Source organism: Pan paniscus, chromosome 17 (genome assembly GCF_029289425.2).
Source record: "Pan paniscus chromosome 17, NHGRI_mPanPan1-v2.0_pri, whole genome shotgun sequence".
Classification (NCBI taxonomy): Eukaryota; Metazoa; Chordata; class Mammalia; order Primates; family Hominidae; genus Pan; species Pan paniscus.
The window spans coordinates 31,762,589-32,815,432 of record NC_073266.2 but is presented as its reverse complement, the minus strand read 5'-3'; the positions used below and the strand labels follow the sequence as shown (position 1 = coordinate 32,815,432).

The 1,052,844-nt window shown below is 39.9% G+C and overlaps 4 protein-coding genes, 2 long non-coding RNA genes and 2 other non-coding genes across 20 annotated transcripts; 5 read left to right on the top strand and 3 right to left on the bottom strand.

The window, feature by feature from the left end:
• The first annotated feature begins 80,369 nt into the window (after positions 1-80,369).
• LOC117976767 (uncharacterized) lies at positions 80,370-155,635 on the top strand. Its single transcript, XR_008621846.2, has 10 exons — positions 80,370-80,531; positions 92,391-93,091; positions 101,641-107,431; positions 116,742-116,799; positions 119,468-119,527; positions 120,776-120,951; positions 122,679-122,785; positions 126,560-126,766; positions 128,238-128,341; positions 152,051-155,635. It is a non-coding gene; the product is annotated as an uncharacterized LOC117976767 (long non-coding RNA).
• An 82,742-nt stretch (positions 155,636-238,377) lies between these two features.
• TMEM200C (transmembrane protein 200C) lies at positions 238,378-251,476 on the bottom strand. Of its 2 annotated transcripts, XM_034943462.3 has the most exons (3): positions 251,336-251,476; positions 250,827-251,112; positions 238,378-248,464 (listed from the first exon to the last, which is right to left on the bottom strand). In XM_034943462.3, the coding sequence occupies exon 3, from the start codon at positions 248,368-248,370 to the stop codon at positions 246,508-246,510; it is 1,863 nt and encodes a 620-aa protein (XP_034799353.1). In that variant the 5' UTR covers positions 248,371-248,464; positions 250,827-251,112; positions 251,336-251,476; the 3' UTR covers positions 238,378-246,507. The 2 variants fall into 2 exon arrangements, with proteins under 2 accessions (XP_034799353.1, XP_054958348.1); XM_055102373.2 differs by lacking the exon at positions 250,827-251,112 and having other exon boundaries at positions 251,336-251,474.
• Positions 251,477-251,795: 319 nt separating this feature from the next.
• Positions 251,796-266,570, top strand: LOC134729221 (uncharacterized). The gene is made up of 4 exons (XM_063597283.1): positions 251,796-251,976; positions 252,021-252,628; positions 258,068-258,217; positions 265,270-266,570. Exons 1-3 carry the CDS (start codon positions 251,796-251,798, stop codon positions 258,215-258,217), a joined length of 939 nt encoding a protein of 312 aa, XP_063453353.1. The 3' UTR covers positions 265,270-266,570.
• Positions 266,571-310,998: 44,428 nt separating this feature from the next.
• Positions 310,999-787,245, bottom strand: L3MBTL4 (L3MBTL histone methyl-lysine binding protein 4). 7 transcript variants are annotated; one of them, XM_034943563.3, is made up of 20 exons: positions 787,100-787,243; positions 672,131-672,189; positions 671,687-671,789; positions 662,036-662,090; positions 625,184-625,275; positions 605,733-605,837; positions 604,543-604,678; positions 602,602-602,693; positions 600,960-601,114; positions 599,516-599,592; positions 571,526-571,611; positions 568,927-569,037; positions 527,582-527,696; positions 494,038-494,140; positions 449,117-449,290; positions 436,664-436,734; positions 402,750-402,776; positions 325,601-325,770; positions 316,317-316,379; positions 310,999-312,669 (listed from the first exon to the last, which is right to left on the bottom strand). In XM_034943563.3, exons 3-20 carry the CDS (start codon positions 671,756-671,758, stop codon positions 312,502-312,504), a joined length of 1,872 nt encoding a protein of 623 aa, XP_034799454.1. In that variant the 5' UTR covers positions 671,759-671,789; positions 672,131-672,189; positions 787,100-787,243; the 3' UTR covers positions 310,999-312,501. The 7 variants fall into 7 exon arrangements, 6 of the variants coding, with proteins under 6 accessions (XP_034799454.1, XP_034799456.1, XP_054958547.1 ...); XM_034943565.3 differs by lacking the exon at positions 402,750-402,776 and having other exon boundaries at positions 787,100-787,241; XM_055102572.2 differs by lacking the exons at positions 316,317-316,379; positions 402,750-402,776.
• LOC112437839 (U5 spliceosomal RNA) lies at positions 373,818-373,934 on the bottom strand. Its single transcript, XR_003026340.2, has one exon. It is a non-coding gene; the product is annotated as a U5 spliceosomal RNA (small nuclear RNA).
• LOC117976770 (uncharacterized) lies at positions 614,801-622,154 on the top strand. The gene is made up of 2 exons (XR_008621922.3): positions 614,801-618,107; positions 620,385-622,154. It is a non-coding gene; the product is annotated as an uncharacterized LOC117976770 (long non-coding RNA).
• Positions 787,246-826,207: 38,962 nt separating the features above from the next.
• Positions 826,208-826,312, top strand: LOC112437858 (U6 spliceosomal RNA). The gene has a single exon (XR_003026359.2). It is a non-coding gene; the product is annotated as a U6 spliceosomal RNA (small nuclear RNA).
• Positions 826,313-881,872: 55,560 nt separating this feature from the next.
• LOC117976769 (putative uncharacterized protein encoded by LINC01387) lies at positions 881,873-962,338 on the top strand. Of its 6 annotated transcripts, XM_057300425.2 has the most exons (6): positions 881,873-882,067; positions 884,094-884,181; positions 946,455-946,569; positions 959,283-959,339; positions 959,918-959,946; positions 961,006-962,338. In XM_057300425.2, the coding sequence occupies exons 1-6, from the start codon at positions 881,959-881,961 to the stop codon at positions 961,013-961,015; spliced, it is 408 nt and encodes a 135-aa protein (XP_057156408.1). In that variant the 5' UTR covers positions 881,873-881,958; the 3' UTR covers positions 961,016-962,338. The 6 variants fall into 6 exon arrangements, 1 of the variants encoding a protein (XP_057156408.1); XR_004667536.2 differs by lacking the exons at positions 881,873-882,067; positions 884,094-884,181; positions 946,455-946,569; ... (1 more) ...; positions 959,918-959,946; positions 961,006-962,338 and adding exons at positions 928,196-928,884; positions 929,028-929,147; positions 936,999-937,167; positions 939,006-941,667; XR_008955014.1 differs by lacking the exons at positions 881,873-882,067; positions 884,094-884,181; positions 946,455-946,569; ... (1 more) ...; positions 959,918-959,946; positions 961,006-962,338 and adding exons at positions 928,225-928,884; positions 929,056-929,147; positions 936,999-937,167; positions 939,006-941,656.
• Positions 962,339-1,052,844: the final 90,506 nt, after the last annotated feature.

Sequence of the window (1,052,844 nt, the reverse complement as noted above, 5' to 3'; positions counted from 1 at the left end):
GTTACATTTGACATGGCATGAACTAGCCCCAGAATGGTTTCTTTGAAATTGTCCCTAAATTAAAATAAAAATTTAACCAAGTTGCTGATACCAGAAAGTTCCAGAGTAAGCTCTGCCCTTTGCAGCAAAATATCAAACAGCAGTGACTGATCAATAAGCCTTCCACATAACTGCAGATCGTAAAGTCACTGTAAAGATTTAGCACTTGACGTTTCCTTGTTCTTTGCTTGATGCATGCCAGCCTCTGAAAAGAGCACTCTAGGAGACCGAAACCAGTGAGGTTATTTTCTGATCTGGAGCAACGCATGCAACCTCAGCAGTAAGCTGAAGTTTATTATCTGAAAAGTGAATTCTTTGTCAAATTTTACAAAGCAAGAAATGCTCAAAATACAACCTAAGACTGATACATGTAAGTTGGCAGCTGTTGACATCTGTATCACCTTAAGCCAATGCTGGTAACTGGAGTGAAAGTTAATCTGAGTTATGCTTTTTATCTTTTAAAATGACAGCCATGCTCTTGGTCATGAAAATCCATGTATTTTAGCTGATATTTCATTTACTGAGATTGAGTTCATTTTAATTTTTCCTAAAAGAAATCATTGAATATCTTTCATTCAGCTAGAAACTAGGATCAGAAGCCCAGTTTCTAAAGGAGGCAACCACTTTCTCCAGTTACCTTGGATTGTGCTGGTGTGAGCCTCCTCCAGTTTTGTTAGGTGATGGGTGATGATCATATCCTTTACTGTACTTGGGATTTAGGTGTAGTTGGGATTTGGGTCACTGCTAACCCAAAGGGCTGTCTTTTCTGAAAATAAATCCCCGCAGGCACAAAGCTATCTTGTATTAGGGCAAACAATTGGCTGGGTCCTGGCACTCTCTGGCCCCCTTGTATTGTCTGGGGCTTTAAAGTCATGTATCTATATATTCAGGTCCCACCGACATCTAGCAGTAGCTGATTATGCAGTGTTAACCCTTCACTTTGATTGATTTCAGGAACTCTACGCTTGCTTGTGGTCCCTGAGGTTTTGTGGTAGCAGAGACTTGAGTTCCCTTTAACTAATGTTTAGGCAAGAAAGGGAAGAAGCAAAGCTCATCAAGACAGGGGCCAGACAAAGGGCTTTTTGCTTGAACAGTCATTCTATAGATCTAAAATGGATAATCCATGGGTTGAATTATTACCCTTTTAATGCAACTTCATAATACTCTTATGAAGTCAGCTGGGGTCACTTCAGGTCAAAGCAAGACTAGCCGATTTCTGTAGTGATAGTATCCTATAATCTCGACTGTGTGGCTCCTAGATCTTGTCAGTCTCTATCTCTGACCTAACCCTCACTTTTATGATCTTGTCTTACCTGGCTTGATGTAGTTGTTTGTGGGGGTTGGATTGTCCCCAGTGGAAGAGGCTGATGCAAGATTTTGCCAGACCCGCGATGTTGTGAAAAGGGATTTGAGACAGGTATCATGCAGGCATCACACAGGAATCCCAGAAACATGAAGGGTTTCTTTGGAACTGTAAGATACTAAATTATGAGTTGTTTCCTCCGTAAATAGTGTATCACTGACACTTTAAAGGGAAGAATTTGCTCCAGAGAATTGTTCAGTCATCAGATTCTAAGTAAACTTGTTAGTGTTCTCATATTTCCCACATCATTGATCAATAAAAGGGACAATACTTATTTTTAAAAGCTAATCTAGAATTTAAAACCTATAAGAAAATGACATTTCTCCCAGTGTTTCAACTTTAAAACCTGTATTTATGTGCACATAGCAAAGATTCCTGTAGGGCCCTGAGTCACCTGGAGACTTATCAGGTTTGGCCAGATCTGTCTTCAGATTATGTTTTGAATATGCCCACCTCTTCTGTCCTGCAGTTTCCAAACCTTTGTTTTCTCTTGCCTGGACTATCAGTAGCCTCCTGACTATTCCCCACCCCTGCTGCCTTCTGTCTTATCCTCCGCATTTCATCCAGAGAGGTCCCTCTTTTACTTGATACATTTCAGTGACTTTCCATTCCCCGCAGATGCAATGCATAAATGCACAATGGAGCCCAGGCAGGGATTGCCACCTGCCTACCTAGCAGCTTCATCTCCTCTCACCTCACCAGGCCCCAGTGCAGCTTACTCTGAGTTCTATGATTGCAAAGAGCTCTTTTCTACCCCAGGCCTTCTCACTGGCTGTTTTATCTGCCTGGATTCCTCTTTCCCATCTCTTCATTTTGCTAAGGCCTGTTTTATTCCTCAAGCCCAATTGCTGACTCACCTCCTCAGGGGGAGCTGGCTCTCCCCTTGCACCTCTCAATTTCAGTTAAATTCCACATAACCTGTATATTCGCCCACCCCCAGCGCTCGACACTCAGTAGTGGCCGATTCATGACATTCCCTGAGATGACCGCAAGATCTGTGAAGACAGAGACAGTGAGAATTTGTTCTCCCCTTTGTCTACAGCAGGTAGACGACCTTCACCTGGAGAGAAGGTGGCACATTGTGGTTGATCACACCAGCTCTGGAGCGAGACTTCCTGGGTTTAGTTCCAGCTCTGTCTTTCTGACCTGGGGTAAGTGACCAGCACCTCTGTATGTCAACTTCCTTATCAGCCCAAACGGACCACTGTGGTACCCATACCATTAGATTTCCTTTTCTGTCAAGTGGGGATAATGACAGGCCCCTTCCACAGTACAAAATTACGAAGTTTCGCTTAGTTCGTATGTTAATATACTTTGGATATTTGTCTCAGTCACATGTTGAATTGTAATCTGGAGTGCTGGAGGTGGGCCTGGTGGGAGGTGTTTGGATCATGGGGGCGGATCCCCAAGACTGCTTGATGCTGTCTTCCTGATAGTGAGTTCTCACAAGATCTGGTCCTTCCTCCCAACCCTCTCTCTCTTGCTCCTGCTCTCCCCCGTTTTGCCTGCTCTCCCTTCACTTTTCACTGTGATCATAGCGTCCTGAGGCCTCCCTAGATGCTGAGAAGACGTCAGCACCGTGCTTCCTGTAAAGCCTGTAGAACCCTGAGCCAATTAAACCTCTTTTCTTTGTAAATTACCCAGTGTCAGGTGTTTATAGCAATGCAAGGACTACCTAACACTTATATGTAAAGCACTTAAGAAAATTTCGAGCACCTGGTAAACAATGTTAGTTATTAGTATAAGGTATTCTTACAATCAATAAATATTTTTTATTGAAAAAATGAATTAATTTATTCTACTTTTGTCATAGATTTTTTTTCCTCATTTTGGATAATTATTCCTTGATTTAAATTATATAATACATATTAGTAATATGTATTATATATTAGTTATATGTAATACATATTAGTAATATGTATTATATAATTATAATAGATAAAATAATAAAATCCTCCTGGTTAACATAATTAGTTAAGAATTACATTTTTTAGTCAAGAAAGATATGATAAACAGCATTGAAAGTGCCAGATTTGTACTTTTTAAAATATCAATTCAGAGTTGTAATGGATTTTGTTTTTGACACTTTCTTTGCCTTCCCATCACAGTTCAGGCATAAAATGATGGCTCACACAGTATCCCAAATTTGGCACTTCTTTTGATAGAAAAATAGAAGAAGGACCTGGAAAATCTCTGATAATTAACAAAGAGAGAAGAGCCATTTTGTTCCTTTTTTCAGATAATTTTTGTCATCATCCAAATATATTTATTAGGAACATTGCCATAGAGAACAAATATATTTATTAGGAACATTGCCATAGAGAAATTGCCAGCTTCTTGACTGGTATCAGAAAAAAATGCCTAAATTAACATTAGCTATCTATGTTTTTGGTCTCTTTTTTCTTTAAGTGAATAAATCCATTACACAAATAGAAAGAATAGTGAAAAGAACATTTGTTTCTACTCAAACCTTGGCTGTTTATGGTTGCGATGTCTCTTTTTAAGCTAAAAGCATCTCTGTCATTATTTTCTGTAACTAGTCCATCATTTATTACAGCGTATTTATTATTTTCTGGTTCACAACATTTAGAATGAACCATGATGACACTTAGGTCAAGGTAGCTTGTTACGTTGGAATGGTTTCTCTAATAATATATTAATGGCCATGATTTGGATATGTGATTATTTACTTTATAATTGGGCAAAATAATTGAGTATTTTTAAAATATAGGTATATCATATCCTGGATAGTTGTTCTGTTTTTATTGTTGTTACTATTGTTGTTTTTTATGAAATGTATACATATGGGCTGGGCGTGGTGGCTCACACCTGTAATCCCAGCACTTTTAGAGGCTGAGGCAGGGGATCCCTTGAGCCCCGAAATTTGAGACCAGCCTGGGCAACATAGTGAGACCCCATCACAAAAAAATATATATATATATGTATGTAGGCTTCACAGTGAACATTGAAGAAAATTAACCTCTGCTTTATAACAATAGTTTGCAGTTTCTCTCAGAACAGGGCATGACTTAGCTACCTGCTTTACTGAGTTTTGAAAAGGCTTTTGTATATAAAATTACACCTTAATTTAGTGACTCAAACCCATACCTATTTTGGTTAGAAGATTGGAATATAATTAATGTCCTTAGTTGTTGGCTGGTTTATCCTTCAAAGGCTAAATTTAGCTGTATAGAACTATTTTATATTAAAAGCCAATTTATTTGCTATTTGTTAAGTTCCATGTTTTTATTTAAAATAAGCCTTTATATTATTCCACAGCTTCCCACCTCCCCATCCCCAGATTATCCCACCCACTGTCAAATTTGCTGTTTGAAATTTTTGACACTCTTATTCTTGTATATATTTTTAAATACAAAAATAAAACCTTACTGTATGTACTGCACGGTAACCTGATTATTTTCATTTAATAAGTATTGTGAACATTTTGCTGTTCAAAAAGTCTAATTTTTACTTTTTGGAAAAAAAAAAGCCAACAACCATAGTTCTGATTCTTAGATCCTATTTCTCGAGGGCTCAAGTGCTGAAATACTGACTCTGCAAACTGAGGTCTGAGTACGAGTCCAAGCAGTCCACGAAGCCTCACCAAATGTTGCAGTCAAACATGGAAGCTAAGCAATACTCTTACAAAGCGTTAGGTTAGGTTAGCTCCTCAGTAAATAAAGGGCAGTCCAGGGTGCAAAAGTCTGTCATTCATTATTTGGTTGTTTTTACAACACCTGCAGATATAGCGATTAAAATAACCTTCTGTTCGAAGTACAGGTATATATCCATTTTATTGCCCAAGTATGGATTCCTGTTGGCTGAGATCAGGCCATATCAAATGTAGTTTGCCACATTCTACCTGCCTAATCCTGATCGTTGTCTTGATTTAGGCAGCTGAGAGCAGAGTTGGAGTAGTTTTTCTTCACTGCAGCTTGGGAAATCTCCCCTACTTTTTTATTGTGGCATAATATAGATATTTACCATCTTACCCACTTTATATGTACAGCCTAGTGGCATTAAGTACATTTACATTGTTGTGCGATCCTTGCTTGAAACTTTTTGAGTTAAGCAGCAACGTGGACTATGCTAAGGTGTTTTGTTTTGTTTTGTTTTGTTTTGTTTTTTTCTCCTTGGATGCTCTTCTCCCTTCAGCAGTGACTGATGAGAACACGCAGCTAACCAGAAGTACTTGGTAATTCTGGATGCTGGAAATTTTATTCCAGATAAAGTACTTTCTGATATTGTCTGGGATGACTATTTAGAATGATTTTGAGTTTTACACTATTACTTAGGAGCAGAGAGTTTTATAGAAAGCTGCTAGTATTAAGGACATTGATCAATACCAGGAGACAGTTGTTGCAGAACTTGACCTTTAGAAGTGGACACTCTCTTCCTCTCTTCATGTCCCAGAGTTCTGAAGCAGTGGACCTCAGTGCTATTTCTTATTTTATCAGATAATTGCAACTTCAGGTGCAAACGTTAACCACCAAAAGTGTATTGTTATGTTTGATTGCACTCAGAATAACCAATCAGACTGCATTTGCATGACAGGCAATGAGACAACTTTGAGACTGAGCTCAATTACTTGTTCTGGGAGTGCCATCCTCGACAAGATTGAACAGGTGGGCTCTCTGTAAAGCCATCATGCCTCCACGTCTTTCATTCAGATGCAAAGAAGAGCCAGTGCCAGGCATACATGCCTTTTTTCTCTGTTTGTGCTCTCTTCAAAGAGCACAGACAGACACTGCAGATTCGTGCAACGTGCCTCAGATGGCTCTCCGGGTACCTGTGCATGGCCAAATGAACCAGGAAACCCAACATGTGTGCAGACCCATTTTCATTTGAATTCCCAAGTGAATCCCCTCATTTTTTCTAAGTGTTAACTCTGCATGAGTGTGCAAATCATGAATAGACCACTGCTCTTTTGTTTTCCTGCCTTCAGTGTGCTACTCTGTGTGCAGAGAGAACTGGCCAGGTGCGAACCCCAGCCTGATGTGCTCAGAGCAGTCTACCAGAATACTGGAACTCAGGTTACATTCCTTCTTGTTACATTCACGCTCCCCACCCTGGTGACATATTGTCTTTTTCCTGAATATTTCATGAGGGGCTAAGTTCAAATGAGTAAGTATGTTTTGCAGCAGCAGCTCTCAGACTTTTTATTTTCCTGATCTTTTTACACTCTGCTCTAATCTGAATGTTTGTGCCCCTCAAATTCACATGCTGAAATCCTAACCCTCAAATTGATATTGTTAGTAGGTGGGAACTTTGGGAGGTGATTAAGTCATGGGAGAGAAGCCCTCATGAATGGGATTAATGCTCGTATAAAAGAGGCCTAAGGGAGTTTCTTTGTCCCTTCTGCCATATGAGGACACACAGAAGGTGCCATCTATGAGAAACAGGCCCTCACCAGATGCCAAATCTGCCGGTGCCTTAGTCTTGGACTTTCCAGCCTCCAGAACTGAAAGGAAGAAATATTTGTTGTGTATAAGGCATCCAGCCTATGGTATTTTTTTACAGCAGCCCAAATGAACCAAGACACACTCATAAATTTTACTGGGGACCCCAAAGAACTTCTGCTTATGTGGATTGCATCAGTATTTATCACATTAGAGAATAAATGTAAGAAAGTGAAAAATATCTAAATACAAGCTGCCAGAGCAATGACATCATTACATGTCGTGTAGACTCTGGAAACTTCATAGTCTACTCATAAGAGAATAAGAGTAAAAAAAGGCAATAATGTCTTAATTTTATTGTGAAAATAGTTTTAACCGCGCAGATTCCCTGAAAGGGTCTCAGCCACTGCCCAGCATTTCCAAGACCACATTTTGAAAACCACTGTCCTAGAATAAATTCTCATTTTTTAGCTTTTTATACTCTTAAAAACATTACTATTTCAAAGCATCCAAAGGACATATTTAGGAAACAATATTTGGTAACATTCTGCTTGACTTGAAGTGTAGGTGGCAAAGGTGCTTGAAAAAGGAAGTTTTTTCCCTTCAAGATACTTTTCTTGGAGTTAGATTGTCTATTTTTTCCCACCGCCTACATCTCACAAAGTTAGTCCTCTGTCAAGACTAGAGTCTTCAGCCGTAGTTAAAAAATTGTGGTATAGAAATAGCAGATAAAACTGTAAATAAAACTAAGCTTGTTTCCACCATTGATTGTGTTGAAGTTTAGTTAATGGACTTTGTGGGTATTTGAGCCCCGTGTTTGACATACAATCAAAATAAGGAGAAAACATCCCTCCTTTGGATAATCATTCTGCAGGGAATGTGGTAGGGGGAACAGTGTTGGCATTTCAGAAAAATGCTGTCAGAGTGGCTTGCTGCTGGAGATTTCAGAGAGGAGCCACAGAGATCCAGAAGGAACTAAACTACAACAGCAGCAACAACAACAAAACTTCAAGGAAAGGTGCTGGGTTTAGGAATTAGAGGAATTGGGCCAGCATGTGGTGGGTGGCAGGCAAAGGTGCGTAGATCTTTATTTACACTGAGCACATACAAATTAGTCGGTACTCAATAATGCAGGCAAGAAATAGCAGAGGGAAGGGAAAAGGCTGTGCTTAAAAGTCAGGCTGTCAGGCCTTCCACCGACTGACTGTGTGAATCTAGATTAAGTAATCAAATTACTTAATCTCTCTGAACTACTTTCTTTTCTGCAGAATAGCATTCTAATACTGTCTTGCCCTGTGATGGCCAGAAGTAGACATAATAGTTTCTGCACATGCCAGTTGCTTAATAAGCAATAGCAGGGAAGATGCACAGGAAATAAAAAGACACATAGTGATCATGATGATGCTTTGTTCACTCTTCACCCCCACAGACCTCCAGAAATCTAAGGGAAAGGGAAACACCTGCAACTTTGCTCCCCACCCTGGCCCTCGACTTGCCCTTTACCCTAAGATCACCCCCATTGTTCTGCAGGTGCCTGCGGATACTGCCAGACTCTGCACTGCTCAGCATGAGAGTGGACTGGGGGGTAAACGGGGAGGGGTCCCACTGTTTGAATAATCCCAAAACTTGTTCTCCAGGGGCCAGGAGAGTGGCTCCTTCCCGGCCAGACTCTGCTTTCCAAAATCATATGCAAGACCACAGTCTTGGTTGGTAACATTCTTTCACCAAGAGGTCAGTGAAAGCATCCACTGCCTTCCATTGAAAGTGGAACAGGGAATTTGGAAGACAGGCCTTGCCGATGAGTTTCGTCTTCCCTGCCAGTTATTATCGCATGTCTAAGTTAGGGTGTTAACACTTCAGATGAGTCACTCATGGCAGTGGCTAGACATTTTCTCATTACTTATTAAGAATAGTGTGACTTTTTATTTCCTGCTCATCTTCCCTCCCTCCCTCTCTTTGAAGCCTTTGCAACTATCTAATTTGTCAGCGCTGGACAATTTCACTTATGTGCTACTTTCTCCATCTCCCAGATCATTAACAAAGGTGTAAAACACGAAGGGGAGAACAGAAAGAAATGAGACATGTTTCAGGACTTTTTAATAACATAAGAGCACATTTAAAGATGTGAAAATGACACTCAGGATAAAGGAAGAAAAGCACACCTTAGTAATAGGATTCCCTGTGCTTCCCAACAAAGGTTATAATTCGGAGCAATGATCAGCTGAAACTTTTATTAGAGGAAAAGAGTGCTTTTTTCACATTACATTGTTTGTTAGATGTTGGTCAGGGTTCATAGTGTCACCTTTCACTTTGCTAGGTGCTTCGGGGACACCTAAACAGGGTTAAAGAGAGGCAAGGAAGATGGGAAGAAAATAAAATACCACAGTATTCTTAACTCACCAAGACTTGGTGAGATATTTTATTCTCTCTTGGGCTATACGTCAGATTATTCTTTTGGAAATCCTTAGTTTTGCAAGAACTGGCCAAGTGACATTGGATGCATTAACTACCTAACTTTCCTTTGAAGTTAGATGAACCTAAACCACTACCTTCCTGTTTTGCATGATGGCCAGGAGCTGCCAGCTGGGTGCCATGGACATCAATGGAATGATATCAATAATGAATTGGGCATCTACTCTATGGCACTCCATTTTAGTCACTGTAAACAGAGTTCATTCCTCTTAAGGACCTACAAAAAAATTAAAAAAAAAAAAAATGAACTAAGGAAACCTGACAAGCTGAACAAGGAAAGCTGGCAGCAAAAGATGAAGTAACAAAGCGTTGGTCAGAGGCTGCGGACTGTACACAGGAACCCCAGGGCCCTCAAGATAGGCGTGGTGGCTCCTGCCTGTAAACCCAGCACTTTGGGAGGCCGAGGTGGGTGGATCACTAGAGGCCAGGAGTTAAGAGACCAGCCTGAGCAACATGGCGAAACCCCGTCTCTACTAAAAGTACAAAAATTAGCTGGGCCTGGTGGCTCGTGCCTGTGATCCCAGCTACTTGGGAGGCTGAGGCACAAGAATCACTTGAACCCAGGAGGCAGAGGCTGCAGTGAGCTGAGGTTGTGCCACTGCACTCCAGCCTGAGTGACAGAGTGAGACTCTGTCTCAAAAAAAAAAATGAAAAATATAAAAGATAATATTTTGAGATGAAGAAAGAAAATATGAAAATCACCCACATTTAACTTTTATCTTTTGATTTCTATTTTCATGATGCATTAAAATATGCATTTACCATGCCCATTAGGTAGTACAGTTATGTAGTTTATAAATGGGCATACATAAATGTTTTGCCAGTGGGGATCTTGTTCAATAGAGTTGAGAGACCCCTGCAGCAGGCAGTGAGAGGCGAAGGAGCCTGGGGAGAAATAGACCAATGTGGGCTTCAGCCAAGAGGCAAGGAGGGGCAGAATTGAAATGAGTGGGAGAGGGGAGAATATCCCAGTCCAGAAAGACAATAGGAGCCAAAAAATGGAGGTCAGTGGCCACAGAATGTTTCTGAGACTGGAAAGAGACTGACCAGTCTAGGGAGGAGGGAATGTGCTTGAGATTGGAATAACAGATACAGATTTGTTGTCAGAGGGAGCAGAGTAGGGCGTAGGGAATTTCAATTCATGAATACAGGGTGAGACCTGACAGGTGGAGGACATGAAGACTAAGAGAGGTGAGAGTGGATATTTAGGAGGTTTTGAACTGGGCTCTAACACGTTGAAAGTTATGTTTATGGAAAACTAACTTGCCTGCACAATGAAGCCTGGGTTGAAGCGGGAGGTGTGAGGTAGGGATTTTCAGTAGAAATAATGGACAGAAGGCGGGAGCAGATTAAGCTAAATTGGTGCAAAAGTAATTGCAGTTGTGCCATTAAAAATTACATCAAAAATCACAGTAACTTTTGCAACAACCTAATATTCAAGTGTTAAAGGTGCAAGATGAATCCCTGATGGTTCTGGGTTAGGGACTAGCCCTATACTCAAGTTCATTGTCCGGGGTGGTCTACCCAACAGGCAGCACTCCATGCTGGGCAGGCTGAGGCTCTGGGTCAATAGACCCAGTTTGAATTCAAGCTTTATGGCTTCTTTCAGCTATAGCCACATGCAAGATACTTTAACCTCTGAAACTTGTTTTCTCATTTGTAAGATAGGAACAATAGTAGTGCCCACCTGATGGTGTTATTGTGGGGACTAAGTGGGGTGTGCACCTAAAGCCATTTGTAAAGGGCTTATCAATATAGTATTCAGAAAGGTTTCTAAAATTTTGAATAAAGGTTATGTTAATGAAAACAGCAATAAAATATAAACATTAATTGAATGAGATGCTCTTTAAAAATAAACCTTAAAGACGAATATATACGTAAGAACTTTTTATTGACCCAATTTTCTGTTACTTTTAGTTATTTGTCTTCCCATTTCATTCCTTCAAAAGCAAATGTTAAATTTTCACCCAAGCTTTCACTTTGAATTCCTGCCCTTCTCCTCCCTCACAGGCTCTTACGCCATGAGGGGTAATGGCATTGACACTATCAGGTTCTCAAACTTCAGCACGGCTTCTTTAAACACACATCGCTGGCCCCACTCACAGTTTCTGATAAGATTCCCAGTGATGCCAGCATTGCTGGCCTGGAGATCACTCTTTGAAAACCACTGTTGTAGAAAACCGAGTCCTACGTTTTTCTTCCTAGGTAGATCCTAGGTTTGGATTCTTGGCTTTGCGGTTAACTCCCTCACTCCATTAACTGAAGAAATCTTGGTGGTGGTATGGTTGGGAAATGGGAAGACAGTGTATTTTATTTCCTTGGTCTTAGCTTTGCTGCAATTCATTACATATGGAAAAGCAGAAATGTATGTAGACTTTGTGTGCCTCCACATAAAAGAGATATGACAAAACTTTGTTCTGTCATTAAAAGTAATCTCAGAGTTTTTCTCTAGCCATGTGGAAACGAGTTACAATCCCTTTCTTCCTCCATCATTTAGTATGGGTGATTAGACATTTCTGCCAAATGAATTTTAATTATAGTGATCCCTTTAGCAATGGCTGATAGTCATACATTTGAGTAAAACACAAAATGTGTTCTGATATTTAGATTTTGTTTACAAATCCAAGCTTATGCTGAAGGACAGATTTTTTATAATTATTTAAAATATTTTAAAATTCTGGTAAAATACACATAATACAGGCATATCTTGTTTTATTTCAGTTAGCTTTATTACACTTTGCAGATATTGCATTTTGTACACATTAAATGTTTGTGGCAATCCTGACTTAAGCAAGTCTATCAGGCCATATTTTCAACAGCTGTGTTCACCTCATGTCACTGTGTTACATTTTGGTAATTCTCACAATATTTCATATTTTTAAATTATTATTGTATCTGCTATGATGATCTGTGGTCAGTGATCTTTGATATTACTATTAGAATTATTTTGGAGCGCCATGAACTGCATCCATATAAGACAGTGAACTTAATCAATAAACGTGTGTGTTCTGACTGCTCCACTGCCAGCCGTTCCGCAGTCTCTCTCTGTCTCCTTAGGCCTCCTTATTCCCTTACACATGAATATTAACATTAGGCCAATTAATAACTCTACAATGGCCTCTAAGTGTTCAACTGAAAGAGTCATGTGTCTCTCGATTTAAATCAAAAGCTATGAATGATTAAGCATATTGAGGAAGGCATGTCAAAAGCCAAGACAAGCCAAAAGCTAGGCCTCCTGTGCCAAATAACCAAGTTGTGGATGCAAGGAAAAGTTCTTGAAGGAAATTAAAAGTACTACTCCAGTGAACACATGTATGATAAGAAAATGAAAGGGCTTCATTTCCGATAGGGAGAAAGTTTAGTGGTGTGGTTAGATCAAACCAGCTACAACATTCTCTTAAGCAAAAGCCTAATCCAGAGCAAGACCTTAACTTTCTATAACTCTGTGAATGCTGATAGAGGTAAGAAAGCTGCAGAAGAAAAGTCCAAAGCTAGCAGGGATTAAATCATGAGGTTAAAGGAAAGAAGCTATCTTCTTAATATAAAAGTGCAGGGTGAAGCCATAAGTGCTAGCAGAGAAGCTGCGTCGAGTTATCCAGAAGATGTAGCTAAGATCATTGGCGAGGTGGCTACATAAACAACAGATATTCAGTGTGAGCAAAACAGCCTTCTATTGGAGTAAGATGCCATCTAGGCCTTTCATAGCTAGAGAGTATTGTTTGATGTATAGAAGTTTTAAATTTTGATATAGCTCAATTTATTTTCCTTTTTTTGCTTGTGCTTTAGCTATCATATCTAAGAAATCATTGCCAAATCCAAAGTCATGAAGCTTTCCCCCTATGTTTTCTTCTGAGAGTTTTATAGTTTTAGCTCTTTCATTTAGGTCTTTAACATATTTTGGGTTAATTTTTATATAAAGTAAGGGTCCAATTCTATCCTTTTGCATATAGATATCCAGTTTTCTCAATACCTTTTGTTGAAAACACTATTTTCCCTATGGAATGGTTTTGGCACTCTTGTTGGAAATCATTTGACCATACATGTAAGTACTCAGCAAGTTGTAACTATTGTTCATGTCAATATTATCACTCAAAGGCTGAAATGTGATGATACCACATTGCCTCCTTGAGCATGTCTAAAACCTTTGTTTGGTAATTGCAATATCTGGATATCCTCAGCATCTGTTTTTATTGACTATCTTTTTAAAAATGTCACATTTTCCTACTTCTTTGCAAATCTGGTGATTTTTCATGGGGTAATGGGCATTATGAATGACAAGTTATTGGGACTCTGCAATCTGTGACATTCTTCTGAAGAGCAGCTTTCTTTTTCTAGCTGGAAATTGAATTGGCTGGTTTTGAACACCCAATTGTCTCCCATATGGTGGGCAGCAGGTGAAATCTCAGCTCAGTTCTTTCAGATTCTAGCTCTTGGTTTTGGTCTGGCCTCCGCTAAGATCTCCCTCATACATGTTTAGTTAGTAGTCTGCCAAGAGTTTAATCAGATTTCTCTTCATAGATTTTTATGCACATTTTCTAAGACTCCCTTCCTTCCAGCCTCATAACTTGCTGAGTTCTCTGAGCCTTAACTCTGTCCTCTGGCACCTTAAGCCAATAAGGTTGCTGATTTCTGCCACTTAAATACAGAGAGATCGAGGATTATCTCCAAGAAAAAAATCACACACTTGCAAATCTCACCCACTGTAGTTGATCTTTCAAGGTTCTGCCTGTGTTTGGCCATTTCAAATAGTTCAAATAGTTGTTTGATTTTTTATTTGTCAAGATTTTGTAATTGTATCAGGAAGTTATGTCTTATCAAGTTATTTTACCATTAGCAGAAGCTGGAGCTCAGAGTCTGTAAAACAATGGATTTAATAAAGAATTTTCTTAACATATGGATGGCACGTTTCAATTCATCTTAATGTTGTAATGTGTGAGACTTCTTAGCTTACTAATCCTCTATGTAATGCAAGTACACAATATTTACTCTGTAATCTCCCATTATTACATCACATATTAAGCTCACTTTATAGGTTTCATCTTCACTGTGATACTCTATGCAAAATATTCTATTTTATGTTTGTGTTGGGGGAGAAGTGGAGGGTGAGCAGCTTTCTTTGTAACACATAAATTTCCCTAAAAGTTGAATTATCTATTCTGTTTTTCAGAAGGTCTACATTGCTGAGACATTTAAGTCTCCTATGATTCCTATTTCCCCAGATCTCTCAGCATCTTAAATAGCTTTTACATATTATTTATTTGAGGTGGGAGAAGGCAAAGTGTTTCTTTTCAAGCAGCTGCTTCAAAAACCAATGATGCAACATAAAATTAAAAAGAAAATCTATGTCACATAGAACTTGTGATGCACATTTTGTAGCATTCTCTAGGGTCCTGTTCAGAGAACCTGGAAGCAGTTTTTAAAGATATTATAAGAATATATTGTATGTCCAAACTGCAAACAGAAAAAATTGGAAAATAGGACCTTGGGAATACAAGCTCAAAGGGTCCATTTGTGGATGTACTGAAAAGCAATATTGGGCCTTCAAAAATGGCATCATACTTCAAACTAGAATTTTAAGTAAGTAGCTATATTATAGTAGTGAAATCTCCACACTGTTGCTTGTTTTTACACACCAGCAGAAGAGGCATGATTTACACAAAAAGAATGAAGAGTAACTTGTCCCCATCATACCTTATTACCTAATACCCATGTTAAAGGCTTTAAAAAATATTTCACTATTAAATGCAATGATTTCAACCAGGGCGGTCATCAGAATTATGTGGGGCTCTTTTTCAAATACGCAGGCCTGAGCCCTACTCACAGGAATGTGGATTCGGTTGAACTCGAGTAGAGATTTGGGCTCCTGTATTTTTTAAAGGCCCTCAAGAGAATCCTAGAAGCACCCCCTAGGCACTCTTAGAAAAAGTCTCATCAATAAGAACGCATAACAGATAGTTGCTCAGAAGTAAGGAAATAACGGAATGAAGAATGTTTATTGTGACACTCAAGTCAAACTTGGAATATTTCAGGTCATAAAAGATAGAGGCAATAATGCTAAATGCTATATTTGGATGAAATTGAGCAAGTCTAAGCGAGTAAGTTTTGCAGGTTATTCTTGGTGTCATCCTTTAAAAAATTACATAAGACTCATTAAAGTATTCTCCTGATGACAGATAAAGGACCTAAAAATCCAGATATACATTTTATTCTCTTTCAGACCCAATAAATGGGAAGCAGATCTTAGTCACATGCAGAATTTGGCATGCACAGAGTTGCTGTCAGCCCCTGGAGGCAAATCTGGTTTCTGGTTGAAATCACGTTACTATTGTAGCTGCTTCTGTTCTGCTTATTGAAAGAGCTCTTGCCATGATTGTGGATGCTAAAATAGACTTCTCAAGAGTTGGTTCTTGGTCTGACGAAAGTAGCAAAGGTAGAAAGGCCCTTGTGAAAAAGAACAGTAACACCAACTCTTGACCTGTTTCCCACATACCTTTCACTTCTGGAGTCAGCCTCTCATTTTCAGTTTAAACATTTGTAGATTATCACACTCCATAGAAATTTTTTGAATATAAGAACCAGACACATCAGTTGGTGTGGTTTCTTAGCTTGCAACTTTTCCCCAACCACGTTACAGTTTCCAGTATTGAATGTCTGGTAAATTTGTTATCAGAAAAAGTAGAATACTAAGGGAGAGATTTTATAAACTTCTATCAATATCTCACAACCTTACAAAGTTGAAATCAATTTCTTCAGGCCACGAGCCTTATTGTAATTGCATAATGGTTATTAGTCCTTTGTAATACATAGAAATCCACATGTGATTTACAGTGTATATGACAAAGTATAATATAACATTGTCCTTCATAATCAAAATGGCATAAACAATGTTATGATGATATCTGTGCGGGTGCCTCAAATTTTAAATCAGTACCCATATAGAGGAAGAATATAAAGTATTTTTAACTTCTACGTATTGTTCAGTAAAGGAGGATATTCTTCCAGAATGTTAAACATAGCTACAGCTTTATATATTTAGGCCATTAAGTTTAAACTAAATTCCGAGCACAGTATTAGAGGGCATAGGTCACACATTCTCAGAATTTGATCCAATAGCCCTTAGAGGGGTAGATAAGAGAAATGAGGAACACCGCTTTTTCATTTCTATGTTGACCACGTTATTATCTGCTTTTAATGAACTTTCACTTACAGAACTCTTTACATTTTTCTATGTCCATGATCTGAGGCCTTATCATAAGGGATAGGCCAAAAATCTAGACACAGAGACTCTTTTCATTAGGCTCAGAAGGACAAGATTTAGTGTTAGAAATTATTTTAGTTAAAGATTTAGCATATTCTATTCTGATTCATGCTCTGAAGTAAGCTAGATGAATATATGCTTAAGGCTCGAGGATTTATGAATAGAGTAAAATTGATAACACTGCTAGGCTTAAGGCATCTTCTTCCTGGAATAAGAACCATTTCTAGATGAGAGGGCATACAATTTTAAATGGAAAAGGAAATTAAAATAAGGTGAAATCAGTAATTTATGTTATGGCAACAGCTAGTTAATGTTGATATCTACCAAGAATGTGTGTGCTCGTCAGACGGTGTGGTGAGTTTCCATCCCTCCAGCTCCCCTTAGGGGTGCTCCTGCACCCTGCCCACCCAGATCCTGAGCCAGACTTGGCTGGATCAGGCTGACTCTGTCTCTAAGGGACTGGGGACTAGGTGAGTGAGGAAGGGAGAATCGGGGGTGAGTTTTGAATTTGTTCTGGAGTCATCAGCCCAATACTGAAGGATCCCTGGGAGTGATTGTGCACACTGAGCTGTGGCTTTTGTCTAAGCCTCCTTGGAGTTTGCCCAAGGGCCAGGACAACCGAGTAATTCCAATCCTGCCGCTGGAATGAGTATCCCAGCTTTAAAGCGCAACTCTACATCTCCTGTGTGACCTGGGCAACTTACTCAACTTCTGCAGCCCTCAGTTTCTCTATCTGAAATGCAGATAATAATAGTTTCTATCCCCTGACCTACAGGATGATGTCCTTTTGTGCCTCAGTTTCCTCATCTATAAAACAATAATAACAGGACTTACCTCACTTATTTGTGTGAATATTAAATGAATCAATCTATGGAAAACATGATAACTATGCGTGGTACCTACTAAGGGCAACGTGACTGATAGCTGTTATGAATGGTGTGCGAATTAAGTAAAATAAGGAATATAATGCAAACAGCAAACACTTAAAAATATTAATTGCTTGCTCTTCTTTCTCAATTCCTGATTTCCATCAGGCTCCTTTTGAGAGGCTAGAGCTCTCTTCTATTCCAGCCTGACTGGAGGGGACTCTAATAATCGTGCTCTGATAATCCTGCTGGTCTCCTGCTGGAGATTCCCCCTGAGCCCCATTCCCTAGCCAGAGGTCCCAGGGCACACTGCTGCTGCCACCTGCCAGCCTTGGAGGCTGTCTATTATCTAGAGACTTCTGCTTCTGTGTCCCACTCTATCCTCCCCATCCCTCTTATTTGTTAACACTTGTCTTTGTCACCCTTAAGTTCGCCATACCCATGTCTGAGCTTTATGATTTGGACCAGTGTCCACTTCGCTGGCCAGGGACACACAGATATGTTCCTTCCCCAGCCCAGGTTAAGCCAGTCCTGCCTTCCCTTTCCATCAGTCTCCTGCTTTCATCCTAGGATACTTCGTGGGCATGCTCCCTTGGAATAGTACAATGCGCTCCTCCAGATAAAGTGATGAGGGAGGGCTTTTTAAAACATTGTGGTAAAAAATGTGCCTAACAAAATTTACTACCTTAACCATTTCTTTCTTTTTTTTTATTTTTATTTTTTTGAGATGGAGTCCTGCTTTGTTGCCCAGGCTGGAATGCAGTGACACTACCTCGGTTCACTGCAACCTCCAACTCCCAGGTTCAAGAGATTTTCCTGCCTCAGCCTCCCAAATAGCTAGGACTACAGGCACCCACCACCTAATTTTTGTATTTTTAGTAGAGATGGGTTTTGCTATGTTGGCCAGGCTGGTCTCGAACTCATGACCTCAAGTGTACTGTTCAATAGTGTAATACATTCATTTTGTTGTGAGCCCATTACCATTATCCATCTCTAGAACTTTTCACCTGGCAAAATTGAAACTATAGTCTGCACCAATTAAATAATAAATCTCCTTTCCCTTCCCCAGCTCCTGTCAACCACCGTTCTACTTTCTGTTTCTATGAATCTGGCGAATCTAGATACCCCATACAAGCAGAATTATACAGTATTTGTCCTTTTGTGAACATCTTACTTGACTTGGCATAAGGTTCTCAAAGTTCATTCATATTATAGCATTTGTCAGAATTTTCTTCCTTTTTAAGGCTGAATAATATTCCCTTCAATGTATATACCACATTTTGCTTATCTAGTCATCCAGGAATACTTGGGTTTTTTCTACTTTTCAGCTATTGTGAATAATGGTGCAGTGAACATGGGTTCACATATATACTTTCAAGACTCTGCTTTGGATTTTTTGGTGTATATGTAGGAATGGAATTGTTGGGTCATATGATAATTCTATTTTTAACTTTGTGAGGAACCACCACATTATTTTTGAGGGAGGACTTCTCTTCATAAAGATTATTTCTGTGTATTTTTATGGCTTTCACCTTGATATGAGTTATATAATTAAGTATTGCACTACTTGCCACCTAGAGTTCATCTTTGATGGCAATACTTGAGGTTGACCCTGTTAATTTTTGTGATCATTTCATGAAGAACAGACTTTGGCTATAAAAATCTAAATATGCTGAAGAAAATGTTAAAATGCTAGATCAAGAAGAGAGGAGATACCAGGACATCTGGAAATCATTAGCATCAATTAAGAAATCGTTGCCTTACAGATATTGTGATGAGTATTCCTTGTCAGTTATAAAAAACTAGTGATCTAGGAGGAGGAATGACAAGGTAATTTTGTGAGTTAAGAGGAATTAGCTTAGACCCCAAGGAGAGCAGATGTTGGCTCTCAGTTTTTAAATATCAGACTGGAAAGTCTTGTACTATGCTATCAGATTGTGTAATTCCAGGCAAGGCACTGCCCACTTTGCCCTCAAGCATATTTCACGGTGAAAGCTTTACCTCCTGGGATCTGTCTCATGGTGGCACATAGACTAAATGGAACCTAGTAGGAGTCACAGGAACCATTGATTCCAGATTCTCCATTAACTAATGGGAAGGAGCAGAAACAAGAAGTCCTTAGAAAGGAAGTATTCTTGAATTCTTGGGAAAAACACCAAATGTCCATTAAAGATGAAGCCAATTGATAATGACAACAACAAAAAATCCACTATTTTATTTATTTATTTTATTTCATTTATTTATTTATTTATTTAGAGACAGGGTCTTGCTCTGTCGCCCAGGCTGGAGTAGAGTGGCGCAATCTTGGCTCACTGCAAGCTCTGCCTCCTGGGTTCAAGCGATTCTCCTGCCTCAGCCTCCTGAGTAGCTGGGATTACAGGCACCTGCCACCATGCCTGGCTAATTTTTGTATTTTTAGTAGAGACAGGGTTTCACCATGTTGGCCAGGAAGGTCTGGAATTTCTGACCTCAGGTTATCCACCTGCCTCAGCTTCCCAAAGTGCTGGGATTGCAGGCGTGAGCCACTGTGTCTGGCCACTATTTTATTTCATCCAATCAAAAATTTATCTGAAGTTTCTTCATAGTGTTTAAGTTATGGTCTGCCTATGAAAGAAAAAAGACTGGTTGGTTTCATCTTCATTAGTAGTTTCCTAAACCTAGAGAGGAATTTTAGATTCTTGTTTGTTTTTATTAAATCCTTGGGTATTTTATTCGGTAGAAGGGAAGAAAGTAGAGAATTAAATGTTTCCTGGTTTATGGTGAAATTTTTTTTTAAAAAAATCTCAATTTCCAACCTTCAGAACGAGAGTTTTCAAATGGCTTTATAACCCTTCAACCTAAGACAAAGATCTTTATAATTAATTTTTTCATAGGAGAAAAATGACAAAATGGAAAATATTTCTGTTAAAATCACTGTAGTACAACAAGCCATTAGCTTGTTTAGCTTTTCTATGGAGGAAGAAGGCAGTGAATTAATTTTAGTTGCAATATGGGCCTAGATTCAATTTTAAGAGGCTTACCAGGTGTATAATACCTTGAGTTCTAATGCTGATGCAAATCTCAAAACTCAGCCCTAGGACATTGCACAGTCTAATCACCTGTCCTCTTTCCTTACAGTTCCTTTTCTACAGAGAAAATCTACAGGACGTTAGTGGTCACAAAGAGGGATTATGCAAAGGATTGTTATTTGACATTCTAATTCACATAGAGTATTTAATAAGCCAAGTATTAAGGGCATTGGCAAAATGTGTTTTGAAAACATATATATTCACACACACAGTGATTACATTCTGCTAAAATACTGGAAGAATGATGTGGTTATTTCTGTTTTGTATAAGTGCTGGTTCTCATTAGGCTTTGAATAGGAAAAGTTTACAGTGTTTTACTTGTAAATTAAATAGGACTGAAATATGGAGAATTAGAAGATATGCTTTTCATTTTTCTGACATACAGTATCTTAAAAGTTGGAAATTCAATGTTTAGGTTAATTTTTCATTTTTAGTGCTTCTGGTAGGCATTCTTCATATGATATTTCAATGGAAGCATGGGTACAACAGCCCATTTTACAACTACTGATCAGATGGATGAGAGAACTGCAGTGATTACTTCAGTCACTTCACTTAACTATTGCCCAAGTGAACTTCAGGGACCTCCTGGTCTTCTAAGCTGCTTGTTGACTGACACAAACATTTAGAAGTTATTTATGGTGGGCCTGCTCTTGTACTAAACACTATGCTAGGTGCTGAGCCACAAGAAGGACAAAGGAGATACCATGCTTACATTCATTAAGCTTGGAGTGGACAGATACGAAGCAAATAACGACGGCACATAACGCACACACATGTTTGCCAAGTGCTTTAAAGGAAGGGCATGGGATGCTGTGGGAGTTATAAACAGGGGTCTCCAGTGCGGAGAATGGATTGGGGGAGGTGGGTTGGAGAATGAGCAGTTGGGAAGTCCGGAAATGAAGGCTAAATGTGTTGTGCCAGGGGTTTTGGGATATAGAACTCTTCTAGGGCATTTGTATTTTAAAAGTGAAACTGTTGGACCAAATTGAATCTCCAAATGAAATGGCAGAGGGCAAGGAGATATTCTGGGATTGGATAGCCTTCTCAATGCCCTTGCCTACAGCTCCCTGGCTTACCCCACTCTAGGCCACCTGAATAACATTGCATCCTACTTTCTTAAAAGTCATCCACGTCTGTCCTAGAAACAGATTTCTTAACCATTTTTGTATCCTCCATGTAGATGAATGCTTCAGATCTATTCTCAGTTTTAAACTCAATTCTTAGCAAGCGCTTGAAGTGGGCACCTTGGACTTCCATAAAATCAGATTTCTTCCTTTTGTTTGGTGAAGACTCTTTTTAAAAAATTTGGGGCTGGGCGCAGTGGCTCACACCTGTAATTCCAGGACTTTGGGAGGCCGAGGTGGGTGGATCACCTGAGGTTGGGAGTTCGAGACCAGCCTGACCAACGTGGAGAAACCCTGTCTCTACTAAAGATACAAAACTTAGCTGGGCGTGGTGGCTCATGCCTGTATTCCCAGCTACTTGGGAGGCTGAGGCGGGAGAATCGCTTGAACCCAGGAGGCAGAGGTTGTGGTGACCCGAGGTCTCGCCGTTGCACTCCAGCCTGGGCGACAAGAGCGAAACTCCATCAAAAAAAAAAAAAAGTCGCATAAAATACACATAACATAAAATTTACTATTTTAACACTTTTAAAATGTACAGCTGAGTAGCATGAAATAGATTCACGTTGTTGTGCGTTTGTCACCACCCATCTACCTCCAGCCCTATACCCATTCAGCAATAACCCCCATTTTCCTCTCCCCCAACTCCGGCAACCACCATTCAACTTTCTCTATGAATTTGACACTCCTAGATATGTTATATAAGTGGATTCATATAGTATTTGTCCATTTGTGACTGGTTTATTTGACTTAGCATAATGTCCTTAAGATTCATTCATGTTGTAGCATGTGTCAGAATTGCCTTCCTTTTTAAGGCTGAGTAGTATCTCATCATCTGTATATGCTATATTTTGTTTATCCATTTAGCCTTTGATGGACAGTTGGGTTGCTTCCACCTTTTGGTTATTGTGAATAATGCTGTTATAAACATGGGTGCACTGGCTTTTGTTTTTAAGCAACAATATACCTAAATGATTTTCATCTATGCATAAAGAGTAAATTGTTAACAGAAAATATTGTGGTAAAAGAGATTCAGGAAACCTGCTTGCAACACTCACTATATCTTATATTTGATGTGTGATTTTCATGGAGGGATGTCCCTCTTTGGGCATCTGTTCCCTCACCTGTGAAAGCAGAATTGAGCTCCATCTCCACGGTCTGTGCCTAATCCTAACCACCACTCAGGAAGTAATCCTAGGATTATAGCAAATTAAGGGTTGGATTAATATGGATGCCATATAATGTCTTTATTAACTGGGCTATCCTGGGTATTTAAATTACCTCATGAACATATGAGTTTTTTCTTTTTCCTTAATCTTCTCATCCTGGGAGAGAAGGGAAAATTAAGGTCAGCAACTTTCCAAAGGAATTTAGAAGTGCAAAAAAAAAGGAATCTTTTTCTATGTGCAAACCTATGAAAAGAATGTTAAGTGCTGTCCTTAGCTTCTCCTTGTGAAGTGACACATGCTTAAGAGGGTCTGTCTAATAGTAAAGCAATTTTCATTGGAATATAAGTGGAATCCTTCATCTCTGTCAAATGTAATTTAGAGAAATGGCTACAAAATACCTCAATTTAAAACATGTTAGAGTCCTAGTTGTAGACCTGGCTAAGATCTTCATAACCTAAGAATGGTGTTCGATAAATGCCTTAGCATTTGAATGACTGTGAAACCTACACCCAACCTCTCTGGTGACCCAGAATATTAGATCCCCATTCTGTCTTGCATGCCATGAATGCAATGGAGAGAGACCCATCTTTCCATGTGGCCTTAAAAACTCATATTTTTTTTTCTTATAGGTTCGTTTAGGGTTTATCCTATAAGGATGGTCCATATGCTTATTTACTAAGAATCTAATATGACAGGGCCCTATCAGCAGCCCTCTCCAAATATACACAGAGAAAAGATATCCTTCAAAATAAAATAGTCTGGTGGTTTAAATTGTCTTGTGCAAAGACACGAAATGTTGAGGAAGCCAGTTATTGGGTTTATATGCTAACCTTCAATTAATGGAAAGTTTAGGTTCACCAGATGAGATAGAAGAAACCCAGTTTGAGCATCAGATAAATAAGAAATACCTTTTTTTAGTATAAGTGTGTCCCAAATATTGCATAGGGCATACTTACAAAGTATTTATTTATCCAAAATCCAAATTTCAGGCATCTTGTGTTTTTACTTGGTAAATCCAGCAGCCCTAACTAGATTGTGTGAAAAACACTGTAGATGTATTCAGTTTCAAAGATATCAGAACTCTCAAGTGAAAGGATTTATTATCTAAGAGGATCTCACAAACATGTGTGCTCATTCAAATCATGTTTAATGATGGAGACCCAGAACAGTAACAGGCAAGACTTCTATATGGATTTGAAAATGAAGACTTTTTTAATGGCTGGAAATCACAGTGCAATGGATAAAAATCCATATGCCCCCCAGCACTAAAATTTATCTGGAGTTAAGTGCAATAAAACCCAGGTAGCAGACTTGAAATAATTGTACTATATTCTCTTTTTCAAATTTTTATAAAAATCTTTATTTATGGAGTATTTGTCAACATGACTGCTGAAGAGAGATGTTTCTATTCTATTAGCCCAGATTCATATAGTGAACTAGAAAGGGGATAAAATCATTTTTAAATGGAGAAGATGGTTTTATGAGATGTAAAAGTTTGTGGCAAATGGAAGAGTTGGGGGACAAATAGCATTTTTACCAATAATTGAAAGACGCTCAAAACCACCTGAATAGGTGCCTCATGAGCAGTTTGTTGTTGTAGAAAGAACTTGTAATATTTGGCTGTGTCCATGGACCAAGGTCCAACATTCCCCTCCACCTGTTTACAAGTCAACTCTTAAAAACTTGAACAATCGTACCAAGCCAATGATGCATTCAATAGCCACAAGACGGTCCATTAGTAATTGGTGATGAGCCAGGACTCTACCAGACAATGTGAGATCTCCTGAGCCAAAAAATACAATTAAACCAAAAAGAGATTCTTTCAACTGCCCAGGGCTGCATTACTGGAAAACTGCAGGCTCCCAAGCGTCACAGGGAAGGAAGGGCCCTGTTCTTTCTGAATGCCAACTCTCCAGATGGTGCAGTGCTGATGGGAACAAGGGCTTAATCTTTAAATGTTTATTGGTCAGTTATTTCCAAGAGAAAATCTAGCGTATATTTCCAGCAGAAAAACTCTAATTCATTTCCCCCATCTCATAAATGAAATGAGAGGTTGAAGAAGACTGACCCCGTAATAAATACTTCACTGGGTAGCCATTGTCCTCTGGTAGAAATAAAGCTATTGCCCCTGTCTAGATCTGCTTTCTATTTGGAAATAATATAATGAATGAATAAAATAATGAATCCCTTTCTCTTGGGAGTTCTGAAAAGGTTTTATGTATCTCTTCTGGAAGGGTGAGGAAAGGGAGATGATGTCCATTGTCCTTCTCAAGATCTAAAAAGGGAGCAAGTGCTCCCTCAGTTTCCCTCCCATGCCTTTGATGAGAAAATACAATTGGTTGATCAAGTCAAACACCCTGCTGTCATCCTCAACTCCTCCTTCACTCCTAAACCTCTCATTCAATTAGTCTCCACATCATCGGATTCTCTCTCCGAGATTCTCCCAGATACACCTATTTCTCCCCACCTTGCCATTGCCTGCCGTGAGGTCTTTTACTCCTGCATGGCCTGCCTTCAGCCATCTCCTCATTGGTCACCTTCCCCTTAACTGCCCACCAACTTTGTGTACTTTGCACTAGATCGTTACTAAAATTGTATTTCTAAAATGGAGCCTGGATCAATAGACCCATTTTATTCATGATGGATTCAAATTACTTAGCCTGATTATAGAGCCCTTGCTTAACCTTTGCAGCATATTCACCAACAATACTCTCATCCCTGAATGCTATGTTTCTGGTATTCTACGCATGTTCCCTCATGTAAAGTCTTCCATGCACAAACCTCCCAGCGCTCTGAACCCATTCTTCAACACTCAAACCAACCACAGAACTCCTGGCCATGTGCAGCTGCAACTCTCTATATAGTGACCTTGCATCTCTCTTATGACTCTTGGATTATGTTAAAACTATTTGTACCACACTATTCATCATGGGCCTTCTGAAAGGGTTTGCCATGATCAACCAATGAACCCTAATTGTTTCTTATATGCTATCTCTTAAATGTCAGCTTGGCAATAAGAAACGTAGAAAGGACATTTTATGTATGCCTACTTAATTCTCATCTGCCTTCTCACCTTCTCTCCAAGCCCTTCCCCAGGCCTCTCCCTCATCTCCAGAATAAAAATGTGAGCAAGAATGCCTTGCAGATTCTGTTAGGAGTGGCTTTACCACCTCAACACCTCTCACCCCTGCCCCATGCACCAATTAACATCCCCATTACCGGAGTGTGCAATCTGAGAATTGGGATCTGAGTTGGACAGGGGCAAGGCATCCTTTGCCTGGGGGGAGGATGTGGCCAAATTCTGTTAAGCATCACTGTTGGGGTGAGCAGGAAGGAAAATGCCTATACAAGCCAATGTTATGGAAACTAAGGGAAATCAGTAGTCTAAAGCTATGGGTGGGAGGAAGCTGGAGAGATTGGTAGTTACTACTGCTTTTGAGAACTGTGGAGGCTCAGGAATAGTTAGTGTAGGAACTATTACTGATGGTAACTTGGGCTGGATACCTTTGAGGGTAACCCATTAGGCTGGCATACATGATTTTCTGCCTCCATCTCAGTCATTGTCATGAATTTTATCTGTACTTTATTGCAGTCAGGGCTTCCTCTAGGGAAGGTCTAGAGTCCACTTACTCTTGTGAAATAAAAACAAGACCTTAAGTTACTCTTCTGCAAATTCTGCATATTCTCTTAAAAACATGACCTAATGAAAAATAAGATGATATATCTTTCAGTATTGGGCCACCTGTTCTCTGAAGTTTAGAATGGAATGTAAAAGATGCTTACTGCAATATCATGCTGCAGATAAAAAGAAAAAAGCTGCAACACATCTTTATGAGTTTTTCCAGGGAACCAAGCTTAATAGTATGTTTTATGCAGCATTTTTAATGCTAAATTAACTACCTCATTTGTAGGAGCTGGAGCTTTTAAACACAGACAGGGAGGCCCCATTTCTCTGTGTAACCTAGTCCTGGAGGACCAGTAATGCACTCTGCACCCTGAATCCCCTGTGCAGGGAAGGAGCTGCTCTTGACAAATTTCTTGCCTAGCTCAGGGCTACAGGTAAGTCTGAGAAAACAGGAAGATAATGGATGAGCCAGATTCCACAGCAGAATCTGCCAAGTACACCTTAGCCGCCCCGGGATCAAGCTATTAGTTCCTTGAAAACTTCATCACATGGGTGAGCCTTTCCAATGACCATTGGCTTTGTGATATATGCAATGCCCTCATATCTTGTGAAATCTGGAAGACAGAACTGTGGCTCTAACTACTCCACATGGCTATGTGTGCATTTGGCCTTGTCTAGTTTAAGGAAAAGTGGATTCCATGAATGGAGAGCAGGTTATCCAACTTAAAACAAATTCATTCAAAATTTTTTACAGACATACCTCAGAAATATCACACATTCAGTTCCGGAGCACTGCAATAAAGCAAGTAACATGAAATTTTTGGTTTCCTAGTGCATATAAAAGTGATATTTACACTATATTGTAGTCCATCAAATGTACGATAGCATTATGTCTGAAAAACAATGTACATGCCTTAATTTAAAAACAATTTATTGCTAAAAAATGCTAATGATCATCTGAGCCTTCAGTGAGTCCTAATCTTTTTTTCTGGTGGAGGGTCTGGCCTCCCTGTTGATGGCTGATCAGGATGGTGGTTACTGAAGGCTGGGGTGCCAAGGCAACTTTTAAAAATAAGATACTGAAGTTTGGCACCTTGATTGACTCTTCCTTTCACCAAAGATTCTCTGTAGCACGCAATGCTGTCTGATAGCATTTTACCCATAGTACAACTTATTTCAAAATTGGAGTCAGTCCTCTCAAACTCTGACACTGTTTTATCTACTAAGTTTAGGAATATTCTAAACCCTTTGATGTCATTTCAACAATGTTCACAGCATCTTCACCAAGAGTGGATTCCAGCCACTTTCTTTGCTCATCCTTAAGATGTAACTCCTCATCAGTTAAAATTTTATCATGAAACTACAAAAATTCAGTCACATCTTCAAGCTCTATTTCTATTTCCAGTTCTCTTGCTATTTCTTCCACGTCTGCGTTACTTCCTCCTCTGAAGTCTTGAACCCTTCAAAGTTATCTGTGAGAGTTGGGATCAACTTCTTCCAAATTCCTGTAAATCCTCATATTTTGACCTCCTCCCGTGAAGCACGAATGTTCTTAATAGCATCTACAATGGTAAATGCTTTCCAGAAGGTTTTCAGTTTACCTTGTCCAGATTCATCAGAGGAATCACTATGGCAGCAGTAACTTTATGAAATGTATTTCTTAAATAATAAGGCTTGAAAGTTGAAATTACTCCTTGACCCATGGGCTACAGAATGAATATTGTGGTAGCAGGCATGAAAACAACATTCATATCTTTGTACATCTCCACCACAGATCTTGGGTGACCAGATATATTGTCAATGAGCAGTAATATTTTGAAAAGAATCTTTTTTTTCTGAGAAGTAGGTCCCAAGCATGGGCTTAAAGTATTCAGCACACCATGCTGTAAACAGATGTGCTTTCATCCAGGCCTTGTTTTCCATTTCTAGATCATAGGCAAGTAGATTTGGCATCATTCTTAAGGGTCCTTGGATTTTCAGAATGGTAAATGAGCACTGGCTCCAAAGTGCCCCAGCTGTGTCATCCCCTAACAAGAGAGCCAGCCTGTCCTTTGAAGCTTTGAAGCCAGGCATTGCCTTCTCTCTAGTTATGACAGGCAAGATGGCACATTCTTCCAATAGAAACTGTTATATCTCCATAGAAAATCTGTCATTGAGTGCAGCCACCTTCATCAGTGACCTTCTGGATAACTTGCTGCAGCTTCTACATTAGCACATTGACTTCACCTTACACTTTTACGTTATGGAGGTGGTTCTTTTCTTTTGTTTTCTTTTCCTTTTTTTGAGATGAAGTCTCTCTCTGTCACCCAGCCTGGAGTATAGTGGCGTGATCTCGGCTCACTGCAAACTTCGCCTCCCGGATTCAAGTGATTCTTCTGCCTCAGCCTCTGAGTAGCTGGGACTACAGGCACCCACCACCACACCTGGCTAGTTTTTTATATTTTTAGTAGAGATGGGGTTTCACCATGTTAGCCAGGATGGTCTTGATCTCCTGACCTTGTGGTCCACCCACCTCAGCCTCTCAAAGTGCCAGGATTACAGGCATGAGCCACTGCACCAGGCCGGCTTTTTTCTTTAAATCTTATAAGCCAACCTCTGTTAACTTCCAATTTTATTTTGCAGCTTCCTCACCTCCTGTAGCCTTCATAGACTTTAAGAGTTAGGGCCTTGCTCTGGATTAGGTTTTGGCTGAAGGGAATGTTGTGGCTGGTTTGATCTTCCATCCAGACCACTCATACTTTCTGCATATTGGCAATAAGTCTGTTTTGCTTTCTCATCATTTGTGTGTTCCCTGAAGTAGCACTTTTAATTTCCTTCCTTTTCCTTTGCTTTCACAACCTGGCTACCTGTTTGGCACACAATGCCTAGCTTCTTCAGCTTTCGACATACCTTCTTAACTACACTTAGTCATTTCTAGCTTTTGATTGAAGTTGAGAGAAGTATGACTCTTTCTTCCACATGAACACTTGGAGACCATTGTAGAGTTGTTAATTGGCCTGCTTTCAATGATGTTATGTCTCAGAGAAGAGGGAGACCCTAGAGGGAGAGAGATAGGGAAACAGCTGGTAAGTGGAGTAGTCAGGACACACATGACATCTATCAATTAAGTTTCCTATCTGTTATGGGCATGGCTCGTGGTGTCGCAAAACAATTACAGTTGTAACATCAAAGATCACTGATCACAGATCTCCATAACAGGTGTAATAATAATGAAAACATTTGAAATATTTCAGGAATAACCAAAATGTGACACAGAGACCTGAAGTGAGCACAGGCTGTTGGACAAATGGTGCTCAGGCTTGCTCCATGTAGGGTTGCCACAAACCTTCAACATGTGCATTATCTGGAAAGTACAATAAGGCAAAGCACAATAAAACATATGGTATGCTTGTATCCCCAAATCCTAGTGGGAATGACCCTGAGTGGCACTTCCAAAATGTCCTAAAAGTGTGGTTTTCAGACTAGGCTTCAAGAAGCCCTTAGGATTTCCAAGTCTTCACAGGTCTCATTGCACAATATGCATGTATGTATATGTGTCCCCATGTGAATGTGTGCATGTGTGTGTTCATGGGTGTGCACATGTGCATATGTGTTTGTGTGTGTTCACATGTGTATGTGTATGCACATGTATATGTGTGCAGGTGTAATGTGTGTGTAGGTGTGTATTGAAAATGTGTATGTGAGTGCAGGTGTGTATGTGTGTACACTTGTGTGAGTGCAGATGTGTATGTGTGTACACTTGTGTGAGTGTAAGTGTGAATTGCAGGTGTCCATGTGAGTGCAGGTGTGCATATGGATACAGGTGTCTGTGTGCAGGTGTGTATTGCAGGTGTGTGTGTGAGGTGCAGGTGTGTACATGTGTACAGTTGTGTATGTGTGCAGGTGTGTATTGTAAGTGTGTGTGAATGCAGGTGCGCATATGTGTTAATGCATGTATGAGTGTAGGTGGGCATATGTATACAGGTGTATGTGTGAGTGTAGGTGGGCTTATGTATACAGGAGTGTGTCTATACAGCTGTGTGTGTGAGTTCAGGTGTGCATATGTGTATAGGTGTGTGTGTGAGTGCAGTTGTGCATATGTGTATAGGTATGTGTGTGAGTGTAGGTGGGCATATGTACACAGGAGTGTGTCTATACAGCTGTGTGTGTGAGTGCAGGTGTGCATATATGTATAGCTGTGTGCATGAGTGCAGGTGTGCATTTGTGTATAGGTGTGTGTGTTTGCAGGTATGGTGAGCATACTGTGGTTGAGGGGAGAACAGGAAGAGAAGGAAGCTGACAACTTGTCACTCACTGCATTAGTCAGAGCAGTTATTTTTAATCACTTTACATATGTATTTGAAATGTGCAATTTTGTTTCAATTAAGGGCTCTAGTGCTTAAAGGAAGGAAGAAAGTACAGGAAAGAGAAAAGAAGTTTGGACAGAAAGATGAGAGGAAATGAGAGAAGGAGGAAGGGAACAAAAATAGAAGAGAGAAAAAAATCATCTTAAAGGGAAAAGAGGAAAGGGTTTTATCTCACGTTCTACTCTCAGATGAACTGCCAGAATTCACCCCTCTGAGTTTGGCACAGTAATGTCTCCTGGGATGGGGAGGGAGGAAATGACCTCAGCCCAGAGTCCCTGAGTGCGTGTATCCAAATTATCATCCAAAGAACACGGAGGGCTGGATGCAGTGGCTCACACCTATAATCCCAACACTTTGGGAGGCCAAGGCTAGAGGGTCACTCGAGCCCAGGAGTTCAGGACCAGCCTTGGAAACACAGTGAGACATTGTCTCTACTAAAAATGAAAAAACAAATTAGCTGGGTGTGGTGGTGTGAGCCTGTAGCCCCAGATGCTCAGGAGGCTGAGGTAAAAGGAGTTCAAGGTTGCAGTGAGCCATAACTGTGCCACCACACTGTAGCCTGGGTGACAGAGCAAGACATTGTCTCAAAACAAAAAATAGAGATGTTTGCAAGGTGCACGGAACTGGGCTCTGGAGTGGGAGAAGGAATCATCTGTCAGTAGAGCTTTTGGCTTTCTCAGAGGAGTGGGTGTGAATCCCCCTGTGGCATGTCCTGGAGCCCTCACTCCCATCTCATGCAGCTGTCCCATGACAGGCTGATCGCTGTCCCCCCTAGGAAGAGGCTAGGAATGGGTATAATTGGAGAACCTGATGGCTCACAGACATACTCCATTTGAAAGGAAAAGCTTATTAATATATTTAGCAATAGGATTTAGGGAGGAGTTAATCATAAAAAAAACTTTGAGGCTACGAGGGATAAGATCAAGGTAGAGAATGACAGTGATTAGCTTTACTGAAATTTGCATAAATGAAAGTGTCATCATCAAACAGAAATGTAGCAAGCTTTGGGCTGCTAGCAAGCTTTGGGCTGATGGGTGCGTCTGGAGTCAGCTCTATTCCAAGGAGGCTTTCCATGGCAATCCAGGCCATCTGAACCTGGAAATTCTCACTCGTCAGTGCTGCTTCAGGATGCCTTCTGCTCCTCCCAGCCTGGGTACAGAACTGCGTGGATCCCCAGAGAGTTGAGAACCTAGTTGCAATGCATTGATGACTTTGTATTTAACATGACTCCTTTCCCACTGAGACTTGTCCAACCAGACAAGCCCTCTGAAGAAGAACCAGATTGGGTTAGTGAAGAACAGACAGTTCACAATCATCTGATGAACTATGCAGGCCAAAGTGTCAGCTCCAGCCTTGAAAGAGTAATGCACATTGATTGTTCACGTCAAGATGGAGACTGATTCAGTGTAGATGGAAGTCAAATGGTTTTCCTCCTAATTTTAGTTCAAAGCTAGATTAGTTTACTTGTTATCCTGCATGTATGTGAGGATTCATTTTTTTCCTAAGTAGTATATAGCATGAACACCATCTTGGCCCGCATTCCAAAATCTAGACTTCAAACTCAACTCAAGGAAAAATATCTCTTGTCTTTGCTCTCATTCCTCTTCTAATCCCATCCAAGTCCACAAGAGGATTTCAAACTTTGATTGTGAATCTTTATTGAGCTGGCCTATATAACTTCTGTCCGAATAGGGGAATGATCCACTGTATAGATAATGCCTAGTTTAGAGCAAGATCACAGTAGCCCCTGGCTCCAAGCGTGCTAGGCTTACAGGAATGGAGTGGGTGGAGTGAAGAGGGACTATATATTCTGCTGTGTTTGTCTTCCAGATAGCAAAGGCTACATTAGCCCTTGTAAACAACTCACAACTATTTCTTCTTCTATTTTATAAACCCCATGAGGGACAAAAATCCCACCCTCTGTAATAGTTCTGAGCGTCAGGGCCTGGCACCACCAAACACAACCGTCTGGGCTGACACTGATCCCCGAGAGAAAGCCAAGCACAGCCTTTGGTCTGATGAAGTGCCTATCTGTGGAGTTCATATGCCTATGATGTTTTATAGATTTAAAGTGCTTTTGGATTCATTTAATTCTCACAACTGAGTGTCACTGTTACCATGTCTGTGTCAGAGACTGTGAAAATGAGACTCAGGGAGGCTGGCTCACATGAGTGCATCACACGGCCATCAGCAGGACAAGCTTAAGCTCGGGTCTCCTGATTGCAGAACCCAGGTCCTTTTCCACGGCCCCAGAATGCTGGTCATCAGCAGAAAGACATGTGAGGCCAGTAAACGCCTCTTTTCAACTCAACAGCATTTACTGATGGCCTCCCTTATCCTGCTCTGAACTGGGGTGTGGGGCGTGGGGACTACACACCCATGGAACGGTAAGCCTTTTCCCTCAGAGAGTCCCTAATGGGAGGGAGAGACAGTCCAGTAGACAGCCGTTAGCATCCAGGCCTCAGTGCTGCCATGGGCTTAGGTCAGGGGACGGGGTGCTATACCTCTTGGACCTCAGGGAGGAAACCCACCCCTACTCTGGACTCCCAGCCCCACAGAGCCTCGCAGAGCTGCGTGCAGTGCAGGTCCTTAAGAAGCACTAGCTGACAAGGGAATCTACAATCAGCCAGAAGAAATGAGACCCTGTGATTGGCATTTGAGAACAGTTTCCTTTCAGGGTTTTTTTTTTCTTTAGGATTAAAATCTTAGAGTTAGTTGTCTAAAAAAAAGTTAAATATTTTATGTGTTTCTCTCCTTGGATTGTGAACTCCTTGAGGTTACTCTCTCACCACCCAGAACAGCACCATAAAAGCACAATAAATATTTCATAAGGTTCTATATTAGGTTGCCAATGCCCGAAAATGGCTCTCCCTACTTGCCCAATAATAGGCCTAGGAACCAGTCAGAGGAAGCCCTTCTTCTCCCTCTGCCTCAGCTGCTGCTCCCCCACCCAGAACACTGAAAGGCCAGGTTATGCTGTGCCAAGGGAAGCTGAATCATTTCAAAGACATGAGTTAGATTTCCCTCCTCTTTTCCCCATCTATAGCTTCAAACCTAAATAAAATTATAGGCTCAGAATCGTTGAGATCATCTGGTTGCAACTTAATGAAGACAGTGAAACCCAAAATGAGAAGGGCAAATAACATTAACTATACGAAGGTTTTAGTTACTGCTATTATTAGGTGAGTTTCTGAAATAGAATGAGGATTGTGGATTGGAATTAACGGAAAACACTAGAAGAAACCACAATTTAAATGAAATCACAAAAGACTCAAGCCAAATGTTATGAAAATTACTTGTCTGTAAGTCATATCCCCACCATGATGCAGCCATTCTCAAGCTTGCTGAAATTGAAAGAAAATAATATGTACACACACAAGCGCGCAAGCACGTGCACGCACGTGCACGTGCATTATTTGTCTATCTATCAATAATCTATTTTTCTAGCTAATCTATCTATCTTGTATTAGAAAGGGAAAAGTATTGCTAACCAAAGCCCCAAATTTCCTGAAGAGGTCTGGAATTACACTATAACATTTTCAGAGGTATCTGGTACCATGTCAATTCTTCAGGGTTTTTTTACCTTCTCACAAAAAGGGAATTTGTCCAACACTTGGAGATATTATACCTTTATTTATATTCATCAAAGAGATTGCCTTGGTTCTTGTTTTGTCCTGGTAATGTCTCAAGATTGCTGTCTCCTTCTGTGCAATTTGTAAACAAAATGATATTTTATTTCTTAAGTCGTATTTATATACACAAAAGCTAAAGCTATTACAAAATCCTGGGATTCATTTTCCTTACTAGCTACCTAAATAGCTAAAGGTTTTTTTAATTTTAAAAACAGGTTGTAATGATTTCTTAATAGATAATATAAAAATTATTTAAAACTCCAAGAACTTGTTTTAATAATCACTATAGATCTAGATATCTTTATCCTAAGGTGTTCATTAAATGTTGTTAACATAAAACTAGACAGCTAGCAAAAATATCATGTAATTTGACAGCCAGGACTTCAAATAATCAGTAATACTATAATGTGGCCACAAACCTAAGATTCTGTAAGTGCTGGTTTAAGCCAACAGGAACTTGATTCTCTTTGATTTTCCCCCACATTTGGATCCCCAGAGTCTCTCTTCTCCATCTTTACGTCCCTTTGTTTAGTTCCCACTTACAAGCCAGAACATGTGATATTTGATTTTCTACTTCTTCATTAGTTCACTTAAGATCATGGCCTCCTCCAGCTCCATCCATGTTGCTGCAAAAGACATGATTTTGTTCTTTTTTATAGATGCATAGTATGGTGTGAGACAGGTGAGGAATGAAAAATTATCTACTTGGTACAAGGCTCAATACTTGAGTGATGGGTACACCAGAGGCCCAATCCCCACCATTACAAATGTAATGCCCATGTAACAAACAAGCATATGTGTCCCCTGAATCTAAAATCATATTAAGTTAAACTTAAAAAAAAGAAATGGGGAATATCTTTGAATTTCAAACCTGATACTGAGGTAGGAATTAGGCAGGATTGGTTTTGCAAGGTACAGGTCACAAAGACCCCACTGATAAAATATGTGGTACAGACACCACCCAAAACCTGCCAAAAACCAAGATGGCAAGGAAAAGGACCTCTGGCCATCCTGACTGCTCTTTATACAGTAATTGTAATACATTAGCATATTAAAGGAGACTCCCACCAGTGCCATGATAGTTTACGAATGCCATGGCAACCTCTGGAAGTTACCCTAGGTGGTGTGAAAGGGGGAGAAACCCTCAGTTCCAGGAAATGCCTGCTCTTTCCCAGAAAACTCATGAATAATCTACCCCGTGGTTAGCATATAATCAATAAGTAACCATAAAAATAACCAACCAGCAGCCCTTGGGCAGCTCTGCCTACAGAGTAGCCACCTTTTTATTCCTTTACTTTCTTAACAAACTTGCTTTCACTTCAATTTGTCCACCAACACATGAATTTCTTCCTGTGAGAAGCCAAGAACCCAATGTTGGGGTTCTCCCTGTGACAGCACCACCACAAATGTGTATCTCCCAAGACATTCAAAGGAGAGATGCACAGAAGCTGAACTAGTTAACATCAGCTGCTGTGGGTTCCTTCCTCCTCTGTAGCTGTCGGAATCTCTGGGTTCTGTTGATGGAACAAGGAGGGAATATTCTCAGAGCACAAAGAGAAGCTGTTCTGCCCCCAAAGTTTGTAATCACTCATATTGGAGCTACCTTTCATTTTTCAGCAAAGCACCTATGCATAGAATTCCCGTTTGTTAATAGGGCTTTCTAAGATTTTGCCTTTTTTTATTCTGTTGATTTTATTTTGTTGCTTTTACAAGACATATTTTTAACATCACTCAATTCTGGTAAGTGGCAATGATATTATCTCATCTGGGTTGTCCAGGCAATTGTCACTGACTGAAAATAAATAAGAGAGAAATTTGCATAGTAATAAGGGTACACAGACAAAAATAATTGCAATTTATCTTTACGACAAATGGATCAGTTATTAGCCTAGGAGGAGGGAATAGGAATCATCACCCCTGATATTGAAAGGCAAATAAAGAGCTGGCCTGTTAGAAAGTATAATATTTATGATTGAAATTCTCATAATAGTTCTGAGTATGGACAATTTCAGAGTACATTTGGGAAAACATCCCTAGGATAACAGTGTTTAACTGTTTTATAATTGCTTTGGAACCAAATAGAATCTGGTGCTAATGTTTTTATTAATAAAGGAAAGGTTAAACATGAGCAAATAGCTATAATTGTTCATTAAAAATGCTAACCATGTGAAATCCTTGCAATGGCTAAAGGTATTAATGATGGAGTGCATTTTTTTTTTCTCCAATGGCAAATTGAAGTCACAGTGACATGAGAATTTGAGGTAGAAGTTTAGGCATATCAAGTATTCATTGTATCATCAGGGTCTCATATGGCTTGGTGAGTACTCAAGTCATAAAGGCTTGGAAGCAGATTGGTGTATTCAGGAGCAGTGCCATCTTGCTCTAAAACTATATAACACCTGTTGCTGGGAAAGAGGAAATGTGAGAACATGTCATTCCAGCATTTATTCATAAAAATGCTCTGTCGCTTTACACTGCTCTCCAGTTTACCTTGAGACTCGGCACTCAGCTCCCTTTCCCTTCGCTTTCACCTTGGGATATTGTGTTGCTCAGATGTTCATGAACCTTGTAACCACCTTTAACACAGACAGAAATTGTTTAATGAACTGAGATTCCTTCCAGTTCTGAAAGATATCGAAGTTTCTGAGTCTACTTGGAAAAATGACTTCTTTCACCAGGATCTACCTCATTCCTGTATACTGAATTCATCTGTCATCTGACTTCCTCACCATTCCAGTGTGGTTCCTGGGCCAGCTGCCTCAGCATCATCCCGGAGCTCATTAGAAATGCAGATCCTCAGGCCCATCCCAAACACACTGAATCCAAATCTTTGTTTTAAGGAGATCCTCTGTGGATTCACATTATATGTATCTGAAAGTTTGGGAGGTATTAGCCTACTTGACCTCCGAGATTCTGTGCACACATCCGACTTGACCACCAAATTCCACTTCGCTTTCTAACAAGGGCCCTTGCATGTTGGCTCCCACATGCTTGGGTTCCTTTGGGCCCAGTAACTGTAGGGAAATCGATGTTCTTCTAGTCGTGGACCAAGCCTTCCCTGTTTTTATTTCTCTACTTGACTGCTTTAACTGTTTCAGTCTTTACATACACCTGAATCCTAATGATTTGTAACCCTGCTGAAGGCATACCCATGAGGTGTTGTGGTCAAGGGAACATAGTCCAGCAACTAAAGAGTAATTTCAACATGAATTACATTTGTTTTTCTCAAATATCATGAAGTGATCACGTTGTAAAATTCATTTATTTCTCTCACATCTATTTTCTTCACATTCCATGGTACTTCCAACTCTTTCTCCCTCATAGTTTCTGAAAAGCTGCTTAACCTAAAACTTCTTCCACAGCCCTAGATTGCCTATTTCTCCTTTTAACCTCTTTTCTTGTCCCTTAATTCTGCATCTAGAAGGATGAAGAAACCAGTTGGCTGAGAGGGAACCCTTCTTGAAAAGGATGGGGATAGGCAGGGTTACTTACCACTATACTAATGAGGAGGTTCCTAAAGAAATTAAAAATGAGATTACTGTATGACTCAGCAATCCCTTTCATCTCCCAAAGGAGATGAAATCATCACCTTGTAAAGATACCTGCACTCGCATGTTTACCGCAGCATTATTCATGATAGCTAAGAGACGGAAACAAGCTAACTGTCCATTGAGGAATGACTGGATAAAGAAACCGTGGTATGCATATATATACAACAGAATAAATCAGCTCTAAAAAAGAACAAAATATTTCCATTTGTCACAACATTGATGAATCTGGAGGACATTATGCTAAGTGAAATAAGCCAGACCCAAAGAAAAATATTGAATGATCTCACTCATATGTGGAATCTAAAAAAAAAAAGAGAAACAAATATACAGAGAGAGAGAACAAAACGGTGGTTACCAGGGACAGGATGGGTGGAGTGGAAATGGAAAGATATAGGTCAGAGGATACAAAGTAGCTGATATGTAGGATGAACAAGTCTGGAGATTTAATGTATAATGTGAGGACTACACCTGATAGAATTGTACCATATTTGGGATTCACGCTAAGTGAGCAGATTTTAACTGCTCTTGCCACAAAAGCAAAAAAGGGTCACTGTGTGAGATGATAAATATGATCATTTGTTTTACTACAGTAACCATTTTACTATTTATACATAACCCATAACATCATGTTGTATACCTTAAATGTACACAATACAATTTATTTTTTAAAAAGAAAGGGATGGGGAGGAAAGGAGTGGAATGAACAAAGATCATGGTGCCCAGAAAGCCTGGGAGACTTGCTTGTTAATAACATTCTCCCTGTCCCATATGCCTATTCGGTGTCTGCATTTCTTGCTTGTGTATGGTCTGTGGCAGAGACAGCTAGCACCCATCAGATTTCAGCTCTCCTTTTCTTCCTGAGCATTCAGCTGGAATACATTTCCCAGCCTCCTTGATTCTAGGTGAGGGCAGGTGAAGAGTTTCTCAACAGCGAAATGTGAGCCCACAGGGTATGTCACTGCAGAGCTGAGGCATCTGTGAGTGGATGTGCCTTCTCTCTTTTCCTTTATTTGCTGCCCAAATATAGAGGTCTCAGTAGAGGACACCCAAGTCCTAGGGCAATGGCTGTTAACCCATGGCAGAGGAGTTCAGGAGGTGCTTTTGACCTTCAAATGACATTTCACAATGTCTGGAGACATTTCTGGTTGTCATAACTAAGAGGTGTTACTGGCATCCAGTGAGTGGAGCCCAGGGATGCTGCTAAACATTCTACAATCCACAGGACAGCCCCCTCACAACAAAGAATCATCCAGCCCAGTAGGACTGAGTTTGAGAAGCCCTGTCCTAGGAGATGGTGGAGCCATGAGAGGAAAGGAGGCTGGATCCTCTAACGGAGCATCACAAGACCCAACTAATGAAATGCTTTGAGGGGAGTTAGCAAGAGGCCCTTTGTGGGCAAAGCCACTGAGGTCTGAGGGTCACTTATTTCAGCAGTTAGCCTACCCTGACTGAGCATATAGCATTCCATCTAGAACTGAGTCCTGTGGAGCTTCTGCGGGGCTGCTGTGCAGAGCCACCTAGCAAGCTTTATTAGAATGGTCCATTTTATTCAGAGACTTTGCAATAAGCTGAGCATTGTTATGAAAATAAGATGTTTCCATTAGAAGCAGTAGATATTTACCGTAAGCCTCATGAATTTCTGTCACTAAACATCAGAGCTGACTCCAGGGCTATAAGTGGGTACCTAGGTTTATTCAGGAATCATTTGCTACAGCTAATCTCACTGCAGCCCTCTCCCCCATCATTACAAAATTAGGGGGCAAATTGGTCTCGACTACGTGCATGAAGAGGCTTTATTTGGGATGAATGTTATGGTGCCACCTCCATTTCAATTCTTTCTCAATTGAGGGAAGGCACATCCTTCGATGATTCAGACTAAAATGTTCTTTTTGGTTTTATAAAAATCACAGACAACTGAAAAAGAAGCCGCATTCTTCACAAGCTCCTACAACCTAGCATATAAAGGTCAATGTCTTGCTGCAGTGTGATTGTAATTGATGGTTGCGTTATCACTAGATTGACTTATGCATGTTCCTATACATGAAGAAGCTCATGCTGAGTGGATAAGTGACTTGCCCAAGTCCCTCGGTCAGCAATAGGACAGAGGTAAAAACCCATGTTCCTTAACAGCCTCTGTTGCTTTGCACCTTCTGGTTGCTTTTAGAAGCAACATTCCCAGTATCATGTCTGTGTGCTGCCACTTTCATTTATGGAGCATTTTGCTGCTCCACTAGGCAATTAGAGAATGAGCCTCTGCAGTGTCACACTGATCTTTCCTGTTCAGATGTATCTCTAGCTGTTAACATTTCATTATAATCAAGGTTTTCTTGAGTTCTCCGTGACCCTTGACTCATCAAGCTCCCAGACCTCTGAATGCTGTGAGTTAATTAATTTTGCTGTCTGATGTGAACATATAAAACTGGCATGGAACCTGGAGTCTTGATGGGAAGATAGTTTGGTGATCACATTATTTTTCATATGAAGTCAGATTTATCGGAAACACCAACAGAGGAGCAATTTAACAAAACAGTTCTCTAATCCCAACAGACTGGCACTAGGTTTGCAAATAAATGTTAAAAGAAGGGCTATATTCAGTTATATGTAAATATCACTGCTGAATGCCACTCTTCTTGAAGGACAAAGGCATCTATTACTCAAGGAGATAGCCTGACACATTACTCGTAGACTATGGGATACAGCCATGTGCATATGCTCAGGTACTAACCCCAGCTCCACTTAGTCTCCCCTCCATGGCAGGTCCTACTGTCAGCTCCTGAATAGTGCAAAGCAGGTGACAGTAGCTCACTCATACAGGAGATAAGCCAGTTATGGATTAAGAACTGACTATAACATGTCCTTTAAATCCAAAGATGAAACTACTACAGAGAAGGCAGGGAGAGGGTCTTGCAGTCCTCTCTGCACTGTGGGCAGGTCTGGGCTTCTTGCATATTCAGCCACAGCTGTGTTTTCAGCATCTCTCACCGTCTGTAGCCCTGCCACCCATTAGGAGGCCTAAAGCCTCTGATAAAGAAGAGCCTTTCCTTTTTTGTTCTTTTTTTAATGCAAAAGTAACTGTTCTCTTTGATAACTTGGTTCCACTAAACACTGCAACCATGCTACCTATTTCAAGTGATCTTTTTTCTTGTTTATATCTCTTGTTGCAAACTCTCTTAAATTCAACATATTCCTCCTGTTGAATAAAGGAGCATGCTCACCCAGAATAAGCCTGGATCCAACCCCCTGGAAGTGTACAGGGGCAAAAAGGGATTGAAGGCAAATCAATGGGATATATTACAGCATGTTGTTGGTGGTGATTGTGGTCTTCCTTTAAATTTTAGTATGCTTTCCTGCCAACTCTGATGAAAGTAGGGAAGAGACTAAATTTCATGTCTGGGTAAGTTTAAGTCTTATAGAAAATGGGTCAGTAGATGGTAGGGTAAGAGGCTGTATCTGAATGTAGTATATGTTTGCTTGATTAGCAAATCAATGCACATTTATAGGGTGGGAAAGAGTTGATGAAGAAAAGAAACATCTTGATGCTTAGTTAGGTATCACTGAACCAGGAACTAGCAGATCAAAGGCTGTAAGCTTCATGAACCACACTTGCTTCAGGGTTCCACTCTCATTAGCTGGTGGAATGAAGGAGGACTTTGCTAAAGCTCTTGTTTTATTTCCCAATGCTACTGTCCTTCCCTCCAACCCTTCTTCACTTCTGGAGTGCCTTCTATGAAAATTTATCTGACTTCAATCTCCCCATTTATGTGTTTGTTACATATGATAAACACCTCATAGGCTTCTGATTTGATGCTGAGGACTTAGAATAGTCTAGAACTTCTGCCTTTGATCACACAAATTTATGCTGAATTCCAGTTTCATCGCTTAGTTACCATATGTTTTTGGAGAAGATACTTAATTTTTCTGAGTTGTTTCCTCAACTGCAGAGTATAGCTAATAATAGTTAACTACTTTATAGGATTTTTGGATAAATTAAAATAAATATATGCAAGATGCTTAGCAACAGACCTGGCATATATCAAGTATTTGATGAAAAATACTTGTTTATGGGTTTTGCTTATGCTTATTCCTATTATAATTTTTATTGTTACTATCATGAGGCTGGTCAGCTCTATTGTCAAAATGTACCTTGAATCCAGCCAGCCTCACCTGCCTCTCCATTGCCTTCCTAGTTCAAGCCACTGTCATCCCTGGCCTGGAATTCTTCAGTACTTTTCTGAACCATCTTCCTGCTTCCATGCTTTTTTAAATCTATTCCTCATACAGCAGCCAGGGCCATCTTTAATAATTTTTTTTATCAGATCCTATGACTCTCTCATTTAAAACATCCAATGTACCTAAAAGGAAGTTCATACCCCTTACCTAAGACTGCTGTATTAGTCAGGGTTTTCTTAGAGGAACAGAACTAATAGGATGTATACATATATTATATATAAAGGGGAGTCTATTAAGTATTAACTTATAGGATCACAAGGTCCCAAAATGGGCTGTCTGCAAGCTGAGGAGCAAGAAGAGCCAGTCCGAGTGCCAAAACTGAAGAACTTAGAGTCCAATGTTCAAGGAGAGGAAGCATCCAACACAGGAGAAAGATGTAGGCTGGGAGGCTAGGCTCATCTCTCCTTTTCTCGTTTTTCTGCCTGCTTTATATTCACTGGAAGGTGGTTAGATTGTACCCACCAGCATAAGGGTGGATCTGCCTTCCCCAGCCCACTGACTCAAATGTAAAACTCTTTTGGCAACACCTACACAGACACACCCAGGATCAATACTTTGTATCCTTCAATCCAATCAAGTTGACACTCAGTATTAACCATCACAACTGCAGAGGCCTTGCCTCTATCCATCTAGTCAGCTGTGTCTCCTACTCAGCTCTGTTTGGTACTCTGTAACTCAGTCATTTGGCCCATCTACCTCTCAATGCTGCGTATTCCTGCCTCATCATCTCCACACTTCTCTTGCCTAGATCACTCTATTTTGGGTCGTTTTACATGCCTAGGCCTTCTTTTTTTTTTTTCTTTTTTTTCTTTTTATTATTATTATTATTATACTTTAAGTTTTAGGGTACATGTGCACAATGTGCAAGTTAGTTACATATGTATACATGTGCCATGCTGGTGTGCTGCACCCACTAACTTGTCATCTAGCATTAGGTATATCTCCCAATGCTATCCCTCCCACCTCCCCCCACCCCACAACAGTCCCCAGAGTGTGATGTTCCCCTTCCTGTGTCCATGTGTTCTCATTGTTCAATTCCCACCTATGAGTGAGAATATGCGGTGTTTGGTTTTTTGTTCTTGCGATAGTTTACTGAGAATGATGATTTCCAATTTCATCCATGTCCCTACAAAGGACATGAACTCATCATTTTTTATGGCTGCATAGTATTCCATGGTGTATATGTGCCACATTTTCTTAATCCAGTCTATCATTGTTGGACATTTGGGTTGGTTCCAAGTTTTTGCTATTGTGAATAATGCCGCAATAAACATACATGTGCATGTGTCTTTATAGCAGCATGATTTCTAGTCCTTTGGGTATATACCCAGTAATGGGATGGCTGGGTCAAATGGTATTTCTAGTTCTAGATCCCTGAGGAATCGCCACACTGACTTCCACAATGGTTGAACTAGTTTACAGTCCCACCAACAGTGTAAAAGTGTTCCTATTTCTCCACATCCTCTCCAGCACCTGTTGTTTCCTGACTTTTTAATGATTGCCATTCTAACTGGTGTGAGATGGTATCTCATTGTGGTTTTGATTTGCATTTCTCTGATGGCCAGTGATGGTGAGCATTTTTTCATGTGTTTTTTGGCTGCATAAATGTCTTCTTTTGAGAAGTGTCTGTTCATGTCCTTCTCCCACTTTTTGATGGGGTTGTTTGTTTTTTTCTTGTAAATTTGTTTGAGTTCATTGTAGATTCTGGATATTAGCCCTTTGTCAGATGAGTAGGTTGTGAAAATTTTCTCCCATTTTGTAGGTGGCCTGTTCACTCTGGTGGTAGTTTCTTTTGCTGTGCAGAAGCTCTTGAGTTTAATTAGATCCCATTTGTCAATTTTGGCTTTTGTTGCCATTGCTTTTGGTGTTTTAGACATGAAGTCCTTGCCCATGCCTATGTCCTGAATGGTAATGCCTAGGTTTTCTTCTAGGGTTTTTATGGTTTTAGGTCTAACGTTTAAGTCTTTAATCCATCTTGAATTGATTTTTGTATAAGGTGTAAGGAAGGGATCCAGTTTCAGCTTTCTACATGTGGCTAGCCAGTTTTCCCAGCACCATTTATTAAATAGGGAATCCTTTCCCCATTGCTTGTTTTTCTCAGGTTTGTCAAAGATCAGATAGTTGTAGATATGTGGCGTTATTTCTGAGGGCTGTGTTCTGTTCCATTGATCTATATCTCTGTTTTGGTACCAGTACCATGCTGTTTTGGTTACTGTAGCCTTGTAGTATAGTTTGAAGTCAGGTAGTGTGATGCCTCCAGCTTTGTTCTTTTGGCTTAGGATTGACTTGGAGATGCGGGCTCTTTTATGGTTCCATATGAACTTTAAAGTAGTTTTTTCCAATTCTGTGAAGAAAGTCATTGGTAGCTTGATGGGGATGGCATTGAATCTGTAAATTACCTTGGGCAGTCTGGCCATTTTCATGATATTGATTCTTCCTACCCATGGGCATGGAATGTTCTTCCATTTGTTTGTATCCTCTTTTATTTCCTTGAGCAGTGGTTTGTAGTTCTCCTTGAAGAGGTCCTTCACATCCCTTGTAAGTTGGATTTCTAGGTATTTTATTCTGTTTGAAGCAATTGTGAATGGGAGTTCACTCATGATTTGGCTCTCTGTTTGTCTGTTGTTGGTGTATAAGAATGCTTGTGATTTTTGTACATTGATTTTGTATCCTGAGACTTTGCTGAAGTTGCTTATCAGCTTAAGGAGATTTTGGGCTGAGACAATGGGGTTTTCTAGATATACAATCATGTCGTCTGCAAACAGGGACAATTTGACTTCCTCTTTTCCTAATCGAATACCCTTTATTTCCTTCTCCTGCCTAATTGCCCTGGCCAGAACTTCCAACACTATGTTGAATAGGAGTGGTGAGAGAGGGCATCCCTGTCTTGTGCCAGTTTTCAAAGGGAATGCTTCCAGTTTTTGCCCATTCAGTATGATATTGGCTGTGGCTTTGTCATAGATAGCTCTTATTATTTTGAAATACATCCCATCAATACCTAATTTATTGAGAGTTTTTAGCATGAAGGGTTGTTGAATTTTGTCAAAGGCCTTTTCTGTATCTATTGAGACAATCATGTGGTTTTTGTCTTTGGTTCTGTTTATATGCTGGATTACATTTATTGATTTGTGTATATTGAACCACCCTTGCATCCCAGGGATGAAGCCCACTTGATCATGGTTGATAAGCTTTTTGATGTGCTGCTGGATTCGTTTTGCCAGTATTTTATTGAGGATTTTTGCATCAATGTTCATCAAGGATATTGGTCTAAAATTCTCTTTTTTTTGGTTGTGTCTCTGCCTGGCTTTGGTATCAGGATGATGCTGGCCTCATAAAATGAAAATGAATTAGGGAGGATTTCCTCTTTTTCTATTGATTGGAATAGTTTCAGAAGGAATGGTACCAGTTCCTCCTTGTACCTCTGGTAGAATTTGGCTGTGAATCCATCTGGTCCTGGACTCTTTTTGGTTGGTAAGCTATTGATTATTGCCACAATTTCAGCTCCTGTTATTGGTCTATTCAGAGATTCAACTTCTTCCTAGTTTAGTCTTGGGAGAGTGTATGTGTCGAGGAATTTATCCATTTCTTCTAGATTTTCTAGTTTATTTGCATAGAGGTGTTTGTAGTATTCTCTGATGGTAGTTTGTATTTCTGTGGGATCGGTGGTGATATCCCCTTTATCATTTTTTATTGAGTCTATTTGATTCTTATCTCTTTTTTTCTTTATTAGTCTTGCTAGCGGTTTATCAATTTTGTTGATCCTTTCAAAAAACCAGTTCCTGGATTCATTAATTTTTTGAAGGGTTTTTTGTGTCTCTATTTCCTTCAGTTCTGCTCTGATTTTAGTTATTTCTTGCCTTCTGCTAGCTTTTGAATGTGTTTGTTCTTGCTTTTCTAGTTCTTTTAATTGTGATGTTAGGGTGTCAATTTTGGATCTTTCCTGCTTTCTCTTGTGGGCATTTAGTGCTATAAATTTCCCTCTACACACTGCTTTGAATGTGTCCCAGAGATTCTGGTATGTTGTGTCTTTGTTCTCGTTGGTTTCAAAGAACATCTTTATTTCTACCTTCATTTCGTTATGTACCCAGTAGTCATTCAGGAGCAGGTTGTTCAGTTTCCATGTAGTTGAGCGGTTTTGAGTGAGATTCTTAATCCTGGGTTCTAGTTTGATTGCACTGTGGTCTGAGATATAGTTTGTTATAATTTCTGTTCTTTTACATTTGCTGAGGAGAGCTTTACTTCCAAGTATGTGGTCAATTTTGGAATAGGTGTGGTGTGGTGCTGAAAAAAATGTATATTCCGTTGATTTGGGGTGAAGAGTTCTATAGATGTCTATTAGGTCCGCTTGGTGCAGAGCTGAGTTCAACTCCTGGGTATCCTTGTTGACTTTCTGTCTCGTTGATCTGTCTAATGTTGACAGTGGGGTGTTAAAGTCTCCCATTATTAATGTGTGGGAGTCTAAGTCTCTTTGGAGGTCACTCAGGATTTGCTTTATGAGTCTGGGTGCTCCTGTATTGGGTGCATATATATTTAGGATAGTTAGCTCTTCTTGTTGAATTGATCCCTTTACCATTATGTAATGGCCTTCTTTGTCTCTTTTGATCTTTGTTGGTTTAAAGTCTGTTTTATCAGAGACTAGGATTGCAACCCCTGCCTTTTTTTGTTTTCCATTTGCTTGGTAGATCTTCCTCCATCCTTTTATTTTGAGCCTATGTGTGTCTGTGCACGTGAGATGGGTTTCCTGAATACAGCACACTGATGGGTCTTGACTCTTTATCCAATTTGCCAGTCTGTGTCTTTTAATTGGAGCATTTAGTGCACTTACGTTTAAAGTTAATATTGTTATGTGTGAATTTGATCCTGTCATTATGATGTTAGCTGGTTATTTTGCTCGTTAGTTGATGCAGTTTCTTCCTAGTCTCAATGGTCTTTACATTTTGGCATGATTTTGCAGTGGCTGGTACTGGTTGTTCCTTTCCATGTTTAGTGCTTCCTTCAGGAGCTCTTTTAGGGCAGGCCTGGTGGTGAGAAAATCTCTCAGCATTTGCTTGTCTGTAAAGTATTTTATTTCTCCTTCACTTATGAAGCTTAGTTTGGCTGGATATGAAATTCTGGGTTGAAAATTCTTTTCTTTAAGAATGTTGAATATTGGCCCCCGCTTTCTTCTGGCTTGTAGAGTTTCTGCCGAGAGATCCGCTGTTAGTCTGATGGGCTTCCCTTTGTAGGTAACCCGACCTTTCTCTCTGGCTGCCCTTAACATTTTTTCTTTCATTTCAACTTTGGTGAATCTGACAATTATGTGTCTTGGAGTTGCTCTTCTCGAGGAGTATCTTTGTGGTGTTCTCTGTATTTCCTGAATCTGAATGTTGTAGGCCTTCTTATTGTTATAAAATTAGTTCAAGTGTCACCCCCTTACAGGGGTAAACACAGACCACTTTCTTTTTATTTTTTCTTCAACATTTAACTTCAGGGGTACATATGCAGGATGTGCAGGTTTGTTACATAGGTAAACATGTGCCATGGTGATTTGTGGCATAGATCATCCTGTCACCAAAGTAGTAATCCCAGCATCCATCAGCTATTCTTCCTGATGCTCTCCCTCCCCCACCCCCACCCCACAGGCCCTGTGTGTGTTGTTCCCTTCCATGTGTCCATGTGGTCTCATTATCATCTATTTATTTAGCTCCCACTTATAAGTGAGAACTTGTGGTGTTTGGTTTTCTGTTCTTGTATTAGTTTGCTGAGGATGATGGCTTCCAATTCCATCCATGTGCCTGCAAAGGACATGATCTCATTCCTTTTTATGGCTGCATAGTATATCTTGGTGTATATGTACCACATTTTCTTTATCCAGTCTATTGTTCATGGGCATTTAGGTTGATTCTATGTCTTTGCTATTGTGAATAATGCTGCAATTAACATATATGTGCATGTATCTTTATAATAATATGATGTGTATTCCTTTGGGTATATACCAACTAATGGGATTAATGGGTCAAATGGTATTTCTGCCTCTAGGTTTTTAAGGAATTGCCACACTGTCTTCCATAATGGTTGAACTAATTTATACCCTTCCAACAGTGTAAAAGTGTTCCTTTTTCTCTGCTACCTTGGCAGCATCTGTTGTTTTTTGACTTTTTAATAACCGCCATTGTGACTGGCATGGGAGGATATCTTACTGTGGTTCTTATTTGCATTTCTCTAATGATCAGTGATGTTGAGCTTTTTTTTCGTATGTTTGTTGGCTGCATGTATGTCTTCTTCTGAGACCTGTCTATTCATATCCTTTGCCCACTTTTTAATGGGGTTGTTTTTTCTTGTAGATTTGTTTAAGTTCCTTGCAGACTCTGGATATTAGATCTTTGTCAGACAAATAGATTGCAAAAATTTTCTCTCATTCTGTAGGTTGTCTGTTCACTCTGACAATAGTTTCTTTTGCTGTGCAGAAACACTTTAGTTTTATTAGATCCCATTTGCCAATTTTTGTTTTTGTTGCATTTGCTTTTGGCGTTTTCATCATGAAATCTTTGCCTACACCTGTGTCCTGAATGGTATTGCCTAGATTTTCTTCTAGGGTTTTTACAGTTTTGGGTTTTACATTTAAGTCTTTAATCCATCTTGACTTCATTTTTGTATGTGGTATAAATTTCAAAGAATTCCCTGCTTGATAAACGGTACTGGGAGAACTGACTAGCACCATTTATTAAACAGGGAGTCATTTCCCCATTGCTTGTTTTTGTCAGGTTTGTTGAAGATCAGATGTTTGTAGGTGTGTAGTCTTATTTCTGAGTTCTCTATTTTGTTCCATTGGTCTGCATGTCTGTTCTTGTACCAATACCATGCTGTTTTGGTTACTGTAGCCTTATAGTATAGTTTGAAGTCAGTAGCATGATGTCTCCAGCTTTGTTCTTTTTGCTTACGAATGTCTTGGCTATTCTGGCTCTTTTTTTGGTTCCATTGAATTTTAAAATAGTTTTCTCTAATTTTGTGAAGAATATCAGTGATAGTTTAATGGGAATAGCATTGAATTTATAAATTAGTTTGGGTAGTATGGCCATTTTCATGATACTGATTCTTCCTATCCATGAACATGGAATATTTTTCCATTTGTTTCTGTCCTCTCTGATTTCTTCTGAGCAGTGGTTTATAGTTCTTTTTGAAGAGATCCTTCGCTTCTCTTGTTAGCTGTATTCCTAGGTATTTTATTCTTTTTTGTAGCACTGTGAATGGAGTTCATTCATGATTTGGCTCTCTGCTTGACTATTGTTGGTGTATAGGAATGCCAGCTATTTTTGCGCATTGATTTTGTATCCTAAGACTTTGCTAAAGTTGCTTATCAGCTTAAGAAGCTTTTGGACCAAGACAGTGGGGTTTTCTAGATATAGGATCATGTCATCTGCAAACAAATATAATTTGACTTCCTCTCCTCCTATTTGGATGCCCTTTACTTTTATTTTTTTGGGGGGATGGGGGCAGAGGCAGAGTCTCACTCTGTTGCCTAGGCTAGAGTGCAGTGGTGCGACCTCGGCTCCCTGCAACCTCCACCTCCCAGATTCAAGCTATTCTCCTGCCTCAGCCTCCTGAGTAGCTGGGATTACAGGCACCCGCCACCACGCCCAGCTAATTTTTGTATTTTTAGTAGAGAACAGGTTTCACCATGTTGGCCAGGCTGGTCTTGAACTCCTGACCTCAAGTGATCCGCCCACCTCAGCCTCCCAAAGTGCTAGAAATCCTTTACATCTTTCTCTTGCTTGATTGCCCTGGCCAGAATTTCTAATACTATGTTGAATAGGAGTGGTGAGAGAGGACATCCTTGTCTTGTGCCAGTTTTCAAGGGGAATGCTTCCAGCTTTTGCCCATTCCGTATGATATTGGCTGTGAGTTTGTCATATATGGCTCTTATTATTTTGAGGTATGTTCCTTCAATACTTAGTTTATTGAGAGTTTTTAACATTAAGGAATGTTGAATATTATCTAAGGCCTTTTCTGCATCTATTGAGATAATCATGTGGTTTCTGTCTTTACTTCTGTTTACATGATGAACCACATTTATTGATTTGCATATGTTGAACCAACCTTGTATCCGAGTGATGAAGCCTGCTTGATTGTGGTGGATTAGCTTTTTGATGTGCTGCTGGATTTGGTTTGCCACATTGACCGCTTTCTCAAAAAATGTGTTAAACAGTATGAAATCACTGATTTTTGACCATTCTTGACCTAAAATGACCTACAAATAGGTTAAACTCTCCTTACTACTCCTTCATTCCCCATCAGCACATCTTCCATACCATCTTAACTATTAAATATTGACATTATTTCATTTGCAATTATATGCGTATGTTGAGAATAATAGAATTCTTATGTTAGAAAGTAAGCTTCAAGAGTGTGGATACTCAGTCTTTCTTCTTCATTTCTGTATTCCCAGCACCATGTAGGTCCTCTTCAGGTAGTTGGTAGATGGCGTGTGAATGAAGACATTAGTAACACCAGACTCAGTGTGCCATCTTTCAGAGGGTTAATTTAGTTCTTTTATTTATTCTTTAATCTGCCAATGTACTATCTGTATATTGCAGGTATGGCTCTGTGTCAGAAATGACATATAGATTCTGTCTCTTGTCAGTGGGTACTGTATGCTGCAGCACTGTGTTGAAAAGGCCTCTGAAGCTGCCTTCAGACTCAGCAAAAAGAGTGCCATGATTGACCAGCAATACCCTCCATGGGTAAGGTGTTTGCTGTTCCCATTCCAAGGAATTTAACTGTGTGTGGAAAGTTTTGTCAGTGCAGATCAGGACAGTCTCAGCTTGCTGTCTAATTACAAGTTCATGGTGCTTTCCTGTCTCTGCGAAGCTGTCATACCTTCTTACATATGCACTTTGAAGGCCACTTACTGATATCCAGTGGGTTCTATGAAACTTACTTGAACATTTCCAATAGTATTTTTGTGCTTGAATTTTCAGTTTACTTAAAAAGCATAAAATATTCTAGGGCCTGATGTGGTGGTTCACGCCTGTAATCCCAGCACTTTGGGAGGCTGAGGTGGGTGGATCACCTGAGTTCAAGAGTTCGAGACCAGACTGGCCAACATGGTGAATCCCTGTCTCAACTAAAAATACAAAAATTAGCTGGGCATGGTGGCGCATGCCTGTAATCCCAGCTATTGGGGGGCTGAGTCAGGAGGATTGCTTGAACCTGGAAGGCAGAGGTTGCAGTGAGCCAAGATCGTGCCATCTCCAGCCTGGGCAACAGAGCTCAAAAAAAAAAAAAAAAGAGCATAAAATATTCTACTTAAGTCTCTAGATACTTTTAATATGACTGCCTAAAGTTCATTAAGACAATTAGACATATAATGCAAGACTGCTTTATATTACTAAGATAGGTCAGATAGGACACATCTTTTTTTTTTTTTTTAATTTAGTAAGCTTCGTTAAATAGTTGTGGTTGCTTAACACCTTCTAGAAGTTACCCTAGGTTTTCTAGAATAAAAGGCTTGGCCGGGCACGGTGGCTGACATCTGTAATCCCAGCACTTTGGGAGGCCAAGGCGGGTGGATCATGAGATCAGAAGTTCAAGACCAGCCTGACCAATATGATGAAACCCCGTCTCTACTGAAAATACAAAAAATTAGCCGAGCATGGTGGCACATGTCTGTAATCCCAGCTACTCAGGAGGCTGAGGCAGGAGAATCACTTGAAACCAGGAGGCAGAGGTTGCAGTGAGCCGAGATCATGCCACTGCACTCCAGCCTGGGTGACAGAGCGAGACTTCGTCTCAAAAAATAAATAAATAAAAAGTAAAAAATAAAAGGCTTATGGTACAGACATAGAGAAAATACATTGTCCCACACTTACTGTAAGCTGCTTGTTGTTTTCAATTTATATCAACATGGAAAAATGATCCAAAGCATATTATTAAATTAAAACATGGATTCTGTGATTGGAACTGTTTAAATTGTGAATCCAATAGCCACTCAGTGAAAAAGACCTGGCCTGATGCATCATTCTCCCGAGACAGACCCCTTGAGAATTTTCTTTCCTCTTAATTCTGATAGCCAAGTAAGTTGGGTTCAGGGAAAAAGTTAGTTATGAACACTCTGGGAACATTGTTTGGCATACTTAAACATGATGCAATATTGAAAATGAGTTGTCCAGCACACTCCTCTAGGCTCCTGTCCAGTTTCTAATTCGCATTCCCTAAGACAAAGGAGGCAGACGGCAAACCTGCCTTTGTCCTGCATTTCCCTGCAGGAGCTTGTGTCCCAGTCAGATTGGCATGCTCTTTTCCCAGCTGTAGCACGTGCCTTCCCTGTTCACTGCCACCACGCCAAGTAACCACCATTCATACTCCATCTGAGATCTAAGCTTGCCCAAGGATCAGTGTGATTCATTTCACATAAACACCATTTCTGTCTCTTACCAGGTGCTCTGTGATGTTCACTTGTTTAACTGGCTAGGGCAGTGGAAAGCTTTCTCCAGCTGAGTGATCTCCCTATTCTCCCACTGTCTATAGGCCATCTATTTCATTTCTATTTTATCCTACTACCTCGTAACATCTGTTCTATTTTGTAACCTAATGCCATCGAGTTTTTATGTTGCACTTATATTAGGTTTTAACTTTTGATGTGCGTGCGCAGAACCATAGTCACTTTAACTAGATTCCATGTTCCTGGAAGCAGGAGAAGAATCATTCTTTGTATTTTCAAAACAGATAAAATAGGTAGCAGATTGCTAAGCATGTGGAAGTTTCTTAGTTAAATAATTGCAGAAGGATAGAAATAGAAGAAGAGAGAGATGGAACGAGGAAGGGAAAGGAAGAGGGAGGCAAAAGATAAAAGAAGACAGGATGTGGCTGTTCCTGAAACACCAGAGTCTGGTACAGTGCTTGTTTAAAAATAGATGCCAAAAACATGCTTGACTAATATAGAGAGATATTCTATCTTGCAAAAAGCATCCTAACGTTGCAAATCCGGTAATGCCCCTTTTAGTTCTCTATACCTCTCCATATATACAAAGCATCTCTTCAGATTCCACTTCCAAAAGGCAGATTCATAAGGATACCAATCCTAACTTAAAGACAAAGCCAATAATGTAAAAAAAGGCATCAGTATATGGATTAATCTGCATTCATCTAACCTCCAGTGCTAATGGACCTCATCTTTAAGATGGTGCATATTTTATACCAATATTAACCACATAATCATTGATTTAGAAGTTAATTGTCAGATTTCAAATCTGATAACAAGGATCTCTTAAAATATAAGTATCGTAGAGTTGAAAATCAACAACTGACATTTAATTTTTTTTATAGAAACACATGTATATATATTTTTAAGGAGAGAGATCATCCAAGTAGAGGGATATTTTTAATTCAGTGAACAAAACTCCTTCTACTCCCAGGTACAGACAAACTGGCAGAATGAGATATTTCTGAAAAAAGGAGCCCCAGTAACCCTTGTGATCAGTGCACCATCAGGACAGATTCACAGGCTCTCCAGAATCCAGAGGAGGGAGCATGTGTGTGTTGTGCACGCAGGTGTATTGGCTAGACTTTACAAATAAAAGTACACACTTCCAGGCAGGCGCTCTTGCAGTCCTAGTAGATGTGATTTCAGGGTCAAACAAGTCAAGTCCATCCACATTTATTGAGTGTTCAATGTGATGTTCAGGAGTGTGGCGAATACAAAAGAACTTGCAGCCCAGCATTTTATTTTGTGTGGGCGCAGCCTGTTAACACCTCCTCTTTTCCTTTAGGACACTGCTGTCACCCACCCACCCAAAGTAATGTCCCCATTTTACCTGGCCATTTGGAGATGTAAGTTTTTCCTCATAATTACAAAGGTACTATCTGATCACTGCCAAAAATTTATTAGATACATAAAAACACACAAGCAAAATCAAACAATACACAATCTTTTTATTTATTCATTATTATCATTTTTTAACTTATTTTACAAAATAAGATACAAGGTCTCACTATATTGCCCAGCCTGGTTTTGAACTTCTGGGCTTAAGTCATCTGCCTACCTTGGCCTCCCAAAGTGCTGGGATTGCAGGCGTGACCCACTCGCCCAGCCAAACAACACATAATCTTACCATTAACAAAACAGATCTGTTGTTCACATTATGGTGTTTGTCCTTCCAGTGTTTTTAAAATTTAAGATAATATGATTTTCATATACAATGTTGACATTCTGGTTTTAAATGTATATATATACACACACATATATATTTCTATATATATTTATATTAATATATAATTAATAAATAAATATACATATTATATATAATATACTTACATATATAAATATAAATATATATGACTCCCTGTGTCCATATCTATATATATATACACACACACACATATATGTATTTATATATATATATAGAGAGAGAGAGAGAGAGAGATAAAATATATATATGAGGGCAGAGTGGTTTAGCTGATTATAAACTGGGATTACTGAAATGATGGCATCCAACCCTCCAGTATCTGTTTTCATGAGCTGATATGATTGGAGACAAGTTGTGATCACAGGGCACTGGGGCAGAAACAGAAAAGTAGGAAATGGAGACCTGAATGTGTTTGTTCGAGGTTTGAACTTCTCTAAGAAGTCCTTCCCTGTCCTTAGGTCACAAAGACAGTCTTCTGCATTGTCTTCTGATAACACTATAGCTTTTACGTTTCACATCTAATCTATCTAGTATTCATTTTGTATATGATGTCAGGGAGGAATTCGGCTTCCTTTTTCCCCAGTTAGTGAGCCAGCATCACAAACACCATCCACTAAACAAGGGGTCCCCAGCCGCCAGGGCCATGGGCTGGTACTGGTCTGTGGCCTGTTAAGAACTGGGCCACACAGCAGGAAGTGAGCAGTGGGTGAGCAAGTGAAGCTTCATCTGTATTTATAGCCACTCTCCAACACTCACATTACCACCTGAGCTCTGCCTCCTATCAGATCAGCAGTAGCATTAGATTCTCTTAGGAGAACAAACCCTATTGTGAACTGCACATGTGAGGGGTCCAGGTTGTGTGCTCCTTGTGAGAATCTAATGCCTGATGATCTGTCACTGTCTCCCATCACCTCCAGATGGGACCATCTAGTCCCAGGAAAACAAGCTCAGAGCTCTCACTGATTCTATGTTAGGGTAGGTTGTATAATTGTTTCGTTATATATTACAATGTAATAATAATAGAAATAAAATGCACAGTAAATGTAATGCGCTTGAATCATCCCGAAACCATCCCCCCACTACTCCCAGTCTGGAAAAATTGCCTTACGTGAAACTGGTCCCTGGTGCCAAAAAGGTTGGGGACTGCTGTACTAAACAACTCATCCTTTCCCAGGGGATTTACGAGGCTACAACTGCCATCTATGTTGGAGCCATGGGTCTATCTGGATCTGTCTCTAAGCTCCCCATTTTGGCCAGTCTGTCTGTTCTTGCGTCAATATTGCATGCTATTATTACTGTGGCTTTATAATCTCTTAAGAAATCTGCTAGACAAATTCTCACACTTTACTCTTCTTTTTCAAAGTTGAGTTAGTTACTCTTGGATATTTGTTCTTCCATAGAAAATTTAATCTAAGATTATTGAGTTAAAAAATACACCGGAATTTTTATTAAGATTACATTTAATTTGTAGATTAATTTGGGGGAGAATTTACATCCTCATATTATATTATTCCATGACAAAACATGGAATGTCTTTGCATTTAATAATAAAATCTCCTATAGCTTTTAGTAAAGTTAAGCAATCTTCACCATATTGTAGTTTTTCAATATTATAAATATAAAAATTTCCAGACATACAGAAAATTTTTAGAGGTATAGTTAACACTTATATAACCCCCACCTAGATCCTGTCACTACTATTTTACATTTTATTTACCCAATAAAAGTTTGCATATCTAGTCATCTATCTCTCTATCTGTTTATTAATTTATCTCATTTTGGGTGCATTTCAAAGTAAATTGTAGACATCAGTATACTTTCCCAATACTTGAGCATTTATATCCTTAAATAGAGGTCAACAATTATTCTGTTGATAACTCCATTTATAGGAACATCCAAATGGACAAAGCTTATCCACAGTGAAAAAAATCATAACAATGAAATCATACAGTATAAGTTTTTTTTGTGTAAAGCTTTTTTCACTTGGCATAATGTTTTTTGAGATGCATCCATGGTCTTGCAAGTGTCAGTAGAAATTAGTGACTTTTTATTGTCAATCAGTATTCCATTCTATGAATTTGTTATTCTTTTCTCTTATTGGTGGACCCTTGAGCTATGTCCAGTTTTTTGGATTTTATGAATAAAGCTGCTATGAACATTCTTGTTCAAGTCTTTGGGTGAACATATGTTTTCATTTCTTTTGGGTAAATAACCTAGACGTGAAATGGCTGGAACATGGATTTATGTTTAGTTAGTTTTATAAAAATAAACTGTCAGAACTTTACCCAAAGTGGTTGTATTATTCTATATTCTCACCAAAATTAATGAAAGTTTTAATTGCTCTGCAACCTCAGCACACTTAATTTTGATATTTAAAAAATACAATTATCCATTTTGGCAGCATGTAGTGGTATCTCATTATGGTTTCAGTTTTCATTTTCCTAATGATCTGTGGTGTATAACATTTTTTCATGTGCTTATTGACCATTTAAGTATCTTCTTTTGAGAAAGGTCTGCTCAAAACTTTTGTGGATTTTTTTTGTAAAAAAATGGATAGGACATTTTCACTGAATATAGAATTCTAGATAGCCAGCTATTTTCTTTCAATACTTTATTATGACCTTGCATCTTCTTTGGGTTAGAAGTGAGGGGTTGATTTTAATGTTGTTCTTCTGAGAATAATATATCTTTTTTCTCTAGATGACTTAAAGATTTTTCTCTTGATTTTTATTTTTCAGCACTTATAACTGAGATATGTTTTTGTATTTATTTGGAGAATTTCCTTAGAGCTTCTTGAATCTTGATGTTTTTACCATATGGAATTTTTTGGTTATTATATTTTTACATAGTTTTTCTGTAACACTGAAAAATAAAATTGTTGCTTTATCCATTTCTTCCTGATGTTCTGTCAGTGTTACTTGATATAGTTTAAGGCTGCATTTAGGTATATAGGTGCATATGAGTTCTATATTTTCTTCTTCTTCTTTCGACCGACTTACTAGACACCTCCTCTGAGTCCCTTTCATGTTTTTCATTTATATTATCTGTCAGATATTGATTACTTTTGCTTAAAATTTGCTTCTTTTAACTTTTCCCATCCTTTCTCTGTCTTCTTTTAAAACATTCTCTTGCAGACAATATACTGCTAACTTTTGTTCTTGTTAAGTCAAATCCGAAGATTTCCATCTTTTAATATGCAAGTTTAACCCATTTACATTTATTGATTACTATTTTTTTATTATACTTTACGTTCTAGGATACATGTGCAGAAAGAACATGCCGTTTTGTTACATTGGTATACATGTGCCATGGTAGTTTGCTGCACCTATCACCCTGTCATCTAGGTTTTAAGCCATGCATGCATTAGGTGTTTGTTGTAATGCTCTCCCTCCCCTTGTCCCCACCCTGCAATAAGCCCCGGTGTGTGATGTTCCCTCCCTGTGTCCATGTGTTCTCATTGTTCAACTCCCACTTACGAGTGAGAACATGCGGTGTTTGGTTTTCTGTTCCTATGTTAGTTTGCTGAGAAAGATGGTTTCCAGCTTCATCCATGTCCCTGCAAAGGGCATGATCTCATTCTTTTTTATGGCTGCATTGATTACTATTATATTAGAAATTGGTTTTGCAATTCTATTTCATGTTCACTTACATTTGCTCTATTTTGCTTTTGTTTTCTTCTTCCATTTTCTTTAGATAAATTGAATTTTCTTCTACTGGTTTAAAAGCTAAACATTTCTTTTTTGTCCTTATGTGTTCAGTCTGTAACCTAAAACTGTTCATGATTATTTACATGTATTGATTTTTTAAAAAGCCAACAATATATTTATCTTCCCACTAACTAGTAAGTATTTGGACAAGCTCTCTTGTCCTTTTGATCCCCCTCACTTTTCCACTCTTCTCCCTATCAAGTTACTATTATCTAGAATTTTAGCTGAGGGTTGTAATGGATATTATTTTTCCCCCATTTTCTGTTTTTTCATCAACTTGCCACCCCGACAGCACCCTGTTGGTACCAGTGACCTGGACTTTTGCTGTTGACTTGGAGAAGGAGCAGCAAGGCTAGTCTCAGGACAACTCAGGGAAGGAGTGAAGGTGGAAACCAAACTCTTCCTTCACCTTCCTTCATCTCATTGCTGCCACCAGCCACCTGCCTGTCTCATACATCAGTTCAACACAACCTTCAGTCACCTCAGGGTGTTCTCGCTTTTAAAAAGTGCATGGAATTTATACTTTCCTCTTGCTTCTGTAACTGCTGTAGGGTTGACCCTGGGAAGAAATCTGATAGTCCATATTTCCTTATAGAATAGGGCATGACTCTTTTGGGGGAAAGAAGGCCTGAATAGAGCAGAATCTTCGCTGGAACTGTTTTATGGCTTTGAGGGTATCAGAGAGAATACAGTGCAGGATTATTGTTGGAGGGGCCAGTGCAGCCCCACTTAACTAATTTAGGGGAAGGAGAGGACAACAAAGAGATAGGAATGAAAGGATTTTGACAATTTTTTTTCTGAATATTTGAGTAATTTCCCGGGAACGCCCCTTCAAGAACCTGAGGGAAGTCTGAAGAAGCTGAATGGAGATGGGTATGGATGGAGGTTCTCCCTGAAGTTCTACGGCTACCCAGGTGGGGGCTATTAAGACTGTGAAATTTGAATATTAATGTTATATCTTTATGGTATTAGCTAGTATATACTAAGCGTGTTCTAATTGTTCTCTCTCTATATATATTTCCTCCTTCCCTTCAACCTCTCATAACTGAATTGAAGGCTCCAAGAAGTGCAGGATTCTTTACAGTCTTATTGATTGCTACATCCCCAGTGCTGGGCACATAATAATAAATGCTCAAATATTTGTTGAAATTGTATTGAAACCGAAGATTTTCTTTACTAAATTTATGCTCCTATCAGGCATGTATGGGAATATCTATTTTTCCAAACCTTTACCAAAACATGTTATTATTGCTTTTTGTAAGTATTGAAGATTGGATAATTACAAAATGAAATCTCATTTTTATTTTTTATTTGTATTTGTCTGATTCTTTTTGTAATTGAATATTTTTATATGCATTTTTCTGATGCTTTTCATAATTGATAGTTGTCACAGATTTTGTTGTTTTATTTTAAATGTATTTTAAAATGTATTTTTAATATTATTTTTGATTGGAAAATCACAAGTATGTATATTTTGGGGGTACAATGTGATGTTTTGATAAATGTATACAGTGTGGCAAGATTAAAACAAGCTAATTAACATCATTTCTACTGTGAATTTCCTGTTCTTTTGTCTGTTTTCTATTGGAGTGTTCATTGTTTTCATACTGAGTTTAAGAGTTCTTTTTATAAGGATAGCATCTATTTGTTATACATTTATATAGAAAGCATTTTTTTGTTGTTTATCATTTGGCATTCAATTTTGTTTTTCAATTGTTAATTTTTTACATCTCAAGTCTATCAAAAAAAGTTATATTTATGTTCCAAACATTTATTTAAATTATCTTCTAACTCACTTGTCTATTAATTTTTTTTCTTTTTATTTACATTTCACACTAAAATATTTTACGTAAATAGTTAACTGATTATCCTGGGACCATTTTCCTTTGGCATCGTTTCCCCACACTAATTTGAAATTCTCATATTATCATGCTCTAAACACAATGAATTCAAACATTATAACTTTTAATGAGGAAATTGAAGCACAGGAAGAGTAAGTATCTTGTCCCAAGTGGTGGGGCAAGGCTCGAACTTGGGCAAGCTGACTCAGTAGGCTGCACTCCACTGACTGAAGGGTATTAATAGAATAACTCGTTTAGCCTTTGTCATAAGAAATTTCCTGAAACATAATAGATAAGCGAATACAATGACATTACCGTGCATACTGCTCTGTTCAACAAGTGGAAGGCCCTGCTTTGCCTGTCTTTGAAGACAGAGGCAATGGCACGCTCCTTTTTTGTGTGCTCCTTTTTTGTGTGCTGCACTTCTTCGGGCCACAGCAGTTTTATGTCAATTATTTCCCAAATGTCTTATCAGGCCAGGCGCAATGGCTCATGTCTGTAATCCCCTTTGGGATGCTGAGGCGGGTCATCACCTGAGGTCAGGAGTTCGAGACCAGCCTGGCCAACATGGTGAAACCTGTTCTCTACTAAAAATACAAAAATTAGCTGGGCGTGGTGGTGCACGCCTGTAATCCCAGCTACTGGGGAGGCTGAGGCAGGAGAATCACTTGAACCCGGGAGGCGGAGGTTGCAGTGAGCCGAGATCATGCCGTTGCACTCCAGCCTGGGCAACAAGAGCAAAACTCCATCTCAAAATAAATAAATAAATAAATAAATAAATAAATAAATAAATAAAAATAAAAATAAATAAAATAAAATAAATTTAATTTAAAAAATGTCTTATCAGAAAGACACATTTGTAGCTACAGACACTGGATCAAACAAAGCAGCTGAGCAAAGGACTTCAAAATTTAGAATGGTTTCAAAGCAAAAAGTAATGAGTTGGTGGCAGTTAGTGTGGCAAAAGTTGCCATTTGAAATAAAAATGTGGACTCCCACCATGCTGCTCTGAATCTGTCTGAAGGGAGATGTGATTACAAATGTCTGAAGTGGCTCCAGCAGACCTGGTCACTCCAAAGTAGGCAAGTTCTCGGGTTAACACAGAGCAGTCTAGGAGTCCTGAGATTTCCAAAGTTGCTTCTTCCTGAAGATCACAGAGTTTGCAGTGACACACTTTCTTGTAAGAAAGGCCAGGAAACAATACACGGAAGTTACCTCTGAAGATTTGGGGGGCCCTCCCTGACATCCATTTAAAACAGAACCTTGGATATCCCTAAAATAGGTCTAGGCTTCAGCCAGCTCCTGTAATATCTATTAGCCTTTGCTTTGCTTTTACTTATAAAGAGGCAAAGCGTGAGGTTACTGACCCTAGGTGATTTGCGGCCCTTCCCCAAGCTATGGCTTCCATTAGCATTACTGATGCACAAATGTGGGCCCTGGGAGTCAGAAGGCCAAAGGCAAAATACTTCTCCCATTATCCCATTAGTGCAGGGGCAAGGGTCTGTGCATCAGGAGAGTCCTTCGATCTCTTGGTCCCAGAGGGAGTGATGTTTGGAAGAGCCACTCTCCACCAGGCAGGCTGTGTCATTAATAAACCTTGATATCTATGAGACACACAAGACCCAGGATCAGGAGGCTATCCCAGCATGATGGCCTCAGAGCATGTTCAGCTACACACCCAATTCTCAAGCTTTACCAGGGTTGCTGGCTTTGCTGCCTGCACAGGGAGCTCCCTGCCCTGCTACCTCATAAAGAAACTTCTGTGGGAGAGAATTAGTGGGAGTAAACAATCACAGAGCTGCAAAAACATGATGAGAACTGCTGGTCTCAATTCTGAGGTCCAGAGAGGAAAGTGATCTCTCCAACATTACACAACTTGGTGGCAAGGTCTGAGCATCCCATTCTGCAAGGTGTGCACCCTGGTGTGCTGAGTGACCTGTGCCTGTGGGTTCCACTGAGTGACCTCTCCTTGTGGGTTCCACTGATTTTGGCTTTAGAACAGTGCTCTGAATGAGGAGTCCTCTACTAGGGGAGAGCAAAGCAGGCGAGGAATTGCAGTGCTCAGGCTCAGGGCTCGCCACCTGCTGATGTCCCCATGGCCTCATCTCTTTCTCCAACACCTCAGTCACTTCTGGGCTCTACTTTCCATCCTGTCCATCCACTCTGAGACCTGCCAGGCCATCTATCCTGACCTCTTCTTCTGGATGTGATGGAACGATATCTGGTAGAGAAGTTGGAGCAATGGGTGGTGGGCCAGGGAGACATGAAGAGCACTCATCATGAGTCACAGACTCGGCACAACCTCCTTCCTATGTGCAGGGCACCCCTGCTGCCTCTCACTGAAGCACCTGCTCTGTGATCACTTCCAATACCGAGCCATGGTCAAGCCTGTTGAATGGCAGAGTCATCATCTTCTAGACTCAAAGGAAGATCTTAGTTTAGGCAAGAGAAAACATAAATCCTCAAAAGATAATTAATACGGAACACAAGGCTGACTGTCAGCCATTGAATCCTAAGCAAAGATGAAACCTTGTTAAATAAAATGCAGTGTCAAAGAGACTGACCATTCCGATGCAGTCATCTGGAATTGAAGTTCCACTGCTTGCCTGGGGTCAGCTGAGTCACAGAAAAAGCCATTACGTGAAGCAGATTATGATACTTCTCGATCTTCTCCAACCTGAAAGACTCTTCAGACACCTCCAGGAAGGTTCTGAGGCGTGTGGTTCTCTCAGACCAGTCAGTGACTAAGGCAGATTCCTCTTCCCTTCCTTCATACTCTCTCTCTTTTTTTTTTTTTTTTTTTTTTTGAGATGGAGTCTCGCTCTGTCGCCCAGGCTGGAGTGCAGTGGCGTGATCTCGGCTCACTGCACGTTCTGCCTCCCGGGTTCCAGTGATTCTCCTACCTCAGCCTCCTGAGTAGCTGGGACTACAGGCACCCTTCACCACGCCAGGCTAATTTTTTGTATTTTTAGTACAGATTGGGTTTCATCGTGTTAGCCAGGATGGTCTCGATCTCCTGACCTCGTGATCCGCCCGTCTTGGCCTCCCAAAGTGCTGGGATTACAGGCGTGAGCCACTGCACCCAGTCCCTTCCTGCATACTTTTATTCATGCAATAGACACATAGTTATTTTACCTCTAGTCAGGTAAAAATTTATGATGCACCAGAATGATCTGGAGGGCTGTTCAAACACAGGTTGCCAGATCCCAGCCATGCGTTTCTGATTCCAGAGGTCTGGGGTGGGGCCTGAGAATGTGCATTTCTAACTAGCTCCCACTGCTGGTGCCCACACTGTGAGAAGGAACCGCTGATCCAGGTGCCGAGTCCCAAAGACTTGAGTGCATGTTATCTTAGTTTGTTTTCTATCAGAAGCTGAAAACTGCAACCAGGATTCCAGGGCAGCAAGTTTATTTGGGAGTTGATCCTAAGACGCCCTGGTAGGGGACTGGGGATATGAGAAAGTGAAAGAAAGGAAAGAGATAAAGTTTGAGTTCTTGACCACCAGCCACCCTCTGGAGAGTTAGGGGAAAGAGTAGACCATGCCTCTGTGTTCCTTATAGAGGGCCAGGGGTCACTCCTGTCAACCACTGGTTGAGGGCTGCTCCTGGAGGGCGTGGCCTGCCTTGAGTCTGTGGCCCAGCCCTCACTCAGGCAGAGCAGGCTCAGGGCAGAGAACACCCCTAGGCCAAGCATGTCCTGTGCCATGCCTACGTGTTCATTAGGAGTGCCTGGAGTGGGGACCTTGGGCAGGCAGTGACAGGGGCTGCCACGCAGGCCTCCTAGTTCCATTTGGGAAAATTAATGATATGCACAGAAATGTTTTATAATTCCAGGCAGAGACTATTAAAATTTCAAAATAAATTGCCATGTTAAAAATTTCCTGTGCAATTTTGGGACATAGAGTCGGGTTTTGGTTTTTGTCCCCAAGCACTTTAATTCTCTGGGAAAGAAAACCACCAGACTCTTCTCTGAGGCACTAGCCACCATGGAAACAGAATACCTGTTTCCAAAATTAGGACAGAAACTGTGGAGCCCTCTCCACCCCAGCACCACGCACATCACCACCTCCACAGTCATAACCTCCAAACAAGCAGTGCACGTGTGCACACAGGCAGACATGGACACACATGCACACACACACACACATATGCATGCACACACAGACATGCACACACATGCACAATGCATGCATGCACACACACACGCACGCACAATGCATGCATGAATGCACACATACACATGGCCATTGAGCTTGTTGAGCTAATTTCTTTTCTCCTTCTCCAGTCCCAGGCTGTGTGGCTACATCTGATTTCTCCAGCCCCTGCCATACCCATCCCCAGGTAACTGGCCTCTGCACAACCCCACTTGGCTCCTCTTTTCTGTTACTGATGGTGACATGAACTTGGTCTGTGAGATCGGGGTGGTGGGGTGAAGAGCTCAGATGCTGGTGTTAGACTGAACTCAGTTTTAGTCAGGCCTCCACAGCTCACAGCTGTGTGACCTTCAGTCAAGTTGCATGGCCTTTTAAACTTCAAATTTCTCATCAGCTAAGGGAACAGGACAATTGTTCCCTCTTCATGAAATTGTTGCAAGGATTAAATGCCTGGGACTTCTTAAGTGTTGACTAAATATTAGCCCCTAAAATAATGAGCTCAATTGCACAGAGCTGTTGTTGTAAAGATTAAATAATACAATGCCTATAAAGTGACCAATGCATTTCCCAAGTCACAGTAGTCACTCAGAAATAGTAGATGTCGTTAATAATCATTACCTTCTGAGAGCAATTGTGAGGGAGGTATGTGTACACAAGTTATGCTAAATTCAATGCAGGATGATTTTGATTCTAAAAGATTACCCAGGTCCTCCAAGTCAATACTCATCTCTGCCCTGAGGCCCAGAGCATGTGGGCAGTGTTTGATGGCCCCATTTTTGGAGGGCAGGGTAACCAGCACCCTCTCCACTACTAGCATTCTGCCTACAGATAGCAATTCCTCATTCATAATAAATATGCTTTTGCTTTAAGAACACACATAATAGCATGCCTTACTGACTCAAGTAAACATTTCTCTGTCTTTGTAGACCATGAAATTACTCAAATTTTAATCTACTGGTTCTACTAAGATAAAAACTTCAAATTTAATAGGTTCCAAAAAAGTAAGTAATTCATGAGTATGTTTTAAAACTCTCTGAAGCCAGAAGAGAAAGTGAAATGGTGTGTTAGGAAAACCATCCAAGTCCCAGATGGAGGATTCAGGATGTGAGGACTCCCAGCCATCCCTGGTGGATTGGGTCTGCAATTGGACTGCCTTACAAAGAAAAGTCCCCTCTGGTGAGTCTCTGGCTACTGCTCCCCTGAGTTATATATGTCAAATTCCCAATGTTCTTAGGCAAAACACCAGCTGGAACAAAATATGCACCTGAAAATATATATCCCAGCATCAAGTCAGAAACTTTGTGTAATCATATTGGAAAATCCTGAAGGAAGTGACACTATTGTATTCCTTGTGTGTCTCATCACAGTGCCTAGCACCATGCTGGGACAGGACAGAAACATGGTCATAGCTGCTTAATTTCTGGATATATCTGATATCAGAGAGACATGAAATGCTTAACTTCAAATTAAGATTCCAAAGGGAATCTTAAGTCTATCTTTAAGGTGTAATTGACAAGTATGAAGTTCACTTACCAACCGACAGCTTGATGAGTTTGTAGCTATCTGTGCAGCATCACCCAGATCAATGTTTAGGATATACCCATCATCCCAGAAACTTCTTTCAGTCCCCTTTCCTCTCAATGCCTCCTCTCCATCCTCCCAGGACCACTGTTTTGTCATGTAGCACCGACAATCTTGAACGTTGGGGTTATATAGTATGAATGCTTTTGTTTCTGGCACCTGTTGTTTGACATAATATTTTTGAGATTCACTCACATTGCTGCAAGTTTCAGACACTGCTTCTTCTTTATACCTGAGTCATATTCCTTTGTGTGGATATAGCATAATTTGTCTATCCATTCACCGGTCAATGGACATTTGGTCTAGTTTTAATTTTTAGCTGTTATAAATAAAGGCATACATGAATATTCTTGCACATGTCTTTTTTGAGGACATACATACTCATTTCTCTTGGGTAAATGTCTAGGAGTACTATTGCTGGATCAGAGAGTAGGATCATAGTCAACTTTATTAGAAACTGCCAAACAATTTTCCAAAATGTTGATCCCATTTTACACCCCACCAACAGTGCATGAGAATTCCAGTTGCTCCACATTCTCTCAAATTCAAGCACAGGTTTTTAAAGGTCGACTGATTGTCTGTTTCCTGTGTCTACTCCCTGTGCCTGCAGCAAATGCTTACCATTTCTCGATGGCCTCCTATATGCCTATTAAGCAAACATTTACTTTAAATGTCACAACCCTGCAAAGCAGGTATTTTCATTTTCTTTTTACAGACCAAGAAAGTTAAGTAATGCTCTCTTCTCACCGTTAATAACCCTCTGCACTAGGATTCAGTGTCTGTGCTCTTAGCTTTGGGTGATGGCCAAGGAGAGAGGCAGGAGGAGCCTCAGAGAACCTTTCTATCTTCCACCTAAACTTGCTGTTTGCAGAGCAGGGGCTGAGGCATGAAGACCTGTGCACTTGTATGAGGATACCAATTTAAAGCCTGTTTATCAAGCAAGGTTTGGTCTCATTTCTCCCTGCAGTCAGATATAAATATAAGTCCTGTAATAAAAGGGCTTGTCTCAAAGACCTGCAAGAAAAATGTCATCATTTACATTGCTTATTTCTTTTAACGTATGTGAACACAGATTTCAGTTTCTAACATCACACTGAAATTAGTTTTGCCACATTGAAGATAACTTATAAAAAACAGTGAGATGACTTTTGGGTAAAAATGCCTTGAAAACTCACATGTTGGTGATTCTGGAACAGCAGTCTGCAAGGTTGTTGAAAAGAATCAGGTGAGGGGTGTGAGCAGGTATCTTGGGAAGGCCACACATCTTCTAAATCAATGGTGCTAATCCAGGTGGGTTAGTAGAGAACTGCTCCCTAAATTGGAGCCTGCAGCAGGGATGGCCTGAGTAGACACTGTCACAGTTCTGAAACAAATAGAAAGAGTGTTTGGTTTTGGTCGATACAATACATGATACAATTTATTTTAAGTCATGGGGGAAGACCTGACTCTTCTTCATCACCTACTAGGCACACTACTGGGCACTTACACATACTCTCTGATTTAATCTCCACTCTGGCCCCATAAGGGAGGGATTTTTCCTACTAGGCACACTACTGGGCACTTACACATACTCTCTGATTTAATCTCCACTCTGGCCCCATAAGGGAGGGATTTTTATTTTCTTTTTCAGTTGAGGAAGTCAAGGTTTAGAGAGGTTAACTAATTTTCTCATGGCCACACAACCGTGGCAGACCTGCAATTTCACTCAGCTGTGTCTAACTCCAAAGCCAAAACCCGGTCTATTATACTACACTACCTCCAAAACAGAAGTTTTTGTTATATGTTTTGGTAAATTAAGGTTATTGGAGTTAAAAAAAATCATGAGTGTTTAAATAGCCAATGTTCCTCCTACATGTATAATATGAACCAAATTTATATTGAACAAAAATTATACCGAACACCGTCTGGATAACATTCACTATTTGTGTGAGGTCTTCTTGTCTACAGAAGAACATGACTCTATAGACACAAGAGCCTGGAAAACAATCCTAGTAAATCAGAAAGTAAAGCAAAAGCTGTTCACTAAGGGTCCACATGAAAACCAAGACTTTAATACCTAGGATCCAACTAATCAAGGTCATCAATTAACCAGACCCCTCTTCATACCATCGATGGCAAATTATAAAAAGGAAATGGAAATATCTATTCCTAAATCTCAATCCTAGAGTCTATGAGGGTTTTATTTATACCTAGCCCAGCTTCTACATCTACTAAATCTACGTGAATAATCTGATAATCGACAGTCAGAAATGATGGCCGTGAATTACTGCTGACCTTCCAACATCAAAGGAAGATTCCACTGCATTCACTCTTCTGTGCTTATGAAGATAGAATGGAGCAGTACATTTTGAAAATATTTTCAATCACAAGGATTGAAGTGGAAAGGATCTGTTACTTAACTCTCAGTTACCTAGAACATGGAATTAATCAAAATACTCCATTGCCCACACATTTCTCTCAATCAAGGCTTTACTGCACTCACAGATTTGCTTTTTTTTTTAATTGATGCATCATTCTGATGACATTGACAAATATAGAAGAAAATGCCAAGAGGAGGCTGGTGAACCCAGTGGACCTGGGCAAATAACCCAGTAGCTCTGCAGGACAGAGTACAGAAGAGGTGGGGAGGAAGCCAACCACAGCACTAATTAGCCTCCCAGAATATTTACCTGGCGTTGGCACTAATTTTTTTTGGCTGGGGAAATACGCGTCTTTACATTTAATTGTGGTGAGCCATATAAATGCTTCCCCTTCTCCTGGAGGAGAAGTGGGCAGGCCTGGTTGGCCACTCACTGGTGGCTCATCCCCTCAGGAGCCCAGAGCCTGATATCTTGTTCCTCTCAGATTGCTTTTGTGGGTTTTGCTGCTGCAGTTTATTTCATAATCTAAACTTCTAAATATGCTCACTTCTGATTTGTAACGTAAGGAGGGATTATGGTTCAAATCCTCTTGAGAAAAGGAGGAGAGAAGAAAATGGGATGTGAGTGATTCTCACCATCAAAATCAGACATGATCACATAAATCCAGGCTTGGGGCAAGTGCTTCGGGTAGAGAGATCCTGACCAGGCAGAGTGTCCTTGGAATAATTCAAATGTATAGCTTCCCATTGCGGAAGTCACCCAGGGACTTCGGCATCTTGGGAAATTTCATACTGTCTCTCAAGCAGTCACACTGAACAATTTAGTAGGGTCCTGAAATGGTAAATTACCAAATCTCTTGTGATAAAGTCATCAAAGCCATAAATATTCCTGAGGGCCTACTGCACTCCAGACCAGGCACTGCACTTCAATGACAAGCAGCACAGTCATTAACCCTGGGCGACCCTTCTACAGTGCAGAGACACCTGCTGGGCTGAGCCTATCAGTCCAGGAGAGGTGCCTTGCAGAGGCCTCGTGCCCAAGACATGACATCAGGCCAGGTCAGCACTGCACTAAGTCAGCTCACAGGCTCCTCATCAGGGCTATCTCCAAGGAAGTGACAGGCAAAGAATTGGGCAAAATTACTTTACAAGTGTGGATAAAAGCAGGCACTGATTAGCATGGAGGGAATTGGTACTCTTGGCACCACTTTATACAGTCATTTTGAAATATGTGGCAATCTGATAGCATTTAGCAGAATTAAGTATGCCCAAACTTATGACCCAATGACTTCACTTACACCTACATATCCCAGAGCAATTCTTGCAAAATTTTCTAAGGGGTGCGTGTGTTGGATTTCATTCTGGCATTGTGTAGGAAAGGAGAGAGGATGACAACCTTGTGCCCATCATTAGGGCCATGGCCAGGTGACAGGTGGCAGATGACCCAGCATAGGATACAATGAAGCCATGAGAAGCAACACACCAAATGTGCCAACAGCCACATGGGGAGACCCGTGTGGAGCAAAAACCATAATAAAATGACTTAAGAAGTAGAACAGGAATTACAGTATAATACCGATTATCTAAATTAAAAACATATACTCATAGAAATATTTTACAGGGCCACATGCATATTTAAGGATAAATATATTTTGGGATCAGGTTGAAGGAGAAAAATCATGAAGAACCTTGCATTGGTCAGTCTTGATAATACCAAGGAGAATTATAATGATCAAGCAGTGAGGTTTATTCAACCTTCTATGCTTAAGCTCCAAAAAGAAGGGTGGCATGTAAAGGTGCAGAAATAAAAGGATGTGGCAAAATTTCCAGAATGTTTCTATGAGAAAGTAAACACTTTTGTGGTGCTGTTCTTTCAGGGCAATTGCAGAGACCCTGCCCTTGTCTACAGAGCACTGTGGGGATACTCCTTGGATAAAGCAAGGCAGGCCAGATTATGCTGTATTTTAAAAAAAAGAACCAACAACAGTCAAATCTCCATGGTTTAAAGCAACCCATACCATAGGTCAGTCACAGGTCTTTATTTTGCATGAAATACTCCAGGACCTTGGCTCCAGAACAGCCACACGGGATATTATTGGTGTCTGTGGCAGAAGAAAGGAAACCTCAGGTGAATTACACACTGGTTCTCCAAGCTTCCACCTGGAAGGGACATCTATGACTCTCACTGACATCCCACTGGGCATCACAAGTCTCATGGTTAAGCCCACTTGGAGGATGCCTGGAAAGATGGCAGCCAGAAATATCTGGTGGAAAGCACAAATGAATATCATACTACCCTTCAAATGAGACTCTTCCCAGATTTCTCCCAGTTTTCTTGTTCTAGTGGTGTGAGTGTGACCAAGTTACTTAGCCTCTTCGTGCTTCAATTTTCTTTTCTGTGGAGTGGGAACTCTATTAGCTACCTCATGAACTTGCTGCAAGGACAGCTGACATAGCATAATGAACATGCCTAGAAATGGGCCTCGCATCCAATGAGCCCTCAGTAAATTGTGGTTTCCATTTGTCATTATTATTACCATTAGTCTCACTTCCTCTTATTCCTTCCAAAGATCCATCCTACACACTATCCCTACTTTAATCTTCCTTAATCATGGCTCTGATCATGTTGCTGCTGCAGTCAAAAACATGCATGGGTTCACTGTTACATGCTTTGCCTAGGCTCCTGCCTATGTGTTTCATGTATGTTTTCATGTGCCACACTCTATCTGCCAGCTGAACCTTGCTTCCAAGCTCACTCATCCACATCTAAAATGTGGCCAAAATCAGGCCTCAATCTCACTTTCCAACCTCAGCTGTCAAGCCTTTTTTGTATCCAGACTAAACTGTATGCAAAGCGAACTACCCCAATCCTCATTAGTCCTTGCCTTTTTCTCCTTTCACTAATTCATTCCATCAATGAACACTTAGTCTACAACAGAGGTTGTTCTAGGTGTTGAAGATAGAGATATGAACAGGCAGACAATGCTCAGTCCTCATGGAGCTGATAAGAAATGTGCAATAAAATAGCTAAGATTGTTTTCAGTTAGTGATGTATGCTATAGAGGACACTTCATAAGGCAAAAGGACAAGGGTGCCCAGGCAGAGTTTGCTAGGGTGGCCAGGGAAGGCAGAATGATGACCTGAATGAAGAGGAGACAACCATATCAAGACCTGGGAGAAGAAGATTGCAGAAAGACAGTGAAAAATTTCATGTCAAAGAACTGAAAGAAAGGCTAGAATAAATTAAGCATAATGAACAAGTAGAAAGGAATAAAAGGAGAAGCAGCAAAGGGGAACGTAGGAGCAGGCCATTTAGAAGAATGGTGGACAGTTAGAAGCCCTTCATGGATCCTATGCTCTGCTGTAGTGCGCAAGCTCATGCCTTCAACATCCACATAACGCAGACCTCATCAACCTTCCAGGTCCAATTCGAATACACTGTCGCTATGAGACCTTCCTTGGTCTTTGTTTCTCCTCTCCACCATCTCTTGTTAAAAGCACTATTTTTTTCTACTGCTAAACTCACAGGGTAATTTATCTAGCTCAGAAGTTTGCATCCTTTTACCTGGAGAAACACTTCCCCAGTGGCTCATTGATTTCAATTCTGTAAAACAATATGTGGGTTATTAAAAGATACCCAAGCATTAGGCATTTCTTTAATAGTAGGCATAAAAGCAGTAATGATATCTAAATACAACTTTTAAGTCATATAGGAAAAGCTTCAGAGAAACAGACAAAAATATTTCTAGAACAAACCATTCACTGTTTTTGGTACAAAGAGCTGGGACAATAAAACTGCTTGGTCTGGATAATTGTTTTAAAAAATGTTTCAGCCAGACCCCTTGTCATAATCTCCATAACCCTTTATCCTTTTGCATATTTCTAGAGTAGTAGCTGAGTAATAAAGTTTAGCTAAGGAAATAACAGCTGTGTGTGTTTTAGTTGTTGTTTCTAATGACTTTCCATTATGGCTGCCTGAGTTAGGGTTCCTCTTCAAAAACACAAAGACAATAAAATAAAACATAGAGAAACCAGTAAAAGTAAATAATTTTAGGCATTTCTAGGCCTGCATATAAAAGATTGTATTTTTTATAGAGCTTGTTAGCTTTCAAATCTTAATTAACAGCCGTAGAACACATCAGAATGTGTTGTTCAGTTTTTGTGGTCTCATTGTGTCAGGGGCTTGAGTCGTTTACTCACGCACAGTTGTTATTATTTATTAATATTAATTGAACATCAGCAATGCACTTAGACACCACTGGGAAACCAGAATTCGCTGTCATCACTCTCTAGTGAAGTCAGACTCTGAATATGGCAGGATTCAAACCAAAGGAGGCCGCCTATTTGCAGAAAGCAAGGATGGCATCATGGCAGGGGGTTCAGATGGCACCATGTGCCAGGCTGGCTCTGATATTTGTGGGTCTCATGACATCTCCAGATAAGCAATTTGGTTACACTTGGTTTCAGGGGGGAGATGTGAGGCAGTGAGTTGAACAGCAGGGGCAGGGTATGTGAACAACTGGGACATATTCTCCCACGTCACAGGCTACAGAAGAAATGTTATCCAACCTTGCTGGGAAATCAGTCTTGAATTTATAGATCTAGTTGTACTGTATCTTAAGAGTGGATATTCTGGGAATGAATAAGTAAATGAGAGAACGCAAAGGGCAAAGAAGAAAGGAATGAGGGTCGGCCTTTTGGCAGCCCATGGAATGAGGGGCTGGGAGCAGAAAGAGGAGCCCACAAAATCAAGCTTATAGGGTTAGAATGGATATTCAATAATAGCAGAATGTCTGGGCGAGGAAGTTTTGCTTTTTAGGAAAATCACTTTTATTGAATTATAATTTTCAGTGAAATTCATAGATCTTAAGCGGATGGCTCAAAGCGTTTTGACAGATGCATACTCTCAGATGCAACCCACTTTCCTACCAAGATACAGAACACTTCCATCACTCCAGAAAGTTCTCTTGTGCTCCTAAGTAGTCAGTCCCTGCACCCCACCCCTACACCACCTCAGAGGACACCATTGTTCTGATTTCTGTCAGCACAGCTTAGTTTGGTGTGTTTTGGCCACGTCATGAATGGAATCACATAGCAGATCCTCTCTGATGTCTGCCTCCTTACACTCAGCATGTTGTTGAGGACCATCTTTGTCATTATATGTACTATTCCTTTTCATTCTGAGTAGTGTTCCATCATATTGCTGTACTGCACTTGTAAAATTCATCCTTCTCTTAATCATCATTTGTTTCCACTTGTGTTTTTTCACCCAGTTTTGGCTACTGTTAGTAAAGCAGTCACAAGCATTCTTGTACAAGTCTTTATTTGGATATATACTTTTATTTTTTTGTGGCAATACTAAGGAGCAGAATTGCTGGGAATAATATTGTTATATGTTTAGCGTTATGAGAAACTGTCAGAGAGTTGCCAAAAGTGGTTGCACCATTTTAACATTCCTGCCAGCAATGTATGGGTTACAATTGTTCTGCCTCTCTCCAACTTTGGTATTGTTAGTCTTCTAAATTTTCATTTCCCTAATGGCTGATGGCAATATTGAACACTTTTTCATGCATTTATTTGCTGTTTCTCAGTCTGTTAAAGGTTTTTTTGGCCATGTTTATTGGTGTTTTTGCTCTTGACTGTTAGGTTGTATGGGTTCTATATGTATTTTAGATACAGAATCAACCTGAGTACCCATCCGAAGATGAATGGATAAAGAAAATGTGATACACACACACACACACACACATATATTCCATGAAATACTATTAAGCCATAAAAAAGAATGAAATAATGCCATTTGCAGGAACTTGGATGGAGCTGGAGGCCATTATTCTAAGTGAAGTCACTCAGGAATGGAAAATCAAATACTGCATGTTCTCACTTATAGAGCTAAGCTATGCTTATGAAAAGACATACAGATTGGTATAATGGACATTTGAAACTCAGAAAAGGGAAGAGTTGGCAGGGGATGAGGAATGAAAAACTACATATTGGGTACAATATATGCTATCCTGATGAAGGTGCACTAAAATCCCAGGCTTCGCTGCTAGACAATTCACGCGTGTAACCAAAAAACCACTTGCACCCCTAAAGCTATTGAAATAAATTTTTTTAAGAGTTATGTATTCTAAATATGAATTATTTGTCAGATATATTTATTGGAAATATTTTCTGACAGTTTCTGACTTGCCATTTCATGTTCATCATGAAGTTTTCTTGTTCAGAAGAAGCTTACAATTTTGATGAAGTCCAATTTGTTAATCTTTTTCTTTGATAGTAATGTTTTTTGTTTCCTGTCTAAGAAATCTTTGCTTATTTTAAGGTTAAAAGAATCTCTTCTGTGTTTCCTCCTAGAAATTTATAGATTTAGACTTTATGTCCTGGTCTAATTATTTTTTGGTATATAAGTTAAAATTGTGAAGGAGGGGTTAGTGTTTATTTTTTCCTGTGTTGACTTCCAGTTGTTCCAGAACTACTCGTGAAAAGATTTTCCCCATTTGGATTTATCTGGTGCCTAGTAAGGCCTGCATTTAACCAGGAAGAAGTCATTGGTGACCTCAAAGGAAAAACAAAACAAAACAAAAAAACCCTCGGGGAGTCTGGAGAGATGCTCAAAAAAGGAAGAGCCTATAAAACAAGACAAGCAAGCACTTCAAGAGAAAGAACTAGAAGCTTTAGAGTCTAATGTATAGGAAGCAGATAAAATGGAGAGAATAGTTACGGATCACACAGCTAAGGAATTTGGCTAGGAAGAGAAGGTAAAAATAGGACACTAATTGGAAGAACCATGTCTAGGTCAGGAGATCACAAGGATATTTATTATCAGGCAATGGGTTAGGGAAATAATAATGCTAAATTGGGAACTTACAGAGCTTGGGTTGGAAAAGCTCAGATTATTCCCTTTTTTGGAGACCTTGCCACTTGCATAGAATCTTCTCTGGTGTTGCAGTGAACCCAGAGGGACTTATTGGGAAATATTCATTTATTGTACAAATGTTTATTCAATATACAACTTTTTGGCAAAAGTGTACTGTGTGGAAGTTTGCTGTCTGATGTCAACAGCTGGATTGTCAGATAGGAGGAGGGCAGAGCACCTAGGAGTGCTGTGGCTGCACCGTTGTGAAAGGGTTTCCCTTGGGCTAAAGGAAGGGTTGAATGAGTCAGTGCCCCCCACCATTCCTCATGCTGGACAGAGCAGTGGACTTCCAGAAGATATCAACAGAGCTTCTAGCTCCCTGCTTTCTACATGACAGTTTTTCTTAAACATTCACATGGATGGGCAGAATAGTGTAGCTATTTTCTTCAAACCTTCACTTTAACCATGTGCCATTGACTTTAGCTGCTCTCCGGACCCCACATGGGATACTTTAAAGGCCTATTGCAATTTGTTACCCAAAACAGCTACTAGCAGAAAGGAAAGGAAGTGATTTACTGATTATTGTCTGTATCCCAGGCAAGGTTGTTACATACAGTTGTAGAGGCTGTGCACTGCACAACCCTTCATCACCATGAAGGGCACTCTTCTCATCCTAGCCTGATATAGTGCAATGTGGTAGTCTTGCTATCAAGTGTTATTCTGTGTTCTTTGTGAAAGGAAGCCCAGAGTCCTTGCAACCAGCCTATGAGAGGGTGATTATGATGTCCTTTCTATAGAGGAGATAAAGCCACTTGCCCAAGGTTGCTCAGTTGTTAAGTAGCAGAACCGTAATTTTTAGATCCTTTGGCTCCAAAACATAACATGTCAGTGGCCTCAAAATGTTGGACCGACAAGAATAATCTTTAGAAGGCAGACAAGTAGATGAACTGGGAGGGAACCAGCAGCCTCCAGGAGGAAGACTGAATGAAGAAAGCCATTGGATTAGGAGACAGAGGGGAAGGAGTTGTAGAAACTGCCAGGGTGGCTAGAGGGAGATGGAGGGAAATTCTGGATTGGCAGTGGCTGGAAGAGCAGATGGTCCAGCAACCCAAGCACACCCATCCATATGGGACAGAAAAGAGCCAACTGCAAATACCAGGGCTGCCCAGCCTGATTGGCTTGGGGAAACTCCAGATGGGGAGATCCACTGAATTAGAGCATGAAGGATGGGGGCTCTCAGGAGCCATCCAATTGCTCAGAAACTTGAGCAGAAATACTCAGTGCTTGCTAGGAGCCTATTGTGTCCTCTTAGGAAGGCAATCTGGCTCAGTGGAAAAAATAAGACTTACAACTTAGGGATCAAATCCTGATTCTCATATTTAGTAGGTGAGAGACTTTAGGAAAGTTATTAAATCGGTTTCTTATCTGTAAAGTGGGATTATAGTATCAACTTACAAAATTGTATTGATGATTAAATGAGAAATGTACCTTAGGCACATAGTCATCATTTAATAACATCAGTTGCCCTGTGGCTTGGGGTCCAGTACTGCTGACTTGTGTCATCCTTTGGATCCAGCACCAGGAAGGTGTTGGAGCTTGGGTGCTGCATTAGCTACTCCACAGCAGGTTATTTCTGCCTCTTTGTAAAAGTTTCTTTATCTGTTCCCGCTTGTTCCCTCTTTTCAGGACACCATGCGCCCCAGAACAGCATCCTAAAGTGGCATCCACAACAAGCAGAACTGTGTAATCTGAACTTCTGGTCAGAGAGATTCCAACTCTAAACTCCAAGAAGGGTAGATTTGAATCTTGTTCATTTGTGCATTCTCAAAACGTAGAGACTAGGAGCCCCTCTGTAAATGTCAGCCGGGTGACTGGCCAGTTAATGCATCCACTCCTGGACACTGCACCTCAGACCTGGCATGCAGTGAGGGTTGGTGAGTTTTGGTGGATGAGCATGAGAAAGTCTTGCTGGCCAGAGTGCTGGCCAGCACTGGTGGTGGGAAATCTGGATTTAGCTGTGGGGTTTCAAGACCAGATTCTCATTGCAAGCCATCCCTGGTGGGGGCTTTAATGCATGCACCAAAACCACAAACTGGATAAGCAGACACCTGGCTGTAGCAGGTTGCCAGTTTTCAGATAGCCGTGCCCAGTGGGCACCTGAAGCACACGGCCCCATTGCACATGAGCTGTTTTGTCAGCACAGAAATAAACCTTCCCTTTCCCTGGGCATTGAAAAAACAGAGCTTCTGAAAAGCGATGGAAAAACAAATCAACCAGTGCTGCCCTGTGGAAAATCCTCTCTCTCCTCCATCCTCGTAAAACAAAATGAGCCTGGCTCTGCTATTCCATGTGAATTAGTCACTGGTCAGTGCCAAGGTGACTAGTTAAACACTTGAGGAAAGAGGTCGGATTTACAAGGTTATGCCGTAAAACTTTGGGACTGATATCTTCTAATCAGAAATGAGGTAGGAAATGAAGAATGCTATCAGATTTCCAGTAAATATAATGCTAAAATGTTCAGCCATTTGGATGTTGCCATGTTATCAATCCAATTAACCTCACTTCATGCTATCCACTGCATTCAGTGATACCGATGTGTTACAAAGCAATATGAAATATCCTACTGACAATTATGATCCAAGATAACAGAGAAAATACAGCTCTTGCGTTCCAGGGTTTTGAAAAGAAGTAAAATTCAACTCACATGTTATGAAGGCAGTAATAACCTATGATTTGGTTGCAAACAAATATGGTTTTCATTTTATTAGCCACACAAATTTGTCAAAATCATCAGCATGTGGGACTCCATATTCCAATTAATGGTGATAATGGGAAATGAATCTTAATATTCCACAGTTGAAATGACCCTGTTAGTGATGAAATAAAATTGAAAAACTGAACTGTTTTCTTGAAGAATGTTATTTTTTGAGTAATACCCACTGAATTTTATGTTTTGTTTTCAATTGCTTTGTAAATAGAGAAACAGATGTTTCTCTTATAGTAACTCTAGTTCTTTAAAATTCCATTTTCTGCACAAGGTAAGAAGTGTAAAAAGTATAAGTTGTAGCTATCATCAGTCCTACCTTTGCTGTGTTTGAAAATGTCCTGAAGTTGATTTTATAAATATTTTATTACCAAAAAATGACATATGGGAAGGAAATTGCCAAAATATTCTGGTAACTATTAGGTCTTTGGTTCTATTTAAACTTCATTTATCTATCTATCTATTCATCTACATATCTTTATATGTAACAAATATTTCTCATAACCCATGGCATTGGTAACTCTTCTACAAATGTGACTGTGGCTGAAATTATTATTTATTTATCCACTCTCAAGTTTCCACATGTAAGGCTCATTAAAATTTTGGTGAGAAAGGAGAGAATCCAGATGAAATTTAATTTGGTATTTCTTTTTCAATTAAATTTAAACATCAACTCATCAGCAACCCTCAACCAAAAACAAGGTGGAACTTTCCAAAATGTTTCCTAAATTCTATGGAATTTAAAGTTCTGCTTTGAAAGAAAGAGAAAACAGTTCCCATTGAAATGTTTTCCAATATCACTGGAAAATAAAAAACCTATTATATTTGTATAACATAGTTCAGGCATAGGGAGGAAATGACAAAGTTCAACAACCTTTTCTCTATAAGACATTATCCTGGAACCTTTAAACCTGACTATTACTACTTATGGAAAATGAGATATTTTCATGACACGGTTTATAATTTAAGTATACGTGAGAGTCAAAATGATTTGAGAGCCTGAGATAAATTACTGCAGCTCTGGCTTAGTAATAAAAGGAATTTATTGAATTAGATGGTGACTTGTGCCAGTGAGTCCAGCTTTGAACAATAGAAATGCCAGGGTGCACTGATGATGACAGAATGAGCCTGGAGAAGGAAACAGACTTTTCTCCATGAACAGCTGGTGATGAAGACACAGAGGTGGCACAGGGGAGGAAGTGAGATGGCTGCACACCAAGGCTGTGCACTGCTGTGGCGACTGATGTCTCTTCGCTCACGCACTTTATAACAATAAATGCTGTCCACGCCAGGGCACTGCACGGCGAGTGTCTGTTGTCTCCAAGTACCCTCTCCGCACATGCGATCCATTTCCTGGTTAGCTGGGGGCCCTAGAGGCTTAGCTGGGGGATGCTAGAGGCCAAGAACCTTAATTGTGAATGCCTGGCACATTGCAGGTGACCCAAAATGTTCTAGGATAAATATGTACTGGGCACTTTGCTAGGCATTATGGGGAATACAATAAAAGAAGAGGTTCCTGGCCAATAGGTGCTTACAATTGAGTTAGTGAAAGAAGATGCAAATAAAGAAAATCAGTAATACATGGCAGTAAAGACATCAATTAGAACAGGAATTAAGAAGAATGTAAATGGAGAGGAAGAGGAGAGAAGGAGGAGAAAGCAGAAGCTAACTAATGAAATGAGAATCAGGTGGATAATATAAACTAATTGTTACATGCCATATATATATTTAGAATTTTTAAGATTTTTATTTGTTTATTTATTTTTAGAGACAAGGTCTTTCTCTGTCACCCAGGCTAGAATGTAGTGGCATGATCATGGCTCCCTGTAGCCTTGAACTCCTGGGCTCAAGCCACCCTCCTGCCTCAGTCTTCCCAGTAGCTGGGACAACAGGCATGCATCACCATGCCCAGCTAACTTTTTGATTTTTTTTGTAGAGACAGTGGATCTCACTATATTTCCCAGGCTGGTCTCAAACTCCTGGCCTCTAGCCATCCTCCCACTTTGGCCTCCCAAAGCTCTAGGAGAGGTGTGAGCCACCGTGCCCAGCCATATGCCGTATAAATGACAACATTCAGGTGTGGGAGTCAGCTGATTAGAATAACAAATTATGGGTTTCTTAGGATAGGGACTAAGGAATTTTCCCCCCATGTATCTGTTCAGCTGTAGATCAGTACCTGACAAAGCAGCAGCCAACATGCCGAGTCACTATAAAATGAATGAATGAGGTAGAGAGGGAGGAAGGGTTGATTATGGCTTGCACAAGAGGGGTTAGATCTGAAAGGAGGGAGTAGAAATGAAGTGGCCACAACAGAACGAGGATTTCTAAGCAGTGGGAGCTTTACCATCTAGGCAGAGACAATGTCCCTCTGGCTAAGAAACAGTGGCAGAATGGTGCTAGAGGGGAAGAGAGGTTGGGAGAACCTCAGGTCAGACTGTGGGGACTATGAGTCCCTCTGCCACCTGGCTGAATCCCAATCCTCCTTCAGGCCTTGCTTGTGGTCTGTGTCCCAGCCACTGAGCCTCTGCTGACCCCCAGCCTGGGTTCGGAGTTCCCTCAGAAGCCCTGGCTGCCTCCATCCTGGACCTATTCCACAATAATGGCATGGCTGAGGCAAGGGCGTTCCCACCCTGTAGGTTAGACACTGGGCCTCCATGGAGAAGGATGGAGGTGCTATTCATCTCTGTGTCTCAGCACCCACAAGGAGCAAATGGGCATAGCTCTACTGCAATGTTTTCAAGAGAGAAGGGGTGTGATCAGAGCTGCACTGCGGAGGCTTTACTGCAGGAAGAACAGGGACAGGGTTTGTCTGGTATGATTAGGGACTAGGACGGTGTATGTGGAACAACTCCTGATAAGACCAGGGTTGAAGTGAGAAGTGGAATTGACGCAAAGAGCAGGGGCCCGCCCTATCCAAGAGGCAGCGAATGCGGGGACTGACAGCAAACAAGAACACATCAGTGGGTAAGGCCCATGGGGACAGCCTGCCCGCAGCAATGATGGGGAGGGAAAAGACCAAAAATAACGCTGTGAGATCCAGCTTGGGAGTCTCTGAGGTGCTGTAACAGGCGGGGGATGGCCAGGGCCCTGGGCGAACCTGGGAGCTCCAGAAGAAGCTTGGAGGAGCAGGGCTTAAAGGCTTGAGGGAGCAGGAGGGATCTGAGTGGAGCCTGGCAGAAGGCAAGGAACACTGCCAGATGATCGGGCGCCCAGGGACAGGGACCCCAGACTCGGGTGGTCAGGACCGCAAGAGCCTGGAGTGGGAGTGCAGGATGCTCCAGCCCTGCTCAGGGACGCAGTCCCGGCTGTCCCCAGCTTCAGACATCTTCTCACCCTGAAATGATAGGCCGTCTTCTCAGTCATTAGAGAATGAAATGCTTATAATGGCATCTGCGTCTTAACGGGGAATGAGAAATAGCCATAATTTCCAAACACTTGTTTTTCATAAGGGAACAGACACAAGCATTTCTGAGCAGATGTATCATTGGTTAGTTTTGAGTTTCTGTTGGGGAACAGAACAGAGAAAACCCAGTGGCTTTATTTTTAGTTCCTATAGGGATGAATGACCATCCCCTGTGGTTTAACGATTATTTGAGTATCCTTTTTGGCAGTAACCTGCAAAATCTATCTGTGGTTGGCATAGCTTAGCCTGTTCAAAAGTGATCATTGCAACTTATATTTTGAGAGAGGGGAGGTAATGGTCTGGTACTGGGGAAGGGAGGTTTGCCTAAAAGTCCAAGGTGGGAAGGTCTCAGCCCTGCTGGCCCATGGGTGTCATCTGGGCTCTGGGAGGGCCAAGCATCCTCCCTGCATCTCCATTTATCTACCTGTGAAATGAGGCACTGCCTGCCCCATGCTCCCCTCACAAAGAAATTACAATGATGCATATATCCTAAAGGAAGATTCTTCAGGATCTTCCTTTAGGGGGACAACATTGGGTCCATGTGGAGACAAAGGCTCAAAAATGTAAAGTGACTCGCCACACCGCACACAACCAGTTACTCATAAGCCAGGAATAGAAGCCCCCTTTGACCTGAGAGTTCTTTCCCCCATGCTGAGAGGCTCATTTAAAAGAAGGGCATAGAACTGTGTAGACAAACATAGAAAGATGTCCGGGATAGCTGGGGAGAAAGGCAAGTTGTAAAACATTTTGTACATACATATTATATATATGTGTATATATATGTCTGTGTGTGTATATATATATATACACACACAACACACATACACATATATGTGTATATATACACGTATATGTGTGTGCATATATACTATGCATGTATAAAAACTCAAGGAAGTCTACATAAAATGTGATTATTTCTGGAGTGTGTGATTATAGAGAACGTTTCATTTCATTTCTTTTATTTTTTACCATTTGCATTGTTACAAGCTTGCATTTCTTTCATAATCAGAAATTTTGATGTAAATATAAACAGGTAAATGAAGAAGCTTCTCTGCCCATGCATGCCCATTGTGCTCCATCAATCAATAGATACTGCTGTCTGTCTCTGGAAAAAGTTGGATGCAGCTAGGGCTGCAAGACCTCAAATGGCCTTTACTCCTGACAATTTCCTTTTAATGTTCCCACCTCTTGTCCTGGGGCTCTAATGCCAACTGGCTATCACAGCCATGCTGATGTCAGTTCATGCAAGATGCCCATGCACAAATTTAGTGTGTTAAAATTTTAAAGCCTACTAAAATGTTCCCTGACAGAAAAACGCCTCCTCACCAGGAATAAGCAAGTATTTAGAAAAACACATTTCTTTGCCTTAAAATGGTTGGAGAACAAGTTTTGGGCAGGGTTGGGGGGGGCTCTTTTTTTATTAGTATTATTATTTCAAGAGGTTTGGTAACATTTTTGTTTCTCTAAATAGGAGTAAGGAACCAGGGCAATGGCACTGACATGGTAGGAGGCCCCATGGGCCCAAGCTCTGAAGGGCACCGGAGGGCACTAGGCTGCCCAGGCTGTTTTATGCATCGCCTGGTCTATCGTGAGTTGGGGTACAATTATGACGAGCAGGATGAAATTAGCACAGCTCTGTTCTCCAATTACTGCTGACCAAAATGAATTCTGGTCTGCGATAACTAGGCTGTAACTTTTAAGATACTTCAGAGAACGATGAAAATGCACATCCATATACTTCAGGCATCTGGAGGATGTGATGTGAGGGAGTGACGGGAAACTGACTTTCAAAAATCCATGCCCATTTTACTTGATTAAAATTGTTTAATCTAACTAGCTGTTGACCTTGGTTTGTGATATTGAAAATTCTGGGCCTTTCTCATACGCTTCTGTTTAATGTGACTCCTCTTGTATCTTACACTTTCCACGTTGTCCTTAGACTCCTTGATGTTGATGATTGCATGACATCTATCTTTGGGAATCTCGGGAACCTTTTTAAAGTATTAGTAAGAGCTATTGATCATCACAAAAACCCCTGAGAGAAAAGGACCACTTCATCCAGGCTTGTTGTGAATTATTTACAGAAAATAACATTAAAAAAATGGACATCCATTTCTGTCACCATATCTAGTCTCCCCATGCCAAACAAAGCAAACAAAATTGTCAAAGCATTGGACTTTCTAACACAGAGGAATCAACAAATGTGATGTCCTAGTCCAGACTGGAAGGGCTACTTGATGTAGAGGCGATTTGCAGCATGTCAGATGGAAATGAAAGGGGACGACATCGGGTCCAAGAGGAGACAAAGGCTCAAAAATGTAAAGTGACTCGCCACATGGCACACAACCAGTCATTCACGAGCCAGGAATAGAACCCCCCTTTGACCTCTCAGAGTTCTTTTCACTATGCTGAGCTGCTGGCTTACTGGGGCTCGACTTGTACTTCTCTCAGGGCACACACACTTTTAAAAGGCCCTTCTGAGACACAGTGATTTAACCTAAAAGAAAGATGCCAACTATGGGAATTTCAGACATGGCAAAATTGTACTGGGAGATATTTGGAGCCATCAGAACTTTCGGCACTCTTCCAAATCACTGCCCAGGGGTGATTATTTTCCTTGTGTTGCCTTCCCCTTGGAAAACCATTACTTGCTTTTCAGTTCCATTAGACTTGGAAAGATGCCATATATGTGGGCTTTCAGAGTCCTACAATGCACACTCAGTTTTCTTTGATTAATTGATAAGTTCTAATACTGTTTATGTTGCCTTTATTCTGTTTCAAGTGCAAATTTTTCCATCACTAAAAACATTCGTTTAAAGCAGTAGTGTGTTGGAGATGGCTCTTACCAGCTCACAAGAGCCGAATCGAATCTGTGCATCTCATCCCAACCCCAGTTTGGTGACTTTACACTGGTGTCTTGAAATCAGCCATTGGGAACATATTTACATCACAGAACTTGGCAAACAGTAAAAGTAGAGATTTTTTCCCTCCAGAGAGCCTATTTATCAGAACACCATTGGTTCCAAGTATGCATTTTTTCTTACTATAGTAGGAAATTTAATTCATTTGGTAAACTATTACTAATAGTGCTTAATGCATGGTAAGTACATACACAATAGATCTTTGTAAAGGAAGGATTGAATGAATGAGTGAATGAATGGGCCGCTTCCAGATATATACAATGCTCCATCTTAGTTTTCGAGACTGAACTGGGCATTGAAACTATGCTAATTTTGGATTCTCCATCCCTTTTCAGTTTTATCTTATGTTCGTATGGATCTCTTCAACACCAGTTCAGAGTGTGGGAGCTTTTCTACAGATCTCTTTCTAGTGTTCCTTTTTCAGGCAAGAGAAAAACATATCTACAAAAATGAAAAAATATAATTTTCATTGTCATAAAAGAGTAATTTTGACTTTTATGTTACGATATGAAGGAAAACATTTTTACATAGGTTATTTTTATTTTTAAAAGCAGAAGCAAATTTCAACTATAACAGCTAAACTATCTGACGTTGTCTCGTTAATATTCTGCTTCTCTGATTACTAGCTCCAGAAATTATGAAGAGTTGCTTTTAAAATTGATGTTCAAATTCAATATGATTGTGCTTTGCGTCTTGTTCCAGTAAAGTCTCTTGTCGGTTTGCTTGTCAGGAGCCAAGAAAAGCAGCAATTTCTGCCTTGGAAAATCCTGTGAATATTTATGTAGTAGCTCTAAGCTGCAGGGAATTTAAGAAGCTTAGAAAAATTTTGCAAAGTTTTTAAAGCAGGGAGTCACTGTCATACCATGGATAGAAATCCATAAATGTCAAACTTGAAATTATGTGAGTAGTTACCATTATTCTGTTGGACTGGGACCCACACAACTATTTGAATGTTTATGAAGTAATGTGAGTTGGCAGTTTCTATTTACTCAAAGTATTCTATTCAAGATTATCTGCACTAGTTTGGGATGTCTGCTAACCTCCTCTTAATAAAGGTTCAGGCTTTTGGTCTTTGCTTTTCATAAAAACCTGTCAAAATCAGGCCCCCAAAATTACAGACCAGATATGATCACTCATGTAACTCAACCTCACAATTCTGTTCTTGGTTGAATCTTACAAAGAAAATATCGAGTGAAGAGAGCTAGAAGCAAAGATTTATTTCTTATATTATTCCATTTATATAAAGTGAAAAAGCAGGCAAAACTAACCTATGGTGTTAGGCATCCAGATAGCGGTTGCCCTTTGCGGGGACAGTAGCAGAAAGTGACAGGGGACACTTTTTGAAGTTCTGAAAATGCTCTGTTTCTTAATCTGTGTTCTGGTTACACGACGGGTGTGTCACTTTGTAAAAATACACAAAACTGTTCACTTACAATTTGGGAAGTTTCTTGTATGTAACTTATATTTCAATAGAGAATTTACTTTTAAAAAATCATGCTGCTCTCTGATTCTCTTTGAGATTCTAAAGTGTTTCAAAAATATCCAAGAGGATATTTCTTACATGAGGTTGATGACTAAAAGAGAAATGAAATCCCCACACAGAGAAAGACGTGGTCTTACCATATGAATTCCACCATTTCACTGGACAAAAGGAAGAACTTTCATTTCAGGTGGCTCAGCCATTTGTTTCCAGGAACACTTTCATATTCCTTCTTGCAAGTGGCTGTTTATACATAAGAAGAAAACCTTGCCTTGCAGTTATTTAAAATGTGAAGAAAGACTTTAAGGGGTCACATAGATAGCTCTGTGACAGCCTCAGAGAATCTGGTTTTGGTGTTTTTTTCACCCCATCCTAAAATCTGCTAGGGAATGCTGAGCTAATTAGAAGTGGCCAGCCAGCAGTTAGTCAATAAATAGCTTGGCTCAGCAGATAGGTAATGCAATGCCAGATCAATAGGAACTCTGAAAATTATTTCTTCATTTCCTTCTATGGCAAGTAAGTTATCCATGAAGGACAGAATGTCAGCCTTCAGTCAAAGAGGCATGGAGCTTTTCATTATTCTGACATGAGAAGTTGAGAGGGGGCAGAGGTAAATAGTTCCACGTTCCTTATTGATGTGATGTCAGGTTTTCATTTTGAAATGCACTAGGCTCTAAGAAGCTTTTGCAAGAAAGGCCCACTATTCTCAACCAAAAGTGCTCTCTCATTTCCTGGAGATATCCATTAGAAATGGCAACCCCTCTGTCACTTAGAATGACTTGCTGTGATTTCAGTGTTTAGATGATAGGTAGTTATCTGTCACAATCTTACAAAATGAAGGAAAAACTAAAAGAATATTGCAAGATCAGAGGAAACGTTTCGGAGGAGGAATGTTAAAAATTTTTCTTCAGGTGACCTTCTAATAACTCATATGGAATGCCACTTGGCTTCCAATTTTGTGGCTATATCAGAGTGAAAATGAAGGTCATTTTCAATACTGTGTGACCTAAAAGAAGCCTTAAAGTGCCAGCATTCACCATGACCTGGTTGTAAGGTTATGGCTTTGAGCCTTAGGAAAACAATGACTCAGATACTAAATGGGGACTAATATGCTCCCTAAAACTGATAACCTCTCTAGCCAGTTAAGCAGTTCAGATGGTAATAGGATGGCTGCCTTGATTTTTGGGAAGTGAGGAAAATGTAGAGTAAAATTACAAGGTATCAAAGAGAGTTCTTTCATTTCTATGTACCTCAAACTGATAACTGAAGCCTATTTTTATTCCCACACACAATTTGAGAGCTCCTTTTCTGAATCTCAGATGTAGAAAGACATCCATACTTCAGGGGCAGTTTACGCTCTACTTATTTCCTTGGAAGCTCCTTCCTCCTGGCAGTTCAGTAACATTTCCCTAAGGGTGAGCAATCTGGAACCTGAGAGTGGGTTTCTATTTCTTTTTAAGAAAAAGAAAAAGATTACAGAATTCCTTCATCTCTGAAGACAAAATTAAATTCAGTTGCAATGTCATCAATTCACGGGAAATAATAGGACAGATCTGTCATTTCATCCAAATTTCCTGTGCCTGCTTGTTTATTTTTTTCCGGCAGAATTTTTTGATCTCCTGTTCGCTCTATACAATCATAATGGAATATTGATTGGCCCACTAAGAATTAACTCTCAGCATTTCCCATTTGTTTGTTTTTCCAAATTACTTAAGACAGTGTTAAGGAATATTTTACCATGGGGAATGGTCTTTTGTGTTAACTGATGAGTTTTGAGATGCGTACAGTCATGTAAACAACAGACTCCACGCTGTAAACAACAGACTCCACACTGTTATCAGAGAATTGAAGATCCCCTTCACAGCAAGCCTGCTGGGGTGAAGGCCAACTCTTCACACTTACCAGTTGGCTTTCATCTTCCACGGTTTTGATGGCTTTCTTCCTCCGACCTCCTTCTGTACCTCCTGCCTCTCCCAAGCTCAGCCACCATGGCGTTGCTTTACACAAGCTTTTTCTCTGCTCAGACCACTTTTTCTCCCACTACCCCAAGCTGGTTCTTTTTTCAGTCCAGTTCTTAGCTTAAATACCACTTCCTTTTGAAGCCTTTCTTGACCTCCCTATGTGAAATTGGTGTCGATGCATCCTGTTACCTGGTTAAACTGTCCCTTAGCTTTTCTTTCTCAGTGCTGGTGATTCTATTCACCTTTTTATTTAATTGAGTTATTCAATTTCCCTAACTGGAGTTTGAGAGCCAGGAGGTTTCAGGCCATCCCTCTCTTGCTCAGCACCCCATCTTCTGGACCTGCCATGGTGCCTGCTGCGTGGTACACACTTGGTGAAAATTCGCGAACTCATACTTTTCCTCTGCCATGTTAAGGCTGTACTTCCCATACAAACCAAAAACCTTCAGAAGCCAACACCAGAAACAGTTACAGGCTGGCTGACGATTGCTTGACAGACTTTAACTGCCCTTCAACTAACTGTATGAGTAAATTCAACTTTAATAATTTCTTCAGGGGACTATACTAAACCAAAAGTACAAAAACTTCCTTCAAATTTTATCTTTCATGTAGGACTAATTCCGCTATAAATATTTTTGAAATATATGTTATGATTTGTTTATTTCAACTTTTATTTTAGATTCGGGGGTACATGTGCAGCTTTGTTACCCAAGTGTATTGCATGATGTGTGGTGGTTTGGGGTATGACTGATCTTATCACCCAGGTACTGAGCACGGTACCCAATACCCTTCCCCCTCCACCTCCTCTTTCTAGTAGTGTCCAGTGTCTATTACTGCCATTGTTATAATACTGTATTTTTTATTAAAACTGGGTTTTAAATTCATAAGATAATAATTTCTGCTAAAGTAAAACTAATGAGTTTATACAATTTATGTCCCCCCTGTTACCACGGCTGGCCAGATAGGAGTAAGAAAATCATGTGTTTCTCCTACACAATTTCCACCTTTTTTTCCATTATCTCTTCCCTTTTCCACTTCTCTTAGGTGCTCACACCTGTTTTGTTATTCTTCCTCTCTGGATATCAAAACTAGTCCTTTTTATAAAAACTAGATCTCTTATTCACTCCAAAGAATACATAACTTGTTTCAAAATCATTACCCCTCTAAGGATGTTTATCACATTAGAACAGAAGTGACATAATAGATTACATAGTCCAATCTCCTCAATTTCATCCTCATTTGCATTTTAACATACGAATGCAATGATATCACTCCCTTGTGCAACATCTTCCCCTTCCAGAATCCTCCGCCCAGCAGAGCAGAGTCTTGGGACCTGGCTCCCCGCCTGGCTTCATCCTCTGAGCCCATTTCAGGCTGAGCTCATACACGTCTCTGCTGACAACTCCCTTCCTCCTGCACATTTCCACCCTTGCTGCCTTCCTGGCTCACTCTTATGCTTCCATTGCTGTCTCTCTCCTGGGACAGTAGGCAGACTCTCACCTCCCTACCTGTATCCCCAGCCCAGCCTTGGGCCTGCCATGGGGTACCATCCAAATCAGCAATGTGAATGAAGGAGGCTAAAGTCAGGGAGCTCAGAGAGTGGAAGTTCAAGGATGAGCCAGCAGAAGAATGTTTATTTGGGGACTGAGGTGTTGTAACTCCCAAAACTGTGCCTCCCAAGCAGGCTTGAACTCTGCCTATGCTTCTGATCCATCCACCACTTGGAAATAGCTCTTTAAAAAAAAAAAACAAAAAAACACGTTTTTATTGTGTTTATTTATTTTGAAACAGGGTCTGTCTATGTTGCCCAGGCTGGCCTCGAACTCCTGGCCTCAAGCAATCCTCCCACCTCAGCCTCCTGAGCAGCAGGGACTACAGACATGAACCACTGTGCCTGGCTTGGACAGCTCTTTTTGGGGATAAGTGTTATACACACTTGCAGGGACTGGCTGAGGGTAGTCCATCAGTCAATCAGTAAGTGTGTTTGTTGATGTTATCATTTGCCCTAAGCAATAATGTATCATTTGCACTAAGCAATAATGTAGAGTCAGGCTAACTGCCCTTTTCCTCCAACCCCTCCTGACCCTCTAAGACTGACCCTGGAATGATCACCTCAGCCATGCGTACTTTCACACTGGGTGAATCAGCCCAGTGTAGCCTGGGAGGGCACTCTGTTTCCCTTCTGCGAGCAGAGCTGATAATAATGTATATTGACTGTGTTGAATGTCTTCCCTGACTCAACTGCAGTACCTCCTTATAGTTTTCCTGTTGGATTTGAGTGAGCAAGTAGATGAACTGGAAGAACAAGAAAAAGACGAATATTTGCAATTGTACTATATAGTCCAAGGACCAGGCAGTAGCATGGTGTACTGGGAGGGCTTTGGAGCAGGGGGCTCCGGTTAAAGCTTTGCCTCCTGCTATGATCTTGGGCATGCAGGGCACCGCTCCATGGCCCGAAGAATGGAGCCTGCCTAACTCACAGAGTTTTTCTAAGAAACAGAGGAGACCATGCAGGATGTGTGGACCTGCCTGGCCCACAGCCATGCTCTGTCTTTAGCCATTCTCATTCCTGAAAGGAGACACCTAGAAGCCATGAATTTCTAGACTGGATGAAAGTTTCCAGATGCCAGAGAACATTTAGCACTGGGCCACACTTATTTTCTCTAAGTCTTCCTTTTTTTTTTTTTTTTTTTTTTGAGACGGTCTCACTCTGTCACCCAGGCTGGAGTGCAGTGGCCCATCTCAGCTCACTGCAAGCTCAGCCTCCTGGGTTCACGCCATTCTCCTGCCTCAGCCTCCCAAGTAGCCGCCACTACGCCTGGCTAATTTTTTGTGTTTTTAGTAGAGACAGGGTTTCACCGTGTTAGCCAGGATGGTCTCCATCTCCTGACCTCGTAATCCGCCCGCCTCGGCCTCCCAAAATGCTGGGATTACAGGCGTGAGCCACTGCGCCTGGTCTTTTTTTTTTTTTTAACTGAGATAGCAATAGACTCACACAACTTTAGCCTCTACTTATAAAACTTCAACATCCTCCTGGAAAAGCTGTACACAACTGCATCTGCACCTCTCTGCTAGGAGTTTATAGTATATAGAGAGATCATTTCTAGGTGCCAGGAGGCTAGCGCAGGTCTAGCCTCAGTCTTAATGAGTCAGGGTTCAAACTGTAAGTTCCTTGGGGCAAGAATGTGGCCTTTTTGTCGGTTATTGTTATTATTCAGATCAGCCTCATCCATTGTAAAGCAGCGTGGACATTTACTATAGTTTATGAATAATGAATGTGACTGTAACTTTGCCAGAACCAGCAACCAGATGAGTCCAGCCTGGCTAGAGCTCCAACCATGAGTGCATGTGTCTCCCAGTGTGTGTGAGCATGCGTGTTAATGGTGTTAATGTGTGTGACAGCATTATGTGAGGGTGTGAGCATTTATGTGTGTAGGGGAGGGCATGTGTGGTGTGAATGTGTATGAGCATGTGAATGTGCCAAAGGGTGGGTGTGAAAACATGTGTGTGAGAGTGTATGAGCTTGTGTGTGAGAGCATGTTTGCACGTGGGAGAGGGCATGTGTTTGTGAGCCATATATGAGTGTGTATGTGAGCATGTGTGGTTGAGCCTGTGTGTATATGTGAGCGTATGTGTTTGGGACAGAGGGCATGTGTGTGTGAGAGTGTGTGAACATGTGGTGGGAGGATATGTGTGTGTGTGAGCATGTGTTTGAGTGTATGAGTAAGTTGTGTATGTGAATGTGTGGGTATGTGTGAGAGCATGTGTGTGAACATGTGAGCATGTGTGTATGTGTGTGCGTAGCCCTTGCCAGCAGCTCTAGGGGCAGAATGCGTATTTACAGCTGTGAGCGGTTCATGTGGTCTCCTCCAGGCTCCCCCAGAGCAGGCCACCAGGTTGCTTAACCATCTAGGCTGTCTTTGTAGAACGTGCAGTCCACATCAGCACTGTTTCTCTGTGGTTCTATCTTTTCAGGTAGGGGAGTTTTGCCCCGATGATGCCCATGCTCACTCCCCCGCCCAGCTCCTCCCCAGAGGATTCAGCAAACTAGTAGCCATAAGTCCATGAGGTAACACTTCTGAGGCAGCCCTCACCAGCCCTTCTTCCTCCATGGCCTCTGCTGGCATAAAAGAAATGAGGAAATGCATGAACATCAAGTTTGTGGAAACTTACTAAAACTTACTCTGTGCCAGGCAGTGTGGCCACCCTATACCTCTATTATCACATTTAATTCCATAAGGGCACTATGGGAAAAGAATTGTTGTTTTTCCCCCTTAAAGAGAAGGAAATTAAGGTTCAGAGAGGCAGAGAGCTTCCCAAGGTTACAAGACAAGCTGGAGCTGGGCCAGGATCCAGCCATGTTTGACCCGGACCCCTGTTTTTGGCCTCTCCTTGTTGGTTTGGATTGAAGGGCAGGGGCGCAACAGGAAGGAAGTTGAAACTCACAGAGCGTCCAACTATCTCCCTTCACTGATAAGGACATGAGAGCCCACAGTCACATGTTCTGACTTGTAAGATTCAGCTTTCAGAGACATGACTTCTGCAAAGATGCACATCTCTGAGGGCAGAGCTAGGAGAAAGATGCAAGTGTCCCAACCCCAGCCCAGAGCTTACGACAGTTAAAATCCCATGTGCTCACTCTGATTCTGTAGACTGGCTGATGAAGACCCACAGAAGGTCTTCAGAAGGTACCATCTTGAGGCCACAGCTTTCGTTTTCTCTGCTGGTCATTGGCACAGCGCGACTCTGTGTCATGGTTCAACACCTCTCCCAGTGAGTGAAGAATAGGACTTAGAATAACAAGTAACACATCAACCGGAACGCCTTGCTTTGATGTTATAAATCTGAGCAGAAATCTCCCTACTACATTGCAAATTCCATTTTACTTAATATTTGCTTTCTTGTCTTGCACTTGCAGATGTTGTTTTCTTTCCAAACAACGCTCTAAGCTTGTATGTGCATTGTGGGAGTACAGAACAGATTAAATTTGTGGAAAAAGTAATAGTGATAATGGTAGCAATAGTAGTAAAAGGAGTTGTTTTTGTTTTTGATTTTTAGCTTATCAAGGCAGAATGACAAGGAGGATAAGCTGCTGATTACCCTGGCTGAGAAGAGTTCCATGGCAGAGGCAGCAGCCTAGTTCCCCTCTATGTCTTATTATAGCTTCAAGCTCTTGAAACTTCAGGAGAAAAAAAAATATGTAAGAATCTCCATCCTAATGGATAAGACTTCTTTCTTCACTTTGGTTTCCAGTGGACCCTACTTGACTGCTATAACAATGGCTTTTAAGTCAAGTCTGAAGGAAGCAACTGATCCTTCAGAAAGATGATGGCACTGGTGTGGAGAAAAGGGAACGATTATATACTGAATGTGGAGATGTAAATGATACAGCCTCTATGGAAAACAGGATGGAGGTTTCCGAAGAACTAAAAATAAAACTACACTTCAATCCAGCAATCCCACTACTGGCTATTTAACCAAAGGGAAAAACAGTTATACAAAAAAGATGCTTGCACTTGTGTGTTTATCACCGCATAATTTACAATAACAAAGATATGGAATCCACCCAAGTGTCCATCAGCACGTGATTAGATAAAATGAACGTGGTACGTATACACCATGGAATACTACTCAGCCATCAAAAAAAGTGAAATCATATCTTTTGCAGCAACATGGATGGAACTGGTAGCCATTGTCTTAAAGGAAACAACTCAGAAACAGAAAGCCAAATATCACATGATCTTACTTATAAGCGGAAGGTCAGTAATGTGTACACATGGAAATGGAGGGAGGAATAGTGAGCTGGAGACTCAGAAGGGTGGAGGTGAGGGGTGATGAATTACTTAATAGGTACAACGTACATTACTTGTGATAGTTACACTAAAAGCACAGACTTCATCACTATGCAATATATCCATGTTACATAACAGCATTTGTACCCTTTAAATTTATGCAAATAAAACTAACAAAATAGACTTCTCTTTTCTACCAGTGTCCCCCAACTTTAGAGCAGGTAAATTCACTGGGCACCAGATAGGAGGGAATGTGTTTATTCTTTATGTCATACCTGTGTGTATTTATGTTCTATATTATAAACATACATTCAGTTACACTATCATATTTTAAAAACCAAAGTGGAAATCTATTAATGATGATTCTTTTTTCCCCTGGATCTCTACCTACTTTCACTCCCAGCTCCTCTGAGTTCTTCCAGAGGGGCTGTGGGCAGCCGTCAACAGAATCAACTTCAGGCTGAGGTTTCTACGACCAAGAATCAATTATAACCACTTGTCGAGTTCCTATTGTGTGCCATGCAATGGCTAGGAACTTTGTGCATGATACATTTGATATTCATTTAAATAATACATATATAGACTTGTTCCTTGTCTTCTGTAATTTCTCCTCAAATGAAATAATCCTTTTCAAACACTTTAGCTGTTTCTTCTGGCATTTCCCCCATTTTTCTAAATATTCTCCTTATACTGTGATTTGTTGACTTTTCAGCTTTATTCATTCGCTTTCATTTAGTTATTTTTTTACAGTGGATAATAAGGGTTTAGCTCTTCCTCCTCCACTCCTTCCACTCCATTCACTCCTCCCTTCACCTATATTCTCCTGGTATAGTAGTTATATCACCATTTCTAGTTAACAGAATAAGCAATGTTTATATTATTCATATGCATATAATATCATCTATACCTGAGCCACATAGCATATAATCATTTTACTTCTTTCTTTTGAAATGCTTTCCCCCTCTGGAGTTAATACTAACATGACTTGGTTTATTTTTCTATAGATTTATCACTAATTCATTTCTAATACAACAGTAAGTCTGCACCCAATACATTACAGTGCAGAAGACAATATTATCAGTTTCCCTTTTTAAAAACATTAGAAGACATTCCTACCCATTATAGGAGGAAGCCCAACATCCTCCTATAATCCAGATTGGCCATTCCTACCCTGATGCACAGCTACCAGCTTGAGACATCTTTTACCACCATCCTTCATCTTTCCTTCTGTATTAGAACCACTACGGTTGACCCTTGAACAACATGGGTTTGAACTGCATGAGTCCACCTACACATGAATTTTCTTCCACTCCTGACACCCTTGAGGCAGGAAGACCAGCCCCTTCTCTTCCTACTCCTCAGCTACCCAACATGAAGATGACAAAGATGAAGACTTTATGATCATTCACTTCCACTTAATGAATAGTCAGTATATTTTCTCTTCTTTATGATGTTCTTAACAACATTTCTTTTCTCTAGCTTACTTTATTGTAAGCATAAAGCATATAGTACATATAACATTCAAAATATGTGTTAATCTACTGTTTATATTATTGGCAAAGCTTCCAGTTAATAGTAAGCTATTAGTAGTTAGGTTTTGGGGGAGTCAAAAGTTATATGTGAATTTTTAGCTGTATGAGGGATTCATGCCCTTAACTCTTGCAGTGTTCAAGGGTTAACTGTATTTCCGTCTTCATTTTTCTTTGCTTTCCCTACCATCTGTCTTTTGATATTGTGGAAAGACATCCAGTGGCTAACTCAGAACAGGTACATGGGAGTAATTTTTTGAGAACTTGAATGTCTGAAAATATTTTCATTCTACTCCTACACTTGAGTGATAGTTTGAATATGGAATTCTAGATTGAATATGCCTTTCTTTTAGGCAGTTTTGCTGGGGGACTCCTGAATCACTGTCTGTAGAATGTTTTTTCTTTGGCTGAGTTTCCCTGAGAGGAATCCTATAATCACTTTCTGGTGGTAAGAGCCTGGCCATTGAGGGACTGGGGGAGAAGGATTAGGGGAGTGTCACACCACAATATATATAGACTTCCATTTATTCCTTCTAGTTTTAGCATGGTGCGGTATTCCCAAACTTGGTTCTTCCTGGTGTTCCAAGCCTAGAACATCATTGGTCAGGCTCTCTAGAGAAGAAACCTCCAGATTTCGGTTAGGGTATTGGAGGGCAGCAGCCTGGTGGCACAGACCGAGGAGGAAATCTTTGGTGATCTTTATAGACGTTCAATACATCCTCCTTAAAAAAAAATTAAAGCCTCATCCTTACCTTTGTCTTCAGAAATTCCAAGTACCTGCAATTTCTGAGCATTTCTGCAGGTCAGTGTAATGGGTCAATTTCTGCACATTTCTGCAGGCCAGTGTAATGGGTCAGCTTGCTGATTATTGGTTTCCCCTCTTGCAGTCTGAGGTTTCAACCACTTACCTTCATTCCATGAGCTTTCCAACTTTCAAAGATGTTTAACCACTCTTCCCTGTTGTCATCTTTGTCCTTTTGAATTTATCACCTCTCCCATTAAAAAAAAAACCTGTTCACTATAATTATAACATTTTAGGAAGAAGTGGACTAAATGTATGTTTCAATATGCCATATTTAGCTGGACTTCGATCATCGTCACTTAACTTAAAAGTATTAAAAACTTACATCAGACCGTGCAGCTCAGTATGTGGCCTGGCTAGAATTTCAACCCTCTGGGAAGGAAAGAAAAGAAAGATAAAAAGGAAATGAGGTCTGAGACTCTGCAGGGTGCCTGGTCAGAGAGTGATGAACAATGGAATGATGAGTCTGAATGGAAGGCATTTCCGGAAAACATGAAATGGAGTTGGGGGGGCAGCAGAACGTAATGTCCTTGAACAATGATTTCACCTGACTTCTCTCTTCTGTTCTTCTGTTTCTCTTTCCATCTTTTCTTTCTCATTCACTCTCTTCCATCCATAAGCAGGTTTGTAGCAACTTCCATGTTTTAAGCTCAGGGCTAGTCCTGAGAATACAATGGTACATAAGGCGGGTGTGCTCCCTGTCCTAACTTAATAGCATGAAACAGCCCTTCAGTGCAGCATGCTCAGGACATAGAGGAGGGATAATGGATAATTAACCTAATTTTAGAGCATCAAAGCAGCTGGCTCTTCCAGCCACTTCCAGAGCTGCTTGTTCTTTGACCCATTTCTCCTTAATGTCAACATCATCTTTATCATCACAATCATCATTATTAATACTATAACTACTTATAGAAATTTGATTTACCTGGTCCCATGGTAGACCTTGTATATAGCTTATTTAATTTAATCCTTATAACAATCCAGCAAGATGGATTTTATCAGCTTGAAAAAATTAAGTAACTCACCCAAAGTCACCAGTGGTTAGCAAAGCTTCCTGGCTGCCACCTCCCTTTGACTTTTTAGATGTTCCTTTTCTGTGCCTCCCTACTAATGAATGTAGGTCCTTGTCATTGTGCTTAGCCATCAAGCATTTTTAAATCTTTGTGTTCTCACAGAAACTATTCCTCACTGATCTCCGTATCCCTGATGCCTAACACAGTATCTGGCACAGGATTAAAACTCATTAAATAAATAATTTTTTATGTAAGGCAAAGTCAGGATTTGAACCCAGATTTTTAAATTACAAAGCTCATGCCTTTCCATTGTATAGCATTGTTCTCCAGTTAAGACTTTTTCTCATTGATATTACCTTTCCCCTTGTACACAAGGTTCACCTTTGGCTCGCTCTGCCCCATGCCTGTTGGCCCCTGCTGACACCTGTCTTCCTCTCTCTGGGAAGACTTGTGATTAAACCAACAAGCACAGATACATCTTTTTCAAAAGCAAATAAATGTCTTTTGGAAAAAATCTCTCACTGCCTTCAAGTGCAGTCACAGCACAAATTTAAGCATCAAAACAAACTTTTTGTTATAAATATTTACTCCATTGTGGACAGAGACTTAGGAGTCCATCTGTTCTATGGGATTTTCATTTTAGTAGAATTTTTTGAAACCAGATCAGCAAATCATTGTTACTATTGGCCACACACAGAAATATGTTGCTTAAACAGAACTCTATGTTCAAATGGCATCTGTTATGATCCTTGAGCTTGTCTACACAGAGCTACAGAAGGCAGCAAAGATAAGCGGTAGTGGGAACCTGAGTCACTGACCGTCAATCAAGGGACTGCACCTCCTGGAATACTCCCTGCTGGTTCATAAGCTCTGGAAACTCAGGTGAAAACAGCAGATGGAACTGGTGTTGATATTAAGACACTTCTGCTTCCTTCCAATTATTTGCCAATTTCTTTTTCTTTGCCAAATTTGTAAATGCTCACTTTTAGAGGCAGAATAGCAGAGGAACAAACCTGGTTATATTCTTTCTCGCTTTGCATTTGAAAACTGTGACCTTGGCAAGCTGAAGTGGCTGCATCCTAAATCTCTATTTCCTCACCTGTAAAATAAGCCTAACAGTATTGTTTGAAGACTAAATGAGAGAGCTCAGTGAAACACTAGCACCCTTCAAGGCCGATTGTGGTTGGACAATGACTCTTCATTTCCCTTGAAAGAAGATGAAAGAATCACACATTGAGGTGCCCATAAACCACCCCCAAGTACTCTGATTCAGTGTGAGGCCTGGGCAACTGTCCATCTTCAGTGAAACTGAAGTGGAGAACCACTGCCATAAGTGAGGTATGGAACCAGTTTTCTCAATTGAGACAGAAGTTTTTGGCTTCCACTCTGGAATTAAAAATGAAATATCAAGTTCAGGATGTAGTAAGCCATTTCACTGTCTATTTATAAAGCATTTTACAATGATTATGTTTATTCCTTCTGTATCCTTGAGAACAGGTTTGCCTTTATGAGCCATGCTTTCTCCTTGAGAACACAAAGATAAAAAGATTCATTCAGAATGTCAATGGCAGTAACAGGATTGAAATCCAGACTATTTATCATCCACAATAGCTCAATGCTACAGTCCTTGCTCAAGCAGGATACCTACTGACAATCTGAATAATTGACTGCACTAAAAACTTTGTCAAATCAGGTTCATAAATTAGGCTTTAATAGAATATTATAAGTTGGCTGAGCTAAAAGGCAAATATCAATCTTATGATTTGTATTTAAGAATACACTGAAAATGTCATTCAACCACTTATGGAAATGATAGAGAACTAGTCCTCCAACATAGATTTTTAGCAGGAATAGAGTCAAACTCAGAGTTATGCACAAGGGAAAGAGAACAGTTGGTATTAAATAGAGGTTTCCAGGTACAACATAGAGAAATACTAATGAGAGATCTTGGGAAATTGCCAGAGTTTTTATTTAATAAGAAAGTTTAAGTGTGCTTCTAGGAATGGGTCGAGAAGTTATTCTCCCAAGCTGCTCATTTTAGATTGAATTCATGAGGGTTTTATATTTCATGTCTTGTTTTCACAATTGCTTTATGAAAAAAAAAAAAACAAACAAACCCAAATTAGAAAAACAACAACAGACCAGTTATCTAGAAACTATCATCTGCTTGAAATTTTGCTTAAATGTAATTTGCTCCCTATTCTTCTGTTAAATAGATGGAAAGCATGGGGACAGTGGACAATATTGTAGAAAAATCATTTGCTAAAGGTTATAAAGAGGCTAACAGAATTCAAATGGTGAAACTATTCCTATAACAATTATCTTTCAAAGTTGTCTTTGAATCATTCTTTCCAATATAAAGGGACAAAGAATATAGTGTTCCTCACTCTAGGTGCTCCAGCTATCATTTCCGCAATAAAATATCATGAACTGTGCCATAATATAAGGCATTTAATTAGAGTCATTTAACATATTGTAACTCACCAATGATTTTTGCATTCAGCACATTTCAAACAGCTGAGTTTTAAAAATGTAGAGATTTGTTCACCACTAAATATCAATGGGCCTCTGCAGCTGCACAGCCCCTTAGATCTGGTTTGCATATGTGGCTTAATGAGTCCTCGGGAACAAGACAGAATCAAGGAAACAGCAGCAAAGAAAAACACCCAACTGGAGAGGAAGTTAACCCAGCCATGGAAGTGGCACTGGTCCACGGACCCTAGGCTGAAAGGCCTCAGAAGAAGTCTGAAGGAAAGCAGGCTGCGAGCCAAATGGAAAGTGACCCTGGGCCTCGGGTGAATGTCATGTGCCTGCTTAACTCTTTGGTCCTGAGTTCTTGGAGAATCTCTGTAGGTTGAGGAACTCAATGGGTAATTTTCTACAGAATAATACCTGACCAGTTACAAGCACATTACATAGTAAGGCCACAAGAAGGCTCAAATTGCCCAACTCTAATTCTCTTACCTGTCTGCTCCCATGGAAACCCCTCATCTCCTATCTAACATCGAACTCCCAATGTTAAGGTTACTCCCCTAGCATCAATATGACAGGGAAGCCCACTGTCAACAGACGGAAATGTTACCTGTGAGGAAAAGGAGGCTGGAAGGGACAAAATTTCCCTCTGTTTTTTCTTAAATATATTTCCCTCCTTACCACAAGAGACAAATTCTCAACAATTTAGAAACCATTAACTGAAAAGATGAAGATATAAAAACTCACACTAAATCCACAAACTGGATATAAGCACTGTTAACATTGGGAAGTACGTCCTCCCAGTCCTTATTCTATATCAGAACACTCTTCTACCTATACCTCATCCATATCTATCATGGGTTCTGGCACTACCTCAACTCTTATGCACGTTCTAAGCCTTTTTGATAAATATTATGATATATAACATCAAAAATATTGTCCTCTAAAAAATGAATTATTTTGTATTTGTATCAGAAGAACATAAGAGTGACCATTTACTAACACATTCACTTATTGGGAATATTATATTTAGCTTGCCAATTTGAAAGGTGAAAGTCTTTTCGCAGCTGTTTAAATTCACAGTACTTTCACGTCCCCTTGAATTTTTAGCTCCCCAGTCATCCCCTGGGGGACTGGTCTTCAGGGGAGACTCACTGAACGCCCACCTTCTCTTTTTCCCTTGTCTTCTATAGCAGAGCTAGGGCAGGCTGACGTTTTCAAAAAGGATGTTACTGCAGAATGAAGTGGAAACAAGAGGAAATAATTATAGAAAATTAAAACAGCATAAAAATATTCATATGTCTGAGACTGAGCCGAGGAATACTTAAGATCAGAAAAGAACTTTCCAAAATTTTGCACCCCATCTTGCCTGGATTTTTTTTTCTTCCCACACTCTCAGGCTCCATGTGTTTCCTTCCCTATAGAAACAGACGACCCGAGCACCTTCCTTTCACAGACAAATAACTGCTTAAAGCTAAGCCATGCCTCTGGTCTAAATTTCCCAAACTCCTAGAATTCTGTCCTCTCGATGATGTTTCTGTATTTTCCGTGTCTAAACTTTGAATACTTATTCTGATCGGGATTTAAAATGCAGGCCTTCATAGCTGCATTAGTAAAACATTTATATTACACTTGGCTACATATTTAACAAATTGCCTCTCTTTAAGAAGAGCAGAATTATATGTAATTTTGAGAAATTCCAGACGTGTTGAAGGAAGTCCCATAAATTCCTTTTCTTGAAGCAAAAGGCCATGAGCCAGTATTTGAATGTATTTCTTGCAAAATAAGAGACAATACCCTTGTAAGGCACAGTCTCTATGGTCAAAGTAAACCACTGATCTTATAAAGAGTTCGGGAAGGGTGGCATCCAAGGACTCGTGGACTTTCATTAATGGAAATGTGTATGAATTGATTGACCTGGCTGAGGCTTGTGGAAGAAAGGCTACTGGAGTGAGTCTTTTGCTGATTGGTTGACTTTCGGATATGTGTGGCTGCCACGGATTGGCTGACTTTCATAAGTATTAATATATTCATGTAAATAAGCTGTCCTTGATCAACTGGGATGAGCCTGAAGTTGATTCTGGTGAGCTCTTGTTCATGGCTTGGGATTACTGCCAAAGAAAGGTCTTTTTCTTTCTTGAATTTGGAGGACTGGAATATTTCATTCTGACTTGATTGCTGTATCTTTGAGAGACATATTTTTTTCACAAATGATACGCATTTCAGTAAAAATGGGCAAATTTGAGATGTAACTGGATGACATGAGTCTTTAAGGTCTGGTGTTTGAGCTCCAACTACTTCTAGAGCATTTTGAGATAACCTTCAGATTAATTTATTAGAATGGCATCATAGAGTAATGAAATTAGATATTCCTTGAAAACGATTTGTTAAGCCTCATTTTGTGACAGGTAGAAAAACTGAAACCTGAGAGGTGTTTTCACATTCCCTAAAAGATAAATCTTAACCTGGTTTCCTATGCACCTCTCAATACCAAGCTTTTCTGACATTGTTTGATGGGAATCTGGTCAACAAATAAGAGGAAAGACTATATAGATAAACTATTCATTGTGAGTAGTTATGTTATTTGATAAAATATAAACTATGTTAAATGGAAAATACACTGTTTATATGTTATATATATATTTCTTGATCTTATATATACAAACTATTTTCTGTTTTCTCTTTATTCTCTAAGAGTAGAAAAGGAAAGTGTAGAAGAGAGGAAAAACAACGTGGAAGTGTTCTGATGGGACGGAAGAAGATCGGGCCAAGGAAAGAAGAATGTTGTGAAGATGCAAGCAGCCAATTTGTGCTCCATAAAAAGTAAAATGTTGGTATTATACATAAAGCCATTTGTTTCTTTTTCATGGGAAGGTAGAGAAATTAAAGGTGAAGGCAATGGGGATTGGCATAGGAATAATGGAAAACAAAGTTGATGGTTCACTTCTTCATCTGAGGAGGCTCACTTTGTGGTCCTGCAGCCAGCAATAAGGAAAACAATGGAAGAGCATAGTGGTGATTTACTAGTAAAAACATAGCTCCTGAGTTGGGTGTGGTGACTTACACCTGTAATCTCAGTACTTTGGGAGGCTGTGGAGGGAGAATTGCTTGAGGCCAGGCGTTTGAGACTGCCCTGTGCAGCATAATGAGACCCTATATCTACAAAAATTAAAAATAAAAAAATTAGCCAAGAATGGTGGCACACACCTGTAGTCCCAGCTACTCTGGGAGGCTGAGGTGGGAGGATCATTGGAACCCAGGAAGTGGAGGCTACAGTGAGTCATGATCATGCCACTACCCTTTAGCCTGGACAACAGAACGAGACCGCCATCTCAAAAAATAGATAAATAAAAATAAAAATACAGCTCCCATCTGTCCACTACTCTCCATTTCCACCACACTCTTTCTCCTGGTCCATGTCCTTAGTCTCCACGTTGGTCTCCGTTTTGTTCACTCTTGCCATCTTCCACACAGCAGCCAGTTATCTTTTAAAAATACGGCTCCGTTTCACTCACTCTCCTTCAAAGGCTTCCCATTGCTCTTAGCATAAAATCCAAAATCTTTTAAATGTCTGATGAGTAATGTGGACACATACTTTGTTATCTCAACAGAGGTACCTTGAGAGAGAAAGGGGGCATCATTGCTGGGACTCTCTGGGGCACACTGGGCTGGGTGGCCCCCCCAGGGCCTTCTGTGACCTTGCCCCATCTACCTTTCCACTTGCTTTTGCTTCTCCCCGTACCAGCACCACTCATGATGCTCTGACAACATTGGCCTTCTTTCTGTTCCTCAAATGCCCAATTGTCTCTGACTGTAGAGCATCTGCACATACTGCTCTTCCTGCCTGGAACACTTGTGCTCCTCTCAGGCCAGGTTCTACTCAGCCTCAGGATGTGCTTCTGATCCACAGTGCAAACTTCCTGATAGCCCAATCTAACTTAAGTGTCCTGTTACAATCTCTCATGGAGCCCTTTATTTTTTTCTCTATAGTAGTTTCACAATTAGTAATTTTGCGTTTATTTGTAGTGTTGTCTGCTGAATGTCCATCTTCTCCTCTAGGTGGTGTGCTCCCCAAGGCAGATATTGTGTCTTTGTGTTCAAACTTTACTCCTATGTCCTGGCAGTATGGAATGCACATGGCAAGCACTCAAGACACAAGAAATATTTATTGAATGATGGATTGAATACATATATACCTGGGTGGGTAAGAAGAGACAATACTTATCAAAATGCATAGGATGAGGGCAATACAAATGCTATAGACTTCTGCTGGACCTGTTCATAGGCTTCAGAATTTCCCCAACAATATGTATCTGTTAGCTTAGGCTGAGCATACTACAGTAACAAACATCCTCAGACTCTCAGCAGCTGACACAATAACGGTTTATTTATTGCTCATGTTACATGCCTATTGTAAGTCAGCTGCATGTCTTCTTCATCTGAGACCCAGGCTGTTGTAAGGGTCCCCATTCCAACATTGCTTGTCTCTTCTCAGAGAGAATGAGAGCACGGCCAAGGATGAGAGAGTTCTTGCTCTGCTCAGAAGGAGCACACCTCATTTCTGCTTCTATTTCATTGGTCAAAGCAAGTAACATGATATCAACAGGGCCGAGATGTGTGATCCTCTCACAGGGAGACGTCCACGTAAAGATGCCTATGGGAAAGGGATCAATACTTTGAAATATCATAATACATAGGTGTTGCATGCTTTTGGTAGATGAACTAAAGGGAGTTTTGTTGCTTGCGTATTTTGGTAAGGTCTGGGAGTTAAACGGAAAATATGACTCTAATTTTATTCTTGGGAAAACAAGGGCTCTATGAGCTGAGGCAGTACCCTGAGACTAAAAAGCACTGTGTCTGAGAGAGTGAGTCTCCAGACTAGTCTGCAGCTGCCTTGCTCCTCTGTGGGCTTTAATTCCCTTTTCACCCATGCCCAGCCCTTGGAGTCATCCTCTGATGTTTCATGATATTCTTCGATATCTTTTATACTTGCACGAATTTTCTTCTTACTAAAGTTAGGCTTTATCTATGCAAGAGAGAGATAAATGCAAATCAGAAGAAAACCCAGCCTTCTGTTTCTAGTGGAGAAGTTCTGTATTTAATGCCTTCTACAGACCATTAACATCCCATTTTTAAAAGAAAAAGGGAGGTTTTACTGCGTGGGTTGATCATTCACTCTCCTGATTCCTGCCTTCATCAAGTTCTCCAAAATCAAGACTCTAATAAGAAATTTAACTCAGCCTTTTTTGGCAGGGGTGGGTGGGGTAAACCTCATCCTTCCCTCGTTTTAAAGTGAAATGGACAGAAAACCTGAAGAACTGAAAGGTAGGTGAGATCACAGCACTTATACAATAATTCAATTAACATCTGCTTTCTTAAAAGCAGATGTTAAAATTGTACCTGCAGCTGTGAGGCATAATGGGAACTTCTCTTTGGAAATGGGATGATATTTAAAGAATAGAAGTGTGTGACCAGGAATGGAAGGGAGTGCAGCTGAGACAAAGCTGGGGGCATGTGACAAGGTAAAGAGCCTCTTTTAAAATGCCTATGGTCAGCAAATGCACAAGAGACTTATTTTTCCTTTTGGAAATGAGGCTCTAATCTTCAATTGAATCCAAATACCTGCAACCCCATTTGACTTACCTCTATTGTGCCAAAAAAATAAAATTAGAATTAAAACTAGATGAATGTAAGTGCAAAATAGACGGAAAAGGCAGGCATTATGTAATGACAATTCAGCAAGCAGTGAAACTTCACAGTCATAATCACCAAGGGGAACATCAGAGTCATGAAATCCTGTCAATCTTTTTTTTTTTTTTTTTTTTTTTGAGACGGAGTCTTGCTCTGTCACCCAAGCTGGAGTGCAGAGTGGTATGATCTCAACTCACTGCAACCTCCGCCTCCAGGGTTCAATCAATTCTCCTGCCTCCACCTCCCGAGTAGCTAGGATCACAGGCGTGCACCACCACGCCTGCTAATTTTTGTATTTTTAGTAGAGATGGTGTGACACCATGTTGGCCAGGCTGGTCTCCAACTCCTGACCTCAAGTGATGCGCCCGCCTCAGCCTCCCAAAGTGTTGGGATTACAAGCGTGAGCCACTGTGCCGGGACCCTCTCAATCTTTTGGATAAGCCTGTGCCATGCCACGCACTACCTATGAAAATCTCAGCTATTTCTGAAGCTTTAGAGAAGAAGGGTAAAATATCTCATTATTTTATTGAACTCTTCGTTTTCAGCTTTATCTCAATGTTGTGTTTACTATCAGAGAAATAAGTTGCATTTTCAAGAAATACCCACAGGTGGGTGGTTGTTTCTGTTTGGGACCAGTCCCACCCACCAGGGAACTGTGGTGCCAGACAGGACAGAATTTCCGCATTGCCATCCGGTTCTTATCATTAGCAAATGACTAAAGAAACAAAGCGAATATTCATCCAGTGCTAAATGCTTTGAAGAAGACTCTTCCCTTGCTGAACCCCTTGGTATGAATTAGCTAAGTGATGAATAAATACAAAATGTCTACGAGGGAGCAAGAGTTAAAGAAATTGAACAAAGGAGGTGCAGATGGATGTCATGATGACTAACGTGCTTAAGTACTCAGCTTATCTGTGATGTCCCCTGAGGTTTCTTAGAACTCGCAATGACTGTTTCACATTTGTACAACACTCTGGAGTCTCAGACAACACATGATCTCTACCTGCCACTTGCCTAATTCTGTTGAGAGAAACTGCTTTCAATATGACTGTTGAAATTTAAAGGTGAAATTGGCTATTGAAACTTAAGATATTTAATTACATTTTTTACTTTATTTGCATAAAAACATAATATTATAGTTACTTGTAGTAAGTACAGGTTATAAATATTTTATCCCAACTGTTCTTTTTCCCTCCAAATGCTGAATCTAGCTACCTATGTTTAGTCTTTACTTAGGCTGCTCTTGCTTCCACTGTTGAGGAAATTACACCAGCTTTATATCCAGAGAACCTTAAATCTCTCATCTTTCCCTGCTTCCCACACTCATTCACCACCATTGTGTCCAGGAAAGACACAGTAACATTCTCCCATTTTCTTTATACCTCTTTACATATGTAGTTCTTACTTCGCCTTGCCCTTTAGAAGTCTGGGTATATAATATGTATGTTTGTCTCCAAAGAGGCACTATGCTGTAATAGTTTATAGTACGGGTTGGAAATTGTTTTCTGTAAACACCCAAATTGTAAAGATTTTAGACTTTTCAGGCCCTAGTAGTAACTTCTCAATTCTGCAATTGTATTGTAAAATCAGCTATAGACAATATGGAATCAAATAGTCACGGTTGTGTTCCAGTAGAACTTTATTTACATACACAGCAGCTGGCCAGATTTGACCTACAGGTTGTAGTTTGCCGACTCTTGGTGCAGAGCACGGACTTTGGAGCCACATGGCCTCACTTCCTGGCTTTGTGTACTTGGGCAAGTCACTAACCTCTCTGCCCATTAGTTTTCCCATCATCATGGGAAGAATAACACCTGCTTCACAGCGTTGTTTTGAAGGTGAAATTATCTGACACATGTAAAGTTGGTAAAGATTTCTCTCTGGAATAGTATGAAATCAACATAAATGCTTGCTATTGTTACAAGCAACTTGAGGGGAAAAATAATACGTATTATTTACTTGTCTCTTCCTTTGTGTTCCCACAATCTCCTCACTCTCCACAGCACATAGTAGAGTCCAAGTTGCAGAGATACTCAATAATTATGTGTTGCATTGAATTATTCTGGCTTGCTTTGGCCTTACTTTTTTTGTTTTTTGTGTGTTTTTTTTTTAACAAAGAATAACTACTTAATTTCTCTTCTTTCCCTTCCATCTGATGAATATGTCCTGTATAGTTATTACTTTCTTGCTCTTAGAGAAAAATTATGTTCTAGGGAGTATCTATTTGGGGCAACTTGAATCTATGTTTCCCAGCTTAAATTTTTAAAAAATATATATTTTGAGCTCCTGCAACCAATATCCTTTTTCCCTTCTTTATGGTTTAGACCTAAACTTTTTTTTTAACTAATCCTTTTCCTTCATGTGTAGACCTAAACTTTTAAAGGGGGTTTTCCTAAAGAGATCAAATATTTTGTCCTTTCTGAATATTTTCCTGGGGGACAGATCTAGGACAGCCCTCTGATTATCCTCCCTTGGTAGTATTCATACTATTGTATGATCCTTTTACTGTGAGTATAGGTGGGACCTGTAAGTTGTTTCTAAACAGTAAATTATGACAAAGGTGATATGATGTCACTGTCATTATTATGTCACATAAGATTATGACTTCTATCTTGCTAGTAGACCCTCTCCATTAACTCTCTCTCTTTCTGATTGAGTGTAAGCTGCTATATGAAAGGATCCACAAGATGAATAATTAAGGGGGACCTCTGATCAACAGCCAGCAAGGAACTGAATCCCTCAGACCCACAACTCACAAGAAACTGAAGCTGAAGCAGATTCTTCCTCAGTCAAGCTTCAGGTGAGATTCTAGCCCTGCCCAACACCTTGGTTATAGCCTTATGACAGACCCTGGAGCGGGCAACACAGCTAAGCTGTACCCAGATTCCTGACTCACAGAAACTGTGAAATAATAAATGTGAATTGTTTTAAGCTGCTAAAATTGTGGCAATACTGTTATGCAAAAATAGATAACTAACACAATATGAAACTACTGGATTATAACAGCAATTATTCAAAATAATTATAATGGTTTCTTATCAATGATTTGGTTTGTCAATCATCAAATGTATTTAAGAATTGATTTTTAAGGTCATCATGCTTGGCAACTTGGTTTGCCACCAATACTATGGTAATTAATAATCTATAATAACACTTCCATAATCCAGCCTTCTGGAAAATTCAGTTCCCCAAAAGAATCCTAAATCTGGAAAACAGCGTCAGAGAATAAACAAATTCAAATTTTTGTGAAATAAAAAGCACAACTAAGAAAAACTGAAGATTACAATACTGCAACTGCTCTATTGTAATTGTGATTGGGTAGCTCATAGCATAGAAGCAAGAAGTTAGTTGTGGTTCTAAAAGAGGAGAAATGGTAGCTGGGCTCGATGGGAGTATACACCATTGCTCCTATTCCATCTAAACATGGCCTCATACATAACTATGGTCAGTGTTTGGGCAGGGGACATTGGCACAGCAATGATCCTCTGAATAAGTATACTGTGACCTAACAGCTTTAATATATCCTGACATTTTAAGCACTAACTTCCCAGTGTGCAGTGCATTGAACTCTGTGGAAAATAGATCCTAGATAACTAAGTAACAATAAGTAATATTTTCTCTTTCCTGTTAATGAAAGTGGACGTGTGAAATCATGAGTTGGATGGACAAAATCACTTTCTCATATGCTTGAGAGATGTAAACGGACCTTTCAGATCCAGAGACAGATCTATCAAAGTCATATTTCCGACACCTGCCACTGGTTTCCCTTGCTTTTATAACCCAACAGATAATGGGGCCATGTTTAAAAGGAATGGGGGTGATGGTATAGATTCAGGATCTAGGGGTTATTCGTTATAATATCTGTGTTAACCTGAGTGTTAGGAATGGGTCACCAGGGGAGTTTCTGATATAGCCTGAGAATGATGAAGATGCTGGAAAACCGGCCCTGTCACACACCAATGAAGCACGAATAGCTGTGCCCATCTCTCAGACAACTGGCTGATGTCGGCAGCGGGAACTGAACTGAACAAACAGGGAGGAGAGTGACTTTGCTTCTCATCAAAGGTTACAGAATGAAGCCTGCAGCTCAGCTTTCCATGAAGTCATCTTTATGGATTTGGGGTTCTGTGGAACTGATTAGTAGCTTTAAATCCCCACTTGGCTTTGTCTTTGTAAGAAGAAAATACCTAATTGTGTCTCAGATTCACATTAACTTGGTCCATATCTAATTGGAAAAAATTTTTTGTTATTCCACAGAATCATTGACTGTAATAATCCATAGATTCACCGCATCTAGGCTATTAAAACGCACTCTACCAAACTCGGACAGCATGACAATTGTAGTTGATTAATACTGTGGTGCCATTCTGAATAAGCTTCTAATCTTGTCCTAGTCAAATTCATTGCTTGCTACATGGCTTTCCCGGTTAATTCTGAGTTCAGCAAAGAGCTCCACTGGGCTGATGTTGAGCAGAGGCCAGCGGCTGCCAGAACTGTCATACTTACTACTGTCTCCATGAGCCAGACTGGAAAGGTACACAGAGCTGAGAGCTCAGGTATACCCTGATCCCACTATCAGATCTAACTGGGCTCCCACCATCACCACCCTATTGCAGAAAGAAATCATGAGTGACCACTCAGCTCAAGGCTTCTCTGCTGATGCCATCCAGTGAGTTTCCTGGCAGCCATCTTTTTATGAAAGAATAGAGGTCAGCCTGACTGCACTTCCAGATGATTAGAGGTGAATCCGCAGGAAATTTATGGTAGACAGTTAATGGGAGGTGTTGATTGTGTGTGTGTGTGAGAACAGAGGTTGTAAATTCTGGCTTTTCTTGCCTGCAGTTGGCTGTAACAGTGCAATTACATTAAACCAGTTCCTGGAACCATGGGACTGTGATGTGCCTTCATCTAACACATCTGCTTTATTGCTCTCACAACCAGCCCCACGAAAGAGTTGGGGTTTTGGTATAGCCCCCAACAAGCCACTCTCCTCTCTGCTCAAGTCAGTTACTTCTCTGACTCTGGGGTACCCGTGTCACCCCAAAGGCAAATGCCTTTAAGCTCTAGGAAACTTTCTGCTTCTTCATCAGTGGAAAATGACCGTAAGCTACCCGAAAGCTCCCTGTCTCCTCAAATCTCATCTCCCCGTTCCCCCACCATCCACTCTCTAGCTCATCTCTCACCTGGAAGTCTGCCTGAATGAACTTTCCACCCCACTAATAACCTGATGAAACAAGTGCAGTTCAAAGGAGACCCGTTAACTGAGTTCCACAGCCCAGTCAACAGTAGCTCAACAGTAAGAATGAGCAAAGCGTGCAAGTTCTTTCGGGAAGTTTACCCAAACCTGCTGGGCAGCTCAATTATTCCTATCTCATATCCACTGGGAATTCCAAGGAGCTGGTCCTCAAAACACGCCAGGAGGTACACTAAGGTACACTTTTCTAATTATAATTAGAAAAGGGTTCTATTCACTGTTTGAAGTAGGAAAGTAAATGAAAACACCTGCCCCCTGAATTATGTTCAAACAAAACACATTTCCTTTCCCACAGTAATGTAATAACCTTTTTAAACTCTTCCCTTTCTGCAGAGATCTGAGATCAAAAGAAATTCAGTCCTGCTACCCTTGATGCTGGGACCTTTTCCCCCTTGGCCATTTCCTAGCTTATTTCCAGGTGGGTTGGACTGAAAGGCCTGAGTTCCAGCCTTAGGTTTATAGACTGAGTTCCAGTCACAGGTTTACATACTGTGATGTCTCACAGTAAGTAACGTGTGTGGATCCCTGGAAACTCCCAAACCGCTATTTTAAGGGGAAAGGCACTGAGGAAGGATGAAAGCTAGAGACTCTTTCCTTCATCCTCCCAATCTCTTATGCTGTAAGTAGGATGTGTTGGGTAAAGCTAGAAGAATATCTTGGGTACAGCCTCTTGTAGTGTTTCCTACCTATGGCATGATACTTTTGAAAGACTCCTTCCTGTCCTGCAGAACATCTTTAGTCCTCACAAGTTCTCCTGCTGCAGGGGACTTGTCTGACCTCTGCAGGCTGGGACCAGTTCCCGTTATATCCCATAGAGCCTTTTTTTTTTTTTTCCTGTGGCTGCACCAGCATCATTGTGTCACCATGCTCTGCTCCTGGGCCTGTCACCTCCCATGGACTGTGAGCTCCTGGAAGCGGTTCATTTTTGTATCCTTAGCACCTGGCATAGAGCCTGGCATGCAGTGGACACTCAACAAATATCTTTGAATGAATTAGTGAGTGGATGACAGTAAAGAATACCAAAAGTAGAACGTTCTTCCAATGAAAGTAGATGTTGAGAATAAAGGTGCTCCTCTGAATCACCCCTGACATGCAAAGACCCTCTGTTTCCTAAGAAGGAAAGTGGATGAATTCCACTCATGGTTGCTCCAGAGCCAAACACAAGCAGACCTTATGTGCACTTCGCCTTGGACAGAGGCAGAAAGCCACTGAGCCTGATGCTGATGCCCGTCCTGGCTCCTGCCCTAAAGCAAGCCCATCTTCACTTCCCATCTTGCAGATGGAGTTTCCAGTTTCCTGTGATCCATGCCTCAATTTTTTGCTTATTCAATGGAGATAATAATACTTACCACTGATGAGTTCTCGGGAAATGAACAATACTACCTACCTTTCACCACTAAGTTTTGGGGAAGTGAATGAGGTTGCAAGGAAAAAATTGCACCTGTAAACTCAGCTATCTTCAATACGTGCCCAAGTTTTTATTTACATTGATGTCCATCATTTGAAGAGTTAAATAGTTCTAAAATACTTATTTTAAAAGCAGCTCTCCTCCTTCTCCACCACCTTCCCATACACTCATATCTTTTACCCCATTCCTCACAATGTGATTCATTTAGTTTTTGATGAAATTCTCAATGTTTATATTTTTAGTAGCATGAAAAGTTACTTACAGCTTTGTATTTACTATGTCACAGTTACAATTCCTTTCTTTTATAACTCCTCTCATCTGGAGTTAATAATTGCCTTCTTGATTTTTTTGCATGGTGCTCTATGTATCTATCACTATTGCCAAACCTGATGATAGATCTGTAAATTTCTTCTTGACACATTAGAACACATTAAGAAACATATCCATTCTACCTACCTATCTATCCATCTGTCTTGGAGATATACCTTCGGAAGCCCTCTATTCTCTTCCTTACTTCTTTGCTCTAATTGTTTTCTAGGCCTGATGCATAGGTTTTATCCTGGGATCCTTCCTCACCATTCTCCCATAGGTTAATATTCTTTCTTTTTCTCTTCCTCTGGTGTTGGATCCCTCATTTCTTGAATAGCTTTTCCTTTTCCCTCTTTCTTTGTTTATTCTGATTAAACAAATCCTTCAGAAACTTTTGAGAAGCATTTGAGAGGTAAAATTTCTGATGCATTTTATTTCACACTCGATTGACAGCTTGATTGAGAATAGAATTCAAGGTTAGGAAGCCTTTTGCAAAATATTTTTTGCGTGTATGACAGGGTCCCACTCTCTTGCTCAGGCTGAAGTGCAATGGCACAATCACAGCTCACTGCAGCCTTTGCCTCCTGGCTCAAGTGAACCTCCCACCTCAGCCTCCTGAGTAGCTGGGACTACAGGGGAGCACCATCATACTGGCTAAATTTTGTATTTTTCTTTTCTTGGTAGAGATGGGGTTTCACCATGTTTGCCAGGCTGGTCTCAAACTCCTGGGCTTAAGGGATCTGCCTGCCTCAGCCTCCCAAAGTGCTGGGATTACAGGCATGAGCCACCCTGCCCAGTTAGCATGGAATTTTGAAAACATTGATTCATTGTCATCTATCTCCCAAGTTACTCTTAAGAAGCCTGGTACTATTCTAATTCTTCATATTTTGTACATAATCCATTTTTTCCTCTCGAATCTTTTAAAATATTCACTTGGCCTTCAGTGTTCTAAGTTTTTATGATGCTACTCTTTGTTGTGAGTTCATCTATCATGTTGTCCGATGGCTGGGCCCTTTCAATCTAGAAATACAGGAGCTGTCATTTTGGGAAATATCTTTGAATTATTGCATTGGTGATACCCTTCACTACCTTTTCTCTGTTCTCTCTTTCTGGAACTCTTGTTATTTGTGTATCATACTTCCTCGATTTACTCTCTAACTATTTTATAATTTCCTGTATTTTTCAATCATTTTGATTTTTTTATCTGTGTTCTAGAAAATCAACCTCACTCTTCTTTTTATTCTTCCCATTAAGCTTTTACAAATATTTTAATTTAATTTTTAATTTCCAATGGTTTATTTTACTTATCTGAATGCTTTTTTTAAAAAGTACACTGTTCTAGTTTTATGGATGGAATATCTTCTCATTTCTCTGAGGATATTAGTAATAGTGGGTGTGTCGGTTGGTAGGTATTCTAGTAAAGAACTTATTTTGTTTTTTCCCATGTTTCTCTATCCTGGTTATCGGTCTTGGTCTCTGTATTAGTCTGCTAGGGCTACCATAACAAAGTACCCCAAACTGGGTGGCTTAAAACGCAGAAATTTATTGTCTCACGGTTTTGGAAGCTAGACGTCTGAAATCAAGATGTCAGCAGGGTTGGTTCCTTCTGAGGGCTATGAGGAAAAGATCTGTTTCGGGCCTCTCTCTCCTTGACTCATAGAGGCTCATCTCTGCCTCTGTGTGCATTTTCTTCCCTCTATGTGTGTCCCCTTCATATGGCATTCTTTTATTTTTTGAGACAGAGTCTCACTCTGCCGCCCAGGCTGGAATGCAGTGGAATCATCTCGGCTCACTGCAACCTCTGACTCCCGGGTTCAAGCAATTCTCCTGCCTCAGCCACCCTGGTAGCTGGGATTACAGGCATGCACCACCAAGCCTGGCTATTTTTTGTATTTTTAGTAGAGACGGGGTTCACCATGTTGGCTAGGCTTGTCTCAAACTCCTGAGATCAAGTGATCTGCCTACTCGGCTTCCCAAAGTGCTGGGATTACAGGTGTGACCCACCACACCTGGCCCATATGGCATTCTTTTTTATAAGGACACATGTATTGGATTAGGGCCCACCTTCCTCTAGTATAAACTTACCTTAAATAATTATATCTGTGACCCACCCCTACTTCCAAATAATGTCATATTCTCAGGTACTGGGGGTTAGGACTTCAATATATGAATTTTGTGGGCACACAATTCATGCTGTAACAGTCTCTGGCATCATGTCAGAGCTTTCCTCAAGTGTCTGGCATGTGACAGAGACCATTATCTTATGTGTAAGAGCAGGGCACTGAAAGCTGATATGGAAGCCCCATATGGGTGGGGCTGGATAGGAGCGGGTTTCACTGTGAGGAGTTTCACCTGGCCATTGTATTACCATGTTGGCATCTGTAGGTCTTCTCTCTTGGGCTGATTAAAAAATAAATAAATAAAAATAAAAATAAAAATAAAAAATTTCCATCTGCATGCCTGAGCACCAGCATTCTGGGTGCTAACTATAGGAAGAGGACTGAGGCTGAGGTTATTCCATTCATAAACCATTATTCATTTCCCCATTCCCATCTTTGCACCCTCATCTGTGCCCATTGTCCTCCAGTGCAGAAATTCCAGTTTTACCTTCTTCAAAGAACAAATGCCATTTTCTGATTGGAGATGGCGAGGGGCAGCTACCTGGCTCTTCAGAGTCGGGGAGGGATTTTGAGGTCCAATTCCTACTTAACAGATTTAAGCCCATCTTTCTGTTTCAGCCCCACCTTTACCCCACTTCCAGAGTTACTTTGTGCCACCAATTCCTATGCCCTTTGGGACTTCTAGGGTGCAGACAAAATTGTATAATAGCTTTTCTTCCCTTTATCTGTCTATAGAAGGATTTCTGTTTCCTTAGGTCTGTCTTCTGAGTTAGATACCAGTAAACCTTTCTTTCCAGCTTCTTAATGTTTTTTGATCTTATCTCTTTTCCCATTTTTATTGTCTTGTGTGTTTCTGCCATTAAAAAGATTCCTCACTGTCTTCTGCACATCTAGTGGAGTTTCAGTAGGGGTCACAGGTAAGCACTTTATTCAATTCACCCTGTGTTGCCAGAAACCCCTTCGTCTCCTGTGCCTAGAACAGCCCAAGTTGGATTCTGGTGGCAGTAAAAAGAATCCTGCCTGGTAGAAGAGGACAAATGGAGTTGAGGGAGCAGGGATGGGAGCTAAAGCCACCACTGCCTGCCCACCATACACTTCAGCCAAGCTTTAGCCAAACCAGCTCCTGATGCCTACAGAGGTCAGGCTTTCTTTCCTCTGCACCTTTGTTTATACTTTCCTCTTTGTCTGGATAATCCCTTCTCCCCCTGACTGCCTAGAAAACCGTCACCTTTCAAGAGTCAGTTCAAGGCTTACTGACCCCATTCTAATACTTTCCCAAAGAATTGGCTCCTCTATCCCCCACTCTTCCTCCTCCCGCATAGTAGATTTTATTGTACTTGTCTGTTTACAAGTCTGTCCTCCTCTTGATTCTGCACCCTTTCAGGTAGAGATTGTGTTTTGTCTTTGTACCTCCATGCTTGACATATAGCAGATTTTTAATAATTTTCTGCTGTTCATATCCTAGATAGGTTCTGGTATGATTTCAGGATTTCATATTGGGAATATCACATGTGTGGCATGTTTCTATGCAATGCTACAGTTCCTGGGCACATATGGAATTCTATTTCCTGTTTAGCTCAAATTTTCCTTTGAAAGATGTTAAACTGCCTCAATTTCCCCAAATTGACCTCTCGCCAGAAGGTCAAGAGGAGAATGGCCAAAGAAGCACATCGTCTGCTGATGATTTCTCTGTGGCTATGCAGATACACATTAACTGATCTGACTCAACTGGAAGAGCTTTGCGCTGTTGGGGAGCATATGATAGCACACATTTTGCAACACTTTGGGAAGAGAAAATAGTGGTCATTTCATTTCTAGGGTTTCTGAATACTGATAAATTTTATTGGGCCAATTTCATTTCTTTTTGGGGGTCCTGGATCTTTCAAGGTCAGGGCCGCCATACTTCTCATAGACACTTCCTGGATGAATGCTGTGGTACTGCAGAGAAGATGCTTGTGCACACAGGTTACCTCCATATATCAAAAACTTATGACAATGATGATGAGTTCACTAGCTAGTTCCAGCAGTGACCAATTCAGAGTGCCATCATATGTCATTTATTCACCCAAAATGTACCAAGCCCCCTGATAGTCATGATGCAAGCTGTTAAACACTGAGAAGATAAAATCATTAAAATTCCCAATAATTAGTAAGTGCTCACTATGTACCAAGCACTGCACTAAATGCTTTATGTGATACTAACCATTCGGGGGCAGGAAATAGAGGAGGAAGTAGAGATTTCCAGCAGTTAAGTAACTCAGCCCAAGTTATACAGGTGGGGAGAAGTCTACATTTCTGAATTTGAGGGCTTGGCCACCTGCTTAACCCTCTGCTGCCTGCGCCGGGAGTGGGACATTGTCCTCACCCACTGGAAACTCTTTCTCAGCTTTTCCTGAGTCACAGTTATACCCTGGCTGTCTCCTCCTCCCAGTAAGATTACATTGAGAGAAGAAAATGACTCTCTTGAGACCAGAGAATTAAAAACAAGAGCTCAAGAGAAGCTCAGTCATTAAAGTATTAAGTTTCACATTGATCCATGGCTATTCTAATACAGCTATTCAGGACTCTTGGTAAACCCTGGTCTCAGCACCGCCCTCCTCTTGTTCGGAGGTGTCACCATACCCAGTGGAAATGTCATCCAGTTTGCCACCAGTTTCCATTTGAAAAATAGTCTAAGAGAGATTTTTAAAATCCCTGACACTGAGAGATTTGTTGGTGTATTTTCACTTTCAAGGCTAGCAACGGGGGATTCTCGGGATTATTTTTTTCACTTTCACAAATGGAAATGTATGCCTTGAGAATTGATTTGTCACTGTCTGGTTTTAAATTTCTGACTGGAAAATAATGATAATCATGTTACTCTCTTGATTTCAGCCACATCAGGAAGCAGTAAGTGGCAGGGCCATCTCAAGGAAGAACCACCAGTCTCCAGGGAGTTTAGGTCTTAGATGTGAAGCCTCAAGTAATTTGCAGAGATTGTCTTGCCTGTATAACACACCCTGTTGTTGCTTTTATACAGCCAAACTGACAGGGGTTTGTGAATCAGAACGATGGCTTTGCATTTTAGCTTAGGGAAGGTAAGGAATAAACAATTTTAATGGCTTTGGGATAAAATACAATATGGGTACTTTAAAAAATGGAGTTTCAAGCTTTTCTGTTATAAAATTGTGCAGGTGTGCAAAGTATTTTTACTTCTCTTACAAAAGGAAGGACTATATTACTCTGCAGTTTAAATGCACTGGTAAAGAAAGGAAACATAAATGGAAATAAAGGTGTAAAATGGCACCCAAGCTACTCTTAGCATAGTTTTTAAACAATTAACCACCTCCATAAGCACCTAACTGAACAAAATAAGAATAACAATGATAAAAAATGACATTTTCTGTGGAAGTCAAATGATATCAGTATGCTAGAAACCATTTAAAACACAAAGGTCTTCATCTCAGAAGTCTAGAAGCAATTCTTGAGTTCAGTTTAGGTATAAGAAAGATTAGGCTTTTGCAAAACTCTCTAACCTAGATTCAAGGATTCATGACACCCAATCCAGAATATACATTTGCTCCTACTCACACCTAGAGGGAGAATCGTGGAACAAGTATCAGGAAAGAAATGTTGGTGTCATGTGGTCAAATATCAGTATTTAGACCTGTGTTTGTTTGTTTTTTAAGTCTCATTTGCTTTACACTCTCCGAAAGTGGATTTAAAATGGCTAACATTTTTATTTGGCTTTGTATTTTTAAAGATTTAACCAATGAGTAAAATGCAGTTCAGAGCATTCCAAAGCTACACAGCTGGTTACTAGCTGAGCCAGGACTACTCTCCCCCTTCCCAGCCTATGTGGATTTTTGCAAATTAAGGCAACTCTTTTATTTCAAATGCTGTTTTCTTCAAAGATTGTTGCCATCCTTCCCATTGTTTTGAACAACATCACCACCTAACCTTTTCTGGAAGCCTTAAAACTGCAGCATGTTTAAACATGCAAACATTTTGTCATTTAACTTTTTAAAAAATCACTGGTAAATTACTAGGTATCCTTTCTGTTTGGCTTTGTCCCATATGTGGAGAGAAGCCGCTCCCTCCTGTTTTCTCCAGTAAGATCTAGGCAGCCTGGGATGTGCCCAGCAAGTCTGACTGCTCTCTGCAAGTGGAAAGAGAAAGCTCCGCATTGATTGGGCAGTCACTGGCAGCCCCTTGCCGGCTCCTTATCCATCTGCAATTCTCACAGCAATCCCACAGACAGATAATATTTTTAATGGCCAAGGAAATTGAGGTTCAGAGAGAGATTAAGTTACCTGCTCAACCATGTAGCTAAGAAATGTCAGATCTTGAATATGAACACAGGTCGGCCAGCCAGACACCAAAGTAGGTATACTTTGCACTGCACACTGCCCCTCCTTCAGAATATAGGTTATATGTTAAAGCGAGGCATAGATCTTTCAGGAGATTACAGTCCAAGAGGGATAAATGATGACAATAATAATGTATTATATCTGTATACATTTTCCATCTCTGTGCAAGACAGTGAGCCCAGCATAGTGTCTTAGCATGCTGTAGGGGCTCAGTAAACCTTCAGTAATTACAAAAAGGAAGGAAGGAAGAAATGCAATATGAAGGTGAACAGGGCATTTTTCATACCCTGGCAAGTCTTACAGTCTTGCCAGGGAGACAGACGTGCCTCTAATTAACTCTACTCAAATTACAGCAATAGTTCTCAACCTTTGTTTTACGTCAGAGTCCCCGAAGAGGGAGGAAGAGGGCAGTGGCCAAAGCTTTCTAAAAATGCCAATGCCAAGTGCCCATCCCAGGCCAGTTAAAGGAGAACCTCTGGGTGGGACGAGGTGGGTATTTTCAAAAGCACACCTTCCCCAGTGGTGCTAATGTTCTCCCAAGCCTGGAAACCACCAATGTGTACAGCATTGAGTCTGTTAAGAAGGACAGAGAGTGGAGGTGTCAGTGCAGCTGTGAGCACAATGGGTCTTTCTTCAGGGATGTAGCGTATAGCAGGCTCTGTAAAGATGAGTCCAGTTCAACATGGTGACCATGACAAGAGATGGACTTTCACAGAGAAACCACAGAGGAGCTGGGGGTCACCTAGAGTCATTGGCTGGAAACACGACCTGAGATCCGAAGGCCAGGCTTGGGACCTCCAGAAGCCACTGTGATCCTGGGATGGCGGGCGTAGCAGGAACAGAATGCAGAGTCAGTCTGACTCTGCAGCTTGAAATGTGGATGACAGCTCCTGTAGGCAGCTAGAACTGGTCACTGGGAGTCCAACATAGACTGAGCACCTTTTTACATGGAGGTGAAAAGAAAGCTATACTCTGTTTGGGAGGTCTGGCTCCATCCTTCTGGAATTCAAAGAGTGTCTCTGTAAAATAACGGGGTTGTCCCAGAAAAGCAGTTTTTAAATTATGCTCTTGGAGTAATGGGCAGTGATTCTGAAATTTTATGAATATGAGACTCACTGGAGGATCTTGGTAAAATGAAGATTCCCAGGCTCCCACCTGAGAGTTTCATTTGGTGGGTTGCAGGCAGGGGCATGGGATGCAGAAGCTATGTCTGCTAACAAGCACGTGGGAGGGAGAGCCTGACACCAGCCTACTTTGAGAAGCCCCGTTCAGGGTGTCACTGGGTGCCTTAGGGACTCTGTGTGGGTGTGGGAAGGGGCAACAGGCAGGGCGTGGGCCCTGACCCCCATTTCAAACACAGAAGCATTGTCTTTGGTTTATATATTGGACTCTACAGGACCTGCTTTGCAGAAAGGATCTCATTGAGAATAGCAAAAGGAAGTTGGGAACCATTACAGTAAGTGATCTCAATATCCCTTCCAAATTCCAACAGCCTATGAGCCTCTGTGCAGGAGATTACCAAGGAACAGGGAGCAGGAGAGTGCAGAGAAGGAAAGATTAAATTGGAGACAATGCTTTTATTTAACGAGTGGGCAGAGGGGAATATTGTCAAGGGAAAATACATAAAAATTTTGAAAGCTTCAGTTTTCAAATACTTTTGGAACCCATATATCATAGAGATAAGCCAGAGAAACAGAAAACATCTGGCAAGGCAGCATTTTGCCTTATGTAAAGGAAGCCGGTGGGTAGCTGGTGGGAAATGAGAAATTGTCCCCCAGGATGGGGAAATAGCTCAGAGCAGCCATAACTGGAGAAGTTCTTCTCAAACTTACATCCGGCAAGGACTATAAAACCCTCCCTACTGAGTCACAGAGGTATTCCCAGGATGCATTTTGAAGGAGGCATTTGCAGAGAACATCCACAGAGTATTTTGCATTGGAAGAGAATTGAACCGCAGTTTCAGTGGCTCTGGGTTCCAGCATACACTTGTGAAATAGTAAACAGAGGAAGAAATTGAGAGGACAATAGAAATAGTATTAACATGTGGATTTTGAATCATTTCAGAAAAGTCAGCTGATCACTCTTTTCATAATGTATTATGATGATACAGAGAAAGGGCCAGGCTGACCTGCACCCACGCGACCTGTGCATGCTCACAGTTCCACCAGCCTGCATGTCTCTGTGTAATGTAATTGCCTTTCTCCCTAGATAGACTGTAAGCTCCCTTCAAGAAAACTGGGCTGCCTTCACTGTGGTATCCCAGTACTTAGCAAAGTGCCTACCAGATAATGGGCATATAATAAATAGTGCTTGATTTTAATTGGCATGGACCTAATAGAATGCAGAAAAGAACTCACTATACATGACTTACTAGAAAAAGGATTTCAATGGAACCCACACTAGGATATTCTCTGATCACCCATGGCTAAGACTGTTCATACCAGAACCAGATTGGTACTTAAAATACTATATTTACACATTATTTCTATCTTTACTTACAATTCTGATTAAGTAATGCATGATTCAGTAAGACCCATTTCTTCACTCTTCACTGGGAGTTCAAGTTCAAGTGCAAGTTCTTTATTATCTATTTTAAGGCCTTTATTATCTATTTTAAGTCCCAAGTTCAGGGATCCCTTCAGTTCTTGTATGTAAGAATTCCTGAACCGGGTTGATTCAACTAAAATTTGGGATTTCTCTCCAGGCGCCCAGCTGGATTGGTAGAGGAGACCAACCACACCCTCTGCAGCACAGCACCTGGAGAGGAACTGCTGCCATGACCATGGAGGACACCCTCTGGATACAATGCCAGACTTGATGTGGGACTGACCAACCTATGGACCCCAGGCACCACCACCCAGACCTGCTCAGCACCTGAAAGTAAGTCCTACTCTTCTGATGGAAACTCTAGGGTGGCAGCATGAACTTCTCTGCCTCAGAGGACAATAGGGAAAGTGATGTCCTCCAGGAAGCACAGAGAAGTACTGGGATGAGAGAACAGAGACGATCTACAAGGATGAGATCAGGTATGGTCAGCATCCCTCACCTCCCAAATCCTCTTCCAAGTCATTCCTCTTGCACCCTTGTGTGAAAACCCTTCCTCCTTTGAGAGGCTATCAATCTGGCTCTATCACAGTGTCAGTCAAAATTCCCTCGGATGTAAACAACAGAAACTGGCTGGCTGATGTAGGCTGAAAATGAATGTATTCAAAAAATGCTGGAGAGCCACAGAATCATGGGGATGGTGCAATGGGATGGGGTGAGAGGCACGACTGAAGAACCAGGTTCCCAGGCTATGAAACCAGGAACAATGCCCCAAACCAATCTGCAGATGTTGTCTGCTGAAAACCCACAGCCCACTCGGCACCAGGCACTCCTGGAGGCTGCTGTCTATGCCAGTGCTTCTGCAGGTGGTAATTGTGCATGCAGATTTGGCAGCGGTCCCTTTCCAGAGTGGCTCCTGCACAATGGGTACAAAGTTGAGCTTCCTGCTGCAAGTTAAGGGAGGCATGTCTGATTGGCAGAGCCTAGTCACATATCTGTATGCACCTGCCAGGGAGTCTGAGAATACGATCCCAATTTCATAATGAAAGGAAGTCTCCATCTCCTAAGATGGAGGATTCGCCAGACAGATTCTGTCCTACCAGTCAGTTGCTACAATCACCCACTACCTTTCCTTGTTACTTCTGTCTCCCAGTCTCCAGGTTACTCCTTCTCCTGTTTGTTAGGCACTCCCCCACAGACTTTTCCTGTACCTTGTTCTGCTAGCATCACCAAGGATTTCTGTATCCTCATAAATGGTCCATCAGACATCTTCACCTCACAGTTCCTTGAGCGACTCAAATCTAGAGACTTCTACCTCTATGTTACTCTTGTCACATATGCCCAGACTTCCACCGAGGAACCTACCATTGCCAAGAACTGCTCTAATTTAGAACTCTTCACCTCTAATTTCCCATTCTCACGGCCTCATCACCACAACACCTGATCTTCTGGAGACAGGTTGCTAGTGCTGCTGCTCTCCTGTTGGTCTCCATGAGGCCTCTCTCTCCTTCTAACACAACGTGGAGCTGAGCATGGCTTATGAGCATGCATAACTCCTTGGTTCATCTCTGTCCCAATCCTTTCTGGAGGACGTCTTCTTTTGCATCTGTCCAACAAACCTATAATAAGGCATCCATTCCATAAATTATCTACTACCAGGCTGCTAGCCCTACTGGAGAAGGTTTCTCAACCTGCTGGTTGGCATCACTAAAGGTTCTTGATCTCCTGCCTTGGCTGGACCTTGAGTGCACAGAAACAATTTCCTTCTGTTTTGTCAGCTACCGTTTTAATATTTTTCCACTTTCCTCAAGCATCCCTCACCCCCTTCAGTGTTCTCACCCTTGGCAAACTGCATGACTCCTATCTTATCAGGAAAATGAAAGCAATAGGGCATGAAGAATTTCAACTACACATCTATTGTTATTGCGACCCAAACTTCATTCCTTTCTTTCATTTTCAGACAAAAGGCTGTCTTCTTTTCAGTTCAAGGTCAACCTCTCTTCCCAAACTTTGTTCTCCACTGCCTTCTCCAATAGTTTACTTCATCTGCTTTGTATTTTCAGCTTTTCTGTCTCCTCTTCACTCTTGATGTAGACATATCTTCAAGTCATCTTCTCCAGGCGACACGAGCCTTAAGAGCATCTTTGTACCCATCAGGAACGAGTACACAGTGAGTGATATGCATTTGTTGAGTTGGATCTTTTATATTTCCACACATATTATCAACATACCTGAAATTTATACTCTAAAACTTATATCATTATCTATATTCTAAAAATGTGTATCTTAAAACTCATCTTTGCTTAAGGACCCATTAACAGAGAAAGGCTTTTAGCAAATTTATTAATTAGGGTCAATCTATTGCTATTTATTTAGCTTATTAGCTTAGTTGAAGTCTATCATTATTACTTTTAAGTAAAAGAGAATGAGCTTGAATTTCATATGTATATATCAACTGCATGTTAAATAATAATTGTTACTATTAAATTCTACCCATGGCTTTTATTCCTAGAACAGTCCCATGCTAACTAAGCTTTTTTTCATAAAGTTGTCATAATGTAAAAATTGCTAAGGGTAACTCCTGGTAAGAATCCCTTTCCACATGCATCATCAATGCACGTGATGGTGGGTGTGTTAAGGAGGAGGAGAGAATGGAAGGCAGAGCTTACAGTGTCTACTTGGACAGTACAAAAGTTTGTCAGAATTTTTTTTTTTAAAAAGCTACTTCAAAGAGGTGAGTTTTGAATTGCAATTCAAAATGAGGGTGGCCAGGCACAGTGGCTCAAGCCTGTAATCCCAGTGCTTTGGGAGGCCAAGTCAGGAGGATCACTTGAAACCAAAAGTTCAAGACCAGCCTGGGCAACATAGCAAGCCCCTGTCTGTATAAAAAATTTAAAAACTAGCCCGGCATAGTAGTGCATGCCTGTAGTCCCAGCTACTTAGAAGGCTAAGGTGGGGGGATCAATTGAGCCAGAAGTTTGAGGCTGCAGTGAGCCATGATCATGCCACTGCACTCCAACCTAATGACAGAGTGAGACTCTGTCATTTATTTAGGCATTTATTTATTTATTATAAATAAATAAATAATCAAATGAGGGTGACACTCAGAGCCACAAGACCAAACCCCAGGTAAGAGAGAAGGTGAGCATTAGAGTCTAAGAATGGTTAGTATATGCCATGCTCTCTAGGAAGGCCCCAGAACCCTTTACAAGATACGCTGGGGATGAAGAGAGATGAAGTTACAACAAACTATATCTGCTTCAAGGTCCTTTCTTACAGCTCTCTATATATGACCTTCCAGAAAAAGAAAGCCTGCTTTCTTTGATGCAGGGATTGTGTTGTGAAAACTCTAGTGCTATGGCTGCCGGTTTTTTCCCCTTTCATCCACAATAGTAATTTCTCCTCCAGCTGATGAGCTCAAAGTGTTATGGTTCCAAGAAGAAATGCTACTTGCAAACAAAAAAATCAGAGGAGTGTTTTTAAATCCAAATCCTTTTATCTTCTGGTTTGCATGTGAGGAAAGCCTATTTTTTAATATATGCAATGTCATGAGTGGCTCATTATTCCCATGCTTGAATAGAAGGAGAAGGCTGAAGTTTGGGTAAGATATAAAAACAGATGATCCTTCATCAGCACCCAATAGTCGGAGACCATTTTTAAGTAGGTAATAAACAGACTTCTTTGCTAAGGATGTGCTCTTGACAAGAAGTGTTTCTTAAACTGAAGGTCGAAGTCATTGCCGTGGGCCTCCAGTTGGAATGCAAATCTGCAGGTCTTCCACAGGTTTCTGAAATCTTACGTCTGGATTTCTGGGGTTATCTTCCATGTCTCCAAATGCTAACACATATGCGGGAAATGCAGGCTTGTAATGGTGGATGTCCCTACAATGGGCTTTTTTTGTGCTCTTGAGATTTCTGATCATGTTTTTATGTGATTCTTCAGTCCCTGCACCTACATTCCATACCTTGGAAAGTTGAATGACTGTTCTTGGTCTCAGCTGGTTCTTCTCAATTTCAGTAATGATCTCAGGACATTCATTTATATAAAAAAATCTGATTAACGGTGTGATGCTCATAGGCAGACCCAATTTTCTTACCTTTTAATAAATTCATTAGCGGATAAAAGTGGGCCTCAAAGAATAGTACAGAGAGATGTTTACCCTCAGTGGAACAAGTGTGCTCTTCTTCATAACTGACTGTAAATAAAACTAATATCTAATTAAGAGGTTGACTTGGCTTAAAATATACCTCCTAGGCTGGGCCTGGTGGCTTCTGCCTGAAATCAGCACTTTGGGACACTGAGATAGGAAAATCACTTGAGGGAAGAAGTTTGAGACCAGCCTGGGCCACATAGCAAGACCCCATCTCTACAAAAAAAAAATAGAATAAAAGTTCAAAAAATAGACCTCATTGCTTAGGAATTGAATGCATTGAATCCTAGCAGAGCTCTGATTGGACACATTCCCATGTCCTGACCCAACCAATCAATGGTGGTATGCACTTTCCCTGTAATGGCTGAGACCTAGCAGTTCAGGATGGAAAGAAGTTGGGATGGACAAGTGGAAAACATTAAGAGAGTCTGGAAGCAAGTTATGGGCAGTGGCAGGGGGCTGGGGCTTCAGTGCCTAAGAGAACAGGTAGGGAGAAGAGGTAAGAAGACAGGTAGGAAAAAACCTCCATATGTTTCAGAAAATATGATGAATACTATTGCTGGATAAACAAAAGCTTAGTCATATTGAAGAAAAGGGGAAAAAAATAAACACCTGGTTTTAGGAACTACAGAAGAAGGTCAAGGGCATAGTGGGCAGCACATCCTCCACCACCGCACCCAGCACAGAAGACACACACTTGTCCAATCAGTGATCAAGCTGAGGGCACCTCCCACATCACATACCTTTAAACTGCCCATTTCTAACCCACCCTATGGCCACAGCTCCAGTTCAAGCCACCCACACCCTTCACCTATATTACTAGAACACAGCCTCCCGATTCTCCCTCTAATTCGAGCCCCCCTCCAATCTATTCTCTTCGAGGCAGCCTGAGTGAGCTTTGAAAAGAGCAAACCTTACCAGTCAGTGTCCTGCTTCAGACCTTTCAATACCTCCCCATTGCCCTGAGCTACAAATGCAGCTCCTTGACCATACCTCTGGGTCCTGGGAACCCCTTTCTGCTCTCCCTTGGTATCTTCTTAAGTCAGAGAAAACTCTCACAAGCTAGCAAGCTTTGTGCTTTCATTTTTGCTCATAGGACTTTGCACACAGATATCATGACTTGGTGTAGACCGTCTTTTCCACTCACGACATTGGCATGAGGAAAGCTGGTGGAGACCAGCTTTCAACATAGCCTTCCTTTCCCCCCAGGGAGCCTTATCTGATTTCTCCATTCTGCAGTGGATTCTCCGGCTGTGTCACCTTAGATCATCCTACAAACTCCCAGCCTTAGGACTATCATATCCTATTGTCATCCTCTGTTAACAGTTTCTTCCATCCAGCCTTATGGCCTTGCCACTCAAAGTGTGGTCCAGGGGCCAGCAGCACTGCCATCACCTGTTAGGACTGCAGCACCTCAGGCTCCAGCCCAGAGCTACTGAATCAGAATCTGCTTTTACCAGAATCCCTGGGTGATTCACACACACATTAAAGTCTGAAGAGCACAGTCCTCACTATAAACTCTATGAAGATAAGAGCTTTTCTTTCTTGTTCACTGTGGTCTTCCCAGGGCTAGATGATGGCCACACAGTATGTCTTTCTTTCTTGAAGAGATCAAGAACATGGGTCCCATGGAGAGGCATGAAGCTCAATTTCGCATGCATATGTTTCTCCTTTCATAAATATTCATGACTCCTCCTATAGCTCATTGAATATCCGTAGTTGGCCACCTCATTCAGCATAAATCCCCATCTTAGTCTTTCCACTGTCAAAGTGCCTGTTTCTGGCTTCTGGCAGGAGGCTGTGCAACCCTGGAGGCTGCAACCTTTTATGAAAAATAAGCTCTCCATTCCAAATTTACAAACCTCATCATTCTTCAGTTGACAACACTGAGGCTGCTACCTCCCCTGTGGCTGGGAGCAAGATGAGCCCCAGATGTGTTTCCAAGTGAGTCTGATTGGGACAGGAGCCGACGTGGGACTTGGAGGCTGGAGATGGGAGCAGGTATGCAGTGGACTCACTGGCATGGGGCAGGCAGTGGGCTGGGTCCTGGGTTCTATCTGTTCCCATGAGCTGAGCAACACTGGACAAATTCCTTCACCTCTCTAGGCCTTATTTATTGACCTATAAATTGGGCAGATAAAAATATCTATCTTTCCTTTCTCATTGGAATCTTAGTAAGATTAACTGATTCAACACATGCAGAGATGCTTTGTTAAAAGTAATCAATTATATATGAGAGAGAGAAGAACCCTTATTTGATCCTGTTCTTTGATCTGCTCAGAGCCATGCACCCACCCTGCAGTGAGTGGGCCGGGCTCAGTGGTCGAGCAGGTGCAGACCCTCTGTCAGAGGGCAGCCTTCCAGGTCACTGCCAAGGCCCACGCTTCCCAGGAGCACTGCACCAGGTGCAGGAGCACTGGGGGCCCCACCCTGACCTGCCTCGCTCAGTGTTGAATGTATTCCAACCATTCAATAGGGATAATGAGCAGCAAGAAATCCATCAGTCCCCTATCAGCCCTGTAATCCTGACCCTATTTAACAAATCTGATGATACTTAGCATATCAGCATGTTTGCTTTCTTTCCAGCAAACAGTCAAACATGATTAAATCTTTCCTCATTTCCATATTAATAGGACACCCGTGTGAGAAGAATTTAGGAAAGCACATTTCTGGAAATCTCATTTTTGATTTAAAATTTTTCAATGTTGCAATGAACAGAGACACACTGGCACGCAAAATTGTCCTCTCCTGCCAGGAGCTCCCTTTCCAGCAGCTTCCAGTGGTCAACAGCTGCATCACAAAATGCTCTCTTTTCCATCAGTTTCTTAGGACTGCAACTTGAGGGCATTTCTTGCTGTTCTCTCCTTACTGGGAAGAGAGGAGAGGGCTTCCTAGGGAGCTGGGGAAGTTATCTTCTCATACCTAAAGATGACAATGACATCCTTCTGTCCCCTTCCAGATCTCAATCCTTTCCTATTCTAGTTGGATGTCCCATTTCTTCTTACTTTTCTGTAGGTTTGGGGCTGGGACATTGTGTGGCTGAGGAATGGAGAGAAATGGTGAATACAGTTCCCACTGTACCCCAAATCCATCTTGCAGGCTGACAGCCTGTCATGCTCTCTTCTTCATGAAGGTTTGGGGTTGGGGGTACAGCCCCATCCTCTCCTGCACAGGCACTTTCCTACTGAAGAGACACTGGGGACAAGCTCAGGCTCTGGAGGCAGCATCACAGCTTCCTCAGGGGCCTACGGTGTCATTTGGAGCAAATAGCTCCCCAACACTGCTTCTTTACCTGTAAAAATTGGAATAATGTTAGTATCCACCTCATAAGATTGTTAGGAGGCATCTGAAATAAATGATGCATTTGGAACACTTAGTGCACAGAATACAGCAAATGCCCAATAGAAGTTGGCTATTGTTATTTTGTTTTTATTGCTCTAAATAATGCATCAGTATTCGCTGTTCCTTCCAGCATTCACAGCCATGGAGAGAGAACTGTTCACTGCTACCATCCACACTTCTGGGCCCCTTCAGCAGCAGGGTGACAAGGAAGAGGGAAATCGACTTGGAAAAGAGGTGGGCTTCTGTCGCCCCTACTCAGCTACTGTGCTTCCATTCATTGTTGCCATAGAAAGAGCACTGCTCTGTGATGAGGAGATGTGTGGGTTAGCCCCACCTTTGCTTCTTATCACTTAGGGGAATGCTCAGTTTCTTTAAGTTCTAAAACTTGGGGATTTCTCTGAACTTGCTCCCACTTTCTTGTATTCCTGAGTTGGGTGCAGTAAAGATGATTTATCTGTAGAGGACTCACCAGAGCCCTGTGAGGCAGATTTTACAGGGGAAGAAAATGAGATCCAAACTAAGGTTAAGTGACTTACTTAGGACTGGAACACAGGTCTTCTGGGTACAGACAAATTGTTTTTCCACATGGCCCCACTGACTCCCAGAAGACCAAGGAAGCCTGCTAGCTGAGAGATGCTGTGCTCCTACTGTGGCAGATTCACAGTTGACTTCTGTCCAGCAGGGCACTCCCTTTTCTCTCTAGATGCTTTCCTGCCCAGACTTTGGAGTGCAGCCTCAGGCTAGCTTTTTAGTCACTGCATTCCCATCTCCAGGTGTCTGACCCTGTTTCTGGAGTTACTGAGCTTCCTTCTGTTTCTGAATCCTGCCATCTGCACACCCTCAAGATACTAGCATTCTGGGTGTGCTTCAGATGACATGTGACTCTTGCTCTGTGAACCTTTCAAAATAATTTGGGGGTTTTCATACAAAACACAAAGCAACGAAAATGATCCTTTTTGTTTTGAGACTTAGGGTAAAGAGGATGAGGGGGGAAAGGGGAGGAGTGGTCCCTTCCCTTCCCTTCCCTCTGATTTCATCCCCTTTGAGTTCTAGATCAGTTACCTTATGTGCACCTGGGTTTTGGAAAAACTCTCAAATTTGTTTTTTCTCTGCTCTCACACCACCACAACACTAATCATCCATACAGAAGACTTGTGTGGCCAAATGCTGGGGGGATTTCCCACACATCAAGCAGCGGACACCAGCAGGGTGTCCTCCAATTCCATTCTGACACTTTCTACCCAGAGAAAGCATCAGATCCCACAGATTGAGGGCTCAGTCCCCAAGACTGCTCCCTGCCAGACACCAGTCAGAAATCTGGACCTCCAAAACTTCTAACCAACTGGCTTCAAGTTGGGGTTCCCATGACCCCCTCTTTGTGTTTGACTAATTTTGGAAATACTTGCATTTGCTATTTATTATAAAGAATATTGCAAAGGATACAGATGAAGAGATGTGTAGGGTGAGGTACAGGGGAAGGGCACAGAGCTTTCATGCTGTCCCTGGATGCCACCCTCCAGGAAACTCCATGTATTCAACTATTCAGAAGTGCTCCAAACCCAGTCCTCCTGGGTTTTTATGGAAGCTTCATGACACCAGCATTCCTTCCCCCCAGGTATAGGGCTGGATCCTCTCTAGGGAGGGTCTCAACCCACAGTCAGAAAGGCAGGGAAGATTAGAGTCCTGCCTTTGTGCAGGTGAAAGGAGGGTAGGAGGTCAGAGAGATTCTGTTTCCTGAGGCCCCACACACCCAAAATTATAACACAAATCTGTAACGGGGCTGTGGGGGTTATGAGCCAGGAACTGCGGATGAAAACATATGTATATATCACAACAGCGCAACCTGCCTGAGTCTGCCTGTCCTAGGGAGGCCACATGTGGTCTTACTTCCCAGTAGATTACAGAGAGCTGCTCTGTACTTCCCAGTAGATTACAGAGAGCTGCTCTGTTCTGGCCTCCCAGTTTCATCCTCGCCACGGGCTTCTAGATCCCTGTGTCTTTGAATGTTTGCCTGGGAAACACCATATGTGTGAACTAAGTTTATAAAGCAGCATGTTTAAGAATAAATTTCAAGATGCTATTTTTCAGCAGCCTATGAATCACTTAAACTCATTTGCAAAATAAACCATTTGCCAGGGGAAATTCATTTTTAATGACCATAGAGAGAATGGAAGTCGTAATGCATGGGGCTTCTCCCTCCTGGTCGTCGTGAGCTATTTTCCTAGGAGGGATAAGCACGACCAGCCACATAACTTTTAAAGGCAAGTTCTTGAGAAATAAAAATATATATAACATATCCTGTCGACTCAGACTATAGTTTTCAGAGCTGCATGCCATTTTGTCAAACAACTTGGGGCTTTATTTTGGTCTTTCACCAGAAGTAGAAAGATGAATATTATAATAAAGATTTTATAGAGTTGTTATATGCCTTGATTTACCAAGGAGCCATTTATTTCACCACCTGGCAATAAAAAATGTATCTGAAAGATACTTCCCCAGAAGGAATGTTAAGCAAGAGATGGGTTCTCAGACGAAATGTGGCTGGTGTGTCTCTGATGGGTGGAGGGGACGCAGGCAACGATGATCGAGATTTGCCATCCACATTGCCAGGTTTCAAATGTGTTGCTTTCATTTTATCACTTTGTGCTGCCTTTTTTGTGTCTGTGATGCTTGGCTGAATTGTGCCTCTTCAGCTTTCTCTGCTCAGTGTGTTGTTTTTAATATCCTTATCTGGAGAAGGGGAGCTGGGGCCTAGTAATGATGAAAGATACGTGCAGAAAGCAATCAGCACCACTTCATCAGGAGCAAAGCCAGTATGTAGGTCATTTACGTGGATCAGAGCCCCTTGCATCAATCTCACTTTCTTCAGAGAGCGTCCAGGGCTGTGCCAGGGAATCATCTAGTGAGAGGAGGCACGTCACAGGGATTTGCACTGGGAATCGCTGACCATTTCCAGATGGAGTGCAGCAGGATCAAGGAATTGCAGGAATGCTCTTGTTTACTTGTCATGATAATTGTACAAATAGTGCTGGCTTCCCTTTTCTAGCATATTTTCTTTTAGCAATTCCAGACATGGCTACGTTTCTAAAATCAATCGTGATTGGGCCTTCAGGGATGAAACCAATCACACCGACTTTACCGAGTGATCGGTATACAAACCCTGCATGGTGGTTGAATGTTGAAAGAATGCCGTGAAATGGGGCTTCTATGCTGGCACAGAAGCAAGTCCCAGGTCTGTGCAGAATAGAATTCAGTTGCTTCTGGCTTTCGTGCTGACCACGGAGTAAGAAAATCTTGGCTCGTTCTAATCTGGTTCCATACAGCCTAGTGAGTAGAAAGCAAATTGGGTTTTTGCTTAGACTTAACAACAGCACGCATGCATGCCTGCCTGGTGTGCAGTGTGAAACTATTTTTCTTAATGTAAACATTGGGACAGCAGGAGCCAAGTCCTATGTCTGATGTTCAAGGAACAGTCAGACATTATTTCATTGCTTTTTAATATATTTTTTTTAACTCTCTGAGCTTTCAGCCTTCCTGCATGGCAGGCCCTAAGTACAGTGGACCTAGGCAGGAGAGGGCAGAGACGGGGGAGCTTCCCAGGCTGCAGTTTCCTGTGAGTTTGGAGGTTGGGGGTTGGAAATTGGGTTAGGCTCCAATCAGTCACTGCTCAATGTCGTTGAATGCATTATCCTTGTCTACACAACGGTGCTTCAGGACTCTGTATGTATATGCATGTGTGTGCTGTCCTATCCCTGAGCACAGGGGCTGTCCTTCATTCATCTGTTTATATCCCATGGCTAACACAGTGCTTGTCCTCAATGAGTCTGGGAGACAATACCATCTTTTAAGGAAGAAACCCAGAGTTATAGCCCTGAATTAACTTTATGCCAAAATACACCCCCCCATCCCCGAACTTACACACAAAAATTAGCAACTTAAGGGATACTATAACAAGAAAAGCTTTATGAGTTGGCCAGCATGAGCCCTAATAACAGTAGATGCCTCTTCATATGATATAATATGAAGTCCATGACATATTCTTTTTTTTTTTCTATTTTTTGAGAAGGAGTCTCACTCTGCCACTGAGGCAGGAGTGCAGTGGTACCATTTCAGCTCACTGCAAACTCTGTCTCCTGGGTTCAAGCAATTCTCCTGGCACAGCCTCCCAAGTAGCTGGTCTCGAACCAGGCTGGTCTCGAACACCTGACCTCAGGTGATCCACCCACCTCGGCCTGCCAAAGTGCTGGGATTACAAGCATAAGCCACGGCACCCAGCCTCTTTCTAAAAAAAGTTATATTTAATTAACATTTAGATCTAACTTCTACTTTACAGAAAGTTCAGAGACTAGAGAAACAAGTTAAAGAATACCCAAAGGAAACAATCATACAAATTTAGACTCTGGGACACTCTGTAACACAACTGGCCCAATCTCTTAAATATGAAACTTAATATAAGAGACTTAAATATTATTCTCAAAAACCAGAAAAGGTGATGGGGAAAATGGTCTTGATTGTGAAAAAGACTTAAGAGATATAACAATCAAATGTAGTGTGTGTTTCTCCATGTGAGAGCCTGGTTTGGAAAAAAAGAAAAGCTGTAAAGGATTCTTGGGGCTAACTGGTCAAAGTGAAGCCTGAACTGTGCATTAGATGACACTAGAGAGTTACATATGAAAAAGGAATTGTTGGATCTAGGTAGTGGTTCTTCATTGTACCAGTCTTTGTATTCTTCTGCATGCTCAAAAAATTTTATCAAAAAAAATTTTATTAAAGAAAATAAAATAGCAATTTGACAAGAAGGGGAAGGACATTCTAATGCAAGGCATCACATGAGCTCTTAGGCATGGAGGTAAGAATCAGTGTGGTAGGCTCTGGGACCTACAGGGTGCTTGACATTGCTAGACTGTCAGATTCACATGAGCGAAGCTGACAGTGGAGTGGAAAAGCAGGATCCCCCATGCTGTCATGGAGCTTGGACTTGGGAACCACTGGAGGCTTCTTTTTAAATAACAGCTTTACTGAGATACGATTTATATGCCATAAAGTGCACACTTTTAAAGTGTGTGATTCACATGGACACATAGGGGGAACAACACACACTGGGCCATGTTGGTCAGGGGTTGTGGGAGGGAGAATAGCTAATGGATGCTGGGCTTAATACCTAGGTAATGGTTTGATCTGTGCAGCAAACCACCATGGCACACGTTTACCTATGTAACAAATCTGCACATCCTGCACATATACCCCGGAACTTAAAATACAAGTCGAAAAAAAAAAGATAAAGTGTGTGATTCAGTGGTTTGGGGTATATTCCAAGAGCTGTGCATCCATCACCACTATCTAATTCTAGACCATTTAGATCACACCAATTTGAAACCCTATACCCATCAGCAGTCACTCCCCACTCCCCTCACTGCCCCAGCACCTGGCAAACACAAATTTGCTTTTCTGTCTCTATTTATCTGCCTATTCTGGACATTTCATATAGACAGAATCCTAGAATATATGACATTTTCTGTCTGGCTTCTTTCACTTAGCATGTTTTCAATGATTATTCATGTTGTAACATATGTCAAAACTACTCTCTTTTTTATGTTCAAATAATATTTTATTGTATGGATATACCACATTTTGTTTCTCAGTTGATGGACATATGTATTAGTTCCATTTTTGGCCATTATGATTACTGCTGCTATAAACATTCATGTACAAGTTTTTGTGTGGACATTTGATTTGAATTCTCCTGATGGTATACCTAGCAGTTTAACATTTTAAGAGCTGTCAAATTGTTTTTCAAGACCATTGAACCATTTACATTCCCACCAGCAATGTATGGGGGTTCAAATCTCTCCACTACTCACCAAGACTTAAAATTGTCTTTTAAATCATAACCATGCTAATGGAGATTGATATCTCATTGTGGTTTTGATTTGCATTTTTCTAGTGAATAATGAGGTTGAGCATATTTCATGTGTTTTTTGGCCATTTGTATACATTATTTGAAGAAATATCTATTCAAATCCTTTGCCCATTTTCAAATTATTTTACCTCTCATTTTATTGTTCAGTTATAAGGGTTTTTTAGATAGTCTAGACACACGACCCTTACTGGGTATATGATTTGCAAACATTATTTTCTCCCACTGTGTGTATTGTCTTTTCACATTTTTATGTGGTCCTTTGAAGGACAAAATTTTTAAATTTCATGAAATTCAATTTATCTTTTTTTTTCCTTTTGTCACTCATACTTTTTGTGTTATATCTAATAAGTCATTGTCTAATCTGAGGTCACAAAGATTTACTCTCATGGTTTTCCCCTCATCCCCAAAAAGTTTTATACTTTTAGCTCTTACATTTATGTCCCATTCATTTTGAGTTAACTTTTCTACATGGTGTGAAGTAGGGGCTCAACTTTATTCATTCGCCTGTGGATATCTTATTTTCCTAGCATCACTTGTTGAGAAGACTATTCTTTTTCCCATTGAATGGCCTTGGCACCCTTGTTGAAAATCAATTGACCATAAATGTACAGGTTTATTTCTGGGCTGTCAATTCTATCCCATTGATATATCTGTGTAACCCAGTGTAACACGGCTTACTGTAGTAGTGAGTTTTGAAACTCGGAAATGGGAGTTCTATAACTTTGTTCTTTATTTTCAAGGCTATGTTGGTTATTCTGGGCCCCTTGTATTTCTAAGCAGTAGGTTAAAAAAGAAAGAAAGAAAGAAAAGGTCCAGAAAGAAGAAAAGCCAGCTGGGAGCTTCATAAAAATGCATTGTATCTGCAGATCAATTTAGGGAATATTACCATTTAACAATATTAAGTTTTGTAATCCATGAACATGAGCTGTCTTTCCATTTATTTATATCTTCTTCCTTTCAATTATATTTTATAGTTTTCAGAGTATAGGTTTTGTAGTTCTTTCTTTTAAATTTATTCCTAAGTATTTATTATATTTGTTGATACTGCGAATTGAATTGTTTTCTTGTTTTTATTTTTGGATTGTTCATTTTTAGTGTGTAGAAATATAGTTGATTTTTGTATATTGAGCCTGTAAACTTACTGAACTTGCTTATTATTTCTAATAGCACTCTAATGGATTTCTTAAAATTATCTTTATGCAAGATTATATCATCTCTGAATAGAGATGGTTTTATTGCTTCATTTCCTATCTATATACCTTTTCTTTTTCCTGGCTGATTGCCCTGACTAGAACCTCCAGTACAATGTTAATAGAGGTGGCAAGAGTAAATGTCCTCATCATGTTTCTGATCTTAGGGAGAAAGCATCATTTCTTCATCTGATGTTAGCTATGGGTTTTTTACAGTCTTTATCATATTGAGGAGTTCCCTTTCTTTGCTAGTTTGCTGAACGTTTGTTTGTTTTTATCCTGAAGGGGGTGTTGGATTTTGTCAAATGCTTTTTCTCCATCTGTTGAGATGATCATGTGCTTTTCCCCCTTTATTCTACTAATGAATCTATTACATTGACTGATTTTTGTTGAACCACTCTTATGTTTTTGTGATAAATCCCACTTGGCCATGATATATAATCCTTTTAATATGCTGCTGGATTCGGTTTGGTAATATTTTGAAGATTTTTATGTTACATTCATCAGGAGTATCGGTATATAGTTTTCTTATAATGTCTTAATCTGCCCTTGATATTAGGGTAATACTGATCTCAAAGAATGAGTTGGGGAAGTGGTAGCTCGTCTTTTATTTTATAAAAGAGTTTGTAAAGGATTGGTGGTAATTTTGTCTTAATGCTTTACCCATGGTAAAATTCATCAATGAAGCCACCTGGGGCTTGGCTTTTTTTATAGGAAGTTTTATGAATGCTAATTCAATTTTTTTACTTGTCATAGGTCTATTCAGTTTTTATATCTCTTTGTGAGTCAGTTTCAGTAACTTGCATCTAAGAAATTGCCCATTTTATGTAGGATATCTAATTTGTTGGCATACAATTGTTCATAGTATTCTCTTATCATCCAGTAGTGATATTTCCTCTCTCATTTCTGATTTTACTAATTGGAGGTTTTGTTTTTTATTTCTTGGCCACTCTGGCTAAACATTTGTTAATTTCATTGATCTTTCAAAGACACAACATTTGATTTCATTAATTTTTTTCTACTGCTTTTCTATTCTCTATTTCAATTATTTCTGCTCTAGTCTTTATCATTTCTTTCCTTCTGCATATTTTGGTTTAATTTGCTTTACTTTCTATAGTTTCTTAAGGTAGAAAGTTAGATTATTGATTTGAGATCATTTTTCTTTTTAATACTGGCTCATATAAATTCTGAGCTATAGCTAAGCACGGGAGGGAGGGCTATCAGCAGACATGTCAGACATGCAGCCCTGCCTTATGCCCAGTTCCATAGTTGTTCACTCACAAGGATTCCTGTGGCAATCCATGACAAAATTTTTATGCTAGAATGAACCTCAGTGATTTTCTAATCTCCTTCCACTCCACTTTCCAGGAACCTGAGGCCCAGAGAGATTAAGTGACCTTCCACAAGGTCACACAATCAAGGGTAGTAGTATCTGTGTACATCAGTCTAAGCTTGGCCAACTTTCCTTAAATGGGAATAGCCAGATCATGTCTACTGTATCTTAGTAATATAACTTCTTAATTACAAGGAAACCTTACAATGTTAGCTATAGAGAACAGGTGCCTCAAAGTAATTTCATAAGAATTTTCTGTCAGTAGTCTAAAGAGGGACACACCCAGGGTTCTACTTGAGCCACAAATGGGCTGTTCTCCCCTAAAGACCTTCAGTCGGAATCTCATAGATATGAAAATCGATATTCCTAGATATGGGCTACCACGTGGATGATTAGGGTGTTTTGTGTTAGGCAGGAAAGTTTGCTTGTAGAGAGATCTGCCTTGAAAAGGGTACTTATGTATTCCCTGATGGGAATCAGAATTGGTCCTGGTGAAAAAGAAAAAGAATCTCTGGCAATAACAAATGTTGGAGAAGATATAGAGAAAAGGGAACTCTTGTACACTGTTGGTAGGAATGTAAATTAGTACAACCACTATGGAGAACAGTTTGGAGGTTCATCAAAAAACTAAAAATAGAGCCACCATATAATCCAGTAATCTCCCTGATAGGCATACACCCAAAAGAAAGGAAATCAGGATATTGAAGTGATATCTCCACATCTGCATTTATTGCAGCACTCTTCCTAATAGCCAACATTTGAAAGCAACCTAAGTGCTCATCAACAGAATAATAGATAAAGAAAATATGGTACATACACATAATGGAGTACTATTCAGCCATAAAAAGAATGAGATCCTGTCATTTACAGCAACATGGATGGAACTGGAGGTCATTATTGTTAAATGAAACAAGCCAGATACAGAAAGAAAAACATCATGTATTCTCACTTATTTGTGGAATCTAAAAATCAAAATACTGAACTCATGGAGATAGAGAGTAGAAGGACGATTACTGAGGGCTGGGAGGGATAGTGGCAGAGTGAAAGGAAGTGGGGATGGTTAATGGGTACAAAGAATAATTAGAATGAGTGAATAAGACCTAGTAATTGATAGTACAATGGGGTGACTATATATGTATATATATATATATATACACATATATGACTATATATATATGACTATATATACATATATGACTATATATGACTATATATGACTATATATACATATATGACTATATATATGACTATATATGACTATATATGTGACTATATATGACTATATATATGACTATATATATATAGAGAGAATCAATACTAATTTAATTGTACATTTAAAAATAACTAAAAGGGTACAATTGGATTGTTTAAACACAAAGGATAAATGCTTGAGGGGATGGGTACCCTATTTACCATGATGTGATTATTATGCATCCCTTTATCAAAACATTTCATGTACCTCATAAATATACACACCTCCTTTAATTTTTATGTAGCCACAAAAATTAAAAATAAATTTCTTAAAAAACAAGAATTGGTCCTGGAGTTTCAGACAGGGCTGAGCCCCAAGAAGGGTTAAGTTGGCACAGCCTTCTTGGTTAAGGACTTTGGAAGCAGGGGCATGCAGGTCACACAGTGATGCCAGGTGTCAGGGCAGCAATAAAATAAGAAGGCTAATAAAGTTCTTTGCTCTGAGATAATGCAAGGAGGCAGAATGGAGAGGCCAAGAGAGAAGCCTAGAAGCAAGGGCCAGGAAGAGTGGGGAGAAGATAGATACTAGTGAGGGGTGGGAAGAGGGGTGGGAGGCTCTGGGGGCCAAACTGGGAGGGCCAAACATGCTGTGGAAAATGACCTTTCCCTCCAGGGGTGAAAAGGAGGCTTAAGGACATAATTTGGCCTTGGTGGAAGAGGAGAGGGTCAGCCAGAAGCAGGTCCAGAGTCAGGGTAAGAACTGTGTTCATTCTCCCTGGAAGCTCAATGCCTGCCCCAGCATGAGAGCTGGTCATTCTCCTCCACATGCTCCCCCCACATCAGCAGCCCTGCTCCTCAGCAGCCTTCCACTCTGAGCTCTGGAAGAACCTTAATCACAGAGTCCCCTTCCCCTTGTGCTCACCACTCAGAATTAGCAACTGCTTTCCCCACACGGCAATATGCACCCCAGAGAAATAGATCTGAATCTTACCTTCCTCTTCCCTAGCCCAGAGGAAGGACTTTGGGATCAAAGAAGGGCAAGGGAAGACACATAACAGGAGCTGGAGAGGCTGGTGCTAGGGACCTGGGTCGATCTATGTCCCAAGGACCTGCCCCACATGTGTTCATCCCCAGGAATGTGCTTCTTTCTCTCAGGCAGCATTGTTGGCAGGGTCGTGGCTCATGTGTCAATGTCTCAGGTCCTGTTTGGTGGCGGTGAGGATGCAGACAGGAAAACATGTGATGGATTTTGAGCAGAAGGTCTGGATTTCTGGGTCACAGTAGAGAAGCCCCCAAAGTGGAGACCCTGAATTGCTCTTCAATCAAAATTTTGTGTGGATTCAGCCTCCACCTCAAAGTTTTGCCCCCAGGTGACACTGATAAAAAATGAATTCTCCTATAAGAGGTGGAAACACACTTCGGCGGTTCAGTTGAAGCTTAGCTTGCTTTTGCATCATATGGGAGGATGACTTCTCCAACGACACCTGCTTCAATGTGCCCATAGAGAGTCCATTGATAGTAGCACCGCTTATACAGAAATATCCTTCTTCGATTTTTCTTTAACCTACATTGGAAGAGCAGTTATGAACACACTGGAGTAACTGCCAAGATATTAGCAGGAATTCATTTACCATATTATCTGTAAGTGTCCAACCATGAGTACTTTGGGGCACTAAGGAAATGCCACCTTCCATTATAATTGAAGCAAGAACAGAGGTGGGGTTGGGTTGGGCAAGAGGATGACCATTTGTGCCCTGAGAGAAGGCAGAGCATCTCTAAGTTAGGACTCTGATGACAGAAATTAAAAGTTGTCATTTTACTGAGTGTTCCCCAACCCAAGAGAATATTTAAATCCATGATATTTCTGCCTCAAGATGCATTTAATTTCTGGCTAATTGAGTTAGATTACAAATCACAAACTGTAAACAGAAACCCAGTTAGACTTCACTATTCCCATCTGAGTCACTCAGCTAATTAAATTCCTGATTTATCATTATCTATCTATCTATGTATCTATCTATCTATCTATCTATCTATCTATCTATCTATCTATCTATGTATATCATCTCTATCTCTCTATTTCTCTCTTCCTCAAGTCACATTGCCTGTGGTAAGTCCACCTCATGACTTCTCAAGACGAAAACCAGCCCTATGGATGTACAGCCCCCATGACATCAGACAACCTTAGATGCTCCAGTTTAGGGGATCAACACCTCAAAGGTCACAATTTACTCTCCTAATTCAATCTGCCTCCTAGTCAATACAGCAACCCACAATGAGGAACACTTTCTTGAGAAATGATAGACTCCACACCATTTTTTTGGAATGCAAGTTAATTTTTGTAATATCCTTTCCAATGTACAAAGCATCTTCGTCTATCATCTCATTGATCCTTACATTAAAATAATCCAGTGAGTTAGGTAAAACCCGTAGTATCATTATAACTGAAGTTCAGAGACGTTAAAGGGACTTGTTTAATGTCACAGAAGAAGTGTAGGAGCCAAGGAGGAGCTTTCCCTTTAGCTCTCTGAAGTTTTACTGAAAAATCAACTCATAAAAGGCAGATTAACTGGAGAAAAGGCATAGATATTTATTTAATGTGTACACACTGGAGCCTTCAGAATGAAGACCCAAAGATACAGGGGAAATTGTCCATTTCTATGCTTAAGTTTGTCAAAGTATAAAGAGTCATGTCGAAATACAACTGTACAGAAAAGATATGATCTAATGCTAGTAGGCTAATTGGAGAAATCCAGCAAGATCTGTCCATCTAGATTCTTCTTGGGCTCTCTGAGCTTGCATTCCTTCTTCTAAGTGTAAGGTAGGACCCCCTACAGTAAAACAAAGTAGATTAGAGCATTTCCTTATGGCCAGTTTTTACACAGAAGGATGGAGGGAAAGTTAGAGTAATATGATATTGTTACATCTGATGGCTGGCTTTGGGGAAAAGGGAGTCTGGTTTCTACCACTTGTTTTTTGGAAAGGGATTCCAGTTTCTATGGCTAGGCTTAGAGAAGAATGGGACTGAGAGATAAGAGGGCAGGAGAAGGTCAGAAAAAACTTCTGTTTCTGTGGCTGTTTCTGAGGCCTTCATTTTGGGGTATTATTTTCTGAGCCCCAGCATTCCCCAAAATGAAACATCCTAAAGAAGTTTCAGAGTGCCAATATCAGATTTGTGAATTGTCTCATAAGTCATCAAACCAATCTCTCAGTCCTGAGAATAGGCCAATCCAATTAAACAGTTAACAGTTGTGTCTCATTTCAGGCAAGTGTGCTACAGATGGGCTTTGACCAGAGTCAAGCCTTTTTATGATCTGAGAAATTAGATATTTAGTAAGAGTCATTTCAATGGAAATGAATGCAAAACAAAGGTGAATGGTTAGAACAAACTACAAACTCAAATTTTAAATCCAGAGAGCAGGCAGCCAGTGAAGATTTTTATATGTTGGGCTCAGCATCTTCAGATGAAGTGAAAGCAGATAGTGGCCCTCTGACACATTTTTCCTGGTTTGTAGTTTGCACCAGGTGTTACAGTGAACTTTCTGAGTAGACTATATATCAACAGGCACAATCATATGTTAAGTTGTTCATATATTAAACTATTCATATATTAAGTGCTGTAATGATTTTTCAAAATTTCTATCAGGTTGTCTAGCCTCATTTTGCAGGGCTTTAGGGAAAAGCAGTTTTAATTTCAGAGATTTCAAATTTAAAAAATGGACAAATAATTGGAAACATTAGTTTGGAGACACATAGCCATGAAATAACTCAGGATTCAGTCGAAGTTGTAGGCTCAAAAAAAAAAGCGGACAAGACTAGACTCTAATAACAGGTGTACTATAGTTTTCTTTTAAGACATAATTTTTCTCTTTCCAGTCCCCAATTCCTACCAAAGACAAATCATAGTAGGATCAATTTATTTGAAAAATGAGTTTTCCTCATACTACATTGGGCCTGATTATTTGCATAAGGTGTCACAAGAATAGTGATTGGTCATATAGACTTTTATAAAGTTGGCTTTGCTGGAACTGTTTTTAATGGAATTTTCAGATTAGCCTTTTTAAAGCCTCTGTAAGCCAAGGATTTGTCATTAAACTGTGCCTGCAATTCTTATTCAAATTGGGGACATTTCTCTTTTCTCAAATTACCAAAATAACTTGAGGTTTCTATCCCAGTTAGAAAGTCACAAATTCTTTTCTTACCACAAGTCAGGAACCTTGTAAAGGAATGATGTAGACAAGGCAACAGGTCAGTCTTTACAGGGGCTTTTTATCAGCTTTATTACGTCAACCTCAACTGCTCAAAATAGTCTGGATGTACCTGAAAATATGCCATTCCAGTCAAAGCTTTGGTAGAACAATCAGTGTCTCCAGTTATGCCCTGTTACAAAAGAAAACAGATTCTTATTGAATTTATGAAAAAAAAGATATTGCCATAAATTAAGAATACTCATAAATAGTTTCCAGTTTCTGAAGAAATCAGCTAGAGATAAAGAAAATGCTTCAAATTTGTGTTTACAAAAATATACTTTAACCAGTTTATTGTAAACTATAAATAGCCCAAAAGAGAAAGAAGTCTTTTTAGTTATAGTCCAATGGCACAATCTCTGAAGTTATCAGAAACCTGTATTCAAGAGTACTTGCCAGTCTTTTCCATGAATATCCTTAAAGAGGCAAATTTTGGACTATAGCAATTATAAACTGCTTTTTGAGAAGAATCAAAGTAAAACGATAATTTTCTGCAGATGACAAAAGACAGAATAGCCATGGTTAAAGACACAATTGATGAGGAAATTTTGTTATTTCTGTGGCGTATAACATTTGACATAACAATCACAATTAATATTAACATGTACTGAGATGTCAGAATTTCAGGAATGTTATACAATTTTGGAACACAAATTAATAACACATTCATACAAATATTAAATAATCCAAAGAAAGTTAAACATGATTTCTTTTGCTTTCTATTTTTATTTTTAAATTTATTTTATTTTTTATTCTAAGTTCTAGGGTACATGTGTAGGATATTTTAATTTTTTAGATACAGGGTCTCACTCTGTCACCCAGACTAGAGTACAGTAGCAAGATCATAGCTCACTGCAGCCTTGAACTCTGGAGCTGAAGTAATCCTACTACCTCAGCCTCCCAAATAGGTAAGGCTACAGGCACATGCCAGCATACATGACTAAATTTTTTATTTTTCATTTTTGTAGAGAGACAGGCTCTCACTATGTGGCCCAGGTTGGTCTCAAACTCCTGGCCTCCAGTGATCCTCCCACCTTGGCCGTCCAAAGTGCTGTAATTACAGGTATGAGCCATCACACCTGGCCATACAATTTATTAATTGACAATGCTTCCTGTACGATCTTAGCATACCAAATAAGGCTAATATGTCTTTCTTGGACTTCCGGGGGTTCTAATATCCAAAAAGCTAGTTTGAGGTCAAAAAGACTGATTGAATATAGAATTTGACATTCTGATTTTGGAAAGTTTGTCAACTATAAGTGTTTTAAGCACTTGCTCAAAATTGAATCACAGGTCAGTGGAAAATAAGTCACTCATTTAGCCAACGAGGTAATTCAAAGATTTTTAAAAGTGAAAACCTTTACTCTTTGATAGACAGAACACTCAGTTTCCCAAATAATCATAAGACCTGATAGAGGCAAACTGAGTCTGTCTCTTTCTCTCTTCCCTCTTTGTTTTTCCTTTATGTAGTTTACTTAAAAGGTAAAAAAAAAAGAAAAGAAAAGAAAAGAAAAAAAGCTGTTACTATCTCATATCAACATTACATGAAAATCTTGTTCAAAAGATAAAATAAAAATTTACTTTTGTATTAGTATATTATTAATGTTAAAGTTAATTTTGATAAAACCTTATAAATAAGCTAATCTAATCTTTTTGACCATATAAAATAAGATTTTTATAAACCTTTAATAACCTCTTATAGTTTTTTCCATTTTTTATTTTCCCAACTTTTTATATCCATTCAGTTTTATTTATCATTTTCCCCTGTAATTTAAAGCAACTTTTAACATCCTCTAAACTAGACAAAATTAATTTTCCTTTAACAAAAAAGAAACACCATATTTTATGGGTTTTTTTACATAATTTTTTAAACCAAAAAGGCACCTTACTTTTCTTATATTCTTTGTAAATAGAATTGCTTCTCTTATATGTGGTAGGTTTTAATTACATGTATTAGTTTTAATGTTAGTTCTTAGTAATCCTTATTTTCAGTGAAAAATCCAGGAAATAAGCAATTTTAATTATATATCTGATACAGAGCCTAGGACAAAGGACAATGCCTGGAGGATTGAATCCCTCCCAGTGTGGCTAAAAGGCACAGATGGGCTAGGAAGGAGGAGTTCCTGCATCCTTGGGCCTCATCATGGCCTAAAGGTGAAAATCAGAGATAGAAGCTCACATATTAATAAAATCATAGAAGCAACTATTTTATGACCTTAAAATACCTATCAGTATAAACCTGTCTGATCAATAGACACAGGTAAAAATATCTAAATTAAATTCTGAAGATGTTTCTATTTTATTTTACCAATAATATTAAAACTACATTTATTTATCAAAGATTATTGAAGTCACATGAACTTGAAAAGCATTTATTTGGGCTAGCTATTTAGGAGTACTCATTTATCTTTAAGTTAATTTGGTACCATATGTAGACAGTATATAAACATCTGTATAGGCATACACATACATGTAGACACAACATATAACATATATATGTATGTATCTAAAAGCCAAATTGATCAAGGAGTTTAATGCAGAAGATAGTAAAGCTTTAGATTTAAGAGGAATTTGTCCACTTGACAACTATTGGGGTTTTACGAGGAAAAACAGACATTTTTCCCCAAAAGAGAAGTCTGTGGTGCCTTTGCTGCTTTCCTTAGAGATTTCAGGGTGTTAGAAATTGTCTTAGGTGTCCCCATGTGCCATGAAGGGTGGAGAGGCAGGAGGCACAGACAGAAGTAATTGGAGAAACACACCAAAGGAGCATGTATGGTTAGCAGGGGTTCAGGAAGAGGGAAATTCAGTGGACAGAGACTTTTTAGAGAGAGAGAACAGAGGCATTAAACCTATATGTATATGTGTACATATATGGCCTAAATATCAGTTTTAATATAGTTGACTTTTGACTATATAGCTCCTTAAAAAATCTTTTAAATCTCTTATTATTAGATTTTAGCGGGGACAAATGGCCAATATTTCTAGTTTTTGAACCTTTTTTTCTTAAGCCAAAGATTCCTTTTAAGTTGAACACTAACCATGGTTATAATATAAGCAAGGATGCAAGAGGTGTCTCCAAAGAGAGGAAAGCACTCCTCACAAGATCCAGAACCACCTCAAAGACAGCTTAAAAAACAAAAACGTTTGCTGGCCACAAACGAGGTCAAGTCCACATTTCTGTCTAGCCATATTCTTTCAGAGTCTCAGTTTCTCAGCTGATGGTCTACACCAAAGGCCCTCAAACCTTGCGTGCCCCCACAGAGAGAAAAAGACAGGGGCCGGGTTCAGTGGCTCACGCCTATAATTCCAGCATTTTGGGAGGCTGTGACAGGTGGATCACTTGAGGTCAGAAGTTTGAGACCAGCGTGGCCAACATGGTGAAACCCCATCTGTACTAAAAATACAAAAATTAGCTGGGCGTAGTGGCGGGCGCCTATAATCCCAGCTACTTGGGAGGCTGAGACACAAGAATCGCTTGAACCTGAGAGACGGAGCTTGCAGCGAGCCGAGATTGCACCACTGCACTCCAGCCTGGTTGACAGAGCGAGACTCCGTCTCAAAAAAAAAAGGAAAAACACAGGAAATCAAAATGATCAATAACAAATGGGTACCCCCAAAAGTCAAAAGTCACACAAATATCAAAACTGGAAAGACTGTTCTCTGGTCAGGAATTGAACCCAGGTAACAGCTATGAAAGCCAGGAATTTTAACTACTAGGCCACAGGGAGTGGCCTCTATTATCATTCTCGCAGGGATCTAAAGCAGGCAGTTTGTACAAATATTTTAGCTTTGTTTTAGGTCCAATTTTTGCTTTTTATAGGGAGAATTTGTAAGGCTAGGCATGATATTTTTAAATGTCTTAATTTGGTCTTCCAATCAATTGTTTAGAATAAGAGGTCTCTTTTTTTTTTTTAATTTAGGAGTTTAATTTAAAGCATCCATCTTTTGGCCATTGACAATTAGAACTTCCCGTGGTGTATTTACAGCACCTCAATAGCAACCCAATTCAACGGCCACTTCAGAGAAGAAGCAATTCCAAAGACTCCCTCCAGAAAATTCACTCCTAGGAATAGGCTAAGATAGCAAAAGATTCTTGTTGCCACTGACAGTTAATGATAGTGTTTGCCTTCAGTAACCCACAAATTTATGGGGTGCCACCAGTCACAGACCTGTTAATCTGTGATACTAGGCAGGCCCTCTTGGGACTGGACTTTTCCAGCACTACACAGGCAACAAAGGTTGACATAACAAAAGTTCCTTATGGACAGGACTTCTTTTTTTATTATTATTATTATACTTTAAGTTTTAGGGTACATGTGCACAACGTGCAGGTCTGTTACATATGTATACATGTGCCATGTTGGTGTGCTGCACCCATTAACTCGTCATTTAACATTAGGTATATCTCCTAATGCTATCCCTCTCCCTCCCCCCACCCCACAACAAGACTTCTTATTAAGACAAACTTTCCTGAGAGCTTGACATATTCTGAACAAAAGATTCAGGTTGCTAGCCATTTTCAGACTGACCACCTGACATGACCTGAAAATCATGCCCAGCAGGTGGCAGAGACCGACAGAGTGCTCCTGCTTGGTCACAGGTCACACTCTCAGATAAATCAAACAAGATAAGAGGAAACTTTATCCAGTACCTCTTGTTACAAACAACATAGAAAGACAAAGGAAAAGACTATTTCTGGGAGGAAAGGGGTCAAATAACATGACTATTCATACCACAAAGAATCCAAAAGTACACCACAGTTGCTACAGCAAAGCTAGTCACACACAAATCTTTTGGTCCTATTAATCAAAATTTTGCAGAGAAACAGTGATTTTTACCATCCACTCAACTGGATTGCACAGAGAAAGAGGCTGGAAGCCTGGATGGCTAGAAATTCTTACCCTTTTGCAGCTAATCGGGTTCCCGGATTCCCTTAACTGAGGCTTCCAGAAGGGTGGGACTTTGATCATCTTGTTTGTGACAGCAAACTATAGAAACTATAGGAACTAAGGAGAATCTTCCCCTTGGCTCTCTGAAGTTTTCCTGAAAAATCGACTCATAAAAGGCAGATTAGTTGGAGAAAAGGCATGCAAATATATTTAAAGTGTATACGTGGGAGCCTTTAGAATGAAGACCCAATGATACAGGGAAAGTGACTTTTTTTTTTTTTTTTTTAAAGACAGTCTCGCTCTGTTGCCCAGGCTGTGCTGGAGTGCAGTGGCACGATCTCGGCTCACTGCAACCTCCACTGCCTGGGTTCAAGCGACTCTCCTGCCTCAGCCTCCCAAGGAGCTGGGATTACAGGCACGCACCCACCATGCCTGGCTAATTTTTTGTATTTTTAGTAGAGACGGGGTTTCACCAGGTAAACCAAGCTGGTTTTGAACTCCTGACCTCAAGTGATCTGCCTGCCTCAGCCTCCCAAAGTGCTAGGATTACAGGTGTGAGCCACTGCACCCAGCCGGAAATTGACATTTTTTATGCTTAGGTTTAACAAAGCATGGACAGCCCTGTAGAACTGTGATTGGACAAAAAAGGTACAATCTAATGCTAATAGACTGAGTGAGGAAACCCAGCAAGGCCCTGTCTGTCTAGATTCTTCTTGGCCTCCCTGGACACGCATTTCTTCCTTCAAAGTATGGGGCAGGACCCTCTCTGGAATGGGGGTATTAGGACCTACAGTCAAAGAAGGTAAGTCAGACTATTTCTTAACAGCCATTTTTTACACAGAAAGGTGGAGGGGAAGTTAGAGTAGTGTTTTAAGGTTTTATGGCTGGCTTTGGTGGAAGGAGATTCTGGTTTCTATGACCCGCTGTGGGGAAGAGGGATTCTAGTTTCTATATAGCCTTAAAGGAAAATGGGACTGAGATACAGGAGGGCAGGAGAAGATCAGAGAATAACTTTTGCTTCTGAGAATTTCATTGCGGGGTATTGTTTTCTGAGCCCCAACACTAGCAAGTTGTAATGCTACAGATACAGATACAATGGTCTTCTCTCTTAAGATGCCACTTTTTTATTTCTTTTTAACTACATCACAAAGATGATCAAATGCTACTGACCCCAATCCTACATCTTAAGAGGACTGGATGAAGAGAGCATCTGACAGGCTGGGGAGATATCTTCAGTTTTAAAGCATTCTGTTGATTCTCTGTCAATGTACACAATGTGCATAAGACCAAGGAAGGGAATATGTTAGAGTTCATTCTTGAATCTGTAGGCCCTTGTCAACTGGCTTGAGATGCTTGGCTTTTGGTGTGTTCCTTGGTTGGACTCGCACTCAGATGTGTAGACCACAAAGTACCAATGCCCATAATGCACATTGCCGTCAGCAGAATAATCTTTCTACAGCACATCTCAATACATGTGTTTCAATGGTTCTCCTGCTGTCTACCCAACATAATACAACCCCCTCACCTAGAAGTCATGAACTCTCCTTTAGAACTTATTTCCCACTACTCCATTTTGCATGAAATTTTAGGCCTTATGTGTTCTGCCCTCCCTAACAATTATCTGTTTGCCCTCTTCTTGCATTTTGTGGTCCTTGCAACTACATTATTTTTCTTGAAGCCTCAAATACTACTTCGGGTGGAAGGCTGCCATTTGCCCAGACACAGAAGAAATTTCTCCCTCTTCTGAACATACATGGCTTTCCATCTGTGTTGATCTTGCTGCATATCTTTTCAATCTGCTACTAATACATATATCTGATCGTCCTAAATCATAAGATTTTTGGGATAGACTTTAATCTGACAGGTTTTGCATTGCTAACAGCAAGCACCACAGCCATGCTTGTGGTGAGCTGAATAATGGCCCCCAAATATGTCCATGTCCTAATCCCCTGTGAATATTGCCTTATATTACATGACAACAGGGTTTTTGCAAGTGTGACTAAACTGAGGGTCTTGAGATGAGATTATCCTAGATTATCTGAATGGATCTGATGTAATCACACAATCCTTGTAAGAGGGAGCCAGGAGGAATTGGGGTGAGAGGAGAAGGCAATGTGACAATGGAAGCAGAGAATGAAATCACATGCTTTGAAGATGGAGGAAGTGGCCACAAGCCAAGGAATGGAGAGGGCTGCTGGAAACAGAAAAAGGCAAGGAAATAGATTCTCCCTATTTCCTCCAGAAGGAACCTGCCCTGTGAACACTTTCACCTTAGCCCAGTTAAACTGAATTTGAACTTCTGACCTCCAGAGTGTAAGAAAATTAGTTCTGTGTTGTCTTGAACTACTGGGTTTGTGGTAATTTGTTACAGCAACAATAGGCAACTAATACAGTGGGAAAATGTTTGTTGACTTAAAAAAAGAAATAAATGACTATGAATAAGTCAATACATGAGTGAATACATTCAAAAGGTTTTGCTTTATAATGTTTCCTTGCTTCCAATGTCTAACCACTATGGGAAGTCTTGCCATAGAGAAAGGCATTTTTTAAAATGTCCCTGAATGTCTTTTTGGAGGTCCAATCAAAGTGCCAGTGGTTCAGCTGGGGCTCCGAATCAGTAGGGCATCAACCTCCTTACTCCTATGGACTCTCCCATTGTTCTAGAGAGCACAAGACCTAAGGGAATAGGAGGGGAGACAGGACTCCGTGGGGATGGAGGATCTGAGAGCCTAGGGCACAGGTTGTGTCTAAGGCAGGAGGGGGAAGTTCTTGACTAGATCAAGAGCTGCCCAGTGCCATACCCTGACTTGAACCAAGTAGCTGGGAAGTGAGGCATGCCCAGCTAATTTTTGTATTTTTAGTAGAGACAGGGTTTTGCCATGTTGACCAGGCTGGTCTCGAACTCCTGGCTTCAAGTGATCTGCCCGCCTCCACTTCCCAAAGTGCTCAGATTACAAGCATGAGCCACCATGCCCAGCCCTCCTATTTCTTTCTAAGGACAACTTCTTATCATTTTCAGGGACAAAAGTTTGGAATAAAATTATTTTTTGTTCAGTGTATTTCTTACTTTTCAGTGACTGACTGATAAGCCCTCTTTTAACTTTAATTAGAAACCAAACTGAAGAAAATACTTGGCTTGACATACCATAGTGATTTAAAAGGGCTTTTCAACTCCAGTACCAAAAAACATGAAACAGTAATTCAAAGGGCTGTTAACATGGAGCCCCCACCACCCCTTGTGCATAGGGAAGGGCTAAATTAACCAAAATGATAACCGTGCCACAAATTAATTACTATTTAAGGTTACTCCTACTAAACTTGACCATAAAACTCTTCATATTCCCTAAACTACAATCTTAACTATCGTCTTTTTGCAAAAAAATAAGCCATCTGTTTTATAAAAGCTCACACACACACACACACACACACGTATGTGCACACACACACAATAAGCGCATCTTTTCATAGACTATTAACGTAGAGCTGATCATTTCCCTCATTTTCTCAAATAGCATATATCATTCACACAGAGCGAGAGCATAATTTGAACAAAATCGAATGAGATTTTCCTGAGCTTCACATGAATTGAAGTGGGAGATAATAATCCTTTCTATTTTTTTCCTATCCAACAAGATCAGCTCTCAGAAGTCTCCCCAGTGTTTCAGATTTAAATACATGATATTTAATGCAGTTTCTAAATTTTAACTACTTCTAACTCTTCTAACTGTGCAGAAAAGCACACTGAGATTTTGAGATCGTGCAATCATTCTGAAGTCAGGCCCACAAGCATGAGCAACAGCAGAATGTTGACTGGCCTGCTTAGCAGAATCCCAGCTCCAGGTCTCCAATTTGGAAATGCATCTTTCAGTCAAACTAAAAAACTTACAAAATTAAAATTTCAAGCAAACAAAATGACTTTAATAAAACATCTTATTAAAGTTGTTTTTATACAAATGTATTTAAAGTTATATAAGTTTATTTAAAGTTGTATAAACATTATTAAAGAGAGGTAGACTGTATAAAGAAAACGTGGTACATATATACTGTGGAATACTATGCAGCCATAAAAAAGAACAACATCATGTCTTTTGCAGAAACATGGATGGAGCTGGGTCATTATCCTTAGCAAACTAAAGCAGGAACAGAAAACCAGATACTAAATGCTCTCACTTATAAGTAGGAGCTAAATAATGAGAACACATGGACACAAAGAGGAAAACAACAGGCACTGAGGCCTATCAGAGGATGAAGAGTGGGAGGAGGGAGAGGAGCAGAAAAAGTAACTATTGGGTACTAAGCTTAGTACCTGCGTGATGAAATAATCTGTACAACAGACACCCATGACACCAGTTTACCAATATAAAAAGCTGGCACCCGTGAAACTAAAACAAAGAAAAAAAGAAAGAGAAAGAGAGAAGGAAAAAGAATTATTGGCTACTAGATCCAAGTAAATCATTCTTTACGCTTAAGTATAATTTTCCACTGGACTGGAATAGTGTTTTACTGACTACTATAATTTATTTTTACCAGCACTCAGAGAAATCAAATGCTTTTAGGAAGAATAAACAAGAACATGTTAAATTAAGCTGCATAAATGATTTTCACACTTTCTACTTGAGTGTCTGTGTGTGTTTTTGTCTTCCATATTATCTGCGACAGTGCAACCATTTTATATCCTATGCCTATTCAGATACTGCTCTATGCTTTAAAATTGTAGCTACTGTTTTCTTAACTCAGTAATGTTTGATTCTATGCCTCTTGGATTTCATTACCTCACAGATTTTGCTCAGTTCCTTGACTCTTGTCATTGCCCATAAGTCCGTAACTATTGGTGTATTCATTGGGGAAGTTATGTATGTTTTATCTGTAGTAATGAAATTATGGGAGGTCTGTTTACAGCCTGGTATTTCTTTAGACTGCAGATTTGTCTAGCAATAAAGTTACACATACACCTTAAGCAAATGGAAATGATCCTCTCTTGATAAGATCACAGGTTCAATGTAGTCATGAGAGCAGAAGAATGCCAATATTCTTAGAACAATCTATTTTACTAGAAGTTGTCAAATTATGTATTTTAAGTAAAAATAATATGATACTAGGCAGGAGGTTTCAGCTCTGACTAAGCCCAGAGGAAAAATTCCATTCTCTTATCCTCTCTTGAATCCTTCTACAGGGGACCTCTGACCCAAGAGTTTGGTCAATGCATATGTTGGCAGCCAACTGCACATAGCACCAAATACGAACTTCAAATAGAAGAAAGCCGCATTTGGAAGAAAGCTCATGCACAGACTGTAAATATTTCAGAGCAGATTGTGTCTCTGTAGATTAAGTAAGTTGTGAAAGTCTGAACCTCTGCCAAAATGTTAAGACCTTGACCTTTACATCTCTGAGTTTCTATCTGTCATTTTTCCTCTCTATCTGTCATTTTACCTTTCATATTTATAAAATGGAATTCATAATCTTCTCAGCCTACCAAGTGTTAGTGTTCTAGGGATTCAGATAAAATATGTATGAAATTACTTTGAATTACCTAAAACATGACATTTATTCATTCAACAAGTATTTGTTGAACATATATGTCCTTCCTGGTTCTGTGTCAGGTGCTGGTGAATATAGCTGTGGTCATGGCAGACTTTACCTCTGCTTTCATAACTATAACATGAAAGTGTTGTTACCACAGTCATGTTATTAGAACGACTACTTTAACATCGACTACTAATATAAAATTTGTAGATGTTTAAATGAAATCATTATTTGTGTAACCATTAATATCCTGTGTAATGTTATAATATTTGGGGCATCTTTGTAATTGTTAAATGATTTATTTCATTCCCAGGTGAGTTTGTAGAAAATAATACAATCACTCTCAATTCCATTAGTGTTTTTACTTTCAGTTTGATTCACATTGCTCATCCCAGTCTGACATAAGTCATCACCTACAAGAACCAAACAAGGAAAAATAGAACAAACTTAAAAGAAATCAGCTATCGTATCTCTATAAATGTATTCTGCCTCTATTTTTCATTTTCTTTTAGTAAAGTACTTTATAAGAAAAACAATGAAGGGCAGGGAATTAGAATCTACTCAAGCATCTGCTGTATTCTAGACATTTTACGTCCATCGTCTTCTTCACACACCTTGGCACTCCACAATGCAGAGGTTACTATCCCCAATTTGTAGATGGAGTATGAGACGCATTGAGAGATGAAGTGACTTTTCAGACTCAGTCAGTTGCTCTCTAAAGCCAATGCTCTTTCCACTGTACCTAACAATTTTGTTCTATCAATCTGTTTAACTACAACATGATATTATTTAATGTGACTCAGTTCATATGCTATTGATCAGTAGGGAATTGATGTGAATTTCGTTGGTCTTGTCAGCAAACAGGTTATTTTTCCAGTATGACAATGTTGTGACAAGATCAGAAGCCAGCTTTCTCACCATTAAATCAAAGTCTTATCAATATATGGAGACTTTAATGGAAAGAAACCTGAAATTATGCAGAAATGCCTTCCGCAAGAAGTGGCTAGTATGGTGGCTTCAAGAACAGTGACATTTTCTAGTATGTCCGTTGTTCTAAGACGTTAGTACATCACAATTATCTAGAAAACTTGTTAAAACACAGAAGTCTGGGCTCCCCCTCTTAGCCAACCCCCATTCCCAGAGGGTTTCTGTTTCCATGGGTCTGAAATACCACCTAATGATTTGCATTTCTAACAAATTTCTGCATGAAGCTGCTGGTCTGAGGACCACACTTTGACAACCAGTGCACTACGTTAAGCTATCTGGAGAAGCTGCAAATGCAGATGAAGAAGCTACAAATTTTTCTATGTCAACAAAAATTGACTGATGAGGATGACCTTCAGATCATGTTTTTAATGTTTATGAAACTGGTCTCATTATCAGAAGTAAATGGCTTCAAGAACTTCAGCCTGAGGAAGAAAACATGAGTCCTAGGCATATCAGGCTACAACCATGTTTGGAATGAATCTAGGTGCAAATCTCAGTGGAGAATTAACTGTACCAATATTTTAATTAGGATTACTAATGTTTTGTTACTTCCTGATTACAAGGTTCTATAGGTTTTGAATGATCCACTGTAACCCTGTTTCTTTTCCATAAGTCGTGTAGTTTTTAGCATGTAATTATGCAGACCATAAGGTTTTTCAGGAATACTAATATGGCATTAGATTAGAAATGCTATATTAAAAATTCTTATTAAATCTACTGATAGTAACCAAAAAATAGAAGATTCAGAAGAACTAGCAAATGTGGAGAGAATGGATGAAATGGAAGCAGTGTGAACCTAGTGAATACTTGCCAAGCTGTATCTCCACTGAATTTGTCAAAACATCATCTCCAGCATCTGAGCTAGACCAACCCTCAGTGCTAACATTGATGTGATTAAAAAGAGTCTGAACTGGAAGCAGAATTCCTTCAGGTATTTTGTTAATAAAATAAAGCCCTCCATCTCTCCTTAAATTAAACAAGCCTGCTCTCCTGGATCATGTTTTGAACATAGTTCATTTTACGAAAGGCTTCCCTTTGGGGCCCTTTATTTTAATTCTGGTTGTGCAAATCAGCCCATGTTCTGTTCATGAGGGACATCTGTTCATTCCCCGTGAAAACAAATTCGTTGGATGCACCCTGGGAGGCTACAAGGAGGGAAGTGAGAACGTGCAGAGCAGGTAGAAAGAGAAGTGAGAGGCTGGGCGCGGTGGCTCACGCCTGTAATCCCAGCACTTTGGGAGGCTGAGGCGGGCTGGATCACGAGGTCAGGAGATCGAGACCATCCTGGCTAACACGGTGAAACCCCGTCTCTACTAAAAATTACAAAAAATTAGCTGGGCGTGGTGGCGGGCGCCTGTAGTCCCAGCTACTCGGGAGGCTGAGGCAGGAGAATGGCGTGAACCCGGGAGGCGGCGCTTGCAGTGAGCCGAGGTCACGCCACTGCACTCCAGCCTGGGCGACAGAGCGAGGCTCCGTCTCAAAAAAAAAAAAAGAGAAGTAAGAGCTTGCAGGAGAGGGTACCTGAAGCACCTGAGATTTGGGGGTCTTGTCCCCTGCGTCCTGCCAAAAGTCTTGCCGTGCACCTCCTTCGCCAAATAAATGAAGAGCCAAAATGCCACCCACTAAAATTAACATGAAAGGGGATAAAAGATGTGATGTTTGCTCCTAACCTGTGTAGATTGAAACAAGGTTCCCTGTGTTCTCTAGCCTCATGCCATGGGTTGGTGGGGGGTGGGATGGGAGGGCGAAGTTTACAGGAAATAATCCCCGGTGTTTCAATAGTGCTTCAGTAGGTAAATTAAAGGCAGAAATCTCCTGGTGAGCCAGTGTCTGCAAAGACCTCAGGGGAAAACAACTTACTAGTTAAATAACGAAATCAGGATCTTAACTGATGTAGCAAGGCGTTCCCCCCACCCCTTTTAAACAATGGCCTTAATTAAAAAGACCACAGTTCTGTGCTGATGGGGAGGTTACTGTACGTTTGGAGAAAAGGACTAGATGGTGTTCTGAGTTAATTAAAATGTTCACTTTGGGTAAATATTCCAGTTCCTGTGGCGATGACAGCCAACAGTTCATAAGCTGAATGTAACTGTTTGACAAGTATCTGAATGAACAGCTTACCTTGAGAAACCCAATGTTGTGTGATAAGTTACAAGTGCAGTAAGTTCTCCATCTGCTACAGTCTTAATCAAATCTCCCTGAGTAAAGGCATTTTTCAAGCAAGTAGAATGCAAGACAGTGTCCCTGCATACTAAACCTGTGTGGCATGTAATTTAGAATCTTTGTTTCGGGAAATAGTTTATATCTTGATATGCACTGAAGTTATTAGATAGATATGCAGTTACCAGAGTATATGTAGAAGTAGCTATTAAACATCAGTGTGCACTAGAATCATTTGGAGGGTTTATGAAACCCTAGATTGCTAGGCCCCACCCCCAAGAGTTTCTGATTCAGCAGACCAAGGTTGAGGTTTGCATTTCTAACATTTGTATTTCTGTTAGAACATTCCAGGTGATGTTGGAGCTGCTGATTCAGAGACCACATTTTGAGAACCATAGAAAAGATATTGGTGATAGAGTAGTAAGAGCTTCCACTAGGAATTGTGGCACCCGGAATCTCTTCTAATTAATCATCAATATGACCAAGGTCAAGCCACTTGGTCTTATTGAGGTTGACTTGATGGCTTCCTACAACTCCACTTTGGAATTATTGGGTGAAATTACTGATGAGGAGAGAATTCTGCTAAGATTGTTAATTGACCATAGTTTATCAATTATCCTTGAAACTGTTACCTGATAGTGAATATTTTCCAACTTGAAGAAAATGCTTGAAGAAAAAAAGACACCTAAGCTGCCATTATCAATCAGTTATTACATAATCAAAGAACATTCAACTTCCGAATCAATAGACTGTGCTTTGGAAATGTTCTTTGATTGTCCAATTAGGGCCAACTCCTGGCCCATGCTCCAACACTCAAACCCTCCCAGATTCTCAGATGCCTACATAGTTTTTCTGTGATCTTTTCATCTGATTTAGCCTGAGCTGCTTTGATTCAAGACTATTTGGCCTAGGGATTTTAAGGAACTGGGAAAGCTCATTGATTATTTTCTTTTAGATTAAGCTACATATGTTAAAAGTCACTAAGCAATCAGGTCTGAAAAGTCTCATTTGCCACAGTGAAGGAAAACAGCAACATTTGGATCTTGTGTTTCAGGCCAGGAATAGAAAAGCAGCATGCAACTGGGTCAACTCTAGAGACCACTATTTGCTGTGTTGTTATATTAATCACTTAAATATGCTTCCAAATGTAAGTCAGGTCCTCTTCCTGGCCACGTTTGAGTAATGTAATCATAGGTTAGTGACTGACATAAGATACTTGAATGTTGTTTTATTCAGCATTGTTAAGCATTGGTTCATGGTGCAGCAACATAAAAACAGAATAATTTTAAAGTCATTCTCAAACTTCTTATCTGTAAGCATCATTTAATAATACTAATCATAACATGTATCTCATGGAATATCCTACCCTTGCCTCAGACTCTAAGTCCCACAACTAATGACTTGTCTTACCTGGAGAATAAAGACACAGGTTTCCATATATGGAGCCATCTGGGCATCCTTCTAGAAGACCAATTTGGAGCATCATTTATCTTTTTCATTTTCAATTGATCATGGACAAAAAGGAGAATGGCCACCAGCTTCCTTTACAATTGCTAATATTAGAAAATTATTTGAAAGTGCATACCGGGCTGTTTCTGTACTAACTTTTCCCCATTTCGTCTTTGGATATTATTTTCTAGAACAGATAAACACTTATTTATGTTTAAAATTTGTTACAAAGCCAAAATTTTTTAGAAAAAAAGCCATTAAATTTGCAGATAAGAAAAATATTTTTTCTATATTTATAAATTAAAATTCCAATCCTATGTAAAAGTTCTCTGTTATTTCTGCAAAATTATTTTATCTCACATTTGAAAAACAATAAATATTATATAATGTGCTACAATTAGAAGATGATGACATGAGCAAAGTGTAACAAACTAGAACACATTTATGAAGACTATCAAACCAGAAGCCAAATACACCTTTCCCTGGAATTATCTTTCTGCTCAGAAAGGAAACCATTAGGCTAATATTAAGAATATAGATTTTTAATAAAATAGAACCAAATATCTTTCAATTTTAAATAACAAATTCTGTGTAAGATGATGATTGCTTATAACAGTAACACGAAGAAATTCTCTCTCACCTAATGGTCTTGATATATTTTATAATTTTAATGATTTCCTTGAACATTAAGAAAAATTTATTTCTGAGGGCTATAATGACATTGCATAACTAGCCTTTTAAATGTCATGTAACTCAAGAAAAAAGAAACAATATTAGCTTCCATTTGGACAGTACCTGACAGATTCTCATAAACAGCCTTATTGAGATATAATTTACTCAAAGTGTGCAATTCAACTGTTTTTGGTATATTTGCAGATATATGCAACCACCATCACAGTTAATTTTAGAACATTTTTATTGCCTCAGAAAGAAACTCCATACATTTTAGCTATCACCCCTCTACCTCCATCCCAACTTCCTCAGCTCTAATCAACAACTAATCTATGTCTATAGATTTTCCTATTTCGAACTTTCGTATGAACAGAATTATATCACATGTGATCTTTTGTGACTGACTATTTCACTTAATATGTTTTCAAAGTTCATCCACATGTTAGAATGTATCAGTATGATTCTCTTTTATAGCCAAATAATATTCCATTGTTTGGGTATATCACATTTCGTTTACCCATTTGTCTGTGGATTAACATTTGGGATCGGGTACACTAATGTTTACAGCATCATTATCTATAATATCTAAGTGTTTATGTGGAAATGTTTTCATTTCTCTTGGGTGTATCCCCAAGGATGGAAATGCTGGATCATATGGTAATTCTATGTTTAATTGTTTGAGGAATTCCAGACTGTTTTCCAAAATGGCTACACCATTTTACATTCCTACCGGCCGTGAATGCATGTTTTGATTTCTTCACATTCTCACCAAACTTATTTATGTCTTTTTTATTCTAGCCATCCTGATGTGTGTGAAATGGTATCTTGTTGTGGTTTTAATTTGCACTTCTGTCCTGGCTAATAATGTCAAGTATCTTTTCATATGCTTATTGGTCATTTGTATTATCTTTCTTGGAGAAATGCATGTTCTGATCTTCTGCCCATTTTTAAATTGGGTTATTTGTCTTTTTATTGAGTTGTAAGAGTTCTTTATATATTCTAGATACAAGTCCCTTATTAGATATATGGCAAATATTTTATTCCATTCTGTAAATATTTCACTTTCTTGATGGTGTCTGCTGAAGCACAAGAGTTTTTAATTTTAATAAAATTGAATTTATTTTTTCTTTCATTGCACATGCTTTTGGTGTCATAGCTAAGAATCCTTTGCCAAATCTGAGGTCATAAAGATTTATGCCTATAATTTTTCTATACGTTTTTTAGTTTTAGCTCTTATCTTTAGGGCTCTGATCCATTTTGAGTTGATTTTTGCATATAGTATGAGGTAAAGTGCTAATCCTATTCTTTTGCATATGGCTCTCCATTTGTCCAGCAGCATTTATTGAGAAGTCTATTCTTTACTCATTGAATGTTCTTGGTACTCTTGTCAAAAAATCAGCTGGAGCTGAGCGCAGTGGATCATGCATGTAATTCCAGAACTTTGGGAGGCTGAGGTGGACGAATCACTTGAGCTCAGGAGTTTGAGACCAGCCTGGGCAACATGGTGAAACCCCATCTCTACAAAAAATACACCCAGGCAGGGGTGGTACATGCCTGTAGTCCCAGCTATGTGGAGGGTTGAGTCAGGAGGGTCACCTGAGCCGGGAAGTTGAGGCTGCAGTGAGCTGCGTTTGCGCCACTCCACTCCACCCTGTCTCACTGGTCATACAGGTATGGGTTTATTTCTTGGTATTCCCTCAATTTTATTTCACTGACTTACATGTCTGTCCTTGTGCCAGAACCACTGTCTTGATTACTGTTGCTTATGGTGAGTTTTTAAATTGGGAAGTTAAAGTCCTCCTCCTTTGCCCTTTTTCAGAATTGTTTTAGATATTATGGGTCTGTTGCAATTCCATATGAATGTTACAATCATCTTGTCAGTTTCTACAGGTAAGTCAGCTGAAATTCTAATAGAAATTTTGTTGAATCTGTAGATCAGTTTAGGGAGTATTGCCATCTTAACAATGTTAAGTCTTCTGATCCATGAGTGTGGAATATTTTTCCATCTATTTAGACCTTTAACTTCTTTAAATTACATTTTGTTGTTTTCACACCACAGGTTTTACACTTCTTTTGTTAAATTTATTACTATGTATTCTTTTTGATGCTATTGTGAAAAAAAATTACTTTTTAATTTAATTTTCAGATTGCTCATTGTAAGTCTACAGAACTGCAGTTGATTTTTTTGTATATTGTTCTTACATCTATAACCTTGCTGAACTCATTTATTGGCTCTAATCACTTTTTAGCAGATTTCTTACAATTTTTTATATATGATTATGTTATCTGAGAATAGAGATAATTTTACTTCTTCCTTTCCAATTGGATTGATCTTTTATTTCTTTTTCTTGCCTAATTTGCCTGGCTAAAACCTCTAATAAAATGTAAAATAGAAGTAGTGAGAAAGAACATTTTTTTCTTATTACTGATTTCAGGAGGAAAAGCATCCATTCTTTCACTGTTCAGTATGACACTAGCTGTGAATTTTTTGTAGACGGACTTTATCAAGTTGATAATATTTTCTTCTTTTTTTAGTGTTCCTATTATTAAAGGATGTTGGATTTTGTGAAATGCATTTTCTGTGTTTTTTTGAGATGATAAAGTGAGTTTTAAAAAAATTGTAGTATGATACTGTATTAGATTAATTGATTTTTGAATTTTGAACCAACCTTACATTCCTGGGATAAATCCCATTTGGTCACAGTCATGGTTCTTTTTATAATCATGTGGTCAGTTTGTTTGTGTTTTGTTGAGTATTTTTACATCCATATTTATAAGATATATTGGTCTATTTTTTGTGTGATGTATTTATCTGGTTTGTATATCAGGATAATACTGGCCTCATAAAATGAGTTATGAAGTGATGTGATTTGACTCTGTGTCCCCATCCAAATCTCATGTTGAATTGTAATTCAATGTTGGGGGAGGGACCTGGCGGGAGGTAATTGGATCATGGGGATGGATTTCCCCCATGCTGTTCTCATGATAGTGAGTGAGTTCTTACAAGATCTGACAGTTTAAAAGTGTATGGAAGTTTTCTCCTTGCCCTCTCTCCCTCTCTTTCTCCTGCCTCCATGTGAAGAAGATGCATGCTTCTCCTGCTTCTGAGGCCTCCCGGTCATGTTTCCTGTTAAGCCTGTGGAACTGTGAGTTAACTAAACCTCTTTTCTTCATAAATTACCCAGTCTCGGGTAGTTCTTCATAGCAGTGTGAGAACAAATTAATACAGGAAGTATTTAATCCTTTTCTGCTTTTTTGGAAGAGTTTATGAAAAGTCAGTATTAAGGGTTCCTAAAATGTTTTGCAGACTTCACCCATGAAGGCTACTGGACCTGGGCTTTCCTTTGTGGGTAGTTTTTGGGTCACTAATTCAGTCTCTTCATTTGTTAAAAGTCTATTCAGATTGTCTATTTCTGCTGAAATCAGTCATAGTAATTTGTGTCTTTCTAGGAATGTATCTATTTCATTTAAGTAATCTAATTTGTTGTCATACAACTAATATGATTTGGATATTTATCCTCCCCAAATCTCATGTTAAAATGTGACCCCCATGTTGGAGATGGGGCCTACTGAGATGTGTTTGTGTCATGGAAGTGGGTCCCTCATGGATGTCTTGGTGCTCTTCTGTAATAATCTTTATTAGAACTCATTTCTATTCATGTGAGAGCTGGGTGTTCAAAAGATCATAGCACTTTCTCTCTCTTTCCTCCTGTCTTGCCATGTCACATGCTGCTGAGTATCCTTCCACTTTCATCATAACTGGAGCTCTCTGAAGCCCTTACTAGAAGCAGATGCTGACACCATGCTTCTTATACAATCTGCAGAACTGTGAGCCAAATAAACCTCTTTTTAAAAAAAATTTAGCCTGAGATATTTCTTTATAGCAACATGAAATGGACTAATACAACAAATATTCATAGGATTCATTTATGAACCTTTGTATTTCCATAAGGTCAGAAGAAATATCTCTTTTTTAGTTCTAATTTTAGTAACTTGAGTCTTGTTTTTTGGTCAATCTAGCTACAGTTTTGTGATTTTTTGATATTTTTAACCAGTTTTTGGTTTCATTGAATTCCTCTGTATTTCCATTATCTATATCATTAATTTTCAACTTAATCTTTATAATGCTCTGCCTTCCTGCTTGCTTTATATTTAGTTTGCTCTTCTTTTTTTCACTGTTTTAGGGAAAAGTTTAGATTACAAAATTTGAGATCTTTCTCATTATAATGTAGAAATTTAAAACTATAAATTTCCCCTAAACATTGTTTTAGCTGCATCCCAAAAGTTTGGGTATGTCGTGTTTTCATTTTAATTCATCTCAAAATATTTTCTGATTTCTCTTTTGATATCTTCCTTGATCCATTGGTTATTTAGAAATATGTTGTTTAACATCCACATATTTGGGTGTATCCCAAAATTTCTCTGCTATTATTTCCTAATTGTATTCCATTGTAATTATTTCCTTAGACAGTTGTATCTCTGAAAAACTCTATTTTTTGATTTGATTATTGAATCCATTCACATTTTATGTTATTATTAATATAATTGGATTTGTATCCATCATTTTCCTGTTTGTTTTCTAAACGTCTCATGTATGTTTGTTCCTTTATTTCTCTTTTAATAATTTCTTCTGCTTAAGTGAATATTTTCTTCAGGAACATTTAAATTTCTTTAGTAATTTTTTTACTTTTTTTTAAAGCTATTAAAAATGGTTCCTGTAGGGTTTACCATATACATCTTAACTTATCAGAATCTGCTTCAGAGTTTTACTAACTTAATTCTAGGGATATATGGAAATCTTACTCATGTATAACTCTATTTCTTTTTCCTATTTGTGTGGTTTATTATTTCACATATTACATCCACTATGTTACAAACACAGCAGTACCTTGTTATAATTATTATTTTGCCATCTGAGTGATTTCCTTAGCCCAATACAGCTTTGCTCCTACAAACCTACTTTGTACTGTTATTAGCAACTATATTATACGTATGTTTTATTCTTGTGTTATAGGCCCAATATTACATTACATACACATTATCTTATACAATTGCTTTTCAAATCACTTAAGAGAATAAAGAAGGAAAAGTATGCATTTACATTGTCTTTCATAATTACATAATTACTGTTACCATTGCTCTTTGTTTTGTTATGTGAGTTTGAATTACTGTCGAGGATCACTTGCTTTCAAACTCAAAAACTCCATTAGTCGTTTTTGTAAAGAGGATCTGCCAGCAATCAATTCTCTCAATTTTTGTTTATTTGAAAATTTTTGTGTATTTTGCTTGTTTAATGATGGTTTTGCTGGATGGATCTAGGATTCTTGGTTGATGGTTTTCTTTCTTTTCTTTTCTTTTCTTTTTTTTTTTTTTTTGCATCGAAGTCGCACAATGTCGTTCATGCTGGAGTGCAGTGGCACAATCTCAGCTCACTGCAACTTCTGTCTCCCAGGTTCAAGCTATTCTCCTGCCTCAGCCTCCCATGGAGCTGGGATTACAGGCACATGCCACTGCGCCCAGCTAATTTTTTGTATTTTTTAGTAGAGATGGGTTTCACCATGTTAGCCAGGCTGGTCTTGAACTCCTGACCTCAGGTAATCCACCCACCTTGGTGTCCCAAAGTATTGGGATTACAGGTGTGAGCCACTGTGCCCAGCCAAGTTGATGGTTTTTCCTTTGAGCACTTTGAATACGTTATCCTACTCTCTTGTGGCCTTCATTGTTTCCAATAAGAAGTCAGCTGCTAATCTCATTGGACTTGTCTTACAAGTGATGATTGGTTTTCCTCCTACCACTTTCAAGATTTTCTCCTTGTTTTGACTTTCAGTATTTTTACTATGTTGTGTCTGTTTGTGAATCTCTTATGTTTAACCTACTTGAAGTTTGTCGAGCTTCCTAGATGTGTAGTATATTATTTTTAATCGAATTGGGGAGTTTTCAAACTATTTTTTCAAAAAAGTTTGTCTGCTCTTCCCTCATTCTCTGTTCTCCTAGTGTTACCATTACACAGATACTGATTTGCTTAATGTTATTTCACATTTTTCTGACTCTCTGTTCTTTTCTTTTTAATTAATTTTTCTTTTAGTTGTTGTAATTTTCAATTCCAAAATTTTCATTTTTTAAAATAATTTCTATCTTTTCATTGATATTCTCTATTTGATGTAACATTTTCATCATGCTTTCCTTTCTTTTTTAAAAATTTGTATAAATTTATGGGGCTTATTTATGGGATCTAAGTGTAATTTTGTTACATGGATAGACTACATATAAGTGAAGTCAGGGCTTTTAGGGTATCCATCACTCAAATAATATATATTGTGTCCATTATATAATTTCTCATCATCCACCCCCTCCCACCCCAGCACTCATCTAGTCTCAATTGTTTATCACTCCACACTCTCCAAGCACATGTACACATTATTTAGCTCCCACTTATAAGTAAGAGCATGTGGTATTTGTCTTTCTGTGACTAATTTCTTTAACTTAAGATAATGGCCTCCACCTTCACCCAAGTTGCTGCAAATGACACAATTGTACTCTTTTGTCTGGCTGAATAGTATTCCATTGTGTATATATACCACATTTTCTTTTTTTTTATAGTCACGAGAATTCTTTTTATTTTCTTATGTTTGCAATGATATGCATATAATATATATAGACTTAAACAAGTATATATAGTAATTACAGAGAAACAACAAATTAATAACAGTTAAACATGTAACAATCACCCAGAAATAATTATTGTTAATATATTGTCATTTTTGTTCCAAGTGTTCCCATTTTATTTATTTATTTATTTGTATTATTATTAGCCTACTTTAAGTTCTGGGATACACGTGCAGAACATGCAGGTTTGTTACATAGGTATACACATGCCATGGTGGTTTGCTGTACCCATCAACCCATTATCTACATTAGGTATTTCTCCTAATGCTATCTCTCCCCTAGCCCCCCACCCCAGACAGGCCCCAGTGTGTGATGTCCCTTCCCTGTGGCCATGTGTTCTCATTGTTCAAGTCCCGCTTATGAGCAAGAACATGTGTTGTTTGGTTTTCTGTTCCTGTGTTAGTTTGCTGAGAATGATGGTTTCCAGCTTCATCCATGTCCCTCCAAAGGACATTAACTCATCCTTTTTTATGGCTGCATAGTATTCCATGGTGTATATGTGCCACATTTTCTTTAACCCATCTACTATTGATGAGCATTTGGGTTGGTTTCAAGTCTTTGGTATTGTGAACAGTGCTGCAATAAACATACGTGTGTATGTGCCTTTATAGTGGAATGATTTATAATCCTTTGGGTATATACCCAGTAATAGTATTGCTGGGTCAAATGGTATTTCTGGTTCTAGATCCTTGAGGAATAGCAACACTGTCTTCCACAATGGTTGAACTAATTTACACTCTCACCAACAGTGTAAAAAGCATTCCTATTTCTCCACATCCTCTCCAGCATCTGTTGTTTCCTGACTTTTTAATGATCACCATTCTAACTGGCATGAGATGGTATCTCATTGTGGTTTTGATTTGCATTTATCTAATGACCAGTCATGATGAGCTTTTTTTCATATATTTGTTGGCCCCATAAATGTCTTCTTTTGAGAAGTGACTGTTCATATCCTTTGCCTGCTTTTTGATAGGGTTGTTTTTTTTTCCTGTATATACCACATTTTCTTTAACCATTTATCTGTTGATAATCAATTAAATTGATTATCTTTGCTACTGTGAATAGTGCTGTGATTAACATATGGGTGCAGGTATGTTTCTGATATAATAAATTTTCCTTCGCATAGATACTCAGTAGTGAGATTTATGGATTGAATGGTAGTTCTATTTTTAGTTCGTTGAGAAACCTTCACACTGTTTCCCATAGAGGTTGTACTAATTTACATTCCCACCAACAGTGTTCCCCTTTCTCTGCATCCCTACCAATGTCTGCTATTTTTTCTCTTTTTATAATAGTCATACTGACTAATGTAAGTTGATATCTCTTTATGGTGTTAATTTGCATTTCTCTGATTAGTGGCATTGAGAACTTTTGCATATGCCTGTTTGTCAGTTGTATGTCTTCTTTTGAAAATGCCTATTCATGTCCTTTGCCCATTTTTTAATGGTATTATTTGTTTTATTGTTGTTGTGTTGTTTGAGTTCCTTGTAAATTCTGGATATTAGTCCCCCTTCAGATGCATAGTTTGCAAATATTTTCTCCCATTCTGCAGGTGGTCTTTTCACTCTATTGATTATTTCTTTTGTTGTGCAGAAGTGTTTTACTTTAATTAAGTCCCATTTGTCTATTTTCACTTCTGTTGCCTGTGCTTTTGAGGTCTTAGTCATGAATTCTTTGTCTGGACCAATGTGCAAAAGAGTTTTCCTTAGGTTTTCTTCTAGTATTTTTGTAGGCTTAGGTCTTACATTTAAGTCTTTAATCCTTCTTAAGTTGATTTTTGAATATGGTGCAAGATAGGGATCCAGTTTTTTTCTTCATATAGCAATCCAATTTTCCCAGCACCATTTTTGAAAACGGTGTCCTTTCCTCATTGTATGTTTTTGTCAACTTTGTCAAAAATCAGATGGCTGTAAATTTGTGACTTTATTTCTGGATACTATATTCTGTTCCATACATCTATGTGTCTATTTTTTTTATCAGTACCTGTAATGCCGGCTACTTGGGGGTCTGAAGTGGGGGGATTATTTGAGATTAGGCATTCCAGACCAGCCTTCTTAACATAGCGAGACCATATCTCTAAAAAAGTAATAATAAAATAAAAAGAGACTTCCCGCTAATCACTTTCATCGGAATGGTGGGGCAGATTTCTCCCCCTGCCCCACCATTCCGATGAAAGTGATTAGTGGGAAATCTCTTTTAATGAGAGATCCTTTACTTCTTTAATTGTACTTTCCTTTAGGTCTGTGAACCAAACTCTACAAACTAGCTCTATGAATAGATCTCATCAAATTGTGACTCCTTTAAGGAAATAGTTTCTTTTTTATTTTCATTTTTTATTTCAGTGGTTTTAGGGGTACAAGTGGTTTTTAGTTACATGCATAAATTGTATAGTGGTGAAGTTAGGGATTTTAGTGCACCCATCACCCAAGTAGTGTACATCGTAACCAAGAGGTAGTTTTTCGTTCTTTACCCCCCTCCCACCACCCTCCCTAAATAAATAGTTTTTGAAGTCAGTATTTGATATTTCTTCTGCCCTCAGGAAGGCTCTTTCTAGCAGGCTTATTCCTGCTTCTCTCCTGCAAACCAGTTGTCTACAGTCTAGGCTGTATTTTCATTAAATCCATGAATTTCCTCTCAATTACCTTTTCCCATAACATCCACTGTTCTTGAGAGCACTGTTAAGTTTAAACTTCTCCACACCCTATTGCAAATTAAGTCCAGATTTTGGGAGAAAAGATTAAGAGATATCTATTTTAATGCTTGTTTTCCTTTCCAGGTAAAATGATCTGAGCCAAGGTTTTGAAGCTGGGTGTGAGGATAGTGGCAAGCTTCTCTCCTAGTGATATTCTCACTCTAGGAACTTTATATTTTGTGCAGGGAAGTGGAGCAGGAGCCTGAGGTCATATGAGTTTGTAGCTCCTGTGTGGGACCACCACTTCACAAGCCAGGGAAAGGCAATCAGCACCCCAGTGTTCTTAGCACGTCATGCCCCGGTACAGCCTCCATTCCACAAGTGGTGGGGCTGGGCAGAAGAAAAGAGCTCTTACTACTCATTTCCACTGATCTGGAACATAGCTGCAGTAACAGATAGCTGGGGCAAGATGAGAAACACTGAAGTCCTGCTCCTCCTGGGAATAAAGGCCTCTCTGACTAGAAGCTGGTGGGGCAAGGAAGCCCTGTGGTCTTGGCTGCAGCAGTCTGGAGTGGAGTCTCTGCTTTATGGGGGGAAGAGTGGAGTAAGTAGTCTTGGTTCACATACCACAGACTTTCAAATTTCTTACTAAATTTTCTTGAATAGATGCTTCTTCACTGTTTGTCCTTAGAATCATTCCCAGAGCATTTAAATATGTTGTTTGTTTGCTTTATAATTTTCACCACTTTTACTGGGTAACAGGTCAGTGGAGCTCCTCATACTGTTATGGCAGAAGTTAATCTCCAGTGTGTTACAGTTTGTAGTTCTACATATGTTTTTTATATTATTGTTAAGTACTTCAATAACCATGTCATTTAGGTAGCATTTCTCTCATGCTTCAGTTGATATTTACTGAACAGGATTTGTATGCCAAATACTGTAAGTATAAAAATAAATATGATCAGTTTTTTTCCTTTAAAGATTTCATGTTACCTATGTAACAAACCTGCACATCCTGCACATGCACCCTGTAACTTAAAATTTAAATTAAAATTTTAAAAAAATGTTCATCTGTGTTAGGAAATATGGAGGAAATTCTAAGTTGTCACAGAAGTAAGAGTAGGATTTGAACACAAAGTCATTTGAAGCTTAATCTCACTAGATGAAGGTGCCTTCTATTGGATCTTGGGACTATATCAAATATGAGAGAAATAGAATAGCCTATTTGAGTGTCAAAACTGTATTTTTTTTACCCTACCAAAGATTGAAGGTATGAAAGTTCACAGTGCTCTCTCCTGCCTGACATAGTCTGTTTTACTATATCACTCTTCTAATTTCAGCTTATCATAGTATTAGCCATCAAGTTTTTCTGGTAGAATGTTAAAAGCCCAGGTTGTTTGTTAGTAAAAATATCTTTAGTTCCAACTGCTACTTGGAGCTGGAAGCCATTATCCTCAGCAAACTAACACAGGAACAGAAAACCAAACACTGCGTGTTCTCACTGTAAGTGGGAGCTGAATGATGAGAGCACATGCACACATGGTAGAAAATAACACTACACACACCGGGGCCTGGCAGAAGGTGGGAGATGGGAGAGGGAGAGCATCAGGAAGAATAGCTGGGCTATTCAGAAGGATGCTGGGCTTAATACATAAGTGACTGGATGATCTGTGCAGCAAACCACCATGGCACACGTTTACTTACGTAACAAACCTGACATCCTGCACGTGTACCCCTGAACTTAAAATAGAAGTTGGAAAGAAAAAAAATAAAAATATTAGAATGCCTAGAAGAGAAGACAATCATTTTGGAGAAGAAAAGAGCATTGCCATAAGCCCAAGTGAAAGTGCAATAAAGATTACACTGGGCAGCAAGAACAGCATTTAAATGGGGAGAATCTATTCCTAAATGAGAGCATCTTAAAGAACCAAGACCCAAGCACTGATGAGAATGGTTTGACTAAGACTATCAGTACCATTTACAGAAGGAAGTGAGCCTTCAGATGAAAGCCACAGAACAGCTATGTCAGAGGCAGAATATAACAAGTTAACAATCCAAGAACAAGGACAAGGACAAGGAAGTTCTAAACATTGTGGACCCAAATTGACAGCAATATCACCATGAGACAGATATGGCAGAGCAGAGAGTCTCTTCAAAATTCAAGAGGAAGAATTGATTAAAAAGGCAGCGATGGGATAAGGAAATCACTCAAGGAAAGATGATATACCTTTTGCAGAAATTACTTGATTGCAAAGACATGATAAGGCTGCACCAGGCTTGATTGAGCAAAAGCTACACTGCAAGATGGCAGAACCGTGTAAACAAGTATCAGCAAGAGAAGCTGACACTTTTCAATGTCCAAACCAAGAGAGTCCCAGTGCTACTTACCAGCAGTTTCACCTCATTCAAATTAAGGAGAAAAAATTTGATGGTGAGTTAAGGGGAGTGAGAGTAAAGAGTTAGAAATAAAGGGAGCCTGGATTATGCCTCATGTGACTTTGTATTCATAATGGCTGGCACACAATACATACCCAATAAATAAATAGCTTACTGGTATGCTTAAGGAAATATAACAAGAACAAACAAGATGAAGTATCAGTAAGGAAAGTTATTTCTCAAGTTTTAGAGGTTTAAGTTGGTCATTCTATCTCATTCCTTATTAATAATCATACACTACTACTACCTCTACCATTTATGGAACATTTACTACATCCCAGGCAGTATACTACTAACATATATGTATATATGTGTCTGTATACATATATATATAATATATATATGTGTGTGTGTGTGTTTGTGTGTGTGTATGGTTTATGTGTAATACATATATGGATATATGGGGGATATCCATATGGAGATAGATATGGAGGTATATAGGACATATATATAAAGATATATAGTATATGTGGAGATTTGCATAGATATGCTTGATTCTAACAACAATCCTAAGAGTAGGTGATCTTAGCTCAATTTTAGAGATGAAATAACTGAGTCTAAGAGCAGTTAAATAACCAAATCTACATGACTAAGTGATATGCTTGAGATTTGAACTCAAGTTTGTGTGACTCTGAAGCCCATATTCTTAAACCCTGCATCACTCCATCTTCCTACAAAGAAGCATGAATTTAGACACTGCATTCTCTAGTCTTACTTTATTACCATAATGATTTATTTATTATTTTCTGCTACAGTCCCTATAGAAGCATTTTTTCCACAAAGAATAATTAATGGAAACCATTAGATTTTTCCTGCTTTGTGTTCCGCTTCTGTTGGGCATTTACTTGGTTAGGACTTTTAAGTAGGAACAGTAGGACCTCACAAGGACCAACGGTCTCCTGAGGAGCAGTTTTCTAGGGCAGCGGTCCCCAACCTTTTTAGCACCAGGAACCGGTTCGGTGGAAGACAACTTTTCCACGGACCAGAAGGAAGGGAGGGGGGTGGTATTAGATTCTCACAAGGGGCACGCACTTAGATCCCTCGCATGCGCAGTTGACAACAGGGTTTGTGCTCCTATGATAATCTAATGCCACAGATGATCCGAGAGGAGGCGGAGCTCAGGCGGTAATGCGAGTGAAGGGGAGTGGCTGTAACTACCAATGAAGCTTTGCTGGCTCGCCTGCCACTCACCTCCTGCTGTGAGGCCTGCTTCCTAACAAGTACTGGTCCATGGCCAGGGGTTGGGACCCCTGTTCTAGGGGCAAAATCATTCTCTAACAATGATTCCATTTTTCATCCTCTTTCCATCACAGTATTTTGTAACAGATATTTTGCCTGGGTAGGATTTTTGTTATAAGAGAACTGATAAGATCCTGCATGCAGATAGAGCTGAAACAGTTGGAAGAAACCTGTCTTCCCCATTGCTCTGCGAGGCCCAGCATGCCATGGGTTCTTAGATAGACCAGAGCTGGTCTATCTCCTGAGGTGACTGAATCCTCACAAAATGCATCATTGGCAGGGCCATGATGAGGCTTCTTCAAGCAGCTTTGTTGACTGAGAGCAAGGGGACTGAGGTGTGTGCTGTGTAAGAAGATTTGAGCAGGCGTCTGGGCTGAGGAGGACCAGGTGACACTGATTCTGATCAAAGTGTGCACCATGGACCAGCAACATGAGTATCACTTGGGAGATGGTTAGAAATGCATAGAACAAGGCTCATCCTAGACCTACTGAATCAGAATCTCTTGGAGTGAGACCCAGAAATCTGTGCTTTTACAAGAGCTTTGTGTGATTCTGACACATGCTGAAGTTTGAGAAGCACTGATCTAGGTGAGAAGCAGTGAGACTCTGAACTGGAGCAGTGGCATTAGGGATATGGTAGAGAGGAAGGGATTCAAGAGATATTTGGAAGGAAGAACCAACAGAACCTGATGACCAACCGGAAGTGAATCAGAGGACCACAAGTTTATGTTGACTCTCAAGTCAAAATTGGAGTTAAATACAGCATGGATATCTTTGCTGTTCACTGGGCAAGCAATATAGGAGAAGGAGCAGGTCTGGAGCCCAAAGAGGCAATAATTTCTGTGTTAAGCTTGGGATGCCTGGGAGACATCCAAGCATAAATATCTATTAGAAAATCAGCAGTGATACCCAGAATGCAGAAGAGTTTGTAAATCCAGATATTTAGGTTATAATTCACCAAAAGGAGATGTTGGAACTGAATTTACATAACATTTTCATATTAAAATTAAATGTAGGATGAAATGAGATAGCACTATGTAGCTATAAAGTAACATAAAAATAGAGCAATGTAATATTTCACTGAGTCTGTGGGGAGTGTAAAAAATGAAGCTGTTCTCCTTATTTAAGAGACAAGTGTATTCAAACACTAGATGCTCAAGCAAACTGAGAAAAAGGTTTTCTATCCAGAACACTCCTCAAAATGTCTGTCCCCACCATTTGGCTCTAGTTACCTCCCATTGCAAGGATATTAGTGAATTTATGTCTTTTCCTTGGTGATCTCTGGTCCTATTTGTAAATCTTTGTGACTCATAAGGCTGAAATGGTACTACATTTTATAGTGACCATGGGTTCTAAGCTAAAAGTCAGAATATATTTTCTGATGGATTTTTTTTTAAAATCTGATTTGAATATTTACTTAAAAGATTATTATAAAAGGTGACAGTTAAGGAATAACTTTTTATTAGAAAAAAATGTTACATGACATAGAGATCATTGTTTCCTGTTTCAGGATGCTCTTTAAAATGCAGATGAAGCCAGGCGCGGTGGCTCATGCTTGTAATCCCAGCACTTTGGGAGGCCAAGGCAGGTAGATGGCTTGAGCTCAGGAGTTCAAGACCAGACTGGGCAACATGGCAGGACCCTGTCTCTACTAAAAATACAAAAATAAAAAAAATAGCTGAGTGTGTGGTGCGAGTCTATTGTCCCAGCTACTCTAGAGGCTGAGATGGGAGAATGGCTTCAGCCCAGTGGGCAGAGGTTGCAGTGATCTAAGATCGCACCACCGCATTCCAGCCTGGGTGACAGAGTGAGACCCTATCTCAAAATAAAATAAAATAAAATAAAATGCAGATGCGTAGCTTCTACTGCATCAGAATATACCAGAATATCTGGGAATCTGCATTTAAACGATAATTCAAGTGATCCTTTTGCATATGAAAGTTTGAGAAGCACTGATCTAGGATAGTTTATTTTTAGATTTGTTACTATCATTTAATGCAATGTTTTAAGCCCTGAATTTGTGTGTGCCCATTTTGTGTAATAAGGAGAGATTCCCTTTCTAAGGGACTTTGAGTACCTGAGGGAGGGTAGTTTTAAATTAATCTATAAATTATAAAGCCATAATTTTAAATTAAATCTTGCTCTTCTTATACTTTTCTGCTTTATACTTTTATGGGGGCATTTTTTCCTCTAAGTGGCTGACATATGTTATATCTCAGATTTCTGCCTTAATTTCTAAAAGTAACACTTCCTTGGAGAGTAAGGTGGTTGGTGAAACATCAAATCTAATGGATGGGTGCATTAAATCTCAGTAGATCCAGTTCAATATTCTGTAAATGGAACTGGCATAGGGCGTAACAGAAAATGCTTAGCAATCTTTGGGAGAAAAAAAGGTTTATATTGGAAATGTTGTAATGTCTTATGTTTATTCCAGGATGTCTTATTTATTACTACCATCACTGTTGGTATCATCTGCCGTCACTGCCATCATTTTTTAAACAAATTTTGCATTTTAGGTAATGGAACACAGTATATACGTAGACGGACTTAAATTTAATTTTCATGATTGAATAGATAATTTACTGGCCTAACCCTATGCCCTGCTTACTAAAATCAAATGACAAGTGACCATCCAAATTTATGGAAAAGGCCCCTTGATGTGGCAAAAACATTGTTTGGCCTGAAGGGAAAAAATGAAGACCTGAGTTTCTAGAGGAACTGAGTGACAAGTGTTGGTTAGAATTTGCTAAGAAAGTGACATGCATAAAAGCAAGGTGGAGAAATGTGTTAGCTTGCTAGGGCTGCCACAGCAAAGCACCACAATTCTAGGGGCTAGAAGTCCAAGATCAAGGTATGGACAGGGCCATGCTTCTTCTAAAGGATCTAGGGCAGGATCTGTCCCCGGCTTCTATCCCAGATTTAAGTAGGACCTTGGCTTATGGCAGCATCACTCCCATCACCACACGGCATTCTCCCAGTGAGCATGTTTCTTTCTGTGTGCAAATTTCCGCTTTTTATGAAGACACCAGTCATGTTAGATGAGGCTCATCCTATTCCAGTATAACCTCATTTTAAAATTATAAATTGACAATTTATGATCATATAAATTTAAAGAGTACAAAGTGGTATTATAATTCATAAATGTAATGTGAAATAATTAAACCAAGCTAATATATCCATTACCTAAAATACTTAACATTTTTGTGGTGAGAACGTTTGAAATTTTGAAATGTACAATACTCTGTTATTAACTGTATTCACCATGCTGTGTAATGGAATTCGAGAAAAGAAGAAAAACATATTCTTCCTGTCTGAGATTTTGTACCCTTTGACAGTCCCCTCCCCATTCCCCAACACTGCCAGTGTCCAGCGTCTTTAACTGCCACTCTACTCTCTGCTTCGATGAGTTCAATTGTTTACATCCCACATATAAATGAGAACACATGGTGTTTGTCTTTCTGTGCCTGACTTCACTTAGGATAATGTTCTCCAGTCCCATCCATGTTATCACAATGACAGAATTTCCTTATTTTATTGAAGGCTGAATAGTATTCCATTGTGCATATATACCACATTTTATTTATGCATTCATCTGTTGATGGACACTTAAGTTGATTCCATAACTTGGCTATTATAATTAGAGCAGCAATGAACATGAGGAAGCAGACATCTCTTTGACAAAGTGGTTTCAGGTCTTTTGAGTAAATTTCCAGAAGTGAAACTGTTGGATCATATGGTAATTCTATTTTTAGTTTTTGAGGAACCTCTAAACTGTTCTCCATAATGGTTGTACTAATTTACATTCCCACCAACAGTGTATGAGGATTCCCCTTTCTCCACATCCTCGCCTACCAGTTATTTTCATCTTTTGAAAAAAAGTTTTTCCAACAGATTTGAGATTATATCTCATTGTGGTTTAATTTGTGTTTTCCTAATGATTAATGATGTTGAACCTTTTGTATATATCTGTTAGCCATTATTGTATTTTCTTTTAAGAAATGTATATTCAAGTCCCTTGATCATTTTTCAGCTGGGTTTTTGCTTTCTTGCTATTCAGGTCTATGAGCTCCTTTTATATTTTGGATATTAACCCCTTATCAGATGTATGGCTTACAAATATTTTCTCCCAATCCATAGATTGTTGCTGCACACTGTTAAAAGCTTCTGTGCAGCAAAGAAAACATTCACTTTGTTGTAATCCCATTTGTCTATTTTTGCTTTTGTTGCCTGTACATTTGGGGTCAAATCTAAAATGTACTACCCACAGTAATGTCATATAGTTTTTCCCCTATGTTTTCATCTAGTAGTTTTAGAATTTCTGGTCTTACAATTAAGTCTTTAATCCATTTTGAGGTGATTTTTGTATATGCTGTAAGATAAGGATCTAATTTCATTCTTCTGCATGTGGATATCCAGTTTTTCTATGGTCAAAAATCAGTTGATTGTAAATGTATGAGTTCATTTCTGGTCTCTCTCTTCTGTTCTCTTGGTCAATGTATCTTTTTATTTTGTGGTGGGGGGTGGGGAGGTGGGGAGGCAGGTGGTAATATCATGCTATTTTAATTACTACAGCCATGTAGTTTAGTTTGAAATGAGGTAGGTGGTACTTCCACCTTTGTTCTTTTCCTTCATAATTGCCTTGCCTTTGTTACCAAAGTTTTTTGTTTCAATATAAATTTTAGGATTATTTTCTATTTCTATGAAAAATAATGTTGAAATTTTGATAAGGACTACATTGAATCTATATGTCATTTTGGGTAGTATGGACATTTTAACAATATTAATTATTCTAATCCATGAACACAGGATATCTTTCCATTTATTTGTGTCTTCTTTAATTTCTTTTATTGATGTTTTATAGTTTTCAGTGTACAAGTGTTTCATCTCCCTGGTTAAATTTATTCTTAAGTATTTTTTCATAGCTATTATAAATGAGATTGCTCCCTTGATTTCTTTTTTAGATAATTTGTTGTCAGTGTATAGAAAGTCTACTGATTTTGCGTGTTGAATTTGTATCCTGCAACTCTACTGTATTCATTTATTAGTTCTAACAGATTTTTTCAGTATAGTCTGTAGGATTTTCTATATATAAGATCATGTCATCAGCAAACAGTAGCAATTTCCCTTCTTTCTCTCCTATTTGAATACCTTTTATGTCTTTCTTTTACCTCATCTTAACTAATTGCACCTGCAATGACCTATTTCGAATAAGATCAGATTCTGAGATACTGCATGTTATGACTTCAACATATGGATTTGAGGAAGATATAATTCAACCCATAGCAAAGAACATGAGAACCTGTGAAATAGTCTACAAATAAAGGATGTGGATTGTATATTAATAGTGAAAAAATGTTTTGTCACTTCTCCAGTCCTATCCCAAGGCCTGTTCTCCTTGAGAAAAAACATAAATATTCGATACTAAAGCAGAAGGGTCCTGACAGATCATTTACTTTCATATCTTATGATGTAGCTGGGAAAACTGAAGTCTCCAGGGTTAAAGCAAAGTACTCACTCAAACACTGGGGTAGCAAATCCAAAACCTGAATTTGAGTCTCTTTATTTCCTAGACTCTGTCCCCCGTGTCCAGCTTACCAGGAGCTGGGATACTGTGAACAGTTTCGCCCTTTAAACTAAACATTGGTTTTCATTCGTGGGTTGTTAAATGCAAGGGCCAACCCCTTCTGGAAGTGAAATTGGGCATCAGGGCCCCTACGCACATCTCTTCTACGGTTGCCCCTGAGGTTGCATTGACCAGAGGACTCTCCAAAGCATAGACTGAAATTCCTGCAGCATTTTGGACAGCGCCCTGTGCTTTTCACATTGCCCCTCTGCTTCTCTATCTCTAATTTCACAACTTCTCTGTCCCATCATCTCAGAGCCTAGCCTAGCTCCAAGTTGGTAATCAAAAACATGTTAGCCTAATGTATTTGTTTCCTAATAGGTGATAGGTAATATTTTAATAGTAATAAGCCAGTCTTCTACTCCCTTTCCACTTTCAGGAGTCTCTTGGGCTTTCTGAGTGGCTATCTTTGGAAGATAAAATAAGACATATTTTCTCCCATTCTGTAGGTTGTCTTTTCACTCTGTTGATTGTTTCATTTGCTGTGCAGAAGCTTTCAGCTTGATATAGCCCCACTTGCTTATTTTTGGTTTTGTTACCCGTGATTTGGTATCATATTCATGAAATCATTGCCAAGACCAGTGACATAAAGTTTTCTCCTGTGTTTTCTCCCATGACTTTTACAGTTTCAAGTCTTACACTTAGTCTTCAATCAAGTCATTTGAGTTGATTTTTGTGTATGGCATAAGATAAGGGTCCAATTTCATTATTTTGCAAGTGCACAACCAGGTTTGCCAACACCATTTGTTAAAGGACTATCCTTTCTCTATTGTGTATTCTTGGCACCCTTGTCAAAGATCAATTGACTTGACATACATGAATTTATTTCTGGGTTTGCTATTCTGTTTCATTGGTCTATATACCTGTCTTGATGCAACCACCACACAGTTTTAATTACTATAGTTTTATAGTATACATTGAAATCAGAAAATATGATTCTTCTAGTTTTGTTCCTTTATCTTAAGATTGATTTGGCAATACATAGTCTTTTGTGGTTCGATATAAATTTTAGAATTGTTTCTTCTGTTTCTGTGAAAAATGCCACTAGGATTTTGATACGGATTGCATTGAATTTGTAGATCACTTTGGGTAATATGAACATGTTCACAATGCTAAGTCTTCCAAACCATATATCTGATAAGTGCTCAATCTCCAAAATATATAAAAAAAAACCTCCTATGACTCAATAATAAAACAACAACCACCACAAACATAAATGAGCTAAAGATTTGGGTAGACATTTCTCCAAAGAAGACATATAAATGGCCAGCAGGTATCTGGGGAAAAAAATGTTCAGTGTCACTAATCATCAGGGAAAGGCAAAACAAATCCCAATGAGAGGTCACCTCACACCTATTACAATGGCTATTATCAAAAAAGATGAGACAATAAGTGTTGGTGATGATATGGTTTTATCCTCATCAACCCTCATACACTGTTGGTGGGTGTATAAAGTAGTATAAATATTGTGGAAAACAACATGAAGTTTCCTCAGAAAGTTAATAATAGAAAATACCACATGATCTGGCAATCCTACTTTTGGGTGTTTTTCCAAAAGAATTGAAATCAGATCTTGAAAAGTTATTAGTACTTTTGTGTTCATTGCAGCATGATTCACAATAGCAAGATGTGGAAGCAACCTAAATCTCTATCAACAGATGAATATATAAACAAAATACGGTACACACATGCAATAAATTGTTATTCAGCCTGAAAAAAGAAGGAAATTCTGCAAAATGCAACAACATACATGAAACTTGAGGAAATCATGCTAAGCGAAATAAGCCAGTCATAGAAAGTACACAATTCCACTTATATGAGGTATCTAAAATAGTCAGGTTCATAGAATCAAATGAATGAACCTGATAGAACCAATCATAGAATGATGGTTGTCAGGAGCTGGGGAGAGGGGGAAATGGGAGTTGTTAATCATATGGCATAAAGTTTCAGTCAAGCAAGATGAACAAGCTCTAGTGATCTGCTGTACAGCATTATACCTATAGTCAACAATAATGAATTACATACTTAAAAATTTATTCAGAGGATAAATCTCATGTTAACTGTTTTTACTGCAATATAATAAAGACCTTTAATCTTTGGCTTATTTTGACCAAACTAAAAGGCTTAGATTTACTGGATAGATACAGGTGGTCATCATGGTGTTCTTCAGATTTCAAAGAGATGGTCACCATCTGATATGGTTTTGCTGTGTCCCCACCCAAATCTCATCTTGAATTGTAGCTCCCATAATTCCCACATGCAGTGGGAAGGACTGGGTGGGAGGTAATTGAATCACGGGGGTGAGTCTTTCCCATGCTGTTCTTGTGATAGTGAATAAGTCTCACAAGATCAGATGATTTTATAAAGGGGAGTTCCCCCACACAAGCTTTCTTGCTTGATGCCATTAAGACATGAATTTGCTCTTCATTCACCTCCCATCATGATTGTGAGGCCTCCCCAGCCATGTGGAACTGTGAGTCAATTAAATCTCATTCCATTATAAATTACCCAGTCTCGGGTATGTCTTTATTAGCAGCATGAAAACAGACTAATACACCATCTTTTTTCATCTACTCTTAAGCCTTTGGCATCTTGGGTGGCCTACAGCAAATTTAACACATTGAGGTGTAAAGAGCTTATATTGCAACTGGTGTGCTGTTCAGCTTCAGAGCATGTTCTGAGCTGTCTAGATAAACTCTACAGTATATCTGATCACACTGGGTTTCCACTCTTCCCACAAAATTTCACCTTTTTCAACCTATTCAAAGATAGCTTGAAACAATACTTTCATGCTGCTTTCACTTTACTCCCTCTGTGCATAGGATTTCAAAAAGCAAAATACTGTATTGATCAGGCAACTATCCTGGATTGTCTCAGAAAATACTCCATTCCCCAAAACAAGCCATCACCTTCAGTTCCTTTGAGGCTGCATCAGTGAATTATAAATTCACTATAGCAAATTTATAATTGGAAAATGGCATGAGATTAATTATGGAAATGCTTTTCCAATTTCAATAGTCAATTAATAAGCAAGTATATGAAGACCACAATAATTACATTGTTCTACAAGCATTGCACTACAAGCCTTATTTAAGTATATTTAGACTTTTGAAAGAGAATCTGATTAGCATTATTTTTTAAATGAATTTGACATTCAAGGGATGCATGAATTTACTTTGGATGTTGGATTACAAATTAATGCTTATCAAATTAACATTGATTTTCTTTGTAGTCTAGGACCATCATCACAGAGAATTTTTCTGCATGAATTCCTGCCATGGTTATCACCAGGCTCATGAGTGAGATATCGGAAGGCACACAAACTTCCATGGACCCTATTAAAAAATACTCTTTCCTGACATCTGTAGTAGCCATGTACAAGTCAAAGATCTATCTTACTCCCTTAATTGAAGAAATTGTTTTTCTCTATTCTGACCAAAGAGGGAAAGTAAGAGCTAGCATAGACCCTGGAAGCTGGTCCTAAAAGTATTTGATTTAATTAAAACCTATGACTTATTTTCATAGTATAATTATATGCCTTCAAAGGCAGAGGTCCTACGTGTACAGTTAGATAAGTTGTAACAAATGTATAAAAAACACTGGAATCAAGATATACAATATTGTCATCACCCTATAAAGTCATGTGACATTTTACAATAGTAAAATGTAACAGGTCTATCTTTCCACACATCTTCTATAGTCTAAATTTTCTGGGAGCGTGTGGTCATCTTCACTTTACCTCCTTCCTCCTTGGTGTTTGGATGAATAGAAAAGGCAGAGGCTGCCGTCAATTCATCTACTCACTGGTAGCCCTCCAACCCCTTCAGACATTTCCTGGGACACTAGCTTTGTAGTCTAACAAACCAGGCATAACTCTTGGCTCTATATCTACTTATTAGAGTTATTTTAAATGCCTGAGCCTTGGTTTCCTTATCTATAAGGTGAAGATGCTAAATGTACCTCGTATGGTTGGTATAAAGACTAACTAAAATATGTAAAGCCCCCTGACATTCAGAACATGCTCAGCTGATATGCCATTCACCCTCTCTAGTTAAAATCTTGGGTGCTGGGTCCTTTCTCTCCCTCTCCCTCACCCCAAACAACCATCCAAAGGGTATATTCTAGTCTTTTAGGATGCTGCATTTTAAAAAGACACTTTTTCTAATCAGAAAAACCAATCCTCACTAATGCGTTAGTAAACTTGAATAATTTCCCCTTCCAGGTAACATATTTGCATTTTAATTTAAGCCTTTGGGAAGATGTTGTTTTAGCCCAAATAAAGGACTTTGAACTAAAAATGTCAGGAATTGGGGAATGGTGTAATATTTGGGGCCAGGCAGCAATATTTTTCTCTAGGTTCCAGATAGCTACCCTTCTGCCCATGTGCACAGTTGCCTGTGTTAAATGTAGGTGGCTTTTTTCAGGAAAAGATTATGTGTACAGGTTGCAGTCAAATTTTGGACAAGCTGCTTTAAACAAACTCATACAGGCATTAAAGTCAGAGCCTGGAATCTAAGTGCCATGACAAGGAAGCTGCCTTCTCACGGCTGGAGTGATAGCTCACAGTTGTTTAGCAGATGACAAGTAGAGATCTGCAGATCAACACTAGCATCATGGCAGCAAGCAATGGTCTCTGCTTTTGTGCGCCTCTCAGTGAAACCCACCTGGCAGGTTCTGCTGGAAGCGCCAAGAGCATATCAGGGAAGGTAGCTGATCAGCTTCCCATTTAAAACATATTTAAATTCAGAGCCCTCAGTGAGAGGCATCAAAACAGCTAGATAAGCATTTTGGAGGGCTGCCTTTTTGTTTTCCTACCTTCCACACGCTGAACTGATAGAGCTCTGGCTACGCCTTGTTCTTCCTCTTCCTTTTTTACTGAAAGTGGTTGCTAACCATTAGAACCTGCCCAGGTATCAGTTCCTATTCAGGGCTCTGTCTTCCTGTGATGTTTCCTGAAGTCTTCTTTGCTATTGGCTAGTCCCTGATTTTGTATCATTTGCTTTTCTCAGGTAAACTGACTCCCATTCACCTTTCCTTTCACCATGCTTCTCTAGCAAACAATAAAATGTCTCTGGATCACAAAAGATACTCTGATTGAAGCAAAGTAGATCTGCTGTCTTTTCTCTCCCTGTGCAGCTTTGTAGATAGATTGTGGATAAAACTAAACGTCAGCTTCTCAAACTGCTGCAAGCACTGACCCCAAAGCAGATGACACATGTCACCCATGATCATCACTCAACTCAAGATTGATGAAGTGCAAAAGTGAGAACTATTTTAGCTGTATACAAGTTTGCACTCAATATGTTTTCACAGCTTCAATTGTTTTAACAAACCATTTGAGGAAGTATGTTTAGGCATAATCCTTTGCTTCCTTCTTTTTTGGCATAGCATTTAGAACTCATACTTAACAGAAATTCACATAATCAGTATAAATATAAGGGAGCCGTATGTATGTAATCTTGAGCACACACAAATAAAAGGCATAAAAAGAATAAAAAGTATAAAAAGCAAGGAAAATTAGATACTTAGTACTATTCAATCTTCAGGTCCAAATTACTTTCTTTACACCTATATATCTAGACAGCAGCAAGTTGTCAATGGGATATATGAGTGGAACCTTCAACATACAGAAAATAGTTAATTTCTTAGACCAATGAATTAGGGACCAAGGGAATGGTGTTCAGCAATACATTGTCTTCCCTTGATCATTAATCTAGTTTACAAAGAGCTGCCCAGAGCAGGTTTTTTTGTATTTTTTTTTTTACTATACCTGGCATTCGGCATCAATTTTCAATGTCAATTGGCATTGGCCAATTGGGTAACAAGATTAGGAGTGTCCAGCTACAGTAAAGAAAAATATGTCAAAGTCGATTTTTCTTTCTTAATGAGACTGAAGCCTCCATTTTGCTGGTGTCAAGAAGAGGAAGAATGGCGATCAATGAATTTGATGCCTGTGAGAAATTTTAGTAATCAATGAGTAATCAATTTTGCCGTTTTTTTCTTTAATCATTCTGAGCAATTATGTGAATATAATCTTTGGTGTGTATTATTAAAATAAAAGCTTAGGGATTTTAGCAATACTTAAAGTTGTACCCCTTCCTTTTAAGACAAAATAACAAGAAAAAATAGTGGCCATTAAATTCATGGAGCTTCTATTTGAAATAAACCATTCAATATGTCAGTGATAACCGGCTCTGCAGAACTCTTCCATTTTCAAGTTCGGCACTCTTGGCTAATTTTATTAAGCCACCTTAAGTTCTTTCAGGGGCTTTCTAAATGGACTGTAGAATAATTCTCATTGCCCAAATAGTTAAACTATTCAGTATATGCAAGCCAAGAGGTCCTGTGTTGACTCAGTGCCAGGACTCCAAACCCCTGAAGGCCCTATTAGGAAAGATAAATGAGAAGTGTTTTCCACCTACCTGTCCTTGCTTTCCACAGAATGAACTTTAAATCAAATTTTTAGCTTTATGTCACTTGAGAGAATAGTGAGAAGGGCTTTCAGGTGGAGGAAGAGCTATGATTAAAGCTTGTGAAGGGTTGAGAACAGATACATGGTAAATGAGTGTGTGTGTGTGTGTGTGTGTGTGTGTGTGTGTGTGTGTGTGTGTGTGTGAAAAATGGTGTTGAGGATTTAGAATAGACAGCATTAGCTGGTACAAAAAAAGAAGTGTGATATATTTAAGGGAAAAAAAGGGGAATATACTTTTGATAAAAACAGTTTCCCTCCGTCCATCAATGAATTTGGTGGGCAGTTCTTTGCTGGCCAGAAAAGCATCAGGGAAGAGAATATAAGTGGAACTCAATACATTTAAACAGTAATGGGTCAAATACATTACTGCATGCAAAAGAATCTAACAGAACACAAAACGAAGAGCATCCAGCTTAGGAAAGAAAATTTTGTCTCTTTATTGGGATCGGAGGCCAGCATTCCTCTTTGGGAGACAAGCAGGCCTCCATGGACACTACAGGTCAAGGTCTTGTGTTTTTGACACATTCAGTATGCAGTTGGGTTCCCAGTGACTCTTGATAGGCTGTAAAGTCAAAGTGGCATGAGATTATTGAACTTTGGGTGCCCGACTTTTCCACACTCACAAAACCCAGAATGAAATCCCTTCTAATCACTGTTTCTCTCTTCTTTGGTAGAAGTTAAGTGGGAGAAGAATTATGCTCTGGAGTAAACGCTTCCTCATCAACCTCCTGATGTTTATACAGGAGAGTGATCTTTGCTGGGAATTATAGGGCTCATTAAAGTGTTTTCATTAAAACTTGCACAAATTAGCAATCATGATCATCTAAGACTTTGGTGTAAGTCTACTAGCTTGTATGTGTTTGTAAGGATGTGTTCTAAAACTTGGAAGGGCCATATTATACTTTTATACAGGTATTTTTCTTCCATAGATTCATATGTACAGTATCTTATTTTAGAGTCTTAAAATACATGTTTTAAACCACATCCATAAAACTCTTCAGATGTTCTTGTTATATTCAATGTGGTCAGATACACGATCAGTGGTCGCTTCATGAACTAAGGCAACGGGCAAGCTGAGAAGCAGGCTAGCACACCACACACTGTGTGTATCTTTACAAAGTGCCTGAGGGGGGAAGTGCATAGGCTGAAACCCACCCAGCCAGCCTTGCGTGCTCTGGAGAAAGCTGTTTGCCCACCTAGAAGATGTAATTCCGTAAATGCATGGCACACGCAAGTGGATGCCTTGGTGACAAGCCCTTGTTATCAAAGAAAAAGAAAGTACCCTCATTCAATGTGAAAGGGAAGAAAAATCAAAATTATTTAGATCCTATCTGTGTGTAGGAAGTTAACTGGATAGTGATGAAATCACTCACAAAACTTTTACCTGACTCCTTTGGGTCAGGCATTGACCATTGGCCGAGGTGCTTGGGGAAGCAAGTGGTCCTTACTATTTCAGGATACAGCAGGTAGGAAGCCAGTCACATGAACAAAAAAGGTGAACGTGTATAATTAGTGTTGCAACAAAGTTTACAGAACATACAAATAAACCCCAGAGGGGTTAGAGATTGGCAGCTTAGTTAGGAGTGGGTGGAGAAAAGGTAAGTGTCTTTCAAAGCCCCGTTTCTCTTGGAGTGCTCAAATCAAGAATTATCTGATTGATATGATCAGAATCCACCTGCTTCAGGTGATCCTATGCCCTTTTATAGTCCTTTATTCTTTTCTCTTTGGATGTTTCCCCCTTCTACCAGGAACCAATACCCCCAAGTAATGAACTCCTACAGCCTAATCAAGCTCCATCAAAGGTATCAATTGAGGGTTCAAATACTTCAATGTCACTAAAGAGACATCTGAGCTGATTGGATAGTGAGTCTATCCTAATGTATTAAGGGGCGATTGTGTCTTTCCATTATGTCTCTGGGGCAACATGTATTTTAATAGGGATCTCAAATCCTTAACCTAAGAGATTCACTAAGGTGGGGGCGGTGAGCTGGCAGGGAAGGTATTTGGGAACAATTGGTTCTCTTGGATCTTCTTCAATCATAGCACATATGCAGAGGCTTCATCAACTGAAGGAAGCTATAAAAAGTTTATCCGAAGTCAGAAAAAAAAGTTCCAACTAAAAAGTCCAGAACTCATACATTCATTAGCATAGTTTTTTGATTCCTCAAAAGAATTACTGAGAAGGCCTTTGATGTATCAAATATTAAGCCTTTGATGTATCAAATGCTATATGCCTGGAGGGATTAGTTCTGATTAGAAAATTCTAGTCTCTGGTCTATCTCACAGCATTTAACGACTTGTGCATCCTTTATTAATAGGCAAATGGCAGCTGGCATTCTTTTGCCAGTGTTTGCAGGTGCCTGTGTTTGCAGCAGCACACTATGTGTCTAGCCTTGGAAGACATTGTAGTTTGGACTTGGGGGTAGCAGTCAGAAGAACTTACTGATCTCGGGGGCATTGTTCACAATATTACCACTAGGTATTTTCATGTATTCCCTGAGGATAAGTATTCCTTTCTGAGTCCCTGGAACCTCTGTGAGCTATTGTTTCACTTTGTCTCCCAGGAAGAAAGGACAATCTGGCAGTCTTCATATGCCTAATGGTTCTTTTTTGTAGATATCTTTCACCAGGGCTCCCTGGCACTGGAACAGAGATAAACTAAAGTAGAAGGACTTTTGCAAAGTAAACTTCTTAATAGAACATTTCATGGGATGGGCTGCTTTTGCAACCCAGTGATATTCGTGAAGGTGTCTGAAGAACAGCAGACACTGGACAGGGCCCTCTCACTGCTTTGTCTTTGTATAAAATCAGTCTTGGTTCATCTATCATCTTAAACAGTTCTGTGTAAAACAGTTTTTGGTGGTCATACTTTTATGTAATATTCACTCTGGAGGGAAAAGAAGGTAGGTTTATAGGGAAAAGAAGAAAACTGTAAACTTCCACAGTGCTCTAGGGAAACATTATTTGAGGTGCTGCTGACTGTAGATCTCTGGACTCTCCTCTAGTGGGAATTATTCCCGGTGGTGTCCCTCAGGAGCCTCCCATCCGTGGAGAAAGCACAAGTCAGGAAATTCAGCTGTTGGCCTCTTCCTGTGAACATTCTACCCAAGGGCCTCTCAACAGCTTAAAGTAGAAATAGAAGGCCTTTTGCTAGTTGGGTGCAATGACTCAAATTGTGCTCTCCCAAGGCTGCATACTATTTTGAGAGCAAGCGATTAAGCAATGCTCAGGTTTATGGCTCAGCAGATGAACCTGGAATGGTTCATTTGTTCTCCTAAATAACCGCTGGCTCTGTGTGTGTGTGTGTGTGTGTGTGTGTGTGTGTGTTTCCCTAAAGGTGAACTTCAGGATAGGTTTGCACTATGTATGCCCCAGGAAGCAACTTTATTGGATTGCATTAAAATACCCTTCAGACGTGAGTTAGAGCTCTCCTTGGTGCTGTGGATTCTTCATCTATGCAATGGAAAATACAACCCAACTCTCCTATAGAGGCTCCAATCAATGACTCCCAGGAAGTGGTGGGCATGTATCACCTATCCTCAGCTGTCCATTTACCTGTTATGTTTCCAGAAGGCTGTTATTCCCAGGAGAGGCTGTGGCTCCAACGTGAATGAACAGTGAGTGTTTGCTTTTGCTAGTCCTCAGTTTACACCGAGCACTTTCCCAAACTGGGCTCTGGGTTTTGAGATGGGCACTTACAGAGCTGAAGGGAACGAGAAGGTGATATGATATCCTCACAGTATTCTTGAGGTCATTTCTTTTTCTTTTTTTCTTTTTAAGAGATGAGGTCTCGCTATGTATTTTCATGCATTCCCTCCCAGGCTACAGTGCAGTGGCATGATCACAGCTCACTGCAGCCTCAAACTCCTAAGCTCAAGTGATCCTCTTGCCTCAGCCTCAAGTAGCTGACATTACAGGCATGTGCCACTGTGCTGGGCTGAGGTCATTTCTTCTTGCCCCTAAAGCATCAAAGACAAACCTTCCTTGGTTAAGCAGCAGGGGTAGCCAAGTTGACACAGGAAAAAAGGGAGAGAGGTGATTATTGCTCAAGTGCAGTGTCTGCCCACTTCTCCCTCCCCCTCCTGGAACTCTGGACTGAGCTCAAGTCCTACCTTGACTTCCAGGGGGGTCTCCCTGCCTTCACCTCTTCGGTGCAGAAGGAGATGCTCCTGAGGGCCAGAGATGCCACCAGGAGATTTTACGTTCATGTTTTGTATTCAAATTAAAGGTAACTTCAGCAACCTTCCTCATCAGTTAGTCCTCACATATCCTCTTGTATTAAATGTATATTAGATTTCTTCTTAAAAGAAAATGTGACCTCACACCTGCAGTCTCAGAACTTTGGGAGGCCAAGGCAGGCGGATCACAAGGTCAGGAGTTTGAGACCAGCCTGACCAACATGGTGAAACACTGTCTCTACTAAAAATACAAAAATTAGCTGGGCATTGTGGTGTGTGCCTATAATCCCAGCTACTCGTGTGTGCCTATAATCCCAGCTACTCTGGAGGCTGAGGCAGGAGAATCGCTTGAACCTGGGAAGTGGAGGTTGCAGTGAGCTGAGATTGTGCCACTGCACTTCCGCCTGGGCAACAGAGCAAGACTCCAAAGAAAATAAAAAAAAGAAGGAAAGAAAAGAAAGAAAGAAAAAGAAGGAAAGAAAGAAAGAAAGAAAGAAAGAAGGAAGGAAGGAAAGAAACAAAGAAAGAAAGAAAGAAAGAAAGAAAGAAAGAAAGAAAGAAAGAAAGAAAGAAAGAAAGAGAAAAGAGAAAAGAAAAGAAAGAAAGAAAGAAAGGGTGGGTTATTCCCCTAATTTTCAGCTTCCCAACTCATAAGATTACAGCAGCAGAGTAAGCAGAGTAGAGCTACTTTGAAAGGAAGTCATACTCTTCCCCCACTTCCACTCTGGGCCTCAGAGGGCCATTCTAGGCGGCGGCTGTGCAGAGCCCCAGGAGGTCTGTGAGGTGACCTTACTTGTGATGGTACAGGATTCCTCAGTGGGGGTGGGGAGTGGTGCAAGTTGAGAATTTGGTTCTCAATTGACCCCAGAGGGGCCAGCTTCTCCCCAGGGCCCCGCAGCCCCACAGTTTCGAGGCCTATCCCAAATGCTGCAGGTGGGTCTGTTAAATTAAGTTCCTAATGTCTCTGCCCCAAATATCAATTTTTCAATTTGAGTTTTCTTTTTAAAACGTTTACACATCCATATTTCCAAAGTCTTATCATGTATAAGAAACACCACAATGTGCTGGGTGTGGTGGCTCATGCCTATAATCCCAGAACTTTAGAAGGCAGAGGCAGGAGGATCACTTGAGCCCAAGAGGTGGAGACCAGTCTGGGAAACATAATGAGACCTTGTCTTTACAAAAAAAAAAATTGTCAGGTCATGGTGGAACATGCTTGTAGTCCCAGCTACCAGGGAGATTGACGTCGGAGAAGGGAGGATCACTTGAGCCTGGGAGGTCAAGGCTGCAGTGAGCCATGATGGGTTCTTGCTCTCAAAATTGTATGGTGCCACTGCACTCCAGCCTAGGCAACAGAGTGAGACCTTGTCTCAGAAAAAAAAAAAAAAATCACACTTTTTTGTGAAAATTCTCAACTTGCGTCTCTCCCCACCCCCACTGAGGAATCCTGCACCATCACAAATGGAGATAAGTGATCTTGTGAACTGCCCTCAAGTCAGAAGCAACTGGAAGAGTCAACCCATGAGTCCTTTGGTCCCCAGTGCCTGAATGCTGCCCTTCCCACTGGGAATGGAATGTGTAACAATCCCATGGACTGTGGCACTGTATCTACATTACATATGTCACTGTTGTTATGAAGAGTGCAAAGGCTAGGACCTGAATTAGGCTAGGACCCCTGTATTAGTTCGTTCTCATGCTGCTAATAAATAAATACCTGAAACTGGGTAATTTATAAAGGAAAAAGATTTCACTGACTCACAGTTCAGCATGGCTTGGGAGGCCTCAGGAAACTTACAGTCATGGCGGAGGGGGAAGCAAAAATGTCCTTCACATGGTAGCAGCAAGGAGAAGTGCTGAGCGAAAAGGGGGAAAAGCTCCTTATAAAACCATCAAATCTCGTGAGAACTCACTCACTATCATGGGAACAGCAGCATGGGTGTAACTGCCCTCACGATTCAATTACGTCCCACCAGGTCCCTCCAATGACACATGGGGATTATGGGAACTACAGTTCAAGATGAAATTTGGGTGGGGACAGCCAAACCATATCAACCCCCCAGGTTCCATGGATGTGGGTCTGTAGGATATAGGTGTGGATTCCTCTCCACTGCTTCCTAGCATCCTTTAGAAAAACACGTAAATGCTCTGAGTTTCATTTTCTTCCTCTGCTATAGAATATCCCACGAGTTATTGTGGAGATTAAATTTCAATATTTTTAAAGGGTTCAACAGGTCTCTCATCTATGGCAAATAGCCAATGCATGTGCTTGATGATATTAACCCAAAGGTCTTCATGCTTTTCAACTGCGAGAAGAGAGGCACATTCCAGCCACCCTGGGAAAGCACTGGGTGGCATGAATATGCCCAGGCTGCAGGGGAGGTGGCCAGTGTTTGGGGACTGGTTCCAGACCTTAGGCAGTATTATGGACACTCAGACCCTCAGTGAGATGGCGGGGCCTTAAAGGAGTGATTAGGTCATGAGAGTGGAGGCCTCATGATGGGATTAGTTCCTGTAAAAGAGGAGACATGAGACAACTTACTTTCTCTCTCTGTTCTTGGCCATGTGAGGACACAATGAGAAGACAGCCATCTGCAAACCAGGAAGAGGGCCTTCACCAGATGCTGGATCTGTCAGCACTTTGATCTTGGACTTCTCAGCCTCTAGAACTTGAGAAATAAACGTTTGTTGTTTAAGCCTATGGTAATTTGTTTCAGCAGCAGAAACTAAGACAGGAAGGTGGCTCTGTTCTTTCCCCCAGGCTCCAGGATGTACACATAATTAAGAGGCTAAGATGCAAACCCCAATATCAAAGGGGTTTCCTCAAAGCAATGAAATAATGTGGAAAGTCTTTTTGAAATTGGTAGGAAGTAAAAGAAAGGCTCCTTTTTAAAAAACAAATTCTTACACAACCAAATGATGAACTGTCAGTCTCACAAACTCCCCAGGACTTTACTGAAGACTGTAAGATGACAGCCACAGGAACTGGCCTGTACCAAAGGATCGTGATGCATTCCTCAGGCTCTCAGGAGGACTCAGCCTCCTGGAACCTGAGCTCCAGGCCTCCAGGTAAGCAGTTGCCATGTTGAGGGCACAGAGGTGCTTCTATGCTCAGTGCTGCAGTGGCCTCTGCATCAGCCTCTCCCCTGGGGCTCAAAACATAAACTGCTCCTAAAGGTTCCTCCATTAAAAACAGAACTGAGCTCCAGTGCTGATAGCCTTGGGCTTGTTTATAGCCTTGGGCTTGTTTATAGCCTACCAATGGTAACTTAGAGCACAGAAATGGGAAAAAAGTTATTCTAATTTACCTCAGAGCAAAGCCCTGGTGCTCAATCCAGGAACACTATAAGAAATACAGAGGCCAGGCCCCACCAGGGCCTATTCAGTCAAGCTGTCAGGTTGGTCCTTAGGTGATTTACATGAGCATCCCAGGCTGGGACCCATGGGAATCCACCCCAAGATTAGTAGTGACAGCTCTCATTTTCAGCAGCACAATGACCCACTTCTATACAAAGCAGGTGGAGGGTGGACCAGCTGCTTTGCACAACTGTCTTCTAAAGAACAAGACAAGGACCATTGCTCAGAACCTGGGCATCATCTCCATGGGCATTGCTCTCTCAAGAGCAGGGTCAACAGAGAGCAAGTTCCTGGATCTTCTCCTTGGTCAAATTCTGCAGTGAGTGCATCTCTAGTGATGGATGGATACAGTGCATCTCTAGTGATGGAGGACCTAAGCTGCAATTGTTAAACCTACCCCTTATATAAAAACCATGAAATATCCAGAGGTATTAGACCATCTTCGCACTGCCATAAAGAACCTCCCTGAGGCTGGGTAATTTATAAAGAGGTTTAATTGACTTACAGTTATGCATGGCTGGGGAGGCCTCAAAAAACTTACAATCATGGTGGAAGGGGAAGCAGGCACCTTCTTCACAGGTCAGCAGGAGAGAGAAAAAGAGTGCATGAAGGGGAAAGAGCCCTACACTTATCAAACAACCAGATCTTGTGAGAATTCACTCACTATCATGAGAACAGCATGGAGGGAACCAGTCACCTCCCACTAGGTCCCTCCCTTGACACATGGTAATTACAATTTGAGATGAGATTTGGATGGGGATACAGAGCCAAACCATATAATCAGAGAACAATGTGGCAGAGCCCAGTTGCACTTAATGGGCCTTAACATCAACCATGAACTCACCAATCTGTCTGCATTACTTCAAAGCCACCTGCCAGACAGACAGACAGCCAGATTGGACCTGCCCATTTAGTTAAACCTACAGTCTCATTCTTCCAAAGAGCTGACATTTCCCTTGGGATGGTTTGCACTATGCAGGCTAAGCTTAGGACCTCCTATTTCTATAATGCCAATTTGCCTAGAAGGTTGAGTGTGGCCGACAAAAATCTGTCTTGAATCACCAGATGATTTAGATAGCCAGATGATAGGCTGTATAATTGTATAGAAACCATTTTCTTTTGGAAGCAGGTGATAGAGGGAAGTATTCTTGCTAAGGAACTATAAATGAGATTCTACCCTGGATTCGTAGTGACCAGTGACCTTTTTTGACTTATAGCTCATGATCAATGATGTCTTAAATTTGAGCATTTAACCTTGAAATTAATTTCTTCAAATTCGTGGGATTACAGTATACGGGACTTAGAATCATTCCAGTTCAGCCCCCTAGTTTTAACCCCAAGGAAGTAAAAATGCCAGGACTTTGTCGGTGACTAAAATACAAGTGCATGTGCATGCTTGCACATATTTTATTTTCTGACTCCTGATAGGGTGTTTTTCCCGTGATGCTAAGATGCTTCCAGTCTGATGTCTGAATCTAAAAAAGTCAAAATCTTTGTCATCCATTGTGTATTAGTCAGGATAGGATAGGATAGATATGCTGTGGTAACAAAGCCCCTCGAATCTCAGTGGCTAAACCATAAAGGTTTACCTTTCTAATCACCTCCATAGTGAGCAGCAAGGAGCTCTGCTCCTGGGTTACTCTGGAACCTAGGCTACTGGAAGCACTGCCACCTCTATATGTCACTTCAGTGTTTGCCACAGCTTTGGGATCTCACACTCTCTAGGTGTCAACCTAAAGTGACGCTCATCACTTCTGCTCTCATCCCAGTGGAAAGAACTGCACATGGGCCTTGGTTGCAAGTGATCTAGGAATCATGGTCCTCTGTGTACAATGGAGGAGAGATGAACCTGATGATGGTTAGTACCACCATATATAATAAACATCTTGGGGGCACCCATTCTGTGCTATATACTGTACTAGTGGCCGAGACTACCCACAGAAGTCCCTACACTGGAGCATGCATAGGCTGTGGGGGAGACAGGGAGTAGAAGAAGAGGGAAGGGGTTAGACTTTGTGATGTGAGAGACTATATCAACTAAGACCCTATGGTTAAGGAAACAGTTGCCTATGGGTCAAGGGTTCAGGGCCTGGATGCCATGGCATGGCAAATTTCTAAATTCCTATGACTATAAGAAAAACCCCACTCTTATTTAACCCCCTACCAAAAGGAGTTATCAGGCTGATTTACAACCCAGACCACTGCAACTCTGATTGGACAAGCGACTGGTCTTACAAACACTGTTTTCTGATAAGCTATTACAGACTTCAAGTTTCAGCCAGTGGACAGAGACTGCACACAAGCTGTCGTTGTGGCCTATAGTTCACCTTTTGACATGAGCCAAATTCTACCCCATTTTAATGCTAAAACCCCACCCCAAATTGAACATGGCAGAGTAGGTTACATATACGTTTACCCATTGTGCATGCATTTACTCCCCTCATAAACATGTATTATTTTCCCACCAAGCCTGCTGAGTATGTATGATACTGGCCCTGTGAGACTTAAAACCTGTCCTTTCCCTCTTCAGTCCAAGGTGGAGGCTTTCTCTTCTCAGCTTGCAAACCGGTATCTCCAGCAAAGCTCTCCTTTCTACTATTCAGCTATCCTGGTGGTCTTTTGGATGACAACTTGCAGATAGATAAGCTACAATACGACAAATGCCATAATTAAAGTGTGACGAGAGTACTGCCAACTTCAAATATGGGAACAAACACAATTGGGAAAATTGAGAAAGACTAACAAAGTAGGTGATCTTTGAGCTGGGTCTTGAATACAGAATAGAATAATCTCCTTATGAACACATCATAGTCTCATTTGAAATAATTCCTTTCCTTTTGTGAATGTTCTACTGAGGTTTGTTTTAATTCTGTAAGCTTCTTGACAAAGGTCCAACATTCTCTTGAATAGCCTTGAAATAGACTTGAACTTCTAAAGAATCAAATAAGTAATACATAAGCACAGTTGTGTTATCAGTATGAGCTGGAATTGTGTGACCCAGAAAGAAACTGGCAAAAGCCCAGGAGTACAGTGGAAAGTGTACTGAGGTGGTCATATTATATTTTCAAGCTAAAATAAGAAAGCAAGAACTTAGAGGAATTTTAAGTTCCCTTTGCATGAAAAGGCCATAAGTTTGGAATATCTGAGATATTCCAGAAGTGTATAGCAATATAGAAACAGAATGTGTTAAATGTTATAAAATGATCCCAGAAAAATCTGAAATGTGTTGTCACAGAAGCAATAAATACAGCCAGTGATTTTTATAACATCCATTTACTGAACACTTTTTCCTAGTCAGGATTTTGTACTAACATACAATTAAAAATCACTGCTGCATCATTTTTTCCTTCCTCCAGGAATGAGTAAAATTCCTTTCTTCTACTATCTTAGTGAAAACCTCTACCCAATTTCACAAAGGGTGATGATTTCAATAATGACAATTATAACAAATAACAAGAATTTGCTATGTGCCAATTATAATTCTAACCATGTATTTATTCACACTTCAAGCACACTATGTTGTAGGAACCTCCAGTATCTTTAACTTAATTAAATTGCAAATAGCTTTGGGTTCCACACACTAAAGTGGCAGAACTAGGATATGAACCCAGATAGTCCAACTACAGAGCCTCTATTCTTAATCATTTCACTACACCTTTTTCATAAAATGATTTATCCTCTAGAAAAGGTGAATGACAATCCTTCGTTTCTAATTAAAAAAGGAAGAAAGAAAAGGCTCGCATATTGGTTTTTAAATTACTGGGCTGCAAATATTTTCTTTCCAGGTATCCAAATCTATATTAAGACCTATCTTCATTAAAAATGACTTATAATATTTAGCTACTCTCAAACACGTCCCTTGCTTTCCAAGGGCTAGGACTAAATAGATTCAGATACATGATGCTGTGATATTAGGATATAATCCAAAGTACGTATTTGGTCCTCATTCCCAGGTTTCTGCCCAGAGCTCCTAAAACCCTTTTAATTTCCTAAGTGATAAGAGTGATAAAGGTGAAAGGAGCATCTTTCGTTATTCATAACAATCCCCTTTCATCTACACCTGAGCTTATGTTGATGCGATAACTTTTGGAAAGCCCCTAAGGATGGGGGCTGGTTGCCAGGGGAAACGAACCACAGGATTAAAGGCTCAGAACTTGCAGCCCCACTCATCAACCTCTGGGGAAGGGAGAGGGGCTGGAGAGTGACCTAATCACCAATGGCCAATGATTTAATCAGTCATATCTATATAATAAATCATCTATTAAAAATCCCTAATGAGGAGGTTTGGAGAGCTTCTAGGTTGATGAACACGTGGAGGTGCTGGGAGGGTAATTGCACCCAGAGAGGACGTGGAAGCTTACAGCCCCATCTCCCATAGCTTGCCCTATACATTTCTTTCATCTGGCTGCTAAGTTGTGTTCCTTTTTATAAAAAATCTGGAATCTAGTAAGTAAACTGTTTTCCTGAGTTCTGTGAGCCGTTACAACAAATTATCCAACCCGAGGAGGGAGTCATGGGGGCCTCCATTTATAGCTGGTCTATCAGAAGCACAGGTGACACCTGGACCTGTGACTGGTGTCTGAGTGGAGTTAGTCCTATGGGACCGATCCCTTAACCTGGGGGATCTGATACTATTTCCAGGTAGATTGTGTCAGAATTGTGTTAAATTGTAGGACACCCAGTTGGTGTCTGCCCGATAATTGAACTGAATTGTAGAAGTGTTGAAAGTGTTGTGTGAAAGTAGAAAAGGAAAAAGGTTTGTTTCTGTCTTTGATGGGGACATTTTGTTTGAAATCCCTGTGGCACCATGGCTGGTAAGGCTGTACCAGGTGTGAGTCTTTTTCACCTTTTCCCTTCATAGGAAAAGAAGGCAAAAGAGAGGAGGCGCTATTGGCCTTTGATAAGATTATCAGGTAGACTACCTGTAAACCTTATCCCCCAACTCCTAGCCGTTGGTTCCCTGGGACTGTTTTCAAACACCTATTCATAGGGACCTGGAGTCAAAATGTATCCATCTGTTCTCACTCTCTCTTGAACTCTGGAATAACTACATGTAATACATTGCTAATCATTACCTTTCCAGGATAACATATTTTTGTAAGCTACTTACGGCTTTTTAAGAAGTCACCAGTGACCTACTAGTAGAAACTTGAGATTCATTCAGAGGGAGGCATTTTTCGTAAGAATAACTTTTAGTGGTCTGCTTTTGAAAAAGGCTGGCCTCTTGGAGACAACTGCCGTTTTTGAACCTAGAGGCCCGTTCTGCTGCCCCCATTGCTTACATTTGCATATGCCGCAGAACTTATTTCTGGGTTCCATGAAACTGCTGCCTACACAGCCAATCTGCCACTTCTTCTGGCAGAGGCCTCTGTGCACAAGTGTGCACACCACACACATACAGGGCAGGGCTGGCCACGCTTTTCCACAAATCCAGTTTCCGAAGAAGAATAATGAGATGCTCCACGGTCCCCTCAGAAGAAGGGTTGCTAAAAAGCAACAAGACTCTAGTGAGTGAAGTCTCTGAGCTGGTGCTGATCTCTGGGAAGGCGAATGTGGATGAAAGGTGAGGGGGCTTATAAGACATGAATGGGGAAATGGAATAACTAGAGTGGAGCACAGGCAAAAGGGGGAAATCTCTCTTCTTTCTCTACCTGGCCTAATGTGAGCAGACGTTATCAGAAGGGATTCTGTTAAAACAAAGTCATTTTCTGTGACATGGTTTGTACTAAATGGAACAATGCTAGTTTTGAGTTTTCAGTGTACAATTACCAAGGGGACCTTTTAATAACTTCGGCTATTCAATTGCTAGATCATATATTGCCATTCCCTAGATTGTTGCAGTAAAGGTGATGATATAACTTGCATCCCATTGCAGTACCTTTCTTCATCACTTGTTTACCAGAAGTCGGAGAGAGAGCTTTTCAAAAAATGAGGATAGACTTCCAGGCAGCAAAGCTTTCTAATCCCACCTGACGGTCCTCAAGTTATCCAGAGCAGCTTCATGGAGAAGAACAGTAATTAGGTTGATTGAATCCTTACGCCTGCATGGCTTTTCAGCTGCTCTGATGCATTCTTTTGAGTATAAATAAGTTTTCAATGAGTATTACAGAATGGGCAATACCACAGGAAAATACTGCCAGTAAGCTCTGATTTTAGATGCTGGTCCCAATGTAGCTATTTAGTTCCTTGAATTGTTAGCTCTCTAAAGCCCTGTCTCACCCTCCCTAAACCCATGAGCCTAGATGGTTGGGTGTAATGAAGAAGTCTGAGATCATAGAAAAGCTGTCTGGCTCTTGTGGAAATTAAATCCTGACCTTTGTCTCAGTAGCAGCAGGCTTTAAGTAGCACAGCCCAGTACCATGTCTTGGTTTTGGTGATTTCTTATACGACTAGGGTGTAATAAATAATTTTGAATGATGCCTTCACATTCTGAAGCCATAAGCCTGTTAAACATTAGGTCACAAACTTTTTCTGGTTTGTCTAAGACATTGTTGGCCCGAGCACTGGAAGTCCCACATCCAGGAATCCCCTCGAACTAGGGCAAACTGAAATGGTTGACCCCCCTCCCTTTCTTAAAAGGTATAATGCAGCTTCCCTAGGATTGGATCTATTTCTCTGTTTGTTTTGTCATCTAGATTTCTTGTTATATCAGTGCCCTCCCATCAGTTATCTCCACTATATAAGCAGCACCAACCGGCACATTTAACTGAGGGAAGGGGTGGGAGTGAGGCGGGAGGATAGAATGAGGGATATAGAGAGCAGGAAGATTAATGTCATATTGGAGTCGGGCTGCAGGGCTTCTTTTACACAATAAATATTGTATGAAGTGCTGATGTAACCTTTACTGCAGCATGACATGGGATTTGGCTGTTTTTATGGCTCATGATTAAAGTAAGAAACAAGTCTCTGATTAGATGATCCTTTTCTCCCCCACAGACCTCTGTCCTTCATATTTCCAAGAATGCTATTTTATTTATGCAATCCATCTAACTCAGACACCAAAATATGTAGATCACAACCTAGACAACATAAAGAAGCATTCTTTTTATTCTTGGCCTCAGATTATTTGTAATCTAAAATGCTAGCTTTGATGAGCATTGCAGGGAAAGAAAGAGTTGAGACTGGCAGATTTTACCTCCTTTTAAAAAGTATACTATCTGCAAGTGGTGAAACCCATTGATATTTTGTTGAGGTTGCATAAGAAAATAGATGGGTTTTTAATGACATTAGTTTGTTGCAGTTGCAGGTAGCTAAATACAGTCAGCTAAAAAGCAAATTGAGCTCTAAGGAACAGAATTAAATAATTTGGTTTTCTCCTTCTGGTCTATCCTATTCAGTAATTTAATTATTTGTGAAACTTTTAAACTCAATTGACTCATTGAATTTGTTCAAGTTGGTTGGTGTATGGTGTTACACTCATTATATATTTTTTGGTCCTGGTCCAGAAATTAGCAACTCAGCTTTATTCAATCATAGAGAGCCAACTATATTTGAAATGCCTGTGTTCAGTGTTTAATGTCTTCAAGTTATATCAATTTTTTAAATTCAGAACATTAATCTGCTTATTATGTGAAAGTGCAATAAAACTATCCAGTTGAAATTGAGGAGGTTTTTCTTCTTTTTGTAACCCTTTATATCAATTTATTGGATGGAAAATTTAAAATTCAACTGTGATGATTAAGGCTAAAAATTAAAATGATCCAGTATAAATAACATCAGAGGGTGAACCCTCATAAATCAGCAAGTCTGTTGTTAAAAATAGTTCCAAAATATTATCCTAGCTATTAGATGCCATCTACTGGTTGTAATTACTATATGATACAACTGGCCATGGTTTTAATGCAAACAGAGAATACCCAAGACATCTATAGTTAAAATTCAAATCATGTTTTATGGCACTCATATTTTGTGCAAATCAATCACTGAATAAGCTAAGCTACATTTTGAAATTCAGACTGCATTTAGGAAAAAAGCTACTGTGAACCAGAATGCCTTACTTAGATTTTACTTGTATTTGTAAAGTTTAGTCTTCCAAGAATTTCTGCATGGTGGGGCCAATATGATTTCTGGTGATTCTACAACTTAGTTTTTTTTTTTCCAGATGTAGTACAGTATATAGGGATCTGGAGATAGTTCTTTGACATTGTACCTGAAATGCATTTTGCAAAAGCAGTCAGATGCCAGCTGTTCTTCATGTAGGATGTGGAAGTGTGACAGACACAGTGGTTCTTGTGCTGTTGATTAACACACACAGGCTCTATCTGCATTTCTGTATTTAAGAATGATGAGTACTGATGTCCATTACAAAGAAAATTAAGTATGTAAACCAATCTCATGACACTTCTTGTATTTGTATACAGAGACTGTGCTTATGCTCTAGGAAGGAATAATTAGGTACACTACGGATAAAGAAGGTAACAGTTCCCTAGATATCTTAAATTAGAGGAAAGCACACAGATAGCAAAGTCTGCTAATGAACAGGTGCTGGCAAATTGCAGCCTGTAAATCACATCCAGCTGGCTGCCTGTTTTTGTGAATAAAGTTTTATTAAAACACAGCCATGCCCATGTGTTTGCGTATTGTTTAAGGCTACTTGCAACAGCAGAGCTGAGTCATGGAGACAGACACCATATGGCCTGCAAAACCTAATATATTTACTATCTGGCCCTTTCAGTAAGTTTGCTGACTCCTATTCTAGAAACTTAGACTCTTAATTAAGGCTATCATTTAGTGGAAATTCTAAATCAGCATCTTTGCTTCCATCAGCATCAATTTTGCAGCAGCCATGGCTTGTCCCATGAGAGATGATTCTACCACAAGAACCCAACCACAAGGACGGCTCCTCTTTGAAGTTTTTACAGTCGATCTCTGGATCAGCCAGCGAAGTCCTGCTCCCAGGATCCAGGGAGAGACCGTGGGTGCCCTCTAGGGCATGGTACAAAGGGAGGATTTGTTCCAGTAGAGAATAGAATAGGCCTTTTCTTTCACCTTTTGGTTTCCAGGTGCTGAACTACATGTAGGAGTCTTGGTAGTAAAATCAAGCTTAATGGTTATTGAAATAGAACTACCAGAGAGGTTGTAGAAGCACATGTTTTGTACAAGTTGGTTAACTGCCAGCAGCTTTGAATCATGTAACTGCTTACAAAAAATTTCACATGGTCCAGGAATAAGAGGAAACAAATGTATGAAAAACAAATTCTCAGATACTTACATTTAAAATAAAAAGCAAACTAACAATAATTTGGAAAATTTATACTTTCATATACTACTTTTATGTAGAAAAGAGATTCAGGAAACTCCTAAAGCTGATTGTTCAAATGTCATATTTATTGATATACCCGAGGCCCTTCTTTTTGTTAAAACTACCTACATTGATGATAACAATGGAAAAAATAGAATTTGCGTAATATCTTTCTAGGTACTTGTGAAGACATCGTCTCTTTTGTTCAAAAATGCTCTATGGTAAAGAGAGGGAAAACTATTATCTATCTCTAACTTCAATGAAAAGAAACAAGGATTCAGAACAGAATGTATCAGAACTGAACTGTGGGTTTGGATAATTACTTTCTGGCTGTGATGTTGGGGTAAGTTATCTCTTGGGGTAAAAGAAAAATCTCTAAGCTTCAAATTCCATCAGCTGTTAAGTAAGATAATATCCACCCCATGGAGTTATCATAGGGATTGGGGTTGTCCCTTGCCTTGCGTCGGATAATTTGACTGGTACACAGTTCCTTATGATGATTTCAACTTTTCCTAACTGAGAAGAGTGACTCCCTGTGCCTATACACAATGTGGTTTTACACCGAACACCTGCTTTCCTTCTGGGAGTCTGAACTGGTTACATGTTAGGCAGAGGGTGCTTATGTGACCAGCTCCCCATAAAAACCTTGGGCTTTTCTAATGAGAACCTTGACTTATCTAATGGGCATCCCTGGGCAGAATCAGCAGATGCTTGTTGCTGGAGAAAGAAGCATGCTCTTAGGTGTCCCCTCGCAGGAGGGAGAAAGCATGAGGAAGCCTGCACCTTGGTTTCTCAGGACTCCACCATGGCTTTTTCTCTTACAGTCTGGCTGTATATCATTACTATGTTGCTGGAAGGAATCTGAGCCATGATTCAAACTAAATGATCCCCATGAGTTCTTCTAGAGAAACTCCAAGTATTAGGGTAGTCTTAGGGACCCACAACACACTATATGGTTTCTTTACATTTTAATGCTAACTTGGTTAGGCTAGCCCACTAGTTCCCAACCTTGGCTATAATTAGAATTACCCAGGAAATTACACACACACATTACTCGAACTGCCTGTACTCAGTCTCAGACCAATTACATCAGGATTTCTGCTGTGTAAGACCCAGCAATTGGTATTTTTTAGTTCTGACATCTCTATGTGGTTCTTTTTTAATAGTTTTTTATATCTTTGTGGAAATTGTCCATCTCTACAAGGATATTGTCAACCTTTTCCACCAGATTCTTTGGCACCTTTTTTCTTTTTCATTTTATTTTGAAATCTTAGACTTATACTAAATTTCAAGAACAGCAGAGAACCTGAATACCCTTAATTTGGTATAGCCATAGTACAATTATCAGAACTAAAACATTAATGCTGGTGCATTACTATTAACAAAACTATAGACTTTATTTGGATATCACTAGGTTTTTCTAGTTATATCCTTTTTCTGTTTAAGGATTCAATATAGGGCCCCACCTTGCATTTAGTTGTCTTTTTTTTTTTTTTCTTACTGAGACAGGGTCACACTCTGTTGCCCAGGCTGGAGTGCTGTGGCATGATCTCAGCTCACTGCAACCTCTGCCTCCCAGGTTCAAGACATTCTCGTGCCTCAGACTCCCAGGTAGCTGGGACCACAGACATGCACCACACACCCGGCTAATTTTTGTATTTTTAGTAGAGATGGGTTTTCACCATGTTGGCCAGGCTGGTCTCAAACTCCTGGCCTCAAGTGAGAGGCCTCCTCGGCCTCTCAAAGCGCTGGAATTATAGGCATGATCCACCATGCCTCGCCACATTTAGTTGTCTTATTGCCATAGTCTCCCCAGTCTGTGATAGTCCTTCTGTGTTTCCTTGTCTTTCATGACCTTGACACTGATGAAGAATTCTGGTTTTTGCAGATTGTCCCTCAATTTGGCTTTGTCTGATGTTTTCTCATGATTAGATTGAAGTAATGCATTTTCAGTGAACTCTGCAGAAGTGGAGTACCTCTCTCAATGTATTATATCTATAGCAGTGCTATGTAATGTTGATATGTCTTATTACTAGTGATGGTGATGGTGTTGGGTTCTGGATTTCTTCACTCTAAAGTTTTCAAACATTCCTTGGGGAGGTACATTGAGACTGTGCAAATACACTGTTTCTTTTTAAACTTTTGTCCACTAATTTTAGCATCCATTGGTGAATCTTTCCTACAACAATCTTACTGCAATATTCTATCAGTAATATTTGATTCCCCTTATTTCTTCTACATTTATTAATTAGAATTCTCTAAGAAAGAGCTCTTCTCCCATTTATTCAATTATTTATTTATATCAGTATGTGCTCATAAATATTTATTTCATTCTATATATTTGAATAAAATATTATTATTATTTTATTTCTTAAATGGTTCCACCTTTGGCCACTGGGAGCTTTTTTAATGTTGGTGTCTGTGCCTCTTGATATATTCCCATCATCTTTCAAATACTTCCTTACTTTTTGGTACCAGAAGATGCTCCTGTTTTATCTTATATTTTCCCTAACCCTGCCTTAGAATCAAACTTTTTTTCAAGGAGCTGTGGTTCCTTTTATGGAGAATGGGATTTAGAAACCAAGATCTGGGCACCAGGTGTGCTCATCGCTGCTGTGGAATCACTGCCTCCAGTCCCTCTCAGTGGATAGAGTTTGGAAATATATGTATGCATACCCACCCTTGCATACACACATCTATTAGTTTCTATATCTCTCTACTGAATATACTTTTTTAAAAAATGCTCATGAATTCATACTAATTTCTCCTATTGCAATCCAACACCTCATGTTTCATTCTTGCCTTCCTCCTTTCCTAATTCATAATTTTTTCTTGGATGGTGAGAAGCCTGACACTCATTATTGATAATATTTTTATATATTTAACCCTAATACATATATAAATTAGTTACAGAATAGCCAACCCAAAACCTTGTAAGAAACAAATCTTCCAACTAGAAGTTAGTTAGAAGTCAGTCAGTGGTTGTATGCAGTCCCTGGTGTCTTTATCTTTTGGCATCTTCATCGGAGTCACTGTAAAGTTCCTATCTGGTCATTCCAATGTCTAGGCCTTCTGGGTCTGCTGCTGTTGACTCATTCCTGGTTTTGACCGTAGGTCACATTTTCTTTCCTCTCTGTGTGTCTTGTAATATTGGCTTTTACTTGAACATTTTGTGTGAAAGAATGGTAGAGACAGAAGTAAATAACACTGACTCCAGACTGATTCTGTCTCATCTGCAGTCATGCTGGGTGTGAGCTTTGTGGAAACTTGAGTTTGAGTCAGTTTACCACCAGTTTCCAGTGTTTTAGGTCAGAATCAGACCTTGTTCTTCTTCAGGGCCAGGGATACAAGCACTGGTGAGATCCTGGAAAGCTCTTTTCCTTGACAGCTGAACTGGCCAGCTTTCTGGTTAGTTGGGAGACTTTTCTTCACTTTCCATCCCAGCTGCCAGCTGCTCTGGAATCTTGGGGAGGTTGTGCTGCTCTCCAGCCCTGCTCAGCATTGCCTTCTATTCTGTGGAGGCCCCTTGGCTTCCTGCCCTCCTATCTCTTTTGGAGGTCAACTGCCTTGCCCCTGGGGGAGACACTTCAAGCCTTCATGGGGCAGCCCTGTGGACACCTTGATTTTAGTGAGACTGTGTCAGACTTCTGACCTGCAGACTGTTAGATGATACATTTATCTTGTTCTGAGCCAATAAGTCTGTGGTCTTTTATCACTGCAGAAACAGGAAATGGATGCACTCCCCCTAAACATTCAGTAAAGACCTGGGGGAAAGAGTTGCAGGTGGGAAAAGTTGCTTTGTGCCTAGGCCTATGGAATTCTGACTGTGTGAAGCAGACTACCTCTGGGTATTAAAAACTCATTAAGAGTTGGGCTGGTGGTGTTGGGATGAATTGTGTCCTCACAAAATTAATATGTTGAATCCCTAATCCCAGCGTCTCAGAGATTAACACTATTTAAAGATAAGATCTTTACAGAGGTAATTATGGTAGACAGGACCATATCCAATAAGACTGGTGTCCTTCTAAGAACAGGGCATTAAGGCACAGACACAGAGGGAAGACCTTGTGGAGGCTTGGAGGAAGACAGCCATCTACTATCCAAAGACAGAGACATCAGGATGTAACCAACCCTACAACACCTTGATCTGGGACTTCCACCCAGCCTGTGGTGCTTGTCATGCCAGCCTGAGCAGACTGTCACAGCCGGCTTTTCCTGACTCCCCTTTACAGAGGGCTCCTACCCTTCCTGCCACTCCACAGGTAAGAAAGAAGTCTTGGGTCTCTCATCTCCCGGCAAAGGCTCGTCACTTTCTGAAATTCAACTAATTTAAGCTTCTTTGCATCATTAGCTCTCTATTAGTTTAAAAAAACAAAAATCACAATTATTCAGCTTATTTTGGTGGAAGTCTCCAAGCACTAGTGTTTCTGAAAAGTGTTCTTCCACAGCCAGAATGAAAATCCCCTTGGCTGAGATGTCCTAGTTTACAGGCTTGGCATATTTGATAAAAAATTGAGGCACCAAACAACCTTCAGAAGAACATCAAGTCACAGTCTCCCATCCCAAAACACACACACACACACACACACACACACACACACTCCTTTCACCTCATAGTCTTGAGACAAATGCTCTTTGACCTGTGGAATAGGTCATTTTGACCCTGTTTTAGGCCACCAGTGATCATACAAGTTTGTGTTGGTTTTTTACCCCCATATAATGACCTTCCTTCCTTCTTTTCTTTCCTTCTTCACTAGTGTGACCCAACAGACATGTAATAGAATGCCAAACTACACTGTAGGGCATAAGCTTCTGGAAAGTAGTGGCAGTTATGTGACAAGAAAGATTGCCAGCCCAAATCTCAAACCTTTATGAAGTTCCTAATGATGGTACACCATGTAGTGGTATTTGAACAGTTTTCCTGGACTAATAGCTAATAATTCTTACATTTCTATTTCATATTACCTTTATAAGTATCAAGACATGCAAAATATTTTTATGCCATCTGCTACCTCTTTTGTGCTAAGCTTTTTAAAAAATTTATCTAACACTTAACAATTGACTTTCTTTTTATAGGTATTCAGTGCATTAAATTTTTTCTTTAGAAATATCTTTGAGATATTTTTAGATACTTCTCCTAGGGCCTTTCACCCTCCAAAGATAGAAGACAATTTTCTCATAATTCTATAATGCAGTGAATTTTATAGACGTATGCATACATGTTTAATAATTAAATTGCTACTCAGTTTCTCACTGTTTAAGGGAGAGGGCTGACCATGTTCAGAAGCCTAGAATCCTCACTCTGTCAATGATTATAGTTACCAGTAAGACTAACAGACTCAGTTCCCACATAGACTGAGTGGCAAAGAGCAAAGTATTCAGGCATTGAAGAGATATTGAGATCACTGAGCTAGAGATCACTTAAAGTACGTTGTTCTGTACAAACGCCAGTGGTCAGATCAATCTTCAGAGACCGAGTTCTTAGCTTTGCATGTCCTGTGCTGCTTCTCATTCTTGAGGCATTTTCTGAACTGTCACAGACTTAACAGACCCCCAAAGCATGCAAAGGTGTCATTTACAGTGAGCCCTATAACTTCCAGGTGGACCACAACATCAATGTGTGTATGCCAGGACGTATTGTCCCAGTGGGAAGTCTACATGGGAAGTCAAATGATTCTCAGAAGGTGGTTTTGGCAAGCAGGAATCAGAGCAGCAGCATATCTTAGCAATCCAGCAATTCAGCTGTGATAGTCCAGTGTGGCAGCTTCCACCATCTACCCACCACAAGGATCAGAAATGGTACAGCTGCTTGTTAAGACCCTGGTCACTGTTGGAAAGAAACTGAAATCCTTGCTGTTTCACCTCCTTCTCCTTCTTAAATTGTTTTAAATATCCCAAGATGACTTTCGATGTCCTGTTGGTTGTATGCTAGGATATAATATATTGGTCCTACATTTCTCTATAAAATTTCAGTTACTTTACCTAAGAGTTTGCCAATCTCTTCTATCGAGCACTCAAAATGTCTTGGGTTACTTCTAAGAAGGCTAACCACTTTTTTTAGGTGTTAATTTCCCTAGTTCTACTTCAATAGGTTGCCTATTGAAGTATTTGGAATAAAAGAGACTATCACAGTCACCTGGTGGCCTCCATAAAAATATTTATTATGTAATTAAATAAAGTACTAGTGGCTAAGAACTATTGAGCCTTTACTACTACATGTCAGATACAGAACTATATGTTTCATGTCTAGTATCTCATTTAACCCTCATAACAAACCTAGGAGGCACAGGAACTATTATTATCGTCCATTTTATAGATGCAGAAACAGGTAAGCAAAGTCAGGTCACCCATGGTTTTAACTGCTCTAAGATATTGTCTCCACCAACCATAATGGGCATGATTGATTCCATTAGCCCTAAACTACAAAGTCAGACACTAGTTTCAGTGGTAGATATGATACAGTATGAATGATTGTTTAAAATGTAATTCCTTTATAAGGCAAGGATTTGGGTTGGACCTAACACTTCTATTTCAAAACTAACCATGTTATATAAAAGTTGTATTGCATGAGATTTTATATTTCAAGGGCATGATTTAGCTCATGGTACATCCAACTGCATGAAGTAAGGAAACTTGCTATAATAGAATGCCATGGTATGTATTAACATGTCCATCGGAAAAGCTTCCTCAGAACTACAAATGTATGACTCCCATGCTTAATGGGGATCAGGCTGAACACTGTAACAAGCTGCCAGATAATTTGATGCATACTTGGAGCATAGGGACTCTGCTTCCAGGAAATGCATAAAACTCAAGTATAGACAGGTCATCAATGAGGGTGTGTTCAGAAGGCTTGTGGCCAAGAACCATGACATTAACATAACCCATTAGAGACTTTTCCTTCTTTTATCACTCAGATTGTATGCATCAGATCAGTGGTTTTAAAAGCAGTTTGCCACTAACAGCAATACATCACAAGTTTTCACAGGTTTCTGATTTCTTATAAAATACAAAATAATGTCATTGGAAACATCTCTGTTGGAATATTTGACCAATGAGTCCTGTGTTCAGGCCTCAGGTTTTGCTGGGAAGATGTCCACAGTCTGTGGTCATGAGCTACATCCTAGCTCTTCATTTCTGGAATAAATATTTTTATATTCCTCTCTACTTTGAAATTCTATATTTTTGTGTCATGTTTTAATTCCTTTGACATTGCTCTTACAGTGTGGTCATTTGAAAGCTAAATAAAACCACCTGGACTTCTGGATAATCGCTCATATTTTAGTATTTTTCTTTCATTAATGTTCATATATAATGATTTCGTTTCTCAGTTGGAGGGGTAACTTTTATCTCCCAAGGGATATATGGCAATGTCTGGAGACATTCTTGGTTGTCACAACCTGGGCGACAGGGGTACTACCAGGAGCCAGTAGATAGAAGCCAGGGTTGTTGCTAAACATCCCATGGTGACTAGAAGGACCCACGCAACTAATAACTATCTGGCCCAAAATGTCAATAGTGTCAAGGTTGAGAAATTTCGACTTAAGGAAAGCACTTCTGAAAACATTAAGATTTACTTATGCTTAATTTTAGTCTGTTGACATGAAGATTTTCATCATGTTTTAATATTCTTATTAATTAAATGGTGCTTGTCTACTTTCTAATTAGCATTAAATGACTTTTCCTATATTCCAGGGCTATAGAAAGATTTTTTAAAGATCTATATGAAGAATAAGAAGTTAGTCCCTTTCAGACAAAAATCTTCAGTAAAATTGATCTGTGCCCCAGGCACACAAAGAAGCAGGAATCTGGGTATTCTCACTGTCACTATTCCATATGTCTAGCTCCTGGAAACCTAAAACAAGACCAGAGAATACCAAGGAAGGCAGATTATTTGGAAGACATGGATGCCAAATTGCTTCTCAATCCAGTCTCAGAAGCCAGAGATGTCAGTGGGTGCTGCTGTTTTATTTCCCGTGAATCAGAGGACGATGAGAAACCAAATGAAAATATTGCCACAGTTAAGATTGAAAAGAAGGCAATTTATGAGTGAGGTGTGGATTTCAAATGAGATATTCTCTGTTGACATAGAGCCTTTGCTCTAAGCCAATACCTGAGCTTCTGCCAGTTCGAACAATTATAATGGAGGAAGGAGATGAGGGATTAGAAAAAACAAAGCTGACAGATGGCAATTTGTGAAGAGTTGAATCAACATAAATTATATCTCATCAGTGAGCAGAGGAAAGAGAGGATGTTTTCCAGTGTTCGGCTAACCACTGAGATGGTGAACATGCCAGAGGCACAGCAAGCAAACCACTGGGCACCCTCCAGATCTGGATGCAAGCACAGAGCTGGAGAAATACCCTTTATTGGAAAGCCATATGGATTGCAAATTGTGGGTAGACATCTATTTGAAACAATACAATAAATGAACATCTGGGATTTTGGTAGGTGTCAGTCATAGACTACAGAAAACCAGAACAAAATTGCTCATAACTAAATATGATAATGCAGAAAGTATCCAAGACTCGCCAGTTCAAAACCCACATTTTTAATAGTGTGTAAGGTTAAGTGTAAATGTTTTTTTCTGAGGTTAGAAACAGTTCACTGAAATCATATAAAATGTTCAAGTTATCAATTTTTTTCTGTAGCCTTAAAATTTCATTCTTTGGAATTAAGTAATTAAGCATTAATGTTAACTTTCCAAACTTTTGTAACTATCAAGGGAAATAGAAAAGTCAGCTTGTCAGACTCAATACATTGTAATAACGTATAATACAAAATAACATAGATATGGATATACATAAAAAATTACTTTAAGTCATGATAATTATAACTTTGGGGATTAAGTAAAAAAGATCTCCAAATTCAAATATAACAAATATTAGGTTCATGTGAAATAAAAATCTTTTAGCAAGATTTCTGCGTGAAAATTTTTCATTGTATGAAAACCCTGAGTTTCTCTAGTGAACAAACTAGAACCCAGTCAGAATACCTAGACCAGCAGATGGCACTAAAAGGAAAACTAACAGTCTCAGATTTTCCTAGGGCTTAAAATTATAGAACGGGAAGATTCCAAAGTGAATATAAAATAGATTGAAATCTATATTTCTGATTATATATGTAAAGGCAAAGAAATAGATTTTGGGAAAAGCAATATAAGGCTTATGTCTACTTTTTTTTTTCCATTTTGAATGATCGGCTGTGGTACAAATAAGTTTTACACATCCTAAAGATTGTTTCTAGTCAACAAATATATTGTCTCAAGTTATCATTAAAATGATTATGTAGAGATATTATTATAACAGTTGTTCTACTGGGAAAAGCAGCAGGTGGTTAACTGCTTGTAAGGAACGAACAGCATCTCAGTGGGTGGCCTATTGCAAGGGGCAGTTTGAGGTTCATAAAGATTTTTGTGACCCTCCTGCTTGCCCCTACGATTTGAGGATTTTGTACAGGACAAACACTTGTAAAGGCAGAAAACAGTATTTAATATTTAATGAAGTCATCCTTCACTGATGCTTTACAGCAGATGTGCTTGACTTAGTAGAATGTTGGAAAGAAAATGTAGAGACAAACACATTAAAAATTATCAGACATCCTCGTAGCCTCTCCCTGCAGGTGTCTCTGAAGGGTAATTACCGTCTGCACAAGATGGAAATAAAATGGGGAAAATGTTTTGGTACAAAAGTACAAGAAGTGATTTAACGATGGGCGGGAGTCATAAGCTCCAGATGCATTATTTTTCTTTCTGTTACTTCCAGTTTTTCCTTTTTTTCAAGATGAGTTCTACATTATATGCAGAACTTACAGAGGAACAATAAGACAGTCTTTAATAATTCATATCTGAGATGAGTGAAAATAGAAGGGTGCATCTTATTATGAAGACCTCAACTAGATTTGTTATTCTAGCACACAGGATACACTACAAAACCATCTTCATTCCCACCAAAAAGGCACATTCTTTTATTTTCTGTCTTGTAAATTTCTGATGTTGGAGGGCCTAAGATTCTCGGACAAGCACCCATTCGATTCTTAATGGTTTGCTTCCCTTTGGGGTTTAAACTTAAGATCTAGATGTAGTTTTGCCAGCCAGCAAGAGGAGAAAAGGGACAGAAGGAGACAATAAGAAAATGAATTTGGGGATCCAAAAGGTCACTTTTTCCGTCATGCTAGATGCATATTTTGATGTGAACTGGCAGAAAGACTTGCCGCAGGAAGCCGTGTTATCAGTGGCATCAGTACCGCCTTTTTGAACAACTGAACAGTGTATGCTGCTTCCTCCAGACCAAATTCTGTCATTTGAATCTGAAATGGCAGCTGTGTCAAAACAAATTTACATTATGAAGACCTAATTCCAATTTCGAAAATGCTGATTCAAAAATCTGTGTAACTCAGCAACAATCAATTATGTTTGTCAACCTCTTTGAATAACTGTTTATTAATTTCTCAGCACTCCAAGACTGGATCCCACATGGCCCCGTGGTATAAAAGCTGTATTTTCTGAATCAATAATAACTGTCATTTATTAGACTTCTGACATCTAACAATCTGGCAGACTAGACATTATGAAGAGTCGATTAGCTAAAGTATCGATAGATTCTGAATAGATTATAAAAAGCACGATTTTTTCAAGCATTGCTGACCTCATAAGCAAACGCAGAGTTTTCAAGGCCAAAACAAGCAAACAAAAACAACTGCAAACAAGAGAACGTAACAGTGGGCTAAGATTGGACTTGAGCATAGCAAGAAGCTGGATTTTTCCTGGGGGCAGACGCCCACACCAGGAGTAGATTTGGACCTGGGACCCACCTCCGAAAGTGGATAAAATTGAAATGTTAGGAGTTCCTTGTAGGCATATTATCTGTGAAGGAAAGCAACCCAAGAACACAGAACTCTCATGGATTGTGTGGTCAAACATAGTCAAACACACAATCTTCGTATACCTAAGGAAACAAACCAGCAGAGTGAGAGTTTGCAGAAGCAATTCATCAGTATAGAGTATTTTACTTTCTGAACAAAGACTTCAGATGATTGGCATGATCAGATTTGAAATAGGAAAGAACTATAACAATCCAAAATAGAATTTTTAAAAATAAGCAGGAACTAAGGACTATCAAAAATGCAGATGAAATAAAAAGTATAATTCCTGAAATGTTCTAGACAGCATGTTATGCACAGATGAAGACAGAATTAATATCATACAATTTAATCATTAAATCATTGAATTTATCATTCAATTTAAAAGGAAGCCCTGCACCTCCTGAAAGAAGGGAAAAAATAATAAACATCAAGATAAATCCAAGTTACCCAGAATGCAGCCAGGAGATAAGGAGTTAAAGAAAAAAGATTATGTGGAGGACACAATGAGAAGGCTGAAACATAAATGTCATCAGTATTTGAGAAGAAAAAGCGCAGAACATAGGGGGGCGGATAGAGAAGAAAAACAAATTGTGGGGGTCACAGCAGAAATAATAGAAGCTAAAAGACTGGATAATAAGACCTTCAAAGTGCTAAGAAAAAAACAACTGGCAACTCATAACTATATACCTGCTGTGCCTCCTGGGTTCAAGCGATTCTCTTGCCTCAGCCTCCCAAGGTGCCAGCCACCACATCTGGCACATTTTTGTATTTTAAGTAGAGACAGAATTTCACCATGTTGGGCAGGCTGGTCTCAAACTCCTTGTCTCAAGTGATCCTCCCACCTCGGCCTCCCAAAGTGCTGGGATTACAGATGTGAGCCACCGCACCCAGCCTGAAAAAATTTTTGTATAGAAAATTAAAATATTTAAATTGTGAAATTAAATAACGAGCTAAGATACTGATTTTTTTAAAATACCATGTAAATTGAAAGAGGGGTAATTGGATTTAATCTTCTAAGCCTTGTTATTGTTCAGAAGCAAGGTTAAAGTAGAGATGCAGGTAACATTTTAAGGGTAAATACTAAAAACACAGAAACAATGAATCACAAATCAGTACAAGGAGAAAGGGAAAAATAAAAACAAAAAAATTGAAAAAAAAACAAAAACATCATGGGAAATGGAGGACAAATAGAAGGCACAAAGCAAGAAGCTTGGGTCAAGTCTAGGATTTCTATTTCTGGCTGTATAAATGATATTTATTTATTTATCTATTTTTTATTTTTGAGACAGAGTCTTGCTCTGTTTCCCAGGCTGGAGTGCAGTGGCACCATCTCAGCTCACTGCAACCTCCACCTCCCAGGTTCAAGTGATTCTCCTGCCTCAGCCTCCCAAGTAGCTGGGACTACAGGCACCCACCACCACGCCCTACTAATTTTTGTATTTATAAATGATTTGATACCTGAGATGACCTTCTCAATACAAATTAGTAGAAGTTTGGATAAGACAAAAATAAATTATTTAAATGCACAGAATATGGAATATGAGATGGTATAAGATTAATAAATCCATAGATCCCCAAAGTTAAGTGAAAGCAGGAATCCAGAAAGACATGGATACACCAAAGCCAGATTTCACCCTGAGGGTTTCTGCTGGACCTGGAGAGCTTAGGCAGCACATCACCCCCACCCTTTGGCCACCACACAGGAGTTAATCATAAGATCCCAGGGCCTGCTCAAGGTGGAAACATTTAATAGAAGCAGTCTGCATAAATTTGTGATCTCACAGAGCTACATCCTTAGCTTCAAGGTTAGTGAGAGGCCCACAGTGAAACAGACTGTCTTGCCCTTGGTGCTGGGTAAAGGGAGGAAATCTTCCCTGAGGATTCATGTTCATAAATTTGTCCTCATGCAGGTTTTTGGTCTAAGGTTATATTAGCAAAATGTTCCAAAAAGACTTCAAACTGATAATTTAGAACAGAACAGTGTTAGCGGAATCCTAAAGCAGCAGACAGAAGCAAACAAATGTTCTCTGGAAGAACTGAACCTCAACTCACACCTCAGAGAATTCCTAGCAACCTAGTTCTAAGAAAGTGAGCAGCTTTCACCCAAAAGGAACATGCGCGAATGAGGAGGACAGAATCAACAGACAATGGGAAGAGATTATCCAGATTACATGAGAACTTCAATACATTTAAGGAAATAAAAGAGAAGATTGAAATATGAACAGAAAACAGTCTATTAAGAAAGCCCATGCAGATTTGAAAGAGAACTAAACAAACTTCTAGAACTGAAAGTTATAATAATTAAAAATTTACAACTTGGACACATTAAACAAATTACGCTACTGAGAAAATCAGTGAATGAGTGAGACAGATCAATCTATCCAGAATGTAGTATAGAGATAGAGATGAAAAAGACAAAATAAAGGTTGACACAAGGAGAGTTGAGTGAAATTTAACATGGTTAACTGAGGTTTCAGAGGGAGATAAGAACAAACAGAGACAAAATTTGGGGAGAAAATATCAGATCCAAGAAACCCAGTGAACAGCAGAATAGATAGTGGGCTTTTAAAAAAATATAGACATATAATGAGACTTCAGAATGCCAAATAGAGAAGATTTTAGAGGCCAGAGAGAAAAGATGGACTAAGACCAAGGAAGAACTGGCATTTAGATTAATGTCTGACTTCTCAAGGACAGCAATGGAAGCCAGAAAACAGTGGACTAGTAGCTTTGGGGTGATGAGAACTGACAATCTGGAATTCTATACTCAGAGAGCATTTTCTAAGAATGAAGGCAAAATAAGATAAATAGAAACTGGTGATTTTCTGGATTTGCTAGCCAGAAGCTTTGCTGAAAGAAATTCTTAAAAATCCACTTAAGTGAATATTTTTAAATCCAGCTATATGCTACTTATACCCAAATCATAAGAACTCAAAGACTAATGCAGAATGGAAATCATTAACCAAAAAGAAAATATTAATCAAGTATGCCAGAAAAGACTAGGCATAGCTAGGTAATATCTGATGAAAAAGTTTTTTAAAAGGGAAAAAAAGCATTACAAGTGGTGGAGTTTCACTTCAGAATGACAGAAGGTTCAATTCATTAGGAAGATACGGAGTTCTAAAATTTCACCTAAAAGCATAATTTAATTTTCAGAAAATAGAACTGCAAGAGGAGAAAACAAATACATAGTTGAATATTTGAACACACCTCTGTCAGAAATTAATGGTTCAAGCAGAGAAAACATGAATAATGATATAGAAGATTTAACAGTACAATTTGCAAGCTTACATACATGCAGCATTGTACACAACAGCTAGTGAATGCACATTCTTCAAGTAGGTGGGGACATTTTCAAGACTTGATCACCTGTGAGGTCATAAAGCTAGCCTCAACAGAAACAAACACCACAGAAATGTTCTCTGGGCAAAACGCAATTAAGCTAAGAATGAGTTAAAACAAAACTAGAAATAAATTCCATATATTTGGAAATTTCAAAACTACTAAATAACTCACGGATCAAAGGAGAAGCAAAATACTATGTCAAACTTGTGAAATGCTATGGTACTTGTAGGGAAATTTAATAATTGTTAATGCTTTCATTTAAAAGAAAAAGGATCAAAAAGGTCATCAGGCATTAATCATCCTACATAAGGAGCTAGAAAAAAAAACCAGCAAATTAAGTCCAAAGGAAGTAGAATGAAGGAAGGTAATCATATAGAAAAAAGCCACAATTGATGCAAGAGAAAATAAACATAAATGAGAGAACAAAGGGCAAAAGTTGGTTCTTTGGAAAAGATGAATAAAACAGACAAGACTCTCAAAAGGTTAAGAGGAAAGAGAGAAAAGACGAGAAGTATTAGGATAAAAAAGTACTTAACTATCAATACATCAGAAATGTAATAGGTAAGAATGTACTATAGCCAATTTTAAGCCCGTTAATTTGAAAATTTAGACATAATGGCATAATTTTGAAAATACAACTTTCTACACTAATTTTAGAAGGAATAGAAAATCTGCAAATTTTTATAAGTATTAACAAAATTGGATCCATCAACAGAACCACACACACACAAAAATCTTCAGGCCCATTGGATTTTACAGGAAAATTCAAGGAACAATTAATTTCAAATTTACACAAACTCTTCCAGAGAATAACGGCCAGTGTAGTCTTAATACCAAAACCAAACAAGAAAGTGGGGAAAAACATAAAACCAAAAAAAAAAAAATCTAGATAAAATATCAGCAAACTGAATCAAGCAGTGTCCTAAAAAAAAAAAAAAAGATAATATATTATCACCTAGGAATGTTTGTCTCAGGAATCAAAGGATTGGTTTAACATTAGGAAAACAATTCACTGAAATAATTGAATTAACAGTTTAAAGGAAGAAAATCATGTCACCGTCTCAATAGATGGAGAAAAAGCAGTCAGTGAAAAATCTCTTTTCATGATGAGAAGTTCTGCAAGTGTTCCATAATCTGACAGAGGACATTTTTTAAAAAGGAGAAACCCTATAGCAAGCATCATTCTTAATAATGGCATATTGAAACAGTTTCAGAAGGAAGGGTAACAGCTCCTCTTTGTACCTCTGGTAGAATTCAGCTGTGAATCCATCTGGTCCTGGACTTTTTTTGGTTGGTAGGCTATTAATTATTGTGTCAATTTCAGAACTTGTTATTGGTCTATTCAGGGACTTGACTTCTTCCTGGTTTAGTCTTGGGAGGGTGTTTGTGTCCAGGAATTTATCCATTTCTTCTATATTTTCTAGTTTATTTGCATAGAGGTGTTTGTAGTATTCTCTGATGGTAATTTGTATTTCTGTGGGATCAGTGGTGATATCCCCTTTATCATTTTTATTGCATCTATTTGATTCTTCTCTCTTTATTAGTCTGACTAGCGGTCTATTTTATTAATCTTTTCAAAAAACCAGCTCCTCGATTCATTGATTTTTTGAACAGTTTTTCATGTCTCTATCTCCTTCAGTTCTGCTCTGATCTTAGTTATCTCTTGACTTCTGCTAGCTTTTGAGTTTGTTTGCTCTTGCTTCTCTAATTCTTTTAATTTTGATGTTAGGGTGTTGATTTTAGATCTTTCCTGCTTTCTCTTGTGGGCATTTAGTGCTATAAATTTCCCTCTACACACTGCTTTAAATGTGTCCCAGAAATTCTGGTACGTTGTGTCTTTGTTCTCATTGGTTTCAAAGAACATCTTTATTTCTACCTTCATTTCGTTATTTACCCAGTAGTCATTCAGGAGCAGGTTGTTCAGTTTCCATGTAGTTGAGTGGTTTTGAGTGAGTTTCTTATTCCTGAGATCTAATTTGATTGCACTGTGGTCCGAGAGACTGTTTGTTATAATTTCCATTCTGCACATGTACCCTAGAACTTAAAGTATAATAATAATAAAAAAGGCATATTGAAAAGATTCCCTTTGCAGCCAATAACAAGACAAAGATGCCCTCTATCATATGTTTTACATTATATAGGAGAGTCTAGTGAATACAATGAGGTAAGCAAAAAAAAAAAAGTATGCGTTTGGAAATGAAAATACAAAACTCATTATTTAGAGATGATAGCATTGAAAATTCAACTAATCTACAGAAGTGGCTGTAATTAATAAAAGCGTAGGAAGGTTTCTGAATGCAAACTCCATATATGAAAGTTAATTGTATTTCTACATACAAGCAACAATCCGTTAGAAAATTAAACTATAAAATATATCATTTATAACAGTAAGATTAAATTACTTTGCATTTGTCTAATAAAATATGTGTAAGTAGTACATGGAGAAAAGTATAAAACTTTTTATTGGAAAATGTTAAAGATAGCCTACATAATGACTTTTTTTTCCAATCAGGATGAGTTATTCAATACATGAATAGAGATCATACCAAGTTAAAAATCTTCTGCACAGCAAAGGAAACAACTAGCAAAGTGAAGAGACAACCCACAGAATGGGATAAAATATTTGCAAACTACTCATCTGACAAGGGATTAATAACCAGAATATGTAAGGAGCTCAAGCAACTCTATAGGAAAAGAATCTAATAATCCAATTTAAAAATGGGCAAAAGCTTTGAATAGGCATTTCTCAAAATAATACAAACAAATGGCAAACAGGCATATGAAAAAGTGCTCAACATCACTAATGGATCATCAGAGAAATGTAAAATCAAAACAGCAATGAGATATCATCTCACCATGGTTAAAATGGCTTACATCCAAAAAACAGGCAATAACAAATGCTGGCAAGATGTGGAGAAAAGGGAGCCCTTGTACATTGTTGGTGGAAATGTAAATTAGTATCACCACTATGGAGAACAGTTTGGAGGTTCCTCAAAAAAACTAAACATAGAGCTACAATGTGATCCAGCAATCCTTCTGCTGGATATATATCCAAAAGAAAGGAAATCAATATATCAAAGAGGTAGTCACACTCTCATATTTGTTACAGCTCTGTTCACAGCAGCCAAGATTTGAAAGCAACCTAAGTGTGCATCATCAGATGAATGGATAAAGAAAATGTGGTACATACACACAATGGAGTACTATTCAGACATAAAAAAGAACGAGGTCCTGTCCTTTGCAACAACATGAATGAAACTGGAGGTCATTATTGTTAAGTGAAATAAGCCAGGAACAGAAAGATAAATATTGAATGTTCTCACTTATTTGTGGGATCTAAAAATTAAAATAATAGAACTCATGGAGAGAGACAGTAGAAGGATAGTTACCAGAGGCTGGGAAGGGTAGTGGGAGACCAGGGGGAGGTGAGGATGGTTAATGCTACAAAAAATAATTAGAAAAAAACAGCAAGATCTAGTGTTTGATAGCACAACAGGGTGACTATAGTCAAAATAATTTAATTGTACATTTTTAAATAACTAAAAGTGTACAACTGGATTGTTTGTAACACAAGGGATAAGTGCCTGAGGGAATGGATAACCCCCATTCTCCATGATGTGATTATTATGCACTGTATGCCCTCATCAAAATACCTCATGTACCTCATAAATGTTAATACCTCCTAGGTATTATTAATACTCACAAAATTTAAAAAATTTTAAAAATATTGTTAAGAAAACTGGTTATCTACATAGACAAAAGAAGAAATTGGATTCCTACTTTCACCAAACACAAAACAATTTCCACATAGATTAAGAGTAACATGTACAAATCAAAACTATGCAATTTTGAGAAGATAATATGGAAAAATATTTTAATGACTTTTTATGTCTTGAAATAGGGAAGAATTTCTTATACAAGACACAAACTGCAAAGAAAGGCTTGACTATTTTGATACTATGAACTCATGGTTGTAAAAAGATATCAAAAAGGGAGTGAAAATACCAATCACAGACTCTAAAAAGAAATTTGCCACACACATAATAGATGAGAAAATTTTATCCAGAATGCTTAACTCCTACCTAAAAGGATGGATGAAGAACATGAAAATGCATTTCACAGAAAAAGAAATACAAAAGATTATAGGCAAATAACAAGACACTCAACTTTATTATTAATCTGAAAAATTAGAATTCTTACCACAATATTATTTTATTTCTCATCCTTCAGACTGACAAAGATAATTAAAACCCAGATATCAAGTATTGGTGAGGATATGGAGCAAAAGGAACTTTCATCAGTTTATAATAGGAGTGTACATTTGTATAATCATTTTGGAAAACAATGCAGGCTGCTCTGCCTTATGGAGTAGCCATTGTTTATTCATTTACTTTCTTAATAAACTTGCTTTCACTTTACTGTATTGATTTGCCTCGAATTCTTTCTTTTCTTTTCTTTTTTTTTGAGTAGGAATCTCAGTCTGTTGTCCATGCTGGAGTACAATGGTGCAATCTCAGCTCACTGCAACGTCTGCCTCCTGGGTTCAAGCAATTCTCCCACCTCAGCCTTCCGAGTAGCTGGGATTATAGGCACCAACCACCATGCCTTAGTAGACACAGGGTTTCACCATATTGGCCAGGCTGGTCTCTTGGCCAGGCTGGTCTCAAACTCCTGACCTCATGATCCACCTGCCTCAGCCTTCCAAAGTGCCGGGATTACAGGTGTGAGCCACCATGCTCAGCATCGAATTCTTTCTTGTGTGAGATCCAAGAACCCTCTTTTGGGGTCTGGATCAGGACCCCTTTCCAGTAACATTTTTCTGGCAAACCATGAGGGGATTATATTTAAGATACCTCTGACCCAAAGGAAAATCATCTGCATGCAACACCAATTGACTGGCTTTGGCTGTGCCTGCTTATTAGGCCATAGGAAATGCATGCTTTCCTGGCCCTGTTCCTCCAAGGGCTCTGCCCTGAAGCTAGTAATTCAGTTAAGAAACTGGCAAACCAAATCCAACAGCACATCAAAAAGCTTATCCACCACAATGAAGTTGGCTTCATCCCTGGGATGCAAGGCTGGTTCAACATATGGAAATCAATAAACATAATCCATCACATAAACAGAACCAATGACAAAAACCATGATTATCTCAGTAGATGCAGAAAACACCTTCGACAAAATTCAACAGCCCTTCATGCTAAAAACTCTCAATAAACTAGGTATTGATGGAACATATCTCAAAATAATAAGAGCTAGTTATGGCAAACCCACAGCCAATATCATAACTGAATGGGCAAAAACTGGAAGCATTCCCTTTGAAAACCAGCACAAGACAAGGATGCCCTCTCTCACCACTCCTATTCAACATAGTGTTGTAAGTTCTGGCCAGGGCTATCAGGCAAGAGAAAGAAATAAAGAGTATTCACTTAGGAAAAGAGGAAGTCAAATTGTCCCTGTTTGCAGATGACATGATTGTATATTTAGAAAACCCCATTATCTCAGCCCAAAATCTCCTTAAGCTGATAAGCAACTTCAGCAATGTCTCAGGATACAAAATCAATGTGCAAAAATCACAAGCATTCCTACACACCAATAACAGACAAACAGAGAACCCAATCATGAGTGAACTCCCATTCACAATTGCTACAAAGAGAATAAAATACCTAGGAATCCAACTTACAGGGATGTGAAGGATCTCTTCAAGGAGAACTATAAACCACTGCTCAACGAAATAAAAGAGGACATAAACAAATGGAAAAACGTTCCACACTCCTGGATAGGAAGAATCAATATCATGAAAATGGCCATACTGCCCAAGATAATTTATAGATTCAATGCTATCCCCATCAAGCTACCAATGACTTTCTTCAGAATTGGAAAAAACTACTTTAAAGTTCATATAGAACCAAAAAAGAGCCCACATAGCCAAGACAATTCTAAGCAAAAAGAACAAAGTTAGAGATATCACACTACCTGACTTCAAACTGTACTACAAGGCTACAGTAACCAAAACAGCATGGTACTGGTACCAAAACAGATATAAAGACCAATAGAACAGAACAGAGCCCTCAGAAATGACACCACATGTCTACAACCATCCGATCTTTGACAAACCTGACCAAAACAAGAAATGGGGAAAGGATTCCCTATTTAATAAATGGTGCTGGGAAAACTGGCTAGCCATACGTAGAAAGCTGAAACTGGATCCCTTCCTTACACCTTATGCAAAAATTAACTCAAGATGGATTAAAGACCTAAATGTAAGATCTAAAACAATAAAAACCCTAGAAGAAAACCTAGGCAATACCATTCAGGACATAGGCATGGGCAAATATTTCATGACTAAAATACCAAAAGCAATGGCAACAAAAGCCAAATAGACAAATGGGATCTAATTAAACTAAAGAGCTTCTGCACAGCAAAAGAAACCACCATCAGAGTGAACAGGCGACCTACAGAATGGGAGAAAATTTTTGCAGTCTACCCACCTGACAAAGGGCTAATATCCAGAATCTACAAAGAACTTAAACAAATTTACAAGTAAAAAACAAACAACCCCATCAAAATGTGGGCAAAGAATATGAACAGACACTTCTCAAAAGAAGATATTTATGCAGCCAACAGACACATGAAAAAGCTCATCATCACTGGTCATCAGAGAAATGCAAATCAAAACCACAATGAGATACCGTCTCACGCCAGTTAGAATGGTGATCATTAAAAAGTCAGGAAACAACAGATGCTGGAGAGGATGTGGAGAAATAGGAACGCTTTTACACTGTTGGTGGGAGTGTAAATTAGTTCAACCATTGTGGAAGACAGTGGCGATTCCGCAAGAATCTAGAACTAGAAATACCATTTGACCCAGTGATCCTATTACTGGGTATATACCCAAAGGATTATAAATCATGCCACTAAAAAGACACAGGCACACGTATGTTTATTGTAGGACTATTCACAATAGCAAAGACTTGGAACCAACCCAAATGTCCGTCAAAGATAGACTGGATTAAGCAAATATGGCACATATACACCATGGTATACTATGCAGCCATAAAAAAAAGGATGAGTTCACGTCCTTCGCAGGAACATGGATAAAGCTGGAAACCATCATTCTCGGCAAACTGTCACAAGGACAAAAACCAAACACTGGATGTTTTCACTCATAGGTGGGAACTGAACAAGGAGAACACTTGGACACAGGGTGTGGAACATCACACTTGGGGCCTGTTGCGGGGTGGGGAGCTGGGGGAGGGATAGCATTAGGAGAAATATCTAATGTAAATGACGAGTTGATGGGTGCAGCAAACCAACATGGCACATGTATACCTATGTAACAAATCTGCACGTTATGCACATGTACCCTAGAATTAATTAAAACAAAAAGAAAGAAACTGGTGAATGAAAAATTATACAACTACTGGATCCTCTTCTGTCTGTCTATTTGTATGTGTTGTGTGTGTGCTGTTTATATGTGAAAGAGTTTTGATTAATTGGTTTAAAAGTAATAAGAGCTTAAATCAAATATTTTGTCAGACAAAGAAAAGCTACAGTGCCTTTTGGTTCATCTGACTTTAGTAAGCTTTGGGAAATAAAGACAGTTTTAAAGGTTATTGGTAAAATTACAATGTCTTCAAAATTTAGATATTTGGTCTAAATTAGGCAGGTCAGATATTAGGTGTCCTAAATGCTTTAAGGTCATAAACTGCTTTGTTAAGTTTTAAAAATTGTTCAGTTTACCTACTTTGGAGTATTAGATTCTAGATAAGGCCTGGGGACATGTGGAGTTAGCCATACCCCCTAGCATGTTGGAAAGAGTCAGGCCTTATCTGCACTTTTGTCTGATGTCCTAGGCTTCACACAATTGCTTACTAACCAGATTTTTCACCAAAAGTAAACGTTGCTAAGAGTTAACATTGTAACATGTATCTGAGACTACTAGAGAAACAGTTCTACACACAAGGCATGTAAGGAAAACAGAATATACTTTTAGTAAAAGACTATAAGAAGCCAAGGGAATGTGCATTTCCTGCTTAAGTTTAGAGAGTTAAAGGATTGTTTTAAGTGAGATAGAAAATATCTAAACGTTTGAACAAGTTGTGGAAGGTTTATAAAGAATTAATTGTAAAAGAGATTCTGTGTGTGAACATATTTGCTAAAGTTAAAGGGGTATTACTCACTTTTTCTGTAAATTGAATATTAAAATAAAAGCAAATATAAAATAAGATAAATAAAATTAATTATTAATTAATAATAAACAATAAAATAATAAAATAATAAGATATAATATATCATATTAATATAATACAATATTATATCATATTATATGGTATATAATATTAAAATATATATCATAATAAATAATAAAATAATAATAATAAATAAATAAAATAAAGGGTTTTTCTTAGAACACTGATCTGCTCTTTAATGAAAATTGTAACCGGTTATAAAAGGTTTATGAGAATCTTAACTTATGCTCAAACTGATTAAGATTGGATAGATTTGTCTATAAGGTGTTATTAAGAATTCGGGTTGACATTAATAGTACACTAATGCAAAGGGTGAAATTTGGCTTATTTGGTATAAAGATCACACAGGAAGCATTGTCAAATATGAAATGCTGTTTGGCTTTCTTTGAGCTGATTTGTATAAATATGTTACCGATCTGTGTTCCAAAATAATGGGAAACTCCTATAATTCTGATATGATTTAGTGTGTGTTATCATTAATAATTATAATTGTTACACAAAATCATTGTATGTCACAGAGGTAAAAAAGAAAAAAAAGCAGTGTAGCATTGCCTGGTAAATAGAACATATGTCTACCCTGGGGTCTGCAATTTCACTTCTAGAAAATCCTGCACATATGCACTGGGAGACATTCTCATGGGGGTATTTATCATACCATCATGAATGAATGAATATATATATATGTGTGTGTGTGTGTGTGTGTGTGTATGTGTGTATATATATACATGAGTATATATATACAGACACGTGTGTATGTGTGTATGTGTATCTATACACATGTGTGTATATATGTGTGTGTGTATATATATATAATGCTACCAGAGGTAATCCAGATATCTAACTCAATACAACAGAGAGATACATTTTGATATAGTCACAGAATGAGCTACACACTGAAGAAATTGAATAAACTATGGCTTCACACAATAATATGCATGATCTCAAAACATAATGGAGAGTGCAAGAAGCAAATTCACAGAGGAGTCAATTTAGTGTGATGGCAATTTTGTAAATTCAAAAAACCAAGACTAAACAATACATTGAAGAAGCATACATGAGTAGGTGATAAAACGAAAAAGAAAAGCAAGTTAATGAATAAAACTCTCCAGTTATACTGAGATTGTCAGGTTGGATGTTTTAAAAATCCAGCTATATGATATTTACAAGAGCCATATGTAAAACACAAAGACATTTTAAAAAGTTGAAAATAAAGGGATGAATACAGACTCAGGGAAATACTAGACATTGTCCAATTCCTGTTCTCTGCCTAGCTTGGTACTAAATATCTAATTCATTTAATTTTCTCTATCCTAAAAATGTAGATAATGTTCTCATTTTTATGGATAAGGAAACCTAGATTAAAGCGATTAAGTAACCTACCCATAGTTTCCAAACTGGTCACTAATAGAAGTGCTATTCACACCCAATTCTCTTTCCACAGCACCATGTTGCTCCTCCTCGGACACAGGCTGATCCTATCTCAGCATTCTTGGAAGGCTAAGAGAGAGTAATAGAAGAACAAAACTGTGTCTGAAAATGTAGGGCTGCATGGTTGCTACACCTATTGACACAAGTGAGGGATGGACATAAAAATGCAAATAATTAAAAAGGCCTTTTTGACAGGAAAGAGTGGCTCCTACAGCCAAGGTGAGTCTATGGACCAAAAAGAGAGGAGTAGGAGAAGAGGGTGTTGATGCGCAGGTGGCGGGCATACAAATGGACTCTGGCTTCTCTTCCTAGGGCAGCAGTGCTCTAAGTTTTTGGCATCAGAAATCTTTTACACTCTTAAAAATTACTTAGACCCTAAAACGCATTTGTTTACGTGTATGTAAAATAGTGTATTCCAATTTAGTATATACTAGTATATCCCATACTATGTTAGAAATTAAAGCTGATACTTTTTAAAACACAAGAATACACAACATACATTCCATTAGCCTTCTGCTGAGAGTGTAATGTGTCATTTTTTGAGAAATTTTGGTAAGAGATGTAAAACCATTAAAATTCATACCTTTAATCCATGAATCCATCCAAGAGTCCAGCATAAGGAATAAGGAAACAGTCCTATGGCGTGTGTGTGTGTGTGTGTGTGTGTGTGTGTGTGTGAGAGAGAGAGAGAGAGAGAGAGAGAGAAAGAGAAAGAAAAGAAGACAATTTCCAAAGGAAGCAACAATACGACGACAGTAAGGGATAGATTGAATGTACCTGGTAATATAGAGTAAAATGCTTATGTTGCATTCTGGTTATACCACTTAGGGAAATTAACATCGATGTCCTTATCTATAAAATGGGAATAATTTTAATACCTACTTCATATGGATGCTGTGCATATACAATGAGATTATCTATGCCAAGTACTAACTACAGTTCCTGGCATGTAGTAAGTGCCCAATAAATGTTAAATATTTTTACTACCATTGCATGTGAAATACTATTCAGTTGCACAAGCAATTAAAATAATACAGAATTTAAATTCATTTACATGAAAACATATTCATGGTTATTAAGTAAAATGTTAACAAGACAGCGTACACAACCTTCTATTTTTGTAAAGAACAAAATTTATCAAAAATTCTGCAAAGATATACATATGTTGTCTAACAGTGAGGATTACAGGTTACTTGTATATTTTTTTCTTTTTTGTATGTTTTTCTTCTCTGGTGGTAACTTGTGTAATAAAATGTTTTCCTTAGGAACTGTACGGTATCATGGCTGACACAAGAGGGCGCAGTAGGACTCTTGTGAGTTTTTTCTGGCACTAAGGCCGAGGGTGTAACCCTCTGTGAGCTGTCCAAGGTCTGAAGAAGGCAAGAGTCTTAATCCAGAACACAGAATGAAAGAATAGTTGTTTTCCACCCCCAAACAAAGTAACAAACAAATATGTGCACATTAGGAGCTACTGAAGCCAGGATCTCAGCTCAGATCATTTTTATCAGATTCTCTAGAGATGGGTCTAGAGAAAAAAAAAATTCCAGACTATTCTAATGTGTAGCCAGGGTTGAGAATCCCTGACGCATGAGGGAACTGGAAGCGACCTGACCGCAGGCGCCATGCGTAATTGGCAGGGGCCATGCTGGTCTCTTTCATTCCCTCAAAGATCTGGTCCAACTGCCGGCGACTCTCCATGTGCCTCCTGCTCCGTACTCACATCAGTGAGCCTCCTTCCCCACTCGGTAGACTTACCTGGGAAAGACACTGACTGCCCTGCCTCCTCCACCCACCCCTGAAGCACAGAGCAGGGCTGGAGCAGAGGCGCTTGAGGCTACAGTCAATCGTGGTTCATTCAGCTGTTCTGCAAAACGATTGCCTCACAACACAGAGGCCTCCTTATTCCATACTGCAGTCAGCCCCATCCCGGAGGACGCTCATTGTTGATGATGAAGCACCTCAGCCCCAGATTCCCCTCAGCCAGCTTTCAAAAAGGTTCTGCTCTTGTGGGACAGGACGTTGGGGTGGAGGAAGCTCTGCACCTGATTTCTTACGCTGCACAATTGTGGGCCGGAGTAGAGAACTAGAGCTTCTCAGGAGGCAGAGAGAAGAGGAGAGAGCTTTGTCAGCCCCTGCAGGACTGGGAATACTCTGCCCGACAAGAGTGCAGAAGATACCTGTGCTCCTCTTCACTCCCAATGTCCTTCAGGCCACATTCGAGCGGGTCCTTGGCATCTTGCTGAGTTTACAGCTCACAGGGGTGTGAGCGACTGCAAAGGACCATCTTCTAGTGCTTTTGGGTGGAATCACAATCTCTTTGGGGTTCTCCCAAGGACTGAATGTGGAATGCAAGAAGGATACAACCACAAAATGACTTACCAGGGATTTCCATTCTTCACTGTGATGCTTTTCTATCCTCTTCTCTTCCCCTAAAGACATCCCAGTCACTGCTGACTCAAGACAAAGAGGAAGAAGTGAAAGCAAGACCCAGTGTTAGTTAGAATATTTTCACTAGTGAAGAGAGATTTTCCCAGAAATTCCCACACAATGTGATTGGTTGTGTCAATGGAGGAAAAGGAGCAATTGCTTTACATGCTGCATTCTTGGGGCCACTTCCATTGGGCCTATTAGAAATATCTGATGACCCATTGCTTAGGAAACACTGGGGAAATTAAGCTCTATCCACACTCAAGTTATCTTTTATTAGAACTGTTTCAGTTATCTATTGCTGTATAGCATGATGGCCCACATTTTGCTGGCTTAAGACAGTCATGTATTATTTCTCACTATGCTGTGGGTTGGCTGGGGGTTCAGTCTGCTGACCTTGTAGGTGTATGTGGGACAAATGGGTCTTTTAATCTCCTGGACTTTCATCTTGGGCTTCTTTCTGGTATGATGGTCTCAGGGCAGCATCCCCAAGGGGCAAAAGCAGTAGCTAAAAGGCCCCTTGAGATTTCAGCTCTGGCATTTGAACATGACACCCACTGCATTCTAGTAGTCAGGGCAAGTCACAGGCAGGAATAAATTCCATTCCTGATGAAAGAAGCTGAAAAACATTTGTGGCTATCTTTAACATATCACAGCATTTCTTATCCTGAACACCAGTTGACATTTTGGGCCAAATAATTCTTTGTTGGGTGGAGGGGAGAGGGCTGTCCTGTGTATTATGGGGTATTTAACAACACCCCTGGCCTCTACCAATTAAATACCAGAAGCATGAGCAAGTGCGCGCATGCACACTTGCACACACACTCACCAGCTGTGACAACCAAAAATGTCTCCAGACATTGCCAAGTGTTCCCTGGGGGACCAAAAATCACCCTTCATTGAGAACCACTGATCTGTGATAAGTGTGGATTTATTTTAGGTGGGAACTCTGGTACTTGGTATCAACACCTACCTTTTCAGATCAACACTGACTCAAATCTGCTTGAATAAATTTATATCCCCACGTGGATTAACTTACTTGGCTTGAATAATAAGTTCACATACCAACTTGTGGGTGGACTCCATTCTTCTCTGCTGAGGAACAGGAAGTCCATCCCTCATCACTGAATGTGGACATGCGTGAGCCTTAGGAAGCGGTCAGCTTTTCTTGTTTTGTTTCCCACAGTTACATTTACTGACTTGCATCTGGCTCCATGAGGCCAGGACATGGTCATGGTGGTCAGTTCCAAAGAGAAGGAAACGAGGTTACATATGTGGATGAGAATGGAAAAGGCATTGTGCAATTTGTTGGGATTTATCTCGCTTTTGTTCACACACAAAAGAAAAATCCATCTCCTGTGCCATTCCTCAAGTCACACAGTTTTGGGGTAATATTTGTGGAACAGCATTCCCCATGGATGCTCTTTATTATTTAAACAAATCATTCTTCCCAACAATTATTCATTTTCAGGTTTTTCTTATACTTCATTGCTCTTCTCTCCCAAGTATGTAAGATGCAGTAATCATTACAAAATAACAAGAAATCTTAATATCTTCAAATGCTAGATGTGCTCTGGCTTGAAAATGTCATGTCTGCCCATGCTATAACCACTCGGCATCTCTCCGGTTGGTTAGGGCCATTTATGATGATGATAATCTCAGCTGAGAGGTGTTGCTGACACCATTATTTCTTGAAAGAAACTGAAGGACCCGGCTTCTTTGTGTTCAGAAAGCACCTCATTTTGTTGTCTCAGTTCTTTGATGTTGCCAGGAATCATTGAACTGTGAGAAGCTGAGAGAAAATTTATATTCCACAGAAATAATATTTTTGCTCAAAGCGGGAGCACAACATTGGGGTAGAACTTTTGTTTATGGAACTGGACACACATGGAGAGACCAACAATGAAAACCACCATGAAGACTTTGTCAAAATATTTTGTCCCATGGCCAAGCCCTTTCACTGCTTACCTTATCAATAAAGGGCTCCAAATATTTATTTTTTACTGAGAAAGAAACTGAATTTGAGGAGCTGGCACCAGGTTGCACAAGTTATCTGTGATGCTGACACAGTTACAGCATTGCCTTCACAGGTCTGATGAATTGCTGCCAGATTTTAATTGGAACGTACACATGAAAAAGAGAGACTCTTTTGACTGTCTATAAATAATCACAACAGCAGAAAAGCAGCAGCTATAGAAATAGTTACAGAAAATAAGAACTTCCCTTTGAAAACTGCAGGCTTTTTCAACTCTTCCTGTGGGTTCATCTCTCTGCTTCCTTGTACCTGGAATTATCTCCAAATCTAGGTTTTCCATTCTGTCCATACACTATGTGCTCACCTCTGTTTTTTATTTTTTTTCAGTATTAGTCTATTTAGGCAGTATTTGCTTTGGTTTTCAGAAGTTCTGGTGCATATGATTTAAAACTTTATTTTCAGTACATATTGGTTCAGGTTCTTAACTCCCATGGGACACAGCATGCAGGAGAACTGAAATTGCTAAACAGGTGCTCTTTACCTTCTCAGGTGTTCTGTGCTGCACCCACATGCCATTCACCCCAGCTGTAATATATGTGTGTGAGGTCAAAGGGGTTAAAAGTGGCTCCTCAAAACTCACATACCATTATAATACTTGGAGAACTCAAGGACCTATGCCAATGAAAATATGTTGATTAAAATTAAGTTAACATTTAAAGATCTCCAGGCCAATTCAGAGGACCTGATCTTTCAGCGAAGTGTGGGCTTCAATTTTGCACTATGTGCTTTTCGAGCAGGTAAGGAGTCTAGCCTTTAGCTAGTTGAGGCTATTTGATCCAAACCAGCAGGTTAGGGCATTCACACTATCAGCTCTCAACTCTTGGCCAGGAAGGCAGTTGTAGAGGAAGGCAGTTGTAGAAGAAGGTGATGAACAATCTCCATGCAAATCCATGTCTCAGGCTCTGTTTTCAACGGGTTACCAAGATGAAGACAGTCACTCCACCAACCAAAAGCTGTGGACTATATCACCCTCCCACCCCTACAGCACAACAAAGATAGAGAAAGCAGTTGATTTACACCCAGACGGAGAGGCCCACTTCCTGGGTAATAAGCAACTGACAGCAGGCATTTTGCATGCTGTCTACTGGAAGAAGCAGAGTTCCCTGGAAGAAGCAAAATTTTTAGCAGTGAATGAGTGTGGGGATTTGCATTACATGCTTGAAGCAATTATAAGACCAAAGGCAAAGTCCTTTTTGCCATTGGTAGTGGAGACCCTCCTGCAGGGCACAGAAAGGCACAGAAAAGGTGATGAGAGCTCTGGACACTACACCTGGATGATGAAAAAAGAATTCAGAGAGAAACAATTTACTTAGCCACAAATAGTTTTGGGAAAATTATCAGTATCAAAGTGGAGTCACCAATGTCAAATCTTAATACATGAAGCCAGGAGGCCATGAAGGAGGGACCTCCTGCATGCCTGCCTATGATGGCAGTTGTGCAAGGAATTCCTCAAAGCTGCAGCATTCCAGATAAGCCAGTTGCACAAAGAAACTTTCCTCACAACAGCTGCCTCCACCCATGAGCTAATGCCAGCTCCTGCAACAAGCCCCTGTAACCAATGGTTTGTTTCAAAACAGCTTCTGCGGACTCCTTTTTGTCTTAAGAGCTTTCACTTTCCCCATTCCCCTTTGATGTGCCTATGGTCTGCCATAGCACACATATCTTTCATTGCAATCCCTGGCTCTTCCTGAATGAATTCTTTGCTTTGAAGTGTTGGTCTCTGTCACTCATTTTAGATTGACAGTTTAGAATTTCCCCAATTTTTATTAAGTTATATTTATACTGGAATTGTACTGCATAACACCTTTATGTGTGTACACGTAAGTATAACTATACTTATGAAAACTGGAAAGTCTATTTCATTCTCATACCATGAAATGTGATCAATCATTTTCAATATTTTTATTGTCTTTATAAAGCCCTGAGTTAAAGAACTCCTTCAGGTATTGTTATAAATAAGTGACAGGGACAGGGAAGGTTTTGGTGTCTTCATTGAGAAGGTAGCTAAGCAGGAGGCTTCATGGAAGGCTGCCCCAGCAGAACTTATTTCTTTCTGGGTGTTATGGGCTGAATTGCACCTCCCCAAAATTCACATGCTGAAGTCCTAACCCCCAGGACTTTAGAATGTGATCGCATTTGGAGATAGGGCCTTTAAAGGGTTGATTAAGTTGAAGTGGGGTAATTAGGATGGGTCCTAATCCAATATGACCAGAGTCCTTATATGAAGGGGAAATTTGGACATAGAGACAGAGACCATGCCTCTGTGAGACCATATGAAGACACAGGGAGAAGATGGCAACCTGCAAGCTGTGGAGAGAAGCCCAGGAGAAAACAAACCTTCCAGATGCTTTGTCTTGTGTTTCTAGCCTCCAGAACTATGAAAAAAAATAATAAATTTCTGTTGTTTAAGCCACTTACCCTGCGGTATTTTGTTATGCATCCCTAGCAGACTAATGCACTGGGTATGCTCTACTTTATATTTGCACTCAAGGGGATGGGATCAGTGGGAAGAAAGTCACCCACAGGGGCTGTGATGAGGCTATCTTAACCTTGAACCAAGAAGGCAGAGATGAACTACATGATTCTGAAATCCCTTTAGCACCTTGGCAGTTGAGGTAAGTCTGAGTTTTCCCCATCAGTTATTGTGATGGAATCAAAAGGAGCATTGGAATTAAGGTGATTCTGATGACAGCTTCTCCCTCCTCTTTCCCTGCCCTCCCATGCCCCCAATAAGGTGTTACACATTCAGTTTTGTTGTTGATGTTTTTGTCCACTCAGAGTGACCTATCTCCTCATCCATGCATATTCCCTTGTCAGAGTTTTTGGAACCAAAAGATAACATTTTTGAAAAATGACTGATCAGCATTCATGGTAGTCTAGTGTCATGGTTCCTAATCTTGAGCATGTATCAGAATCACCTGGAGCATTTGTTAAACTTGTTAGAATACAGATTGCTGGGTCCCACCTCCAGAGATTCTGATTCAACAGTCCTAGGGGTAGGCCTGAGAAGCTGCATTTTGAACAAACTCCCAGGTGATGCTGGTGCTGCTGTTTCAAGTATTTTGAGAACCATCACCTAGGGCAATGGAACACAAGGAAACATTATTTGTTCACAATTCTCTGGCTCCAGCTCTAACCACCTTTACTCATCACAGCAGACAGAATAGGGGTGTGTGTGTGTGTGTGTGTGTGTGTGTGTGTGTGTGTTGTACCTGCATTTTAAATTAGGCCTAGGTTGGGGTAAATGTTGTCTTAGAGAGTTTCAGAAAAAGGTATGCTGCTGTGATTAAATTTTTCCTCAGATGAAGCTGCTGAGGAGGCCAACTCTATCCAGTAAAAAATTCTAAAAAATGCCATTTAGCAAGCATTTGTCTTTAACGCAAATGAACAACAAACATACTATTTAAATTTTATTGGTTTTTTCCTTATTGTGTGACTTTCTCTTAAAAAACCCTCAAAGGGAAGAAAAGTGTATAAGTACTACAGTGATCTGTAAGCTAATTACGATAATTCAATTTACATAGAGTTTCTATTCCTCAAATTAAAAGCACTAAACTTATCTTGAGCCACAGGAACAAAAAAAGGGCTAGCAGTGCCGAATCTTCTTACAGTAAAATTGAAGGGACAGTTCAAAGTAGTTTGTTCTAGAAGAGTTTTATCAATTATTATTTGAGTGACCATTGACTGTGACTTGGGAGTATTCTTGTGTGTGTGAAGATACTCATAAATGTTTAGTCTTTGTTATGAGAGCAAGTGGTATCAATTTGTCAAAAATTCCTAGAACAAAGGAATATAATTGTATTTATTACCAGTGAACTGCACACTTAAAATGGTTAAAATAGTAAAGTATATATGTGTATTTTACCCCAATAAAAATTAATAATAAAATATTCCTTTTAATTGGGTGCTGAGTGTACTTGCCACTCACTTGCACACCTGACATTGAATACCAAGGGCAATGTGAGGAGGAGAGAGATACCCATTAAACTCTGGCATAAGGAATCTCCTGTGCTTCCTTGTAAGTTTCAGGTATTTTCATTGTAAGCACAATAGCCAACTCTAGCTAATAAGCAAAAACAAAAGAAAGCAAATTGAGAGGAAGGAGAACTGGAATAATCTGTTATGTCTAACAACAACAGCAATGACAGCAAAATCAGGCTTACCCTTGCAGGAGCCAGGCAGCTTCAGGAACCTCAGTGACAAGATTTTGGGGACCTACTATTTGGAGCACTGTGGTTAACACAATGAGACCCAACCTCAAAGGCTCTTGGTCTCTGGTTCTCCTTCCTCCACATGTTAAACGTATGGGAAAGAAAATGTGACTGGCCAAGCTCAGGTCTGGTGTCAATACCTGGGTCAATTAGCTATGGCCAGGTGTGAACAGAAGGATGAAGGAACTGCAAGTCAGGCAGCTGTCTCAAGTGGCATTTACTACACTCCTCTGCCATTTTACTCTGAAAGACTTTGATAAATTAATCTTTGATAAATTAAGCATCACCTTCCACTTTATCCCCCTCTTAATGTGCTCTCCTAGAGTAGCACCACAGGTGCCAGACTTACAACCTTTGTTTTCTCCTATTTAGTCATAACCCTCATTCCTAAAGCACAGGTATTTACACGAATGTATCTGGCTTAATTCATACTGAGGAGTGAATAACTGACAGCCCTTTGTTTACTGTATTTTTAAATTATTTTTTACATTTTGGTAAAACAGCTGGATACAGTGGCTTGCACCTGTGGTCTCAGCGACTTGGGCGACTGAAGCAAGAGGATCACTTGAGCCTAGGAGTTCGAGGCTACAGCAAGCTATGACCATGCCACTGCACTCCAGCCTGGGCATGACAGAGTAAGACCTAATCTCTAGATTTTTAGAAAAAAGTACATTACATAAAATTTACCTTATTAGCCACTTTTATGTGTACAGTTCTGTGGCATTAATTACATTCACATTGCTATGCAACTATCACCACCGTCTGTCTGCAGAACTTTTAAATCTTTTCCAACTGAAACCTTGATTAAACAACTTCCCATTCCTTCCTTCCCCCAACTCCTGGTAATTTCTAATTTACTCTGTGTCTGCATAAATTTGCCTTCTCTAGTGACATCGTATAACTGGAATAATACAGTGTTTGTCCTTCTGTGACTGGCTTATTTCACTTAGCAGAATGTCTTCAAGGTTCATTGATGTTGCAGCATGTGTCAGAGTTTCCTTCCTTTTTTAAGGCTGAATAATATTCCACTGTGGGTATATCCCACATTATGTTTATCCATGCATCTGTCTATGGACACCTGGGTTGTTTCTACCTTTTAGCTATTATGAATAATGCTGTTATGAACATGGGTATATGCATACTGTATTTTTTCCCATTGGGCTCATGAACAAAGTTGCCATGGCAGCAGAGACAATAATAAGCCCCCAGTATGAGTGGCAGGTTGATCACATTGGACCACTCTCATCATGGGAGGGAGAGTGTGTTATTCTCACTGGCATAGACACCTACCCTGGATATAGATTTGCCTTCCCTACTGAAATGCTTCTGCCAAAACCACCATCTGTGGATTCCAGAATGTCTTTTTCATCATCATGATATTCCACATAGTTCTGATTCTGCCAATAGAACTAATTTTACAGTAAATGTGGCTTGTCAATGGGCTCATGTTCATGAAATTCACCAGTTTCAGTCATCTAAACAACTAGCCTGAAGGAATGATGGAATGGCCTTTTGAAGACTTAGTTGTAACACCAGCTGTGTGGCAACACTTTGCAGGCTGGGGTAACATTCTCTAGAATATGGTATATTCTCCAAGTCAGCAAACAGTATGCCTTGATGCCTTTCCCATAGTTATGATTCACGTGTCTAATGATGAAGGGGTAGAAATGGAAGTGATTCCTCCCACTGTTACCTCTAATGACTAGTAAGTGAATTTCACTCGTATGTGAAATTTTTGCTTCCAGTAGCTGCAATTCTGGGCTATGCTAGTCTAAAGATCTTAGTTCCCAAGACAGGGATGCTTCCATGAAGCACAAAGTGTTGGTTCCATTAAACTGGAAGTTGTGATTGTCATCTTGGCAAAGAAAGGAGTGCCTGTACTAGCTGATGTGACTATTCTGACTATCAAGTGGAAATTGGTTTGCTACTCCACAGTGTGGGTAAGGAGGCTGTCTGGAATGCAGGAGATACTGATAGTGCCTGTTAGAAATACTATGTCCTGTAAGGAAAAACTACACCAACCCCATATAGGCAGAACAGCTCTGGGCACAGACCTTTCAAGAAGGAAGGCTTGGGTCACCTGCCAGAAAGGGAATCACAACCAACCAATGTGCTTGCTCAAAGTGAAGAGAATAGAAAATATGAAAACTTATTTCTTTCTTCCTTGCTCTGACTCTTCTTTTATCTAACTTATGATATGTTAATAGTAGTTCACTTGATTATATACCTCAATATTTAAACTACAGGGTGGCAAAGGGTTGGAGGTGAACTAGCTACAAGAATGAGCATCACTAAAGAAGACTCAGTTTGTACTCTTTTTTGTAGAGAGTTTTGCTGTGTTTTCAGGTGTGTGAGAGACAGCTACATCACATTAGGTAGAAGCATGATGTTGCTTATGTCCTTATTTAGAAATTAAATATAGTTAAAGAGGTGCATATGGATGCCAAACTGACAACAGATGGACTCTGGTGTTTTTTAACCATGTGGACTTGGTTAGGTTAGACCTATTTTCTCAGAATATACCGCTCTGTAGGATTCTGAGTTAGAGTCAGCCAGAAGACCAATTTGAAGAAGGTGGAAGTAACACAGCAGTTGTTGCCCTTGGGGGTCATTGCGTTCGATGAGGTTACAGCAGATGCAGTGGCACCGGTGGGCTCCAGCCTGTCCTTACTCTCCCCCTCTCTGCAGCCAGCTCTTCTTCTGAAGGATGACCACCTGGAATAAGAGCAGCCCTAGGCCCCCCACCTCACTCCAGGTGGCAGATCCACAGAGATGGTAGCGATACAGAAGCACAGCTTCCGATGGCTTCCCCGTGTCTTCAGTTTGCAGCCTTATTTCGGTGCTTAGACGTGCTTAACTTCTCAGGTTGGTGACTTCCCCAGAAACTCCAAATTCCTTCCTGGAACATCACTTTCCCCAGATCCTCCTATGACCAGACAACATCCCATTCTTGAACTAAATCCCTTGTGCCATAGATAGCTCACAGTGCCTCTGCTTTCTGAGTGAACCCTGAATGATTCAAAATGCTGTATCACACCGGGGGAAGAAACTTCCAAGTGGTGAGTGATTGAGAGAATAGTTCCTACTCCTGGAAACCAAATAATTGCTGGTTATTATCATGTCATTATTAACTAGTAATAATAGTAGCCGGCATTTACTGAGCACCCACCATATGCCAGACACACGGCCTTACATGCCTTGTGCCATTTAATCCTCACAAAAACCTGCTGAGGTAGGTACTTGTCCTATTTCGCAGATGAGAAAGTTTTTAGAGCTAGCTCAGTGCTGAAAATGTACACTCTTGACTATGCTATTTTCATAAAATTCTCCTCCACATGTCACACATTGAAATTATTTGTTTACATATCAGTGTCCTCTACTAGAATATGACATTTCAAGGTCAAAAAGTACATATTTTTGATATCTTCATTCTTAAAGACAGAGTCTGAAAATTAGAAGGTCTATGATAAATGTTTGCTAAAGAAATTGATGAATAGAAGGAACAGTGGTGAGAAGTGTGGCCGGCATTAGTACTTCTGGTTAAAGAAAACTGGCAGTGAGTCTTGCGACCGACATTTGTTCACATTTCCAGGATGGGAGCCTAGCTACATAAAAGAATTCAGAAAGAATACAGAGTAAGCACATGCTATTAATGGGAGCAATGGTGATAAAAAGAAAATGTTATTATCCAGATCACTTCACATTTTGGTGGGAGGTCGGGGACAACAGGGAAGGGCATGCATTTTATAGAAAAAGCATTTCAAAAAGTACTTTGGAATGTGGCATTTGTTTTTACTTTAAGGAGCACATACACCTACTTGGCAGTAGGGGGAGCAAGATGCAGGGAAATCTAAAATTTTACACTGGACAAAAAATGTGAAGACAACTGAGTCATCTAGGGATAAAAGCATGGGAAAGTGATTTGACACAAAGCCGTCTGAAATGGGCTATTGATATATTTTAAATACTAACTCCTTAACTTAAAATAGTTTTGAATTGGATACTTGAAAGAGTGGGAGGGTGAGAGGGAATGGGTGATGAGAAATTACTTAATGGGTACCATGTACATTATTCGGGTGATGGACACAGTAAAAGCTCAGACTTCATCATTATTCAAGATATCCATGTATCAAAATTGCACTTGTACTCTTTAAATTTATATGAATAAAAAAATGGTTTTTGAAATTTCTCAGTAGAGCGCTAGCATTCTAGCACACACTCAAGGGAAAATTGGGCAATGATCAGTATAGGTTTTCAATAAGGATAGAGTAGGATACGTTGTTTTTTAACCTAAATCAGCAGATTTGGGCCAGGTGTGGTGGCTCATGTCTGTAATCCCAGCACTTTGGGACGTCAAGGTGGGTGGATCACCTGAGGTTAGGAGTTCAAGGCCAGCCTGGCCAACATGTTGAAACTCTGTCTCCACTAAAAATACAAAATTTAGCTGGGCGTGGTGGCAGGCCTCTGTAATCCCAGATATTTGGGAGGCTGAGGCAGGAGAATTGCTTGAACCTGGGAGGCAGAGGTTGCAGTGAGCCGAGATTACACCACTGCATTCCAGCCTGGGTGACAGAGCAAGAATCCGTCTCAAAAATAATAATAATAATAACAGATTTGCTCTTTAGTGGTAAAATTCACACCACATTTATGCCAATTAGACCCAGCCTTGAACACTTTGTGGTCTAAAGAAAACCAAAATTGAAGGGAAAACTAATGGTACCATTTAACTGAAATTCCCTAGGCATAATATAGTGTGATAAGATAAAATGTGTATTGCTATAAAGGTATGTTTTGCTTATTTTGTAAACAAGGATTACATTCTGCTTTGGAGTGCAAGGAGAAAGTCACAGTCTAGTTTTATGAAGACCAAACTAGAGAAAATCGAGTTATCTTCAAGTGTATGACATCTCCACAAATGAATGTTTATGGCTTTACACTTGGAGTGTTCTTGGAACACTCTTCATAGCAAATCCTCCCTCAGAAGACCCCCACCTGGCATCAGAACAAACATAAGCTCTTTCAAAATTATTTTGACCATCTCTGAATTTTTAAATTTGAATCTAGGAGGAAAAATCCTGTATGTTCAAATTGAGCAATGTCATTGGCTAATGAATTGTTATTATTTTAATTTAATGATGCAAACATTTTGAAATCAATTTCAATGCCTGTAAAGTTGACATTTGTTTGGTTCACCTCACTTTCAGGGCATTTTCTTGTCTAATTAAACCCATGTAGCAAGGACCAGAGCTCCAAAATACTTCAGTCTTCACTTAGGCTCATAATTCTGATTATGGTGGGCATAATGAGAATCCAAACAATTTCACATGAAAACCAAAATATAATATAAAAACTCTCCATGGAATTCATCAAGTCTTATGTATCGCTTCGCTAGTATAAATATGATCAAGTTTCTTCCTAAGCCTGGGCCACGACCAAATTCTATGACATATAAATTTTGTTTTGGAATTTTTCAATTTTTCTTAAGGTCACAGCCTATGTCATTAGAACTATGGCATACATAGCTTGTCAGTCCTATTATCTGCCTGAAGCAAAGGTTTTCTTGCTATGGCATGTGATGATTTATTCTCAAAAGTATTTACTTTTGTTCACAGACTTCAAAATCAGTAAGTTGCAAAGTTGACTTGCTTTAAGTTTCAATAGTTCGTTCATTGATGCACGTGTGTGTGCACATGCATGAACACTAATCACACCGCCAGGATCTCCTTCAGCCCATAACATTTGCAACTCAAAGTCCCAGGTGTCCTTCCACTAACATTTCTATCATCAATTCTAATTTTTATTGCAACAGCCTGATTCCCAAATCTGTAATTCAGGCCAAGACTCAGAAATCAATCTCAGGCAGGCATATTAGTTTTAGACATGATGGAAGAATGTTCCGGATTTTAATAGATAATCTTCCCCCTTCTTCTGTCTTTAAGATTATAAGGAGTGCCTATCAATTAAAAGATACAATGGATGGATTACTCCTTATGAGACCCAAACTAGTATCTTTTTGCTGTCTTTCCTCCATGACTTAAATGTGCTGAAAGATGTTGGTAAAAGAGAAAGCATTAAAGATATAGATGCTCCTTGCTGTTCAAGTTGCCCTTTCTAATCTGCGTGAATGAAATCAGAGAAGAGTGAGGCAAGCCTGTGACACTTTCAGGATCTCATCATTTTCAGTAGATAAAAAGGCTTTGCATTCAACCCTCAGCACCAGGGGTTATAATCCAAACAGCCTTTTAGAGCTGGAATTTACAATTTTCTTCCAAAGGACTGTGGGAGCATGTCTAAATAATTATACATCTCCACCATTGCGTAAACCAGTTTAATTAACATTTTTCAGGCATGTCACATTTATACAATCACTAAATAATTTTCTAAAATTATGCTGCATTACAAGTTGCCACATATCAACTTGGATTATTTTTACTCATGGCCCTAATCATGTCTGAATTTTATTTTCCTTTTTATATCCCTTTATTTTTTTTTACTATAATTTGGTACTTCCATTGAAGATGATTCATACTTACAGGCTAGCCAGATGCTTTGTTCAATTTATTTGCCAAGTGTTGCATTTAATTGCCACTGACTTAATGAAAGCTGGCATTTTTTTCAGGCAGGTATAGCATTATTAAATGTCCTTTCCATTCACTTTATAATAAAAGAAATCTTGGAAAGCATTCACCAGCATCTCTCTGACTTAGTCAGAATATCCTACGTGAATCAAAGAAAGGTTCTAGTGTTGGACATCCATGGGATTTGAGGAACGAGGAGATTGCAAACATGCACTTCAATTGTGTTTTGGCTTTTCAGCGGCACATGTTTCCAGAAGATATCAGTCAATTTACTCTCTATTTGAGAAGATATAAAAAATTGGGGCGCAAACAATTACTTATTATTAGTGCTCAAATTACTTTTCGGTCTTTTTTAAGACTATTATTATTATTACTATTACTATCACTATAAATGCAATCAATTTTTTAAAGTAGTAATCCCAAGCAAGACTAATAAATCAAGAGATGTTCTCAGGCATGAAGCTGAAATAAAACTAGAAATACAAATAGAATAAATTGTACAATCAAATGAGCAAGCACTCAAGTCGTATTTAGTGCTCCAAACACATTAACCTGCAATGGTTACATAAGCAGAAGGATTAGTATTTAGGTCACCAAATTAGTCTTTTGAATTTTCTTGCTCTTTATCAAGAATTCTATGTGCTTCCTGATATCATTTACCACGACATATTAACCACAGCATTTTATCTACCAGCATTTCCAATTTTTAATCTTCTTACCAATAGATATAACCTTATGGAAGAATTATTAGTGGCTCTGACAATAAACCATAACTGATGATATCTATTAAATTGTATCTATAATGCAAAGTGGTTTTGCAGAATTCTCACTTTCATGGATTAGAAAACACATTTTATATGTTTGCCTTGACTGTGTTTATGCACTAAAAAGATTTTGAAGAAATCAAGTAATTATGTGAGGAATTCAAACTAACAAAATTATACTTTTGTTAATAAAATTATTTTTTTTTACTTTAATAGAATATTTGTATTGAAAAGCAGGTTTTTTGCCTATATCTTTTTGTTTGCAGCTTTGTGCATAAACAAAGTATTAAGCTGCGTCTATACTTTGCTATTCTGGCCAAATCTGTTTTCAGTGACTATCTCAAAATGACTGGCTGTTTAAAAATCAAAAGGCATAGTGTTTTTGGTGCCAGTCCACAAACAATACTCATACACATTTGCGACAGTATGTCTGGGTCTTAACCTTTCCTTTTGCTATGAACACATACGTGAGGAACAAAGAACCGGATGTTTATTATTAACAAAGATAAATTATTTATGTTTCCTGATATAAATGCTGCTGCAAAATTGATGTAGAAATCTGTAGAAATATATTCAGTTATCATGTCTAGATTCTGAAAAATGACCTGTGGCTTGATAGAACAACCCCCAAGTTTATGCTGTCTCCAGTCTTTACGGTACATGGATCAACACACTTGATCCATGATCCAAACAGTGTTGCCAAGTGACAGATTCTCCTCTCAGTTTTATCTCTTTATACACACGTCTAGGGAAATGATTTCCAGAATCTGAAATTTCAAATTTAATGGTAATTTTAAAGCAATGTATAATTCAGCAAAAATCATTCTTGCTCATAAAGATAGCTTAGATCCAATAAGAATTTAGTTTGTTAGTTCTATGTACTGATACTTCTCAGTTAAGATGCCCTGCTAGTGAAGGTCAGTTAAAAATGAATCATTAAATATAGAATGTAGGTATATACATTTTGAGCATTTTAATGCCAAACCATCGTAATTTTAATTTCGAATATCCTTCTGCTACTTATAAAGGAGACATCTATTTATCTATATCTATAGATCAGAGATATATAGTTTTTTGTTTTGTTTTTGTTGTTTTTTTCCAAAATAAACACCTCTATGCTATGGAGATACTAGGTAATAATTAAATATCAATTACCTTATGAAAATCTGGCTTTTTAAATTGTGTTTTGTGTTCTGCATTTGCTCATGCTGGCCTCACTGGCCAACACACCTTTCCCAGCTTTTTGTACCTATCTGACATTTTCTTCATTTCTCAAGACTCAGCTGGAAGATTTGTATCATAACTCTCTTGTAATATTCACATTATAGTAAAATTACGGTTTATGTGCCTGTCTCAGAAACAATACTATTACAAGATTCTGTGGTCAGAAATTGTGTCTTTCACAGACACAAAAAGGATATTTTTGTCCTTTCTACCTACCACAGTGCCTATCTGACTCATGATGGGCAGAGTATAATATATCTGAAACTCATCTGAAAGCAATTTGTGTATTTTACCAAAAGGGCAGAAGATTGAAACACAGCTGCTTACTACTACAGGTGAAATCGGGTGTTTTTTAGGTTGTGTCTATACAAAAGGGAGTGAAAAGGCAATTAGCCACATAAAACAATAGCAAAAGTCCTCCACTGAGACAAAGTCATTTTCTGATCTGGTTTGCTTCAACTCACCTAGTTATATCAGTCATTAATAACTTTTAGATTTTTTTTCTTTAGACATATAGACATAGTTTAAAGACACTGGAGTTTCTCAACTTAAAATAAATTGTTCATAAATTTGCCCATAAATTTCTTTTCAATTATTAAATATTATTAGGTGTTTAGCATTTACTAGTATCAAGTGGGTTTGCATCAATAATACAATGTTGTGTTGAATTTCTTAAATATTAAAAAATATATGAATTAATGTCTAGCCATGCATTTGCAAAAAGAATATTTGCTAAGGAATAAAAGTTATTGCAATTTTTAAGACACTTTACATACAAAATGATCTATAAACAAGAGTAACCAAATGCTCTTTTATGAAACAAAAAGCTTCCCTAGTGATTCTGGCCTATCTTTTTTTCTCTTTTGGCAGGATGCTCTTTTTCTTCCACCACTGGGCCTGCCTATTTTCCTCCCTTGTTATTAACAGTCAGCCTTCGTGGGACTTGGTCACAATGTAGGATCAGAAAGCACAGGTTATTGAGACAGGCCCATACTTGGTAACACTCCAGGAGAATCTGCATAATCTTTTTCGGTCTTTTCACCAGCAATGACAGTATGTTATCTTACTAACGAATCAGCCCATGTCCATGTCATAGCTGGCATTATTAAAGGGGCAATAGCTAAGAGCCCATTTCAAGTGGAATAACAATATCTTTCCAGGTGGTGGAAATCCTGAAATGCTTCTGGCTCTGGGATGAAGGCTAAGTCCTTAGGATGGCTGGCATTTGTAACTCCTACTGTAGTTCACACCCATGTGGGCTCAGCACTAGCACAGTGCTTTTCTGATGTCATAGATGAACGGATGGCATACAGAAAATAAGGAGCTTCTCAGGTCTTGGCAGAGTTGCAGGTAGTTTGACTAAAGTTGGACTCCTTAACTGGTGGTGGCTTAATAGATAAAACATTGAATTTTCTTATCAATTTAAAGAAGAATCTCATTCCTTTTTGAAGAAAAAACCCCAAAGATAACTTCCCTGGGGTAGGGTGGGGTGTCTTAGATTGTTTTTCAGAGTTAGTCATTCAAAAATTTAGTCTAAATATTCACCCCATGAGTTTTACTCCTCCCTTCCAAATAACAATAAAAATTTTAAAATAGTCTGGGCTTATGGAAAACAAACTCCGTAAACATCAACCTATTCTCTGTTATAAGTAAGAAAAATATCCATCTTAAACTGCAACCCTTAACACAAGAAGATCTTATTTATAAAATGTATTTTTATATCGTGGCAAAAATACTATCCTAATCCAAATACAAGTCCATATACTTAGTCTGTACTAATTTTATGTGTCAGAGGGTTTTTCTTAAGTTCTCTAGCTCAAAAAAAATCAAAACTGCATCTTAAAGAACTTAAAATTACTGAAGAAAAAAATTAATATAGAAAAAACTTTTGTCTAGACAATTTAAATAACTAAATAGAGCACCTGATCTTTACTTGAAGCCTAATAGGGGGCTGAGACCTCAAGGACTTCACTGGCCTTTCTGATACGGCTAGCCTCAATAAATGGAAATGCAATAATTGTGGCTAAATATAGCCAAGTGTGCCAGTTTGGGCGTTCATTCATTGTTATATAATATTATGATCCTGGGACCATGAGGAGCATATGTCTAGCTCTTGATAGTTCTATGTTCTATCAGGAGGCATTGCAGCAGCATAAGCCCTCATGTTTTAAGGTCTAATTTTTCTTTCTGATATACCTAAATTTTAAAGACTTTTTAGTACATTAAGTTTATGGTTGTCCCTAACTACTGAGTAGTAAATTTAGCCTACTAATTGCTTTTCTGTATTTTGCCTTAATAATAGTAGTTAACATTTACTGAATATTTTTATGTGCCAGGAGTTGTTCTAAGTCCTTTAATTATATTCGTTTATTTAGTCCTCATTTAAATAATTAACTCTATGTGTCAAATTCCATTTATTATCTCCATTTACTAGATGTGAAGACCCAGTTATAACGTTATATAACCCCCTAAGTCACACTTTGAGCCACTATGCTATGTTGCCTTATACTTTAGATTTTTAAGCCTAAAATTATTCTATTAATAAAAAGGAAGGTCATCTGAAGTAATTGTTTAGCAGTTGATTCTATTTTAAATAAAAGGAACAAACCTTTGTATAATACTCTCTATGTTCCAAGCCCATTATAAGCACTCTACACAAATATTAGTTCATTTAATCTTTACTCCAGTCCTGTAAGATAGGGACATTATTATTCCTATAGTGTGGAAAAGGAAATTGAGACACAGAGAGACATGTAACTTGTCCATGGTCACCCAGCTGGTACATGACAGAAATTCAGGGAAAAAATACCATCACACCAATTGTTGCAATTATTTTAATTTAACATTCGTGTCCTGCCACTGCTGTTTGTCTCAGAATAAATTGTTCCATCTTTCTAAATCTTAGAAACCTCATTTATAAATTAAAGGTGGGGGGATTCTATCATCTATAAGGCCCTTTCAAATACTCTTATTTATTGTGTACAAAACCCCCTGAAAAGTCACTTACAAAAAAACTTGTTCATGCCCGTCTGAAGATTTACAAACTCCAGCTTTTTATCTGACTGTGCATTCTGACAATTTTCTGCATTTCTCTAAGAATGGTCTGGAAAGGGATCTGGCAGGAAATAAAGAATATATAAAGTATTTTGATGGTCTCCAGAAATGCCCATTTCAACTCAGCATCTGCCGACAGGTCTACCTAATCTTCCAAACTCTGTGTAAATCCTGGATCCACCATTTACCAGCTGTGTAACCCTGGACAACAATTCCATCTTTCTGACCTCAGTGTCTTTCTCTGCAAAACAGCGGTAAGAATGATCCTACTTCAATAGAGTTGCTGTGAGGATTCACTGAGATCATGTGTACCAAGCTCCTACAATAGTACTGAACCCACAGTAAGTACTGAGTGAAAATTAGCATTATTGCAGATTTCTGCTCCTATGAAAGTTACGATTGTGAATTACTACACTTATACACTTCCTCTGAAGTCTAAAGAAATCACAGGCTCCTCCCAAGATTTGGAAAATTGAGCTCATCTTTTTCTATCTTCAGAAAAAAAATCTAGTTAAATTGTTCAATGGTTAAGTTAGATATTATCTGATATGGAACTAAGTTTGTGAGACATAAACAGTATTCTGTCCACCCCTCCTTAGTTAAGCTAAGAGGTATTAGCTTTATTATTTGCTAAATGTCACTTAGCATTTGATAAATGTAGCATTTACAGTGCATTCTCCGAGGACTGGAAACAGTATTGTAGAACACCAGAACCTGTTTTCCCCTTGAAGTAGCACGCTATCTCAGTATATAAATTACCCAGTACCCAAGGTAATGGAGAAGAAAACCTAAGGAAGTTTGACACTTACTTCAGAAGTGTGATAAAGCAATTGAGACTGTTGAAATTTAACACTACCTTGAGGTCTTATTACACTTGCATGTCACTCCTTAGTGCAAACTCACTTTTGCTTTATAGAAGAGCCCAATATATTAATCTACAGCCTTAAAGTGAGTTACTGGTTTAATGCAGATCCAATCTGAGAATAAATTAGGCCCTTTTAAAGTGTATTACAGAATGTTGAGCTAATGGTAATTGATGACGTATATTCACTCTTTGCCAAGTTGTAGGTACAAATGTGATATGATTACATCCAGGACAAGAGCCTGAATTTAAGTAAGGCTTTTAGAGCTGAAGATCATAGAGATTATATCATCTACCAGAGGCCCAGAGGGATTAAGTGATTTGTCTAAGGTTATACAGATAATAGGTGGATATCCCAGATTTCAGACTAGACTTTCTTGAGCTCAATTTCAAGGAAGGTCCATTCTTCTACACTATGCATTCAGCAATATATTATAATGGTAATAATAATTACAATAACCCCCATCTATTGAATACATCCTGTGGGCCAAGGGTTCTGGTAAACTCCACACATATAAACCCTCCTCTGACCCTGACCCTGTTCTATTCCTCTCATAGCTCCATGAGATATGTCTGGTTCTCTTCATTTTACAGAAAGATGACTGAGACTCAGAGTTTGTGACTTGTACAAGGCCTCACAGCTAGGAGATGCCAACAGCTGGGTCCAATCTCAGCTCTGAATCTGCACTCTGTCTACAGGACTAGCGCTTTGCCCAAGGAGACCAAAATGACCACATCTTGTCTCCTGGTCTTGAAAATTAACTAATTCACTTTTAATGACATCAAGTGTAAACAATCTACCAAATTATTAAAACATTATCTTTTTGTCTATGTAGGCCATGGATCAAGACCATTAACTTATAATCAGTGATATCCAAGAGGATGGGAAGAGAATATTAAGCCTGGTGCTCTGCAAATTAATACTTGCAGGTAAATGAGAAGTATCATAGGCATATTGCTATTTACTTAACGTTTCATTCTATTTGAAAGATAAATTCCCAAATGTTAAATACTACCCTACATTTTAAGCTTAAAAATACGCTGGACATGCGACAATGGTGCTGAGTACTTTGGGGGAAGATCACAACAGTCCTGGTAGCGGTGTCACGGCAAAATATTTCAGAGGTACCAGATGAGCTAGCTCCAAGGCAAATGAGGCAATATTATGTTTAACTGTTTGTTCGGAAACTTCTTTTATTAAAAAAGATTTTAAATATTAATGCTATTTTCAATACAGGTGTGATAACACTCAATAAAGCATGGTGTACTTGATATAAATTTCGGAATGTAACAGTCCATCTAGTTCCTGGTCCCCTCCAGTCTCCACCACATACCCTAGTAGCAAAACGTACACACCCGTTTAAAAATGAAGAAGCTTTTGGGCATTGGGTGGTGAGCACAGTGGGGTGGGGCAAGGAAAGTGCTCGTTCCTGAATTATTCATGCTTTTGGCTTTGACTTCAGTTAGTAACATCAATTCTAAGAGAACTGAGACAAACTCTTCTATGTTCCGCAAAGGAAGGGAGAAAAAAGCCTGCCATTCGCAAGCAGCTGTGGGCAAAACCAGCGCAGAGTACAGGGGTCGGGAAATTAGGGATTAAAAAAAAAGTTGGAGTAAAGTGCACAGTTACTGTCAAAAATATATTATTTTGATCCTAAGAAAATTAAAAGATTTTATCTAATGGACTAGATTGCTGACCTTTTAATACATTTGGTTTTCATTGAACATACAATCACCATCGGACATAAAAAGACTAGTTTGCTTAAAAAAAAAAAAATCCTTGGAGTTATCTACAGGAATCTTGTGGACGCAATTCAAGGATAACATTCTGCAGCTCTTTGGATATTGAATGATGTCCTCGGATCAGTCCACAAAAGAAACAGGGACCTGTTAATGCACTGATTCAAGTGGGCGTTTCTCCCATTTTCTCTTTCCTCCTCCCCAACCCACCCCTTTCTCTAAATGCCTGTGCTTTCCAGTTCTTCTTCTACCCCTATGGCATGAGACCTGGAAATCATGATGAGTTTCTCCTTGTTTGTAAACTGCCTCTGCACCGGCTGAGGTTGCTCGGCCGTGGGTGGCTCCTGGCTGGCACCCTCCGGCGAGCTCTGCTCCGCACCCAGAACGGGGGCGGCCACAGAGTCTCGCGTTTGACCAGCTACTGCGTCCAAGACCGACTCGGTGGAGGTGCCGGCCTCCCGCAGGGGTGTGTAGCCCTTATTGCTGCTGGATGGGTCATCCGACTGGGAGCTCCCGGAGTCCCGCCTGGTGGGGGGCAAGCCCTCCAGCCGCAGGGGTGGCGAGGGGGAGGCGGCTTTGGCCAGAGGGCTGGAGTCCGGGTCCGCACTCCCCGGGGAGGGCGGGGGCTCGGGGGACGGCGGCGCCCGGTAGTCCGGGAGCCCGCTGGTGCTGCGGCGCCGCAAGGCCGCGTACCTGCCGGTCCTGGGCAGGCGGCCGCCCTGCCCCCTGGCGGCGCGCGCCGCTACCGCGCCCTCGGGCTCCTCCAGCTCCTGGCGCGCCCCGCGCATGCTGCCCTCTGCGCCGCGGAGGTTGGTCATGCTCAGGTCGAGCTCGCCCCTCGGGATCTCCTGGGAGCCGCGTTCCCCCGGAGGCCTCTGCCAGCTGCAGCTCGCGCCCTCCGCGTCCCCGCCCCTATCGCGGTCCCCTTGCAAGGGCAGCAGCGCGAAGGCGCTCAGCGAGGAGTCCACGAAGGAGCTGGCGGTGCTCTGGCGCCCCCAGCTCTCGGGTGGGCTGCAGGGCGCCGGACTGCTGCAGCTGCTAGCGGCTGCGGCGGCGGTGGCAGCGGCGGCCCGGCGACGGCCTGCCACGCCCGAGCGCTCGCGGTAGACGCTGTACACGGCCTCGACCAGGCTCGGGGGCTCCCGCGGACAGCGCGGGGAAGAGGCCAGGTCCGGCGGGGACGCGGCGCCCCGAGGGCGGCCGCCGCTCAGCGCCGCGGGGTGAGGAGGCCACGAGCCCTTGGCCAGCATCGCCGCCGCTCCGAAGGCGTCCCCGGCGCCACCGCAGCTCCCGGGCTTCAGCTCCAGGCCCCGCGACTGCACGTAGCTGAGGAAGCCGTTGAGCGGTATGGCGCCGGGGGGCGCCGCGGCGGGGGCAGACGACGACGAAGAGGCGGCTGCGGCCGCGGCGGCGGCCGCGGCGGCCGCCAGGTCTTTGGCGCGGAGGCTGTGCACGTCGATGACGGTGGAGTAGAGGTCCCGCAGGTTGATGATTTTGGTCTTCTTGTCCCGGTTCTCGTGGAGGACCGCGTTTGCGCAGATGAAGAGGAAGATGCCGATGCCCATGATGAGGGGCCCGAAGACCTTGAGCTTGTCAGAGTGCAGGTAGCCAGAGAAGATGCGGAAGAAGAAGCCCACGGACGTGGAGGAGGAGGAAGGGGAGGCGGCTCGTGCTGGAGGCGTGCTCCTGGGCGCGCCCGCGGAACTGGAGTTGACACCCCCTGGAGCCCTAGGGTGGCTCCTGGACCGGTTTTTGCTGCCACTGCTACTGCTGTTGGCCGTGGTTGGGACGCGGTGGCTGCTGCCCGCAGGCGGCAGCTGCTTACCCCCCTCCCGATTGGTCCCGGTGGCCTTGGGCCAGTAGCCCACCACCGCCATGGCTATGCCCACCAGCAGCACCAGGATCCCACAGAGGGCGATGAGCCCTGAGATGGAGCACAGCTTCAGCTTGCCTTTCACCACCACCACGTCGTTCTTGCGCCTCTTCTTGGCTTTCCGCTTGCGCTTGGGTATCTGGCTTGGGGGGCGGAGTGGATCCTGCTTTCTGGCGGAAATCCTTAGCAGGCCGCCGGTGGCGATCATGGCGAACTCCTGGAGTGCAGGACTAGCCTCTGGGATGGAGGCTTGCACAGGGAGGGCGCCAACTGCCCACTAGCTGCTCAGCCACCTCCTCCTGCTGCAAAGCAGAGGAAGACAGTCAGAGGGTGTCAGCTTGGCTGCAGTGACATCTCACGCTGCAGCTGCCCTACTCCCAGATCCCACTCCGTGTGTGCCCCCCACCCCAGGGCCTTTATCCACTAACTGAAACAAGGCCGTGTACAGAGGCTGGGGCCAGGTAGACATTAGGGAAGGGAAACGTTGTTGCAACAACTAATAGGTGGTTATAAAACATTGCAATAACTAATATGTGGTGATAAAACCATCTGAGAATATGCCTTCTTCTCCTCGCTCCCCACCCATCTCCTCCACACACTCCATGGTAATATGAGGGTTTGAAATGAACAATGGAGTTCCAACCATTAGTAAAACCTAAATGTAGGGACTCAAAGTAGTGGTTAAGGACTTCCCTGGCAAGATTCTTTCCCTCAGTCCTTCAGGAATTGGAAGATTTTTCAAGGGAGCTGTCACAGGAGTTTCAAGTCTCTCTAAGCTGGGGAATCTGTCAATGTGTGGCCCAAAGTCACTAAAACAGTCAGGAAAGTTACTACTGTATAAAGGCAAAGGAATTTATTTCACTGGATGAAAATCAAAGGTCATATAATGGCAGGCAGGCGGTTTATTTACTTCAGATAATTAATAGAGAGTTCACCACTGGGGAAGCAGCAGAGATATTGCAATACTCTGACAATAAATCCCTTCACAAAGTTGTCTCCCACCTATGCCTGTTCCTACAGCTATGTGCAGGCAGATCCCTTGCACAGCCTTCTCTCCTCTCAGCAACATCTGGACAGCTTCTTGGGGTGGAATATTTAGTTTTAGGTAACTGCTTATGTAACTGAGCTCTTCCTTCTGGCCTTCTTTCCTCCCTCAGAGGAACTCCCTTAAAGGTATCATGTGTCAGATTTCATCAGGGAATTTGAGAAGTCCCCTGGAATCTCCAAGAGAAAGATCTTTTTCTCATATGGGAAAATTACAATTAAAAAAACTAACACTCTGCCATAATAGCTTTCTGACCCCTTATTAAGGTGCCAAGAGCATGCTACAGAGTCCCAGTATTCAAATGAGTAGGCAACTAACTAGGTAAAGCAGTCTACATAATACGATGATTTGTAGAATGACATTTCCCCCAAGCCAAAACTGTTTTGTTTTGTTTTGTTTTTCCCCCTTATCCCTTTCTCATGAGGTCATTTTTAGGAAGGGAGGGTGGCAACAATCAATGGACTACTCTTAGGAAGTTTATTTAGTTGTTTGTAATAAAGCCTGGGTAGGTAAATTCACAAATGCATATTTGTAGTTATTCGGCAGCCTCTAAAAATTACAGTCTTGCTGTATCTCCAGAGTAGAACATTTTCTGTCCCATTAGTTGTTTTCCCTCCTATGAGATGCTAAAATCAAGGACATTGTATGAACTGAAAGACTTAGATATCACGCCCAAGCCTTTTGCTCTTCTATCCTTTATCAGATAATTCATGTTTTAGAATAAATTCCCCCTTGAAAATGTGTGGTAGGTAGAATTTTGCTTTTAATTGGTGATTGGGTGAAAGGCTTTGGCCCTTGAGTTCCTCCATTATATCAATATAGGCAGGATCTTTTCTCCATCAGTGGGAATGTAAATGGTAATCAGCTCTTTGCAATATTTGCAAATCAATATCTCTTTGGGACTTGGCTGGGTTTCAGTAAAGAGAAGCACCAGGTAGATAAGAGAGGGGTCAGTATAGAGAATACATCTATAAACCTTTAAGCTGCACCAGTAAGTACAGATTGAAACAAACAAAAAAAAGAGCTTACTGTCTATCTCTAATCCCAAATAAGTAAGCACATTTATTATGTGGCTGTAACATAGAGACTGTTGTTTTAAGTGATCCTTGGAGTCCAGCATCTTAAATAATCTGGAGATCCGTGGTTATCTTAAGAAGGCTTTAAGGACCAGACATTTTTTAGAAGCGAACTCAGACTCAGTTGGCAGGGTGGCTCTCCCACCGCAGAAAGGCTACATGTTTTGATGGGCATTGATCAGGTGCACCGGGAGGCTGGATGCCTTGGGGGAGGAGGAAACCCACTTCGATTTCTCGTCAGCAAGGCAGCTTTGGCTCCGGTAGAATGTAAGGAAGGTTGGAATGGATTTCAACAGTCCTTTACCGCACATCTTTAAAATGAGTTTAATAGCTAGTAATTAAATCCCTCGTTTATTATTCCTTCAGCTCTGTTGAAGGCTGTACTCCCTTTTAATGTATCATCATCTGACACGAAATACAGACAAAGGTCAGATGCCACGGGAGACCCACCTTTGAGGTTTTCCTTTATACCTAATGAAAGAAAACAAACTTAGCAGTCCAGCTTGGCTGCCCTCGCAATTTACTGCCTGGAGCTGGTCTTACCGTGGTTAAAGAATGGAGGATGGGGGAAGCAAAGGAGGGATGTCTAAAAATACAACTGCTTCCAAGAGAGACATTCAAGTTCTCCGCTCATGATGGATTAAGCCCCACTCTGAGGCTCGGAGGCTCGGATCCCACAGGCTGGGAGCGCTGTGCTGTGCCCGGTACCCAACCCAGGTCCTCGACCCCGGCCCCTCACTGGCAGGGCGGCGACCTCCTGGCCCCTGGCTTTGGTCTGCTTATTGATGTTAGCTGGAGTCACATGAGTGCAGCAGCTGGGAGTCCGCCTCTGGAAAGAAGACAGGCAGGAGCCAAGTGAGGGCAATCCTGAACTAGCTTTTTCTGGGCAGCGCATCCCGTGTAGCCAGCCCAGGAAAAAGCCTCTCACCGAACACCAGCCCGGGGCGCGGGGGCTCGGGGACCCGAGGGGCGGGGAGGGGCCCCCAAGGGCTGGGGACTGGCAGAATTGCTCAAAATGGCAGCACTCTCCGCACACAAGATCGCTCACTTACCCAGGGAGACCGAGGGAGGTCGGGGCCGGCGAACGGGCGCTCGGGTGACACAAAGGAACCATGGAGAAACTTTTTCAGCCCGAGCCGACGGCGGAGCGCAGGGACAGCGCCCCGGGGCCCTGCATCCGAGCGCGGCTCAGCAGCCCCGCGGGGGCGAGCGCCCGCCCCAGGCTCGCAGTCCCCGCCGGCGCTGTGGCGGGAGCCATTTCCAAGAGTTTCCAAGAAGTGTCAGGTCCTCCGCATCCCGCATCCCGCCTCGGAGCCCTCCTCTCCGCCGCTCATCCTCCAGCTCCCGGCGTCCCCTAGCGCGGCGCTCCCGGGCGGGCCCCTGCGGCCGCGCCGCCGGCCCTCGCGCCTCTTTTGTGTGGCTGCGGCGCGCCGGGCTCCGCCGGGTGGAGTTGAGCCCGCGGCGGCGGCTCGGGGCGGCCGGACTGGCGGCTGTTGCTAAGAGACCGGAGCCATGACACAGGGAAATTGCGGCAGGGTGGCGGTCGGGGCCCGCCCGGCTCGGCGGAGTCGGGGGGCGCCCCCGCCCCCGCCCCCGCCCCCCGCCCCACCCCCTCCTCCGGCGCCCCCCCACGCCGCCGGCCTTCCCCGCTCCCCGGCGTCCTCCGCCGCCCGCCGGCCGCCGCCCGCCGCCCGTCCCTTCGGAAGCGCCGATTCCTCGGGGAGGAGGAGGCGTGAGGGGAGGCGGCGGAGGTAGCCGGCACGGGGCGCTCGGGCCGCGGGGCAGGGGGCGCGGGGTGCCTCCTCGGCCTCGGCTCTCCCCGCCCCGGGGCGCCCCGAGACCGCCGCCTGCCTCCGCGGGCAGCTTTGTTCTTCTTTCTTCCAACTACCTGTCTGAGCCGCGGGCCCCAGAGGCCCCAAAGAGAGGCCCGGAGGGTCTCCCCAGCAGCATCCGAGGGGCGCTCTCGGGGAGCTAGGGGCCAGAGTCCGCGGTCCCTCCGTGCCTGCCTCCCTCCCCTCGTGCCTCGGTCTTTTGTTGCCTCTACTCCTCGGCACGGCACAGCCTGGGCTCTTTTCCCCCTCCCGCTTGGGAGTTTGCAGTGTGGACGCTCGGCGAGCACAGTAAGTTGTCCCCCAGCGAACTCGGGCCCGGGCGGAGTGGAGCCGCCCCCGCCGAGACGGGCGCACCGCGGGACGCTTGGAAGCCTCTGTCAGATGTGCTCGCGCTTCAGCCCCGCCGGGCTTTGTGACCAGCCTGACCGGGACCCGGCAGCTGGGGCTCCTCGGAGATCAGAATGGGCTCCGGGGCTCTTCCTTGGGCAGCCCCTCCTGCTCCTCCCCGGTGCGGTAATCAGCAAGCATTAAAAGGAAAACTATAATTCTCCAGGAATCAGGAATCAGGGTTAGAATCAAAGAGGGGAGGTGGGGGTAGGGAGGATGTCCAAACTCCCTACGTCATTTAAAAAAGAGAGAAGGCGAGAGAGAGAGAGAGAGAGAGAGAGATCCTGTTTCCTAGTTCATCCCTGTCTTCTCAACTGTAAAGTAAAAATGACAGGGAAAAGAGAATTTCAAAGTGGAATTTCCCCAAAGAGTATTGAGAAAGTGAGAAAGATTTCATTTATCTATTGAAATGAGGCAGCCAGGATTCAGGAAGAAAGGAACAGAAGAGCAGATGAAGCAATTGCTGTCTGAAATTTTGGATCCAGACAAATATTTTGGTGGTGGTGGGTGTTATATATTCTGAGTTTTGCTGCTTAGGGGTCCACAAAACCCACACAGGAGGGCTCTGCTGCCCGCAGCTCCTGTTACAAGATTGTTCCCCACATACACAGCATTCACTTGTGCTTAAATCTAGAGCAGACACTTTTCAAAAAGAACAATAAAGACAACCAATTTACAAGTTCAATGATATAAATGTGAACAGTGATCTAAGAGATGGGGATAGAGACGGTGGGGGACAGGAGGGAACGAAGCAGAAGTGTTTTCTAAAAGGCAACCCTGCATTCACCTGTTGGAAAGGTGGCCTCTGTCACCCTTTTCAAGCAAATAACGAATCTGAATGATGATCAGGGTGTCCGGAACCCACCGCCTTCCCCCTACCTATTCATGCTCAGATTCAGGCTATTAGAAAACAAACCATAATGAAGGGAAAGTTTTAAATCCCACATTGGGTTGTTTCCTTTCAGAGAAATCACTGCAAAGGAGAAATAATAAGATCTAGTTGTCGTTTTCTAAAGCCTTTTTGGCTCTGAACTTCCAGATCTCCTGAATCCCAATAATAATCTGGTATTTTTTACAAATATTGGGCCTACAGTCTCATTTCATTGCACAGCTAGCTGCCAGAGTCTATGGGCGGCAGTTCCTGTGCTCTGTTTGCTGGGCTGTACAAACAGGAATAATACTGCAGAACTTCATTAGGATTTTAGGTGGATTAAACTGCTAATAGTTTCAAGTTTCTGTGTAAATTATAGCCATCATTTGCACATTTAAAACTCATTTGAGGGATTTGGAGAAGAAAAGAATTCTTTTCTAGACAAAGGGCCTTGGGACATAGCTAGTTTTGTCTTATGTTGATGATTGCAACAAAATTTATGGCTTATTACTCAAAGGCTTCCTTCCAAACTGCGCTTTTTGGAACTTTGAACTGTTTAACCTGAATGTTATCACGTTCAGTAATTTTCTTTGTTTTCAGCTCATGGTATCAGAGGAAATCAAGCAGATCACATCTGTTTCCAGCGGAGTCCGTTATCCCCTCTGTAATACAGAATCAACATACATTCCCAGGGGCTTTCAAGTTATTAGAGTTATTTTTAAAGGAACAAGGATACTCTTGGCCCTTCTGGAGTTATTTTCCTTCTAATCTCACTGGCCATTTCAGTTTGGATGATTTCCGAGATTGTGGGACCCCACTTTCACCATGCTAAGGACTGAAAGGCTACAACTACCTAGTCTTAATAATTCACTAGTGTCTCCAGATTTTGGAGCTCAGCACAGCCTTCTGACCTTGTAGCAGGGAACATAATGAAGGCCCTGGGAAAGTAAGAGAAGAGGATGAAGATTAGCTTAGTTTAGTTGGATTAAATTCTGACCTGCAACCTTTCATTTGCTCTATCTTAAAAAAAAATCCTTATATAATTTATTCAGTCTCATAATTTATTCACACCTCATTTACTTCCTGGATCATTTCACCAACCTAGCCTGGTGTGCTTGACTCGCCTGCCTGTGCTCCCAGGGCTGCGTAGGGGAAGACAGCGTCATGGGCACACACAGGACCTTCTTGGTCTCCAGGAGTGTGCCAGAGAAGGGAAGTCTGCTTATACCAACAGCTCAGCAACTCCTGCCTCTGCACACACCTTTCTCTCACAGATAGTGCAGGCTGCAGAAATAAGTAGTTTAGTGTTGTGAGTTCTGGAGCCAGTTTATCTCCTCCACTAACTAAATTACTTAATCTTGTCTGCCTCAATTTCCCCATCTGTAATGGGGATAATGACACTGATACCTTATTCATAGCATTGTAGTAAAGATTAAAAGAGTGTAGTCACTGTAGGCTAATGCTTAGCACGTAGTAAGCACTCATTAAACTTAGCTATCACCTTATTGGTCCTAACATCTCCCAGCTTGATACCCTCACTCTCCTGTTCCATTCATATTTTCTGGGATCCACATGGAACTGTATCTGTACTTATTATCTCTAAAGTAGGCTTACAGGATCAGCTGCTGTGATTGAACTACCCCTACCCAGATGACATAGGTCCAATGCCACTCCAGAAAGCTTGCTCCATATGAGAATGAAAACACTTTTCTCCATTGCAACTTTGCTCATTTTGCAATTAACCGGGACCCTTTAATTTCAATTTGCTCAATAACTCAGATTTCAAACTCATGACACACTGTAGTCAAATTAGAAATTTGCAAAAACACAACCAAGAGACATTCTTCAGACCAGAAGTTGGAAGATTTCATAGAAAGGACCTTCAAACCTTGGTATGACATCTCTATATAAGAAGACAGAAATGGTCAACCCCAGATCAAAAACAGGATACAAAATAACTCCTTCTCTTCGTTCCTTCCTTACCCTTTTCATACCTCTGCCAATAAAAAACAAAATGACAAAAAAGCATGACAAAATAAAACAATAAGCATACAACTAGAGTCACTAGATTTAGCAAATAAAACTATTGCGTGGGATATACTTCCACTAAAAAACTCTTTGTTGTTTACCTAAAATTTGGATTTAACTAGGCATCCTATATGTTATTTGCAGCCCCACCACAGTGTACCTGATAGCCTCTCAATTTTCTCATGGAACATGCAAAGGGCAAAAGAGCCTGATAAGACAGAAAACATGAAATGCAACATTAAATTTATTTTAGAAGAGAATAAGCAGAAAAAAAAAACAAGCAAAGCCTGGATGGAACAACAGAACTTCAAAGCCCGAGGATAGTGTTTCCAAGCTGGGCTGGGCTTAGCCTTGGGGTTTCTCATAGTTAGAGGTTGCATGGTTTGTGTTTCTAGCCCTTTCCTATGGAACACTGCCATGCTAGAGGGACAGGCAGTTGCTGCTGCATGCAGTCCCCAGGGTCCCACAAATGAACTTCTGAAGAGATAGAGCTCAACTCACTTTCAAGAACTTCAGCTTTGAAACCAAGGATAAACTCATGCTAGTGTCAAGGTCAAGATCAAGCTCATTTCTTGTATTTCTGAGAGGAACCAAAGAAGTTCAAGCCCAAACACTTCCACCACAGAAACAGTGGAAAAAAGAAATGGTGCAAGATCTAAAGAGCCTTCCTTAGAACACATCAGGCAGATTCTGCTGCCTCCATTCCAGGTCAATAGCATGTAGCAATGACAGCTTCTATCTCTGTCTTCAGCCCCATTCATTTGTCTTTCTCAGTGACAGACCTATCAGGGGTGGTGTCTCTAATAAGTGGGGTTCATTTTTATACATTCAGTTTTCCCCAATAGCCTGAATTTTCTACCATTTTTCATGTACACCATCAAAGCTGGATTCTGTGCGATTCTTACGAAATAATTGAGGTCTGAGATGAGAAACTAGAGTTTGTTGGCAGGCCTGAAAGCAGATCAAAGCTGAGCTTGGAAAAAACTTTGCAGGGAGGGCTCCATCAATGGAGCAGCCAAGATGAGACCCACAGCTAAATGTGCCCTGTGTTCCCAAAACATATCCTAAATGTCCACACTAATGTCATTCATATCATTTTGTATAATCTACAAGCGCTATGGAGAGATGACTTGTCCTACTGAGAGCTAATTGCTCACATGTCTGATCTGCTTTCAAAATTAATTGTGATATGAGCTGCTGTGTATACACCACAGGAAAAAGGATACACACAGATAAAGAACTAGTTTTGAAACGTAAAGAAAGAAACCCAAGAATTCCAAGTAGCAATTCCTGGATTGCTACTTGGGTGGCAGAGCTCTGATTCATCCAGTAAGGATTTTCTTAAGCACCTCTGTGTACCCCACCCTATGATTCTTGCATCATTCACTCAACAAATATTTACTGAGTGTCTATTGTGTTATCGTTATCGTTCTAGGCACTAGGGATAAAGTAGTGGTGATCTGTGCAAACACAGTCACTCTCAGTGGTGGGAGTTTGAGATAAAAAACAAGTAAATAAACAAGTGAGAAAATTTCAAGTCTTGGTGAGCGGTACGAAGAAATTAAAAGAGGTTGCTGTGACTGGTCACACGGGCAGCAAGAGAGAACAATTTACATTGGGAATTCAGGGAAGGCTTCTCCAAGAAGTGTCATTCCACTGAGAACTGAAAGCTGAAAAGGAGTCGATCATTTGAAAGTATTCCTGGGGAAAAAATAATAAAGGACACAGTGTTATTATCATATAATCTAATTAGATTCATCACTACACCTTAGGCAAAAAAGAAGAAAAAGATCATTGAGGGAGACAATTAGTGAGGGAATACTTCATGAGTCTGGATCCCCCCGGCTTGACCTGGCATGGATTTGGGTGAGTGGAGGAAAGGGATAGGATGGGGCATAACTTCTTTGATTGGTGTACAGGGCCACACAAGGTGGCAGGGAAGACATGATGGCCTAGGTAGCAGGCAGCTAAGTGTGCCATTGACAGAGATGGTAAGAAACGTAGAGTGGGAAGGGGCCTTAAGGTACTTAAAGCTCAAATTATAATCCAAGAACCAGCAGCATCAGTGCCACCTGGGAGGTGGTTAGCAGTATAGAATCTTGGGGTCCATTGCAAACCTGATGATTCCGAATCTTCATTTTCACAAGATGCTCAGGTGATTTGCATGCATGTTAAACCTCAAGAACCACTGCTGTATTCCAGTTTTCTCATTTTAGGGATAGGGTAACAGAATTTAAATGATCCCCATCTTTACCATCCTAGGCTTGTGGAGCGTGTGTGTGTGTGTGTGTAAGAAAGAGAATATTTTGCTTTTAAATATGTATTTCAAATAGTGAACCTGGAGGTCTATGACACCTGTGGCTAAATGTATGTTTCTTACATAGGGCAGCAGCATGTTTTTTTTAGCTAGAGTAGAAGAGGAAAGTTAAAATTTGGTGGCTTTTTCAGATCTATGCATCTGTTTAGGAAACAGACTTGGTGAATTTGGGGCCTTAATTCAGCTTTCCGGGAGATCGAATTTACCCTACTTTGGGATTACTCTTTGGATTTAGACCATTTGTACCTGAGTAATTAAGCCCCTTCCAGTCATACGACCTTGAGCAGGTCACTTAAGTCTCTGCATATTGTTGTATTGTCTATGAGGGTGACTTGTAACTCTTTTTCAGGGTAGTTGTGAGGAAGAAATGAGATCATCAGTGGCAGTGGCAGCATCAGTTATTTGTGGAGAAGGGGAAGTCTGGTCCTGCCTCATCTCCACTGTCCCTCCAGGGCCCCACCAAGTGAATAGATGGAAGAAAAAGATGAGTACTGGCTAGGTATGTATCACTGTCCCTAAGCCTATTCCATACAGAAATCATGGAGCTGCCACTACAGATGTTGCCTGGGGTATGGGCGATGAGGCCTGTAAAGTATTATTTAGACGTTAATGGTGGTGTGATGATGATGGTGAATAGTTACAGAGTGGCCATTCCCTATTGGGCACTGTTCTGGGTACTGGAGATGCAGTCAAGGTCAAGTGCTACCTATGAAGTTTGGGTCAGATCTGAAAGATACACGATGGTTCCCCAGAATGCTTTGTAGTTCTGAATGAGTCCCAGCCAGGCGGCAGTGGCTTCCTGGTCTCCACTCTCTCACCTCCTTATCTTCTGAGCCTCACCCTCCGAGAGCAATTGCGTTTTGCAATAGGCTTAAGTTTCCTTAAATCTCAGACCCATGCCATTGGTGCATCCTGTGAGTCCCACCATTTAGGAATCAGGGGCGGCCTCTAGTATCCCCACAGTGTTTGGAAATCTCCACTACTGAGTTATTAAACATGTAACTCAACGTGTAAGGGAGCAAAGGGTCATACTGTGGCATGAAATTTCACATTTGAAGCAGTGCCAACCATTCTTTTTGCACACAACTTTCAGATGACCCCATGGCAGCATCTGTAAGACATTTATATTCTTTAGGGGTGTAAATACAGAGTCATAGTGAAAGTGAAAACTGCCTCCCTCAAATTATCATCACAAAGCATATATATGTCTAATATATAAAATCAATAAATCAACACTGATGATGTGTTTTTATCCAATGAAACTCTTATGATCTTATCCCAACCATAAAAGATATGTTAAATGATTAAAATGCACTACAGTAATAAATAGTATGTGTGTATACATACACACACACACACACACACATATGTGTGTATTCTCAGAAGGAAAAATGCACACAACATTTTTCACACTAAATTGAGTCCTGAATTTCTATAAAATCTTACAAACTGAGCTGGCTTCTTCATACTAAAGAAGATAAACTCTTACAATCTGAGCTGGCTTCTTTACACTAAAGAAGATTAAAGTATCAATACATCAGAAAAGCATCACAAATATTTCTTTTCTAGTGAGAAAGATGCCAACATCACTTCTTGACAGGCAAAGCAAAGTGATTACATAGCTTTCTATAGAGGCAAACTAATGGTATGGTGTATTGGAAAATGATATGCAGAAAAATCAGAGATAATATTTCGAAATATTTCTGAATTTCATTATTTTCCAAAGCCATGCCCCACAAGGATCAGGGCTTGATTACTGAAAAATTTACAGAGAGAGGGAGAGAGAGAGGTAAGTATTTACAGCAAATTGTGTAAGAACTTAGTATATTCACCTTACAAAGAGGCTGTGTCACAGATTTCCTCCAAATTCCTCCCAATCACTTACAGCTTCTGACTTTTGATGACATTAATATTAATGCAATGATAGAAAGATTATACTTTCTAGAAATTTGATACCAATCAGTGTTATAGCTCCACTTTTTTCGGAGCAGGGAGGGGTTAAGAAATGTTTTTTCCATTTACAGAGATAAATATGTATATGATCAAGGCTAAGAATCCGCAACCCAAGGGAGGAGAATGAGAAAAGATCGTAATTTACAGCAGTTACCTCAAGAGCTTACTCATCAGAACACAGATAGGTTTAATGGCTTATTCTAGAAATGTGGGAACTCAGAATTTCTGCAGCTTCGTTTTGTAAGCAGTAAAGGAATTGCCCTGCAGCCTATCGCAGCGGAAGGTGAGGTGAGGAATCCCAGCTGGACTGGGGTCAGGGGGCCATGCTGCTCACCTCTGAGGAAGTTACAAGACTACAGGATTTCATCAATGGAGCTAGTGCTCCGATTTTCTGTTCCTGTCTCTATTGGCCTGCGGAGATATCAAAATGTCAGGTAGTTTCTGTCTCTAAGCAAGACAGGTTCTAAACCATGTCAAAGTATTGAATCTTTTCCGTGGATGATCTCTTCACCTCATAGGTGAGGTGGAGACTTGAAATGTCCTATTTATTTAAAGGATGCAGAAAGTCAAACTAGATAATTTCATTCCTTCGTTGCTTTTTCAGCCATGAAAATCTCAAGGGCATATTGCATAACCTGTTGGACCCAATACATATTAATGCACTATTTAAATGGTGCATAATGTTGAATAGTTGGTATCAAATCATGTAGTTTAAAAAAGTACTAGATGGCTTTTAAGATTCCTTCCTGTTCTCTGAGCCCTCATATTCTCACTTAAAGCTGTGGAAACTAGGGATAGGTCCTTCAGGTAACGCTCATTAGCCCACTTTTTCTGCTTCTCTTGTGCAACCAGAAACATTGGTTTATACAAAACATGGTAAAATTACAATTCCCACAACACACAGAAGCTACTGGTTTGGGTTTGTACTTTGTCCCCAGTTGGAGTTGCGATTCGCAAATCTCTTCAGGAGGTGGGACATTTGAAAATCTCAGAGTGCTTCTCAGAATATTATGAAATATCAAACTTAAAATAAATTCACATATGATTTTGATTGTATCTATCACGAAACCATCTGACATACGAGTCTTACATAGAAATATAGTAGACATCAAATATGTAAGGAAAACTTATAGAAGAAAACCTTAAAGCTATGAACCTTTGTCTGATAACATTATTTTTCCTAAAAATTGGAAAAGAACACACTCATTCTATTTGAGCCATGGGACATCTTGACCTAGTTATGGAAAACCAGTATTTCTCAAAGAATATAATTTTAAAAAACATGGTCTTAGCTACTGAATGGTTAGGTACTAAGAATCTCTGTCTTCGGCCATTATTTTTGGTTTTGCCACTTAACATATTGACCTTTGCAATCACACTGCAAACACCTACCTGCTTTCTTATTCACTGCTCTTTCTACCTTCTTTCAGCAACATGGCTATTCAGGTTTATTTAGCTCATTAACTACCTTGTTTCTCTAGACAATACCCCAGAGGTATTAGTTGGCATTTTTTTCCTAGCTGAATGTCACTTAGTTTATCCTAGTGCATTTTCTTCATCCAAGGAAAACAAACCCTTTGCTATCATTTCTCTATCCTTCCAGTGTCTATGACACCTTCTTCGTTTTGTCTCACCATTTGTTAGGGTTCTGTTTACTCCCTTCTCCTGATCGTTAGTGAACCCGCAGAAGCTCAGGATCACCAGGGGAATTCATCTTCTAGTTATCTGTATTCAAGATCTCATTATCCACAGAGGGACAAGTACCTAGGGCCCTGTATTGTTTCAAGACAGAGAAAGAGGTTAACCCACTTTGAGTCTATTTTTGAAGAAACATTCTATGAAATATTTCTCTACCTAATCCAGGTGATATGCTTACATCTAGTTCAAACACTTCTATTGTACTTCTGTCTTCAGCATTTTATCATTAGTGTTCATTCGATAGATTACCTAACTTTTTCAACACAGTATCTCTGTGTGAGGCTGATCATGATGGACTAGCTGTTTGCAAAACTCTCTAGGAGGCTTTGGAGGCTCTTCTTCCTGCAGCCCCCACTCTTGGTAGGATTCTCAGGCAGAAGGGTTATCAACCCTGTGCCTCTGGAGGAAGCACTTCTTCCCATGCGAGACCCCACTGTTCATCTACGCAGCCTCTCTGTGTGTTCCTTTTCATCTTCTAGGAACTCTGCTAGCTTCTACTGTCACCTGTGGGCATTTTCCTGGCTAGGCTACCACTTTTCTCATATCCTCCAACTAAATGCAATAACATTTTTTAGAGTTTTGCTGTCAATCTCATGAGCCAGTAGCTTGCATAATGTAAATAATACACCTGAGGAATTACAGGGATTACAAGATCTTACCAACTGATGAGGTTGTAAATAGAAGTCACATTGGCTTTATTGCAGTTAACTTTATTTCTGAGAGTGTGGCTCACCCATCTTCCCTCCTGTCCTACAGTTAGCAAAGACTACATAGATCTTTGTCATAGATCTTCCTAGTACTGTGTGCTTGAAGAGCCAGACAAAACCTTAGTTGCATGCTAGTCTAAAAAAATGTGAGTGATTTGTATCTCAGAGACATTCTAGATTGAAAAGATGGCCCTGGCCCCTACCTAGAACCTAGAATTCCACCATTTCTCATTCTCATTCACTAACTACTTCCACTGCTTCAGCACTCTTCACCTATTTTAAGATTTCAGGCAAATTCTTCCTTTAGTCAGCTAGAAAGTAAGCTCAATAAGAGCAGCTACATCATCTTTTTCACTGCTGCATCCTTAACACCAAAGAAAGTGACTGGCCAATATCTATTGCACTCCTTCCATGTACTGGACAGTGAACAGATTGGTGGGCAAAAGGGAGTCTCCAAAAATGCATTAAAATTATTAGACAGCAACCTGTTAATCAAGTAGCCTATATAAGTAAGAAGAACTAGAAGGAGGTTTTAACTGTTGAATAAATACAGGAAAATGCCTTATTTCTGAATAGAAAACCAATATTATAAGTATGTCAATTATTCCTTTTATTTAATGCAATTCCAATCAATATCTGACTGGATTTGTCTTTTTAACTTATCAACATTATTCTAGGGATCTACTCAAGAGACATGAAAACAAATTTTCACATAAAACTTGTAGGTGAATATTCATAACAGCATTATTCATGGTAGCTTAAAAAGTAGAACCAATGCAAATACCCATCACCTAGTGAATGGATCATCAAAATGTGACATATCCATGCAATGGAATATTACTCAACAATAAAAAGAAATGGAATACAATTACTTGCCACAACATGGATGATTTCAAAAGCATTATGCTCAGTGAAATAAACCAGACACAAAAAACTACATATTGGAATGTATCACTCCATTTGTAGTGAAAGTCTAGAAAAGGCAAATCTAGAGCGATAGAACTAGATTAGTAGTTGCCCCGGGGGTTGGAGTGGGATTGAGGAGTGACTGGAAGTGCACACAAAAGGTTCTTCCCCATTTTTTTTTGGTGAGGGGAGTGATGAAAATGTTCTGAAATGAAACCATGATGATGGTTACACAAGTCTTTAAATACACCAAAGTCCATTGAATTGTACACTTAAAACTGATGAATTTTGTGCTATGTAAATCATGTCTTAACAAAGTAAAATAGAATATTTTAAAGATTATGTGTAAGAATAGAGAGATATGAGTAGCCAAGGCACTTTTAGAGAAAAAAAAGTAGTGATGGGATACTAATTATTACCTTTGGGAAAAGTCTTAGAAGGAGAATTTCTGGATTAAAGGTGTACACAAAATGAATAATAACAGCAATTGAATAAAATAAGAATCCATGAGTCCATATTAGAGTTAGGTAGGTTCCTGGCCAACAGATAAAACAGATTCTCTGTAACCAACAGAGGTGCTCAAAGTTAAAACAGAACCAGTCTGCCATGGCTGGGTGAGAGGGTGGTGGTCATATAGTCAGTGTTCTCAGAAAGGTGTTGCAAAAGTGTCACAGGACCTCCCTTTGTATGATCAAGCCAAACCAGTTTCTGATGGTGCCTAGATAAACTGTGGCCAGAAACACCCTCTCCCCACCACCCGGCCAAAGACCTATCTTACAAAGACTTCTAGTTTGGGGCTTGGAAGCCACCCAATCAGACTGGCACAAGTTTAAATCTTTCATTTGCATACGTGGACCTGATTGACAATCGGGGTGAGAAACTTTCCCTGTTTAAGCCAGACCCTCCCTTTGTTCTTAGGCGAGCACATTTTCCCTTGTATTGAAAGCTGTGCCTCCCCAGTCTGCAGACATTTTTTAAGAAAATAAAGCTCTCTGTCCTCCACAGTCTTTTTTTTTTTTCAGCAATAATGAGCAAACCAATCTAGACAAAAAACCTCACTGCTTAAACAAATAACCCAAAATGAATCTGATTTAAAAGCAAAATAAAACTATAAAATGTTTAGAACATGGGAAAAAATCTGTGGGACATGGGGCTTGAAGAGTTCTTTGACATGACACCAAAAGCACAATCCATAAATGAAAAAATAATTGATAAGTTGAGCGTTATCAAAATTTAAAACGTTTGCTTTGCAGGAGACCCTGTTAAGAGAATCAAAACATAAGTTACAGACCGTGAGAAAATATTTGTAAACCGCATGTCTGACTCTTATTTAGAATATATAAAGAGCCCTTAAAACTCAACAGTAAAAGAAAAAACAATCTGATAGGAAAATGGGCTATAAAATAAACATTTTATCAAAGAGGATTTATAGACGACACATAAGTCTATGAAAAGATGTTCAACATCACTAGCCATTAGGAAAATGCAAATTAAGATGTTGACGAGCTATTTCTATATTCCCAATAGAACAGCAAAAGAGAAAACTGAGGTCCATAGAAGTTAAATCATTTACCCAAGGTCACAGCTAACAAATTGGTAGAGTCAGGATTTGAACGTAAGCAGCCAAACTCTAGAGAACACATTTTTAACAACTGAACTATATTGCCTTGTTTCCTATAAAAACAATTAGACATGCAAAAATTTATGTACATTGATGTTCATCATTACTTTCTTGAAAATGGTGAAAACTAGAAAAACTTCAATTTTGAAAAGTAGAGAATTGGTTAGATCATTTATAAGCTATCCATCTCTATCCATCTATTGTATGAAAAAATCAGCATCCATTAAAAACAATGCTGTAGAGTTAAGGTCAGCAAACTGTTTCTGCAAAAAAAACAGACAGTAACTATTTTAGGCTTTGCCCACCCTATGGTCTCTATCAGAATATTCAACTCTGCCACTGTAGTGCAAAAGCAGCCATGGACAATGTGTAAGAATGAGTGATGTGTGGGTGTGTTTCAATACGTTTATTTGCAAAAACAGGCAATGCGATGGCTTTGCCTTATAGTTCATAGCTTGCTGATCCCTGCTGTAGAGTAACTACATATAATGTTGACATGAAATGTTCATGATATACTAAGTGAAAAAAGAATATTAGAATTAAAAAATGTATAATTCAAATGTAAATGATTTTGGAAATTGGAAACTGATAGGTGTGTGCAACAGATACTGCTGTTTGGCTACCTAAAAGTTGCTGCTAAACCTTTCCTTGTCTTCTGCTCTACAGGTTGGGAAGCCAGATATCCACATTCTCTCACATCACATCACTGAGCTCTGTGGCCCAGTTCTGACTACATGTTGGAAGCAGAAGTCTGCAGGGGATGGCTTCTGAGAAAACTTGTATTTATTATTTAAATTTAACCTTCTAGCCTGGGAATAAATTCCAGCTTGCTTAGAACAATACAGCACAGAAAAGAGCCTGAGTTCCTGGTGCATCCCTGTGCCAGTGTCTCAATCCTGCCCCGCCGATTTCCAATTTCTTATTATGTGAGAAGCAACCCTCCCTTCTTTGATTAAGTCATTATTGATAGGGTTTTTGTTGGTAACTTGCATCCAAATGCATTCCTTAACTCAAACAAAATAGAAGGGGAATTCCACATTCACACTGTTGCATCAGACAAGCTCTGGCTTCTCAGAACTTTAGTTTTCCATTTGCTAGAGCTCAGAATCAAAGAGACAGTAAAGAAACCCATTTAAAAATTGCATGGCATATATATCTTGGGTGATGGGACTTCATGGGTAATATTTTTAAAATTTCTTTGTGTATTTTTCTTTTATTGTCAAGCATTATTAAAGAGACCATAGATACCTTTTGTAATTATAATAAAAAAGAAAATGTTACTAAGAACAGTGAGAACTCTTAAGCTAACTACAAGATAATTAATATATAACTGCAAAATATAAAATACCAAAGCCATTTACAAATAAAGAAACGGAGCCACATGAAACTTTTGCGGTTTAGCCAAAGTCATTTCAGGATTCTGAAGCTGAGGAGGAAGCAAAGCTTACTTAGCCCGTGGCTAGAATTCACTTTTGAAAACTCCGTTTTTGTCCATCCCCTCTTATCACTACTTGCTTGCAAGTTAGGAAACAAATTAGAACAAAAGCATTGTTTGTCGTCAGTGGTCAATGTTCATAGCTTTACCAGAGGCTCAGGATTAGAAGATTCTCAGAACCAGTTAGCTCCTGATACAATCAGGCCTTGATATGGTTTGGATTTGTGTCCCCACCCAAATCTCATGTCGAATTAGAGGAGGGGCCTGGTGGGAGGTGATTGGATCATGGGGGCAGATTTCCCTCTTGCTGTTCTCATGATAGTGACTGAGTTCTCAAAGATCTTAGGGTTTAAAACTTTTGTGGCACTTCCATCTTCGCTCTCTCTTCCTCTCTCCTGCTGCCATGTGAAGAAGGTGCCTGCTTCCCCTTTGCTTTCTGCCATGATTGTATGTTTCCTGAGGCCTCCCAGTTGTGCTTCCTGGTAAGCCTATGGAACTGTGAGTCAATTAAATCTCTTTTCTATATAAATAACCCAGTCTCAGGTAGTTCTTTATAGTAGTGTACAAATAGACTAATACAGGCCTGAATAAGTTGACATCTAAAAGCCACCTGAATTATTTCTGGGAATAGACTGAGGTACTTTCTGTTTTAAAATTCTTGGCTTTTGTTACCCAGCCAAACTGGGGCCTGCTTGCCCAGTGCAGTAAGGCCAAACATGCACACTGAGTTTATGCAGTGGGAGAAAAGAGGGTGTTTAATTTGCAGAGTGCCAAGCAAGGAGAATACAGCAGCTCACACTTAAGACTCAAACTCCCCAATGGCTTGCAGGTAAGGGTTTTTAACAGAAGGGATAAATTTCAGGAAAACAAGTTATAGGCAAAATCATAAATCAATATATGGAAGTTATACATTGGTTTGGCCTAAAAAGGCAGAATATCTTGAAGTGGGGTCTTACAGGTCATAGACAGATTCAAAGATTTTCTGATTTGCAATTGGTTAAAGAAGGGAATCTTTGTCTAAAGACTTGGAATCAGCAGAAAAGAATATGAGATCTGACTCGTGGTTGTTGCTTCCTCCACGCCCCTCAGAAAGAAACTTCGAACAACGCATGGCAGTCAGAGTTCAGTCTACAGCCCCACCTCATCTGAGGTCTCTGTGCCAGTGGGTCCATTTGGTGGGGGTCTGAGTTTCTGAAAACTCAGGGACATATATTACAGCATTATCTTCACTTTCTAGAGGGAACCAATATCTCCTGATTCTAGCTTCCTTGGCTATTGTTTTAAGCTACTGTTACCTTCTCACTTATCAAGTTGCTCATTTACTTCTTAGGAATAGCTAGGTGCCTGGAATTTCCCTTGAAGGAACTCAAGATTTTCCTTTGAAAGCAGGGGTCCCTGCTTCATCTCAGTTTCCTAATAAAAGAATCTAAGATAACAAATATACACCATGAATACAACCTCAGTACCAAGCTTAGCATGAAGTGGGAATTCAAAAATAATAATTAACAGTGTCATCTATTAAGACAAAACATTTTGAGGCAATTATGGATTCACCCATAATTCCAGTATATCCTTTTTTTAAAAAAGAAGTCTTTTATAGTCGTGTCCTATGGAGTTCTTTTCACAGCTTAATTTTCTTCAAATCATTATTATTTCTCCTTCTTGTTTTCTTCAGTTTCAGTGCCAGTTAAAAGAAGTTGTACTCTAGCTAGTTTGATTTTTTAAGTAGATGCAGAGCTAAATTTTTGCCTCAGGATACATTTTCCAAATTCTCCTCCACCTCCTCAGTTTCCACCTCCTGTTAAAAGCACCTCCATCAGCCCTCACTTAGACATTGCCTACTTGGGGGTTTTTGTCTTACCTTTGCATTGATTGCATGATTCCTGAGGATAAGGATTCTGAGCTCTCTCAGAGGGCAAAGTACATTGAGTTTGTTGCTTGTCTTAGGCAACATTTTAAAGTAGGAGAATATAGAGCTCTCCTCTAATGTCTGCAGCCTTCCCGGTTTTACCCCATAATTCTAAAACAAGAATAGTAAAAATCCCACCTCTCATCCACTTGGGTCTGACTCTATAGGACTTCTTAGGTGTTATCCAGGTAATTTGATCAATTAATTATATTAAGAGGAATCTTCTGGAAGCTGCTCCTAGAAGACTTGCCAAGCTCTCCCACAGACAATGGCCTCCACCTTCTCCTTTTGTTATCTAACCCCCAAGCGACTCAAGGGATCTGAATTTCAGAGTGAGTAGTGGTGGGGTCAGGCTGGTGGGGAACCTATTTGAAATGTTTGCACCGGCTTCCTGCCCAATGGGTCGAAAGAGCTATTTGAATTTTTTGGCAAAAAAAATTCTGTATGCCTAAAAGATGCCAGATGGAGAAGGAAGTGGTGTGTTTAGCCACAGGAGAGATACTGCATGTATAATAGGTTCTCTACCCGCTTTTTGTCAACGTCAACATCAGCTTGTCAGTCTGTTAGGACGATCATATATAAGAATAATTCTCAGCATTCATCAACTGCTGAGACCTTCCCAAACCTAATTTTATTCTCAAGACAAACCTGTCAATGAGGTTTTATTGATTGTTTCCATCATACATATGGAGAAATTGAGGCAGAGGTTTAGAGAGAAAAACATGAGTCAGAGTGGGAAGGGAATTAACCCAGGGGACAGTCTCTATAGTTCTTCCCTCTGAGTTTGCTACAAAAATATTATTTATAAATCATTTGAAATGGTGATAGCACTGAGCCCGCCAATTCAATCAAGAAACAGCCTCTATGTTGTAGCTCCATTTATTTTTCACTGGCCAGAGGTAGTGCTGAGGTAACAATTGTAAAGGTGAGAAGTCACAACTTATATTACGGATATCTAGGGATACCTACTGAGGACGACTTGCCTGAGAGCTTATGCTCCCAGCATTGGTGAGAAGTGCTTTCTCCTTGCTGGCTTTGAGCCACTTCCCAGAGGAGTTCCTGCTTCTCTGTTTAGAAATTGCAGAGTGGGTGTGGGCGTGCCATGTTTCTTAAGTTGCCTAAGACCCAAAAGGTTATTTTTAAAAATGTAAATATACACCCAAACTCATTGAAATAATGGTAATGGGAAGATTGAGCTGAAGACCGTGATTGAGAAATGCACGTTACCATGGTAATAACAGGGTGGGCAAGGCTAACTCTGGCCCTTCCACATTTATTTTAAACCAGTAGTTCTCAAATAGTAGCGTGCATCGGAATACCCTAGAGGGCTTGTTAAGAAACAAGTTACCAGCCCCAACCCCAGACTTTCTAATTTAGTAGATCTGGAGTGGGCCTTATAATTTGCATTTCTAACCAGTTCCCAGGTCTAGCCCTAGGGCCAAATCCATGTTTTCACCTGTTTTTGTAAGGTCTGCAAATTAATAATAGTTTTTACAGATGAACCTTTGCAAATGATTCCATGATAGGCAACACTAATTTTGAACCCCAATTAAGCAAAATTCTGTCCCCCCTCACAATTACATTCTTTTCATTAGTAGACCTGCATTACACAAAAATTGTACCCAATATTACAGTTTGAATTTCATCAATGAAAACTTAGTGGAATTTTGTTTTTCTCCCTTGTTATATAATAAATACCCAGATAAGATGCTCAATTTTGTTTCTTGGCCCACAAAGCCTAAAGTATTTATTCTCTAGACTGTTAAAGCAAAAATTGCAGACCCCTGGCTTAACTGATGCTGCTGATGTGGGGATGACTTTGAGAACCACGTAAGCCATTTGCTAAGCTAAGTGTAGTAAACCCTCCTTCCACTGATTTAATACAATTCCACGGGCCCAACTGTCCTGGACTATCACACAATGCCGAGAGAGAGGCACCACCCCTCAACTTACAATGTTCCCCTCCAGGGAGCGAAGCTGCGGAGTCTAAAAACGTGAGGCAGTGGCTCAGTGTAGAGAAAGGATATTCCAAAACATCTAATGGGCACAACTGTAAGGGAAGTAACATTTGTTTTGGGTGTTGTCCCACCTCTCATTCTAAGCTGTTCCCATCCCAGATGCTGGGGACTCTGGGGATTCTCTGACTCTGCAATGTCCTCAACTCCTGCTCTCCAGTCAGACCTGCACCATTGCATCTGCAGCTAGCTCTGCAGTCATGCCTCAAGTAAATGCTGGTTAAGTAATCTGATTACAATCTTAGAATTTATAAGTCTGTGATTTATATCAAATATTCATGGTGTATATGACAGCTTCCTTTGTCATATGATATAGAAATATCTGTTACATTATATAGAAATTAGTGCACTGAAAAAAGTTTACTTTTTAAAAAACCTTGACTATTTTTGTCCCCACTCTTTAATTCTGCTGTCATTAGGAGATTCTCATATTTAAAAGTGCTCAAAGTAAGGTATTCTGTTGTAGCCTGTCTTGAAGGAGTACCACCTGTCTTCTGCCTACTAATGAAAATTGGAATTCTCTGAGGAAAGTTCTGTCATCTAGAATCTTCTGACCAGTGGATGAGTCAGCTCAGGGCCTCTTCTCTGCATCTTCCTTGGACTCGGACTGTGGGAAGCCCTGTGGAAAGCAGGATGATCTAACAGCAGGATAAAGATTGTTTTCATTATCATGTCCCATGGCTAAAAATTACCCACTCCTTTTCCTTCTTAAACTGGGATCCTCAACTTGGAATCTCTGGCTATTAATAAAGTCTGGAGAGAGCAATAGAGTGCATTGGTTAGGACCTCAAGCATCAGCAGACCTAAATCTGAGTTATCACTTTATCACTAACCGTGAGAGCTTGGGCACAATGCTTGCCATCTCTTCACACCATCCGCTCACATGTGCAATGGTGTAAAAATCACAACTACTCAGAGGTAGTTGTAAGGATGAAAATAGATAATGTGCAAAGTCCATAGAACAGTATGTGGCATGCAGCTTAGTGAGGGCTCCACAAATTGTAGGTTTGGTATTATTTTGCGTAAGCACTCTATTAAGCAGAAGCCGATCATTTATGTATCTGAGCTACCCACTAAACTTATTCATCCATTGTCTTATTCATTTATTCATTTGATAAATATTTTTGAACACCTGTTGTGAGCCAAGCACCTTCTGGGATTTGGGGATACAGTGTGACCAAGCCAGGTGAGACCCCAACCTCCTCAGAGCTCATTTTGGTAGACTCTGAGCTCCTAGACAGGGAGATCCCATCCCTGTATCTCACGTAGAGCCTAGCACAGCACTATACCCAGAAGAGATCCTTTCAAAATGCTGTTAAAGAATGACTGGGTAAGTGACACGCCTAAAAAGTGGGGAGAAAAGTCAGGTGTGGTTGCTTCCCCTCTGCTGTTACTGGGACTCAGCTACCGTTAGGAGTAGCCCCTCTAATATACGCAGATGGACCAAGACAGAAGCTGACCATCCTGAGTTCTGTGCCAGGAACTCCTTCCCAGGGAGCACAGAAGGAAAGTGCTGGGCCCTGGAGAGATGCCAGTCACTCCGACAATGGTCTTCATCTTAATTGCAGTATGTAATTCAGCACTAGGTTCCAAGTGGCAGCCACACTGAGGTTGTTTTCCCACATAACTCAATGTTCTTTTCATTGCCATGGTATATGAGCAAACTGTTCAGCTGTGAGTGAGTTCAGGGGAAGGAAATATAAGATTAGACTGCCATGCGTACTGAAAGGCAGAAAAGCTTCCATATTATGGAGCAACAAATTAAGGAATAATCACGAAAATGTTACAGATAATTCACATCAAGCACCTACTTACAGTTACTTTATTATTTTAGATTATATTCATGATTATTATTTAATGTATTTTTAATATGAATGTATAGCTTTATGTAATCCTTTTGTAATTGAGAAGGAATTAGAGGTCCAAGTGCTCTGAAATACTTTCTTTTTTTCAATTATCCAACATTTAGAAGACTCCTGTTTTACAGCTAATGCCAATTATTCCACATAGACATACACTTTTTATCTCTTTATTGCATGTGGGGATAACTAAAATCTATCAGATTTAAAGTTTAAGTTTTATGGCCAAAGTCATATTTCTATTTCTGCATGAGTCTAACTAATGCTCGTGTATCCACAGTCCCTACCAGAGGAATTCATCATTAGTCAGTCAACAAATATTCCTTGAGGAGCCGCCTTGTGCAAGGTATGAGAATGGAGCCTTGGAGCTAGGTACACAAAAAAATCACAGGGCTTTGTCCTTGATCTCTAGACACTTTTAGTTTTGTTTGGAAAATAAGACATATAGGCATGGGATGACAATTAAAAATACAAGGCAATAAATGTTGAATGTCAAATGATAGCATCAGAAACAGTTGCTGTGGAAGTCCACAGGCAACAGCAGTCTGGGGTCATATTTGGTTGTGGAAGCCTTGCCCACTGAATGTTGTTTGTTTCACAAAAGGTTGCCTGATGAAATGGGAGAAAGGTGGGGTAAGTCATATTCCCTTGCTACTTGAGTATGATTTGAGAGCTAGCAACTTCAGCAACACCTGGGAGCCTGTTAGACCTGCAGAATCTCAAGCACGACCCAGGACTGAGTCAGAATCTGCATTTCAACAAGATCCCCAGTGATTGTGCATTAAGGTCTCAGAAGCACTGGCCTATCCTGCAGATTCGTAAGTCACTTGTCTTTTTTGAAACAGCGTCTCTCTCTGTCACCCAGGCCCCAGTGCAGTGGCGTGATCATAGCTCACTGCAGCCTGAAACTCCTGGGCTCAAGCGATCCTCCTGCCTCAGCCTCGACAGTTGCAGGGATTACAGGCATGAGCCACCATGCCCAGCCACTTTTCTTGTTTGATGGAAAGTTAGACTCATACTTGCTAATCTCATTCTCACTCCAATAAAAAATAAGGCAATTAAAGGAAACCATTCATTCAACAAACCTTTGTGTACCTTCTTGTGCTAGAAACTTTGTTCCAGTCACATACTAAATATATACAAGTACTCAAAGACAGTTTTGGATATTCAGTACTAGTGACTTCATACTGATGTGCTCTGAGGCCTAAGGGTCAAACAGATTTGTAATACTCAGGGGTGTCTCCTTCATCAACTAGCAAACCTGGGCCATCCCCAGAAGTGGGGTAAATTTGTTAGAAACTCCTATGGGCCAGGCTCGGTGGCTCACACTTGTAATCCCAGTACTTTGGGAGGCCAAAGCAGGTGGATCATCTGAGGTCAGGAGTTCAAGACCAGCCTGGCCAACATGGTGAAACCCGGTCTCTACTAAAAATACACAAAAAAAACAAAAAGAAATAGCTGGGCTTGGTAGTGGGTGCCTGTAATCCCAGCTACTCGGGAGGCTGAGGCAGGAGAATCACTTGAACCCTGGAGGCAGAGGTTGCGGTGAGCTGAAACTGCTCCATTGCACTCAAGCCTGGGCAACAAGAGCGAACCTCCATCTCAAACAAACAAACACATCTCCTATGGCGACAGAGTGATGCCCAGGGAAGGTGGAACTCTGTGCCGAAACAATGTTAGTTTTGCATTTGGTGTCCTACTGTCCTGACTGTCTATTCAGCAATCTATTTGACATTTCAACCTCTGTGTCTAACAGGCTTCTTAATAATAAACATCCAAAAGAGAAGTGTTAACTTTCTCCCGCAAATCTGTTTTGCCCCGATCTTCCTCTTCTTCATAAATGAGACTACCATCTGCCATGTTGATAAGCCAAAACTTAAAACTCATTCTGAAGTCTTCATCTGTCCTACCCACCACATGTAATCCAGGAGCACTCCCTGTCCATTCCGCCTTCAGACTAGGATGCTGGCTATGTCCCCGTCGGGTCGTCTCCATGGGCACTATCAGCCGTCTTGCCTGGGGGATTGTGCTGGCCACCTACGGGGTCTTCCTGTCTCCACCCTTGCTCGTGTCCAAGCTCATCTCCATACAGCAGCCAGAATGGTCGTAGACAAATGTCAGTCTCTCCATGTCATTCCTCTGCTTGAAACTTTAATGATTTCTTATTTATCTTCAAATAAAACTGAAATGATCAAGCTCTGTTTGATTGGTCCTGTTGTTTCTTCCTCTTCCCCTATTGCCCACCATCCTCCACCAAACTGACTTTTTAAATTATTCCTTCAACATCCTCCTGTCTTTTCTGCCTCAGGATCTTTGCATCTGTTACTTAGAATGGTCTAGAACTGTCTAGAGCGGTCTGCCTGACTCTTCACATGGTTGCCTTTTGATCTTTCAGAGCTCAGAGTAGCTGTGCTGACTTAGAGAGCCCTTCCTTGAAGTTCAACTAGCAGGCAACCCCAGCGTTCTGATGTACTTCGTGGTTCTGATGCCAACTACCAATCACATGAAGGGCTGAGACTTCATCTCTCTTGTTCATTTCTATTTCCCCAGCACACAGTGTGCTCCATACAAATATGTGACTGAATGAAAGTGTAGTTCTGGATTTGTGTGGCTTGATAATTTTTTTCCTTTTTCAGTGTAAATCTGAAATACTTTTTAATTCAATTAACCAAGTTTTAGAATAATGCTGCTATGCAGTTAACAGAGATTATTAACACAGGAATACACATTCTACCTCTGTATTTCATACAGGTAAAACAATGAGCCAGATGGAATTTGAATGTAGGTGCCTCTAGCCAGCTGATCATATGGAGGACAGAGCTCATGCCCAGCACACAGCAGTCTCTGCAGTGTAGTCAAGCTTGCCACCAGGATCCACTCAGACAGCACTGTAGCCACTTGGGTAGGGAAGAGTCTCCTCAATGGGCCTCTCTGGATGTAGTGGAAGTAAGAGAGCCCTCTGAGTCCCTACGCCCTGACAGGAAGTACAGATGAATCCTTACTTAAACAGAGAGGAGATCACTCCACTTTCCTTAAGTGGTTTAGATTGTTGGTTCCTTTTGAGCTCTAAGGAATTGGGCAATGTTTTAAAAAATTATAAACTACCTGTTTCCATGTCCAACACAATACTGAAGAGTCTCATGCTTGGTGATTGTGAGTGTGGCAGGTAGAATAATTCCAATGACATCTGCATCCTAATCCCCGCCCCTGCCCCAATCTGGAATGGGATCCCTTGCAAGGCAGACATGGTGAAAGACCTGAGATCGGGAGGTTATCCTGGATTCTCTGGTGGTCCTAGTGTCATCACAAGGACTCAATGTCATCACAAGGGTCTCTAAAGAAGTCAGAGCAGGAGAAGTAATGACAAAAGCAGAGTGTCAGAGTCAGATCGAGGCTTGAAGATGTTACACTGCTGGTTTTAAAGATGGAAGGAAGTCATGAGCCAAGGAAAGCTACAGTTTTCCTTGATGACCCTCCCACCTTAGCCTCCTGAGTAGCTGGGACTACAGGTCCCAGCTCACTTGAGCCTGGGATATCGAGGCTGCAGTGAGCTATGTCTGTGCCACTGCACTCTAGTCTGGGCAAAAGAGTGAGACTCACAAAAAGGAAAAAATGACCATTTTATGTAGTTTTCTAGAAGATAATGAAGAATCCGTCTGTGGGACTTGATTCCTGTTTTCTTCCTGGAAAATGGTGTGGAGTGATAGATGGATGGTTTATTGCAGTTAGAAAAAACTGCTCCTGCTTTCCTACCACCTTGTGAGCATAGCTGTGGAAAGGGGAATTCTCAGCAAGCGTCAGAGCTCAGTGCTTATGATACAGTGAGAGCTATAGCTGACATTTAAATACTTTTTCATTTTTCATTTTAAACCACCCTGTAAGCATTCACTAATTAATCCTCATCAGGCACTGATGTGAAAGAATTACCTTCAATATTCTGCAGATGAAAATAGTTCATGCAGTACTTCAGAAAGTTCACCTGATGATGGAAAGGAGGAAATGTGTCTCTTGCCACACCTACTGCTGTATTTTAAAGCAGTCGTTCTCAAGAGGGACCTGGTGCTATCAAAAGGCACCTATGTAACCATACATATGAATACGTCAAGTGGATACTGCTTCCCGCTGTCCGTGCAGCAGCATCATCATCACAGTGCACACTTGATCCACATGCTGTGTGCCACACACGTGCGTGACCTATACCCCCATTACACCCTCCTCTCTCCCTTCAGAAGCTCCCACTCTAGGCCAAGCCCCATCATTTCTCCCCTGGCCTAAGGCAGTGAACCCCTGATAGATCTGCCTTCTCCCTTGCCCCCAACAGTCTCTCCTAGCAGCAGCCAGAGTGATCTTGTAAAAACTTAAATCAGATCAATGCCACTCTTCTGCTTCAATCCTATCATGATTTTTCATTTCCCTTACAGTAAAGTTTCTTCTTCTTACCTTGACTTCTGTTATGAACTGATCATTTATGTCCCCCCAGAATTCCTATGTTGAAACCTAACCCCCAGTGTGAAGGTATTAGGAGATGGATGGGGCCTTTGGGGGTTGAATAGGTTGTGAGAGTGGAGCCCTCATGAATGGGATTAGTGCCCTCATAAATAGAGTCCAGAGATCTCCCATGCTTCTCTTTCTGCCATGTGAGACTACAACAAGAAGACGACAGTCTACAACCTGGAAGAAAGCCCTCACTGGAACCTGACCATGCTGGGACCCGATCTTAGACTCCAGCCTCCAGCACTGTGAGAAACAAATGTTTGTTGCTTAAAAGCCACTTAGTCTATAGTACTTTGTTATAGTACCCTCAAAGGACTACAGTAGCTTCAAAGCCCTGCAGTGTCGGGTCCACACCAGCCTCCTGAATGCTGGTCCTGGCTGATTACATCCAGCTACACTGGCCTCTTCCTCTTTTCTGAATGCCCCAGGCCTATACTCACCTCCAGACCTTTGCACTTGATACTCCTCTGGTCTTCCTATGACAGCTCCTTCACTTCTCAGCTCAGACGTCAGCTCCACAGAGAGGCCTCTCCCAACAATCCCATCTACAGGGACTGGGTAGCTAATGTAAGTACCATTGTGACTAATAAAATGAAAATTAATTTGAAAATGCTGCCAAAGTCATAATTGGTTGCAGTCATTTGGAATGCTTTTTCCAATTAACAGTGGTCTATGAAAGTTTTTGATGTTAAAATGTGGTCCTGATACTTGAAAGTTTGTGAAAAGGATGAATTCCATCATGAAAGGAAAATAACTCTTACATGGGGGCATTACATTTTTTAAAATGCTACATGATACAAAAAGATGACACTAGTGTATGCTGAGACAGTTGTTCATTATACATTTCTGGAACATTTCCCAAAACTACATACTGACTTTAATGTGGTAATGACGCAAACACCTAGTTTAGAGTCAGGCATTGATTAACGGTAGTTCCTTACTCCTTGGATATGAGAGAATTTGTTTTCCTAAGCTTCTCAAAGTCACAGGAGACTCTGCATTTGTTTATGAAGACTTAAGAAAGCGTCATGGCAACACAAATAGGACCTATAAAAAAGAGAAAATTTACTATCAGTCTCACTGCAGGCAATTTAACTATCAGTCAACTTGTGAGACAAAATGTATCATTCTCTAAAATTTCCATTTGGGGAGCAAATAAGTTTATTTGTTATGTCAATAGAATGTGAGACTGAACTCTTATAAACTGCAAAAAGATTTGATGTCTCTGACAAAAAAAATGAAAAAGCTGTAGAAAAATAAAATGATTTGAAAAATCCAAAACTTAGGAGAAATGTATACTGTAGAATGGGAAAATGATGTGTATAACCTCATGGTCTTTCTAAGGGAGTGTGTCCCTGTGATCCAGTGGTGCTATTGTGCATGGAGCACTTCAGTGCATTAGGGAGCAGGACCTGGAGTGAGTGGAACTGCTCTGCAAACCTGCAGGAAGAACTGGGGGAAAGAATTTGAAGGGTGGCACAGGAAGTATAAGAGGCCGGAATGAGGAGAAGAAGCTGGGTAATGCATGGGTAAGGGGTCAGTGAGAAACCTCCTTGATAGGAGAGGGTGGAGAAAGGGTGGACAAAGGATATTTAAGGACAGGAATACATACTGTGGGATACTAAGTTGTTGGAAATACACTGAATATGTGACCTTCCCTAATGGTCCTCCAACCTTCAATACAGTTGGCTTTGCATAATTGTGTATGGGTATGGGTGTGTGTAAACCAAGAAAGGACCTGAATTTCATGTCTGTTTAGCAAAACAAGGGGAAAAGTGGCCATGAGAATACAAGCCCTTGGAGGTGCACAGGGACCTCAATCTAATCCAATACAGTTCTTACAGAGGCCACGAAGTCACAGTGATATCTGGATTATGGCTCCTTAGAAGCCTCCGGGGGTCATGGGTGGGAAGATGTAGTGAAGGACTTATTTTAGTGTATTCTGATACTGAAAGTTGTTGGTTTTCAGCTGAGGGTAATATTTAATTGGGAAGCCATAGCTTTTATCTTATTGTTATACACATCTTTATATGGAAGACAGATGGTCTTTAATGCTGCACATCAATACCAGAACATTTTTCACTATAGTTTTACAAAATTCCTACCTGTACATATGTTCAGAAATAATAGAAAAATAAATTTAGTTTCACTGAAGAAAATTCCCTAAAATGTGATAGGATAATGATTTCACAAACATTTGAGAAATAACTGTAAGTGGTGAGCAGAGAGATGTTAGTCTTTCAGAAGTTATTGGAATTTTCAGTTTGATGCCAAGCTCAGAGAAATATAAATGGCAGCTATGAAGTCATCATATTTTAAATTTGATTGTATTATTCCACATAGCACATTTTTTTCCACATAGCACATTTTTATTTAAGTAGGGGAAAACAGATTTGAAGTAATCTGATTAAAAATCATCTCCTGGGGCATCACCTGAAAATATTGAAACCCAACTGTATGAGAAGTGGAAAAGGGACTTCATCCTGGGCTTTAGTCTGAATTTTGATTCTGCAAGCTAATGTGGTTCTTTATTAAGATAGCTTGAAGCTTGTAATATCTTTAGTTTTCAACAAGTTTATTTCATATACATTTCATATATTTTAAATGTGTCCTTTGAATACATTATTATGAAATGTTATATGAGAATGTCAGTCTTCTGATAAAAAGCAAAGAAGATTTAAGTTTTGTGTTCTGGGAAGATATGACTCAGGGACTTGGAGAGAAATCTACTGAGCAAACAAATATAGATAGTTATGAAAAAACAAGGGGCAATTATATCTCCTTTCCTCTAGGAAGAAATAATTCTACTTCCTATAGTATATGATGGCAACGGTAATCTGTACAACTTTCTGGAAATACGCTGCTAACAAGTTAACATTGAAAAGGACCATTGCTTATGTGGGAAATGAAGCCTACATGTTGGTTGCAGTTTGCAATGAGTCATCATGATCTATCAGTGTTGAAAATTAGGATATGTTGCTGCTTTACAGAGTATCTTTCTGGAAATATGCAGTTAACAAGGTAACACATATGTGGTAGTGGGGACATTTCTTTAAGAGGAAGATAAAGGGAGACAGTGATGAAACTCTGTGCTTTCCTCTCCTTTCTCCTGCTTCCCTTGTCTCTTTCCCCTCCCCCAGTTAGTTCCTTTTTCCCTGAGTAGTTGTTTCTCTCTCTCTCTCTCTGTCTCTCTCTCTCTCTCTCTCTCTCACACACACACACACACACACACACACACACACACACACACACACACGCACCTGTATTTGCTCAGTCTAGGAAAGCTTAAGCCAAAGGTTTAAAGTTATATTCAGGCTGAAACTCTTTCTGTCTTGTACTCATGGAGGTTATGAAAATGATCACAAAAAAATGTGAAGCTCATTTCAAATAAAATGCTATGTCTGGGTCAGGCACAGTGGCTCACACCTGTAATCCCAACACTTTGGGAGGCCGAGGGGGGCATATCACGAGGTCAGGAGATTGAGACCATCCTGGCTAACATGGTGAAACCCCATCTCTACTAAAAATATAAAAAATTAGCTGGGCGTGGTGGCAGGCGCCTGTAGTCCCAGCTACTCGGGAGGCTGAGGCAGGAGAATGGCATGAACCCGGGAGGTGGAGCTTGCAGTGAGCCAAGATCACGCCACTGCACTCCAGCCTGGGTGACAGAGTGAGACTCAGTCTCAAAATAAAATAAAAATAAATAAATAAATGCCATGTCTGAATGGAGGAGGTCAGTGATTCTTCAAGGAGAGATTTGCATTTGGCTGGACAGCACATTCTAGCCACCAATGAATCCACAGCTTGTACATGGTTTGTAAAGGACAGCACTCGTGGTCCCCAGGCTCGGAATGGACACTTCTGCAGGCTTCATCACACTCACCATCATTACTCAAGATCCTACACTTCTTTCCCTTCAAAGACATCAAAGTAGCTTGAAAAGAACCACTGCCTATCTGGAAAATGAGGCCTACATGTTTGTTGGAGTTTGAAATGAGTCATCATCATCTATCAACATTGAAAATTAGACTATGTTGTTGCATTATTGAACCTGACAGTACAATAAAAGTGAAAAAAAAGAAGCAAGTTATTTGCATCACTGGAGTATGGTTAATGTAGTCAACACATGCTTTTTCAACATTTGCATCAAGTCAATGCTTTAGGGCTTCCGATTCTGATAAGGATGGGTTTTATTTATCAAAAACCTACTATGTGCCAGATACTCTATGTGACACTTGGTATACTTTGCCTTACAAAACCATTGCATCCTTCCTTTAGGGTTGACATATTATCTTCACCTTATAGATGAAAAAAACTAAAGCTTGAGGATGCTAAGTGCCTGGCCCTGGTCGGGCCACTAGTTGATGACAAAGCAGGTGGATTTGACTCCATAGTCTGGTCTTTCCTATGATGTTCCCCCTTGATAAGGAAAGGATTGCTGAAACAAAAAATCTGTGGAATAGTCAAGATATTAACCACCAGCCAGGGAGTGATGTGGGAGTGGTATTTATTTTGCTATAGATAAAGAATTTGCTTAATAGGAAACCAAAGGTAGAAAAAAAAGATTGTTTCTCTAGACAGAAAAATTTTAAGAGTTCGTTTAATTGTTTTATAAGTGATTTGGATTGGAGAGTATACAGTGAGATCTCCAAAATTAAAGATGGAAGTGAAATGTCAAACTGACAGGGATAAACCATAGTAAGATCTCATGAGATTTCCTGAGTGGGTAGAGAAGCAGAAAATGAGCTATGGCGTGGGCAACTGCAAGGTAATATAGTCCGACAAAATAATATAAGCTTTGCTGATGACATCTCTTGGTTTCAATACAGGAATAAAAGCTTGACACCAATGTAAAACATTATGAATATATTGCATATTTTTAAAAGATGCTTTAAATTCATTATTTTTTGACCTTCATAAGGAATCAGGGAGAAAAATTACTTGTTACTAACCCCATTTTATAAAGAAGTAAAGACGCAAGTTGCTTCAGTGACTTTCCCATCTGGTAGTTAGTAAAATAACTCTGTGTTAGGCTATATTTCTATAAAGAAATACCGAACAATGGGTAATTTATAAAGAAAAGAGGTTTAATTGGCTAATGGTTCTGCAGACTGTAAAGGAAGCATGATGCTGGTATCTGCTTGGCTTCTGGGGAGGCCTCAGGAAACTGAAAATCATGGTGGATGGTGAAGAGGGAGCAGGCATGTCACATGGCAAGAGAGAGGGGAGGGTGCCACACACTTTTAAATGACCAGATCTCACACGAACTCGCTATTTTGAGGACAGCACCAAGGAGATGATATGACATCATTCATGAGGAATCCACCTCCATGATCCAATCAGCTTCTATAGCCCCCACCTCCAACATTGGGGATTACATTTCAACATGAGATTTGGGCAGGAACATCAAACTCTAACTAGAAACCAGTAATGCAGATTCACAGCTCATGCCATTCCTACTCCTGTAGATTCTTCTGTAGGGCCATAAAGCCAGTAATTTCAGGTTATTAAGAGGAGACATTATCATGTCTTTATTATATTGAGGCTTTGGAGTCTGACATCCTGGACTTGAAGCCCATTTTTCCACTTGCCAGAATACTTATATAAAACAAGTTATTTAAATTCTGGAGAGTATTTATTTACTCTCATTTAAATGTTGATATAGGAGAGCACCTGCCTCACAGAAGTGTTTTAAGTATTAAGTGAAGTAAGATATAAAAAGACTAAGAAGAATGCCTGGCACACAAATGTTGAGCAAATGTTAATTTTCATTGTTGTAAATGGGTAGGATGGTGCAGTAAACTCAGACTTTGAAGTATTCTCTGTGCTCTAAGCATACAGAAATGATTGATAAAATAGAAGATAAAATAGAAGAAGGATGCAGTGGTGCACTTTTGTAGTTCCAGTTACTCTAGAGGCTGAGGTGGGAGGATTTCTTGAACCCAGGAGTTGGAAGCTAGCCTGGGCAACATAGAGAGACCTTGTTTCCAAAATAAATAAATAAAATAAAATAATAAAAGGAAAAGGCAAATAACCACAGCTGGCTTACAATTCCCTATGAAATTTCCCGAGACCAGAAATGGAATAACAATGTAAAACAGCAGTTAGGTTGGAGATGTGGGTTCACTGCTTTTAGGATTGGAAGCAGGCAGGGGTAGGTGCAGTCTGGTTCCTGCAGAATAAGGGAGACCAAAGCCCTTCACCTGAGGTGGGGTCTAGCACCAATGTCAGTGTTTGAAGCCTGGGTGCTAACCCATTTCTCAGGAGGAGAAGCTGTAAAAAACTGCTGCTAACATCTACAGCTTACGTAACCAAGGGGGATTGCAGGCATAGTGGGACAACACGGAGCCTCATGAAATGTCCTGTTGACCAGGAGACAGAAATGAAGATAATTATACTGAAAAGCAGGTCTGGATAATAATATAAGACCTAACTTTGGGCTGTGGCTCAGACAGGTGGATGAGGGCAACTCCTAAACTTCTAGACAGGAAGTTTGGAGCACAGAGGAAGGGAGAAATCAAAACAAAACAACCAAACTAAAACTTCGAAATAATCCTGCAAATCTTTCAAAAGACTTTTTGGTTTGTAAAATTCACATAGACATTTGCTGCTAACAACAAAAAAATTGATAATTAACATGAATTAAGTCCAGAAGTTAAAACAGTCTATCATTCTGAGAAATATATTAAAATAGGTATGTTTAGTATGCCCATAATACTCATAAAAAGAACAATATGTGAAAGAAAAAGAGGCAAAAATAAAAACAAGGTCATCTAGCTATACTAACATTCAGTTTGAAATTCTGGACATAAAAAAATGTTATTAATATTTTTAAATGTAATAAACAATTTAAACAACAGGCTGGACACAAATAAAGAATCAATGAACTGGAGAGTAGTGCTGAAATAATTACCCTGGAATGAAGCATAGAGAGCCCAGAGTAAAATATGAAACAGAGGTTCAGATACACGGTGGATAGACTGATAGGCTCCAACAAATGTCTGTTGAAATTTCAGAAGAGAAGCAAGAGGGAATGGCAGAAAACAATATTGAAAGAGGTAATAGCTAAAACCTTTCCAGATTTTAAGAAATGTGTCCACAAATTGAAAGTACTTATTAAATGCTAATAAAGATAAACTAAAATAAATCTATAACTTAACGTCAGAATGAACATGTAGACAATCAGAAATAAAAAATAAAATCCTAGAAACTACCAGGGAGAAAAAAAAGATTATTTTTTTTGTATGTGACTATTCATGGCAGCTTTATTAATATTAACCCCAAATATCCATCAACTGATGAATGGATAAATAAAATGTGATACATCCATATAACGAATAACTACCCAGCAATTTTAAAAAGGTTCAAGCTACTGATATATATAACAACATGAAGAATCCCAAAAGCATTATGCTGAGTAAAATAAGGCAGACACAAATGAGTACAGGCTATATGAGTTCATTTATATGGCATTCTAGAACAAGTTATCTACAGTGACAGCAGATCAGTGCTTGTTGAGAGCAGGAGGTGGAGGCAGAGTCAACTGCACACAGCAGAATAAAACTTTCTGCTGTGATGGAAATGATCTATCATTGGTGTGTGAGTTACACAGGGATAAACCTTTAAGACAGATTATTGGCAAAGATATGATACAAAGAGAGATTTCTCATCAATGATAAATGCCAGAAAACTGGATTTAAAACTTCAAAATACTAAGGGATATCATTTTCAATCAGAATTTTATACCCATCTAAATTATCATTCAAGATTGAATGCAAAATAATAGAGACATTTTTATGCATAATAAAAGGAGAGTTAACCAAGCACAGACCTTCACCGTTAAAGGCTGTATCTATTCAAGAAGAAAGGAATTTTTTTCTGTCCAAGCAACAGAAAAAAAGCAATAAACATAAGAATTAATAAAATATGCTAGTAAATGTAATTAACAATAGATTATAAAGTACAAATAACTACAGCATATGATTTCAGTAAAGCAAAAGAACCCTAACTCTAATTAGTCAAATATGCAAGTTTATAATTTGGTGTGTATGTTATACATTTAAAGTCATTACAAAAATACATGAATCTGCACATGGGATAAAATCACACAGAAGTGAACACATACACACGAATGCATGTAAAAACGATGAAATCTGAATAAGGTCACTGGATTTTAACAATGTTGATATCCTGGTTGTGATATTATCCTTACAGTTATGAAAGATACTACCACTGAGGAAAATTAAGTGTTTACAGGATCTCTCTGTATTATTTCTTACAAGTCCATGTAGATCTATAATTATCTCCAAATAAAAATTTAAAAATAATATAAATATAACTCTAGTTTCCATACTTTCCATGGAAGACAAAATTTGGGGATATAGAAAATCCTATCAATTCAACAGAAGACAGGAATGGGGAAGTGAAGAAGCAGATGAAAAGGATGATAATAGAAAAAACAATGTGAAATGTACGTATAAATTCATATATAAGAGGAATTACAATGATGGATTATCTCTATCCATTAGCTTAAGATAAAGACTATGGGAATGAATTAAAAACAAAATCCAACCATATGCTACTTTAAAAGGACATATAAAACAAAATGATACAGATATGTAGAGAAAAAAGATATATTAGGTAAATAATACTGACCAAATTTTAAAATATAGCTGATGTAGCAGCATTAATATGAGGCAAATAGAATTTAAGGGGAAAATTATTAACAGCAAAACAGTGATAAAATATATAATCAGATAAGAAGCTGTAGCAATTGTGAACTTTTTGATATAGAAATTAGGGCTGAAAGACAGACATGATTAGCATTTATAAAACTATGTTCATGAACTTTAGTTTTATTCAATTTAATAAATTGTATTAAACTCTTGGCTAAGCACTCCCTTGAAATTTTAAAAGCTAGACTTAGGAAATTGTTTTATTTATATGTAGAGTTAAAATTCGGCTGACATGGTTCATCTTGGCTGAAAAAATTAGTATAGTCTAAAATTTTTAGTTAGATAAATGAAATACAAAACCAAATTTGTTATTAAGAAAGTTTTGTGTGTATACTCTTAACCTTTAGGGTTAGAATTAAAGAGAGTGACCAAGCTCTTCTATAACATCTATTTGTTCCAGTGTCAGGAGCAGCAGGTTGTTGTAGATTATTTTTCTGACACAACATACATTCATTACGTCATCTAATTTACAATGAAAGTATGTGAACTGCAAAGGTTTATTCAAAATGACCTTGCTGTGGTCTGATTGTTTGTGTTCATGTCAAAATTATTATGTTGAAATTCTAATCCCCAAGGTGATAGTATTAGGAGATGGAGCCTTTGCAAAGTGATTAGGTTATGAGGGCTGAGCCCTTGTGATTAATATCAGTGCCCTAATAAAATGGAGCCCAGAGAGCTGGGTCTTTCCTTCTGCCATGTGAGGTTATAGTGAAAAGACTGCCACCTAGGAAGCAGGCCCTCAACAGACACTGAATCTACTGATGTCCTGATCTTGGACTTCCCAGCCTCCAGAACTGTGAGAAATGTTTCTTTTGTTTATAAGCTACTCAGTATGTGGTATTTTGTTATAGCAGCCCAAAAAGACTAAGACAGACCTTTTGGTATTGTTATTATGAATCCAGCTGTCTTTTCTGAGAGGCTGAATTCTGAAAGCCCAACAAGTTCTGGGTTAAAGACAGACATTCTGGAGTCAGGATAACAGAAATATGTGGAAGCAGGGATACAGTACCCCTCACACAGCACAGTTGATGGCCTCTTTTGTCTGACATGGAAAGAGCCTATTGTGCACCTTTTCTTACCAGGCTGACACACTCAAACCTGGGAGCATTTTTTATAGCTTTTGTTGGGATTATTATTGTGCATAAGTCCTACCAATGAGGTACATATAACTTTTCAGAGTAGGTCTTTCAATTAATTAAATTTAAAAGGCCAGCCTTCTCATGATGAATGAGAACCCTTAGTGAGCCCCCATCCATGCCTCTTCTCTCTGATGTAGGTACAGGGATTAGGCTGGGGAGGAGGGAGTGGCAGGGCCTTGGTGAAATAGTATTGATGTCCAGGTATGTGCCTGCACACACACACACACACACGCACACACATGCATGCACACCACTTGCAATACACCTACCAGAAAGAGATTGTTTTAAAAGACAAACTAAATTGACTTGCAACAAGCTCTCAATTGTTTTAAGCTTGTTCCCAGTGTTGTGGGTCACCAGACCTGTACATGTTTGCACTTCGTAGTTAGGTCCTGGGGAAACAAAGCACAACAAAGAACAATGGAGTATCCGATGCAAAAGGATTTGGACCAAGCAAAAGACAAATCTTCAGGTGTTTGACCCAAGTTCAGATACTGGCACATTTCTCATTCTATACCTATCTTAATAAAATCTCACACCTTGCAGGAGCTAGTTGAATGACCCCTGAGGGATTAATGGTCTATAATTCTGGGGTTCTGGCTCTCCTGATACAATCACATCAGCCTGGCTGGCTAATGGAACTTAAGAAGGTTTTGCAAATATAGTACCAAAAGTGGATATATTTTATTAGCTGGTTGACTAGCCTTATATTTGTGTATATTTTTTTCCTTCTCTCATGCTTTACAAATAATTCTTAGTGCTTCGTGTCACTTTTCTAAATCTTGGCCTCATGTTTCTGAAAGAAGTTTGTGTGCACACACACACACATGAGCCCATCTTCCTCTGCAGTTTGCATACTTGCTTTTTGGATGTCCACAAAAGGACAGCCTTAGAATCAGTGGTGTGCTGGAGCTAACTTACACTGGCTTGGAAGAGCTGGCTTGGGGTATCTTTTTCCAAGTCTAATATTCAGTGACGCCATATTGGGAGCTTGAAATCAGCCATGATGAGTATTTTCACCATGGAAATTGGCAAATGCTATAGACTAGGGCTTTGTTTTCCCTCTGAAAAGCCAGTTGTTAAAGAGTTACCAGCATTCCACTGCTCAGAATACTCAATCCACAGTTAATTTCCCCTCAGACAACCTGCCACAGCCTGAAGCAGGGTCGTCTCAGAGACTGCTCTGTTTGCAGTGCACAATTTGACTGGGAGGTAATGACACCAGTTGGATTCAGAGGCTTATAGGCATTTATGTTTCTCTTAGCATAAGACTAAGTATTAAGGTTTTTATTCCAGGTTATTATGAATACAATTATGCCTTGACATTAGAGGATCTTTTTGAAAAGATCCCAACACAAGTGTGTTCTTTTGCAGAGGTTTTTGATTTCCTATTGTTGGCTCCTACTATACCAAATCATAATTCTTATCAAACATGCTTTTCTTGTCAATCAACGAATAAAATATTTAATGTGTATTGTTCACATATAAGGCATGGTGATAGGCAATATGTTAGATACAGAGAATAATTGTCTAGCCTCAAATTATTATCTTCAATAAGTGTGTAATTTAGAGAGAGATGCAAAACATGCACACACGAAAAGTTACATAAGAAAATGTATAACAGTGTAGAATTTGATTGTATCCAGGCTGTCATGTTTTTCCCTTAACTTCAGTCTCAGCACATCATCGCATCAAAATACACACACACACACACACACACACACACACAGAACCTATTGAAGATTCTGATTAAAGGTTTCTGAAGGGTGAATACCAGGAGACAAGGAAGGAAGTTACATCTCACATTATGCAGCCAAACTTTCTAAAAATCCTCTTTGAATATTTTTCTCTTCCCCCAAATTATTTCTCCCATAGCATGCTTCTTGTATCTTCTCTTTCCTTTCCCTCTGTCCCTTTTTTCTTTATCCTTCCCTTTCATGCCTCATGTGAGCTCTGTGTTCCCATTTCTTCAGATGTTCTTGACAGTTTGGCAAAACAAGGATCTCATGGGAGACCCACCCTCATTAGAAGGTAAAGAAGAAAAACTTGGTAAATTCCTATGATTCCATGTGCTTCTGCCACCAATAAAGGATGAAAATTCAAGATGTGTCATAAGAAATATTCTAAATTAGAGGTAAAGAGTTGTGAGTTGTAAAATCAGAGAGGGGTAAACATGAAAAGATCATTTTGGGGAGTGGAAAAGCTTTCAGAAAGAGGAAGTGGTAGGTGAGTAGACGTTCTTAAAATATAGAGAAAAGGAGTGGAGTAGCCAGTTTAGTGCTTCCTCACTTATGGGGTTCCCTGGAAAGTCATGGAGATGGGCTCACAGCCACCTAGTGAGGAGGGTAGTCAATGTGCCCAGGGAATGCAGATAGTCATCTCTTGCTTTTCATCTTATCATGTCCTTCGACATCCTCAAAATGACCACTAGTTCACAGACTCTTTTCTCCTCTCTCCAAAGAGGAGGAGGAGTCCATGTGTTAGGCAGGCTAAGTGAAGAGCAGTTAGATTTTTAGGACATCTCCAAGATCATGCTGCAAGTTAGCATGGACGTAGGTCAAGGTCATTCCTAAGATATGTAGATTTTACCCAGGACTCTGACTGTTAATGTATTTAATGGGACAGTTTTTTCCAAGTAATTTTGAGATTACAATTTATACCAAAAGAGATAAACCTGGGTTTCCCTTGCTACACACAGTTATGCACGTGAAACCCAATAACCAACTGGAGAATGGTTCTGTCATGCTGTTCAGGTCAGAAAACATCAGCCACCACCCTCATAGCATTTTTTTCCTGTATTTTTGTATCAATCAACTAAATAAATTTTTAGGACAGTTTTCCCCTCTTCTTGCCAATGCAGACTCAAATGACTTTGATGTAAAAAGACAGTTTGGCTGTAAAATCTATTGTCAGCAACTTTGCAAAGTTCCTGGATTAAGAATTTTCTGCCTCCTCCTCCTTTCTGGTTGATAAGTTCAGAAATTTCACTCAATCATTATAAATTATTATCAAAATGCAAAGTTACTGCAGGAATTTGCACACTTTCCCATGTCCTATTGATGGAGCTGTCAGCATGGGGCATGGGGAGCCCAGAGTATTACATAATCGCTGTGTGAAGTCGTTAAACTAACAGCAACCTTATTTTCTTCACTTTCATGTCTGAACATCTACATTAATCTCAATCTCTCCATTCCCAATCAACTAATAAGTACTCCCACTCTTCTGACAGTATCAAAGGCACTTGAGTCATTCAACAGAATTTCATCAGGGCTTCAGGGATATTTGGCTCATCTGGATTCTGAACAACTTTTCCATCATCAGCAGCAGCTCCTTCTGGCCATGTGACCTTAACTAAGTTATTTAACATCTTTCTGAACCTCAGTATTTTCATCTTCAAGTTAAGTTAATTATATATTCCATCTCTTCCCAGGCTGTTATGAACATCCAGATTAGCTAATATGTAAGAAATTACTTGGCAACTCGAAAGTTCTGTACAGTATTGTAGTGACTTATATCCTCTTGTCTGATGAGAAAAGCAAGATTGCTATTGAGTCTAATGTTTCACACTCTGGTCCCGAGTGCTGGCATTGAAGGGTTTTTTTGTTTGTTTGTTAGTGTGTTTGTTTGTTTTGAGACGGAGTCTTGCTCTGTCACCCAGGCTGGAGCACAGTAGCGTGATCTTGGCTCACTGCAACCTCTGCCTCCCGGGTTCAAGCAATTTTCCTGCCTCAGCCACCTGAGCAGCTGGGATTACAGGTACCCACCACCACACCTGGCTAATTTTTGTATTTTTAGTAAAGACGGGGTTTCTCCAGGTTGACCAGGCTGGTCTCAAACTCCAGATCTCAGGTGATCCACCCACCTCAGCCTTTCAAAGTGTTGGGATTACAGGTGTGAGCCACCACGTCCAGTCTGAAGTTTAATGCTCTGACTATTCTGTAGCATTTCTAGGATGTTCAATACACAAAAGTGGTAGTGGTTTTCTTTAGAACGTTATTTATTTCATCCAGATATCTAACATGTTGCCCCCAAATCCAAGTAACATTGTAGACATGGCATATTATTATGCTTTTTTGACATATACATTATGGAGGAAAATAGGGGTAAATCATTTCCAGTAGTCACTAGTACATTTCCAACAAATAATATGTCGTTCTATTGAAGCCAAGATTCACGTGAACCACACATAATCCAACGTAAGAGAGATTGCCCAGAAAAAAAAGCACACCATGAGAACAAACAAACAAATTAAAAAATAACTCAGGTGGCCGGCAGCCACTCTTCCTGTTTCTCGTTTTTGCAACCATCAGTAAGTTCTTCCCAATTCTGATCTGGGTGCCTCTTTCTTTTCCTCTTAATTCTCCTGAGTCTGCATCATGCAAGCCTAAGAACAAAGCTAGTGAAGCAGATTGTTCCCGAGTGCAGGTAGAGAGGGGAAGCTGACTGGACAGGGAGGGATGCCAGGGATACTCGTAGGTTCAGAGTTTTTGACCCATCACAGGTATCAAGATGTGGTGAGAATTCTCAATTGAGTCGCTTCAGGATTTAGCCGTGTCTGGGTGTGACTGGAATCCTGGAGCAGGGTAGGACTGCTCAGGACTTATTTGTATGAGGAACCAAGGAAAACCTTGGAAAAGAAGGCAGACAGAGAGAAAGGGTCCTTGAGCAGGATACATTTCATTGAGGTCATGGCAGGTATCTTACCTCCATCCATCTAGAGGTATTTTAGAGGGATGGAGGTATCTGAAGAGGGTATTTTAGAGGGTATTTTAGAGGGGTGGAGGTATCTGAAGAGTGTAAATATCCACCTCTGCATTGTCCCTGAGCCTGGGTCACATGGACTCACATCAGAAACGTGGGGAGAGCAGCCTATCATAGAACAACAGATGGAAATAAAAGAGCTGAGGCATTGCAAAAGGAGGGAATGATCAGGGCTGGTGCCAGCAGCTCCTGCTGCAACAGGCTTTGCATCTTCAGCACAGGCAGATGTCAGTGTGCTCAGGGCAGGCCCTGGACAGTACCAGCTGTGGTTGGCAGTCTGCAACTTTGGCAAGCACTAGAAGTATAACTGAGGGTTTTAGTGTCAGCAATGATGGAGGCTGGAGCCAGAGAGGAGCCAAATGGCCAGTGCTCTAGAACAGAACTTAACAGAACAGAATAGCCAAGAGAACTCATTGGGAATATCCAGGAGAGCTCTAGAGGGTAGGAGAATGGTTGAGACCCCTGAGTAATTCGCTGATCTTGCTTTTCAGCCTTCCCATTTATATCATTTTTATGAGTATCTCTGTAGAGTGTAAACTCAGTATGAGTGGCCCAAATGCTCCATTTTTCTCTCAGGCCCACCCTGGGTAAATGACTTGAAGTTAATCAGCATGTTAAAGGTTTGGTTCTTAAAAGAATTAGATACTTTTTTAAAGGAAAACATAGGTTAGAGGCCATGTTAGACCATCACATAATACATAGCAGATAGGCCGGGTGAGGTGGCTCACGCCTGTAATCCTGGCACTTTGGAAGGCTGAGGTGGGCAGATCACGAGGTTAGGAGTTCAAGACCAGCCTGGCCAACATGGTGAAACCCCGTCTCTACTAAAAGTACAAAAATTAGCCAGGTGTGGTGGCGCACACCTGTAATCCCAGCTACTCGGGAGGCTGAGGCAGGAGAATTGTTTGAACTCGGGAGGCAGAGGTTGCAGTGAGCTGAGATCATGATACTGCACTCCGGCCTGGGTGAGAGAGCAAGACTCCATCTCTAAAATAATATATATACATATATATATGTATATATATATGTATATATATACATATATATATACACATATATATATATAGCAGATACAACCCACAGACATACCATCTGCTTTAAGCTTCATTCTTTCTTGCTATGTGTGCCCTTAGTTCTCTCATTTATGAAATAAAGGACTGATACTGATGATGCAGAACATACCTTTCAGCTGTAAGCATCCACCTTCCCTGAGTCAGCAGCACAGCTAGCTGCTTAGTAGGTTCAAGGCTAGTGGTTGTCTGCATTATTAAACAAAGAAAAGATAAAAATCTGACAAAAAGGTGCATTTGGTTCAGGTGCAATTCAAGAACTTGGGGAACATCAGCATGCATGTTGGATGAGGCTGACTTAAAAGGTGGAGAAGAGTTCTGTGCTGAAGGACAGGGGTCCCTAAGTGTGGATGTACAGAGGGAAGGATGATTGGTATTCACAGTGGCATCTGAACTTAATAAGGAAGCAGAAGAAGCGTGCAGCCGGATTGTGATGTGATGGGCACATCCTTCTAGAACCTCACAGCTTGTCCCCAGCACAGTCACTCTCAAAGAGGGACCCAAAGCCCTGCCCATTGAGTCTGATCTTTAGATGCTGTGAAGTCCAAGGACACGTGCCTGTGTGTGCTCATGAGCATGCACACATGCGTATTTGCAATTAGAAAAGTATTGCTTATCAAAGTTCAATTGAGAAAGTTTGGGAAATACAGAAAAGTGCATAGAAAAAAAAAAAAGAAAATGATCCATGATCGCATTACTTACAAGTAAAACTTATTCATATTTTGACTTGTTCCTTTCCTGTCTTTTCCTATACAGATGTAAAATATTACTAAATTGTCGTATACAACTGTGCATCCTAATTTTTTCCCTATTTTGTGACAGATAATATTATACTGGTTACTTACAGCATTTTTCTACATAGATGCATCTCATTCACTTGGATGTTCTTTTTCTGTTTTACATTTATGTTATTACCAGTATGTTTCTATTACAAATGACTTTTAAACATATTTGTACAGAAAACTTTGGTCCATATTTCTAATGACTTTCTTGGACAGATTCTTAGGGCATGTACATTTTAGAAGTTCATAGTGTATTCCTTTCTTTATCTTAGTGAATGTGGGTTGATGGTAATGCCCAGACTATACAGGGTCCTGGGCCCTGTAGCTAGAGAGGAAAGAGGCAGGACTGCTTGACCTCTGTAGCTCATAGGTCTGCAGGAAACAGAGAAAGGTTAGAAGCACTTACAATAGGGTGCCTCATTTGGGTGCGAGATGTGTGAAGCCCCTGGTGTTGTCAGACAGCACTAGCAGAAGAACTAGAATGCCTGCCCCTGAAACGGGGGGCTCTGATGCTGCTGAAGAAAGGACATCCAGGCTGAGGCCTGAGGAGAGTATGCAGGAGCCGAGGGGAGCAGGAGGAGACAGGGTGCCCAGGCAGTCTGTCCAAAGGGGATGTACAAGGATTTTTGAGAGAAAGTATAGGGGAATTCAAGTTACTGAAAGGAGCACAATAATACTGAATAGTAAGGTGTTAGAGAGAGGAGTTTGCAGAGACAAACTAGGCCATATTATTAGTATCATCTAAGGCAGGGGTCCCCAACCCCCGAGACACAGATCAGTACCAGTTTGTGGCCTATTAGGAACAGGGCCCACAGCAGGAGGTGAGTAGCAGATGAGCAAGCATTGCCGCCTGACCTCTGCCTCCTGTCAGATCAGCAGTGGCATTAGAGTCTCACAGATGCGCAAACACTATTGTGAACTGTGCACACAGGGGATCTAGGGCGCATGCTCCTTATGAGAATGTAATGCCTGATGATCTGAGGTGGAATAGTTTCATCCCGAAACTATCTCCCCGCAACCCCTGGTCTGTAGCAAAATTGTCTTCCATGAAACTGGTCCCTTGTGCCAAAATGGTTGGTGACCACTGACCTAAGGCATTTGAGAAACTGGGGGGCAATAAGGAGCCATGGAAATGTTCTCAGTAGGAGTGGGAAGTGATTAACCCTGGGTATTAGATAAAGGTCACTTTGGTGCATATCCAAGAAGGGAGAAGGCTGGAGGCAGGGAGGCTATGTGGGAGGTGGTGAAAGTAATCTAGGTGAGAAACACTGTCATTTCCATAGGAAAATGGCAGCCAGAGTGGAGAGGGGCTGTTCCCAGGCTATTTAGGAAGCAAAATCAATAGGATTCAGTCACATCTGATTTGGGGGAAGTGACTAAGTGAGTTGGAGGGCTCTTGAGCTTGTCCTATGTGTATGACTGGGTGGGTGGTGGCCCCAGGCAGGCAGAGAGGGCACACAGGCACAGGAGATGGCTGGAGGTGTGCAGAGAGCAGGTGCTTGGTGAGTTGAGTTTGTTTCACTTTGAATCTACCACATTTGAAGGGGAAATTCAAGGGGAGGCAGTGAGCTCTTGTAGCTACAGGTCTGGAGCTAGGGGGCAGGGGGAACTACAGGATGAAGACAATAGGTTGGGAGTCATTGATCTGCACTGAGATGGAGCGAGGAGCAGGCCAGCAACTGTGACCCGGCACCTAACCTAGAAAGGGGGCTAAAAAGCACCAACAAGAGACAATTATGTTCTCAAGACCTTCCCTCAGGGAGAAATGTTCTGGTCTGTCATTTGGGGTGAGGCGGTGAGACCATCAAGGACAGAGAATCAAAAGTCTTCCTCTGGGGAGGGTGTCTGATCAGCTCTAGGGGCATTGGCTTTTCTGGGAAGCTTTGCAAGCTTTGGCCTTGAATACAGGTTGAGCAATTAGTTACAGATTATTTTGTTGGAAGGGTCGCCAAAGGGTCAGCCCTCCTGCAGCACCTGCCTCAGATACATCCCACCACACAGGCCACTGAGATGGCCCTATGAGGTGACACAGAGCCAGGGAGGCCAGCAGACACGGACAAAGGCCGGGAAGCTTACAAAGGAGCAGTCAGCCCAGGAGGAGGGCTGCAGTGAGGCCACAGAAGTCCATGGTGTGAAGGTATAAAAGTACAGAGTTGGATATCAGTGACACTGTGGTTGACAAATCACTTCAAATGATAGTGGAAAAGTCTCCATTGGATTTAAGAAGGTGCTCAGTGGTCATTTTTGGTAGCACAGATGCTAGGAAAGGTGGAGGAAGGCGCCATCATGCTAGGTGTTGACTTGTGTTATTGGGGTCAGGAAAGAAAGACAGAGTTCAACAAGTCTTTCAAGAAGTGTGTCCTTCTAAGGGCCAGAGGATGGAGTGTGAGTGTGTCTGCCTCCCTGTCCACTGGCCTCATAGCCTTTGCATCCTTTGACAAATGTTTCAGCATCAAAGTACAGTGTTTTAGCCAAGCACGGTGGCTCACTCCTGGAATCCCAGCACTTTGGGAGGCCGAGGCGGGCTGATTGCCTGAGGTCAGGAGTTCGAGACCAGCCTGGCTAACATGGTGAAACCATGTATTTTGTATTTACTAAAATACAAAAATTAGCCGGGCATGGTGGTGCATGCCTGTAGTCCCAGCTACTCAGGAAACTGAGACAGAAGAATCACTTGAACCTGGGAGACAGAGGTTGCAGTGAGCCGAGGTCGCGCCACTGCACTCTAGCCTTGGTAACAGAGCAAGACTCTGTCTCAAAAAAAAATATATATATATATATATAAATACATATGTATTTATATATATTTATACATATATACGGTGTTTTATTATTTGAACCTTTGACATTTATTTGATTACTAGTAATAGTAAATATTTCCTCTTATGGCTATGTGTAATTTTGCTTATGTTATTTATGTCCATTGCCTGATAGTCTGTTAGATTAACCATGATGTTATTAATTTTGAAGACATATTTCTATATCATAACCTCTTTGCAGTTATATTTGAGGCAAACACATTTTCACAGTATTAATTTTATTACTGCTTGTAACATATAGAATTATTTCCTAACTTTATGTTATAAAATCTCTCAGTGGATTATAGAGTTTTAATAGAAAAGTGAGCAGCAACAGTTTGAGCCCCGTGGGGAAGAGGAGACTCCCTGGGGGGACAGCACGGCCTCTGCTTGCATCCTAGGTTTTACTGAAGCACTGTTTGCAGAAAGCCTAGCGGGCTCAGAAAACCAGCCATGCCGTGGTGGGAAGAAAGCCTTGCTGAGATCCTGTGGCTGAAAACCATCATGGGATTTTGCTTTCAGACTGCCCATTGCCAACCGATGCAGGCCCAGAGAAGCAAGGAGGAGTGCTGTTCTGGGAAGGCGGTGGGCACATAGATGGAGCTAGACTTGCGGCTTCAGGCCCTCAGCAGCCACATGATCTTGCAGCTGCGGGCCATGCACCTGCTTCTTGGGCCCATGATTAACCAGATGTTCAGCTCCTTAAAGACAGACTTCGGGGCCCTTGGCTGACAGGGGATGCAATCTGCAGATGAGAAGCTCTGAGAAGCAGTTCTCAAAGCCAGGATCCAGAGGCTCAGCCATGTGAGTTTCCTGTGAGAGGGAAAAGGCAGGAGCATAGAGGCCACTGAAGTTGTTCTCAAAAGCCCCAGGATACCTTTGGTCTCAGTGGAGGCATCCAGGACACAGCTGTCTTCACTTCTTCACTCAGTCATTTAGAAATTGTTCAGTGAGCACCCACCCTGTATAATTCACTGCTGCTGCAGCTGAGCTCAACATGGTGTCATCTAGGGGAGGAGCTTGAAGAGGTTGTGTTAAGGAAGAACCACGAGAGGAGTGCCCAGTTGGATGTGACCCCGGATGTGTAGGCATCCAGGAGGCTGAAAGAAGGCTGACCCAGGGCCTGATCACTTGACAATGGACATGCTACCTCACAGAGCATAACACCACAACTAACACGTCCTGAGCCCTCAATCAATGTTGTGTAATAAAGGAATAAACCTGGATGTCTTTCCTGTAACCAAACATTGGACTATTCATCAGCTGTGCACTTTTTGTTCCCCAGTGAGCACAAGGGTTTGGACTGCACCATCCACACTCTTTCTTGACTCTCTCTGTACACCATAAATGCATGGTTCAGGGTGATTTTGCTGGGCAAGGGTGATGTTTGACTATTTGTGTCCCTCCAAAATTCATGTTGACACTTAATGCCCATTGTGGTGGTATTAAGAGGTAGGGACTTTCGGGAAGTGAGTAAGTCACGAGGCCTCTACCATCATGAATGTGATTAGTGCTTTTATAAAAGAAGCTTCAGGCCAGGTGCAGTGGCTTATGCATGTAATCCCAGTACTTTGACAGGCTGAGATGAGAGGATCATTGAGCCTAGGATTTCAAAACTAGCCTGGGCAACATAACGAGACCCTGTCTCTATGAAAAGTAAAACATTAGCTGGGCATGGTGCGGTGCACCTGTAGTCTCAGCTACTTTGGAAGCTGAGGCAGGAGGATCACTTGAGCCCTGGAGGTTGAGGCTGCAGTGAGCTATGATTGCACCACCGCACTTCGGCCTAGGCAACAGCGTGAGACCTTGTCACACACACACACACACACACACACACACACACAAAAGTTTCAGACAATAGCCTGGCCTGACCTTCCCATCTCTTCTGCTGTGAAAACACAACATGCATCCCTTTTTGCCTCTTCAGCACATGAGGATATAGCAAAAAGGCCCAGGCCCTCCACAGGCACTGAATCTGCTGGTACCTTGATCTTGGACTTCAGAGCCTCCAGAACCATAAGAAATAAATTTCTATTCTTTATAAATTACTGAATCTGTGGCATTTTGTTACAGCAGCACAAACAGACTAGGACAGGGAGATTGGGAGTGCACCGTGTTATGTGTCTTTGCAAAGTTTACCCTGTACAAAGCTGACTGGCCCTATGGGATTTGTTAGCAACTAGCTGGGCCAGATCATTAGAAAACAATTTGAAATGCAGAAGGAGGAATGGTGGCAAATTTGGCTATTTTTCTCAGGGTTTTGTTCAGCACCATTTGCTGCCATGCTACCAGCGTAGTGGTTTGTGTGGCCTGTACATCCAGAATACCTGGGTTCAAATCCTGCTCCCTACCTGTGTGATCTTGAGCAGGTGATATGAGCTGCCTGTGCCAAGTTCCGCATCTGTAAAGTGAGGGTGGTAAAAGGACCTACCTTGTAGAGTTGCTATGAGAATGAAGTAAGTTGGCGGGTGAAAATGTGGTGAATATTCATATTATTGATGTTATTATCACTGTAAGCAGCAGTGGCAGCAGCTGCCAAGCCTCACATTCCAACCTGAGAATTTCCAAGAGAAGGCAGATGATCTTGTAAAACTCCAGGAGGTCACATCTCTGATTTCCAGCCCTCCTGTCTACAGAGCCAAACCTTTCCGCAGAACTCTCCCTGCTACCATAAAATGTTGCCTCCACAGAGGAAACCCTCCCCAGGCACAAGGCAGATGGTGGCTCCATTCCATGTGGCCCCTCACTGCAGTGCAGTGATGATGTTTGGGCTGAAAAAAAGACTTCAGTGCTCAGAGGAGAAGGAGCAGGAGGCTTTGCCAGCTTCCATTTGCATGAGAAAAGAACTGAGAGGAGAGGGGAGAAGGGGGAAGATGCTTGCTTCCTCCTTCCATCTTGGCATTCACAGAGCAGGCTGCATTTGAACACTGCCCTGCTATGTACATTGGATCCATGCAATGTTACATAAGTATTTCATAAGGGACAAGGTGACTTCGTGTTTTTTTCACCTGTTCTTCTCCTCTGATCCCAGAAGCTGGGAAGTAGGCTGGATGCAGAGAAAAGAGCATTGTTCTTAAGTCTGCTTCACTGCTTAAAGACTAAGAAGGAAAAAAATAGAAAGGAAAACAAGAATCATTGTCTCTTTTGTTTTCTCTTTAAAATATAAAAGGAACTCTGAAACCAAAGTTCGGATGACATCGTATGACACTTTCCTTTCCACATGGAAAAATTTTGAATAAAAGATCTGTTTTCTGGGTTGACACTTCTGGGCTCTTTCAATCTCCAGTAGCAGCAAACTGCTGTCATTTCTGGAAATAAGGATGGCAAGACTCAGGGGGTTAATCTGCCTGTTTTTGCTCTCCAAGGGTGACAGCATAAAGCTCTTTGGCTCTGCATCCACAGTAATAGCTGAGGGCAGCGCTGCCCAACAGAACTTTCTGTGATAATGGAAGCCTTCTCTAATCTGTGCTGCACATCTGGCAGCCATGAGCCACACGTGGCTATTGAGCGCTGGAAGTGGGGCTGCTGTGACTGTGGAACTGAGTTAACTTCACTGTTAATTTAAATTTAAATGGCCACGTGTGGTCTGTGGCTACAGTATTGGCAGGTGCATGACAGCAATAGCAAAACAAACTGTAAGTAGCATCCACAGATGTTGACTGAATGCATCACACAGATAAGATGGAAAAGAAAGAGCCTAAAAGTTCTGAAGAGTGATGTTCCCCTTCCACAGGAGCAGTTTATGTGTCAGTGGCAATGATGTTTTTTGAATATTTGGGATGACCATTTTCTGTTTCATCTTTCAGCTGTGGGAGTAGCAGCCTACTTTATTTCTTTTCAATTTTTTTTTAGAGATGGAGTCTTGCTATGTTGCCCAGGGTGATCTTGAACTCCTGGCCTCACATGATCCTCCTGCCTCAACCTCCCAAAGTGTTGGGATTACAGGCATGAACCACCATGCCTAGCTCAGTCTACTTTTTTTAAAAGAGGAATGAGATCAAGATCACATTTCAAAAAATATGTTGTCTCCTAAAGTAAGTAATATTTCTACCTGGAAACTCTTCCTTCAAGTCTAAAGTCAAAGGGAAAGACAATAATTTCTTCTAGGCTTTTGAGGTGATGATCATGGGGTTTGCTTAGATGTCAGATCCACGAGTCACCCTAAAGCCTGAAGAGACAGAGTAGATGGGAGCTGGTGTTGGGTGAACACTGGACTGGTCCCAGGGCTGCGGTTCTTGATCAGTGTAATGCAGAAAGGAGTTGCCAATGTGGCCACGCTCCTGGTAGGGGTTCTTTGTAGGTACTAGAGGCTCAGTAGCTGTCCTGAGTCAAAAGACCAAAGAAAAAGGGAAGCCTCGAGGAGAGATGAGAGGACAGCAGATGAAAACGAGCCTGCAGGAAACCAAGCTCTGAGGAGAAATGGGCAGGCAGCCAAGAGCAGGGCAGAAACTGCAGCAGTAGCAGCGGCAGCAATGAAGTCTCCAAGTTATGAGTGGCAGGCTCTGAGAACAATGATGGAGCAGGAAGTTAAAGCAGAGGGCAGGCAGAGAGCCCCTGAGACCATAAGCAAGATGAGTGGAGAAAACCGACAGGACTTAGACCTGGGCATGGGCAGCAGAGGACCTTATCCCAACAGCAGAGGGACTGGCAGTTAATGACGACGCTCGAACATCTGCTATATGTTGGGAATTTTGCACGCATTTAATATTTTGCATGCAGATAATATTATTCCCATTTTATGAATGAATGAGCCCAGACTTAAAGTGCTGGAGGGATTTAATATTCTCCTGGATCTATCTGCCTTGCTGGCTACTCCTTCAGGCTTCCTTTTGAGTTCATTCTTCTCTTACCACGTCTGTAAATGTTAGAATTTTTTAAGGAATGTTACACAGTTGAGTCGTCTTCTCTTCTCACCCCCTACTTACTCAGCACAGTATAAACCACTCTCTGGGAACTCCAGAATTTTGTCTCTATCTGGAATCTCTCCTAGGAATGGCAAAATTAACCTAAAGAATGTACAAGGAAGGAAAAAATAGACATAAACCTAGGTATTTTTATTTTGTTAATTAGAAAAGTAGAAAGAACAGATAATGATTCCAAGAGTTGCTTTTCATTTAACCAATAAAATAACAAACCCTTAACTGACCCAATAAAGAAAATGGGAGCAGTCACAAAATTAGGAATGAGAAAATGTTTCAAGAGACCACTCTGCTCAATGCTATGTTGAAACTTTTGAAAACCTAAATACAAATTAAATTTTTCCAGTAAAATATTTATGACCAAGGTTTACTCTACAAGAGAGTCTACTACTAGAGTTGCCAGAATTAGTATATAGAAATTTGAATTTTAGATAATTTTTTAGTATATCTTATGCAATAGTTAGGACATACTTTTACTAAAAAAAAAAAGTCATTAGTTGTTATTCTGAAATTCAAATTTAATTGGAAATCCTGCATTTTAACTGGCCGATCTATTAAAACAGATAAATTATTGTGGAGAAACAACAGGAACTTGTCAAAAGCTTTAAAAACATCAAGATCAGAAGTTTCAGGTAAAGCGTATGAATTAAATTCAAGCAATATTTTCAACTCTATTTAAATGATTCCAAAGCATAAAAAAACAGCTTCTAAGACATTTTTATAAAGCTACAAAGACTGAAGTCAAACCTGACAAGGAGAGTTAAAAAATGTGGGCAAAACAGTGGTGAATATTCATGATAAAATCTTACTGTGATATTCACAAACATGGGGGAATGATATTTTCTTTAAAATCGACAGACTTTTTAGAGAAAAAAGGCAGTTGAAGAAATTATCAACAGTGATTTTACCAAGTTCTTTGTATTTTTTCTCAGTCTTAACATGCCTATATATATTATGTACATAATTCTTAGCTGTAAGTCATTTTTATAATAGATGCTATTTTCTGCAAGCCTCTCAAATTAAAACCCATTGTTCTGAAAGTACTAATCAATGCAATTACATAAGGGAAAAAATGAGACATAAATACTTCAACCAGGGAGGCAAAATTATTACTGTTTTCAAACAATGTAGTTATTTACCTAGAAACTGCAAAAGAATCAATTGGAGGAATTCTGTTACCAACAGAAGATAATTCAGTTAGGTGGATTGGTTTCAAAATGAATATCCACATTCAGTGGCATTTCAGTAAACAAATAGTATTCAGCTATAAAATATAATGGAGCAAATTATCTCATTTATAATAGCATAAAAAAGATAATGTGCCTAGACATAAATTTAATTAAAAATATAGGCTAGGTATGTTGGCTCATGCCCATAATCTCAAGACTTTGGAGGGCTGGAGGATCGCTTGAACCCAAGAGTTTGAGACCGTGAGACCCCAACTCTACAAAAAAATAAAATTAGCTCGGCATGGTGTGCATACCTGTCATCTCAGCTACTGTGGAGGCTGAGGCAGGAGGATTGTTTGAGCCCAGGAGTTTGAGGCTGTAGAGATCTGATTGTGCCACTGCACTCCAGCCTGGGTGACAGAGTGAGACCCTATCTCTAAAAATAAATGGGGGGCTATTAAATAAAACAACAACCTGTAACACTTCTTGAAGGACATAAAAAATAAAAAATAATAAATAGAAAGACCTGTCAAAGACCTATCATATTCTTGGGTAGGAAGATTCAATACTGTAAATGCATCAGTTTACCCTAAATTAAATCCATAGATCCAATTTAATCCTCATCAAAATGCCAACAGGCACTTTTATAACTTGATAAAGTATTAAAGTTACTTGGAAACATAAGTTTGAGGAAACTCCATAGACTCCCGTACCCAATAATCCATTAATAACCCAGTAATATTGGGGAGGATACACAAGAAGCTGTTTATAATATTCACCTCTTAGCAGTGGAAGTGAGGGGTAAAGGCTTGAGCCAAAGATGTATTTTCATGTTATACTCATCTATGCTCTTTGAATTTTTCCACAGGTGCAAATATTACTTACATGACTAAAAATAGTAGTTATTTTAAAAGAACATTTCCATTATATTGAGTACTGATTTGTAACCCTCTCTGCTCATTAGAATCATATAGGGAGCTTTGGAAAGACACCAGGTCTCAGCACTTGCCTCCAGATTCTGATTCAATTTGGCTTGTTAGGGCCCAGGCAATGGCATTTTTTACAAAAGTTCTCACTGATTCTGATGTGGAGCCAGGGCTGAGAGCCACCACTGTCAAGTAACCCATGGCAGCATTTTCCAACTTTTGGTCACAACCCTTTGGTTAGGAAATCAACTTAATGGCTTGGGACCAGAGTTAAAAACAAACAAACAACAACAACTGAAACCAACGCAATTGAGCAGAAACTTGTGCATGCCTGTTGTGTTTAAGACAAGTCTCTTTCTAGGGGATGTCATCCAAAACATTGGAAAACCCCTACCTTAAGTGATTCAGATCTTTCAGACTTTCTGAGACATTTTATCAGAATTTATGTGAACTATTAAAGGCTTTTTACTGTTTAAAAGTTATATTGTAATTCTGACTTTTGTTCACGTATTTGATGATTCAATTATTTATTCATTACATAGTCAAAGGTAGAAAATTACATGTAATTACTTGTGCTTATCTGATAAGCATAGTGACTGATGTACGTAAATGCTCAATATGTGATGGATGAATGAATGAATGATTAAATTACTTAATAAATAGTGCTTTGCCTAGTTTTCCCTAGATTATTTTTATAAACTAGTTTTTCTTCTCACCTATCCCCAAGCTCCTAATTAAATAATTACTTTGAGTAGAATCAACCAAAAATACTTCGATGCTCATCCTAAGTTCAGTGACAACCAAGGCAGGACTTTCTCCTTTGCTAATGCACTCATCCAAGTGAGGTGTCTGCTTGGTTTGGATTAGGCCATGCAGATTCTGGTGACATCCGTGTTATCACAGGTCACATTGGCGGGGGTGCCTTGCCATGACACCATAAATAATTTGGCTGACATGGGTTAGATTTATTTAAAGCAAGTTATTTTATTAACAGTTCCAAGATTGAAAGTCAGGTCTTAAAAAATCATTTTAATTCTCTACATAACCAACTTTATGTAACTCAGCTATTACTTATTGAGTTACTATGTTCTCAGCCTCGGGCAAGGTGCTGCAGGAAATATTTAAAAAGTATCAGAGGTGCTTAGATCATGCAATACTAATGATAAGTGAGAAAGACGTTCAGATTGGGCAGAAAAAAATATGAAATGAGTCCAGTGGAAAAGTCTTCAAATAGCTAGACACGTAGGACACCAAACACAGGCAATGCAGAAGCTCTCAGGTAACATCCTTAATGCCTAAAAGCTGCATTCTAATTTATTCTAATTTGCCTAAAGCCTCTTCATTAAGGGGCTTGCTTGGTGCAACATTCCTCAAACCATTAGCAACATAACAGTCTCTGGGATTTGTCTTTGAGCATTAGCAGGCTTAGTATGTTCATCGCTGCATGTCTCAGTGGCTTTCTGGGCTGTTTCCATCTCCTGTCCCACTGATTACACCTTTGCAAGAGTTGGACTGAAAGAGTGAAAATATCTATGGCATTGTTGGCAGAAAACAAGACACCGGTCAGAGTGACAACAACTGGCCTCCAAAGGACCAGGAGATAGGGAGAGGGCTTTCTAATGGAGCAAACAGCTGTGAAGATAAGTGAGATGAGGATTAGAAAAAAAGTAAAAATAATAGTAGAGGCAAAACTTGAAAATTTTAGAATCAAAAACAAAACAAAACAAACAAACAAACCCATACTAAACGATAAAAAGAGGATTTAGTCTAGAAAAGAGAAGACTAAGTGATGATTTCATTAGGGTCTTCAAAAAATATAAAAGATGATTTTATAGGAATAGGAGAGACCAGCTGTTTTACATGTTAAGCAGAAGTTTGAAGAATAGAAACTGGATAGGAAAAAGTGCATCTTTATTTCTTTTTTGTTTATTCAATAACTATTTATTGAGTGCCTCTTCTGTACCACACAGTTGTTAATTATAAAATTCTATTTACCCAGCTTGTGCAATTCACTGTGCTAGCACTTACAAGGGTGGAAAATTTTATAAGACATAATCTTTCTCTTCAAGGGGCTACATTGAATGAGTCCCTGGAGGAGCTCATATAATTGCTTTTCCTGGGGACTTTTTGGAAATGGCATAATGAAAATGAGTATAACCACAGGAGTCAACAATTCCAGTCATGTTCATCTATTACTTTATGTTCAGGTCTTCATCAGGGTTGAGAATGCTATGAAGTTTCTTCTGAGGAGGATGTGTGTAATGATTTATTGTCTATGGAGAAATGGAAGAAAAACCAGCTTAAAACCAGTAAAAAGTGAAGTATATAACTTGGAGCTTAAAATTTTTCAGAGTCTTATTTCTTTTGTTATCTCTTGTTTCCTCCTGAAGGCAGACATTCCAATTGTCTGCACATAACATAGATTGAATTGTGAAATAAGTTTCTGTCAACCCAACTTACTAAGAGTTGTCACAAATTCCAAATGACTTCTCAAATTTCAAACAACTACCCAGACTTGCAAAATTGGTCTTTTTCTCAAAGGATTATGACTAGAAGTCTGCTCCTAGCTCAGATCTTAACAAAGGGTTATGACTTACAGACTTTTCCACTTAAGAGGACTTGCCTAGAGCAAAATAAATTTAAAACAAATAACTTGCTTTGACTAACATTGTGTGTCCTGTAAGGGAAAGCAATTTTCAAATTAACATGCACCAACATGACTAATCTGAAAAGTCTGTCCTGTGGGGGACATTGAAAAGAATTATAAGGCAGGACCTGTTCTAGGTACTTACTGTTGACTCACATAAAGGGTCAGTCTTCTCACCTTCTTGAACCAGACATTGTCAAGATGTTATCCTTTTTAGTTCAGTATCATATCCACTCTCAAATCATATCATTAATCTGTAGCTACCCTATTGGAGGGCTGTGAGAATCAAGTGTTGGATAATTTCTGGGGGTGGCAGGATTACCAAGCACAGCTATGTGAAAACATATGCATACTTAAAATTCTTATGTATGCATAATAAATATTAGAACACCACTGAGCTAAAATTAATGAGTCTGTGTTTGAAGCATGGCAGTCTTTAAAATTACCTGCCTGATGACAATTTTAGTTAATCACATTAGAAGTCTGTCTGATTACTTCTTGTTAATTACTACTTACAATCCAGGGGGAAAAGATCTAGAAATTTCCAGGTTAACAGGTTGCTTAATTCCTAACATTCAAACTGGTATTTAAAATAATATTCACACCCGAGCCGGGCGTGGTGGCTTAAGCCTGTAATCCCAGCACTTTGGGAGGCCGAGGCGGGCGGATCACGAGGTCAGGAAATCGAGACCATCCTGGCTAACACGGTGAAACCCCATCTCTACTAAAAGTACAAAAAATTAGCCAGGCGTGGTGGCAGGTGCCTCTAGTCCCAGCTACTCAGGAAGCTGAGGCAGGAGAATGGCGTGAACCCGGGAGGCGGAGCTTACAGTGAGCTGAGACGGCGCCACTGCACTCCAGCCTGGGCGACAGAGTGAGACTCCGTCTCAAAAAAAATAAAATATAAAAATAAAATAATAATATCCACACCCATGAGCCAGTTGGTTAGCAATATGTGCTGAGAGGCACCTCTGTGTGAAGGATTGTTCTAGGCCCTCTGGGGAGACAGGAGAACATCTCCACAGTTCACAAACTGCAGGGCATGCACAAGACCTAGAGAGAACCACAGCAACATCCGGGGATGTGCAGTTATGTGCCGTGTGAATCGCAAACCTAGACGCCAAGGGATTGCACTGAACAGCACCACCTAACCATATTTTCTGTGAGATCTGTGGACCGGCAAGGTCATATCCTCATCACATAAGGCCATATTTATTCTTCCTCTATTCACCCTCATATTTTTATGCTTATTAAATATTCTCCATTTGCACCCACTTGAATTTAAGCTTCATGAAAGGAGGGATTTTTATGTGATTTGTTGACAGATATATCCCAAATGCCAACAGACCCTGGCACACAGTGGACTCGCAATAAATATTTGCTGAATGAATGAATTTAACCATTTCCACAATGGACAGATGGGGACATCTGTTCAGATGAATTTGCTGATGTGTTTGAAGGAAACTTCAGAATCAATATGGATGTATATAGATGATATTTTTTCTTCTATTCTTATATTTAATTTTCCCAGCCTAAAAGACACAGGGCTAAATCTCTTTGAAGGTCCTGGAAGGACAACATCTGGTTTTAAACTGATAGTTAACAGGGGCTTGTGAAAGACATTAAAAAAAATTTTTTTTAAAGAAAAGCTGGCTGCTCTGGAGGATAAGTTTGCAAATTGGTTGAAAAAAAAATGAATGAAAGAAGAATTCAATTACCAACACCAAGTAACCTGTCTGAGTGAGTTTTTCTTTAATAAAAGAATTTTTGATTGGCTTGTTGACTCTTATTGGAGAAGCCAGACCAAATTAAATTCAAATTGCTTCTTCTTGGAAACAAAACAAAACCAAACCTTCACTCCCTTCTGAGGCAAATTATCAGAGAAGATCCTAACCTCAAATCATGAAACAATTTATAAACAACTGCCTCCACGGAAGCCAGATGCCACACAAATCTGACCCATGCACATAACTAGCTGGTGGAGACACCTGTGCGTTTTCAGGTAGAGCTCCTGTAAAAACACCTTATTTATTTTTTAAATGAAATGGAGTTAATATTAGCTAATAATTCTTGATGGGTTTTTTTTTCCTACTGAAAGACCTTTCAGGCCCCAGCATTTCACAGTAAAACACAGGCTCCTGCATATCCAAATAATCCCTATGCATATTTAATACAACAGCCATTAGTTGCAGTTCGATGGTTGCAGTTCAATGTATTGTAGGAATATCTAAGTTTAACCTGGGATTTCTCAGCACTTTGTGTTCTTCATGCATCAATTTGCCTTGATGCCTAGATTCCTAAATCAAAGGGAACGTAATCTAATTTCAAACTGAAGTAAACGAGGAATTGATGGGTATTGCCTTGTAGGCAAAACAAAGCACAAAGCAACTAGTCTGATCCCATGAAATAAAACTATATGGAGAAAAATAAACTCACTATTTTAAACTCAAAGTCCCATTTCTGCCACCTTTTGCTTTTCATTTCCTTTTAAAGGTTGTTCTTAAACTTTATTACCCTGCCACCCTTCTCTCTGACCTGCCTCGATTTTCCTGTCATTCCTGTGTGCCAGCATCACACACAGTGATTGGGGTATCTGCAGCTTTGTCCCTCAGCACACTGTGGGCCCAAGGGAGGGAGACACCTGCTGTTAGCGTGCTGGCTTGGTCCTCTGCTCTCATCATTCAAGAGCTGAGCCTTCACAGCCTCTTAACCACTCTCTGGACACACCTGTACATCCCAGCCTGTCAGTGGCATCAGGGGTGTGTTTTATTGATCACTAGATTCAAAGTCCATTGTCTGCCTGAAAGGAATATATGGTGCGAAGACTGGAAGCAGGTAATTTCACTGAGAAACCAAATTGTTGATCGCCAATTCACCAAATGGCTCAGTCAGCGGATTTACTTGTTAACTCAGTCAGCAAATTTACTTGGCAACTCTTGAGTTTCAGTTAATCGGTTTTTGTTTTGTCTTCACAGCATCACTGTAGAGACATTGAGCTGTCCCAGCTCCTGTTGCAGCTGGAAACTGAAGGGTAGAGAGAAACAGAGACTGAGAGAGTTTAGCAAGAATGTATTTTTGAAGAAAGATTTCTTATGAATATATTATTCATTAATATATTTACTCATAGGAAGAATATATAAGAATTCTGAATATTTAAGAATCAATTAACAATTATATTCTTCATGAATATATTTATAAGAGTGTTTTTAAGAGGAATATTTACAAGAGAAAATATTCACAAAGAATATATTCTCAAATATTAAGAATATATTCATAGGAACACTTCATAGTCTAGAACACATTCTTCAGCCTTAGGAATTGCAGAGACAAACTGAATATTCCTTAAAATGAAGCAAAATTCAACATTCCAAAAGAAATAAGTAAATATGGCAAGTCAGTCATGTGCTGGGTGGTTAAGACTGACTTCTACAACAAGACAAGGTGTTGTAGGACTCAGGGTTCAACCCTGGGCCTCAGCACTTTCCATGATCCTTCACTGCCTCCAACTCTTACTCAAAAGATGGAGATTCTTTGGACAAAGATGACTTGTCCAAGAAATCCCAGGTGTATTTGAAAGTCAGTGCTGAGCAAAAGAAAGCTGTCATGACTTGGAATCCTGTGTTAACAACGAGTCAATGTCTTTTGCTGTCACTCTTAGAAATGCTTTGGTACGTGGGGTCTACAAGGTCAGGAATTCTAATCACAGGGGAGAAGCGGTGTTCAAAGATTGTGAATGATAGTTTTTTTTTTTAATATCCTAGGGCTGCTGGAAGTGAGAGAAATTTTTTTTTTTTTGCAAGAGTTATCTAAAATTACGGGCTTTCAAAGACTCTAGTCTCAGAAGTCCTAAGCTCCCTTAGGATTCATGCTAATGATCTAATTTCCAGCATCATGGTGTGTACTTATGACTGTGATGTACAAATGGTCCTTGGGGGGAACTCTTTCTAATAACCTGGAAGTTCGTGTTTCTTGAAGCCCTGTTGATAATTTTTTCCTTTGTCCCTGACTCAATTCACATTCCAGGGGATCAGGAAAAGAGGAGCAGAGTTAGAGGCTGAGGCTGTGCCCACGAGCAGCAAGGTCTTCAAGCCACCTGTGCCATTTCTGGGTGCTGCTTGGCCCCTGAGTGGTGGGGGTCCTCCTGGCAGAGTGAACAATCTCAACTCTTATGTTGCAAACCTTCCTGCAGAGCATCAGGAGAAGGGGAAGGGAGCTGGGTGGAGGAAGCTGGATGTAGGTGGTCCAAGGCAGTTGGGGCCCCTTGACAGCACCCCAGGGGCTCCTCCAAACATGAGTGACACCTAGAAGAGTGGGCCCTGCGGGGTCCTTGAAGGCTGTGTCAGGCTTGATGCAAACGTAAGGGGTTTGTTCCAGGAGATTCCTGGAAGTCTGGTCTTCCGTTGACTTAAAGGAATGGATTTTTGTTCCTGTTGTTTTCCTGATGCCTATTTAATGGCTGCTGTCAGGTGTCAGCACCTTATATGTGCTGTTTACACTCACATCCATGCAGACATCCGCAAAATAAAATTTTACAAAACCCTGGAGAAGGTATTATTTTCTCATTTATAGAGAGGTTACACCTATTTAGGAAGTTGCAGAGCTGAGATTTGCATTGATTTGGGTTGGCTCGCTTTGTTCATTGATACAAGAAATCACTTACTGTGTGCCAAGTAAGTGCAAGATCCTATGCTAGGTGCTTAGAATAAATGATGTGCATGCCAGACCCAGTCTTTGTCCCCTCAGATCTTCTAGGCTAAGGATGAGAGACAAGTAATAACAACAGTGAACAGCAATGCAACGGGGAGGAGCAGGCTGCTGTGGGGCTCTTAAGTGAGTCAGGAACCGCATAGTGATGGAGTCCAGAAAGACTAGTGAGAAGTGGGAATAGGAGGGGTGAGATGGCCTCAGGCAGAGGACCCACAAATACAAAGTGGGGCCTGGGAGCAGGGTGAGTTTGGAGAAATAAAGAAGCTCAGTGCAAATCCAGCCTGGATGTGGACAGGAACAGAAGATGTCTAAAAGGTGGGCACTGGCTGGGTTGTGATGTCTGCAGTGTGCCAGGGCCTGCCTGGGCCAGCTCTCCAGTGCTGTCTGCACATCTCCTCCTAACTCCAGTGATTTTGTGTTGGTAGAAGAAGAATTCTACCACAGAAAGGGACAAAAAGGCAGGTGATTTGAGTTTCCAGGCTGGCTGAGCAGCTGCTCTGATGATGGCGTCGTTCACTTGGTAAGGAGTATTAGAATGGAGGGATCAAAGCTCCCTGTTGAATACCTCAAGGTTGAGGTGCTTGAGTGACAACGTGGGGGTGTCTGGCAGGCAGCTAGATACCTGGATCGATCCCTTTCTGTCTGATCACACTGTCTCCTAGGAGCACAATAGTTCAACTCCATTTGATTTGGTATTATGCAACCTGTTCGAGGCCCTACTGCTGAAATGACATGTGTTAGATATACAAACCACAAATCTCAGGTCTTCCATGGAACCTATACAATAAGCAATTTTGAGGTTTTTATTAATTTTAAAAGCTCCCATTTAATCTCTCAAATTATTAACACCTAAACCTGCTTCCCTTGGGAAATATATCCCAAGAAAGACAGCACTCAAAAATGGCTGACTTCCTTGCTAGCTAATGTGGGCCGTTACCTCTGTTCTTCCATGGCTGACAAAAAACAGACTCCATGCTGTGGCATGGGCACAGGTCATAACAACATATGCATTAAGGTAGTGAGGTATAAATTTTGTTTTCTCTGTTTATTATCATTTAAAATATATTAAAATTTTAACATGGCAGAAGCAGGAATTTTACTTGCACATGGCAGTCTACAAAAAGCAAAACAACAAACAAAACTCCACAGAAACAAAATTTACATCAACCAATAATATATTAAAATTCCATTTAGGTAAAGATCTAAAGAAATGTTATATATGCACACCTCTTAGAGTTTGTTTATTTTCTTCAGTGAAAAAAAAATGTAAAGCTTGAGAAATTCTCCAAGCAGAATCAACTTTCTTAAACCTTATCATTCTTAATGAAGCAAGTGGACATAGAACCTCTCCCTCTTTCTCCCCACCCACAAATGGTGTCTCTCCACTTCTGGGAGAGTATTTGTAGCTGTTACTACCTGTAAAAGTAGTAAGAAGTGTCAGAAAAGAGGTACTTGTCTTTCAACACTGTGGGACTGATTCCACACAACTTAAGCCTCCGATACAATCACTTACAAAAAACAAATAAGGCCTGACAACAAATCGAAATGTTTCAAACAAAGAATAAGTACCACGCTCCCTACTTTAGAGATCTTCCCTTTGAATAGTGTGTCTCCATTTGTAAAGATGCACACAGCCCCAGATGTAATATAACACAGCTCCTTATTACAGGGGTTCTGGCAGACTGCAGTGGAAATGAGTCAATTCTGAAACGCCCTTCAGAGTGGGAGCAGGGAGGAGTTCTGTGCAGGTGAGCGTCTGGCCCAGCAGCCACACCAGTGTTAGGACAGGGTCCCCTGAGGCCCCGCTGATGGTGGAGGGTCCTCAGAAGGGTCTCTCCAGCTTTTGGAAGTGCCCACCTGACCGTCCTCTCGTTACTCCTGGCTACTCTCCTTTGTGGAGGCTCCAGGAAAGCTTGGGAGCACAACCAAGAAATGGTTAATGGAACAAAAAGGAGAATTAATGAATCATGAAAACATGTGCTTATTATTATTTTTTAGAGATTCACACTTTCCTGAGTAAAGTACACAAAAATCTCACATGAAGTCTTTTGAAAGCACCAGGCCTCTAGCTCTTAGACTAGCTGTGCTCCATGGCAGATCTGAGCCAAGCTCGATGTTGTTCTGGTAAAAACATTAACGATGTATTCATGAACACTGCTTTTCTAATATTTCACCACTTGAGAGTGTTATGCTTGCAAGATGGAAAATGGTTTCTTTTCTGGTGACGGAGAAGAATAAAGGTGGATATGTGGGCTTCTTTGGTCTGTCTTGCAAACAAATTAGAGCTGAACAGATCCCACCAAAGATAACAATGTTCGTAAACCAAACCCACAGATGGGCCTAAGCCTCTGAGTCATTGGCACTAGACCAGTCATCAAAATCCTCTAAACACGTAAACAAATCACAGACACTTTAAAATGTCCAGATTCAATGTGGATACGGCCATGGGGACATTCACATCAAATTAATGTGCTCCACTTTTATTGCTGAAAGAGCGCAGGTCTTGGTGCCAGAGGAAGTTCAGGGAGCCCATTCATCCCCTGACTTCTTGGCCTGAGGCAATGTCTTCTTCAGGGAGTTCCTGGGAATGCCTGAACATCAGGATAGAGTTGTAAATCTTCAGTGCTGGGCCCAGTTTGATCTTCATCACTTTGACAATGTCCGTCTGTGTCAGAAGCAGGAAGGCTTTGCCATCGATCTGCTGCAAATACATAAGTAGACACAAATAAAAATGTTTTGTCACGGAAGCCTGTTTACTCACCAGCAACACTTTGGTTCTGAGTGTGACGTGGAACCCGTCATAGCCTCCGTGTTGAGCTCACCAGTGAGAGAGAATGACGGTAGCTCTCACTCAGCTTAGTTACAACCATTGCTCCACTCCAATTCTTTCTTCTAGAACTTTGAAGTTAAATTGAAAAGATGCTCATGCTGTTAAATACGAATTCAATATACACGAACTGTTCCCAGGCTACATTTCTATTGTTGTCTTTTAAAAAGGTTGGCTTGAATTTGTATCAAGAGCCTTAAAACCAAGTAAATCTCCAGGAATTTTTCCCAAGAGAATAATGTGCAATGTGTATATGCTAGTATTATTTATAACACTGAAATCTTGAAAGCAACCCAGTGTTCCCAATAATATCAGAAGTAAATAATACTATAGTCAGAGTGGGCTACTATGCAGTCACCCAAAATCAACTCTCTTGAAACATTTAATGATTTAGGAATTTATTTTTGTAGATCAGTAAACAACAGAACATGGTATATGATAGAGAAAGATTTCAGTTTTACTTTGTACAATTAAACATGCATGGCTGCATGTATACATATGCATATTTAAAATATTCTGAAGTCTTTACACCAAATGTTAACTGAAATTGTCTTTGGATGTAGAATAGTGGTTAGTTTTTATTTAATCCTTTCAACTTTCCTGTATTTAAATTTTTTAAAGAATACATACCATTATAAGCAAAAATACATATAAAATAAATGTTTTATTTATTAAACTTTAAAAATACATTTCAAAACTTGCACAGAATGATTCCTGGCTCCAGATGAACAAGATCTGGGGCTCTGATGTATGGCATGGGTGGTAATGGAAAGAGTGAATTTGACTTTGGTAATCATCACGCATTGTATATGTATATCAAATCATCACATTATACACTTTGAATATATTCAATCTTGTTTTGACAATTAAATATTTTTAAATTAAAAAGATATTACAGCATGAAAGTAATAGCTTCCCCGAGACTCACAGGATGGCAGTGGCCACCGTGTAGGCTGCTTTCCCCAGCTTCTGGATGCCCCAGTGACCTCAGCACAACTCCTGGGACTGCTGCAGTGTCTCTGATTGACACAGCCTGGCTCAGATGATTCCTGGCTCCAGAACCAAGAAGGCAGGAATGGAAGGGTTTTCTATGGAAACATTCTTCCACGAACTTAGAACTGTGGTTCTAAACCTTTTCAAATTTAATAATACAAACCCCAGCCAGTCATGGTGGCTCATGTCTGTAATCCCAGCACTTTGGGAGGCTGAGGTGGGCAGATCAATTGAGGTCACGAGTTTGAGACCAGCCTGGCCAACATGGTGAGACCCCCGCCCCCACTCCATCTCTACTGAAAATACAAAAATTAGCCAGGCGTAGTGGCATGCGCCTGTAGTCCCAGTTACTCAGGCAGGAGAATTGCTTGAACTTGGGAGGCAGAGGTTGCAGTGAGACAAGATCATCCCAATGCATTCCAGCCTGGGCAACAGATAGAGACTCCACCTCAAAAAAAAAAAAAAGAAGGGAAGAAGAAGGAAAAAGAAGGAAGGAGAAGGAGGAGGAGGAGAAGGAGGAGGAGGAGGAAGAGGAGGAGGAGGAGAAGAAGAAGAAGAAGAAGAAGAAGAAGAAGAAGAAGAAGAAGAAGAAGAAGAAGAAGAAGAAGAAGAAGAAGAAGAAGAAGAAGAATCCTGTAGTGTCAATGTCTCATTGATAGAATTACCCTGGGACCCCAAGGGTAGCGTTTTAAAGTTATAATATTTAAAAAAGTTTTTAAAACCTTCATGTGCATTTATGATATATTGTCTGATAAGGACTCATCCATCTAGAGGAGGAAACACTTTTTCCCTCGGAAAAGGCATTTTCCCCAAGGCAGAGGAGAATGAGCCTACATCCATACCCTGACCTGGCTAAGCTCCAGCATTTTCAGGCAAAGATTGCTGTCCAAATACCCCATTGTCCTAAGAATAAGGTCGTGATGGTGACGAGAACAGCTAACATTTATGGAGCTACAGTAATCTATTATATGGGTTTGATCCTCCTGATAACCCTGTAATATAGGTGAGGAAACCTGGAATTGCAAGCTTAATGACTTGCCCAAGCTCACGCAGCTTCTAAGGGGCAAAGTTGGGATTTCTGGCAGAGCTTGTTGGAGCCCAGAGGAGACCTTCTGCTATATACTGCTGCCTTTATTAAGTCCCTACTTTGGGACAAGAACAGGGCTCGGTGCTTCAAACATGCTCATCCTAATCTTTAAGGACCCCTCTCGTAAATCTGTGTTTCAGAGAGAAGGGATAAGAGGGGTTCAGCAATCTGCCTAAAGTGACAGTACTGGTCAGTGAGTGCCAAATATAAGCAATTCAACCTGCAAAAAGCCACTCCCTCTTACCCTACGTGGACAGACTTGAGGACAAAGCAGGCCTTGATCATCGCTACCTGCAGAGTGGACTGTATGTGTGAACGTGGCCAACTATGCCCAAGCCATGCTGAGCTCAGGCAGAGCCAGGCGAACCCCACATGTAGCAGCTACCCAGACTGAGGCTATCTGACCTTGATGCTGAGTTCCTCTACTGTGCTCGGAGGGGTCCAGAACCCAAAACTCAGCACTTCCTTAACTCATGCATGCTCTGAACCTGAGAGAGGGAGAAGTATGTGCTGCCTTTCAGTTTCTATGAGGATGGTTTTCTTGGAAAGTTCTAGAGCAGCGATGGAGGCTCTGAGCTCTCAGATGGATATGAGCTGGAATCCGACTTTTCTTGCCCTTTTCTTGCTCTGCCTCACCTTCCTGGGCCTGAGCTTCTTCATCGGTAAGCTGCCATTGTAGTGTTGTCACAAGGATCAAAGGATAATGGTTGTAAAATGCTTAGCACCATGCCTGGCACATGGCAAGCCCCTGATACACAATCACTGGGATTAGTATGTGCATCATTCTGTAGCTGGTCCAGTCTCTTCCGGGGCCCCTATAGCTATGGATACTAATTCCAGGAAATATGCGAAGCAGTTCAGTACATTCCCAACCAAGAGGGGACGGGAGATAGAAACCCCGTAGAAGGATTTGGGGCTTCTCTGGAAGCAAATGCAGGGCAGGGATAGATAGGAGGGTCCCATGCTGACTTTGGAGCAGACAAATCCCCAATCTTTCCCAGGTGCAATCCCAAGGGAGGATTCCTGCCTTCCCGCAAATGGCTTCAAGCCACCAATGGAGAGGCCTCATGACACTGATAGGTATTAATTAATTATCTTGTTCATTTACTCTTCCAGCAAATAGTATATGTACTGAGCATGCTGTATGCACCAAGCACCATGGCATTCTGCAACAAAACCTAGCAAAATGTAAGAGGACTGAAGGCGAAGACTGGCCCAGCTTGGTCTCACACTGCATAATTGGGCTGTATTCCTGCTGGACCTCCTTTCTCTTGCTGCCCCCAAATTGTACTTATTTACACTTAAGTAAATGAAAACAAAACACTTCTGGGTCTAGAAGTATAGAAATACATATATATATATATATATATAATATATATACACACACACACATATATATATACACATATATATATATTTATATAGTTTTTGCATCTCTTACCTCTTTCTTAAAGCACTTGGCATGCTCTTCACAGCCCAGAAGAGACTGTACAAACTCAGCCACCTACAGTGCAAGATGAAAAGCCTAATTTAATACATGCACCTGAAATAATTTGGGGGTTGCAGTAATCCAACGTTTAAGTAAAATATACTTAAAATCTCTCAAACTCTTGGGAATTAAATAGTAACTATCAAGTTGCATTAGCATTTGTCAACTCAGAAATTAGACCAGCCCCCAGTATTTTTTCTGTCCTCTTATTACCGGGCTGACCTGCATAGGGTTATGGTTATAATGATGACAGTAACAGCCTCCATATGTGAAGCTCTGGCATTCTTCAAGCTTCTGCATCTGATTCTCCTGACTCCCCCATGGGGTCGGTGAGGGCGAGGCCAGTGGTCTTGTGCAGCAGTCATCACAGCGACCATCAGGAGTGAGGACCTGCTCACTTACCTTTAAAAGGCAGATCCGAAGGCAAGGCCTTCTCCTGCTCATCTCTGTGGCCCAGTCCCTTACCTGGAGCATGGTGAATCACAGGAGATCAGAGAATCTATGTGGAGCTGAATTCCCACATAAATGATGAAGCTAAAGCCCAAAGAGGTTCAGTACTTACCCAAGGCCACATACGGTTGATAAGTAGCAGAGATATTTTGGAATTCGGGTTTGCTATCTCTAGGCCCTAAGTTCTGGAGAATCAGTCTCTTCATTTCAACTTCCCACCCTCACCATGCCCCCACATGCCCCCAGATATCCTTTTAATAAGAGAGAGCTCAGGCAAAGATCTGGCTATCAGCTCGGGAAGCCACTGAGTGTTCCTAATAGATACCTTTGGGAAGCCGATTGAACAAACCTGATAAAGGGTAGACTCCCAACAGCAGAAATGACAACTGAGTGGTCTGCACTACTGGCTAGCTCCAGTCCTGTCGCAGCATGGGATGAAAGGCAGGCTGAAGTGCAACAGTAAATGTAATCTCGGGAGGTGATACTTCTCTGGGAACTGTTTTGCTTGTTTTATTCTTTTTGGCTCTCTGCTTCTTGTGTCAACCGAATTGTGTGTGCTGGCCCTTCTCCTCTCCCTGGTTTCATGGGGAAGGTTCTCGAGGCTGGAGAGCACAGTTATCAACACGTCCCACCCTCAGAGAGCTCTGTGAGCACAGGCTCCCTCCAAGCCTCTCCAGGAGAAGTCAGCAGACGCTGCCCCTGACGGTGCAGGAGACAGCACCAGGTGTTTGCTGATCCCAGGTGACAGAGCAGTCAGGGCCAACTCCCTCAGGGCGTACCCTAGGGCTGGACACCTGTGCCCCCTCCTGAGCTCTGTCCCCTGTGGTCTCACAGCTATATTTAGTCTGTGCAAATGTGAAGAGTTCAGAATATCTTTTTTTAGGAGTGATCAGCATGTCCATGTCTGCTTTACTCACCCCTGGTGCTACAAATACATTCATGAGTCAGTTTACAATCTTCACCTAAAGTTTGGAGTGATAAGGATTAAAACAAACAAACAAAAAAACCTCCCACACCAGCCATATTGTTGTCATGCAAGGACACCTCCAAGCTCCAGGAGCATCTGTGCTAGTGAGTGCCTCTGCTGGCCCGGGCTCTTAGTATTATGAGCTAATTCACCTGAGAATCTGACACTCTGGCAGTTCAGGCAGAGGAAGCCGAGTCTGTTTGTTGGGCTAATACAGTTTTCTTGTTCTAGGTGAGAAGGAAGCATGTAGAGCACGTGCTCAGTATTTGCTGGGAGCTAGTGAAAGCTGTGGAATGCCGCTGGTCAAGCTGCAGAGACAGGGCAACTGGGGCAGGTGATGGCAGTGGCAGTGCTGTTGGTGGCAGATGGCTGGGGCCCAGGACGCTGAGGGTGGCCTGGCTCTGTCATTCCTCAGACAACTGTGCTGGCCATATATACTCCAACCCTGTCTATGTGTGAGGCCTCATGCTGGCTGCTGGAAGAGCTGCCCTGGGAGCTGGTTGTGCTTGAATTTTCAATGAGTTGATTTGATTAGCGGTGGAGGATTGAGGGGAACAGGGAGGACAGGAAAGCTTATCACTGACTACAACATGTGTTCAAACGTGCTAACACCCTTGAGAGAGGTAGGAAGGCTATGGGTGTTAGGAAGGGACTGCACAAATCTTGGGTGGGACTTCAGGAAGGACATCAGGAAGAAGGGGGTCCGTGAGAGGTTCACTGTTGGATTCATAGTATTTCCACCACGGCGATTTGGGGTGGATGTACGGGGAAGAAATTCTAGGCATAGAGAATCCCAGCAAACCCCAAAGCAGGACAACACAGGGCCAAAGGGTGGGTGTGAGCAGCAGGAGGAATACAGTTTGGCTGAGCTGAGGAGTAGACAGGGAGTGGCGGGAAGAGGGGAGGGCCACATGGTTCCAGGTGTGGGTCTGTACTTCCTCCACAGCAGTGGGGAGCCCTGAGCCTTGGCACTCCACCGTGGTGGGACGCTGGAATCCTCTGCAGAGCTTTCAGGCTGACTGCAGTCCAGGCATCACGCCACACAGATGATAAATTAATGGAGTTGGATTGGGTCCAAGCACTGGGTAGACATTTTTAGAGCTTCCCAGTTGGTTCCAGTGTGCACTGAGGGCCAAGGACCACAGCGCTGCAGGAAGCTAGAGAAATGGTCCAGCAGGGTCTGTACAGACTCATGCTGAGCCTCAGGGCTAGGCAGGGCAGGAATCAAAGATGAGCGCAGGAAAATGCTGTAAAGCCAAGTTCTTCAACCTCAATACTGACACCTCGGGCCAGGTAATTCTTTGCTGTGAGGGCTGTCCTGGGTGGGGTGGGATGTTTAACGGTATCTCTGCCCTCTACTCACTAGGTGCCAGTAGGAAAGTCCCCTTCTCAGTTGTAACAACCAAAAATATGCCCAGATATTGCCAAATGCCCCTGGGGGGCAACATTGCCCCAGTTCTTCTGCTGGGCTCACTTTTTCATAGTGTCATAGGAGGAAATAATAGAAATAGAGACAAGGGACCAGTAACTAGCTAACGACCCATGTTTTGTCGGATGTCAACCACTCACTGCAGTGGGAAAGCCAAGTCAGCACAGGGACAGTGGCTTCCCCACTGGTAGGGAAAGAAATGGTTGGTTAGAAACATGGTCTCTTTTCCATACTTGCCCAAAGGACTGTTCACAGCAGAAGTGTTGCAAGTTGCTTTGATGGTTTGCCTATGTTAAACTGTCCTTTTCTGGGCAAACAAAAAAAGGACCACAGTCTCCCTTCTCAGTATCATTAGCCAAGAAATCATTGTCAATGTCTGAAAGGTAGACTGGATTTTTTTAAAGGAATAAATAATGTGTTAAACCAAAGCGTCAACAGAGCAGACGCGGCCCTGCCCCGTGGTGGCCTCCACCTGGCCCGCAAGCAGCACCTGCCGCCTCCACCTCATCCTCCACCTGGCCACCCTCCTCGGCTTCACACTCCTCTGAAAGGCTCTGCCATTTTGGAAAGAGATTCCCATTTGATTCAGCCTATCTGTCTTTTTCCAAAGTAAGGAAAAAGTTCCATGAACTGTATTAAGCAGACTTCTCTGGCCAAGAATTTTAAAATATGCAAAGGCCTTGATTCAGTATTATTAGTCGGTAATTACTTCCCCTACAAATAAATTGTATTTTGAGCTTTCATAGAAAGTTCTGCCGCGGATTTTCTCAGTGAAAGTGGTGAGCTTTAGCATAGAATAGAGTAATATCAAGAAGTTTCCCTCTCATTCTCCCTTTAAAAGAGAGAGATTTTTTTTCCTCAAGTTTGTGGTAAAATGTGGACAGCTGTCCAGAGGGGCATGACCTCTGCAGAAGAGGAAACGACCATCCACTTGCCCTGCACCCACAGAAGCCATGGCAGTGGGGTCATCTCCTTTTTCAAAGGGGGTGATCATGCTGTTGGAGCCCAGTGGGTGGCCTGGGCCTTGGCTTTGGCTCTGGGCAGCACCCGGTGGCATGGGGGCTGCCACGCGGGTGTCTCCCCTTGGCCTTGGCTCTGGGAGGTGTCCCCCACAGTGCTGTGACCACTGACACACCAGCACTTCCCACATTCTCAGGCACGCAGTGTCCTACAGCTAAAATCCCTGTTTTGTTTTGGAAGGACACTGAGAAAGTTAATTCTAAGTATGAGACAGCAGTTTGGGGAGACTGGGAGGGATGACACTGCCCAGGCTCTGAGGGGAGCCCATCCTGCCAGCCGACCTCACTTCCCCCACGACCTACTTTCCCTGGCATCATCGCTGGAGCTCAGCAGGACTCATGTTCTTCCGTGGGGCTGCCGCTGCTTTAAATCTTTCCAAATGCTGGTGTTCTCTATCTCGCTGAGCCTGTAGATATGTGCCTGACTCTACTGGCTAATCGTCCACTGGGGACCATGTTTCCAGCCTGGGTCTTATTTTTTAACAGCAGAGTTTATTTGCCCTTTTTTTTTCTAAGGGCCCAATTGTATAAGGCTGCTCTGCTTATTAGCAATACCCCGAATTTTTCAAATCACCCCTTCCTGTGTAAAGCCTGCTTTTAAAGTGACTGCCATCTTTCAAAGTTAATGAACATTTAGGGAGCACTTGGTTGAGGCTAGGGCAATTTATATGTGGTGCTTTAAGAAGTGTTTTTTAATAAGAGAAATAAAAGTACCCATACGTGCACCAAGCATACCTGAGTCATACCCAGGGTGGTAAATGTGCACACCACATATCACGCCCTGCCTGCCCGCGTGTGCCTAGACATATATACCTGGCAGAATCAGGGAACAGACTACATAAAACCCACCTGCCTATTCATTCATGAACTCATCTACTCACTCGAACATTTGTCAAACACCTCTTCTGTGCGAGATGCTTTGAAATAAGATAGCAAAAGATTCAGAGATATCAAAATATATGAAACTATATTAGTCCCTACTCATAAAAGCTTATACTCCTGTACAAGATATTTTCATGACCCAGAGTAAGACACATACTTTACACCTCCACAACTTATCACATGCGCACACCCACACACATCCCTCACCAAAGTTTAGCAAAGCAACAATCCTTATAACCTATGAAGTGCTCTCATCTCGTCTGGTCTTTCATTTTATAACCACGAAGTTGACTTCAAAGCCTACCTACACTTTGAAAGACACCGCTCTAAGAGAGACAGCCATAGTAACAAAGGAGTTAAGAGGCAGCTCACAGCTCTGTGGAGTGTTACAAAGGCCCTGCGCCAGCCTCTCTTCACAGGTGGCATAAGCACAGCAGAGGTCTTCCTCCCAGGCCAGGAAGGCAGATAAAGAGGCTGTGCTTTCACGTCACCTTCTGCTGCAGACACGCTGTTTTAAGTCTTCCCGAAGGATGCCCAGTTCATTCCAACACGCCCCATCCCTGGCTGCGGAGGCTCCTCTCCGAAACACCCAGTGCTGACAAAGCGCAAAAGCACCCCTGAGCCCCCACCAGTCCAGCTCAGCCCTGAACTGCCATTCACATCATTGCTGCCCTGCTCGTCATTTTTACTGTGGCCGCTCTAAGCAGCCCCACACTCTGCTGTGGGTAGGTACTCACTGGGGGCCCCTAAGTAGCTCCCTTATTTTCAAAGATACAAATACAGCAATCACAAAGCCCCCATTTTCAACCCATCAAAGACTATTCCTGAGGACCTATGTTGGTACTGGGAAATGTGCTGTAGTGTGTGAGGACATGGAAGGAAATTCAGGATGCGGTCCTTGTCCTCAGGGCATCTAGTTGGGGAGACAGCAAGACTAAGATATGCTCAACAGTAGGGAATAATGAAAATGGTTTTCCCTGGAGTGCATCCCTGACGGAAGACAGGGTTATGGAAGCAACAGGTGCAGGAGCATTGTATGCGAGGCACTTAGACTTTCCCATGGCTCGTATTTTAAATCTAGAAAAGCTGTAAGGCCTCTCCCAGCAGCAAGGGCTGAGATTCCACCTGTACCCACAACAGAGAACTAAAGACCGGGGCTCTCATCTTCCTAACAGCTTCTCTTTCTCTGGTAGTCCTTCTGAGATCTTCTCTGTCCTAATGACACTTTCAGCTAGATCAGCTACTTCCCTTGAATCACCTCCCAATCTCGTGATTTTGTTTCTGTTAAGTGCCACACTTGAAATCTGTCCAATCACGGCTCCCATTTCCTAGTCACTGCTAATGTCCCTAACAGTGGTGTCTATTCTTATTGCATAATCGCACCCCTGAGAAGTTAATAAAAGCTCTGGCCCTTATGCATTAAAAATGCATATACTGTACACAATTTTTCCCAATTCCCTGAGGCACAACTCCAGGAACCCAGCCTCAAAACCCAACCAGCTCTGACACCTGTCCTGCTGCACCGCACACTCTGGTTTCATCTTCCCCTGACACCCGGCTTCCAGGGACTCCTTGGAAGTCAGTGCCCCTTTGCAGCTCCTCTTTCCTCTTTCTAACTGGGGCCCTGCCGACCCATCCTTACCCTATCTCTGGACACTCACACCCTTGGGAAATGCACCTTGGTAACCTCTGCCTGCAGCCTTTAAGGGCACCCATCTTGAGTTTATGTCCACTGGGACATCTCTATATCCACTACTGTGATTCACAGGGACTGCTAACCATGAGTCACGTGTCCAATAATGAAGTCATCATGTTATCCTCCTGGCCCCAAACTGGACTCTGCCCCAAATTTCACTTCTAATGGCATCACTCTTTCCCCATTCCTTCAGATGAACTCTTTGGGTCTTTCAGCTCTCACATATTATTACCCCAATTAAGTACTAAACCGTTTAGTGCCGAGACTATAAATGGAATGGCATTTGGCACATCTCACTTTTTCTTCTTCTATGTCTGATCTACCTCCCTGTGCTACTGCCTGTGCCTTTGAAATGTCTATTGAATCTGAGTTCTTTTCTTGGCAGCGCCCCACCAAGGCCCTGATGGTTCCATTTCCTGGGTGTCTCCTTCTCCTCCACCTCTTCTCACCTTATTCTCTACAGATCTGTGCAATTCTCATCTTCCTGAAACGCCATCTTCACAAAGTGACTTTCCGCATAAGAACCCAGAACGGCTCTGTCCAGCAGACTGTGGGCTGTGCACACCCTCTGCCCTGCCTCTGAGGCCTTTCACACCAGGCCCATCTCCCGGTCCTGGGTCACTTTCCTCTGTGCCCGGGGCCACAATGAGCATGGTGGGCAGGAAGTCAGCTCATGGCCTGGTTCTGACTGTGGCCTGATGCAAGTCACTTCGTCTCTAGGTATCTCAACTTCCCCATGAGTAAAATGGGAAAGTGAGTATCCGCCTTACTGTCATTATATTCATATAGCTGGTTTATCATGATTAATGCCTGCACAGGGCGTGGTGCACGTCTGCCATCACTAAGTCTGTGAAACTCACTTCCATGCAACCGCCTCTGTTTCCCCATCAACTGAAATGGCTTCCCTTCTTTGTTTCTGATTAGATAAATTCCATTTTTTTTCAAAATTCAGTTCACAATTGATTTCCTTGTCATTCAACATTCATTCAACACACATTTACCAGGTGCCTATTAAGTGCAGAGTGTAGTGAGGGGTTCTCAAGATGTCATGCCAAGTGAGTGCAAGGTCAGGCCAGAGTGCAGATGCCCTGCCAGAGGTGACCTCTGGCTCAGACCGAGGATCCGCAAGAGTTAGAAGTGAGCATGGAGCCCCAGGCTGCTGCTGGCAGTGGGCAGAGTGGGAGAAGGCGGGACTGTTTGAGTGTAAGAACAGGCCGGGGCAGCAGGACTCCCTGGGGCAGGAGGGGAGGGCAAGAATGGCAGGACAAGCAAGGGCGGAAAAGGGGACTTCACGGCTTGTGAAGGGCGCCAGGGGGAGCCTGGGATTGTTGTAAGCTGGGCAGAGACATGCCCAGAATTCTGCCTTCTCCACCACGTTCCTCACGATCTGGACTCTGTTGCTCTGCACACACAGGTGGGAGTGGAACTGGGGCCATGATGCCAGGGGGCCATGAGCCCAGCGACAAAGAGTGCAGAGGAGACACACTCAGTGTCTCCAATTTCTGGGTGGGCTTTGGCCTGCCTGTTCCTTGGCCCAAGGCTGGGAAGGCGGACTTAAACCAAGATTAAGCTGACTGAAGTAAGTGCTCCAGGAACATTGTGTGACTAATTTAATTGCAGCTGTAGCTCTAATCTTGCCCTCAGAGTGACCCAGGGTTTTCCTTCACTTAAAAAACAGTTTCTCTAAGGCCTGACTAGTAAAAACAGTATCTTTATCAAAAGGAATTACAGGTAAGTGGTACATTCCTTAAATAATACATTTTAAATATGAAGCATTTCTACAGCATTATTGTAAAGCAATGGGGCTTAACTGTTCCTTATTAATAACCAATATTGAAGCTAGGCAAGGTGGCTCCTGCAAGTAATCCCAGTGCTTTGGGAGGCTGAGGTGGGAGAACCGCTTGAGGCCAGGAGTTCGAGACTAGCATGGGCAACATAATGAGACCCCATATCCACAAAACAAAAAAAATTAGCTAGGTGTGGTGGCACATGCCTATAGTCCTAGCTACTCAGGAGGTTGAAGTGGGAGGATCGCTAGAGTCCAGGAGTTCAAGGCTGCAGTGAGCTATGATCATGCCACTACCCTCCAGCCTGGGTAACAGAGCAAGACCTTGTCTCTAAATAAAATAAAATAAAATAAAATAAAATGTAAAATAACCAATATTGTAAGGCAGGTTTATAATGAAATCTGATCCAACTTGCCCCCTCTGTGCAGCTTCTCATACAACGTTGTGACCAAATATACTTTATAAATGAAGCGAAGGTGGGCCTGCTCATCTTGTAGCTTTAGATGAGCAAACCTGCAGCAGGGGCCTGCTCTGCCATGAGTGTGCCTGGATCCCATAAGACCACAGGGCAACTGGCAAATGGATCCTTGAGGTGCAGGATGTCCTGGGCTGGGCACCTTTCCCAGAGCACACGTGGCTAGGATGCAAGCCTCAGATGCTTGCACATTTGTGCTTGCCCAAATTAAATCTCTGATATGGAATTCGAGGCTTAAGCCCCTCTGCTTGAATTAGCCCCAGCTGATAGCTCTGGGCCTCGGGGGGCACTGGAATAAGGCTGCAGAGGGGAGGTGCAAAACCATCTGGGCAAGTGGTGGGCTTTCCTCATCTCCTCAGAATCATATCTGGCTTCTCCCTCTAATTTGGGTTTTAAAGTTTACATGGCAGATGCGATGCCTAAGAGAAAAAGGGCGCTGTCCCAGACATCAAAGAATGGTCAGTGGGCACCTTCCGCCTATTTCTCAGCAGCAGGCACACCCCAGCCCTGGCCCCCAGCAGCTCCACTCACCTCATCCACAGTCCAACGTGCCACTTGGCTGGCCCGGATGTCGGCCACACCTGGAAGCAACTTGCAGTGTTGCTCCCTGCCGAGGGGAAGGTCCCGAAAAGGGTGGGCTGACACCGTGGACATGAACACTGACTGGTGAAGCACCTGCTGCGCCTGCTCCACCGAGTATTCTGTAAGAGAGGTGGGGTGGGGTGAGGCTCAGGCTCCCAGCGAGCAAGCACTGCTGCGTCAGCCCTGCAGTCCAGAGGGCCCAAGTCAGGGGAGGGAAAGTGCAGACACCACCAGAACCCGCGTCTTCTGATCATACAGCATCGCCCCCAAGCATACCCTATGCCACCAGTCTGTTTTTGAGCAGTGGTCATAGAAGACAGATGTTACCCATGCCCAGAAGACTGTGGCTGTGTGCCAGCCACATTCAAATAATATCTATGAGATGCTGTTTGATGGCCAATGAAGGGCTCGCTTGTCACTGCCACTGGCTTCTCTCTCCTTAAATCAGGAGTCAGAGGAATCAAGGAACCATGCAGAATTTGACTACTAAGCAGATTGGCACACCAAACCATCTGGGATGTGTATGTACACAAAGAATAATTTCTTCCTGGAAACAGCCTCATGAGTCTCTAAAGACAGAATGAGCTTCAGTCCACATCTGGCTTCATAAATCCCCTGAGTGATACTGAACATGACATGTAACAAGGGTCCCCATGAGAAGCTGGGTGATATCAGCTGCTGCTGCTGCAGATCCCCAGCAGTGCACCATGACCTCACCTGGCGTGACATCCTGTGGCAGCCAGGGACTTTGGAAAGCAGTGGAAGCTGAGACATGACCTCCCTAACACAGGCACTCTTAGATGGGGTGCTCTTTTCTGAGCAGCTCTGAATGTACCATGGTTATAAAGTACAAAGGACAATGGCTGTTTGTTTGCACAAGATTGGCTGCTGCAACCAAGGAGTGAGACTTCAACGGGATCTCCATGCACTTCAGCCCCACACTTATCAACAGCCTTCTGTGCTGGTTTCCTGTCTTCAAAAGTGACTTTAGTCTTATGTTACATCCCAGCATTTAAGGAAAAGGTCTCAATTCCTTAATTATTTAGTTTAAATCTACAAATGGATAAGGAGCAAAAATATTATAGAGATTTCAGAGAAAACCAATGCCTTTATAAGGACATCTTTTAAGATACTTTCAACACACATTAGCAAAATAAAACTGCTGATATTAGAAGAGACTTTGAAAAGACCACAAAAGGAAATGTTTTAAGCCCTCCAGAAGTCTACCTTTTATAATGCAAAGAGAAGGTTAAATAAGCAGTAGCCACATAATTTAAGATCTATTATGATGGTTTTTGTTTTACTAACAGAATCTGAAAAACCATTATGCAAATATTTCCACCTCAAATTAATTACAGCTTTTAGTAGGTGAGGCTGACGTGTATGATCACAGTCACATATACTCATTAGTAATCAGAAAGGCTAAACTATGAGCGAGCTTGTCCATCACTGGGCTTCTCTGTGCAATACCACTCTCGTGGATCGGAACAGACATCCTCATATTTAACAGTGCTTGCTGTCTACACAGATAAAGAGACAGCAAAATTGCCAGCTTCTCCCCAATTCTTATGCTCCAGGTGCAAGCAGCAGCAAATTCATCTCTAACTGCTGATTGTCCAACACTGACCTTTTTAGTATGTAAATAGGTTATCTCTTCTGTGTAGTTCAGCCAACAGTATGTAAGCCTGCAGGTTCTGAAAGGAAACTTCACATCTTCCTTGAAAAGGCAGTATGTTGGCAAATGTGACTGTTTTTTAATGAAGTTGTCAGGCTGGACAAGAGGCATGTACAAAACAAGCCCTTGAAACCCGGAGTGGGAAAGTCACAGGGTCAGTCTGCAGTTGCAGTGACACAGAAATGATCAAGACCTTGCTGGGAAGCCAGGAGTTAAAGCCCTGCACTCTTAGGGATTAAGACCTGGGCCAAAACTGGGCTGTATTCTGGAAAAGAATAACCACATCACTCAATCAGTCGTTTTTGCTGAAATAGTGTGGACTTAAACTCAACATATATGTATCTCAAACTCATGCCCTGGGTAAATTAATCATGCATAGTTTCCAAAATATATAGGACTCCGAAAAGACACAGTGAATGAATCTTATATATTGGAAGAACAAATATGTCAGGTGATGGTGATTAGATTTCTGTGATTCCCAAATGAAAGCTGAAGTCATTAAAAATGTAAAAGAAAAAAAGACACACAAAAACCGGAAAGCTGTGTGCTCCCCAGCAGGAAAATTTCCCACAGCATAATTCTGGAAGCAAATTATCTGCTTTGGGTGCTGGGGCAGACTCTTGGAAAGACACCTAATGTGTGGTTGAACAGTCCAGGGGCTCCTCAGTCCACTGCTTGCCACTCTCAGGGCTGGTTCTGGGCTCTGGAAGATGACAGATGCGGAATTCAGTTAGTCCAAGTAGCAAGATGGCCTTTAGGTCACAACGAAAGAGATGGAGTTCTAGATTTATGCTGTGCATTTGAACTCAGGTTGGCTTTATATTATCTATGGCTTTTGAATACAGTTACCTGTGTCTCTGTTAAATCAAACTATTTGAAGGGAAGCCTGAATAAAACTGAATTTGGGAGTGCAGGAAAGCTGTGGGGAATAGGCTCTATATGCCAAAGGGAGTCCTGCATGGGCACTGGGGAAAGACCTACAGGCACTTGCTGAGCTGTGGATCCCCTACCTGGGGTTCAGAGTTTTCACTAGGCATAAGGGCTTGTGTCTGTTTACAGGCGACCTCAAGTTCTGGGAAATGCTTGCCAGAATCTGTTATATGTTGAACACAGATAATGTTTTACTATTATCAATTTTACCGTGTCAATTGTACATCATGAGACAGAAAGTTTGAAAGTTGAGCTTTTGAAAACTCATAAAGACCTGCATTGGTCTAGGAGGGAGTCCCTGGATAGGGAATCTGGAATAACCTTTCTGTCATCTCTAAGACATGCCTGGAGGTGACAGTGTCTGTCATGCAGGGCTGGTGTGAGGGAAAAGGAGAAGTTGGCAGAAGGTGCTTGGCAAGGTCCCCAGCGTGTTGTGAATACTCAGTGGCAGGTACTACTTTAACTGCGATTTGCAAACCTCTTGAGGTCAGGATTGAGAAAGGGAAGCAGCCTGATTCTAAATTAACACAACGCAAGACTAATTTGCATTTGGGGAGTGTTTCGCGGGGGCTGTTTTGCCTTCTTTGTACCCTTTAGCAGGTCTAATGTCTTCTACAGCTGATGATTTTGGGGCGGGATAGTCAGGTCTAGCTGAAAAAATGCTTGTGTGTACTTGCCTTGGGAGCTCTGTGGCCTAGTGATCTCCCTACATAATAGCTGAGTGACCTGGGATTAGGTACTTAATTTCTACATATCAAGGTTTTCTAACTCTAAAATGGGGTAATAGGAGGGGGACAAAAAATAATAGAATAGAATAGAATAGAATAGAATAGAATAGAATAGAATAGAATAGAATAGAACGGAGTAAGAGCAAAACTTATACCTCATTGAGTTGTGATTTGGACAGCTCCTGGTACATAACGTGTTCAATACATGTCAGATACTATGTTACTGTTACAAGTTATAAAGGTATTTTAAGTTGTAATGATAGTGAATGTGGGGACATACACCACTTCCAAAGCCAGTGTGGCTAATGTGCCTGAAACTTACAAAATGTGAAATCCGGACTGAGATTCAGGGTCTTGAGGGCCGTGTTCAGATTTCACACCTGAGTGGTCCTGGAATGACAGTGCAGTGGCCACTGAAATCATTTGCAGAAGTCCTAGTGGAAGGAAGTGAGATCTGCCACTGCAGGGTGGACATCTGCTTCCCAGGCAGCCTGTTGCGGATGTGTGGCAACCGTGTCAGATGCTAAAATGCTCTTGGCCTGCCAGCTTAGAAATTATGTGACTGTTGACAGGCTTTTAAAATTTAGGGTGATTTACATTATTTTAAATTCTGTGCATAAAATTACACTTTTGAAAATATCCACTTAAAATTTGCATACATTTTTGTAATATGCGAATATACTGATTTTAGCTTTTTTTTACAAAGCCCAGCACGATGTATGTCACATCAGATACTCACTAAAAAGTTGTTAATAAATTAAAGAACATAAGCTGATGATGAAGGCATAGACCGTTTCCAGAAACCATTCTCATCAAATCAGACAGATCAGATTCTTCTATCTTGGGCACTTTGGGTAAATGGAGCCTTCCAGATTTGATAAGGATGTTTGCCACAATGACAGGGCAGAAGGGTCACTTGTGTACTTCATCCACCAGAGCTGGCATCACAGCCCTGTTTCCACCTAACACAGCTGAGGGACATGAGATGCTTCCCAGTTGCACGACCTCACTGCCGTCGTGACTCCTATCCAGCTCCCCTAAAAGTCAGCCAAGGAAATTCAGCCTGCAAAAGCAGCCCTCCTACTGGAGGTTTTAACATTTTAATTAATCAAAATGTTCTCTGCACCAGAAAATGAAATGTATATGTAATACTGCCTTTGCCTCTAACACCAATGTGACAATAAATAAAGATATCCTTACGTGTAGGATGCCTTCTCCTTCTAGAAAACAGAATACATAAAACTTGTAACGTCAGTGGTTTGTCATTGGGGGATTTGGTTGAAAGAATTGTTTTGCTACCATTTTCCTTGCTATGGGTGTTTCTTTTGGATTTTATGGCCTTTAAAAAAATATATGATGAAGAGCTTAAAGATTTCATTCAAGGTGCTTACAGATATACTGCACCCTCAAGTTTCCAAGGCCAATATGTTCAGATATGTCCAGCTCTGTGTCCAGCTGCAGGGTCCCAAGAGGCCCTGGACCACAGCACTGGAAGACTTGGCCATGGATCTTGAGTCTAGCAGCACTCAGAGAGGAGTAACCCATCTCCAAAGAAAAGTCATTGCTTGCCCTTCCTACAGAGGCAATAAACAACACACTGGAACCTGGTTGATTCCCTGATGAGATGCAAGTCCACTGGTAAGTCTATCTGCCTTTAAAAGTCAGAACGCCACAGCCAGGGGAAGGCCAATTTTTCCAGAGTGCCTGAGACAGCCAGACCTGCCCGTTGTGGACAGCGTGTGACCTAGGGCTGCCTTTCCAGTGAAACGACCAAACAGACTTGCGACACGAGGCAGAGCACCGTCTGCTTCCCATTCCACAGATTAAAAAGAAAAGTATTCAGCCAGGTGCAGTGGCTCGCACTTGTAATTTCAGCACTTTGGGAGGCCAAGGTGGGAGGATTGCTTGAGGCCAGGAGTTCAAGACCAGACTTGACAACACGGTGAGACCCTGTCTCTACAAAAAAGAAGAAAAAATTAGCTGGGCATGGTGACATGCACCTGTAGTCTTGGCTACTTGGGAGGCTGAGGCAGGAGGATCACTTGAGTTCAGGAGGTCAAAGCTGCAATGAGTTATGATCACACTGCTGCATCCCAGTTTGGGTGACAGAGAGACCCTGTCTCTATTGTTTTTTTGTTTTTTTTTTTTTAAGAGGAAGAATAGTTTTTAGAAACTAAAGGATTTAATTTTGTCTGAAAATAACATAATGGTAGGTCCCTGATTTCTTCTCTGCCCTCTCACTCATCCTTCCCACCTCTGCTCTACCCTGACAAATGAGAAGGAAAATCCTTTATGGAAATGTTCTTTAAAAATATGGCTGTTTCTTCACAAAAGCCTCACAAAACAAAACTGAAGCAAGTGAGTCATAAATGGTAAACCACAGTCTGCATGACTGGGCCTTGAGTTATTTTTAATCCCACTAAAAACGGAGACCCATTTCACAAGTAACCTTCTCTTCAATGAAAGGGGTAGCAGTTCTACTGTGTTCTCTGCTGCAAAAAGGAGGAAATAAAAAAAAATGCAGTCGGTCCCCAAATCCAATTATGTGATTGCTCTCACCCACTGTGTAATCTGTGACAGTCACCGACCAAGTCCCATCAATTCATCTGGCACTGACTGAGAAGTTACTCCACCCAGGCCCTGTGCTTCCATAGTGACTTCTGCTGGAGAAGCAAGGAAATGTTCAGAGATGGCTTTTCAGCTGGGAACGTTGTTTTCTTCCCACGATCACCTGTTCTCATGCCCTGCGTACTGAACGTGCTTGAAGCTATCATTTCTCAGCTGCACTTTCTTCTCTTGATTTTGATGCTTCTGAGTCTACTCATTCCCCTTCGTTTCCATTTATTTGTCCACAAAACAAAAGTAAAAAGCAGAAGAAGAGAGGCTTCACCATGATGTGCAGGACAACCGTCTATTTCCGCATGGGAACAGGAGCTCCTCAGGAACACTCCTCTCTCTGACAGCAGGCACTCAGCACATGCTGTTTCTTAGACGCCAAGTCATATTGCTCCTCAGACATGGGCATGGCCTGTCCTGCTGCACTGTCTTCTGTTTCTCATACCCTTATTATCTAGAATTCATAAACGAATATCTGCAGAGTTTTCTAATTTTAGCTATTGGTCTTCCCTCATCACAAGCGGTCTCTTAACCAATTTTATATAAATATGGGAGATGAAGCACACAAGAGTCAGAGATTGTCCACTGCCTAGTGGGCTATCGAGAGGGTTAGAAGTTGAATGAAGAGCCTTGGATGCCCCACACCTGTGTACTATCCAATAACGGTAGCCACTAGCCACACTACAGAGCACCTGAAATGTGAAGCGTGCAAACTGAGATGTGCTATAGTACCTCCTGGATTTTGATCACTTAGTAGAAAAAGCAGAATGTAAAATATCTCCTTAATAATTTTTTGAATCTTGATTTACATGTTGAAATGATGTTTTGGATCTATTGGGTGAAATAGAATATGTCGTCAAAACTAATTTTACTTGTTTCTTCTGATTATGTTAAATACGGCCAGTAGAAACTTTCAAACTCCGTAAGTAGCCAGCATTCTGCTTCTGCTGGGATGGTGTGTGTCCAGAAGAGTGCTGAGCCCATGGCCTCTCTCCAGACCCACTCTGGGTGCAGGAAGAGGCTGGGTGGCTGGATCCAATTAACATGACTCTTGTGGAGTAATGATAACAGGGCTTGAGTAGCCTGGATTACACCCTGCCCCAGAAATCCAATAACAGAAGGCATGAAGACAGGAGGTCATGGACAGTCTAGAGGAGCGGAAGAGTCTGTCTGGGGGATGACTTGGGTGCTTGTGTTGGTTCCATGGTTCATTTGCCCTGAGACTCTGAGCCATGTGTTTGTCTGGCTTATAACTGATGCTCAACAAATAACTGTTGAGTGGATGAATGAAGGCTGAATGGACGCACGCAGGCCAGAAGGCAGGGATATTTTTCATTTACTACAAAAGCAAAGAATGACTTTCAAAACTAGGTTAGGAACTGTTCAGAGTTAGAGCCACTTTCTCTAAAAGTGTCGCTGCCCAACCCCAAATCACTCAATGCTAAAGGAGTGTGTGGCGACCCAGCTGCTGTTTCCTTACCAGGGCTTGTGTCCTGGCAGGGCGGACTGAGGGAACCGAGTTTAGGAGTCTCTGGACTCCTGAGGGCATCTTTCAGGCATTCCTCTCCAACCTCCAGGGGACGGCCAGATCCTTGGGGCTCCCGCTGTCAGGCTTTACAACAGCTCTCAATGGGTAACCTTCCCACCTCAGTCCTGCTCCCTCATCCAAGGAGAAGTGGTCCCTCTGCACTCAGGCCAGCCTCAGCCCCGCTGCCTGCTCCACACAGTGGCATCTCTGAGGACTGAGAGGCCCCTCCTCCCAGGCGGGCATGTGCCCTGTGGTGCCCAGCTCCTCCCTGCAAGCTGCGGCTATTCCTCCAGGCAGGCCTCCGTCTCCTCATGGTTTCCTCACTGGCTACCCAAACTAGGCCCCAGAGTCTTCCATTCACCTCTGCACATCTCTGTCTCCTTCCTTGGTTCCATCCAGGAACTGAGTCTGCTCCCTCCCTCCCCAAGGGGCTGCCATGGCCTCCCCTGTCCTCTGCGCTTCTCCCACCTGGGCTGACTGGCCTGGAGCATCAGGCTCCCTGTGCCTTGCTGCCCCAGTACAGGCTCTTGCAAGGGGCTGATTGGCAAACACAGTAGAATCCTGAGGGAATAAGTCACCTAATATGCAGGGAAGTGGCAGATAAGACACTTCCTAGAGCAGGAGGCAGTCACGACTCTAGGAAGGAGCTCAGCCTCCAGCTTTCATTCCTGAGGGCAGGGTTTGAGTTCCTGCTGTTGATGCTCTTCCAACAAGCACTCTTTCAAGGGATCCCCAATCCCAGAAGTCTATCTTTAGGGTTCTCTAGACCCAGAGGTTTGGGGTTCCAGGTGCACAGGCCCTGTCCAGAGCACTTGGGCTGGGACACAGACTCCTTGCCACCCTCAGGCCTCATCACCCTCTGTGGCATCCCTCAGCCCAGGAGGAGGTAAGTCCTGCCTCCCCAAGGCTGCCCCTGGGTACCCTGCCACTGGCTACCCTTTATGGAAATTGTCCATTTATTTTTTCAACTCCCATGAACAGAGTAAGAAGTCAAGGGCAGCCATTTCCAATTCATCCCCAGAGTTGCATGGCAGAGCGCGAACCTGACACATGGTGCAGTGTGGCAGGGGTGCTTAACACATAATGGGACTGTGGCGCCTTCAGAGGAATTGTACTGCAGGGATAGATAAGGCAGTGGCAAATGCTGACTTATTCTGCACCAGTGAAAACAGTGAGTTTTTATCCTGTGGTGTCTTACTTGTCAAATATACTCATTGCTGAAAAGGCTGGGAATTGTTTGTGACATGAAATCTCACTCACTCCTCAATTTCATACACGAGCAGCAGACAGCCCTGGGGTCATCTTCACAAAAGTGCAGGAAAATCCATAGTAACTTTTGATAGGTTAGTCATCCAATACAAGACCTCCATGCAGCTTATTTTTTGATGGCTAGAGAGCAATCTTTTAGTTTATTATCTGCTTCACACAGCTTGAGACATCATTAATTAGCTTATTTTGATCGATACTACACCCCAATCACCCAGCATGTATTTTTAGACCTTAACTGGCAGAGGAGACACCATAACTGAATGAACACCAGCATCAACCTGACCAGGAGACTGGAGTGGCTCTTATTTTGAAGTTTCTTCTTTTTAGGCATCCTCCTGCCTGGTCACTTCCTACCCTGCTCTCCACGTGCAGATACTGAGCAACAAGCCCTGCTGGGTTGGGCATGCACAAAACTGAAAGGCTCTACTCCCTTATACATCTGTGAGTAGGACACAAAATAAGCCATTACAGTGCCTGAGGACATGGCTTAATTGTACTTTAATTCCAACAGTAGATGTAGCACTGGTTGTAAGGAGCTAATGGATGGGGAAGTTAGCCCTGGCTTCAGTTGTATGGGCACCCAGGCCTACGGTGGAGGGCAGTGCAACCAGTCCAAAAGCCTGAGCAGGTCTGCGTGCTGCTCTCTCAACTCCCACAATGGGAGGGGCAGGGGAACGAATATAAGTTATCAGCCTTAAAATCTGAGCACGACCTACCTCTGGGAGGGCAGACACCATATTCTATTTGTTTTTGTAACCTCCACCCCCCGGCACAGCACCTGGTACACAGAGGTGCTCAATAGCTGTTTGCTGACAACCAACGGGGCAGGAATAACTCTTGGGAAGGGGCAAAAGAGTGGATCCTTCCTGGATGAAGGAAAGCCTGGAGCTCCCCCCACTCTGTCCATGCTATGAATGAATGCCTCATGGATTGTGCCACCCTTTTCTCTGGGAATGTGCCCCATTCCTGACCCCTGGGCACACCATTTGAGCAGAGGGTCCACAGGGGTCAACTTGAACAGAGAGACCCCTGACTGAAAAAACTCTTGAGGTCCGGTGTGTCTCCAAGGTTCCCAGGCTCATGTGGACACACAGCCAGCCCAGGGCACAGCACCGTGCCTGTCATCCAGGAGTGTACAATCAGAATGACAAGGCTGGGATCAAATGGAATGATCCCTGCCAGAGGCCAGGGAACAAGCCTGTGCTGGGCCCCTCTTAATCATCTGCTTTATTCACTCCAAGTGACTTCATGAAGGATGGTGCTATTAGCCCTCTCTGACAGATAACACAGCAGTCTCAGAGACACAATGTAACTTGACAAAAGTGATTCAGCAGCCCAGGGTGGAGCTGGGGTGCTGATCCTAGAGCCTACCACACCAGGGGCATTTTTTTCCTCCAATCCTTCAATAGTGGGTTATTTCTCACACTGCCTGTACATTCCTGTTTAGAAGGTGACAGGCAGAAGTCACACTTTGGGGGCAAGGTGTGGCCAGATAATCCTGAAAAGAAGGGTTGTCTCTTCTTTAGCAAGGTAAGCCTCTGTGTTGCAATACTCAGCATCTGAATCTCAAGACAGGTCCCTGGAGGTATTGTCAGATTTATCTCAAAATAAACATTGCTTCCAGGGATCCTGTGTGGGACCCTTGGAGACCTAGTCAAAGGAGCACCTTAGGGTACAGGAATGACAGCCACCTGGGCTCTGCCTGGCAGGCAGTAAAGGCACACGTCGCCTCCAGGGGCCACACTCACCTCTCTGGGAAAACAGGGCTGCTGCTCACCCTGCTTGTCCCTGGCACAGAAAGCTGCCTTGTCCCTGGCACAGAGCTCAGCACAGATGCTGGCTCCTAGGCACCGCCGAGGGCTCCCCTCATGGAGTGGCTGACGTGCTGACAGACATAGTTAGAAAAGTCAGTCTGCGTTGTGGGGTGCTCTCAGGGCCAAGTGGCTTGTTCTGGGAACCACCTGTTTTCACAGGCTTATGTGCTCCCTGCACCCTGCAGACAGCTCTTCCTGCTTCTCAGCAGAAACTCTCCTAGGCCTAAGGCCACGTGTCATCCCACCCACTCTGGGAGGGTGAGAGGTCAGGTTTCCCCCCAGGAAGTGAAACAAAGCATCCCCGTCTCAGGTGTACACCATATTGTATACTTTTGATTCTTTTGTTGAAAACGTATAAATAAATTAGTTTGTGCTTTTTTTTTTTTTTTTTTTGAGATGGAGTTTTACTTTTGTCGCCCAGGCTGGAGTGCAATGGCATGATCTCAGCTCACTGCAACCTCTGCCTCTTGGGTTCAAGCGATTCTCCTGCCTCAGCTGCCTGAGTAGCTGGGATTACAGGCGTGCACCACCACCCCTTGATAATTTTTATATTTTTAGTAGAGACAGGATTTTGTCATGTTGGCCAGGCTGGTCTCGAACTCCTGACCTCAGGTGATCTGCCCACCTTGGCCTCCCAAAGTGCCAGGATTACAAGCATGAGCCACAGTGCCCGGCCTGTGCACTTCTTTTCACATTTCACTTTTGGGCAAACTCAATGAAGAAGTAGCTCATGGGCTATTTTCTTCTTGTAGGAGTTGTGCATATTTCCAGCATTTTCCTGGCTTTGCAGAGAAGCCAGAAGCAGCGGTGCACACAGGATGAGTTGCTCCTCAAGCCGCCCTTGCCTGGGCTGATTTGTGTTCCCTCTCGCATACACCAAGGCTAGTGAGGCGGAGGATGGCAATTGCTGGCTGTGCTGCTTGGGGAAGCATGCCCAGGTGTCTGTGCCCACACCAAATTTCCCTCTGCTTAGCTTTCTGAGGAGGCCCTCCTGCCTGTTTTTCAGGTTTCTCTCTGTTCACACAAATCAAATGTGTGTACTCAAATATGCTCTCCCACCACTGACCTCTTGGTGTTCTCTGGGCTCCTTGGCCTGGTCTCACCTTCTGCTAATTACAGGCAGCAAGCACAGTGGGCTGTGATGATTGGAAAATATATGGGTCAAATAGAAAATAAAATTAAGGCTAGTCTTCTTTGTTACACAAGTAAAAGAAGAAATGAGTATTCTTAGTATTTCACAGACTTCAGTCTTTAAAAATTATTAGAACTATGAAAAGTTCTTTGTTATACAAGTAAAAGAAATGAGTATTCTTGGTATTCCATAGACTTCAGTCTTTTCTTTAAAAATTGTTAGAATTATGAAAAAAGAAACAATGAATGACACTAACTTTTAAGAAGACTGAAGTGAGATCAAACATGCAAAAGGCTCTGTGCTCTTCGTTATGGGATTCAGGTCCTGTCGGAAACTAAGTTCCAAGGGCTAGGTGCAGTGGCTCATACCTGTAACCCCAGTGCTTTGGGAGGCCAAAGTAGGAGGATCCCTTGAAACCAGGAGTTTAAGACCAGCCTGGGCAACACAGCAAGACTCCTTTCTTTGAGAAAAAAAAAAAAAAAAGCCAGCCTTGGTGGCTCCTGCTTGTAGTCCCAGCTACTCCGAAGACACTTGAGTCCAGGAGTTTGAGGTTGCAGTGAGCTGCGATTGTGCCACTGTACTCCAGGCTGAGGGACAAAGTGACATCTCATCTCAAAAAAAAAATTTTTTTTTTAAAAAATAAACTCCAGTTCCAAGTCACACAAAAGCTATTCTGTTCTGTCATCTATTATTCTCTTCTAGAATAAATATCTCCCGATGCAACATGCACAGACACTGTATCTTTTTCCTATTTATCAACAGTCAAAGGAACAAAAAGCTTTCAATATTCTGTGTGTGTGTGTATGTGTGTGTGTGTGTGTGTGTGTGTGTGTGTGTTTTGGGAAAAAAAAGGAAGAACGAAAGCAAAACACTTGAAATGTTTAAATGGCAGGAACAAGTAACTTGCATAAGTTAAAGAACAAATTATGAAGCAAAGGGATAATGAAGGAATAGAATTAGCCCCTCTATGTTGCGTTTCAACCTCCTATTTAAAGAGAGTCCCGCTAGTGGAGCTACGAGCTCCCACCGGAGTGAGACCTGCACTCCTGCTTCCCACACAGGGTGCCCACTCCCCTGCACTTTGGCCCAGCTCCTGCCACCCCACCCTTTTCTTAAACTTGATAGATGGCCTAAACAATCTGGCCTCTTCATTGAGCTTCTGGCTTTCTTTACAGTGCAGAATAGACTTCCCAGGTCTACCCAGCTGTGGACACAGCCAGAGGTTGTTTCCTCATGACAGGTCAGCATAGGAGCCAAGAACATTCAATTAGTCTGAAGCAAGGTCTCTGTCACATGAAATTCACACCTTTCAATTAGAATTTTTTGCAGAAGCACAGAAGCAGAGAAACCACAGACAGAGCCATTCAGAAGCCTGGGTTTCATACAGACTCCCAGAGGTCATGGAAAATGCCCCGTACAGAGTCAACAGCACACTTTCAGAAAATACACATTGAGAAACGTGCTATAAATTAGTTCATTTCAGATGCTAATTTTATACTCATAATAGCTGGCAAATATGACATCTATCTCATTGCTATTTTTAAAAAGTCCAGAGATTGGATCAAAGCTACTATATTCATCACACATATGCTTAAGAGGGATAAGAGATGATATAATTTACCCTGAAATTAATTAATTTACTGTTTTCCCATTTATGTGAATATGCCAAAAGATGCAGAATTTGAAAATGATCTTTTCTATCCATATTAGTAAATATAACTACTAAGTAATTATTTCTTAGTAACTGGTTTAAAGCTATCATATCAGAAATGCCAGTAACAACCGACAGGCAATTGAGGAAACGGGCTGAAGGCTTCATCACCTCAGCAGAAAGATGACAATTTCCTTAAGTCTTTTACTCCTACCATGGACAGTAATATGAAAACTGATGCGATTTTGTTAAGGGAGGCTCAAGTTGCTCACGTCACAAGGAAACACAGTCTTGTAAATTAAGGCCTTCGTTTCCAGCATGAAGGAAACTCCTTACTTGTAACGATGTGGTAAGCCTCTTCTTCAAGTAAATGACACTTGTATTCAAACCTGTTTTACACTGCTGTGGGAAATAACTGCATTTGGAATCCATAATTTTCTCTACACGGCTACCTTCTACTTCAGGAATAGCCATTGTGGAAGTGGTGTCACTAGAATACAGTTATATTTTAAGGAGCAAATGCTTAAAGACTACCCAGTCGTAGATAACGAAATCACTGCTAGTGAATTAGAGAAGTCAGTGGTAACACCAACACTTGAAACCCCAACACAACCCTTTTCTTAATTATCAACTATAAAAGCCAAGCTGCTAACGTGTGTGTTTGTGTGTGGGTGGGGATTAAAAAAAAAAAAAACAGTGTTAGGGAATAGAACAACTTTCCTGAAGCTAGCGTTTGAAGAAGACTGACTCGAGTAGGCTGTCACCACACTCTCAAGATCCTGTTGGTTATCATGGGTAATATTTAGGAACATTCCGCAGAGCCTCGAATAAACCATTTGAAAGGGAAAACACTGAGCACAGGATTGAGGAGTGACGGAACACAATGGCAGTGATGGAAACCAGACACAGCAAGTTTCCGAGGCTAGGTGACCCCTCCCACTTCCCAAATAGCCCAGGACTCTTCAGGGAACTTACTGCCTCTGATTTTTCAGTCTTTCTGTAGGCTGATTTCCTCATACTAAACACTCCTCAATGATACAGTGAGGCTTCATTGTGTCATATTTTATTCTAACCTGGGAATGGCAAGATCATCTGAATTTTATTTTTTTTTGAGATGGAGTCTTCCTCTATCACCCAGGCTGGAGTGCAATTATGTAATCTAGGCTCACTGCATCCTCTGTCTGCTAGGTTCAAGCAATTCTCCTGCCTCAGCCTCCCAAGTAGCTGGGACTACAGGTGCATATCACTGTGCCTGAGTAAGTTTTGTATTTTTAGTACAGATGGGTTTTCACCATGTTGGCCAGGCTGGTCTTGAACTCCTGACCTCAGGTGATCTGCCTGCCTCAGCCTCCCAAAGTGCTGGGATTATAGGCATAAGCCACCGCACCCTGCCCATCTGAAATTTATTTAAAGGCCATGTAAATTTATTAAGACATCCTGGTGTAATTCTTTGGAGGAATGCAAGGATAAATGATTGTGGCCACATTTCTGAAGTATGATAGTATTGCTGAATCCCATTATTGAGCCATACTTTATTGTAGAATATTTCCCATCTTAAAACTATGGTGACAACTTTCATATACCACAGAAAAATGATTTCTCTTTAATGGCTTCCTCTTTTTAGTGGCTTCCATTATGCTATTCAAAACTGAAAATGACGACAGATGAATAGAAATCCAAAGAAAATGTTAAATATGCTTAATTATGTTGCTGTCACAATGCAGGAAATTCTTCAGATAACTGAATATTTTTTTGGGGGGGAAGTTTTAAAAATATTCCAGAGGTAATTCCATTTCAGATTTTGAACAGAAAAGGGAGTCCCCCTTCCCCCACCTTGATACATTATTTCTATCAAAGGTAGCATTTCTGCTCATGTTCTCATTTCTTTCTTGGTGAGAAAATTAATTGATACGCTAGAGTAATTTGCATCCAGAGTGAATCTGAATGTTGTTTCTGAATTATTTTTGGACTTTGGCTTTCTTAATCATAGCTAATGATCTACGTGTCTTTAGGAGTATTTTTTTCAGAAGGGAAAATTTTTATAGGTATAGATTATTGGTCAAAATCACTGGTCAATTCTTGGTAAGGAAAATAAAAACTGCTGCTTGGGCCTCAAACTATGCTGTCTTAATGACTAGGAAAACATAATTCTCAACTTTTCCATTTTTTTTTTTTTCCTGGGAGCTCCAGATAACAGCACTATGGGAAGGAGGAAGAATTTAATGAAAGCTTGTACCTGCTGGCTGAAACTAAGCAGCCTATTTATAAACTGCTCTGAAATGTAAGTAAAAAGCTCTTACCTACTCAAGGTTCAAATGAGAGTGCTAGCAAACGAGTGAAGATACAAAGGAGAAACACAAGCTGGGAAAGAAGTGCATAATGGATTGAAGCAGAGGCAAGAATGGGAGAGATGATACTAGGGAATCAGTGGGAAACCAGAAGGCAGATTTTTGTTAAGGCTGACCTGAATAGCCCTGGAGGTAACATAATGTTGCAGGTAAAGAATAGATTATTAAATATTGGGGCAAAAATCTCTGCTTGTTCTGTTCCCAGTAACTAAAATCCAGTCCTCCTTCCCTTTGTCTGACCAAGCCTGAACACGTCCTCCATGGCCCAACACTCAGGCAGTGCTTACTACATGCCAGGCACTGTTGTAAGGATTTTAAGTAAGGAAAAGGAGGCACAAAAAGGGAATGGAATTTGCCTAAGAGATTTGCCCGAAGGTAGCACAGTCAGGACTCCTAATGAGGCTGCCTGGCTCCCAGGTCTGTGCTCTGGACCCTATGTTATATTCCCGAAGGATGTTAAAGTTATAAAGGAAGGTTCTTAACAAATAGGCAAAAAATGGTCTGGAGATGAGGGCTTAGGGAGATGACATGCTGAGGGAATTATTTACCTACCCACCTGGGAGTAAGGGCAAAGTCTTAAGGTGTGATGTCTATGGGGTGGTTTTAGAGCACGAGACTAGGGAAAGACAGCTCAAGTTGAGGACAAAAAACAGAGATCACACACAGTAGAAGTGAGGGATGGGGATGATGCTACAAATGGACCAGGAGAGAAGCTAATTCAAAGGATGTATTTTGTGGTTGGGATCTTGGAGAGGGATGCTGTAGAGGGTCAGAGGGCAACTGCAGGTATGACTCTGGGCAGGTGTGTCTAGGACCAGCAACCAGGGGTGCTGAGCAAGAATGCAGTCTTGGCTGAGGTCTGGAAATGAAAAGTGACCTGGCCAGAGAGAGCAACCAATCCAAAAAATTGTATTGGTGGAGCAGCTGATTTACCTGAGAATGAAATAAGAAGGTGCTGAGAGGCCGAAGGAGATGCATGCCTTTGACTTGTTCCCCTGAGTCTCCTAACCAGTGAGCATGTATGAATGAGAATACCTTTCACCTAGAGGTTTAAAAGTCATTTCATATACGATGGTATTTGAGCCCCCAGTAGTTTTGTGAGATATTATACCATGTTCCCATGTTCAAATGAGGAAACTGATACGCAGATTGCCTCAGAAGCCATAGAGCTAGCAAATGATATGAGGTGGGAATCAAACCCGGAACCTGACTTCCATTTCACTGCTCTTTCCATTAACTTAATATTCTGTTTTTTCGTCTCTATGAAGTTTATACTTCAGTGTTTGCATGCAACATCATATGATGAGGTCATCTTTAATAAACATTCCTTGGGAGCTTCTAGCTTGGAGCTTTCATCTCCCTTCATTGCCTTTGATGGCTGTTAATTTTTCTTTTCTTAAACTTTAAAATGTGCCCTTAAGCAAAGATTTCAAAATAGGCACTGTTAAATTCTGCTAAAAACAAAACCAATAGTTCTGTGCCAGAGCGAGCCTTCCCTATATTGGGGAACTGCCTGAGTGTGTCTGTCTGGTTGGAACCGATGCCAGTGAGCCTGTGCCTTCCATGCAATAGCCTAGAGGAATGTACAGGGGCTTGGGCAGTGGGCATGGGCCCGAGTCCAACTACACTGTGCCTTTGCTGTGAAACTTCATCCAGACGTCTGACTTCCCAGAGCCTCATTTTTTAAGAGGCTTCACAGTTACCAACATAGGATTGCTAAGGAAATTAAATCCCTTGTATGAGATTGTGCTATGCAAATGTTAGGAATTACTCCTTTTTCTGTTTTCTCCCTTCTCCTCCAGGCCAGGGAGCAGGTAACTCCCAAATGAAAAAGCAAGCAGGTCTCTCCCACCATCAGTGGGATGGCTGAGCTGTCTGTGGTGCCTTTGCATCTTGCTGCTTCGCTGACCCTGAAGGTCTGCCCCAGCCTCAGGCGACCAAGCCTACGGCGACCTCAAGGAGCAGCTGCCTCATCAGTGCTTGTAGGAGGCTCAGGATGGAGAGGGGTCTGATGCCCCCATTTTGTTCCCTTCTTTTGTCTTCTTTTGACTTCCCTAGGGAAGGGAAAATGTGCTATGAAGTTAAAAGAGGAATGAAGGAAAAAGAGAGAATGGAGGGTCTTCAAAATGTGTTTATTTCTCAAAAGCCACATAGTGCTTCACAAATTCACATTAATCTAACACTTCTGCACTGTCCCCTCCCTCACTCCAGCCCCAACCATGGGGCGAAGCCCAGCAGTGTGGGAATGTGCTCGCAAACCCCACACAGACCCGTGGCCACGTGTGGATGCACTCAACAGGAGCCAGCTATATTTCAGTTCTTGCTACTTGTATCTGTCTTTAGCATCCTCCTACAACGAGCAACACAGATAAATAAATCCCCAAACCTCACCTTGGCACTGGTTCCAGCTCCTCCCCTCTCCACCTTTAGCAGCCATTATCATAAATCACATTCTTTGATATATCTTTCTCAATGTCTCCCTCGCTCAGATTGCCTTTTAGTAAAAGTTCATAAAACAAAACAGAATTTACTAAAAATAGGTTAGTGGAAAGGTGAGCAATACAACTTCTGAAAAAAAAATTAAACCAGTGTATGATTTGGGGATTTAGTAAAGTGAACTGATAAACTGGGACATTCAAATCTATTATGCCAATATTTTCTCTGGCAAGAGATTGCTTGCTGTCTTTGCATGTAGTTTCATTTCAGGACTTAATTCCCTGTTTAAAAAAAAAAAACTGGAAGAAAATTTTGCATTAGTTGTATTTTACTTAGATCCAGAGACGAAGCTCTGCTAATGCATATTACAATATATAATTAAGCATAATTACATTAAAATATTAAAACACTGTAAGTTATTAGAAATAATGAAATTTCTTGCATAAAGTCATTGCATGAATTACTTAGGTGCTTGTCAGATCCCTAATCAGAAAGAGCTGCCAGAGATGACAGAGATTTCACTTGCCAAGACAACGTAGTCCATCAGCAAATCAGTGGACTTGGGAAGGAGGTGGTTTTCCATTTAAGCTGCAGCATCACAGAAAGTTACCCTCTAAAGTCATTCTTAGATGAATACTTCTATGTCATACACAGCTAAATTCCAACAGTCAAAACAATTATTCTAAGCTAATTAAAATACAAATAAAATTTTAGGCTATGGGATAACAGATAATGAGATAAAAACAATTCTACGATTGTTGGAGGGGCCCTGTATGATATATTCAGATCTTGCTCATCTCTTCCAAATCTTTGTTTTTTTAAATAGAAAATGTAAATTATATTTAGCTTAAGTCTATGTTTGAATTTAAATCACTAAAAAAATCTACTTTCTATAAAGCATTTGGAGCAGTCTTGCATATAATACTCATTTGCTTAGCTAACTCTTTTTTCTGTAGATAAGTAAGGTAAATGTTAGGCCACTAGACAAAATTATCATACGTCTTCAATCATCAATGTCCAGAGTAATGAGTCAATATATGTATGTACGTATGTACATGCATTTAAAAAAATCACTCTTTTGACACATTTCACTTTTCTTTGTAAGTAATATAGGTGGGCTAGATCAGGGGTTGTCAAGTCAGATTAGAATCATCTGAGGAGATGTGGGCATCTGGCGATGCCCATACCAATTAAAAGAGTTTCTAGGGGTGTGGATGGAAAGTGGGAACTGGTAGTTTTACAAGGTCCCTGTCACCAGGGTTGAGACACCATAGCTTAGAGTCCTGTAACTTGTCCTTACCACCAGTTCATTCTCTTCTCTCCTTCTGTGAGGAGCGCTTCTATACTAAGACCCTGAAGGTAACTAGAAAGAGACAAACTCCACCAAGTCATCCAGTGGTGCACCTTTGAGGACTTCCACTACTCGCCTAGGTTCTATGAGGCCAGTATGGAGACAGAGAGGTGGGGGCCTGTGGGGAAGTGGAGGCTACAGGCCCCACTTCTAGGAGATCTCCCAGCTCCAGCCCACTGTGCCATCAGGAATGTGGGCCCAGAACTGCCTGGTTTTCAAGAGAAGCTAGAAATCTGCTTTCTATGTAAAAACCTCTTGATTTTTAAATGCTTGCAATGAATTAAAAATTTATCAAAACTGTGTTGTCCAAACAATCATGTATGTGACCAAACATGGCCTACAAAATGCTAATTTACTACCTCTGAACTAGCACAATATCCTGAAAAAAGGCATAAATAAAAAAATATTGGCAGAATGCAGCATGAGCAGTATGTGGAAAGTTTTATTTTTTAAAACCATATAGATAAATCTGTATTTGCTTACTTATAATTTAGTTGTGCTCTCCAGAACCTAATGGCATAACATTAACAGGCCCTTAAAAGCAGTGTGCTAAATGAAGGACAGTTTAAATCCACAGATGTAAAACCATTGTAGAGCAAACATGCAAACAAAAACTGATCAATCAACCAACCCACCCACCCAATTTGACCCTCCGTGGGCCTTAAAGAGGTTCTCAAGCCCTACCATGCAAGGTAGATCACTTGGGAATCTTGTTTATGCAGAATTGGGGCAGGGAGGGAAAGCTGAGATTCCGCAGTTATTATGTGCTCTCAGGTGAGGCTAATGTTACTGGCCACAATCACTTCACATGTCAAACAATAAGACTGTTTGCTCCTGGAGGCTGCACCCTGTCTTTTCTCACCATTTCTGGTAGGTCCTGAGCAACTGAGGGAACGAATCCACTTGGAAGGTCCCCTTTGCAGGCCTATTGCAGGGCTGGGCAGGCACCACTGGAGGTGAGGGTGAGAGTGTGAGGGCACAAGGCAAGTAGAGTGGGCCTTATACTCTGGTTGGGGGCAAAGATACAACCAGGTGACAGGTGGTGTGAGATGAGCTTGCGTTCTCTCCGGGATCCCTAAGAGTCCATCCTCAAGATAAGCAGGCTCAAAACGAGGCCTCTGAATGCCACTCACTCAGAAGGGCTTGCATTGTTTCCCTTTGGCTGTGGGGAACCAGGGAAGGCCTTTGGGCAGGGAAGTAAGATGATCAAAGTAGGGTTATAAAAAGGTGATCTTGTTCTACAGGAAGGTTACGTGTATTGCTGGACTATCGATTTTCCATACTTGCCACACAAAATAAATCTTCTAAAATGGCAACTACTTTATAACTCTGCTCTTGTTTAAGTGTCTAGTTATATATAGATTTCTGAGGGCCTTTAACTCAAAGAAATCTATGTCTCCTTACAAAATAAATCCAAACAAAGCAATAGTACAAAGAGAAAATGTTTGGCATGTTATTAATTCACATGGGGGACTTCAGGATACACTGAAAACACTTGTAGAAAAGAATTTCTTGCACTTCACTAAAAGTGGACAATTTCACCTCCAAACAAATGGAATTTAGTCACAAACCCAGAATCATCTGTATCATATATATGAAAAAGGGCTGGGATGAAGAGAATGAATGTGTTCTACTCTCTACATGCCATCAATATTAATTTTGCTTATGTGCGTGGATAGTAATTGAGTCCCATGTTTCCTCTATAAAACATCATCTAGACTTAGCTAGCAAATATAGACATCAGCTCAGCCAGAGAGCTATTACAAAGTCTAAGCCCTGAAGGAATTCCTTTCAAACTTTAGTAGGGTTCATGTGGGGGGTGTGTGTGTGTGTGTGTGTGTGATGGGCTACTCTTCAGTCCCAGTACTCACCAATGGTACCTTTTACATGACAGCAGCAGTAAGGGATGGTCGTGAAGATTAAGTGAGATACATGTGTAAAGCACACAGGGCCTAGGCTTGGAATATCATTTTCTTCCTCTCTGATTCACTCATCTGTCTCCCCACCTCTCTGATCTCGTCTCTTGCCCAGTCTACCTTGTTTCCATGTCCTGACCACAGCAGGCCTCCTCTTGGTCCCCTGAATGCATCTTGCTGGTAGCCTCTGCTGTTCTTTCCTCCTGGAATGCCCACCCCTCTTCTCTTTGCTTGGCTGACTCCTAGAAGTTCAGATTAAATGGCACTTCCACAGACAGGCCCATGCTGACTCTCAAACATAATTGAGGTTCCTTCCATGCCCGTACATGACTTTCATTCTCTCCTGTAGCACACTATCTTTTTCAACACGTTTCCTATCACAGTCAGTACTTAGTATGTGCAAGTTTGTCTGTATTCCCATTACTGTAAGCCTTGCCAGTGCCTTGCATACAGTAGGGGCTTAATAAATACATGTTAAGGAAATGAGTCGTTTAGGGAAGAGTCTGTCTCTTATTCAGTCCTCAAGATGGACAAGGCTTTGCCTTTAAGAGGCACATAAACATTCTGTTGATTGACCCTAAATGACTCCCATCAAGTCACACGGCAGGTTGGTCACTTGCTACCTGGCATCTTTTGTCTACACTAAAGCTGCTATAAAAGTAACCTGTTTAATTATTCTCACACTTACACTGCTCTATAACTAGAGTGAGGAAAGAGGAAGATCTTAGAGGTAAAATAACAAAAAATTCACAGGTGCCGTGTCAAGATTTTTAAAAAATTGAATTTAAAAGAACAAAGAATTAGCCAGCCCCACCTTTAAAATTTCTGTAATCAAATGTTAATATATAAAGTTTAGCCACATTAGAATGTTTGGGAGATACTTCTGTTCTGTGGAGTCCTGCTCAGCTGTAAAATACCAGGTCATCTGAAAAAAATCAACACTGGCTGAACCTAGTGACATGCTGAGCCCAGCCAACCCCAGGAGGTGAATGTCCACTGCCCTGGAGGGATTTCCCACACTTCTCCTCCTCTTCCCCTAACTCTCACCGAGAAACCTCTATTGTGTAGCCCTGGGTTGTGGCCTTTGGCCAACAGTACATCCATCCAGTGCATCCATCCATCCATCCATCCATCCATCCATCTATCCAACATTATACCAGGTGCTTGGGACACAAAGATGAAGGAGATTCATTTTTTACCCTCATGAACTCATGGTCCAGCAGGAAGGGCATATGTGGAAAGAATCGGTTGCAGCAACGAGGTACGTGTGAGGAGGACAGGGTGATGTGCTGAGTTCAGGCTGACAATAGGGCATGATGAGGAGCCCTGGGAGGGGAGGTTTGAGCTGGGCCCTCAGGTGGACAGAAGCCTGTTAGGCAGACGGGGCTTGAGGTCTTTCAGGCAGAGGTACACATGGTGCCTGGTTATGGGGGCCTGGGCCACAGGGTGTATCAAACCTGTAGTATGATACGATGTTTGATAGAGTGCCCCACACTATCATATCCCCTATTACGCGGGGACAGTGTGGGGCATAAGGCTGGAGAGTGAGGTGGGTGCAGACCAGGAAATCCCCCAAGAACATTAAGTACTTTGAACAACTCCTGGAAGCTCATGGGGAGCGATATAGTTTGGATGCCTGCCCCCACCCAAATCACATGCTGAAATATAATCCCCAGTGTTGGAGGTGGGGCCTGGTGGGAAGTGTCTGAATTATGGAGGAAGATCCCTCATGAGTGGCTTGGGCCATCCCCTTGGTGATAAGTGAGCTCTCACTCTGAGTTCACACGAGATCTGGTCATTTAAAAGTGTGTGGCACCCTCCACCCCCACTGTCTCCCTCTTGCTCCTGCTTTTGTAATGTGACATGTCTGCTCCCACTTCGCCTTCCGCCATGAGTAAAAGCTCCCTGAGGCCTCCCCAGAAGCCACGCAGGTGCCGTCGCCATGCTTCCTGTACAGCCTGCAGAACCGTGAGCCAATATAACCTCTTTTCTTTATAAATTACTCAGTCTCTGGTATTTCCTAGTAGCAATGCAAGAACAGCCTAACACAAGGAGCTAGGTAGAGTTTCATGAATGGAGAAGTCGATCTGATTTCGATTCCAGAAAGATCACCTGGGGGCGCAGATGATGGGTTGGTGGAATGCAAGACTGAGAGAAAAATGAGCATCTTATGCAGCCAGCTATGTCTGAAAGTTCCAAGAAAGGTGGCCCTGGTGACCTCGTGGCCTGTTCTCTTTCCAGCGCTCACACCAAAGTGAGCACAGGTGTATCTGTCAGGAGGGAGGAAGCCTCCCATAAACACCGTCCTCTGTTTCTACACAGCAACATTTCCATGTAAACCTCTCCATAGAGACATCCATGTCTCCAAGTAACTCTTTCCAAAGAAATAACCCTTTCTTCCCAAATGGAATGACTTTTCCAGATAAATCTGGGCACAAAGCACAGCTGGGTGAAAATGGGCTGAAGAACAGCCTGTCTAGGTGTCACTGAGCAAGCCGCGGGTCTCTGCAAATTAAACCAAGAAGAGCTTTAACAATTTTACTCAATTGACAGAGCATATGCCCACTATTTTGGGTGGTGAAACAGCTTTTGGTATTTCACTCTTTATTTCTGAACTAAAATATGATGAGCTAACCTGGACAAGCTCTTCTAGAGCAAGTTTTTCTTTTTCCATTATTTTAGGATTAGGCATAAACAGAGTTGTTAATTTACACCAAATGACTTTTACCACTTGTTGCTCACCAAAGAAAATAATTCCACTAAGAGATCCTTCAAGCAAAAATTTTACAAAATTATGCATTATAATAATAATCATTATACAATTATTTTGGTTATTTCAGCCTATGTAGGAAAAGTAATGAAAAAATTGAATTGTGGTTATAGCCATTATTTCCTACAAGGACACAATGTGAATAAATACTGTATTTTCCCCAATAGTTTTATTCAAATAGCACAGGAATGGAATTTGTAACAATTCAGTTCTTTCTGGGTAAAGTTAAAAAAAATACATGTTTTTGCACTAAGTTTTAGACTCTATTATGTTAGTAAAGTTAGATGAAGGAATGAATGAATAAGCCAGGGGTTCAAAGGAACAACGGTCCTAAACAAAATCACCAGAGCCTCAAAGTGCCTGCAGCCACTGATGACGCTGGAACCCGGCTTTTGTGGTTCATGCCCCTTTCTCTTCCAGGAACATAATCTGCACCATCTACTTCCCTGTCCACCAGGCCCTCTGCTCCTGGGGCATGCAGGTACTTCCTCTGAAGCCCTCCTCCGGAAAGCCTAGGCACTGCGCACTGAACCCCAGACCGAGGGCATCCCCTGTCACCAAAGTGCCTCTACCGGCCAGGCATCTGCTTTTTGTCTTTCTCTAGCACAACTGTGAGCTTCGTGGAGGCTGGGCCTATGTCCATCTCACTTACTGCTATGTCTTCAGTGTCTGGTTTAATGCTTAGCACAAAGCAGGTGCTCAAAAAAGACCTTCTTTGATATCTCTCAGACACCTTAGAAAATATTTCCCTTACTTACCTTAGATGCTCACATGGCACTTACTATGTACCTGCCACTTCTTGTTCTAATTTTTCCAAATATCAACTCAAAATTATCAGCCCCATTACGAGGCAAGCAGGTGGGGCAGGCACAGAGGGGTAAAGTTGCTCACAGTTGCAAAGTTAATAAGTATTAATAGTAAAAGTAAGATTTGAAGCCAGGCATGGTGGGCTCAGTCTCCACTAACGCTGGCTCCCATGCCACTGTACTGCTGTCTTGGAAAGATAGGGACCAGACTGCCTCCGGCGACAGAGAGTTTTACCTCCAAGAGGTCACCTCCAGGAGGTAAGCGACTCCACCAAGCAGGGGCCCCAATACTTGCTGGGTTCTCCTTAGACTGAAGTAAAACTGTCTCCTTCAACTTCTATCATTTTGTCCCAGTTCTGCTCTCAGGAATACCCTTGAAATTGTAAATTTTCTCTTCCACATAAAAACCATAATCTTGTACATTTAGAAGTCACACATTTATATGCCTTTACAAATGTTCTACAATTATTCAGGGTGTTTTATCCCCTCTACACTGAGATAAGCCTCCCTTTTGTTCATCATTCTGATTTAGTGAGACTTTATAATTACTAGAAGAGGATGCATACAGAAATGTGACTTTTCCAAAGTATATTGAAAGCTAATTTTCAAAATGGTTGGAAAATAGACACACTCATAGCGCCAGCTAGAGAAACATGTGCGTCCAGGAGGGCTACGTGTTTGATGCATGGGTCTGACAATCACCATCTGTGCTTTCCACAGCGGCGACCACGCCATGCAGGGATACTGCAAGGTAAAGATGCAATCAAGGACTTACGAAATAACATGGCAGTGGGCTCCTGGGTTGATTAAATCTGAACATTCTCGCCATTGTGTGTCCCTGCATGGTGACGGTGACAGTGACGCTGGGCTCCACGTTTACTGCCCTGTGAAGCCATGCCGGGGGCCAAAGCCTGATCCATTTTTTTTTCTTATTCAACATGCTACAGACTAGCTATTTTTGAAGGGTTATTTACAAGGTAGTCTTTCTGATTTATGACAATTTCATTTGTGAAAATAAGAAAATGGGAACTCTGAATCCAGCCAAGGTTATCGTGAAGGAGACGCTTTCAAGTAAGCTAGATGTGTACCTAGCTTTGCTCTTTTCTTTCTGTTTTCAGGGAAGTTTGGATGATTATTTCACCCATGCAACCAAGAATGAGCCTTCGCACTTCTGGAGAGACAGAACTCTGCAAATAGAGCTGAGGGAATACTCAAAAGACAGATTTGGGAGTTGTAAGAACTCGTGCAGTAAAATGACAGCAGAGAGAAGGGGCAGGAAAATGTTACCCTAAGAGCATGGCTGGCAGGAAGGAGTGAGGCTGGGTCCACTGATCCCCACTTCTTAGCAGGAAAATGCCACCCTACAGGGCATGGCTGGTAGGGAGAAGCCAAGCTGGGTCCATTGATCCCCGCTACTTAGCAACGCTGTTTTTGTTATTTTGAGTTTTCAATTTCCATGAAAAAAGGGCAGGAGATTTTTGTTTATTAACCCTTTTCCAGTTTGCCCTGAGAATACTCACCAGCTGGAGGCGTGTGTGGCCGCAGTATTGATAACTTTGCTGCAAATATTTTGCTTTTATTATTATTTTTGCATCACTCTAGCATATCGACTTTGGAAACAAAAGACATCATTCTATTTATAGCATTCTGTTTTAACTAGTGATATTTCCATTTACAAAATATAGTAATTCTCGACAGCTAAAAATGTCAAATCCTAGAAAATGTAGCATTCCCACACATGATGTTAACATCGTTCTGGAACAGTGGTTGGCCAAAGATTCACTTGATGAATCTGATTTCTTCCGAAATAGATGATTCTGATGATTCAGACGATCTTGATGTTAGTTCTGTTTAGCAATAACTCCAAGAACAGTTTTTATATTTCATCTTCACATTGAAAATCAGTAAGAGTTGTTTCAGCCTCAAAGAGCGTGTTTATGTAAAATGGAGCGCTGGCAGTGAGCTGTACGTTTTTTTTTTTTTTTTTTTCCAAACAAGAGAAGGGTTAAAAGGGGGTCTGGGCTAAGAAACACCCATCTGGGCCAGACGACGGGACCGGCGTGCAGCACTCTAGCAGCTGTGGCTATGGTAGGTGCGCTCTGGGGTTCTACTCAGTGTGCTTGCTCTCTCCATCATCATCCCTAACATGAAGCTCAGAGGAGCTTTTCCATGGGAAAAGACTGGGCCTGACCACACCATCAGTGCAGGTTATGAAGCATGTAGAAGATGCCAAGAGTGAGCACATCAAGACAATGATGTGAATCCAGAAAGCAGCAGAAAGTCAGCTGTGGACCAGTGGAGCATTGAAGGGCAGGGGACTGAGGGGCAGCAGGAGTTTCTTTATAAGGGGCAGGACTTAGGCCCTATTTAGATACTAAATTAATGAATTCCTTACATGGATCAAAGGAAATGAAGCTAAAATCACCAATATCAAAAGTAGCTCCTAATAGTTTTATTTTCCCTCCCGATCCAGTTCATTTGGGGATTTAAAAGAGAGGTGGGGAGACTAACTCAGGAGGGGTGCGTTTTAGAAGCACAATTGATCCTCAGTATCCATGTCATGTATTCAACCAATTGCAGGTTGAAAATACTTGTGAAAAAACTAAACAATAAAAAACATTACAATAGTAAAAACACTACAAGTAAAAAAGCAATTAAGTATTAATATAATAACTGTGTACTTTGCATTTACGCTGTGTTAGGTATAAGTAATCTAGAGATGATTTTAAGTATGTGAAAGGAAAATAAATCTCAGGTCCCCAAAATCACTAAACCAAGGGAAAAGTAAAGCTGGGAACACTCAAGCTGTGAACTATGTCAGGCAAACTCGCCTCCCATCTTATTCCTAAACAAAATAGTGACAGAGATTCAAAAGCTACACACCTTCCTCACAATTTGCCCATCAAGAAATTCCTTGTGGACAAAGGACAGACAGAACTCAAAGTCATCCCAGTGGGCCTCACTGACAAATGCATGAGACAAATGCATATCTGATTGCTTCCTCAGCCCTGTTGTTTCACTGAACCAGAACAAGGCATAAGTGACTATCCCTCTACCTTCCTCTCACATGTAAATTGTGTATTTCAAGAAAAGCTAATCAGAGACTCAAAAGAATGCAACCATTTGTCTCTTATCTAGCTGGAAGCCCCCTCCCCCACCTTGAGTTGTCCCACCTTTCCAGACGGAACCAATGTAAATCTTACACATACTGACTGATGTCTCATGTCTCCTAAAATGTATAAAACCAAGCTGTGCCCTGATCACCTTGGGCACATGTCCTCAGGACCTCCTGAGGCTGTGTCACCAACGCGTCCTTAACCTTGGCAAAATAAACTTTCTAAATTGGTTGAGACCTGTCTCAGATATTTTGAGTTCACAAGTATAATGGTGGATGTTTGTGGGTTATATGTAAGTATTACTCCACTTTATATCAGGGACTCGAGTAGCTGCTTTTGGTATCCATGGGGGTCCTGGAACCAATCCCCCAGGGATATCAGGGGATATAAGAACCACAAAGATTTTTCCTCAGTTGTGTTTTCTTTCCAAAAGTTAAAATAAAGAATTTAGCCTCTACCTACAACAAACCAAACTAAAACCATAGATACAAAACAGCAGCAGCGTGGTTTTTCATGGTGCTTCCTCCCTCAGGGCCACCCTGGCTCCAAATCTCAGCCCTGCCTGATCCTTCCTGCCCCAAACTCTCATCCATTAGGTGGCCAGGTATGGCCGATGCTGCATCCTAAATACTTGCTACTGTCAAATGAAAGGCAAGAAAAGAGGCACTTCATCTGAAAGAATTACTGCAAAGGTGTAACAAACTGCTGCCATAGGGGGAGGGGGACTAGGAACAGGGAGAAGCCCCCTCCCCTGCGCTGTGTCTGCAGAGGCTCTGTGGCTAGATGGGAGAAAACAAGGCTAGAAAGGAGAGGCCTGGTGGAAGAAGCCTGGTCTGTTAGCCTCAGAGAATGTTTCGCCTGAGGACAACCTATTTTCCTGGAGGGGCCCTTCAGGAAGGCTGTCTGCTTGCTCAGGCTGAGGGTGGGCCTGGGGGAAGGGAAGTCACTTAACCAAAGGGTGGTTAACAAGTACTTTGTTCCCATTTGGCAAAAGAGGTCAGCTAATCATTTATGAGGCAAAGAAAGGGCATTTGGAAGGACTGTGTCTGGCCTTGTCTGAGGCAGACAAGGGGTGATCCACCAGACTTCTCTAAGTCACATGGGGAAGGGGCGTTCTTTGCAATCAGCCATTTTCCAGGACACAAAGGTTGGGGCGATTACTCAACCTTTGCTGTTTTCCAGGATCCAAGGGTCAGGTAAAAGTCAACATTGTCTGTTCCTGTCCCCTCCTTTCTGTCCTCACTGTCAGCAGCCTGGCCAGCTGCCACTTGCAGTCACCTGGGATAGTCTTTGCCTTCAGGCTCCTCTATTCCAAGTCTCCTCCAACCTGCCCTCAGAATTTTTCTCTGCCATAAATCTAACCAAGTTATTCTCCTCAAAATCAAGACAAAATGAAATGATAAACAAACCAGATACTCAGTTAAGATGATTCTTGAACTTTCTCTCATTAAGCAGAGGATGAAGGAACACTCTTTAGCATGGTGTCCAAGACACCTGACTCTCACAGTCCCACCTACTGCCTCACCACAAGTTTCTTTCTGTCTCAGATGTGTCCCTGGTGTAGTGCAGCCAGATAGCCACAGAGCCTTGAGGATGCTGTCCTAGTTCTCTGCTTTTGATTATCAAATCTGCCTAGCAGAAACATTTTTCTCATATTTATATTTATTGAAATTCCACCCACTATTTATGGCCTAGTTCAGATGCTATCTTCTCCTGAAAAGTCTGATTCCCACAAAGAGAATCAATTGGTTTCCCTCTTCCAAATGTCTTGGTTTGAGGTTGCAAAGCAGCACTTACCCTATGCTACCCTGTATCTGTAATAGCTGTTTCCACCTTTATGCCCCCAACCAAGGAAGGGCTCACTCTTTCTTCTGAGCACGCCCTACCTTCCTCAGAGTGTGCTGTGCTTCATAAAAATGTGTTGAATGGAATGAAAGAAAAGAACATGTGGTTCTATTAAAGTCATTTAAAACATGCTAATCAGCAAGGAATATGGCTGTGAGCATTTCTCCTCATCCTCCTAGAATCATACAAAAACAAACAACAAAAAAAATAAAGGAAACACCATAAATTCCATTTTCAGTGAAACTAGAAGGCAGATAAATTCCCTAGATTCAATATATCTGCCAAAAGGGCCAGAAGTAACTGTGATTGGCTAGAAGATATGTAGGGGAAGGGAAGAAAAGAAGGGCTGAGTGGTGGCCAATCTCCTGGGTGGCCACTGCCAGAATGCAAAGGCACATTCCTTGCTTGTACAAATGGGGACAGGACCTTGAGTGAGCAGGGTTGGTATAAAAGAAGCCCTACTGGACTTAGTTTGGTTCAAGGAGTTAGAGTTTTCAGGGCTACACAAAGAATAGTCCAGAGGAGCCATATTTGCAGGAAGCACTCTGTCTCAGTGTCAGGCAAGAGGGAGAAACCTTTTAGTTGGAAAGCCTAGCCCTCATTTCCTGTCAGTATAGATGTGTGTGAATAGTTAGTTCAGGAGAATTGAACTCATTAAGTAATGAGTGAGCTCAGAAAAAAGAAAGAAGAAAAAGAAAAAAAATGATATGGTGTTGGTATAAAGATGCCATGAGAAAAATGTGAATGAGACCAGTAAAATCTATTATATTTTTAAAATGTATCCATAAAAATATTGCCACTGAGGAGATGAAAGAGTGATCAGACATTCTGACGTGTTTGGAAACACAAAATAAAGCTTAGTGAGGCAATTATCTCTAGGAATGAAGAAAATAAAGCAGAAATGTGACAATTCGAGGAAGAGACAGCAAGTCAATAAAAGGCAATGCAGAACTCCAGAAAGAAGTACAGGAGAAAAATAAAACCATTACAGGAATAAAGATGGAACTCGAAGGAGCAGAAAGGGACAATGGACCTTGCATAACCTGGAGTCAGGATTATACTCATAAAAGATAAAAATGAGAAAGTCAAGCAAAATGAACTTTAAATTTAAAAAGAACTTAAAAAACATTAGAGAAGGTGATTCAACACGTACATAATTAGTGTGTCTGAGGAAAAATCAAAACAATGAAACAGAGCAAATATTTAAATATATAATAAAAACAACCCTTTCCTAAATCTATATATGTGAATGTACTTGAATCAATATAACATAAGGGCATACCATGTGCCACATTCAGTGAATTGGAATGCAATAACAAGACCTATCTTAGTAAAGTTTTTGGAGCTTAAAGATAAACACTCATTACAGCATCCAGTCAAGCATCACATATTGTCTCAAAACTTTCAAAAACAAAAGACAGGAGTGATGTTAGGGAAGATGGTGGGTAGGAAGTGCCAGGAATCTGTCTCTCTGCCTAGACAACAATTGCACTGGCAGAATCTGACTGATAGAACTATTTTGGATCTCTGGAGTCTTGCAGCTTCCAGAGGACAGCTTAGATGGTGGTAAATCATGGCTAATTTTGGTCAATTTCAGCTCTTAGAACAGTAGCAACTACTCACTTCCCATCCTCCAGCCCTGTGGCAGGCAGCTGTGCCAACAATCTGGATGCAACTTGCATGTGGCTTGCAAGAACCAGGGTGGGCAATAAGTACCTTGTCCTCCAAATATTGAGGATCTGTGTCCTCATAACTGACTATGAAGGTGCAGGCCAGAGGCCTTTATAGCAATCCCCATTGCCTAAAGTGGCTTCGAGGGTATGTGAAGATAATTGCCTTAAAAAAATTTCCCTCCAGTTTTCCCCATCTGGGGAGCCAAACATTTAAGGATTAGCACATTTAAAAGCAATAACATATACAAGCGAATTTAGTAAGTCACCATGCACGACCAAGGAAAGCAGTGGGCTCAGAAATGACCTGAGAAGACCTTAAGTTTACACCTCATGCTGATGTCTGGCATGGAGCTACCAAAAAACAATTAAAAAACCCCAAACAAACAAAAACCAAAATCAGAAGCAGCAAACCCTGGGGAAGGTGGGGAATCTGATTAATAGAGATACTATATTATGAGATTCAAATGGTCAGTTTCAACAACAAAAAAATACATGGTATATGAAAACAGGAAAGTATGACCCACTCACAGGAAAAAAATCAACAGAAAAATAACTAGAATGAAAAATTCACTAGAGGGATTCTAAAGCAGATTTGAGTAGAAGTAAGAATTAGTGAATTTGAAGATAAGACAATTGAAATTGAGTATGAGGAATATAAAGCAGTAAGATTAAAGAAAAGTGAAGAGTCTAAGGGATCTGTAGGACAGCATAAGCAGACCAATATACACATTGCAGGAGTTTCTGAAGGAAAAAAGAGAGGGAGCAAAGAGCACAGAGAGAATTTGGAGAAACAATGGCTAAAAGCTTCCCAAATTTAAGGAAAGTCACAGATTTACAAATCTAAGATGCTCAACAAACTCCAAGTAAAGTAAACTTCAAGAAGACCCACAATGAGACATACTATAATCGAACTTTCAAAAGCCAAATACAAAGAAGGAATCCTGAAAGCACCAAAACAAAAGTGACTCATCATTACAGGAATCTTCAAGAAAGTTATCGAAGAATTTCTTAGCCAAAACTTTGCTGGCCAGAATGCAGTAGAATGATATACTTAAAGTGCTGAAAGAAAAAATAAAATCATCAACCTAGAATTCTATATAAGCCAAACTCTCTTGCAAAATTTGAGAGAAACTTAGTAATTTCCAGACAAACAAAAGTTGAAGGCATTCATTTTCAGTAGACCTGCCTTGTAAGAAATGCTAAAGGGAGTCCTTCAAGTTGAAATGAAGGACTCTAGACACTAATTTGAAGGCATATGAGAATATAAAGTTCTCTGGTAAACAAAAATACATAGACAAATATTTAAAAAACAGTATTACTGTAATTTTGGTTCATCACTTTGCTTCTTATTTTCTACATCATTTAAAAGACTAATGCATAAAAACAATTATTAGCCTATGTTTTTGGACACGTAAAACATAAAGATGTAATTTGTGATACAAGTAACTGAAAAGTAGTGAGAATGGAGCTATATAGGAGCGGAATTTTTGTATGCTATTGAAATTAAATGGGTAGAAATTCAAATTAAAGAGCTACAATTTTAGGGTGTTAAGTGTATAATGTACATGGTCATCACAAAGAAAATAAGTACAGAGTATATACAAAAAGAACTGAAAAAGGAATTTCAAATTGTCACAACAAAAATTCACTAAACACAAAAGAATACAATAATGTAGAAAATGAAGGATAGAAATCCTATATGGTATACAGAAAACAAACAGTAAAATGGAGGCAGTAAGTCCCTCCTTCTTAGCAATTACTTTAAATGTAAATGAACTAAACTCTCTAATCAAAAAACAAAGATTGGCAGAGTGGATAAAAACCATAAGCCACTTATATTCTATCTATAAGATACTCATACTCATCTTAGATCCAAAGACACAAACAGTTTGAAAGGGAAAAGATGTAAAAGGATATTCCATGCAAAAAGTATCTCTATTTATAGAGATACTATATAAAATATAGTATCTCTATTTATAGAGATACTATATAAAATATAGTATCTCTATTTATAGAGATACTATATAAAATATAGTATCTCTATAAAAAAGGATATTCCATACAAAAACAGTAACCAAAGAAGAATGGGGCACTTATATTACTATCAGACAAAATAAGCTTTAAATTAAAAAGATTACAAGAGAAACAGAAGGGTGTGATATATTAATAAAAGGTAAAATACAACAGGAAGATATAACAATTATAAACATACATCTAATAAAGGACTCTCAGAATATAGGACACAAAAATGAACATAACTGAAAAGATAAATAGACTATTCTCAAATAATGACTTGTGACTTCAATACTTCACTCTCAATAATGGATAGACCAACCAAATAGAAGATAAGTAAATAAACAGAGGACTTGTATGACACAATAAACCAATGAGAGCTAACAGGCATAAACAGGACACTTTAACCAGCAGGATATATATTATTCTCAATTGCACATGAGGGATTCTCCAGGATAGACTATATATTAAGCCACAAATCTTGTCTCAATAGATTGAAAAAGATGGATATCATATAATGTATCTCCTCCGACCACAATTAGGTGAAATTAAAAGTCAATAACAGAAGAAAAACTGGAGATTAAACAACACATTCTTAAATAATCAATGGGTCAAAGAGGAAATCACAAAGGAAATCAGAAATATTGAGAGACAAATTTACATAAAAACACCTCATAACTTATGTGATGAAGCATAAACAGTGATAAGAGGCAGATTTATAGCTGTAAATGCTTACATTAGAAAAGAAGAAAGATTTTAAGCCAACAACCTGACTTTATACCTGAAGGATCCAGAAAAAGAAAAACAAATTAAACCCAAAGCTTCCAGAATGAAGAGAATTAAAGATTATAGTGGAGAAAATAAAATAAAATAAGAGGAGAAAAATAAAAGAGAAAATTAATGAAACCAAGAGTTGATTTTTCAAAAACAATTAGCAAAGTTGGCAAAACTTTAGCTAGATTGACTAAGAAAAAAATGAATACTCAGATTACTAAAATCACAAATGAAAGTGAGGATATTCATACTGATTCTATAGAAATGAAAAGGATTATAAGAGAGTAGTGTGAACGACTGTCTGCCAACAAGTTGGATAACATAGATGATATGGACAAATTCTCAGAAACACAAAACCCACCATGACTTACTCATGAAGAAATAGAAAATCTGAATGGACCTATAACTAGTTAGGAGATTGAGTCAGTAATCAACACCCCCTTGTTAAAGATAAGCCCTGGACGAGACTGCTTCACTGGTGAATTTTACCAAATATTTAAAGAACTATCATCAATTTTTCTCAAACTTTTACAGAAAACTGAAGAGGGGGAACACTTTCTAACTCATAGAAAGGCATTCAAATAGAAAAGGAAGAAGGAGAATTATCTCTCTTCACAGATGACATGATCTTACATGTAGAGAACCGAAGAAATCCTAACATGTCCACTGATAGATGAACAGATAAATTATGTCATATATATCCAACGGGATATCATTTACCTTTAAAAAGGGATGAAATTCCAATACATACTTCAACATGGGTGAACTTTGAAGACATGACATTAAGTGAACACAAAAGGACAAATATTGTATGATTCTGTTTATATGAGATAGTGAGAGTAGTCAAATTCATAGAGACAGAGAGTAGAACAGTGGTTACCAGGGCCTGCAGGGAGCGGCAATGGGGAATTATTGTTTAACGGGTGAAGAGTTTCAGTTTCAGGTGATGACTAACTTCTGGAGATGGATGGTGATGCTGGTCTCACAACAACAAAAATATACTTAATGCCACCAAAGTGTAAACATAAAAATGGTTAAGATGATAATTTTTTTTTTTTTAACTTTTAGTTCAGGAGTACGTGTGTGGGTTTGTCAGCTGGGCACAATGGCTCACACCCGTAATCCTAGCACTTTGGAAGGCTGAGGTGGGTGGATAACTTGAAGTCAGGGGTTTGACACCAGCCTGGCCAACATGGTGACACCCCATCTCTACTAAAAATACAAAAATTAGCCAGGTGTTGTGGCTTGTGCCTGTGTAGTCCCAGCTACTCAGAAGGCTGAAGCAGGAGAATCGCTTGAACCCGGGAGGCGGAGGTTGCAGTGAGCTGAGATCACACCACTGTACTCCAGCCTGGGCGACACAGTGAGACTCTGTCTCAAAAACACACAAAAAACAAACACACCAAAAAGAGCACATGTACGGGTTTGTTATATAGGTAATTTCCATGTCATGAGGGTTTGGGGTACAGATTATTTCACCACCCAGATAATAAACATAGTACCTGATAAGTAGTTTTTAGATCTTCTCTTTCCTCCTATCTCCACCCTTAAGTAGGCCCTGCTGTCTGTTGTTCTCTTCCTTGTGTCCATATGAACTCGATGTTTAGCTCCCACTAATAAGTGAGAACATGTGGTATTTGGTTTTCTGTTCCTGTGTTAGTTCACTTAAGATAATGGTGTCCCGCTTCATCTATGTTTCTGCAAAGGACGTGACTTCATTTTTTTTTTTTACGGCCATGTAGTATTCCATGGTGTATATGTACCACATCGTCTTTATCCAGTCTACTGTTGATGGGCATTTAGGTTGATTCCACGTTTTCGTTATTGTGAATAGTGCTGTGATGAACATATGCATGCATGTATCTTGATGGCAGAAAAATTTATGTTCCTTTGGGTATGTACCTGAAAATGGGATTGCTGGGTTGAAAAGTAATTATGTTTTAAGCTCTTTCAGAAATCGCCACACTGCTTTCCACAATGGCTGAACTAATTTACATTCCCACTAGCAGTGTATAAGCATTCGAAATGGTAAATTTTATATTGTGTATATTTTACCATAATTAAAAAAAAAACAGAAGACACTGAAGCTACATCTATAACATACGCAAGGAGAGAAAGCATAAGAATGAATTTTATGTCTAAGTTGTCCTTCAAATATACAGGTTACGGACAGTTTTAAACACACACAAACTCAAGAAATATGGTTCCCATTAGTGCTTCTGGAGGATATCTCTAGAGGGGAAGCCCTGCAGCAAGAAGGCTGATGCCGAACACTGAGTATGTATAAGTCTAAAACACAAAGAAGACAAAGGGGACAGAACAGTTCAAGAACATGCATTCCGACAATGGAGAACACTGGAGAAAAAAGGGAGGCATGAGGTCAAAGACAGAATATGCTCCTTGACTGCTTGATATATAAGAACTATGAGTCAAAGAATATCATACAAAGCCAACAAATCAAAGAACAGAAGTACACAGAAATTTAATAGTATAAAGACAAACATCCGTTAAGGCAATATTATTGAGTAAAATCTGGTGTGAAGGGGAGGAGAAGAAAACATCATTTTTCTCACTAATATAAAAAAACTGGCATACAAATTTAGTAACGTACATAAGCATGAAGGAATTGCAGGCAAATGACTACCCCATAACCCAATAAGGGCCAGATGTTTTATAGGCTCAAATTATCAAACCTTCAGAAAGGAGAGTAAGGAAAATTCTCTTCACTCCTACAACTGATCTAGCAGATATTAAAGCATGTTATGAAACTTCAATAGTTAAATAATGTGGCACAAGTACATAGACAGACCAACAGAGCAGAATAGGAAGTTCACAAATAGACCAAGTATTTATGGAAATTTAGTACATGCTAAGGAGGCATCTCAAGTTAGTAAGGAAATGATGTAAACAGTGTTGAATCAGGGTATCTTTCTGAACAAAAAACAAATAAAATTAAGTTGGGTTCATAGCTGACATGATATTACAGGATAAATTCCAAATGGCTAAAAGATTTCATGTAAACAATAAAACCCATAAAAAAAGTTGAAGAAAATATAGCAGAATTCTATCATAGCATGGGAAAGATCTCTCTATGTTATTAAATCCAAGAGTAAATAAAAAATTGGTAAACAAGGGCAAGTGAAGCCTAAATCAACCAACTAAATAAACAAACATAACGCTCACAAAAAAGTAAAGTCAAAAGCCAGACAACAAAATGGGGTTTTTAAAAAAACCATTTGCGACTCATATCACGGAGAAAAATCTAGTGTCCTAAAGCATAAAGATAAAGAGCTCTTAGAAACTGCTAAGAAAAAAACTAACGAGGCAACAGAAAGATTGCCCAATCAAACACAAATGACCCTTAAACATATGGAAAAAATGCTCATAATATAAAAACTTACTTGTAATTAAAAAAAAAACTCACGATAAGAAAATGCAAATTAAACTTATACCAAGATAAAATTTTTCAATTTACCTTGTTGGAAAAAAATTCAAATGTTTGATAACATGTTTTATTGGTACTCAGAAAAAAGCATTCTCAATAATTACAGGAAAGAATGTAAATCAATATATTATGTATGTTGGGTGATTGGTTATTAAAGTAACAAATGTATATTCTGTTTCATTCTGCCATTCCACTTTTGGGAATTTATCCTGTAGGCCTACTAGCACATGTGCAAAATCACACATGTACATGGTTATTCACCATAGCATTGTTTGTAATAACAGAAGACTGGAAATACCCAAACGTCCACAATGGAGGAGTGGTAATGTAATGATATATCCATCCTGTGGAACACTACCATGGAGCTATAAAACTACCCTCTAGGCACTAAGAAGAGGCTCCCTTTTTATGAGTGGGTTGAAATTCACAGGATATACTGTTATGTGAAAAAAATTCCAGGGAGAACAGTACATACAGCATGCTACTTATTGTGCTAAAAAACGGTGAGGATAAGAAAATCTACTACGTTTGCTTGCTTATGCCTAAAGAAACTCAAGGATACATGAGACTTTTGTACCATGTGAACTGGCTACCTATTCAAAAAGCAAATTAAAAAGGCAAAAGAAAATGCTAAGATAGTTGTGTTTTATGTTTTGCTTTACCAGAGGATCTGTAAGATGTGGTTTCTTTTGTTATCTCATTGCTTGATCTGGAGAAATCATAAGGAAATATGACCTTTCTTTGATCCCAATGGTAAGTGGCCACGGGGATCTATCCTTGCAGAGTGAGAATGGGAGACCCCCTCCCCAGCACACTGAGCCCTCCTCCACACTCTGCTCTGTAACTACAGACCCCACTCTTCCTCTGCAGGAAGGCTGTGACCTTGGCCTTGGCTTGGTTTTTGCTGTTCTAGAGGCATGTGACAGCTCAAGGAAGGTCGATCCGTATCTGACAAGAGATGTCTGTGGGCTCCTCAACAATATGAGATGTTACAACTTTCTATCCAGGTGTCTTAATTTGGGCTACAACAAAATACTATAGATTGGTGGCTTCAACACCACCTGAGGAAGCCCTGTGAGGAGAGGCTGTGATGATGGGAGGGAAGTTCTTGAATCCTCACGTGGCCTTTCCTAGGTGTGTGTGTGGAAGGAGAAAGAGCTCTTATGTTTCTTCCTTTTCTTACAAGGGCATAATCGTGTCTGGGGGCTTCACCCTCATGGCCACATCTGAACCTAAATGCCTCCTGAAGGCCCCACTTCCTACTACCCTCATTGGGGATTAGGGCTTCAACACATGAATTTGGGAAAACAGAAACATTCAGTCCAGAGTATCATGGGTTTGGATTTTGTATAAATTCCTAAACTGCGTACTGTTTATTACAATGTGGCCCTTTTCTTTTGCCAATGCCTTTATACAACCTGATGTTTGCTAAGTCTAGGAATGAGGCAACAGTCTGTGTGTTGTCTGATGGATTGACATAAACCATTTCAGACAAATGGAGAGCCTCTCCTACTTCAATAGACCTCCTTTAGGAACCCATTTCAGGGTTTAACACTCTCAGTGGGATGGGAATTACTTATTGTCCAGCTATAAATACCAGTGATTCCTGTTCGGCACAAGTAGCTCAGAGGTGTGGCGAGGAACCACACAGACCTCGGGAGGGGTGAGCTATAAGGCGGGTTCAGACCTCAGACAGAATGACCTTGGCTAGGGGTGGCAAGAAAGGTGAGCATCTGGCAGGCAAAGATTCTTAGTTACAGAAAGGCAGATGGGCAGGCAGGACAAGAGGTCTATGGCAACCTAAACGTAAGGGCCAGAGAGTGAGTCCAGGAGTTGGGGCCTCAGGCTGACAGTACAGGTAGGTGTTAGTAGCACCATGTGCCTTGGAGGAGCAACGACCAGTCAGGATGAGACCAGTCTCTGGTCCTCAGGCAGCAGAGGACAGACTGGGTGAAGACCTGAGGGTCTGGGTCCAGGCTGCCCAGGAGCCTTGAATTTCCCTGTTTCCACCAGGAACTCAAGGCTCTCTAACTCGACACATTACAATGCTTGTGCTTCCAAAGTCCATGGAGAAGTCAAGGTCCTAAAAGCCAGTTTTAGTACCACTGCCCCTTGGTATTCATGGGGAAATTGGTTCCAGGACCCCTTTGGATACCATTGACAAGGTGCTTGAGTCCATTATATAAAATGGTGTGTATCTGCACACAACCTATGCACAACCTCCTGTATACCTGTAATCATCTCTAGATTACTAATAATACCTAACATGATGCAAATATTGTACTGTATAGTTTTTTACTTATGTTATTTTTATTGTTGTATATTACTTTTATTTATTTACTTGTTTTGAATGTTTTCAGTCAGCAGTTGGTTGAATCTGTGGTTGCGGGTAAGGACACAAAGGGCTTCCTGTAAGTGTGTGTGAGAATTCTTAGCACAACTTCCATCTTTGATATTTAAATCAATCTAATTTGGTTCTATTCTATTTAGCCTTAAATGAGACTACAAACAAAGTTGCCCATTATCTCTTATGAGTCAGCTATGGACTTAAGAATCATATTTCATTAGTTCCTCAGTCATCTTATCTAGACTTTAAGAAACATACTTTAACCCTCCATCACCAGTCTTTTTTTGGCTCTTTAAAATCGATGTTTGCCTTCTGTATCCTTGTCGTGTTTTCCATGATGCTTTTAAATTCTAGTTTTGACTGGATGTTCAACAAGGTGCAAAGTCTTTTTTTTTTTAAGGTGGTAAACTGAAAGTAATACATTTCTGATTAAAAAGCCTCTATTCTCTCTTTCTTGATAAGACAGGCATTAAAATATAAAAGCCAGAACATGAAATAAGAAGTGCTAATGAAAATCTCACCAAGTTGGAGTTTAGAGTTTAAAATGTTGCTAATCTAATAAGAAACCCAGGATGAATGTGAAGGATCAGGCAGCTCAGAGAGGATCTGTGCTGTGCCTTCAAAATGTCCTCCAAATTTCACATGAAAAATGGTGATTCCTTTTCATCAGTGATGACTCAACTTATTAAAAAAAATGAAGCCTCAACAAGTACAACTGGAAAGGAGCCTCCCCACCACCTGCATAAATGATCGCTGTAGTCAGCGCCACTTGCATGTGCGGTATTAATACTGCACATTTCTCCTGTGTGACAGATCTGGTTTCAATCTGTGTTTCTTCAATTTTTATCAGTGTTGGCCTAGATTTCCAAAGCTGAGCTAAAATGGAAATATCCTCCCCGCAACCCGCTTTAACCCATCTGTCTCCTTTTATTTACATAATATAACATCTTTTTCCTTGAAGAAGTCTAATTTATTTATTTATTTTTTTAAAAAAAGCAAAATGGAAGTAAAATAAATAGAAAGTCTTTCCTCACAAAATAAAACATAGGATCTTCCCTGTGGGTTTATACCTAACCAGCCCTCACTACGACAGCAAATTTAATAAAATATCAGTATGAGGCAAGGCTAAACATCAAGAAGAACATTTCTTTAATATGCCCATGACTTTAGAATCACCCTTCACTTGTCAAGTGATTCAGTGACACCTTCCAAAATACAGAATGCAAGAATATTTCTGATAATCTGCTAATGTTGGTCTCCTTATTCCAAAGTGGGGAAGTCAACCTGGATAATGACTTTGCTAAGTGCCGGCATGGGAAGGGCTTATAATTATGCAGACTCTGTTGTTGTTACTGCTGTCAACAGAATAATTTATCAACTTACGGTGTCTCATCAAGGGACCAAAAGCACATCACCAGTAAGAAATGATTTCTAAAGAAGACTTAATTACCACTCTATGTGTTTTTAATGCTGGCTGAAAATACACAAGAAGACAAGCTAAAGTGACATGTGACAAGTTCTCATTTAGTCTGTCAGCCATGATAGCATATTCAGAAAGATAAACAATAAAAAAAAGGATCAAGAGATAAAGGTGGATCCTCCCATGACCTCAAAATAATTATAGTATTTGCTGGTGAGGCCAAAGTTTCTGTACACAGATACCTGACATAGACAGTTCTATGGAATTCAAGGGAAAATTAGGGGAGGGGACAGGTGACAAGCTCAGTCTGTGGTATTAATCGAGTAGTATTCTGACTGAGCCCCATCTGAATTTTTATTTACCCATTCTAATATTTCCTGGAAACTAAGGCTTTTTACTTCTCTCTCAGTCTACTCAAAATGAACTACTCCCCACCCCAAGGTGTTGCCAGCATTTATTTACCCTTGTGAAGGCAGCGACATATCATACCCTTCGGTGCCTCTCCACTCCTTCTCCATCCTCAACAAGCAAGTAGTCACTAGCAATTAATCAGACCAGCTCAAAGGAAACACGGTGGCTTTTAGGCATACAACAGACCCATTAGACATGGAGGATAGAGGCCTGTTTCCCCTATGTTCATGGTTTCTTGTAATAACACAAATATATAGTAAAAAGTGACAGGAGTTTTGGCTGAAGTTGAATTGTTAAAGGGATATTTTTAAGTAAAGGAAAAGTCATCACTGTTTATTGAAACAATGGCCTGGGCTGCTTTTCCGATTCCCATTAGTAGTAAACTTTGCTTCTGGACAGAAACCTTTTCTTTTGTTCTTTGGCTTGAAGCACATTAAATTCAAGTTTTCCTTAAAAATAAAATCTGAAATAACTCCTTAAACCTGCGGGCTGCTGGACTACGAAGATGGGAGGAGAGACATTTCAGGAGTCAGCTCAGGTACCTGTGCTGTAAAGCCTGGCACAGCTAACATCTAGAAACTGGACGCAGATTAGAGGAAAAGCAGAAAACACGGAGTGAAGATCACAAAACAATCAAGATGAAGAATGGAGGAACGGTTATCCTAAGAGCTGTCAGGGAGGGCCACAGCAAATGCACTGAGGGATGTATAGTTATGTTTGCCAACTGATGAAATAAATATCAACGAGGAGAAAAATCTCTTAGGAAACAAGCAAATCGACAAAAAGGAGATAAAGAAGAACTGCAGGTTTCAAATCTCTGGTGTAGATAATTTTAAAAGCATACACAAACATCAGATTTTAATGTCAGTTTTGTCAGAAATCAACAGGATTAACCATGTTTCTCTTTTGATTAGTGGTGATGGCATGCCCTGGTATTTTCTGTATTAAGTTCTCTGTAAGAGGCTGGGCGCAGTGGCTCATGCCTATAATCCCAGCACTTTGGGAGGACAAGGTTGGAGGACTACCTGAGACTGGGAGTTCAAGACCAGCCTGGGCAACAAAGTGAGACCTTGTCTCTACAAAATTAAAAAAAAAAAAAAATTAGCCGATTGAGCCCAGGAGTTTGGGGCTGCAGTGAGCTATGACTGCGCCATTGCACTCCAGCCTACACCACAGAGCCAGACCCTGTCTCTAAGAAACAAACAAATAAACGAACAAAAACTCTCTGTAAGAATCCATGGGAACACGTGCAGTTTCTTGTGGATCTGTGCACTTTTATAAACATGCTGTGCCTTTACTCTCTGTGCAAGCTTGTCTCTCATTCCATCTCTAATTTGCTTCTGGCACCTCTCCTCTCTTCTTTCTGCTTCTCCCATTTTTCTTCTCCAAGGGGCAGCCAGAGGTCCCCATCGCAGCACAGTTCCTCAGGTCTTGGCTTTGTTTTCCTCGCCTGATGGAGCAGTGTGACCAAGTGGTTCCCTCAAACACAGGCTCACTCTTTTAAGGGGAAACAAATAATCAAACCTTCCAGTCACTCACTGCAGGGTCCTTGTAGGTCCAATTCTGATGCCAGAAGGAATGTCTCAGTGTGGACTGACTTGCAATGGGGACCTAGAGGCAGGCACTGGCAGGTGAACCCCAGCCCCGCTGGCAATGGGAGGCAGCTTTTTAAAGTTAGAACATCATAGTGAAGGGAAGACTCACCCGCTCCTTCTCCGTGCCAGCTCTCTCTCCTTCCAGCTTCCTGCATTGTCTTGCTCTTCCCCTCACTTGTCAGCTACAATTGGCTGGAACACAGTCTTGGGCTGACTCAGAACGCAATGTGTAAAAAACTTTCAGTTAAATACTTCCTTCACTTTTCTATGATGATGAGGAGCTGTGCTCTTCTTCTGATCCTTCCACTTCCAAGACACTCATAGATTCCTGCTCACCATCTCTCCCCATCTTCTCACTCTGCTCATACCCTTGGCAGCCCTAGCCCCACCCTTGCCCAGTGAACGCCTAAGTTCCTTAGCGCGTCCTCGGCCCTCTGTGACTGGTCCCACGTCCCTGCCATCTGCTCTTGAAGTACTGCATATGCCTGCCTTTCAGAGGTCTTGCAATTCGAATTTTGCATGATTTGCCATGTTTTTGATTAGTCTGGCTTTCCTACTGTACATATGAGGCAGACATAGCTTCCAGTTTTGTCTATGATGATCCTCAAATCTGGCACGTATTAGGCAACCAGAAATATTTGCTGAATGACTGAGTGATAAAAGGGATTGATCTGATATTTGTTCTATTCTTGTGATATGCTTTCTCAACTATTTTCTCCTTCTCTTGGTACCAGGTCTTTCCTGGTAGAGAGAAGAAAGTCACTCCGTTTTCTCATAGCCACTCTGAGGGCAGGCAGCCTGGGAAGTGGTCTGTGGAGGCTTGTGGCTGGCAATGAGAAGACTTCTCTTCTAGTTCAAAGTCAAGAGCCCAGTATGACCTTTGGCCAGAGACTTCATTACTCTGGGCCTCGATTTTCTCTTTGGTAAATGAAAATCAATTCTTTCTGCTTCTTCTGCCTCATATGGGGCTGTTGTTGGGACAAAACTGAGTTTTAAAGGTGCTGTATAAATATAATGGTTACACAAACATAATGCATCCTTAAAGTAAAATACTTTGTGGCACTTCTCTACCATCTCTTAAAATTTCACCTACCACTGATGAATTCTCTATAATGTGGGCCTTCTTCTTTGAAGAAGCCTGATTTTCATAGAAGCTACCTTTTCAGTAAACAGATCATCCTTCCATCCATCCTGTAGGCAAATTGTTACTGAGCACACAATTATGCAAGCAACTACAATACAGAATGGTAAGGTCCTGGAGAGGAGAAGTAGAGGCTGCTCAGGCAGAAAAGAAAAGCGTGCCCCATCCAGATCATGAGGTTAGAGATGGCTGCAGGGTAAGTGAAGTCTGCACTGGCATCCAAATCTCGATTAGCAGGGGATGGCAAAGTGAGGGGCGTGTGTGCATGTGATCAGAAGCCAGAGGTGAGAGGAACCTGGAGGACTAGAATAACAGAACAGAGAGTCCACATGGCTGGAGCTCAGAGTGGGGCAGGAAGCAGAGGAGATGGTGAATAGGGGAAGAGGAGCTAGAAGGGAACAGAGGACAAAGGGTTTTGTTAAGAAAACTTGACCTTACCCCAAGAATATTGGGGAAACTTTGGCGAGCTTCAAGCAGAAACATTACTTGATTACATCTGACTTTCAAAAATGTCACTTTGGTGTGCAGTGTGAAGAAAGGATTAGTTACACAGGGCAATGGTGGAAACAGGAAGAGCGGGAGGAGTGGCCCTTGTAGAAATTAAGTGAGAAATCCTGGTGGCTTAGATTCAGGCAGTCACAGTAGGAGTGGACTGAAGTGGGTGGATATAAGGGGATGCCTTTACTGACCCAGAGATCAGGGAGGAAGGGGAGGTTTGCGGGGAAGAAAGATGATGAGGGAAGTGCTTGGGGTCATACAAATGGAGTATTTAGCAAGCAGCTGAATTTGTGAGTTAGGAGCTCAGGATAGAGATGAGGGCTGAAGACACAGGTAGATTTCAAAGTATTCTGCACAAACACTGCTAACTGAGGCCATGGAGTAGATGATGTCCCCCAGGGGGACTGTGTAGAGAAGACATAAGGTCTGGAGAAAGGAAAGGGTTCCTAGTAATCAAATTTTGAGTTACGGAGTCCAAGAAGAAGAAGGGGCGGTTATGTGGGAGGGAAGCCAGAAGGACATGGTGTTTGAGAAGCTTGCAGAAGGTGGGGGTGGATGGCAAGCCATGGTCAACACTCAGTGCCACCAAGAGATAAGACCTAAACCCAGAGACTCTTCTCATCACAATACCAAAAATGTGGAACTTGGAGTTTTAGGTCCCAGGAGCCTTTGGGGGATCTAGAACAACGCTTCCTTTATGTTACATCCTCTAGGAATCTTTGTTGACTTCTCCAGCCAGAAGTGACTACCATCTCCAAATATTTGTTGAGCCAGTACTCTTTGCACCGAGCACTGGGAATTGTAAAAGAAATAAACTATGGTGCTTGAGGGGAGAAAGCACTTACAAAAAAATTAATCATGGCCGGGTGCGGTGGCTCACGCCTGTAACCCCAGCACTTTGGGAGGCCGAGGTAGGAGAATCATGAGGTCAGGAGATCGAGACCATCCTGGCTAACACAGTGAAACCCCGTCTCTATTAAAAATACAAAAAAAGTTAGCTGGGCATGATGGCATGCACCTGTAGTCCCAGCTACTCAGGAGGCTGAGGCAGGAGAATCGCTTGAATCCGGGACGCGGAGGTTGCAGTGAGCCAAGATCACACCACTGCACTCCAGCCTGCATGGCAGAGCAAGACTCTGTCTCAAAAATAAAAAATAAAAATAAAAATTCACAACTCGGTGCAGTCTCTACTGAGTGTCCTGTGACCACTGCAGAAGATGAACGCTTGGCTGGATGGTCAGGGCAGGCCTCCACTACAGGACAGGGCATGTCAGGAGACAGAGCAAGGGAAATACTCCAGGTGGAGCTTCACTGCTTGGAAGGTGTGGAAGTGGGGTTGGCATGGTTTATCTGGAGGGCAAGGAACAGACCACGTGCTTAGAGAGGAGGACTCTTCCAGGGGAGCAGCAGGGGCATGGATGGAGCCTTTGGAAGGGGTCAGATGGAGGTGGACTTTGAGAGACGGCTGGAATTTTGAACTACATGCTGCAGATACTGGGACACCAACTACAATGGTCACTCCTTAGGCGCCATTTGGCTCTGATCTGTGTAATCTTACCTGTGTGATTATGGCTTTAATTTCTCTGAAAGCAATCTGCAGGTAAGGGGCATGTGTTTTTATCCTTTGATTGTTCCACAGGGACTAGCTCAGTATCTCTAACTCAAATATTCTTCATAGGAATGAAACTGCAAAGACACCTTTGTGGCCCATGAAGCCCAGGAATGGAAGCACAAAGCTCAGTCTCTGTGCAAAGAGACACACCGAGTAGTGTACATTGTACCCAATATGTAGCTTTTTATCCTTTATCCTTTATCATTTATCCCCTTCCTGCTCCCATTCTGAGTCTCCAAAGTCTATTATACCACTCTGCATGCCTGGCAAACAGGTGATTTAACTAATAGCATGATTTACTAAGTCTACACAACCTATGATAAACAAATAGGAGAACATGGGAGCCCCTGACTTCATTTTAGGAGGATTGGGAAGTTTTCCTGGTGAGGATGATAGCTGAACGGAGACCTGAAGGGTGAAGAGCCAAGTGGTGGGCAGAGGGCAGGGGTGCAGCAGGCAGAGAAAAGACGCTGTGGAGAGAGAGCCTGTGGGGAAAGGGCATGGAGAAGCAGCCAAGCCAGGGGTACCACAGCCTCCTGACCATCTGCCTCTCAGGGCAGAGCTGAGCAGAGGGAGTGGTAAATGGCCCAGAGCAGAGGGGGTGGTAAACGGCCCACCTGAGCTGAGCGATGTAGCCCACCATCTCCCTGGAGCCCGTGGTCATGAGGTGAACACAACACCCTTCACGGGATGCTGGTCCTGCCCATTACAGAAATCTGGCAAAAAGAAAGAAGAAAATGGCCACAAGCATTCAGCATCTCCAGCAGAGATTGTTTTCTTCTTGGAAAATGATTTCAAAAGCTGATGTTGAAAGAAACATGCAAAATGGATTTAAATGCAGTTGAAATGAGAATGGACAGTCTGGGCCTGCTGCTGATTGGAGACACTTCTCAAGCAGTGACAGCGTGAGAGATGCTGGCGCCACAGCCGCCCCAAATCGAGAAGAAAACAGTCTCCTCTTGACACTGACGCTGAGTCACAGAGCAGCAGTTGCGGAATTTTATTTACTTTTTCTAGAATTTTACACTGTAATTTTAAATTATAAATACATATTATGTCACAAAACACTACTGTCTATTTGACATACATTTTCTGAATTGTGCCAGACACTGAATTAAGGGCAGGAACACAAAATTGAGGATAGCATGGTCCCTGCCCTTGAGGACTGCCCGTTAAATGAGGAGGCAGACCCTTGGGTAACAGCCCATAATATCATGCAGAGAGTGCACACCAGTGGGATGAGTGAAGCGCTCTGATCAGAGGAAAGAGCAATTAATTCTTTTATTTTTTTTAAAACTTTTCATTTAGCCCTGCCTAAGCAAGGCCTTAAAAAGTTTGGTTATGAACTCACAACTGTTCCTCTCCATGGGAATCTTTAGTAAAAGGTGAAAGATTTAGTCGTTCTGACAAGAAACCAGAGCATGAGAGCAATTAATTCTGAGAGCTGGATTTGGGGAAGGTTGTGCAGAGAAAAGCGGAAAGCAGTCGTTTTCAGACCAGAGCCATGATTGCCTTGGAGTTGACTGGACAGCTTACAAAAAAATGTCCTGTGCACACCCTATCCCAGCCCCAGTGAAGCAGAACCTCTAGGGCAGGGAAAGCTGGAAACAGAACTCTTTCAGATGTTCCAGGGTTTTTCTTACGCATAGTAAGGTATAAGAGCCACTATTTCAAGAAATGTTTGGGATTTCAGTAGAGAGGAAGAGGAGGCTCACGGTAGAGGTGACACCATGAAGATGGAGATGTGCAAGTGATTGATCGGGCAGAGTCCTGAGTGCAGCAGGAGAGGAAGCTGGAAAGTCGAACCGAGGCTGCCCACCCCAAGGACAGTGACTCCCAACCATACCTGTTTATCCAAATCACCCCTAAAAGTGAAAAATATACCAACATTTGGCTCCGTTTCCAGAACTGGTCTCAGGTGGGGCTTGAGCATGTGCACGTGAGCAAAGGCTGCACAGGTGATTCTGATGAACAGCAGGGCTGAGCCCCCACTGCAAAGGCTAGAACCATGGGAAATTCTGAAGTAAAGGATGACACCGACCCCTTCTCCTACCCACGGAAAGCCTGGTAGATTCTAGAATGGCCATTACCACTGACCATGTACTAAAGACTTTAGTGGCATCAGCTACATCCAGAAGTGAAAGGCGTTCCGTGTGCTGTGGGCATACTGTGTGATTCCTTAAATGTTCTAAAACAGGGGAAGCCCTACCATTTCCGCTCTACTCTGAATTCTGAGGGCCAGTTGGAATTTGTTCTTCTTGTAAACAAATGACTTCTGAATATCTAAACAGTAGCATGAATTATTAGACAACTGGATAATTTTTAGGAACTGTCAAACCAATGACATGTCTGTGCTCTGAAAGAGTTAAGGTCTGGAAGCAATCAGAGCAAAGATTCTGATTAGCACAGGAAGAGACAGCAGCAAGGATTCCAGCAAAGATGCCTGAGGCTACGCAAGTTAATTAATGACTTAACATTATCTCAGGGACCCCAAACTAACTGAAATCAACTTGTTGGCATCCTGAAAGTGAGGTGAAAGTGGTTGATAGAAATGTCATAGTATTATCTCTTAGGATTAATCATCAACATCAAAAAGATAGGCTTATAGTGCATTAGTCTTCCCCCAAGGAAACAAAGGGAGATGCATGGATATTACCTATAGCTTTTAATCAGAATTGTATTCATTGCAAATGTCTTCAAATGCATTTCTGCTGCTTCACGGACAGTCACAGATTTTATACCATTAAAGTATACCTCCCTAAGTATACTAGGCTGATGAGGTGAGAGCTTATTATGTGATATTATGTAGAATCAATATCTGGATGAATAAAGATGACCCAGAGCTAGTAAGTTACTCTAAGCATGAAGGCAACAGTGCAAATAATTCCCTAGGTTGTGGTAAAATAAGACTTTTTGTGTAAGGACTGTCCCCTTGGTTCTCAATAGTTCATTAGAGTTTAATGGAGGCAAATGGTAAATTACATATTAGACTGTAGTTTAGAAACCCCCTCATGTTGACCCAGCTGAAGTTGTAATTTTAGTCACATTCAAGAAATGTATTCTTTTTTCTTCGTTCGTCTTCAGGTGCATTAATTAGTTCAAGAAGAATTGTGTAAATGAAATTCAATCAAATGATAAAATAGCTACTATCTACTGAGCATCTACTAGGTGCCAGGTTTCATATATGTCTTTTAAATTAGTCTATTTAATCCTCCCTACAGTTTTGTAAAGTGAGGTATTATCTCCACTTTTGTAGAGAATGAAATTACAATTCAGAGAAGTCAGGTTAATTCACCCAAGATGAAAAGCTAATTAGTAGCAGAGCTAAGTCCAAAGATGGATCTTATATTGGCTCCTCACACTTTTAAAGATCAACTCATGTCTTCCAGACAAAGTTAGCCACTCCCTTTTCTGTGCAAATTTAGATCATGTGTGTTTCTATTACAGTACTTGTGATGTGATAATTATTCATGTTTCTTTCTTTAAAAGTTTGTGTCCTTGAAAACAGGAGGCATGTCCTCTTGTCCATCTCTGTGTTCCCAGGGTGCATCATTTATTCGGAAGTGTCTTGAGTACCTACTGTGTGCCAGACCCTAAGTTGGGCAATGCAGATATAGGGAGGAACAAGACACACATGCTCCCTGCCCTCATGGAGCTCACATTCTACAGGAGAGACAGTTAAATAATTAAAATAGAGTATAATAAATGCTATGATTGGAGAAGTATAGGGATTATAGGATTTATGAGATTAACCAGCAAAGCTCCATTTCATATTGTAGTGAAGGATGGAGGGAGGAGGAGCTAGGAATGATTCAGACTAAAGAGGGAAGAGACGTCCAGGCTGAGGTGAGAGGGCTGGCTGTGATATAGTCAGGTATTGGGTGGAGGTGAGAAGAAGGGGGAAAGCAGGTTCTGGAAAGAGGAAACAGTATGTGCAAAGGCAAGAGGTGAGAGGGCAGGCAGAGGAGACAGATGGGGATAGAGACGTGAGCAAGGACCAGGTCATGAAGGTCCCAGAAAGCTGGTTATTCTGAGGCTGCTGGAGAGGCTGCTGAAGGGATTTCAGCATTCAGTGCCATGATTAGATTTGAAAGATCACTTTAACTGCAACGAGGAGAATAAGATGTAGGGAAGTAAGCAGAGAGACAGGAAGACCAGATAAGGAGACATCATCCTGTAGTCAAAGTGAGGGAGACTCTTGGGGCCTGCACTAGGTTGCAAAAGCAGAGAGGGAGAGAAGACTTTGGAGGCAAAATCAATAGGTTTGGTTTCTAATTGGATATAGGTGATTTGTGAAGGAGAGGAGTCAAGGACGCTCGTAGGTTACTGGCTTGAGCAATTGGTTAGATGGTGGAGTCATTTTCTGATCTAGGCTTGGAAGATAGGATAATAAATTTGGTTTGGATTAGTTTCATATGTCTGGGGTGGACGTGCTCACTAAGCAGAGGAAGGTCAAGGTGGGGATAGGAGCTGGAGACAGAACTTTGGAAGCCATTAGCCGTAAGACTGAGTGAAATTACTCAGAGACTGGGAGAGAAGAGAGCTCCACGAAATAATATTTGAAGTCGGATAGAGAAAGAGGAGGCAGCAAAGGAATCTGAGAAAGAAGGAAAGGCCAGATGGGAGAAAATTGAGTCTAGGATGATGTCTGGGAAGCCAAAGTAGATTTCAAGAAGGTGGGAACGGTCTCACCGGGCCCAGCGCTTTTCCATGGTCAAGTAAGTGAAGCCCTGGACACAGTCCTAGGGTTTTGCAATGAGGTGCTCAGTGGGCACCTTGACAGCAGGGCCAGGCTGTGAGGATAGAGGAGCTAGCCTGCTGCAGGCTGAGGGCGGGGAGGAGCTCTGCAGAGGCAAAGGCACATCTTGAACCCAAGTCTCCTCATTGAAATGCAGAGGATGGTGAAACTTTTTTTCCCTTTTTCAGGGTATTTCCATGTAGCTGTGGGAGGCACTGCCAATAAATATATATGAAGGGTAGCACAAAGCTTGGTGAAGAAATTCAGAAAAAGGACAATGGAAAAATAGACTGAAGGTGACAAAGAGCTAAGACCATGAGTCACTCATTTTCAGACACAATCTGTTGGAAGCACTGCGGCATGCCATCCTGTTCCCCTTTGTAACCTGCAACAAGAGCTGCTCTCCAGTGGGGCAACTGCCTTTTGCGGCCCTCCCTGCATGGAAGTGACTAAATAGCAGCATTCAGACTATTCGTGAGGAGTGCGCAAAAGGGAAGACACTGATCCTTGGGGTTTCTGTGAAATCTTTTTCAATATAGACAAACGGAGGTAAGTTGAGAATCGAAGCCATTGCATGGCGCACCCCTGGTCCCAGTTCTCCTGGTGCAGTGGGGGGGCGGGTTTCTCAGCCTCCCTGCCAGCTCTTCCTGCCTCCCCTGCCTCTCTCCTCTCCAAGGCACTTTCTCTTCAGGCATTACACACACTCTCTAGTCCTTCCCTTCTACCTCATCCTCCTGCCACAAAGATGTGCTGAGCACTGCTGGGACACCCAGTGTGGTAGTGGTGATGATGCTGATAGTCATTTACTACCAGGCATCTTCTGCCACTCTCTCTATTAATCCCAAATGTTGGTCTGTGTCTCAGATGTAACTTCTGTACCCTGGGCCAATTTCTAATAAACATTTTCTCTGTGATTTTTGGTAGGAAATCTAAAATTCAGCCTTTCTCAAATTAGCCTCATGATCTTCACCGTACAATCTATTTCTCCACAAGTATTTCTTATTTGTGGTTAATAGCATCACCATATTCACCATATGCCCAGCTGCTATTACAAGGCCATGTGTAACCACTTCCTTTCCTTATGTCCAAATGGCAGCTCAATCCCTTTAGTTCCTTCTCTGCAGTATTCATGGAGCTGTGCTTCTGTGTCTATGACCACCGTTCTGCTCAAACCTTCACCTCCTTTTGCCAAGACCTCAGGGAAGCTTCTGACCACGTGCCTTATCTCTGATTCTGCTCCCACTCACTACAGCCTCCACAATGCTTTTAAAGTCATTTTTTCAACAACACAAATCTGATCATGTACCTCTGGGACAAGTTTATAGACATCCAATGATTTCTTACTGCCAACAGATTATATTTGATGCTCTAATTTAGCACTGCTCAAAAGGTCTTTAAAAATCAGTCTTACAGTAGCTTCATCATCCACCTGTGTGCCAAGCATAGTGCTACTTACTTGCTTTATAAGGATTATCACATCGAATCCCAACAACATCTCTGTAAGGTGTATATTTTAATTTGTTGTTGATTTGCGAAAATTAAGGCACAAAGTCTACGTGATTTGGCTTAGGGTCACCCGGCCACAAGTAAGGCAGGAGTGAAATCCAAAGTTTATGCATTTCAAAATGTTTTCTCTTTTTTACTTTTATGTATCAAGAAGTATCACTGAGCACATATTTGTGCCTTCTATAGAAAGGCAGAGGTGCTGCTGTTAGTCCTCAGGCAGTGGTTAAGATTCCTGCCTTGGAGTCACACTGCTCGGGTTTGACTCTTCCCACCCTCACTTTTGAGCCTCCTGACCTTGCGTAAATTTCTTAATCCCATTAGGCCTCTGGTTACTCACTGGTAAAACAAGGGCCTGTGGGATGCTGCGAGGATAAGTGAGATTACAGATGCAAAGCCCTGAGGAAGGCATGCCTGGTAGGAGGCCACAGCTCAATACAGTGAGGTCGCTCCCTGGGCGCTGTTTCCTGCTCCTTTCCAGTAAAGGCGTGGCTATACTAAGAGTTTAAAAGAAATCATTTATGTGGCTAGACATACTGACTTCTGTAGCAGAGAATAGATAGGGAGCAATGGCTCTCATTAGCTTTGGAGATGATAATAAAACTGGAAAAGATCAGAAAAGTGGAAAATGATCTTTGCATCTGAGTGCACTGATTCATGACGTGGGAAGATAAAAGAAAGTCCTATTTTTTTTTTTAATAGTCCTTAAAACTCAAATGGAAAAGTAAAAAATCTGCAGAAAGTAAGCCAGCTTTTCTTTCCTTTTGATAGAATGAAGAACATTCCAGTGGAAAGTGTAGAAATACATGGCTAATTTCCTGTGGACTAATTTAGCTTTCTATGAAATGAGAAAGTAAATAAATCAGGATCAAATAATTCAACAATGCTACAAGCATTTATCAAGTACCCCTTTTTGATAAGCACCATGCTGGACATTGTGGGAAATATGTAAAAAGAAGGGGAGAGTTTAATAGTTTACAACTATTAAAGTTGCCTGGAAGAGGTATTTAAAGTAATTGTAACTGAAAACCGTATTCATATACCGTGATAATAAACTGTGTGCCTGTGTGGGGCTGTACCTTTCACACTTCACCTGTCTTCAGCCACGCGGGGAAGAGTACAATTATCCTGTATGTTCCAAGTGGGATCTGAAGTTTAAAACTTAGGTAATTTGCCCAAGTTCGTGCAGTGTTTCAGTGGTAGATTTATTATTTGAACCCAATGCAGTTCAGCTGCAACAAAATGCCTGTGCGAATACATAGCTATTACTCTTTTTACAAGTCTGTTAGTCTCCTTTAAAAAACCTACCTGTGTGACTTATTTGATCACTTTTCCCACACTGGAAGAAGTCCCACCAAGATTAAAAATAAAGATACCCAGCTAATTTTTGTATTTTTAGTAGACACCGGGTTTCACCATGTTGGTCAGGCTGGTCTTGAACTCCTGACCTCAGGTGATCTGCCCACCTCAGCCTCCCAAAGTGCTGGGATTACAGGCGTGAGCCGCCACGTCCGGCCTTATTACTTCTTTGACAGCATTCTTTTGCAATGTTCACAACTACCCTCACTTACGCATTTTGCAATTTGGATGGTCATCGATTGGAATTTCTTAAAATGAGAGCATATCCATGCATGTTTTATATGGAGTTGATAATCACAACACAGGTGGTGGTTTCCTGGTTTTCCCTGTTTTACTGTCATCTCAAAAACAGTGACTAAGGAGCCCATCTTTTGCAGCTATCTTTGTACTACAATACAAATACAGCATTTATACTTACATAAATAGCTTTTCAGGGCAGAAAATACAGCAAGATGAATCTGTCATTTTTATTTCCTAATACATTCCAGGATATTGTTTTGCTAAATCATAGTCACTAAAGCCCACAAAATATGCAAACTGCCTACTTTCCCCCGTCAAGGTACACTATCTGAAAGAAACCATTACATAAATAGTGCCTCTGCTAATTAATTACTACTGGTCATACTCATTTTTCCAAACTAAGAAATGAAACCAAATAGTGTAATTTACATTTTTTTCTCCAACTCTAGTTAAAAGTAAAAAGACAGGGATAAATTCAGCTGCAGAATGCTGCTTACAATGCTTCCTTTTTTTTTCTAATTACTCAAATCAATGGGTATTAAAAAAGACCCTCCTATTCAGTTTGGTTTTTGGTTTCACACAACAGGGTGGTTAATTAAAACCACTGCACATTCTGGTATGCAGTTTATGACTGTGAAAAGGTTACACACTTGAAAATAAAGTTCACTACGCCTCCTGCATTTAGCTAAATAATCACAGAGGGGGTTTAAAAATAATTTATAGCCCTCCCTTCCAAGAGGCTTTTCTTTTCCCTGTTTACTCATGACTTCCCATCAGCACCTCCTCTCAGCACCTCAGGGAGATCATACTGATAGGATCTCTCCAAATTCCTCAGTAAAGTTACAATTTTGCAGAGAGCATGAGAAAACAAGCGTCCTGGTTCTGGTAAAAACAAAACAAGACATCATCCTGGAAAAATGACATTCCAGAACTGGAACACATAGCTAAGCATCCATTGGATAGCTGCAGCACTGATCGCCCAGGTAAATGTCACAAAAAGATCTACTTTAAAGACACTCTCTTTTTGGTTAAGAAGAGTCACCTCTGCCTCTCCTTTGAGAGGTCTCTAAATTCAGACAGGGCATCCACTGGCCCCAAACCCCACAGACCTCACCGCATCGAATGAAAACCAAGGTTCATCTCATCTTTTCAAAACAAATCATAAACTTCAGACATGCCTACGCCTTTTCATGCTATCAGTGTCTGATTAATGCATTTGTGTGTGAATATATTTCAGTTTTTCTCCATTTCTAAAATATTCACTCTGTTTAACTCTTCCAGACCTTTACTATGTGTAGTTTTGTATTGCTGATTAGTTTCAGGACTGCTGCTCTATATTCTAAAACAGTGATTCCCAATCTTTTTGGCACCAGGGACCAGATTCGTGGAAGACATTTTTTCCACAGACAGGGGCTTGGGCGAGGGGTGGTTTTGGGATAAAACTGTTGCACCTCAGGTCATTAGGCATTAGTCCCATATGGAGTGTGCAACCTAGATCCCTCGCATGTGCAGTTCACAATAGGGTTCACACTCCTATGAGAATCTAATGCCATCGCTGATCTGACAGGAGGTGGAGCTCAGGCAGTAATGCTCACCAGCCTGCTGCTCACTTCCTGCTGTGCAGCCTGGTTCCTAAAAGGCCTTGGGCCAGTACCTGTCCATGGCTTGTAGGTTGGGGACCCCTGTTCTAAAATTTTAGTGAATATTTTGCTTCTATCTATCTGATGGCTGTTAGGGTAAAAAATGTTGGTCATACATTATCACTTAAACTACGTCAGCTGCAGATGAACAAAAACTCAGTAAATTGGCAGATTCATCATGATACGACTGACTTCTCTCATGTGTCTTTTCCTCCCATTGATTCTTTCTACAATGAACATTATTTTAGCCTTAGAAATATAAAAATAGGACATCATAACAAAGTATGGTTAGAACAAAAGACAAATTCTGGTGTCCTAGATTAGAAGAAAGGAAAAGGCTTGGTATATAGAATTTAAAAAAAATTTAGGTGGGTGCCCCTTTGACCATTATTTCAAGTGGGGTTATTTTCCTTAGTTAAAATATTTTACAATATCATCGCTGTGTTTTACAATGCCAGTGTCTTATCTCCAGGAGGTCAACTTGTATTTGTATTATTCAACATTTCCAATTTGCAATGACTTTAGCAAGAAGTAAGAGTTAATCTTTACCAACTTCCTGAGAAAGTGGTAGACAATAAGCTGTGGGAGACAGTCTGATGAACTTACGGTGAGCTAAAGACAGCAGCTGATTAAAAACATACGACTGTGGGTTTTAATCCTAGCCACTCCCTCAATCTGCCGAAGAGCTAAGGAAGAAGTCATGAACACCTATCCAATTTCAACATCTAAAATGTCACGTGAGGATCAGAATAACCACACTGAGTAACACTATCAACACCATGGGCTGTTTACTGAGGACTTATAATAGTGACTGAGAGTATGATTACAAACATAAGGGGTTGAATATTGAATATTAATTAACATTTACTTTAATATTGAATGTTTAATAACAGTCACATTCATAAGTTGAAAATATCTAAGTAGAGAGGTTAAATGGCTTACCAAAGGTCACATAACGAATTGGTTTCTAAGCTAAGATCAAATCTATAATTTATTGCCTTAATTTTCCTCATGTTATGTTAAATTTAACAACAATAAAACCTAGATTATTAATATTCTTGCAACCAGGAATCTTAATTAACTTGCACGTCCACTCACCAGTAAAACAGCTGGTGTTTTGTTTGTTTGTTTGTTTTTTACTTTAAGTTCTGGGATACATGTGCAGAACGTGCAGGTTTTTACATAGGTATACATGTGCCATGGTGGTTTGCTGCACCTATCAATTCATTATCTAGGTTTTAAGCCCCACATGCATTAGGTATTTGTCCTAATGCTCTCCCTCCCTTGACCCCACCCCCACAACAGGTGCTACCGCATGATGTTCCCCTCCCTGTGTCCATGTGTTCTCATTGTTCAACTCCCACTTATGAGTGAGAACATGCAGTGTTTGGTTTTCTGTTCCCATGTTAGTTTGCTAAGAATAATGGCTTCCAGCTTCATCCATGGTCCCTGCAAAGGACATGAACTCACTCATTTTTATGGGTGCATAGTATTCCATGGTCCATATGTGCCACATTTTCTTTATCCAGTCTATCATTGATGGACATTTGGGTTGGTTCTAAGTCTTTGCTACTGTAAATAGTGCTGCAATAAACATATGTGTGCATGTGTCTTTATCGTAGAATGATTTATAATTCTTTGGGTGTAAACCCAGTAATGGGATTGCTGGGTCAAATGGTATTTCTGGTTCTTGATCCTTGAGGAATTGCCACACTGTCTTCCACAACGGTTGAACTAATTCACCCTCCCACCAACAGTGTAAAAACATTCCTATTTCTCCACAGCCTCTTCAGCATCTGTTGTTTCCTGACTTTTTAATGATCACCATTCTAACTGGCGTGAGATGGTATCTCACTGTGGTTTTTATTTGCATTTCTCTAATGACCAGTGATGATAAGCTTTTTTCATATATTTGTTGTCCGCAGAAATGTCTTCTTTAGAGAAGTGTCTGTTAATATCCTTTGCCCACTTTTTGATGGGGTTGTTTGCTTTTTTCTCATAAATTTGTTTAAGTTCCTTATAAATTCTGGATATTAGACCTTTGTTAGATGGGTAGTTTGCAAAAATTTTCCCCCATTCTGTAGGTTGCCTGTTCACTCTGATGATAATTTCTTGCATTGTGCAGAAGCTCTTTTGTTTGACTAGATCCCATTTGTCAATTTTGGCTTTGTTGCAATTGCTGTTGATGTTTTAGTCATGAAGTCTTTGCTCATGTATATGTCGTGAATGGTATTGCCCAGGTTTTCTTCTAGGGTTTTTATGGTTTGGGGTTTTACATTTAAGTCTTAATTAATCCATCTTGAGTTAATTTTTGTATAAGGTGTAAGGAAGGGGTCCAGTTTCTGTTTTTTGCATACGGTTAGCCAGTTTCCCAGCACCATTTATTAAATAGGGGATCCTTTCCCATTGTTGTTTTGTCAGGTTTGTTGAAGATCAAATGGTTGTAGATGTGTGGTGTTATTTCTGAAGTCTCTGCTCTGTTCCATCAGACCTTACATCTCTTTTGGTAACAGTACCATGCTTTTTCAGTTACTGTAGCCTTGCAGTATAGTTTGAAGTCAGGTAGCGTGATGCCTCCAGCTTAGTTCTTTCTGCTTAGGATCGTCTTGGATATATGGGCTCTTTTCTGGTTCCATATGAAATTTAAAGTAGTTTTATCTAATTCTGTGAAGAAAGTCAATGGTAGCTTAATGGGAATAGCGTTGAATCCATAAATTACTTTGGCAGTATGGCCATTTTCACGATATTGATTCTTCCTATCCATAAGCATGGAATGTTTTTCCATTTGTTTGTGTCCCCTCTGATTTCCTTGAGCAGTGGTTTGTAGTTCTCCTTGAAGAGGTCCTTCACAACTTGTATTCCCAGGTATTTTATTCTCTTTGTAGCAATTGTGAATGGGAGTTCACAGCTAGTATTTATACTAATGAGACTTAAGAGCATTGTGATACTGGAGTCACCACTGAATTAAGTTATAGAAGAAAGAAAAGAATTAATTTGGTTCCCCACAAGATTACCAGTTTTCAGATAATAAGACCACAGTAAAATAGACTCAATATTAAAATAATACTCCATACCTTTTAAACTGGATAATTTTAAACTGCTGTGACTTATTTTGCTTTCTCTGAATGTTAAACAGAATTTGTAAAGAAACCTAAAAAGTGAAAGTTTAAATCACCGAAACCATGACTACTTCTCACCCACTGTTCTTTAATACTAAACAAATATGAGGATTGAATTACTGTAATTTCTATCAGCAAATAAAAGAACAGCCAACAAAACTAAAATTAAAGCAAAAGTAGAATTAAGTGAAGGCATTAGAGGGTTCTTGCTGGCCACACAGGAGACCTAGTCACCTGCAATTGCAGAGGACCCTGACCCTGTCTGCCCGGGAGTATGCTTAAATACACTATTATAAAGTAATTAAGATATTTCAGTTTCAGGGGAAAATTAGAATAAAGAACTTTCAATAGGTAAAATGACAATTATTTGTAGGTGACATGTTTATTTACCTAGAAACCCAAAATAATTACATGAAAAAATTACAAATAAGAAGAGATTACAGTGGCAGGATTAAATGTAACACACAGAAATATACAATCTTTCCATACAGACAATCTTAGGTGGAGGACATCAAGGAAGAAATACTTCCATTTATTGCAGCAACAAAAATGATGAACTGCTTAGGAATAAACTTCGTAAGAAGGGCGCAAGTTCTACATAAAGGAAAACTTAAAATGCAATTACAGGACAGGAAATATTTGAGTATGGGAACAGCTTACTATGGTCAAGTTCATAAAGGGTAAAATTAAAAGTTAAATCATAAATTTATTGCAATCCAAAAATTAACCAACTGGAATGGAAAAAAGTTGTACCAGAAAAACTGATATTAAAGTTCATTTGGAAAAATGAACGAGTAAGGGTAGCTGAGGAAATGCCGAAAAGGATTAGAATAGGATAGATTCACACACAGAATCTATCCTGTAGATTCTCACAAGCATGAGTGATGAGTACAGAAGACACTTTGAAGCCTCCTTTACACAGCAACATGAAAACCATCCAGGTGGCCATGGGCAGGGACTGGTCACTTATAGTGTGCAGCTCCATGTGTTAAGAACTGCTGGTCAGATTTTATTGCTAAAGGACACAAGGAAACTGTTTAACAATGTATGTGGTATGCCATCACTTGTGTAAATACACATACACACATATATTTAAATAAACAGAACATGTTTTTAGAAAGACACACAAGAGAAGTATACAGTGATTATTCCAAGGGAGGAAACTGAAGGCTGAGGATCAGGTTCAGGGAGAGATACCCCTTTATACCTTTTGAATTTTGCACCAAGTGCACAAATCAATAATATGCTTTTAAGCCTTCTCAAAATTCTGGGTGATAGAACAAATAGCTAGCAAAAATCCTAGTCTGGGAGAATTAGACTGTGAAATGAAAGAAAGCAGGAACACAAACATATATACATCTTCTGACTTTATCATCAGGTATTAATTTGCATTGCTTTACTAAACAAGTGAAGTATTAGGTTTACTTTAATGAAGAGACTCTTTTTTTTTTTTTTTTTTTTGGAGAAGGAGTCTCACTCTGTCGCCCAGGCTGGTGATGTACAGTGGCACGATCTCAGCTCACTGCCTCCACCTCCCAGGTTCAAGCGATTCTCTCGCCTCAGCTTCCTGAGTAGCTGGGATTACCGGCGCCCGCCACCACACCTGGCTAATTTTTGTCAAATAAAAAAATTTGTTTCAATTTTTTCTTTGTATTTAGTTTAATGCTATCTCCATTTCTCTCTACTCCCTATTTCGTTAATTTTCTAAGATTTTTCTGGCTTGAAGTTTCATTGCATTAAAAACGTCTTACGATAATTAAGTAAAACATTTTAAAACAGGCACACTAACATGAAACATACTGAAACTGTACTGTAGGATATAAACAACCAAGCAGCCAAATTACACCCAGAGTTTTTTCCCTTTATAAATACAATACGTTTATTGTTATGAAATACTCAATGAACGAACAAATTAATCCTACAATTTCATCTTTCCCTTTACCAAGCTGGTCCATGTTTCCATTTTATAGTTGCTCTCTGGCTGGACTGCTCCATAAAACACTTAATACATCCAATTATTAATTATAGGAAGCTGGGGTTTGTGATCATTGAGAAAAGCCACATGTGATCCAAGTTCTAAACCCAGCTCTTGTCCTGATTTATGCTCCTCTCCCTCCTCCCCCGTGGGAGTAGAATGATCATTGAGCATTATTTTAGTTTCTGTTTCAAAGGGGATTTTGTGAGCTGATATATCTTCTGCTAATAAGCATAGCAGAATGGTGAACAGTGTTCTTGTGTTCCTGGGCATTTGGGTTATAGGTTTTCTGGTTGCAGAGAAGATAAATGCCTTCCTTCACCTTATTGTAGATAGCAAGAGAATGTATATGAGGTGCTACTTCTTTGTGGCCATCTAACTTCTGAACATTTATAAGTTGCTAGGTGGGACCATTCTTTGCCTCTTGAGAAATTCAGGGACCATCAGCATCTCATTTTTTTAAGTATTTACTTAGTTCACAGATCTGTTTGTCAGGAATTTAGGCTCAAGTGGGCTGGTCAGTTCTGATTTCAGCAGGGCTCATTCACATGTTCGTTGGACAGTTGTTGGCTGAGCAGAGAGGACATGGCCTTGGCTGGGATGACCAGGGCAGCTGACTCAGCTTCACAGGTCTCATCCTCCAGCAGGTCAGCCCCAGCACGGCTTCATGGGGAATGGCAGAGGAACAAGAGATGAAGGGCAAATGGAAAGTGCTGTCTCACACCTCTGTGTGCCTATCTGCAGTCATCTGGTGACTAAAGGCAAATCAGATTCATGTTTTTTTTTTTAATTTCATAGATTTAGCAGGCACAAGTACAGTTTTGTTACACAGATATATTGCATAGTGATGAAGCCTGGGCTTTTAGAGTAATGGTCACCTGCATTGTGTGGTTTGTACCCATTAAAAGGAATTTCTCCGCCCCTTCCACCATTTTTTCTTTCTTTCCTTTTTTTTTTTTTTTTTTGAGACGGAGTCTTGCTCTGTTGCCCAAGCTAGAGTGCAGTGGTGCAATCTCAGCTCATTGTAATCTCTGCCTCCCAGGTTCAAGCAATTCTCCTGCCTCAGCTTCCCCAGTAGGTGGGACTATAGGCACCCGCCACCACGCCTGGCTAATTTTTTGTATTTTTGGTAGAGATGGGGTTTCACTGCATTGGCCAGGATGGTCTTGATCTCCTGATCTCGTGATCTGCCTACCTCGGCCTCCCAAAGTGCTGGGATTACAGGCATGAGCCACCGCACTTGGCCTTAAATTAAAAAAAAAAAAAGAACTAACAACAAGTTACGTGCAAAAAAGCTTATGATGTGCTATTTTATATCACTGAATGGAATCTGCGTTTTCATGAAATATGTTACACACACACACACACACACACACAATCTGCATCAAAATAATACAGGTCGGGGGGGCAGAACTGACCACGGGTTGTGATTGTGGGGGCTGGTAATCAGCACATGGGGTCCTTTGTACTGTACTGTTGACTTGTTTTTTATCCTGTTTTTTTTTATTGTGGTAAAATACACACAATATTTACCGTCTTAACCATTTTAAGTGTATAGTTCAGTGGTATTAAATACATCCATAATGTTACGCAACCATCACTGCCATCCATCTCTAGAACTCTTCAACATGTTAAACTCAAACTCTGACCCAGTAAACAATTCTCCATTCTCCCCTCCTCCCAGCCCTGGCAAGCCCCACTCTACTTTCTGTCTCTATGATTTTGACTATTATAAGTACCTCATATGAGTGGAATCATAAAGTATTTGTCTTTTTGTTACTGGCTTATTTCATCTCACATTTCATCTGTTTTGTAGCATATGTGCAAATTGCCTTCCTTTGTTAGGCTGAATAATATTCCGTTGTATGTATATGCCTCATTTTGACTTAATTTGTGGCCTAACCTATGTTTTGTCCTGGAGAATGTTTCTTGTGCACTTAAGAAGACTGTATGCCGCTGTTGGGTAGTGTCCTGTATGTATCTGTTAGATAGCTGCTTCATTGTGTTAAGTCCTCTATTTCCTTATGTATGTGTGATTTTTGCATCCATTATTACCATATAACTGTCTACTTCTCCCTTCCATTCTTTCAGTTTTTGTTTTATATATTTTGATGGTCTGTTATTAGGTGCACAAATGTTTATAATTGTTATATCCTTTTGTGGTATTAAATATTTTATTAATATATAATGTCTTTGCCTATTGTAACATTTTATGATCTATTTTCTTCTGGTATTAGCATAGCTACCTCTGCTCTCTTTTGGTAACTATTTGCATGAAATGCCTTTTCCATCTTTTTATTTTTAATCTCTTGTGTCTTTGGATCTAAAGTGAGTCTTTTGAAGACAGCATATAGTTGGATCTCGTTTTTCTTTTAAACCTATTCTGCCAACCTCTGTCTTTTGATTGGAGAGTTTAATCTGTTTACATCTAAAATAATTAGCGATAGAGACTTATATCATCTTGCTATTAGTTTTTCATGTGCCTTACAATTGCATTACAATTATATTACATGTAATTACGATTACATTACTTGTAATTACAATTACATTAGTTTTGTTTTCCTACTTCCTATATTACTCTCAATGTTTAGTTGAGTTTTTGTAATGAAATGTTACAAAAAATCCTTTTCCACTTTCTTTTGTGTATATTCTATAGCTGTTTTCTTTGTGGTTGCTATAGGATTACTAAAGTTACAGCACTTTAAATTTATATCAGCTTAAGTCCGATGACACACAAAAACTCTGCTCCCACCCTTTTTGGTTGTTGATGTTCCAAAATTATATCTTTATACACTGTATGCCCCAAACCATAAACTAATTATTTTAAATGCATAGTCTGTTAAGTTATGAAAAAATACGGAATTACAAACCATTGTTATACTAAGACTACCTATTATAGTTGTTTAAGGTATTTACCTTTATTGAGATCTTTATTTCTTCACATGGCTTTGAATCACTCTCTAGTGTCTTTTCATTTCAATGCGCAGGACTTCTTTGAGCATTTCTGGCAGGGCATGTCTGGTGGTTATGAACTCCCTCAGTTTTGTTTATAAGGGAATGTCTTAATTTCTCCCTCGCTTTTTTTAAAATTATTATTATACTTTAAGTTTTAGGGTACACGTGCACAATGTGCAGGTTAGTTACATATGTATACATGTGCCATGCTGGTGCACTGCACCCACTAACTCGTCATCTAGCATTAGGTATATCTTCCAATGCTATCCCTCCCCCCTCCCCCAACCCCACAGCAGTCCCCAGAGTGTGATGTTCCCCTTCCTGTGTCCATGTGTTCTCATTGTTCAATTCCCACCTATGAGTGAGAATATGCGGTGTTTGGTTTTTTGTTCTTGTGATAGTTTACTGAGAATGATGATTTGCAATTTCATCCCTGTCCCTACAAACGACATGAACTCATCATTTTTTATGGCTGCATAGTATTCCATGGTGTATACGTGCCACATTTTCTTAATCCAGTCTATCATTGTTGGACATTTGGGTTGGTTCCAAGTCTTTGCTATTGTAAATAGTGCCACAATAAACATACGTGTGCATGTGTCTTTATAGCAGCATGATTTATAGTCCTTCAGGTATATACCCAGTAATGGGATGGCTGGGTCAAATGGTATTTCTAGTCCTAGATCCCTGAGGAATCGCCACACTGACTTCCACAAGGGTTGAACTAGTTTACAGTCCCACCAACAGTGTAAAAGTGTTCCTATTTCTCCACATCCTCTCCAGCACCTGTTGTTTCCTGACTTTTTAATGATTGCCATTCTAACTGGTGTGAGATGGTATCTCATTGTGGTTTTGATTTGCTTTTCTCTGATGGCCAGTGATGATGAGCATTTTTTCATGTGTTTTTTGGCTGCATAAATGTCTTCTTTTGAGAAGTGTCTGTTCATGTCCTTCGCCCACTTTTTGATGGGGTTGTTTGTTTTTTTCTTGTAAATTTGTTTGAATTCATTGTAGATTCTGGATATTAGACCTTTGTCAGATGAGTAGGTTGTGGAAATTTTCTCCCATTTTGTGGGTTGCCTGTTCACTCTGATGGTAGTTTCTTTTGCTGTGCAGAAGCTCTTTAGTTTAATTAGATCCCATTTGTCAATTTTGGCTTTTGTTGCCATTGCTTTTGCTGTTTTAGACATGAAGTCCTTGCCCATGCCTATGTCCTGAATGGTAATGCCTAGGTTTTCTTCTAGGGTTTTTATGGTTTTAGGTCTAACATGTAAGTCTTTAATCCATCTTGAATTGAATTTTGTATAAGGTGTAAGAAAGGGATCCAGTTTCAGCTTTCTACATATGGCTAGCCAGTTTCCCCAGCACCATTTATTAAATAGGGAATCCTTTCCCCATTGCTTGTTTTTCTCAGGTTTGTCAAAGATCAGATAGTTGTAGATATGCGGCATTATTTCTGAGGGCTCTGTTCTGTTCCATTGATCTATATCTCTGTTTTGGTACCAGTACCATGCTGTTTTGGTTACTGTAGCCTTGTAGTATAGTTTGAAGTCAGGTAGTGTGATGCCTCCAGCTTTGTTCTTTTGGCTTAGGATTGACTTGGCGATGCGGGCTCTTTTTTGGTTCTATATGAACTTTAAAGTAGTTTTTTCCAATTCTGTGAAGAAAGTCATTGGTAGCTTGATGGGGATGGCATTGAATCTGTAAATTACCTTGAGCAGTATGGCCATTTTCACGATATTGATTCTTCCTACCCATGAGCATGCAAAGCAGTGTGTAGAGGGAAATTTATAGCACTAAATGCCCACAAGAGAAAGCAGGAAAGATCCAAAATTGACACCCTAACATCACAATTAAAAGAACTAGAAAAGCAAGAGCAAACACATTCAAAAGCTAGCAGAAGGCAAGAAATAACTAAAACCTCCCTTGCTTTTAAAGGATGGTACTTCTGGATGAAAAATTCTTGGTTGACAGTATCTTTGTGTTTTTTAGTACTGAATATTGGCCCATTATCTCTGGCCACCAAGGTTTCTGACGAGAAATTTGAGGATAAGCTTAAGGATCCCTTGTATGTGATGCCTCTTTCTTGCTGCTTTCAACATTCTCTGTCTTTTGAAAGTATGATTAGTGTTTTGGTTTGGATCTCTGAGTTTCTCTTAGAGTTCATTGAGCTTCTTGGATGTTTATATTCATGTCTTCTACTAATTTTGGAAATTCTCAGCAATTATTTCTTTAAACATTCTCTATACCCCTTTCTCTCTTTCATCCTCTGAAATTCTCACAATGCATAAGCTGAATCTCAGACTCAATAATTTCTACTATCCTATCTTCAAGTTTGCTGATTCTGTTTTTTTTCCTGCTCAAATCTCCCTTTGAAGCCCTCTAGTAAAATTTTCACTTCAGCTATTGTGCTTTTCAGCTTCAAAATTTCTTTTTGGTTTCTTTTTAGGTTTTCTATTTCTCTATTGATATTTCCATTTTGTTAATACATTGTTCTCTTGAGTTTCTCTACATCTTCCCCTACTTTGAACATCTTGAAGACAGTTGCTTTAAAGTCTTTGGTGGAAATCTCATCAGGCTCTTTTTCAGGCACATTTTCTTATTGACTTATTTTTATTCATTTGAATGAGCCAAACTTTCCTGTTTCTTGTAAGTTTTGTGATTACTTATTGAAAACTGAGCATTTAAATCTAATAATGTGGTGACTCTGGAAATCAGATTCTTTCCCCAGAGTTTGCTAATTTTTTATATTTAAAATTGTTGTTGTTTGATTGTTGTAGGCTGTCTCTGTGCCAAGGATTAGCCTGAGGTATAAACATAAGGTCTCCTTAGGTCTTTCCTGGGCCTGCACCTTTCCCGGGTCATACATAGTCATTTTCTAACTTCTCCATACACATGGTTGCTTTTGGATGTTTTAGTCTTTAATGTCTGGTCCCAAAAGAAGAAAAGAGAAAAATGAGGGGAAGGGGGTAAAAAATAAAAGTGCACTGGCTTTTTATATTCCCTGAGTCACTTCAGTTGGTGGGGCTTGCAACAATGCGGGGAGATGTGACAACAATGCTCACCACCTCTTTGCACTTCTGTGATCGGAAGCAGCAATCAGCAGTCAGAGCACAGATCCCTGACCTTTGGAAGACAAGACCCTTTTTGCCCACCCTTGCTCCCACAAGCAGTGTGTAAGCTGCTCCAGGAACGCATGCATACCTGCCTGCCACAGGGGTGGGAGTGTGAAATGGGTAACTACTACTGTGCTAAGATAAGAGGTGGAATGACTGAAAGTAACTGCAGTTTACCATGTTAACCACTATTTATTGTCCACGCAAGCCTTTCTCTGGAAGTTGCAAGGCTTTGATAGACTCCAAGACTCTGGAGTTCCAAAACAATTGCATCTAACAGATTCTGCCAGTGCAGTTATTGTCTACGAAGGGAGGATTCCTAGTGATTCCTACTCCAGTATCTTCCAGAATCTTCTCCCAAGAAGCATCTCATTCTTGCAGTGGAGAAATTCATTAAAAAAGGCCACCATGCTCTACATGGAAATTTGTGCAGGGCACTTCCCTTGGAAGTATAATGCAAGACTAGAAACTTGATTTCTGTAAATCTCAGGTTAAATTAGCTTCACATCTACTAACAGGTGAAGTATTCTGCTTGCAGTATGCAAACAGATAACTGGTAGAACACAAATGTGTAACTATAGCCAACATTACTGCAACCAACTGTAGCCTCTGTTAACACAGGCTTAAAGGCTTGTGGTTTAGAAAATTTTACTCTGTTCTTCTGCATAATGACATTTGAAATCATATAGGAGAGGCTTAATAATAAATATTAGGGAATATTTAGATGTTTGGCTAATGTATTAAAGTGCTGGTTGCTCTGAACAGGGAAATAAAAGGAGGAGTAGGCTCCTGATGAGTAATTGGCACTGGGAAGAAAGAAGTTGATAGGATAATTTGGAGAGAGGATAAGGGGGTGAAATAACTCTTGCACCCACAGACAGGAGAATACGTACTTTGGAACAGGTTAAGATAAGTGGATAAAGAAGGAGTGGGAAATATCTGTGTAACGTTCTAGTTCAATGACAGAGAGAGAAGGGCAGGGATACTGATTGAATATTTATGTCACAATGAGATTTAATCAATATTGATGCAGATAAAATAACTTACTTAGACATATTTTTAACAGAGATACCAGAAAAAAATTCTAGAGGACACTAGAAATCCATTTCTGGATCTTTTTTTTTTTTTTTTTTTTTGAGACAAGAGTCTTGCTCTGTCGCCCAAGCTGGAGTGCAGTGATGCAATCTCGGCTCACTGCAAGCTCTGCCTCTCGGGTTCACGCCATTCTCCTGCCTCAGCCTCCGGAGTAGTTGGGACTATAGGCGCCCGCCACCGCGACCGGTTAACTTTTTTGTATTTTTAGTAGAGACGGGGTTTCACTGTGTTAGCCAGGATGGTCTCGATCTCCTGACCTCATGATCCGCCTGCCTCGGCCTCCCAAAGTGCTGGGATTACAGGCGTGAGCCACTGCACCTGGCCTCTGGATCATTTTTTGACTGTTAACCTGACTTGGTGATCCTAGTAAAAGACAGCAACATTGATGGGGGAGAGCGGCACTTCTGTTAAGAAGTATAGTGCAGCAATGTGAGGAGGCATCTAAGAGAAATCAAAAACAACAACAACAAAAATGCCTACATTCCACTGAACTACAAATATTATTCAAGAGAAAACTTTTGACTGTCTTTGCCTCATAAATAATTAGCAATTTTGTCACCCATTTTTGCATGTTATCATTAATTAGGTATTGTGGATTGAATGTCTGTGTTCCCCCAAAATTCATATGGTGAAATCTTAACCCCCTATGGTTTTTGGAGATGAGGATTTGGGAAGGAAATTAGGGGTTATATGGGGTCATAAGGGTGGATCCCTCATGATGGGATTAGTGCCCTATAAGAAAAGACACCAGAGAGCACCTACTCTCTCTCTTTCTTTCTCTCTCCCCCAACCTCCCTTCCTCCCTCTTCCCCAACCCTCTCTCCCCCAGCCCCATGCATACACATACAAAGAAGAGGTCACAGGAGCACACAGACAGATGGTAGTAGTCTACAAGCCAAGAGAAGAGGCCCCAGAATCAAACCTACCCTCCCCAAACTTGATCTTGAACTTCTAGCCTCCACAACTGTGAAAAGTAAATTTCTGTTGTTAAAGCCACCCAGACTGTGGTATTCTGTCTTGGCAGCCTGAGCTGACTAATACAGTTGCTATCTAAGATTGCCTGTGATTAAAACACTGAAGGAAAAATAAGAAAATTTTCTCTGCTTTTAAAAAGAAAATACGCTGCTCCACCCACATTTTAATGCTAGAGTCGGCTCTTCATCTTCCCACATATTCTCTAAGGACTATTCACCCCAATCCCTTTCTGAATGTCTGTGCTAAAGAAAAAAGCCTTCACTTTTTGAGTTTCCCCCAATTTAAACCAATGCAAATGAAAGGGTAAGGAAAGAGTGCCCTAGAGCCTTTCTTTTGGATATTTCTCTTATTTGGAGTTTTGCAGATTCTCTTAGTTGACTGATATTTTAAAAATTAAGTATGCCAGTGAATTTATGCACACACATACACGTATACCCTCTTCCATCCTGTTTCCTGGGCCCTAAGCCTCTCACAGTGACACTTGACAAGCGTGGTTATCTCAAAGTCCCTTCATGCTGGGTAAGCTTCCGCCTTTCTAGAAAAGGGTCAAGTGTCTTTGAAACTAAATTCCAGTGCCTGGCTAACCAATGAGTTTGTACCAATATCTAGAACTAGTATTAATAGTTGATTATGATACTGCTGATTGAAATACTAAAATAAATAAAAGTATCTGAAAAATTAGATGATGAAACAAAACTTACAATAATAAAAATAACACAATGTTCATTAGCTTAAGTAATATGATTATCGAGAATGTCAGGATAGCAGGAAAAATTATGTATTTTCAAAAACTCATTTTCAAATATTAAACTTTTTTCATTCTCTCCCTTTCAACTTATAAGAGTAATGCATGTACAGTAGGAAACATGAGAAATTTCAAAAGGCCAGAAGAATATAGAAAGAAATTAAAAATACTTGGAATCTTACTTCTCAGAAATATACCCTGCAAGGTATTTTGAATTGTAGTTCATTTTTTTTCCTGTGCAAATAAATAAATAAACTTTAAAAAATTCAACACAAGAGATCACATTAAAGATTTCCTCTAAACCAGTGGTCTTTCAACCAGAAGCAATTTTGTCCCCTTCATCCTGGAGATATTCAGCAATATCCAGAAGCACTTTTGGTTGTCACATCTTGGGGTGGGAGGGTTGCCTCTGGCATCTAGCGGGTAGAAGCCAGCGATGCTGCTATATATCCTGTTCCAATAATTAAGAATTATCTGACCCAAAATGTCTATAGCATTGGGATAGAGATATCCTGCACCAATCCATTACAGAACCAAAAACTTTACTAATTACAGTCTACTCCATACTGCAAACAATTACTGAGTACCTGCCGTGGGTCTGTATATACAAAGATAAATATAATTCAGTCCCATCTCTGTTGAGTGTGGGTGATAGACAAGTACATAAACCTAAATGAGTAAACTTTTTACTCACATCTCTTTTGAGACAAGGAGTCCTTTGAGTGGCTTAAGTCGCTCAGTGCTTGAAACCTTCATTTCAAGGTTTATGAAAAGAACCTACATTAGTCCTAGTCTGAAAAAGAGAGACACCTGAAGGTGGCAAGCCCCTAAACCATCCTATTCTTGGCTCCACTCGACCCTTATCCTGCCATTCCCATGGCTGGCCTTCTGCTCTCCACTCTCAGTTGTAGGGTCACAGGGGAGGAGATTAAGTCAACATAATAACATATTTACAAATCACATAATTTCTATAAAATTTGAGTTGTTTTTTGCCTTGATTCCTAGAATTTAAAAAAGTAAAACAAGAACAACAGCAAAACTTGTGATCTGTTTAGAAAATGTGTCACAACAAAGAAATAGCAGTGGCTGACACTTTTGACAGATTCCCAATCAGGAGTCAGGGGTTGTGCTGTTTCACGTCTATCACATTATTCAATCCTCCCAACCTGAAAAGATGGCATAGCTGGCCCCAAATCTCAGCAAGGACACTAAGGTCTGGAGATGGGGGCGGACTGCCCAGTACATGCAGTCTATCAGTGGTGGAACCAGGAGATCCCTGCCATTGGGCCTGCAGCTGTGGAGCCAGCCGCTTCTGGATCTACCTTACTGCCCAGGTGAGCATGCCGCAGAGTGACTCTCAGGCCATGCCCACCACATCTGCCATCTCGTCTTCACCAACTCGCTTCCAACAGGTGAGCACCCATTGGGGTCTTCAATGGACTGGCCCCCCTAATTTCTCCAACCTATTAATCTTCTTTCTTCATTGTCCTTTTCTTCAGCTTAGGCTGAAATTGACTTTTTTTTTTTTTTTTTGTCTTGCAAATGCTCCACATCCCCTTATTTCTCTGTCTTTTCTTTGCGATCATTTGGCAAAAATGGCAGTCGGGAAGAGCCTCACTACCTGCTCTTCCTGTGTGTGCATAGGCTGTCATGAAGGCAGAACGTGTCCACAAATGGTTCCTGCTCACCAAGCACAGAGAGGTCCAGCACTCGCAGCCACACTATACCCTTGCTTTGGTTTACCTGCTTTTCTATGCGCCCAGTGGACTGTTTCATTCTTCTTTTATTTTTTTTAGACGGGGTCTCACCCTGTTGCCTAGGCGGGAGTTCAATGGCACAACTGTGGCTTACTACAGCCTGAACCTCCCAGGCTCAAGTGATCTTCCCATCTCAACCTCCTGAGGAGCTGGGACTATAGGTGTGTGCCACCATGCCTGGCTAATTTTTTTTTTTGGTATGGATGGGGGTCTCGCTACGTTGCCCAGGCTGGACTTGAACTCTTGGCTTCAAGTGATCCTCCTGCCTTGGCCTCCCAAAGTAGTGGGATTATGGGCATGAACTACCACCCGGCCATCTGTGAACCATTTCGAACTTCCGCTTCCTTCAATATTCCCATACAGGTTTCCCCAACTGCCATACCTCCCCAAGCCCTCCCCACAGAGGATGTGGCCTCATGCTTTACAGAGAAAATAGAAGCCACCAAAATGAGATATCTCACTAATTCAAAGTTTACAGAAGCCGTTCCTCCTCCCACCCAAGGTTAATCCCATCTCTTGAGTTGTCTCAGAAACCTTATGACCTCAATGACCCTTCTGTCTTGGGTAAGTTCAACCCCTCCTTCTCACCAGGAGCCTTCCCATTGACACTGGAACACTAAGTGCCCTCACTTACAAAACATACACACACACATACGTGCACACACACAGACACATACACACACACCAAGCACGTAAATCCACACCTGCCTCCAGTCCTCACCCTCTCTTCCCTGAACTTCTCAGCCACTTCCATACCTCCCACCTACCCCACCCTCAATCACTCAATCTGACCCATGACTCTGCCACAGCTTTCACCAGTGTCCCCAAAGACCTCAATGTTATTCAATCCAACACAATGGGTTTTCCGTCCTACGTGAGCCCTCAGCATCGTCCAGTACTGAGACCTCTTTTTCCTCTAGCTTTTTCTCTCCGTACTTGGGAAACAGTGGCCTTTGCCTCTCCTCCTGCCTTTCCAGTCAAACCCTTCCTCCTTTGGCCAAGCCTTTGAGTGTTAGTCTCTCAGGTCTTAGGTCTAGGCCTTTCTGGAACACCCTTTTGCTAAGCAATCACATCCAGATGCAGGAGTTCAACTGCCACCTCTGTGCACACTATCTGCAAATGTTAATCTCCCGCTCAAACCTCACTTCAGAGGTTCTGACCCATATCCTTGCTACTTGACATTTCCTCTTGGCTTTCTCAAAGGCCTCTCAAAATGGTACACATTAATACGTAACTCAATATTCTCATCCCTTCTCCTGCTATCTCCAAATCCCAAACCTAATCCTTTTCAAGCTTCCTTATCTTAGTGAAAAGCACCCCTATCTATTCAGTTGTCCAAGCCATCCTTAATACTTCCTGTCTCACACCCCCATTATCCAAGTCCTGTTGATGCTCACCTCTGAAATACATCTTGAATGTATCCTCTTCATCTTTTCTATACCACTGCACAAGTCTGAGCATCATTACCTCCATCCTAGGACACTTAGGTGGGTTTCCAGCTGATCTATGTGTATCTGTTCTGTCCACTCCCTGATCATTTACTCTCCCTGCTTTAAACTTGTGGATGCCTCACCACTGTATTCAGAACAAAGGCCAGACTCTCCCTGTCTCGGTTCAATTTGAGACTTGCTTTCCTCAGAGCCACTCACTCTCTCCCCACAGGCAGTATTCCAGGCCTGGGATTCTACTGTTCACCTTGACAGGCCATGCATGCTGCTCTCCGTGCTAGGCTCTTTCTTCCCTCCCCAGGCCTCATCACCTGCTGCTCATCCCTTATATCTTAGATCAGATATCACTTCCTCCAGCAATTTCATCTCAATTCCTCAATTATATTAAATATCTTTGGAATAAATAGGCTCTTAAGAGCCTCCTATGCAATCTTCATTATAGCACTGCCACAGGTGCAGGTTGATGTCTTTCAATACGGTCATTCGATTAATCTATCTGCCCCACTAGAATGTAAGATTCAGTGAAGACAGGTTCGATACCTGGTTTGGGTAAGCAATGTACCCCAATGCCTAACACAGTACTTACTAAGTAGTAGATTATCTATAAATGTTTATTAAATAAATGAATGAATGAGCTCCAATACTTGTGCTCTTAACCACAATGCAAATACAGATCTATGTTTTTGAGTTAAATTATAGGAAAATGACTTTTTAAAACTCACTTCTCATGACCAGGATTTTCCAAAGCTTTTCCCCTAAAAAATCATGCACTTCTGTATTTCTTTCCTTTGACCTCACTACAGTTCGGTTGACTGTCTGAAATTCAGTTTTGCATACAGGGTACTTGCTCCATAAAGTATATGTTGAATGGCTGAGCAAAAGGCTTGAGTAAAAGGATCCTTTAGCAGGTTCATTATTTTATAATGTATATTCATTGAATCAAAGTTTAAATATGAATGTCTTCTCAAGAGCTTTAGTAAGGGATAACTACTTTTGTTTTTAGGGGACCTTGGGAGTAGGCAAGATTCGGAATTGTGTTTGGAATATAAGTGCTCAGATGACTGCTTTAAGAATAATCTGTATAAAAATGTGCTAAAAGAACATTAATATTGATATACAGCACTAGTTCTCTGAAGCAAAGTGAAAACACGTCGATGATTCCTTACCCTCTGATGAAAATACACATCTTTCATTTGAGTCTGTGTTCATGCCATGGTCACAAATGGATGTGGTGGGGAACTGCCCTATTTATCTCTTTTTTTGTCTCAAACTGGCATGTAAGAAGGTGTTTCTCAAGTGGAGTTAACTAACGTTGGAGACTCGAGCCTCTGCTGCCAAACAGGACACTAGCCAACATGCTGGCTTCCATGGTGAATAAGAAGTAGAGGTGTTGGTGCCAGTAGCCAGCCATGAGTTGTGTGGGACTATGAAGGTTATCTACACTCTCTGCACTGCAGTTTCTCCATGGTTAAAAGAAAAGAAAAAGAAAGGGGAAAACAGGGAGGGGACAAGGAAGAAAAAGAGGAAGAAGAGGAGGGGAAGAAAAAATATGAGTCATCTTGGAGAGCTGTGGGAATAAGCACCATGAAGCCTAGCACAGAAGAGGTCTGCCCTGCCTTCACCATGTCTTCTTCCCATCCTTAAGTGGTTTATTAGAAGAGTAGCTTTTGTACCTAAAGACCATAGAATTTTGCTTTCAAATAACTAAGCTATTTTTTCCAGTTCAACTCTCCACAATCTATTTTCCTGTGCATTTACTTTACATCTCCCCAGAAGACTTACTAAGTGTCTTAATAAGCCCTCAGGCCACCTGCTGGTGGACAACAGTTCTAGCTGACAACCACCACTATAGCTCATAAGCCTTGCATCCTTCTTTTCCTTCCTTTCTCCATTTTTCTGACTAGTGCTTGGAAAAGAAGAAAGCAAAAACAATAGTGGCTTTGCAGTTTGTATTATTAAAGTACATTTTCAGAAAAGTAACTTTGCACTAGATCATATACAGAGGGAACCCCATCAGGCTAACAGCAGACCGTTCAGCAGAAACCTTATGAGCCAAAAGGGATTGGGGGCCTACTTTCAGCACTCTTAAGTAAAAGATATTTCAACCAAGAATTTCATATCTCACCAAATTAAACTTCAAAGGCAAAGAAGAAATAAAATCTTTTCCATATAAGCAACTGCTAAGGAATTTGTTGCATCTAGACCAGCCTTACAAGAGATCCTTAAGGAAGGTGTATTAATCTGTTTTCACGTGGCTGATAAGGACATACCTGAGACTGGGCAATTTACAAAAGAAAGAAGTTTATTGGACTTACAGTTCCACATGGCTGGGGAGGCCTCATAATCACGGTGGAAGGCAAGGAGGAGCAAGTCACATCTTATGTGGATGGCAGCAGGCAAAGACGGTTTGTGCAGGGAATCTCCCATTTTTAAAATCATCAGACCTCGTGAGACTCACCATCATGAGAACAGCATAGGAAAGACCTGCCTCCATGACTCAGTCGCCTCCCACTGGGTCCCTCCCACAACATGTGGGAATTCAAGATGAGATTTGGGTAAGGACACAGCCAAACTACATCAGAAGCCTACACATGGAAATTAAAGAACAATATCTTCTACCACAAAAACACAGTTATGTACATAGCCCATAGACCCTAAAAAGCAACCACACAATAGGAACTACAAAGCAACCAGCTAACGACTTCGCAGTAGGATCAAAATCTCATATATCAATATTAACCCTGAATGCAAATAGTCTAAAACTCTCCACTTAAAAGGCACAGAGTTGCAAATTGGACAAAGAAACATGATAATTCCATCTGCTCTCTTCAAGAGGCCCATCTGACATATAATGACACCCACAGAATCAAAGTAAAGAGGTGGAGAAAGATCTATCATGCAAGCAGAAAACAAAAATAATATAAGAATAGCAGAGGTTGTTATTCCCATATTAGATAAAACAGACTTTAAACCAACAACAGTTAAAAAAAAGTGGATGGCAAAGTAGGGTATTACATAATGATAAAGAGTTCAAGTCAACTAGAAGACTTAGCTATCCTAAACACATATGCACCCAACACTGGGGCACCCAGATTCATAAAACAACTACTTCTAGACCTACAGAAAGACTTACACCATCCCACAATAGTACTGGAGGACTTTAACATGCCACTGACAGTGTTAGACAGATCATCAAGGCAGAAAACTAACAAATAAATTCTGGACTTGAATTTGATAGTTGACCAAGTAGACCTAATAGGCGTCTACAGAATACTCCACCAATCAAAACAGAATATGCATTATTCTCATTTGCACACAGAACACATTCCAAGATAAACTACATGATTGGCCATAAAGCAAGTCTCAATAAATTAAAAAAAATTAGTAATCATACCAACAGTACTCTCAGACCACGGTGGAATTAAAATAGAAATCAATACCAAGATCTCCCAAAACCACACATTACATGGAAATTAGAAAACTTGCTCCTGAATGACTTTTAGGTAAATAACAAAACTAAGGCAGAAGTAAAAAAAAGTCTTTGAAATAAATGAAAACAGAGACACAACTTACCCAAACCTCTGGGATGCAGCACAAGCACTGTGAAGAGAAAAGTTTATGACATAAACACTTACCTCAACAAGTTAGCAAGATCTCAAACTAACAATCTAATATCACATCTAGAGGAACTAGAAAAACAAGTATAAACTAACCCCAAAACTAGCAGAAGAAAAGAATTGACTAAAATCAGAGCAGAACTGAACAAAATTTAGACCCAAACATACATACAAAGAATCAACAAACCAAAAGTTAGTTATTTGAACAGATAAACAAGATTGATAGACAGCTAGCTAAATTAACAAAGAAACAGAAAATCCAAATAAGCACAATCAGAAATGACATAGATGACACTACAACCAATCCCATAGAAATAAAATAAAAAAAAATCCTCAGAGACTATTATGTGTGTATGCACACAATCTAGAAAATCTAGAGGAAACTGATATATTCCTGGAAACACATAACCTCCCCAGATTGAATCAGGAAGAAATTGAAACCTTGAGCAGACCAACATCTAGTCCCAAAATTGAACTGGTAATAAAAATCTTACCAACCAAAAAAAGCCCTGGAGCAGATGGATTCACAGCCAAATTCTACCAGATGTACAAAGAAGAGCTAGTACCAATCCTACAGAAGCAATTCCAAAAAATTGAGGAGGAGAGACTGATTCCTCCCTAACTGATTCTACATAGCCAGCATCACCCTGATACCAAAATCTGGCAAAAACACAATGAAAAAAAAAAGATTTCAGGCCAATATCCCTGATAAATATAGACACAAAAATCCTCAGCAAAATACTAGCAAACTGAATCCAGCAATACATCAAAAAGTTAATTCACCAGAATCAAGTAGGCTTCATTCCTGGGATGCAAGGTTGGTTCAACAAATGCAAATCAATAAATGTGATTCACAGAATAAACAGAATTAAAAACAAAAATCATATGATCACCTCAATAAATACAGAAAAAGCCTTTGATAAAATCCAACATCCTTTCATGTTAAAAACCCTCAACAGACTAGTCATCAAAGGAAAATACCTCAAAATAATAAAAGCCATCTGTGACAAACCCACAGCCAACATCTAAATGGGCGAAAGCTGGAAGCTGGAAGCATTCCTCTTGAGAACTGGAACAAGGCAAAGATGCCCACTCTCACCACTCCTATTTAACATAGTACTGGAAGTCCTAGCCAGAGCAATCAGGCAAGAGAAAGAAATAAAAGGCATCCAAATAGGAAAAGAATAAGTCAAATTATCTCTCTTTGCTGACAATACGATTCTACACCTAGAAAACCCTAAAGACTCTACCAAAAGCCTCCTAGAACAGGTAAACAACTTCAATAAAATTTCAGGATACAAAAACCAATGTAGAAAAATCAGTAGCATTTGTACACACCAATAATATTCAAGCTGAGAGCCAAATCATTTCAAATAGCTACAATAAAAATAAAATAGCTAGGAGTACCTAGGAGGTGAAAGATCTCTATAAAGAACTACAAAACACTGCTGAAGGAAATCATACATGATATAAACAAATGGAAAAACATTCCATGTTCATGGATTGGAAAAATTAGTATCATTAAAATGGCCATACTGCCCCAGGCAATTTACAGATTCAATGCTATCCCTATCAAACTACCAATGTCATTTTTCACAGAATTAAAAAATATAATTCTGAAATGTATTTGGAACCAAAAATAGCCCAAATAGCCAGAGTACCCTTAAGCAAAAAGAACAAAGCTGGAGGCATCACACTACCCAACTTCAAATTATACTGTAAGGCAACAGTAATCAGAATAGCATTGGCTGGGCATGGTGGCTCACATCTGTCATCCCAGCACTGTGGGAAGTCAAGGCAGGTGGCTCACTTAAGGTCAGGAGTTCAAGACCAGCCTGGCCAACATGATGAAACCCCGTCTCTACTAAAAATTAGCCGGGTGTGGTGGCGGGCACCTATAATTCCAGCTACTAGGGAAACTAAGGTGGGAGAATTGCTTGAACCCAGGAGGTGGAGGTTGCAGTGAGCCAAGATCACGCCACTGCACTCCAGCCTGGGCAACCGAGTAAGACTCCATCTCAAAAAAAAAAAAAAAATCCCAAACAGCATGGTACTGGTACAATGTATACCTCCAGCCATGTGATCTTCAACAAAGTCAACAGAAACAAGCAATGGGGAAAAGACTTTATTCAGTAAAGCTGGGATAGCTGACTAGCCATATGCAGAATGAAACTAGACCACTACATTTCACTATATGCAAAAATTAACTCAAGATGGATTAAAGATTTAAATGTAAAACCTCAGCATGGTGGTTCACACATGTAATTCCAGCACTTAGGGAGGCAGAGGTGAGGGGAGAGCTTGAGCCCAGGAGTTTGAGACTTGCCTGGGCAACAGAGGAAGACCCCGTTCTCCAAACAAAAGAAAAAAAAAGGCAAAATAGAAAAGAATCTTAGAAGAAGACCTAGGAAACACCATTTTCTGAATATTGGCCTTGAATTTGACTAAAAAGCAATTGCAATGAAAACAAAATCTGACAAGTGGGACCTAATTAAACTAAGAAGTTTCTGCACAGCAAAAGAAATTATCAATAGAGTAAACAGACAACCTACAAAATGGGAGAAAATATTCTCATACTGTGCATCCAACAAAGGTTTAATGTCCAGAATCTATAAGGAACTTAAACAAATCAACAAGCAAAAATCAAATAACCCCATTAAAAAGTAGGCAAAATGCATGAACAGACATTCCTCAATAGAAAACATACAAGTACCCATCAATAGTGGATTGGATAAAGAATATCTGGTACATATATATCATGGAATACTATGCAGCCATAAAAAATGAAATCATATCTTTTGCAACAACATGGATGCAGCTGGAGGCCATTATCTTAAGTGAATTAACACCAGAACAGAAGATCAAATACTGCATGTACATGGTTATAAGTGGGAGTTAAATATCACGTACTCATGGACATAAAGGTGGCAAAAATAGATACTGGAAACTAATAGAGGGAGGAGGGAGGAAAGGGGGCAAAGGTTGAAAAATGAACTATTGGGTGTTATGTTCACTACTTGGGTGATGGGATTATTCACACCCCAAACCTCAGCATCATGTAATATATCCGTATAACAAACCTGTACATGTAACCCTTGAATTGAAAATAAAGTTGAAATTATTTTGAAAAAGGGAAGTAACTGCACACAAAGCTCAATTTGTAATTGCATAGAGCACACCTATGCAATTCTCTCATGTTCTTTATTTGTTAATACAAATTTTTAACTGATCAGGATGTGAGCTAGCAAAATTCTATCGCAAAACATAGGTGAGAGTTCAGGAAGGCAGTAAATACAGGATATTGAGTATTATGAGGAAGAAATTACCCACAATACTCATGCCACTCAATTTGGCATAATAAGAGGCCAAACTTTTTTAAAAAAAATTATAAAGTGACATAGTGACAATGTGACATGGGAGGGCACTGGGTCAAAAGATGGATGCAAAGTTAATTATCTGTATCCCTTTCCTCTGGATAAAGAACTTGCGTAATCTGACTTCTCACCAAATCCTGTTCTCCCCTCATACTCTCCCACACTATGTCAGGGAAACGCTTTAGGACAATATAAAATCCTGGCTGATTTAGCTTTAGCATTTTCCTTTAAATAGAAACTGTAAAAACTAGTTACATTCACCATTCTGAAAAGCAATTAACCTTGTAGACTTTATAATGATAAAAATATTAATAAATTCACTGTGTAATTTTTACAATTTAAGAGCAAAGTTCCATAGTCTTTATAAATGGTTATACCCTCTATTATTACCTGTGCACAATAATTTCTAAAGTATATAACTTAGGGCAACTCAACAAAATCAATGCCTAATATTTTCAAAAATGCAAATATAATCTGACGCCAGTGTGCTCTCATATTTGCTATTTGAATAAAATTCAGTAGCTCCATGGGCTGCTGCTGTGAAGTGTATGACTTCCGTTTTTTAATGGAATTTTTTTTCTTCTTCTCTTAGGGAAATAGCATGGGTCTGAAATGAGTTCTGGAGAGAGGGAGACAAAGCTAAGGGGGGGAATTTTTTATTCCTCCCAGCTCATAATGGGAAAAATAGAATAAGAAGCAAATTTTGTTGTAGAATGTGTATTGATCTGTTCTTAATGTGCTACATATTGAAGAATTCTGGACATGTGATATCAACACAGTTTGTGATCCTGTTTTTCTCTGGCCTCAGGTCTCTGGGGAAGCCGATGTGAGAGGTGCTGGTGGCAGCTGCCGCCAGGTCAGTGCTAGGCTGCAAGAGCCTGTGATGTTGATGCATGGACACCTTCTCAGCCTGAGAGAGGCACATCCCGCAGAACTCCTTTTGCTAGTATTCCACACTGTGTCTTTAGTGTATGCTAGTCAACAGAACACAGAGCACCAAGCTAATTTGGTTGCCAGTCCAGAAGGATCCTGACTAAAATTCTGCCGACTCTGGGGCAATGAGATGCCGCTGAGGTCATGACAGTCTGCATGAATATCTCCATTCAAGAATAAGGCAGCAGGCCGGGCGCAGTGGCTTACGCCTGTAATCCCAGCACTTTCGGAGGCTGTGGTGGATGGATCACCCGAGGTCAGGAGTTCGAGACCAGCCTGGCCAACATGGTGAAACCCCCGTCTCTACTAAAAATACAAAAACTAGCCAGGCATGATGGCACATGCCTGTAATCTCAGCTACTCAAGAGGCTGAGGCAGGAGAATCGCTTGAACTTGGGGGGCGGAGGTTGCAGTGAGCTGAGATCCTGCCATTGCATTCCAGCCTGGGCAGCGCAGCAAGGCTCTGTCTCAAAAAAAAAAAAAAAAAATAGAAGAAACGAATAGGGCAGCAAGCTTGATTTGCTTTCCTTGGTAGCACAGATTCAGTGGATGAATGCGGCCCTTTCTTCAAAATGTCGGCAGTGGATTGGGCGTGTTCTGTGACTGTGGTGGAGACAATGACTGTGGCCCTGCGTGGAGCCACCACCTTCCTGTATTTGTGGGACTGTCTGAGGAGGTGGTGCCTGTGCTAAGGGAAGGTTTCCTCCTCGGAGTGGTGAGCTGTGTTCACGGACCCCGGCATCGTAAGAGCCTATTTTTCAGCATGGCGTTCACTACACTACCTTAAGAATTCTTGGCTTGGCAGGATGAGTGTTAATAGTGGGGGAGAACTGAAAGTGGCCATTGTGGGGCTGGAACAGATATCACAGAAAACACCAGAGGAGTCTTGTGGAATTTCCCATCAGTAGAGACTCTGTCTCATTCAACATTGATGGTGTGTCTTTGGCTATTGAGCTCTGAGGTGTTTCCTTTGCAGTTTCCCTAATACCGATTGTTCAGTGAGAACATTTCTACTTTAGAAATCGGTTTTTTGAAAAGCAACTGGAGGCAGCTCCAAAGGCTTTGTAAGAACTTAGAGAAATATTTAGTAATGACTAAAAATTTCCTTTAAGTCGACTTCATAAGCATTTTCTCTTTGATGTTTTGATTTTTAAATTATGAATATACATAGCTACTGATAGCATGCTACCAACTGGAAATTCCTATTAACTGGCATGGTCGCATGGATAAATACAATTTAAAGTGATGTTAAAACAATGGCTCTGAAGTTAAGTCTACAGAGTACTTTCTGAATCACAAAGCAATACAAATATGTTCAGCATTTTTCAGTATCAAATTAATTACACATTTTCAGAATATGGCAGTTTATATATAGCTAACTTTTAATAAAGAAATATATTGGATTGTAATAACTATGAATCAGTACTTACTCCCTGCCAGTTGCTGGCTACAGTGAACAGTGGGGCTTACTGCACTTCTACGCCTCTTGTGGAATAACAAATATCAGTCTTCAAACATTTAAGCAAATGAAAATAAAGGTCAAATATCCTTGTTTGCCCTTTGCAGCTGAAAGGGCAAGTTACACAATTCTTATGTATTTTTCCATCTAATCTTCTGAGGAAAGAAAGAGAATCTGAATTTACGTTTTGCAAATGGCTTACTTTTTCTTACTTTGCCAATAGTGGAGAATTTTCTGTTTCAAGACTCAGTGCGTTAGTAGGCTAATGGACATAAAGAATTCCAACACTGCTAGTTCTCAGGTAAAGAACAGGCCAACAAAATGGAAAATGTACTGCAGTGGACGAAATCGTGCTATACAAATGGAGTGCTGTAAATCCCTAAACTACAGTGCACACTTGTTGGCAAGGCAGAAACATTCACAATTCAGAGGATTCCAGCAGGACGTCCCGTTAATTTGTATTTCCCAGAACAAATTTATCATTTGGAAGAACAAGTCCAATAAACAAACGTGATTATCAACCAGTCCTTGTTCATTGTGTCTTTCTATTTTTAAATGGTAGAAGGAGTGTCATGCATTTCCAGCTAGTGTTGGCTCTTCACAATACATTATGCTAAGACAGCAAAATAATTTCTAATCTAGTTAGGTGTGTTAGTAAAGCATCTGCTTGCATAGCTAAAATACTAATTTGTGATGGCAATAAACATAGAGAAAGAGGCAAGGGACTTAGTTTCAGAAATGCTACAAAATTCACTCAGTACTGAGTTTCCACTGCAGGACTGGAACTGGGTTAGACTAAGAGGATGCGAAAATAAGTGAAGATTTCCTGCTTATAAGAATGTGAAAGTTGCTGGTACCAAAATGGAGTCACTTATGTCCAATCCTAACGAAATGGATACAGGAGGCCATGAAGGGAAGGCCCTCATGCACATTTGTCTGATAACTGGTACTATCACAAAAGGCTGCCAACACCACAACCTTCACAAAGGCCATCGCAACCTTGCACAAAGATTACTTCTATGAGGATGCCTGCTCATTAATGGCCTGTTCACTAGTAGACTGACTCACCCTTGTTATTAATACTTGTAGCCAAGGATAGTTGCTTCAAAACAACGAATGCAACTGCCCTCCTTTCCCCTTTAAAAACCTTGCCTTCGTTTGCCTCTCTGGTTGCGCCTATGGTCCACTGCAGCACGCGTATCCTAATGACAATTTCTTGCTATTCCCCAGTAAACTCTTTCTTTGGAGAGCTTGTCTCCCTCTGTTGTTATTTTAAGTTGATGGGAAGTTCACAGTCTAGTGGGCACATAAATGATATGTTCAATAAAGGCAGATGAACTAAATATGTGAAAAGTGACTGAAAAAAATCATGGCATGCAAATGCTTTTGCAAAGTCTAATTGACATGCTTGGGTTAAGTTCTATACTTCAGAATGTATAAAAGACATTTTTTGCCTGTTTTTGCCAGGTGCTAGCAAAAGAAGAGAGGTGTTGCTAGAAGAGAGGTGTTGACCTCTCTTCTGATGTTGCTCTTCAAGTCCCTCTGCTTCTTTCCTACCTGGGAGATAAAGGCTCTCAATGCTTTTGTGTGTTTGTCCATTCTTAGTGATAACATATTCCCCACTAAAGACTCTCTAAACTCCATCTTTACAGCACTGTAGATCTTAGTGTGCGAAACTGATGGACTGAGACACCTGACTCAGCCTGCATCGTCACAATTTTTTTTTTCTTGGCAAACAGATTGTCTCATACATTGCTGTCACTTAAGTCCCCCAAAGTGCCCACCGGCTCGCATTAGGAGGCAGTGCAGGATGGCAGTCCAGTACAGGCTCTGTAGTAAGACCTGGATTCAGTCCCTGGCTCCATCCCTGAGGTGTGGAGTCAGGGGTATGAAAGTCAATTCCTGTACCTTAGTTTCCTCTCTCTGTGAGAATATCAAATCAGATACTCCCTCCAGGGGTTTAGCACACTCAGTACTCTTACTGCCAGTGAATGGAACCACTTAGCAAACATCCTTCTTTTCCTCCCAGGCCCTCTGCCCTCGCCCCCGCCCCTTCCCTGATACTTCATTCCCCTCATCCTTTGGATCTGGGCCATGTCACTTTCCCAGAGACAGGTCCTGACCTCCCAGCCCTGTGCTGCCCTTGCCTGGCACTTATCTCAGCTGTAACCTCAAACAGATTAACGCTTCGCCACAGAGCTCCACGACAGCTCAGACCAGCGCTGCTCTTATTTACTGTGGTATGGCCTGTGCCTAGAATAATGCTGGGTATGTAAAGAATATGTGCTGGATGAACCCATGAATGATGCTGGGACCACAGACATGGTTCTGTGGAAATGCCGTAAGGCCCCTGCATGGCCAGGGAGGTGGCACCACGCAGCTGGGCTTCGGGCTCTTTTCCCTTTCCCTGAAGCTCAGCTTCCCTCTGCTTCACTTATAGGTTATTCCACATGAATCCACTGGAAGACACTAAAATACAGTTGAAAACACCTGGTTTTAAGACTTGTTCAGAGGAATTGCACCTTTAACCTCAGGAATCTGTGAGACAGTATGACTAGATACCTTAGCGCTGTCCATTTGGAGAAGCAAGTCAAATTTCATCTCATGCCTATTTTCAGTGACTAGTTATATCATCCTGAGTTACATATGAAAGAGAAACCATTTTAGTCATCCCAACTTCTCTTACGAATTTCCTAGATGTTCATGATGTTTAAAGATATTTTAACCTTTGGCACAATGAAGCCCCCCAAAGAAAATTTCTGACATTTTGGACATTCATTCTCTGATTAATTTATATTGTTAATGACATCTGATATTATGACCATGTTCACTTTGCTCAGACCTCATTATCTTTCAAATCACTAGGCTTAAAAGTTGTCAAGGCTGGGATAGAGGTGTAGGGTTCTATGCCCTGACCCTTAAGAGGTCATTGAACTGACCAGATATATTTGAAAGTAAGTTTTCTTCGATAGTATGTTAAAGGCACAGATTGATTGATTGATTGATTTTTTTGCTGGGGCAATCTAGACAGCTTGGTCAGCAAAGGTTTTTTATATTAAGGCTAAATAGAAAACAATGCTCAAACAAGAGTTACAACTTTGAAAACTTGTTATTCTCCAACCCTCATGTTAACAGAAGTGATTTTTAAAACGATCTTTTGATATAAAATACAATAAGGAAACAACTAAAAACCTCTGCAATTTAGCCAAGCACAAAGCATCATCTCACAGTGGTCCAGGGGGAGGGGTGCCCAGTGCCAGAGAAACAGTGACTGAGTTGGAACCCAGATTCTCAGACCCCCAGGGAAGGATCCTTCCACTATTATACTTCATGATATGTATGTGAATCACAGATGACTAAGCTTTTGTCCTCAGCCTCTTCTCTGTATACGGGACTTTGTGTTTATTTTTAAAACATACTAATATCAACTGTGAACCATAATCTAATCACTATGCAAGTGGCTATAAGGCGATGACCTCAAAGTTGCACTGGTCAGCCAGGCGGAAAGCGCCTCAGTGTTTCGGGGGGAGTGGTGGTTTCCTCTACTTTGTTTTAAAGCATGGATTTGGGTTGATATGTCCATATTTCATTAAACTAAAAGGAATCTGGGCTGTAAAATTCATTAACAGTGAGACAGCGATTCTGTCATTTCCAAGAAGAAATTTCTGGCCAAGCAGAAAGGCATTCTTCTTAAGAAAAAAGAGACTGTCATTAAACAAACAAGCATGTCAGAGACACTGAAATGGCTTTGCCTTCAGACTTCAACGCCAATCTATTCAGCACAAAGCAAAATTCTCAAAGTTTCGGCAGAAGTTTGCTTTTTGTTTGAGCAAGAACTCAGCAGTAGTCAGACAGGAAGCAAAAGTCACTGCATCCTGAGCACACACACCACATGGGCCCCTGCTAGGCACGAGGCACTGGGCAGGAGGCTCCCTCTGAAGTGTTATTAGCCTACTTCCAATGAATTTATGGAGAAATGTCTCAGTGCCTTTATATATAGCGTGCCTTATTTTTAATGCTCTTTCTTATCCACTCAACTGCTTTGAGAGGTAGAGAAAGGCTCTCTATGCGACAGGCAAGGAGACTCAGGCCCACCCCCAGGGCTCAGCCACAAAGCGAGTTTGTGGCTGGGCTTAAAGTCAGGTCTCCTACCCCACTTCTAGTGGCACTTTCCGTGAAACCACACAGTCAGTTAACTCCGTGGGTGTCCTGATGAAATGGTAGGCCATGGGGGAAAAGCTCTGGATTTGCAGAGTTCACTCTAAGCTGCAACTCTGTCATTATTGAGCTGTGTGACGTTGGGTAAATCACCTGCTCTGCAGATCAAGCGCCTCAACAGTAAAACAGAAACCACAATCTTTCAGAGGAACAATGGGACAGACATGAAAGTAATTTATAAATGAAAACTGCTAGATGAACATATTGTTATTATCAGTATTACTATCATAGTGAACATATTAAGAAAACAGTTATTTGATGCCACTGCTAATTTTTCTTTTCTTTCTTTCTTTTTCTTTCTTTTTTTTTTAAGATGGAATCTCGCTCTCTCATCCAGGCTGGAGTGCAGTGGCACAATATTGGTTCACTGCAACCTCCGCCTCCCAGGCTCAAGCGATTCTCCTGCCTCAGCCTCTCGAGTATCTGGGATTACAGGCATGCCACCACGCCCAGCTAATTTTTGTATTTTTAGTAGAGATGGGTTTTTGCCATGTTGGCCAGGCTGGTCTCAAACTCCTGACCTAAGGTGATCGTGATCTGCCTGCCTTGGGCTCCCAAAGTGCTAGGATTACAGGCATGGGCCATCGCGCCTGGCCAAAAGTATGTTTTTCATAATAACAGAATAAAAACTAGGCAAGAGTGTATAACAGTCTATCACCACTGGGGAAAATTGTTTTTTATTTTTTAATTATCTCTTTCTAAAGGCAAATAAAAGAGAAAAATGTCATCAAAATACCTATATCTTAAAAACTCAGGAAACTTCTCTCTCTTTTTAGTTTCTACTTTCTTTAAATACTTGTTGTTTACTTTATTAATTTTTTTGTGATTATTTTATAATCTGACTTCTTTTGCACCTCAAAATCATTGAAAACTTGGCAATCAAAATGTGAAGAAAAAAATGCATCAACTAAAAAGTATTCAAAAAAAGAAAACAAATCAACAATGAAAAACATTAAAAAATAATGAACGAGGGAGAACCATGTAAATAATAGAAGAAAGAGTTGTCTGTGCTAATAAATAAAGTCCATGACATAAATGATACACGGTGTACCCCCACAAGGCAGCAGTAACCATAGCAACAAGACAAGCAGTGTACTCAGAGTGACTCAACCAAATACTTAACATATATCAGGTATAGTTCCTAAGCCTATTTTCATATGGTATTGAAATATTTTATGCCCCTTCCTTATCTAAAATTGCTCATAATAGCTATTCCTTTAATTTATAAAGAGAGAAAAATTTCTTGTGTCTCTTAACTTTTGTAATAATCAACATGACTTAACTCAAGTATGCTGGAACCAGCAACAACTCTCATTTTCTAGTTCTCAGTAATGAATTTCAGTTGAACTGAAATAGATTGTCCAATGATACGTGTGGGAATCAAGACATCAAATCCTGATTCTTCTCCTTAGACATAAGGTGCTTGGCATTACTATTTATAAGTTTTATCTCTTAGAAATTTAATGAAATGTCAAAATAGCAGTGCTGTCTGGGTAGAGAATCCCAGGGCAATCTTTGTCTGAAGGTTTTTAAGAAAAGGAATTCCACGGCCTCATTCTCTACATTGCTCCAGTACCCTGAACCTTCTACCTAACACTTTTGCTGCATCCTTTAGAACAAGCCTTGAATTGTTTCTCATTGTCTGTGTCTTTATGGAGTATAAATCCCAGGTTTAGAAAACTTTTTCGTACAAAACAGGCCTGTCTCCCCAAGGAGACTATGAATCAGGGAAGTTTTTGTTTGTTTTTGTTGTTTTTTTTTTCAAGTCCACAGTACCTATAATCAAGAGAAAAAGTGTCTCACACTATCAATCTGATGGAGGGATGCAGGGGCTTTCTCTCTTTGATCCAAGGTATATTTGAAGGTAAAGGTTCTTTGCTCTGGCCTGGGGACATTTCCCTTTAGCACTGCAATTAGAGACAAAGAAGACAAAGCCTGGCAGTGCTGTGGGAGGAATGATGAATAAAGGAGAGAACTGCTTTACTTTGGGGGGCATCCTCTACACCCATAAATAATCCGTACATGTTCATAGACTCTAAGGATGGAAATGCCACATCTTTCAAAGCCAACATGCATGTTAATCTGATACCGGGAATAAGGTGAAGTTATTACAATTCCCTATCACCTTGCCTGGAATGGTGAGCCTGGAATCCAAGAATCTTAGAAGCCAGTTTTGGCTCCTGAGAAAAATACTGTGCAGTGTTGGAACACAAAGGTGCAATTATTCCAGTAATAAGATCTGCTTCTCCGGTTGTCTCTGGGCTGTCCACTCTCCCACAGCTCTGGACAGTCAATAGCCAAGGACCCTCCGCTGACGGCAGGTGTCAGATCACTATTCCAGCAGCAGTGTCAGAGGGACTGATTATGCATCTAGTCTGGAGTGATGTGGAAAGGTGAAGCTGCATTCTATTATAACCAGAGACAGTGTCAGTATGGAGAAGAGGATGTGTCAGAGACAGACTCCAGTTCGAGAGGGTTATTTCTGGAATACTCCAAGGAAGCCTCTGGCGTGGCTGCCCACATGCACCAGACTTGTTGCTGTGGAATGTGGTGTTCAGAGTTGTCACTCCCTCAAGCCTTGTACCTAAAAATAAGTATCTGCGTATTAAAGCAGGTTTATTTTTACTCAGACTTTCTTATTCTTGCAGTATAACTTTTCTTCACACTTACAATTTCAAAATATTTTGTCAATAATGTTTATAATTCTTAAAAATCCATAAATCATAATCCATAAACCTCAAACCAAAGTCTTGTATTCCAGCAAGAAAACTGACTTTCTCATTTTCATGTACTTCTGGAATTTGATAAGAAAAAATTTTGTATGAAAAGAAGGGCAAATGGATTTTTTTGAAGGATAATACAGAATATATTAAAAACCAAGCTAAAAAAAAAGCCCGATATCCTAGAAAGGAGACTAAGAGGGCACCCAGACCCCTCCACTCAGTTCCAAGAATCTTCTTCTCACTTAAAGCCTCATTGGCTGCTGTGATGACGCTTCTAGCAGACCTGTGAGTGGAGGTGTTTCAGAAGATCTGTCAGGGAAACAAATTAATCATTTCAATCTTAGCACCTCCAAGCCTCTAATGGCAGCTGGTGTCTAACCTGGGATAAAGTTCTCTAGTATTTATTTTTTCTAAGTGAAGTAAGGCTAAAAGGTATCCATTGTAATGAGAAACTGACTACATTCTATTCTATCTTGTAAGCTTTTGTTATTAATATTTTAATTGACATCTAAAGAAAGTAGTAGAGTGCTGCAGGAGAGTATTATCATTAATAGATGCAATATCTGTGTTCCATAAGAACCAGTATCTTGTTTATGTTGTCTTACAACTCTATTGTCATTTATAATAGATATTTAATTTTTTCTAGGCTAAAATGGAGAATATTCATTACATACTCTCATTATGCCATGAGTTTCTTTTTCTTAATTGTCAGAATAGCATCCTTGAGCAATGTGGTTATCCAGCTCCTTCCCTTAGAATGATCGTTCAGTCCACTGCAAATAATTCCTTTCCTCTCCCTGCTCCTCCAGTTTGTCCTATTCCTCTATGCCTAAAACATTAAAACACATTCAGGTACACCAAATACTGCTGAGTCATTATGAAGATACGAAGTACTCGCAATCAGCTTTTTTTTTTTTTCTTTTTAAAATTGATCTTTTATTTTTCAGGGCAGTTTTAGGTTTATAAAAAAAAAATTTAACAGACAGTACAGAGATTTCCCATATGCCCCCTTTACCCCTAATCCCATGTCTTCCCCTATTATTATCTTACATTAGTGTGGTACATTTCTCACAATTAATGTACCAATATTGATATATTATTAATATTATCAACTAAAAGTCCTTAGTTTACATTAGGGCTTTATATTGTACAGTTCTATGGGTTCTGACAAATGCAGAATGACATGTATCCACTATTGTCTTTTTGCTATCTCTGTAGCTTTGTCTTTTACAAAATATCCATATTCAAGTATATTGCATAGGCTTGGAATTATGTATGTAGCCCTTTCAGGCTTGCTTCTTTCACTTAGCAATATGCAATTAAGGCTCCTTCATGTCTTTTTGGTGCTAATTTCTTTTTATCACTGAATAATATTCCTTTGTATGAATATATCCACAGACTCACCTATTATCCATTCACCTACTGAAGGACATCTTGGTTGCTTCCGGTTTTGACAATTATAAATAAAGCTGCTGTAAACATTCATGTGGAGGTTTTTGTACAAATATAAGTTTTAAATTCATTTGCATAAATGCCTAGAAATATGATTGCTGGATCATATGTTAAGTCTGTGTTTACTTTTGTAAGAAACTTTGCAAGAAACTACCAAACTATCTTTCAAAGCGGCTGTACCATTTTGCTTCCCTACCAGCAATGGATGACAGAGTCCCTGTTGCTTCACATTAGTATGTCAGTGTTTTGATTTTAGCCCTTCTAGCAGGTTTTGTAGTGGTATCTCATTTTAATTTACAATTCCCAAGTGATATATGATGTTGATCTTTTAATATGCTTATTTATCATTTGTGTCTGCTGATATGTCTGTTCAGATCTTTGGCCTTTGAAAAATTGGATTGTTTTCTTACTGTTGAATATTAGCAGTTCTTTGTACATTTTGCGTACAATTCCTTTCTTAGATATATGTTTTGCAAATCTTTTGTTCCATTCTGGGACTCATTTTTTTCATTTGCTTAATGATTCTTTCATATAACAGAAATGTTTAGTTTTAATAAAGTCCAACTTATCTAGTTTCTTTTTCATGGTTTGTGCTTTCGGTGTTTATTCTAATCATCACCAAACTGAAGGCCACCTAGATTTTCTCCTTTGTTATCTTCTAGAAATTTTATTGTTTTGCATTTTACATTTAGATCCATGATCCATCCTGAGTTTGTTTCATTTTGAATTTGTTGCACTTGTTCTTTCTCTTTTAGTCTTCCTCTCTTTTTCTCCCTTCTCTGATTTTAATTGAGCACTTTATATGATTCAATTTTCTCTTCTCTCTTATCATATCAATTATACTTCTAAATTAAAAAACGTTTTTAGTGATTGCCCTGAAGTTTGCACTATACACTTACAACTTACCTAAGTCCTCTTTCTACTAGCACTATACCATGCAAGCACCTTATAGCAGAATATTCCCCAATTCTCCCTCTCATCCCTTATGTTATTGCCGGCATTCATTTCACCTCTCCATAAGCTATACTCACCTAATTAATTTTTTCTATTGTTATTAAAAAACAGTTGAACAAACTGTTATCAATTAAGACTATAAAAAATAAAATATTTTATGTTACCTTTATTTTTCCTTCTCTAATGCTCTTCCTTTAAGTAGTTCCGGGTTTCTGACCCATACAATTTTCCTTCTGTCTGGAAAACTTATTTTAAAATTTCTTGCAAGGCAGTTCTACTGGAGACAAATTTCCTCAGTTTTTGTTTGTCTGAGAAAGTCTTTATTCTTCCTTCACTTTTGAAGAATAATTTTACCACATACAGAATTATAGGTTGTGGGAAATTTCAATGCTTTAAACATTTCGCTCTACTCTCTTCTGGCTCACATAGTTTCTGAAGAGAAGTCCAGTGTAATTCTTATCATTGCTCCTCTATGGGTAAGGTGATTATTTTCCTCTGGCTTCTTTCAAGATTTTCTCTTCATCTTTGATTTTGTATAGTGTGAATATGACATATGTAGGTTCAGATGTTTTGATATTTATCCTTCTTGGTATTCTTTGTGCTTACTGGATATGTGTTTTAGTGTCTGCCATTAATTTTGAAAAATTCTCAGCCATTATCATTTCAAATATTTCTTCTGCTCCTTTTCTTTTTTCTTCTCTTTCTGGTATTCCCATTGCACGTTTACCCTTTGTAATTATCCCACAGTTCTCACAGTTCACGGATATTCTGTAATGTCTTTTTCATCTTTTTTTTCTCTTTGCTTTTTAGATTGGGAAGTTCTACGGACACAGCTTAAAGCCCACTGATGCTTTCTTCAGTCATGTTGACTCTGTTAACGAGCCCGTCAAAGGCATTCTTCATTTCTGTTATTTTGTTTTTGAATACTAGCATTTCCAATTTTTTTTTTAAATTTCAATAGTTTTGGAGATACAGGTGGTTTTTGGTTACATGGATGTTTTTTAGTGGTGATTCCTGAGATTTTAGTGCACCCGTCATCCAAGCAGTGTAAACTGTACCTAATATGCAGTCAATCTTTTATCCCTTACTCCCCTCTCAACCTTCCTCCCTGAGTCCCCAGAGTCCATTACATCACTCGTGTGTCTTTGTATCCTCATAGCTTAGCTCCCTCTTTTAAGTGAGAACATATGATATTTGGTTTTCCACTACTCAGTTAGTTCACTTAGAATAATGGCCTCCAGCTCTGCACAAGTTGCTACAAAAGGCATTATTTCATTTCTTTCTTTTTATGGCTGAGTAGTATTCCGTGGTGTATATATACCACATTTCCTTTATCCAGTCATTGGTCAATGGCACTTAGGTTAGTACTATATCTTTGCAACTGAGACTTGTGCTACTATAAATATCTGTGTGTGTGTGTGTGTGTGTGTGTGTGTGTTTGTTTAATATAATGACTTATTTGCCTTTGGGTAGATACCCAGTAGTGGAATTGCTGGATCAAATGGTAGTTCTACTTTTAGTTCTTTAAAGAATCTCCATACTGTTTTTCATAGTGGTTGCACTAGTTTACACTCCCACCAGCAGTGTAAAAGTGTTCCCTTTTCACCACATCCATGCCAACATCTATTTTTTTTTGACTTTTTAATTAGGGCCATTCTTGCAGGAGTAAGGTGGTATCTCATTGCATTTCCCTGATGATTAGTGATATTGAGCATTTTTTCATATGTCTGTTGGCAGTTTGTATGTCTTCTTTTGAGAAATGTCTATTCATGTCCTTTGCCCACTTTTTGATGAGATTATTATTGTTTTTTTCTTGCTGATTTGTTTGAGTCCCCTGTAAATTCTGGATACTAGACCTTTGTTAAATGCATAGTTTGCAAATATTTTCTCCCACTCTGTAGGTTGTCTGTTTACTCTGCCGATTATTTCTTTTGTTGCACAGACACTTTTTAGTTTAATTAGGTCCCATTTATTTATTTTTGTTTTTGCTGTATTTGCTTCTGGGGCCTTAGTCTTGAATTCTTTGCCTAAGCTAATGTCCAGAAGAGTTTTTCCAAAGTTATCTTCTATAATTTTTATGGTTTCAGGTCTTAGATTTAAGTTTTTGATCTATCTTGAGTTGATTTTTGTATAAGGTGAAAGATGGGGATCCAGTTTCATTCTTCTACATGTGGTTTGCCAGTTTTCCCAGCACCGTTTATTGAATAGGGTGCCCTTTCCCCAATTTATGTTTTTGTATGCTTTGTTGAAGATTAGTTGGCTGTAAGTATTTGACTTTATTTCTGGGTTCTCTATTCAGTTCCATTGTTCTACATGCCTATTTTTTATACCAGTACCATGCTGCTTTGATAATTACAGCCTTGTAGTATAATTTGAAGTTGGGTAATGTGATGACTCCATATTTGTTCTTTTTGCTTAGTATTGCTTTGGCTATGCAGGCTCTCTTTTTGTTCCATATGAATTTTAGAATGGGTTTTTCTAGTTCTGTAAAGAATGATGATGGTATTTTGATGGGAATTGCATTGAATCTGTAGATTGCTTTTGGCAGTATAGTCATTTTCACAATATTGATTCTTCCCATCCATGAGCATGGGATGTGTTTCCACATGTTTGTGCCATCTATGATTTCTCTCAGCAGTGCTTTGTCATTTTCCTTGCAGAAATCTTTCACCTCCTTGATTAAGTAATTCCTAGGTTTTTTTTTTTTCAGCAGCAGTTGAAAAGGGATTGAGTTCTTGATTTTATTTTTGGCTTAGTCATTGTTGGTGTCTACTGATTTGTGTACATTGATTTTGTAGCCTGAGACCTTACTGAATTTGTTTATGAGATCTAGGAGCTTTTTGGATGAGTCTTTAGGGTTTTCTAAGCATATTATCATATCATTGATGAATCGTGACAATCTGAGTTATTCTTTTCCACTTCAGATGCTTTTTATTTCTTTCCCTTGTTTGATTGCTCTGGTTAGGACTTCCAGTATTATGTTGAATAGAAGCGGTAAAAGTGGGCATCCTTGTCTTGTTCCAGTTCTCAGGGGGAATGCTTTAAATTCTTCGCCATTCAGCGTAATGTTGCCTGTGGGTTTACCTTATATGGCTTTTGTTATTTTGAGGTAAGCTCCTTCTATGCGTATTTTTTTGAGGGTTTTAGAATAAAGGGATGTTGAATTTTATTGAATGCTTTTTCTGTGTCTATTGAGATGATCATATGGTTTTTGTTTTTAATTCTATCTATATGATGTATCACATCTATTGACTTGCATATGTTAAACCATACCTGCAACCCTGGGATGAAATCTACTTGATCATAATGTATTATTATTATTTTTTGATGTGCTGTTGGATTTGGTCAGTTAGTATTTTGTTGAGGATTTTTGCATCTATGTTCATCAAGGATATTGTAGTTTTCTTTTTTTTGTTATGTCCTTTCCTGGTTTCGGTATTAGGGTGATACTGGCTTCATAGAATGATTTAGGAAGGATTCCTTCTTTATCTTTTGGAACTGTTTCAGTAGAATTGGTACCAATTCTTCTTCGAATGTTTGGTAGACTTCAGCTGTAAATCCATCTGGTCCTGGACTTTTTTGTTGTTGACAGCAATTTTTGTATTACTGATTAAATCTTGATGCCTGTTATTGGTCTGTTCAGGGCTTCTATTTCTTCCTGATTTAATCTAGGATGGTTTTATGTCTCAGGAATTTATCCATTTCCTCTAGGGTTTCTAGTTTGTGTGCATAAAACTGTTCATAGTAGCCTTGAATGATATTTTGTGTTTCTGTGGTATCAATTATAATATATCCAGTTTCATTTCCACTGAATAATTGAGCATATATGGATATTCTCTTTTTTTCTTGGTTAATCTTACTAATGGTCTATCAAATTTGTTTATTTTTTCAAAGAACCAGCTCTTCGTTTCATTTATCTTTTGTAATGCTCTTTTTGTTTCAATTTCATTTAGTTCTGCTCTGATCTTTACTATTTCTTTTCTTCTCTTGGGTTTGGGTTTAATTTGTTCTTTTACTCTAGTTTCTTGAGAAGTGATATTAGGTTGTCATTTTGTGCTTTTTCAGACTTTTTGATGTACACATTTAATACTATGAACTTTCCTGTTTGGGCTGCTTTTGCTGTATCCCAGAGGCTTTGATAAGTTCTGTCATTATTATCATTCATTTTCAAGAATTTTCTAATTTAGACCTTGATTTCATTGTTAAACCAAAAATTATTCAAGAGCAAATTATTTAACTTCCATGTATTCATATAGTTTTGAGAATTCCTTTTGGAGTTGATTTCCAGTTTTTTTCCACAGTGGTTTCAGAAGACCCTTGTTATGATTTCGATTTTTAAAAATTTATTGAGACTTGTTTTATGGTCTATCACATGGTCTATCTTGGAGAATGCTCCATGTGCTGATGAATAGAATGTATATTCTGTATTTGGGAAGACTGTTCTGTAAACACCTGTTAAGTCCATTTGTTCTAGGGTATAGTTTAAGTCTGGTGTTTCTTTGTTGAGTTTCTGTCTTGATGATCTTCTAGTACTGTTGGTGAAGTATTAAAGTGCCCCACTATTAGTGTGTTGCTGTCTACCTTATTTCTTGGGTCTAGTAGTAATTATTTTATAAATCTGGGAGCTCTAGGGTTAGGTGCATATAAATTTAGGATTGTAATATCTTCTTGTTGGACTAATCCTCTTATCATTACATAATGTCATTCTTTAACTGTCTTTTTTTAACTGTTGTTGCTTTAAAGTCTGTTTTGTGTGATATAAGAATAGCTACTTCTGCTCACTTTTGTTTCCAGTTGCATAGCATATTTTTTTCCACCCCTTTACCTTAAGTTTATGTGACTCCTTATGTGTTAGGTGGGTCTCTTGAACATAGCAGATATTTCGTTGATTTTTTTATGCATTCTGCCATTCTGTATCTTTTAAGTAGAACACTTAGGCCATTTACATTCAGCATTATTATTGAGATGTGAGGTACTGTTCTAGTGATCATATTAGATGTTGCCTAGATACTTTGTTTTTTTTTTTTCATTGCATTATTGTTTTATAGGACTTGTGAGATTTGTGCTTTAAGGAAGTTCTGTTTTGGTGCATATTTGCTTGTCAGCATTTGTTTGTCTGAGAAAGACTTTATCTCTCCTTCATTTATGAAGCTTAGTTTTTCTGGATACAAAATTCTTGGCTTACAATTATTTTGCTTAAGGAAGCCAAAGATGGGACCCCAGTCCCTTCTGGCTTGTAGGGTTTCTGCTGAGAAATCTGCTGTTAGTTGGATAGGTTTTCCTTTATAGGTCACCTTATGCTTTTGTCTCACAGCTCTTAAAACTCATTCCTTCATGTAGACTTTAGATAGCCTGATGACTATGTGCCTTGGTGATGATCTTTTTGCAATGAATTTCCCAGGAGTTCCTTGAGTTTTCTGTATTTGGATATATAGATCTCTACCAAGGCCAAGGAAATTTTCCTCAATTATTCCCTCAAATAAGTTGTCTAAACATTTAGACTTCTCTTTTCCCTCAGGAACACCAATTATTCTTAGATTTGGCCATTTTACATGATCCCATATTTCTTGTACACTTTATTCATTTCTTGAGATTCTTTTTTCTTCATCTTTGACTGGGTTAATTCTAGAGCCTGATCTTTGAGCTCCAAGATTCTTTCTAGTCTATTGAAGAAACTTTTCCACTGTATTTTGCATTTCCCTAAGTGTGACTTTCATTTCCAGAAGTTCTGACTGGTTTTACTTCATGACATCAATCTCTCTGGAAAATTTTCATTCATATCCTAAATTTAAAAAAAAAAATTCTTTATGTTGTTTTTCACCTTTCTCTAGTATCTGCTTGAGTAATTTAATAAGCAACCTTCTGAATTCTTTATCTGGTATTTCAAAGACTTAATCTTGGTTTGGATCCATTGCTGAAAGCTAGTGTGATTTCTTGGGGATGTTGTAGAACCCCATTTTGTCATATTACCAGAATTACTTTTCTGGTTTCTTCTTATTTTGGGTGGACCATTTCTTCAAATTGTTCTTAAATTTATTTTTGATTTGACTGTGTTTTTTCTTTAATTTCTTCTTTTCCCTCTTAAGGATCTGACTTTAATGTTTATCATTTATTATAGCCTAATTTGATTCTTAATGCTTTTAGTGGGGAAGACTCTGTAGGAGTTCCTTAAAGAGAGTTTTCGTGCGCTGGCTTTCCCAGATGCTGGTTGCAGTAACCATGCATTTGGCCTGTGGGTAAGTTCACTGTCTCCTGTAGGGTTGGAATGGCTAGGATCTCTTGAAGCTTATCTCATTCTCCCATGGTGTACACCTTTTTATTTATTTAATTTTTTCCCAGTATTTTATTTACTAAGCTGATGATTCAGCCTTCAGGCCAATAGGAGAGGTATCCCTGGGGTAGGTATTGGTGGTAGCTAAAGAGATGCGTAGATATATCTAATGGTGGGCAGAGGTCCCAGCCTTGATGAAGGTGCCTGGGGGAGCTCTAAATTAAATGTGCTGAGGTTTTATCAGAGTGAAGGGTGGAAGCTACCTCAGCTCCCCTGCCAGGCAAGCAGGAAAGCTATCCACCTTCCTGTCCCAGTATTTCAGCTATTCAGATCAGACAGGTACCTCTTTGCATCTGTAGGAATGTTGATGTTCCAAGTAGAGAGGAGTTGTGACTCTGCAAGCCTGAATTTGAGAAGTGTTCCTCCTGTGGGGATGCAATCACCCTAAATTGTTCCTGGAAGGCCATCTATATGTGCATCTACACTGCATTCCTCTGGGAGAAGCCCCAGCTGTGTGTGCAGTGGCGTACCAGTGGGAAAAGGACCCCCTTTCCAAGCCCCTTTATGATCAGAGATGCTGCCTGATTGTTGGGGTAGAGGTGTAGACTTTCTTTACTGCACCCAGCACTGCAATTGTGTCTCTGCTATAAGAAACGTCCCACTAGTGGAAAGATCTGGGACTCAAGGCCTGCCATTCAGATTCTTTTTCCCATGGGATGTTCCCTTGATGTGATGCTCTCCCCCTTCCCCTAGGAATGAGACTTCCTGAGACCCAGACCACAGTGATTGTTAGTGCTCTTCTGGGTCTAGATACCCAGTGGGACTACCACACTTTGAGCTGATGCTGGGGAATGTCTGCAAGGGATCCAGAAATGTGAACTAATTTCAAGTCTCCCAGCAGTGTACACCAGCACCATCTTTGATGGAGATGGCAGGGGAGTTACATACACTCTGTGAGATTTCTTGGTTGGAGATAAGGCTTAGTGTGCTGGATTTCTCAAATGATAGTTACCATTGCAGTGAACTTGCCACATGGACAGGCTCAGGACCTCTGGTTAGTCAGGGTGTTGTACGCAGTGGTGATAGCTGAGGTCACATAGTCATTTTCTCCTTCCTGGGTGCATTCTACCTAGAGGTGCTTAATGGACCGTGTTGGATGGCCTCCAGCCACGAGGTGGCATTTGCAAAAGAGCAACCAGCTGCAGTAGTAGCAGTGGGATTTAAGCTTGCCATAAGTTGCTGCAGGAAAGTGTTTTTTTTTTTTTTTTCCTCAGGTGACAGGCAGGGCTATAAAGTTCCCCAAAGTTTATGTCCTTTGTGTTAAGCTACCAGGGTGGGTGAAGGGGCACAACCAAGTGAGGGCAGGGTTAGGCGGGTCTGTGCTCTGACTCTTCTTGAGCTGGGCTAGCTGCGGCCACTGTGAGGATTGGGAGGTGGTTCTCAGGCCACTGGGCTAATGTTCCAGAAGGGAGTATAACTGCCTCTTCTGCACAGAAGAGTTCACAAAGGTAGTGGGGAGGAGCAGGCAGCAGTAAGCCTCACCCAGCTCCCATGCAGTTGGCGAGGCTGATCTCACTCACTCAGTGCTCCACTAACAAAGGCAAAAGATGACTCAGATAAATAACGGTGACTAATGTGTTTACAAAATTAGATGGCAAGATAGAGAATTTTACTCAAGAACTAAGGTCTATTAAAATCATACATAGGTAAATTGCTAAACTAAGAAATAAACAATAATTTAATTAAAAATTAATTACATGAGTGTAATAGCAATTTGGAGACAGCTGAAGAGAGAATTATTGATCTTGAAAATAGGCCACTAGAAAAATATCCAGGCTGAAGCATGTACTAAAAACGGAGGGGAAATAATGAAAAGAGCTCTTAAGACATATAACTAAGAAAGTCTAATATATTCGCAGATGGAGTCTCAATAGGGGAAATGAGAGAGAATGGAGCATAAACAATATTTGAGGAGATAATGGTCAAATTTTTCAAAGTGGTAAAAAGCCATACACCCACAGATTTAAGCACTATGAATCCTAAAGAGACAAATATAAGGCACTTCATAGTAAAACTGCTAAAAATGAAAGACAACAGAAAAACCTTATAAGTAATCAGATAAAATGTGACACACTCCAAGACATACTCCTTTCAAACAGACACAATAAAGCTACAGCTGACTTCTTGAGAGAAACAATAGAAGTCAGAAGCCAACGGATTACCGTATTTAAAGCCTGAAAAAAAAATAACTGCCAATCTAGAATTCTATAACCTGTAAAAATATTCTTCAAAAGTTTGGGTGAAAAAAGGATATTTCTGGACAAAGAAAAACTTACTCAAAAAAAAAAAAATCAGCTAGGCCAAGCGCAGTGGCTCATGTGTGTAATCCCAGCACTTTGGGAGGTCAAAGTGGGCAGATTGTTTGAACCCAGGAGTTTGAGAAAAGCCTGAGCAACATAGTGAGATCCCATCTTTACAAAAAAAAAAAAAAAACCAAAAAACAAAACAAAAATTAGCCAGGCATGGTGGCACCCACCTGTAGGCCCAGCTACTCCAGAGGCTGAGGTGGGAGGATCACTTGAGCCCCGCAGGTTGAGGCTGCAGTGAGCTGTGATTGCACCACTGCACGCCAGCCTGGGTGACAGAGTGAAACCCTGTCTAAAAAAATAATAATAACTAGAAGACACTATAAATGAAGTACAAAAGATAATTTTTCAGATAGAGGAAAAATGATTCTATATAAAGATAAAGATGTATTTTGTAGTAGCTGGGATATCTACTAACAGAATATTAAAAATAAATAAACAACAAGCTAATAGAGGGAGAATGGTATACTCACATGAATTTTGGTTTAAAAAGATACAGCAAAAATATAAAATTGAATACAAACTACTGAGAAAAATAGAAAACAATTATAGAGATGGTAGCAATAGGCTGGACACAGTGGCTTATACCTGTTATCACAGCACTTTGGGAGGCCAAGGTGGGGAGATCACTTGAGGCTAGGAGTTTGAGACCAGCCTGGCCAACATGGTGAAACCCTGTCTCTACTAAAAACACAAAAATTAGCTGGGCATGGTGGTACACATCTGTAATCCCAGCTACTTGTGAGGCTGAGGCATCAGAATCGCTTGAACCCAGGAGGTGGAGGTTGCAGGAAGCCAGGATTGCACCACTGCACTTCAGCCTGGGAGACAGAGTGAGACTCTTTCAATTAAAAAAAAAAAAAGATAGTAGCCCTAAGTCCAACTTAACACTAATAACATTAGATAGAAATGTATTAAATCCTTCAATTAAGAGACTCCTGTTGACTGGGTGCAGTGACTCACACCTGTAATCCCAGCACTTTGAGAGGCTGAGGTAAGAGGATTGCTTGAGTCTGGGAGGCCAAGGTTGCAGTAAGCCATAATCACGCCACTGCTCTCCAGTCTGGGGTGACAGAGATAGACCCCATAAAAAAGAAGGAAAGAAAAAGAAGAAAGAAGGAAAGAAAGAAAGAAAGAAGGAAGGAAGGAAGGAAAGAAAGAAAGAGAGAGAGGGAGGGAGGGAGGGAAGGGAGGGAGGGAGGAAGGAAGGAAGGAAGAAAGATTGCTATTAGATTGGATTTACACATAAAAATCACACGCCACTTGGAAGTGTCATATTAAATATAAGGACAATGATGGAGCATATAAAAGGACGGAAATAAATATAACATACAAATACTAATCAAAATAATACTGCTAATATCAGACAAAGGAAACAAAGGTAAGAAGCATTTGGAGAAATAAAATACATATTTCAAAATGTTGAAGGGTCAATTGATTACTAATATTCTAATGTTCTAATTTTCATGAGCCTAGTAATATAGCCTAAAAATGTGTATAATAAAAGGAAAACCAGGTAATATCACAACCATAGTAGAGGACTTTAACACATTTTTTCAGGAATCAAATGAATAAGCAGGAAGAAATGTATCAGTAAAGATAATAAAGATCTAACGGTATGATTAACAATTGCTCAGAGTATACTCTCTGACCACAGTGGAATAAAATTCAAAATCAACAACAAAAAGTTAATAAAATCCCCAAATATCTGGAAATGAATCAGTATATTTCTTCATACCACATATAAAAGAAAAACAATGTAAATGAGAAAATATTTTGAATTAAATTATTATGAAATCTGACAAATCAAAACTCATGGAATGCAGGAAAAGCCATACTTAAATTAACGCTAATATAGTTTTAGGTGCATATATTAAAATATATTTAAAGGCCGGGAGCGGTGGCTCACGCTTGTAATCCCAGCACTCTGGGAGGCCGAGGCGGGTGAATCATGAGGTCAGGAGATCGAGACCATCCTGGTTAACACAGTGAAACCCTGTCTCTACTAAAAAATACAAAAAAAAAAAAAAAAAAAAAAATTAGCTGGGCGTAGTGGCGGGTGCCTGTAGTCCCAGCTACTCGGGAGGCTGAAGCAGGAGTATGGCATGAACCCGGGAGGTGGAGCTTGCAATGACCCCAGATCGTGCCACTGCACTCCAGCACTCTAGCCTGGGTGACAGAGAGAGAGACTCCGTCTCAAAAAAAAATAAAAATAAAAAATAAAAAAAAAATATATATATATATATACACACACATATATATTTAAAAACAAAATATGTAAGTAATAATTTAAAGAAGTTAGAAAAATGACGGTAAATTAAAGCCAAAGAGAGTGGAAGGCAGAAATATAATAGCAGAAATTAATAACGGAGAAAACAAATGCACACTAGAGAAAATCAACACAGCCAAAAATTGGTCCATTGTAAAGATAAGTAAACCTTTAGCAGGATTAATTGAAACAGACAGAGGCAAAAACAGAGAGAGAGAGAGTGAGAGAGACAGAGGGGGAGAGAAAACGCACAAGCACATAAACATCAATTTCAGGAATGAAAAAGGAACATAACTATAGAATCTGCAGACACTGAAAAGCTAATCAGAGGGTATTATAAACAACTCAATAGCAACAGACTTGAAAATTTAAATGAAATATACAAATTCCTAGAAAAACTAATACAAGAAGAAATTTTAAAAATCTAAAGTCCTCAATCTATTAAAGAAATTGAATCTACAATTAAAATTCTTTCAATAAAAAAACTTCAGTTTTTTTCCTGTCTGTGAATTCATCTAAACAGTTAAAAAAGAAATGTTGTGAATCTTACATAAACTCTTGGTGATAATGGAGAAAGAGGGAATATCAAAACGAGATGAAGAAGACATTACAAGAAGGAAAACTACAGATCAGCTTCTCCTGTGAACATATTTGAAACAGTCCTTAATAAAACATAGGGAGTTCTCACTTGGCATGGTAGTCAGGGGCTATAAAATTGACGATGCAAGCTGAAGCCATGCAAACTGAGCTTAATAATCAATGGGGAAAATTGTAATTCTTTTTTCACGAACTTCACAAATTTTGGTCAAAATATTAACAACTCTTTTAACTAGTAAAAGTAATATTTAATTAGTATGCTGTGGTTTATAACATTTAATACATTGAGATAAGGTGTTTTGTTTCTTTGTTAAAAAAAAACTTATCACGAGTTTTCTGAGGAGTGTTTGCTTTCTTTTTGTCCTATAACTGTGAATGAAGAGAGCATCTTTTCCATTCCTTGGTAAACTGTCATATTCCTAAGTTAGATTCACTTCTAACATTTTATCCTTTGCACTTACAATGTTGTGAAATATCTCTGAGAGTTCCTTTAATGTGAAGTGTTTTTTTGTTTGTTTGTTTTGATTTTGTTTGTTTGTTTTTTGCCAGCATCACTTTCTGTGGGACATCTCCATGCTGTTCGTCATAACCCCTTTCTTAATTTATGTCAATGAGCTTACCGTCACTAAGTTCCCTGGCTGCACGTCTAGAATCTTGAATGGAGGTAGGGTCAGCATTTCTACGGTTGGCTATTTTTCCTTTGAATATGTTTACATTCGATTAGAATTTCACTTCCAGTGTTATCCCTTCCTTTCTTCTTTACTGTACTTTCATATTTGTTGGCCAATGCCCTCTCTGGAGTGTCCAGTTTTGTAAAATGTTATGTGGGTTTATCACTGGGTGACAAGCAGGCTACACAACTATATACTTGGCTGTCATGTTGTCCGTGTGTGAACTGAACAACATTGATTGGTCAATGCTGTGACCAATCACCAACAGACTTTGAAAGAGGTAATGTTATTGGTCACTGATGATGATGAGAGCTGTTATTTATGTAATGATTTGTAAACTAAAGAGCCAGTGCCTTGTGCAATCAATCACTCGCAGTTAACATATCTTGGTAAATGAAGCCTGACTATGTTGTTGGGGGACTGGTGTTATTTAACTAAATGGTGGTAACTGAAATTCATTCATATTAGAAGCATGCAAAGTGAGGTCTACCTATACAAGTAAAGACATTGGTTCTTTCTTGATCTGGGTGCTGGTACATAGATGTTTGTTTTGTTCAGATTCATTCAGCAATACAGTATCATTTTTACATTTTCCCAACTTATGACATATTCCAACTAAAAATTTCCTTGGAAATTATTTTAATATAATTCAGCACATTAAAAGAATAAAGGAGAAAATTCACACGATCATCTCTATACAAGCAGAAAAAGCATTTGATAAAATTCAGGAACATTTATAAAAAGAAAAACTAGAAATGGAGGCAATTTCCTCAATCCACTATGCAGCATTATAAAAAACTACATCAAGCATCAATTAGGTATTAAAGAATACCTAATCAAACAGAAGGATAATCATGTTCATGAATTGGAAGATGCCAATTCACCTGAAATAAAACTATACATTCAATGCAATTCTAATTAAAATCAGAGTAGTTTGTATGATGTGTGTGTGTAAGTGAACAAGCTGATAAGAAATGTAAAGGAACAAGAATAGTTAGGGCAATCTCAAAGAAAAAGAACAAAAATGGAGGAGCGGCATTCTTAGCTATCAGAATTTATCATATAAAGTTATGGTAATCAAGACACCATAGTATTGGCACAAGAATAGCCAAGTAAACCAATGGAATAGAACAGAGTCCAGAAACAGACCCATACATAAATGGTTACTCGATTTATGACAAGTATGCACTACTTGTGTTACTACTGAGCAATAGGGAAATGACTTTTTAATAAATGGTGCTGGGTCAACTGAATATTCAAAGAAAAAGTAAATCTTCGCCTCTATGTTACACCATGCATAAAATCACTTACAGGTACACTGTAGATCTAAATGTGAAAGATAAAAACAATAAAGATTCTAGAATAAAAATCAGCAAAATGAACATGTAATTGACAAAAACTATAAATAGCACACTAAAAGCATTAATCAAAATAGAACTGATAGACTATATTAAAATCTGGAATTTGCATTCATCACGAGGCATCATTAAGAGTGTGAAAAGGCAAATGATAGACTGGAGAAGATATCTGTAATACAATTATACAACAATGAACTCATACATTGATCCAAAGAACTCTTACATATCAATAAAAAAGACAATGTAAAAGACAAATGAGAAAGATACTTCATAAAAGAGGATATTCAAATAGCCAATAAACATGAAAATATGTTCAAGCTCATTAGGCCTCAGAAGGAAACCAAAATTAAAGCAAAATTAAATACCACTGTAAGCCCAAAAGAATGGCTACAATGAAAGAGACTGACAAATAGTAACTACTGGGAAAGATGCAGAGTACCTGCAATTTCCATACTGTGCTGGTAGGAACATCCTGGTACAACCACTTTGTAAAAATATTTGACACTAACTGCTGAAATTGAATTTCTGCAAACCCAATTGCCCAGAAATTCCACTCATAGATATTTATCCTACAAAAATGCATACACATATCTACCAAATCACATACTAGAATGTTCCTAGTGGAAACAGTGCAAAACTGAAAACAATCAACCTTAAAATGGATAAATTGTGGTATCTTCACAGAATTGAATAATATGTAGCAACGAGAATAAGCAAGCTATGATTTGAATGGATCTTATAGACAATGTTAGCAAAAGAAGTCAGACATAAAAGTGTACATAACATCTGATTCCATTTATAAAATTTTGCAAACAGGGCAAAATTAACTGAGAGTGAGCAAAATCAGAATAGTTACCCTGGCAGGAGGAATGATAGGGGTCAGAAGCTTGAGGCGAGCTTCTGGTCATATGTTTCTTGATCTTAGTGATGATTAAATGGGTATGATCTCTGTGCACTTGGCTAAAATTTTTACTTATAACAGAAAGAACCCGGAAGATGTATATGTACTGACTTAGAAAGGTAACCACAATATATCAATAACTGAGGGAGGAAAAGCTGATTGTAGCTCACCAAATATAATATGATTCTGCACTGGTAAAAAAAAAATGTGAAGTATTATATCCAAAATAAATCCTTTAAGGATTTATCAACAATGCTTATCTCTTTCAATTTTTATTTTTCATTTTATGAAATTTGGGGATTTTTAGAAAATGAGCATTAATTAAAGGTTTGGGACCAAAATAATAAATATTAAAAAGAAACAACTTTCTAGCTGAACTTTCCACAATTCCAAAGGTATCTCACAGGTGGTTCAATGCAGTGGCTGTGAGAGTGACATCTCTTTGAGGGACCAAGGAGCGTCTAACAGAGACAGGACAGAGCACCTGGATGAGCAGATCCTTCCTCATGAATGCAAATGCACTTTAATTCACCTCCCTCAGCTTGTGCTCAGGGAGCAGGTTCTGTCCCATTCTCTGTGGAACACTCATTGAGCAAAGGAACAACCCAAAAGGCACAGAGGCCCAGCTCCGTCCTGGAGAAGGGGCTCGCGGTGTTGCCAAACACATAAACTCTATGTTCATGCATTATTTTACTTCGCAAAAGGCACAAAGAATAATTATCACTTGTCATGTCTTAGGAGTAACACTCAATAAGCTTACCTGTAAACCTTGGATTAGTAAGACAAATTTCAACTTGCCCCTGTTATGCACAACCAACATCCTTTTAACATAATCATGGTTTCCTCTACAGACTTTTATCATTACAAAGTAATTAAAATTTTTATCATCCAATCTTATGTTTATATACTGTTGTTGTTATATGTGTTTATCCAATCTTGTGTTTATATATTATTGCGATATATGTTTACATATTGAAAAAAGTGTGTTCAGTAGCTAAGAATTATACTTGAAAATGATGGGTAGTCTTTAAAATATTTTTATTATATATGCCAAGCATATAATGGTGAATAAAATGATTTTTAAAAGAAGTTTTCCAGTGAAAATGGAAAACATGCCCAAGATATAAAAAACAGAATCTGTGTGTGCATCTATACATGTGTGTATACAATTTCCAAAAATCCAGTGTATATAACCTCCCCTCATAGAAGAAATAGAGCACAAATTTTAGCCCATTTTCCTTAAAAAAAAAAAAAAATAGAAGACTCCTGGCTGGGCGCAGTGGCTCACGCCTGTAATCCCAGCACTTTGGGAGGCCGAGGTGAGTGGATCACGAGGTCAGGAGTTCGAGACCAGCCTGGCCAACATAGTGAAACCCTGTCTCTACTAAAAATATGAAAATTAGCCAGGCATGGTGGCGTGCACCTGTAGTTCCAGCTACTCGGGAGGCTGAGGCAGAAGAATTGCTTGAACCCTGAAGCAGAGGTTACAGTGAGCCAAGATCGCGCCACTGCACTCCAGCTTGTGTGACAGAGCAAGACTTCATCTCAATAAATAAATGAATAATAAATAAATAATAAATAAAAGACTCCTGATGAATGAAGAAGGCACTCATTCAACTCTATGCCCAGACCAAAAAAAAAAAAAAAAGCTGGTGGGGGAAAAGGCTGGGTGCAGTGGCTCACACCTGTAATCCCAGCACTTTGGGAGGCTGAAGAGGATGGATCACCTGAGCTCAAGAGTTCAAAAACAGCCTGGGCAACATGGTGAAACCCCATCTCTACTAAACTACAAAAAGTTAGCCGGGTGTGGCGGTGTGAGCCTGTAATCCCAGTTACTTGAGAGGCCGAGACAGGAGAATCACTTGAACCCAGGAGGTGGAGGTTGCAGTGAGCCAAGATCGCGCCACTGCACTCCAGCCTGGGCAACAGAGGGAGAGTCCACCTCAAAAAAAAAAAAAAAAAAAAAAGGGAAAAAAAGGAAGGACATGGGTACTGGATATTATGATCAGATTTGCAGGCTTAAGAAAAATAAAAGAAAATATTAAATAATCGTTTAATATCACCATAAGAACATATTTATTTTCATTATTTTGTCTCAGCCATGTTAGAACGAAAGCAAATATGCTTTATAATAATGGGGATTAGTCCCATAGTACAGCGGTCCCCAACCTTTAGTGGCACCAGGAACTGGTTTCATGGAAGACAATTTTTCCACAGACCAGGGGTGGGGGGATGGTTTCAGGATGATTCAAGTGCATTACATTTATTGTGCACTTTATTTCTATTATTATTACATTGTAATAGATAATGAAATAATTATGCAACTCACCATAATGTAGAATCAGTGGGAGCCCTGAGCCTGTTTTCCTGCAACTAGATAGTCCCATCTGGGGGTGATGGGAGACAGTGACAGATCGTCAGGTATTAGATTCTCATAAGGAACACACAACCTAGATCCCTCACATGTGCGGGTCGCAATACTGTTCGTGCTCCTATGAGGATCTAACGCTGCAGCTGATCTGACAGGAGACCGAGCTCAGGTGGTAATGTGAGCAATGGAGAGCAGCTGTGAATGCAGATAAAGCTTTGCTCTCTCGCCTGCCCTCTGCTCACCTCCTGCTATGCAGCCCAGTTCCTAACCGGCTACAGACCGGTCTGTGGCCTAGGTGTTGGGGACTCCGGACATACAAGGAAGAGCCACTTTGATTGACAAAAGGCTAGACTAGAAAGCAGGCGCTAACCACAGCCTGCCAATTTTCATGGGATGGAATGAACCCCACCTGCACTTCCCCAACACGCAGTGGTCTGGGTCCACAGGCAGCCGTGTGCTCCACCTAAGGCCGACTGCTCCTCCCACCTCACACTCTTCTGACATAAATGCCATATCTGATAGCACAGACCTCTGCTGTGAGGAAACGGATATGTTTAAATTGAAGAGCACAGTAAATGCATGAATAAATAAAAGCATATGGGTGTAAACTTCTTATACATGATGCAGAAAAGAACAAGTGCATTCTGAGCATCTTGGAAGAGATTTCATCTTTCACAGTATGCAAATGCATTTTGCTATGACATTTTCTATTTTTGTAAGGATGATCTTCATTACTACATTTATGATATGAACTACAAAATTGTGTATCTGTTTGAACAAGAACATATACATAATTACTCTGTGGAGATATTTTCAAAAGTGTCAAACTATGAATTAAAACACTGGCACTTTTTTTTTAAGGCTTCTTACATGGTTCCAAAACATGTCGTTTACAGAATGAAGGCTTGGTAAGATGGATGAGAACATTTGTATGGAACAGTTTCTAAAATATCAGTGATTTATTTTATTTAAAGCAGACTTGAGCTCTGGTTATATTACATAGAAATTCTTCTTATGAGGGAGAAACATGTAGCTGCACAATGAATCCAAAGTAATTCAACTGCCCTCTCTTTTCTGAGGAAAAGGCCTCGTGTGGCTGAGATGAAATCCACAATTCTTCCAACACAAGCAAGAGCTCCATCTCTGCCTGAAGTGAGCAGTTCAGCACTGCTCACTGGCCTCCCGGCCCTTTTGTTCAATGACTGCCAAGCACCCTCTCCTTCTCTTAAGAAAAGTCCAATGGGTAACGAGATGGCACAGTCCAGCACAGTGTGCTAATTCACTGGACTTCTACCAGGTCAGTAGAAAGCTCAGCAATGTTCCTTCCCTCTAGAAGGCAGACAGATCTCCTACATCTTCCGGGAGACACAAATGTACAGAGCTGCCAAGGCTGCAGGTTGGCTAATAGAAATTATCAATGTTTGCATCTGACTGAATCAAAACAGAACCCGGGGAAAACTGATTCCTTAGCTTGGTACAATATAATCCAACCTCAAAATTCTGTCTATATGGAGCCTTCATTGGAAAGAAACGTAACTAAAAGAACACATGCAATTCTTCTCTTACTAATGAGGTGCATCTTACAGTCTCCCACCTTCACAAGTGCAGTGAGACACTCCTGGTTTCCCTCCATGGCCTCTGCAGATGGCAGAGTGGGATTCAACCATTGAACCTCTAACTTCTGTTGGTTTACACTTTTCCTATCATGAGTGGGGACCATAGAGATCATAGAGTCCAGTCCTTTTACTTTTAAAATGAGAAAATGAAGGTTTGAGTAGTGAAGTGAAGGGACTCATTCACAGGGCGGGAACTAGAACACAAGTCTCTTTTGACTTCTAGTTAGGCTCTTTCTACCATTCCCTGCTGGAATGATAAAACCAAACAGTCAAACAAATAAGACATTCTGCACAACAAAAAGTATATTCTGTGTTTTGCTAGTGTTTTTGTTTTTACCTCTGAAGAGATTATCCAAGTCAATATCTTCTTTTCCTTTGATTTTCAAACACTTTGCCTGCTGTACAAGTCTGGGCAAAGAACAGAAATAAAATCTAGATTCATTATCCTGTGAGGTAGGAAGAAATCATGATAGCAGCACAAATTTAAATAGAAACTGCAGGGTAAACAATAGTGAACTGGCAGGTATTTTGCTGCACAGAGCCTTGTTAGAATTCTAAGATTTTAAAAACACACTTCTGTTCAGAAACTCTGACTTTGAACCCTGAAATTTAAAAGGCTTTTTCCCCCTCATTCTATTACAGCAAAAAGTTTCCAAAACTCTCTGGAGAATAATCTCTTCAGATTCGAAAGAGGAGCTAGCAGGATGGTGGGTGATGGGATGGTAGTTAAGTAAATAATAATTGCTACTGATGATTTTAAGGCTCATTATTTTAATCAGAAGATTATAGACACTGTGCTCAAACAACTGTATAAAGTAATTCAGTTACATTGCTGAATGTCAGGGAATTAATTAACTTTTAAAATGCTGCAGTATGTAGTACGGCCTAATTCTGTTATTCTTTTAACATGGAACTTCATTAAAACTTGAGGCTCATACTTTATAATGAATATGGAAGTTTCTACAATAAAACTTCTCCAGGATTGCTAATTAGTCAGTAATTAATTTTAGGTAGATAGGCCTGTGAGATAATCAAGTAATTTATTTGTATATATTTTAATGAAATTTATATCTTGCTTTGCACATGTATTTTCTTACTGTATTTGAACAGCAAGTCTCTCATTTCATTTTCACTAACAAGCCTTTGAGTTGGTCATGGAAGTACTGTTTTAATTTCTGTGCTAGATGAGGAAACCGATTCAGTTACCAAAATCCTACATAGAAACCTAAATGACTTACAGAATTTGAGATAATTGTATCTATATGTTTATTTATGTGTTTACACAAGTATATCATGGCAGAAATGTTCTATCAGTTAGATATCTCTTAATCATCAAACTTCTTATCAAAAAAGCAAGAAACCGAGAAAATTTCTATTGAACTCCAACTTTGGACTTTACCATAGGTCCTACAAGGCTACTGTGGAGCATACTAACCACATGCACTTAATCACCTGGGGGGCAATGCAGAGACAGTACATTCAGTGTGCGAAAACTTGAGTTCACGCCTAGGATGCAGCCCCTAGGTTTGTGATCCAGAGTGAATATTTAAATGCTCAATCTTAGCTTCCAATCTGTTAAATGGACACAGTACCTGCCTCTCTGGGTTGTTCAGAGCAACTAGTGAAATAGTATGTTAAAAACCAGTGTAAAAACGCTTATGCATCACGGACATGCATAAAAATATGTGTAATATTCTCATCAAATCAATATATATAATTTTAATTATATTCAACATATGTATCATCAGGATTTGCTTACATTCTCTTTTTTGCTTATATCATGCTTTGATATTTACATTCTTGTAGGAGAAAATATAAACTATAGCAAAGTGGCTTAAATGTAAGCAGTGAGTATCTGGTAGAGAGCATGGGTCAAACAGGATGCTGGGACACAGCACATAAGGTAAGTAGTGCAGCGTAGCCATTTTGCAAAGAATAATTTGGGGTGGGGGAAAAGACAATTTTAGCTGTGTTTACATGATTTTTGGCAAATCTTTAGGTATTTCTCCCTCAATTTTACAAATTTTATGAAACTTCAAGTTGATTTTCAAGCCATCTTAAAGCACCCTTCTGCAGTATATGCTAATCAAGATCTTGCTTCTATCTTACAAAGTTAAAAAATAGAAGCCAGTCTGCCACATATAAAACTTTTATGGGTATTTTAAAAAACATTTTAAAGTAAATCAAATAAATTTGTTGGGTGTTTTTTTAAAAATAATGCGGAGTTCTTCAATTGATCATGGGTATATTTCAGTATAGTCTTGCTTTCAAATGATTACATCGGTAGAGAGATATGCCAAGCCAAACCCTGTGAGTAGTTCAGATTCAGTTAGCATTTCCTGGGAACTCCCAGGAGGTAGGTACATACTAAGGACTCCTAGCTTTTTCATTTCCCATTTCATTCTCACAAAAACTCAACAAGGTTGGGATAGTACTCTTGTTTTACACATTGAGATACTGGGCTCAGAGGCATTCAACAACCTGCCCCATCTTGGGCACAAAGTGGGTCGATAATGGAGCCAAAATCAGGTCTTAATGGAGCCAAAATGAAGTCCAGACTCGAGTCTTTGGACTCCAAATCCAGGTTTCTTTCTGCTTTACACATCACCTTCCAATAGCATACAGTTTACTGATTATATATGGAAGGCACGGATAAAGGGAAGTCACAGGCAGAGACTTGACTGTTCCTGGGCCAGTGGGGTCTTCAGAGAATGGAGATGGATTTCCAAAAGTCTCGAGAATTAGGGTGGAACAGAATGAGCATAAGTAATGTGGGATGGGGAAGTGTTTTGAGGACCTGAATAAGCTAATCGACTTGTTTGGCTGAAGCACCATGCAACGAAAGGCAGCTTGACAGAACAAACTGAAGCCAGCCATGGACGGCCTTGCATGGATTCTCGAGGATGTGGACTTCATCTTGTGGGCAGTGGGAAAAGTCACAGAGGAGTTTGCATTTCAAACGAATCCACTACATACAGCCAGTAGACATGTTTGGAAATGACTAGGCCAGTCATGAGCCAAAGATCAATATTTCATTTGTGTTTTAGCTAAAATAGTCTCAATCTCTGTCTAAATCTCCAGGGATATACTACTGTTGCACCAATTATTCCTCCTGAAGCCTGGCCCATAGCTTTTATACAGTCATAATAGCTTCGGGCATCCTAAACAATCTTCAGTGTATTTTATTAATACCGTTGCTGTTGCTGTTGCAAGTGTCAAGAGACCTGTGTATCGGTTTATACCTGATTTATTCCATAAAGAGGTACATATGACCTAAAGGCAAAAGCTGTCACTGTCACCCAAGAGTCTCTGCTATCCATTGTTTTTCAATGTGCTTTTTCCCTAGGATTTCCTACTTCCAGTTGGAAGAAAGGGCCTGCATCTCCTCTGACCCTCTTTCTAGGCTTCCATTCCCCTTCATAAGACAATACTAGTGGCTATCATTTCTGTGCTCATTAAGTGCTAGGCCCTGAACTGGATGCTTAACATGAAGTAGGAAATATTAATCTTCTATTTATGTGTTCAAAAGGCAAGTTAAGAAGTCTTAAAAAGTCACATAATAAGTAGAAGAACTAGGATTTGAATTTAATTCAGGTTAGTCTAACTGTACCTAGACACCTGCTAGAACAAGAGTTAGCAAACTATGCCCCATAAGTCGAATCCTGCCCATTGCTTGTTTTTGTAAACAAAGTTTCACTAGAACACAGCCATGGTCACTTCTCTACTTACTGTCTAGGGCTGCTTTCACTACGATGGCTGAACTGAGCAGTTGTAGCAGAGACCTTTATAGCTGGCCACACCTAAAATATTTACCATCTGGCTCTTTACAAAAAATAAGCTAGCTGACCCCTGTTCTAGAAGTTAAAAAAAAAGGTTCATAAGTTCAAAAAACACACAGAATGTAATTGTCTTATCTGGGAAGCTGCTCCCCAAACTGCCACAATAACTGTGTTTAGTTATAACTTAAGGCTTAACAGGCAGACACTGGGCTCTGACTCTTCTATTTTTAGGCAAATTCTCCAAACTCAATCAACATTTCTCTGAGATTTTCCTGCCTGCAGCTGTTGCATTCTGCAGAGATGGTTTTTGCCACCAAAAGACTCATGATCTATTAGGGGATGCAGACTTGTGCAAGGGCAGATTCTGCACAAAGCAGACCAAGAAAGGGCTACATCAGAGAGACAGAGGATGTGCTATTGGATCATATAACAGGAGGACATTTTCTGAATACAAGGTGGGAAATGGTAGAAAAAGCCTTCAGGAGATGAGTTTGAACTTGGCCTCAATACAAATTTTATCACAGGAAACACAGAGAGGGCCACTGCAGGTGGAGGGCGAGTGTGGGTGAGGAGAATTAGCAATGGGGTGTGGTGTGCAATGAGGTAAGACGTGGAGCTAGGACAAATTATGGGGCCTGCACAAGCTTTCTATGTTCCCACGCATGTGTGTAGGTTTGGATATGCGAATTTATTTATTCTCAGTCAAGCAAAATGGACCAATGACCTGTGAGATTCTATCAATTTGAGGATTCATACAGTATGTTTAGTTTGCAAATAAAAAGTAATGAACCCTTTTAAAATATAGCAGTAAAAAGCATCAGCAAATAATAAGATCCATAATATTCATATGAAAATGTTTACTGCAGCATTATTTACAAGAGGAGAAATACTGGAAACCATGGTCATTAGGAGAATGGTTGAATGAGTTACGGTATGCCTACACCATGGAATACAATGCAGTTGTTAAAAATAATGCATTGGGTCTGTTTGTGTTGATATGACAATTTACCCATGACATATTGTTAAATGAAATAAAACACATTGCAGATTAACAAAATGTTAACATAAATTATTTTAAAAGAGTTACTGTACGTTGATATGGTTAGGCTTTGTGTTCCCACCCAAATCTCATTTTGAATTGTAATCCTTATAATCCCCATGTGTCAAGGTAGAGACGAGGTGCAGGTAACTAAATCATGGGGGCAGTTTCCCCATGCTGTTCTCATGATAGTGAGTACTCATAAGATCTGATGGTTTTATTAGTGTTTGGTAGTTCCTCCTGTGTTCATTCTCCTTCCTGCCACGCTGTGAAGAAGGTGCCTTGCTTTCCCTTTGCCTTCCACCATGACTATAAGTTTCCTGAGGCCTCTCCAGCCATGCTGAACTGTAAGTCAATTAAACCTCTTTCCTTTATAAAGCACCCAGTCTCAGGCAGTTTTTTTATAACAATATGAAAATGGACTAATACATACATCTGCATACACATGTGCATACATGAACATCAAAAAGGTACAGAGAACAGGTGACAATCTGTTAACCCTAGTGATCTTAGCATGCAGCAATCAGAGTTAGGAGTGGAGAATGAGAAATTCTTAATTTCTTAAAACTTCTACATTACTGGAATTATTAAGGTGGACATTTTCTTATATTTTTCCAAACATCTATATGTTATGCTGTTTGATAGAAAAAGGTGTGGATATTGTTAATGTTTTTATTTTTTATTTTTTTTCTACTCAACTGTATTGTTTCTTTTCCCATAATAAGCAAGTACTGCTGTGATAATGAGAAAAAGATCATGTTAAAGTCCCAACTTTACTCTTTACAATGAGTAAGAAGTAATTATTTTCAAACCAGGTTAAGTATATAGATGATAAAATGCTCACTGGTGCTCAGGCAGCAAGGTTTTATTTTTCTGGGGCGCGGGAACACTAATATTTCCTCTACGCAAGTTGCTGTGGACATTGTAGGACACACTGTTCTGTGGCATTTAGTCACTGAAATCCTGAGCCAAGGCAGGATTCCAGAAATCCAGAGATTAAGAATAAATTTTAAAGTTCTTTACGAGACTCAGCTCGGAAAAATATTTTGAAGACATGGTATGGCATCCATGGGTTATTTCATAATGTTTCAGCATAACTGTACATTCATTTAGGAAATACAAGACTCTAGAGACTCTAGTGAGGTGCCCACAAAGTGAGGCAGCTGGAGCCTGGCAAGAGCTGGGCCCTTCCATCTCATCCCAGATCCTCTCCATGCCCCCGAGCTGATCCGGGCATGACTCGTTTCATTTTCCATACGCACAATATTCAACAGAACCTTTTTTTCCCTTAGTGACTGGGCCCTTTATGATAGGTGATTACTGAAAACATTTTGAGCATCACCCTTTCTACTCCGCGTTACTTCCCTATGGCACCTGTCAACCATCTGTGATTTTCTCTTCATTTACGGTTTGCTTTCTTTCTTCCTCTTCCATCTCCCCTACCTGAAAATTGGCTCCACACAAAGATGGAACTGGTTTGCTCACCTCCACATCCCTAGCACCTAACACACCACTTGGCAACAGCAGCAGCTCCACACATATTTGTGGAGTGAATGAATATCGATGTCGTGAGCGAATCAGCATGCCTACTGCCAAGTCTGCACAGACAGGAGCCATCCCACCTAAGTTCAAATCCTTGTCCCGCCACTTACTAGTTTGGGTGATTTTCTTATCACCAAGGAAAAGCTTGATAAGAACAAAGATTTTTGTCTGTTTTGTTCCCTGCTCTATCACTAGAGTTTGGAACAGTATTTTCTAAATATTTATTCAACAGACGAATGTTGAATGAATGAATATGTCTAATTTCAGGACCTGGCTATGGTCACGGTGCTGAATTCAGCAAGATAAGTGTTAGCCAGCTAACTACATACCAAAAGCGAATTCCATTCTGACTGCATCTTAATTCTAGGGCAGGTGGTGGTATGGAACAGTGAGAAGAGCAATGAGCTGGGAGTCAGAGGGCTCAAAGGGGCCACCATCAACCGTGCTGATGAAATAGCAAAATTCTTTGGCATTGGTGTCCTTGTCTCCACATTGCAGAAGTTGAATTAATCTCTTGAGTCCTTTCCCTCCGTAGAGCTCCTAGGTTGTCATGCCTGGCTAGTGGCTCCTCAGAGTCTGAGTGGAGGTGGGGAGCTGGAGGGGGGCTGCTCTGAAAGGCCTTGGGATTTCCTGTCCAGCCAAAACCCCTTATAGGGCAAGAAGAACTCTGGCTTGTCATGGTGTTTTGATCACTACTTTCTTGATTAAGGGGCTTAATTTAGTTATAGACAGTGAGTATTATCTTAGGCCAAATAAATAAAGGTCTAAATTCCTGTGGTTGGTGTTGAGGTGTGTGATATACACACCGCTAGAACTGGTCCAACTGCAAGACTTTAAAATCAATGGTTTTCATAAAAATGGAGAAAACATATGGAACTATTATTTCAACAGTCTCTTCTATGTGCCAGGCCCATTCATATATCTATACCAATATCAATGTCTATATCTACCTACATCTATATTCCTATACTCTAAATCTTGTATAAGCCTCACATTTATGACCATTTTACAGGTGAAGGAATGGAGACTCTAAGAGAAAAACAAATGTATATAATGAAATCAATCAACTTCGGTACACTAAAGACCTATAATGTGAAACATAAAGAAGAAAAAGCAAAAGGGTAAATTGGTTCTTCCCTTTAGCAGCCTATAGTCTTTTTGAGAAGACATGGCACACGCACAACAAAGTATTAAAAAGGTACATGCAGACACACAAATAAGCTGCTGATATGTGGTATGGACCAAAAGGACAGAGGAATGCTGAGAGCAAGGATAGGACTGGCTCTTAGAAAGGATAGGACTGGCCTTAGCAAGGATAGGACTGGACTGGACTTAGCAAGGATAGGACTGGCCTCTCAGGGCCGGCCACCATCCTTGGCACCTAGTAGGTTGCTCAAAATCTATTTAACTTGTTGAGTGTCTAGTATGTGTCAGGTATTGCACTAACTGTTAGAAATAGAGAGACACATAAAACACCATCTCCAACTTCAAGAAGTTCTTACAGATTGGAACTGCCACAGAACTCCAAGAGAGAGGTGAGCCGTGGGAAAGGGAGGAGATGCAGGCAGGAGTAAATGAGGTACCAAGAAAGGAAACAAAGGCACAGTGCAGGAATGAAAACAACACTGCAGGCGATGATGGGGAGTGAGTGGGGCCACTAAGTAGACTCTACCTCCCAAAGCAGAGAATTGAGAGAAAGTGAAATTGAGGAGTGAGAAAGTGAAAGTAAGAAGTGAGAAAAAGGCTGGTGGATTAAAGAACCTATTTACTCACTTAGAAGGTGAATGTGTGGGACAGCAACTAACACTGTTATAATTCTGAGGGTGGAGATCATAGAAGGTACTTATCTTGCAGCCAAAATAAACTAGTTGGCTGATGGCAGTGCAGTTTATCACCAAGATCATTAAGGAACTATTCCACTACATGCCATCCTTTCTGATTACCACAATTTTCCCCAGGCATTTTTATTACCAATATTAGCTTTCAAAAAGTGCATGAAATTTATAATATGGCAGGCATCAGGAAAAACAAAGTGACTTTATTAGGCATTTTCTTAGATTTTCTTAATAGCAATGATAGAATATGACAGGTATTTTAACGAATGGTGGTGCTATCAATTGTGTGAATTAGAATATATTAAACAATGCTTCTGGGAGGCAAAGGAAGTTATTAAAGAACACTTAGGCAGGTAAAAAAATGCCTGAAAAAATAGTCCCCCTCAGGCCTGGGGAAACCAGCTAATAGACAATATGGGGAGTAGAGGGGAGCTGCATTCCAAAGTAATTTTCTTTATGATGAAAATGTTTTAATGACTCATTTTATTCTCTTGTTGCAGGTAGAAGCCTTTAGTATACTATAATAAAACGTGCTCAAGATGGACATGTTGTATTATATATAGTATAAATGAGAAACATCAGTTTGGGGGAAACATGGTAAGATGCTTCCCTTCAGTAGTTCTATTTTTATTATTATTATACTTTAAGTTCTGGAGTATATGTGCAGAACGTGCAGGTTCTATTTTCACAAAATAAGAAACAGATGCATCATAAGGTGACTCTGAGAATCCTAGACATCAGTAGAAAGTAAGACTAAATATGAACCTAGCTGGGCTTTTTCAAAGCCTTAAGCTGTCATTCTTTCACTAGTCTAATGTAGTTGAATTGCACGTGGGATTTATTTCTACTTACCATCTGCATGAGCTCAGACACTACCTAACCTCTCTGAACTTTTAGATGCCTATGTTATAAAATCTGAATAAGAAAACTTACCACATACAGGGTTGTTGGGAGGATGAAATAAAATTAACACTATGATGTACATAAATTGTTTAGCATAACACCTTGCAGCCCCAAGTAAGTATGTGCTATTAATAGTAGATAGTTATTATCATTGATATTTCTGGCAATATGATTGCTAATTTACTGTACTGAAAATATGCTGTATTTAATCAGAAGACCTATGTTTCAGTCCCAGATAAGCTTAACAGCTTACTATTTCCTCATCTATAAATGGCAATATTATGATGAGAATAATGTCCGCTTTGCCTAAATTACAAAATTATGGGAAGCTCCAAAGGTTATGTATGTGCAAACTATAAATGGTTAAACGGATTAAGGTATTTTCTACTCTAGTATATGTACCCAAATGAAAGAAACTCAAGTGTAAGCTATTCACCTCCATTTAATGCACCATGAATATAATACTACCCACTCTATTAGCACAAATAAAAAAGGAATATATACGGGTTTTCTGTAAATGGTGACTTACTGTGATATTGTGAGTATGACTCTTTACAGTTAATATAACATCTGTATCTTACTGTTATAAAGATAACTCTTGCAAACATCTAGCAGTACATATATAAATCTCTCAAAATAAAAACATGACTCTCTACTAAAACATGTGAACATAAATAGACTATTTCTACCACTAAATCATGCAGTGGAGTCATACATTTACTAATTATAACCCTGATACAAAGATTAATATAAGAGCAAACATGTTTTTTAAAAATAATCAAAAAATTGGGTTGCAGTTATGGAAAAGAAAAAATTATCCAAATTGTTGGGCAATATCTAACCAAATTTGGAAGCTTATCAAAGTTAATTTTATATTTTTCACTTAAATTACAAGAAGTCTGGATATATATAAATATATGTGTATATATATATTATATATATACACACACACACACACACACACATATATTTCTTTCTTTTTTTTTTTTTTTTTTTGAGACAGGGTCTCACTCTGTCACCTAAGCTAGAATAGCTCACTGCAGCCTCTGCTTCCCAGGCTCAAGTGATCCTCCCACATCAGCCTCCTGAGTAGCTGGGACTACAGGCACATGCCACCACACCCAGCTATTTTTTTTTTTTTTTGTATTTTTTGTAGAGATGGGGTTTCATGATGTTGCCCAGACTGGAACTCTGGATATTCTAATGTGACAAATGTTGCTTGTATAAAAAAATTACAGAAGGCCTGTCCAGAGCTCAATGGTGGATGGCTTGACTGGAGGCCAGTGGAAATTATAGCTCTGATTTTCACCAATTTAACCCCCATCACTATTTTTGGACAGGAGCCAAGTAAAAGTTATTTCTCCTCAACATGCAGAAGAGGAAAGATAGAATTTAAATATTCTCCATCACCTGTATCTAATAGCTAGTGATTTCAAGAGCAAAGATTTGGGTTAGGGAAAAGGCAGCCTCGGGACAGTACTACAAGTAAGCTGCGGAGAGAGTTAAAATATGTTTTATCTGTACATAATTAACCTACATATCATTCCTTGTCGATTCCTTTGTTCTCTTTTTTTCCCTTGCCCTGGAATTTAAGACTATGAACAGGATGCCATGGAGATGAGGGTAGACTCGAAAAGGGAATGATTGCTAATACGATTTATCCAAACATTATTAGGATGATTGGTTAGGAAAAAAAGTGGACAGATATTGGAATGCAAGGATGGCTTTGGTCTTGAGATGTAAAAGCAAAAGTAGGCTTGAGGATTCATGATGTGTAACATACACCTCCTGCCCCCACAGCTAATTACAGGTGACATAGGATTTGGCAGAACAGGACAACCTGTGATTTGTCTGCTTGATTATCAACTAACATTCTCGACTCCTTCTATCTGTAGTAATTATTCCTATTTGGTATATTTCAGTGCAAAGCTCCTTCATAAATAATAAAGCACGTAACAATTAGTTTAAAAGGCTAAACTCCTAAGAGGAGTTCAAGATAGGGAGGCAACATATCTGTGTTTGCTAGAAAGAAAAGCTTAGCTAACCTCTGAGAGCAATCATTTTTTTTAAGGTAGTTCAAAGATCTGTTTCATTTCTGTGATTTTTGACATTGAGGATGAATGTCTAAAATATTTACAAGTGAAACTGACTAGGTTTTTATTTGAAAAAAATACAACAGATTATAGCAAAAAGATTAAGGGCGAAGGGATGTACTGGTCTCTATGATTCTGGAATAAATAAGCACTGTTCCTTGGAAACAGTTAAAAAAGAAAAAATTCTCTCTCAACCAGGAAATGGAAAGACATTCAAGCTCTCAACTACGTAAAGTTGTAAACAGCGTGGGTGTGAAACAGCAGTAAAGAACAACGAGACCCTGTGAAGTTGCAACAAGAGGAGCAGGTGTATAGCAAATAATAAAAATGCAAGATACAGCTATAAAAATAGAGAAGCATGTGTATCCATAGGAAATAGATCATGCAATAGAGAGAAGCACTAATCTACAATCATGTGCGCAGAGATCAAGTCAAAATATTCAAAATTTAACAAAAAATGAAATGTCACCCAAATGCTCTAAAATAACATGTGCATGAATAAAAATAAAAATCCACAGTCCAGGATGTAAAACCCATGTGAGAAGTGTATCCTATGAGCCAAATTCTCCGAATAAACTGGTGCCCCCTTGGAAGAGAAGGAGCACCTCCCCACCTGGGATGGAGGTGCAAATGCTGCCAGTGATTTCAGTGGAAACTCTGCACCCACAGAGAGGCCTGTGTGTCTTTGTTTTACACCTGCTGAATGCAAAGAGCAAGGCTCTGAGGTTTAGGAGAAGCAGTCGTCCCTTCAAATCTTGCACAGTCAGGGTCTAGGGTGCTCAAGGTCTTGAACATGATTGCCTTTTGCCTGTGGCAGGGTCAGGAAAACGCCCATTTCTCATCTCTCTGTCTAGCCTTTCTTGGCTCAGTCTCTGTCTGGTCTCCAGTTATTTACTTAGTGTTAGACTTTTCTGTATTTATAATTCCCAGCATGGAGAATAGAGCTTTTTGGAAAAAGATGTTATTTAAATTATTTTACTCATTTAGGTTAAAAAATATCACACAAGGCTGTACTTGCAGCTCCTTAGAATATAGTTATATGTAAACAAAAATGAAAACTGGTATTTAGAATCACAAGTTTACATTTAGAAACAGAGGGAAGATCTGTTGTCAATAAATCAAAGTGGAAACTATTCTGTGTAAGAAGAAATCATATCTGAGGTACATTTGTATTAAAGATGACAAAGACAAGTAACAGATAAGAGACAAAATCTTGATATGACTAAGAAGATACAGATACTTGTCCATGTGCCAAAAGAGGTAATATCTATGAAACGATTCAAAAGAATAAAGACTTTTTAAGATAAAAGGGAATCTTTTGGAATGGTACCAATGAGATATACTTTCTACTGCTTACATACAATATGTACATTTAGAAAAAGGTAAATTCAAATATTTAAGGATGAAGCAAAATAAAATATTTTTTAAATGAAGATCAAGGCTTAGATGAATTTTATCAGCCCAGCAAACATAATAATATCCAGAAATAAAAATAATTCTTTCGAAGAAAGAAATAGAAACTATTACTATTAACAAAATTGTTCTTTAACTATTCTACATGGTTTACTTTCTGGCTCACATTTTTAAGAAGTTTCTTACCTGGGCTGACTGTTCACCTTTTCATGTTTTCCATTGAAGTTCAAACTACAGAGGCTTTTTGATTTTGAATGTGAAGAGTCTGATTCCAAATTTGCCTGTGTTTGTTCTCTCAAACGATCGTGAAGTGTTGCCTCCTTTTTCAAGTTCATGTCTGAATACGGGCAGCCAAAAGCACTGGTTTGTATAAAAATGAGAGCACAGTCGTCAGTATATAGTGATAAATCAGGGATCCATTGTCATTAGAGCAGACTTACACCTAATATTTAAAAATTGCATAGAAACATTCTTCTTTCCCTGAGCACACTCAAATAATAGTTTCTTTTCATATTGCCTTTTGAGAAAATCTCAGGTTCTAGAACCACAGACACTGGTCAACAAAGAATTATAGATAGATTCATCAACACATATGGCATTTACAATTTTAGAAACTTAAAAATCTAAGAATAGCATACAGATGTACTTCCAACGGAACAATGCAAATGTCACATAACACTTAACTCAGTTTGTATCCTCAATAGGCATTCCCTGGTTTGACTGTATCAGAAAAGACTATGGGTAACTAAGCATATTTACTGGTATCAGAGAATATTGCGTTTTCATTTCTTAATATTCATGTATGCAGAAACACTCTATCTGCAGATCTGCTTAATCCTCCAGAGCTTTGCTGGGAAGTTTTGGGCTGGGGTGTGAAAGGATACCTTGTAGGTGAGAGAGGAGAGGCCGAAGCCCAGGTCTGCTGAGTCTATTATCTCCCCTCACAAGTCAAAGCTGAGTCCTGAGTCCTGGATGTTATCAGAACCCAATAGCAGGCTATGGGCAGAAGGATCTGCCAGGGCCAATGACCTGGTTCCTTCTGCAGGCTGATGGGCTGTCTCCATTAGATCCCTGTGCCCACATCCCTGTCTCCAAAGAGGCCCCAAACCTCTGCCGCTGCTAGAAATGAGGTAGCTACACCAGGGAAGACACACCCAAGACAGGTCACTTGTACATTACCCTGGGGAAGGTACTTCCTGCCAGAGCTTCAGAGATTCTCCCCAGTGAAATGAGCAAAGGAGATCCAACTCATAAGGGTTAGTGTGACCCTAAGAAATCACAAACACATGACACACACACACACACACACACATCATGAAATGGTAGCTGTTATTGCCATCACAGTGTTATCACTGGCTACACCTAGAGGAGCACGTGGTCAAATACATCAATATCGAGGCAATTGAGTCTTTTCTGAGCATTCACTTCCTACTCACTATGAATTTGCTGATACATAGTACAAAGTAAATCCATTCTGAATACACGAAAGCTTTCTTTTATTTTAAGGTCATGATAAAATTGTGGACTAGAACAGATTTCTGGTCCACAATTTTATCATGAGCCCAGCGAACATAATAAAAATAAACTGGATCTTCTGGAGAAGGCCATATGCATTCTAACCCCAAAAGGACTTTAGTATCAATATCTAGAATGGACTCTGGAACTGGGGAAAGGATGGCTAAGATGATATCAGCCTGGCCCAGCATGATCTATACCTGTATCAGCAACCTTTGCTACAGAGAGAAGGGCGCCTTTACATGCATGTTCTGTAATTTGTAATAATCGGTATTGATCTATTGGTTTATTAATCTATTCAGGTATTTATTCAACAATCCATAAGCATCTGCTACATGCTAGGTACTATAGAGAATATAAATTCAGTGAAGACGTTAAGACATATGTACCAAAAAGTACAATTTATAATAAGAATTAAAAAGCTACCCCTATTGAATGTATGCTATAGGCCCACTATTATACAGGGTGTTTTACATGTATTATTTCTAATGAATATATATTTTTGACTGAATACCCAAAGGTATTAGCATATTTATTTTACTGGTAAGACAACAGGCTCACACAGTGTAAGCAACTTTACCAAGGCCTTGTGGCACTTTCTTGGGAAGTCCCAAAACAAATCACTTAGCTATTGGCACTAATCAGGCTGAAGAAGGGGGACATGGTTGTTTTGTTTTGTTTTTTTTTGAGATGGAGTCTCGCTCTGTCGCCCAGGCTGGAGTGCAGTGGCGCGATGATCTCGGCTCACTGCAAGCTCCGCCTCCCGGGTTCACGCCATTCTCCTGCCTCAGCCTCCCAAGTAACTGGGACTACAGGTGCCCACAACCACACCCGGCTAATTTTTTGTATTTTTAGTAGAGACGGGGTTTCACCGTGTTAGCCAGGACGGTCTCGATCTCCTGACCTCATGATCCGCCCACCTCAGCCTCCCAAAGTGCTGGGATAACAAGCGTGAGCCACCGCACCCGGCCGGGGACATGGTTTTAACACCATCAAAAAAAGAAAATATGAAGGAAACCATAGCACAGTCCTTGTGCAGAGAGACCCAGAGGCAAGTATTTACAGGCTAACGCAGGCTTGGTTTGCCCTGGTTGCTGGTGGGGAAGAGCAGGCCACCATACGCTTGAGTCCTGGGATGAAGCACCATTCCCAACAGCAGCAGAGCAAGAGCGATCTGGTTAAGCTGCACCGTATGGGATTTAAGGAAAATTTCAGAAAGAACTTTCTGTAGGCAAAAGTTGGAAGGCATTAGGCTAACTTAAGAGAGACTGAGAAATATCTTTTTCAAAGACAGCCGAGTTTTCATTAACATACTATGACTCAGAAGTTTTGCTATCCATCTAGCACACACTCCCAATTTGAGTTTTTTAAATGATCATTATAACCATGAATTTTTTTTTTGTAATTTCGTGTCACTACCCCTATGTGGTTCATGCTACATGGCACTAATGCTGCCTCTTCCTAAGGCTTACTTATCTGTCCAGCGTCTGTAGACAGCTACCACAGACCCCTCCACAGTGAGCTGTTATAGTCATCAGTATTTGCTGATGTCGAGAGATGTTCTGTTTCCCTCAGTCTTCATTCATGAATCAGTCTCTCTGGTCATTCAATCATTCACCTATTTCTAATTTCCTCCTAGTTCCTTTTTTGTCTCTCTGGTAGTAAGGAAGGCAAAATCAAATGGAACCCCAGAGCATTGCTAGAATGGAACAATTCCTGATTCTATGAGGCAAATCATGTGACTTATCTGCACCATTTTGAACCTCAGAATCTGGGTTCTGAGAATCTACTGTGACCAAGTTGCAACCCTGCGCTCACTTGGTTCTTTGCAGAGAAATAGCTATATTAAGGAGATGGCATCCCAAACTTTTGCCCGCCTTCTTGCAAACTCAGACTCTTACTGGTGCTTATGTGCATGCACGTATGCATGCGTGTGTGTGTGTGTTTAAGAGATGCATGATTCTGTATAAATCTATTCACATTGAAAAAAAGAAGACTGAAGTGGACAGCCTAGGTATGATAAAACCACTTTTGAAAGCTTTGGATTTAGCCAAATATTGGGGAAGTACTGTTCTGACATAGTCTCTTCAGAAAGTATTTGAGCTAAGCTGAAGTTTCTATGACTTAAAGTTCTGTTGGTCAAAGTAAACTGTCAGTGTCTGATTGGTAGGGAGTAATATATTCAAATTCCAGTTGGTTGATTACGCATGGAGACAAGCAAGCTTAGAAACTGCAGGCTGAGAGGGGAGTGCTGAGCCACAGTGTCTCTACTGGAGTCCTGGCTCTTTTGATTCAGAAGAGCATTTCTCCATTCCTCCTTAATTCACAGAAGAATCTGTCATTTGCAGGAAAGGAAGAGACAGCAGCAGCTATTAGCTTGACCCACACAAAACTGCAGTTTTTAAATGTCAAAGACAGTTGAGTATCAGAAATTTTGCATGGTTCTACCAAATAATTTACCAAAAATGTCAGCCCCAACCTCATCAACACTGAAGCGGTTGAAGAGAGGATATACGCTAAATAAACAAAAAGTTGCCAGACCATTGCAGACAAACTTTTAAAAGAAAAATGTTTTGACAGATACAAGTAGTCCTCTTGCTTTATAATGGAAGGAAACAGAGTGATTACAATTTAAAAGAATATGGAAGCATAATTTTTAATATCTGATGACAAATGAAAAAGTAAATTTTATTCATTCTAAGAGCAGCATTCCTGAACACGTTTCTGTCTCTGAGTTTTAATGACGTTAGGGTTTGCAAAGCAGCAATATTGAGCCCCTGAGGCTGGACCCCTGCATTTTGGGTGCGGTCCAGGAGGCTCCTCAGACTGAATCTTCTCTCTTTCTTTCCACGGCAGGGGTACCTGATTCCACCAGTTGGGACAGTTTCCCTGTATTCCCAGGACTTATCCTGATGTGAGGTCACAGGTAATCCATTAAGCTCAGTCCTCCATCTTAAAGTCCAGCGGTTCCAGCTGAAGCAGTGCCCGGGTCTGATGTCTGTGCAAATGCCATGCTCAGAAGCCCTAGTCAGCCTTGTGGGCTCCAGTTCCTCTAACTCAGCATCCACTTTGATCCCTGTTTCTAAATGTCTTGCCCTCTGCTTTCACTAGACTCAGGTGCCTTCCTGGTATGGACACCCTAAGTTCCTACTTTGTTTTTGCCATCCCCTTCCCATGACACAACTTCTGCCTCTTACTCTTAAACCTAGGATGTGAGGCTCCACTTCCCAGATGCCACCTGGCCAGTCTTCTATGTGCTTCTCACCCCGAATTATTCCCTGCCAGGTGCTGTGCCCGCCAATTGGGATCCCTCCCTTCCTCTTGAACTCTTCCTATGTGGCTCTGATTCCAAGAGTCTAGATGGTGATTACTGTTGCCAAACCCCTTGGATACCAGATTCTGCTCCTCAGCTATACTCTCCTCTTGCATCAACAATGTTTCATTTTCTCCTACCCAGGCAGGAGACTTGATTCCCACTTCTCTCTGAGAGCCCTGTTCTGCTAAAATGGTGGGTGGTGCTCTGTGACATCCTGGAGATGGACAGTTCACAGCAGGAGGTTATAACCAAGTTGTCACGACTTACCTAAGGGTAGCTTCCCAGCCTGTGTGCGGCTACACCCTCAGGTGACCAGGGGGCCCTGGGGCACCAGAGTCCCAGACCAGTCCTTCCAGCCTCCAGCAACCTCTAGGCTCTAAGCCCCCTCTTGTTCCCAAACGCCAATGGTCATTTTTTTCTCCGTGACATGACATTTAAAAAGTTGGGAAGCATGACAAATTTAAGCAAAATGGCAAAGATGTAATAGCCTCTTGAATGCTGCAGTTCAAAACATAAATAAATAACCCAGAAGTCAGCAGTATTTCAGGAAGAGTGTCAAGTTGCTGACAACCTTTCTTGTGATCCTGAAAAGTAAAGTCACCCGAAATAGGCAAGTATCTCCCAAGAGGGGCTCAGATGTGGAAACGTGGCTTCCTATAGCCCAGGAATTAGACACACAGACTGTAAAGGGTTCTCTAAATGCAACTAACTCACCCCTCATGAAGCCTGGAGTATTTTATAGTTTAGTCTCAATTATTTTGCTAACCAATTATATTATTTTCCTTCAAGAGGCAGATAAGACAAGACTGAAGAGTCCTCTCTTAACTGAGAGGTCAGATTCTAACAGGTACTGTGTCTGGGTGGGCCGGAGGCATCTCCATGTGGAAGTCTTTATGGAGGAGAAGGTAGGAGGCCTCCCAGAACAAAAGGACAGGAGGAAGCATGAATAGTCATGCCTATCAGATAAGGAGAGAGGGCACTGAGACTTGGCGGAGAAAGGGGCTCAGTGATGGAAATGAGAAGGAAGAGGTATATGCTGCCTGCCTCACCATGTGGCCTCAGGTCCTGATGGCAGCAGCAGGCAGCTCTTTCGGAGGATTCTGGGAAGCTGCACGCAGCATGACCGCCTCCCGCCCCGGGAAAGCAATGCCTTCCCCACACGCTGTTTCCCTCCCTGCCCTTTCACTTCATAAAAATAACCCTCCCCATTTCAGAACTGTATTGTCTTTAGTATGCAGTAGTCTACTCTCACACAGTATAAGGATGTTAAGTGAATATCTTTTATTCTTATAAAATACTGATTGGCCAAATGGCACCAAAAGACATAATAAATACCAAAATGCAGATTATTGAAGTTATGGAACAGTGATAGTACTTTTCATCTGACTGAAATTGTTGCTGATTTTACCTCTATGAAGAGTAACAGCAAGCACAGATAATACATGTTGGGATATGGACCGGGAAGTAAGAGCCATCATGAGTTTTTAACATCTGCTGAGGATGTGACATGATTTTTATTATATTGTCTTCAAACACAGACATAGGCAAAACCTAAATTTTTATATATCTATATCTATATCTATAGATAGATAGATAATGTAAATATATATATATATATGGAGAGAGAGAGAGGAGATTTTCAGGTCTCAAGTTCAATTTTCTTCAAATTCCTGTGGCTGTAAAATCAGCTCACCTAAGATATTTTTCTCTTATTGCAACTAACTTTTGTCCATAAAATAGCTGACACTGTCACTTAATTGTCACTTTATGTACTCAAAAATTTAGTACACGCAGAGTAAGAAAAAAGTATAAATGCTTTTCAAAGTTTCATAAGAGTCAAAATAAATCTATATATCTATATCTATCTACCTACCTATCTATCTATGACTCAATGAGTTCGAAGAGTTGGATGAAATGCATTTGATTCTAAAAATACATTTCCCTGGGTTAACGCAGCTTGCGAAATCCTGGATATTATAATCTTCTGTATGTGGCCTTAGGAAGCTGGAAGATAATTACTACCTAAATTAAGCATTGTAATCCGTTTAGTATAGTGGTGAAAAGTGTGGAGTTGAGAATTAGAGAAAATTGGAAGAAAGCTACTCGCTCTATAACCTTGGGCAAGTCATTCAACTCCTCTGTTTTTCATTTCCTCATCTATAACATGGTGATAATAATATCTTACAGGGTTTTTTTTTGTGAAAACTAAGTGAGATAATCCATGCAAGGCCTCACATAGTGACCAGCACAAATTAAATGCTCATAAGTTTTTAATTTTAAAAAGGCCTATTCTGATACAAAATACTAATTATCCCATTTATTGTGGTTATTGTATTTTTCAATTCTAAAATTTCCATTTGGTTCTTCTTTTATTTTCCATTTCTTTGGTAAGACTTTCTATTCTGTCATTTGTTTCACATTTATTAAAATTGCTTGTTGAATCATCTTTATAAGAGCTGCTTTAATTCTTGTGAGATGATTCTCACATCTGTGTCATCTGTTCATGGCCTTTTCTCACTCAAGTTGAAATTTTCCTGGTTCTTGGTATAATGAGTGATTTGGGGTTGACACCTGGACATTTCGGGGATTATACTGTGGGACTCTAGCTCCTATTCAACCTTCTGATTGGCAGGCTTCCTTTCACATTGCTTCAGTAGGGGAAGGGGGGCACTTCCTTGTAGTTGCCATGTGGAGGTAAACATCCTCCCTAGGCAGCCCTGGATGCCACCCTGGCTGAGAGGACACAGATCCATGTGGCTTCCATTGGCACCAAGTGGGGAGTGGGGGAGCAGTGGCCCTGTTAATGTTGGGCTGCAGGGAAAGTCCTGACTCCACTGGCCTCCTGCGACACCACCCTAGCAGAGCTGGGAGGGGACACTGCACTACCACTGGATGACGGCGTAGGCCCAGGCTCCCCATGTGATCTCCACTGATGCTGGGGGCAGGCTGTAACCACCAAGCATGGATGAAAGCCCCATTTCCCACTCAGCCTTTGCCTTTCACTGGGGGAGATGAGTTGGGGCCCCTTGTTCCGGATCCACACTCAGTCTTCTGTGGGGATGAAGGTGTTTCCTGGGGTGTTTGGTCAGAGAAAGGTGGTTATTGTCTAAAGTTTCCATCTTGCTACACTGCCCCTTTGCTGGTCCTTTAACTAGAGAGATAAGCCTCTTCTCGGGGCTATTTTTGCCTGTTCCATTGGCTTTTCCAGGTTTTCCGCTTCTCCAACAACCAGTCCAGGATATAAGAGGAGAAAGAAAACACAGGGATCTCACTACTTGCTGTTCCCTGGGTCTCCAGGTCCCCAGCTGGTCTGCATCCTTCTCTCCAGCTTTCAAAGTCTTCCTCTGTTCGCTTGATGTATAATGTCCAGGTTTGCGTGGGAGGAATAGAGAAAAATATGTCTATTCCCCTTTTCTGGAAGCAGAGGTCCCCTAATGATCCTTTTAATGTTAAGGATTTTATTGGAGACTCCTCCTAAACAAGCACCCTCTCCCTACTTCTCTTTCTAAATGAAGAACTTGTTCTACTTAACTAAAGCACCCACGAAGCCTTGTGGTAACAAAAGAAGCTTTCAGTACAGGCCAGACTGAGTTTCAATCCTGCTTCTAAGCCCAATCCTTACCCTCTCCAGCTCACAGTTTCCTCAGCTGCAACCTGCAGACTCGAATCCACTCATATGTCAGTGTAAGAGTTGCTCTGAATGGAGAGGACTAAGTACATTTCATGGCATTTGTGCACTCAATAAGTGCGATTTCTCTCCAACTCTAATTTATCTTTCTATAATTCATGTTCCTGTTGATTACAGGTATTCAATTTTCACATTGCAGAAGCATTCCAGAAGAAGGAGCCATTATTTCTTTCTTCCTTTCCTTCCACTTGTTATAAATATGTGCCCTTAGACCGAAGTCAAAATTCTTTTGCATGACATTCAAAGACCCCTTCCATCTGAACCCAGGCCACCTTTCCAAGCCATTTCCATCTTCACTCCCTATAAAACCTAAGCTCTGGTCACATCAAAATAATCACTGCCCTCCAGTTTTAACACACACCTCCCAACTTTTATTATATTTTCCTCATCATGTTATTGTTTGTATATATCCATTTTCTCTACTATAACTAAATTTCTTAAAATCAGAGGCTGTAATTGTTTATCAGTGTGAACTGAGTAAAACTGGGCTATTTCATGCTTCAGCAGCCCAGCAGCACATCAGTGTCTAAAGAAATACCAGTCATGTATCTGGTATATGGCAAATTATCTATTTATTGATGTCACTCAAATTGATGCCAAGCAAGATTTTAAGCTTAGACATCTAGCAAAAAGCTTTCCCATATCTCAATCAGTGCAGAACTTGTTCTCAGTCTCTCATCTCACTCCCTTAATCAGTGTCTCCAAACTCAGGCCATGTTTTTTCCTCTCTTTCCAGTCCCCCTATTTAGCCATCCCAGGTCAACTTCTTCCTCTGAGGAGCTACCTTTGTCCTTCTAGAAAGATTAATCAAGCTTTTCTCACATTCTGACACCTGTATCCATTTTCTAGAAGAAACAACAAAAGCCCAACTGCAAAACTGGAGAACTATCCCCATCCTGGAGCACATTTATCTTCTATCACCATTTAGCCCACTGGGCTCCTGATATGGTTGTGAAAATATTCACAAATTTGAAAGTGTAAAGACTAGAGCACATGGCAAGAAGATGAACTCTGCAGCTGGTGCACACAGAAATAGATGAACATGAAGGGCAACCTCCATTGGAGCTATGAGCTTAATCATTTCATTAATGTCTGCTCAAGTACCAAAAAGTCAAACCCAAGATGTGATATTTAATTGGTGTGCATTAAGAGATACCCTTTAATTGGGCTGGCACATTATCTATGCTGTTTGTTTTAGGTAATAGTTTCAGCAAACTAGACAGGAAGGAAAAAATGCATTAAGAGTGAAGGTGAAAGAGAGAGCGAGAGTGTGTGTGTGTGTGTGTGTGTGTGTGTGTGTATACTACCCTTCCTCTAGAGTATCTTAGTGTATGATTACTAGAAACTTCCAAGGTATAAAGTACATTCAAGGAATGTAATAGCGTGCTATGTAGCAACACTAATGGCCTTTACAAAATTTATGCTGAAACCAGTTTAATGTACTGTAAGTAATTTGTCTAATTTATGCATGGAGAAGATCTGATGAATAGAATCTGCAGTTTAAAAATTTTTACCAAAACTCTAACTACACAGTTAACATTAAGCACTAAATTAAACAAATGAAGTTATTAAAATGCTACATTACTAACTCAATTGAAACAATTATAGTGATAAGTTTGTGTTTGTTATTAAAATGAACTTTTTTCTTAGTATATACAAATTGTTTTCACCTTTTTTATTGTAACATTTTGGTTAAGTGGTATGAACATGTCAAGATTATTTTTAATTGAAATATTCTAGTTTTAAAAATATTTTCTGCAAAAACCTTTAAAGTATGTTTTTCCTCTTTTTAAAAAAAATGCATTGTTTTTAAACAAAATGTCACAGGAGTGAAAGCATTTATCTTGGAAGTTGTTCAAAGGACACCTGGAAAATAACTCAAAATGCCTTCAAGCACAATTTCAAAAATTATTCATGAATTAAAAGTATGCATTTTGGCAATGAATCATAATTCCATCTTTTGGAAGGCCCTAAGTTCAATATACTGAATTTAAATGAAATTGTTAACAGTTTCCTGAATATTCATGAGAATATGTTTACATAGGTATATATTTATGTATACCCGCAAGCATCTAACCTGTGTGTTAAACATTAATATTGAACCAATGCCAACAGCACCCTGAAATGTTTTGAAAGTTCTTTCTCAAAGTGATAAATTCACAGTTATCTTGACAAACCTATGCACTGAGATTAGAAGTGCAGTCTGTGTGGCAGAAAAAGAAAAGCCAGACTAGCCCATCTTTCAACTGCCTGGGCCGAGTGTTCCCAAACACTAACAGCTACAAGAAGATTTGCAGAGGTTCTGCTGCCCTCCCCACAACAAGCCATGCTCTGCGGAGTCCTGTGGGGCACTGCAAAAGCATGCATTTTGGATCTCAATTCAAAAGGTGGCGCAGCTCCTCCTTGGGTCAGAGTTAAAACAAGAGATAACAAGTATTGGTGAGGATGTGAAAAAACTGGAACCCTTCTGGTGAGGATGTAAAATAATTCAGCCTCTTTAGAAAACAGTATAGAGGTTCCTAAAAAACTTAAAAATTACATATGATCCAGCAATCCCACTTCTGGATATTTATCCAAAAGAACCGAAATGAGCACGTCAAAGAGATATTTGTACACCTGCATTCATTGCAGAATTATTCATAATAAACAAGAGGTGGAAAGAGTCTAAATGTCCATTGATGCACAAAAGGATAAAGAAGATATGGTATATACATACAATGGTATATTATTAAGCCTTAATAAAAAGGGAATCCTGCCACATGTGACGACATAGTTGAACCATGAGGACTTTATGCTAAATAAAATAAGCCAGTCACTGAAGAACAAATACTGCATGGTTCCACATATATGAGGTATCTTATGTAAATAAAGACTTAAGAAGCAGAAAGTAGAACGGTGGTTGCCAGAGGCTGCAGGGAGGGGAAATGGGGAGTTGCTATTCAACAGGTATAAAGTTTTAGTTGCCCAGCTGATTAAGTTCTAGAGATCTGCTGTATAACATTGTGCCTATAGTAAGCAATACTGTATTTGTACATTAAAATATTGTTAGGAAGCTAGATCTCATATTGTTTTTACCACAATTGAGAAAAAGAAAAAGGTGACCTTTTATCATTCCATAGTTTTCAAATAAACACTGATTTGCAGATTCAAATATGTATAGATATATTCCATATTAAAGAAGTTGGTTGCCAATTATATTCTTTCCAAATTAATTAACACATCGAAGGCAAATGTATTTTGTAATTTAGAGTTTGTAAAGCAATATTGTCCTTGATAGAAATAAGAACCCAAATTAGAAATCTTCATGAAATCTTAAAGGGAGCTCTTTAAAAACAGCTGTTTTAAAAAGACAAAACGACCCTGAGATATTAAAAGATTGGGGGCATTAATATAATTGGTGATAAGGATGAACGTCTATTTCTTTCAAGAGAATATGATCAATATTACTTTTTCTGCCACATACTATTCTAAATTATTATTCAAATAATTGGTTTTTCAAGTATACGTTGTTGAGAACAACACCAATTTTTTTTTTTTTTTTTTGAGACAGAATCTCGCTCTGTCTCCCAGGCTAGAGTGCAGTGGCATGATCTCAGCTCACAGCAACCTCCGCCTCCAGGGTTCAAGCGATTCTTCTGCCTCAGCCTCCCAAGTAGCAGGATTACAGGCACATGCCACCATGTCTCGCTAATTTTTGAATTTTTAGTAGAGATGGGGTTTCACCATGTTGGCCAGGCTGGTCTCGAACTCCTGATCTCAGGTGATTCTCCTGCCTCGATCTCCCAAAGTGCTGGGATTACAGGCTTGAGCCACTGCACCCAGCTAATATTTTATAAAAGACTATCAGTCTAGGCAGGGCGCAGTGGCTCACGCCTGTAATCTCAGCACTTTGGGAGGCCAAGGCAGGCAGATCTCCTGAGGTCAGGAGTTTGAGAACAGCCTGGCCAACATGATGAAACCCCGTCTCTACTAAAAATACAAAAAATTAGCCAGGAGTGATGGCGGGTGCCTGTAATCCCAGCTACTCTGGAGGCTAAGCCTGGAGAATCACTTGAACCTGGGAGGTGGAAGTTGCAGTGAGCTAATATAGTGCCATTGCACTCCAGCATGGGCAACAAGAGTGAAACTCTGTCTCAAAAAAAAAAAAAAAAAAAAAATGAAAAAAGACTCAGTCTAACCTAAAATATATGAATAGATATTTTCATTTCTATTAAATTTAGGTAGTAAAATTATAGAAAAATCAAAGAAAGATACTATCAAAACACAACTTGATTAGTCTAATATTAAGAGCAACAACAGGTCATACTGCCATAGTTTTTACTATACATGATACCCTGAATTAAGTTTCCTTTATACATTAGCTCATGCGATTCTCAAAATACCCCTGTGAAGTAGGGACTGTTATTATCTGCATTTTATGGATGAAGGAACTGGGGCACAGAGGTTAAAGAAGTCATTCTAGGCCAACAGCTAAGAAGTTATACAGATAGGACTGAATCCCAGGCAGCTTGATGCCAGGGTCTAGTCTTTTAACTACTCTGCCAAACTGCTTCTGGGGCTAGATTTTTCTCTGAAGACATTACAGAAAATAAAAATGATGAAACACCTGGCACAATGCCTTGTACATACTAGGTACTTTGCCAAATGGATACTGATGATATTAACATATTTATATAACACCCTTGGTATTGGTGGTTGTATATGGAGAAGAATGAGTAGGGAACATAGAATACTTTGAGGGAATTTGAGCTGTTTAGTGTTTTTAAAATTTCATTCCCAAATGTACTGAGTTGCTGCAAGAATAAAACATGGTGAAAAAGGAATTCTTTAGAACAAAGGCACATTCTCTGCATGGGATGAAATGTAATGTGGAGAACTGGCCATCTGGATAATTTCTTATGGGGACAAGCTGTAATTTATAAAACCCTGAGAAAAGAGAAGAAAATAGAGAAGAGAGAGCCTTGACTTTCTGCCAGAAAAAGGCTTTAAAGCTCTATCCTAGCAAGTTTTAAATGGAAATTTAAATATTTCATACCCACATATACACATACTAAAGCTGCACGTACACAGTCAAATACAACATTTTACCTTACACAGCTTTACAAGCATCCAAATAGTATCCTATTTTGGTTAAAGTCGGGATTAGGAAGCAAAAGCCTCTGCCATTTAAATCCATCCACAAATCTCTATAGAATGTCCCTGTATGCACAGCCCTGGACTGGGATGTGTTGCCCCAAATATGGCAAGGGTCCCACCTCAAGGGACTTTGACCTGGGGACTACAAAAAATGTGAATTACAAACCTGAAAGGCAAATGTAGGCAAATATTGTTGTTTATTATAATTATGTATATGTTTAAAAATGATATATCATAACAATAGGCATATATACTTATTAAGCATTTAATATAAAACCAGGCATTAGAATAGTGCTTATGATTTCATTAATAGTGCACATTATTTCATTAAATAAATATAATATAGAGAAGTTAAGTTTTCATAAAATTGCTCCTGTTGCCGCCCTTGTTGTTTCCTAGTTTGCTGCAGAGGAGGCAGAGGCAGATTCTTGAAATAGGACTAGCCTCAATCAGTTCAAGAGAGGAGACAGAGAGGAAATATTGAGAGGGGAGAGCCAATGGGCTGAGGGGTGGGCCTGGGAAGGACTCTTCCTTGTGATGGGGACTGGAGGACAATATCTGGCTAGGAGCTCAACTGATCAAAGATTCAGTTGGCTCTTGAATTGGGAAAGTGCCTAGACAACGGTCTGGAAGATCATCCTCACTGCGCTGGCTGTGAGGAGCAGCCTGAGGGATGGGGACAGGACCCGGACAGCATGCAGGCGGTCTGGGTAAGTGGCTGCAACAGAAGGAGTTGTTGGATCTGAACACACTCTACAAAAATAGTGGTACCTGGAAGCTTAATAAATTTGGGAGTTGTTAAAGAAAACAATGGAATGGAAACTCATGAGTGTGATGATAAAGATGGGAGGGCAGAGATGCTGATGTGGAGCTAAGATAATAAACGTTGTTACTAACATTTTAAGTGGCAGGACTGCCAGTATAATTCTGGATTCATTCTGCAGGTGAGCAGAGGTAGAAAACTCAGACATGAAGATGACTTTTGGGGCACCACCAGCAGATGCCTGTGGCTGAAGCAGAAGATAGATGCATTCTCAAAGTTTCAGCCTGCTCACAGATTGGCCACTGCACATTTCGTGTATCTATTTAATATTGCCTGGAAATCTCCAAAGGTTTTACCGACCACTGCTTCACCTTGTTTACTTTGCCCAAGTGACAAGTGAGAAACAGGATTAACCACTTGAGCTCCCCCAAAAATCGCGCGCCATGCCAACAGGAAGGAGCTGGTCTGAAGAGGCTTCCTCCCCCATCTACGTCACTTGCAACACACTCCTGGAGTGGGGTTCTCATCTAATTTGAGCAAGGAGACTCTCAGCCCTTGCTACACTAACTAAAACAGGAGTGTCACGCGTGGTCCCTGGTCTCCAAATGCAGTCCAGGTTGTGGATAGTTAATGACAGCCATAAATGGTCGAGCACATATGCCTTAGTCTAAAGATACTTTCAGACATGAACAACATCACTGCAGCCAGGGGAAGACTCCAGGAGGATGTGGGACTTGTGCCTGGCACTGAGGGGAAATAATATTCAAAACAGCAGAAAAAGTTTTCTTTTGTCTTTAAATGCGTCAATTTAAAAACTTGTCTATAAAAAAACAGTTACAATAGAAATTTTCCAGTTGCATGTGTTGTTGGCAAATCCGTGTGGATAAGCTGGTATATTAAGCTCTCCAGATGTGTTAGTTATACAATCTATGAAGACTGGAACTAGGTCCAATTTGCAATAATATAGATTATTCAGGACCATGAACTGCTCTCATCATGATTTTCTAGAATGGGATTTCACAGCTAGAGTCACTGACTAGGAGTCCATGCATTAAAAAAAAATTAATTGAAACAGTCAATCTCAGGGCATTTCTAGAGCTCAGAAGCACTAGCTCAATGGCTGTCCCATTTCTCCTCCTCTGAGCCTTCTGAGGGCCCCCTCTTTTGCTTTTTGGGGTACATGTGGCTCTCCACATCCTCAGATTCAACCAATCACAGATAAAAAATCTTTGAAAAAGAAACTCAAACAATTAAAAATAACACAAAAAACAAATATAGTATAATAACTATTTACTTAGCATTTACTTTATAGTAGGTATTAGGTATTACAAGGAATCTAGAGATGATTTAAAGTGTACAGAAGAATATGCATATGTTATAGGCAAATACTACACCACTTTATATAAGGGACTGAGCATCTTCAAATATTGGTATTCTCCAGGGTCCTGGAACCAATCTCCTATGGGTACCAAGGAATGACTGAATTGAGACTTTCAAGGGACTATGAGTCTATGCAGATGTGTACTTTTAGAGGGAGTTTAAGGTAGGGATGGTCTGGAGGAAGAAAACTAGTGAAGGTAAATCAGGATTTCTTTTTGGTTTTATAACATGCAGTCTCTTTCTCAATAGATCACATGATCTTTTCTCTGAAAAATGGCCAATATCTTTTAGATCAATAGTGGACCAATTTTTAACCATGAATTTAGACCAAGACTGGACCACTTTTTAAGAAACGTTTTTCTGTTTCCTTCTGATTTTATTTTTTTATACCATGTGCGCAAGCATTATGTGTGTGCATGTATGTAGACAGAGTTAGTCATTGTCATAACCATTGTTATGAGGCTTGCATTTCTCGCTTCTAGGATAATCAACTCCAAGTTCCTGGGCACCAGTGACAGCCCTGTGGGTGACACAGTAGCTGTCCAGGACGTCCTTGCCCTTTTGCTGGCCTGAGCACCCCTCTAATAGGCTACATGCTCTTCTTGGAGGCCCTTTCTGAATGATTCATTAATACCATTCCAGAGCCTGTTTGGGGTCAAAATCCCTGTGAGAATCTGCTGAACATTGTGGAGCCCCTGGCTAAACAAATGCCCACGTGCAAACCTACACAAAACCAGCAGATCTGTCAGTGAGCTCACAGCCCCCTTGGAAGCTGCCCGTGCACCCCAGAAGATGCCAGGAGGCCAGGGAGAGTCTCAACACGCAGAAGATCCCTAACAACTATGGGTCCCCGATCCTCTCTTTATTTAAAAATGAGAGAGATTTTCATTACTTCTTCAAACTTTCATTTGGTCTTTTTCTAATATTTCCTTTTTCCCTTAAATGAAAGAGAAGTGGAAGGTCAGTGCACCCTCCAGGCACTGAGTCATCTGTCAGCCCACGTGCACTGGGGCTGATAGACTCTGGATCTGGACCAGGGCAGGCCGAGGTGGACTCGCACATGGGGTGAAGGAGGAGTGGATGGCATCAGTCTGTAGAGCCAAGGACGTGCCTTAACACAGTTATTTACTAATGGCCCACAGATATGATTTAAAACAACTTTGTGGTGAAGTATAATAACTCAGTCTACATATCCCTCCCAGGCTGGGAGTGTCTCTGCTTCTAATGGGAAACTCTAATGCCATTTATATCTCGGATCCCTATCGAGTTTCAAAATTTAATCTACTGGTAATAGAGTGAAAATATGTTGCACTTACCATTATTTTAGAAATGTCATCTGTACATTTATGAGAGTCAGTTTTTACACACACATACACATACCTGGTCTGCTTTTGTATCTCTCTCTCGTGTGTGGTGTCTGTATGCGTGTGTGCGTGCATGTCAGTGGACACATGTATGTGTGGGGGCTGTATGTGTGTGTGCATGTGAATATGTGTGTGTATCCACATGTATACATGTGTATGTGGGGGGTTGTATGTGTGGCATGGGTGGGTGGATGTGTACATGTGGGTGTACATGTGTGGGGGGGTGTGGCTGTGTGCACATGGGTGTACATGTATATGTGTGGTGTGTGTATGTGGGCGTACATGTGTACGTGGGGGGGTGTATGTGTGGCATGGGTGGGTGGGTGTGTACATGTGGGTGCACATGTGTATGTGTGTGGTGTGTTTGCAGGTGGTTGTACATGTGTATTGTGCGGGATGTGAGTGTGCGCATGTGGGTATACACATGTATGTGTGATTTCTGTGTGCATCAGAGAGGACATGGTCAATGACAGCTATACATGAGCATCACTTGTCTGCCTATAGTTACTATTTTGTAGAGTAATAAAAGAACAAGGGTAAGAGAGGAGGAAAGTGCTGGATAGACGCATTCTCATTTTCTAATTTTCTGTGTGTTCGTGGAATTTTGTTCATGCCCATTTCCAGCTGGTCTCAGACCTGTGTATAAATGGTTCCTTTCTTCCTTACACCCCTTTGTTCCCCTTCCTCCCACCCCCCAGGTCCTATCTCTCCTCTGCCCTCCTTTTCTTCCTTAGCAATGAACAATGCCTAGACCAAGAGTTGCATTCACCATTTGCAAGGAAAAGAAAGAACCTAAGAAGAGAAGCAAGCAGGAAGAGAAGGATCAGAAAAAGAGAATAAGATGGAGCCGGAGAGGTGAGAAAGAGAAATGAGATAAATAGTGCTGCAAAGGAGTGAAAATGAAAGGAAGATGCAAACGGATAAGGGTTTCCTTTGGGGCTGATGAGAGTGTTCTAAAATTGTGGTGATGGTTGTACAACTCTGTGAATTCATTAAAAACCATTGAATGGGTGTAAATAACCACTTTAAATGAGTGAACTGCATTATATTTGAATTATAATGTAATAAAGTTGTTATTTTAATAAAAGTGACTTAGGATTTTTTAAAACAATTATTATTTTTTTTTAAGCACACTAGTCCCTGGGCCAACTTTATGCAGAGCAAAGCTGCTCTGCTAAGAGCCCCACTTCAGCCCATGATATCACTTGCATATTGAGGTTCCATGGCAGATGGCCTTTCCTTGTCACTAGAGATGGAGAATCCAAGAGGAAGCTGAAAATGTGAAAGGGAGAGACAGAAGAGAAGAAACAGCCCGCTGCAAAGGGTGTCTGCTCAGTCTCCCCAGCGTGTGAACGACTGAGCATCTGCCCTTCTCTTCTGAGTGCTGGAACACATTTTATTTATTTATAATTGACAAAATTATATAGATGTGTATACATATATATATATTTACTGTGCACAATATGATGTCTTCAAATATGGATACATTGGAGAATGACTCAATCTAGCTAATTAACATATGTATTACCTCTCATACTTATTTTTTATGGTGATAACAATTAAAATTTACTCTCTTAGCAATTTTCAAGAATACAACACATTGTTATTAACTATAGTCGACATGTTGTGCAATATATCTCCTTGACTTATTCTTGTAACTGAAATTTTGTGCCAACATCTCCGTAACCCCACCCAGTCCCTGGTAACCACCTTTCTACCCTCTGCTTCTAAGAGTTCAACGTTTTTAGATCCCATAAAGTGAGCTCATTCAGTATTTATCTTTCCTAAATAAATTTTATTAGGTGAAAACAATTAACTAGTAGAGATGCCCACTTGCTTAACAAGGCTAAACAACTTCCTGACTACTGCAAACGCACACACACACGCACACACATCAATGTGAACTGAACTAATGACCTCAAGTCACTGTCAAGACAGTCCTGTTCTGTCTCTAAAATTATAGACTTTTAAACCTATTTTTAAAAGGAATTGATCCTAACATTACATTCTTTGACAACCGAGGATCGCATCTTTTCTCCATAGTTAGTCTACCTTCCAGTGAAATCTCTCCCTTTGCTGCACTGGCACATCACACTGACTGACTGGGAAAGCGGATAAGCATGTCTTTAGGTATTAAAATTGAGTGCATCACAACTATAGCCTGTAAGGAAGGCACAAAGATGCTGTGCATGTTCTCTGGCTGCACAGAGGCCTCTTCCGGCTTACTCCCTATGTCTCAGCTTTGCTCTACGTACACAAATCTGCAAATAACTAATCTCTGGATAAGCGCAGGATGTCCCTATTTTAAAATCTCTGCTCCGTATTCAGATTCTGAACCTGAAATTGAGAATACCCAATTTTTGTCTGAATCTCCAGCAATACTTAAAATACAATAAAAGTGTAAGTTACATTTAAAATATGGCAGGTATATACTACTCATTATTTGGAAGTTTAAAGAATATAGTGTTTAGGATGTCATAGCTATATTTATAAAAAAAAGAAATTGGCTTTTGGAGAGGAAGTCTCTTCTCAATTTCTCAATGGGATTCAAATTTAAATTAATGAAAGGTAATCTTTAAGATGCATGATTGATACAATAGCTTCTTTTCAGTTCTTAGTACATTTAGAATTAATCAAATTATATAGCTAATTAGGGGGAGAAATTGCCTCTATAGTGTCCGGGAATGCACATGGTAAGTGATGAATTTTTTCATTAGTGTTAATGAGCTGTGCCTGGTTAACTCCCCAGCACATCACAGAACAGAGCCCATATCATCTGTCTTCCATATTTAATCCAATTTGTTTGTATACGGCATCTTTCACTCAGTGTTTCCCAAAAAGCAATTTCAGGGATGATAACATTATAAGAAAATATGAAACTGGATATACTGATAACAAAAACAAAGAAGACGGACTGGAGTCTTGGGAAAAACAAAGATTAGTCTTCATGTTTTGTAGGCAACTAACTCATATCTGATTAGTATTAAAGACTAACACATTCATTCATGGAAACGGGAATTGTATCTTCTGTTTTTAGAAACTGTGATATAGAGGATAACAAAGACTGTAAAAGAAGGCTTATTCAAAATAGTTTGAAAATGCTACATTATATAACAAACCTGATAAAGCTCTGTAAACTGTGACAGTGTATTAATTGGAGGCAAGTGTGGGCAAAAAAAAAAAAAAAGCAAATAAAAAACAAAAAGTAGCAACTTGTATTAATATAACACTTCACTTCCAAAATGCTGAAAGATTACATAGAATGATGTGATAGTGGCTCCTGTAGGCTCCTTTGAACCCTCTAAGTGTTTATTTTGCTTTATTTGGTAAAAATGGAAAAAGTTTTCTGAAACATATTTACCGATTCACTTGATTCAAGATCACTAACCTGCTACCTTCCTCTACTCCACTCCTAGGGTGCTTTTCTTTTCACATCCTACTAATAATGAACAACTCAAAGATAACTTGAGTTCATGGCTATACTTACTTTTTCAAACACTGGATATTGAACGCCCAGTAACACCAATAATGAAACAAGGTGTTTTAAGTTGTTCCAATGTACACTTGCACAATGTTTGGAATTGTCCTCCATCTGGAATACAATGTCATCAATGATGTTTGTCCACAGTCTACCTACTTGGAGATTAAGACCTAATCCAAATGAAATCCTTCCCTCTCGTCCTTCCTCCTTTTGCTTTCTTCCAATATTAATTGAGCACCTACTAGATGCCAAGAACTGTTGTAGGCATTGGAGATACTGTGGTGAGCTACACACAAACACACACAGACACACACACAGACATCTACATAAAATAAGATTAACGTGTAAACATACATATTTCAGATGACAGTGAGTAAAGCAGGGAGCAGCATGCCCATGCTCCTGTGTGTGCCAATGGCCTCACTGAAGGAACTTGAAGGAGATAAGCAGGGCCGGGCCTCCCCTCTGCTAATAAACAGCCTTTCCCTGCCACCTTCTTATTTAATGCAGTTGGCTGACTCCACTAATATGCCACAGTGACCATCACTTCCTCTAGGAAGCTTCCTGTCACGACTCCACTTCAAATTTATCTCTCCCTCCTTAGTACTAAAACCCTGGGTATCTTTTTCTGTGCTTCTTTTAAAATACTCATAATTTGTTCTTTTGTATTAAGTCATCTGTATTCATATATTTTGTATACTTTCAACATTATTATACAAGCTCCTTGATAGTATGGATACTCCCTTTATCATTTCTTGTAGATTCTGTCATAGTGCCTTGGACACAGCAATATTTCAACCAATGTTTCCAGAATAAATAATCAGTCAAGAATATCAATGAAGCAAAATTGCATTTCCAGAATTGCATCACTCCTTGCTCAATATCTGCCATTTGATTTATCTGAAAGCTTTCTTCCATTATTTGTTTCTTAATATTAGGATTCTCAAATCTATTTTTCAAAAAAGCTTACAAAAGCTATCTTATTGGTTTCCATCCACTGGTGTGCCAGGCACTCTGTGAGGATGCAGGACCCAGTGATGGTCACTACATACTGCTGCCTTCAGTGCTGAGGGAGGATGAGTCAAAGGATACCTGCAACGGTGGTGCAGGTTCACTTAGGGGTGGAGACACAGTGCTTTGGGAGACACAGAGGAGGTCACACAGTGGAGAGGAGAACACAGCGGAAGGGCAGCTATGGAAACCTGATAAGTGATATGTACATTGTATTATAATGGATGGGGGTTCACCAAGTGAAGTGTCGGCGAGATTGGGACAGTGACAGGCTCTTCAGCAGCCAGAGAAGCAAGCTCATTGTGAAGGAGATGGCGTGTAGCACATTCCAGAGCTTGAGTGCAGCTACAGTGTTGATGGGCCTTATAAGCTGTTTGAATGGTTTTTGAGAAATGGGCAGCCATTGGGAGGTGCTTAAAGCAGAGTGGTGGGACAGTGAGATTCACATTTGGGGATGATTGGTCTGACTGCAGTGAGGAAAACAACCTGGTGGTCCAGTGAGAAGGGTGCTGAGTGATTCAGTAGAATGGGCATGAACTAAAGCACAGGTGAATATGGCGATGAAGAGGCAAATCTGGAAGACTTTAGTCATAATCAGAATCTATTGACAAGACTGGATGATTCACCATCGGGGTAAGAGAGGGAATGGGTTAAGAATGACATCTCACTTTACAGGCTTCATAACTGGACACATGATTATACCCATCCCACCCATTTGGGTGGAGGGAATGAGGTCAGCTTTGAATATGAGAAGCCAGCAACTACCTACAAGGCGATGCTCATTGGACAGTTGAATATATGGGTCTCTGTTCAAGGGAGCCTGTGCCAGAGGTGTCTATCAGAAGCCGAGCACATTTAAATGTGTCTGAAGCCGTGGTCAAAATGAAACCATGGGAAGACTCAAGGAGGGTTTACAGAGTAAGCATGGCATGAAGTAATCTTCATCTTTCACGTGCATTAGAATCACTCAGAGGACTTCAGAGTAAGCATGGCCACGAAGTCGTCTTCAGACCTGTGTACATCAGAGCCACCCAGAGAATTTTAAAGCAACCTCAGTATCTGGGCTCCACCTCAAGTCAATACAGATGCCCTGGGAGGTGGGGCCCAGGCCTCTGTTTGCTCGGCGCAGTCCTTGTGATCCATGCACAGCCAGTATGAGGAATTTCTGCATGGGTTGGGCAGAGAGGAGGACCAGAAAGAACCCTGAGCAACAGCATCTTGGGAGTGGGTCAAGTGGGACAAGGCAGACTAAGGAGCAAGAGAGAACAACAAGAGAAGGCAAGATCATAGAAAGCAGGACAGAGATGCTCTAATAGCTAAAGTGGTAGTGAAACTGGAGCAAAATCAACACCAATAGTGCCGCAGAAGAGCAGGACATAAAGGGGTTTTAAAAGGACCACAGGGTTCAGCAACAAGGAGGTTTAAGGTGACCTGGCCAGAGCTGGGAGTGGCACTGTAACCAGAGTCATGTGACAGGGCTCCAAGAAGTGCTGGGGGCATGGGAACGGGAGGACAGGCCATCCCTCTGTCCCTCTAGGATGCGTTACATTGTTGTTGTGGTTGTTGCTGGTTTTTTTTTTTTTTTTTTTTTTTTTTTGAGATGGAGTCTTACTCTGTAGCTCAGGCTGAAGTGCAAGTGGCACACGATCTCAGTTCACAGCAACCTCCGCCTCCCGGGTTCAAGCGGTGCTCCTGCTTCAGCCTCCAAATTATCTAGGATTACCGGCATGCACCACCACACCCAGCTAATTTTTGTATTTTTAGCAGAGACAGGGTTTTGCCCTGTTGGTCAGGCTGGTCTCAAACTCCTGACCTTAGGTGATCCACCTGCCTCGGCTTCCCAAAGTGCTAGGATTACAGGCGTGAGTCACCATGCCCAGGCACAAAAGCTATCTTGAATTAGAGAAAAGTTGTTTGTTTTTAGAGAGATTTGGACATGATTAAGTTTTTTTTGTTGAATATATCCCAAATAAAAAGGCATAATACATACGCATGCTGTTTATAACGTAATTATAAAGCAAATACCTGTGTAGCCAGCATCATGGTCAAGAAACTAAATACTTCCAGCCTTACAAAAGCCCCATGTGCCTTCCAAACCCTGTGTTGACCTTTGCTCGGTCACTTCTTTGCTTTCATTCATACTGTTACCATCTATGCATGTATCCCTATGCAACACTGCTTAGTTTTGTGGGTTCCAGAACTTCCTATCCTTTGCATTACACCATATGCATTGTTTTGGTGTTGCAGTAGTTTTCACACAATGTGATGTTTGTGAGATCCACGCACGTTGTTGTGTCTGGCTGCAGCTTATTCCTTTGCATGGCTGCATAGTTTTCCTTTGTACAAATATAGAGATCTTGTGGAAAAATCCCTTAGAAAGGAAGAGACTGAGGGTCAATAAGCGGGACTAATTTATAGACAGGTGACTGACAAAGGTGGGGTGAGGTCAGAGACTGGCATGAAACAGAAGGAAGGACTTGGTTTTGTCCTGCCAGGATGAGGGAGTCATGATTGGGTGGCAATTACTTTTTCAGCAAAGTAGGAGCTGAGGTCTGTGTCATGAAGTGGGAAAGGGAAATAACCCAGAAATTCTACAAAATAGCTACTGTAAGGGAAGTTAAGAGACCTCCCAGAGAGAGCTGAGGCCTGAGCAGAGCCACAGAACACGGCTCTAAGCTGCCAACAGCAACTGATTTGAGTGGATAATTCCCTCAGGCTGCCATCAGCATCCCGTCTTTGGTAGGAGCGCAGGAGGATGGGAAAAGCTGTGAAACTGGTGGAGTTAAAGGATGTAAGTTCAAATGCTGAATCTGCCACTTACTAGGAATCGGCAAGATAGCTGATCCTTCTGAACCTGTTTCCTCATCTAAAAAATTGGAGATAAGATTTGTCGTAAAACATTTATGTGTTAAGTACAGCGTCCTATGTCAAAATCTTGGCACACAACAGAAACCCAATATTTGAAGTATCAAAAAAAGACATTCTTAATAGATTATTAACAATAAAACCGCAATGTCATTGTTAGTAATGACATATTCTTAATATTCACATATTGGACTAATGCTGAATAAACTCGCAGAAAGAATTTCCAATTCTCTGTATTAATAACACAAGACAGAAATGCCAGCCCTTATGTTTACTGCATCAAATGTGCCATGAAGGCCACCTGTCAACCACAGGCTCAGGTGCCTGAGAACACAGCCAGGCTGAACATACTCAGGCCACACTCCCAACCTCTGATCTCTGAGGGTAAAAGCTTACAAAGTCTCAGAACCAAGTTGTAGAGGCTCCTGTCACCTCCTCTGCCCCATCTGTGGCCTCTTCCCCATGCCCCACTATCACCACCTAACCTCAAGCTTCAGGTATTTGAAACTGCATGCAAACTCACTCTCTCTCTCTCTGTCTCTTAAACACACACACACACACACACACACACACACACACACACACACGAGCACTTGCTCTGTGTCAGCTACTCCCTCTTGCTGGAATATCCCTCCTATCCCCCTTTGTTTGGTTAACTCTTACTCATCCTTCAGGACTCATCAAAGATACCACCTTTCCCCGGAAACTTTTCTGGAAATTCCTCAACTGGATCCAGAGATGTTCACAGGACCACCTATGGCACTCAAAACATACCTTTCTGCACCACTGAATTAACTTTCTAGGTATCATTCATCTCCTTCCCTGACTGAGCTTCTGGAAACAGAGATAGATCTTATACCTAGCACAGTGCTGGATGCTTAAGGGTATTCAATACATGCTTGTTCAGTGAAAGAAAAAAACTCAGAGAAAAGAAAGGAACATAAACCATTTCCAGGTGATATAGTTTTGTTGAAGACTTAAGTAATTGTTTTTATTGAAGATATTAATGCAAACTCTTTTACTTTTTCACAAATCTTAAGTTTCTACAGTGTTTTTCTCTAAAGTACCTAGCTAGCTCTTCTACTCAGAAGAAACCCTTAAAAACATAACATAAAAATTTCATTAACTACTTACATGACCTTGTTTTAAAATACTGGTAAGTAACATCAAAAGGGGTTAACTAAAGGAACATCAAGTGTTTTATTCTTTTAGGGGTTTGCAATGTGTTTGCATATATTATAGAAGAACAGTACTTTGATCATTTGGCCCAAATGTTCACATCAAGGTAAAATTACATATTTCAATTTTACCAGAACTTTCTAATAGATTTGGCACAGTTTTTTTGGTTTCTTTTTCTTTTTTTTTTTTTTTTTTGACTAGAACAGTATCCCTCCCTTCAAAGAGCTTCCTTTGCAAGGCTGAGTCCACCTCTGCTGGGTGGCTCACAGCCAGCTTATCCCTGAATTTTCACCAGTTATTAACAATTACAATCATACCAAGTTACAGGTAGTGAAAGAGAGAGCACTGGTTTATTTGCCACCAGCTGCTGACTTGATTTTTTAGAAATATGACAGCCAGGAGCACTGTACTAAAATCCTTAGCACTTATCTCTGTGAACAAAAATTAAGAGCTGTTTGGAACTACTGTCAAAAGGAACCATGAAAATGCAAACAGCCGAACAATTGCAGATGGCACCTAAATGCTAGGCACAGTCTAACACACAGATTTTCCTCGTGCCCAGGATGTAACATCAGTTTGCTGCTTAACACAACAGGGTTTTTAATCCTTTTTAAAAAGTCTTTTTTAGTGTTTGTGAATTAGCAGCAAAGAATTCTTAGATAAACGTGTGGGTGGTAGGGATGAGAGAAAGAGGCAGGGTGTTAGGCTTGAATGCGTATGGATCACTGTTCAGGAAATACTCAAAATAGGGATATCTGCTATTTTATTCCTCCTAAGATTTTTATGCTCTATTTTGTAATCTAGTTTAAATAGTACAGAAGCCAGGCCTAAGGAATATTATTTGATAGAAGACCATGGCTCTCTCATGTATGTGGAGGTGTATGTGTCCCAGGTTTAATTCAAGGTAAAAGACCAGGATTTTTTCTGATATGTCTGATATGTCTCTCTGCAAGACCTGTTGTCTCATAGAAAGAAAAATCATTTCTCTACCCTAGTTCTGCATATATGTCTGGGAATAGGAGAAAGAGTATCAGATGAGTAGTTAGAAGACTAAAAGCTAAGCATAAAGGAAGCAAAAACAGACCACCAACTGCGTAATTGTCTCCAGAACACAAGGCTGAAAAGCGAGGTCTCCTAATTCCTAATTCAGGGAAATTTAAACATTTCACTCTGTTCTGTTCATTCATTTTCAATTCATGACAGAGACGTGCAAAGCAGACTAAAGCCCAAGCTGAGTCTTATGGACTGTGAAACACCACTGAGGGCCTGAAACAGCACAGATGTGTTTTCAACCTCACTAAACTGTGCAACACACTGAGGGCCTGAAACAGTACAGATGTGTTTTTAACCTCACTCAACTGTGCAACACTCCGTCCTCCCAGGTCAGTCTCGGAACTGGCCACGTGCCTCCTAAGGTGGTCTACAAGCCCAGGGGCCCGGGGCCTGCTTGCTAATGGCCTTTACACCAGTCATTACTGTTTCCTCTGGAGTGTCATGAGGTGGCTATGGAGAGGGAAGGAAGACAGGATGCCACCTCCCAGCTTGGCGTTACTAACCTAATATATCAGACTGTTGCGTGTGTTGCAAGGGCCAGCTTGTGGAGAAACTTGTGAGTAACGTTAGGAAGGCTACTCTGATTTTCTTGAGGTCATTTTTGTTTGAAAAACTTTTTAAAATTGAAGTAGAACTTTATATAGAGTGCCCAGATTATAAGTTGTCTTCTTCACAACTGACCATGCTCCTAGAACAACCACTAGGTCAGAAAACAGAACATAAACCCAGAGGCCCCTCCATTCCTCCTCTTCCAGTCACTCCCTGTAGGGGTAATTACCAGGCTGAATCTTAATCCTTAAGAGACCCATGTTTCCTGCTTTTGTACCTTATATGAATGGGGTCATTCAGTAATTACTATTGGTGTTTGGCTTCTTTCAATGAGCTTTACACCTGTGAGCTTCATCCAGGTTATGTGTAGTTAGAGCCACTCATTCTCAATGCAGTACAGCATCCCACTGTGTGAATAGGCCACAATTTATCTATGCACTGTTGATGGGTGCTTGGGTAGATTCAAGTAGGAGCTATTATAAATAGCGCTGCTACAAACATTCTGGTGCATGTCTTTTAGTGAGCTGACGCACATACTTCTTGGACATATGACTAGGAATAGGATTGCCATATTTCTTGAAGTTATTTTTGGCATCTACGAGATAATTGATGTTTACAACATTCTATAAAAAAGCCCCAAGGTCAAGTCTCCATTAATTACACAAAGAATTATCTGTTGTCCATTCATTCTTGAACTTTCTGCAGCATGTACTATTATAACTGAGGTCAATGCCACTGTATCTATTTTAGTAAGCAGCATGATCATTTACAGATGCACAGCACCACATTATTTACTTTGGATTATTGCCCTGGCATTTCTAACGCAATCCTAAATCACCCTCCACCTCAGCCACTGCTATCAAGAAGAAATTAAGAAAATTCAGTAATAACAACTAGTTCTTATAAATAGGCGATGCACCTCTTCCATCTGGCCCCACATAAAGATAGGCAAATGAATATTAAATCTGACATATGCGGGCACTGAATTATAACAACAGAAATTGGAATATGATGCTATAATTATCATATCATCAAAATGAGAATGAGATGAAGGGATAATTAAAATCATCATACTCAGCTTAATATTTTCATAACTAAAGCTTTTATTCCAGATTGCTGATTTGCAAGTTTCTTATTGATATTTCATGTCTTACAAGGAGCACTTTCACAGCCCTACACACCAAAGGGGAAGCAGACATTCAAGTAGATTCTTTTTCTTTATTTTTTAAATAAATCATAACAACTAGCATTGTTTCCCCGTGTGTGTGTGTGTGTGTGTGTGTGTGTGTGTGTGTGTGTGTGTGCATGTTTGTATTTTGGAGTTGGGAATCAAAAGTTCATGGTTTGAAAAGAATTCTGAGGATCATTTCGTCTTGGCCTTGTCTCAAGTGAGAAAACTGTTCTTAACAGTCTCCTTAACAACTGATTATCCAGATGTAGCAGGTTTGTGCATCATTTAGGATCAATTTCCCTTTCTGATCTAAAATCTTCCTAATCTACAAGTGAGAGGCATAATTTCAACTACCACTCCAGTTCTGCATATACATCCGGGAATAGGAGAAAGAGTATCAGATGAGTAGTTAGAAGACATTTAATTTAAAATCAGCTCTACCACTTATGAGTTGTGCAGTGATGGGAAGACACTATCTGTCCAAGGCTCGCTTTTTTAATTCATAAAATAGAAATAATAAAACTTACATCATAGGGCTGCTCTGTGTATTAAATAATATATGTGAAAACATTCTGTTAGTGGTTAAATTATACACAAATATAACATATTATTATGATTGTTATTATTAACTTGTACAATAGACACTTTCCAAAGGAAAAAACATCAACATTCAAACTTTGAATCAAATTTTGCCCATCCAATTGTCTGCACTACAAGTAACTTCCAAAAATAAGTTGTACTATCAACTTGATATGATTTGGTTGTGTCCCCACCCAAATCTCATCTTGAATTCCCACATGTTGTGGGAGGGACCCAGTTGGAGGTAACTGAATCATGGGAGCAGATCTTTGCCATGATGTTCTCATGAGAGTGAATAAGTCTCACAAGATCTGATGGTAATATAAGAGGGAGTTTCTCTGCACAAGCTCTCTTTTTGCCTGCCACCATCCATGTAAGACATGACTTGCTCTTCCTTGCCTTCCACCATGATTGTGAGGCCTCCCCAGCCATGTGGAACTGTAAGTCCAATTAAACCCTCTTTCTTTTGTAAATTGCGCAGTCTTGGGTATGTCTTTATCAGCGGCATGAAAATGGACTAATACACAACCTTACCCTCATTATAAAAGGAAGATTGGCCAAGGCCGTATTATCTCTTTGAATTATAGCCATTATCTTTAAAGAATGGTGTTTATCCAAAAATTTAAGAAAACAGAATCTCCATGAGAATTATATATTTAAATCTAACTTATATGTAAGGAAGAAACTATAGAAAGTGACAAACTTCCTAAACTTAGGAATGTTATTTCTTAGAAAAAATAATCCAGTTTAATGGACATTACAGAGTTTTCCATGAATTCATTTTAACTAGGATAAATCTTCAACAATTTGAGTAATTCCAGGAAATCACAGCATGTTAATTAAAAGATTATATTTTCTTTTTTCCTGTGCCTAGTAGATAATGGAAGGGTCATTAATCTTGATTCTTGAGGCATCTTTAGGAAAGGGGGTTATTCTAACCCAGTTCTTGCTGCTAGCAATAGTTTTGCAATTATGGGCCTTACATTTGGATTATAGATCCTGGACTCATGATATTTACATTTTATTAAACAGTGAAATGCACATAGAATAAGTTTCTTGCAACTGGAAAAAGTCATGTCCAGGTAGTATGCTGTTGATCTTAGAGAATTATGTTGTGATGTATCTCTTAGAGTAAACAATATTGATATGGTTTGGCTGTTTCCCCACTCAATCTAATCTTGAATTGTAGCTCCCACAATCCCCACGTATCATGGGAGGGACCCAGTGGGAGGTAATTGAATCATGGGGGCAGGTCCTTCCTGTGCTGTTCTCATGATAGTGAATAATTCTCATGAGATCTGATGGTTTTATACAGGGCTGTTCCCCTGCATAGGCTCTCTTGCCAGCCACCATGTAAGACGTGCCTTTGCTACTCCTTCGCCTTCCACCATGATTGTGAGGCCTCCCCAGCCATGTGAAACTGTGAGTCCATTAAACCTCCTTTTCTTTATAAATTATCCAGTCTTTGGTATGTCTTTATTAGCAGCGTGAGAACAGATTAATATGAATATCACAGATATTTTAACTAAAAACGAAGTGAGAAATTGCCTAATCCCATCATCTTGTTTTGCAGATAAAGAAACCAAGGCCTAGAGATTATGTGAATTTGTCCTTTGTCCTACTACCTGGCATTACAACAGTTATTCTTAAATTACTTTTAGTTAAGGGCTAGGCCCACATGAAACTGTTTTTACTTTGAAAAAACAAGTGACGAAATGACAGTTTCCATTCCAGTGATGTTTATGTGTTGGGATCAACGAGTGTGTGAACTCCTTGGGGTAAAGACTTTGTAGCTGCCATGTCTTCCATCATTCCAGGTGTAAGGAAGGCCCACATCAGGCTGGTAAATGGTGATGAAGATGGTAAGAACAGAGGCCAGGAAAGCTGCCCAGGAGGCATAAGGCAGTCACCACATGAAAACATCTCAGTGGAGGGATGAGAGATCAAACTAGCAATTTAGAACATTCATTCAAGTGATTTTCCTAGTATTCAGAGGGACAGGACGAAGAATGGAAAATGATGAGAGAAAAGATGGAGTCACGAGGGATAGATGTAGAGGTTCCAATGTCATTTAATAGAAATTCTAGAGAGAATATATCTGGAATAGAAATAGAACTTGAAAAAATACTCAGAGGAAAAAATGGTCTCGTACAAAGGAGGACATTAGTCTCAAACTGAGAAAAGAGTATTAGAGGTAAATTTAATGAAAAAAACTATATATAGACATATATAGGGGGATTTTAAATTATATATACAGTTATATTATTATATATATGTATATATAAAAATTATATATACAATTATATATACACACCAATACATGCAGTACACTATCAATACATGGTAGCAGGAGACTTTGTTATCATGGTAAAAACTAGAAGATGATAGCAAGCAACAGGACAGAGAGAGCTCTGAAAGAAAAAGGTCTGGGCTTAAACACCTGTCTCCCATCAAATTGCTTTCAAGGGTGAAATGCATTTTCTAATATGCAAAGATTTTAAATGTAATATGCAGGCACCTAGACAAATCAAAACAACTCTTGAAGTGTGCTGGAACAAGGAATAAAGGAAATTAAGTAAAGAAATAAGGAGGAAACTGAGGCTGGAAAGGATGAGAGATTACCACTGGAATCAGTAAAGGTGCATGGTAGTTTTAAATATGATTGAAAAATTTGTTTGTGTTCTTTTTTTTTATTTTCACGAGTTGATCTCTATTGCTTTAAAAATGGAAGGAAAAAAAGAGTAAGGTATGTATTCTCAAATCTAATTAACACAACAGATATACTGAATTAGGAAAAGAAAAGATAAATATTTAGCATTGCCTCTTTCCCAAAAGAAAGCCAAAGATTAATATTCTCTAATGACTTTGATAAGTAAGTAAATGTAGATTTAGAAATGCATCTGAAAATAACATTAGAATAACCAATAGAATAATGAAAAACATTTGGGTGGATAGATGCTCTTACTCCTAAACTAGAAATTATTAACTAACAAAATGCAGAAGGAAGGAGGAAAGGAAGGAAGGAAGGAAGGGAGGGGAGGGAGGGGAAAGGAAGGTCCTCTCCTTTGTCCTACCACTAGCAGCAAGAACACAACAAAAGAAACAAAATATTTAAGGCATAAAGCAAATTGGCATATGTACAATTTATGTTATAATTTTAACAATAACTGCAAATAGGTTAAACTCTCTTATCAACAGGAAAAGGGTCTTGGATGGGATTTTCTTTCTTTTTAAAAAAATATTTTTGTTAATTAAATAATTTTGTTTTGTTCTTTTGGAAACAGGTTCTCATTCTGTCACCCAGGCTGGAGTGTAGTGGCATGATCTTGGCTCACTGCAGCGTCGACCTCCTGGGCTCAGGCGATCCCCCCACCTCAGCCTGCTGAGTAGCTAGGACTACAGGCACACACCACCACACCCCACTAATGTCATGTATTTTTTGTAGAGATGAGGTCTTACTATGTTGTCCAGGCTGGTCTCGAACTGCTGGGCTCAAGCAATCCTCCTGCCTTGGCCTCCCAAAGTGTTGGAATTACACATGTGAGCCACTGTGCCTGACCTTCTTTTTAAGACAGTTATATATGCTTCTCATAAAAAGCATACCTGAATAAAATACCATGAAAAGCTAAAAATAATAGAACAGACAAATAATTTTTGAACATCCATATGCACACACATGAATTTTGTTTGGCACTATTAATATGAGACAAAGAAGTAGTCAAGGGAAAACACAGGACTAAGAGTCATTTCTAACTAACATAGAATCCAGACCAAAGACACAAATTTATGGACCAAATAATATGTGTACCAATCATTTATGGACCAAATATGTGATCAATGTAACTCAGGAATTTTTAACAACATGGGAGACTATTTTATATTTTATTGAAGGACAAATGACAAAAAAAATCTGTATATTCTGTCTGATTCTACCCATGAAAAACTATATATGTATATATGTGGAAAAAAACAAAAAAGACGCAGATTAAAGGCATATAACTTAGTACTTGCATTATGGGATTATAAGTGGTTTTTATTTATTTTTAAATGCTTCTTTATATTGTCTAAATTTTCAGTAGTGACCATAGACTAATCTTGTAATAAAATGGTATCATTTTAAAATAATGTATAATTGCAATAGTTCTAACATTTTAAAGAGAATGAATTTTCTTTGTTTATATTTTACTCTGATTTTGGTTCTCAAGGTGACTTAAAATTACCAGATTTCATCATTTCAGCTTCTCCTTAATCAATGTACTGCTCTTTCTCACACAGAAATAAACCAAAGCCATATCTGCTTTCCTCATAAGGATACGATTCCTACAACCTTGGCAATTTATGTAATTTAGAATGTTGCACTTAATAAAATCCTTAGAATGTATCAAATAATATAGTACCTTTGGAAATCAGTGCCATAGTTGCTACAAAATTAAGCATTTCATGTGCAATTTTTTCTTAAAGAATTTAGGAAAAAAATCATTGAATTCTCACATAATTTTTCCCAGTTCAGTAAAATCAGACCTATACATTAACCTTGACGAATTTTATAGTAATGGATAGAACTGATTTAAAGACCCATGACTGATCTTTTGTTACATTATCAATGCTTTTACTAAATTGGGTAATTAATCATGTCATTTTGAGAATTAAAAGGTTCTTTAAAATCAGATACTCTTTTTCCTTTTGCTTATTAAAGTAAAAATACATCTGCAAGTTTATTTTTAAATTTCCACCCAGTTCAATTTCACTGTGTGGTAACAGGATGTCAAGGAAAATGACAGACCAAGTGACAAAGGAATCAGATAAATGTAAGCACGTGTCACTGAGGTGCTTTCCTGGCATGATAAAAGTTTTAACTGAAGGTGACACTAAATTAAGAAGTACTATGCATAAAAATTAAAGCCGTGCCTTTGGGAACCCTTTTGAACACAGTGTTTCAATCAGCCACTGTAAATTCACAAAATTTACAGAGCCAAACTAAACACAAAGTAAATTTATGAGAGCTTTTACTTTCTATATCAAGCTTGTCCAACTTGCGGCCCATGGGCTGCATGTGGCCTAGGATGGCTCTGAATGCAGCCCTAGACAAATTTGTAAGCTTTCTTAAAACATTATAAATTATGAATTTTTTTTAGCTCGTCAGCTGTCGTTAGTGGTAGTATATTTTGTGTGTGGCCCAAGACGATGCTTCTTCTTCCAGAGTGGCCCAGGGAAGCCAAAAAATTGGACACCCCAGTTCTACACGATGAACATGTTATTGTGATGACTTAGAACAACTAGAGAGAATAAGAAATAAAACCATAAACTGTTAGGTGAATTATTATTTGGTAGGTAAACAAAGTTTTAAGAATAAGTTAGAAAATACATAGCAGATTGGAAAAATTGAATTCATCCTTTGTCCTTGTGAATAAATCCTTTCTCTGTCTACTAAAATAGCAATAAATGAATAAAAGACAAAGCACGATGCTGGCAGATGAGAGAAGTGAACACATTTTTGAAGATAGAAAACAGATAAGCTGAGAGCCAAGAGTCTGCAGATAGAGGATGCTATAAAAACATACCAGGAAAAGTTTGGAATTGTCTTCTTTTTTGGAAGTAACTTTCTTACTCAAAGGACAAGATCTCCTGATGGTGGCGGAGGGGAGGCTCCTCTGCAGTGTGCCTGGGCCCTGCCAGCCACCCTCCCAGAAGTTCACCATTGATGGGCTCCAGCAGTGCACACAAAGCCTCACGCCAGCTTTTTTTGGTGCCTCACTCTAAAAAGTGAACAAAACAAAGACTACCAGAATTTGAGAAATGCCTTTAGTATAATGGGAAGAAGCCAACCAACCTAACCAAAAACAAATCAAAACAAAAATATTGGGGGTGGGGAAGAGTCAATGCAGGGAGCAGAAAGAACAACTCCAAACATTATCAGAGAGGTAAGAAAAGCTACACAATCTATCCAGCAAGAACAGGATACAATAAAAACAAATCAGAGAATAAGAATGTGTTCTCAGAAACTGAAAAAAAAAACACAGTATAATCAAAAACTTCAACTGAAGGATTAGGAGACAAACTTGAGGAGATATTTCATAAAAGAGAATAAAAGACAAGGAGTGAAAAAGTTCTGAGCATCAGTTGAGGAAAGCAAACAGAGCAAATAGAAAAGAGAGTATTATTGACAAATAAAATGAGAACACCTCCCATAAATAAAAGAGGTGAGTCTCCAGATTGAAACAATGAATGGACAAAATACCAATTTCAAGTCACCAGGGATAAATAAAAAAAAGCCCTAAAAATGCCCAGGGAGGTGCAGTTCTTGCAGAGGGGAGGGGATTGACATGATGGAGCGTGGGAAGAGGAACAGTCCCATGGGTGGATTTAAATTTGAACGAAAGCAGACTCCTCAACAACAAAACGGTAAACATAACATGGAATGATGCCTTCAATATTCTGAAGGAAAAGGACTTCCAACTGGAATTGTACCCATGGCTGAGGAGACACACAAGCTATTTTAGTTAGAAAAGTAACTCCCTCGCACAAACTCTATCCCAAAAAGTCAGGAAATGAAGAACATAAATTGGTGAAAAGAGCTCTCCAAGCCAGGAATAGAAGCTCCAAGGAAAGGGAGATAAAGGGAATTCCAAGATGGAGGAAAGACCTGGAAGGCAGCTGTGCAGCAGGTCTGGAGAGAAAGCAGTTCAGATGGAGGAAGGGCAGAGGGCTATCTTTGAGGTGAGAGGGGGATTAATGGACCCCCTGATGTGTCTGGCTGTAGCTGAGTCAAAAGCCAGATGGAGAAGTTTGTATTTTTAGGTCACATTGTGATACAACCAGAGGGTGTTCAGTCAAAGCCAACCCAACAAGCAGGAGGATGGCTGAGGAAATGGGAAAGGCTACTTCCAAGGATAACAAGAGATACATGCCTAAGAGATCAGGGGCCCAAAATGTTCCCACAGGCCTCAATTAAAAGGAAGGTCAATGATGCAAAACAAACGATTACATGTAAAGTCAGACCAACCGAACAAGAATTCCAAGAGCTGCACCTCTAGTTCCTTCCAGAAGGGGTGTCTTAAGTCTCAGAATAATGCATGGACCATCCAAAACAGTTTATCAGCTATACATGTACCTATTGCTTCATTGTTGTAGTATTATTATTTTGCTTCAAAATATCAATGCATGGATACTCTTAACAATTTACTGGAATTCTCTCTCTCTGTGTGTGTGTGTGTGTGTGTGTGTGTGTGTGTGTGTTCCAATTCACTCATTTCATCATTCAGTTTGATATTTCTTCCCTTTTGTAATCATTTTTAAAAATTTGTATAACTTTTTGAGTTGAAAGTTGAATTAGTTCACTTTCATTATTTCTTACTGAGTAAGGTATAGATTTCTCTCTGAACATATGTACTATGATATCCTAAAAGTTTCTCTCTTCAGTGTTCTCATTATACTAAGTCTAGATTTTCTGAGATTCAGGTCTGGGTTCTCCTCTGATCCCATGATTGCTTAAGTGCTAGAGTGATAGTTATAAACGTTTTTGCATTTGTTCTAGGTGACTGGACTTTTTCTCAACAATTTCTTATTTCATTGCATTTTGATCAAAGAGTAGGTCTGATGTTTCGTTTTGAGAATTTACTGAGTTGTGTGTGGCCTAACGGTAGAGTTTTGAAAAGTGCTTTTAGGCAGATTTATTCTGTTTTCAACTTGATGTATATCTTTAGTCACTCTTCCTCCTTTTCTTAAATCATGTTATTCAGATTCTGTATATTCTTATGTCTGTTTTGCCTGTTTACTCCATCACTCTCTGAAATGGGTGAATTAAAGTCTCCTTATATTATTTTATTTCTCCTTATATTTTCTGCCATTGTACTTTCCAAAACATGATATTATACTCTTTAGTGAATAAAGACTACGTCTGTTTGAATCTCATCATAAAATTGAATCTTTTGTAGTGTAAAGAGCTCTCATTTACAGATGAAGAAATGAAGTTAGGAATAGTGGGGCGATTTGCCTCATACTGCAGAGTGAGCAGTCAGTCTGGATGTCCAGTTCAGGTGAGTTCCAGGCCTTAAACCTGACTAGTGAGACTGACACCCCCCACCCGCCACACACACACATTCACTCACAAAGGGGAACAGATGTGAAAAGAAGAAAACATCTAAAATAATTTCCATCATTATTTTTGGGCTGACAGAACAATTCCAGGTAAATCCTGAATAGAGGGTGAGTTGTCCTATAAGTTTCCACTAAGAGCACCCAAAAATATATTCGATTTATCTGATACCCGCCCCCCCAACTTCTGAGCAGCAAATGCTCCTCTTCTATTTGTATTGTTTCAGGTTTGACACTTCAGTCATGTATGCTGTGCCCTGTGTCCCACACAGGAGTTCTAGGGCAAGAGGCCTTCACATTGTAACAATATCTGGCTCTCAATGTAAATAATATAATTATTGGTTCTTCAATAAATTACCTGTGTATGTTTTATGACACAGAGGTAGATCAAGTCTTCTGGAGTCTGTGTTCTACTCATTTGGAAAAAAAAAATTTCATATCTAATCCTGGACCTTGACTCAAAAGTAAATTTACATCTTGTAGTCCCAATATTGTCATCTCTAAATATTCCTATGTTAACAAATACACCTACTTCACTTTATTCTCTATGTAAATTCATGCAAATAAAATGTAAATTGTGTGATAATTGTGTGCCAAAAGTCCTATTTTCATACAGATAAGAACTGATGCAATTTATTTCAAATAATAATTTATCCATATTCTACATGAATTCCATACAAGTTTGAGTATTATTGCTAACCCCCTATTTTAATAAAAACTAAAATAAACTTGTCTGACATCCATCTAAAAAGGACACCCAGGGTCCACCTCACCTATCAAAGTGAGGTATTATTTTCAAATGTCCTTAGCAATATTTTGATGTCATCGTTCTCCTTGTCAGCTGTACAAAATAAGATGCTGACAACTTATATTAAGAATACTGTTTACTTCCTTTCAAAACACCAAGGCTTCAATATCAGAATCAGAAATTCTGATTTGAAATGGTAAAAACAACATTCTGCTTGCAAGCACTCCACTGCCTGGGAGCATTTTCTAGAAAAGCAGCTGAAATTGCCACCTTCTTAAAGTGGAGCAGTACATTTTCACGCTTTCCCCAGGGTTTGGAAGCAGAAGTCAACTAAGTTGTTTTATACCAGTCCCAGCCAAACCGGAGGGGCTTGGTCTTTTGTTCTGTTGTTTTCTTTTATTCTTCTTTTTCTTAAATATAAGAATATTTGTCTGAGAATCTTCTGGACTAGAGACTGCAAGAAGTGTCTTGTAAAATGATGCCTCTCTGGTAAAGGTACATATCTATGACAAGAGGAAAAAACCTTTTATTTTGGAATACACAAGTTTTACTCATTTAAATTCATTAGGAAACTCAAGCTAGAAATGATGATTATATTAATAGTACACCTAGGAATCTGGGAGAATACAGCAAAGATTTAAAAATTTTATCTCTTCCTCACCATCTCTGACATAAAAGAACAAAATGTATAATGATAACCTCAGGTGTTTTATGGAAAATTTCTAGCAGGCATGCATGTGTGTGTGTGCAAGTGCATGTATATAATATTCTCAAAAGATACTATCCAAGGTTAGTACTGAAGAACAACACTTTTAATCTTTTAGAGCTATATAAATTTAGACTATGACAGCAGTAAAAATATAAGAAAAATGCAGGGATTATGAATGATATCAATTTTTTACAGTTAATTGCAAGAGAATTTTAGTAAATTCTTAAGTTGTACCATAGTTACATTTGTAAATTGATTAACTGGGTAAAAAACAGTGATTATATGATTAAAACAAGAGAGACATACCCAGCATTTCCTAGAGCTAACCTACATTACTCATGATCCACACTCTCCAATGACACCCTTTCAGCCAATAGTAACTCCATCAAGGATTTATCCTCATTCCTTGAATACAAGGAATTTTGAATTCCTTGTATTAAGACAAAATAGTGTTTAATATAATAAAATTTGTTTGCATTTCCTTTCACAGGTAAGTTAAAATGTATTTACCTGATGGTTTACATGTTTTATAACTCCCCTTTATAAAACGCAAGGTCAAGAAACATCCAGTTCTCTAATTTTTGTCTTCTCCATTCTAGATAGATGCTAGCTGCAGGTACTCATTGCCTTTCATTTTCATTTCTGAGACCCTGGAATCATGAAGCTTTTGGAGACCTTGCTCTTACTTGAGTGCTCTCTAATAATGAGGTCTGGAACTGGAGAAGAGCTGATAGAATTCATCACCCCAGCAGCCCTGAGCATGTGTGAGGCCTGGAGACAGGATCGCTTCTCAGGCCTGCTATCTCCCTAAAAATGCCCCATTCTTCTCACTATCACACCTTCAGTATTTCATTTTTTTCTCTAAGCTTCATATAATGCTTTTCTTTAAACCTTTCTTTTTTATATTCTTCTCATTCATTCAGAAATTCTGAGGCCAACCTTTAAAGGCTACTTAGTAGATAAACTTAAGTCAAATATTCTCTTGATAATTAGATAATACAAAGAAGAACATCAATTAGACCCCATTTACATTATGTCAGATGAGAGAAAGTTCAGAGAAGCTGCTGGAACAAAGTGCAGCATGCCCATTGTGTCTGTGTCCACAGCCTTCTCAGAATCTAGTAGGGAGAGGTCAGTCAGAAACACACACGCCCAGCGCAGGAGGCAAGCTGGCTTTGCTGAAGTGGAAAGAGAGGCTTGTGTGAGATGCTCCGCTACCTTAAAAAGCAGTCCAAGAATGGTCGGTGTTATTTTAGCACCAGCTCCACGGGAGGGGTATCAGCAGAGAGCTCTGAGGGACAGACAAATTGCAATACCATGGTGTGACGAACTTTGACGATAATGATTCAAGTTTTGAAGGAGGCATTAAGATGGCCAGTCACTTCACAGAAGTACCTGTCGCTCAAAATACTACAATGAGAGGGCACAGTGTGCCAGGCTCTCTGAGGGCTGTCTGACAGAACTCTCAGGGATGATGGAACTGTTCCATATCTTTGCTGTCCAATACAGTAGCCACTAGTCACAAGGGCTGCTGAGCATGTGAAATATGGCCAAGCGTGCGTGAGGAACACAGAGGCAGGGGACTAACGAGTACCATAGTGGGTGTTACAGCTCTAGATCACACACACACACACACACACACACACACACACACACACACACACACTCCCCCCACACACAAACAGAAGGCCTGAGGAAGATGATCTCCATAGCTATATACTCCTAGTGCTTGTCTAGGAAGTGGCTCCATCAACTCCAGCAGAGTCCTCGCTAATACAGGGCACCCTCCTAATCATGGGCTTCTCCCCTCCTCTCCCCTTCCCTCCCTCATCTTTCCTTTTTCCTGGTTTCCTCCTCCCCTCACAGAGCACTAATGTTACAGCAGGTACAAGACATTGAACAGATTGTGAAAAAAAATGTAGATAGCTAGGCAGACATGAGCAGGGCGGGAAAGGCCCCCTACCCCAGGAATGTCAGGCAACCATCAGGTGATGGTCAGGTGGTTGTTAAACTGTCTCTCTAAAATAATAATTGGTCACAGCTGGGAGGTGCCAGGGAAAGGCAGCCTCCCAGTAGATAGGAAACACCTGAAACTGGTATCAGCAGCTTCCTGACAAGATCTCAGGAGCTGGGTGACTGGACCCAAGCCTGTTCACTAAGAGGCAAAATGGTGGAGTTTAACTGGTACATGACCTTCCTCTAGGAACATTCAACTGGTAAGGGAAAAATGCCTCAAATGAGCATGTACACAACCTTCAGTAAACACATTGTGCATATGGCCTGTATTAGTCCATTTTCACTCTGCTGATAAAGACATACCCGAGACCGGGAAGGAAAAAGAGGTTCAGTTGGACATGCAGTTCCACATGGCTGGGGAGGCCTCATATTCATGGCAGAGGGCGAAAGGCACTTCTTACATGGTGGGAGCAAGAGAAAGTGAGGAAGAAGCCAAAGCAGAAACCCCTGATAAACCCAACAGATATCGTGAGACTTGTTCACTATCACAAGAATAGCATGGGAAAGACCTGCCCCCATGATTCAATTACTTCCCCCTGGGTCCTTCCCACAACACTCGGGAATTCTGAGAGATACAATTCAAGTTGAGATTTCAGAGGGGACACAGCCAAACCATATCATTCCACCCCGGCCCCTCCAAATCTCAGGTCCTCACATTTCAAAACCAATCATGCCTTCCCAACAGTTCCCCAAAGTCTTAACTCATTTCAGCATTAACCCAAAAGTCCACAGTCCAAAGTCTCATCTGAAACATAGCAAGTCCCTTCTGCCTATGAGCCTGTAAAATCAAAAGCAAGCTAGTTACTTCCTAGATACAATGGGGGTACAGGTACTGGGTAAATACAGCTATTCCAAATGGGAGGAATTGGCCAAAACAAAGGGGTTACAGGGCCCATGCAAGTCTGAAATCCAGCAGGGCAGTCAAATTTTAAAGCTCTCAAATGATCTCCTTTGACTCCAGGTCTCACATCCAAGCCACACTGATGCAACAGGTGGGTTCCTATGGTCTTGGGCAGCTCCACCCCGGTGGCTTTGCAGGTTACAGCCTCCCTCCTGGCTGCTTTCATGGGCTGGTGTTGAGTGCCTGCAGCTTTTCCAGGTGCATGGTACAAGCTGTCAGTGGATCTACCATTCTGGGGTCTGGAGGACAGAGGCCCTCTTCTCACAGCTCCACTAGGCAGTGCCCCAGTAGGGACTCTGTGTGGGGGCTCTGACCCCACATTTCCCTTCCACACTGCCCTAGCAGAGGTTCTCCATGAGATCCCCGCCCCTGCAGCAAACTTTTGCTTGGGCATCCAGGCGTTTCCATACATCTTCTTAAATCTAGGCGGAGGTTCCCAAACCTCAATCTTGACTTCCATGCACCCACAGGCTCAACACCATGTGGAAGCTGCCACGGCTTGGGGCTTCCACCCTCTGAAGCCATAGCCCAAGCTTTATGTTGGCCCCTTTCAGCACAGCTAGAGCAGCTGGGACACAGGGTACCAAGACTCTAGGCTGCACACAACTGGGCCCAACCCACAAAACCACTTTTTCCTCCTGGGCCTCCAGGCCTGTGATGGGAGAGGGTGCCGTAAAAGTCCCTGACATGGCCTGGAGACATTTTCCCCATGGTCTTGGGGATTATCATTAGGCTCCTTGCTACTTATGCAAATTTCTGCAGCCAGCTTGAATTTCTCCTCAAAAAATGGGTTTTTCTTTTCTACTGTATCATCAGGCTGCAAATTTTCTGAACTTTTATGCTGTTTTCCTTTTAAAATGGGATGCTTTTAACAGCACCCAAGTCAACTTTTGAATGCTTTGCTGCTTAGAAATTTCTTCCACCAGATACCCTAAATCATCTTTCTCAAGTTCAAAGTTCCACAAATCTCTAGGGCAAGGGCAAAATGCTGCCAGTCTCTTTGCTAAAACATAACAAGAGTTACCTTTGCTCCAGTTCCCAACAAGTTCCTCATCTCCATCTGAGACCACCTCAGCCTTATTGTTCATATCACTATCAGCATTTTTGTCAAAGCCACTCGACAAGTCTCTGGGAGGTTCCAAACTTTACCACATTTTCCTGTCTTCTTCTGAGCCCTCCAAACTGTTCCAACCTCTGCCCTTTACACAGTTCCAAAGTTGTTTCCACATTTGCTTGTACCTTTTCAGCAGTGCCCCACTCTAATGGTACCAATTGTACTGTATTATTCTGTTTTCAGACTGCTGATAAAGACATACAGGGGACTGGGAAGGAAAAAGAGGTTTAATTGGACTTACAGTTCCACATGGCTGGGGAAGCCTCAGAATCATGGTGGGAGGTGAAAGGCACATCTTACATGGTGGCAGCAAGGGAAAATGAGGAAGAAAGCAAAAGTGGAAACCCCTGATAAACCCATCAGATCTCGTGAGACTTATTCATTATCACAAGAATAGCATGGGAAATACTGGGCCCCATGATTCAATTACCTCTCCCTGGGTCCCTCCCACAACATGTGGGAATTCTGGGAGATACAATTCAAGTTGAGATTTGAGTGAGGATACAGCCAAACCATATCATGGCCCCTCCCAAGTGCTGGCAGGCCACTGCACATGTGGACAGTCCACTCCAAGGAAGAATCAGGGTGACTCAGGAGAATAGGGTCTGGAGGCAGGGAACCTAACCTAAGGCCAATTCACGCTGACTTCCTAGAACTAAACGAAAAGAAAACCCCCAACTTTCCACACTAAAGTAACAAAAGGACCAGAAGCTACTCCCTTTGCACCCCTAACCCCCTGCTTTTCTGCATGAAAGATGGAAAATTGAAAGTATCTCTGATTGGTTGTAGACAGCAACCAGATGTGGACAGCAACCAATCAGATGTTTGCATAGGAGTGTAACTTTGCAACTTCACTTCAGCCTCTGATTGGTTGCTTTCCACAACCAATCAGATTGATTGTGGCCCACTACTTCACCTACATAGAGTGTACCAAGTAACCAATGGGAAACCTTTAGAGGGTATTTAACCCCCCTAAAAATTCTGTAATGGGGATCTTGAGCCCCTGTGCTTGGGCGTGCTCCCACTCTATGGAGTGTACTTTCACTTTCAATACATCTCTGCTTTCATTGCTTCATTCTTTCCTTGCTTTGTTTGTGTGTTTTGTCCATTTCTTTGTGCCAGACACCAAGAACCTGGACACCCCCCACCAGTAACAAGGGCAGAAGAAATGCAGCGCCTAGAATTATGCCAATGTATAAAAACCCCAAGGCAAGGCCTAAATGGCTCACTTGACTTTCTCAAGTTGCCCTCCTGGCCTTCTTCCAAGTGCACTTTACTTCCTTTTGCTCCTGCTCTAAAACTTTTTAATAACATTTCACTCTTGCTCAAAAACTTGCTTTGGTCTCTCACTCTGCCTTATGCCCCTGGGACAAATTCTTTCCTCTGAGGAGGCAAGAATTGAGTTACTGCAGACCCCTTACAGACTTGACACTGCTGGGACTAAGACATCTCCTCCGGGTCCAGCTCCACATTCACAATCTGAGTCCCACAGATTTTCACAAGTCGCCAAGCAGTCTTCATGTCTTTCTTTTTTATGAATGTTATATTTTTTTCTTTTAAGTGTTAATAGATTTACACATACCACATTTATATTCATGTATGTGATTTAGGAGTGCTTATCACTATTACAGTGGCATTTCCTTTTATTCAGTTAAAAATGTTTTAGGCACTAGTTTCCAGGATTGCCTGATAAAGCATGGACTTCCTGTATTACGCTGAGATCCTTTATTCAAACAAACGTTTTCTTGCTTCATGTATTATATGACTCATTCTTTTCTCTTTACAGTAAACTTTTCTATGATGTTTGTTTATATATTTGTGTATTTGAACAAATTTGATATTAATTCTTTCAGTCTTAATTTATATATTATTTCTAGATCACCAATATAAATAATTTATCTATACATTATTTACCAATTGATGGGGATAGACAAAGAAGCAAAGGCTTACATATTTATTCATATTATTTTTCTTCAAAAGCAACATCTGTTCATATGGATATTGTCAAATAATTAAAACATGGGCATATTCTGCAACATAACTTCACACTAGTTTTCTATTCTTTTATAGAATTAACTCCAAATGAATAAGAAAGACAGAAAAAGAAATAGAGGCAAGAAATAGAAAATGAGTAGAAAAGGCAAGAGGCTCTGGAATTTCTCTAGAAGAAAGCAAGTCTCAGGACAGGGTGGTGGGTGTGTATGACAGTGTGCATTTGGTAGGAAAATTGTTAGAAAACAGAGATTCTGGGACATGAAGTGGGTCTGGGAAATGCCTCATAATTCCAAGAAGGTTCTAGAAGGGCAGAGTTGGCAGGCAGAGGAAAATGTCAAGGAAAGGCCTCAGCAACACAGAGGTGGGAGTGTCACAGGGGCAGCTGGCTCCATGAGACTCATTTATGATGCTCCATGTAGCTGCTAATCTGCAGAATGTTTCCATTTATCCAGGAAATAACTTAAATAAGAAAAATGTTACCTGTGATGTCCCGAATAACGTGGACCACGGATATGGCCTATTCCTCGGCACCCAGGAGTAGGACAGACAGCTTGACCTGGAAGGATCTTCAGGTCATTCGTTCCTTCAGGAAGTAAAAGAACATGCCTTGAAAACACCCTCATTAAAGAAGACTGCAAATCTGAAATATGTAAATGATGCTAATTAAGACTTTACAAATTAAAAACAAACCATCACCAAAAACCACTTACAGGCGACTTACGATGTATTATTAATATTAAATTATTTAGCAGAAAATACCAGTGCTGTGATAAATAACACCAACAGCACAACCCATATCAGAGAGAGAGGAAAATGAATAAATGAATAGGCATTGAAGAATTACTTTTTTTATTTTTGAGACTAAGTCTCGCTCTGTTGCCCAGGCTGGAATGCAGTGGCGCATCTCGGCTCACTGCAACCTCTGCCTCCCGAGTTCAAGCAATTCTCCTGCCTCAGCCTCCTGAGTAGCTGGAATTGCAGGCATGCACCACCACGCCCAGCTAATTTTTGTATTTTTAGTAGAGACAGGGTTTCACCACGTTGGCCAGGCTGGTCTCGAACTCCTGACCTCAGGCAATCTGCCCACCTCAGCCTCCCAAAGTACTGGGATTACAGGCGTGAGAAATTTTTAAAAATAGATATGAGAACATTCACTTATTTCTTTCAGAGATTAATAATGGCAAAGACAATACAGCCACGAGCTGAGAATGCGAATACGTAAGGTCTGCTTTCTGGTCCTCAGTGAAGCCTCCACTCAACCACAGCAAGGATCTTAGAATACTGGACAGAAACTGGGCCAGCAAATGGGGCGTGCTGAAGATGGTAAACATGGCCCCACAGCACACTTACTCAAGTGGCTTTCAAAGCTAGGCAAAGAAAGAACTGACATTATGCTACTCTATACTACTGCTCTACTGTACCATATGCTATGCAGCACTATATGCTACACTGTACTATATGCTACATCATACACTATACTGTACCATACACGACACCATACTATATGCTACACTGTACTATATACTATGCTATATACTACACTGTACTAGAAGCTACAGTGTATTATATACTATACTCTATGCTACACCATACTATATGCTACACTGTGCTATATTGTACTATATACCGTACTGTACTACATTGCACTGCACTGTACTCTAACCATGCCAAGCATTCTGTCAAGCCCAAGAGGCAGTCTACATCTCAATATTATCAGTAGCAAAACCTCCATGCCCTGTTCTGTGATCTTCCTCAGTATTCTCCGCCCCCTAAACACACAGGCACACACACACACATATACACATGTGCACACACACACATGCACACTCACACATATCAGTTCCTGGAACGTCCCATCCCATACCTCCTGCTGTTCTGGGCCTTACTTCTCTGACAATCCCACACTTTCCTTTTCCCCTCCCAGCTCTCAGACTTCCATTTCCTGTTCAACAAATTCCCTACTTCCTCCTCCTCATCTCAATATTCCCCATTTCCCAGCCCTGGTTTCACGGGGCTGAAGACATGGCTTCCCACAGCCCTCCACAGGGGTAACATGCCTCCAGAGAGGCAGGGAAGTCAGGGACCGTCTTCCTCTCTGTGCCTCCTCAGGGCCACACCTCTGAGGCTCCTCTTCTGAGTCTGATGCCTTGGGCTTCCACCATCTGCCCACTGTTTCCACATCACTCAGGGAAGACTTCGGCACTGGCTCTCCATGTCCTGCTCTGTCCCAACTCTGGCAATTGCTCAGGCACACTCAGGCCCCATGTGCTCATCCTGCCACTCTGCCACCCCAGCACGTCAGTCACTTCCTCGAGCTAGTGGCCCCCAACCCATCTCGGCCACACAAACAAAACCCTCTGGGTCTTATCATCACCCAAAATGGCTTTGCTTCTAAAATGCCACCTGACCACAAAATCGTATCCTCCCATACTGCGTGATCAGGTGCCCAACTGATGCTGATGTTTTCAACATCAGTGGAGGTTCCAGGCCACTAATTTCCCTTCTTCTCTTCCTCAGCCCCTTCTGAGGGGCCATAACCCACTTCCCTTGTCTAACTTAGATTCTATCAACTGTTATTTGACCCTCTGCTGCTAGGAACTTAAACTCCCTTGCTCTCTGACTTTTCAATCATGTCTGGCTGTGGCGCGAAGGTGGGAAAGAGCCAACCATGGATGGCCCGAAACAACCTGCTGCTCTATGTTTTGCATAACTAAGTTCTCCTGGGAAAAAAATGCACATTGTGCAGACGAGGTGTTATCAAAACACCGGTGTCCCACACTGCCACTGGCCTGCACCCTCAGCCCTGCTGAGGACCAGGAGCCCATGGACAGAGCAGAGCGCCTCCTCACCGCCTGCCCAGCACTTCCCCTCCTTCCTTTCCACTGCAGTGTGGGGCGCACTTTCCCCTCTCCAAAGCAAATCCCTCACCATCTGTGCTTGATCTCATCACCTCCCATTCTCCAGGATCTGTAAGCTATGAGGTATTTTAATCACTCCTTGACTATTGACCAACATTTAAACATACTCCAGTTTCTCCATCATAAAAACAAAGACAAAAGAGAAAACAAAAGCTTACAACTCTACTTAGATCCCACATCCCCCCTTAGCTGCTATTCCCTGCTTCTTGTTCAGAGCAAACCTCTCAAAGTAATTATCTCCTTCTCCTCAGGGCTCCTTTCCTGAGGCACATTTATTTTAATATCACCACACACTGGGACCTAGACTTAGTCAGTATTTTCATGAAATCTAATTACACTGTAATGCAAATTTATGGTTTATATATAAGCTTCTTTTCTAGACTATGAGTGCCTCTGAAAGGAAGAACTATGGAATACTCACCTATTCCGCAAGCACTTACTGAGCACTAACTGTGTGCTCAGTAAGTGCTTGCCGAATAAGTATTTACCGAAACTACATACTGTACTATGTGCTACAGGATGTTATATAGTTTGCAGTCTCCTTCTGGAATTGCTGTTGTCCACTGGCTTTGGCAACATCACACTCTTGACAGTTTTCCTTCTGCATATGAGGATTCTTTTGTAATCTCCTTTGCCAGCATTTCCTCCTCTAGTCAACCTGAAATTTCAGGCAACATCCTCAAGGTTTGCTCCTGGGCCATTCATTTCCACGGCTTCATTTACCAACTGCATGCTACAGACGCTCACAGTCTACAGCCCAGGCATTCTTGAAGTTCCAGACCAATGTATCCACCTTTCCACTTGATGTCTCTGTAGTTATTTCTTAAAGTCATTTCAAAGTCAACATGTTCAGACTGAACCTATCGTCTTGTCCCCCTAGCCTTCTTCTCCCGTAGAGCAGCTCATCTCCGTGACGGCATTACCCTCCATCCAGGAGCCTGGATCCTTGACATCATTTCTCACTGGATCCTTCACATCACCTCTCCCTCATTTCATGCCACCCTATCAATCGGTCCTCAATTTTTCAAATATTTCTTTTACCTACCAACTTATCTTCATCACTACTATGACTGGCCTAATCCAAAGCCATCTTCCTTCTTGAAGAATTACGATAGCCATTCTTCACTCTTCCTAATCTATTTTCCATCTTGCAACCAGAGCAATCTTTTCAAATCACAGATATAATCATATCACTTCTCTCTTAGCACATTTCAATGGCTTCTCATTGCTGTTAGGATGAAAACTCAAATTTTTACCCTGGCCTACCTGATTTATGATTGGACTTGATTTTTCTCCTCATTCAGGATTCTGCATCCATGCTGGCCTTCTCCTATTCCTTGAACCTGCCAGTTCTTTCATACATCAGGGCATTTGCATGCTGGCAAGAACATTCCACTGTGTCCCCTTGGATAACTTCTTATTATCTTTCACATCTTGGCTTATATTTCACTTCCTCATGCTAACTTCTGAGAGGAGGTTACATCCTCATTTTATATAGCACCTACCTCAATTACAAAGTAAATAATTATTTGTTTAATGTCTATCTCTCTTATTAGACCATGAGCTACAGGCATGAGTCTAGTTCACCACTGTGTCACCAGTATCTAGCCCGACACATAGTTAGTGCTCAGTAAGTGTTTGTGGAATAGGTGAGTGTTCCACAGTTCTTCCTTTGAGAGACACTCATAGTCCAGAAAAGCAGCTTATATATAAACAGCAAATTTGAATTATAGTGAAATTAGGTTGCACGGAAATACTGACTGAGTTTAGGTCCCAATGTGTCATGATATTAAAACAAATATTTAAGCCTCAAATATATTTTCATTACATTTACTGAAAGTATGTCTTAAGCACATCTTATGTTCTTATGACTTTGTGAAACACATTGAAGCATAAATAGAGAAAAATAGAGCTACCCTATTCAAAGCCAGCTTTGGAAACAGCTTTTTTTAAAAAAACAACTTTTAAACGAATCAGAGGAAGTGATGTTGGAAAACTGTAAACAGGATAGGCATGGTGGCCCACGCATGTAATCCCAGAACTTTGGGAGTTTGAGGTGGGAGGATCGCTTGAGGTCAGGAATTTGAAACCTGCCTGGGTAACATAGACCTTATTTCTACAAAAAAACAATTTTAAAAGTTATTTGGGCATGGTGGCATGTACCTATAGTCCTAGCTGCTCTGAAGGCTAAAATGGGAGGATCTCTTGAGCCCAGGAGTTCAACCAGTCTGGGAGACAGTGAGACTGTATCTCAAAAAAAAAATTGTAAACAAATCCTTCATTAAGAAATATGCTTGTGTCATTCAGTAAATAAAAGGATCTACCAGAAAAGAAACATATAGTATATAAACACTTTTCTCTAAACTGCATCTCACAATACATTACGCAAGCTATCATTACAAAGGTCTGTAATATTAAACCCACAAATTAAAAAAACAAAAAATACTCTCCATCAGCTAACCCAGATGTAACTCTGTGTGGACAACATCCTACACACAGAGTGATCTTTCAATGAATGCTACTTAATATTGTTTTCAGTACTATTTTAATGTACTTTATTAAATTAAGGTTTAAACTGATGTTTTTAATATTTATCAATGCGTATTTATCTCCATATCCCTGATAGGTACCATCATTCTCTCCCAGGTAGAGCTGGAAGGAAAGGCATGACCTCAACTAGGGGAGAAGAGGCATCACATTAAGAACTGCAGCAAAAGACATAACAAAGAAAGAGTCGAGAAAAACAGGAAATAAAAATGCATGGGACCTAGCAATTTCCTCATTAAATTTTGTATGATGAAGTATAATAGGTTGAATCAATGGCAAATGAGACAAGGAGCCATGCACTAGGGAAAAGAAACCTGCAAATTCTGCAACAGTTCACATTATTGCTCTAAGATAAAGGAAACCTACCATCAAACGAATGTTTTTGTTCAGAAAATAATCGTATTTTTGCCAAGAATAGCTTACTATAATTTGGATATTTAGACAATTAGGTCTCAAGAAGAAATGTCCTCAGCTCTAAATCACTTTTTCAGAAAGAGCATCTCTGACCATATTACCCATTCTTGCCTTATTTTTACCACTTTTCCTGAAATTAGTTTTGTAGTTTATCTGCTTCTATCACCTGTCTCCCTTCACTAGAGTGAGGACATTTACCTTATCTAACTTGTCTACCACTGTATCCCCAGCACCTATTAGAACAGCGATTGGCAGATAATAGATACTCAACAAGTATGTTTTATGAGTGGGAAAATGATAATAAAGACAGCAATGGCCGGGCGCAGTGGCTCACGCCTGTAATCCCAGCACTTTGGGAGGCCAAGGTGGGCGGATCACAAGGTCAGGAGATCAAGACTATCCTGGCTAACACGGTGAAACCCTGTCTCTACTAAAAATACAAAAAATTGGCTGGGCATGGTGGCGGGCCCTGTAGTCCCAGCTACTAGAGAGGCTGAGGCAGGAGAATGGCGTGAACCTGGAAGGTGGAGCTTGCAGTGAGCCGAGATCACACCACTGCACTCCAGCCTGGGCGACAGAGCGAGACTCTATCTCCAAAAAAAAAAAAAAAAAAAAGACAGCAACAATTAATACCTGGAAGCATTATTTTATCACAATGCTGTGAGATCATCACTATTTTATTCTCATTTCAGAGCTCAGCTTGTCTGAAATCCCTCTCTGATCTTCTGTTTCTAAATACCATGAGCTACTTGCTATATCAAGCAGCATGAATAACTCCTAATTCATTGCAAGTCTTCTATGAAATCTTTTACTCAGGCAGGAGTAAATCTAATGGCAAGGTTCTTTAGGAAAGGACAAAAAGGAAGAAAATATGCTTGTAAACTAGGAATTATCTGAATAATGAATAATGCTTTACCCTAACATGATACTACTGTAAGATGACCTCATGGGATTCCCCATTCACACAGAATGCATGGTTACTACACACAGCCCTCTTTCCTTGCCAACCAAACTCTGATTTTGCTCAGGGCAACGATGCGCCCAGCTACACACATCCTCATTCCCAGCCTCTCTTAAATCTGGTCATGGTCACTTGAAACTGTCCTGGATAACAGGACCGAAGGGAAAGGCACCATAAAGACAAATGCTTTTCTTTCCTGTTAAAAGAGCGAAGATGAGACTGGTGCTGCTTTGCCCATTTCCCCCATCTTTGGACTCCCTGGAATGCAGATGTAAACGCTCATGAGATGATAAGCACAGAGACAAATACAAAGGTGTTGAGGGAAGAAGAGAAAAAAGGAGGAAAGAGCCTGGGCCCACAACACTGCCATCCTTGGACCTGTTACACCAGTGATCTGTCATGCAAGAACAATAACCCTCTCTTTGATTAAACTCTATGGTTTCATTTTTGTGTTACTGGCTGATAAAAATTTCCAGGATAAAACAGCAATTTTATTTTGATTTTTCTTTTGTGAAATCAAGCAATTGTCCTTAAAAGAAAACATTCAAGTTGCGTATGGATTTCAGACATATTGTCATGTAAAGATGATGTAAAAGATCAAGGCAAAAATCAAGAAATAAAAGAGATTGTACTTATATCTCTAGAAAATGAAAAAGGGAACTGTCTTTTCTTATTCCAAAATGGCCCAAATTGGTGACTCTGGGTGATGTAAATGAAAACGCTTATTATTATATCTAAAATGGGTTACAGACTGAGAACATCCTCCTTCTAAGAATGTACTCTTTTCTCAGAACTGTGATTTTATTTGGTATACAGACGCCCATAGCACAGTGATAACGCTGACCCCGAAGCAAGTTAAGATGGTCTACTCATTTAAATATATAGATGAGTTATGGATTGATGTTGGCCAGCATCAAAAAAAAAAAATAAGAAGAATCAGGAGCATTCCTATCTTTATTTCAATACTAATTACTCACTGCTGAAACAGTACTCGATTCAACCTGATTCATTTAGCAAGTTTTTTTTTTTGTAATAGAGAAATGACATTAGCATTGGGTGATAATATCCACTAGAAGATGTACAAACACTGCTTCTTTGAAAAGGGAAATAGATTTAAATGTCATAGATAACAGTCAAGATTTTATTTTTTCTTATTTTTAACATAAAATTAATTACTGAGGGTTATCCATTCAATTAAAGGGATACTGCAGGTTTATTAGACGCCGCTGTTCCCTTTGCTAGGGATATGGCAGCAAACCAGAGAAAGGCCCTGCCCCGGGAGCTTACCTTCTGGTGCCAAACATAGAATAAGCCATCAGGTAAGAAGCATGACAGCAAGTCAGAGTGATGATGTTAGGCAGATACATGAAGTGGGGTAAGGAAGAGAAAGTGAGTGGGGGACGTGGGGAGATTTTTAAGACGGGGAGGCAGGGAAGGAGTGTTGATATTTGAGCAGAATCCTACTTGAAGTGAGAGCACGGGACATGCTGGGACAACAGTCAGAAGGCCTGGGTGAGGGGAAGGGTGGCGGGAGATGAGACCGCGTGGGCCAAAGAGTCTCTTGTTTATTCTGGGTTGGCTGAGAGACACTGGCAAGCATTGCGTGGAGAGGGGATCGGTGAGAACACACCTACCTCGCTGCTCGGGGCCTGCTGTGCGCCCTGCATCGTGGCTGCGACTGGAGTTAGCCCTTCAGAGCCCACACAGGCAGCATCCACACCGCTATTTACAGCTGGGGCTAGGTGAGCCCCATGGCGAGTTCGTGTCCATGAAGAAGAGAAGGCTGAGGACTGAACTCTGGGAACACCGAGATGTAGAGAGCAGAAAGAAAGAGTGAGCGAGGCGGCTGAGAGCGAGGAACCCAGCGAGTAGAGGAAGCGCTACGAGGAAGCTGCGGAGAAGGCGCTCAGTCCATGCAACGGTTGAACCTGCACCTGGCCACTGGGTTTCGCAACGTGCCAGGCTGCCAGGCCTGCGGCAAGAATGCTTTCAGTGAAAAGGTGTGAGCAAGCCTGATGGAGGTTCACGGGAAAGTGGAAGAGGAAAAAGGGAGAAGCTATAGTTTAAACAACTTATTAAAAAGTTTTTATGTAAAAGGTTGTATAAAGTGGTTATAAAAAAGTGGATTTATGCCCCAAATGGTATTTCTATTATTGTTTTTGTTTGAGTGATGATGAGAATATTTCAGTACAGGGAAAATTTGATAATGTAGGGAGGGGTTTAAATGTGGGAAAAAGTCATTGAGTGAGAACGGGGTGACAGGCCAGTATCCCAGTGAGGATGGGCAGTGGGGCGATCAGGGACTGTCAGTAGTCCCAGTCCTGGCGAAGGCAAAACCTATGTGTGCAAATGATGGGGCGCTAGTGGGCTCGATGGCAGAAAGAAGACAAATTTCTCCACTGACAGCTTTTATGTTCTCTGTGAAACAGGCAGTAAGCTCGACAGCTGAGCTTGAGAATGGAGCAGTGGAGCAAGGTATGAAATGTGAACTAAAAATCAATAAAGCAAACTGTTCAATTATGCACTCTTTCCCATTTCAAATAATTAAGATTTTACTATCTTTATTTTGGACTGGAAATGTTTAGGTTAGTGTCTTGGTTTTTGCCCTGCCACCCCCCAGGAAATTTATATTATAGTTTGCTAAGAAGATTTAATGAAATAATTACCCTTGAACATTGGAGAATGCAAATAATAAGCATTATCTTTCAAACTAAAATTATAGGTTAATCATACCTATTCTCCTCCTAAAATAAATATCCATTGTGCTATAATAATTAGTGTCTCAAATAGAAGAAGAAAATAGTATAACCAAACACCATGTTTGCTTGTACCTGGGTTTCAGGACATCATATTTCATAATACATAAATAAAATAGAACAACAATTTTGTGAAATGAAAATGCAACAAAAGAATTTTAAAAGGTTCCTAAAAATGTCAATTTTATACTTACTTGACAATCTAGAAAAATCTTTAAAGTACCACGATGGCAATACTAGTAGAGAAAGGCAATCTAACCATCTGCCTGACATAGGGATATGTTTAGAAATGTGGTAAAGTCCTGAAAGAGATGAATCGATATAATAATAATACTTATCTTCCACTCAGAAACAATCACACAGTAAGAAAAGAATGCAGACTCCAAAAGTCTCTTTCACAGATCTGACATAGCTTCAGAGCAGTTAAGGCAAAAATATCATGTGGTACTGGCCTTTGCTTATTATTTTGAAATGAGACAGAAGACCACTTCCTTAATAAAGAACTGGCAAATATTTTCTTAACAAAATATAGTAAAATGCATTTATCATATGTTCAGCTTTAATTAAGAGTTAATAAGATAATGGGTAATTGGCTAATTAAATGAGGACCCCAGAAAAGGATGACCTCATATTTAAATATGAGTACAGTATCAGGGAGATCAGAGGTTTGATGGAAAATGGAATGATTTGACCTGTAGCCTCCAATCGAAGCATCTGAGATCTGGTATGTATTGGTATGAGCCATTGTAAGGATTAGGAACAAGAAAGTGAAGAAGTTACACATATAGTTTTACTGATACATGGATAAAATGACAATAAAGAAGAGAAAATTGTAGATTCAATTTTAGATATCTCCCCATTCAAAAATGTCACATTAGTATTTTAAAGTATTTATACCACAACCACTTAAATACAACAAAACTAAGCTCTTTTTATATTACAGAATAGGCCTTTGTAAAATGTTGGATTGTTTTATTACTCAGTTTTTAACCTTTCAAAAATCAGGAGAATGACCTTTTTGTTGATCTACAGAAGGGATAAAATTGTGAGAGGTCCACATAGACAATGTAGAAGCATAAGATTTTGTTTTTTCTTTTTATGAGACTTGTTGGCTGGTATCACCCAGGCTGGACTGCAGTGCTGCTATCACGGTTCACTGCAGCATCAACTTCCTGGGCTCAAATGATCCTTCTGCCTCAGCCTGCTGGGTAGCTGGGACCACAGTTGCACACCACCATGCCCAGCTAATTTTTCTATGTTTATTTTGTAGTGAGGGGGGTCATGCTATGTTGCCTAGGACAGTCTTGACCTCCTGGGCTCAAGTGATTCTCCCACTTCAGCTTCCAAGAGTGCTGGGATTACAGGCGTGAGCTACCATGCCCAGCCATAAAGCACAGAATTTTAAGAATAGAAAAAATGTTAAGAGTTATTGGCATACAAAAAAAAATGTTTTACATATAAATAAACTGTATTAAGCCTACCCTTAACTAACATTAGACTTACTGTGAGGAACTAAAGAGTTAAATGGCACCTAAGGGTTTTTAATGTGAATACTATTTCACTAGATAGCCCTGTTCCATTTTTTTTCCATTATTTTTAAGAAATAAATAAGACAGTGATTAAAATATATTTATCTTTTAAACTTTACCCTTATGAAAATTGTCTCTCAAAGAAATTATAAAGAAATAAGAGGAGTTTTTAAAAAATTTTTTTATTATTATTATACTTTAAGTTTTAGGGTACATGTGCACAACATGCAGGCTTGTTACATATGTATACACATGCCATGTTGGTATGCTGCACCTATCAACTCGTCATTTAGCATTAGGTATATCTCCCAATGCTATCCCTCCTCCCTCCCCCCACCCCACAACAGTCCCCAGTGTGTGATGTTCCCCTTCCTGTGTCCATGTGTTTTCATTGTTCAATTCCCACCTATGAGTGAGAACATATGGTGTTTGGTTTTTTGTCCTTGCGATAGTTTGCTGAGAATGATGGTTTCCAGTTTCATACATGTCCCTACAAAGGACATGAACTCATCATTTTTTATGGCTGCATAGTATTCCATGGTGTATATGTGCCACATTTTCTTAATCCAGTCTATCATTGTTGGACATTTGGGTTGGTTCCAAGTCTTTGCTATTGTGAATAGTGCCACAATAAACATACGTGTGCATGTGTCTTTATAGCAGCATGATTTATAATCCTTTGGGTATATACCCAGTAATGGGATGGCTGGGTCAAATGGTATTTCTAGTTCTAGATCCCTGAGGAATCGCCACACTGACTTCCACAATGGTTGAACTAGTTTACGGACCCACCAACAGTGCAAAAATGTTCCTATTTCTCCACATCCTAAGGACTTTTTAACTTTATTTTGCCCTAAACCTCCTTTAGCCTTTTATGAGAAATCAGCCTTTAAGAAAACCCACCTAATTTGGTACTTGGTTTATGTAATTGAATTATTCCCATTTTACTCAAGTGAAAATGCTGCAAAACCATCCCCCTTCTCTCTTTCTCTCTCTCATTCATTCACTCATTCTCTCTCTCTCCCCATTCCTCCACATTGCCTTAAGCAAATTGACACTAAACTGGGATGATAACATGTATACTCCTAAGTCCTAGGATTGTACTTATTCATGTAAGGGGAGATAAGAGACAGGTCAAAAGCTATAAGCATATCCAGGTAGCTTATGAATTGGTTTTGAGCATCCCCAGCTCTTGAACTGTTTTTCCTCTCTTTTACTAAAAGAGAAATTTAGTACATCTAGTTTCACTGATGGTGTCACATACAATTTTCGGACTAAAAATGTCAAGCTGGTTAGTTGCTGATAGAAATGTCATATATGTTCTCATAATCAAATATGTATAAATATGAAAGTTACCCATAAGATTGAAACATACTCCCAAGTGGAGTGACTATATCATTTTTCCAATAACCTGAAAAGTACATCTAAAGCGGGAACTATGGTGTCCATAATCCCTTCTCAAACTAGCCTAACAGGGCCACATTAAAAGTTCTCATGACCAGTAAGCTGCTTTTGGGCATTCTTAACAGAAAATGTTATGAGTTGTTTGAGAATACACACACACACACACACATACACACACACAATTACACAATGTATAATTCTAATTACATTTCTCTCCATGGCTTCTGCCTGAAATCTAACTCTACAATTAATGACATTTCATTATTGACATTCAGAAACTTGGCAGAACTGCCAAGTTTCTAAATGGAAGGAAAATTCTCCACCTGATGCCTGTAACAGATGCTTCGATAACGTAAAAGGAGCAAATTGCCTTCCCTCCAACTCCCCTGTACTAGTTGATTCACTGGTGGCTTTGAATTTGTCCAGACTGTAGAACTGAGAGAGAACAAGCCCTCACTGAGTCTCAGTGTTAGTGCTGCCCCAAGGGAGCTTCTTGCAAGGAGATGTAAGAAACCAGACTTCCTACCTGCTGCCTGGTCAAATCAGCAAATAAAAATGTTCACTGGCACCTTGGGTATAAAGGCACTCCATTCAGAGAAGGAGAGAAAGCTCCCATGATACAGTCTAACCATTCAAATTCTAACTTTCCAATGCCTTAGTGAGTGCCTCAGTGCCAGGGACCGCACGGAGTGCCATCCCAGTACAGACTACAGCAGTGCCAGGCTCCACAAGGTCAGAGGCCACAGACACAGCAGGACCAGGAGAGCCTGGGAGTCTACTAGAAGAAAACGGATCCCCTTACTGGCATACAAAACTGGAAGGGACTTAAAGATTGAAGCTTCCAGATCCCACAAAATCAGAATTCCAGTGGCAAGCTTGTGAATCATTTATGTGTTCCCCATTCAGGTTGTGAACCACTGACCCAGTGCACCCACTTATTTTTGTAAATAACAAAATAAAGGTTTATGTGGTCACATAATTTGTGCCAACTCATAAGTCATATTATGGTATTTGGGACAAAAATTCAAGGTTTGTAACTTGCAGATCTGTACTTTTTTGACTCTGCTATGATACACAATAAGCAACTGCTACAATTAATTTTTTTAATTTTAATATATTTTTATATATATACATATTTGAGATGGAGTTTTCACCCTTGTTGCCCAGGCTGAAGTGCAGTGGCACGATCTCGACTCACTGCAACCTCTGCCTCCCAGATTCAAGCAATTCTCCTGTCTCAGCCTCTCAAGTAGCTGGGATTACAGGCACGCGCCACCCGGCACGGCTAATTTTTTTGTATTTTTAGTAGAGACGGGGTTTCACCATGTTGTCCAGGCAGGTCTCCAACTCCTGACCTCAGGTGATCCACCCGCCTCGACCTCCCAAAGTGCTGGGATTACACATGTGAGCCACCGTGCCCAGACTAATTTTAAAATATGTAATTGACAAAGATAATATATATTCAAGATGTATAACATGTTGATGTGATAAACATATATATTGTGCAATGATTACCACAATCAAATTAACACATCACCACCCATGCTGTACACAATATTCCTGGAACTTGTTCATTTTGTAACTGCAAGTTTGTACATTTGGCCAACATTTCTCCATTTCTGTTACCCCTCAGCCCCTGGTAACCATCATTCTGCTCTCCACTTCTATTAGTTAGACTTTTTTAGATTTCATATAGGTAGGATCATACAGTATTTGTTTTTATGTGCATGGCTTATTTCACTTAGCGTAAAGCACTCCAGTTTATCCATGATATTGGAAATGACAGGATTTCTTTCTTTTTATGGATGAAAAATATTCCATTGTATGTACAATACCGTATTTTCTGTATCCATTCATCCACTGATGGGCAATTAGGTAGATTCCCTATCTTGGCTATTGTGAATAATGACGCAACGAACATAGGGGTACAGGTATCTCTTAGAGATACTTATTTCATTTCATTTGGATACATACCCAAAAGAGGGATTGCTGGATCTCATGGTAGTTCTATTTGCAATTTTTAAAAGAACCTCCATATTTTTTTTCCATAACAGCTGTACCAATTTATATTCCCATTAACAGTGTACAAGGGTTCTCTCTTTTCTCCACATCCTGGCCAATTCTTGTTATCTTTTGTCTTTTTGACAACCATCATCCTAACAGGTGTTAGGTGATATCTCACTGTAGTTTTGATTTGCATTTCTCTGACGATTAGTGATGCTGAGCACCTTTTCATATAGCTATGGCCCTGCTGTCCATCTGTATGGCTTCTTCAGAAAAAAAAGTCTATCCAAGTCCTTTGCCCATTTTTAATTATTTAATCAGATTTTTGGTTTTTTGCTATTGAGTTAGATGAATTCCTTATATACATGGAGATAACCCTTTATCAGATGTCGGGTTTGTATCTATTTTCTCCCATTCCATAGGTTGTTTCTTCATTCTATTGACTGTTTCCTTTGCTGTGCAGAAGCTTTATAATTTGATGTAGTCTTTGTTTATTTTTGCTTTTGTTGTCATATTTAAAAACTCACTATCAAAACCAATGTCTTGATAAAGCTTTTCCTTATGTTCTCTTCTAAGAGTTTTATGGTTTCAGATCTTAGATTTAAGTCTTTAATCCATTTCAAGTTAATTTTTGTATATGGTGCAAGACAAGGGTCCAATTTCATTCTTCTGCATGTGGATATGTAGTTTTCCCAGAACCACTTATTAAAGAGATTTCCTTTCCCTATTATATATTCTTGGTGCCTTTGTCAAAGATTACTTGACCATATACATGGGTTTATTTCTGGGCTTTCTTCTGTTTCATTGGTCTATGTGTCTCTTTTTATGCTACTAACATACTATTTTGATTACTATAGCTTTGTGCTGTACTTTGAAATCAGGGAATGTAATGTCTCCAGCTTTGTTCTTCTTTCTTAAAACTGCTCAAGCTACTTGGGGTCTTTTGTAGCTCCATGAGACAGTTATTTCTATTTCTGTGAAAAATGCCATTGGAATTTTGATACAGATTGCACTGAATCTGTAAACTGTTTTGAGTAGTATGAATTTTAACATTAAGTCTTCCAGTCCACGAATATGGGATATCTTCCCATTTATTTTTGTCTTCTACAATTTTTTTCAATGTCTTAAAAGTTTTCAGCAGGCAGATATTTCACCTCCTTGGTTAAATTTATTCCTAAGCATTATATTCTTTTTGATGCTATTGTAAATGGAATTTGGATAGCTCATTGTTAGTGTATAGAGACCCAACTGACTTTTGTATATTGATTTTGTACCCTGCAACTTTACTGAATTTATTTATTAAGTCTAAGAGTTTCTTTGTAGACTCTTTAGGGTTTTTGATATGGTTTGGCTCGGTGTCCCCACCCAAATCTCATCTCAAATTGCAATCCCCATGTGTTGACGGAGGGAGGTGATTGGATCATAAGGGTGGTTTTCCCCATGCTGTTCTCATGATAGTGAGTGAGTTCTCATGAGATCTGGTGGTTTTATAAATGACAGTTTTCACTGTGCTTTCACTGTTCTCTCTCCTGCCACCTTGTGAAGAAGGTGCCTGCTTCCCCTTCTGCCATGATTGTAAGTTTCCTGAGACCTCCTCAGCCATGCAGAACTGTGAGTCAATTAAACCCCTTCCTTTATAAATTACCCAGTCTCAGAGAAGCTCTTTATAGTAGTGTGAAAACAGACTAATACAGTTTTCTATATGCACAAAAGATTACAGTATCAGCAAACAGAGACAATTTAACTTGTTCCTTTCTAATGTGAATGCCTTTCATTTCTTTTTCTTCTCTAATTGCTATGGCTTGGATTTCCAATACTATGTTGAACAGATGTGAGCTAAAGTAGGCACCCGTGTCTTGTTTCTGATTTTCTATCTGGATGATCTATCCACTGTTGAGAGTGGACACTGAAGTCCAATACTATTAGTGTATTGCTGTCTATTTCTCTATTCACATCTCTTAATATTTGCTTTACATAATAATCAAAATTTTTATATGTTTATGTACACAAACTTCTTGTTGCAACTATTCCTAGCTTTAAAAGATAGCAAGGGTAGTCACGCACATCAAGACAGTCAAATATCTGAAATGAATAGAATGGAGTTCTACCATATGTACAAATTCAAATATATATGAAAAAGGGGGAAAGAAATGTACTCTAGTAGCTACAAGTATAGGTGATCCTACTACAGTACTCAAGAATGGAATCCAGGTATGAGCACGAGATAGAAGTCAGAGACTACTACTCTTCTCCTCAGTCTCAATATGTTCCTCCAGTGTGAGCAGTCTTTTGAATGTGCAAACAACCTGGTATTTAAAAGTGCAGTGTGATTATCATACAGCATGACCCTCAATTCACACCAATGACTTCACCTAATGCTCAACAACGCCAACTGTACAGTTCAGTGATGGAGGTAATCCACTCTGGTGGGCTTACTGAGACACAATTTTCAGTAATTGTGATTAAACATGATTTTTTGCATTACTCGCTGAATTTAGACCCTAATCCTAGAATAAAATGTGACTCCACTGTGTGAAAGAATTTTCCTTGGCTGTCTGGCATTATATACAATTCGATGAGAGGGATTACATAAAAGATTCTTCTCCTTTTCTAATGACTTCCATTACAAAATAGGTCCATTGACATGAAAAGAATAACGATGACTTCAAAGAAAATTACGGAAAATGTTCTTGTCAATCTAAAAAATATAAACTGCTCATTAAAGTATAAAAACTTCCATAACCATATTTCTTTTACTCTGTTTTATAATTCTTTGGAACAATAAAAGCTTTTAATGTTCAAGAAAAGAGTCAAGTAAAATAGCAACAAGGAGAATGTGGGTTAGTCAAGGAGAATAATGCCTTGGAGAAGAGGTTTGGTAATGCAGGAGAAAAAGGACTATGTGGTCAGCAGCTGTATCCTCCTCTACATGGCTTTCAGCTCATTGGTGGTTATAGAAATAACACTACATACAGAAAATTTTTATGAAGCACTGAACGCAAATAAAATTAGGAGTATTCTAAAGAATGCTATAGAGTGAGTGAGATGTAGCAGAAGACTGCACTGCCAGAAATCTAGAGGGTCACTTCAAACATAGTAGGGCGAGGCTACTGGCTGCTCAAAGAAGGTCTGACTTTGTATCTGCAACACCTAGGATGAGAAGCTCCTAAATATGTCATCCTGTGAGTGGGCCATAGAAGAAAAGATCTATGGTTCTCATGGCTGGACGGACAGGTGCACAGAGCTGTTATCCCAAAGACTTGGGTATAGTATTCTGCCATCCCCTCTAATTATGGTAAACTTATGTGCTGAAGTGAAACTTACTGCTTTGCTAAGGAAAACAAATTCCAATTTTTACTCTCTGATTTGAAATGAATACCAAAGCATAAACGAAAAGTAACATAAAAGCCAAAGGCTCTTACTTCTTAAATATGATGAAAAATTTTCAGTTCTCTAAGTCTGTCATTTAGCGCTCATTGAATTTTAGGTTTGTGTATATTTGCAACTTCTTGATTCTTGGTTGCTTAGAATGCAGAGTGAAATGAAAAAAAATCATAATCTTTATACAGCTCTCTTTCAGAATGCAAATACATAATGTTTACATTAAAAATACTTGACTCTATGTTCATTCCTAGGAGTCATTTAAGGATACCTCTACTTGTAAAATAAAACTATGACGTATTTTTAAATGTTTCTAATACCATGAAAGACAAAAAAAAGAAAGATTTTCCAAGATGCTAATACCATTAAGCTTGTCCTTAAAGCAACACAGATAGCTGCCCTTGCCCACTTCTCATTCTCCTTGACCCCCAATTTTGAAAGAATAATTGCTATAAATAAGAAAAAGCATCTTTAAGAGGAGGAATTTTAATCTTTTAACACTAAATACTAGTGCATGCAGTAGCCAAAATAGCCAGACATTGACTTCTCTGTGAATATCTTCACTATGGCACTACCACGCCATGAGTGTTCACAGGACTATCTCTCCTTCTGGTGCCTTTATCATCATGGCCATAAGTGTAGAACTATGTCCCATAGGACTTTGCAAACCCTAGAACAGCAGTTAGTACATTAGAGATACCAAATAAATCTCTATTCAATTACCACAACAACAATGAGATGATAAAACCCTTCCTCATGTAATATTTTCAGACAGTCAGTTGATTGCTCAACTGCTCAAGGTTTCCATTAACCGGTATTGTAGGGTGACGTAGGGCAGGGATATAGATACATAACAATTGCATCCAGTTCCCTTCCCCTGCCATGGAAGGCATTATTGTCTTCTGAAAGGGTTAAATCTCTCTGAGAAAAAGCTGAAAGGTCTCTGTGTGAACTCAGGATCTCTACTCAACATCCATATGCTGACTTGCATAAATCTATAGCCAGATATGAGTCATAAATTGGGATAGGGTGAGAATATGGCGAGCCTTACTGTCAAACCACTGAGTTGTTTCATCCATTTTAGAAGGGACGGGCTATTGTACCTATTTTAAAGGTCTGTAAATTCACACAGAGCTGTGCTTTATTTAATACAATCTATGATGGTCTGTACATGTGATGACAGAAACTGCTGTGCCACACTGCATCGCAACTGTGAACAAAGTCTTCAAGCTAGAATGAGAAAATAATCTGCAGAATTGTTCTGAGCTAGCCACTAGGCATCCAACAACTAAGTTATAGAATCAAGTAAATGGATTCTGCCCTCACACCTCCAGAAGGTAGAGACGCAGGATAAGCACTTCAACAAGGAACATTTAAAACAGACAATATCATTATGACTGTAAGTACATTTTGAAATGTATTATTTTTTTCTCGATAAGTCTATCATGTAGATCTGTAATTAGTGACTTTGAAAATAGCTACCTTTTTAAAAAACACAATATGCTATAATTGTCTATTAAGTCAATGAGTACTTAGGGACTCTTAAAACTGCTGATTACTTGCTTGCTGTAATTTGGAAGAACAAGTACTAAAGATTCCTTGTGAAATTCTCTTTAAAACAGAATGAAATTGAAAATGTGCTATTACCTGGTTAGGCTAACAATATTTTTTCCTCAGAATGACATCCATCCATCATCATATTAATTGCTTCACATCTGGCCAAAAAATTGCATTAACTTTTATTTTATAATCTAAGTGAATTTCCATCTCTGAATAAAATTTTTCTAATTTCACAGAGTTTCAATGCTCATAAAAGATGGCATTATTAATCATTCATTGCTTAGTGTAGATTAAGAATTTTGTCTCACTTATCAGGATAAACAATGTACCAGCAATATGGTGTATTTACAAGTCATTCTGTTGTATTTATATACGTGCAGTATATTAAATGAAATTGGATAAAAATGAACTATACCTTTTATCAAGTTACGTGCTATTATGCCTGTTTATGTTTAACTGTTAAATAAATTAGCAATGTTCTCAAAGTCATTAATATAAATTACAAAGGATATATACATTATATTTTAGTTTGTATTATTACTCTATTAATATACACTTAAACTTCATAATGATAGATAATTTAATTTACTTTGTAATCAAGCATTATAATTACTTCCAAATACAAATCAAACAGAAGCTAAAGAAAGAACAATGACACAATTATTTAGACATGGAAGCTAGCTAAGAAATCTCATTTTTCTGCCTATCAACTTCCTATTTAGGAAGGTTTCCATGGTCATTTAGGGAGGGTTATTCTTGGCCTGTGTCTCTCCTACTAGGCTTGACTAGACCAATTCCATAGCTACTACTCAAGAACTCACTCACTCCATTAAGGTCGCAGGCGAGAGCCCAAGGTGGCCTCTAGAGATGCATGTTGGTTTTGCATTAAGTGACTAACCAACACATTATAGAGAGAAGAATATATAGACAAATGTTTTTTGGAAGTCAGACCATGGAAAAACACTAAGAGATACCACCGTCCTTCCATTCATGAAGCTTATGGTTTCATAAGAACTAATGACAGCTGAGATGATTACATATTGTATTTTGCACTGCTGAGATAAGGAAGTGGTCAAATGAAAAATAATAGTGATTGCTATTCTTTAGATAATATGGCCCATGGAGGCCTTTCTAAGAAGGGACCATTCAAGATGTATTCTAAAGGGTGAGAAAGAGCCATCTGGTAGAAGAGCAGATAGACCATTCTGAACAGAGAAGACAGCATATATATACAAAGGCCTTGGGGTGGAAAGAGTGTGTTCACCAATTGAGAGAAAGGAATAAGTGTAGTGAATGAGAGGCTAAAGGAAGACAAGGAGGCAAGAGGTGTGTATGTGCACACTCCTCTCTTCTTGCGCGTCCCCCTCTGTTTTCATTTACCCCTCCTTCATGCTGGCATTGGAGTGGGCATCTATTTATAAATAGGAGGTCTTAAAACAAGGCTGTGGCAATACTAAGGGACAGCTGTACATCTGTAGAAAGAGATCCCACATGGCTACTTCCACATGGTAGGTCAGTGGCCAAGTTAATGAGCCCAAGGCTGTACTTCCATTTCAGCACAGCCTGTGTGGTACATGGAGGGGACCCAGAAGTTCTTACGTGCCTCAGTAAGGAAGCACAGGGTCTCTAAAAGGGCTGGTAGGTGAGCAGAAATCTGGTGTCAAGATATAAAAGCCACATACAGAGTGGCTTGGGGATTAGAGCAAACAGCTCTTCCTCCTTGGAGGAAGGATCTTGAGCAAGACCCATCAGGGATGTCTCTTTATGAAAAGGTAAGGCTCCATCTTCCTGGGAAGAGTGTGCCCTGTGAGCTGCTGATGATCAGGAATGATGTGAAGTCACTGCAGGCGCCCCAGGTATGAGGCTATGCTGCAATGTCATCTATTTTTGGGCTTTGCTGCCCTCTTCCCCTCATGCCTCATGCAGCATTGCTGATGCTGCAAAACAGAGGATACCATCCCTTGCTGGAAACCCAACCTCAGCACTTCCATAGGCCTGGCCCCAGGTTGGGACCTCTCACTGGCTGGGTTACCCACTTTTCTGTTCAGAGACGGGATAACCAGAGGGCAACACATCTGATTATAAAAGTGCATATTGCAGGGTTTAGGCAAGTAAGAATACATTCTGACCAGGACCAGAGACCCCACTCTGGCTCTAACAAGCTGTGTGAATCATTTAGTTGCCTCACCTCTGGATGAGAGGTTTGGATCTGATAAGTCCTAGGATTCCATCAGTTTCATATTCCACACCCCTATCTTTGGTGACTAGGATAAGAGAAGATGAATCGAAACACCTCTCCTGCATCTATTTATATCTATACCCAAGCTGAGCGAGCAGCTTTGTTCTTCTTAAGTTGGAGATGCAAAGTGTTCCCATCATAAACAAGAGCCCAGCTTAATCTGACGCGATGGTCCCTGCACGGGAGGCTCCAGGGCATGCCACATGGCTCTCCCTGAAGGGCCAGCACCACCAGGCCGCTCCATACCCCACCAGCCCTTGTCGCGGCACGTCAGTTTTTTGTCATTTCATAACAAACACTTTATATGTACCCTGGTGAGAAAAGTCTGTTAGTTACTAAGTGGTGCAGCCAAATCTGCATTTAATTAAAAAAATGAATATTTTGTCTCAAGCTATATCTATCTTATTAGAAGCACTGGGACATGTCACATTTTTATTTTGTTGTTTTTATTCCTACTTTAAAACATTTAAAAGCATTTCTACATAATCAAATATTTTATTCTGCATTGTTTAGCTCTGATTTCTGAAAGAGTGTTTAAAACAAGGGCTGAAGGGGCAGGAAGGGTGACGTAAGTACAGCCGTTCTCATCCACAGCATGGAGAGTCATGCAGTCCTGGGGGGCTGCCCTGCTGGTGGACTGGCACATTCCATCCTGGAGCCTTCACCAAGTGTTTCCGGACATGAGCTAAGCACCTGCAAGAGCTACAGAGGTTCCACAGAGTGAGGAGCAAGGGTGAAAATACAAAGACCCCACCCTAGGGGATCACCTGGATTAAAAGAGGAGCCGGCGTTCATTCCCTTACTCAGTGACTACCCTTTGTGTTGCAAGTCAGCAGTGTTCGGAGTCAGGAGTGTTCGGAGTCAGTGTTGCAAGTCAACAGTGTTGCAAGTCAGCAGTGTTACAAGTCAGGGGTGTTCGGAGCCAAAACCTTGTTTAATCTCACAGGCCTGCAGATTCCAGAGGTCATGGAACTCATCCAAACGCACAGAGTTGGCCAGGGGCGGTGGCTCACACCTGTAATCCCAACACTTTGGGAGGCCAAGGTGGGCGGATCACCTGAGGTCAGGAGTTCAAGACCAGCCTGGCCAACACGGTGAAACCCAGTCTCTACTAAAAATACAAAAATTAGCCGGGCTTGGTGGCGTGGTCTGTAATCCCAGCTACCCAAGAGTATGAGACAGGAGAATTACTTGAACTTGGGAGGCGGAGGTTGCAGTGAGCTGAAATCGCACCATTACACCCCAGCTTGGGTGACGAGAATAAAGATCCGTCTCAAAAAAAAAAAAAAAAAAAAAAAAAAGCACGGAGTTAATCAGAGCAGAAAGGAAATGGACATCCAAGTCTTCCTAATCCCAGAGTCTATCATCTAGCTTCTCAAACTTGGTTAATTTCCCAAGCAAGACAAACTGGACATCCTATTGTCCAATGAAGTAGGTAATCTGTGTGTGAATAATTACCAATATAGTAAAAGAAATGAGCTCCATTTAAAGAAAGTTTACATCAAGTGTGACTGGGATTACAGTTTCCAAATGATGTGACTAAAAAGATTGCCAAAATATGACCCAGTTAGATGACCAGAGCAGGCATGGTTTTTAGGTTCTGATATTTTCATATTTTTAAAGGACATTCCAGAAACACAAAGCATGATAGAAAGATCTTGACAATTCAACAGTGCTAAGACATCAGTATTTAGTTTCAATTCTAACTGTAGGAAAAGCCCACCATGAGGGACTCTATGTCAAATAAAGCAGACAAATCGCATCCTCATGGATGAGAAAAGGAGAGTTTAATCTGGCAGCAGGGTACCAGGGTGAATTGCAGGTGATCATCTGTAGTTAGGAACAGCAGCTAAGAGGAAGCTGTCATCACCTGGTCATACAAAATTGGACACTTTTCAGTTGAATGGGAACATTTAAGTTTTCATTCTCAAGAGGCTTTTCCCTGTTAACTTTTCAAGAACTTACACTGGGCCTTAGGGCTTGAATATTATGGTCTTGGCTCAAATTTACTGCACAAGTATTTCTGCAGAAGCTGAGATCTATGGTGTGCACTCTATCTTGGCTCAATGTCTGCAATGAGATTAAATGGCACTAGAAAAATAGAAACAAACTAAAGGGACTATCACTTGTTTAGAAAGACCTAAAATTTTAATAAGTTCTAATAAAATGTGTATAGAGAACCAACGAGTTCTAGTGTTGCCTACACTTGTGCCTTTTTCACCTCTAGAGAGGCTGCCACTAACTATTTCAGGCCCAGCATGCTCATCTGAGCCTGGCTCAACACTGCCCCGAGGTTCCTTCCTGGGCTCACCCCACTGCATTCTGCTCACTCTGTAAAACAACAGTAGCAATCTAGATTTCGTTTTTACTCATCCATGGGCAGCTGTGTGATTTTATTCTATTTCATACATTTGTAAACCACAGCCCCTTCAGACACAAATTGGAAGCTCACTGAAAAAATACATATAATTCTTATATAAAAAAAAAATATATATATATACATATCTAAGAAGGCTAAGAGAGAATATACCTGTGTGTGTGTGTATGTATGCATTTTTCTTCCTTTGTTTCCAAGGTTTTTATTACAATAACAGCTACTAATTTGTTGAAAAAAGGGAAAATATTCATAAAGAAAAACAGATGAGAATAATAGATTAAAAAAAACTCTCTACCTCATATTTTCTTTTGATCACTCTTTTTTCATATAATATCACTGGTAGACAACCTACTGTGATATCTTTTGTAAAAATCCACTAAAGTAAATTAATAAAATAAAATTCAAGTCAGATTCCACCTCTATAAAATATAGAGTAGATTCCATGATCTCTAAGATCATTTTCCCAAGCCCTCAACTTTTAGTAGTCTTTGTAGTATTTGACCAATAAAGTTATCATAGATAAGTACCTAACACAATTGTTGAGTCACATAAATACAACAAAAATAAAACAAAAGAGTTCAAAAAAAAATCCGAAAGTTAAACTATCTTAAAATACTTCTAAAATATCTGGAAATTAATGTTGGCCAGCTGACTTTATTTATATATGATAAAATACTGCGTGTGGTTGTATAGATCTACTTACAAACTCTATTTTGATCTGATTTTAAATGATACTGGACATTATAGTGAGAAAAGTTTAGTTTGAATTATATGAGTAAATAAGATTAACCCATTGACTCAACTGGCACTCAGAATAAAAGATGATTGGATGTGATTGTTTGTACACATATCATAGATAAAATACACGGTAAAAGGGTGGTACATGTGACTCCCCTGTAGAGCAAGTGCCCTGAAGCCTCCATGCCACACAGGCATTTGACAACAACTGAGCGGTGTGATTTTCCCATAAGAAAAGTGAAGATACGGAGGACAGCTATAGAAAGGTAAGATATTGTCTTCAGATTCTTAGGAGGCCAGTGTTCAAGGTGCTGTGAGTAAATGTGAGGTGTAAATGAAAGGTTTTGAGAGGAAAATGGTGGACGATAGGTGAGTAATGCATTGACTGTGAAGGGCTTTGTGTGCATGCAAAGGAGTCTCAGGCTGATAGGATACTCCATGCCAAAGAAGAGTTTTAATAACGTGGAAAACGAGGTGAGTTTGGGGTTTTATATGGACTATTCCAGGAAAGAAGAGAGAAAAGACAATCATAACACCACTGCAACAGTCAATGACAGGCCCTCAAATGTTGTTTTGTTAGAGTGCCTGGGGCAACCATTTGTTTCTACTTCCCAGTGGAAAAAGAATTCAGTGATAAATAAAAAAATAAGTAACAGAATCGGTTTTGGAGTAGGGGTGTGTTTGTCTATGGGTGTGTGTGTGTGGGGGGGGGGGTGTGGGGGTGTATTTTTGCTTTCACAATAGGGGCAGGGATGACATATATTGAACCACATCACAAGCATGTCTTAAAGTATAGGTATTTCAAAATCAATAAAACATAAATATTTACGGTGCAGATAAAAATAATTAAAACCATAAGATTAACCAAACAACCTATAATAAGCTATATTAACCTTGATTGATCTAAACAAACAAGTTTATAACAAAAAAGTCAAACAGCAAAAACTGAAAATCATAACCAACCAAAGACAGCCAATTACAAGTTATCTTTCCCCCAAATTCTAGGGACTGTAATTACCTGTCTGTGAATACACAAAATACACATCTTGTAATACTGCCAACAACACATGGAAGTCAAACTTCTTAAGAAAAATTGAATTAGAGGGTGAAGCCAAGATGGCTGAATAGGAACAGCTCCAGTCTACAGCTCCTAGCATGAGCGACGCAGAAGACGGGAGATTTCTGCATTTCCAACTGAGGTACCGGGTTCATCACACTGGGGAACGCTGGACAGTGGGTGCAGGACAGTGGGTGCAGTGCACTGTGTGTGAGCTGAAGCAGGATGAGGCATCAACTCACCCGGGAAGCACAAAGGGTCAGGGAATTCCCTTTCCTAGTCAAAGAAAGGGGTGACAGATGGCACCTGGAAAATCGGGTCACTCCCACACTAATACTGCGCTTTTCCAATGGGCTTAACAAACGGCACACCAGGAGATTATATCCTGCACCTGGCTTGGAAGGTCCTACGCCCATGGAGCCTCACTCATTGCTAGCACAGCAGTCTGAGATCAAACTGCAAGACGGCAGTGAGGCTGGGGGAGGGGCGCCCACCATTGCAGAGGCTTGAGTAGGCAAACAAAGCGGCTGGGAAGCTGGAACCGGGTGGAGCCCACCACAGCTCAAGGAGGCCTGCCTGCCTCTGTAGGCTCCACCTCTGGGGGCAGGGCACAGACAAACAAAAGGCAGCAGTAACCTCTGCAGACTTAAACATCCCTGTCAAACAGCTTTGAAGAGAGTAGTGGTTCTCCCAGCACGCAGCTTGAGATCTGAGAACGGGCAGACTGCCTCCTCAAGTGGGTCCCTGACCCCCGAGTAGCCTAACTGGGAGGCACCCCCCGCTAGGGGCAGACTCACACCTCACACGGCTGGGTACTCCTCTAAGACAAAACTTTCAGAGGAATGATCAGACAGCAGCATTTGCAGTTCACCAATATACACTGTTCTGCAGCCACCGCTGCTGATACCCAGGCAAACAGGGTCTGGAGTGGACCTCCAACAAACTCCAACAGACTTGCAGCTGAGGGTCCTGACTGTTAGAAGGAAAACTAACAAACAGAAAGGACATCACACCAAAAACCCATCTGTACGTCACCATCATCAAAGACCAAAGGTAGATGAAACCACAAAGATGGGCAAAAAACAGAGCAGAAAAACCAGAAACCCTAAAAAATCAGAGTGCCTCTCCTCCTCCAAAGGAACGCAGCTCCTCACCAGCAACGGAACAAAGCTGGACAGAGAATGACTTTGACAAGTTGAGAGAAGAAGGCTTCAGAAGATCAAACTACTCTGAGCTAAAGGAAGAAGTTTGAACCAATGGCAAAGAAGTTAAAAACCTTGAAAAAAGATGAGACAAATGGCTAACTAGAATAACCAATGTGGAGAAGTCCTTAAAGGACCTGATGGAGCTGAAAACCATGGCACAAGAACTACGTGATGAATGCACAAGCCTCAGTAGCTGATGCAATCAACTGGAAGAAACGGTATCAGCAATGGAAGACAAAATGAATGACATGAACTAAGAAGAGAAGTTTAGAGAAAAAAGAATAAAAAGAAATGAACGAAGCCTCCAAGAAATATGGGACTATGTGAAAAGACCAAATCTACATCTGATTGGTGTACCTGAAAGTGACGGGGAGAATGGAACCAAGTTGGAAAACACTCTGCAGGATATTATCCAGGAGAACTTCCCCAATCTAGCAAGGCAGGCCAACATTCAAATTGAGGAAATATAGAGAACGCCACAAAGATACTCCTCGAGAAGAGCAATTCCAAGACACATAATTATCAGATTCACCAAAGTTGAAATGAAGGAAAAAATGGTAAGGGCAGCCAGAGAGAAAGGTCGGGTTACCCACAAAGGGAAGCCCGTCAGACTAACAACTGATCTCTCGGCAGAAATTCTACAAGCCAGAAGAGAGTGGGGGCCAATATTCAACATTCTTAAAAAAAAGAATTTTCAACCCAAAATTTCATATCCAGCCAAACTAAGCTTCATAACTCAAGGAGAAATAAAATACTTTACAGACAAGCAAACGCTGAGAGATTTTGTCACCCCCAGGCCTGCCCTAAAAGAGCTCCCGAAGGAAGCACTAAACATGGAAAGGAACAACTGGTACCAACCACTGCAAAAACATGCCAAATTGTAAAGACCATAAATGCTAGGAAGAAACTGCATCAACTAATGAGCAAAATAACCAGCTAACATCATAATGACAGAATCAAATTCACATATAACAATATTAACCTTAAATGTAAATCGGCTAAATGCTCTAATTAAAAGACACAGACTGGCAAATTGGATAAATAGTCAAGACCCATCAGCGTGCTGTATTCAGGAAACCCATCTCACGTGCAGAGACACACATAGGCTCAAAATAAAGGGATGGAGGAAGATCTACCAAGCCAATGGAAAACAAAAAAAGGCAGGGGTTGCAATCCTAGTCTCTGATAAAACAGACTTTAAACCAACAAAGATCAAGAGACAAAGAAGGTCATTACATAATGGTAAAGGGATCAATTCAACAAGAAGAGCTAACTATCCTAAATATATATGCACCCAATACAGGAGCACCCAGATTCATAAAGCAAGTCCTGAGTGACCTATAAAGAGACTTAGACTCCCAAACAATAATAATGGGAGACTTTAACACCCCGCTGTCAACATTAGACGGATCAATGAGACAGAAAGTTAACAAGGATATCCAGGAATTGAACTCAGCTCTGCACCAAGTGGACCTAATAGACATCTACAGAACTCTCCACACCACACCTATTCCAAAATTGACCACATACTTGGAAGTAAAGCACTCCTCAGCAAATGTAAAAGAGCAGAAATTATAACAAACTGTCTCTCAGACCACAGTGCAATCAAACTAGAACTCAGGATTAAGAAACTCACTCAAAACTGCTCAACTACATGGAAACTGAACAACCTGCTCCTGAATGACTACTGGGTACATAACGAAATGAAGGCAGAGATAAAGATATTCTTTGAAACCAACGAGAACAAAGACACAACATACCAGAATCTCTAGGACACATTCAAAGCAGTGTGTAGAGGGAAATTTATAGCACTAAATGCCCACAAGAGAAAGCAGGAAAGATCTAAAATTGACACCCTAACATAACAATTAAAAGAACTAGAGAAGCAAGAGCAAACACATTCAAAAGCTAGCAGAAGGCAAGAAATAACTAAGATCAGAGCAGAACACAAGGAAATAGAGACATAAAAAACCCTTCAAAAAATCAATGAATCCAGGAGCTGGTTTTTTGAAAGGATCAACAAAATTGATAGACCGCTACCAAGACTAATAAAGAAGAAAAGAGAGAAGAATCAAATAGACGCAATAAAAAATGACAAAGGGGATATCACCACCGATCCCACAGAAATACAAACTACCATCAGAGAATACTATAAACACCTCTACACAAATAAACTAGAAAATCTAGAAGAAATGGATAAATTCCCGTACACATACACCCTCCCAAGACTAAACCAGGAAGAAGTTGAATCTCTGAATAGACCAATAACAGGCTCTGAAATTGAGGCAATAATTAATAGCTTACCAACCAAAAAGAGTCCAGGACCATATGGATTCACAGCTGAATTCTACCAGAGGTACAAGGAGGAGCTGGTAGCATTCCTCCTGAAACTATTCCAATCAATAGAAAAAGGGGGAATCCTCCCTAACTCATTTTATGAGGCCAGCATCATCCTGATACCAAAGCCTGGCAGAGACACGACAAAAAAAGAGAATTTTAGACCAATATCCTTGATGAATATTGATGCAAAAATCCTCAATAAAATACTGGCAAACTGAATCCAGCAGCACATCAAAAAGCTCATCCACCATGATCAAGTGGGCTTCATCCCTGGGATGCAAGGCTGGTTCAACATATGAAAATCAATAAACGTAATCCAACATATAAACAGAACCAAAGACAAAAACCACATGATTATCTCAATAGAGGCAGAAAAGGCCTTTGACAAAATTCAACAACCCTTCATGCTAAAAGCTCTCAATAAATTAGATATTGATGGGACATATCTCAAAATAATAAGAGCTATCTATGACAAACCCACAGCCAATATCATACTGAATGGACAAAAACTGGAAGCATTCCCTTTGAAAACTGGCACAAGACAGGGATGCCCTCTCTCACCACTCCTATTCAACATAGTATTGGAAGTTCTGGCCAGGGCAATCAGGCAGAAGAAGGAAATAAAGGGCATTCAATTAGGAAAAGAGGAAGTCAAATTTCCCTGTTTGCAGATGACATGATTGTATATCTAGAAAACCATATCATCTCAGCCCAAAATCTCCTTAAGCTGATAAGCAACTTCAGCAAAGTCTCAGGATACAAAATCAATGTGCAAAAATCACAAGCATTCTTATACACCAATAACAGACAAACAGAGAGCCAAATCATGAGTGAACTCCCATTCACAATTGCTTCCAAGAGAATAAAATACCTAGGAATCCAACTTACAAGGGATGTGAAGGACCTCTTTAAGGAGAACTACAAACTACTGCTCAATGAAATAAAAGAGCATACAAACAAATGGAAGAACATTCCACGCTCATGGGTAGGAAGAATCAATATCGTGAAAATGGCCATACTGCCCAAGGTAATTTACAGATTCAATGCCATCCCCATCAAGCTACCAATGACTTTCTTCACAGAATTGGAAAAAAACTACTTTAAAGTTCATATGGAACCAAAAAAGAGCCCGCATTGCCAAGTCAATCCTAAGCCAAAAGAACAAAGCTGGAGGCATCACGCTACCTGACTTTAAACTATACTACAAGGCTACAGTAACCAAAACAGCATGGTACTGGTACCAAAACAGAGATACAGACCAATGGAACAGAACAGAGCCCTCAGAAATAATGCCGCATATCTACAACTATCTGATCTTTGACAAACCTGAGAAAAACAAGCAATGGGGAAAGGATTCCCTATTTAATAAATGGTGCTGGGAAAACTGGCTAGCCATATGTAGAAAGCTGAAACTGGATCCCTTCCTTACACCTTATACAAAAATTAATTCAAGATGGATTAAAGACTTACATGTTAGACCTAAAACCATAAAAACCCTAGAAGAAAACCTAGGTAATACCATTCAGGACATAGGCATGGGCAAGGACTTCATGTCTAAAACACCAAAAGCAATGGCAACAAAAGCCAAAATTGACAAATGGGATCTAACTAAACTAAAGAGCTTTCTGCACAGCAAAAGAAACCACCATCAGAGTGAACAGGCAACCTACAGAATGGGAGAAAATTTTTGCAATCTACTTATCTGACAAAGGGCTGATATCCAGAATCTACAATGAACTCAAACAAATTTACAAGAAAAAAACAAACAACCCCATCAAAAAGTGGGCAAAGGATATGAACAGACACTTCTCAAAAGAAGACATTTATGCAGCCAAAAAACACATGAAAAAATGCTCATCATCACTGGTCATCAGAGAAATACAAATCAAAACCACAATGAGATACCATCTCACACCAGTTAGAATGGCGATCATTAAAAAGTCAGGAAAAAACAGGTGCTGGAGAGGATGTGGAGAAATAGGAACACTTTTACACTGTTGTTGGGACTGTAAACTAGTTCAACCATTGTGGAAGACAGGGTGGCGATTCCTCAGGGATCTGGAACTAGAAATACCATTTGACCCAGCCATCCCATTACTGGGTATATACTCAAAGGATTACAAAACATGCTGCTATAAAGACACATGCACATGTATGTTTATTGTGGCACTATTCACAATAGCAAAGACTTGGAACCAACCCAAATGTCCAACAATGACAGACTGCATTAAGAAAATGTGGCACATATACACCATGGAATACTATGCAGCCATATAAAAGGATGAGTTAATGTCCTTTGTAGGGACATGGATGAAGCTGGAAACCATCATTCTCAGCAACCCATCACAAGGCCAAAAAACCAAACACCGCATGTTCTCACTCATAGGTGGGAATTGAACAATGAGAACACATGGACACAGGAAGGGGAACATCACACACTGGGGACTGTTGTGGGGTGGGGGGAGGGGGGAGGGATAGCATTAGGAGATATACCTAATGCTAAATGGCGAGTTAATGGGTGCAGCACACCAACATGGCACATGTATACATATGTAACAAACCTGCACGTTGTGCACATGTACCCTAAAACTTAAAGTATAATAATAATAATAAAAGGAAAATTTAATTAAAGTATTTGGAAAACCCTAATCACATTAATTTTAGCTCAATTTCAAATCTGGAACTCTTAGTAACTCCCACTTAATAACTTACATAAGAATGAAAATCTAGAGAATGTCACATTATTTCCTGAGGGAAGATTTAATTGAGCACATACTACGGGGCAGGCAGTTTCTGAATTCTATCCATTCATTTATCTCATTTAATAATTATAAATTCATGAGATAGATATTAATATTATCTTTATTTTATAGATGAGGAAACTGAGGCATAGAGAGGCACACACTAAGCAAGCTTTAAACTGAGATTCAAAGCCCAGCATTCTGACTCCAGTTTTCTCATTTTTAACCACTAGTCTATACTGCTCTAGATTTTAGATTTATCCTAGGCTCATCAGGAGAACCTGTGCAACTCACTAGCAGACTACAGGCCACATTCTGAGAAGCATCCGTAACTATGATGACACCTCAAAATAATGCAACAGCATTGAGAAGATGCACTGGGGGTCAAAGTGTTGGGGGTCAAAGATAGATTCTGTATAATTAAGAAAGAACCAGCAGGACACTTGGTGACTGTTTATATGTGTGGGTTGAGGAAGGGGCCAAGAGGGAGCAGAGTCTGGAATGGCAACTTAGGAAGCAAACGGTAGAAAGAGCAAGTTTTTGGCTTGGGATGGAGGTTTGGTTTGATGCATAGACTCTGGGATGCTTTTGAGACATTCAGGTAGAAAAGCCAGGTGGGTAGAGTGACAAAGGAGCAGACAATGCTTGGAGTGGAGTGAAGAGAGCTGTCCCTGTATCTGCAATGCTGGCCCATGCCTACCCCAGTGGAAATCGTTCATACTTGAGAAAGTTACTGGCTGAGGGATGGATGTACAGGGGTGTATTGGGGGGGTTCACATAAAGTGAGAACCATCTCCGTGACATGCTGGGGTGTGAAACCAGGGAGGATAAAAAGCGAGACCAGAGGAAACCACAAAGCACAAATGCTGGCGCCCTTCCCTACTTGGAGTCCCCCATATAGTGCTGACCATGGTCCTCTTCATTCTACACTCTTAGGGTACTGGTCCTATGTGTGCCAATACACTGTAGGCTCCAGAAGGGCCTTCATCTCTTTGATTCTGTAGTTTTTGAAGAACCTAGCACAATGTAGAACTGTTTGTCCAATTATTTAGTTAGGGATTCTTCTCATTTTTACAAGAAGTCCTTTGAGGTCTAAGGTTCAAGCATCATTAGGCTGGCTCCATGTAAGATATCCTCATTAATAGAAAAGCATTCTAGCTTCATCCGAAGAAACCAATGGGAGGGAAAGAGAAGCAGTGAGGGAACAAAACAAACATGAGAATGGAGAACACTTGCACTTGTGTCTGGAACTGGTTATTAGTCATGTCAGCCTAATCAGATCAGAGGACTCCTTCAGACAAAAAAATAAGGTATTTTGGGTTGAGGCTCATTAAAATTTAGAGTGGTTAATTTCCTCCTTAACTTTAAGTAGCTAGAAAGTCAGAAATAATAAAGATGCGAGTAAAGTAGAGGATTTTAAATTTTTTTATAAGTAAAATCTGAAAATTGTTGGAAGTTAAAATATTTTAATTTTCCAAAAGACTTTGTGTAGTCTATTCTATACAATAAAGATCAGATGTTTAAAAAAATAAGATGAACTTGTTAAAACCAATGACCAAAATTAGATGGATTTAGATGAGCTAGCTCAGTTTTCCAAACTCAAATGTAGAAAATAAAGATTCCTTTGGAAAACACTATCAAAATAATTTTTTAAAGATTATCACTTTTCATTAACATAACGCATGCCCTTTGAGGCTTAATTGTAAATAATCGGCTTTCAGTGTAGCTGTAGTGATTAATTCGCCTATGTGATGTTTAGCTTTCAAATGCCTGTAATGGCATGAATAAGCAACATTACGGCTGGAAATCAGGCCAAGTATTTAAAAAGCAACAACCAAGAGCAAAGTACTCACGCTGCGGCACTTCCAGTGGATGCCCTGTGACATCACACCATCCGATCGGGTGGATATCAGGGCTGTCTGCCTCCACCCAGTAGTCATACTTATGGTCCCAACCATCAAAATGAACCTGTTAAAATGAGTTTTGAATGATTAGTATTTAGTAATTAGTATTTCACTATTCCTGTATCAAAATATTTGAATACAGATGTCTGAAGCTGAGATTGAAATTTTATTGATCACACCTTGCAGTTGAAATAATATTTAATATGTGCCATTCTATAGCCTTCTAATCCAGCCAACAAAGGAAATTTGTACCAAATTTTCAAAGAAATTAAAGTGGTTGGTAAACGAAAACTTTGTCAGGGATTGACCAGAATCTGAAGAAGTAAGGCCAATCCATTTTCTCAACTAAGACACATACCGGAATGCTGTTGAGGGGATACTCTTTGTCCTGAGCAACTGTCCCATTAACCACTTCAAGAACCATGTCAGCATCATCAACAGTAAGAGTCACCAACTTGACATTAGTACAAGTGCTACATTGATGGGAAATAAACAGATTAGAGTATAAAGAAACAATCAATCCCTAAAACCTCACAAATGAGAGACGGGCCCATTGGAACAATGGAGGCAAAAACAGTAGACAAAATATGCTAGGGGGTAGATAGACAGATTTTAATAGCTGCCATAAGAGCTATTTAAAGACCAAGGGTAAGCTATTAAGAAATCTTCTGAAGAAGATCCAGCCATCCCCAGGTCCAGCCATCCTACTGGTATAGGCTCCAACAAGGCTAATTATTGCAAGGATAATTTATCTTGCGTCTTATCTACAAAACACACACACACATACCATGCGCACATATAAGAATAATTAAATAAATCCCAATTTCTGAAACAAAAATCAAATAATTATTTCTTAAAAATAATTATTTCTTTTTTAAACATCTATATCCTTTCTAATGCAAAGAAGCCCACTTAAGTTTTTGAAAATCATATTTGAATAAAAAGAGCAAGATGCCTAGTGCTATAATAAGCCAACCTGAAATATAAATCCATTATGCAGAACATAAGACCAAAAAAGCAAAATTCTATATATTCAGTCCCAAATAAACTCCCAATATTTTTTCTCAAGAGTCATCTTTCTAAGCAAGTGGTTTTCAAAGTGTGATTCTTAGACTATCAGCATCACCGACCTGGACACTTGCTAAAAATGCAAATTCTTGGCTCCACCTCAATCCTACTGAATCAGAAACTCTAAAGGTAGAGCCTAACACTGTGTGTTAACAAGTTTTCTACATGAATCTGTTATATGCTAAAGTTTGAGAACCAGAGATTACAGTAATAACTTTCAAAAGTATATTTCTACTGAACTTAGGTTCCTGACCATGACAGAGTGCCCTTTCATAGTAATAACCATAAAACTGGACATATGCAGGGAATATTTTCGGACATTGGACAATAGACAGCACAGAAATGCAATCCCTAAGTAAAGGAAAAATCCCAGATGAGCCCTTAACATCAGCCTGGAGACAATTTCCTGATTGCAGCACACAGAGGAGAAACATAAAGAAAGCAGTTATGCAGTCAGAGAGACAGAGATTGCAGATCAGAGTGCATGATGCAGCTGGAAGTTAAAAGACAAAGTATTAGAAAAGACAGAACTACAAAAAAGGGGGAACCAAAGGCAGGGTGCAGTAGCTCATGCCTGTCATCCCAGCACTTTGGGAGGCCAAGGAAGGAGGATCTCTTGAGCCCAGGAGTTCCAGACCAGCCTGGACAACATGGTGAAACCTCATCTCTACAAAAAATACAAAAACTAGCCAGGTGTGGTGGTGTGCACCTCTGGTCCCAGCTACTCAGGAGGCTGAAATAGAAGAATCACCTCAGCCTGGGGAGGTTGAGGCTGCAGTGAACCATGATCATGCCACTGCACTGCAGCCTGGAAGGCACAGCAAGACCCTGTCTCAATAAAGTGGGGGACCAAAAAGTCCATGAGAGGTTATTCACAAGACCTTGACCAAGGGCTGGACTGCCCACATACCAGGTAAGACTTTCTGAAGCCAAGCAGAGAGTAGCTGATACGGGGCTGAGAATGAAACAAAGATACTAGAGGTCACAAGTTCCGGGGAGAGGGGAGAGACTAATGTGGAGAAACCTCAATAACACTTTGACAATTTGACTGAGACACCACAAAGTTCACATTTTGGGGAAAGAAAGATGCTCTAGATTAAGAATTACTCATGAACAACCCTAAAAAAGGGGTAAAATCAAGCCTTAGCCAGATGAAGAATTACCAGTAATGAACTCCCTGATAGAACGAACTCTACTCTTAAAAAAAAAAAAAAACTCCCACTATATGCTGTATCATTCATTACATATAACATACAAAAGTTTATTAAACATGTAAATAAGCAGATGATTGTGAGCCATACTCAATTTGTGAAGAAGTGGTCAACAGAAATAGAACCTAAGATAACCTAGATGTTGTAATTAGCAGAAAAGGATTGCAAAGTAGTTAGGAAAATACGTTCAAAAACTTAATTGAAATGGTCTAAATGAGTGAACAGAGAATTTCAGGAGAGAAATGGAAACTATAAAAGAGAAGCACATAGAAATTCTAGAAGTCAATAGCAAAATATCTTAAATATTGCTGGATGACAATATTATTGCTGGATGGCAATAATAGGAGATTGGAGATGGCAGAAAAACCGATGAGTGAATATAAAATATAAAAACAGATTCATAGAAATTATATACAAAATATAAAATATAAAAACAGATTCATAGAAGTTATTAACCTAAAGAACAGATGATGTTCCGGTGTGATGGCCCACACCTATAATCCCAGCACTTTGGGAGGCTAAGGCAGGCAGATCACTTAGAGCCAGGGGGTTAAGACTAGCCTGGCCAACATGGTGAAGCCCCATCTCTACTAAAAATGCAAAAATCAGCTGGTGTGGTGATGCATGCCTGTATTCCCCGCTACTTGGGAGGCTGAAGTACAAGGATGGCTTGAACATGGGAAGCGGAGTTTGCAGTGAGCCGAAATTGCGGCACTGCACTCAGCCTGGGTGACAGAGTGAAACTCTGTCAAAAAAAAAAAAAAAAAAAAGATGATATAAGATTTAAATAATAAATAGAGCCTGATAATATCAACTCATCTAACATACGCATATTTGGATTCTAGAAGGAGAGGACACAGAGAGAATGGAGCAGGAATAGTGGTCAAAAAAAAACCAACGCAGAAAGGATAATGGTTAAAACAAAAAATCTCCCTAATTTGGCCAAAAATACCAATTTGCAAGCTTAAGAATGACAAAACCTGAGAATAATAAATACAAAGGAAATGAAAACTAGGCAAATCATAGACCACTGAAAATGAAAGCTAAAGGGAAACCCTGAAAGCAACCGGACACAATGCAACACATTGCAAAGAGCAGAGCCACGATGAGAAAGTGGGCCACCTTCTCACCAGAAACAGTGCAGGCAAGAAGATAATAAAATGACATCTTTAAAACACTAACAGGAAACATAAAAAACTGTCAACACAGAATTTCAATTCTTACAAAAAATATCCTTCAAAAAAGACTAAAACAGAGAAATTTTCAGATAAACAAAAAAAAGAATACGCACTTATAGATTTATACTGTAAGAAATATTACAGGGAGTATTTCAGGCTGATGCTAAGTGATGCCAGATGAAAACTACGATCTACATGAAGAGTACTAGCAACAGCAAATATGCGGGGAAATATGCAAGGCTAGTTCCGTGTTCTGTAATTGATTAATTAATTACACCACAGAATAAGAAGAAAAGTAATGTGGTCATCTCAGTGGATACAGAAAAAGTATTTGACAAAGTTCAATACACAATGACAAATACTTCAGCAAACTAGAAATAGAAGGGAACTCCTTCAGTTTGATAAAAGGCATCTATGAAACACAGGTAATATAAGACTAAGTAATACTTTATTGAATGCTTCATCCCCAAAATCAAGAATAAGGCAAGTTTATTCATTCTTACTGTTTCTAGTCAACATTGTAATGTACTGCAATTAGGCAAGAGAAAGAAATATTAATAAAAGGCATGAAACTTGCAAAATAAGTCAACATAAAACAATCAATTCTATTAATATATACTGGCAACAAAAAATTTAAAAAATATTAATTTTTTAAAAATTTCCTTTAGAATAACATTAAAAATGAAGAACTTAGCAAAACATCTGAGAAAATAAGAAAATGTGCAAGATCTATACATTGAAAGCTAGAAAACATTCCTAAGAGAAATTAAAAGATGATCCCACACAAGTGAAGAGAACTATCATGCCCACAGGCTGGAAGACTCAATATTATTATTGATATGTCATCTCTTCCCAGATTGTTCCATAAATTTAATCCTACTCAAAAAGGTAGGCCTTTTGTTTTGTATCATTTGACAAGCAGATTCTAACATTATAAAGGAATGAAAAATGATCTAGCTTACCCAAAACAATTTTGTAAAAAAAATTAACAAATTTGGAGAACTGATACTATCTGAATTTTAGAATTACTACAAAGGCACAGTTATTAGGACCATGCTGTACTGGCTTAGGATAGACAAATATATTAATAAAACAAAATACTGCATATAAATTGATCCATATATATGCAGTCAATTGATTTTCAAAAACATGACAAGAGTATTGAATGAGGAAAGGACAGTCTTTTCAACAAATGGCACCAGAATGCTTGAACATCAACATGTGAAAAAAAATGAGCCAGCTGACTTCTACATCACATCACACAGACACAAGTATTTGAAATGAAACATAAACAAAACATAAAAGCTAAAACTACAAAACCCAAGAAGAAAACTTTAAGATAAAGTCTTCATGATATTGGAATATTCAAGGATTTATTAGCACACAGAAGGCACTACCCATATAATAATAAATTAATAAATTCATTTTTTACCTGACTCAAAAACTTTTGTTTTTCAAAATCACCAAGAAAAATATGAAGTGAGCCACAGGCATTTGCAGTACATTTATCTGACAAGAGACTTGACAAAAAATTCAATGTAAAAAATGAGCAAAAGACTCAATGAACATTTTGGAAAAAAAATTCATGAATGATCAGTAAACAAACTTTTAACATCTCAATATCACTCTTCACCAGAGAAACCAAAATGAAATACTACCGCATACCCACTCAAGTGATTTAAATGACAGACAAAATTTCCCAACATCAGTTACTGCCGAGGCTGTGGAGCTCCTGAAACATTCATACCAATGTCGGCAGGGGTGTAAAATTGCACAACCACTTTCAATAATGTTATACTACTTTTTAAAGAAGCTTAAACCGTGTGCCTACCCTGTGACTCCCAGTAATTCCAACAAAAGTGATGAAAATATAAAGTTGTGTAAACAAATGTCCCTTGCAGTTTTATTCATAATAGCCCAAACCTGAAAACAACCCAAATACCCAACAGGTGAACATTCATTCACAAACAAGTGTGCAATGTCCATAAAACGAATGCTAGTTCAGCAATAAAAAGGGATAAACTGTTTACACATGCATGAACATGGGAACAACAGACCTCACGTTGAGCAAGGAGGCAGACACAACAGTGCATGCTGTATGACCCCACTGATAGGAAATCTGACAACAGGCAATAGAAACCAGGTCCATGGTTGTCTGGGAGAAGGATGGGAGCAGGACTGGCTGAGAAGGAGCACAAAGGAAGCTTCTGTGTTGTTGGAAGTGTTCTACATCTCGACTGGGATGGTGGCTATGCAGGATATATTATACATTTTTCAACACTCATCAAAATGCGTGCATAAAATCTGTACATCTTATCATTTGCAAATTACATCTCAATATGGTTACTTTATTTAAAACATTTCTACATTCAGCTGCTGTCACATGTGGCTGCTCTGTCTCCTACTATCTTCTACTGATGGCGATGTTGCAGTGCTCAAGACATAGCCAGGCACCCTAGGACTGTCAGTACCAGGCCACTGAATATTCAAGGTGTGAACAGGCAACACTGGTGTTCCTTTTTGGAATGATGCCTCCTGCTCTGGAATTACCAATAGGAAGAAGTATGTGTAAGTCCGTATAATGGAGTGAAGAAGAAATAAATTTCCCAAGCTTCAACTAATTTCAATGCCCTTCCCCTTTTAAGTCCGGGGTGCAATTTTTTTATGTTTCAAAAGCAAGGAAGTTGTGTCAAAGCACAAACAGGACAGGACAAATACCCCAGCAAGGTCCTGCTTTGAGGAGTTAGGTCTTTCTATTTTAACTATTGTGGTGGACCTGGGAATCCCACTGCAGAATTAGGTCTCAACTGAAGAAGTGAAAAAAAAAATCTTTTTCAATTTTTTTTGACAGCAGGTACAATATTTTTACATACCCTATTCAACATTTTCCTCTTATGTTCATTAATAAATATTAAATTATCATTTCCAGGGTTGTCTATAACTGCTTACAATGAAACCATGGAAATTAAAAATAGCCTCCCAATCCAATGATGTGATTCTCCCCTCCCCAACAAGGGCTGTCTAAACTCTGAATTTATAATCAAAATCTGTGCCTATGTAGAATACATCTTTATGAAAGATATTTTCATATCTCTGGATCATATCTTTGGATCTGTGGAATAAAAATCCGATTTAAAAAATTCTAACCAGATGGTCAAGTTAATAGAGGAGACTGGCATTTTAAGTCTATTTACCAAGAGTCCTTTTGTAAAGCAAAGCCTCATTTTGAAAACCAAATCATCTCAACATTATATTTCATACATTTACTATTTTTCACATATCTGGGTTTGCATAAAATAAACATGTAGACCCTTCTTGCTCAAGCTTTGATAAACTAGAAAACAAAGGTCAGATCACTGAATCAACCACTGTCTCAAATTCTTATCCTTAAACAGACAGGAATGTGTCCTAACGGTATTAACGTTACACATTAGCTATTAAAGAGTGGTAAGAAATAACTTGGAAATTTAAAAGTTAGATCAGCATATTAAAAACAACAACAACAAGGAAAAACTCCTTGGCATAAATCCCACACTTCCAGCCGTCTGCACCAACACAGTCTCTGCTTTTCCTTATCTTTACTTCCCAATGCCCACAGTAGGACTTGCCCTGAGCCCCTTAAATGTACCCCAACGCCTCAGTCATGTTCGCTGCTCCCATGGCACTTAGCCCTGTGTCTCACAGATTTTAAAGGCTCAAAGCCCATTGTCTGAATAAGATGCAAGACAGTAATCACATCTTCTCATTGTTCTTTTGGGCAATTGGAAGACGAGGAAGTTATTATAATACCTAGGAACACTGGGGCTAAATTGAAAGCTCAGTCACAATAATTTTATTAGCCTAAGTGACTATTACATTGTTTTATTTTGCTATAAACCTTTTTAAAATTTTTAATTTCCACTTTAATAGGCTTATTGGATATGTTTGTTTTACTGTCAGAGTCCTCAAATCTATTTTACATGCTTATGGCAAACAAATTGTAAGCGCAGACATGATGTTAACTTCTTCAGAAACAGCCTGTATTGTGCCTGAACTCTTCTAGCTTTAATTTAATACATTTTGAGTTAACTAGGCTTAAGTTTCATTCTATAAAGGAGAACTGGGTTTTAATATGTTTTCCTGATACCTATTGCTCATAACTATTGGTGCTAATAAGATTATAGTTCATCTTACTTCCTGTGATGCCAGGCTCTGGGCTCTGTTGAGGGATGGCAAAGGTGGGTTCAGGGATAGTACTGAGGCAAGACATCTGCCCTGCTGTGGGGCAAGAATGCTTGCACCGTGCCTTTACAGAATACTATCATAATCCAAGAGCAAGAGTGTTGGGTATGGCAGGGGACACACTTTTATTATACACATATATTCCAGGGATAGTTGTAATGTGTGTATGTGGACACACATACACATACACGGCACAGCCACAGCTCACTGCAGCCTCAAACTCCTGGGCTCAAGTGATCCTCCTGCCTCCCAAATAGCTGGAACTACAGGCGCATGCCACCACACCACACCACTCAATTATTTTATTTTGTTTTTTTGTAGAGTCAAGGTCTTGCTATGTTGCTCAGGTTGGTCTCAAACTCCTGTTCTCAAGTGATCCTCCTGCCTCAGCCTCCCAAAGCTCTGGGATTACAGGCATGAGGCACTGAGTGCAGCCCTATATAGCGCCTCATTTAATGTTCACAGGTACTATTTTAATAGATGATTAATAGGGGCCTCACAGATGTTAAGAGGTTTGCCAAGATCATAAGCCAGTAAATGGCAAAAACAGACTTAACCTGAGAACAGTTTACTGAGAGAACCATGCAAGAAAATAAATCAGGAAAACAATATAACTGACTAAATGAGGGATATAGTCCAGAGCTACCCATACTTTTCCACAGTAAACATTAACTCCACATTCAGTCCATCTGCTTGCAGACAAGGGTAATGAAGGAGAGAGCATGAAGGAAAGGAAAAATATATATATACCTTCAAAACACCTTACTCTCATGTTATTATCCCCATTTTACATATAAGGCTACTGAGATACACAGGGATTATGAAATATGCCCCCAATTTCCAGATGACTGTGACTCCTAAACCCTCCCTCTCCCCCAGGCCACATGCCTGAAGTGCTGTTCTGTGGTTTTGGAACCGGCTGCCCCTAGGTTTGTTCCTTACCACTGCTTCCACACTCACTTGTGGTCAATTAACTCAACTCCTTGTCCCTGCTAACCTCCCTCAAACTCATCTGCTTTTCCACAAATATAGTTGCTTCCATCTTCCATTTAATCCTTTCCCATAACAAATATCATAGAAAAACTTTTAATCACTAAGTTGGAAAATTAATAGTTTTCACTATAGGTATTCTAAACCTATTTTTATTTGTAAGGCCACTGCCCAAATTCATCAGGTTTCTTAAAGCAGTGTTTTTCAAAATTTATTAAGCAAAATATGAACCATCCTCTCCTCCAACCAAGATCTAATTCAGTGGGAGTCAAGAATGAAGGTCAAAATCTGTATTTTTTAACCACAAACCCTAGATTATTTGCTGTTTTTCCATGCTTGTATGCCAATGTTCATGGCAACAGCATTCACAATGGCCAAAAAGTGGTAACAATCGAAGTGTCCATCAACTGAAGAATGGGTATGTGGTATGTACACGCAATGGAATATTATTCAGCCACCAAAAGGAACGACGTTCTGACATGCTACAACACAGATGAACATCATGATAAGCAAAGTAAGCCAGGCACAAAAGGGCAAATATCTACTTATATCTAGAATAGGCAAATTCACAGGGACCAAAAGTAGATTAGAGGTTAATAGGGTCTGCAGGGAGGTAGGACTGGGGAATTACTGGTTTTTGGGTACGGACTTTCTGTTTGAGGTGAAGACAATTTTTTTTTTTTACATTTTACCTTCTTTTTTAAAAACTTTTATATTAGGTTCAAGGGTACAAATACAGGTTTTTTATACAGGTCAATTACATGTCACAGGGGTTTGGCATGCAGATTATTTTGCCGTCCAGGTAATAGGCATAGTACCTGATAGGTAGTTTTTCTTCTTTTATTTTTGTTTTTTTTGTGACAGAGTCTCACCTTGTCACCCAGGCTGGAGTGCAGTGGCACTGTCTCAGCTCACTGCAATCTCTGTTTCCTGGGTTCAAGCAATTCTCCTGCCTCAGCCTCCTGTGTAGCTGGGATTACAGGTGTGTGCCACCATGCCCAGCTAATTTTTCTTTGTATTTTTAGTAGAGTGGGGGTTTCAACATGTTGGCCAGCCTGGTCTCGAACTCCTGACCTCAAGTTATCTGCCCATCTTGGCCTCTCAAAGTGCTGGGATTACAGGTGTGAGCCACCACACCCGGCCATGCTGGGTAGTTTTTCAATGCTCTGCCTCCTCCCACCCTCCACCTTCAAGTAGGCCCCAGCATCTCTTGTTCTCTTTGTATCCACACATACTCAATGTTTAGCTTTCACTTATAAGTGAGAATTCGTGGTATTTGTTTTTTGGTTTCTATATTAGTTCACTTAGGATAATGGTCTCCAGCTCCATCTCTGTTGCTGTAAAGGACATAATCTCCTTCATTTTTATGGCTGTGTAGCATTCCATGGTGTATATGTACTACATTTTCTTTATCCAGTCTACCACTGTTAGGCATTTGGGTTGATTCTGGGTCTTTGCTACTGTAAGTAGTGCCGTGATGAACATGCACTTGCATGTGTCTTTATGGTAGAACGATTTATATTCCCCCAATAATGGGATTGCTGGGTTGAATGGCAATTCTGCTTCGAGTTCTTTGAGAAATTGCTACACTGCTTTCTACAATAACTGAACTAATTTACATTCCCACCAGCAGTGTATAAGCATTCCCTTTTCTCCACAATCTTGCCAGTATCTGTTATTTTTTGACTTTTCAATAATAGCCATTCTGACTGGTATGAGATGGTCTCTCATTGTGGTTTTGATTTGCATTTCTCTAATAATTAGTGATGTTGAGCATTTTTCATATACATGTTGACTGTGTGTGTGTCTCTTTTTGAAAAGTGTCTGTTCATATACTTTGCCCCCTTTTTAATGGGATCATTTGTTGCCTACTTGTTGATTTGTTTAAAATCATTTGCCCACTTTTTAATGGGGTTGTTTGATTGTTTGCTTGTTGATGTGTTTCTGGATATCACCTTTGTTGGATGCATAGTTTGCAGATATTTTCTCCCATTCTGTAGGCTGTCCATTTACTCTGTTAATAGTTTCTTTTGCAGTGCAGAAGCCCTTTCGCTTAATTAGGTCCCATTTGTCAGTTTTTATTTTTGTTGCAATTGCTTTTGGTGTCTTCATCATGAAATCTTTGCCAGGTTCTATATACGGAATAGTATTTCCTAGGTTGTCTTCCAGGACTTTTGTAGTTTTAGATTTCACATTTAAGTTTTTAATCCATCTTGAGTTTATTTTTGTACATGGTGTAAGGAAGGGGTCTAGTTTCAATCTTCTGCATATGGCTAGCCAGTTATCTCAGCACCAGTTATTGAATAGGGAGTCCTTTAGATAAAATCTTTTCAAATGCTTTTTTAGGGTTATCAACTGACTTTGCCATTAAACCCATAGTTCTATCTAATGCCACTGAAAATAACTTATTTAAATAGTCAGAAACCATTCTTAATTTTATAATGCAATGAACCAAGAGAAATCTGATTGAAGGCCTGATGCAGAGGACCACTCAACTCTAAAGGTTTCCATTTGTGATAAATATATCTACATAAGTTTCCATTTTTCTATTTCTATGGTTACAGTTATAAGAAATAGAATTAGTTTTTCCCATAAGATGTGTTTTTCAGATAAGATTTGCACAAGAAATAAAAATGCCAAATTTCTAATAGAATCCCCAGGGTTTTAATTCTTGTTAAGAAATCTTTAAATATTTCATCAGAGTTAGGCATACCAGCCCTACTTGGGGCTCTGCGACTACATGTCTGTGGGTGATATCTTTGCAAGAAAAACCTCCTTCATAACCAGTGTAAAGACAAATGATCTCCAAATCAGTTTACGGCTATGACTAACATAAATATTTCCATAATCTCTGCCCAAAAGCTTAAACAATTTGAAGCACTGAGGCGGTGAACTGGACCACCGTGGCCGACACTGCGCCTTCACTGCTGATGTAAAGGTCGTTGCCTTTGTAGCTGTTCACCAGGCCTCTACCCTCTGTCTTCTCTTCAGGACAAAGGCCTTTTCAGGCGACATTGTTTCAATATGCACTCTTGATTTGTCCTGAGATTCTGAATTTCCACCTTGGATCCTATAGCAAATCATCACAGTTTTTCTACTAAATCACATGAAGAAGGACTTACACTGTTTACAATAAAAGAAGACATAGGATTTCTAAATAAGAACAGTAAGATGTGAAGAATGTCATACTAAGAAAAGTTGGTTATACAGAGAGAGTACATAATTTATTGTCCAAAAGGGATATTTTTGAGAGTAAAAGGGAACACTATTAATCATTAGACAATTACAGTAGGCGGACTCCAGGACTAACCATGTAATCCAGGATATTCAATAACTCTTAAGTATTCTAAGGATGAGATTGCTATAAACATTCAATTCCCAGTAAGCCAATAGCAAAGGGGAAATATTATACAATTCTCATTATAACATTAAAAAAATACACGTTAGTCTAATGTTGCAAAATTTCCCCTAATAGAAATTTATTGCACAAACATTTATATAAGGAACCTTGAACAACATGATGGACAATATGATATAGTGCCTGCACAATAATTTATGTAATTACGTAATATCTACATGGGTAATATAAGCAAAATGGAAATATATAAACACAGAGATATACTTACAAAATGAATGCATCATGAACACTATTTATAAAATTTTCAAAGTCATGGGTAGGTTACATATTTTCCCTATCCATTCTAATAATTTATGTATTAGTACAACATTAATCTTATTAGTAATTTCTAAATTGGTCATATAAATAATTTCCTGATCACTTCCGATCATTTAGACTCTGATTTTACATCCGTCACGGTAATTCGACTATTATTTGAGGACAGAAACCGTATTTTCTATTTTTTTTTGTTTCCAATACCAGATAATATCCAGAGCATATTTGTTGAAGCATTAACACTCATTGGACAAATGAATGAATAAATGAATGTATAAATCCAAATATGTCCATTCAAATTATATAAACACTACCAAACAAATACGTCTAAAGGATTTATTTAAGATTAACCCAAACCAGCTGATTTATCCATTTCTTTTACAGACTTATCTATCTTTTCAATTACCAACATTGTTATTCAAGAAATATGACATTCTATAACATGAAAGCTCCTGAGATTCTTTTAAGCCATTTCTTCTTTTAGAATACAAAAACAGGCACATGTTCCTCTTGGTTATAATGACTAAGATGTAGTGGGTAAACAAGGATTTTGATCTAACTACAATTATGATCCAGCCATATTGAGGATGGGTGAAGAGAAGAGTGCATATGTGGAAGGGGCCAGGGGAGAAACGAGAGCTCCACCCACATCTCATACAGTCAGAACCCCACGTAAAAGTGAAGAAGTTGCAAACCAAACCCATGTTTAGAGTCTCAAGGATAAACAACACAGAAATCAGCTAAGGAAAAAAATGTGAAAGAGGTCTTGGGACAAGGGTTTCCCAAACAAAACTTGTAGCATTATTTTTTGCACTTTGTGCCAGTATAACTTGGGCAACCTAGTTAATGGCTATGTCATCGCCAGATGAGAAATACAGGAAAAGAAGCAGGGTTTTGATTTTTGTTTGGTTTGGTTAATTTTGTTGCCGAAGGGGAAATTTGATGAATTCCATTTTGATCATATTAAATTCCAAGGGCTTACAGGATATGCAGGTCAAAACGTCCAGCAGACAAATGAAAAGTCATTCCTGGATCTTGCTTGAAAAATCTAAGGCATAGATTTAGGAGTCATAAACAAACAGAGGGAAGGCGGAGCCAGGGCCATACATGTGCTGACACGTGCTGACAAAGAAAGGGAGTGAGGACTCAATTGGGAAATACGCAGGCTGGACCCAATATGCTCCCTTCTCCCCTCCAGATCCACACGGTGCCAAGGACACAGCCCTTTATGGATGGTATCAGTAGCCTTTGGTTTTGGCCAATGAGAAGTAGCAAAAGGACACATGAAGACAGGAGGAGAGGGAGGCTGGGGAAGGCATGCTCAGACCTCCCTCACTGCAGGCTGCAGGCTGGCAGTGGCTGAAGTCCCACCAGAGGGTGGTGCTCCTGCTTGTGGTTGGCTCTTGTACTGAGCTCTCCTGGGTTCTCCCAGTCCCACCCCTCACCCTCTCAACCCTGCCCAAACGTCATGAACAGGCCTCTACTAAAGTCTGTATGATGTGCCTGCTGGTTCCTGCAGGACCCTGACTGATACACAAGTCTACAAGAAATCCTGAGGAATTTTATTTAAAAAGTGGAGCAATAAGAAGCAATAAAGAACTCTAAGACAAGAACTCTAATCAAGACCGAATGGTAAAGAGGCCACCGAAGGAGGGCAATTTCAACAGGGGCTGGGGTCAACTGTGCTGAGGCTGCCAAATAGACATGTGAGAAATGACTATGCCAAGTTCAGCAAGGCAGCCACCGCAAGGGGCCCGGACCTGGGCTGACTCAGCCAGAAGACTGAATAGGTGACAGAAGTGAAAACCAAAAAGGGCACTTTCTTTATTTTATTTTATTTTATTTTATTTTATTTTATTTTATTTTATTTTATTATTTTATATTTTATTTTATTTTATTTTAGAAATGGAGTTCAGCTCTTGTTAACCAGGCTGGAGTGCAGTGGTGCAGTCTCAGCTCACTGCAAACTCTGTCTCCCAGGCTCAAGCAATTCTCCTGCCTCAGCCTCCCAAGTAGCCGGGACTACAGGTGCCCACCACCATGCCTGGCTGATTTTTGTATTTTAGTAGAGACGAGGTTTCACCATGTTGGCCAGGCTGGTCTCGAACTCCTGACCTCAGGTGATCTGCCCACCTTGGCCTCCCAAAGTGCTGGGATTACAGGCATGAGCCACCATGCCTGGCCAAAAAGGGCATTTTTAATAACTGTGGTGGCCATGAGGAAGTGAGCAAAGAAGCTCCCCTAGGAAGGACGCGTGGAGCCATGGAGACTTGATCTTACACTAATGGAAGGCCCTGCCGAGAGACTGAAAATGGGACCGAAGAAATGGGGAGGACGTGGGATAAACAAGAGAAAGAGTTTCGGAAATGAGAAGCCTCAGCTCTCTCAGATGCAAGGAAGACACAGTAAGCATGGGAAAGCAGGAGGGAGGAGAACCGCAAGGCAACTTCTAGTTTCTCAGGCAAACAGGAGGCAAGGCCACTGGTGGAGGTGGAGGGCAGTCCAAGGGCAGAAAGGCAAGTTGTGGCAGTAAATCATAAACCAGAAAAGGCACCTTCCTTCCGGTTGGTGGATAAAGATCTGAAGAAGGTCAGGGTACTCAGAGAGCTGCACTGAGGGTGTTTGCCCAGTGATGGCTTCCCAAGTGCTCTAGGCAGGGAAGCCGTGGGAGGCCAGCAGATGTGGGGGCTGTGAGGGGTGGCTTGGGGGCCTGCAAGAGGCTGAAGAGCAAGACAAGCAATCGAGAGGGCTACAGAGACAGAAGGCTCTGCTCAGAAACCAAGATTCAGAGCTTGAAATCTTAGAGAAGGTGCTGTCCTGTGTGATGCTAAGGCCTCAAACATGGAGACGGGGCAGGTGGAGGGACAGGACGATGCCCAAGGTCTGGGCTTCAACAATTCTATGCTTTCTGTATCCAATCTCAGTTATAGACGATATGGGTAAAAACAGAGGTCCACTTAGAAAACTGATATGACCTTCTGTTCCTACTCAGAGTAGATGCTTGTTTTTAGCATATATATTTGAGTTTTAAACTCAAGGTAGATGCTGTTTTTAGCATATATGAGTTTTAAACTTGGAGTAGATGCTTTTTTTTAGCATATATTTTTGAGTTTTGACTTTTTTTGATGGCTGTGGTTTCTTCTACAAAAGAAGTTATAATTTCAAGTGCCTACAGGATATCTAACATTACTCGAATTCCAAAGTTTTCATTTAAAATATCACATCATAGTAGATGAAAATCTTGGCTCTATTTCAACAATAAAATCTATGTTTCTATTTACATACTGATTATATTCACCTCCTATGAAGTGTGCTGGGTCATTAAAATAAATGCATGTTGCTTCTGAGGAATAAGAAGATAGAGCTTAAAACTGTGTTGTAAATTTAAAATTCTGCATAAATGGCTCATGTTTACATGTACTGCACCCTCTGAAACAGGTAATTTATCCAGCTGACTGCAGAGCCTTCCCCTCTTTTTCATGTATAACTGAGTAATTACCTCAGCCAGAACGAGGTGTTCCAAAAATGGATTGACTTTCTAAAGAAAATAATGTTCAAGCCAGTGAATGACTTTCAAGCAATGGAGGAGAATGAATGTTTGCAATTAACATGTTTGTTCATACTTTTAATTTTTTTCTATAATTCAATGTCAGAAGTCTAAATTATTCCCATTGAAATTATACTTCTTGTCCACAAGAAGTATAATTTTTTGGTACCAAAAAAAAAAAAAAGTGGTGTCTGCTCTCTACAATTTTGTGTGTAGTGAGAGCTAAACATAACCTAAATTAAAATGATCAAAGATCTAATTATCTAGGGCTAGTTTTCTATTTAATTTATTTTAGATCAAAACAAAAAAAAATCATTGTTGTCCAGCTGGATGCTATGTCCAATATTTCAGCACTTATGTTCCTGATGTTCCTGAGTATTTCAAGTCTATCCATTAATTCCCCGCCTCTCTCACTTTTCTACCTTGGAATCCTAGGGTCTGGAATCTGAAAAGAGAAACTATTGGCCTTCACAAAGATCACACACCAACCCCACCAACCTCCACACAGATCATGTAGGATGGTACTGACAATTAATTAGTTATATTTCCAATTAACCACATATTTTTACAAGTATAATTTAATGTAATTATATAAAAATTTATATATACTCTATAATATAATTAATATTAAAAGTGTAATTATTAATAAATTAATAAATACACTGATATTTTAGGGAGTTCTGCTTCTAGTTAGGATGTTGAACTTCAGAACAGGCCAATTAGAAGTATTAGAACTAGAAAATGTCTAGAAACTAACTAAAAATATATAAAACCATAATTTCTGAACTCACTGTGGATACTAAGAAGTCTAAATGAAGTCTAAATTATCTGACTGATGGAGAAGGAGGGCCCTTTCCTAAGTGAGCAGAGAGATCAGCCACTTCCTCCAGCTCAGGGGCCTGTGCTGAGTTTGTACCTGGAGGAGCAGAAGATCAAACCTGACACAGGGGGATGGACTTTGACAGAGGAAGACACAGCCAGTGCAGTTTTCAGAAGCCATAGGGGCTGGCTGGCTGTGTTGAGATCTGCCGAAACCCCAGACCCTGAGCTGGCTGTCATTGAGTGCTTACCAGCACAGAGGCTGTGGGGAGGGCCTGGAAGGCCCAGGGAGACCCCTGTAATCTCCTGGTCCTGGGATCACTAGAGGGAGTACAGGGAAGTCCTTTCTATCAACACATTTGAAACCAGAGATGAACTAAAGCTAAAACTGCAACCTGCTTCATTCTTAACTGGATCAAAGGGATCCATCTCCGCATTTGTTTCCTAGGTCCACCATAACAAAATTACCACAAACTTGGTGTCTTCAAAAGACAGAAATTTATTCTCTTACAGTTCTGGGGGCCAGAATCTGAAATCAAAGCATGGTAGGGCCACACTCCATCTGGGAACATCACTCCTTGCCTTTTCCAGTACCCTGTGGCTGCAGGTGGTTTCCTGGCTTCACATTGCATCACTCCAATCTCTGCCTCCATTTTTCACATTGCCTTCTCCTCTTCTTTTGTGCCTTTTCCTCTTTTGTCTCTTATAAGGATACTTGTCATTGGATTTATGACCCACTCATGAAACCCAGGATGAGCTCATCTCAAGATCCTTAACTTAATTAAATCTTCAAATATCATTTTCTCAAATAAAGTCACAATCACAGGTTCTGGAGGTCAAGAGGTGGACGAATCTTTTGTGGACCACCATGCAACCCACTATAGGCCCTCACACTAGCCACCTAACAGAAGAAAAGGCACGGCCCTTTCTGAGGGAAAACAATGCCTACTGCAGTCTCTTTGGCTCTTTTATTCACAACATCCAGCATACATGAAAAAAGAAACAAGACAATGTAACTTGTAATCAAGAGAAAATACAGCCAATAGAAGCAAATACACAGATGATCCAGATGTTAAAACTAGCAAAAAAGAACATTAATTACTATAAATGTAAAATTTTTTAAGTAAAGAAAATGGATATAAAGTTGGAGAAATTTAACAGAAAAATGATCTAAAAAGGAACAAAATGGATATTCCAGAATTTAAAATTCCATATCTGAAATTAAGAATTCATAAAATGTGTTTTATCAGCCTGAAAATAGCAGAAAAAAAGACAGATCAATAGAAATTATCTGAAGCACAAAAAGAAAAAAGAATAGGTAAAAGTAGAAGAGTTCATGAGAGACGTGTGAGAACCCCTCAAATACTCTAACAGATATGCAACGATTATCCCACAAGGAGAGGAGATAGAAAATGGGCAGAATCAATGTCTGAAGAGATGATGGCTGAGAATTTTCCAAAATGTGTAATGAATATCAACCCACATGTTCAAGAAACATAGTCAATCCCAAACATGGGGGCAAAAAAAAAGAAAAGGAAAAAGAAAAACTCACCTCAGCACATTAAGGCAAAAACAAAAGATATAGAGATTGCCAGACTAAATAAAAAGCACGAAAAGAAACATTACATGAAAGAGTACATACTGTATGACCGCATTCATAAGAAATACATGACTCCATTAATAAGAACAGGCAAAATTAATCTATAATAAAACAGAATGTGGTTACCTCTGGAAAGGTATGGGAAAGGGCTGTAGTGTTGACTGACGAGGCTTTGAGAGAAGTTTTTGAATGATAGAAATGTTCTCTGTTTTGACCTGGATGATAGTTACGGGTAGATACATATGTAAAAATTCACTGAGCTGTACACTTAAATTGTGTATGTAACTATATGTAAATTATCCCTTCCCTTATAAAACAACAGGAATGTGTCTGCAAATATTTGCCCCATTATGACATGCTTGCCAGTCATAATGAGATCGATTCAGAATTTATCAGTAGAGTTCTAAATAATTATTCATGTATTCATTTAAGCCACAAATATTAGTTGCATACTTACTACATGTCTGGGACTATTTTAGGCACCAGGGATATATCAGTGAACAAAACAGGGGAAAAAATTCCTTGCCTTTTGAAGCTTAAATTCTAGTAGGGATAATCAAATAATATCAAATAAGTGAATGTTTTGCATATTAAAAGGTGGTAAAAGCTGGAAAGGTGAGAGCCGAGTTAGGGGGAGTACGAGTGTGCCAGGAGAGTCTTGCTGAAATTGAAAATGAAGTGGAAAAGATAGGCTTAAAAGAGGTGTGGGGGTTAGAGATTTGGGCGTATGGGGAAGAATATTACAGCCAAAGGGAACAGCCAGAGTAGAGATCCTGAGGTAGCAGTCCGACATGTGTAGGAAAAGCAAGAAGTCTAGTTTGGCTGGAGTAGAGAGCACATGGGAAAAGGCGGTAAGAGTTAAGGTCAGAGGGGGAACACAGGTACAGTATGAGGTAGGGTCTTATGGGATTTGGCTTTTATTCTTGGGGAGACAGGAAGAGAGACTAGAGGATTTTGTGTAAAGGCACAAAGATGATATGATGACATGGTCACATGACATGATCTGACTTGTGTTTTACAAGAACCAGCCTGGCTGCTTCTTTGAGAGAGAACTGGGGAAGAGGGAGGTGGCTGGAGTGGAAGCTAGAAGAGCAGGTGGGTAGCTGCTATAATAATCCAGGCAAGAGGTGATGTATTCTGGACTATAGCAGTATCAACAGAAGTGGGGAAAGAGGCCTGCTTCTGTACACATCTCAAAGCTGTAGTCAACAGTTTGCTGGTGAATTAGAATATTAGCTGTGATAGGAAGCCAGCAGTCAAAGATGACTCCACATTTTTGACTTGAGCGATGGGAAAGACGGAATGGCCATTGCTTGAGATGGAGGAGGTAGCAGTGGGAAAGGGTTAGAGAGGAAGATCAGTCAAACTTTGGACATGTTGAGATTGAGATATCTATTCGACATAAAACGGACAAGTCGAGTAGGTAGACTGATATAGGAGTTTGCAGTTCATCAACATATAGGTGATATTTAAAGCAGTGCCATTTGAGGAAACCACAAACAGAATAAATACAGTTAGGGAAGAGCAGAGGTCCAGCGACGAGCCCCAGTGCACACTGATATGACTCGGCATTGGGCTAGGTGCAGTGGTTCACACCTATAATCCCAACACTTTGGAGGCTGTGGCAGGATGATTGCTTGAGTCCAGGAGTTCAAGAGCAGCCTGCACACCATAATGGGACCTTTGTCACTACAAAAAATTTTTTAAATTAGCTGGGTGTGGTGGCACGCACCTATAGTCCCAGCTCCTCAGGAAGCAGAGGTGGGAAGATCACTTGAGCCCAGGAGTTTGGGGCTGTAGTGAGCTAGGTTTGCACTACTGCACTGCAGCCTGGGTGATAGAGCGAGTATCCCTGTCCCCTCCTCCCCCCGCTCTAAAAAAAGAAAGAAAGAAAAAGAGAAAAGAAAAAAAATATTCAAGAGAGAAGGGGGAATCAATAGAAGGTGTGTGAGAAGGAGCTGCTGGTGAGGCAGGAAACAACGAAGAGAATGCGGTGCCCTGGAAGCCACGTGAAGAAACTGTTAGCAGAGGTATAGACAGCCCTTTCAAAGAGGTCTCCTTTAAATGGCAGCAGAAAAATGAATGAAGAAGTGGAGTCAGAAAATGATGTTTTCAAGATGGCAGACATAATACCATATTTGTTGATGGAAATTGTCTTACGGAAAGGGAAAAACGAAGGATAAGGAAGAGCAGTGAGTTGCTGAAAGGTGGCAGAGCAGGCAGGAGAGGATGGGCATGTAGATAAGGGTGTGCTTCATTAGAAATGTGGAAGGTTCATCCATAGCAACAGGAAGGCAGTGGCAGGGAGATGTGTGGCAACAGGAGCAGGCAGGTGCAGCGGGTGGTGCTGGCAATATGTGTGAGTCCTAGAGTTCCATTCTGATGGCTTCTGCTTTCTAGGTGGGATAGGAGGTAATAGGCATCATCAGCTGAGAATGAGAGTGAGGCAAGAGGAATGGGAAATTTTAGGAGAGGGAAAAAAAGATGTGAAATCGTTATCTAGGAGAAAGGGAGACTCAAAGAATTAGGGAAACTCAATGACTGCCAGTCAGCACCAAGGTTCAGATAATGCTACGTTTTGCAGTTATGCAGGAGGACCAGTCAGGGGACTGTGTCTCTCTAGCCATGCCTCACTCCAGGAGGCAGGTACAGAGCAGGCAGAGAGCAAACTTCTCCAGGGCCATGGTTTTGACAAGAAAGGGAGAGGAGTGGAAGGACAGAAGAGCTAAAGGTTTATGCAATGATCCGATTATATCTATTGTACATGGAGTTCATGCCGTGTAAAGAGAAAAAAAGAAAACAAGAAAGTGAGGGGCAGTGAAGATGAAAATGCAGTACGATCAATGGATTAGAGGCCCTGAGGGCTGCAGATTGATGGAGTTGGGATATTCAAAGAAATTATCTAGAAAAAAGATGGCGGTGGTCAGAAAGGATGTGAGAAACTGCAATCACATAAAGGGTTACATTATTGTTAATGGCCCACAACAGGGGTCAGTGGCTGAAGTCAAGTGGAGGGCAAGGACATCCAAGAGAGAAGGGCAAGGGACTGAGAAGGCAGGGTGCTCGAAGGATCGCCTGCATGTGTACTAAAACCAAGAATGAAAACCAGAGTCATGTTGGTGAGAGTGACCAGAAGCCAACAGCTAAAATAACCAAGCAGGGGCATGGGTAGTAGCCTATAAATACGAGGAGTAGTGGCAAATACAGTTTGAAGACAGGAGAGTCAAACCCAGAGGGCTTTAGGGAGGGAAAGGGAAAAGGTCTGGAAATAACCACGAGGAGCAAAGAGTACAAATCTCTCACCTCCAGGCCCCAAAGGGCCCATGTGCAAGGGCTGCAGAGCAGCAATATCCTCAGTGAGAAACAGGCAGAGCAGAAAGTGAAGAGAACCTTCAGAAAAGAGGGTCCAGAGGCACAAGGCAAAGCGTGGAGAGCCGGGACGGGGCAGAGTTGAACGGTGACCTTGCAGTCTGGGCTTCTTGATCAAACTGACATCACTGCGGATAAAAGGCGAGATACAGTTGGGCTGGTGGGATCAAAGGAGCAGGTGGTGCCAGGCTGTGAGTTTGATGGGTCAGTGGGGAGTGAGTGCCTGCATCTTCCCTGTGGCTTTTGTGGATGAAAGTGAGGCCGACTGGAGAGATTGAGTCATAGTCCAGGCATATGGGCCACTCTCTTGAACATGCTTAAATGCTCTTTTACCAGTACAAATTCACTGCACACCTCCTAACTTGAGCTATTTGACCAAAAAGCACACCAGGGAATAGCAGGACAAATGAGTCTTCCAACTTGCTAATATATAATAAAACCCAGCAGGAGCTTGCTGCATTCATGGCAGTACTTTGTGGGGTCGAAGAAGGAAGAAGCACACCCCATTAAATGTCCTCCAGTCAAGCTTTCCAAAATGAAAATTCAAGGAGGGGAACAAAGATTGGAGCCTATTTAAATCCTTCCTCATTGGAAAAACAAAATTAAAAAAACTGCAATTTTAACTTTGGAAAATTTTAGGTGCCAGTGAAAGTTAAACTCCCACCGTACAGTGATCAGCTTCCTGCATTATTGAAATTCAGTAGCACACCTTCCCACATCGCCACTGAAATAAGTAAATATCCCAGAATTCAAATGAGGACAGTGACTCAGCGAGGGAGTCTGAATGAGCCCACTCTCCCACAGGGGGTGGCGATGGTCACGGCAGCCTTCCCGCCTCTGGAAACCGGCCTGACGTGAAGCTACATTTGGAATGAACACAACATGTAGGCTGCTAAATGCCACCATCACAGCCGTCGTTACCATTTATTTTTAAAATATTTTTTCAGTAAAGCATCAACTAAGGCATCACAGTTATTACCAATTTAAAAGAAAGCACCGTGGGAAGTGGCCCATTTAATTAATTATAGCCCATGTGTGGTGCAGTCCAAACAATGGCACACTTCACTATTATCCCAGCAGAAGCAGAACATCGAACAGAAAGTTCCCCTTCTCCCTTCCATGTGCTGTGGTCCCTAACTTTGAACTGCAAGTCACAGTCAGAGAGAATGCCAAAGGATCAGAAGAGAAGCCAGCCCCCAGCACTCCATCCTCACTGGAGTACAGACAAGAAACCAGCAACGAAGACACAGGTGACAGGAAAGGCATGGCAGCATCCCCAGTGAATTGCCATCCAGCATTGAGGGGCCCTGCCCAGGTCCTTGGGGTGGAGAAAAGCTCTCAGTGCCAAAGCAGAAGGAATGCCATTGCCAAGGACTAGCTTCTCCCAGCACAGGGCAGGAGGAGTTTGCTCAAAACAGACAGACCTACATGAAATTGAAGTTCTGCCTCTTGCTAGCTAAATGACCTTGAGCAAGAAAGAGACTTACACAAGCTGATCTTCCTTTTTCCTCACCTGTAGAATGAAGGGAATGATACCAAATTTGCCCATAAGTGTAAAGTTTCTAACTAATGGGTGTAATGTGCAAAAGTGTAGAGTAGGTACTCAGGAGGTAATGATCATGGAGGATGATATTATCACATAAAGGCAGGAAAAGAAATCTTCTGATTTTGGGTTGAGAGCAACACAGTTCAAGAGACCATGATCTGAGCTGCCAGTCCATCAGTAACCAGGGTCTGTCCTGGCAAACCTACATGAGCCATGTTCTGGAGGGGAGAAGGGGGCAGGTTTGCATTCAGCCACGAAATTCCCCATCAATTGCACATGTGGATGTCCCCTACCCTGTGCCCCTGCACTCTGAAGATGGGCTAATATCCCACTACTAGGTACTTGATTACTTGCCTGTAACTGCTGAGAGCTCCCTGATTTGCAAGGCTTTCTGTTCAGTGGTAGAGTTGTGTGTGGCTCATGGAAGCTGCAGGATATTTTCTGACATGAATTCCATGTGGGGCAGATAGACTGGCATAAGTTATTCCCCTACAAGCCTCAGACTGTTGGAGGAACATGCACACAAATGTCTGCAAACAGCACACTCAGAGAAAGCCTCACCACAATTTTTGCAGTTGAAAAAGGCAGAAATTTGTTTTTATGATAAAAACATTATTTTAAGGATAAAATATTTTGTGGCTGAGTGGAAAACATTTTTAGAATCCCATGCAATCACTACCCATGTTCAGATTAATTTCTGCAGCTGTCTGTTGCTTATCTGATTGGCCTTATTGGTTGCCCCATAAAGCTTGGCTTCCTTGTACCAGAATAAGAGAGCAGGGTTTTTCACAACTCTTTGCAAACCATCCCAGAGCAGACAATGTAATATTTTGGTGGACACTTGAGCAGACGAGAAGCTGTGTCGGCTTAGTGCCACTCCTCTCAGTCTTCTTCATTCAACAGCTCCCTTCGCCCCAGCCCTCTTCATTCCTCATCCCCTCTCCCTGTCTCACCCACACTCTCCTCCTATTCCACATTCACACAGTAACCAGCCAGAGCGCCTGCCACACACCCAGGAGAACATCTACATCACCAACAGCTCCACTGATATCTGCTTCCCCACAACTCCAAGAAACAGCCTCATTTGTGCCTATCTAGAGTTCCTCTTTTCTTTTTTTTTTTTTTTTGAGACTGAGTCTCGCTCTGTTGCCCAGGCTGGACTGCAGTGGCATGATCTCAGCTCACTGCAAGCTCCACCTCCCCGGTTCACGCCATTCTCCTGCCTCAGCCTCCCGAGTAGCTGGGACTACAGGCGCCCGCCACCACGCCCGTCTAATTTTTTGTATTTTTAGTAAAGACGGGGTTTCACCGTGTTGGCCAGGATGGTCTCGATCTCCTGACCTCATGATCTGCCCACCCTGGCCTCCCAAAATGCTGGGATTACAGGCATGAGCCACCGTGCCCGGCCTAGAGTTCCTCTTAAATACAACCCTACGATCTTAACTTGACTCTAAATGCACATAATTCTTCCTCTTAAAATTTGGGGCTTTGGTTCAAATTCTGAATTGAATATTCACTAGAAAAGTCACATCATTTATGAAACCTACTTGCTCCCATGGGGCTATCTATCCAAAAGAAAATGTCCAAAGCCTTTTAACTATAAAACTCTGATCCCCTTCTCAGTGTGAAAAATGCTCAAAGAGGGGCTGAGAGACCTAAATGCAGAGCCTGAATATTCTGAACATCTTACTATCTCAGTAATAAGCCTAAGGGTGTTCCAATGAGGCTGGAGAAGCAGGAGGAAGCCACAACCATGTTGCTTGAGACCCTGGATTCAGCTATGCCTGTAGCCAGACCCATGTCCTCCTATTCAGGGAGCCAACAAACTAGGGTCCTTTCCTTTTCAGGCTAGGTCAGCCCTGGCTTTCTCTCACTTGCAACAGAAGAACATTGACAGATATTCCTTAAACAATTCCTCCATAATCTGAAGTTCCATCCAAAAGGCAAGGCCAAGCAGGGCCCTGAACAGCTTACAGATAAAACTAGAAAAGTGGGTCTAAGCCAGATAGCTATGGTAGTTGGTGTTAAAAGCTCTCAGGCTTCAACTATTCTTTTTTTTAAAACTTTTATTTTAAGTTCTGGGGTACATGTGCAGGATGTGCAGGTTTATTACATAAGTAAACGTGTGCCATGGTGGTTTGCTGCACCTGCCAACCCATCACCTAGGTATTAAGCATAGCATGCATTAGCTATTTTTCCCAAAGTTTTCCCTCTCCCCATGTGTGTTGTTCCCCTCCCTGTGTCCACGTGTTCTCATTGTTCAGCTCCCACGTATAAGTGAGAACACGCAGTGTTTGGTTTTCTGTTCCTGCATTAGTTTGCTGAGGATAATGGCTTCCAGCTCCATCCATGTCCCTGTAAAGGACATGATTTTGTTCCTCTTTATGGCTGCATAGTATTCCATGGTGTATATGTACCACATTTTCTTTTTCCAGTCTATCATTGATGGGCATTTGGGTTGATTCCATGTCTTTGCTATTGTGAATAGTGCTGCAATGAACATACGCGTGCGTGTGTCTTTGTGATAGAATAATTTGTATTCCTTTGGGTATATATCCCAGTCTTGACTGTGCTAACCAGGTCCCTACTTGGTTCTAGGTACAGCTTGCCTTTTGCCAACACTGGCCTTCCTGGGGCAGCCTTCGTCTGTGTAGCTGCAGACTGTCTGTGATTCTGTCATCCACCTCGTCCTGGTGACCCAGACTTCCACTTAGCCAAGGTTCCTGCCACACCCAGATTTCTATAGGTACAAACTCATTTGCTATCACTGCTGCCCTCACAAGTATTTGAAGAAAGTAATGCGAAGCTTTGACACTGTTGAGCCCGCAGCCTGGAAGCGTCTGTTAGGTTAAGTGGTGCAGGTCAGACAGAACTGGGGCTGGGGTGGCGCACCTTCTCTCCCTTCTCTACTCATCCACTTTCAGTGCGTCTTAATTCAGCCTGTTTCTTTGACCACCCCTCTCCCTTTCTTGTTGTCACTGTGATTGCCTAAGCTAATCTAAATATTGCTTTCATCTTTCTTCAGTCTCTCCTTGTGGATATTTTACTGCTGATGAAAAATTATCTTATTTGTGGCCAGCATATCTTCACAATGAAAAGGTGAAAAACACAACTTGAACACAGAATAATCCCTGCACCAAGCTTATCTCAGGGTTGCAACCACTCACTCTCAACAGTAGCGAAGCGCTATTTTGGCTCCATTTGTCTGTTTCATTTCCCCACATGCTAATCTGATTTATTCCCTGTTTATAGTAAGATTTCTGATATTTACCAGAGAAAGAGAAAACACTACATTGAAACCCAGAAATTCTGTACCACTCTCAATATACTTCATTTATCCTAATTTTTAGTGGGATTTCATGTCTAAGGAAGTCTTTTGTCTTATTTCTGCATCTTGCACCGTAGTCCGATGCTGGCTGTATAATGCATATTTTTCAAGAATAACCATGGATCTAAAGACGTTAGTTTCTAGTGTGTATTTTTCTTCATGTTCCTTTGTCTGTTTCTCCATTCCAAGCCACCTGCTTTAAGCTTCATCAAAATCAATCCCCCAAAAAACATAAATTCTAAAATTCCATAAATCAGTCTGAAATGATGAGAGGAAATGACCATGTGTCATAAGAAGTTTTAAATGAAGATATCTCAGCCTATTCAAAGGGGACAGTGTAATCACTGTCTAACTGACAAGGAATTTAAGTGTTGACAGTGATAGGCTGGTCACATGTAATACTGGAGAATAGTTACTAAACTACTGAACTCAGACATGTTCTCTTAGTCTGATGAGGTAGCATCTATTTATTATAATGTTCACAATCCTGAAAATATATTTTAGGGTAGAAATAGAAAGGCCAATTTAAATATTTAGATAATTTTCAAGCTTGGAAATTAATCATTATGTAATTACTGATTTTTCCAAATGTTTAACCAATTTCTCCCCACTCATTTGAATTACATTTTTGATTTCTAAAGAGGGAAAAATCTGTTAAACTTTTTAAGCTTATGATGTTCACTAGTGATGTTAAAGAGACAGCAAATAGTTGACCTAAAGACACAAGTTGACAGAGAAGACAAATGAATAAACTATGGCTAACCCCAAATCCAACACAGCATCAGCTTCCTAGGAGCAGGTAATCAGCCCCCTCATGCCTACATGGGGATTCTTAAGGTGGATGTGCACTGGCCACTATTTCTACTTGCAACTGAACACCCTAAAGCTACACCATCCAATGTAACAGCCACTGCCCATATGTGGCTATTTCCATTTAAATTCATTAAACTCAACTGAAATGAAGACTCCAGGTCCTCAGCCTCACTAGCCACATTTCAAGTGCCCAACAGCCACATGCAGCGAGTGGCCAGTGTACTGGAGAGAACAGAGAGATGCCATGTCCGTCACTGCAGGAAGTTCTGCTGGACAGCACTGGCCTAGGCAATTGGATTACTGTATAGAGACCACCAGTAGTACATATAAGTAGAATTTACTGCCTGGACAAGTGGGTGAAAAGCTAAAAGCTAAGATCCTAAGCCCTATTGCCATGAGACGGGAAGAAAGGCAGGATCCAGGGCAGGAAGCAGCTATGCTATCCACAGCTCCGGGCAGAAGGGGAAATCTGAAGGGTAAGGGAGAAAGATGGCTTTGGGGGTCAGAAAGAGACTTCTATGACCTTGTTCTTAAATAAATGTAGTTTACGGAGGCAGCTGAAATGAAAAAACTCAAATGAGCTTAAACACAAAGAAGTAATGTTGTAGCACAAAATTTGCTTATGGGTGATAGCAGAGAATTATAAAAAATGATCAGAGCAAAGTATAAATCTCTGGGCTCTCACTGCAATACCCAGGGCCCAAGGGCAGTGAAAGAGCTCTGGAAGTGTCCTACAGAAAGCTGTCAGGCAGGACAGGCAGGAATGCCAGCCCAGTGATGGACAACACCCCTGGAAGGAGGAAGCTGCCAGCAGAAGCCACTGATGGAAGCTCAGTGACAACAAGGAGTGGTAAAGAATAGGGGTTAAGGGATATATTCACAGAGGCCACTACTGCAAATTTCCTGAAGGCAGCAGCAAAGCACAGGGGTGCAAACCTGTTTCTTCATTTTGGAATCTTAGGTGCAAATGAGAAATAATCACTGTGGGACACAGTGAATAAGAAGATGTAATTATATTTTGTATATCAATTTGGGGCTTTGGGATTTTTCATGTATTAAAATACACCATGCTCGTACACTGATAAGCACACACTAGAATCATTGTGGGCACAAGCTGTAGGAAGAATTCTCCTAGCTGGCCAGGAAGCAGAGAGATTAACTTGGTTCTCCAGGTGCCTTAAGCCAAGTGAAGTAGGCCACACTCAAAAAACAATCTGAATCCTTCATGCTACCGGCAGTTTTTGCCATTAGAATTACATTTATTTTAAGAGAAGGAGGTTATTATTACCGGAAAATCACTAGCAAACATTACTGTTCAGAATTCCAGCCATTTATTATCCATTATCTATCCATTACTACTCCACAGTCCCACTGTTTGTCATATGTTATTAGTATAATGGCCTCATAATGGGCTATGCTTCTTTGACACTATTACAATTCCGCCATGGTTCACTCTGTCAATATTTCAAGGGAGGAAGCATCATATAAAATAATACATGATTTAAATTATTCAAATATTACGTAATTCTCAGCCATGCTTAAAGTAAGCATATTGCTTCTTAAAGGTATATTCGTAATACAGAAACACCAATGAATTCAATTTTCTATGTGATGTTAGAAATAGCTCCTCTTTTAAGAAATATGTAGAGAGTGTTTAGTTAAATGCCAAAGGCTAGTGCACATTTGTTTTGCATAAGGAATAAATAATCCTTAACAAACAGTAATTTGCACCAATAAATAACCTATCAGTACACTCTTATTTACAACTCACATTCATTCCTTTCTTCATTCATTTGGCAAATATTTATTGAGTACCCATGAAATGCCAGGTGCTATTCCATAGGCACTAGGGATATCAAGAGTACTCGGGTAATCAAGGGATAAAAATGCTCCTTCCACTAACTTACATTCTAGAGGCAAAACAAAGTATAAATAAATAAAACAAATATATGATCTAATGTCAGATAACCATAAATACCTATGATGAAAACTAAATTCATGTAAGAAGACAGTGAATTGCTTCAATATTAGCAGGAATAATTCTCCCACTGCAACAAGTAGAAACTCCAAGTGTACACGTTCAGACACGGATTAAGAGGTGGGTTTGGTCATGGGAATATCGGCAATTTTACCATGAGTTTCTCCTTTCCCAGTGAACGAGAGGGAAGATCATGAGAAGAGAATGAGGAGAAGGCTGTGAGGAGCGAGGGTGTGTGAAACAGTTCTCTTGGAGAACAAGAACATGAAATGGTTAGAATGCCAGGAATGGGCTTAGGGCTGTCTTGGACATTTGTAGAGAAAAATTTGAAGGCAAATCTCTCAAAATGGCTCTCTGTGTTTCTCCAGCCACAAGATTAAATTTTGGCTCACTCGGAAATTTATAATCAGGCAATTATGTGAGAATAGACAAAAATTACATTCCCAATGAAGTAAGGGATTACAGAGAGACTCAAAGAGAAGGAAAAGACAACCAACTTGGAAAGAAAAATGCAAATTTATATTCAACATGAAAGAGTGTGCAACAACCTGACTTAATCATTACACATTCTACGCTTGAGACAAAATTTCACATAAAATTGCACCCCATAAATATGTACAAATATTGCATAAATATAAATACCCCATAAATATGTACAAAATTGCACCCCATAAATATGTACAAATATAATGTATCCCAAAAAAGTGTGGAATAAGATAGTGTTAAGTTAGGTTTAGTCTAAAGCTGCCTCCTTATATATTTTATGTCCAGCCTAAAGGTTTCTCTGTACACAGTGAAGTGCAACTAATTGGATATGTAAACAGACTGTAACCTACTCTTGTGCCAGTCACCAACTTTCAGCCAGTCAAAGGCAGACAACTGTTCACACCACATTCAAATAAGGCAAACACAGAGCTGCAACCAATCCAGCTGTTTCTGTACCTCCCTTCCCTTTTCTGCACATCACTTTCCATTTTCTGTCCGTAAATCATCTCTGACCAAGTGGCAGCACAGAGTCACCCTGAACTTCTTCTGGTTCTAGGGCTACCCGATTTGTGAATCATTCTTCATTCAAGCAAACTCTGTTAAATTTGTTTAAAGTTTGTCTTTGAACAACAGGTTGGAGGAGTAAGTCTGGACTTGATTATGCAGGATCTAGTAGGACACACTGAAAAGCTGATTCTTTTTTACCTAAATGCAATGAGATGTCATGGAAGGATGTATGCAAGGGAGTCATGTGGTCCAGTCCATATGTTTAAGATCACTTTGGCATCTTTGGGTAGCGAAGATTGAGAGGGTCTGCAGGAGGTGCAGAGAAACAAGCTGGGAGGTGTCTTCAGTGGTCCAGGTGAGATATGCTGCTGGCTTTTATTAGGGTGGCAATCAAGGGGACTGCAGTCATAGGAATGGAGAGAGGTAAGGAGACTAGGAATATATTGTCTGGAGTTAGTGTCCATTGACTACAGCGGTTGACCATGTGTGGTAACTCTGAGATGGGTAGACTGTAAGAATGACTCCCAGGTTTCTGTTTTAAGCAATTTGGTAGATCAGGCTACCGTTTACTAAGCTGAGGATGCCTAGGGAAATAAAAGGCTTGTGTATTGAGGAGTTCAGTCCAGGAAAAATTAACGTAGACATACAAAAGATGTCAAAAGTACCAGTTACATACCTAACCCTGGAGCTCTGGGAGAGGTCACAGCAGTAGATACAATTTTTAAAGTTATTGGAAAATATAAAGTGCTGAAAACCAAGGGAATGGATGACCTCACTTAAGAGAGAGAACTGAGCAGACATTCTCAGCCCAGGCATGTATTAAAATCACCTGGGAGAGCTGTACCAAATGCTGATGCCTGCTGGGCACTTCATGCAGTCAGGCTTGAGCACACAGCATAGAGAAGAAACAGCAAAAGGCCCAGGACCAATGCCTTGGCTAGTGCCAGTCTTCAGAGGTTAAGAAAAGCAGAGAAGCCAACAACAGGACTCAAAAGGAACAACGAGGTCAAAGAAAACAAGTAAACATAATGGCACAGAATGTATGATAATAATTACTACCCCCAGTTCCCCCCACAAAAAACAGGCTAGATAGGGAAACGCTGATTGAGGTGGGATAGCCGACTCCTCCCACATCATCCAGCCCAGCTCTCTAACATAGAGCCTCACATTCCAGCCCAAAGCAGGGAGTATACATTTCAAGCTTACCTGAAGTTTATTCCAAAATTAGGGTGTAATTGGCTCATAAAATTGACTAGACTTCCTTTACTTACAACACTGTTGAGGTGGAAGGACTTTCCAGAGAACCTTATAACAGTATTGAGTTGGGAGAGCCTGATGTCTGCTGAATTCAGAGCCAAAAGAAGCCACTCATACCTGACTCACTGTGGAGGGCAGCAAACACCTACCACCCTCCTTGGTTAACGTGGAGAAAGGTATTACAAACCAGGGCAAAGAACAGCCAGTCCATCCTGCCCTAGGAGCAAACAGGTATTCCTTGCTCCTGTTTAAGAACAGGCATTGCAAACTTCAGTGCACATACAAACCAGGTGGGATCTCATTAAAATACAGATTCTGATTCTGGGAATCTGGGGTGCTGACCCAGATTCTACGTTTCTAACCAGCTCCCAGGTGATGCAGACACTACATTCTGCTGCTCTTGACTGGGAAGTCTCTAGAGAGCCCTACCTGTACCAAGCCTTTCCAAGGCCACATTCAGCTCTGGAATGAAGCCTCAGCTGCCACATGGCTGCCCTAAGCCTGGGCATGAAATCTGCCTGAACACCTTCTGCCGTGCCCGTTTAGGGTGTGTGCCCAGCCTGCCTCACGTCACCACCTGTTCCTGGGGCTGGCATGCTGCCCAGCCTGCTCCTCGGGACCCCAGCTTTGGTTCAGCTTTGATCCATCCCCTCAGTTTGGTCCAACAACCCTGAAACACCACTCCATCCTCTGTGTTTACAGGATCTACACACCTCCTTTTTTCTATTGCCACGCCCCTTGGGGTTGGAGGAAGACACTTCCCCATGAATATGGCCTGGTCCTATTGTTTCCATGGCCTAGCACTGGCCGTGCCAAGAACTCAAGGACACACACAGGACTCTAGATGGAGTCCTGGGCTGGAGAAGTTGGGAATGAGTCTTTACCAAGTAGCAGGAGGAAAAGAAAAAGCTCTGTGGCTACTGCTTGGGCTGGGGCCCCCACCCCTTCTCCCACAGCTGAGCCCTGATGGCTCCAGCAGCCGTGTAACTCCCCATGATTCCTCTGGTCACAATCCAAATAAAGATCGTGCATATACCACCTGACAAAGGGGCTTTCCATAGTTTTAAAAGAAAAAAACATATATGTGCATCCATATATACATGCATGTATACATAGATACACATTAAAACAAATTAAACCCAAAGTCTCTTTTGTCTTTACATGATAGTAAATAAAAGCATTTGGTGTTTGGAAATGCAAATAAAACAAGGCATGTTATATACTTTTTCTAAGAGGAGAAAAACTGTTCTTGAGAAGCCATCTGCCCCTCAGCATCTTTGAGCACAATGCTCCCTGCATTTGCAATGGCTTTTACAGTACTTGAGGGTTTGTGCCCTGCACTATTACACCGAACTGTCACACTATCCTTGCTCTCCAGCTAGATGGTCAGGGCAGGTTCCAGGTATGCATCATATCCATAGGGCCCACAGCTCCTGGGATGGTCTCTTTCTTCTACCTTAGCAGTGTTCAGTAAAGGAAAGCTGTTGATTACACAGTAGACCTCATCTCTTCTACTTCTTTTTACTGAATAGCTTACTTTTATGTAAAACAATTGCATAAGGCAGAATAATAGGCTCCCAAAGATGTCGAAATTCTAATCCCTGAAAGCTGTGAATAGGTCCCTTTACATGGCAAGGCAGATTTTTGCATGAGTGGTCAAGTTAAGGATCTTGAGATGAGGGATCGTCCTGGATTATTCAGTGAGCTCAAAGAAATTACAGCAGTGCTTAGAAGAGGAAAATAGGAGTGTCAGAGGCAGAGGTTTGAAGGTGCTACGCTGCTGGCTTTGAATATGGATGGAGAAAGGGGCCAGAAGCCAAGGAGTAAAGGTGGCCTCTAGAAGACAGAAAAGACAAGCAAACAGATTCTTCTCCAGAGCTTCCAGAAGGAACCAGCCTTGCGGACACCTTCATTTTAGACCAGTGATACTTCTGACCTAGAGAAATGTAACATAGTAAATTTGTGGTGTTTTTATTTTTATTTTTTATTTTATTTAAGTTCTGGGATACATGTATATAACATGAATGTTTGTTGCATAGGTATACATGTGCCATGGTGGTTTGTTGCACCTATCAACCTGTCACCACTACATTTGTGGTAACTTGTTAAAGTAGTAATAGGAAAGTAAAACAACTACATTCTGGAAATATATTAATCTTGTATAAAAATCTACTCATCCTCTTCTCAAAGACAACTCTCCTTCCCCCAAGTCCATCATCCTTTCTCATATCACAAGAAATGGCATAGATTTTGGAAGAAGGAATGGGGGAGAATGTGGTCACCATCTTGCTTCGTTAGTCCATTATTCACTTATTTATTTTTGAAAGATATTCTTCCAGTGGTTAAAAATAGAGTGCCTACAAAGCAGGATGTGAGCAAAAGAGACGATGTTTGGCATAATTAGCTAAGTATCAGTATTAGTAAGGGCATTTGGAATGTCAGAACTGCAGCTGGTCAGAAATAGTACACTTCTGTTCAGGAAAATGGCAGAGAATGTGTATGTCTCCTCCAAAGCTAAGACAAATTCCACAGACTCTTGTTTTCTCTGAAGGAATAGAGTGAGTACATATTTCACATTCTGACTGAAGGTCTGGGAAATGAGGAGGCTTCATTATCACAGCAGGTCAGAGGTCTTATACTTTTTGAGCAAATACAAAGCTTTGAATGAAGGGCCAAGAGTATGCAGAACGAAGAATCTGCTTTATCAAGAACTGTTAGTCTAAAATAAGGTCCTTACTCAAAGGTCCATTAACCCTTGAAACACAAATATAATCCTGTATTCGTGTACAATTATATGTGCATTTTGCATTGGAGCTATCTGTAGCATCCCTCAGACACTCAAAGAAATGTATATCCCTAAGAAAGAAGAGTTAAGAACAACTAGTGCTACATCATCATCTTTTATTTAAGAAGTTTCTACACAGTGTTGTGCATAGAAAACTGTGAAACATTCTATTTCTATTCTATCTGGCTCATGACTGAGCTGATGTCTCTAGCCAAATAATCATGTCAGGATCTCACTAGATCTCGCAGGTCAGGCTGGTAAGATGGGTACAGGGTGGGGGAGTTATCCAGGGAGTTCTAGAGTAGGCGCCAATTCATCACCAAGGCCACATGTTTCCGTAGTGCTGCTCGGCATGTGTTTCCATTATTGGTACGCTGACTTTAATAAAAATGTGAAAGGTAGGTCCCTACTACAGTTCTTGGAGAATGCAAATATAGTGAGAGACTATACATCCTTTCAGTGGCTTGGCTACTTTCACACTGAAAACCAAATAAATAGAGGGTTATCAACTGATAGAAGAAAAAAATATGTATTTCTTTTAAATCTAGAAGCTGTTGATTACATGGTAGCCCGCATTTCTTCTACCTTTTTTTACTTAATAGCTAAAATTTATCTAAAACTAGATTGAAAAGTAAATATAGATGTGATTTGGTCCAAAAATCAGATATTGGAAAAAATAAGACAAGGATACAAAACTACTTATACTAAAGGTAACAACTAATAAATTCATCTAATAGTCTAACCAGTACAGTATCTCTTAAGACAGGGGTTGGCAGATTACAGCCCACAGGCCAAAAAGACCCCTATTACCACCTGTTTCTGTGTGTCCCATGAGCTAAAAATGTTTTTTACATTTCTAAATGGCTGGGGAGAAAGTCAAGAGAAGATTGTTTCATGACATGTGAAAAGTATGTGTGATGCAAATTTCAGAGTCATTTATTTGTTTATATATTGTCTCTGGCTGTTTTTGTGATGAACAGCAGAGTCGAGCAGTTACTGCAGAGACCACATGGCCCACAAAGCCTGAAATATTTACTCTCCGGCTCCTTACAAAAAAGGCACTGCCACCTGGTTTAAGAGCTCAGGCTGAAGAACCAGGCCAACCGGTTCCCACCTGGCTCTACCACTTATAAGCTGTGCAACCTTGGCCAAGTCTTTAAAGCTTTCTGCGCCTATTTCCTTACATATGCTACTTTATTGGGTTGCTGTGAAGAATAAGAGTAAGAAAATGGGAAGCAAGGACACAGCAGCGTGGGGGTTTGAGTGAGCCAGCTCTAGTACTGTCACTGCTCTTCTTCATTTTACCTGGAATTAACTGGGGCACATTCACCTGGTTGAGCACTCTCTCTGCTTCAACTTTTCTGGAATTCATGGCTGACACTAATTTATAGTTTTACCTACTCAAAAAATCATCTTTTCATTGATGGGTCATAACACTTCTGAAAATTGTCCCAGTCTCCTTCCCAAATGAAGACAGCCATCAATCACTGTGACACTGTGATGGCCATTAATTACAAGCTTAGCTCAAAGGACAGATATTTTTAATGCTGGTATCTTGCTCTATCCTCATATTTCAAAGCCCTTTTCAAAAATGCATCCCAGGCCAGGTGCAATGTCTCACGCCTATAATCCCAGAACTTTGGGAGGCCGAGGTGGGTGGATCACTTCACCTCAGGAGTTCAAGACCAGCCTGGGCAACATGGCAAACCCCCATCTCCGCAAAGAAAAAAAAAATTACAAAAATTAGCTAGGTGTGGTGGCGCACACTGTAGTCTCAGCTACTCAGGAGGCTGAGGTGTGAGAATTGTGTGAGCCCATGGAGGTCAAGGCTGCAGCAGGCCATGATTGTGCCACTGCACTTTAGCCTAGGCAACAAAACGAAACCCTGCCTAAAAAATAAATAAATAAATAAATAAATAAATAAATAAATAAATAATGCATTCCAGTTAGATAGAGGTCAGGTGGCTTTCTGGAAGCACAGGCAACCCTTAGTAAAGTGAACATCACTAACTCATATCTGGACTTTTGTTTTGCATTAATACTCCTGCAGGTTTTTCTCAAACAACAGCTTTTGAACTTATTGGTCTGACATAAAACCCAAAATAGTTTCTAGTTATATAACTAGACAGCCATAACAATTTCTCTTGGTCATGATGCTCTAATTTCATTGTGAAATGCCACAAATATGTCCAGTTAATGCATTAAATAGGAAAAGACTTGTTGAAGAGACTCAATTTATTAATGATTCAGTAGAACTTCTTAAAGCATCTATTTGAAATTCATTTATAATTCATTTCGCAGCTTAGCTGCATTTCCCACAGGGCAAATATTTATCAAATGTTACTCTGTTTTAAGTCCTTCCTTTATCTTTATTTGTAGAATACTTTTTCCCACAATAATGGCTAAACTTCCTAAAAGCATCCACCCATCTACTGTAATTTAATGTGCATTTTCTGATAAGGCAACAGTAATGGGCTTTCAGATATAACAGCACACACTGTACAACCAAACAAAAGAATAATTATTAAACATAATAGCTGGCTATAAATTGAACAAGATACACTGAGTACATCATAAACGCTTATTAGAGAGCAACCATCATAATTAATAAACCTAACATCTTAAAACCCTGCCATGGCATGAAAAACTTCACCACTCAACTGCCAATGAACCACATATCACCAAATGAATATTTTCAGTATGAAAATCAGAAAATCTGACCTGACTAGTTTAAGTGGATTTACGAGGGTGAGCGAGTAGAGGATCTTGGATGAGGCTGCTCATGGTCCTATCCCCCAGCACTGACCATGTATGATCTCCAATTCCAATGGCTTTTCACAGCTACAGGGCAATTGCTAAAACATAGAGAATACTGGCTTCTGATTAGAAATATGGATATCTTTGAAATCTTCATCAAATTACTTAAGTTCTCCATCCCAACTGCACAGCAAAAATAACATCTACCTAAAAGAGTTGATGTGAAGCCAAAAATGTGATATATAACATACTTGCTAAGTGTCCACTCTACTATTACTACTTCTATTACTTCTGATACTTGCACCGTTACATCCACTACTGTTACTACTTCTACTATTACAAACACTGGGCAAGGTATTTCATCCCAATTCTCTTAGCCGGGATATTATTAGTGAGCACATATAAATAGTGATAATCCTGATTTCTTTAGACCCGAAGCCCATAAGGCCCACTAAACTGGCAAAAAAAAAAGCCAAAACAAAACAAAACAAAAAACAGACAATAACAGGTGGCGGTGAAGATGTGGAGAAACTGGGGTCCTCATATACCGCTAATGGGAAAGTAAAACAGTGCGGCCACTTCAGAAAACATTTTGGCTTTTCCTCAAAATCTGAAATATAGAGTTATCATATGACCCAGCAATTCCACTCGTAGGTATATATCCAAAAGAAATGAAAACATACGTCCACACAAAAACATATGTAAATGTTTATCCCAGCAGTAATCAAAATAGCCCAAAATAAACAACCCAAATGTCCATCAACTGATAAGGAGATAAATAAAATGTGGTATATCCATACAATGGCAATTATTCAGAAATAAAAAGGAATGAAGTACTGATACTTACTACTGTATAGATGAACCTTGAAAACATTATGCCAGGTGAAAGAAGCCAATCAAAAGATCACATATTATAGGATTCAGTTTATATTAATTGCCCAGACTAGACAAATCCATAGACACTATGGAAAGTAGATTAGTGACTACCAGGGGCTTGGTTGGGTAGAAGGAGGGTAGAATGAGGAGTGGCTGCTAATGGGTACAAGGTTGCTTTCTAGGGTGATAAAAATGTTTAAATTTAGTGGTGATGGTTGCACAACTTTGTGAATATACTCAAGACCACTGAATTTTAAGGTACGTGAATTGTATCTCAAAAAAGGTATAATAAAAATGGAACTAATAAAATACATAAGGCCAACTACATATTTGGGGAGTGGCAGAAGGAAATGAAGTTGTCTTTAGTGGATCTGCTGTGCTCTGTCAAGAACTGCCAGTACCACACAGGACCCTCCAGGTAGGACAGACAACGTGGGCTTGGGCACAAGCGACAAAGTGAGTGGGGTCATGGGCAGTCACAACTCCTCATCCTACACATCTGCTCTCCCACTAGGAAGTGAGTTATTTAGGATAAAAATTAGAACACAGAGTAGGAAGAGTAGGAATGCTACAAGCTCTAGAGTTGAAAACATCTGTTTGGAAGCTGGGGTTTAAAGCCCTGTTCCCATATATACTATCTTGTGACCTTGGACCAATTACTTAACCTCTGTGGTTTCAGTTTCTTCATTTACATAATGGGTATAACAACAGTACCTTATTTCACATGGTTGCAGGAAGATATGTTAATTCATGTAAAGCCCTTAGAACAGTGTGTGACAAAGACTAAGTGCCATCACCACCATAAGCATTGTTGAAAATGTAGTTCTCATTGTTAGAACAGGCGGACTCTGCTCTCACAAACACAGGCATGCAGCACAGTAACATCTGTTCCTGTTAACATTCCCCACATAATTCCAATCAAACTTCCTGCTTTTTGAACCAAGGAGTGTAGGCTTGTTCTTTGTCCATCTACTGATGACAATTGCTTCCATGAGGTCCCTTCATTAATAGAGAAAATAAATACACCCAGGGAGGGCAGCACAGGGTACTTGTATCAGCTAATTACAGCAGCAGCCACTGCTGAAGTACCTATAATATAAAGAGCCAGGTAGAGTTTCAGGAATTTTCCATACATGACCTCATTGAATTTTCACAACAAGCCTGTGAGGTAGGTATTGTTGACGCCACCACTTTACAGATAAGGAAAGTTCAAATATGTTGAGTAACTTCACCACGTTACCACACAGTCAAATAAGTCAGTGCTGGAATTTGAACCCAGATCAGTCTTGTCCGAGGGCATTTTCCAATAATTATTACTCCAGATGTCCAAGAGAAGAGTAATTATGAAAATATTTGAAAATAAGAGAAGAGTGCCTGTTGACCAACACAATCATTTCTACATATTCAGACAACTGTCAGAGTGCCAAAGTACATTCAGTGCCATTCACTCTTCCACACCCTCCTTAATTCACTCACGCATACAGTAAGCATCTATTATGTGCTGGGATAAAGATTTCCTTTGAAAAATACTGACTTTAAAAAGAAAATTAGAGAATAACAGAACAATATGAACAATATGATCAACACGTTAATTGAAGAATAGAGGAATGTACTGGGCAAAGCTGAGAGAAGAAAAACTTCAATTGCTTGCTCATAAACTGGCAACAAATGATCAATCGATGCTACAGTAAATATCTTATGAATAATAAGAAAACAGTCTGTCAACTAAAAATCTAAGTCAGATTTGATGTGCTATTACGACTGAGCTTATCTTAGAAATGAAATACTTTTTTTTTTTTTTTTTGAGATGGAGTCCAGCTCTGTTGCCCAGGCTGGAGTGCAGTGGCGTGATCTCAGCTCACTGCAACCTCTGCCTCTCGGGCTCAAGCGATTCTTCTGCCTCAGTCTCCCAAGTAGCTGGGATTACAGGCACGTGACACCACACCCAGCTAATTTTTGTATTTTTAGTGGAGACGGAGTTTCACTATGTTGGCCAGGCTGGTCTCAAACGCCTGACCTCAGGTGATACGCCCGCCTCAGCCTCCCAAAATGCTGGGATTACAGGCATGAACCACTGTGCCCGGCCTACTTTTAAAATGAAAGTTAATAATAAAATGTCACCAAATTAACAAAGCAATTATGATATGCAAAAGTCATTTCCATTGAAAATGCCATAAGAGTAAACAGTAAAATTCCAGAAATAAATAAGAGTTAAAGCAATATGTTTAAAATTAAACTTAAAACATTAATAAGAAGGTATATGGTAAAATACCTATGTTATTCCTGAATATTATTTAACATAGTTTTTGTTTTCATTCATCAGAAGAATAATGGACATTGCCAGTGTACATTCTTTTGATAATCTATTGCCAAGCTGGACACTCATCTCTAAATTTTACTAAAATGTATGTACTGACTATTCTCTATAAATTGAATCAGATATTATTTTCAAATTAGGGATACGGCAAATAAGATTTCTTTTAAATTATATTGAACCTAAATCTATCTTTTAAGTTAGTGCCTATTAAAATTAGTTGACTTCAATCTTTATTATTATGAAAAGAAACTATACTTGCATGGAAAATAACTTTTGAGCTGTAATATGTTGTAGAAAATTTAATAAATTCTACGATGCTTTCAGCTCTCTGAGAAAAATACAGTATAGAAATCTTTTAATCAAATCTTTAATTCAAAATCTAACCTTTTGTTTTTAGCCACAGTGAATAAAGTGTTTTTAATTTTTTTATTTGACAAAGAAAAGCAGGAAACAAAGTTTTAATTGTTCTTGGTAAGCTGTTTAATAACAATGATTTCAAGTGAAATAGAATAATGCCAATAAAAAGAAGCTTAAAAAAAAGAACTGACAGTAAAAGTCAAAACAGCAAATCCAAACAGAAAAGTATTAGAATATCTCTCAAAGTCAGTCATGTCTCATCTACAGATTTCCCCCTGCACATACACATAAGCTGGGAATCACTCCAACCAAAGACATGTGACTAGAAATTAAGCCAGGGGGAGTTTTATTCTTCTGCTGCACCAAAAAAATCAGAGCCTCTGTGGCCAGTTTAAGGTGTGAGTTATACACTTTCCTTTTTTAGGGATCCTCTAGTCCCATCTTGGCCAGGGTCAATCTTCAAGGTCAAATCCAGAATGCTTTTCCCCCCAGAAAATTATTGTGCAGATGAATTAAAAAACGAGAAAGGTTCAGAGAATGGGAGGGTAAAGGAAACAAAAGTAACGTAGGAAAAATATTGATATAATAACATAATAATTTAAAATATGTACCTTTACTCTTTGGTCATCAACATCTACAATCGTAGCAACACGAATTAACCTGGGGTTCCGTTTATCCACAACTTCAAGTTTCATATTTGGCAGAAAACCATGAGGCAACCTCTGTAAATGTTATAAGTACAACAAATCATGCAAAATTCAGTAATTCAGATATCCTACTAATTTTTTCTAAAATACTACTGTTTTAGTTTTAATATGCAGATCTTTAATACAACTGGAATGTAGTGTTTTTTTGTTTTGCTTTTTTGTTTTTGTTTGTTTTTTGAGATGGAGTTTCACTCTTGTTGCCCAGGCTGGAGTGCAATGGTATGATCTCAGCTCACTGCAACCTCCACCTTCCGGGTTCAAGCGATTCTCCTGCCTCAGCCTCCCGAGTAGCTGGGATTACAGGCATGCACCACCATGCCCGGCTAATTTTGTGTTTTAAGTAGAGACAGGGTTTCACCATGTTGGCCAGGCTGGTCTTGAACCCTTGACCTCAGGTGATCTGCCCACCTCGGCATCCCAAAGTGCTGGGATTACAGGCGTGAGCCATCATGCCCAGCCATAACTTAGTTTTAAGAGCACATAGGACTGTATGCATATTATTTCATCCGATTCACAAAAACCTGTGAGAGAAAAAATAATTTTTTGGCCATTTTAAAGATAACTAAAAAGACAAAGACAGATTATATCATAAATTTGTTAATGATTACACTAAAGTTCAAAAAGCATCTTATTACAGTTCCTATATTAGTTTAGTTTTTTTCCTTCTTTCTGATATTGACCTTATAATTTCAGAAACTATTGACTATTCTCATTGCCCAGTTTCAAACTGTATGGCACAGAAGGCAAAATTATTTAATAAAAACTCAGAAAGGATAAACACGATCCTTTATAAATCTAAAATATGCTTAGATAAAAGCTGTGTAATTTCAGCTGTTAAACTGTTTTAAAAGCATACTATGATGTACTTTAAAGCCATAACCCATGCTTTTGTCATTTCATCTGTAACAAGAGACAGGTGATCTGTGTTATGGTTTCTTTCACTTGAAAGGAAGAAACCACAGGCTCATGCCTGTAATCTCAGCACTTTGGGAGGCTGAGGTGGGCAGATCACCTCAGGTGATCTTGCTAGGAACCAAGAGTCTATAACCACAGACACACAGGGAGTCATAATCACGGAGTAAGAAAAAAGACACTGGACTTAACCAAATCACAGAAACTAAGGAAATTCAACTCTCAAAAATCAAAGTCAAAAGCAACTCTGATAGTTTCTATAGGTTGGCAAAAAGTTTCACTTTGAAAGCTATTACACATAAAAGTGTTCAATTGGTTTTATTGGAAACAAAAGTGTTTTGAATTTTTCAAGTTTAGAAATGGCAAAAGGAAAATAAAACCCAACTAATACGTCAGTAATAAACAGTCAAATCTTTCTGCAATATCTGGTGTGTTTCTCTCCAGCTTTTGTAGAAACACATTTTCTTTGTTAGATGCATTATCACATCTACTAAATGGAGTATACTGACTGTAATTAGGTCTTTCATCCCAGAGAATCTTTCTGTTCTCCCCAGCATCACTGTCCTGAACAACAGAGGTAGAAGAGTTTAGTATTGTACACGCCTAAGGTACATGCCTGAGCTGAATCCACAATAACCCAGGACAGAGCTTGGAAGTTGCCTTCTTAGCTACTTTTCAGAATTTTATTTTCTTATCATTTTCCTCTTGGAAAAGTCAAGTACAATAAGCATTTTTGCTTGCTGAATCTTTGCTCTTTTTAAACCCTTCCTATACTCAAACACTTCTACTTTCCTGATTTTACTATATGGACATTTCCCCCCAAATACTGTTAATTATAATCAATTTTTTCAAAAAATGAAATATCATTTTGTTTCAAGCCCCTCTTGATCTCTAGACAATTTTCAGTAAATGAAATTATATGTAGAAGCCCAATATATAAAATTCTGATTAAAGACAAGTTGGGGAACATGAAACACACAGAGAACTGAAAGAGAATGGAGTTTGAAAACCGCTGGTTTAGGTTTAGGATATAAATATCTTTAACTGTACTATCTATGTACTTTATTTTAGAAATTAATTTATACTTAGTTCAATCCTGGAATAAATATATAAGTACAAATTTGAACTTTAAAAATTAGTATTCTAACAAATGCTGAAAGAAAGGTTTACCTCAAAATATATAAAATTATCCACACAAAGGCTATGCATTCAACAATTTTGTTGTGGCATCATGGACAGTCAAACAGTCCCTGAGAGAGCGGTACTGTGAAAATTCAGAGTTCTCACTCAGCAGACTAATAGAACCAGAAATGTAAGGAATGGATCATCAGCAGTTGATGAGGTGCTTTCAATTGTACCTCTGATTTGCCATTTTTCAAGGAAGGAAACCATCATCTACATTTGTATATGGGAACAATAGCAGATGAGTCACCTACTTTGTATTTTTAACTAAAAGAAAAGCATATTGGTTATGAAATTACTACTTGAATTTAGAAAGAAAAAACGAGAATAATTTTAAACTGCCAAATGTAGGCATGACTCAATACAAACATTGTTTAAAGGTGAGAGTTTGTACCCACATAGAACTTACCATTTTAAAAACTTTGGCAGGAACTGCATTGGTTTGAGTAGCTTCCAGGTATTCTGTCCAGGAAAAATTTTCTGGATTGGGATAACCTGAAAATATATATATAAATAGCAAAAGATTACTCATAGATATTCTGATTCCCATATACTACAAAACATTGGATGATATAACACCTAATGTTAATTGAATGCTCACCATTAAACAGGCCTGATGCTAAGAACTTCAGATATATTAATTCACTTAACAATAACCTCTGAGAAGGCAAAGGCATGCCTGCACTCAAGCACTTACTCAATGGTACTTTCATTCACTCAACAAGGTTAAGTGAGTTGGCCAAGGTCAAAGGCCATGTGAGTACTTAACAGAGCCAGGTGATACTCAGGTTTCTGACTCCCAAGCTCCAACAGAAGGCTCCTTAGAAGTTTGAAAACACTTACAAGCAACCATCTGACCTCATACCATGAATTGGAAAAAAAAGACTCTGAAAATCTTTCAAATTTCTCTAATCATTCTGTATCTATTAAAGTTTTAGTCTCATTATTAAATCTTTGTAATTACAATTTCCTACAATTGCAGTTAAAACTATATATTGAACATGATATAAAGAACTCTATTTATTTCAAATTTCCTTCTTGTTTCTCTTTATGTTTGTGTTCTTTCATTCCTAATTAAATTTGCTAGAGGTCTATATTGTATAGTTTTATTTATCTTTCCACGCAATAAGTATTTAGATTTATTCATCAGCTCTATTTTTTCTTCTTTTTTCTTTTCTAATTATATTGTTTACTGCTTTTACTCTTATTACTTCCTCCCTCCCACATCTCTTCAGTTTATTTTATATTTGTTTTGTCAAATTGAATTATAAACATAACTTATTTTCATTTAAAATGAAATAGACAATGAACCTGCCATTGTTGCCACTAAATTCAGGTTTAGACAGCTGGACACATTTTTAAAAAATATGTATTCTTCTCACTTTTTATTTTCTAGAAACCAATTATAATTGTAATCTGTGTTGTCTTGATTTAATCCTTAAATATTTATTTGAGATACTCCAAGTAATTTTCATATTTGTTTAAAATAGTAATACTAATATCTAGTTTACCACATAATAGTTTCAGAATGTCATGTGACATATAGAATTCCTGCTTTTGAGGTTTGAGGATTTCTTTTTAGTATAAAATAGAGTCAACAATTTTTAAAAAACAGAGTATATATGTATTTTAAAGTATGTTAGCATTTTCAGTAATACAATCTAGCTATATTATGCAAAAATCTGTCCTTTAAGCAGAAAGTCTGAAGCAATATGCTCAATTCTCTAAAATAAGTATTTTTTTACAATTCCCCCATATTTCTGATCATTTTTCCTTCATTTTTATGCTTTTTAATAAAAATATATTTAAAGGAAAGTACACAAATCAAGTGGATAGACTGAACATTTTTCAAAAAACTAGCATACCTGCATAACCAGACACAGATCTAAACCAGGACATTTCCAGAGCTCCAGGATCCCCTCCCCATCATCGTCCCTTCTAGGCACCATACCACCCTCCTCAAAGAGAAATCCCTACCCTCGCTTCCAACCACAGAGATTTGTTTTCTTCTGTTTTTCCCTTTACATAAATGCAATCACACAGCATGTGCTCCTTTGTGGTGAACATCTTTTGCTCTGCATTCTGAATGTGAGGGTCAGGTAGATTATTGCCTTCAGAACATTCATTTTCATTGTTGTATAATATTCCATTATGTGAGTAGTTCACAATTTATCTATCTATTCTACTGATTGTGGTCATTTGGGTGGTTTCCATTTGGGAGCTATTATTAAAAATGCTGCTATGAACATTCTGGTATATTCTTTCTAGTGATAAGAAGTATACATTTATGTTGGAATGCATCCAGGAGTAACACTGCTAGATCATGGAGTACTTTGCTTCATATTTTGATGTTACATCATTCTGTACATAAAATGTTTGGCATGAGTTGTGCTTTCTATTTATTCTTAATATAGAGAAAATTTCCCTTTCCCTTTTGGATACATTTATGTATTTTGTCTCAAATTATTTTTACTAAAAATTATATTGCCACCCTATTATTTTCTGTTTGTGTTTGCTGATAATATTTTACCCATCGTTTTTACTTTTATATTATTTTGTTCCAGACATATCTATTTTAATCACTTTCTAAATGGACTTTTAAATTAATTTACATTTGTTTTCACCACTAGTTTTTTAATCTAATTTCTGTAAACATGTTTAAACTGAATTTTTTTTAAGCTCTCTTGAGGTTTCCTTTCCTTTATGAGTTATACTATATATTTTATGTTTCAATAAGTATTTCTGCAGTTGCATTTACTTTTTCTTTTTCAAGAGATGAGGTTTCTCTAGGCTGCCCGGGCTGGAATGCGGTGGCTCTTCTGACACAGTCATAGAGGACTGCAGCCTCAAACTCCTGGGCTCACGTTGTTCTCTCACCTCCGCCTTCTGAGTAGCTGGGACTACAGGCACATGATACCACACCCAACTCTGCATTTACTTTTATAGCTGATACTTTTTAAAATCATCCAAATCCATTTATTACATTTTGGATCTCCACATTTCTGTGTAGATTTTGAACCATGCCCACACCTGGCCCCTTCCATGCTGGGCTTCTTCACCGAGGCACCTGACCAGTACATATGGTTGGACAGAGCGAAAGGAAACCTGAGTGTAGGGGACTAAGGACTGGATGTGAGGTGAGTAAGAGAGACAGTACCTGGTCCTGTCCCAGCCTGGTAAAGAGACTTGGCATGCTACTGTGAGAGTCACTATCCTTCTTCCCCTTTTTGTGAAAAACAGGTGAAAATTAAAGGCTGTGACCGTTTTAAATGGCTCTTAAGCAGCAATTGCGTCTATGCCACTCTCAGAAATGAGCTATGTACATGTAAAAAAGGGAAAATATTGTACCTGTATACTCCCTGTTCAATGAACCCAAAGAGAGAAGAATGTCATATGGCCCAGGGAGAGTTGCAAAAGCCACCTACTCCGACTTTCTTCCTTCCGACCCCAGCCCTGAGTCCTGGTAGACCTTGGGAAGCAAGAAGTAGGACTGCAGGGGGAGTGGGAGGGGCCAGGTCCATGCACACAGCAGTGCAGCAATACCGTGGAAGAAGCTTTCCAACGATTTAAATTCCTACTTGAGACAAGAATGAAATACAGGAGACCGCCCCATGGAACAAGAATAGCCTTTAACCTCTTCACCCCTCTCAATGAAAACCCACCTCTAACTGGCTTCCATTTATAGGTAAGCACTGTACTCACTTACATGAAGTCAGTTATTCCTCATCTATCCCTGTGAGGTACACTTTTATCTACATTTTTTAGGTGAGAACTTGAGCCTTGAGCAGCCTGCCAGGTGCTACACAGTTAGAAAGTGGAAGAAATGGTATCTGAACAATGACGCGTGGCTCCATCAACCTCATACTTATCACTTCGTCCCGCTGAGATTGAAAACCCAGCGCATCCATGATCCAAGGCAGCCCCTTTCAGGCCTCAGGACTGAGATGCTGAGCTCCCTCTGGAGGCCAAGGCATAGAACTGCGACAGCGAGAGGGCGGGACTGTAAACTGCTGGACTGGAGACTGGGCTATATTGTTTAAATTATTTATTCATGTCCCACCTCATTCCATGCCATTTTGAGTTAAAAACTTGCATGCTTTGGTTCAGCCACCCATGCCCACAGCCACAGCTTGGACCTCATTCTTTAGGTCCAAGCTGTGGCTGTGGGCATGGGTGGCTGAACCAAAGCGTGGAAAAAGTGTCACAGAAATTAGGATCAAGGAAGTACTGAGCTAGGGCGTCGGCCACTCAGCCCTGGATTTCCTCATGGTGCCAGCAATTCTTCCGGTAAAACGGTAGATCTGGGTGACAAATATCTTCAGTTAATGATGAGGAATAATTAAAAATCATCTGGATGGTGGCAAAATTAGGGGTGAGATGGAGTGAAGCAGAACAGCCTGAACCCTCAGGAAGAAGGGGATTTTCCAAACAGCTGAGAACCGTTTTAGAAGAAGAGGAGAACTACTTGGGATATGGCAAAATAAGCCGTCTCCTTTACAGGCTGCAGGGAAGTGGTGGCCTCGAGAGGGACAAAGGAGGAGGCCCTGTGTGAAAAAGCTGGGATCAGCTGGACATGGCGGCACACACCTGTAGTCCCAGCTACTCAGGAAGCTGGAGTGGGAGGATCACTTCAGCCACTGAGTTCAAGACCAGCCTAGGAACATAACGAGACCTCACCTCTATTTTAAAATACAATTTAAAAAATAAAAATAAAAAGAAGAAACTGAGATCTAGGGAGATTATTTCCAGAACCTGGAGTGGAACGCATTCAGGGTCAAGAAAAAGTCCTTCTGGAGGATGCAAATATGGAAGCAGAAAAGGAAACATGTAAAGGTTAAACAAAGGTAAATATAAGTTAAAACCTTCTCTACCATGTCATTCCAATGGCTTCCTCGATTACACAGGGGAAAAACAAGTGCTTACCATGACCTACAGGGCCCTACAGAACTTGGCCCCACTACCGCTCTGACCTCATCTCCTGTTCACTACACTCCTGCTGTAACTAGAACACTGCAGACATCCTCCCTCTTCAAGTTCTTGTACTTGTTGTTCCTTTACCTGGAGAGTTATCTGTAGATATCCTCCAGACTTGCCACCTTATCTCAAATGCCACTCAACTGTCACCTTCTCGCTCAGTCCCAGCCTGACTCTCTATATAATAGGGAGCCCCCCTCCCAAATGTATGTGCCCTTCCTAACCCCATTACTTGCCTTATTCTTCTCCACAGCACTTATTGACACCTAACACAGTGTGTGTTGTGAATATTTCATTTCTCTTGCTCCATCAGAACATAGGCTGCCTTATGATAGGAATATGTTCACTTCACTGTTATTTCCTCACAACATACAGCTGGTATTCAGTAAGTATTTGGTAAATATTTGTTGAATGAATAAAATATATTTCCTGAAACATTTACATTTTACATTGTGGTGGCCAAGAATGATAGAGATACAAGCCAAAATGATACCAGTCTAGCCCCAAAATTCTGAATGAAACTCTGATACAAAGTTTTTTGCCTGCTGGTACTGGTGGCATCAGAGGTACCATTTGAACAAAATGGTGCTGGTGTGTCAATACTGGCTAATGTTCCAACAGCACTGTAAACTGGATGATGCCAAGAAAAAGCCGTCTGATCTGTGGCATCTATACAATGCAAATGTAATACTCCTCAGTTTTTTGTTCCATATTAGAAGGCCATGTAAGAAGGTGTAATACTGGTTTCAGATTTTTTTTTAAAGGCACCCTCGATTATTTTTCCTCTAGGAACAACAGCCTAAGCAGCAACCTATTTTTTCCACTGGAACATTCTTTCTAAAGAATTGAGCTCATGAATCAATAGCACAAGTCCTTAAGTTCCTGACTAGTCTGGGTGACCTGTCCCTTAGGACCTAGAGAAGCAGAACAACCACAATTATACTGCTGGCCGATTCAGGAAACAAAATCATTGCTGTATGATAAGCAGGTTTTAAGTAATGGCCAATAGTCCTATTTAATAAGCAGCAATAAAAGGGATCTGCCAAAGGTCTATCACAATAGACAAATCTATCTGTCTATTGGATCTGCCAAGGGTCTATCACAATAGACAGAATGTTCAGCATGAACACACATGCTGGATGGACACTTCATCAAACTCAATTCTACTGATGAGGAAAGTGAGACCTGGCATTTTAAGTGACTCATACAAGGCAAGGCAACTAACAACGAAATCAAAGCTAGAGCCTGTGTCTCCTGACTTGCAATTTGTAGAAATCAAAACTTCTAAAGAGCTACTTTGAGGTTTACTGAGTGCTCTAGCCTGCTGGGCCTGAAGTCTAAGAGAAAGCATCAATAGAATAATTAGGATTATGTGACTAGTACCAGTGCGGCCCTGGCTAGCTTTCACTATCATTTTAAGAACCTGAATTATCTAAGAAAGCCCCTCAGAGGCCACTTATTCATTTGTTTCAAGTATCTCTCACAAGGCAGGGCAGTGAGTCATCCAAATATCCGGGCCTCCAATGATAGAGATTGAGGAAAATTACACTACCTGAAAGCTGTCATTCTGCTAGTAGGTTCTGCACATACAGAAGGGCCCTTCATGGAAACAATCACAGGACCAAGTGGTCACTAATTGTCTTGTATGAAATAGTGGCATGCTGTTCAGTACATGACTCAGAAATACAAGATTTGAAGAAAATCAGATGCTTCAATCGTGGCCAAGCCTAATTCAGGTTCACCCTTTATTGTTTCAAAACACATGTTGAAAATGACCTCACATTTATGGTGCCTTAGATATTAGAAGTCTTACATTCATATTCAGCTCATAACAATTAAAGTTAAAATATCTTTCTGGCAAAAGAACAGAAGTTAGACTCTCTAACATTTACAGCAGTATGTTAGATTTTTTACTTGATCATTAATTAGTTTCTAAAGCATAGGGAGAATTCTTTGATCTACAGTATGAAATATCAGCACCTCAGGAGCTTGTCAAAGAGCTCATTTTATAATTGATTGTTTTGCTCAAAGTATGGCTGAGCTGTACTATATCCAGAATACACTATGTAAAGAAATAAACTCTCTTTTGTGTCTGGCGAGATCACCAGAAAACAACCTATCTGTGTTGCACTGGCTGAGCGCCCAGCAGAACTGTCTTCAATACCATGGCTCATGCGGGATCTAATCTAACCCAATGTTTTGGCAGGCATTTGAGACAGAGTAATGAGTTCTATTTCTCTCTGTCTCTCAATACTTAACATTTTAAAATAAAAAACTAGGGATGTTTTTCTCTTAGTTTCTCTAACCGTATCATATTCCACTGAGTGACATTCTATTACAGACCTAGCAATCCTCACATGTTATATCTTTATTGTTCTTTATTACATCCTCAGCTCCTAGCTGTGCCTCACATTTGGTAGGCACTCAATTCATATCTGTTCAATTCATTAATTAATAATTTATATTATCCTCTGAACTCTTACCTTCCTTATGCCAACAGGATCTATCTATAGGAACTAGCACAGTTCCATTTAAAATACAGTAATCTTTTGTTTGGCTAAAAAAAACTTAATGGCTAAGGTTGCAACTAAAGGAAAGATTTCTTTGGACTGTAAATTTTTCTATTATAATTTAAGCTTTGCAAGGAAATTATGAGGTAAAGTGGTCATCGGGTATCAAAATAATAATTTGCTAAGCTAAATATTTCTATGTGTTCATGAAACATCTAGAATATCTACTAAGTAGGTCCAGCCAATTGGTGATTCTAGAGAATCTAAAGAAACCAACTGTGTTATTTCTACAAAGTATATTTCATTACCTCCCAAAATACCAATTATTATAGCTTTATTCCCTAATAATAAATGTTCATTCAGCCAACAGGTTTGAATGCTCAATTTCCAGTTTAAAAATGCAGAAATAAACACATACTTTTAGCTGTGTTCCCTTCTAAATGCCAACAGGTATCAATAAAGGCATTTTTAAATGAATGTTTAACACAAAAATGCTGAGTTAATTTTGATATAACACATTATGAAATATTATGCAGTTATTATAAAGAAAGAATTTGAACTATACAAATGAGTTGGAAGGAATTTGCCATGAGACATAGTTGAGCAAAGTTAAAAATGATGTAAAGTAAGTACCTAATATAATCCAATTTTTACAGCACGAACAATGACAAAAAAGAACATGGGCTTATGAACACATGGATATGAGCATATATGTGCACATGGATATGCAATCATGAGAATCCACAAAATACGTACAGTATAAGATGATGGCTTTTCCTCTTGGTGAGAAGGCTGAACTGCATTTCCTAGACTCCTATGTAGCTACATGTAGTCCTGTGACTGAATTCAGGCCAACCCATGTGGGTAGAAATGATGTAATAAGCTACCTCCAAGTTTGGCCCTCCCATGTACAACCATCAGCTTCTTTCTATTCTCGGGCTGAAATGGAAACATTACCAAGAAATTGGAGGATAGTCTCAGAATAATTGCATGGAACAGAACTAGCCCCTATCAGCCATGATTATACTGTGACAGGAGCAAGAAACAAAATGTTAAATGTGCTAAAAGCACTAACATTTTGGAGCGGTTCGATATACTAGTTAGCTCAAGGTGACTAATATTAAGGGATTAGCATCAGTTACCATTTGCTCAGTGGGAGTAATTAACCTGCATGGAAGGAGAAACCAAGGGGCACTAAGTGAGAAAACTCTGCAATTATAAAATAGTACAAATATAATGTTATTTATGCAAAAAATAAAAATAAAAACAAAACTAATATGAAGACATAAAGCCACAAGGCGAACAGGTAAAAAGCCAAATGCAAATGAGAAATGTCAACAAAAATCCCTGGAAGTGTAAAAAAGAAACCAACAAATGAAAACTGACTTAACAAAACTTTACAAAGCTAAAACATAAATCTGTTAAAGAAGAACACATAAATCTGTTAACGTAAGAAGTTGCTAGTTTATGTTATAGAATCCAGGAAAGCTTGGGAATTGCAGGCACCAAATATTTCTAATGGCAGCAGTGTGGGGCTAAACACAGACGCTGGTCTTAAAGTCTTGATAGACCCCACGATAGACCCTTGATAGACCCCTACCTTGCCCAACACAACTGGGGAACTATCGCTCATGCGTTAAGGCAAAAGGCTGGAGGTTTTAATCTCTAGATAGATTGAAACAGAGAAGTTACAGATGTGGAAATCTTAGGCACTAATGAAACCCACTCATAGAACAATGACCTCTCTACCCACTCCCATGGCCAGGATCTCAGAGAGCTAGCAGCACCCTCCCAAGTCATCCATTCTCACCATACACACCAGTCAGAGGAATGGAGGAACCTTGCCTGTGGAAACTGACCCAAGAGTCCTAGTTATGTTATTTGGGGGTGTAGAAACAAAACACGTGGTTTCCATCTGAACACCCTACAGGAAGGCTCACAAGCTGACAAGCTCCATCAGGGCACCCAGAGATTTTACCCAGCTTGTCAGGAGCTTATTCTTAAACATCAAAGTATAACTAAGATGAACTAGATATTTGAAGACCACAATAAATAGATACAAAAACAAATAAAAAAGGAAATTTGAAAAAAAACACAAGGAAAATATAAAGTGAGGAAGATTTAAACCAAAAAGTTTTAAAAATAAACCTTTATTGAATATCCTTAGAGAGATCACAGAGGATCCATAAGATAAGAGTGCTATTGAAAAGTAGGGGGGAGTGTTCCCATTTCTGTGTAGAATGTAGAAAGCCACTGAAGACTGTTACTCACTCCCTAACAATGATCATAAACTTTCTTGAGCCCACAGGAGATCTAAAGTTCCAAAGCAACAAAGTAAAGAGAAATCCAAGGAGGGACAGATAGAGAAACTCAAAGTATTTTGCCTGTAGCAGAGCATACGAGGAAGCAGTGATTCTATACAAGTGGGTAAAAAGAAATCAGCTTACATTTTAGTAAAGACTTAAAGGCCAAGTGGGGCTAGCCTGTCAGTCTGGAATAATGGGCCTGCCCAAGTGCTCAAGGGAAAGGTTAGAAGTGAAGCACAAAACTGGAGAAAGCTCCCTTCCAGAGCACCAAAGGTAAAGAAAAAATGTTAAGGCAGCACAAGGAAAATAAAAAATACATTAAGGGTGGCCAGGCACAGTGGCTTACGCCTATAATCCCAGAACTTTGGGAGGCCAAGGCAGGTGGATAGGTTGAGCTCAGGTGTTCAAGATCAGCCTGGGAAACATGGCAAAACACCATCTCTACCAAAAATACAAACATTAACTGGGTGTGGTCATACACACCTGTAGTCCCAGCTACTCAGGAGGCTGAGGTGGGAGAAGTGCCTGAGCCTGGGAGGCAGAAGTTGCAGTGAGCCAAGATCGTGCCACTGCACTCCAGCCTATCTAAAAAAAAAAAAAATTAAGGGGAACATAGGAACTACAGTAGACTTCTACTCAGAAACTATGCAAGTCAGAAGATAGTGACACCTTAAAAAAAAATGAACAGGAAACCTTTCAACCCAGAATTATATACCCAGCAAAAATGTCTGTACAATGTTAAGGCAAAATAAAGGCTTTTCCAGGCAAATAAAAACTGACATAATGCATTTCCACCAAATTTAAGCTACAGGAAATTATAAAGAAAGTTCTTCAGAGAGAAGGAACATAACACCAGATGGAAATTTGGATATATACAAAGACATAAAAAGTGCTGAAAATGGTGAACATAAAGGTAAAAATAAAATACACCTGCTTAATATAAATCACTGTAAAAGATAATGTCCGCCAGATGTGGTGGCCCATGTCTGTAATCCCAACACTTTGGGAGGCAGAGGCAGGTGGATTACTTGACGTCAGGAGTTTGAGACCAGCCTGGCCAACATGGCGAAACCCCATCTCTACTAAAAGTACAAAAATAGCTGAGTGTCATGGTGCACACCTGTAATCCCAGCTACTCAGGAGGCTGAGGCACAAGAATCACTTGCAACTGGGAGGCAGAGGTTGCAGTGAGCCTAGATCGCACCATTGCACTCCAGACTGGGGAAAAGAGTGAGATTCTGCCTCCAAATAATAATAATAAAATAAAAAATAAACAAAAGATAATGTCATAATCTAAAACAAATACGGTAACAGCCTTTACGTGATATAGAACATATAGAAGGTAAAATTGCTTTTACTTCATGTTTTCCTTATTTGCTCATTTTATAAGAAAAATAGTCACCTAGAACTAAAGACAACAAGAGGAGAAATGGCAGGAAAGAAAATGGAAATAAACTGTTGTACTATGGGAACAGCTATACTATTTCTCACACTGTGGGAAAAGTGATATAATAAAGTAGACTGCGATAATAGGTATATCATAAACTGTAGAGCAACTGATAAATATTTTTAAGAGGCATAATTAAAAAGTCAATACTGAAGGTAAAATGGAAGCATTAAATAATACCCAATAAAATCTTTAAAAAGTCAGGAAAATATTTTAAAAAACCAAAACCATAATGGATAAATAGAACACTAACACCAAGATGAGGGATTTAAATTCAGTATTACACATAAATATGTTACATATTTTTGGAAACCCACTTTAAATATAAATATACAAGTAGGTAAATTGTAGGTTAAAAAGTATGGAAAAAGATATGCAATACAAGCATTAATCAAAAGAAAGTTAAAATGGCTAAAGAAATGTTACCAGGGATGAAAAAGAAAAATACATAAAAATAAAGGGGACAATTCTTTAAGAGAATAAAATCATTCTATAAGTGTGTGCACCTAATAAGAGTGCTTCAAAATATACAAAGCAAAAAACTATAGAATAAAAAGGGGAAATAAACAAATCCACACTTACAGATGACTTAATCCTCTCTCAGTAATCAATGGAAAAAGTAAACAGAAAATTGGTAAGAACACAGAAGACATGAACAACACTCAACCGACTTGAACTAATTGATTATTGATGGAACACTCCACCCAACAACAGCAAAATACACATTGTTTTCATGGATGTGTAACATTCACAAGAAAAACCACATTCTGAGCCATGGAGGGGAAAATTATGTTTTAAAGAACTGAAATAATACAAAGTACATTGTTTGATAACAAAATTAAATTAGCAAAATTGAATTCATAGCTAAAACCTTCCCAGAAACAAAACCTCAAGCCCAGATGGCTTCACTTATGACTTTTACCAAATACTTCAAGAATAAATAATACTAATTCTAAACCTGCTGTTCCAGAAAATATACAAGAAGAGAGGAATATTTCCAACTCATTTATGAGATCACCATTTTCTGATACAAAAACCAGTTTTAAAAATTAAAGAAAAGAAAACTCCAGACAAATATCCTTCACAAATATGGGTGTTAAAATCAATAAACTGCAAGGAAATCAAATCATAACTCACTCCAGCCTAGAACTCCTGGGCTCAAGCAATCCTCCCACCTCAGTTACTGAGTAGCTGGGACTGCAGGTGCATGCCACCACACCTAGCTAATTTTTTTTAATAGAGATATAGTCTTGCCATGTTGCCCAGTCTGGTCTTAAACTCCTGGCCTCAAGCGATCTTCCTGCCTTGGCCTCCCAAGATGCTGGGATTATAAGCATGAGCCATCATGCCAGGACAAGAACAGCTTTTTCAAAACTGACACATAATAGTTGTACACTATCTGATACAGGCCACTGTAAAGCTATATAAGCTTGACAACGTGGTATTAATGTAAAGTTACAGGCATAAATCAATAGAACAGAATACAAAGTCCAAACGTAGACCTAGACATACATTGTCAATTAATTTTCCATAAAGATGCCAAGGTAATTCAAAGGAGAACAAATAGTGTTTTCCACAAATGTTCCTGAAACAACTTGAAATCCATATGCCAAACAAAAATCAAACCTTGGCCCCTACAGTGCACCATATATAAAAAGATCTCACTGTAAAACCCACAAATATAAAACTTCACTAGAATAAAAGAAAATATTGTGAACTTCTGATAGGAAAAGATTTCTTAGTACACAAAAAAGCTGAGACTCATTTAAAAATTAATTAATTGGGCATCATCAAAATTTTTTAAATCTGCTTTTTGAACAATATTGTTCAGAAAATGAAAAGATGAACCACAGACTGAGAGAAAATATTTGCAAAATACATATCTGGTAAATAAACTGTCTCCAGAATATATTAAGAACTCTCAAAACTCAATAATAAGAAAAATAATTCTTAAAAAATGGACAAAAGATTTGAATACATATTTAACTCAAGGAGAGCATATAAGTACATGAAATGTTACTTAAGATCATTAATTATTAGGGAAATGGCAAAACAAAACCACAGTGAAACACCACCACACACTTACAGAAAAACTGTATTTTCTCCTGCCGCAGGAGAGCCTGTGAAATGTCCCATCATGGAGGTGGGGGGAGAGAAGACCCTGAGTGCCTCCAGGAGCAGGGCACGTGGGGGTCATTGTCACGGACAAAGGATCAGAAGTGACGTCAAACGCCTAACTTGAAGTTAGAAAGCAACAAAGCAATATCTTCAAAGCTCTGAGGGGAAAATATTTTTAATCTGAATTTTCTTCTGATGGAGAATGTGAGAATGACTTAATACCAGAAACAGAAAACTACACAAGGCAAATAGGTAACTATTAACTCCAGGGAAAATAAAAGTGGTAGAAGAAAGAAAATGGAATCACAGGAAACTCTAAGCTAAAAAAATTTTCATACTTATAATAGACGCACTAAATATTTTTAAAATTAAATATTAATGTTGGAAGTTAGTGTTTGTGTGAATAGTAGAAATTAAGAGACAGTACTGGAAAATGGAGCTGTATGAACACATACTTGAGGAACACAGTGACAAACATCAAAAGTAACAGGCTTGCCCCTGTTGGGAAGAAGAATGCTGTTTTTCATCTATAAGACTTGTAATACAACTAAGTATGTGGGTAATTTTTTTCAAGTTTTTTTAAATTGTGGTTGTTTGGGTTTTTATTGTTGAGTTTTAGAAATTCTATATATACCCTGGATATTAATCCCTTATCAGATATATGATATGCAAATTTTTTCCACTCTGTAGGCTGCCTTTTCACACTGTTGATACTCATTGTCCTTCGATGTATGGAAGTTTTTAATTTTCATGAAGTCCAATTTGTCTATTTTTTCTTTTGTTACCTGTGCCCTTGCTGTCATATTCAAGAAATCATTGCCAAATCCAATGTCATGAAGCTTTTTCTCTATGTTTTCTTTTAAGAATTTCAATAGTTTTAGTTCTTAGGTTTTCTTATGTTTAGGTCTTTGATTCATTTTGAGTTAGTTTTTGTATAAGAGTCCAATTTCATTCTTTTCCATGTGAATATCCAGTTTTCCCAGCACCACTTGTTGAAGACTCTCTTTTCCCCATTGAATAGTCTTGGCACCCTTGTTGAAAATCATTTCACCATAACTGCAAGGGTGTATTTGTGAGCCCTCTATTCTACTCCACTCTCTATTCCATCTCTATCCCCATGTGAGGACCACACTGTTTTGATTGCTGTAGCTTTTTGGTAAGTTCTGAAATCAGGAAGTGTGAGTCCTCCATCTTTGTTCTTTTTCATGATTGTATAGACTATTCAGGGTCCCTTGAGAGTCAATATAAATTTTAGAATGGATTTTTCTTTTTATTCTCAAAATGTCTTTGGAATTTTGATAAAGATTAAGTTTAATCTGCTTATATCGCTTAGGGTAGGTTGACTTTTTTTAAACTTTTATTTTAGGTTCAGGCATACATGTGCAGGTTTGTTATACAGGTAAATTACATGTCACAGGGGCCTGGTGTAAACATCATTTCATCACTCAGGTAATAAGAGAGGTAAAAACTATCCCAGGTAGATTTTTGATCTCTCTCCTCCCACTCTCCACCCTCAAGAATCCCCCCAGTGTCTCTTGTTGTTTTATTTCTGTCCATGTATACTCAGTGTTTAGCTCCCACTTACAAGTGAGAACATGGGATATTCTGTTTTCTGCTCTTCTGGTAGTTCACTCAGGATAATGGTCTCCAGCTCCATCCACATTGCTATAAAGGACATGATCTCATTCTTTTGGATGACTGTGTAGTATTCCATGGTGAATATGCACCACAGTTTATTTATCCAATCTACCATTGACAGGCATTTGAGTTGACTCCGTGTCTTTGAGATTGTGAATAGTGCTGAGATGGGCATACACATGCATGTGTCTTTATGGAAGAACAATTTATATTCCTTTGGGTATATACTCAATATCAGGACTGCTAGATTGAATGGTAATACTACTAACACTACTTTGAGTTCTTTGAGAAATCACTACACTGCTTTCCACAATGGCTGAACTAATTTACATTCCCACCCGCAATGTATAAGTGTTCACTTTTCTCTGCAACCTCACCAGCATCTGTTATTTTTTTGACTTTTTAATAATAGCCATTCTGACTGGTGTGAGATAGTCTCTCATTGTGGTTTTTGATTTGCATTTCTCTAATGAGTGAGCATATTTTCATATGCTTGTCGGCTGCATATATGTCTTCTGAAAAAATGTCTGTTCATGTCCTTTGTCCACTTTTTTAATGGGGTTGTTTGTTTTTTGCTTGTTAGTTTAAGTTCCTTATGGATTCCAGATATTAGACTTTTGTCAATGCATAGTTTGCAAATATTTTCTCTCATTCTGTAGGTTGGCTGTTTACTCTTTATAATTTATTTTGCTATGCAGAAGCTTTTTAGTTTAATTAGGTCCCATTTGTCAATTTTTGGTTTTGCTGCAGTTTCTTTTGGTGTCTCTGTCATCAAATCTTTGCCAGGGCCTATATCCAGGATGGTATTTCATAGGTTATCGTCCATGGTTTTTATACTTGTAGGTTTTACTTTTAAGTGTTTAAACCATCTTGAGTTGATTTTTGTACATGGTATAATGAAGGGGTCCAGCTTCAATCTTCTGTATATGGCTAGCCATCTATCACTGCACCTTTTATTAAAGAGGGAGTCCTTCCATCCATTGCTTGTTTTTGCCTACTTATCAAAGATCAGATAGTTGTAGGTGTATGGCTTTATTTCTGGGCTCTCTATTCTGTTACATTGGTCTATGTGTCTGTTTTTGTACCAGTACCATGCTGTTTTGGTTACAGTAGACTTGAATAGTTTGAAGTCTGGTAATGGGATGCCTTAACAATATCACATTTTCTAATACACGAACATGCCTTTCCACTCATTTGTGTCACCCTGAAGTTCTTTCAGCAATGTTGTATACTTTTCAGTGTACAAATCTTTTATTTCTTGGTTAATTCCTAAGTATTTTATTATTTCTGATGCTACTGCAAATTGAGGTGTTTTCTTAATTTCCCTTTCTGATTGTTTATTGTTACAGTAAAGAAATGCAACTGATTTTTGTGTGTTGATTTTGTATCCTGCCATTTTGTTGAATTGGCTTATTAGTTCTACCAGATTTTTTTATGTTAGGGTTATCTACACACATAATAATTTTGGCTTCTAGCAGATATGATTTTACCTCTCCCTTTCCATTAGGATGCCTTTTATTTCACTTTCTTACCAAATTAGTCAGGCTAGATCTATGCTGAAACAAAGTGATGAAAGTGGGTATCTTTACCTTGTTCCTGATCTTACAGGAAAAGCTTTCAGACATTCACCATTGAGTATGATATTCCCTGTGGGTTTTCATATATATCCTTTATTACGCTGAGGTAGTTCCCTTCTGTCTCTACCTTGTTGAATGTTTTTGTCATGAAAGGGTGTTGAATCTTGTCAAATGCTTTTCTGCCTTAATTGCGATAGCATGTGGTTTTTCTCTACATTTTGTTGCCGTGGTATATTACACTGATTAATTTTCATATGTTGAGCCATCCTTGCATTTCAGTAATAAATCCCACTTGGTTATGGTGTATGTAATCTTTTTCATATACTGTTGATTTTGGGTTTTCTAGTATTTTATTGAGGATTTTTGCATCAGTGTTCCTGAAGAATATTGGTCTACAGTTTTCTTTTTGTTTCTTTGTTTGGCTTTGGTATTACGGTAATTATGTTGGCCTCATAAAATAAGTTAGGAAGTGTTCCCTCATCTTCTGTTTTTTGGAAAAGTTTGAGAGGGAGTGGTACTGGTTCTTAAAATGTTTGCTAGAATTCACTAGTCAAGCCTAGAGATGCAGGGCTTTTCTTTGTCAGGAGGTTTTTGTATTACTGATTCAATCTACGAATTATTTTAGTTAGAATATTTTAATAAAATAAATATGATTTATTGCATATTTTATGAAGCAGGAGTCATGAATAATATGTGAGCAAAACATAGTCCTTGCTCACACAAGGTTCACAGAAAATTGTGCCTACGCTTAGAAAAATCCAGTTTTATTCATTTTATTTTGTTATGTCTGAATTTTCTAATATTGTTATCAGAAGAAAAAAAAAGTTTATGGAGGATACTCTGAAAATATTTATGAAATACTTAAAATTTTTTTCCATACTCAGTAATCTAGTAATTTTACTTACAACAGTCATAAAAAATAACACATATAATTTTTTGAAAGGATTTCCTCCCGATCATTATTTATAAGAACTCAATAAAATACTGGCAAACCAAATCCAGCAGCACATCAAAAATCTTATCCACCATGATCAAGTGGGCTTCATCCCTGGGATGCAAGGCTGGTTCAACATACGCAAATCAATAAACGTAATCCAGCATATAAACAGAACCAAAGACAAAAACCACATGATTATCTCAATAGATGCAGAAAAGGCCTTTGACAAAATTCAACAACCCTTCATGCTAAAAACTCTCAATAAATTAGGTATTGATGGGACGTATCTAAAAATAATAAGAGCTATTTATAACAAACCCACAGCCAATATCATACTGAATGGGCAAAAACTGGAAGCATTCCCTTTGAAAACTGGCACAAGGCAGAGATGCCCTCTCTCACCACTCCTATTCAACATAGTGTTGGAAGTGCTGGCCAAGGCAATCAGGCAGGAGAAAGAAATAAAGGATATTCAATTAGGAAAAGAGGAAGGCAAATTGTCCCTGTTTGCAGATGATGTGATTGTATATTTAGAAAACCCTATCATCTCAGCCCAAAATCTCCTTAAGCTGATAAGCAACTTCGGCAAAGTCTCAGAATACAAAATCAATGTGCAAAAATCACAGGCATTCTTATACACCAATAACAGACAGAGAGCCAAATCATGAGTGAACTCCCATTCACAATTGCTTCCAAGAGAATAAAATACCTAGGAATCCAACTTACAAGGGATGTGAAGGACTTCTTCAAGGAGAACTACAAACCACTGCTCAACGAAATAAAAGAGGAAACAAACAAATGGAAGAATATTCCATGCTCATGGATAGGAAGAATCAATATCGTGAAAATGGCCATACTGCCCCAGGTAATTTATAGATTCAATGCCATCCCCATCAAGCTACCAATGACTTTCTTCACAGAATTGGGAAAAACTACTTTAAGGTTCATATGGAACCAAAAAAGGGCCTGCATTGCCAAGACAATCCTAAGCCAAAAGAACAAAGCTGGAGGCATCACACTACCTGACTTCAAACTATACTGCAAGACTACAGTAACCAAAACAGCATGGTACTGGTACCAAAACAGAGATATAGACCAATGGAACAGAACAGAGCCCTCAGAAATAATACGACACATCTACAACCATCTGATCTTTGACAAACCTGACAAAAACAAGAAATGGGGAAAGGATTCCCATTAAATAAATGGTGCTGGGAAAACTGGCTGGCGATATGTAGAAAGCTGAAACTGGATCCCTTCCTTACCCCTTACACAAAAATTAATCCAAGATGGATTAAAGACTTACATGTTAGACCTAAAACCATAAAAACCCTAGAAGAAAACCTAGGCAGTACCATTCAGGACATAGGCATGGGCAAGGACTTCATGTCTAAAACACCAAAAGCCATGGCAACAAAAGCCAAAATTGACAAATGGGATCTAATTAAACTAAAGAGCTTCTGCGCAGCAAAAGTAACTACCTTTAGAGTGAACAGGCAACCTACAGAATGGGAGAAAATGTTTGCAATCTACTCATCTGACAAAGGGCTAATATCCAGAATCTACAATGAACTCAAACAAATTTACAAGAAAAAAACAAACAACCCCATCAAAAAGTGGGCAAAGAATATGAACAGACACTTCTCAAAAGAAGATATTTATGCAGCCAACGGACACATAAAAAAATGCTCATCATCACTGGCCACCAGAGAAATGCAAATCAAAACCGCAATGAGATACCATCTCATGCCAGTTAGAATGGCGATCATTAAAAAGTCAGGAAACATCAAGTGCTGGAGAGGATGTGGAGAAATAGGAACACTTTTACACTGTTGGTGGGACTGTAAACTAATTCAACCATTGTGGAAGACAGTGTGGCGATTCCTCAAGGATCTAGAACTAGAAATACCATTTGACCCAGCCATCCCATTACTGGGTATATACCCAAAGGATTATAAATCATGCTGCTATAAAGACACATGCACACATATGTTTATTGTGGCACTATTCAGAATAGCAAAGACTTGGAACCAACCCAAATGTCCAACAATGATAGACTGGATTAAGAAAATGTGGCACATATACACCATGGAATACTATGCAGCCATAAAAAAGGATGAGTTCATGTCCTTTGTAGGGACATGGATGAAGCTGGAAACCATCATTCTGAGCAAACTATCACAAGGACAGAAAACCAGACACTGCATGTTCTCACTCGTAGGTGGGAATTGAACAATGAGAACACTTGGACACAGGAAGGGGAACATCACACACTGTGGCCCGTCGTGGGGTGGGGGGAGGGGGAGGGATAACATTAGGAGATATACCTAATGTAAACGATGAGTTAATGGGTGCAGCACACCAACATGGCACATGTATACATATGTAACAAACCTGCACGTTGTGCACATGTACCCTAGAACTTAAAGTATAATAATAAAAAATAAATAAATAAAATAAAATAAAATAAAAAAGAAAATGTTGCCATCCAATACAAAGGAAAAACTTGATGAAACTGTGATGTACTCGTAAGAGATAAATATGCAGTCATTAATACCCAGGTTTTCAAAGACTATTTAAAGAAAGAGAATATGCTCAAATTATATTTCCAAGTAAAGAAAACTGGTTATAAAAGCAGTATTAGCAATAAGATCACAATTTTAATTTTAAATTACCTATATATAGTCAAATAAACAGACAAAATGATTGGAAAAATATAATAGCATGATAATGGTAAGCTTATCTAGTGATGGAATTAATATTTTTAATTTACTCATTATAATGTTTCATATTTTATAAGTTTCCTACAATTTTACATTAAAAATATATTTAACTTTTATTTTAAAGAAATTTGACTTATGTGAAGTCCACAGCTTCACTTCATTCGTGATTATGTGTAAGACTGTTAAAGGTAAAATAAACTTTGATTCATAAAGAGTAGAATTTGGCTGACTGAGCACTCTTTACAGAGAAAGAGAACAGTATCTTTTTACAATGTTTCTACAAAATGTATAGGGTATTCACTTTCTGTGAAACGCCTTGGGGAAATGGTGACACGATTTGCAATCAAGTTAAAGACAAGGAAGACAATGATATATCATGTTGCAGCTGCAGGTATCCCCTATTGATGGAATTGCAGTAAAGTGGTCTTGTGAGACTTGTGGTAGCTGAATGTCTACCTGAGGCGCAAACACAATCATATAAAAAATATTACATGTGGTATCAAATGGCCACAGAAAATTTTCCCCCAGTTAGCAAAATATGCAAGTTTACTTTTTTCCCTGTTTTGGGTGGCTTTTTGCTATCATAGTAAAATGAACTTACTGTGGAACAAAATGGTATTTGCAAGAAAAGAGAGCCTTACAAGGTCAGGAACTAAATTTAGTTCTCTAGCCCATCAATTCACAGAGGCCTCAAGACTACAGAAAACTGAACAAAAGAGCTCATACATGTCTCCTTATTCAGTCACTTTCTAAATAAAATACGTAGCAACCTCAAAGTTTCTCACACATCATCCTAGCCCCATTCTCATATCCCTGGGTAAGGTCCCTGCCCCTCATTTCCACACATCGTGAATATCCTTATTGCTCTCCCCATTCTTTCTTTCTAATCTGGCCTACTATTGCCAAATAAAACATCCCTAAACACAGTTGTATCATATCTTTGACCATAAATTCTTCATTATTGCTTTTAAAGACCCTTCATAATACGGCCTCGACGTACCTAACCTGCTAATTCCTTATTAATATTCCAAAACCGAAGTGAAACCCATTTCAGACTCCTGACCTACAGAACTGTAAGATAATCAATTTGTATTGTTTTATGCCACCAAGTTTGTGGTAATTTGCTATAGGGCAGTATACCATCATGTAATTTTCTCCATGAAGCATTTCTTATGCTTTCTAGCCAGGTGTTACGTCATTGATTAATTACCTTGCTATCCCTGTACCAGTTATGTCTGAGCTTACAAATAGTCCTCAGTTGACTGTCAGCTTCCTGATGACACAAAAGGTGGCTCACCAACCTTTCTGTCCCACCTCCCCCTACCAGTGTTCTACATTATGATAGTAACAGTGAATAGGGATCCAGGACTCTATAACACTGTAAGTTAAAAAAAAAAGAAAGAAAGAAATTGCAGAAAAGGATAAGCCAATTAGTAAATATAGAAAGAATAATGAAATTAGAACATCACCATTTGGCAAACATCATACTAATAACTAATTCATGTCATAAATATCAATGAATGTTAAAACCTAGTGGGTGAAATTTGATGAGAAATTGAGTATTTACATATTCTCAAAGTAACTCCCGAGTAAATATGTATTAATTACAAAGGGAAAAAGAGAAATTTTACAGTGGAGGAGCCTGGCAAACACCATTTTAATCAAGTGACCAAAATGACCACAAACAGGAAAGGGAGAGACGGAATTTGCATACCGCCTGATACAGTGCAATAAGAACTCAGCATTGCCTCTGGGACACCCCTCCATAGATGCATAACCCACATCTAATCACGAGGAAACATCAGACAAACCCAAAGTGAGGGGCATGCTATAGAACTGGTCTGTAATCTTCAAAAATACCAAGGTCAGAAAAGTCAAGGAAAGACTGAAGAACTGTTACAGATCGAAGGATGCAAAGGAGACAAAACTAATAAATGCAACATGTGATCACGGATTAAATCTGTAGGTTTTTCTGTTTGCTTCTTTTATTTTATAAACTATACTGCTGGGTGACTGGCAAAACTTTCATTTTGGCAACTTAATCTCATATGGTTTATCAGGGAGGCATTCTATCTGCAATTCTTGCAACTCTTCTGAATCATTAAAATCATTTCAAATTTTAAATAAAGTAAAAATATTCACAAGGTCAATCACTATTAGCCTGAGCCTAATGTGTTCTAAATCACTTCTCACCTCCTATTTCCCTCCCTTATCCACACACTGCAGCCCAGCATGTCATTCATAATGTTCATAATTCCTAAGTATGGTGGCAACTTCATGCCATCTTGCTTTAGTGCATACTGTTCCTTCTACCTCATATTCTCTTCCACTCCATTTCTCAGCTAAAATTTTACACACCCTTCAAAGACCAATTCAAACATGACTTCCAATATGAAGCTGTCCAAATAAGAAGTTAGAATTAACATCTCCCTCCCTGTGCTCCCACAGCTCCACTCAAAGTTTCCCTTCCTTCTCAGAAGCCATGTATAGGACTTCAAGCGGTGTTGTGAAGAGGAAAGGGCAACGGAGTTCTTGATGTCAACTCACAGGGCCTGCTACAAAATCAGCACACACGTGGAAGGCCTGGGCCAAGGGACCTGACTCTCTGGATATCAGATCTTCACCTATGAAACTGAAATAATTGACAACAACTTCACAAAGTTGCCATCAAAATAGGTAAGTATTTGAAGTTAACTGACATATTGGGCATCAAGAAAAACGAGAACGAAAAACAGGGGGAACGACAAACAGAAAGGTTTTGTTATTTAACATATTCATCCACGGATGTTATTTGTCTTTAAGACAGACTCAAGTGTGTTGTAAAAGGGTTTCTTCTTATGATATTGCAAGGGGATTCACCCTTCACAGAGACCTTCATTAAACTCCAGGCAACTTCCCATTTGCTAGATGATATTCAAAATGAAAATTTAATAGATCAGCCATTTAATCAAGGTATGAGCAAGATAGTGGAGTGTAACAAAAATATATTCAAGGGAACTGTGAGTAAAATTTGGTGAAGATGATTAAAGCCCAGCAGTAAACAAAATTTCTTAAAGCTTGTGATGAGTAATGATCATGATGTCCTCTAGGATTGTGTGAAAACATGAGTGCACCGAAGATGTTAGGCCTCTACTAACTGGGTAAGAGGGAAATACTTGGAGCCAGAGATAGTAGAAGGGGCCCTGAGACGAGAAAATAGAATGCTGTGTACTCAGGTGGTTCACGGGTAGGAGTTTAAACATCAGATTTAGAAGGGAAAACCAACGAATATGATCTTCAGATATTCCCTTTCCTAAGACAAGGCTAGAGCTAGGGCTGCTTGATTTTGTGTGTGTGTGTGTGTGTGTGTGTGTGTGTGTGTGTGTGTGTGTGTGTATGGAGAGAGACAGAGAGTGTGTTTAATTATAGTAAAACGTAACAAGATCAAATACTGTTCATTTCAGTGATTTGTTTCCAACTGTTGTCAGAAAAAAGTGTTTGCTATATTTGCTATAGTGTGTGTGTGTGTGTATGCGTGTGTGTGTAATCGCACTTCTGAGAGCAATTAAAGTGCTTGAAAGTAGAACAGCATGTGCCGATCTGTGAGCTGCCTCTGGTGTATACTCTAAGTTTCACAGATTCCAGATAGAAGAGCTTCTTCAGACAGAGAGAGAGAGAGAGGTCAGTTTTTAAAACATGTAAATGATAAAATATAAAGACGCTTTTCACTGATATAAACTTAATTCCAAATTCCAGGTGTTAGCTACTCTCTTCAGGACCTTTCTAGAGAAGGCTTAAACATATGCCAGAACCTTTTCTTCCTTCAGGAGAAGCAAGCTGCTGGAATTTTAGTTGAAGTTATAAAATGACAAAAAGATATTAGATAGACAGAAAACTCTCATAACAAAGTCTTAACATTTGAAGAACAAAGTTGCAGAACTTCGTTGAAGTTTTAGTTGAAATTATAAAATGTAACTTCAACTAAAATTATAAAATAAAGTTATAAAATGCAAATCTACAATAATGATACCAATGTCATACTGATGTAAGAATAGGCATAGGCATAGAGACCAATGGAATAGAACTGAGTGTCCAGACATGAACCTAAACACCCATTTCAACAATGATGCAAAGACCATTCAACAAATGGTGTTGGAAAACTGGATAACCAGAAGCAAAAGAATTACGTTTAACCTCTTCCTCATTTCATACCCAAAAAATCAAATAAAAATAGATCTATTGGCCAGGTGTGGCGGCTCACATCTGTAATCTCAGCACTTTGGGAGGGTAAGGTGGGAGAATCTCTTGGTAGATAGTGCTAAATCCTCATAACTCCGAATTTGGCAATAAGTTCTCAGATTTAATACCAAAACCACAAGCAACCATAGAAAAATAAACAAATTGGATATCATCAAAATTAAAACCTATTGTAGATCAACAGACATTACTAAGAATGTGAAAATACAACCTGTAGAATGGGAGAAAACATTTGCAAATCATCTACCTGATGTGGGTTTAAAATTCAGAACATATAATGATATACAGTAGTAATAAATTAATAATATATAGATAATATAATAAAGACTGATAAATGGACTTAATATTTAAATAATAATTAAAAGACAACCCAGTTGAAAAATGGGCAAAGGCCCCGAATAGACATTTCTCCCAGAAAATATACAAATGACCAACAAGCACATGAAAAGACTTTCAACATGATTGGTTAATAAGAAAATGCAAATCAGAACCACAATGAGATACCACTTCATAACCACCAGAATGGTTTTAATCAAGAAAACAGAAAATAACCAGGTTTGCCAAGATGTAGAGAAACAGGAACCTTTTTATAATACATTGCTGGTGGGAATATAAAATGGTGTAGGTACTTTGAAAAACAACTTGCCAGTGCCTCAAAATGTTAAACATAGAATTAACCATATGACCAAGCAATTCTACTCCTAGGTATGTGCTGTTCTAGAACTAGAAATACCATTTGACCCAGCGATCCCATTACTGGGTATATACCCAAAGGATTATAAATCATGCTACTGTAAAGACACATGCACATGTATGTTTATTACGGCACTATTCACAACAGCAAAGACTTGGAACCAGCCCAAATGACCATCAGTCATAGACTGAATTAAGAAAATGTGGCACATATACACCATGAAATACTATGCAGCCATAAAAAAAAGATGAGATCATGTCATTTTTTAGGGACATGGATGAAGCTGGAAACCATCATTCTGAGCAAACTATCCCAAGGACAGAAAGCCAAACACCGCATTTTCTCACTCATAGGTGGGAATTGAACAATGAGAACACTTGGACACAGGGTGGGGAACATCACAGACCGGGGCCTGTTGTGGGGTGGGAGCATGGGGGAGGGATAGCATTAGGAGAAATACCTAATGTAAATGACGAGTTAATGGGTGCAGCAAATCAACATGGCACATGTATACATACGTAACAAACCCGCACATTGTGCACATGTACCCTAGAACTTAAAGTATAATACATAAATAAATACAAATTTTAAAAAAGAAATAAAGACGTATGTCCACAGAGAAAATTGTACATGAATGCTCACAGTGGCATTTCTAATAATAACCAAAAGGTACAACTAAACCAAATGTTCATCCACAAATCGATGGGTAAAAAAACTGTGGTATGTACATACAATGGAATGTTATTCAGCCATAAAAAGGAATGAAGTACTGAGACATGCTACAACTTGGATGAACCTTGAAAACACGATGTCAAGTGAAAGAAGCTAGATACAAAAGGTCACATATTGTATGATTCCTTTCATGTAATATATCAAGAATAGGCAAAGTCATAGAGGCGGAAAGCTGATTAAAGGTGCCAGGGAAATAGGGGTATGGACGGGTATAGGGAATGTCTACTTAATAATCACAGAAGTTTTTACAGGGAATAAAAAAGTTTTGAAACTAGAGAGAGCTGGTGGTTGCATAACATTGTGAATACATTAAATACCACCAAATTGCACACTTTAAAATGGTTAACTGTATGCTGTGTGAATTTTACATCAATAAAAGAAGAATAAAATAGTAGCAAATTTAATAAAGTAAGTACTAGATTTGTAAACTGAAAACTACAAATTATAATTGAAAGAAAAATTTAAAAGGCCTTTATAAATGGAAAGAAGTCCTGTGTTCATGGGAAGAGAAACTTAATATTGTGAAGATGACAATACTCCACCAATTGATCTACAGACTCAGTGCACCACTATCAAAACCCCAGCTGGCTTTTTTGCAGAAATTCACAAGTTAATTCTAAAATTCAGATAGAAATGCAAGGGACTGAGAAGAGCAAAAACAATTGTGAAAAAGAACGGTGCTGGAGGACTCATGCGTTCCAATTTGGAAATTTACTACAAAGCTACAGTAATCAAAGCATGATACTGGTATAAATTGGACATACGAACCAACGAAAAAGAACTGAGAGACCTGAAATAAACTCACACTCTATGAGCAATGGATTTTCAATAAGGGTGACAATAGGGAAATAATAGTCTTTTGTAACAAATCTTTATGACCTTAGATTAGGCAATGCTTTTGCAGACAGAACTAGCATGTTAATGATGGCATAATCCTGGGCCTCTAATTCCAAATGTGCTGCGCAGAATTTTTCTAGGCTCACACAACGCCAAGAGACTTACACACTGAGCCTATTCATGAAGTGTAGTGAGAATAAGCTGGAAGCAGAGGAGAAGCTATTTCACCAGATGAAAATGGGAAGAAGCATTCCATGTCTCTAGGCACACCAACTCAAACCACACACTCTGAGATCTGACAAGCATTTCATCTCATCTTAAGGAACATCATTCTAAAGTTAGTTTTAGCCACTTTTACAGAAAAATAAAACAAATGACTCCAAATCTCTCTGTATATCAAAATTAAAATTTAAGGTGTTAAATATTTCATAAACCTTTCTAGACCAAAGAGGCATTTTTGAATAATTTGTGATTTTGATTTGGCTTCTTTATCGTTTTTAATTCTTGAAATTATCTTCACTAAATTCAAGAATTTGATGAGAAGTCCTAATATTTTTCTATATTTAAGGCGAAAACATTAAAAAACAGCAAAAGTATGAATCATTTGAATCAAAACAACATTTGTTCCATTCTGGAATGGCACATCCCTTACTCTACATTTCTTTCTGTACATTTTTTATTGAAAAAAATATCTGTCTGCTTGAACACTTGTGTTAAAAATACTAAGATTATACAGCCTGTATTTCTAATTCATTTTAAATTAAAAAACAAAGGGATTTGACAGAGCAAGTCTCTAAATATTTCATAACATTTCTGTAATGAAAAAAATAACTAACTAGATAGAGTCCTTATTTAAATGTTTAGCTAAGATGTTAATTTGGTTTGGGGAAGGAAGTCTGGCAAGTTTGGAGACCCACGGTTAAGTTAGTCTCACTGCTTTAGATTTCTGCACTTCTACATTGAACTCCAAAGTTAATTATATTTAATAATCATAGCATTCAATTAATGAATTAAGTTGTTGGATAAATTATGTAAGTAGAAATAGCTAGTTTTAAACTTAAGTAGTTTAAGTTTAAGTATGAGTATTCAACAATGGTACTCATTTAGTTGGATAAAAATTTTTAGCAACTTTGTTTCAATGGCTGCCTAGTACATCTTTTTTTTTTTTTTTTTTTTTTCTGAGACGGAGTCTCACTCTGTCACCCAGGCTGGTGTGCAGTGACACGATCTTGGCTCACTGCAACCTCCGCCTCCCAGGTTCAAGCAATTCTCCTGCCTCAGCCTCCCAAGTAGCTTGGATTACAGGTGCCCACCACCACACCCAGCTAATTTTTGTATTTTTAGTAGAAATGGGGTTTCACCATATTGTCCAGGCTGGTCTTGAACTCCTGACCTCAGGTGATCCGCCCACCTTGGCCTCCCAAAGTGCTAGGATTACAGGGATGAGCCACCACACCCAGCACCTAATACATCTTTATAAACACAGTTCGTCTTCATTATGGGTAAGGAAATGCAGGTTTCAGACACTTGGTGGTCAACAGAATCTCACACAGTGTTTTTATCATATTAAATAGATATGTATTAAAATCTGGTCTTCATAAACAAAATAAAAATGAGGACTGCCACTCACACAGAGATGACTTCAAAGAAAACCCAGGCAGTCCACTCACCTTGGGGTGCTATCAGAGTTCTTCCATTCTCCTGACACCAACCAACTGGCTGGACATAAGGGCTATTAACATCACACCTGCAAAAACAGAACTCTATATTACATTCCGTTTTACTTAATGCCAGAGAAAGAATTCAAGAGTAACAATCATTCTGGATATCAACAGATACCACAGAAAACAGTACTTCATAGCTGGAAAGAATTAGAAGGAATTTTCAGTACTGTATTAGTAGGCTGTTACCAAGCTCCTCTTTCACATAAGCTTCTTGAAATTTAAAAGTATAAAATTGGCCGGGCGCGGTGGCTCACGCCTGTAATCCCAGCATTTCGGGAGGCCGAGACAGGCGGATCATGAGGTCAGGAGATCGAGACCATCCTGGCTAACATGGTGAAACCCTGTCTCCACTAAAAATACAAAAAATTAGCCGGGTGTGGTGGCAGGCGCCTGTAGTCCCAGCCACTCTGGAGGCTGATGCTGGAGAATGGCGTGAACCTGGGAGGCGGAGCTTGCAGTGAGCCAAGATCGCGCCACGGCACTCCAGCCTGGGCGACAGAGCGAGATTCCATCTCAAAAAAAAAAAAAGTATAAAATTAACAGAGGATTGCCAAGGGCCTGAATGAGCTGCCAGTGATGTTCCCAAAAAAGTGAGTGAGCATTTTAATAAACTTCTACCACTTCTTGCTGGCAGCAAGAGAAAATATTAATAGGACAGTCCAATCAGACTCCAGATGACATCTTTCCTCCCTGTCCTTTTCAAAGAACCCAGAATATTCTGCCTAAGACACATATACAACAATACCTCTCTGCTTTGCCTCTGAGTTCAAAGGAGAAGACAGGGCCCATCAGGCACATAAAGAACCACTGCCTCAGGCAGGGACATATGTGGAGGGACATATGTGGAGAAATGCTATAAAAATTATTTTTGCCATGACCTCTTGCATATTTCAGGTTTTTAATCCAAAAAAAAAAAACCCTTTCAACTCATGTCATGTTATTTTAATGGCATGCATGGTAGCATACATTTTCTCTGCTCCCCATAGGCTTTCGAAGAATTCACTCCCATTGTCCCAGAATCTTTCCTTTCAAAAATGTGATAAGGTATATTTAAGATTTTTTAGACAAAAAAAAAAATGCTGGAAGTTTTTAGCTTCCTCTTCACAGAAATGCTGTCCTCACAAATTAGACAAAATATAGCAAAGTGTCCTGAACAGGTTATATTATTTCAGATGAGGCTTCACTGGGTAACCTCTACAGATGGAGAAGTTTCTAGGGCTCTTTAATTCAGTAATTCACATGGAAGAGAAGGTAATGAACAGTCAACCACCAAATTCCTAATGCTCATCACTATTAGAACAGCAAAAAGAGCAACAGTGCTAGAATGAAAACAAATTCTTAACATCAAACATATGAATACACAAAAATAAAACACACATTCATATCTCACCAGTAATCGTAACTATCATCCCAGTTGTCAAAATGCACTAGTAAGCGATCTTCAACAATATCTGCTATGGTCGCCACACACACCAAGGAAGGGTTCTTCCTGTCCACGGCCTCCAGCTTCATTCCAACCTGAAATTCTTTAGACATTGGCCCGTTCTAACGCAGCACCAGCAGGGGAAGAAGCACAAAAAGAAACAGGACACCAAATAGGACTGAGCCACTGTCAAAACTTCTATGTTTAGCAACAGCAAAGTCTACAGGTGTCAGCACTTAGCCTCTGGACAAAGCCATCAAATGCCTGTAAAAATATACGGCAACTGTCACACAGTTTATATTCATAACAAAGGCCCAGGAAACTAGCTTTCCTTTGTGCTTTTGTCTTTTGTTGTGCAGGGAGGTTTTCTTTCCCTTATCATCTTCATATTTCCCTCTTTTTTCTTAGAATAATTTGTATTAATTTTAAAATATGATGTTTACTGAACACAATAGTATCAAATAACCTTCTCTGCTTCCCATAGGCTTTTGAAGTTTCCAAATGCCACTATTTGAAAAAGTGGTGAAGATATGCTCTAATTAGCACCAAAGTATCCTGTTAATTTGATTACCCAATCTGAAAATAAGTGGCTTTTTCAATATTTAAGAAATACATGCTTAAATAAAATTATAATTTAAAATGTGAATTTATATATATAATTTATATATATTTAACGTATAATTTAAATTTATAATTTTAAAATGTGAGTGCTTTTTTACTATCTGTGCTTTTCTTAGTATAAAAATACTATGAACTATGATTTACAATAACATAACAATTACAAACCCACCCTTCATATATCTATAATTAGCCAATCCTGGGATTTAGGGAGTACATACAGTATCCGGGAACTAAAAGAGGGTGTTTTTCTCTACTTCTCTTTCATCAAACCCTGATTTTTATTCTCCTTCAGCACATTCTATTTTTACAGCAATTTCACGTTTTAATAGCTCCTTTTCTTGATACAAATCTAGGAAACATATTTAACGATTGTATAACACTGCTTTCAAGATCACAGAAGTGATGTCTGGAGAAATTCAGTGAGTGGCCTGCACAGTGACACCGCCTGCCAGTGGCAGAGCTGACTTCTGGAGTTGCGACTTATTCTCCTCCACTGAAGGTTCACTAGATTTCTGGGGACACAGATGGCATAAGAAGTGTGATCTACCCAGATCCGCAGAACACCCCTTCAATTAGTACAAAATGTTACTCTCATTTTCATTACACTTAAATATATCTAGGCTGGGTACATTCAAAGCCTACTTAGAGTATCTGCTGGTTTCAAAACACCAAAACCAAGATTAAAGGATTAACTCCCTGTAAGGGAAAACATTTTTAAAAGACACTTTCAATTTTAGTAGGCTTTAAACATAAAGTTTTTAACTTTTCCCAACTTTTTCTCATCTAATTGAAGTATTTAATTATACTTTTAAAGGAAGAAAACCAAGATATGCCCACAAGAAACTGACGAATTAGGTGACAAAAGTGATAGGAAGTTAACAGTTTCCATAACTTCTTAAAGGATTAAAATAAAACAGAATATATAGTGAATTTTAAGAAATTTAAGCTTGGGGGAAATTTGATTTATGCTGGGAAAGAAAATACTTACAGGACTTCTGTTTCTGAATAATTTCTTTGGAGCATTTTGCAATTTGCAGGCCTTCAAGTAATCCATCCAAACAAATTTATCTTTTCTATAACCTAAAAAAAGAACAGATTACTCAAAATACCCAAAAGATGTAATCACATGCATATTAAATATATTAGGTTGGTGCAAAAGTAATTGCGGTTTTTGCCATTACTTTTAATGGGGAAAAAAACGCAATTACTTTTGCACCAACCTCATATGATTATTATTAGTGTCCTGCCATAAATTCAACGTCCTTAGCACCCACAAAAGATTTAAATTAAAATCTCCAAATTGTTTCACCTTTTTAAAATGTATTATGTGCAAAAGTGTTGATAGTGCTTCCCCATCACGCGCATCATTCCCAATACAATTTCACATGCTCTGATACGGAGTCAGTACTCTGGTGGCTTGATGGGAGTCTCATCGCCCATTAAGGCTTTCCTGAATGGGCAAAGGGATGAGACCAGAGTTCCCGTACCTGTCGCCACTCCTGAGGAAGCGACTTTACAGAGACCATCAGAGGTCCTGAGGGTGCAGCCATCCAGGATGCCAGGCACAGAAACAAACGCCTTCTCAATCCAATGCCCACTCGACAGCTCCAGCTTTCTGCGCCACATCTTTACTAGTCTCCCATTAAAAACTGCTGCATCCTCCCATTCGCATGCCCTAGCATGGCTCTCACACAGTGCTGGCCAAACAGTACAGGCTCAAAATATGGTTCTGAGCACCAGCCTCGGAACAGGAGTCAAACTCCCTGCACAGCCTTCCAGGCCTGGGAACACCACCGTCTTCATCCCCGACCTTCCCACCTGGGCGCTTCTCTGCTGTCTCCCTGAGATGACTCATCCTCGCAACGCACACTCCTGCCCCGGCGCCTGCTCCTGTTCTTCCCTTGGAGGGCTTACCCAGACACCACACTGCTTCCTCTGTCATTTCACCCACGTCTCTTTGGAACATTATGTCCACAGAGAGGCCTTTCTCCCCCATGCTTTCTGAAAGAGTGTCCCTGCAGCCACCGCCATTATCCTTCTCCTCTGAAATGAAGCCCCGTGGAGATAGAGACATTGCTTTACTTGCTACTGGCCCTCAGTGCCTCACGTGGTAAGGGCTCCATAAATACCTACTGAATGAATGAGCCTGTAGCCTGTCACCAGCTTCCTCCAAACCAGCAACCTCAAGGACTCTGCCATCAGCCTCAGGGGAGGATCCCAAGGGACACCCTGAGTGGATAACTAGGAATAAAGGACTGTATACTGACTCCAGAAGTTGCCACGGTCATCGAACAGTCTGACATCCAAGCCAGAGACAATGTACAGAAGTTTGCTGTGCAAAGATATGAGCCCGTCAGCATCATCCTTGACCACATCCCCACCTCACTTGCACACAGCAAATCGAAAAGGTTTTGGTCACAGCTGCCTGGCCCAGACTCCTCTAGCACATAACAAAACCATGATATTTTTCATTCCCATCGAAAAAAAATAGTGATTTTTTTCATAGTTCTTTGTTTTCCGTGATTCTTAAGTCTGAAACAAATTACTTACAGTGAATCAAGTTTCCTCACCTTGCTGTATCATTGATTAGATATTTTGTTTCAACCATGATTTAAATATTAGTCTGCACTGCTTATAAGGTTTAATAAACTTTATATAAAATAAAATAAAATGCTTTCATAATATTTTATTTCTGCCTTCTGTACCTTATCAGAATATTTGACCTAAATAGTCATTTATGCTTTTCTTTAAAGATATTTACTTCTAAAAATGGTACCATTATAGTCTTACTACTCTTTATGGAACACAATTTCATTTTGGAAATCAATCCACACCAGGATCTCTTCTTAGAATTTCATAAAGTATTGTTAAAATATAAGTGAAATACCAATTGATTCTCTTTCCAGTTGGTAAATGTATCCTGGCTTACCCTTAGGGATGTGCAGTTCATGTTTGGTCTTTTCACACCACCCTACTGGATGAATGTCAGGGGAACCAGCATTGGTCCAAAAATCATAGCAACTTAAATAACCATCAAAATGAAGTCTTAGACGGTAACCACAAACCTGCAAGACAGAAAGTTTACAATCATTCATTAAGTGTCATATATTTGGAGTAGACACAAAATTCACAAAATATTCATATATTTTGTCAGTACTATCAACATATAAGAGCCAACCCTTCTATCCAAATGTTTCCATTAAAGAACAAATTTATGGATGACCTCTGATTAAGCTCTAATGAAATTAGACCCTGTCTTACAGGTATCTAGTGCATTCTGCAAAATAGTGACCCTTTTACCCAATCTAGGAATCTGAGGGTCAGTTTATGTATTCATTAATTAACTGGTTTATTTATTAATTCAACACCTGTCAAATATTCCCTTCAGCAACCCTATCTTCTGCCCTCTGGCCTGGATTCATATTCCAAGACAGTGTAAGCTAAAGTACAAAGTACAACTAAAATAGGCATGGCCTTGTTTCAACTCTAACATATGTATCCAGCACACTCAATAAAGAGAATAATAAAATGGTCTGAGAAATACATCCTCTAGACATGTGGTACAACTTTAATAGCTATAATCAATCAGTAAAGTAAATAAATGTGACTGTTATGTTCAATGCTATCAGAAATATAAAGATCTTTTATGGATTTAATAATATATTTAGTAAGTATTACATTTTATAAGCCATTCATCAAGAGCTCTCCACTCTAAATAATTTTCATAAAGTGAATGTATTTATATAAATATATAATTCATATGCATTAATATTATTCATACACATTTCTCATTAGTTCAGCTAAAATGTGAATAAGTACATCTCTGTTAATAGGTTAAAAAACCACTGGGATTCACAGATTGTTAGCAACCTCAAGTGAAAATTATTTACCGATTCAGTCAAGAATAAATGCTAGTTGATAAAGGACTTTTTAGAAAATTCATCTTCAGAGAAGGAAAAAAATTCACGAAGAAACATAGTTTCACCCATCGCTGACTAAAATAAATCCATAATGCACTGGAACTTGTTCATAATAAATATCAAACAAATTTGTTATTTTCTAGAAAATTATCTTTCTGTCACTAGGCAATTAGCCCAAGACAGTAACACCACCTCTTACCTCCGCTACAGAAAGCACACAGAATACCGATGGATGTCGGGGATCAATGCCTTCTAATCTCATTCCAATCTGAAAACCATTTTCATGCTCTGGAAAGGACTGATCCTACAAAATTTCACGACATAACATTAGCCACTGAGATTTCGTCACAGTTTTATGTTAAAATATTTGGTGTCACCTCTAGGTGAAGTCTAAAACAATTGAACTCATAGAAACAGAGAGTAGAATAGTGTCTACCAGAGGCTGGAAGTTGAGGGAATGGGGAGATGCTGGTCAAAGGGTATAAAGTGGCAGTTAGAAAGGAGGAATAAATGGTAAGTATTTAAGGTGATGGATGTGTGAGTATGCTTGATTCAATCATTCCACACTGTGTACATCACTGTCTACCCCAGGGTTATATATGATTATAATTTGTCAAAAACATAAATCAAATAAGATTTTTTTTTTGAGATGGACTCTTGCTGGAGTGTATTGGCACGATCTTGGCTCACTGCAACCTCCACCTCCCGGGTTCAAGTGATTCTCCTGTCTCAGCCTCCCAAATAGCTAGGATTACATACTGCGCCCAGCTAATTTTTGCAGTTTTAGTAGAGACGGGGTTTCACCATCTTGGCTAGGCTGGTCTTGAACTCCTGACCTTGTGATCTACCCGCCTTGGCCTCCCAAAGTGCTGGGATTACAGGCCACCACGCCCAGCCCAAATAAGAATTTTTTGAAAGAATTCACTGTATAGTTTAGAAGCTCAGTGATGTGGCTAAAGATGGAAGACTGTTCTTATATGTAGTTAGTGCTCAAGGATGGTTTCATTATGTTAATATGCTTTGAAATAGTACCTCCATTAAGTTGTGTGTCCTATGAACTTCCCATTTATTCCTTTTGCCCATTTTTCCTTCCTGTACCCTGGATAACATCACTTTATTATATGGATTACCTACTCTCAGTCTGTGACTTGGCTCTTCGCTGTGTTTACAGTGACTTTGTTGCAGATAAACTTATAATTTTAAGGTAGTAAAACATATCAATTATTTTCTATACATTCTACATACCCAGCCTATGAAATCCTTCTTAACTCTGAAGCTACATAGGTATTTTCCTTTTTTTTTTTTTTTTCTGAGACAAGGTCTCACTCTGTCACCCAGACTGCAGTGCAGTGACATGATCTCAGCTCACTGCAACCTCCGCCTCCCAGGTTCAAGCAATTCTCCTGCCTCAGCCTCCCAAGTAGCTGGGATTACAAGTGTGCACCACTACGGCCTGGCTAATTTTTGTATTTTTAGTAGTGACGGGGTTTCACCATGTAGGCCAGGCTGGTCTTGAACTCCTGACCTCAAATGATCCACCTTCCTGAGCCTCCCAAAGGGCTAGGATTATAGGTGTGAGCCACTGCACCTGTCCCTAGTATTTTTTAAGAACTGTTGAAGTTCCTTTCTTCATATTTAAATTTGTAGTACAATTGAAATTGAGTTTTCTATGGTGTCAGGTAGAGGCCTACTTTTTTCACATGGAAAACAAATCATTCAAGAAAAGCGTTTTGAATAGTCCATACTTGAATTGATTGGCAAAGTCAGCTCTGTCATATATGGTTTCTACATACTTGTAGGTCTTATTTCTGACCCCTCTCTTATGTTTCATTGACTTATTTGCCTATATCACACAGTTTTATTTGCTTATAATGAGCCTTTCTATTTAGAAAGCAATCATTTCCATATTAAGTTTTTTAAATTCAGAAACTTGTTCTCTCTCCCATTTGATCTAATCATTTTTATCTGTCAAAAGTGTTTTTCAATTTTCACATAAAACTGCCAATATACTGTTATATTTATTTCTAGATACCTTTGAATGTTTATAGCTATTTTTACTGTAATATTTTCACAGCAGACTTCCTAATTTGCTCCTATTCATCATTATTTTCTTTAAGCACACAGTTTTGAACAGATTCACCATTACTAGTCACTTTATTGTTAATTGCAAATAATCATATACTAATGGAAAATTATGAGTAGAACCTAGATCTATTAGATCTAGAGCTGCATTTAATCACTAATTGTATTATTATTTAATATTGCTTAACATCTGAATGCCTATTTTGGGGTTAAAATTTATTCTTTTCAAAAATTATTCCAGGGGCTGGGCACAGTGGCTCATGCCTGTAATCCCAGTACTTTGGGAGGCCAAGGCAGGTGGATCGTCTGAGGTCAGGAGTTGGAGACCAGCCTGGCCAACATGACGAAACCCCATCTCTATTAAAAATGCAAGAATTAGCCAGGTGTGATGGTGGGTGCCTGTAATCCCAGCTACTCTGGAGGCTGAGGCAGGAGAATCGCTTGAACCCAAGAGACAGAGGTTGCGGTGAGCCAAGATTGGGCCACTGCACTCCAGCCTGGATGACAGAGTGAAACTCCAACTAAAAAAAAAAATTATTCCACTGGGAAATTTAAAAGTTGCAACAACAAGACAGTGTAGAGAGCACATGCATAGATAGACTTTGCCTAGATTCACTCATTGCTACATTTCACCTGCTTTGCTTTACCATTTGTACTTACTCTATCTCTCATATGTCTCTGTGAGCATACACATAGATAGAGAAACATATGGATATAAATTTTTTTCTGAACATTTTGAAGGCCCTTTACCCCAAAATAATTTTCCCTAAGAGTAGTGTATTTTCCCTAAGAATAGAACATTCTCTTACAAAACCATAACTCAGTTATTAACTGTAAATTTAACATTTATACAATACTTTTTCTAAACTTGCATTCATATTCCAATTTTGTCCATTTATCCAACAATATGCTTTCCAACACTCACCCCCATACACCGCCTGCAAAGCAGGAGCCAGTCTAGGGTCGGATGTTACGAGTTGACGAGCCTCTTCAGTCTTCCTTTATCAGAAAATTTTCCCATACTGTGTCATTGTCTTGTATAGCACTGGCATGTTTTTAAGAATGCAGACTTCCCCCTCCTCTGATTTTTTTTTTTTTTTTTTTTTTTTTTTAGATGGAGTCTCGCTGTGTCACCCAGGCTGGAGCGCAATGGTGCCATCTCAGCTCACTGCAACCTCCGGCTCCCAGGTTCAAGCGATTCTCCTGCCTCAGCATCCCGAGTAGCTGGGATTATAGGTGTAAGCCACCATGCCTGGCTAATTTTTTTTTTTTTTTTTTTTTTTGTATTTTTTCAGTAGAGCCAGGGTCTCACCATGTTGGCCAGGCTAGTCTAGAACTCCTGTCCTCTGGTGATCCACCTGCCTCGGTCTCCCAAAGTGCTGGGATTACAGGCCCTTCCTCTGATTTTTTGACTAGAACATTCCTCGTTTTGGGTCTGTCTGATGCTTCCTCAAGATTTGATTCAGGTGGTATATTTTTTTGCCAGAATACTACATGGATGTGTTGTGTCCTTCTCAGGGTATCACATTCAGAGGCACATGATGTCTTTCTGTCCCTCACTGGTGATGGTAGTTTTGATCATTCAATCACAGTGTTGTCCAATTTCCTCACTAGTTACATACAAAATGCACATATATGTACATTCACACATAGACATGTACACATGTATACCCATACAAACATACATATATATTTTATAAATCATAAGTTCAAACAGATATGTCTAAGACTAATCCCCCCCCAAAAGGTTTGTTCTGCCCTCCTGCATCCACTTTGTGTTTCTCCTTGAGCAAAGTCGACACATTTACTCATTTAACAAATCCTACAGAGCCTCTTACAGTTTCAGAACTGTTTTACCCATACTGTCATAATAAGAAAACCTATTTTAAAAGTTCAAGATTTCTTTGCAATTTTCCCTCCCTCCTGTGTCATCCAAGAATGGAGTATATTGTTAAAAACTGTGCTCGTGAACTACTTGGGTTCCTATTTGTTCTCTCTTCAGTAAAGTTACAATATCCATTTGAAATACAATTGAGTTCAAATTTGTTCAATTTGCTTTCAGTTCTTAATGATTTTTTAAATATGTAGAATATTAACATGCTTCCAAAAGTTAAAATTAGCAAAAGTTACTCAAAAATGTATCTCTTCCTCCCATATTCTATCCACCGCATTCCCTCACACCACCTCGTGGAGGTCACCAACTTCACTGTTTTCTGGTTTATGCTTCCGAAGCTTCTTTTTGTAAAGATAAGAAGTTATATGTAGGTTTTTCTTATTTCCCCTTCTTTCTCACACAAAAGGCAGCATACTATACATGCTTTTTTGCACGTGGCTTTTTGCATTACTAATGTCTCTTGGAAACCACTCCATGTCCATTCCCAACTATTACACGTACTCTTTTTCACAGCTGCATTGTACTCCTCTGTGTATAGGTACCCCAGCTCATTCAACCTTGTTCTATACTTGGATGCAAGCCTTTTTTATATAAGCATGGAATAATTGTAAAACCTATGAATTGGCTTGTAAAATATCGTTAAATTTTTCTTACATCCTGAGATCATTTTAGAAGCTTCTAAGGAAAAACTTAAAAGATGACAAACCCCAAAATGAAATGGCAAGAATGAATGATTTCTCAGGAATATTTTATTTCTATAAAAATAAATGTCATGTGTGTGTTTAACTCTCCCAGCCTTCTTCTCACATCTACTATGTTTTCCAGCAGATTGTATTTAACAAGTTTTGTGTGACTACCTCCTGTTCACTGCTTTGAAATTTCTCGGTTAACTTCAAAAGTGCCATACACATATACAAATACACACGCACACAACGCTGACAAAATGCAATGAAAAAGGTAGACCACAGGGAGAGAATATTACTAATGCTGAGAGGAAACTTAAGAAGCCATAGAAACTGAAAGAACATTGTTCATGTTTTAACAAAACTGAAACACTGCAAAATTAGGGGTGGGGAGGAAACAGTGTTATGTTGAGCAAACTATACTGTCTTATCACACGTGATTGATAAATTTGAGACATTGACAATACTTCCCAGCCAGAAGTTAAGATGATCAATGTTACTCTTGTCAGCCTTTCAAATTGGTTTCCCAATGGAACATTTGGGAGCTTTCCATAATGTTGCAAGTAACATTACATAGCTAAAACAGACTCAGCATTTCTTGGAGGGTTTCAAAATGAAAAATAAAACATTCATTTTAACAATCTGAAAGGCAACATTTAGTGAGAAATATCACTGCCTTTCATCCGTCTCTCTTCTCTGTTAAATGGTTTATTCATGAACTGACAGATTTTAAAAATTTTTTCCTTTTTAAAAATCTTATGTTTCATTAATATAATTGATACTGTGCTTATAAGATTATATTTTATGGTAAGAAAAGATAACTAGAGTTATATACTTAAAGCAAACAATAGGCCCATTAAATTCAGTCATAAAAAATTATAAGGTTCAGAGACCTGGAAAAAATTACAGATCAACTCGAGCCCAGAAGGGTGAATAAACTTTCTCTAGATCACACAGCCAGTTTAGTAGCCTAGTACAACTAAGGACCTGTGTCTTGTGAAAACCTGCCAGCTGTGTGTTCCACATAAAGGGACAGAAGTGGCAACTAAACAGGCAAAACGAAACCTGGCTAGAGGCCATGGAAGGCCCCAAGGACATTTCCAAAGAAGCGCCAGTGCTCTTGAGTACAAAAGTTAAGGTGTTTTGCTTTGTCGTTTTCTTTTCCCAAAAAGCCACAAAATAACATTTTCTCATATGAAATTGATTTTGTCACTAATAAAGGAAAAGAAACATTATTCAAAGTTCCACACCTCTTGACAAAAGCAGGTACAAATTATATACTATTATTTAAAATGCTTGTAAAATGGGCCATAACATGAGGAAAAAACAAAACAAACACACAAACAAAACACCGTCACCATGCCTAGAGAAACTGAAGACAAGCTACTGGTGAAATTCCTAAAAGCAATAATTACTATATGTGTGTGCCATCCACTCCACATTATGAGATCGAATAGATGATGCTTTGTCATGATTATTTTGTGAACCACAGTAGAATGGGGAAGGTCTGTGGCCATCAGTGCTAGCAGAGCATCAGCTAGGGGTGTATCACAGAAGAGCGCTCAAGTGATATAGCTGCAAGATTCCAACTGAATGCCCCTCAATAGTCTATGTTATTCAAAGGCACGGGTAGGCAGTCAAAAATATTTTCCTCATTTTAATTCAGCATTGAGAGAGGTGGGGGAAATTGGGCCTGCAATCAAATCCTGGCCACCGAGGCACACATTTTAACATGTTATACAAAGAACTGGGCAAGGACCTCAAGCCACTGATTTCTAAACCTTCACACGATGGCTCTCAAAGGGAAAGATGTTCACAGGAGGAATTTTATATGCAGATGACAAAAACAAAATTTCTTACTACACAAAGGCCTTTGCCATGAATTCAGCAGCCTGCTCAACTGGTTTATCTCAGCAACATCTTCCACATATAAAATTGTTCCAATGTGTCCCCTGGGGGACAAAATGTCACTATTTTAAATGTAAAGGGTGAAATATGAGGCAGTCTTACATAGGCGAACTGTGATATAAACAGCTTGACCACAGAGAATTTAACTCTTTGACAAAATTTGATGACTTTCTTCACTCAATGGAAAAAAAATCAATCATGTTATCAGTAATGTCAAAAATAATTCAAATGCTACAGAAGAGAACATGAAGAAGTATTTTCCAAGATGAATACAACCAAAGAGAAAGTTAGGAAGGCCCTTGCAGGCTTCGCTAAAATAGGGAGCATCAACTTGCAAGGTTTTGAGTGTGAGAGTCTTGTCAACTCTGCCTTTGATGAAGCAAAAGGAAAAGAGTTTATGTTTGGTCTGAATAAACAGCATGATTGAGAACTGTGTGAGAAACCGCCAAACACTTGCTGTTGTAGCCAGAAACCTAGAATGGTTAGATACAATTTTCTCAGTAAGAGAAAGGAAGAATATAAGATAGAGAAGGAATAGTTATAGAGCCTAAGCTGTCCTTTATCAAGCCATACATAGATGCCTTTTAACATTGCGCCAGATACTGTTTTAAGTACTTACAAATATTAACACATTAAATCATCATAAAAACCCTATGCAGTGTTATTATGCACATTTTACAGATGATATGCCCAAGGCCACAGTGTAAGTGTATCTGGCTTTCCTGTTTGAGTGATTGGTCTGGATGCTAGAATATTACCAAAAGTTATAAGCATCACCATCCCCCTTGCTAATTAAAGACTTCATAATTTTTAACTTTTTATTTCATAATTATAAATATAATAAATGTTTCAAATATCTAAAATTGGTGGTCGAATATGTACCACCTATGGCCATTAAGTAATCCCCAGCTGCCAAAAGTGTGAAAACAGTGCCAAGGGGAGTCTATAAAAGGCATTCCTAAATGTGGGAATTTAATATAAATAAAGGTAGCACTGCACACTGCAGAGCAAAGAAGATGGCATCAGAACACACGACTACCAATTTGGAAAGAACAATTCAGGTAGATTCCCACCACAATATCATATACAAAAATACTTTTAGATGGGGAAGTAATAGACATGACCATGGAATACAATGCGGCTGTTCAAAAAAAGCAAGACAGGCCGGGCACGGTGGCTCACGCCTGCAATCCCAGCACTTTGGGAGGCCAAGGTGGGTGGATCACCTGAGGTCAGGAGTTCAAGAAGAGCCTGGCCAACATGGCTAAACCCCGTCTCTACTAAAAATACAAAAAATTAGCCGGGTGTGGTGGTGGGCACCTGTAATCCCAGCTACTTGGGAGGCTGAGGCAGGAGAATTGCTTGAACCTGGGAGGCAGAGGTTGCAGTGAGCCAAGATTGCACCACTGCACTCCAGCCTCGGTGACAGAGCAAGACTCTGTCTCAGAAAAAAGAAAAAAGCAAGACACATCACTGCATCTGCCGAGGCAGAATGACAGCCATAATCAATATCAAGCAAGTGTTAGATAAGCATATGGTGTGTTGTCATTTTTTATCAAAAAAAAAAACAGCTATTTACATAAACATGATTTACATATCTACATAGCTACATATATACAGATCTGGAAAGATTTACATCAGATTATTTTGAGTGGTTCATCTAGAGAGGAGAACAGACAGAGAGAGACCCTTTTATTTTTATACCCTTCTGTCTTGTTAAAAATGTTAAATGACATAGTAATTCTTAAAAAATCAACACATACACATAATCAAGTGATGGTGATACTAAATGAGCAGGCAGGATGCAGGCCATGATAAGACTCATATGTCCTGCTAAGAAAATTTTATTTCATTCTTAATTGATAAAGCACCAGCAAAAGATGCAAAAAATATTCTTGCATCTTATTAGCAGTGGTGTGGGAAACTGATTAGAAAGGTGGCAAGACTAGAAGTAGAAGACGTTAAAAAGGCTTTAAGTATCTGTCAATAATTAAGAATCTGCCATATGCCATGTACAGTGTCTAAGTCAACTACTTAAGCCTTAAAACCCCCTGGGGCCGGGTGTGGTGGCTCACGCCTGTAATCCCAGCACTTTGGGAGGCCAAGGCGAGCAGATCATGAGGTCAAGAGATCAAGACCATCCTGGCCAATGTGGTGAAACCCCGTCTCTACTAAAAATACAAAAATTAGCTGGGTGTGGTGGTGTGCACCTGTAGTCCCAGCTACTCGGGAGGCTGAGGCAGAAGAATCGCTTGAGCCTGGGAGGTGGAGGTTGCAATGAGCCAAGATCACACCACTGCACTCCAGCCTGGCAACAGAGCAAGACTCCGTCTCAAAACAAACAAACAAACAAACAAACAAAAAACCCTATATTGGAACTATGACAATCCCCATTTCACACATGAAGAACTAAGGCTCACAGTTGTTCACAAATTGCTCTGTTTGCACACTGGTCAATACAAAACCTGGAATTCAAATTCAGGCCTTGGCCTGTGCACTTAACTCCCAAGTTCTATTACATTTAGAAAGTTGCAACAGCCTTGACAAGTGATAATGAGGACCTCAGCCAGTGCAAGTAGGACTGGGAATGGGGGAAGTGGCCAGATTCAGTACATACTTAGGGGGTAGAATGGGCAGTGCCTGATGCCTGGCTGGAGGCAGAGGACAAGGGAGGCAGAGGATTTTAAGGTGGTGCCCACATTTCAGGCTTGAAATAAACTGTCAAATTTTCCATAATGCTAATTTTCACCTTGATAATGGTAATGATATCTACCAACACTTTCAAAGACTTCATGGGAAGCTCATGGACAACCACAGGCTGCATCCTTCCAACCTTCTGTTGCATTATTACAGCTCCAATGTTCTTCCAGGAATCTTGCAATAAATCTTTTCATCATAAAAGTCTATTTACTGCAAGACAATGGAAGACTGTGAGAGGTTATGAAGCTCCTTCCTTGCTTTTTCCTTGAGAAACTTTATGATCTTTACCTGAGTTAACAGTGGCACTTAGCAGGAATGTTAGATTTTCTTCTGGCTTTCTCTTGTTTTAATCACAGAAAACAGAGAACTTAAAATATTATATACACTAATACACACACACACTCACCACATGTACACATTTGCCTCTTTTTCTATTCTTGTTCAGACTACACCTTAATATAGCTGTTTTTAATAGTGGAGTCAGAGTGGGGTTCATGATGTCTTCGGGCGTTCTAGAATCCTCTTGAATTTTATACAAAATTTTGGGTGCAAATGGGTATAAGCATTTCCCCAAGGATATTATTATTCCCTAAGGATACCCTAATTCCCTGAGGATATTATCAATAGCTTTCATTAGATATTCAAAGAGGTCTAAGACCCAAAAACAGATTAAGAGCCACATGGCTATCCTTCAAGGGGATTTGTCATTAATCAACCCACTGACTAAATAATAATACACATTTGGAAGCCTTCAGTAAGCAGAACACAGCAGTTCACTGCAGTTGTTCATCATGGGGATACAGGCCAAGCAACAAGGCATGCTTCAAATTCCGCTTTTTCAAAGTGACACTTTTTTTTTTTTTTTGCCATCTATTTGTTTGGCTGATGGGGAAAATCATCACCTACATAATTAAACAGAACTTGCTACAAAGCTGCAGTTAGGATGGCAGTGAAGGATGGCTGATTGTGTATTTTTAAACTTTCATTTTAGAGACTACTTCCTTGTTATTTTGAACATTTTTCATAGATTAATTCTGAACTTAGAATCCTAAACTGCTGCCAAGATTGTAGCAAGAGGCATTCTTCAAATAGAGAAACAGAACTCAGGGCTCAACAAAAATATACTTTAATAAGTTAAGTGAATGCAGTTCTTATTGGCTTTTTGTGAATCCATTCTGCTAGAATTTCAATTGCAAAATCCTCATTTCCCCAGAAGCTACTAATAGTAAGAAATTTGGCTGCACAATAAACATTTTAATGTGCATCCTAACCACTGACTGAATTATGGTCTCAGAAACAAAAACAAAGCACGTACCAGAGCAGATAAAACACTACTAGGTCTAGGCAACCTTAGACCAGCAAAGATCATTTATGAACAAAGAAAAAGAACCCACACCATTCATAATACAGGACTGCACAGAAAGAACTTTTAAAAATAACTTCTCAAATTGTTTGATAATTCACTGGCCATCACCGAACTGATTCCACAAATCCTGAGTCTAGTGTCTAAAACAATAAACTCACATATTTTTCCCCCAATGACTAAACTCGTCCCAGAGAAAATAGACAAGGATACTTCTAATACATATTTCCTTTAACTAAACAAGAAGTCGTGTCTACCCTTGATTCCAAATGCCACCATTTTCCTCTTTAATTCCTCCTCCTTCTGAAGAGCTCTGAACTTGACATTCAGCTTCCAGCTGGAACTGCAGATAAGCAGCCTGTTACAAGTGCTTCATACCCCTACCAGGAACTAAAAAGCAGTCCTGATCTGACTGTCTGGTTCCAGACTTCAGATCTGCTCAACTATTTCCCAGCAACCCTGGTACTTTCAATCACCATTTCAGAGACACAGATTCTAAATGTAGGAAAAGCATCTGAACCACATCAGGATGTATCTTCAATTCTGCCACAGAACTTAGACCTTTAGAAACTATGGGAAATGAGCATGAATGGGAATTCTTTCTGCCCTTCAGAGCCCCAGCAATTAATCATCTTAAATGACTTCATGTCACAAGGCCACACTCTATTTTTAAAATACAGTTCCTTCTTTGGTCTCGATATGCCTTGTGATTTAAACTCCAACCAAACATCTCAATATAATGCACACAGTATTCTTTCAAAAAATGCTTTTTTTCCCCCTGGGAGTACTGTTAAATACCAGTGAAGTTACCTTAAAACTGAAGGCAACAAAATACATATAAAAGGCAAAAAAAAAAAAAAAAGAATAGGTAGACAAGCAAACAGTTCAGGCAATTGAAAAGAGGACACAGACTCAGGCTATAATTTGGTTCCAAGCATATCAGAATGCATAAAGTATTTCACTGCATTTTATAAAAGTACTAAAAAGCCAGACATGGTCATCATTTGGCTTATGATTAATATTTAAAGTACTAAGAAGCATCTATATTAAAACAGTGATAGTATTCTCAGTGACTGTCAAGTAATTTGGAACCATGTTCACAGCACAAACACTTGGTATCTGACTAAACTCTTTTGGCTGGAAAGCTTCTGGGTATCTCAAAGTTTCACAAGGAGTTTTAACAAATAGGAATTTCCACAGAACAATCTTCCTGCACCTGTAGGGCTAAATACAAATTCAGACTATCAAAAACAAAATGCACCTATCAAAAACAAAATGCACATGTGCACGTCTTTCAGATTCTATTTAATGTATAGGCATAGATAGAAAAATTCCATTTTTAAAATATAATTCAGGCATAGGTGAAGAACTTAAATTTGGGGTAGGGTGAATTCCCTTTACTCAGATTTCAAGTAAGGAAGACAAAGAGAGAATAGGAATCTGTTCAAATAAGGCTGTCTTGTTTCTAGGACAATTAGGAGGTTAAACCAGGAAGGTGCCTCTGTTCCTCCAACAACCCCCAGCCCCTCCCAAAAATAAATGCAACCTTATCATTCTGCAGAAGGCTGGAATTTCCTTTTCAGGACATAAAGTATTTCTTTCTGAAATCATACTAGATTATAATAATAGCTATGAAGAGGGGAAGGAGGTAGAGCCGGACAAGAAAGTGGGGGGAGGTGGGAACGCCACGATTGTGCCTTGTTTAGAGAGAAAGGGGATGAAATGAGGAACCACTTCTGTTTTCATCATGAATAAAGTTGGTGAGTCATCAGGCAGGAGAGAGGAGGCTGGGAACAACGTGACCCACTAAGGATTCTGCTCCAAGGACAGTGGGTTTCCCGCTGGGCACCCACTCTTAAGTGCAGATCGGGAGACTAAGACAGGAACACCCACCGTGGGCAGGCCAGGTTGGAAGGATAGAGGACTGTGGTCGAACCAAGGCAAGTTGTGGCAAGGACAAGGTCTGCAGAGGCCAGGCTGGGCTAGTGTTCTGAATAAACAGGGGGTCGGTGGTCAGAGCACACAGGGCTACCAAGAGGGGCTGAGAAAAGGCAGTGGGAAAAGCAAGGGACGAGAGAAAGAGTGATTTTAAGAACCGCTTGTATTTAAGAAAGTCATCTATATGCCAGGCACTGTAGTATGCTGGACACTTGATATACACGATGTGGAATTCTTCAGGAAAATCCCTGAGAAGTAGGTGATATTATCTGCTGTTTTCAGTTAAATCAACTAAGAGTCAGGGAGGTGCCTCCACACAGTGAGGGGAAGCAGTGGAGGGCTTACTAAGGCAGCGCAGGTAAAAGCACAGCAAACAATACGAACCTCTCCCGGGAACCAGAGGGCAGAGAGGAACTAAAACAAGAAGAAAGAAACCCAAGTCAGGCTTCCAGGAGATCACAATTTCACCGAGAGACAAAATACACCCACACGTAACCACACAGAATGGCACAGGTTAAGGCAGTTAAGGAGCTGGATGAACTGACCCAAAGGTCAGGTTGCGGAGGCTGGAGGTGGGAAAGAAGGTCAGAAAAATCCAGAAAGAGAAAATGCAGTCTAAAATTTCAAGAAGCCAGTCTGGACTAAGGAGATGAGTTAAGGAGGAAAATGCAGAACCAAGGGACATTATTTTTTCATAAAGATGGAACAGACTTAAGCATATTTGCATTCTAAAAGGAAATGTTCTTTTCTTTTCTTTTTTCTTTCTTTTTTTTTTTTTTTTTTTTAGATGGAGTTTCGCTCTTGTTGCCCAGGCTGGAGTGCAATGGCGCAATCTCGGCTCACCGCAACCTGCGCTTCCCGGGCTCAAGCGATTCTCCTGCCTCAGCCTCCGGAGCAGCTGGGATTACAGGCACGCACCACTACACCCAGCTAATTTTGTATTTTTAGTAGAGACGGGGTTTCTCTATGTTGGTCAGGCTGGTCTCTAACTCCCGACCTCAGGTGATCCACCCACCTCGGCCTCCCAAAATGCTGGGATTAGAGGCATGAGCCACATCGCCCGGCTCTAAAAGGAAATGTTCAAAAGAGAAGAAATGTCAGCTTACAGGCAGGCCCTGAGATAACTGATGGAGTAAGATCTCTAGAAAGGCAGGAATGGAAAGGATGCAGAGCACAGGTGCAGGAGGCTGGAGAGAAGGGACACTTCTTCCAGGACCACAGGGGAAAGGGGCAGGAAGAGGTGTGCTGAGTGATGGTCTGCAGGGGGCAGTGGAAGGTCTCACCACATGCAGTAAGGGACTGAAGGCTTCAGGTGGGAGGAAAGATGCCTGCCAGCATAGACCTGCTTTCCTAGGGAGCAGGGAGAGCCCAGACTAACAACACAGAAGGACGGCCAGACAATGCCTGCACGCTGAGGCTGTGCATCTGCAGGGCCACAGCTATCTGCAAGGCCTCATGGTTCCTACTCAGCAGTGCTTGGCACCTGGGGTAGAGAAGTTAGGCAGTGAATATGCATTAGTCAGGAGCTGGGATTGCGGTGGGCATGGATGGGGAGAGGATAGCAGGGAGGCAAGGGACTGAAGATCCTGGCAAGAGAATGGCTGACATGAAGGAACTGGGCTGAGCTGGCCAGGGAAAATGTGAAGCCAGGAGGGAGACAACAAAGGAACTACAAGTCTTAAAAGAAAAAGTGGTGCTGTAAGAATAAGGGACAGAAAAGTCTGGAAAGACAGTGGACAAAACCAGATGGTGAGATTAAAGTTTACCATTGCAGAGGAGGTTCAACTGTGACTTATGCCAGTGTGGTCACGAAGGCAGATGGGTTGAACTGAAAAGGGGGCACCGGTTCCTGGCATGGAGGCACCCAAGGTCTTAGGAGGTGGATGGACTGTCACATGGGCAAAGAAATGTCCCAGGGTGAGAACAGGACTGGGTGGGAGAGGGTGGAGGAGGGGAGAGAGCAGAGGGAGGTGAACAGTGTGAGCAGACACACATGCACACACACCCTATTGAGGCAGCAAGAGTGGAAATAGCAGAGTTACGACTGCATAAATCACCAAGAAGGGAGGGTTGGGCATGCAAGTGGAAATAGGGTAAGAAAGGAGTGGTTGGGAGCTGGAGTAGGCTAGGCCTGCCTGCACCCAGAGGGAGAAGTGGACGTGGCACAGGGGCACCCAGGAGGCAGAGTGCCCGGGGGAAGCAGGTGTGCACCTGGCCACAGGGAGGAGGGAACGATGTGTTGAGCTCTTGGGAAAATTGCATAATTTGTTTTACCACAGGCAGGACTGCAAAGGCCACAGAAGAATAATTTGGGAGAGAGACAACCCATGAGAAGTCACTCAGACCAGGCTCAGAAACAGAACAGGAACAACAATGGAAAGAGGATGACACCATTGATGGGCACCTAGGTCAATTCAATGTCTTTGCTATGGTGAATAGTGCTGCAATGCACATGCAACTCCATGTGCCTTTCTTTCTCTGCAGCCTTGCAAGTATCTGTTGTTTTTTGACTTTATAATAATAAGCATTCTGGCTTGTGTGAGATGGTATCTCGTTGTGGTTTTAATTTGCATTTCTCTGATGATTAGTGATGTTGAGCATTTTTTATGTTTGTTGGCCACTTGTATGTCTTCTTTTGAGAAGTGTCTGTTCATGTCTTTTGCCCATTTTTTATTTTTTACTTTTTCTTCTTTTTTCTTCTCCTTTCTCCTTCTCCATCTCCTTCATTCTTCTTTTGCCCATTTTTAATGGGTTAATTGGTTTTTGCTTATTGAATCTAGTTCCTTATAGATTCTGGATATATTAGATCTTTGTCATCTGCATAGTTTGTGAATATTTTCTCCCGTTCTGTAGGTTGTCTCTTTACTCTGTTGATGGTTTCTTTTGCTGTGCAGAAGCCCTTTAGTTTAATTAGGTCTCAGTTGTCAAATTTTGTTTTTGCTGTAATTGCTTTTGAGGATTTAGTCATAAATTCTTTCTCAAGACCAATGCTGAGAATGGTGTCTCCTAGGTTTTCTTTTAGAACTCTTATAGTTTGAGGTCTTACATTTAAATTATTAATTCATCTTGATTTAGTTTTTGTATATGGTGAAAGGTAGGGGGTCTAGTTTTAATCTTCTGTATATGGCTAGCCAGCTATCCCAGCACCATTTATTGAATAGGGAGTCCTTTCCCCATTGCTTTTTTTCTGTCAGCTTTGTCAAAGATAAGATGGCTGTACATGTGCAGCTTTATTTCTGGGCTCTTTATTCTGTTCCATTGTTCTATGTATGTGTTTTTGTACCAGTACCATGCTGTTTGGTTTCTGTAGCCTTGCAGTATAGTCTGAAGTCAGGTAATATGATGCTTTGTTATTTTTGCTTAGGATTGCTTTCACTATTTGGGCTCCTTTTGAGTTCCTTGTGAATTTTAGAGTAAGTTTTTTTGGTTCTGTGAAAAATGACATTGGTAGTTTGATAGGAATAATGTTTAATCTATAGATTGCTTTGGGGAGTATGGCCACTTTAATGATATTGATTCTTCCCACCTATGAGCATGGAGTGTTTTTCCAGTTGTTTATATGTCATCTTTGATTTCTTTTAGCCGTGTTTTGTAGTTCTCCTTGAAAAGATCTTTCACCTTCTTGGTTAAATGTATTCCTAGATATTTTTCTCTGTGTGTGCCTATTGTAATTGGGATTGTGTTCTTGATTTTCTCTCAGCTTGAACATTATTGGTGTATAGAAATGCTACTGACTTTTGTACACTGATTTTGTATCCTGAAACTTTACTGAATTCATTTATCAGTCCCAGGAGCCTTTTGGCAGAATCTTTAGGGTTTTCTAAGCATAGAATTAAGTTTTATTTTCAACATTTCGGTGTCAAAAGCTGAAGGGTTCCATCTCAGCTGGCTGACCTGAACAACATTATACTAATATTTACACAATGAAAATGAACATTAATAGTCAAAAACACAATGTCAATATAAAATTGAGTTTAGTCTGATGCTCTTTCTTGGAAAGCTGACATGAACCATCTGCCTTTTTGATTATATTAAAACCTATTTTTAATTATAGACAATGCTTATTTCATCTGAAAATACAAATTCAAGTTAGAGTAACATTGTGATCTTGAACACAAGCATCTTCTTTGGTTATTAGGGCAAATCAGACGTAATAATTGGTGAGCTTAATTCTCTCCGCATTCAGGGTCGAATGAGGTCTCATCTCACACATGGAATTCCTCATAAATTCATTACTTGTGGGCAATTAACATTCTACCTCAGATTGTTGCTGTATTATTATGGGCATATCATATCCCAACTAGCCCGCAAGATCCTAAGACACCATGTCATACGTTCTTTAGTGTTTTGGCCAGTCTTACATGGCACTTTGCACACACAGAGTCTTAAACACGTGGGCAGCTTGAGTGTTAGATTATGACTGGAGAGAAAGGCAGTCCAACTTGTCAAACATGTCTGTTTTCTCACACACTAACGCTTTGCTGTTACTTTCAGAGATGACAAATATTAGAGTTCAAAAGCTTGAGAAAGTCCTTAGCCAAAGAATCATCAAAGGGTGCATCACCTGCTCACCACCCGCCTCCTTCAAAGAGTCTCTCCAACTCTCTCCACCCTGACAAGGGGGCCCACTCCTGTCTGTATGTCCCACAACGTTGTGCCCCTCCCACTTACTGCCTTCCAGCACCTCTTTTGTCATCTCTCTATAAAGTCAAGGGGGAAAGCTACATGACCCAGAGCCTATGATCACACCATTCCCAACACCATCATGAGGATTTATTTCAGGAACAGAAATCCTACATTTGTCCTTTTGGTCTTTTTTTAGTTAACACCAGGTCATAAGGGAAAATCTGAAGGAGAAATTCTCAGTCCTGCAGGTGTTCTTGCTCTGGCTGATGGGGCTTAAAGGATCTCAGAGAAGAAGCTCTAGAATAATGTTAATACCCTGACGGGCTGAGATGTGGGGCAACACAGGAGCTGGACAGGGAATCTAGCACTTGGCTGCCATCAGCCAAAACTTTCCTTGCTCTGAAAATTAGTCCACACGTCACCCTTAACACCCAAACATCTGATTTAATCCTGGCGGCAGAGTGGGGGGGTGGGGTGTAAGAAAGGACCCTTGCCCTAGGACCCTGATCTGAGGACACAGCACAGGTGTGACTCCTAAGCCACAGCAGCCATCGGGGCGCAAACCTCACCTATGTTCTTTGGCTCAACCTCAAATCCTGGACCTTGACCCCGCTACCTCTGCCCTTGGGTGTCACAGTGCCTGATAGTTCTCAGGCAGCTTCTGTTTCGGCCCACTCTGTTCTCCCCTCCCAACCTGCAGTGGCCCTGTGGCAAGGGCAGGAAGGCGCAGCGGGGAAAGGGCAAGGTGACTGTGAGCTACACTGAACTGCCCTGGTCCCAGCCAACCACCTTCAAAGATCTTTACACTCAGAAGCGAGAAGAGTTTCCCTAGAAGTCACTCAACAGCGACTGATCATCTGAGCACACTCAACACAGCAGGCAATGCCGGGATACATGTAGGAAAATCCCTTACCTTACTGAGCTTGCACCTTTTGATGGAAGAAACCCCCTAAGTCTTATCAGGTGAAAGCAATGTGGGGAAACATGGACCTGACTCCTAGACAGAAACTGTACAGTTCTTAAACCTTCTATGGTAGTCAGCCTCAAACCTGCACAAAGAATGCAGGAGGTTCTCAAGCTACACATTTCCAGGCCCAGCCCCTGAGGGTCTGATTTAGTAGGTCTCAGGAAGACCCACGCTGTGCTCTCCAAAGCTCACAAAAGTAGATGGTGCAAAGGCTGGGTTAAGAACGCTGCTCTAGATGTCTCATTTTCCATGGTATGACCTTCATACTGTTTGTTAGTGAAGCATACCACCTAGACAACAAAAGGACATGCATCATTGCTTGAACACGAGGGGTCTGCATTTGGTTTCCCTTTCTTTTCTTCTTCGCTATACCTCTTCTTCCCTGTCCCACTGCCATATCCAGGATTACAAATGCTGGCCCTTTCACATGCTAACAAATACTAGATGTAACTCAACAGATGTCATGAAAAGTAAACCAAATAAAAAGTTGTAGTTTCCTGCTGTAAAGAAATGGGCTGGGCACAGCGGCTTATGCCTGTAATCCCCGGCACTTTGGGAGGCCGAGGCAGGCGGATCATGATGTCAGGAGATGGAGACCACCCTGGCCAACACAGCAAAACCCCGTCTCTACTAAAAATACAAAAATTAGCTGGGCGTGGTGGCACGCACCTGTAATCCCAGCTTCTCAGATGCTGAGGCAGGAGAATCGCTTGAACCAGGGAGTTGGAGGTTGCTGCAAGCCAAGATCATGCCACTGCACTCCAGCCTGGCGATAGAGCCAGACTCCGTTTCACAAAAAAAAAAAAAAGAAAAAGAAAAAAAAAAAAAGTAAAGTAACGAGGTAAATCTGATGCATATACATTTCCCCAAAACATCTAAAACTCAGACCAAGAAGAGCAAAAAGACTATCAGAAGATTTGGTGTCTTGGGTAAAGATGATCCCCTGTAAGGCCCTGGTGCTAGCAGATGGTCAAGGAAGTCTACACCAGCTGCTCTGTTCACCTTTCTAGTCATGTATGCCAGGATTCAGGGGTTTCAATGTCTTCTCTAACATCTTGCTTGACTCACCACTCTTAGAAACACATCCAAACAGATCCCTCTAACTGCAGGTAATACTGGCTAATAGAAGTAAAACCTAACACTTTCTTGAGCATTTATAGTATGCACATTGCATCCTATATCCTTTATGGGTACAACTGATTTAGTCCTCCAACCACCCAAGGAGAAAGGTAGGGAACCTTTCCTACCTCATGGATGAGGAAACTGAACTGAATGACTTGCCCAAGGTCACAGAGCTGGCAGGTGGCGGCGCCAGGCTCCAGCCCACTCTGAAACACTAAAGCTCTGATTAGGTTTGTGGGGTCATTTTCCAGCAGAGCCTACAAATAATTCAAATAAGTTGATGGGCTATCTAGGAAAGTCATTTCATTTAAACTAAACCTCTTAAGTGTTGCTTCCTTGCAAAAATATAAGTCCTTCAGTGGCTGACCTTGGAAAACAGCTCAACAGGTGCTGCGACAGCCTTCTGTTCTTTCAAGTACCACTCCCAAGACCATGCTCCCTGTGCAGCCGCTGAAGGGACTGGAAGAGAAAACACAATGACTTTTCTCAAAATGATTAGTGACAGGAAAATAATAAAACTTACTTGACAATAAACTCAAGAAGCAGGCTAATTAGTTAAATTGGTAGTTGAAAGACCCAGCAACTAAGAAGAGTCTTCTCTCTCAATTCATATGAACGTTTAGTAAAATCACCTAACCACTCCATATTCAGCTCTTCCTGTTTCGGACCAGGCTAATGAATATGTCCCACCCTCTAGAAAATGCCTAGTGAACTCTCAAGTTAGGTACCATCTTGCTCCTCTCTAAGAGGGTGAACAGGCACAGGCTTTCTGGAAAGTGATTTAGCTAATTTTACAGTTAATAGTCTAAAGTTTTTTATAATCTCCTTCCACTTTCATACTTCTTTTTGCTGTGAATGTCAATTGGCACAACCTGTGGAAAGCTAATGTGGCAGTATTTGTCAAAGCTTAAAAATCGTTCCTGGCCTGGCGTGGTGACTCACGCCTGTAATCCCAGCACTTCGGGAGGCCAAGGCAGGTGGATCACCTGAGGTCAAGAGTTTGAGACCCGCCTGGCCAATATGGTGAAACTCCATCTCTACTAAAAATACAAAAATTAGCTGGGCATCGTGGCGGGTGCCTGTAATCCCAGCTACTCGGAAAGCTGAAGCAGGAGAATTGCTTGAACCCAGGAGGTGGAGGTTGCAGTGAGCCGAGATCGCACTACTGCACTCCAGCCTGTGCCACAAGAGCGAAATCTCATCTTGGGGAAAAAAAATCGTTCCTAAAAGTTGAACCAGCAATTCTCCTAGGAATTTGTCTTAATGCAATCACAGTAGACACGCCCAAGGGGCAAAACACAAGAGTTTTTTTCCTAGAATCCCACATCAAATTAAACACTGGAAACAAAGTAAAGGTCCACAAAGGAGGAGGTAATTAAACGCGTTACACGGACATGCCCTTTCAAAACCAGCCAGTAAATTGCTTTGTAGACAACTGTCTGAAGGCAGAGGACTATGTAATGATATACTACTAAGTAGGAAAAAGAAGCAGTTAAGGAAACAAATTGATCATTTTTGGTAAATGTGTAATAGATTAAATCATCATTTTTGGTAAATGTGTAATAGATTAAATAAGACTAAACTTACATAAATCAAAAACATTCAAATGAAATCATCTTAAGTGCCAGAATTATAAATAATTCCTTCCCAATTTTCTTTGTGCTTTCTTTTTCTGCTTTCCAAATTTTCTAGATGAATAGCTAATCTTTGTAATTCAACAAAATTATCATTTTTGAATAACAAAAGCTGGCAAAAAGGATTAATAGTTATCTCAGGCTTACATTCTACTCCCCAGTAACTTCTTCTCTAGGATTACATACTAAGAGAGTAGTTAAGCACTGATAAAAGTTGATGGTAAAAATGTACATCACAAAATAACAGCAAAATGCAAGGTAGTATTAATATGGGAAGGAGGTTAAAGAAACTATTGTACATACATACATATATGATTCTGAGGTTATCGAAAACTATATTTTTATGTTTTATGTATTTAATATATTTTGAGAATTATCTGGGTTAAGTAAAAAAACTAAGTAAAGACACAAAACGGTGTCTATTTAGATCATATCTGCTGTTTTGTGTCCTTACTTATGCTAAGTGAAATAAGTTAGGCACAGTGAAATAAGTTAGGCACAGAAAAATAAATACTGCATGATCTTATAGACATGCAATAAAAAAAGTCAAACTCATTGAAGCAGTGCTTAGAAAGGTGGTTACCAGAGGCTGGATGAGAAAGGAATCGGGAATGGGGAGATGTTGCCCAAAGGATACAATGTTCCAGTTAGACAGCAGGTATAAGCTTTAGAGATATGTTCCACAGCATGCTGACTATAGTGAATAATGTTATATACCTCAAAACTGCTAAAAAGAATAGATTTTAAATATTCTCATGACAAAAAACATAAGTATGTGAGGTGACGGATATGTTAATTCACTTGATATAATCATTCCACAAGCATATTTCAAAAATTACATTTTACCCCATAAATATATACAATTATTTCTCATTTAAAAATAAAATAACATACATACATATATATTATACAAGTTATTCCATATATTAAGACATTCATTTATTCACATATTTATACAGCACCTTCTATGTGCTAAGCAACAGGCATATGTATGTCCACACAACCAAACACATTCACGTAGAAAAGCAATTGGAAAGAAACAGCAGAATACTAACAGTGGCTACATGTGGATGGCAAGATTGACATAAATATTCTTTCTTTATTTAACACAATCTATATTTTAAAAATTATCTACAAGTATTACTACTTAGCTATACACACACACATCCTTGGAGAATACTCATCAGAAATTGCTGAGTCCTAATTTTAGCATCTATCTTTGCTGTGAATGTTCCAGAAGAAGATGCAGATGGTAAAAGGTCAGTGCTGCATCAGCACCAGAGATGACAGGAGGTAAGATGCACCTCTCACTAGAACATCTGAAACCTCTCGAGACAATACAACAATCTGACTGAATAACAAACACAAAATCCATCAATTGGGCAGGAATAATTCATGTAAACTTTTTGTCGTTAAAAAATTTCTGGCCAGGTGCAGTGGCTTACGCCTGTAATCCCAGCACTTGGGAAGCTGAGGCAGGTGGATCACCGGAGATCAGGAGTTCGAGACCAGCCTGGTCAACATGGTGAAACCCCATCTCTCCTAAAAATACAAAATTAGCCAGGTATAATGGTGCATGCCTATAATCCCAGCTACTTGGGAGGCTGAGGCAGGAGAATTGCTTGAACCTGGGAGGCAGAGGTTGCAGTGAGTGAAGATCGCGCCATTGCACTCCAGCCTGGGCGACAGAGTGAAACTCCGTCTCAGAAAAAAATAAAATAATAATAATAATAATAGTAATAATAATAATAATTTCTGAGCCCCTGTTAATGTGACAAGTGTGCAGGAAAATGTTACGTGGAAATTTTATCCATTTCCACTGAAGTGAGTAAAATCTGCTGTCTAGTAGATGAAAAATAAATCATATATACTTTATTTCTTTTGCTACCCATATATGTTATTGACAACAAAGGGAAGTAATTTAAACATAGCTAATAAAGAAAAACATCATATCAATTTATAGCTAAAAATTAGACTCAAAAAAGCATGGACATTAATATTCACTATCTGTCACAACACTAACTCGTTATTGCTAGATACACTTACTAATGTATGAGAAATTTTTAAAGCATTTTAATCATCAAATAAGACACCAGAATTGTCATCGATGGATTTTCTTGTATTGTTTGGAAATACTGAGACGTCATGGTGTGATTTCCATCAAGGAGCTCACAGTCCATTGGCCCATTAGAACGCCTAAAGGTTTGCACTGTTTCTGCCACGAGATGTTTTATTTTGCCAGAGAGAGAAAGCAATCTGACAAACCCTGAAGATGCTCCAGGAAGACTATTCAACATCCCAATTTCCACACAAGCATTTTGCTGCATTACAGTTATATGCTTTACAAAAAACATTACAGCAGTGTTGGCTCTAAAGCAAATACAGATATCTCATTTTCTACAACAGCTGTGTTCTTTAAAAGATTGCATGTAATTTCTCCATTTAGTCATATTTCCAATTGTCATGCATTATCACTTCACCAAAAGTAAACTCTATCTAAGGCCTCCTTTTATGATCACATATGTACCAAAGAACCTTTTAAAATTGATCAAAAATAAGAATACATAATATCAAGCAATAAAAACTTTCATTGAATTGCATATTTTGGTGAAGCAAGAGGATTACTCAGTCACATCATGCCTGCAAGTGAGATGAGGGAATACCAAGTTTGCTTGCACCTCAGAGCCTGTAGACGGGTCCTCCCTGGTCACTGAATTATAAAGGCATTCTCTCACCTCTGTTTCTCACCATGTTGTTTCATTTTTCACAGAAAGCACTTTAGCTGAAATTAACCATATTCTACTTGGAAGTAGAATATAAGCTTCTAAAAAGGAGGGGAAACTGTCTTGGTATTTTCATCATTGTTTCTCTGGAGCTACAATCATGCCTTGCCATAAATATTTGTTTAATGGCCCGGGAGTGGTGGCTCACACCTGTAATCCCAGCATTTTGGGAGGCCAAGGCAGTTGAATCACCTGAGGTCAGGAGTTCAAGACCAGCCTGGCCAACACGGTGAAACCCCGCTTCTACTAAAAATACCAAAAATTAGCCGGGCATAGTGACAGGAGCCTGTAATCCCAGCTACTCAGGAGGCTGAGATAGGAGAATCGCTTGAACCCGGGAGGCAGAGATTGCAATGAGCCGAGATGGCGCCATTGCACTCCAGCCTGGGCAATAAGAACAAAACTCTGTCTCAAAAAAAAAAAAAATTGTTTAATGAATTAAAGGAAAGGAAGACAGGCAGAATAGCACTCTGGGCCTTAAATACGAATTCAAATGTGTCTATTTTGACCAATTCATTTCTCAGTTTCCTGGACAGAAGGAACCAGCTATGAGACAACACTGCTTCAGTCACTAAATTTATTTTTTTCTGCTGTTTTCTCAGACATACTACAGATATGGCACTCATTTTATGGAATATTAGATATTCCATAAACCAACTTCATAAACCCTAAATTCCATTTCTTCTCACTATATTCATTGGCTATAGCAAAATGTTCCAATTATTAACCTTCTGCCAAACATTATATAATAAACAAAATATATTTGATTAAATATTACCTGTCACTTAATATATACATATGTATACCAGGTACTGATTGGGATATGTGTATGTGTATACGTGTGTGTGTGTGTGAGCACATATGTGTGAATGTATACATATTCACTTGTTATTTACAACATTGAATATTAGATTAATAGCCCTATTTTATTGTTCTGAAAAGCTGAAGCTCATGGAGATCACACAGTTCACACATCTGGAAAACTCTGTATGTAAACAAAATCCCTAGCTCGGGCACCCCCACTAGACACCGCTGACTCACTCTAGCACACACAGTCAAAATGGAACAGAAATTCCAATTTAATTAGTAACTTTTAAGTTTAAAAGCACCATAAAATTAAGTTTGCAGGAAAATGAATAAGGTCACTCATGGATGGTGGCTTTGTAAATTTGATTAAAACTTTTGAAAGTTGCCGAGCGCGGTGGCTCACACCTGTAATCCCAGCACTTTGGGAGGCTGAGGCAGGCGGATCACGAGGTCAGGAGATCGAGACCATCCTAACATGGTGAAACCCCATCTCTACTAAAAATACAAAAAATTAGCCAGGAATGATGGTGGGTGCCTGTAGTTCCAGCTACTCGGGAGGCTGAGGCAGGAGAATGGCGTGAACCCGGGAAGCAGAGTGTACAGTGAGCCAAGATCGCAACACTACACTCCAGCTTGGGTGACGGAGCGAGACTCTGCCTCAAAAAACAAACAAAGAAAAACAAACAAAAAACCTTTTGAAAATCATGTCGACAATATATATTTATAGCCAAAAATTAAGATGTTATAATTCACTGATCTATTCATCCCAACTTTAACATTTTATTCTAACAATGCAAAAGGAATAAATTCAGCCTTTACAACTGCACAAAGTTGGATATCTAAATATCCAACAACAGAAGTCAAATTATCGTTATGATCACACATTACTTTTTAAATATGAATTAAGCGCAGTTTATATGAACATTGTCTTTAGAACTGCACATGTTTATATACAAATAAAAATCATAAGAAAAAAACGAAGACCATGCGTTAAGGCAATGAGATTCGTGAAGCAAGACAAAGGCTGACAGATTTGGCCACAAGAACATCCAGTTCTAGGAAACTGCACAGTACTTATCAGTAATTTTATGAACCCAAAATGCAAATGGCAGGGGTAAAGAATGAATCAACTGTCATTCTTAAGGATACAACCAGGTATGTCTTAAGAGTGGCCCTTTCCCAATTCCACTAGCCATAAACACAACCCTTCATGATAATATTTCCATTTCATTTCAAAAGTTATGCTGCACGTGACTCCATCAGGAAATGCCTTAAAATATGTGAGAAACAACTGTCAGTGGCAACCAACCACACTGTTATAAATAGTGCCTTCTTTTGTGGTACCAATTGGAAATGATACGATCTTCCTAATCTGAACAACTGATCACTGCTGAATAATACCCCGCTTAGGTCACAGCTGCAGACTCACATTTTAGTCCCTCTGCCAGGTCACTGTGACGGGACCCTTTCCATGCTCTCCCTACATTTTTCACGTGCGCAGTAAGGCTGCTTTTCATTTCAGTACTACCGAATTTAAATTCATGTAGTGCTCGTCTCCCCAGGCAAAGCAGGTACTGAGAGAATCCAACTTCTCCCTCACACCGCATTTACTCGAGTTGGGGAGGCAGGCGTGTAGACAGATAACCATCACCCATAACCTGACATATGGTGGGACTCAGTGTTTCGACGAATAAACAAGCAGACACAAGTGCTAATATGCACAGTTAAGAAACCCAATGTGTCTGGAATCAAAATGAAGGAGGATTTACTCTGAACACAGAAAGCTTCCCGGAGGACAATTCTCTTTGAGACGAAGAGAAATTTGGCAAGCAATCCAGGGAGAAGCAGCATGGGCAAAGCCAGGAGAGTGGAAAGAAAGAGCTGCTTCTGCAAATGCCAGAGTCTGGGAAGGGTTCAGCACAAAGTTTGCAGGGATCCACTCAGCAGAAGGCTGCACTGCAGGGGCTGGAGGGGCAAACGTAAGACCACGCAGCTTTCTCAAAGTTGGCCTAGCAGTTTGGTCTTTAATCTTGTGGTTTAGAGAACCACTTGGAGGCTTTCCAGTGGTAGGTGATATCAGCAGAACTTCCTCTATGAATCAGCACTAGGTAAGGATGAAAAGGATGGAGAGACAGGCAGTGGAGACTGAGAATGGCAACACAATAGTCCAAACAAGTGACAGTGTGGGTGTGACCTAAACAAAGGGGGGCATGCAGTGCCCTCTGTGGTTACAGAGCCCGCGGGGCACGAGGGGAACGGTGAAATGAATGTCGAAGGGTACAAAGTCTCTGTTAGACCGGAGCAGTGGTTTGGGGTTGGTTTTGTTTTTTGTTTGTTTTTGTTTTTGTTTGGTTTTCAGTTCTATTGCACACCATGGTAAATGTGGTTAATAGAGTATTGTACATTTCAAAACTGCTAAGAAAGTAAATTTCAAATGTTCTCTCTGAAAAACATGTTAAGTATTTGAGGCGATGGCTAGTTAACTAGTTTTATTTAATTATTCCACATTGTATTTATAAATTATAGTATCACTTTGTACACACTAAATTAATACAATTTATAAGTTGTCAATTTACAATAAAAAAGAAAGGTAGAAAGGAAGTTGAGAGAAAATGCAGAAATTCGATCAACAGGCACAGGGTGGGGGGGCAAAGGGAGAAGGCAAAATAGTCCCGAAGCTGCCGGGCACCAGGAAGGGCCAAAAAGGTGGAGGGACCAGCGCAGAACGCGGAGGAAAGTGTGAGTCATTTTCCGAGACGTTAAACTTTTGGTATCCGGAATAATCTACGATAAGTGTACGTAATAATCTGTAAAAAACACACATTCTTACAAAAGGCAATGCAAAGCTCTTCAAACAGAGGCAGCCATGGGGATGACACCGAGGAAGAAGAGCCGAGGTCAGGGGAGGTGCTTCCTCGGACGTGAGTGAGGTCGGGGAGGCGCACGAGGGAGGCAGCATTGGAAGGAGGCGACAGAGACCTGGGGGCTCCTGGGAGAGGGTTTTCCAGGGGCAGGGAGATCAGCAGCATTAAAGGCTCTGCTCGCCCAAGTAAGATGCAGATGGGAGAAACTGCTGGATCTGACAGCCAGGGTGTCACTGGGACCGCAGAGGCAGAGATTTCAGCAGAGCGATGAGATCAAAAGTCAGACTGCAGAAGTCAAAGCGTGAAAGGAACAACTGGAGAAGTTTGCAGATGAACTGGGAGGCAGATGACATAAGCTCTTGACGGGGAAAAAGAGAAAGGAAGTCTTCGTTGACTGTTGCTGTTAAGCATATCAGGAGACAGGATGTCTCAGTTCTTCCCTTGAGGGAAATGCACCCAGAGAGAGAGAAAAAAAGAAGGCTCTCAGAAAAGAGGGATAATCGACGGGAGAGAGAAGCAGAACAGACAGGTAGCATTGGGAACACAGGTAGGGGGAGGACCCTGAGATAAAAAGGCAGGTGGTGAATGAGGTTAAAAGCAGAGGAGTTTTAGGCTGCTAGGGAAGAAGATGGGAGGGCACCCTACCAAATACCCTCACCTCCTTCATGAGGTAGGACGGCATCTGCTAAGAATAAAGGTCACAGCGGTGCCTTCAGGAGCATGGGGAAAGGGAGAGTTAGGAAAATTCAACTAGGACTGAATATAAGGAATATAGAACAGTTCTGACAGCCCCACTGCGTTAAACTGGTGGTTCTACAGAGGAGGCGACCAGCACCAGGGGACTTTCTCCAACAGCTCATGACAGTCGGAAGTGGGAGCAGGCGGTTACATTTGCGGACAGCTGGGGGCTGAAGAGGAGATGGCCAAGTGGCTGAGAGGCTCTAAGCCATGAGAATGTGAGATAAAATGCCTGAAGAGTCCCAACTGGCCTGGGAGGCAAAGGAAGTCAGAAGACAACCAACAAAGAACAAGAAAGAATGTAAAAGCTAAAATACAAAACAGGATTTTTTATAAGATTCCACAGAATTGAAGGAGAGGGAAGAGCTGGGAGGTGTGAGGGTATGATCAAGAAGGGAACTTCGGAGTGAAGATCTCGTGACTCAACAGTTTATTCATCCAGTGCAAAGTGTGGTCATCCCTGCAAACTTGTTAGAAACGCAAATGTGGGGACCACACCTCAGATTTAATGAATCAGAAACTGTGATTGGGACCAGCAATCCACTAAAACAATCCTTCCAGGTGATTACAATGCATGTTAAAGTTTGAGAATCATTGTTCTACTATAATGTGAAGAAACCTGAAAAGGAAAGGAACAAATAATTCTGAAGGAGCTCATCAAAGGTTTCCCAAACCATGTTACATGCCTTAAAGATTAAGGTTCTCAAAGTGTGATACCCAAACCAGCAGCATCAGTGTCACCCAGAAAATTGCTAGAAGTAAAAATTTGGGAGCATCAGTGAAAATGTGGGCCTCTACTGAATCAAAAACTCTGGGAGTAGGGCCCAGCAATCTGTTTCCACAAGCCCTCCAGGTGATTCTGATGCAGCTAACTTTGAGAACTATTGCTCCCTATGAGGGCCAGCTTCCAGTTGCAGGTGGCCCTACAGACAGGATAGCCTCAGAATTCCGACTACAGTCCCTGTTCTTGAATTTCCATGAGTCTCCATCCTCCCCAAACATGCATTTTTGCACTACAGCCCATTACTTGAGCAAGCTTGAGTGATTTCTGTTCCTTGCAAAAGAAAGCATCTGATTAAACACCATGCTTAGAATTTCAGTCTTCAGTCTATATATACTGTGAAGCCAGTGAATGCTTTAAGCAAAGAAATGTCACAGTAAGTTTTGGACTTGTTTCTCCTCTTCCCTGCCTATTGTTTTTGTGGATGTTTTGATTTTTTTAAAAAAGATACTACTGATGGCAATTTTAGGGATCACGGTATAGAATAAGAAAGGAAGACTGATCATAGAAATATGAGGAAGGAGATCATGGCGCACGCAGGCATGATATGACGAGGTCTCGATTTGAGATAGCTCTCCCTTTCCCCATGCTGTGAGGATTGACAGGAGCAGAAAGAATGCAGAGAGCCATATGAATGAGACGTGACAAAACTGGACAATCAATGACATGAGAAAGAGGACTCTGACATTTCTAGCTTAGGAGAGTGAATTTATGATTATGCCTGCCACTATGCAAGACAAAACTAGAGGAGGGGGCTTAGTACATTTTCAGAGATGCTGAATCTTTGAAATCCAAAGGCATCTAAAGGAGACTTAGGAGGAACCCTCTAGAGACATTGCAGGAGAAAGTTCAAGGCTAGAACCATGGATCTGGTGCCCATCAGTGTGCAGGGTGCTAAAGCAGAGGAAATCCCAGGGAGTGTGTGTAGCATGGGGTTGGTACGGCCAAGAGGAGGAGCCTAGTGACCTGCAGCATTTAAGATGTGGGTGGAGGAAAAACAACCATAAAGGATAGTGAGAAGGGGCAGCCAGAGAAACGGGAGGAATGCAGGTAGAAATGCTTTCAAGTAGAGAACTTCACTGTCAAATTTGATTTAAAAAGTAAAACAGCATGAGGACTGAACAAAGACAACTGAATTCAGTTAACTAGAAAGACGTCAGTGGCCTTTACCTGAGGCTGACTACAGTGCTTGACTGAAGATGCAGGAAAAAGTAGGGATGTGAGGCTGGAGAAGGAGGTGACATCAGGGGCAAGTGGGAGGGTTTGCCTCGGGATCGTTTCCACTGAGAAAACAGGGAATGTGTGCTGATGCAGGCAGGCCTGCAGGTAAGCAGGAGAAGGCTGGAGGACAGTTTGTGATGAGGACGAGGCTCACAGGTGTGCATGTGGAAACATGCACTAAAATGGTACCTTCACATGTGGCAAACTCAATCATGACATTGCATTAATGGGAAATCATCAAGGTTTTTTAGCCATACTCAATCATGAGATTGCATTAATAGTGAAATCATCAATGTTTTATTCATGTATGGCAAGACAAAGGGAAAAAAATCCAAGCGAGGTGCTCATTGGTTCAGCCAACACTTATTAAGTACTGTGAAAGGAAAAGAAATCTCAGGACCCCAAAATCACTAAGCCAAAGGGAAAGGTCAAGCTGGGAACTGCTTAGGGCAAACCTGCTTCCCACTCTGTTCCTAAATAAGATAGCTACAAAGATAAAAAGCCACATACCTCCCTCACAATTTGTCCACAAGGAAATTCCTCGTGGACAAAGGACAGACAGAACTCAAAGTCATCCCTCTGCTCACTGAGATAAATGTGTATCTGATTGCTTCCTTTGGAAAGGCTAATTAGAAACTCAGAGAAACACAACCATTTGTCTCTTACCTACCTATGACCTAGGAGCTCCCTCCCTGCTTCGAGGTGTCCCGCCTTTCCAGATCAAGCCAAGGTACATCTTACATATATTGACTGATGTCTTATGTCTCCCTAAAATGTATAAAATGAAGCTGTGCCTGGACCACCTCAGGCCCATGTCATCAGGACCTCCTGAGGGCGCAGCCTTAACCTTGGCAAAATAATTTTTAAATTGATTGAGACCTGTCTCCAGTACCTTTTGGCTTACAGTACCTTCTATGAGACAGACCCTGTGTTAGGTGACAATGACTCAAATAAGGATAAGATATGGTTCTTGCCCCTAAAGAGCTTGCAGCTTAGTGGAGGAACTAGATAACTATCATACAAGGCAAATCCAATTGCAAACATATGAGCTAAGGGCTAAGAATACAGTGGACAGAGTAATCAACATTGTCATGAGGACAGTATTCATCCAGTCCTCATTTTTCATTCAAAAAATATTAATTGAATGCTTACTATGTGCTCAGAGCTTATAGTCCAGCACAAAACAAAGCATTAAAAAAAAACCCTACCTGTATCCATCATAAATTCTAGTGGGTGAAGACAGACAATAAACAAGACAAATAAGTAAAATGCATGGCATGTCAGACAACGGTAAGTGTTAAGAAGAAAAATAAAGACAAAGAAAAGAAATAGGAAATGCTAGCAGTTAGCGGCTCTGTAAATTTCAGATGTGGTGACTTATGAGAAATAAGGAAGACAAGAAAAGAACAGAATTGCATCTTTAAAGCACTGAAAGCCATAAAACTGTCAAGTAAGAATTATATATCCAATGAAAACATCCTTCAAAAATGAGAGTAAAATAACAAAATTTTCAGATTAAATAAAAAATGATTTTTACATGTCTATAATTTCATTTCTAGAGTACAAGTTTCCACTCTTGATTGAGTTCTTCCTTACCCTAGAGTGTTTATTATGTCTCTTAAAAATATTCTCATAAGGAAGGGGAACATCACACTCTGGGGACTGTTGTGGGGTGGGGGGAGGGGGGAGGGATAGCATTGGGAGATATACCTAATGCTAGATGACGAGTTAGTGGGTGCAGCGCACCAGCATGGCACGTGTATACATATGTAACCTGCACATTGTGCACATGTACCCTAAAACTTAAAGTATAATAAAAAAATATTCTTATAAAACATTTTCTAAGTCTTTAATCTATTTGAAATTTATTTTTACACGGAAAAAGGCCACTTGGGCAAGCATAACCAATTAAATAAAAAATCTATGCTGTGTCCTCCTGAGCTGACTTCCCATCTTTCTCGTATATTACATGCTCACATATCTCCTTCTGGTTTCTCTATCCTGTTCCACAGATTCCTGTTTCTATTACTATACCACCAGAATGTTGGGGATTTAGGCAGAAAAATATTTTATTCAATTGAAATTAAAACCAGCTGAGATTCTATTTTACAAGTGAAATAAATATTAATGTGAGAGAGCTGTCATTTTTGTGGTATAGCTTTCCATTTATTCAAATAGTAATTTCTATCCTTCAGTAGGATTTTTCAGTTTTCTTCATATAAGGCCCTTCCCATGTCTTATTCAACTTACTCTAAATATTTTATATTGTATTGCTATTATGAATGGAATATTTTTCCTATTTTAATTTCTAAGTGCTGATGGTTGAAATACAGAAAAGGTAATAATAAGTTTTTGTATTTATCTTATATCCCACCACTTCAACATTCTTGTATTAATTCCAATAGTCTATCATTAGATTCTCCTGGGTTTTCTAGGTATAAAATCTTATCATGTGTAAATATGTGTCTTATCATCTGTAAATATGCAGCTAAGCAGAGGAACCATATATATGTGTTTATATATTCATATAAACAGAACCATACATATGTGTTTATATATACATGTATACATATATACAAATACATATCTATGTATATATAAACACATATATATGTATTTTTTAATCTCTTCTTTCCAAAGTTTGTAGTGCTCATTTAATTTTCTTGCTTATTTCATTTGCTAAAAATTCCAAGACAATAATGAATATTAATGATGATAGTGGTATCCCCGGCTGTTTCCTGAATTGAATTGAAGGGTTTTAATGTTTTGCTATATATTTGCTGTTACATTATGGTAAATAATTTTTATTATATTCAATCCTATTTTACATAAGTTGCTTTGCAAAGAATGGAAGTTAAATTTTATCGAAAGCCATTTTAGTATCTAGAGATCATTACATGGCGAGTCATGTAGTTTAATTTATGGCTGTATATATTATGTTGGCAGATTTTATAATATTGAGCCCTGTGTTATCACTGAATTTTACATTACTCATCATTATACCTCCTTAGTAATATACCAGGATATCATTCTTCTAATATATTGCTGGATTATATTTGCCAATATCTATCTAGAATTTCATATTTGTATTTATATGTGATATACATCTATAGTCTAGTTTTGCTTTTTGTACTATCTTCCTCGGGTTTCATTTCTTGGCTTTACAAAGAAACTTTCACCTTTTTCTGTGACCTGGAAGAGCTTGACTATCATCGGAATTATCTGTTCTTTTAAAGATAAAGATCAGTGCTGCTGTGAGCCCCTCTGGCCCTCACTTATCAATGTCTTCTACTGGTCTATTCAAACGTTCAACCTTTTCCTGAGTGCCCTGTGATAATCTTTAGTTTGCTAGGAAATCACCTGGTCCTTCCAGGTGTTCAAATTAATTTCTATAGGGATATATGTATTATTCTTTCTCACTTTTACTTAAAAAAAAAAAACTTCTTCCACATCTTTGGTTTTCTCCTTCTTGTTTAGTAATTAAACTTAAGATCATATGGAACATACTGGTTTCTGGCCTACAAGAATGGGTAAACAGTGACAGGGTTAAAAGTGACCAGGAACGTAGAGAAAAAATTGGGGGCAGGGGCAGTGATTTGATAAGGGTGAAGGACAGCCAAGTGGAATTCACTTTCAGCATAGAGTTGAGACTTAAATCTGCAGCTAAGCAGCATAACCAGAATAGCATCAAGATGATAACAAAAGTCACCCAGAGAAAAAGTGCAAAATGAGAAGAAAACATAGTTGAAACACAAGGGAATCCCAACATGTAAATGGAAGGCAGAGAGTGAAGAATTGATAAAACAAAAAGCATTGAGACATAAAAGCTAGGACAGACTGATATATCAGATTACAAGTAAAGAACAAGAGAAGAGTGAGGAGAAGAGGAGGGGGAAAGAGAGGGGAAGGAGAAGGAGAGGAAATAGTCAACACCTCACTTGAACGTCAGATGGGTGAATGTGGACACAGGGATGAAGACAAGAAGAAACTGCCAAACAGATGGAGGATCACTGTAACAGCAGGACTGAATGCTGAACAGAATTCTTGAATGGGCCCAGTCCTGTCACTAGAGAGGAATCAAGAACAAAGAGATCTCAGATTTCTTACTGGGATATTCATGTGATGGTGAAGTCTGCGGTAAAGAGCACATCTGTGTGCAGATTTCCCACTGTTAACTGATTTCTCCCTTGCCATGTAGTAGATGTGGGGAAGGAAGGTCTATGAATGTAATTTGCATCACTGAGACTCCATAAAATATACTCCATATAATTAGGAGGTTAATATTACGATAATCCCTCATGAATACCACCCTGTAAGTCATCAGATTAACAACCACCTATATGAGATGGCAGTATTCACTTCATAAAGTACTTAACTACATATTTCCCTTGACCTTTTTCCTCTATATATCCTAGAGCCACCAAATGTAATAGATTAAATATAATATAGCTCCGGTTATTACTGCTGCTTTCATTAATTTGACTCTGTGAGTCAGAATTTAGATTTTCCTCTATTCAAGACATCCCCTGGTGGGCTTCAATTAATGGACACACTTAAAATATTATTCAAGATTATTTTTTCCCTTGACACTAAAAATGTTTCAAATAAATTCTTTTCAAAATCATATCTCAACTCCACAGCTTGCTAACCTTTCGAAACACTAGTCATTCTCAATGAATGTAAATTTAAAATCCGTAAAGGAACACTGCTAGTTCACTAGCAGATCACTTGAGGTAAAAGGAGGGTATTTTTATTAGTTGAAAGTTAAATTAGCACTTTTTAAAAGAAAAATTTAATGTAAAATCATCTAAAACAGTTTCATAAAATGAAATCCCTGGAAAGTGCATTTGAAGCAGCCAGTGAAGAGTTCTATTAGTTCACAGGGGCATTTTCCCCACTGAGCTTTTTATGACTCTTTTGGAATGAGAGTCCCTTTGCCCTGACTTGAATTACAATGTTGTGTCAATGTAACCAGAAAGTGCAATAGCTGTTAGACCTAATGACTGAAAGCCCTAAACTATGTGCTAACAGAGCTGCATAATAGTACTGTTCCCTTAGCAACAGATACAAGTAATTCCCATTTCCTTCAAGGAAACCTAAAGTGATTGCTCTGTAGCTTCAAATGTGTGATAGGTAGGATAACGGCCTTCCAAAGATGTCCACATCCTTATCCTTATAAACTGTGAATTCATTATCTGACATGGCAAAATAATTTTGCAGAGGTGGTTAAGCTAAGGTCCTTGAGATGGAGAGAGTATCTTGGATTATCCCAGTGGCCCCAGTGTAATCACAGGAGTCCTAAGTGGAAGAGCTTTCCCAGCTGTGGCCAGAGGAAAAAGTGACCATGACAGGAGCACAAGAGAGATGCGACCTTGCTAGTTTTGAAGATGGAGGAAGGGGCCATGAGCCAAGGAATGCAAAAGCTGGAAAAGAAAAGGAAACAGATCCTCCCCTTGAGCCTTCAGAAGGAAGCAGCCCTCCTCACACCTTGACTCTGGCCCAGAGAGACCCACATCACACTTCTAACCTACAGAACTGTAAGATAATAAATTTCTACTGCTTGAGCCGCTATGTCTGTGTTGATGGCAGGAAGAGGAAATTAATACAGAATGTACATCAGGAATAATCACTGCTGATATTTAGTAAACTGTTCAAACTCACCACCAAAAAGTTTCTAAATGCTCAATAACTGGGAAAATTGACAAAATAGTCATATTTAATCTGTCTGAAAAATAAAAAGTAATTCATAAAGAATAAATTAGTTTAACGTAATAGTTATCACATGGTAGGTACTGTATTCTCTGATTTGAACTCAGGTTCACTGTATGAAATACAAAACAAAGCATCCATAGCTAACATTTTCCTCTCTTTGAACTGATGTTCAGGGAAATAATTAATGATACATACATAGACAGCACCAAAGAAGCCTTCACTATCCTATTGTTTTTGTACATAAAGCTTATGGTGTTAATTCTCCAAAATAGTTTTAAATATAGTCATAAATTGTCAGGGCTGAAATATATTTAACAAATCAGGTAACCATTTTAAACACAAAAAGGATGATTTCCCCCAAGGTTTACTTGTGGCAGTAATGTCTTATTTCGTGGACCAATTACCCTAATAAGCCATAAATGTGCCACTGATTTGAATAACTGGTTTCAATTCTCAAGCATCCTTTCTGTGTTTTAAAAATCATAAATAAAATAGAATTTTCTTGTGAAATTAAATCCTGACCTACTTAATTCAGATTTGCTATTATAAAAAATTAATTACGACAACAACTAGCTGAGAAAAATTACAAATATTTTCTCCTAAAATCCTAAGCACAATGAAGACAACTACAGGTAAATAGAAGTGCTAGGAAAATAGCAAACCATGGTAATGTAGTTATCAACATATAGCAAAATTAAAATAATAGTATCATAAACTTTTAAAAACTGGCTTTAGATAACTTGATGCTTATTTGGGGAACAAATACATTTCTACTTGAAAATCCATTATCACCCAGACAGATTCATTCTGGGTTATCTATTACCAATACAGAGCTATCTCTCCACAAGAGACGCTATCACATTCCTGCTGAAAGCTTCAAAGTCCTTTTATTAACTATGGGATAGCGTCCAACCAGCTGAGCACAGCAAACAAAGTGCTTCTCCACGAGTCCAAACCAACTTTCAGCCTCATCAACTGTTCTCTCTAGTTACTAATTAAACCAATACTCATGGAGGACCTACTGTGTACTAGGCTCTATGGGCACAAAAGGAAACAAAATTGTCCATCACACTTCCCTCACGAGCTTTAAAATCTACTGGAGAGGGATCAAATAATCTGATATAATTGCAAACCATACTAAGTAAGTGCTTTTACAGAATACAAGGCCATGAGAGCACAGAATAGGAGCCCAAGACTTGTCTGAGAAATCAGGAAAAGCTTCCCTGACAAGTGGCATGGAAGCCAAAGCTTTTAGCAACACATGTACCTATAATTAGGCAAAGGAAGGACTTGGAGAGGGAGAGGAGGGACATTTCAGGCAGAAAGGATGGCAGGTACAAGGGTTCCACGGCAGGACCTCAAATAAGGCCAGCACTGTGGGAGCAGGAGGAAAGAAGGGGCACATTGCAGGAGACCAGGCTCGGGAGACCGGAAAGGGCCAGATGCTTCAGAGCTTGGAGGCCTTAGTAAGAATTTTGCCCACATCCTATCCTACAGGCAATGGGAAGCACTGGAAAGGTTTTAAGCAAAGGAAAGGTAGGCAGGTGGACAGGATCAGGTTCATGTACTGAAAAGAATAATGCAGCTGGCATTGTGCACCTGGATTAGGGAGTACCAAGAGCAGGCCTGGGGAGATCAACTGCGAAGTCCAAGCAAGGGATGACAGCTTGGACTCAAGTGGTACAGGGAAGATGAAAATAAGTGGACAGATGAGAAATGTTCCAGAAACAGAAGCAACAGCCTCCCTTGTCAGATTGCCCAAGGGAAGTAAAAAAAGAAAAAGGTCCCTTGAACCTCCAGGCAGCCCCCGAGGTCCTGGCTTGCGCTGCTGATGGGCAGTGCATTCACTGATCTTGGGAGCAACGCCTCCTCTCCAAGACCCACGGGTATAGGCTTTCCTAAGATGAGAGTGACTTTAAATCCAGCATGTAAGAGCCCTTTCATCCCAAAATAATTAACACATTTCTCATGCTTTCTGAAAGTTTGTATATTTTTATAATCCTATATATCTGTTAAATCTGTTCAACTTACTAAAGGCCAAGCACATGCCTCTGTCATTTTCCCATGCTCTTCACTTTCATCAGGACAGTCACAAACTATTGGCAAAAATCTATTTTCACTTAAAGTGCTTTTTGAAAAAGTTATTTTCTACACATAGCTACATCCCAAAGAGGCTTCAGGAAAGGCTTGTGAGAAACATATTGTACTATTTCTGGTTATGTAAGAAAAGAAAAACCAAATGAGTTTTTAAAGGTTTAAACTTCAACTCTGACTACTCCTCAAAGAAAAATAAGTTCTTTCCTAAGCAGGATAAAAATACTAAAGGAAATATTATTTAATTTAATTAAAACTATTTAATTCTCTGAATAGTTTTAAGAACAGTCCTATAGGAACCTCCTAAGCAAAGTATGAGCATCTACACCAAAAACAGCCTCAAAGTTATTTTAAAAACGAATAAATAAATTCCCTATTTAAGCTGTTCCAAAAAATACCATTTATTAATATCTCCCTGGAGTCAAACACATTACAAACATTTTCTCATTTAATCTTGACAATTTTATGGGGTAAGATATATGATCTATTACTCCCATTTCACAAGCAAGAGAATTGAGGCTTGGAAAAGCTAAGTCTAATCACGTGTTGAAAGTCACAACATGGCCAATTAAGTGGCAAAACCAAAATTCAGACAAGGTCTGTTTGATTCTAAGCACACACATTCTACACTTCCTTTCAAATATAAAAAGAAGTCACTCTTCAGAAGGAGTAACTAAAAGTTCAGATTTCTAAAAGGTAAGATTTCTAAAAGACAAAACCATGGCTAAATAACCAAAGTCTGGGCGATCATTCTCTACGTATGTGGCCGGCAGCCACGCACTGGCCTAAACATTAGGGAAGTTTCTGTGTATTGCACTATAATGCTTTAATTGTGAGTTAGATGCTGTCTTAGGGGAAAATCTTTGTTGTTGTTGTTTGGTATCATTCAATTATGCATACGAAGTCAGGAGAAAAATAAGATTCCAGGAGTGAACATTCATTTCCAAGTGAATTTTTAAGGAATTAGTCTATTCTAAAAAGTGAGCTACCATACAAATACAGCTCCGTGCTTACACGCTGAAATAACAGCAATTTAGCAAAACAGCAAAGCCACATCACCAATTCCTATCTCCTTCCTGCTGCAGAGGGAAAGCCACAGGGGCTCTCACGGAGCCCACATGTCAGACCCACCCGGGCGTCCAGACTCAAAACACGACCATCACATGGCTGTCCCTCCTGGGAAAGTCGAAGCCAAAGACGAGGCCAAGCAAAAGGGCCGGGAGGAGGAAAGGGCCCGCAGCTCAGCTCAGCCGGGCGAGGCGGGAGGCAGGCACTCAGCTCCCTCGCTGGCTCCCACACCGCCGCAGCGCCGCCACCTTGGAGGGGACGCACTGGCCGGCTGCGCACGCAGGCTCTTCCCAAGCCCCCGGTCGCTTTTCTTCCACATCAGGCTCTCCTCCATGTCATCTGTGCCCTTCTTCAGGGCAGTATCCTATTCTGCCTCATCCTCTCGGCCTTCTCCTTTCCCTTCTCTTTCTCTCCTGAGCAATTCTATGATCCCATGCTGAAGCCACTCTGTGCAACAGAGCAAGGTGGGAGGACATGGGTGGAGGCAGCTAGAGCGACCTTGGCCTCGAGCCCGCTGGAGGAGCCCAAACTGGTAGGAGGGCATCTGCGCAGGGGCTGCCCAGCGTGGGCAGTCAGAGCCCGGAACGGGGAGGGAAAACATCCACAAGTTGGGGAGTAGGCACAGGCCTCAGAGCCTGGCAGGGCAGCCTGGCATGGGCGGGGGCGGGAATGAACCCTAAACAAGGCGTTGAGGGCACCCACCTGGAGGCTGACCCAGCGAGGGGAGTCCAGTTTCCAGAGGGCATCGACAGGACGGCTTCTGCGGGGCAGCCTGGTGCGGTATTAACGCCCCCTCAGGGCGAGGAGGCGTCCGCAGAGGGGTGGCCTCTGCCAGCTCTTGGAGCAAAGGAGCTTGAAGATGACATCCACAGGGAGGCAGCCGGATGGTGGAGCCCGAGTGGGATGAGGTGGCCATGGATGCCAGGGAGGGGCTGGTGGCAGCACTGAAGGATGGTGGGGGCACTGAACAAATAAGCAACTATACAACTAAGGGGAACACAGCCACGTTTCTCACTGGCAAAGACTGGGATTCAAATATACAAAGAGGGAGAACTGTTACTAGAATGAATCCTGTGGGATGGGACTGGAATTGGAGGTATCACTGTTAATTCCGATTTCCATATGAGATTTCAATATATAGAGATGCACCTATATTAAAATAGTGCTATAAAGTGTGTGTGTGTGTATAGCAATTTGTAAGTATATGTGAAAGTAATCATAGAAATTGGGTCATTCTTGTCATTTCCAACTAAAACAGAGCCAAGAAGTCAGGGAAAAAGCACTCAGGGCACATACCATTGCTCCAAAGATGTAATTCCCTGCAAGCCCTGCTGCTGAAGCCACCTGCTGCAACCTGAGGCCAGTTTTACCTGATGGATACTGAAGCAAGCTGCTGTGACTCGAAGACTAGTTTGACCCACCCTGTCTTTCACCAATCAGAGCTTGCCAGCTCCCCAAAACTTTACGAGTACCAATGAACTTTTTTAAAAGATATATTTTTTTTTATTATTTTTTTCCTGAGACGAGTCTCACTCTGTCACCAGGCTGGAGTGCAGTGGCGCAATCTCGGCTCACTCCCGGGTTCAAGCGATTCTTTTGCCTCAGCCTCCCCAGTAGCTGGGATCACAGGTGCGTGCCACCACGCCCAGCTATTTTTTGTATTTCTAGTAGAGACGGGGTTTCATCATGTTGGCCATGCTGTTCTCAATTTCTTGACCTCGTGATCCGCCCGCCTCGGCCTCCCAAAGTGCTGGGATTAAAGGTGTGAGCCACCACGCCCGGCCTGAACTTTCTTTCAAAACAATACCTAACATTTCCCCTTCCTATAAAACCTCCAGCCGGGCACGGTGGCTTACACCTGTAATCCCGGCACTTTGGGAGGCCAAGGAGGGCAGATGACTTGAGGTCTGGAGTTTGAGATCAGCACTGCCAATATGGTGAAACCCCATCTCTACTAAAAATACAAGAATTAGCTGGGCATGGTGGCACGCACCTGTAATCCCAGCTACTAGCGAGGCTGAGGCGGAAGAATCGCTTGAACCCAGGAGGCAGAGGTTGCAGTGAGCCGAGATCACGCCACTGCACTCGCCTGGGCGACAGAGTGAGACTCCATCTCAAAAATAATAATAATAATAATAATAATAGTAATAATAATAAAATAAAATAATAAAACCGCTAAGGTTCTCTTTGTTCTTCAGACATACCAAACACCAGCTGGTCTGTGTGTATGCCCCAAACTGCAATTGTCGCTTCCCAAATAAAACATTTTAAAAGGAAACATTTTAAATCTCCATATTTTATTTCATTTCACCATACCTGATGTCAGAAGCAAGGTTCCAAAGCTGACTCACACTAGCAAGAATCACCAGTTTTGGAATCACAAAGTAAGGGACCCACCCACAACTGTTTCCCTCCAGGTCACCTCTTTCTCCCCACCCACATTGAGTCTCTCTTAGGCTGAACTCCCGATTGTCGCTCTGTTTCATGTGGGAGTCGGCTGTGAAGGGGTCTTCCCCCTCCTATTTGAGAGGGGTCTTTCCACCTCTGGTTGGGAGCTCTATTCACAAGGGTTCTTTTCATCAGAGAGCTGAATGAAGGAATTTTTCAGCCCTCAGATTGAGGCTTCAGTGAAGGAACTTTTCCCCTTCAATTGGATAAGGCAGCTTATGGTCCTTCTTGGTAAGTCTGTATTTTCTTTTCCATAGGCGCCTGCATATTAATTTGACTTTTGTGTATTCAGTGCTTGCATTTTAATTGGCTTTTGTGTATTTGGCATTAAACTGAATCACCTAGATAAATTTAGTTACAAATGGGCTTTCAAAGTTGAAAGGCATGCCAAGATATTTTCTAGGACTCCAGCTGATAGCATGCTCAAACATTATAGGGATCATTTAAACAGGCTGTTTTTCTTTAAACTAAAAGACCACAGCTATAAAATTATACACTCCAAATAAGACTCACACCTCAATTGATACACGAGGCTCCAGAAAAAAAAAAAAAAAAAAGACTCAAAGACTGCCTCACTACAAAAGACTGTCTTAAGGCTCTTTCTTCTCTGATGCTTTCCCTTCCCTTCCTAAAATCCTAAAATTTCTCCTCTTTCTCCTTCTCTAAGCTAAATTCCCTTTTTCCAAAACTCCTCAGCTATTCTGGCATACTATACAAGCAAGACACTTAAAAGCCAGCAGATAGAGAAGAAAATCATTTTGATCGCTGTGCTGTTTCTTAAAAGCAAAAGGTGAAACTCCCATGTAAATAACACCCTCTCTACACTAAAAGGAATAGCAACATTCTTATCTTCAAGGACAAAGAATCAAGACCAAGAAAATACTATGCAGACCTTGGTAGGCTAACTCTTAGCTTGTGGGCCTCCTCCTATCATTCAGTCACATTTCACAGTTGACTATCCTTTTGCCAATACAGGATATTGGTATCGGATTCAAACTGCTTTATCCAAAATTTGGTTCACAGCCTTTATAAGATTACCTATTTAAATAAATCTTACCCTGAGCAACATAATGAGACCCTGTCTCTACAAAAATTTAGAAATTAGCCAGGTATGGTAGCTACATGCCTGAGGTCCCAGCTACTCAGGAGGCTGAGGGAGGAGGATCACTTGAGCCCAGAAGGTCAAGGCTACAGTGAGCTGTAGTTGCATCGCTGCACTCCAGCCTGGGTGACAAAACGAGACTCTGTCTCAACAAAATAAAAGAGAAATCTTAAAGTTTGACCCTATCCCATTTTGTCAGAAAAATAATCTGGATCCAACTGTCTTTATATTATAAACTGGTGAGTGTACATGTTTTATAATCTCATAACTGAAATTCTAAAGTAAAAGCTATACAATCTCTATGTGTATGTATATGTGTTTAGAATGTGTTTATGCATATGTAAATGTATTATGTTGTATGTTGTGTCAACATAATAAAATCTGGCATAGTCATCAAGAAATCCCTTAAGAAATTTTATTCCAATTGATTTAAATAAATGAGTGCTCATATAAAATATATGCTAACTAACCCAAATGTTTATTTTTAGTTCACATGACTTAAGTAAATCTTTGATAAATTAATTGGTTTTTAAACTTTTGGTAAATTAGAAATATCTTCAAAATTGTCAACATATATTTTTGCCTGAGCTTACTGGTCAGACAGTAAACATCTGCTAAATGTTTTAAGGTCATGAACCTATGAACCCAGCCTAAAACAAAATGATCTTGTTTATGCAATTCGTTGATAAATAAGATCAATTTAATGTTATTGATTTAATAAAAACAGTTGTCCTCTGAGTTATCATTAAGATACCCATGTATTTAACTTTAAGGTTTTACTTAGGTAAATACCTGGTATTAACAGGATGTAAAATTGGTTAATAAAAAAAAACTTGAAATAATAACTAGCTCTAATATCTTACTTTTCATAAGTAATCCAGGTATAGTAATTTTAAAAATAAATGTTAGGTAATGGTAAATGGAATAAAGTTTACAAATGAAATTTTCATGTAATTTAAAATATTAAATTTATATTATTGTTAAATAATAAATCATTAAGTTTCTGGGTCGTATCCAAATAAGATAAAAACTGAAACAAATTGCTGAATAAACATAAGTCCCTTCTTGCGTCCTTAAATTTTATAAAAAGACCAAATATACTTAGGTCTAATAATCAAAATATAAATTTAAAGAAAAAAATTTGTATGAGAAAGAATCTTATATAGTAAGTTGTTGTCCTAAGATAAAATGATTGGTTGTCCCAAAGTTTTTTTAAAAAGAGAAAAATTGTAGGACTGAGACTGAGGAAAATGATAAAGGTCTAAACAAGTTTAAAAAGATTTATAAAGAATGGGTCTTAGGAAGGACATTTTATGTGTGACTGGGTTTAAAGAGATTGGGAAAAATTTGCTTGTTTTTCTAAAATTTCTAAAAATTAAATGTTAGTGTGAGGGGTGCACTGATACAGGACCAGAGTCTAGTCCTCTATATTTAAAACAACAAGGTTTTTTTGAAATATTGATCTGCTCTTTAAAAAATTACAAGAGGTTTTGATTTTTATTTATAAAATCTGTTTAACAGCCATCTTCTAAACTGCACAGTTCCTATTCCTAACACTTTTCTTCATGAGATCCATTTAGTTTCCCTAGTTTCAAGTTTAAAATGTTGTCCTCTTCATTTAAAATGGTAATTTGATTTCTTTAGGTAAAGTTTTCCTTTTAAAATTTCTCAGATTCCTGTCTCAGAGGTTAATCTTTGCTGTATCTCCCTGCATGTGATTTATAGGTCAGACATCACTGCCTTCAGCTTGTTCTCCCCTTGAGAAGGACTGGGATGATAACTCTCTACTTCAACTTTTTTTTTTCAGATCCTGTAACTTGTCAGTACAATTCTAACTCAGCTGTTATGGCCTGACAGTGAAATGTTTATCTTGAAGGCTTGGAAAAGCAATGTTTTCATGCAGTATAACTTGATTCTGTCCTCATGAGTTGCTACATCCATAACCTTGGACACATTTTTCCTGTGTCTGATCAAGTAACCTTTCATCAGATTTCACTTCCAGGTTATCTTTTTGTTTCTTTGTTTTTTGTTTTTGTTTGAGACAAGGAGTTGCTCTGTTGCCTAGGCTTGAGTGCAATGGTGTGATCGTAACTCACAGCTTCAACCTCTTGAGCTCAAGGAATCCTCTGGCCTCAGCCTCCTGAGTGGCTGGGACCACAGACACGTGTCACCACACCCGGCTAATTTTGTTTATTTCTCGTAGAGACAAGGTCTCACTAGGTTGCCCAGGCTGATCTCCTGGGCTCAAACGATCCTACCACCTGGATCTCCCAAAGTGCCTGGGTTACAGGCATGAGGTGCCGTGCCCAGCCTACTTCCAGGTTACCTAAATGAGCTTCCTATAAAAAGGAACAATCAGACTGCAGAAGGGTTTTTTTTTTTTTTTTTACCTTTTTGGTAGCTTGCCTAAGAAACAGAGTTTATAGTTTATCAATATAATTTCCTGTGTTGCCTTTATTAGGTTTTTGATTACTTAAAAACAAAACAAAACAAAAACTAAGCTTTAAAAGAATTAAGGATGTTTTCCATTTAATTCTCTGTATTGCTTTTTACAGCCTTTTGATTATCACTATGGCTACATGAATGACTTTAATTTTACAAGTGAACTGACTTGAATTCTTTTATTTTATTTTTTTTTTAATTTTTTGAGACAGAGTGTCGCTCTATCACCCAGGTTGGAGAGCAGTGGTGCCATCTCAGCTCATTGCAACCTCAACCTCCCAGGTTCAACCAATTCTCCTGCCTCAGCCTCCCAATTAGCTGGGACTACAGGCATACACCACCATGCCCAGCTAATTTTTGTATTTTTAGTAGAGACAGGGTTTCATCATGTTGGCCAGGCTTGTCTCGAACTCCTGACCTCAGGTGATCCACCCGCCTCGGCCTCCCAAACTACTAGGATTACAGGAGTGAGCCACCATGCCCAGCGAGCTGCAAGTTCTTATTATCTACCTATGGTCTAGACTAGATCCTAAGTTCTAGGTTCATCCCATCCAACTTTCCAATATAAAATTACTAAAACAGGTACTGCTGTATTCTGAAGCCCTATATAAACTTAAACTAAATAAATTTTAAGGAACAAGTCTTGTGCCTGATGTAGAGGCCACACAGAAAGTTCACCAAACTGCCCAAAGCTGTAACTAGAGACATTCAAATTGCAAACCAGGATGAGAAACTGACATTTTTCACGCTGTAGACAGCTTTTCTCAAGATATGGGAACAAGGCTCCCTACCACATGGAATCTCGCCCCTTTTCTACCTTTCTGACTTGACAAAATAATGCTGCAATTAAAATTTCCCAATTAGTAAATGTTATAGGTAACTTGACAAACTCCAGCCTAAGAAATCCTTTCAGTTCATCTAGTTGGCAACCTTGACAATATCCCTGACATGACTGTGTATTCAAATTGTACTGCTGATCCCTTTAATAGAGTTGTCATTGTTTGCTTTAATTCAACCCAGTCAACCACAAAAGACCCCAAACAGCCAAAGCAATCCTGAGCAAAAAGAGCAAAGCTGGAGGCATCACACTACCTGACTTCAAAATTTACTATAAAACTATAGTAACCAAATCAGCATGGTACTGGCATAGAAACAGACACACAGACTGACGGAACACAACAGAGAACCCAGATATAAATCCATGCACTTATAGCCAACTTATCTTCAACAAAATGCACCAAGAACATACAATGGGGAAAGGACATTCACTTCAATAAATGGTGCTGGGGAAACTGTATATCCATATGCAGAGGAATGAAACTGGACCCCTATCTCTCACCATACACAGAAATCAAATCAAAATGGATTAAAGACAAAAATCTAAGACCTGAAACTATGAAGCTACTAGAAGAAAACATTGAAGAAATGCTCCAGAACATTAGTCTGGGCAAATATTTTCTTTGTAAGACCTCAAAAGCACAGACAACCAAATCAAAAATAGACAAATGGGATTATACCAAGCTAAAAACTTTCTGTACAGCAAAAGGAACCATCAACAAAGTGAAGAGACAACCCACAGAATGGGGGAAAACATTTTCAAACTATCCATCTGACAAATATGTAAGGAGCTCAAGCATTTCAACACCAACACCACTAACATAGCTAGAAGAGAATAATTCAAATATTTCTAAGCATGAAGACATATTTAAAGTGATGGATATCTCCAGTAGACTAATTTTGATCTTTACAAATTATATCAATCTATTAAATTATCACATGTACTACAAACTATGTACATGTAGTATGCATCAATTAAAAATAAAAAATAAATTCAACACAGTCATAAAATGCTACTCAATGGCTACGACAGGTTTCACCAAGTTTCTCCCATGGCCTTCAGGTTTCCTTAGTTGATTACCTTCAAAATTAGGTTTGAGGTTTTGAATTATTATTCAAACTAGATTTATTACACTGTTGCTAATTATTTTTTGCATTATGATTTCTACACATTGTTTTCATTTCCTGTCTAATATTTGTAAAGTCGACTCTCCTAATAGAATAATGTTGGCTCAACACCTGGAGATGACTGCCGATGCCTATGAAACTGACAAGCAGGAATTTGATGCTGGATTCCAAACAAATCTGAGAAAATTTTTCCTTCTGACCTCTTTGTTACTCAGATATGGCCCAGAACCCTGATATAGACCCCCATACCTTCCCCCTATTGTAGGACAGAGACAACTAGGACAGGTCCTACTATCAAGGGACAATTAACCTAACTTCAAAATAGTTTGTCACCAATACTTTCAGAAAAAGATTTTGATCAAAAGGGGGAAATGTGAAAGTTAATCACATAAACTGGGTCATTCTTGTCATAACCAACTAAGACAGAGTCAAGAAGCCAGGAGGACAAAGTACTCAGGGAACACAACATTGCTCCAAGCATAGTAATCTCTGGAAGCCTGGCTGCTTAAGCCACCTGCCTTAACCTGCAGCCAGTTTTATTTAATGGCTACTGAAACCACCTCCTCCAACTCTAAGACTAGTTCTACCCTCTGCCATCACTCACCAATCAGGGCTTGCCAGTTCCCCAAAACTTTACTAGTGCCAAAAAACTTTCTTTTAAAGCAATACCTAACTTTCCTCCTTCTTATGAAACCTCCAACCTTCTCTTTGTTCTTCACACATAACAAAGACCACCCAGTCTGTGTGCATACCCCAACTATAGTGTATACCCCAACTATAATTCTTTCTTCCCAAGTAAAACATTTTAAATATAGAAATTCGTCTCTGTAGTTTACTCAACTTCAACATATAGACATCTGTGTTCATAAATATACAAACAGACTTTCCTTAGCTCTGTCCACTGAGAGGGCCTGGGAGCAATGACATCCTAATAGCAATGAACACACCTAGCCCCGGCCACATAAAAAGAGCCACAGCTCTTTAGATAAATGACTGATTCAACGTCTGGGGCAAGGAGAGTTCAAGATAAGCCTAAAACATCTTGTGTCAGAAAACGTCGAAGTGCTCGAAGAATAATAGAAACAATCAAAAGGACACCAAAACCAGCTTGAAGGGGACTCACTGGCCAAACTAGGGACAACTTTAGCACCAAAATAATGAAAAAAAAAGGATTAAAATCCACTGAATAAAATAAGAAGCCATAAGTCCATAAAGAAATAAATAAAAAGAAATTTGTAAAAAAAAATGATATTTTTAGTTTTGAATTACCACCCTATAAAACACTTACTAATTCCAAAGGAAAAATTGTGACTTTATAGTGGAAAAACCTGGAAGACACTACCTTAATCAAGAAATCAAATTTATCCTCATAAATGGGACATCCCAAAATCATGTGTCATCTACTGTGATGCAGTGGCGACGGAAGCATCACTCCTATGATATTTCCCCCAAGATACATAACCTGAATTTAATCATGAGGCAGTATCAGACAAATCCAAACTGAGAGACATTTTACAAAATAATTGGCCTGTATTCTTCAAGAGTGTCCAGGTCATAAAAGTTCAGGAAAGGCTGAGGAACTGTTCCAGATTGAGGGGACGGGAGATACACAACAACTTAATGTGACATATGATTCTGAGCTAATCCGTTTCCTATAAAGGATGTTACTGGAGTAACTGGTGAAACTTGAAATGAGGCTTGAAGCTTGGATGGGAGTAATGTATCAATGCTAATTTCCTGCTTGGAAGGGTTGGTCGTACTGTGGTTGGGCAGGGCATGTTCTTATATGTAGGAAATACATAATAATGTATCGGGGGTGATGAGGTATCAGATTGACAACTTACTCTCTAATTCAGGAGAAAAAAAAATCTTTGTCCTGTATTTGCAGCCTTTTTTATAAGTTTGATATAAAAAGTTTCCAATCTTTACAAAATATCAATTAAAAAAGGAGAAGAAGATCACTCTGTGGCGCTAAGAGAGAGCACACAGGGAGATGATGCAGTCATTTAAAATAGGCATGTCAGCAAATAAGCTCATGGTCCAAATATTCACACGAAAAGTTTAGGTCTGAGCGAGCATTAAAATGCACCAAAGTGGCAGCTTCAATTTCAGCAGCAGAAGGTAATTATGCTGAGCAAAAATCAAATATGCTTTAAAAAATCAAGCATGTTAATGAAAAGAATCCTTTATTCAAACTCAAAATGAAACAGAAACCTCTGGCTTTAGGAAGAGAATGAGCAAAACCCACAGGAAGGAAGATGGGGATGTTTACTCAGCAGAAGACAGTGTCTGGCCACCACCAGGCCCTCCCTACATAAGTGCACTGCCTGCAGGGCTTGAAGGCTTCCCAAATGTCTCCACTAGAACTAAGTGCTGCTCTGTGACATTGTCTTTTGCTCAATCAAGCAAAAAAAAAAACAACAAAAAAAAAACAGGGTACTCAGTCCCTTTTCCAGAGTTCAGCACTCTTACTATCCACCAGGGACCTCTAATCACAGATGTAGGAGAGACTTAGTATTGTCTTCAGAGGGGGTTCCTCTGTAGGATGGCATGAAGGCGTTAATAATCTGAAGGTGTCACAGGAAGTTCTTTAATAAGGCAAAGATTTTAATACAGTGTTTGCTTTCATATATTAATGAATTCCTCCGGCACATAAAAACTGTTTTCATAAAACAGCCTTTAAGAGGCCAGGCACGGTGGTTCACGCTTGTAATCCCAGCATTTTGGGAAGCCATTGTGGACAGTTCACAAGGTCAAGAGTTTGAGACCAGGCTGGAAAACACAGTGAAACCCCATTTCTACTAAAAATACAAAAATTATCTGGGCATGGTGGCGGGCACCTGTAATCCTAGCTACTTGGGAGGCTAGGGCAGGAGAATCGTTTGAACCTGGGAGGCAGAAGTTGCAATGAGCCGGGATAGTGCCACTGCACTCCAGCCTGGGCAACAAGAGTGAAACTCTGTCTCAAAAACAAAACAACAGCAACAACAACAACAACAACTCTCTCTCTCTCTCTCTATATATATATATATACAGCCTTTATGAATACAAGCACTTGGCCTATCTTTGTGCTTTATACAATTTAATTCATTGATGCTATTACTGATTGACTCCAGGAAGAAAACAAACATGTTCCTTCCCTTTATAAGCATCTTTATTCCCAGCACGAATTCATCCAAAAGGGACAGAATCCTACGGAGGGGGGCCCTTGAATCAGAAAAGTTGAAAGCTTAGCTCTTATAAACCAGTATCAAGAGCAAAGAAATTATTTGAACATACTGAAAACTACTTGTTAGAAAATAGTGTTTTCATTAAAATGCATGTGGAGGCTTCAATTATTGAAGTGCCCCTGCAAAAAGTTCTTTACTTAGAAAGAAGTCCCCTGTTAATCCTCCACTGAGTGTCATGGCTCAGTGGAAATATAATTCTTTAGGTTCAAAGTAGCTGATATGGTTTGAATCTGTGTCCCCACTAAATCTCATGTAGAACTGTAATCTCCAGTGCTGGAGGTGGGGCCTGGTGGGAGGTGACGAGATCATGGGGGCAGAGTTCTCATGAACGGTTCAGCCTAAATATTTAACTGTTTACTTAATGATAGTAAATGGCATCTGTATTAATAGGAATTGAATAAAGTAAAACTGATTTGCTTTTCCCCTTTTTATTGTTAATACCCATTCTCAGGTAAGGAATTACCTCAGTGGGAATGAACAGGTCCCTCACAAAGTTTAGAAAATACCAACATTAGATCCACTGACATATAATTACTTTGCAAGAAAGTGCTTCTGTCATTACACCCAGGAAGTAAACTAGCTCCCCCAACAAAAGACTCCAGGATAATATTCAAGGAGTCACCTTTGAAGCTTCTAGAATCATTTAATAAGCCATATCCCCCGGCACCAAAACTACTCCCTGATAATAAGTTAACCACTTTTAGAATCTGTGCTTCTTCAGGCCTTTTAGCTAATTAATACTCTAGAGCTTTAGTAAATTATGACTTCAGTATAGTAAAGGATAGATTTTATTGGTCTGATTGGACTGATTCTATGCCTTTTTAAAAGACATCTAACTTAGGTAGGAGATTTGGCATATTACGTAACTGAATATTTTTTAAAAAACCAAATTGCCCTAGGATATGCTGAGAAAAAATAAAATAGAGAGAAAAATACAAAATAAGAAAAGTTAAGAAGATAATGAGGTTTTGAAGGAGTCAGCCAGAAGAAAGCCCCTACAGGCAGAGAAAGCACTTCTTCAGACAGTAAGTTCCAGACTGCATGTTCTATACAGCTGCAGCAAAGCAGACAGGGGTCCTCGTGGCAGGTGACAAACAAGTGCCAGGTGGTGAGGGGTCTCCAGTAACATTCTAGGGAAGGGGGGTTATGAGGCACTCCAGTAACAGAATTTCAGATAAATCTTAGTTGGGGAAAAGAGGGTATAGAAAGACTGAAGAGTGACCAGGAACTAATCAAAGGTGGGGAGACATTATGTGAGAGATGTCAAGAAGGATGAGTTGAGAAAAGGCACTGGGTTGGAGTCACAGGTAAATGGGAGGGAGGAGTAAGCATGTCTCCAGGACTCTAGTTTGACTGCAGGTTGATGATGGTGCTACAGGATGAGGGATTATAAGAGAAGCAGACTGAACACTGGGGAACAAAAGTGAGTTCGGTTTTAATGTCTAAGTTAATCTTCAAGTGGAAGAAAAATAAGAGCATGAAAGCTTCCATTGATTTGGGAGGTCCTTGGTTCCATCAATTAACACAATATTAGTGATTATCCATGAGGCGCTGGTGAGCTACACAAGAATAGTTTCAGTGCAATGATGATTATAGACACAGATGGTGGGGACATGGTGAGTTGATGGCAGATGAGGAAATACTGTTGCTCTTAAGAAACTTAGATGCTACTGGCGACTTCTGGACATGAGAGAACAAAACAAGAATAAACGGTAGAAGAAACCTACATGCAATGCTAAATACCAAGTGATATTCTGGGCTGTCTTGGGACAGAAAAAGAACACTAGTAGAAAAACTGGTGATATCTGAATGAAGTCTATAGTTTAGTGAATAGTGATGTCAATGTTACTTAGTTCTGACAAATGTTCCATGGTCACCTAAGATATTAATGTTAGGAGAAACTGCATGAAGGGTATGCAGGACTATTTCTACACTATATTTGCAACTTTTCTGTAATCCTAAAATTTTTCCAAAAATAAAAGTTTACTCAGAAATATCTAAGAACAGATATTCCAACAACACTCCCTATTTTACAAATTAAAGTTTTTAGTTCAGGAGTTTCTGAATTTATTTTTAGATAATGTTTGTCTGATTACAACATGATTAAATACTATTTGCAATATAATAATTGGAAAATATAGACAATATACTTTTTATCTAACAACTTAGAGATGATAATTGTTAACATCTTTTCTTACTCTACAGATAAGTGAATTCATTTTAGCCATCATTCAGACCAGTCCCCTGGGGGTCTCTTCCCCTTAATATTTTATCATAAGCTTTTCCTCTTGTGTAATTTAAATTTCTTCAAAGCATTTAAGTGACTACATACTTGTCTACACACAATGTTGTACCTATTTCCTAAGTTGTTGGACATTTGGATTATTAATATTTCCAACTGTTCATTATTTACAAATAGTACCACAATGACTATCATATGCATAAATGGAATGCACATGCTGATATCATTAGGAGAAATGTCAAAAAGTGGACTTGAAGGAAATGTTTACTCAGCACTTTTGATAAATACTGTCGGTATGTCCTCCAAACAACAGAACCTAATTCTACTCCTAGTAGCAGTATGCCAAGACTCAGTCTCCCCCATCCCACCAGCAAGGAGTATGAGCAGTTTTTTTAAATTGTCGTTAATTTGGTAAGTTAAAAAATATCATCACTACTTATAAATTTATATTTATTTGCATTTTAATGAGACTAAATATTTTTATTATATTCATTTTTAGCCACTTTGATTTCTTCTTATCTGAATTACCTGTTTATGCCCTTTGCCTGTTTTTGGACTGAGATCTTGTGTATCTCATTATTTTTTTCTAATTCCTTTATCTATTATTGACCTTTCATTAGCTATAGTTGCGGATAATCTTTGCTAGTTTGTTGTTTCCCTTTTAATCTTGTTTATTATGATGTACTTTAATGTAGAGAGTTTAATTTAGATATGCATACACCTAATTTTCTTTTACAATTTCTTATACTCCTTTTATGTTTATAAAATCCTCACTGCCAGGGCCAGGTGCAGTGGCTCATGCCTGTAATCCCAGCACTTTGGGAGGCCAAGGCGGGTGGATCACCTGAGGTCAGGAGTTTGAGACCAGCCTGGCCGATATGGTGAAACCCCATCTCTACTACAAATACAAAAAATTAGCCAGGCGTGGTGGCAGGCACCTGTAATCCCAGTTACTCGGGAGGCTGAGGCAGGAGAATCACTTGAACCCGGGAGGTGGAGGTTGCAGTGAGCCAAGATTGCGCCATTGCACTCCAGACTCAGCAACAAGAGGGAAATTCTGTCCAAAAAAAAAACAAAACAAAACAAACCCTCAATGCCCCAACACTCAACCAAACAAATACTAATACTGTGTTAGTTAAAAAGAGCACTTACACATTTAGAAGGAGAGAAGCCAGTTCACTTGTTCAACTGAATAAATCAGTTGTTTTTATTTTAGATATTCAAATGTAAAGGCATATAGGTCTGGGATTACACGGTGATTGGCAATACTAATTCTAAAATTTAATCACACACAGTCATTAAGAAGTAATACTTACTGAAACAAGCCTTCTCTTAGAGCTATCTTAGTTAAGTTTTTAGAATTACTATGAAGAGTTTATCTCAGAGAGTTTCCAAAAGAATCAAAAACTCAATCTCAGCATGACTATGTCAGGGAAAATCTAGTTCAGCCAGTCTCCAAGAACACAGAGGGGTGTAGTAGACACCATTAATACTTTAATTATTAGCAGTTATTTTTTCCCATCCCATTTCTCATCAAGATTCTAGTTTTCTCTGCCTTTGTGTTAATAGCTACAAAGAAAGAAGAATGTTAATGTAGAAAGAACATAAAGGTAAAGTGAAATGAGCACAGGCTTTAGAACTTGCTAGATGTGGGTTCAAATTCTGGATCCACCACTAACCAGTTCAGTTTACCTCAAATAAGTCAAATGGCCTCTTAAAGCTTCATCAGCTGTAACACGGGCTTCAGTATCAGTCGCACAGACTGGGCACTCAATAAAATGTTTTAACAATGATTTCCAAAGAAACACATGCTTGTTATAAAATCACTACTAAGAATTAAGGTTTATTTTGCAATATAGATATTTTTTTTTATATACAGGGTCTCACTTTGTCCCCCAGGCTGGAGTGCAGTGACAAGATCTTGGCTCACTACAGCCTCGACCTTCTGAGTTCAAGCTATCCTCTTGCCTCAGCCCCACAAGTAGCTGGGACTACAGGTGCACACCACCAGACCCAGCTATTTTTTTTGTATTTGTGGTAGAGATGGGGTTTCACCATGTTGCCAGGGCTGGTCTTGAACTCCCAAGCTCAAGAGATCCACCCGCCTTGGTCTCCCAAAGTGCTAGGATTACGGGCATGAGCCACCACGCCTGACCTATTTTTCAATACAATTTTCTGTTCACATATAAATATGCTATGTGTACATACACAGTTCTGTGTGGGGTTTTTGTTTAGTATTTTCTTTTGTTACTATTTCTAAGACATGAGGTAAGAGACTAAATCTATTTTGTTTTATAAGCATCCTCAATAAAAAACTAAACTATTTTCATAGAGAAAAATCCCCTTTATAATGCTAGCACAGTAAGCAATTTGGAAATTAGTTCCTTTGTCCTACTAAAAATGGTAAAAATATAAATTACCTCAAAAAGCCCTCAAATAATCCAATTTGCACGACAACTAGCAGTTCATAGTATCTACATACACAAACCAAATCTCAACCTTTTCCTAAACATTTGTTATGTTCTACAGCTGGGGAAAACAGGAACAATATATTATCAGATTTAAAGAAGAGTCAGCCACGGTGCGAACTTTTGACAATGGACCATTAACTATAAAACAAGTCCAACAATGAAAAAACACAGCAAAAAGTTACTTTCTGTTAAAACTGAAAAGCTTCCAACTGGACCCTCCCAGACTTGTTAAAAACAAGAACAAATAAATAAAACCAAAAAGCTATTTGAGATAAATATATACCTGGATGTAATGAAACCGTAAATACTAAATCAGTAAAAAATGTTAGTTTGAAGGACTGAATATTTTTACATTGTTGGCCTCAGTCTGCTTTTCTTTTTCTAGAGTAAATGTTTCGACCACAGAATAAGAGAACCTAAAACAATTTACATTAGTGTGAAAATATAGCTGCAGGGGAGATACAACAACATCATAAATCACAACCTCTCTCTGAGAAGAAAAAAATTGTTTTAAAAAACCCCTGCTGTTAGGGCCAGGTACAGTCCAATTCATTTCTAAAATCCCAGTGTTACATAACTGAAGTATATTTTGATAGAGCTGAACATCAAGTTATATAATTATCAAACTACTGCATTCTGTTTTGATTTTTCAGCAAAGAACATGACAGGCCTGGGGAGGCGGCAAGAGAAGAAAAGAAATTTAAAGCACCACCCATTTGTTTAAAATAAAAAAACATAGCTTTTATTTTTAAAATCATTTAGGGAGAAAAATCACAAATTCTCAATATTTCATCCCAAGACTAAGCCATAGAAAATGGACTTTAAAAATCTCAATTCTTATTTGTCATTTTTTTCAAGGTATTTTTAGGTGTTTCCATTATTTAAAAATAAACACAAAAGCTTACTCAACAAAATGTTAAGGTACTTTAAAAGTTAATTAGAGGACCATTATCATATTTATATGCTTCCTTTCCATAGATAATAACACAAATGTTGTTGGACATTCTACTACATTTGATAGAAAATTTAGTAACAGCTGTCTGCTTGTATAGCAATAATCATAAAATATGTGGAATGTATATTTCCAGAAAATCGCATCTTCATCTGTTGGTTTAAATTTAAAGCATCAGAGAATTAGTTGAATATGAAAAGGCTATTATCTAAAACCTATTGATGTATTAATAACCATAATGAGGAGTATTCATTTTAGAGAAAATGCACAATCTCCTCTACAACATGACTTTAATACAATGCAATCATTAGAAGATCAAATCAGTCTGGGAAAAGCTCACACAAAGGATTATTAAAAAACTAAATAGCATCTCTTTATTTTCTTGTTCACAGAGAAAATTTACAAATAAGTTGTTTTATTTAAAGCCTTTTTAAAAGGCAAATAAATGAGATAACAAGAGCTTCAGATGTTTTTGAAGCATATATTTGAAAACCTTAGATGACACTGGTAAAGTCTGCAGAAGAGTATGCAATACCCTGCATAAATGGTAGATATTATTATCACATATTTTAATTAATAAACCTAAAACAACTAAGCAATCTAATAAAAATTCACTTAAAATTTGTTCACTGTGAACTACCACTGTAAATATTGGTGATAATTACCGTGACTCAAAGGGGTTGTGCTATCCTTGGGCTTCTTTTCCTCTTCAGCTTGCTCCTAGAATACAGAAAATGGTGTTTAGATGGTATTTCTGGATAATTGTTGGAAACACTGAAAACTAATGTTCCTTTTTGCAGGAAGGAAAGTTATGAAGATCCTTGTCACTGAGGGGGACAACGCACACAATACCCAGAGTCTTCCAGTGGGTGCCCAGGAGGGGTACACATGATCCATTTGGACGTGGAAGGAATCCATTAAAAGTATTGCTTCTGGCTAAAATAAAAGAGACAGGAAGCTTTGATAACAGTTAATATTGAGGTTGACACAGGTACCTTCCCTGAGTGGATCCCTGGGCCTGACAGTCACACAGGAGTAGCTGACAGAAGAGGCTTGGTCCTCACCGAAGCCAAGCCCTCCATCCTACTTTTGCTTTCAAAGCCTATCTGGGTCTACTACAGTTTGTAAGTACTCAGTTAAAATGCTTTAATTTTAACCAAACTGACCTTCATAGAACGGACAAGCGACTTCAAAAATTCCTGAAAAGAAACCATAAATTGTGTATGATGAACAATACAAGCACACGCAGCAAGCAAGATGGTGCAGCCCCACCCCATGGCGCAAGCAAGGCATGCTCTTCCTGCAACTCTTGAAGGAACATTTACCATTCAACAAAGACTAGGAAAGTGGCTTTCTCTTTTGAAAGACACAATAACAAAGAGCATTTTGAAAGTGGGTATCCAGATATGTGTCTTATTTACGTCATTTTGTGGCCATCAAAATGTATTCCACCTATTAAAAATTCGTGGCCACCCACAGTGGCTCACACCTGTAATCCCAGCACTTTGGGAGGCCAAGGTAGGTGGATCACGAGGAAAGGAGTTCGAAATCAACCTGGCCAACATGGTGAAAATCCGTCTCTACTAAAAATACAAAAAAGAAAAAATAAGCTGGACGTGGTGGCATGTGCCTGAAACCCCAGCTATTCGGGAGGCTGAAGAACTGCTTGAATCTGGGAGGCGGAGGTTGCAGTGAGCCAAGATTGTGCCTCTGCACTCCTGGCTGGGTGGCAGAGTGAGATTCTGTCTCAAAAAAAAAAAATTGTAATAATTATGTACTTAAAAATTGGGAATGGAATTTCCCAATTTTAAAATCTTTTAAATGAAGGGTTTCAAGCAGGCTTTGAACTTATTTTTGGAAACATAAATATACAATAGTTTTTGGGGGTTTTTTGTTTGTTTTTGAGATGAAGTCTTGCTCTGTCACCCAGGCTGTAGTTCAGTGGCACAATCTCGGCTCACTGCAACCACCACCTCCCAGGTTCAAGTGATTCTCCTGCCTCAGCCTCCAGCTAGGATTACAGGTGCGCACCACCACACTCGGCTAATTTTTGTATTTTTAGTAGTGATGGGGTTTCACTATATTGGCCAGGCTGGTCTCAAACTCCTGACCTCAAGTGATCTGCCCACCTCGGCCTCCCAAAGTGCTGGGATTACAGGCATGCACCACTGCGCCTGGCCAATATGTAATAGTTTTCATTATTTCCAAGAACAACTAATTATCATCAGAGAATGTGAAAATTTAGCAGCTGATTTATACAAAAACTTTTGTATAAATTCAAAAAAATGAGTGTTATGAATTAGTAAGTTTGATCAAAAAATATTTCTTCAATTTATTCTTATATAGTTTTGGGATAGATCTTTTTAAGTTATAGCTAGTGTGGCTGTCAGTCCCAGTCTGCATGGGGCAGACCTGTTCATAGCACTTTGAAAAGCCCCACATCTGGGGAAACTCCTGAGTCCTAGGCAAATGAGGAGGCTTGGTCACCCTAGCTTTGACAACCATAAAAACCAAATCTAAAAAATAGACTGCACATTTGGAAGGCTGAGGCGGGAGGATCACCTGAGGTCAGGAGTTCGAGACCAGCCTGGCCAACATACTGAAACCCTGTCTCTACTATAAATACCAAAAATTAGCCGGGCATAGTGGCGGGCACCTGTAATCCCAGCTACTCAGGAGGCTGAGACAGGAGAATCTCTTGAACCCAGAAGGCGGAGGTTGCAGCGAGCTGAGATCACGCCATTGCACTCCAGCGTGGGCAACAAGAGCTAAACTCCATCTCAAAAAAAAAAAAAACAAAAAAAAAAGACTGCACATAGTGGTATCACAAAGCTCTAAACCAGGTTTTCAAAAATGAATCATGTATACTAATATTTTAATGAAAGCAAACTAGTTTTTAACTGATGAAATAAATACTATTAATTTCATTTTCCTACCTTTTTTAGTTCCTTTTTCAATTCTATGGTTTTAAGGTATAAAAGATAATTTGTATAGTAACAAAATGTATCAGTGTCTTAATTGTCTTTCATCCCCAAAACATAGTCTGGTACCTAGTCTAGGTCGACAAATATTTGATGCATGAAGGCAAGAATGAAAGGTTCAAGAAGAGTGCTTTTCTGCCTGGCAGATTTCACATCCAAAGTTATCATGGATATCTTCGTGCAATTAACAAAGTAGCATTCTGCTAAAATGTACTATAAGCCAATGCTTCTTAACATGCATTTGAATCATCTGGGAATCTTACTAAAATGCAGACCTTGATTCAGTGGCTCTAGGGTAGAGCCTTAGATTACAAATTCCAACAAGCTCCCAGCAGATGCTACTGCCAAAAGTATACGGCCCTCACTGTGAGTGGCAAAGCCACCACCTTTTAGCAGGGCATGCAGTGGGAGTGGAAACAGTCATGCAATCATATCTACCCTGTTCTACTGCAAGTGAGATGATGAACTCCTGCCTTGGGTCTAATTTTCCATGGTAGCACTTTACCCCAGTTCCACCCCTGTTCATTCACTCAATACACAGGAAATTTACATATGTAATTCAAAACAAAGAGACTCCCTTCTACTGCAAAACCTAAAACAGTAAAAAGAAACAGCATTCGAGAGTTGATTATGTTCACACTACAGCTACTGAAGCATTTTTATAATCACTGTGTCATTCAAAAATAAAAAGAAATATATAATATGCTATCTGTCGCTCAGTGAGTGTTTGGTTCACACTTCTGTATTTGCTACTGAAATTCTGCCTAGAAAGAAAAAATATTCCACACAAAAACAACATTACCTCTCACTCTGGATTTAAATTGCCTAAGCTTCCAACATCTGTATGTTCTTTAGGTGGATCAAGGTTATAGACAGGTAAACATACACATATACACATGAAAGATTATATTGTGTATATCAGAATAAACATATATATCTATAACATACTGACCTATGTTTAAACAATTTTGCAAATGGAAAAGTATTTAGTATCATATGGTAGAGCAGGGAAAATGCTGAATTTAGGGCTAGGTGACCTAAGGTCAAATCTCAACCCACCACTAAAAGCTATTTAACTTTGAACAAATGACCTACATTCTCTAGACCTGATTTTTCTCATCTGTTAAAATAAAGAAATTGGACTAAATGTTCTCCAAAGTTCCTGCTAGCTTTAACATTCTTTCTTCTGTCTAGCTAATTAATTATTTCATAAAGGTAATAAATCTACACTGCTATTAATGAACAGAGAGTGAATTTTAAAAAACAAAAGAAAAAATTAGCGCTTTATCTTATCCTTGCAGACAGACCACTAAAGGAAATCAATACAAATTGCGAAAAATAAAACCATTACTGCGATTTCTCAGGTTTCAAACTTTAATTCTGAAAACTGAAAATAAAGTTCCAGAAAAAAATAGTGTTCTGAAAAACAGGGAGATAATGGTTTAAGGAACATAAAATAAGTCTTTGCTATGGTACATTTCCACTCACCAGGTTAAAATCCATCATTTTGGAAGACAGGATTATGAAGTGGGAAAATAACCAAAAAGGCTTAATGTTCTGTTCCCTCCTGCTGGCACTGGACGCATCACATGCTTTTACTACAAGGCACAGTGACGTTTTCTAATTAATTAGTGTCTACGTTTCTCTGTCTATGAATTCCAATCAAGGGAACAAAACAAAGGATTTTCAGCTACTGATTTGTGGTTGGCAATTTTGATTCATCACCTTGGAACTGCCAGATAATACCCCTTTGCTCTCCTTTGCTGTCAGACCAAAGACTCCTGAACACTCAAGGATTTTTGAGAACCCTGCTGTTCTTGTTCCATAAGAACCTGCTATCTGTGCCCCAGAGGGTGATACACATTGGTTTCATGGACTGTAGAAAACAGTGAAATCCTATTTAATAACCCCAGTGACAAACTGCTATTTGAATTTCACCTGCTAGTTCAAGTCCACTTTTCAACTTCTTTTTTGCTCTGATCCAATGTGGGATATAAACTGAAGATAAATAGAATTTGCCTATTGGATAAAAGTAAAGAAATTTGTGGGACTTTTCTCCATCACTCTACTGGAATTCAGACACACTCAGGGAGAATGAAATACTTCCATTTTGTTCAAATACTTGATAATATAGCTACAGTCTCCAAATGAAATCTCTCTAAAGTGTTTGCTAAGACACATACAAAAAACAAAAAGCAAAAAATATAACAAAGCCTTATAAATACATGAATTTTACTGACTGTTGTAAACTGGCATCAGTCTTCTATGAGGCAACAAAATGTAAAGAATTAACTATTACTTAAAAATAGAAACCAAAATAAACTCACCCCAAACATTTTCTCAGTATCTATTTAAGGATATTACAGAAAGATTGCATTACCCTCTGCAAAAGTTGAGTTCAACCATGGCCTTTGATGTCATTCTTTAAAGGCCAGTGGCCACCATCTCAAGTACAACTTTCTCTGCTTGGCCATCAAGCCTCACCAAGTGTGACCAGCCAGACCTACCCCAGTCACCCTGCAATCTAATTGCACAGCAAACCTTATACTTACTGAAATGGAAAGACCTATAAAGTTCTTGCAATCTAAGACTGTTGTTCTACAGACAAAGAAGCTGAGCCCAGCCCAGTGAAGTGACTTGTCTTTTGCCACACAGCTAATAAGCAGCACAGTTAAAGAATAAAACCTGAATCTCCTGACCCATGCCCCAACCCCATCCAATGCTCACCTACTATACTGCCAATAGCAACATCTGCTCGAATCAGATAAGTCATTAAGGTCCAGCCATATATCACACACGTCACCTTCTCTTCCAACCCCATACCTTTGCTCATGCTGCCTCCTTAAGGGGCCCAGATAATTCCCACTCTTACCCCTCAACTTTCTTACCTCTCAAGGTTAGAGAGCATCTAGATGTTAATATATTAAAAAGTTATATGGCCAGACACGGTGGCTCACGCCTGCATTCCCAGCACTTTGGGAGGCCGAGGCAGGCTGATCACAAGGTCAAGAGACTGAGACCATGCTGGCCAACATGGTGAAACCCCATTTCTATTAAAAATACAAAAAAAAAATGAGCTGAACATAGTGGTGCGCACCTGTAGTCCCAGCTACTCGGGAGGCTGAAGCAAGAGAATCGCTTGAACCTGGGAGACGGAAATTGCAGTGAGCCGAGATTGCACCACTGCACTCCAGCCTGGTGACAGAGCAAGACTCCGTCTCAAAAAAAAAAAAAAAAGTTATATTCTCTCCAATTAGATTTACCAGGTTGGATTTATAAGCTGTTTGTTACAACAGAATAACAATGCATTCAAGGTAAATATCTTAGATATTCTTCATCCTTCAAGGTCAGACTCAAGCTCCCGATGACTCTACCTTTCTCTGAAGGGTGACCATACCTTAGAGCACAAATGGGCTACATATGTACTTAGTTGTTTTCCATCACTCTACATAAGTTAGTTTTCCTTTATTCAGCAATAGTCTAAGATCCTTTTGAGAATGAAAAATGTCTCATATTTCTATCTCTCAAAGTTCATAACTCACTATTTAGATAAAGATCCATTGATGTTAAGAGGTTCACAGGGAGAGGGAGAATGGGAATTAACATTTTTTCAGTATCAAATATTTTATATACACGGAGATCATATATTTCATTTTTGTATATTCATTTTGTATATTCAAACAAAATTTCCTTTTTCTTTTGTGAAACTTGCATTTTTATGTAGGAAATTTGAAATTTCACAGCCTGTATATTATTTTGGGGTTTTGTGCCCAGAACGCTCACATACACACTAGACATAAATGAAATCACCCTGAAAAAAAACAGACTTCATTTCCCCAATCACCATGTGCCTACTTTGCTAGTCAGTTCTAAAGCAAGCTGGTGAGCAGAAAAATCTAGCAAAGGGCACCAAAAATGACACTTATCTTTGTGTTGGAAGTTGTGAAAAGACAAAATACGTCAAGGAGTCTAAAGGGACAGAGAAAAACCCTCTTCAAGTCTGCAGCAGCACTACAGGGACCAGATCATAAACAGAGGTTTACCCATACGGTAGAAGCAAAGATGTAAAACATATAACAAATCCCAAGGAAAAGAGGCACTCTCTCAGATGCTGTTAGGGAGAGGATAAACTAGGGTGATCTCTTTGGAGGATGATACCTAGTGGTTTATCAAAATTTACGAGCATACCCTTTTGTACAATAATTTCACTGCAGTGATAGTACCTATGAATGAACTGCAAAACCATTCACATATAAAAAGGATATATGAATAAGAACATTGGATATAACATTGTGTATAACCACAAAAATTAAAATAATGTAAATGTTCACAGTAGGGCACTGTTAAAATAAATTATGGTACATTCATAAAATGAAATACTATGCAACACTGAAAAGAATAAGACCTGTATCTCCAAGACATTCATAATTAAGTGCAAAAAAAGCAAGAAGCAGAACAACGAGCAGAATGTGCGCCCATTTGGGATGTGTGTATGTATGTGTATATGTGCATAAAAGGTTTGGAATTTTTAGCTGTCTTTTTTTTTCCTATGTAGACATACGAGAAACTGTACACAGTGGTCACATGGTTAGGAAAATATTTAGGGGTTTAGTGTATGTGTGAGGGGATACGGCGGATAATTTAATTCTTACTTTACTGCCTGTCTGTACTGTTTTATTTTTTAACCATATGCCTATGTTCTGAAAAGCATAAGAAAATATTTTTTACATTCTATCTAGAAATACATAGAAAATATTAGTCTAGAAAGACATTCACTGACAGATATTAATATTATCATCTAAAATTATTAGATATCCAAGGTATGAAATTACTCTCTCAGAAGAAAATGTTCCAAAACACCCAACTGTGCATTTGCTTGATGTTTTATGTGCATGATCTGCCAACGGGATGTTATTTAGTTGACTAGAAACGTCGCTTGTAAACCAGAAGGGTAATACACAAAATAAAGGATGTTACCAATATTTCAAGGAGTCTAGCAAAATTCAAGCATGACTCAACCCTTCTTTCCACAGTGAATGCAGCCCCAGGTGTGAATACAGCCTACTGTATTAAACTGTTAAATCTGACTAATGAAAATGAACATTGTTACTGGCAATGAGCCCCAAACTGACAGTGCAACGTGGACTAAATGTGCATCTTTTCAATTATGTGTGAACATGCTTTAAAATAATATGTCCCAAACATCTCAAAAGGTAAACTAAGAATATGGCCCTTTAAAATATTATTTTGTTACTAATGATTGAAAAAATTCATTTGCATGGAGATGTCATTAAGCACCAGGAACATCATTTAACAGATATTTTTGAAAATCTAGCTATGCAAGCCCTGCACTAAAAGCATATCTAAGTGTTAAGCACTTCTGGAGTCCAATAAAGGGAAAGTCCCAATGTGGGGTAGAAATAATGGTAAACACATCAGGATTAAGTTAGAAACTGAGTTGGTCTTTAAGAGGAAATTGGGATTTGTGCTAATGCAGAAGAGGCAAACGGTTAAATACTCAGATTGTAGAGTAAGATAACCGAGTACTAAGATAGGGGGGTAACAATCTCAGCAGCTTAAAGAGAAATGATACTGACAATTAATATAAAATACGTGTGGATGGGGGAAGGTGGTCTCAAATGTTAAACAAAAAAATTTAAGAAAAATATTGATTAACTGTAACATGCTTAGCAGGTAAGATGCATCTAGCCACTTCCCTAGGACAATGGTTCTCAAACATGAGTGGGCATCAGAATCACCTGGATTGTTAAAACAGATTGCTGGGCCCCACCCCTAGAGTAGCTGATTCGGAAGATCTGGACTAGGGCCCAGGAATCTGCATTTCTAACAAACCTCCAGATGATGCTGATGCTGCTGGTCCAGGGACCACATGTGGAGAAGTACCCAGAATAACTCTAAACACATCAAATCCTGAGTCTCCTCATGCTCTGATTCCTCAGAGGACACGACACAGCAGAACACAAAGAATGACATCTTCCCCTAAGCCAAGACAGATGCAGGCCTGCCCAAGTCTGGTCCAAGACACCTCTTAAATAGAAAGTTCTTCCCTTATACATTTAGAGCTCTAAACTCTCCTGGAACCGATCTAAGAAAAGCAACCAATCTGGACCCAGGGAACTGGCCCCTGGCCCAATGTTAATCACCCCATTGCCCAGTGAGGCTAATCCTGAAGGAATGGCTCTAGAGCTTGGCACAGACCTATTCTGAACACCTTGAAACCAACCTCAAACCAGATCATTCTTTGAGATGTCTCATTTAATGTCTGGAGTTCATCAAACCACACCTAACCTGGAACTGAACCAAAAGAAAATGTATTACACGATGTCACTTCAGCAACTGCAATGTGTAAATGTATAACCACAAACCGCATGAAGACCCCAAAATCCACATCCAAATACATGCTAAGAACCAATGAAGGGTCACAGATGAGAATGCTGTAATGGTCCACCGTCCCCAAAAATAATCACCATGGAGGTCTTTTGGTCATTCTGCTAACTTTTAAATTTGCAGGAATACATAAAGCTGTCATAAGGAAACAGAACAGGCATGGTGACTACAGGCATAGTGAACATTATACCTTCTAAGTGTCTAGATGTTGCTGTGAAAGTATGTTTTTAGATATGATTAACATTCAAATCAGCAGGCTTCGATCAAAGTAGATCACTCTGTAATGAGGGTGGGTCTCATTTAATCAGTTGAAGGCCTTAAGAGAAAAAACAGGTCCCCCAAGGAAGAAGGAATTCTGCCTGCAGACTGACCTGGACTCAAGACTGCAGCACCAACTCCTCCCTGGGCCTCCTGCCTGCCAGGCTGCCCTGCATATTTCAGACGTGTCAGCCCCCACAACCTGCCTCAATCAATTCCTCTTTTTAAGATAAGTCTCTCTCTCTCTCACCCTCTCTCTCGCTTGCTAGCTCTCTCTCGCTCTGTGTGTGTGTGTACACAAACACAAAAATATCACACACATATACACATACGGTCATCCTAGGGGGTCCTGTTTCTCTGGAGAACCCTAATGTAACCCCATGCAGTTTACAGCCTCTGTTCTCTTACTTGAGAATGATTGATTACCTCCATCTTTGTAAAAGAAAAGGTCTCCTTTCACCTTTAAAGTTAAGATCACCTTTTAAAATATATATCAGACTTTAAGAACACTTATATTCTATACCACTACACATAAAACTCAAGCAGAAGCCACATCGTTTCAAGTGACTGAAAAGCCCCTGAGTGTGGTTATGTGAACTCTACTATTCCATGGTGCATTTTGGTAGTGATCACACACTGTGAGGAAGGGTCCAGGGATGGACATCTTACCAAGCGTCCATCCTGATCCAAACGCTCTTTGGAATCCATATTAAGCTTCCTTTTCCTGTTGGGCTGTTTCATTGCCACCCCCGCACTCCTTGGCAGTGGTTTTCTGTAAAACAGGGTTACATAAGAAGTTGGGGATGGGGGTGTGACCCCTTCAGAATTACAGAAGCAAACAAGAAAATGCTTTCAATTATACTTCTCATAATTGGTTACTATAAATAAACTGATAAGTTGACAAAAATTTTGCAATTGGTTTTATAGTACTTAATATAATAATAAGACAAGGGGGAGGGCAATGCGTTTACTACCTCATCTAGAATTTATATCATGGGGAAAATAGATATTATTGCTTTTGGTCTTATCTGGGATAAAATGTTTGCTTTTTTGCTTAGCTGACCTAACCAATTAGGATTCACTGCAATCAGCCTGCACAGCTTCTGTACTCACATGGTCTGACACGTATTCTTGGTAAGAGGTCTTAGTCATACAAGGCATAGCATAGCAATCTGAAACAGAAAATAAGAAAAAATTTCACCAATCCAATTCATCATGATCATTCTTCTGTATATTCATAAACAGTGGTAGACATTCTTTGAAAAGTTATTTGAAATGAGATTTTTTACAGGGCAGGCCAACCGTTTTGGAGAACCAACCACCAATACCAAACGAGTTCCGCTGGAGCTATAATTCAGAAGTCATTCACTTTGAAATAATGTTAACAATTGAAATATAATTTTTTAAAACTTTTAATAGCCCTAAATCATCTATAGTCCCCAGTGCTTTACGATGATATATCCAACTTCTTCATTGATATTTCCACCTGAACAATGACACTCCAAATATGGTAAATGTAACATATTTGCAACTGAGCTCATCTCCCTCCACACTGCCTCCCAGTTCTAGGCTCTCCTCCTCTTTGCACTGATAACTGGCCACCCATTTGCCCAGAGCTTCCTCTTAGAGTTGTTCAGACTGTACACCACCCAAGAGCACCAAGCCAAGGGGCAAGTGGAGGCTGAAATCCACCATGGGCTCTACACCCACAGTTCACCTGCCACTGGCCTGCATCATCCCAGGAGAAAATGCATCTTTTTCTCATTCAAACAATACTACTTCTAGGCTAATGTCTGAGCCAGAGAACTAGGAGTTGCCATCATTTCATCCTTTATATCACACCGTACATATTGTCATCAGGTTTTGTTGATTTTTAATTTACTAAACATTTATTGAATTTACCTTCTTCCTCTACTCCTATTAACTCTGATCATTCCAATTTTATGTTGCAGTCAATCCAAAAGTCTTAAAGTTCTTTGCAAAGCAAGGTTCCTGCTGCTTCTCCACTCCATACTTCTGCTGGTCCCTCAACCTCTGAACACCTTCCCCATTGCCTGCCCTCCCTTTTTCAACTTATCTAATTTGAACTCGTCCTTTCTGACCCCACTAAAAGAGACTTCACAGCCTTCAGAAAGGTCTTCCTTGCCTACCTCCTGCTCCAAGTAAACCAAGTGTGTCTTTTCTACATTGCATTTCTTGTGCATACCTTTATTGTAGTTTTTGTTTGCAGATATGCCTCCCTTTATGAGGCTGTAAGCATCCCGACGACAAGGACTGTGAATTACTGATCCTTATTTTCCACTGTCTAGATATTACCTGGCTCACAGAAGTCTCTCAATATGTGTTTATTGACTCCAACTACATAAACACGTCTCTCTGAATTACAGAGAAGCCTCAAGCCCTTAAATCCAGTGAATATTAGTTCTTGATCCATACATTATCCTTTAGAATGCTGTATGACTAGAGTGAGCACTGTTTTCAAAGTTAATTCCTTTCCCTTTTTCTTTAATATACAAAACAAAAAATAAACAAAAAAACACTTCCTTTCCACATATCCTTTTGCTTCTAGTCAGATGATATTTATGTCCCTAAGACAGGCACTTATGTACTAAATTCAATAACATTACATTCATTTTGTAGAATGTAAATACAATGTTTCATGCCTAGCTTCTGGTAATACTCTGAACATCTATGCAAATGAACAGCATAGACTTGATGCTTGTAGCGAAGTATTATTGCACAAGACACAAGCACTGCCAAAGCTGGCCTGACTTTCACGACAAATAATACCCCATGACTTGTCAAACTGAAATCATCTGGCTACTGGCATTTTTCTCCTCACCATCAAAAATGATCTGCCTTGATAATCCCTGCAATTATCTCAATAACCTTGATTTGTTTAAAACAGCAAGAAAGCCTGAATTCACATTATTTTATATCAGGAAAAAAAATGAAAGTTTTTACACTGAGGAGAAATTTCAACATACAATTTGGTAATAAGGAATTTCCTCTGAATTTAGAAATAATAAAGCAAAAATATAAAAGTCACCAAACAATCCATGTAAGATTTTGCTGCCAGACAAAAAAGGAATCAAATACAAGAGACCATTAAATACATAGGAGATGAATGTTATACAGATGGATGGCAGATGATAGATAGATAGATAGATAGATAGATAGATAGATAGATAGATAGACAGATAGATAGTCCAACACACAGAAAAACAGACTTAAAGAGAGGTTTTGTATAATCCTTTATAATGTCAATGCAAAGAGCATATTCTACTCAACCGAATAGGACATTTCTTTTGAAATAAACCTAACTTGATGTCCTTGGCATGGTATCAAAATACATGGATTACTCTGACTGTCCATGATATATGGCCTACTCCCAGGAAGCCCCAAATGTCACATCAGCCACATGTCTCCTTGTTGAGCTTTGAAAAAATATATAAAGTTTTTAGAGTTAAAAAAAGAATAATGTCAAATTATAAAACACATCAAAGAAACACATTATCCAGGGAAAGTAAAGGTATATACCAACTAGACTGAGCTGTGCCCGGTGTCCCCTGGCTTTGTGACAATGCCCGAGCACCACCTACCACAGACAACGTGATGTTCAGTGATTTTAATTAGAGAAGCTTCTAAACAGTGTTTTAGATTTAAAAAACAACATAGATAACTACATATAAATGATTTGTATTTCTGTATAAAAATTGAAAATAGTGTACTAATTTTTCAATTTAATCCTCTAAATGAGTTTAATTTCCCTTCATAGTAGAATTATCTGTCTGCATGTTGCCAAATACTAAGGAGATAAATTAGATTGATACTTAGAAAGCATCTGAATACTTCAAATTGAAGGAGTCTATAAATAACTAAAATAATTCACTGTCTGTCTATGTCAAGGTGCTATTTGGTAATTCTTTCAAAAACATTTTAATGATCATCTGTTAACCACCAATATAGTCACAGGTACCTTGAGGAATATGAAGCTGATTAATCACACACCCGCTAAAGGGAGATAAGTATAGCAGCCACATGTCCTGGATAACCCAAGGTACGTCTGTCTTCTGCCACTCATCCTAGCATAAGGATTAACCGCACTGCTTTCACTCCCCAAAATATCCCAGTTTAAACAATAAATCATATTGGTACCATATAGGTAAGAAATATACATAAATGAATAAGAAACGTAATACATGCCATTAAAAAATTACAGAGTGGCCTGGGTGTTCACAGGAGGGACACTATGTCTAACGACATGCACAGTGAAAGAACATTTCTGCTGGTTCTAGGACACTGCACAGATCTTAAATGAATTTATCACCAAAATATCGAATACAAATTTCTTATCACTGAACTGATTTCCCACTATTTCAAAGATACTGCCAGCCTAGAATTTATTCATCCAGTTGATACTCGATGTTAATAATTCATAATGTTTGAATAAATTAATGATTACAAATGAATGCATTTTGATAACTTATGCATGAATAATTGATCCTTCTTAATTGTATTAATAGTAGCTAACATTACTTGAGTACTCATGTACCAGGCATAGCTATCAGTCCTCTACATATACACTTTCAATTAATACTTATGACAGCCCAACAATATGTGTACCACTGTCACCCTCATTTCACAGAAGAGGAAACACCAAGGGGTTAAGTAACTTGTCCAAGGTTATACAACAGACAAGTAACCAGACAGTACAATTCTGGGGTCCCTCTTTGAACACCATACTATGCTGTAGCTTTTTTAACTATATTGTAAGTTTAGTTATCTGAAACTTAACCACTCAGTACACTAGCCAAATCCTTGCCACACACAATGATTTAAGTCAGAAACTGACACCAAACTTCCTGTGGGAACCACTCGCCCTCATGTGGAGCCTGTCTGCATAGTGGCTTCATATTGTCACTTTCCTTATGTCATGGCAGCCACCTACTCTCATTTTTTAAAAAAATTTTCCTTTATTACCTATTTTGGAATCTTAAAATATTAATAGTTAATTATGTATTAATTCTGCACCCATAAGTCTTACATAATACTTTATGAGAATAGCACAATAAGTCCCAAGATTCAGGGTCCAAAGGGTATCACAGAGGTTGTCTGCAACTCAGAATTTTCTAAACAGTTACATTACTCTCACTGAGTCTATGTCACTCCCCTGCCACCCCCATCAGAGCTAGTGCTGATGCCTACTGCTAGGAGACATAAGGACAGGTCACATCACTGGACCCCTTGCAGATAATCTTCAGCAACAGCCTGAAATGTGGCATCCCTATGGGGTGGCTACACCCAGAGGAATAGCAGTGTTCACAGTGGTCTGGCTCTCAGGGACACCAACTCCTAGGGGAAGGGGAAGTGCACCACATCAAGGGAACACCCCATAGGACAAAAAAGTCTGGATACCAGGCCTTGAGTCCCAGAACATTCTGCTCACGGGAAGTTTCTTTCAGCAGAGGCATTAGTGCAATGCTGGTGCTCATGAAGGGTCTTGGAGAAGGGGACTTCTTTTCTCTCTTATCCATTACTGCAAACACAGCTGGGGCTTCTCCCACAAGAGCTTGATATGGGTGTATCTACAGACAGCCTTTCTGGAACACTTTAGGGTGACAGCATCCTCACATTAGGAGTGCCCTCCAGATTCAGGCTTGCACAAGAGGTGGTCACAACTCCTCTCTACTTGGAACATCAACATTCCTAGACATGAAAACAGGTGCCTGTCTGATATGAATAGCTGGAACATTGGGTCAGGAGTGCATCTGGGAGTTGGATCACTTTCCTGCTGGCCTGGCAGAAGAACTAAGGTGGCTCCCACCCTTCCCCCTGATGAGACCTCAGTGTTTTTCACTGAAAGGTCCCCCAGCCACCTCTGTCAGGGCTGGGACATCTGCCCACTATTGGGTGCTGCATTTACCCACCTGCTTTAGCCACAACCAGCTTCTACCCAGGGATACTTCCCATACTGGCCTGAAGCTTTAACTATTCAACCCAGTAAATAAATAAAATACTGGGACAAAATAAATAAATAAATAAATAAATAAATAAATAAATAAATGCACACTGTGGGGAAACAAGATAAGCTTCGAGAGATCTCTGCCATTCCAACCCCATAGGAGATGCTGAACTTGTTCACACACTGAGCACATTGTTACTACAACAGGCGTCTGGGAAAGCCACAATACAAAGATTCACTATAACCAAGGAACCCATACAAATTACTCAGTACTAAAAGCACTAAGAGCCAAATTAGGCTATAATAAACTATAAACATGTAAGTCGCATCCTTCTGAAATACCAGATAAAAAATTCAAAAGGTTGATTACTAAGCTACTCAAGCAGATACCAGAGAAAGGTGAAAACTAACATAAAGAAATGAAAAAAGAATTCAAGATATAAATGAAAAATGTTAAAAAGAGATACATATTTTAAAGAAAAACCAATCAGAACATCTGGAAATGAAAGACACACTTAGGGAGTTTAAAAATGCAGTGGAAATTTTAACAATAGACCTGACCAAGTAGAATAAAAAATTTCAGAGCTCGAAGATAAGGCTTTTGTTCACCCAATCAAACAAAAATTTAAAAAATAAATCAAAAGGAATGAACAAACTCTCCAAGGAATTTGGGATTATGTAAAAGGTCCAATCCTAAAAATAACTGGTGTTCCTGAGGAAGAAGAGAAAACAAAATGTTTAGAAAAATTACTTGATGGAATAATAGAGGAATACATCCCTGGTCTTGCTAGAGATTTAGATGTCCAAACACAAGAAGCTCAAAAATTCCTGGGAGACTCACTGCAAAAAGGACATCACCAAGGTATATAGTCATCAAGCTATCTAAAGTCAACATGAAGGAAAGAATTCTAAGAGCAGTGAGACAAAATGCAATAGGTAACATATAAAGAAAAATCTATCAAACTAACAGAAGTCTTCTTAGCAGAAATCTTAAAAGCCAGAAGGAATTGGGCTTTTATTTTTAGCCTCTTTAAACAGAATAACTGAGAGCCAAGAATTCTGTATCCAGCAAAACTAAGTTTCAAAATGAAGGAGAAATAAAGTCATTTTCAGACAAACAAATGCCAAGGGAATTTGTCAGTACCCCAGACCAGCCCTACGAGAAAGGTTAAAAGGAGTTATAAGTCTTCAAACAGAAGCTCAGTATGCACTAGAATAGAATCTCTTGAAAGCATAAAACTCACAGGGCCTATAAAACAATAACACAATAAGAAAACAAACCATCTAGGTAACAATTAACATGATGACTGGAACAGTACCTCACATCTCAATATTAATGTTGAAAGTAAATGGTGTAAATGCTCCACTTAAAAGATACAGATTGGCAGAATGGATAGAAAAATCACAAACCAAATATCTGTATTTTAGAAACCCACTTAATATGTAAAGATTCATATAAATTCAAGGTAAAGTGGTGAAAAAAGATATTCCACACAAATGGAAACCAAAAGCTAGCAGGAGTTACTATCCTTATATCAGATAAAACAGACTTTCAAACAACAATAGTAAAAAAAAAAGACAAAGAAGGTCATTATATAATAATAAAAGGATCAATCCAACAAGAGGATATTACAATCCTAAATTTATATGCCCCTAACTCTGGAGCTCCCAGATTCATAAAACAATTACTATTAGACCTAAAAAATGAGATAGAACAGCAACAAAACAATACTGGGGGACTTCAACACTGCACTGACAGCACTAGACAGCTCATCGAGACAGAAGGTCAACAAGGAAGCAATGAAATTAAACTACATGATAGAACAAATGAACCTAACATATATTTATAGAACACTCTACCGAAGAACTGCAGAATATACATTCTTCTCATCAGCATATGGAGCATTCTCCAAGATAGACCATATAATAGGCCACAAAACAAGTCTTGATACACTTTAACATATCAAAATCATATTAAGTATCTTCCCAGACCACAGTAGAATAAAACTGGAAATTAACTCAACAAAGAACCTCAAAGCTATATAAATACATGGAAAGTAAACAATCTGCCCATGAATTATTTTGGGGTTAACAATGAAACCAAGATGGAAATTTAAAAATTCTTTGACATGAGTGACAACAGTGACACAAATTATTAAAACCTCTGGGATATAGCAAAAGCAATGCTAAGAGTACAGTTTACAATGTTAATGCCCATAAGAAAGTCTGAAAGTTCACAGACTGACAACCTAATGTCACACCTCAAGGTACTATGAGAGAAGAACTAAATCCAAAGCTAGCAGAAGAAATGACAAAGATCAGAGTAGAACTAAGTGAAATAGAAACAACAACAACAACAACAACAAAAAAGTCGATGAAACCAAAGGCTGCTTCTTTGAAAATATGAACAAAATTGATAGACCATTATTAGCTAGATTAACCAAAAAAATAAAATAAAATAAAATAAAAAGATTCAAATAAACTCAATTAGAAATGAAAATGATGACATTACAACCAAAACCATAGAAATATATAAAATCATTTGTGACTACTGTTAACACCTCCATGCACACAAACTAGAAAATCTAGAGGAAATGGATAAATTCCTAGAAACATACAACCCTCCTAGATTAAATCAGGAATAAATAGAAACCTTGAACAGACCAGTAACAAGCGGTAAGTTTGAATCAGTAATATTTAAAATGTCAACAAAAAAAAGCACAGTGCAAGATGAATTCACAGCTGAATTTTACCAGACATTCAAAGAATTGGTGCCAATCCTTCTGAAACTATTCTGAAAGACTGAGAAAGAGGAAATCCTCCCTAACTCATTCTAGGAAACCAGTAACACTGATACTAAAACGAGGAAAGGGCATATCAAAAAAAAAAAAAAAAAAAAGGAAAAGAAATCTGCAAATCAATATCCCTGATGAACATAGATGCAAAAATCCTCAATAAAATACTAGCTAACCAAATCCAACAGCACATCAAAAGATAATACACCATGAACAAGTGGGTTTTATTCCAGAGACGGAGGGATGGTTTAACACATGCAAGTTAATAAATGTAATATATCACATAAACAAAATTAAAAACAAAAGCCATATGATCATTTCAATATAGGTAGAAAAAATAAATTATAAAAACTCCGGTATCCCTTTATGATAAAAAACCCTCAACAAACTAGACATAGAAGGGACACACCTCAAAACAACAAGAGCCATGTATGACATACTTACAGCCAACATCATACTAAATGGGGAAAAGTTGAAAGCATTCACCCTTGAGAACTAAAACAAGGATGCCCACTTTCATCCCTTCTACTCAACAGAGTATTGGAATCATAGCCATAGCAATCAGTCAAGAGGAAGAAATAAAGGGCATCCAAATTGGAAGAGATCAAGTCAAAATAAATGACTGTATATCTAGAAAACCCTAAAGACTCCTCCAGAAGTCTCCTAGATTTGATAAATTAATTCGGTAAAGTCTCAGGTTACAAAATCAAAGTATACAAGTCAATAGCACTGCTATACACCAACAATGACCAAGCAGAATCAAATCAGGAACCCAAACCCCTTTACAATAGCTGCACGCAACCAAGGAGATGAATGATCTCTATGAAGAGAACTACAAAACACTGCTGAAAGAAATCACAGATGACACAAATGGAAATACATCCCATGCTCATGAATTGGAAGGATCAATATCATGAAAATGACCATACTGCTCAAAACAATCTACAAATTCAATGTAATTCCTATCTAAATACCAACATTATTTTTCACAGAATTAGGAAAAACAATCCTAAAATTCATATGGAACCAAAAATGGGCCAAAATAACCAAAGCAACCCTAAGCAAAAATAATAAATCCAGAGGTATCACATTACTGAACTTCAAATTATACCAAAAGGCTATAGTTACCATAACAGCATGGTACTGGTATAAAAATAGGCATGCGGACCAATGTAACAGAATAGAGAACCCAGAAATAAAGCCAAATACTTGAAACCAACAAAGGATACAAAAACATAACTGGGGAAGGGCCACCCTATTTAATAAATGGTGCTGGGAAAACTGGATAGCCACATGTAGAAGAATGAAACAGGATCCCTCTCGCCTTACACAAAAATCAGCACAAGATAATCAAAGACTTAAGTCTATGACCTGAAGCTATAAAAATTCTACAACATAACCTGGAAAATCTCTTGCAGACACTGGCCTAGGCAGAAAATTTATGACTAGGACCCCAAAAGCAAATGTAACAAAAACAAAAATAAATAAATGGGACCTAATTAAACAAAAAAGCTTCTGTACAGCAAAAGGCATAATCATCAGAATAAACAGACAACCCAGAGAATGGGAGAAGATATTTGCAAACTATGCATCCAACAAAGGACTAATATCCAGAATCTACAAGGAACACAAACAAGTCAGCAAGAAAAAAACAAATAATCCCATCAAAAACAATAGATGTTGGGGTGGATGTGGTGGAAAGAGGACATTTATACACTGCTTGTGGGAATGTAAGTTAATACAACCTCTATGGAAAACACTATGGAGAGTTCTTTAAAAACTAAAAGATCTATTCAATTCAGCAATCCCACTACTGGGTATCTACCCAAAGGAAAAGAAGTCATATCAAAAAGACATATACATTGTTTATTGAAGCACAATTCACAATTGCAAAGATACGGAACCAACCTAAGTACCATCATTCAGTGGGTGAATAAATAAAATGTGGTATATATACACCATGGAATACCACTCAGCCATAAAAATGAATGAGATAATGTCTTTTGCAGCAACTTGGGTGGAGCTATAGGATATTATTCTAAGTGACATAACTCAGGAATGGAAAACCAAGTACCACATGTTCTCACTTATAAGTGGTAGCCAAGCTATGGACACAAAGGCATACTCTGTGGTATAATGACCTTTGGAGACTCAGAACGGGGAGGCTAGAAAGGGGGTGAGGGAGAAAAAAAATTACATATTGGGTATAATGTACACTACTCAGGTAATGGATGAACTAAAATCTCAGACTTCACCACTATACAATTTATCCAGGTAATCAAAAACTAAAAGCTACTGTAATAAAAATATTTTTTATAAAAGGAAAGGAAATAAGGATGGGCATGGTGGCTCACATCTGTAAGACTAGAATTTTGGGAGGCACAGGCAGGAGAACTGCTTGAACCTAGCAGTTCAAGACCAGTGTGGGCAACACAGTGAAACCTCATATATACAAATTAAAAAAAAAATTAGCCAGGCATGGCAGCACATGAGATGCTGAGGTGGGAGGATTGCATGAGCATTGGAGGTCAAGACTTCAGTGAGCCAGGATCATGGCACTCCATTCTATTCTGGGTGACAGAGTGAGACCCTGTCTCAAAAAAAGAAAAGAAAGAGAAAGAGAGGAAAGAAAAAGAAAGGAAAGGAAAGGAAAGGAAGAGAGAATGGAGGGAGGGAGGGAGGAAGGAAAGAAGAAAGGAAGGAAGGAAGGAAGGAAGGAAGGAAGGAAGGAGGGAAGGAAGGAAGAAAAAAAAAACCAAACAAACAGTATATCAAAGAGATATCTGCACTCCCATGTTTACTGAACCACTACTCATAAGGGCCAAGATTTGGAAGCAACCTAAGTATCCACGAACAGATGAATGAATAAAGAAAATGAGGTACATATACACAACAGAGTATTATTCAGCCATAAAAAGTGAGATCCTGTCATTTGCAACAACATGGGTGGAACTGAATTATAGTTACCAAAGGCTTGGAAGGGTAGTGGAGGGTGATGCAGAACTGAGGATGGTAAATGGGTACCAAAAAATAGTTAGAAAGAATAAGATCTAGTATTTGATAGCACAACAGGGTGACTTCAGTAAGTATGGTTTGGATCTGTGTTCCTGCCCAAATCTCATGTTGAATTGTAATCCTCAGTGTTGGAGGTGGGGCCTGGTGGGAGGTGATTGGATCTTGAGGGCAGAATTCCCCCTTGGTATTGTCTTGGTAACAGTGAGTGAGTTCTCATGAGATACAATTGTTTAAAAGTGTGTAGCACCTCCCCATTCTCTATCTTCCTCCTGCTCCAGCTATGTAAGTAATGCCTGCTTCTCCTTTGTTTTCTGCCATGACTGTAAGTTTCCTGAGGCCTCCCCAGAAGTTGATGCCACCAAGCTTCCTGTACAGACTGTAGAACCATGAGCCAATTAAACCTCTTTTCTTAATAAATTACCCAGTCTCAGGTATTTCTTTATAGCAATGCGAGAATGAACTAACACAGAAAATTCATACCAAGGAGTGGAGCATTGCTATAGAGATACCTGAAAATGTGGAAACAGCTTTGGAACTGGATAACAGGCAGAGGTTGGAAGAGTCTAGGGGGCTCAGAAGAAGATAAGAAGATGAAGGAAAGTTTGGAACTTCCTAGAGACTTCTTGAATGGTTGTGACAAAAATGCTGATAGTGATATGGACAGTGAAGTACAAACGGAGGAGATCTCAGATGGAAATGAAGTTATTGGGAACTGAAGCAAAGGTCACTTTGTTAAGCACTAGCAAAGAGCTTTGCTGCATTGTGACCTTGCCTTAAGGATCTCTGGAACTTTGAACTTGAGGTATGACTTAGGGTATCTGGTGGAAAAAGTTCCTAAGGAGCAAAGCCTTCAAGAAGTGGCCTGGCTGCTTCTAACAGCCTAGGCTCATATAACAGCCTATGCTCATATGTGCGAGCAAAGATATGACCTGAAATTGGAAGTTATATTTAAAAAGGAAGCAGAGTGTAAAAGTTTGGAAAATTTGCAGCCTGGCCATGTGGTAGAAAAGAAAAGACCATTTTCAGGGAAAGAATTCAAGCAGGCTGGAGGAGCCAAGATGGCCGAATAGAAACAGCTCCGGTCTACAGCTCCCAGCGTGAGCGACGCAGAAGACGGTGATTTCTGCATTTCCATCTGAGGTACCGGGTTCATCTCACTAGGGAGTGCCAGACAGTGGGTGCAGGCCAGTGGGTGCGCGCACCATGCGCGAGCCGAAGCAGGGTGAGGCATTGCCTCACCTGGGAAGCCCAAGGGGTCAGGGAGTTCCCTTTCCGAGTCAAAGAAGGGTGACGGACGCACCTGGAAAATCGGGTCACTCCCACCCGAATATTGTGCTTTTCAGACCTGCTTAAAAAACGGCGCACCACGAGACTATATCCCACACCTGGCGCGGAGGGTCCTACGCCCAAGGAGTCTCCCTGATTGCTAGCACAGCAGTCTGAGATCAAACTGCAAGGCGGCAGCGAGGCTGGGGGAGGGGCGCCCGCCATTGCCCAGGCTTGATTAGGTAAACAAAGCAGCCCAGAAGCTCGAACTGGGTGGAGCCCACCACAGCTCAAGGAGGCCTGCCTGCCTCTGTAGGCTCCACCTCTGGGGGCAGGGCACAGACAAACAAAAAGACAGCAGTAACCTCTGCAGACTTAAATGTCCCTGTCTGACAGCTTTGAAGAGAGCAGTGGTTCTCCCAGCACGCAGCTGGAGATCTGAGAACGGGCAGACTGCCTCCTCAAGTGGGTCCCTGACCCCTGACCCCCGAGCAGCCTAACTGGGAGGCACCCCCCAGCAGGGGCACACTGACACCTCACACGGCAGGGTATTCCAACAGACCTGCAGCTGAGGGTCCTGTCTGTTAGAAGGAAAACTAACAAACAGAAAGGACATCCACACCGAAAACCCATCTGTACATCACCATCATCAAAGACCAAAAGTAGATAAAACCACAAAGATGGGGAAAAAACAGAACAGAAAAACAGGAAACTCTAAAATGCAGAGCGCCTCTCCTCCTCCAAAGGAACGCAGTTCCTCACCAGCAACGGAACAAAGCTGGATGGAGAATGATTTTGACGAGCTGAGAGAAGAAGGCTTTAGACGATCAAATTACTCTGAGCTACGGGAGGACATTCAAACCAAAGGCAAAGAAGTTGAAAACTTTGAAAAAAATTTAGAAGAATGTATAACTAGAATAACCAATACAGAGAAGTGCTTAAAGGAGCTGATGGAGCTGAAAACCAAGGCTCGAGAACTACGTGAAGAATGCAGAAGCCTCAGGAGCCGATGCGATCAACTGGAAGAAAGGGTATCAGCAATGGAAGATGAAATGAATGAAATGAAGCGAGAAGGGAAGTCTAGAGAAAAAAGAATAAAAAGAAATGAGCAAAGCCTCCAAGAAATATGGGACTATGTGAAAAGACCAAATCTACGTCTGATTGGTGTACCTGAAAGTGATGCAGAGAATGAAACCAAGTTGGAAAACACTCTGCAGGATATTATCCAGGAGAACTTCCCCAATCTAGCAAGGCAGGCCAACGTTCAGATTCAGGAAATACAGAGAACGCCACAAAGATACTCCTCGAGAAGAGCAACTCCAAGACACATAATTGTCAGATTCACCAAAGTTGAAATGAAGGAAAAAATGTTAAGGGCATCCAGACAGAAAGGTCGGGTTACCCTCAAAGGGAAGCCCATCAGACTAACAGCGGATCTCTCGGCAGAAACCCTACAAGCCAGAAGAGAGTGGGGGCCAATATTCAACATTCTTAAAGAAAAGAATTTTCAACCCAGAATTTCATATCCAGCCAAACTAAGCTTCATAAGTGAAGGAGAAATAAAATACTTTACAGACAAGCAAATGCTGACTGATTTTGTCACCACCAGGCCTGCCCTAAAAGAGCTCCTGAAGGAAGCGCTAAACATGGAAAGGAACAACCGGTACCAGCCGCTGCAAAATCATGCCAAAATGTAAAGACCATCAAGACTAGGAAGAAACTGCATCAACTAACGAGCAAAATCACCAGCTAACATCATAATGACAGGATCAAATTCACACATAACAATATTAATTTTAAATGTAAATGGACTAAATTCTCCAATTAAAAGACACAAACTGGCAAGTTGGATAAAGAGTCAAGACCCATCAGTGTGCTGTATTCAGGAAACCCATCTCACGAGCAGAGACACACATAGGCTCAAAATAAAAGGATGGAGGGAGATCTACCAAGCAAATGGAAAACAAAAAAAGGCAGGGGTTGCAATCCTAGTCTCTGATAAAACAGACTTTAAACCAACAAAGATCAAAAGAGACAAAGAAGGCCATTACATAATGGTAAAGGGATCAATTCAACAAGAGGAGCTAACTATCTTAAATATTTATGCACCCAATACAGGAGCACCCAGATTCATAAAGCAAGTCCTCAGTGACCTTCAAAGAGACTTAGACTCCCACACATTAATAATGGGAGACTTTAACACCCCACTGTCAACATTAGACAGATCAACGAGACAGAAAGTCAACAAGGATACCCAGGAATTGAACTCAGCTCTGCACCAAGCAGACCTAATAGACATCTACAGAACTCTCCACCCCAAATCAACAGAATATACATTTTTTTCAGCACCATACCACACCTATTCCAAAATTGACCACATAGTTGGAAGTAAAGCTCTCCTCAGCAAATGTAAAAGAGCAGAAATTATAACAAACTGTCTCTCAGACCACAGTGCAATCAAACTAGAACTCAGGATTAAGAATCTCACTCAAAGCCGCTCAACTACATGGAAACTGAACAACCTGCTCCTGAATGACTACTGGGTACATAAAGAAATGAAGGCAGAAATAAAGATGTTCTTTGAAACCAATGAGAACAAAGACACAACATACCAGAATCTCTGGGATGCATTCAAAGCAGTGTGTAGAGGGAAATTTATAGCACTAAATGCCCACAAGAGAAAGCAGGAAAGATCCAAAATTGACACCCTAACATCACAATTAAAAGAACTAGAAAAGCAAGAGCAAACACATTCAAAAGCTAGCAGAAGGCAAGAAATAACTCAAATCAGAGCAGAACTGAAGGAAATAGAGACGCAAAAAACCCTTCAAAAAATCAATGAATCCAGGAGCTGGTTTTTTGAAAGGATCAACAAAATTGATAGACCGCTAGCAAGACTAATAAAGAAAAAAAGAGAGAAGAATCAAATAGACGCAATAAAAAATGATAAAGGGGATATCACCACCGATCCCACAGAAATACAAACTACCATCAGAGAATACTACAAACACCTCTACGCAAATAAACTAGAAAATCTAGAAGAAATGGATACATTCCTCGACACATACACTCTCCCAAGACTAAACCAGGAAGAAGTTGAATCTCTGAATAGACCAATAACAGGAGCTGAAATTGTGGCAATAATCAATAGTTTACCAACCAAAAAGAGTCCAGGACCAGATGGATTCACAGCCGAATTCTACCAGAGGTACAAGGAGGAACTGGTACCATTCCTTCTGAAACTATTCCAATCAATAGAAAAAGAGGGAATCCTCCCTAACTCATTTTATGAGGCCAGCATCATTCTGATACCAAAGCCGGGCAGAGAAACAACCAAAAAAGAGAATTTTAGAGCAATATCCTTGATGAACATTGATGCAAAAATCCTCAATAAAATACTGGCAAACCGAATCCAGCAGCACATCAAAAAGCTTATCCACCATGATCAAGTGGGCTTCATCCCTGGGATGCAAGGCTGGTTCAATATACGCAAATCAATAAATGTAATCCAGCATATAAACAGAGCCAAAGACAAAAACCACATGATTATCTCAATAGATGCAGAAAAAGCCTTTGACAAAATTCAACAACCCTTCATGCTAAAAACTCTCAATAAATTAGGTATTGATGGGACGTATTTCAAAATAATAAGAGCTATCTATGACAAACCCACAGCCAATATCATACTGAATGGGCAAAAACTGGAAGCATTCCCTTTGAAAACTGGCACAAGACAGGGATGCCCTCTCTCACCGCTCCTATTCAACATAGTGTTGGAAGTTCTGGCCAGGGCAATCAGGCAGGAGAAGGAAATAAAGGGTGTTCAATTAGGAAAAGAGGAAGTCAAATTGTCCCTGTTTGCAGACGACATGATTGTTTATCTAGAAAACCCCATCGTCTCAGCCCAAAATCTCCTTAAGCTGATAAGCAACTTCAGCAAAGTCTCAGGATACAAAATCAATGTACAAAAATCACAAGCATTCCTATACACCAACAACAGACAAACAGAGAGCCAAATCATGAGTGAACTCCCATTCACAATTGCTTCCAAGAGAATAAAATACCTAGGAATCCAACTTACAAGGGATGTGAAGCACCTCTTCAAGGAGAACTACAAACCACTGCTCAAGGAAATAAAAGAGGATACAAACAAATGGAAGAACATTCCATGCTCATGGGTAGGAAGAATCAATAGCGTGAAAATGGCATACTGCCCAAGGTAATTTACAGATTCAATGCCATCCCCATCAAGCTACCAATGACTTTCTTCACAGAATTGGAAAAAACTACTTTAAAGTTCATATGGAACCAAAAGAGAGCCCGCATCGCCAAGTCAATCCTAAGCCAAAAGAACAAAGCTGGAGGCATCACACTACCTGACTTCAAACTATACTACAAGGCTACAGTAACCAAAACAGCATGGTACTGGTACCAAAACAGAAATATAGATCAATGGAACAGAACAGAGCCCTCAGAAATAACGCCGCTTACCTACAACTATCTGATCTTTGACAAACCTGAGAAAAACAAGCAATGGGGAAAGGATTCCCTATTTAATAAATGGTGCTGGGAAAACTGGCTAGCCATATGTAGAAAGCTGAAACTGGATCCCTTCCTTACACCTTATACAAAAATCAATTCAAGATGGATTAAAGATTTAAACGTTAGACCTAAAACCATAAAAACCCTAGAAGAAAACCTAGGCATTACCATTCAGGACATAGGCGTGGGCAAGGACTTCATGTCCAAAACACCAAAAGCAATGGCAACAAATGCCAAAATTGACAAATGGGATCTAATTAAACTAAAGAGCTTCTGCACAGCAAAAGAAACTACCATCAGAGTGAATAGGCAACCTACAACATGGGAGAAAATTTTCGCAACCTACTCATCTGACAAAGGGCTAATATCCAGAATCTACAATGAACTCAAACAAATTTACAAGAAAAAAACAAACAACCCCATCAAAAAGTGGGCGAAGGACATGAACAGACACTTCTCAAAAGAAGACATTTATGCAGCCAAAAAACACATGAAAAAATGCTCATCATCACTGGCCATCAGAGAAATGCAAATCAAAACCACTATGAGATATCATCTCACACCAGTTAGAATGGCAATCATTAAAAAGTCAGGAAACAACAGGTGCTGGAGAGGATGTGGAGAAATAGGAACACTTTTACACTGTTGGTGGGACTGTAAACTAGTTCAACCATTGTGGAAGTCAGTGTGGCGATTCCTCAGGGATCTAGAACTAGAAATACCATTTGACCCAGCCATCCCATTACTGGGTATATACCCAAATGACTATAAATCATGCTGCTATAAAGACACATGCACACGTATGTTTATTGCGGCATTATTCACAATAGCAAAGACTTGGAACCAACCCAAATGTCCAACAATGATAGACTGGATTAAGAAAATGTGGCACATATACACCATGGAATACTATGCAGCCATAAAAAATGATGAGTTCATATCCTTTGTAGGGACATGGATGAAATTGGAAACCATCATTCTCAGTAAACTATCGCAAGAACAAAAAACCAAACACCGCATATTCTCACTCATAGGTGGGAACTGAACAATGAGATCACATGGACACAGGAAGGGGAATATCACACTCTGGGGACTGTGGTGGGAAGGGGGGAGGGGGGAGGGATAGCATTGGGAGATATACCTAATGCTAGATGACGAGTTAGTGGGTGCAGCGCACCAGCATGGCACATGTATACATATGTAACTAACCTGCACAATGTGCACATGTACCCTAAAACTTAAAGTATAATTAAAAAAAAAAAAAAAAAAAAGAATTCAAGCAGGCTACAGAAATTTGCATAGAAAAGAGGAGCCAGATCCTAATAGCTAAAACAATAGGGAAAAGGCCCTGAAAGCATTTCAGAGACATTCCTGGCAGCCCCTCCCATCACAGGCCTGGAGGCCAAGGAGGGAAGAATGGTTTTGTGCGTCACACCCAGGGGCCTCTGCTGCCTTGTGCAGCCTCAGGACACTGCTCCCTGCATCTCAGCCACTCCAGCTCCAGCCATGGCTCAAAGGGGCTCATATACAGCTTGTGCCACTACTTCAGTGGGTACAGGCCATAAGCCTTGGCAGCTTCCACATGGTGTTAAGCCCACAGGTGCACAGAATTGAGGCTCAGGAGCCTCTGCCTAGATTTCAGACAACATATGGAAAAGCCTAGACATTCAGGCAAAAGCCTGCTGCAGTGGCGGAGTCCTCACAGAAAACCTCTGCTAGGGCAGTGCAGAGGGGAAATGTGGGGTTGGAGCTCTCACAGAGTACTCACTGGAACACTGACTAGTGGAGCTATGAGAAGAAGGCCACTGCCCTCCAGACCCTGGAATGGTAGACCAGCCTACAGCTTGCACCATGCTCCTGGAAAAGCTGCAGGCACTCAGTGCCAACCCCTGAGAGCAGCCACAGGGGCTGAACCTTGCAAAGTCATAGGAGCTGAGGCTCCTGAGTCCTTGTTGGACCAAAGGCACTCAACTCAGGCTTGTGCTATGACTTGCTTTGACCAATGGCAGATGCAGGGCAAGCTGACGCTTAAAATGTGTGTATGCAGCTTGTTTTCAGCTCATGGCACTGCAGTTACTTACCATTAAAAGATCACGCTTTAGTTAGCCTCTGCTCCTTTAGAGTGGGCCCCCAGAGCAAACACAGGTAGAATGCACCTGAGCCTGAAATGAAGCCTTTTATAAAACCATGCAGTCAAGCCCAGCCTGGATCAGCCCAATCATGAGTGGCCTAAAGATCTACTAATGTGTTATTTTAAGACATTGAATTTTGAAGTATTTTTATAGCAATAGCAGACAGAACAATCTACACAAAAAAAGGGCAAAGCTTTGAATATGCACTTCACACCAAAATTTATGAAAAGTTGCTTAACTTCATTAGTAATCAGGAAAATGAAGAAAGAAACCACAATGAGCTACCAATGCATCCCCACTAGAATGACAAAAATTAAGAAGTCTGTCACTACTAGATGTTGGCAAGGTTGAGGAGCAATGACAACTCTCATACTCTGCTGGAAGAAGATTAAATGTTGCAAACCATAAAAAGCAACTCAGCATGAACTTGAAAGTTGAAGATAATTCCAGCAAATTCCATGACCCCATGGCTCCAGCAATTACACAAAATTAAGAGATAAGTTCATGTTAATGGGAAAAAAATGAAAACAATTATCAACAGGAATCTGAGAAAATAAACTGTGGCATATTCAGACAATATAACATTATACAATGAAAATATATCAACTTGCAACATATGCAAGAATATAAATATTATCAATAATGTTGAATGAGCAAAGAAAGCCAGAAGATTATATACTACTTTTGTTGAGAGATGGGATCTTGCTATGTTGCCCAGGCTGAACTCAAACTCCTGAGCTCAAGTGATCCTCCTGACTCAGCCTCCCCAGTAACTGAGATTACAGGTGCATGCCACCATGCCCAGCTTTATACTACCATTTTTAAAATACAAAATCAAGCAAAAGCCCTTAATATGTACCTTAGATATATATGCCAAACTATATAAGTAGTATATATAAAGTAAACTACCTCTTTATGTATACAGTAAAGATTTTTTGAAGAAGCATGGAAATAGGAAACAAAAAATTCAGCATAGCAGTTGGGGAGGAAAATTAGTATCATGTTTTCATTCTTAAGCTGGATGGTGGCTTTATAGATATATATTTATTATACTTCATGACTTACATATTGAAATATGTATGTTGCCTTGTATAAATACAATATTATAAGATTTCTTAAAGTCCTTTGAAATGGTGTACCCTAGTCATCCAATGTAAGAAAGAAAAGTTGATACAGGTAAAAGAGTGGACACAGTATGTTTTCTTTTAACTGAACAGTCCATTTTTCTGCTTTGAAACCCCCTTTTCAGCAAGGCTTGCTCCTTTTCTGATTGGGAAAAACAAGCATCTCACCAGATCTTTTGTAAGAACATACCATGTACAGTCAGTAACAGGCAGAAGATAGGGTGCATGCACTGCTCCTACCCATCCACCTTCATTAGATCACACTATTCCAAAGGAAGGAGGAGTCTATGACTGAACCAGGGCATCAGCCTCCTCCATCCTACTCCTTCTTGACACAGGGCATAAGCTGCGCCCTGGCATTTCTAACTCCACTGAATGAAATCTGAGCAGAGACAAAATACGGAAATCACAAGAAAGATAAACTGACTCTGGCTCTCTTAAGCAAAATAGGTGTCTACTGTAAGAATATCCAAGGCTCAGAGATTTAACATCTGTGACAAGATCAGACAGAAACAAAGGGATCAAGAAAGCAGATGGCAGACCAAACATCCCATGGCTAAACCAGCCTGATCAGCATGGCACCCCATTTCTTCTGCTGCTGAAGCCCCTGGAATGAGTGAACTAACTAATTTACCTGTTCCCTTCTTGCTAGAGTCTCTGTCTCTCAAGCCAAAGTCCTGGGAAAGAGCATCCAATTGACCAATCTTAGATCTTCTTCCTGCACTCTTGGACAAAGCCATGGGGAAATGGAGGATCTGCCTCCTGGAAAACCCTAAGTCTTCTCTCATAATTCCCATAAAGGAAAGCAGGGTTCTATGAGTAAGAGAGATGGATGATGAGTAGAGGAGGAAAGGCTGCTTCCCACTCTGGGCTATGAGATGTCATCAGCTAGTTGTGCATACTTGTCATATCCAACTGTATGGCTACAATGTAAGAGGAATGTAGGATGGTTGCCGAGGTCTGAAATTCTGTTCCACTGATAAGTATTGTTATTGATGATGTCATTATTGGGCATTCCAAGGGCGTCAGCAATATTAATTTCTTCTTACTATAGGACAGACAGTACATTAAGCATTGTATGTTCATTAATTTGTCTACTCCTTCCAATGACCCTGATTTAACTGTAATAGCTACATACATGATCTTTCAGTTATGCACATGGGAAAATAACTGTAAAAGAATACAGGCAACACTTAGAAAAAGGAAAAATAATAAACACAGGAAAAGAAACGCACTATTACTAGAAAGCAGGGAAATGCGTATTGAATGTAAGTATCCTCTTCTACCCAGGAATATGACTGGTAAAGGTAAGGCTCACCAAGTGTTGAAGCGAGTGTGATGCAAGCATCAGGAGCTCTCACATCCTGCTGAGGAGGTGAAAATTGGTACAACTACTTGATGAAGCACTTGGGAATATCTAACAAAGCTGAGTAAGGCTGGAACTATGCATGCCTAGAACCCGGCTGTTTCTAGATAGATAGAAAACCTCTAGCACATGTGCAAAAGGTACAATGTTTATCGTGGCTTTTGTCTGTAACAGGAAATATATGATAATACCCAAACACCCATCAGTAGGAAAATGAGTAAATAAATTGTGATATATTCAAAAATGGAATATTATACAGCACTTAAAAGAGCTACAGTGATATATATTCTATCACAGATAACTCTATAAAATATATTTGAACCAAAAGAACAGGGTGCAGGATGATACATGCCATATATCATTTATGTAATGTTTGCTTATAGATACACACACACATCAGGTTAAAATGTAACAACACTGCTGAAAAGGAGACCAACGACAGCACAGCAATTATGTCTCAGGAGGGGTGAAGATACACAGGTTTGGGGACAGGAGACTTCAAGTGTAATTGCAATGCTTCATTTCTTTCAAAAAGCAGAAGCAAGTGCAGCAAAATACTGAGATTAGTAAATCTGGACAGCCAGCGTAGAGTTGTTCATTTTCTTATTCTCTATACTTCACTGCATATTTGAATATTTAAAACAAAAATTCAACATTAGGGGTAGGTTATAGGAGGAATTTTATATGTTCTCATATTTATTTCTTTAGAGGTCTCATTTGCCCCTGAATATCATCATCAAGTAACCACGTTATGTACTCCCTCAACAGCAATCATTTGCTCAGAACCTTAAAAAACAATGAAGACATTTAACAAATCATAATTATCATCATCCCTGTAACTGCATTTATTAAGTAAGTTCCTACTGTGTGCCAAGCACATGGGGGCAGCCTGGCAACAGCCTCTTTACACTGAAGTAGCTCAAGGTGACACTGCAGTAACAGCAAAGCTGCAATTTGTCTATCTCCAAAATGTAACACCTTACCTAATGGCTCCATTTCTAAAAGTATATTGCTGCTGCCCCTGGCTACATTATAGTAGCAAAGCATGTGTTTCATGCATAGGAGTAATATTAACATATATATTTGACTGTCAGGTAGTGGGAAAGGGTGTAAATCAATGACTTGCCTAAGCTCATGTGACTAGCTGGTAGCAGAGCTAGAACTGGAATCTAAATTTTAAACAATAGACCACTTCATAGCTTATTGAGAAGGACAGACTATACTCATTACAACAGATTTTCCAACAAATGCCTCTCTGAAGCCTTGCCAAAATTGAATGTTCCTAATATCACACCACTAAGCACTGTTCAAATAAACTGCCTTCCAGGAATATCTTTAATACACTGGCACTGAATCATGACAACTAGCACTGCTGCCAAAATGACATACAACATTAAATGACATGAAAACACGCTATATGCAGAAATAAAATCAAACTATTTTGTTGCTAGAACATGTCTCTACTAGGAGCATTTCAGAATAGCATTAGATTTTTGTGAATTTATTAATTAGAATTTTCATTCAGCAAATAAAAAACTAGTACCACGGAAACTTTCTCTAATCTGATGTGGTGACAGGCGAGAAGTCAGAATGAAGTAGTGGAAAAGTCATCCAGTCACACAAGTTCTAGCTCTGACTCTCCAGCTTAGCTGGCAAGGAGACAAAGGCAAATCACAGCCTCATGAAGCCTCACCCACACTGAATACACAGAGCTCTGCTGGAAAATGGGACCACGTTTGGGAATATATTATTTTTAAAAATTGAAGTGTAACATACATGCAGAAAAATGCATAACAGCTTAGGCCACAGCTCAATAAATTTTCATGCACTGAACACATGTAACTAGCTTCCAAATCAAGAAACAGAACATGTGAACGTGTACCCTTGGTCACTACTTCAATCAAGGCAAATCTTGATGGTTGTCCCACCTTCCAACACAATAGATGACTTCTGTTTCTTTTTTTCTTTTCTTTCTTTTTTTTTTTTTTTTTGAGACGGAGTTTGGCTTTGTCGCCCAGACTGGAGTGCAGTGGTGCGATCTCGGCTCACTGCAAGCTCCGCCTCCTGGGTTCACGCCATTCTCCTGCCTCAGCCTCCCGAGTAGCTGGGACTACAGGTTCCCACCACCACGCCCGGCTAATTTTTTGTATTTTTAGTAGAGACGGGGTTTCATCCTGTTAGCCAGGATGGTCTCTATCTCCTGACCTCACGATCCACCCACCTCAGCCTCCCAAAGTGCTCGGATTACAGGCCTGAGCCACTGCACCCAGCCTTCTGTTTCTTTTTATACACTCTAGAAATGGAATTACAGAGTATTTGTCTTTGTCCATTTTCTGTTGCTTATAACATAACACATGAAACTGGGTAATTTACAAAGAAAAGGAACTTATTTCTTACACTTATGGAGGCTGAGAAGTTCAAGGTTGAATGGGGCACATCTGGTGAGGGCCTTCTTGTGGTGGGAACTGTCTACAGTGTCCCAAGGTGCACAGGTATGACATGGTGAGGGGGCTGAGCACGTTGGCTCATGTCTCCTTCCTCTTCTTATGAAGCCACCATTTCCACTCCCATGATAACCCATTAATCCATTCACCCATTAATCTATTAATCCACAAGTGGATTAATCCATTCAAGGCTCTTGCCTTTTAAATGCTGAGCACCTCTCAATATTGCCATATTAGGGATTAAGTTTCGACAGGAGTTTTGGAGGGGACAAACATTCAAATCATATCAGTATGCATAGTTTTCTGTGTCTCATTTCTTTTACTAACATAATGTTTGTGACACCCATCCATACTGTTGTATGCAGATGTAGACAGTTCACCTTTACTCTTGTATAGTATTGTAGAGTGTGTAAAACACATTTATCCCTTTTGTTGCTGATGAGTATTTGAGTAATTTCTAGCTTTGGGATACTACAAATAATGCTACTTAAACAATCTACTATACTTATTTTGCTGAAACATACATTCAGTACATTTCTGTTAAGTCCATGCCTAGGAGTGGAACTCTCATGTCACAGAGTATGTGAATTACTTTCCTATTGCTGCTGTAACAATTTACCCCAACTTGGTGGCCTAAAACAACACAAAAGTATTATCTTACAGTTAAGGAGGTCAAAAGTCCTAAATAGATCCCACTAGGCTAAAAATCAAGGTTTCACCAAGGGTGTGCCCAGAAGCTCTAGAAGATAATCCATTTTCTTGCCTTTCACAGTTCCAGAGGCTTCCAGCATTCCTTGGCTCGTGACCCCTTCCTCCATCTTCAAAGCCAGCAATGGCTGATCAAGTCTTCTTAGGATATGTCACCCAGACACAGATTCTTCTGCTTCCCTCTTCCACATTTAAAGGAACTATGCAATTACATGGGTCTGCCTGAATAATCCAGAATATCTCCCTTAAAGTCAGCTGATCAGCAATCTTCATTTCATTGGCAAACTTATTTCCACCTTTCCATACAACATAATATTCACAGGCTCCAAGGAGCAGGATATCGACATCTTTGAGGGTCAAGATTCTACCTCCCATAGTATGCATATATTCTGAAAGTGTTTTTAAAACTTCTACTACAAACACTTTATATGATAATAAAACAAAATCAAGCTTCTTTCTTTCTATGTAGCAGATCTGATTTCTTGTTAGCCTTATAATTCTAACTAGAAAAAATCTTTTTGCAGTTACTAAACATTAAAATACATTTTAAAAGTTGTAAATCTATATCTAGTTATTTTCCACTTGGTGCAACACAATACACTAGGGGCTACAGAAATATAAAATAAGTGACTTCTGGTCAAGAGGTCAACTGAGCAGATGCAGAGAAAAAAAGAAATACTAGGAAAATACAGCAAAATTATTTATATTACACAACTCAGTTCTGGATTATTAAAAAACAGAAATGTCAGAAACAAACAAAAAACAACTGAGGAACTAAATCAGATATACATATTAGGGGCTTTGCTTTTTATTCCTATCTGGGGATAGAAACTGAAGCCATAAGCTAAATGCATGGTTTTGAGCTAGAAATTGTCTCCATCATCCAAAAGGTTGTCCTATCTTTGATTAATGACTAATAAACCTTCACTCACTGGCTTAGACAGTATCACAGAGGTGGACCACCCCATTAAAACACTGTTGGAACAAGAATCGCTGAGAGATCAGAGATCCAAGCTTGTACTAAACATAGGTGTGGAGGTCCAATTCCCCCTACCCAGCAATGCAGAAAGCTCAAATCAATTATAATAAAACTGCCCCATAGCAATACCTCAACAACCTGGGATGCTCTCAAAATTAGTATGAAAAAAAGTCTCACTGAAGATAAGTTCTTGGACTAAAACTAGAAAGCCCACAATGAAGCTCACCAACCTAAGTGTCATAAGAAGCAGCAAACAGAAGCATGAATACCCTAGACATTTTTATAATAGAAAAAGCCTAGAGGAACTTAAAATCAAGTATGTATAAACTCGTGATGAAATACGTGACAAAACAAACTTGGTAAGATAAGAAAATTTTTTTGGTTTTAAAAAGAGCAAATTTGAAAAAGAAGTAAATACAAAATCTGGAAATAAAATGCATAATACAGTATGAAAGCATCTGTAGGTATGTCAAATAAGTTTACTTTTTAGAAGTGAAAACTGGTATATTGGAGACAATCACCCAAAATAAAGCACAAGAAGATCAAGCGCTAAAAACTATCAAGGAGAAGAGACATAGAGGATAAATTAAGATAACTTATATCCAACAGTAGATTTACAAGGCGAGATTAAAAAAAAAAAGAGGAAATATGTAAAAAGCAAGATTAAGCACAGTCCCTGACCTCCAGGAGCTCACAATCCAGCAGAAAAATCACTGGCCTATGTTCTCAGAGCTGAAAATAGCACTCAGGACTCATGACTCCCAGGGAAAGTCTCTTCCCACCTTGACATTCTGCCTTCATATCATGTCATCAGCTTCTCACCCTTCAGGCTTGAACTGACATAATTTGAAAGCAGGGAAATAATGCTACCCTACAAGCCCTGAGCGAGTCAGAGCTGAGGTAAGGATCTACTTTGCTTAATCTAATTAAGACTCACTATTGTAGTTTTAACTATCCTCCTCTTGGTTAAAATAAGCCAAATAGTTGACATGTTCTGAAGACCACTGGGCTGCTCATAGAATACAATGCGTTAAGAAGAACCTATCGGTTTAGCCAGCCCGACATCCTCTTTCTTTGTCCAGCTACCTGATTTTTAGTTTGGGGAGTTTCATGCTGAGTCACATGGTTCCAGGGTAGGCAGGTAACTCAGAAAGGGTCCATTCAATAAAATTTACCCTCCTGGCCACAGTCATTGGTTCAGGGATGGATATGTAACCTAACCAAAACCAAAGAGATTCAATTCTAGGATTCTTATCAGAAATACTGTGCAGAAGAACCTCTTTATCTAGGACTGTTAGATTCATAGAATGTAAGCCTAGATCTGCAGGGGCCGCTAAGCAAAAGAAAGGTCCATTCAGACCAAAGACAATGCAGAGGAAGGTGGAACCAAGTGTTGGGAGTGACTAGCCTCTAGAGTCAGCCATGACTGGTCCAGCTCCACCCCAGTACTGCTCAGTTTTGTGAGCTAATAACTTCCCTTTTCTGGTTCAGCCATTTCTGTTTTTTGCAACTAGAAGAATCCAGACTAATAAAAATGTTGAAAGCTAGAAAGCAGCAGTCGCAGTAGCAGCAGCAACAGTATGAGAATAGATGCTCTGTAAATAGTTCTCCAATTTAAAACACTGAGAAAGATTTGGATTGTAACCTCCACCATACTCTAACTCATTAACTATACCCTACTTTGTGAATGCAATTTCCATTCTGTAATGTCTTAAGAGTTCTTCCAACTACCTTAAAAGACCTCAAAAAAATTATAAACAACAAGTTAAAACAAAATTCTTTTTAATTAGTTAAAATGTAAAAAAAATACATATGGCATTTAAAATTTTAGGAAAATTAAGAGCTGCCACAAAATAAAAGTATGAAAACTTTCAAGGGTAGGAATCAATAATAATGATAATGAATGGGTTTTAGAAAATGAAGAAGCAAAAAGAGGTAAGGCTTTGGTGCCAAAAAGAAAACAACATCTAATTGGGCCAGGCGTGGTGGCTCATGCCTGTAATCCCAACACTTTGGGAGGCTGAGGCGGGCAGATCGCGAGGTCAAGAGATCGAGACCATCCTGGCCAACATGGTGAAACCCCATCTCTACTAACAATACAAAAATTAGCCAGGTGCAGTGTGGCACATGCCTGTAGTCCCAGCTACGTGGGAGGCTGAGGCAGGAGAATCAATTGAACCTGGGAGGCGGAGGTTGCAGTGAGCCAAGATCGCGCCACTGCACTCCAGCCTGGCGACAAAGTGAGACTCCATCTCAAAAAAAAAAAAAAAAAAAAAAAAAACCTAATTGTTTATGAATAAGATTAGCATGGAGAAGCAGGATGCAGGTGGGGTGGGAAGAGATGTACACGTATGTGTTTACATAACTGGGAGCATAGCTCCAGCCGTAAGAGAACAACCACAAACATCTCTCCAGCAAATCAATGGAAACAAGACATCTTTTTTCTGTCATCAACTTTCAAGGTCTCTGTGTCTCTTTATGTTCCTAGTCACTCAATAATGTTACAATGATCTTCCCCATAACCCTCAAATATCAAATATTAATATGCCAATAAGTACACTAAACTCATCCTTTCTCTCCATTCTGTCTGCAAGAAGTTACATATATCTGTACTATCTGTGTTCTATCCAGAAATATAGAACACATCATGTATGAAGTAGCCAGATATTAAGTGTCCATAAAGCATTCCAAACGATGCAATATTTGATTGGGAAAGCACATTCTGTACATTTTGACACATGTGAAATCAAGATGGTCTTGCAGTGCTACTAACCAGGTAGTGGTTCTTATGTAGTCATCACTGCCTGCCTAAGCACAGGTTTGGCTGTGTCTCTTGGCAGCTTGACAGAACATCTGCAACCTTTTGATGCTCAGGTCAACAAACGTTGACCTAAGACCATTTGAAAAAGGAACAGGAGTCCCAGTTGGTGTCAGGTAAACTATCTGATGATACCATCACATGCAGAATGCATGTCAATAGCTTGGAAGAAAAACCCAGAGACAATATAAAACACCCTCTTAAGAAATGATTCAACATTAACACCCCCAAGGGCACAAAGGGTGATACTCTACAGGAAAACACAGGCATCAATGACTCTAAGTCAAAAGTGATTCAGTACTCAGTCTCGGAAGGTGACAAAGTTTTTTAAAAAAAAATCTAGTTTATTAAACTAATAATTTTCTCTTAAATATGTTCAAAAATGATAATAAAAATATGTTTAAAAAGTAAAGGGGAGTTCCTTCAAAAAGGAACATACATTCCTCATGATTAAAAACATCAAAATATAATTGTTTAATTGGCATTGTTTTTTCTTACTAGTGGTCCTTAAAATAATGAAGCAGCTTACAGGCAATAATATAGTGGAGGAAACACAGTAATTTTTACAGGAATGTCATACATAGCAAATCTACCTTCTAGTTTATGAAAGATATAGTTTGTTTGGGGGTAAGGAGATTTCTTTGTGATTCCCAAAAACATATGAGCTGATTTCCTTACCATATTGCCCATGTAATTTTAACTGTCTATTGACAATTATGTATTTTTATCTTTGCTCTGTCAAATCTGTGTCTGGATTTAAATAAGATCATTAAATATATTTCTGAAATGTCCCCTTTATATATGTCCAAAATCACTGAAAGAAAAATCTAACTCTAGCAACACTAAAAAAAGCATGTACCAAGACCTCTCTTGAACCGTTAATGGTTTACCTTTGTCTCTCCAAAACTTGTCTTTCTAAAGTATCAAGGCTCTCAGAAATCAATTGCTCTCTTATTTTATTTTACTTTATTTATTTATTTTTTGAGATGGAGTCTTGCTCTGTTGCCCAGGCTGCAGTGCAGTGGCACGATATCAGCTCACTGTAGCCTCCGTCTCCTGGGTTCAAGCAATTGTCCTACCTCAGCCTCCTGAGTAGTTGGGATTACAGGCACTCACCACCACGTCCAGCTAATTTTTGCATTTTTAGTAGAGACAGGGTTTCACCACATTGGCCAGGCTGGTCTCAAATACCTGACCTCAGGTGATCCACCCGCCTCAGCCTCCCAAAGTGCTGGGATTACAGGTATGAGCCACTGCGCCTGTCCTCAATTGCTCTTTTAGAGATAAAAATAATATGCTATCACAGCAAACTAATTATATGGGTATTAGAGTGTCATGACTACTCTAAAATCAATTTGCAAAATAAAAATAATGCATGCTTCTTTGCTGTAATGATATGCATTAAAGATCACCTATCAAATCTGGGTTATTCTTCCAACAGCTGTGATATGGTTTGGCTCTGTGTTCCCACCCAAATCTTATCTTGAATTATAATCCCCCTAATCCTCCACATGTCAAGGGAGGGACCTGGTGGGAGGTGATTGGATCATGTGGGCAGTTTCTGCCATGCTGTTCTGATAGTGAGTGAATTCTCACAAGATCTGATGGTTTTATAAGCATTTGACAATACCTCCTTCACACACTCCCACTCTCTTCTGCCATCTTGTGAAGAAGGTGCCTGCTTCTCCTTCCACCAGGATTTTAAGTCTCCTGAGGCCTCCCCAGCCATGTGGAACCGTGAGTCAATTAAACCTCCTTTGTTTATAAATGACCCAGTCTCAGGTAATATCTTTATAGCAGTGTGAAAACGGACTAATACAAACTGTATGTAGTCACTCCTTAATTCCTTCATTCATGTATTAAATCAAATCTAGTAGTTAACGGTTCAAAAGAAAGGTCACAAGTAGTCACAGGCCAGCCCTGTGATGTCAAGTGCTTCTAAATGCTGTTTAATTTTGCAAATAAACATTCTTTGAGGGTATCTAAGTAGGATGTAATACTTTAAGGCAGACTAACCAATACTTTCTCGAATGACAAAAGAGACTACATAAAATACTAAACTAATAAAGGCATTGGAGAGCTATGAAAGAAATAAGAACTAGAAAGTATAAGATTACCTAAAAGCAAAAAAAAAAGGAGAAACTCAGAGAGATAATCTGTCAATATATGACATTTTCCTGGTTATATTTACACAGGTAAAGGACCATGGCAGAGCTTACGTGATCTTCGGAGGCCAGAGGATCGAAATTGGAGACTTGAAGACCCTCAAACACATGAACAGTGTTACTCTAATATTTAGCAAGGTAAGCAAAAAAGCTAAGCCATAAACATTATAATGCAAAGTAGAGTTTTTCTACCAGTCACATAGTACTATGAAGACTAAAGATCAACAATGAAAACTCAACAAGGAGAAGAGGTGAACACAACAGAATTCTCAGTAAATTCGTGGAGGGGAATGCTTGAGGAATAAGGTCCAACCAGAGATAGACTGAGGCTTACAGAAACTGTAACCTAACTTCACCTCAGCTAGCTTAAGGTGATACATCCCCCAAATTCATCTGCCTTGCAGAAAAAAGGGTGAACTCTATTGAGAGGAAAATAATATCAATTTGTAACATTTACAACCTCTATAACTTTTTACACTCAAAGCCTAGCATTCAATAAAAAATTACAGGTGTAGTAAGAGGTAAGATAATATGACTTAAAACTAGAACAGATCCATAGGTGATTCAGATATTAGAGCTAATACCAAAGACCTTAAAATAATTATGTTCAAGAAAATTAAGGAAAATTAAATTAAATTAATGAAAGACAGTATATTTCACCAGATATCTGGAATGTGTAAAAAGAACCAAATGGAAATTCTAGAACTGGAAAATACAATATCTGAAACTCATTGATGGATGGGTTTAACGACAGATTGACATTGCAGTAATCTGCATAACAAGTCAGTAGAACATATCCAAACTAAACAGAGAGGAAGAATAAAAAGGAAAGAAAAGGAGCATAAAATATATAGGTCACAATAAAAAGACATAAAATGTAATTGGGATCCCAAAAAGGAAAAAAATGGGAAAACTAATGAATCGATCTTTGAAGAGAAAAATGCCAAAAATGTTCCAAAACTGAGAAAAACACCAAACAATAGACTCTCACCAACATTCCTAGAACGGAAATGCATACAAGTATCAAACAAAAGACATATAGGAATGTTCACAGTGTACTTATAATAACAAAATGTTCAGGAGAAGAATGGATAAATTATGATACAGTCATTAAACAGAATGAACAAGCAATGTATAGTAATGAGAATAAACAAACTATAACTACATGTATCTACATCAATAAATACCACAAACATTATGTTGACTTTAAGGGATGCATACCATATAATGCTATTTATATGAAGTTCAATAACAGGCAAAACTAACTTAAAGCATGGGAAGTCAAGACAGCTATTACCTTTAGAAAATAGTATCTGTAGAAAATAGTACCTAAGAAAGGGTTTCTAAAGTACTGGGAATGTTCTGTTTTTAATATAGTTGCTGGACACATGGATGTGTTTACTTTGTGAAAACTCACTAAGCTGAACACGTATGTTCGATGAACTTTTACAGATATATGTTTAAGTTCAGTGACTAGTTTACTTAAATGAAAGAAGCTCTATAAACCCTAAGTAAGATAACTATAAAGAAATCCAAATCTAACCATATGCTAATAAGAGTACTAATATAAACACAAAGAAAAAAATCTTAAAAGTAATATGGGATGGAGAGGAAGGAGAAGGGAATACATTACTTTCAATGAATAACAATAAGACATAGAGCTGACTTCTAACAGGAACAATGAAAGCCATAAGACAATAGAATGGCCTTGTTAAAGTGTTTTAAAACAAACCAAAAAAACCCTAAGTACTCACCAAGAATTTTATAACAATGAATATATTATCAAAAAATAAAAATTGAAATGAAGATGTTTTTGAACAAACAAAAACTTTAACAATCCACTGACGACAGAACCATACTAAAAGAAGAAGAAAATGGAGAAGGAGAAAGAGGAGGAGGAGGAGGAGAGAAGAAAAGCGGAGGAGGAGAAGGAGGGAAAGAAGGAAAATGAATGGTGGAGAGGAGAGGAGAGAGTTCTTCAGGTAGAAGAAAAATGATCCCCAACAGAACACAGAAATGCAAAAAGAAATGAAAACAACAAAGGTAAACATGTGGGTAAACATAAATCAATGCTGATAAACAATAATATTGGGTCCTGAGTTATACTTATGTCTAGAATTAATATCCATATCAACAATAATACAAAAGATGACAAGGAAAATTAAATTGACATTTTCTAAGGAAAAAGAAGGAAACTAAGCAACAAATTGTTTCATATAATTATAAAGAAAGGATAGAGATTTATAATCATTATAGTAAACACAAAGGCCAGTAAAAAAATAGATAAATATCAGGTCAAAAGAATGTATCAAGTAGAAGACAAAGAGTTGGTGACAAATATGAACAAATGTCATTAATTTTATTAAATGTAAAGGAGTCAAATACTCTAATTAAAAAAACAAAATTATCAGAGTGGATGTTAGAAACCTAAACAGTAAACTTGTTTACCTACAGGACAAATGCTTTAAATATAAAGACATAAAAGACTTGAAAAATATGTTTTAACACAGAAAGACATACCATGAAAAAAACTAACTTTTTAAAAGATTGATAAAACTATACTAATACCAGAAAACCTAGACTGTAAGGCAAGAAATATTACCAAATACTTTTTAAAAGAACACCTCATAAGTATATGAGGCAATAATCCCTTATGAAGAAATAAGAATTCTCTATTACTGTGTACTCATTAACAGAATTTCAAAACATGTAAAGCAAAAATTGACTGCTAAAGGAAGAAATGAACAAACCCACAAATATATTGGAGACTTATCACTATCAATAGCTTATAAAACAACCAGATCCACCCCTTCCGCTGACCCAAACATCATATCATTAGGGCTACATGATGCAGTTCACAAATTTGTCCATGTATACAACACTGCACCAACAAAGAAAATAAAAAAATGTCTTTCAAAAGCACTTGAAACATTTACCAAAATTGACTATGTATGCTGGGTCATAAAGCAGACTTCAAAAAAGTTTAATTATAGTCACTCAAAAAATATTATCTAAACACAATGTAATTAAGCAAGAAATCAATCAGAAATATTTAACAGAAAATCCTCAACTGCTTGGAAATTGAATGCTTCTAATATCAAAATAATCAAAGAATAAATCACAATAGAAATGTGAAAATAGCTTCAACTGAATAATTCAGATATGATAAACCACAATTTGTGAGATGCAGCTAAATCTCGTGCTTAGAAAGAAAGTATAGCCTTAAATGGATTATCATCATGAGCTAGAAAAGGAACAGAAAATCAAATATAAGCAAAGTTTTTTAAAAAGAAAATCATTTTTTATAAGAGAAAATATCAATGGAATGGAAATAAAATGCACAATAGACAAAACCAAAGGTTTATTCTTTAAAAAGATTAATAAAAGTGATAAACTCAAGGCAAGACAAAAAGCAAAAGAAAAGAAAATACAAACTGACAATATCAGGCAGGGAAAGGAAGGATATGATTACAGATCATACATATATTAAAGACGTAATAAAAACATCATAAACAACTTCTCACTAATCTGAAAAATTAAATTATAGAATAAAATTTCTTAAAAATGAAATATCAAATCAAGAAAATGTTAAAAATCTGAATTCTACTTTGTCCATAAAATAAATTGAAGCTCTTATTAAAATCTTTCTATAAAGAAATCTCCAAGCCCAGAGAGCTTCACTAGTGAATTCTTCCAAATATTTTTTAAAAAATAACACAAAGCTCACATTCTTCCAGAGAACAGAAAAGGATTAACCTTCTCAATCTATTTTACGAGGCCAAAATAACAACAGCCTAAAAACCTAAGAACATTATGAGAAAATTACAGACCAAATTTTTATGAACATCTTTTCTTAAAATCCTTTTAAAAAGAGGGAGGGATGTAAGCAAGATGGCAGAATAGCAAATGCCAGCCCTCATACTGCCACAAAAACACCAATTTTGGCAACTATCCACAAACAAAAATAACTTTGTGAGAACCCCAGAGTCTAGCTAAGTTTCTAGCAGCTTGATAAGCAAAAAAGTCTGACAGTAGATGCATTAAAAAGGGTGAAAAGCAATTTCACATTACCCACATCACTTCTTCCCCAAGGTGGCACAGCTCAGTGCCAAGAGAAGCCTCCTTGGCACAGAATTTCTCCCACAGGGGGAACTAAGAGCAAAGTGAGCACCCAGCTTCTCCAGCCTTGTGGCATGCTGTCTAGCAGGCCCACTTCTGTCTTGCTAACCAAGAATATTGAGGGGATGAGTACAACAGCATCATCTGGGGACAGCTGAGAGCATGGCAAAGGGGCAGGGGCTCACTGCAACCAGTGCACAGATCACAACAGCCAGCCATGGATCCTGCTAATCAGCTAGCAAACTCCACCAAGAGACTCACTGACAAATTCCTCAAAATGACTCTCCTGTGGACCCTTGCACCCAGTTGACCCACACCACTGGCACATCATACTCCCACAATGGCCTGTGCCCCACACATTCCCAAGCACAGTCCCCTATAGGTCCCCACAATGATGCACATGAGCCCCCTACAGATAGCACACACATCTCAACAGTAGGTGCAGATCTTAGCAGCCAATCCAACTCTGCTAGATTGGGATAATGTGTGCAATCTGAACACATCAGGTCACTGCACTAGGGAAAATAAATAGGAGGCCCTCATTCCAGGCCTGGCTTTGTGGGATTGAAAAAAGGCACACAATCCTAAGACTTCTCCTGTAAGAAGGAGCAAGAGCAGTAGAGTATGGGCATCCATTGATAAGGTCTCGAGACCTCCAGAATCTAGAGAGTCTCACTAACGAAGGTCTCACCAGTGACAAGCTCACTGGTGAAGGTCTTTCTCTCTTGAAGCCAGTCAGTAAAGGCTGGAAGAGGTGACTACTTATTCAAATGCAAAGAAACAATGCAATGCTTCTAGGAAAACAAAGAATCAAAAAAACACAATACCACCAAAAGAACAAAATAAAGCTCCAGAGACTGATCTTAAAAAAATGGATACCTATGAATTGCCCAACAAAGAATTCAAAGTAATTATCTTTAATAAAACTCAGTGAGCCACAAGAGAAAAAAATGATAGAAAACTAAATTATATAAGGGAAACAATGCATAGGTGAAGTTAGAATTTCAACAAAAAGATACACACCTTTAAAAAGAACCAAACATAAATTCTGGAAATGAAGAATACAACACCTGAACTCAAAAATTCAACTGAGAGCTTCAATGGCAGACTCAATCAAGCAGAAGAAAGAATCAGTGAACTCAAAGACAGGTTATTTAAAAGTAGTCAGAGGAATAAAAATAAAACAAGAATGAAAAAGAATAAAGAAAGTCTACAGGACTTATGGAACAGCATCATGTGAACAAACATAAAAATTATAGGAGTCCTAGAAGCAGCAGAGAAAGAGAAGAGGGACAAAGAGAAAGCAAAGTTATTTTAAAAATTAAGACAGAAAACTTCTCAAATCTTGGAGGGAAATGAACATTAAGATCCAGGAAGTCCAAAGAACCTCAAATGGTAGAATATAAAAATGTCTCCACCAAGATACATTATAATCAAATTGTCAAAAATGAAAAAAAAGAAGTTTGAAAGTAGTAAGAGAAAAACAACTCATCACATATAAGGGAAACACCATAAGACTGTGAATGAATTTATCAGCAGAAACCTTGCAGTTCAAGAGAGAGTGGGATGATATATTCAAAGTGCTGAAAGAAAAAAGCAGCCAACTAAAAATACAACAAAAGGTGTCCTTAAGAAATAGAGACAGAAACTCTTTCCTAGAAAAACAAAAGCTGTGGGAGTTCATCATCACTAGATTTGCCTTACAAGATATGCTAAAAGAGTTCTTCAAAGTTTAAACAAAAGGACACTAATTAGCAATGTGAAAACATATGAAAGTATAAACCTCACTGGTAAAGGTAAGCACATAATCAAATTCAGAATACTTTAATACTATAATGAAGGTGAATAAATCACTTTTACTCTACTATAAAAGTTAAAAGGTAAAAGCATTAAAAATAACCATAGCTACAAAATTTGTTAATGGATATGCAATATAAAAAGTTGTAAAATATCTGAATGCAATAAAGATAGATTTATTATATTAAAAAAGGAAAAAAGTTGTAAATTGTGACACCAAAAACATAAAATTTTGTGGGGTGAAGTAAATGTATAGAGTTTTTTTAATGCAATTGAACTAAAGTTGTTATCAGCTTAAAATAGACTGCTGTAACTGTAAGTGTTTTATGTGAGCCTTATGGTAACCACAAAGAAAGCCGATGTGTTAGGTATTTAAAAGAGAAAGATAAAGGAATCAAAACATACTACCACAAAAAAAATCATCAACGAAAGGAAATGGCAACAGAGGAAGAAAGGAACAAATAAATAAACTACAAAACAGTGAAAAAAACAATTACTGAAATATTTTTAGTAAGTCCTTGCCTATCAATAATTATTTTAAATTTCAATATAAATTCTCTAATCCAAAAACAAAGAGCAACTGAATTTTTTTAAAAAAAAAAGATCCAACTATGAGCTGTTTCTAAGAGACTGACATTAGCTTTAAGAACGCACTTAGGCTGAAAGTAAAAGGACAGAAAAAAAAATATTCCATGCAAATAGTAACCGAAGGAAAGCAGGAGTAGCTATACTTATATCAGAAAAAAAACTTCACTTTAAGTAAAAAACTGTCACAGAAGAAAACAAATGTTGTTACATATTGATAAAGGGGTCCATTCATCAAGAGGATATAACAATTATATATGCACCCAACATAAGAGCAAATAAACATATAAAGCAAATATTAACAGAACTGAAGGGACTGAAGGGAGAAATAGACAGCAATGCAATAGTAATAGGGAACTTTGATACCTCACTTTCAACAACCCCTACTTCCTCCAGACAGAAAATCAATAAGGGAACAACGAAATTCAGCAACACTATAAGCCAAATGGACCTAACAGATATATAGAGAACATTCCATCCAATAGCAGCAGAATACACATTCTTTTCAAGCATACACATAACATTCTCCAGGGTAGATAATATGTTAGGACACAAGACAAGTCTTAACAAATTTAAGAAGTTGTAAATCGGCTGGGTGCGGTGGCTCATGCCTGTAATCCCAGCATTCTGGGAGGCCGAGGCGGGCACATCACAAGATCAGGAGATTGAGACCATCCTGACTAACATGGTGAAACCCCGTCTCTACTAAAAATACAAAAAAAATTAGCCAGGCATGGTGGGCACCTGTAGTCCCAGCTATTTGGGAGGCTGAGGCAGGAGAATGGCGTGAACCCGAGAGGCAGAGCTTGCAGCGAGTCAAGATCGCACCACTGCACTCCAGCCTCAGCAACAGAGCGAGACACCATATCAAAAAAAAAAAAAAAAAAAAAAAAAGAAGTTGTAAATCATGTCAAGTAACTTTTTCAGCCATAATGGTATGAAACTAAAAATCAATAACAAGAGGAAAATTGGAAAATTCACAAATATGTGTAACTTAAGCAGCATGCTCCTGAGTAACCAATTGGTCAAATAAGAAACCAAAAGGGAAATCAAAAATATCTTGAGACAAACAAATATGGAAACATACAACATATTAAAACTTATGGGAGGCAGCAAAAGCAGTGCTAAAAGTTTACAGCAATAAATGCCTCCATTACAAAATAAGAATGATGTCAAATAAACAGTCCAGCTTTATACTTCAAGGAGCTAGAGGAAAAAAAAAAAAAAAAAAAAAAAAAAACTAGGCCCAAACGGCAGAAGGAAGGAATAAAGATTAGAACAAAAATAAATAAAATAGACACTAGAAAAACAATTAAAAAGACAAATAAAACTAAGAATTGATTAGGTGAGACGATCAACTTGACAAACCTTTAGCCATACTAACAATGAAAAAAAGAGATGATTCAAATAAATAAAATCATAAATGAAATAAGAGACATTACAACAGATAGCACAGAAATACAAATTTAAGCGATCATAACACTACTATGAACAATTATTTGCCAACATTTTGGATGACCTAGAAGAAATGGATAAGTTCCTAGAAATATACAATCTACCCAAACTGAACATAAAGAAATAGAGAATCTGAACAAAGAACAAGTAATATTAAATCAGTAATTTAAAACTTCCCAATAAAGAAAGCCCAGTATCTGGTCGCTTCGTTGGTAAATTCTACAAACATTTTAAGAACTAACACCAATCCTTCTCAAACCCTTCCAAAAAATTGAAGAGTAGAGACAACACTTTCAAATTCATCTCATGAGGCCAGCATTACCCTGATAGCAAAGACAGACAAGGTCATTCCAATAAACTAAAATTACAAGGTAATATCCCTGATGAACACATACAAAAATACTCAACAAAATACTGGCAAATTTAACAGCACATTAAGAGAATTATACACTCTCATCAAGTGGGACTTATCCCTGGTATGCAAGGATGGTTCAACATATCAAAATCAATAAATGTCATATACTACATTAACAGAATGAAGGATAAAAATCGTGATCATTTCAATAAATGCAGAAAAAGCATTTTTCATGATTTAAAAAAAACTCTCAACAAATTAGGTATAGAGGGAATGGACCTCAAAACAATAAAGGCCATATATGACAAGCCCACAGGTAACATCATTTATAATGGTGAAAAGTTAGGAACAAAATAAAGATGCCCACTCTTGACATGGTACTAGAAGTCCTAGTCAGAGCACTTAGGCAAAAGAAAAACAAAAAAAGGCATCCAAGTCAGAAAGAAAGAAGTAAAATTGTCTGTCTTTGCAAGTCACATGTCTTATATATAGAAAACCATAGGCCAGGCACGGTAGCTCAAACCTGTAATCCTAGCACTTTGGGAGGCCTAGGTGGGTGGATTGCCTGAGCTCAGTAGTTTGAGACCAGCCTGGGCACGATGGTGAAACCCCATCTCTACTAAAATACAAAAAGAAAAAAAAAAGGAGCCGGGCATGGCAGCATGCGCCTGTAGTCCCAGCTATATGGGAAGCTGAGGCAGGAGAATTGCTTTAACCCGTGAGGCGGAGGTTGCAGTGAGCCGAGATGGTGCCACTGCACTCCAGCCTGGCAACAGAGTAAGACTCCATCTCAAAAACAAACAAACAAACAAACAAACAAACAAACAAAAATAATAAAGATTCCACCAAAAACTGTTTGAACTAATTTTAAAAATTCGGTAAATTTGCAGAATATGAAACCAACATACAAAAATGAGTTGTTGCTATACACTGACAACAAACTATCCAATAAAATTTAAAAAACAATCCCCTTAACAATAACATCAAAAAGAATACAATTATGAGGTATAAATTTAACCAAGAGGGTGAAAAATCTACACTGAAAGCTGTAAAACACTGATGAAAGATATTAAAGTAGACACAAATACAGAGAAACATATTCCCTTTTCACAGATTGTAAAAATTAATACTGTTAAAATATTGACACTACTCAAACTGATCTACATATTCAATGCATTCCTTATCAAAATTCCAATGGCGTTTTTCACAGAAATAGGAAAAACTATCCTAAAATTAATATGGAACCACAAAAGACCACTAATAGCCAAAGAGATATTGAGCAAGAAGAACAAAACTAGAGGCATCACAATTCCTATTTCAAATTACATTGGAAATCTATAATAATCATAAAGTATGGTACTAGCATAAAAACAGATATATAGACCAACGGAACAGAATGGAGCGCCAAGAAATAAACCTATGCATATACAGTCAACTAATTTTTTGACAACGGCAGCGAGAATACACAATGGAGAAAGGACAGTCTCTTCAAGAAATGGTGTTGAAATATATACATATGTATATATATATATATATATATGCAAAATGAAGATCTTATTTTACACAATACACAAAAATCAATTCAAAATAGATTGAAGACTTAAATATAAGACCTGAAACTGTAAAACTGGTAGAAGAAAATGTAAGGGAAAAGTGTCTTCACATTGGTCTTGACAATGATTTTTTTGGATTTGACACCGAAAGCACAGGCAATGAAAGCAAAAATAAATAAGTGGGATTACCTCAAACCAAAAAACTTCTACACAGCAAAGGAAATCCATCACCAAAATGAAGCGATCACCTATGAAATGGGAGAAAATATTGGCAAACCATACATTTGATAAGAGGCTAATATACAAAATATATAAGCAACTCATACAATTCAACTACAAAAAAAATTTAAAAACCTGATATTAAATTGGGCAAAGGTCTTGAACAGACATTTATCCAAAGAAGATATACAAATATCCAACAAGTATAGAAAAAGGTGCTCAGCATTACTAATCATCAAGGAAATACAAATAAAAACCACAATGAGATATCACTTCACACTGTCAGGATGGCTATTACATAATTTAGAAAAAATAATAAATATTGGCAAATATGTGGAGAAAAGGGAACCCTTGTATACAATTGGTGGGAATGTATGAAAAACAGCATGGCTACTCCTCAAAATACTAAAAATATGACTACCATATGATCCAGCAATCCCACATCTGGGCATATATTTAAAGGAACTAAAATCAGTATCCAAAGAAATATTTGTACTCCCATATTCAATGAAGCAATATTCACAATAGCCAAGATGTGGAAACAACCTAAATTTCCACTGACAGTTGAAGGGATAAAGAAAATGTGGTACACATATACAATGGAGCATTACTCAGCCTTTAAAAAGAAGGAAATCCTGCCATTTGCAACAACATGGATGGATCCAGAGGGCATTACATAAAGTGGAATAAGCCAAACAGGTGATAAATCCTGTATGATCTCTTTATATGTGAGATCCAAAATACTTACATTTTCAGAAACAGAGGGTGAAATGATGGTGCCAGGAGCTGAGGAAAGGGGGAAATTGGGAGGTGATGGATAAAGGGTACAAAGTTTTAGTTATGTAGGATAAATTAGTCCTGAAAACCTACCATACAGTATAGTAGCATTAGCTACTATAACTAACAATACTGTATTGTATGGTTAAAGTCTGTTAAGAGGGTAGATCTTATGTTAAGTGTTCTTACCCCAAAAAAAGAAGAAAAACATAATAATAATTTAAAAAGAGAGTAAGAGAAAATTTAGGGAGGTGATGGCTATGTTTATGGCCTTTATAGTGATAATGTTTTCATAGTTGTATATATTCTCCAAACTCATCAAGATATAATATATATATATATCTTTTTATATGTCAATCATACCTCAATATTCTAAAATTAATTAATTAATTAAAACATGGGAGGAAAATATATGACTTCAACAGATACAAAAAACCAACTGACATAAATTAACACCAATTCATAACTTTTTTAAAAAAATACTGTTATGAAACAGAAATAGACAAGAACCACCTAATTCTGATAAGGAATGTCTATCATAGATCTGCAGCAAACATCATACATGATGGTGAATTATTGACAGCTTTTCTTCTGAGTTGGAAATGATGTGGATGCCTGCTATCATCACTTCTATTAATATTACACTAGATGTCCTAACCAGTGTAATGATGCAAGAAAAATAGAAAAACAATCATAAGGATTGGAAGGGGAAAAAAAAGAAAATTCTAAACACTTCCAGACAACAGGATCTGAACACAAAAAAATTAAATTGACTAACTACTAGAAATAAGAGAATTTACCAAGATTAATAAATACAAGATCCATACAAAGAGTCAATCTTGTTTCCATATATCAGCAACAAAAAATAAAATTTGAAAATGCCATTTACAATAGCATTGATTCCTATTAAAGACCTAATACTAAATCTAACAAAAGATGAATGAGAACTTTAAACTGAAAACTATATAGAACATTATTAAGAAAAAATTTTAAACACCAAAGTAAATGAAAAAAATACCATATACATGGATTAGAAGATTCAGTACAGTAAAGGTGACAATTATCCCCAAAGTGATCTGCTAAAAATCCTAATAAGTATAGAGGGATTTTTAAAGAAATTGGTTAGATTGATCCTAACAGTTATATGGAAATACAAAGGGCCGAGAAGAAGAACAAATCTAGATGGTTTGCACTACCAGATAGCATGATATTACAAAGTTCTAATAATTACAACAGCATGACACCAACAGAAAGATAAACAGGCACCACTGAAACAGATTAGAAAGTTCAGAAACAGAAACATAATTTTAAATAAGGAAATACAATAGGGAATGTGATTGAAAAAGATGATCTTGAATGAATAGTACTGGGGCCAATATAACCCATACACCAAAAGGAAGTCCAGATGCATTGTAGATCTAAATGTTAAAAAGTACAGCAACAAAGCTTAGAGAAAAAAACAAAACTGGCAAATATCTTCATGGCCTTAGGTAACAATTACTTGAATAATATACAAAAAGGTACCAACCATAAAATAAAAAAGTATATACACCAGTGTACATTAAAATTATGACCATCTGTTCATTAAGAGGCTCCATTAAGAAAGTGAAAAGGCAATCCAAAAAGTAGGAAAATGTATCTGCAACACATTGGTCACATGGACACTCATCCAGAAAATATCAAGAAATCCTACAAATTGACGATGATAGCAAATAACCCGTAGAGAAATGGGCAAAAGCTTTGAATGGGAACTTGACAAAAGAAAGCATGCAAGTGGCCAGTAAACATTTGAAAAGATGCTTAACTTCAGTTTTCAACAGGAAAATTCTAATTAAAACTACAAAGTTACACCATTAAACAGCCACCAAAATGGTTAAAATGAACAACACCAAGTGCTAGACAGGAGAAGAAGCAATTAAAACTCTCGTTAACTACTACAGTGCCATTGTCATGTAAATTAGAACAACCACTTCAGAAAACCATTTGGAAGTAACTATTACAACTGAACATAAACATATCCTATGACCTAACAATTCTACTCCTAGCTGTTAACTCAACAAATGTATTCACCAAAAGACATATATAATAATGTCCACAGCAGCATCATTCTTAATATTCCAAACTGGAAATAATCAAAACATCCATTTATAGTACAATGAATAAGTAATGTATGGTGTATTCATACAATAAAATACTACAGAAAAAATTTTTAAACTACTGCTATATAGAATAGTGCCACTGAATCTTAGAGACATTATGCTAAACAAAAGAAGCCAAACACGAAAGAATACACACTGGCTTGGTGCGGTGACTCATGTCTATAATCAAAGCACTTCAGGAGGCCGAGGTGGGAGGATCGCTTGAGGCCAGATCGAGACCAGCCTGAGCAACATATTGAGAACCTGTCTCCCCTAAAACAGTGAATAAATTAGCTAGGTGTGGTGGCATGCACCTAGCTACTTGGGAGGCTGAGGCAGGAGAATCACTTGAGCTCAGGGGATTGAGGCTGCAGTGAGTTGTGATTGCACCACTGTACTCCAACCTGGGTGACAGAATGAGACCCTGTTTCAAAAAAGAAAAAAAAAAAAAGAATACACACTGATTTGACTGATATAAGCTCAAGAATATGCAAATCCAACTGAGGGAGAGTAATCACCTGTGGTGGGAGGGGCTTTGGGAGCAGTCACTGGAAGGGGCAAGAAGGGAGAAGGCTTCTAGGGTCCTACTAATGCAATGTTTCTTGATCTGAATGCTGAATTTCCAGCTGTGTTCACTTAGTAAAAAAAATAAATAAAATCCACTACACTGTATTCTTACATTATACATACATTTGTATACGTCATAGTTTAATAAAAAGCTTACTTAAGTTTGAGTCCACAAATGGCATTGAAAAAGCTGTATATTCACATGCAAAATAATGGAGCTGGTCCTTTACCTTACACCATATACAAAAATTAGTTTAAAATGAACAAAAGACCTAAACATAATAGCTGAAACTATAAAACTCCTAGAAGAAAACATAAGTGAAAACCCTCACGGCATTGGATTTGGCAACAACAGTGCTGTCAAAAACACAAGCAACCAAAGAATAAGTAAATAAATTTGACTCCATCAAAGCTGAAAACGTTTGTGCATAAGAGGACAATACCAAGAGAGTGGAAGGCAATCCACCGAATGGGAGAAAATATTTGCAAATCATGTATCTCATAAGGGATTAATATCCAGAATATATACAGAACTCATAATCTCAACAACAAAATACAAATGACTCAGTTGAAAAATGGGCAAAGAACTTGAACAGACATTTCTCCAAAGAGGATATTCTAATAGCCAATAATCATATGAAAAAATACAAATCAAAACCACAATGAGATACCACTTTACACATAGGATGGTTAATATAAAAAAGAAAAAAAAACGGAAAACAAAAAGTGTTGATAAAGATGTGGAGAAGTGAATACCTGTGCATTGCAAGTGGGAATGTAAAATGGTACAGCCACTATAGAAAACAGTATGGTGGTTCCTAAAATAATAAAGCATAGAGTTACCATATGACATAGCAATTTCACTTCTAGGTATAAACTGAAAAGAAGTGAAAGCAGGGACCCAAACAGAAATTAGTGCACCAATGTAAATGGCAACATTATTCACAATAGCCAAAGAGTAGAAACAACCTACATGTCCATTATGGATGAATGGATAAAGAAAATGTAGTATAAACATACAATGGAATATTACTCAGCCTTAAAAAATGAAATTCTAGGCCAGGCACGGTGGCTCATGCCTGAAATCCCAGCACTACGGGAGGCTAAAGCAGACAGATCACCTGAGGTCAGGAGTTCAAAACCAGTCCAGCCAACATGGTGAAACCCCATCTCTCCTAAAAATATTTTTAAAAATTAGCCAAGTGTGGTGGCACGCACCTGTAATCCCAGCTACTCAAGAGGCTGAGGCAGGAGAATCACTTGAACGAGGGAGGCGGAGGTTGCAGTGAGCCAAAATCACGCCACTGCACTCCAGCCTGGGAGACGCAGCGAGACTCCATCTCAAAAAAAGCACATATTACAACGTAAATGAACATTGAAAACATTATGCTAAGCAAAATAAGCCAGATACTAAAGAACAAATATTGTATTATTCCACTTATATGAGGTACCTAGAATTGTCAAATTCATAAAGATGGAAAGTAGAATGGTGGCTACCAGGGTCTGGGGGAGAAGGCAATGGGGAATGATTGTTTACTGAATACAGAATTGCAGTTTGGGATGACAAAAAAGTTCTGGAGGTGAATGGTAGTGGTGGCTGCACAACAATGTGAATGTGCTTAATGCCACTGAGTGATCATTGAAAATGGTTAAGTAAATTTTGTATTATGTATATTATACCACAATTTTTAAACGTTGATTTTTTTTTTTTTTTTTTGAGATGGAGTCTCGCTCTGTCGCCCAGGCTGGAGGGCAGTGGCGCGATCTCAGCTCACTGCAAGCTCCGCCTCCTGGGTTCAAGCCATTCTCCTGCCTCAGCCTCCCAAGTAGCTGGGACCGCAGGCGCCTGCCACCACTCCCGGCTAATTTTTTGTATTTTTAGTAGAGACAGGGTTTCACCATGTTAGCCAGGATGGTCTCAATCTCCTGACCTCGTGATCCGCCCGCCTCAGCCTCCCAAAGTGCTGGGATTACAGGCGTGAGCAACCGCGCCCTGCCTAAATGTTGATTTTTTTAAGAGACAGGGTCTCAAGTTTGCCCATGCTGGTCTCAAACTCCTGGCCTCAAGCAATCCTCCTGCCTCAGCCCCACAAAGTGCTGGGATGACAGGCATGAGCCACCACTCAAGTCAAAAGTTGATTTCTTTATAAAAAGTTTATTGTGCTTATATTATTTTCTGAGTATTATACTAATTGCTGGTACTATAAGTAAATTTCTCCCTGCCAAGAAGGAAAGACAGGTGGGTTTAAATTTTTTTGCTTCTCTCCCTTCTCACTCCTAGTAATTACTCAAAACGTGGTCACTCTCAGCATTCTCTGCCAAATCTTTTAAAATCTGGAGCACCTAGCCACTTAAAGGACACAACCAAAGATCCCAATACATCATGATCATTTCACCTCAAAGTAATTACCTCCTCTTCTACAAACCCAATCTCCTCATCTTTATGAGCTGAATCTTTTGGCTGAGTTTAGATCTATAAATTAATGCATTCACTTAGAACAGTCCATTCCACAGAAGGCTCTCAATAAATTTTAAATATTTACCTTTAGTCATTCAAAATTTATTGAGAGCCTATTATGATAAAAGGAGATGGTAAATATTTTCATGGTAGCTAAGAAAACTTCCATATCACATGCTCTATCTTCTGATCTAGAGGGAAAATAAAAAGTGGTTGATGAGATTACTATGAACTTTATTGTGACTATTTGTCACTGCCAGGTACTTAACATCTAGATCATTCCCCATATTATGAGTCCTGCCTTCTCCAAGGCAGAGGCCAGAAAATCTTGCAACCACACTACCCTGAAGGTAGGATACAGACAGTGACCTTGCTTCTGCCAGGAAAATGCAAAGGGATGCTATATCATGACCATACAATTTATCCATTTCTTCGCTGTCTTTCCTATGTGCTGAGAACCTTAAAGAAAAAAAAAAAGAAATCTAGTTGGTAGCCTCAAAAGTGGAAGAAACTGAAAAGAGACATTTTTCAGGAACTTTAAATGGTCAAAAATATTTTCCTTCTATTTTTATCCTAAATTGTTCTTCAAACCATTTGAAAGAATAAATATCATAAAGTTTATATAAATTCTTATTTTAAAAGACAAATACCTCCCGTAACCTTTTAAAATAAACTAAATGAACAAAATTATAGTTTTTCAATAAACTAAACTAAACATATGTAAATTATAACTTACCACAAATAAATGCAACCTAGTGCAGTGTTTCTTTAAAAAGGCACATTCGTTTCATAAGCTTTCCACATATTTTGTCTCTATTAAATACACACTTGAAAAACTATGGTGGAAAATATAATGGCTTTCTGCCATTGACACACTCACAGTATGATACAAATCAATGCAACTCACAGTTCATGAGGTAGCTCTAAAACCAAAACTTTCAAGAGACCATGATGAAAGCAAAAAAAAAAAAAAAATACTTATTTGCTGCTCATCCCTTATATAATATTCTACTCATCCATTTCAATAAGCATCCTTACTACAGAATTTTGAATTTATGCATGATAAGGCAAGAATTCTGTGGACACTAGTTAAGCAGATGTAATTAAATAAAAATATGAGTGATATGTTTTTAAAATGAATTCTGTCAGGAACACACTCAGCAAGTTTCTTAAAAGATTTTTACTATCCTTGTTTGGAGATATGATCTTCTATTTGGAAAAACCTAAAGACTCCACAAAAAAAACTATTAGAAATGATAAATTGAGTAAAGTTGCAGGATACTAAATCAACATACAAAAATCAGTAGCATTTCTATATGCCAACAGTGAACAATCTGAAAGAGAATTTTTTTAAAATCCCTTTTACAATAGGTAGAAATAAAATTAAATACCTAGGAATTAACCAAAGAAGTGAAAGATCTCTGTAATGAAAATTATAAAACACTGATGAAAGAAATTGAAGAGGATACCAAAAAATGGAAAGATATTCCGTTTTTTACTGGAAAAATCAATATTGTTAAAATGTCCATACTACCCAAAGCAATCTACAGATGCAATGCAATCTCTTTCAAAAATACCACTGACGCCCTCGGGGAGGAGCCAAGATGGCCCAATAGGAACAGCTCCCGGTCTACAGCTCCCAGGGTGAGCGACGCAGAAGACAGTGATTTCTGCGTTTCCATCTGAGGTACCGGGTTCATCTCACTAGGGAGTGCCAGACAGTGGGCGCAGGTCAGTGGGTGCGCGCACCATGGGCGAGCCGAAGCAGGGCGAGGCATTGCCTCACTTGGGAAGTGCAAGGGGTCAGGGAGTTCCCTTTCCGAGTCAAAGAAAGGGGTGACGGACGGCACCTGGAAAATCGGGTCACTCCCACCTGAATACTGCGCTTTTCCGACGGGCTTAAAGAACAGCGCACCAGGAGATTATATCCCGCAACTGGCTCAGAGGGTCCTACGCCCACAGAGTCTCGCAGATTGCTAGCACAGCAGTCTGAGATCAAACTGCAAGGCAGCAGCGAGGCTGGGGGAGGGGCGCCCGCCATTGCCCAGGCTTGATTAGGTAAACAAAGCAGCCCAGAAGCTCGAACTGGGTGGAGCCCACCACAGCTCAAGGAGGCCTGCCTGCCTCTGTAGGCTCCACCTCTGGGGGCAGGGCACAGACAAACAAAAAGATAGCAGTAACCTCTGCAGACTTAAATGTCCCTGTCTGACAGCTTTGAAGAGAGCAGTGGTTCTCCCAGCACGCAGCTGGAGATCTGAGAACGGGCAGACTGCCTCCTCAAGTGGGTCCCTGACCCCTGACCCCTGAGCAGCCTAACTGGGAGGCACCCCCCAGCAGGGGCACACTGACACCTCACACGGCAGGGTATTCCAACAGACCTGCAGCTGACGATCCTGTCTGTTAGAAGGAAAACTAACAAACAGAAAGGACATCCACACCAAAAACCCACCTGTACATCACCATCATCAAAGACCAAAAGTAGATAAAACCACAAAGATGGGGAAAAAACAGAACAGAAAAACTGGAAACTCTAAAAAGCAGAGCGTTTCTCCTCCTCCAAAGGAACGCAGTTCCTCACCAGCAACGGAACAAAGCTGGATGGAGAATGACTTTGACGACCTGAGAGAAGAAGGCTTCAGACGATCAAATTACTCTGAGCTACGGGAGGACATTCAAACCAAAGGCAAAGAAGCTGAAAATTTTGAAAAAAATTTAGAAGAATGTATAACTAGAATAACCAATACAGAGAAGTGCTTAAAGGAGCTGATGGAGCTGAAAACCAAGGCTTGAGAACTACGTGAAGAATGAAGAAGCCTCGGGAGCCGATGCGATCAACTGGAAGAAAGGGTATCAGTGATGGAAGATGAAATGAATGAAATGAAGCGAGAAGGGAAGTTTAGAGAAAAAAGAATAAAAAGAAATGAGCAAAGCCTCTAAGAAATATGGGACTATGTGAAAAGACCAAATCTACGTCTGATTGGTGTACCTGAAAGTGATGGGGAGAATGGAACCAAGTTGGAAAACACTCTGCAGGATATTATCCAGGAGAACTTCCCCAATCTAGCAAGGCAGGCCAACGTTCAGATTCAGGAAATACAGAGAACGCCACAAAGATACTCCTCGAGAAGAGCAACTCCAAGACACATAATTGTCAGATTCACCAAAGTTGAAATGAAGGAAAAAATGTTAAGGGCAGCCAGAGAGAAAGGTCGGGTTACCCTCAAAGGGAAGCCCATCAGACTAACAGCGGATCTCTCAGCAGAAACCCTACAAGCCAGAAGAGAGTGGGGGCCAATATTCAACATTCTTAAAGAAAAGAATTTTCAACCCAGAATTTCATATCCAGCCAAACTAAGCTTCATAAGCGAAGGAGAAATAAAATACTTTACAGACAAGCAAATGCTGAGAGATTTTGTCAACACCAGGCCTGCCCTAAAAGAGCTCCTGAAGGAAGTGCTAAACATGGAAAGGAACAACCGGTACCAGCCACTGCAAAATCATGCCAAAATGTAAAGACCATCAAGACTAGGAAGAAACTGCATCAACTAACGAGTAAAATAACCAGCTAACATCATAATGACAGGATCAAATTCACACATAGCAATATTAACTTTAAATGTAAATGGACTAAATGCTCCAATTAAAAGACACAGACTGGCAAATTGGATAAAGAGTCAAGACCCATCAGTGTGCTGTATTCAGGAAACCCATCTCACATGCAGAGACACACATAGGCTCAAAATAAAAGGATGGAGGAAGATCTACCAAGCAAATGGAAAACAAAAAAAGGCAGGGTTTGCAATACTAGTCTCTGATAAAACAGACTTTAAACCAACAAAGATCGAAAGAGACAAAGAAGGCCATGATATAATGGTAAAGGGATCAATTCAACAAGAAGAGCTAACTATCCTAAATATATATGCACCCAATACAGGAGCACCAAGATTCATAAAGCAAGTCCTGAGTGACCTACAAAGAGACTTAGACTCCCACACGTTAATAATGGGAGACTTTAACACCCCACTGTCAACATTAGACAGATCAACGAGACAGAAAGTCAACAAGAATACCCAGGAATTGAACTCAGCTCTGCACCAAGCAGACCTAATAGACATCTACAGAACTCTCCACCCCAAATCAACAGAATATACATTTTTTTCAGCACCACACCTATTCCAAAATTGACCACATACTTGGAAATAAAGCTCTCCTCAGCAAATGTAAAAGAACAGAAATTATAACAAACTATCTCTCAGACCACAGTGCAATCAAACTAGAACTCAGGATTAAGAATCTCACTCAAAGCCGCTCAACTACATGGAAACTGAACAACCTGCTCCTGAATGACTACTGGGTACATAAAGAAATGAAGGCAGAAATAAAGATGTTCTTTGAAACCAATGAGAACAAAGACACAACATACCAGAATCTCTGGGATGCATTCAAAGCAGTGTGTAGAGGGAAATTTATAGCACTAAATGCCCACAAGAGAAAGCAGGAAAGATCCAAAATTGACACCCTAACATCACAATTAAAAGAACTAGAAAAACAAGAGCAAACACATTCAAAAGCTAGCAGAAGGCAAGAAATAACTCAAATCAGAGCAGAACTGAAGGAAATAGAGACAAAAAAAACCCTTCAAAAAATTAATGAATCCAGGAGCTGGTTTTTTTGAAAGGATCAACAAAATTGACAGACCGCTAGCAAGACTAATAAAGAAAAAAAGAGAGAAGAATCTAATGGATGCAATAAAAAATGATAAAGGGGATATCATCACCAATCCCACAGAAATACAAACTACCATCAGAGAATACTACAAACACCTCTACGCAAATAAACTAGAAAATCTAGAAGAAATGGATAAATTCCTCGACACATACACTCTCCCAAGACTAAACCAAGAAGAAGTTGAATCTCTGAATAGACCAATAACAGGATCCGAAATTGTGGCAATAATCAATAGCTTACCAACCAAAAAGAGTCCAGGACCAGATGGATTCACAGCTGAATTCTACCAGAGGTACAAGGAGGAACTGGTACCATTCCTTCTGAAACTATTCCAATCAATAGAAAAAGAGGGAATCCTCCCTAACTCATTTTATGAGGCCAGCATCATTCTGATACCAAAGCCAGGCAGAGACACAACAAAAAAAGAGAATTTTAGAGCAATATCCTTGATGAACATTGATGCAAAAATCCTCAATAAAATACTGGCAAACCGAATCCAGCAGCACATCAAAAAGCTTATCCACCATGATCAAGTGGGCTTCATCCCTGGGATGCAAGGCTGGTTCAATATACGCAAATCAATAAATGTAATCCAGCATATAAACAGAGCCAAAGACAAAAACCACATGATTATCTCAATAGATGCAGAAAAAGCCTTTGACAAAATTCAACAACCCTTCATGCTAAAAACTCTCAATAAATTAGGTATTGATGGGACGTATTTCAAAATAATAAGAGCTATCTATGACAAACCCACAGCCAATATCATACTGAATGGGCAAAAACTGGAAGCATTCCCTTTGAAAACTGGCACAAGACAGGGATGCCCTCTCTCACCACTCCTATTCAACATAGTGTTGGAAGTTCTGGCCAGGGCAATTAGGCAGGAGAAGGAAATAAAGGGTATTCAATTAGGAAAAGAGGAAGTCAAATTGTCCCTCTTTGCAGACGACATGATTGTATATCTAGAAAACCCCACTGTCTCAGCCCAAAATCTCCTTAAGCTGATAAGCAACTTCAGCAAAGTCTCAGGATACAAAATCAATGTACAAAAATCACAAGCATTCTTATACACCAGCAACCGACAAACAGAGAGCCAAATCATGAGTGAACTCCCATTCACAATTGCTTCAAAGAGAATAAAATACCTAGGAATCCAACTTACAAGGGATGTGAAGCACCTCTTCAAGGAGAACTACAAACCACTGCTCAAGGAAATAAAAGAGGATACAAACAAATGGAAGAACATTCCATGCCCACGGGTAGGAAGAATCAATATCGTGAAAATGGCCATACTGCCCAAGGTAATTTACAGATTCAATGCCATCCCCATCAAGCTACCAATGCCTTTCTTCACAGAATTGGAAAAAACTACTTTAAAGTTCATATGGAACCAAAAAAGAGCCCGCATCGCCAAGTCAATCCTAAGCCAAAAGAACAAAGCTGGAGGCATCACACTACCTGACTTCAAACTATACTACAAGGCTACAGTAACCAAAACAGCATGGTACTGGTACCAAAACAGAGATATAGATCAATGGAACAGAACAGAGCCCTCAGAAATAACGCCGCATATCTACAACTGTCTGATCTTTGACAAACCTGAGAAAAACAAGCAATGGGGAAAGGATTCCCTATTTAATAAATGGTGCTGGGAATACTGGCTAGCCATATGTAGAAAGCTGAAACTGGATCCCTTCCTTACACCTTATACAAAAATCAATTCAAGATGGATTAAAGACTTAAACGTTAGACCTAAAACCATAAAAACCCTAGAAGAAAACCTAGGCATTACCATTCAGGACATAGGTATGGGCAAGGACTTCATGTCTAAAACACCAAAAGCAATGGCAACAAAAGACAAAATTGACAAATGGGATCTAATTAAACTAAAGAGCTTCTGCACAGCAAAAGAAACTACCATCAGAGTGAACAGGCAACCTACAAAATGGGAGAAAATTTTCACAACCTACTCATCTGACAAAGGGCTAATATCCAGAATCTACAATGAACTCAAACAGATTTACAAGAAAAAAACAAACAACCCCATCAAAAAGTGGGCGAAGGACATGAACAGACACTTCTCAAAAGAAGACATTTATGCAGCCAAAAAACACATGAAAAATGCTCATCATCACTGGCCATCAGAGAAATGCAAATCAAAACCACAATGAGATACCATCTCACACCAGTTAGAATGGCAATCATTAAAAAGTCAGGAAACAACAGGTACTGGAGAGGATGTGGAGAAATAGGAACACTTTTACACTGTTGGGGGGACTGTAAACTAGTTCAACCATTGTGGAAGTCAGTGTGGCGATTCCTCAGGGATCTAGAACTGGAAATACCATTTGACCCAGCCATCCCATTACTGGGTATATACCCAAAGGACTATAAATCATGCTGCTATAAAGACACATGCACACGTATGTTTATTGCAGCATTATTCACAATAGCGAAGACTTGGAACCAACCCAAATGTCCAACAATGATAGACTGGATTAAGAAAATGTGGCACATATACACCATGGAATACTATGCAGCCATAAAAAATGATGAGTTCATGTCCTTTGCAGGGACATGGATGAAATTGGAAAACATCATTCTCAGTAAACTATCGCAAGAACAAAAAACCAATCACCGCATATTCTCACTCATAGGTGGGAACTGAACAATGAGATCACATGGACACAGGAAGGGGAATATCACACTCTGGGGACTGTTGTGGGGTGGGGGGAGGGGGGAGGGATAGCATTGGGAGATATACCTAATGCTAGATGACCAGTTAGTGGGTGCAGCACACCAGCATGGCACATGTATACATATGTAACTAACCTGCACAATGTGCACATGTACCCTAAAACTTAAAGTATAATTTAAAAAAATTAAAAAAATAAAAAAAAATACCACTGACATTATTGACAGAAATAGAAAAAAGAATCCTAAAATTTATATGGAAGCACAAAAGACCCAGAATAGACAAAGACATCGTAAACAAAAAGAACAAACCTGAAGGAATCATGTTACCTGACTGCAAATTATACTACAGAGCTACGGTAACCAAAATAGCAAGGGACTGGCTCTGAAAAAGACACATAGACCAATGGAGTAGAATACAGAACCCAGAAACAAATCCACATACCTACAGTGAACTTGTTTTCAACAAAGTTCCCAAGAACACACACTGGGGAAAAGACAGTCTCTTCAATAAATGGTGCTGGGAAAAGTGGATATCCATATGCAGAAGAATGAAACTAGACCCCTATCTGTCACCACATACAAAAATCAAAGGAAAACAAATTAAAGACTTAAATCTAAGACCTAAAACTGTGAAACTACTATGAGAAAACATCAGCGAAACTCTCTAGGACATTGGTCTGGGCAAAAATGTCTTGACTAATATCCCACAAGCACAGGCAACCAAAGCAAAATGGACAAATGGGATCACATCAAGTTAAAAAGCTCCTACAGAGCAAAGGAAACAAACAACAAAGTGAGGAGACAACCCACAGAATGGGAGAGAATATTTGCAAACTTCCCAGCTGACAAGGAACTAATAACCAGAATAAATAAGGAGCTCAAGCAACTCAATAAGAAAAAATCTAATAACCCAATTTAAAAATGCATAAAAGATTTAAATAGACATTTCTCAAAAGAAGACATACAAATGGCAAATGGGCATATGAAAAGGAAGTCAACACAAGTGATCATCAGAAAAATGTAAATCAAAACTAGAATGAGATATCATCTCACCTAAGTTAAAATGGCTTTTATCCAAAAGACAAGCAATAACAAACACTGGTGAGGATGTGGAGAAAAGGGAACCCTCGTATACTGTTGGCAGGAATGTAAATTAGTACAACCACTATGGAGAACAGTTTGGAGGTCCCACAAAAAAAAATTAAAAATAGAGTTACCTTATAATCCAGCAGTCCTTCTGCTGGGTATATACCCAAAAGAAAGGAAATGAGCATATCAAAGAGATTTTTGCACTCCCATGTTTGTTGTAGCACTGTTCACAATAGCCAAAATTTGGAAGCAACCTAAGTGTCCATCAGGAGATGAACAGATAAAGTAAATGTGGTACTTATACACAGTGGAGTACTATTCAGCCATAATAAAAATGAGATCCTGTCATTTCCAACAACATGGATAGAACTGGAAGTCACTATGCTTTTTTATGTTTTTTAAATAACAATATGGATTGTGTGTAACGCAAAGGATAAATGCTTGAGAGCACAGATACTCCTTTTCACATGATGTGATTATTATGCATTGCATGCCTGTATCAAAACATCTCATGTCTCCCATAAATATATACATCGACTATGTACCCACAAAAATTAAAATAAAAAAAATTTTAAGATTTCTAATAAATTAACTCTTTATTCACCTGTAATGTTTTCAATAATACTATGATAAGGCAAGCATATTTGTTGATTTTTTTTTTCCTTTGGAAAAGAAAAACCTGAAAGTCAAAGAACTGGATAACAGTAGTAACCTTCATCCATTTTGTCTACAAAGCACTTCAGAACTTGAGCAAAATAGATGACTTGTCAAGATGCTTATCAATGTGAACAATCTACCAGTCAGAAACAACTATCTGAATATAAAGGCCTGGAAAATTGAATTGTTCTAAATAATTATCATTTGATTACATTTAAATACATATGGCTAGCTTCAATAAGTTCATCTCAATGACTTAAAATCTATCAACTGTATGTAAGTCAACCTCCTGCAATATTAAAAACCCATTAACTTACATGATTTACGAGTAAACAGTGTGCTAGGTAAAGATAAACTTTAGCACCCTCATTTTATCCTCATTTGAATTACTTTTCTCATTCAAATTTATAAAAAAAAAAACAAACAAAGTAGTGACCTCTGAAGCTAGTTCCATGTGCACGATAAGTGATTCACCAGCGTGTGCATGATTCATCCCCAGCAGGGTTGGTCACCTCCATTTCTATGACACCACAATCAACGGCCACCATAGTAGCAGGCTTGAGACCTCTAGAGCTCCTCCACAGCTCAATCACAGCCCTCAAAAAAGAGGCCTGAACTTCAGACAGCAATGATGCCGTCAGCTCTCTTTCTAGTGACTAATACAAGTCCTATGAGTCACCTGGGCTTTCTGTGTCTGTACCTTTTAAAATCCAAAATAATTCTGTAGTATTCTCTGTGTTTGCACAGAGTCAGCATCCCAGTACCTGGTGCAAGATGACGTTTACACTCCAAAGAATGCCTTGGAGAGAGAGAGAGGACACCGCTCCCACTCATGGAGAACCCACAGGCCAAACCTCGAAGAGGAGATGGCAATCAACATAACAGAGTTATGGCATTCTGCCAAACTCTATTTGTCCCACAGCTTAAATATCATGTGCTCATCCTGCTCACAGATGGATTTTCTTTTCCTGATTGCCTGGATCAACATAAACATACAGTCATGTGTCACTTAACAACAGGATTTGTTCTAAGAAATGCGTTATTAGTGTAAACATCATAGTGCAATTACACAAACCTACTGGGTAAAGCCTACTACACTCAGGCTATATGGAATGGCCTATGGCTCCTAGTCTACAGGCAATTGTAATGCAATGGTAAGTATTTCTCTAAACATAGAAAAAGTACAATAAAAAATACGGTATAAAAGATAAAAAATGGAGGTCACTTACCATGAATGGAGCTTGCAGTACTGGGAGTTGCTCTGGGTGGATCAGTGAATGAGCGGTGAGTGAATGGGAAGGCTGGGACATTGCCGTACACTGCTGTAGACTTTGTGAACACTGTATACTTAAGCTATGCCAAATTTATTAAAAACAGTTTTTCTTTTTTCAATGATAAGTTGGTCTTAGCTTACTATAACTTTTTACTTTATGAAGTATAAAGTAGGTTTGTTTACACCAGCATCACCACAAACACATGAGTAATGTGATGGGCTACAACACTGCCACAGCTGCCCACTGTCACTGGGTGACAGGAATCTTTCAGCTCTGTTATAACCTTATGTGATCATATATGCATATGGGTGTCATATATGCAGTCCGTCACTGATGAAAACGTCATTGTGCACCACGTGACTTTATCTGACTTTTGCTGTATCTCATCCAAAGCGTTGATATCTTATCAAGTTAGCTCCCACCTGAAACCTTGTTTCAGTCTGCTTAAGTCTATCCCCCAAAATTGTAATTAAGAAACTCCATTTATCTTGAAAAGAAATGGTGACAACAGGCTGGAGTCTTTGACACTACTATATATTTTCTTGTTGACTTTCTCATCAAATCTTGAGACATTCTGTGAAATTCCTAAGTCTTTATTGGGTGGAACTTCAGAAGAAAAAATTTAGTAATATGTAAAAGCACCAAACAAAAAAGTCCTGAACAGTGAAATAACTAGTACCTTCTTTCCATTCTGCAGCTCGTTTAATTTTGTTATCTTTTCTATAAAACCAGCCACCCCCATCATCCGCTACCAATGATCTATTCTAATTCTATGTAGTAAATGTTTGAGAGAAAAAGAGATTTCTCTTGTTCTTAACAGGAATGCACAAGTCCTCCAAATGCTGACTGCCAGGTTTTAAATCACTCTCATCAAGATACTACATACACATAAGCAACTGTGAAAATTCCCCTCCATGACTGGGGCCTAATTGTCACAATCACGACTTTTGAAAAAAAAAAATATCATTTGAGAAAAGTCAAACCATATGCATATAGGACAGAGAATGGCAGGATTTTCTGGTCACTCCATGGATAAGTCAGTTGCCTAAGCCTTGTGGATTATGTAAAAAGCATAAATTGTGATACAACTATCACAATGAAATTACTCCTGCATGCATCATTAAAAGCTTTATCTCCAGGCTGACTTCATTTAGTGCTTCAAGGTTCAGAACGTAATCTCATTATCTCACTGTTTTCTTTCAGTTCCTTGGGAAGACACAAAACCATCACCACTAGAAAATGCCTTTGACCAAGCCTTGGACAGATGAAGACAAAGCGGAGCACACATCACGAAAAGTGTCTGTCTCGTCCGCAGCCTGGCCTACCCTTCCCCCATCAAGGTGGAGAAAATCAACTTACCATAAATTATGCAGCCTTAAACCAAGTGCTTCACTATTCTGGGAGTTAACAACCTCATTTGTAAAATCAGTGGATGAGACTATCCTAGAAAATGACCTTTAAGACCTTTTCCGGGTCTAACTTACACTTTACTAAGAGTGCCGATTAAATAAACTTGTGATGAAAAAGCTTTTTTGGAAGATGGACGCAAATTAATCCAACCTTCTTATTTTACAGAAAGAAAAACTGAAGGCCAAAGAAATGAGACAAGGTCACGCAGCTAGCTGACCACAGGCTCAGGGATACAGCCCTGGGCTGAGCCCACACACTCCAGGGCTTCCTGCACCTTGGCCCACTACCTAGTCAAAAGTCCCCTCCAAAAAGGTATCAAATGATCAATGTTGCTCCACTCCAAAGCAGATCCCTCCAAAACCCTGCAGTTTTAGAACAGAGCATTAAAGGAAGTCACCCAAAAAGAAAGACAGCTGTAGCAAAAGTCTAAAGCTTACGGATAAGAAAGTGACATCTGGTCAAGCTACTCCAGTTCCCCAGCCCACCTTCCTGTGCTCCTCAAACCAAATCCAAGACCTCCTAGGATCTAATCAGCACAAGTTTCAGAAAGTCTGTGTCGTCTAAGTTTACAATGTCTACCCTCAGGAAACTTGGCTCTTGAAACACACAGGAGACTGCCCCTTTTGCACGTGGAAAGCAGTGAGAGGCCAGTTCCCTGAAGCAAGGTAACCAATGGCGAGAGGAATGAGCAGAAGCACTGGCCTGAGGGCTCCACAGGAGAGCCCTGTGCAGATGGGGACCAAGTGGAGAACTTGCCATGTCTATTTCTGCATTGTTCCATATTCCAGTGGATAGCCCGGGTATGATTTCAGTTTATGAAAATGTCTTGCAAAGAATCACATTTTGGGTCTTTTCATATCATATTTACTGATTCAAATCTAGTGTTTTCATTTTGTGCCAGTTACTTTCATAGCCCAGACCTGCAACACAAGCTTAATCAGTCATTTAAGACATTCTGAAACTATTTAAAGGTATAAAATTGAGTAACTTACTTAATTCTCAGGCCAACATTTAATAATACATCATAACCTCAAACACAGCTGGGCACAGCGGCTCATGCCTGTAATCTCAGCACTTTGGGAAGCCAAAGTAGACAGATCAACTGAGGTCAGGAGTTCAAGACCAGCCTGGGCAACATGGTGAAACCCTGTCTCTGCTAGCCAGGCATGGTGGCACATGCCTGTAATCCCAGCTATTTGGGAGGCTGAGGCAGGAGAATGGCTTGAACCTGGGAGGCAGAGGTTGCAGTGAGCCGAGATCATGCCACTGCACTCCAGCCTGGGCAACACAGTGAGACTCCAGCTCAAAAAAAATAAATAAATAAACATGACCTCAAACAATTACTTAGTATAATCTTGAGAAAATGGCTAAAATAAATTTTCTCTAAACACTTTTTTTTTCATTTCAGCACAGATAACTCTTAGAAGAGGGTGAAACTATGACATATCTAAAAAAAAAAATTCTAAAGCATTCTAAATAAGTTGTTTGTTCTAGGGATTTCTAGGGAAAATTTTACACCAAATCTATTTTAAACTCTCAAAAATTCCCAGAGAGTTGGACAGACTGAGATTCTAGCACTCTGTTGAAGTACTAGGTGACCAAAGCAGATCCTTATGCAAAGGAGACCTGTGAGTGCTTTACAGACTTATGTTTTCAATGAAAGAGACTGTACATTCTCTGCATCTCCCCCTTCATATTCCTCCTAGTGTGGGGGGCAAGCAGAAGGCAGCAGACACAGTGGGTTAAAGGGTTGTATGAATTGGAAAGTCATAGTCTTCCCTTTTTTCCTCCCTTCGTGCTTTCATAATTACTTAAGTATGAGTTAATAATTCAGAAGCACCACATGACATACTAACAACAAGCTGGCAAGTAAAAGGTAATTCTCTGTTTCATGAATACAGTACTTACAGAGAAACAGAACTCTATAAGGAGAATGTTAAAGCCAGTTGAGGCTAGGAGCAGTGGCTCATGCCTATAATCACAACATTTTCAGGGGCCAAGGTGGGAAGATAGTTTGAGGTCAGGAGTTCAAGACCAGCCTGGGCAACACAGTGGGACCCCCCATCACTACAAAAAAATACAAAATTTGGCGGGGTGTGGAGGTGTGCACTGTAGTCCCAGCTACTCAGGAGACTGACATGGGGGGATCCCTTAAGCTCAGGAGTTCTAGGCTGCAGTGAGCTATGACTGTGTCACTGCACTCCAGCCTAGGTGAAAGAGTAAGACCCTGTCTCAAAATAAAAATTTTAAATAAAGCCAGATGAGACAGGAAATTAAATCAGTCACTCTTCTATCCTCTATTCTAGAGGTTTTCACTTTTCTAGGATCTTATATATCAAACATCCAAAAACTTTACAAAAGCTAATTAACTCAGAAAGGAGATTTATCACTTTAATGTTACACAGAGATAAACTGAGAGATCAAAGGTTGAGCAGGAAGAATGAAGAGAATGACATTAGACCACGAGATGGTGATCAAATCATAATCCCCCATGTGCACGTGTATGGGGTTAAACTGCTTTCCCATACATTATCTGATTTGATGCTCTCAAGAATGATACTGGGGCAGAGTGCAGTGCAGTGCTAGCTCACGCCTGTAAACCCAACACTTTGAGAGGGCAAGGCAAATGAACTGCTTGAGGCCAGAAGTTCAAGACCAGCCTGAGTAACATACCAAGACCTCATCTCTACAAAAAAGAAATTTAAATTTAAATTTAAATTTAAAAAATTAGCTGGGCATGGTAGCATACTTTTGTAGTCTCAGCTACCTGGAAGACTTAGGAGGTAGGATTGCTTGAGCCAAGGAGTCTAGTCCAAGGCTGCAGTGAGCTGTGATTGTGCCAATGCCCTCCAGCCTAGGCAAGAGAATACGACTCTACCTGTTAAAAAAAAAAAAAAAGATACTGGGTAGGCAAAGTAAGTAATAATGATGATTATAACAACACCAGTAATCACAGAAACAGCAGCAGCAGCAATAATAACAGGCCTTATTGATGTTTTAACTGTGGCCTACAATGGGTGAAGCATGTGATACCCAGCAGGACACTGAGAGTCACACCCCCATTAAGAGAAATGCTCAGGACCACGGTAGATCAAAACAGCAGAGCCAAGACTCAAACACAGATCTTCTCACACTAAATTCAGTCCTCTCTCCAGTATAAATAGTAATGACAGTCTACCAGGCTCTCTTGCCAACATCTCTTTCTTAGGAACTGCTGTGTCTCCCCACCGCCGTCTGCCCCCACCCTGCAAATTTTTGCATGGGAAGTTGCCCTGTACCCACATGATCATAGCCCCAGCAACAGCCGGCAGATCCAGGGGTGGCCTCCAGACTCAAGCTGGACAAATCAGATTCCGTACCAAGGAATCTGTAATAGGAACTAAGGTAGATCAGATTAATCCTTCTCTGAGAGGCTAGATTGTAACACACAGGCTGGAAATTGTTGGCAGAACCTATTTTCCTCATGTGGAAATGGAGGAAACCAGACTGCAGTGGGAAAGGAGAATGAAGGCGATCTTTAAAGAGACAGTCCTGGACAGTGTGCCAATGCCAGGTTCTGCTTCTTCAGCTGGCTGCAGTCCTATGCAGGGGTTCCACAGATGACCTCCAAAGACTTCCATGTAGGTCGTCTCTTTCCTGAGGCTTTCTCTAGTGGGCCTCTGCTCTGAGCAACTGAGGGACCTAAGTAGTAGAAACAAATTGTGGCTGGGCGTGGTTGCAGTCCCAGCAATTTGGGAGGCAGACGCAGGGGGGCCGCTTGACTCCAAGAGTTTGAGACCAGCCTGAGAAACATAGTGAGACCCCCATCCCTACTAAAAATTAGGCAGGCATGGTGGTAGACACCCGTAGTCCCAGCTACTTGAGAGGCTGAGGTGGGTGGATCCTTTGAGCCCAAGATTTCAAGGTTGCAGTGAGCCATGATCACACCACTGTACTCCAGCCTCGGTGACAGGGAAAGACACTATCAAAAAAAGAAGAAAAGAAAGGAGAGGAGAGGGGAGGGGAGGGAGGGAAAGAGAAGGAAGGAAAGAAGGAAGGAAGGGAGGGAGGGAGGGAAGAGGGAGGGGAGGGGACAGAAACAAAAGGAAAGGAAAGGGAAAGGAAAGGAAAGGGAAAGAAGAAAAAGAAAGAAGAGAAAGAAAGAGGAAGAGGAAGGAAAGAAAGAAAAGAAAAGAAAGAAGAAAAGAAGAGAAAAGAAAAGAAAAGGACATGAAGAGACCAGCACTAGGAGAGCTCACATACACCATCTTTATACTTTCGTCTGCTCAGCAGCCCTCTCTCCTTCTGCTAACAGAGCCCCTCTCTGCTGGAAAACTGCTCCTTCCCCAGCCACCTGGGTCTAGTGGAGGATGGCTACCTTCATTTATGTAATCTGGTATTCTACCACATCCCTGTGAAGTCTCATTATAACTATTTTTTAAATGAGGCTCAGAGAAATTAAGTATCTTGCCACAAATCACAACACCAAGAAATGATACTGCCAGTATCCGCACCCAAGTATCTCTGACTTTAAAATGTGCACTTTTTCCAATAAAACACTTTCCCTCCCTGGTAACTTATAACATCTTAGTAACAACTCATGAACCAATATTTACTCAGCACTTTCTGTACAGGGTATTGGAAAGTAGTGGGAAGAGAAAGCAATAAAAGATATAGGAAAAACAAATGCAAGTTTTTATTAGAAATGTTAAATCCCAAATCCCAGGCTGTACTGGGTTTTTCGGGGAGAAGGCTGGAGAAGGAAGTGTGCGCACATGCGCACTGCCTTTCAGTCGCCATACTCTGATGCCCGCGTAAAGCACTCATCTACCGTGAACCACAGAGGAAAGGTCTCCATTCTAAAACACTTTTCCCATAGCTCCTGTGAAAATGGAGAGGCTGTTTTCTATGAAATCTGACAGAGATAATAGTCTAGAACATATATCAGGGATGAAGTTAAATGCTAGACACAGACATTCTTCTATTCCTAGTGGGAAAAAAAAGGAGAGAAAAATCGCCAAAAAACGGTCAAGTCTCCGTTTCCTCAGTTCGTAAATTGTGGCAGTAAGTGGATTTCACACTTGGTTTAACTTTGGAAGCATTTCTTCTAACAAACCCCTTCATGGAAAACCCAGGTATGAACCGTCCAGGAGCAGCCCCTGATGGCTCACTACACGCCTACACCCGACTCCCAGGCCCCGCGGGTGCCCTAGTCCCCCTCCAGGAAGCCCCGTGTCTTCTCAACCACTTCCCACCACCTCCAAACTGCAGTGTTATGAGAGTTGACAGGGAAAGTCCACTCAAGTACGTGTATTAAAAAGCAAACTGAAAGCGTGATGTCAGAAGTTACAAAGATAAAGAAAATGGTTTTACTACCTACCATACCCATTAAGCTACTTTTGGAAACCCAGATGTAACAAAAATACTAACAGCTAACTTGCTGAGGGCTTACTCCTTGCCAAACTTTCAAATACTTCATATGAGTTAACCCCTTAAGCCTCACAGTAATTCCAAGAAGAAACGACTCTTTCTATTCCCATATTAGAGAGGAACGAATTGAAGTTTACAGAGATTAAGAAACTTGCCCCAACTTAAGCCACTCAGTGAAGGAGCCCAACTTTGAACCCAGGCAGTCTCCATCTGGAGGTCCCATGCCCACTTAACCACTATGCTGTTCTGAATCACACTGCAAAAACAGACACTGAGCTTCAAAGTTATTACATGCTTAATTCACATAACTACTAACAGCAGCAAGCCTTACTCCAAGTTCAGATGACTTCTCATTATTACCATGCTCCCTCGACATCTAACATCTGGGAAAAAAAAAAGAGGGTATCACTAAAACTCTACCCATTGTCTTAAAACTGATTCTCAAACTGTGGTCCAAGGGCCCCTGGGGGTCTCTATGATATTTTTAAGGGGTCCTCGACATCCTCTCTTTTTGATCCTTGTATCTACGCGTGCCTGGATTTTCTTCTTATACTTCAACCAACACAACACATTGCAACAGACTGCAATGCAGAAACACATATAAGAATTTGGCTGTCTTCTATTAAGCCAGACATTAAAAACTTGCAAAAATGTGAAACAACGCCACTCTAGTCACTAAATATTTTTGTTTCAGAGAATATAACTATTTTCATTAAAATATTATTTATGTTAAGTAATGATTATATTGTTATTTTTAAATAAACTAATAAATATTCTTAATTTTTTCCATTATAATTTATAATGCCATAAATATTGATATATAAGACATGCATAATACTAAAAGCACCTTTGGGTCCTTAGTAGTTTTTAAAAGTATAACAGGATCCTGAGACCAAAAAGTTAAGAACTCCAGTCTTAAAATATACAAATTAGTCCTTTATTTCTATAGAGAACAGAGTCCACAATTCAAACCTAAAAGCTTTATTGTTACCTCCGAAGTAAAAGAGTCACTGGTAACATTTCTTTTTACACATTTTTTCATCATTAAATAAACTGCTAAACTTTAAAACTGATGAAATTAGATTTCATCATAAATTTATACATAACACAAATTTACACATAAGCGTAATCAAAATGATATATTTTGTGGCATCTTTAAAACTCATTAGGATTAATTATAACACTCTAAACTTGTATCTATCATATATACTTTCCACACGATGCCTAATACTTTCATAACTGTAATCTCAGATGTCAGTAAAGTCTTTAACATCTAGGCAATTTAGGTTATATTTATAAACAAAATTTAAGGCAGATTTCAAAAGCAGCTACACAAAAAATGGATACTATTAACTTCCATACCAATAGAAAAAAGACTAGTAACCAAGAATGAGGACAATTGTTTATTTTTAAAATATATATTATAGCAAAAAAAATCAAAAGTGTAATGTAAGCTTTCAAATTAAATAAAATGTTTATTCGTGCTGTTGTTACTACATATATTTCTGTATCTTTTTAAACTTAAGCTTGAATATTTATACGTATAATCAATGCAATCAAAATTATCACTACAATATTTATTAAATGCTGAGATTATCATATCTTGATATCAAGCACCTATGAATATGTTTTATGGAATAAACATGCTTCCCTCCACACAAAAAGCTTTAGAAAAGTTACAAAATGTATAAACATTATGTTTTACACAGGCAAAAAAAGAGAGGAAGAGAAACAGAGAGGAAAAGATAATAAAGTCACTGTTCAATGGAATGTCTAAGGAGCTGTTATTTTCCTCCCAGCTTTGTGACATAAAGACATACGTAATGAACTCAAGAAGAAATAAAAGTAGGTTAACCATAATTGCACATGATAATGCTCTAACTTATTCTGTCTGCTTTATCCTCAGAAGAAATAAATGGAAGATTTATTCTACTGGCCATGTCCTATTTGAAAACAGACATTTTAGCCATCTAAAGAAGAAAATGGTTCAGGTTTCTTATAGGAAGAAAAGGCAGCAACAATAGTGTGGTTTAAATCATCAGATCCCACATTCCAGATAAGGAAAACAATACCCACAGAGCAAGAAGAGCTTGTAAAGTCAAAGAAAGAACAAAATCCAGGCTACTATCTCTAATACAAATTAGCTCCACGGTCCCTTCCATCTTCTGCAAAAAATGCCAGCTTTTGAAAAGTTACTTGAAACACTGTATTGTTTGCAAGCAAAATGATTTTCAAATTATCACTAGTTCTTCAAGGGACATTAGAGTTTGCCCTAAGTCACCCTTGTTAAATAATAATTACCTAAGCTGAATTCACTTAAGCAATATTACACTTTTATATTAAATAAAGAGGACAGACACTGTCAATGTATGCACAAGCTTTGAAAAAAAATCACACAGCCTTAGCCAAATGCACCTCACAAGGGCACAGCAAACAGGGTGCACTCTGTTAGGAGCACAGATGGGAAGGTGGCCGTGGCATACTTCTGTAACCTCAATTGGATACATGCCTGGGCTAGATTAAGGAAAGAAACTTCCAACCTTTTATTTAATTCTATAGTCTTTTCCTTCTCTAAGTGCATAAACTTAAAAATTATGTCTAAAATTTATAAACTTTATAACTAAATTTAATAATTCCTCCATATAGAACAGACAAGTAATTTAATATGTATTCCCTGACACAGTATTAACTTGAAAATGTCTGTCCACAGATGATCAGCACATTCTTCTTTAAACAACATTGCAACATGGTGAGCTCCTAAAACTGTAGCCATACAGAAAATGCAGACAAACGCTCATGTCAGAGAACAAATTGTGGCTACTATGTCTAGAGAAAGATAACATAATAGCATCAGTGTCTATTTTAAGGCCATCTTCCAACATCTGAAAGTGTTCACAGTATCACTGAATTCTTAAGACAGAAAAGTTCGTGTTTTTAAATAATGATATTATCTAGGAGTAGTTCTTTCAAAATGAAGGAAATAAGTTCATAATATAGGGACTAGAGAAGATCTGTGAATATCTATACAAGGAATTGATATTCATGAATTCTACATATCTCTATTAGTATTGTAAAGCAAAGCTGTGGATACAACTTTAAATAGGTGTCTAATTTCACACATTCCCAAAAAGACTATTCCCAGCCAGAATCTAGTTGAATGGACTATGTTGTGACAGGAAAACTCAGCTAAGTGCAGATGTTTGTTTAATGCCAAGGAGCCTGGGAAGCCATCAAAATGCCAGACTTTCTCTCATCATTTGCCTGCCTTTTTCCAAAACATTCAAGGATGTAAATGAGTGCTTTAAAAGGAAATTCGTGAATGTATTGTATACCTACAGGAAGATCTCCTTTTACTCTAGCCAAAGAGACTGTGGAGCAGATCTCTGCATTAGAAAGAGAAGCAGCAGCAGTGCCTGGCAGTGACCTGACTCACCGAACCCAAGCAGGGCACAAAACACAAGTCCCTAGGAAAGCCCACAGCAGGTGCCAGAAGGCAAGGCCAGGAGGGGGGCTCCCCCAGCAGGAGCTAAGAGGATCCCAAGCCCGACAGTCTAACCCTGGATCCTACCTTTCTGTCGGGTCCCTCTGATTGCATATGCCATGCCATCTTTTCTGAGTGGGCAGGAATCTTATTCCTTACATATGTGCCTAGAAAACCCTTCAATCTGCAGTAAAACACAGAAATGTGCTATTTTCAAAAGTTACCTAGAAACCATCACTGTGAAGGCCAAGAAGACAGCCTCACAGACACCCCTGTTACCATTGCCATTACCTCACTTCAAAATAAACTCTTGCCAAAGGCCTAAGCTACTTAGCCAGTGTGTCCTTCCTAGAAAATGAGTGGCCTCCCTTTGAGAACAGGCTTCCCACCAAGTCTAGGAGGCCAATGGATTAACCACATCAGTGCTGCCTCCTCAGGGTGCTCTCCACCCTGGCCCACAGAGAATGTCTTCACACAGAGCTCTTTCACCTGGCCTTGCCCACTGAATGAGAAAAACACGCTGCACCTGCTCTCAAAAGCTGGGGTCAGGGCAATCCCTGACAATCTTTTCACACCCCTTTACCAGTAGCTGTAGCAGCTTGTGCATGTTCCTCAGAAGGCCCCAGAAGCCACCCGACCTAAAGTCAGAGCACTCAGATAAAGCACTGTGAGGCCAAGGCTCAAGTCAGAATGCCACCCACTTCCAGATTTCCCATGACCACTAGGAAGGCACATCATAAACAGCACTAATGATCACAAAGGATGGTGATTTGCCTTTTAACAAATCACCATGAGCTTTACTTACAAGATACGGATTCAGCATTACCTCTTTTAGCCCTCACTTCAACCCCAAGGAGATAGTAGAATCATTCCCATTTTATAAAGAAATGGAAGTTCTATAAGTTACAGTCACAAAGCTCGTGAAACATGAATTCAAAACCAAGTCCTGGGAGGAACATGCTTGGAAGGAAGATGTGGCTGAACACACCTCAGCTCTGAGTTGCTGAGGGATACCAAGCCAGCATGATTTCCCTGGAGCTCACAAGAAAGCCACAAGAGAGTAAACACACAAATGCATAAAGACCTCAGGCCTCCCCTCAGCACAGGCAATGGTAGCGCCATCTTCCCTTCACCCTCTACACTCTCTCCAGTCACCGGCATCCACCATGACCTGCTCTGTGCTGCTTCTCCATGACTCACAGTGAGGCGGCCGTCGGTGCTTACTTTTAACTGAGGTCAACAGCATAAAAATACTTGGGGTGCGAGCAAGGGAGAGAAAACACCATAAGATCTTTGTTGAGGCTGCAGCCCACATGCTCCCATTCCAGTCACTTCCCTAAAGAAGTAAAAGTGAACTAACTTGACTACCCATTGGATTATCTACTTTGCTACGGACACTGGGTGGTAAACAGTAGTCACAGCAGGTAGACAGCGGCTGACTGTGTGCTTACTGTCTGCCAAGGTCCCTGCTAAGCACTTTCCATGCATTAACTCGTGGAACTTCAAGACAACCCTGAGGTACAGGTATTATTATCTTCACTTTGCAGATGAGAAAATGGAGCCACAGAAAGTTTAAGAGACTTCCAAAAAGTCACAGAAAAGTAGTATACCAAGTGGTCCCTGACTTTAGGAGCCTACGACACAATTATGGCAACAAGATTAATTCACTTTAAGCAACTGGCAAACAGTGCTGTCCAATTATTAATATTAATAAAAGTCAACATCTGGAGGCTGGGTGTGGTGGCTCACGCCTGTAATCCCAGCACTTTGGGAGGCCGAGGTGGGCAGATCACTTGAGGTGAGGAGTTTGAGACCAGCCTGGCCAACATGGTGAAACCCCGTCTCTACTGAAAATTCAAAAATTAGTCGGGTGTGATGGCGCACGCCTGTAGTCCCAGCTACTCAGGAAAATGAGGTGGGAGAATCAATTGAACTTGGAAGGTGGAGGCTGCAGTGAGCCGAGATCTCGCCACTGCACTCCAGCCTGGGTGACACAGACAGACTCGGTCTCAAAAATTAAAAAAAAAAAGTCAATGCCTGTTATGCACAAGCACTACACTAGTCCAAGGAAGAGAAGGTGAGCGAGGGCTGCAGTCAACAGATGCTTCCTGGAGAAGCAGGGCTACAGCTTGGGGCAGTGTGTCCCCCACATACAGTTTGAGAGCAGTGGTTCTCAAAATTACACAAATTAAAAGACAGAAATCAGCCATCTGTATAAAAATCATAATTCATCAATATGCTGTAAATAAGAAACAGAAAATATAAGAAAGTAGGTTGAAGGCAAGGGAATGTGTCCTCCAGGGGACAGGCAGGGAGGGATGCTGGGGGCATGTGGTGTGCGGAGGCCAGCAATGCTGTTAAACATCCTACAAAGCACAGGACAGCCCCTCACCACAAAGAACTCTCTGGTCCAAAACTGTCAATGGTGCTAAGGCTGAGAAACCTTATACAGAGGAAGGAGAATATTTAGAAGGGATCACTCTATACAAGGGAAATAACACAGGCCATGGCTCAGAAACAGAAAAGAGCTCAGATACACGGAAGGCAATTTCTCATGAGGAATAAGAGGAAATCATGTTGCCCAGGAAGCCTTCATGGAGGGCTGTGAAAGCCAAGCAGGATTACAGCTGGATTTGGTTGGAAAGGGGGATATGCAACAGACCTGGGATGACATTCACAGGATAAGAACCAAGAGTCAGGGAGTCCCAGAACCCAGCTGGAAGATTTGCTAGAATAGCCCAGGTGCAAAGTAACCAGCAGTTTCTAGTTAAAGAGGAGAAATAGTAGTAAAATGCCTTATAAAGAAAGCACCAGTGGGGCACAGTGGCTCACGCCTATAATCCTAGCACTTTGGGAGGCCGAGACAGGTGGATCACTTGAGGTCAAGAGTTTCAGACCAGCCTGGCCAACATGGTGAATCCCTGTCTCTACTGAAAATACAAAAATTAGCTGGCCATGGTGGCACGTGCCTGTAGTCTCAGCTACTTGGGAGGCTGAGGCACAAGAATTGCTTGAACCTGGGAGGCAGAGGTTGCAGTGAGCAGAGATCATGCCACTGCACTCCAGCCTGTGTGACAGAGTGAGACTCGGTCTCAAAAAAAAAAAAAAAAGAAAGCACTGACCTGGCTTACTATTGGACACAAGGGTGAAGGGAAGGCATAGGTGAGGTTTTTATCCGGTCTTCCTCTCTTGCTTGTGCACCCAGGACAATGCCTAGCAGAGAGCAGGCATAAATCCTGATGCATAAATCATAAACATAGCAGATTGGCATGTTATGGGAAGTTAGGCTCTAATGTCCTCATGCAAAGGGAAAAATTACATACAATCAAATCAGACTTGGAAAATGATAAATGCCTCTAAAGGAGCAATAAAGTCAGCTTTTGTTCCAGCAGGGGAGACACTGCAGGTTCTTCAATGGGAACCCGGATGGAATCACCAGCCGCCCATCTATGAGCAGCTGTGGGAAACCACGCCTCCCGTTCAGCATAGCACAGTCCCTTGGGGGCCTACAGAACCCAGCACACATGAGGGTGCAGCAGGTCCCTTCCCACCCAGGGCAGTGGCAGAATCACACCCACTACTGGTGGCCAAAAGAGATGAAGTCACCTAAGTTAAATGTGTGTATGATTCAAAGGTTCGGCGGTGGTGAAGAGTCCTCCCTGTTGGGAGACTGAGCTGGGAGGTAGACGCAGCTGCTCTGATAAACCCACAGGCCACACTGTCCCCAGTTGACAGGGACAGGGCTAAAGCACTGCCCCCACCAAGCAAGCCGACTCAGAAAAATTTAAAAAAATTAAAAATTTGTAAGAAAAGACGTTTGGGTTTCCATGACTGGAGGCCAGCGCTTTTCATGCACATTTCACCAACCAGCACTTATCTTTCCTCACTTATCAAATGCAGATCCAGCACTTTCTGTGCACAGAGCATTGTGGGGAATGCACAGGAGCAAGCCTTGGTCGTGCCAAGGAGGGTTCTGTCCAGTTGATTTATTAACTTAGACCCAGGGTTGGCACAGTTTTGTTTTGTTTTTTTAAAGTCCAGACTATAAATATTTAGGCTTTGGGGTCATAGTCCCTGCGGTAATTACTTAAACTCTGCCATGAGAGCATGAGGGGAGCCACACAATATGAAAACAAATGGGCATGGCTGTGTGCCAGTAAAAATACTGACAAAACTGGCGGCGGGCCAGATGTGGCCACTAAGCTATGGCTTGCCACCCCCTGGCTTACACCTGTACTGTGAGCTGATGAACCAGAATACAAACCATCAGAGAACTTGGCAGAACACACAGAGTGGAGTTCTGGAAATGCCTGTGAAAAGCAAGTTTTGATGAGGGTGGAAGACAGCACCAGGGCTGGTTACTCTGTAAGCGAGACCCTGCAGGGAGAGCCTCTCAGAGGAAGCTAAGTGCCCAGGGCAGTCCAGCCTCATGTTGGGAAAGAGCAACACACCCAGGAAATTCAAGCACAAAGCACTGCACGATCCTGAGGAAAGCCAACTCTGCCTGGCAAATCATCCTCCAAAATTTCACCAAAACCCTTACTACCACAGAGCATATCTTCCAAAAAATGGCCTTACAATTCCCACCCCAAATGTTACTGAATTGTTAAGGCAGGGCACTGGTGCTTGGTAATAACAAATAATGCTTAGAGAACTTTCCTAATTTAGCTACAAATGCATATGTCACTGAACTGTGGTTAAGAAAATAGATGCCAACCTATAATAAAGCAGAAAACCTAATAATTTGATCTTGTTCTTGGTTTCAGAACACTGTAAGAAATCATTATTTTAATTCCAGGCTCAGTTTCTCAAGAAGCTTATCAATATCACCATAAAGACATACATGAATTCCATGAGGCTCTCCACAATAGCCTCTCTTCAATGTCTACCTTGACGCAATGAACACAGGCCTGAAGCCATAAAGAAGATACATGTCACAACTCAGAACTGTTGGGAGAGACAGTGCTCCTGGGCCCTTGGGCCCCTACACATCTTGTCAGGGATGCTAAGACTGCAGGCCCTGACCACCCCTCCACCCAGGCCATTTCCTAAGGTTGTTTATGCAGCTGGTAACTTTGAAAGATGAGTTAACTTCTTTCCTCCTTTCTCCACCTCCCTCTCTCAGCCCCTGGGAAAGACTAGGCTTATTTACTGCTTGCTAAAAAAGTGGTGGCTGCCCCTGCCTAGATGTGCAACTCTGCTATGATGCAAATACACTGCATGCCCAGCATCCACCTGGTCCATAGCAAGCTGCCCTATGGGGATGTGTGGGGCAAGGGAAACTGACATAAATATGCCAATGCTGGTGTGCTTGCTGTATCAAGAATTAGACACCCCTTTGCCTCTGATCCAGGAGTCTTGTGTCCTCTGCCAGTACCCATGAAAAATAACAGAGGCTTATTTGTAACAGTGTCTTATTAGTTTGAAAGCAAGGTAAGATCAAATCCCAGAACCAACTATAATTCTCTTCAATATTAAATAGAAATTTGCAACTCTTTATTTCATTTTCCTCTTTTCAATATCCATTCTTCAGCAAGGCTTCTTAAACTATGAGTGGTGAAAGCTCCTGGTTTTGCACAAAGCAATCCCAGTTCACACCTGCTGACCTACTGTTTCCAATCCAGTAAGTGCCCCCTTTCACTCTCCAAAGTGTCCTCACCTGTACATTAAATTATATGATCACCCTACTTATAACCCAATGGACAGATATGTAATTGCTGAAAATATGTAAATTGCTTCAGTGTTTTGTTTGTGATCATTTTTCTTTAAAAACAAAAAAAGGAACAACAGTCTGACTCCAATTCTTTCACTTAAAACATGTTTTCCTGCAGGAACTTAACCCACCATAATTATATTTTGCAAATAATGGGAAGAAAGTTTAAATTCAGTATCCTCTTGAAGCAAGATGACAATCAATGGTCGTTAAGTGCTTTATTGTTGCAAAGCACATTTAAATATACACTATTTTTTCCTTTTTGAAAACTGTCATCCAAAACAGAATGATGCAAAAAATCACATACATCTGATCTTTCATTAAATGTTATGTTAATATTTAAACATGGTTCTCTCCCCCACAATATTCTGGGGAAAAAAATTTCTCTAAGAAATATAATGAGGCCGCACCATGAAGATGTGACTCTGCAGATTCTGGGAAGCTATCCAGTTTGCGCATCCTTGTCTCTGCAACCTCATCCGTGCTGGGAACTGGAGAGCTTCTCTCTTGCACAGTAAAGAAACAACCTGAAACAAAGTAGTCCTTTATCAAACCTTCCCAAAGGGCAGTCAAAAGGCTGGGGTTTCAGCTACCCTATGCATGCTCTCCAACAGGTTTAACAGGAGTAAAGTCCCTTCCATTCCTACTTGCATAAAAACGCAGACCAACACTCCACTAGACGTCCTTGACATTGACTCCTCTCTAGCTGATCTGCTGTAGGGGCAGCAGCCATGCCTAGCTCTTCACCAAACCCCTATTCCTATCTGCCCTGCACACACCCCTACACACAGTGAGATCTTAGAGCTTTGACAAAGTGCAAAGAGAAGTCGCTCTACCCAAATGTACCCTGCCAACAAGGAAGCCAACCCAGTGTTGGCAAAGCAAGCTCTCAATTAAACAGATTATGCACCGTACAAAATACATCTTCGAGCGAATCACAGTAGGAAAATCCCAGAGAAAGTACAAGGGAATTATAGTGCAGGCCTTGCTTTACAAACTCCATCAGATCTGCCCAAATGTCAAGTGAATTGATAAAAAAAAAACCCACTTTACCACTTCCATAAACTAAAATGTTAAAATATAATAATAAATTTGAATGTGACGATTACTCAAAGAAAAAACTGTGCTATTTTGTTTTTTGTTTCCTAAGATACTGACAAAGCTAAATTATTGGGGTTTTTTTAAGGATGGTCTTAGAAATTCATAGCAAAAACAAAATTTATGGGTTTAAGAGAGGACTTTTCTTCATTGTTGTAATTTTTCATCTTCCATGTGTATCAGTGGTCTCTGAAGAATTCAAGTAAAATAAAAGCCCTCCCTGGTTGCCCACATTTCCCCTGTGAACACACAAACGGCAGATGTACATGCCCGCCCTTCACACTCCTGCTACATCTTCCTGAAAATCCAGCTCTGGAGTGGCAGTGGCTGGGTTCAAATCCAGTCACTGCCACTGAACAGCTGTGACTTGGGCGAGTCACTTATCCCCTGTGCTCTGGTTCTTTTTTGTGTAAAATGCCAATAACAACAGCATCAACCACACAGAGCTGTCACAATGATTACATGGGTTAACACAGGCAAAGGGCTTAGGACCAAGTCTGGCACACTAGTGTTTGCTAAAACATTTTATCAAGAGAGCTACAAAATAAACTCCCTGGCAATGTCTCGCCTTTTAGATGCAAGGCAACGTTGAGGTCTACTTCATCCGCAAAGTCCACATTTCTTTTGTGGGATTGTGCCTAACAGGAAGTGAGTGTCAACAAATATTCGTGGGACAGATGAATACAAAAAGCTGTACAAACAAAGAAGCAAATGACCTCTTCCATGATTACAGTCAAAATTCCAAAGGGCTTCATTAAATTCAAACCACCAGAATGGTAAACTGGAGCCTGCGTGCTGTTCTCACCACTAAGTGGTACTCCCTGCCCTTCCACAGTGAGTCCTGGTCCCAATGAAAACACTATAGAACCAGTCACGCCCCACCTCTCCTCATCCTAAGAAAGCTGCCCACTGAGACCATCCCACACTCGCCACCACCATTTCCCTCAACACTGCCACTTCTATTACTGGCAGTTATTGCCAGTACTAAAACATGAGGCAAAATGAAATTTCTAAAGCACCGTGAAATCTATGGAAAAATATTCAGAAGCAAAGCTTTCAATTAATTCAGTATTTAAATGAAATTCATTTCAGACACAATTCGATAAAGCCTTCATATTCTGAAGAAATTCCCAATAATATGAAAAAATATATAGGTTTCCAAAAAGCTTCTGCTTTGGTGCATTGGGAAACTCGGGCTGCTCCTGCAGTGTAATGCAGTCTGATCTGCAGAATTAATTCAGATGTCCACACAGGAACTGCAAACCCTGACTCACAGGTGCCTTCCACTGGCGGCCACCTAGATCACTGCATCTGCCCCAGTCGATACAGGAACTCCAGTCTTTATACCTTCCAAACTTACTGTCCATATGTGGACCTAAAATGCCTCTACGGCTTGGCTCTCTCTCCCCCATTTATGGCCCCTCCATGGCTCTCCCGCCCTAAGGATAAAGTCCAGGCTGCCACGGCTTCTGAGGCACCTCCTGACCTGGCTCCCCACCTGACCAGCCGACTTCTCTTCCCAGCCAGACTGTGCTACAACCTGACTTTGTGCGCTCTCTTCTCACCTCCTACCTGGAGCCACCTTCCCACCACCTCGCTGCCCGTCAGACCTCCGTGTAAATGTCATTTCCTTGGATGCCTCCTGCAACCACCACCCCGATCCCAGGCTAGCTGAGGGACACTTCCACAGCCAGCACTTCCCTTAGCATGACACTCAGCACTTTTCATCCTAGTTCCTTTACTTGAGCCCCCCGAGAGGGCTCTTTGTCACTGTATCTCCAGCACCTGGAATAACGTCTGGGGCACAGGAGGTCGTCAATAAATACCAATTTAGTAAATGAGATGACAATGGCCTAACTGCAACAGTGAGGATGAGAACTAGAGAAGAACCCAAAAAGAATGGGGTGGAATCCAGTAGGACCTGGTGACAGAACAGACATGGGCAATAATAAAGAAAGAAGGGCCTGGCCTGGATGTCAAATCTCCACTGGGGCAGCAATGAGAGCAGGGCCACTCAACAAGAAATAGGCAAAAGCACAAACTCGGGCGAGGGCACTAGTTTAGGTTTAGACACGCTAAAAACATGAGGTGTCCCAAAACATGTGGCTACAATGTTGTGGCTAAGAACTCGTCCCTGCCCTGCTCAAGTTGCCAGTAGCTTCCCAGCGCATTAAGGAAACTCCAAACTCGTCACCGAGTCCTACAAGGCCACATATGGACTGGGTCTAGCCCCTCAAGCTCTCCGACCCCACTGTCTCAGTCTGCTTTCTCCCTGCTCACCTCACTGGCAACAGTGGCCCTCCCACTGTCCCCAGAGGTGCCCAGCAAAATGCTCCTCAGCACGTGTGCACTCACTGCAGCCCACCTGGAGCACGGCACCCAGATCCTTGCAGGGCTTCCTGCTTCTCTTAATGTAGGTCCCACTTCAAACATCACCTCCTCCTGTCAGTCGTGAAAATTATCCACAGTAGCACCCCCTGACTCGCTGTCACATCAGTCTGTTTTAGTTTAATCACTAAATACTTGATGAAATTACACTGTCTGTTCATTTGTTTTGCATATTTGTTGTCTGTCTATCCTATCTACAGGGTACACAAAGTAAGGCCCCAGCTGGGCACAGTGGCTCATGCCTATAATCCCAGCACTTTGGGAGGTTGAAGTGGGAGGATTGCTTGGGACCAGGAGTTTCAGACCAGCCTGGGCTGGGGAGACCCCATCTGTGCAACAACAACAACAAAAATTAGCTGAGTGTGGTGGTGTGTACCTGTAGTCCCAGCTACTCGGGAGGCTGAGATGGGAGGATCACTTGGACATGGGAGGTTGAGGCTGCAGTGAGCCTTGATGGCATCACTGCACTCCAGCCTGGGTGACAGAGTGAGACCTTGTCTCAAAAAACAAACAAAAAACATAGTCAGGGTCCTCAACTACTTTCTTTGCTAGCATAGCCTGAGCACTTAGAACAGTGTATGGCCCTTGCTAATAGCTTATCACATCTGTTGAATGAATATCTGAATGGAGGAATGAAGGTAGCAAGATGGGATTTGTCCTCTCCTGCCCTCACACTGAAATTGTTGTGTATTTACAAAAGGTGATACACAGTGCCAACTATCTAAGGACATTAGTAACGCTGACTATCACAAATTCCAGAAAGTTCTATCAACCAAAAGCAAATAAAGCTTTGGAGGAGGGCACGGAACACAAACAGGAAAAGGGAAAAGAGAGGAAGTGGATTTCTCTGATCCTCACCTGGCCCCCTGTCTCAAGGGTCACAAACCTGGCTGACCACCAGGAGCACTGTGTTGTATTTTGTTTATTTGCTTGGTTACAAATTCATCCATTCACATACTGAGTAACTGACAAACTCATCTGGTTCAAAAGTTAAGACCATATAAATAGGTACAGGTGAAGAAATCTTACCTCCTCTCCTGGCCCTGTCCACTTTTCTTCATACGAGTTTCCTGAGTTGGTTTTTTTAATTATTATTTTTATTATACTTTAAGTTCTAGGGTACATGTGCAAAAAGTGCAGTTTTATTACATAGGTATACACGTGCCATGGTGGTTTGCTGCACCCATCAACCCGTCACATACATTAGGTATTTCTCCTAATGCTATCCTTCCCCTAGCCTCCCACCCCTCAACAGGCCCAGGTGTGTGATGTTCCCCTCCCTGTGTCCATGTGTTCTCATTGTTCAACTCCCACTTATGAATGAGAACATGTGGTGTTTGGTTTTCTGTTCCTGTGTTAGTTTGCTGAGAATGATGGTTTCCAGCTTCATCCATGTCTCTGCAAAGGACATGAACTCATCCTTTTTTATGGCTGCATAGTATTCCATGATGTATATGTGCCATATTTTCTTTATCCAGTCTATCATTGATGGAAATTTGGGTTGGTTCCAAGTCTTTGCTATTGTGAATAGCACCACAATAAACATACATGTGCATGCATCTTTATAGTAGAATGATTTATGATCCTTTGAGTATATACCCAGTAATGGGATCACTAGGTCAAATGGTATTTCTAGTTCTAGATCCTTGAGGAATTGCCACTGTCTTCCAGAATAGTTGAACTAATTTACAATCCCACCAACAATGTAAAAGCATTCCTATTTCTCCACATCCTCTCCAGCACCTGTTGTTTCCTGACTTTAATGATTGCCATTCTAACTGGTGTTAAGATGGTATCTCATTGTGGTTTTGATTTGCATTTCTCTGATGACCAGTGATGATGAGCATTTTTTCATGTTTGTTGGCTGCATAAATGGCTTCTTTTGAGAAGTGTCTGTTCATATCCTTTGCCCACTTTTGGATGGGGTTGTTTGTTTTGTTCTTGTAAATTTGTTTAAGTTCTTTGAAGATTCTGGATATTAGCCCTTTGTCAGATGGATAGATTGCAAAACTTTTCTCCCATTCTGTAGGTTGCCTGTTCATTCTGATGAGAGTTTCTTTTGCTGTGCAGAAGCTCTCTAGTCTATAATTAGATCTCATTTGTCAATTTTGGCTATTGTTGCCATTGCTTTTGGTGTTTTAGACATGAAGTCTTTGCCCATGCCTATGTCCTGAATGGTATTGCCTAGGTTTTTGTCTAGTATTTTTATGGTCCCAGGTCTTATGTTTAAGTTTTTAATCCATCTTGAGTTAATTTTTGTATAAGGTATAAGGAAGGGGTCTAGTTTCAGCTTTCTGCATATGGCTAGCCAGTTTTCCCAACACCATTTATTAAATAGGGAATCCTTTCCCCATTGCTTGTTTGTGTCAGTTTTGTCAAAGATCAGATGGTTGTAGATGTGTGGTGTTATTTCTGAGGGCTCTGTTCTGTTCTGTTGGTCTATATGTCTGTTTTGGTACCAGTACCATGCTGTTTTCGTCACTGTAGCCTTGTAGTATAGTTTGAAGTCGGGTACTGTGATGCCTCCAGGTTTGTTCTTTTTGCCTAGGATTGTCTTGGCTATGCAGGCTGTTTTTTGGTTCCCTATGAAGTGTAAAGTAGATTTTTCCAATTCTGTGAAGAAAGTCAATGGTAGCTTTATGGGGATAGCATTGAATCTATAAATTATTTTGGGCAGTATCACCATTTTCACGGTATTGATTCTTCCTATCCATGAGCATAGAATGCTTTTCCATTTACTTGTGTCCTCTCTTATTTCCTTGAGCAGTGGTTTGTAGTTCTCCTTGAAGAGATCCTTCACATCCCTTGTAAGTTGTATTCCTAGGTATTTTCTTCTCTTACTAGCAATTGTGAATAAGAGTTCACTCATGATTTGGCTCTCTGTTTGTCTGTTAATGGTGTATAGGAATGCTTGTGATTTTTGCACATTGATTTTTTATCCTGAGACTTTACTGAAGTTGCTTATCAGCTGAAGGAGATTTTGGGCTGAGATCATGGGGTTTTCTAAATACACAATCATGTTATCTGCAAACAGGAACAATTTGATTTCCTCTTTTCCTATTTGAATAGCCTTTATTTCTTTCTCTTTCCTCATTGCCCTGGCCAGAATTTCCAATACTATGTTGAATAGGAGTGGTGAGATAGGGCATCCTTGTCTTGTGCCAGTTTTCAAAGGGAATGTTCCAGTTTTTGCCCATTCAGTATGATATTGGCTGTGGGTTTGTCATAAATAGCTCTTATTATTGTGATATATGTTCCATTGATATCTAGTTTATTGAAAGTTTTTAGCATGAAGGCAAGTTGAATTTTGTCCAAGGCCTTTTCTGCATCTATTGAGATAATCATGTGGTTTTTGTCATTGGTTCTGTTTATGTGATGGATTACATTTATTGATTTGCATATGTTGAACCAGCCTTGCATCCCAGATATGAAGCCGACTTGATCGTGGTGGATAAGCTTTTCGATGTGCTGCAGGATTCGTTTTGCCAGTATTTTATTGAGGATTTTCGCATCAATGTTCATCAGGGATATTGGAATGAAAATTTCTTTTTCTGTTTTGTCTCTGCCAGGTTTTGGTATCGGAATGATGCTGGCCTCATAAAATGAGTTAGGGAGGATTCTCTCTTTTTCTATTGATTGGAATCGTTTCAGAAGGAATGGTACCAGCTCCTCCCTGTACCTCTGGTAGAATTCAGCTGTGAATCCGTCTGGTCCTGGACTTTTTTTGGTTGGTAGGCTATTAATTACTGCCTCAATTTCAGAATTTGTTATTGGTCTTTTAGGGATTCGACTTCTTCCTGGTTTAGTCTTGGGAGGGTGTATATGTGCAGGAATTTATCCATCTCTTCTAGATTTTCTAGTTTATTTGCGTAGAGGTGTTCATAATATTCTCTGATGGTAGTTTGTATTTCTGTGGGATCAGTGGTGACATTCCCTATATCATTTTTATTGTGTCTATTTGATTCTTCTCTCTTGTCTTCTTTATTAGTCTGGCTAGCAGTCTATCTATTTTGTTGATCTTTTCAAAAAACCAGCTCCTGGATTCATTGATTTTTTGAAGGGTTTTTCGTGTCTCTATCTCCTTCAGTTCTGCTCTAATCTTAATTATTTCTTGTCTTCTGCTACCTTTTGAATTTGTTTGCTCTTGCTTCTCTAGTTCTTTTAATTTTGATGTTAGGGTGTCAATTTTAGATCTTTCCTGCTTTCCCTTGTGGGCATTTAGTGCTATACATTTCCCTCTACACACTGCTTTAAATGTGTCCCAGAGATTCTGGTACATTGTGTCGTTGTTCTCATTGGTTTCAAAGAACATCTTTATTTCTGCCTTCATTTCATTATTTACCCAGTAGTCATTCGGGAGCAGGTTGTTCAGTTTCCATGTAGTTGTGCGGTTTTAAGTGAGTTTCTTAATCCTGAGTTCTAATTTGATTGCACTGTGGTCTGAGAGACAGTTTATTATGCTTCCCATTCTTTTGCATTTGCTAAGGAGTGTTTTACTTCCAATTATATGGTCAATTTTAGAATAAGTGCGATGAGGTGCTGAGAATAATGTATATTCTGTTGATTTGGGGTGGAGAGTTCTGTAGATGTCTATTAGGTCCACTTGGTCCAGAGCTGAGTTCAAGTCCTGAATATCCTTGTTAATTTTCTGTCTTGTTGATCTAATATTGACAGTGAGGTGTTAAAGTCTCCCACTATTATTGTGTGGGAGTCTAAGTCTCTTCGTAGATCTCTAAGAACTTGTTTTATGCATCTGGGTGCTACTGTATGGGGTGCATATATATTTAGGATACTTAGCTCTTCTTGTTGCATTGATCCCTTTACCATTATGTAATGCCCTTCTTTGTCTCTTTTGATCTTTGTTGGTTTAAAGTCTGTTTTACCAGAGATTAGGATTGCAACTCCTGCTTTTTTTATTTTTAATTTTTTTTCTTTCCATTTGCTTGGTAAATATTACTCCATCCCTTTATTTGGAGCCTATGTGTGTCTTTGCACATGAGATGGGCCTCCTGAATACAGCACACTGATGGGTCTTGACTCTTTATCCAATTTGCCAGCCTGTGTCTTTTAATTGGGGCATTTAGCCCATTTACATTTAAGGTTAATATTCTTATGTGTGAATTTGATTCTTTCACTATGATGCTAGCTGGTTATTTTGCCCATTAGTTGAAGCAGTTTCTTCATAGTGTCAATGGTCTATACAATTTGGTATGTTTTTGCAGTGGTTGGTACCGGTTGTTCCTTTCCATGTTTAGTGCTTCCTTCAGGAGCTCTTGCCAGGCAGGCCTGGTGGTGACAAAATCTCTCAGCATTTGCTTGTCTGTAAAGGATTTTATTTCTCCTGCACTTATGAAGCTTAGTTAGGCTGGATATGAAATTCTGGGTTCAAAATTCTTCTCTTTAAGAATGTTGAATATTGGCCTCCACACTCTTCTGGCTTGTAGGGTTTCTGCAGAGAGATCCGCTGTTAGTCTGATGGGGTTCCGTTTGTGGGTAACCCGACTTTTCTCTCTGGCTGCCCTTAACATTTTTTCCTTCATTTCAACCTTGGTGAATCTGACAATTATGTGTCTTGGAGTTGCTCTTATTGAGGAGTATCTTTATGGTCTTCTCTGTATTTCCTGAATTTGAATGTTGGCCTGTCTTGCTGGATTGGAGAAGTTCTCCTGGATAATATCCTGAAGAGTGTTTTACAGCTTGGTTCCATTCTCTCCGTCACTTTCAGGTACACCAATCAAACATAGATTTGCTCTTTTCACATAGTCCCATATTTCTTGGAGGCTTTGTTCATTCCTTTTTTATTCTTTTCTCTCTAATCTTGTCTTCACATTTTATTTCATTAAGTTGATCTTCAATCTCTGATATCCTTTCTTCTACTTGATCAATTTGGCTATTGATACTTGTGTATGCTTCACGAAGTTCTCGTGCTGTGCTTTTCAGCTCCATCAGTTCATTTATGTTCTTCTCTAAACTGATTATTCTAGTTAGCAATTTGTCTAACCTTTTTTCAAGGTTCTTAGCTTCCTTGCATTGGGTTAGAGCATGCTCCTTTAGCTTAGAGGAGTTTGTTATTACCCACCTTCTGAAGCCTACTTCTGTCAATTCATCAAACTCATTCTGCATCCAGTGTTGTCCCCTTGCTGGTGAGGAGTTGTGATCCTTTGGGGAAGAGATGTTCTAGTTTTTGGAATTTTCAGCCTTTTTGCGCTGGTTTCTCCCCATCTTTGTGGATTTATCTACCTTTGGTCTTTGATGTTGGTGACCTTCAGATGGGGTCTCTGAGTGGACGTGCTATTCCTTTCTGTTTGTTAGTTTTCCTTCTAACAGTCAGGCCCCTCTGCTGCAGGTCTGCTGCAGTTTGCTAGAGGTCCACTCCAGACCCTGTTTGCCTGGGTATCACCAGTAGAGGCTGCAGAACAGCAAAGATTGCTGCCTGTTTTTCCTCTGGAAGCTTCATTCCAAAGGGGCACCTGCCAGATGTCAGCCAGAGCTCTCCTGTATGAGGTGTCTATCGGTCCCTACTGGGAGATGTCTCCCAGTCAGGATACACAGGGGTCAGAGACCCACTTGAGGAGGCAGTCTGACCCTTAGCAGAGCTCAAATGCTGTGCTGGGAGGTCCACTGCTCTCTTCAGAGCTGCCAGGCAGGGACGTTTAAGTCTACTGAAGGTGCACCCACAGCTGCCCCTTCCCCCAGGTGCTCTGTCCCAGGGAGATGGGAATTTTATCTATAAGACCCTGACTGGGGCTTTGCGTTTTTTTTTTCAGAGATGCCCTGCCCAGAGAGGAGAAATCTCTGGCAGTCTGGCCACAGCGGCCTTGCTGAGTTTCGGTAGGCTCTGCCCAGTTCGAACATCCTAGCAGCTTTGTTTACACTGTGAGGGTAAAACTGCCTACTCAAGCCTCAGCAATGGTGGACGCCCCTCCCCCAACCAAGCTCAAGCGTCTCAGGTCGACCTCAGACTGCTGTGCTGACGGCAAGAATTTCAACCCACTGGATCTTAGTTTGCTGGGCTCCGTGGGGGTGGGACCTGCTGAGCCAGACTCCTTGGCTCCCTGGCTTCACTCCCCTTTCCAGGAGAGTGAATGGTTCTGTCTTGCTGGCATTCCAGGTGCCACTGGGATACAAAAAAAAACTTCTGCAGCTAGTTTTGTGTCTGACCAAACAACCACCCAGTTTTGTGCTTGAAACTCAGGGCCCTGGTGGGGTAGGCACCAGAGGGAATCTCCTGGTCTGCAGGTTGTGAAGACCATGGGAAAAGTGCAGTATCTGGGCTGGAGTGCACAGTTCCTCAGGCTCAGTCCCTCATAGCTTCCCTTGGGTAGAGGAGAAAATTCCCCAACCTCTTGCCCTTCCTGGGTGAGGCGACGCCCTACCCTGTTTCGGCTTGCCCTCTGTGGGCTGCACCCACTGTCCAACCAATCCCAATGAGATGAACTGGGTACCTCAGTTGGAAATGCAGAAATCACCCACCTTCTGCGTCAATCTCACTGGGAGCTGCACACCAGAGCTGTTCCTATTCAGCCATCTTGCCAGCAATCCCTATTAAATCGTGTTTCCTGAGTTTTTTGCTTTGGTAAGTTTCTTGTACAACCTGCATGAATGTTATTTCATACACTGGCTCCTCTAATTGTGGGATAAAAAACCTGTGAGTAAGACTTTAGGATCAGGTACAGTTTTTAAAGATATTACCAACTGCCTTCATCAAGGGTGTGCCTTTTTATCCTTGGAAAATATTTTACATAAAAATTCCTAGACCCCACTCCAAACCTACCAAATCAGAATCTCTAAGGGTGGAAGCCCAATAACTGACTTTTTAAAAACAGCTTCCTTTGTAATGGTGATGTTCAACTACATCTGGGGACAGCTGTCCTGCCTCAGAGAGGAACACTCTTCACTCATCAGAAGGAGGAAGCCACTGCTGCCCTACTGTGCAGGACCTGCTTACCTGAGTAGGCAGAGGCCTTCCCCATGACCTCATCAAAATTATCTTCTTGTATATATAATCATGCCTAAGAGGATTATGCACACACACACACTCATATATATACATATATATACACACACACAAACCATACATACAAATGTTCATGTATACAGACACATCCATATACATATACCTGTAGTCACATGGAATTGGAGTCTCTCTGAAAAGAAAGGCACAAAGTGGTACTAATGGCTGTCTTCAGGGAGAGTAACGGGGTAGCCAGAGTATGGGGCAGAAGGCAGACACTTTTCTCTGTTGAATTGTATACCCTGTGCATGTATTACTTTTTGAAAAACAAATAAACTTATAAAAACCCTCTCTTCTTTCACTGAATCTGGGACACTATTACTAACAATGCTGCAATGATTTTAAAATATGTCTGCAAATGTTTTAACAATTCCTTGCATCAAAAGTGGATTCTAATTCCCCACCCTGTTCTGAATATAGGCCAAACTCAGTGACTTGCTTCTTCTCCTGAAAAGAATGTGGCAGAAGTGACTTCCAAGCCTAGTTAATAAAAGGATGACTTCTCCCTGGCTTGCTGTCTGTCACGGATGGTCTCCTCTGGGGGAAGCCAGCTGCCATGTTATGAGGACACTCAACAGTATGTGCAGTCTGTGGAGAGGCTCACCTGGGACAAGAAGAGCAAGAGGTATGCCATGTTCAAAAGAGAAAGGACAACTCGTAGAGACATACCTAGAGACAGGGAGCAGGTAGAGTTCTGCCAGCCTTGGAAAGGAGTGACAGGTCTTCCTTTGAGGGAGAATAGAGAAGGAAGAAAAAAAGAGAAGTAGATGACACAGAAATTTGGATACGGAAGGGAGAGAAGTTCGTAAGTTCAAAGCAAAATATCTCACTATTTCTATGGCATTAGAGTGGGATAAAAAGATTAAAGGGGCAGGCCACAGTGGTTCATGCCTGCAATCCCAGCACTCCGAGAGGCCAGGGTGGGAGAATTGCTGGAGTTCAGGAGTTCGAGACCAGCCTGGGCAACACAGTGAGATCCCATCTCAAAAAAATATATAGTATTTGGCTGAGCATAGTGGCATGTGCCTGTAGTCCCAGCTACTCTAGAGGCTGAGGCAGGAGGATCACTAGAGCACAGGAGTTTGAGGCTGCAGTGGGCTGTGACTGCACCACTGCAATGCAGCCTGGGTGACAGAGCGAGACCCTGTCTCAAAAGTAAATAAATAATATATTAAAATTAAAATTAAACAAGCTTAACAGAAGAGGTAAAGATTCCCAACAGTCACTAAAACAGAGGAAACAGAGATGACTCATTTAACCATTCAGAAGCAACATGTCCAATGAGGTTCTAGAATTCATCCCTTCAAGCCTACCACCATCTCCATTCAAAGCAACACTTGGTTAACCACTCTTCAAGCTCTCCAAGAAAATATTTCACAACTTTGAAATTAATCATTCAAAGTTATTCCACATATTAAGCCTTAATTATTAGTTATATAAATTAATTCTTTATCCTCTTGAAGGCAAGAATGATTGCCCAACATTACTTTCAGAATGCCCTTTCCCTATTCCTAAACCTCTCTCCAAAAGGCCGAATGAGGAATAAACTCAATTCCTATATGGTCTATCAGCTAGTCCTTCACTTTCTCTTATTATCTTTAGGGAAACACCAAAATCTCCCTCAGTCAATCAAAATTTGAACCTGTCTCTAAACTTGAGCCAATGCCATAGATCAAGGTATAAATATCACACATAATTCATTTCAACAACCATTTCACAAGGATGTGACACTCAAAAGCACCTGAACAAGCACTGAGGGAAGACAAGAATTTCCTAAAGAAAGGTGTTTTCCATCCAGTAGGAGAGATAAGCCATGTATATAAATAACTGCAATCAAAGCAGAATGTACTAAATAGAATGACAGATAGCACACCAAGCACACAGGGGAGAAAGCCTGCACTACAACTAGGAGATTGGAGGTTTCACTGCATTTGAGTTGAACTTAAAGAATGAGCAAGATTCCAACAAGTAGAGAAAGAAAAAAAATATTTGAGAAAATGTGAACACGGAGCAAAAGGCATGACAGGGAGAAGAGCATAGGCCTTGGTGCAGACGGCCTGCCATTGATGTCTGGGGAAGGGATGACTGACTGCAAACAGTTCTGTCTGACAAGGGTCACATATCAAGGGCCAGGAGCAACATAGCAAGATTCTTTTCATGCATTCGCCAACTATTTTACTGAGCACTTACTACATGTGACGCACTGTGCTGGGCACTGCAGATAAAGCAGTAAATAAAGCAAAGTTCCAGTCTTCACAGAGCTCACATTCTAACTGAAAACAGAACCTAAAGAAACACACAGATAATCCATATGCCAGGTGGTGATGAGTGCTAATGTCAGGGAGGCCTCTACCACAGGAGGATCTGAACACGAAGCAATGAGGGAGTGGAAACTGACCTGTGTGAAGGGTGTTCCCAGTAAGGAGAAGTGTAGAAGTCCTGAGATGGCTGCTTATGAAGCTGCTCAAGGAACAACAGAAGCCAAGGAGACAGAGCAGGGTGCACAAAGGGGGAGAAGGCAAGAGATGAGACCAGAAAGGCAGGAAATGGCCAGACTGCAGGCAACCCTGCAGATCCTGGAACAGACTTTCATTTTATTATGAATGACATGAGAATGAGACTAAAGGGTTATGAAGAGAAGAAAGCACTTAAGGAACCCTATGGAAGGCAAGGGTGGAAACAGGGAGGCCACTGAAGAGTCTGTAGCAGTGATCCAGGTGAGAGAGGATGGTGGCTTGGGGGTAGGTGGCAGCATTAGAGCACAGGAGAATGAGCCAGAATCCAGATACATTTCGAAGGTACAGCAGCCAGGACTGGCGACAGACAGGATTACAGAGACAAAGAAATGACTCCCAGGTTTTTGGCAAAACACACACACAAGAGAAAATTAGCCTGGAAATACAGGCTGGGCCTGATCAAAAATCATCCTCCAAATTGAGGTCTGGGAACCTCCAGGGGAAGCTGAAACAGGACGCCTTCACCTAAGGCTGTCGTCTCTGTGCTACCACCATTCCCTTGTCTACAAAATGAAGTAAATGGTTAGATTTGTGTTTCTCAAACTAGGATACCCATATGAGCATTCAAGCCACACTACAATCTTACCAGTCTTCCCAGAAAGTTAGTTGTATTAACAGACTCAGGGGTAATTTATATTTACTAGTTCTATTTATTAAAACAAAAATCTAGTATGAGTGAAAGGGAAAACACTGCCTAAATATCTACACAAAAGTGCATTTATGGGAGCAGAAGTACATACATATTTGACTGGCATTTGGCATTCTTTAATGGAAGAGTTTGAGATGTTCTGATTTAAATACATCTCTGGGCCCTTCAGCTATAATGTTCTGTGTTTTAAGTATATTTTACTAGTTTTCAACCCTGAGAGTCATCTAGTGGGAAAAATACCGAAGATGTGGTTTTGGAAAATAAAATTTAATTGTTAGCATCTTTCATAATGTGTAAGAGCAGCCAAGAATAGGTGGAAGGTGGCAGTGGGGAAGGTGCAAGACAAGAAGGGCTGCAAAGCCCCTAATCGTGATGAGTAGGGAGCCAAAGAAGCTGTCAAAAATTTGTGGGAAAAGACATAGACAATTATTCTGAAAAAGAGAGGAGCAGAAGTAGTATAAATAAAGATAGTTTTCACCTTTCCCATGCAAACGTCAACAAAAAGTGTATAAAAGTTGATTAAGAAGTCATAGAGGTATAGACACACTGTCTAGAGTGTGGAGGAGTAAATGAAATAGCCAGTAATTAGGTAAAAAAGGTGCTCAGATTCACCAGGCCCAAGGAAATGCACATTAAAATAACAATATGATACCCTTTTATACCCATTAGATTGTTCAAAAATTAAAAAGAGCTATGATGTGAGGGCAAGGGTACTTTCTTAGGTGTGATTTTAGAAAATAACCTGAAAGGATTTATCAACATAAAAAAATGCAAGTACCAACAATCCACTCCTGGGAATCTATGCCATAAAAATAAAAGCACTAAGATGTAGGACAAATGTATTAAGGATGGTTATTCTGGCATTATTTGAGAAGAAAAACATGAAAAAATGTACTGCTTAGCAATACGGGAATGGCAGAATAAAATATGTTCCTGGACATGCCAGCATTATTTGCAGACAAATTTTGAGAGTAAAAAAGTTGATACCTAACAATATAGAAATTTCAGAATAAATTATGGTACATCATCACACCATAAAATATTAGCAGCCTTTATAAACAGTGAACTGAATTTGTCCCAGCTGAGTTCAGAAAACTACCAGGTGAGAAAAGTGAGTTCCAGTGGAGCCAGGGGATGCTGGTATGGATAAAGAGGAAGGAAAGGATGAGAGAGGGAAAAGGCTAAAATGGAGAAGAAATTGAAAATGCACAGAAAGGCAAGCATACAATTATCTGGCTAAGCAATATTGTATATATGGGTTTATTTGTGTAATTAACAAAACATTCATGGATATTTGCTTTGTATTCTTTTTTGAGAACCAGACTATCAGCTCAGAGGTGGAACTGAGGGGCCAGGCCCAGGCAGATGGACACCGGCTGTGTCGAGACACCCTGGGTCCTTCCAAACAGGCTACTAAGGCCCCAACACATGCAACAGAGCAGTGAAGTCCAGGTGTCAATGGTACTTAACAGGGAAGGTCATGGCAAAAGAGAAGGAGGAGCAGAGGCAACCAGAAAAGGTGCTTAAAACAGAAAAGAGGTGGTCTCTAGGGAATGGGTAAACTAGGGACAAGGAAAGGCAGGCAGGAAACTATCGTTTGTGATCATAAGCCTTTCTGGGCTCTGATTTGTCACAAGGTACAGGTATCACTTTTAAAATAATGAATTTAAAAAATAATAAACTCAGCAGAAACCTTCCAAGCCATAAGGGATTGGGGTCCTACCTTTACCCTCATTAAACAGAAGAACTGTCAGCCAAGAATTCTGTATCCAGCAAAATTAACTTTCACAAATGAAGGAGAAATAAATTCATTTCAGACAAACAAATGCTGAGGGAATTCGTCACTACCAGAATAGTCCTACAAGAAATGCTAAAAGGAGTTCCAAATCTTGAAACAAAAGCTCAATCTACACCAGAATAGAACCTCTTGAAAGCATAAAACTCATAAAAACCTGTAAAACAACAACACAACAAAGAAAACAAAGTAGCTAGGTAATAATTAACATGATGACTGGAACAATACATCACATCTCAATATTAACAAGGAACATAAATTGCCTAAATGATCCACTTAAAAGATACAGATTGGCAGAATGCTTAAAAAAAATCACAAACCAAATATCTGCTGTCTTTAAGAGACCCATCTAACATGTAAGAATTCATCTAAACTCAAGATAAACAGGTGGAAACAAATATTCCACGCAAATGGAAACCAAAAGTGAGCAGGAGTAGCTATTCTTACATCAGACAAAAAAACTTTATAGCAATAGCAGTTAAAAAAGACAAAGAGGGACATTATATAATGATAAAAGGACTAGTCCAACAGGAAACTATCACCCTAAATATATATGCACCTAACACTGGAGCTCCAAATTTATAAAACAATTACTACTACACCTAAGAAATGAGACAGACAGCAAAACAATAACAGTAGGAGACTTCAGCACTCCACTGACAGGACTAGACAGATCATCAAGACAGAATGTCAACAAAGAAACAATGGACTTAAACTACACACTATAACAAATGGACTTAACTGGTATCTACAGAACATTTTACCCAAGAACTGCAGAATATATATTCTTCTCAACAGCACATGGAGCATTCTCCAAGACAGACCATATGATAGGCCAAAAAACAAGTTTCAATATATTTTTAAAAACTGAAGTCATATCAAGTATCTTTTCAGACCACAGTGGAATAAAACTAGAAATCAACTCCAAAAGGAGCCCTCAAGACTATATATCTATATATATACATATACACACACACACATATATTACATGGAGTTAAACAATCTGCTCCTGAATGATTTCTGAGTTAACAATAAAATCAAGATGGAAATTTAAAAATTCTTTGAAATGAATAATAGTGATACAAGTTATCAAAACTTCTGGGATACAGTGAAAGCAATGCTAAGGGTAAAGTTTACAATGCTAATTGCCAATCAAAAAGTCTGAAAGTTCACAAATTAACAACTTATTGTCACACTTCAGGGAACTAGAGAACAAGAGCAAACTAAACTCAAAGCTAGCAGAAGAAAAGAAATAACAAAGATCAGAACAGAATGAAGTGAAATTGAAAAACAAAGATACAAAAGATCAATGAAACAAAAAGCTGGTTCTTTGAAAAGATAAACAAAATTGATATACCATTATTAGCTATATTAACCAAGAAAAGAAGAGACAACATTCAAATAAGCTGAATTAGAAATGAAAGTGGAGACATTACAACCAACACCACAGAAATACAAAAAATCCTTCGAGACTGCTATGCACACCTCTATGCACACAAACTAGAAAATCTAGAGGAAATGGATAAATTCTTGAAACATACGACCTTCCTAGATTAAATCAGGAAGAAACAGAAACCATGAACAGACCAATAACAAGCAGTGAGACTGAATCAGTAATTTAAAAATCACCAGCACCAACAACAAAACCTAGGGCCAGACGTATTCACAGCTGAATTCTACCAGACATTCAAAGAACAACTGGTCCCAATCCTACTGAAACTATTCCAAAAGATTGAGAAAAAGGGAATCCTCCCTAATTCATTTGATGAAACCAGTACCACCCTGATACCACAACCAGGAAAGGACATAACAAAAAAACACAAAAGTCTATAGACCAATATCCCTGATGAAACAGATGCAAAAATCTTCAACAAAATACTAGCTAATTGAATCCAACAGCACATCAGAAGATAATACACCATGATCAAGTGGGTTTCATCCCAGGGATGCAAGAATATTTTAACATACATAAGTCAAGAAATGTGACACATCACACAAACAGAATTAAAAACAAAAACCATATGATCATCTCAATAGATACAGAAAAAGCATTTTATAAAATCCAGCATCCTTTATGATAAAAACCCTCAACAAACTAGGCATAGAAGAGATTTACTTAAAAATAATAAAAGCCATATATGGAAAACCCACAGGCAATATCACACTGAATAGAGAAAAGTTGAAAGCATTCCCCATGAGACCAGAACAAGACAAGGATGACCACTTTCACCATTTCTATTCAACATAGTGATAGTAACACTAGTCATAGCAATCAGACAAGAGAAAGAAATAAAGGGGATCCAGATTGGAAAAGATGGAGTCAAACTAACACTGTTCACCTATGATATCATCATATGCCTAGAAAACCCTAAAGATTCCTCCAAAGGCTCCTAGATTTGATAAGCAAATTTGGTAAAGTCTCAGTTTACAAAATCAATGTACACAGAATAGCACCACTAAACACCAACAATGACCAAGCCGAGACTCAAATCAAGAACGCAATCCCTTTACAACATCTGCAAACAACAACAACAACTACTACTACTACTACTACTACTAGGACTATACTTAACCAAGCAGGTGAAAGATCTCTACAAGGATAACTGCAAAACACTGCTGAAATAAATAACAGATGACACAACAAATGGAAACACATCCCATGCTCATGGATTGGAAGAATCAATATTGTGAAAATAACCATACTGCCCAAAGTACAAATTCAGTGCAATTCCTATCAGAACACCAATATAATTTTTAATAGAATTAGAACAATCCTAAAATTCATATGGCATGTGGAACCAAAAAGGAGCCCAAATAGCCAAAACAACCCTAAGCATAAAGAATAAACCTGGAGGCATCACAATACCAGACTTCAAATTATACTGTAAGTCTACAGTTACCAAAACAGCATGGTACTGGTATAAAAGTAGGCACACAAACCAATGGAACATAATAGAGAGCCCAGAAATAAAGCCAAATACTTACAACAAAAGCATACAGCAACATAAATTGGAGAAAGGACACCCTATTAATAAATGGTGCTGGAGCCAGGCGCAGTGGCTTACATCCACAATCCCAGCACTTTAGGAGGCCAAGGTGGGTGGATCACTTGAGATCAGGAGTTCAAGACCAGCCTGGCCAACATGGCAAAGCTCCATCTCTACTAAAAATACAAAAATTAGCTGGGCATGGTGGCACATGCCTATAATCCCAGCTACTCAGGAGGCTGAGGCAGCAGAATCATTTGAACCTGGGTGGCAGAGGTTGCAGTGAGCCAAGATCGTGCCACTGCACTCCAGCCTGGGCAACAGAACGAGACTCTGTCTCAATAAATAAATAAATAGTGCTGGGAAAACTGAATAGCCACATGTAGAAGAATGAAACTGGATCCCTAATTCTCACCCTATACAAAAATCAACTCAAGATGTATCAAAGACTTAAGACCTGAAACCAAAAAATTCTAGAAGATAACCTTGGAAAAACTCTTCCAAACATCAGCCTAGGCAAAGAATTTATTACTAAGACTTCAGAAGCAAATGCAACAAGAACAAAACTAAATAAATGGAACCTAATTAAACTAGGTGAAGTAACTCAGGAATGGGAAACCAAATTCCATATCTTCTCATTTATAAGTGTGAGCTAAGCTATGAGGACACAAAGACATATAGAGTGGTATCAAAAACTTTGGAGACTCACAAGTGGGGAGAGTAGGAAGGAAATGAGAGACAAAAAAAACTACATATCAGATACAATGTATACTATTTGGCTTATGGGTACATTAAACCTCAGAATTCACCACTATACAATTCAACCATGTAACCAAAAACCACTTGTAACCCAAAAGTGATTGAAATAAAAAAAAATTTTTAACTATAAAGATAATAAACCCCCTATAGAGCCTACAGACATCATATTTAATTTATGCGAATTCAACGGGCCAAATATAATCACACATTATATGAATCACATACATTTGCTTTTTTAGATATGCAACTAATTTCCCTGTTCACTATCTCACGTTAGCTTTCTGTGATGCTACTAGGACAGAAACTTAGCCCCAAACCGGAATTCAGCGGAAGTAAAGGATAAGCCTGGTTCACCTGACTCCTGCTGAGTCCAGGCTCCTGGATTGTGTTCTATGCCACCTAATTCTCACAGGGAGCATGAGTGGTGACACAGGGAGAGGATCAGGAATAAGCTTGAAATGAAAGCCCACAATGCTCCAACAACTAATGCTAATGCTAGAAGCTAACATTTATTGAGTACCAACCACATGCAGACCTGTTCTAAGCACTTTCTGCAGGCTAACTCACATTTTTCTCCACCCAAGACTATCTCCATCTCAGGCGGCAACACTCTCAGGACAGTTGCTTAAGCCAAACACCTTGGAGCCATGGGGGGCTCCTCTCTCTTCCACAGCCAATCAATCAGGGAATCCCAGTGGCTCTCCTTTCAAAATAAATCTAGAATACAGTCACTTCTCACCACAGACGCTGCTACTGCCCTGGTTGGAGCTACATCATCTCCCACCCAGATTGTGATCATAGCCTTCCTAGCAGGTGTCCCTTGGCCTCCACGGCCAGTGATAATCATAAAGCCTAGGTCCATCCCTGTCAACCCTCTGCCTGACTCCTGCCAGGGAACCCTGTCACTATGAATATGGAGCCCTCATGTGGCTACAGAGCACTCCATCACCTCTACTCCCTCACCACCTTCTGCTCTCCCCTTGCTCACAAGGGTCTCCTTACTGTTCCTCAACCAAGCCCACACCCTCTGGCCTCAGGTCCATTCGAGCTGCTCCTTCTGTCTGGAACTCTTTCCCTAGACACCATCCACATTACTCCCCTCTCCTTCTCACTATCCTTTCAACACAACAATCTGCCCCCAGCCCAGTGCTGCCACTACCTTTACTCTATATTACTTTGCTTTTCCATAATATTTATCACCTTTTAAAATGATAAATATGGCTGAGTGTGGTGGCTCACGGCTGTAATCCCAGCACTTTGGGAGACCGAGTTGGGCAGATCACCTGAGGTCAGGAGTTCGACCAGCCTAGCCAATATGATGAAACCCAGTCTCTATTAAAAATGCAAAAGTTAGCCGAGTATGGTGATGCACACCTGTAATCCCAGCTACATAGGAGACTGAGGCAGGAGAATCACTTGAACCCAGGAGGTGGAGGTTGCAGTGAGCCAAGATTGTGCCACTGCACTCCAGCCTGGGTGACAGAGCAAGACTCTGTCTCAAAAAATAAAACAAAAAATAATAAAAGAAAACGAAAGAAAATGATACATTATTTACCTGTTTGTTATGTTTCTTGCTTATTGACGGCCTGTCCCCCACCAGGACATAAGCTTCACAAAGGAACTTCACCTGTTTTGCTTACTGATGTACACAAACATCTACAGCAATGCCTGACACACGCCAGGCACCCAATAATTATTTGTGGAATAAAGAAACTAGGCATTATACACCAAATACTGTATGATTTAATTGGAAATAATGTCACTATAAATAAATTTTATAAATTTAATAAAAGCAAAAATCAACCCCTAAAAATGAGAGATCCCACCTCACCACCAAGAATAAACTGTCCTCAATTCTCCCATACAAGACTATTTTTAACTTTCTTCAGCACACATCCATGGGACTATATGAGATAGAGGGAAAAGATCATTTGCTTGCAGTTTGCAAATGTAATCTCATGAAAATAAATTTATCCTCCCTTCAATACACAAAAGAATATAGATCTTTCTTTAGAAATTTAATGATTCTCAATACCTTGACATACATGTAGATGTCTTTCCCCAATATCTTGTTCCGTTACTTCATAAAATATTATGAGGCTGAGGGCAGTGGCTCACGCCTGTAATCCCAACACTTTTAGAGGCAGGAGGATCACTTGAGGCCAGGAAGTTAGGCTGCATTGAGCCATAATGGCACCACTGCACATGAGCCTGGGCAACAAAGTGAGCAAAGTGAGACCCTGTCTCAAAATATTTTATTTATATATATATATATGAGACTATTACATCCAGGACCACCTTCAATATGGGCAAATGATCATTATCCATGAACTCACAGCCTCATTTCTCCCATCACACAGCAGCAGGTCAGCTGCCCATCCGTCCTACCCCTATCCGTCCCATTCTGCTTTCCTTTCTACCTGCTTCACCAAATGTTCTGGCTTCTCCTGGCAAAAGTGGCCAAAATAATTGCCCCCTTTTACTGACATATAAAGGGGGGGAACAAGAGGAAGGGAAACTTTCTCTTTTATTTTAAAAGTGTATTACTAAGTAAAATGATGTGTCTGACACAAAATGTGTGCCTAAATACCCAACTTACTGTTCTCGGTCCTAAAAAATAAGCACTGCCATATGATGTATTAATTTTAATCATGGTCTCAGATAATATGATTAGTAGCAGCAGAATTTGAAAAGTTGAGGTAACTTTCACTTTGGGAGGAGTAAGTTCACAATTAAACACTGCAAAAATGGAGATGCAGCTAGCATTTTTGCTCCACAACAGCTAAATACATTACCATATTACATGGGTGTTCTACACTCGGTTTTGTTTTGATCATTTCATAATTTAACTCCCATGGATATTATCTACAATAAAGATGCGGAAAAGAACATAATGTTGTAAAATGATTCTTTCCCAATGTCTTAAAATAAGTACTGAGCAAGACCAAGACGTCAACCGAAGCACTTCTAACTACTAAAACTGTCATATTCACAATGCATCTTAATCTGTGTTTTCTTCCATCCAGGGTTAAAAAAAATCTAATCCATATGAATTAAGAAATAAAATGTTTGCATGGCCAGTATAGGTGAGAAAAAAAATAAGAAAGAAAATGCTATTTTAATCTTATTATAGGAAATGAAGCTAGCCACATTCTGAAACTGAATTTTCTGTATTTAAGCATTCAGTCATGAGAAACATCTCCCAAATAAAGATTCAAACAGGGCTCTTCTTATAAAGATTAAATCATTCTTTTAATATCATTCAAACAATGCACAAACAGTAACTGTACAGCCCATGGGTAATCCAAAGCTCCTAGGAACCCCCGTCATGTAGACTAGTCTGACTTCTTGACTACACAGTGTTAGACTGACCATGCAGGACCTTGGGATCCCAGTGGAAGGTGCCCCTGGCAGGGATGGCACAGCCCCTTCTGCAGCCCAGACACCCGGAGCCTCATCTGCTACCACCCACCAGGTTGGAAAGTGTTTGGCCTGTGCTTGGCACCTCTTGAACCACCCAGAATAGTCCAAATTGTTCTCTCTACAAATAAGGTTCAAGAGGGTATGGATTTTGTGTGCAGGCTCCAGCAGCTAGTAAGGAAGCACCATGTGTGACCATGTGGAAACCACTCCTGTGACTTAGACAGGCAAAGGCATCAGTGGCATTGTTCTTCCTAAGAAAAGAATGTACCTCTCAGTATGTGTTTATTTATTCTTCTGGGGAATAAGCACATGTTACTAACTATATCACCCATTGGGGCAATATTGCCATCCATAAAAGTGTTTCTAACAACTGACAATCACTTTCTGACAGTTACTTAACAGTAGCTATCTTCATACTATGTTCTAAATGTTTTATGCTTATAAAGTCATTTGATCTTCCAAACAACGCTCTTCTACAGGGAACTGAGGCACATTACTAACTAAGTTACTGCCATTCACACACCTACAAAAGGCTAACCAATGAGTTAAAGCCAGGCAGGACTTTTTTAATGTTTCTTTATTCAGTCAAACAAGTAAACGTTTTAAGTGTAAAAATAGATGTTTAGGAATTCTGAGAAACTAAGCAAAAAATGCTGATGAAGCATGAGTAGAGAAGCCAAATATACACACTAAGATGAAATGCAGATGAACTGAGACACCAAAGACAGAGAGGAAAGGAGTGCAGCAAGCGGCCGCACTGAGCAGACAGAAGGACCAAAGCACAGAGCGTGCATGTCACATCTTGAGCATGCAATGCACGAGACCAGGAGACAAGCATTAAAAACAGTAAATGTACTTCTCTGCAGAGTTCACAGAAAAAAAGTAAATAAGCACATTATCTTATTTAGAAAACGATTAAGAGCTACAAGCAGCCTATACTATGCTGAGTATAACAATCTGAGAAAACTAATGTTAACTGTTGTCCTTTTTTGTCTATAGCTATGTGTAATTTGTTTTGTTAATAGTTCTTATTTAAAATATCAAAGTACCAGGACAATCCATAATCCAATCTTTATTTCAAATATCACTGTCCGAAGAGCCCAAATTGAAAAATCTCTATCAAGAAAACAACTGTTCACAATGTGGTATCGTAAAAATCATTATAAAATCTATATCAAAATTTTTCAGGCTAGGCACGGTGGCTCATGCCTGTAATCCCAGCATTTTGGGAGGTCGAGGAAGGAGGATCGCTTGAGCTTAGGAGTTTGAGACCATCCTGAGCAACATAGTGAGACCCGTCTTGACAAAAAAATAAAAAATAAAAAATTATCCAGGCATTGTGGTTTGCACCTACAGCTCTAGCTACTTGAGAGGCTGAGATGGGAGGAACGCTTGAGCCCAGGAAGTCAAGGCTGTAGTGAGCTATGATTGCACCACTGCACTCCAGCCTGGGTGACAGAGCAAGACCTTGTCTCAAATAAAAATTTAAAAATAAAAAGATAAAAAATTTCTTACATCTGAGAAGTTCCATAGTAACCCCTCCTCTTCGCTGTGTCCATTCACTAAACATTGCCATCTGCCCTTTCTTGGGAAGAAAAATCCATTATTCTGAGATGGTTTCCCTCTTACATTTTTGTTGTTAAGGTTATCTTCTTAAGGGGAAGTAATAAATGGTGGCTTGTTTGTTTTTTGTCTGCATGTGGAAAATTAAAAGTTGGCAACTCTCTCAAGGCTGCAGTGAACTGTGACGGGCACCACTGCACTCCAGCCTGGGCGGCAGAGCAAGACCTGACTCCAAAAACAAAAAGAAAAAGTTGGCAACTCTCTATAAGCTCACGTATAGTTTTAACGGTATAGAAAACAGTTGCAATTGTGGAGGCCTCTACTTCAGATACTGAGTGTTAAGAGGTCAGAGGACAGAAAAGGGAGAAGTGGCTCTGTAATGAATGGCCTGTGGCAGGTTAAGACAAAAGAATGCTGGATAGCACCCTCATCTGCAGGTGGAGGTGTACTGTTTGCAAGCAGGTGCTGAGTGGAGCATCATCCCATCCTGGGTTCAAAATGCCAACAAGCAAGGACAAGGGCTGCCTGGGATCACGTCAGGCATAGGGCCTCTCTGGGGAGCTGAGCTCATAGTCTGTTCTTTGCACATCACAGAGGCAAAGAAAGGATAAAGGCTCTGAAATAGTCCTTTCCTCTGTCTGACTTCCTTGCCTTCTTGTTTTGGTAAAGCATATGCCAGAAGTCTGAGGCTGGCAATCCTTGCCTCATTCAGCCTATAGATGTTTCGATTGTGCCTCACACTATTCCAAAACCCAGGAAATTACACACACATTTTTTAAATTGGATTTCAGACTTCATTGGGGCGGGGGGAGAAAAAAAAGAAGACTCAAACTCCCAAAGAGCAGCAATCCATTGTAGAGGCCTTAAAGACATGCGCCCCAGGCACCATGAGCCACCACTCCTTCCCATCCTAAGGCCACTTTACCTACTCAGGGGATCTGCCAGACCTGGAAGCCAGCCTCTGAGGACCCCAAGGGAGCACCCCAGTGTTTGTCCAGCAATCCAAAAACAACCAGCCACTTTCTGCTGGTGGGTTGGAACATATGCTTCAATAACACACCAAACATGTCAAAATACATCACCTCAAACTGGTTTCCAATGTACTTTTCCTATTTATTTTTAATCTGGCTAGAACTAAATAAGGCCACATGAAACCTCTTTATATTTTAATTACACTTAGCCAAACCTTTGGAAAGAAAAAGGACACTGGGCTTGGTGGCTCAAGCCTGTAATCCCAGCACTTTGGAAGGCCGAGGAGGGGAGATCACGAGGTCAGGCGTTCAAGACCAGCCTGACCAATATGGTGAAACCCCATGTCTACTAAAAATACATAAATTACCCGGGTGTGGTGGTGCATGCCTATAGTCCCAGCTACTTGGAGGCTGAGGCAGGAGAATCGCCTGAACCCGGGAGGCAGAGGTTGCAGAGAGCCAAGACTGAACCACTGCACTCCAGCCTAGGTGCAGAGCAAGACTCCATCTCAAAAAAAAGAAAAAAAGGAAAAAAAAAAAAGGAAACAGTGGCACCTAACTGTATAAGTGGCTTTGTTCTTGAAGGTATATTAACTGCATAGTAATTGTCAGCCATAACCATTTATTTCCAACTCATTTTAATCTCAATTGACTAGATATAATTTAGCAAAGAATATTCAGCAGTCCCCATCTTCCCAAAAGCTACCAAATGCCAAGTGTCGGCTATACTTACATCTTAGAAAATAGCAAACTCTCATTATTTTAGGTAATATAGCTAATGGAGAATTAACAGAGCAAATGTTGTTCAGCTAACCTTAATAAGACCCTTCATGGTCTCTATATGATATAATGAAATATTCAGAATACCAATAATTTTGGCTCCTTCCCAAACCATTTCTTCTATTACAGAAATTCTGAGTTTTTGATTACCTGAAAAACACAATGGTTTTAGTCAATTACAATTTTCTTAAATAAAAACAAACACAGAAATCTTCAAAACTGATGGCTAGGAGTTAACCACCACTAATAACTCTGACCTTGGGAAATCACTATGTAGCAATATCAGGACATGTTTAAAAAAAAAGAGGAAGAACTTAAATCTACATTAATTTCTATAAGTATTAAGTGCTACAGAAATACAAAACAAGCTTTTACAAATACATCTAATATAGTGCTATAAAGAAATGTGGTCGAAAATTTAAAGTTAGGAAGTTCTGCATCATGACCTTGAGAAGTTGTTTTATGTTAAATGTATCACAAATTACACTATTGAAAAGTTTTGTGAAACTAAAACAATTCAATATGCCAATTTCCTCCCTTTCCTTTGCATCTGGTTTAAGTCTAAACCCAAATTAGTTGATAAACCATTGAATGCACTTTGCCTGGGTGTTTTCACACTTATCCTGTAGATATAGAGTGAAATAGACAAAAAAAGTGACAGAAAGTCCAGGGGTTATATTGAAGAAGAGTGACCAAAAATCCATGGGTTAGGTTTGTTTCTGTTTTAGAGACAAGGTCTTACCTTGTCATCCAGGCTACAGTGCAGTGGTGCGAACATGGCTCACTGTAGCCTCAAACTCCTGGGCTCAGATGATCCTCCCACTTCAGCCTCCCAAATAGCTGGGACTACAGGCGCATGCCACCATGCCTGGTTAATTTTTTCGTATTTTTAGTAGAGACAGGATTTCAACATGTTTCCCAGGCTGGTCTCAAATTCCTGGACTCAAGCAATCTATCTGTCTTGGCCTCCCAAATTGTTGGGATTACAGGCGTGAGACACCACACCTGGCACAGGATTTTGTAAACTACTTGGGAGGCATCCCAAAAGCTCTGCTCATACAGGCAATAATCAAGAAAATGGCTTCATGCTCACTCCCAAAATCAAGCAACTGGGAACTGTAATCTACAGAGAGGTTCAGAGAGAGACAAGCCACCTGTTACAGACCTCAGGTGCTGACCACGGGCAGAGCAGACAGCGACTGAGGCAAAACCTAACTCGTGTTCTCTTCTTGAGCACTGCTGAGTGTCGAAGCTGAGACTCACAAGGTGTCCTCAATGTGCACTCCTAGAGCAGGACACTGTCCTAAGCTACCTGATGCTGCCAGCCTACTCACACTTCCATCTCCCATCATTAATTAGCAAAAGACTTCATAAAACCACGTGCCCTACCCACCCTTTAAACACAATCTGACATTATATTTGGCTCTAATTATACAGTGCCAAGCAAACTGAACTTAAGAGGAATATGCCTTTATATATCTCACGGGCAATAATGACTATTAAATCAATAATAAAATGATCATATTCGTATGAGGTTGTGTGGGTATTTAATAACAGCACGTGACACATACTAATTTTTAGACCTTATAAGCACCATTTATAGATATCACCAAGTATTAATTTTATATGTAATGCTGCAGACTCTGAATTTTGACTAGATGTCAAAAACCATTAAAATATTACCTTGTGGAAATTTGAGTCCTTGTTGCTCCTCACAGCATATTCACACTGTAAGAATGTACTGGAATCCAATCACACCCTCACCCTCTTCCCAAACCACGAAAAGTGCACAGGGCAAAAAATGCACTGGGCAAGAAGACAGCTTATAGAATGCAAAGTACAGCTTATAAGAGGTAAAATTCAAACGAGGAAAAAGCACATGAGGATTAGTGTATTACAGCCAAACTATATATGGGTAAGCCTCATAGCACAACTAATTTTCTCTAGGATAATAAGGCACTCACTTTGTAAAGGTGAGAGTCAGTAGGGAAAGTGCGCCCTGTGCACACCCACAAGGCGGCTCTAATATTTGAAAAGCATCCCTGCATACTGTGTGGTGACACCTCCAGCATCACCAAGACCAGGCTAACGTGGGCACAAAGGCATTAAGAAATGTACAGGCAAGTGTGCAGTGTGCAAGGGTGCAGTAGAGCAAGGGTGCAGAAGAGCTCCATAACCAGAACCAGGGGCGCAGTGCCATCAAGGGGCCGCTGTGACCTCAATCCAAACCTCCACAATGAGAAGTTGCTGTGGAATCAAGGGAGCGGAGACATAACTTTCAAGCAGGTATTATACTTCTCTAAGCCCATAGCTTCAAGTGGCAGTAAGCCTAGGCAGGTAAGACATGAATTTCTGTTACTTGTTTTTCTCATAATGATCAATACCTGCATCAGCATAGAGGCATAAAATGTCTAAACAGGACTTTCTTTAAAACAAAATTCTGGAGTGTATACATTCAGATTATTTTTATCTCTTCAAAATAACTACCTTGGGGAGCTATATACATTTATTCCACTGATGTTTCACTATTAAAAATATTGTTTAAATTCATTGCACAATCTACATTGCCATCTCTCAAAGACAATGTATAAATTATTCCTGTATTGGCCAGAAAGTTAAGATAGAAAGTTCCTAAGTACGCTTACAATTCTAATAAATTATTCTGGCCTTCTAGGAATAATATAAGCATCTATGATTTAATAAAATATAACTCAGTCTTAAATAACAAGTTCAACTCTTTATACACACACAACCAAATATTATATAACATCCATACAAGTGGTCACTCAATTGCACACCTCTCTCTATTCTACAAAATCTATCTACAAGGCAGCCCATTCCAACTTTAGACAACTTACTCACTTTAAGCTAAAAACAAAAAGTTTAACCTCTGGTGCCATACAGAACAAGGTTTGAACATAAAGTACACAAATCAGAAATTTAATCACTAGTGATTAAATTGACTGTGACTAATTTAGACTAAGTATTGCTTAGTCATTCACTGAAAAATAGAATATCCATTCATATTTTCATTTCAAGGCCAAAGTTTTAGAAGAATTAAGATGATAACGTTTGAGAGTGTCAGAATTCTTACAGAATAAAAAGTTAGTTTATATAAAATAATATTCTTAAAGGGAAAGAATAATTGATTATTCTGAACTCTGAGCGAAAGTAATTTGCCCTTCAGCAAACCCTCTGTCTTTCATCACTGCAAATAATCAGTAGAATTTATTTACCTTTATTTATCAAACCAGTAGTGCTCAACAGAGGCAGAGGTAGGAAAGAAGGGGGAAGTAGGTTACCCCCAGGGGAATTTTTAAAATATGTGTGGGGTTTCTTGAGTGGCATTTAAGGGACACAGGGCCAATGCTGCTAGAATTCCCATATGTGGGACAGTTCTTCACAGCAAAATATCATCTTGCCTTTTGCACAGCTGGAGCAACCCACTTGACATTTATGTGTACGAAAAACCTATTTATGCTTCTCTAAACCTTAAGCCTACTTCCATTTTACATATCATCAGAAAGTATTTTTGCATATTTAACTAATTCCTGTCTCTCCCAGGAATGCAACTCTGTGTATATTGAGTAAAGGCTTTACTTTGTTTTGTGCAGAACTTTAGCAAATACTGTTCACCATTTCAGAAAATGATATCATGGAACCCAGTGCTGTTCAATGACTCTCCCTCCCCGATGCAGTCCACCAATAAAGCATTTTCACTGGTCACCTTCATGGTGAATCTATTATAATCTATTATATTGGATACAATCTATATATTGGATGCAGGTACAAGCATCAAACTACTTGATTTTATTCTCTAGGTTAGTCATGTCCAGACATTTTGAAGTACATATCATTTTACCATAAATTACACATATATTTTTCCATTGTATTATTTATGCACAGTATATATTCACTTTTCTGACAGTATGTATAAGTAAGTTATTTACCTGTCAATTTCATTTCAGGATACTTAGAGAAATGTTACAAATATTTGTTATCAAAACACTAAAACTACCATTTGATCCAGCAATCCCACTACTGGGTATCTAGCCAAAGGAAAAGAAGTAATTATAGGACAAAGCCACATGCACACGCATGTTTACAGCAGCACAATTCACAACTGCAAAAATATGGAACCAACCTAATGCCCATCAGCCAACAAGTGAATAAAGAAAATGTGGCGTATATATACCATGGAATACTACTCAGCCATAAAAGAAAATGAAATAATGGGCTTTGCTGCAACTTGGATGTGGCTGGAGGCCATTATTCTAAGTGAAGTAACTCAGGAATGGAAAACCAAACATCAAATATTCTCACTTCTAACTGAGAGATGAGCTATGAGGACACAAAGGCATAAGAATGATACAATGGACTTTGGGGACGTGGGGGGAAGGGTGGGAGGAGGGTGGGGGATAAAAGACTACACATTGGGTACAGTGTACACCTCTCAGGTGATGGGTGCACCAAAACCTCACAAATCACCACTAAAGAACTGACCCATGTGATAAAAACCACCTGTTCCCCCGAAAAGCTGTTGAAATAATTTTTAAAAGAGTCTGATTAAGTTGGAACCCCTGATCCACAGAACCTCAGGAACGTCCTTCCGGTTCTTTCCATATTAGTTTCAACAAACAAGTGAAAAAAGAGCATAGGGGACAAGTGCACCCCAAGCCATTCACTGACACATTTATTTGTATACCTGGCAGGGGAGGAGGGAAATTCAGGCTCTGGGAACAAAGATAAAAAGCTCGATTTCTGTTCTGTTCTGCTCAATTTCTTATTTTTAGTCTGAGAAGCTCCTCGTGGCCTGTAGAAAAGTGCCATTCTACAGAAGGATATGCTAGTCCTGTGCTTTTATTTAACTATGGGGACCTTCATTATGGAAACCTTGAAGGGAACTGGATAAAAATCAGGAAAATGTCAAGAAGGTCAGTAAAGAATCTCAAAATAATTTATAAGCAATTTCTTTTTCTTCATTTTTGTTTTTCATTTGAGATAGGGTCTCATTCTGTCACCTAGGCTGGAGTGAAGTGGCTCAAACACAGCTCACTGCTGCCTCGGTCTCCTGGGCTCAAGGGATCCTTCTGCCTTAACCTCCACGTAGCTGGGACCACAGGTACATGCCATCATGCCTGGATTTTTTTTTTTTTTTTTTTGAAGAGACGAAGTCTCACTATGTTGCCCATGTTGCCAGGCTGGTCTTGAACTCCTGGGCTCAAGCAATCCTCCCACCTCAGCCTCCCAAAGTGCTGGGATTACAGGTGGGACCCACTACACCCAGTTAGCTATTTCTTTTTATTTGTATTTTTGCTGACATGTTTAAATGCTTAGGCTAGGGAAAACTTGAAGAACTTTTTTAATGCTCATACACAAAGGCATACATGTTTTGGTGAATTTATGATCTTCACTTTCAGTATAACACCCAACTAGGACATGCAAAGGCAAGGACAGAAATTTTTCAATTTTCAAAAAGTGAAACAGATCTTTCTTTTGTGCCCTACGGCAGCAGAGGCCACGTAAACAATAGGGAAATAATACAACCATGAAGATAGCTCCTCTTTGCAAGGGACTTACTAAAACCTTGCACTTTTCCTTCCCTCCATAACACATGGTCTCTGGAGGGAGCGCAATGCGATCCAGCTTACAAAAACAAAAGCTGGCGTGAAGGTAATGCAGCCCTGCCGCTCTGCGACCTGCACAAACAGCTCCTGATGTACCATCTGTGGTGCAGAACAATAGTGCCTGTCACTTAGGGCCTTGGCAAGGATATTCTCACTCACTAACTTTTGGAAAGCACACTCACTCCCTTTCAGTGTCAGCACAGGCCCTGAGCCCGAGGGCCCACTAAACCCAGGGGCTGAGCCTGTGTGCCTGCTAAATACAGGAAATGAGCCTGAGGGCCCGCTAAACACAGGCCCGGAGCCAGGGGGCCCGCTAAACACAGGGGCTGGGCCCGAGGGCCCGCTAAACACAGGGGCTGAGCCCAAGGGCCCGCTAAACAGCTCTTCCAGCCCCTCCCAGTGCCACTGTGAATAGTAAGGCATTTCTAAGGACAGAGGTCTGAGTGCCTTCTGCCAGCACCCATCACAGGTATTGAGGAATGCAGCTGAAGAAATAAACCTATTAATAAGCCAGTGATTTTTCCTGTACTGCCATGCAAAGAAGCCTCAAATTTGAATTTATCCATGGTTATGAGTTTCCTGGAACGGGTCCAGTCTGGGTGTCTGTGTGGTCCTCCTAATATCATTTACATTCCACGACCTACCACAGCCTTGGCCAAAGTACACACTAAGTAAGCATTCAGGGAATGAATGAATGTACTCTTACTTAGCAGCTGTCTATATTACTGGCTTCATAATTTCCAACTGTGCAAGTGCACTAAGTATTAATTATTACTCTAGAATGAAATTCACCAAGCTACTGAACACAACTTTATTGCAAAATCTGGCTATGAAAACAAAGGTTGACATGACATCATAGAAAACCTCGTGGACTGGAACCTGGTGAGGAAGGCCAAGTCACAGCTCCAACTCTGCCATTACTCAGATGGATAAATGTGGGCAAATTGGTCTTCAAACTGCTATTGATAATTTTATGTCTTCACCACAGTTTAATTAACAATCATGACACTTGTACTTGGCCAGTCATGGCAAGAAAGAATCAACGGGGACCATCTACTATCATTAGAACATTTTACAAGAGAAAAGGAGTTTTGAATTGATAAAAAGTTCCCTCCTTGTAGATAATGTGCTTTTCGATTCATATTCTGACATAGTGACTTCTGAGCCTGGAAACATTGCATAATACAACCGGACCTCTGATGTGTCATCTGCAAAACAGGCTGGATTAAATCAGCAGCTCATGACTTCGGGTGATTTTACCCCTCCACCCCTCCCCAGAGGACAGGAAGAAGTGTCTGGAGATAGTTTTCGTTGTCACAGCTAAGGAGGGGGAGGTGCTACAGACATCTCGTGAGGTGAGGCAAGGAACACTGACTGCTGCTTACCATCCTACCAGGCATGGGGCAGCATGCGAAACAACAAATTCCTGTTAACTGTACCGAGATTGAGAAACCCCGGATGAGATTATTTTTAAACTCCCTAAAATTCAAAAAATGCTGAATCCAAATGTGTAACTACGAAAAAAAAGCCTTACAAAGTTGCTAAATGTGGGACATCAGAAACCTCTTCATAAGCCATAGCTGGCCTACAGCTACTCTGGGCTGAAAGTTCTAGGATCTTGAAAGACAATTTGTTTGGAAATAAATGCAATGTAAAGCTTTCAAAGCACTGCCTACTAACCTCACACTTTGCGCATCACGGTGATTAATGTGTAACTGTACCCTTCACAGCTTCCTTTCTTTGTTCTCTCGCCCTTTACTCCACAGTGATGGGCATTGTTTGTTTTGGACACAGATGCAAGCCAGTTCTGAAAAGATGGACAATTATATTCTCCTTGTCCTCATAGTAAAAGAATAAAGTGGCCCTAAAGATTACTAATGATCGACGGCAGTAAAATAGATGGGCATCACCGATTCACACAAAACACAAAGACCACAGCAACTGCTGAAGTGGGGACGCTCCTTCGAGTTCTTGGTCTGTTAACCTTAACAGTTCCTCTTCTAAGCTGAATTGCATGTGTGAACCTGCCCAAAAACAGTCACATATCTTCTAGGAATAAAATCACAGCAACCTATAGTTTTAGAAGAGAAAGGGGGAAAAAATCATTGTTCTAACCATTCTCAGAAATTGAGTGCATAAAATATAGACTTGGAAGTACTATGCTGGCATCTCTAATAATTCACCTTTATGATATCAAAGGCCAAGACTAAAGGCTATAATGATAGGGAATTAAAGGATATTCTTTGCCTTTGTATTTTCTTTGATACATGATCATAATTATAATAAAATGAACAGCTGAAAGGTCAGTGCTTAAATTTTCAATAGAACCCAAAGTCTTAGAAGCCAACACACCGAATCCCAAAATGTTAGGAATTTTGTAAGATTTCTTTCCTGAGTAAGCTTGTCACTAGTTGACACAAAATCACTCATCCTTTATTCACTGGGCATCTAACATGTGCCAGACAATTGCTAGGCTCTGGAAATAAATGGCAACAAGCCCTTACTCCACCCAACAAGTTTTCTGGAGAACATAGAAAAGTAAAATTCCACACCTCAGAGTGCAATTGCGGACGACAACAGTACATCGTGGTAGGAAAGCGCACAGTATGTATAGTCCAGTCTCAAGGAGGCTTGGAGCCTCCTTAGAGGAGCAAAATTCACAAGAAAAGCAGACACAAATGTACAAAAGCCCACCAGAGAGAGAAGATACCATCCCCTCCAAACACACAAAAAGGAGGGTGTCCATGAGTTGCACAAACCATTAGACAAGGAGTAAAAAAGGCAGACTTAAACAATGGAAAACTGTGAAAAAAAATTCACAGAAACATGAATGAAAGTGTTATAAAGTTTACATTGCTCTCAACCTGGCACCAGGATGTGCTTACAGTCTCAGGCTTGGCCAAATTTCCCACTCCCAACTCCCAGATTTAATCAAGTCACAATTAAATGGCAGGATCAGCAGCAATAAGAAGCCAGTACGTTCATGCACAGTCCACATTCATGGTAAATAAGAAAAAACAATCTAATTAAAAGTAGAGTACATCCAGCTAATTATATAGCTGACCCCACCAGCAAGAGCTTATAAATTGTGGACCAAAAACTGCATCAGCAGACAGATTCTGTTTCTCTTAGCAGTATCCTAAGATATTTAAACCAGTATTTTAAATACAGAGACTTCACATTTTTAAAACTGCAGATTTCCAACTTCAGTTTTGTTTATTTTTTAAATAATAGCCACCTCCTTTAGAACATATAAGATCCACAGTTTGCTGCAGACTTCACCACTCTCTACTGCCTCCAAAGCACTAAGGGGATTTTCTCACTATTTCTCACAGTAGACAAATACCTATGTCCAGTTTTCTTTTTTTCTTCTTCTTCTTTTTTTTTTTTTTTTTTTTTTTTGAGACCGAGTCTCGCTCTGTCACCCAGGCTAGAGTGCAGTTGTGCAATCTCGGCTCACTGCAACCCCCACCTCCCGGATTGAAGCGATTCTCCTGCCTCAGCCTCCTGAGTAGCTGGGATCATAGGCATGCCACACCAGGCTAATTTTTGTATTTTTAGTAGAGATGGGGTTTCGCCATGTTACCCAGGCTGGTCTCGAACTCCTGAACTCAGGCAATCCACCCTCCTCGGCCTCCCAAAGTTCTGGGGTTACGGGGGTGAGCCACTGTGCCCAGCCTTGCCCAGTCTTCAAAGGTAAGGAAAATGGAAGTGAGACCAAAAGAACTCTGAATTTTCTTCTGTCTGCCTACTTCCCTTATTACCTTCCTTTAGACATCCAAATTGTTGGCCCTGGATTTAGATCTTAACGCCATTTGCTACACAGCACCAAGTGAGTGTACCAGGTGTAACCAGATTAGAAAATCAAAGCCAGGAGTCAGACAGCTGCTCTTGTATGAATGGGCTTTAATTGGCATCAGCACTAACCTACATCCATTAATACAGGCCTGGAATTGTGGCTATAATCTGGTCCTTGATTTTTATTTAGAAATAAATCATCATAACAATAATAAGGACCAAATACTATTTTTTATATGTTGTCACTCCAGGAAGTACTCACAAAAGAAGGAACGATGAAAATTAAGCAATGGCTCATAATTACAGAACCATTGACCCTTCAGGAACTTGGAAGGTCCCAATATCAGCATCAGTGTTGGGGCTCTATGCTGCAGGGGAAAATGAGATAAAAATGGTCCATTCAGCACATCCAATAATGCAGACCATCTGATCAGGACTGAAAAGCTACCACAGAGGCTCTTGATGGCACACTCTAAGACTGTATGTGTTTGGGTGCATGTGCCCATGTACAGACAGACTGGGAGTTCAAATTCAGGAGGGCTGTTAGGCCTAGGGCCTAAGCAGAATATCAAAACCCACCATCACAGAAAAGGGGAAAAGCCCACATTTGCTAAGCTCCAAAACCATCTGCCTAGCACAGTGCTGAGTGCCTGACACACACCACAACTACACCAAGTTGTTGCCTTAAAAATAACCTGTTTCCCCTAGGTCTCACACTGGGGAAATGATCCAAGCAAAGTTACCAGGTACACTTCTCCCCAGTCTTCCCCATCTCCAAAATTCACTCCACTTCTCATGCTAGAGATCAGAGGAGTAATCCTGGATTCTTCCAATTCGCCTACCCTCTAACCTATCAGCAATTCTATAAATTACACCTCCAAATTACTCAAGTCCCTCCACTTCTACCCACTTCCATGCCCCGCTCCCCGGCCCAAGGTCACCTCCCTGACTCCCACCTGGATACCTGCAATGGCATCCTAACCAGTCTAAATAAGCTGCACAGTCCTTAACGAGGCCTTCCAGAGGCCTCCAGCCATTTCCCACCCAGGCCCTGCCCTCCTGTCTCAGGGCCATCTCTCCTTCCTCCAGGGCACCAAGTTTTCCCCACAAACCACCTCAGGGGCTTCTCTCTGCCTGAACTTCCTTTTGCTTCCATTCCCCACCTGGCTAGCAGATACTCATCCTCAGGCACATTTTCTGGCCCACAAATCTGCATTACACACTCACGTGGGTCTTTTTCAGGCTTACTTAAAGTCTGTACTTACATATGTTTGGCTGATTAGTTGCTATCTGTCCCTCACTGGACTACAAGCTCCATGAAGGCAAGCGCCATGTCTGCATAGTCACCCCCATACACACAGTGGACACCCAACAAAAATGCCTCACCCCTAAGTTCCTTAATTCACTCAAAAAAAAAAAAGGACTGGAGCAATGCTGATTTAATCTAAAAAGCTCCTGTCATGATCATCTTAAAAGCTATCAGAATAGCTTACATACCAAAATACTGGGTGTAAAAGTGTTATACTCTCTATCTGTCCCTCTAGTTAAACACATTCTCTCTGGCTAGTTACAGTGAAAAGAAATGAGATGCATGCACTGCTGTTCATCTCCTGCGGTCCCCGCCTGATACTTTTCAAACAATTTATTAATCAATTATTAATTGTGGCAGCGACCACACTTTTATCATTTCACATCCATCTTCAGGAGGGATACATAAGCATTGTCAGAGTTTGCCTCATTACTTCCAGCCTCATTAAGAGAATGTTTCCCATATGAGCTGAGATCAACACAAAATGAAGAAGGTTCACCAGGTGACACTGAGCAGGGCCCCCATTACGGCGACATCATCCCCAAAAGGGACACATAGGTCAAGGGAACAGACCTGTGACAACTCTGATGGGCTCAGAGTTAAGGTTTCACTTTTCCATTGCTACCGTGGAAAAAATCGTTTGTATTTGCATAATAAAATATGGATAAATTATCCTAAGGCACTATCCTTTAAAAAATTAATGCAAATGCTTAAACAAAAGATTATATGTGTATAAGTGAACTGAAGAGCTTCATTTCCCCCAAGCATCTTCTAATTTCATCGTTCTGCTTTATTTTGCTTAAGTATAAGATGCCGATATTTATACTGCTTGCTGTTATTCACTGTAGTAAATAGTGCATTTTTTTAATGGACCTAAGTAGTTTTCTTCAATTGGAGGTATGTTCCTATAATAAACTATCCTCAAAATATTTTTGCCAATGCTACAAGATGGAAATGTTTTGTAAAGTGTAAAATGCTATTCGAATGAAGGGAGGACATCTGTATTCCTCAAACAGAAAGCAAAACATTTACCCACAGCTTGCACTGATGTGTTACCACTGAGATCACCTCTTTTTAGCCAAGTTCAACTTCATCTTCTCAGCGCCTATTTTTTATTAGCAACTGACAAGACTAACCACGCTGTTCCCTCCCTTCCCTCCCTTACTTCTCCACTGGCTTCCCTGTGACTGAGACACCTGGTTTTCCTCCCCCTCAGACCACTTCTTAGTTTCTCTCACTGACTCCTTTCCTGGGCATGGACCATAGCCATGGAACTGTTCTTTTCTCTCAATGCTAGTTTAGTCACCCTAACACATGCTTTTTAGGATCACCCCCATAGTCGCTGAGTATTTCCTAACTGGCTTTCCCCTGATCCAACATCAGAGTTTCTCTCTCCAGTGAAAAGCCATTTCAGGGTTTTCAATTCAATGGTTTTCTGTTGTTTAAGGATGAGCCAAATGATATGTTTAGTTTTTCACAATGCAAAACCATTTTGCTTTTACCAAAATATATTTCCTATAATATATTAATACATGATATAAGCATTACTAAAATAATATTTTAGTAGAGTAATTTGATAAATGCATTGTTTTAACCTTTCTTTTCAGTTAGGGTACATGTGCAGGTTGGTTACATAGGTAAACTTGTTTCCGGGGGGTTTGTTGTACAGATTATTTCATCACCCAGGTATTAAGCCTAGTATCCATTAGTTATTCTTCCTGATCCTCTCCCTCCTCCCATCCTTCGATAGGCCCCAGTGTGTGTTGTTCCCCTTTATGTGTCCATGTGTGCTCATTATTTTGTTCCCACTTGTAAGTGAGAACATGCAGTATTTGGTTTTCTCAATCCAATGTTGTATAAATGGAATTTATCCTTTCCACCCTGCCTCCAGCCCACCAAACCTACCTCTCCTGCTCACTCCCCCACTTCACCAGCAGCAGCATTCTTTCTTAATTATAATAATTAACTGAAAGAATGAACACTTATCTAATGGCGATTTTCAGACCCTCCTTCAGCTCTCTGGAGAACAGAAAACTTAACCCACTTGAAGGAGTGATGGGGGGAGGAGGGATTGAAGCTTCTGCTTCCTTGGTCAGACTGGGTGCTGGTGCCTCCTACGCAGCCTCCTGGAAGTGGCTTTCAGGTTGGCCTTTTCTTCATAGGAAGAACTCGAGGGCTTTCCATCTGCAAATCTTCCTTCACAGTCAGCCTGATCTCCCTCACTGCTGCTTTTATCACCTCCTGCCTCTGCTCAGCAGTTGTCTGCTCACATACGGATTCGGTCCTACGAGTATTTGTTGAGCATGCACTTACCCACGTGCCAAGTCCCATGCCAAGCAAAGGAGGCTTATTACCACCAAAAAGGAGTAAGAAGTGTAGTTTAAGATATAAACCACACAGGTACTGCAATGAAGTTATACAGATGCTACAGAGCACCTAAGATTCTTATGAGAACTTTAAAATATGCAAGCTTACTTCTCTTTAAAGTGAAAGTTAAATGAGTTTCCATCTCTACAAAAAAAAAAAAAATTAGAAAATTAGCCAGGCATGGTGGTGCACAGCTACCCTCCCAGTCAATAGGCTGAGGCGGGATCCTTTGAGCCCAGGAAGTTAAGGCTGCAGTGAGCCATGATGGTACCACTGCACTTCAGCCTGGGTGACAGAGTGAGACCCTATCTCTAAAAAATAAAAATAAAATGTTTAAAAAGTGAAAGTTAACACAGTTCCTTCACTTTCGTTACCTCTGTCTTCACCAGATCACCTTCCCACCAATACCCTTTTTTTGGAAACTGAGTGAGAGCACACTGCAGAGGTTAACCAAGCTTAACATTTCTTGTGACCCCAATATTGTACAGCAAAGTGCTAAGTGATTCTGCAGTCAAGGGTTACATGCAATAGATCCTCAATGTTGCCTCACATCTAAGAGCATAATTAATAGCAGTTTTATGTTCATCTTCCTTCCTGCTCAACCATTACACACCAAGTCAGTGTAGTCGAATCCAATCCCTTTGGATACTCCAAGAAAAAAACCTCTCCTCTTTCAACCGTTTCTCCTAATTCTGTAGTAATATAAGGAATGCATTCCAAGTTTTTAATATTACCAAGCACCAAAAACAACTCTACTGTACCCACCACTTGTTTGTCACCTTAACCTTTTTAGGTGGAAGAGATTAGAAAACCGAAGAGCCACACTACACTTATTTCAGCCAAGGACTGAAACTGGAGCCTGCCACAAGCATCTTCTAGAACAGCTCCAACAGAAGGATCCAGGAGATGGGCCACCAGCAAGTCATAGTGGAGTCCAAGTAAGTGTGAAGTGAGAGCGAGTCTTCAGCATGGGAATGGCCGACTGGGTCGTGGTGACCAGCTGCCTTCCTCTGACTGTTAAGTACAGCAGTCTCAACAGTAACAATGACCAGGCCTTCCCTTTATTTAGTTCCACCTCGGGGCATTGGCGCATTAAGAATGTCCCTCTACTAACACAGTGAAACCCCGCCTCTACTAAAAATACAAAAAATTAGCCGGGCGTGGTGGCGGGCGCCTGTAGTCCCAGCTACTCGGGAGGCTGAGGCAGGAGAATGGCGTGAACCCGGGAGGCGGAGCTTGCAGTGAGCCGAGATCCCGCCGACAGAGCGAGACTCCGTCTCAAAAAAAAAAAAAAAAAAAAAAAGAATGTCCCTCTAAAGGCATATGTAAGATAAAGCACACTTCGCACTTTAACCAGTGACTAAGGGAGATCAAAAGCAGGGGACAATACCCACCCGGAATTTGCGACCTCGCGAAAACGCTCTCACCAATCCCGCAGGTAAGTGCGGCGCTGGCCCAGGTGTGCCCAGCTCGACTCGCGTCCACCTGGGACCAAGCGGGCCCAAGAAGGCCCGGAGAGCAGGCGAGGGCGACTGTGGCCGGCGCGCCCCCCGCAGTTCCAGGCGGTGGCAGGAGCCTGAGAGCCGCCGTCCCAGGCTGGCCAGGCGCCCGCCCGCCATGCGCGCACTCCCTGGGCTCCCGCTCCCGAGGCTGGGCAGAACTCGCAGAGGAAGACAAGGGCAGAAAGCGGGTGGGGGGATGCAGCGCTCGCCCGTCCGGGCACACGACACTTGTCGGCTGAGGGGGACACGCGGGCAGACGGGGGCGTTAGCCCCAGAGGAAACAAAAGCCAAATGCCCACCGCCGGGCGCTCGATGGCCGGAGGACTGCCTGGGGGCCCTCAGGAGTCCCGTCCCGTCCCGCTCCCCCGGTCCCAGGCTGCGCTGGCTCTAGGGCGCCCAGGTAGCCGCGCCTGGCACCCCGACCCTGCCCTCGCGGCTGACCGAGGCGCCGGGCTCTGCGGCGGCCGCGCCCGTCCAAAGTAGGCGACAAGTGAGGCAGCGCCTCTCGCGGGGAGCCCGGCGCGCGCCCCGGCGGCGAAAGAGAAAGAGAAAGAGCCTGGGCCGGGACTGGGGCTATCCCCAACCGCCACCGCCCCTACCGGCCCGGCCCTCGCCGCGGGAGTCGTGCAGGCCCCTCTACCTGCCCGGGGATGGGGCCACCCCGCGCGGCGGCGGCCGTGGGCACCCACGCGGGCTCGCGACCATCCCACGCGGGCGGCGGCGTCCTTCTTACCCCCAGCGGAGCGGCGCCTGCCCGCAACGCCGACCGAGCTACAGGAGGGGGGCGAGTCGGAGCGCGAGGTTCCGCCAGCCCAGGCTGCGGCGCCGCTGCCCCGCGGTGCCCGGCGGGAGGGGCGCGAGGGTGCACGCGCGGGGTGGGGGCGCGGGAGCCGCCCCCTGCCCACCCCGCGCGCATGCTCCCGCCGCACCTGCCTCGCTCAGTGTTCCACTCCCCGGGGAGCCGGGTGGCTCTGGGCCCGCCGAGGTCGGGGCTTTCCCATGGGAGGGAGGTGGCTGCGGCTGAATTTTCAGATGCGTCCTTCTCTGTATTCGTTCCCTGGAAAGGATTCCCCCAAATCTTGGCTACTTCCTGCCTGCCAGCTTGCTGCCTGGCAGCGAAGTCCCAGTAGCTCACCCATGCTTCATCCCAGCTCTTGGGGTTCACCGTCTGAAGGCTCTCTCCTCCGGATCCCTCTCGGTCCTGCTGCTCGCTCCGAATTTGCAACCTCCCCCATTCCACTTTCCTGCTCTTGACTTTGCTACTCACGAGTACCTGGATACCATTTCCAAATAAAATAATACTCTTTCCAAGTGGCAAGCAGTGTTTACTGACCCTGTTCTAACTGCTTGGAATTGAGCAGGAAACAGGAGCTGGGTAGATCCTGCCCTCATGGAACTTATGGCCTTACTGGCTAGCTTTGGCCTTTCTCAAAGCATTGTCTCCCAGTTTGGGAGGACTGTATTAAATCATTTATTTTGGCTTACAAATAAAGGTAGCTGATAATTGAAGACTATATGTTGTGACTTTTGAATGAAATGTTCTTTCATAGGATGCGTTGTGTATAAACCCTAGTATGCAAATAATAAATAGTAGGTACTAAATAAGTATTAGTTTGTTGCTTTCAGCAGGAAATTGAATCATTTAGCAGGATTAACAATGATACCATCCAAAATGATCTTTTTGGTTTGTCGTGGGCTACCATAAACAGAGAATGAAAACTTGCTTTTTAGGTGAGACTGGGCATTGTTGAAACATAATTTCGTGTCCTTACTGAAAAGAGAAATATAAACCCCTTTGCTAATGAAGTTTTTAAACTAGGAACAATGATCATAGAAATTTGTAAGTGCAAACACACGATTTGTGTTCTGTGCTCTAGTCAGTTAAGAAAAATATATTAGCCAGGTATGGCGGCTCACATCTGTAATCCCAGCACTTTGGGAGGCCGAAGAGGGCGGATCACTTGAGGTCAGGAGTTCGAGACCAGCCTGGCCAACATGGTGAAACCCTGTCTCTACTAAAAATACGAAATTAGCTGGGTGTGGTGGCAGGCGCCTGTAATCTCAACTACTCAGGAGGCTGAGACACTAGAATCGCTTGAACCTGGGAGGCAGAGGCTCCAGTGAGCTGAGATAGTACCACTGCACTCCAGCCTGGGCAACAGAGCGAAACTCCAACTCAAAAAAAAAAGAAGAAGAAGAAAAAGAAAAACAAAAAGAAAAAGATATTAGAGACAAAGAGAAAAAGAAAGAAGTAGAAGACCTCAGTAGCGAGAGGAAAACATTTGAAACTCAGTTCCAACCAATTTTAACATTGTGCTAAGGACTTACAGTGTTGCATTACTGTGACAATGGGCATGCCTGCAGGTACCACCTTTGGTTGGATACTTGTTCACCAGATTGGATGAAATTAGAACGGGACTCAGCAGGTGAGAGTTCCACCTCCCTGCTACTCACAGGAACACAGATACCATTTTTGGTGAAGGATAAAGTGCTTCAATTATTGCAGTGTATCCCCAGTCCATCCCAGAGGTATTTATTTATCATTGGAGATTCTAGGTATTAGTAATAGAGATATCAAAATGTCCCCAGCACAGAAAGAGTTAAGTGCACTTCTGGTTCCACGAGCCCTTCAGAAAAGTGAATATTGATGTTATAATATATGAAATCAAAGAAGAAAGCTGGATTGAAATCCAAATAAAGTGAATTTACATCAGCCTATCTTCACTTCTTGGGGGGAAACAATTGTTTTTATAACATGTTTATTGATTATATTTGGTTTAAGTTTATGAAAGCAGAAACACTGATTTCAGGGGCTGGGTTTAAATAAGGAAAAGGATACACCAATGAAACAGGTTGAAACAGGCAGGAAACCTCATCTACAGCTACTTAAATGTAAGTGCATAGGTGCATAGTGCTGACAACATATGATTCTGTTCAGAGAAGCTGACATCTGTCTTAAACTATACTGTTATTCAAATTTTATGGAAATATAAGCAGGAATGCATTAGTACACTTCTTACAAAATTTTTGAAAAGCTGTTGTAGTAAATCCCTTTTATCTGAACAGCTGCAGATTAAAATGAAATAGCCATATTGTTGATTTTTATAACTTTGCTAATGATCCATCATGAGCAAAGGGGTTTATAGCATTGGTAGTTACTAGGCATTTTACTTTTATAATTCAGTTGAATCCAACCAACTCTCAATGCAAAGTTGACCAGATAGACAAGGATGGTTTATTGTTAAGATAGAAATTTCTGATGGCATGATACAGAGAACCCCTTTCTGGAGGTCATCAAAACATAACAGGCACAGCAGTCCTATAATGTGTCCATCTATTGTCAATGAAAATGAAACTTTCCACCTGCTAAGATAGTGACTGGTTTTATTCAAGGAACTCTCCATTTTAAAAATTTTGCTAAACTTGTTTACATTTTTCTGGCTGGTTGTGTATGTTTCTTTTCTTTACTTTTCTTTTTTGAGACAGGATCTTGCTCTGTCACCCAGGCTAGAGTGCAGTGGTATGATCATGACTCACTGTAGCCCCCACCTCCCAAGCTCAACTGATCCTCCCACCTCAGCCTCCAGAGAAGCTGGGACCACAGGCATGTGCCACCACTTCTGGCTAATTTTTTAAATTTTTTTGTAGAGATGGAGGTCTCACTGTATTGCCTAGGCTGGTCTCAAATTGCTGGGGTCAAGCAATCCTCCCCGCTTAACCTCCCAAAGTGCTGGCATTACAGTCATGAGCCACAAGGCCTGGCCTATATTTCTTTTCTAAGTAGGATTAAATTACATTGCGTTATTATTTGATCAATAGCAGGATTGGCTCTTGGTAGCAGTGTGGGTTTTTTTTGTGTTTTTTTGAGACAAGGTCTCGCTCTATCACCCAGGCTGGAGTGCACTGGTGCCACCACAGCTCACTGCAGCCTTGACCTCTGGGCTCAGGTGATCCTCCTGCCTCAGCCTCCTGGGTAGCTGGGACCACAGGTGTGCAGCACTATGCCTGGCTAATTTTTAAATTATTTGTAGAGATGGGGTTTAATATGTTTTTAAGACTTGAGATTGTTTCTTAGCATATATTTTGAATATGACCATTTGGGAGAATTTAACACAGAGTGAATTTCTTTATATGCTTTGGTATAACTGAGGAGAAGTTATCTTAACAGAATTCTATACTTGCTTGGACAAGCAAATTTTCCACAGCAACCAAAAATATTTCATTAGTCACTATCTTCAACAACTATTATCATCAAGTTTATTTTCATGTTAATGCCACTGTTAATAATTTTCTATGTTACAGTTGTGTTTTCCTACATGGGTGGTCCAATATTAAGCTTCCTTTAGTGGGTCGAGGTATAAATAATTGCATAGCATACTATTTAAATGTAAATATTGGTTCAGAAAGAAGTGTAAATTATATTGAATAATTAAAAATAATTTTATTTATTTGTTTACTTTGGTAGAGATAGAGTCTTACTGTTTTGCCCAGGCTGGTCTTGAAATCCTGGCCTCAAGCCACCCTCCGGCCTTGGCCTCCCAAAGTATTGAGATTACAGACATGAGCCACCATGCCCAGTCTAAAACCAATTTTAAATAAATGATATCATAAAGCTTTATAAATAAGATAATATGCACAGTATGTGATTTTGAACAAATGACTTAAAATCTATATAGAAATCTACTTACTTGTACATTTGTGCTTTCTTTTAGTTGAACAAAGTTATCAAAAAGTAGCTTAAAAATAGTGCCTTCAGGTCTACTTCCTTGAATTTTTAAAAATCCAACATAGACATAATTTTTGTGATGATGCTTAGAGTCTGTATAAACTAAACAAGATAAGAATCCTCTTGTTAATAAAACAAAAAAAGCTTCACTTCCCACTACAACCAATACCGAATAAGCTAATGGCATTTAAAGAAAGGCGTGAAAACTCCAGAAGGAAAGATAGCAGTCTCTTTAATCCTATTTTAATAGTTATTGATGGACAACCATGCTATCTCAAAGTGAAAGATCTAGAAGAAGAAAACCTGAAAATTTGATGATGGGAATTCTTGAATAGCAATATTCCCCCATTAACTGTAGCTAGACACAAATTCTCTTAAAAATAGCAGGTGGTATAATACAGACATACCTCGGAAATATTACCAGTCTGGTTCCAGACCACCACAGTAAAATGAATATAGCATGAAGTAAGTCACACAAATTTTTTGGTTTCCCAATACATATAAAAGTGGAGTTTATACTATAGTCTATTAAGTATGCAATAGCATTGTGTCTAAAAATGTACATATCTTTATTTTAAAATACTTTATTGCTAAATAATGCTAATGATCATCTGAGCCTTCAGCAAGTCATAATCTCTTTGCCCACGGAAAGTCTTGTCTTGATGTTGATGGCTGCCGACTGATCGAGTTGGTGCTTGCGGAAGACTGGGGTGGCTGTGGCAATTTCTGAAAATAAGACAACAATGAAGTTTACTGCACCAATTGACTCTGCCTTTCACAAAAGATTTGTCTGTTGTATGTGATGCTGTTTGATAGCAATTTACCCAAAGTAAAACTTCTTTCAAAATTGGAGTTAATCCTCTCAATGCCTGCCAAGGATTTATGAGCTACATTTATATAATATTCTAAATCATTTGTTTTCATTTCAGTGTTCACAGCAACCTCACCAGGAGTAGATTCCATCTCAAGAAACCATTTTCTTTATTTATTCTTAAGAAGGTGCTCTCCATCCACTCAAGTTTTGTTTTTGTTTATTTTTTGAGACAGGGTCTTGCTCTGTTGCCCAGGCTGGAATGCAGTGCCACAAACACAGCACACTGCAGCCTCGACCTCCTGGACTCAAGCAATCCTCCCACATCAGCCTCCTGAGCCTGCTGAGTAGCTGGAACTACAGGCAAATGCCACCACGCCCATCTTTTTTTTTATTTTTTTTATTTTTTTATTTTTTACTTTTTTTTAAGTAGAGATGAGTTCTCAAACTCTTGGGCTCAAGCGATCCTTCCGCCTCTGCCTCCCAAAGTGCTAAGATTACAAGCGTGAGCCACAATGCCTGACCAATTCAAGTTTTGTCATGAGATAGCAACAATTCAGTCACATCTTCTGGCTCCACTTCTAATTCTAGTTTTCTTGCTATTTCCACCATATCGGTAGTGACTTCTTCCACTGAAGCCTTGAATACCTCAAGTCATCCATAAGGATTGGAATTAAGTTCTTCCAAACTCCTGTTAATGTTGATATTTTGACCTCCTCTCAAATTCATCCACAAGAGTTAGAATAAACTTCTTTCAAACTCCTGTTAGTGTTAATATTTTGACCTCCTCCCGTGAATCACAAATGTTCTTAATGGTACCAAAAATGGCAAATCCTTTCCAGAAGGTTTTCAATTAACTTTCCCCAGATTCATCAGAAGAATCACTATCTATGGCAGCTATAGCCTTAGGAAATATATTTCTTAAATAAATAAAAAGACTCAAAAGTCAAAATTACTCTTTGACCCATGGACTGCAGAATGAATGTTGTGTTTGCAGGCATGAAAACAACATTCATCTATTTGTACATCTCCATACAGCTATTTGGTGACAAGGTGCATTGTTAATAAGCAGTAATATTTTGAAAGGAATTTTTTTTCTCAGCAATCGGTCTCAACAATGAACTTAAAATATTCAGTAAACCATGCTGTAAACAGAAGTGCTGTCATCCAAGCTTGGTGTCCCATTTATAGAGAACAGGCAGAGTAGATTTAGCATAATCCTTAGAGGCCCCAGGATTTTTCCAAATGGTAAGTGAACATTGGCTTCAACTTAAAGTCACCAGCTGCATTAACCCTTAACAAGAAAGTCAGCCTGTCCTTTGAAACTTTGAAACCAGGCATTGACTTCTCCTCTCCAGCTATGACAGTTCTAGATGGTATGTTCTTCTAATAGAAGGCTGTTTCTTCTACATGGAAAATGTGTGGTTTGCTGTAGCCACTTTCATTAATGATCTCAGCTAGATCATCCGAATAACCTGCTGCAGCTTCTGCATCAGCACTTGCTCTTTCACCTTGCACTTTTATGTTATGGAGACAGCTTCTTTCCTTAAACCTCATGACCCAACCTCTGCCAGCTCCAATCTTTTCTTCTGCAGCTTCCCCACCTCTCTCAGCCTTCATAGAGTTGAAAAGAGCTAGGGCCTTACTCTGGATCAGGTTTTGGCTAAAGGGAATGTTGTGGCTGGTTTGATCTTCTATCCAGACCACTCAAACTTTCTCCATATCAGCAGTAAGACTGTTTTGCTTTCTTGACAGTCATGTGTTTACTGGAGTGGCATTTTAATATCCTTCAAAAACTTTTTCTTTGTATTCGCAACTTGGGTAATTGGCAAGAGACACCTAGCTTTCCTTCTATTTGAGCTCTCAACATGCCTTCCTCAATAAGCTTAATCCTTTCTAGTTTTTGATTTAAACTGACAGACACAGGACTTTTCTTTTCACTTGAACACTTAGAGATCATTGCAGGATTACCAATTGGCCTAATTTCTATATTGTTGTGTCTCAGGGAGTAGGGAGGTCCAAGGAGAAGGAGAGAGGTGGAGGAAATGGCTGGTCAGGGGAGCAGTCAGAACACACACAACATTTATTGATTAAGTTTGTCATTTTGTATGGGCTTGGTTCCTGGCACCCCAAAACAATTACAATTGTAACATCAAAGATCACTGGTTACAGATCATCCTAAAAGATATAATAATAATAATAAAGTTTGAAATGTTACTAAAATGTGACACAGAGATAGGAAGTGAGCACCTGCTTTTGGAAAAATGGTGCTCATAGATTTGCTTGATCCAGGATTGCCACAAACCTTCATTTGTAAAAAATGCAGTATCTGCAAAGCATAGTACAGTGAAATGAATAAAATGGGGTGCACCTGTATATAGAGTGCATGCCAGGAGTCAGGAAAGGTGGCTGCTATTTCTATCTCTGTCCTTGAGCCATCATGGAAAGAAAACAGCTGGCTCCAAAGATGTGTCTCAGGGCATAGCACTTACTTAAGGGATCACCAAGTTCAGGGTGTAGGTTTAATTCTCAGCATTGTAGGTCCAGAAATGTAACTTTGTTAATGCTCCAAAAAGGGATCAGTCTAAGGAAACGAGCTGAAAACAACAAGCCTAATTATACTGACAGACGTAAATGCCCAGAAGATAAGTGTTTTCTGGTCAGCACATTCCCACCAGTATAGTGTACAAAAGAAGGCAAATTATGTTAAAAGATTTCCAAGTGACCATGAAATCAGAACAAGGAGAGCTGGCTGCTTTTAATGGGTAGTGTCAACAAGGAACAACTTGTCTGGTACAACGGTTATAGAGGGATGTCTCCAGCCAAGAGACTCAAGGGCTGTGTCAGCTGAATATTACGCTATTCATGGAGCTCCAGTGTTCTTTAGCATTCTAAGCTTTCGATATTCCCTAGTCACCAACTTGATTGGATTGAGGTGTTTTTTTTAAACTCCATCAGCAATATCAAACCATCTCTTGGAGAGAGCTACTTCTGCAGAATGATAAGCTCTCTTATGTTTTATTTTTGGCTCTCTCAGAGGATGGCTTTTTCTTTACTTTTTCTTGAACCAACCTCAAAAATCCAAAAGCATCTGACTGTCATTGCTTATGTACTAATAGCCTAAATCCAAACTTGTTCAAATTATTTTCATTTAAAGTGTTCCCCTTTATATTAAACCTTTAATCAAAGTAAAAAAGACTAGTATTTTTGCTTAGTATGTTACCTTAATACCTCATATCTCATCAAAAAATACTGTCCAATTTTTTCAGACTGAATATGCATTTGTTCTTTTTCATTTTGATGCCCAAAATGCACATTCTTATAAAACTGATTTCTAATTTTAGAAATGTGAGTTGATCTAAAACTGCTAACATGACATTTCCATGAGAAAGTAAAAAGACTTTATCCATCTTCATAAAGATATAAGTTGCATGTTTCTCTAGATATTCAGATTACCCATACACGGTGAGAGTACTGTATTACACACTTGTATTGAACTTAAATACTTCAGATTTCCCTATGTCTGGATTGAATACAACTAAATTACTTTATATTGTTGAGCTATTAATATTACCCTGAAAATAGGGTATATTATATTACATACATAAATATATATAGTCATGCACTGCATAATGATGTTTAGGTCGACGACAAACTGCATAGGACAGTGGTCCCAGAAGATTATAATGGAGCTGAGAATTGCTTATTTCTAGTGACTCTGTAGCCGTAATGTAGCATACAGTGAATTACTCAAGTGTTTGTAGTGCTGGTGTAAACAAATGTACTGCACTGCCAGTTGTATATAACACATATAAATCATGTACAGTACATAATACTTGACAATAATAATACACAAATATGCTACTGGTTTATGTATTTAGTATACTATACTTTTTATTGTTTTAGAGCACACTTTTACTTATTTAAAAAAACGAGTTAACTGTAAAATAGCCTCAGGCAACTCGTTCAGGAGGGATTCCAGAAGGAGGCAATGTCATCCTAGGAGATGACAGCTCTATGCGTGTAATTGCCCCTGAAGACCTTCAAGTGGGACAAGATGTGGAAGTGTAAGACAGTGATGTTGGTGACCCTGATCCTGTGTCACACTGGTGACCCTAATGTGTGTGTTTTTGTCTTTGTTTTCACAAAAACATTTAAAAAGTTAAAAAAAAAAAAAAAAGAAGAAGACCAGGAGTCACACCTATAATCCCAGCACTTTGGGAAATGAGGCCAAGGAGGGACGATCACTTGCGAGAGGATCCCTTGAGGCCAGGAGTTCGAGACCAGCCTGGCCAACGTACGATCCTGTATCTACCAAAAATAAAAATAAAAATTACTTGGGTGTGGTGACGCACGCTTATAGTCCCAGCTACTCAGGAGGCTGAGGCAGGAGGATCACTTGAGCCCAGGAGTTTGAGGCTGCAGTGAGCCAGGATTGCACCACTGTACTCCAGCCTAGGCAACAGAGCAAGACCCTGTCTCCCAAAAGATAAAAAATTACATTAAATTAAATTTTAAAAAGAGTTTAAATAGAGGAAAGATTACAGAATAAGGATATAAAGAAATAAAATGTTTTTGTACAGCTGTACAATGTGTGTTTCAAGCTAAGTGTTATAACAAAAGAGTCAAAAAGTTATAAAAACTGTTTATAAAGTAAAAAAGTTATAGTAAGCTAAAGTTAATTTATTATTAAAGAAAGAAAAATATTTTTTATAAACTAGTGTAGCCTAAATGTACAGTGTTTATAAATTAGTGTAGCCTAAATGTACAGTGTTTATAAAGTTCACGGTGGCAAACAGGAAGGTCCATTCACTCACTGCCCACTCATTGGCTCACTCAGAGCAACTTCCAGTCCTATAGATCCATATACCGCAAGTGCCCTATACAGGGGTACCGTTTTTAATCTTTCATACCGTATTTTTACTGTAGTTTTTCTATGTTTAGATACACAAATATTTGCCATTGTTTTCCAATTGCCTACAGTTATCAGTACAATCCCTTGCTGTACAGGTTTGTAGACTAGGAGCAATAAGCCACACCATATAGCCTAGGTGTCCAGAAGGCTCTGCCATCTGGGATTGTGTTTGTATAATCTGTGATGTTTGCACCAGGACTGAATTGCCTAAGGACCTGTCATTAATGGATGCATGACTGTCTTGTGTTATAATAAGGAATATATATATATTTGTCTTTGGTTTCTGTCACAGAGCACCTAAAGCTCTCAGAATCTGTGGAGTGATAGGAGTGTCATTTTGTATTCATAAGGAGACACCCCCTCCCCCCACCTTCCTGAAACTCCAGCACTCGGGATTCTCCTGGACCTCACCCTCTGTACCTCTCCATCTAGCGGTTCATTTGTACCCTTTATAATTAATGGGTAGATGTAATTAAAGTGGCTTCGTGAGTGCTGTTAGCCATTCTAGCCAATTACAGGAGCCTGAGGAAGGGGTCATGGGAACTCCTGATTTATACTCACTAGGTCAGAAGTATGGATGCCTGGGACTTGCAACAAGCTTCTGAGTGGAGGGCAGTCTTATGGGACTGAACTCTTAAGCTGTGGGGTTTGCACCAACTCCATGGAGTTAGTGCCAGAATCGAATTGTTGAACACCCAGTTGATATGAGAGGAATCAGAGAATTGGTTGTTGGTGCTGGAAAACACCCCAGCTGTAATATCCCAGAATGGAACAAAACTCACCAATTTAATCTACTTGAGCCAACAACATAAAATATAAGAGTAAGAAAGTTGTTCTTAGCTTTTCAACCTTGTATTTCAGCACTAAACTGCTGAGTTCCTTAAGATCTCCTTAAGAAACCACTGTTGATATTTCTGAGATTCCCTTTGTCACCCAAAAGACCACCAGGATGGCTAGATAGTAGAAAGGAGTACTTTAATGTTGAGATTGGCTTGCAAGCTGGGAAGAGAAAGTTTCCATCTTGGAAGGTGGTCTCTCTCTCAAGAGGAGGAGGACAAGTTGGATTTTATGCCTCACAGGGCTGGTGTCATACAGATTTAGCAGGTTTAGGGGGAAGCTATTCCTATTTGTGAGAGGAGCCATACACATGTGCAATGGGTAAACATATATGTAACATACACCCCATGTTCACTTTGGGGCAGAGTTTTAGTATTAAAATGAGGTGGAAAAAGGTAAACCAGAGGACCAAAGACCATTTGTGTGCAGCCTCTATACACTGGCTGAAACTGGTGTGAGGTCTGTAATCGTTTCTCAGATAAGTATGTGGTAAGGCCAGTCCTCTGTCTCATCAGAGTTGTAAATCAGCCTGATGGCTCTTATTGTTAGGGAGTTTATAAGAGTGTGATTTTTCTTATAGTTGTAAGAATTTAGAAATTGGCCAGGCCAGCTGGGCCTTTATTTAACCTTAGGGCCCATCTTAGTTGATAAGGGCCTCTCAGATCACACCTTACCCTGTCTAAACAGAAAAAAAAAACCCCACATGTCTTTGTAAGTATGATGGACCAATGTAATTAATGGTCTCAATTAGTGATCTCCCTTTTCCATACCCCTTTGCATTTCTTCCCATCATGAGGCAGGAATCAGGGAGGCCCTTATATCTTACTTAGGCCAGTAGAAAGGGCAAAGTGATGGTGTGCCAGTTCCCAGCTTAGGCTCCCAAGGCCTTATTTATTCCTATTTATGCCATGATTCTATGTGATCTCCAGAAGAATAAGCTTGCCTGCTGGGGAATGGGACACAGCCAGTTGTTCCATTTAAGGCCCTAGTATGAGAGATCTCACAGTGCTCAGCCAGCCCACCAGCTGACCATCTGTGGTCAGCATAAATGAAGGAGCCCAGAAAGATTAGCTGAGCTGGCTCAGATCCACAGAACCATCCAGCCAATCTAAATACTCCTGGGAAATAATAGATTATAGTGTTAAACCTCCAAGTGTTTTAAGTGTTTTTTAATGCAGTAATATTTAGGTGAGACAATAGGTTTATTGATTATTACATTAAAATAACATTATTTTAATGGGATGTCTTTTTATACAGCCATATTTAGGAGAGACAATACATTTATTTATTATTACATTAAAATAATGTTGTTTCTGGCCAGGCGCAGCAGCTCACACCTGGAATCCCAGCACTTTGGGAAACCAAGGTGGGAGGATCCTTTGAGCCCAGGAGTTTGAGACCAGACTAGTCAATACAGCACAACCTGATCTCTACAAAAATAAAATAAACTTTAAAAATAACATTATTTCTTTTCTCCTGAAGTAAAATGATTAACGAACTAGGTGCTTTGCTCCCCTAAAACTCGAATGTTGTGTAAGTTCAGCATTTGTGATTTCAGGGACAAAGTCACAAGAAGCAAATGCAGCTATGTTTTATACGAATGTGAGACAGTATACAGCGTTGGCCCATTAATGTTTCTCTTATGTTCTCCCTAACTAGCCATACTCTCCTTCCTATTAATTCTTCCCACTCAGTTTACACAGATATGCAAGTGTTTTCCACCCTGACTGACAGCAACAGAAGAGGTCCTTTGACTTTGTTTCTGTCTTCCCTATTCCTCCTTTAATTACCAGAACCCTATAGAAATCTATCTATCTTGGACACTTACGCTTTAACTCCCTGCAGTCTGACATCTGCTCCCTGCACTCTACTGAAACAGCTCTCTGAAAGGTCATAAATGGCCCTTGAATTGTCCAAATTTATTTTATTTGAGTTAGGATCTCACTGTGTCACCCAGGCTGCAGTACAGTGAAAGGATCCTAGCTCACTGCAGCCTTGAACTCCTGGGTTCAGGCATTCCTTCCACCTCAGACTCCTGAGTAGCTGAGAGTGCAGGCTCGAGACACCACTCCCAGCTAATTTTTGTATTTTTGGTAGACATGGGGATTTGCCATGTTGCTCAGGCTGGCCTCGAACTCCTGGCTGCAAGTGATCCTCCTGCCTTGGCCTCCCAAAGCACTGGCATTGTAGGCATGAGCCACTTCGCCCAACTTTATTTTATCACGTCATTGTTATTACCAGACTCCTCTGTAACATTTGATGATACTGAGCACAACTTTCAAATCCCCTCCTTTGGCCTTAAGCAGGTACAAAATCCCTTTGAGTTTGCTTAGGAAAAAAGACAACTTTCTCAGGCAGAGTCAGAAGTCTTTCCCAAACTACAAAGTCAGGAAGCTCAGCCTGGCATCCCTGCACAGCACTGGGGCCAAGGTCACCCTCCCTCACTCCAGGTGCTCCCTTTTCTTGGTCCTTTTCATGCTGTCCTCTCTGTTTTTCTGTATGCTGTCTTTCTCTGCCTCAGTAGGTACCATGGCCATGCCCAGCAATCCGAGGCCCGGTTTAATCACCTCACAGACTGATTTGCTTCACTGAATTCCAGTTTCTCATTCTTGGGAAAGATTAGTGGACCCAGCTTGACTCAGGTGTCTACTATGAATCCATAAATGGGCAGAGACACACATTCAGAATGTCACAGATGCCCACGCCTGGTATAAATAGAATACAGAATGGTAGGCATCCCCAAATGTGCCTCCAGCATCTTGCCTAGTTCCCACTAGTGGAGCAGTCCCAGCTGTACTCCCCACCTTCGTCTCTGACCACGTCTCAGTCTCCCTCACCAACCTCCTCCTCTTCCATTTATCCTCAACAACTGGCTGAGAACATTCTATTCCTTCTAAATCTGGGCTCTTTTCCTGAGCTTTCAGTTCCATTGATAATGACATCAACTGTTTGGTTTATTGTTGTCGTTGTTTTACTCCAAAATCTATATATCTTACCCTGACATTCTCTGTAGTTGCACACTCAAATTTCCATCCTGCTGCCTGCTAATTCTGCATGAATTTTTCACCGCATTCGACATATCCAAATCCTCCTTCATTTTTTTCTCTGATCCTTTTGTTTCTTTCCTCCTCCTCCTCCTCCTCCTCCTCCCCCTGCCCTTATTTAAGACCACCATCATCCCAGCCATTCCCTTCTCCCTGATCCCTGCAGGTTCACTCTATTGCCAACTGTTATTGACACTTTTCTACATTATCATTTTCTCCCCACTCCACTTTATTTAAAAAAAAATTCTGCCCTCCTCTCCCATTACCTACATCAGGCCCTGATCATATCTCTCCAGAGCTATATTAGCACTCCTGACATACAGTTGGGCTTTTTTGTTTTGTTTGTTTGTTGTTTGTTTGTTTGGTTGGTGTTGAGATGGAGTCTCACTGTCACCCAGGCTGGAGCCAGCTCAGCTTACTGCACCTTTGCCTCCCGGGTTCAAGCGATTCTCATGCCTCAGCCTCCCAAGTAGCTGGGATTACAGGCCCGCGCCAACATGCCCTGCTAATTTTTTTTGTATTTTTAGTAGAGACAGGGTTTCACCATGTTGGCCAGGCTGGTCTCGAACTCCTTACCTCAGGTGATTCACTTTCCCCAGCCTCCCAAAGTGCTGGAATTACAGTTGTGAGCCACCACGCCCGGCCTGACATAAAGTTTTGTGTGAACATTTTTACCTTGGACACCCACATAACTACTTTTGTTTCAGAATGGATTAGAGAAGAATTCAACTGGTAGAAGTAATTAAAAACAAATTTCATTCTTTTATCTGTGGAAGAACAGTTGAAGAGATTCAAATAGTTCATCTACGCCAGCGCTTCGAACCAGCTGAAACACTCCTCTCTCCCTCCCTCTTTTCTCTTCTATCCTCTCTTTCCCACGTCAGCACTTGCCATGGATATCAACTAACCCCTCAAGAAATCTCAGCCTGTGCTTTTTACCTCCAGCCTGTCCCTTTCATTATCCCTCCCTCCACCCTCTTGATCTTGTACTACAAACACCCAAAGAACAGCAACATCAGGGGCAAAACTTCCCTTCCTGGGTAGGTGGGGTTGGGCAGGAAATAGAAAGAATGGAGCTGATCAGGCAGGAGCAAGGGTGCAGGCTGTGAGCTTTACACATGAAATATTTCAGCCACCACATTTGTCTTGGTGCTTACAGTTTTGTTGTTGGTTTTTAGAGATAAGGTCTCACTCTGTCACCCAGGCTGGAGTGCAGTGGCATGATCACAACTCACTGCAACTTTGAACTCTTGGCCTCAAGCAATTCTCTCACCTCAGCCTCTTGAGTAGCTAAGACTATTGCAGGCACGTACTACCCATGTCCAGCTCATTTTTTTAATTTTTTGTAGAGATATGGTCTTGCTCTGTTGCACAGACTGGTCTCAAATTCATGGCCTCAAGCAATCCTCTGGCCTCTGCTTCCCAAAGTGCTGGGATTACAGCGTGAGCCACCGCTCCTGGTCTAATTTTCATTTTTTTATTTTTATTTATTCATGTATTTATTTTGAGACAGAGTCTCGCTCTGTCCCCCAGGCTGGAGTGCAGTGGTACTATCTCAGCTCACTGCAACCTCTGCCTCCCAGGTTCAAGTGATTCTCCTGCCTCAGCCTCCTGAGTAGTTGGGATTATAGGCATGCGCTACCATGCCCAGCTATTTTTTGTATTTTTTGTAGAGACAGGGTTTGGCCATTTTAGCCAGGCTGGTCTCGAACTCCTGGCCTCGAGCAATCCATTCACCTTGGTCTCCGAGAGTGCTGGGATTACAGGCGTGAGCCACAGTGCCTGGCCAAATTTCTAATATTTTAAAACGTTAGTGTATTAGAATCTCTGGCGCCCATTGAATAGTAGGGAATTGTAGGCGGCCTTATTTTGCTCCTGACTTTAATGGGAATGTGTTAAAGTTACCATGTTTACTACAGGCTCTGGTAAAGACCCTTTTTCAGGTTAAGGAAGTTCCATTACCTCTTGTTACTGTTTTGAGGTTTTTATGGTTTTTGTTTTTACATAAACACGTTTGGATATTATCAGATGCTCTTTCAACTTCTGTTGAGACAAGTCACTTTCTTTTTCCTTTCATAATGACTTGTTTCATAGAGTTTATTTCTTTATTTCTGGGATAATCCTAAACATACTTGTTTAAAAGTCATTTTGATATTCTTCTCTTATTTTTGCTTTATTGCTCTGTATTTGTCTTCCCATTTTGATTTGCTGACTGTTGTTTGTTTTTCCTCAGTGTTTGTAGTCCTGGGGCCTTGGAGTGAGCTGTTTTCTCTCTCCCGCTCCCCTCCTTTCCCTCTTCTGCCTTCTCCTGGCCCTTGCCTTCTGGTCCAGCTTCAGGCCTTGTATTGGCAGCTCTGGCCTTCCATTCTACCATGAGACTGAGAGTTCTGCAGATACAGTCACCAAGACAGTGAGGAATTTGGCCCAGGCCCTGTACCTTTCTCTTTCTGGGTGCAAAGCAAGAATACCACTTTATATCAGCTGTACTCCCTGGCAGCAAAAGTTGCTACTTTCAGGCTCTTTTCAGAGATTAGAGAGCAACACCCAAAGTCCAGTTTTAGATATTGAGCCTGGCTCCAGTCCTTCATCATCGTGAAATACTCTTTGGCAGGAATGGAACTGCCACTCACCTCAGATATTTCAAAACCTAGAAACTGCTGGGAGCATAGTTTTAGCCCCTGCATTCCACTGTGTGTGTGTGTGTGTGTGTGTGTGCGTGTGTCTGTGTGTGTGTTTCTAGGACATGGAGAAGACCACCTTACCATTTTAATTTGTTTCAGCGTGAGATGTTTAGATCAGGGTGGGTGCTTCAAAGACGAGCTCAGTGAGTTTTCTTTTGATTTTATCCCTCTTTCAGAACTTTGCATAGTTCTTTGAACGTAAGTCTCCAAAAAAGTTTCTGGAATTGAACCCATTTCATAATCAACTGGAAACTGAGTACAGTCTCATCACAAGTATACTGTGGAGGAAGTTCATTCATCAATACCACTTTGATCTAGATGAATTAATCCTTTCTTTGTGAAGGATTTCAAGATTCAGTCCCTGTTCACATGCATAGAGTGGCTCTAAAGAAAGGTAGGCACATTCAGACAATTACTAGGACAGACACTTACCACATACTCAATAAACAATTGGAAATAACAAGGATGATATAAGAAGAGTGGCTTCAGCTAGAATTCAACTCTAAGGAATCAATTTAATATTTCTTACATATGCTTTCGTTATTATATCTTTATACTTTCTCTGCCTGCCTTCACTTATCATTGCTATGGTGAAAGGTATGCAAGTAACTAGCCTATTTATCTGAACTTATAGTCTCCTTTTTAATCAAAATTTCATTTACCAAGCTTCCTTCCAGAGGTCATAACTCCCACATCTCAGGCTAGTAAATTACCTTCACCTCCTTCTACCTTTTATTTCTTTTGCTTTTAGATTTTGTCTCTGTTAAGTGCCAACTCTTTTGTCTCTGGCTGTACGGTGTCCCAGAAGCTATTATGTAGAGCTCTAGACATGTAACTTGATAATCTCCACCTTTTAAAACAAAGTCTGATTCCTTTTTTTTTTCTTTTTTCAGATGAAGTCTCACTCTGTCACCCAGGCTGGAGTGCAGTGGCACGATCTCGGCTCACTGCAACTTCCGTCTCCTGGGTTCAAGTGATTCTCGTGCCTCAGCCTCCAGGGTAGCTGGGATTCCAGGCACCCACCACCACACACTGGGCTAATTTTTTGTAATTTTAGTAGAGACGGGGTTTCACCATGTTGGTTAGGCTGGTCTCGAACTCCTGACCTCAGGTGATCCGCCCACCTCGGCCTCCCAAAGCACTGGGATTACAGGTGTGAGCCACTGTGCCTGGCCTGATTGCCCTTTTCGAATCTTAAATTATCTTACCTTGGGTTCCAACTCAATGCATATATCTCCATACTCACATCGGTTTTTTATTACAGCCCTCCAATCTGGAGGATATTCTTCTGCTTTCATCTTTCTTCAATCTGATTTAAACCTGAAAATGAACCACCACCAAAGTAAACAGCAAACAGAAATCCAAATGTGGGACTCTTATTTTATCACTAACAGTCTTAATAATCAACATAAATTTTTCACGTAAACAAGTACTAATAAGCCAGAATACCTTGCACTGATTCATGTTCATTGAATTGCTCCATTGTCTACTTAGCATGTAGATAAGGTCTTACACTATAGTCATATTTTGCTATACTCAGACTATATTCTAATCAGATTTTTAAGATTTTTGTGCAATAATCTTCTTCACAGAGGCTCTGTCAACATTTATTCAGATGCTTCTTCTTTATCATCTTTAAATTAAACTCTGAGGGAAATTTTTAAGTAACAAACTATTCAAATTGAAATTGTCTAATGTTGGCCCTTGATCGTATTGTCAATGCCCCTTTAGCACTTTCTTCTAAATGCTTCACTCAACCTTCACATCAGCTCTCATCATGCTATTAGCATCATTTTTCTTATTTTTAAAATGGAAAAAAATTATTATTTATATTTTCTACAATATTATTAATTAGGTTTCACTGATTTTCTACACTATTATTAATTAGGTTTCACTGATTTCTGACAATCCAACCTTTTTTTTTTTTTTAATTTTAGAGATGATTTTTCTCTGTTGCCCAGGCTGGAGTGTGGCACAATCATAGCTCAACTCCTGGGCTCAAACAACCCTCCTGCCTCAGCCTCCTAAGTAGGTGGGACCACAGGTGCTTGTCACCATGGTTGGCTAATTTTAAATTTTTTACAGAGACCAGGGTCTCACTATGTTGGCCAGGCCAATCTCAAACTTGTGGCTTCAAGTAATCCTTCTGCCTTGACCTCCCACTGTGCCTGGCCAATCCAACCATGAGAATGTCCTGTTTTCAATAACCAGCTATTTGTTGGCAAAATACTTAGTGGCACCTTTTTAAAATTTTTGTAGGTCAACAGTGTAATATTATGAGGCAAACGTTAATACTATGTATTATTTTTCCCTAAGTGTAAGTTCAACTCAACATTTGGAAAACAATTTACAAAACTGTGTCCAAACTATTTTCTAATAATAAGTATAAACATTCTTTCCCTTGGAAAAGATTTACTGGTTTCATTTTCTTCTCGGGAAAGGAAAAAAGGCTTAAGTGCAAAAACAATCTTATGAGCAAAGTCCTTTCATGACTAATGTTCTCATTCAAATCCTCCCACTCTTGTGCCATGCTTCTCAAATCGGAGGGTTGTTCCCCCCAGGAACGGGCTTCCATGTGCCGAAAGTATATAAACTCTTGAGCATCTTCATGAAATACTGTTATTCTCTAGCTTTGTCAGGAGGGAGACTAAAATTATTTAGCCGATGATCTAAAGCATTATTTTTATATTAAAATAAACATGGATATATTACGGAGTGGAGGCAAAATATGCCTGGATTTTTAAGATAAAACTGGAAGCTTCAAAAATAATTTTGTTCTTCTGGAAAAATTATGTTTTACATCTTGTCTATCTCTAGAAAGCTAATTTTATTATTCTAATATTGTCCTTCTGTTAGAATTTTGCCTCCTCTGTAATTTCATTCATGCAGTCATTTATAACAGACGAGTTGTAGCTGGTGGATGAAGCCAGATTGTCCGTGGGCTATTTGCTCCTTTGACTCATGTATTTTGATTGAGGTGGAAGATTAACATCTGCTATGATACAGAATGACCCATGGTGCTGTTCATGAAATACAGATTTGTGGCTCCAGGTGACATGATTTTTATAAAGTGTTCAAGTTGGTCTTATATGAATGGATTTAACATTTTATTGTATAGTGCCATATTCTTTCCAAAATAAGAAAGATGATAGAAAACTGTTAGTGTTGTAAAAATTTTAACATGTGGAAAAATATGTTTCCCCAGTTTGTCATCTGGTCACCTGTTTGGAGAATGAGAAATGTCAGAATACAGAAGGGAAGTGCTTACTAACCACACCAGGTGGGCTCAGATCTGTCTGTTTATTCATAAAATCGTTACGCTGCTGCGAAAAGCTCTGTCGTCTTGTTTTATTGAAGAATATATGTCAACTTTGGCAAAATTAAAGAAATGAATAAGAATCTAATGAATCCTATTCAGTTTATGTATTTCCCACCAAATTTTCTTCTTATCTTTGCCAAATATTGTTGTTTTCACATAGTGAAAGGAAATCAAGAAATGCTGTGTGCTGCTTTTCCAAATTAATTTTAATTTATATTTCCATATATCAACATGGTTTTCAAAGTTGACATTTTTATAACTCAGCTTGACAAAATTAATTTTATTTCATATTTTTATGCATCAGCATGAACCTCACAGTTGACATTTTTATAGCTCTGCAGTAAACTTCTGTTGTAATATGACTTTTTGCTTGCCATCTCCTATTCTTAGTCATTTGGGTTTTTCCCTGCTGCGTTTTTGTTTTTGCAATCATAAATAGCATTACTATAAATATTTTTAAGTAAATAACTTCTAAATATGTTTATTTCCTTGGAGAATGTTCCAGAGAGTAAGATTATTGTGCCAAATCATACCCAGTAATTTCATAGCTCATCACATTTTTTTCCCAGAACAACTAAAATAATTGGCAATGTGATCAAAAACATTTAAAATTTGTCATTCTCAGGTACAACAGCACTGATATTTTATAATTCCTATTTATTTAGTAGATAAGTATAAAATAGTGTTTTTTATTTTTTACTTTTTATTTTGTAGAGACAGGGCCTTGCTTTGTTGTCAAGCTGGTTTTGAGAACTTCTGGCTTCAAGCAATCCTCCCACCCAGACCTCCCAAAGTGCTGGGATTACAGGTGTAAAGCACAGAGCACGGCCAAAAATAGTATCTTAATATTATTAGAAACACTTATTAAATAAATATGCATTATTCTGTGTGATTTCTTATCTGTAGTTCCATGTTATCGAATGATCCATTAATTTCTTTTACCCAATTATCAAATGGAATGTGATACATTTGTATCAATTAGTTGCATATTTTAGAAAGCAAGCTTTTTAAAGAGCATCAGATATATCGAGCACACTGAAATGTATACAAAATAATATAATATATATCCTGAAAACATTATATAGATAAATAAATTTAGCATTTTTTCATATTTATTTGTTTCTGCTTTTTTTTAATAGAGAAGGGGTCTTGCTATGTTGCCCAGGCTGGTCTTCAACCCTTGGCCTCAAGCAGTCCTCCTGCCTCAGCCTCCCAAAGTGCTGGGATTACAGGTGTGAGCCACCACGTGTGGGCTTGTTTTGGTTTTTGATAAGCAGATAAGGCAGGTTCAGAAATGAAATACATCTGATGTAATTGAAGCCCCTTTGGAACCCCTCAGACTCAGTTCCCTTCCCTCGTTCTCTAGGACATCACTCCAAATGTCATGTTTATTATAGCCACTCAGATTTTTATACTATTCCTACATATATATGTAAAGCAAAAATATCATGTTTTACATGTTTTCAAGCATTATTTAAGAGGTATTTTCTTTTTTCTTTTTTTTTTTTTTTTGAGATAGAGTCTCAATATTGCCCAGGCTGGAGTGCAGTGGCGCAATCTTGGCTCACTGCAACCTCCACCTCACGGGTTCAAGAGATTCTTCTGCCTCAGCCTCCCAAGTAGCTGGGACTACAGGCGTGCACCACCATGCCCGGATAATTTTTGTATTTTTGGTAGAGACAGGGTTTCACCATATTGGCCAGCTGGTCTCAAACTCCTGACCTCATGATCCGCCCACCTCGGCCTCCCAAAGTGCTGGGATTACAGGCGTGAGCCACCGCGCCCAGCCCTTAAGTGATATTTTCTCTACATGTCATGTTGTAACTTTTCTTTTTATATCAAGATCATACTAAGTTTAATTCACTTTGAGACATGTAGATCTAGTGTATTTATTTTAGTGGCTATGTATTATTTCAAATTATCTTTTTCTGATTGAAGATCATGTCAGTTTCTAATTTTTTTAGATTACAAATCATAACTCTGAACATTCTCTTGTATCTTTTTCTCCTCTTTATATATTTATATTTACATAGGCATTTATAATATATATGTGTGGGTATATGCTTCTGTGTCTACATGTGTACATCATCATATACTGTATATACACACATCCACACATACTATGCATATCCCTAAAAGTGAAACTTACATGTATATTCCTAGAAGTGACATGGCTGATTCCTACTGCCCAATTGCTCTACAAAATCACTACATTTTATTTAGTTTCCTACCGATAGTGTAAAGGAGTTTCATTTTCTCTACATCTGTGTCAATCAGGAATGCACTTCATTGCATGTATAGGACATCTGACTCACAGTGACTTCTTTAATAAGAGTTTGCCTTTTCTCACGTAACATTTTGGAGACAAGCAGCTGCTACTACTGGAGCAGATCGATTAGGTCAGAAGCAGCGTCTCTGTGAGGAGCTTGGCTTTACCTTCATGCTCGTCTCCCAAGGTTATATGAAGGCTGCAGTGATATGAGACATCACTTCTCTGCTCAGAGGAGGACGAAGAGGGGGATGCCAGAAGAGGCAAAGCTTCCCAGTGCTCTTCAGCCCACTTCCACACCCAGTGCTGTGGCTCGTGTCCTCCTCCAGCCGGAAGGAAGGTCAGACTCTAGTAGGGGGCAGCCAGGGACACAGGGGTTGGAGATGATGTTTCACCAGCTGACCAGGAGTATCTGCTCCACCATCCCTGCCAAGGCTCGGCAGGCTTTCGCGTTTTTTCACCAATCTCAGTTTTTCATTTCCCTGATGGCAAGTGAAGCTGAACGTCTTTCATACCTTTCTAGTTTCTGCCTCTGTCACTTGCGTGTTCACATAGTTGGAACATTTTTCTGCTGAATTGTTTTGTCATTTTTCTTAACGTGTAGATCTTTATAGATATTAGATACAAATCTTTCATAGATTATGTGCATCACACATGTATTATTTTAATCTATGGCTTATATGTTTAGTGTATAGTGTTTTTGATACACAGAAGTTTTTTTGTTTTAAAGTAGTTACATTTATCTGTATTTTCTTAAATGTCTTGTGGTTTTGACATCTTCTTTAAGAAACTTGAGGTCATAAAGGTACGTTTCTATGTTTTCATTTTCACACTTAAGTGTTGAATCCAAACCTGAGGACTGACTGATTTTTGTTCATGGCATATGTGATAGAGAACTACTTTTTTTTCCCTCATGGATAATCAGTTGTCCTCAGATCACTTACTGAATTAAGTGATTCCTTCCCCAACTGGTTTCCTTTCCCCACTGTTTTATTTCTTTCCTATATCTAACTTCCATATATGTGTGTGTGTGTGTGTGTGTGTGTGTGTGTGTATATATATATATATATATATATATATATATATTTGTGCTTTGGGGCTCTTTCTTCTTGTTGATTGGTGTATTCGTTTTCCACCAAACTTTAGTCTTATCATATATCTGATAGCTAATAGAAATACTTCTCTTCTTTGTTCTTCAAAATTTTAATGTCAATTCTTGGTCTTTTACTCCTTTATATATATTTTAGAATCAGTTTATCAAGTTCTAGAAAAAAATAATGCTTGCATTTATTTTATGGGTTAATTTGAAAAGAATGGCTGGCTTTGAATTTTGTCTTCTCATATATGTCTTCAGAATATTGGAGATAGCCCCTATCTAGTCCTAAAGTCAGTGGCTGGCATAGTTCTGTTCCTGGGTTCCAGGCTGCGTCTGTCTCCCTGCGTATCTAAGCCCATAGCTTGCTAAAATCAACAGGTTAAAGTGATGGACAAGGAGCTTTTTCTTCCACCTCCTTTCAGAAGCATGGGAGCCCTTCCCTAGCCTGCTCTGGTCCCTCTGCATTGATTGAGCTTCTTAGACTCCCTCCACCTCTGGAAAATGGAACTTCTTGGCCATCACTTCCTGATTCCAGACCTGGAATATAGCTACTGATTGACTTCATCCCTGTTCACTGCTCTGAGTTAGTCTTTGGGTTTTTATCCATTGAAGGGTTTTACTTGTTTAGGAACCGAGATTTTCCTTCTGGTTTTACATTTTTATTCTTTATTGATTTGTTACTAACTAACCGTTTGAAGCTAAGGGAGTTTTCAAAGAATGAATGTAGTACATCATCCTGATGGGAAGTGAAAGAATATTTGGCCTGGTGTTGTGGCTCACGCCTGTAATCCCAGCACTTTGGGAGTCTGAGGCGGGTGGATCACAAGGTCAGGAGTTCAAGACCAGCCTGGCCAACACAGTGAAACCCCATCTGTACTAAAAATACAAAAAGTAGCTGGGTGTGGTGGCACACGCCTGTTGTCCCAGCTACTCAGGAGGCTGAGGCAGGAGAATCACTTGAACCCAGGGGGAGTGGGTTGCAGTGAGCCGAGACTGTACCATTGCACTCCAGCCTGGGCGACAGAGTGAGACTCCGTCTTAAAAAAAAAAAAAGAATATTTAAGTTTAAATTGTGACTTGAAAATATCGTTTTCCTTCCTATTTGTCACATTTTACTCTATAATTGAATGTATCCAATAGGTATATTCACCTTCAATGTTAAGCTCTATTTTTTAATATTCATGGATTTATATACATTTCAGAGACAGAATAAACAAATAAATGAATTTTTATTTAGGTTATTGGGGATTTGGCTATATTTTTGAGCATACGTGTGTGCATTTCAATAAAGAGAAACTTCTAGTGTGTGTATGAGCTTGGGAAAATTACTTTGTTTCTCTGTACTTCAGTTTCCTTTTCTGTAAAATACATGTGGTAATAATGTCTACTTTTTAGGACTCTTGAGTTTATATATGTAGATGAGTTAATATATTTCGATCACTGAAAACACTGCTAGACACCTTGTAAGTTCTCTACATGTTTATTGTTTTTATAACTAACTCTACTCGATCTCTTAATTTTGTGTTTTTAGTCAGGTTAGTCGGGAGTATGAAATTTGTCTCTCTTTGTTCTGTTTTTTTATCTTTCTTTCTTTACAAAGATAATCAAATCTCCTTGTTCTTACCTTCCTTTATTTCCCCATGAGGATTTTACTTTTTTCTTTTTTTAAATAAAGATGGGTTTTTGCCATGTTGCCCAGGCTGGTCTCAAACTCCTGAGCTCGAGTGATTCTCCTGCCTCAGCCTCCCAAGTGCTAGGATTACAGGTGTGAGCCACCATGCCTGGCCAGATTTCACTTTGAAAAAAAAAATCTTGCCTTTGTCATGAATGAAATCACTTTTATTTTCTAGCTTTCTGTTGCTTGGGTAGAGGAATGCAATATATTTTTGTGTATTTGTATCCCTGCAACCTTGCTGAATATGTTTGTTCTAAAGATTATTTTTACTGCATTTTTTTCAGTTTTGAACCCATATTATATAGCCATGATTTATTAAACTCTTTGGATAGGCACTATACTAAGATTATACACTAAACTCTATTATTCAGAAAATAAAACCTCTTTGTCAGTTAGGATTGGGCTCAACTTTAATTGCCAAAATTCCAAAAGGATAGTGGCTGAAACAAGACAGAAGTTTATTTCTTTCCCATGTAACTGTGGACCAGAGTTGGGCTGTCCAGGTTGTATAATAGCTCCAGGGTTATCAGGGATCAGTCTTCTTCTATCATTTTACTCTGCCATCCTCAACACATCACTTCTACTTCATGGTCCAAGGCGGGGCTGCTTGGGTGCCAGCTATCACTTCCAGACCAAACCTGTCTCATTGTGCAATGGTTTTATCATGAATATTTTTATAACTGATGGCCTAAATAGTTAATAGTAGTCCTTGCCTAAGCACCAAGTTCGTGACTAGACATCAATAGATTGCATTCAAATTTGGTTGTGTGTGTACTTAAAATAAGCATACATTCTTGGAATTCCTACTATAAACCAGGAACTTTCACGGCATTTCCTCATCTCATCTTCACAACAGCTCTTTAGGGTAAAGATTATTATCGCCACTCTACCAGTGAAGAAGCGGTGCAGAGCTCTTGCCATTTCCGCACCCTCTATGTCAACAGCCACTCACATGTCAAATGATTGTTGTGCTGCAGAGCTCGTGTGTCCTGACACTGCATCATTTCCACCAGCTCTCCTCCTTGCTCTCTTCAAAGCTTCTTCCTGGTTCCTTCTTTGGCAAAAAGGTTTTTTCTTCATCTATTGAGCAAAGAGAAAAGGGATTTACTAATTTAGAAAAGATGCATTTTGCTTTCAAGCTGATGTTCCTTTGGCTGGAAACATCCTTTATGGTATTTGAAATCCTTGAACTCTCCCCTCTTGCTGCAAATAGGTTACTGTTATACATTCAAAATCAGTAATCCTCTAGAACTCTGATAACCATTTCAGAAACCTTGCTATCCATCACCATCCCAGGCTCCTTACAGCTTCTCCCCTTTCATTCATACATTTAAGTAGAATCTTTCTTTCTTTCTTTCTTTCTTTTCCTTCTTTTTTTCTTTCCTTCCTTCCTTCCTTCTTCTTTCTTTCCTTTTTTGCAAGTCAATTTATGTTCCCTGGGTTACATTATCTGATGTGCTAACAATTCTTCCAAAAATAATGATACTGTAATACATAGTCCACTCCTCAATCTTCAGATCTGCATCACTGATTATTTTTGAAAGTGGATGAAAACATCAAGTAGCTCAATCTGGTTTACTTTTATGTATGAGAAAAATGGCTCCATTTTGTTTACTATAGACTGTGTTAAAAAAAAAAAGTAACATTAAATGCTGATCATATCCTTTATGGCTTATACAGCCCTGGAATATGTCTCTGAGTGGCTGTGAATGACGTTGCTGAATTTTATGTCAGTAGAACAATATAACAAAGGACACTAATAAATTGGATTCAGTCCCTGTGTTAGAATTTTTTCCCACTACTCCTTTAGCAGATATATTCACACATACCTTAAACAACACTTCCTCATAAATAAAATCAGGAATCTGATACAAGAGGCAACAAAGTATAATAACAAGAGGATTCGCCTAGGGAGACAGAAGATCCTGATTTCTGAATGACCTTAGGCAAGTCACTTAAATTCTCTGTCCCTCAATTTCTCCTATAAATTAGAAAAAATAAACCATAAGATTTAAAGGCCCTTCTGTAGATAAAACTAACTTCTTGAAAAAATAACTAACAAATTACACGCATTTTTGAAGAATGAAATAAATATTAGTACAGAAAGTAAACATTACTTCATCATTTTTACTGATTGTGAAACCATCTTAATTGTCCCATACAGCTGATATTTATGTTTTTAAAAAAATAAATATAGAAATTGAACCTCCCGGTCTTAAAACTTGAAGCTTGTATTTGTCCTATCTGAGTTTCTTCCTCAGGAAACCAACTCTCTGTCAAGGGCCTGAAACTCACCAGATCACCACATCCAGATGATGAGATGCCAGACCCTTCATTTCTCTTCCTTACCCCACTCTAGTTCCTGTTTTACATTCCTTCCTGCTATAGAAACCCTCAATTTTAGTTCATGGAGGAGATGGATTCGAGACTTATCTCCTATTCTCCCAGTTGATGTCACCCAAATAAAAATCCTTCTTCCCTAGTGATATGGTTTGGATATTTGTCCCTACCCAAATCTCGTGTTGAACGTAATTCCCAATGTTGGAGGTAGGGCCTAGTGGGAGGTGTTTGGATCATGGTGGTGGATCTCTTATGAATGGCTTGGACCATCCTCTGAGGATAGGTGATATCTCGCTCTGAGTTCACAGGAGATCTCATTTTTCAGAAGTGTGTGGCACCTTTCTCCTCACTCTCTCTTGCTTTTGCCATGTGATGTGGTTGCTCCCTCTTTGGCTTCCGCTATGATTGGAAGCTTCCTGAGGCCTCCCCAGAAGCATATGTTGGTGTCATGCTTCCTGTACAGCCTGCAGAATCATGAGCCAATTAAACATCTTTCTCTACAAATTACCCAGTCTCAGGTATTTCTTTATAGCAATGCAAGATTGGCCTAATACACCTAGCAATACTTGTTGTCTCGTGATTGGCTTTCCCTGCGGTGAGCTATGGGACCTGAAGCAAATCCCGCACGATTTGGTAATCATTGCTCCACTGCATTTTAATCCATATGCTGTAAGAGTTGAAATGGTATTTTTCTGTTGTGAAAATATTCAACTTCATATGCACATTTAATAACTAGTCATTAACCATATGCTTCCTTTCCCAAAGGCATCCTTCAAGATACATAAATAGGAACATGGTAATGAGTAATTTTTCTACATATGCAAGTTAACCTACTTTCCCAAGCACCCAGATAGTAAATAGGATATGATATGGACACTGGTGAAGATAAAGGTTCTTATCAACAATATAAATATATAAAACAAGTTAGGCTCTTTGTGCTAGAAAACAGGACTAGGAATACACCATATCAAAATGAAAGCTCATGTGGCAGGATAATAATTGCCATATTAAGTCCCTTTGGTGTATCATTAAATTTCTTTTCTTGGATTCCTTGCTCTTCTCCTTTCGGACTGCTAGATATAGGTCTTTTGTGCTCTAGAGAACAGAGAACTTAGAACAGTTTGTTTTTAGGAGATGGAAAGAAAGATGAAATGCTTGGTCCCAGTGTAAACTGGAAGCACATTTGAATAGCAAGCCTCTTCTCATAGCATAGAAAAGAGCCCCCTGGGCTGGGCCCTGGAGGTGTTGCTGAGGAGGAAGCCCTGGGCTTTGCTGCCCTCCACTGAGACCAATTGAGCTCCAAAAGCTGTGTTGTGCAGTGGGTGGATTCAGCCGTAGAGCTCTCAGAAAACTTGGAAAGCCCAGATTAGAGGTCACTTGTGAGGCTCAGGAAAGTCACTAAAGCAAGCGGGACTTGACATTCTCCTTCGATTCTGCAGCAACTGCGGCACGGTGCTGATGGCAGGGCTGTTGTAGGCCAAGACAGGCCTAAGACAATCCCTCGTCTTCCAGAAGACCACCAGGATGGCTGCGTAGTAGAAAGGAGAGCTTTATTGGTGATACCAGTTTTCAAATCAGGAAGAGACAGTGTCTGGTATGTGTCGATTTTCTCTCTTCAAAGAGGAAAGTTGTGGGCTGGGTTTTATGTCTCACAGGGCCTGTATCACACAACAGAGTTAAAGTTTTGGGGAAAAGCTACACATATTTATGAGGTGAGTCAAACACACGCACAGTGGGTAAACATACTTGTAACATACATCCCATGCTCACTTTGGAGCAGGGTTTTACCATTAAAATGAGGTGGGATATTTGGCTGTTTACATCAAAAGGTGAACTATAGGACACAAAGACATTTTGTGTGCAGCCTGTATGAGCTGCTGAAACTGGCTTAAGGTCCACAGTTGCTTATCAGGAAAGAGTGTTTGAAAGGCCATGCCTCTGTCCGGTCAGAGTCATAGCAGCAAACCCAAGTTGGAATTTGCCTGATAGTTCCAATTATTAGGAAGTTTAGTAGGAGTGTGGTTTTTCTTATAGCCAAAGGAATTTAGAAATTTGCCATGCCAGCCAGGGCCTGAACCCTCAACCCAGAGGTTTTGTTTCCTTAACCTTAGAGTTCATCTTAATTGATAAAGGGGCATCTTTTGGTCTTTCAGACTACACCCTGGAGCCTCCTCGCTCAGCCTCAGAAGGGCATGGGAGAGAGCCTAAATCTCCCTGACCACTCCCCTCTCCCCAGGAACAGGGGGTCGATTCTGGAATCAAATTACTGGCATCCAAATTCCACCCCTGCCACTTAACAGTTGTGTGAACTTGAGCAAATTACCCAACATCCCTGTGTCTTAATTTTCTTCTCTGTAGTAGGAGAATAATAAAAATGCCTGCTCCGTATAGTTTATTATGAGATTAAGTAAGATTATCCTTTTGACACATTTAACCTGACTGACACTGGTAAAAAAAAAAAGAAAAAAGAAAAAGAAAATAAACATTCAGTAAATACTGTGATTCTTATCATGATTGTCTCAGAAAAATCACTGTTCTGAAAATGTAAGTTATTCAAATACCACATAAGCTAATACTCTGTGGATGTATTTCTAACTGAAGCAATCCATCAATGCAAAGGCAGGTAAATAAGAGTAACTAAAGCTAAGAGGGAAGTGTTCAAAGGCTCAGAGAAGTAAGGGGACGGGCTCACCAGGGGCAGTCAGTGTGTGTGTCCTGCCACTACACCAGTTTTCGAGTAAGCATAAGCTCGGGGGAGGAAACTGATCACAGAAATGCACCTGTGCATGGGGCTGGTTGTGCTGCTAGGGCAGGTGTGCATGTGTGGGGTGAAAATTAACGTCTTAGGGTTAATTTAGCCTGAGACTGAGGCATAGCTCAGAATAAAGCCTTATAAGAAATGATTTCCTGTGACATGATTTCCAAACTTTAGCCTCCAAACCCTTTGTTTATTTGAATCTAGTCTATAAACAGGATAAAAAAGCAGACCTGTTCTGCCTGGTCTATTTCTCCCTCTGTGGTCTCACTGTCCTCCAGTAGGTGCATGAAATGGGGGAGATCACGGATCCCTCTGTTCTTGGGATCCCACATGCTTTTAGTAGTCTAGTCACCTCTGACAGGGCTCTCTCCAGGAACCATGGTTCGCCCCCTCCTTCCCCCAAGCCTAAGGAAATTGCTTCCTATTTGCATGACTATCTGCTCTAACTACTTCCTCTATCCTACGGCATCATCTTTCCTTGAGGCTTTATGGTTCTATTTTACAAAAGCAACCAGGTTTGGAACGATCTCTGGTTTTCTGCCCTGCGGAGCCTTTCCTGAGATAATGAGCAGGGGTGAGCTATGTTTGGCCTAGTAAAAGTAAAGTAGGGGACAGCTGGGGTGGGTGGGGGTGTTATCAAAATATCTAGCCAGGCAGTTTTCTATGCATTAGGAAATAATTTTTTTCTCTGTCTGCCACATTAAGACTATAAAATCTGTGAAGGCTGGACCCACAATGGGCAGCAGGCACAGAAACTGGCAAATGGTAAGAACTTAGAGAGAGAGAGAGAGAGAGGGAGGGGTAGAGAGAGAAAGAGGGAGAGAGAGAATAAATTAACTGCTAAAGCTGCACAGAAAACACTGTGAACTACTCATTTGTCCAAATCTTTGACAGAATGACACATTAACCATCTGGAATGTATGCCCTCTTCTCTAAATCTCATGAATTCCCCATGTCCCTTTGCAGGTTTTCCAGTGGTTCTCCCATAACTGTCAGTAAGCGCTACCTTATATCTTAGCTACTGCTTCTATTTAAAGATGTCTCAGCCTTCTACTATGCCTTCTGTAGCAATGGCTAGTCACTTGTCAGAACCCTGTAAGAGAGTTCTTTGTGTACTTGAACACTTGGATCATCCCTGTGCCTGCTTTTCCATGAATCAAACAATCCAAACTCTTAATAATATTATTTTTCACAGACCCTATTTTTCATTAGTTTGTAATTTGGGGCTGTTATTGTTTTCTGTAGTTTCAGCCAAATTTTGTATGTTACTTTCTAAATGTAGAGACCAGGATGGGAGTTGGGACTATGATGAGAAATTACTTAATGGGTAAAATGTATGTTAGTCTTGTGATAGATGCCTAAAAAGCCCTGGTTTGACCACTACACAATCAATGCATATTAACAATATTGCCCTTGGAACCGATAGATTTATGGAAATTAAACTTTTTTTAAAAAAAGTAGAGACTAGAGTGAAAACAGAACTTTGTCTCACTAAATTAACCCTTGCTTTGCATTCCTTCCTGAAACATCCTCACAGGTACCCACAGCACATTGCTGGGAGCTAGGCTCAGGAACTATTTGCTAGAAAAACTGAGGTCAAGTTGGAATCCTGGCTCTGATACTTCCCATCCCTGTGAACTTAGTATTGTGTAATAATCATAGCAGTGTCCCCTGTGGGTGGCTGGGAGGGTCCGTGAGTTCATACATGTGGAGCATTTAGAACAATGGCCAGGACAAAGTATAGGTTCAATAAATGTTTGTTATTAGTTCTGTTGTTATTGCTGTTACTGTTGTTATCATTATTACTACTATTACATATCAGGCTCAGTGTACTCAAAAGAAACTTAAAGTACGGTGAGTCACAGGCAGCCTGCAGTAGGGAAGAAAGAGAAAATAAGTAGGGGAAGGGCACAAGACGAGTGGAGACCTTAAATTCCCACCTGCCTTATTAACATCCAGACTTTGTTCTCCAAGTCTGGTATGGTGCCTGGTTCCTGTTCCATAAATATTCATTAGATGGATTAATCCAATTTACCTTCTCACCATCTTTCTGTCAGCAAGCAACTTTTTAAAGACTATTAAATGACCATAGAACAAACTAAGTGTCTCCCTGGAGAGACTTCCTTGGAGAAAGCTTTCCTCCTGCTCTCCTCAGGGCACATTTTCTAAGCAATTCTATGAAACTCTACAATTGTTGTTAGAAAAAAAGTAACTCAAAGCCCAGCGTCTGTCTGCAGGGCCTACAGGTGATGACATCTTGTACAGGTGACATATATTTCCATGTGCTCAGAGCACAGCCCTCCAAAGTTAAACATTCCCAAGCTGATTATTGTTTGTCTATGCCAGACAATAATTAATTATGCCAGTGAGCGCCAGAGGCAGCAGAAACTGAAAAGTGAAGAATGATGTTTTATCAAAAACCCCAAACTGATTGTGGAGTAGCTCCAGTACTCTGGCTCTGCCAGCAAGAGAGCGGGATTTGCTCCATTCTGCTCTGCCATACTTCTATGTTCTGCTTCAGCAGAGTGGTGGAAGGGTCATATGCCTGCAATCTGACAGCTCCGTGCGGCCCCTAGGGAAGAGCCCATGGCTTGCCCTTCTCCCGCCCCTCTCAGGGGGCCGCCCTGAATCAGATGGTTCTTGCTTCAACACAATGGATATGTCCTTTACTTGTGCTGTTTCTGTCTTATATTGACTAGTTTGTGGTCCTATAAAAAAAAAAATCCTACTTATTTAATATGCTGTTCAAATTCCTGCTTCCCAAAGAAAACTATAGCATTACTATAGATGTGAACATCCTTCATGATAGCAGTGAATGCAGCCCAACACTGTAACTATCATCTGTTCCCTTCATGACCAAACATTGTATCAAGGACAGTTGTTCAGCTTTAGGAGATGCTTACATCTTGGTACGTCATATCAATAAATGAAACTTTAAAAATAATCATCTATATAGATAATGAAAAAAATTGTATGGCAAACCACTGGAAATGATCTCATGAAAATCCAGAATAAAATAAAGGAGCCCAATACCATGATAGTTATTTAATATTTTAGGTAGTTTTTGACAATTACAAGAAAGCATGAAACACACATTAGGTTCATATGTAAAGAAAATAATAAAATTATTGTTTCTTGTAGATGGCATAATTTCAAGCCTAGAAGTAGTAAAACAATCAACTGAAAAATTACAAGAATTCTAAAAATTCAAGGAAATAATTACATACAAGGTAAATATACTAAAATGAATAGTGTTCATGTATATTGGCAATAGCCAATTTTTTAAAAATTGTAATTAAAACAAGTTTTTATTCTTAATAATAAATAGTAGACAGATATAATAATAGACAGTATTCCTGGATACACAATCTTAAACATTGTTGTGGCTTAGCTGGGCACAGTGGCATGTACCTAGGGTCCCAGCTGCTAGGTAGGCTGAGGCAGGAGGATCACTCGAGCCTAGGAGTTCAAGGCTGTAGTGAGCTCTGATTGCACCACTGCACTACAGCCTAGACAACAGAGCAAGACCCTGTCTCGAAAAAAAAAAAAAAAAAACCATGAAAATCCTTGAGGCCTAAGTGAAAAACTGGGAAAACACGGAGTAGTAGAAAGATTAGAAGAATGAAGCAATGTAAGTGAACACCATACCTGTGGGTCACTGAGGCAGCCTGGCTGCAGAGGCAGGTTACCATCCAGCCCACTCCATCACTACGGGACAGGGCCCATGTGTTACTGGAGTCTCTGAGACTTGCCAGGGAAGCTCCCCAGCAGGGCCTTGGCCATCTCAGATTCTCCTGTTTGGATCTTTCCGCAGGTGTTGTCACAGCGAATGACCACCCGCTTCCTGCCTCTGCTCAAAAGTCACTTCTCAGTTTCTATTTTACCCTGGCACCATTCTATTAAAATTACAAAGCACCTCACCGACCCATCTCCCTGTGCCTGTTTTATTTTCTCCCTTGCACTTATCAGCTCAAACATAGTACATAATTGACTCATTTGTTTACGGTCTTTCTCTACCAATGCAAGCGCCATGAGGGCAGGGATATTTTCAGTCTTGTTCACCACCACATTGAAAGAATGAGTGTAACAAAACATGCACAATTTAAAAAGAAAACCACCAAAAATAAAACATTAACTGTGCTATGGGAATGATATTATGGGTAATTATTTTTCTAATATTTTCCAGACCTTTTATAGCTTGAATTGTTGCCTTTATTAAAATAAATTTATATTTTAGGAGAGTTATTGTTCTCATGCCTACCTAGCTCATTCCTCAAACTGTTTTCTAGGGAAAAAAGCACAGAGCAAGGAACAGACAGGCTCATCATGCAGGCTGATGGCAAAAAAAACCCCACACACAATCTATTTTCATTAGGCCTGTTTTACTTTCATTGTTTTAAATCAAGTTAAATGTTCTTAACTGTAACTGTCATCTGTTTCTTGTGACCACACTTTTATCTTCACTTTTTAATTACCATTTTTAAAAATAGATCATACAATCCTTTCTGATTCCAAATTGAATACCTCCAGCTATTCCCAAATTTAAATGAGTAAGATTAATTAACATTTAATCTAAATGGTCCTAAAAGTATGCTTCTTTAGTTACTAATGCTCAGTGAATTTTCTGTTTTAGTTTTATCACAGCTGCTGAATCTATTCTTTTTAAAAAAACTCACTCTTAGCATTCACACACATTTTTTGGACTACTATATAGGTGTGTGTGTGTGTATACATTTTATATATATCTCTCTGTATATCTATATATATCTCTAGAGAGAGAGAGAGAGTTTTTTTTGTTTTTTTTTTTTTTTTTGGAGAGGCAAGGTCTTACTACATTGCTCAGGCGGTCTAGAACACTTGGCCTCAAGCAGTTCTCCTGCCTTGGCTCCCCATAGCACCAGGATTATAGGCATGAGCCACTGTGCCCAGCCTGGCCTATTATATTTTAAATTGAGTTATTAAAAATTAAAATTAGACCAGGCATGGTGGCTTACACCTGTAATCCCAGTACGTTGGAAGGCCAAGGCAGGAGGATCGCTTGAACCCAGGAGTTTGAGACAAACCTAGGAAAGATGGGGAGACACTGTCTCTACAAAGAAAAAAAAAATTCACTGGGTGTGCTGGCACTGGCCTGTAGTCCTAACTATAGGAGGCTGAGGTGGGAGGATCCCTTAAGCCCAGGAGTTTGAGGCTGCAGTGAGCTATGATTGCATCACTGCACTCCAGCCTGGGTGACAGACGGAGACCCTGCCTCTAACAAAAAATAAATTAATTAAAATTATTTACTAGGTGGTTGCTTTAAGAAACTTTTGTGTTTAGCTCAGGCAACATAGTTGAAGATGGTTACTAGTAACTCCTGAATAAAAAGACCCTCAGTCTTTGTGCAAGTGAGGGTGGACTTGTAGCCCGGTCACCAAGTTCCTTGGAGGAATTCTTGGTATGTATGGTACACTCTGGAGGCCTTTAGTTAAATGAGGACTCTTACTTAGCTTTATGGTTAGTTCCATAATAAAAGCTTTGGGGCCTATTTCCAGCCAGCCTCCTTTTTCATTCCTGAGAAGGAAAATATCGGTCACACCATGGTTCCCAAGAAAGACCCTAGAAAGCCTAATTAAACTTTAATTATAACTTAGTGATTATGGACTCAGAATAAAAGTTTATATGATAGCTATGTTTAATGTTATTAAAAGGTCCATGGCTTGTCATTCCTACATTTTCGGGAACTGTTCAAGACTTACTGCTCAGCAAAAACCAAGCACTTTTGGAATGAGGTGACCTCAGAGCCTTCATGAAAGGACTTTGTAACCTTTCCAATGCCCCAAATGTTCCCACTCAACCAAAAATTAAACTGGCAGCTGCCCACCTGCTCTCAGCACACTCCAAGTGGCAGGAAGCCCCTGAAGCAGTCGGTTCCTGGACAACCGTTTGAACATTTCCATTCAGTGACCCAAACAATCTCCATCGAGCCCACTTTGTGGGGTCTCCATTCGTTTCTCTGTTCTCTTGGCCCCCAAGAGCTCATGATGTAATTCTCCGGCAAAGCAGGCTTGCCAAAAGATGTTTGCTTCACTGCGTCCTCAAGAGCAAAACTATCACACATTTATCCTGAAGCAATATCTAAATGTCCAAGATCAAAATGTCAGTGAAGATGTTAGGATATTCTGCATGATTAGACCATGCCTTTATATCAGAGATACACTACTAAATTCTGTGTCCAGACTATACCTGTTGGGCCTGGCTAGACCTGCCACAGGCTGTATGTGAAGGCCATATCTGGATGCATGAAATCCCCAGAGCTGGGCTCAAACAGCCACTTAACATGGAAACGTTCGGTCATGGAGACACCACTCTCAAGGGATATTTGCTAATAAACCAGGAAACAGAATCTGTAGCTGAGATTGCCAGTGTTTCTCTTTGTCCATTCTCTCTTTCTTCCTGTACCCCCAATTTAAGAGGAGCCCATGGCTACCCAGTCAAAAACTCCATTTCCTAGTTCCCTTGCCACTCTATGTGGCCTTGCAACTAAATTCCAGCCAACAAAACATGTGTCCCTGTGACGTGTGCAACTTCTGAGTTGTGTGTCTAAAGGGGAGAGGTGTTCCCCCTCCCACAGGCAGGAAAGTAGACAGAAGCAGGAGCTAGCAGAACACAAGATGGAAGCCATTAGTTGAGAACAGGATAACAGCAAGGAATCTAGGTCCTCAGTGCCACAGAGGCACAGTATCAGCTCTGGGCTGTTCACACTCACACTGTTATATAAAGTAGAAATACAGCCCTATCTTGTTGAAGCCACTGTTGTTTTGGCTTTTGTTATAGCAGACTTGTATTCCAACTAAAACAAACCAAAGGTGGAGATCTGGAAACGCAGAAAATTAGCCTATCAAGCTGTTTTGGTTATGCAGAAAAGAGAATAGAAGATAAACTAAGGTCAAAAATAGGAATTAAACACTGTAGGATAACTATAGTTAACAATAATGTAAAATAGCTAGAAGGAGGATAACTGAATGTATCCTAAGGAAGATAAAAGTTTGAGACTACGGATATGCTAATTTCTTTTTCTGACCACTATACATTTCATGTATTGCAACATCACTATGTCTCCCATTAGTATGTGCAATTATTATGCCAATTAAAATTTTTTTAATATAATGGGAATTTCAAAAAATAAAAAAAGTAGAGGATGATCAAGTTAAAACGAAATGTTTCAGAGCCCATTTTGTGAACCCTGAAGATCTGTCAGCATGCTCCGCATATGCCCATCCAGGGACAACAACTTAATGGGACTAAGACAAGCTCAGTGCCATGACTGGTGTACCTTAGTTCTTAATTCATTGGGTAGGGCTTTGGGCTTGTAACTTTGTAATAGATTTAGATTCTTTTCTCTGTCATATGAGAAAAATAATTGAATGAAGTGGAGTTATTCAGCCTACCTCTAAATAAAACCTGCAGAATTTTAACATGAATATTTAATATTAAATGTGAATGATCACAAATCACTAGACTGTTGACTCACAGTTGTATTTGTCCTAAAACAATATCCTCTTTGAATACTGTACTAACATTCAATTTTTGCATTTATTTTTGGTTTCTGCAATCAGATTAGAAAAACTAACCAATGACTAGGAAACTCTAAACTTTAGTCACAATGGAAAGCAAGAGTTATTTTCAGTTGTCTTTCATGTGGGGTTAATAATGATTTGTTAATTAACTTTCTAATTAGTTTTGTGATTAAATCTTGTATAGGATCTTCAGTGTATAATCAGAACTAATCTCCATACTCTTGTTGAATCCCAGGGAATTTTCTTATGAGCCATGTAAAGACTAAAAAGAAAATTTATTTTGATTCCAAGCAAAATTTTAATGACACAACTAATTAGAAGAAAGATATTCAGATTCTTACTAGAATTTGGTCATTATCTTACCTTTGTTAAACTTAGAAACATAAGATATTTTTGCTTCCATACAATGAAGAAGACTGAATTCCAGAAATATACTAAATTATTGAATGTATTCCAGAGCTGGCGTGGTGACTCACACCTGTGATCCCAACATTTTGGGAGGTCAGGGTGGGAGGGTAGCTTCAACCCAGGAGTTCCAGCCTGGGCAACATAGTGAGACCCTGCCTCTATTTTTAAAAAAATTGAGAAGAAAAATGGGGAAAAATGTATGCATTCCAATTTTAGTTTTTTCTCTGTGTGAAGATGTATACCTTCTTCAGTTAAAAAAAAAAACAACTTTCTGTGCTACCTCTATTGCCATGTCGATAACATGTACTTTTATTAATTTTAATTGTAATTTTTTTGAGACGGTGTCTCACTCTGTTGCCCAGGCAGGAGTACAGTGGTGCAATCACGGCTCACTGAAGTCTCAACCTGCTGGACTCAAGCGATCCTCCCATCTCAGCCTCCTGGGTAGCTGAGACCACAGGCACATGCCACTATGTCTGGCTAATTTTTGTATTTTTTGTAGAAACGGGGTTTCACCATTTTGACCAGGCTGGTCTTCAGCTCCTGGGCTCAAGTGATCCACCCACCTCAGGCTCCCAAAGTTCTGGGATTACAGGCATGAGTCATTGCACCCACCCAGTCGATAACATATACAATGGAGAAAAAAATTACTTCATAGAGATAGTAATTGTGGTTTTCAGTGGACATCATCGCAGTAAGTAGTTTGGAATCATTCATTGCTGATTAAATTCCAATGCCTCTCAATGTCTAAGAAGGCAGTAACTAAGCACCTTTTGGCTCCTGAGGAGAGATCGTGCTCAGAATCATCCCTAGAAAATGAAGAGTGGTCTGCCCCAGGACAAGCTCTTCTGCGAGTCTGCAGGTAAAACCCCCATGTAAAGGCATAAACCCAGTAAATTCTCATAAAACTCTAAATAGAGAGTTTTCTAACTTAATTTTCATAGTCAAGAGGCATGTGTTAGAGAGATACAGGAAACAGACACGGTGAAAGAACATCTGAGACACTGAAGGCAGGGGGAATCTTCAAGATGGCACTGAACCTGGTGGGTGACACCCTGGTAACCTCAGAAAGGATGAGAACTGGACCCCGCCCTCACGCCACAGACACACACACAACTTCCCAATCTGGCTGAGGAAACATTCTGTGGAAATAATTCAGTGACAGCAGTGTTTTGCAAAAGGCATCTGCAGAGGGCATTCATATTCAGATAAAGTCCCATCTCTAGAGTTGTACATATAACGTGATGTGTAAAATGCTACAAGAACTGAAAAACAATAGTAATGGAAGTTCCATGATAAACTCTATATAGCTGGGACTAAAGACATCTGAACTTTGAAGACTTAAATTTAAATAACTCAAATAAGACACAGAACACAGTTTGTACTAAGAGATGGTAACCGGTGCTGGCTTTGGCCATACATATACTAAAATTGGAACTGTTCAGAGAAGATTAGTATGGTCCCTATGCAAGGATGACATGCACATTTGTGAGTGTTCCTATTTTTATGTGTGGCCAGTATCTCCATCAGTGTGCAAAGGATGTGGGTTTCATTAAGTTGGACTAAGTGATCTTCTTTGAATGGATTATCCAAGGAATCCACCCAATGAAAGCAACCATGCTAACTCTTTGTACACCAAATAAAAATGTAAAAGAAGAAAGATAGTAACTGTCCAGTTGTGGACTAGCATGAGGTAGATGTCAACCAGTGTGAGATCAACAAGTAGACCTATAACCTGTGGAACCAGGAAAGGGAAACAAAGGTCCTTTTCAGCTGTTTCCCCACCCGCATTGGACTGAGAGTTTAGCAGTACTCAAGGCAGCAGGAACAAGTAACATCAGAACAACAGGGCTATACTCACACATTTTATGTACTTCATGGTACTTATCTCTTTGGGTTTGTTATACAGTGCAGGTTAAGTTTGGTTAATCTTTTTGCTTGCCTAAGGTTGTCTCACTTTGTAATCCCCTTTCAGATATTGTGAAGGGTAAATATTGGAACAGGCACCACCCCCTCTCACTTACTCAAGGATGTCTTCCCAGCTATTCTTTCCTCCTGCCCCTTTGTCATCAGCTTTCTTATACATAATTTTCATGAGCAAAGAGTCATTTTAAATATTTTTTCTCCCATCTGAAAATGAAACAAAACCTACTATTTACTCCACTTCTACCAGCTACAGCTTCATTTCTCCACTCCCATCTACAGCAAAACTCCTTTAAAAACTGTCTGAATTCACTGCCTCCAGTCTCTCTTGTCCTATTCTCTCACTGTTCTTTATTTTTATACAAGTAAAATTCCATGTAACATAAAATTAATCATTTTAAAGTGGGTCATTCAGTAGCATTTAGTAAATTTTCAATGTTGTGCTACCATCACCTCTATCTAGTTCCAAAAACACTTTCATCACCAAAAAATAAAACTCCATGCTCATTGAAGAGGTCCTTCCCATTTTCCCAACCTCCCAGCCTCTAATAACCACTAATCAGCGTTCTGTCTCAGTGAACTTACCTATCCTGAATATTTCATATAAATGAAATTATGCAATAGGTGGCCTACTGTGAATGCTTCTTTCATCTAGCATGTTTTCAAAATTCATCTACATTGTAGCATGTTATTAGTATTTGTTTTCCTTTTTATAGCTGAATAACATGCCACTGTATAGATATATTACATGCTTTTGTTTTTCGGTTTTTTTGAGATGGGGTCTCCCTCCATCACCCAGGCTGGAGTGCAGTGGTGTGATCACAGCTCACTGCAGCCTCCATCTCCTGAGCTCAAGTGATCCTCCTGCCTCAGCCTTTCTAGTAGCTGGGACTACCGGCATGCACCATCACACCTGGCTAATTATATCTTATTTTATTTTTTGTAGAGATGGGGTCCCACTATGTTGGCTAGTCTGGTCGTGAACTCCTGATCTCAAGTGATCCTCCTGCCTGGCCTCCCAAATTGCTGGGATTACAGGCGTGAGCCAGCGCGCCTTGCCTATCACATGTTCTTTATATGTTCATCCATTGAAGGACACTGGGTTATTTCCACATTTTGGTTATTGTGAATGATGCTGCTATGAACATTCATGTATAGGAATTCATTTAAACTTCTGTTTCCAGTATGAGTATGTATCTGGGAATATAATTACTAAGTCATATGGTAATTCTGTTTAACTTTTTGAGGAACTGCCAAACTGTTTTCCACAGTGGCTGAACCATTTTATATTTCCAACAATAGTATGAGTAGGTTGCAATTTCTCCACATTTTGGCCAACACTTGTTATTTTCCCTTAAAAAATTTTTTTTCATTATAGCCTTCCTACAGGGTGTGACACGATATCTCATTATGGTTTGGGTTTGCATTTACCTAAAGACCAGTGATGTTGAGGTTCTTTTCATGTGCTTGTTGAACATTTGTACATCTTATTTGGAGAACTTTCTATTCAATTCCTTAGCTGATTTTTTTTAATTGAGTTGGGTTTTTTGTTGTTGATGTTGAGGTATAAGAATTATTTATATATTCTAGATATTAAACCCTTATCTGGAATGTAATTTACAAATACTTTATCTCATTCTGTAGGTCATTTTTCATTTTCATTTTCTTGATAATGTCCTTTAATGTACAAAGATTTTTAACATTTTGATGATGTCCGATTTATTTATTTTTATTGCCCATGTTTTTGGTTTCATATCCAGAACTCATTTCCAAATTCAATGTCACTATATTTTTTCTAAGAGTTTTATAGTTTTAGGTCATTGACCAATTTTTAGTTAATTTTTGTATATGGTGTCAGATAAGGGTCAAACTTCATTCTTTTGTACGTGCACGTCCAGTCTGTTAAAGAGATTACTCTTTCCCCATTGGATGTTCTTGGCATGCTTGTTGAAAATCAATTGACCATATATGTGAGGGTTTATGTTTGGACACTCTACTCTAGCCCATTGGCTTATATGTCTCTTTTTATGCCAATACGACACTGTTTTGATTACTGTAGATTTGTAGTTTTGAAATCAGGAAGTGTAAGTCCCCTAAATTTGTTCTACTTTTTTCTAGATTATTTTGGCAATATAGAACCCCTTCAATTTTATATGAATTTGAAAATTGGCTTTTGCATTTCTGGAAAGAAAGTCATTGGAATTTAAATAGAGATTCCATTGAATCTATAGATTGCTTTGGATAGTATGGGCATCTTAATAATGTCTTACTATCCATCAAAAGAGATATCTTTTCATTTATTTAGGTGTTTAATTTCTTTCAGCAATGTTTTTAAGTTTTTGCTGTATAAATCTTTTGCCTCTTTAGTTAAATTTTCTTAATTTACTTTTTCAGATTGTTCATTGCTGGGAAAAAGAAATACAACTGATTTTTGCATGTTGCTCTTGTGCCCTCCAACTTTGCTGAATTTGTTTAATAGCTTTAGTAGTTCTTTGCTGTGTGTGTTTTTGAGGTTTTCTATATATGGGATCATGTCATCTGCAAATAGGGATAGTTTTACTTCTTTCTTCTACTTTGGAAGAATTTTACTTCTTTACTTTGCCTAATTGCCCTGGCTGGAACTTTGGTATAATGCTGAAAGTAGTGGTGGAAGCGAGAATATATTTCTTGTTCCTGATCTTAGGAGAAAAGTTTTCAACCTTTCACCTTCAAGTACCACCAGTAAGCTACGGGGATACCATAAGTGCCTTTTAGCATTTTGAGGATGTTCCCTTCTATTCTTATTTTCCTGAGTGTTTTTAATCATGAAAGGATGGTGAACTTAAAAAATACTTTTTCTATATCCATTGAGATTATTATGTGTTTTCCCCTTTATTCTATTAATATGGTATGTTATATTACTGTTTTTCTTATGTTAAACCATGTTTGCCTATTGAGTATAAATCCATTCTGGGTATAACTCCACTTATTCATGGTATATAATCCCATTAATATTTTATTGAATTTAGATTGCTAGTATTTTGTTGAGGATTTTTGCATACATAATAATAATGGATATTGGCTTAAATTTTTTTTCTTGAAGTGTTTTTGTCTGCTTGTGACATGAGGTTAATACTGGCCTCCTAAAATGAGTTACGAAGTATTCCCTCTTATTCTATATTCTGGAAGAGTTTGAGAAGGATTGATTTAAATTTTTCTTTAAATGTTAGGTAAAATTCGCTAGTGAAGCCATCTGGTCCTAAGCTCCTTTTGTTGGAAGGCTTTTGATTATTGATTCAATCTCCTTATTCATTATAGGTCTTTTCAGATTTTCTATTTCTTCTTGAGTCAGTTTGGTAGTTTTTATGTTCCTAGGGGTTTGTCTACTTCATGTAGGTTATTAAACTTGTTGGACTACAATTGTTCATAATATTCTCTTATAATTATTTGTGTTGCTGAAGGTTGGTAACAAAGTCTCCAATTCAATTCCATTTTTTGCTATTTAAGTACTCTCTCTCTTTTTTCTTAGTCTAGCTAAGAAGTTTGTCAATTTTTTTACATATTCAAAAAGTGAACTTTTGTTTTTGTTGATTTTTTCTACTGATTTTCTCTTCTCTATTTATATTAATTCCACTCTAATCTTTATTATTCTTTTCTTCTACTGGCTTTGAATTTACTTTTCTCTTCTTTTTTAGTTCTTCAAGGGTAAGTGAAGTTATTGATTTGAGATCTTTCTTCTTTATAATGTAGGCATTTACAGCTATAAATTTCTCTCCCAGAACTATTTTCACTGTATCACATAAGCTTTAGTATATTGTGCTTTTATTTTCATTCATCTTAAGGTATTCGGTAATTTCCCTTGTGATTTAGTCTTTGACCCATTGGTTGAGAGTGTGTTTTTGAACTCCACATACATGCATATGTTCTTGTTTTATTGCTTTTTGCTTTATCATGCTTCAGAGATATTGCATTTTTTTTCTTTTTTACAAGTTGAAGGTTTGTGGCAACCCTCTATTGAGCAAGTCTACAGGCACCATTTTTCCAAGATCATATGCTTACTTCCTGTCTCTGTGTTTCACTTTGGTAATTCTTGCAATATTTCAAACTTTTTCATTATTATCATAATATATATAATCAGTGATCTCTGATGTTACTATTGTAATTGTTTTGGGGTGCCATAAACCGTGCCCTTATAAAATGACAAACCTGATTAGTAAATGTGTGCACTCTGACTGCTCCACCAACTAGCCATTCCTCCATCTCTCTTCTTCTCCTTGGCTGCCCTATTTCTTGAGACACAATAATATTGCAATTAGGCCAATTAATACCACTGCAATGACCTCTATGTATTCAAGTGAAAGGAAGAGTCATATGTTTCTCAATTTAAATCAAAAGCTAGAAATAATAAAGCTTAATGAAGAAGGCATGTCAAAAGCTGAAACAGGTCAAAAGTTAGGCCTTTTGTGCCAGTTAGCCAAGTTGTGAATGTAAAGAAAAACTTATTGAAGGACATTAAAAGCGCTACTCCGGTGAACACACAAACGGTAAGAAAGCAAAACAGCCTTACTGCTGATATGAAGAAAGTTTTAGTGATCTAGATAGAAGATCAAATCAGCCACAATATTCCCTTAAGCCAAAGCTTAATCCAGAGCAAGGCCCTAATGTGTCAATTCTATGAAGGCTGAGAGAGGTAAGGATGCTGCAGAAGAAAAGTTTGGAGCTGGCAGAGGTTGACTCACGAGGGTTAAGGGAAGAATCCATTTCCATAACCCAAAAGTACAAGGTGAAGCAGGAAGTGCTAGTGGAGAAGCAGCAGCAAGTTATACAGAAGATCTAGCTAAAATCATTGATGAAAGTGGCTACACTAAATCACAGGTTTTCAGTGTAGAAAAAATAGCCTTCTATTGAAAGAAGATGGCATCTAGGACTTTCACAGCTAGAGAGGAGAAATCAATGCCTGGCTTCAAAGCTTCAAAGGATAGGCTGAATATCTTGTTAGGGTCTAATGGTAGCTGATGACTTTAAGTCGATGTCATTGTTCATTTGCCATTTCCAAAATCCTAAGACCCTTAAGAATTACACCAAATCTACTTTGTTTGTGTTCTATAAATGAAACAACAAGCATGAATGATAGCACATCTGTTTATAGCATGGTTTAATGAATATTTTACTCTCACTGTTGAGAACTACTTCTCAGAAAAATAAAATTATTTTAAAATATTGCTGCTCATTGACAATACAACTTATCACCCAAGAACTCTGATGAAATGTACAAGGAGATTAACACTGTTTTCATGCCTGCTAATATACATCCAATCTGAAGTCCATCGATCAAGGAGTAAGTTCAACTTTCAAGTTTTATTATTTAAGAAGTATGTTTTGTAAGGCAATAGCTGCCATGAGTAGTGATTCCTCTGATGGATCTGGGCAAAGTAAATTGAAAACCTTCTGGAAAGATTTACCATCCTGGATGCCATTAAGAACATTTGTGGAAAGAGGTCAAAATATTAACACTAACAGGAGTTTGAAAGAAGTTTATTACAACCCTAATGAATGACTTTGAGGGGTTCGAGACTTCAGTGGAAGAAGTAGTTGCAGATGTGGTATAAATAACAAGGGAGCTAGAATTAGAAGTGGAGCCTGAAGATGTCACTGAATTGCTGAAATATCATGGGAAAACTTAAATGGATGAGAATCTGCTTCTCATGGATGAGCAAAGAAGGTGGTTTCTTAAGATGGAAACTACTCCTGATGAAGATTCTGTGAACACTATTGAAACAGCAACAAAGGATTTAGAACATTTCATAAACTTAGTTAATAAAGCACTGGTAGGGTTTGAGAGGACTTGTTCCAATTTCGAAAGAAGTCCTACTGCGGGTAAAATGCTATTAAACAGCATCACAGCTACAGAGAAATCTTTCATGAAGGGAAGAGACAATTGATGCAGTAAACTTCATTGTTTTTTATTTTAAGAAATTGCCATAGCCACCCTAGCCTTTAGCAACCACCAACTTGATCAGTCAGCAGCCACCAACATCAAGGCAAGACCCTCCGCAGGCAAAGAGATTATGACTCGCTGAAGGCTCAGATGATCATTAACATTTTTAGCAACAAAGTACTTTTAAATTAAAACAGGTACTTTTTAAAAGACATAATAGTACTGTACACGTAATAGTCTACAGTATAATACAAACATGACTTTTACATGCACTGGGAGACCAAAAAAACTTACGTGACTCACTTTATTGTGGTGGTCTGGAACAGAGTCCCCGATATCTCTGAGGCATTCCTGTGCTTGTGAATTTTCCAGTTTATTTCTAGCAGTGATCTGGCTCATTCCATTGTTTTTGGAGGGAAATTGTGTATAATTCCAATTTTAAAAAATTTATTGTAACTGAGTTTTTGGCCTTATGTATAGTCTATCCCGGGGAATGTTCCATGTGCATTTGAAAGGAATGTGTAGTTTGCTGTTGCGTAGAGTGTTCTATATATGAGGCTGAGATAGTTATAGTGTTGTTCCGTGTTCTCTATTTTCTCATGTATCTTCTGTCTATATGTTCTATTTACCACTGAAAGTGAGATATTGAGGTCTCCAGGTATTATTGTGAAACTGCCTACTTCCCCCTCAATTCTGCCAGTGTCTTTTTTAGACTCTTTTCTGTGTTACATATATGTTTACAATTGTTATATCTTCTTGATGAAAGGACCCTTTACCAATATTAGTGTTCTTCTCTGTCACTTTTAGCAGCTATTTTACTTAAACCCTGTATTATATATTAGCATAGCCATCCCAGCTGTCATTTAGTTAACATTTGTATGAAATATCTTTTTTCTACCCTTTCACTTTTAACCTATTTGTTTATTTGCATCTAATGTGAATTTCTTGTAGATAACATGTAATTAAACTACGGTTTTTAAAATCCATTCTGCTAATATTTGCCTTTTGATTGTAATGCTTAATTTATTTACTTTCATAGTAATTACAGATAAGAAAGCACTTACTTCTGCCATTTTATGATTTGTTTTCTATGGCTTATACCTTTTTATTACTAATTTCCTTCATTATTGCTTTTTCTGTGTTTAATTTCTTTTTTGTAGTATACCATTCTTACTTAATTTTGCATATAAATTTTAGATATTTTCTTAGTGGTTTCTCTAGTATTTTAATTTACATTAGTAGGTTATAACAATATAATTTGAATTTATACCAACTTAGATTCAATGGCATATAAAAAGTCTACTCCTATAAAGCTCCATTCCCATTTATGTTGTTATTGTCGCAAATTACATCCTTATATATTGTGTGCCAATAAACACAGTTTGTAATTATTATTTCATGTGCTATTTTTAAATCACAGAGGAAATTTTAAAATGCAGACACAAAACAAAAATACAATAATACTGACTTTTACATTTGCCTATGCAGTTCCTTTATGGAGGTTTTTCATTTTCTCATATGCCTTTGGGTTAATGTCTAGTTTCCTTTCATTTCAGCCTAAAGGGTTTCCTGTAGAATTTCTTGTAGTGAAAGTATATTAGCAATTAATTCCCTCAGATTTTATTTATCTGGAAAAGTCTGAATTTTTCCATATTTGAAGCAAAGGTTTGCTGGATATGGAATTCTTCACTGACATTTTGTTTTCCTTGACTTCAAAAATGTCACCCCATTTGTGTCTGGTCTCCATGGTTTTTGATGAGAAATTGGCTGTTTTCCTTGCTAAGGATCACTTGTACATGAGGAGTCACTTCTCTCCTGCTGCTTTCAAGATTGTCTCTTTATTTTTGGCTTCTAGTAATTTGGTTGTGATGTATCTTGTCAAGGATCTCTGTGTTTTTTTATTGAATTTCATCGAGTTTCTTGAATGTGTAGTTTTATTTTTTCATAAGATTTGGGAAATGTGTAGTTTTCTTTCTTTCATAAGATTTAGCCGCCAGTACATCTACAAATATTCTTTCTGCTCCTTTCTCTCCTTTAATTCTGGAATTGTGAGTATATTGGCATGCTTGATTGTGTTCCACAGACCTCTTAGTCTTCATTCATTTTTCTTTATTCTTTCTCCTTCTGTACCTCAGGCTGCATAAGTTTCAATTAGCCTATCTTCAAGTTCTCTGATTCTTTATTTCTTCTGCTTATATTTTCCATTGAAACCCTTTAGTGAATTTTTATTTCAGTTATTGTACTTTTCTGGCTGAGAATTTCTGTTTAGCTCTTGTTTGTAACTTCTTTCTCCTCATTAATTTTCACTATTTGCTCATGAATAACTCTTCTGTTCTCCTTTAGCTCCTTGAGCATATGTAAGACAGTTGATTTGTCTTTGTCTAGTGAATCCAACATCTGTACTTCTTCATGTAAAATTTCTGCAAATTTCTTCTGTGAAAGGGCCATATTTTCTTGTTCCTTGGCATGCTTCATAATTTTTACAGAAAATTGGCTATTCTGAATATTATAATGTAATAACTCTGGAAATCTTATGCTTCAGCTCTTCAGGGTTTGTTTTTCTGCTGGCTGTGGGATGTAGCTGTTCGTTTGTTTGGTAACTTTTTAATTGTGGTAAAATATACACAAAATAAAATTTATTATATTGATTATTTTATGTTTACAATTCAGTGACATTAAGTACATTCCTAATGTTGTGTAATTATCACTATTATTTTCAAACTTTTTCATAATCTCAAAGAGAAAGTATGTATCCAGTTAACAATAACTCCCCAATCCTCTCTCCAAACAGCCCCTAGTAACCTCTATTCTACCTTCTGTCTCTATGAATTTACATATTCTAGACTCCTCATATAAGTGGAATCATACATGGCATTGTATTTTCAAAGTTCATCCATGTCATAGTATGCATCAGAACCTCATTCCTTTTCATGATTGAATAATATTCCATTATATGTATATACCAGATTTTGTATATTCATTCATTCACCAATAGGCTTTTATTGCTTCCACCTTTTAGGTATTGTAAATAATGCTGCTATGTGGTGTGCAATATCTGTTCAAGTACAGTTTTTAATTCTTTTATGTATTTACCTAGGAGTGGAATTACTGGATTATATGATAATTCCATGATTAACTTATATGTATTGTGCAATATCTGTTCAAGTCCATGTTTTCAATTTTTAATGTATTTTCATAGAACTGGAATTGCAGATTATATAATAATTCCATCTTTAACTTTTTGAGGAACGAACAGATTGTTTTTCATAGCACTGCACCATATTATATTTCCACCAATAATGCATGAGGCTTCCCATCTCTCTATATGCTGGCTAACATTTGTTATTTCCTATTTTAAAAAAAGTCATCATTATGAGTATGATGTGGTATCTCATGTGGTTTGGATTTACATCATCTTGGTTGGATTTACATCATCTTGATCACTAATGATGTTGAGCATCATTTCATGTGCTTATTGATCATGGATTGGTCTTCTAATCCATGAATATAGGATTTCTTTCCATCCATTTAACTCTTCTTTAATTTCTATCAGCAGTGGTTTTGTTTTGGTTTGATTTGGTTTGGTTTTTGAGACAGAGTCTTGCTCTGTCACCCAAGATGGAGTTCAGTGGCACGATCTGGGCTCACTGCAACCTCTGCCTTCCAGGTTCAAGTGATTCTCCTGCCTCAGCCTCCAAGTAGCTAGGACTACAGGCACACGCCACTATGCCCAGATAATTTTTGTATTTTTATTAGAGAAGGGTTTTACCATGTTGGCCAGGCTGGTCTTGAACTCCTGACCTCAGGTGATCCGCCTTCCTCAGCCTTCCAAAGTGCTGGGATTACAGGCATGAGCCACCGTTCCCGGCCAATCAGCAGTGTTTTCAGTGTTTTTAACACACACGTGTGTGTGTGTGTGTGTTTGTGTTTTGTGTTTTTTTTGGGTTTGTTTTGTTTTGTTTTGTTTTGTTTTGTTTTTTGAGACAGAGTCTCACTCTGTAGTCCAGGCTGGAGTGCAGTGGCCTGATCTCGGCTCACTGCAAGCTCTGCCTCCCGAGTTCACGTCATTCTCCTGCCTCAGCCTCCCGAGTAGCTGGGACTACAGGCGCCCGCCACCACGCCCTGCTAGTTTTTTTGTGTTTTTAGTAGAGACGGGGTTTCACCATGTTAGCCAGGATGGTCTCCATCTCCTGACCTCGCGACCCGCCCGTCTCAGCCTACGAAAGTGCTGAGATTACAGACATGAGCCACTGCGCCCGGCCCACACAAGAGTTTTTAATGTTTTTATCTGTCTCCATGGTTAAATTTACCCCCGGGTATTTTATTCTTTTTGATGTTTATTGTAAGTGAAATGGTTTTCTTAATTTCCTTTTAAAATTGTTAATTGCTAGTGTATAGAAATACAACAGATTTTTGAGTATTGATTCTGTACCCTGTAACTTTGCTGAGTTCATTTAACTCTAATAGTTTTTTGTTTTTTTTTTAACTTCATATCATCTGTAAAGATAGATATTTTATTTCTTCCTTTCTGACACAGATGCCCCCAACCCATTTTCATTCACTCACCATTGAATTGGCTCACCATTAGCTGTGAGATTTACACATGATATTGATGAAATTCCTTTCCATTCCTAGTTTACTGTTTTTATCATGAGAGGGTGTTACATTTTGTCCAATTTTTTTGTACCTATTGATATTATTATGGTTTTTTTCCTTAACATGCTATGTTGCATTGATTGATTTTATCTTGAACAATTCTTGCATTCTGAGACTAAATACCCTTGGCCATTATATGCAATCCTTTTAATGTACTGCTGAATTCAGGTTGCTAGTACTTTATTGATAATGTCTATATTCATAAGAAATATTGACCTGTAGTTTTTTAGAGACTAGTTCTCACTCTGTTACCCAGGCTGGAGTGCATTGATATGATCATAGCTCACAGAAGCTTCAAACTTCTGGGCTCAAGTGACCCTTCCACCTCAGCCTCCCAAGTAGCTGGAACTATAGGTGTGTGCCACCATTCCCAGGTAAGTTTTTATTTTTTTGTGTGGAGACAGGGTCTTGCTCTGCTGCCCAGGCTGGTCTTGAACTCCCTGGGCTCAAGCAGTCCTTCAATTTCGGCCTTGCAAAGTGCTGGGATTACAGGCATGAGTTACCATGCCCAGCCATTTTTTGGTTTTTCGTAGTTGGTGGTGTCTTTGCCCTTGATGTGAAGGTAATGCTTGCCTCATAGAATGAATTAGGAAGAGGGTTTTTTTCTATTTTTTGGAAAAGTTTGAGAGGAATGTTTCTCTCTTCTTCTTCTGATTCTTTTTTTTTTTTTTTTTTTTTTTTTTTTTGAGAGGAGTCTTGCTCTGTCACCCAGGCTAAAGTGCAGTGGTGCGATCTCAGCTCACTGAAGCCTCTGCCTCCTGGGTTCAAGTGATTCTCCACCTCAGCCTCCCGAGTAGATGGGATTTCAGGCATGCACTGACACCTCCGGCTAATTTTTGTATTTTTACTAGACAAGGGGTTTCACCATGTTGGCCAGGCTAATCTCAAACTCCTGAGCTCAGATAATCCACTAGCCTCGGCTTCCCAAAGTGCTGCAATTACAGGCGTGAGCCACTGCTCCCAGCCATCTCTTCTTTAAATGGTAGAATTTCTTGGTGAAACTATCTTTTGTGGGCATTTCTTTGTTTGGAGGTTTTTGACTACTTATTCAATCTCCTTAATAGTTATAGATCTGTTCAGATTTTCTATTTCTTCTTAAGTTAGTTTGCTAGTTTGTGTGTGTCTAGGAGTTTATCCATTTTATCTAGATTATCCAACTTGTTATCATGCAGTTGTTCGTAGTATTCTCTTTTAAGCCATTTGTTTCTGTAAAATCGGTAGTAATGTCACCATATTTACGTCTAATTTGAGTAATAGGAATCTTCTCTCTGTTTTCTTAGTCAATCCAGCACAAATGTTGTCTATTTTTATTGATATCTTCAAAGAAAAGCTTTGAGTTTTATTAATTTTCTCTATTGTTTTTATATTCGATATTTGATTTAGCTACACACTAATTTTTTTAATTTCTTTCCTTCTGCTAGAAATGAATTTAGTTTGCTTTTCTTTTCCTATTTCCTTTTGAAATAATTAGGTTGTTTGATATTTTTCTTCTTTTTTAATGTAGACATTTACAGCTGTGAATTTTTCTCTGAGCACTGCTTTCACTGCAGCCGATAAATAATGGCATTTGCTTTTATGTTTCTCAGGGTATTTCACAATTTCCTTTGTGACTTTTTCTCTGACCTATTGGTTGTTTAAAATTGTGTTATTTAATTTCCATATATTTGTAAATCTTCCAGCCTTTCTTCTGTTACTGATTTTTAGCTCATTGCATTGTGTTCAGAGAAGATATTTAGTATTGTTTCAAAAATATTTTAATATGTATTGAGACTTATTATGTGGGCTTACCTATGGTCCATTCTGGGAAATATTCCATGTACATTAGTGAAGAATGTGTATTCTACTGGTTTTGGTGGAGTGTTCAGTATGTTTGTTAGTTCTAATTGTTTTACAGTCTTGTTCAAGTTCTCTAATTTTTTTGTAAATATTCTGTCTAGTTCTGATTATCAACCTTCAACTATTAAACCTCCAACAATTATTGTAGCTTACTATATTTGGGGGCTCTGTTGTTAAATGTATATATGTTTATAATTATATTTTCTTGCTGGCTTGAGACTTTTATCAAAATGTAATGTCCTTCTTTGTCTCTTGTAAACATTTTTAACTTTATTTTGGCTGACTCACTTGTCTTTTGTTTACAATTTGCAGAGATTATCTTTTTCCATCTTTTCACTTTTAAACTCTTTGTGTTTTGTATCTTAAGTGAGTTTCTTTTAGACAACATAAATTGATCATGTGTTATTTATCCAATCTTCCAATTTCTGCCATTTGATTAGACAATTTAATCCATTTACATTTAAGTAATTATTGATAAGAAAGGATTTACTTCTTCCATATAGCTTCTTCTTTTCTGTGTGTTTATTTATGTTTTTGTCCCTCAATTCATGAATTACTGCCTTTTTAACACTTAGTTTAACATTTGTAGTATATCATTTTGATTCCCTTAAAGATTTATGTTCTTAGTGGTAGCCTTAGTATTACAATTAACACCTTAAACTTATAACAACCTAATTTAAATGACACCAACTTAATTTCAATCGTATACAAATACCCTATTTCCACACATCTTTGTTCCTACCCATTTATATTATTATTGCCACAGAATACATCTTTTTATATTTTGTGCCCGTTAACTTCAATTTGTAATTATCGCTTTATGCCTTTACCTTTTAAATCGTATAGAAAAAAAGGAGGGGTTTCAAACCAAAATTATGTTAATATTGGCTTTTCTACTTATATATATGGTTACCTTTACCAGTGTTCTTCTTTGTTTCTTATGGCTTCAAGTTACTACCTAGTGTCTTTTTATTTCAGCCTGAAGTGCTCCCTTTAACATTTCTTGTATGGTAGGTCTTCTGGTAACAAACTCCCTCAGCATTTTTTTTTTTTTAATCTGGGAATGTCTTAAGTTCTCCTTCATCCCTGAGTGATAGTTTTGCTTGATATAGAATTCTTGGTTGACAGTTTTGTCTTCTATTTTAAGACTTTGTTATCTCAGTGCCTTCTAGACTTCATGATTTCTGATGAAAAACCAGCTGTTAATTGTACTGAGGACATCTGGTATATAATGAGTCACTTCTTTCTGCTTTCGAAATTCTATCTTTATTTTTGGATTTTGACAATTTGACTATTATGTTTCTGGGTTTGTATTTCTTTGAGTTTATCCTATTTGGATTCTTGGTTTGTGTATTTTCATCTTCAGTGGATTTGAGAAATTTTAAGCCATTGTTTCTTCAAAAAGTTTTTTTTGCATCATTTTCTTTTCTTCCCCTTGGACTTCTATGGTCCATATGTTATTATGCTTGGTTGCTTTCCTCAAGTTCATTAGGATACATTCATTTTTCTTCATTTTTTCCATTCCTCAGGTTGGATCATTTTAATTTTTTTATCTTCAATTTTTTTTATTCTTTCTTCTGACTGTTCATGTTGCTATTGAATGTCTCTAGTAAAATTCTAATTTCAGTTATTGTACTTTTCACCCCTACAATTTCTATTTGGGTACTTTTTTACAATTTGTATCTCTTTCTTGACAGACCCTTTTTGTTCACACATTGCTTTCTGATTTCCTTTGTTCTTTGTCCATGGCTTTTTTTTTTCTTAGCTCTTTCAACATATTTAAGACAGTTGGCTTGATATATTTAACTACTTATTCCAATGTCTAATATTCTTTAGAAATAACTTCTGTCAAATTGTTTTTTCCTGTGGATGGGCTATAATTTCCTGTTTCTTGGTATGTTTTCTGATTTTTTGTTGAGACTGCACTTCTGGAGTATTAAAATATGGTAACTCTGGAAATTTGATTTTCCCACTCCTCACAGATTGCTGATATTTGCTTGTTGAGGGCTGGAAACATTCATTTGTGACTTTTCCAAACTATTTTTGCAAAGCATGTATTTCTCATTGTGTGTGAACACAGACATTTGTGTTCCTTTATCTCTTTGGTAAACTAACAAAGATTTCCCTGAATGTCTGGCTCCAAAAAAAAATATTGTCTTGTCTCTTTAACTTTCCTGAAAGATGCTGCTGGAGGAAGTTGCTGCTGCAAGAGTGCCAAAATCAAGGCAAGCATTTGTACTTGTCTCTAAAGGCACTACCAAACCAATCCAAAAGCACAACCTCATATTTTTGGAAGACAAGTTATCTGCTTCCCACTCTGGGTCCAGATAGCCACTCCAGAAACACATGCTCCTAACTCACATTCACAGCAGGGCTAAGGAATTTGGCACCATCTCTGGTTCATGCACACTGCTCACTTAAAAATAATCAGTTGCCTCTCCCTTTATCAAGCACTCCCCTAGTTGCTATGTGTTCAATCACGTTCCAGAAATCCAAAGTAGCTGTCTCCAATTGCCCTTTCCAGCTCAATATCTGCTGCAGGTGAGGGATCTCTAATCAACTGAAGTACTCTAGAACTAGGGTGACCAGTCTGTTTAGGACTTTCCCAGTTTTAAAACTTAAAGTCCTATGTCCCAGAAATCCCTCCATCACAAGCAAACCAGTACCATTGATCACCCCATCCAAAACTCATTACTGATCCTCTTCTCTATCTATAATAACTCTTTTGGAATTCCATTAACTCACCTGGCTTTAAGTACCACTTATACCAATAACTCCTAATGTGTATCTTAAAGTTAGAACTCAAACCTGAACTCTTCCTGACATTTGAAAGGTCTGTTGACTTCTCAAATTTGTCTTGTTCTACATGGAACTCCTGATCTCTCTCCAAACCTGTTGCTCCAGTGCCTTCCCTATCTTTGTTGATGATCCCATCTGTTGATGGCAACTCCACCCTTCCAGTCACTTGGGCAAACTGTCATACATCACAGTCTGTCATGAAATCCAATTGTCTGTATCTACATCATAATATCTCCAGAATCCTAACACTTATCACCATATGAATTCCCATCACCCTGGTCAAAGACAATCATCTTTTTTGAAAACCCTTGAATAGATTTCTAAATGGTCTTTTTTCTTCTTTACCTCCTTCTTTGCATATTCCCAATATAATAACTAAAATGATTGATTTTGTTTAAAAAAAGTTTATTTTGGTAAGAACACAACATGAGATCTAATCTTTTAACAATTTATTATTTTTTTTTTTATTTTTTATTTTTTGAGACAGAGTCTCACTGTGCCACCTAGGCTGGAGTGCAGTGGTGCAATCTCGGCTCACTGCAAGCTCCGCCTCCCGCGTTCACGCCATTCTCCTGCCTCAGCCTCCTGAGTAGCTGGGACTACAGGCACCTGCCACCACGCCTGGCTAATTTTTGTATTTTTGGTAGAGACAGGGTTTCATCGTGTTAGCCAGGATGGTATTGATCTCCTGATCTTGTGATCCACCTGTCTAAGCCTCCCAGCAAATTTTTAAGTGTACATTAGAGAGTTGGTAATTATAGGGACAATGTTTTATAGCAGATCTGTGTTTTCAAGGATGTGGAGAAAAGGGAACCTTTGTACAATGTTGGTTAGAATGCAAAATAGTGTAACTGTTGTAGAAAACAGTATGGCAATTTCTCAAAAAATTAAACTACCATACTACCATAAGATCCAGTAATCCCACTTCTGGGTATTTATCTGAAAGAATTGAAATCAGGATCTCAAAGAGATATTAGCACTCCCATATACATTGCAACACTATTCACAGTAGCCAATTTGTGGAAACAATTGAAATGTCCATCTGTGGATGAATGGATAGGAAAATATGGTGTATACATAAAATGGAATATTATTCAAACTAAAAAAAGAAGGAAATCCTACCATATGTGACAACATGGAAGAAACTTCAGGGCATTATGCCAAGTAAAAGAAGGCAGTGACAGTAGGACAAATACTACATAATACCACTTAGGTAAGGTACTGAAAATAGCCAAATTTATCGACTCACAGAATGGTGGTTGCCAGAGGCTGGTAGAGAGAGAGAAATGGAGAGTTGCTGTCCAATGGGCTTAGAATAATCCTTTAAAAATACGACAGTTCATGTCACTCACAGAGTAAGAGCCAAAGCTCTTACCAGGGCCTAAAATGTGTCATCTAGACTTCACAGTTCCTCTATGACCTTTGGGGTCCTCTCCATTACAAGGCCATCTTATTGCCTGCCTTCTGTGTTCTAATCTACCATTCTATGCCCACTAGAGCATGGAGATCACATACCCCACCCGTCACCCCATCCCTAAAGCAAAGAAAGCGTGAGGTCCTGAAGAAGGGTGACCCCATGATTAGGTGGCATGTTGATCCAACAGAGAGACTGGATGGACTTGCCTAGGTCACTGCCATTCCATGGCCAGCCCCAATGCATCTTCCCCACACACCCCAAAGAAGGACTTGACCTCATGCTTGTTTGCTCACTGCTGTCAAAGGTAGCCACATGCTTGCTGTAGGTGACAGCAGTGTACACAGGGACCCTTCCTAATTGGGTCTCACTTCTAAACCCTCCTTCAAGTAGCTATCACAATTAAACACTCCCATTCAGATTCTTTCAATCTGCAAGCTTACTCCTTACAGGCATCTGCTTTCTCGGCATTCTCATCCCTACGCTACTCTGCATATCCTTCCTGGTGAATGAACAGTCCACTCCATTCCCCTTTCCCCACCATGACTTTCCTGTGCTTTCTGGGACTCCCACTCAGGGATCAGCAAATTCCTCCAACCCTTTTCTGAACATTCCCTCTACCACTTTGCCTGAATTGAAACCCGTCTAACCCCTGCAGGCAGTGACCCTCTTCAGTTGTCTCAAGCAGAAGCCACTTCTACATTCAAACTCTGTTTATCAAGGTTGGGAGGGAGAATCTGTGCTTCTCTTTATTCTCCAATGCCACTTCCTGACCACAGCTCTCTATTCTATTGTTTTAGGTTTATAAAATTTAATTTGTAAATGGAAAAGGGAAAAAAGTGGCCAAAAACTCAAATCGAGAATACATTTGGAAGTAAATATCTTTTTCACCCCACAATTCAACCCCTCAACCACCCTTCACGCTTTCACATGTTGATTCCTGAGTGGGAGCTCCAGAAGGCACAGGAAAGTCATGGGAGGAAGAGAGGGATGGAGTGGAGTGTTCCCTCAGCTACCTGCACATATATGTGCATGTACGTGGCAGAGGCACATGAACATCTGGGCACATGTGTACATACACACACACAGGCTGATTTTACATCTTTACACAAATACATACACATGAGGACAAATACAAACATACCTGTGACTATGTAATGATTCACACACCTGTGCATGCTCATATGCATGCTTGCTTTCATAAAATGAGGGCATGCGTTCACATTTTCAGTTTATCAACAAACTTTTTAACAAGTATAATATACGTATAAGAAAAGTACGCAAATCAGCTTGACGAATTATCTCAAAGTGAATACACTCATTTAACACTGTCTCACTACCTGTGGTTTTCACTTAACACTCCATTGTGAATATCTTCTTGACTATCATGGGTCCATTCTAGGATTGAAGGCACAATTTACTTAACTAGTCCAAGATCTTTAGGCCTTTTCCATTGTTCTACTATTAGAAAAAATGCTGCAATGGTTACCCTTGTTCATGTCTCTGTGACCACATTTATGAGAATAAATGAAAGTGGAAATTCTGGGTTTCCTTGCTGTCTTTTATCTATTTGAGACAGTATCTCGCTCTGTCACCCAGGCTGCTGCAGCCTCAATCTCCTGGGCTTAAGTGGTCCTCCTGTCTCAGCCTCCCAAGTAGCCAAGACTACAGGTGTGCACCACCACACCAGCTAATTTTTTGATATTTTGTAGAGATGAGGTCTCACTATGTCACCCAGGCTGTTCTTGAACTTCTGGGCTCAAGAAATCCTCCCGCCTCAGCCTCCCAAAGTGCTGGGATTACAGGCATGAGCCACTGTGCCTGGCCTCCTTGTTGTCTTATGGGGACACCTCCAGAATTTCCCTTCGCAGTTTCTCATTGGTTATTAGGGGACTTGCAGCCTATGGCTACAAGGCCACCACCCAGCTTTTGCTACTTTAGGGCTCTGTCATACACATGGATGTTAATGAGCTCAGCTCTCTGCTCGCCTCTCCCACCACCATCCTAGCCTGTAGAGGAGCTGCCACTGAACTTCCTAGTGATGCTGTTGCCCCTCTCACCAAGGCCCATGGCCCTAATGGATGGGTGTCCTTGAGGCCATCTTGTGGAACATCATCCTCTGGGGGGTCTTCTGGCTTTACGTGTTGTGTTCCAGCATGCCCGCTTGTGTCGGCCCCTTTGTGTTTTCTTACGCCTTCTGGCAGGACACCCCAGACATTTCCCCTTCACTTAGTGTTGGTCATCACTTTCTCTGGGCTTCAAAGAACCCCTTTAGAGGCAAGTTTGCCCATCTCTTAAGATTAGTGTTGCCAGATCTAGCAAATAAAATTACAGGATGCCCAGTTCAATTAAAATTTCAGATAAGCAACAGATACTTTTTAGCATAAATGTGTCCCCCAATACCATATGAAACATTTTAATTTTATCTGGCAACCCTCCCTGAGATTCTTGCCAGGGTGTTAAATCTTGTGTTCCTAGAAAGTGTCCCCCAAACCAATATATTTTTGCTTATCCAGTTATATATTCTATGTCCCTTGATCAAGCACTCTCAAAATTCAATACCAGGGGTGCCCTCTGGCCCCTGTCAGGGCATGTAGGTGATGTTTGCAGCCCCTTCCATGCACATTGGCTTTCTTGCTTTATTAGAGCCAGTTGCATCCCCAGGTAGGTTATGCTGAGATTTAACCCCTACCCTTATCAGCTTGGCAGCCAGGGGAGGAGGTGGAAGCAGCCTCCATGGCTTTGCAGAGAAGCCTCTGCAGCACATTTAAGCATGAGGAAGCCCCAGTTCTTCCCACCCTCTTCCTAGGGAGGGTGGGCAATCTTAGCAGGTTCTGACAGTGCAGGCAGGTCTACAGAACCCACATTTTCTGGACTTCATGTCTACACATCCCCATCCCATGTTGCAGGATCTCAGGATTTCCCAGCCAAGGCCCCAGCCAGTGGTATGCTTCTAAGTGTTTAACAAGCAGCTCTTCAAAAAGAGGGATGAAGAAAACCTCTGAATCATACAGTATTTGCTGATTTCTACGGTGCAAATATCACACCACAGCTGACTTCAAGCTATCAATTATAATGTCATTGAATGAGGAGTTCTGAAGAGGCACTAATGATTAATAGGCTCTTGTGGGCTAAAAAAGAGCTAGGTCCAGTGTACTATTGGCTCTGCCCTCAGCAGAACAGACCGGCTGAGCATATAAGCATCTCTGGAGCTGTGTGACTCTAAATCAGGGCCTGCATCTGTTGCACAGCTGTGTCCACTCTTGTGCTGCAGGAGATAAGGGCATCTTTGTAAGCTACAAAAGACAGCTCTGCCTCTCACACTTAGCTTGCTAATGGCTCTTGGTCTCTCACTGTCCCTCCACAGGACAGCAATACAACTCAGCAGTAGCCAGCCAACTCTGCCATCTTCATAGATCCCCCATGCCTTTCAAATGCCTAAAGAATTTCACCTGCAAAAGTGTTCTCCTTTCTGGAACTTTTCCCAGGTACGACCAGTAAAATCCTTAGCAATTGGGCCCCTCTTCGGGCCAGAGGCAACCTCCTCTGTCTCACATAACACTCAGAATGGCATTCTTTGCTTGCAGAGAGGTAAATGAGCCAGTTCTCAAATCCCATCATGTGGTCTATTTTCTTTTCAACAATTTTTTTTTTATTTGATATTTCCAACATCTGAGCAGAATCATTGTGGTCTGTTTTCTTGGACAGCTCCTGGTACCATTTGTGTTAGTTCTAGTCCTCTAAGAAGTAGGCACCAAGATGGGATCAGATGCACAGAATATTTATGGAGGAAATGCCTTTGACTCATAAATGAGAAAGAGCAGGGAAAGGTGGTGTGGTGAGCTGTCAGAACCCATAAGAGAGAAGGAGGAGGAAGGCATTGCGAAGGGCAATCACAGACTGCAGTGCATTTCTAAGAAAGCTCCACCCAGCGGAACTGCACATTTGACAGGAATGGGCCTGCACCAGATGCACAGGCATAACCAGTTATTGACTGGGGAGCAGCCAGCCATGCAGGTGCGGATCCAGCTTGGTGAACCTCACTCTACACAACCAGCACATTTGAGCTGTGCATTGTGTGGTTGCCACATCTGTGTTTCCTATAAACTGGACATTATAGCTAAAGGTTTAACAGATCCAACTTAAGAATCTGGGGCTAGAATATTTGATTGGCAATGGTGCAGAACTCACATTGCATTAGTTCAAAAGGCTCATGACATCTGGTCTACCTGCCTTTAGTAATGTGCACGCTAAGCCCTGGATTAGAGGGATAGCAGCCTTGTCATCCTAGATCACAGTCATCCTCACCAGTGACCTCCCCATTCCCTGCCATCTCTGCTAAACATGGCCACTGTCTTAATGCAGAACTCATCATCTCTGAAACTGTGCCATCTCAACACTCCCTCAGAACAATATTCCTAGCTCATATCTCCACTCACCAAGAACATTTCACAAGTGCCTAGTTTGCCCCAGTGTCAGTAAAGCAACTGTTGTCAATCTCATCAAGAAATAAGTTGAGTGGGAAATGGCTCGTATTTCTTTTGCATTTATCACCTTCCAGGTTCTGTTCTTGACATTGCAAATGGTATTTAATTTTCACAAAATCCTCTGAGGCAAGTACGATTGTCCCTATTTTACACATAGTAAGTGCTAGAGCTGGATACGAAACTGTGTCTGCTGATCCTGGAGCCTATACCCGGCTAATAACGACAGCCTGGCAGGGCAGGCCGAGGAATTTATATTCATGGCTGGAAGTGAAAAAGGAACCAATGGGGATTTTTAAGTAGGGAAGCAATATAATTAAAGTAGTATATTTTTAAAATTAGTCTACAGGTTGTATGCAAGTGGGATTAAAGGAGGAGAAAACTAAAGTCAGAGAAACCATTTAGAAGTCAGGCACAATTATCCAGAAACTTATAGGGTTGGGCGGAGATGGTCGTGGGTGTAGCAGAGGAGGAAAAAAAGGGATGAGATTTAGAGACGTTTTGAACAGAAAATTAATGTGAGTTTTTAAACTGACATGCCAAGTCTATGGAAAAAGTTAACAGAGTCAACAGTTATTCCAGATGTTGAGGCTGAGTGGCTGGGAGGCTGGGAGAACTGACCTTGAAGGGATGTTGAGAGACAATGGCTGGCACTCAATGTCCACTTGGGAGTTTCGTGCACACGCCCTTGGTGGAGTCGAGAGCATGAAAGGGTGCTTCCAAAGAGCCTGTGGGTGGAAACGGCAGAGAGCCAGAGGCCGGGCCTTAGAGAGCCTCTGCCTTTGGGGCTGGGGGAGGAAGGAGCTCTAAGATGCCAACCCCACAAAGAGCCAAAGAAGATGCTGGAGGAGGACCAGAGAATTTAAAACCAGAGAAGCTAAGTGCATCACATTGAAATTATGTTTTCTTAAAGATTTTTATATACCCTGGAGTTTTCAAAATTGAGAGCAGTATAGACAATATTCAGTTCAACATGTTTGGCTGAATAATATTGTTAACGATAGGGCTTTTTAAAATGGAAATTTTTGCAATTAAGCCAGAGATATGACATGTCCCATAAAAAGAAAGACTAGTGTGCTTCCAAAATTAAGATAAAAAGGCTAGTAATTACTGAACAGCCAAATAGGTCTTCAAACAAATAGAAGTCCTGCTCAGAAAAAAAACGGCGTCTGGAGTCTGGCCATATATTTGCTCATCATTCCTGAAAGTATGGGCACGTTTAGAACATCCTGTCCTCTACCAGCACCCTTGATTCTCAGCCCCTTTTCTAAAATTACAGTTTCCAGTGATAGCTACCCCTGAAATACTGGCTTTTCTCCAGGACCGTGGCAAGTATTTATGGCATGGCTTCTTTTATTTAAAAATTGTGAGATTTTATTTTCCTTAAGTCCTTAAAACACACAGTCCACTACTGCTGTTTAAACTGTCTTTACCACTGGTGTGCTGAACTTCCAAAATATTTAGACAAGAGCTTACTAAAGTTAAAAGTCAGCTAAATGAGGACACAATGGGAAAAGGATAGTCTCTTCAATAAATGAAGATACTAGGCTATTCGCAATAGCAAAGACATGGAATCAGCATAAAAGCCCATCGATAGTAGACTGGATAAAAAAAAGTGGTACATATATACCATGGGCTACTACACAGCCATAAAAAAGATGAAATCATGTTTTTTGCAGCAACGTGAATGGAGCTGGTGGCCGTTATCCTTAGTGAACTAACACAGGAACAGAAAAGTGAATACTGCATGTTCTCACTTATAAGTTGGAGCTAAACATTGAGTACACATGGACACAAAGAATGGAACAACAGACACCAAGGGCTACTTTAGGGTGGAAAGAGGTAGGAGGGTGAGGATCAAAAAATTACCTATCAGGTACTATGCTTACTACCTGTGTAGGCAAAATAATTTTACAACAAACCCCTGTGACATGCAATTTACCTATGTAACAAACATGCACATGTATTCCTGAACCTAAAATAAAAGTTAAAAAAATTAAAAATTAAAAAATAAATGAGTGGTGCTGGAAAAACTGGATTTTTACATGCAAAAGAATGAAATTGGACTCTTATCTTATACTACATAAAAAAATCAACTCAAAGTTAAAAAAAAAAACCCTAAATATAGGACAAGAAACCACAAATTTCCCAGAAGAGAACATAGGGGAAAAGCTCCTTGATATTGACATTGGCAAAGGTTTTGTTTGTTGTTGTTGTTGTTTTGACAATACACCAAAAGCTCAGGCTACAAAAGCAAAAACGAATAAATGCGATGTCATCAAAATTTTAAAAACTTCTGTACAGCAAAGGAAACAATCAACAGGGTGAAGAGACAATCTATGGAATGACAGAATATATTTGGACACCATGCATCTGATAAGGGGTTCATATCCAAAATCGATCAGAAATCAAACTCAATAGTAGAAAACAAATAACCTGATTCAGAAATAGTGCCCTGACAGTGGCGCATGCCACTGAGGAGGCTGAGACAGGAGGATCACTTGGGCCCAGAAGTTCGAGATCAGCCTGGGCAATATAGCAGGATAGAACAGGATTGCTTGAGCCTGGGAGTTTGCAGTGAGCTATGATCGCACCACTGCACTCCACCCTGGGCAACAGAGTGAGACCCTGTCTCAGAAAAACAAACAAACAAAATAAATAAATAAATAAAACAAGAAAAAAAACACAAATTGAAACCACTATGAGATACCACCCCACACCCTTTAGGATGGCTATTATCAAAAAGACAAGAGGTAACAAATGGAGAGAGTGTTGGGAGGGTTGGAGAAAAGGGAACACTTATGCATTGTTAGTGGGAATGTAGATTGCTGCAGCCACTATGGAAAACAGTGTGGAGGTTTCTAAAGAAATTAAAAATAGAACTACCATATGACCTAGTAATCCTATACTAAAAGGAGATTAAATCACCCGCTAGTAGAGATACCTGCACTCTTATGTTCACTGCAGCATTATTCACAATAGTCAAGGTATGAAAACAACCTAACTGTCAATGGATGAATGGATAAAGAAACTGTGTAATATTCCAACACACGCACAACAGAATAATTCAGCCTTAGAAAGAAGGAGATCCTGCCATTTGCCACAATATGGTTGAACCTGGAGGATATTATGTGAAGTGAAATAAGCCAGACAGAGAAAGAAACATATTGCATGATCTCGCTTATATGTGGAATCTAAGAAAACAGAAAGGTCAAATATGCAGAGATAGAGAACAAAACAGTGGTAACCAGTGGGAGGAAATTGGGAGATGTAGGTCAAAGGATACAAAATAGCAGATACGTGGGATGGACAAGGGTAGAGATCTAATGTGTAACATGAGGACTATAGGTAATAAAAGTACCTTATATTAGAGAGTTTTGTTAAATAAGTAGATTTTAGCTGCTCTTGGCACACAAATATTGTAACTATGTGAGATGATAGTTATGTTAATTTGTTTCTCTCTAGTAACCAATTTACTATTTATATGTATCCCATATCCAATTGTAAACCTCCAATATACACAATAAATTTTATTTTAAAAAATAATAAAATGAAAATAAAAATATTTACATGAAACTTTTAAAAACCAGCTAAATGGACAAGTAAAGCACATTAATCACAATAAACAAGAAAAATGAAAACCTCACAGAGCTGGAAGTTGTTCATCAGCATTCTCACTACATAAAACACAGTTAGCCTCCTTCTCCCTTCTTGACCCCTAACCCTTCCCCCTCCCCATCCTACCCTCCTACCAAAAAAAGGAAATATAATAAAAAGCCTGTGAGCTCCAAAAATAGGTAATCCGAGTCCGAGTCTCAAAGATCACGTATGGCATGCTAACAATCCTATCAACATTTCTCGCACTGTGTTTTAATGCAAGACACTCAGTTTTAGGTGTTACTCTTCTTCTAGTTTTACCAATATTTGCATCTTATAAACAAACCACAGTGGATTAGGAGTGGTTTGCTGTGTGTGGCTTTGGTTGACTGTCAGTGAAGGGCACTTGACATAGGGACATGAAAAAGAGACAGTGGGGAGAAGAGCAGACAGCATGATGCTGAAGAGAAGAAAAAGAAACCTACGCAAGCAGAAACAAGCAACAGAAACAATAAGGCAGCCCAGAGTTGTTTGTTTATCAAAACAGGATTGAGAAAATAGGGTAGAGCAAACAGGGTGTAAAACATGGCCTCTGTAGCCCCAAAGGTTGTCACTACACAGAGAGGATGCTCAGCCATAAAGAATCAGTTTAATTCTATTCCACGTTTTTCTTGATGAGAAATACATGCCACATTTAAGAAAGCTACCTATTCAAAATGGTTAACAGTTTCTAAAAATACATTGAGGTCTACAAAAATTGAATTGGCTTATTGTATCTTCACTGCTGTTGGAGAAGTGAAGTTTTACCATCAGGCAATTCTCCTCCTGTGTATAATGATACCATACTGAAGATTTAAATAAAAAGACATTGAAGTTTTTGAACCTTAATGTGAAGTTGTCCCTTTCAATTCAATATGGCACATATGTATTAATAAACAGACATCCCTGTAAAGTGAATTTCTCTGTACATGGAATCCAAATTTCTCACTGGTTTATATGTTAAATTCATATGTAGGAAAAACTTTAAAAATGTTCATAAACTATAATAAAGACAATAATTCAGCTCTTCTGAAAACTGCAGGCAGATAGGGTACAGTAGCAGACAGGACTTTGGAAGTACTGGGTTTAAGTCCAGGGCAGGTTAAAGGTTGTGGCTGTGGCTTTGAACAAGCCACTTTTGCCCTTCTGAATCTATGCAGATGCTTTATTCATTTCAGAAGCATTTCTAGAGCTCCTTAGTAAGTGCCAGGCCTCATGCTAGGTCTCAGGCATACAAGGGTAAACAAGACAAGGCCTCTGGCTTCATAGGTTATCCAAGAACCTTGAAATGGTTTTGAACTTTTGGGATGAATAATGCTGGAAATTAGTTCAAGACAAATTCCCTGGAGATTTTAAGTGTGAAATACTAAGGATTACACAATTCACTCCCTGCTTAGCGTCTAAGGAGGAATCGCATTTCACCCTCGCTCCCTGGGAAGTGCGTGGCCGCCCCAGCCCTGGGTCCCGTGCTGCCTCAGCACCATCTGCTGGCTCACGAGGGAAGGGCCTGCAGGGAGGTCCTGCGGGGTCTGCCCAGCCCCACCCAAGGACCGCCTTACAGACCACCTGGCAGGGACCAATGATGGCTGGTTGGCCAAAATAACTCTTGCTGGTGAAGAAAGCTGGGAGAAACATGAGGTCTGAATGGTTACTCGCCACCGTCTGGCGTAGGTGACTCAGCCAGGCAGGACCTCACACAGAAGAAACATTATGATTGCTCTAAGTACTGTAAGAAGAGAATTATTATTTTGTTGTGAGTGTATGATCCAATAAAGGTAACAATATACAGAATCACATGCCCTATAGGTGAGACTCCAACCCGTCCTATACTTACTGGCTGTGTGGAGATGCCTGGGAGAGGGTGGCAGGGCTGCAGCAGCTCACATTCTCCACGTACCTGCCCTGGCAGACAGCCTGGGATTGGCAAATGCACAATCATATTCACCAGGTGAAGAAAGGACCAGGACTTCCCCTATGGTCCGTCTTTTCTGATTTTTTTCTTCTTCTTCTTCTTCTTCTTCTTCTTTTTTTTTTTTTTTTTTGAGACGGGGTCTCGCTCTGACACCAGGTTGGAGTGCAGTGGAGTGATCTCAGCTCACTGCAACCTCCGACTCCCGGATTCAAGCAATTCTCCTGCCTCAGCCTCCCGAGTAGCTGGGATTACAGGCGCCCGCCACCATGCCCAGCTAATTTTTGTATTTTTGGAAGAGACAGGGTTTCATCATGTTGGCCAGGATGGTCTCGATCTCCTGACCGCGTGATCTGCCCACCTCGGCCTCCCGCAGTGCTGGGATTACAGGCGTGAACCACCGCGCCCAGCCTCTTTTTTGATTCTTGAAGTCACTCTTAGCACTTTGCTGAGGCTGTTTGTTAGCTTAGTGGTTTTCTATTCTGATTGTATCTGTTTTGACTTTGAAGGGAAAATGATATATTTGGTCAGAAAGACATAAGCCAAATAGTGGTGTGCAGTTGGGTTGCTCCACTAAGCAGAGCCTGAGATGAAGGCTTACAAATGGACTGTTTATTTGAAGGGACAGGATTGTGGGACAGAGGCATAGAACAGGGAAGGAGGGAAAGTTGCATTAAGAAGGTGTTGTCCAATGGGGTGCCGTGGCAGGCAGTCAATGCTCTGTCCAGCCTGGATCTTCTGAAGAGCCATTTGAAATATGTCTCAGAACTGTCTTCTCCAGGGAATTGGAGGCTGGACCCCACGTTATGATCATGCAGGTGCAAATACCAGAATGTGCTCCAAGGTGCCTCCTGCATGGCAGCCGCCATCACACCCAAAGGCAAGAAAGAAGAGGCGTGCACAGGTGTGAGATTGCACCTGCGAGAAGCTGTCAGCGTCCTCAGAGAGGCAGAACTTGAGCATTGTGAAATGGCATGCAACAGGAGCCGAGTTCAAGTATTTACTCAGAAATAAAAAGTTTGGACATGTTACAGATGATTTATAACGACCTCCTAAATTATTGTAGCATTATTGATTGATTGGGTAGGTGGGAAAATGTGGAAGCTTGGCTAAGCCTGGGAATAAATAAAGGTGGGTGACTTTTCAGCCTTTATAGTCTATAAAAGAGTATCCCCCCTTACACTCACTTTTTATTATCAGTGCACTACTAGACTCTGACTTTAGCAATTTTGTTGTAAATAATAGTATATTTAGAAATCTATTCTTGAGACTAAGACTATGCATAAAAGGTTCCTGGGAAACCGAAAGTTATCATTTATTTGGCTAATTACGTCTAACTAGGTAGCTAAAATGCATAATAAGAATCCAAATAGCATTTTCCCACAGAGGGGGATTAATTGAATAATTAATAGCCTTCTCTATTTTGCATGAATAATTAAGAAGTCTAAAGGAACTACAAGCTGAATTCCATTACACCGAAAGATTCCCAGGCCAATAGCAATGGCATATTAAAAGCAATATTCAATACAACCAAATTGTAGGACACACAAACCCTGACAGCATTCTCTCAGAGCTTGTTATAACAAGTTTTGACCCTGAGCAATAATCACTGGATTTTTCAACATTGTCATGTGAAAATACATTTTGTAGTCAGTTTGTTTCTTGTCCAGGTGAACAAAGCATACTTGTTCTAGGAGCAAATCAATGGTTTTTGTGTTAGTGTGGCATTTGGCAGGGAGGGAGAGTTATTGTTGGCTTATTTATCACACACATTTCTGGAGATGATCCACTAGTTTTAAATAGGAACAGGACATTTTAAATGCAAAATACACTGGAATTTCTCAATAATGGACATTTCTCCTTGTACAAGTTTCTCTTCAGAGATTAATATCTAAAACTCCCCGCTACAAGAAAAATTTGTTGCAGTAGTGGGGTTCCTATGTAGCATCTTAGGCGGTCTTAGCAGCGCCTTGGAACTCTTCAACCTCTGCTGTTAGCCCTCTGGAGTTTCCACATAGAGCATCCAAGCCTGCCTCTCCCTCCATAAGCACTTTTTCCTCTATGGACTGTTTACTGCCTGCAAGGCAGCAAGAGTTTCTGAGGGGCTGAATTACAAGGCAAGTGCTTTGGCTGAAATCCAAACGAAAATCATGGTTTCTCCATTGATTACCTGTAATTAAAATTGTTTCTTGATTAGAAGATCAACATTTTCCTCCATTTTAATATGCCTTAAATCAAAATGCAGCCTAGATTTGATGTGAATATTTACTATCATATTGTCTGGTGAGTCTTGGAAGCAATCCTAGCATATAACGAAGGAAACCTCATAAAAAGCAGAGAAACTTTAGCACACAAATCATTGTATTTCAGTAGGGTGCATAGAAGTGAGTTTACAAACAATGAAGTTTGTTTGTTTGTTTGTTTGTTTATTTATTGAGATGGAGTTTTGCTCTTGTCGCCCCGGCTGGAGTGCAATGGCACAATCTCGACTCACTGCAAACTCCGCCTCCCGGGTTCAAGTGATTCTCCTGCCTCAGCCTCCCAAGTAGCTGGGATGGCAGGTGCCCGCCACTACGCCTAGCTAATTTTTGTATTTTTAGTAGAGACAGGGTTTCACCATGTTGGCCAGGCTGGTCTCACCTCCAGTGATCTGCCCTCCTTGGCCTCCCAAAGTGCTGGGATTACAGGCATTAGCCACTGTGCCCAGCCTACAAACAATGAAATTTAAGGCAGTGGCTCTCAACTTTTTCCCCTCACCCACATTCCTCTAGTATGTGACTATGATCACGTATGTGGTGGAAATGTCCCCAGGTTGGGAATTTGCTTTTCCTTCCTCCTTCCCTCCCCCACATTTGTGCAACAGCTACACCATGCCTCACACCAGGCTGGGCTCTGGTTGTTAGAGTGGTAAATGTTACAAAATCTGATCAAATTGCAACTCCCCCCACCCCCAGCCCTCTGTACTGACCTTCCCCGCTTCACGTTTTCCATAGCAAATGTCACCATCGGACATATTAGGTGTGTTACTTCTTTATTATACATTTCTCCTGTCTCTCAGGTAAGGTCCCTGAGTATGAGAAACTTTGTTTTGTTCACTGATAAATCCTAAGTAAACACTGTTCTAGGCACATGGTAGGCTCAATACAAATAGTTTGAATGAATAACTATTGGAATGAATAAATATTCTAATGGGGAAAGATAGAACAATGAATAAACCAAATAATTACAGGTGTAACAACTGCTGGGTGATAAGAAAGTAGGTAATTAGGGAGGCCACCTTGAGGAGGGTTTAGAGAAATCCCCTGGGAGAAGTGACAAGCCCAGACCCAAGGGTGAGAGTGAAATGGCACAGAAAGAGTCACGAGTTTTGAAGGAGGGAGGGGTGGGGTTTTGTCAGAATTGTCAGGCAGAAGACAGACAGTGAGCCTCATTTCATTCAGGCTGTAGGTGAGAGATGAGGCTGGGACGAGGTTTAGAGCCAGCTCATGCTCAGCCCTGGAGGTCGTGATAAAGAGTTTGGATTTTATTTTTAAAGCAATAGGAAATTATTGAAGGATTTTTAAGTCACTCTATGAGCTACAGGATCTGAAACTTTTTGATTCTCCCTCCTGGGGACGCATACATTTCCACTTAAGAATCTCTGGTCTAAGTCAGAATCTGGTAGCCATCTCACTAATCTTTCAGTATTATGATTCCTCCTTTTCCTCCTCTGTGGCTTCAAAAAGAGAAATCCTTAGCAACATCTCTCAGGCCTTAGCAACAACCCCTAGGCTTATGTATGGCTCTAGGCTCTGTGATTTCACACTGTTTGCAAACCCTTGGAACCTTCCTTGTCTATCTGCTACTTGGGGAGGGAGTTTGCTTTCTTGATTAAAAGATCAGTGCCCCTCTCTCTCCTTTTCTTTTTTAAATAACTACTCCTGAGTTAATCTGAAAACCTAGCTTTAATATGCATTGCTGCTTTCTTAGTACTCTGCTTTTTCTAGACTCCCATTCTCCCAGGTGAAGCTGGTCACAACTCTTAGGCAATCTCTATGCTAAACGTAGTCCCACCCCACTCTTTCCCCAAGGAGAATTTGCATTCCTGCCTTGCTTTAGCCCTCAGCTTTCAGGAGAACTCACTTGCTATCATCTATTGAAGCCTGGACCTTGAGGACTCCTGAGTATCTCCTTAGCAACAGATGCAATTCACCTTGCAACAAATCCTACCATAGAACGAAGGAAACATCGTACTAAAGCAGAGAAATTTAGCACACAAATCATTGTGTTTCAGTAGGGTGCATAGAGAGATTACAAACAATGAAGTTTAAGGCAGTGGTTCTCAACTTTTTCCCCTCGCCCACATCTCTCTAGGATGTGACCACGATTATGTATGTGTTGGAAATGTCAGCCAGGTCGGGTATTTGCTTGTTCCCTTCATTCCTCCCTCCCTCCCCCACATTTGTTCAACAGCTATACCATGCCTCATACCAGGCTGGGGTCTAGTTATTTGAATGGTAAACATTACAAAGCCTGCTGAAATTGCAAATTTTCAGATAGTCCTGGCATAAAATTCCCCCCAGAGTGTTCTGAGAGGCCTGGATCTCATCCTGTGAAAGCAAGCAAACAACCTTTTTAGCAAGGCTTTCTGAATGTAGATTTAGCTTTATGTCATTCTCATAACAGAATTAGGATTCAGTCCTGCTGGTGATCAATTCTAGCCTATTGCAGAAAGTAAGCCCGAAGCCAATAGCCAACACATGATGACAACATTGTCAGTGTAGGTTTTTTCCCTGGATGGTATTCTAGAGACAGTATGTGTAAACCAAAAATAAAATTCTAAGACCCCCAGCCATCTGAATGGACCTCTCCTCTTGGCCAAGGGCATTCCCAAGTTAACCTGAAAAACTAGTTCAGGCCATGATGGGAAGCGAGTGTCAGATATGCCTCATGATACTCCCCCTCCCTTTTGGAATTCAGGCCCAGCTGACCAGCATTAACATTAAAACAGGTCTTATGACTGACAAAGCAGACTCTTTGCAGCAATAGGACACCAAATTCCAGCCTGACTCTAGGATGGCATCACATAACAGATAGCAGGCCCTGAAAAAAATCAAAGTGTATTTCTTTGACATATTTTGAAATGGCCCTGCAAAGCTGTCTCTTGTGGGGAAAATCTGCATTCTGTAGAGAATCTCAGTTCCTTTCCAGGTCTTTTTCCTGATCCAGGAGAGAATCATCTCTGATAAGACACATTTACAATCTATTCTCTCTGAAGCCTGCTACCTGGAGGCTTCCTCTGCATAATGGGAACCCTGGTCTCCACAACCCTTTATCTTAACCCAGATATTCCCTTCTATTGATGCTAGGTCTTTAGACAATAACTTAACTCTTTCAACCAATTGCCAATCAGAAAACCTTTGAATCTATCTATGACCTGGAAGCCCCTGCTTCAAGTTCTCCCCCTTTTCTAGACTGAACCAATGTACTTCTTACATGTATTGGTTGGTTCCTTATGCCTCCCTAAAATAAATAAAACCAAGCTGCAGCCTAGCCACCTTGAGCACATGTTCTCAGGACCTCCTGAGGCTGTGCCACAGTCCATTGGTCACTTACATTTGGCTCAGAATAAATCTCTTCAAATATTTTACAGAGTTTGACACTTTTTGTTGACACAGGAGAAAGTTTCTTTATCTCCAGTGAGAAAGACCTTTCCCAATGTAAATAAGGGAAAAATGAGTCCATCATATGTGTAAACTTTATGACAACTCATGTTATAGAAAATCTTAAATGACTGGGAGGCCAATACAAATTGCTAGAAGTTGAATGCTTAATGGCAGCATTATTTCTGCATGATGTTCAGTCCCATTGAAATACCGTCACTTTGCTTTTATCAAGAGAATGAGTTCCATCCTCCAAATCCCTTGTAGCTTCTGTCACTGTGTATTTACACAGGCCTAAATATCTGTGGTCTAACTGCCCATCCTTCAACCACTCACTGTAATTCTTGGTGACTAACTGTTGGTCATATATTCATCTCTGAAAAAGTCCTCCCTGTTCAATTCTAGAAGAAGAATCACATTGACTAAGAGGAGGAATGGATTTCAATAGAAAATTGAACTGCTGTTACTGAGACAGAGCAGGAACCCCTGGGGCCTCCTCTGCACCCCCATCCACAAGCATGGAAATAAAGGAGAATCCTGAGTTCCTTCAAGGAAAGTTCCAGGCACCTAGCTAGCCCTGAGAAGTATATGAGCAACCTAATAACCAAAAGGTAATAATAGTTCCCCTCGCTTTGTCTCACTGCCGTCCTGATATAATCAGTGCTTGTCTTTGCCGCCTGGGCTGGGTGGACCCAGGTTTGGTGTGGTGGCATTTTCAGAAGAAGGAGGAATGAAGCCTAAGCAACCACACAATTAATCAAACAGATGGATGGTGCACAGTACAACATCCAGAGATCAATTTAGAGAATCGTTACCATTTTTATAGGGTACCTACTACATGCCAGGCATTGTCTAGATACAATACATACACATATATATTAAATTTAATGTTAAACTTTTAAAATTTGATCAACTCTGGATGGATAACTCAGAATCACAAATATCTTCCTATTCTCCAAATAGCCTAGGTTACCACCTACTTGACCTAAAAAACTTCATTAACTCAAAAAGATCAAAACATCATATAATTGGGGGAGGAAGAAGAGATAATTGAACTTAGAGCCCTACTTTTCTCTCTTATACCAAGCAGCTGAATGATTAACATAATATTACAAAATACCTGAATTGTACTTGTTCTTGGCACTGACTGTAAGGAAGTTCTCTCAAATGCATACCGTCAATACTTTGGATTATAATACTGTATGTGTTTAGTTTTTCTCCTGGAGAAATTCCACTGTTCATCAGCCATGCTGCATTTTCTGTCATCTGCTTAGAGGACTCAGGTGAAGCTCTCCAGTTCTGAAATCAGTCGGCCTGATTTCAGGTCAAAGCCTTGCCATTGATCATCAAGTCAACCTCAAGATATTTCACCTCTTTCAGTTCCCCCACCTTGTTTCAGTTCCCCAACTTATAAAATGGAGCTAATTAATAGTATTCACTTCATGAAACTGTGAATCTTAATTGAATTAACACAGCTAAATAACCTACAGTAATGTCTAGTACATAGTAAATGGTCAATAGATATTAATCACTACTTGTACAATGAAGATGCTAGTAAGCCAATTCCAGCAGACCAGAGAGAATTGACAAAATAGCAGAAAGTGAGATGATGGACAGAGGCACGAATTCTCGACTTGCTTCTGTCCTAATAAGCCTTCTGACCTTGGACACGATACTTATGTTTTCCAAGCCTCCATTTCCTCATCTATAAAGTGGAGATAATAATATCTCTTCTACATATATCATAGGTTTACTTTTAATCTATAGAGAAATAATAAATGTGAGAGTATTTTATGATAGTTACAGTGCTAAGCAGCTTTAACTGTTAGGATTTGGTTTTGCTGCAAATAAGAGAAATCTCTCAAATAGCAATTTAAATAAGAGGAAATTTTATTTCTTTCTCATGCAAAAGAAGTCCGCAAATAAGCAGCCCCAAAGCTGGATTGGCAGCTCCGTGACATCAGGGATTTGGACAAAGCAACATCAGAAATCCTGGTTCCACTATGTCCAGGGAGCAGACCTTCCTGGACATCAAGAAACATCTACTTATATCTTCTTGTTGCAAAGGAAGATTGCACAAATAGTCTCATAGTTAGATGAAAACCGTAAATTGGGACCCACTGACAAGAGAGAGGAAGAGACAATAGATGCATTATGGGCAACTAAGGGTCTCTGCTACAACTCTATGGCGTCAATATCTTTTACACATACACACTGCTTTTCACAAGAGTGAATTTGTGTTCAACATTCAGTCTCCTTTTTCTCTTCCTCTTCCCCTTCCTGTTCCTCCTCCTTCTTTCTTTTTTTTTTTTTTTTAAGTCATACAGTTATAAGTTAGTGGGTCAGTGTTCGGGTTATAAGTTGGGATATAATCTATATTTTAAAAATATTTTTCTAGTTGAAAACAAATAATCTCCTTTGGTATCAAAATGATTACTTTAATTTTATTAGAATTATCGCTTTAAGGCCAGATGTGGTGACTAACCCCCTGTCCCAGCACTTTGGGAGGCTGAGGTGGGTGGATCACGAGGTCAGGAGATCGAGACCAGCCTGACCAACATGGTGAAATCCCATCTCTACTAAAAATGCAAAAATTAGCCAGGCATGGTGGCAGACACCTGTAATCCCAGCTGCTCAAGAGGCTGAGGCAGGAGAATCACTTGAATCCGGGAGGTGGAGATTGCAGTGAGCCAAGATCACGCCACTGCACTCCAGCCTGGGCGACAGCGGGAGACTCCATCAAAAAAAAAAAAAAAAAAGAATTATCCCCTAAAAAAACATCAACCCATATGGCAGTGGCTAAAAGCCCCAAATTTCAGCTGACCACCTGAAAAACTAGTGCTACTGGTCACAACAGGAGTTAGGGGAATGGGGCTCATCAGAGCACAGTCCTCGCTGTTCCCGGCAAAGCAATTGATGGTATTTATCTTATTGATGGTCCAGGGCCATCCTCTTTATGAATCAAAGACAGCACATATTGCTACCCAGATTTTGCTTACTATCTTTTTGTTTTCTTAAAGGTACTATTATTTTGCATACTTCTTTTAAAAAGGCCAAAGTCCTTAAAGATTTAAAGAAAAATGACCTCTATGTACCAATAACAACAACAACAAAAAACCAATCAAAACAATTTCTTCTTTTTCTTCTTCTTTGGAGACAGGGTCTTGCTGTGTCACCCAGGCTGGAGTATAGTGGTGCGATCATGGCTCACTGTAGCCTGAATCTCCTGACATCAAGGGATCCTCTAACCTAGGCCTCCCAGAGCACTGAGATTATAGGCATGAGCCATTGTGCCTGGCTCAAAAATTTCTCTTATCAAAATTTAAGAGATCTAATTGGAAAAAATATTTCTTTAGTTGCACTTCATCAAGTCTCTTTCCTTTCTGGATTGAGATGCCACCGTGCCATGTAACTTGTGTGTGTGCAGATGTATACTCTGATTTATTCCCAAAAGGATTTCAGGTGACTCCATCATGTCATGTAATAAGCAAAAATATAGCACACACAGCAGATAAACATGTGGAGTTAAATCATTCAAATGGTTCCTGATGACTTTGAAACTAAACTTCATTTGCCTTGTTAATGAGATAAGCATTTAAGTCAAAAATCTTAAGGCTTACTATCTTCAAAATGCTGGTGCTCCACATCTTTGTAAAGGGAACTAGCTATTTATTTATTTATTTATTTATTTATTTATTTATTTATTTTAGAGACGGAGTTTCACTCTGTCGCCCAGTCTGGAGTGCAGTGGCATGATCTCAGCTCACTGCAACCTCCACCTCCCGGGTTCTAGCAGTTCTCCTGCCCCAGCCTCCCACATAGCTGGGATTACAGGCGTGCATCACCACACTTGGCTAATTTTTTTGTATTTTAGTAGAGATGCAGTTTTACCATGTTGCCTAGGGTGGTCTTGAACTCCTGAGCTCAGGCAATCCGCCTGCCTCGGCCTCCCAAAATGCTAGGATTACAGGCGTGAGCCACTGCGCCCGGCCGGGAACTAGCTCTTTAGCTATAGTTAAAGGTCTTCTAAGTGGCCACTTTCCACTCAAATGCAAGTAATGCAGGAAAACGCAGGCTTGAGGATATATGTACTTAGTGGTGTCCGTCACTTTCTAACTTCACACATGAGTAGGTACAGTCACATATGTGCTTCTTATCTCCCCTGACAAGTTCCATGGATGAATTACTTTTCTTCATGAGAAAGTAAGTCTCTGCTGTGTTGGCTGTTACAGTGGCATGAAATAAAATATGGGAGAGATGGAATTAAAAATACTGTTTTATCCTCGTGCTAAAACATCTTCATCCCAATATGTGATGGCTATGGTATAAAGATTATGCTCATAGAAATGTACACTGAACTACCAAAGTGTGTGTAGTAAGTACAATTTCTACTAAATATAAATCACTGCCAAAAAATAAGACCCATTTTACCCCGTGACACAGTTCTGAAAAGTTAAGAGCAGCTTTATCCCATTGAAGCTTTTGAGACTGTTTAAATCCTAGGAGTTTTACCAGGGAATCTATTCATGAAGTGTAAAAATTTGTCAGATCATAGCTGGACTCACAACGACATCCGGAATAGCAAACAGAGCCAATGTGCTATGTTTTGCTTGAAGTGTTTGTTCTTACAATAAGGTTCTATGGAGAGTAGCCTGAAACAAAGATAACTACGGGCTATGCCTGTCACAGTGTTCAATTTAGTGTGTGTGCTGAAAGGGTTATTTACTCCTGATAGTTTAAACAATTCTCAAGGACATATTTGTTTACTTTTGTTTTGTTTTCCAGGATTGTTTTTAAAGTGATAAGTTAATTTTTAAAGAAGAGTAATGTCCTGAATATGATGAAACACAAATATTTATGCTGAGCATTCTACTGAACCTTAACTGGACAATCTCAAAAATAGACAATTTTCAGGTTGAACCTTCCACTTTGCCAGGGTCATAAGTGAGTAGACATTTTCCCTATTTGGCAGGATAGTCCTCAAAGGCTGTTCACAATGGCAGCTGTGAGGGGACCTTGGTCTCCTTCTAAGGTGAGATGTTTGCTTCTTGTTACTTATTCAGGGAGTGCCTTGCTTTTCCATCTGGTCAAATAATTCTTGTTTTGATGCACTAATACCCAATAAGAAATCACTCAGAGGTACTAGCCAGGATTTTAACTCATCTTTAAGCTCTCTCCCTGTGCTGATGTAGGTTCTATTTAGAAGATAATTGTGACTAGAGAAAGCTCTTGGCTTTGATACATCCAAGAATCACATAATCTAGCTTTATTCTACTATATTAAACTATATTACGATGGAACATTTAAATATGAGTACTTATAAGCTAGTGTTAGCAAATTGAACTGAGGTCCCCCCACGCAGTGCAGTAAAGCCCAAACATCCACACTGAGGTTTGCAGCAGGAGAAAGGAAGGCATTTATTTGCAGGGCGCCAAACAAGGAGAATCAGGCAGCTAATGCGTAAGACCCGAATTCTCAGATGGCTTACAGGTAAGCGTTTTTAAAGGTTGGGAAGCAGAGTAACCTCTGCCTCAGCCAAAGCCATAAATCAATACACAGAAGTTATACATTGGTTTTGTTACTGGTGGCAAATATCTGAGTCACATGGCAGCAAATATGTTACCAGTTAAAGGTATCCAAGTTAGCGGCGGCGGCAAATCCCTTATGGGTCTGCAACAACCTCAGTTCTTACCTCCTCGGAAGAAAGAATTCCACTGAGGGCCATAAGGCAGAAAAGAGACCAAGGCAAGTTTCAGAGCAGGAGTGGAAGTTGATTTAAAAGCTTTAGAGCAGGAAAGAGAGGAAAGTACACTTGGGAGAGATCTAAGTGGGTGACTTGAAGAACAAGGGCGGTGTTTGACCTTGATCCTAGGGCTTTATAGGCCGGCCGCTTTCCCATGATTCTTCCCTTAGGATGGCTGCCCGCATGCCCACTGCCCTCCTTGCACTTGAGAAGGGAACACACGCAGTGTGTTTAGGAAGTTGTATGCATGCCCACCTCAGGCTTTCTTCCCTTTGCCAGTGGAGTGCCCCTGGGAGGTCACGCTATGCCATTTTGTCTCTTAATGCACACGCCTGGGAAGTTGCTTCTCCCTGGCATTTGCATTCAATTAACACTTTAGTACAACAAGTGTGGACCATCAGAAAATGGCCTCTCCCTGGCACCCACTGCCAATTTATCACTTTTAGAGAGGCAATGTGATCATTGCCGAACCATCACCCAACATTCCTAGTGGGTGGGGGAGAGCCCTCTCCTGCCCCTGCTCATGCCTGTCTAACTACCTGTAACAATTGGACCTAAAAAGGTGGGGTATCTTGAACTGAGGTCCCACAGGTCCCAGATGGAGTCAAAGATTTTCTGCCTTGTGATTGGCTCAGAAAGTAAAGCTTTGTCTAAAAATTTGGGATCAGCAGAAAAAAATGTTGGCATCGGCTCATGGGTGTGACCTCCTCCAGTCCCTTCAGGAAGAAATTTAGAACACAAAGAACACTGCTCAGAGTTGGGTCCTCAGTTCTCCCTCATCTGGGGTCTCTGTGCTAGCAGACCCATTTGGTGGACGTCTGGGTTTCTGAAAAACAACTCAAGAACATATGTTAAGACTTTATCTTTAGTTTCTATAGCGAACCAAACATCCTCTGATTCTAACTTTCTTGGCTATCGTTTTAGGCTACTATTACTTTCTTGCTCATCAAGTTGCTCATTTACTTCTCAGGGCTAGCGAGCTGCCTGGAACTTTCGTTGAAGGAACTCAGGATTTTCCTTTATTTCCATGCTTGGAGGAGAGGGGATTCACAGGCCCCTAAGAGGGGCCCCTGCTCCATCTCACTGGTTGTGAAACAACAACAATAATCCTGCCTGTCTCACGGGGTTGCTGTGGAATAGATCATCCATGAAGCCCAGGCCAGGAATAAGTTAAATCCTCAGCACGTATTTGGTTTTGTTAGCACTGCTAGAGGCAGCATGGCGCCAGTCTTTCTGCCAAGAACAACTACACATTCTGCATAATATATAGAAATACGTATTTTAAATTGTGTGGATGAGCTGGCAAGAGTGAAGGAATCCTGAGCCAAAGACGAAAAGAAAGTGGGAACCCAGAGAGGTAAGCAAAGCAGGCAGGTTGGCTTTTGTGTTGAAGGCGTGTGTTCTTCCTTTTTTGCCTGTGTTAGTGTGTGTGTGTGTGTGTGTGTGTGTGTGTGTGTAGGCTTATGAGTACAAAAATCAAAGCCCAGGACTTATCCTGAAAGATAAATGGAGGAGTATAAGGATACATCAACCCTCACCCCTGCCTAAATCTGGCACCGTAGAGGGCTGAATTTTCAATGTGAAGGTGAGCCAGAAATGTGTCCTCCCCTTCCACCCCAGTAAAGAAATTTGCCCATCTCAAACCTTGGTACATTCCTATAATTCATAACCACAAACTAGACCCCACATATTTTGAGTCTGAATTTATGTTACTGGGTTGATTCAACAAATCTCAAACCAGGGACTTAAATTCAAGTGATCCAGGATTGAGAAGGAACCCAGTCAACCAGCAAATACAAATATAAACCCTCCGGAAGAGTCCAGCTTTAACCCAGTCTTCTGAGAACTTCCACAGATAAAGGTCTGAAAAATATGAGCTCACATTTAGAAATCATTATGTTCATGCACACACACACATACACACACACACACACACACACTCATGAAAACAAAGAAATTGGGAAGAGTCATGGAAATCATGACCACAATCTGATCTGCAAAGATTTCAGATATTATACTTAACAGGTATAGAATATTTTAAAAGTGTATTAATATGATGAAAAAGAAGGGTTGAAAATGTGTAAAGGGTACATGGATATTTCTATATCTGTCTGTCTTTGTATATACCAGAAAACACAAGTTCATCCAGCACCCCAGGGTTCATTCCGGCCTTTTCCCCTCTTTCCGTATTTGTCACTCCTTTCTCTGACAGTGAGAAACCCAGCACTCATAATAAACATTACATTTACTTGTGTTCTCAATCTTTGTGTACATAAAATAATTTGAGTCTTAACTCATACCTCTGTGAAAAACAAATGTACCGTCTCAGTGCAAGATCTGTGTGCAATGCGTGGAGTCTTTCGTCTTAGAGTTTACAGTCAAGTTACTATTTTCCAAAGTTACTAGGTTAGTTCTTTTCCCTCCCCAGCCCACCTTCTTCAGTATGGGTATGTTTATCATTTGTATTACTGTGAGGCTCAACTGTCTGTTGTATTGCATTTGAGGTCCTCCCACAGCCATTTTGATTTTAATTCTTTATTTTTAGGATATGTGAAACATTACCATGAACACATTTCACTTAAAGCCTGTTAAAGCCTGTTATCGCCATTTTATTCAATATCGTATTAGACATCCTAGCTGACATAGGGAGTCCAGAAAAATAAAGTTTACAAGGATTGTGAAACAGAACAAAATTCTCATTATTTGCAGATGATATTATTGTCTACATAGAGAACTCAAAAGAATCCACAGATATATTTTTACTATTAATAAGAGAGTAGAACAGGATTATTTTATATTATTAAAAGTAATATAGAAACCAACCATATGTTTTACATTACATTAGTGATCATGCACATTAGTAATGATGCAAGCTCCAAAACTGAGGCTTCACCAGGGAGGGTTCTTGGCTTTGCCCAAGAGAAAATTCATGGGTGAGCTGGTGGTATTAAATAGCAACTTTTACTGAAACGGCAGCATATAGCAGCAATAGAGGTACTTCTCCTTGCAGAGTGGGGCCACCCCAAAGATGGTGTGACCAGTGACAGTTCTGCACTCATATTTATACCTACTTTTAATTTTGTGAAAATTAAGGGGCAGTTTATGCAGAAATTTCTAAGATGAGGGTGGTAACTTCTGGATTGTCGAATAGTTGCCATGGAAAGCAGTAGTAACTTCTGGGTGTTGCCATGGCAATGGTAAGCTGATTCAGTACATTGGTGGGTGTGTCTTATAGGGAGGGGCTTCTGCCCCAGACTTGTTTCTTTTTTTTTTATTATTTTATTATTATTATTGTTATTGGGACGGAGTCTTGCTCTGTCACCCAGGCTGGAGTGCAATGGTGCAAACTCAGCTCACTGCAACCTCCGCCTCCTGGGTTCAAGTGATTCTCTTGTCTCAGCCTCCCAAGTAGCTGGGGTTACAGGCACCTGCTATCATGCCCAGCTAATTTTTGTATTTTTGTAGAGACGGGGTTTCACCATGTTGGCCAGGCTGGTCTCAAACTCCTGACTTCAAGTGATCTGCCTGCCTCAGCCTCCCAAAGTGCTGGGATTACAGGTGTGAGCCACTGCCCAGCCCCCAGACTTATTTTAACTAGTCTTCAATTTGGTCCAGTGTCCAAACCCTGCCTCCAGAGTCTAGTTCCGCCTCCTACCTCAGTGACAAATATAACATATAATAAAATATCATTTTTAAACTATTAAAATACGAACTATATAGAAATAAATCTAGCAAAAAATGAGAAAGAACTTTATGAAAATGGTGTAAAACATGATGGAGAGATGTTAAAGCAGACCAAGATAAATGAAGACATATGTCATGTGCATAAACTGGTATATTTAATAACATAAGCATATCAGTTCTCCCCCAGCATAATCTACAGATTTAATGCTTTCCAGCAAAAGTCACAATAGTTTTTGGCTTTGCTTCCTTTTGATGGAACTTGATAAGGTGATTCTAAAATGAAGAAGGAAAATTACAAAACACTACTAAGCGAGAAGAACAAGATTGGGGATTTGGCCAACTAAATATCAAGACTTAATATATATCTGTAGCAATTAAGACTGAGTAGTATTTGCACAGGAAAAATAATCAAATAGAACAAAATATCAAGCCCAGGAACACACCCACATGTGTGTGAAAACTTGAGTTATGACAGAGCTGGCTTTGCAAGTCAGCAGAGAAAGAGTGGCCTTTTCAACAAATGTGGTGGTGTCCAGTGATTATCCAGATGGAAACAGTGAAAATGGAATCTTATTTTTCATGAGACAAAAAAAGATTAAAGACTTAAATGTGAAAGGCAAAACCATAAATTTATAGAATACCAAAGGAGACTCTCTTTATAATCCCAGGGGAAGGAAAGAGTTCTTTAAAAACAATTTTTTTTATTTCAGTAGCTATAGGGGTACAAGCGGTTTTTGGTTACCTGGATGAATTGTATAGTGGTGAAGTCTGGGATTTTAGTGCACCCATCACCTGGGTAGTGTGCATTGTACCCAATAGGTAGTTTTTCATCCCTCATACTCCTCCCACCTTCATCCCTTCTGAGTCTCCAATGTCCATTATACATTGAGCCTGTGTGCCCTTGCATACCCACAGCTTAGCTCCCCACTTGTAAGTGAGAAAATGCAGTTTTTGGTTTTAGTTTCCTGAGTTACTTCACTTAGAATAATGGCCTCCTGTTCCATCCAGGTTGCTGCAAAAGACATTATTTCATTCTTTTTTTTTTTTTTTTTTTTTTTTGGCTGAGTAGTATTCTGCAGTATATATGTCTTTATCCATTCATCAGTTGATGGGCATTTAGGTTGATTCCATATATTTGCAATTGTGAATTGTGCTTTGATAAACATATTTGTGCAGGTGTCTTTTTGATATAGTGATTACTTTTTCTTTGGGTAGATACCCAGCAGTGGGATTGCTGGGTCGAATGGTACTTGAGAAATTTCCACACTGTTTTCCATAGAGGTTGCAATAATTTACATTCTCACCAGCAGTGTATAAGTGTTTCCATTTCACCACATCCATGCCAATATCTGTTGTTTGTTGACTCTTTTAGTAATGGTCATTCTGGCTTGGGTAAGGTGATATTTCATTGTGGTTTTAATTTGTATTTAGATGATGCAAATTAAATGATTAGTGATGACTAGCATTCACCCTGATGATAAGTGATGTTGAGCATCGTTTCATGTTTCTTGGCCATTTGTATTATATCTTCTTTTAAGAAATGTCTATTCATGTCATTTGCCCATTTTTAATGGATTTTTTTTTGATGATTTGTTTGAGTCCCTTGTAGATTCTGGATATCAGTTCTTTATCAGATGTATAATTTGCAAACATTTTCTCCCATTCTCTGCATTGTCTTTTTACTCTGATGAGTATTTCTTTTGCTGTGCAGAAACTGTAATTAATTTAATTAGGTCCTATTTATTTATTTTTGTTTTATTATATTTGTTTTTCAGGTCTTAGTCATAAATTATTTGTCTAGACCAGTTTCCAAAAGTGTTTTTCCTAGATTTTCTTCTAGAATTTTTATGGTTTCAGGTATTAGATTTAAATATTTAATACAACTTCAGTTAATTTTTGAATATGGTAAAAGATAGGGATCCAATTTCATTCTTCTACAGGTGGCTATCCAATTTCTCTAGCACCATTTACTAAATAGGATGTCCTTTCCCCAGTTTATGTTTTTGTATGTTTTATCAAAGATCAGTTGGTTGTAAGCATTTGATTTTATTTCTGGGTTCCATTGGTCTGTGTATCTATTTTTATAACAGTACCATGTTGTTTTGGTAACTGTATCCTTGTAGTATAATTTGAGGTCAGGTAATATAATGCCTCCAAATTCTTACTTTTGCTTAGGATTGCTGTGGCAATTCAGGCTCTTTTTTGGTCCCATGTTAATTTTCGGATTGTTTTTTCTAGTTCTTTGAAAAATGATGTTGGTAAGAATTATATTAAATCTATAGACTGCGGCCGGGAGCAGTGGCTCATGCCTGTAATCCTAGCACTTTGGGAGGCTGAGGTGGGAGGATGGCTTGAGGCCAGGAGTTTGAGACCAGCCTGGCCAACATGGCAAAACCACATCTCTACTAAAAATATATAAAAATTAGCCAGGCATGGTGGCACATGCTTGTAGTCCCAGCTACTTGTGAGGCTGAGGCAGGAGAATTGCTTGAATCTGGGAGGCAGAGGCTGCAGTAAGCCAAGATCACGCCACTGCACTCCAGCCTGGACATCAGAGCGAGACTCTGTCTCAAAAAATAAAACAAAAAACAAACAAAAAAAACTATAGATTGCTTTAGGTAGTGTGGTCATTTTCATGATATTGATTCTTCCAATCCATGAGCAGAGGATGTATTTCCATTTGTTTCTGTTATCTCTGATTTCTTCAGCAGAGTTTTGTAGTTTTCCTTGTAGAGATCTGGCACCTTCTTGGTTAAGTATATTCCTGGGTAATTTTTTTTTTTGCAGCTATTGTAAAAGAGATGGAATTCTTGATTTAATTCTCAGCTTGATAGTTTTTGGTGTATAACAATGCTACTGTGTACACTGATTTTGTCACCTGAAACTTTACTGAATTCATTTACCAAATCTAGGAGTCTTTTGGAGAAGTCTTTAGGGTTGCCTAGGTGTATGATCATATCATCACCAAACAGAGATAGTCTAACTTCCTCTTTTCCAATTTGGTTGCCCTTTATTTCTTTCTCTTGCCTGATTGCTCTGGCTAGAACTTCCAGAGAGAGTTTTTAAAAACAGACAAAACGTTATAGATTTAAATGGAAAATATCGGTACATTTGACTAAATTAAAATTAAAAACCCTTCATTATAAGACATCAAAAGAAAGTAAAAAGATATGCTAAAACTCTGGGAAGATGATTGCAACACATGAACAATGAGGGTTAAATAAAGAAATCTTATAATCCCCTCTCCCTGCAAAGAGAAATTACCATCTAGAAAAATAGATTTGAAACTTGAATAGACCCTTTATAGAAAAGAAAATGATGACCAACCACATTTACAATCATGGAAATAAAAATTTAAGCAATGAGGTGCTATCTCACCTCATTTCACCTCAATCAGCCACTTGATTGCCAAAATTAAGAAATCTGATCATGTCCAAGTATTGGGCAGGATGTGGAGCAGCCACAGCCCTATACGCTGTTTGTAGGAGTGTCTGTCACTACAACCACTCCAGAAAACAACCTGGCATTACTTTCTGAACCAAACTAAACACTAAACTCCCCAGCCAACTGAATGGAACCCCTCTTGAGCAAGGGGACCCCAGAGAACCTGAAAAATTTAATTCCTGGTCATGATGGGGAGGAAGATTGGAGACATCTCATTTTACCACTCTCCTTTTGGAGTTCAGGCACAACTGACCAGTATTCACATTAAAATAGAGATCATAGACTGACAGAACAGACCCTTTGGCAATAAGATACCAAATTTCAGCCTGACTCTGTATAACATCACAGGACAGATAGCAGATCCTAAAGGAAATCAGAATATTTTACCCCAAAATACATTTTTTTCACATATTTTTAAATGGCCCTGCAAAGCTATCTTTTGTAGGGTAAATTTGCATCTGTAAAGAATCTCCAGTAATGCAACCAGTCCTTTCCTGGATCTGGAAAAGATCAATTAAGAGTCTGACATCTTTTAAGGTCCAAAATGGGACATTTACCATCTATTTCTCTGGAGCTTACTACCTGGAGGCTTTATCTGCATAACAAAAACCATGGCTTCCATAATCCCCCTTATCTTGACTCAAGCATTTGCTTGTTCTTCTGACTTCAGGCCTTTAGCTGAACTCTTTCAACCGACTGCCAATCAGAAAATCTTTGAGTCTACCTGCGACCTGTGACTATAAACCCCACTTCCCATGAGATGTCCTCTCTTTCTGGGCTGAACCAATATATACGTTACATGTTTGATTTATGTCTTTGCCTATAACTTCTCCCTCCTTAAAAATGTATAAAACCAAGCTGTAACTTGATTGCCTCAGGCACACTTTCTCAGGACTTCTTGAGACTGTTCCCTGGGCCATGATCACTCAATATTGGCTCAGAATAAACCTCTTTAAATATTTCATAGTTTGCCTTTTTGTTAAGCAAATCTGTTAAGATGAAAATGTGCACACTCATTGACCAGGCAGGACCTACATATATGTTCTAGATAAACTTTGCAAACATACATTAAGGGATTTGTACAAGAAGATGTATAGCAAAAAATTGGAAGGAATCTAAATTATAGACAATAATAGAATGTATGCTTCAGTAGTGGTCTAATCATACAATGGGCTATCATAGAGCAGGGAAAATGAATAAACTACAGCTACACATGCAACACACACTGATATAGTTTGGATCTTTGTCCCCACCCAAATCTCATGTTCAATTGTAATCCCCAGTGTTGGAGGTGGGGCCTTGTGGGCAGTGATTAGATCATGGGAGTCGTTCCTTCATGAATGTTTTAGCACTGTCACTTTGGTGCTGTTTTCATGATGGTGAGTGAGTTCTCACAAGATCTGGTTGTTTAAAAGTATGTGGCACCTCTCTCTCTTCCTCCTGCTCTGGCCACGTAAGATGTGCCTGCTTCCCCTTTACCTTCTGCCATGATTGTAAGTTTCCTGAGGCCTCCCCAGAAGCAGAAGCTGCTATGCTTCCTGTACAGCCTGCAGAACCATGAGAAACACACACATACATACTACATTTCATCCCATTTGCATAAAGTGCAAAAAATGTGAAAAATTACCTAACACATTCTTCAGAAATGAAATGCATAAGGAAAAACTACAAAGAAAGGTAAAGAAATGATTAACACAAAATTCATATCAAAGAGGAGGGAAGCGGATGGGATTAAAGGAACTAGAGAGCTTCCAAATCAAAAGGAATATTCTATTTCTTAAACTGGGTTTTGGATACATAGGTGTCCATTGTAGCGTTATTCTATATACCTTACATACATTAGATTAATTTATATCTACTTGAGATTTAATAAAAGTTAAAATATTTTTAAAAAGCAAATTGCAGAATACTGCACACACCATGTCACCCGTTAAGTAAACATGTTCACACAGACAAAACCACATATTATCTGTAAATATGTCATTGCATAGCAGAAAGTGTAAAAGGCTCTCCACACACTGAAAATGGTAACTGCATCTAAGGAGACAGACTAGCAATGTGGACAGAGCTCAAGGAACATTTGGATATAGTTTTATTTTTTACTTTTCTACAGGGAGTTTTTTTATATTAATTATGTAATTAAAGTAGGTTTTATAAAATTGAAGGAAAATTTGAAGAGAATTTGAAAGGAAGGAAGAAAAAGGGGAGAGAGAGGATAAAGAAAGGAAAGGAGGGAAGTAAGAGAGGAGGAGAGAGGCAGAGAGAAAGGAGGGAGGAGGAAGGGAGGGAGGAGGGAGGGAGGGAGCAGGGAGGGAGGGAGGAAGGAAGGAAGGAAGGAAAGAAGGAAGGAAGGAAGGAAGGAAAGGAGGGAAAAAGGGAGGAGGAAAGGAAGAGAGGGAGGGAGGGAGGGAAGGGAAGGAAGGAAGTGATACAGGAGAGAGAAAGAAATTATTTGGACAGATAGTGAGGACAAAAGAGTCCCCAGCAGAACTTCCCTTCTAACAAAAAGCAGCCCTTGAAATCACTTCTTTTCTAACAAAGAGCTCCTTGAAATATTGAGCTGCAAACATAGATAAGGAAGCTGGAAGCTTGCACAAGGGGATGCTGGCAGTGGCACAGAGAGAAGGGGCTACCTGGGGCCAGGCATGTCCACCACGGGGGCTCCACCTCCCCTCTTTTTTAGCAACATGGGGTAACTACCCACCTACATAATAAAAGATTGGAGTGGAGGCTGCCAGAAATTCACACCCTATACATGTGACACACCTGGTCCTAACTGGTTTTTTACACCCTGTGTAGATCAGATACCACCTCTCCCAAATAGCTTATCTATAAAAACCCTTGCATTTCACTGCACATCAGCAAACCATTTCTTCTGGGACCCCTCTCTCTAACAAAGAGCTATTCTCTTTCTTTCACCTACTAAAATTCTGCTCTAAACCTCACTCTTTGTATGTGTCCATGTCCTTGATCTCCATGGCTATGAGACCAAGAACCTCAGGTGTCACCCCAGACAACAAGGCTGGTTCAGAAGGAAGGAAAGAAGGAAGGAGAGAAAGAGGAAGGAAGGAAGGAGAGAGAGTGAGGGATAGAAGGAAGGAGGAAAGGGAGGAAGGAGGGAAGGAAGGAAGGAAGGAAGGAAGGAGTGAGTGAGTTAGGAATGGAGGGGGAAGGGAGGGAGGGAGAAAGGAAGGAAGGAAGGAAGACAGGGAGGGAGGAAGGTAGGGAGGGAGGAAGGAAGGGAGGAAAAAAGCAGGAAGGAGGGAGAGAAGAAGGAAGGAAAGAAGGGAGGGAGGAAGGAAGGAAGAAAGGACAAAAGAAGGAAGGAGGGAGGAGGGAGGGAGGAAGGAAGAAAGGAAGGAAGGAAGAAAGGGAGGAAGGAAGGGAGGAAGGAAGACAAGCAGGTAAGCAAGCGACACCTCTGCTGGGCAGGCCTGGAGAACTGCAGAGCTGCTTCAAGTCCCAGCTCTGTCACAGGTGACTTCCCCATAAAGGGAGGACACTCCAGCCACCTCTTGAAGTGACTGACCTTTTCTGCTTCCAAGGGCAGGGCAGGGTGGGGGTTGAGAGGTGTGGGGACGGTTTGAGTGACTCAGATGCTGGGTGAGTCAGCTGGTCCCAGGAAAGGACAAAACCTCCATCGGGCTCTAGGCAGAGCCACCATTTTTTGCTTTCAAGGAGTTTTTTCAAAAAGTATGCTAATAAACTGTCATGGTTTAAAAAAACTGTGGAAACTTCAACTTTCATTATTAATTATCTGTAACATAAATTTTCAGAGCACTGAGCCCTTAAAACATGAATTGTTTTTCCAAGGGATGAGATTACATTTTTGTCTAATATTTTCCTGCGATGAGACTTCACTTCTTCCTTAGTGTTAGGATCTGTCTCTTGACTCCTCTCCTTGGCTGGTAAATGTTTTCCCCCAAGACAGTAATCAAAATCACAAACATAATGATTTTTAAAGGCACTTAAATATGCAATAAAATAAGTCAGTCATTCACTGTTTATAAGTGCAGTTTTGGTTTCAAGGCAGACAAGACATCAATAAAGTTAGAAAGCTAATCTGTAACCCAAACACTTTAATAAATGACGAGAACAGATTTAAAAGAGCAGAGAAAATGCACTGACCTTTTTCAAGTCTATTTGTAAATGCAATATTATTTATGACACAAAGATTTGTAACCATAATAGAGGATTTCCAACCTTGCAGAGCATCTATCCTAGGAGCCACGTTCCATTTGGCTGACTTTAAGACAGTGATTTGAAGGGCAAGGAAGAGTCATCTTTGTCTCATTGTCTGGAACAGTCCATCACATCTGTTGGAAAATTATGACAACTGATACATTGCTGCATAGATTCTGTTATAAATTTTTTATTAGTGCTTTGTAAATGAAGCAATATATAGTAGGCATTTTAAGAATGAAACGCTGTGAGGGTGAGGAGAACAGAAAAGGAGGGGAAATAAAGAACAGAAATTGAGAAGGAAATAAGAGATTCTGGTTAAATTTAAAACTGATGCCTAGACATTAAAAATACTAAGTGATTTTTGCTTATTGTGATGTATCACTATGAAGCAACACTTAAAATTTCCTCCTGCAATCCAACTTGACTTTCACATTAGAGTCAAAGCAGAATAATTAAAATGTGTGAAACTCTGCCTGATCATTGGTCACCATTGCAGCTTTCATTTTCTCTTCCCTTGACTCATTCATTCATTCGTTCATTCAGTATTTACCAAGCACCTACAATGTGCCACCGTGAGAGGTGCTAGGTGTGTAGTGGAGAGCGGGGCTGCTCTCTGGGAGCTGCCAGAGTCTAGAATGTTTCTCTCCTTCCCAGTTCACCTCTTCTCTATCTTCATATTAATTGTTTCAAGACCTTATCAAATGCTACTTCTTCGCCTTTCCTAATGTATGTTCCAACCTCCACCTCCATCTACCAACCTATGCACCTGTGGTCTCTCTCACCTTTGAAACCCTACAGCTTTGGTAGCATCTTCCATCCCAACCCACGTGATATATTTCCTGTGGCTGAGAACACGGTGATCAGGATGGCCAACTGCTCATCCTGCAGATGGGACAGACAGGCGGCCAGGTGGAGATCTCAACATGTGCTTATAGTAGACAGAGCTGCAGTGTTCATTATGAAGCCATTTCCAGGTTAAAAATAAAGAGCTGAAAACTATCTGTGGTCAATCCTGAGTGCCCTGAAGTAAGAAGCAGACACTCCAGTGTCTGGAGACCACAGGAGAGGAGGCAAGCTGATGATGAGAGCCCCTAGGAAGGGTTCTGGTCACCAGCATGTATATCCTTTATTACTCATATGCATAAGGGTATGTGTTCTTGTAACAGGGCATAGGTTTATTCATTCAAATAAACCCTTTGAAGGGCACGGCGGCTCATGGCTGTAATCACAGCACTTTGAGAGGCCAAGGCAGGAGGATCGCTCAAGACTAGAAGTTCAAGACCAGCCTAGGCAACATAGCAAAACCCTGTCTCTTTAAAAATTTAGAAAATTAGCCAGGTGTGGTGGCATGCGCTTGTAGTCCTGTAACCAAGTACATCCATTTTTCTAACAGGTAGTTTAATTATTTTTTCTTCTTTTCTCCTTTCTCTTTTCCCCCTGCTTCCTACTTAGCCCTTTTTAAAATGCAAAATAACCTCTCACCTCCCTCTCACCAGACATTCCCTACAGGGCAAGTTCATTTATGTGTCCCAAGATGGATCTCTCCTCCAGAGCCGACAGTCAATTTGCAGATCAGAGCATGACATCCAGAAGGTCGCCTCAGGAGGGCATGTCAAAAGCATGCCCACTTGGCCACTTTTATAACTTATTTCTTCCCAGGAAGGCTCCAACTCAACTGTACAGTAGAGCCCTGCCCTAGCTCCCTTCCCCTCTAACCTTATAAAAGAGTCCACTTTTTGCTCCTAAGGCGAAGTGGCACATTTAAGACAGTGCACCTTGTGTCCTGCCCCCAAGCTAGCTTTGGAAATAAATTCACTTTTCTTGTACCAGGCCTCACTGTCATTAATCGGACTCTAAATGCGGTGAACAACTAACCTGTTTTCCAGTCAGTCTCAGCTACTCGGGAGGCTGAAGTGGGAAGATCACTTGAGCTCAAGAGTTCGAGGCAGCAATAAGCCAAGATCATGCCACTGCACTCCAGACTAGATGAAAGAGTGTGAGACCTTATCTCAAAAACCAAAACATCTAAACAAAAACAACCCACCCTTTCATTTTCATGAAGTCCCAAGTCAAAAGAACATTTCTGGTGTTAGATACCTGAACTGGGTGGGCCCTTTGACTGTTGGAATCAGAGTTCTGACGCCCAGAATGAGCGATTCCAGGTGAGCAATGTCCCTGACATAATTCTGTCTTATTGAACGGGCGCCCCGTTCCACATGTGAGTGTGCTGTGGTTGCTACTGAGGGAACCTTCCACGTGTGGCTTTGTGTTATAGTTATCTGTGTATTTAGCGTATTTCTCCTGATAAATGCCAACCCCTATGTAGGCAGGGCTGTGCCTGTCTCCACTTTCTATCTCCAGCAGTGCTCGGTTCCCTAATAATGGTGATGATGTGGGTGCTGCTGCTGCCAATTGCTAACCCAGATTTTTCTCACTGTTTGCCAGGCATTATTCTAAGTGTTTGTCACTTATAAACAACCTTAGGAGGTGGGTACTATGACTATGCACATTTTATAGATAAGGAAACTGAGGAATGGAGAGGTTACATAGAATATCCAGATCCTGGTATGTTTTGGGTAAATATTCACTAAATTCAATTAATTGAATTGAATTTTACCTTTTGGAAAGAGGCTCAGTGATGTGAGTCTTAACCTGATATTTTTTTCTTTTCTTTTTTTTTTTTTTTGAGACAGAGTCTCGCTCTGTCACCCAGGCTGGAGGTCAGTGGCGTAATCTCGGCTCACTGCAGCCTCTGCTATTCAGGGTCAATCGATTCTCCTGCCTCAGCACCCTGCCCCTGAGTAGCTGGGACTATAGGCATGCACCACCATGCCTGGCTAATTTTTGTATTTTTAATAGAGGCAGAGTTTCACCATGTTGGCCAGGATAGTCTTGAACTCCTGACCTCAGATGATCCACAGGCCTTGGCCTCCCAAAGTGCTGGGATTACAGGCGTGAGCCACCACAGCTGGCCTTTTTTTTTTTTTTTTTTTGGCAGTGGGGAGACAGAGTCTCATTCTGTCGCCCAGGCTGGAGTGCAGTGGTGCAATCTCAGTTCACTGCAACCTCCACCTCCCGGTTTTAAGTGATTCTCCTGCCTCAGCCTTCCAAGTAGCTGGGACTACAGGCATGGGCCACCATGCCCGGCTAATTTTTTTTCATAGAGACAGGGTTTCACCATGTTGGCCAGGCTGGTCTAGAACTCCTGATCTCAGGTGATCCACTCACCTCAGCCTCCCAGACTGCTGGGATTACAGGCGTGAGCCACTGCACCCAGCCTTTATCCGATTTCGACATACATAAAAAATATAGTTCTATTTTGACTTTTTTTTTTTTTTTTGAGACAGAGTCTCACTCTGTCACTAGGCTGGAGTGCAGTGGAGTGATCTCAGCTCACTGCAACCTCAGACTCCTGGGTTCAAACAATTCTCCTGCCTCAGCCTCCCTAGTAGCTGGGACTACAGGTGCCTGCCACCACGCCTGGCTAATACTTTGTGTTTTTAGTAGAGATGGGGTTTCACCATGTTGGCCAGGATGGTCTTGATCTCTTGATCTCGTGATCACCCACTTCGGCCTCCCAAAGTGCTGGGATTACAAGTATGAGCCACCGCACCCGGCCTCCTCTATTTTGATTTTTCACTTGTTTCAGAAATTAAAGTGTTTTCAACAATGTTTATCTGAAGTCTGCACATGATGATTTCGAAACAACATGAAATAAAACTCTTGTGCTACGTATTTGATGATTTCTAATGTTTCAGTAACTTTTCAGTGGTTTTGGTTCATCATAATTAGTAAAGACATTTCTCCTTTGCTTTTCCACGTTCTAAGCATGTTCTATCTTGTGTTCGATGGTCATTGTATTTTAACAAAAGCCATTAGTCTTTCCTCCATAATCTCTTCTTTCTTTTCTTTTCCTCAGGGGCTGAGATTGCAATGTCACTGTTCTTAAAACTGTCTGCTGTGTCACTTCCGAGTGTAACCCCTGGAGACGGGCTCTCAGAATCACCTGTGAAGGCGGAAGCCAGTTTTGGCTGCTCCAGCGGATTTAGGGATGCCAAGTAGGTGGCTGTTGTAGATGAATCTATCTTTTGTAAGATAAGTAGGCAATGTCCTGCTTGTTGATATATGCCTCAGAGAAAATGTTAAACCGGGTGGGGTGTGGGGTGTATGTGTATGTGTTTATCTCTGCCATTGTGTCTTCTCTGATGTACAAAATTCTTATAGGACAAGGCACTTAGCCAAATCTCTTTAGCAGATTTTCATAAAGTTTTGTGACTTCTTTGTGGTTAGACCTGTTTGAAAAATGTTTTTCCCCCACTAGCCTTTGCATAAAACACAGAAATAGCATATCAGCAGGCTTTTTATGCAGCTTGGCTATGATTCAACAGTTCAAAATGTCCTTATTTCAAACTGGCCTGAGGGAAGTCTGGCTAAAATCAAGACTTTTGGGAGACAAGTAACATGACACTAAACAAATTCTGAAGCTTGCTGTTTATCTTTTTTTCCATATTGGTTTCCCTATGTGCATTTTTTTCCAGGCTGTCTGGAACGAAGATGATTTTTTTTCTTTCTTTTGCCTTCAAGGAGACTCTGTAACATGGTACTTGGTGACAGTGGCCATCAGGAGAGCAAGGGACAGGCAGACAGGAGTGAGGGCTGAGCCGAGCCAGCCCAGTGGGGCTTATTAACCCAGCACGCTTTACCATGGCTAGAGGTGTGCCTTGACCTTTATACTAGAAAATTTCCTACAATCCTAGGCATGGAGCAAAAAAAGCCAGACTCCATTTTTAGAAATTGAAATATAAAGAAAATTACTTACTAAAAAAAAATCTTAAAACAACCTTTTCTATCATATTTTAATTTCTATTATCCATAGAGGCACATGCCACAGTGCAGGGATAAGGTGGCTTTTATTGATTCCAAACAAGGATTATTCTTTCATAGATATTTTCTATGGCCTATACACATGGCAAACAGGTTTTCTAAACCTGAAATGTGCCATATAGTGGTGTGGGATGGAATTTTTAAAACTAACACTAGCCAGAAAAATCTAAGTAATATGGTCCTTTGGTTTGGGTTCCCTCAGAGGCAGATCCTGAGACAAGGATCTGCAAATAGTTTATTTGGGAGATGAACCCAGGAAACACTGGTAGGGGAGTGGGAAAGCGAGACAGGAAAGGGAAAATAAAGCCTGTAAAGTCCCCCAGTCACTGGCAGGCAGCATAGAGCACGCCTCAGAGTTATCCCATTGACGGGTGAGACATTTGGGGTGTGTATCCACCAGCCGTTTATCGGCTTTTGAGGGCTGCTTCTAGAAAGCAGCACTTCTACAAAGCAGCACTTTGGCTTGCTTTGTAAGGGAGATAAGAGCTAAGTGTATTCCTGCCATCAGAAAAAAAAATAATCCCTCAGGCAGAGTCACAGGTGTTCATGGTAAGCAGCCTTGTGGTGTGGAGGTAAGGGGTTGGGGGAGCAGGCAAGGCCCCCACTGCAGGGCTCCATATGACTACTGTGCACAAAATGCAAGTCATTGGCCAGTTGAAGAGACTGCTTCCTGTGGGCTCTTCTCTTCCCCTCACTCACCTTTATTTGTTTTGTGTTTATACAGAACCCCACACCTAGACCATGCCTGGGACTTAGGTGTTCAAACAAAGTTGATGAATACATGAATGAATGAGTTAAATTTTACATAAGCTGAGAAGACTTTGTTTCTTTGGTTCTTCCCTTTCCTTCTATGGATAACTCAGGGATAATACTAGGACTCACTTCAGACTGGTCCAACAGCTACCAGGATGAGTATTTCAAAGCTCTCTGGGTCCTGGGGATGAGCAGTGCCCTCTCATCCTGTAATAATTGTGGACATCACACACTGATGTACAGACATGGTGCCAGCGCCTCCCTTCTTTGGGGTCTTGGAAAACCCGGTGCCACAATGGGATCTAAGTATCCTTGGATCAGTACAGATTCGTGTTTCTCACACCGAAGTTCAGGGTAAGTTATGCTTAGATGTGTATGGGGATTATACCTGGAGCACGCAGAAGAGCTCTTTGGTGGTGACATTCAGGTCTCATCTGAACCTCCACTGAGAACCCACGGTGTGCTGAGCAGTGTTCCAGGTGCCTGTACATTGATTACAGCATTCAACCTGTGAGATTGCACAGGAATTTCCATTCATGGGAAGGAGAACCATTCTCAGGGCTGCTGCTGCTTGCTGGTTGTTTAGAATGAGTTATGAAGACCAACAGGGTCTTAAGATGGGCAGTTGGGAGACATATTTTGACAACGCAGAATTGTCTTCATTGAATGACATCAGGCAGGGCACACCAGCTCCAGCTGGCCATGCTTCTCCACCTCCCACAGTGGGTGGGAGCCCAGTACCTCCCTTACCGAGGCTTCTCGCCTGGACTACAGGCAACTGGGTTTGCATCCTCTGACCTACAGCCTCCAGCAGTGTACATCCCCAGCAGTCTACAGAGTGATGTGTTTTGTTTTGATCAACTCTCTCCATGTAAACACCTCTTGCTTTGCTGGGAGTAAAGTGGAGGGAAACTGGGGGATGAGTGGGAAAAGGGCAAAGTGGTGGGAAAAAGAACCTTGTAGCTCATCATCCTAGCTTGAGGACCAGCCTAAGCACACTATGGGCCCAGATTTCATATTCCTTTTAGGTCTTGCAACTTCCACCCTTCCCCTCCTATCACGCCACACTTACCTAACTCCGAGATACACTTCTCAACCTCTCACTCCTGAAACCCTCCTCTTTGCTCTATCCTAAAATTTAAAACCCAGTCTTTATTTTGCTCCAGATTAAAACCCAGACCAAACTCCCACCCCGAACTCCACCCCCTAAGCAGGAGGCTTCTAATCACAAGAGTGTACTAGGGATATTTGGAAATAAATAAGTAAATACATATATATATACACACACATATGTAAACACACATGTATATATGTGTATATATAGTGTATGTATATTACACATATATATGTATCTATGTGTGTATATATGTGTACAGCCAGTGGAGGGGTGGGGAGTCAGTTCTGGCCCTGTCTTCAGGGAAGGGGAGACTGCATGGGTCAGGAAAGTCTAAGGGACCTCCATCTCTCAGGGGTGGAGTGGGTGCCCTTCTTCTCTGTAGAATAAGAATGCAACTTGTACCTTAGTTTCTGGATTTTAATATATCCTAACTGAAATACAACAAGTTGTGAAGCTGAGAAATTATAGGCAGCTGATGGGCAGTGGCAGGAACTGGGAGATCAACTATATGTTTTGGTTTTGTCTGTTTTTAGTTCAGTTGAATGTGAAGAGGGGTATACGATTAATATAGGGTTAAAGAATTAGAAAAAGGAAATATTTTGTAAGCATTGTCTGAAAGTAGCAGACAGCCACGCAAACCTGTGGTGGTCCGATCCTAAACAGGGAGTGTTATACTTGCCTTCATAATATGGAAGAGTTTACTCAACACTTGAAACTTTCCAACCAGCATGAGTTCATCCCCAAATCTGCTAAAGCAGCATTTCCTTTGGAGGGGCACATAAACCCTAGGATGCTAGCATTAGGAAAGTGAGGGTATTAAAACCCAATCCCCTAAAGACCTGTAGACTACCCTGCATAATTGGGGAAAGTAATCCAAGTGGCACACACGGGTGCCTGAACAAATTACCCAGAAATTCACTGCCTTTTATGCAAACTAATTTAATCTTCTCAGAATTTAGCCTTTTTGGCTAAGCTATGCTTCCCCAGGGGAGAAAAAGTGAATTAAACAGCAGTTTTCACCAGGTACACCAGCCTCCTCACTCCAGGAAAAAGTCTACAGGCTGATCAGCAGAACTAAAGGGATCCATTTTACGTGTTTGGCAAGGGGCTTGGTGTTTGCGTTGGCTTCCCTAAAGCAGCCGTTAGCAGCAGTCAGCTTTATAGAGATGGTTACTGCAGAGAAAAATGACAACTGGTTGCAGGCAGCCACCCACTTTTGAGACCTAGAAGGTTGTTCCTGAAACGCTCATTATGCTTCTCCAGACTCTGGCAGCTCCGGATCACCTGAGGCCCTGAGGAAAGAGTCACTTGAAGTGAAGTGGACCCTGGTGCTACTTGCAATTCCTCCAAGGTGACATCTGCTTTTCTTTTCTTTGTGCACAAAAGAGATCCAGAAATTAGCATTATGCCTTATCATATTCTCCCAGAAATTGACACAAAAATATGAAGTAGCTAAAGGTGGTGAACTGGATTGTGGAAGTTGATAATCGATTCCTTGGTGACCCCAAAAGATGGAGAAACTAAGAAAGGCAGTTGAAAGTCAACTAGTAGCTGAGAAAGAAATGTTGGGCACATAGTTGTTTCAGAAAACATCTGCCCCTATTCCCTATGTGCTTTTAAAAGATATTCATTATTTTTTAGACGGGGTCTTAACTCTGTTGCTCAGGCTGGTCTTGAACTTCTGGGCTCAAGGGATCCTCCCACCTCAGTAGCTGAGATTACAGGTGTGTGCCACTGCAAGCAACTAATTTCTTAAAGATATATAGTGATCTTTGTATTTTTGTATTGTGGTAAAATATACATAACATTAAATTTACCATCTTAACTCTTTTTAAGTGGGTAGTTTAGTAGTGTTAAGTGTATTTACATTGTTGTAAAACAGACCTTCAGAACCTTTTCTTCATGCAAAACTGAAACTCTGTACCCACTAAAGAGCAGCTCACCATTTCCCCATCCCTCAGTACCTGGAACCACCATTCTACTTCCCATGAATTTGACGCTTCCAGGCATTTACCTCATATAAGTATAATCATACCACATTTGTCTTTTTGTGACTGGCTTATTTTGCTTGGCATAATGTCTACGAGGTTCATTCATGCTGTAGCATGTCCGTGCTGTAACATGTGTCAGAACTTCCTTCCTTTTGATGTCTGAATAATATTCCATCAAATGTAGAGACCACAGTTTGACTATCCATTTATCTGTCAATGAACATTTAGGTGTTTTCACCTCTAGGCTGTTGTGAATAATGCTGCAATGATCACAGGAATGCTAATATCTCTTTGAGCACTATCTTCAATTTTTTGGATATATACTCAAAAGTGGGATTTATGGATCATATGATATTTCTATTTTCAGTTTTAGAGGATTTTCCATACTATTTTCTATGGCATTTGCTCCATTTTGCAATCCCACCAACAATGCACAAGGGTTACAATTTTTCCATATCCTCACCAACACTGACTTTCTGTGTTTTAGAATAGTCATCTTAATGGATGTGAGGTGATATCTCGTTGTGGTTTGGATTCAAATTTCTCTGATGATTAATGATATCACATATCTTTTCATATGCTTGTTGGCTATTTGTATGTCATCTTTGGAGAAATGACTATTCAAGTCCTTTGCCTGTTTTTTTAATTCTGGGGTTTTTTTTAAATTGTAAGAATTCTTTATATATAGTGCCTATTAACCACTCATCAAATGTATGATTTGCAAATATTTTCTATGATTTGCAAAGAATTGTAGGTTGCCTTTCACTCTGTTGATTGTATCCTTTGATACACAAACATTTAAGTTTGATATAGTTCCATGTGTCTATTTTTGCTTTTGTTGCCTGTGTTTTTGGTGTCATATCCAAAAAATATTGCCAAATAAAATGCAGAAAATCTTTCCCCCTATATTTCATTCTAGGAGTTTCACAGTTTGGGGTCTTATATATAAGTCTTTAATGCACTTTGTTAATTTTTGTATATGGTATAAAATAAGGGTCAAACTTCATTCTTTTGCATGCATATGTCTAGTTTTCCCAATATCATTTGTTGAAGAGACTGCTTTTTTTCCATTGAGTTGTCTTGACACTCTCATCAAGGATCATTTGACCATATCCATGAGTTTTATTTTCTGGGCTCTCTATTCTGTTCTATTGGTCTATGTATCTGTCTTCATGCTGGTACCATACTGTTTCTGTTACTATAGCTTTGTAATATGTTTTGAAACAGGAAATGTGATTCTTCCAACTTCCTTATTTTTCAGAAATGTTTTTGGCTATTTGGGGGTCCTTGGGATTTCATAAAATTTTAGAATAAAAATTTCTATTTCTGCAAAAAGTGTCATGGAGATTTTGATAGGGATTGTGTTGAATTTACAGATAATTTTGAGTAGCATGAATATATTAACAACTAATGTTAATCTTCCAGTCCATGAGAATGAGATGCTGTCCATTTATTTTTGTTATCTTTAACTTCTTTCAGCAATGTTTTATAGTTTTTACTGTATGAGTTTTTCATCTCCTTGGTGAGGCTTATTCCTAAGTATTTTATTCCTTTTGATGCTATAGTAAATTGAATTGTTTTCTTAATTTCCTTTTCAGATTGTTCATTGTTAGTGTATAAAAATGTATCTGATTTTTGTGTATTGCTTTCGTATTCTGCAACTTTGCTGAATTTGTTTATTAGTTTTAACAGGTTTTTTGTGAAATCTTTTGAGTTTTCTACATATAAGATCATGTCATCTGTGAACATGGCATCAGAGATTATTTTACTTCTTTCATTTCCATTTGGATGACTTTAATGTCTTTTTCTTGCCTAATGCCCTATCTAAGACTTCCGATACTATGTTGAACAGAAGTAGTGGAAAGGGAGGCTGGACATGGTGGCTCACTCCTGTAATCCCAGAGCTTTGGGAGGCTGAGGTGGGAGGATCACTTGAAGTCAGGAGTTTGAGACCAGCCTGGGCAATATGGCATGACCCTATCTCTACCTTAAAAAAAAATAGCTGGGCCCAGTGATGTGCGCCTGCAGCTAGCTATTTGAGAGGCTGAGGCAGAAGGATCACTTGATCCCAGGACCTCAATTACAGTGAACTGTGATTGAACCATTGCAACCCAGCCTGGACAACAGAGTGAGATACTGTCTTAAAAAGAAGAAAGAGGAGGAAGAGGAGGAGGAGGAAGAGGAGGAGGGAGGAGGATGAGGAAGAGAAGGAGAAGAAGAAGGAAGAGGAGGAGGAGGAGGAGAAGGAGGAGGAGGAGAAGAAGAGTGGTGAGAGTGGGCATCTTTGTTGCTAATCTTAGAGGAAATGCTTTCAGTTTTATACCTTAAGTATGATGTTCGCTTTGGGCTTTATCATGTTGAGGTTGTTTTCTTCTAGTCCTAGTTTGTCATGTGTGTGAGTGTGTGTGTGTGTTTGTGTGTGTGTTTCATGAGTGTGCTCTGGAATTGAATTTACTAGTTTTTTTGGAATATTTTTGCATCAATATTCGTCAGATATATTGGCCTGTAGTTTTCTTCCCTTGTAATGTCTTTGTCTGATGTTGATATAAGGATAACACTGGCCTCATAGAATGAGCTTGAAAGTGGTCCCTGCTTTTCAATATTTTAGAAGAGTTTGTGGAAGATTGGTGTTAATTCTTCTTTTATTTTTAGTTTTTACTTTTTGAGACAAGGTCTTACTCTGCCACCCAGGCTGAAATGCAGTGGTGCAATCATGGCTTACTGCAGCCTCAACCTCCCATGTTTAAGTGATCCTCCTACCTCAGCCTCCCACAGAGCTGGGAGCACAGGCATGTGCTACCACACCCAGCTAATTTTTAATTTTTTGTAGAGATAGAGTCACTCTATGTTGCCCAGGCTGGTCTCAAACTCCTGGGCTCAAGTAATTCCCCCGCCTTAGCCTCCCAAAGTGCTGAGATTATAGGTGTGAACCACTATGCTCAGCCTAATTTTAAATGTTTAGTGGAGTGTTCTGCAAAGTATTCTGGTCCTGGGCTTTTGTTTGTTGGGAGGGTTTTGATGACTGATTCAGTCTCCTTTCTAGTTACTAGTTTGTTCAGATTATGTTTCTTCCTGATTCACTCTTGGTAGGTTCTGTGTTTCGAGAAATTTACTCATTTCTTCTAGGTTAGACAATTTGTTGATGCACAATTGATCATAATACTCTCTTGTAATTCCTTTTTATGTTGGTAGCATTACCTGTAATATCCCATATTTTATTTCTGATTTTAATTTTCTCTTTTTCCCCTCGCAATTTAGCTAAAGATTTGTCAATTTTGTTGATCTTTTCAAAAAAAACAACTTTAGTTTGATTGATTTTTAAATTGTTTTCCTATTGTCAATTTTATTTACCTCTGCTTTAATCTTTATTATTTCCTTCTTTCTGTTAGCTTTGGTTTTAGTAAGTTCTTCTTTTCTAGATTCTTGAAGTGTAAAGTTAGGTTTGATTTAAGACCTTTTTAATTTTTTGATATAGGTGTTTACAGCTATAAATGCCCCTCTTAGCACTGCTTTTGCTGTATTTCCTAAGTTGTATTGTGTTGTGTTTTTGTTTTCATTTGTCTCAAGGTATTTGCTAATCCATCTTGTTACTTCTTTTTTGAACCATTGGTTGTTTAAGAGCATGTTTAAAATTCCACGTATTTGAGGATTTTTCTAATTTTCTTTGTGCTTTTGATTTCTAGTTTTATTCCATTAAGATCAGAAAATAATTTTTTTTCTTATTTTTCCTGGATTTATTTTTTTCTTTTGTATTTTATTATACTTTAAGTTCTGGGGTACCTGTGCAGAACGTGCAGTTTTGTTACATAGGTATACAAATGCCATGGTGGTTTGATGCACCCATCAACCTGTTACCTACATTAGATATTTCTCCTATTGCTATCCCTTCTCTAGCCCCCCACCCCCTGACAGGCCACTGTATGTGATGATCCCCTCCCTGTGTCCATGTGTTCTCATTGTTCAACTCGCACTTATCAGTAAGAACATGCGGTGTTTGATTTTCTGTTCTTGTGTTAGTTTACTGAGAATGATGGTTTCCAGCTTCATCTACGTCCCTACGAAGGACATGAATTCATCCTTTTTTATGGCTGCATGGTATTTGATGGTGTATATGTGACACATTTTCTTTATCCAGTCTGTCACTGATGGACATTTGGGTTGGTTCCAGGTCTTTGCTATTGTGAATAGTGCCACAATAAACATACAGGTGCATATGTCTTTATAGTAGAATGATTTATAATGCTTTGAGTATATACTCAGGAATGGGATTGCTGGGTCAAATGGTATTTCTAGTTCTAGATCCTTGAGGAATTGCCACACTGTCTTCCACAATGGTTGAACTAATTTACACTCCCACCAACAGTGTAAAAGCATTCTTATTTCTCCACATCCTCTCCAGCATCTGTTGTTTGCTGACTTTTTAATGATCACCATTCTAACTGGTGTTAAGATGGTATCTCATTGTGGTTTTGATTTGCATTTCTCTAATATCCAGTGATGATGAGCATTTTTTCATATGTTTGTTGGCTGCATAAATGTCTTCTTTTGAGAAGTGTCTTCTTATATTCTTTGCCCACTTTTTGATGGGATTATTTGTTTTTTTCTTGTAAATTTGTTTAAGTTCTTTGTAGATTCTGGATATTAGCCCTTTGTCAGATGGATATATTGCAAAGATTTTCTCCCGTTCTATAGGTTGCCTGTTCACTCTGATGATAGTTTCTTTTGCTGTGCAGAAGATCTTTAGTTTAATTAGATCCCATTTGTCAATTTTGGCTTTTGTTGCCATTGCTTTTGGTGTTTTGGACATGAAGTCCTTGCCCATGCCTATGTCCTGAATGGTATTTCCTAGGTTTTCTTCTAGGGTTTTTATGGCTTTAGGTCTTACATTTAAGTCTTTCATCCACCTTGAGTTCATTTTTGTATAAGGTATAAGGAAGGGACCCAGTTTCAGTTTTCTGCATACGGCTAGCCAGTTTTCCCAACATCATTTATTAAATAGGGGATCCTTTCCCCATTGCTTGTTTGTGTAAGGTTTGTCAAAGATCAGATGGTTGTAGATGTGTGGTGTTATTGCTGAGGCCTTTGTTCTGTTCTACTGGTCTATATATCTGTTTTAGTACCAGTACCATGCTGTTTTGGTTACTGTAGCCTTGTAGTATAGTTTGAAGTCAGGTAGTGTGATGCCTCCAGCTTTGTTCTTTTTGCTGAGGATTGTCTTGGCTATGCGGACTCTTTTTTGCTTCCATATGAAGTTAAAAGTAGTTGCAGAAAAGACATTTTATATAATGTCAACTTTCTTGACTTTGTTAAGATATGTGGGCTATTTTGGAGAATGTTTTCTGTATACTTGAGAAGAATGTATATTCTGCTGTTATTGAGTGAAATATTCTGTATACGTCTTGTCAGGTCAATTGGTCTATAGTGTTATTTAATTCCTTTATTTCCTCATTGATCTTCTGTCTGGTTGTTCTATTCATTACTGAAAGAGGAGGTCCTGAAATCTCCTACTATTATGTTGCTGTCTATTTCTCTCTTTGATTCTGTCAAAATTCCTTTCATATGTTTGTGGCTTTGATTTGCTGCACAAATATTTATAATTGTTATATCTTCTTAGTGAATTGACCCTTTTATCATTATATAGTGTCTTTCACTGTCTTTTGTAATTGTTTTTGACTTAAAGTCTATTTTGTCTGATGTTAGTATGGCCACTCCTGCTCTCTTTTGGTTGCCACTGGCATGGAATATCTTTTTCCGTTCTTTCACTTCCAACCCTGTGTCGTCTTTAGATGTAAGTGGCTCTTATAGACAGCATATGGTTGGATCCTGTGACTTTTTTATCCATTCGATGACGGTCTTTTTATTGGGGAGTTGAGTCCATTTACTTTAAAGTAATTACTGATAGGGAAGGACTTACTATTGCCATTTTGTTCATTCTTTTCTGTATGTCTTGTAGCTTTTCTCTTCCTCCTTTCCTCTCTTCCTGCCTCCTTTGTGTTTCATTAAATTTTTTTGTAATGGCATGCTTTGACTTACTTTTAATTTCATTTTCTGTATTTTTACAGATTTTTTGTAGCTACCATTGCAATTACATAAAACAAAAAAGTTATAGCATTTTATTAAATGTTATAAAATGCTTTTAAACTTAACAGCACACTATTTTATTTTATTTTTTTCTGACTACAAAGACAAAGAAAACAGCATACTATGTTAAACAGATAATAACCTAACTCCAATCACATACATGCTTTACAAAGCATACAATATGCTTTACAGTATGTGTATAAATATCTTTATACAACACTTAATAAAGTGCTAAATCACATACTATAAAATCGCCATTATTATTGATGCCACAGATATTTGTGTTGTATAAAGATATTTATGCAATAGATGTAGTTTTTAAAATATTTTCATCATTTAAATTCTGTGTACCAAATTAACAATAATATAAGTTATTATATTTATCCATGTCTTTACTCTTGCTTGAGAACCTTATATTTTCTTATGACTCTGTGTTGCTGTCTAAATCCTTTTGTTTCTACTTGAAAGACTCTAGTTAGTGTTTCTTGTAGAGAAGGTCTAGTGGTAATAAACTCCTTTAGGTTTTATTTATCTGGGAAAGCCTTTCATTTTCAAAGGACAATTTTGCCAGATGCAGTATTGTTGTTTGACAAGTTCCCTCTGGCCCCAGCACTTTGAATATGTCATCCTACTTCCTTTGGCCTGCAGAGTTTCTGCTGGGAAATCTGCTGATAATCTTATGAAAGCTCCTTTTGTATGTGATAAGTTGCCTTCCTCTTGCTGCTTTCAGGAGTCTCTCTTTGTCTTTGATTTTAGACAGTTTGGCTACAATGTATCTCAGTGCAGTTTTCTTTAGGTTTATCCCAAAGCTAGTTAGAGCTTTTTGAATTTATTTCTTTCTTCAAATTTGGAAAGTTTGGAGCCATTATTTCTTTAATAAGTTCTATGCTCCTTTCTCTCTCTCTCTCTCTCTCTCTCTCTCTCTCTCCTTAGATTTCTATAATGTATGTGTTGGGCCCACTTGATTGTGTCCCTTATGTCACTTTTCTTCATTCTTTTTTCTTTTTGTTCCTTTGACTGGATGATTTCAAATGACCTGCCTTCAAATTCACTAATTTTTTTCTTCTATCTGATCAAGTCTACTGTTGAACCCCTTTAGTGAATTTTTTTAGTCAGATATTTTTGGGTTTTTTTTTTCAAATAACTGTCTTTTAAAGGAAGAATAAAAACTCGATTGGTTTTTTTTTTATATAGTTTACATCTCTTTGTTGATTTTCTCCTTTGGCTCATGCATAGTTTTCCTGATTTCTTTTTAATTGTGTATATATGTTCTCTTTTTCTAAAGCTCATTGGTCATCTTTATGACTGTTATTTTAAATTCTTTGTCAGGGAGTTCATAGATTTGCAGTTCTTTTGGATCAGTTTTGACAGATTCATTTTGTTTTGTTGATTAGGTTGTGTTTTCTTTTTTCATTTTTATGCCTTATAATCTGTTGAAATTTGGGCATTTGAAAAATCAACCACATCTCCCGGTCTTTACATACTGGCTTCATGCAGGGAAGGCTTTCACCCGTCAGCCCAGCTAGAGGTTCTAGGACCTCTCAAACCTTTTTTGATCTCTTGCTTCCCCTGCTGTCCACCTGTGGAACTGCAACTCTAATGTACAGCTTGCCTCTTTTCAAGCATCTTCCAACTCTATCATTGGTTCCTTTAGTGCTCCAAGTCAGGAGAGACAGAAGCCAGTTTCTCAGGCAGCCCCCAGACAATCCAGAATGTTAGAAACATGGTCTACTCTTTTATTTTTATTCTGAGGGAGGAACCTTAGTATGGAGGTTTTCCTCTTGGTTGTCCTGTGCTATGCTGTGTAGAGGGAGAGGCACTGATGGGCACACATGAAATGCATGGCACACATGCATTTTTCTATTTGCTGGAATCTCTTCTTGGTTTTACCTTGGCCTGCATGCTGTAGCTTCTCAACGGGTCTCTAGAGTTCTCACAAAGGTATTCTAGTCCATACATTGCTATTAGTTCCATGTCTCTGTGGCAGAAGGAGGGCCTGGAGCTTTCTAGTCCATCTTGCTGATGTCACGCCTGGATATTTTTTTCAGTTCGGCATTTTAGCTGCAATAGATTCTCCTTATGAAAACCGTTTCTTCTTTTGTTGTGGAAAAGATGTCTGAAGAACTTCTCTGCTAGTCCCACCTACTCTAATAATAGATGGAGGAAGCATGGAGCTACTGAGCCTCGAAGGCTCCCTACCCAACCGTGTCCCTTTCTTCCTTGAGTCACTCATGCTACCTAAAACCACCACTATTATTTCCATACACAATATGAATGGGAGAAGAAACAATTAAATTATTAGAACTCATCACCAGCTAAGTAAGAGGTGAGGTATGTATTTTCTCTCTCTCCCTCTCAATTACTGTAGGTATTACTTACAAAATAAACCTGTTTTCCAGCTATATAGACTCTCATTAACAAAACACGTAACACATTATTTTCCTTGCCCTTCCCACTGGAAGACAGTACAGCCCTGCCTTTCTTCCATGCTCCTTTGAATCGGAACAGTTAATAGCATTTTTGGGGTTTCAGGTGTGTGAAATGGGCTGCCTTGAAACTCCTCCATAGACTCTTGCTTTAAATGAGTGGATTATGGTGGAGACAGAGGGTCTAAAGTCTGCGTGTGAGCTTTTGATCTCACCTCAGAAGGGTTTTAAGCCAGGTCGTTGGAGCAGGACCCAGAGAGGAGGCTAAGTATGTGGTCCCAGGAGGGATGGAGATCTGGGCCTCACCCACAGACCACCTGGTGGGGAGATGCTGGTGTGGAGATCTCTGGCAGCCTGGCACTGACCACAGAGGTCCAGGGATGCTCTCCCTGAGGGCACATGGTCAGCATCACCAGTTCTTGCTCTGATGAACTACAAGGGGCCAGAGGAGAGGCTTTTCAGCACTGAGCAGGATTGTTGAGTAACTGCCATTTTCTTGGGCCATCTGAGTTCCCTGTCCTGGCCACATAGGAGTGGAAAGGGAGTCACAAAAACATGATGGATATTCCACTTTCTCTCACCTTGGCAAGCTAATCATAATTTAACGTAGAAAAATTAATTATGTACTATTTATTACTCCTCAAGAACTGTGGGACAAAATACATGCTTTTATAAATGGAGCTATAAATTGACTTTTTACTTAGTACTGTACTAGGATTATCACTTTGTAACATTAAATATTCTTCTAGAACATGATTTTTAATGACTACATAGTATTTTATGGATGATCTGTCTTTTGAAGGAATAATTTGATTATGCCATTTAAGTGTGGGGTGGAGAAGAGAGCTTTCTGGCTCTAGGAAGGGAGCTACATGGGCATTAGCTCAGAGAACCCATCAAAGGACTGTCCTCAGTGCCACGTGTGAGCCCAGGTTCATCTAGGTTCTTAGCTCAAGCTGTGTTTTATTATACCAGAGACTTTTTGACCACAACTTACATTGAAAAATACATTTCTATGGCTACCTAGTGATTTTTAAACTAAATTTGTTGAAATTTTGCCTGACAGTGCTAAGGGAAGAGGAGTGTAAAGTGAGTGCACGTGTTAAAGTTTATATTGCGTTTCCAGGGAGGGCCTCACAGAGATGGTGGATTTGAGTCAAGACCTGGTAGAAATTAAGGAGTGAGCCAGGCACCTGTTTAGGGGAGAGGCTTCCAGGCATGGGAGTAGAAAATGCAGAACTTCTGCAAGGGGAGCATGCCTCGTGGGTTTGAGGAACAGGGAGAAAGTCAGCGTGGCCAGAGATGGTAGCATAGAATGACAGCAGTGGACAATAAGGTCAGAGTCAGGAGCAGGTTGTATAGGGCCTTGTAGGCTACTGCAAAGATACTGGCTTTAACTCTGAATGACATGGGAGTTAGTAGAGGGTTTTATTTATTTATTTTGAGATGGAGTCTCGCTCTGTCGCCCAGGCTGGAGTGCAGTGGTGCAATCTTGGCTCACTGCAACCTCCGCCTCCCAGGGTCAAGTGATTCTCCTGCCTCAGCCTCCCGAGTAGCTGGGATTACAGGCCTGCGCCACCATGCTGGCTAATTTTTTTGTATTTTTAGTAGAGATGGGGTTTCACCATGTTGGCCAGGCTGGTCTTGAACTCCTGACCTCATGATCCGCATGCCTTGGCCTCCCAAAGTACTGGGATTACAGGCGTGAGCCACCACACCTGGCCTTAGTAGAGGGTTTTAATCAAAGGAATGAGATGTTTTAACCATTATGTTGAGAATATAGTATAGAAGGGAATGTGGGTAGTGGGTGAGGATGCAAGTAGGGAGACCAGTTAGGAGCCTAGTTCTATAATACGGTGGAGACAGAAGGCAGCTTGGACCATCATGGGAACAATGGAAGGGATGAGAGGAGGTACTTCAAAGAGGAGAGAGTGAACCACCATCTTCAGTACTGCTGATCAGCCGAGCAAGATGAGGGCTGAGAATTCACCATTGAATTTTGAATTTAGAAATGTAGACATCATTGCTGACTTTGACGATAGCAATTTTGCTGGAATAATGGGCTGGAAACCCTAAGGGAAAGACAGTTAAGACAGAATGGAAGGAGAGAAATGAGAAAATGTCGTACCACTTTCAGGGAATTTGCTTCAAAACGAAGGAAAGAATTGAAGCAGTAACTAGGGGGATTAGTGGGATCAGGAAAGGTTTTATTTTGTTTTAAAGTGAAATGATTGTTGGCCAGGTGTGGTGGCTCATGCCTGTAATCCTAGCACTTTGGGAGGCCAAGGCAGATGGATCACCTGTCAGGAGTTTGAGACCAGCCTGGCCAACATGGAGAAACCCTGTCTTTACTAAAAATACAAAAACTAGCTGGGTGTGGTGGCACACACCTGCAGTCCCAGCTACTTGGGAGGCTGAGGCAGGAGAATCACTTGAATGCGGGAGACAGAGGTTGCAGTGAGCCGAGATCACGTCACTGCACTCCAGCCTGGGCGACAGAGCAAGACTCCATCTCAAAAAAAAAAAAAAAAAAAAGATTGCATGTTTCTGTGTATAACAATGGGAAGATTCAGTAGAGAGAGAGAAACAGATGATACAGGAGATTATATATTAAGGAAAAAATTTTCCTGAAACATTACCTTTGGCCATGCCATGCTATGCGTTCCGATGCTTTCAATCCTTTTTCAGTCCTTCCATTCTATTGCATTCTATGCTGGTCATGCCATACTACACTGATTTCACAACTCGAGATTTGAAAAAAGCACTGTACCCATCTTGCTGCTTAATTTAAGTTCCCTCCTCTTCCTTAGAATAGTCTTTCTTACCATGGAGGAAGCCTTTGCCCAGAAAAGTCAGGGCAGGATGCTTTACAGACACTTGGGAAACTCAAGAATAGTTTCTTTTACAGCCTGACTGTGCTGACAGCCTGAAGCTCAGGAGCTGTCCAATTTGATTGTTTAAATAGGACTTTTCAGCTAACACTGCCTCCACTGACTCCATTTGTCCAAAGCCGGCCATATACATAGGCACTAGCCACACCTAAAAGACCAAGAAAACAAATAAGAATTGATTAAATATTCATCTGCCTGATAATAGTGTTTGTTTTGTGCAGCTTTAGTGTTTGTTTTTGCCTCCCTAATATGAATCTTGGGCATTTTAACACACTAAATTGCTATTTCAAGATGAGTGGTAGGGTGAAGCTTTTTTCCTAAGGGAACGAGATTTTCTTGATTTTATATGTGTGAGAATGTTAAATTAATTGTTCCTAATGGTAAAACAATAAAGGATAATGCATGCATAAAAACTATAAAATAACAGATACGTTAACAATTAAAAGCATTTTTAGAGTATAGCCTTCTCATGTACACACACACACACACCCCAACCAAATTATTTCGTAATTGAAGCCTAGCACTCAACAAATACTCACTAAATACATGACGCAATGAATGAATGAATGAATGCGTTACTTACCTCATGAAAGTATAACATTTGACTTAACTTGTTCAGCTTAGGTTTTCTTTATTGTCTCCCCCCACCCCGAATCTATATAGAGAAAAGAATATTGACAAATCTCAAATGGGCTGTGATGTGAATACATATTATAAAAATTACTATGAACTTTAAAGAAGAAGGTGTTTTTAGAATGATAATACCCTTTTGCTATGTTTTTGCTTCGCCCCAAACCATCCAGTAAGGTGGCTAGTGATAAGAGCAATATTCATAAATTCTTATCTTAGATAAGAAATAAAACATTCTTATTTAAATGGAATTGAATTTGAAAATGCAAAGATGTTGAACTTGAGTAAACTGGGTTATTCAAATTTATATCAACACTGTAATCTTTTTTAGTGTGTGTGATGGAGTCTCACTCTGTCACTCAGGCTGGAGTGCCATATTGCGATCTTGGCTCACTGCAACCTCTGCCTCCTGGGTTCAAGCAATTCCCCCTGCCTCAGCCTCCCAAGCAGCTGGGATTATAGGAGCCCACCACCACGCCTGGCTAATTTTTGTATTTTTTAGTAGAGACAGGCTTTTGCCATGTTGGACAGGCTGGTCTTGAACTTCCGTCCTCAGGTGATCCACCCACCTCGGCCTCCCAAAGTGCTGTGATTACAAGCATGAGCCGCCGTGCCTGACCAACACTACCATCTTTGATTTCATTCCTCCTCAGGTTGAGACATCAAGATGACATTGCTTCAGAACAGAAAACCAAGTATACAAATAAGCACCAAAAAGTTTTACTTCCTGTGAGAATGCAAATATGCGAAGGACTCCTAAGTTTGGACTTCCAGATTGCAGATTGGACTTCCTTCTCGTGTGTAAGGAGGGCTTGAGCTGATGCCACTGGGCCACCCTTGGTCGCATACCTTGAATTAATTTTCCAAGGAGTGATGTGTTTACAATGGCCTGTCTTGCCCAGTTGCACTTGGGACAAAACCCACAGATTTCTGACATGACCTGAGTAAGAAGTCCAGCCTATGGACACTGGGTTGAGTAAAATAAAAGGATCAAAGTCGGCATCAAATGCACTCATTAAGCTCCATGAGCACCAGCCTGTCATCAGCTAAGTTAATTTGGGAGACACTAGTCTAATTGTCACCTACACATATAGGCCTATGACCTGGGAGAAGGCCAAGCCTTGCGGATGGGAATGCAAGAAGGGAAGCAGGAATAGGAGGGATTCTGGATGGAGATAACTATTATCTTAGTTTATTGGGGCCAAGTGACAACTTTCCAGTTATTGCAAAGAACTGGATAGTGAACAAGGACACACAAAGTCAAAACCACCATGATGTGGACACCAGACCTGTGGAGTGGGAAATACCAGTCTGCACTGGTCACTATTTTACAGGCAAAACTTAATTGCCCCATTCAGGAGAACACCTTTCAAAGGCAAAGTGCCTGACTGAATAACTGGGACTTCAGTTCAGCTTAGCCAAGCATACCCATTCCAAAGCCTTCACAGACCTTTATAAGGATCAGCCAGTTTGGCTTTTGAAGATGAAAATTGCAATTGGAATGAGAATTTTATTTCTTTCATTTGTTACAATGTGCAGGCAACTCCACACATTTCATAGGGTCAGCAGTGATCCCCAAATTAAAATTTTACATCTTTTACTCAATACCAGCAATAGTGGGCATACAAGGAAATGTAATGGAGAAGGAACAGCCTTCAGATGAAGGTGAAGCTTTATTCAAACCTGCCTTGACTGCTTTTAGCAGTGTGACTTTGAACAAGTTATTGCAATTCCTGGTTCTCACTTTTCTCATATGTAAAATAAAGACAGTATCTACCTAGTATGATTGTTGTGAGGAGCGAATAAACCATAAAAACACTAAAACAGCTCATGACTCCTTAATAATGGCAGGGCTGTTGTCATTACCCTGTATTTGTAGTATTTCTTCCTCAAAGCGAGGCCTGGAGACCTTCCCACACCATCAATCTGGATCAGTGAGTCTTAGACCTGGCTGTGAGTGAAAATTGCCTGGAAGCTTTTACAAATACCCCTGACAGGTGCCCACTCCAGAATGATGGAATCAGGATCTTTCCGGGTGGGGCCCACATATTTTGTAAAGCTTCCCAACTGATTCTTATTTGTAGGCAAGATTCAGACCCACTAGTCTAGGTTAATTAGCAATAGTCCCCCCAACACACACAGACACTTATGCCCATTTCTTGAACCTGCTATCCCTAGTCATCTTTGGTATAGAATCATATCCTCTGTGAGGGGAGATAATTTGACCTACTCTCTTCCTATTTAGATGCCTTTTATTTATTTGTCTTGCCTGATTGCTCTGGCTAGGACTTCTAGTACTGTGTTGAATAGGAGTGGTGAGAGTGGGCAACTTTGTCTTGTTCCAGTTGGGGGAACACTTCCAGCTTTTGCCCATTCGGTATGATGTTGGCTATTGGTTTGTCATAGATGGCTTTTATTATTTTGAGGTGTATTCCTTCAATGCCTAGCTTGTTTTTTAATAAACTAGGGTATTGAACTAGGGCTTTTAACATGAAGAGATGTTGAATTTTAATCAAAAGCCTTTTCCATTTATTAAGTTATTGATTTGCATATGTTGAATCAACATTGCATCTCAGGAATAAAACCTACTTGATCATGGTGGATTCGCTTTTTAACGTGCTGCTGCATTCAGGAGAGGATTTTGGCATCTTTGTTCATCAGAGATATTGGCCTGAAGTTTTCTTTATTCATTATGTCTCTGCCAGGTTTTGGTATCAGAATGATGCTGGCCTCATAGAATGAGTTAGGGAAAAGTCCTTCCTCCTTGCTTTTTTGGAATAATTTTAGTAGGATTGGTACTAGCTCCTTTTTATATATCTGGTAGAATTTGGCTGTAAATCCCTCTGGTCCAGGGCCCTTTCTAGTTGGAAGGCTTTTTATTACTGATTCCATTTCAGAGCTCAGTATTGGTCTGTTCAGGATTTCAACTTATTCCTGGTTCAATCTTGAGAGGTTTTATGTTTCCAGGAATTTATCAATTTCTTGTAGGTTTTCTAGTTTGTGCATAGAGGTGCATAGAAGTGTTCATAATAGTCTCTGAGCATTTTTTGTACTTCTGTGGGGTCAGTGATAATGTCACCTTTGTCGTTTCTGATTCAGTCCATTTGGATCTTCTCTTTTTCCTCTATTAATCAAGATAGCAGTCTATCAATCTTATTTATTCTAAAAAAAATCTTTGGTTTCATTGATCTTTTGTATGAATTTTTATGTCTCATTTGCATTCAGTTCAGCTCTGATTTTGGTTATTTCTTTTCTTCTGCTAACTTTGGGGTTGGTTTGGTCTTGTATTTTTTAGCTTCTCTAGATGTGATGTTAGGTTGTTAATTTGAGATCTTTAACTTCTTGATGTAGGCATTTAGCAATATAAACTGTCCTCTAATGCTGATTTAGCTGTGTCCCAGAGATTCTGGTATGCTGTAGTGTTTTTTTTTCTTTCATTCACTTCAAATAATTTTTTTATTTCTGCCTCAATTTTATTATTTATCCAGAAGTCATTCAGGGACAGGTTGCTTAATTTCCATGAAATTGTATAGTTTTTAGAGATCTTCTTGGTACTGATTTCTATTTTTATTGTGCTATGGTCTGAGAGTGTGGTTGGTACAATTTTGGTTTTTTTGAATTTGTTGAGAATAACTTTATGGCTGAGCATGAGGCCAATCTTAGAGTATATGCCATGTGCAGTTAAGAAAAATGTATATTATGTTGTTGGGTGGAATACTCTGTAGATGTATATTAGGTCTGTTTGGTCAAGTGTCAAGTTTAGGTCAAGTGTCGAGTTTAGGTCAAATATCTTTGCTAGTTTTCTGCCTCAATGATCTGTCTAACACTGTCAGTGGGGTGTTGAAGTCTCCCATTATTATTGTGTGGTTATAGAAGTCTTTTCATAGGTCTCTAAGAACTTGTTTTGTGAATCTAAGTACTCCAGTGTTAAGTGCATATATATTTAGGATAGTTAAGTCTCCCTGTGGAACCGAACCCTTTATCAGTATGTAATGTCCTTATTTGTTCTTATTGAATGTTGTTGATTTAAAGTCTGTTTTGTCTGAAGTAAGACTAGCAGCCCTGCTCTTTTTTGTTTTCTGTTTCTTGATAGATCTTTCTCCATTCCTTTACATTGAGCCTATGGGTGTCATTGAATGTGAGATGAGTATCTTGAAGACTAACTGTCCTTAGCTTCTAAAGGACTCTATGTTGCAATACATTTTTTTCTTTTTTTTTGAGACAGGATCTGGTTCTGTCACCAAAGCTGGAGTAGTGGCATGATCATTGCTCACTGTAACCTTGAACTCCTGGGCTCAAGAGAACCTCCTGCCTCAGCCTCCAGATTAGCTAGGACTACAGGTCCTTGCCACCATGCCCAAGTAATTGTTTTTATTTATGTATTTTTTTAGAGATGGGGTCTTACTATGTTGCCCAGGCTGGTCTCAAATTCCTGGCCTTAAGCAATCCTCCCACCTTGGCCTCCCAAAGCAGTAGGATTACAGGTGTGAACCACTGCACCGAGCCTTCCAATGGTCTTTTTATTTTTAGTAATATTAGTTTCTAGAATTCTATAAAACAAGAAAAACAAAATTCAACTTGAAATTCTGAAGTTATCCTTCCTTTCACCTCTTAATGTAAATCTAACATAGGTTCCACTTTTAGCAATTAAAATTCATTTTAGAAGTACCTACACTGCTGAACATTTGATGAGACTAAAAATTATTTTCTAGGCTGGGTGCAGTGGCTCACGCCTGTAATCCCAACACTATGGGAGGCTGAGGTGGGTGGATCACTTGAGCTCAGGAGTTCAAGACCAGTCTAGGCAACATGGTAAACCCCGTCTCTATTAAAAATACAAAATTAGCTGGGCATGGTTGTGCATGCCTGTAATTCCAGCTACTCAGGAGGCTGTGGCACAAGAATCACTTGAACCCAGGAAGTAGAGGCTGCAATGAGCTGAGATTGTACCACTGCATTCCAGTCTGGGTAACAGAGTGAGACCCTGTCTCAAAAAAAAAAAATTCTAATGATGATATTTACATTTTAAAGGCAGGATTTCTTTTAATGTGATTTTAAAATGGAATGTTTACATTTTTATAAAATCATTATTTTGTGTATGCTCATAAAAGATGAAATATTTTAAATGTTTTAAATAATTTGTACATATTTTTAATAGTGGTCTAGCAGTTTATGTACACATGTAACTATATGGAGTAGGTGGGGAGTAGAGAAGGAGAGAATTGGAAAATATATAATTATAAAATATGTCAACCTGTATTTTCATCATAAGGACAAACAATATTACACTATATAGTGTCTTCTTTTCATTTGACTCATCCAGTTCTTATTAGTACATGATATATTTTTATAATTTGAATTTAGAAAAAGAAAAACTGATAAAGACAATTGTATCAAGTTGTGTTTGGAAGCATATAGCAGAAGATATGACAAAAAAATGTCATAAGCAAGTATATTAGTTTCCCAGGGCTGCCATAACAATTTACCATAAATTTGAGGGCTTAAAACAACAGAAATTTATTCTCTTATAGTTCTGGAGGCCACAAATGTGAAATCAATGTGTCTGCAGGGCCATGCTCCCTCTGAAGACTCTACAGGAGAATCCTTCCTTGCCTCTTTCAGTTTCTGGTGGCTTCGGGTGTTTCTTGGCTTGTGGCTGGATCACTCCAATCTCCACCTTCGTCTTCACTTGGTCTTTATTGTCCTTGTGATAGAGGCAGGAGGAAGACAAATGCCTAGGCAGATAGGGAAGGGTCCCTGGTGAAAACCCCACCTTCAAGCCTAAAACAGCCTGAAGGCTGAAAGATCAGACTGCTGGTCCCAGATGAAACCTGCGATCCAGAGGGAGAATGTCTGCCCCAGTTTGCCTGCCCTTTCCCCATTGATTCTTTCTGAATAATGCCTTTTAGCCAATTGAATGTTGCCTTTCCAATACTACCTATGGCTTGCCTGGGCATGCCCACGTGTGCACTGAGGGAATGGGGTGGAACTACCAGGAATCCGCACCTTATGCGGGGAAGAGACTGGCCTCTTCAGCTTTTGTATGGTGACCCTGATATTCAATTAGAGAGGTGGAAACCTGTTGGCAGGACTCCCTCTCTTTGCTGAGAGCTTTGTTTTTGCTTAATAGATTCTGCCCTTTTCACCTTTCAGTGTGTCCACATGCCTAATTTTTCCTGGTTATGAGACAAGAACCCAGATTTAGCTGAACTAAGGAGTAAAAATCCTGCATCACTTGTGTCTTCTCCTCTTCTGTCTCTTATAAGGGTACTTGTCATTGTATTTAGGTTCCACCTAGATAATTCAGGAAGAACTCATCTTGAATTCCTAACTTTATTACATCTCCACAAAAAACCCTTAAAAAAATAAGGTCACATTCATAGGTTCCAGTGTTCAGGATGTGGACTTACCTTCTTGGGGGTCACCATTCAACCCACAACAACAAGTAAAAGGCTTATTTATCTCCAGTAACAAGAAGTTCTAGGAGGGCTGCCTCTTTCCTCCTTTCTTCCCTACTGGAGTGCAAAGACTTTCATCTCAGGTTTTGTAGCCTCATGATTGAATGTCATTTCCTCATGATAGCTTGATTGCATGTTCAGCAGAAAAAAATGGGGAAGTAGCAAAAATTCCAAAGGATACAAGTGAATGAGGTCTGGCCTTTTCATAAAAGATTTCCTGGAAGTATAATCCAGTGACTCCAACTTGCCTTTCATTGACTAGAACCAGATCATGTGATCACCTCTTGCTACTGGCATTCTGGAAAAGTAAACATTTTGTCTTCCCAACTCCTGTAATAAAAGAAAGCAGGAATAAAAGCAATTGTGAATGGCTTTTGGGTGACCAATCCTCACTATTCAAAGGGAGAACATAATATTGGCTCAAGACCTAGATCTTTCAGAAACTGCTCAAATGACATGCTATCTGGGACTGGACTAGAATATCCCCCTTCCATATGTCAACACTATTTAAGTTTGACTCTTGATATGTTTTGGCTCTGTGTCCCCAGCCAAATCTCATCTTGTAGCTCTCATAATTCCCACGTGTTGTGGGAGGGACCCAGTGAGAGATAACTGAATCATGAGGGTGGGTCTTTCTCATGCTGGTCTCATGATAGCGAATAAGTCTCACAAGATCTGATGGTTTTAAAAATGGGAGTTTCCCAGCATGAGCCCTCTCTCTTTGCCTGCTGCCATCCATGTAAGATGTGACTTGTTCCTCCTTGCCTTCCACTGTGATTGTGAGGCTTCCCCAGCCACATGGAACTGTAAGTCCATTAAACCTCTTTCTTTTGTAAATTGCCCAGTCTCGGGTATGTCTTTATCAGCAGCATGAAAACAGATGAATACAACTCTCCTGTATTGACGTTGGATAGTTACATATTTTCTGAATGTTGATGGCACATGTTTTGAGACTTTAGATCAAAACAGTGCAATAGGGTTTCCAGATTTGCAAATAAAATGCAAGACACCCAGTTAAATTTGAATTTCAGATAAACAATGAATAAATTTTTAGTAGAAGCATGTCCAAAATATTATACTTATATAGAAAAATTGTTCATTGTTTATTAAAATTCAAATTTAACTATGCATCTTGTATTTGCTCTGTGACAGGCCAGAGCATTCAGCCATGGGCTAACTCCCCAGAAATGACATTATTGATTATTCTTGTCATAGCAAAGTACAAATATTAAAGGTATTAACATTTACCATACCATGCATGGGAATTGTGCTTAGATAGGAAGAGACAACTGATCCCTTTAACAGAAATATTTGGAATTCAGAAATATTCCTTTTAAACATTAGTCTTGTCCTTTGAGGCACAAGCCACAGCCTATCTAAGAAAGCAAATTCTATAGAGGATGATCTATTTACCCATGACTATTCAAATAGTCTCAGGCTATGGTGGAAGGTGTAGGTTTATGAGTTTTTAGACTGTGAGCCTAGTTTGTAGGTGCTAAAGGCTATAAGAATAGACTGTTATAATTAATATGTTCTAATTTTGCAACACCTTTAAAAACCTCCTGCTGGAAATTAAGGTCCAACCTTCAGGATAAATAATAGCATCCGGTGGCAGGCCACCTGCTGTAATTGTTGTTATCCTTGGTCTTGGGACTCATTTTATCTTCAATGCATCATTGGCACTTGTGATCTTTGTTTCTAAAAAAATGGCTTAAATCCTGGCAGAGAAAGCCTCTGGAAGTAAGTGTAGATGAATTTCATCTGCTGCGAGGTTCATTTAACAAATAAGCCACCCTCATTTCCCTCTCCCATGAGTTTTCAGAGAAAGAAGGGAGAAAAATGGGGCAATCAATATTACTGGAAAGAAAAATATATATATAAGATTAGACAAGACTATTGCCTCACTAATTTGTGCGCTACATCAGGAAAAGGGAGTCATAACTCTTTCTCAATGATTTTAGAAAGTGTATAATTAAGGCCAAAGTTGATCATGAAATTTGCTAGAAACCAAAAAAAAAAAGAAAAATGCACCTGGAAAAAAATCACTTGCCTTGAGACTGAAAATGGGCAACTGTCCATGCCGACAGGTCACTGAACTGTTAAAGGCTAGCAACTGGGCATAAAATCAGAAACAGAAATTAGAGATTTGATGTGTGGATCTCAAATGCTACAAAAGAAAAGATCATTTTATTTTAAAATTACTGGTCTACAAAAGTGACAGTAATTGGAATAGACGTCTGTATTTGCTTCAAAATTCATATAAATTTCAGAGACAGTTTTATCAGTACACATTTTTTGCTTTCCAAATAATTTCTGTGTATTTTTATTAAATCTTCATATCACTGAGATAGGGCTCCCCAGATTTTTTTCTCAATGGCTGTGTGTGCACTTGTGTCTGATGATAATAAGAGTTCTATTTGTGCCTGGAGAAGCTTCAGCCTAATAATGGCAGAGTCGAGCGATACATCTGTCATTGCTACAACCAAAGCTCCCACATCTAACCACTGGAGGGTCATAATAGTCCTTCCTTCCCATTGCAGCGACCACTGAAAACACCCCAGCTGCGTAAACTGGGGACTTTTCCACCACACAGAAGAAATGAATAAAGAGCTTCAAATGCCATTAAATTAAAATAGACTTTAGCTATGAAGTGTAATTCACAAAGACTATCATTGACTCTAACAGGGGGCACCTTTTTTTGTTCATTGCTATAATACTTTATCAGTAATTGTAGGTCTTTTTTGATCACAAGAGACTTCAATTTCATTTTCTTTTCCAAAATTTAAGGCTAAAAATGTAGCCAGCAGGGACTGGTCAACCAGAGGCCCACTGGGTGAGCTGCGTCCAGTGAAAACTCATTAATCTGGCAGTTTAGAAATTCTCCCTTACATAGTATGCAGGAAAAACATTTTGGCTTAGATATTTTTCCTCCTTCTCTAGTATCACTCTAACTTCCTGGAAAAGGCAACAAAGAACTTAAGTAAGGCAGCCAGTTAGAAGCTTGATTAGCTTCAGGAAAAAGCTCTTAGCTGTGGACAAAAACAACCACTGGAACATGAAGGCAGAAATGGTGAAAAACATAATTTAAAGGTACATTTCCTGATTTGTGAGGGGCCCTATTCTTCGGGCTCAGATGTACCAGGCACAAGGGACAGCCAGATATGCCTGCCCCCAACCCCCATCTTGGTTGTTTTGGGGCACAGGTTAAAGAAGAAGAAATGGCAAATTCTAGAAGTGAGGCCAGAGGAAGTTGAGGTGAATAATCAATTCTTGTATCAAGGCAGGCTTTTCCTTACAGCAACAACAGTAACAATGGTGGCTACAACGTATTTTTAATTTTTTTTAGAGACAAGGTCTTGCTCTACCACACAGGCTGGAGTGCAGTAGTGTGATCACAGCTCTCTGCAGCCTCGAACTCCTGGGCTCAAGCAACCCTCTCTCCTCAGCCTCCCAAAGTGCTGGGATTATGGGCATGAGCCACCGCGCCCAGCCCGTGGCTACCATTTATTGACTACCTTCTACGGGCCAGCCTTTTTTAGATGGACAATCTGAGGCTTCGAGAGGTAAAGGAATTTGCCAAAAGCCATGCAGTCATTCAGCTCCTGGCCTCTCTGACACCAGGACTGTTCCAGGGGCATGAATAAAATGTTTCCCAGTTTTAAAATACTATCCCCGCAATTTCTTCAGTGTTTCTTTGCTGTCCTCTCCCCCAAAAAATATGCCTCACAACTTTATCCCCTTAACTATGGGGATACTGAGAGCATTCCCAATGACTCCGTGGGTGAGTAGCTTGACTTCCCTGTCACAAAAGATTGTACTACATCCAGCAGAGTTACAGAAGTAGCATGGTCTTTAGATTTTGGAGATTTGGTTTTGAGTATTGGATACTGCATATTCCTTCCTTCCTTTATTCAAGAAATATTTATTATTGAGTGTCAAAAGTTAACTTATTATGAAGCTAATGGAAATGGTCTTCAAGGCTCTGTACCTGCACAGACCCTCCCCAAAGTCTTGGGAGAGGCTCTATCAATGTACTCATTTGGTCAGACATTTTTGTGAAACTTGTAATAAGACCTTTTCACCAGAATCAGTTAAGACCACTGTCTCTTTCCTCTCAGACTTTCCCTTGTGTTTCCTGGGAATGGAGGGCTGAAGGCGTTGCTGGGGTTCTGGCTGAAGGAAAGCTGATTCAGGATGCATTTAGTCTGGGTTTCATGGGTTCTCTGTGTGTAGTTCCCAGTCACTTCCGTGGGTGGTCAGGCCATTACTAACCACCCTGGGATAGGAAGGTTTCCAGCAATACTCCTACTGCCTGCTGCATTAATCTACCCAGGGTTTTGCCATGAAAGTGCAAGGCCAGAGGTCATAGTGGACTGTGAATATGTCCTACAGTTGACATGGTTTGGCTGTGTCCTCACCCAAATCTCACTGTGAATTGTAGCTCCCATAATTTCCACATCTTGTGGGAGGGACCTGGTGGGAGATAATTGAATCATGGGGGCAGGTCCCCCATGCAGTTCTCCTGGTAGCAAATAAGTCTCATGAGATCTGATGGTTTTATAAGGGGTTTCCCCTTTTGCTTCATTCTCATTCTTTCTCTTGTCTGCTGCCATGTAAGACGTGCCGTTTGCCTTTCATCATGATTCTGAGGCCTCCTCAGCCATGTGGAATTATGAGTCCATTAAACCCCTTTTTCTTTATAAATTACCCAATATCAGGTTTGTCTTTATCAGCAGCATGAAAACAGACTAATACAACAGTGCTTGACACCATAGGCATGTAGATACTAGAAGGGAAACTAGCCAGAGGCAGCCTTTAGAGAGTTCTTCCAACCACCAGTCATGTAAAACTGAAAGTAAAAAACGCAGCTTTCATTGACCCCTGGTCAAAACAGAAGTTCACTTTGGTTAGGAATATACTGAAAAATGCAACAGATACAATTGTAAAGGCACAAAACAATGTTTTCTTTTTGATGAGAATACATGAAATATGTTTTAAAAGATTTCTTATTTTTGTAGGGCATAAAGTTGTGCACTAACAAACAGTGAGTTTGTATGTGAAGCTGCAAGCTTTATCCTTATGAAATACTGATATTGACAAAGATAATATGAAACTCCTATTGGGCCATTACAATGAGGAGGTCAGTGACAAACTGTTGAACGTCATCAGTTCATAGTATTTAAGACTGGTCACTGCACAAAATACTTGAAATGACCTGAATTCCTATAGCTCTGCATGAAAGAAACCTGGTGATCATGTTTCAGAATTAGACAACCATCCTAATAACATACGTGACATTACCAGTAACAAACTGTAAAGCTGAGCTATTAATACAAACTAAGCAATGAATTAATCAGTTCCAAAAAGCAAAACAAAACAAAATAAAACTTTCAACTATGCTAGAGGAAAGATTGAGTTACATTTTAATTCTTTGTATAGAAAAATATATATAAAATTATTATCATAGAAAGAGGTGATTAAAGAGGATATAGCCAAAAATGTGGAGAAAAGGTATTGTAGAAATGAATAGGCAGTTGATTAATGAACATATTATGTCCTTTTTCTGGACTTTGTGATTTTTTTTTGTTAGTGTTGGCTATTTAAAAAATAATTTGGGGCTGGCCAAGGTGGCTCACGTCTATAACCCAGTCTATACTAAAAACACAAAAATTAGCCAGGAGTGGTGGCGGGTGCCTGTAATCTCAGCTACTCAGGAGGCTGAGGCATGAGAAATGCTTGAATCTGGGAGGCGGAGGTTGCAGTGAACTGAGATCACACCACTGCACTCCAGCCTGGGTGACAGAGCAAAAGTCTGTCTCAAAAATAATAATAATAATAATTTGGACTGGGCATGCTGGCTCATGCCTGTAATCCCAACACTTTGAGACTTGAGGCAGGAGGATCACTTGAGCCCAGGAATTCACGAGGTCACAGTGAGCTATGATCGTACCACTGCACTCCAGCCTGGGCAACAGAGCAAGACCCTGTCTCTAAGAAAAACTTTTTAAAATTAAAAAAAATAATTATTGTAATTTCTAATTCTAAGTAAGTATTCACTTTTATACCTAATTTTGTATTTGTACATTGGTGTTCTCTTTTTCTTTAAGCAGATCCTTTGGAAATGTAAGCTTCCCACCTCATAAACCTGGATTCATCCCTCTTAGCTCTTACTAGGTACCAGTGATAGAGCACTGGGAATACAAAACTTCCCTCCACTTCTGGAAGTTTACATTCTAAGAGTGTGAGCTGTTAGATACCTAAATAAAATAGGCAATAAATTCGATGATGGTAGATGCTCCGAAGAAAAGTAGAGTAAGGAGGGGGATGAAAAAGTGCTGAGAGTGTGGGTTCTGCATCTTAGACACCTTGAGAGAACATAGATACCAAAAGAAAGGAGCAAGGAGGGAATGAGCTGTCTGGAGCAAAGTGGGTCTCAGGCAGGGGGAAAAGCCAGTACAGCCCGCGGGCAAGCCTAGTGTGTTCCGAGTGTCCAGAGCCAGGAGAGAGAGGAGGAAAGCAGGAGAGATGAGTTCGGAGAACCAAGGGAGCAGGAACCCAGTGATAGCACAGGGCCTTTGGCCATTTCAAGGAAGTTGGCTCTTACTGAGCAGGAAGGGAAATATTGGACGATTTGGGGCAACGGCTTGACATGACCTGTCTTAACATTGAAACCAAGTCACTCTAACTGGCGGTGTCTTTTTTTGTGGCTTTTTTGTTTTAGTTTCTGGGACAGATTCTCCTTCTGTTGCCCAGGCTGGAGTGCAGTGGTGCCATCATAGTTCACTGCAGCCTCCATCTCCCAGACTCAAGCAATCCTCCCACCTCAGCCTCCCAAGTAGCTGAGACCACAGGTGGTGCCACCACACCTGGCTAATTTTTTTTATTTTTTATTTTTTGCAGAGACTGGGTCTCGCAACGTTGCCCAAGCTGGTCTTGAACTCTGACCTCAAGTGATCCTCCTGCCTTGGCCTTCCAAAGTGTTGGGATTAGAGGTGTGAGTCACCACTCCTGGCCCTAACTGGTGTTTTGAAAACAGATCAAAGGACAACAACTGAGGAAGCGGGTGACCAGTTGGAAGGCTATTGCAACGAGCCAGGTGACTGTGACACAGGTGGTAAATGGCCGGATTCAGGATCGATTTTAAAGGCAGAGCTGATGAGTTTCAAGAGAAAGAAAGGAATGAAGGATGATTCCAAAGCTTTGCACCTGAGCAGTTAAAAGAATGAAGTTGTCATTTGTTAACAATGGGCAGGACTGTGACAAAAGCAGATTGGTCTGTTCTGATTGTGTAAGATTTGAGGTGATGCGGGGGGCAGGGTTGAATATGAGCTAAGGAGAGACTTGTGGGCTGGAGATACAAAATGGGACTTCCTACACATGTGGAGAGAGAGAGAGTGTGTGTGTGTGTGTGTGAGAGAGAGAGAGTGTGTGTGTGAGAGAGATAGTGTGTGTGTGTGTGAGAGAGAGAGAGTGTGTGTGTGTGTGAGAGAGAGAGAGTGCTTTTCTCCAAGGCTGGAGAGGGTGGACAAAAGAAGGAAAGAAAAGCTAAGCAGAACACTAAGGCTTAGTTTCTGCCATTTCTCTAAAATGTTCACAAAAGTTTGTAAAAGTTCTTAACATTTTACATTACCTCGACCCTCACATTCTCCATGTGACAAGTACTCCGCTGTTCATGTGCTTTCCTAAGTTTCCAATAAACCAGTGAACTCTTAGGAATGTCTCAGACATTGCTGATTTCATCATTTTAAAAGATTTTCAAATACTGTTGGTGTGTGGAACTCCGTGGAAGCCAAAACCTGATTTTGTTTTTTTATTGATTTTTATCTCACCATTTCCTGTACACACTGTAGGTTGGGAGTTTATTTTTTATGACTTTTTCTTTGCACAGTTGGTGAGTGCTGGCATTTAAAAAACATTTTTAATAAAAAACAATTGAGGAAGTTGCACTGAATCCTGAATAGGTTTATGCCCTAGTTCTTTAGAACTTTTGCCATTTTCTGAGAGCTCAATGCTAAATTGATTACTGACTGCCTCCCGAAGAAACCCCAGTCAAGCAATTGGTATGTGAAGGGAAATTTTCCGAAGGACACACCTAACATTTGTCGCATTAGACTTTCCACTGTCTCCTTAAAACAAGCTAGATCACCTGAAAATTATGCAGGTATCTATTTGCCTCCTGTATGTGTCATGAGTAAATACATCATGAAGCTTTAAACCTCATCCAAAGCCTTGCTTTTTAAAGGGCTCAGATGCAGTTTATACAAATCTTCGGAACTGTGGAAATGATTTGGATAATTTTATTACTTTAATTTTCCAAACAGACAAAGGGCAGCATTGTGTGCTGGCCTTCGCTACATGAGAACTTCCTGTTTCTCTAATGAGGGTTTAGATGTTTCAGGAGTAAGTCAGGATGTAGTCGGTCTTAGGGAAGAGTGGAGCAATTGTATACTTGGAGGTGTCCCTTGTCTGACACAGGCTGCTACGAATGGCTGCCTTCCCGTCTGTTCCCAGCCTCACACACTGCCTGGAGTGGTGGTTCCAGAGCCCCCTACAGGGGAACACTTTCCTGTTGCAAATTATTGGGGTTTTCTGCTCTGTACTGAGTCTTGCCCTTTGTTGCCTTTGTTCTTTTGGGGCCATCATACATCCAGAGGCAAAAATAAGGAAAGACATTACTCCTGCATTTTTACCTACGTTTGGATGGAATGAAATCTGTGAATGCGATCCCATAAATACATGTTTGAACCAAAGCAAGACACTATCACCACAAGAGGCATGAGGGAAGCATGCCAAGGGGAAAAAAAGCAGAGAAAAGGACATCCGCTATTACGAAGTTGTGATAAGCACTGTGAAGTTTCAAAAAAGAAAATAATTTAGGAGCTCTAATTAAAACAAAAAAAAGAAAAAGAAAAAAAAGCTGGGTTCAGTGGCTCACGCCCATAATCTCAGCACTTTGGGAGGCAGAGGTGGGCGGATCACTTAAGATCAGGAGTTAGAGGAAGCCGGGCCGAATGGTGAAACCTCGTCTCTACTAAAAATATAAAAATTAGCCAGGCATGGTGGCAGGTGCCTGTAATCCCAGCTACTCAGGAGGCTGAGGCAGGAGAATCGCTTGCACCCAGGAGGCAGAGGTTGCTGTGAGCCGAAGTCACGCCACTGCACTCCAGCCTGAGAGATAGAGCGAGACTCCATCTCAAAAGAAAAAAAAAAACAAACCCAAACCTTAGGCTCCCCTGGCTGGTGGCGGCCCCTCATCACATTCTTATAATTAAGGCAAATAACTGGCTTCATTATTTTTTCTAAGTCACATAGTGTTAAAATAAAGTAATTTTTTAAGGATCTGCTTCAATTGAGTATTTTAGTATTCCATCCTCACAAGACTCGCTGTTTAAATTGTAGGCAGTGTGTAATAGAAGACTCACAGGATCCTGACAGTCACGTGTTTTTCACATGCTATTCCTCCCGATAGGATTGGGCTGCAAGTACAAGGCTATGCATTGCTCACCAAAACATTTTTAATCTCAAAGCAACTTTGACGTTCTTACTGGCCCCTTAATAGGTACTAAAGGTTGATCCCAATTTATCTGAGAGGATGTTTTGGTGTTAAGAAGCTCCCAGTCTGACATCTGAAACCAGCAAGCTGGGGAGCGTCTTTAGGATTTTAGTCCTGTTTTATTACAATCTCCAAACATACTGGACAGACTTCCTTGCACTGCAGTCTGCGTGTCACCTGAACTGTAATGTTGCCAATCTTTCTCCTCTAGGTTCTAAGCAACTGGGCCAAGAAACTGCTGAGTCTATATTTGAATCTTTTTTGGGACTTTCCAGAAGCTCAATAAATATTATTAAACTGAAATACACTAAATAAGTACTTACAATGCCAAAAACCTTTTCTATTGATGTGCATATTTTGATTTCTTTTGTCAGAACTTCAAATTTATAAATCATATTATTGTTACCAAAGATGAATGAGAGTTTATCTGTCTTGGAGAGGAACATATGTAAATGAGGATATGAATGACTACTTTTAATTTCATGAAAAAAACGTACATTGCAACCAACAATTTGCATTGTAAATATTATAATTAGAGCAGAGACAATCCCTGGCAATCTTTGAAGAAAGGCTGGTGAAATCTTTTCAGAGAAAGCTTTTATTTTCCTAAGCAGCCTACATAGAGATTTAATCTGATTATTTAGTTACGTTCGTAAAGATGAGCTTTTACAAAGCCTTAGCAAAGCCCATTCATCTTGCTAGTCCCTTACCTGAAGAATAGAAAAATAAAATGTACTTTATTTTATAAATGTTTACTTAGATTAGTTTCCTTTTTCCTGCACATCTTGGTTTTATTTATTTTATTTATTTATTTTTTTACGACCTCTAAGGACCAAATCTCCAGCCTGTTAGAAATGATGCTACGTCACCTAACATTTTACGTAAAACTGCTATTGAAATAACCACTAGATGGCAGTGAATTGGCATAAAAATGTAGGTCTGGCAAGAAGATACCCACTAATAATTCAAAGGGGCAACAAAACAGTCTGTTCATAGATGCTCAACACCTTTCTTCCCCTCAGCATCCACGTAGCACTGAAGATTACTAGAAACCATTGCTCACCATCGAGGCCGTGGCTTGACAGGGTCAGTGGATAGGAAAATGATGAGCAGGGTGCAGCTAGCAAGCCCTATATAGAGTGAAATGAACTTGAGCTTTGGAATCAAGCAGCCTGAGTTTGGGTCTTTGCTCCCTCACTAGCTAGGTATGGGATCTTGGATGAATTGCTTAACTTTGCCAGGCCTCAGTTTCCCTATCATTAATGCAGCAATAGTAATAATACCTCCTTCGTGGGTCAGAATGGAATGAGATGCTGTGTGTAGAGCACCTTGGAATGAGATGCTGTGTGTAGAGCACCTTGCATATAAAAGGTGCTTCAAATGACTGCTAGTACAGAATTTTCCAGGTCATCCAGAATTTTTCGAATTTTCAAATAATAAAATAAAACATAAATCATATACTTGGGCTGAGTGAGTGTGGGGCAGCACTCTATAATAAAACACATTTATATTTCTGTAGCAAAATATATTCATACTAAATGGAATACATAATATATCCAAATATCAGTTCAGGTCAAATGTCACCAAATGAGTTAGAAAAATTCTTGGTGTTTAGAATTTTGGAGATTTGGGGATTGTAGGTAAGGGATTGTGGGTCGGAACTATCTGTTTATAAACCATGTCTTCATGGCCCTATATGCATGGCCCTATATGCATGGTCCTATATGCCTATGAGCATGAATGCCCCAAGTAGGGGTAGGGAGAACATTGAGCTGCCCCTTTTATTTCCACATCGTTCTCATCATCCTGGGTAAACTGCTATGCTGACTACTCCCTCTAGACGATTTTGATTTTGGAATTTGTGTCTGACAAAATGACTGCATAAAAAGCAGGAGAAAATAGGTAATTTTCTGTACCCAAGCATAGCTCTTGATGAAGAAAAAGGCTTATATCAGAGCAGGCATGATGAGCTCAAATTTAGAATAATAGTGTTTACCAAGTAAAATCATAGTTAAAATTTTTCTCCCAGGCAAGTTTTATCTTAAAAGCATTGATAGAGGCACAATGTTCTAGGAAAGACAACACCAAAAAGATGTTGAAACCTTGTTTTGGGGAACTTGTTTGTTCCAAGTATGTCACCTTCAAATTTCTTCTTAAAATATCTTTAGCAAAGTGTTTTCAATCATTTTATTTGTGATTGTGCAGCCTCTCCTCCTAGACTGTCAACCCTCAGGGACAGAAATCAACCTTTCTCCTGTTTTTCTTTCTTTGTAATCTTCGTGAAGCTGATGACTTGCATAGTAAGTGCTGTGTTTAAAGATGTTAGAAACTTGCAGGCTTTCTTAGCTCTAAATAAGAAAGATTCTTCAACGGTAGTCCAGGTATTCTCAGGGAATAGGTTAGACACATTTGGGAGTTGCATGAACCCTTTCAGAAAACAAATACATTGGATATTACCCAAGAAATGAAATTAATCTTAATGGTTTGAAAGAGCTGGAGGCAGGGATTATACAATGAACAAATCTTTCTATATATAACCTGGTGGAGGATTTCTTAGCATTTTGTGCACATAAGGTCTAAAATAAAAACCCATCCTAAAAAGTAATTGCATAAACTAAGAGCAACTTTAGCTGTATTTCATCAAAATTAGTAGCATGGGGGAACCATGCCCATAGTGCTCTGTAAAAAGCTGCCTATATTTTTTCTGAATGGGAAAAATAGGGTCATGTTGGCATAGTGGCTGGCAAGAGCAGATGATCAGTCAATGAAGGTCAATCAATTGATCAATCAGTCAGTCAATTGAATGGAACAACAAACTGATCATGGGCTTCCCTTGTGGAAAAATCTCTGATGGTCTCTAAGAGCCTACAGGACAAAGCCCAATTCCACAGCAGGGTGGTACTGGCCCTGAACAGTCTCTTCTCAACCTACCTATTTTCAGTCTCATCTCCCTATCTGTAAGCCACTTTGGGATATCCGTTCAATATCCTCAGATTTTCTTGAATTCTGTCTCTCAGTCTTTCCTTTGCCTTGACTATCCTTTCTCCCCACCTCATCCTTCTCTGCCGTTCTCTGCTGGTTAACAGTCTACTCATTCTCAAAGGTCCAATATAAATAAACACTACTCCAAGGAGACTTTCTGTGCTGTCCTAACACTTTCTACATCAGACCACTTTAAGCATTCTGTATTTTTACCACTCTCATTTGTGAACTCTGACGGGTTTCAGGGAAGGATTATTATCTCTTTTATTTATTTTTTATTTTTTGTACGAGAGAGTCTGGCCATGTGGCCCAGGCTGGCCTCGAACTCCTGTCCTCAAGCAATCCCCCTGCCTCAACCTCCCAAAATGTTGGGATTACAGGCATGAGCCATCATGCCCAGCCAGAAGGAGTACTTCTTACTTATCTTTGCATCCTAGTACTTTGCATATACGGTAGTTGGAAATTAATGGGCATTTAATGTATTTCCTGTTATTGATGAAAAATTGAGTCAAGCATGGTTGAACTCACTGGCATAAAACCTGTGGCAAACATATAAAGAGAAATAACAAGACTTCTTTATCACTCTGTTCTTCCACTCCTGGAGTCCTAAGTTTATAAATGAGGCAAGTCAGAACAGCTCAAGGTTGCACAGCTAATAAGTAGTAGAATCTTGGCGTTATATCAAGTATCCAAATGCCAATTCAGTGTGCTTTCCATGGTTCTGTCTCTTACAAATGAAAAGGCATAAAGGCCACTTCACGTGGACATGTCATCATCCCCACGTGGTACCACTTAATGGTTTTCCAAGTTACTCTGTGGATAAATGTAAATTGTGGTATCCTCTTCTTTCTTCTTTCTCATAACTGGGTAAGTTAATATCCCAGGGGAATTATTTTGGCATGTGGAAGAACTATTAAAAGAAGTTTCATTTGGCAAATCTCAGTAGCGATGCAGAGGACTGTTTCAGAGGTTTTGCTTTATAAGCTTCATGCACTTCTAATGGCCACTTTTCAAGAGATTGGCTGGCTGACCGGGGCTGGGTGAATCAATGACTCCCTTGTATCTGCAGAAATGCAATAGCTTCTCTTGACTTAGAACACATTTATGTCAGGGGTTCATATTTAAGTTCCATTGTGTTTTCTCTATTAATTTAAAAGGAAACTGTACAAATAAATGTATCTATTTTTTAAAACGTTTGATGGTGCAGATGTAACACAAGATGTCACTTTTTTTTATCTATTTGAGTGACTAGCTTAATTTTCCAGTGTCAGTTTGGCTACAGTGAAGATTGTATATCTTCTTTAGGCATGTGTAACTTGGTAAAAGTCCAGCTTCATAGTTTGTCATGAATTTTGGCGTATTCAATTCTCTAGTTGCTTTCTGAGGATTTTTCTAAATGACTTTTTCAAAAAGGCACACAGTTAACATAAACAAAGATTTCACTGTCTTCCTTAGAAGCATAAATTTTGTGCACCATATGGTTTATCACTTCAAGACTCCCATCCTGAAAATCCATCATATTATCCTATGACTATTTTAGGCTCTGTTATCATTTAGTTAACAATTATTGGTAGTTTATTTTTGGAATGCTTTACGTATAATATTTTGGTTTTGATTAAAAAAATTTCATTATGGTAAATTCCAAATGTGTTCAAAAGTTGAAACAATAAACCAACATGTATTCATCTCCTAGCTTCAATAATTATCAACTCATGGCCAATCTTGTTTCCTCTGTACTCTGACACACCACTTGCCTCCTCTCTGAATTATTTGGAAGCAAATTTCAGACATCCCATCACATTATATCATCTGTGAATATCAGAGAAATATGTGTGCATCATATGTGTGCTTATGTATGTTTTTAAAAAAACAAGCACTTCCCCTTTTTTTTTTTTTTTTTTTTGAGACGGAGTCTCGCTGTGTCTCCCAGGTTGGAGTGCAGTGGCGCGATCTCGGCTCGCTGCAAGCTCCGCCTCCCGGGTTCACGCCATTCTCCTGCCTCAGCCTCCCAAGTAGCTGGGACTACAGGCGCCCGCCAACACGCCCGGCTAATTTTTTGTAATTTTAGTAGAAACGGGGTTTCACCGTGTTAGCCAAGATGGTCACGATCTCCTGACCTCGTGATCCGCCCGTCTCGGCCTCCCAAAGTGCTAGGATTACAGGCGTGAGCACTTCCCTTTTTAACATAAGCACAATACCAATAACTACCCGTCAAAGAGCAATTTCACAATATTGTCAAACAGCTTGTCAGTATTCAGACCTCCCTCATTGTACATATATGTCTTGTATAGTTTGATTGTTTTGTTCATACATAGCCTCTGATGAATGAGTCATTGAAGTCTCCTTTTATTTACAGGCTCTCACACTCCTCCCCACCTCCACCCCTTCTCTCATAAACTGGGTTGTTTGTCCTGCAGAGTTTCCCACAATGTGGATTTGCTAATTGCATCCCATGGTGTCATTGAACAGATCTGCTCCTTCCTCTCTTGTACTTCCTGTGAAATGGTATTTAATGTCTAAAAGCTTGATTAGATTTCAGTTTGTTTTCTTCCCGAGAATTCTTCATAGATAGTACTGTATACATCCATCTGGAAATAAATAATATCTGGTTGACTCTCTGTATGATGTTAGCTACATTGATAATTATTGCCTAGATTTATTAATCTACTAGAGTTTGCAAAATGATGATATCTTATCATTCCATCATTATTTATCAGGTGGAATAGTTCTACAAAGAGACACTTCTCTCAACAACTATTTGATTCTTTGAGATAAAACTGATATTGGAAAGACAGGATAAATTCTTGATTCTTTCCTTTTAATTATTAGTTTTCAAAATAAGCGGGTTCCCTGATGTCTTTAAACACAACCAAACACTTAACATACTTGATATGTTTTAATCCAGTGCATTATAATTATTGATGCTCAAAGTGCCCTATAGTTAGCCCATAAAGTTTATTTAATTTATAAACTGAGTCCTTTTGATATGATCCTAGTAATATTCAATAGATTGTTTGATATCTGGTTTGAAAAAATGTTCTGGACGGGCACAGTGGCTCACGCCTGTAATCCCAACACTTTGGGAGGCTGAGGCGGGCAGATCATGAGGTCAAGAGATCGAGACCATCCTGGCTAATAAGTGAAACCCTGTCTCTACTAAAAATACAAAAAATTAGCCATGCACGGTGGCACATGCCTGTAGTCCCAGCTACTCGGGAGGCTGAGGCAGGAGAATCGCTTGAACCTGGGAGGCAGAGGTTGCAGTGAGCTGAGATTGTGCCACTACACTCCAGCCTGGGCAACAGAGCGAGACTCCATATCAAAAAAAGAAGAAGAAGAAGAAAGAAAAGAAAAGATGTTCCAAGCCCTGACTCCTTTCAGTTAGATGTGATACATAGAGAACACAATCTGGGATCTATGAGTGTCCATTGTTATTGGATTGATCATTGTTTCTAAGTCTTTCAGCAAGCAGAACTGGGAAATATGTTTTTTTTAAAGATACAATATATCAGGGGTTCATACTGACACTCCCACTTTAAATTTAGCAATTAATCAATCCTATATTTTTACCTTATGTCTCCCACACCAAAAATCTCAGTATTCAAAAATAGAAATATAATTACTAATTTACCCTGTCTCACATTATACATACAATAACAGAACAACATCACAAACAATCCCACCAACAATATGATTACTAGAAGAAGTTTTTAAATTATTCTATTATTATTAGTTATTCTTATTTTACTTAAAGTATGGCCTACTAGAATTATTCAAAGAAAAGTCACTAAGTATTGTTTTCTGTCTGGTTATGCCATGAACCAGATTCTTAGTTCATTGTTTGATATTATATATAACTGTATTAGTCCTTTTGCATTGCTATAAAAGAATCCCTGAAACTGGGTAATTTATAAAGAAAAGAGGTTTATTTTGGCTTGTGGTTCTGCAGGCCAAAGCATAGTATCAGCCTCTGATCCTGGTGGAAGCTTCCAATCATGACAAAAGGAAAAGGGAGAGTAAGCATATCACATGGCAAGACAGGGAGGAAGAGAGAGAAGGGGAAGGTCCCAGGCTCTTTAAACCAGCAGTTTTTGCATGAACTAACTGAGCATGAAATCACTCATCACTAAGGGGATGGCACTAAGGCATTCATGACGGATCTGCCCCCGTGATCCAATACCACCCACTATGCTCCACCTCCATCACTGGGGTTCACATTTCAACATGAGATTTGTAGAGAACACACACCCAAACCATGTAATTCCATTCCTGCCTCCCACCCCACATCTCATGTCCTCACATCACAAAATACAATATTCCCTTTCCAATAGTCTCCCAAAGTCTTAACTCATTCCAAGTATCAACTTAAAAGTCCAAAATCCAAAATCTTACCTGAGACTCAAGGTAAGTTCCTTTCACCTATGAGCCCGTAAAATCAAAACATGTTATTTCCAAGATACAGTTGTGGTACAGGCACTGGATAAACATTCCCATTCAAAAAGGGAGAAATCAGCCAAAAGAAAGGAGCAAGTTCAAAACCCAGACAAGTCCAAAACCCAGCAGGGCAGACATTAAACTTTAAAGCTCCAAAATAATCCTTTTCCCTGAAATATTTTATGAAAAAAAAAAAGAAAGAAAATAAAATGTATATGAAAAAAACCCAAAACAAAATAATCTATGACTCCATGTCCCTCATCCAGGGCACACTGGTGCAAGGAGTGGGCTCTCAAGGCCTTGGGCAGTCTGCCCCTGTGGCCGCTCTTGTGGACTGGAGTTGAGTGCCAACAGCCTTTCAGGTACAGGGTGCAAGCTACCAGTGGCTCTACCATTCTTGGGACTGGCAGGCAGTGGCCCCCCACAAAGCTCCACTAGGCAGTGCCCTGGTGAGGACTCTGTGTGGGAGCTCCAACCTCACATTTCCCCTCAGCACTGCCCTAGTGAGTCTTTCTGCCCTTGTGGCAGGCTTCTGCCTGGGCTTTCTGATGCATCCTCTGAAATCTACAAGGAAGCTGTCCAGCCTCCTTCAGGCTTGCATTCTGTGTGCCTGCAGACTTGACACCATGTGGAAGCTGCCAACTCTTATGGCTTGGGCCCTCTGAAGCAGCAGCTTAAGCTATATCTGGGGTCCTTGAGTGAAGGCTGAAAGCAGAGCTGCTGGGATGCAGTGAACAGTGTCTCCAGGCTGAGCAGAGCAGCTGGGACCAGGCCTGGCCCCTGAAACCATTCTTTCCTCTTAGGTCTCTGGGCCTGTGATGAGAAGGGCTATCTCTAAGGTCTCTGAAATGCCTTCCAGGCTTTTCCCCATTGTCTTGGATATTAGCACTTGGCTCCCTTTTAGTTATGCCAATCTCTCTAGCAAGTGGTTATTCCACAGCCTGCTTGAATTTCTTCCCTGAAAATGCTGTTTCCTTCTCTATCATGTGGCCAGGTTGTGACTTTTCTAAATTTTTACACTTTGCTTCCCTTTTAAATATAAGTTCCAAATTTAAGTCATTTCCTTGCCCCCATATTTGATGGTAGGCTGTTAGATGCAGCCAGATCACCTCTTGAATGCTTTGCTGCTTAGACATTTCTTCTGTCAGGTACCCCAGGTCATCACTTGTAAGTTGGAACTTCCACAGATCCCTAGGGCATGGACACAATGCAGCCAAATTATTTGCTAAGGTGTAACGTGGGTGACCTTTGCTCCAGTTCCCAATAAGTTTCTTGTTTCCACCTGAGACCTGTCAGCCTGGCCTTCACTGTCCATATCACTGTCATCATTTTGGTCACGACCACTTAACACGTCTCTAAGAAGATTAACATTCTTTCATCTTCCTGTCTTCTTCTGAACCCTCCAAACTCTTCCAACCTCTGCCTGTTACCCAGTTCCAAGCTGCCTCCACATTTTCAGGTATCTTATAGCAACACTCCACTCCTTGGTACCAATTTTCTGTGTCAGCATGTTTGCATTGCTATAAAGGAATACCTGAGGCTGGATACTTTTATAAAGAAAAGAGATTTGTTTGGGCTCACAGTTCTGCAGGCTTCACAGGAAGTATGGTGCTGGCATCTGCTTGTGGTGAGGCCTCAGCAAGCTTATGATCATGGCAGATGGTGAAGAGGGAGCTGACATATCACATGGCAAAAGAGGAAGCAAGAGAGAGAAAAGGAAGAGGTCCCAGACTCTTAAATGACCAGATCTTGTGTGAACTAACTGAGCGAGAACAGGAGAACCCACTTATCACCAAAGGGATGGCACCAAGCCATTCATGAGAGATCCACCCCCATGACCCAATAACCTCCCACTAGGCCCCAGCTCCAACATTAGTGATCACATTTCAACGTGAGATTTGGAGGGGACAAACCGTCCAAACTATATCATTTACTTTGAGGATTTACATTTTTGCTTTGATTGAGCTAAATTTAGTGTAATAGTATATAAAATATCTGCATGATTCCAAAGCATATTTAAGAAATTTAGTATTCATCTCTGTCTCCTCCAACTGTTTCTTCCCTCCTCCTATAGGTAACCATTTCAACTGTTTTATTTTATTTGTATTGGTTTGTTCCATTGTTGTTTTTTAAATATAAGAAAACACTGTTTACACAGCTTTATTTTTATGTCAAATATAAATATATGTCCTTGACATTTTATTTGCTCTCTCTCTCTCTCTCTCTCTCTCTCTGGTGTATCTTTTGATATTTAGAAAGGTGTGAATTAAAAAATTTAGTTATCTCTTACTTTAGTCTTTATTTTCACTGTTGTCAAATTCTGAACAAAAAAATTTCCCTTAATTTTTGTGGGAGTTGTATTAGTAGTTACTAATTATTTTAGGATTAGTGCAGATTTTTGCAAAATAATCTATCAATCCTTTTAAGACTATCCATATAGCCACCTGTAAGCAGCATACCTTTTCTTTCTAATGAGACAAGTGTTTATTAACAGCAGGAATAAAACCAACAAAAACAGAAAAGCCATCTGGTTACTTGGATCTCCATATTATTGAGGATTAAGGAAGAGTTAGCAGACTTAAAGTAAGAGCTACCGGATTTGAAAAAGAACCACTACTAAATTATTTTCTCTAGCATCCTAGTCACTGGCATATGTTTTTCCTTATTGAGTGAAAAATATGCTATTGCCAGGATTCTGTGAGGTAGTGTTTTCTTAGTCCCCAACTTATCTTCATAACTTTCACTTTGATAATTTACAAGCCAGAGTTATTTTCTTAATTGGCAAAGTTGGTCACACCACTTTGTAAGGTTTTCAGCAAACCAAGGAAATATTGCCTAAAGAACCACTCAAATTGTGTGAGAACGATATTAACAGGAGTTCACTGACCATCGCATCAGTTTGGTGTATCGTATACTACCTTTTGTTTTATTTAAAATTTTTTCCACACTCACATTTTTGGCTAGTGATAAAAACACTAGGTAACATTTATAAAATGTGGTAGAGTTTTCTGATGCTTTCAGCAACAACTACCTTATTTTATCTTCACGATGCCTTAACTTTATAAGGTGACGGAGTAAATGAAGAAGGTTTTGTTATCCAGTGTGACCTGTATGGCTATGGAGTCCCCAAGAGGGTAGGACAGTGGCAGGAGCTTTTGAATTCCCCTACTTAGAGCTTCATTTTTCTGCTCTTCAGGCATGTATGGGGTGGGTGGGAGTTAAGTTGAAGGGTTGGAAAGGTCTTGCAATTTCATACATAGCAAATTTAACTTAGTTTTTATTCACTGTGCAGCACAGAAGCGGCCCTTTCATATTTAAAGGATCTGGCTTTCTGCATTGTGACTTGCAGAGTGCCATTTAGGCAGGGCACCAGTCTGAGAACAGTGGCTCTCAACAGAAGCTATATTGACCCTAGGATCTGCTTTAGAAATATGGGTGGAGTCATTTTTGGTTGCCACAATTAGGGGGTAAACTGGCATTTGTGGGACAGAATTGTAGGCATTTGGCTATGTATGGGAAAGTCCCTTGTACCAAGGAATTTTTTTTTTTTTTTTGAGAGACAAAGTTTCATTCTGTCACTCAGCCTGGAGTGCAGTGGTGCAATCATTGTTTGCTGCAGCGTCAATGTCCTGGGCTCAAGCGAGCCTCCCTCCTTGCCCTCCAAAAGTGCTGAAATTACAGATGTAAAAAATCACTCCTGGCCTGTACTCATAATTCTTGAATATGATCCAAGACTTCATGTGCAAGTGAAAAATCTGTATTTAATTATCTGAACCTGGAACTTTATTTTATGTGTAGTCACAAGGTATATTTTTTGTATAGTGTAATATACACTAAATTTTTTCAGAGAAGATTGTTTCATTCAGAACTTATCAAGAGTTATTTACTATTCCAGAAAATGACATCATCAATGTTAATCACGTGTTTGAGTTCATGAGTCATCAGTACAACACTCAGATTCAGCCTGATTTTTGTAGTTTTTACATTGGGAGTGATTTTACATATGCATAAAATATCTACCTACTTCACTATACCCTTTGGTGTAATTATGCCTAAGCTTTTACACATTGACATGTGTAATTCTTTAGTGTAAATTACTTTTTGTTCTTTATGTGTATGACCGTCAGAGTAGTATATTGATGGTTTTAACCTCTGTGTTTAGGTTGGTTATGTGAACTATAAATCTTACTTCAGTTTGGTAAAGAGGCATTGCAAAATAATTATAGTTAAAAGGAAGCATTTGGTTTTATAGGGTTGAGACCCACTATTCTAGAGCACTTTTATCCAAATACTGTATTTAATCAAATCCAAAATGCTATCGATTGTAAGATGTACCACTAAGAAAGATTTTTAAATGAGACCAATTAAACTATGAATTGTTTCCAGTTACAAGATGTGTTCTGACTTTGGAGATGTTAAAACATGTAAAGATGTGAGGCTTAGAATCGTTGAAATATTGGCATAATATTAATTATAATAGTAGCAGCTGCTATTTATTAAGCACCTGTTATGCTTTGTGAGCTTCACATGCATTATCTCATTTAATTGTTGTTAACAACAATGCAAAGTTAGCACACGAAGAAACTGAGGGATACATTATTTGCCCAAGGTCATGGATTAAGTCTGTAGTAGGACTGGGGTTTGAGTCTAGGTCTGACTTTATGTTCCAGACCCCTGTCTCTAGATCATCTGCTGTCTGTCGTTTCATGTTTCTCTCCAGATGGGAGGAATCTATGATTCCTCTCAGCTCTTGAGAAAATCCAAGATAGGTAGTAGCTCTTCTTAAAATCCAGCTCCCCTTCCTTAAGCAGAGTCAGGGCAGGCATGGGAGCTGAAGAAGGAAGGTGCTCTGCTCTCTCCTGCAGGGTGGAAACTGATGGAGACCATCGTAGTTCTGTGCTGAGAAGACAGGCCACCTGACCGAACATGACCCTCCATTTCAATGGATTTCAAATTCTTTTGACTATGACCTAGAAGAGGAAATTTGGTGGGTTTTTTTTTCCATTTGAGGTGAAGATCATGTAAGATAAAATTAACTATTGTAAAGTGTATAATTCGGTGGCATTCAGTGCATTCACAGTGTTGTGCAACCACCATCTCTCTGGTTCTATTAACAAAACATTCTCATCACCCTTAAAGGACACCTCATTCCTAGTAAGCTATTACTGCCCATTTCCTGAGCCCCCCAGCTCCTGACAACCGCTCATCTGCCTTCTGTCTCTATTGATGTCCCTATTCCAAACGTTTCACATAAATGGAATCATACAATATGTGAGTTTTTGTGTCTGGCTTCTTTCACTCAGCAAAATGTTTTCAAGGTTCATCCACATTATGGCTGAATACTATTCCACTGAATGGATACACCATATTCGTGTATTCATTCCCCTGTTGATAACATTTGATTTGTTTCCAACTTTTGGCTATTGTGAACTTTTATGTACAAGTATTTGTTTGAATGCCTGTTTTTAATTCTTGTGGGTGTATACCCAGGAGGGTCATATGATAATTCTGTGTTTAACTGTTTGAGGAACTGCCAGACTGTTTTCAACAGCAGCCACACCATTTTACATCCCCACCACCTATGTACAAGGATTCCAGTTTCTTCACATCCTCACCAACACTTGTTATTTTCTGTTTTTTAAAAAAATTATAGCCATCCTAGTGGGTGTGGAAGAATACATTTTAAAAAATGATTTACATTTTAAATTACAACCTAGTATACACACATGCAAAGAAAAAATTAACTCAGACAGGAGCTTCACAAAATAATATTGCACTCTGTTATTTTCTATTCTATCATATTTCATTTTTCTTTAAAAATTCTGGTTATAATATACTAAATTGATTTCATTATCCACTAAAGGATGGTGGCCCACTGTTTGAAACTCATGGATCTACCTGGATGCACAAATTCTACTAGGAACTTTTTCCGGTTTACATGAAAAATAGTAATAATTTGCCTTTGTGAGTCCAAGAAGACACCCCAGAAGACTATAAAGTAAATAAAATTTAAAATTATAATTTACATTAACAGCAGAGTATTCAGGTGTTGAAGAATTCAGTGTTATTGGAAGAGGGCTGGCCCCAAGGTTATGACTCAGAAAATTGCTTTCTGTCCATGAACAAATAAGTTATCCTCTCTGAGATTAATTTTCTGCAGTGAGTAGATGCAGATCCCATGATCAGCACACTCGTTGGAAGGCTGTGATAAGGATTTGAATAGGATAATGGATGCGATTATAGTTTGAAAATAGTGTAATGATATAAACAGTGAATTGTGACCCCGGCACGCTGGCTCATGCCTGTAATCCCAGCACTTCGGGAGGCCAAGGTAAGTGGATCATTTGAGGTCAGGAGTTCAAAACCAGCCTGGCCAACATGGCGAAACCCCGTCTCTACTAAAAATACAAAAAAATTAGCCGGGTGCGGTGGCACGCACCTGTAATCCCAGCTACTCAGGATGCTGAGACAGGAGAATCATTCGAACCCGGGAGGACAAGGTTGCAGTGAGTTGAGATGGCACCATTGCACTCCAGCCTGGGCAACAAGAGCGAAACTCCACCTCAATAAATAAATAAATAAATAAATAAATAACAGTGAATTGTTACTTAAGTGTGTCTGCAGGAGCCTGCTTGTAGAGCACATTAGTCAATAATAATAATAGTGATAGCCTGGACAGCAACATTCATTAGCTACTTACTATGTGCCAGGCACTGTTCTAAGCTGTTTGTCTATATTAACTCATTTAATCTTCTTATTATAATAGCTGTATAAGGTAGGTACTGTTAATATTAGCCCCTTTCTAAAAATGAGAAAATCAAGGCACAAGGTAATTTGATAACAAGCAGGCTGGCCAAAATTACATCTCTATCTGTAATAAATGGCAGAATTAGCTTTGAACCCAGAGTGTCCAGTTCCTGTTCCTAAATAGTTAACCACTATACTACACTTTCTATTTAAGACTGAAATCAGAATTTTTTATTAGTGTGTTTGAGCATTTATAAAGCTTCCTGTAGCATTAAGTACTTTTGCAAATCACATGCTTATCTGAGAATAATCAGTGGAAAAAATGTACATTTTTAATACATTTTCAAGGAAACAAGAATGTGATCAGCAAGCCCCTTCAATGAATGATCAGATATTAACTCTGAAGACTGTAGACTAGCAGAGAGTTTTCTGAACGCATATGTATACATGTAGGAGTGTGTGTGTGTGTGTGTGTGTGTACGGGCAGGTGTGCAGGCATTTGCCCGCCGCAGCTTCAAAGAGAGATTGCCAGTTTCCTAGAGGCGCGATTGCTCGGGAACATGAATGAAAATCCTAAGACAGAAGAGACCAGTGGTTTAGCTGTCAGAATGCAGTGGCCTGCCCTCCTGACCCCTTGCTGACATTAAACAGCCCCTGCCCTGGAATGCCGCTCCTGGCCTGGCATCCTGGGAGCGTGTGTCCAGCCTGCGGGACAGAAATAAGCGTAAACCTAGCCTCTGATTCTGAACACTAGCTAAGGCTCCCGACAGTTGACGAGATTGATGATTTTCAGCTGGTATGTCTCTGTAACTGAGGAGGCCATAGCTTTGATGTATTGGTCAGATCAATTTGGCTTAAGTGCCCCAGTAAATGAATGCAAATGACTTAAGGAAATTTCTAACTCAAAGGCGAGCCACTAATCCACGTCTTTCAGACCAGAAGCCGAATCATCCAAAGTGGGTGCAGTATGTGGAGAAAGGGGTGCTTGTCTCCTCCGTTTTCTCCTTAGGAAGACTTCACTGTTGGAGACCTTTCTTCTGAGTGCTGCTCTGGGGTGCTTTTCAAAATCCATGCGTCTCATGAATTATGCTGCCAGATCTAGGAGGAGCCAGTCCTCTTTGGAACTAGGTGAACTGGGCTAATCAGAAACAGGCCCATCTCATCCGCCAGCCAGTTTGCTCCAGGGCCAGAGGAAAGCCGGGGCCTCTGGCTCCCACATCCCATGTGGCAACCAACCATCAGGTTATGCTTGGCTTTGCAACGATCAGGAAAGGCCTCACGTCTGCCTAACTGCAAAACAATTTGGTTGGCTTATAAATTGCTGCCTCTATCATGTGCTTCTGAATTAAAAGGAACGGATGGTTTTTAAAGGTTTATCTGTTTCATTATTAATGCGGAATGACCTCCTGCTGACAAATTTCGATTTTCACACGGTTTCTTTGCTGATGCAGTATCTCTGCCACCCATGCTCTAGGGCAGCGTGGAGCCACTTCAGAGCGTGCCTTTTGTGACCCAGCGCCCAGCAGGGTGTTCTTTTCTGAGTGCAAAGAGAGAATCCACTGACCTCATTTGCTTCCATCCTGTGAACCTCTCAGTGGGTTTCAGAACACCCGGGTCTGAACAGAGAAGCTTCAGAATACTTTGTCCGACTAGAGAACTTTTTTATGGTGGGAGGAAAAAATGTTGCCAGTCCCACTTCCCAGACACCTGGAATTCATGAAGTCTGAGGACTTCTTTCATTTTACTTTCAACTAAAAGCTCTAGCACGAAACAGCAAAGGCTCACAGAACTAAAGATCAGGAGGTGGCCCTGTGAGAGGGTATTCGGCCTGGATCCCTGGTGAAACTCCATCACTGAGCAGGTCTGTGATCGCCCTTGTGGTCTGCTTTCTGTAGATAATACTCATAGACTATGCTGCATAAATTCTCAGATTATTCAAAGATGAACAAACAGTTCAAATGGGCAGTTTTATGTGTTTCACTCTCAACCCTTTCCTTTTTTCAGTATGTCTCCCTCCTTTTTTCCTCTCAAGCATATCTACTTCAGAAAGCGTGGAAAGAAAAGAGCCTGGTGGGAAAAGTCTATCAAGTGATAATGACGTGCCCTTATGGAAAAAATTCTGGGGTAAGCAGAATTGGGGTTTTACTCTTAAGCTAACATGAGATGAGATTACTCTATCCTAACAAGATTTAAGCATCTTGTTTTTCTAAATGTTCGGTCATTTGTGTTAAAACAGAGGAAAATATGACATCTAACCTTTTTTTCCTGAGAAAATAATCACTGTCCTCCATGCTTTGCCAACAACAATCCTTTTTCCCCCCATTTATTGTAAGAGCTACAGTATCTGCAGTTTGGCCGAATCACCACCCTCTCTGGGGTGTTTGATTTCGCCTTTCGTATTTGAGCTCTTGGTGTGTGCGTGCATGTGTATGTGGGTGTGTATGTGTGTGGGTATGAATGTGGGTGCATGTCTGTGTGTATGTGTGTGCTGTCTGTGTATTTGTATTGAGGTGAGGACACTCTCTGAGATGTAAGAAAGCACTACAACTGTTTATAGGGAATGAGTTCTTTATTTTTATTCCCCAAGACGTTTTATAATCTTGTGTTTTTCAAGTTTGCATTAAAGAATAAACAACCTTCCATTTTGTAAGTTTTTTAAGATGTGTTCATTAGAAAGATCAGATCTTTTAGTACTTGCCATTAACCAGTTTTCTCTTAAGTTAATCATCCACATATAACTCTCCAAAGAATAGATTTACTTTAGTTGTGATTTTTCCAAAGTCTGTTTTTGCTTTGTCTGTTAAAAACAAATAGAAAAAAAAGGAAGGAGGAGATGAGAGAGAATCCTGCCCTTTTAGCATATAGAGTTCTGAAATAAAAGACTGAGTTGTACAGAAAAGCCGCCAACACCATCATTTGTTTTCTGTAGTTTCTGATGATTCTTTGTGGAGCAGTTTTCAAATGGAACATTTTCTTGCTATCACAGGAAAACAGCACACTCCAGGGTGGATTCTGATTGCTGTAGCTAAAATCTCTATCTCCTATTTCCAGAAGCAGAAACACAAATGAGGTCTGATGGTTGAAAACTTAATGGAAGAAAAAAATAGAACATTTATGCATAGAAATAAACACATACACACAAAGGAATACAGGAAAAACTGGGAAATCTGAATAAGATCAGTGGATTATATTAGTGTCAATTTCCTGGCTCTGATATTGTACTACAGTTTTACAAGATGTTATCACTGGGAGAAACTAGGTTAAAAAGTACATGAGATACCTCTGTATTATTTATTATAATTGCATGTGAATCTACAATTATCTCAAAATAAAAAAAAATTTTTTTAAATTTGGAAAAGTAACAAAAGGAAAACTAAATAGTACCTTAAAAATAAAAAATATTTAACATTTGTATTTTGAAAATAATTAGAAGCACTTGAAAGAGATTGTGGCTTTTTTGTTCATTCTTTTATAAATTACTGGTAACTTATCATAGTACCTAAAACACGAAAGGAAACAGGTATAGTATGCTTCAGTTTGTAAGTTCAGAGGGTATTTTTGGTGGATTAAACCAATAACCTAAATTATCATGAGAATTATGAAGCCAAGTTTTTATGTACTTTCTGATAATTTAGGTTGAAGACACATTATACTCTGACTGGCAACATCTAGGTAGAATTAAAACTTTATAACTTTGGTTAGCAAAAACGATGGAATTAGATAAATCCATTATCCTTTATGACTATAATAAAGACCTTCGCCAAAACAAAGAATATGAGTATATTTGCTTTTCAGGGATGGGAAAAAGAGGATTCTAGGAATAACCATTAATATTTGGAATGAAATGTGGGTTGAGATGAAAAGATAATACTTACCCCTTTAACAAACCATGTAGTCTATTACAGTGGATGAAGAGGTTTAAAAAAGCAAAATCTCTATAATCTATTTATCTATTAACTCTTTTTTTTTTTTTTTTTTTTTGAGACAGAGTTTCTCTCTTGTTGCCTAGGCTGGAATGCAGTGGTGCAATCTTGGCTCATTGCAACCTCTGCCTCCCAGGTTCAAGCAATTCTTCCGCCTCAGCCTCCCAAGTAGCTGGGATTACAGGCACTAGCCACCATGCCTGGCTATTTTTTTTTTTAGTAGAGACGGTGTTTCACCATGTTGACCAGGCAGATCTCAAACCCCTGACCTCAGGTGATCCGCCCGCCTTGACCTTCCAAAGTGCTGGGATTACAGGCATAAGCCACCATGCCCAGCCTGCTTTAGATATTTTCTGATATACGTTTATGTCATTATAAAACTGAGAGACAGAGTATTTGTAGCAAAAATTTTAGAGACCAGACTTCACAGAAAAGGAATAACTAAATCCCTTCTGAAAGATATCTTACTACCTAACCACCTGTCAAAGCCTGTGAGATTTACTATATCCCTGCTACAACACAACAAAGCTCCACAGACAACTTGAACTCGAGATTTCGTTTTGATATGTGATTTTGTCATGTTTGGAGAAAGTGATGATGTTGAAAGAAAAGTGTCTCCTCTTTAAAATACGTTCCTTAAGCGACTGCCTTGGAGCGGGAGATTAGGTCTCATTTCCATTCAATTCAAATTGGGCTTAAAATGTAATTCCAGGCCCTGGCAGCTACCACAGGATAATATGCTCCCTCAGTGAGAAAAAACTTGGCACTTAAAACTGATGAGTAGGCCAGGTGTGGTGACTTACGCTTGTAAATCCTAGCATTTTGGGAGACCGAAGCTGGAGGATTACCTGAGGCCAGGAGTTCAAGATGAGCCTGAGAAACATAGCCAGACTCTGTCTCTACAAAAAATTTTAAAATTAGCTGGGTGTGGTGGCACATGCCTGTAGTCCCAGCTACTCAGGAGGCTGAGGTGGGAGGACTGCTTGAGCCCAGGAGTTTGAGGCTGCAGTAAGCCATGACTGTGCAACTGCATTCTAGCCTGGGCAACAGAGTGAGACCCTGTCAAAAAAAAAAAAAAAAAACCCAGAGATCTTTGTGTTTCTTCTTTGCAAGAGTAGGATTAGCTCAGGCCGCTGCGGTGGGGCTGAGCCCACAGATAAGGATTATGTCAGCTTGGCTTCTAAGTTTGAGGAGTTAAAAGGAGATTGAGCAAGAGATTTACCGCTGGCTGCCAGAGGAACACTTCAGGTCACCGAGGCTTATGGAACTACTCGAGTCACAGTATGTGAAACGCAAACAGCTGTCTGCCTTACTGAGGCCAAACCTGAGTGAACATGCATGGTTGTGGAGTGCAGGGGCAGGAACTTAAACACACACGCAAGGTGAAGGAGGGCCTGCAGAGAGTCTTATGAGCGGTCAGCCACTTCTCTGTTAGCTAAAACCTTCAAACACCTTTTTTCCTATTTCTGTTACTGCTTGGGGAAAATAACCAGGCAGTTGGTCTGTGTCCAGTCTACTGTAATAACAGGATTACCATTTACTCGGCACCTGATTACCACATGCCAGCCATTTCATGTGGCTTATCTCGGTGTATGATTACACTACCCATAGGCCATAGGTACTATTACTATTTCCATTTCACAGATGAGTAAGCTAAGGCTTACAGAGGTTAAGGAACTTGCCTCAAGTCACATTCCTAGGAGTAATAGAACCAGTACTGAAATTCGAGCAGCTGGCCTTAGGGCATGCGCTCACTAAACTCACTACGGTGTACAGCTCTCTCTCTCTCTGTGGCAGCTGATGAGGCGGAAGCTGCTGGTGGAAATTCTTCATGGGTCTCTTGTGTTTCTAAATATCTCCATTTTGCTAAAAGAGGCACTAGCCGTCTATGTTCCGGGCTATATCTTCAAGAATGCTTATATAGCAAATAGTCTTGGAAGATAGAGATGGCACTGTCTCTGAAGCAAAGGGCAGGCATGCTTAGTGCCTAGTTTAAAAAGTCCGAGTTCCCTACCTTCAAGTTTCCTCTACCACATCATGACTGCTGTGTCTGCACGTGTCTTCTGGCCCTCTTTGCATTGTCCTGTGGGAACTGGGGAGTGGGGAACCAACAGAAGTGCAGAAGTCCCAGCTACTGTATAGCTGTGAAAAATAAACCATCCTTTTGTCTCTCTCCCAGTAGTCTCATGTCTTCTACCAGCCTCCCTGGGATGTGGCCTGCTAACTTAGTTTGCATTTGTTCTATTTCATGACAGTAGGAGGGGCTAGATTAGAAAAGGGGCTAAAATAGGCCAAGCGCGGTTGCTTACACCTGTAATACCAGCACTTTGGGAGGCCGAGGTGGGCGGATCACTTGAGGTCAGGAGTTTGAGACCAGCCTGGCCAACGTGGTGAAACCCTGTCTCTACTGAAAAATGCAAATATTAGCCCGGCATGGTGGTGCGCACTTGGAATCCCAGCTATTTGGGAGGCTGAGGCAGGAGTATCACTTGAACCCAGAAGGCAGAGGCTGCAGGGAGCCAAGATGGCGCCACTGCACGCCAGCCTGGGCAACAGAGTGAGACTCTGTCTCAAAAAAAAAAAGTGGCTAAAATAGCTGATGGACTTTATGGAGACAATTTCGTGGTTCCCAGAAGGAAGGCAGAGAAGGATTTAATGCAGAGCAGTGAATCCCCTGGGCTTATGAACCAAACCACTTGTCTACCCAGTTTGTTTTCCTTTGAATGTTAGAGTGGATACTGGGGTGCTCCATCCAGATGTTACCTTCACAGCTGGGACACTCATTTCCCAGCTTCTGGAAGCATTGGCAGTCAAAGATTCTCATCTGAGTCCTTCTCCGTGAATTATCTTAGGCTACCTTGCCCAAGGATGGCCTCCTTCTACGAGTCTGCGGCTGTGGGTGGGTTGGGGGAAGTGAGGGAGTGCAGAATTTTCTGCCCTTGCTTCAAAGCAGGACAGTTCTGATGTTAGCTCCAGAGCTTCCTTTGGGAGAGGTTCAGTTTTCTGCCTCGTTTTGTGTGCGTCTGTGCAGACATCACAGTTCAGCTCCTTCCTCTGCTAAAATGTACTCCCTTCGCTCACAGCACTGACTTAGAGGGGCCTCCGAAAGAAATTTCCAGTGTGTAATCTCAGTGCACAAATCTTAGAGAATATTTCCCAGGGAAGTGACCAAAGACAGTTCTCTTATAAATCATGATATGCAACAAAAGGTCATATGAAAAAAGTGCTTCCCAAGATTTTGTGTGCTTTTAGTCACCATTTTTTGGTATCCATAGGCTTAAATAGGCCATTCAAATATTACCTATAAGCTTGACAAAATAATATAGTTACCTCAAATTCTGATAGTTACATTAAAGAAATTATGTTTTTTAAGCACTAAAATTTTGATAATTTTGTAGTATATTCACCGAATTGCTTTTTCTAACACACTATTATACTAGTAAGTAAAAAGTGATAGAAAAATCTTTAACTTATAAAATGCCCTGATGGAAATTTTGGTACAATTGAATTTCTGTTTTCACTTGAGATACAGATACTTTGAATGTTTCATAGATTGTGTAAATGGAACAGTGGGAAACAAGTCACACCATTTAATGTGTCCAGGAAAAATAGAATAACCTCCTTTCCTACAGAGGGAGGCAAAAAGACCGTAAGATTTGTTGGAATGGAAAATTTGGAGCTTTGCACAACCTCTGAAGTATAGATTTGGAGGGGAAAAGTGGTAATGAATACACTGAAACAACTTCCTCACTTTGGAATTAACAAGAATAGACCAGTAAGAGCAAGGATAAGATACAGGGCCAGTAGGTCAGTACCAGGCTGATGTGATGTCAGTAACGTTAAGGAACCCAACCTTTTGTTAAATGATGTCATCAGCTTTTTTTTTTTTTTTTGAGACAGAGTCTCACTCTATTGCCCAGGCTGGAGTGCAGTGCTACGATCTGGGATCACTGCAAATTCCACCTCCCAGGTTCAAGGGATTTTCATGCCTCAGCCTCCCAAGCAGCTGTGATTACAGGCGTGCGCCACCACGCCCGGCTAATTTTTGCATTTTTACTAGAGACGGGGTTTCACCATGTTGGCCAGGGTGGTCTCAAACTCCTGACTTCAAGTGATCCACCAGCCTTGGCCTCCCAAAGTGCTAGGATAGCATAGTTATTGGTTGTTTCTGATTGGAAACTAAGTGTGGAAATAAGACCTCTCCAGCTCCTGCAGTTATAAGCTTTGTCCCATTTGATAAACAAATCAGACTTTTTTTATGCTGGGAGTAGTTTAATTTTCAACCTCTGCTGCAGGGGAGACTATTCCTTCATTATATTAAGGTAAAAGCAGCACTAAGATATTTTAAAGTTTTATTTTTTAAAAGAAAGTTTTACATGAAACATGAACATTTCTCATGAATAAATGCATTATATTTACAAGTTTCATTCTTATCATGCAACAAGTTGAACCAGTTACTTTTAATCAAAATAATGTTATGCAAGATTTAATAGTCCAATACTCAACTCAGTTATGTAAACAAACAAGACAAGCTAAATCCTTTGTAGTCTGCTAGACATTTTGCTTGGTTAGAATGGATCTCCCACATAAGACACAATCTTTAAATTGAAAAAGGAAGTCCTAGCGATAGCAAATATACAAACAAAAAGGAGTGTTAGTTTAAATCCTTATTTAGCTTATCTGAAGTTGCATACAATAAACAGAGTTTCATTGTGTTCCAAACAACTCATATATTGCTTCATAAACCTGGTATCTTATTATTCAAGACTTCAGACCAAAAATGAGGTAACAGATTGAGCAAGTTTCTGTTTCATCCATAGAGATATTTAAGGTGACACTACAAAGAAATTTTGGGCTGGGCATGGTGGCTCACACCTGCAATCCCCACACTTTGGGAAGCCGAGGCGGGATGTCGCTTGAGGCCAGGAGTTTGAGATCAGCCTGGCCAACATGGTGAAAATCTCTCTCTACTAAAAATACAAAAATTAGCCATGTGTGGTGGCATGATCCTGTAATCCCAGCTACTTTGGAGGCTGAGGCATGAGAATCACTTGAACCCAGGAGACAAAGGTTGCAGTGAGCTGAGATCACTCCACTGCATTCCATCCTGGGTGACAGAGCAAGACCCTGTCTCAAAAAAAAAGAGAAAGGAATTTTGTTCTACAAGGGTGACGTTACAAAGAATACATAATTGTAAGGGAAATATCTTCCCCATGGGTATGAATAGTTTTTAAATTTTTGGAATTAGAGATATACAGATTCTTTTAAAATTGTTATCTAAAATCATTATTGCTCAATAATTTTCTAGCAGGTGAAACAGACACAAAGTTTAACCAGTTGAAATCTGGGTGGTAAAAATGCAGACGAGGGGTTATCTGAAGATCAGCATTCAACTCAAAGGCAGTCCAGTCCAGTGCTTTTTGTGTGTGTTTGTGTGTGAGTATGCATGCATGTGGGTAAATGATCAAAGACTCTTAATGAGACCTAAGATTTCGAAGTTCTCCTAAGCAAGCAAATGTACATGAAGTACCTAATGCAATGGCTGGAATATGAAAAGACCTCACAATGTATGTCAGTCTATGACTCTGCATGGATGGAAATATTGCCTGTCTGTCTGGATACCTCAGATAGATTTACTCAAGTCAGGCTTGCATTGCAGCTACAGAAAATTCCAAGCAGTTTTTTGATACCTACCTGATTGCTCTTCTAGTCAACACCCCTTACTGACAAATACTTCAGAAGCCACTCTTTCTGGCAGTTCTGGGCTATGCTCAGGGATCACTTGGGGGTCTTAAAAGCTGGGCAGAATCCCCAAAGCTAAACAATTGAAAACAATGTAGGAAAACACAGAGGAGAATGAGTATGGGCTTCTTCCACGTGGGCGAAACAAGACAGTCAAGACAGTCATGAATCAAATTTTAAAATCAAGTCTACCAGATTTTGATGTCTTTACGACACATTCTATTACTGAACTTTGGAAAAGAATATCTTGAGTCGTGTGAATAAGCCTAGTACTTGCATTTTGAATGGGTCCTTCCTTTGGTGTTTACAGTTCAGAAACAATAGAGATACCAAACAAGATAAGACTAAGCCACAGAGATATCTGAAAAGCTGCCATCAATCAAAGCTCTTTGTGAAGCTGGTTAGTGCAGGTTCCATTGTTCTAAGGAGCAGGCAAAAGGAACAAATAAAATCCAGCTGTTTCTTCATTCTTGCACCAGGTGAGTCCCAGTATCAATACTTCATTCATTGTGGATTAAGGGGAAAGTGGCCTTCATTTCCTTTCTCATTCCATTTTGAAACCTCAGATTTCTTTCTTTCTGCCAGTGATACCCAGTTGTTGAGTCATAGCCACCTGGGCTCTAGTTCTGGCATTGCTTGCAATGTCATCATGAGAACCTGATAGATGGTGTTAATAGCAGAGTTTAGACTTACTGATCAAGAAAAAAATACTTTTAGATTGCTTACCTTTGGAGGGTTTTGCTGTGTTTAAAGAAAGTCAGTTTTTGACACTCAAATTTAATTGACTGTCCTATATAGCAGTCATTTCACATGATAATTTTTTTCACAAAATAAAGGAATTTAGTGCGCTAAAAGTTTCCTGAATGGTGGGATGTTGATAAAAGTAAAGTTGTGAATTGGGGGGGTCACGTGAACCAGGATTTAATTGCATTTGTGCCACTTGGTGTTAGACCCTTTCTCTACTCATATTAACTCTACCTCTGTTGTTCATAGTTTCCCTACTCGCAAATTAACATAACTGTGTGATTTTTGTGAACTCTAGAAAAACATCTTGTGGGATGGATTTCTAGATTTAGAAATGCTTTTAGCATTTATTAACACCCATAACCTAGGAAATGAAAGTAATAAGAATAATATTTTGGTAAGACAGAAAATCTGTTTTCATTTCTCCTTTTTAATATTTGTAATTGGTTGGGGCAGAAAGTTCTTTTGTGTTCTTGTGTGGGCATGTATATGCTAATGAATTTGAGATGAGGAGCCACTGTCTTTAAGAAAACTCTCCCTTGTGATGTTTTGCATACATGTATATTCTCTTTCACTCTAGATTCAACTTTGAATAAACACCATGCTCTCAGCCAAGGAAGAGTAAATCTAGCATTAGTCATGACTGTCTTGTTTCGCCCACATGGAAGAATCTCACATCCATTCGTCTCCGTGTTTCCCTGTATTGTTGTTGATCTTTTAGCTTTGAGAGATTCTTCCCAGCTTCTAGAACTCCCAAGTGATCCCTGAGCATAGTCCAGAACTACCAGAAAGAGTATTTCTCCAACAAGTTTCCAAAGTATTTGTTGGTATGGGGTGTTGACTACAAGAGCAATCAATAACTCTGCTTGGAGTTTTCTATAGCTGTAATGCAAGCCTGACTAATAAATCCAACCAAGGCACCCAGACAGACAGGCAATATTTTCATCCATGTGTTGAGGCCTTTGCATATTCTGGACAATGTGGGTTAGGCACTTCACGTACCTTTCTTTGCTTAGTCTTCATAACAGCTGGGTGAATCAGGTAATAATAGTATAGTCTCCACTTTGTTGAGAGTTTAGGTAACTTGCTCAAGACCACTCAAACATTTGCCCCTGGTTCCAAATGCTGCAGTCTTAACTACTTAAAACATTGTTGGTCGGACATGGTGGCTCATGCCTGTAATCCCAGTATTTGGGGAGGCTGAGGTGGGTGGATCACCTGAGGTCAGGAGTTCGAGACCAACCTGGCCAACAGGGTGAAACCCCATTTCTACTAAAAAGACAAAAATTAGCTGGACGTGGTGGTGCACACCTGTAATCCCGGCTGCTCGGGAGACTAAGGTGGGAGAATTGCTTGAACCCAGGAGGCAGAGTTTGCAGTGAGCCAAGATCGTGCCACTGCACTCCAGGCTGGGTGACAGAACGAGACTCCATCTCAAAAAAAAAAAAAAATTTGTAGTCTGTACTGACAGCCCAATGCCCTGATAGATGATTAATTAAGAGTATTTTAACCCCTTTTACGTAAGAAGGAAGATCTGAATTCTTCTGACATGCCTATGTCATGTATTTTCCAGATAAAACCCTCCAAAACCCCGCAAGGTGAAGCTCATGTCATCCAAAACCAAGGCATGAGCCAGAGCCTAAATAGAGGAAAGAAAATAGAAGAGAGAATTCTAGCGACATGTCTGGTCATCATTCCAAGCAACCTGGCTGAACTTTTGCATCGACAAACAATTTTTTCCTGAGCATTTTTAAATTTACAAGCTGGTTTTCAACAAAGCTTTTCAAAAAGAAGTCTTTATGATGGTAAATCTTTAAAAGAAATGTGTTTTAGACCAAGAAAGGCAAACCTTTCATGTCCTGTTTAGTCTCTAGCATGCTTGTTTGCAAAACACAAGCTCCAGTCTGCATGTTTCTGCAGTCAACTGTCTGTCTTAGAAAATATCTCAAAATCAATCTGTCCCCGTGTTTGCTTATGATTCTGCGGTAATCCTCTGTTTATAGTCAGAAGTTGTCAGGAGAACATCATGTAAGGCATGGTATGAAGACTTAAGAAATCTTGAAATCAGAAACTTCAATTTTCTTTCTCTTGAAGTGTTTCTAAGGGATGAAAAATGAGAAAGGAAATTAGCATCTACTGTTACCTCATTTAATTCCTTCAACCATCTTCAGGGTATTATTGTCTCCAAAAAGAAACCAAGGTTCAGAGAAGAGGACTCACTTGCCCTGTGACCTATGACCAGGGGTCCCACGTTGGGACCCAGAATTCTGACTCGAACCCAGTGCTGGCTCCCCTGTGTCCCAGGGATGGGCAGGATAAGATGTTCTTTAAAACTTTGTTTGTTGGGCACCTCAAAAAACCCTTATGAATTATTGCTTAGGTTATTTTGGCATAATAATGTCACTAAGTCCATGAAAATTAAACTTTTAGAATCTCTGTTATATGGCTAGATCAATACTAAACTACCCCTTTTTTTCCAAGTCCCTGGAAAAAGTGAAATTATAAGTTTTGACTACATGGGAGAGCTTTGGTGCCTCATACACTTGCATTAAATGTAGTATCTTTGAAAATAATAGAATATGTATTTGTGAGAGTAAAAATTTATACATGCAGCAGTCCATAAGAGAATTAGATCCAGAAACTACAACTTGAAAGAGTTCTAAACTCTTAGAACAAATTGATTTAAATTTGAATAGTACTGAATATGAATTGATGGAAAGTGAATATTTAGAACCCCCTTTTGTGAATTTCAGTAAGCTGACATTTGTTAGCTCCTGACGCAGTAGCTTTTCTGAGTCAAGAACTGAAGGTACCTTGAATTACCTGAAAGATAATCATACAGAGATGTGAAGTCAAATGTCATATTCCATTAAGCCTAATCTGCAGTTGCAGGAAGGGTGGACAATCTTGCCTAAACATTTGACAGATTTGGAATGTCTCTTGCCATAGACATTTAGCATGAACCAGCTTCATTGTCCTAGTATCTGTCACACAGAAATGGTCCCTTGCTCGGCTTCTAATGGATTTGCTGCAAAGGCTGTGAGGAATGAGTCACACTCAGGGACACGATGACACAGGAACAGCTTCTACAACACAATCCTCTGCAATAGAGAAAGCTGTGCCTCTCCCCAGGGACCTGCCTATAAAGTTGGTCTTCTTTCCACTAAGGAGGCATTCCTGAGAGCCCCCCATAAATTAAGGAGAACTTCTCTAGGTAGCTACTAAAAAATAAGGCCAACAAACTAAATCCTTGGGATATGAAATATTAATGTGATGGGAATTACCTTAATAGGAAACAATTGAGTATACACTGTATTACATAAGTGAGGCTTAAAAAAAAATAATATTGAGTTCCGGGCATTTTTTTTCTTCCTTGGAAAATGCCTTGAAATCTTTTCCATCAACACAGTCTAACAGTACAGGTTATGGGTGACATATAGTTTCAAGGCAAATTGCAACTTAGTTGGTCAAACTCTTTCAGTAGGAAAAAAAATGACAATTTGAAAGAGTTCTGGAAGGGCTAACACTAAACAGTTCCATCTTGACCTCAAACCAACGCAATCTGCAAACAAGTCAATATGTGAACCCAAAGGAAGAATTCTGCCCCAGCCTAAGAAAGGGACAACTTTTCCTTCTCTGGAATTGAAATGTTCCATGAAATTAAATCATTGATTAAAAGCTGGGGAGGCAAAGACTGTTGAAATGTCAGTTAAGATACTTTAGGCTGCAAATCTGATTCACCATTGCTTAAACGATAAGAAATGGTATCTGCACAGCTGGAAGTCCAGGATGGGATGGCTTCAAGTTTGGCTCTATCCAGGGACTGTCTCTCAATTTTCTGTTTAGTGGGTGTTGTCCTAGGCTGGCTTCACTCAAGGGGATAAAAGTAAGTATGGTCCTCCCAGGCCTTATATCCATCTACACAACATCCTGGGGAAGAGGTTTCTGGAACCTCTAGTACTAATCCATATACCATGGGAATAACAGGTACTGATTGGCTTCAACCTGAATTCCTTAAATTAATTTTGTGAAAAGGAGGCTGGGATGACCTTGATTGAGTTAAAATAGTCAGGGCTCCACCTGTGGAGTGGAGGATGAGATCAGTTTCCTACAATCCACATCCTACACAATGGGTGAGGGATGGAAGGAATGCTGGAGACTACCACATGCCCCCCGATATTCATGAAATCTTGGTCTTTTGTGTTTCACAATAAACTCTTAAGAACATTGTGAGTATTTTATGGATGTGAAGGTTTTTCAGAGGAATTTATTGTAGGGAAAACAAAAAGATCAATGAGTTTAAGCTTTTAGGCTTAAACTCTCTCTGCTCCCCTGCATTACACTTTTATTCTTATGCTGTGACAGCAGACCCTCCTCCCCTATTGGCCACCCCCTGTGCCCCTGCTAGTCCTCTGGGCCCTCTGTCATTCCCACTGTGGCCACTGTTGAAGTGACTGGCTTCCTACAGGCACTGACCAGCTTTGAGCAGGTGGCACCTGCCGGCCCCTTGCTGCAGGCCACTCCCTGTGCTTCTGGCTTCCTGCCGTAGGGTTCACTATGGATGCCTAAGGAAACCTGCCAGGCAGTGTAGGAAAGTTCACACCTACAGGACCATGCACCCCATGTCCTTCAGCACATCTCAAGAAGCTCCTCAGAAAGTGCAAGGGTCGAGCCCCAGAGGCATCTTGTATCATCTTCCCTTCCTTTCTTCTTCCACTCTCTCTGCCCCTCATGCCAATCCCTCCTTTACCAAATAAGTGCCTTCCTTCAGGGTTGGAATCAGGCTGTGCTTTCAGGGATGCTCTGGACAGCATTAACTCTTAGGTAACATTTGTGTAGCATACGTCTACGGAGAATGTAAATGTTACCTTGCAAACACATACATGAGCCCCCAAACTTCTAAAGACTAAAGCAAATTCAAGTCTTGAATTCTGTGCAAAAAGCCAGATTCGCTATTCATTAGGGTGTCCTATGTAACACCTTTCTCTCTCCACATCCCATCATCTTTCTCCCTAGACAGTAGCTGTCTCGCCATTTTTATCATGTCTGGCCCACGAGTTACCTATGTATGTGCATTCTCAGAGAGTTAAAGTGGCTCAAAAGATGGTTAAAATGAAGGTAGAGGCCGGATACAGTGGCTCATGTCTGTAATCTTGGCACTCTGGGAAGCCGAGGAGGGCAGGTCACTTGAGGTCAGGAGTTTGAGACCAGCCTGGTCAACATGGTGAAACCCCGTCTCTACTAAAAATACAAAAATTAGCCGGGCATGGTGGCGGGTGCCTGTAATCCCAGCTAGGTTGAGGCAGGAGAATCTCTTGAACCCAGAAGGCAGAGGTTGCAGTGAGCCAAGACTGCGCCATTGCACTCCAGCCTGGGTAACAAGAGCAAAACTCATCTCAATAAATAAATAAAAAATAAATAAATAAATAAATAAAATAAATAAAGTGAAGGTAGAGATGAAGCTACACTGGAGGAACAAACAAAATGAAGGAATTGGAGAGACAAGCTCATGCCAGGGATGACCCATGTGAAAAGAGACGACAGCTGGAAGGCTCACATCGTTACACCCCAGACTCAGTCCTGTGCAGATTTAGCTTTCGTCACTGGCCTGCTGCCCAAGATAGGTGGTAATATCACCTGAAGGGAGGCTATGGGAATCATATAAAATAATGCATTTAAAGTGCTTATTGAGCAGACACTGTATAAATAGTTCTTTTGAGACAAGAATTTTGCTCTTGTTTCCCAGGCTGGAGTGCAATGGTGTGATCTCGGCTCACTACAACCTTCACTTCCCGGGTTTAACTGATTCTCCTGCCTCAGTCTCCCAAGTAGTTGGGACTACAGGCTTGTGCCACCACGCCTGGCTAATTTTGTAATTTTAGTAGAGACAGGGTTTCCCCATGTTGGCCAGGCTGGTCTCGAACTCCTGACCTCAGGTGATTTGCCCATCTCGGCCTCCCAAAGTGCTGGGTTTACAGGCGTGAGCCACTGCGCCTAGTCTATATTTGGTTGTTTTCTTACTTAGGTCTCTCTTGCTCCCCAAAGAGTTTAAAGCATCTCTCCTTTAGAATCTCTCAGCAATCTTACACTCCAGGTTGGTATTATTGCATGTGAAGCTGGACAAATTGAACCTCAGCTGGAGCTTTAGGTGCAGCAAGCTAATTTTTACTTCCTTTATTTAAGAAAATTTAAGGAAAGTACAAGCCACTGAGCAAATGCTTAGTTGCTCTTGAGCACACAGCACTGCCTGTGCACTGGATGGTGGAGGGGAAAGAGAGGGAGGGAACAAGGAGCGGACGCAGCACTACCTGCAACCGGGAGATTTGTTCTGGTTGCTATAGACGCTATAGAGGCAATGTTCAAAGTCATTGACAGTCTCTCTAGTCTTCTCGTGACTTTCCCAAAGGTTTTAACTCAGTGACTACATACCACTGTGTGTACTACACACCAGGGTATACTACACACCAGGGAATATGAGAACACTACATACTAACCAATGCTTTCTCCCTGAGAGGCAAACATAGAAAAACCACAGTGAGACATTGGGTACCCAGAGGTATTTTTTGCACACGTTTATTTCTACTGAGGGTCATTTGAGCTCCAGTTTGACCAAAAGTATTTTAGATGATCTTACATTTTATTTATTTTTTTCAGATCTTAAGCCACATAAATGTGTTCTCAATTTGAAGAGAAAAGTTATTCATTAGCTTATCTTTCAGTCAGCTTGCATGCAGTTTCTGCTCAACTAATTGTCGTGTTTAGTGATGGCATTTACAACATTCATAGAAATAAATGATGCATGCATTTCTTATGATGTAGTAAACTTTAGCTGAACGCCTTCAAAATCTGAGAGACACCACTGGCAAAACCTGAGCTGTTGCAATTACAGGTCCAAGAAAGACCCATTCTATTTTATCTGTATAGTAAAAATTATAGAGAGAATTTCTATTTATTTATAATTCATTAGTGGCTATACCTTGGGATCCCTAGAAGCTACGCATTTGTTTTCAAAGCCTCTCTGGGATTTAAAAATCCCTTGAGTGAAGAAGGAATGCATCCCAGTTGTATGGAAAAGTTCCTTATCTTGGGTGGTCATTAATGGGATCAAAACAATGCCCAACGCCTGCTTTGTCAGGAAAAAAAAAAAAAAAAGATGGTCGTGAGCCACACAGATGACGAACTTCAGCATTGTTAGTCAAACCTTGATGTTTCTCACTCTTAAATCTTAGTAGGAAATGTGAGTTAGTAAATACATGAAAGGAAGTAATGATTCCTTGTTGTTGTTTCTATGATTCAAACAGAAAACTAGTAATATTAGTGTTTCAGATACTTTTCTCTTTTTTTTCCTTTAATAAATTACCTAAGAGTAAGCTTGAAAGAGTAAGCAAGAGGCTGTCTACAGTGCGAAGTCACCCAGCAGAATGGGAGCAGCCTTGCAGAGGGAGCAAGGCTCCTTTCAGAGGCACCTGGGTGGATAGGCTCACCCTGTTGGTGGCAGCTAGGAAAAGGGGTCACTAGTGCTCGGTGTTGTTGGATCATGTAACCTTCCTGGTCACCATCACCAGTCCTGAGCTGGAACTGTAACTTAGGGTGTGGCATAGAAGTGTAGAAACTTGAGCTTTAGGACCGGACAGGAAGACATTCCGGGAACCAAAATTGTATTAATCAAGAAGAAAAATGTTTTGGTATGACAAAGCAAAGTAATAGGTAGTACACTCTTTACAATTAAATGTCAAATGTCAACAAAATATGGAACCAACAGTAAAAACAAATGGATATACCTCAGCATATACTGTGTACTAGCTTTTTATGCTGACCTATTGCAAACTTATTTAGGCCGCTCTCCGCTACACAGCTGTTGGTTTGTTTTGTTTTGTGATCTGATTCTTAAGCCTCTCCTCTCTCACTCTCTCTCTCTCTCTCCTTCTGATTGTTGAATTGTGGAAAATACTGAAACCTATCTATAGTTCTAAAATTCCAGGATAATTGCTTCTCATCTATTCATGCAGATCATCTATTCACACAACTTATTATTAACATGCACGTAGGGAAAAATATTTCTGATTTACTACTTTTTGACATTCAGCCTTCTGTTCTTCAAATAATCAAGGTAATCCTTCCTTTTGAAGCATCCCCTATTACCTTCATCCCTAAATCAATGTGTGTTTCTGTTCCCTTTCCTAGGCCAGTGCCTCTGCCTGGAAGTTCCCAGGCAGCCTGGATTCCACTCCATAGTAGTAGCATTGCAAGTTACTAATGCTCCCTAGGCCTCGGTTTCCTGGTCTTTGAAATGAGAGAACAACAACAATAATAGTAATAGCTACCTCATGAGTTACTAGATTGACAGATATGTAATAGCTAATATCTACCATGTTAGGCATAGTCCTAAGTGCTGCTCATAGATTGTCTAGTTCCTTCCTCATAGCTATCTTATTTACCTCTAAATGGGATACTGTTATTATCCCATTCAACACATGGCAAAATTGACATTTAGAGAAGTGAGCTAACTTACCCAACTACACCCAGCTATTAGTAGTAAATGTGGGTCGGGTGCGGTGGCTCATGCCTGTAATCCCCACACTTTGGGAGGGTGAGGCGGGTGGATCACCTGAGGTCAGGAGTTCGAGACCAGCCTGACCAACATGGTGAAACCCTGTCTCTACTAAAAATACAAAATTAGCCAGGTGTGGCGGCAGGTGCCTGTAATCCCAGCTACTTGGGAGGCTGACGCAAGAGAATCGCTTGAACCCAAGAGACAGAGGTTGCAGTGAGCCAAGATCATGCCACTGCACTCCAGGTTGGGCAACAGAGTGAGATTCTGTCTCAAAAAAAAAAAAAAAAAAATTAAATGCGCAGCTGGGTATGAACTCCGGAAGTCTGCATCTCAGGTCTGCCCTAATATCAGTATATTCCTATCATGAAACTATATTCATTATATTTGTAGCAGAGTATGTGATGCACAGTACTTGCTAAGTCAATGTTTATTAATTTCTCTTTTTCATAACTTTATCATATTCCTTAGAATTCAACCGAGCCAGCAAGACGGAGGGCCTTCCAAATGCTGCGATCTGCTCCGTGCTGCTCTGCTGGGCCGTCACTGCCCCCTGTGCGTTCCTGCGGGCGAGGTCTTCTCCCAGGTAATTGCTAGTTTACTTCTCTCTCCCACTAGCCTGTAAGTCCATTGAGAACTTATTAAGAACAGCATCTCTCTCAGCTCTGCGCCCTAAATGCCTAACACATTTTAGGGATTCCACAGAAACCTGGCGAACAAACGAGAGGACATATGAATGTCTTCCTTTGATCCTTCCCCTGGAGCAAGCAGTTTTCCCCACATTTCTCCATGAAGCGAGGCTTCTTTCTGAGCATTGGCCTGCTGTCATCTCCTAGAGATCAATGATGATTTTAGAGATAATAAAGATAATAGAGATCTGGGATAGTATTTTTTTCTAACCAACTACAAACAAACTCAACATTTTACTAGCAAAGCTCTGCATGTTTTTTGTTGTTGTTAAAGAACCAAACCCTTTTAATGATTTTTAAAATAATGTTAAGGAAAACAAAATAGGTCTCTGTAAATGTTTTATCTAAAATGAATAAATTTCTGAAAGTTCACAATCTTTATCCGTGCTACAATGTCATCAGGATATTTGTTTTATTGTGTGTTTTGCAGTTTCTGGTAATAAACCTCCCATGTTCTAGTGGTCTATTTTTACAATGTATCTTAGAAAAAGAGGGAGAACTGTATGTTTCTAGCAGGCAGAGTTGAATACTGTCATATTCCCTGAAATTTTTTCATTTTGTTGAAACAATTCTGAGGCACGCACCATTAGATAGATTGATTATTAGCTCAACTGTTAGTCATTTGGATGCATGACACCATTGAGCTTAGCGGGAGTTGAGATGGCCGAAAATGACTCAGAATGAATTTGGATGCAGCCAATCACAAACCAGGTCTCAAGAGCACTGTTGCCTGCTCTCAGTCTGCCAGCTTGGACCACATCACCTCAGTCATCCGTCAACTCTGGGATCACTGTCCTACTCAGTGGCCTGCAAAGTCAGCTGCCCAGATCCTAGCAGGTATGCAAGAAAGAAAATATTAGAACTTCTATTTATGGTTACTTTAATACTTTACCAAAGAACAAAATTTCAGCAAACTGAGTTTTAAAGATCAAATTGGCTTTTATCAGTGATTCATGAACTGGGCAGCATTCGGTCTACAGAATAGGCAGGCACTCTGCTGGGTGTGGCACAGCAGTCATTTTTTGTAAGGTAGTTTGAACAGAAACAAGGAAACAGCAAGTACAAAAAGCGGAATGGTTAACATCAGGTTACGTTTCTTGAATAAGTTAAAGCAGAGGGGACTCCATCATGAAATGAGTGAGTCCATTTTGGACTAGTTTGTTGGGGTCTAATGCAGGAGCTCAGTCCAAATCGATGGCTGTATTAGGCTGTTTTCTGTTGCTTATAACACAGTACCCAAAACTGGATAATTTATGTAAAAAAAGGAACTTAACTTCCTACAGTTATGGAGGCTGAGAAGTCCAAGGTCAAGAGGCCACATCTAGTGACAGTCTTCTTCCTGGTAAGGTCTCTTTGCGAAATCCCCAGGTGATGCAGGGTATCACATGACATGGAGCTGAGCATGGTGATGTGCTGGCTCAGATCTCCCTTCCCCTTCTTATAAAGCCACCACGTCTCTTCCTGTGATAACCCATTAATCCATGAATCAATTAATCCCTTCTTGAAGGAAGAGCTCTCGTGATACAATCACCACTTAAATGCCCCATGTTTCTTTTTTTTTTTTTTTCTTTTTTTTTTTTTTGTAGAGATAAGGTCTTGCCACATTGCCCAGGCTAGTCTCAAACTCCTGGACTCAAGCAATCCTCCTGCCTCAGCTTCCCAAAGTGCTGAGATTATAAGCATGAACCACTGCAACTGACCCCATGTTTCAATACAACCACATTGGGGAATAAGTTTCCTACACATGAAATATAGGGGACACATTCAAACCATAGCAGTGACCTTTCATAAATTTTATTTAACAACTTTTTTTTTTTTGAGATGGTTCTTGTTCTATCTCCCAGGATGGAGTGCAGTGGCATGATCTTGGCTCACTGCAACCCCTGCCTCCCAGGTTCAAGCAATTCTCCTGACTCAGCCTCCCAAGTAGCTGGGATTACAGGTGCCTGACACCACACCGGCTAATTTTTGTATTTTTTGTAGAGATGGGGTTTCACCATGTTGGCCAGGCTGGTCTCGAACTCCTGACCTCAAGTGATCCATCCACCTTGGCCTCCCAAAATGCTGGGATTACAGGCATGAGCCACCATGCCAGGCCTAACAACTTTTAAAGTTCCATTTTTGTGTATATTTTTAAATATACACAATATATTCAGAGAGTAATATATATTTATAGCTTATAAATAAATATACATGCATTAGAGATTCTCAAAACATTTCTATGAGTAGGTTGCATCCCTGATAGAAGAAAAAAAGCAGATTTCAAGCCATGAAGAATGTATGAAAAGCTAGAGGTCAACCAGAGAACCCAGTGCATTTTATTGGCTAGGTGTGATGTGTGTAATTTTTTCACCACAGGCTCAGGCAGAGTGTGAGACATTTGCAAGTGGAAGAGCAGGAGATGGTGGGGCTCAAGTGACTAGGAGAGCGGGGACTGGGCACTTTGACAAGGAAGGAGACTACCTAGGCAAGGCAACTGGGAATCTACCCAAGTTAGTCTTTCTGAAAGATAATTCTGCTTCCATTTAATTTCCTTTGAAAGAAGAAGAAAGGTTTTCTTGGAAAATCATTGCAGATTATCTATGGAATTAGTAAATCTCTATTTTGAGTCCTATCTCTTTAAGTAAATTCCGAAATGGTTTAAATTCCCAAGCTTAATCTTTCAAGAAAATCTCCTGTATTGTCCTCACACTGCAGAATGTGTCTGTAAGGGGAAGAAATAAACTTGAAAAACCAAATTCTTTTGTAATAATAATCTTGAAACTCTTTATCTCTATTTGATGCCAAGGAGAGAGGGGGTGACTGCTTCTCAGGAACCCTAGGGAGATGAGAACTCACAGGTTGTTTTCAGGTTCATTTCTGCTGACCGAACATGAAGACCTAACTCTCTAATCCTACCTGTGTGGGGGTCAGGGAGGGAGGTGTGCTGCAGTGAATGGGATGAAGCGAACTGGATCAGAATGTCACTGGATAGATTGGCTCCCCATTTTCTTTAGAAATAATCATTTGGAAAGCTAGTTAGTTGATGTATCAAATATTTTCCCCCAAGACTCAGACTCTCAGCCACTTATGTATTTCCTTCCTTTTATGCAATCACTTACCTTGCCTGAAATTCTATTACCTAAGGCAAAATTATTGAATAATAATTACTTACTTGATCTTTACTTTTCAAATAAAATAAGAAAACCTGAAGACCATTGTTTTCATTTAGGATTTCTGTTTGAAGTGGAAATTTTCTAGGTATATGAAACTAGGTATGTTTTTTATTTTAAAATTGTGTGGTTTATTTTTAAAGGATGGTTCAGTGTCCCCAGGCCAGATATTTTGAACCTGGTTTCCCGTATTAAGCAGGAAGGAAATCTGCAGTTTAACCTCAAGTTATGCAGCCTCAGAGGTTTGAATTGAAATCAGGGCTAAAATAATACATATTATAAATGACAGAAACACCTCAATTGTCTGGGAATAAATCTCAGGGAAAGAGGAGAGAAACAGGGGGTCAAATCAACTGAAGAACAATTTCCTCCCAATCTGTTGGACTATCAAAGCTATTTAACATGAAATGGCTAGGGACCTGATCATAATTAGAGCTATTCACTGCTAGGAAGCTTGCATCATCATTTAAGACATGAATAAATGAGTCTTGGTATAATACCATGCAAAGAAAAATTTTAAAACCTCGACAGCATTTCAAGACAATTAAATTTACATTTTATGAATGGACAAAGAGGAAAATGTTAATACAGAAAAGGCCATGGCCACGCATTCACCTTTGGGTCCACTTAGCATTCTGCTCATCAAGACACTTGTCTTTGGAAGATTGATGACTGGTTGATATAACTTCAAATAAAATAAGATTTATTGCTGGGTTCTGATAAATGCCTTCGAAATGCACAGGGAAAACCACTATTTTATTTGTCTATTTTCTCATACTTAAACAATATAGTTAAAAAACAAAAGCCTGCTATGACAGGAGGAGAAGGAAACAAACAGAGTCCGTTGAAACTTTCAAGCTAAACATTCTGCCTTTAAGAGAGTAGGAGTGTTTGATGGTCTTCCAAACACAGGGGCTACAAGGAGAATTGGCTAGAAATGATTAAACTAGATGTCTATGCTTTTCAGTCTTAAGAAGAGACCATCCACACATACTTTCCCTGAATTATAAATTTTATTTTACCTTCCTCCATTTCCTAAGGCTTTGATCTATCCTCTACACCTCCTAAAAATCATTTAATATGTATCGAGGAGCGTGCAGGTACAAAAATGGACTGGCTGAGTGGCAGAGAGATGATAGCAGCTCCCAGCAGAAATGGCTCTATGCTTTCTGAGATCAACATTTAACACATGAATAAGAAGGCTGCAATCCATGACAGGATGAGTCTAGAGGGAATAGAGGCTTTCACTTACCCTGTTCCATCATGCATGGGCAATTTTATAGCCACAGACTGTGTTTAAAACTTCTAAGCTTATCTCCACATTAGTAGTTAGAAGATCCATTATTTGGCTGCTTCTAAAAATAGGTGTTTTGTTGTCCCTCAACTATAAACAGGTTAGCCTATACAGGGGAAAGCACTGTGATAGAATGACCCTCTCTGAACTTCCCTGGTGTAGAACTAGAGCAGCTGAAATAGAAGAAAGCACCACTTAGAACCACATGTCAGGAGCACGTCAATATTCTGTCCATATTTTCAGAAATGCAGCTTGCCCTTTGACAAGCTAAGGAACTTAGCTGCGTGTTTTTACTTAAACTCTGTCTTCCGAGCCATCCTTGTTCCCTCTTCCTCTCTGAACAAAGATTTATTGAGGGTATATTATGTCCCAAGCAATGTGCCAGGGACGAGAAAGGTCATATGCCCTAATGCCAAGTGAATGGGAGCATATTTCAGGTCGTCCTTATTGTCATCTGATGCTCCACATCACTGGTGGGTTAGGTATGTTTGTCCTTGTTTACATGGAAGGACATAGTTCCAGCTGTATTGCTGAAGTTATGGAATAGGAAAGCATTCTGAAGCCTGGGCTTTTACTACCCACACCTCCTACTTTATCCCCTCATCCCATCAAGTCAGGCATCAAAGGTTGCCTATTCACACCCTTTAAGTCTCCCTCCAATCCATTCTCTCTTCCCTGCCAGTCTTGAGTTTCGTTTCTTATTATTGATTCTGGAGACTGAGTATCTCCCGTTCCATCTCCTCTCTCTCCTTTATTCGGCCTTGCATATGACCACCACAGCAATCTCCCATTGGCAGCAATGGAGGAGGCATTTCTTTTCCAATTGTCCAGATTCTCCTTGATGTGGCCTAATTTATCATTCCAGTAGAAACTCTGACTGCCCTCTAACAGGCAACACAATGCTTGCTTTATCTTTAATCGCATTGTCTTTTTTCCCTTTTCTGTGCCTTTCTTCGTTGGATTCCTATCTTCCAGTGACTTGCCCACCCAAGTTAGTGCATGGCTTCTGGTCTCCCGGAATCCTTCATACAGACCTCTCTTACAGCACTTAGCACAAGGAATTATACATGTTGCTCGTGTTTCTGTCTCCCTATTAATGCAATATCAGATTTTTAAGAATAAGAACTTTCTATTACCAGCCAATGACAGAGTCCCTGGTTTAGAGTGGCATTCAGCGTATGTGAAGAAATCCCCCAATATACTAACTGAGGAGTCAGAACTCAGTCAAAACAGCATTGTTTTTGTAACAATGGGTGCTTTAAAAAATACCACTTCTGAGGACTGGGGACAAGATGGCCAACTAGATGCAGCCAGGAAGTGCTGCTCCCACTGAGAGAGACCAAATTATTGAGTAAACCACCATAATTTGAGCAGATCTTTGGAGAAAGATGTTGAGAGTGGATGAGATGGCAACACTGAAGGTGAGGCTAAAAAGGAAGGAAGCTGGGATCTCTGCACAAGGTACCTGGATGCCAGGGCCAGTTCCCGACCCCAAATGTATCCTGGGAAAGGGATGAGTGAGGGAACTGAAGGATGACTCACTCTCATCACAGACCTTTGGGATCCTAGCTACAGGTGACCCTGCCCCCCCGATGGATGTGTGAGCTGGCAGGGGTTTCTCCCAGGAAGCAGGCAGAGACAGGCCTTTGGGTGGCATGGAGCCTGGAAGCTCTTGCACACTGGGCAACTCCAGGGGAGAGTGGCCATAAATGCTCATCCCCCAGGGCTCCCCACTCCCATCAGGGAGGCATGGACCCCAGCTGACCTCAGAGCCGGGAAAGAGTGGGGCCAGCTTCCCTGTGGGACTGGGGTACAACTGCTCTGAAAGGCCACCTGCCTGCCGGCCCCTCCCAGGGTTCATACCTAGCCACCTTGCAGAAGCAGATGCACAGTGCAGCTCCTGCAGCTCTGCCGGTGTTGCTGCACTTGAGTATTTTCCTGGTGGCCCAGGAGCACATCAGAGTCCCTAGTGCAGCCAGAACCCAAACCCAAGCTACAGGACATCCTGGTGCCTCCAGGGCTGCAACACGCAATGTGGGAGTACAAAGCAGAGATCTGTGGCTGGCACTTGAGTGAGAGAGGAGCTCCCCACCCTCAGAGCACTTAGAGGGGCGAGATGCATCGGTTCCTAGGCCAGGGCAGGAGCAGGGCATGCCTGTCTCCACATGGTGGTCTAGAAAGAATGTGGCATATCTCCCTGCTGCAGCCTCTGCCTAAGAGGGGCCTGTGGCTCAGAAAACCTAACAAAAGAAACAGAGGCATAGTGTCGGGTATCAGAGGGGCTCCCTAAAGGCTCAGGAGTGGACCTGGTGAGCACACCTGTGAACGTGAAAAGGACAAAAGAGCTGCATGGCTGGGTATTAACCTAGCTACTGGCCACTATTCTTAAGCTCCATTGACTAGATCACAGGCCAAACTACAACACGAAAAATTTATCTTGCTAATATATACAGCCATGAAACCAAGTGCAAGAATTCACACATACATGAAGATCCTGTACAGAGCCGTGACCCTCTGAAAGCATCCAGAAATGAAGCCAACAGACTATACTCAACTTACACCACAATTAAAGGAACACCAATACCCCCCACCCCAGATAAGAAAGAATCAGCACAAGAACTCTGGCAACCCAAATAGCCAGAGAGTCCCCTTACCTTCAAGTGAGTCCACTAGCTCCCCAGCAATGGTTCTTAACCAGTCTGAAATGATTGAAATGATAGATGTAGAAGTCAGAATCTGGATGGCAAGCAAACTCACTGAGATTCGGGAGACAGTTGAAACCCAATTCAAGGAATCCAAAGAACCCATTAAAACAATCCAAAAGCTGAAAGATGAAATAGCCATTGTGAGAAAGAACCAATCTGAACTTCTAAAGCTGAAAAACTCACTATAAGAATTTTATAACACAATCAGAAGTATTAATAGCAGAAGATACAAGCAGAGGAAAGAATCTCAGAGCTCAAAGACCAGTTATTTGAATCAATTTAATCAGACAAAAATAAAGAAAAAAGAATTAAGAAAAATGAACAAAACCTCTGAGAAATATGGGATTGTGTAAAAAGATCAAACCTATGATTCACTGGCATAGCTGAAAGAGGAAAGAGAATAGGCAACTTGAAAAATATATCTTAGGATATAGTTCATGAAAATTTCCTTAATCTTACTAGAGAGGTTGATATGCAAATCCAAGAAATACAGAGAACCCCAGCTAGATACTATAAAAGATGACCATCCCCAAGGCACATAGTCATCAGATTCACCAAGGCTAATACAAAAGAAAAAAATCTTCAAGGAAGCTATAGAGAAGGGTCGGGTCACATACAGAGGGAATTTCATCAAGCTAGCAGCAGACCTCTCAGCAGAAACCTTACAAGCCAGAAAAGATTGGGGGCCTATTTTCAACATCCTTAAAGAAAAGAAATTTCAACCAAGACGTCTATATTCTGCCAAACTAAGCTTCATAAGTGAAAGAGAAATCAAATTCTTCTCAGACAAGCAAATGCTGAGGGAGTATATCTTAACTAGACCAGCCTTACAAGAGGTCCTTAAGGAAGCACTAAACATGGAATCCAAAAAAATGATACCTGCTACCACAAAAACACACCTAAGCACACAGCCCACAGGCACTACAAAGCAACTATGTGATCAAGTCTACATAACAACAAGCTAACAACACAATGACAGGACCAAAATCACAGATATAAATACTAACCTTGAATCTAAATGGGCAAAATTCCTCACTTAAAAGACAAAGTATGACAGGTTGCATAAAAAACAAGACCCAACCATCTGTAGTCTTTAAGAGATCCATCTCACATGTAATGGCACCCACAGGCTCAAAGTAAAAGGAAGAGGAAAGACTTACCAGGCAAGCAGAAAACAAAAAAAGAGCAGACATTGCTATTCCTGTATTAGATAAAACAGACTTTAAAACAATAAAAATTAAGGACAAGGAAAACATTCCATGATGATAAATGGCAAAATTCAACAAGAAGCCTTAACTATCCTAAATATATATGTACCCAATATTGGAACACCCAGATTCATAAAACAAGTTCTTCTTAGCCTACAAAAAGACTTAGACAACCACACAACAATAGTGGGAGACCTCAACACCCCACTGGCAGCATCAGACTGATCATCAAGGCAGAAAACTAACAAAAAAAAATGGGACTTGAACTTGATACTTGACCAATTTGACCTAATAGAGATCTACAGAACATTCCACCCAACAACCACATACATTCTTCTTATCTGCACACAGAACATATTCTAAGATTGACCACATGCTAAGTCATAAAGCAAGTCTCAATACATTCAAAATAGTTGAAATCACACCAAGCACACTCTCAGACCACAGTGCAATAAAAATAGAAGTTGATATCAAGCAGATCTCTCAAAACTATAAAAATACATGGAAATTAAACAACATGCTCCTGAATAATTCCTGGATGGACACTGAAGTTAAGGTAGAAACAAAAAGTTATTTGAAATCAATGAAAATAGATACACAACTTACCAAAATCTCCAGGATGCAGCCAAAGAAGAGTTAAGAGGAAAGTTTATAGCCCTAAATACCTTTATCAAAGGGTTAGAAATATCTCAAATTAACAATTTAATTGTGCACCTGAAGGAACTGAAACAAAAAGAATAAACCAACTTCTAAGCTAGCAGAAGAAAATAAATAACTAAAATTAGAGAACTTAATAAAATTGAGATGCAAAAATTTCTACAAAAGATCAATGAAACCAAAGTTGATTATACAAAAAAAGTTGATAGACTGTTAGCTAGATTAACAAAGAAAAAAAGATAAGATCCAAATAAGTACAATCAGAAATGACAAACATGACATTACAACTGATTCTACAGATATACAAAAATCCTCAGAGAATACTATGAACTCTATGCACACACATTAGAACATTCAGAGGAAATGGATAAATTCCTGGAAACGCACAATCTCCCAAGATTGAATCAGGAAGAGACTGAAATACTGAATAGATCAATATTGAGCTCTGAAATTGAGTCAGTAACTTAAAAAAACCTACCAACCAAAAAAAGCCCTGAACCAGATGGATTCACAGCCTAATAGTACCAAATATATAAAGAAGAACTAGTATCAATCCTCCTGAAACTATTCCAAACAATCAAGGAGGAGGGACTCCTCTCTAACGTATTTTATGGAGCCAGCATCAGCCTACTGCCAAAATATGGCTGACATGACAAAGAAAGAAAACTTCAGGCCAACATCCCTGATGAACGTAGATGCAAAAATCCTCAACAAAATCCTAGTAAATTGAATCCAGCACCAAAAAGTTAATTCACCATGATCAAGTAGCTTTATTACTGGGATGCAAGGTTGGTTCAACATATACAAATCAATAAATATGATTCATCACATAGCAGAATTAAAAGCAAAAACCATGTGATCATCTCAATAGATGCACAAAAAGCTTGCAATAAAATCCAATATCCCTTCATCATAAAAACCCTCAACAGACTGGCTATAGAAGGAACGTACCTCAAAATAGTAACAGTCATCTATGCCAAACACACAGCCAACATCATACTGAACAGGCAGAAGCCACAACCCTTCCCCTTGAGAACTGGAGCAAGGCAAGGAGCCCACTCTCCCCACTCCTATTCAACATTGTACTGGAAGTCCCAGCTAGAGCAATCAGGTAAGAGAAAGAAACAAAAGGCATCCAAATAGCAAAAGAAGTCAAACTATCTGATATGGTTCTATACTTAGAAAACCCTAAAGACTCTATCAAAAGACTACTAGAACCAATAAATGATATTAGCAAGGTTTCAGTATGCAAAAGTCAATGTACAAATATCAGTAGCATTTCTATACACCAAAATGTCCAGGCTGAGTCAAATCAAGAACATGATCCCATTTATAATAGCCACAAAGAAAATGAAATATCTAGGAATATAACTAACAAAGGAGGTGAAAGATCTATACAAGGAGAACTTCAAAACACAGCAGAAAGAAATCAGAGATGACACAAAAATATGAAAAAATATCCCATGCTCATGGATTAGAAGAATCAATATCTTTAAAATGGCCATACTGCTCACAGAAATGTACAGATTCAATGTTATTCCTATCAAACTACTAACATTATTCTTCACAGAATTAGAAAAATCTATTCTAAAATTCATATGGAACCAAAAAAGAGCCTGAATAACCAAAACAATCCTAGGCAAAAGGAACAAAACTGGAGGCATCACACTACCTGAGTTTACTCAAGGCTTCAGTAACCAAAATATCATGGTATTGGCACAAAAACAGACCCACGGACCAATGGAACAAAGTAAACAACTCAGAATTAAAGCCACACACCTACAACCATCAGACCTTTGACAAGGCCAACAAAAACAAGCAATGGGGAAAGGACACCCTATTCAATAAATGGTGCTGGGATAACTGGCCAGCCATATGCAGAAGAATGAAACTAAACCCTTACTTTTTACCATATACAAAAATTAACTTAAGATTGATCAGGCTGGGCATGGTGGCTCATACCTGTAATCCTAGCACTTTGGGAGGCGAGGTGGGCGGATCACAAGGTCAAGAGATTGAGACCACCCTGGCCAACATGGTGAAATCCCATCTCTCCTAAAAATACAAAGATTAGCCTGGCGTGGTGGCACACTCCTGTAGTCCCAGCTACTCAGGAGTCTGAGGCAGGAGAATCACTTGAATCCAGGAGAAGAGGAGGTTGCAGTGAGCCAAGATTGCGCCACTGCACTCCAGCCTCGGCGACAGAGACAGACTCCATCTCCAAAAAAAAAAAGAAAAGATTGATCAAAGATTCAAATTAAATGTAAGACCTCAAACTATAAAAATTCTAGAGGAAAAGCTAGGAAATACCCTTGTTAACATTGGCCTTGGTTATGAATGTATGGCCAAGTGCCCAAACAAGATTGTTACAAAAACAAAACTTGACAAGTGGGACCTAATTAAGCTAAAGAGCTTCTTCACAGCAAAATAAACCATCAACAGAGTAAACAGACAACCTATAGAAAGGGATAAAATATTCACAAACTATGCATCTGACAAAGGTTAATATCCAGAATCTATAAGAACTTTAAACAAATCAACAAGCGAAAGATAAATAACTCCATTAAAAAGTGGGCAAAAGACAAGAAAAGACACTTCTCAAAAGAAGACATGCTAGTGAACAACAAATATATGAAAAATGCTCATCATCACTAGTAATCAGAGAAGTGCAAATAAAAACCACAGTGACATTTCATCTCATACCAGTCAGAATGGCGATTATTAAAAAGACAAAAAACAACAGATGCTGGCAAGGCTGCAGAGAAAAGGGAAGGCTTATACACTATTGATGAGAATGTAAGTTAGTTCAGCCACTATGGAAAGTAGCGTGGAGATTTCCCAAAGAACTTAAAACGGAGCTACCATTTGACCCAGCAATCCCATTACTGGGTATATACTCAAAGGAGTATATGTAGATCATTACACCAAAAAGACGCATGTACTTGTATGTTAATCGCTGTGATACTCGCAATAGCAAAGACATGAAATCAACCCAGGTGCTCATTAATGGTGGATTGGATAAAGAAAATGTGGTACATACACATCATGAAATATTATGCAGCCATAAAAAAGAATGAAATCATGTCTTTTGCAGCAACCTGGATGGGTCTGGAGGCCATAATCCTAACTGAATTAATGCAGAAATGGAAAACCAAATACCATATGCACATGTGGACATAAACATGGGAACAATAGACACTGTAACTCCCAAAAGTAGGGGGAGAGAAGAAGGCATGGATTGAAAAACTGCCTATTGGGTACTATGCTCAGAACCTGGGTCCAACATACTCATGTAACAATTCTATACATGTACCCTCTGTATCTATAAGTAAAAACTGAAATTTAATTTCAAAAACATTTATTTTAATATTCATAATAACTCACAGGAAGTGTGGTATCATATAGTACAGAAAATCAATGGTATATTTCCTGAAAACATAGAATTATTCATCCTAGCTCCTAGACTGTAAATATCACTTGAGTTTTGGCTCAAATAAGTTTATCTTTAATCAATAACAAGCTGTTGGAAAGAAAGAATGGATAAATGAACATGTGGAATTTAATTGCTTGAGATGTTTACTTTCCTCAAAATAGAAGCGAGACAATGAACAGGACAGAAGTGAATTCATTGGCCAGACCCTCAAACTGTTGGTGAGTATCACCACCAAAGATCTGCGGGCAGTGTGTGTTGGGGAGTGTTTAATAACCAGCTCTCCAGGATTAAAAAAAAAGCCCAATTTGTGGTATTTGCCAATTTCCAAAGTGTAAATACTCCTGCTATGCTACCAATGCAGTCACTGAACATGGAGTTGGGAACTGGATCCAGCCAACTCCAGCATACCAGGCCCAGTACTGCAATGGCCAGTATTGCTACAGTCTGCTGTGCACACATTGGAAGCTCCAGAAATCCCCTTTTTCTGCGTGTTGTCATTGTCATTATTTGTTTGTTTTGGTTAAGAGGTTGGAGTTTAATGTCAGACCAATCTGGCAGGAACACTGGCTCTGCCATAGAGGTTTGATGCTGGGTAAGTTGCTTAAACGCTCTAAACCTGGGCCTCCTCATCTGCAGATAAGACTGGTAAGTCTAGTGGCAACCTTATAAGGTTGTTAGAGAAACACATAATACAAGCAAAGAGTTTTACTAGTACCTGGCACTTAGTGAGTGTTTAGCAAATATTATCTGTTGATGATGATGATGCTAATAATAACATTCCTTGGTTCTCATGCAGGTGAAGAGGAACGTTTCCTTGGAATTAAGGTACTGAGTTTTGGTGTTAGTGTCATTTGGTAGCTTCCTGGCTTGTTCCTTTTGGCCTCTCCATGCTGCCTGTTACTGTTTATCAGACTAATCCTGAGATCCCTTTTGTCTCATTCTTCATCTCTACGTTCTGTGGATCTCTGGGCACTGATTTGTTGCACCGATTTTGTACAACAAACTTTTGTTATATATATTTTCTTAGTTTTGACTTTCATTCACTTGGCTAGTCTCATCACTGCCCAAATCCCTTGATTTGGAAGAGTACTCTAAACATTTTATCAAAAATATACAGCTGATCATTTTTTTCTGAAAAAAAGTCATTCTCAGTGGTTATCATCATTTTCCATTTTTATCAACTCTAATCTTTAGAGTCTCTATGCTATCTCATTTAATCTCTAGATAGGTACGACTATTCTCAATATATAGTTGAAGACACTGAGGCATACAGATGTTAAGTAATTTGCAATAGGTCACACAGCTTGTGGGAAGTTGAAATGTTTAAAATGAGATCAGAACCTTGGTAGACTTGCCTCTGCAGCCTGCACTTCCTTCGTCTAAGCTCTATTCAGCCCCTATTTATAACTGTGGTAAAATAATTCCGTTCTGAAATATGCTTCACATTATATGGATTCAATTAACTGCAATCTGATGTAACTCTAAAATCTTCTATTATGATATTTTCCACTTAGAGTTTGTTCTCTAGCATTTTGTTACAGTTAGAATCATCAAGCAGCTTATTAATGATATAATGAGTGACTAAGTGGTGAAGGAATGGTGAATAGAAAGTAAAAAGAAATTTAAACCATGTTCTCATCAGCAGACATCAAAGGTCTGTATCTTATCCATAAATTGAGTTGAAGATACAATAAGAGTATCAGCCACAATAGACATTAGGTAGACTGAACTTAAGATGTTCTTGTGCTATGTAAAACATGCTTAATTTCAAAACTCAGAAATTGCCTAATGAAAAACATAACCAGTAAGAGGTGGGGAAAGTCCATTTCTATTATTGGAGAGGAACAGAATACAACTATTAGCAATATTCTTGTTTCTTTGCAGCTGCCGCTAAGTAAAGGTCAAGGCACGGGGCAGCTGGATGTCCGTGTGGATCCTGCAAATGGAGAGGCTCTGCTGTGGAAACAGAATGGAACTTAACCTCAGCTAAAACAGTGGTGGAGAGCAGAGTGATTTTCTAAATAATTAAGTTTTTTCTTTTACATACATTAAGCCATACACACAGCCTGAGGCACTGACATTTTAATTATTTTAATCAGTCTTTGATGACCTCCTAGGGTTTGAGTTTTTTTGTTTTTTTGTTTTGTTTTGTTTTGTTTCCAATGGAGTCTGGCTCTGTAGCCCAGGCTGGAGTGCAATGGCGCGATCTCAGGATCTCGGCTCACTGCAACCTCCACCTCCCGGGTTCAAGCGATTCTCCTGCCACAGCCTCCCAAGTAGCTGGGCCTACAGGCACGCACCACCATGCCCTGCTAATTGTTTGTATTTTTAGTAGAGACAGGGTTTCACCATGTTAGCCAGGATGGTCTTGATCTCCTGACCTCATGATCGGCCCACCTCGGTTTGAGCTTTTTTGAGGAACCCAGTCATGAGTTCCAACTGCTCATCTTTGCCTGACCCTCTAGTCAAGGTCCTGCTGTGCTAGTTCTTTTTCCCCCTACATTTTCCCCAGAAGACTCAGAGCCTACTGTGTAGCAGGCACTGCACCAGGCACTTTGCTATGTTTCCTCTTTAAATCTTCTCAGTAACCCTATGAAGGAGGTCTCCTTTTACAGTAGAGAGAGCAGAGGTGCCAAGAGATTAAGGAGGTTGCTTAAGGCCAAAGAGCAAGGACCTGGCAAACTTGAGATGGCTCTTTGGATCTGTACATCTGTGCACTTGTCTTTGCAAAAATGTTCATTGGCCACCACCAATTTTCTTACCTGACTATAGGCCAAAGAATGCACGTTTTTTATATTCTGCATAAAGTTTACATTCAATTTCTTTTCCAAATTTTTTTTAAAAGACCTTAGGGAGACATCACAAATTTTATTTCTTTTACGTTTTTCTCTCATCGAATCTCTTTCTTTCCCTCTTTGACAGCTTTATTGCATAGGTTTAAGTAGTCTCACTACCCGCGAGAATTTGATAAGAAATCAGAGATAATAAATCTCAAATTGAGAAAGCATTCATGGCCCATTAGTCATTTTCTAAGTAAATAGTTACTCCTGGAAATGCCATCATCCTGGAACCTACTTCTTCACAGATGAGACCATATGAGCAAATCCATAAAAGCATTTTTGGCCCTGAACACTCAGAGGAGAAGTATGATGGGGTGATGCAGAAATGTTCTTAGAATTATCAACATTTGTTACTGTAGAATAGCCATAGTTTTTTACATTGGGAATACTCATGTGCCAGAAGAAAAAGAATGGTTATTATTGTACAACACAAGAAAGATATTTAAAATAGAAGGGGATCCGACTATATCTTCTATACGTTATCTTGGCTACTAATGCAACTTCATGGTTGGGTTGTGAGAAGCTATGCTTGGTCTTGTTCTTTAATATTTAATAGAACTCAGATTTTTAAAACTGAAGAGTTAAAATGGGTCCAAGTAAAATAAAATCAAATAGAGTAACATCTTTATTGCAAAAGATTATTTGTAGTGTAGACTCATGCACGTGCATGCGTACACACACACACACACACACATACATTTTTACAGCTTTATTAAGTGGGAAATGTTATCAAGGCATGACTAGATCCTTGTGACTCTTTTTGTTTTAATCTTACACTGTTAAACTCACAAGAAACTCTCTATGCGCCCATTTTAAAGGAGGGGCAGTGGTGAAGGTGAGAGGGGTTGATAGTCACTGATTGCTAACTGGCAAAGTTGCGTGAATTCTCTTTGTTTACATTTTCTAAATGTCAGCAATGTGCCCAATTCCCTGTTCTGAATGCTGCTCCCAGCTGGCTGCTTTACAAGCACAGGGTGTACATGAGTAACAGAGACAATCTCAGAAAACCTTGGGAAGTCCAGTTCCTCCAGCTGGCCCTCAGGGTCATTGAAAGTGAAGGCTATAGAGCCAAGGGCAGAAAGCAAGGGATGGAGAAGGCTGATTCAGTGCACTCTGGGAAATTCACAGGGGTGACTTACTAAATGTGGTACTCTGTCTTGTAGGTGCCTTACCAAAAAAATTAAGTAAATCCAATCCCTTCCACCTCCAAGGTCACCAGCTTATTGCAATGCCAGTCACGTGTACTTGTGTTTTATTTACTTCCTTCTTTCAAGTGTTCCCATGTTGAACAGTGTACATATCTTGATCATGCATTTCTTCACTGGTTTAAAAAGCAGGTGTTGGGAACCAGGGGCTACATGCCTTTTATTAGGTTGGTGCAAAATGAATTGTGCTTCTTGCCGTTACATTTAATGTCAAAAATCGCAAAATTACTTTTGCACAAACCTAATACAATCTTGCAGTATAAGTCCAAGGTAGCTCATGTTCCTGTGTGTGTGTGTGTGCGCGCGCACGCGTGTGTGTGTGTGTTGGAGGTGCATGTGTGTGTACCTGCAAATATAAGAGTTTGCTAATACAGCTTTGGAACAACCAAAGAGAGTTCTCAAGTCCATTTAAACCTCAGGGAAGTGAATTTCCTCTGCAAACAGGTAACCAAAACAAATCTGAACTTCCAGAGTTGCAAATACATAGAGTAGGAGGCAGCAATTTAGTTAAAAATCCAAGCCATTACCTTGTGTTTCTGTTTCCTAAGGAATGTGTGCTCTGGAAGAGAAAACATTAGTATCCTATCCATCAAAGTAGGGAACACATTGTTTTATCTCTTTCCCTAGAAGTTTTAGGAATTTCCATTATATCCTGTGGGAATTGAAATATCCTTCAGAGATAATCTGCTGTGTGTTTTATCCTCTATGTTATTGACCATACCTTCTTTATGCATTTGCTTATATCATGAAAGGCATCTTTATTTAAAAGTGATATTGTTTAGAAATGAATAGTTGGACATCAGTTGACATCTTTTCTCTCACTTAAAATATTTATAGCCAGAAAAACTTGTGTTTCATAACATCTGCTTGGACTTATGATTCATAATGATTTAAATATATGATTACTACAAGATTAGCTGCAGAAACTAATGGCTTATCCATCTGATTTGATGTATTTTAGGCATGAATGGCTCCCCTCCCCCAGTCATGTGTACCTCTGAGTTATACCCTTTTATACTTGATGAGACAGATCTTATGTGTGTGTTAAAAGTGTGGGTTTGGGGAATGCTGATGTGGGGACTGCAAATGCTAGTCAGTCCAGAGTGGCTTAACAATAGGCAGAAAAGGGGTGGGACCCACATACTGTAGTCACATGGGGCTGGGTGGTCAGGAGAAGGAACCAGAGTCAGTGTGAGTACAGAGCAGAGAGAATCTGGAGTTAATCAGAGTAGAAGTTATCTAGGTAGTCTGTGGATATCTACCTTGCTGGGGGCAGTGTCGGGGGTTTTATACTCAGGGAGGCAAAGAGTCCAAAAATTCTGGATGTGGATTATTTTCCTCTGTCTTGTGCCTGCTGGTATAATCTTTGGCTGACAATATCATTATTAGTCCATTCTTGTATTGCTATGGAGAGCTACCTGAAATTGGGTAATGTATGAAGAAAAGAGGTTTAAAGACTCACAGTTCCACAGGCTATACAGAAGCACAGTTGGGGAGGCCTCAGGAAACTTACAATCATGGCAGAAGGCAAAGGGGAAGCAGGCACATCTTACATGGGTGGAGAATGAGGAAGAGAAAGAAGGGGGAAGCGCTACACACTTTTAAAACAACCAGATCTTGTGAGAACTCACTATCATGAGAACAGCAAGGGGGAAATCCATCCCCATGATCAAGTCACCTTCCACCAGGCCTCTCCTCCAACACTGAGGATTATAATTTGACATGAGATTTGAGTAGGGAAACAGAGCCAAACTATATCATTCCCTGGAGATAACTAGTTTCAAAACAAGCAACTCCCTTAAAAAATAAGTGTCTGTCTTAGTCTGTTTGTGCTGCTATAACAATATATCTGAGACAGGGTAATTTATAAATAATACATATTTATTTCACAGATCTGGAGGCTGGGAAGCCCAAGATCAAGGCACTGGCAGACTTCATGTCTGGTGTGGGCTGCTCTCTGCTTTCAAGATGGCGCCTTCTTGTTGTGTCTTTGTTTGGTGGAGGGGTGGATGCTGGACCTTCACATGGCAGAAGGGGCGAACGTTATACCCGCTCATGGGGAAGGCAGAAGGGCAAAAGGGACAGTTAGTTAAGGGTACCAACCCCATTCATGAAGCTGGAGTCCTCATAACTTCATTACCTCCTAAAACCCCCTCCTCTTGGTACTACCATATGGGGCCTTAGGTTCCAACATATGAATTTGGTGGGACACACATTCAAACGATAGAAGTGCCCATGCTCAACATTTAAAAATCTGTATAATGCATTATTGAAGAGTTTAAATATTCTAGATTTATTTTCTTTTCAAAACCTGGAAAAATTTCTCAACATATTATTGGGTGTTTTGCCATTTCTATTATCCGGAATGATAGATTCAATGAATATATTTTAGTATATTATTTTGGTATCACAGGCTAAGAAACACCAACTTAGGAAACCTATCTTTCAAAAAAAATCATGTTCACATATAGGATGGCCTACAGACAAAATATGACCCGTAACATTTGGCAACATTTGTTCTTTGACCACTCAGTGTTTTCTTTCTAAACATTGAATATGAATGCCTTTAGGCAGGGCACGTTTTCTCGTTGCTGCAAAGGTTCCTCTGCTCCCAGTCAGTTTAATCTTTGCAGAGTCACACATGTATCTGTATCTGTATATCCAGATATATCTCTCTAACTCATCTACAATTTGTATGTATGTATGTATGTATGTATCTGTCTGTCTATCTATCTATCTATCTATCTATCTATCTCTACATCTTAACTCTCTGGCTCCAAGACTTTTATAAATGTTCAATAAATGTATAAAAACAGCTAACAGGTATTGAAGGCTTACCATGCTGCAGACACAGCCGTAGGATGCAAGTACTATTTTTACTTCCATTCTAATATACAGAGGAAATCTAAGAAAATTGCCCAAGGTAACACAGATGGTAAATGGCAGAGGCTGGGATACAAACTCAGGGGGCCAGCTCCAGAGCTGTTACTCTCCACAACCTTATCAGCACAGTAAAGAGCCAGCGGCAAACTCTCCTTTCACTGTGTGAGCGCTTCCACGTCCAGGCTGTGATCCCAGGACAGCCCAAGCTTTATCTACTTCTGAAGTTCAGATGCAGAAACATCTGAAAACCTCACATGCACATGTGGGGGCACAAGGACTGAGTGTTCTGGGATCTGACGGACTGACAGGAAAAGACCCTCATCTGCTAATAAGGCAGCCCCTATAGCCAGGACCAGCTATCAGATTTGCAGGGCCCAACGCAAATGGAAAATGGAAAATGTAGGGCCTTTGTTCAAAAGGCAGAAACAAAGCACTGTTAAAATGCAGAAATATACAATGTTTTGCTTTCTTCCCGGCCACTCTTAATCTGTGATGGCAGTTTTTGTTTGTTATTAAATGTGCTCCCTCATGGACTCAGAGCCATCCAGAGGCCAGCACAGGCTGCTGGTGCCCATGGCCCTGCCCTGCAAGGCCTGCTCATATCTACATCTATACACAGGTGTGTTATGTACATTTTCTCTGCCTCAATTCCTTATTTATCACATCAGGTTGGAGTAGAACAACCTCATAAGCTTATTGTGAGGATTAAATAAGTAGACATACATAACAATGCTCACAATAGTTTCTGACATGTAGTAAACAATATGCAAGGGCTAGGCATTTTTCCATTTATTATTTCTTATTATTTTTGAACCCAAACTAACACTTGGATGTCTAGTCAATATTTAGTAATCAGGAACTAATTCAAGGATTTCAAGATGTCTGAGACTTTGTAAGGCAAATAAAAGTGTTGACTCAATACTGTATCTATCCTGTGTAAGGCATAGGGCTAGGAGTTTCAAGGGCATCCAGGATTCCACCAAGTGGTCAGTGATCTTCGGGATGATGGTCTATTGGGGAGGTAATGCAGGAACAAAGATGCTAGGATGAAGCCATGGACCTAAAGTGTTGTAGGGACAGTAAGAGCTTCTGGGACTCAGTGAATGAAACCAAGGAGGGTTCCTCCAAGAAGTTCGTGTGAGCCAAGTTCTGCAGGGTAGGAGGTCCCTAATGTCGAAGGATAATTTTTTTTTTTTTTTTTTTTTTTGAGACAGAGTCTTGCTCTGTCGCCCAGACTGGAGTGCACTGGCAGGATCTCAGCTTACTGCAACCTCAGCCTCCCAGGTTCAAGTGATTCTCCTGCCTCAGCCTCCCGAGTAGCTAGGATTACAGCTGTGTGCCACCACCCCCAGCTAATGTTTGTGTTTTTAGTAGAGGTGGGGTTTCACCATGTTGGCCAGGCTGATCTCCAACTCCTGACCTCAGGTGATCCACCCACCTTGGCCTCCCAAAGTGGTGGGATTACAGGCGTGAGCCACCCCATCCCGCAAAGGATAAATAACTTTTTGAAAAACTAAAATCATGACTATCTTAAAAATATTTAATGAACACATGTCCAAGATTTTATTCCACTCATTAACTAATGATAGAATCATTACAATATTTTTAAATGATTCCAAAGAAGATCCAAAGGATATATTTAGGCAACCAGGAATGTTAGAATAAGTTTGCTAATGGATGCAAAACCAGCCTCTTGCCCAGAAGGGAGTCAATTGCTCCTGCACCTGGACAAGATTCATTTGCATCATCTCTATTGATGAGAATCGTTGGAATTACTATGAGTTTTCTACAATTTACAGAGGTATAAAGTAACTCAAAGACAATGAGAGCACAGACTGTATAGAGTTGAATAATCTCATAGAGCGCATCTAGCATTTCATTGAAAAACCTTTCTTAGTAATCTTTTACGCCCATTTTAAAGTTCTGGACAAATTTTCTGGACACCACTGCAGTAATGAATGGGTGGGAGTGTGGTGGAAAGGTGCATAGAGGCCGTTTGTTATCAAAGATGCACAGGGAACAGGAATCTCAGAGGTGAAGCTGGCGGCATCACCTCTCCTGGCTTCTCTTTCAGACAGCTGGTAGGTCCCAGCAGGGCTTGGGGCAGCTCAGGTCCTGCCTGGTACTTCAGGGCTTTGGGGAAAGAGATCCAACTCTTTCTGCTAATGGGTCTCAACAGCCTCTGGCTATTCAAACACATTAAGCTTTATCACTTATTTGCACCTTGCTGAAGGTCAAACGGGGTTGTGAGTTATTTTATCACAGTCATTTCCTACTTAATAATAACTGAAGGCAAGACAATGAAGACGTGGGATTTGGTGGAGGAGGGGAGACGCTGCCTGGTATTTATCTACAAAGTCATAGGAAATTCTCTCATTTCATTTATTGTGGACAGCAACACAGCAGCCTTACAAGGTTGGTAGCATTATTCCCAATTTTGCAAAGAAGGAAACTGAGAGATGAAGGAATTTTCCCAGGGTGAAGCTTGGAGAGGCAGAGATTGAACTCGTACTTTGTCCTTAGACAAGGAGCCAAGAAAGGAGGGCAACGTTGGGCCTCAGGCCAAGGACCATGATCAGGGCTCTGGGGGCTTGGGACTGGAGGTGGAGAAAGATGAGGAAAGGTGGTAGAACCTGAAGACTATGCCTGGCCTTGACTTTCAAGCAAAGACACCTTATATCTAAGTGTGGCTTCATCCCTGGGTGACAGATGGGGCTAATATATTCATCAGAAGGCCCATGGACCATTCCTAACTGTCGTCACTTACAGGCTACAGAGTGAGTGCTTCACTTTGCTGAACTTCCGCTACCTTATCTACAGAACAAGGGGTCTGGGCAAGAATCCCTCTCAGGTCTTCTCCAGCACCAGTGCCATGTGACTAAGAAACTCAGAAGGTAATTAACAACAGTAACATGCGAGGGAAAACAGCTTGTTACAAGCACTAGAGAGAGAAAAAATAAAAAGCAAATTCCACCCAAAGAGAATTTCAAATCAAATGTAGGTAAATCTGCCAAATAACTCTGCCTGTTAAATGCAATCTTTCTGGCTTCTACTCCCCCTGGTCAGTAAATATCCAAGATTGTGATGCTGTCGGGCTGCAACTCTTTCCTAAGCTTTTTAAGGACATTAGCTTTGGTCCTTTGCATGACTGAGAGATGAAAGGGTTACGCCCTGGTTCTGTGGATGCCACAAACCTAGGGGTTATTTACGGTTCTGCTGTCTTTTCTGGTTACTGGGACCTTCTGCGTCCTGGTGCCATTAGCCTGCCTTCCGCTGTCTCTGCAGGCTTGCTCAGGCTTTTCACCTTCACTGTTGATTACAAAACCTCAGCTGGATGCTGCCGAATGTAAACCTACAGCTCAGCCTAAAATAAAAGGAAAGTCAGCTCGGGAGATGGGGTGAGCACTTGAAACACCTGGGGCTGGATTGAGGCTGGCTTTTAACCATATTTCTAGGAGTAAACCCTCCAGCCAGCGCTGGCCAGTGTCACACAGTGTGACTGTTCCAGCCATCCTGTCCCACCCTGATCAACTCTGGGTCTCCATTCCTGCATCTTGTGCTTAGGCCATTGGGGAAGAATGGGCGATAAATGCATCAATTGACAAGTCCGAAGCTCCAAAGCAATCCTTACTGTTAAAAGCCCTCTCCCGAGTCACAGCCTACTGAGGGCACGTTATCTAATAACCCCAAGGCTTTTACCAAATAGAGTTAGTCTTATGAAGTGAACATAATACTCAATGAGAAACTGGAGATTTGTTTTTCCATTCAGTAAATATTTAAGGAGTACCTATGTGTGTCAGCCACAATTCTAACAGCATTAACACAATAGCAAAAGTCCCTGACCTCATGGAACTTACATTCTAATGAGCAGACAGTAGCAATAAACAAATAAGTATATGATATAAAGAAATATGCAGAAAATAAGATAAGGAAAAGGGATGGAGAGTAACAGAGGGATATTATTTTATTTAGAATGTCATGAAAGGCCTCTGCTATAAAGATGTCATTTGAACAGATCTGAATGAAGTGAAGGAATAAGTTGTCCATATCTGGGGAAGAGGTTCCAGGAAACAAGGGCAAAGATCCTGAGGTTTGTGAGTTTTCTGTCTAGTAGGTGGGATAGCGGAGGTGTCATGGAGGCCACCATGGCTGAAGTGAAGTGATCAAGGGGAAGACTAGTAGGAAATGAGGTCAGAAGGTAGGCACATGGATTAAAGTGAAGCTTAGGGGCCATTAGGAACATTAGCATCCTGCCCACCCCCCTACCCCCTCCCCGCCCCAGGGAAGGAAAAGCCATTGGAGGGCTTGGGGCAAAAGAGTGACATCCTCGGACATATATATATATATATATATATATATATATATATATATATTTTTTTTTTTTTTTTTTTTTTTTTTTTTTTTTTTTTTTGAGACAGAGTCTCACTCTGTCACCCAGGCTGGAGTGCAATGGCACGATATCGGCTCACTGCAACCTCTGCCTCCTGGGTTCAAGCGATTCTCATGCCTCAGCCTCCCGAGTAGCTGGGATTACAGGTGTGCATCACCACACCCAGCTAATTTTTGTATTTTTGGTAGAGATGGGGTTTTGCCATGTTGGCCAGGATGGTCTCGATCTCCTGACCTCGTGATCTGCCCACCTTGTCCTCCCAAAGTGTTGGGTTTACAGGCGTGAGCTACCGCACCCGACCCCTGACTTATATTTTTTAAAGATCGCTCTAACTGCTGTATCAGTCAGAAAAATAGGATAAAGAGTGGCAAGGACAGAAGACAATCGCGGACTGTCACTGTAGTTCAGGTCAGAGCACATCTAACTATAATGTACATTGACAGAAAATGTCATTCTGATTCATTCTGTTGAAGGTGAGACTGAGATCTCGCATTTCTAACAAGCACCCAGGCAAGCTGGGGCTGCTGGGCCACAGACCACCCTTTGGGTGGCAAGGGTATAAGTGGCATAGAACAGTGGCTTGCAAGATAGTGGTGAAATGGATGAGAAATCCTCAGATTTTGAATCTACTTTGAAGGAAGAGCCAACAGGATTGTCGGTGAATTGCAGGTGAGGTATGAGGTAAATCAATGAGGTTTTGGACCAAGCACTGGAACACACAGAGGCACCATTTTATGAAGATGCTATCTCAGAAAGAACTTGTTTAGGAGTTTAAAAAAAAAAAAAGAGAAAAGAAAACAACCAAAAGTTTAATTCTGGACATTGTAAGTTAGAGATGCCTGTTAGAAATCCCAGTGACGGCCTTGAGTAATCATCTGGGAATATGATTCCAGAATTCAGAGGTGAAGTCTGGGCTTGAGATATAAATTTGAGAATTGCCAGCTTGTAGTTTATTTGTAAAGCTCTGGAGCTAGACAACATTACAGAAGGCGTGAGGGTAGTTGGAAGAGAGCACTGAGACCTGGAGTACTCCAGTATTTGGAAATTGGGAAGACGGCCAGGTGCAGCAGGAGTCAGAGAAGCAGCCCCAGTTGGGAAATAGGAAAGGAGAGAGTCCTCTGGAAGTCAAATGAACAAAGCATTTCAAGAAAGAGATTGTTTACTTACAATCAATGCTGCCAGTAGATCAATATGATGAAGACTGAGAACAGAACATTGGATCTGGCAACATGGAGGCCACCATGGCCTTAATGAGAGCAGTGTCCGTGGAGTGATAGTGATGAGAATCTGTCCAAGAGAGAACGGGAAGAGAAGAAGTATAGACAGAGTACACAAAATTCTTTAAAGCAATTTTGCTGTAAAATGCAACAGAAATTGGACAGTAGTGGGAGACAGATTTTTTTTAGTGAGATGGGTGAAGTGCTGTTATTAGCATTTTATTATTTTTATGGGGATAGGGAGAAAACCTGATGATTCATAGGCAGGGGTGATTTTGGAAATGTTGTCCTGTAGTAGATGAGAGGGTGTGGCCAGAGACAAGCCCATGTTTTCATAGTATTGAGGGCAGAACACAGTTGCAGGTGGGTAATAAGTTTGCTCAAAGAAGCATGTATGAGTTCTGCTGGGCGTGATGGCACACACCTGTAGTCCCAGCTACTTGGAAGACCGAAGCCCAAGATGGGCTTGAACCCAGGAGCCCTGGGCCGTAGTGTGCTATGCCAATCAAGTGTCTACACTAGGTTTGGCATCAATATGGTGACTTCTCAGGAGCAGAAACCATAAGGTTGCCTAAGGAGAGGTGAACCAGCCCATGTCAAAACCAGAGCAAGTCAAAACTCCCATACTGATCAGTACTGTGATCCTGCCTGTGAATAGGCACTACACTCCAGCCTGAGCAACATAGCCAGACCTAATTCTCTCTTTTTTTTTTCTTTTGAGGTGGGGTTTCGCTCTTGTGGCCCAGGCTGGAGTGCAATGGTGCAATCTTGGCTCACTGCAACCTCTGTCTCCTGGGTTCAAGAGATTCTCCTGCCTCAGCCTCCCAAGTAGCTGTGATTACAGGCGTGCGCCACCACACCTGGCTAATTTTTGTATTCTTAGTAGAGACAGGGTTTTGCCATGTTGGCCAGGTTGATCTGGAACTCCTGACCTCAGGTGATCTGACCGCCTCAGTCTCCCAAAGTGCTGGGATTACAGGCGTGGGCCACCGCACCCGGCCTGGACCCTATCTCTTAAAAAATTTTTAAGAAGCATCTATAAGCTCCGTCCTAACTGTTTCTGTTGTTTCCAGCAAGAGACAAGATCATCAGCTGAGAGTGACAGAACCAATATTAAGTAGAATAACATCTCTGTCCTCGCAGGATCACTGTTAGACACATGAAGCAAACCAGCAAATAGACTTCCTGTGGAATAGAAAGTGCTGTGGGCTGAGGTAGAGGTAAGTGCAGGATCGCATGGGAGGCCCACTAAAACCAGGGTAGGCACTCTGGGCAAAGCCCCCAGCAGCCATGACCCTGGAGTTGAGGCAATGAGAGTTGGCTGAGTGTGGGTGTGGTGTTCCTGGAAGAGAGACCTGCTGAGGCTGAGAGAATGCAACACTTCCAAAACTCAGTCTGTCTTCTGGAGTAATGTTTCCCACTAAAGCGAGAGAAGCCAGGGCTGCCACTCAGGGGGATGCAGTTTCTGTGCTGCAAAAGGTACCAGCAGAAGAGAAGCCGGGGCTGGAGTCCAGCACATGGACATTAGGCTGATCTGCATCCAAGAGGCGGCATACACCCACCCCAAATGGGGCACATGTTTCTAATTCATTCACCCAGAGGGGAGCCTTTTGCTTTTTCTAATTGGCATATAAAGTTGCCTGATAGGCCAGGAGAACCCAGTTACGTGTCATTAGCCCTTCAGTATACTTGGGGTTATTTCCTCTAAGAGATGCAAACAGTTGTACTGAGTACTGTATAAAAGAAATAATTTCTTAAGCCAGTTTAACCTAGGTAGTGTAGGTCGGAAGTGAGCCTGCTCAATCTTGGGCTCAGTGTTTAGTGTAGCTGGGAGCTGGGCTCTGAACTGGAAATTGGAAGCCTACCTGGCTCCTGTGGCACTGGAGGCCATGCCAGCTTCTCTTGGTCCCTGCCTGGTCCATGGCCCTGAGGTTGGGAAGTTGAGAGCCAGAGGTTTGTGGTATGAGGTATTTCAGGGTATTTCAGGCTCAAAGCAGCAATGCAAAATCATCAATTCTCCACTTGACCTTTGCGGTGACCCTCAGACCTGGTAATGGACACAGGAAGAGGAAGCTGAGCAGCCACCAGACTGGATGACTTAAGAGGACCTGCATTGCATTATAAACTCCACAGCGTCAGGAACCAGGGAGTTGGCAGGTGGTAGATGCTCAATAAATGTCTGTGAAGTGAATGTGTGAGTGAATGGATGAATGGTGGAGCAGATAGCAAATGGTCTCTAAAGAGAAGGCCAGAACCTCCACAGGATACAGTAAGAGGGAAGAGTGTAGGGTTGGGGATGGGGGACAAAGAACTCCTACTCATGGTGGGAAGTTTAAGGTTCCAAAAATTCTGCAGGATTGTTTTTATTGTTGTTATCATCACCTGCACATCTTCCCTCAGGGGAGTATTTCTTAGAAAGCAATTCTTATACTGATAACCAGCAAATAATTAAGTTGTTTAGAGCTTGAAAAATTTGTTCTCTGACTAATTAAACTTTATGTATCTAGCTGTTCATTGAACATTATTCTAACATTGCACTATGAGCATTGCCACGTTATGGACCTTAGGTTCCATTAGATTGGCATTAGTACCACTCAGGAACATTTTATGATGTGTGCTGATAAACTCCCAAGACAAATGAACCTGAGACATGTGTGAGCATCCCATAAAACAAACCCTGTTGGACTTTGATTTTGAATGTTTTGTGTTCACAACTAAAATGATAACATAGCACCCTTTTGCCCAGAACATAAAACTTGACAAACAGCCTACGGGAATGCCATCCATTTATCAGCATGTGATGCGCTGGAAAAATGTAACTATAATATATACAGTGTGGCAGTTGAACGTAAGTAGGTTTTATAGCTGCAGCTGTGACACATCCTTCAGCTGAAATCCTGGGACAATTCTGAGAACTTCAAATGTCAGTTTGTCAGTGTCATTTAAGAAAGGGTCTTTGAGAATTTACATTTATTTAGAGAACTGATAGTCACCAGATAATATATGAGTAATAATTCTTTAAAAAAATAAACAGGCTGGGCACTGTGGCTCACGCTTGTAATCCCAGCACTTTGGGAGGCTGACGTGGGCAGATCACGAGGTCAAGAGATCAAGACCTTCTTGGCCAACATGGTGAAACCCAGTCTCTATTAAAAATTAGCTGGGCATGGTGGTGTGCGCCTGTAGTCCCAGCTACTTGGGAGGCTGAGGCAGGAGAATCACTTGAACCTGGGGGGCAGAGGTTGCAGTGAGCCAAGATCAGCCACTAGGTGGCTGAGTGAGACTCCATCTCAAAAAAAAAAAAAAAGAAAATAAACAAAATGTGCTGTGCACTTTCAAATGTCAAGCATATACTGTAAAACAGAATAATATCTATACAACATATGTACAAATGTCACATACTTTCAGAGCACATTGAGAGGACAAGCTGTTTTCCTATCCCTTCTGTTAGAGCTGGCTAATATGCATGCCATTTTAGCAACTTTCTTCTGCACTCAAGCATTTCCTGGGCCCTTGGAAGGCTGCCCAAATACCGTTACCTGTCCGCCAGCCCAGCCCAACACTCCCTCGAGGCAAAAAGACTCAATTGTTGTATTTTAACCTGTCAAATTTCCTGTCCTGGGTTATTTTTAAACAATTGAGGGCAGGTGCAGGTGCAGTGGCTTATGGCTGTAATCCAAGTGTTTTGAGAGGCCAAGGGAGGAGGATTGGTTGTGGCCAAAAGCTTGAGACTCTTCTGAATTACATAGTCAGATCCTATCTCTACAAAAAAATTACAGAATAGCTGGGCATGGTGGTGCATGCTTGTAGTCCCAGCTACTAGGGAGGCTAAGCCGAGAGGATACGTTGAACCCAGGAGTTCAAGGCTGCAGTGAGCTTTTATTGTGCCACTGCATTACAGCCTAGGCAACAGAGCAAGATCCTGTCTCTAAAATAATAATAATAATTTTTAAAGGATGAGATGGCTACTATCATATTAGTTACCAAGGAATTTTGAATAATTGAATAATATTGTACTTTATAAAATATAATGAGGAGTCACCAGAAATATTTGTTATATTTCCAGCTAAGGGTTTGAAATCAAAGAAGCTTCCTTGGCATGGGCTATCACCTTGAGAGTTGCAGTGTGACAGTCAGATGGTGGACAGTGCCCTGGACATCCCTTGGCAGCATGGAGGGGTGGGGCAGAGTGGCGGGCCTGCAATCTTTGCCCATACGTCACCCACATCTATGTCTCTGAAATCTACACAGTAGCTATACATTTCCTGAGAGCAACATTTATTTTTTGGATGTCAGAACTGTAGTTTAAAAAAATAGATTTTTGGATGTATAAATCATAATATGGTAGTTAGAGTTGGCCAGAATCTTGCCTTCCTATTAAAAAAAAAAAAAGTCAATTCTGAAATACAAGCCTAACATAAAAATGTACAACACTGTGTAAACATGGTGTACTGAAATCTGGGTAAGTGGATCTCTTGGCTGCCTGCAAAGCACAGAAACTTCTCTCTGAATCATCCAGTGCCTCAGAAATGTGTGTGCTGTAGACAAGCCAGAGTCCTGGGGCAGCTGGCATTTTAAAACTTGAACAGGAAAAGCTGTATCTACCACAAGCCAATCTCCCACAAAGGGGTAAGCAGAACTGAGGATGGAAAGGTATCGCCAGTGAGAATGAAGGGGGAAGAGAAGGAACACAGATTGAGTGCTTAGTGCTCAGAGGCTTTAAATACCTTACCTCATTTCTCTCCGATGATAACGCTACAGGCTAAGTTTTATTATTCCTAATTTACAGTTTAGAAAACTTTGGCTCTGAAAAGTTGAATGAGTTGCCCAAAGTTATTCTCATAGCTGAACTGAGCACCTAGGTTTGAAGATTTCTCTTATTAACGACTCCGGAGTGTAGTCCATTAGGCCATCCCATGTCGACAGAGAAGAGGAATCTCTGCACATTTGGGGTTAGCGAGCACTTCCTCAGGACCAAGCTTTGTGTTAGACAGCAGAATTTAAATGAGAGATAAGGCTCAGTTCCTGAAGAGGCCAAGAGATTGCAGCAACAGTTCTTCATCCCAGCCAGAAACCTCCGAATCAGTCCCATCCTTCTTCCTATAGCTATAACCATCGTCCAAAGACATCTGAAGTCATAGACTTAGATGACTGTGTAGTCATAGACTTAGCTGCCATGGAGTCAGTGCTTAATTTGTGCCAAGTGTTAAGTTCTTTAGAGAACCCAAAGGAAATAAGGACAAATATATCCAAAAATTGAACCACAGGGCATTTTGGAATTTACTACAGTATAATCGGAAACACGTTTTTATTTTCTAATGAGAGAGTTTGGTAAATTTCCTCATGCCTGAATATGCAGCATGTAGACAATGAACATCTTCAACTGATCTACACCACTAGGACATAACTTCCTGCCCAGCACGGAGCTTGGGAAAGCCATACCCCCAAAGGAGGCACCATGGAGAGCTTTTTATCTACCTACTACAGAGAAAAGAAAACAGCTTCTGGAGTTACCATGGATATGGCCCAATCTCTGTTTTGGATAGCAGATTAGGTTGATAACAGATATACTGAGCACAACTATCAATGATTTCTGGAGTTTTCTGCTGGCTACCCTTCAAACTCTGATTTCAAGGGGAAAAATAATTTCACCTTTTCAATTGTGTTTATTCAACCAGGCTAGGCAAAGGGATTAGGAGGCAACTTGATATTTACATTCTAACTGCTCATTGTGTTAACAGTCCCCCCATTGTGTTCTGGAGCTACTGCAACTGCTTACTTTCTAATCAATGTTTTTCCTCTAGGACTGTTTTCTCTTCCTATCTACTGAGAAATGATATTGGTTTCTCTCAAGAAGATTCTGTTACCTCAAAGTCATCAAAGGCAAGCCAAAGTTGTACTTTTACGAAGCCTTTAAAAATATTTTGATGATGTTTCAAAAGACTGAAGAGATGAGGTTGAGAAAGTGAAGTAAATATAAGATGGAAACATTAACAGAAACACTTGTGCCTGTGAGAAGGAGAGCTTTGCCAGACAGGGCCTCAACACCAGTGAATATTCCTTCTATTCGCTGAAGACGGTCCTTATCATAAGACCTCCGCCTCCTAGCCTGCTTGGTTAACCGAGATGTCATTAATCCACCCAATAAATGATCACCAAGAGTGTCAGCAACCAACTTTCCTGTAGACAATGAGAAATGCCGGGGAGGAACAGGCTCCTTAAATATCCAGCCTTTCTGTGGGAGCCATGTCCTCTCCCTCCCAGGACCCCACCTGGCACAGACGCTACCTGGCAGTCCTCCTGAGCAGCTGCTCGGCCACCTGACAGCTGAGGGCTTAACCAGCGACCATTTGTTTCCACTACATCCCGAGGTAACAAGGATAGCAATGCCCAAGGGCTCAGTGCCAACACAGAAAAAACACAGAAAGAGAACTGCCAATTTGTCAGAAACTGAAGGCCTCCCTGGAACTCTTGAACTCTGTCAGCATCTCCTGAGTGGCACTGAGCCCATTCTGCTTTGTTATTTGAATTATTTGTTGAGTTGATAAATTCTTGTCTTACCCCACCCCAGCTTGTGGGTATGGTACTCCTTGCTGAACAACTACTTATTAACTTTTTTCCTTATGCCAGTCCCTCTACTGGGCTAGTGACAGAGGAATGAGAAATAGTCCTTGTCCTGAAGATATTCCAGTTGATGAAACAGATGCTATAAGCCAGCAAACAATACAATATGATGGCAATTGGGGTGAGTATGAAGTGCTTAGAATCACGGAGGAGGACGAGAATAATTGTTCATTGAATTTCATGGAAGCTTGAGCAATGATGGGAGGTTGCTGTCCCACTGGGTTTGTAACGATGACTTTCCTGGGATAACAGGCAGGCCAACTATGCCTTAATTTGAATGCTAGGTATATCATAGATCAGTCAGAGTTCTCCAGAGAAACAGAACCAATAAGGTATCTACTGAGAGATTTATTATAAGGTATTTGCTCACACAATTATTGAGGCTGAGAAGTCCCATGATTGGCAAGCTGGAGACCCAGAAAAGCTGGTGGGGTAGGCCTGAGGAGGTTGAAGGCCTGAGAGCCAGAGAGCCAATGGTGTAGATTCTAGTCTGGCCTAAAGGACTGAGAACCAGGAGTACCGAGGGTAGGAGATCAGTGTCCCAGCTCGAGCAGTCAGGCAGCATGAACTCACCTGCTCCACCTTTTTGCTCTGTTCTGGCCCTCAGTGGATTAGATCATGCCCACACACACTGGCAAAGACAATTCATTTCCTTGATCTACCCATTCAGATGCTAATTTCTTCTGGAAACAGCCCCACAGACACAACCAGAAATAATGTTTAACCAAATATCTGGCCATCTCATGATCCACTCAAGTTGACACATAAAATTAACCATCTTACTAGGAAAGCTCAAGTTTTTACCTTAACATTGCCACTGTGTGATGTTAAAATAACATACAGTGGCGAACAGGCTTGAAGAAATCCCCTCGCACATGAAGCCAGTTAGACCTGGAAAGTGACCTTAACCTTGCTTGATTTGCAAACACAATTACAACTTAACATGGGCTATTTCTTATAATGCCCATCTCAGAGAAAAGTGAAACTGAAGCTCAACCAATTGGAAGCCACCAACTAACCTATAATTATCTAACTTGGGGTTTCCCAATGAGATAGACCAAACAAGGCAACTATACATATGTAATCAATCAAATACTTTCTTTGGCTTACTTCTGTGTTCACCCTATAAAAACCTTCTCCCTATTCCTTCAGTGGGGCCCTAACTACTTTATGTTTGGTGCTGCCTGATTCATGAATCAATGTTTGCTCAAATAAACTCTTAAAAATTTTATTGTGACTCAGTTTATCTTTTAACAGTGACCTTGCATTACATTCAACGTCTCGCCTCTGCTCTCTTCCATAATGGAAGCATTGGACACAGTAATCCTCTGATCCCTCCTAGCTAAAAATGTTATGCTTTCATCAAACATTTGTATTTGTCTGATATGTACAAATAATGTGGACAATTGTGCGGCTGTAGTGGGTGCCTCTGCTCTGAAAGGGTCACAGGTCTTGCTGTAAGATAGGAACTGCACTGAACACTTTGCTTACATGAAACACCTTTAATTCTGGAAGGATCCTAAAGGAAAGGCACTGTTACTATCATCTTCTATTTTCAAATGAAGACAGGAGACCTGAAAAGGTCAGCTCACTTGCCCAAGGTCACACAGCCACGGAGGAGCAGAGCTGAGAATAGAGCCCGTCGGCCCTGAGGCCTGTTATTGACCATTACTTTATATGGCTTCCCCAGGTTCACCGTAACTAACCATGGATGGGCGCTGTTAGTCCCCTGCAAAGATGTGGCCCAATAGGAAGCTTCACTCTAAGACACCCATAAGGAGAAAGTAGGAAGACTATTAGCTGATAGGGTTGCCTGGAAATATTTTATAGGAGCTGGAATAAAACCTAAAGAAAATATGGAATCAGAGATAAAAAGAGTGTTGGAGTGCATGAAGTAGAAATACCAGGAGAGAGAACTGGTGGAGCAGGCCTAGAACTGAAATATGGCTTCAGACCTCAATTTGAAAGTGCCAGCTTGGTGGCTATTAGTTTCAGGAATGGGATAGCAACCTGCACCTGGCTGTCTCGAATGTTGGAGTGACTAGAGGAGGGGAATCCATCTGGGCTGCAGCAGGGAAATGAGGCCCCCGCGTTGTAAAGAGAGCATTCCAGAAAGGGCAGGCTCAGCAGAGCTAAGACGACCCCATTTTCTACTGACTTTTAAAAAGCGCTTAAGAAGCTTTCCCTTTCCCAGTGATAAGTGACAAAATCAAGCCTGATGCCTGGGTCTGTGTGATTCCAAAACCCACATTCTCTTTCAAGCACAAGGGCAGCAGAGATTTGTCAGTTTTCACCGATTTGACAATTTTGATGCAGCCATGTTAGTAGACCATACCACAAGGAACTTGGAAGCTTATGGCATTTATTTTCAAATATTCAGCAAGCTCTTCTATTTCTGTAGACTGTATTCATTTTAAAAGTCATGTGGATGATCATGGAGTTATTTTGCTATGTGTGTACAATAAGACTTGCAATCGTGACTACTTAGGAGAGCAATACAGTCCTATGAGCTGACAGTGAGCCTGAAGGAGACTCAAATCTTATACCAGCTTAAGAATTTTTATCAGAGACAGCAAACTAAATTCAGCTATTTTAGCAGAACACTGTTCAGTAATGCTCACCAAAAAGTATAGAACAAATTCAAGGAGGAAAATATTGGTGTTTCATTTTGTCAGAGTAACATAGCATGAAGTTTCAGCACAAAGCTTGGTGACACTGGCATCCTTTGCATCGTAAATCGCAGAGACAGGTCCTGGCACATCCTTCTCAATAAAGAAGTCCTGGGTCCAGGCTGTCTTCCAACATTAATGAGGCTCATCACCACATAGCTGCAGGAGAAAAAAGCAGATGTTGTATCTGGTGGGAATTGAGAGAAGGCATCCACCATCAGGACATGTGGAACACCAAGATCATTGTGCTTCTCTTCTGAAATGGTCTCAATCCTTCAGGAAAGAAAAACAATCTTACTGCACCATCTGAGAAACAATCTTTGGCAAACCAAAGGGACTAAGTCTAAGTAGAACTTCTTAACCTTGGCTGCACCTCAGAATAACTTGAGAAGCTTTAAAAACTACCAACGCCTGAGTTTCACCCCTAGGTCCTCAGTTATCTGTCAGGTGTGACTGTGAAGTTGCACTCAGAAGCTCCATGTGTAATTGAGCACTGGGGAAGTCACTGTCAAATTTTTCAGGGAAGAGCTTTGTGGAAATTCACCAGTCTGAGACACAAATGAAAGTATTGGTGTCTGGGTGAAGTGATCTGCCTGGACCCCTTCTGTCAATGCACATTGAGATCACAATCATGGTTAATGTCTTTAAAAAATGATGGACACAAGCAGCATTTTTTTTTTTTTTGAGACAGAGTCTTGCTCTGTCATCCAGGCTGGAGTGCAATGGCACGATCTAGGCTCACTGAAACCTCCGCCTCCTAGATTCAAGCTATTCTCCTGCCTCAGCCTCCTGAGTAGCTGGGATTACAGACATGTGCCACCATGCTCAGCTAATTTTGTATTTTTAGTAGAGACAGGATTTCACCATATTGGTCAGGCTAGTCTCAAACTCCTGACCTCAGGTGATTTGCCCGCCTTGGCCTCCCAAAGTGCTGGGATTACAGGCACGAGCCACCACGCCTAGCCACAAGCATCATTTTGAAGAGTTATTTCTTCCATTGAGCAAAGAAGAAATGAAAAGTACATGAAGGAAGAGCTCGTGTAGTTCGATGCAGTTCAAAGGAAACATTTGTTGAGCACTTGCTATGCAATAAAGCTGGGAAACAAACATTGACGAAGACACTGCCTTGGTCTAAAGGGACTCAAGGTTTATAAAAGGTGACAGACATTGAAATTCAGAATGCCCATCTCATGCATAATGGAATCAAGGCTGACATGTGAAGATATGGGAGGCCAGAGCCCAGGCTTCCAGAAGGAGAAGTCCAAGCTAGGTCATGGAGGAGGAGCCAGCCAGGCAAAGGGTGTGGGAGGTGTGGAAAGTGTGCTCTGGGTGGCGGGAGAAAGAGCAGCAGTAGAGGAAGAGCTGGTGGATGTATTCACAAGTCTCAACACTTTCTCCAGGTCTGTCATGCACATGTTATTACTGGATTATCACTTGTGTGAAAAAATGATGCCCAGAAAACATGGGGACCAAGTTTGATATCCAGAGGCTCCCTCTCCTCGCTTCCTCCCATCATCTCCTGTGATCCTTCAAAGACTGCACCCTTGGGGCACATCTTTCCCCTCTCCCTCCCCTGGTGGTAGAGCTCAACAGTCCATGGTCAGCTCTGGGAGTGTACCTATCACACTTCAGGGTTGCGTGCATCCTCATCAAGTCCATCTTGTGCTGGATTTTACAGCTTTCTCTCTACCTTTTCTACTGCCATGTAGAAGAGGCACTAACGTAGGCCAGATGGTTCTGGGCTGAGTTTCTCCTCCACCACTCATTACCTTGGTGATCTGGCATGCATTTCCTCACCTGTACATTTTGATGCCACAGTCTGACTCTTCCGAGATGGGAATCAACCTAAGCCGAGTGTTGGGGAGAGTTCTCTGTAATTCTAGCTTGCCTCTTGTTCCGTTCTCTTTGCTTCTCTCCAAGCCAGAGCTCTTTCTGAGACACCCCAGTCATTGCACAGATAAGGTCTTTTGGGTATAGTTTCTCCAGCTTCACCTTAAAAGTCCCACTGAAATACATGCCAGGTAGTGCTGTCAGCCTTACTGGTAATCCGCTTGACTTGCGTTTGCAGAAATCACTCCAAATTCGACCATTCTCTACACGTGGTGGCCCTCCTCACATTCTTTAAGCTCTTCCAACTGAAATGTGCCCTAGTGGGCACACCATGTGCTATGGAGCTGCACGCATTCTTACTATTCCAACCCAAAGCAAACATCCCATTTTACAAGCCCTACCATGCAACTCCCCAGTTTCCCCATTCTTGCCTTTCCTCCCTTCCCTTTCCCTAGCATGAGAAGAAGTATGTATCATCTTCTCACACATACTTCTATCCCTGTCCCCATGCCTGCCTCCTTCTCCACAGAGAGCTATACCAAGACTGTCCTTCCCTTAGGATGGACATGCATGCTGGGCTCCTATCGCAGGCACATGGAGAAAGAGGCTCTAGGAGAGGCCTGCACAGAAGAAGACAAAAGAACTCCCCCAGTGCTTTCTCCATCCTTAGTTTTGGTACAATATCTGCTCCTCTTCCCAGCAGAAAAGATAAGGAACATCAAAGTAGACAAACTCAATCTCATAGCAATTGATTTTTGTTGAACTCACTTTATACTTGGTCTTATTATATCATCTATTAAAAGATTTTGCCATTTTATGTCAAAAGATCTAGTGACTTTTAGGCAATTATTTGGGCCTAGGTATTTCTTCTATAGTAAAGACTATAGCACATTCAATAGAGCAAATCAAAACAATCATAATACAATTTCACTTGTCAGCTACAAGGTCATCATCTTAATCTATATGCTTTTCACATATGTAAATAATGACAAGAAAACATTAGGAGCAGGGTGGAGAGCAATAGATTTTAAGTGCTATCTTCAAGCAATTTTTCATAAGGAATATTTAATTAGATTTCCAAAGGAAATAAGAAAATAGAATTCTTGTTCTTCAAAACTAATGGCATTACACGATGGTTTACTTCTTAATGTTTTTCAAGATGCTTTATATCTCTCTTCTTAGGGAATATGCAAACTCCCCAAGAAGAAAAGGCATAGAGCAAAAAAGAGCTCTTATGGATGACTGCTTCAGTCAGATTTCATGATTTCCCAGGAGGCAATATTTGGTTGCAGGCTTCCTGTCCTCTACACAACTCAAATTACTTTTCCATGTCCCTGAACCTCTAGTAGCACTAACTTATTGAACAAACCCCTTGACCTTTCACTTTCCTTGACTTTAGGCCCCCTTTGTTCTCACCCTCCCATGCCATTCTTCCCTACTCATGAGCTCCCATCAGAAGCACTTATCTCCCAATCAACATTTCTTGAGCATAATGAGGGCCATGACAGTGATGTCATTCTTTAGCATTCTTTAGATACTTGGGGTACTCCCCTAAGCAGACCCTAAAACCACCATTTGAATGCAAGTAGTTCGTTTGGGAGGCAATCCCAGGCAACACAGTAGGGGAGTAGAGATGTAAAATAGGAAAGCAAAAGAACCAAAAAATAACATTCATTATCAAGCAAATTACCACTTTGAGTAACTGGAGCATAAATCCTTCTGTTGGAGTACTCTAGGAGCTACGTTACACACTTGTTATACGTGAGGGATGAGGGAACTGGGGTATTTATATACCCAATTCTCACAAGCCATTCAACCATTTTTTATTATTAATCCCCTAGCATTTCTAGATTACTGTGTGGAGATGACAAAGTGGATTCCTTTAGCTATTGAAGACCCTCAAGCAGAGAAGCTCAGGGGCTTGCAGATGGATATCTAGCAAGCATGCACTGAAACTGTAAGAACAGGGGCGTCTGGGCAGGACATTGCAGGATCTGCTGCTGCCACTGTAGTGCTTACTTGCATGAATGGGTTCCTCCAAATGCTTTGCTTAAGCCTAGCTAGTGATGGCAAATATATTTCATTTGGTGTGTCAATTTCAATTAGATTGCTAGTGGCTTGGCTGGGAAAGTTTCTAAGGTTTTGTTAAAGGTTAGCAGGAGAGAGGATCTATGGTTGATCAGAGATCTCTGTAAAAAGACAGTTGGATGAAGACTGGCAATATCTTGCCAGACATTTTTCATCCCGACTCTGGAATTACTCCTGAAAGTAGTAGGCAGAACCAAGTATGCTGAGGGTCTAAAGAAAAATGAAAATGCCAAAGGAGAAGTGGGTCAGTGATCAGGCCTGTCTTAGCCCATTTGAGTTGCTGCAGCAAGGATACCATGACCTGGGTGATTTATAAACAACAAACATTTATTTCTTGTAGTCCTGGAGGCTGGGAAGTCCAAGATCCAGACACTGGCAGATTTGGTGTTTGATGAGGGCCTGTTCCTCATAGATGGCACTCTCTGGCTGTGTCTTCACATGGCACTAATCCCATTCACAAGGGCTCTGTCCGCATGACCTAATTACCTCCTAAAGGCTCCACCTCCTAATACCATCACAATGGAGGAGTGGGGGGAGGTTTCAATATATGAATTTTGGGAGGACACAAACATTCAGACTTCTGCTGAAAACAGAAAATACTCATAAATTATTGGAAGTATGAGACCAGATTAGGAGGAGTAGAACAACTGCAAGGACTCTGTTGACCCCCACCCCCAACCCCGCAAAGCAAAATCCCTGCTCTCCTTCAGAGAGGTCAGAGGGAGCTTTGTCTCTGTTCCCCTGTTATTACGCTGGCTGAGCTTCATTGTCTGGGCTTCTGAATACCAAGTCTGGGCAGAAGTGGGAAATCTTGCCTGGGGGAAAAAGAAAATGAATCAGCCTCAGCAATAGAACATTTGACATGAAGACTGAATATTTCATGTGATTTTGAAAAGTTCAACCTAGGCTTTTCCGAGGTTGAATATTACTTAATGTATTCATTTAAGCAATTTAGTGATCATCTGTTATAAGCCCCCCATTATTGCATGCTCTTGAAAAATAAAAAGATCAACAAGGCATCAAGACATAGTCCAGGCCCTCAAAAATCCCATAAGCAAGGGGGAAAAGGCAATACAAACTTTACCAAGAAGCCCAAGGAAGGGTAGTCTTTTTTTTTTTTTTTTTTGAGACAGTCTTGTACTGTCGCCCGGGCTGGAGTGCAGTGGCGCCATCTCGGCTCACTGCAACCTCGCCTCCAGGGTTCAAGCAATTCTCCTGCCTCAGCCTCCCAAGTAGCTTGGATTACAGCTGCGTGCCACCATACCCAGCTAATTTTTTGTATTTTTAGTAGAGACAGGGTTTTGCCATGTTGGCCAGGCTGGTCTCAAACTCCTGACCTCATGATTCACCTGCCTCAGCCTCCCAAAGTGCTGGGATTACAGGCGTGAGCCACCATGCTCGGCCTGTGAAGGGGAGCCATTAAGGGCCCAGACTCTCTGGGCTTTAATCCTAAGCCCACCACTTACTAGCTAGGTGACCTGGAGACATTTATTTCATCTCTTTGTGCCTCGGTGTCCTCCTTGGTTCCTCTCTCATGGGGTTGTTTTGGAAATTATATCTGTGAACATATCTAAAACTAGAATAGCCCCTGATATGTAGTCAAACTCAATACATTTTATCTTTTTGCTTTTCCTATGAGACAGTGGATTAGGAACATCTCATTTCCTAGCTGAAGGATCAGGGAGACTATGAAGAGTTACTGTGAGTAAAATAGGCCCTGGAAGACAAACAGATTTCACCAAATGAAAATGGAAAGAAGGCTCCTCTGGGCAAATAGCAGGCCATGTGCAAAGAGACAGAGGAGGGGAGGTAGGGATGTCCAGGGAGCAGCATCCCACTGACTGCCACATGTAGAAGGAGTGAGTCTCACACTTGCTTTTTCAGAGATGGAAAATAACCAAGGATTTTCAGCAGGACAATGGACATGACCAAAACTGTACTTTTTTTTTTTTTTTTTTTTTTGAGACAGAGTTTCACCCCTCTTGTGCAGGCTGGTGTGCAATGGCACAATCTCAGCTCACCGCAACCTCCGCTTCCCAGGTTCAAGCAATTCCCCTGCCTCAGCCTTCCAAGTAGCTGGGATTACAGGCATGCACCACCACGCCCAGCTAAGTTTGTATTTTTAGTAGAGACGGGGTTTCGCCATGTTGGTCAGGCATGTCCTGAACCTCTGACCTCAGGTGATCCACCTGCCTCAGCCTCCCAAAGTGCTGGAATTACAGGCGTGAGCCACCGCCCCTGGCCAAAACTGTATTTTTAAAATATGACTGTGGCAAAAGAATCCATGAGTATATATGAATTGCTATAAAATCCTCTCACCTGTTTCTTTCTTTCTAGGTTTATCAAAAAGTACGGAATCTAAAATGAAAGCATACTAACTCATACTTCCTAATTGAGTCAACTCAATCTGAATCCATGCCGCATCCATTCCATAATGTCTCTGACATGGCTAGGAGCCACTCTGGACCCCATATTTTTCTCTAGGCTGCAGCATGACATTCACCTGGGTGGATGGGGCAGAAGGCCACATACACGGATTCCACCCTCTCTTTGTCTGCGGACACATGCAGAAAAATCAGCACTTTCATATACAAAGGTAGTGAATTAGTTTCAAATTGAGTAAGTACTAATAAGGGATCTAGCTGAGTGCTATGACATGTTAATAAAGCCCTGACACTCTTTTAGGTCATGAAGTCAGGGATGACTTCTCTGAGGATGTAATTGCTAAGCCCAAGCTTGAAGGAAAAGAAGCCAATCATAGGAGGAGCCAGACAGGGGAAAGCACTTCAGCATGAGCAAAGGACCTCAAGGAAAACACCAGAAAACAGGCCAATGTGGCTGGAGTGAAATGAGGGCAAAGCCCTGCGGTTTTCTTCTCTGCTTGTTTACATGTTACAGAGAATGAGAATATTCCCTGCATTGTTCATTTCGCTGCTGAAAATAGAAAATACTCATGATTTCATGGAAGTATGAGACCAGATTAGGAGGAGCAGAACAATGGCACAAGGTCGTGGGCAATTCTAAAATAGAGTGGAGAGCCTGGCCCAACCCAAGGCCAAGGCTATCCTTCAAAAGCATGAAGGGTCTGAACATAAACAAACTGAGCATCGATCACTCGGGCCTATTTTGGAGCGTGGCTCCCTCTTCCTAGGAGGACTCCCACCCCATCATTCAGCATAGATTAAGACACCAGAAGAGAAATATCCCTGAGAAATTACCCCCTAGATCTCTGCTCACATTAGTGTGGAATCTTCTGACCTCAGGACCAGAAAAGGCCATAGGCAAACTTCTAGGGGTCACTTATCATTAGGAACAACCACAATAAAATCATTTCAGAGAAATGAGTTGTCTTAACCACCAGAGAAGAGAGTAGGGGAATACGAACAGACATCCATCCACCCTTTCAGGCTCTTTGGCTAGGCTATGAAGTAAGTTAACATAAGGCAAATAAACAAGAGGAAAAAGACAATTTTAATTACATATCCCTGCTCAGAAGACCCAAAAAATATGAGACTCAAAGAAGGGTCAGATGATTGAAGCTTATATTGCATCCTGAGCTATTGAAAAGAACAGGAGTTTGAGGCTCCTCCTGGTTATTGGGGGGCAGGGGTAGGGGTGACAAGCTATGGGGAAGTTATAGGGGGGTAAGGGGAGGAGTTGTATAGTGATTAAGGTTATCCTGTTATTCAGATAAAAAAACCTTAGGTAATAAAAGTCATCTCAGAGCAGCCTTTGGAAGAATAGGTGACTGCCTGGGCATGCTGTCAACCTCTGGCCAAGCTTAGGCTTCTTTAGCATCTATTATCAGCTTTGGGAAATGTCCTCTCACTCCTTCTCATGCTGCTGATCAGACTGGTAATCAGGGAAAAGGTGAGGACTAACATTGGTTGGGCATCTACTACTGTGCCAAGGACTTTACTTATATTATTTCATTGATACCTTATAGCACATTTATTAATTTAATTTAATTTTATGGCTAAAGAAACTCAAGTTCATAGAGCTTTAGTAACTTGCCGAAGCACTCACAACTGATAAGAAGCAGAGTCAAAACTGGATCCAGATCTGTGCAACCCGCCAAGTCAAGCTCTTTCTAAAAATGTGCACAGCTTTTCTGCCAATTTAAAAACATGCTGTTGGAACTAATAACAAACTCAGTAAAGTTGCAGGATACAAAATCAACATTTTTCACAGAAACAGAAGAACAATCCTAAAATTTGTATGGAACCACAAAAGACCCCAAATAGCCAAAGCAATCCTTAACAAAAAGAACAAACCTGGAAGCATCATATTACATGTACTGAAAATATACTACAAAGCTATGTTAGCCAAAACAGCATGGTGATGGCATAAAAACAGACACATAAACTAATGGGACAGAATAGAGAGCTCAGAAATAAATCCACATACTCATGGCCAATTGGTTTTTGATGAAGATGGTAATAAGAACACAAAATTGGGCAAAAGACAGTCTCTTCAACAAATATTCCTGAGAAAACTGGATATTCACATGCAGAAGAGTGAAATTAGATTCTAATCTCACACCATATACAAAAATCAATTCAAAGTGAATTAAAGAGTTAAATGTAAGACATGAAACTGTAAAACTACTAGAAGAAAACATAAGGGGAAACTCCATGACATTGGTCTAGGCAAAGATTTTTTGGATATGATACCAGAAGCACAGGCAACAAAGGCAAAAATAGACAAATAGGATCAAATCAAACTAGAAAGCTTCCATACAGCAAAGGAAACCATCAACAGAGTGAAGAGATAACCCATAGAATGGGAAAATACATTTGCAAACCATGCATCTGATAAGGGACTAATATCCAAAACATATAAGGAACTCAGACAACTCAATAGTAAGAAGACAAATAACATGATATTAAAATAGACAAAGAGCCTAAATAGACATTTCTCAAAAAAAAAGACATGCAAATGGCCAACAGGTATATGAAAAAGATGCTCAACATCACTAATGAACAGAAAAATGCAAATTAAAACCACAATGAGGGCTGGGCATGGTGGCTAACACCTGTAATCCCAGCACTTTGGGGCACTTTGGGAGGCCAAGGCCAGTGGATCACGAGGTCAGGAGATTGAGACCAGCCTGGTCAACATAGTGAAACTCCGTCTCTACTAAAATACAAAAAATTAGCCAGGCGTGGTGGTGCATGCCTGTAGTCTCAGCTACTCAAAAGGCTGAGGCAGGGGAATTGCTTGAACCTGGGAAGCAGAGGTTGCAGTGAGCCGAGATCGTGCCACTGTACTCCAGCCTGGCAACAGAGCGAGACTCCATCTCAAAAAAAAAAAAAAAAAAGAAACAACAACGACAACAACAAAAACCACAATGAGATGTTACCTCACATCTGTCAGAATGGCTATTATCAAATAGATGGAAGGTGACAAATGTTGGAGAGAATGTGGAGGAAAAGGAAACTTGTACACTGTTGGTGAAAATGTAAATTAGTAGAGCATTATGGAAAACTGCATGCAAGTTCCTCAAAAAAGTAAAAATAGAATTACCATACTATCCAGCAATCCACCTGCTTGGGTATTTATCCAAAGGAAAGGAAATCAGTATATCAAAGAGATGCCTGCACTCCCACATTCATCGCAGCACTATTTACAATAGCCCGGATATGGAATTAACTTAAGTGCCCATCAGTGGACAAATGGATAAAGAAAATGTGCTGTATATACACAATGGAATACTATTCAACCTTAAAAAAGAAAGAAATTTTGTCATTTGTGACAACATGGATAAACCTGGAGGATATCATATTAAGTAAAATAAGCCAGGCACAAAAAGACAAATACCACATAACCCAACTTATATATGGAGTATAAAAAGGTCAAACTCATAGGAAGAGAGGACAAAATGGTGGTTACCAGAGGTTTGGGGTGGGGAGGTTGGGAGATGTTGATCTAAGGACACAAAATTTCAGGTAGGCAGGAGGAATAAGTTTAAGAGATCTATTGCACCTCATTTGACTGCAAAAAATAAGAACACATTATGTAATGTTACCTTGAAAATTTCTGAAGAGAAGACATTAAGTGTTCTTACTGCAAAAAAAAAAAAAAAAAAAGGTAAGTTTCTGAGGTAATGCTTATATCCAATGGCTTGAGTTAACCCTTCCACAATGTGTACATCTACCAAAATGTCATGTTGTACTCCATAAATATATATATATAATTTTTACTTGTTAATTGAAAAATAATATAGAATAAAAGAAAAACACGGTGGTAAGAACATAAACTGTGGAGCCAGGCAGCATAAGTTTGGGTCCCTACTCTGTCATCTATTAGCTGAATAGACTTGGGCAAATAACTCAGCCTTCTGTGTCTCAGAGGTGTTATCTATGTGTATCGATATAAGGCTGTAAATAGGGCCTTCCTTAAATAGGGTGGGGATAAAATGAATTAGCTAATATTGTAAAGCACTTAAACTACTGCCAAACACATAGTAGGTGATCAATAAATACAAGCTGTTTGTAATTTCTAGTAACTTATGAAAGAAAAACAGTAGTTACCATAGAAGGATTCCATGGTTTTATTTTCACAAGCATTTCTGTACCAGCTGTCTAGTGTAGCTAACAAAGAATTTTTTGCTTTCTACCTTAAAGTCACAATGTCTTTTTTTAATGCCACAAATATTATTAATCAAAATTTGCCTCACCACTTAATTTCCAATAACAGAATAGTTAAGAAAAAGCTGTAGCTACTTAATGCTATATTAAGTATTTTTAAATGATAACATGAGGACTATGTATCCAAATGGAGCCATACTTTCAACATAATAAGTGAAAAAAGGAGAAGTGTAAAATTATGCAAATACTATGATGACATGTATATGAAAAAAATAGACTGGAAGGAAAAGACCAAAATTATAACAGTCTTTATATTAGTAACTTGAAGTTATTAATATTTCCCTTATTTTCCAACATTTATTGTTATGTGACGTAGCTACATCATAATAAAATAATGCACCATCCCAATGCATTTCTTACTTCACATTAGAACAAACAAAACACCCATCTATAATCTGTTATAACAATTTTAACGTTCCATGTATGCGAGAGGGTGAGTTTTGTATAAAATAAAAGGCTAACTAAGCATGTTCAAGAATATCTCAAAAGATGAACAAAAACCTTTAGAAAGAATAAGAATCTAAGTCCTCCCATTAAAAAAAATACATTTTCCTTAACAGCTAAAATTGGCAGTCTGTGCTAAGAAAACACTAGAGGAGCCAGGAGGAAACCTGAAGCTGCTTACAGTTCCACTGTGGAAGCGCTTCTGACAGATGGAGGCTTCCTTTCCCCCTCTATTTCAGGCCTGCAGGAACTCTGACCAAATCAGGGCCAAGGTGCCAATGTGAACCTCAGCCTGCTCCTTCCCGTGGCTGGGTCCCCTGACTCTATGACTCTACTTGATCCTTACACTGAACAGGGCCCCAGCTGGTCCCAAGATCTCTGTGGTCTCTCACTCCAGCTATTCTTGCCTCATCCATGTCATGCCTTCTGCCCTCCCCATCCTTCCATGTCCTCCTCTGTCTTCCTGTCTTTGGACATCAGTAGGTCAGTTCATGGGTGTCACTGGACATAGACAAAAATGGCCACCTGCCATTGCTGGGCCAACCAGTTGCAGAGGGACTGAAGGCACTTTGGGGTGGCCAGTCGTTGTCCAGCATGGCAGCAGGGCAGCCAGAAGCTCGGACACCTGCTTGTCTGATTTGAATTCACAGCTTCACCATTTATGAGCAGGCTGAGTTTAGACATGCCAGTTCAACTCATGAAGCCTCCATTTCTCCATCTGGAAAGCTGGGATGATCATGACAATATCTACTGCATCATGTTCCTGTAAGGAATCAATAAACTACTATATGAAGTATTGGCATGGTCAGTGCTCAATGGAAACTTTTAATGGAAACTTCAGCTCAAGCTTCACCCTTGAGATATTAGTCTCTGCAAGTCTTTTCTGAATCCTTCCATAGCCTTTGAGCCAGTTCCTTTCCTCCTACTCATCCTCCTCTTCCACTGAACAGTATGTGACTCTATAATGGCAGAAAAAAAAGAGAGCCTGATAAACTTCTCTATTTTCATATCTAGAGAACGACACAGCCTTTACCAGGAGCCTGGTGAGAACCACCATTCAGTCCTGTCTCAGCCTCAGTCTTTATTTTCATCCAAAGTGATTAGACAACTTGTACAAAGTCTTTGCTACAAGTGGTGTATCAGAAATACAAACCATATTTGTCAATAACACCAAAGTCCACATATATTCCACATATTTATGTCAATAAATATTTTCATTTCCTTTTCTTTTTAAGAGGATTGATTGAAGCTTCAAGGAATGAATGAGGCATCAGCAGGAGAGGAACTAGGGTCACAGGCTGCCCCTAAATCCTGGTACCTCTCAAATCACACCACCTAAGAGAACTTTGAGACACAGAGGTGCAGAGTGTCCTGTCATCCTTTGTCCCCTGTGCAGCCCTGCACCTCCGTGTGGGAGGGCAGGAGCAGCCACAGAGGAAAGCCCAGGCACCTCTTGGCCACCTTGCTTAATGCAAATAAAATTTCTGCGGAAATCTAGTATAAATCTTTGTAAATTGGATCGTACTTTCAGTTGACATTTAATTTCAACAATGTGTTCCATGAAGAGAAAATAAATTGGCTCTGAGATCACAAAGGAATTCAGTAAACCATCTGCAATTGTACATTTAGCCAAAAAGTATTAGAAAATGTTTTAACACATCCAATTAAGTAAAATAATGATAAAAATAGAGCAGAACAGAGACCACCAGAAACTGTACATGAAAATGAGTAAGACCTCATTTCACTGGAACAGCTCCTGGGATTTGAGGGCATAGATTTTTTCTTTTAATGAAAATTACTCTCAAAGTTCTATTCTTTGAACAACTCTTCTCTCCCCACAGTTCTCAGTGGATCTCTTATCACCCATCAGCCTCTAGAAACATCAGCTCCTCCAGCATCAAACTCTTTTCCCTCCTTTGTGATCACAACTTTTTTAAAAAAGAGTTATTTAACCTGCCACCCATTAATAGATAAGTATAACTAAAGACGTGCATTTACCCATGCTGATTTAAGTCAGTGTCACTGAAATATTTTTGCCAAAGTCATCAGAGAAGCATCTCTAAGCAAACCTCCTGAACATTATTATCATCCTTGCAGCCTGTGTTCTATTACAGAAAGTGGGAATTCTGCATTCCACCTGAAAATATAACCATTGTGCTTTTTATTACAGAAACATTTTAAGTTACAAGTTATATTGCTTTAATTTCTCCCCCACCCTCCCACATTTTTGAGGAAAATTGATGCCATTTATCCTGTGGACTGCTTCATATCCCAGAGGTCATGTAACCAAATTTGAGAAGCACACACTACAGAAACCAAAACAGGACAATAGGCAGACAGCTCAGCCTCAGGAATGTTAAGCACAGAGGATCCTATCCTTCCATCCATGTTCTAACAATCCATTGGAAAGTGGAGACTTTATCATTATTATTATTATTATTATTATTATTATTATTTGAGACAGTTTCACTATTGTTGCCCAGGCTGGAGTGCAATGGCATGATCTTGGCTCACCACAACCTCCACCTCCCAGGTTCAAAACGATTCTCCTGCCTCAGCCTCCCGAGTAGCTGGGACTACAGGCATGTGCCACCACGCCCAGCTAATTTTTTGTATTTTTAGTAGAGATGGGGTTTCTCCACGTTAGTCAGGCTGGTCTCAAACTCCTGACCTCAGGTGATCCATCCGCCTCGGCCTCCCAAAGTGCTGGGATTACAGGTGTGAGCCACCGTGCCCGGCCAGTGGAGACTTATTTTGAAGGGGGTAAATTTAAAGCAACATTCTTTAGATGTGCCATCTGCAATAGCATCAGGTATAAAGGTGTAGGTCCTGAAGCGGCTGTGCCCACAGTGACAACACAGGGGAGGAGCAGTGTCCCTGCTCCACGAGAAGATCATAGGAATGTCACCAGGACAGAAGTGCTGAGGAAGGTATCTCATTTCGTCTACATTAGCCTGCTAGGGGCTCAAAGCAAAGAATGAGCAATATGTAAATGAGGACAAGGAATGATTAATCCTCAAAGTTCGACTGCCTTTTTCCAACAGTTGCCTCATTTCTTGGATATTTGCCCATTAGGCCTCTGTCTTTTTTTTTTTTTAGGGTTTTCCATCTTCTCTCCTTCATCTCTCCCTTTTCTGTGGGAGCTCTTGCCATGCTAGCCAAACACACAGAAAACGTGCTGGAGAAGGAGAAGTTTATGTCCTTCTAAAAGGATCCATGAATGTGTCTCTTTTTGAATTTCAAATACTGCAGCTAGATTTGCAAACTTTTTCAAAGTCATCGAGTTCTATTGGCAATAATATTTGATCATCATGTGGTAAACACCCACTAGGAGCAAATGTTATCAACCGAATGGAATTCTAGCCACTATGATATTTCAGCTCTGACGAATAAAGAGGTGGGGGAAGGCAGAGCAGGGAAGAGTTCTCTGGGGTCAGTAATTACATGATAAGCCTGGGAAAAGGCTTACTCACATCTAAGAATCATTAAAGGGAGAGCTATAGTTTTGGCCAAGAGATATAAAGATTTGAAAAAAGATATTAAGTTGAAATCCTTTACTTAAAATGAAATAAACTGTACTTGACTTTTGGAAACTGCTTCTCCAGCAAAGATAAAGGCACTAAGGTTTCCAAATGGAAGGTTGAGATAGAATGTGGAGGCTTCCTGAGATTCTGAAGTATAATTTAGAAACTAGAAGCAAAAACTCAGATTCTTGGAAGATGTTCAGTAAAGGAAATATTTTTCTTGGCACGATGTGCTTCATTTTTCTTAGAGAAAAATTAGAAAAAAAGAACAGGCCGAGGAGGGCCAGTTTGCATAAATGGGGCAGAGGCTGTAATAAAAAATAAACAGTGCAAACTCATTTCTTTTGGGCTCAACAAAGCAGGAGACAGCAAACAAATAAAAATGAAGAAAAGTAATTTGATCAGAAAATATTTGTTTATTTTAAATCAAAAGCTATATGAATATTTTTTAGATATTAAAAAAATTATTTTTTTTAGATTCAGGGGGCATATGTGCATGTCTGTCACATGAGTGTATTGCATTGGTGGGGATTAGGCTTGTTATAATATCTGTTACTCAAATAATGAATATTGTATCCAAGAGGTAATTTATCAGCCTTCGCCCTCCCACCCAAGTTCCTCCCTTTGGAGTCCCAGTGTCTGTTATTTCCATCTTTATGTCCATGTGTACCGGTTATTTAGCTCCCACTTTCCAGTGAGAACACGTGGTATTTGGTTTTCTGTTTCTGACTGAGTTAGTGCACTTAGGCTGATGTTCTCCAGCTCCATCCATGTTTCTGCAGAGGATATGACTTCAGTTCCTTTTTACGGCTACAAAAGCTGTCTGAATTCTAATCAAAGGAATTATGAGAAGGCTTAAATGTAGAGTGACCAGCAGCAGCAGGAGCATGTACACAGTGTTGAACCTGGTAAGACACCCAAATCCTAATCTCCCCAAATCCTGAAATGGAGAATAGAAAGTGTTTAACTGGAGAGAGACAGAACCCATATCTAAGTCAGCAAAAGGGCTCTGAGAAACTCATCAGCCTCGAAATCCTCCATCTCTGATTTATGGGATGATCTTCACCACGGGCTCTCTGGATGGAGATGGTGGATGGGAATCATGTGTGACATGTCTGCTTGCCTGCATTTAAACACAAGTATCCCAGTGTTCCTAGACAGACACTCTGTTTCTGCAATCTCTAGCATTGTTTTGGTTTGGTTTGGTTTTAGCATGAAAATGTGTACTAAATCATGGCCGGCTGTTTCTCCTTCACGTTTTCAATTTACACATAATTGGGAACCTGTTGGTCAGGTTTGGGCCAGAACAGGCCTCTAGAACAAAATTGTAAAACTAACAGTGGAAATTAACAATAGAAACTCTGTGAGAAATTCAACTCCAGTGTTCAGAACCACCAGTTCTGGTAACACTTGCAAACAGTTTCAAGATATAGTCTTGTTTTTAAAATCTTTTTATTTGACTTGAGACTGAATTTTCACAGACTCCTTATGAAACTGCAAAATGAAATGATATCAAAGAGCAGAATTGTAGATATTATAGGGTGTTGAGTTTTCTCAGACAAACCTCTCTCTTCGGCCTAAATTTGAATCCCAACATGCTTATTACTTTAATTCGGGAGTTTCCAAATTCCAGTGACTCTCTGAGCCACACTTAAACCACCGCACCCTTCTGAGGAGATTGGAGAGCGATGTCTGACTCCAACATCAATCCAGCCTCTCCTTTCCCTGCTTAGTAAACATGCTTTTGATGTTACTAAACACATAGCCATCAAGAAAAGCACCATGTAACAAGGTACCTGATGTCTATCTTTCCAGACGGATATATGAAACTTTAATTATCTAGAGTCTCAGTAACAAGAAAGTTCAAATAACTGAGTATTTTTCTGTTTACAGAGTAAAAAGCCAAGGGTGACAAAACACAAGAACTTGAGTTGTCTTCAAGAGAACATTTCTAGTTTATGTTTCAGACTCTGCAAACATTCAGGTCATCTCCCAGGTCTTCTGTGTAGATACGGGTTTCAATTCTCACTCACCTATATTTCCTTGTGTGGTGTTGAATAGTAAATGGAAGCACGTATATTGAGTTTTCACGGCTATTAGACCACAGCAAAAAACCGTGTGTTTTCCCAAATGCTTTCTCAGCTGCCACTCTCAAACAACTCGGAGGCAGGTACCATCGTCACGGTGTCAAACTCCAGATAGCTTCTCCCTGGGTCCTTGTTCTTTACCATGGGCGCCTCTACCTCTCAAGTAACATGCGCTTTGAGCTGCCAATAAAATGAGGATATGGACCACATCAAGGTTTCTCATTCAATCTTTCTTTGGACAAATGTAAAAACATCAGTATCATCTCCCACATATCTCTTGAGCTACATTGTCTGAAATGTATATGAAAATTATATAAAATTATACATTGATGTATCCAATGTTAGAAAAGAAAAAAGATATTCAATGTAAAGCAAATTCAATATTATAATTTTATATTTAAAAAATAAAAATCATACCCATTATGATCGTACCCTGAGTTCCCAGAAAAGAGACAAGCAGTCTTCAACCAGCCAAAAAACAAACAAAAAAGAAATAAAAAGAAAAGAAAAAAAGGGAAAACAAATTTGCAATAAAGTAGAAGGCATTTACAGATCCCCTCTTGTCAAAACATTCAAGTACTCATTTCTGTGGGAATATATCAGCTAGTAACCCCTCCAATTCCTACAGATTCCCTTGTGAAGCATTTGAGGTCAAATACTCATATGACAATTTAGAAGTACGTTGCCCTAAGATTTTTCACCCTGACTCATTGATTTGAGAGTTGGGACTCCAGTAACAAGAAACATAATGTCAGTAGATATTCCAATGGACCTCGGCACATTCCTTCCAGAAGCTTCCAGCTGCCAGCAGAGGAGCATGGCAGATATAGCTGAGGACACGGGGGGTTTCCAGTGGCATAGTTACCACAAGTGCAGCCGGACAAAAATAGATGGAGATGTGGCAGGGCAAGTGATCTGAAATTTCCTTAGGACTCCTGTGTGACTAGGGGTATTTTTCATAGCATCTATTCTGAACTCCATCTGCCACTGTTTGACTGTTTGAAACAAGACATTCCTCTACTCAGAACATTATGTCAACTGACCACGATGAGCTGGGTCCTTTGCAGGTTCTGGGCTGTTTCCTGTGGCTCTCTGAGTTATTAGGATGCCCTGCTTTTATCACTTATGTGCCATTTTATTAAAGGTCATGCAGAAAAAAACTGCTTAAATTTTTTAAAATATGTAATTATTAATGAGATCTGACCTTGAGAGCAGCTATTCATCCCTGGAGTGTTGGGGAAAGCAGGAGAAGTGTTTGCTGTCATTCTGCCAGGCCTTGGGTGTTCTTTCCTAACCAGCACACTGTGGGAGTTATATGGTGAGCCGTGGGGAGTGCTGTTTACTTGAGCTGTGATAGACTGTAAGATGGGGGTTGAGGGTCTCAGTGTGAGAACATGCTTGTAGCTATGATAACTCAAGACAGCCAAGTTTTTGAAACTACTTTGGTCTTAAATTCAAATTTGATTCCAAATGCTTGAAAAGTCTGTCCTGAATCAGGCCGAGTTGATGGTAAATTGTCTTTTCTTTAATCTTTGGAAATAATTCTTGATAAATATGATATTAAAAACTATGCTCATACGTTAACTTTTCTTAAAATCTTTCCATGAATTTACCAATTGTCTTTACACTAGAGCATGTGTGTGTGTGTGTGTGTGTGAGAGAGAGAGAGAGAGAGAGAGAGAGGAAGAGAGAGGGAGAGAGAGACAGAGAGGCAAAGAGAGACAGAGACAAAGAGAGAATGAGATTTGGCAAGTGTCATGATTAATACCATTTTAGTAAGATGATCCCTGCAACCAAAATCACTCTAATTATACAAAACCATGATGAGAACTTGACTCCTAGCTTTAACACCACTAAATTCTGACTTAAACTGCCTCCCTTTTCTTTGCTATTGGGACACTTTTATTTTATTTTTTATTTTTTTAGAAATGGGGTCTCACTATGTTGTTCAGGCTGGACTCGAACTCCTGGGCTCAAGTGATCCTCCCACCTTAGCTTCCCAAGTAGCTGGGACTACAGGTATGAGCCACTGAGCCCAGCTGGGGCAATTCTATTGATATTACACATTACTGAAGAAAGTCTCAACAGAGCTGACAAGACCCTGTTAAAACAGTGTTGTTTTCAGCAGGGAATACTGCTGATCGAAGTACACATCCAGCATGACTAAAATTCCACCTTTCTTTTGTACCACCTCAAATTTGTCCTATAGAAGTACTGGTATCTTTATTTAAAAACCAGAAAAACAAACCAAACTAAGATGAATTGAGTACCTTCTATGCACCAGATATTTTATTTTCATCCTCTCTGTAATCCTCCCACAAAAGCTATGAGTTATTACTGCCAATTTACAGAATATGAAAATGAAAGAAGTTATAATGCTAGGTTTTTCTAATCCCATTTTCCAGCATATTGTGCTTTTAAAGTAGTAAAATATGGTATGGGATGACAAAAAAACCATTATTTTTGTGAATCATTCTAAATTCAGAATCACATAATTATATGAATTTATATCCCCCCTCAAAAAAAGAGTATATGCTGTGCAAGTTGAGATAGGACTGAGGCCTCATGAGCCCCAGAAAATTGTCTGATACGATGTTACAAAGCTTCTATTGCAAGCGTAAGCCTCACTCTAGTTCAGAGACTTCCAAAGAATTGAATCACCAATGAGGCAATGTTGAAAATGCTGCAGCTGACAATATATTGGAAATTCCACCCCTAGTTGATGGAATTAAATAAATCAAAGATGAATCAGAGATGGACTGCAGTTTCCTACTCATGAAAATATAGCAGTCTCTGCTACCAAAAAAAAAAAAAGTTGTTGAAAAATGTCTCCTGTATATTAACAAGATAGAGGTGTTTGAAGATGATGGTGTTCATAGAAGATATCTGGAATGCTGTTTGCTCACCATCCCAAGATTTGTATGAGGTTAGAAAGAGCTTTTTCAGCAGCTGAACACATTTGCTCAATATACCACTCAATGACTCAACAGTGGTGCTGTGATTCACTTTCTTTCTTAAGATCGTACATTAAAAGATTCAATAATATATTTGCATTAAAATGCTTTCAAGATTAATTACATGCTTCTAATTTTAATGTTATTTAATGTCTTAAATAACACTTTACAATGTTAACTTCACCTGATATGACTTTATATTAGAGTAATAACATATGTCTAAGTACATATTTATATTTTGGAGGGACATTTTTATTTATTTTTGAAATTTATAAATTATTATTTTAAATGTATTTGTTTCAGTTAAAAATGAGCTTTAAAATGAGTCTTTAAAAAATACAAGCCACAATACAATTTTAATTTGCATTTATTTCATGATGAGTGAGGTTGAGAATCTTCTGGTGTGTTTAAATGCTATTTGCATTTTTTCCTGCAAACTTTTTGTTCATAACTTTTGCCTCTTTTTCTATTGTGTTGTTGGTTTTTTTCTTACTGATTTTTCAGCTCTTTGAGATATATATTGCACATTTTTACAATTTGTATCTTCCTTTTGCCATGTAGAAGTTTAAAAATACTATGCATGTTTGTCAGGGTAAGAAATGCCAGCTGCTATTGGTCAGGTGCGGTGGCTCACGCCTGTAATCCCAGCACTTTGGGAGGCCAAGGCGGGCAGATCACAAGGTCAGGAGTTCGAGACCAGCCTGGCCAACACAGTGAAACCCCATCTCTACTAAAAATACAAAAAAAAAAAAAAAAGCCAGGCATGGTGGCTTCCACCTGTAATCCCAGCTACTTGGGAGGCTGAGGCAAGAGAATTGATTGAACCTGGGAGGCAGAGGTTGCAGTGAGCTGAGATCGCACCACTGCACTCCAGCCTGGGCAACAGAGCAAGACTCTGTCTCAGGAAAAAGCAAAAAAAAAAATGCTAGCTGCTGTTAACATACGATCTGAATAGTTCATTTAGCTTAGTACAATAAAATTTATTGCTTACTCTCATTATAGTCAATACTGTTTGCTAGGAGGGGAGGGGGGCACTGATAGGGACTCTGAAACTTGTAGTCATTTAAAAGCCAGGCTCTTTCCATCTGTGACACTGCCATCATCAACAGGAAACCTCCAAGTTTATTGTAAAAGGAGAAAGAGGAGAGGACTGTGATCGTGCATGGGAGACTTTCATAGGCCAGTCCTAGAAATGGTGTATGTCAATGCAGTCCATATTCCACTGGCCTAAATTGTCAGAGAGGTGGGAAATATAGTCTTCTTCACACCCAGCAGAAAAATGAAACCATTTGCAAACATGGTATCATTTTCACAGAACTGAGTATTTTCAACTTTTTTTAATGGTTCAAATTTTTCAACTTTTTTTAATGGTTTCTGAATTTCATGTCATATTTAGAAAGGCCTTTTCTATTTCAAGGTTCTAAGAAATTATTCCATGTCTCCTTTTAATGCTGATATAACTATCTCTGCTTTTAAGATTGTTTTTTTCTTTACCACTGATTTTCAGTCATTTGATTATGAAATGACTCGGGGTGTATGTGTGTTATAGGCAGAGAGAGAAACAGAGAGAGAGAAAGGACACTGTATTTAATCTATTCAAGACAGATTGGATCTATGAGTTTAAAGTTTTCAACAAATCTGCAAATTTTCTGCTCGTTGTTTCCTCAAATTTTTTTCTGCTTCCTCTTCTTTTCTATTTTTGGAACACCAGGTATACATGGTTAGACTATTGAATATTGTCTCACAGGTCATTGAGGCTCTTCTCATTTTTTTTTCAGAATTTTCCCCACTCTATGGGCCACATTCTGGATAGATTCTATCACTATTCCTTCAAGTTCATCGTTCTTTTCTTCTTCAGTGTCTAATCTGCTATTAATGTTATCCAGCTATCTTGTTGTTTCAGATATTGTAGTGTTCATCTCCAGAAGGTCCATTCTGTTCTACTTTATGTCTCTCATTTCTCTGTTCAATGTGAACGTATTTCTTTTAAATACTTGTACATAGTTATAAAATCTATTTTAATGTCCTTGTATGGTAACTCTATCAATGCAATAATCTCTGGGTCTGTTTCTATTTTCTGATTTTTCTTCTGGTAATGTGTGGCATTTTCCTGCTTCTTGGTGTATCTAGTAACTCTAGAGGTTGCACATTTTTATTAAGTCTCTAAATTGTATTGTTTTCCTTTTAAGAGAGCTGAACTGTGTTTTGGCATGCAGTTAACTTCCACACATGGCAGTTGATCCTTCAGGGACTGTTTTTTAAGCTTTTGGTAGCAGAAGCATGCAGTATGTTTTACTCCAGGAATAGTGCAGCCTTTCTGTTACTGCCAACAAGTGACCCATCTGAGGTCTTTACTAAGTGTCCTGAGGGATCACTGAGTACTCTCCATTCTGGTCTTTCTGATCTAGAACTTCTCTCTGCTGTGAGATCTTGGAAATGTTCAGCTCACCTAGTCATTTTTTGCACTACTTTGTAGAGAGGTCCTCTATGCAGGCATGGCCCAGTAGTCAGCAAAGACTCTGCAGCATAACTGCACAGATTTCTGAAATTTCACTTCGGTATCACTCTGTTCTTTTCTGTGTCTCTGCCCTTCAAACTCTGACTACCTCAACCTCTCCTAACCCTGATCTCCATCTCCTCAACCCACTGAGGCCACTGGGCCCTGTTTGGAATTCCCCTACCTACGCCTTATTTGGGAAATTGCTTGCAGAAATATGGGACTATCATAGGGCTTCCTTTTTTTCCCCTTTTTTAGAGATCATAGTCCTGGGCTGCCTGCTGGTCAGTGTCTGAAACAATTTTTTCATACCTTTTTGTCTAGTTTTTTGTGGTGGGAAGTTAAGTTTTATCCTTTTTATTTTGTCACATCTGGCTGTGGAAGTTTAAGTTTGTAATGCTGCAATTGTGTTTTGTAATTAGAACTTCCAGATTTGGTCTGAGGGTTGAATCTTTAAAAAAAAATGAATAAGCAAACCAAATAAATATTATTTATCACATTAAAAAGTCATGCAAACTTTATTCATCATAGAATTAGAATGAGGTTCCATCCATAAGCCAGATAGAATGAAATGTAAACGTAATGCTATGCAACTTAAACTCTGCTGGTCAAGGGAGTGTCTTCCAACCATCTCACAGCAATTCCATTTTATTTTCTTTCTAATGTTATACATTTCTCCTGGTCATATTCAACTGTAACTAATTTTTACATAAGTGTATCCTGTATTGTCCTCTTTCTTGGATTCTTCCTTTATCTCGCTAGAATATTGTTGCAGGGGTGGGAGGCAATTCTCCATGTGTTATCCAAGACTCTCTTTTCAAGGACATTTGTACAGCAAGATTAGTGTCTTCCTCTGAGGCAGAGAGCAAGTTTGATTCCTGACCAGGATAATAAAGATAGCTTCTTCCTCCATAGGAAAAGTTGGCTGGGTTTACTGGCAGACTTCTTAAGATTGGGGGTTTCCTAAACTCAGGGATCCTTGGCTGTGAATGCAGACCCACTGTAAACACAGCACCGGCCTGGGCAGCCCTGCGTCTCCCCTATGGAGGCACAAAGGTACCAATGCAAACAGGAAGCTCATGCTGCCTGCTGTGCGGTGAATAATGAAGTTGTTTGTCTCTGACTGGGAGTCTCATTTCTTCTGCCAGCATCTCTGAAATTGGTAGACTAACTGAGCTGCAAGTAGGGTAAACTCTCAGACCTTTCATTGTTCCTAACAAGCACTGTAGAGCGATATTTTCATCCATGTGCCCAAGATGATAATTTTCATGTCTGAACGTGTTTTGTTTTGCCTTCACATTTGATTATTTTGACTGAATGAAGATATTCTAGAATCAAAATATTTTTTTCCCTCAGAACTTTGAATTTTTTTTAATGTATAATACCTAGGGTTTCCAGTTAGAAGTTTGATGCTAGTCTGTTCTCATTCCTTTTTAAGAGACCTTGCTTTCTCTCTAGAGTTCTCTGTCCAAGAAGCTTTTTGTTGTTTTCCTTAGCCTGGCTTAGTGTTTGAAATTCCAGTTGGAAGATTCCTGTTCTGTTTTTTAATCTCCAAGAGTTTACTTTCTGTTACTTCCTTATTTCTTCTCCTCTTTTCCCTGTTATTCCTTGCTGAAAATTCCTATTGGATATAGTTTTAATCCCCTGCATCTATCCTTTATGGCTTTTAAAGTTTTTTTTAAATTTTAATCTTTTTGTCTTTGGGTACTATAACGGGATGTTTCCTTAACTTTGCCTTCTAGATTAATAATTTTATCTCCGGTTTTTTTTTTCCATTCTGAGTAGTGTGATGAATTGTCTAGTTTTTAAATTCAGCCCATCCACTGATGTATGTATAAACGAACGTATATATGTATGTTTCAGGAAATCATATATTTTTATTTCCAAGCACACTTTATTCAAACTTCCACCTAGCCAGAATTCAATTACTTCTCACCAAGTTTATTTATCTATAATGTCCAGATCTAAGTCACATCACCCCTCAACTGGGCTGTTTTAATTTTTATCTGTTTATTTTCTGATACAGAGTCTTGCTCTGTCACTCAGGCTGGAGTGCAGGGGCGCAATCTTGGCTCACTGCAGCCTCCACCTCCTGAGTTCAAGTGATTCTCCTGCCTCAGCCTCCTGAGTACCTGGGATTACAGGTGCGTGCCACCACGCCCGGCTAATTTTTTATTTTTAGTAGCGATGGGCTTTCGCCCTGTTGGCCAGGATGATCTTGAACTCCTGACCTTGTGATCCACCCGCCTCGGCCTCCCAAAGTGCTGAGATTACAGGCGCGAGCCACCACGCCCGGTCTTCAACTGACTATGAAAATAACCTAACTCCTCGTATCCCTTGCCCTCCCTGTCCCCAGCATCTGTTCTCCACCTAGAAGAAGTTCAGAGTGATTTTTTTTTTTAATGTAAGTAACGTCACTGCATTCCTCTGCCTAAAATACTCCAATGGCTTCCCATCTCATTCAGAATAAAATTTGAAGTCTTTGCCGTGGCCTACTAAGTCTTCTTTGATAGGGACCCCCACTATTTCTTTTATCATGTCTTCGACACATCACCTTCTCCCTCACTCTATTTCAACCACACTCACCCCAGGGCATTTGCACTTCTCCCTTAGACTTGGAATACTCTTCCTCCAGATATGTGTGTGACTTGCTTCCCCAATTCATTCAGATCTCAGCAACGTCTTTTGTGGCCCTTCTATTTAAGATTCCAACCCTACTGTTCACTCTCTTACTCCATTCTCTGCTTTATTTTTCTCCATAATATTTTATGTACTGATGATATACCACATCTTATTGATTAATTGGTGGATATCATGCCCTTGTTTAATTTTAAAGAAGGCAGAAATTTTTTTCTGTTTTGGTTACTCCCTTATCCCTGACATCTAGAATGGTGCCTGGCACGTGATAGACACTAATACACATTTGTCAAATTGGTGAATAAATAAATAAGCAAATAACCTGTTCTCACATGTTTTACTGTGATATCCTCTAGATCGGAGTCTCTCTGAGACACTGTGACCATTTTTAAGGTTCTATTCTGTTTATTGAACAAATTCTATTTTCTCTGAAATTAGTAATGAGGATTTTTCACCTTGGTCTTTCTATTACTTGTTCTCAGTTTTCCTCAAAGATTTGCTTCTTCTTGGTAGTGTTATTTCTTTAACTACAGAAACTTTAGCTACAGTTTCCTCTTCCTTTTGCATTAAATTTATCCATCCACTTCTACCTTCTAGGTATTCCTTAATGTTTCTGGGCTACTAACGGCACATGTACGGTTGTATACTTTTCAAAATATCTTTTTGGTAATTTTCAGAGAGACCTGGGGCTCACTCTACATCTTGCATGGGAAGCCTCTTGCGGTAAGTCTCAAATCTGATCACATTTTTTCCTAAATGTCTCGGAGTTGTCAACTTGGCTCTTTCATCAAGGATATCTTAATGTAATAAAGGTTGTTGAGAGATCATTGGGTAGGATCTGTTTGCTTTCATAAATATTCTTGTCTTCTTTCCTGAGCCTTCGGGATGAAACAGAATCAAAAAACCAAAACAACAAAGGGCAACTTTTGTTAACTGCACATCTGTCTCGAGGCACATGTCTTTTCTAAACTCTGCCACGTCAGCGTTCTGTTGTAGTCTTCTGCTTTTAAATATCATTGAAACTTAACTACTTGAGTGGGTTTTCTGCTTTTGTCTTATCTTTTCATCCTAAATATGAAAAAGACACCAAGTGACATTTGAAAAGAACCATGACCAGTTTATAGGAGGAAACTATGGCATCATTTTATGTTCATTTATTTTCCATTTCCTCTTGTTTATGTTATTTTTTTATATTCTTTGAAGTTGGATTAACTGTGTCCTCTGAATTCCAGGATTTCTATCAGATGAGTTATTTAATTAACCCACAATCCTTTATAGAACACTGTCAATGAATAGATCATCCTTGAAATTAATCTGGCACATTCAAAGAGATTTCTGGTTTCAAGAATTTTTGGCCTAAAATTATTTTCAGCTGATAAATAATATTCTAAAATAGTTAAATCTGCAGTTGGTTGTGTGAGGCTTCGTAATCTCCCAAAGTAGCTGGAGCAAATATGATCCAAAAAGGAAGCCAAAAACTAGAGAAAAGCCTAAAGCTTAATAAGCAATATTTGGAATAACTGTGTACCCTTTTAAGTGACTCAAAGTCAAAGCTAAGTAAACTCACTCTATGAATACATTTGGACAGTTATTTAGTACAAAAAAAGAATATATTGTAGAGAATATATTTTACTTCCAATACATGTTTTTTCCTTGAATCTCTATAGATCTAAATGAGTTGATACATTCTGAATTAGAATGAACCACTTTGGATTAATATCAAATATATGAAGAAGCCAAAACTTCTTCATCTCTTTAAGTGATGGCATGGAACAGAATTCCACTAAAGAGCTATCATACTTTAGAAACCATTTCCATTTCTCTTTCTTTCATCTTTGTGAATTCTTAATTCTTTTCCTGCATGAACATATTATTCCCTAATGAGGACATTACCATTTTTCTCTTTTCTTACCCACAGGCTGTTAAAATCAACTGAGGTCTTAATGATTTAGTTAAGAGAAAACACCCTAATTGGAAACCATCCTCCCTCTGCAGCCAGTTTTAGAATTTTTAGCTTCACAGCTATAGCTTAAGAGAAACTTAGCAAAGAACCTCAAGATGCTAATTATGTGGTTATATAATTTACATAGACTTATATCACATTAACATATGCATTTCAATTTTTTGAAAATTAATCTAGGGCAAACTGATGAGGGCAATTACTGGGGGTATTTTAGGATTTTCCCTTGTGATCCACTCAAGCACATCATTTATTTTTTAAAATGTGTATTAGCTTGTTCTAATGAAGAGTGTCTCAAATAGATATAAATATTAAGCACATCATTTATTTTTTAAAATGTGTATTAGCTTGTTCTAGTGAAGAGTGTCTCAAATAGACATAAATATTATTGGTTAGCATTCATGAGGCTGCATGGAATAATTCTTTAATGTTGAGAATTATAGTCCAGCAGTCCTATATTCCCTCTGGTCACAGAATCACAGGGCAGGGTAGACAGATCTTTGGAAAATGCAGAGGCCTGCCTGGTGCTTACCCTCTGTGAGGGTTTAGTTATTCTGGCAGAGGTAGTGGAGTACCTGGGTGTTCTTTCAAAGGCCCCTGAGACATTCTTTTTCTTTTTCCCCTTTTTTTTTTGACACTAGGTCTCATTTTGTCACCCAGGCTAGAGTGCAGTGGCACCACCTTCGCTCACTGCAACCTCTGCCTCCCAGGATTAGGCAATTCTCCTGCCTCAGCCTCCCAGGTAGCTGGCACCACAGGCACGCATTAGCACACCAGGCTAATTTTTTGTAATTTTTGGTAGAGTTGGGCTTTTGCCACGTTACCCAGGCTGGCCTTGAACTTCTGAGTTGAAGTGATCTGGCTGACTCCGCCTCCCAAAGTGTTGGAATTACAGGTATGAGCCATGACTCTCAGCCCTGCTTGGCCATTCCAGTGAGCAGCTGGAGTAGAGTCTACATGCAGTAGGGCACCAATGTAAAGCATATTACATATTTCAAAATCACTGCAACCACAAAATAGTGATTGAGTAATTATAAACACATTTCAGTGGAGGCAATATTGTAAGCATTTTTTAAAATTAATGAACCCCTTTGAAAATCCTCTTACCCCTAGCGTGAAGTCCAAACTGCCAATTCTTTCCTTTCTTCCAGTCATCCATTGGTAGCATTGAAAATGATATGGACTTCTCAGCTATTCTAAATGATATGGAATAAATGTCTAAATTTTTGGTATGTGTTTTATGTCTGTTATGACTTCATGCAAAATCTAAGTAAATTTTTATACATCCTCACATACACTGGATAGAAGTAATGTTTTTTCTGCACATAATGGATAAGGGGTATAAGCCTTAATGTCTACTCGGTAAAACTGTGGACTATTAAGAGCTTCCTAACTCTGATTCTTTTTACTCTTTTCTCATTCAATTGACTTTTTCTTTCTCATTGGAGTTGTCCGAGGTCTGTGGTAATGCCTAGTGTTGGACATAATCACATAGTCAGTTTTTCTAATATTAATGTTTCTAATCAAATTCAGGGTTACACTTGGCTTAGTACCAGAACAGCTGGGAATTCTGAGTGCCACTAGGGAACATAACCAGCTGCCTATAACTTCGAAAAGCATATTTTGGCCACTTTTACATGGTTATGTAAACACAGACATATCCAGATCTAAGAAAGCAAGCCGCACCAAGATTATACTTGAACTAATTAAATATTTATATTCAGATCATCCTAGCATTGTTCCTTTATTGACTTAATAGGCATGTGCTTTCCAAAGCCACTGGCAAGAATCAATCAATGATCGTAATGAACTGATCTTAAAATGAAAGACATAAACACAAAAATAAATCATGGAACTACATTTAAGTGCCCCTCAACAAGGTTAAATATCTATCCCTTTCAGATAAATATGGAGAAACTATATATTCTTCTGACAAGGAAAACCAAAATTATGGAATAAATATGCTATAGCAAATACGTTGTTTGTACTTTTGAAAGTTTTTTAAATGGCTTAGGCCAAAACAAGTTTCTGCCAGTCATCAAATTATTTTAGGGCAAGGTGATTGACGCCTGTAATCCCAGCACTTTGGAAGGCCAAGGAAGGAGGATCGCTTGAGCTCAGGATTTTGAGACCAGCCTGAGCAACATGGCAAAACCCCGTCCCTACAATAAAATACAAAAATGAGCCAGGCATGGTGCACTTGCCTGTAGTCCCAGCTACTTGGGGGGCTAAGGCAGGAGAATCACCTGAGCCCAGGAGGTCAAGGCTGCAATAAGCCGTGTTACCACCACTGCACTCTAGCCTGGATGACCAAGCAACTACTTTTGGGAGATTTCATATGTTTTCCTCGTATTCCTATTTTTGCCCTTAAAATTAAGCCTAAAAAATTTTCTCCGCAAATGGTATCAGGGAGGAAACAGAGTGAAATAGTTCCAGCCTCCACTTGTAAGCCAGCCAGTTAGTCAACTGCACTTATTGAATGCCAGGTGGCTAATTATACCCAGAGTAGTTTATTTTGCCAGCATCGGACTGCTTTCCTACATGATCATTTTGGTACCAAATTTTGCATCTGCAAATGGACAAATTATGAATGCAAATTAGAAATTTATACTCTGTAAAATTAACCTTATATGTAGAAACTAATTTTTGTATTTGAATGTGCATCCATATCTTACCTTCATAGAAATAAAATTACTGAATTAAGGTAAAATGCATACATAAAACCTATCAGCATGTTATCACTTCATGCATGGGACACCAATATAGCAGTGACCTTTGGAAAGTACATCTGTAGCGATTTAATCAACTTTTCATTTAATGTAGTATTTCCTAAGGTACATTTTACGGAATTGTAAAATGTCCTATGTGAGAAACAAAAGGTAGGGGAGAAAAAGGGGGTTCTGATCATGAGGGTCTGGGAAATACTGTCTTTGAGTTTTAAAATACAGCGCTCTTTAATTTTTTAATGTGCAAATATCCTCTGTGAATCTGCAAGAGGACATTAGAATATGTAGCATTTCCCAAATGCATTTGACCTTCTAGGACCTAGTCAAGTGTGGGGCCTGGGGAAAAGCTGATTTAATGAGTCAACACCACACAGTTAAGATCATTTCCATTCCCATCTCCATGTTACTATAATTGTTGCTTTTAACCTATACCACAAGCTCACCTGCACTTCAATAGTCATAGAGATTTTACTAATCTCCTAAGAATATATGCAAAGACAGACGCAGTGGTATAAAGCAGATAGCTCATTTCTTTAGAGTTTTTCTAAAACTGGTACAACCCCCACTTGGACACGATGTCTAGGACCTGGGAGTAAGCAGTTCACATGATGCTGTCATTAAACTTCAGGAGTCATCCTGGCCCCAGAGTTTAGCCCATTTGCACACCTTGCGTCCAGTAGTCACTTCTATGCCCAACATTTGACAGTCTTGTCATTAATGACTCTTGCTAGATAGAGTTTAAAGAAACAGCTATGATCATGCACACAGTCCTTTGGGTGATGTCTACTCAGAAATTAATTTTCAGGCAGCCCCTGGCTAATTTCCCATTACATCAGCTGAAGGATTTGTCTCATTAACCACTCTCAAATATACACTGTAGTAGTTTCCAAGGGTTGCCATAGTAAAATACCACAGACTGGGTAGCTTAAACAACATCAGTTTGTTATCTCACAGTTTTGGAGGCTAGAAGTCCAAGATCAAAGGGTGAGCAGGGTAGATTTCTTTTGAGACCTCTCTGTGGCTTGTAGATGGCTGCCTTCTCCCTGTGACCTTAAGTCATCTTCCTGCTTTGTGCATTTCGCTGGTGTCTCTTGGGTCTTAATATTTTTTTCTATAGGGGCATAAGTCAGCTCAGATTAGGACACAATCTAATAGTGTCATTTTAGCTTAATCACCTGTTAAGATGCCCTATCACCAAATATAGTCACATTCTGGGGTACTGCGGTTTAGGGCTTCAATATATGCGGACACAATATAAGGGACACAATTCGGTCCATGACACACACTTAGCACCTTGGGGCACTACCTGCACTGCTCCGAGCTCCTGGGGAAAGTGGAGTTCTTCTCTGCAGTCCAGGATCCCTGAGCTAATAGGGGTCATGTGGTTCTGGAGTGGACACCAAGGGGCTTGCTAATGACAGGCTATTTGCGGGCAAGTGGGTAACTTCTTTTACGGAGTATCCTGATGCCACTTTTGAAAATCAGCTTGATTGATGTATAACTTACAAACAATAAATTACACCCAATTCAATGAATTTTGACGAATAATATACTCATATAATTACCACCACAATTAAGATTTGAACATTCTTATTACACTGTCATCAGTCTCCTCAACCCTTGGCCTACTGTAACAAATGATCTGCTCTCTCTTGCAATAATTCTTCCTTTTCCAGAATGCTCTGTAAGTGGAAGAATACAGTGTGTACTCTTGGGTCTAGCTTCTTTTGCTTAGTATATTTTAACGTTTTTGAGATTCACCACTGTCACTGCATATGGCAGAAGTTCAACCCTCTTTAGTGCTGAGTAATATTCCTTTGTGTGGCTATCATACAATTTGTTTATCTGTTCACCTGTTGATGCACATTCACCTGCTGACACACCTGTTCTACTAGTTTGAGGCTGCTATGGACACTGGTGTTCAAGACTTTGTGTGGACATTTGTTTTCAGTTCTTTGGAGTGAACGCCTAGAAGCAGAATTTTGGAGTTATATGGTAAGAGTGAGTTTAATCTTTTAAAACCACCAGTCAGGTTTCCAAAATGGCTGTACAATTTCATCTCTCCACCAGCAATGACATGGGTTCCAATTGCTCCCCTGGACAACTGTTAATAAACAATCTTTTAAAATACCAGAGTCAGTATTTTTCATTGTAGCCAGTTCAGTAGGTATATAATGATATCTCATTAAAGTTTACATTTCCTAATGACTAATGATACTTAGCATTTTTTGTTGCTTCAAGTAACATTCTTTTATTTCACATTAGTCAAAATTTACTTTTAAATGTTCAGTGCTTAACAAGAAACTTCATGGCAAAAAAAAATCACATGAGTTCAACCGTATTTTAGTTTTTAAAAAGTCTCCCTTAAATATACAGAATGATTGGGAAGTCCTATTGCTGTCTTTTGGCAGACATGTTGGCCCTGTCATGAGAAAGAATTTCTCTGCAGAGAACAGGGCCCCTACCCAATCAGGAAGAGAGAAGTGTTTTGAGGAGAAACAGCATTTTATTTCACCAAACCCTGGCTATCTCACGTGGGCTGATATGAAAGATTGACAGGTGCCTAACCAATATTCAATCCCCTTTTTGTGCTTTGTAAGAGAACCCAGCTTTTATTCAGGCCAGGGGGAAGTATCCAGCTGAAAGACTGTATTTCCCAGACTTCCTTGTAGCAAGGTGTAGCCATTTAACTAAGTCCTGGCCCACAAGTATGATGGGACATCCAGTAACATCCAACAAATATTGGACGAGACATCCAGGAATGCTGTATAGAAAGCTCTTCTCCTATTTGTCTTCCTCTCTCTCTCCTCTTCTCACTGCTTGGATGGCAGGTAGAATGGCTGGAGCTTTAAAAGCCTTATGATGCCCTTGAGGATAGAAATGACAAGCTAAAGTTGCAGATAGACAAAATCTGGGTTGCTAATGAACCTACGAGGCTCCCTTCCCAGCCCTGTCTGCCTAACTCATCTTCTGTGATGCGAGAACAGTTTCATGAGAAAATGATGCTCATGCAATTGGTATTTGTGGTTTTATCTTTTGTACAGCCTGGACCAATTCTAATTGTTACTGCCAGTAAAGTAGAGGCATGAACACTACTGCCAGCTACAATGTCCCCGAAACCCCCCAAGAACTCTTGCCAACAGTACAGGGGGAGGGTCCAAAGCTGACCAGAGCAACGGAAACCAGCAAGCAGCATTAGCCACGTGGAGCATTCGTGAGTAGATTCTGATCTACTGGGTGATTTTGTTTTATTCTAGCACAGAGCTCTCCTTCAGACCTGAGACTGCGTTCATGAACACTCTGGCCCCCTGAAAAATAAAATAACTACATCATTAGGTTGATTTCATAAAAATCAGCTCAGGCAATCAGCATGGTATAAAGAATAGAGCATTAAACTAACAATCAAGATGTTGGGGTTTAGTACTCTTTCCCCATTTAAACAACTTTGAGCAAATTGTTTATGTTTTCTAAGCATTAAATGAACAATTCCATTGCTAGCAGGAATTATACATGTTAATCTTTAATTTGATCCCTCTTTTCTCTCCAGATAGCCCAATCTTGACATTAGATGGAAGTGACTAGAAAGACAATGGTAAGGTGAAGTCATAGGAAGAAAGTAAAACAAGCTAAAAGTATATTTTAATGTAATATTACACACTATATATAATAGATTTAAATAATATACAGATATATATTTACATTAACATAATATATACATTTATTTCATCTAATATATTTATTTATATATTAAGAAATTTATTTCTTAATATATTTATAATAAGAATTATAATATATAATAATATATAATATATAATAATTATTATATTTATAATTGAGAAGAAAGATTTTAAATACATATTAAAGCAGAAATATAGTAAATATATAAATATATATTTCTATAATATATAAATACATTATATATTTCTATAATATATAAATCCAACTATATATTTAATATATTTCTTCTTATATACACATAATAGATAATTATATATTATTTTATATCATCTTATATGCTAAGGTGATTTAGGCTGGTGAAAAGAAAATAAGCTTCTTGTGAAACTGATTCTGTCAGTAAGAACAGTAATAAAGAAATAGCTGTAATGTCAAGATTTCTGTCTTCTTTTCCACCCTCAATATTTTTGTGTCTTATTATAGAGGCACACAATAGTATCAGTGTTAGTTGCAAAAATAGGCACAATTCTCCCCCTCCTTATATGCATGCCCAGGCTATCCTGCAGTTTTTCTGTTGGCCCTGCTGACAGCCAGAAGCCCCCAGTGACTGAGCTGCCCATCTGGCAGCTGACCTTAGACACATGAGGGAGCCCAGTCAAGACCCAAAGGGTCACCTGGATGAGCTGAAATTACTGACCTACAGAATCATGAGCTAAGTAAATGGTTGTTTTGTTAAGCCACAAATTTCTGGGGCTGTTTGTTATTCAGCAAAAGCTAACTGATACTTAAACCTGTGAATTTTTGAAACCCAATCTCCTTATGTGTAATTTTTCCTTTCTCAGATTTGAAAAAGAAACAAGAAGGGGGCCTTTTAGTACAAAATTCCTCCCCAGCAAACCATCATGTCTAGGGCAACAAAACATTAGTAGAGATGAAGTGACTTTTCTGTGTTCACCTTATGGCCAACAAGGCTACTGAATTTCTATTTTACTGCACTGAAGCAAATGCCTGAAGATCACTGTATTTATCTTTTCTTTATAAATGAGGTTGTATTACTTTGTAATCCCCTGGTAGGTTTTGCCATGAACACCCCCCTCCAACATGAACTGCCTGTGCTTCCTGCACCTGTGCTGGTGGCCTGGGAGTCATTCTCCACCATCAGTATCCTGTGAAACCAACCAACTCCCAGGAGCCTGTTTTCATGGCCATGGGCTGATGCAGGCTCACGTCCAAATGCAGGAAAGTAGCAAACTGCTTTTATTTTCAAGCTCCAAAGTTTATTTTTGAAATACAAGTTTGTCTTCCCAGGAAATCCTGAAGTTTTTCTGAGCATGTGAATGTATAGGTGCCTTAGGTCATTCTTGCACTGCTATGAAGAAACACCTGAGACTGGGTAATTTACTAGAAAAGAAATCTAATTGGCTCACAGTTCTGTAGGCTGTACAAGAAGCATAGCAGCATCTGCTTCTGGGGGAACTCCAGAAACTTTTACTCATGGTGAAAGGGACAGGGGGAGCAGGCACTTCACATGGCAAAAGCAGGAGCAAGAGAGAGAGAAAGAGTTGGGGGAGGGAAAGGGCCACACACTTTTAAATGGCCAGATCTCCTGAGAGCTCAGAAAGAGAGCTCATTTATCACCAAGGCGATGGCCCAAGCTGTTCCTGAGGGATCTGTCCCCATGATCCAAACACCTCCCTCCAGGCCCCACCTCCGACACTGGGGATTACAATTCAACATGAGATTCGGGTGGGGAAAAATATTCAAACTATATTAATAGGTTAATTAAAGAATTTGTTTTGTTATGCCCCACCTCATCACGCAGAGGATTCACAGTGGCTGTGGAGGGCTTGCAGTACATGTAGACATATTAGGAGCCCTCCATGGGATATAAATTTAATGGTGCTACGCAAACTCCTCTCTCTCAAGTATCTGTCTCATGCCCATCACCATGCCTGGATTCACTCTATTAACCTGTTATTCCCTCTGATCTTAGAGGTTTTTTTGATGTTTAAGAGTTCCTCATCACCAGTAAATCTCCCTGCTGTCATCACTTAGCACATCCACGGGAATTAACTGATTGCTAGCTGGAAGAAAGAGTAGGCTGTAGGATAGGTGCTGAGAGAGGTGTGTGGTGCCATTTCAATTTCATGTATTTCACCACGTTTGAGGGGTGCCCTCATTTTAAACTGTAGAATTTTTCTCTAGGAGGCCCTGCAGATTACCGGCTATTGTTTCCAAGTCTCTTTCACATTCAGCAGATGATAATACACTTTCCTTCCTTGAAAGGTATTAGCATTCCCTCATTATTACTTTGGAAGCAGCTTTATTTCATTGTTGAGCTTGTGTTCCAAGCGCAAAATGTCTTAGGGATCCTCAGAGGCCATCTCCTCTGATCCTCTTTCCACCCTGACTTCATAAACTGGGAAGTGAGGATCAAAGAGCTGAAGAGACTTCCCTGGAATCTGAACCTCCCCGACCAACTGCCTCGCTCATCTACTTAAATAAACACACACACACACACACACACACACACACACACACACGCCCCTACCTCTGAGAATCCTGGGATTTGGAGGAATGTAGTTTGGGATTTAGAAAGCAAGAAAAAGAGAAGAGAGAAAGAAGGAGACAGGTAGAGGAAAGGACAGGAGAAAAGAACGAAGGCAAAAGGCCGACAACTTTCTCACCCTAAATCTCATATCAAATTAATTTTTTCCTGAAGAGCCAATAGGGTGCAGTCTTTAAATGTCCAGGCTTGAAACCAGGCTGCCAGCTTAAAATCCTACTTCTACTGCCCACAAGCCATGTGAACACACAACTCACTGAAACTCTCTTTTCTGTCTCAACCTACATAAGACCAGGATGAGAATACGAGAGAACCTACCTCATGCGTGGTTGTTCAATTAAATGAATATACGCACATGTGCAGTACAACAGTTCCCAGCACTCACATAAACCCATGTACATAGTAGTCTATGTGATTCTTCCCGAATTTTTCAGGCAGACTAAATCTCATCTCCTCAATTCCCCAGTACAACCCCCTTTGTCTTCACATGTAACTTACCGTACTGTGACTGTTTGCCTGCCTTTCTCCCTACAAGACTGTGAGTCCCTGGAGGGCCTTCCTTTTTATTTTAATCTTCAGAGGCTGACACAGTACTTAGCACATAGTAAGTCCTCTGAAAATACCATTTCAATGAATGAATGATTCAATGATTTCATAATACTGATAGAACAGAGTCCATATTTCTTAACAGCTCATCTGTCAGATCCCTCAGAATATGACTGCAACGTCACTTTTGAATGTCCTCTGCCACCTTCCCACCTCTGCATCTTACGTTCTATCATAAAAGTGCCATATGCTATTCGCTGCCATGATATGCTCGTGCTGTTCCCACTCTGATGTAAAATGTCCTTCCCTTCTTTCTCTGCCTGGTGAATTTCTTTACTTCCTCAGGCCTTCTTTGAATGTCATCACTTCTGTGAGTTCTTCCAGACTGCTCCAAGCCCCCAGCCAGAACATATTGCCTTTTTTGATGTGCTCTCCTAGGTCTTTGTTCGCTAGCATGCAGCTTGTGAAAATAAACTGTGCTTGGTCGCATGCCTGTCTCTCTTTCTCCCTCTTTTACTTGTCAGCTTCTCCTGGAATAAGCATGTCTGGACTGCCAGATTTCAATAAATATTTGTTGAAGATTAATGCCTGGGACTTCACTGCTTTGGGTGATGTTTAGATTTCTGTCTGCCACGTCTACTCAAGGCTCAGTGGGTTATTTCTGCTGGCCAGGCTAATCAAAGGCATTTGCTGATGCAAGCTAGGTGGTCTGTGCCTGGTAGAGTCACAGATCACTAAGCCTTATCCTTAGTATTCAGTGAGTTGTTTAATAAGCCAGTTTTTTCAGGGAGTTTCTTTTGTTGTTGTTCTTTTCTGTACTAGCCCCTCAAACTGGAGCCAATGGGTCTGAAGTATGCTTCCTGGAGATGTGCTGCAAACCAACATGTTTACCATGTTTTTGAAGTTTTCCTGATTTGGCCCAAAAAGTTATATTTTTATATGTTAAAGTTTTTCCTCATTCTTCTCATAGAAGAGGGGGTTTTGACATTTGTTTAAAACCGTAGGTTCTTGTAGATAATTCATTTTTGTTTTCTGGATGAATCTCTGTATTAGTCCATTCTCACACTGCTAATAAAAACATACCCGAGACTGGGTAATTTATAAAGGAAAGAGGTTTAATTGACTCACAGTTCAGCATGGCTGGGAAGGCCTCAGAAAACTTACAATCATGGCAGAAGGGGAAGCAAACTCGTCCTTCTGCACATGGCAGCAGCAAGGGGAAGTGCTGAGTGAAGTAGGGGAAAGCCCCTTACAAAACCATCAGATCTCATGAGCACTCATTCACTATCATGAGAATAGCATGGGGGAAACCACCCCCACAATTCAATTATCTCCACCTGGTCCTTCCCACGACACATGGGGACTATGGGAACTGCTATTTAAAATGAGATTTGGGTGAGGACACAGCCAAACCACATCAATCCCAATGCTGTTTTATAAAAATAAATGGCTTAGTAATCTCAGATTGATATTAATCTAAGAATTTTTGTCTTTGTGTGTATATGGGTGCTGATATTTACAGCCAGTTATGGGGGTCAGGAAAGAAGAAGAAGAATGGATAAAGATTCCCTAATGAAGGGTTTGCAAATGCCAAAGGTGACAGTTGAATTCCATTAGATTTCTATTTTACTTAGCCATCACAGGGTAAAAGACCAGAACACCCGACGGATACCAACCACTTCTGTTAACAAACCTCTGTCTCTCTCGGCTTTGCGTGTCCCCCTCCTCCTTCATAGCCTAAATTCTGCATCAAAGTGTTTTCAGGGATATTATCTTCTTCATTGGGTTTAGTCACATGAAACTAAGGAGAAACAGGTAATCCTCTTCCACATTCTTGGAGGCCTAATTATTCTCAGACATGTCTTAGATCTAATCAGCAAAACTATGTGCATTCACATGTTCACACACAGACACACACAGAAGAAATCCCTTCAAAAAGATGCTAAGGCAAACATACACTTTTGTACCTGGTATTTTCATTTAAACCTTTCAAAACTATTTTTAAGTGTTAGAGCTGTTAAGAAAGGTAACGTGAATTTAAACATTATTTTGTGTTGATATATATGTTATTGAGTTGATAGTCTTAGTTTCAAGTATAAAAATGAGGAACTTACCATGATTTTAAAGTAAACTTCACAGCATGAAATAGATGGATGCAATATTTGTTTTCACAACAACTTCAGTTATGCATAATAGGAAAAGGATACAGTCTTGCCCAATGTAGTTTCATGAGCTCCACAGTTACAGCTCATCTTCCAGAGTCATCATTAGCCTGTAAGATGACTCAGAAATGTGACCTGTTAAATAATTGTACAGTAGCAAGAGTTTATATTTCTAGAGTTTTGGCTGTCTAGAGAGATAGCTATAATGCACTTTCATTTAAATTTTACTTTAAGACAACTAGGTTGATATTATTATTCCCATATTACAGATGAGAAAACAGGTTCAGATAACTTTTAAGTAATTTACCCAAGATTACAAACTGGTAAACACATTTGGAGTTTGAATTCAGATGTGTCTGATTTCAAAATTTATGTAGGCACAAATATGTTACCATACCATCTCCTCCAAAAACAATTGCTCTTTTATTTGGCACCTGCCTGCTAATTTCCAGCCCTTCTGAACAAAGCAACATCCAGTATATGAAGAGAGGTTGACTCAAAAGATATTCAGACCAGCCTAACCAAGATGGTGAAACCCTGTCTCTACTAAAAATACAAAAATGAGCTGGGCATGGCGGCGGGCACCTGTAATCCCAGCTACTTGGGAGGCTGAGGGAGGAGAATTGCTTGAACCCGGGAGGCAGAGGTTGCAGTGAGCCGAGATCGCACCATTGCACTCCAGCCTGGGCAACAGAGCAAGACTTCGTTTCAAGAAAAAAAAAAGATATTCAGTTACGTGTGGACTTAATGAGCTAAATGTACTTCATATTTGCCCTTTTCCTTAAGGAAATAAATCAAACAGGATGAACTTAAATGGATAAATCCAAAACATATTTACTGCTAAGACATATACTAAACTCTTCTCATGCCTGGACTATTACCATAATCTCCTAACTGATTTCTCTGTCTCAGTCACTTCATCTGCAATCTATTTTGTATTCTGCCTCCAGATAAATATTCACAAAGCATGATGTTCTTCTCTTCAAAGACCTCTTATTCCTCTGAATAACTAGAGTATGTTGTTTATACTATTCATGTGGTACTTAACTTATACTATCCTGTGATTTAGGAATATGTATACAATTTATATTTCTTCATGCAATGTAAGCACTTTAAGAGTTGAACCTTAAATGTTTAGCCAAAGTAAGCACTTAATAAAGAATTATCAAATTGAGAATTTTCCACTAGACAGCAGAAAATGCATTATTTTTGTTCTGTGTCTGGCTCTTCAAATGGACTCAGCCCAGCCATGCTGTATATTCTCAGAACACGTCAAAAACCTGCCACCATCTCTTCTTGTTCATTTACTCAGATCTCTCTCCTCTTTTATTTCAACCTCCCTATTCCTTGGGCTCTTGTTACCTGAACCCTTGGCTCTGCCCTCTAACCATTAAAACCTACCTCTTACGTTGCTGGCTTGGATGCTATATTTCATCTCCAAATATGATTCTCCAACTCTGATTCTTGGCATCCTGTTTTGGACCCAATCGATATTTACTATTTGTATGTGTGCCAATAACAAATTGCTATTCCCTCTGTCACAATGTAGCTCATGGGACTAACACCACCTGGGCCAATCCACCCTGACTCCCTGCCAGGAAACACAGATTAAACACATTGTCCAAAATACTTAAAACACTTAGAATTTATTATCCACTGAGTACTGGATGAGTTAACAGAAAGGAAACCATTGGGCTCCTTAGACAACAAAGTGCAGGTTGATTAGAATGCCTTAGAAAGCCTTTCCACGTCCAGCTGAAAAGGACTGCAAGAAAAATAGGACAGAAAGTGTAATAGAAAGATCCTTATTGTGCAGTCCAGACACAGATTCCATTTCTGGTACTGTCAGATACAGATAATATCTACTGAGTTTACTTTAACGGCTGTGAAAAGAATCAAATGAGATCATAACTGTGAGAGTTCTTTGTCAAATCTAAATGTTCAATGGGTGTAAGATACTTGAAAAATAGCTGAAATAACTAGGCCCTCCTCTCCACTGCTTCTCGTGTAGAAAATGAAGGCATTGGACCAGATTATCACATATCACCTTCCAGTATTGTGAGTCTAGGAGAACTTCCAGCCCTGTTCCTTCACACAGGGACAGTGTTTGGCTCCTTCCCTCTCCCTGTCTGAGGATTTGCAGCTCCAACCACTGGGGCACAAAGAGATGACCTGACCTTCTCGAGGTTACATAGCGACAAGCAAGGGATCAATGATGAGCACGCACTGCTCTGCTCATGCATCAGGCCATGCTCATGACTCTTCTCACATCTGCTCCGACCCATCCGCCTTCCCAGGATTCCACTAGGGCTAGCATGGCCCCTGCAGCAGCTTGTGTTGTTCCCACAGTCCTAAAGCACTGGAACCATCCCTGTCATTGCCTCATTTTCTGACAGCAGTAATCTTCCAGGAATTTGTGGGACATGAGAGCCAGGCTGCGGCATGATCTCTGATGCACCTGCTGCAGTGAGACCCGCAGCAGGTCCGCCCTGCTTGGACCCCTGGAGGAGCTGGTCTCCAGCAGTTCCCAGAGATGCTGAATTCCATAACCCAAAGTGTAGGAACGTTAAGCCTTCGTGGGACAGGCTGGAGTTGGAGAAAAGCCTGGTCACAAAATGGGTGCTCTCCTTCTCCCCGGTGGACACGGTGGCTTCAAACAGCAAGTTGGCTGGTTCCCATGAGACAGAGTAACATACAGCCTGGAATTTGTTTTCCCTCCTTCCCTTCCTCACTCTCCTTTCCCCTTCACTCTTCTTCCCTGAGATTGCACTTCCACATAGGACACTGGCACAGAGCTTTGCTTTGTTTAGCTTTTGATTTTGGGAGAACCCAGAGAATGTTGAGACTTTCCTATTGTCAAGATTTTTGCCACACTGCTCCTGGTTTCTGGCAGTGGCATGGCAATGTTTCTGGGCGTTGTCTTGTAAAACAAAAATCTTTATTACTAAGCTGCATTTTCTCACTATTACACACATCTTTAGCTGGTGGCAAAATATAAAATCACACCCATGTATGTAACCAATAATCATTCAGTTTTTAAAAAACTATGCTAGTTTGTGTTAAAATGATAGCACCCAAATCAAATTGTAACATATGCATGTGTTTGGCATGCTAATTGGGGAGACAGTTTAACTGAAATAAAGCACACCACCGAAAGAACACATTAGGTAGTGTCTAAAAGATCCCTGCTCCAGTATTTTATATGCAAGAACATGCAACATTTTAGCAATTCACATTTTGTTATTTTGTTCCTTAGCATTTTGGAAGAAGTTGCTATGCTTTTAGAAATAAAAGAGGGAAGGTGAGGCTCAGTGGCTCATGCCTGTAATTTGGAAAGCCCAGGGAGGCAGGTCACTTGAGTCCACAAGTTCAAGACCAGCCTGAGCAACACAGCAAAACCCCATCTCTACCAAAAAGAAAAAAAAAAGAAAATAAAAGAAATGAAAAGGAAAAAGAAAAAGAAAAAAGCAAGTCACAGATTAGAAATAAAAGAGGCAGAGAAGATGAGGCAATGGCAGCAGCATCCAGGGCTGTAGGAGTGTGGGAACAAGGGGATCTGCTGCTGGGGCCACAGACAAATCTCAACATGCACCAAGGAGCCAATTTCCTGGTTCACATAATCAGGTAAACAGAATTACAGGGAAGCATGAAAAACCTGGATATGAGATGAGTAAGTAGCAAACCCTCAGGTTGCCAGGCCCAGTGACTATTTCCAGTAGTGGAATTCAGAAAGTGTTAGGACTGAGGAGAATCCAACCTGAAAGTGGAGAATTTATCCTTGAGTAATACATAGCTCCTGCTAATGTTTTTGCTGAGAGCAATTTGGTGGAAATAAATGCAATTAAGTTTGAGATTTGCAGGGATTTGTGTAATAGCTTGTAGAGTCTTGGATAACTAAACTATATGAATGGCTGATGAAGTGACTGTACTTCAAGTCTCAACACTGAAAAATTGCAGTATGAGAGAGGTTGAGGATTCCCCCAGAGTCAGTATAAAGGCATAAAGCAAGTGCTTATCATGAGGGAGTAGGAACTGGATGGGGGACAAAGTCATGAACACACAGGAAAGTATGGATATGACGGAGGCCCAATTTTCTTTGCTAAACCTAACTGAGCATTTCAGCAAGACACACAATACCTGACTCACATAATAACACATTTACAGTTTTGGGGCAGAAGTAAGTGTATACTGAACTGTATATACTTTATTCTGTAAGGTTATTTTAGTAGTTTTCATCTTTCAATTAGCTGTTTAGTCCTTTGAATAGAATTCCTAGAAAAACACCTCCATAGCATACTCTGAATGATGGTCATCTGAAATAAGATCACTGCCAATTACATTCAAGCTACTCTGAGCTGAGGTCCAGGGCAGGCCTGAGTGGAGGTCAAGAAGAAAGCATTTGCCTGGAGTGGCTTTGGTGGACAGAGCAGGGCAGGAAAAAAATAAGTAGGACACTTCCTATACAAAGACACTGAGCAGTAGAGTAGTCAGAACCAGGCTGTTCGTAGAAACTCATGGCTGGAGCTCATGAGAAAGAAGTAAGACGTATTCAGTACACAAAGGTAGGCCAGATGACCAAAGGAATATAGACAGTGGACAGATGGCTCATGTGGGAAAACTCTCAGGAGGACCTAGGCAGAATTAGGCATAGGCAGAATTGAGAACCTTCTTGAAAAGCATGTCATTCAAAAGAGGCCACGTTGCCGAAAGCTGAGACTCATTTAATGATCAGCATTGTGGCAGTCTGCAAGAGTGAGATGTCCAGTTGAATGTTATCTGGTAAGGTGATTTTGTGACAACTCACATTTTCCCGTCTTTATTCGTCTATCTTCATTCTTTAAAGAGCAATTGATGTGGAATCTGACACCCAGAGTGGCTTTTCAGAAAATAGCATCCCTTGCAGAATGGCGCTTAAATAGGGCTGCTTAGATTTAAATGTGCCTCTAATTACATGTCTCTAATCAGGTTCCTGATTTATCTTGCAAAATAGCAAATCTGGCTATTGGAATCCAGGTATCCTTTAAGCCTTACATCATTAGGTTTGAGATGCTGCCGCAAACTTCTAGACTTTTATTAGATGGTGCTGTTGATTGAGAAAGTGGCTTTCTAGAGTGAGTCTTCTCTGGATAGGCCAAACTCATCTCCCAAGCCAGAGATTCATTCAGCAGCAGTTCCTGAACTGACTGCTTGTGGGAGGCTGTCCTTGGGGTTTCCCACAGGTGGGAGAACAACTGTCGGGGAAGGAGGGAAGGAAGGAACTGTAACAAAATTCAGGGGTAGGAATTCAGGAGCAGAGTTATAGTTGAGAAAGGAAGCAAAGCCTGGCTGGCTGCCCTGAAACTCAGCCAACATTGGGGCAAGTTAGGAGTGAGGGTGCAAGGTCTCACTGGCACCCGGGTCCAGGTGGAGCTAGACTGCAAGGGAGACTATGTGCCTGAGCTCATGCCCAGAGGTCACCTGGCTCATGGTGCCCTGGCCACACTCTTCCAGATGAGACAAATGCCAAGGTCCTTCTCTGCAGTGGGCTTGCTTACAACAGTGCAAGCAGATCTCACAGAGCAAAAGTCTAGATGAAAAAAGAAAAAGAAGGTAGTGGGAGGCAGTGAAATTTGCAAACAGAAATGCTTTAAATGACCCACTTCGTTGACCTGGAGGTTATCTATTTTTAGAACAAAAATTGGGAACATTTTGACATACAAATTAATATTGAATATTTTCTATGCATTGCTTTTTAGCAGTTGTTAGTAAGATTTCTGCAGTACTCTCCATTGTGTAGAATGCAGGCTACCCCTTTGTAATCAGAAGACCACAGGGGTCTAGCAGGGCATATTGGCATCAATTCCCTCCCACTACATGATTTCGGCTTGTATTTCTGTCTGCTCTCCTTAGCTGAGCTTGCCTAGGATGTAGATTGCTTCTTCCATCTTTCCCTCCCAATATGGAGGTTCTGCAGATCTGGTCATTCACATTAATAAGCATCTCAGCCCTCTATAAACCAGAGTCTTTTCCCAAACCATGAATTTCTATGACAGCAAGGATTAATAATAGGAAGGTAGAGTTAGAGTTCTCAATCTGAATTTATTACAGCCTATTTTGGGTGAAATACCAAAACCATATGGTGGCAACAAGACAGACTATGTGTTTGTTTTATTTGATTTTTATAGGCCTTTATGTGTGTTTACAGGTTTATTTTTAAAAGGGGACGTTTCTTCCATAACAATATGCTTAGTTCTTTGAAAGCAGATGAGAAATTCAAGAACATAAAGGAAATGTTTTAACCAATTCTTTTCCTAAGGAGTGAAAGACAAAAAGGAAAACTGGGCTAGGTGTAGTGGCTCACGCCTGTAATCCTAGCACTCTGGGAGGCCAAGGTGGGCGGATAACCTGAGGTCAGGAGCTCAAGACCAGCCTGGCCAATATGGTGAAATCCCAGCTCTACCAAAAATACAAAAATTGGCCGGGTGTGGTGGCGGGTGCCTGTAATCCCAGCTACTCAAGAGGTTGAGGCAGGAGAATCGCTTGCACCCAGGAGGCGGAGGTTGCAGTGAGCCAAGATCACACCACTGTACTCCAGCCTGGGTGACAGAGGGAAACTCTATCTCAAAAAAACAAAAAAAACAAAAAAAAACACTGAAACATAGCATCCCAGAATCATAGTTCTGGAGAGGAATGTAAACTTAATGACCTGCCTGGATTAGAGCTTCACTAGTATATGAACAGATCACATGCCATTAAGATAGAACCTATACTTGAACAGCATTTTGTAGAAGGTGATGTGCATACAGGCTGGTGACTTCCACATCTGTATCTCCAGAGCACCGGGTATGCACATTTAACTGCCTACTGGACAACCCCACCTGCATGGATCCTCGGCCAGGCAGGCAGACTCACCACAACCCTACATTTACACTCTTCACTCCTCCTTGAGAGCCAAATCAGGAATTCAGTCTCATTCACAATTGCTACAGAAAGAATAAAATACCTAGGAGTACAACTAACGAGGGAGGTAAAAGATCTCTACAATGAAGACTAAAAAACACTGCTGAAAAATATCAGAGATGACACAAACAAATGGAAAAACATTCCATACTCATCGATAGGAAGAATCAATATGGTTAAAATGGCCAGACTGCCCAAAGCAATTTATAGACTCAATGCTGTTTCCATCAAACTATCAATGATATTCTTCACAGAACTAGAAAAAATGATCTTAAAATTTATATGGTACCAAAAAAGAGCTGAAACAGCCAAGGCAATCCTAAGCAAAAAGAATGAAGCTGGGGCTACAGTAACTAAAACATCATAGTACTGGTACAAAAACAGATACATAAACCAAGGGAATAGAATACAGATCCCAGAAGTAAGACCACAAGTAAGATCTTCAACAAAGCTGACAAAAACAAGCAATGGGGAAAGGACTCTCTATTCAATAAACGGTGCTGGGATAACTGGATAGCCATATGCAGAAGATTGAAACCCGACCCATTTCTTACACAAAGTTATTTTTATACAAAGATCAACTCAAGATGAATTAAAGACCTAAATGTAAACCTAAAACTATAAAAACCCTGGAAGACAATCTAGGCAAGACCCATTCTGGACATAGGAACCAGCAAATGTTTCATGACAAAAACACCAAAAGCAATCTCAACAAAAGCAAATGGGATCTGGTTAAACTAAAGAGCTTCTGCACACCAAAAGAAACTATCAACAGAGTAAACAGACAACCTACAGAATTGGAGAAAACATTTGCAAACTATGCATCTAACAAAGGCCTAATATCCAGCATCTATAAAGAATTTAAACGAATTTACAAGAAAAAAAGAACATTAAAAAGTGGGCTAAGGACATGAACAGACACTTTTCAAAAGAAGACATACATGCAGCCAACAAGCACATGAAAAAAAGCTCAGCATCACTGATCATTAGAGAAACGCAAATCAACACCACAGTGAGTTACCCCCTCATAAAAGTCAGAAAAGCTATTATTAAAAAGTCAAAAAATAATAGATGGTGGTGAGGTTATGGAGAAAAGGGAACACTTACAGACTGTTGGTGGGAGTGTAAATTAGTTCAACCATTGTGGAAAGCAGTACGGTGATTCCTCAAAGAGCTAAAAACAGAACTACCATTTGACCTGGCAATCTTATTACTGGATATATACCCAAGGAAATATAAATCATTCTACCATAAAGATACATGCATACGTGTGTTCAATGCAGCTCTGTTCACAGTAGCAAAGACATGGAATCAACCTAAATGCCCATCACTAGTAGACTGGATAAAGAAAATGTGGCACATATACACCATGGAATACTATGCAGCCATAAAAAATAATGAGATCATGTCCTTTGCAGGAACAGGGGTGGAGCTGGAGACCATTATCCTTAGTAAACTAATGCATGAACAGAAAACCAAATACTTCATGTTCTGGGAAACAGCAGACACTGGAGTCTATTGGAGGGTAGAGAGTGGGAGGAGGGAGGGGATCAGGAAAAATAATGAATGGGTACTAGGCTTAATACCTGAGTGATGAAATAATCTATACAACGAACCCCCATGACACAGGTTTACCAATATAACAAACCTGTACATGTACCCCTGAACTTAAAATAAAAGTTAAGAAAAATGAAAGAAATAGAGTACTGATACGTCATTTCCAATGAATCTCTGTGTATTTCTCCACAGACAGTGCCTAAGCAATTAAACATAGCCTGGGCTTCAATAACACTTCCAATTGTATCAATGAACTTCCATGGATTATTTAAAATTGTATTTGCTATCATATTCTAAATAAACAGTTATTTAAGTCAAACTCTGCTTCAGATATCATAAAAGAAAACAGTGGGTATGGTTTAATGCGTATTTTAGTGGGCTTGTCTTGGGAAAAGTTTTAGGTGGTGGAATCACTAGAATTTCCCCTCCCCAGGTTACTTTCATTGAATTGCAATTATGTATATTCCTTGACAAAGTCTGGTGTGGGTTTTTAAATTTTTGTTTTTAATAAAATTGTATGTAAGAAGATTATTGTGTTATCCAATGATGCCCAAAGGAAGTTCCAGATTCAAACTTTCTTTTAGAATAGGAGGCCAGTGAATGCTCCATTGAGTAGAACTTCATTTTATAATTTACCAAATCTTCTTTGTTTTCAGTGCCAGATGCTCAGAGCCAAATCTGACTCGACCATAGCAGCCATTATGAAGTCATTGTACTTATCTTATGGAAACTCTCTTTCCTTGATTATTTATTTCTCTTTTATTAACCTTTTAATGCATGTCTTTGTTTTGTTCTTCCTCATTTTATTCAAAGAGGCAGAGCATATATTTTAAAATAAATTACTCAAAGGACTTTATTTGGGCCAAGTGCAGTGGCTCATGCCTGTAATCCTAACACTTTGGGAAGCTGCAATGGGAGGACTGCTTAAGGCTAGGAGTTAAGACCAGCCTGGTCAACATAGTGAGACCCCGATCTCTACAAAAAATTTAAAAATGAGCCAGTAATCCTAGCTATACAGGAGACTGAGGCAGGAGGATGGCTTGAACCCAGGACTTAGAAGCTGCAGAGAGCTATGATGGCACCACTGCACTCTAGCCTGGGTGACAGAGCAAGACCCTGACCCCACCCCCCCCCCCCACAAAAAAAAAGCAAAAAAAAAAAAAAAAACTTTCTTTGTATAAATTCAGGTCTATACTACTTCTTGTCATTGTGCCACTGGGATGGAATTAGATGCTGGAATTGTCACCCTGTGGTGCATTCTGCCTTTCTTAGGACCAAAATTCACCAGGGCCACAGAGCTCACTTTGCTACCATTTTGAGTCTCATTTGTGAAACTGAAACCATGTAAGAACCAACTTGCTCATTTTGGGCAAATACCCAGGAAATAACATCATTAACATTAAAACATTCTGTATTAAATTACTACATTACAGACAACCCCATAATGAGTACAACAAAAAGTCCAAAGTAATGCACTGGCTATTATGCCATTTCTTCCCTTATTCCTAATGATCTCAACAAATTGCCAAATCCTTAGAAACCCTCTCTAGAGTTGCCTCCACACTAAGCATCACTCAAGAAAGTAACAACAATTTTAAGTCTTTACAGAAAAGACAACATTTGTGGTTAGAACAACTTATCACTAATTTAAGGCTAATGTAAGCCAGAATTGTAACACTCCTATCATTTCAGCAGTACTAAACTACTAAACTACTAAAACAAAAAGTTCTAACTTGGAATTGTGTATTTCAGTAGGGGGCCATGGATTTCAGACCCCATTCTAAAGCTGAATTAGGTCTCACCGTTATAGTCTCTCTGCTTCCCTCTTTAGGTATGTGTTACCTAGGAACCCAGAGGCACGTTAACGGTCCCCAAGCAGATGGGCTTTCCCTTTATGTGTTCTTCTCCACTTGGGCAGGAAAAGCACAGCTGCATGGAGCAATTTTGTGTAGAAGATCTCCCATATACATCCGCAGCTGCTCATTTGCCCTTCAGCGGGGAGCTGGAACCTGGAAGCAGCAGGCTTCCTAGCCTATTAAGGACTAAATGCTCCTATTTGGATTCCTATGTCTTTGGTCCCATAGATGTGCTTCTTAGCAATCCTCACTATCTTCAGGAACACGTCCCTTCATCCACTTCCTAGTGGACTTCCAGTAACCTTCTGTATTAATCAGGGGTAGGATAACCATTGTGACAAACATCCCCTAAATCTCATCTTCTCAGTAGACTACAGGTGCTTATTTATCACTCAAGGTGAAGGTTAATGTGCATTAATGTGCAAATGTGCAGTGGGGTCTGGGGGTAGGTTGGGTGGGGTCTGGCGGGGCTGTTTCTCAGACTCCTCCCATCTTCCGCTGACTTCTAGGTTCTTTTTTTTTTTTTTTTTTTTGACCAAGTCTTGCTCTGTCTCCATTCCCCAGGCTGGAGTGCAGTGGCGCAATGTCGGATCTCGGCTCACTGCAACCTCCGCCTCCCAGGTTCAAGCGATTCTCCTGCCTCAGCCTCCCGAGTAGCTGGGATTACAGGCGTACACCACCAAGCCTGGCTAATTTTTGTATTTTTAGTAGAGGCAGGGTTTCGCCATGTTCCAAGGCTGGTCTAGAACTCCTGACCTCAGGTGATCCACCCGCCTTGGCATCCCAAAGTGCTGGGATTACAGGCTTGAGCCACCACGCCCGGCCTCTAAAATGTTTTAAAAGGGGTGGTAGAGAACGAAATGGGAAAACGTTGGAGAAAGAAAGGGACATGGCCAATAACATAATGAAAAATATTACCTTAGGAAACCACGTAGTAGACCACAAAAAGACTAAAAGGAAAACGAAAACAGGAGAAGTGGACACACAGGATTTTCCAACAGAGATTTGGGTGGGCCTGCAGTTGAGGGAGTTTTCACTTCTCTAAGCAACGAAGCCAAATCCTAACACTCTTCTTTAGGGATATAATAAGCCAAGAAGCCCTCACTGAGCAGGAGTTTCAAGTAGATCTCTTTAATGACCCCTTGCAACACTGAGATTCTGCGACCAACAGGATGGAAGTTGAGAAGAGAGAAAAAGTTAAGTTACTGCATAAAACAAGTCCCAAATTAAAAGGCTATAGAAAAATATTCAAATAAATACATAGACCTTTAACAGAAAGAATGTGAATTAAGAGAAGGATAACAACAGATAGGAATTAATAGGAACTTGAGATTAAGAGACTCCAAATGTTTGCAAGTCATAGAAGGAAAAAAAAAAGTGTGTGTGTGTCAAGGAGGAGTCGGGTGGCTTATAGAAGCCCATGCTATAAATATCAAGACTTCGCTGGAGGTCTCACCTTTGTGCCCTTTCCAGCATGTCTCTTCTTGCTCAAAAGCCACATCTGTTATCCCTACATACTGTCCAGGGATCAGGTTTCCAGCCAAAGACACACAACACTTATTCAGGAACAGATGCAGTAATATTTCAATTAGTTTGCTTAAAGTTTTTGTGTTTTTGTTCACTTGCTAGCACTTCTTTTAGACACTATTTAACGTAAACAGAAGTTTTGTACATTTCTTACATACCCTGGAGAGGTTTCTTTCTATAAATTTATTCTCCATAATATAGTTCCAATTTCAGGAAACTTTACTTTTCTAAGAGATTTGCCTGCACTCAACCATAGTACAGTAAAGCGTTGCACTTTGTGACTAACCATGTTCCAGAGAATGTCTTTGGACACGGTTTTTATTTTTTGCAATTTCCACAACTTTATTATTTTTATCTAAACTTAATTTTTAAGGTATATTTTGAAATTTAGCATAGGTCTGGCCCATGGCCCATTTATTTACATCAATAAATCAAGTTGAAGTCATCAACTGTGGTTTAATTAAACAATTAATTTAATTAATCTAATCAAGTTTTATTTTCTATAATAAAAAGCGATTTAAACTCTGCATATTGGTGAAGAGTTTGAAAATTGCTTGAGTTTTTATTAGATAATGATACAGATTTTTTTGTAAAAAAGATAACAGATTTTTTGTTAAAACAGCAGAGGTATTTACTCTAAAATCCTCCACTGGTTTAAAAAAAAAAAAAAAGAATTTCCATGAACCTGATATGTTTAAAGTTGACTCGCAATGACCTTTTTCTTTCTTTTTTTCCAGAAGTTCTATTGCCTTCATATTTTCAAGGCAGTGGATGGATCCAAAAAATTAAAGTTAAACTAAAACTGAAGGCAAATCTTAAATTTCTTTAGTAATATGCAAAATAGGAATTAAAACGCATGAACTCTTCTGAAAGGAATAGACCCATTTAAAATGCCAAAGAAGCTACTGGAAACACAGAATTCATTTCTGGCTCATTAACATTGTTGATAGGAGCAACAACATGCTTATTGCCGAGAGCGGTCTCTGCCAGTGGCTCTGAATGCTCCCCCTGGACAAGAAAAGCCATCTGGGGAGGGACTTTCCTAAGAGACCTGTGATCCCTACACAAACTTGAATTCCTTTTGGCTTGTTATTTAGGAATCAGAAGCCAAAAAAGAATGCCAGGAACTACATATTCCCCAAAACCAAACCACCACCAACAACCATAACAAGAAACAACAGCAGCATAACCATATGAAAAACAGGGGCAACAAAGGGAACTAAAAGACAAAGAGGAACTGGCAAAACCCCAGTTGAAAACAGCTGAGATGACCCAATTCCCCCATGCTGTCTCTTCAAGGCAGGTGCTCCTTATGCCCATCTCTGTACCAGATGCACAGGGAAACACAGGCACAGGTGCGAATGATGTAGGAATCTTACCCATCAATTGTGGAAGGAAATGACATGTTTTGTGAAATTCCTTTGGAGTAGTAAAAAATAGTAAAAAATATAAAGCAGTGAAATTCCCACTTTATAGGAAATTCCTCTTACGTAAAAATTGCCCCTAAGAACAAACACTAGCCAAGAAAATGTAGGAGTACTTGTCAAGAATGAGAAGACCTGAGATTTTATCATTTTTCCTTCACTGAAGAATTTGATTCAGGAATTCCTGACCTGCATCTGGTGTTGGTTTCTGGCTTGTGTTTAACCTTTGGGTGTGTTCAGCGAGGAATGTCTGCTAATCATGTTTAGCCCAATAAAATCTGGCAGCTTAAAAATGTTGACGCTATTTTGGAACTATGGACTTCAAAAGAGTAAAGATTTTGTATAAATTCAAGCTGTCGTGAAGGAGAAATGGTGTCACTGCCCAACAGGCCAGCAATCTAGGGCTGCAGATGTCTCCCTCAGTCTGCTGTAGAGGAAGATACATGATGAAGAGCTAAGGAAGATAGATGCAAATTGATTTTAGAGAAAGTCTGCCTGCTATTTCATTCATTCATTCACTCTTCCACTCTTTTACCCCTTCATTCATGAGATGTTTGTTAATGTCCACTATATGTCAACCCTCTGCTTAGAGCTACAGACACAATGCTGAAGAGTGAGGAGAAGAGAAAGAAAAAGAAAAGGAGGAGGAAAGGGAAGAGAATAAGAAGAACAAGAATAGGATAAACCCAAAATGTCAGCAGAGAAATAATTATTGAGTATTTATTATATGGCAAGTACGATGCTGAGTACACTATCTACTTTCTATAAGGTGCACTATCTCATGGAAGCTTCTCAACTCCTTGATGTAAATACTGTTATTTATTCCCACTTTTTAGATGAGAAAAATGAGATTCACTTAGAATAAGTAATTACTCCTGGTCAACTGACTCATTAAGTAGCTAACATTTTCTAGAAACCAAGCCGCTCTGATTGGCAACACCTTATTACAAGAAAGGGCATGGTCTCTGCAAACAATGGCCAGGGTTGAAATTCTGGATCTGCCACTTACTGGCTATGTGACCTTGGGAAAGATAACCTGCTTCTGCCCCAATTTCCTACATGGATGTTAAGATTAGGTGTGTTATTATATGTAAAATAATCAGAATTACACTTGGCTTATAGGATGTACTACGATGTGTTTTTTATTATTCCAAAGCCCAGGCTCATAACTATCACTTTCCTGTCCTCAGGGAGCTTAGAGTTTGAGGATCAATCGAGACCAGTGGACAGCACATTACAACACAGCGTGCTAGGGCTCAGACAGGCGAAGAGCAGGTTGCTAAGGAAGCGTGCCCTTAGAATCTGTGTCCAGACTTGAGGATTCAGGGAATCTTCCTAGAAGAAGTGGCATCTAAGCAGGAAGACCTGGAGGATGAGGAAGAGGAGTGAGCTAGTTGAGAGTTCCGAGAGTTGGGATGTGTGCTCAGGGAAACTAATTGTTTCTGAGAAATACAAATTAGAAAAAAAATTAATTCAGAGAAGTACTGCAAGTCCTCATTAATGTTTTTCTGACTATTGAAGCAGGAAATAGTGTACTTGACAAATCTGGTATAAATAATATTTACAAATATATGCTAATGGAATCTGGAATTAGCATTTCAAGCATCAAGAATTTTAAAAGGACTTTTGATCACTGTGAATTGATATTCAACACTGTTAGTCTGAACGGTTACATTTCAGAATATACTTTTCAGAATATAACTTAACGCATTCTTTTCCTGTTACTTCTTGTCCTTTTTTCTTCTTCTGTTTCTGTTTTCTCTGCACACCGACTCCGGCTTGCTTTCAGGGACAGAATTCATATCAGGAATAAGTGCCTACTGTGAAACTCTTGGTCATCTCAGCGTGTCTGACAGCCTCAGTGTTGCCCCACTGGGGAGAAAAGGCAGCTTAAGTAATGGGAAGCAAGGAGAAAAGTATATTCAGAAAAAATAGCCCTGACCAGGCACGGTAGCTCGTGCCTGTAATCCCAGCACTTTGGGAGACCAAGGTGGATGTTAGAGTTCAAGACCAGCCTGACCAACATGGTGAAACCCCATCTTCACTAAAAATACAAAAATTAGCTGGGCGTGGTGGCGCACACCTGTAGTCCCAGCTACTTGGGAGGCTGAGGCAGAAGAATCGCTTGAACCCAGGAGGTGGAGGTTGCAGTGAGCCAAGATCGCACCATTGTGCTCCAGCCTGGGCAATAGAGTCAGATTCTGTCTCAAAAGAAGAAAAGAAAAATATAGCCGTGTCTAGGTTTTCTCTAGCACCCTCTAATGCTTGTAAGGCTTACTCACTCAGCACTCTTGCCTGCTCTACATGCTAGAGGCTGCTCTTCGCACTCATTATTTTATTACTTTCTGTAAACATGTCTTAATATTCAGAATGTAGTATTTTCATCCAAAAAATTAATAATATGATTTTGATCAAGGCTGTTGTAAGCTCCAACCTGATCCTCAATATAAAAACCAAGGCATGTGAAACCCACGTTTCACCTCTTACCAAGATAGGCTGTAGTACTTGATCACTTAATCCAGGGTTATGCAACCCACACAAGAGCAAAATGAGAGATTGCTTTTGTTAGCACTTGCTAGGAATTCCCAGTTTATAAAAAGAAAGATGTTGCTATCCTCCTCCCCTGCAACAGCAGAAGGCAATTGCTAAGAAGGCAATCACTAAACATTTCCATTATAAAATTTCAACCCCACAAAATGCACTTTTAAGTTAAATTTCACTTTTTTCTGTAAAAAAGACACGTACTTAAAAAAAAAATTCCTCAAGGAAAGAGTATCTGTTGTGACTACTGCCTCATTTATTTTTATTTTTTTGTAAGTTTTAGTTGACCAGTTCCCATGTGCTCTTGCTTTGTCATTTGTGGCCAACACAGGGAGGTCAGGAGGGCACAACTTCATGTTCAGGGAGATGCCCCTGCTGTCTGTGAGCCCTTTTGAGTGTAATGATGGTAATAATAGCTTTCACCTCTACTTTATGTGATTTCTAAACAAGAAAGTCTTGTTTGCAAAGTCCAGACAGGATCCCTGCTTCATTTTCTCAACTTGCCTTTGCTGATTAGAAAACAGACTTATCCAGGCCGGGTGTGGTGGTTCACGCCTGTAATCCCAGCACTTTGGGAAGCCTAGGTGGGCAGATCACGAGGTCAGGAGTTAGCCTGACCAACATGGTGAAACCCTGTCTCTACTAAAAATACAAAAATTAGGCGGGCGCAGTAGCGGGCACCTGTAATCTCAGCTACTCGGGAAGCTGAGGCAGTAGAATTGCTTGAAGCCAGGAGGCGGAGGTTTCAGTGAGCCAAGATCCTGCCACTGCGCTCCAGCCTGGGTGACAGAGCAAGACTCCAACTCAGGGGAAAAAAAAGAAAACAAACTCACCCAAATCCCCTTTCTCTTAGTGGAACCTAATAATACATGCACAAAATCACAGTATAATTTAGTGAGCTATATTTATAAACTGGTTATATCCTAGTTGTCTGAATTTTTTCCATAAGAAAACCTAGAAATGTCTTACAATATAAATATGAAAATGCTCTAGGCCACATATACACTTGTTTTAGCCTTATTTTCACTTGTAAGTTACTGTGCACTGAAACTGTGTTCTTGATATTTCTATCCTATTAATTCATAGAGATACCAGCAGTGAGGATAACAGGAGGATAACTGAAGAGGGTAGATAATTGGATGATTCTTCCCTTTAGAACTGCTCTCCGTGTACTTCATAAGCAGCAAGTCACAGCCAAAATCCACTGGAGCACTGAGAACCATAGGAGGCACAAACCAAGAAACACAGTTGGAAGATATGTATTTGGGGGGCAAATCATCAGTATCCATGATTGTACTTTGTAGTCACCACTACCACCCTTAAAGAGAGTGTTGATCCTAAATGAAATGGCCCCAGATTATGATGCCTGTTGCGTGGCTTTGCTATTCCCCTGAATGTCATGATGTCAAGAGTCACTACTTTGTATTATTTTCAGTTTGACTTTTAAGACTCTTTTCTGAATTTGTGGCTCTTAATCTATTACAGACTTCTAAGAGAAGGGCTGATGTGCAGGGAGGATTTGTGACTTCTATTTTGGTGCTCAGGAGCCTGTTTTTACTTTGTTCCTGATTCCCAGTGGTAATCTGGATACTTGAGGTTTTCAGATAAATGAGGGGTTTGCCGTATGAGGCTGCAAGGTTTGAAATGGAAACTCCGTGCCTGAGAGTAAGCAATTCTGAATGTGAAAATATGTTTCCAATTAAGATAATCTGGTTGTCCATATTCTGAGCATACCAAAGTTAAAATTAATTCTTGTTCTTCTTTGACATGGATTTGACCAAAATCAAATGTTCTTACTATAAAAATGTATTCCATATATAGCTTTCTTTTCACTTGATGCCAAGTGGTTATTAACTTATTTCTATAATCTTTTACAGATCTCATGTTACAACAATATGGCCATGGAAATCTACAGCTCTTTATTTTCAACACATATGAACCTGATTTTAGCTAAAAACAAAGTACGTATTTCAAGCAAATGAACAAAACGTTGAAGCATATGGACAAAAGAACACTGAAATTATCATGGTTATTCAATCAGTTTATGATTATGGCAAAACATTTCTAGTATAAAACGTGTGTTGAACACATGCTTGGCTGTCTTTCAAAATAGTTTCATAGAACAATCAAGAGGACAAAAAGTCAAAGTGCTTTTTACATTTTTAATACTAAGTTTCTGCTAAGGCTACAATCTAACAATAATATAGTTCTAGAAATATCAAGTAATAATTAACTGTTTCATTGTCATTTTGTCTTTTATATTTAATGCAAATTTTAAAATACTTTTTAGAAATACCCAAGTCAAAATTTGCTGTAAAATATTTCTGGACAAATTGAAGTACATAAGCTTATCTAGGACATTGTCCATTGTCCACACTGAAGGCAATTCTTCCACTAAATCCCTGTATCTTACTTTACAGCCAATTTGGTAATATTGAAACAAAATAAAGAACTGTATCAATTAGCTAGATATTTCTTTTCTAAAATAAAGCAACTTCACTATTTTTTCCTGATTTTTATGTATAATATGTGCTTGTGGAGAAAATCAAATCCATATAGGTACTCCTTTGCGGATTGCAATATTTGTGAAATCTATGTCACGAAACAATCAGTTAATTTTAACCTTAAAGAAACTCAAAACAGGCTGGGCGTGGTAGCTCACGCCTGTAATCCCAGCAGTTTGGGTGGCCAAGGTGGGCAGATCACTTGAGGTCAGGAGTTCGAGAGCAGCTTGGCCAACATGGTAAAACCCCGTCTCTACTTAAAATACAAAAAAATATAGCCAGGTGTGGTGGTGGGTACCGGTAATCCCAGCTAATCCAGAGGCTGAGGCAGGGGAATCACTTGAACCCGGGGAGGCAGAGGTTACGGTGAACCAAGATCACGCCACTGCACTGCAGCCTGGGTAACAGAGGAAGACTCCATCTCACACACACACACACACACAAAGAAATTCAAAACAGTATGAAGAAAGTAAACATGACTCTTAATCCTACCACCCAGAGCTAGGCATCCTGAACTTGTGAGGGAACATCTTTCTAAGTATCTCTCTATGCATACACATATGTATATAGAAGCACACGATTCAAACAAATAGAATTATCTAAATTATTTCATAATCTGCTTTTAAATCACCATGTTATATAAATCTTTCTCTGCCTATGAATATAGATATACATCATCTATCAAAGAGTTACACAGTATTGGAATATATGGCTAGGCTACAGTTTATTTAATCAATTTTGTATTAATGGATTTTTATTCTTTGATTTTGATTTTTTCTATAGACTAGAGACTCACAATGTTACCCAGGCTAGTGTTGAACTTCTGGCCTCAAGTGATCCTCCTGGCTCAGCCTCCTTAGTAGCTGGGATTACAGGTACGAGCCACCATGCCTGGCCTATGAATGGATTTTTTAAATTGCTTCCAGGATTTATTGATTTTTAAAAAATACTGTGGTGAACATTCTTGTGCCTTTCAAATCTGACTTCTTATCTTCTGGGAAGCTATCAGGACGTCTCTTTTATGGGCTAGAACCTTGGACATACCCAAACAATGATTTTTCTTTTCTCATGGAAAGTAGAATTGACACATTGACCATTGTCTATGATCATAAGCAACCACTGCAAGGATCTGTGTGGCCATTTCCAGAGGAAATTTTGAAACATTAGATGTTCTGTTTCTTGTTGTAAATATTAGGTTGGTGTAAAAGTAATTGTGATTTTTCCAATTACTTTTAATGGTAAAGACCGCAGTTGCTTTTGCACCAACATAATGTATATATTCCAGACTCTCTCTATAATGTATATATAATATATATAACAAGAAACAGAACATGTAATGTTTCATATATTTACAACAAGAAACAGAACCTCTAATGTTTCAAAATTCCCTCTGAAAAATTCCCTTTTTGTCTACATGGACTTGGTTTTCCTTTTGTGCATGGTATTAGATTGATCTTGGAGAGAAGGAGAGATACATTTCATCTAACACAGTGCAGCTGAATAGGACTGCTTTGAGTATACTTGTCTCTTAAGAAAGGCTAGTCTTATATTTTAAGAAATTATGTTTGAAGCAATAATGTTATTGTCACTTAGACCTTTTCCTCTCAGGAAGGAAGGATTTTTTCTTTTCTGGGTCTTCTTGTTAATAAAAATAAATTAAATATTTGAATTGTTTGTTTTTACTTGCTTTAAAAATAAAGAGCCAACAAAAATCTAAAGAAAACATTTCTAAAATCATTGGGTGGCTTTAAAGACTAGAATGAAGTCTTTATGCTAAAGGAGTCAGTAGACACAATTATACAGATTTGTTTTAAAAAGGTCGAAGGAGGGGGAAAAAAAAAGAGATTACACTGAAATTGATGTAGCAAAGCCAAGAATCATTTAGAGCTTCCAGAAAACTGGGACAAAAATCAATAGGAAAAGGGGTCTTTGTTTATAATGGAATTTGAAATTCAGAAGTAAAATTCAGTAAGTAGCTAGAGCTCCCTGAAGAATTGCTGAGTGTGAGTGAGTGAGTGAGTGAGTGAGATTTGAAGAGGCACAGGAGAGGAGAGGGAGGGAAGGAGATTTTATTAATATCAGACAGTTTCAAGGAAAGAGCAAGCCATGAATAATTCCCTAAGCTACTAGACTTTATCTGGGGTGGGGGGAGATTTATGAATATTATATAATTTTTTTCAAGTTTTTTTCTCTTCAAGTCAACTGAGTTTTGTCTAATGTCCAAAGGAGGTCCTTGGCCTTCAGTTCAACTTAGCTCTCTCTTATTTTGTTAGAGAGCCATACAGGAGTGTATTCATATTGACCGCTGCTAATGATAAGATTTAAGAGGGATCTCCAAAATTAATCCAGACCTTCCATTTCCAGAAATGGCCAAATAGGGTTAAGAGCAAACCATCATATCTTCTGCTGAAAGAATGAACATCAGATTAATAGTTTTCTCCAGGAGGAAAAGGTGTGGTGTTATGATTGAGACAGGATATGAACAGGTTCTAGGGCAATCTTCTCTTTCCTGATCTGATGTTTCCCAGGTAATAATTTTATCTCTTGGCCTGGGTGGTGGCTAGTTGTTTTTGTATTGTTGTGTATTTAAATTATATGTCACAGGCAGGGGCACGGTGGCTCACGCCTGTAATCCCAGCACTTTAGGAGGCCAAGGCGGTGGATTACCTGAGGTCAGGAGTTCAAGACCAGCCTGGCCAACATGGTGAAACTGTCTCTACTAAAAAATACCAAAAAAAAAATTACCTGGGCATGGTGGCTGGTGCCTATAATCCCAGCTACTCAGGAGGCTGAGGCAGGAGAATCGCTTGAACCCAGGGGGCAGAGGTTGCAGTAAGCTGAGATTGCACCACTGTACTCCAGCCTGGGTGACAGGGCGAGACTCCATCTATTAAAAAAAAAAAATTGTAGGTCACAATAATTTTTTTTAAATGTGTTTAGTTCTCAAATTCAGCCCTCAACCATCAGGCAGTTAGATTTTGCCCACTCAAGATAGATTTTCATTCCCCGTGAATAGAAATATTATCTTCCTTTAGGATCCAAAGAACACTTTCTCAAATCCCAATTCCTATTGGCTTCAATAATCTTTTATATAAAGTTGAAAGCTACAGAGCCCATGTGGAAATACTGAAAAGATTTCCATGACAATTTTTGTCAGAGCATTACAGTTTATGAGGTGGCCAAATAGAATCATTTATAAGAGAAATAGTTGCTAATGTTTCTACTACACAATGTTGTTTCAGCAAGGAATTCCTATTCCTCTCATATAACTGCTTTAAATCTTGCATTAGAAGTTTACTTTCTGCAATTTTCCTGCAAATGAAAAAGGAATGATATGGTTTTTAGTAATTAAAATCAAAAGCTTGATTCCTTTTATTTAGTTGAAAAACACTTGGACTAGAAACTCCTTTTTTTTTTTCTGATCTTGTGGCCCAGACTGGAGTGCAGTGCCGCTTTCTCAGCTCACTGCAACTCTGCCTCCCAGGTCCAAGTGATTCTCCTGCCTCAGCCCTCTGAATAGCTGGGATGATAGGCACGCACCACCACGCCCAGCTAATTTTTGTATTTTTAGTACATACAGGGTTTCACCATGTTGGCCAGGCTGGTCTCGAACTCCTGTCCTCAGATGATCCGCCCGCCTCGGCCTCTTAAAGTGCTGGGATTACAGGTGTGAGCCACTGCACCTGGCTGACTAGAAACTCTTAACCTCATTCTAGAGAATCATTGTCATCATCAGAATAATTTCATCAACCACAGCTAACTTTCTTTGGACACTTCTTATGTACAGACATTGTGCTAAGTATTTACAAACATTATCTCATGGCTGTAATCCCAGCACTTTGGGAGAGAGAGGTGGGTGGATGACAAGGTCAGGAGTTCGAGACCAGCCTGGCCAACATGGTGAAACCCTGTCTCTACTAAAGATACAAAAAAAAAAAAAAAAAATTATCTGGGCGTGATAGCATGCGCCTGTAATCCCAGTTACTTGGGAGGCTGAGGCAGAAGAATCACTTGAACCCAGGAGGCGGAGGTTGCAGTGAGCCGAGATGGTGCCATTGCACTCCAGCCTGGGCGATGGGGTGAGACTCTGTCTCTAAAAAAAGAAAATAAGAGAAATCTGAGGACCATAAAATTTAAGTATCTTGCTACTAAATGGTAGAGCTGAGATAAATCTAGGTCTGTGACTCCAAAGTGATAGCTCATAATCACTGTTCTGTGACTTACATAGGCCGTAAGGACATTGATACCGAATCATTAAAGATTTTTAAGATTTTTGAGGGGTTTTTCCTCAAAAGATAAAATTTAAAGTACGATTTTAAAAAATTGCAATCTGATGGGCTATTTTCTCTTCTCTGTGGCTCTTGTATCCCTGCACTCTCTGTGTCCATACATTTTCTTGAAGAGTTAATTACTCCCATTGTTTCCATTTCCATAATTATGATAGCATCTGGTTAGACAGCTTCTCCTAGAATATAAATTAGTCTTGTGTCCTCAAGTAAAATTGGAAATAGCCACTTTGAAGAAATGAAAATTTTGTTTTAAAAAGTGTGAAAATAGAGTAGATTATAGTAAAGTGGACTGATAAATCTATTTTTCTAGTTGATATGGAGATATCATGTCAAATTTTATTTTCATGAGACCAGGTGACTTGGTTTCTCCATAGTCTTAAATTCATAAAGTTAATAATTTATGTGGAGAATATATGACAGTGATATTTGACCTATAAAAATTAACCAATAGGTAGGAGGGCAAAGTTACCACTGGTTAAACTGAAGTGTTCAGGTTATTTACAAAGTTGCTTTTGTCTATTGTTGACAGGATTCATTTAAACTGTTCAAAGTGGTGAATTAAATGGAGAAGGGGTTTACCACCTCTGTATCCTTTAGGCCTTTAAGTATGCCACTAACTCTGCTTTTTCTAAAAAATGTGATACTGTTTGGTGACAGTGTGTATATGTGATGGCATGGATGAGGACTGGGGACTGTTTCAGAGGTTTCCACTTAGCCTTGAACACTACAATAGCCTTGAACACCCCACAAGCTCAGGAACCAGGGTGAGGCTCTTGCCATCTGTCAACTGTGTTCATTCCAATTAAACAATTTTGGACTGGGGAAATTACCACGGTCAGGTCTGTTTACCTAATCTACTATGAGCTGGATCTTGGCCAAGACTCCAAATTTCTCATACTCCACTCGAACAGGAGGACTGGGATGAGTTTTCCTATCTCAGTGTCAATGCAGACCCTGTGTCCAACAATGCTTGAAACTTTTGGCTTTCCCTTTTGCCATGTACGGTTACTTGAGTAAGTAGCCATATGTCTCTTTGAGGAAGAACCAGGAGACTCATTGCTCTATTTACTATTGAAAGATCCTTTCTCCTGGGGACCTAAGCTCTTATTCAGACAATGGACTATGGGTTTGAAACTGGCTCAGCTCTGGAAACTGGGCAAGGGATTATAACTTTTTATTTGGATGACTGCCTTCAGTCTTTTGGTCATACATCCTTGATTCTTTTTTGGTTGTATAGATTGAGACAACCCTTGTTTTACCACCTATCATACTTGAGGTGTACCATGTTCAGTTAGCCACTTGCATAGCCTACAAATCATGATCTTGCCACTTATAATGGCACCCACTTTCTTCTGCATTGAAGCACTGCCACCTAGCCTCTTTTATTTCAAGCTTCTGTCAGGGAGCACAGTTCTGTGACACCATCTTCCATCATTGCACTGGCCTGTAGAAGATAGTCACCTCCGAGCCTCTCTGGGGTGCATTCCTTATCACTCTGGTGTATGGGGTGTCCTCCAGGTTTTCTCCTGGAGCAAAGCTATCAGGTAGGTTTTCAGCCCTTACATAGCACATTCACTCCAGAAGGTCCTCCTCTCCAAACTGTTTGATCTCTTCTTCCACATTCTGCCATGAGTATTTTGGCATATCTAATTCACTCAATGTGGAGCACTGCTTTCTCCAAGCTTTGAAGTGCTGCCCTAGAAGCATGAAGCAGAGTTTAGCACCATCTCCGGATAAAATCTTCCTTATCTGACTTTTATGTTCCAGCCCACTTCATTAATCACCCTCAGGACACAGAGCCATTCATATTCCCTTGGCTCCACATGGTCTGTGATAGCTACATCCTGTAGCTCTTTTTGGGTATAATGCTTTTTCTCTCTTAAAGAATACAACACATCCCTAGTGAGTATACTGTGATTAACTCTAGTTAGGTCACTGGTGGCCAGGGAGGAAGATGGGGTTAGACACTGTGGGCAGCATGTGCTATCTTGCAGGGCAGAGATCTCTCATCATCTTCAGATAAAGGGTATAGCACAGGCCTATAGCAGAGAAAAGTGGCCACTTGTACTGGTTCAGAGGGCTCAGAGAATCTGGGAGTTCAAGATTATCAAATGCATCAACTCAGATATCCCTGTAACATGTCACACTCCTTTCCAACTGTGGCCTGGCCTGGGTGTAGCAGGTCTGACTGAGAGGTCAACTTCCTCTGTAGCTCGGATAGTATTCTAATTAGGTCGTGGGCCTACTCAGTTTTTTCTTGTCTGCTGGCTGCAGATGATGAGAGTCTCTTTATATGCTACAAAGGAGGCCCAGTGGCTTTCACACTTAGCCTTAATTAATGATTAATCACTGTGGTAGGCAAAATAATAACCCCTGAAGATGTCCACATTCAAATCCCTGAAACCTGTAGAAAAGAGATTTTACAGTTGTTGAGATGTTGAAGATTCTGAGATGGGAGATTAGTGTGAATTATCCGAGCAGGCCCAATGTAATACCAAGGGTCCTTATGGAAGCGGGGAGGAGGGTCGGGGTCACAGAAGGAGCCTGGATGGTGGGAGCAGAGGTTGGAAACATATGATTGCTGCCTGGGAGCCAGGAACCAAGGGATGCCTGTGGCCTCTGGAAATTGGAAAAGGCAAAGAAATGGAGTGTACCCTAATGCCTCCAGAAAGAATGCATCCCTGTCTATACATTGATTTTAGCCCACTGAAACACATTTTGACCTTCTAACCTTGAGAATTTTAAGGTAATAAATTTGGGTTGTTTTAAGCCACCAATTTCGTAGCAATGCATTATACCAGCAATAGGAAGCTAATACTTTTCACCGTCTTTCTGAAAACTTAGCTGTGACAGCCCTCAACAACAGCCATCCAATTCCATAGTCCTCAGGTAGTAAGACTTCCCAACCTCTCAAATCCCTAATATCTTGTACCTAATACTTCATTACCTTCCACCAAAACCCATCCAAGCTCACCACCGCTGAAAGTTTTAACAGTTAACACCGCTACTACTACCAGGGCTACTACCCTAGCATGGGGACCTCATGGCTGCTGGTCAGCAGGTGCTCCAGCTCCCAATCCCATTTGGTGTCTGTTTCCTTAAACCACTTCTGGCAGCAACTGTTGCAGACCAGGCTCTTCAGGAATCATACTGTGAGACAACGATTTGTGTGAATGAAATATATTGGTGAGAGCCCCTGGGGATGGAGAGCGGTGGGGACTGAAAGAAGGGGGAATGAGCAGAGCGAGAAATTGAACCAAGATACAGCAAAAACAAAGGCCTCCATGGATCCCACGCAGAGCTCTCTAGCTGGAATGGCCCTTCCAAGAGTCAAGACAGGCAGGAGTGCCAGGCTTTATCTCCTTCCACTTAAAAATGTATCATATTTAAGCTGCCTAGAAAGGGGGCTGTTTTAGTTTATTCAGACTGCTATAATAAAAATATAAATTGGGTGGCTTATAAACCAGAGAAATTGATTTCTCACAGTTCTGGAGGTTGGGAAGTCCAAGATCAAGCCACCTGCAGATTTGGCATCTGGTGAAGACCCGTTCCTCATAGAGGCCACCTTCTAGCTATTGCCCTCACTTAGTGGAAGAGGAAAATGAGCTCCCTCAGGCCTTTTATAACGGCACTAATTCCATTCATGAGGGCTCCACCCTCATGGCCTAATCACCCCTCAAAGGCCCCACATCCTAATACCATCATCCTGGGAGTTAATATTTCAAGATGTGAATTTTGGGGACACAAACATTCAGACCATAGCAGGGACATAAACTTGGGTGAATGGCTCTCTTTAGCCCAAGGGTAATGTCCACAGAGGGACTCAGCTAAGAGCTGTTAGCCACCAACACTCTCAGCAGCTGGGGAGCGAGCGCTCAGTCCTGTCTTGAAGGTGGGCAGGAATCGGGGTGGAGGGGGAAATCACAGTATCTGCTACCATATGCATGTGTGTGTATAGATGCAGGGACGGATGTGGATGTTAAACATGTCCTCGGTGAGTGAACATAAATATAGACACATTTACAGTAACTTTTTCAAATAGAAATGTCATGAACCTCTCCTGTAAGCATAGTCTAGTTTCATCCTCCTATCATTTCCTAGACTCATCAGTTGTGTTCATGTCTATATCCTAAGCAGGGTCGTCTTGCTGGAATAGGAGCTGCCTTCCCACCAAATTACAGAATCTCAGTACTTCCCTATCCCATGTCTTTTCAGGAGTTTGCAAATGTGTGTAGTGTATGTGGGGGTGTGAGTGTGTATGTGAGAGTGCATGTGTGAGGGTATGTGTGGTGTGTGATATGCGAATGTATAAGTATGTGATATATGTGGTGTGTGGATGTGGGTGTGGTGTGCATGTGAGTGTATGGAGGGAGTGGGAGGGGAGTGATCCGAATTGCCACCAGCTGATCTGATGTCCCTCCCTGCTCCCACCCTTTTTGGTGCCCTTGTCTTGTCACCCTTTGGCCCCTGTGTCTGGTGTGGCTCTGCTGATGCCAACCTCTGCTGCCCACAGGTGGCTTCCTTGCCCCTGCCCCAAGCCTCCTGGTGTGTGGGGGTCACTGGCTGGTCTTCCTGGGGTGCCCATGCAGTGCCACTCTGCTCTTGACTTCTCATATCCGCTGTCCCTGGCCCATGAACTCCCTGTCCCCTCCCTGGATGGTCAGTGGTTTTGTTTCTCTCTCTGGTTAGTCCTGACACTCACTCCTTTCTCTTTCTCACTCTTCCTCCTACAGGATAAGGCTTGTGCTCCTAGTAGTCTGGTTCTTTATTTTATATCAAATTCTTCTTCTACACAGCCATCAGCATCTCCCGAGAAGAAGGGAGAAGCCCTGAGTCCATGAGTTTTCACACACACACACACACACACACACACACACACACACACACACACACACACACACACACACACATTTAACCTGGACCCAATGGGCTCCTGCAATACCGATGCCTTGTCCCTGATCTTATCTTTCCTGCCAGCCTTCTGCCTTATCAGAGGCTTTTCAGGATGCCTCTTGCCTCTCCCTGAAGTCCTCTATTATCAACCCCACTAGTCCAGAAGACACATCTGTGGGTGTCTGATCCTGAATCCTAAACAGAGTTCAATTTTTTTCCTATAGAGTTTTTAGGCCTCAAGAAGTTCCGGGCTTATCCCTGTAACTCTGTTTAAGTATTGAGCATGCAGTGAAGGTTGAGGGTTCACCTGAGCATTCCATGGCTGTCCAGAGCCCAGAGCCTCCTGGCAGGAAGTGCTGCCCAAGACCACATCCCTGACTCTTCCAGGGCACATCCAGGAGACCTTGCTGCAGGTGGTGGAGTTGTGGCTCACGTGGAACTCATAACTGTGTGTCAGCATCCAAGTTGAAATTTGCTTTAAATCAAACCAATCTTTGGAAAATCACTTTTATTTAAATCTACTGTGAAGTAAGCGTAGTACCATTAATCAGTAAGTCCAACATTTGAACAGATTGTTGTTTCTTATTTGAACAGCAAGTAAATTAGTTGGTTTCTGTTTAGTAGCTATATTAAAACAATAACAATAATGACACAACTGTCTTAAAACTCTAGAATGACATTGAGCATGGTGAGGATCTTGCACTATAGAAAGCCTATAAATTCATACCTCTCATCTAACACTCATCCTGTGGCATATGCTCAGTAATGGTAGGCTGATTCAATTCTTTCCATTTCAGTTAAAATAACCCAAATAAGTGTATAGTATAGTGCTGTATCTATGGAAAAGAGATCAGAAGAAAATACATTAGGTGTTTTTTTTTTAATGGCCGCTAGCTCTGGAGGGTGAGATTATGGGTAATTTTACTTTATTTTTTATTACACTTTGTCCTAGTCCATTTTGTACTGCAGTAATGGAATACCTGAGGCTGGGTAATTTTAAAGAAAACAGATTTATTTGGCTTACTATTCTGCTGGCTGGCAGGTTCAAGACTGGGCATCTGGTGAGGGCCTCAGGCTGCTTCCACTAATGGCAGAAGGCCAAGGAGAGCTGAGTGTGCAGAGATCACATGGTAGAGAGGAAGCAAGAGAAAGAGAGGAGAGATAGCAGGTTCTTTTTAACAATTAGCTATTGTGGGAACTAATAGAGTCAGAACTCACTTACTCCCGCAAAGGGCATTAATCTATTCATGAGGGATCTGCTCCCATGACCTAACCGCTGCCCACTGGGCACCCCCTCAAACATTAGGATCAAATTTCAACATGAGGTTCAATGTAGAGGACAAACATCCAAATGTTTTAAAGCTTTTTTTCTTGACTATAAAAGCAATATAAGACCATTGTAGATAAATTGGAAAACGGAAATAAGTTTATGGAGAAGACAAAGATTATCCTAGCATCCCTATCACCTAGAGAAAGCAACTGCTAACATTTTGTTATATTTCATTTCCATTTTTTCCATGTAGCCAGATATGAACATACAGGTGTTAGACCTGAGTTCACACTGGGTGTTAAGTCATGTATTTTCATTTTGTATTTGTTTTTTCACTTAACATTGTATGGGGAGCTTTTTTGCTCATCTGTAACTTTCAAAACATCATTTTTAACAAAGGCTAAGTGTTACTACCCTATGGCGAGACACGAATATTATATCCAGTTTCTTGATATAAATAATGATGCAATGAATAAAGTTGTAAATATTCAACCACATATCAGATTCTTCCCCTGGGATAGATGACAACAGATAGGATATGGATTACTTTCATAATTAGAAAAAATATGTAAGTTACATTGAAAAGTATCAAGCATGATGTGGACAAAAAGACCTGCAAAGTATTGGGCTCCAGCACCAGGTTTGGGGGAAATAAGTCATCTTTTTCTCATGCCAGACAGTACAGGCCAGGAACAAGCCTGCCTGTGTTCTGTGAAGGAAACCAGTGTCTGATACATGTAGGTGGTCTAAGCCATCTTCCTTTTCCTAGGAGCAGGAAGACTGGGAACATCTTTCTTGGTAGCATGGAAGAGAAATATATGCAATAGTTATTTCTAACATGGGGAGATTCCTGGGGCAATACTGCTTCTGCCCTTTCACTGAAGGATGTACTCCACTCTCCTTAGAGGGATATGATGGCACAGCAGATAAAGCATCCCTGAAAAGAGGTCATTTTATAGATGCAGCCTCAAAACAGAGCAGCAGAAAGTAGGATGAGTGTGGCTAGGCTGTCCCAGTCACTGGGTGAGCCTAGAGAGAAGGACCCCTGAGCACCCACAGAGGGAGTTCACCATCTCACCCTCTAGGTGAGGGTGATAAACTAGGCATGAAAAGAAATCTTTTTCAGACTACAATCCATACTGTGCTTTGCATCATTCATGCCAGTTTACTAAAATATGCAGAGAAAATGATTGGTTCAAGCTGGGAGAGAGCGTTGCAGAGGGAAACAAGAGCCTAGCTTCTCCCTAGAAGCAGCTTGATATTCATCTCAAATTCATTTCATCCCCTGTATCTCAATGTGCTTCTCATTTGAGAAAACAGTTCAAACCACATATAAACAAAAACTGAGAAAGAAATAGTGGTGTTTCCTTATTTGAGATTTTTTAAAAATCTAAACAATTCTAGGAAATTATTTGGAAAGATTTTGAGATAAACTTTAAACTTTTTCTCTGCAGTAAGGTTGAAAGCTACAGGAAAGTATTTTCACTAACAAAGGGTGAAAATAACGTAAGTATTTTTAAAAACCCTTGAAATAAAACAGCAATTAATCTCTATGGAGTACTACATCCAATAAATGACATGAATGTATGTGTGTTTAGATAATTCTATTTTAATAAGCAGTTGCATATATATAGCATATATATATATATATAGCTTTCTGTTTTAGGCTAGCTTCTTTCCCTGTAAAAACAGAGACAGTAAACCTTAGTAGGCTACATAATAAATTATAATAATGGACATGATAGCTCTTGTGAATAGTGGCTTTTCTCTGAAGACAGTGACAGACAACCAAGTCGTTGCAATCTCTCTCTGCACAGCTAAATTAAGAGACTCCATCATCGATCATGTTGAATTTGTTAAAAGGCTTTTTATGTCACTCTGGTACAGCACTAGCCTATTATAGTTACTGTCATGCTCCTCATTTTGTTAAGAAACCAGCTGTTCTTAGAAGAAAGCAAAGTTGCATTTGATGTGAAAGAAATGAGTTCGTCAGGCTGGTTGTGAGAAAGGAATCATATTGGAAGATATAAAAGTTGGTAGAGGGTAAAACTTAAAATATCTCCAGGGTGAGGAAAATGAGTGTCAAATAAGAAACAACAAAAAAAACAATTATTCACATTAATATCCTATTAATATAAATTACTGACATTTGTATTTTTTAGAGGACATCATAAACTGTTCAATCATTTATATTTGATTTTCAAAATAATACCATGAGTGAGGAATTTATCACCTGTGTTCCTCAGCTGACAAAACTAAAGAGAAGAAGGGTTAATTAACTTGTTTAAAGTCACCGGGCTTTAGGCCATGTGCAGTGGCTGATGCCTGTAATCCCAGCATTTTGGGAGGCTGAGGCAGGCTGATCACTTGATGTTAGGAGTTCAAGACCAGCCTGGCCAACAAGGTGAAATTCCGTCTCTACTAAAAATACAAAAATAAGCCAGGTGTGGTGGCACATGCCTGTAATCCCAGCTACTCAGGTGGGTGAGGCAGGAGAATCACTTGAATCTGGGAGGCAGTGGTTGCAGTGAGCCGAGATTGCACCACTGCGCTCCAGCCTGGGTGACAGAGAGCAACTCTGTCTCAACAAAAAAAATTAAAAGTAAAGTAAAATAAAGTCACCAAGCTAGTCAGTGTCAGCATTGGAACCCGGCCATCTGCTTCTCAATCTGTAGCTCTGGTTGCATAAATAGGTCTCTACCTTCTTCTCATATTTGTATTTATGCATATCTGTAAATTTATACCCACAATAAGTTCAATTCAAAGAATATTTATTGACCTCTTAATAAACCTTCGAATTATGGTTTTGATTCTGTATCTCCTAAACTCATTTTTCCCAAAATACTTCAATATCATTATTTCTATATTCTTAGCAAAATGTATTAAACAAGTGGTCAAAATTCTATTATTTTCATTTATTGGCTGAAGAAGTGGAAGGGTTAAATGACATTCCTAAATTCAAATGAGCTAAAAGATGGCACAGAGCTGTGGAGAGTTCAGATTTCCTGACATCATCCTAGGTTCTTCACAATTTGTCACAGGTTTGTGGGTAAGACTGAGAAAATCATGTACCACCAACATTTTTTTCCTCATGGAGTCCAAATAATCTATGACAATCTGTCACTTTGTCTTATGTTAAAGTCTGTGTTTTCGTGAATCCAGCGTTAGTTTCTAATGTTCATCTGTTTGTGATCATGTCACTTCTACTTCCATTATAACAGCAGTCTGGCCCATCAAGGGGCTGAGATGAGCATAGTTTAATGCTTGTAGATGGGCTAAGTCTAGAACTTCACTCCTGGTGGCATTGTCCTGCCTCTCCATGCTAACTGCCTTTTAGCGCATGTACTGAGTGCCAGGCACTATGCTAAATGCATTATATGCATCTCTGTATTTAATCCTCATGATATGATCATTATAATCCTACTAAATAGGTTGAAATTAATTTGCCCAATTGTAAGTTGGGAAGTGAGAAGACCAGGATCCAAACCCAGGCAGTTTGACTCCCAAGTCCTGATACTTAACCATCATGCCACTTGCCTTAAGTCTCTACCTTGGAGCCATGTCAATCTCTAAATAAGAATACTGCTTCCTGTTCTGGTGCACCTTTCTCACCTTTCTCACTCCCTCTCAATTCAGTTTTCTTCTTCTGCATCAATCATTACTTGATGATGTTTAACCTAAGAGGCAGAACCCAACAACAGTTCTCATGTTTTAAGAAACCGCATGGACTTGGTACAGTATTTCTCTTGTGTAAACTGGTATTTGATCTCAAGCTTTTCAGAGCTCACCATCAGTCCCAGATGCTGTGCTGACTCTGCAGTGTATGATAAATTGCCTGCTCTTTCAGCTTCTGTGCTTTAAGAACACAGTCATCTGTCTACATTCGACAATTTCTGTGTCATTGTCAATGGTGTCTGAAATGTTTGTAATATGATGAGGTAAAAGAGTCCCCCAGATGTCAAAATATGTATTGTGACATAGCTTTCTAAATTCCTTACTGCATTCTCATATACAACTGCACAGAAAAAGTTGAACAGGACTGAACATAACACATAGTCTGACATCACTCAATTCTTGGTGGGCATGGAGAATTGGTAAACTTTTGAGAGTCTCCAAACTTACTGAAAAGTTGCCAAGTGCTTTTTATGAGATTCTGGAATGCACTTTAGAGATTCTCCTGCTATTCCCTTCACATTTCCTGTGCATTAAAGCTAGGTGCATTGTACTGTGCCTTGATATTAAACACAAGCATATGCTTTTGAATAGCTGACCCTGGAATTTCTAACTAGGATTTGCTTTTTTGATGTGAAGGTTATTGTTTGATATGGTTATTATTTTGTTTAATGTGAGATACTTAGCACTGATTAGCACTACAAGTGGCCATGGGTACATGAAAAGGTGAATTTCAACAAATGTAAATGTCACTCTGGGGAGTAATTTCACATATTTAAATATACAGACCATTCCCGACTTAACGATGAGTTGACTTACAATTTTTCAACTTTACAATGGTGCAAACGCAATACACATTCAGCACACTCCACTACTTAGGATGCAGCAATGTCTGCTCTTTTCAACTTATGATATTTTCCATTTATGATGAGTTTATCTGGATGTAACTCCATCATACTTCAAGAGGCACTTGTATACACACCTGTCAAATAGCCCTGTTTACACAAAATCATCAGACTTAACAATAGAAGGATCAGAACTATAATTTGTTATTTCCTAATCGTTCTGAACTTAGTA

What these genes read in the sequence shown, in the direction of transcription:
- LOC117976769 (XM_057300425.2), top strand. Translation starts at nt 881,959, where the DNA reads ATGGTGCCAGCGCCTCCCTTCTTTGGGGTCTTGGAAAACCCGGTGCCA. An exon ending in CGGGCGAGGTCTTCTCCCAG is followed by an intron (nt 946,570 to 959,282) that starts GTAATTGCTAGT and finishes TCCTCAAAATAG; the next exon opens with AAGCGAGACAATGAACAGGA. An exon ending in GCCAGACCCTCAAACTGTTG is followed by an intron (nt 959,340 to 959,917) that starts GTGAGTATCACC and finishes GTTCTCATGCAG; the next exon opens with GTGAAGAGGAACGTTTCCTT.
- L3MBTL4 (XM_034943563.3), bottom strand. Translation starts at nt 671,758, where the DNA reads ATGAAACAGCCCAACAGGAAAAGGAAGCTTAATATGGATTCCAAAGAG. An exon ending in TGGATCAGGATGGACGCTTG is followed by an intron (nt 662,091 to 671,686) that starts GTAAGATGTCCA and finishes TCTGTATTCTAG; the next exon opens with GAGCAAGCTGAAGAGGAAAA. An exon ending in CACGTTGGACTGTGGATGAG is followed by an intron (nt 316,380 to 325,600) that starts GTGAGTGGAGCT and finishes CTTGCACTGTAG; the next exon opens with GTGGCTGAGTTTGTACAGTC.
- LOC134729221 (XM_063597283.1), top strand. Translation starts at nt 251,796, where the DNA reads ATGACACAGGGAAATTGCGGCAGGGTGGCGGTCGGGGCCCGCCCGGCT. An exon ending in CCGGCCGCCGCCCGCCGCCC is followed by an intron (nt 251,977 to 252,020) that starts GTCCCTTCGGAA and finishes AGGAGGCGTGAG; the next exon opens with GGGAGGCGGCGGAGGTAGCC. An exon ending in TCCTGCTCCTCCCCGGTGCG is followed by an intron (nt 252,629 to 258,067) that starts GTAATCAGCAAG and finishes ACTCTTTTTCAG; the next exon opens with GGTAGTTGTGAGGAAGAAAT.
- TMEM200C (XM_034943462.3), bottom strand. Translation starts at nt 248,370, where the DNA reads ATGATCGCCACCGGCGGCCTGCTAAGGATTTCCGCCAGAAAGCAGGAT.